This window comes from Drosophila melanogaster, chromosome 2R (genome assembly GCF_000001215.4).
Source record: "Drosophila melanogaster chromosome 2R".
In the NCBI taxonomy this organism is placed as follows: domain Eukaryota; kingdom Metazoa; phylum Arthropoda; class Insecta; order Diptera; family Drosophilidae; genus Drosophila; species Drosophila melanogaster.
Window position 1 is genome coordinate 20,839,637 of NT_033778.4, and position 947,816 is coordinate 21,787,452.

A 947,816-nucleotide genomic window follows, 5' to 3' on the forward strand; every position below is an offset into this window, starting at 1 on the left:
GCTTAGCTCGATTTGTGCGACATATTTGCAGCATGAGTTCAAAGAGCTATCTGTGAAAAGAAAACAATAAGCAACACTCTCAGATGTCGTGAGTCACCGGCGAAGTTTCTGTGTGTCAGCGCGCAAAAGAGAGACGCCACAGATCGCGAAGTGATTAACTTCTGTATCTGAGACAGTCTGAAATTCACCTTTCGAAGTGCCAAGTTTGCGGAAATCGTCGGTATAAGGAGTATGGGTAAATATTCGATGGCTCGGATCGAAGCAGCGGAAACCCGACGCCTCCGCAGGCGCCTCAAGTTGCACTTGGCGCTGGCTCAGCTTTTTTTTTTGCGGAGCTGCCTTCCTTATCGCCGCGTCTTCACAGCTGAAGTAGAAGTGAAGAGCACGCGGCAGCAGTAAAGAAAATAATTTAACGACCTACCGACGTAGCGAAATCGAAATCGCGACTGTCAGAGAAAGATAGAAGATAGCAACAAGTCGCTGGGAGCCCGCTTGTTTACCTTGAGTTGAATGTTCGTGGCAGCGGAACCAGCGCGAAACTCTAAACTTGCTGCAGCAACTCTTATCAGCAACGCAGTGCATTGACATTGTTGCACTTGCTGTTGCTGCCGCTGTTGCTGTTGCTGTTGCGGTTCTATTGAGCGCGCGGTCAAAGGCTTTTCAAAGACTTCGCAGCAAACAAGCATTAGCTAATTCGTCTGATTCAACTTTGAATGGGGGGGTTCTGTAAGCTGGTAAACATAAAGCCGTTTTAGTATACATGACTTTAGGTACTTTACTTCAACTTGGCGTTGAACGAGAGAAGCTGCATCACGCTTATAGTGCTTTATTGAGTGGATTTTCTTTAAAAGAAATTCAGATATTTAAACGGAATTTCCTAGCTATAATTGTATGTAGGGATTTTGTTTTACGTTACTAGGGCTGCCCAAGTACTTGTTAAACAGCTTAATAGCCCTATTGTTTGTCCTCAAAGTTTATATTTTCCTTGAGAAAATCTTTGTCGCACATGACACCTTTCTCTGACTTGACCGCAGCGTGTTTATCCGCCTTAGCAAACTGTGGGATTACCATGGATGTCCTTGCTCGCGAGTGGGCTGCTTATTAAGTCATAGCCAATGCTGAGGGCAAAGTTCAAAGGCACTTGGCGCCCACATAAGTATGCAACGCGCTCATGTTTGTCTTGAGCGGTGGATGCATCCTGGCCTGGCCGCACGTTGTTGTTCTTGCTGCAGCTGCTGCGGCTGCCTTTGTGTGCACTCTCATAATTTACTATTTTAGTAGCTTACACGCACACATACAGACACAGTGGAGGAGCGGCTTTGTTGACTTTTGTTTTAACGCCTCACACACACTCACACACACACACACAGACGCACGCACACTATGGCACTTCCAGGAGGAAGGACTCGCACTCATGCACATGCTTCACTTGACGCACATTGTTGTTTAAACTGGCGCTGGGGGTAAATCACACAATTTATAAGTGTGGACCAACAGAGCGGAGCTGGCCTATCTGCTAGAACAACAATGCGGCGATGGCGCCTGCCTTATATTAACAAGCCAAAAGAATGGAAGACCGCGAAAAGTGGAAGGATATAGTCGATGGGCGGCGGGCGGCGGGTGGACGGAATAAAACTGTTGACAGTGCCGCGAAACAAGCGAAAAAACATTGCATAAACTCGGGCGCACGCATTCCGAATGAGTAAGTGAGATGGCTATGTGGCGAAAGAGATAGAGATGTTGTGGGTGCACGATGGTGAAAGGATAAAGGGGAGGGGCAAGTGGGGGGGGGGGTCTAACGGCACTGGGCCACAGCGAACACTTAACAAAGTCTGTCCAGTTTTTAAGTGTGAAATGAAGCAGAAAATTCCACTGTCGAACAAATTCCTATAATTTCCAAGTGGTTATTCATGCAGTGCATGAAAACTGCATTTAAATTATTTAGTTAGGTAAAATTAACCGCTTTTTTTGAAAGTGTATAAATGGATTTATGCTGTGGCATGTAATACCATGGCAGCTCGCGAGTTGGTGCTTTAAGAAGGCTGCCGAAAGCAAAACTCTTTTCACTTTGCCATTATGCGGCTGGAATAAAAGGATGAACGGGGGATTGTGGGGGGGGGGGGGGTTTTGGAGGACGTCTGGTGGGTGGTTTTTTTGGGGAGGGGGTCAGAGCGCGTTCTGTGCAATAACATATGTTTTTGGAGGCAGCGAGGATTATGTAACAACTCGCTGCATTTGAACAATGTTTACCCCCCGGCCCCACCACCCGTCCCATCTGTTGTTCTGTCCAGCAGCGAAAAGAAAAGTGGTGGAAAGGGGGGAGTGGGGGCTTGAGGGGGGCGGGGCTGGATGTGCTTGTGTGCGTGGCAAAGCCAAAATATTTGAACAATTTGCGCTGTAGATTTCTTTGGCAGCCGCAAAAGCGAAGCTAACAGCCTTCGCTTTACATGTGTGTGTGTGTGTGTGCGTGGCAAAGAAAGTGTGAGAGTGTGAGTGTCGCATCCTTTCGCCTCTCTCTCTCGCTCTCTCGCTCCATCTGGCCCTTTCTGTCGCACTCACACACGCACAGACTGCACTCGTTTAGCATCGTTAAGCTTTCCACTTTCCGCTTTTGTATGCCGGGCCACATTTTTCGTGCTAATATCGTTAAAATGTTATTACAACGTAGTTTTTGCTTTAAACTTCCCCCCCTTCCCCTGCTCCGCTGACATCCTGCCGCTCTCGTCCTTTCTGTTGGAAAATTATCGTTAGCTCCCCGTTCCAAACGCCCACCGCCCCCCGCTCCGCTGGATATTCTTTCATGTTTCTGGGCTGGATTTTCGCTACATCGTGTAAAATTAATTGAATGTAGCTGCAGCACTGAGCCAGTGCAGCCAGATGGCCAGAAGCGGATATAAGCCAGGATCTGGCCAGCTAGCCAGCCAGTGGGCCATGTAATTTAGATGCTCGGCTACCAAGCCAACTTAAGTGCTAGTCAACCCTTTCGAACTTACATATGGAGTTAAAAAAAGTGTGCTTCAGATCCACAAAAAAAATTATAGTAATCATAACAATCTTTCTCGATAGCTGTAAATGTGCCTCAATCGCTTGATGTGAGTTTTATACAACTTTTTTCTTTACTGAGTAGTACTTAAACAATTTAAACGCATTGACATTATTTAAAATGGGCTAAAAGTTATATTTCTTTTCCTGTTTAAATTGAGAAGGCGAGAAATTGATTTTTTTTGGTAAACATTGCATTGGTCGATTGGCCATTATTTTTTTTATGCAAACAAACCTATTACATGTTCTGAAAGTTATTTACAAAACACTTTTTTTGGCAGTAGTTTAACACCCGGTAAATGTATAAAAAAGAAATCGAACTCAACTCCAATGCTGTTACGCGTAATGAAAATGTAATTTTGATTGGGTGAAAATGAATTAAAGTTGTGCACACGTTTTATGTCCTTTTTATTTCGATTTTTACCGCGAATCATCGCAATCAGAAAGTTATTATAGATTAAATAGGGAAAAAAACTGGTTTCCCACGTTCTCTTTTCTGCAGACTGCAATAAAAATGCAATTCCTTTTTGCCGCGCTGCTCCGCGTGTTGAAAAAATATGTTTGTTGCTAGCAAATAAAAATGAATGGGAGAATAGGGTTTAATTTCCATACAAGTCCCAATGGCTGCGCATACCTTAAATGTTTGTTCGAGGAGTTCATTTGTAAATGGTTCAGCTTGGAGAGCCATAATGCCTTATCAGACGGCCCCGATTGTTTGCCCAACTCGAGCTCGAACTCCACCTGGCCTATCTTATCGGGTAGCTCCAAAAACCCCACCTTTTCCGCATTAACTTTTTTTTTTTTTTGTAATATATATTTTCAAGTCCGCTACATTGCCGTATGCGATCAAGAGCGATGTGCTCCCCATTTGCTGTGACAAATATTGATTTATGCTTTAAGCTTTCAACGTTTGCCGTGCTGCATCGCAGCATTCTGGAGCATATCAAATATTTGCTTAAATACAGCAAAGGCAAGCTTATTTTTCTGCGAGCAAATGAACTAAGCTGCCTACCCGGAATGAGTGGGCGTGGCTGGCGTTGGGGGGCGTTTGTTTTTCCCTCGCATTGCAAGACAAACATGGCAGCAAGCAATAAGGAGTGTTCCATGAAAATTTCGCTTCTTTCAACAGCCTTGGTCCGGCGGCAGGATAAATGATTTCGCCAACTTTTTCTGCTGCGGCGGCTTCTTCCTCATACAATTTCTTTTCTCAGACGTAATTTAATGATGAATTTTCCTGGTACACAGCAAGTTGAGTTCGAGGAGTTCAAGGTCGCGCCGTTAGAAGAAGTTATGCTTAATGTAAATATTATAAAATTATTTAATTATCTCAAAAGCCCACAAATTGATGTTTTGGGTATATAAAATGTATGCCAAGCTTGTATGAATATATGTTTATTTTTATCGTGTAAAGTTAAGGTCCAAACGTGGGCGTTTTGTGGGCGTGCGATTGCGTGTCTTCAGAAATTATAATCCATACAAGAGGAGAGAACAAACTGGTGGCCGAGAGGCAAATGGGTAAGGGGGCAAGGATCTGGATCTGCCATTCGTGAATGCTTATTTATATATTTCCCTATCTGCGATGAAAAGTGAACTATTATTCAGTGGGCCCTGACCAAGAAGCGCTCAACTGAGACGCCAGCGGCGTGTGCCAAGACCTCGTCGGCACCCCACCCCCAAGGAGCTACAGCGTCCAACCCTTATCCTGGCACCTATTCCCGAGGAGGATCCCACCCCTCCGCCTGTCATGTCCTGCGTAGGCGCCGCGAAGCGTGGCCAGACAGACGGCTGGCAGGCGTTAGGACACGCGTCCTTTTTCCCAACTACCATACACCACCGATATTCTTGTTGCTCTTGCTATCCTTGTGCTCCCATTCGGGATAAGAAAGTTTTCCGGTTGTGGGCTTCCTGTCCCAAGGAAATTAAAGCCAGCACAACAGCTGCAGATCCTCACGTCCGCCGCTCGAAGAAATCATTAGTATGGAAATTCAGGACATCAGCAACTTTATATTTATGGATTTCGGACTTTGAGTTATGATAATAATAAATATATATTGTATATATACCCACTCTCAGCTTGTAACTTAATGAAAATTCTTTAGCTATTACGCAATTAAAAATCATAAAGAGCATTTCAGGTTCGGCATTTATATTTCTCAAAATTTGCAAATGTTTTCTTTGGCTTATCTAATCCAGGATGTGAACGCGTATTAAATACTTTGGGTTGCACCTTTTCCATTCAAAATCTTATCAAGTCTACTTTTGTCACACGAACACACAAAAAAAAACGTGAATTTTCGATTCTATTGTGTGCGGATAAGTTTTGTGTGTTTATCTTTTGGGGCCCGCAGCTTTCACATCGAATCCGATTGTAATATTATGTGTTTTTGCCGTTTTCGGGGATTTTCAGGAGCCTCGCAAAAACCCTCAACTTCCGAGCCAGCATCTTTCACGGGATTCCCCTACATGCACAGAGAACTAAACTAAATCAAAATTTTTCTTTTAATTATAATTATATCAAAAAATATTATAATATATTGCAAACATATAACATTATTAAAGCACGACAATATTAAGCATTTGCAATATACAATTTGTTATTTACATTATAATACAAAACTCGCCATTTCCACGTTTTTTTTTTAAGGTGTGGGGTGGTATTTTTCACACATCCTTTGCCATCAATCAAAACTGCGTAAAATCAAGAATTTATGCCTCATTGGCAGCCGGGGCACGCTCGAGCGCATTGAGCAGATAAAAGTAGCTGCCGCAGCAGGTCGCATAAGGGTGCTCCCCACAAAGGGCGCTTAATGTATGCGCAGTGTGGGCGTGGCAGGCGCATAGGCAACCGCACGGCAACAAAAACACACATTTTATTAACCGACAAACACGGGCGAGATGTCCCTGTCCAGCGGCAGGATGACCCACACCTAAACTCGGACTTTGGGGAATCCAGGCCGGTGACCACAAGTCAGATGCACGTGTAGGCCCATCGCAGGGATGTGGGCGGTGGGTGGTTGCTCATGGGGGCGGGGCATAAAAATTGCATGGACCCGAAGTTGATTTGAATGTGGCCCCTGAGTCAGGACCTCGGAGCAGTGCTAACTTCGTTAAATATTACCCCGCCGCAGAGCATTTGCAATGCATCCCACCCATATACCGAGCACACCAACTGTGGTTTTTGCAGGCGATGTGGCACGTGTCAGGGGCAACTTAGGTGGTGTGGATAGTATATAAAACAACTTTTAAGCTAGCTTTAAAACATTACATATTCATATACACAGTCAAGTTCTATTGAGTTGATCAGTTGTAATTGTTCAGTAATTTATTGTTATCCCACCATCCCATCGACATGATAAGAAACAAGTTCCTAATTTCATTTGCAGGGAAATGAGGGCTGTTGCCAGTAGATTTCCCAACTTCCATAGTCCAGGTGCGCAGTGAGTGGCATCGAAAGTAACGGACAACTGCTGCGTGCCACCAATAGTTGCCACCACTATGAGCTGGGCAAACATTTCAACCCTCCGCCGAGGAGGCGAAATCAACGCACGGCAGATGTGCGAGAGCTCGGCGATCGAGACGCAGGACATGTTCCGTGGCGCAGGACATATGCGGGATATCCCGTGAGCGCTCTCCCTTTTTTTTCGTAGATCCACCCTGGCCAGCACCGAAAATGTTTGTTTGATTACCAGTCAGCATGGAAAGTGGCAGGGGGGTAACGAACTTATCTAAATTCCCAGTTCGGTCGGGTTGAGTGGGTTCGGTGTGCTGGGGTGTATTTTTGTTGCACTTTCTGTACAGTTATTGTTTTGTTGTTGTGTGCTTGCTGCTATTTGCATATTTCCATATGCTGCGCGTTTCCTTGATGAAAATTTAAAGCATAAATTTCAGCTTTTTGTTTCATGGCAATGTTTGCCAAATGTACAAGGCAAATAAAATGCGCAACACATTACAATGTACATTTTTGCTATGTTTACCTGATGCTTAAATGCACTCGCAACTGCGGTTGCAGTTGCCTAACAATTGTCAATGAAATATTTGCTAGTTTTTAAATCGGTAAAATTTGTCTACATACTTTCGCATGGGTTATACAAAACAAAGGAAAACATTTCGAATTCAACATCACTTCTCGATAGATTTAGCCAGACTAATCTTTTTCGAACTTCTAAAATTGGAAAATGGGATACACAACTGGAGTGCTGCACTTAATTTATGTAAATCGTTTATTTTCCAGTTACGTGTGGCTTGAGGAATTCCAGCAGAGTTGAATCCTTCGAAATTAGGAAAGGAAAGAGGCTTAGAAGACTGGGCTGCTGACCTTCTTTTGCCTTAACCCCCTAAGCTGAAATTGTTAAGCAACTCACTTGGCCCTAGCGCGTCCATTCACTTACCCATTCATTCATTCACTCACCGACTTATTCCTGCCTTGATTCATTCAGTTATTCGTTGGTCATGCAAATCCCTGGCACACAAATTTACACCTTGGGTGCAGTTTGCAAAGCCCCGGGATAATCCGCATTAGTTGCAGAATGCAGACGGCCGCCACACAGCTTCGGATTCGGATTCGGAATGAGACCGGACCAGGAGGCCAGGATCCACCCGATCCGACAGGACCATGTGGCTATAGGGCTTAGCCTCCTCTTCCCTCCCCCGCTAACTGGTCATATTACGCTATTTGTGCAACTCGTGTGGAAAGGGGCAAAGGCAAATTGAATCGTGTTTTGTCGAGCATTTCATTCCGGAATTTGTCAAATGTCGAAAATGTGCAAACTGGCTTCGATTCTGAAAGTCCTAAAAACCCCAAACAGAAACAGAAACCAATAAAATATGTATGTTTTGTCCATCACCATGGGGTGATGGCCAACTGACCATTGCCCAATGCCCACTGCCCAATGCCCATTGCCCCTTGCATATTGCAATTTTAATTTTTCAATTCATTTTATGTTGAATATCTGACCGAGTCGATGTTTTTACGCCCCGGCAACTGGAGTCGCAGCCGCAGGGGTGCCACAAATAACAAATTGCTTGTCATTGGCATGGCCAATGGGTCCCAGGTCCCAGGACCTACCCCTCCCACAAGGATAGCATCCAAGTCCAAGACCCCTTCCTCGAAAGCCTTTGGACAGGGCTTTTACAATTTGAATCTCGATTAGAATTCATTGAGTTGCCGACATTAGTTAGCCAGCAGCCTGTAAGAAAGCACAGTGGTTTGATGTCGAGAGTTCAGTACTTTGCTTTTAAAAATAATCAATCTAGAAAATGCATCAATTATTAAATGCTTTTAGAGGTAAAACACTCGGAAAAGATGTGGTAACTATTTTTTATTCAGCTTTAAGTTCGAGCTGCTGTACGAGGCCCAGGACCTTTCGCCTCTGCAGTTTATCATTGGGTGTTTTTGGCAGACTGTCGATGAAATACACACCTCCTCGAATGTGGTAGGCTCCGCTCAAGTGGTGTTCCACAATGTTTCGGATGTGATCCGCCGTAAGGCGTTCCCCCTCCGGACTTTTGGTGCGGACCACGGCGCAGGCCGTAAGATTGGTGCTCACCGCGTCGGGTATGCCGAAGACACAGGCCTCACTGACGCCGGGCAATCTGAGGATGAACTCCTCGATCTGCTCGGGATAGATCTGGAAGTTGTTGAACTTGAAGACATCGGTGTCACGGGTCTGGATGTACAGATACCCCTCGCTGTCAAGGTAACCGATGTCTCCCGTGCGAAACCACATGCCGTCGGAGCTGAGGGCTCTTCGAGTGGCCTCCGGGTTTCGGTAGTAGCCTGCCCACTTGAACCGCAAACGGGCGTAGATGATGCCCACTTCATTGATGCCAAGTGGCATCTTCAGTTTGTCCAGCACCCGCAGCTCAACATTCCGCATAACCTTGCCCTCGCAACCCACTGGTCCACCCACGTTTTTGCTCAGTCCGCCCATCTCGGACAGCCCATAGCCCACAACAAATCTCTGGTTACCAATCAACTCGTACATCCTGCGACACACCGCCTTGCACACTTTAGATCCAGCTCCAATCAAAACCCGTATGGATTGGAGCTGGGCCTTCAGTTCCATCACATCACTGTCATGCTTGGATAGCAGGGCAATCTGATGGGAGGCCAGGAACAGAAAGGTCACCTTGTGCCTCGCCACCAGTTGGAGCAGGTACTCCACGCTGTATGGACGATTGGTGATTATGCGACGACAACCATTGAGGAGCGAGGCCAGAAGGATTATGGTTCCCGATATCCAGTAGAGGGGACTGAACGAGAGCAGCACGCTATCTCGGGTGTAGGTGTTCGGACTGTAAGGAGATAGTATTATTCCTCATAATATTAATAATTGAAAATATATAGTAATCGTTCTGATTGCTTAGAAATTGTATCATAAATATATGGAAAAGGTGATATCCAAGAAGATGGCAGGTTAAATGAAAACATACTTCTTGCAGTTACAGAGTAAACTTCGATGGGATCGAGTGACGCCTTTTGGCATTCCCGTGGTTCCCGAGGAGCACACAATGAATGCGGTGTGATCGCCGTGTAGTTTTGGACAAGGAACATACCTAAAATTAGAAAACATCTATTAGAATTGATTTAGTTCATCGCGAAATACACAGAAACTTACGCGGCTGCTGTAATGCTGTCTTCATCATTTAGCATCTCGCTTATGTCCAGCACTCCTTCTAATTTTCCATTGACCAGATAGATCTTGGCGGGATTTTGTAGTTTTCCATTGACCGTCTTTATTATATGGTAGTTTTCTACATCGCAGAAGATAACCTTCGGCTCGGTAATGTCGTACATGTATTTGACAGTCTCTGAAAGGGAATTTAATTTCATCATAATAGTAAGCATACTAAAGTAAGTACAGGAGTTTTGAACCTCACCTTCAGTAAACTCCGGATGCAGTGGATTAATGGGGATGCCACGGAGCAAAGCCGCAATTATCACACTGGTTAAATACGTCGAGTTATTGGCCGATATGCCAACGACATCGCCCCTCCGTAGACCCAATCTCTTGAAGGCCTGTGCTATGCGGGCACTCTGCTGAGCCAACTGAGCACCGGTGAGCTCCTGACCCGTGGTATCACATATTTGCATCACCTGATCTGCGTTAATCTGCAGCACGCGCATGATGACCTCGCCCAGGGTCATTTCTGGACCGTAGAAGTCCTTGCCACGCGGTCCAAACCAAGTCCGCGAAGCGGCATCGTAGTGCACCTCACAGCTCATAGTGTTTTCCAACGTCCGGCGATCGAATAAGTGCTTTATTGCGTCTCATTTGGGTTTTATATGGCTCGGGGAGTACGGAAAACAAAGTGGAGCTGTTAATTAGTAGGACACGGCAAGACATCGATGCTTGTCGCCAGTGTCAACTAAAATAGATGCTGATTTACTCATTGGCAAGTCGGAGCCGCCTCTGTTTTCCGCTAATCAAATCGAGCCGTCCAGCAGACATGGAAACTTTTTAATTTCTTTCACAGTTCTTGTGATGATTCACTGTGTTTACATTTATTAAACACGATTATAAACAACTCATGTATTGTATATTTAGCATAAATCTTATCTCACAAATGTGTGGTTGCCTCGCTCAACTGCGACCAGATCTTCCTGCGCTGCACCTTACTGTTCTGCGTCTTCGGCAGATTGTCCACAAAGAAGACTCCTCCGCGGATGTGGAAGGCATCGCTTAGATGTTGTGCCACAACTCCCTTGACATCCGCCTCGGTCAGCTGGGCACCCAACTCATCCTCATTCCGAACCACTGCACAGGCTGTAAGATTGGTGGACACCTCATCGGGAATTCCGAAGACAGCCACTTCGTGGACTCCGGGCAGATGGAGAATCACGTCCTCGATCTGCTTGGGATAAATGGGGAAGTGATTGTACTTGAAGACATCGGTGTCACGGGACTGAAAGTGCAGGCAGCCCTCATCGTCAAAGTATCCATGATCGCCGGTGAGCAACCACTTGCCGTCGGGCGTGACGGTCACCTGGGTCTCCTGCGGATTGTGATAGTAGCCGCCCCAGCGAAGGTTGAGCCGCACCAGGATCTGGCCCGTCTGGTTGGGGCCCAAGGACTGACCGTGTGGGTCTACCACGCGAACCTGGACATTTCGCAGCAACCTGCCCTCGCTGCCCAGTGGACCTCCCACATTCTTGGAGATTCCTCCGGTCTCTGTGAGACCGTAGAGCACGGCGAATCTGTTCGCACCCAGTAGCTCGTACAACTGCCGCCAGATGCCCATCGGTACCTTCGAGCCACTGCACACGAAGGACTGAACACACTGCATCTTGGCTGCTAGCTCCTGTCTCTCTGGGCTCTTGGCCAGCAGAGCCATGTGGTGGGGCACTGTGAGCACAAAGCTGACCTGGTGTCGTTCCACAAGGTCTGCAAAGTACGCCACGCTGAAAGGACGATTGGTGATGATCCTGCGACATCCATTGACCAGCGAAGCGAGCAGTGTGAAGATACAGCTGATCCAATAGAGCGGACTGAAGCAGAACAGCACTGTATCCGAGGTAAAGAGCTGAGGGCTGTTTAATATCCATTAGGGGTCATATTTTTCAAATGCTCTTGCCACATTCTACTCACATTTTGGCACTGTTCAGCAGACTGCGATGCGAACGGGTTACGCCCTTTGGCAAACCGGTTACACCCGAGGAGGTGATGATGAAGGCCGTATCATCGCCACACAAATGCGGGCAGGCAAAGCTGGAAGATCAGGACTAGCTTGAGGGTTCTTTCTTTGAACTTCTGGTTTCACATCTACATACAGTGTTTTCTCATCGTATCCAGTGCAGCCATCTGCAAGCAAATCCTGAATGTTACGCACTCCAGGCAGAGTTCCAGTGAGCAGAATGATCTCCGTCTTGAACTTGAGACTGCTTTTGACCGCGCTCAAGGTCTGGTAGTTGTCCAGGTCGCAGAATATCACCTTGGGCTTCGTGATCTCGAACATATAGGCCGTGGTTTCTGTGTATAAAGTTGTGCATTTAACGAGTTATATAAATATATATCCGATTTCTTCTACCCGCATCGAAGTCCGGATGCAGTGGGTTGATGGGTGTGCCATTCAGCAGGGCTGCGATGACCACTTCGGTGAGATAGGTGGTGTTCTTGGCCGAAATGCCAACCACATCGCCGCGTTGCAGCTTCAATCGTTGAAAGGCGTGGGCCAATCGACGACTTTGCTCCAGCAACTGACTACCGGTGAGCTCCTCGCCCGTGGGATCATACACCTGCATCACCTTGTCCGAGTACAGACGCAGGATGATCAGTGCCACCTCGCCCAGCGTCATATCCGGACCGTAGTACTCCTTGTCCTTTGGCCCAGACCATATCTTCTCAAAGCTGTCGTACTTGGTGGACGCCATTTGGCTCTCTCTGCGTTCTGGATTCCTTTTGGCCGTTCGATTGGACAAAACACAACTTTCGTACACATCAACTGAGTTTCGGCGAGAGTGGCCTGGCCTATATATACAGTCGGCACTCGGGAGGTGCTAGAACTAGATGTTCGATCTGCTAATTAGTTCGACACGTTCTCCATGCCCACATACACATACCTTCTACCCGCTTCCATGGGCAGCGCTCCTAATGAACTTTGCCGACTGCTGGCGCTGCCAAATTATCAGGTGAGTTTGGGTGCACCTCATGGTTACTGAGATTGGTACCAAAAAGGATGTCATAGGACAGCTATCTAGCTTTAGAAAGTAGGATTCCCAAGTAGTCCTTAGTTACTTCTAAGGATCACTTGAAAATGTGTTTCTTTAAAAGAATTAGATAAGGATCCTTAGTCTTCTATATTCATTCCATTTCACATAGCTTCCAACCACTGTGCCAGTTGGAACTCAGTCCATGGCCGTTGCATGGCAATTGCATAATTTCCACGATTTAACACGGTTTGAGCTCCGTTCACTTTTGCCCATCTCTGCTCCCTGACTGCGCCCGCTCCATTTCCTATATCCTTGCCATATCCTTGCGCTGCGGCTGTCTCCACGTGCCACGATTCCTGGTTCTTGTTGCGTCTGTCCGTCTGGCCAGGTGAATGGATATATACGCATCGCAACCGTACTCGTATTCGTATAACTGCCATGTGCAACCGCAGAGAGATAGAGTCGCATCCTTGATGGGCACACGCTTCATTTGCGTGCTTAGTTAGGAAATCAAGCGTATGGCTGCAGAACAAGTGGGCGGACTGGCGGTGATGGGGCGGCACTTAAAATGCAAGGTGCATCCACCTGAATGGGGTGTGGGTGTTGGCTTAAACTTCGATTCGTGGCCGGGACTAAAAGTTGCCCAGCATCAGCGGGCGGAAGTTCCGGGGCGTTTGGAGATAGTTCGCCGGGCTGAGTGAAAAACTCGGATTTTGCCTGCCGCAGCTGGATTCATTGATTTCACTTAAATTCTTGTGATGCAAGAATAAACTAAATTAATTACACGGTCGGCAGAAATGTGCAACAAACCAGCTTTGGCTGAAGAGGTGCAAAAGTGGTGGCGCGCTCTGATCAGCGACTAAGAAAAGTTTTGCGAAACTTTTTTATGGCCATTTCATGACCCAATCTCGTCTTGGGAGCAAAACAGGGCTATTCTGCTGCTAGCAACTTGGTCCACATTTAACTAACTTCAAATCTCGGCAATTAACTGAAAGTCACCAGCCGGGGAACTGGAGACTTGGCAAATGTAATCAGGCTCAACATTATAATTAACCGCAAAATGCAGTTACGAGTCTATTTTTTTTTTTACCACCCACCCCACTGAACAACCTAGAGACTCCATTCCGCTGGCCGTCTATTAAAACTTTTACGACAAGTAGGCGAAAAAAAATTACCTAATTAAAATGATTGACTAAACAGAAAAGTTTGTGCGAAATCATTTTTGCTTTTTTTCCCCCCTCCGCCATCCGCAACTAGCTGGGCATACTTTTCCGGAACAATAGTTTCTTCCGGTTGTGGTGTGCTCCTCTATATATACGTACGTACGTACGTAAAGCTCGCCATCCCGTTCGCACAGTAGCCCTTGCTCTTTTGCGCTTATTTATTGTTTGCCGTTTGCCTGAAGGCAGTGAGATTTTTTCTGTAGGAAATGTTTGGAGTGGAGGCCTCCCCGCAAAAACCTTAGAGATGCGACAGCAGCTTGTTGTTCATCTAACAAATTAACGAACGCCTCGAGTCTTGTTGCGTGCTATTCCCCTCTCTTTCGCCCAGCATCTGCCCGTCTCTTTCCATTCCCTTTCGACCGGGGCAGAAAACTTTGAAGTGTTAATGAATTGAGCGGGATGGCGAGATGGGTGGGTAAAAAAAAAGGTGGGGGGAGGAGGGGTGCTGTTTTGGCCAGAGTAATGACCGTTGGCCGCTTTTGTGGTCGATTTTCTGGTAATTGAAGTTATGATTTAATTTAATTTACCGCAAAAGTGTTGACAGTTAGATAAGAATCAGGAGGAAAAGTCAAGGAAAAAAACGAAAAGAACACAGCTTGAAAGGAAGTAAGCTTGATATCCTTAAGGGTGGGAACATCATTAAAATCCTTTAAGTCCTTTAAAAAATATGTAACTTTAAGCTAAAAGATACACAAAATCTGAACTTATGCAGAACATCAACAAATGTCATTTGTAATTAAGATTTAAGTTGAATTGTTTAGAATAATTATAACAGCTTTAGATGTAATTTAAGTCTTTAAAAAGTCGTAACTTTAAACTCACAACTCGAACGTCATTAGGCATGTAATTAAATTAATTATCTCAAAGTCCCTCTTAGCTTCGATATATGCAAATTATATTCAAGGTGGTAAGCGGCAGTACAGCTGATTCGAGGACAGCCTGAATAATTCAAATGGAATTATGCAACGTGGCATTTAATAATTCACAAGTGAGAGATGTGTTTTAGGCGTCATTACAAATCGTTACAACACTAATAATCCATCCAAATGACTCATAAACAATTAATTAGAGCGCCTTATAGATGCTCTCGAGTGTTTTTGTCTGCACACACACGTCCGTAGACAAACACACACCCATATGCATAACGAATGTCCTGGAAAACGGAGGTCCTATTTTACTGCACTTTCCAAGTCGCCTGCCTGCATTTGTGTATGTGTGTGTGTGTGTGTGCTGGCCACAAAACCAATTACACACTCGATTCGAAAGCGTTTTCGCTATGGGCCCAAATCGGTGCATGGAGCATGGAACGGTTGGCGGGGGGCGTTGCGGGCCAACACTTAACCCTGAGGAAACTACGCATCTGTTTAATGGAGTCAACTGTGTGAATGGGGATGCCCCAATCCAAACTGCATGAGTCTGGGATGGGTAAGGTGGGTGGTGGGTAAGGACTCGATCCCCAAAGGCACATAAAAAGCATTTAATTTAAGCGTTGTCCTAATGTCTTTTATGGCAATAGAAGAAACTACTGAGCAGCTGCTATTATGTCTTTTAGATGTGCTTTTAAACCCGCTAATTCTTAATTGATACTTCGAATGCCAAATTAAAATCTTAAGTAGTCTAAGTTTCCACTTCTTAGCTGCCATTTATGTTTTATTCTTCTACGCAGCTGACTGTTTCACAGAGCTCATTTAAAGATTAAAGTTTTATATTTAAGCTATCCTACCATTTATTTCATTGACCCCATGTGTGTTTAGTGGCATGCAGCACTACCTACCTACCTGCTTTTTAACAGGATGTGCTTATCACTAGTGGGAGCCACTTGCAATTATAGTTTATCGCAGTCTTTTATTGTTCCCCACCATGCGCTCCACATTCATTTTTAATTTCACTTCCCAAAGCACTCAGAAACGGGTGTTAACTACAGATTTCTCACTCGTTTTAACGCCTCAGCCAAGCCATTATGCGATTTGCACCTGCTCGTCGCTGCCCCAGCAATGCAAAGTGAGTTGCCAAAAAATTTTAATTAGAAAATTCGCACATATGCACCTAATGTCCCCGTTAACGACGGCCTCCAACGGAAGTCAGCAGAGCAGCCAAACGACGAGGGCGGCAAATCGCCACTTTCGATTAAGCTCCTGCCCAGGACCAACCTGCGATTGTTGTCCCGCAACCGTGCCACCTGGGCCATCGACAAAAGCCATTCACAATTGTCGCCGCTTTTTGAATTGCAGCGCGGAGGCGCCTCTTTATGCGGACAGCAGAGTCCAGAATTCTAGAAGCGGGCCCAAATAGATTAACTTTTTATGACTTGAATGTAGGTATCTATTATGTTTATGCCATATGTCGTAATATTAACATTTTAATTTATTTTTTGTTAAGGGAAGGAAGAGTTATCATATTGAACGCTGCTGTTCGTTGAAGTGCCAGTGTCGTGGATGCGTAGGTGTTTGCACGTGTCCTTTGAAGCCAATTAAAATGTTCATTTTGGCGGATTTTCTTTGTTTTTAGCAGCTCGGGAGGCTTGTGTGCCACTGCCAATTGATGGCTCATAATTGCTCATTAGCCCAACAAAGGGACGACGAAGAATTGCATTTTAATTACAGCGCACTTAAATTGAAACCAGAAGACCAATAAGAAACGCTCAATAACATTTAAATAGCTCAAGATTCCTGCCCAAAGTTTTGCTGGTATTCTTTGGTTTCATTTAACTTGTATGTCGAACTGGATTTGCGGATCTCTTTGACTCGTTCCGGGCCAATTGAGCTGACAACGAAAACACTTTGCCGGCTATTTAAGCCGACCGACGGACGAACAAAACTTTAATTTACTCCTGTTTTTTTACTCGAACTTTGCGCACTCGCCCCCCTTGGCCTTTTCATTGCTGTCTGTGCGGCACATAAAACATAATAAAAGCAAATACAGCATAAGCAGGAAGGCTCCTTTACAGATACAAACAAAACACAACAAAAAAAAAAAATTAATTTTCCACAAACTAAAACCTTAGAAAATTTATGCTTCGCCTGCATAAACAAAAGCACATAACGAAAGGCAGAGAGCAAAAAACAAAATACAAGGCAACAATTCAATTCATTGGCTGCACAAGATGCAGACATGGACGTGGTCAAAACGCACTGCTGACCAGAGGACAAACTTTTTGCAGGCAGCTGAACAAGAAGGGGGGGTAAGAAACTCAGCAGCACAAGGAAGAGTCGTCCTGCTGGCCAGAAGCAATTCCTGCGTCCTGGAGACGACGTTGCAGCTAACCGCAGGCATTCAATTCAACTAGAAAATACAACTTGCTCCTACTGCTGATGCTGCTGCGTTTTTATTAGCCCAGACACAATGCAAAAAGCCTCTGACTGCCAGGACCTGCGTATAAATAATGAATACAGTGCAACACAGAGCAGTTCAGAGCAACTCAGAGCGAAGGCAACAACTCGGCTGGCTGGCTGGCAACATCCTTACGCAGCATTAACAGCCAAAGAAAAATACTGCGAAAGTAATTCTGCCAGATGAAAAAAGGAGCGTAGAAAACAGGAAAAAAAATAGTGCCTTACCCTGGGGAATCGAATATGTTTGTATCCTGACTATGCAACTTGTATGAAATACTCACATGTAGTATATGATTAATATAATATAATAGTCCTTAAGAAAATCTAGGAAATTTCATTGTTTTAAGCAACAGTTTTTAAGTACAAAATGGCTAAAAACAAATTACTTAAGTCACACTTACATCAAACTTAACTAGATTTATATTTATTTATATTGTATATATTTCTCACTTTGTTTGCACTCCCCCAATTTAGAGTTTCCAGGGTAGGGCGATGAAAAAAAAAAACGCATTTAAAGTTGGCGAAGCAATTGGAGCAGAGCTCAAAAGTTTTTCCAACTGCGGCTGTCAGTGGGTTAAGTGCACACACCAAAACACCAAGGTCCTGCCACATCCACCCACATGCACACAGCAATGCACATAGTCATGCAGCAAATTCGATCCAATGGAACCATCATTAATCAGGCAGTGCAACTAAAGAAATTCGTAACCCAGTCCCAAGGATATGGCTGGCCATCCATTCTCTTCATTAGGGCTCCGCTTTCTTAGCATTGCAAATTATGCAGTGTTTTCCAACGAAATTTAAGGCAAATGTTGATCTAGAATTGAAATTCCAATTTGTGAATCTGTGAAAAAAAATCCGCACTTTCCGGTCCAACAAATGTGCCCCTTCTCCGGCAACCCGATATGCCATAGACGTTTTCCCCGGAAAGCCTCGTCCCGGTCCAGACCACATCTGACTACCCGTGCCGACTGTCGTCCTTGAAATAAGAAACATGTCGCCTCCTTTTAAATACCTGTTTTTTAAGCGTTTGATGACAGCGAGGTTGGGTTGTGGAGTTTGCCGGACGGAAAGCGAGTGGGGAAAAAAAACGAGAATGTGTCACAGTCGCGTGGCGCAGGGTGTCCTTGTCGGTATTACGTCCTTGCGTGAGTCGCATGTGCGCCATGTCCTTGCGCCCGCCAACGAGTTATAGCTTACTCCCACCTGAACCACCTGAACCACCTGAACCACCGGACCCACCACTCACCTTCAAATCCTGGCATATCCTTGTGTGGGTGGTGCAATTTATTTTGCGCTCTGCTGCTCGACGACGACGACTGCGTTCTACTCCTGATGTAATTAGCGAAGTTTACCGTTGTGTATTTTTATAATACTATTTCCCCGGTTCAATCCCCGCCCTGGGTTAACAAATTGAGCGCTCGAAGGAGGATTTACTTTCATTAGCGTTTGATTAACGCTCCCCATTCCGCTCGCAGCTCTTCTACTTCCCCAAGGATATATGAATATGCAGGGTGTAGTGCTGGCTAAGCTTCCGCCTTACCCAAGGAGGGTAACACGATAAAACATAACAGGTGAAAGGTGGAACACTTTGAGAATTATAGAAAAATTCAAACGAATCCTGATGCTTAATTACGGGTAGCAGTCGCGTATGAAATATTATTAAGCTTTTCAAGACTACAAAGGATTAAAAGCGTAAATAAAAAAGTGCGCATAAAAATAAAGTGAAGGGATATAAATGCAAGGGAGTTGCATTTCAATATTTCCCCCATCAGATCAGATATATTGTTTAATTGGATTTCGGGTAAACAAACTGTTTTAACTCAGGTAAAAAGTGTACTAAGAGTACGATACGCGAAGCAGAGGTACCACAGAGCCTAGGAAATCCACTGTCCAGCACTGTTGGTTGCTTTTCTGGACCTGGTAGTGAGTGGAAAATTGTATGTCAATTGAATGGCCAGAAATCACTGTTTAAATTTGCATGCATTTGCAAGGGCAATCGGGCCAAAGGACAAAGGACGCCGGACATGCGACACTGGAGAAGAGGTAGCCGGTCAGCGGTATAACAAAGATCGGCAAACGGTTGACTATGGCAACCGGTAACTGCAGTGGCAGCAACGGCAACTGTTAACGCGCAGTTGCCGCATGCATAAAACATAAGGATAACGACACACAGACACATAGACACACTGCCACACGGACAGAGCATCACAATCGCAGACAAAGACAGAGACAGCTTGCAGATACGGTGCAGAGCAGGACCTGCCGGAGGCATTGTATAATTAAAATTGCATTCAGATGCAAATGCAAATGCGAGTGTAAGCTACAAAAGCGTAAGGCGAGCGCTCACAGATTAGACAACATCCTCGTTCTGGCCGCTCCATTCATGCCGCAGCATCCTGCTGGATCCCCGACTCACAGCCAAGTCCAGCACTGGGTTTTTGGCAATCCTATTAGCCGTGCATAGGCCTCGTTCAATAGGCCATGAGGAACACATTAGGGCCCGGGGATTTACACGTACTTTGTCCAGTTAATGCCAGCCAGGTCCTGGCCGATTGTACGGCTGCAGGGCGGCTAAACAACGCACATTCTGCGCACTGGCTCCTACCTGATGAACTTCCGCCTTCTTGCTTAATGTCTGCCTTCTTAAAGCCAGTGCAATTTGAGCCGCTCGAATGCCACGCATGCCTTTGGATATATTTCAATATGCAGAATAACTTCGAGCGGGTGGGTATATCGAAATGCTTTCCTATGCCAGGCAAATCCCTGGATAAGCGGCACATGCCAGGCATTTGAATGGATATCCATTGATGCTGGGCATATTTTCCGAGTTCATTGCATTTTCGCACCTTGGATTAAGTCACCGCCGGAAGGGGTGGGAAAAAAAAACCAGCACCTTACCTCTTTTACACCGACTTTCCCGCCCTTTCACACCATTCCATCTCCCTGCCCCCCGAGCGGAGAAATGGACACACGTGTCCCGGGCAACAGGTAGCAATTGTTGCACTGCCCGCAGATCGTGTGCCGCTTAACTTGGCCAGGCACGCGCTCCTCAGCCAGGTGACTACTTCCACTTGGTCGCATCCGGGGACATTGCCACATGCGGGTCAGGATGGGGAGGGGACACACATGCCCCTAATTGAAATGCAATGCGAGTGCTGTGCTGGGCACTGCAAATACGGGTCGAAGATGCACCTTTGACTGAGGAGGCCTAAGTCTAAAAGAACCTTATCAAACACGTATTTTTATAAACTTGACCAAATGAAAACAGAGGAACTTGACCTTTGAGCAGAAAGTTTATGCTACCAAGTCGTTTTATTTAACATATAGCGGGCTCCTCTATACCAGCGAACACAGCTCAAATAATAATGCGATTACATTTGACAAATCCAATTTCAATGACACTCGCTAGCACAACATTAATGAACTGCAAATATTTGTCCTGTCCCCTCGTCCTTGCCCTTTGCTAAACCTCTATTCGCTGTGTGGCACGTGGCTGGCGTTTCAATATTTGCATGTAAATTTAAGCTCGCCCAATCGAGTGCAACAAATCGCAGCTCAAGAGCATATCATACTTTGCATATTAATGCCACCAGCAGCAGCAGAAGCAAAGGATTCCAGCGACTGGCGATGTCGTCCGCCATGGATGCGAATCCACCGCAGTGGATCGGAATGTCACAACCAATGCACCGTGGGAGAAGTTTCCAATCAGCTCGTAACTAATGAAGTGGTAACAAAAGTGGAAGGTCAATTGTTGGTGGCTTTTGTAACAGGGTTAATATCATAATCAAGCTAAGTTGGGATAAGGATCTCCGTACTCAAGGCTACTGCATATACTTTCTTTATAAAGTAATATCTAAGAACAATATTTTAACAATATTCCTACGAAATACTTGCCAATTTGATCAACATTCCCACTGTGAACCGCCAAGGGCAATCGTAAAGCGAATGGCAAAACCATCAGCTACAGAGCAAATGCTGCAAATGAAAGTAGGAAAATTATTTGTTTTCCTCATTGAAAATCGCGCTGAGTCCGCTCGAGGAAAAAATACTGCACTAGAAGAAATGAGAGAATTGCTGAATAAAATGTAAATGAAATTTTGTTTGGGATTGGAAATGGTAATGCTGCTGTGGGAGAGGCCAAGATTGCGAATTGATTGGCGCAGATTGCAGAAGTGAAATTGCAGATTTTTAATCGCACTCTGCTGGCCAAAAGAATTGTTAAAGCAAAAGAAGAAGTTTAAACTTTTTGTTTAATGTGGCAAATCTATAGCAATATCCTTAAGGATAAAGTGTAGCCTCTTGTAAGTATTTTGTAGATTTCACTTTTGAGCCTCGGCTGGCACTCAAATTGAGTGTCTCCTTGGAACCCTTTTATGTTTTGACACATTATTCTCGCTTTGGCACTTCCCGAATGCTCCCCGTGGTGTGGGAGGAATCGAGGATCCAACAGCTGGCAAGGTTGAAAGGCGCATTTAGGACCCATTACCATTAGAGGACACTTTGCTTTGCTCGAAATCGACCATAAGCCGGTGCTGGGCGGGGCGGTGCGGGGCGTGGCTGTCCAGGCCCGGCATCCTTTGCCGAGGACATTTGCATGATTTTTGCAAGAGTAATAAACGTGGCTAGCGAAAAGATGGAAAAAAAGCAAGAGGCAGTGCCCTGACAATACTTAATGTCAGTCACGTAGCACAGGGACAGGGACACTTTGCGTCCATTGACATGACCAGTTTACCAGCTCACCCATCGACCGGGCTCCTTGCCACTCCACGCTGCATACCTCGCACTGGGCAGGATCTCCGGGCTGGCAGTTGTCTGGGAGTCTTTGACAAGCTGCTGGAGTCGTGTCCTGGCATAACTGCCCACTGCAGGATGGCTCAGTTAGTCGGCTGGCAAAATGCTTTGTGCCAGGATTTCGGTAGCTTTTCACTTGTCATTGATTTGCAGTCAGTTATGCACAGAAAGAAAGTTAGATTTACCAAGCTTTAACTATGTCACCAAATGCATAATCTTAAGCACACAGTTTCAAATCGATCGCGTAATGGAAATTTGTTAGAAATTAGTTTGGCAACTGAAAAGATTAGAGATTAAACGTGACAACCTTTTTTATTAAAGTCCACTTTAAGTTTAGTGATTCGACATTTGTTATGCTCTCCTCAGCGACTTTATCCACAGCATAGACAAATGAAACACCGAAGTGGCATAAGCACGCTTGTCACTTAGCTTACCTCTTTGTTTCCCCATGTTGCAGGAGTAATTTGATAAGCTCGGCTTAAAAATAGCCATAGCTCCAATGATTCGATACACTTTTAATAGTTTTTGCTGCTGCAGCTTACAAAGGCGGTGGAGGTGGAAAAGTTGTTCAAAACTTTGCAGCTTGCATCGCAAACTTTTGCGCTCCGATAAACAACAACAAAGGGTCGGGGGAGCGGTAAAGGAAGTGCTCGATTCGAATCCCGGAGCTCGAGTCAAAGGCAATGTGTTGACAGCTTGGTGCGACACACACACACACACAGCCACATACCGCCACACACACACTCATAGAGAGAGTCTAAAGGATCTTTGGATCTCGGAAGGACCCTGAACTTTGGACAGCTCGAATGCATTGTATACAAATGCAGTTTCCATTTTCTCAACTGCAGGCCAAGTTTTGCTTTTCAATTTCGAGACCAGAGCAAAAAAAAAACACACACACATATGGTATGGAAAGTACAAAGTTTCGAGCAGCACAAAAGCAGCATGTCTCGACAAAGTTATGTCCCACTCTCTTTGGGGTATTATTAGAAATTGAATTAGATTTCATTTGGCAGCAGGCAGAACAATCCCCGATCCACTTAAGGTGCAAAAAATTGCTTGGGTGGGACCGGGACCTTCAGTAAGTTGCAGCCATCTTCATTGCGCAGAGCAAAAATAAAGGAATGCACTGCAATCACATTGAAAGTTTGCAATCAAAAAACTTTGCTTACTGGCCAAATTTGCGTGCCGAAAAAATAACCGTAGCACTAAATAGACTGCAAAGTTGCTTTTGGCCCCGTTGTCCCCCCCCCCCCATCGCTAATCCTTTTAATTTTGAACTTCAACTTTCGCCGACGAGCTAGAAAAATACGAGTAAGTAGCAAAATAACCGAGTAGCTTGCGGAACCAACCAAACATGCGACGCACTCGCCGAAAGTTTTTTAATAACAAGTCCTGCGAAAGGACGAAGGCAGATCCATCGCTGTTATCAGCAAAAGGGCACAAATTTCGTCCTGCACTCCACGTACACTGCATACATTTTCTGCTTCGCTACGATGCCCTGACTTTTGTTGCCCCGCCAAAAAGCCCGAAACCCAAAACGAAAATGAAAACTTTCGACATCCAATGCGCCGGAGGCGTCCAAGGAACCCTTCTCATCTCATCCGCCAAAGTCCAGCCAGCGAAATGCAAATACAAGTTATAATAATTTCTTTTCAATTTCCAACCAAAGCAAGCACTTAAGGGGATTTTAGTTACAGAGCTGCAATGCAACTGGCCAAAATGATCAAAATGGTTGAGATGGCAGGACACAAGGATACCATGGATATAAACATGGGTGTGGCTCGGTAGTTTTGGGGGTCGTATTTGTCATTTGGCCTCATCACTTCTGTGATTGCGCTGAAATTTGCATAATTCCAAGTAAACAAGCAATTTCATTGAGAGGTGGGGTCAGGGGGTCGGATTTCGGGATTAATAACTCTTTGCAGCTGAAATTGGATGCCATTCGCCAGTCTGAAGGACATTTGCGCGCTGGAAGCGAAATGAGACAAAACGCTAATCAAACACCGACGACAAGAGCTCCACTTTAAGGATATTTTGGATAGCATAGTGAAAATTTGAATAGATAGCCTGGCTTTGTTTGCCAGTTTTTCCAATTGCAGAACGTGAATCGAAAGTTTCTCACGTCAGCCAAGAAATTATTGTCAATTTGAAACTTTCACTATTTTTCGTTCGAATTGTTGTTTCGGGCTAAAAGTGCAAATACCTGGCTGAAGCTAGCTGAATTCCACAATATCGCATTGATTTGCTAATTCGGTTGAAGCGAGGAGAGCAAGTAAGTTTCCAAACTCGAAAAAATCAGGAAATACTCTAGACCAGGAAAGTTTTGTTTCGCCGGTGATAAAAGTTGCTCCAATATGCGTATTTCTGCCCAGGCAAGTGAAAATAAGTGCGGCGATAAATTCGTTATTATGTTCCTACTTATGTCAACTCGCCTGGCTGCAGCGATATTTGTGTATTGCCGTGTCAAAGGTTATCGCCAGGACGAACTGAACAGTCCCTCCACTCCCCCCTCCCCCTTTCCGTAAACCGGCAGTGACAAGCGCTTGGTGGTCCGTAAACGAAAGCTGCCTCATGGGGCAATAATATTCGTTCGTTTTTGTGCGCCTGCCATGGTCTCAATTTAATTACTGGGCAGCAGTTAATATTGACAGTAGCCACAGCTTGGCGTAAAAGCGTTTCAGCTGAGCATAAACCCATAAGCCTGTCAATCGCAAAAGGGTCGCCACAGCCATATCCATAGTCATGGCCAGGACTCTTTAAAAGGTGTATGTGTGTGTGTGTCCTGTTTGCAAACAACTTTACCTTTGACCACAACAAACAACGATGCTTGTATTAGAAAAGAACCTCCTAAAGGACATAGGCAAATAAAGTACGTAGGGAACAGTATTTAAATTTGAAAGCTTAAAATATTTGTTCCGTTTAAAGCTCTGGCCTAGAAAAGGTCCTGTTCGTATTTAGCGTTTTTTTTTTTTTGTGGAATCAAAATTAAGTATATTATATATAGCCAACCTGTCGGGCATTTTGAAACGGTCGAAACTCGAAAATCCTTCCTGCCAACGTTGCTGCTGGCAATAGATGATTATTTTATGGGAGCCAAAGCTAAGACCGAAATCCCAATGCAATTTCACTTCTTCGGCTTGCTCTCCTGGGAGACTTGGCAACTTTTAATGGCCTCACTAATACATTTAAGACTCTGCATAAGCTCACACACACAGGCAAGAGAAGCGACGAATTCGAGTCCTGTATACAAATAATTACATGGCAAAATATTTACATTTTGGTTTTGGCTTATGCACCAAATAGGCCAACGCAGACGCCAGGGGTTTTGGTGGGTTTGGCTTTTGCTTGGGCAGCAACTTTTTGGCCACTTCATATTTCATAAAAACATGCATTATGACTATTTTATGAAGCACGCGCCGAGAACTTTGGCAGTCAGGACGCAGGATGCAGGACCCGGGATGCCCCGCCCAGGAGTCCTGTCTCTGCTAGGTATTTATTCCAGTTGCCCAGCCTTCGAGTCCTGTGTGCGCGCTGTGTGTGTGTGTGTCCGTGTCTCTCAGTGTTTGTGTGTGTGTGTCCTGGCACAAAGCCCCATAAACCGACATCGTTGTGTGTCCCCTGTCCTTGTCGTGGGCCTATCTGCTTTATGGCTCACCGCTTCCAGTGCATCCAACGTGGTGGCCCAAACAAAAGGATCCCACATTCATGGCCTGTGGGGGTCACAATTTCATGGGCCCTGAAACTGAATGGCTCACTTTGGGGCAACAAAACTTTGGCATAACAGAGCCTCGGACGCACACGGTCGTAAATGTGCCAGTTAGAAGTGTAACTGACCTATCCTTGCAAATTAATAATCCGAACCACTTCGAGTGCCTGGTCATCGGGCATTCGAGATGCCCCGCCAACAATCGAGAGCACTGCACCTGACTTGCCCAGTTATCCAAGTACTGATTGGATTAGGCTCGTGCCCAATATGGATTGCTCAAAGTGACGGGCTCTGGCCAGAGATTCCAGCCTGTTGAGTAATTAATAAATAAGTGGGTCATGCAATGAGGCAACTAATTGAGAGGCCAAACAAAGCATGAAATCAAAGCCTTTGCCACGTGATTTCCTAATCCATGCAGGCTAGCGTGTAGGTATAATTATGTCGCTAGACTATTCCTTATAAGAAAATGAATAATGTGAAATTCGGTCACTTCTTTCAATAACTCACTCTGTTTATAATAAAAGTATTAATTTTGCCTTTGAATATAGACCACAGATTTATTCCACAGATTTTTAAAATAAAAATATTCTGACTTCTGGATTTTGTTGGGCAAGCCCTTTATCCCTCCCTAATCGTATTAATCAGCCTTCAAGATTCGCGACCACATGCTCTTCTGGTCTTATAAGGACTTTTAACTGGTAGAATGTTCTTACCGATGATAGACTTATGCTGGCTGAAGTTCATCAGAGCATTTGGCCTGGTGATGCAACTGGCGGAGGAATCAAGGTTCATCATGATGCTAATCAGCTGCACGATGGCCGTGGCCTTTATCCTGAATCTTTATTCGGGAAGAACCATTTTTCAGGATGTGGTCAATGCAGTGGGCAACAGAAGACTCGAAATGAAGCTGGCCAAGCAACCTTCCCCAATTACTATACCGGAAAGCAATATGATCAAAAGGCAGCTAAAGATGCCCTTACATTGGACGTACTACGAGGATCTTCCGATGGCGACTGTTCTGGAAAACAACGGAAACACTGTGATCATGCGGATATACACTGCGAACAATTTTATGCCCCAGCTTAGTGGAGCTGAGCTGCTTGGTAGATACCAATTTGTGGAGGCGATCTTCAAGTGGGGCAGCCTCAAGTCCGAGCATTCGATTGGCAAGCATAATTTCTGCCTGGAGCTGCAGGCACTTCATCGATGCGCTCAGCTGAATAACAACTTCGAATACCTCACCCTGTCCTATCTCTTTGCACTGAGTCACGTCAAGAACGAGCACCTCAAGCAGGTCACCGATCATCTCAAATGGATCTCGCAGCCAGGATCATCGATTGAGCTTCCACCCTTCCACTTGGAGTCACTACTTCAACCATTCGGATCTGGTTACTTTTCCTACGAGGGCACCTACGACAACGGAGATGTCGTTCTGCCCACCACCTGGTTGATCAACCGTAAGATATCCGTGGTCGACTCGCGTCAGTTGTCCGAGTTTGAGGCACTGTACGGAAGGAATGGCAACAGGAACTGCAAGAATGGTCGGGAGAAACAGCCCTTGGGCAATCGTAATGTGTACTTTAATATCTAATACCTTAATATCTATATCAATACAATCATAATGCAATGTAAAGAAATGTAGAATCAAAATGAAATCGTTCCATTTGATTGCCAATAAACTTATTGAAAACAAGGCAAAGGGTTTTTATAAATATATTCTAAAAAGAATGCAAAATATATGTAGATTTTTAGATACTTCATCTGAAATTCCCTATGCAGATTGAAGGTAAAAGTGAACTTTTTCGTCCTGATTTTGAATGCATTGCCTTTTTTTCAAGCTGAAACTTTAACGCCGTGCGACGTGCATGGAAATGCGGTGAGCTCAAGAGTCCTTTCTGCTCGAGGAGCAGTTAGGCAATTCGGTTCGTGATTCGCACCCCATGAGCAGTCAGCATCCTGGCCAGCTAGTTGCCCTGTTGACCGACTGTCTGCAGGTGCAGCCAGGCAAATTGTCAAAGCACAGGGGGGGAGGGGGGAGGGGTAAGCATGGGCGGACAGGAACCAAACTGGGGAATTTGTTCATTTCGTTTCGGGGCTGGGTATAAAAAGGATCGGAGTATGCCTCGCAGCTGCAATTGCTAAAACAGTTGCGAAAATTTTCGAAATTAATTTTCAATAAACGCCCGCTGGCCAAAAAAAAAAGGGAATCAAATACTGATTGGCTAAAAGTTACGCTGAAAATCACTTTGAATGGGTAGCGGGGCAGCCTGAAACTGAACGATTTGCCCCAAAAGCGAATGGCGAATCTGCAGGAGGTAGAGATTCGCTTATTGACTTGCCAGGCAGCACCCACTTCCACCGCAAAAGTAGCCAGCATAGTTGGCTACTTCAAAAGCGGCGCAAATTGTTCCTGCGTAGCCGGGAATTCCTTCGCACGAATATCAAAAGGATTAGCTTGGGCCCCAGAGGTCCTGGCGGCTGGACTATAAATTTATATATATAGATATATATATATGTATGTATGTATATGTACCTTGTCGCCGGCAGACATTTTCAACTAGCAACTCCTATTACGATTTATTTCAGGCGTAAAACCGGCGAAGGAAATACTTGCGGCGAAAGTTTAAAATAATTGTTGATGTAACGAACCATATAGAGGCGGCGTTGCTGGTGGGCGTGGCACGAAGTAAAACAATAGGCCAGCAAAAGGAGCAGTTTCAGTGGCTGAAACACAGGACAACCAAATAGTTTTCGCTCGGCAAATTGTTTCCAGTTGCGCCAGGCATCGTTCACTTATCCCTGTATATATGTATATTTGTTTAAATAAATATGAACTGTTCTTCTTCTTCTCTCGAGTGGCTGGCGCTGCAATTCCCAAATCCAGCCATCCATTTAGCCCAGTTCTGCCCATCTTGGCCCGCTTAGCCGTCAGCAGTTTGCAAGTCGGGCAATTAAAACAAGTTGCAAACAATTTCCATTTAGATACAAATAACAAGTTGGGCGCATCCACCAGTTGCACATGACTGCTTGAAAGCGATGAGTGTGAGAATTGGTGACATTGGTGAGTAGATTCGATGTCAATCAAACTCAACTGGTATTCGAGAAAAAGTCAAGAAGAGCTTACAACTTGTTTATTCTTACGATAATTTCCAGTTATTGGCACGTGACAACCACTAACTAAAATTGTTTACGAAAAGCAATCAGAAAGTTTAAACACTCTACAAATAAATACATGTTATATACATGTGCATATTTTAGTAATTTTAGAGCAGCTGGCATATAAATATATTTAAAAAAAATGCCAAAACAGAGAGAAGTGTTTTATAAGTAGCTTGAAAAGGTTCTTGACTTTATAAATTTTGTTGTTTGCACACTTTTGATTACTACTAAATATTGCACGGGCTAAAATGCCTCATATTTTGATCATCAAAGTTAAAATAGATAACTTGATTTATGAATATTTTTATAAATGTTTTTTAATGACGAAATTTGCACTGACTTTGAAGTGACTTTTTGTACTTTTGACTTTTGTACTCTGTTCACTAGAATTTCATACATTTTAAAATTACAATATTAATCATATATTAAATAATAAAAATGAGTTTAGGTAATTTTAAAATTTTTATTCAAAAGTCCAAATGGATAGGCAAATGTCAAATGTTGGGTCAACATGGTTCTCTAATCCTAACCAGTACGAATGTACTGGGTGTTGTCGGTCTGGATGAGCACGGTTCCAGCTGCGATATATAATTAGTTAATTAATATAATTTTAAAGTATTTATAGTTTAACACTTACGTTGGGGAACGGGCTCGGCGTTGGCGAGGGCAGCGAACATGGCCAAGAGAAGGGCGGCGGCTTGGAAGAACTTCATGTTGATTTCTGAGGTTTGGTGGTTGTTGGTTGGCTTGGTAGTACTGATGCTGAGTTACTGATGCCCCACTAAGGTGCCGGAGCTCTTTTATAGTGAATCGATCGAGCCGAGATCTGGGCGATTCCAAGACAACCTGGGGGATTACACAGGTTAAAAGATCGGCTTTATCTCTTCGCTCGTCAATCAGTGAGATTCGTTTGTTTGTCTGTTGTTCATGCGATTTAGTGCAATTCACGTGAAGCGAGAACCTGTCTGGGTTTTCTACGCAATTCAATTAATGCCGGCTACTGACTACTAACTATTGGCACTCGACTATCGACTATTAGAATAACTGGAACTGGGCGCGAATAGCGCAGTATGCAATCCAGTTTGATGTGTTTACCATACCCTTTATGTGGAGTTTCTCCTGGAAAAGGTCGATAATGGTTTTTACTCGGAAATTATCGCTTTTAAATCTGCAACAATTTAAAAGAGGCAGATTGTATTAGATGTCGTTTTGCCCCATACATACGGCTTTTTTAATAGTACGCATTTGGAATCGACTTCTTAGTCATTGCGGATGGTCAAGATCAATTCATTCTACAGTAGACATTGATTTATTTAAGGTTTTAGTAATTTACATATATGCAAACTATCGGTGATATAAAAAATACTTTAACTAACTAACTTTACATAGTATTACAATTTATTACAAACTAACAACAGTACAATAATAATCAATTTTATATTGATAAAATAACGCAATGTATCAATTTTGCTACATCTATATTAGAAAAAAGAATTTGAGTGCAATAACTATTAATTGAATATTAGATATCATAACTTTTGCTAGGGTGCTTAACAATGATGCTCTGTGAATAATATTTGAATTTTATGATAGGGATGAACAGTACACATCATTCGAAATCTAATTCCATTTACACCTACAAAAAACCTTTATCGCGTGGCAGTGCATTTAGTAGTATTGTCTCGTATCAACTAAACGCGCATTATCAGCTCAGATCGCGCTCAATTTCCGATCGTGACCCTGGGGAATTCGAAACCCCCTGGAAATTCCTACTTTTAAAGCCGCCAGCTGGCGAGCTCACTGCATCGGATGGGTGAGCTATATAAGCGCGCCCTGTCCGGATCGCTAATCAAAGTAGAATTTGAATTCAAACTGTAAACATGAACTGTCTGAAGATCTGCGGCTTTTTCTTCGCTCTGATTGCGGCTTTGGCGACGGCGGAGGCTGGTGAGTGCATAAAAAAGCAATCTTAAAGATCGTTTTTTGCTTATCAGCATTTTATTATTGATAGGCACCCAAGTCATTCATGCTGGCGGACACACGTTGATTCAAACTGATCGCTCGCAGTATATACGCAAAAACTAAAAAAAAAACCTCAAATAAATATTTAAAGAATAAAAATGTTTTGAAACAGTAAAATTTCGTATGTTTATAAATTTGAAATGAGCGCGCACTTAGTGGGAAAGGGTCACACTGACTAAATATACTAGATTGCTGAGCATAAGCAAATTCTATGTTCTGGTGTGCACACACTGCAAATGATCTCAGCTGATCAGCTGTTCGAAAAACGAAAATAAACATTTTAATTTAAAAGCCGGCATACAATCAACAAAATTGTGAAGGATTCTAGCTGTTAAAGGTAACTAGTGGCACATTTTTAGCGACTTGTGGAAAAAGCAAGCTGAGCATTGGTATTTATTTATAGAAAAGCAGAGGAATAAGTATAATAAAACTTACAAAGAATTCAAAGAATAAGAAACATCCTTTAAATGATCCTTTAAGACAAACATTTTTATACAACTACCATGCCAATCTAATACAATATATAAAGACAATCCGAAGTTAATGGAGAAAAACAAAGTGTTAAGTGATTCTTAAACAAAAATGTATAGTAATAATAAAGTACAGAATTGTATGTCGATTAATCGTACTTACATACCTTTATATTCCTTTATATGAACTGTTCAATTTCAACATGCATTCCCTGCATTTTTTCTTCATATATTACTTTCCTGAAAACACTTTAAACTGTCAATTTTACGTATTTTATCAGAGCCTGGCGACCTGACTTTCAAACCGGCGACGACTTCCCGGCTGCTGCATCTTATCGCCGGCCAATAAATGTGCATAAATGCGCCCACGACAGGACGAGTAGGGAGCAGCGAGGAGTGGTGGAGCAGTGAAACAGAAACAGCCGCAGAAACAGAAACAATAACAATAGTAAAGCCGCAGGACTCGACCACAACAAGCCACAATCGGCAATCATCAACACTGGCGCGCCGCAGACCGAGCAGAAGGGGTCAGAGGTCGGTGGTCGGTGGTCGGTGGTCGGAGGAGCAGGCGCTTGCTGACGGCGCCAGTTGCATTTTGACAACGACAACGAACCAAAAACACCCGCGCACAGGCCATGACAGCCGAACGAGGACCCCGCTCCCCGGGAACGGGGCAAAAACTAAGGCTTAGAGCCACTGAGCCAATGCCACAGTGGACGGCCAAAAATCTGCACGCCCTGCTGGATCTGCCCGCGGCGATGGAACTGCGCCAAATTGAGTTGATCTATCGGGCGGAGGGTAATGCAAATTTGGTGCTCGCCCTGCCGCAATTTAAAAAAGTTTTACGTTTGCCAAAAATGATATCCAGCAGACTGCGCCAGGCGGCGCACCAGCGGCACGAGCTGGCGGATGAGGTTGCTCGGCCGGAAGGGCAGCGTGTCTCATCCGAAAGAGCTGGAACTGAAAATGGTTCGTATACACGAGCCGATAAAATGGAACCTGAGTGTTTGAAATGCATGAATTTGATATACTCACCTTTTAACCACATATGTGCTGTTATTTTCTAACTGAATTCAATAACTTTTCCATTGGTCACATATATTCAAGAATATTATAAAATATTATAGAGTTAATCATATATTTCTTCAAGTGCCGAGGCCAGGCTGTTATTGTTAGCTGGGCTCGCTGGAGCTTTCCTTTTTTGTTGGACCGGAAATGGTTGCGTGCAACATCAAACACCCAGACAAGCTGCTGCTGCTCCATCTCCCGGCCACTTGGAGCATTGTGCTCTGCTTATTGCCTGCCTGGCTGGATTTTGATCCACCGCCAACCGCCGCCCACTTCCTTTTCCCTTTGCCCTTTGCCCTTTCGGATATCTCTCTATCTCTGTGCATCTTTTGGCCATTGCATCAAATGTGTTTATTTCATTTATCCACATCTCCTCTATGTTGCCCTATGCTCTCCGTGCTGATTCCTCGCCTCCACCTCCGACTCAATCTACAGCTGGCGACTTGACAATGCCGGATTTTATGGCTTATATCGGGATAATGCGCCGTCTATTAGGAAATGAGTTTGTCTGCGGAGCGGATATTGTTGCCATACCAAAGGAAGACGATAGATTCTGGATAAACGAGCATATACGCGCCCAAAGACCGGGTAAGTGCACTGTGCAAAAAGAAGTATCCTAACTTGGCCATAACATCTTGAGCTTAAGCACTTGTTGACTCGAAAACAGAAGCAGTTACATGTTCAATTTATTAATTTAGTAAACCAATTACAAGGGCTTCTTACAACCTCTCAGGTTTTTCGAAGTTTTCATTACTACTGAAAAGGAACAAGATGAAGGTTTTTCAATCCAAGCGATTAGATTAGATTGTGATAGATTTATATCTGAACCTTCTTACTTTTTTTTTCTGTGAAGCTATAGTTAGGGTTTGCTAAACCGAAAACTATTCACCGATGGAGCATTTCCAAGCGGATCTCCAGTGTGGCATTTTGTGTTAGCGCCATCCCGCTGTGGTAGCAAATTTTGTATCTGAGCAGCTTTTGCTGCATTGCCTCCCTTTTTGGCCTTTGCCATCGCCTTTGCGCTGCAGCCGCCCTTTTCATCCTGGCCGGTATCCAAAGCCTTTTAGAGCCACTGCAATCAATCATAAACGAGCGTTTTAGGACCGCATCCCACGTCTACCCATCGCCAGTTCCTTTCACTGACGCGCTCGGTATGTTGAAGGATCCTTTTGCTCCAGTTTCAGTTTCAGTTGCTGTTGCAACTGGCGCACCACCCCGTCCACATGGGACTGATTAGTGGCGGACGGCGTGGTCGTGGCCATATATCAAAATCGGGTTTATGCCCGGCAGCCAGCAACAGGCTGCCTGCTGCAAAACTGCAGAGCTGGCCAGCGATTTATCATTCACCTTCGCATTCTAACCCACCGCCATCGGCGTCTATATATCAATAATCGCCGGATGCTGGCGCTTGCACTTTACATTCATTCGGCAACAGCCATCCCCATCCCATCCCATTTCATCCCATTCCATCCCATCCGGTTGCATGCCCCAATTTTGCCTGACTTTTCCGCCTTTCACTCCGTCTGTGCTTTCCAACCCGTTGCAGTTTCGCGTCTGGATAAGGAATTTGTGGGGCCATTCGGCCTGCTGCTGCCAGATGTGACCCAATTGCCTGCCACGTTCGATGTTTTACTTGCCAATTTACAGGTGAGTTGGTCGTCGTCAGCTGCTCCATCTCTTGATATAGATCCTGTTCATGGTCCTGCTACTGCTCCTTCTGCCGCTCCTGCTCCATTCCCCCAGCAACGGAATGCTGAGGCTGCTGTTTTTGGGGCGGAGTCGTGTGGCTCCTGCTGCCGCTGCTGCTCGTCCAAATAAATTGTGTATTTTGTACAAGGACAATATTGGCATTTTTGGCCATATGTGCTGGACACGTTAGCCAAAGCAGCCGCCATTCCGCTCCTCCTGCTGCGGTGTAGTTTGCCTTTGTGCCGAGGCATCGGAGGCTAACAAACCCACGAGTGCCACCTACGCCGCCATCCAAATTCGTAGCTAAACCCTGGCCGAGGCCCATAAATCAGCGGTTCTTTGTTTTGAATTAAAGTGGGCAACAGTGTAAACACTTTGTTGGCGTTACTTGCAACCGCGTCCCACACCCAATAGCAGCCACTGGCCAATTCGATTCGTTTGGTTTCGTTTGGGTTCTGGGTTTTGGACTTTGGGCTTTGGGTTTTCGGACTTGTGCGGTTATAAAAGATGCCGAAATTGCTTTGAAAGTGCCGCCATAGCTGCAAGTTTTATTATTTGCCCCATGTTCCACGGGAAACGGGCAGCTATGTACATCGGGTAGCTTAGCTAGCAGGTGGTCGGGTAGCACACCCCTTACAGGATCCTAGGGTACTCCCCTGTTCGATCATCTGCTGGCGGGCATTCCTTTTATTTTTTTTTGCAATTTTTTGGCTATTTGTTCGCCGTGCTCGGTGGGTACATATTGAATTTATGGCTTTGGTGCCAAAGCATTGACCGAAATAAAATTGCCAGCAAAGGAAACAAACAGCCAGTGGAGCAGGGGCAGCAAAAAAAAAAAGAAAAAGAGGCCATAGAAAGTGGTACATATGTATATAAAACGTGGCCATAACTAAGGCCATATTGGCTGTTCGTTCCATCGCACGAAGCGCATTGCGGGCGGACAAAAATATGGCAAAAAAATAAGGTGAGTGCTGGAAAAAACCCTTTAATTGCGGCTTTAAATGTTAATTTTCAATTTCAAGTTGGGAAGCGCGAATGGAGAACTCCGTCCATGCCGTGCCGTGCCGGCCGGTCGTCGGCTTCATAACTCATCATACAATCAGCGCAACAACTTTTGTTTTATGTCACAACAGCAACAGGAGCAGGAGCAGGAGCAGCGATAACCTGGCCAAGGACCTCGATCCCAACCCATGCGAAACCATGGTAGCTTTATTCATGATGGTTGCTTCCCATTTTTTTTTACGTGCTGCGCTCGCCGCTGCATTTTCAAGTCAAAATGGCATCAACGACGGGGCAAAAGTTCGCGGTACACGGCAGGCATAATATTTCATGGCAGGACATGCCGGCACCTTCCTTTTACTCCATTTCCTCGGAGTCGGGATCGGGATCAGGGGAACGTGGCAAAGAGGCGAGAGCAAATAAGCGAAACGATATAATTTTGCAGGCAAAGGGCACAACAGGAGATGAAAGTGGAGCTGCAGCGGGCGTAGGAGATGGCGGTGGCGTTGGCCGTGGAGCAGGAACAAGGACGAAAAACAGGAGCGCTGTCCGTCGTCTGGGCGATACATATGCCATCGAAATAAAACCCAAACAAGGCTGGCTTCAGTTGGCAAGTGATGTCAACGATTTATTTGATTTAATGCCATCGGGGGCAGTGACAAAGCCAAAGGAGACGACCTGCAATCAGGAGGAGAATGAGCCCTCTGCCCGGGACAAGTGCTGGTGTCGCTTTTGCAGCATGCAACTGCTGAAGGTGAGTGGGGACGATGACGAGAAGGCAGTCTAACTTACTCATTCACTACCTTCGACAGATGCACAATGGGAAAATCAAACGTTTGGGCCACTACTGTCCGCTGGATCTATTTTCCGGGTATGTCGACAAGCCCTGTAACCAGGAGCCAGGAACCAGAAACCAGGAGCTCACCTTGCTCGGCACAATGAACAGGCAGCTGAAGGCTGCTTCTTTTGGCACGAACATCGAGTCATAAATTTCAATCTGCTCCATTTGCGTGTCCTGTCGTGCTTCATAATTCCAACACTTTCGGTTACTGTTTGCCACTCCTTCTGCTTTAGTGCCCAGCTTTCTTCTTTTTTCTGTATTTTTTTTTTTTTTTTTTTTTTTGTTGTATCCTTTTGGACTCGGAATGCTCCGGACGTTCCTGGGTCCACTTCAATTGCAATCCCAGCTCCAGTGCCCGTCCCACTCATTCGTTTATTTGCGGCCCGCTGTTTCAAGTCATGCGTGCATCCGTGCACAAAATTCAATTTGCTTGCGCTTTCATTCCGGTTTACCGCTTGCTCCGCGTCCGCCGTGGCCTCCTGTCCCCGGATTTTATGGATCTGGCGGCCTCCATGCCCCCGTGATCCCTCGAAAATTGTTGCCAATTCGTTTGCCTTTGTTTCGGGCGCAACATCTTCCATATATTCCATATGCATATATATACATCAGTTTTAAGAGTAATATTCATAAGTACAGCACGCGACGAAACTGAAGTGGCAAGTAAAGCTATTTTTAACTTTAACTTTTAGAAGTCCCTGCTTTACTTTCCCTTAATTAGCTAGACCAAGTTACTTGTTATACTCTAATCGTTTTGTTCAGCAATACCTTATAGTTATTGAGCACACTGTACAAGCGACATATCCGCTGATGTATTTTCATTGGTTCTTTTCTCTGCTTTTAGTACACCCAGTCGTATGCTCGATGCCTTGGATGCACTTCTCGCCTGCCCGCAAAATAATTTACGTGTGTTTCAGAACAGCAATTTAATTTATGGCGATCACGCGAATTCGATTTCCTTCGATGAATTGAGCTCGCGTGTCTTTCCCGGGTAAGTCAGTTGCGCTTTTCAATAAATACGGAAAATAAGATACAAATGTGGGCAAGTCTCGCTTGGGATGAAGATTCTTTGGCGATTTCTTAGAGGGGCAGAGATGGTTTTTGAAGCTTGGATTATGTTTTAATTTCTTTTGAAAATGTTCAAATTCATTTGGGCCCACATTCTACGGCATTCAAGTCGCTCTTATAATTACTTTCTATTCGAGTCACTCCTTTTTGGACATACATTTTCATGAGCAGCGGAAGAAGAAAACTCCAAACCATTCGGCCACACGCAAATATTCAATAAATAATGCAAGAAGCAACAGCCAAACACAAATTCTCGAGTGCCAAATGCCAGCATCGCCATTTTCCGGGCTGCAACCACCTCTCTGTCCCCAGCCAACTGGTCCATCCACCTGGTTTTCAACTTTTCCCTTACCACACCCCCCCCCCCTCCCTCCCCCACATTTCTCTATGTTTTTGCCATGGCCGTGTCGCTTCAACACCTTTTGGCACCACGTTGACAACGCCGACAACGACCACACGAAATGGGAATGCGCATTGAAAACGCTAACAAACAAAATTCAACCAATGCCAACGCCATCGCCATCGCCATGGCCATAAAATCTCTGAAATTCTCCAGTGAAATTATGGTGCTTATAAAACATTTGCTGGTGGCCTGTCTGCTAAGGGAATACGAGGTAAGACGCACTGGAAAAATAACTTAAGTTTTGCTATCATATAACATATTGTTAAAACACAATAATATGCTGTTCAGTGCAGATATAAATAGTGCTTTAATTTGAATAAGTATTTAACCTTTTAGAAGATTTAATAGAAGTGCTCTTACTCTTTAAATGTGAATATATATTATGATTGCTCTGTTTTTATTGCGCTAACTGCTGGTTTAATAGTACAATTATTCCTTTGAAAGTGAACCAACAATATGATATCATTAAAGTGGACATAAGAAGCTTATGTTTATGCATCGATTTCTCTCCGTGCAGCACCCGGAATCCAAACGAGCAGAGGGCTCCAATCAGAGCCAGAAGCAGCAGCAGGAGCAGCCGGAGCCGGAGCAGCTGAATCAGAGTCGCGTTTCTATTGCGGCGACGGAGACAAAGGCCGGAGCTGCTGGAATTGGCGCCGCTAATGTTGTCCTGCCACTCGGAGGCAGGGCAGCCGCCCCTGTTGTCACTGCCGGTCAATCCTCGACGCGGACAAGAGCAGCTGCTGCAACAGCCACGACCCAAAGGTACACAAAAGTGGCCAGAGTGGAAACAACAATAACTAGACAGGCAGCCACCTCGATGGCAGCAGGACCAGCATCGAGCAGCCAACTGTCCGGCAATGTGTTGGCAACGGCAACGGCAACGGCAACGGCTACGGCAATGGCAACTTCAGGTCGAACGGAAACAAAAACGGAACCGGAAACTCCGGCTGAGGCTGCTAGTACGACAAGTCGCAACGTGAATCAGAATGAAAGCCAAAAACTGAATCGAAATGAGCCTGCGAATCAAACTCAAGCGCAAAACAACAAAACGGAAATATTTCGCTTACCAAAAAATTGTGTGCTGCAAAAAATTTTGAATTTGCAATTGCTGGTAAAGGTAAGCCAACCAATCAAACTGCTGCCCAAACTACTCAGTCTCTGTCCGTTTGGGTTTGTTTATTCTGCCTGCCCCCCAGAGAACCTTGGCAATTGCAGATAGTTCGAGTTGGGCTCTGATACCCTAATAGGGGTATAGCCATTTTGTGGATCACTTTGTTCACACACACTTAGTCTTAGTAATTGATTTATTGTATAAAGCTGGTTATATTACTTTGTAATATATCTTTAAGCTACTTAACCTTACTGTTCTGTAACTTAAGGCGTATCTCTTGAGTAGAGTATCCGATTAGTTAGGCCAACAGACTGAACTTACTTCTTTGACTTCATTTTTTCGAAAAGCCCAGGTGAGCTGGGAGTTGTAAGTTCAGTGGAAGTGGCGGCTAAATGGGCAATGGATGGCGGCCAAGTGGCTTTGTGCAGTGCGAGTAACGATTCTTGGCAATTGCAGCGCCACTTCGACTTCATGTGGCAATCCGGGTACTCCGACCACTCCCGGCCCACTTACAACTCGCTGCGGGGTCTCTTGGCCGCAATCGAGGGAGCCGGGGATGAGGAATTCGAGCCGGATGAGGATCAGGCTTATATGTTGGGAGCCACGGCGCTGGATTGCTCGATTATGTTGACGTTTCAGGAAATCGAAATCGAATGCGAAACCGATTGCCCGGCTGACCAAAGGTAAGTAGTATTATCCACACAATGACGCCTTCCCGCTGCTCCAGCGCTAATCGAATCCCCAATCTCTAGCAGCGATGCGGCACTGCAGCCTTGGTGTGTCTCCCTGCTGGGTCATCACTTTCTGACCAAACTTTGTGTCCTGGATTTGGATCCCAAGCCCGACAGTCACTTTCATAAATTCATAGCGCAGACACGTGAAATTGAAAAGTGCCGTCGAGCATTAAATTAATTAATAAACTTTACGCCCAACTAAAAGCAGCACGCATCGACTGTCTGGCTCTGAAAACTGTGCTACAGTATCTTTCCTCTTCAATATCAATTCAGCTGCTCTTTTTTGCAGCTTTGCAGCTTTGGGAGTTCCTTCTATGGGTATGGGTACGTTCAATTCGTGCGAAAGGTTTGGCTATTAGGTGCTTAAAGTGTAAACTGACAGACATTCTGGCTAAGATCTGCCAGGTTCAAGTCTTAAATCTGCTTAATTGGCCAAAAGCGGAGTTAAATCCCAAGTCTTACTGATGTCTTGCAACTGGAAATACAAGAAGTTAGTTAACAATTGAATATCTTTTCTTATTTATTTATGAACACATTTTATATTGATCCTCGGAGTTCATGTAAATCAGACAATGAATTACCCGTGCCATTATCAGGTACTTTCCATTCGCCAGACCGATAGAGTTAGCTTAGTTTTCCATATTTTTCTACCGACTTTATAGGGGCGCACCTCTAAAAGCGGCTTTTGCCGCAGCTTGACAGCTAAAAAGAGCAAAAAACCACAGGATACACGGCGCTGACCTGCGAAAGCTACATGGTAACTGTATAGTTATGGGCCCAATGGGGGTGTGGAAGTGGGAATGGTAGTGGTAGTGGGAGTGGGAGTGGCGCTCCTGAACACTCCTTAATTAATTTCCATGCGAATGCGGGCGCCATACGCTGGCCATTCGCCACAGGATGTGTACTAAGCCGTGGAGCCGTGGAGTCCTGGTGCTATGCAAAGTTATGGCGCTGCGAGTTGGCCCACAGTCGGCAACAGTGTCAGTTGCCATTCACGCTTGGGACTAACCGGTTTGGCCGGCAGCTACGCAAAAAAAGCAAACCAATCCAAACGGATTCGAGCCAAAACGAACCGAACCCAACTGGCTGGCGAGTAACGATGGGCAACAAAGTTGTGACATTTACGGAACAGGAATTGGATGACTACCAGGTGAGCGATCAATCAGATGAAGTTCACTTCCACACAGCTAATTTCTCTTCATGCATTGCTGGTCCGCAAATCGGAAAGGATTGCACGTTCTTCACGCGCAAGGAGATCCTGCGGTAGGCCATTTGTATTCCCTTAATAAGACAAAACTATTCCATTTCATATGGCGGCAGACAAAGCACCATTGTTTGCAGCCTCCCATTGTTTGCCTCTCGGCGGCAACAAAAAGCGGAAAACACAAGAAAACACCCACACACACACACACACTCACACGACAGACACTCAGAACACAAAGCCCATCATATCCCCGCCCTTTGACCCGGCCAACACATCACATTCCATACCCATTCCCAGGGATTATCATTTTGGCCAGTATCCACACTATTGATCAGCAGCCTCGAAAAAGTCAGCCTACTTTTAAAAACCAAATATAGTTAGAGTAAATTTAATATAATATTTGCAAGCTCGATGAAAAATTCATTTTTAAGTTTCTGAATGAAAAGTTAAGTTAACTGAAGTTACTCATAGTGTATTTTATAAATACTTTAGGTGGATGCTGTAAAATTGCTTTCCAGTTAGTCTAACACATTTCCAACTGGCCAGGGTATCCTTAACTTCGGTCACCGAAGACAATCCTTTATCCTTGTATTGCCTTTCGTTACAGGGTTCACAAGCGATTCCGTGAGCTGCGGCCGGATCTGGTGCCTCGCCAAATGACCGAAGGTCAGGCCTCCAGTGTTAAGGTGCCCTGCGAATGCATTGAGAAGATGCCCGAGTTGCGTGAGAATCCCTTTCGCCGGCGAATATGTGCGTAACAATAGCCCCGAATGGCTGCATAAGCAAAGCTCAGCAATTCAATGCCAAAAAAAAACCCAGCCAAAAGGCGTGTACCTCGGACGCTGGACTACAGCAATTTTCCACTTTTTTGCAGGCGAGGCCTTCTCACGCGATGGCCAGGGCAATTTATCCTTTGAGGACTTTCTGGACGCCCTCTCCGTTTTTAGCGAGCAGGCGCCGAGGGACATTAAAGTTTTCTACGCTTTCAAAATTTATGGTAAGTTCGCGTTAGCTCCGCTCTCAGTTGTTGCGGTCAGTGATGGGAAAGGACAATGAAGCTGTTTAAACTATCAGCATGCGATTCGCCTAGAAATTACGTATACGACTAGTTGCACGTCTATAGCTGCGATTTCATTATAAGGCACTATATTTTTATTAACGATCTGCCTACCACATATATAGATGGAGCTAAGACTTTTTTAGACTTTAAGTTACTGAATAAATTGTTTGCCATCTCTGAACTCCATCTTCATTGCAGCTCCAGCTGTTGGCCAGCATTTTGTGCCTTTGTTTATGCATTTCCGCAGCCCGTGTTTATTGCCTTTGGCGAACTTGCCCTCATTGCGTGCGTGTGTGTGTGTGTGTGTGTGGGCCCCTTTTTGCATTTGGACTTTACGATGGCCGAAATGGCAGAGAGGAGCATGTGGAAGATGGCCCTGGCCGCCAAACGTGGCACACAACTCGTGGTGACTCGCGGCCGGGCAATTTGTGGCGCCTTTTCTAGGCAGCAGCTATTGTTGCTGTCGCAGGGCCAAAGTTCAAGGACAGCCATAAATTCTAATAAGCATTTTAATTGAAATTTAAATTAGAATCCCGAAAAATGCCATCGTAAATGGAGCAAAAGTTTTCGTGCAAATTGATTGTGCACTTGACACACGAAATTAATGGCCCGAAGTCGGCAATCAATGGGATGCAAAGTATCTCTTAGTTCGAGTGCAACTGCAAGTTGCTAGTTTTTTGTTTTTTTTTTGCTAAACTAGTTGCAAAACTCAAGTTATGGAGAGCCAGCCAGCTAGGCTGCACTTTATTTCAATGTGCGTTATTAGATTGACACAAATTGAAACGTGCAGCAAGCGATTACCTGTGTGGCAGAAGGATGCAGACGTGGCTGACTGTTGGGCAAACTCAGTTTGGCACACATCACTTGACTTTTGTGCAAGAAAATGTCAAGTTTTGTAAGCCATCTCCTCGTCCGCTTTCCGAACCCACTCGCTTGTGTCTGTGTGTGTACTTACGTCTGGCATAACTTTGCAGATTTCGATCAGGACGGCTTCATCGGGCACGCCGACCTCATGTCCTGCCTGACAACAATGACCAAGAACGAGCTGAGTCCGGAGGAGCACCAGCAGATTGCCGACAAGGTAATCGAGGAGGCCGACGTCGATGGCGATGGCAAGTTATCAATTTTGGAGTTCGAGCACGTTATACTCCGGGCGCCCGACTTTCTATCCACCTTTCACATCAGAATATGAAACCGTCTTTCGCCAGCGGTGCACTGAGAGAAACTAATGCCAGTATGGCATTCTCTAGTGTTAAATAAAATATTAATATATCAACAGATTGCCTTCACTATTTGGGTTACTTGTCTCAACTGCACCAAGAAGCTATTCAATTTAGTTATGTATTCTGCAGTGTAGTATAATAAAATTACCCAGCTATTGATATCCAATGTGCATCAATATCCCTCAGTGTTTTCTCTATTTTATTAAATTGTTTATGTGCGCTTTTGCATCAAATATACATAACCGAACATATTCCATAAAAGTGCCATCAGTGTGATTAAGCTGCCTGCCCAGCAGGAGAGCCTGTGGGTTTAGGATTCCGGGCTTCGATTCCGGTTCTGGTTACGGGTTACGGGCTATGGCAACTGGGCACTGGCGATGGAACTGGTACTGGAACTGCAGACTCCACTGGCCAATTGTCGTGACAATGTGCATGTCAAATGTCAGGGAGCATTATAAAATTTATAAGCCCATGGATGCAGTCGGGTCGAGTTGCGACCTGCACTCCTGCCCCATTTCGACCCCAATCAGTGGGAGTCACTGCGAATGGAAATCGTCCTGCCCCCAGGACACACACTCTCGTAAAGCAGGCTCTTATCAACGTGGGCGTGTGTGTGTGTGTGTGCACACTGTCAAAGTTTTATAAATTTTGGCAATTTTCAGCTTAAACTTGTTTGACATTTGAGCATCTGCCTGTCGCCCCAATCCTATTCAATTATTGTAATTGCATCTGCCAGGGTTTCGGGGGGCAAAACGAGCACGAGTTGTGGCAAGTGGACACTCGTCTGACCATTTGTGAATTATGAAAATGAAGGAAATTCTCAACTCTTTGTTAAAAACAAAGAACAAATTAGAAGTCGTTTACTACCGATCTACTGCTGAAAACCAAATGGGTATGGGTATATTTACCTACTGGCATTGACTGTTTTTATCACCATTTATAGAAAATCTATCTCTGTGTAGCTATGGTATTCAAAATCACAGGTATAGTTTTTATACGTACTCATTTGTTTGTCAATTAACCACTTAGTGCGAGCACGAGTTTATGAACGAGTTTTTCATTTTGAGACCTCCACTGTCACTGGTATGCAAATCACGTTCAGCTTTTAATTTAGTTTACTATTTAATAATACGCATAATTACATACAGAGTAATTGTGTTTCGTTTTTGTTTTGTTTTTTTTTTTTTTGTTTTGTTTTTTGTTTTAGTTGGATTTAAATTTAGGCTTAAACGATACAAGAAAGTCTATTACAAGTATGCCATGTACGCATGTATGTATATATAGTGGTATTTGTAATTGTATAATTTGTAATTGGTAATCGTAAAAGTAATCCATTGGATGCGTGCACTCTGAATCGGTTTTAGGTTTTCGATTTTCGGTTTTGTTACGAGAGACTTGAGCTGCGATTTTGGTTAATCTGGTTGCAGTGTCAGTTACAATTACAGTTTACTATAGTCGGGGCTGATCGTTCGATATGCTATGGATTTGTATCGTATGGTTAGATCGAGAGATAGCAACGGAAGTATACTGTCTATACACAAAAACAACAACACTTACATGAGAATAGATCTACTTACATACATTCCTAAACAATTAGGCGTAATTATGCTTAAGTACGAACTAGGCTGGCCAAAAATTATTGTAACGCCACGTGGATACTTTTCGATCCAACCTCGCTGGCGATCCAGTTTATACAGCTGTCGTATACGGCAAATGTTACGTTACGTTACGTTACGTTAATCTTTAATCTAGGTCTACAATTCATGCGGGAATAGTTTCATAGTTGGCTTAGGTCCTAGCTTCGAATAAATCGTTAGTGCTCTCGCAAGCTTCGTTTCTCGTATACATGGTTTACATTCATCATAGTCTTTTAAGTTTAGTCCTGGAAATCATGAAACAAATAATGCAAACACATAAATTGTACAATTGCCCTAAGCCTGGGCCTAGGTTTTGGTTATCTTATAACGCATCGCTAGCGCAGCCTCGCAATTTGAATTCCCAACGGTCGGCTTTTCACCCGTAATCCGAAAAGCTTTCGAAGCTTTTCAACAAATTTCAGTAGACCGAATTGGAATTCGAATTGTAGTGTTCGTAGTTGTGTGGCGCCATCTGTAGGTAGGAAGGAATCGCATTTAGTTCGGACGCCCGCCGCCGCAGCGCTGCGATGCTGTGGAGTGTGTCGTTGGCGCCATCTGACGGCGACTGCATAGACTGCGGAAGCTGCTGCTGTTGCTGTGTGGGTGTTGGTGGCGCCATCGGGTGGTGTTGGTGAGTTTGCTGTTGCTGATGTTGGTGAGTCTGTTGTTGTTGCTGCTGGTGCAGCGGCTGTTAAATAACAGAAATGGATTAACATTTAGTGTTGATTATTAAAGCTTATGGTATGTTATACTTTACAGGATTTTGAAGTCTAAGCTTTTATGAAACTTATGGTTTTGAATTTTTGGAAACAAGCTAATTACTATTATGTTGCCAAAACTTTCAAATACTGTATGTGATCTCATTTTCTTTGTATTGATTACATGTACATTATTTTCTTTTACTTTAAATATAAAACAAGTTTATCATATTATAAGTAATAAAGTTGTGTTATAAATGGTGTTTCAAAAATTTATCTACAACTCATGTGCTATAAGCACAACACCAATTAGTTTGATTTCCGCTTGCACTTCACTGTTTAAAAGCTGTGCCATAAATTTGTTAAACATTCATTCATCAACGAAATGTTTTCATACATTTTGTGGGCACAACTTTTCGGGGGCACTCACCATGGGCTCGCCGTTCAGCTCGTTTTGGCTGGAGTTCGGCTGCGCGGAAAGTGGCGGCGGGGTCACCGAGGAGCAGCTGTTCATGTTCGGCGGGGTGGTGGCGCTCGGCGAACCACTGGGCCCACAACTGACTCCGCCCACACTGTGCTGGTACATCATGGAGTCGCCTGCGGGGAAAATTACGAGACACATAATTAATAAGCCGTCGTCAAAATTGCACAGATGTATGCTAAGTCATTGGTTTACTAGAATTTTGTATTCGGTGTTGTAAGTGAATCAGAAAAGAAATATTAAAAGCAACATATTTTGATAAATACATCCCAGGCTATTAAAATAATATCATTCAATGTAGTATTGATTTATCAAATAAGTTTAGCGACGTGGTTGGTTTTAACTTGATTGACAAGACTTGTACATCTTGATTATCTTATGATATATATCATTTTTTTCGTTGTCATTTTGTGATGTCACCCAATGATTTGTGCCAGCAAGGCAGGGCCCAAAAAATTTAAAGCCCTCAACAAAAAGTGTAACAATGAAAACTTTGCTGACGGTAGCAAGAGCCGAAAAATAAAAAAAAAAAACGACATGAACATGTCTCCAAAATGTCAATTAGCACAACTATACGAAACCAAATAAAGAAGATGAAAAAATGACTTTGGGTATTCCTGAAAATTAAACGGCTGCCTGTTAATTGATCGAGCAAACAGGCTGCCCGGAGCATTATAAATGATACGATATGCATATGTTTTTGGGGCTACCGAAAACCGAAAAAAGTGTGATGAGTTCAAAGAAATGAGGGACTCAGCGGACTCGGCGTCGTGTTTGGTCAATTGTCGACAGAACTGGAACTGAAACTGGAATCGGAACCCGTTGGCATCGAAAGCAAAGCAAATAAATTCCCCGGAGCAAATATGCGACTAAACAAAGCGCACCCCCCCGATAAATAAAATCATGCCAGGCGAAAAAGTGTCAACGCTGAGCCATTGTCGTCAGCATGCAGATGGAAAATTTTCGGGCATGTGATCGTCATGGTGGGGGCTTCTATTTGGGGGCCTGACACCCAGCCCACAACCTACCTAGAGCATTCAGACCGTAGTGCTGATAGCTGCCCGCTCCCAAGGCGGAACCCATGTTAATGCCCGAGTTTAGGCCACTGTTCAGCGAGGACGAGAGTGGCGACGACTGATTCAGCTGGCCAAAGCCTGGGCCCATATATACGTATGTTCCGAAGGAGCAGCAGTTAGTAGGGGAAATGACAGCAGTTAGTAAGGGATTGTTAGTTGGTAGCGCCCTTGCCGGGCTCCATGTGCTCACTCACCTGCCGTCATTGGATTGACACCCACGCTCCAGCGATCTCCGCCAAACATTCCCGTGCCACAGAGACCATCGCCCATGGCGATATTGGTTATATTGGCCCCAAACGGCGGAAGTCCATGGGAGGGCAGCAGGGCGCCCGGGGTGCGGAAGACATTGGTTGTCTTCTTGCGCTTCTTCCACTTGGCACGGCGGTTCTGGAACCAGACCTGTAAGGATAATAGCGTAAGGAGCTATAGCAACTGTGAAATATAGGGGTAAACAACGATACCTAAGTACTTCAACTACTTGATCACTGGAATTCAAGCTAATATTTCCATTTGCATCAAAACCCACAGATTTAAAGGTAGTATTTGAATTATTGTACATAATTATCTTCAAATAATAACATTAATCTTTAAGGGGTTTCCCAGCCTAATCCTTAAGCCGCTGACAGCCCTGCGTGTGTGTCTGCTTGTTTTCGGCTTTGTGTTGGGCAAGGCTCCGCCCAAACCCTCGGAGTTCTTCCGAAGTTGCTGCCTCCTACAAACATGGTCTTAATCGAGATCAATTACCGCCGTGACAGTCAAAACATGTCTCGACACAGCCAAACACACACGCACACAAAACACACACACTTGCAGAAACGGCAACCGGACCAGATTTACATGCGCATAAATTCGATATGTAAATTTCTCGGCCGATATGTGGAAGTGGCCCACCCACCAGCCGGGCAATTTGGCATCTTTGACTACCGAGTGTTGGCTGGACCTTCGATATGCTCTTGTCTTGGGGCAGGGAGAGGTCGAGGCCCGTGTCGGATGTGCCCGCTTCAAATTGGCATTTCCATATGCATAAGAACAGCGGAGCCGAACAAGGTAGACACGTTGAGGTTTTGACATTTACAAGGCAGCACACAAGCACTCCCCCCATCACCTTCTGCAGCCCACTCGACTACACACCACCACCCACGAACTTGGACAGGTGAGCTCGTGGAGTTGGGGCCAAAAAGGGTTGCCTACATTTAGAGGCAGGCTGTATCCGCTCGTTGTGTAGATTGCATGGCCTTCTGAGTTCACAGCACTAAACTTTCAGCCAACGCTTTCCTTTCAGAATTTGTAGCATTCTATTTTTCTGACTTCTTCGGGTTGTGATAAAAAATAAAAACAAAGTGCCAGCCGTTGAATGACTAGTGACATGGAAACGATTTTGCCAGGCCATCAGGCCTTCGCATCCACATCACTCGCAGTCGGGTTGACAACTTAACCGTTATGCACAACCAACCAACCACCCACACAGGCACTTTCTGGCACACACACACACACACATATGTACATAGGCTATATGGCTATATAGTATTTATAAATCCCAGCATTTCGTGGCAAATCTTGAGCTGTCACCGACTGTCGGCGTCGACTGTTCCTGTCTGAGTGCGCCAGACTAATGGCAAAGGAATACGGCCAAAATAGCGGGCCAAAAGCGAGAAAGCTGGGAGCTGGAAGCGGGAAGCGCGGGGGAGTTGTGCCTGAAAGAGCCAAAAAGAAAAATGGCAAGTTTCGAGCAAAGTAACTTTGCTTGTAAGGCCTTCTGATGGCCTGATGGTCCCCAGTGGGTTCGTCATATGTCGGACAACAACAGACAGAAGCAGAAGCTGAAGCTAAACCTAAAACAAAAACCCAACCAGTTCGAGCAGCAAATAAATCGATCTCATTTCAAAAATAAGAGTGTTGTCGAAAGTAAATAGTTTAGTTAGATATATTCCATTTAAAAATATATATATTCCTCGTTACGGAGGAAAAGGATGCAGCAAATCTGAATAAGATAATCTGTATCCTGATTTTATGGCATTTTTAGAGACATATTTTTGAAGGGGAGTTGCTAAATCGTTTAACAATTCCAAATCTTAAGATCTGACTTTTATTTTCTCCGTGTACGTGCCCATCCCAACAGAAACGGAACTGGAACTATCGCAGGTTGTTCAGGTCGGAATATCACTCGTTTTCTGGATGTTACACCAGGGACGCTAATGTGCCAGATTGTGCAAGGGATAATGGATGAAGAAAGGGTGGGATAATGGGGTGTATCTACCCGCAGATATATACATATATATATATATATTTATGCCTGGGGGGTTGGGCTGTGTCGGCGACCTTGACTTGTTTATGTTTTTTACGTGCTTATGCGTCGCTCTATTCATTAACTTTTAATTTAATAATTTGAGACAATGTCTGACTGTCTGGCCTTCGTTCTTGCCATCTCTCTCTCTCTCTCTCTCTCTCTCTCTTCCCCCATCCGTGTTGCCGTCTCCCTCTGGCTTATTGGGTTCGGTAAATTTAATTTAGCTTGCTGTTTTATTTTGCTAGCCACATTCGTGTGAGAGCATTTCCCTACTCGACCGCACAGACACACCCACACAAAGAATGCGAACGGAAGTAGGTAGAAGAAGCAGAGCGAGGCGGAAGCAAGAGGAAGAGAAAGCCAAAAGTCATTGCCTGCTTTTTTGGTCTAAGGCTGCGAGCCATTAAATTGGCATAACGTGCATGACGTGCACGGCACGTAAATAGGCGTTAAAATGTCGGTTAAACAAAACATTTATTTTTTATGTCTTCCCGAAGAGCGTTCGTATGTATTTGCATTATTTTTTGGAGGGTGTGTGTGCGTGTGTGTGTGTGTGTGTGTGTGCCAGGCAATCCCAGTTTGTATTTGTGTGGTTTTTCCACTGATATGCTTCTGCTCCTGGCTTCTTACTGCGCGTTCCTTCAGTTCCACCCAATTTGAACAGTGAACCCAAACAAAACATAAAAAAATAGCTCCTTATGTCGCGTTAAATTGTGTGTCTAACGGTAATTTTTTAAGCCTCACCCTTATGCATAAATTATCAGCCGTTGAGTGGCTGACTTTCAGCCAAAAATCAAATCATACGCCTTTTATACGTTTTTTTTTAGGGAGGTATTTTCTAGAGAGAAAGGCATGCATATTTCATATTTTGTCAGCCAGCTTACTAAGAGACTTTTGATAGGTAATCAAACCTATATTGTTTTATAAAAATACAATATTAATGCTTTTTACCTATGAGAATGCCAACAAATTGTACAAAATATTTGAAAGGTATCTATCTACATCTAGATACATTTTAAAATGAAAACTTTTTTCTGATTTAAGAATAGCATTTTCGGGTGTAAAGAGAAACCACCTAGTTCAGTCTGCAATGCCAGACTCACAAAAAATGAAAACCAAAACAAGTTGGTGGTCCAAATAAAAATTTCAGCCATATGTTCCATACGAAAGCATTTCCATGTTTGGACTTTTAATTTTCACTTCACAACTGACACAAACAAAGGCAGTCACAAAGGCGGAGAAGACACCACCAGCCAGCATTCTGCCTGGCAAAAGGCAAACAAACAACTGGAAACGGGGACAGGAAGGGCAACTGTTGCAAATAATAAATGAGTCAAGTTCATGAAAAGGCAATTCCTTGTGGCAGGCCGCAGATATTAGCACCCAGAACCCAAGAGCACAACAGTAGATCCAGAAATGCCCACGAGGGGCGAGCAAATGGAGGCAGAAGTCAGAAATTAAGTATCGGCCAAATTACACGGATGGGGGGAGGAACTGCGGCTGCAAATGGGATAACAAGTGATTTGCTTTGATTTTATGGGCTGGTGGATGGTGTCCTGCCCATCCGGGGTGGCTGGATCTAAATCTGGATCTGGATCTGGTTGTATATCCTATTATGATATGGGGTGGGTGTCGCAGTAGCAGGAGGGGTTTTTTATTATGAACCTGTCTGTTTATTGGGCTAGTGTCATCGTGACCCTCAGCTTATGATTGCAGTTGCGTGCCATAATGGTATATCATCTGTTTGTGATCCCCTCGTTGTCGTCTTGTTTACGATATCCGCTCGGTTCGTTATGCAACATTAATTGCACATTATGCCTAATGGCCGATTTAACAGCTGTAAGGATAATCAGAGCGAACTTACAGGAGCATTTTTACGTTTTTACGTTTTCACATGATTTGCATGTGTCACCGAGTGCCCACATCGATGGCAACATAGAAAAGCACTTTGCCGCACTGCAAGCCGCCGCACTTGAAAAGCCAATTTCAAAATCGTCGCAGTTGTGAGAGCTGCAGAGAAATGCAATCAAAATTCGATTAGCCCCAATGCAAATATTATTTGCGGGGCTAGTTGCAGTCGATGGAAATCGAAGGACAGGACATGAGCGGACAGGTGGAGAGCATCTCTTAATAAACGCTTGATTGGCAAAAGCCAGAAAGTGCAATAATATTTTTCGGCTCGTTTGCGTTGACAATTTTTGCTGGCCAGCATTCCGGCGACTGCAGATTGGTTATTGCCTCGCTCCACGCTCCTGCTCCAGCTGTTGTTGTTGTTGTTATTATTCTTACTGCCGCTGCTGGATTTGTTGGGGCATAATCAAAAATCAATTGGCCAGGATATTGCTTTTCCTTCAGTCCACTCTCCGCCGACCCCTTGGGGCTGCCAAGCAACCGAAATATAAAATGGCCACTCAACAAAGTCCACACAAACTGTCCCCTGGCTGGCGGCCTTTGATGTCGTCCTTGTTTTTTTTCTTTTGTTCTTCTTGACTGTGTCTTCAGCTTGAGCATCTTTTTATTATCATTATTGGTCCTATCTGTGCTTTCATATCCTGGCGAGTGCGACTCCGGCTCTGAGTGGTTTATGGAAATCGCTTTTCGGCCAATATCTTTTCATTCCTGAGCGTATAAAAAATGCGTATAAATTCATAAAATGCCGTCTCGACTTCTGCTCCCCTTCGCCGTCGCACACGCACAAATACCAGTCGATTTATTTTATGTTATCCTTTAAATCCTGCTTTACGAGTCAGCCCCAACAACACTTGCCGCGACCCCAGAAAGCCAACCAACCACCCACCCGCACAGCCTGCCTGCCAAGCCAAAGCAAAGCAAACCACCCATTCAGCTCGGAATTCCCCAGGGATTGGAGCTCCAACCCGCCGAGACCGAGTCCACTATGGCCGTCTCTCTCCCACACTCCCGCAACCCCATCTAGCCGTCTCTTTCGGCAAAATATGTCCTCTGACAGACATCATCAAAGCGATTCCTTGGCCTCTCTTTGGGTTTGCCGAGACCGAGTTCTGAACTTAGTGATTTATGAAATAGTTTTTCATATATATTTTGTCAAATTTTTTTTGGGACTTGTGTTTTTCATTTTGGTCATTCATTTTGTGGGTTGCCGGGGCAACTGCAGCCTCCTTACGGGGCATTCAGATTGGGCTTCAGTTTCGGAAGGGGGGGAGGGGGATTGGGTTTCGATGGTTGGGGACTCCGGGGGATGGTGTCCAATGCAACCCCCGAAAATGTTACGCTGCATTCGTGGAGCATGCGCAGCTCCAGGATGCTGCCCTCGGATTCGTTTTGCTCCAGCTTTACAAAGTTTTTCAGCCTTTTTCGCTTCTATTTTTTTTCCATTTTTTTTTTTTTTTTTTGTTTGGGTCGTGGAGACTCTTGTCATTCTATCAATGGCAGCAGCATTTGGAGCAGCTTATCCCAGAAAATACCCCCAATCTGGCGCACATCCCGCAAAGTCCGTCCGGCACTTTGGCACGCCATTTTCACACAAACATTTCAATGAAAAGTATCAACGAAATTGCTTTTGGAATTGCTTCATATGCCATAAACAGAATGCGTGCCAGATTTCCTTGATGCTCTTTATGTGCATTTTATGGAGAATGCGCCCCCATCCATTGCCAACCATTTCCACCGCCCCAGTTCCCAGTTTTATTTTAAAGCTCTTGCTAAATTTAGCCCGTCCACTTATTTGATATGGCCCCCAACTCACGGCTAGCACTTTTCCTTTTTCTCTTCGCTTGCATATTTTCGTTTTTGGTATTTCAATTAAAGTTTAATTAAAATTTGCGATGCCATGGTTATACAGACGCGACCCAGTCGCCTTTGGACCGACTTGGAGTGGTTCGCTGAAAAATATTCGCCATTTTACAGTGTCCCCGTATTCCCTTCACTTTCAGCCGGTATTTTAATAAAGATTCTCGCTTTTTATGAGAATATTTCGTCTAATTTTGGCAAAACACTCGCATATTGGCCGGGAGTCACATAGATATAGCAGCTAATATCCCCAGAATCTCAGAATCTCGTTTTCTCCAGAATCTCGAGCAGTCGGGGAATGGCTATTAGAGGGGCATTAAGCGGCTCAGCAAATAAATTAGTTCTGTCTGAAGTCGAGGCAATAATTTATCAGTGCTCACAGTGGGCAGGCCCATGAGTTCACTCATCCTGGATGGGAATGGGCACTCGTCCACTTCGCTAAGCCCAATCGATATTCCCTATTCCTGCTGAGTCAGAAAATGTTAAAGTTGCTTGCAAGGAGCGCATATTTGAGTACTAAAAACAGAAAAATTCTAGAATATTGTGACTCTAATTTCTTAATAAATGAAATTAAAATACGACATTAATAATAATCGATAAAGTAACTATTATATTTGAATTCACTGAAAGCAAGTAAGCAAACTTGGATAAATTTAGATTGCATTTGCCAGAATATTGCCAGGTTGCTAGGCATATTATTAGTTTTCCCAATCTCTTCCTGAATTCACCGCATTTTCTGTGAGTTATCCTGGGAACTGGCCTTTCTTGGCCCTGGTTGCTGGGCAAATTAATCACGTGAGAAATTCATTTAGTGCACCGGCACCCACACACACCCACCAACACAGACACGTGCTGTGCCGCCGTTCGACCTTCCCCACACACCCCTAACCCAGCCGCTAATGTTGCAACAATTTAATAAACAAACCAATAAATGTTGCTGCCTTCGAGACAAAGCCGAAACAACGAACCACTGCTGTTGACAATGCCAGATCATGATAAGTCAATTTGGTGGGCCATCTTCTTGGTCACCCCCATGGAAATCCCCACCCGGCGAAAAGGCTGACCCCCCGCGAGGATGTCACGTGTGACAAACAGATTGTCCTTTGCAAATTGTGTGTGCACAGTGTGAAAACACAAATTAACAATTGCCGGGTTGCTGCCCGCTGCTTTCGGCTATTCTAATTTGGCCCAAAACGTGGAAAATCCGATTAGGGAAAGCGTGGGGGGAAAGCTCCTTAACTGCGACTTTTATTTTTATTAAATTATATTTACCATAAATGCCGCTCCATTGTAACCCACACGTGTGAGTTTCCCGCTCAGCCACTACGCACTACGTGAGCTTCATAACTTATGCACCTGCTTAGGCCTCGGAAAATATCCTTGTGCTTCCTTCACACGCACACACATACAACTTGGACTTGATTTTCGTTGGCTAATATGGACAAGCGTTTTTCGGGCATTTATCGTGCAAAGGATGTGGGTATGGCTGTCTTTATGCCGTCATTAACTGCAAATCCTTGTAGATTGATTTAGGGCCAGACGTGTGTGTGCATATCGAATGAATGCGAGGGACGACCTCAGCGGCCGCATAGCCGTGAAAGTGTGAAATTTTCGATGCTCTAAATGTTTTATTTCGCCTTCGACTGCGAACTTAATTTATATGCTAATTTTATTAAACAGCAATCCCAAAACTAATCCAACGGCCTGACATCCTCTAAGCCGCAACGACAACGCAAAATCAAGCATTAAAACAGCAGGACTACAACAACATGGCAACATGGGAGAGCGAGAGAAAAAAAAGAGAGAAAGCTGTATGAAACTGCCGACGGCAATTCTAACTGAACATCCTTCTCAACTCACCCCGCATCCTGCTGATTTTACCCCCCCGGCAGGTGATTGCATTGTCCTTTCGGACAACCGGATCTCGGGGCTGGCGAAGTGGTTGGAAAAAAGCATTAACGGGCAACACTGATACGCAATTATTAAAACAATTTATCAAAGTAGGACACATCCGGCGGCGGGCAGGACGTGGGCAGGATCATCATGAAGGTGTCGCCGCCGCTGAGTTGCTCACTCATGGCTAATTGTTTTAGCTAGACCAGTAGTTGTAGTCGCTGTCCAAGAGGCAAAAGCCAAAAGCCAAAGAGCCGAATGCCCCAAACTTTTTGCCATTCATTTACACCGCAGAGCAATTCCCGCACATTTCGGAGCACAAATCCCAGGCAATGAGCAAAAGCAAGCAGTGAAAGCGGAAACGGAAGCTTAAACACAAATTTAATGAAGCAGTAAATTCGATTGTCGCATAAACAAAGCCCGCCCGCATGCAAAAAGGACCTTCGCGGAGCTGGGATTGGGGATTCGGTGGCGAACGGTAGAGAGACAAGGATAATGGCAGCTGCACAGGGGAGCTGTGCCAGCCACAAAAGGATAATGCCCATTGTGTGTATATATGCATGTGCCTGTCTGTGTACTTGTGTGTGTGTGTGTGTGGCACAAACTTTGCAGGCAAAAGGAAGAGCATCCTGGGCAGAGACTCTCTCTGTGTGTGTGTGGGTGTGGCTGAATGCCCGACTAAATGTGACTTTATGTGCTTTAATAAAGTATAATTTTGGGCGCTTAAATGGCGTTCGGCGGCGACTTTCAGACCAGAGCCTCGTAAACTGTTGCAAGCTGGCAGAAGGATGCCCCATGCCATCCGAAATCCGAAATCCAAATGTCCGTTGCGGTTGTGTGCAACACAAGTGAAATGTCATGTCGCTCCAAAAACGAACTGAGCCCGATATTCCGACAGCTACGACCACTGACAACTGTCGAGCCGCAGGACAAACCACGCAAATTTAGTTGATACAGTGAAAGAAAAGATGGTTTTTCAGGTAGGATCAATGTACTCACAGCTGCTGACGAAAGTTCGTTAACAGGAAATTTAATAATTATAACTAAACGGTCAAAAGGAACAGGCCTATATTTGGATTGCAATGATTGAAAATAAATAGTCGAAATGGTAAGTGAAATGTCCTCAATATTACAAGCTATTAAGGCAGCTTTTCTTCATGTGAAAATCCAAACTAATGGAAAAGTGAGCATTGAAATAGAGGCCTCAGTGTCACATTGTCTAATATTGACTGCAATCAATGCAACAAGCCAATTGATGCATGACAGGATATTTAGCCATGTCCTTGCATACATGAGCATGAATATAAACAAAACCTAATAGTCTATTGGAATTAAAACTCTGATGCATATGTATGTTTTAAGCCCTATTTTGAGGCGATTTCACGCTTTTTACTTTTTACCTATCTTTCTTGCGAAGAACAAGGATTAACTCACCTGAACGCGGGACTCAGTGAGGCCAATCCGCATGGCGATCTCCTCGCGCATGAAGATGTCCGGATAGTGCGTCTTCGAGAAGCAGCGCTCCAGCTCGTTCAACTGGGCGGGCGTGAAGCGGGTGCGGTGGCGCTTCTGCTTGTTTTTGTCCAGGTGCTGGAAGACAGACACGACCAGAGGTGAAAGGATAATGAGAGGATTGACCTGAACGGGTGGACGGGTCTTACAACAGTGACGAACTACCATACTAGAAATGCAAGCTACGCACTACGTTAGGGTATACGAATTACGGTCTACAGAAGTTACAGTTAGAGTGGGTAATAGTAGTGGGTTAGGAGTTCTACGGTTCTAAGTATGAAAATCAAAGTACACTTACTTTTGTTTATAGTTTACGTAATACGTATATGATTCATAAGGTACGAATATGATTCATGGCACATTTAATTAGGTTCATTACACAATTCAGAACACACACATTCACGTTTTTGGAAACAGATTTTCATTGGCAGATTTTCGTTTCAGATTTCGAATTTCGGATCGAATTGGTTTGGATTGTATTTGATTTTGGATTTTTTTTTTTTTTTTGGCATAGCAGAGTAGAATTTGAAGGAAAAAATAAACATCGAAAAGAACATGGATTATTAAAAAAGTTTCATATTAACTAGGCGCTATGACGCATCCTCTCTCCTGCCACAAGGACACTCTCCCTCTCTCGCTCTCTCTCTCTCTCGCCTTCTCTTTCTATATAGCGCTGGCCTGCTCACCTGATCCTGTTGCTGCATGCTGTTGTTGTTGTTGCCGTTGCCGTTGTTGTTGTTGCCGTTTCCGTTGCCACTGCTTCCGTTTCCGCCGTTCAGCGCATTGGAATTGTCGCACAGACCGCCGGATATGTGCAGGCGTGCCACGCCCCCGCCCACTGGCACTCCGCCGGAGGATCCACCACCTCCCGCTCCGCCGCCAAGATCGGCCAAGTTGGGGCCCACAGGCAGTTGGCCAAAACTATTGACGCCCGCGTGCAGTGCTGTCAGCGCGGCCTTGGGCAGATCACAATCCTTGGGGCCTGAAATGGAAACATGAAGTTCATACATATAATGCTATATAATCGCAGAAGACTACGACAAAACTTATACATTAACCCATACTTTAAGCTTACAAAGACATGACCGACGGCCTTTTTAGACGCACTTATCATTGAATTTATCATTAATCGCACCCTAATATCGAAATCAATTGAGCACTGTTTAACTTTAGATTTCAATTTCAGCTGGCTGGGACAAATATCTCAATAGGCCTAATAAAACTTGACTTGTCTTAGATTCTGCAAACATCGATTTATATTTTTTTCACAGAATAATGATTTCCTACGTCTCGGGTTGGTTACTGGCTCTGATTTTCGGCAACATACTCTTTTTGTTGTTTTCGAATGTATTGAAAATGATTCTGCTGCAATTGGCAATAGTTATTCCACCGATCTTTGCCTGTACATACGTTTGGTATCAATCCGCAGGTGCAACTCGTAGCAATTCCCAATTAAACGGATACAATGTGCGCCGCAAAAGAGCGAGAATGTTTCCAAATCGTCCGATGTCAAATGTGAATGTAAGTTTGATTGGCTTAATGATTTGAAACACGTTGCATATGCATATATCCACAATATTTCGCAGATGGATTTGGACTAAAGCACGCACGCACACGAGTTTGGCAAATGTTTTGTTAAACTGTTGTTGAATTTTTAAAACTGTTTCACAATTGAGATCCGCATTCGTATATCCCGCTCAAACGGAAAACGTTTGTCTTTTAATTAATTTCTTGATTGGCGACCGTCGAGCTAACGAACTAGAGGATTGCTCACAACGAACTGCGGCGATCGGATAAATTGAATTTTTCAACAACCTGTCATTCAGAAGGCGAAAGATGCCAAAAACAGTAACGAACGTGAGAGAGCGAAGCTGAGTAGAAGAAACCGAGGTGCGAGATATACACAGATATGGCCAGAAGTTGAGATACGCACACAGTCGCCAGACTTCCAGATATACATATACAGGTAAAGATACAGATACAAATACAAATTAAAAGCGAGAGAGAGAGCCGCCAAGTGCTAACCCCTTTTCTACCTTCAGGCCTCACTTGACTACGTAACGTATTTGTTATTTTTGTTTCCATACTATTTGTACGTGTATATCGCTGGATGGCACTGGATTGGTAGTGGAAAGGGTTAGGAGGTCGGGGTTCGGGGTCCGGGATTCACGGGAGAGTCATCTTCATCGTACGCCTGGAATTTTTAACATGTACGTGCGAGAGAGACTCCGGCCCAACTCTTTCCGCCCGATTCCCTTTGTGGCCCGGACTCAACTGTTGCTGCAAGTCAAACATTTACTCATCGCCGGTTGATGCGAACTCTCGTCCCCGAGTTGTAACCTTTGGGGGACGGAAACCCTGCGCGATGTTGTCATGATGGCCATTCGATTGGGCCTAAAGTGAAGGTGTAGGCGGCGTATGGCAACTGGCCAGTTTCCGCTGAAAGCGAGTCCGAAATGCAAATCACAAGTAAGCGGAAAAAAACATGCTCCTCCACCTCCACCTCCACCTCCCAGGTCAATCCTTTCCAGTTGCAATCCATTTCAATTTCTCAAGCGGACAACGCAGCACTCTCGATTGCCGACTTTGATGTTGGCGGTGGCGGGAATGGCGGCTCTCAATGATTTTTATTGTTTTCGGGATGGACCTGTTAAAATTTCGGCATACATCACAGACGCACACGTACGTCAGAAATGCGGAGCGATACAAGATACGCGATGCCATCGAATTCACTGGTCGCTCAGCAGTCAGCAGGTGAACGAGTTCAGGGCGTCGAGAGACGCCACATAAAACCATAAATATAAATATCAACAAATAAAAGATATGGAGTTCCTACAAGCGACATTCCCTGAAGCAGGCCGTTTGTAGTTGTTGCGTTTTAAAACGCTGCCCGGAAAGTGCTAATTTTTACACATACACCCAGTGCGGCTACTGTTCATTAGCGATTTTCAGATGGTGACGTCCCCAATCGGGACCAAACCAATCTCCCCACCCCTGCACCCATCGAAACTGCCAGCCCCAAAAGAGTTTCCAATCCGGTCGGAACTGAGACGCTGCAATTGTGGCAAACTGTAGCAGAGATACGAATGTATCTAAAGCTGCCAGCTCACTGACATATATTTTTAGGGCATTACGCAGCACGCACCGAATGGCGTTTAAACTTCAAACTCTCTGCTCGTGATTAGTAAATTTAAGGCGCGGTGTTAGGTGCGATATCTCCATCGAGTTGGATGCTCGATCCCTCAGCTGGAAATTCACGCTCGATGGCAACATCTCAAACATGTATCCGCTGCTGCGAGCAGATAGATACTCGCATCCATATCCACAGATACATCGCCGTTGGTCCGTTGCTCCAAAGAAGTGCGACTTTTAACATCCAACTGTTCCCGCTTCCTTCTGTTTTCTCAAATCGAATTTCAAATATTGTACCTACATACGATACGTATATGTATGTGTGTGTGTGTTGAATGGGCAGTGTGTTTGGGCCACGTTTGGGAGCCATAAAATAGCGCCACTTCTCGAAATCGCACTTAGCCGGCTAAAAAACACGACTCGACTCGGCCCGGCTTGGCTAGTTAGTTAGTTGGTCTAACTTTGATTTTTTCACCTCGCCTTTTACAGTTGTAACACATAAATATTAAAAAGCAGCAGCCCTAACTGTTCATCGTGTATGCAGATCAAGATGACGCAGTAGTCTCATTCAGGGCTAAAGTTTCTGCATTCTGAGTAAGCTATTAGCTGAACCTATTTGAGTTTTTATTAGAATGGAAGTTAAGACTTTACAGAAATATATTCTAGTAACCTATTTAACCACTTGTCTTACTTATATTAAAGTTTTAACTGGATGCAAAGTGTGTTTATACTTTCAAAAATTTAATTTTGATTTAAATTAAATTCACGCCTAAATCCATTACTAATTTTCCCATCGAACATAAGAAAGCTGGCAAACATTTTCCAAAATCTGCGTGTTAACCGCAAAACTGGCATAAAAACCTATCCATGTTCCCAAATCATTAGGACGCGTACTAATAGGGCATAATTTTGTTATCTATCATCGTAATTTAGTTTCGGTCCTCCATTTGCTACCTGGCCAAAATTGCGATAGTGTTAATACGAAACTGTAAACATTGCAGTGGCAACACAGATACACAGGACGCAGATACGTAGATTTACATCTGGCCCGAAGCGAACATTTTAGTTGGTCCGGCGAGAAAGAGGAGCGAAACGAAATGAAAACCGCACAAAGCGATTAATTAATTAAAATTGGCAAACATGAATTTATCGCGCAAGCAATTTGCACAATTTGCGCAAATCAGTTTGCCTGTTTTTGGGAGCGAACGACGCGATTTCTCCCGCAAAATATATGGACCTGGCCGGAATGGCCAGCCGAATGGCCAGAAACGGACTTTCATGGCCGAGCACTTGCATCCAGATTCGCCGTCAGTTGCATGTGCATTCAGCAATGTGCATAATTATTGAAATTTGGAAATTGTGCGGTTTTTAGCAGGACATAGGCTTTGGCCTTTGGGCCTCGAGTTGGCAAACTACGATGCAGATCGCTCCGATTCGGTTTGGTTTGAAATGGAATGGAATGGCATGGCATGGCATGGCATGGCATGGAATCTGGGCTGCTCCAACAACTAACCGCAACTGGGAACAGAATCCGCAGCAACCGCAAAACATTTCAATGCAAAGCGGATATGGCAGTGGGGGGTTAAGCGGTGTTCAGCGGGGTTAAGCACACATATTTCACTAGCCTAGGCCACCGCAAAAATGCCGAACGCACAAAGCGAAGCACGCGCAGATATTTCGTGGATGCAACGGACGGGTGGGGGTAAACCTGAAGGGGGTCTGTGCAAATTACAAATGCAATCATGAAATTAATTTAATTAATGCGAGGCTCACGAAAAAAGCGCCCAAACGAAACGCCATTCGAGCTCCTTTCGCTGCATGCAAATTAAGCATTAGTAGGGGAGAGACAATACGAATCCGGGGAAAGTTCTGCCATTTCTTTTGCATGCAAATTGCTCTTAATTGTAAAGGGGTGGTTAGGGGGGCATCCACTTTTGCCCCTCTCGGCCACGCACCCAGTATGCAAATGTTTTTTGGCCTCTCTGTTGTGCGAAACTCGGAAAAAGGCTCACGAAATTTATTATGGCAGACTCCAGCACTGCGGGCAGGATTTGTCCAAAGGATTCCGCACTGCGATTCATTGAAATTTATAGTTCTTCGTGGGCAAATGGAGCTGGCTAAAGTTGAAGCCGGCGAAAACTTTAAAAGCCAACTTTGGCAGTCGCAATCCATGGCAGATAGCAAACCGTCAGATCAGTTTCGCTTGCTAGCCCTTAATTAAACACCCATCTTCAATGGCAACTATGGACATTACGCATACGCCGCGTGCACCGAGCGGCGACAATTGGCGCGTGAAAAATGGCAATAAATTAATAAAAGTAATTAATGGCAACGCTTCGAAGGACGCAAGGATGCTGGCAATAAAAATTGAATATAAACGCGAGCCATAACTCATCCATGGCTGCTGCAGTTGCAGTTGCAAATGCACTTGCAAACTGTATTTTCTGGTAGTGTTGGACGGCTAACAACAAATTGATTGCCAAAATTGAAAGTGCTTGAATCGTTGATCAACAGTGTGGTAAAAATAATTTATTCACCTGCACACACGCACATACATATGTACATATGTGTATTCGGAATTATTAATATATTAATATGAGGACACAAGTACAGTTTGATAATTATGTGCGTGCGCCGGGTGAATGTGTGAATGTAATTCACAATTTGCGGCATATTTAAAAGAGCAATTATATCAATTAACACAAACACACCCACCCACACTCGATTCGGAATGGGCATAGGCATATGGGAATGGGAATCGGAGAAGGTTTGCCGAGTTAGTTAAATACACAACTTAATTATTGCTAAATGCACGCGACACCTGGCGCCATCTGGTTAGACGTCTCAATTATAGGCCATTTAGCAGACATGGGAGATGCGATGGCAATCGCCAGATCGGAAGTACGACTAACTACCCCTCCGATCTTTTGTGGGTGTGCTCAAGAAATTAGTTTAATTATGGCCAGGCGGATCGTATGCCATGGATTAATACACACATTATTATACATTAGCGCAATTCACTTGGCGATCTTAATTGCAACATTATACGCAGCTCCCGCCCGCAGCCCGCACTTAAAACGCTATCGAGGATTGGGGGCGTAACTTACCCAGCACATTGGCCCCAAGATTGTTCAGCATGTTTGCCGAGAAATTGCGGATCGACAGAGTCGACAGTTTGTCGCTGTTTCTGATTGCTGCTCCGAAAGTTAGGATTCGGGATCCAATTTGATTGAATCGGGAATCGATATCGACTGGTGGTGGCGGAATCCCAATGGGAGTTCCTGCTCGTATACTCGTCTATCACAGAACGTTGGAGTTGAAGTTCACCTGCGGTGCAAATTACATCTCAATTGTTCGGTGGAAATGGGTGTGGCTGCAAGTAAACAGATTTGTTATTTTTGGATGGGTGGCTTCTGCTCAACGCAAATATAAACATACATAGGTGACTTTGTGCTTTTTTGGAAGTACTTGTTAATTTTCAATACTAAAAGTTTTTAAATTGACAAGAGAAAATGGTCATTAACTTGTTTAGCAAAGTTTTTGTTTATGTTTATAGTATACAATCATATGCAATAAAACTGCTTACAATGTATCAAGATTTCTGGAATCATAAATGAATGTTTGATTTTTGTCTTGGCAAAACATTTAAGTATACTAATTGCTCGTGTGTTGTGAATATTTGGCCCAGCCCTCTCTTGAACTTTGACCCCTGTCAAATGTCCAGCTATTTGGGTAATTTAACTATTGTGCGACTAACCAGAAAACTAAATCCGTTTCACTTTCCTTAACCGCAGAAACTTCTGCCGAAGTTCGATTGTGTGGGCATTTGCATTGAGTTTTATTGCTCATTTGGCCAAGGACTCACCTGGCTCCTCCTATCGCTCGTCCTTTTTCCGCCTCCTTGCTTTTTGTGTATGCCACAGGGTTATGGGCTGGGGTCAGAGTTCAGGCCAGCAGACGATCAAATTGCCATAGTAAAATTAATTAAATGCCTTGACCATAAAAAAGCCAAAGAAATTAAATCCAAGTCACTTGGCCGGAAGTTGAAAAGTTTCCTTAGCTCCCACACACACACACACACACGCGCACAGCTGGCACACACACACAATCGCACTCACAGACACGCAGACATGCACAGCTTAGGGACACGCAATGAAACGGAAGTCGAATCGTTTATTGATGAACTGTTTGACCAACTGACAGCCGGACACTGTCCGGCGGAGGACACGGCTTGCTTCCACCTTCGGGTGTGGTCACTCGTCCTTGTTTTCTACTGTTTAATTGATAGCATTTTTACACTTCGGGCACATTTTCACTTAGTTATTCCTTGGCACTTCCCAGTTAGATCAATTCGGTTAATGGTCTCTGCCAGTGCGACGGCTTTCTAGGCACTAGCAAACGGAAACGGATCGAATTGTTTCGGATCGCACTATTGTATCGTATGGGAGCTGTACGCCGTATACGTAGCGCTGCTCGCTTGCATTTGAGGGCAGTGCGAAAAAATCAAAGCGAATTGACTACGAAACCTGATAACTTCGACAACAACGACTGCGCACTGGCGCCGCATTCAATCGCCACCCCCTCGCACAATTGACGGTTAAGTCAAGCGTTATCTCTGCCAGCGGGCTTATCTCTCGCATTGATTTGCAAAAATCGCAAAGAGCACACACCGTGCCAGTGCCCCGGGCGGGCGAGGAAAGGAGACAGCTAGCTGAGCCCACAGCCATCTTGCCGTCGAGCCAAGCATGCTGACTCGTTCGCGCTTGCCCTGCCAAGTGGTTGCTAGAGCGGGTCGGCTATACTCGCTGTGCGTAGGCCAGACCACGCCCTCAATGCAGACCAACGAATGAGGGAACTCGGGAGCTTGTGGCCCCGAACGATAGCACTTTTTGGCGCCCTCGGCGATAACAGGTCCTGCCGCCTATCGATAGGCGGGCTATCATCGATGCCGAAACAGACCTCGATTCCCCTCGAAAAACTTCAACTATACTCCACAGCTGGTCGCGTTGGCAACCGGCGCTTGGGCCACAGTTATTGCTGAAAGTCCACTCCTCCCAAAAATGCGCCTTGAATTCTTACTCAGCGTTGTTGATGCCACGTGTCAGCTTTCAGCCTCACCTGTTGTCGTTTATTAGTTTTTGTTTCCGTTTTTTTTTTTTGCCCGTCTTTTTGCTGGAGGGGAAGTACCTCCGACATTTGGCGGAATTTTATAATATTTTGCATGCTGCACAAACGTTGAATTAGCCAGACAACGGAATGCCGGGCGAAATAAGAGTTTGTCATGGCAACCGCAATTCAAAGGATTTCCACCCCACTTCCTGCGCCCAGTTCAAAGTCCTCCCACCGCCCCTCAAAAGTCTGCAAATTATGTTGGCCTTCTCCCTCCGACAAATACATACAGCTAAATCGGGGGCGTTAATTAAAAACTCTAGGTAGCAATTAAAACCACAAGAAGAATGCAAAAAATCGCAGCAGTTGTAGTTTGTTTTGCAATGAGCATAATTCAAGGTTCACACTTGTGCGGGGTGACAAACGTTCTAAAATAATTTAAAAAATTTAATAAGTGGCGTAATAAATTTAGATTGATAATTGTACACAACCTATTAAGTCTTGTATTTCACAAACTTGCATACTAACGTGTGAAATACTTATAACAATCCCACACAAATGTCGAAAACATCGAACAGAAATTTTTCTGTTAGTGTATTATAAAGTAAACAAGCCGAATAAATCGTGATAACATCTCAATTCGTTGTTGGGCTCACTTATTAGAGCATATGCATCACTTTTCATTTTTTTTCCTTTTCTCACATGAGGTACATAAAAAAACTTCGAGTGTGTTAATTAATCAAAGGCGTTATCGGCAGCAAAAAGAAAAATAAATTTATGGGAAATGTGCGGCGTAGACTTGTTGAATTTCGCCATATTAGCCAAGGATTAATCATCTAAGGAGTCTCAATTAGACCGCATTTTGAATGCCTGGCATGAGCATGTCGTAAATCACTTTGGCCAAATCCGGGCAGCAGATAGTGACTGTGACCAGGACAGCTGCGAAATCCTTGAGTTGCCGGGACCGGCATACCAAGAAGCATGGCGGAAAAAAAAAGCGCAGCTCAAATGCAAAGGATTCCGAATCCTTCGGCATGCACGACGTTCTCTTTTGACTTTGTTTGGCAATCGTTTAAGCCCGGAAAGTCGATGATGGAGATTTCAGTGTGGAGGGCTATGTGTGGAGAACCAGAACAAGTACGTGCAGTCAAACAGATTTCCAGTTAGCAGCTCACAACAATTCGCTTTTAAGCCAGCGCATAAATCAACCTCAAAAGATATCCCCAATTTTTCGGGTCAGGGGGATGCGGCGGGCGAAAGCGTTAAATTTCGAGGGGGTAAAAGTTTTTTTTTCTCGCCTCCGCGGCATTTTATTGAAAGGATAATCGATTGCAGCAAAAATGCTGGCAAGGCATTAAAGGATTCGACTTTGGGCAACTTTAAAAACTTAACCCAAGGCGATGTCGACGAACTGAGCGATGTGAAATGCTGCTCTTTGCGGTCAATTTAATTGAATGATGAATTGCGTCGGACACTTGGGAGGTGGGGTTCGGATGCCGCAGAAAATTCTTCAGTTGTCACGGGTACTTGTAGCCGAAGGATGAGATGAGTGGAAAGAGATGGGACACTTGGGGCGGCGTTGGAAGGAGCCAGAGAAGGGGCTACGACAAAGACGAATACGCATAATCAGTCAAAATTTATGACAAGCTCGAACCCGAAAGTCAGCTTAAGCATTTAATTGGCCCAGGTCCAGTTGGCCGTCCCCCCAGGACAGTCCTAATTAGCATGGGCATTCATGTACATGATGGAGTCCATTTTTTGTCGCCTCCCACTACTCCACGCTCCGCTTGCTCCTAGGCTGCCATGTGTTCCCGGAACCCAAAGAGATTTTCACTGTTTCTCGACTCTGACTGATGAGTCCGCTGGTGAGCTCGGGTGTAATTTGTCTAGGCCAAAAAAGGGATTCTGGCCTCCTTGACGGGCACAGAGCGAGTGGAGTTCAAAGTTTGCTCCTCCAAAAAAAAAACATCCTTTTGTCACTGCCTTTCATTTGATTCGCGCTGCAAGGAGGCGCATAAAAGATAGATAAATAAGAAAAAAAAAACCCTGAGGAGTGTAAAACCCAAAATGTTGAGCTTAGTGCAGTTTCGTGTAACGCATTATTCTTGCTTAACATTTGTCTGTTTCTTTTCTTTCCTTTGTTTCGCTGTTGCCACTCTAAGCCAGTTTCAATACAGTATCAAGTTGCACTGAAAATTGGCATAATGTCTGAAGCTAAGTGCGCTTACAACTAAAAACATAACTACAAGCATTAAACTCAAATATTGAATTAAAGTTCTCGATTCTGCTTCGCTCGCAGCTGCAGAATATAGTCCTTCCTATGATATGTGCAGGCAAATATGAGCATTAACAAATATATATATACGTATATCTATATGTATATATTTTATCATTACAAGCTAAAAACTCTCGCTTTCTTTGCTTAGCAATCAAACGACTTTATTTACTTGGACAAATTAAATTGAAGGGTTAATATACGTGAATATTTAAAATCGAAAGATCCTACGCTTTTGTACTCATTATGTTATATAATTCAATGTTAAATAGAGTTATATTTTATTTCATTTTATATAATAAGCTTTGGTTGTTGAACTCAATAAAAGCTTTCTGTAGATTTTATACTTCTAAATGACACGCTTTTGAACACATTGCAGCGACATCTATCGTCAAAACGAGATCTGCCTGTGTTTCCAGGAACGGCCGGGCTCATCGTTACCAACGGTAGATGGCGCCAGTGCAACATTAAGGACCTTTTCCAATTTCAAATCATATTAATCTCTCAAAGCGCTGTAAGAAATAAGAAATGTTTATGTCACCCTTACTAATTCTTTTTATCTGAATAAAACCAAATCAGAAACTGCGCTTGCTTAGAATGATAATACCAATCTTTTTGTGTTTTAGCTCATCTTTTAAATACTTAATGAAATCAATTAAGTGACTGATGGCAGTGCAATGGAATTGAATGGAGTGATCGATAGTGATCAAAATTAGCTGACATCCGATAGCAATCTAACGATTTGTTTTCCACTTCCAACCCCGACCGCTTTCCATCCCTCTGCATCCTACAGGCGTTCTTCTGTTCCTGTTCATGCCAATGATACTATTATTTAATGGATCGATCTCGCAGTAACCTCTTGTTCCACTCGGGAAGCCAACAAAAGCGGATGGGAAGTGCTCGCTTTTGAAAGAAGTGTCTTTCAGGCTGAAACAAGGACATTATGCAGCCGGGCAAGTAGCAAACATTGTCAACAACGGCAAGCAAAACACGTCAACGCCCCTAAGCTGCTAATGAGGGCAACTGTGGCTAGGCTGAGGCTGTGAAAACAACACAGGAGTAGAGAAAGGACGCATGCTGCGTTAAGGATCAGGATCACATTCGCAGGCAGCTGAGATGCAGAGAGAGAGAGAGAGAGAAAGAGATAGAGAGGGAGAGTGAAACATACAGTAGCAACATGGCCGCAAAACGATCTTGAAGAATGTCCTTGCGGTTTCGCCAGAGAAGACACTCTCACAGGCGTTGTTCATTTAACAATCACACAGGACAAGCGATAATCCCGACCCTCCCAAACGAATTCCATAGCGGACTGAGATACAAAGGCCTAAGCGGATTGGCCAAACAAAGTTGAGTGCCCTAAATACCTTGTCCTGAACCCTCGCCTGCGCCGTGTTTGATGTCCTGCGGCGCATATTAACATTATCAGCTGTGTGCTTTGCGATGTGTGCAAAAGAGATGGCCGTCGAAGTGGAGAAAATCCCACTAGACAATGTTATCGGAGCCAAAGTAATTGTCTCGTCCTTGTCCGGGCATCCGAATAATGTGTGAAAATTTACACCGAATTTACACCGGAGGCCCCGCTGCGCCCTACAGCCAAGGACATTCTTCTTCGGTCGCCGCAGTAATCGGCAAATGTGGTTAAGTGATTTAAGAGGATATTATCGAGCCGTGCAGCAGACAAATCAATCGAATTCAAAGTGAGACCAATTTCGTTTGCATTATCCTGCGGCCAAAGACAGCGTGATTGTGCGATGCGTTTTTCCTCGCCTCCCATTTCGCATCGCTTTAACAAAGTTTCTCCGACCGGAAACGGAAATTTCCTTTGCATGTTTGTATGTTTGTGAGTGCTACAGTTGCCGATGCAGTCGACGGAATTTGCGTATTTATGGAAAAAAAAGCATGGGACAGCTTTGTATATTGATGATTTCATAATTATATTTCGATGAGTCTGAAACTTAAAGCACACATCTTAAGATATAAGTAGTTAAGTCAAGTACATTGTATAATTAGTATAATAACCCTAATATGCTATCCTTATTTATATGTAATCACGCTCCCAACTGAAATAACCATAATCTGAATGTAGCAGTGATTTATGTAAGTCGATCAAACGCAACTCGGACCACTTAAATAGAGTCCATGTGCCGGATATAAAAACGCAGTAACCAAAACAAACATTGTGTAATGTGACAAGCAAGCAACCCCCTGAACCGAATCTGCAGCCTCAATTAACCCTAAGCGACCATAAAAATCGAGTCATTCGGTCACAAATGAAAACAACTGCCTGGAGGCCTGGTTACTCAAAAATGGTTATGATTGTTATTCCGTTATATTCGTATTCTGTTATTTTGGCACCCTCTGGCAGGACTCGGCTAACGATGTTAGTGTTTCCGTTTATGCCACATGCTTACCCGTCAATTTGCGTGCAGCTCACATGCCCCAGGACATGTTCATATCCACGGACACTACGGCTACTACGAATACCACCCGGATACCCGGACAAACCAAATACCCTGGCAGCTGAGAGGAGGTCCTGCGAGGTCGGAGCACGGACAATTTGTAACATTTGGCAGACGTCAACGCCCTGCACAAGTGCAGAAAAATGAAATCAAATCAAAGCCAAACGAATTGATCAGAAAAATGCCATAATTGAATCGCAGTGGGAACCCACCCCGCATAACACCGAACTGTGGGCGTGGCCGTCCTTTGATAACTTTATGCTAATCAGAGATGGCCGAGAAGTCTCGAATTTCACAGGCCATAAGTCAAAAGTACGACTAGGGCCTACACGCAGAGAAAATTTATATATTAAAAGGGGATTAGTTGATAATTTTTCTCAGGTTTCATTGGATTATAAAGCCACCCTTTAATATACATACATTTTTGGAGGCATATCATAATTACTTAACGATAAACCTATTCAATATGTTTATCGGGTTATATAGTATTTAACTATTTTAAAAATCGAAACGATCCATCCTTTAAGTTCCTGTGTAGTTCCTGCCGCAGCACAAAAGGTGTTGCTGAAGTGCTGGAAATAATTTCCGTTCCGCTCCTAGTGCTCATTTCGCCTATTTTGTACGTACAAAACTAATTAATTTCCCAAAATGCAACATAGAAGAGTTGCGGGGGGGAGGCGGGAGGTGCCGGGCGGGTCCACGCAGGAGCGGCACAGGATATTTGTGCAAGCAATTTCCGCCGCCGAAGAGAGTTTTGTGCGTAATTAATTTATGCAAAATACAAATGCAAACAAATTGCAAATGTTTTCGCACAAATTGTGCGCTGTGCGCCCAATTTGTTTTCCAAAATAATTAACTTTTCAGCGGGTTTAATTAGAAATTTTCTCAATTTTCCCGCTCAGCCAGGAAGGCCAGTGCCTGGCTGTCATCCAATAAAGTTATCATTTCCCAGCAAGTTTTTCCCGAGTGGATTCTACTTTGTAACTGTGGTGATGAAGGGATGCCTCACCTGTGGTCTGCTAAATTACCTATGGTGCTCGCTAGAAGACATATCCTGTCGACTCCAGGACAGCAATCTCCTCAAATTCATCCTGGCCATCGGTGTGGCCCTATTGGTATTGTTCAACGTATACACAGGATTTAGCTTGGCCAATAGATGTGATGAGGGATCGAACGATGGATGTGCAAATGCTGGCGGCGATAATTGCAGAAGGCTTCGTGGCTCTCCGGAATCCTACAATTATGACTGGGACCAGGGACCTCATACCTGGGACACTGCGTGCAACAATCAGAGTCCCATCAACATCGATATGAACTGTGTGGAAATCAACTACTTTGATACACCGTTGATATGGTCGCACTACAATAGCATTCCGCTGGGCATTCGCCTGGAGAACAACGGACACACACTGATCCTGCGAGCAGCTTTTCCAGAACGAACGCCCTCCATCGACGGCGGCGATCTACTTGGGCGCTTCGACTTCCGAGAGATCTCGTTCCGCTGGAGCTGGGCCAGCTCGTTGGGATCGGAGCACACACTGGACCATCATCACAGCCCGCTGGAGATGCAGTGCCTTCACACAGATGGCGACGGTTGCGATGGCTGCTCTTCTAGCCAGGGTGTCCTAATGATTTCCTACATGTTCGATCTGTCCGAGCACAATCCGTTTCTCGATGTCCTCATCCAGCATCTCGCTGCTGTCGAGCAGGCCGGTCAGGTGGTGGAAGTGCCACCGTTTCCACTTAGCTACCTCATGTCACCGTTCTACGACAAGTTCTACAGTTACAATGGATCCCTAACCGAACCGCCCTGCCACCGTGGGGCGGAGTGGCTAATATATCCCGAGTCCTTGGCCATCAGCGAGCGCCAGCTGAACGAGTTCCGCCAGCTGAGGGATAGGCGTGGTTCAAGGATAGCGCGCAATGCGCGTCCAGTTCAGCCGATCGGGGATCGAATGGTATACCTAAATCGCTACAGGACGGGGTTTTAAAACAGATTGGCTATAGTGTATGTGGAAAATATAATTCGATAAAACAGAATAGAATATGTATATATTTTTCAGCTACAAACTAACCCTTTCACTTTATTATGGTTGAGATTGAATTTATATACAGTATCTGTAAAGACAGGAAGCAAGTTGCATAACTACATTGCTTATAAAGATTTCTTAATAAGAAACAATGGTAACACCAATTAACTATGTACAACCATTATTACATTACATACGTTCATACAGTAAATACCAAAATCCAATTTATTACATAATCCTTGTGGCATGGCAGTCAGTACATGTTGTACTTCCAAGTTGTTACTAATTGGTCCTGGTTTCCGCCGTATTTCTGATTCGGGGTCCTGCTGGTCAGTCTTCCGCACAATTTACTTTGGGTTGCCGTTTGCTGGGCAAATAGTGTGCTTATATAGTAATTCACTAATTAGTCGTTCAAAGAGCATTAGCATTGGCATTAGCATTAGCCGTTGCAGGGACCCGAGGTCCCGAGGACCTGAGCCTGTTCCGCATCCTGTGCGCAAAATCGCCGCAGGACATGGCAATGCGATTGTGTGCGTGTGAGTCTGCGTCTGTAATTTCGTTAGTGCAGCGGAAACTGTTGCGGACATGTTTGCCCTGCGATTGGGATTGGTATTGAGATTGGCAATGGGAATGGGAATGGGATCGGAATGGGATGGGATGGGCACGGGCATGGGATTGGGTTTTTGGCCCTCCTGCGGCGAAGCACCCTCATCTCCTGTCCTCCTCCTCCTCCTCCTTCATAGCCTGCTCCACCCCACCCTGCATTACAGCTGCTGCTTGGCAATCAGAGAGTTCCAGTTTCCAGGCTTATAATTATCAGTTGGCGCCTAACCATACATACATACATATGCACACACATATAGCTGAAAGTTCGACCATGTTCGGCCATTGGCCTGTAATTAGTTTTTATTGCAGAGATGAGATGAAAGGGGGGCTTGGAGCAACGGATCCAATTCGATTTGAGGCCTGCAACGTCGACTTGTTTAATCAATGACAGGCCAAGTGAATTTTACTGCAATTGCATTTGCTGCAAATCAACGCTAATGAAATTATACAAACAAGTTTCGGTACGCTTTTGTTGCTTCGTGCTGCGTCAATATTTGTGCTGTGCGCCCATTCGCAATTTGCATGTTTTGAAAACTTAATTGGATTGCAATTTCCACAAATAAAGCTTAATTTTTCCGTCGCACTTTTCGTTTTCGGGTTTTCGCAGCCATGTCCACCGCGTGCGACAAAACAATTTATTTTTCGGCCAAAAACTAAAACTTTTGTCTGCGAAATGTAATTAAAAACGGATAATTCCATTTATTAATGCTTGATATGCAAATTGATTGCGCACAAAATGTTCAATTAATATGAAAATGTTTGTTAGAAAATTAATGCAATTTTTCCCAGAATGGCAATAATTACGCCCCACGCTTGTCGAAGGTTTGTTTATGTTAAATTAGATGGCAACGAAACACAAAAATGCAAATAATATGCAATTAATTAGATGGAAAATCTATTAAACCGCCAATGTATGCCAGCTTAATTTTAGAAAATATTAGAAGCAAGTCAGTTAAAGCGGTTAGTTAAAGGCCTTCAAACTCTATTTTGAGACTACATTTGTTGATTCATTTTCTCTGGCGTGTAAAATAAGTTTTTCAACTTAAACTTAGCTTCTCGTCACAATCCATTAAATACACAACCAGAGCACAAACAAAACCAAGACCCATATATCATACCCCGAAATCCTAACCTCCATCGAATCAGTCGCAGCAGAACAAACATATCAATCAACATGTTTAATTGAACGTAATTAGAATAAAGCCGGCAAACTGCCAGAATCAAACTCCTCTAGTAGCTGAATAAGGCGAAGCCAGTTTGGCACGAAGGAGCCGAGTAAAACATCATTCCACCCACTTTTCGCAGTCAGCAGTTTGTGCAGGAAAATGAAATTAGACGAATAGAATGACGATGTAAGTGCCATGAAAAGACGTTAAGACGCTCTAAGCCAAGACGCTGGCTCGTTGGGCGGGAAAATGAGAGCGACGGAGAGTTGGCTGGCTGCTGGTAAAATTGAGGCAAATTGCATTTAAGTGTTGCCGTTTTCATTTAGCCGCATGAATATGTATGGTGGAAGCTCCGCAGATCCTTGTGGCTGGTGCATGGGTGGGTGGACGGTAGATGGAGAGCTTAGCTTCCTTGGCTCTTGCTTTTGTGGCATGCAAAATTGAATGAATAATTGAGAAAACGAGCGCATGATGGCATTAGTGTGTGATTGTGCAAGTCCTTGTCCCGACTGTGTCTCTGTGTGGGTAAGTGGGTTTGTGCGAGTGTGTGCGAGTGTAAGTGTGTTTGCAGCTAATGAATTTTAATTGCTTTTATTAAGGCACAAAGAGGTTGACGTGGCATGACTGCAGTGCCTGCATCAAAAATCCCTGTTCAATGTTAATTGTTAATCATTAAATATTGTTGCTGGCAAAATCAATATGGCGGCTGACGATTAATCAACGCCATTTTGTAATTATCTCGCTGGAATATTTAATTCAATTAACTTTGCGGGTGAGCAAACTGAACAAAGCTCTTTCCTTCTCGCTCTCCTCCCTTTTTTTCCGGCCAATGCAAATAAATAAATTGAATTGAAAATTGTTATTGCAACGGTAACCGCACCAAAAGTAGGAAAAAATATATATATAAATATCATAAAAAAGAAAACAATAACAGGACGTACGCAAATCCCTCTGACGGGAAAGAGATGGAGAAGCAGGCACACACATGAAATTAATTTGATGGAAAACTCGGTCCTTGCAGAGCCCTTTTTCCTCAGTCTACTGTCTCTGTCGCTCAGCCCTTTGGCGCACTTCCTTTTTCAATTAAACGCCACCATTTTCCATTAACGAATTTGCATGTGTGTCTGTGAGCGTGTGAGGCGCGCCCACACTCATACACACAAGTACAAGGCTCTCCCTTAGACGCACACACACACACACACATACACGTCTGTATTTCTATAATAAAATTAAATTAGAAGACCAGAAAATTAAATCATCAAAGCTTGACGTCTGCCGGCAGCGACGGCTGCTGTTTCCTCCTGTCTACATACGTGTGTTCGTGTATTTTCGTGTGTGTGTGTGTGTGCGGTAGTGTGAGTGCGAGTCCTGCACACCCATGCACAGATAGACCGACACACCGACACTCTCAGAGCCCAATTTGCAAAAGCGACAGTTACGAGTTCATTAATTTTTCTTCTTTTTACCCTCGCTCTCTCTCTCTCTCCGCCTTTTGTGCTCTGCGGTTTTTTGGCTCCCTCCCTCCCTCTCTTTCGCCCTCTCTATCGCCATCTCTTTCGGGGCTGCTCGCCTTTCTTGATGGTGTGAGCAGCATCATAAATTAAATTCTTCATCAACTCAAACTCGTTAAGCGCCAATAAAGTGACAGAGAGTTATTTTCATCACTTTTTCAATGGTCTACCACAAGGCACGTCGGTGTATCTCCAATGCGTGTGTATGGGTAAACTCAATGCGCCGAAGCGCTCACACACACAGACGCACCTGGAGAGTGCGAGAAAGAGAGCGACTGGTTTAGGCCACGCCCCCAGCTAAGAGAGTCGGAATTCGAATGGGAATAAGGAGAGGAAAGGGCGCCCAACAAACTGGTTCTTCATTTCAATAGCAGCAGAATCCACTTCGCTTTTTTTTTTTTTGAGACTTTTACGCATGCGCAGCATGATTTTAGATTTTAGAGGGTATTCCCCCGATAAGAGGATTCAACTAAGTGCATTTCAGACACAGCTGCCAGAGAAGTGAGATGATATCAGTAGTGCCCACTCAGAAGCATCAATTAGTTGCTACCCCTGACCACATGGCGTATGCTTAATTTGGCCGAGATTAACAGTTCACTTCATCAGGGGCGCACATTTCATGCGAAAGTTAACTGCTTAACGATAAAAGCAAACTAATTAAATCCGGGGAAAGAAGGAGAAATTGCCACATAATAAAGCAAATTAAAAGCAAATTAATTTAAAACAAAAAGCGGCAGGCGGGAAACGGGGAAGTTGGCACAAGTTGAGGAGTGGCAGCAGCGAGCAGCGAGTTAACGTTGCGGATGTGGCGTAAATGAAAAGGATAAGTGGATACACAGGCACACACAGCCGCACACACGCGTAGAATCCTGCAGAAGGATATACCCGAGATACCCGTCGCTCCACTTCAATTAAGCATCGCGCCAACATGGCAGCCTCTCACAGATACACACACACACACAGAGTGAAAGGCAGGAAGAGAGAGCGCAGGGCCCCCACTCACACACACACACACACACACACACACATACATACGCGGATACGCACACACACACATCCCTTGGACGTAATTACGTTTGGCAAGCTCGTTATGCGTAAGAATAAACGCGCATTAAGAGCTCATTAGTTGGCACAAATCGAATCGCTGGGCCAAAAGGAGGGTCCAAACCAAAATGTCAGAAGGCGGGGTGGAAAATGGGAAAATGGGGAAAATGGGTGGGCCGTGTGCCTGGTTATCTGGCATTTTCATTTAACGTGTAATGGAAGATAGCGTAAACGGACAAATTGAACCGAAGCCAAACGAGAGACTGAACGAACTGGACCGAAATGAAATACTCGAGCTCTGGGGAAAAAACCACAACTCATGACAACAGGTAAGCTGCGAAATGCCGGCTAAATGTAAATGGTAATGGTATTGGCCACGCTTAATGGCTGGCTGACTGCGTCTATTACCCGGCTGACAATCAAGTGTCGGAAGTGGGATGTGTCCGAGTGGGATGTGGCCTTCCAGGGCATCCACCTCCAATGGCCAATGCAATGTTTTTAGAAAATAATTCAGCCAACGATACAAACTTGTCGCGTAATTTAAACATTTTGGGCTTTTAAGTAGCTACTCCATATACATACATGATTTGCTAGAAATGTACAGCTGAATTTGGAGAGTAACTACTTATGATATGAAGAGCACATTTCGACTAAAGTTTAAAAGAAAACTAAATAATCATTTTGAAGTCAGAAACATGTATGTTTTAATATGAACTAGACATGATTATAACTTTACATCCTTTGATTAACCTGCGTATATTGATGTCCTATTGGGTTTCCTTTTAAGAAGAATACGAATTGTAAAACATTAGAATAGTTGTAAAGATCAATGCTTCATAATAGCTAAGAAGAGCTTGTTAAGCTAGCTTTCTTTTTTTCAGGTTACAGTAGTATTTATAAATCAAAGCACTCAACTAAAATACCAGCTCGTTACTTAAGTTGCAATGATATAATAAGGATAATTGTGTGTCCAACACATTCCGAAACCTCAACTGCTTGTAAGTTCACTTCCTCGACAAATGACGCTTGCCGCAATCAGCTTGCAAATTTGTAACAATAGCAGGATATTAACAAAATCCACTTATGTATCCGTTTTAGGTTTCACGCTCCTTGGGAAAACGCGTAGAGTGAGAAGGAAATGCCGATGCACAGAGAGAGAGAGAGAGAGAGACAGAGAGAGTGGGATAGAGAGCCACACACTTTGTGGCCTAAGCCCAAAATGGTTTTCCGATGCAATTGTGGTCGAAAAATCTGTGGCACCAAAGTCATATTTTTTGTGGGGCGAAAAAGCGCAAGGACTCCGTTCAGCATTTCCCTTCGAGGACATCTGGGCGTAGGGCAGTAAGTGCAGTTAGTTTATTTTATTACGATGCCGACAAACAAGCCGCTTTGGCAGGAGTCGGGGCATCCCAAATACCCATTGTTGTACTCTGGATACCGGATCGCCGGGATTCGGTTTCGGAAGTCCATGTCCTGTCCCGTGCCGTGCCGGAGCGCAAGGGACAACCACCCCGCGAGTCCTGCGCACTCTCTCGCGCTCTCGCAATGCTCTCCCGAGCTGACTCCGCCCCCTTGGTTCACACACACACAGAGTGTGCATTGTGTATATATAGGTGCGGTGAGCTCAACCGGTTTCCAATTCGATTTGGAAACTCGAGTCGTCAGCGGGCCACAGTCGCTGCCTTCGAGTTTATTGCCAACTCTGCCTTGGTCCGGTGCGCAACGGTTTCGGTAGTTGGTAGTGCATAGTTGGTATTGTCGGAGTTAAACTTCTTCTCGCTTGTGACTGAAAAATGCTTGACATTTAGCCAGAAAATTCTGAGCGCGATTCAAATACAATTTGTATGACTGTGTAGAGTGTGTGTGGTGCCTCAACTGTGATCAATCATATCATTGCCGATTTAAGTACTCTTGCCCCTTGCAATCGAATGGATATCAAAGCCTCGACGCCACCTGCCCTCGATGTGGCTCCTGGCAGCCAGGATCACCAGCCGGAAAACCGGTAGCAATCTCCGGCGCCATGTCCGGTTCAGGTGGTGTGGCCAACTCGTCCTCCACAGCGGCGGCCAACAATACCGCCGCCACATTCCAGCACATCTTCGAGCAGCTGGTACAGCAGGGCGGCGGAAACCACAAGCTGCCCCCCAAGCAGCTGGAGCAACTGCGTCACCTGCTCGGCAACGTGAGGGACGCCAAGAATCTGCAGATGATCGTGGAGAAGTTCAAGAATCTGGAGCAGTTCCACGAGCACTACGCCGCCCACCTGGCTAACAACAACACTGTGATCTCAACGGAAGGTGAGCTGAACTTCCGACGGCAAATTTCGAGGGTCTACTTTTAGAAAATAGGGATCTATTTGGAATAAAAACAAGTTTGGATTTCAATTCTATACAAAATTTTAGAATTTAGAATTAAGCTTTAAAATGACGAACTATCATTCCAATAAATTTGAGCAGTTCGAACATAGAGAATGGACTATAATCAATCATTCTTAAAAGTTCTATAAAAATAGGTGTTTCATGGAATTAATTTTGATAGGGCTAAATAACAAGCTGCTTGAACAAATTGGAAAATCAGATATCAATATGCATATATTAATTGATCTCGAATCACGGCAATTTCTGGTCGAAAACTTTGCCACTTAGCAAACATATTAAGCTTCGTTAGTTAAAATCCTGTTGTTAATTTTTTCACGTGTGGCCTTAGCCGGAAAAGCCGTGCAATTGTTTGATTATAGATTTAATTAACACAAATTGCTGGCGAACACGGAAATTCCGGACTGATCGCCAAATGTCTGAATGGCTGAGTGTGTGCGTGTTCACAGCAATGTTTTTTAGTGCATTAACATGCACAGCGGAAAATTTGAGAGAAAATTATAAGCTAATTGCAAGACGAGGCAATTAAGTCGCTTTAAATCCCGGCGCACTTTGTGCCGCTTTCACTCGCCACTTGGCACAGTTTGTTTTAATTTCGTTAAAAATGCATAAAGCCATCAGGCAACATGTTGCCTACTTTCCAGCATGCCGTCGTGACAACTGGCCATTTTATGCGGACGATGGGCTCGCGAGGGGGGGGGGTTTGGCGGTTTGGGGGTGGTGGTTGGCTCGCGGTTGCAATTACAGCTTTTAGCTCGTTAAAATCGCAAATAAAGTTGTGTGTATGCGGGACTGGACTAAATTTTAATACTTTCGAAATTGCTGACAAATTTGCATAGGGTCGCGCAGCACCACTGTCGTGCGCCTAATTGACTTTGGCAAACTGTTGGCAAACAGGCTTTTAACTCGGCTCTCTTTTTTTACCCGTTCTTTTTTCCCCCTTTTTTTTTGTATCCCGCAGATAGCAACGACTTGGTTAAGGATAATGCCAGGAAGTATGGATCTGGTGGACAAACGCTAACGCCCCGCCACACAATCGATGCCATTCTGGGCCTAAAGAATCGCAATGGCGCGGCGAATGGCAGTGGCAGGAATCCGGAAACGGTCAGCGATGGTAAGTCATAACGCGACATTATTTGGCCATTAGCCGTGATCAGTGGGCCCTGTCAGGGAAAATGGCAAATCGATTTCAATTACCCGCTCGCAGCCCGTGGAATCAACGAACACAATCGCAAAATTTTATTAGCCTTGGCAGGGGGGGGGGGGGGTGCTATTGGGTGGGTGGTTTTTCTGTGGTTTTGGGTGGCTTTAGGTGGCTTGGTTGGGTGGTGGCGTTGAGACTTGCACTTTGGCAACGCCTCGAGATGCACGACAGCTGATAAGCAATCAGTCAGCGGTAATCGCTGGCGAAGAAAACGAAACGAGAAGCTAAAAAAAAAAAAAACAAAATAAAAAAAAAACGAACGCCAAAACGGAAGTCATATTTAGATGGGATTAGAAACCCCATCGCTTTTGGCCAATTTAAACTTATATTAGTGGCGCGCGCAGTGAGCACTTTTGAAGGCTTTTTAACTGGATTATAGTGGGGATTTGCGGTGCCAGCTGGCGACGACTCCCCACATCCAGGTGGGTGCCAAAAAGTAGTCTTCTGCACGTCATTTATAATTCATTTCGCTTCTGTTTTGATTGCCGGCAAGCGATTGTCGCTCTCGCGTCTCGACCACGCCCACCGCCCAACGCCCATGCCACCAAATTGGCAGCAAGTTGCGAAAAAAGGGTGGGCACTGATATTGCCGCGATTATGGTTATTTCCATAACACCACAGCCTTGAGTCCTTGGATCATCCCAGCGACTAGGTGAGAAATTAGGGAGTAGCTTTTGCTACTTTTGTGCTTTTGAAGCATAGTTTCTAAGAGGATAGAGTTTTTGAAAATCAATCATTATCAAGATACCACAATACATGCATTTTCCAATTCTTCAATTGATAAAAGCAATTAGTATTTGTTTGAATGCTCACTTATCAGCTCTCAACTGGCCAACAGAAAGCCAAAACAATTAGCAGTACGTATCTTTGCAATTAATGCAATTAAGTGGTTTCATAAACGCTCAAAACAGACAACTCCCATCGATGGTAAAGGGTTTAAAACAACAAGGTGATGAACAAATTGACAACAACAACGAGTGCAAATCAAAATGGCGCCGAGCGACAACAACAAGAGCACAGGTTAAATGGCCGCAAATTAATTAGAAACAGGCTAATTAACTGTGGGAGAACAAATCGCGGGGGTGGCAGCTTGGAGAAGGGCGAGCTCAAGCGTTTCGCATTTAAGCCATAATTAAACTGGCGGCCAGACACAAGCCGTCAAAAAGCATTTAATCTGACAGCTGGCGGCAACGGTGGCGTCCCAGAAATCAGAAAGAGACAGCTACATTGCGGCAGACAGAGCTGGAGAGAGAGAGAGAGAGAGAGAGAAGGCGAGATGTAAAATTGAGATGTAAACAAAAAAAGCGCAGGAGGCACAAGTGCATTTGGCCAAGAAACGAACAAACTGGCTATGCAGCAGCGTTAAGATCTAGATAGGCTAAGAGAACGAGCAAAAGAGTGGGACATATGTGATTAGAAAGAGACGGGCGACGAACGAGCTCTGAGGCAATCGAAGTGATCCCCTTCACGACGATCCATCTACACGAGATCTGTTAAGCAGTTGACGCGGCATTAAATTGAGCATTAAGGCGTCTTAATGATTTTAATGCGTGTCTGCGTCGGCGTCGTCTTATTAGCCGCTTTTGTGGCTTCTACCACTTTTTATCGAAGCCCCCCGCATGCCGCACTTCCACTGCCAACAAGCACTTGTGATTGACAGTTTTGTTTATGGCTTGTTTCGCTTTTTGATACGAGTCCGATATCTCGCATCTCATCTGGCTGCAAAGATCTTCCGGCGAACAAGAAACCAGCCGAAATGTGCATTTCCTTTCGGTCCCTACCTGTTCTGGCCATGACTTTTAGAAAACTCGCTGCGGCTAATAACATATCAATTAGGCCGCCTAATGGCCAAGTATTGGACCAACAATGGGAATCTGTCAAATCATCATTAGGATTAGACACATGGCGGGTGGGGGCCAGAGAAGTAGTGACGCGATTAACGTCAATTTGGATGGATTCGTCGGAAACACAAGCCAAATTAGAGCAAAACGACGAGACGAGTGTACATTCTAATCGTGGAATAGCATCTCATCTCACTAAACGCAACTTTCCCGACAACTACCTAGCATTACAATCTTAACTTAGAAGTCATAATCAAATTTCATTGCGTTAACGACCGACAAATTTTCAGACGCCAACTCGAAATCATTTCCTAATTGATGTGTCGATCAATCCATCGAAATTGAGTGAATGGGCAGTGGCTTAGGAAGTTGGTTCATTCACCATTAGAATTGTGAATGAGTTTTGAGATATATGGGCAGATAATTATGTGTTACTATTCTTTAACATGTAAAAGATATTAAGGTGGCCTATCTATATAAATATTCACAGGACATGTATCATGTTCCTCTAGCAGAATTGATTTCTGTCATATTACTTCTTGATTTATGCCACCTTTTAACCAATTCCCCATGATATACGAGCCTATCCATCACATCATTCACACTTTGGGAAATTGCTTAGGAAAGACCCCAGAACAACTTTTGTTTTAACCTTTTTATTTCGCTGCTCACGCAATTAACTCACGCACTCCGTGTGGCAACTCGGCGGTGGATATTTTATCGGGATTTTTTTGGATGGATTAATGTGAATGGTGAATGGAGGGAGGTGAGGGGATCGGCTACTGTCCATCGCCTCATGCGGCTGCCCCATTCAAATCTTTTGTGCTACTTCATTTGCAGAGAGGCTTTGAAAAGCGATTTTCGTAGTTAATTTCATTAGCACCACAGTGGCTCAAAATAAAATGCATGCTGGGCGTGTAAATTTCGATTGATTGGTGAAAACGCTCGCAGAGGTTAATTCGGGGCATTTACAATCTACGATTCGGCTGCTGTTTAAAGTTAATTAGCCAAAAATACTGACCCAATTAATCGAACTGTGGCGAATCGAAACGATGTGGCGCATAATTACATTAGGCAATCGACTAAACGAAATGGGCTGACTGGCAATGGACTAACATCGAAAAGCAATTATCCAAAAGACTATCAAATAATTACAGATACTTGTACTCTCGAGCAGCAACTTCCCAGTCTGACTGCGTAATTGGTTTTGTTTCCAGTTGGCCCGCCCCGAAAGTCAATTTAAGCATAGAAATTGAATTCGGTTACACAAAATCCCAGCCAAGAACGGCCAAAGAACTGAAACCTAAACCCCAAATAATATATAAAGCTTGGCCTCGGCGCTTCGAAAACTAATGACTTCCTTGCATGTCACGTGATATGAACAAGCGCTAGTTGGAACACCCATTAGGGACCAATGCCGCCTCATCTGGAACTCCTCCTCTGCTTTCTGGGAATTTTTATTGCCTCACATTGTAAATACCTGGCGTCTAATTGAAAGCCGTTTATTAGTGGGTGGGCGGCAGTCGGCCAACAGGTTTTGACCCGCCGCAGTTCGAAGGCTTCCACTTCGCGCCATCCCCGGTTCAGTGGGCAAATTAACTAACACGTTGTTATTAGCCGGGTTGTTCAAGGCTTTTAGCCAGCGAGTTGGCAAACAGCTTTATGACTTACCTACCCGCCCCATTGAGCATACTAATTAAAATCTAATCAGGTGCCTGAATGCGTGGGCGAATGGAAAAGGAAGCTCCAACCCCATTGCCCCGTATTAGCCATTGATCACGCTCAATTAATTGCTCAAAAAAATAATGATTGCTATTCCAGGATTCCCTTGTAAAGTAGCTATTATTACTCCTTGACATATATCCTTTATTAACACTACAAACTTCATATTTCCTGTAACTTTTGATCTCGCTTTTAGGCTCCGTTGATCCCTCCCTGGGTGACGATGATGCCACTGATCTACGCTGCGGCATGACCCTGACGCAGTTGCGCAGCATGGACAATCACATGGCCAGTATGCTGCAGCAGCACGCGAAAAACGGCGGAGCCCTGCCCTACGGTCCACCAACTCCGCCGGGGGGTCAGCAGCCCCAGGTGCCGAATGCCACGCCCCTGCACCATGGACAACAGATGGGCGGCCAGGCGGGACATGCAACACATGCCGGACATGGTCATCCTACGCATCATGGGCATGCGCCCTTCGGCTATCATAATGCATTTGGCTTTGGCCAGGGCGGTCATGGGTATGGGCATCCGGAGGAGGCGGCGGGCAATTACCTCAATTCGATGCACCAGATGGTCGAGGCCAATCAATTGCAGACCGGAGCCAATGGGGCCAATCCACCGCCCGCTCCGCTGCCGCCCAGTTCCTTTGGCAGTCATCAGCAGCATTTGGCCGCCTTGGCGGCTCAGGCGCAGGAGCAGCAGAATCAACACAGCAAATACGCCAAGTCATCGCCCACTGGAGCGGGTCCTCCTCCACCGCCGGGTGCCTACTTTATGGAATCCCAGACGGCGCCTGTCGCCCCGTCGCAAATCAACTACGACGAGCGTTCAATGTCCTCGGCCAGCGATTTGGAGGAGGATGACGATGATGCGGCAAAGTTGCAGCTCGATGTGACCTCGCCGCCCACTCCGTCGCCACGTGGTCAGCTGGCCGCCAAGCGCAAGTCCGCCGGCGTCTTCTGTGATGATAATGAGCCAAAATTAGCCAACGGTCAGTTGCCAGGCGGCAATTACGGCATTCGTCCGCGCAGCATGGAGGAGGTGCATCATCAGCAGCAATCGCATCACCATCAACAACAACAGCAGCAGCAGCAACAGCAACAGCAACTGCAACAGCAGCAGGGCTTTCAGCACGACTTTCGCAACAGTGGCAATGGGAATCCCAATGGCAACAGCAATTCCGGCGATCATGGCGAGCGTTTGAACGCGGATAGCGACAGCTTGGTCAACGGCAGCTGTGCCTCCAGCGAGGATCTCAACCAGACCAACAGCAGCGAGCAGGGCGAGAAGATCACCTCCGGCAGCGACGACGAAGGTGGGTACAACGTCTATCCTTTAATGTCCTTTTGATAAAAGAAAGCATAATGCTGATAACTTACTAGCTTAATCATCGATCAAGTTGTTTTATTGGTAATAAGATACCAGTATCTTAACGTATCTTATTCACACCTTTAACAAACATCTGTATTGCAATTTTTTGTATTGCCAGGTCAAGATGACAACTGCGCCAAGAAGAAACACCGTCGCAATCGGACCACCTTCACCACCTACCAGCTCCATGAGCTGGAGCGGGCCTTCGAGAAGTCCCACTACCCCGATGTCTATTCCCGCGAGGAGCTGGCCATGAAGGTGAACCTGCCCGAGGTCCGCGTCCAGGTGAGTCACCTCCACCAGTACCCACCAATATCTCCCGTATCTCTTGTGTCTGGTAGTGATTTACATTCGAGTCTCGGCTAATTGGGAAATCAACGTGTCTGCAGCTGGAGTAACCGCCAGCCAGGCTCCGGAAATTAAACAATTTCCGTTTGCTATTTATTTTAACGAAATTAAGTTGTACCCGCTCTTTATCATCCCCTTGCATTTAAAACTTTAGTGAATGTAAGGTGATAGATGTGCATACATTTAGAATAGTTGGCAGGGATTTATGACCGGAGATCCTTAATGAGAGGAGAACTGCATATTTGCATTATTTAATTGACTCGTACCTTTGCTTATCCCTAAAATTCCAAAGGAAAAGCATTTTGTATGCCTTTCTTATTTACGATGAACTCAAATTAGTTGAATGTGGTTGCTTACATTTACATATTCGAATTAAACTGGTTTATTTTGCCATAACTCTTCTAGGCATTCATTGATATTTTTGTGCGGTTTGATTTCCCCTCAAGAGCAATAATAATTGTCAAACTTTGCGCATAACTCGACTCCGAGTGCATGAAACAATTTATGTCTCAATAGGAAAATGACAGGGCCGAAAGAGTTCTCAACTTGGTCGGTGGCCCATTCAATGGGTTTCCTTTTCTTTCTCGGACAGAATTATGCATTTTATGCGACTATGCGCTTTTATGCTCCTTTATGCGACTGCGACTTTGGGCCAACAGCCGTCAGTGTGGCAATGTAGCAATGTGGCTATGTGGCAATGTGGCGATATGGCGGGATGCCATGTCTGGCAGCCATTCGTTTCGGGTGGCAAATTGTGACGTGAACGGGCAGGGCGCCTCGTAAATTCCATTCACAGCGGTGTAGCATAAAAAAACGCTTAAGCAGCAACAACTATCGATGGTTGGCAGTGGGTGTTGCACATACAAACATTTAGGATAGATATTTCAATCCACATTTATGCATAGTTAATCAAGCAAACAGTCTAGATCATATTTCCTATCTAAATTCAGCTTAAGCTAAAAAATATTGCCACATAGATTGTTTATTAAGTAGCTCCCCATATCTTTCTGTGTAGTCTCCGAAGGAGGAAAAGTGACTTCGAGCCTGAGGCTGCAGCAAGCTCTAGAGTGGACCAGGCATAGTTGGCATAGTTTTCCAACCGCAAAAGTGGGTGTGAGGTGAAGGAATCACCCCACCCGGTAAATGCAAAGGACATATCAAATTTCATGATTTCGTTTCGTTTCCTCAGCCGACAAATCATTTTTATTGACTAAACATTATCGTGCCCACAGCCAGAGTTGGCGACACTGTCGTCGGCGTCTCCAACACAACACAGGACATAAATAAATAAACAAATACCGAAAATGCCGTATGTATTTATGGGTGTATCTATATAGCCCCGGCTATATTCCCACCGCACAAACGAAATACAAAGGTAATGAAGCGAAATCGCATAAAAATTTCTCCTCCTCAGTCTTTTGGGCCTTCTGAGCCTTCTGGCCCTCATGTGTCACTTTGTCAAATTGACACGAATTCAAATTATGCCAGCAGGAACCGAAACGAGCTATGGCCATAGAGTAATCGTATATATAGTCGTCCTCCAACCCTTTGACTTGCTTTTTCGATTTAGTGGGCTGCATTGGGCCACCCCATCCATCCCATCCCATCCATCCAGATCCTGTGTGTTTGTAATCGTATTTGCGGTTAGTTTGCATGAAGTTCTAGTTATCGTTTTTACTCCTTTGCTACCAATTTTTTTCCTACTTTTTTTTCGAGGTTTTTTGTTTTTGCTCTTTGACTGGGCCTGGGAAATTGCTTGGTGTGCAACTCGTTGAAGGTGGAAATTTGTTTTGATTAAGTTTGCTGCCACACACACACACACTGAGTTTAGGCTGGCCAAAAAAAAAAAGAAAGAAAGGAAAGGAATTGTAACCAAAGTTGACTGAGTTGTTTCTTTGCAAAACCAGTCAGCCATCCACCAAATAGAATTTCTCGTTTAGATGAGTTCATTTCAGGGGTTTTGCATTGGTCGCCCACTTTTCGTCGGTTTCTTTTTGGCTCGCTTGCTGTCATTGCATTGTAATAGATTTGTTAAATGTTTGTTTAAAAAGTTTGATTGGATTTTGCATTTTGTGTATGGCAATGGAATGAATTTCTCTGTGGCTTGTTTGATTGTTGTTTAAATGGCAATATACGTTGACAGACAAGTTGCCCAACTATGCAAGTTCAATTGAAATTGTGTCATTTTGCGGTCTGCCCACAGTCGAAAGAAAACTAAACTAGGCTAAAGACGGTAGCCATTTAAACAAGGGTTTGAGCAAGGGCCTAAGCTCGGGGATTATCGCTGATGGTAACCAAAACAAAACGCGTTAAGCCAGCAAATTAAACGGCAGATTAACGGCCAACAAAAAAAAAAAAAACAAAACTGCCGAGCCGAGACGATCATTAACACTTGCCGTGGAAATGTATCGCCACTTCCCCCCAAAAAGGACACACACAAAAACCCTGAGAGCAGCAACATATGTCCTGGGAGATGACAATTACTTTTGTTTGGATTACTCACTGACAGGACTGAGTGCGGCTTTTTTCGTCCTTCGCGAGGGTTGTCTGGCGCCCAGTCAAGGGTTAAAGCCGCCAGTCGACTCAATCATACGCCGCATTTAACCGTGGGCCAAAAGAGTTTAATTAAAACTTAATTTGCCATGCCCGAGCGCAGAGAATCGAATACAGATGGGATTGGGATATACGGAGAAGGACCTTGCTTTCCCATACGAGAAAATTTGGGAAAGTATTTCCAAATGCATGTCTTTATTTAGTTAGTATGATAAACATGGGTATTTTCATGTGCAACGAGCACCTTTATTGCGTTTATTAGCAGAAAAATAAACAAATATAGAGGTCGGAGGCAAAAGTTTGTGTCAATTATTTTGCATAGTCAAATGATTAAATATCGTAAACCTGTCAAAATATCCTGCGCCAAAGGTAAATAATAATCCTGTGTAATAGTTTATTTATCTGCATATATTGCTCATACGACATGTGTGACGTGACATAGACAGCTCCAAGCGCTCTTTATATCCGTGTCTATCTATCCGGTTTGCATGTGTGTGTGTGTAAGTGAGTGTGTGTATGTGGATGTGCATAAACAGCAAACAAATAAAAATGTCATTTCACTAACAAATAAAATAGATTTTTATTGCATTCCACTTGGCCTGCGTCTTTGCCCTCGCCTTCGAAGGGATTTGGATTTGCCCCCACGGCATTGCCACATTTTTATGCTCATTTCGCTGTGCGCTCCGTTCTGGTTTCTGCTTCGATTATTTTTTATTGAATATTTACTTCAACATTGGCATTCGTTCGCTTGCATGACCGTTTTATCGACAACTATCCACCCATAACGCTTTCGTTTTCGTTTTCACATGCCATAATAATAATGCATATTAGCTTCATTTGTTTAGACCAGCTCCGTGCCTCCGTGCGCCATGAAATCCTATACAAATCTAATAATGAAAACGATTGCTTGGCCCACCCGACTGACTGGCAAATAAGCTCGTTCATCGCCATCATTTGGCAACTTGAATGTCCTGTGCGGGTCATCAAATCGTTGGAATGAATAAAGCCATTGAATGCTTAAGTAGGCTGGTCCCACTGGGCGTTGGAAATGCGAGGAGAAAAAGCTTTTCAAACTTATTTAACTTATTGTCATGCGGAGGTCCCTGCAGGACCACTGAAGTCTCGATGGGCTGTTGTTGGGGGAGTGGCCGGTCCTTTTAAAACCATTTATTAGGCACTTGTCCTGATTGCTGTCCGTTCGCTCAGTGTGGCCAGAGCAGTTAATTTTCCTCTTTTTTTTGAAGCACTCCCGACGATATAATTAAATGGCGATGAAATATGCATAGAACTCAAGCCGCAGCTGTGGACTAGAAGCGGGTGGAGATGGATAGTAGGGTGGGTGTGGGCAGAGCAATTAACACATTATGCCACCTTGGCAAAACAATAATAAAAAGCGAACGGAGAAGGGGTGAACGAGGAGAGCCAGGGAAACAAAACCACCGCAAGGGTAAATAAATGTCAGGTCACAAAGGGCAGTCGAGGATAGGGGGTGGCTATACAGTCCGGAACTCGGGCTTATAATATATTTAGGCAGGGTCTGTGCTCAGGCTAACACATCTGCCGTTTATTAAAATGTATTTTGATCAACTGTCAACAGTAAAACAAAGCGCCGTACTTGAACGCAACTTTCAGGCACTTGACATGAGACGGCCAATTTGGGCAACAAGGACGAAGAAAACAAATAGTCGGTTTAAGGGTATACAATATGCTTTAAAAACGAATTCAACTGACTTTGTACTTTGATTATGCAAATTCAGTTCTTCTATTTTCCCTATAAACGCAACTCACGATCTCATCTCTAATGTGCCACAGAAACCGGGTTATTTGCGACTCAATTCTAATTGAAGATAGATAGAACTAAGCCGCTGAAGAGACGGGGAGGCGAGGGGCTCTCTCTCTACAGAAGTTTGCCGCTTTCAATTAACCCTCATTAGAAGCTCTTTTTTTTGTGGGCAAGGAGAAGAAAGCCTTCTGCGATCGAGAAACGCCCACGCAGAATCCGTGTCGCAATTAATTAAACTTGAAAGCCAAAGCGCAGATAGCAGGAGCTTCAGTTAAATTGGGAGCACGGGTATATGGGGATTGGGAAGATGACGACGCAGTTGCCGCGCGGCTCAAAGGAATTTCCGATGTTGGAGGGAGTCTGCGGCCGGAGATGCCGAAGGATCTGGCATGGAGCACAATGTCGGCATCGTTTGTGTTTGTTTGCGATGGCATCCAATTTCATTCTTTTATGCGACTTATTGAGTTTGCTCTGCGCCGCTCCACCTCTCCTCTTCTCACCACTCCAATGTGTGTCCTTAAGGTCCTGGTCGGGCTCGGCTCGGCTCTGATGTCCCGATGTTCTGCTCTTCTGATGTCCTGATGTCCTTGCCCGGCCAAAAGGGTGTTGTTGTCTCCAGTTTGAGAGCCCGTGGCAGAGTTTAAAGGCAGCCTATGCCGCGTCCGCCTCCCAGGCGCATCCTTGCCAGCGCTTAAGCCACGAAACGTGTCCTTGTGCGCGCTATTTGCCTTTCCAGGACTTTGGCTATGATTGCGCTTTTCTGCGCACCACCCACCTGATGGCTAATACAAAGCGAATCGGCCGTGTAGTTGGAGTTCCGCCACGTGCGGGGGATTTGTTTTAGTTTTCGGCTCGGTTGTCTCGTATTCACCGTGGCCTGTCAACACATTTTAATATAAATGCATAAATCAAACGGAATGAAATTATAAATCATACACATGACCCCCGGCTTCACCCTCCATCGAGGTGGTTGCAACCCCCGAACACAAAACTCACTTGACATCACGGATTGCCTTGCCCGCCCTCAAGGTTGTCACTCCATTTGTTTGGCTTAGAGCGAAATAAAATATATAAACCAATGTAATCAAGCGAAGACAATTACAATTACAATGAAATTATTTCGCATTTTGTCGGTGCTTTTTTTTTTAATGGTAAATTGCTTTTGCCCAAAAATATCCTTGCATCTCTGAGAAAACAGCCAGCGGAGCAGCTGTTAATACGACCCTAAAATGCTCGAGTGTCAAGTGGAAAAGTGGAAAGTGGAAAAGGGGGAGTGGACGAAATCGGTGGGTGGGTGGTTTGTTTGGAGAGGCCATCACACCCCTCGGTGATGGGAACATTATGAATATTATTCAATTTGTACGCCTAAATGCTTTGTAATGAGTTGCACATCTGTTCGCTTCAGCGAGTGTTTAATACATCATTTTTTGCCTCTCGGAGTCAAAAGGCAACAGGATAAAGGATAAAATCCAAAGTGCGGGTGCTTTCGAGTATTAAGTTTTTATTGCATTACATCCCCGTCCTCTGTCCTCTGTCAGATGTCAAGGATGCACTCAATCCGGTTCACAGTTTCGAGCGCGATTCAATTATGACTCTGATTTCGGATTGTGTAATCTGGCTAGGGGATTGATGAACCTTGTATACCTTGTATACCCACTTCGCATCCAAAACATTTGGATGCCTCTCGGCTGTCAGTTTAAATGAGCATTGGGCTTAAGTTGTCAAATTAGCGGGCAACAATACAATTTCAATTTCGATCCACAGTCAATCAAAATAATGCCCAGGCCAGAAAATAAACGTATAGGGAATTTCCAAAGGTAAAAGTAAGGTGGAAAGGGGGACTGCATGCGATACGTAAAATTGACTTAATCAGCTTTATATAAATGCTTATTTTGACAACAACGCTGCGTTGAGCCCCCACATGTATGTACGCTAATTATGTGGGGCCCAAGCGGCTTATTATAATTTCAGACATCATGTTCATAAAAAAGAGGGGGAAAAAACACAAAAATCAAGCAAAACCAACTCCTTTGCACTACGAATTCCGTTTTCGAGTCGCTTTTCCGCTTTTAATTAATTCCCGCTGCCTGCTAATTGGTTTTATGCGTTTCCCAAACGAATTCCTCCCGCCAACTGCATAAATCACAAAACACTTAAACAATTTTCCGAGCTCTGGCCTCGGCGGCTCGTTCACGTTGATTACGTGCTAATTAATCACCTAAACAAATTTCGCTTCGGCTGGCAGGTGGAATAACTATAATAACGATATTATTATTTTCGAGAGCACGCAAATTATAATTAAGTTATCAGGGGACAAACTTTTGATACGACAGCGCCCGAAAACTAAAGCGCGCTACACTGAACAAAAATACTGGTTCATTGCGCTTTTTTTTTAATAGAGATATATGATTTTTAGTAAGATACTTAGTATTCGATTTTATATACCAACAGCAGCTACAAAAAACATTCGATTTTTAAACTTTTAGTGTCAGTTAAGTATTGATAAATGGCAATGGTAGCAAGTAAACTTTTGTTTCACCTCTTCACTGATTTATAACTTTGTACAGATTTCCTTTTTGCAGTGCATCTTAATCTACGAGTATGTGTGTGTGCCCCAAAAATTATTCAAATTGAGCGTGGCAACTGCTTAGAACCGGTCTGAAACTGATGGGCGGACATTCCCTCGGGGCCCGCGAATGTTGCAAATTAAAAGTGCGTCAACAGAAATTTTTGTCCCTGTGCCCGTGTCCTGCGTCCTGTGCCTGGGAAGTGGCAAGGACTTGGGCTAAGCAACCCCGAAAGGAGCCTGCCTGGTATTTGTCGTCCTTTGTAGCCGATTTAACTGCTTATTAACTGTGCGTGCGGCCGTTTCTTTTGCTCGGAATGCTGCCCGGCATGTCAGCGAGTAAATAAATAGCTAATTAAATACAGGGTGCCACGTGGCGCCGAGCAAACACGCCCCGGCAAACAAACCTTCCCTGCTCCTGCTTCTGCTTCTGATCCTTTTCCTTCTCATTCCCATTCCCCTGCACCCTGGGCAAAGTCAGTTTCGGTGTGGAACAATTGAAATGCCAGGGAAACCCGAGTCCTGATCGAGTGGGTGTCGGATTGGCGCTTTCCTCGACTTTTCTCATGCCGAAATTCGAGGCGGAGTCGCCGTCCGAGTCTGCGGCTGTCAGAAAATCAAGATTTGTCGCGTGTTTGGCCTTCGATTACAGGGCTAGCGACGGAAAAGTAAGACTGCAATTAGCCAAGTCGAGGGGATAGTGTGAAAAGCTGAAAGTGTATGGATTACGGTTCGCTTCACTGCCTAGAAATCAAGAATACTTGCGATTTCTCACCCTTAGAGTGCGTACATAGGGATTTTTAATATACATAGCTCATATGCAGAAGTAGATCTTCGACTTAATTTCCTAGTAAGCCCCATACATTTCTCCAAAACCCGGCTTTTTCAAACGGCGGCACCGAGTGTAAATCAATATGCTTGTCGGCTCCCAAACTAATTAAAACATCTTGCGGATTGTGGCCGTCGTCAAAGCTTTTGTCTTTTGCTCTAATTTGTCCTGCCATCGCACAAAGCGAAACCGAAACAGGATGCTCGAGCTTCGGCTTCTTGGGCAAACCGAGTTCGATTGCGAGGGTCCTGGGCCGGAACTAAAAGCCAACAATGGCATAAAAAAAACATGTCATAAACTAGCAGGGCAAGGACTACACGCTGCGGCATTGTCGGACTGAAAATTATGACAGGCCATTGAAAGAATTGAATCGGACGGACGGCTGAATGCTTCGTGTCTGTCGCTGTCTGGAACTGGGACAGCCCTATAATTAGGCTCCCCCTGGCAGGATTCGAGGATTTTTTAATTGAATTAAAGCTTGCGCGAGGAGCGGCAAGAGTTCCCATGCAATTCGCATTCGGGGTTATTACCTTAGGCGCCGCTATCAATATCCTTGAACGCAACGGGTTGTCCTGCCCCGACTTTCGAACCATTGCCCCTGGGGTCGCCTCTCTAATTGCAGGACAAGCTGGGGCAAAATTATTTTGCTGCCATGCAATTAGTTCGCCTATCGCCGTACGAAAACGAGCTCAAACAAAGTGCATTCGATGGCATCGAGTTTTCAATCAATTTGATTGAATTGCATGACAAACTGACGGCACTGGGATAATTATAGTCCTGTTGACGGCATAATATGCTTATGCCATACGTTGGCACTGAGTTGTAAGTAGATCGCACCAACTGATACCCAGTACCCCCCATGGGTAGAGATAAAAGGTTTCCCTCTCTCCAAATGAACCTTTAACCAGCTTGTTTCTGGGAAAATTGATTTCGATTTTGATTTTTTTAAGGATTTACTTGGTGTACAGGAGAATATATTAAGACCTGTAACGAAAAACGTTTAATTTAATCTGGTTTTTACCTTTTCATAAACTATAAGCTGTGTGGTCAATCTAAAAACCCCCATTATACTCTCCATCAATTCCAGAGGATGGTTTTCGAAGATAATTTATCCCAGTATCCTTCGCCACACTATGGCACAGCCTACCGAAAACGGAAGTATGAATATTCCAACAACAAGTCCTTTCTGTGTAATATCAAGTCGAACTGCAACAATTGAACCACCCCCCCCCCCCCCTCTGGCCGCCCAACCCGCTGCGCCAACCAGCCCCCTTGTTCTCTACAAGTTGCAAACAGTTTTATTAAGCTGCTGAAGCTCTTGTGTGTTAAAAGTCAATTTTCCAATTTGCAAACTGTCAGAAACATTCGAAAAGCAATTTCTGCCACATAGCGAGTGAAAGAGAGGGCAGACAGCGAGAAAGAGAGTGCGAGAGAGAGAGAGAGAAGCGAAAGAGTGAGCGCACATTGCGTATACGCCTGGTATGCTGTGTGAGTTACTTCAACATCTATGTGGGGCTTTTGCCCATTTTTGTTTCTTTCTTTTTTTCCCTTTTTGGGTGGAACGACACTTTGCGGCACAAGTTTTCCAATAAAACGGCAAAACTTTGCTGCGAACAAAATTAAAGAAGACGACAAGGAAAATGGTAGAATGACATTGCCAGAGGAAGAGCAAGATGATGATGTTAAAAGGGGGAGGGTGGGAGTGGGAGTGGGTGGCTTTGGGTTTTGGGTGGTCGCAAATTGTTTGCTGCCAATGTGAAGTTTATGAAAAAGATTAAAGTTGAAAAGTGGTTGCCTGATGGCTGTGTTGGCTGAGGGGCGAGATGGTAGGTGGGCAGGGGGCGTTCTTGTGGTGAGTCGCGTGCTCCACATGAATGCCAAATTGCTGCAGGCCTGCTCGATAGGTGGGATGGGTGGTTGACTGGGTGGTGGGTGGGTGCTTTTGAGGACACAACCGTCTAAATGTAGCAAAATTGAAAATGGCTGAAAATGGGGATGCCTGCGTGTGTGTGTGCCCGCCTGTTTGTATTTGTGTCTATGGGGTGGAAAATTGAGTTTGGTCCATGTCATGGCAAAAAGGGGGGCGCGGGGGGCAGGGCGCTGTGGGTGTTGGGTGGTGGTTCAGCATCAACGGCCAAAGATGAAAGCAGACAATTTTGCCAGCTTTCGGGTGGATGAGCGTGGTGATGTCTAAAGGTCATTATGATGTTTGTGGGCGTGCCACCACCCGCCAGCTGATTGCGAGGGAGAAATCTTTCTCCTGCCTGTCTCCATCTCGCTTGCTCGTTTTGAGGCTTGTATGGAGGATTTTCATTATGGCGCGCCATGAATGGAAATTACAAAATTGATTTTGATGATTTAATTAAAATGAAGAAGCACAAACTCAAATTATAACAGCCAGCAAGAGGCCCTCTCTTTCTTTCAGCTTCCAGTCCTCTCTTTCTCTCCACGATTGAGTATGCTTGTGTATGTTCGCTTGAGTGTGGGGAGTTGAATGTGGCCTAAAGCTGCTAACTTTAATTTATTTTCCTCGTACAGATTTGAGAGACAGGAAATTAGACTTTCTAAATGGGATTTCAATTTGCTTGAGTAGGGAATGGAAATGGTTGTGCGGGGAGTGGGGCGAAAGATGAGGAGGGAAAGCGGAGCCAACGGCATTAGCCATTTTGTTATTGTTGCCTGTCTGCACTGCTAATTGATATCCGACAGATATTCAAAGATAATCAAGGCACAACTCTAATTGGAACGGATTTGATTGGCTCTTGATTAGCATGAAATGAGTTTTCGATAGTTACACATCAAACAGTGTTTTGTAAGTCGGGGAAGGAGTTTTCAAATATTTTCTCATATATTGTTTCAATATCTTATGGTGATTTATTCCAGACGCCTACAAAGAATTCCCTAGGTATTTATTTAAACCGAAATTAAAGGATAGTTCGTTTTAAATTTGTCTTCTCTTGCTGCGTAGTGTATTTTTAATTAAGCCATTTCAAATTGCATTTTCCGACTGGCAAATTTGTTTTGCAAATCACTTTCGGGGCAACGAAAATAATTTTACGCGCCATTATCCTTAATTAAATAGCCGCAAAGCGACTGAAACCCGAGCGCACAAGCAGCACATGCATACATACATACATATACACCTATAGATGCTTGTTTATGTCCTTGTGGCAGAAGCAGCAACCAAAAACAGCAACGACTACGACAACAACAACATTATTTCATGGTAATGAAATTTTCATCAGAAATAATTTCTTATTAATTTGCGCAAATTGCATTTAATTACTTTGAGCGTGGCAGGAGCAGAAAATGGGCGCAGGATGAGCAGAAAGGTGGGTGAGGGGTGGTAATAACCAGCCAGGGGGCAATGAAAACTTTCCCTAGATGGCTTTTATCGCCCTCTCCCTCTCACACACACACACACTCTTACCTGCTCTCGCTTTCTCTTTTCGTCTCTGCCACTAATTAGACAGCCACACTAATACACACTCATTGTTGCGATAATTCTAATTAGAGCCAAGGCAACTAATTGAATTTTATTTTATTTCCTTCGCTACTTTGCTTGTGTGCGTGTAGGTGTGCGTGTGTTTGTGGGTGCTGCTCAGCCATTTTGTTTGGTCGCTTTTATGGCTGTGTGTGTGTGCATGAGTGGATATATCTCTGCTGGCATCTCTGCGAGTGTATTTGTGTGTGTGTGCTTTCATTAACAACTTTGTGTTGGCCGCCATTTTGCTTTTTGTCTTGTGAGACTCGCTCTCTCTTTTATGAGCTCCAGCTCTCTTTGCGGAGCTCTTTTGCTACTGCTTTTCATTTCCGTTTTCTAATTACTAGGTATTCTCTGCCACGAAATGAAAATATCTTTCGCTTAACGCCCGACTAACTTAGCGCGTTTCTTGTCAAGTGTTTAATTTAATTGCTCCAGCTAGCAATCGAATTAGCTAATTTCATTCCGCCTTTTATTTTCCAGGTGTGGTTCCAGAATCGCCGCGCCAAGTGGCGTCGCCAGGAGAAATCGGAGAGTCTTCGCCTGGGCCTGACCCACTTCACCCAGCTGCCACATCGCCTGGGATGCGGTGCATCCGGACTGCCCGTGGATCCCTGGCTATCACCACCACTGCTCAGCGCATTGCCAGGTAGGAATCTTCACATGTTCTGCTCTGCGAAATATTATCAAAACGTTTTGTAAATGGTACTAAACTGCTGGAAGTTTATCGAGTTTAATTTGCTTACATATACAAAACACAAAGATAAATCAGCTCATATTTCATTACATAATTCATACTTAGTTATTGAATGACCTTTCGATTTTATCTACCCGCAGGCTTTCTCTCGCATCCGCAGACTGTGTACCCAAGCTATCTGACGCCGCCGCTCAGCCTGGCGCCCGGAAATCTGACCATGAGCAGTCTGGCGGCCATGGGCCACCACCATGCCCACAATGGGCCGCCGCCCCCGCACGTGGGTCACGGGGGACATGGTCAGCCGCAGCCACCGCCACCGCCGCCGCCCCACGGAGTGCCCCACCCACATGGCAGCCACCATGTGGTACCCCTTTCTCACCTCTCGCCGCACCTGTCACGCATGTCGCCGCATGCGACGTCCTTGGGCTCGCCCCACCACGGAGTGACCCCCCTCGGCACGCCGCTGCACAGCAGTCTGCCGCCCAGTTCGACAGCCACCACCGTGGCCGTCTCATCCTCGCAGTCGTCCTCCTCCTCCGCCTCGCTGGAGTGCAGCGGTCCGGATGTCTGCATGTCGCCGCAGAACCTGAGCATTGGCAATGCCGATTCCAATGGCGATGGACGCGACCTGAGCAGCGACCTGGATGCCGGCAGCACCAGCAGCAATCCCGGCAGTAGTCTGGACAAGTGCGCGGCCAGCGCCAACATAGAGCTGCTCGATGTGGGCCGGGATAGCCCACCACCTCCGCCCACTCCGACTGGCAAGGGTTCGAGCACACCGCCGACGGACATGCGAAGCAACTCGATCGCCACGCTGAGGATCAAGGCCAAGGAGCACCTGGACAACCTGAACAAGGGAATGGTATCCATTGTCTAGCGCCAGTCGGTTCCTAGCTAAGTGCACCTCCAATTGAAAACAGTTCCCAGTCCCTTGTATCGCGTCATTTAGGTGTGTTCTAAGTTTAGTGAATTTCGTGTTGTAAGTACATATTTCTGAGGCAGTTTCTTAGATGGTAAACTCAACGTGTGCAAAGTGTATTTGTAAAATTTTAATTACTTCAATGAAAAACGGCTGACGAAGAAGTCTATTCCTAATGCATATTAGCACAAAATAAATATGACAAGTTTTAGCTCAACATATGTGTGTTTTTCTTGGTGGCATGGGTATAATCATTTAATCTTATTTAAACATTTTAAACATCATTAAAGAATATACCAATTCACATACATAGGTTACATAGGTCACGTTCTTATTTTAAGATTTGTGTATATTTTTTGTGGGAGTTGTTCAATTAGCAGGGGAGCTAATCAGCGAGGTAATCAGTCATCAATAATACAACTTTTTGGGCCAATTATGGAATGCTTATCTGTCGCACTAATCACCTGTGCAAGGCTACTTAATGAGTTGATTAATAAGAAAATCATGAGACATTGAGCAGAAAATGCTGACAAGCAGCAATTAAATGCAATTAAAAAGGACTAAATGCATAGCAAACAAAGGACTCACATGGGAATGGGCCTCCTGTTTTCAGGTGCAGTAGCCGCAGTTGAATCTAATAAAGTAACGAATAAAATTATAATTGATTAACGCCGCGGGCAATTAAAATGCAAGCATGTTGCCCACACCAGGGGGTAACAATACGAGTATGTGTTTTCAGAACTTGCATGAACTACTGGCTCCATGAAATGAAAAGCATATCCCATATGAGCGTCACAATTTGCTCAAAGGACCTCGGCGCAATGATAATTGCCCGCAATTACATCAGGACTCTTATCACACGCACAACATCTAGCCGGAAAATCTCACCCAATATGCATATGAAGCGCAAAACATGGGAATAAAACACTGCGCTTGCGGGAAAATTGTCGAGGGAAATGGAATTGGTGGCCACTTAGCAGTGGGTGAGCGTTTAGGGCCAGGAACAGTTTTATGACAATCGCCGATACAAGGTTTTTCAGTTGGATACAAGCATGTCATGCCATTAAATAGAAATGATTTTACAAGAATCCAATTCAATTAAGAACTTTCTCCAGCTAACGGAAAAGTCCGTATTTATACAATATATAAATATTAAACTATACAAAAGTCTTTTGAATTATGTTTAGAATCATACGGTTAATATAAATCATAATTATTTTTTATTTTTAAAAATATATAAAAAATAATACATAAAAATAAAATTAAACAATTTTAAATTTATTGGTTAATTTTAGTACACATTACAAAGTGTTTGCCCCATTATCGATTACTTAGTACATTTAGTTTAAAATCGGTTCGCGTCCTGGCGTGCACAGAGCGCCACCTAGTCAACCAGTTGTAGAACTTAACGCGGTGGTGTGCGTCCCCGCTACAGATCTAAAAACCTATGTCTTACAAATTGAAAGAATGTATTTCAATATAATTTGTGTTATATTCACGCATTTAAATATTTTTGCAAATAATAAACTTAAGTAGAAATTGTTCTTAAATTAACCAAATGAGCTAAATGTTTTGACTATTTTACATTTGACCATGGATGAGCGGCATCACTTGGAAAATTCCTTGCTCAGCCGAAAAGGTGGCGCCACACAACTTATCAAGGTCAGTCACCCAAACATTCTAAACTATAAGGTCCTTGTAAAAGTATTCATTTTTAAATGGGAATAATATTTTATAGATAGCTGAGAGAACTCATCTGACACATCGTAATTCCACTGCATTCGGGGCATTGCACTTCCACTTGCACATGCACTGCAGCGCTTAACTAATATACATTTATAGATCACTCACTGATTGAGTGATAGCCACATTGAGAGATGGTCTTCCGAGGGGAAGAAATGCGAAAGATAGAGATCGGAAGACGAATGAATCATCTAGATGGGCGAGGAAATTCCGAAAATATCCCAATGATGGGGCGAGTAGGTGCCAAGTACGCGCCATATATGGAATAAATGCCAGACGGGGAATCACATGTGTGCCTCGCTCCTCAAGAATGGTACTTAATGGGTTGGAGGGGGGGGGGGGGGGGGTGCCATCAAAGTGCTGGGGCGGTGACGAACCAAAAATACATACATTACAAATGAAATAAAACTGTGATGCACGCCAAGTGCAAGACAAAGTCCAAGCGAATTGAACTTGAATATATATACACTGACGACTGAGGCAGTCGAATTAAAATTCCTACATGATTTCCGAGGGTTCGCTGCTGTTTTTGGAGCAGACCAGCGACAAGTGTTCCACGGCAGTCGAAAACGTAGGGGGCAGCTCTATAAATAGGATTTGTCAAAAACCACCGAGTCCAAGTCCGAGTGGATACCACATACATATACATAGCTAGCTAGATCATCATGATGGTGGGGCTGCTAATGAAGATGCTTTCCCCATGGCCATGAGTGGTCCGAGCGGAAGCTGAATGACCATGGGGCAGCACATAGATCCATCTTCCAATTTCTCTGTATATCTATTGTACTTTAATTAAAAGAAGACATCTCACACAAAAATACATACATATGTATGTTCGATCCGCCTTGAGATATATCGCATATTGACGACATACAGCTGATCGCGCCCGTTTGGTCGATGATGAAAGCGTTGGTGCTATTTTGCTTGTTCCTCTTTTCCATCCTCTAGTTTTCTACATTTTTTTTTTTTTTTGTTCAATATATAGGAATATTTTTGTTTTTCCTATGCGTTTGCTGCTTCTATTTCGTGTATATATAAAATAACAACGTTAAAAATAAGTCCGTCCAAACGAAATGAAACCAGTGGCCAGAACCGAAATTATTGAACAACATTTTCTCCCGATTATGATTGTTGTTGTTGCACGAAGTGTGTGCCAGTGTGTGTGCGGGTGTGCCGATTTCCCTGTGTTGGTGTGCTGCAAACCGAACAGAAATCAGTTTCTCACTTCTAGAGCACACCATAAATGTCCGCGTCACTTTTGGTTGTTGTTGCTCTCCTTGCTCACATAGCCAGTCTATATGGGTGAACCCAAGGCAACAGAAACAACAAAGTCAACTGGCAAATATCCTTAAGCAATCCTTATAATTAAGTTCCATACTTCAGTTTCATAAGTACATTACTTATAATTTAATATCATAATACGCTTTATAGACCGACATTTGTACCATGATATCTTCCATTGATAATCGTCTCATTATCAAAACTTTTGGTATACAGCTTGTTTTGGTCCACCCCAATCTACTTTAGACTTTCGAAACTGCGAACATATATGCGGATTGCCGTCGAATCCGCCTTATCTTGGCCACCGCGCTCCGTTCTTGAATATTTCTGTTCGCCCTGGAGGCGTACAGTGCGGCAGACAGAGACTAGGCAGATATATAACAACCGACCTATAGAATCGAGAAACAATACTCGATGGAGCGCATATCCGAAAGTATTTCGGTCTGGCCAGTGGACAGAGATATATGCGGATTTCGCACAGAATATTTGGGTCTGCCATATACGAATTGCCACTTGTCTGACCGCCGATGATGATTGCAGCAGGCAGCACGTGAATGACTAAATTTTAAGTTTATGGGGCTGGGTTGGTATGGTGAAAATGTTTGCGCTGAAATACGATAGGATTTGCCCGATATGTTGCCCATGGAAAATTCCATCTCCAGGCAATCTCCAGCTCCCCATGTGTGTGTGTGTATCCATTGTGGGCACCTAAAAATAAACCTCGCCTGCACTCCGAACCCTAACAAATGGGAAATCTTTGCTTTTCCCCATTAACACAAATTAATGCATTCCAGAAATCACAATCTAAATCGAAATGGTGTGTTTATATGCGTTCGCCTGACCCGATTTCAAACCATTGAAATGAATTGGAGTTGGGTTGGAGGAACAGCCAAGTGGCAGATGAGTTTGCGGCAGCTGGACAGTGGTCAATACTGGAGCTGCTAATGCGCTTAACAAATCACCGGCCATCATCGATTGTGTTGATTAGGCCTATTAAGGGATTGTGGCTAACCCTTTCCCATTCACGATCCGAACCCCTCTCTCTGTGTGTGTTTGTGTGCCCCTGCGAAAATCCAATAAATGCCGAAATGCATGTGGCAAACTAATTTGAAATTAATTCACACAGAAATCAAGGGATATATTCAGCCACTCCCGCAATTGCCCAGCCACTTTGATCAACTCTGTCAATTGCCAAATTGGCAACTTAATAAAAATTCCATCGAAATTCATGAGAATCCCAAGCATTTTTAGTCAGCCAGCCAAAATGAGGGTGGTCCCTGGTCCTCGGGCGACTTTTCCCAGCCGCACAGTCAACCAGCAGTATATCCTTTATCCTTCGTAGCTCCGCAGCCATGTGGCCCCTTGTTACCTTGGCTTTGGGCGAAACCCCCTTTCATCCTCGTCGTCATCGTCTGTGTGCATTCCGCTTGAGCTGTCAAATGCGCATCGCGACTGTATCCCTCCCGAATCCGAATCGGAATCCCAATCCCAGTCCCAGTCCCAAGCCGAGTTCCCAATCCTCATTCTGCGTCGTGGTGGCCACTTTTTGTCACCCATCCTTTGCCGGCTCAATTGCAATTTGTTTTCGTTGATTCCCAGCCTTCGACCTCAGCCCGCTGTTTGTTTAGGATGGGTGTGGGGTTTGTGGATGTCCTGGTGTGGGTGCTACATTTTCGGCATTGGATAATTCACAAATGAATCCCTTTAGTGTCGGCAATTGGCGCACGTGTGCTAAAACAACAAGGTGAAATCGCTGCCAGGATACGTGATCATTATTAAAATTCCTTGGACCAGCCACTACTGGTGACATCCGGCCCTCCTATTTATCCAACGCTCCAGCGACTGCACATCTCGCTTGGCTTTATTAAATTTTGATTTAGCCATTTATATAATCTATTTGCAATTGGCTTTATTTTCGTTACTCCAACGGCCAACGACCAACTTTGGCTTTGCCATTTGACTGCCGATGCCTTGAGGGTCCTTCGGTGGGTTGGTGCGGTGGTTGCTGGGTTAAATTGCCACATAGTGATTTACTTTTCACATACTTTTAATTAACTCTGCATTAACAGTCGAGCTGTTTCACGCGATTAAAATAAAAAAAGGCCCTGGTTATTTTACCTCTGATACGAGTCTCTTTTGATGAGAAACTTTTCGTGCTTACCCTCATTTTTTAAGGCAGTCCAAAAAACAAACAGGGAATTATTTCACAGCCGCTGAGGATAATGTGAAGGTATAAAAGAAATAAATTATGCCGATTGCTAATTTTTATTAAAAAAAAAAACATTTTAAATGATAAGCTCACTCGTGTCCTTTAGATTTTAATTAAAGAAGTTTTTTGAAAAAACGTGGGATTTTAAACATTTTGAAGATTCAAAATGAAAACATGCTGTTAAGTAGAATCATACCTTAAATAATTTATGCTCATCTTATTTAAACCTAATAAATATTTAATACTTAAATGTATTTTCCGGAATAAAAAATAATTAGAAAATTAGAAAAAAAATATTATTGAAAAATATAGAAAATATACAATTGTTGTAGGCATATCACTAAAAACTATTATTTTTATACTTATTATTAAAGTTATTATATTATATTATTATTATTATTATTATACCTATTAAAAAGCAATTATTATAAATTTGCAATAAGTATTATAGTAATCAGTAAGGCGACAATCATAAAATAAAAATATGCCCTACTTGTCTCTCTGGCAACTCTGGAGGAATACCTTGCTTGTTGTCATTTGATCTATATTTAGAACCGTCTAAAATTAGTTCGAAAATAATCCTATTCGAACTAGACCGATTCTTTTGATAGATTAATTTTTGCAATTTAGGTTAAGGGATTAGTCATTCTTCCTCGGGAAGCTGGAACTCAACCTTATTGGTGTTATGTATCCAAAGATACATATATGTACGTGCGAAAATACACGTTTTATAGAATGAATATGCATGGGGCCCCAAATCTAATTTAGCGACATCCATTTGTTTTTCCATGTAGTATAGCAACCGAACCGCGCCACAAATACATACATCTGTATCCAAGTATTTGAATACAGCGAGAATTGGGTAAAATGTGTGGAGGAGGAGAGTGTGGAGGATCCACAGCAACGATTGGCCTCACCGGATTGTGCCATAAAACGTAAACATGCCCCACTTAGTTGCAGCCCAAAAATAGATTGCACCGAACCCAATTTAAATGGGTACCCTGCAAAGCCGGCATGTAACGGTTAAGCTCCCCCCTCCCATCCCCCTTACTAACATCTTACAGCCCGATTTGTAAATAAACAATTAGTTGAATATAATGCTCATTGCACGAGGGGCGTAGACATGGGCGTGGGCGTGGATCTTGGGCGAGAGCGCAATGAGAAATATGACCAAAATTAGAAACGAAAGGCATGAAGGTGCAAAGGCTGGGAAATGATAGAGATGCGATTTGACTAAGGCTGTGCGTTTGTGTGTGTGTACATATCGAAAATAGAAAATGAATTTATTACGACATGAGAAAAACACGAAAGTTATGAAAACAACGAGCCGTACGAGAAAATAGAAGCCAGCAACAAAGCGAATATATCCACCCACCCAATCCCCCACCGTAACGAACCGACCCAAAAAGTATCCAAACCGAACCGAAACATATAGCAAATATAGCAGATATAGCAGATATAGCCGATATGGCCGATATAGTGGGAGAACAGGAGAGAGAGAGAGAGCGACTCGCTGAGAATGAGCAAACGAGTGTGAGTGTGCTGGAGGCGCCTCCTTGCCTTATACGGCACTTTTTGAGACTGCAAACGATCGTGAGCAGGCAGCCGATCGTGCCCGATCCCAACCGATACGATCTCCACGCTCGATCACGCCGAACTATACTGCGCTATATGCTATATGGTATTCCTATACGTATAGCATGCCATACCATATTGTGCCTCTCGCTCGTTCGCCTTATGTTTTCCAAAGAGCCCCCTATGCTGAAGGATCTATTTTTAGGCGGATCGGCCGGTGGGCAGCATTATCGCATCCATGAGCATATTTCCTCGCTGTGTGTATTCGTTTGAGTATTTCTTTTGCCATTGGTATGGGGGCGTGGCGGGGGCGGTGGCGGCGGGGGGCATGGCGACGGCGCTTCTTGGACGAGATGGCATTTCGGCGGCGGTATAAAATCCGAGTACCAACGCGGCGATACTTTAGTCAGTCAGTTGTGTTCCAAGCCGTACACACCGTAACTCTTGATTTAATTCACCCGTGGTGCCGTAAAAAAAACAAAACTAAAACAAAATGTGTGACGATGAAGTTGCTGCTCTGGTCGTTGACAATGGTGCGTATTCCCCATCGAACGGATTATCGTCTTGGCTTTTGCTAAAAGAGAAAAAAAAGAAAGAGAAATAGACAAAGGACCCAACAGCGAAAGGATATTCCCGCATCTAGTGCTAAAGTGATCGCAAAGTGAACGATTTTCGAGTTGTGATTAACTCACGCATCCTTCGGGACACAAGCAATTAGAAATTTGAATATAACAAAAAAAATATTCCAATGCCTTGGATGATTTCGAGAAATATATATTTTAAATATTAGTTATTGAGCAATATTTTCAATTCAAGTCAAAGAATCATAAATATTCAGATAAAGAAAAGCTAAAATATTATATTTTGCACAGAATCAAAACCGATTTGCATAAGTTTTATAAAGATTTTTTGTGCCCGAATCACTTTCATAAGTTTTGATGCTTGAAAGCTTTTCAAGAGATCATGATATTAGAGAAGAGGAATATTTCAGAAATCATATATCTTCAGATATTTCTCTATACGAGAGAAGAAGACAGATCACATATTTTCATGAGAGAATTTTTCTCTCCGCCCCAAACTTTTCCAGTTTTTTCGACTTAGTCGCCAGACTTTTTCACGCTGTCCGTTAGAGCAAATGTTAGACTCCCAGTGTGGGAAACCCCACATGAAGCACTCGAGCGCCCACTAATGGACCCCTGTTCGATTGTGTTATCCTGCAGGCTCCGGCATGTGCAAGGCCGGTTTCGCCGGTGATGACGCTCCCCGTGCCGTCTTCCCCTCCATCGTCGGTCGTCCACGCCACCAGGGTGTGATGGTCGGTATGGGCCAGAAGGACTCGTACGTCGGTGATGAGGCCCAGTCCAAGCGTGGTATCCTCACCCTGAAATACCCCATCGAGCACGGTATCATCACCAACTGGGATGATATGGAGAAGATCTGGCACCACACCTTCTACAACGAGCTGCGTGTTGCCCCCGAGGAGCACCCCGTCCTGCTGACTGAGGCCCCCCTGAACCCCAAGGCTAACCGCGAGAAGATGACCCAGATCATGTTTGAGACCTTCAACTCGCCCGCCATGTACGTCGCCATCCAGGCCGTGCTCTCCCTGTACGCCTCCGGTCGTACCACCGGTATCGTTCTGGACTCCGGTGATGGTGTCTCCCACACCGTCCCCATCTATGAGGGTTATGCTCTGCCCCATGCCATCCTCCGTCTGGATCTGGCTGGTCGCGATTTGACCGACTACCTGATGAAGATCCTGACCGAGCGCGGCTACTCTTTCACCACCACCGCTGAGCGTGAAATTGTCCGTGACATCAAGGAGAAGTTGTGCTATGTTGCCCTGGACTTCGAGCAGGAGATGGCCACCGCCGCCGCCTCCACCTCCCTGGAGAAGTCGTACGAGCTTCCCGACGGACAGGTGATCACCATCGGCAACGAGCGTTTCCGTTGCCCCGAGTCCCTGTTCCAGCCTTCCTTCCTGGGAATGGAATCCTGCGGCATCCACGAGACCGTCTACAACTCCATCATGAAGTGCGATGTGGATATCCGTAAGGACCTGTACGCCAACATCGTCATGTCCGGTGGCACCACCATGTACCCCGGTATTGCCGATCGTATGCAGAAGGAGATCACCTCCCTGGCCCCATCCACCATCAAGATCAAGATCATTGCTCCCCCAGAGCGCAAATACTCCGTCTGGATCGGTGGCTCCATCCTGGCCTCTCTGTCCACCTTCCAGCAGATGTGGATCTCCAAGGAGGAGTACGACGAGTCCGGCCCTGGCATCGTCCACCGCAAGTGCTTCTAAGCAGTTGCAGTTGCCTAGCACCAACACTAGCACCACCCGGTCTACTCACCTGTCTCCTGCTCATCTGGTCCTGCTATTTGTGGTGGTTCTGGGTGTGTGGGCGGCTGGTGCTCCACCGGCAAAAACAACAAACACCACCACCATCCAACCATTTGTTTTTGAATGTCATTATTTACCAACGTGTCATCCTTGGTTCGAGAATACTCTTTTGTACTGACTGAACACAACACCATCAATCAAAATGAATTGTCAATCTAATGCCACGGACCGCGATCCCCATCCACTTGTTAATCGCTCGCGGTTTCCTTAAATGTTGATCGCCATTTGATTGTTTTACGAATGAACCGACACCCTCATGTATTTTGTACAGAACCTAACAACTTCCCCGATAGAGCGGATGGGGTCTATTGACTACGAAATGTAAAATAATCTCATGATTGTAATATTAATTAAAACAATTTATAATTATTTATAAATAAAAACGATTTTTTAGATTTAATTTTTTCTAAAAACATAGAGATTTTGGAAAAAATTGGGGGGGGGCATCTAGCCGGGAAAGCAAATCCTAGCCGAAGCTTTCCATCGATCAGTAGTTCAAGATACATACAATATATATGTACATTTATGGATCTATGTGTGATGTGTGAGCTTTTTTCACCTCCAGACGCGACGGTGCGTTTCAAATTTCCCGAATACCATACCGTAAAGCTTTCTATTCCCAAAATATTTCTGGTTTCGAAACGATTTTCGAATATTTTTAGACGCATTCCAAAATGGGTGAGGCGGCGGACAGGCGAGCGATTTTTTGTTTGTTTATGCCATGAGGAAATACGATCGGAGATGACGCAAGTCGGATGGATGATCAAAGGCGGCGGCCAAAACAAATTGCCAATGTCAATTTGTTGCCGCTCTCGGCAAACTGATTACCAGAAATGCATTTCACTTTGAGGAATAATGGATGGAATATATACATATATAGTGTATGGTGGCAATGCCAGAGACAAATGTTCTCGCCGAGATTGCCAAGACAATTAGTCAAAATGGCGTTGGGCCGTTTAATTAGAACTCGATGTGCATTATGAATGAAATTTGTATTCGCGGTCGTGTCGCCTGTTGCAATTTCAGTTGCAGCCACATACAAATGGGTAATTAATGGGCCCAAATCGCTGGCACTTGGCCAAAAAGGGGCGACAGATGCCGCTAATGAGTTGCACGACGAGATGGGCAAAAATGGGCGCAACTTGCCCGTTCGGAATTCACTTTCTCAAGCGAATCACTTTACGCCGCGCTGCACAACAACAAACAGGATTGGGAATCAGAAATCGGGAAACAGAAATCCCAAATCCGAAATCAGGAAACAAATGCCGGAATGAGAAGTTACCAACCCTCGACTTAAACGGGCTTAACCCACTAATCAATTTGCACAAAAACAAAAATAAACACGTACACAATATCGTCGACGTCGTCGTCATAATGCAATATTCAGTTCTTAATTTCCATACAAATTCGATTTAAAATTCATAATAAAGAGCGCAAATATTTCGAATCGAGTAAGGCACATACATAAGTAAGTACCTCCACGCCCATTTACGATTGCGACTTGAAGTATGCCGCACAAAACGACCCATATGGTCAATTATATATAGCTGCTCCGATTGCCAACCAACAACAATGAGGGCATCCAGTTCTTCAAGGCGCTTCCATTTCCCCCGATTCGGAATCGCACTCGAATCCTTATCCATACTAAGAGTACCATATATGGAGACATCGCACACACCCCAGAGCACACACATTGTTTTCACTTCAATTACTATCGATGAAGCTGCAAAGCGACCAAAAATCCATATACTCGTATAATGCAATCAAAACTTGTGCTCAGCGAAGCGGAAAGTGTTGGAAGCTCTGAGACTCGAAAAGCGTTTCTTGAAAAGCGAGTCCTGATCCCGATTCGCTATGTGCACGGAAAGAAAATAAATATTAAAATATGGAAAAATATTTGGTTACAACAATAATGTATATTATTTACAACTTTGTAATTGTACTTAAAATAAATGCAAAACAATTGGATTTAAACATTTTTTAAACAATTTATATGGTATTCTGCTTACCTAAAAGTATGCAACAGTTATTTGAGAGACTTTCTCCAAGAAATATAGAAATATGAACACAACTCTTAGTTTTATTCCAATTAATTTAGCCCTCAAAGGCCAACGGAAATGATTTAAAATCAAGCAAGTCAATTTCATTTGATTGATTTAAATTTTGGCCAATCCCTCTGCCATTTGCAAAACCCCTTTTCGCCCGCTTGACTGACTGAAAAAATATATAAATCGCGAGGATAATGAAAAGCGTCACATTTGATTGCATTTTTTGTGTGAAATTGGGCTGACAATGTTCGCTTTTGCTGACCAAATAAAAATAAACGATAAAGACGCGGAGCAAAGCCGGCTCACAGCCCACTCACACACAGACACAAAGGGGTGATGGTGATGCATTCACACACACACACACACGCGCACACACACACACATGGGCAAGGACATTTATTGGGGGGTGATTGCCGTTTACGAACAGGCAAAAGGGTGCAGCCCATTGGAACTCGGGAACACGGGAACACCAAGAGCAAGAGCAAAAGCAACAGAAACAGGACCTTTGGCTGAGGAAGCCAGGACCTCGACGAGGCCGTGTAAACGTGTTAGGGCAGAACAAAAAACGCAAAACAAAAAAATGTGCACTTTACGCAATTTATGTGCAAATTTTTCAATGACTTTAAAGCGATGCAGGAGGGCTGATTGAAAATGGGGGATGGACCGGCCAGTGAATATAATCGCTCGCTAATTGACTCTAATAGACCTGGTTCCATCTGGGGTATGCTGGTTATCCTGCTGACCTCCGCCAAAACCCAAGTGCATACGACCGGCGTGCAGGAGGATTACCTTTTCGAAATGAATGGCAACGAAACGAAGTAGTATTATCTCAAGTACTTTGCCCGTTTCAGAAGCGTTGGCTCAGCGAGATCTTTGGCTTAAGAAACACTTTAGCACGCAGCGCGTATTATGTGTGAAAAGTAGCCATTAGAAAATTGCCCACAAATTAGCACAAATAAGGCGAGCATTTAGCAAATTTGAATAAGCTGCCGCATTCGAAAACCCCTCGAATTGCACACACATATTCACGCTGCTTATCCCCTCGACCTTTCACCTTTTCACATGTGCTAAGCCCGCTCACACACACGCACATGCACACACATGCTCACACGTGAGTCCTGGTAATTATGCGCCTGATTTAACTCTACTTTCCACTGCACAAATGACAGTTTCACACTGCCTTATTGTTCGACGTGGCCTTTCTCTCCTAGATATTTCTCTGTTATTTCAAGTGCCGCGCACTTGAATTCTCGGTCATGTCCTTGAAACTGCTCATGCAGAAAGCGGCAAAAAAATAAAACCAAAATCCTCGACAGGACGAAGCTGAAAAAAAAAAAATGGCTCCGCTCATCGAAATATGAGTTCATGAATGTGGACGGCGATTCAAACAAAGGACCTACGCGCCTCCAAGCCACGCCTCATTTTTTTTATATATATATTTATTTTCGTGCCAAATGCTGAGGAAATGGCCGAGGAAATTCGCATTTATTATAATCGCAAGGAAATGCGAAGAGTGCAAAGAAAATTGCTGCCAATTTCCCGCCGCAGAATGCTAGAATCGAAGATGAAATTAATTTTCACGAGCGCGCAAGGAGAGCCGAGTGCTGCTGCTCAAACTTTGCAATTTGCGGCGCGTTTCCGTTTCCGGTGGATTTAGCGTGAAAGAGGCTCCTTCGGCAGACAGGAGACGAGACAGAAGATGCCGGATGGAATACACTGATGACTGAATGACTGGTGGGCTTGTGCTGGAGCTGTAGCCAGAGCTCCAATTGTCATCCATTCCGTTTGATGTGTCGCACAATTTTATTTCCATTTTGCCATCCACTCGCCTTTTTTTCCCGTTGCCCGAAACGATTAGCAGCCACTTAGAGCAGTTAAGAGCCCAATTGAGTTTATTAAATCAGGCGTAATAATTGGCACACACACACAATGAAATGCCAGGCGAAAAGGGACATCGAGTTGAATAGACAGTCGAATGGCGGAATCAAAGTATCGAACGAACATCTATATCGATTCCCTAGCAGGCACTGCCTTTCCCAACAGCTCGCGTTTCCAGTCGCACAATAAAAAAAAACAACACTTTTCGTTTCGAGAGGAAAACAAATTCAAAACAGACTAAATTTCAGGCACCTTCAGCATGGCGGACATGGAGGAATATAACCATCCATTGGCGAAAATAACATCTATATCCGAGGAACTGGGTGAGAATATAATACTCTTTATATTATTTAAAAGGGTTTCGAAGAATTAGATGGCTTATTAATGGAAAATATGTGATATCATTAATCACATTCATAGATACATCAAGATTATAAATGGTTAATATATAAGAATTTAAAAGAAAGTACTAGCTTAAGTTTACTGCTTTGCTGGTCTAAGAACTTTATATGTATTTAAAAAATGAATCAAGATTAGAAACCATTATCCATATTTACATTTTGTTTTTTTCTTTTCTAAATATTCCATTACAGAACGAACTCATCTGGCCCGCGTGCCGCAGGTCCTGCAGCGATTGGAGGACATCCGGGAGCCGGAGGATGAAATGCTGCTGGCTGAAGGTAGTCGACTGAGCAAGAAACTCACTTGGGAGGACTACTAGGAATCAACGAAATTTTCACGTCACAAACGTAACGAGTGACACCTGCCCGAGGTGCCAAGCTGCCAAGGAGACGGGGGGGGGGGGGGGGGAGAATCAAGGTGTTGGCCCGGCAATTAATGACTCGGCTCGACTTTTCACATTCACATTCACATGCTCGAGCTGGGCAAACAATGCTGAGGGCGACAACAGGAGCACGCAAGCCAAAAGGACTCGGGCTGAAAGGCACACAAATAAATTGTGACAAAGTTGCGGAAATTTAATTAAAATCAAATAGAGGCGGCTAAGCGAAAAAGGGGTAGCGAATTGGCAGTCAGGTGTGACCCGATATAGTTGGTAACACGCTTCCAACTTGCTACGAATATTGCTAGTTTTCCGCGTCGTTTAATAAACAAAATGTAAACAATGTTTAACAGCAATGACACACATGGGTCCACCACCCCCAGGTAATCTCCTTGTTGTTGTTGCTATTGCTATTGCCTTTTTATTAATATAATTTATGAGCCTGTGGTCGTGAGCGGGAAAAGCCAGCGGCAAGTTGGAAATGCAGGCAATCCGAATGCCAGCAGCTGGCTAATTTCACAGCGCACACATTTGATTAACTTAATTTAATAGTATTTCTTTTTTCCCCAACGTTATCCGAGCTGCTAGCGCTCGTTTTGATATATTTGTTTGTTTATTTAATTTATTATTATAGTTACGACTATGCGCTCTGGTTAACAGCTATAAATGCGATTATATAGCCATCGATCATTGCAGCTCGTTGGGTATTCCATTACTTTTCGATTATATTTAGAAAGTTCTTCGAGTATAATATATCTATATATCTTTATAATGATTGAAATATAAATGGTGATATGAAAGAGCATGACAGACATAGTGGTCACAACAATTGAGCGAGGTAGACCATTGGCTAATAAGGACACAATTGGCTGCCAGCTGTCTCTATATGCAGTTCGAATTCTACCTGAACTGGCCAGAGTTCGCATCAGACAAATCGGGCATGAAACCATAATGGCTAGAATCGGCAAAACAAAAACCACGGGACACTGCTCTTTCTTTAATCGCGGCCAGAGGAGACGAGTCGTTTGTCAGCGATTGGCAATCGATAAAATTAGGCACAGCTTAGCCACATTTGAAAGTCAGCAGGCCGGAATCCTTGGCAGAATGTGCTCACCTTTCTGAGGAGTCTCAGCTGGAAAGGATCTGGGGTCGGCGCGCTTTGAAATACTTAGCTGGAGCGGTGGCAGTTGACACACAAAAGTATCGGATTTCTCAGTTGTCGCCAGCATACTTAGTATCCTTAATATCCTGTCGGAAATGTTTTCGTTCGCAATTGCACGTTGCGGTGTGTTGGCAATTTGTACATAGTTTATTTTTTCCATCATCTATTCTCGAAGGGAATGCGATCGCCGATCGACGGACACTTGATACTTCTCAGACAAATTGTCGGTATATGTATGTCCTTTTAAGTGGTCACAAATTACAGCAATTACGCAGCGCCCTTGTGTCCTTTTTTTTTTTTTTTGTGTGGCATTGGCAGTAAATGCCGGCAAAATGGCGCTCATTAGGTATATTCCTTGTGCAATCTTCCTTTTTCACCCACAGAAAGCCAGACAATCTGCGTAATTACTTCGCTGACAACTTTTGATGAATTAAATGCGAAATAAATTTTTAAGTGCGCGTAACGAGCAGTGCGACTGCTGTGCCAAATGAAATGAAAATACGGCGGCAAACAGGACGAGCAGGACGAACAGGACGAAAGGCGATTCTCCGCAGAGAGAGAGGTGAAATCTTTCTTAAGCGTCTGTTGAGCGGATTTAACTTGTTTAATTACCGCTGTATTCACTGCATCATCAACTGTCGCTCATTACGCCGGGATTTCATACATATATATATATCACTTACATATATACTTATATACTTATATATTCAAAAATGCTGGCAGTTTTTTAAGTGCACCGCCCACCGTCAGCATCTCATATCGCGTCCACTTGCTTGCTGTTTTGCGTAACTGTTACCATTTTAATGCGCTCGAGTGTCGAGGACGAAATTGATTTTCGTTTAGCATTGTGTTGGGCATTTTGAAGAGCATTTGTGCTCTCGTCGAAAATTTGTGCCAACACAAGGTGAAATCGCACTGAGCCGAGCGCAAATAAAATGGAGGGATTGGATGGCTGGGTCCTCGACACTCAATTTCGTCGAGCCACAAATGCGAAACTCGAAGGACCACTTGATAAATTTCATATATTTATAGCCCGCAGAGTGATGCGCTGCATTTGCACACTGAGTGAAATTCCATGAGCACACACACAGACACACGAAGAGAAATACATACACACACACACACACACAAGGACATTTTGGGTGGCCCGGATTGTCGATGGGCGGCTTACCCCGCCCACTTTTTTGCCACCCACCACTGCTTCTTGGCCAAACACTTGCACAAATAAAAGATCTACTTCAACTTATTGAATTTTCGTTGATAGAAACAAGATGAAAGGCGACTGGAAGTGCAGCGCCACTTGAATACCCTTCCTTTTATCTAATTTAAAGTATTTACATTGCTTTTAGGCGTCGTGATGATTAAATCAAATGTCCTTGTAACAGAATATTAAGTGCTATATAATATTTTCCTGACATATTCGTATGGCTTTACTTATTAACCATTTTGGTTAAATATACCAAGTTCTATCGATTGGAAGAATCAGATAGGAAAGGGTATAACTTCGTCGCCAGGACCTTCCATTCGCCGGATGTCTTTTGCTACCTTGTACACAAAAGGACGGCCACAAAAGGCAATTGCATATGAGTTTTATGAGAGCTTCTTTTGACTGGTCCTGGTTGCTTCGTCCTTTCGGGCACATCCTTTTGACTGCGACAAATCCGTTAAGTCGCGCATTTCGCTCATTATTATTTGTGCAGGGAATTTGGCTCTGACCTCGCCCCATCCCCAAAAAAAACACTGAGAGTGGTAAGTGTAATCAAATTGCAACCCGAATCCGAATGCGAATGCGAATCCGAATCTCGGTGAAAATCTAGACAGAATCGAACGAACAGGAACTTGACGGCGTTTTTATTATTAAATTTGAGGCCATCGCGCACACAATGCGATATCCTGCAGCGCGGACGAGCGCTGTGCGAAATTATTAAAAAGTAATTATGGCACAAATTACGAGATATCAATATAGCATTTAGCTCTGCATGCGGCCTCGAATGAAAGGACTTGGTCTGGTTCCTCTGTGCAGCCACCACCACTTGAATACGCTGCGAATCCTTCGGCTTCGACACATCCAGCCCATAGAGCTGCATTTCCTACACGGCTGTCTGGCACAATGCGATAGATTCCTTCTGGATTCCCATTGTTCTCCGGCTCCTTGGTCTACTTGGTCTCCTGCTCCTTGTCCTGCTCTTCACATGTTATGCAACATTTCCTGCGCTCGGCAATTTTGACATAATATCGAGATTATTATACGATTTGAACTCTGGCCCCTTCTTCGATTGTCGGGGTAGGTCGTCGAATATCCTCGATATTCGGCCCAAGATCGCTTTCATTTGACTCTGGCAAAAAGGAAAGGTCGAGTCGAGTTTTGTACACAATCAATTGTAGCATTTGAGCGATTCATAATGGATCTTTGTAGGGTCATAAGCCCTACTTAAGGTACAAACTTTTTGCGATTAATTTGCCGCGCGGCGGGTAGATCGGTGTATGTATGTATGTTGTGGAAAATTATAAAAGTCCTTCCCGTTAACGGAAGTTAACCGGGAGATTAATTTTGGCATTGAAAATGAAAATATGTGAAGAAGGCTAGAAAATTTGAAAGACCTGTTTACAAGGAATGTACAAAAGAAACGACACATCCTATGTTTTGTGTGATAACTTAAGATCACTTGACGTAAGATCTTTATAGTGAAATAATTCATTTCTTTGATCAACAATCTATCTTACTTTTTAGCATATCTTCAAACCAGCCATAAAACGCAACAAGTATCTTTTCATATCGTTTATTTCTCGACAGTTTAAACTTAGTGGATAGACTACCAAAATGTTCGCTCGAAGATCGCTTACAGATACATAATTCTTTAGGCATTACAACTACGTTAACTTTGGCAATCGACAAAGCTGCAAATATCTTACAGTGCGTGGGCTATGTGACCATGAATAAAACTAGATATCTACAAGTATGCGTGTATCTATATATGTACATAACGAATCCAAATATCACGGAACAGCGTTCAGTCCTCGCCCTTGGTGACCACGGAGACGGGTGTGGAGGCGTTGCTGCTGGCACCTGCCGCGCTGTTCGGCGATTGGGCGGCCGTCGAGATCAGTCCGCCCGTTAGCAGTCCGCCGCCTCCGTTGCCGCCCGCTGGGGGCGTGGCATGCGGCGGTGTGGGATGAGGCACTAGCTTGGGACTCTCGCGCGGACTGCTGTTGCTGCACGGCGGGCTAACTTGGCTCATCGCAGAGAGTCCTGCGTGCAGCGATAGATTCTGCGGATAGCCGGCCGATGCTGCCGCCGCTGCTGCAGCTGCTCCCGCGCCAAAGATCCCATTCAGATTGCTCAGGCCCATGTACTGGGAGAGCAGGGTGTGGAAGTTGGGCAGCTTGTAGTGGGGCGCCATCAGGTGCTGGGGCAGCAAGCCGGCGGCAGCGGCTGCAGCGGGATTAAAGTGCTGGTGGAGGGCAAAGTGCGGGGGCCAGAACTCCGACTGCATCGAGCCCGGATGACCCGGAAGTCCATGTGGCGGCAGGGGAATGCCCAGCGGAAACTCCGGCAGACCTGCAAGCGGAAGGCAAAAGGGCGATTTCGTTAGTCGAAAGTCAGAGAGAGCGGGTGGTGGCGGTGGTTATGGTGGTGAGACAAGCGACACAAGCGACATAATTCCTAATTATGTTGCACACGTAATTTGGCAATTTGCGGACAAATCAAATGCGTATCGCTGGTTGGGTGGGTGATGGCTGGGATTTGATGGGGTGGATTCGTGAGATGGGGGTGGTTAACTCACCTTGTTCGGGCAGAAGGTAACCGGCCTTGTCCTGATTCATAAACTTCTCACGTTTGCGCCATTTAGCCCGACGGTTCTGGAACCACACCTGCAAGTGCACGAAAAAGAAGGGAGTTTAGAGATGGAGTTGTAGGTATGCAAATTTTGGGTGCCCTCGGATTTAAGGCTATTATAAGCTAAAGGGGTAATAAAAAACATAAAATTATCTGATATATCATTTACCGAAGAGAGGATATGCCTTTTTCTGACTTATGTATACAACCTGTATACTTTTCAAAAACCAGCATACTTTTCTAAAGGGTATCTATCCCTCGATCTAAACTTGATTAGTTCTACAAAACTAGCGCCTTGGCAAGCGACTTGTAATTGCTTTGACTTTGACCAAAAACCGAACAATTTCCCAATCTATCAATCTGTGTGCTCGCAAAGTTGGAAGCACTTGGTCCTTGGATGGCTCCTTCTGCCGCCTCCAGCCTCGAGTGTCTGAGCCAAAGGACTTGGACGCCGTGGAGGGTTAGGTCAAATACAATGGCATCCAATCGGAAGTGTTCTGCTCTGATTTGCAACGCTCTCTGTCTGTCGCTACCCGTCTCGCTCGTCGGACAAAAGGGTGTCTTATGCATTTTTCGACACTTGCTTGGGTTTGGGGTGGACCAAACTCGCAGCCACCCAAATTCACCCCTATGCAAATGTGCCCCCTAGGCCATCCACAAAATAGGCGTTGGCTGCACATACATTTCCGCCTTTTGGGGGCGACGAATTTTCAGTCCGAGCCGAGGCTCTCGTTTTTGATGGCAAAATTAATTGTTTGTAAATTGAAATCACTTGACAACTGTCTGTAACGCTCGTTGATGAATTCGAGACAATAGAGAAGGCTCTGCAATTATAGACACCCTGTATTTAGATGTAACCCCCTTCTACGGCCACCCACAATCTGCAACAATGTGTGCAGTTGAGCGAGTAGTAAATTAGCAACGATTTCCTTGCTATAATTGCTGCCAATTATTGTCCTGTGTCCTGTGTGTGTCTCTGCTGAGAAAACGCCACCCACCACCCCCAACCCCTTCACAGCATAAGTGCTGTGTGTGTGTGCGATTTTGTGGGCTTTTTAATTGTCAGTTGGCAGCAATTATTATGGCAACAACTTAAACCACTGTGCCAGAGCAGCCAGGCAGTAAAAGTTGAATTGCGGATATCCGTTCAGCATTTATCACACATGTGCGATCAAAACGAGAGAAGAAACTGTCGCAAAAACTGGAAGAGGCGGTTTGTAAACTCAAAAAAAAAATGTGTACTTTAAAAAATTGTATAAGAATTCGTTATTTTGGATTTTCAAATGTGAAAGTTCTTTGCATATATTCCAATTAAAAAGACTGCATAAAGCGTTCAAAAACGCTTTGTTTCAACAATTTCCAGATTGATACAAATTCGCTTTCAATATTTTTTTCGCTTTTTTCGATACCCCAACTCGACAATAAAAATTTGACTTAACCCGGCAGATAAGTCGCTGGTTACTCCTTTTTTTTTCACCAAATGCCCCACACAACGAGCATGCAAATCCGAAAATAATTGCTCACTTACCAACCCCAAAACAAGCGGGGATTACGCTTTGGATACTTTTGTATCTATCAGCAGCTCAGCAAAAAAAATAACACATGTATTAAAATCGGGCAGCTCTAAGTCGGTTACTATTCAAGTACCCGAAACGCTCTGCATATGCGAATCAATGACCAATTACAGTTAATCTGCTAACAGATACGAATAAGTGCAAGGACGCGCAGGATGAGAATGCGGATGTGAGGATGTGAGCATGCGGATGACGACCGTGAAACGGACAATTTGTATTCGAAGCGGGTAATCCCTATGTGAGTGCTTAGGTCAAGTTGTTTCACATTCACATTCTCTTCACTTCTTGTTTTTTTTCACTTTTTGTGCCAGGCCATACTTTTCCCTGCTTTTTTATTCCCTGTCAACAAACAGCATCGAAATTGAGCGAATCGCTCAATCAGATGTGAAGTGTTTGAAAGCGTTTCACAACTGAAATCAAATCGTATGCGATTCGGGGCGAAAGGACACCCTAATTACATGTGTAGTCGGGTATATTTGGCCGCGTGTCCTGCCGCCAGTCAGCACCCAAAGCCACTTTAATTGTTTACCCGAAAGTAGAGTTAATAAAAATACCAACACCATGTGAGCGCGGACGATTTAATCATTTGGAAAATCACAATATCTAATGTCCTTGGTGCCAACCCTCTATAGAGAAAAAGGGACGCGTATTCACCCGTATTCAACCCTCCTCCGACTAACGAACTAAGCGTGTTTGTATACAAAGTGGGGCTTAAGTGTTTCAAAGACCATTTACAAATTGGGTTCGGCGATTGTTTTGCCCGTTCTTATCTAGCCATTCAAGTTCCCAGACTCTGAAAGTGGTTTATTCGCTTATTAGCGGACACTGCGATGGCAATATTTAAAGCCCATAGCCGTTAGATGAAAATACAGATACATTTTGAGCGAGTTGAACTGCAACTTAATTCGAAAATAATTGTGCGAATCGAAAACCAATTTCAATTACCTGCACGCGTGCTTCGCTCAAATCCAATCGCATGGCCAGATCCTCCCTTGTGAAAACATCGGGATACTGGGTCTTCTCGAAGGCTCGCTCCAGCTGATGCAATTGAAATGTTGTAAATGTTGTGCGAGATCTGTGAAAAATCGAAAGGAACGGCAAGGGCGGCACGTTAGATACGTCGGATAAGAGTTTGCCCCCCTCCTCTTTGTTGGCATGTTTTTTAATAGCCCGACAATGGGTAAATACGATTTGATCTGCTAAGCGGATTGTCGCTGCACTCACCTTCGAACTTTACGCGGCCTCTCCATATCGCTGAGATCATGGCCATTGTTCAGACTGGAGGACAGCTCGTCGTCGTTATCCACGTCCAGGCCGCCGTCCGTATTCGTTGGGGAGTCCTCTCGTTTGGCCTGAACCTGCAATTGTTGCTGCTGCTGCTGCTGCTGCGAATGGTGTTGCTGTTGCGAGTGCTGCTGCTGCTGCTGATGCGACAAGTGATTGCTGCCGTTGCTATTGCTGCTGTGCAAATGATGGATGTGATGCGGATGGCCGTGGTGGGGATGCGTAATCAGCACTTCGCTGGGTGTATCTGCGATAAAAAACAAAAAGTGGCAGGGAAATAAAGTTAAACAATTTCGAATTGAACTCGAGTGTGTGGGGAAACAAAAAGTTTCGCGTTTGACTTTTAAAATCGAAAGCCAAACGGCAGCTGCAGAAATTGAAGTTCATTCAATTGTGGCTGAAGTAGTTATATCCTCAATTTTAACCCCCTTTTTTTTGTACGGTCTCAGTCTCGAATAAAATTCAAATCCTTCAAGTGCTCGAAAGCTACGCAAATTGATTTGGCAATCAATAACAAATAAATATAAAGCCGGAATAAGTTTTAACCCCAATACCACGGCAGCGAGCATATAAATATCCTTTCACACGAAACGATTTGGTGAGTACTCAAAACGGTTTCTTTTCGAGCCAAGGCAAAACGTGTAATCAAACTTTAATGAACCTCAAATTAATCGGATTCACAATGGCACCAGGACACGTCCCCGCTCAGCAGGACGCCCGTGTCCTGGTTGTATCCTTATCGTATTTCGTAACATTTACGCAGACCCATGTGGCAAGAAGGTAATTTCCAGCGAGCATCAAATTACGAGGCTCACAGGATGCAGTGTCCTGCGGTGCGCACGCCGCTCGTTGTCGCCAAATTGCAACCTGGACCAATGGGTGCCGTGATTCCACTGAATCCAGCCCAGGCAATTTCCAGCCTCCACCTCTCCCGAGGACTTCAATCTAATTACGGGTCTAATGACGCAATTGCCCGTTCCCGCTCTCCATGCGATATATCCGGCCAGATATGTTTTGATACAGTGTTTTTTTTTTTCTTCTCAAGTAGATCCTTGGGCGAACTGCCTCCTGCAGCTTGGCCACGCCCACAACAAGAGTTCCGACATGCCGAACAACTCCCATTGTCATGATATGTTTTCTTTTTGCTCTCTGGGTGGAGTTCGAGGTCGGTGTTTGTCGGAAAGTTTTGAACTGCCCTCATTCACCTTTCCCAACTATGATAAAATGTCCCTTGCGAGCAATTTGCATATGATATGGATGGCAATGTCAATCTGCCTCTCCACTGCTCCGGCTCCTTTGCGAAAGGATCTATTTGATGTGGTCAGTGGAGTAGGAGGACGGTTCGGATTTTGGAGCACCAAATTTGGGGGGGGAGCCCATTGGCTGTGCATGAAGTCTAACGTGATATTTTGCCCTGCTGGTGGTAAGTTGTAACGCATTCAGGATGTTTTCATTATGTTTAAGATGTGTGTGAGAAATATTTCAAAGCTGTAATTAACAAGCTAGACTAACTAAATAGGTCGTAATCAATTCAAATTATACATTCAAATTTAGAATTTTTAATTCGTTTACGCCTGCCCATAGCTATTCACAAATTAATTTTGATATTGGATTTTTTAAATCAAACTAAGCTAAACAATTTATTAAGATTCTCTAAGAAAATGCAATTATTGTATCTTGATTATGTTTCCTTTTAAGCTTTTTGTGTGATGTACTAAGAAACTCTAACGCAGATCGCCGACGGCAAACGATGAATTTTTGTAAAAAGGATCCCCTTACATTTACATTCCAGTAAGTTATCCCCAGTTTATATTTGTTAAACTAAAACTCACCACTGCGCTTGATCTGGTGCTGATTGCCCAGGATCTGATCGATGCTGTAGACGGCGCGGGGGCGTGAGACAGGACTCTCCTGAACGGGGGCGGGGCGCATGGCTGGCGGCATGATTGGATGGTGCTGATGGTGCTGCGAGGTCGTCGTGGTCATCATAGCTCCACCAAAAGAGCAACTCGCGATCCGTACGGATTTCTATTGGTTTACTTCACTTGCTACAAGTTGGTTTTTTCTTATTTTGTTAGCGATTTTCCAGATTTTCGTTTTTGGCAACTTTTGTTTAATGTCACAATATTTGTTGAGCACGCTTTGAAAATTAGCTTAATTAATTGCTATTATCGGGTAAATTTGTCGATTAAACGATGCGATTTCGATACGGAATACGGAACAGCCACTGCGACGAACTGCAATGAGCTGAATCGAATCGAGTGAATAACTGCGAGTGAGTAGTGCTCGTGACGATCAACAACCACCGACTGAGTGCGATTCCTGCCGCCCGTAGGTTTAAATACGTTGCCTGTTTTTCGCTAGCAAGTGAAATGGGCGAGGCTCGCTCGCTCGCTCTCGAATCCGAATCGGAATCACAGTTCCCAATCCTTCGCTTTCGCCCATGTCCTGCCATGCCAGCCGTCTCTTTCGTTCGCACACGCTCGCTCTCTCCCTCTCTCTCCTGCTGTAGGGGTAGTTTCCCCCAGTATCTCAGTATCTCAGTGCCGTGTATCTGTGTGTTGGGTTGGCTCGCTCGGTGTGTGTGAGTTTGGGTTGCAGGTAGCTTTTGGTTTTGGCTTAGGGGTGTTGGCCTCCTCCACTCTCTCTCTCTCTCTGTCTCTCTTTTCAAATCTCTCTGGTACTTTTCCTTGACACCTTTCTCTTTCCTACCCATTTAATGCACTCTCTTTCGGTAGTTGTAACTAACATGGTTTGCTCATTAATTGTGTTTATTTCACAAATTTCGCTTGTTAAAAACTATTTCACCCTTCCCCCTCTTCCTTTATATATATCTCACTCTCTCTCACAGTAGTTTCCTCTCCCTCCCGTTTCCCGGCTCATCCACAAATCACAAAACAGGTTGAACCACTCACGGGATTGCCAAACTGGTACCTGAATCAAGTCGGCCATTTGCCAGGTCCTCTTTTATTAGTTCCGCTTCCATTTCGGCGATAGATTTATGGCCAGGATCCCCGTGATCTTGAGAATGAGCCCGTGGTTTCATTGAACAAGCCAAACGATCAATGAATCCCTTTACTTAGCAAGGAACTGTGGCAGGATCGAAACCTAAGTTCATTGATTAAACTGATCTCATCTCGAAGGATTTCGGCCGCATTGAATTTCGTTAAAAGCAACAGGTACAGTGCGGAACTGATTTCACTAATGAGTATTCAAATCATTTTAATTAATAGCCAGTGCATAAATACATAATAATAATAATACATAAATAAATTTAATACATATATTTATCTAAATACTATGAAGATTTCCTACCAATCTTATATTTTCTGCATGTTTCCTTTTAATGATAAAAATGTAATATTTTAAGTAGCACCAACCAAAAAGGATCTAAAAATATGTAGGCCCTGGTTTTGCTACGATTAAATAACCGAAAATAGCTCAGCCTTGTTTAAATCACCCACTTAGATCTGGGATTTGCGTTGAGCTTCAGTTTAGACAGGGCTCTCTATCCAAGATTTAGTCCAGAACCCTGGTCCACCCACAGGTTGCATAACACAAAAGGATGCCAAAAATGGCCAAAAGTGGTTCCCGAAAAAAGAAAAACCATCTAATGCCCGAAGGATACATGGTGTGCTAAAACGCCGGCTACAATGATAACAAAGCAGGGACCGGGATTTATGGTCTCTAATTTGTCGAAACTTACACAATTCCTTTGTGCCCCGAACCCAAACAAAGCCAAGGATCGCGGCACCTTCAGCCGGGAAAATCGGGAAAAGTGCACACGTAATTTCCGCGAAAACTGTGAACAAGTAAGCGGGACAAAGCGTTGACCGGACTCATTAATGTGCCAGATGCATGACGCCACAGGACACGGGGACTCAACAGGACGCAGGATTAGGTTTAGTCTGCCGAGGCGCTTAATCATATTTTCATAGGACGCATTCCCTATGCAGATTTCATTCAGCAATCCGATTGCATGTTCGTTTAATTTAGAGCTGCAGAGGGCATCTCTCGAGACTTAGGATTGCGTTCCTGCCCAGATCATACAGCCTCGGAATCTCTAATCTAATGTGGAATGCATAGTGCTCGCCGGCCACCAAAATTTATGCAGCATCATCAGCGCACTTAGTCGTAATCGCCGGCTCATTAGGACTGCTAAACAGAAGAAAAAAGGGCTCCTTCCTCACTAATTGCCGATCCTCAATCCAGCCCAGGACATGCCCTTTTTTATCCAAGGGCAATCTGATTGCCCATTTTGGATTGAAGATACGAGGAATTAGTTCTTAAGTAGCTATAATTCGTTAGGTAATCTCTTATCAAATGGTTTATATTTTGATGGGTGATTGAGAAAGGCTAAATAGTAGTCTTGGAAAATCATCAGTACATATATTTTTATTAGGCAAATGCCTTACCCAACAATAGCACATTATAAATTTGATGCGCTTGAGTGTAAGTAATTGCGAATCAATATTGTCGCTTTACAGGACCTCTTCCTCCCATCCAAGCTCAACTTGTCTGTGCTCTTCAACACTTTCAATTAATTTAGCTGTAGGAGCCATTCTTACAACACCCCGCCCCATGCAACCGAAAGCCATTTAGGCCAAGTGTGAAATGACAAATTGAATCAAAGCCAAACTCAAACTCAAACTCATTGAAGACTGCACTTCATTGTAATTTCTAAATTAGCACATCTATTTGGGGCCGGAATGGGGGGCAGTCAGAAGATATCCTCCAGCTGCGAGTCCTCTCGCAGAATTCTCTCTGGTCGAGAGATTCTCTCGGGACATGCGCAACGCTGGTGAAAGCTCATTGGATGTCCCGGCATTTCACTCACACTCAGGGAATCGAAGCCAACGAGGTCATTATCGTGTTACCCCCTCCGCCAGCAGCCCATCCAACCATTCACCACACCCATGCCACCCACTTCGCCCACACCACCCACTCCGCCCCCTTGGCAGCAGCTGCGTGTAAACACATTGTGGCAATTCTCTCTGGTGCCATGACTGTGTTCACCTTTTAATAAGGTTAACTGCGACGACGACAACAACCCACAAACACCCACTTTTCACAATAGAACCAGTGGAGGGGGGGGGAGGGGGTAGATGTGGTGCGTGGGGGAAAAGATGCTGTTGGCAACATTTTTCTTAACCATTAAATCTAATATATCAAAGTAATAAAATGAATTTCGCTCGTTGTGTGGGTGCAAAGTAGCTAAATGGGTATGGGGTATCTGTGTGTGTGTTTGTGTGTGTGTGTGTATGCGTTCATTCTTACCCTTCACATAATCCAACTAAAAAGTTTTCGTCTACTTACAGTCTGCCTGCCATTGTCTACCGGATATTCTTTCCATTCCCCGGGGGCACGGCGAAAATGGAAGAAGATGTCCTGGAGGCTGGAGGTTTTGGGCGGTGCGACGGTTGGGGTTAAGGATGAACATAGGGTTAGTGGTGAACTGATAGCTTTTCGTTTAGCTGGGATATTTAATTTTGAGTTTTAACTTGCCACCGTGGAGGGTGGCGCAGGTTATACCTGCCACTGACAACACTTTGAGTGGCTGCGAATGGGCGGTAAAACGATTGACTTTTGCAATTAGCAGTGGCATGGGATTCGAGTCTATATAGTTAAGTACCACAAAGGATTTCCGAATTTCAATTACCGTTATTATTAGCTTAGTAAGCTAATTATAAACGAGCTTCATCTCGATACTCAACTTCTATTATGGTGTTTGTATGTGTTTTAATACTTGATGATCATTTGATAAGTTCCGATATGTTCTAGTGAGCCACCATATCTTTGTTGCCAAACATAAACCGAAAACTTAAACAACTGTGTATTACTTAAATGTCCTTAATCAATTTGATATATTTCCATCCGGGGCTGGCTGGTTTGCCCAACTCCTCCGGCTCCAGATAGTTTGGAATAGTTTGAAGCGCGCCGTTGCTGCCTGGGAAAATGTAATATGCGGCAGCAAATGAGCAACTGCTGAGGTTGGCTAGCAACCGCAATTCAGCCAACTCACACACACACGCACACACACAGGCAAAGATACAGATACAGATACGAGGCGCTACGGATACGGATACATTTGGGTGCAGCACAGACACAGCCCCATCCAAACGTAGTGGCTTGAATTATCCAATATCCTTCACTGTTTGTGGACGTAATCAAACAACTGCGAAAGGAGACGGGCCAAGGCTTGTTTGACATTTGGTTTCATAATCTAATATTGCAGGAGTGGGTGAATTGGAGCACTTGGGGCTACTCAAACCGCATATATAAATATATCTGCAGTTAAGTTTTATATCCCGGCATTTTTGCGCTCGACATTATTGGCCACGTTTATTAGGTCCCGAGGCAAAAGACGGGATTTGAGCCCTTCTTTTTCAGCGAAACCGGAAGACTTCCCATTTATGCCTGGCACACTTCTCCAGATCTCCGGCTGATAACCCCTAAGTAAGTTCCAAGTAAGGCACTCTATTTGGTCTACATATGGCATATTAATGGTAAATTGACACTCTTTCTGGGCCAAATTAAAGCACACATGAATAGGACATATGCACAGGATTCTGGTAAATTTCTGGCCAAGATAAGCGGTTAAGGAACTGCGCTGCTCACTTCAAACGACTGAGAACCGACCAAAGGACTTCCCGATAATTATGCGGCTCGGCTTCTGTTCTATTCTGAGGTGAAGATTTGGCCACCTCCCAGCACATTCATATGCATTCATCATCACGAGATGGGCAATCACATGTGGCCAGAGGAGCAAAAGAGCAGAAGATCAGAGGACCAAAGGGAATTCATTGGAAATTACCTGTCGCATTGTTGGGCACTTGAATTACATAAAAATTGGTCGGGCGAACAATGGGCGAGTGGCTACCGTTTTGGCCAGGATACTGAGGACACACAAAGGATAATGCTCACATATCCCTATATGAATATGCGAGGGTGTTTGCCACTATGCAAAACTGTAGCCAAACAAACAAATAGACTGACAAAAGTCGGACAACTGCCAAGTGCCTCTACCTCATGGGAATCTGTATCTGGGTATCTCCTATCCTGAATCTCAATCCGAATCTCTCGGGCGACAACAATAAGGCGCTTGATATGTGAACGCATGGGCGTGGACCGGGGGCGGCGGTCGGGCAAACAACAATTGTAATCACACACCTTTTGTGCCAACGTGTGCCCAAGGAAAAACCCTTGAAAACATTCCCTCCATTCGAGTGTGAAAAAGAAAGAAGTTTTTAGCAGTTTTATGGCTAGATTGGCAAATGAGGAACAATTGAGCCTCGAATGGTCGGAAATGAAAGGCTGATGAAGGCTCATCAGAGCATCTGCATATTGCAATCTCTTCATGACCCCCAACCACAGCACTTGGAGAAAATATGTCCACTTATATTAATCTTTCTTTGAAATTAAATGCTTTATGTGGAACTTACTTATGTGATCTGTATCCAATTTTTAATTTATGTACTTGGAAAGTAAACAAAACCATTCTCTTACTTTGTTATATACTTCCAAGCATCAGTAAACTTACATTACATTTCATCTACATTGTATGATTTTTTTTTCAGTGCACCCCTTCCTCACCTCCTACTTTTCCGCCACTCGCGTTATGAGTGCCAAAATGGGGCGGTGTGGGTGGAAACTTGTTCAAAAATTTCATTAAAAACGGTTTTCATTTGTTATTGTTGCTCGGCCCAGCCGCAAATGGAGGCGTAATAAAATAAAAAGTGCAGCCAATGGCACCTCCTTTCGCCCTGCCACGCCCCCTTGCCTATTTACGCGGCCCCCCGGAAATGTAACACACAATTGGCAGCCCAAAAAGCGACGAAAAAATATTTTTTAATATCTCATGCAAAATTGCATTCAATTGCCATGTGTCTGTGTGAGGGCAGCTGCGTCTGTGTGAGTTTGCATAAGTGCTGTAAATTTCCTTATTTGCCCAACCGCACACACACACACACACACATACACACACAAACGAGCAAAAACGCAGGACTCCATATGTGTGTGTGTGTACAAAAACTTGCATACATTTTTAACTCAAACAAAAACGTTGCAGAAATGAAATTTGTTACATTTTTTGTTTTGTTTATTTATAACAATTGTGTTTAAAAGCGCTTAAATTTCGCCCAGCATGTGCAAATAAGTCCCGCCCACTCCCACGCCCCCTTTAACCCCTATACGGCCAACAGGCAAGTGCAATTTCTCGTTAGCCGAATTTCTTTTCTTTTTTTTTTGGTTTTTGCTTTTTTACTGCCTTTTGGTTCCATTTTGGAGGATTTGGATTTGGTTTGGGTAGGTTTTTGTGTTTGAGTTCCCCTTTTTGGGCTTCGGCGGCAGCGAGCAAAATGAAAACTAAATGCAATAAACGTTTGCGTCTAAAAGCTGCAACAAAAAATCAACGCCCAGAGATTAGCCCATGTGCAGATGGCACTGAACAGTTGGCTATAACCATGATATAGCTAAATTATGCCACATTTAAGTAGACTTTTACTGCTAAAAAGTTGAGAGTAAAACCAAAGTTTTAGTTCTGCATCTTTCACTAGACAACATAGTTCTTCTTAACAAGAATAATTCAAGATATTTTGTACATAGAAAGCGAGTTACAATGCTATGTAGTTAAGCCATATAATCTTCTGCATCTTGAAGGAACTTCAAAAATGAATCGCATCTGACTTTGGCAGCACTGGCCGCCTCATGTGTGAGTGTGTACACACCGCTCTTTGCAAAGGGAAAAAAGCCCCTCCGTTGCGCTTTGTTTTTTCGCTGTTGCCAGTTTAGCGTTCATTTAATCTTTGTCTGACTGCAGTTGTTGCTGTTTTTTCTTTGTTCTGCATTTAGCTGGGCCGCAATTTAGCGTTGCACACTTTTGTGCGTTGTCTTTTGCCTTTTTTATTCGCCCATTTTTTTTGCATTTTCGGCCTTTGCCTTATGACGAAATTGTAATGAAAATTTTTTTGCATCGCTTATTTTTTTTTGGCCACTCAACAGAGAGTCTGAGCCGAAAAAAGCCGTTGCCGTTAATAAAAAGGGAAGAGACACCAGAACAAGAATCAAAAATCGAAACGTTGAAAATTTCATTTCAACGCAATTTGCCTGTAATTGTTTGGAAACCTGTGGTTGGTTGGATTGGAACCCCTCCCTAGTTTCAATTTTTTTTCATTTTTGGGGGCTAGACAGTTTCCCAATCGAGGGGCGGGGGGGTGGTTGTACTGAGCGGGATGCCTGAGAATGCTGTTTGTTTTAACTTTGTTATTGGCCGTTTGTCGGCCATGGACAGGTTCATTAAGCTGCTAACAAAAAACACAAAATACCAACGATTCGGCGGGGCTCAAAGGATGAGTAAATAAAAATTGGTAAAAACTATGTACTGCATATGCGATTGGCTTATTGAAATATTTTAATACATGCATTTATGCGTTTGCTGGCAGCTTGTTGCAAGGATTTTATTGACGTTTTATAGCAATGTTATCAAAGTTACCAAAGGAAACATATTTAAATTCCTAAAAAATAACACTTTTCTAAATACTTAAGAGTAAATTCGATATATACTGCTAACATTAATATTTTAACCTGCTGAGGTAGATATTTACTAACTATCAAAGGACCCAATATCAACACAGTTTATGTGCAATTGCAATAGTAATAAAAATACCCTCGATGATTGAACAAGTTGTCTAAGGATTCCATCAGGCATTTTATCTGTTCCTCACTCCCCAAAATCTCAGCACAGCCTGGAATTCACAAACAACGTTCAAATTGCAAAAAATAACATGACCGCGGGCATGCAGCCAAAAAAAGGACAACCAGGATTCATCATCCTTTTTTTTTTTTTGGTGGGCTTTCAGTTGGCGGACTCGGCTGGTCGCTAAGTCGAACCCCAAAGGCCACGGAGTCTGCCATCCATATTGACACAACATGCCAATTTTGTGTGCGGCAGGTGGCGGGCGGCCGACGCGTCGTGTCCTGCGGCTTTGCGGGTGTCACAAGACCAGCAGCCAGCAAAAGGACCTGCAAGGATGCGACAGAGAGTGGAGGAAGGGAGTGGTTTTGGGGAGGGGCTAACAGCAGTTAGACTCGCCATATCAACTGACAAAATAATTAATTTTATTCGCATTTTTGTTTGCGCTCGGTTAGCTACAGTGCAGCTCAACCTGCTAGGTGTTATAAGTTGAATTTGTGAATCCTTTAGCTATATTGTATAATATGGAATTTCCTTTCTGACTGAAATTTTGACGCTTAAAATTATATTCCTTGTAGTATAAGCCCACTATTCTGTTTCATAGTGATACTATATTTCTACTTCAGATGTATCCTTTGGATCACATATCTGTAGGAATCACTGTACTTAGCGGGTGAAGTGTGTAAGTGGTTGAGGATCCTAACTCCTGCCTGGCATACGTAATTAAATGCGCCTTACGCAATGTGCGAAAAGTGAAGACGGAAAAATGCCAAAGGAAAGAAATGAAAAGTTAAAGACGTAGAGCTGATGGAATGGCGTGGGCGTGGCCCTTCTAACCCAACACGCCCACCGGCAGACGCTTTTCCAGCTTTTCTATGTAATTAGTTTTTCCCCTCCAAAACCAGAGCGAAAAATGCGAAGAGAGAAAAAGTTCCCTCTGCGATTCGGTTCGGATTTTATTGAATTTTCTTTTCATTTGTTTGTTGATTTTTGGGATTTGCCGCATTTCGTATGCACAGCGGATAGGTTAAAAGGGGGGCGGCGATGGTCGGTCAGGGGTCGGAGTCTCGGGAGTCTGTCATTGAGACAAATCCTTGTTTATCCAGCTCCTTGTTGCTGCTGCCGCTCCTGTGACTTTTCGTTTTGCCAATAAATTACTTTGTAATCAAGTGAATTCGAGTGGCAAAGGACCAAGAGCAGCAAAAAAGGAAAAAAAAGGCGAACTAAATAGAAGTTGCTGGGCTATCCCGGAAATGTTTGATTTGGCTTACCCAATGATGACTGTAATTTACTCGAGATTTTCAATAAAAGCGTACTTACTCCTGTTCGCTGTTTGATGAACATTTTTATTCAATGTTTGCCACTGTTGCAAGTGCAATACCTCACGTTTTCGTTATTAAATAAATGTTAAAAACATATGAAAGGTCAGTATCGAAGAAATTGTTACATTTTATTGTTTTCTCAGTCAATTTTCCACTTCAAGATGCTTTTAGACCGCCAGACATGGGCCATTATTATATTGAGCCCAGTATACACATTCCTAATACGTTTAACAATGGCTAGAAATCAGCGCAAACAATGCGAAAAGCCTGGCTCAAAGTTTGCCCAATGCATTAGTCGAGGACGTTGTGGCATAATGGATTTGCATTTTCAGCTCACAAGCGAAGTCCTTTGGCAAACATATTGAAAATATTACTTGCACATGCTCGTAAATAAAGGCAAACACTTGTGAATATATTTCTATATATATATATATATATCGATATAATAATGTAAGCAATACGAACTTGGTCTTAAAGAGTTATTTGATCTGATGTTTTCGAACCGCATCGTGTGCGTATTTATGTAAATGAGTAATTGCTTGACAAAATTATGGCAGCCACACAAAGGATCGGCACAGAAACAAGGACCCATCTGAAGGCAGAGGAGCAGAAGGATAAGAGGAATAACTAACTAATCTGTCAGCGACAGATGCGGGCGCAATGATAAAATTTAAAATTGCCCAGCTAGCATTGCAATTACCCTCAAATAAAAAGGCACAAGGATGCGCCGAAGGACCTCCTGCGGCGAAAGCGAGAGAGCAGGATTCTCAGGCGCAGAGCGAATGAGACCAAAAGTGACTCTGCACAGAGATTAAAATATAGCAATATATGTATATAATAAGTAATGCTTAAAGTTCTAAGGATTGCTTTATTTTGCGCAGTGTCCTTGCGTTTAATGAAATAAAATAAATGCTCCTGGGCTGCGAAAGGAGGACGGGCGACTCGGCAGCAGCGGGTCGTCAGCAGAATCAGCCGCAAGGACAAAAGGCAGTTGACATTATGGCATTGTTGTGGGCTGACCCCACCGCCGCCCAGTCCGCAATCTCCGCTCTCTGTGTGCTGTTGATATTATATTACATTTTATAAATTACATTTTATGCGCAAGCAAAGTTGATTTATCTCCGCCCCTCTTGCCTCTTTTTTACAGCAAGGACCTCGCCATCCCCCTCGCAGGATACACTTCACTTGCATGCAGGACAAGTTGACATTTATTGTGGCTGTGGCCCGTGCATTAGCCACCGACCGAGTCCTTGCCCCGCCTTTTTGGTACCGACTTCAATTGCGCAACGGAAATGCATTAAGGAATTCATACCAGCAGCCTGTCCCCTCTCACTTTTCCCATGTGGAAAAGTGTCCTTCAGGTACATTGAACCAATAAGCGGCGACCTGTGGGTTTTGTGCACCATCGAGCCAAATGAGGAAATGCTTTTCACATGAGCCCCCTGATTGCGATGTTTTCAAAAGCTAATGCAATGTCTAGCCAACACGTAAAACTAAATTCCATGATGATTCGTTAACAAAGGAGCTACTAAATGTGCCAAACTAAATGAAATGGCAAATCAAATCAAATGGAAATTGATAATACTCTAAAATCATATAATAAATATCATATAATATTATTGCTCACAATAAGTGGGGTATATTACTTATTACAAAACTAAAGGATCAACTTTCTTAGAATTTCAAAAGCTTAACTTCATTTGATATGTTCTGTTAAATGCATCAGGTATCCAATTTGATCAGTTCGGAGCAGAGTATTTTCATCGCAGCCGACTTGACAACCATTCATGGTCCTACCTGTCCATTAATAATAGTATCAAAAAACATTTAGCACCCAATTGAAAGAGGAGGAACCCCCACCCTCCCCTTTTCCGAGCGTTTTACCAGCGCTTACATAAATTTCCCTTTTTTTGTGCGCACATTTTTATGACAAGTAATCCGCTTTCACAGCAATTGATGTCAGGGGAAAATCGTCACAAAATGAAAGTTAATACCCAACAACGCGACAATTGATTGAACCTGATGTGATATCCCGTCATTATCATCCAGTTTGCCACTCGGCGCAAAAAGCCCACCCACTCCACTCATTGCCGCCCACTTCTATTATTGAACATTTTATTTGATGTTGAGTGAGCTGATAAGGCTAATGAATGCATGCACCTCAGTGTGGATTGAAATCGGGATCGCCGCTCTGGTGCCCGCGAACCTGGCAAAATATCATTATGATTTTATTTACATTTACCTTTAATAAAAGTCAGCCCGCCTGGCTGTCTTATCGAGATGTCGATGACTGTTTGATTTCGTATTAAATTAGTGTCATAAACAGGAACAACTGTTGCGGTTCGCACGGTTGCCATTTAGATTGGAGTGGGTCGAGTGGGCAGTGGGTGGTGGATAGTGGATAGTGGGGAATAGTGGGGTATAGTGTCGATTTATCAATGGCATATTTACAATGTTGTATTAACAATTTATAAAACAATTTTATGGTGTTATCGCTGCTTGGCCTCGCATTACGTATACGCACCGCTGGCTTTGTGCGCACTCATCAGCTGTAATGTAATTTCCGTTCTGCATTTCCGCTCTCCGCCGATACGAAAAAAGCCACAAATTGTGCGTAATTTTATTTATTTAACGCAGCAGTTTGCTGCGTGCACTCGCTGCATCATTTCGGCGGCACTTCATTTCCGCAACACACACGCAGTTGCAGTTGCATACGCACTTGCCACAGTTGCGGCAGTTGCTGTTGCAGCAGTTGGTGCAGTTGCAGCTGCTGCGATTGCCATTGTTCGCTTAATCCCCGTGATTGTCGGCGCTCAATTCTGGCAATTGAGTTCATTGGCAATTCGCTAATACGTACTTATTTTATAAAGATTAAATAATAAGAACTATTTGCAGGGTATCTGTGGTACTTAATTTTACAAGTATTATAGTATAGTATTCTTCTGCCTTTTCAATTCTACCCATCTATTTCACTATTCACTTGAACTCATCGGAAGTAGCATTATATCATCATAAAATACCCAAATTTGAATCTTTTTCAAGCGAGGCCTAAAAGTATGCAACACATTCGAAACACTTTCCCAGATTTAGCGCGTCCTCATTCCTCCTGATTTCCAAATGGATGTGGAAAAAACCCGCTCACCTGTATCCTTTTACCTTCGAGCGCCGCTCAGCGTTGTCCTGATTCAGCAGCTCGAAGCGAAATTGGCTTCAATTATGCGACAGAATTATGAAATTACAAAAATTGCGAAAGTAAGTAGCTGCCGCTGCTTTTCGCTTGAGCCAAATGTAATTGCGGCAATTTGCAGTTGCAGCCAGTCGGCTAATAACGTTTATTAAAACCACAACAACAACATGGCTGGGGAAAGCAAGGGATCCTGGGACTTACCAACCCCCCCTCTCCCCTCACCCCACACTGACAATAAGCCGCAGAGAATGGGGGAATATTGTGCTGCAACATTGTGCAAATTACGCAAATCCTTGTGAAGCACATTAATGCGCACAATGACAATTAATCGCTGCAAATTAAAATGATGACAATGTTCTGGATTTTCCATGCCCACCCATTTCAGAAAGGATTAAGCCTGGCAAACGGCGAAATGAGAATTAAATTTAAATCATAATTATTTATGGCTAAGCCGGTGGAGGCGGATAGTTCACATTGTGTTCCCCATTCAGTCGTCCCACATCGCGATGTCCTTGCTCCGCCCGCCGCTCCTCGTGCCGCCCATCCAGACCAACGCCCAGTCGCTCGATGAATTTGGACGAGCGGAATCCGTTCTTCTGCAAGGATCAAGGATCAATTGTTAGTTTTGACTGATTACAGGGATTATAGATTCCACCTACCTCGTAGTACAGCGATCTGGCCCTCTTGGCCGCCTCCGGATCAAAGTCCCAAGAAGTCCGCTCGTGAAGAACCGGCTCACCAGCCACGTTATTCTGCAGTGTCTCCGTAATCAGTCGAATGATAAAGCCATCTGCAGGTGGACTAAACTGAAGTAGAAGCAACAGCAGCAGCGGTAACTGGAAAAGGTAAGATATATTATACCTTTCAATACAGTGAATATGACCTATATAACTGAAACTTTTAAACATATAAATATAATTTATAAATATAATTGCCATAAGTTTTTTCTCATCTTAATTGTTCACAGGAAGATAACGAACAATGAGATTACACAATAAACCAATCGATCTGCGTTTATTACTCATACGCCCCGCATTACAATCACTTCCTCTAAACGATTTTATTCACGGCTTATTTACTTCGCTTTGAGCAGATTTCGGAGCACTTACAGCGGCCATAAAGACAAATCTCAGGTGTAACATTGTCTCGATTCGAGTCTGCTTTTCGACGCTGAGGAGCCGCCCGTGCGAGTCACTGGACCATTGATCACTGAAGACCACGAATGGCAGAAATCGCTTAGTTGCATAAAAGGCAGCCAAGCGCCAACTCGAAAAAAATATTGAAAACAAAATCCAAGCTCGCGAGCGGCTACAAAATATGGCAAACCAAACACACTTTGAGAAGCTACACAGTCGAAACGGAGAGTTGGCCGAAAAGAGCGAGATTATGGCCAAGATACAAATCGGCTAACAAGTCTTTAATGAATTTTCAACAAATGCGCTAGCACAGTGGAAAAGTAATCACCTTAGATGCATAAAAATAGTTTATTCAGTATCTCATATAAATCATATCAGTATTTTATAAACTTTTATAGTGTATAAAAAAGTTAATAGGTATTCAGTGCCTATTAATGGAATATGATCTCCGATCTGTGACTTTGCTTGCAACCTTCGCGCGAGTACTTGAAAGACCAGCTTTGAACTGTTTTAATTTTTGTAGCTTCGTTTAATGACAATCCAAATTTGTTTTCATGGCAGACGGAACTAAGTACGCATGGGTATAAGAGAAACCAAAGGTTACTGCCATTTGCCACTGAGCAAACTGAAATAAAAATGTTAAAAACAAACGTCAACTGAAATAGAAGCCGAAGGGAAAATGCGAATGCAAATCCAAATGCAAATGCAGGCAAAGAAAGTGCGCCGGAGTTGCGAAGAAATGGCACAGAGTCGCGAAATGAAGAAAGCAAAAACAGGTTGTCAACTATTTATTTTCCTTCTTTTTTTTTGTCTCCGGCGAAGCATGACTCTTTATGGCTGCAGAAGTTACATAATGGGTCCATCGTCATCTCGATCGGAGGTGGTCATCCAGTCGGGCCACAACCACTTTGGTAATCTGGCCCCAATTCCATTTTTGCCCACTTCAACAGCTGTTTTTCCACTCTTTTCCACGCTCTTCGAAAGTTGGTATGTCTCTTTTTTGGAATCCCAAACCGAAATAAAGAGCCTACGTGCGTCGGCTCAGGTGGCTTTTAAAAGCCAGAGTTTTTGTTTATAAACACATAGTTCCGGCAGGCTTAATTTATGCAAATTTGGCGCTAAGGCTTTGTTTACTCAGGACTTTCACTTTCCCCATGAGTTGCAAAATCTTCAGACTCATTAGATTAAGTAAAGAAGTGAAAACTATCGATTGATGATGTTGTTCTTACTGAAATTGAGAATCTTTGAATCTTGAAATGGTAATATTTAATATTAACTATGCCTATTGATAACTTACCTTCTACATTTGACTAAGTATAGTATCTTGTATCTTCTTATAATCGGAAATTTATTAGTTTAAGTTTGTCATCTTTCAATTTGCAAATTCTTGGTTATAGCACTTCTTTAACTTGCATTTCAAATATCATAAGAGATAGCTAATTAAGTCTTAGCCCAACTTTTTAAGCCAAGCTTGGAAGCTCCCGCTCTCTTCCAAGCTTTTTTCGCGCTCTTTGTGGAGCGCGGCTTTTGGTAGCTCGCCTGGCAATGCAATTCAGTTGCCAAACAAAACGCGATCGGCTAACAACCTCGTACCGCTCGCTCGCAGCTTTAGCTTTACCGTTACACCAGTGATTGAGCACTACAATATCCGAAAAAACCATGGCTAAATTGAGTGCCCTGCTGCTGCCCGTAAGTTTCAGATAGTTAAATTTGGTTTCTAGAGTGTACCTGCCAAATTAACACCTTGTGGGGGGAGCCCACAAGTCCACTGACACAATTTCCGCCTTTTCTGCGCGAAAGTCGCACCCAAAAAGAAAACCGTCTGCATTGCTCGGAAATAGTGACTTGAATTTCCAATGAGCCCGCGTCAGTTCTTCTTTCAAAATCCATTTGTTTTTAGTTTTTTCGTTTCTCCTTTTTGGCGGCCAGACAATTGACACATTTTCGAATCATATGTGGGCCAAATTCGAAGGCTCTCTCTGGCCATGGGAATGGGGAGACCTTGAATGACACGATCTGGCTCTCTTCCGCGCTCTCTTTTGGCCAAATTGAACGCCAAGCGAAATGTGTCATAATCTCCGGGCAACGAGTTGTGGCCAAGTTGCGCATCGTGGCTTTTATTGTTGGTGTAATTGCATAACCGGCGTCAACAAACCGTTGCTTTCAAGTTGACTCAAAAGCCTGAAAGCGATTTCTTGGCCGTCGTCGCACTCGCATTTATTACCACTTTCGTGCAGCTGACACAGTGAGCCATTGAGCATAAATGTGATATCTAACTTCCCCCTAAATCTAGTTTAGCCAATTCAATTAGCTTTCACATAGATGTGGTTTTTTGTTAGAAAACGAATTAAAATCGTACTTTTACTTACAGCACGACCCTGCTTTTAATTGCTGCAATCGTAATAAAATTAGATTGGATATCTAAAATTTTTAAATCATTTGGTTAATAATAATAATTTACTTCTTAACTTCAAATAAATTTACTCAAATAAATTACGATAAGTTTGAATCCTAACATTATGAGAACTATTTCTAATATTAATTTCACGCCAATAGATGGAGCTTAGAAAAATGACAAAAATTGAATTTTTAACTTTACCCAATTGACTTTTTAACAAACCAATATTTAATGTTTATTAACCACTTTCTTTACTTTCCAGCTAATTTTGTTTATTGTGGCCTTTGTGGCGCACACAACTTTTGCTACAGTGCAGCCAAAAGCACCGAACTTCCAGTACTTCGAAAGGTATGCAATTGTCAATTTAAACTATATTAAATTGAATTTATATAACAATATATTTCAGGCCCAAGTACCGTTATCCCTACTACGATGAACACGGGCGCGGAAAACTTCTCTACGGCTACGGCGGACCGGAATTGTACCAATACAAGACCTACACGCCCTTGGAGGGCATTCACTAGTCCTAAATATCGATTAGATGCAATGTAGTCCGTAATTTATGTATTCTATTATTTAAATTAAACTTTCTTTATTACCCCAAAAAGTGTTTTTGAATTCCTCTCAACTTGAACAATAGATGGCGCTCTTGGTGAAGCGAATGCAATGGTCACATCGAAATGTTGTGTTGCAACCTTACCAAACCTGCAGTGTGACCGCAGCATTGCCGGCATAAAATAACAACTGTATTCACATTTGTTATTTATTATTGCTGCCAAAAGGTTTTGTAAACTGCATTTATTTTGAAATCATCTATTGAAAATGTCCCGCAAAGAGGCCCTGTCGCAGTTCATCAATCAGATACACGGACGCCCCGTCGCCGTAAAGCTGAACAACGGCGTTGACTATCGAGGTGCGTTCAATGAGTTCCCAAACACACTCATCACATTTGACAATTTTCCCAATCCACTGACCAAATTCCAGGTGTGCTGGCCTGTCTGGATGGCTACATGAACATCTGCCTGGAGCAGACGGAGGAGTACGTGAATGGGCAGCTGAAGAACAAGTACGGCGACGCCTTCATCCGCGGCAACAATGTCCTCTACATTTCCACGCAGAAGCGGAGGGTCTGAATACAGGAGGGTCTCAACTGGCATGGCACCATGAAGTTCGTAGTTAGAGAACTCTGATTCCTCTGTTTCCTTCAGAGGGAACCTGCGACAACACAAGTGTTTCATACTTCAATATTAAAGCTGAACCAACTTCTCATCATCCTGTATACAAACCAATTCCAGTAGTTCTTGATATACCCCCGATACATTAGACCTCGTTGCTTCGTTTCTTAAGTTTATTCCATAAATACACTATCTAGAGGCGCTAAATTGCAATCCCCACTCAACTGGGATAGTGCGGTGTGCCATACTCGCGGGGAATGGCGCCAAAGTGGCGCAGTTGTGGCACCGAATACCCCGATCCCAGGGCAGCGATTAGGCGCTCTCCGCGATAGCCAAACTTTCGCTCGTAGACCGGACGCCAGGAGCGACCGAAATGCGGATCGAAGGGGATCTCGCTGGGCTGCTGGAACGGAGAGTTGCCGAAGAACAGGCGGTCCAGATAGTCCAGCACCGCCTTCTTCTTCTGAAAATGCACCAGCAGTGGATTGGCGGTGGCGGCGGTGCGCGGATCCTGCGATGCCAGGTTCTTGAAGTACTGGAAGTTCACCAGATCCACATTGGAGAAGTCAAAGACCCCGGGCAGATCGTGCAGCGTGGCTTGGACTCGCACCGAGGAGCACTGTGTTCAGCCAAGGGCAATGTTAATGGGCTGATTATGGTGGCTGGATGGTTGCTTTAATTGACCACTTACCATTACGGCCAGTGCAGCAATTAATACGTATTTGCACATTGCAATTGACACCAAGATCACCAAGCAGACGACGACACCTATACGCTACCCCACGCGGAATCCAACTGATTTGAATAAATTCGGCCAACTGCAGGCCCATCGATGGCGCTGCCTCCCATGTCCGACTGCCCAGCGATTTGCAATCGGTCCCAGGTCTTGTACTATGTTGCAATATCCCATTGCCGCCGATTCGCATTGCCCAATTCCGCCCGACGCGGTGTCCACCAGAGCCCAGCCAAATGTAACACTCGCCACTAATTGGTATGCATGTCGCATCCAGAGGCGTTCCAATCAAAGCGCTCGTCACCACAGCGGATCAATTCACATGACCACCGCTACTTCATTACTCCATGGCGACCATTGGATTGATTACAATCGCTGGATCTTAATGAGGCTGCTTTGTTTAAGGCGAACCAAGATCGGTGCATCCAGCTGCATGTGGAGCATCTGTTTCCATAATTTATGTATGCAAATCGAAACTCGTAAGGTGATTAGCTGATAAATTAGTGAAACATTTAGTGCAACAAGCACTGCTCTTAATCTATTAAAGTTTATTCAACAAAAATCTGTATGAATGAAGAAATCGAGAAGTTAATAATTAAATTGAATTTATTATATTATATATGAAACATATTTCTCTATAAAAGGAAATTTGACGCGGTAGTTATGCACTGACATTTTAACATACATAACTTTGAAGTAGTTCTAAAATTATATCTGTGATGATATATCGGATATCTTTATCCTGCTGGATCTAAACAGCAAATCAAAATGTTAATTTACTTGTTGTACATATTATAGCTTATATAAAACGCCACAAAAGTTAACAACAAAACTGAGCGTATAAAGTTAATCAAAGTATATCCAAATTTCACATTAAGTTTAGCAACTCCTTGGCAAAAATGGCAGGACTTGCCTTTGTTAAAGGACCTTTCCTGTATCTAATCGATATGCAAATGGCGATGGTAACCGTGTGCGTAGGTCGATGGCCAAATTTCTATAGAAACTGAAACAAACAAAGCCATTATAGCAAAGGATTGGCAGAAAGGTCCTTCCCCACAGGATTACGTAAAGTAAGGGCTCAGTTGGCTCTGATTATGTGAAATACGCACGCATCAAAACATCTTTGAGGTCACTGTCAGGAAATCAAACAGAAATCACAAACACAATTTCGGTTGTTGAAACGATTTTTTTAAATTTCAGGCATAAAGTTCTTTCTAAAACTTGAAGATTATCTGTGAAAAAAAACCGAAGAAACCGCCAGTAAAATGGCCACAAAACCGGGAAAAGGTGACGGCAAGCAGGTGAAGGGAAAAGTAAGTAAAGTAGAAATAACACCGCACATAAATACCCTTAAATATTCTGAACTCCATGCACCTTACACTCCGCACGAGCACACATCCTTTCGCCACGAAAGCTGGCGGCGTTGTGACGAAATTCGAGGTCCTTGCTGCGGTACAACGTCTATTTTTGTGTTTAAAACTTGTTTGCGCCTATTTGCGCTTACTTTTTAATAAGTTTGCCTGAAAGCTGGCTCCGCCAGGCAGCTCTCCTTGATGGAACTTTGTCACGGAACATAATTTGCAATTTCCGGACCCATCCGGCGCTCCGGCGAAGGAGTAGCGGAGTAGCGGATGAGTAGCTGCCACCATGTGCGTGCCAAGCTAAAAAATGCGGAGACAGAGGTCCTATCGGGTCCTTGCAATTTAGTTACAGCTACCAATTTATTTGGCTATTGGGCCCATGGGGACTGGAATTTGCAGGATGTGAGTGTCGAAGGCTCATCAGGCGCAACGCAATAAAAGAGTCGATAAATCACTCAGGTATACGACCCTAGGCTCACCTTATCCATTTGGATGCACATCAAAATAAATATGTTTTTATGTAAGAGCCAATCTGGCCCGCTGTTATACCCCACATCCTTCCTCTCCAACACTCCACCCCCACTTATTTCCAGGACCTGCTAATCGAGTTGTGTGTGCAATTTGTTTATTCCACCTCATCCTGTTTGTGACGTCAGGCCGGAAAGTTGTTCGCCTTCGCCGGTGAAGAGGCCGCTGACGTGGCGAACGTCATCACGAATGTCTTGGCTCCAAGAGCTGAGGCTCCTTTTTTGGGTCTGGCCTCAGTCTTGGCTCGCCGTTCTCGCCGCGCAGATTTCCCGGCTTCCTTCAACATTTCCGAACTGAGTTCATTCTCGCCCCAAAAGAAATTTAAATATCTACCAGGATGTGGAAGCTAGCCAACAAGGCCATGGCGGTATATGACCACTAGATTGCATACCCACTAGCAACTCTTAGCTAACCGAGTAGATCTGTGTGCCTGTGAGTGTGGCTGCAGTGCGTCTCAGAATCAGTGCATCCGGATGGCAGTCATCTCCATTCGTATAGCTTTCTAAATGGAATTCGCTTGCATATTTACTATAATATCTGGTTCTGAAACTCACTGCACTTTAGGGATATGTAAATACCACAAGTGCCTGTCTGTGTCTAACGTACTATATAATATATAACCGATATCTTTCCATATGTACTGTACGACTTGTAAATACAACCCGTAGTCGTTTTCTCGAAACTAAAACTGAACTCGTAGTCGTAGCTCTCCATCTCAGACCACAGATCATAGATCATATATAGCCCACCGTAATGTCAGAGGTTGCTAGTGCCGCTGGAACCGGCGATCCTGTGGAGGATCCTGAGATCGCCAGCCAGAGCAGCGATTGTGATGGCGACGAGGTAACGCCTCCGTTGGGAGTTGTCCCTATCAACCGATATTTGGATATATGTATATATCTACTTTCAAGTCGCATGCCGCATAATGCTTGGTTCTCCTCCCTCATGATTCCTCCCCACACCTGCCCCAAAAACTAGTTTGCACCACCCACATCTTAAGGTAGTCCATGTCGGCTGTGGAGTCAGGTAAGTGGCCACTCCCAAGGATCCCGCTCCTAGCTTCGTTTCTTTTTTGTGGCACCTTCAGTGGAATGTTGCATGCTGCACCACACTCTGGAAAAGTCCATACTCTCAACCTGTGCAGTGAGTTAGTCATACTGTTGTTCCAATTTCCCCAGCTGAGGACCTCCAAGAACAAGACAGATGGCCCCGGCGGTGGTGGCGGCGATGCCGATGACTTCGATGCCTGGATGAAGTCGCGCCAGCTGCTCAAGCCCGATGACCAGCTCGATCTCACCGAGGCGGAACTGGGCGAGGAGATCACCAAGGTGCTGACTCCCACCAACACGAACATCGTTCGCAATCTCGTGGTCTATAGCTTCAAGGAAGGCGAGTTTGTTCCGGCTCCGTTGCCCGGCAATACGGTCACCCTAATCGCCTTTGCCGGCAACTCACTTCACGTGGACTCCGATGAGGGTCGCCGTCAGATCGAGGAGTCCGACGAGATTGGCTACCCACTGCCCATGCCCAACTACACTGTGGTGGAGCAGCGCGAGACGGATAACGTCGACGGTGAGGAGGGAGAGGGCGAGGAGGATGATGATGGGGCCACGTAAGTAGTGCCACCATGTCATAACAACCCATTCATTTGAATCCTTGGTACTAATAAAGCGCAAAGGACGCCGCCGTAGAAGACGAGGATGTCGAGGAGGAGGACGACGAGGAGGCCAAGGGCACCGAAGGCGATGAGGGCGAGGGCGAAGGCGAGGGAGAGGGTGCTGCTGCCCGCCAGGAGGACGATGAGCCCGCCCACCAAGCGGCGGCCGTTTCATCCAAGAAACGCAAGCTAATCAACCAGTTCAACTACTGCGAACGTGGTGCCCTCACCTACACAAATCCCAAAAGGGTAAGTAATACAAGTTTTAGATATTCATTGAATTTCTCCTGGATACCATTCCTTCTCCTAGAATGTAGACACCCAGACCATACCCCCACCCCGTTCCCAGTTTGGAGCCAATGTGCTGCAGTGGGTCATCTATGATTCCTATATGGAGAACTTTGCGGAGTCCCAGAAGGACGGCACCAAGAAGGAGGAGCGCAAGCGCGGCAAGAGGGAGAAGAAGTTCCGGGATAAGTCGGCCATTGCCGAGCAGCTCAACAAGAAGTATCTCAAATGCTGGCAGATACTCGAGCGCATGATCAATCAGAATATCTACGATGACATCGCCCACGACTATCGCTACTGGGAGGATCCGGCTGATGAGTTTCGTGAGGGTGAGGGCAACCTGCTGCCACTCTGGAAGTTTCAGTACGACAAGACCAAGAAGATGAACGTCACCGACATCCTGTTCAATCCGAGCTACTATGATCTCTTCGCCGTCTGTTTCGGATCGCGTAAATATTGAAAATGTACCCTTTTGATGAAAACTTTTTGAATGGTTTCTCCTCCTCCTCAGATGACTTCATGAAGCAGACCAATGAGGGTTACTTGTGTCTGTTCACCGTTAAGAATCCCTCATTCCCGGACTATATAAGTGAGTCCCAGTCCGGCCAATCCTTCCTCTCGAACTCATGGATCATTGCATTTCATCTCTTTCAGTTCAAACCGACTGTGGTGTCATGTGCTGTGACATCCACCCAACGTATCCTTTCCTGGCCGTAATCGGTCTCTATGACGGCAATGTGGCGGTCTACAATCTGCGCGAGGACTGCAAGGAACCACTCTATGTGTCCAGAGGAGTCAACTGCAAGCACGGCGAGTGCGTGTGGCAGATCAAGTGGGGTTTGGACATGGCCGATGGCGAGGTGAACTTCTTTTCGGTGTCCTCCGATGGGCGCGTCTTCAACTGGATTCTCATGCAGAACAAACTGTGGGTAACCACCATCATCACATTGTACCGCGAAAACGGACTGGTTGACGGACCAGATGGCACAAAGGTCACGCTGAAGAGCGGAGGATCCTGCATGGTGTTCCATCCAGTGGATAATAAGATATTTCTGGTGGGCACCGAGTGTGGTTACATCTACAAGTGCAGCACGGCGTTCAGCTCCAAATACCTGATGACCTACTATGCCCACAACATGTCCGTCTATCGCATTGACTTCAATCGCTTCAACAGCAACATCTTCGTGTCCTGTGGCGCCGACTGGATGGTCAAGGTGTGGGAGGATATGCGTCCAGATCCGCTGTTCATATTCGATCTTGGTGCCGCCGTTGGCGATGTCAAGTGGGCACCTTACTCGAGCACCGTCTTCGCAGCGGTGACCACCGAGGGCAAGGTCCACGTTTTCGACCTAAATGTGAATAAGTACAAGGCCATCTGCATCCAGGCCGTGGTGCCCAAGCGAAAGAACAAGCTCACCAGGTTATCCTTCAACGAGAAGCTCGCCTTCATTGTGGTGGGCGATGAGAAGTAAGCACCATACCAAGTATTCAATCTATATAGGCAATATATATTTATATATTCCAATTTCTGTCTTTAGGGGCGTCACCACTTCGCTGAAGCTATCGCCCAATCTCCGGATGATGGTGAAGCCGCCGAAGAAGCAGCTGTATCTCGACCAGAACACCCTCCAGATTGGCAAGTTGGAGAAGCTGCTTTCCCTGGTGCGGGAACTTCCGGAAGGTTCAACTGCGGTGCCCGATGCAGCCACAACCGTGCGAAGTTAAATCCCAACTTTTAACCAATTCCAGAAACACACTGTTTTCAGAGTTGATGTATTATATTTTACACATATAGATTATCTGCTGGTTCTGAAAGAATCCTGATTCATCCGTCTTGTGTTACGCTATGTTTCTATCCATCTAACAAAAATTTGCTATCAACCAACAAAAGGAACTTAGAAGCAATGTATATATAGTCACAAAATTGTATATATGCTTAAAAACGAAATAAATTATAGAAACAACTACGATCAAATCCGTTTTTAAGTAGTTTTTGTAGATCTTAGGATCATAAGAAGATTAGGATACATTATAATGCTAGTTGAAAACATTGTACTTTAAAAATGATATTTCATATAAATGAAATTTGTAGGGATTGTTCGTTCAGTCGGATGTTTAGTATATTGATTTTAAAACAACATTAATATCAAGAATCTGAACTAATAGCTTACTTTAATTGGCTGCATCCTATAATTCCTTAATAATCACGATTTCGTTTAGCAAAAAAAAATTAAAATATCCTTTTCACAGACATTTTGTGTTTTTTAAAACTATATTTTTAAATAAAGCTGCCTCAATCCTCATCCGCATCCAAGTCGGCGGACTTCACCCGGATGCGCTTCTCCTCCAGATACTCCAGTACATTGTTTGGGCACATAACGCTCTTGCCCAGAAAGAGCACCGTGGACATCGGATGCAGGTAGTCCGCCGAGAAGCTTCTGGCCTTCCAGCCGAAGAAGCCACTGGCCTTCGCCTCCGTTCCACTGATGGAATAGGGCAGTAGGTTGACGCCCACCTGGTTGGGCTTTGAGAACTGGACGCGGAAATGATGGCCATCGGTGGCCTTAATCCAATAGAAACCCTCGTTGTCCACATAGGGCTTGCTCTGCGACTTCTTCATCGCATTGGATCGCTCCAGGTCCTGGACATTGAAGCTAATGTCGATGTCGTAGGCATCCGGAGACAGGTGATTGGTTTCGATGGCGCTCTGCAGGGCTCGGTTGTCCAGCCAGTAGCGTATGCCCACGTTCTCGAACTCCTCCAGCACATGGTTGAAGGTCGTCCTCAGCTTGTCCAGGCAGCACGGTGGCGTATGCTTGCCCAGGTAGGAGTAGTACGGTCTCTCGTTATAGACACTGCCTATGCAGGACTTGGTGGTCCGCTCGCAGCCGAACAGATCGATGTCGGTGATCAGGGGCAGCGAGGTGTTCGAGGACGAGAACTGACCATCCAGGACCAAGCCGTGACCCTGACCCCAAACCTCCCGGGCCTGAGCCTTTCCTGGCACTCTGTATGCCCTTCTCACGATCCGCTTGATCTGCAGTTTCTTGTACATCTCACGGAACTGCCGACGGCGCAGGTCCATCCTCCGCTGTTTGGTGTGAAAGGAGGCGAATAGACGCCGTCCCTCTTGAAAGGCTTGCGGGAACACCGTGGTCTGGACAGGATTTCAGTTGTTATTGGTGCTGGGAAACAAGCATAAAAAAGTACTCACCGAGAGATTGGCTATCTTGGCCTGCATGTAGAGCATTTCCGGAAAGGGCAGGGAGAAGGGCTCGGGCATGGCTGCCAGAGCAGCTGCATCCAACAGGATTGCGTGCTTCTGCAGGAACTGTTAAGAACATACATTATTTTTGCAACTTATAAACCATATCCCTGAATTTTACCCACCAAATCACATCGTCTCGTATCGTTGGTTGCCACCAGCTCCAGTGTCCAGTCGGGCAAATCCAGGTTCATCTTGACGCAGCTGCTGAAGGACTTCAGATTGCCGGCGAAGGGTACTAGCACCATGCGTCGCACCAACTGCTCCGGCGGCACTGGAGGTCGCTGCTCCTTGGGCTGACCCGGCAGGCCCATGGAGTTGATCTCGCGCAGAATCTTCTGCAGGATGTTCTTGCTGTTCAGCCGCACGCCGTCCGGCATGATGAGAGCGTATTTGGTCCGAATGGACGCCAAGGGATTCAGCTCCTGCCGCGTTCGCCGCACATCGAAGGACAGACTCTGGAATAGCACGGTGCGCTCCTCGCCGGCGGTTAGGTTCCGTTCGTAGTTGACCGGCGGATAGGCGTACTCGGCACCGCCATCCTGAAGCACCAGGATGGGCATGTTGGGTATCACGTCCAGGATGCTGTCGATCGATGCCTTCAGATCCTGCTCAAAGTTGTAGTGGCCATAGAACACGATGGTGATGGACTTGCGTATGTGTTTGTTGGCATTGCGCAGCTTCTCCTTGGGCGACAGCTTGGCGGCCTTTGGCGGTTCCTCTGCCGGCTGAGATTCACCGGACAGAGCCCTACTTATCCGCCGCCAGAGCAGCGTGTTCCACGTGTAATAGAGAAACACCAGATTGGCCAGCAGAAATCCGAGCAGCAGCAGCTTGACCAGACGCAGTCGGAACACCTTCATGGCGAGTGTGCAGGATGTGCTCGCGATTCGCTAGATTCTGATGTTGTGTGTATCTGTATCTGTTTGTCCACCCGGGTATCTACACTGCAACTACATGACCGCGTTCTTCATCAGCACATCCTTCCAAGGATGATTGTTGCTCATACTCAATGTGCAATTGGCTTGACTGAAGGACTCATTTAACTTTTTATTTTCCGCTTTTCGAGAACTTTGTTTTTGTGCCTATTCCTTTTTCTTCGGCTATGCGCAAATACCGATTTCCTACCCCGCGGAAAAGCGCTTTCAGCTCGAACAGCTGATGGCGCCGGAGCTGGAAAAACGGATGAAAAGCTTCCTCCCAGGATATGTGACCGTATATCATGCCATTTTTAAGAGCTTTCCACTACGCTTTTCCCGCGCAAAAAGGACAAAATCATTTTTTTTTTTGTAAAACATTAAAAGCGATTGTTCTCTTTAATTCAATACAGTATAAAATATTTTTCTGAGAAAATGTTTATCAGGTAAGTGTGCTTAATGAAGTTATTGTAGTTTTCTCCACACAAACATTAAATTTTCGAATAAAATTGTGGATGGGACATCTGTGAGACCCTTCAAATAATACTGACTTTTAAGCGATCAAAACTAGAATGACTACTTTCCCATGCCGGCGAAGAGCAGCGGGAAGGGCACCTCATCGGTGGTCAGGATCTGCGGAGTCGGAGGACGCGCCTCGCCCTCGGAGGTGCTATTCAGCCAGTAGGTGGTGACCGTGCCCTTGCCCTTTAGCTCGACATCGCCGCGCTGCTCCATTTGGAAGGTGCCGAACTTGTCCAGGATGGCCTTGGTGGCCGAGGACACATGTATCTTGCCCGGCTGGCCAGTGCTCTCCATTCTCGACGCCGTGTTGACCGTGTCGCCAAACAAACAGTAGTGCGGCATCTTCTTGCCCACGACTCCGGCGCACACGGAACCCGAATGCATCCCAATGCGAATCTGTATCTTGTATTCCGGTTTATGGCGGAGATTGAAGGAGCTGACTGCTCGTAGGATGTCCAGGGCCATTAGAGCAATCTCGCGGGCATGCTTGTCACCATTGGGCTCCGGCAATCCAGAAACCACCAGATAGGCATCACCAATCGTTTCCACTTTGTAGACGTCGTAGAAGCCAATGATTCGGTCAAATGTGCTATACAAGTCATTCAGGAAGTTGACCACGTCCATGGGACTGCTACGGGCGCACAGTTCGGTGAAGCCAACGATGTCACTAAAGTATATGGTCACGCTGCTGAACTCCTCCGGCTCCACAAGATCGCCGGCCATCAGTTGCTGGGCCACAGGACGCGGCAGGATTTGGTAGAGCAGCTCCTCCGTACGCTGCTTTTCCAGGCTCAACTGGCGGGTTTTCTCCTCCACGAGACTCTCGAGATTGTTGGCATACTGCTCCATGCGATTCAGTAGATCATCCATTAGATTCTCACAGAAGCCTCTGCAGGTGTTTAAAATTGCTTATAACTAAGATACCAAGATAAGATACCAAGGACACTTACTTCATTATGGTGCGAATATTACTGCGTATGGTGGAGAAAGTGGGCCGCTCCTCCTGATTGTCTGCCCAGCACTTCTCCATTAGCTCCAGCAGATCAGGTGGACACTCGCGTTCTCTGATGAGCGGACGGAATCCATTGCACTGGCGCACCTTGTGCAGGATCGTGTGAACGTCCATCTGCTGGCGCGCCTCCTGGTAGGGTCCACCACGGTTGACGATCTCCTCCAGAATAATGCCAAAGGAGTACACATCGCCGCGCTGCGTGGCTGGACAGCAACCAGGTATGGTGGTCAGTGGAAGCAGTTCGGGAGCAATCCACAAGAGCTCTGCAATAATATGCACCACTCAGTAAAAGGAAACTGATTTGATGTCTTTGGAACTCACTGAGGTAGTAGTTCTGATCCCGCACAAAATCAGAGGGCGTGGTCAGCGTTCTCAGTCCAAAGTCGGAGATCTTGAGAACGAATCGTCCGTCTATCAGGCAATTGCAAGACCTCAGCTTTCCATGGGCAGCCACATCGCTATTGTGCAGATAGTTCATGCCCTTGACAATGTCGTGGATGAGAGACATGCGAAAGTTCCAGTCCAACTCGATGGCCTCGTTCTCCAGCACATCCTTCAGACTGCCCCTCGAGCAATATTCGGTGAGGATGAGCACGGTGGGTCGCGGCAGATCGATGCAGGCGCCCACGAAACGCACCGTATTCTCGTGGCTCACATCCCGCGCCTGCTTGATCTCCCAAAGGAGCTGCGGCGTCAGGTCCACCTTCTTCACGTTCACCTTCTTGATGGCCACCCGTTCGCCCTTGAACTGGCCAATGGTGGTGTACACTTGCGGCGGCAGCGACGTGAAGCTGGCTATCGATGCGCGTCCCGAATGGATACCGAACTGCTGCAGCGATATGTTCTCCACATCCAGGCGCTGCAAGCCTCCCTTCGAACCAAACATGCCGCCCATCTCGATGAGGACATCATCGGGTCGTACGCGCCAGGACATATTATTCAGCTCCTTGCTGAGCTTCATCTGCCTGAAATCAGTGCCAGTATAAATAAACAAAATATTGATACTACGTGGAGTAACTTACTTTTGCAGAAGACAGATGACCAGAAAAACAAGGCCCAGAAAAAGAAGCAATCCAAACACGGAGTACATAATGGTAGAAACTGTCATAAGGATATATAATATAATATATAATACCGATGTCTTATATTCGCGGATGTATCTTACAGTTTCCGACACAGTCTGTAGAATTGCCCAGGAAGCCACAGGGTGGCACATCCGGCGGTGGCTCCTCACGACCACCAGGCCAATGTATCTTCTTGCCATGAACAGCCGAATATACTCTGCAGAAAATAGTAAAATAATTATGCTACCTTTCCTTGAAACTTCGCTGAGATACTCTTACTTGTGAACACCGGAATAATGGGCCACAACGGAGAACTTTCCATTGATGGGATCCAGATCGAGAATGGAGTAATCAGCATCCCGGTCACCGTTGTCGTCGATGCGCACGTGCCCCGTGATACCTTCGAAGGTGCGATTCCACATCCGCCTGGTGATGTTGACCCCATCCCGGATGTCACCACCCTCGGTGAGGGTCTCGTTCAAGGCCATTCCCAGCAGGTAGACGCCATCGTAGAAGGCTCCAATAAAGAAGTTCACCTCCTCGCCCTCGCCAAACGTGTAGTTGTAATCGTAGAGCGCATTCTCCCTCACATTGTCGGCAAAGTCCTGGAACTTGGGACTTGTCGGCTGCAGGAGACTGACTCTCAGGAGGGCTTCGTATGCCTTCCGCGCCTTGGCATCGTGCTCATCCTTCATCTCCCAACCCTTGTCGCCCCAGTATTCGCTCTGAAAGATTTCCACGTCCAGGAACACCCACTCGCCATTGGTCATGCCCAGGCTGTGGGCTGCCAACATGAATTTTCGCACAAGAACGCCGCGAACCGACAGGATGACCACTGACGAGGAAAGTTTAAAACCTGCGTATATAATCGTATAATCTACCTAATCTTACCTCTGGCATACATGCTGGCGTCCTTTAGATAGTTTTCGTACACCTCCTCCTCGTTGCCGTTGAGCTCCTTGACGAAGCTCAAGAGTCCCTCCTGCCGCAGACCGTACTCCAGATTCTTGCCCACCGTCCACGAGAAGAGCTCCGATCTGTCCACCAGCAGGGCAACGTGATTCCAGTTGAACTGCCGAATGACGCTGGCAAAGACCAGGATGAGGCGGCACTGGCAGTAGGACATCCGGGTGAGCGTCGGGTACTTGGACTTGTCCTTGAACATGCCCTGCAAGGAGCAGCAGCCGAACAAACCGGAAAACCAGGCCAGAGATTAAATGTTATTTAATTTAAACTACAATCCATGAACTTCCCCGCGCAAAACTTACCGTATTCTCATTCTTCCACTTGTGTATCCTTCCCAGGATTCCGGAAGTGACCGTCAGCTCACCTTCCGAGGAAGGCGGCTAGCAGCAGGTGGGCGAAATAGGGGGAGATTGCCATTTGTCAATAATACGGGCAAACTTAAATGCAAATTAAAGAGCGGGCCAAAAGGCATTTAATTGCCAATGTCAAGAGTACGACCAGCACAATTAAGCTGGCTAAATGTGATTACTTCTGGATGTGGCACAAGGGTATGTGGATTAGTCTGAAGCTCAGGCTGGAGGCCACATTATTAAAAGCGGCGTGCTGCGTGTCCTGACACGCGACTTGGATATTCTGGCCCTGAATCCGCTGCTCTCACCTGATCTCCCATGCCGGTGATGATGGGCTTGTTCCAATAGGCGGCCAAACGTGCCACCGGCTCAAGGGCAAAGGCGCAGGCTGGTCCAATAAACGCGATTACGTCGTCCTGGAAGTACATGTCCGCAGCCAGTCCAGGAGCCCGAGCACCCGAACAGGATGGATAGCTAACATAAATAAGAACTTGATAGGTGGTGGTACGAGTAGAACTCACAGAATTAGATGTACCAACCTTCCCTTCTTTTTCAGTAGTGTTATGTTGTGAGGCTTCAGGAAAACCTTGTTAATCTCATCCAAGGCCAAGTCAACGGCCGGTCCACAACGCTCCAGATCGAATGGAGAATCTAGTCCAATTGATGAGCCATTAAATCTGAAGCCAACTATCAGAGCACTCACCCAAATGAGAAGCCATCAGAACGCCAACGTTATAGACACGCATTGTGGAGCCCATTTCGCCCACCTCAGTGTATCTAGAAAGCTGCGTAGACTTGGATTCCCTGCTCCTCTCGTACATTCTTTGCTCTAGGCCCGCATCACTGGCATTGAGCCCCGCCAAGGAAGTAGTGGAGTCCAAACTAATATCCTTGTTCAGATCATCCCAGGTTATATCATTGCGCCTGGGATTCGGATGGGCACTAAAGCAGTTGACGTACATCAGGAAGAAGAAGTGGATGCTGATCCCAAGCAGATGCATTTCGTGGAGTCTAACTATTAAACACAAAATATCCAATAAGTCTGGACCTAAGTGGCTAACTTAGCTGTAACTAGATACAAGAACAAATATTTGTTCTTTTGAAGAATTTGTCTAAATTAGGTAATTATTAGCAAAATATTGCATTTGCTCCTTAAAATTACATTACACATTCAACACCTTAACTTTTTAAATTACTAAATTTAAAACAGAATTGCGACATTAATTCTCTTATAGCCCATGCAGTATGAATATTAAATCCCATTCACTGACTTAATATCCTTTTGAACCCAAAAATCTGTCCAGATCTTCAAATTCGCCGAGCAGCACTTGAGTTTTAAGGGTCACATATAAATTTGAAATTAATTCAAATAGCACTAAGGGGTAATGAGTTGCGAGTAATTATCCATTTAAAGCTTTAAAATGTTCCACTTCTTTGCTGTACTCCTTTAAATTTAAAGTCCTTAAAGCAGTCCAAATATTTAATGTTTTGTAGAAGCACTTTTTAAGGTTTATTTGACTAAAAAAACACACTTTGCACAAACACTTCACTTTATCCAATTGTATTACCGGAAGTCACGAGGGGAAAGATGGCCCGAAGCACGATAATCGAGTGAACCAGTGGCCACAACTGTTGGTCCTTTTATATCCGCAAGGACCTCTGCTCGGCAAAACTCGTCCTGCAGCCCGAATGCCGGCAGCCAATGAGAGTCCTGCAAATCGGCGGGCAAATGACTTCGTCTGCACGGAAAGTGAATCTCTAGGTTAGGCGAACAAGGTTTTATGGCCTCACTTGTTGCTCCTTGGCCAAATCTGAATGGTAATCGCTTGGAAACGCCGTCGCGTGCCGCCAGCAATTAATGCGTCTCTTTGGTGGCACTCGTGTAGACTGCTTTAAGACGATGCTGCCTTAATACGCCCGGTGTTTAGTGAACCCAAATCTGATAGCCCAGGGAAAAGGCATTTCAAAGGGGGGAAAACAATTACCAAAGTCGTAAGCAAAAGTAAATCATGTTGCTGCCTAAGAATCTTTACATACACACATTATACAGCATCCCTAAATTTAGTGTATTGACTTATTATTAGACTAGCAACGCCGTAATGTTTATTTTTGAATAATTTAACATTTATTTACTGACCAGATTCTAAATCAACTAAGTTCACTTGCGGTGCAGACCACCACCTGGACGAATTACTGCAGCGGCTGCCTTTTTGACCTCATCAATTGCATGCATCATGCGCTGCGGCTCAGTGAGAAACCAAATCCACAGGACTACGCTATAGCGATACAGTTTATCCCGCTCCTAAAAGGATAAACAACATTAAAATGTTATATTCCATGATTTTATAGTTAATTAGTATACTTACAATGCGCCCCACGACATTTTCCAGGAAATCTTTTCGCAAGGAACGCCCTGACTCATCCAGGCGAGTTTGCTGCTGGGTGACATTGTATATGGCGCTCAAGTAGCGAACGTTCTCAAACATGGGCTGCTCCAATGGGGAATCATAGACAAACGGCCGCAAAGTCTGCTCCAAGCGCTTGCTAAAAAAAAATATTAATAGCTTAAACGATCTGTATCAAAGTTAAGTATTGCAACTTACAGTTCTGCCAGTTGATCCTGAACAGCAGCACACGACTTTCGGTTCAGCATGCTCTGAAAGGAGTAAGACAGCAGGCGACCGAACTTTTCGTATTCGAAGAGACAAGCCTTGGCCTCAGTTGCCTTTATGTTCTGTCCCAAGTGGGCTGACAACAAATTGGCAATCTCCTGCACAAACTGGGCACAAATGCCCTGATAACTGGCGTTAATGGAGCGCATGGTCTGGATTCTTTGCCAAGTGGCCTGCGCTTGGTCGCGCAACTCCTCCGAAGTGTCCAGGCAGTTGCGCTTCTTGTCGCAGTCCAGTTGGATCGCAATCCACAGCAATTCCGCATTGGACAGAGCATCTGAGATGATTTTAGTGAGCTTCTTGTCGCTTTCATGACGTCGAACAGCTCTTTCCAACTTCAGTTTAGTGTTCTCGTAGAGAACCAGCTCAATACGTCGCTGGGTGTGCTGCTGAATGTGAATGGTTAGATCGTTTAAAAGCGTATCGTGTGTATTGCTCAGTTGATAGTCGTTGAGCAGCTGCAGATCGTGCATTTCACGCGCCATGTCCGTTAAACTGAGGCAGTGAATCTTGCCAAGATCCAACTGGTCAATAAGACACTGCGTGGCCTTCACCTTGGCCTTTGTTCTTATGTAGGATAGTGCATAAAACTGGATGCTGTAAAAACGGTCATATCAATTAATGTGCATTGTTTTTAGCACAGAACCTTTGTGCTTACCCACGTTCCAAGTCCTCCAGCTTGGCCTTTTCGCGCCCAAGATCTTCCTCCGCGCTCTGGAACTCATCATAGTCCTGGATCTTAAAATTCTCCTTCACATACAGAGTAAAGTATTGCATAAATGAATCGCATTTGTGGAAATACTGCTCCAATGGCAGTTGATGCATGAATAGAGGCGGCAACTGTGGGGCGGTGAATGCCTTTTTGGCTTCGGCGCTTAGCCGGCAGTTCTCCTGCTGCAGTTCCTCCAGTTGCTTGGCTTTGGACTGGCACTCGGCTATCAGATCCTTCTCCCTCAGTTGCAACTCGGCGGTGACGCACTCCACCTCGCCTAGGTGCTTAGTTATCGAGTGCTTTGTGGTCCTGCAAAAGTGGATTGACCATCGATCGAACATATATGAGGAAGGTTACAGTTTTTCCCTTACATCATATCTTCCAGAAGCGTAGCATAATCCCTTGAGGCATCTTCGATCGCCTCAATGCTCATGGTCAAGGCGTCGACATCCTGCTGCTTGTAGTTGAGAAGCCCCGGACTTTCGGCCTCGATTTGCAGGAGCTTGAGCTCGCGATCCGAAGCACTTAGCCACTCGCCCCGCCGCTGCATCTCCTCCCGCTCCAGAACCTGTCGCTCTGTGAGGATATTTGCATCCGTGATGTTCCCGGACAGGAACTTGAAGAACATCTCCATCTGCTCATCGTACAGAATCCACTGGTTCGAGCTGTCCACTCCCAGCTTCTTGAAGAATTCCGAGTTCTGCAATCATGGCGATTATAAGCTGATCATTAATTAAATCATCACACATACGCTCAGCAGATCGCCCATCTTTTAAAAAAATGACAACACAAGCTGATTACTTATCGGTTATATCGAAAGGTTTCAGAGACGTTACTAGAGATGGTACCTTTTGAAAATTAACAGGAAATAGTGCTTAATAATTAAGCTTAATAAAAATCGTAGAAATTCCTGATTTCCTATCAACGATTTCATGAAATATTTACTCTTATCTATTTCTGTTAAATATATATATATATAATATATATAATATATATATATATATATATATATATATATAATATATATAATATATATATATATATATATATATATATAATAAATTTCTGTTTATTATATATATATATTTTATATATGAATTATTTTAAATTTTTGCTATGAAGTAAGGATACAATTTTTCTAAATTTGACACAAGTTCTTAAGTTTAATTCAAGTAAATATTATGTTTTAGTACACCTCAATCTTAAAGGGCTTATAAATTGATCTTTGTTAAAATGATTTTAATACCTTATATCGATATGTGGATAAACGTGCACACCACCCCTGGTAAATAGAAACACCCTAACGCCATCTAGTTTGCAGCCCTGGTACCGCTTTGGACGCACTTCGTGTGGCAGTCTGGCAACCCTACACTGAATGACAAGTAAATTCTGTTCGTTTTGCAAAATAAACTTGTAAATTGGTATATTCCTTAGCAATGGTAAGTACCGCGCCCAGAAGACCGGTATTGGTCTGAGAGCCACCATTGGGCCGATGACCATTGAAGGCTAGCAATCGTGGTAGTAATTGACTTGCGTGTATTTTCCCAGGCTCGCCGCTATGATTCCCGCACCACGATCTTCTCGCCGGAGGGCCGTTTGTACCAGGTGGAGTACGCCATGGAGGCCATCTCGCACGCCGGAACCTGCCTCGGAATCCTCGCCGAGGACGGCATCCTGTTGGCAGCCGAGTGCCGCAGCACAAACAAATTGCTGGACAGCGCCATTCCTTCGGAGAAGATCTATCGCCTGAACGAGTGAGTTGAAATTTCAGTAGTATATCCTACGATGAATTCAAGGGTCACAGGCCATATATTTAACTGGCCATGATCTTAATTACCCACTACATTCTCTACGAATCTATCTCTATCCAAGCCTCTTTGTTTTCCCTCAGCAACATGGTCTGCTCGGTGGCTGGCATCACCTCCGATGCCAATGTGCTGACCTCAGAACTGCGTCTGATTGCCCAGCGTTACCAGTTCAGCTACGGCGAGGTGATTCCCTGCGAGCAGCTGGTGTCGCACCTCTGCGACATCAAACAGGCGTACACTCAGTACGGCGGAAAGCGTCCCTTCGGCGTCTCGCTGCTCTACATGGGATGGGACAACAAGTACGGCTACCAACTGTACCAGTCGGATCCCAGCGGCAACTACGGCGGATGGAAGGCCACCTGTATTGGCAACAACTTCGGTGCCGCGATCTCCATGCTGAAGCAGGAGCTGGCCGATAAGGAGAACGTGAAGCTGACGCTGGCGGACGCCAAGGATTTGGCCATCAAGGTACTGAGCATGACCCTGGACACCACCAAGCTGACCCCGGAGAAGGTCGAGATGGCCACGCTGCAGCGTGTGGACAATAAGACCGTATACAGTGTCCTGGAGAAACCCGATGTGGAGAAGCTGATCGAGAAGTACACAAAGGTACAGGCGGAGGCCGAGGCTGCCAAGAAGGAGAAGCAAGCGAAGCAGCCGACCAAGTAATCCCAAGGATGCATTATTATTGATTAAGGGTCTATCCTGATTTTTGTAACCGATGTACGGAGTGTGTGAAATAAAATTTCAAAAAACAAAAACCCACTATCATTGTGCCAATAGGGATGGCCGATTAATCGATAACAGTGCCATTGCCATTCGCAGCGAAGAGCTGCTAAATATGGCCAGCGACGGGCAGTCACTAAAAAAATACCGTACAAAACATTTTGAGAAAAATTCCGTCGCTTTTTATTTGCTGTTGCTGTTATAAAAAATTCAATTATACTTGCTAAACTAACGGTTAATCGGTTTCTGCAAAGGGGCTTATGCGTAATTGGAGAGTGCGCGCAAAACGCGTGGTGAATACGGATTGGAAAACCATTTTTCATACGCAGCAAACAGGCAATGAGCGCGCGTGTGTGTGTGTGCCACAGAAAGTTGCAAGCAGCCTAGAGCTAAATAGGCGCACGGTTGTTAAATATTCACCGTGCTCTCTCGCTTTATGCAATAACAAAATCTGCAAATTCCCCCCATTAGGCGCAAAAATGTGAAAAAAGGGGGGCAAAAAAACCAATGGGAATTTCTCAATGTTGTGTCAATACAGTGAGAGCGACGTACGAAAAGTCAAAAGCAAAGGAGAGGAGAATGGAATAACACATAAAAAAAAGAGCTGAGCCACAGCAAAGAAGCAAGAAGAAACGCGAAGCAGGCTCTAAAAGAAAAATCGAAATAATAAAAAAAAAACACGCACGCATGTGTTGGTGTGTGTGAGCGAGTGAGATTCTGTGCGCGTGTAAGTGCAAATGTGTGTGTGAGAGAGTGAAACGTATAAATAAAATTCAGCCAAATGCAGAAGCCAACAACAAAATGGATAACAAAACTACACAGTTGGATTTTAAATTACTGGTAATTAAATAATGTTTACCATTACCCCATCCCGTCCCACTTTTTCCACCATTCCAATATCACTTACACATACAGCAGCTGATGTTTGTAAGTGTGTGTGCAGTCTACATTCCGTGTGACTGCGACTGTCTAATTGAGAGAGCAGCAAAACAACGTGTAATGCGTAGGGAAAAAGCGGCAGAGCGAAAGAGAGAGATAGAGAATGAGAGAGAGAGGAGGTGGAGGACAGATAACAAATGAAGTACAGTGTGCACTGGTCGCATTTATTATTGTTGTTTTCGTTGTATATTTAGCTGTTGTTGTTGTTTGGGGATGTGATTATTGTTGCTGTAATGTGAAAAGGTCGTTGCGATTAAAATTAATCCGAATTTAGTTTTGCTCTTGCTTTCGCCATTCAAATCGCGCTCAGCTCTCCCCTCCAATTGGAAACGCGAAGCACCTGAAGTAAACAAAGAGACGCAGCTAATGAGTTTGAGCGGGAATTGGCGGCCTAACTGTCTAAATCCGGGCTGTGTTACTTTTTCGTCCAGTGTAGCTAGCTGTAAAAGAAGGGTGGTTCACAAAATTCCCCCCTATTTCTGTTTGCTTTATTATTTTAAAAGCTCCGTTGATTTAGAGCCCCCCACAATCGCTTCTTGCACAATTTCCACCCACCCACAATACCACACACACACTCAAAAATACTGTGTGTGTGAACTTCCGCCGAGTCTTTTGCTCCACCCCGCCGCCCACCTCCTCTCCCGCTGCACACTCCCACTATTCCTATTCAAAGGCAAACCCATACCACTCCCATTTCCATTTGCCTCCTCCTTCTCCTCGTTTTCTTCCTCCCCTTTCCTTTCCCCTTTCGTTGAGTGCCACATAATGTTATTTTTGTTTTTTCTATTTGCCTCTAAAATGAATTGTAGTCTCCACACCCCCGGCCTCTTTCTTTTCCTTCTCTCTGCTACTCCCCATTCTTCGACCCATTTCATCACTGCTATTATTCACTTTTGTTTTGTTTTCCTTCGCTATATTCGAGAAAATATTTATTTTTACTTTTATTAGTTTATAACAACATTTACATTTACTTTGGCCACACAAGCAAAGCACATTTACATAAATACTAATACTACAAATACTATAAAATCCAAAAGTTTGATTGTGCCTCTCGCTCTCCCTCCCGCTTTCTATGTGTGTGTGTTGTTTTTTGTGGGGCGAAGTGGAGAGAGTGTTAGGTGGATAGTCGGGTGGAAGGGGAGTGAGTGTGGAGTTCTCTTTTCCTCTTGCATGCATATAAATTCGAGGCTTTTCACATGCAGGCGCGAGCGAGACGGCGAATCGAGTACGAATGTACGAAGCAAAGCACAAGTGGAAGAAGAAGAATGGTAAACAGCACCGCACAGTGGAGCAAGTATTTTATTGCAATTAAGCGGGAAGAAAGTGGTCATTGGCATTCAAATTCACCGATTTAAAGGCACTCATTCGTAGAGAATGGTTTTCTAAAACCGCGCATTTCACTGAACACTATTTAAAATAGTCATTTCGTCTGCAGTGAAATCACTCTTTGTGCTCCTTAATTAATTTCGTTGTGCAGTAATACAATTAAAGTTTTTATCGCTTTTAATTGAGTTTACGACATGGATTGAGTGCCTTTCTTGTTTTCCCATCCCTTCCACATGGACTCGAATTGATTGCAGTGTGTTTTGCTGTGCCAATTTCATTAATAAAACTCTGAAAAAAGGAACGGAAAGAGAGGGCGATGTAAATGCTATTTTTATTTGATTAGTACAACTATTTGAACGTACATATGTATGAGCACACATACATATGTACGTGTGCATGAGTTCCACTTTGAGAGCTTCAATGCGAGTGTGTGTGCGGGCGAGAGGGAGACGGCAAGCACTAAATGTATAACATAAATTTTGCTAAAAATGCAGCCAACGTCATTCCCCCGCCCACCTGCCCCCTATAACGGTTCACCCATCCGAGCACCGTAAGTACGTGTTAGTGTAGATGTGCTCACGTGTACATAAGTATTTTGAAGATAGCTCTTTGGGTCTTTATGTGAGAAATGAACAGGTACATAACAATTGCAAACGAACTAAATATTTTTGGGCAGCAACAAAGGCTGAATAAATCGGGAAGGAGGCGTGTTCGTTTATCGAATAGCTCACACCCTACAAGGGATATCTCACAAAAAAAAAAAAAAACGATCCAGACAAAATATCTACAACTCGGTTATTTTTAGTTCTCATAAACACATGCACACAGATCCGAGCGAAGACCACACAGATACTCACGCACACTCTCGTACAACAACTAACATTTAATTAGAACACAAAAAATTCTAATTAAATATGGCATTTGCTTTACTCTTGCATTGCGCGTTCCCCAAGCTTCCCAATATCTGCCCAACTTTTGGACTCTCTCCCCCTCTCTGCTTGCCCCACTGAGAAGACAAATGAATTAAGTTTATAATAAAAGTTTATACATGCTTACATGCACATGTGAGCGTAGTTGTGTTTGTTAGTTTGTGTTATCTGCAATCTAAATTTACAGCAACTTTATTGACAACTAAAACGCACAGCGCAGCGTTGCCACACAGATAGAATGGGGGAAAAAATTTTTACTATCGCTTAGCAGACTTAGAAATCTTTTGTCCAAGAACTACCGTTTTGTTTCCATTAAAACTTGATTGATTAAAAGCGGTTTGACTAAGAGAAAGTAACGTGTGCTATACACTGCTATAAAGGTCATGTAGACTACCTGGCCACTAAATTAATTCATTGAATCCATATAAATAGCACTAAAACGAAAGATATTATAAAACAATGTCATGAACAACTGTTAAGTGAAACAATGAACTTTTGTAACAATATCTATCAGCGACGTTTATTATCTTGCAAAAACAACTTGTGAAGTTCTGTCAAAAGTGTTTGTGTACCAACTATTTGATATATGATATGAGACAAATAAAAAACAACAAATAAACAAGGGTTGGCCAGTCGAAGTGCGCATACACTGTCATTAGTGTATAGAAAATGGTAGTGTATAGTTGTAGTAAATGGTTCTATTCAAAACGAATTTATGAACATATTTATTGATTTATTTTATATTAACGTCGTATACTTTATAGACTTTTGGAATTATGTTTCGAAATAAATAAATCTGTGTGACGGTAGGGTATTTGAGGGCGTTTAAAACTTTTCAGGGTTGCGTCGTCGTTTACTTTTAGTCCCCTTCTACTCCACCCCATTTTGCCACCCACCCACCTCGGCTCCTCTCCACTGTTGTCCTCTCCCTCTCGCACAGTGGGTGGAGGAGAGCGGGCAGAGAGCAGCCCCACATTGTGTTTGTAACAACTACAAATCGCTGCAAATACACAGGCATACCAACGGCGAACATACATACATAATAGCAACATTGTGGAATGGGGAAAAGTAGCACAAATTGTGCGCTGTTTTAATTTCTCTGCTTCTTCTTCTGCCTCCGCTGTTGCTGTTTTTGTTTTTCCTTTTCTTTTCTATTTTTCGCCATCTTCGCTCGCTCTTGTGTCGCTGTGTTAGTGCTAATCGCTTGCGCGGACAGCGCAGTCGGCGTCGCCGTGCTGTCTACGCGCGCTCTCTCCTACTTCACTTCCCGCCCCTTCTCTATCTTCCACTCTAATTGCATTAAATTGTTTGGAAAATAATAATCAGTAATTGCGTTTGACGACAGTTATTTCCATCAGCGCTTTGCGAGAGAATTTTGCCGTTTTATTGAAACAAATGAAGATTCTAATTGGGTCTTTAGCGGAACTAACAAATCTCTCTCACTAAGGTGGCAACCCTGCCGCAAACCCCGTCCCTCCCACCGACCACATTCCGTACTTTGTTGTTTTCTCCGTGGAAATGGAAATGGGCGGCTTGAAGCGGAAGTTGGTAATTTATTTTCCACTAGCGCAATAATTTAGGCACCGTGGGCTTAAAGCGGCCATTCAAGACTTATAAATTACAAGAACAAAGCCAAATATTCTAATGTTAAATCAAATATTAAATATGCATACCCACTTTTAGTTCTTGATTAGCTAAGCGCATTTCTATGTCACCTATTACTTTCCAGGTGGATCAATCACTAAATCTACTGGACAGCCTCAACACGGCATTGCGGTGCGATGCTATTCAATTCTTGCTGCAGACGCTTAAGTGCAAATACCCGGAGTCCTGCGACCAAGTCGTCAGGAATCTGTTCAGTCACATAGCTGCGGCCAATGACAATGGCGAGTCTGGAGGCAGGGCGCAGCAGCACGAGCTAGCGAGGACGAAGCAGCTCCAGCTGCTGCTGACCGCCAAAAAGGAGAAGAAAGAGCTGGGAATCGGTTGCGAGGCGGAGATCAAGCGAGAGAACGATGAGGAGGAGGCGGGCTCGACGGATCTGAACCAAAATTTCGAGAAGATACCCTGCAAAGAGGAGTTCCTGTGCCTCGAGGAGGAAGAGGAGGACTTTCTCGACGATGCGGACACGCAGAACTCGTCTTCCCTGCAGTTCCACACCGGTAACAATGTGGACGCCCTGGCCCTGGGCCCTGGCGATCCGCTGGAGCTGATCCAGTCCGGAGTTTCGCTGCTGGTCAAGCGGAAGTATGCTGCCACCTTCGATGACGAACTGATCGGGGATGGGGATGGTGATGAGGCCAACAGTAACAGCAGTGACGGCAAGATGGTCAAGCGAAAGCGCACCAACAACATGCACCTGACCGTGTCGAGTGTGCGACGGAAAGAGGAGCACGGCCAGCTGGGCGATGGCTATGTCTTCCACGAGGACAGCCAGTATACGATGCGATATCACCACAGCACCGGCGAGTTCAGTGAGCGGGCCTTTAAGGCCCAGTTCCGGGCTCTGCTCCGCCTGGCGCTCAGTCAGCACCACAAGCCCTTTCTCCGCCAGTTCTACGAGAACTTTGTTGTGAATGGACGCTTGCTGGGGACCACGCCCTCGATGCGTGTCCTGAAGGAGCTGCGCGAACAGCGGCTGGAGGAGTGGCGACGTCAGCGTGAACGCCGCCAACTGGTCATCCTGATGGAGCAGAGCGAGACTCAGCGGGACGAAGAGTTTCAGCAGCAGCAGGAGCTGGTGGAGAACCAAGAGGAGGTCCAGCAGGAGCAAGAACAGCAACAGCAGCAGCTGGAGGATATTCAGCAGCAGCATCTGGAGGAGATTCAGCGGCAGCAGCAATTGCCGGCCATCTCGTTTGGCGACTCCGAATTGGAGTCAGAAACGGAATCGCAGCTGTCGTCGGCTGCCCAAGAGATTATGAAGTTTGAGGAGTTCATTGACGAGGGTGTAGGCGCTGGCCGTCTGATCGATGGTCTGGAGATGGAACCCGAGATCGATGACATGCTAGCTGGCGCCGGCAGTATGAACAGCGCCAGTGGACACAGCAGCAACAGTAGCAGCAGCGGAAGTGGGAGCGCCGGTAATGGGAATGGCATCAGCGGGGTGATCCTGGAGAACAATAGTCATCATACGCATCACCTGTGAGTACTGTTTTAATGTTATCTTAACTATAAATTCTAATTATCGTTTGTTTTTTGCTTGCAGAAGTAGCAGCAGCAGCGCAAATCTTGTGATCAACGGCCTTACGTCAAGCAATAGCATCAGCAACAATAATAATAACAGCAACAATGTCAGTTTACACCGCCCTCAATTGACGCCACAGGCGCAGAATCAGCTGGCAGCGTCGATGAAACCATCAGACCATATTCCCATATCGATGCCCATGGAGAACATGGATTTGAAAGCCGGGCAGGCGGCTCATGGGACTGCCAACGCCATCATGCAGGGCGGTAGTTCGAGCCTCGCGAGCCAGCTACATCAGCAGCAAAAACCCTACAACTCAAGCAATAATCCGCTGTCTATGATGGGTGGAATGATGCAGCAGCAGCAGCAGCAGCATGTTGCTATGCCGCACCACCAGCGCCAGATGATGATGATGCCAGAGGATTTCCCGCAACACGGAGCCTCAATGATGAACAGTCGTCAGATGCCCGCTCTGGCCGCCTTGTCGAATCTGGGCGACACACCGGCTATGAGTGGCCAGCTTAACTCCTCCCTAGAGCTGGACGACAATGACCTGTCGGCGGATGAGGACGACGACGATCTGGACCATGACCTGGACGAATTAGACGCGGCCAAGCAACAACTAATAGATGGCGGCAGCAGTAGCAGCACATCGCTTCAGGCGCCACCATCGCAGCACGGCAGCGGTAGTGGAGGCAGCGGCGGCCAGACGCCCGGTAGCAAAAAGGATAAGCCCAGCTACAACTGCCTGCTCTGCCCCAAGTCGTATCGCAAGCGCAAGTCCTTGCTAGACCACTACAAAATGCATCCGGGCTACTGCCATGACTGCGGTCAGCGCAATGGGAACACGCTGGAGGTAACTAGCCATATCATAAGCCAAATATCGCGGATGAGTACTAAGAATTCACTCTATTAATTTCTAGGAAATAATCCACCACAACCGGACAATGCATGTCAAGGAGTTTCCGTTTGTGTGCGAGACGTGCGGAGAGTCGTACTCACGCAAACAGCAGTTCCACGCCCACGTGGAGTCGCACAATAAGAAGGAAATCAAAAGTGAGTCGACGTGAATGTAAATTTCACCAAGTTCTCGGGTGGAGTTCCACGGCAACAGCATCAGCTTAGCCAACAATCTAGTGATTGGTGATCTAACCTCGGTTTCATTTGCAGCCTTTCCCTGCGGCGAGTGCGGTCTTAAGTTTCCGCAAAAGAAACTGCAGCAACACTTCGAGGAGACGGGCCACAAGGCGGACGGCGCTATCTGCGAGGTGTGCGGCGAGGAGTTCCAGTCGAAGAATGCCCTGTACCAGCACATTATTCGTGTGCACAAGCGGGACAACTTCTTCGAGTGCCACATTTGCCATAACCGCTTCACGCTGAAAGCCAACCTGGAGCGGCACGTCCAGCTGCACACCGAGATCAAACGGCCCTACGTGTGCGATCTGTGCGGCTCGTCCTACTTCACATATCCCGCGCTCAAGGAGCACTACAGCAACGCCCACGTGGACGTGTCCGAGTGCAAATGCACGCTTTGCGGCAAGCGCTTCGGTTCGGCCAAGTCGCTGCAGCGACACCTTCCGTCGCACTCGGAGGAAAGGCCGCACTGCTGCAACTATTGCGATCAGGTATGTCTACGCGTAGCCCTTGGCTTGACCAACACAATTTATCGTGATGCCTTTGCAGACCTTCAAGTGGAAAACGCATCTGGTGCGCCACAAGCAGACAATGCACGGAAACGAGCCGCCTCCGCCTAAGAAGGGAAAGCAGCGCTTTCCCAAAACAAGCGAAGAAGGTAAGAATGTGGAGAACTTTGCCTAAAATCAAAAGCCATGCTTAACGTTATCTCCTGTCCAGCAGATATGGGTAGCTTACCGGACATGCCGGGTCCACCGCCTGTGAAGGCCAGCAAGAAGGCAGCAACCAGCAAGGCGAAAGCGCAAGCAGCGGCCGCCGCAGCCGCAGCAGCATCATCCCAGCAACAACAACAGAAGGGTTCTGCAGCAACACCGACGCCGCCACCGCCGGTCTCCACCACACCGGGATGCCTGCAACAGGATCCGTTCAATGCGGCCATGGTTAGCAGCAACAGCTCGCAGTCCTCCACGGCGTCCACGTCGCAACACTCGGTGTCGACGAGTGAATCTCAGCAGAATTCCATATACAATCAGAGCTTTAATGCGGAGAAACAGCAGCCAGGACAGCAGCAGCCCCAGAATACCTTGCATCAGCAACATCCAACGCCGCCACCTCCGCAGCAGCAGCAACAACAACAGCAGCAGCAGCAGGCGCTGCCACAGTCACGAGTTGGGCCCGGAGAACTGCATCTGCAGCGGATGAATAGTTTCGGCCAGGACGGACAGTTTCACTTTGAGTCCAATCCGGCAGCTGGTGCGTATCAACAGCATCAACTGATCAGCCAGTATCAGCAACAACAGCAGCAGCAGCAGCAACAACAGCAGCAGCAGCCCCAGCAGCAGCAACAACATCATCTCGCCCAACAGCAGCAGCAGCACATGAGGAGTCACACGCCCCAGAGTCCACATCCTCCGCATCCTTCGCAGCTGCAACAACAGCAGCCCCAACAGCACTTTAGCTCTCCGCACCACATGCCGCCAATGCACCATCAACACCAGCTGATGATGCAACAGCAACATCGCCACAACCAGCGCTCGCCGCTTCACCATCATCCTGCGGCGCAGCAGCTTCAGCAGCAGCATCAGCAACCATCGCATTCCCCACAGCATCAGCATGCGAGACTGCAGTCGCCACAACCTGCTCCAGTACAACAACAACAGCAGCAGCAGCAGCAACAACAGCAGCAGCAGCAGCAGTTCCTGCAGCAACAGGCTGCCGACACGTGGGGCAACATGAACTTTGGCAATCCACCGAACAATCAGCAGGTTGAGCTCAAGGATAACAAATTCTATATTGTGGAATCGGCCGAGTTCCTAGGTCTTCCAATGAATGTGCCGCCATCTCCGCAGCAGCAGCAACAGCAAGCAGTAAGCAAACCCCAACAGCAGCAGCAACAACAACACCCACAACCGCAACAGCCAGATCCAACCCTTGCTGGTGATTTGATGAGCTTCCAGCATATGTGGCCGGCGCCTGGTTTTAGCCAGACTTCACAGCAGCAACAGCCACAGCAGCAACAACAGCAGCAAGCGGCGCAGCAGCAACAGCAGGCGCAAAGTCAGGCAAACTCAAGTGATCCCCACAACTACAACAACATCGGCAGCATACTAACGAATCTCATTGACACAAATCCCGCGCCAATGGAGTACAACTTCGATCTGATGCAGCAGCAACAAACGCCGTCAGCCCAACAGCAGCAGCAGCAACAACAACAACAGCAGGCGGCGCAGCAGCAACATCACAGTGCCGGTGCATATGGGAGCGGTTTGATGCGCAGCGGAGGCGGCGTTTACGGAGGCGCCTACGAGCAGCACTTGAGTGACCAGCTGGTCAGCGAGCAGCAGAAACAGAACAGCTTTCAACCCTACCACCCACATGGCCTGCAGGCGCAGCAACAGCAGCCACTGCATCCGCATCCGCATTTGTTACCCCCGCCAGCGCCGCATAATAATGTCTACGATCGCACGGGAGTTGGAGTCGGTGTCGGAGTGGGCGTAGGCGTGGGAGTGGGTGTGGGCTATCCAATGCTGGGAGACGATACCAAGAGCGTCCTGCCGCCCATGATGGGCGGCATGATGCAGCAAATGCCACCGCACGGGCAGCAGCCGGATCTAATCTACTACCCAGTGAAGAACGATTGACAGTCGAAGCAACATCAACAGGCCCAGCAGCCGAATCACCTTCACCACCATCGCTGGTGGACGGAGCCAGCCAAGAGAGGCGATGTTTTTCATTGAAGAAACAACCGGAAACAGGAAAACAGGAAACGGAATACGGAACAAGTTCGCTTAGATTGTAAGTTTAGGGGGGACGGTGGATGTGTGGAACGCGAGGAGTTGTGTAGATAGGGCAGTCCACACATTATTTTTTTGAAATTAAGAGCAATAACATAAAGATTAGAGCGGAATGAGCTCAGAATATCTAATCCGACCGGCGCTATGATACGTGTATAAAAAAAAGTAATCATTTACAAAGTACATCAGATAAAGAGAAGCATGTATACATAAATAAATTCAGACATATACATAGTAGCACCTAAGCGAGGCGAGGCAAGAGCAAGAATTAAATTAAACCGTATAAATAATAAATATACATATATAAATTATATGAAGCATATATATTAGGCTAAGCAACTATACAATAATGGCAGACAGACCACAACCACAAGCAACTTTCGAACAAATCTTATGCTTATTTAACATTTACCATACGAGTTATGAACGCAACGCAGCAGCAACCACAAATACAAATACGCGTGCGTTTATGTATAATCAAAACAATCCAACATTATGTATATCCGTACATACGATATCTATGTAAAGCTCGAGAGAGAGACGCCCAAGTTGTAGATGAGATGATTGATTTTAATCGCAAACAAATCGCATCACAAACGGAGACGAAAGATAGATAGAAAACAAAAGTACACGACGCTTTGACCACACAAAGTTGTAACCATATCATGAGGCCTCTTTCCCCGTATAATTAATTGTATTTTCGATAGTGCTTGTTATTTTCTATTTAGTTAACGAATTGATTATACTTACGAAGCCTTTCTGCTGATTACCGCCAGCCACACTTTTGTTAGATTAGTGCCTAAGTCTAGTTGATATCCCAATGTATACCCCGACATTTTGTGGCTTTTTACACCCAAACCTTGTATAGCTACTCTATAGCATTTCCGATTTAATTGAAGCTCCCCCATTCTACCATTCTAGATGTACATCTACATACATATGTGTACATCCGGTTTAATCAATATATCTCGATGAATTTCCTTATATTCAAGACACAGGCCCCCAAAACATTTAAGTTAATCACAGCGTTGTTCTTGTTTTACACATTATTAAAATTCAGCAACATAAGAATTTTACATTTAAGTGAAAGTTTAAAACGTTAACTGTGTAAGCATACTTTTATGAACAAAACAAAAGCAACAAAAAAAAAAGTAAGAAAAGAAAAGAAAAGAGAACGAAAAATGAAATCAACAAACTTCACTAAAATTAGGTTTGTATTCTGGATACAAAAAAAAAAAAAGAGAGAAGCAAAATGGCAATTAAAAGAAAGAACACAATATAAATAAAATTTGTATATTTAATAAAAATAGCAAAATAAAAATAAACTTCTTTTAAAAAATTTACAAAACCATCTTTGTCCATTTACCAGTTTATTTTTAACAAACAGCCATAAAAAAGTTACATTAGTTAACACCCCCCATCAAGTTAACCACCCGGTTCTTGTACCGCTTGGATATATCCTTCTCGATGTGAGACTGCAGCGTGCGAGTCTGAGCAATCAGCTCCTCCAGCACGGGATTCAGGTCCTGCCGCTGCTCCCGCAGCTCGATGGTCAACTGCTTGAGCGCCTCTCGCGTGGCGCGCAGCTTCTCCACGGCCTTTGTCATTTGCTGCAGCTTGGTGGCCAGCATATTGGCATACTTTGGGGAGTGCTTCAGCTGGAAGAGGTGCTGCGTCTGCTTGTCGGATGTCTGCTGGATTATTTTCTCCACGGACACGAGTATCTTCCAGATGCTCTCACCGTCGTGGGTGGCAATGTTGTCCATCAGCGAGAACATGATGTCGCTGGAGGATTCAAGCTGCTTGAGCTCGTAGATACGCATGCGTAGAAAGGATTCCAGTTCGTAGATTTCGTCCAGGAAGCGATCGCGATAGTTGGGTGAGTCCAGCAAAGTGTAGGCCTGATCGCCTGGAACAACAAACCATTAACCATCATAAAATCGAGTATAATAAAAGAACTTACCCTTGGCAGTGCCGCCATCCATGCCGGTGCCCTCCACCACGATGCCGTACTCCTCGACGGGAATGTCAAAATTGATTTCCACCGCATCGGTGGGTGCACTCTCAATGCCCCAGTCGATGTTGCCGCCGTCGCTTTCCGGCAAATCCCCGCTGCCGAAGTCCCCGTAGTCGATAATCTCAGCCGAAACGGTCGACGAAGTTCCGCCGTTGTCATCCGTTCCGAAGTCAATCTCGGCCACAGCATTGTCATCCTTGCTGGCGTTGCCCTCGCTGAGATTTAGCCGAATGGGCGGCTCCTCGACGGCCAAGGGTGCTTCCTTGTGGATGTACTGGTACACGGTGGTGTTGCCAAACTCCACCAGGTGGTTCAGGATAGGCAGCACTTGCTTGTTGCCGCTGACCTCCGCATACAGGTCGATGCCCGGCTGAATATTGGCAATGCCCACCAGCGACTTATCGTATAGTTCCGGTAGACCAGATAGAACCTGGACGAACTCGGCATGCAGATTGTCGCCCTTGACGCCCAGTTGCTCCAGCAAAGCCGAGTGGTCGGCCAGGATTTGGCTCTCGGGCTTGTTCAGATCGTGCGCTCGCTTCTGGGTCTCGTCCGCCTGCTGCTCCAGCCTGGCCATCTGCTTTCGCACTCCGGGAATCTCGTAGTTCACATTGCGCACGAAAATCTGAGCCGTTTCGGCCAGGTAGGTGGCATTCTTTTCGTACAGGCGGCTAATCTCTTGCCAGTCCTTCATGCGCTGGCTGCCGTAGGTGCCGAACACGCTCTTGGTGTCCTTCTCCGTCTGCTTGAGGATCTCAATGATCTCCTTCACATGGTAGTAGTTGATATCTGCAAGTGGGACACATTAGTGGGATGGCATTCTGGGCACTGGGCACCTACTTGTCCGGGCCAACAGCTTGATCAGCTGCTCATTGGAGGGCATGTCCTGCAGGGCGTTGCTAATCTTCCTGTGGATCTCCCTAAGCTCCTGCTGCACATTCTTGGGCACAATTCTGCGGCTGATCAGCCAGTCCTGCAGCTTCAGCGTGTGTATGTCGATGGGGATCTCGGACTCCTGCTCAAATAAAATGCTGATGAGCGAAATATTCCCAAAGATTTCGTTAATAAAGTGCTTACATTCATTTTAATTAAATGTTTGTCCACGCAGACTGTTTTCTATTATTTTAGCAGCTGGCAGTGTGACCAGTCTACTGTAATAAACAAAGCGGATACTTCAACCATCATACCTTTTTTTTCCAATTGAAAAATTCAAGACATTCACACTGTAAATTTTTTAAATTCAAAAACAATATTTCTGAATGTAGCTAAATGAAACATTTAAATTCAAAAAACTTAATTAAAATGTAAATAGCCAAAAATCCCACCAATATGACAACAAACCGCTCGTACTTTCAAATAATTCCTATTATACATATATTTTGTTTTCAAACAAAGGTCAATCAAAAACTAAGCAATGGTTTCCGCAAATCGATTTCCTTAAGCATTTCCGGGCCTAACCCGAATAGTCATTGGCAATAGCTGCGACATCGGCATCGTCCCGGAACATTTGCGCCACTTGGGCGCTGGGCAGGACCTTCTGTGAGCTACCGGTCTTCGTCTTTCGCCAGATGTCCCACTCCACCGGATGCATTTTCTTCTTGTGGGAGTGCATGTTGGCGTTGGAGTTGAAGGTGCGGGGACAGAAGGGACACTTGTAGAGTGGCTCGCCAGTGTGCTGCGCCATATGCTCCTGCAAACATCAATCGCTTTAATACAACACATAAATAAATAAGGGTAATATGTATTATCCAACCTTAAGGCTGATGTCCTTCTTGAAGGTTTTGCCACACTGCTCGCAGGTGTAGATCACATTCGAGTGGGAGTAGCGCTTATGACCAATCAGCGCGCGGGAGTTCTTGCAGCTCTTGCCACACTCTGAGCAGATAAACAGCTTGCCCTCGTCGTTGTGGCGCCTCAAATGCTGCTTAAGATTGTCCTCGTCCTTCAGCCAGCTCTCGCAGTCAGGACGCGGGCACTTGATCCGTGGTCCGCTCTCCTCGAAGTGCAGGCGAACGTGCTTTTCGAAGACAGCCTTGTCCTTGATCTTCTTGCCGCACACATGGCAGATATTGGCCGCCTTGCGGTGCTGCATGCTGATATGGACCTGCATGTGGTACTCCGTGGCAAAACTGTGGTGTGAAAGGAGAACGATAAGCATTGGAAACACTGCCGTTTAGCTGGCGAGGCTCACGCATTGTGTTTGGGGCACTGCGGGCAGATGAACTTGCGCTCATTTACGGGCACATGGGAGCCCTTGTGCAGTTCGAGCAGGTTGCGTCGCGAGAAGCGTTTGCCGCAGTCCTCGCACTGGAAGTCGCACTCCTCGTCTGGAACATGGTGGACCAGCCAGTGGGCACGCAATACGCTGGAATTGGCGAACACCTTTCCGCAGTCCTTGCATCTGTCGGAAAGGAAAGCTAATTATCAAATCGCTTCGAATTGGTTTGGGTAAGAGAGACCCACTTGATGTACTCGGGATTCTCATGCCTCCTCGCATGCTCCTGGATGAGGCAGCGCTTGTTGAGCTTGCGTCCGCAGCACTTGATGTAGGGCCGCTCGTCCGGATGCTTGTCCTTGAAGTGCTCGCGGATGCCGTCGAAGTCCTCGGCCAAGAATATGCACAGCTCGCAGCCCATGACTATGTAGCGCTTGATCAGTTCCTCGTCCTCTTTGCAAAACGGCGGCAGGCGTTCCATCTTGAATATCCTCTTGGGCGGTCCCCGCTTGACCACCATCTTCTCCTTCCCCTTTCTGCCCACCGACACCGTTCCTCTTTTCGTTTTAGCCGGCTTGGCCACGTCCCGTTTACGTTTGCGTCCACTCCGGGTCACGATCAGGTCGTCGGTGTCATCATCCTCGTCGTCCTCGTAGTCCTCATCCTGTTCATTGTTGGCATCCTCAAAGAGGAGTTCCATGTCGGGTGACTGTCGCTCTGTTTTGATGCCCACCTTGCTGTCTTCCGGGGACATGGGTTGGCTAAGGTCTAACTCGTCCAGGGGATTCACATTTATCTGCGCACCGACATCGTTGTCGACGGCAAGGACGTCGGCCGGCATGAGCACCTCCTCCGGCCAGGAGGTGTTCACCATCTCCGGATCCTGCTTGAACTTGGAGGTGGTGGCGTATATCACCTGGGCCTCCTGTATGGACACGTAGAACTGATGGAACTCGGACACCTGCGTCCAGCAGACGTTGCAAATAACCTTGGATATCTCGTCGTTGGGCAGTACCTGTACGCGTTCCGGAGACGAGATGGTGGTAAAAAAAGATTCCCAGGCACAAAAGTGGGTGGAGGGCAGCAGCTTACCTCGAACCAGAAATGTTGGCGCAGCACCTCCGCCACCTTGCTCTCGCCCGAGTCCACATCGAAGATCTGTAGACACATCTGGGCGCCGCTCACTCCGCGTAAACAGAGGCGGCAGATATCCATTTCGCATTTATTTGATAAAACTATAATAAAAAGTAGTCATTTACATAGCTCTGTCGATAACTCCCATCGCAACTATCGGCTGCATCGTGATTTGTTCGCTGTTCATTCTGTGCACTGGTTGTACGACGTCGGTCACACTGGCAAATTGTTGGTTTTCCTATTTTCGTATTTGCTGATAATGTGCATATTGTGTGGAAAAGATGAGTAAACAAGGGAATAAAAGCAAGGATTCGGCTGCCGCATCCGCCACTTTAAAAGTAAAGGTGTCCTGTGTAGCCGGAAAAACGAGCCTAACATTTTTCGGTCTTGTTTTCAGCGGATAAGCGAAAAGAAGTTGGAGGCCTTCACGGTGGGCACCTTCTCCAAACGACAATTGTCCAAAAAAGAGCTCGAGGACCAGAAAAAAAAGGAGGATGCAGCTGCTGCGGCACATGTAGGCGCCTCTAGCAAATCCCTCCTCCACGCATTATAATCCAATACGATTTTTAGGCCTTCAAAGAGTTCGTAGAGACTTTCCAAGATGCACCCACCCCCTCCTCGAAAGTTTGGGTCAAAGCCGGCACCTATGATGCAGGATCCCGGCGGGAGGACAAGTCGGAGAAGGGCAAGCTATACAAGCCGGTCTCCAAGCTGATGGAAAAGAGCTCCTCGGACAAGGTCGAGGATTACGCCAAGACCCTGGCCTCGGATCTCAAAAAGGACTCGGGTCCATTGAAGAAGAAAAACCAGGAGAAGAAAAAGAGCAACTTGGAGCTGTTCAAGGAGGAATTGAGACAGTAGGCCCACTTGGTTGTGCATGTGTGTATTCCATACTAATTGTTTCATGCCCACAGGATTCAAGAGGAGCGTGAGGAGCGCCACAAGTACAAGCACATGGCCTCAAGCCATTCCGCACCAGCACAGCAACCGGCTGCATCAGCTGCTCCTGTGCCCAGCAGCAGTGTCTCCACCACCTCCCAGAACTCAAGCAGCTCAAAGGAGTCTGGTTCGTTTGACACGGGCGATCCAAATACCACAAACCTGTACCTGGGCAACCTGAACCCCAAGATATCCGAGCAGCAGCTTATGGAAATCTTTGGGCGATACGGTCCCTTGGCCAGTATCAAGATCATGTGGCCCCGCTCCGAAGAGGAGAAGCAAAGGGGACGCAATTGCGGCTTTGTGGCCTACATGAGCCGCAAGGATGCGGAAAGGGCCCTAAAGACACTGAACGGGCGCTACATCATGGGCTACGAGATGCGTCTAGGATGGGGTAATCTATAGATCTTATATTGAAGTTCTTATTCCTCATACATCTTACTTAATATTTCAGGAAAGACTGTGCCCATAATGAATACGCCCATTTTTACACCGCAAGCATTGCTTGAGATGACCCTGCCTCCGCCTCCTTCAGGATTGCCCTTCAATGCCCAACCTCCACCCAGTGAAGCTGATGTGCTGCCCAAGAAAAACTACAAGGAGTTCAACCAAGAGGACAAAGAGAATATGGAGCGGGTAAGTGAATAATCACCTGCTAGCGTCTAAAGAAATAAAAATGAAAATGTTCAATTTTGTAGATACTTGCCAAATGCGTCGTTAAAGTCCATATACCCACAGAGAAGTATGAATTGCACCAAGGACATTCACTTAACAAGAACTCACGTTACTGTGCTTTTCTTTTTTTCCAGGGCTGTTCTTAATGTTATCCATCGGATGATCGAGTTTGTAATACGCGAGGGACCGATGTTTGAGGCTTTGATCATGATTCGGGAAATGGAGAATCCGCTCTTTGCGTTCCTCTTCGACAACGAGAGTCCTGCCCACATCTACTACCGATGGAAGCTGTTCTCTTTGCTACAGGGCGATACGCCCAATGAATGGCGGGAGGAGGAATTCCGTATGTTTAAAAACGGACCGGTTTGGAAGCCCCCGATTGCCAACTTCTACACTCAAGGCATGCCAGATGAGCTGGTTGTTGATCCCGATGCTCCTGTGGTGCACAAAGGAGCCTTGTCCAATGCGTACGTTTAGCATAGATAATCCTCGAAACATAAATGTTTACTGTACTGTAAATGTATACTGAAATAGGCAACGCAACCGACTCGAGGATTTGATTAGGCACTTAACTCCTGAACGCGCCCGCATTGGAGATGCCATGATCTTCTGCATTGAGCACGCAGATGCGGCTGATGAAATCTGCGAGTGCATCGCCGAGTCTCTGTCAAATATCAATACATTGGCTTCAAAGAAGATTGCTCGACTTTATCTGATCTCAGATATACTGCACAACTGCACTGTTAAAGTTGCGAATGCTTCGTTCTTCCGTAAATCGTATGTATATATGTTTATCAAAGCATACACATTGAAATATCCCCTATTATTTAGTGTGGAAAAACAATTGTTGGACATCTTTGATAACCTGCATAACTACTACTTGAACATCGAGAGTAGATTGAAAGCTGAGGGCTTTAAATCCAGAGTCTGCAATGTTATCCGCACATGGGAGGAATGGACCATTTATCCCAAGGATTTTATGGCCCAGCTGACGGCCAAATTCTTGGGCAAACCTGTTAGTTAATGAAATTCATTTCAAATTGTGCATGTAGTCTAATGGAATCTTGTGTTTAGTACGTCAAGCCAGTCAATAACTCACCTCAAGCCGAGGAAACGCGATTTGATGAGGCTCTGGACGAAGATATCGACGGTGCGCCCCTTTCCGGAGAGGAAAAGGACGACGAGGATCTAGACGGAGTGCCACTAGATGGAGCTGCTTTGCTTAAGAGCGCCTTGAAGCGAGCCATACCTGATGCAGATGCTGGTACTCCAAAGCGTGACACACCTAAGAAAGATGAATACCTCGATGAAATCGATGGCATACCATGTAAGCATAAGAAAGTGATTTAAACCTTCTTACTACTAAGTAAATAATCCTTAATTCCAGTGGATGATGATCTCGACGGTGTACCGTTGGAAAAAGAAACCAAATCTACGGCTAAGTTGCCTGGCTTCATACCCTCAAAGTGGGAGACAGTTGATCCCCAGCAAGTAGAAGCGCAGGCGATTACCACCAGCAAATGGGACACTCTCGATCCGCCAGATCCACCGAAGTTCTTTAGCTCGGACGACGACAGTGGAGAAGACAATCCGCAAAAGTACACCGACGAGATGCGTCAGAAGTTAAGAGACATTGAGTCGAAAGCAATTCAGTACCAGGACGAACTGGAGTCCGGAAAGCGCCGCCTGGAACCAGGTTGGAGTGTCCCCGAACAAGTGGAACAATTCCGGAAGCGATTACTTAAACAGGTAAGATTTGTAACATACAGTAAGTCGGATGTAACAACTGAATTCTTTGCGAACGAACAGGACTCGCGATCTGAGGCAACTGTAGACTCCCCGCTCAGCTACATGCACATAAAATCCAAGAGCTCCAAGGTGAGTGAGAGTCCAGCGCTGTTCAGAAGCAGTTCCCGCAAACGATCCCACTCGCCGTTCTCTGGTGGCGAATCCAAACGACGTGACTATTCACCCGAAACCTCGCGCTCATCCAAATCCTCGAAACGCAATCGGTCGCGTAGTCCGTCCAGTTCACCGAAGCGGTATACAGAGCGGTCGTCTCGCAGCTCCCGCTACGAAACTCCTGCCTCCGGATCGTCGCGATCACGCAGTTCTCCAACCTCCTCGCGCTCCTCTCGCAGAGAAGAGCCATCGCCGCCGAGACATCGCAGCGACAAGCACAAGCACAAACATAGGCACTAGAGTGTCTGCTCTTCGGACGATTTGTATTTAATTAAACATGGATTCTACATAAAAACACTTTCGTCGTTTGTTTTAAATACACAGTATATATAATTTTAAATCTAAATCGTTTGTTAGGAAGTGGGACACACGCAAAACAGACGGCCCAGGCAGTTCGATTCCGCTCTGCGAATTTGTCTAAAAACATGAATCTAAGCAAGCTATCTTAAAATGGTTACGTTTTGTTAAGGAAAGCCGGCCAACCAACACCAGTCCTCGAACCGCCTGAGCCTGGTCATATAAGCAGTGGTGATTATCATAAGGTGAATACATAGATGTGGCTTAAAAGTAGATGCGAACAGCCTCCTCGGCATTCTGCTCCACGGGGCAGTAGGGGCACTTCAGTATGTGGCCAACACTCAGCTTGTGCAGGGCGTCGTTGGATATGACATGACCGCAGGTCAACTTCTTCGGCGGATTGTCCTCGGAAGTCTGCTGGCGCAATATGGGGCAGGCAAAGATCGAGTGGAATCGGAATTCCGGCTGCAGATCGATCTCAATGGGCAACTCGTCGCAGCCGTTCCACATGCCAAGGACTTGGCGCGACTGCATCACCTGCTTGATATTGAGCAAGGCGGGCAGGGCAGTGCATCCGGCATTGACCACAACAGACAGGGCGGAGTTCTTGCTAATGCCTAGCAGTTGGCATGCGTCTTTGAGGAATATGAACGACAGTTCGGTCCACTTCTCCTGGCCCAAGAAGTGCTTGTAAGGCGAGTTCTCCAGTCCACTGGGCAGATATATAAAGCTGGCCATCAAGTTGGCTATTTCGTGCTCATAGCGCACAGCAAACTTCTTGAAGTTCAGTCGAGCGTAGGAGATGGCCTCGCGCTGCGAGTCCAATCCGTAGGAGACCAGCTGCATGAAACGCATGCGGTGCAGCCGGAACTCTATGAGCGAGTGGCGGTCACTCAGCTGCTGGGAGTACATCTTTGCCCACTTGAGGGCGTCAGTCAGATCCCGCTTTTGGATCTTCACCCAAATGCCGTAGATGTCGGCAAACTCGCGCTCCGAGTCGAACACATCCTGGGCATGCTCCGGCGACATCTTGCACTCGCGGATTAGCGTGCGAGCCACATCGTCCATGCCCTGGCGACAATAATGCTTGGCAATGGCCTTGTTCAGCAACATCAGGTTCTCCTCGTCCTGCAGCACGTCCACTCGCATGGTGGACGAGAAGTCGGCGCTAAAGTTGCGGTCAATGGCCTTGCCGATCTTCGAAATGGAGCCGTGCAGATCGCGGTGCTCCGTGGACAGTTTTTGCACGCGCTCGTGGCACCTGGCGAGAGCATTCCGGACGCTCTCCACTTGGCGCTCGGTTAGGCGTTGTGGTGCCGTCGGTTCCGTCTCCACCTGCATGCTCACCGCATCGCCCATGGGATCGTCCTGGGACACCTGGGTGCTCGAGTTCAGAGTGGTCACCAGCTGCTCCGCCCTGCTGAGAACCTCTACCAGCTCCGACATCTGTGTGGCTATATCTCCGATGTCCGCCTCTGCGTTCTCGTGAAGCTGCTCCAGTTTGCTGACCACTCGGGTCAGGTCCTTCTCCACCGACGAACAGGCCAACGACTCGCTGTCCATTGTTAGCTCCAGTTTCGTGGGGTGAAAGCCTAGAAACCAGTCACGCCAGGCGCGCGTTCACTTTCGATTTTACAACCTTTTGCTTTCGAGGATTGATAGCACTGTGATTCTTCAAAGTCACGACGATATTCGGTGGTCCAGCGGAAAATGCGTATTTATAAATTGTTAATTTTATAACACAAAGAAGACGAAAACATTGGAGCTGGGTGGACCACTCACGATGCTATCGATAAATCGAATAATTTTAATTTCGATAAAGGGCAACAGTGCTGAGCGAATTAATATTTGTATATTCCGCATTTTACGTATTACCGTTATATTGGATCCTTAGTTGATCCTTAGTTATATATAGTTAGTCTAGTTTAACATCATAATAATGCATAATAAAGTAACCATTTTACGAACCAAATATATATTTGACCTTTATATATTAATAATAATGTGATTCCATTTAAAACAATTACAAATATACAAAAATTTATTAAATCCCATAAGCCTTCTATCAGTGTAAAGGATCCGTTAACTTTAAACGATAGAAAAGTATCGATAGCACTCGCATGCATCGATTGACAGCCAATGCTGCCCATCTCCGTTCGGTCGACTGAAAAATCAATTATTATTGCTGCTGCTTTCTGGCAGAGAAACTTATAACGACAAACAAACAGTTTGAAATTAGCGTAATTAGATAAGAAAACGAACTTTGAAACCAAAGGTGTTAGTCTTTAAAAACGAAACTGATAATTATTTAAAAGGTACCTCAGAACACGAGAGCAATTCCAAGGACAAAATCTCCACACTTTGAATTCATAATTTTTAAAAATAAGTGATGAGTCTTAAGCCGAACGGCATTGAACCCAAATTACAAATGCTGTGCCTCCAAAAATAAAAGCGCAGAGAGCTCGAAAAACGTTTTCCAAATTAATGTAGACAGTGACAAGAAGAGGGAAATTTTTAAAATAAAAGTGGTGGAAATAAGAAGATGCTGTGCAAATAACAGACGTGCATAGTAAAAACAATTTTACTTTCGCCACTTTTCAGTCAGTGCGCTTGAAAGCGAAATGGAAAACGGTCGGAAAACTCATAGCACTTGGCAGTGTGTGTGTGCGTGTGTGATAACAAGAGCGAAGAAGCTGCGAAATGAAAAATATGAAAACACGAAATTTCGCACACAGTGCTGGTCAGCAAAACAGCAGCAATAGCTCAAAAAATTAAATTTAAAATTATATTATAAAATTTTTTTGCTGAAATATTTCAAATTAAGTTTGCCCAATTTCCCAAGCAGTTATATGTATTTTGATTTAAAATCTATTTCCGAAATGAATTAGAGAGCATTAATGTTATGTCGGCTGCTGTAGCGTAGCTCTCGGAAATTCCCGGTGCAGGCCCAAGCTGCAAATCACTTGTCTCATCAAAAATAAAGGAAAATAATGGCCGACGACGATTATGGGGAAAAGCGCGCCCGAATGGTGTGTCGGGTCTTCAGATCTGATCTGCCGAAAATTCGCTAATAGTTTCAAAAATTTGCCTGGCCAGTTCGGGAACAACATTCGAACTTTGCGTAAGCAGTCGCTCTGTCCAGTTTTCTGTTTTCATTTTTTTTCGAACCCTTGGTCGTTCAAAAACCGTTTTCCAAAAGCGATACGAAAGCATTTTCTTTTGGAGAAACGTTCAATATTATTTATGCGGTCGTTAATTGTGATTTGTGCGGTGGGAAAAGTGAAAATAATAAAGAATTATTAGACGGGCCGAAAAGAGCGAATTGCGCGAGCTAAAAATAAAAAAGATCGGGACCGCTATTTATGTAATAAACTTTTTTGTTTTCCCGCAACAATATTCAAACGTATACAGCATTTTGCGCTGCGATTCGTGACCGATCAGTGATGTGAATACAACTCCAACGAAAGCCGGAATCAGCGAACTGTAGCGTGTAACCGATTATGCATCTATGTATCTTTCAGATAATGCTTTAAACGTACAGCAAATCAACCATTAGCCAGCCAAAATGAGCCAATGCCAAAGTTAAACAGCAACTAGAAACACAGCGCATAGTCAACAGCTCGCAGGGAGCCATCAACGAACCAAATCGATCAGGAACACATAGCAGAGTTGCCTTAGGGACTAGCTTTAACCACGAACCCATAGCCAAACGAATCCAGATAGCCCACGGAATCCGCTACCAAGCCAAAATGCCCGCTACAGCCACATCCAAGCCGAGAGCTCCGCTCGTCGAGGAGGGCATGACGCCCAAGAAGACCGCCCTGATCATCGTAACCGTGATCGGATGCATTGCCATCCTGTGGCCAAAGGTCTTCCATCCCATGATGTTCGGAGGAGTGCCTCCAAGCCAGCCAAACTTCAAGGATCCACGAGCAGCACCAGGCGGTAAGTCATCAGATTCTATTCACCACATTAGGAGCTAGGGCTTATAAATGTTGTACTTTACTTAATTTCATTTATCATTTATTATTTATGAATTATCATCATGATTTTCTTTTGATTTCCGTATGTGGGTGTTGTTGTTGTCCGGTCGATGTTGTAGGATGTTGTGATGTCGTCCTGGACAGGGAGCAGTTTCTGAATGCCACGAAGAAGGACACTGTCGAGCCCTTCGGTCCGCATTTGTATCGCAAGCAAATCAATGTTTACACGGGCGAAATAAGTATGTGGCTCGATTATTTATAATTTGCTTATTGGTTTTACTAACGGTGTTTGGCTCTACTAACAAGATTGTATCTACATGAAACAATCGATTGAGATACATTTAGATTCCTAACCTTTACGGTATTAATGAGTTTATTAATGTTTGGGTTTCTAAAATGTAGTGTTTATGTCAATTAAAAATTTGATAGTTTAATTGTGTTACTAATGAATCCATTGTGGTCGCAGGTCTGCGCCAGGAGCGTCCCGCCCACCTGCATCCGGAATCCATATACCAGGCCATGAGGGAGCGGGGTCGCGCCATTCCCGCCACGCCCACCGTGCCGATTCTAGAACGAAAGACTTCGCCCAGTAATCCGCCTCCGCGGATTGTCGACGGACGGGTGAGTTGGGCTACTATACATTTAACCATACGGTGTGCATTATTCTCCGGACGATAAATCCATAATTATAATATATATAGTTATACTGGTCGGCGGGCTGTGGTCGATGTGATTATAATGACGGCGGGATGAGACATATCCGCGCTCGCGTTGGAAGTCATTTATAAATAGCCAAACGTTTATTTTATTCGGATTCGGGTTTTGTTTTTATGACACTGCACGCAAATTGAAGGCAAGAGACAGCGCTAAAGAAAACACAAAAAAAGAATTTGTAAATGATGAGTGGGAGATCGGCCGAATGTGCTGCTGCGTATTGAACTTGTGCCAAATTCAGTGCGCCAGTTCCATTTTGCTCTCATCGCTACTAGAATGCTAGAATGGCCGGGGAGCACAAATCAGCTGTCCTCGCCTCATGTCAAAATACAACGGGGCGGATACGTAATTTTAATGATTACATGGGTTGTCAATAAAACACAATCGATTCCCTTCTCCTACAAAGACATCAATTCAAAAGATTTCGAAGACAACTGTCTTGAGTAATCTTTATGTCAATATACATCGCGGCGGATACGTAATTTTTATGATTACATAGGACAATAGAATATACATATTCGATCAGTTCAAAAATATCTAAAGACAATTGACTTAAGAAACCACCGGGGCGTATACCTGATACATTTAATATGACCTTGATTGTTGGCGGCATTCTATTGTATTTCAGTAACTTTTGACATATGTATGTACTTTCTAGCCTGGACCCATTCCTGGAATGCGTCCACCCATGGGCGCCGGTGCACTGCATCAGCCACAACAGCGGGGCAGCAGCATGGGCTTCCTAATGCCACTCTACACCATTGGCATCGTAGTCTTCTTCGGCTACACCCTAATGAAGGTGACTCTCTTTGATCGTATATATGTAATTATAATACTATAAAACTCTTACATGCAGATTATGTTCAAGAAGCAAGTTCCCAATGATCCGTACGGAGCGGCGCCTCCAAATCCTGCCTTCCGGCAGGAGGTCTTCGGATCACAGAACCACAGCCAGGTGGAGGATTTGGGCGGCAGCAAACTGGGTGAGTGCCAGGCCAATTCGGATGCCATCTTCCGGATTATTACACTCGTAGTTGGACACACACACACACAATCGCTCTAGCCACCGCACTCACGATTCAATCCTAACCGAAAAAAAATCGCATTTTGTACTCTTCTGCTTCCAAAAAAACCCATGCACACCGAAAATCATGCCACGGTATCAGGCTGGCGAGAGCATCAGACAAGTAAGCCAGATATATATAGATGGTTGCATAGATGACCATAGAGTTTCGTTCGTATCTTGAGTTTCTAGACCTCGACAAAGGCCTTTTGAGTTTTGAAATATGTCCTCCTCATTTGGTATCGTAGTATCGTAGCGACTATGTGTTCTATTTCATTTACCTAGATGTACTCATTCTAGATGTTGTGTGCCTATATACTATTTATAAATATATATATATACTAACCCCGAATTGATCACGCTTCCATGGATATATACATTTATTTTGTTGCCACTCCTGCACCCGTGTAAATACTCCTTAGTTTCGTTAGTCCCTCGATTGATTCGATTTCCGGCCCTGATTACCAAACCGTACGACAATTTTATAGGAGCTGCCACCGCCACTGCCGCCGCAAAGAAGCCGGCCGCCAAGGACACCGAAAAGGAGCTGTACAACGCCAGTGTGTCGGCCACCGAGGTGGCGAGCAGTTTGTCCGCCTCTCTGAAGAGCCACCAGCAGCTGAAGGAGGCCGAGCAGCTGATGGAGATCGAGAAGCTGCGCCAGAAACTCGAGAGCACGGAGCGGGCGATGGCCCAGTTGGTGGCCGAAATGAACACCGATCAGTATGAGGCAAAGGTTAGCATCCAGCATCCAGTATCCAGTAGCTTCCTACCATCGTCATCGAATCGGAAAAAAGCAGATACAGATACAGATATAGCTATACAACGCGACTCAGATACATCTAGTAGCACATCATATATCGTAGTGATTTCAGTTGGACCATCTCGCTGTCATTTGAATTAATATTTGATCTCTTTTGTGTTCTCATTTTCAAGATGATTGCCCTCAAGTTTCTCAAGCGGCAGCCAAACTTCTAAGACAATAATAACCATCATTCAGTTCACATAGAATCAGTCAGTAAAACAGACCAAAATCAGACCAACAACAACTCAGATCACAACTAAGTACAACGAACAAAGTCAACTAGATTATTTCTGTTTTCAATTGGTTTCTAGTGAATAGCTGAATCCTCGGAATGGTTTCTTTTACCCCCCTGCCACATCCTCCCCCCCAAAAAAAGCCTTCAGTTCTAAAACTATGTCACTCTGTCCTTAATCTTCAAGTCTAACAAGTGCATGGAACGGAATTCTCCCGACTCTGTTTCTAATTTAACCTGCTTGTCTGCTGTCGGCATGCGATATATGCATATATATATATATATATAAACATATCTTTTCACATACTCGTATCTACTAACGAACCCAGTCTAAATGTGTTTGCATCTCACTGAGTACTCTCGATCTGAACTAAACTAAACTCTTATGATGGGGACATATTTTACGATTCAAAGCAGTCTTATTCGAAATCTATTCGAACACTATACGTAACTTTACATTGCCAATAAAGATAATCGCAAACATCATTTCATACTCAGAGCTACAAAGAAACAACTATATAAATATTCACTCTCTGTGTCGTTTCTACGTTTTTCATGTTTCTCGCAAAAACACAAAAAAAAAAATGAATGTAAATCCCAAATTGATACCCTGTACTTTCATGGGGCTAGTTGTTACGGCCATACAAGGTTTGATAGACGCGGCCGACGAGCAATTGAATGGCCAAGACAAGCAGAGGGCGACGAGCGACACTGAAACTGATTCGAATAAGGTTAGAGACCTTCAAAGGGTCCGGCACGGCAATCCTTGAACATATAATTTGTAACAAGAACTTAATCTTTTTGTTTATTAACCAAGATCCTTCGACTAATTGAGTTTTGTTGCGTTTCACCTAACCACAACGAATTGAAGTAATTAATGCGTTCGATTTCTGATTTCTTGCGTTTTGAGGCTGTATAGAATTGCTTAGCTCTCACATTCTACTGACTGTTTCGAGAGTGTCCTCTCTAACCGTATTATATCCTGTGTATCCTGTGCAGAAAAACGACAACGAAAAAACGAGGGAGCAACCACTAGACAAGCAGAACCTATCCAATGGACATGCAAGCAGCACCGACCAAAATCCGGAGCAGGAGACCGTGGCGAAGGGAGCCAGGAAACGGCGGGATCTAAGCGCTGAACAGGAACTGACGGTATGCCATTATATACCCTGTATAGCACCTTTGAGTACGTAGATCTTTGCCGTAAATAATCGAATATTGGTGCAGGTACTCGGCATGGAGTTAACAGCCAGTTGCGAGGGCGGCCACAAGTGGACTGGACGCCCTCCAACGCCTGTTTTCCGAGCGCCAAGCGAACATGTAAGTGCCACTGACGCACAGACCCCCCACCACTTTCAAGTTCTCAACTTAACTAGACTAGTTTCGACTAACTGCTACCCTAACGCTTTCAATATATCCCTACAAAAAAAAGTGATTAAACTGGGATGTTTCCTACGCTCTCAACCTCCTCTGCGCATATGTGTTGAAGCTTTTAAATATGTATATCAGAAATACTAAATAGAATCCCTCTTCGATTTCAGTCCAAATTGGAAGACAACTTGCCGGAGCCGCAGTCCATTTACTTGGAAGGCGCTTTGGCCCATGAGTCCCAGATTTTGGTTGCCGACTCCCAGATCAAACGCGAAGAAGTCTACGACTCGGAGCTCAATGGCTCAGCCGAGGAACCAGCCGTATGGATAAGCCATTCTACTAAACTATATCAATTAATTAACTTAATTAACTTGCAGATCATTCTTAGCAGCAGAATGACATTGTCATTGATTAATTTGGACGCAAATCAACAAAATGGAAATGCAGGCAAATCCGCAGTGGAAAGTCCTCTGGCTGATGACATCGAAATAATTGGACACGACGAGCAGTAGATCGATTTTTATATATATATAATTTGGCAATGAACACGACTTGATTCAGACGAAACTAACTAATTGCAAGGGCCGAGTGAAATTTCGTTGCTAATTTCGTTGAACGACGAACATTATGACTGATTGCCACGAAACAGATTTGCCAATAATTTGATATCTGATTTGTATATATATACATATTGTATGTTTTGATATCTTCGTTTTGATTTTAAAACGCCAACGTTGTGTCTACTCCCTCTAAAGTAAACCTTAAAACTTTATGCTCTTGAAAACCTTAATCATTTTCGGTCAAAACTTAAAGCCAAACTTGCATGTCTAGAAAACTCTTTAGCTCGTTTAGAAAACCGCGTCTTTGTGAACTGCATGATTTTGTGTGAATACTCTTAGTTGAAAGTCAATGCAAAACTAGTCTACCATTAAGCTAAGCGCATATGTATTTCAAGCCGCATCGTCTAATCAAAATCCGTAGCTACTTGGCAATGAAATTACCTTAAAAAAAAATCCAATCGATCGCACGTAAATCGTATGATTAAACAAATAAAGTTAGTGCCACGGCGTTTGTGAACCTAGTATAATGAATAAATTGAAAACCGAACTTGACATCCACATGTGTTTTGAATTTTAAATTAATACATAGTTATAATGAAATTTCATTCCTTAATATTTTCCAATTATAATTTTCTAAAAAATTAGTTTTTCAAACTAACAGTGCTGTAACATTTTGATTAACAGAATGCGCCTTACAGCACAAAGAGTGAATTTTTCCTTCTGCTCGTGTGTATACACTGGCGAACAGCTGTTTTTTGTCAATCTCCGCCACAATAATTACGTAAATTTCGGCAGGTTAGCAATTTTTTGTATATTCCACAGTAATTCTGCGCAACTTACCACTAGCCATGCTCCTAAGGGATAGCGTTCACAGAACAATCACTAATGTTCCTTGTGACTGGAGACACAATGGGTGTTCCGTAATTCTTACGTTTGATTGTGGCTAATGTTTTTGGACCTCCATACCTTCCGTAGCAAACCATGTCGCTGCTCCGTTCGAAATACTACGACCATCCCGATGGCGAGGATGCCTTTGGCAAGATCGTGGCCACCAACAAGTACGCGGTATCCGCCGGCGTGGCCTGGTCCATGTTCGACGTCCTGACGCTCTCCAAGCCGCAAGGATATCTGCCCACACTGGGCCGTTTCGCCTACAACACGGGTCCGCTGATGGGCATGGCCACGGCGTTCACTCTGACCACCCTGGTGGCCACAAATGCGCGCGGCAAGGACGATAAGTGAGTAAGCAGCCCACCTGTTGATGGCTATTGGTCCTAACCATGTTTGAATTGCAGAATCAACTACCTGATCGGCGGTTTTGCGGCTGGCGGCGTCTTTGGAGCCTGGAAACACAACCACGTAGCTGGTCTGTGCGCCGGCCTCTTCCTGGGTTAGTTCCCTCGCTTCCTATGAAACTAAAGCACTAGAGTTAACCACTCACTCTTTTCAGGCATCGCTGGTGTCATCAAGAAGATGTCCATTGAACAGGGCTGGGAGTTCTTCCCAAACACACCGATCAAGCAGTATGGTGGTCTGAACATTGCCGGAAACGACTGGACCATCATGGCCGATCCTCCCAAGAACTGGACCACGGAAAAGCCAAAGGAGTAAAGAAGGCGTAAAGTCTAGTTTCCTATGTTTAGTTTAATGGTGATTCGATGAGAGAAAGATTCGGCACTAACCGCTTGCCTTGCAACCGAATAAAAGCCAAGTCAGAAGTGATAATGCCAAGGCAGCTGTCGCCATTCCTCGGCTGTCCATTAACCCTATCTAATGGTGCCACAGGCTGGGCTTCGTTAGCCGTCTCGATATGCAAACGGCTCGAATGTGTCACAGAAACTTATCAACAGTTGGCGTGAATGAATGACGGCGGCCCAGGCGGTAAATCGGGGAAACCAAAGGGGCGGCAAGCGCAAAAGCAACTAACCAAAAAAAAAGGGGGGGGGGGTGGTAAACAAGTCACGCTCGCAGCTCAGCGGAGTCTTATGTGCTGCCAACAGTTTATTTCTTTATTTTCATCGGCCCATTTAAAATCCATGAATGTGCATTTACTCATGTTTTTTGTTTTGGCTCTTTTCACTTGGCGAGGTGAGTCATGCCCCAAGCATACATATGTAAGTATGCTTGGCCATTGGTAAGAGATGCCATTGTACGCATACTAATGTTGGCTCTTAGGTTCTTTTATTGGGCTTCGAAATTGGAATCCATCGATTGAATCTGTGGGCTGCCCACAGGAATTCTGGCGAAGCATCCCAACCGACCATTTGCCTTAACCTTTGCCAACCTGAGAATGTTTTCTTCTCGCTTTTTGACGATTTATTCTTACTGTTTCTTTTGCTGATTACTTTTGGCCAGATTTATGGCCATGGGGAACGAAAGTTGGTGTGCCGAGTAGAGGAGTGACCCTTAAGCTGGAGACCGTTAAGTGTGGGCTTATATAAGCGATGCTAGTGCTACAATACTATTGACCCTCTGACCATTTGATAGCAGAGCAGAGGGAGTTGCAATCCTTTCAAATATTCGCCATTAATTTAGCCAGTCACCTTGATCTCTGGTACCTATGTATCCCCACCCTAACTATCCAATAATCTCAAAAACCAGTCGAGCAGCTTAGCAGCGAGTGAACCGAAGTGCGCCAGTGTATCCGAATCTCTGGCTGACTCTGACTAATCTGTGGCAGCTGGCTCCACTCCACATTACTTGGCTGCAAGCTGGCGAATCTGGCGGGGATGCGGCTGTTGTCGTGGCTCTCGGCAAGCTGGAGCATAAACTGGGGGATTTTCGCGATCGCAGCGTGATTTATGGGAGATGAATGCTGCGGGAATGACATCATCATTGGTAATTCGCCTTGGGAGATGCGACGGAGTTTGCTATACATATGTATGTACATATATGCGCGATCACTTCTTCCTTGGGGAAGCCCGAAGTTCATTAAAAATAAAATAATTGTTTTTACTTTCATTTCCTGCCCGTGCCATAAATAAGCAGGAGAAACGATATGCCCAGGAGGCACAACGAATCGGTAGCCCTTATTCAATTCCAATTAGTGCCGCCTGTTATCGTTCCCAAAACACCCATATCCTTGCGTGCCGGCAGGATCTAACACTTGGAAGTATGCTAATTTCTGGCCGGGATTAATTCAACCCCCTGGCCATAAGAGGAGAAAAATGATGGCACTCAAAGTACTCGAAATGCTTTCAAATTAATAAAACAGTGGGCGGTGGAGTAAGACTGATATATTTGGAATGTCAAAATATTGAGAAGAGGAAAGCCATTGAAATTTACAATTGGTGGCACATGATTAAGTAGTGCAGTTGCAGGAAATTGGGATCAAGTAGTATTAACTTAATTCGAAATATACTAATATAATATATATGAGAAATTTTTTTTTATTATTCGGTTGATTTATTTGGCATCGCGCCTAATAATTTGACCGCAACTGTGGCTTGCATGAATGCCAAGTGGTCACGGAGCTGATGTGGAGGTGGTGGTGGCAAGGAGACGTAGCTGCCGTCGTGGCAAGGCGCTCGTAATTAATCTTGATGCGGCGCAGGGCGACTGCTCCCCACTCGCTCCGTTGGAGATGCGTTTTCATGGAACTGTGCGGCATGTAATCCTTTTCATAAAGTCCGCTCAGCGCAGATCGGGCGACACCACGTCAAATTAATCACCATCACCATCGTTTCAACTAAGTGCTGCATCTGCATCTGCATCTACAACTGCAACTGCATCGAAGGTTATCCACTGACGGAGCCGCTCACAATTCAGCAATTAAAGATCCGCGCGCCACACAAAAGATACATTTGTGAATGCTTTTGTATCTCAGTATCTTTGAATCATGAGCACATATGAGTGTATATTCTTCGTGGCACGTCAATTGGTGTCAAACACCCAAGTCGCTTCAGATTGTTCAGCAAAAACTATTTGCTTGTTGAAAAAGCTATGAGAAGCCATAAAATTATTTAAAGTACTTTCTCTTATTGTCATAAATAGCAATTATTTATACTTGGATGCTATTTATTTTTGGTGGCACATAACACATTATCATTCGACGATCATGGTTGTTTACGGAATCAGGGACACAATTCATCATTGGACACAAAACATGGCGCGCTGGAGTGGCTGCCACAGCATTTGTCTGTGTTTGGTTGCAATGACACCTCCATCCCCAGCTCCTCGTGGCCCCGAGAAAAACAGACAACCGCCTCATAAGATGCAAATGCAACAGCCGGCGATGGGTATATGTACATATATATATATATGGGTATATGGGTATCAGATTCACTTAACCCGATCCGCAACGGGGTCATAAGTGCAGGGTAAATAAAACATTTTACTGCCGCGGCGAACGTGCCGCCGAGAAGACCAAGAGATGGAGCCGCATCCGAGGAAGAAGACGGCGGATGGAAACAAATGAAGTGATTGAATGCGTTGCGCAGACGCAGTTGGGTGGGAGGTTTACATATAGATATGTAAATATATGTATGTATATACATATGTATGTATTCATAGGAAGATTGAGAAGGGGGAACGGGAAGCCCCAAAATGACAGAGGCACGCGTTGGGTTGAAAGATTGATTGGATTTTTGTTTCCCTTCCGAGTTCATCAATTCAGACAATCTAAATGGAAATACTCAACAAAAAAAAAAATGATTTTCGGTGCTGGTCCTACGTCAATTTAACACTCCACCAATCGCATGTTCGGGTAATCGGAGATTGGGGGCAAAGAGCTACTAATCAATCAAATGGCTGCTCTGGGAAGAAGATCTTCTCGGATTCTGCTTACGAGCAGCAAGATCTATTGCCATGCTTAATTCAAGTTTATACGAAGTATAGTATATAAATATGTTGTATCCCACATTTCAAAATTTCTGAACCCAAGCTATATAGTATGTATTACTGAACTGTTCTGTTCTGCAATAATAAAATAAATGTTCATTACTGATGTGAAACAGATTTCCGTTCAGAGTATTTACTTTGTGGTGAATCCCATTTGATTTGGTAATAAAACTACATCGAATGTTGAAGGGCGTGAATGAATAGCATGTAAATATGCTGCAAAGGGAGTGCATAAATCAAATAGAAATTCGTCACAAGCGACATTTCCGCGCAACCGCAACCGCTTGCAATCCTTCAGATACTTTTGTATGCAGTACGATTTCGCTGGCAAGGGACATGCAACATTTGCTGCAAATGAAGTGAGGCACATGGGCCTTGGGCAGTGCAACTCCAATGCCTGCGTTTACCAGCTGGAATCGTAATTATTTTCCATTCCAAGCTGTAGAAGGGTTACTGCTCCTTTTGTGCAACTGGAGCGAAGCTCCTCCTTCCTGCGGATTCTCATCACTTTGTTCGTCGGTTGTCTTTGGAATAATAAAGCTGGCAGTCAAACCTCAATCTTACAAATTTGAAAGCAATATCTAAAAAGAAAATATAGTGTTAAATTTTGAATATCTGTAGTGGGTTTTCGCTACCTACATCACATACTATAGTAGTACAAAGTACTACATAATTGTTTGTTCAACATGCTTAGTGCCCACTGTAGTTTCCAGCTCCACCTCGGCCGCATTGCTTTCTTCATTCTCTCACATGCATCATACGAGAAGAACGAAGAACTTGGAGACTTGGAGTGCTCGACGGCGTCGCTGGCTCTTCAAGTGGCATTCTTCAACTGCCATTCTTCTGTTCGGATTCTCCCAGTGCTGCAGCTCCCGCTTCTTCACATTCTGAAGAGGCTTCCGTTTGGCTCTCCAGCATAATAAATCTTCAGGCAGGCGGGGCGATCCGACCGCAGTACTGCGATCGTGACGCATTTGAACTTTGCTTCCCCCCATATTCCCAATCAATGCCAGTCGATAATTTTCCCTTCCCAACAGAAACTCTCTCTCTCAATTGATAAACCATAAAACTTGAGCACCCAGAATTAATTTGAGTCTGAGCAGTATTTAAATTTGATTTTCGAGCTCGAGTTCGCGGTGCTTAAGTGCTTTTAATGGCAGCTTCCAAATTGTATCCATTACGCACTTGGAAACATCTGGATGCGAGATTACATAAGCTGGGTATTAAATAAATATTATTTTGAGTTCATTTTAGCAAGGATATCTTTGTATACCGAACTGTGGACGTTGCTATCTTAAGCTTGTTAGAATGAAGATACATTTACGTTTGATATTTCCCATACAAGTAAATTTCGTTTATCATGATCTAAAATTTCATTTTAAAAGTTCTATTTAAAGCGTTTTTTCTTCAAGTGTATACATATATGTATACAAAAGTGCATTGGCCGCGCCGGCGCAAAAGAAGAAAAAGAGGGAACAATTTCGGGAGCTTTCAATTGCTTGACTTCGCTTGTGCCTCCCGAGAATTTTTCAGCCCGCTGGGAAATCTGTGCGGCGCATTATTAACAATTCCATTAATTTTTCCCCGAATCCCATTCGCTTGCTCTAATTATGAAAATGTTCTTTTCGAGGCGGCTTCTGTTCGGTGGCCCTACTCACTCAATTGATTCAATTATGCAGAACAAATCACAGTTTTTCGATTCACTCGCTGATCCAAAGTGGAAATTCAATTGCGCAATGCTGACTCAGAAAAAAAGTGACCCCGATATGTGCTTTCATGTTGATTAGAGAAAAATCAAATGTATTTCTCACGAAATTGATTAATAAACTACGTGGTGATGGGGCTATTTTTCATAGCATAGAACATTTGTGTGAACTTGGCACTTGAAAAAATATTAAATGCTTTTTTTTAAGCTTGATCAGTGGCTTGCTAGCCAGAGAAACCACTAAGAGCATATCTGATTTAATCCAAATACTTGCCAATTTGCTGTCCATTGATTGGACACTTGCAGTTGTTAGGAAATTATTTATGGCCTGCCAAATTGTCAGTTACCCCAACTTTCAGGAAGTTAATTTCAGAGTTTTCTTGCTTTCCATGTGAAAGCAATTTTCCATGCTATGAGTATCTGGTATCTGGGCAATTCCATCTGCGCCATTCGATTGATTTGTCTTCCGTTTTTGGGTTTCTTCACTTTAGCTGTAGCTGTAGCTACTCGGTTCTTTGGCTCGTGAAGATACATAGATGTACGCCCACCCAAGACAATTGGCATTGTGTTTTTCTTGCGGCTTGTCTATGCCACAATACACAGCTATCTGTCTATTGAATGTGATTTTTTTTCGGCTGCCTCTTGTTCGCCCTTTGCTCCCACTGCTCCACAAGATTTAATTGCGACTTTTGTAGTTGTCATCGTTTGCCGCTCGTTGATATCTATTGGATTGCCATCGTTTCGATTCGTTTAGATACGAAAGTTTCCGTTCCACTGAGACAATCCCAAATTTGCGGTTTCTTTCCCAATTGCCATTATATGCGAGTATCTATGGGATATCTATTGCTGAAGAGCTGAAAACGAAGTACTCACTTCTTGTGAGCTCCAAATAAAAATTACCTAGATTAAGGTTGTCGTTTAGTCTGTCGGCATATTTTGACTGTCTGGTGTACTAATTCTATTCCACAACATATTTTCTATTTCCAGCTGAATTTCCATTGTTGCGCGTTGAGCCATTAGAATTAATAAACAGAATCATTCGAGTGTCGGAGTGTCATTCCCCACCACCTCCGCGATTATCACTTTTCCACATGCCTCTCGATTTTACGGCTAACCGAGGAGATTTGTCGCTGACAACACGATCCCAGTCTGAAAGTTGGAAAAGTAATAATTGCTAAGATCACGCACAACTCACATAAAATTTGAGTCTCGTGGTGGCAGTTTCATGATTCGAAGGGAGGAAATGTGCCCTCCATTTGGTTCAGAATTATCCACACAGTGCGATGCAGTGCATCCCACCGTGAATGGATCTCCATAAATCATCACCCTCCGTCCCATCGGTGGGTGTCATTAGGATTCGAAACAAATCAAAAACGTTTCCACTAATGTAAAGTTTATCAAATATGTTGCAGTTTCCATTTGCCTGTTTATGGAGTGTCGTGCGATTGAATTTATTGGGCAGCCCTAAGAGGACATTATTGAAATTGAATTTGAAACGCATACGTCCTCTCCGATTTCCCAGTGAAAAATGTCAAAAATGCCAGAGGGCGGATTTTCGAAGCAACAAAAGTGAGTGCAAAGCAAATGGATATTGCGACTAATTGAATGTGGAAAGTCATAAAACAAATTTGTACACTTGTTATTCCTTTAAATAAACAGCTGAACTTCAATAACTCGAATTTGGTGGTAGGTGGTAACTGGAGTTAAGGAAGCTCTACTGTACTACTTATAATTCGATTTCCGCACAGCATTCGCTTTATTAAAAGCTAGCAAAAATAAACAAAAAATGTTAACAGACTTTGTTTGTGCTCAAAAAAAAAACCTGCTCCCCTCTGTTTAAAGGGAATTACAAACGCGTAACCATAAAAAATCAGGACATGCCCAAACTAAATAAATAGAATTACGTTTACGCCATAAGGACACACTTACGGGTTATCCTGCGTTTGACTCGGCGCACGCGTCCTGCCGGCAATTCGGTAATGAACCCCCACGGATGGCAGCTGCCAAAAAAACGCCATTTCAAAGGGCTGCGGGAGATCCTGTCCTGCTCCGCTGACTGAGTTAACCCATCCTCCTGGTCTGCAGACGGCGGTCTTGTTAAGTCGTCGTTTATCCGCAGCAAAGCCCCTTGAAGTGAGTCCAAAACAAACAATGCAGAGTCAACCCTCGGATTCTTTTCAAATTTATTAACCGACTGACTGATGATGAGTTTGAGGTGCGCGGCGAATAAACTTTCATGAGCGGTGTCTTGAGTTATGTTATTTGTGTTTGCATCCAATATTTATTTCGCTGAAAACCGAGAATACCCCTGGGAAGTGTTTATTTTTCTCGGGCTCTTATCAAATTAAAAATTCCGTTATGAAAAAAAAAATTAATATGGTGTGCTGCCATAAGCGAAAGTCAGCAAAACGCTGGCCGGCCAACAAATAAACATTAACCCGGATTAATTGCGATAATAAACTATCATTTTCACCCAAAACACGAACTCATACTCACGCACAAAAGCCACCGACAAAAGAATCAGCAACCGGAACTGAACTTGGTAGATCTGTTGGAGCCCCCAAAAAAAAAAGAAAGTTCGTGTTTGTTTATGGAATGAGTGATATAATCGTGGAAACAGTAGAGCTCAGTATGACAGCAATTTAACTTTAAACCATTTAACTTTTAATAGCATGTGCTTAACTACATGTAGTTCAATAAACCACTTACCAGTTCATATTCTCACTATTATAGAATGTAGCTGAAAAAGCGAAGGGATTGATTCATCGACTACCATCTTGAATTTTAAGCTTCTCCTTTGCTGACAATATTGTGGCCTCATATACCACCATATATTTATCTTATTTCTCAGAGTTATGTAAATAAACTCCGCTGCGAGGTGACTGAAATCGTCTTGGTTTTCGTTCGGAGATCTGGGTGTTAAAACTTTTGCGAAATGCTGTCACAAGAAATCCACATGTCACACGGCAGCACTCCATACCACTCCCGCCATCATCTTCTTGTTACAGTCGAGTGCGCTTGCTGAGCTCAGCATGAATTACCAAAAGATAAATATGTACATATGTAGTAGACAAAGAAATACCCTGTTCTTAGCATAGCACCTCTGTTTTATTGGAGCAAATATCCGTTTGATCGATATGAAACTTGGTATGTGGGGAGTGAAGAACACAAAGAAGTTTTCTGTTTTAAAAATTTGGCCATTAGAAGTGTGCTATACACAATATACCCTTATAAAAAATTCAAGGGGGTATGAAATCTAGAAAAATGGAGGCTTATTTGGCATTGGACGAAATCGAAAGACTTTTGCGTGACTGCGACACACGCACCCACGAGCATAAACTTTTTTTAAGCACGCGATTGCAAAGAAGATTCGCGGGAATTTTTTGTATTTCAATTTATACATAGCTGTAGTTATACTTCTATTTCTACCGTTAAAAGTGTCTTATCATCAGCGATGCTTGCACATTTCAACAGAAATTACTAACAATTTAGGTTTTTACCATTTTACATCATTTTAAGCAATGACGAAGGAACTTGATCGTTCACACTAACTAAACTAACATAAAATAAATTAAATTACTTATATGGTTAAATCTATATTATAACTCTGGGCGAACCCAGCCTACGCAATGAAATTCCGAGTGTTGTTTTTGCATTTAACACGCAATTCCTTTCTTCTTTGCATTCCCAAATGCATTGTTCAGATACGTATAAAACTGCATATTCAGATACTTTTGCATCTACATATATGTATGTATCTTTATGCATTTGGGGTCGCGGTCGCGTGTCGCCTTGTGAGTTGTGCCACTTAAGTACACATGCATACATGTTTTTTGTTTTGTTTTCGTTTTTATTGCATTATGACATTTATTTATGGCCATTCTCCCTCCCACTCGCTTTTTGCGGCCCAGAAGGAGTGCACGTGCAGGCCAAAAGTGAGGATACGATACGGGGAATAGTTAAGTTTGTGGGTGTTAATGGCCTGCAAATGCCTTACCTCATCTGCTGCACACATACACACATATGTATATGTGGATATCACTATCATTCCATCAGCGCCCTTACCACACTTTTTTCGCCCACTTCGTTTGCTTTGTGTTCCGTGCTGTGCACTTCCGTTTCCCGTTCCCCCGAATTTTTCCGGCTCAAACCACAGAGCTTTCCGGGCAAATGTCACGTTTGTTTGCCTGCCACCGGGAGCGGGTTATGTGCTCCATCATCTGCGACTCCATCGTGATCGAGGTCTACCATGGTGTTGCATTTAGAAAAAAAAAAATTACCCAAAATGGTACATTTGAAATGTACTTTTGGGAATTATTGTTTACTATAGTTAGAAAGGTCAACGGAGATGAAAAGCTTAAATGCCAAGCCAAAAGTGATAATAAATGTCATAAATATAAGTTTTTATTTTAGGCTTTTCTTAATTCCGTATTATAAGCTGCTAATATAGTATGCATTATGTATTAACTATAAAAAAAAAGATAAATTCTATGCCCAGTTGAACATGAAAAGCTTATGCTTCGGTGATTTTAATTGAACATTGCACAACAAAATCAGACTAATAGAATACGTTAATATCTTAGTAAATAATGGTTTTAAATTTTTGCTTATTACAAGAAACTTTTAACACTTTTTCTCACCGTATAGTGAAGTGCTTTGGAGTTGCCAACGAGCCAGGTGTGATTCATAATTTGCGGGTGTGATAAATTGCATGTTACAAATCAGAAGGAGAAAATGAAAATGGAATGCGTCAGACTCTGATTCTCGTTATCCTCCGTAAAAAAAAGTGTTTCCCCCGCATTTCCCTTGTTTTATGGAGAACGTGAAAATTGCGTAATGCAATTAAAATGCTTGTAAGCAAAACTGAGCGCTGCCCTTGACACAGTCGACTGGCGATCAGCCATTCACAATTAACTTGGTTGGTGGGAGGGTGGGTTTGGAACCGAGGGGCTGTTTCGGTACTTGGCAAAATGATGAGAGAAGCTCGTAATTGCCACTCAACTGCAAAACAATTTCAATTCATTCAGGCCCAGCTCACAAACCTAATTAGTGATCACGACCAGCGGCAAAAGAAATAAAAAAAATGAAGAAGCGACGAGAGATGCAAAGTGCGAATTATGAACGAAAATTATGCCATCAATTATAATTCAGTGTCAATGGAAGAAAATTGCCAGAGAGTGTGACATATAATTTGTCGGAAAATAGGCGTTATATAAACGGAAGTGGAATTCAATAACTATCTAGCTATCTATTAGAAACCAAAGAACAACTTGTAATATCTTTTCTCTTGGAAAATGCTGAAGACCAACTTATGGATACATTTACACTTTATATCTGGCTTAGCTTCAAGTTCAAATCAATGGCTTAGTTAGTACGAAATATAAAATATATATCCTGGAAACATATAGAGAAATATTCTAGTGATTCTTAACTTCGATAATATATATCCCAGAATATATCTTTCTAGTTCCGCACATTCCTTAGAGCATATCGTACGCGGACATCTTAGCCTGGAGCTTTTTATGAGTCCATTAAGCCTTCGAGATCCAGATTGTGACAGGCAGGAGACTGGCACTTTATGGCCAAGTTATTTTTATTGAAGCGCATATATGAACACCACATGAAATTATAGTCAAGTTTAAGGTATGCAAACGGCTAAGGCAAAAAATCTGAGACGAGAAAAACAAAGATAGACAGAAACTGCAAGCTTGGAAATATATATATATATTTTTTTTTTGCATAAACAAGGTGCAAGATAAAAAATCTGCAGTCTTGGCAGTCAGTTAGCCAGTTAGTCAGCAGTTGGCCTGGCTTGAATGTGGCAGCAGCTTTCTTAACTTGTGTAAACTTGAAAACTGGTAACCGAGCGCTGGAAAACTGGTTTTTTTTTAGACGCGCACTCGCCAAATGCCCGAAATGAAATGGAAAAAGAAGTAAAGGAAAAAAGTTAAAGAAAGAAGAGGAAAGCAATGGAAAAGAGGGGCTGGCAATCAAATGCGGCCCGGGTACTCGGACAAAGGAGGTCAAAGTTGAACTGGAAATTACTTGGCCACAAGCGACTAAACAATCCGGGCTAAACAACACAAATAGACGACATGCTGAACCAGCTGGTGCCGGCTAATCCCATCGAGACACTCATAAATAGCCCGACTTGACACTAATCAGACTCCGGAGTCCGGACTTTTGTTTTGCTTGTTTACCCGTCGAGCACTTATGTGTGATCACCCCAAACCCCGAACTCGAAGTGGAGGATCAGCCAGCCGCAGTTCCCAGTTCCCGTCTAGATATATGTATGTATGTATAAATAGCAATCCGCAGACGGCGCTAAATGCAAACTCCAGCGCAGAGCAGCACGTCACATCTCCACCAGATATGGATGCAAAAACATTTGGTTTATTTATGGATTGGCCGCACACTCCGCTTTATAATTTGCAAAGACCAAACACTTGGATACTCTTGAACACTCCCATCATCATCAAAGCAGCGATCTTCTTAATGCAGGGGAATTTAGCAAGTGATACAGTATAATTATAGATATAGATTGTTACTCACATTCATTTAAATAATCCAAATCTAATAATGATCTTGTTTAGTTAACATAATATAAGCCCATAATCTCCAAATTCCATTCCAAGAATAATTATGGGTTTGCTTTATTCGCCCCATACATGTATATACTTACTACTTGTTTGTTGGCAATGAAAGTTGTAGCTAATTTATGTGGCATGAGGGGAATGGGAGGGGGGGGGGGCTTGTGTCTCTTCTCCATTTTCGTACTAATGTCACTGGCCGGAAAATGTCAATGGGCCGTTGTCTGTCATCATTCAAATGGCCATGAACATTGAGCCAATTCAAATTGCCCAAAATAGACATACCAACCAAAGGCACGAAGCGCATTTGGGGCGTGATAACTTGGGTCGTTGGGGTATTTCGGTAGCTCCACATTTCCCAAACGAAACTTAATTGGATTCAAGGGAATCCGGAGGCGAGCCTGGCCATCACCGTCCACTAAATTAGCGCCAAAGTAGGCATTAACATTTTATGACGACGAAGTAAACATAACTGGCGGATGCACATCTCGAGGAGTCTGGTCCGGGAGTGAAAGCACTTGGCCCGTTGCCACCCCTCCTATTCCATCGAATCTCCCCTTCCTTCACTGAAGCTCCGATTCCTGGTGTCGTTTAATGGGCAACTGCATCCGAAGGCGGAAAGCGCCGCCGGAAGATTTATGATCGAATGTAAATCTCCAAACGTGTGCAACTTTGTTGGGGGAGGAGCAGCCGATGGTTCCCAGGAAACAGACATAATATATGTATATATTTTTTTGGGCAACTTTTATTATTGAATTTTCTCGGCTTTCGTTGTTGCACAAATAAATAGTGGCTGTAAACAGAGACTCCCCTCGCAGGGTCATAAATTATTTGAACTCTTCTAATTAAAACGAATCCTCGCCTGAGCCCAAAAGATTCGGATTATGAGTGGGCTCTGGTTACGGGTAAACATAAATAATTCCCCCTTCTAATTGATGGCCATATTGGCTGGGCTCTAATAAAATTTTGATTTGAATTGGCTTTGAATTGGATTTGAATTGTATTCCCGGCAAATCTTTCGGCTGCCAAACAATAAGCCGCCATCTTTGGGTCTGTTAATAGACTTCGGTTCCCCGAATGCAGACTCCTACTCCACAAAATGCTGATGCAGAGCAACTGCCTCGGATCGGGGCAGCTGTCAATCATAGGAGTACCGCGACGGAGGGAGCAGTTTAATTGAATTTAGAAAATATACAGAATGACAGCTCAATGACGATCCGACTGGCTTAGCTAGACGTTTTCGAACAACCCGTTTTCGAAGTGTGAAGATCTCGCTTCCAAAAAATCTCTTAAGATTGGTGTTGTTTGATTGAGGAGCCCGCATGAAACTGAATCGAAGGATCGGAACCCTTGTAAAACATTTTAACAGCTTTTGGTGTTTTTTTCTTTCTATCTATTTTTTGCTTGACACTTTGAGGAGAAAAGTTTGCTGAATAATGTTTTTTCAATATCAGATAGCGATGCAATTTTGTATCTGCAACATTCCATTACCTGATGGCCAACATTCTGTGGCCAGTGGAAGTGCAGCTGCTACGTGATTGGGGTGGGAAATCGGGAAAGCGGAATGGAACTGCTAGGAGGGGTGATTCGAGTACAACAAATAAATAATACATGGAAATAAAAATCTGCACGGCAACAAATGAGTGCCAGTCGAAGTAAACATAATGCACGAGGGGGGAATTGCAAAATGCGGACAAGCAGCTGTGCCAACTGAGAAACGGCAAAACTGTCAAATAAGCAATGGCGAGTGGTGTTATTGTTGTTAATTATGCGCCACAAAAGCAACATCAACAATCGAGAACAACTGGGTAACTGATACGCTATTGCATACCCTCGAAAATTTAAGGCAGCTCGTTCTTATATCTTTTCAAGCTCTGAACTTATAGTGAGCTAATAAAACTAAATAGTTTGAGTATATCATTATTTTTGAACGGTTTTAATATTATCTTTTATCTTTAATATATGCATCTCTTGTTATCTGCAATTCCGTAGCATTACCTCTATAAAATCAAATTGGTCGGGCTATATAAATGATATATACCCCTCGCTGCCATTTGTGCAGGGTATCAAAAGTGGAGGACTGACGAAACCAAGCCGCCGGCAAAGTCCAGACGGAAATCGGAGTAAGAAAACGAGGTCGCGCCTGCGTCGAGTGACTTTGGAGGAGGGACAAAAACGGAATTTTCGGCTTAACTCGACCATACTTCACTTCACTTAACTTTACTTTTTTTTTTTTTTTTGCTTTTGGCCAGGCACGTGATCGGCCCAGTGGCAGCTAATTGCTCTGTCTCAATTTTCAACTCTCGGCCCGAATTGCATTTGGGCTTGGTCGTCGTGACTCATTTGCGAAATGAAACGGACCTGGCATATGCTGCATGTCCACCTCGTTTGACCCTCGGCCCGGACTTGGATGTGCCCCCTTGTGCAGTTCCACCGTGCCGACGGCTGCAGAGGATCAGGGGTTCAAGGGTTCAGAAGAGATCCGAGTTCCGCTTACGGTCATAGTCGAAGTCCAAGCGTTTGAGCACTCTGTTTGGTGCACAGTGAAAGAGTATAATAAAAAAAGTTTCGATATATTCATTAAATTTAACGGAAATTTTATACAACTTGGGAAGTAAAAAATGACTAACTTCGACTCATCGCACCTGATAGCCAGTCTATATGAGTATGAGTCTATTTATTGTGCTATTTTCTGTGTTTCCAAGTAATCATTGTGCTGTCACAAAGCATGCTTGCTAGCAAGAAACGACCGCAAAAGCACTTTTGAAATTTAGATTAAGTGAAAGCAAATCTAAGTCTATTTGGTACAAGCTGGTCTGATCTAAAAGAGTATTACAGACTTCGGTTTGAGGGTAAGTCCTCCCTCTAATATTTGAATTTAACCGTCAAGTCTTTATCGTTTTGGTGCTTTTATGTTTTCTAGCTGGCCTCGCGTTCTATTGTCGCTTTGTTCGGTTCGATGGTGTTTATGAAGTACTTGGAGTCGCTGTTTGCTTGCAATGGATTGCAATGGAGGTTGGGCCGAAGTTGAACGAACCGTGGACAACGAGCGATTGCCGTGGGTGGGTGCAGTGCCTCCGATGTGGACACCATGCTGTTGGTACCTATGCAGCTCTGGATGTTGCCACTCTTATCGTCGCTCTGTGTGTTCAGATAAAAAAAAAGAGCTGCAGATAAGATATGATTTGGTTTCATAAGTGGATGTGACACTCTCTGACCTGGAAAAGTTAAATATTATTTTAGTTTTATTTTTAGAAATGATTTCATTGCGTAGAGAGCAAAATTTGCGATAACTCTCGGCTATCGATAACAAAAATCAGTGGGCTACAGATAAATATGGATGGATGGATTTGCTGATCGTGTGAATGTGGACAATGAAACCCGCTTGTTCGGTGGGAAGAATCCACGTCCAAACAAACTCTGGCCTTATATGCAGAGCCAACTCTCAACTTTGGTCGAGACATCGTCATTTGCATTTCATTTAAATTTTTTCCTCCGCTTTGCTCTCAGGCAAAATAATGGACTAATTTCTTAATTATTCACGGGAAGTTTCGACAGGCAACGCGGAGCGATAATCATGCGATGGTAGAAAAGAAGAAAAGTTGGCCAAGCAATTTTTGCAAGCTTCTGTTTTGTGTTGTGTAATTTACGCGAAAATGATTCAGCAAAACGTTTTCATCGCGAAATAGATCAAATTACCCAAATGGCGTTAACAATTAACGATGTTCAGGCGGGCAAAAAATAAGAAATTCGAGCGTAATGCAGCCGTAAAATATGGTCTAAACAGATACAAAAAACGGCAGTATCAGTTACCACCTTTTTCTTAATTCTTTTGAATTTCAAAGTACTTACAGAAGAGAAAATAAGAAATATATATATATAACTATATATTTAAAAATATTACGCCGATCATCATATTTTTCTATCTGTGTGCCAAAACTCGCTTGTAATACACCTTTTCAGTTAGAAGTTTGCCTAAAGTGCGATTCCATGGCAACAGCACAGGTGTATCTACAGCTAAACAGCAAAGCGGATGACACCTGTTCCCCTGTCTGCTTGTCTGAACTCCTGGGGCTCCCCTGGTTGATTCAGCGAATTGTTTATCGCGATAATGACAGAGCTGCTCGCAGTAACCCCGCCCGTTGACTTTGGCCCGAAAAGTGTATTGTAAAAATATAATTTGTTAGCGAGTTGCAAGTGCATTCGACTGTGTAAAACGGAGTCGCGTGAGGATGAGGCTACCAGGGTTCGCTTCGCTCTGATGGATTTCCCTATTCCCTATGCCCGGGGCCTGGGAAAGTGGAGGAAGTCGCGTAATTGACCTTTTTCGGCTACATTTTTCCATGCCACAAAAATAGTTTCTTTTCGGTTTTCCATACATACATATATACCTTTCAATGCCGCTGTGCCACACCCACCAAGTACACGTAGAGTACAGTTTAACAGCAATATTATGGTAATTTCCCATCGTGGGCATACATAGCAACTCGATTTGCATAACAAAAAGTTGGTTAAACAAGTAGCCAGCGAGTATCTAATAAAATGTGATATTATTCAGCATGTGGCCCCTGACCAAACACAATTCTAAGCTAATCACAACCATATGGGGGCACCTTACGTACTTGTAGTGTAAACAATTGGAAAATCTATTCCGCTTTTCTCATCGAGGTATACGCTTCATTTCTGTTCATATTATGAGCGATTTTGCAAGGCAGCTCGGGGAAATCGAATCGACCGGCATTTTTGTTTACCTCAGCATATTTAGAACGCTCATTATGCCTAAATAATTACTCACCAACTCAAAAGATACATAGAGGTATGTCCTAATATAGAAATTTGAATAAATATATCTTTATCTTTGAATCTTAAAAGTAAATACCATATAACTCTTTTTGAAATCAGCGTATTTTTACCCATTTTGAACGTAATAGTTAGGCAATGTCTACTGTAGAACATTTACGCTTGAATTTCGAGTGTTTGTGTTTTCCGTCAAATTCCTCTACATCCATTTGTTTTGTTTGAATTTCGCGCTTCATTTGTTTTAACAGAACGCATTCCCATGAACAACGATCTCTATATTTTGTTTGCTTCGAATTTGAAGCATTGTTTGGGCATCAGTTCGGTGTTTCCGGTTCAATGGCAATGGTTTCGCCCCCTGGCGAAGTGATCTGCGGTTACAGAGGTTTCTAATTTGCCTAAAAGCCGTTTGAGGTAATTGAAATTAGTCCAACAATGCGTCTGCATCACGAAAGCCATGAAATGCGTGCAAATGGAAAGGGGGGGGTAGGTAGAGGTGGGGCAGTCCATTGGTCACTGGCCACCGGAAATGCAGTGTCAGCCATTCCAAGTTTGGCCATCGCTTTGAAGCCGCCGCTCGGTAACTTTGGATGGTTTTTTTGTGACGGCACGTTCGCCTCCAAATTACCAGTGGCCATCATCACACCAACGGCGGACTTCAAAAGCACGAACAGCTACCGTAGAGCATATTTTCCATAGACAATTGCACTTTCAGGTAATCCCAGAACGGCCAAATGACCTCGTTCTGAGCATTAGTGCTGCGTAGAATGCAATTTACGCAGAAACGCCCAGCAGCGCAAAAAAAAAATAGAGGTGCGAATGCTAAGCGGTCTATTGGCATAATGAAAAGCAGTAACAATGCAGCAGCAACACCTTGAAGTTTTCCCAACTGCAGTGTGGCGAAAAGCCAGCAAAGCATAGCGTTTTGGCCAAGTGCACTCTAAGAAACGCTGCTCTTTTGAAACTAAACTAATAAATATGTATCTATAAGTTTGCAATTTTATGTAGTGCTTTTGGCTAACAACTAACTACAGTTTCATTTTTTACAGTTCTGAAATATTTATTATAATATGAAGATTCTTTACTTCAAAATCTTTAAAAATGTTTTACAAATACATCTCACTCTTCATTCTGAAAAGTTGAAGCCTAGAGATGTTCTATGTAGGTTCTTACCAATGTAGCATGTCAACTTTGTAGGCTTTTCATCGAACCCATACGCACAGCGCCCGTTGCCTAAGTTGCGTTAAATCCAATTAATAATATTCAACGTTTCTGTTCAACGTCATCATGTTGCCAAGTTGCAACAGCAACATCAGCTCAAACAATTGAGGGGCTTACGAAAGCGAGCTGTAAGAGCAATTTGTGCAGTTCGGTGGCTAAAGGTTTGGAATGATGTACCTCAGATACATACATAGATACATGGCGGTGCACATCCAAGGTGAATGGGGGACAATCGACAGCACGCATGTGCCCATGTATGTATGTGCATGTGCCCCATGCATTTAGCCCTGTTGCACTTAAAATTCCCCACTGACCGACTAATTTGTCAAATGCCCTGCTCTCGTCGAATCCCATGGGGGTTTACGAGTCTTACCATTACCCGACAATGACAAAGATTCCGGCTATCATCTTACGGAGCTGCTAGGTCATCCATCCATATGCCACTGCCTCTTTTTTTGTTCGCTTGTTTGGCTCGAAGTGGTTTTTTATGATCTGCATTAGGACAGGCACTTTGGTGATATTTCTCACGATGTGTGGTCCGAGTTTTGGACAATTGAAATATCCGCTCGACGGACCTGAAAAATGAGTTATGGGCCGTAATATTTAGCTCCAACGATTTCTTTATTAAGCCGCATTGCTGGCGATCCCATTTCCCTATCGCGTTACCGAAATTGCCCCACAAATGGAGGGGGTGGACCCCCTGCCCCCGCACCATCAAAGTGGGTCGCTAGCTGCACTTTCTACGGGCAGCACTTTTGGGCCTGCATTTCCTTAGCCGCAAAGCCACTCAACTCGACACTCGTCGTCACCTTTTTGCCCGTAAAACGAAACTTTTGTGTCAATGCCTTTTTCGCCGTTGCTTTTTTGGTCGATTTATTGGTAAAGTCGACTGCCTGCTGCCGTTTTTGTAGTTTTTTTTCTCTTGTTTTATTGGCTTTAAGTTGGCTTGGCCTGACCCGCCGCCGCCGACAGCAGCTTGTTGCTCCATTTCCACGCTCCTAGTCGAATTGTACATTTTGTTTTCAATTGCTATAGACCAGTACTACAATGCTAAAACGGCAAGAAAATTGCATTTCTCCTTTTTACAAGATAGTTTTTAAAACACTCTTACATATATCAGAAGCAACTTTGTAAGTCCATATTCAATAACTGCTGTTACTAAGATACTGTTTTGTAAGATACTTGCATATCTATAAGATACTTTTTTTCTTTCATACATCAAAATCATTCTTGTGCCTTCCGCGTTTTTCTGAATATTAGAAGTAAAAATACATTTCTCATTTCGGATAGTTTCAATGAAATATTTTTGCAGACTTAAGCTGCATCCGATTTCGTTTGTCTGCGCTGAACGTGCTTTTTATGGCTGATCATTGGCGACATTTCTGCATAAGTGAGCAAATTGTATAAGTATCTTAAAGATTTGAGGAAGCTCAAAAGCCGAGTGCGCCATATATCAAACGATTGTCGGGAACAAACAAAAGATATCCACTATCTGGCGCATACAGCAATCTGGTGCAATCTGCAAACAAGAATAGATAGCTTGCCACAACCCGCTCGTCTGGAATGTCGAACTGAACAAAGTGAATTCCATTCCAGTCGGTTAGAGCCCATATTTCATGTGCTGCTCAAGGGGCTTATCAATTTGAGATCGGAAACCGAGCAATCCGAACTCGAGCATGCAGTTAGTTGTCATTGGGCAGCGAACAATTCACCTTTGTTGTCAATGCACTGGGGGTTGTTCCTGTCGCCTCTATTCCCCCCCTTCGATCGGAGTCCCATTTGGAGACTCAGTTTATGGTATATGGTATTCCTGCTCTGGATTTTTGACGGAGGAGAGGGTTGATTCCCTGCGCCCCCGCCAACGGTCAGTTGTATTAGGGTCATATTTCACTTGTAGGGTTTCCAAACGAAGTTTCATTTTAATTTTATTGTGTTCACCGTGTTCCCCCATTCGAGTTTTGCCCTTTGTTTTGTTTGGTAGTTTTTGCTTTACTTTCTGGTAGAACATTATTCCAACCACCACCGCCAAACCAAAAATGCCACCCTCCCTGCGGTGAAATATGTATTTTAGTCATACTAAAGGAGCTGCATTAGACCAGTGGCATTTTGTGGGTCTTGTGATTCGGTGTTTTTCGTAGTTAAATGCAATATGTTTCACCCCGAGATCCGCCTTTGTTTTCACCAAATATTATGTCACTCCCAATGAATGTGTGTACTATGAACAATATGTTTGATTTTGCAGCTAAAATCCAATCGATTAGATTGGCAGCAATTGATAGTTGGCCTTGGTTATGAGCTTGATAAAAGTATAGGGTATCGATCAGTGCCGAGTTCTTTGCGAATTTTAATTAAGTTTATTAAATGGGTTTATCCTTGAACAAAAAATATTCTGCTGAATTTCGCTGATACATCAGTTTAAAGTTGTTTGCTTTGTTGTTTTGCTCACTTCAGTTGGTTTTTTTGTTTTTTTGTTTAGACTGTTGGTTTGGCCAGCATTTGTGCCGGTTTCAATTTCAGCGAAAACGTGGCGAAACTAGTTTAAGACCATATTTTCTGCTTTGATTGCAATATTTTTCCAAAGTGTTTCAGCTTTCAACCATTTGGGGGTAATGGAGACAAGGCACCTGCATAAGTATGTATATGTAGAAAGAACCAGACATGCAAAAAGAATCGCTAGAGTGCGAATTTGCACACCTTGTTTGTTATTTTTTTTGTTCAGCATTCCGCGAGAATCGCTTTTCGGTGGTTATGTCTTCCTCTAATCCCGGCCCTGTTATTTCTGCCACGAATGTTGACGATCCCTGCTGATCGCCACAAATCAGGCAGCAAGTACGTGCCGGGCATCGATGATCGCAAAGAATCGTCGGCAAATGGGCACGTCCCGTCCGATGATGGTCAGCATTTTATCGTCTTCTTTTCGAAAATTTCCCTTTATGAGCGTTCAGTCTCATTGCTATGCATTCCAATACTGAGTGTGGAGCGAAGGAATCGTTGGCCAACTAATAAGCGTTTTAGCACAGAAGCCACGTACCACCGACTTCATAGAGTTATTAGTGCCATACAAGGCGTCATGGTGATAAGATGGCCAAGAGGAAAACGCTTGCGGTCGCCATATATCATGTATGTAGGTGCATAAGTGCATATTCCGCCCAGATCCATTTTCCCATGGGTTGTGGCCTGCTCATTGGAGGAGAACCGCCAGGGAAACAGCTTCTACTGGCGATGGTCAAAGAGCTAAACCACCAGGGTCACGGAAAAATAATTGCCAACGGATGAGGGCGGAATTCGTTTACAAATAATTACAGATCATCTGGTGTATTCATTCAAATTCGCAAACAGAAAGTGTCAAAATGGAAAGCTGAAGAAGTTGCATATGCTAGAGTTATCTTCGATTTAAAGACAACAAATTGCGTTTTCATTAAGGGATTAATTGGATAATACTGGCGATGGGAAGGCCCTAGGGAAACGATGGAGTCTTCTTTCAAGACCTATAAGTATAGAGTGCGATATGTTTGTCATGACAAACTACGAGACCATGTGAAAAACATTACATTTTGAAGAGTGAAACACGACGCCACTCAAGAATAAAGGACTAAGAACTTCTTGCACTCACTTTTAAGTGTGGAATGACGCGAATACCCCTTCCTAACATAAAGCCTATGTCCTGCCATAGAGTAATGAACTGGGCATAATATCAGTGTTTATAGCGATGCCTCCATCAATAATTCAAATCAATGTAGACCGTCTGTCTGGGCAGTCTGGTAATTGAAACTGTGATGAATAGTCAGCTAGTGTTAATAGGCATCTTGGCAGCCTTGCATTCGACTGTTCATCCGTGGACATTCCGCTCGTCGCAACTCCACTCCACACCGCCTCGTCTCCACTCCGTCCACCGTTCCACCATAATTAATCAAAGCGAGACCTTGGCAGCAGCATCTTCCCCATCAACAGGTAGTAAAACGCCAAGACGTGCCCCATCAATACGTATCCATCTGTAGCTGTGGAAGAATCTGTATCTTTTTCTGCCTCTGTTTCTGCAGAACACGACGAGGGAGTTGTTCGATTCGTGCGTGACAGAAAGAGTTGTGCTGAGTTGAGTAGATTTCGAGTTGAGTGGTTTGAATATGATAATCTCTAGGATGAACGCTCCATGATCTGCTAAGAACATTTAAATGTTTGTTGAAGATAGTCTAATAAATTATACATTGTAATAGGTTTTTGCCAAAAGCAACAAAGTAAAAGCCTTTGTGGCATTGAATATTTCTGTACCTAAAGAACAGTCTTAAGTTCGAGTTGGGTTGCAAAGAAGTTTGAAGACTGGGGAATGCAACTTGAACTCAAAGAGAGACTTCGCGACCCGAGCAGCGAAAGAGAAGCCCTGTGAGAGACTTGAATCCAACAGATACACACCTCGATCGGAGCCGTTTCAGAAATACTGGTTTTTCCTCAAGTCGCGTTCGTAACGAAGATTTGCTTTCATTTTTCCGTTAAAATCTGCCCAGGTATGTGTGAGTATCTATGTATCTTTGTGCGGCGGCGTTGGCGTTAAGGTGAGTTATCTCAGTACCTGTATCTGTATCCGAACGCGGGAATATTTGTATCTGCGAGTGCGTGTGAGGTGAGGTGAGCCCAGGTAGTCAAGTCTTTGCTCTCTCATCTTGCCTTGGCTTGGGTTCTTTCGACCACCTCACCTTCCTGGGATTTCGTTGATGCCCTCTCCCCGCTCCTATGTTAATCCACTGGCCAAACATCCCAGGGGCCATACCATACAATAAACCATACCATGCCATGACAAAGAATCGGGCCCATACACACCTGAGGAGTGCGTTGGCAGCTGCAGCTGCGCAGGTAGCCAGAAGAGGTTATTTGATTACTCAACCATTTTACTTGCCGATTTTCGCCTGTTCTCTGCGCTTCCTCTGGATCTTCGGTCTTCGTCCCAGAGCCACATGTTGCCGGTGAAACCTCACGTCGGCATGTCCGGCACAAATTTTTGCTGCTCATTTTTTTTTTGCAGCTGGAACTTGAGGCTTAAGACGAAAATTGAAAAGACATCTGTCGTCGTCAGATCGATTTTTTTTGTCAGTTGGGCATTTCCGCAATGGGAACAATTTGATACCACGAAATGTTTGGTTTTTGTTTCACCAAAGTGCTTCACGGTTGAGGTTGCATTTAATTGATTCAAAATTTGAGTATTTGATGGACCCTTGACATCTATACATGTCGATCCCTTCGCATCTCTTAGAGCGAAAAGCACTTCAAGTTTCTTCGGACTTCGTTGGCTTTCAAAATGTTGATATGTTTGAAGAGTCAATTGAAATTGAATTTTCCTGGAATAAAAAAAGAAACAGCTTTGTGCTCAAAAAACAATCACAAGCAGTCAGAAGCAGTTTTGATTTATTTTGGTTGCAGCTCGGATAAGAACAACCAGCTAGACATACATACCATTAATCTTCAGCTTGAAAGGACATCCAGACAGCAGCTGCAACACATTCATCTGGCCCAAAGTCGTATCTAACAGATACCCTCGACTGCCTTGACATATCAGCCATGCAAATCTTAATGAAGTTCTCTGCCGCAGCGATCCACACATAGAGATACTCGTACAATTGCAGCTGTGGGGGGAATCGAAGTGCACCTGCTGCAACGAATACACACATTTTCTTTACCATTCGCCGTCCATTTACGAATTGAACCGCTCCAATTTTGTTCATTGACTTGTGCCGCAATCGATTTTGTTGAAACCGAACGAATCCAAAGGCAGGCGTAACCTACTTTCCGCTGATAAGATAATGACGCTTTTCCTCCGCTTACAGTTTACAGTAGCGCTCGCCGACGCCTCAGTCAATGACTTACCATTTATGTATACATAGGTGCCTATATACCCACAGTACATACATACACACATATGTATATGGCTTAGTCTGGCGATGAGCAAACATTGCATAGCTAGCACTTGTGTACATTTTCATTACTTCTAATAAAAATCCATGGAACGGGGCTTGCTGGCTTTCAGATATGTCTGGTTCTATGTGGCACCTCCTCCAATCGAAAACAAAGCTCATTCCCGGATCACTGGACGGACGAACTTCCTCAAACGGTTATCTCGATCGTTAAATGATCAACACAGAAATGTATTCGATTTTATTATATTTTTTATTTTAACACAATTGTTGTGTGTTTGTGTGGCTCTTTCGTTTGTTGTAAATTATACAATTAATTAATATGTACTATATATAAATAAAGTATCTCAACTTTTCTATGATTGGTTCGCCTTGGCATGTAAAAAATGTCCCCTTACGGCTTAATCGAGTCTTAGTGTCTACGGGAAAAGACTTACAAAAATACATATCGCATTGATTTATTGAACATTTTCACTTATACATATGTCTCTATATTTATATTTATATATATTATATACCCTCTAATATAACATGGATATAGATGCACACGTGTTTCGTTCGCAATTACGATTCGATAAGTTTAAATTAGGTTAAACTAGTTTATACATGTACTAGAAGACAACCCTAAGAACTTATACAAATATTGATAGGGTTTGAAGCTCTATATAAATTAAGATCGAAGAGTTAGATTAGAAATACGGACTTGTCTTATCAAATGTAGTGCCCCTTTGATTTTGTGTTTATTTCTTTTGGGTCGGAAGTTTTAACGAATGCTAATTGAAGATCTGTCTTGTTGGGGCCCTAATGCGATATGATTCATCATATTATGTTATGTAATGCATTTTCAACTAACATATGTAGGTTATAAAATAAGCTAATAACTAGTGTTGGTATTATGAAGACTTATGCAACGAGAAATGCATACTGATTTCGGGATTCGCTTCTAGGAATATTTCGTTTTATGGACATTTTAATTTATATTTCGATTTTATTTCTACCCCATTTGTGTTTCCCTAAATGTGTGGAATCGAAGCATTAACAGTTCTGCACAAATTTGTGGTTTGTTCGCAGTTGCTTGGCTACATTAGTGTTTGCTTTAGTTTAAATAGTTCGTTTACGTAAGATCAAGATCACTTTTTGCATTTACACAACAAACAACAAAAACGTCTTCCCCCGCGGCCCTTGCAATATTCCTCCATAAAAATATATATGTATATATATAATATATAGTTTACCCATATATATATGGGTATATATCTCTGAATCGACTTTGGACGCCGGCTAGGCCGGCGCCTTGTCCCGACACTATCAACATCCGTACAACTCTTAGTATATAAAAAGTCTTTTCAATTTCTACGTCATCATACCGCGGCTGGCGAAGATTCCTAGATGCGCCAGCCCTGGTCATCGTCCACGTTGGAGTCTGTGTCTGAGGGCTCCTCGCCGTACATGTCGGCCAATTTGCGGAAGCGCGGTCCAAAGTTGGACAGGTAGTCGAAGTTGAGATCGCCGTCGTCGGTGCAGGACGCCAGACTGGAGAGGCTGCCATCGGAGTTGCCGTCACCTTCGTACGCGTAATGCCGCACATCGTCCACGGTTGTGGCGCCCACATCCCGGTCGCAGTTCTCCTTCTTGTCGCCCAGGAAGTCGGCGATGTCGGGTATGTCGTTGGGGTCGCGCATGTTCCCCTGTAACGCATGAGGATCTTTGTACAGCTTCTCCTCGTAGAAGGGCTGGGTGCGCAGGACATTCAGATCATAGTCCGTGTCCCGCTCGCCGCCACCCTCGTCCTCGTAATTAATGATCGTCTCGCGAATGTCGTCGATGTCCTTTTCGTGCCAGCCATTCTTCTGCTTTTTCTGCACCACCACTGCCAACAGGATGATCAGCAGTAGCGCGAGGCATACGATGATCGCAATGATGAAGTTTCTATCAATTCCAAAACTGAACGCAACGGCCACCGACTGCTGGCAACCGCTGTCGATGTTTCGGAACACAGAGGGCATTCCCAAGTTGTAAGTCTGCTCGTTAATTGTCAGGTTGCGAATGCAACCGAAGAAACCCTTCTGGTTGGGAACGTGCGTCCAATTGAGCTGCCGTCCCAGCTGTTCCAGATCCACTGGAGTGCCGCCCAACTGCAGCGGTGCGTTTACATTGAGGAACTCATTGGGGCCAATTGGGGCGCCCAGTGTCTGGCAGGTGGATAGCCGGCAATTGTCCACAGTCATCTCAATGCTGGTACGCTGCAGGATAATGTCCAGTTGGTAGGTGCGGTCTGCCACCATCTTGATGTGCTGATGGCGGATGCGAATGGCACCTGATCCGTAGTCCACAGTCAGCACCGGATAGCCATTGTCCAACTCCAGAGCTAGGAAATCAGAAATGGCCAGCAGTGGATTGAAGTTAAGTGGTCCCAAGTACATGATCAGGCCCTGATCGATCTGGGGCGTGATCTCCAAGCTAATCTTGGTGTTGTTGCAGGCGGCAATGGGCTCGTAGAAGGCATACCCCGAGCCATAGAATGCCACGGAGACGAGTTCGCAGTGGGGTCCGGTGAATCCGTCTATGCAGTCGCACACGTCGTTCTCCCCGTACCGCGGAGATCCTCCGTTTAGACAACGCCTCATTAAAGGAGCCTCGCATACGCATTGCGCTTGAACAAAGGCATTCACGCCCACGAACGATGTTGTATTGGAGTAGATCATGTATGGCACCGAGCTCTTGTGCAGCTCATTGGTGCACGATTCCTCGCACTTGAACTTCTCAATCAGACACTCGTCGATGTTCACCATCAGCATTTGCAGGTCTAGTTCGTTTTCCAAACGCTGCTGATTCTGGGCCACTATTCCATTTAATTTCTCCGGAGCATAGTAGGGTGAGCCGTGGGCAGAGAAGCGTACATCGAGCGTATGATTCTCGTTTTGGAGCACAGTGAACACGTCCACGTTGGATACCGACGTATTGAAAAGCTTGGCCAGCGAGAGCTGCAAGCGATCCTTTAGGGATAGCGCATCCGGTGACTGGAAGTCGCGTGGCACACTGATAAACTCCTCCTTGGTTACGTTGATGAATCGGATGCTGCCGCTCTTATCCACCGCCTCCTCGGGAAGCTCGCGGACCACCACGGTGACATAAGCATCTACGGAGTGACGGGGCACGAACATGGAGTCCTCGGTGACTACGAACGACAGGTCGTACTCTCCCTCGGCGGTGTGAACCAGCATGGTGATCATACCCGTGCTGGGATTAAGCCTAAACTGATCGTGCGGAAGATCTTTCCATTCAAAGTACTTGTCCTCCAAGTCCCAGTCATCGAGATCATCTACGAACACGCGACCAATATCGGTTTCAGGCGCTTCTCCCTTGTAATTGTAAATGAAGATGCGCGACGATCCCTCGCTCATGGCATTGTCGTTGACATCGCCGATCACCAGGTGCAGAATGCTTACGGCACTCTGTCGCGGAACGCCAGAATCACTGATGCGAATGGGGATAAAGTACTCCTTTTGAGCCTCGCGATCAAACTGGACGTTGGCGTGCAAATAGTCTCCATCCATGCTGAACTTGGTCTTGATGTCCGGTGTGGCTTCGCTGTCGATGCCGAAGGTGAAGTTACCTGCCCCCGGAGTGTCGTCGTAGTCGTTGGCCTGCAGTTGCACAACATGTCCGGGATTGCGGTTCTCCTGCCAGTAGACAGGCATTTCGTTGATCAGGAACGGAGCATTGTCGTTGATGTCCTTCAACGTGACGGTGACCTCTTTCACTGTGCTGACCGTGGTTCCTACTCCATCCTCATCATTAGCCTTGATCAAAACCTGCCAGTTCTTGTGACCATTGGGCGGATCGCGGTCCAGCGTCTTGACCAAACGCAAGCAGCCACTGTTGTCAATGGTCCATCGGTTTCCATCGTTCTGGTGAATCGAATAGACGATATGCTGATCTGCGTTGCGATCCTTGATATCCGGATCGTAGGCTTCGACAGTGAGTATGCAGTCGTCATATGTGGTCTCCTCCAGAATGGTGACGCTGTAGTCCTGCTTAAACACCGGCGGGTTGTCGTTCACGTCTTCAATTTTGATAACCACCGTTGTGTAGTCGTCGTAGATTCCATCGAACGCACGCACCTTCAGCTCGTACTCCGTGATCGTTTCGTAGTCCAACTTCTGGTTGACCGTGATTTTGCCGGTCTTAAGACCAATCTTAAAGGCATCACCCACGTTACCGCTCTCAATGCTGTATAGGATCTGGGATGCGTTATCCTCGTCTTCGGCCTTTACCTCAATGACCTCGGTATTCGTATTGGCATCCTCGAGCAGTCTTTCTGCCAGATATTTGTCCTGCTGGAAGTGCGGCTTGTGGTCGTTCTTGTCTCCAATGGAGATGCGGAACACTTGGTGACCACGGTTCGGCTCGCCATTATCAAAGAGACTCGATGGCGAATTGTCGCTGGCAATAACCTTTACGTTATAGAAATCGCGTTCCTCGCGATCGAATGTCGTCAGGGCGGTTATGTTACCGGTATTGGGGTCGATGGTGAAGTACTCCCGATTGTCGGCCAGCTCGAATGACACAATATTATTGGCTGAGGTGCCGTCCATGTCGAAGGCACGCACCTGCATAACAGGCGTGCCGGGTGGTTCGTTCTCCAGGATAGTGCCCGATTTGACCTCCGTGTAGTAGGGGATGTTATCGTTGACATCCTCCACCTGAATCTTGATCTGATGCTCTGTGCCCAGCTCGTGTGTATTCCGCACAATCATGGTGAGGGTGTAGTCTGTGATGGCCTCGTAGTCCAGAGTCTTGCCCAGGCTAATGGTCACCTCGTTGCCGATCTGATTGAACACGAATGTGTTCTTGCTGTTTGTCTGCTCCGTGCGGCCGGTGTTCAGTTCGAAGATTACCTCCGGCTTGTCCGGCATATTGGAAACGGCTCGTAACGTGGCGATCGGATGTGTAAAGTTCTTGAGATTCTCCTTCAGGTAAATGGGCGTATCGATCGGATTCACAAATGATGGCGGCTTAATTGAGGACTCCACCACCCGGATGCGCACTTCGATTTGTGCATCCTGTGGCGGATCTGGCACTACGTTATATGCCCGCACGATTATCGCATACGATTGGCCGGGTCTCTTGTCAATCGGTCGTTTCAGGTAGATAATACCCGACTCCTTGTCAATCTTGAAGTACTGAAAGTCGCGCTCCCGCAGAATCTCGTATTCGACCAAACTGTTGTTGCCATCGTCGAAGTCACTGGCGCTGATAGTCATCACCACCGCGTCGGGCTGCAAGTAGAAGGTAAAGATAAAGCCACAGATATTTGGGTGTTTCTGGTTTCCTTCCTTCCACACAACTTTCCTGCAAGTTTGCCCAAACCAGGAGCAAGCACATGACCCCGCTCTAGTTTCCTGAATCTCCTTTTACTCAATGCTACCTGGGCGAAGGCCTAATTAGAACTGAAACCTTTTCGCAGAAAAGCTTCTCTGCTAACAAAGCTTTGCTAAAAATAACAGCGTTTGTTGTGTCGAGGAAAATAACACATAGAAGTTAGATAACTATCTGCTGTACTATCCCTTAACTACAAAGTAAAAAGACTTTCCGATATTGATTGCAAATCAAAGATGCTCCTGAAGATCCTCAGAATATCAGATCTAATCTAAGAAACCTTAATAAAATTATAATATATTTCTAACTAATCGAAGTAATTACCGAAAAGGGCTCTCTATTGCGGTTTTGGTACAAAAACTGCACGCTATTACAAGTACTTAGCTAAATTTAGTTTTCTACCACTGTTTTGTAGTTCGACAAGTTTTTCTGGTCGCAAACATGGAAATGGCGTAAAAGAAAAGGCGTTGGAAAGGGTTTCAAGGTTTTCTGTATCGAACCGGGCGAGCAATGAACCCAAAACCCGTCTCCAAGTGGTCGCCCTCCTACGCCAAGCGAAAACTAGTTCCGCCCAAGAAGATGTGCGCCCATGAACTGGCCAAGTGTTTAATTAACACCGTAGGACGTGCGACAGTGGGAGCCTCAGTCTATTGGAATGACCAGGTGGGCAGAGGGCAAATCTTATGGTGCCAGTGATCCATAAATATCAGTAGTCAAAAACATGATAGTTTTAGTAACAGCATAAATAAGCAAAAATCAGCTAACAAATATTTTCTTTTAATTTTTAAGCAAGATTTTATCTTAATATATTTTTGGTTAAAAGACATTTCTACTACTACACTCCAGTGAAAAGAGAAACTTGAAGCAACAATTGAGTTAGGTACATGACATCACAAGAGGGGGCAAGACAGAAAGAATGACATCACTCTAGTACCAATTCACCAGCTTGGCCAACCCGCAGTAATCCGGGGTCCGCGAGTTTGGCAAGCGGTGGTGGATAGAGTGGGCCAACTCGAACTCGACTCAGTGGGCCAGGAAACTCACCTGGGCATTTTCCGACATGGATTCGTCGTAGCGCGCCTTGTTGAAGGCGGGTGCATTGTCGTTGATGTCCTCGATGGTAACGTTGAAGGTGCAAACGTCGTCCAGTGGGGGCAGACCATTATCCGTGGCCTGGACGGTGACGAAGACGAACTTCTCGTGGATCGGCTCGTCACGATCGAATGTGTGGGTGGTGAAGATTACGCCCGTGCTGGGATTGATAAAGAACTTGGGTCGCTCGAACGGCGACTGGACGATGCTGTATCGAATGACCTGGTCGGGATCAGGGTCGACGGCCTCTACGGTGAGAACGTAGGTGTTTTCGGGCTGCTCCTCTTTGACCTTAGGAGCGTATCCGGCGCAGTTTTTGAAGGCGGGCTTACGATTGTCGCCGGAAAAGTTTTTGTCCGGCGGCGAGTGAAGTGCGAGGGCGGGTGACAGAAGGCTGATGGCCACGATAACGCCCAGGAGGAGTCTCGCGGGGATTAGTCGCCTGCCAAGGTCGCGGCATTTTCGCTTGTGCTGCTGGTGCGTCTGTTGCTGGGCGGGATTTAGGTGGCCGGCCTGCGGGGTCGCCGACATATTGATGCAGTGGTAGCTTCTGGACATTCGCTGGACACTGGTGGACATACTCTCTAGCGGCGATCCGCCATCGCAGACTCTCTTTTTTTCAACCGCAACACTTTTGAGCACTTCTTCGTGAATCACCCAGTATTATTTCACTCACACACCTTTTACTTTTGTTTGTGTTGCCCACTTCTACTTCCACTTCTTTTTTATTCTATTCTATTTGCACTCTTCTTCTTGTTTCGTTTCTCTCAGTGTACCGTTTGTTTGGACTGCATTTTCATGGCAACCGCTCAATAATTATCAATCGAATCGAACTCGTACAGTGCGCGCCCTGATTGTTAACTGACTTATTCCGATTTCGGTGCAGCTGCTCTGGCTGATATTTTCGTTCACTTTTATCTTTCACTCGTCCGCTTGGGCACTCTCTTTCTCCGTTTCTGTTGCCTCCTCTCTTTCGCACCGCAAACAGGTAAGACCAGGTAAAAAAGTGGTTACACGCACACCGCCAAGCGCGCGCATTTGTGTGCGTGTGGTTCGGTTCGCTGCGTTGGTATGTGTGTTACCAACGACTTTTGGTAAAAAGGCACTTTTCGATGGTATTTCGTTGTGAACTTGTACTTTCTGGCGAATTATTTTAAATAAAAAGATCGCAAAACGTATTTTCTTTCACTTCGATCGCTTTTATTGTCGACTTACAACGAAGCTGCGGAGCCACACCGATTTTGAAACTGCGATCGACGCGCGAGACAACCGCTCAATTCAAAAGCAAAAACACAATGCAACAAAAACAACGGGCGGCGTTAGAGATGTGAGACACCGTCGATTCCTCGGTCATCGATAATTAACGGTTAATAATCTCGATGTTTTCGTTTTATCGATACTATATACTGTCTACACTTCTCGATAAATACGTTGATGTGAATCAATTACACTGGATTTAATATAACAAATATTTCTTTAAAAATGGAAGCTGGAAGATAAAAATGGCCCAGCTTGGGCTTTCAAATAGAATTATTAACAACTATTTTTCACAAACAAACAGGTTAATTTTAAACGAGTTGATCAATACTTTAATACTTATATAACTGAAAAATATTTAATAACCAAAACTAGCTACCATGTACAACAATAACATAATTTGCTTTAAAAAAGTTCTGATTGAGTTTGGTTTTGAACAGGCAATGATATTTATTGGTCTCGAGGAACTATTTCTATAATGTATTACATTCTACATCGTTAAAAGTTTTTTTATTGCAATTCAAGTAACGCGCCAAGACTTTTGCCATTCACCCGTCGGATTATGGAGCAGTGTAGACTGCCCGTAAAATACGGTGAATCGCATCCGGTACAGGTACACAAATATTTCCCATCCCTAGCAAAGAGTGGAAAAAAAAGTGAATCGAATCGTCATCGTCTTGGCCCATTAATTGCGGAGAAAAAAGATTGCAGCGCCGAAAAAACGGTCAAGGAAGAGTTCCAGCGACACCGCAACTTCCAACCACTCCACAAGAAGATCCCGTCGAAAGGTAGAACCCTAGGAACCGGAGGGGAAACCAGACCAAACCAAACAACCGCCCAGCCCCGATTTCGTGAATCACCAGTGGAACTATGGAGCAGACACCGATCACCGATGCGGAGAAGGTGCGCATCGTATCGGACTTCATCCTACATGCGCCGCCCGGCGAGTTCAACGAAGTGTTCAACGATGTGCGGGAGCTCCTCAAGAATGACACTCTGCTAAAGGATGGGGCTAGCCACGCCTTCGCCCAATACAACAAGGACCAGCTGACTCCGGTTCGCATCGAGGGCACCGATCATAACGCCATCATATCGGAACACAACGATCTGGGTGAGTTCAGTTCCATCAATGCCCTTAAATGGACAAAGCCTGCCATATGAGTCACCTACACACATTGTTTGGCTTTCGGTCGATATCTTGAGCCCCACACTGATAAGCAATTGCATTCCAGGAAACGGTCGCTTCTACGACCCGCGCACAAAGCAAGCCTTCAAATACGACCACCTCCGAAAAGAGGCTTCCGACTACCAGGACGTAGAGGCAGATGCCACTGCGGAGCCCTGGAGGGCGGCCCTCGACCTGGAGACGCTCGCCTACACTGCCAGTCATTATAGACACGGGGTAAGTTGAATGAAAAACGCTCTATTGCTTACAATAACCCGTAACATTTTCTCTACAGGTCAGCTCTGTTTTTGGAAAGGCGCAGGGCAACCAGATCACCCTGACCATTTGCATCGAAGACCACCAGTTCCAGCCGAAGAACTATTGGAATGGCCGATGGCGCTCCCAGTGGCATGTGACCTTCCAGGCGGGCAGCGGAACCGCCGAACTGAAGGGTGTGCTCAAGGTGCAGGTGCATTACTACGAGGACGGCAACGTCCAGCTGGTGTCCTCAAAGGAGTGCCGCGAAAGCGTGGTGGTCAGCAACGAGCAGCAGGTGGCCAAGGAGGTGATCCGTCTGATCGAGGACGCCGAGAATGAGTACCAGCTGGCCATTTCGGAGAACTATCAGACGATGTCGGACACGACATTCAAGGCAATGCGTCGCCAGTTGCCCATCACCAGGACCAAGATCGACTGGAGCAAAATCGTCTCGTACAGCATTGGCAAGGAACTGAAGACGCAATAAGACCAGGAGGTGCAAGCGGAAGAGGAGCGGACACAGTCGACAAAGCGGCCCAATAGTCTTCCACTTGCCATGGCCAAGCGAGCATAGGAACCGATCACCAGCATTAACACCACAGCATCCGAAACGAAGTAGCAGGAATACGAGAAACGAGGGCGGCCAGGTGCAGGTGCCTGCCGAAAAAGCAAATGTCTGTAATTGGCTATATACATACGAACATATACCTACTTATATATATATATACGGCCTGTATTTATACTGTGTTATACAACGACGAAAGTGCGTAAACATAACTACACATATATCGAGTACGATCGGAGACGATTTGATTGCAAGGATTTGGATGACTTTAGCCTGACGGTGAACGATGCACTGCCGCCTCGTCTACGTCACGATCGCCACCAATTGTCGCCTTTATCGTTTAAGAAGAGCATTAAACGCGGATTTTATCATGTCCTCTGACCTATGTATTATTCTAATTTTAAACGAATCAAGCTCGAGATCTGCGCTCTCGATGAGCCAGTCAATTCTTCGTGTCTTTGAAGACCAACCAGCCGACTCTCGACTATTTTAAGTGGTATCATTAGGAGCACTCATTCAAGTTTTTCGCTTTCCCGATTGTTCACAAACCAACCACCTAGTATGAGCATGAATAATAACTATGCTAAACCACTGATCATTTTTGCCAGCTCTCCATTGACAAACAATAACTAAAGACTTTGATTTTATAAAAACAATAAATTTGTAATTAAAATAACATAACTATAAAACATTTAAGATTGCTTGAATTAGTCAAATTTAAAGAGAATAAACTAATTGAATCGGACATTCGGATTGTCTTCACTTTGAATGTGTTTCTGGTTGTTGATCCGATGCGGATAGAATGACATTGGAATCAACTTGCTGGGCAGTTTGTTTGGTTATACTCTCGGGCAGATCGAAGGTTAGTTCCTCGGATTTTTTAAGCAAAAATCGTTTCTCTGGGTTGAGTTTTGTTTCCAGCTCCAGTCGATCGATCAGCCAGCCTCTATCCGGCTGATTGGACGCCCAAAAGTATAAAGTTCCTGCAAATATAAGGTTGGTAAACGCCAAAGATTTGCTTTCAAAATCGATGGATCTACCTTTATCCTTGCTGCCCCGCACAGCCACCTCACAACGCGCCTCCTCCGCATTGCAATTGTTGTTGGCGTTGGACAGATCGATGCCAGAGTCCTTGATGGGTTCACCCAGGAGACCAACTGCTCCTCGATGGCTCCGCAGTGCCTTCAAGGCCAGTTTGTAGTACTCTGCGGATTTCACCCGATCCTCCATCTTCCATTTCATGTACATCACAGCGGATATGGAGGCCACCGCACCGTAGACACAAATATTGCCCAGTGTTCGGTTCGACGGAAACTTGAGTCCAACCATCTTGCTAACGCTTTTTTATTTACAATCCAGCTGCTGTTACTTGTGTAATATACCGTATAGCCGGCGTCGAATTAGCGATGACAGCTGGTCGATATCGTTATGTGAAAAGGCTTATTAAGACCGAAGTCCACCTCTAAATGCATTTATATGCAAATTATTTGCAGAAAATATAACAACATCATCTATTGTTATGTTGTTTTAGTGACAATTAAGTCATATTATAAAATTGCTCATAAAATTGCTTTTCATTTAAAAATAATTTCGATAGTTATTTGTTTTGAAAAATCAGCTGACTGGTCGTATACTTTATAACCAGGGCTGCAGTGCCACACTTATAGTTAGCAGATTATACAACAAAACGCACAGTTTTGTAAATATCTGTAATTTATCATTTGTTTTTCTATTAAAGTGACGAAAACGGATTAAATAAAGCACATAGCAGACATGACCAGCCTAACCGCAGTTTTCCAGATGGCGAGGCAGCGATTGATAGCCCCAGCGATAGGAAACTGGGCACGTTTTTATGCTGCAAAACCGGCGGCGCCAGGTGAGCCTCCACATCCAGGTTAAATAGTTAACAACTAATAGTAAATGCATTCCACAGCGGGCAAGAAGAAAAAGCTTGGCAAGCTGGGTCCCATCATGGAGAAGAAAGTCATACCCGTGGAAACGGATGCCAACAAATTGGTGAACTATGTGTGCGGAAGTAACTACATGAAAACAGGAGAAGATATCAAAGTAAGTTTACCCTTTCAATTCCTCAATACACTCTTCTGTACGAGTATCTTTGCTGAACAGATCAAACCGGATTCGGAATATCCCGACTGGCTGTGGACGCTGAATACGGAAGGCATAGTTCCGCTGGACGAACTGGACCCCAACTCCAAGCAGTACTGGCGCCGCCTGAGGAAACTGGCCTTGCGGCGCAACAATCAGCTGTCCAAGCTAAAGAAGTTCTAGAACCCATAGCCCTAGGTGTTATCGTTGATTTTGGAGACACAGCCGACCGTCACAGCGGCCCATGTTGTTTGCGATGCTCTCCTGAGCAACAAGTGTGCAAACACCATGTTATTTTGCTAAAAGCGAATTGCAAATACATTTATTGCACCGTCTTATCATAAAATTGAGTCGCTATAAAAGTCATGGAGTTGCGGGAAGTGTTCATTTAGTGGTCAAGCAATGTGGAGCGTATCTGGTTTAGTTAAGCTGCTCCTCGGGGTAATCCTGATGGCAGCATCATCTTCTGCACAAGGCAACTCCTCAAGTATGTAAAAGTATAACAGATTTGCATATTTCGAGGAATATCAGTGAAATCCCCTTGCAGAGAACGTTGTCTGCTACCAGGGCACTTGGTCCGTTTATCGACCTGGTCTGGGCAAGTTCGGTATGGAGGATATTGATCCGTTTTTATGCACCCATCTTATCTACGCCTTCCTGGGCATCGAGGAGACGGGCCAGCTTCGCGTGATCGACGCCTATCTGGATCTTGAGGAGAATAGTGGACGCGGAAATATCAAGAGTTTTAATGCGCTTAAGCTAAAGAATCCCGTGTTGAAGACGCTCGTCGCTGTGGGTGGTTGGAACGAGGGCTCCAAGCGATTCTCATTGGTGGCCCGTGATCCCTCGAAGCGTGAAAAGTTCGTGGATGATGTGGTCAGGTTTCTGCAGCGCCATGGTTTCGATGGCCTAGATCTGGACTGGGAGTATCCTGGCCAGCGTCACAGTCTGGATAACGAGGATCGCTCGAACTATATAACCTTTCTAAAGGAGCTGAAGGAGGGGTAAGAAATGATGGAAGTTGTATGTGCTGCCCATTTTCTGACCCTTAACGCCTTCTCAGCTTGGAACCCTTTGGTTTCATACTCAGTGCTGCCGTGGGCTCCGCACAATTCTCCGCCGAAATATCGTACGACATTCCGGCTATGGTTCCGTATCTGGACCTCATTAATGTGATGGCCTATGACCTTCACGGACCGTGGGACCAGGTGGTGGGCATCAATGCTCCACTATACGCTGCTGAGAAGGATGCCAGTGATTCTAGCGGGCGGCAACAGCAGCTGAACGTGGACGCCGTAGTCAAGTATTGGCTGAAAGCAGGTGCTCCGGCTGAAAAGCTGATTCTAGGAGTTCCTTTCTACGGGCGCTCCTTCACATTAGCGACCGCCGAGGGCAATCAGCCAGGAGCGCCGCATATTGGCAAGGGAATTGCAGGAAACTACTCCCGCGAGCCGGGCGTCCTGGGTTACAACGAACTGTGTGAGATGATGGAGCGGGAGGAGTGGACACAGAAATGGGAGGCCACACAGCAGGTGCCTTACGCCTACAGGCAACGCCAGTGGGTGGGCTACGAGGACCCACGTAGCTTGGCCCTCAAGGCGCAGTATGTGATGGACAACCACCTGGGTGGCATAATGATCTGGTCGCTGGAATCGGATGACTTCCGCGGCACCTGTGGTCAGCAGCCCTATCCCTTGCTGCACGAAATCAACCGTGTGCTCTTCGGTGGCAATACACCATCTGGCTTGACCACCGAATCGAACAGGGAATCGCCCAGTGAAGGATTCAGTTGTCCAGCTGACGCGCCCGCTGGATATATTCGTGATCCGGACAACTGCTCCAAGTTCTACTACTGCAGTGGCGGCAAGACCCACAACTTTGATTGTCCCAGTGGACTCAACTTTGACCTTGACACCAAAAGTTGTAACTACTCAGGATCAGTAAAGTGCTAGATTTTATTTGTCCAGAAAAATGTCATGGGGTTTGTGTATTTTTATGGACCTACTCCACGATCTTTAGGTTTAGTGGCATGTTGTCGTAGCTATAAACGGGCATTCCCGGTCGCCAAATGACAAAGTTCTGATCACACTTGACCTCAGCGGCTGGGCGGCACACGATCTGGTTCTCGTCGAAATACTGACCCTCGAGGCACTCGTAATAGATCCTCTCTCCATCGCGGCACTCATGATACAATCGGCAATCCCAACCATCGCGGCTAAAGCCATCATGTGGGCACAGTCCGGATGCTTCTGTGGTCGGCTTCTCTGTTGTGAGGCCGTTCTTGTCGCCCAGGGCGGAGAAGATCACACGGAGCAATCCATGCTGCTCGCCACATCTGCCCCGGAAATCGTCTACGTCAATGGTCCAGGCCATGGCGCCACCCAGCTTGTGCTCTTGCAACAGATGCATCTTGGCCCAGATGCTCCGCGGGTTCTCGTAGCTTACCCACTGATCACCCCTTGTGGCATAGGGCACCTTGGCCAGCTGGTCAAACATCCTGCTCCATTTGGACTGTTGCACGCACCACTCGTTGTAGGTCATGAAGCCGGGACGGTGGGATTGCTTCGTCTGTCTGCCGGGTCCTTTGCAGGCGGATCCCACTGTCGATTGATTTCTATCCATGGTGAAGGAGCGCACGAAGAGCGGAATGCCCAAGATAAGTTTCTCTGGCGCTCCTCCATTTCGTTTCCAGTGCATAATTGAATCGGTCACGCTGCCTTCATATCCCACAAGTGGAGCATTGTAAGCCAAGCGCAGGTGGTACGGATCCTGCTCGTCGTGCATCATCAGGTGGATAAAGTCCGAGTGATTAACTATCTCAGGGATATTGTAGCTTTCCAGGATGCGATTGTCTCTTCGTCCCAGCACAGCCACCATTAATATTAGCTGATTCTTCCGAAAGCTATCGAAAAGGGGTAGGAACTTACTGGATGATGGGAAAACCTCCTAAAAGGACTTACATTAATCCCAGCTCCTCCAGCAGGATCACAAAGTTCTGGCGATCATCTGGGTGACCGCCCAGCAGTGTGGGATAGCGCCAATCGATTTGGACGCCATCGAATCCCCACCTGAACATGAACTCCAACATAGAGCTATAGAAATTGTCCCGCTTCTTCGGAGATGCCACCATGCGAGAAAACGAACTGGAATCCTCCTCCCAACCACCGATGGTAAACATTACCTTCTTAATGCTATCCCACTTCATGGTCTTAACGCTGCTCAGCTTGTCTATTAAATAGGAGTTATGCAATGGAATATCTATTTAAATAAAATACTTACCCTTCTCCAGTAGCAGAATTTTGTCGGTGATCCTCAGCTCACCACTATCCCCATCCACACCTATTCCAGATCCAAGGACCAAGTGGGTGCATAGCCTGGAGTCCAAGTGCCACTCAAAGAATTGACTGCGTCCTTTGTAGTAGTAGGATCCCAAATCATATTGACAAAACACATTATCTGCAGATATGTTTATTAATGATTTGAAATAATATTTGCAGGATCTATTTACATTCTTTTGCTATACAACCGCATATCAGAAATATCATTATCATAAAGACATACTGAAAAGAAGTCATGGCGAAAGTGAACCTAACGCTTTTAACTGGAAATTTATTTAATTTTTTTCTAATTGTAGATTAATTAAAGTGGTCAAGTCAGTTAAAATAATGTTTAAATTTGTTTTCGGATCAGTAAAAGTGTTTTGGGTTGCGTGTTTTTTCACACGGAGTGTCATTTATAACATATATCTAGACTGAAAACGCATAGATAACTGAATATTTACAATCCTGTCTTATACTTAATGAACTTTCACTTTTAAAAGATAATAAATACGTGGCGTTCTTTTAGTTCCTTTATCTTGGCAATAGGTGTACATTGCAAAACACGTTAACTCACCTGTGTTTTCATTAATATGGTTTCTTGTTAACAAGGCTTTATCATTATTTCAATATTGAAATTGAATCATATGCACTTGCTTCACGGCGTGTCTCACCATTTTCCTGAAGTGACTAACTTCTTCAATGTAAATGTTAGTATTTCAGGAATCTAAATCTAATCGGCATAACCGGTAGCCATAAATATGAATTAATAATATACAATTCGCTGAGGAGGACCACTTGAAAAATAATAGATTTCTTGTGTAATTGCCATGTTTGTTTATTTTCATATTCCATTCATTTAATCGACATTTTACGGCCAGTCGCAATTTAAGGTAATGGTATTGAAGCACAGCCCTGCTCCGCATTGGAAGTCGTAACGGACGCCACCGACGCACTGGTAGAACTTATTGCAATCGCTTTCCAAAACAAAGAAACCATCTTGGGCGCACTCGTTGCCACCACTTCCACCACCGGGAGTGGGAGCCGGAGTGGGTGACGAAGTGGGAGCAGCCGTTGGAGCGGGAGTAACACTTCCTTCTCCTCCGCCGCCGCCGCCTCCGCCACTTCCTCCACTCACTTCCCTGCCAAGAGCACGATTCATGGTCTTCAGCAGTGGATAGGACTCGCCGCACAGACCACGGAAATCATCCGTCTCGATGGACCACATCATGGCACCACCCAGATTGCGGGACTCGACCAACTGCATCTTCAGCTGGATGCTTTCGGGATTGTCATAGCCGATCCACTGATCACCCTGGAAGGCATATGGAGCACCGTTCTCCTGATCGAACACGGTTTGCCAGTTGTTCAGGCAGATCTCGTGGTAGCCCAGGAATCCGTTCTCCCGCGTGTAGACGCCAGCAGTTCCGGGACCAATGCACGCAGCACCGGGCCAGTTCTGTGAGCTATCGGACATCTGGTAGCTGTGGCCATAGAAGCCAATGCCAAGGATAAGCTTCTCAGCGGGAGCACCTAGGTAGGCATGATTCATTAGTTTAATAACTAGAGTTCGCGGTTGGTTAACTCACCATGAGAAAGCCAATAATCAATAGATTCGGCGACTTCGGGCAGAGGAGCATTGAGACCCAGATAGCCATCCAGAGCCATGTGGAAGTCGTAGGTCATAACGTTAATGAAAGTCAAGTGCTGCGAAATGGCCGGAATGTCGTATGAGATGCTGGCCGATTTCTCGGACGCACCGACAGCAATACCCAGCTCCAAGCCATACTGATCGTAGCTGCCGAGGATTAATACATGTTATTGAGTTGCCAGGAATTAGAGAATCCACCTACGTCTCCTTAATCTCGCGCAGCAGAGTAACAAAGTTCTCGCGATCCGCTTCACTGCCTCCGCGCTGACCAGGGTACTCCCAATCCAAATCCAAGCCATCAAAGCTATACTGCTGAATGAAGGCCAGGGAAGTGGAGACGAAGGTGGCACGCTTGGCAGGATCGGCTGCCATGGCCGAGTATTTGGTGGAACCTTCATTCCAACCACCAACCACCGCCAAAATCTTGAGGTTTGGATTGCGCTGCTTCAGAGCAATTGTCTGGCTAATAAAGCCTATGTGGAAATACCATTTCATTAACTTTTCCTAGTTGCAAATAGAGAAAGATATAGCTTACCCAGACCATCGTCCATGTCCAGCCAGGTGTCCAGGGACTTGAACTCGCCGGCATCGCTGATTCCGAAAAAGGTGTAGCTGATGTGGGTGCACAGGGAGGGATCGATATCGGAGGGTGTGAACTTTCCATCTCCGGGACGATAGTTGGCCCACGTGCCCCAGTAGCAGTTAAGCAGCTCTGCAGGATGCGAAGGATCCAATAAGATTCCAATTCCCCAAGCAAATTCCATCAACTACTCACTCTCGCTGCTGGCCACTTGTCCAAGGCAAAGGCAAAGAGCTGCCAATGCCCAAATCGATACTAACTTCATCCTGCACTTCGTAGGTTAATGGTAACAATAGCTATTCGTATCATGTTTCCGTGTTTATATAGGCCGCTCCCCAGCAAATTTCTTATCGCCAGAACATCGACAGCGTTGATAAATCGCCACTTCACTTTGGAAATCGCTGAAATAGAAAACAAAAGTCTAATATATTGCATTCGGTGAGGAAACTGAAACGACAAGTGACCTATATCTATACTCGTACATTATATTAAGCATATAAATCTCAATTTATTGCCTCAATTTTAAGTGCATCTTGAGATTTGCAGAACGCCAAGCGTATCGTATACCACACTCGAAGAATCATTTTATCATCGTCCTGGAATGTGACTCATACTGTTGCTAGCTACTCATTCAGGCAACTCATGAAGTGTAAATTAAATAAATAAACTTGTATTCAATGAATAACAAAAGAAGCATATTTATTCATTCATGATTTATACTTTTTACTAGAAATGTAGAACTACTGTCATCACATGAAAATATAACGCACTTTTGTAGATATGGGTAATTGGATTTAAATCTGACATCAAAAATTACAATACTTGAGAACTTTTACATTATTATGATGTTAAATAAAACATATTGTTGTAAAGTTATATATATATATATATATAATCATAACTGAAATACATATACTCTACGACTAAACAGAAATTTACACAAGTAATCAATTAATATATTACTTATTCTCATTCAATTGAAGGATTCAAAGGATTCTGGAACAGGATACTAAATCCCTATAAAATTATTCTTATTATTTGCTTTTCTTTCGAATTCATTTAAAGTTTGTTACGGATTTGTTTACAACCAGTTTAAAAGGTTTCCATATTGATAGATCTGGTTTTCACTTAAGACTTCTTGTGAAATAACTTTTGAAACATTCTCCAAAGTCACAAACAGCAGTGTGGTTTTTTTTTTCAATTTTCAAACATTTATTCTTAACAATCGGATTCTCCTTTTACCAACGCAGCTTCCTGTTGATGGTCTTGAGCAGAGGATAGGTCTCACCGCACTGACCGCGGTAGTCGTCCGTCTCTAGGGACCAGATCATGGCACCGGCCAGACCCTTGGACAAAGCAAAGTCCATCTTGTACTGGACACTGAGCACGTTGTCGAAGCTCACCCACTGGTCACCGGAGTAGGCGTATGGAGCGGCATTGTCGTAGTCGAAAACGGTGTGCCAGTTGTTCTGGCAGATCTCGTTGTAGCCCAAGTAGCCGGTAGAGCCGGTGTAGGATCCAGCGGAGCCCTCGCCGCGGCACGGTGCACCCGGCCAGTTCTGGGAGGAGTCCGACAGCTGGAAGGAGCGTCCGTAAGTGCCCACGCCGAGCACCAGCTTGTTGGCCGGAGCACCTTGGCTCAGCCAAAAGTTAATGGCGTTCTCCACGGCCCACTGGGGGGCATTGAAACCGGTCTGGCCATCGGAGGCCATGGCAAAGTCGTAGGTCATCACGTTGATAAAGTCGACCTGCTGAGCAATGTTGGCGATTTCGTAGGATGCACTGGCCAATGATTCACCGGCGCCCACCGCAATACCCAATTCATAGCCATAGGGAGCGAACCTATAGGACATAAATCATTTAAAACTAAAGTATGCTTCGGTAGTGGCTCCTCCACTACTCACGCCTCCTTAATCTCGCGCAGCAGAGTCACAAAGTTGGCACGATCGTTCCAGTTGCCACCACGCTGGTTGGGGTACTCCCAGTCCAGATCCAGACCATCGAATCCATGGTTGCGCAGCAGGTTCAGGGCGGAGTTAATGAAGTTCTGGCGCTTGTACCAATCGCCGGACATCGAGGAGTACTTGGTGGAGCCCTCGTTCCAGCCGCCGACCACGGCCAGGACTTTCAGGTTGGAGTTTTGGTTCTTCAGGCTAATCGCCTGGTTGATGAAGCCCAGATCGTAGTCCAGCCAAGTGTCCAGGGATTGGATCTCACCATTGTCGTTGATTCCGAAGAAGGAGTAGCTCAGATGGGTGCACAGACCGGCATCGATATTGGACACATCGAACTTGCCATTGCCGCTGCGGTAGTTGGCCCAGGTGCCCCAGTAGCAGTTGACGATGCCTGGATAACAGATCAGGAATACAGATCGATTAGCTTTTAAGCCAACACCAAATTCGCGTAGATTAGACTTACGTTCAGCACCGATAACCTGGCTAAGGCAGAGGACAGCGAGTAGTGCCAATAACTTTCCCATTGCACGAAATGCTTATTACTTCTTGTTCCATCTAGGTATTTATACCCTTCCGCACCGATCTTATCAATACCATTATCTTTATCAGCTGTGTCGGCTACTCCACTCCAATTGTCGGACTAATTTATTGGGTCTTCGTCGCGTGCTTTGAATTGTAATATTTATACTAGCGACCGGTATTTGTATCTCAAGTACAGATTCATTTTTTGTTTACTATCCCTTAAGTTGTAAATTTTCTCAAGAGGTACTTCAACATTTAAAATGTTTGTGATATTTGGCAAACTTAAGTAATCAAGGCATATTAGGTTTAATAGGAACATGAATACTTTGTCCTTTAATATTTTGGATCGAATTTTAAGTTGATAAGTATCTTAAGCTTGTGTCCAAACATTATTACCTCTAATCAATGAGACCAATTTAATATAGACTATTATATTTTATAAGCTTCACATTGGCAGAAGGGTATTTTTGGGTCTGTAAATATGATACTTTTATTATTTTAAAGCCATTTCAAAGCCAGGTGTTCAAAGAAACATAAAAAGGTTAGTTGCTGACCTAAAAACTTCACATGCTGGTTACTGACTTTAATATAGTTGATAGACTAAACCGACTCAGTTATACCCTTAATTTAAATGTAAATAGGCCAATATGATATGTTTCATTCATTTTAAAAATGAATAAAAGAAAACATGTTTTGGTATAAATATATATATATATAGCAATATGTTCCTTGTACTGCCAACATTTCAACTAACTTTGTATGAGTGTTTTATGGGTTCACTGATAATGAGATTAGGAATAGATTTTCATTGAGTGGGAGTAAATTATTTTCAATTGCCTGCTTAAACTAATCTATAGATTTCAGTCATTTCATTTCAGTCATGATTTTATTAAAAAAAAAGAATGTTTGATACTAATTTCATTGAGTACAAATGGATTAAAAGGTGATTAATGATTGCGATAGAACTGTTAGATTCACTAAAACCAAAATCCAACTAATCTTAACACACCACTTTTTTGAAAAATTAAAGCAGCTATTCAGCTTATTTTATATTTATTTCCAAGCTTAATGAATGCAAATAAGTGCCTATTTCAGATATGTTATTTTCTTAAACATATTTATTGTTTATTAACCAATTTCGTTGAACAATGTAATAAACTTTTCGACATAATATAGAGATTCTTTAACAGTTTTGAGTAGAAATGCACATATAAATAAAATAAAATTTCTGCGACCAGTTGAACTGTAAAGCGCTCAGATTAACTGATTTAAAACGTTTTGTTTCAGTGCGTTGGACATTCGATCCGTGGCTTAGTTGGTCACATAGATTTCGAACTCCTTGTAGGCCAGCTCCTCGCCGCCGTACGGAATGTAGCAGCATCCGTGGGAGGGCTGCACCTTGCCCACAGTGATAGTTCCGTCGTGGGTGGCACGGCCGATGAACAGTGGTTCGCCCTCGGCGGTCTCTCCGGCAGGCAGGGCGTTGGGCGGGATGTTTCCGGCATCCACGGGCAACCACTGGCCGCCGCCGGCGCACAGCACCTCGTATTCGGCGTGGCCGTGCTCACCACCTCCCCAGGCTACGTAGGTCACTCCGTGGGAGGGATGCAGCTTGCCGGGAATGAGGTCGCCCTCATGGCGGGCACGGGCGATGTACAGCTGCTCGCTGCTGTCGAATCCTCCCTCGAGGGCGTTGGGTGGCACCTCACCGTTGGCGGCGGGCACCCAGCATCCTGGTCCGCTTCCTGTGGGCGCGGCGAAGCCCATGACGGGAGCCGATGGAGCGGGCTCTGCAAGGAAATAGTGGCATTTGTTAGAAATTCATGAAATCATTAGCAAATCTTATACATATATGTATATATAATAGGCAAATACATATTTATAGCAAGGATATAGTCTTGGAGAGCAATTAAGTGTTATTGATCAGTACTCAATAGTACCAACTCTACGAGTAGCGGGTATAGTAATACTCGATATTCAAACTGAAGCAGCTGACTAGACAATAGATGCCATTGAGCAGCTGTAGAACAATAGCTAACTTAGATCATTACGATGGGTAAACTAATCAGAGAGGGTAAACACCTGTGCTTTCCGTTTGATAGAAAAGGCGTGGAACAGAGTGTAAACTCACCATCAATCAGCCAGGTGCCGCTGGCACCCCATCCCGTGCAGATGCCGACGAAGTTGACCGGGAACAGGCTACCAGCATCGTAGGAAAGGAAGGCGGCGGCGTCTCCTTCGCGGCCAACGGTGATGACATTGTCGTACCAGCGCACCCAGAAGCCACGGAACTCTCCGGCATCTAGGATGCCCGGAGTGGGCACCTCAGCGACTTCGGGCTTCTGGCGGTCCTTGCGGATCACCGACTTGGTGTTCTCCCATCCTCCCAGAAAGATCTCGAAAATGGGACCGTTCTCCTCGGGCGCGGGTGTGAGTGCCAAATGAGCATCCTTGGGGGAACGCACCTTGAAGGTAAAAACTCCACCGCTGGCGGGGAAGAATTGGTACTCCAACTTATCGGGGGTGTTGACTTCTGCAAATGAGATGGCATATTAGTACAAATTCTCAGAGGCAACTGTACACTCGGCTACGTTTTTCTGAGCCAACTGTACCCACTACTACTTTGAAAGGTGGGAAAGTTTTGAGGTTTGAATTAACAACCTCAAACATGAGAATGTTGTCATAAAAAATACTTGAACTGGAAAGAATTCGTAGCTATTTTTATGTTTGTTAGGTTTCTACGTACATATAAACATACATATATCAGCATGTTTAGCGTCTGTTTTTGTTTTCGCTTGCTTATTAGCACCATTCGCATGATGTCATTTAGATCGCCATCAGTTCTTCGCAACAAATTGTTCTAGCTAATTCCACTCAAGCTTAATTTCGAGTTTTGAGCTCTGAGCCGGCTCTACTGCCACTCGAGCGACAAACATTTGCCCAGATATATGCGAGGTTTGTGCTATTCACTTTGAATAGATTACACGAATGGTTTCTCAAGCAGCATTATTTCGCATGACATCATTGGAGGTGCATCTTTCGTCTGACCTCCCTAGGGTCAACCCTGCTGAATTCCTATTGATTATTGTCGGAGTTCAAGGCGAAGACCAGTGACTCATCGCATATGGTGAACAATTTCGGACACCTTTGGTCGAGAATCAATTCGATGGGTCATAAATTAGGCCAAATAAAGGCAGTCCAATATGTATAGCATATTGCCGTTAATTGAATCTGGACGATCACAAGGTGAAAGTCGCTTGTATTTTTCACTGGTAAAAACCCAGCATAGATAAAGAATGGGATGTTTCGATTCTAGGAATTGGACGACACAATGCTATTTTGGTCGTGGGCCAAAAATTCCGCCGCACATTTCCCTATCTTTAAATTCACCCAATTATCCATTCCATTATCCAACTGCTCAGGGCACTCCACCCACACCCACTGGGAAACTCACCGATTGGCATGATTGCTGTTTCAATCAACGATGTTCGCTTACTGAGATTCTGATTCAAACTGCCCCAATGGAGCCCAAATGCCGGCGAGGTAAGCAATGCTAAAAAACCGAGACGGTGAGAGAGTAAAAGCTCCAAGAGCTTTGGCGCTCTCACTTGCAAAGTGGGAGATCGTTGGCCATATAGAAAGTATTCGAACTGTACCAGCTCGAATAGCTAACTTATTCACATAGCGGTATACTGCACATGCTAAGGCTTATCTTTAATTATTTTAAAGGCAATTATTTTTCTTAAATGTAAATCTTAATTAAAGGCTGATAATTTCTAGCATAATGGCATAGCTTTAAAAAAAATTTCTTTACTTACAAATGTACATATAACTATTTTGTACATGGGCACAATATTAGATAATTGTAATTTCCTTTTTAACTTTTTGTTCCCTGGACTTTCACCTCGTGGTAAGGGCATGTAAGCTTCGGTATAACTAAGGTAGTTTTGTCACCTAGTTTTGCTTAAGAGGTCTATGACTCAGGTTGGCAAAAGCTGCTGCTTAGTCATCAGAACCATAAGCAAGCTTTTATTGCTAAAATGCTTTTTCTATGGGCATGATAATTTTCATATCGCTATGCGAATAAATATTTACTATTTACTACTGTATGCAAGGTGTACAATTAGTATGCAAGGCACTTAATGATGTGACCTATTCCAAAAAAGGAAGGCCCTAAAAAAATCTATTAAATAATGAGCTATAAATTGGTTAAAAGAATTGGTTGATCTTAAAATAATGAATTTCTTGAGTATAAGAGACTTACTTCTATACTCTATGATGTTCCAATGCTTCTAAAATATATGATTAACTTTCATTTCAGCTAGGGTACATTCTATTCGATCAACTTGTGTTTCGCCTTCGTTTGCCGTTAGTAGTGTCGTCACTTATTTTGGCGTCATGTGCCGCTTTTATATTGTGCGGTCACATGGATATCCAAACCAGGGCATCAAAAGCTACTGTCAATGATTTCACCGCAAGGGTCCAAAATGGTTGATGCTGACATAATGTGCTAGACTCTAGACAACAATAATAATAAGATTACCCATTGGGTCATCATTTATTTATTGCGCTGCCGAAGTAGATTTAAAAAAGTATAGTTGCAGCATATGGTAGCATACTTTTGGGGTCACCCTCTAATTGAGTGCCAAATGGTAAGACTGTTTTTTTTTACCATGCTTTTTTATCCGTCCTGTGACGGAAGCGGGATTATCTTTCTTTACGTCACCACTGCTTATTTCTTGGCCTCTCAATGTCAGTCGGTTTTCTTTCGTCTCGCCGGTTGGTCGCACTTTTTTTTACATTTATATCGAAACAACGTGCATGCGCAGAAATCCCCACGAAGTAATATTGTCTAAAATAAACAAATTGTTATTTGTGTTCCCAGCTGCCGGTGGCCGTGCCAAATTGTCTTGTGATAAGAGTAGATCAATTGCTCACGCCGTGCAACTTGGTGTATTTATAACGGAGACAGCTGAACACACAGCCAAAAATATATAAACATACATACACACATACTGTGCACGACGACAGACGAGTAAACAAACAATGCACTGCTCAGGAAAGGACTTAATTTGTTCTTAACTGTGGCGTAGTACTAGATCATTTTACAAAGAGGTTACACTCGTGTTGTTTGGGTCAGTTCAGTAGAAGCATGGAAAATGGCTTCTTAAATATTTTTAAAGGCTCTAGGCGAAACATTGTTGTAGTTTGTTCTTTGTTTCGTTTGTTATGAGTCAGGCGTCTGAAGTTTAACCTTAATAAGTATAAAACGCATGCCGTCAAAATATTTCATCATTTATATCTAATCTTTCAGATAACTTTTCAACAGAATGCACTTTTCCCATTGACGAGCCCCCAAAAATTCTGCTCAGATAAACTGGCGAAACAAGTTTAATCTGTTTACACTTTCCCATTTAGTTTTATTGCTCAGTTTGCATAACACAGTGACCTCTGGAATGCTGGGCCATCAATTGCCATGCTTGCCATTCAATTAAGAGATATTTTCATTGGTGAAATACATTAACTCGATTCAATTAACATTTCCGCTGGCGGCTTTTGCGACATTTCCAGAGGCAAGTGTAAATCTGGTTGAGTTCACTCAATTGAATCCAATTGGGTCTTAGTACCAGCCTCCCGGATTTTCTCGAAAGTGTCAACAGCCAATTGAGATTTAAGTGGCCTAGGGCAATCAACTTCGCAGTAACCCGAGTCGAAAAGGACTCATTCTTAGCATGATGTTTTATAATAATTTACATTTTTAAAGTAGGTTATTTCATACCTAGACAGACGCTAAGCTGTTTATTATGGGTTAAGTATAAAGATCATATCGTAAACGAAAGGAAAAGTGCATAAAAGCGAGCAGAGATAGCGTCAGAATGACTTATCGCGTATACGCCCCGTTGAGCCACGTGAAAAATGTTTAGTTCTTATGAAATCGTTCAAAAGGCCCAAAGCAAATCAGCTGAAAGCATAAAAATAAACCAATATAAACATACCTATGTGTGTGTGCCTGACGAGCCCCCATACTTATGTACTTCGCTCACGCGCTAGTGTGCGTGTTAAACTTTTGTATGTCTGCGAAATGTTATAAACTGGTTTTCATGTTACTCTCTCGATCTAAAAACAGGCAAAGGGATAAGATACAAACGTGATTGAGTGTTTCTTCCGATTGATTCGACTTCGGAACCCTTTGATATTTAAATATAACTTTTGAATAATGCAACTGCCGCTCGATCGACAATGGAGTTGTTCTTCTTTCGATAAGTAATGCTTATCTTTTGTCTGGCTCTTGCTCTTTATATGTGTGTGTTCACGAGTGGTTGCCCAAAGGTCACCGACGAAGGTCGTTGGTATTTCGAGATGAAAACGTGCTGTTGTTTGGGAGAAACTTGGCAGTCTCTGTGGATAGAGTCTGTAGACTGGCATAATTTTCGGAACCGGTTTGTCTGGCAGAAAAAGGAGGCAGAAAGTTTTACCACTCACATATCCGATAATTGGCAAAGGCACCTTGGAACTGACACAAAATAATATGCGAAAAACATATCCATTAAACGAATCTATGTTACGTTCCTAAACATTTTGTTTTGCTCTGCCGCCGTTTTTACTGTCAACACGTCACATTTCAAATGCAACTGCAAATTGCATTAAGTGAATGAAAGAGAGGGGTGTGTTAAATAGGTGGCGGAGGGTGTAATGTCGTGGACAAAGTTCGCAAAACGAGGAAGTGTGCGTGAGCGGAAAGAGCAAGAGAACTAGAGAGAGAGACGAGAAGGATAGAGAAAATGTACCGGTTGACGCACATAGCACTCACACACATTCTAAAAACGATCTCTCCCAAAAATTATTGCCACTGTGTGCGTGTCTTTTATCACAACAAGAGAAACACGCGGTTCGCTCTCAAAAAGCACGTTCGCTAACAGCTCATTGTACACTGACAAAAATGATGGGATATTCACAATGTTAACCTTAAATTGAGATTGTAATTTTGCTAAACAAGTGTAAAACACAATATTTGATATTCGAACGGATATTTCATGTTTACGCTCACGCAAGTTATTTGAAGCAAAACATTTATACTAGATCTTCTATCTTAAAAACTAAGTACTTTTGGAGTTTATCATTAAAGAGACGACTCATCTGTCTTGGCAAATTCTATCAAAATATTTTTCGTTTATCAAAATTAAATTTGTAAGAAGGTGAATCAACTGGGTTTGATGAAAATGCTTAAAGTATGTTTCACTTGTTTTGAGTCCAAAACATTTTTTGTATATAAGCACTGCCAAAAATGCTTCATTAACTAGATGTGTTTTGGATTTTTGACATAAATCATTTGTTCTTTTATCTTAAATTTTCGGTCTGAATGTTTCTTTATCTGATTAAAGGATTTGATTTAGTGGACCTTGATGCGACAGTTATCCTGCCAGCGTATATCTCGCCGATATAGGTGTATATTACAATCCGGTCGCTTTTTGCGCTGCTGTTATCCAAGTTTCTGATGTGAGCAGCAGAGCTGAAAAGCGCGAAATTCGCTGAGCGAAAACTATTTAACAACCGTAAGTTGCACGGTCGTGATTAGTCTCGTGGCGCTGCTCGAAGGCAAAAGAAGCAACCAGGCGTTACGGTGGATCGAAATTCGAATAATAATACGGCAGTGATCAAATCGAGTGATAAATGCAAACAACGCATATTGACGTGATAAACAAGTGGCAAGAATAAACAAAACATTTTGGTCAAATTGAAATCTTCGCTTCGCGCCCGCAACCTTGCGAGAATCTCAACATATTTTGCGACATCAGGAAACAACAGTCTTTGTCGCAATATGGCCTCTCCAGCGAATCCATCGAGCAATCACAAAATGAACGGAAATGGGTGAGTTTGCCTAAACAAATGTGCACATAGTTCTGATCGATTGTGTTGCATAATTCTGCAAATTGTTCACCATGCACTTGCCAACTTTAGACATCTGTTGTCTAGCTACCCGCTTTCACTTTTCTGCCCGCCGCATATCTGGCAAATGTCTCGCCAAAGTGCCAAAAGACCGTATGTATGTATGTATGTACATATAGCCGCATATAGTGAATAGTTTTAATTTAGACCAACGCTACTTGGCCATTCGGTGCCAATGCCACTCGATTTTGTTTTCTTTTCTCTTCTCACGCACGCTTACGTTTGCAAATCTGCCGGCGAGCCAAAATATCATTTGTTTTTTATCTTCAGTGTTCTTCTGCAATTAGCATTAGCATTTTTATTTTCGGGTTTTCCTCCAAAAGATCACATAGAAAAATGTTTTGTCGTCTATCATTTTTCGCGAGGAAACACCACCAAAAATGATGACATCTTTGCCAATATTAAAGTACTCCTCTTAAAATGTCTTTTATAACACACAAAGAATATTTTATCCCAACCAGCAAGTATCCGGTTTGGAATTAAAGATTTAAAAAAATACGCCTATCACAAATGAATAAGATTACTTACTCTTGCCTTAACTTTGTAACAACAATAAAACCATATAAATACAAAATATTTCTTTTAATGATATAAATTTGTGCCTAAAATTCAGGACTTTAAATTAAAAAATTTTGCACTAAATAAAATGTAGGCGGATATAAAGTGTAATACAATTCAAGCTCTTTTATCTAATATATCTGACTGTGTGAAAACTTTTCCATAAATACATTTGTATAATATAAGGGTATACGAACTCCGTCATTAGCACCTTCGTTAATTTTGCTTTTGTTTTGCTTTACTTCTGTGTTCACAAGTGTCGCCGTTCGATAAGAGTGAAAATGTTATCCCATCGTTACAATCAAGTTTCCACAATCCAAACTATTCATAAAACTGAGAAATATGCAGAAAAATAGGGATAATATTGAATATGTTTCGTGTCACAATTGTAATAATATCCATAGGCATTTGCAATGTCATTACAAGCAAAATACATTAATTAGTAGACCGAGTAGTTAAGCACGTGTCGCCACATAGTCACATACGACCTTGTTTCGGAGCACCTTTGGAATTTCAGTGCGGAGAAATGCAATAGCTAAATACACTTGGAGAAACGCGACTAAAGTACAAATTGTGCGATCTCAAGGACACATCTAACCGTCGGTAAAAGAATACCCACTGTTATAGTGTGTTATCAGTTACCCACGCTGGCTTATCAATCAAAACAACGAGCCCCTCCTTCGATTGCCCTTATCGCGTATTGAATTTCATAGCTTACTTTTGGGGGAATCAAAAACTGTAGCCTACTTTTAAGTTCGTTTTGCTCAACAAAGAACTTTTCGTGTAAGTATCGTATACGTGATTTTTTATGTAGAATGTGTGTATAGTTAGCAAATATTACTGGTAACAGATCAAATATAGAAGAGAAAACTTGAAATGAATGTTTTTAAATTTATTACTTAGCTGTTCTTTTTATATGATCTTATGCTAAACATCGATTTACAAAAAAATATCTCAATTTGTTATATGGACTTGCAAGTTACTGAAAAATGTATTATAATTTATTATCTATTAAATGTCACTACCCATCCACTTAAGTTACTGTAATCATTTTTGTTGTTTTGACAAATAAATTCCAGTTAAATAGGAAAAAACTAAGCCCTGATTTACTTGCACTCATTTGCAATTAGTTCAGACTCAGTGTGATGGCTTGTCTATTATAGAGACTCCTATAAATAATAATCAGTTCTAGAAATTATTTATATTTATGTTCGTAAAAAACCACAACGATTTAGATTATTTAAATGTAAAAGCTATTAATATTAACAGTTTGCGTTCTCCTGACCAGTCATAAGCGAAGCAAATGTAACTGACATTTGTTACCGTTTATTGTTTGTCACGAACTCAGTTAGATTCACTTCTCTGTTTCAGAGCTGATTTGCGATTGGTCGTTGCTTGGCGGTGTGTCCATGTCGTATACGTAATGTGAAACGGATTAGCTCGTTAAGATCAGATTGGAACCAGCTGTTGAGCAGAAACGGCAGTCACGTTTATAGCTCTCTAGCCCAGCTAGATCGCAAATTAATCCATTATCAGTCACTTTTCTTATCAGCCCAGACAACAACAGACCAACTGACATCGCATCAATTGAGACAGATCCTCCCCCTGTTGAACGATTTCATTATTTCTGAACTTAGTACACACTCAGCTTGTCATGCATATCACCAAGTGTCTATTCAGATTTTCCCACTCCCGGGCGCTCCATTGGGCTTCGCAGAAACTAAATCAGTATGCGATTAGGAGGTGCATCAGTCACCGAAGGCTCAGGTGAGGCGAGATAGTCTGACACTGATAAAGGGCCCGTCCTGCTATGGCACGTTCGTTTTAGCCAGATAGAGCGATAGACGGCGAGCCTTCTGAATCACCTGATGCTGTCTCATCCCCAGAAACTACTCACACTGCACAAAAGTCAGACTTTTCAAGAACAATTTCGATATTACACTCATTCCTTTGCATTGATTTTAAATAATACGTCATTTCCATAATACGACGTTTTGAATAAGTGGACTCATTTGACCGGAAATGGGAAATATACTCACTTCATACTTTTAATAATAATGCGTTCATTCAAGTAGTAACCAACGTCAAGTTCTAATTACGAGAACATATCTTCTTTTGCAATTGAGTCCAATCCAACTCATACGAACTTGAATTCATTATAAAATACGCTGTGATGTATGTAAAAAAATAAATTAGTAATGACTACACTACTACAAATTCTTTCATTGTAAATGTTTTAATTTACAATTCCTTAAATATGAATAAATTTTCTAAACAAAACTAGTTTTAGATAACATAGTATTTATTTGCTTTAGAGCCAATTTCCTGCCTATCTCAATAATGAATAATCTTTCTTCCAAATCAAAAATTATTTATAATCGTTTTTGGCAACAATCATAAGTTAGTGAGGGTCTTAAATACCACGTCAATTCATTTCAGGGTGATTCTATCTTATCGCCCTATTTTCGAGATTTCAGAAGAGCGAGGCTTTAGAAAATCAGGCTAAAGTATTTACGGTTTCCTTTTCACCACGGCAAAATGAACAAAATTTTCCATATTGGAATATAATGAGACCCTAGTGCTTCGCCAATTGTATAATTCTCTCTACTGCCCAATAATTTTCTCAATCAATCAATGCAAATGTGACAGAGTTTACGCATCAATAAATCTTATTTATTTGCGTTCTCAACTAAAAAGGCAAACAGAAAACACGATTTTAGCCAATTTTCAGCTGTGCTTCAGCTTCTTTCCCCCAAAGGGAACACTTGGTAACTCTGTTCCGGGCGGATCTTTGCGAAAATCTTATTTAAATTTAAATCTCCGGCACTTGGATCGAGGCAGTCGGATCGTTGCCTTCAAACGATCAACATCGCAGGGGCTTTATGGCGATAAAGCAGCGCTTTTGATTAGGAACGAGAGTGTATATAGTCCGCGTTCACATCTATATACATATAGTAATCTGGTGCACAAAACAATACAGATAGTGAGCGAGTTATAAAAACTCGTAGTCAGCTCAGCAAATTGCCAATAATAAAAGTGAGTGAAATGCGAAAACAAACTACAAATTAATTTGAAACTGAAAAAGTACCTTTACAAGTAATTGTAATTTGGTTTGTAACTCTCGACTGAAAAATACAACGCGAGCTGAATATACAAAAGCAATTAAATTATAATTTTCAATACAAATTGCTGTGGTTGCTGTCGTTTTCCCTCATATCTGCTGATATTTTCCCTGAGCTTTTTTTATCGCGTTGAAAACGTGAATTCTCGTTATTTTTACCACAGATCAGCGACTTGCGGTGTCAGTGATCTGTGGTCCCTGGGTATTTAGAATTTAAATGGACTTGCGGACAGAAATCCCACACCGAATAGTATATAAACTGCTGTCTAGTGTCAACGCTTCAAGTCTCGTTTTTGCACTGCCAAAAACCACTTTTTTTTTTATTCCAATATGAATTGCAGCTAATTTGAACTGTGAATTTCATTAGGAATCGAGTGAATAGCTGAAAGTAGCTGATCCAGCCCGACTGGAAGATGTACACTTTCTGTTGCTAAACCTATTTAATCTTATCAATATCAATATCAATTTCATTATATTCTTTCTAAGAAAGTTTCTAAGTTCTTTCTATATGTGCACTTCAAGCTGCTGACTTCAACGAGGCAATCAGTTTTTTTTTTTTATCAGTATCCCTGAACTTGTCCAAAAACAAGTTAAGTGCACTTAACTATATAGAGGTGAAATGATTCTTAAAACTGAAGAGCCTTGAATGCCGCTGTATTTCAAGTGAAATTCCATCAGAAGATTACTTCAAGATCTATTTTCAATATCAATGCAATAAACAATGCCCATGATAACGAATATTTGAGTTATCTTCGAGATTAAGTTCAATGCTTTCCAGTTTTATGAGCAATCGATAAACCTTTATTGTCCACTTGAAGATTGAAGATTAAGGCTCCAGTGGTTCATAATGTTACTAGGTCAAATTTTCCCCTTTATTTAATTAAGATTAAAACGCAGTACTTAAGCCACTCAATATGAATCCTTGTATTGCAAATCATTTTATTTAATTTGTTTAACTTAATTACTAATTATTTCCCTCACGCATGAACGTTTCGTTTGCAGCTAACTGCAAACCTTTTTACGATTCAATAACCTTTCGAAGGCCTTTCGATCGGCATTTGAACGGCTAATCAAAGCAAAAACGCACAGTATCTAAAACAAGTTAATTCAACCTGATGCAAGTTAATTCTTAATGACATTACCTGTTTTTGTGTGTCTTGTGTGTTTCTTCGTTTTCCTCGCGGACTTTTCAACATGTCATTCCAAACCCATCAGGCATTTGTTAGAATTTTCGACTAAGCCAACAAACCGTGCTTTATAATGGCTAGTTGAGTGATTAAATTAATCGGCAATTATACGAACGCGTTGAATGGCCCACATAACGATTAAAATCGTCCTTGAATGATTTTGGCAAAGTTTTGTTTTTCAAGCCCAGTTCAAAGATCTGAATTAACTGACTTTTGGCTATTGTATTCAAACAAAAACGTCATGCGAGGCACTTATCACTGCCATCGATGACGACAATGAAATTTTATAATACACATCTATATAAACAAATCATAAAGTCACTGGCAAACATAATAGCCCAACTAAATGGTGAGAGTGCGAATAAGCATTCAGAAAAGTTAATGATTTCGTTCACGCACCTTAAATTGTTGTTTAAACAATAGTTGCTTCATGATCGGGCTGCATTTTTATGATTTATATGGAATTTAAGACGGAATTGTGTGATTTTTGAGTAATGCGGAATCGGAAGTCCACGTAGGGGGGAATTCAAAATTCGAAAAGTTGTTAATACAATAATGTTTTCCAATGCCTGACACGTAGGGCCAGCTGTAGCGCCTGCTATTTGTCATCCATGGTTATCTGAAATGTTTTTCGAAAAGAGCCATAAATCAAATATTGGTTGAGTACGCCGAGCGGAACAAGAAAGTAAATATCTACAAAAAACTCAATGGAGTGTGTCTGGAAGTGTAGTAAGTGTTATAAGTCTATGATCCCAACTTGCAAATGCCGAATATGACTTCGCTAATGGAATCATAAATACTAACCACTTGTGACGTATGTATTAGATCAATGATTTAGTTGCACCTGCTAGTTGCTGTCGTCACAGAAAGATTGAAACAATGAACTTCTCTCTTTGTGGTTCTCATTACCGTGCGGCTCAATTTAAATTGCACAATTGTTTCGCCTATTTGAGTTCCCTTTGTTTTCTGATGCCCCATAGGGTTATATCATCGTAGTGCGATAATTCATCATACACTTAATGTTCCATAAAATACATTTGTACATTTCGTGTGCAATATGGTGGCCTTAGCCGTTCGAGTTTGAGTTCTACTGGCTTCCGATAATGGCTCTCCAAGCTGCGCTTAAGTTTTCCAATCCCATCACATAATCCCCTTTTTGCGACTCAAATTTCCAAATATGACGTATCTGTATATCCATACATTCGTTAATCTCTCGAAAGCAATCCTTATTCAGCGAATCAGTTCAATGAAGACTCGTTATGTCGGTCCACAGAGTGGCATTCGTGCAAAACGTCGCAATTCCGGTCCAGAATTTGGGGCCAGACGACACACGTGTCACTAACACACAACCCACTCTAATTATAGACTTGAAAATGTATCAGCTTGATTAGTTTGGATATAAATAAAATGTCAGGCGAATGTCACCATTCTTCGGTGACCTCAAATCGGGTACAGCGCGATTAAACCGCACTGCAATGCAAATCGCTCAGATATCGGGCTATACTCATTAAATTTCTGGATAACTGGTTAGTTTCCAATTCCAAAAAAAAGTTTCCACACTTGCCATCGTAAGTGGAGCATTACCTATTAGCATTTAAACTAGGCCTAAAATCCCCGAAAATTACTTCTTATCAGTAAGTACAGTGGGACCTTGCTCAGGCAAATATCTATATGGTAACTATAGATGATCAAAAGTTGCGGGTGCCGCTTTAAATAGGTGTTATAGTTATGAATATATATTCAAAGGTCCTAAACCATGAATATTCAAACATCAGTTAACGATATGCAAATGATGGGTGTGCCAAAAACCCAGTCGAATGCCCCTTGCCACCGGGCAACTGTGTAATTACCAAGGCACTTAGAACCGAAACCGATACCAATATGCCGATTGAGCAGGTAATGAATGGCTGACTTATAAATATATATATGTATATATGTGTTCACGAGACTTGAAGCAGGTGAACCCGACAATTACGTTTGGGGCCACTTTGACGTTTTTAAAAATAGACCGAACGCGCCCCCAAAGCGCAACCGTCGATCGATCGAGCGATCCGAGCAAGCAACCCCACTCAACCCCACTAAACCCCACCCATCGCCACAGCGGCGGATCCGATGACTTGGATCCAAGAAATCATCGCCTTGTCCCCCGCCCGAAGATCGCTCGTTCAGCCGATCGCTGGTCGTCGTAGTCGCACTCTCCGTCGCATTCGTAGATTAAATTAGTTTTATAAAAATGGAATCGAGCGGAACAGTTAGAAGTATTCTTGCGCTGACTGGCGCTGGTTGTGCTTGTGTTGTTCAGTTTGAGTTCTGGGATCGCGAGCATATCCTGTGCGCCAAAGGATATACAGCATATATCAGGATATATCAGCAGCCTCAGCAACGTATTTCGTATTTTCATTCACGCAGATTGAAAGTTCGTTGCTTTATTAGCCGCGTGAATTGTCCAGTGAAAGTATGTTCAAGCTACCGACCATCAGCCTGCTCCTCGTGAGCTGGAGTTGCCTGGTGGCCTTGTCCCAGGCCAAGACCTACAGCCTGCCCGATCTCACCACCGACTATAACAATGCCATTCCCGTCGACGAGGAGGAGGCACAGGATCCGTTCGCCAGCTGGTAAGTTCACCGCAAGACTTCCGGACTCTGGTGGCCACCAATCGTCGCATCGTCGAGACTGTGAGGCAGCACCAGGTTTTCAGCTTGAGTGCTTTCCTTTCACACGGCACCATAAACGTGACGTGTTGGTTGTTCGTCGTGCATTAGCTTTAGCCGTATCTGATCGGCAGATACGATTCATCGATGCTTTGGACAGGTGTTCAGCTAAGCATCACCACCTGGATACGGATACTCGTGCTGGCGCGCTTTTATATCCATTTAACTCGAGAATTATTTGCACTAATTAGTGCCGTCGTTGTTCGTGTGTGTGTGTGTTTACTGTATGGGAATGGGAATAAGCCGCTTTTATGCTCTGGCTTACGTAAGTCTCATCCGGGATTTTTTCGGCTCAGGCTGGGCAAATAAATTTAAATTCACTTATAATGAAATTAATTTTCAAAAGAGATAAATGAGCTATAGATACTTCCTGTTTTTATATATAATTTTGTTTATTTTCCAGTAAAATCTACTGCGAGGGCAATCTGCTGCACACCATCCAAACGGCAGTGCCCAAACTATTTGCGGATTCGAAAACGTTTGTGGACATGAAGCTGAACAATTCGCCCGACAAGACCCTCGAGGACTTTAATGCCATGATGGAGGCCAAGAATCAGACGCCAAGCAGTGAGGATCTCAAGCAGTTTGTCGATGTGAGTACAAAAGGCAGCCAATCTCTGTCAGAAACTGAACGGTGGTCAACCATTTTGCAGAAGTACTTCAGTGCACCGGGCACCGAGCTTGAGAAATGGACGCCCACCGACTGGAAGGAGAATCCCAGTTTCCTCGACCTGATCTCCGACCCAGATCTGAAGCAATGGGGCGTCGAGCTGAATAGCATTTGGAAGGACTTGGGACGCAAAATGAAGGACGAGGTGTCAAAGAATCCCGAATACTACTCAATCATTCCCGTGCCAAATCCAGTGATCGTGCCCGGCGGTCGTTTCATTGAGTTCTACTACTGGGACTCCTACTGGATCATCCGTGGACTTCTCTACAGCCAGATGTTTGACACCGCGCGCGGCATGATTGAGAACTTCTTTTCCATTGTCAATCGGTTCGGTTTTATTCCAAACGGCGGTCGAGTCTACTACCACGGTCGCTCCCAGCCGCCACTTCTAACCGGTATGGTCAAGTCGTACGTGGACTTCACCAACGATGACAAGTTCGCCATCGATGCCCTGGACACGCTGGAGCACGAGTTCGAGTTCTTTGTGAACAACCACAATGTCACGGTGAAGAATCACAGCCTGTGTGTGTACCGCGATTCGTCGTCCGGACCGCGACCAGAATCCTACCGAGAGGATGTGGAGACCGGCGAGGAGTTCCCCACGGATGAGGCCAAGGAACTGCATTACAGTGAACTCAAGGCAGGCGCCGAATCGGGCATGGACTTTAGCTCGCGCTGGTTCATCTCACCGACTGGAACCAATGATGGCAACCGGAGCGCTCTGAGCACCACCTCCATTGTGCCCGTCGACCTGAATGCCTATCTCTACTGGAACGCCAAGTTGATTGCCGAGTTCCATTCCAAAGCGGGCAACACCAAAAAGGTCACCGAATACGAGACCAAGGCCGAGAAACTCCTTCTGGGTATCCAAGAAGTTTTGTGGAACGAGGAGGCCGGTGTCTGGTTGGACTACGATATGATTAACCAGAAGCCTCGCGATTACTACACGCCCACCAATCTATCTCCACTGTGGGTGAAGGCCTTCAACATTTCGGAGTCCGAAAAGATATCGGCTTCGGTTATGGCCTACATTGAGAGGAACAAGCTGGACAGCTTCCCTGGCGGAGTTCCCAACACGCTGAGCTACACCGGAGAACAGTGGGATGCCCCCAATGTGTGGGCACCGATGCAGTACATCCTGGTCGAGGGCCTAAACAACCTGAACACTCCCGAGGCCAAGAATATGTCACTGAAGTGGGCCACCAGGTGGGTGAAGACAAACTTTGCGGCGTTTAGCAAGGACAGGCACATGTACGAGAAGGTGAGTGTAGAGTTTACTTTGATCATATTAATCATAGTAATAATGATTGACTAAATCCCAATAGTACAACGCCGATGAGTTCGGAGTTGGAGGCGGCGGTGGCGAGTACGAGGTACAGACTGGATTCGGTTGGTCCAACGGTGTGATCATCGAGTGGCTGAGCAAGCACGGGCGCGACATTTCCATTGGATCCGGTTGTGGCTGCCTAGCAGGTGAAAAGCGGCAGTAGAAAGAATCTGTAGCCAGGCCAGAACGCAATCCATCAGACATCATTGTCAGCATCATCACAGGCTCGAAGCCAAAGCTTATTCAAAAAATTGTATTTAGATATTTGTATATTATTAAGGCTCCAATCAGAAGCGCTCATCAACTGCTCATCCTTAGGCTAAGAAAATGCTGTCTCTCTCGCTCTGCGCAATCTTTATACCTTTAAAAGCCGCTGTCTATAACCAATATCTGTACCGCGAACCATCGACATCTCGAGCCAAGCACCACGAACCACAGCACCACAGTTACAGCACCGCCAGGAATCAAGATCTGAAGTCCGCCATCCGTCGAGCATCTGTGTACTGTCTGTTGTCCATGTAGTAAACCACGTCCAGTCCACGTTTGCACACTCGTGTGACTTGTCCAAATTCAAGAAATAAGAACGCAAAGAACGCTATCTATCAAGTTGAGGATTCACGAGTAAGTGTCCAATTGGATCATTCTATGTGGTTGATTTGTGTTTGTGAATGTCAAGGCAATGTTTAGTGTAACCACCACCAAGCACCAGATCCAGAGCACACTACCCCATAACACCTAAAACAGACTGATCCATGGTATATGTACCCTTATAGACTAAATGGCGGCTATAGAAAGCTAACCACATATTCAATCCTGGCTTGACTTGCATGCATAAAAACGAGCTTCCAGGAAACTGCTCAAATAACCCTAACTAACCCTTCTAAAAGTGTACATATGAAATGAAATTTGGGGCAGCAGTTTCCTACGCCTTTGATTTACACACTGCCATCAATTCTTACTGATCTGTGTCTTCTACTCTTCCAATCCAGGTAATCGTATGATGGGCATCGTGGGCGTGGCAGCTGTCACTATAGTTGCTCTGATAGCAGGTCGTGTTCTATGGTGAGGTAAGCGAAATCGAATTGAAATCTAGCTATCTCCCGGCGACGGGCTAATTGGGTAATCATTTTTCTATCTCTTCCGCAGACAATGTGTGCCAAAACAAGACGTAATTGCTACTCAAGTAGTGTGATTCCCCCCTCCGTGTTTGTGCGTGTGTTGTGAAGTCTGTAGTTGCTAACGTTTTTCGTTGAGTGCGGAGATTGCAGTATTAGTTTATCATTATTTGGTAGTTGAAGTGAGAGTTGTATATACTGAATTTATATGGGCATGCCCGAAATTGTTATTACGTTTTAATATTTAGCAAATACCTATACCAATCCTAGCTCCTCGCAACCAAATGAAGACACAAATACAATTGTTAACAATAATTTACAAACTCTTTTCTTAGCATTTTTAAATAAACAAGAACACAAACTTTATGTTGCATGGCTCGCCTTTGAATTAAACAACTCAATTCATTACTTTGATATCAACTCTATTGCAGGCAAAGTTGGTTCAAGTAGAGATGTGCGGCGACAAACAACAAAAATTTAATTGTTTTTAATTTGTATATTTGCTTTGAGTTAAATTCAGTTACGAAAACTTACCTACGACGAAAGCTAACATAGACAACTCATCGCTTACGTTATGTATAGGGCCAAAATAATGGAACAACAAAATCGGAAATAGACATTGGCAAATGGAAATGGGCATTGGAAAGGTTTGACCTCGGATCGTAATCGTAGTATCGGAGCACAGAAATAGAGCAATAGAGTTCAAGGAGATACCAACTAATCGTAATCGTACTTCACACATAATACACAATCACTTGGGCTTGGAGCCCAAACGCCTAGTTGGACTGCTGCTGCTGCTGCTGGCCTTGCTGCTGCTGCGGCGGCTGTCCCTGACTGAAGTAGGGTGCGGTGTTTGGCGTGAGCAGCGTGTGACAGATATCACAGACTCGGGCCACTCGCTTCCGTGGTCCAGATGGCACCGTTTTCGTTAGACACTTATCGCAGTAGATGTGGCCGCAGTGCCGGCAATGGATCTTGCGCACCATGACCGTGAAGTAGGCATTGCACGTGGGACAGTTGTTCACATCGTCATCGTCCTGCCAACGCACCTCCGTGTCGGCATGCCGCAGCTCCTCCAGCGACATCTGTGGCACAACACAATGTAATTAATTAAGTGAATAAACCATATATTTTTATATCTCACTCACCTGAAGCGTTTGAGATAGTTTGACAAAGTCCTTTTGAACAGTCTCCATGGTGGAGAGTTCCTCCTGTAGTGTTTTTATCTTCGTCTTGTAGTCTGCATTTGTTTTGGCGTACTTTTCCTGTAATGTGATCTGGTTAGCGAAGAATCAAGTGTGACAACAAAATATGATAGCTTACATTGGCCTCTTGCAGCTCAATGATCTCCACGCGACACTCGGAGAGCTGCTTGTTCAGCTCAGCCTCTTTGCGCTCCAGTTGGGTTTTGGTAGTCTCGTACGCTTGTACCGTGACCAAGTGTTCCGTCACCCGATCCCTGAAAATTCATTTAAAACGTGGGCCAAAGTGAACACCACCATAGACAAGAGGTTGTAACTTACTGCAGTGACTTAATATCTAGTTGCATTTTGCGCTTGTAGGCCCGCCTTTCATTGTTGCTCTCCTCCAGCTGGGCCCGCAAGATCTGAATCTCATCTTCAGTGCTGGTGCACTTCTGTCGCTCGTATTCGCTGCTGACGCGTGCTTGGATTAGCTCGCTTTGCTGTCGCAGTATCAGCTCCTGGAGCTCGACGACCGTGTTGGGCAGATTGATATATTGGTTGTCGATCTCCTCGGACGTGGCCAGATAGCGACCGGACAGAAAGTCGTTGTCCGCCTGCAACGTCTCCAGTTGCTTGTTGACCCGCTCTCGGTCGTCGGAGACGCGCTGGATCTGCTTAATAACCTCGTCCTTGGTCTCGAGAAACTTTTGCTGCATGTCCAGCAGTCGCTGCTCGTTGGTTTTGGCCTGGTCACGCAGGCTTTGTACTTCGCTTTTGTGGGCCTCCCGCTTTTCTTGCCACTGGTCCTCCAGATCCTTGCGCAATGCCGCCTCCTTAACCAGTGTCTCCCGGGATTCCACCAGCTGCTTTTGCAGCAGATCCACCTGTTTCTGCTGTTTGTTTATATGGGCACCCAGCTCTTCGGTCTTCTTTTCTGCCAAGCTGCACGACTCGCAGGCGCTCTCGGCGACGTCCATGGACGTGGACTTGTGCAGGGCGGATTCATCGGACGCCGACTTGGCCTGCAGTTGCTCGTCCTGTTCGCGCAGCTTCACTTTTAGTGCCTTCATCTCCTCCTGAAGCTGCTCGACAATTGAGTGCATCATCTCCGCCTCCTCAGGAGCCTGCAATATAAGCTCAGTTAATTTGATAGTTGAAAGATTAGTCCCGAAAACATACGTATTGCTTGCCATTGCCCTTGCTCGATGCCCGGGTGTCCTCGTCCTGCTGAAAGCTGCTGTTCAGGGAGTCGGTGCCCAGTTTACGCACAGAGCCTAGTGTCTTCTTGACCTGATTGAGCACCTGCGGCGCTATACCGCCAGATGACTCGGCCTGCGGTTGTTGAGCCATCGTCTGCTGTTGAATCTGCTGGTACTTGCCCAGCTCCAGCCTGAGCCGTTCCACCTCGCCTTTGTAGTGCGCGGTCTCCTCGATAGTGTCCTGCACCAGCTGCTGCAGCGAGGAGATCTCCTCCTGCGCCTTGAGGTCCCTCAGCTGCAGCTCGTTCTGCGACTTAAGGTCCGCCACCATTAGGTGTGTCTTCAGCTCGTCCAGCTCCGCCTGCAGCTGCCGTCGCTCCTGCTGGCTCTGGCTGACCTCCGCCTCCTTCTGGATGTACAGCTCCCGCATCTTCGCCCGCTGCGTGTTGAACTCGTTCTGCATTTTGCGCATCTCGTTCTGCAGGTGACTGAGTTTGTGCTGGCTGGTCGCGTCATCCTCACCTGCCGTTGGAGTTATGGGTTAGTTATCGGCTGTTCAGGCTTCCTGTGGTGCTGCCTTACCATTGGGCAGGTCCGTGGGTTCCCTGGCCTCTGACCGGGTCTCGTTTTCTTCCATTTTCTATATTGTGTGATGGCCAATTTATTAGTTTATATGTACATATGTGAGCGCACCAATTAGAACATATACATTTGAGCGATTTTCAACACTGCTCTTGGTGTTACCATATTTGAATAATACCGATAGTTAATACTTTAGTATTGCTTGGCAGTGCCGTTAAAAAAGGTTTTCAAAATCTAACTTTATTGAGCTTGATAAACATCTTTTGGGATTAAGTTTTCTATAGAAGTATAGAAAGTTTAAAATATTTACTTACAGATACTTGGTAAAATAGTTTTAATAATTTCCCTTCGCCAATTTGCAAATGTATTCTTATTTTATGTCCTTTTAATGTGTCCTTTTTAAGAACCCGTTTTATTAAGTTAAAAGTCGGAATCCTTTAAAATCACTCCTTTGTCCTTTTATATCTTAGTCTAAAATCTAAATCTAGATATTCCTCGAATTTTTTGTTATCATCAGCCATCAGGAACTATAAATAGAAAAAGAAAACAAATGGGTAAGGAATATAAATAAACAATACCATATAATTTAAATTTGTATAATGTTTATAATTGCATCTTAATCGTTCTTAATTATTTAGGATTTTCTTAAGCATTTCCTAGAAAGTGTTTCAACATTTGTGTGTAAGCCAAATGACAACGGCAGAATATATTAGACACAATTCTATGAAAAGGTAAATGACTGCCGATCATGAATGACTAATACCGTCAGTTCTTTTAATTTTATGCAAATTATTAAGCGCCAGAAACGCGAGAAAACGCTAAGAGCTGATAAATTATGAGAGGAAAATGAATACTTCAATAATGCCTAGCTAATGAGAAAACATATTTAAATATAACAATATAGCAAACTATTTGAGATAACAAAACTACGCGTTAACCAGAACAAAACTCGATTTCAGAATTTCGGCATCGGCTGAGGAAGCCGAAAACTTGACTAATTATAAAATTATCATGGCTGTACACTACCAGAAATTGGAAAACATTTTAGTCGATAGGTAAAAAATAATTGTACGCTGTAACTAATGTTAACTTTAAACATTTGTTAACCACCTTATAGCCAATAATATTAATTAAATCATAGCATTAGGCATTACATAGACCATTTTTTTCGTCAGTGTACGCTGAGATCCGTTGGGTCTTCTAGGTCTTGGACTTGTTGGCAGGCTTGTGAGCTCATGACTTTCGATGTCGTCATAGTCGGCAGCCGGAGATTCGTGGCCGATACAAATACTACAGCATTATGCCCAGCGACAACAGCAGCGATGTTGGCCAAAATATTTGGCGTCTGTTCAGTTCGCATTGGATTCAGGAACGAGGCGGTCGGAAGCGGGAAAAAAAAGTACGCGAAGAAATAAATACGCGGCGCCTTGGAATCGCGACGGCATTTCTACTTATAAACTTAAAAATAATACAAATATATAAGTACAACCGCCGCGATATATGTATGTGAACGGAACTTGAATAATGACCATAAAGTGCCCAATGTTTTGAGTTCCTACGGATATCAATTAGAAAATTGCAAAGCGAATCCATATAGATTCCCGGATATACCAAAAAAAAAACCGACCATGTCGCAAACCCAGAGCATAACACCCATTCCCAGCACACCGCCGCCTTCACGGCGGGCAAATCGACCGCCCAGGATCAACATCCACAATCTGACCAGCGGATCGGCAATGAGCCAGGCATCGATGCCACCCAGTGCCCAGCCACCCTATACGGCCCAAACGAACTTCACGGGCAATGGAACACAGGGACCCTACTGGCCACCAATGGCCAATCCCTTCGGATACGGCAACTTTATGACCAAGGGCTACGAGGGCTTCCTCGATATCACAAAGTCGGGCTTGAGCTTCGGCGAGAAGATGACCTTCGGCATGTACAAGTGGTCGCGCCGATGGTTCACCCACATCTTCCTCATCCTCATCCTGGCACTATACAATATCGGCGGTGCCGTTGTATTCCGCACAATCGAAGGTGAGATCCATGACCCAGAACATCCAGCTTCTATAGATCAATTGGCTTATCAACTGCCTGAAGATAAAGTGCTCTCCTCTAGAGACAATTTCATTAGGTTACAGCCGAAAAAGTTAAGATATTCAAGAAATCCTAGAGAAGAAGTGCACTGAATGAGTTTGTTTGCTTATCAAGCTCTTCGGAAAATTGTTTGGAAAATAGTAAACAGTTCAGTTGCCAGCCATTCAAATAAATACACCTGTGCTGTATTGTAATCGTAAAAACATCCCCATCAATTTGGCAGACGACTGATTTCGGTATCCGAGTTCATGAAACACTCGAAAAAACAAGAACTTATTTAAGTTTTAAATTGAATTTTATTGAGTTTTAAAAACAAAACTATACAGCTGGGTCTTTTGATTCAATTCGATTGGAGTAAGATGTTTTATATTAGTTGGCTTTAGGTTTTTTTGATATCATTTGGAATATTTGAACTACAATTTTGCTATTAGTGTAGGCACACAATACACCCATTTTTTGAATGAATCACATCTGCGAGGGGAACAATCTGTCGTGTAAACAACCAAGACGTCCAGTTGCAGATGATTAACGGGCGGATGGAGGAGTCCCGAATCAGGGGCTGCTCCATGGGCCAGGCGCTTCAATGGAAAACTTCTGAATTCAAATTCGAATTCCTTCGTTTCAGTTCGTCATGCAAATCAGGAAAAGCTGGTGGTGCAGGATCAGCAAAAGAGTTTCTTCAATGAAATGCGTCAGGTTTCCGGCGATCTGAGCGGGGTAAGTCCTAATAGGAATTAATACTAATGCCAAGCTAATTAATCATTTTGTGTTAATCAATCATTTTCAGTTGAGCAAACTTGAATTCGAGGGTCAGGTGCTGCGCATCATGAACACCTATCCAACGGTGGTGCAATCACTATTGCGATCCGGAATGGTAGACAATACGGATCCGTGGTCCTTCTGGGATGCCATGGTCTATTCCGCTACGATTTACACGACCATAGGTGAGTAGAGCTAGAAGATTCCTTCTCGATTGCTGGTGCAAAGACTCCCACGCAGATAAGATATAGTATATATATGTATATGCACACATATCAGTTCTTAGGACGCAAGTCGGTCTATTTATGTATGTTGTGCTTTCTTCATTATTAAGCCAACGAAATTTTTGTGACACAAAAGATGGAAATAGTTTCTGATATTTTTGCGTTCGTCGGCATTTGTGAGATAAAAAATGCGTGTCTCTTCGCGTGCAGACAGTTATGAGATTTCTCAAGAGGATTCCAAATTCCTTGGAATACTGTCACTTTTCGCAATTGAGACTTGTAAACTCACGAAAGAATTTCCTCGAATTAACACTCTACACACATTCTCGATTAAATTGGTTATTCATTTCACTTTTAATTACAAAAGACTTTTCACGACCATAAACATGCCATGAAAATGGAAATCATTACGACCGAACAAATCGTTTGTGGTGCATCATTTAATCATAATTTAAATGATTGTTATTTTTTAAGAATTTATGTTTCACATTCGTGATGCGGTTAGTTAATGGCTTGATAGCCTCCTTATTATTCGATTGTCTACCTTTTTGGATTTGTTCTAAAATTAATGTTTGGCACGTCGACTTGTTAAACTTTCGGTAAGACAAATGGAAATATGGCGAGCGTATTTCTGGTAAATAAATTCTGGCCATTCGTCGCCACTTTTGACAAGTTTTTCCCAACGGCCAAAAAGTGGGAAATTCGAATAAATCTGCGAGTGTGGAAAACTTTGCACCCACATCAACGCAAAAGCAATTAACACAAATTGCCAAATTATTGCCACAATGCGACGACACAATTTGCTGCCTTGTAAACAGGATGGCAAATTGTGCTGAGTGCTGAGTGCATTCGGTATAATCAACTTGTCAAAATTGGCACAGATATGTATAAACAAAACGTAGAACCTCAATGGGATTTTTTTTTATGATCTAGCGCACTTAATTTGAAATCGAGAGTCTGCCTTGGAGGTCTGCGGTGACTCACCTGAGTATTTAAATTTAAGCTCACTATATTTAGTGTGCAGCTAATTTAAGCAAAAGATGACACAAAAATATTACACAATTCACCATAAAATATTTACTTGAGTGACTTGTAAGATATAAACATATAATGTATCTTGTTTATTACTGGTTTCTATTGATTTATCAGATCGATAAACCGGAAAACACTTCATAATCATCATGCGAAATCATAAAACTGTTGCTGCTGCGATTAAAATAACGCTTACTGAAATCATTCTATGGCCGACAATTCTATAAAATGGTGCATGCCCAAATGGAAAACAAATCGCGAAGGCAATTCGGAAATGTTGAATGAAATTGCCTAGAAATAAACAAATACGAAATCACAGCGAAATTCCATAAAAGCGAATACGATCCGTCATCAACGTTTCAGGGGAGAGGATCGATCACAAAGGGGCTACGGAAAGTATCTGATGAAAATTATACAAGAAATTTTAATTTATTTGTATTTTGAAAGTGCAGAAATACTTTGAGCCCACAATGACGTCAGTGGGCATAAAGATAATATATGAGAAGGCAAAAAGAAATCATTTTCGATTTTTGGCACATATAATTACACAAAAGTTTCTTCGTTCTTCGAGAAGAGAACAGCTGCAAATTTAACAAATTATATGCATGAATCGAACGGCAATTGGAAAGCGGAAGGAAACCCCCATACCGAATAGTATTGGGCATTTTAAACAAACCTCGAAGAATTCATAAAATTTCAAGGGAATTCGGATGAGTGCGATTCTCTCATAAAGTCGATACATTATTGATCCCCAAATTCTAGACGATGATAGTTGTGCAACCACTTCATATAAATCATTAAGGTGCTCTAATCAAATGTATTATTTTCACACAAAACCATTTTTCGTTATAAACCACTATCTTCTCAATAAGTGAGCAAATGTTTGACATTCTATTGTTAATTAACTGTCTTCATAAATGATAAAATATCACTTAAACTTCAATTAACTATATGTTTTCAGTTATATCATGTTTGTAAATTTGTAGGAAATTTATTTTAGTATCATTTATGGTACAATATTCGATTGATTGGTCAGCGAACAATACCCAAATGATGAGGTTTTGCTTAGAAACTATTTGGACATGTACAACAATTGGATTGTACACTTCTTTAAATGTTTTGATTAGGATCTGATACTGAAAACTACCACCGACCCCGACCACCGCCGCCGCCGCCACCGCCTCCTCGTCCTCTGTTAAAACCGCCGCCGCCGCCACCTCCTCCATTGCGACCAGCACCTCCTCGGAATCCGCCTCCACCTCGTCCGCCGCCACCACCGCGACCACCTGTTGATAAACACAAGTTAGGACTTTGGGGTGCACTCATGAAATTCACTATCTTACCTCCTCCGCGGCCGCCACCTCGGCCTCCAAATCCACCGCCACCGCCGCCTCCACCTCGGTTATTTGTGAAGGCTTTCTTGGCGCCTTTTGGTTGTGGAGGTTTCGGCAGAAATCTGGCGATGGGTAACAGCTTTCCAGGGTCGATAAACAGTTTCTGATTTGGCTTGAAGCTGTTGGCGTAGACGTTGTCCGACAGCTTGATGGACACGCTGTAGTCCCGAACTGTTCCAAAGATTTCGTCGATTTTGCCTACTTGCTCCTTGTTTTCAAGGAAAATGGGCGCGTTGAAGTAGGGAACATCCTGAATATCAACTTTGCACACAAGGTCGTTTTGGCAGGAGTAAACATAGTTGCCCAAGGGGATGACTCTCTCTGGTGGACCTACAATTAAAAAAATAAGATATATTATTAAAGTGACAAAATGGAAATGAGTATTTGGCAATTTGCCTGAACATAGCAAGCATTTAAGACAGCGTATACCTATAGGAGACTTCCAGATGTGTTTTTAGCTAATATATTTATATATATAGCCCATGATTATAGCCTACAACGGCTTGGCTATTCAAAATTTGAGAGAACAACGTGGTTATTGTAATTCTATTCGCACAATCTGTATTAACTGCTTGTTTTAAGTGACGTAGTTAGCCTTAGTTCACAGGCTAGCTTAGTTTGGATGATTAGTTATAGGAATAGTTGGCGACTTTCATTCACTTACCAGTGTCGAAGGCTCCACGGCCGCCACCACGTCCACCTCCACCTCGACCGAATCCGCCGCCACCTCCGCGTCCTCCGCCACCTCCTCGTCCACCTCCACCTCCACCAAATCCTCGTCCTCCTCCGCCTCCGCCTCCACCGAAGCCTCTTCCGCCGCCGCCACCGCCGCCACGAGGTTTACCAAATCCCATTTTCAAATATTATTAAAATTGAACGCAAAAACACGTGCGCGTTCCGATCAACCAAAATATTTAGAGACGGAAGAAATTCAAATTTCGTTATCGACTTATCGATAGCCACGGCCATGTGTTTCAGTATATACGGTTGTATATTATACGGTCACACTAGGCACAAGGGGCGGATTTTTTGAAACTTCTATTTCAATAAAATTATTTAAAACTATTTTTAACAATCGACCTGATTATTAATTTCTTAGTCTTTTTTTTTAAAAACAGTTATTTTTTTATGCATATGAATAGTTTTAATGAAGATCGTTTAACTAAGACAAATTCCTGGTGCTTTTTTTATAAGCATTAAATATTCACTAAGAGAACATAAAACATTGAGTAAGAGAGAATCATCAAAAACATCATCGGATGCATTATAGATATATATATATATAGATATCTATAGCCGAACAGCTGTTGAGACATCTACCAAAAATATAGACAAGCAAAGTGAAAATGAATATTTGAATTTTCTCCAACTGCTGAGAGCAGTTGGATGCCAGCCGTGGACGAGGAAGCGAGAAATAGAAGCTAAATCTATTCGATCGTGTCGCGACGTCGAAAGAAGCAGATACATAAAATTCTATATGCAAATAGATAATATAGCAAAATAATTTCAAAAATTTTCGGACAAGTGCAGACTTTAAAAGTTTCAGAAAGTGCACAATACATACATATAATACGAAATTGCAATCGAAAGTGATATAATTACCCGAGGCATATTTTCATATGTGGAATATGAACGCCTCGTTGGGCAGTTAAAAATAGATTAATAGATGGCTAAATGACGAGCACGAGCACAAAGATAGATCGCGAAAGTAGCACACGACTGCGGCTGGACAAGATGGAGCAGCCGATGGACGCCAGGCAGCAGCAGCGCCATCGAAGGCGCCTGGGTCGCAGCCACCGGGAACCGACGCCCGTCACTGGAGACGCCCTGCCCCAGGACGATGCCAGTCCGGATGCCCTCCCTGATCCATCACCTCAGATGGTGCGCATGCAGATCAGGCCACCCGGCTCGATGTCCGCCCACGAGAGCAAGATCCTGCGAAAGCGGGACAAGTCCTTCGCCAGCTCCTCGGCGCGTAGTCAATCGCAGCCACGGGAGGCTGAGAAGCTGAGTAGTCCGGATGCCAATCATCTGATCAAGCATCGCAGCCTCTCCTCGCCGCGGCACAAGGAGGAGTCCAGCGAGAGTGAGCTGACCACCGGCAGCAGTAGTCAGCAGCAAAGGCCCATTCCTAATCTTGGCCAGACACAGGATACGCTAAGCAGATTGGAGCAGAATCTGCAGCGCTTCGAGGACGAACGACGGCGTTTCGAGGCCGAGAAGAGGCTCTTTGAGCGCGAGAAGCGGGAGCACAAGATGCGCCATCGCCAGCAGCTGGACAACGAGGAGCGCAAGCGCCTCCTGCAGAGCTACCGCAAGCTCAGCGATCGCATCCAGCTGCCGCAGGACGAGGAGGAACGGCGCCGCCTCATCCACAGCCTGCGTCTGCAGCGACACGAGGCGCCCAAGACTCGGGGTCGCAATCGAAGTAGCGGCTACGATGAGTCCTCCACCCAGTTCAGCTCCTCCGATGCCGATGCGACGGAGGAGACTCACCCGCGGCCCCGAGCACCTAAGATTCCCCAGGGCTTTGTGGCAGCCCCAATCCGCGGCGCACCTCCACCGCCGCCATCGGCGTCGACAGCTCCAAAACCACCGGAAAGGCTGTCTGTGAGTCGCAACAACTCCCTGTCGCCCGTGAGACCACAGCGACGATCCAAGACTCCGGAGCAACGGGAGGAGATCCTCCGGAAGCACGAGTACTTGGAGGTGGGCGAGTCCAGAGACGAGGTGATAAAGCCCCGCATCTCGGAGGCAGAACAGCAGTCGGAGCTGATGCAAAAGTACATGGAGGCCGCTGAGCGGGCGGCAAAAGCGGAGGCCGCCCTGGCGGAGCAAATCCTGACGGCGGAGGGAGTGCGTCGCAGTCACAGCTTGAGATTAGCGGATAAGGAAGAGAAGCCTCAAAAGCGCAGCTCCAGTTTGGAGCGTCCACTAAGACCCAAGCGATCGGGCAGTTTGGAAAGAAAGGAACAGGTAACTCAAGAGCTCCTTGAGGGAACTACTACAAATGAAGCTGATACGGAACCAAAATCTCTTGGGGATCAACCCTTGTTGCCAGAGGAATCCATCTCAGAGGCGAAACCCAAAGTTACCTTATGGCAGCGGCTGAAAAATCTGTTTAGGCGAAAGAAGAAGATTCAGGCAAAGGGCGAAGATGTCACAGATCTGTCCACAGAATTGCCACTGGAGAAGTTGGCCTCCAGGGGTCTGCTGTACAGTTTCAGCCTAGAAGCCCGGCATGAATGGAAACGCCTCAAGCTGGACTATCCCCAAAAGGTGAAGGAACTGCGTCAGCTACGCAACAGGTGCATTGCCTATCTCATCTGCATGGCTATGCTTCTGGGATTCGGAGGACTCCTGTTCCGGTACACGGAAGGAGCAGCGGAGAATATATACAAGTGCGAGGTGCGCAAGGTGAAGCGGGATTTCATAGACCGACTGTGGGACGTCAGCCACAACATGAGGTAGTACCAATGGTGCCAAGTGGTAGCCCAGTTCTGTGAGTGATTCATTTGTATCTTTGCCAGAGAGGAGGACTGGAAGTCTCTTGCCCGCCAGAAGCTGCGCAGCTTCGAGGATGAACTAAATAATTTAGCCGAGTTGGGACTACGCCGCTATCCGGGCCAAAAGTCCTGGAACTTTGTCAATTGCTTCATCTTCTGTTGGACCGTGATCACAACTATAGGTAATGGGTTACAATGGACCCATAACCATCCAAAACTCCTAAATCCTTTCGTTAGTTCTTATATATGAGCATATTTCCATTTTAGGTTCTTTTTTTAGTTAGTCATATTTAACTTATTAACTCCCATGCCTTCTTCTCTTCCTTTCCAGGTTACGGCCACATCACTCCAAAGACGGGCATGGGTCGATCCCTGACCATCGTCTATGCCATCATCGGCATCCCCATGTTCCTGATCGTGCTGGCCGATCTGGGCAAGTTATTCACGCGCTGCGTCAAGTTCCTGTGGGTGTATGTGCGACGGATGTACTACACGCGCTCCTGCCGCCGGATACGAAAGCAGCAGCAGATCCGGAGCGCCATGACAGGCTTCAATACGATGTACGACATGGCCATCCGCAGGCCGAGCATGTTCTTCAGCAACTCTGCGCCAGAGAACGATGAGGAGTCGCAGGCGGATGCCGAGGCCGCAAGATCGGTGGGCACCTCGCACCCGGAGACACCCACATCACCCTATCCAGAGACCTTCGAGGTGGACGACGAGTTCAATTTGCCAGTGTCGGTGGCCTCGCTGCTGCTCATTACGTACATCCTCCTAGGATCCTTCGGCTTTCTAATGATGGAGCCCAGCTGGACTCCACTGGATGCCTTCTACTACGTGTTCATCTCGATGTCCACAATTGGGTTCGGCGACCTGGTGCCCAGTAATCCCTTCTACGTAATGGTCAGCATGATCTATCTGATGTTCGGCTTGGCCCTGACCTCCATGTTCATCAATGTGGTGCAGATCAAGCTGAGCGATCACTTCAAAATGGCCAGCGCCAAAGTGGGCGCCACCATTGGCATGAACATGACCAGCGAGCTTGGTGATGAGGGCGGCTCCCAGGTGAAGACTCCCTCCGAGCTTGCCTCGGTGCACGGTTCGCGACTGGACAGGATCGAGGAGGATGGCCAGGAGGCGAATGGCAATGGCCACTCCCCGGTGCCACCACTCACCTCGATCCTGCGCGCACCGCGTCCTCTATCGCCGGCGTCCAATGGAGTGGATGCTAATGGAGTTGGAGCCGATGCTGTTGGAGCTGGGGATGTTACTCCGCCACCTCTGCTGCCCAGGCGTCAGGTTTCCGTGGATCCCCAGCCGCCGGCGGAGGGGGAGAACAAGAAGAAGAAAAAGCACAGGTTTTTCTAGAATCCCTGGGATCTTCCGCCTCCAAACAAAAAAAAAACCGACAAAGTTAACGTGTAAGAAACCTCAAAAATGACAAGGCAATTTCAATCGAATTTACCGTAACGCGAAACTCTATATTCATTTATTTGTTATTTAATTTTACTCACCATCATCGTAGCATAAGTCTAATGTTAATGAAATAAAGCGCGCGAGTTGACAACGCAAATTGATGTTTTTAATTGTTGTAAATTCCGCTTAAGGATCATAATCATAAAGTTGTATAATTTTTCAACACTCTATTATCCTGTTATCAGCGTGGTTTTTTGCTCAATCCGGAATCGAATTGCCAGATGCGTATGCTTTGTACGGGAATGCATCCCAAAATCCCAGTAACAGGGAGTCGGGGGCGCGAATCCAAATGCAGTCGCAGTCGGCAGCTGCACATCTGTCGCTCGTAGGAAATGGAAGAGGAAGCAGCCACAGGAGGCGTTGTGCGGAGAGAGAGAGAGAGAGGGAGAGAGGGAGAGACCCATTCCCATTGAGAGCGAGTTGTGGTTCTCTCTGCCTCTCTTTCGCTGACACACGACAGGATGGCATGCTTCGCACTCCTGCTTCGGCTGGCATTCGTGTGCATGTTCCGTTTCCATTCCGTTCCGCTACGAGCACTTCGCCTGAGTTGACGGCTTCTGTTGGACGCCCAGTTGTTGTTTTGGCAGCGTGCGGTTCGGTCGACGGGTTACATCGCCTTCTCTCCTCTACCAAAATAAAGAGGCGCCAAATTCAATCAATTGGACAATATCACACGCAACTCAACGGGCACGAAAGTGTTTGTCAAACAACATAGATTGTATAACATTATAAATATATGCATATTCAGGCGGTACTCGCTCAGTGGCTAAAGCAAACATTCAGTGCCAGCGATCCGGAGAATTCCGATCGATCGCGTCGGTACAAAAAAAATTGAGCGAGAACAGGAAGAGCCGGCTGTTGGCTTCAGTCTACAAATCCTCACCCTCGTGAACACCCCTTGATTTTTTTGTTGTCGCGTGTGCTGCCGTACTACACTACCACAAACTACAAAATATATACCATACCATACAAACTGACGCCAGGTGTGCTAAATTCATAGATTCTTCTTCAATTATTTTGGTGCCCCATCGGTTTTTGTTTTGCTGCATTCATTCGCATTCGAAAAGTCGCTCTTCAACGCAAATCCCAAAACAGCTGTCACTCCCGAATATTTGCCAAATGCCTCTTCATCGGATCATCTGAATCGCGCGTAGTTAAGTGAAAATCGTCAGAGGATTTTGATTGCCTTCTGAAATCTACAGCCATAACTGCAAAAATGTCCGGAATCAACAGTCGTAATCAGAAAATGGAACAGCAGGTAAACCCAACACTCCAATTTGGCAGATCTTTTCTAGATTTTACCAAACCTATAATCTTTGATAATGTAATCTCTGAAATTTGAATTTCTTTAAATGTGTCATTCATATCCATTGTGTTTGATAATCTTCATAAAGTGGACACATTAAACCAACGATCCTATATTATAACAAAACCAATCTATACATACGACAGCGAAATTTATGAACAATTTAATGGCTACTTGTATTAAACTTTTGCTTTAGCTAAGAATTCTTTAAGAACTTTTTTTCAATTGACCATGAATCAAGGCAAGTTAGCACTGGCCTTTTAACTCTTCCAGCCCGACGGTTCGTGAATGTGGTCTAGAAACAAGAAAATCCACTCCTTTCTTGGAAAACTCGGGCAGCCCATAGCAATCAGCGCCAGCAGAAAAGGGGCCATCAGCCGGCATTACACGGAATTGTTCACTTTTTGGCCTCAAAGTTGACCGCTCTAAATGTGCCACCCCTTAAAGGCAACAAAAAAAAAAGGAAAATGAAACACCCAAGTGGCTTAACGCCTTCTCCAAGTGGTTTTGTTGTGCCCGTTTGCTCGTGGCCAGGTGTTCGTCCGTTGTCCTGGCAACGGCGTCCAAATAAATCGAAACGAAGCTCCTGGTGGTGGTGCAGTTGCTGCAGTCCGATTCGATTGTCATTGGCCCTAATTATGTTGAGTGGCACGGAACCAAAAGGCACCCTACTCCACCCACTGGCTCATAAATCGAATCACTTCGATGTGGTTGAGTTGGGCTGCCAAGTGTGGGAGGTCCTGGGTCCTTCGAGTTACTTCGATTTCGTGCCGCTATGGCTTATAAAACATTGAGCAGCTATTGACAGCTTCTTCGAATGGGAGGACATTTTGAAAACATTATGCCAAGTCATTTCAGCTACAAATGAAATAGCTTGAAAGAAATCGAAAATAAGTGGAAGCCATGGGAGCGCATTTCATTTTGATTGAATTTTAATTTTAATTATAAATTCACATTGAATCATCTCACAAATTCCCATGAATTAACACATTTCGTGATTACCATTTTAAAGCAGCTTGTTTGAATAATGTTTGCTTTATCACATTCATTTTCAAATGCGAGTATAAATATGATAAATATTCACTTGCTGAGTCAAGCTAATTTTCTTTGAACGTGTTAGCATAGAACATTAATCCTTCCGAACAATCGTTTTGGGTCATTTTCTCGAGCTTAAGCCAACACAAAGTTATATCCGCCATAAAAAAGAGAATGTGGCACAAAAAAACGGAGTCAATTTGCACTTGGCATAAATCAACAGAAAGATATATGGCAGTCAACTCATAAAGTGGTCGCTAAATATACACAAAGGATTAATAAAGTCTTCGGCCTGGACGCCAGCTAACCCACAATGTAGTATCCTTTCTTTGATTGGTGTCCTGCGTCACTATGGGCAACTACCCACACACACACACACACAGATATGTCCAGGCAGACAGGATTCTATAGTATCCCCATAGGAACACAGACAGACAGCGCAACTAGAAATATACACAATACCATTCGTTGGCATTGTTTTCGTATTGCCATCACCCATGGAATACCATTAAGCGAGGCCACAAAATCGATTCCCGCCTGGTGACGAGTCCTTCAGCTTCGCGAGGAACTGAGCCGCAGGATAATGCCCAGCAATAAGTCACACAATTGTTCACTACTTCCACATATGAATATAATATTTGCTTTCCGCAAATCGCTCAAGCTTTTCCTCACGCAAGTCGTAAAAAGAAACATTTCGGCCAAAAAAAAAGGATGTGACGCACCGACTTTTTCTAATAAGTTACTTGCGTAGATTAGGGTGAACCTTTAAAGCTTGAGAAGTGATTAAAAAATATGATTTGACTAGAGTAGAGCTCAAGCAGAAAAGAGACCCGCCATCTAACTGACCATATATAACTTTCTTTTGATCAAATGAACAAAGTTTATTCGGTGTACTTCCAACTGCTGTTTTTAGCATTAAGAAAAAGGTCCACCCTAATATGTATATTAGCCTAACTTCACTTAGCTTTACGGCTTTTGCCCTTTGTTTCGAGCCTGTAATTTTCGTTCTGTTGCTTCAAATACGAGGTTCTTGACCCAACGAGAGGAAAAGCCGGCTAAAACGAAATCGAATTTACCAAACTTTTCGTCTGACAGCCAAAGTCGAGATTTAATATTTAATAAGAATACGATACCTTATTAAATGTGCATTTGGAGCTGTCATTATGAACTGATTGATTGTTTCGGTAAGAGCTGTATTATTATTTGACTTCTGTCTCAAATTACCCGGCACTTGTAGAATCAAAATAATAACCACAACTATTTGATTAAGAATTTTGTGGAAATTTTCCATGGCCTACCGCGGATAATTTAGATAAAGGAAACACCGAATTGAACTCACTTCCATCAAGGCCATAATTATATGAAAAGCGGAAAAGCTCGTGTTATGTTTTATAATTCATGAGACCCAAAGAAAATTCAAAAATTAAAAAACCATCCATTGAATTGAGTTAACGCCAAGGAAAAAAAGGAGAACCACTTATGTTATCCAAAGAGCGATTCATTTTCAATTAAAGCCAACAAATTTTGACACATATACTAATAGCTGGCAATAAATTGCAGGATGAAAGCGTTCATAGCTCTGTGCTGGCATTTCTTTTCAACAGCTCGTTTTTCAGTTTATGTCCCTGCCATTTTCATTTGGCTAAAACTGCAGTTGGCAGTTGCCAGTTGCCGGCTTAGTGGAAAAGCTGCAAACTCCAATTTTCGTTTCCCATTGGGGACTTTAAACTTTTCCTTGCCAAAGGAAGGACATCACTCAAATGCTGGAAAATTTTACGCAGAGTAATTGGGGGGAAGATTTTTAAATTCACCCACAGGAACATTAAGTTACACCAAAAATCCCTTTAGCCATAAGAATTCATGCCTCATAAAATAAGGAATCAAATTTCATTTTCATGTAAAAGTGCCACCATTTTAAGTGCAAAATGAGTAGAGCCAGATACTGTGACATTAAATTAGCAGCTTGGGAATGTTTCGTCGTCCTTGCAGGACCTCATTTCAATTGCAGATTCCATTAGCTGCAATTTGCTAGTGCATCGCACCCGGAGCAACTGCAACCGTAGGCGGCAAACTTGATACAATTTATCAAACAGACACAAAGTTTCGGCATCACAGTTGCCCATATGCAGGATTCGAGGAGCAGCAGAGCATCCTGCCTGATGCAAATTAATTGCATTCCCGGGAAAACGGAAAACTTTCGGCACACGGCTTTTGCCACCTAAGTGCAGCGGTTTTTGCCGATTTTCCAGTAAAAACAAATTTATTTCATGCCGTATATGAATATATCTGTTTTAATTGGCAAACTTGTGGCGGCAACATACACGTACTATTTAAGGTAATATTTTGCAAATATCTAGCCACAATCCGTAAATCTGGCAATAGCAGATATATTGAATAAATATAAATGCAAGCGACGGAAATAATTGTAATAAATTAAAGTCAGACTACTGAATATGCTCACTGAGTTAAGTTAAACGTAGCTTGTTTTATTAAATCAAATTACTTGCTTTAATAGCCACCTACTTTAACTGCAATTTTATTTATACTGATCCGCATTTAAGCAACTGCATGGCTATTTTTGCTGTGTATCGAAAAATGACCAATTAAATTGAAATGTCTTTAATCGCCTTTTGCCCAGTGGTTGTGTATTGCGGTCCGCTGTCACACGTGTGGTTTGCTGCGGTTTGCTGCGGATTGCTGCGGCGGAAACTGCAGCTGACAGTTTGCAGAGCTCACGTCACTGATTAAGTGGTCGGGTGGTCTGTGGTTTCTTCTTTCATAGCCCGAATCCTTCAACTGCCATCAGTAGGCGATTAGTCCTTATACCGGGATTAGTTTTCAGAATGAAAATGGTTTGGTGCTACTAATTCTGTGCTCGCCAAATTGTTTATGTTGCTGTCTGATTTAATATTTATGCAAATTCTGTTTGCCAACAGATTATTGCACTTGTCTTTTTCAATTGTAAACTAATTAGGCCGTTTATGTGGTCGGCTAATTAAAATGCATGCAAGGTGTGGAAATAATGCGGCCTTACACCACCAGTTTTAACGAAATTTCCATTGGCCATGCATTTGCAATGGGGAAATTATGAAAAGCGATTGGTAAAATCCAGCAATGGCTTTTTGCGAAATGAAAACGGCACTCGAAATGAATGCCAACTGAAGTTGACGTTAATACAAATGGCTTATTTAATAACATTCACTGGGGAAGCGGAAATCGTTGACTTTACTTTGCTTTATTACGAAATCTTGTCTTTCCAACTTGCAATGTCCTTGCTGGAGTGTCCTTTACATTGAGTACATTCAGGTGGGTGCGGGTTGGTAGAATGGTGGCCTTTCCATTCCTTTCCATTCACTCAACTGAGATTTTTCTTTGCCGCTTTTCTTCGCGTCGCACAAAACGAAAATGTCGGAATGGACCTTAATAGTCAGATTATTCCATGTTGCCATCTTGCACAAGTCGCCAGATTTATGACACTTGCTTTTTGCCCATTTTTTGCCAGTTTTTGCCACTTTTTTGCCGGAGATTTGAGCATTTTCAACTGCTGCAAGCCCAATTGAGTCAGCCACTTCAATTTGAATTTAAATCAGATATTTAAAGTCGCAGGACCGGCGAACGGCAATGGAAAATTCAATTCTACTGGCTTTTTTGCCGTTCGCTCATGTTGTGATGACTTTTGTAATATTTATGGCAATTTCGTATTTCCACATTGCCCCCTTGGCAAATATTGTTCTTTCAGCTGTCATCAGCAAATAATACCAGTATTTATTCAATTTGTATATGCGTTTATTTTGCAAATTAATTTGCTGACTTAAGGGGCAACTGCTTGAGCTGCCCTCGTTGTGTTGAGTGTCCTCAGACTTAGCAATTCGACAAACAAGTGGACGGCCAACGGAGTTGTAAGCTAATTAAATGTTCATCATACGCCCCGTTGGCCTGCGGCAAAATTAAACACCGGCACTCAGAGCTCCACTGCTGTCCCTCATTAGAAATTTAATTAAAAGCAGCGCGGAAAAATCATATAAAAATTCTGTTTTCATTTGGGTAATGAATTTCCACTTTGAGTGTCTACTTTTCGTGTTGTTTGCCGGCTTAGTTGGCCAAATGCAATAAATTAAATCCGTTTATGAAACTGTTTATTGATTTAAAAATAAACAGCGTTTATGTAGATTGCTTGCGCGCGAGCAAAAAAAGATGCTAACAATTTCATTTGCAATTAACAAATAATTAAATTGCATGTATTTAAATGTTATTCAAATGTTATTCGCACTTTGCGAAAGTTTTTCGCCAAATTAAATTTAGAAAATGAAATAAACTTAAATTATATCCACCCAGTGACAGTTTGCATATCAAACTAAATGAAGACATAGACCTTCTGTTTATTAGTCTGCGACATCCGAGTTCCCAATAAACGTTTAGTTTTTAAATCGAGACATTTTGTGATAGCTATAAAGTCAAGGCACCCATGAAACATTTATTGCTCTCGACTTTTGGGCGCTAGTAGCGAGCATTTGAAATAAAATGCCGGACGCCTGGCGTTTTCCCTTCGGGCCATTTCGAGCCTTGTAAACGGCTGTAAACCCCACATAAAAGCGGAAAATCATCGAAGAACTGCGGATTCGGGCTATTCCGTCCGTTTTGAATCTCCTGTGGCTTTCTGCCTTTTTTCCACTGGCTGGCCATGATTTGGCTTAAAACTCCGCTTAATTACAATTTCAGCGCCATTTTCCAGCGGCAGCTCTCCGGAGATTTTCGTGGCAAAAAGCTGTCGACATCCGTAATGGGTCTCCCCTGAGTTGTTGCTGTATTTTTTTTTTATAATAAATTCAGACAAAAAGAAATAAACAATCGTGTAATTGTAAAGTGTTGCCTTTCCGGTCAGTAACTTTTGATTGCCCCACGAAGTGTGCAACAATTAGCTCGCCTAAAGTGCTTCATCTTTGCCCCGCTGGGCAGAATTCTGTGGCAACTGCCTGCCTGTTTTCTCTCGTTTTGATTTTGATTGTTTGCCGGGTCAAACCGCGTAGGCCGCACCACATCAGCACCACCAACACCCCACCTACTGGCTGCTAATTGAGGTTAACCTTAAAGCGGCTGAAAGCGAGAACTTTGCGTCGCCTTGACCAACTCTACGCCAAATTGCCACAAACTGTGGAATGTTTCCCGTGGAACAATTAGTGGCAATGCGGTTAAATGAATTAACTTTGTTCATTGGTAATCACAGGCCAAAATATATATTGTTAAGATAGTTAGATGGCACATTAATCTATTCTCACCATTCTAAGTTAAATTAGTTCCAAACATTAATATTCATTTGCATATATGAATTCGAATGAGGCATACCGATATCGATGAGAAATCAATTCCTCAGAAGCAATTATCCAATGACTCAAGTCTGTCATAAAATAGGAATGAATGCATGAAGGTTTTCCCGGAAAAGTGGAGAACTGTGGTCAAGGCTCGTCCTCAACTTTCACCTTAATTACACGAACCGCAAGTGGAAGGCCAAAACTCAAACAAAGGCACTATCATTGAAATTGGAACGCGGTCGGTCTGTCATATCGGAAAAATCGAAGCTACCACATGCGTGATTTTTGTGTGTGTGGGTTAGGAAGTGACTTAGTGACAGAAGGAACCCAAACCAATGGGCACTCGTCCTGCTGCCTTTACCAGTTGGAAGCGACAAGGCAACGTCCTCGTCACTCACTCGCCCATTCATTCATCCATTCGCTCACTGGGCCATTGAGGCATGTCAGCGTTCAGGTTGGATTAGCTCGATTATCGTTGCGTTCCTCATGGTGGGTGTCCACCCACACCCATTCACCCATCCACCCACCCACCTCCATTACTCCCATTGGCTTAGTTCTTTGACGAGCTTTGGCGCTTTGATTGCATGGATGTGCCTTTTTGCTTTCACCGGGGAAAGCAATCGTTTGCGTGCAAAAGTATTGAGTTTGTGCTTGAAAAATATCTTATTTAAACAACAATTCGATTTTTATATATTTTCAACTATGCTGTGAAGTAGAATTGGTATTTTTTTTAAAAATCAAAGTCACGTATTGCTGCTTTCTTTTTATTGATTTTGCGTTGCTGCAACTCCTGTCACTTGGCTCTGAATTGATTCACGAGTAATCCACTTTAGCCCCCTTTTAACTGCTCCACTGGCTGGGTGTGTGTTTTTTTATCGATTGAGTAGGGGGCATTTGCTCCCTTCTTGCGCCGCTTTTTATTTGTTTGTTTTGACACTGAACCACAAACGCAATGGGAGCCGTTGGCAACAGAACGCCCCCCTTGTCATGTTGCAACGTACCACGTGTCGTATGCGCGATTGCATTTCAATCAATCCCTTTGCACATTGTTTTTGCCTCAGAAAAGAGGTCTAATCTCTTTTTTATCCACTTGCCGCCGACAACAACTCTTGTATTTCTGCCTATGACAGGTGTACACAAAATAAGGTACAGATTTTCCATGAACATTAATGATTGCCAGTGACATATGACAACTCTATTGTGCGATTGACCCAACCATTAATTCAGCTTCAAGGTGACCTGATTGATTCTGATAAGACATAATAAATGGATAGAGCAATTTGTAACACAGCAAAGCTGGAGAATTAATTGGGGTGTATATAATTAAAGTGCGGCATTTGATATACGTAAATAGAAAGCTTGAGTTCTCGTAACTGAATCCCTTAATAGCATTTGCATATTTTAATCGAATTGCGACATTCCTCAGTAGATGGAATTACATTGAACGTGAAGGTCTGCAGTTCGCTCATCCATCAAGGACGATGGGGAACTATTCAAAAATGAGATATTGATTGCACACACAAAAAGCGGATTGTGGCGCATTGTTATCGCCCCCTCGTCACTCATATTATCAACTTTATAAGATGGAAAAAATGCTCAAATGAAATTGCATATCGAATTTCGCTTTGAAGGCAAACGGAAGGCATTCGGCTGCACACATATGACATGAAAGTCGAGGAAAAGCCGTGCAACTTGGCATTGTAGCAATAGTTGCATATTGCAGCAGCAACTTTTTTTCGAGCTGTTTTTATTGATAAAACTTTGTCGGAGTGACGTTCAGTGTGCCAAGGCAACGCAATCCTTGTGTGAGTTTGTTATCCTGCGTCCACATGTTTACATACCAAACTGAGGCGATGCTAAACTGTTCGTGCGTGTGGACAACTAATACTGAGTAACCGCTCATCCTTGAGCCCATCAATCAAGTTTTATTTAAAATCGTTATTTATTTATGACCTTTGCTGCATGATTTATGTGCCAGTTGAGTGGCTGCAACATGTCATGAAGATAAACCAAGAGATATTCAAGTTATTCACTTTAAAATGCCGCCTAATAAGTTGAAATGCAACTAATTAGCAGTCTGTCTGCATCCCCTGATGCAATTAAAATAATTACTGTCTGCTTAAAAGTGTCTCCTCACTTGATGAATGCCATAGCCACTTTCAAGGATGCGCAATCCAGGACTCTGGCTGGCAGATGAAAGTGAAACTTTTCATACTCAAGGCAGCGGGCGCCGCTAAGTAGGCTACAATTTTGCGCTCGTGTTTCGCCCGTCGGAAAGGAAAAGCGGAAATGCAGCAGCTGAATGCGTTCATTCCTTAATTCTGCCATGTTTACTCAAATACAGAGATTTAACTCGACGACAGCCGGTCTAATCAAATAACAATCAGCCAAAGCCAGTTAAATCTCTCTGGCCAGTTGCTGTACCGACAGCACAATGACTTATCATAATTGCAAGTGAATTAGCAAATCCCTCCGGCGGGCCATGTGGTTGAGTCCATTGAGTCACTTTCCTTCTCTGTCCATGAATATTCAATGCGACGACAGACCTTATTCATTGCCATTCAATGTGTTCAATATGTGCTGAAAGTGGTGCAGAATCCTACGCCTCATCTCCTCCTTCCGCGGCAACTTCCTCCATCCCTTGTGGCTCGTTGATGGCCCCCATCCGTCCGGTTCCGCCGCCGCCGCCGGACTTGGTAAGTTTCCCCCGTCATCGCATTCGGATTGCCATTTTCCAGTTACCGCAATCAGAGGCGCACACAGGGCGTTTATATTGAAAGTTGCCAATTGGCTGGAAAATGCCAGAGAAGATTTTCAACAGTACCCCGGTTTACTGTTCACAAAAAGGGCAAATTTCTTTGGCTAAATTACAAAAGGAAGCAATATATATAAATTCAGAGCAAAGCCGATTAAGTTGGGAAGGTTGGTCAACAGTTTTTTGCTTGCCTTGCGACAATACGTTTCATTGGAATGGGTTATTCCCTTATGTTCAAATATGCAAACTTACGACTTTTTTCAAAAAGATATAACAGAGGAAAAGAACTATTAGCATACTTAAAATGCCATCGGGATTTATTTGTTAAAAATATTCCGCCCCTTTTGGCCACACTTATGAACACCACATTTGCGGAATATTTATTACCCACATCGTATTTATCTTGAGCTCCTCCACCGCAAAGTATCCTGCCATTTGTCATACACTTTTCGCAGCAACTTTGTTTATAGTCCGCACAGTTTTGTCACCTTCAGAAACTTAGCTGCTAAATCCAAAGGATCTTAGCCAGGACCTCGCCGCACACAAAAACTTTAGCCCGAAAAACAAGTTCCCAAAAAAAAAAGTAGAGACATATTTCGTATGCAACAGGAATATCTTAAGCCCAGATTTTGCAGTCATTTTTGTGAAAGCAAATTTATCTAGCCAAGGTGGAAAAACAGAGGAAAAGTAATATCTCGTAAGTAGCAAATAAATATGTGCGAAGGATGCCAGGAGTAGAAAAAGGAAGAGATTCATGTGTGGCCAGAGGATTACCATATTGAACCAGGGAAATACAAACGGCAACCGAAGAAGAAGAACGACTGGAGCAATATACCACCACGAACTTAACTGGGGAATCGAGCAGGATGTGCTCGTCCTGCGTATGTATTATTCCCCACAGGACATGTACAGATGCAAGGCACGTCTATGTGTGCATGTGGGCCATTCATTTAATGTGCACACATTACGATAGTCCTTAAGATACCTCACTTTTTGGGCTACGTTTAACTTTAAACTTTAAACTTACGCCATTCAGCCATTTGAAATACGTGAAAGGCCATTGAAGGTTGCTGGTTGGTTGAGCGATGAAACAAAGGACCTGGCAAAAATTTCGGCTGAATGCCTTTGAGATTTTCTGCACTTTTTAAAGGTTCTTTCAGCTGCTTTGGTCGGTGGTCAACGTTTTTGCGCAGACAATGGCTTGCGACACACTATCATTAATTAAAATTTCTACTTTTTTGCAAACTTAAGCTCATTTCAATTTTGCTTCAAACTTGGCGCACTGCGTCGAATAGAGCGGGAAAAACTATAGAATCGCTGAAAAGTTGCCATGCCATGGGATTTTCCAGTGGGCCAGCATATATTTTTCAGCAATAAAAACATTTTTGTAGCCAGTTGCAACTGTGTGCAATGGATGAACCAAAACTTTAGCAATTTATGCATTTTTATTCGCATTTTTGTAAGCACAACGCAAGCATCACTTGAGTACATACATTCGGTGTGGAAATATGATTTTAGATATTTCATTTCCAACCCACCAGAGAATTGCAGTTCATTTTTTATTCCTGCTCGTTAGCTGAATGTTCAAAGCCGTAACTTTAAATTATTGGGAAAATGAAGGGAGGGAAGTGGAAGTTCGTGAGGAGTTAACAACGCGTGTCGTGTAATTGGAAAATGCGGTTTTTAGTAAATTGGTAATTTCCAGGGAAATTTTCCTTCTTCCTCGCTCTTTCATAAGCAACTATGATCAATTCTGCTCTAAAATGGTTATGGTATGTTGTATTATTCAAGATTTGTGGCCTCTTTAAGTGAATTATTCCTAGTATTCATTGTATTCATTATCAATGCCATGTGGGTGAGTAAAGGCAAAGACCAGGTTCATTAATATTTGGCTTGCCAGCACCTTTGGCTTTCTACTTTCGCCTCATTCCTTCTTCAAACGTTGTGGAAACAGCCTTTGGCCAGTTAAGGGGAATCTACAAATGCACTGAGAAAAATTTAGACATGTTCTTGAAAAGTTAATAATAGTATAGTATTATGAGTATTTGGCTCATAGTGAAATATCAAATATATAAGAGCATTTGTTAACTTGTTGCCTGTCAGCATCTTAATGTGATAAATAGGCATTTCTAGTGTACGCCATTCGTATTCATATTCCCGTGGCAACAATAGCCATACAACCAATTCACTCCTCGCCACCTGCCAACTCTTTGTGTTTGCCCCGTGCAAACAATTCTCGACGAGGAGTCCATCGGGGAATGTGCTACATGTGTGCACATGTAGATCCTGGGAATCGGGAGCCAGTAGGACAGCGGGACTTAGGCTCCTGGCGGGCGAACACATGCCACAGTGGCAACTGATTTGACCCTTCTGCGGGGAGAGCGAAGCTCCCGGCTGTTTGCACAATGTCCCGATGCAGGTGTAGGAGCGTGAACATGAGCTGCCCACGGGGACAGCAGAGGCGGAGACGGAAGGACGAGGACGAGGACTGAGGCATCTGGCATGGTGCCTTGGCACTAACGAGTGAAGTCACGGTCTTTCCGCCTGTCAGCCTACTCCTGGCCATGGGTACATACACGCCGACATTGCGACACCCACAAATATGTAGGACAAAGGATGAGAGGCGCCGCGGGATGTGTTACTTTGACTTCACGGCACAGTGACTTGGACACCGTTTACCCTGGGCAGAATTTACAGACAATTTCCTTAGTCCTTACAATAGAGTAAAGTTCATAAAGTGAATGGATTGAAAGAAAACAGATTAAACAGTTCATATGACTTAAAAGTAACCATTGATTATAGCTATAGCTAACTTAAGTAAGGTTATAGATCACATCCTTATTATACTTTTCTTTGGGTAATTGTATATTATAATATTTATAATATTTCTTGGATGTGTATATTTTATAGACGTGCTATTCAACTGTGGCAGCGTTCCATTCGCGATTGTTTTCTATTCCTTTTCACTTGTACACTCACTTGCCCCTCGTCACATTTCATTGCATACAACTAGGCGCCCACCCACACACACACACACATGCAGCAGTCAATGTCGTTTGTTGTTTGTTTTTGGCTTTTGTTGACATTCTTGTTATTGTTCGGAATTTCCCAACAAAAGTGGCAGGCAGGGGGGAATTAGACTAAAAATGTAACTAATTTGCGCCCGAGGAGCTCATGCGTCTCGAATGGTCCTTGGGTGGATTTGTCGAGACTTAATAACTTTGTCAGCGGGCTGGCAGCCAAGGAATTTACACTTGTCAGGTCCCCAAAGACGGAAATCAAAGTGCTTGCCAACAACATCCAGCCAAGGAGGAGCTGAAATATGTGCCTTGGGGGCCAAAAGGACGAAGGCAAGCCAGGCCGCAGCAATTTTCTTTTTTCCATTTGTTGCTTTTCCTGTGGCTTTTCAGCATGCAGATGCAAAGGATATAGCTCGTAAGCCCTCAGATGCCAATTGGTTACGTGCAAACAACCAAGATAGGAGTTAGGTTTGATTTTAAGCCAACAAAAATACATTCAATCTTGCCTATACAGAATGTAATTGAAAGAAGTTTCTTAAAAAAATAGATAGAGATTTTATTAAGTCTATGGCTTTTCTCTAGGTGCACAGACATCCTCCAGAAACCAGTTTGCAAATTGAACCCAGGATTTTTCTCTGCTCTCGTTCCAAATCCCAATGACTCAATGGAATTAATTTGCTTTTCATCCAAGCCGGATATTGAGTTCACCTGTCCTTAAACGCATGGCTTCAAAGCTAAATTGGAAAAATAAAAAAAAGAGTAGTGGAAAAAGGACTCATTAAATTTGTATTACAACCTTCTATTGAGCAGCGTGTTCAGCGATGTGTTAACCTATTTGCGAAGCCACACCACACAAAGTGAAACATTCATGAGTGTGCCACATGAATGTCGAATACCAACTGTAAAGTTGAACAGTTTGCCGAACTTTTACCGGCGGAAGTTGGTCATCACATAATTTTAGATGCAATTTTATTAGCAGCCACAACTTTGTTTCAATTTCATCGTATGTTTCCATAGATATGCTGGTCAAATTTATTTATTAAATTTCACACACTGCATTTTAAAGTTTCTTTTGGGAAATGGGTAACGAGCAACCGCAATGTCCGACTCTTAGTTTGACTTTTTGGAATAACATTTTATGGCCAAGCGTTTCGTTGCACATAGCCAAATCCATAAACCAATGTCCGCAAGAGCTCTTTATCCCACTTTGGTAACACATTTAAGTAAAGACACCCCGAACCACATCCAAGTCATCCACTTTCGGCTGGTGTCTCCATTGTGAGGGAACAATGCGAACATGATACGCCCGGCATGGTCATGGCTTATGGCTTAATGAAGCGAGGACGTAAATGAATGTCAATATGACCAAAACCAACAAGGGCAGCTGGAGCAACAAATAACCGGATGGTAGCTAAAGGACATGTTGGTCGGTCAATGGAGCAGGACGGAGGAACTGATGGTCATGCCCCTCGTAATAGTTGCCACGCAGCTTTGACACCATGCCTTACACTTCGGGGGTTAATGGCCGGATCGTGGAGATAGCCAGGCTATATCTATTCCCTGTGGGCAAGCGTGAAAATTGATGAACATTTTTCCAGCCCATCGGTAATTCGATTTTGTGTGCGTGCGTGCATTTATTTGGGCGATAGAGTCGACTAGTTGAGCAACCCTTGCTAAAATCTATTAGAACCCATTAAAGTTTTTGAAATATTAGAGTGATTTACATTAGCAAGGGAGAATTCTACACTTGAAAAGAAAACTTTAAGAAGAAACATCCTAAAGTTTAAATGGGGATCGAAGGGTAGATAAAGTTTGTTAAATAATCCAGTTGTTTTCAAATCAACATTGATTTTAAGTTTTCATGTATATACATAGATTGTTCTGCAACCCAAATTCCAATGAAATTTGTCAATGTTCGTTTGTGTTTTTGTTGGCTGTCGGCTTTTTGGCATGCGGAAGCTGACTTGAGCCGCTGTAATACGTGCATATAATCCTTTATGCCAAAACACATCAGCAGCCAGCCAGCAGCGAGTCCTTGCCAACTTGAGAGCTGTATGATGCCGATGAGATGGGCGGGGCGGGGTATTAAGGGGTTGATTTGCTTGTCCTGGCTGTTCTGGTATTTGCAAAAAACAAACAAACAAACAAACAAGGGGCGGGCGACAACAGAAAAAAGCCACAATGTTCGTATGGCTTGTTGGCGCTCTCAATTTCCTTTCGCTGCGCACGGGGCGTATGAGTAATCATTTTATTACGCGAACCCCAAAATTATGCTACACACCGAATATCAGCTGCCAACACAGATGTTGACCTTCTGTAATGTATAAGTGTGTGTTGTTGTAAGTGTGTGAGTGTGTGGGTGTGTGTGGGTGGGTGGGTGCTCTTTGTGCTCGTGCCTTTTATTGCGAGCAAGACCCCTTCATTACGTATACGCAAATTTGTCTGGCCCTTAAATTAAAATAAATGCGCTAAGCACGCCCAAAAAGTTGCTGAGAAACATTTGCACATTTTCTCATATATTATCGTTAATTCAGCTTCCCGCACAAAATGCCTTTTGTGTGCGAAATTGAAAAATAATAAAACCATGTGAGTATGCATTAAGCGAAGGATTACGGCTCAAGAATATAAGTTTTAGGCCAATGCATTTGAGTTTATAAGCTGCAGAGATTTGTGGCGAATATTAATTATACGCAATAATTAATATTAAATTTTAGTTAGCTCATGCATCTCCAAGAAAGTTATCTAAGTCTATATAGCTAAGTTAAATCTTATGCCTTGCCTCATTGACTGCCCCATCAGCCAGAAGCGAAACTTTATGCATTCGCTGTTTTATAGTTGTTATTTATGTCAAATCGTTAACGAACCCCTGCAACGAGTTTGTGTTCTACGCTGCTCCACTTTGCGTTTCCAAGTTTTTTTGCCCCATCAGCCCAGCGGATTCGCCCAAGGCGACGTCACTCGTTTTTTTACCAGCTCCGCATTTCCCCTCACGGTTTTCCGCATTCTGTTTAGTACGTGCTCACGGCTTCAGTTCTGTTTTTTTTTCTGCCAGCCAACTGATTTCAAATTTTCACACAATCGCGTTTTTTTTTTTCACATAAAAAAAGTGTAAACATGTCACGGAGGATAGTTAGCTTTGAGAATGGAACTTGGTGCATTCCGAATATTGTTATTATTTGCGAACTGGAATAGAGAATATAAATCCAAACAATGCAATACTCTTAATTGAGCGCAGCGGATGAATTACACGGACGTTGACAAACTTTCACCATGTGAATTGCTCGACTGGGGGTCAGCCACCACATAAGGGGAGATCTGTGGCTTAGTTTATGGTTTGTGGTCTCCATATGTAGCTATTCCATGCCATGCCACCCCATCCGAAAACCCAATTCCAATCCCACCCACTGAAGGTGAAGCTTTTGCGCAACACTCGAAATCAAATTCATTTAAACTGGCACCGCTGATGATGATGACGTGGACGCCACCCCAAAGCTTTCGCATCTAAGTCCGTAGCTGTATCTGTGAATGAATCCGTAGCTGTAGCTGTATCTGTATCTGTATATGTATCTGTATCGGTAAGTGCACGAGTTTTAGGCACACGTGCATGAACAGAACGGGTTTGACCGCCGGCCCGACGAGACGGATTTCCCTATCGCGCCGTGACTTCGATATCACGGAACCTTATCAACTCGGGTACTCGAAGATGTGGCCACTGCCATAAATCTCGTCACAGTGATTCCAGTGCCAGGAGAGGTGGTGGTCAGACGCCTTAGCACCAAAAAAACCAGAACACAGTTCCAATTCGTGCGCCGTCGAGGGCAGACATGTCGGTGTCCTGGTCGAAGACTTTCGCGGCATTCACCGTCGCCTGGCTCAGTGCCCTGTGCCTGCTGCCCGTGGAGACATTCTGTGACACCTCCTACTACGAGAAGTACTACGCGGCGCGGCGCTATGTGCCCCTCAAGCGAAATGCTCCGCTGGTCTTCAACTTTACCCTAACGCTGCCGGATGCGGATCAACTGGCGTCCTTCGAGCGGCCCGCCCTGGTGGGCAATCTGCCAGTGCTGGGCGCCTGGCAAGCGGGACGCGCTGTGCTCCTCAACCGCACTGCAATCCTGAATGTTTGGAGCGCCTCCGTGGAGATACCGCAAAACAGCAGCGTTGAGTATCGCTACTTTGCCGCCGCCGTTGGCCAGAGTGGAGCCGTGCAGATTCGCCGCTGGGAGTCGCATGTCCAGGCAAGGACCTTTAATACCACCAAGTTCAGTGGCAATCGCAGCGATGAGTTCGGACTCATTGGCAATGAGCGCCAGTTGTCGCGTGGCTGGCTTCAGGACTCGGGCAACATTCTGCAGTTGAAGCTCTTCCGCGAGGCTCTGAGCTTGGAGGAGCAACCGGAGGTGGGGCAGGAGAAGCTGCGTCTGCGTTTGCAACCAGTAGATCCAAAGACTCTAGCGCCCATCCTAAGTTCGGCACGTGCCAATGTGGAGTACGTGCGAATGGCGTACGGTGACAGTAAGCTGCGGGTGCAGCCGGAGTACGGAGTGCCCTACGCCACCGGTGACATCCTCATGTTCCATGTGAACCTGGAACAGCTGGATCGAGTGGCCTATCTGGTGGAAGTTTATGCCGAACAACCGGATGAGGACCTGGTCCGTCTCCTAGGATACTCGCACCTGCTGCACACCTCGTTCTCCGGCACTGAAGGCGATGTGTCCATCGACCTTATTTCGCCGCTCTGGCAGCGCGTGGTGGGTCAACTGCGTATTGAGTACCTGCACATTCGGCCCATGGAGAAGGATGGCTTCGATCTGCGCACCAGCTTCGCCAACTACTGGCGCTCCAATTGGACAGCCCTGGAGATTGGCCATCGGGGATTGGGAAAATCTCTTACGGTCACCACGAATGCGGCTCCGCTTATCGAGAACACGGTGGCCACCATGCTGGCCTCCTCTGAATTGGGCGCTGATCTCGTGGAGTTTGATGTGCAGCTGACCAGCGACCTGGTGCCCATCATCCACCATGATTTTTCCATTCGCGTCTGCATTGACTCGAAGACCCCAACGAGCAAAGATGATTTGACCGAGGTGCTGCTAAAGGACATATCCTATGAGCAGCTCAAGGATCTGAAAACCTACCAGATCGTGGGCAACAAGATTGTCGAGTATCCGGCGCACAACAACGTGGAACCGCCGGAGCAGCGACTTTTCCCCACACTGCAGGACTTCTTTGAGCGGGTGAACCTGTCCACCGGATTCGACATCGAGATCAAGTGGCCACAGCAGAGGGCCGATGGACTGTTTGAGAGCGAACAGACGCTGGACAAGAACCTGTTCGCGGATCGCATTCTGGCTGTGGTGCGACGACATGGCTGCGGTCGACTCAATGTGATCAAGAGCTTCGACGCGGACTTATGCTCCCTGCTGCGCTTCAAGCAGCACATGTACCCGGTGCTCTTCCTCTCCAGCAGCAAGGAGAACGTCTTCAACGATCCCCGCACCAGCACCGTGGAGCAGAGCGTCAACTTTGCCCAGGCCTTCGATCTGGGCGGCGTGTCACCCAACGCCGTGTTCGTCAAGGCGGATCCGGGTTTGGTGCAACGGGCAAAGGCACAGGTGCCCATTGTCCTGCTCTGGGGCTCGGACCTCAAGGATCGGGAGTCCATCGACTGGTTCCTGCAGCAGGGACCCACTGGAGTCATCTACGATCGACTCGACCTCTGGCTGGGCGCCAACAGGACGAGTGCGTTCGAGGCGGAGCAGGATCTGCCGGGCTACTTCCAGCTACAGTGCGATCCGGCGCCCAAGGAGCGCGAGGTGAACTCCACCATCGAAAGCATACTGAGTAATGTTAACTTCCTGTAGTGAATTCTGTAGAGCCACCAGAGATATATACATCATGCAATAAAATAACTAAAAAGGATATCTATTGAAAGTTTATATTTAATATTTAATATGGATTCTTTTTTGGCTATAGAAATTGGAAAATACTAAATTTTATTTTTGATTACCCTTTTAATCATAGACAAAACGACATTTCAAAGTGACTAGCTTACGAGTATTTGAATAATTGAAATATCGATTGCTCGTTTTATGGCAAGCAAAAGGGCACATTTCTTTATTAAATATTAAAAACATGATTTAAATATAAATGATTTTGGGTATTACATCCTTTTCTTCGTCCTGAGAAGCAGGCGAAAAAAAGAAAAGCCATTAAGCTCGGGATACTTCGCTTGATTTATATGCGCAATTTCAGCGCAACTTTTGACAGATACGGATTTTGTTTTCCCTGCTGATAAACGTGAACGTGAACTTGAAATTTAAATCTTTAATGAAATCATTGCCATCACAACATCAACCGCTGTCCCACATGTCGTTTCACTTCCACCTCCATTTGCATTCGGATTCGCACATGGATAGTACACACTGCGGTGGTGCTGATGGATCTGCTTGGTGCTCTCTGTTTTTGTTACCCCTTCGGGATGCTGGGCCAATTACCTGCTGAGCGATTTGCATTTTTTCCGGAGGGGATTAGGGGTATCCATGCATATGCAAATATTATGGCATTTACTGCGGTTATTTATCCGCTCCGTGGGTGTAAATTTAGTTTCAGCAATTTGTTGCAACTCGAAACTGTGCCGCCTAATTGGGTTTACAGAAAATCAAAAATAATTGCCATCATGCCAGCAAAACATTCTACTGGCTCCTATCAGTCAGTGCACTTGAAATCGCAATTATTTGATTTATTATCTTATTACCTTAGGTGGTTCGTTATCTTAGTAATCCTTGAGCGAATTGCGATTAGAGCTTGAAGTAAACAATATTTTTGATTTAACTGCTTTGCAGCGCCAGCTGATGGAGGCCTACATCCGGCAGAAGAGAGCCTCGCCGGGAATGGTCCAGGCCAGCGATTTGCAGATCAATCGACCCATGTCCGGGATGCGCAGCAACAGCCGGGAGCTGCACGCCTACGACGGACCCATGCAGTTCATCAGTTCGCCCCAAAATCCGGACCAGATACTCACCAACGGCAGTCCCGGCGGCATCAATCCGGTTGCCATGAACACGAGTCGCAATCACTCGAATAACATGCGCAGCCTAAGCACCATCAACCAGGAGGGTAAGTGGTCGTACACTCCAAGAAAAGGTAGTTAGGCTTCCATATATAATCAGAAACTTAGCAGTAGTTATAACCATGGAACTATTTTGCTTTTCAGCTGATCTCATAGAGGAGATCTCATCGCACGAGTTGGAGGACGAGGAGAGCAGTCCGGTGACGGTGATTGAGCAGCACCAGCAGTCAGCCTCGCACAGCGCCAACTCGACGCAATCGCAGAAACCACGTGCCCGCCAGCATTCCTTTAGCGACAATCTGGACGAGGATGACTACACCAATCGCAATGTGGCCGGTGCTGCTCCAGTGCGTCCCGCCGGCATGGCCTCATCGCCGTACAAGGACGCAACGCTGGACGGCAGCAGCAACGGGACGGGGAACGGAACTGGCGGCGAGTCCGAGGGAGATGTCATCGGCAATATCGACCAGTTCGTGATGCAACCAGCGCCACAGGGAGTGCTCTACAAGTGCCGCATTACGCGGGACAGGAAGGGCATGGACCGCGGCCTCTTTCCCATCTACTACTTGCATCTGGAACGTGACTACGGCAAGAAGATATTTCTGCTGGGAGGTGGGTTATTGATAGTGATCCTCTAAAGAGCTGTCTAAAATTTGATACGCTTATCAGGTCGCAAACGCAAGAAGAGCAAGACATCCAACTACATTGTCAGCTGCGATCCCACGGATTTGTCTCGCAATGCCGATGGCTTCTGTGGCAAACTGCGCTCTAATGTCTTTGGCACATCCTTCACGGTCTTTGACAACGGCAACAAGGAGAGCACAGAGAGTCCTCGACTCGACTTGGCCGTCATCATTTATGTAAGTTCACAAAGTCAGTGCAAAGGATAACTATCTTAATATCTAACTTATTCACAGGACACCAACATTTTGGGATTCAAGGGGCCACGCAACATGACTGTTATACTGCCCGGCATGACTGAGGACGATCAGCGTGTCAAGATCAGTTCGGCGGATCCCAAACAGCAGGGCATCCTTGACCTATGGAAAATGAAGGTAGGCAGCATAGGATATTCAAAAAAAAACCACCTACTAATTTTCGAATTTTTAATAGAACATGGACAACATCGTGGAGCTGCACAATAAGACGCCAGTGTGGAACGATGAAACCCAATCGTATGTGCTCAACTTTCATGGGCGCGTCACCCAGGCGTCGGTGAAGAACTTTCAGTTGGTCCACGACTCCGATCCGGAGTACATAGTAATGCAGTTCGGCCGCACCTCGGAGGACGTCTTCACCATGGACTATCGCTATCCCCTGTGCGCCATGCAGGCATTCGCCATTGCCCTCAGTAGTTTCGATGGCAAAATAGCCTGCGAGTGAGCTGGCTGGGATCCTCGGGTTGGCCCGTTGCCTTATGTACAGCTGATTATCTGGAGTGCGGATCAAGTCGCTCCGGGCGGATCATTGTTGAAATTATTATCGGAAATCTAGTCACTCGAAGTCGGGTTTTGGTAGACCATCGTTGAAATGAGTAATGTAGTTAGTAGCTACTCGTATCGCGTATCATTGTATAACGTATATTCAGAATGTGCTCACCGATTTTATAAGAAATTATTTAGGACAGGTCCTACAACTTTGTAAATCTAAATGTGCCCCTTTTAGCGATAAGTTCACTTGTAAGCGATTCGAAGTCAAGGTCATTTAAAGTAATATCAGTTTTATAATCAGCATATAGCAACAAATCAAGGACTAATGTAAACTATTTAAAATGCCACTACTATTAGTCGGTAAGAGAGCACTACTAACTTGTACTAAGCTCTAAATAAATACAAACAGCTATTGATCAAAAAATGAAACTTTGTTGAAAATTCGTTTCTTGTTTTATACGTATCATTTATTTTAGTACACGTCCTAACGTTATTTAAATAAATGCAAGACCGTCAGGCCTTCATATATAAATTACGTAATCTATTTACAAAAAGAATATCAGATCTCACAATACGAATGGCATGGTACCTGAAATCCAATCCACACACAAAAATTGTATAAATATCTTCAAAACGAGTATATGATCAAAGAATTACGTTAATAACTAATAAGTACAACGGAATTGTGTGGAATGGACCACATATCTTCACTTTGTGTTATTTTTATCAGACTCCGTATGTCTCACAGAATGTGGGAACCTTGCGTTCCACTAACTCAACTCTTGTCTTTTTACATGCTCATAACTGCTATTTGATTTACGCTAGCTTCTGCTACGATCGTTTACGCGATTTATGCGTTGGTCGATCCTGGGGCAGTTTAAACTCAAGCGGATCGTAGTCCTCATACGCGAGCTTGCGCTCTGGCGCCGACTCAGGTAACTTGTTGATTTTCTGCAGTCGTGCAAGGACAATCTGCAAATGCCGACCGATATAGTCCTCGGCGGGTGCCAAGCGTTGCGCGTACTGCAGGCATGCAGCTGCCTTGGCCAGCCGCTTACGTTCCACGAACACCACACAGAGATTGTGCAAGCCCTGAGTGTTGTGGGGATCGTAGTGAAGTATGCTGCGATAGCACTTCTCCGCCTCATCCAGATCCTTCATGTGATTAATGTAGATGTCGCCCAGCAGGATCAGTCCTTTAACATGCGACGGATGATGTCGAATCAGTTGATTCAGAAATGGCACTGCATCCAAGGGCCGTTTTGTATCGGCCAGTAGCAGAGCCAGATTAAAAAGTGCACTACGAAAGTCTGCCTTTAGGTGTATAGCTCTCTTGAAAAACTGCTCAGCCTCGTCGAAGCTTGACTCGTCCATGGCCAGCATACCCAGGTTGAAGTACACCTTTTCGTTCTGATCATCGTTCTCCAGAACTTTGTACAGCCGAGAGCGTGACACCCGGCGGGCCTCCTCGCCACCGAGTTCCTGCAGCAGAATAGCCGAGTTCAGCAATGCCTGTTCGTGCTCCGGATACAATTCGATTGCCTTATTAAAATACACCTGCGCCTGCTGGCTCTTGCCCTGCTCTAGGAAAACTACGCCCAGATTGTAGTAGATGTCTGCATTTTCATTATCATAAAGCAGTGCCTGCTCATAGACCTCCTGCGCCTGAGCTGTGCGATTCAACTTCATAAGAATGTCGCCACGATTGATGTAAGCCTGCAAAATAAAGTTTTGTAAATATGAGCAGCACTAGAAAAATCAAACTACAGGCCTTACTTGAACATAGTCACTCCTCATGCTGATAGCCTGGCGATAGAGATGATCAGCCTCCTCCAGACGCGTTTGATTTTTAGCTATGAGATTCGCCAGGTTGATAAACACATTCAAGTGATTGGGAGCGATGCGCGCATGATAGCTGACACCCGGCTTAGCTTGTGGAAACAGAGCCTTAGCCTGAACATAGGCTTGTTCCGCCTCTGCATACCGCTTGAGATTATTGAACGTGCGACCCACATTGATGTGTGCCCCGATGTCATCGGTCTGAATGCGCACGGCCTGCTGGAAATAGAGCAATGCCTCTTCGAACTTCCCTTCGTTCTCCAAAGCGTGTCCCACGTTATTGTACAGCTTGGCGTTGCGCTGATTTACATGCACACCAGACATGAACAGGGAGTATTCTGTACGCCAATCTAAATTGCGTTGATGCGTTTTCAGCGCGTGCGTGAGGAGCAGGATAGCGAGAGCAGCTTGTGAAAAACGTTGCCAGCTTAGGCTTCCACGGCGCTGAAGCTGCTCAAAGCCATAAGCCACCAGCAAGCAGTACCCCATGGATGGCATGTACAAAATGCGTTCTGCCACCACAAATCCAACGGGGAAGAACAGATTAGAGGCTGGGAGAAAGGGCAGCACCATCCAGCCCAGGCACATTATAAGTGTCCGCGACAGGGCCAGATTGCGGGTAAAGCAGGTCTTGGCGACCATAGCCCCCAATGCCAGAAAGGTAAGCAAAGTGGTTATGTTGCGGGAATCCGTGAATCCCTGCAGCAACGGAACAGTGCCTAAATATAGAGTTTACTTGATTACATTGAGCTTCTTTTATACTTTATGGACATTACTCACCCATTGTCCAGTCGCAGCAGAGCAGCGATGGGCATAACAGCAGCCAGCAGTTCAGGTAAATGAGGTAGCCGTAGGTAAGTTGTCTCTCAGGAGTATCCGCAGCAGAGGCTGGATTATCAAACCGCGTAAAGATGGGTAACTGTGAACCCATCACGTATACACGTCCCACCAGGAGGGTCAACGTGATGCCAACCAGGAAGCTCAAACGTTTCCACAGCGTCGACGATGACCAGCGTCGAATTCCCGAAGGATTCGCCAGCTTTGGCGACTGCTGCTCGGTCCGCTCGTCAAACAGGCGCAGCACAAAATGGCAAAGGTGCAGTGGCCGTAGTTGATGGACTACGAACAACTCATAGACCACGCATATGCCGGCAATGGTGATGCCTTGCTCCTTGCACAGCATGGAGGCCAACAGGCAACTGCCAAAGCAGCCAAAAAGCGTCAGCCAATTGGTGCGTCGCGGACAACCCGAGTCGCCGACGGACTTCGCGTAGCTAAGAAAGGCGGCCAGGAAGCAAATTGAAGAGAGCAATTCAGCACGCCCGACGACGCCAGTAACGGCCTCTGTGTGAACTGGATGCACGGCGAAGAGCAGCGAGGCCACGAAAGCGCATGTGTTGAGCTGGGAGACGGATGACGAGGATGGTGCCGAGATGGCATTACTGCCCGATGCGGCACACTGACGCAGCAGCAACCGGCAGACCCGACGCCACAAAAGGCAGACCGACAAGTGCAGCAGCAGGTTGACGAGGTGGTATCCAAACGGCTCAAGTGCATGCAGCAAGTAGTTGAAGCGGAACGTCAGCACGGTGAGTGGGCGATAAGACTTGTGGGACTGCTCCTTGCGCATCGGCGTCCCCCAGAAGTCGTTCAGGAAAACGTTGATCAGCGGAGTGTGCGGCCTCAGATCCTTGTTGTCCCTGATTGCGCTGATGTCATCGAAAACAAGCCCGCACTGAGTACTGTTGTAATAGCAGACTATGCAGGCTACGCATATACACAGGAACTCGAGCAGGTTGCGCTGCGGCGAGTTTGTGGCTCCTTCCCGCTCCCGTTCCCTCGGCAAAGTGGAGGGTGCATACTGATGGATTCCGGGGTTGGGGTTCGTTGACATGTTGATTTCGCGTTACTTCGTGAAAGGCGTCATGTACCCACAATTGTTCGTTCAGGCGGCGAAATGTTGCATGTAGGGCTTTACCCAGCCACGGTCGGCAGGTCCCTAGATGGCCTGGAAAAAAATGAGAAAGTGGGAAAACCATTAGTTTAAGTTAACTGGAAACTAATTAAGTATACAAGTCCACCAATTTAAGTATAGACACTTCCTATTAGTGAGAAAGCCCCTAAATGTAGGCAACATACATATCTATATATTTTTTTTGAAAGGGGATTCCCCCGAGCAACAAAATTGTGCAGTAATGTATATGTAAGCCCTCGCATCTTTTCTGGATACACACCCAAATCCTCTTACTTTCCATAGTCCTTCATCCGCAACTTACCGATTTTCCCCCAAGTCAAAGTCTTTTTAAAGACAAACTTTCTACCGCTTTTTATGAGCACTTGAAGTTATACAAAGAAGCAAAAACTGATTGCGGAAAAAATCAATTAATACGCAACAAAGTAACTCCTTCCCGGTTACTGTCCTGGTTACCGACTGCACACACAAAAGCCCGAAGTTAACAAAGTTGTAACCCGGGCGGACCGACAGAGCTCCGGATCCGGACTTTGGGTACGCACAAGTACAAGTATGCGGACGGAGAGCGCTTTTAGAGAGGCGAAGAGCGCGTGAGAGATTTGTTTGCATAAACTGTTGTAAATGTTGCGGGACCTGGAGCATTACTAGGCGGGGCACATCGGTGGGCAGATGGGCGGATGCCACAATGTTGCACTCAATGCCATCGATTTTCCGGGCGTTCAGTCAAAACAAACCACCACAAGCGAAGTAAGCGCTCGTAAAGAGCGAAAAAAGGGGCCTAGCTTCAACGGGAGCTGGAGAGGATTGCATCTCAGCTGAGCGCAACTTTGTTGCACGACCGACTTTTCCCGAAGGACGACCGGGCGGGCACGTGCTCCGTTTACCCTTATTCCATTTTCCCGCCAAGAGCGACACATGCGCGGTCCCGCATCCTTGCACTTTCACTTGCCAGGACGTGCGCTCTCCGTGCTCATGGCTCTCCCGCTCGCCGAGCGCAAATTAATGGCCGTGTGTGTTTTTGTAAAATTACTTTGACCGAGATACGGGGCACTGGAGAAGGATAAGGACATGGCGATGGCTATGGGCGCTGGAACCGGAGAGCCAGCCGCATGTCCTCTCCCATTTTAGTGACATGGACGCCATTACAACGGCGATGGCCTCGCACACGCACACAATCACACGGCCGCAAACAAACCCGATTTGCCAACTTTGTTTCAATTCGCCAATAATTACAATGTTGCCCAGCGAGTTTCGAGCACCGTTTAACAGATGGGTTCTCACACACCGCCCTGTCGTTCACATACTTGTTGAGGTAGTTCCATGGCATCCAAAACTGAATTACATTTTAATAAAAATCAGTGCCAAATGCGCGACTTGTACGTGGATTATTGTTGTGTTATCGATACGCCGATAGGCTGGCTTCTCTTCCTCATCCCTGCCAGCCATTCGCAGCGAACACTTATCGATACGCGGTGATAGTTATTCCGTGTGTTTTCCCATCTCTAACGCGTTGTAGTAAAGGAAAAAGAGTGGGAAACCAAAAATTGATATTTTTCTGAAAGTCTTTCAAAGTTACGCTTTAAACTAGAAGCAATCATGTCCACGGAGGACTTTTACCTACGCTACTACGTCGGACACAAGGGCAAGTTCGGGCACGAATTCTTGGAGTTCGAGTTCCGGCCGGATGGCAAGCTGCGGTACGCCAACAACTCCAACTACAAGAACGACACCATGATCCGCAAGGAGGCCTTCGTCCACCAGTCCGTGATGGAAGAACTGAAGCGAATCATCATCGACTCGGAGATCATGCAGGAGGACGATCTGCCCTGGCCGCCACCAGATCGCGTGGGTCGACAGGTCGGTTTGCCGCACTCCGTAACTAGAGCTCAACTAAACAACCATGTGTCTTTTTCAGGAACTGGAGATCGTCATCGGAGACGAGCACATCTCGTTCACCACCTCGAAAACGGGATCATTGGTGGACGTGAACCGGTCAAAAGATCCCGAGGGCCTGCGATGCTTTTACTACCTGGTGCAGGATCTCAAGTGCCTGGTCTTCTCACTCATCGGCCTGCATTTCAAGATCAAGCCCATATAAGCCGTAGCCACCACCTCAAGCATAGCCTATTTATCGGACGGACACATCGTATTTTATAATGGAACTTCTACGATACTTGTAATTGTATAAGCTATACCTTTGTACTTTTTGGTACAGTTTGCAGTGAATAAAAAAGGATTGGAAGATACTTTGTTTTCAAAGTCTTGTGTACAGTCTAGATTGTGCTATAGAAGTAAATAGCAAATCTTCGATGTAGTAGCAGACAACAAGTTTAACAATAATAGCAAACACAATAGTAAACCATTTAACTTTTGATGTTATAATGTGTAGGTATATTTGAAAAATACAATTTAATATCTATTGTGTTTGAATAATATACATACTCGAGATAAAAATTTAAAGTCCTTTACATTTGTACAATTCGTATATGTCTAAAACAGCTTAAGCTAAGTGATTAATATCTCACAAACTGGCAAATTGTCTTAACGTTTAAGTACAAGCAGTAACTTAGCCTAAGATAATGATCGGTATCTTAAGAAACTGGAATAAAATACGCACTCACATACGGTTTTGAGACTTGCAAAGGGTTTGGCTTACATATGCTACTAAATTCAGTCTTTGGGGTGAGTACTTTGCTAACGAAAGTACAAACTAAGGGCCTGCAGGCGATGCAACACTATAGAAAGCTCTTATAGAGCCGAATGCGTAGGTCTCAGAGTCATAATTGTGGCTGCTGATGCAGCGCCAAAGTGGCTGAGATATTGTTACTGGGTCGCTCCAAATAGCTGCCATGTCCTGGCACGGGCATTGACATTGGCATCTCAAGATGCTGGTGGTGGTGATTCAGCTGCGCTTGCTGTAGATGCTGCTGCGGAAGTTGCTGCTGGTGGGAGAGTTGTGCCTTCAGGAGACTGGGAGATGCCTGCAGCGGAGTGTTGCTGGACACACCGACGCTACTGCCGCCAGGACTGGGACCACCCTCCTTCAGCGGAACGCCGATAGTGAGACGCACATGAAGACCAGACTCCTTGATGAGATTCACTACATCGCCGTGCGACATGCCAGCTATCTCGATGCGGTTTACTGCCACTATGCGATCGCCCACCTTGAGCTCTCCACAACGATCCGCCGGACTGCCGGGTATTAGTTTCCCTTAATACGTTGATATGTTAGATGAATTGAAACAAAGTCTAAAGTCAGTGGCATACCTATTGTCGAGCCGTAATAGTGGTTCGATGATGATATGATAACAAATCCGAAGCCCTCGTTTTCATGCCGGCTGACAATCACATCATAAGGATAACGACGCAGTTGTGTGCTGACTGGCGCCTGCTGCAAAAGCGGAGTTCGACGACGGCGAAGGATCATGGTAACCTGCCCGCGTAGCGCCGATTCTCCCACCAAAGAAACAACTTTGTGATGCGACGAATTAAGCTGAATTAAACACAGAAGTTAGCCATAATTTAACTAATGTGTGCATAAGTTAACGTACCACGTTGATGCCATCGATGCTCAGGATTTCATCACCCGTATTAATGCGCTGATCCTGATCAGCGGCGCCACCAGGCACTATGTGGCCCACAGTAACCTGAGAACCTTCCTCGGTGCCGCCGACTATGCGAAAGCCGAAACCCAAAGCCTGGCGCTCAAGAGTGACCTCAGTTAACTCGCACTGGTCCGCGTCCTCGGAGACATCCAGCAAGGCTCCGTTTCGCCAGCTTGGCGAATGCTGCATCTGCTGCGGAGGATCCAGGTTGGCGAAGCCCACACGCCTGCGATCGCTAAGCAGCTCGTTGACGCGTCGTTGGATTCGTTCGTTTTGCAGATGCGCAGTCTGCAGCGGCGAGTACTGACCAGTGGTTCCCGACATGGCAGCCTGCTGGGCCTGGACAAAGTATCCAGGGCGGTAGCGCTGCGCCTGGCAGTCGTAGCAGTAGCAAGACTCGTGATGAGCCAGCGGTAGGGGTAGGGGCTGCATACTGGGCGGCATGCCGTAAATGCCACCATTAGCATCTCCCTGAAGCGTCACCTCCGCCAGACGCTCGCTCAGGCGACTAATCTTGGGATATGGATCCATATAGGGAATGTCGTCCAGCTCCTGCAAACTGCTGTTCGACTTTCCTTGGGTCTGCAGCTGAAGCGGTTTCCTCTCCGCGGCAGCAGCACCGTCACCCTCGTCGTCCACCTCGTTGTTCGGCGATTGAATTTGAACCCGTGACCGTCGCGTGTCCACTAGTGGTGTCTTTGGGCGCATGGGTAGCACCTCCTTCACCTGGGTGCTGTACAGGTCCGCCGTGGGCGTCTTGCTGCGAAACAGGCCGCTGCCCACAAAGTTCTTTCGCAGCTTGGCCACATTACCCACCTGGTTAAGTTGGGCGAGCGTGTTGTTGGCCGGCGGATCCGGCGGCGTTCGCTGAATCTTCACAGCTGTGGGCGTTGTCTGGCTGCACTCTTTAAGAAGCTCTACCACGTAGAAGTGCGGCTTGTTGCGCACGTTTAAGCCATTGATTTCCAGAAGAACGTCACCTTCCATCAGCTGAGTGCAGCAGTTGCGATCCAGGATCTTCTTTACGATCTGACCACAGGCGGAATCGGCAATGGTGAAGCCGAAACCCATCGAGCCCTTCATGATCGAAAAGGTATAGATCTCGGGTTTCTTCATTAGAATGAAACCACTGCCGGAACCGCTGGTTTTCTTCGCTCCCTCGCCGGACAAATCCAAGAAGTTGTAATTGCCGTCCATGTTGAGGCGTCGCTGCTTGTCCGACTCGCGCCCATCCACCGCCATGGTGGTCACTACCTCGGTGTTGGGATCATTCGGATCAAAGGGCAGCGGATATCCACGGCAAACTTCAAGGGCGGCCCTCTCGCCAGGCAGAATCGACTGAAAGATATTGACCATGTCGTGGTGCGTGTAGCCCAGCACACAGGTGTCATTCACATAGACCAGAACATCTCCCGTTTGCAGCTGGCCATCCAGCCAGGCAGGTCCGTTTGGCACCACTGTCTTGATCTGGAGAAACTCCTCCACATCCCCACCAGCGCTCCCGTCACTTCCCACAATCGTAAAACCCAGACCGCGGGATGACTTCAGCAGCGTAGTGTTGATACGCTGGCCCTGCAGCTCGGCGGGATTGCGGGTGAACTTGTACGGCAGCTTCATTGGGCTCTCATCCTCCTCCTGTTCGTGCGCTTCTGCCGCCTCTGTGGGCATTGTTTCTGACAACGCAGTGGGTGTCTTGGAGCGCTGTTCCTGCATCTGCTGTTGTTGCTGTTGCATCTGCTGTTGCTGTTGGCTCTGCTCGGCCGCCCGTCGCTTGGCCTCCAGCACTGGGTTCTCGTACTGCGTCCGCCGGTTTACATGATCGATAAAGTACATTCCATACATGGAGTCCTCGATCTTCTCCCATCCGTAAGGCAGCTCGTCCTCGCAGCAATCCTCCAGTGACTTTTTCTGGTACTTGGAGAGCCGCGGATCCAGCCAGTGAGAGGTGCCCGTGTTGTGACTGTACGATATAGTGTATAAGGTCAATATATATGTTTCTAGCTTCTTACCATGTATTATACTCACTCGATGAAGTAGAGCTCGCCGCGTTCAGTGTATGCTGTTTCCCATTTGGGCGGAAGTGGTCCCAATCCGTCGCCCGGATCATCGTGACTCTCGTGGTTCTGATGCTGGACATCTCCAACTCCGCACTCGCTACCAAGGCTGCTGTCCCCCGTCTCGCCGTTGTAGTAGGTGTTCTGCAGCAGGTTCTCTGTGGAATATATGTAACATATTACTTGATTATTTACTGTACGAACAGTGCAGTTTATGCCAGTTAATCAGTATAGAAAATCAATCACCAAACCCAAATCGTTCAATGAACCCCTTTTACAGGTGGCATTTTGAGCTGGTGAAGTTTTGATGCTCAGCCAGCCGAAAATAGTTGGTGTGGTCTTTTGAAATTGAAGCACATAGACAACGAACCCCAATCCCTAGTCCGCATCTCGCAGCCCATTGCCCAGCCCAATCCCCGCCAGCTCTATTGGGAGTCCGGTGAAGCGTGAAGCGTTTTCGATTGGGGCAAGCCAGAATAATAATTATTATTAGCAGTTGCCAGTTGGTGGCAGACAGGCTCTGGTTAGACTGTGACCTACTTTGCTGGCCCACGAGATGGCCAGTGGCCACTACGAGTAAGCACTCACTCACTCATAGTCCCCAATCAAGTCGGATGAGTAATGGGGAAATGTTAATTATGGCCAAGCGAAAGAAGTAAATGAGTGGCCTATGCTTTTAGCCAAGTTGCCCTTGGTGATTTCGCTTGGCAAGCCGCTAAGAGATGATCAGAAGGTAAGCTTCAACTATGAAGTAACCATTGAAGAACTGAATATTATCAAAGTTGGATTAACATATGCTGAAATATGCATCGTTGCTCATTAAAAGAGTGAATGTAAAGTTGTCGTTAGACTTTTTTTTTTAGACCATGCGTCGTTAACCCCTTTCGAGGTGCATGCTCCAACCCAGTTATACATATGTACATATATAAACACATCCAGAGATAAAGCCATGCGAATAGGGCTAATCGAATGTCGGGAGCGCCGGAGAGCCAACAGCCCCAGCGGAGCATCATTCAAAACGTATTGCGAATGATTTGCATAGAAAGATGAATATTTATGCCAGACACTTTCAACTGGAACATGGAAGTGGAGTATGTAGATGGGGCTGGGCAGGTGACACGTCTTTAAACGGTAAAAGCGCCATCGCTCCCTGTTTGCATTGGCTCCAAAAGAGTGGGACACAAATGGAGAGAAGCTCGTTTGAATAACCACACTGAGTGAAAAGAAGTTTGAACTAATATTGAATACAGTGAATACTATATATTGAAGTATCATTAAGATTTATACTAAAAAATTATTAAAACCAAATACTAATTTTATTGATTTTGATTTTTCCCTTTAATATTTATAAAAAATAAAAAAGATTGAACTATTTTTTTCGTGTGCATTTCATAAGTTTATGTTGGTCTAGTCTGCAGAATTCATAGAGTGTTGCAAAGCAGATTTCTGATGGGGAAAACGCTGCTGGCTAAACGAAATCGAGTCAGTTTTTCCAGCACGGAAGTTGTTGGCGGCACAGTTTGCCTTGGACTCCCAAACCATCCCATGATCCAGCACCCACCACCCACTTCGTTTTCCTTCGCCGCTTCGTTCGCAACTTCATTCGACTGCATTGTGTAAATATTTGTAGAATGCGAGGCGAGGCGAGAACGAGAGGGTATTTGATCAGCAGATGTGGCACAGAAATAATGCTCACCGCTGTATATACATACATATATGGAATGTACCAGGGCTTCTCTAGAATCCAAACTAAATGCTGTTTACCTTTCATCCCTACCCAGTTTGGACAACCAGTCCCGAGCTCTACTTGCCGTGTATCTCCTGCTCTTGGACACATATATATGAAGGCAAATATGTGCCACACGCTGCTCCAAATATGCTGAACATGTTTTCTTATCTGCACCTACCAGATAAGCTAAGCAAATGTGTGTTCTCTTCTATGAAAACAGAACGTAAGATCGCTAAATGTTGGGATTGCAAAGTTTTTTGTGATTTTCCCTTGTACATAAGTTTCAAAATCTGAGCAGATTATAGAGCACTAAAAGATCTTCCATTGTAGCTACGCCGCTACTTAATCTATAAAAATTGCTCACTCGCCCAAAAAGATCGCATATCATGCAGGCCAGCGCCAGCAGGCAATCCAAGTGACTCATCTGCTGGGAATGTTGGCTCGAATGGATCTTGAAATTGAAAAGATCGAGTCGAAGAAGAGAAGCAAGACTTTGTGCTACACAAAGCGTGTCCATTACTCATAACAACAGGGATTGCCGTAGTCCGTGTGTCGTTGTTGATAATGATTGACATACGATTATTTGCCAAGATTGTGGCTAATTGCACACGCGGGTTTCGGAGAAACCGTTTAGCCCAGATCCTATCAAGACAGCTCAATCTGAACGCCAAACGGCGATGCATTAATGCTTCGGTAAATGTCTAAAAATAATTAAAACAAAACACAAAGCACGAGCCGCAGAGCATGGAACTCTTGGCCAACATGTGGTACAACAATTGTAGCAGACACAAATACAAAAATCACCGAGTTACGTGAAGTTGTACACAAAATATGCGCCGTCAGTTCATTGACTTTGACCCAAATGGAAAACAAAAGTCGAAACGGAAAGCTACGCACGCGTCTTCTGTGGGTCCACCAGGGTCACGGGGGGCGTGGCAGGTCACGGGTGGAGCCCTAGGGGGCGTGACGGCAAACGGCGCGAGCTGCCTAAGTACCACCAGTTATTATTTCGCCTGCCCAAAAAGCGTTTGTAGTTGCTGCTTCAACTAACATTACAATTAGCTAATTGCCGATTTTAGTCATAGTGATTTTAGCTAATTTAGCTAAATAGTAGTATGAATTATTAGCATTCACTTTTAACTACTTATTCCTAACTGTCCATCACTGATCTAATAAAAGTTAATTTATGTGCATTTGAAACTCAACTTTGTAAGTTGTCTTCTCAAATCGTGTCACTTGGCACGATTTTTTTCGACAAGTTGAGAATTCAAGGAAATCGTTTGCTTAACTGAAATAACAGAGAAAGTCGGGACCTTCTACTTTAGCTGTCTGTATTTTTTTTTACCAATTTCATTTAGCACTGAGTTATGTATAAATCTGTTTTAAGTGCTATATTTTCCCTGCACAGTTTATAACCGGAACTTTCTCGATTTCTTTGTAATATAAAGAAACTTTTAATTGGCAAGGTGAGTGCCTCATGTCGCTGCTAACTTTAATTTGTGTAATTCCGTCGTAACGTCAACATAAATTAGCCAGTAATGAGATGCTTGTTCCGCCGCTTTCTTGCCCGCTAGATTCATTCTGCTGTCCAGTGCAATTTCCCGAGTTACGCAATGAGCCAGCCATGGGATGCCCCTCAATTAGTTGTCCAACTGAATGCACGAAACCATGGCAATTACTTCGCCCGCATTGCAGGCATGCAGAATGACTCCTGGCCGAAGTACTGCGGTCAAAGTCCAGGCCACTCAATTGATGTCATCGAGTCTACGCGACCCACTTGGAATGGGGAAGTTAAGTCAACGTCTTTGTTCTGGCAGGGAATGATGGGTGTGCCCCCCTGTGTCAGCTGTGACGACTCCTTCACGAACTCCTTGCCTGCTCCGCCTGATGATAGCATCTAATTGGCATTGCTGCTTCGTTAACTTGGCTCACATGGCATGCCATAAACTAGAGTTACCCTTCCGCTGTCGCAATCAAGAAATTAATAATCGCAACACATGATGTGCAGGGGACAGTGGAACAGTGGAGCAACTCGAGGCTTCAATGCGACCGGAGTTGGTTCTCGCCACATCTGCTAATTGCCACTGACGTGAGGCGTGAATGATAAGCAAGATACAATGTGCGGCTGCTCCAGGTGGGTGAGTCTAAAGTCGACGACGAGTGCGAGTTCGTTGCCACCACTTGAGACTTGATTGAAACTCCTGGGATTCCGGGCTTCAAATAACAACCCTTTGGCATTCATCTAATAAAATCACACCTTTCCCACTAATTGAGTTGCTTAACGCAGACGGCCAACCCAAAATGAGAGGAGCTTACCACTTAACAATGGGACAGGAATGACAGAGGGAAACAGATGATTCAGTTTGAGATACATACTAACCAGCTGGCTTGCCCAACTTCCGAAAGCGATTTCCCATCTACACCTAGATGGTGTTGTCCAAAATATACATACGTATACTTGATGAGTGGGTTGTGTGTTTTTTAAATGGCAGATGATGTGAAAAACTTGATGAGTGCTTAGAAAGACTAACAAGTTAATATTCGACTGAGACTTTTGCACTTATAAGGTTATGAAATTCTTAATATTCATTTATACTCGCATGTTTTAGGCGCTAGTTAGTCAAATTCAAGTATGGATATCTTGTGCTTAAAACGTTCAACTAATGGTTTGTTCGAACATTTTAACCTAATAGCACCAATCACACCTACAAGCTTAACGACGATCGAATATATATACTATTAAATTCCCACATCATCTAGACCGGCAATTATTAACCCCTCCGAACACACATGCTCCAAAATCGAGGTCGCTTTGAAAATAAACCAGCTTTCTGGGTTTCATTCATGAATGTTCGCGAGACAATGCAGCTAGTCTGGGTTAGATGCCAAGTGGATCGACCAGGTTCATGGGGCTTCAACCACGTTGGTAAAGTGATGACAGGTGTGGATTAAATGAAACGGGAGTAGCATAGCCGACAGTTGAATGGATAAATAAGACAAGAAGGTGAAACCGAGTGTATTATTGAAAGTGCAGCACTTAGTCCTCCAAGAACTGGCTAAGAACGAAGACCCACAACCAACTCTCGAGCTAAGTTAGCGGGTTAACAAGAAAGTGAGTTTTGGTTTACCAATGGTAGCAATGATATCACACCATTCCAGGCACGTGGCCATCCAAACTTCCACCCTGATGTTTGCTTACTTTTTTTGTTTATTTTGATCCCAACTCCCCGCCGTGAGTAGACTAATTTCGTTGGCACTACAAGTGCATTTCGAGTTGAAACCCAAACCAACCAAACCAAAATGTGTAATTGAAACTGAAACGAAAGTGGAAGTGGGAGTGGAATCATAGCCATTGGCCATGTGTGGGCGGAAATGAGTCACTTGAGACGAACGCCCTAAATTAGGTTCAAGAGCTGCTCCGTTGCAAATTAATTTTAATATTTTATTGGGCGAAACGAAAATGGAAATTCGATTTGGAGCACCGGCGCGGCAAACCACACAAACAAGCCATCTACATAATTGATAGCATCATGCGACGGTTAAATTTGTTTTAACATGCTTAATGTATTTTACTTATTTAGACCGTATTAATTATAATTAAGTAAAAACACTTTATGGCATTCATTTATAATGAATACAATTCACTTTTCATTACCTCAGATTCAGATTGCACTTAGATTAGAAATTCTTGCTCAAATTAAAGTTTATTTAAATATGATTTCTTGAGGAATTTGCCTTACCTTTGCTACCCTTGAGAATGCTGTTGGGTGGACCGCCTCGTCCGGTGGCTGCTCCTCCGTGCACTCCGTTGCTGCCAATGCCATTGCTTGGCAATCCGGAGATGAACTGATTATGCACCGACATCTGGCTGTTTAGCGAGGAGGTGCCACTCAACGAGGCAACATCCTCGCGTGAAGCTGAATTTCCAATCACTGCTGAGGCGGATTTCTTAAGTGCCGGCGGCGGTGGCGGACGTAGATGGTGGCCACCTGGTGGCGCTAAACCGCCAGACTTCTCCCCGTTCCCAGTTACAGTTCCATTGCCATGCCCGCTCCCGTTACCAACCACATCTGTGCCAGCCGAGGACAGTGTCTGGGAAGCGGCTGCCATTTCGCCGGCATCGCCACCATCGTCCACATTGTCACGACTGCAATTGAATTTTCTGCTGCTTCCGTTGGCAAGGCTAGAATTTAGATTCGAGTTTCCGTTAAATGTTGCAAAACTGGTCGCGGCGGCAACAGGATGTGGATGTGGATGTGGATGGGAGTGCTGGTGTTGGTGGGAAGCATTCAGAGGCGCCAACTGTTGCGGCTGTTGTTGCTGATAGAAGTGATTGCTGTTGAAATGCTGCTGTTGCTGCTGCTGCTGCTGCTGTTGCTGCTGCAGCATTAGGTAATCGGTGGGAGACTTGGCGGTGGCCACGCCCCTGGCCGCCACACCTGCTCCTCCGCCGGCTGTCGACGTTGTCGTGGCCGTGATTATTGGCATTTTAAGCCGGCTGACTGCCTGGTTTTTAGCTGTCTTTAGCTGCGATCGCAATCTCTCACACAGTTGAATTGTTTTCAGGCACTAGCGCTATTTGGCTCCATTGCATTTGAGTTTCGTTATTTAATACTTTTGTCGATTGTCTCGATTTCGCTTTGTTTCGCTTGTCTGCGTGAATGTTTTTAGATAAACTTTGAACGCTTCTTCATTTTGCCGTTTAAATAATTGTTATGTCATTGAGCTGTCATTCCGGTTCGTGAAGCTGCAAAACAGAACAATCAAAAGAGAAACCATTAATTAGCAGTATGCAAAGTAATATAAACAATTACCATGTGTATGCATACAATAATCGTAAAGCAATAAAGAACGCTTCAGTTCGATTTGGCATGATGCTCATTTTTATTTTAAGATGCAAATATGTGCGACCTCTTTTAATATTTGCTAAAATGTATTTAAAACTGGTGTTTTAAAGCAATATATTTAGCAACCCAATAGAAACAGCTGAGTTCCATTAACTGGAATCTCAAGAGATTGGGAACTCTTGCTTGAAGATTTACAACACTTTATTATTATGAAATTCCTTAATACCCGCAACTTAAACTGCATGGCATGAAAATCATCGCCACATACTTTGAATATCCAACATTGCTGGGTGGTACCAGCTCGCTCTCCACCTCCAAACCTCCAAACCAAGTCCCAGAGCCAACTATCCAGTTAGACAGCTCCCGGCCAGACAAGCGCATTGTTCGATGGCTTGGTCCAGACTGCAGTTGCAAGTGGGGCCAATCAGTAGATTGTTCAGTTAGGCTAGTCAGTATCCATGGCAACCATAGCCGCAGAAAAAAAAACCCCTCCATTGTTGACATTGCAATTTAACGGCGAGCTGCTTCGACTTTCCCATGCCAGACGCATAGTTATAATTATTTTTGTGTGCATTTCATGGCGAGGTTTATCTTAAATTTTCGCCACTTAAAGCCATTTTTTGCAGTCTTCAAGTGCGCTTAAGAAAACCAGCTCGGTTTACTTGGATCCATATATAAAAAAAAAAACAAACTTTCTTTGTTTAATTTGGTGCAGTTAAACATTTGAGCCAGCTAGTTTTAAAACAAATTATATTTTCAGAGCAGATTGAGGCAAGTTTGCAACTCTCGCTACTTTTGAATATGCATTTATATGTATTTCAAAATAAAAGAGCTAGTTTCCCCGCTGCAAATATGAAAACGTTGACTCACGACACACACACAATTATGAGCGCGGGGTAAGGAATAAGAAAATTAACTGTGCGAAAAAAGGGGCATCAAACACGGCAGCAACATAAAGTTCCTCAAGCGAAAAATTTACTCCAATGAGAAAAAAGGCACAACGACGATCGTTGTGTGGATGGAAGCGGCATGGAGGTGGCCACAGGGCAGGGGGAGTACTCCGTGAGGCACACAGCGAGCTGCGGGCACCGCCAAGCCAAGAATTCCAGAAACGACAAACAAAACAACGGCGGAGAGAAACAAGTTTTTCAGAGTATGCCAGCAGATCGCCAGAAAACCGAAAACTGAACTAAGAACTGAAAACCGAAAAACGAAAACTGAAAACCGAAAGGCAACCCCCACAAGTACACAAAAGAAAACGTATAGAGTCCCTTTTGTGGATTACGATTTGATAAGGATTTGGATATTGTCTGTTTTCTGTGTCCCATAATTATAGGGATATTGCTCTAAAAGTACCAATTCCACTGCTCGTTTCTTTGAGTGTAGGGACACGTAACAGGAACGATCCGCGATGGTGGTAGCGATGGTGGTTGCTCCACTTGCCACACCGAGATCCTTCGCAGACCGCAAATGTATGTGCCCAGCCACCTGTCGTTTGAGCATTTCCCATTAGAGAAAAGCCGCAAAAGGAGCGGCAAGCAAAGTTGGTTGAAGGCAAGGAAGGAAAGGAAAGGAAAAGGAAAAAAAAAGATCGGGCCACTTTCGACAAACAGGCGGCGCACGACCAGAAAAAAAATGCCTAGTAACAAATGGCAATCAACAAGGGGAGCGGCTATGGAAAAGCAAGTGAAAAGCGAATAGTTAAGGCCACAATTTCACTGCACGGGGAAAATTCATCATCGGCGTTTATGGGCGCCTGAGGTTTACTGTGAAGTGAGTTGCAATCATATCCAAATGTGGTTAGGCCAGCACGTTATCTTCTTATTTTTGCACATTTAAGTTGGGATTTGATTGCATGAGGATATAACCTATTATTAGCAAAAGAAAGTCTTAACTGTTAGTACTAGTAAGCATTGATAAAAGCATGAACAGTTCTTCAGAAACTAGCAAGTTATGCTCGAAGTAAACAAAATCATCTTTTTTTCATGCAAATTGATCAGCAATCATGGAAACTAGCTTTCAACAGTCGAGTGCCAGATACATTTGCAAATATTTATCTTTTCACGCACGCCTCGCTAATTGCCATCGATCAGAGATAAACTTTCTATCGGGTAATGAAGCAAAGTGGTCAATGCCATGGGCAGAAATTGGAAAAATGTCAATGGGGGAGATAAATAACATTTTCAGTCACTTTCAAAATTCGCACCTTGTTTATTTCTGCTGCCGTTTTGAGTTGTTTTGCTTATTTATTTGGCTCGAAAACGAGTGTTAAGCGAGGGATCGATGATCAGTTTTGAGCATCCAAGTGTCGAACACTTTCCATTTTTATGGTGATTTTCGTTGTTTCTCTTTTTTTTTCTGAAAACGCGTATTTCTGAACACACATGCACATACACTTGTCAACACAACTGAGAGTTGCAGTGGCACTTGTTAACTGTGGTATTATGGCCAAGTTTTTGAACTTGTTGTGGGCCAAAAACCTCCTGGAAAACCCGTTGGAATCGCCGAACGACGTTACACACCTGCGACGATATGTGAAACGAGTTGCTCGTTTTCCATTTAACGCTGCATTCAATTGCAATTCGATTTTCCCGCAACGCGAACCGCACTCCACGGAATATCGAAAACAAATGAAAACTGAGGTGGCGCGTTGAGTTGAGTTGGAAAACCTGTTGCTGCCAAACGACGCACACAGATGCAAATGCTCAGCGACAACAAGCAAATGCAGTCTATTTCGTCCTTTAAAAGGCACTGGAAAGTCTCGAACTTCACTGTTTGGGTAACATGAAATCTTTAGCTAAACGATTGTCTCAACTTTAATTGCAAATTAATGGGAAACAAATTAAAAACACGAAACGAAAAACAAAACAGAAAACAAAATAACGCGACGCTCAACACGACTGCTTCGCAGGCAGTTATCGACTGATGCTTATCGGTCGATATTCACCACACCTAGTATGACCACAGGGGCGATACCCTTTGCTTGGCGCCATTATCGATTTCCGATCGTTATTTTCAAATTCGAAATATAAACAGCAAACCTTTAATAATGCTTCAATCAGAAAACATATAAATCAGGAAAAAATAAATCGTATTTTAAAATTATCAGTTTATTTATTAAATTCTAAAGTATATACCCGCGATGGAAGTTGGTGGTAGGCATTACATAAAATGAGCATCGCACCTCCGCTTGATATCACTAACCTTTTGTAGTTACCCTAAACAACGAACTCGAGGAAAAGATTTCGGAAGCATTTTGCATATTTGATACTCATGGCGATAAGTATATTGATTCCCGCAATGTCGGCAACGTGCTCCGATTTTTAGGTTGCGCGCCCACCGAAAAAGAGGTCGAAGATGTCATTAAAGCCACCGATTCCGTCGACTATCCAGGCGAAGCCCATTTGGTGAAGTTCATGGAACACGTTTCCAAACTGCTGATGGATCGACAGTTATTCAATATACTTTAGGTTTGTTTAGCAACTAACGATATTTGTCCACAGAATGGAACCAGCCTCGTCGGAAAAGCTTCTCGAGGCCTTTGAGACCCTGGATCCAGAAAATAAAAAATATCTGACCAAGGAGTACTTCGGCAAATTAATGGCGGAGGAAGGAGAACCTTTCTCCGCTGAAGAATTGGATGCTATGTGGCCTGTGGCAATTGATCCCATTACTGGACACATTCCCTACACCTTCTACATAAATCAACTCAGGGTAAGATCGCATTTCCCAACTACTTTTGATTGGATTCATCTAAAATTTCCAGCACAAGCCTGATATCTATGAAATTGCCGAGGTTATCAAGGAGGAACTAGCACAAGCCGAAAAAGAAAAGGGCAAGAAACCACAACAACCACTGTTTTAGATGCCCCTTTAATCAAGCAATTGCAAATAACGCGGAAAATAAATTTATACATTTTATAACAAATAATTTCCTTTCTCGTTTTTACTGTTCCACATTGAGATATAGACGGTCACACTGCCATGCGCAATTCGAGATGGCATAGTCGTTGTTCTATGTTTGGATATTAAAATGAATTGTGTGAAAAATTTAAGGAACTATTTTTTGTTTTAAGATATTGCCTGAAATGTTACAATATATTTATTAAATCCAATAAAAAAAAATTTACAATACATTTAAGCGCTTTTACAAATCATCGTTGCTCTAAATTAACTGAATTTGTAATCGATAGCCCGATACGTGCTGCTCCATCCCTCATTACCCCAACTCTTCTAGAAAAACACGTCAGCTTTTCACAGCCATTCGGAAAAGAACACGTCAGCAGAAAGGAAAACTGGTCGGTCGATATTGCAAAGGTGGATGAGAAAATTGCGTGAGACGGAGCCAGAAAAGCCCGAGTCGGCGGCGATGAAGAGATTCAAACCAGCAGAGCGTCCGAGAAGCGCAGTCGAAGTTCATGAGACGACCTAAAACAAGCAAAAGTTAAAATACGCTCTTACAATGCAAATCTAAGTGGAAAGTCGCTTTTCACAATTGCACACAGCACACAGCAGTTTATCATTTAGCCCCGAACCAGTTAAACATGGCACCCACAGCAAACACAGTGCTAATTACCGTGCCGCGGACAGCAATCACATCGAATAATCTGCCCAAATTGCGGCCCGCCCCCCTTACGGCAGCTCTGCTGAAGGTGTCGGCCACGCCCTCCGCCTCGCCCACGCCCTCGAGTTCGGGATACGCATCCTCGTCGAACATGGATGACGATAACATGGCTGCATCCCAGCCCAAGGCCAAGAAGCGTCGCCTGGACCATCTAACCTGGGAGGAGAAAGTGCAAAGAAAGTAAGTCCACCCAACTTTTAACCAAATTTGAGCGCCTTATTTAACTGTTATTATCGAACAACAGGAAGCTAAAGAACCGTGTGGCCGCCCAGACATCGCGTGACCGCAAGAAGGCACGCATGGAGGAGATGGACTACGAGATCAAGGAGCTGACAGACAGAACGGAAATACTACAGAACAAGTGCGATAGCCTGCAGGCCATCAACGAGTCACTGCTGGCCAAGAACCACAAGCTGGACTCGGAGCTGGAGCTGCTGCGCCAAGAACTCGCCGAACTGAAGCAGCAACAGCAGCACAACACCAGATGCATCAGCCAATCCAACGCCAGCGCAGGCGCTGAGGGCTGTGCGTCCACCAACCTTGGATCTGCAGCATCCAAAGCTGACCCTCTGCCGCAGGGTATACAACAGGTGGACACACAGTCGTCAGCGCGTCTGCTGGCGGAGCAGCTGAAGAGCAGCAAGAGCCTGGCCTCACTCTGGAAAGTTGTGGCCCTCTGCCTACTCTACAAGACATGCTTGGCGTCGACGAAGAGTTCGACGTCAAGCGCCTCGAAGAGCTGGCCGAAAGTCTGCTCGCAGATATCACAGCAGACCTGGAAACAGGCGCTGGAGCGAGCAGCCCAGCTGCTGCCCAAGATGCAGGCAACGCAGAGCGATTGCCTGGACCAATGGTGGGGCCCGCAGCAGAGCGCTTGGAATCCGACGGGCATAGAGCTAATGGCCTGAATGTTGAGCAGGAACAGGAAACCGAGCACAAGGTCAGCCTAAATGTGCAGATGTTGAAGATAAATGGAAACCCACAGCATACCACAGCAGCGCCAGCCTCGAGAACAGCCACAATCACAGCGACAGCGGCCGCCTCGCAACTACAGGCCACTCCGGACACAGTGTACGGCACGTATGATGCCAAGACGAACTCGATCACCATCGTGATGGACGGGGATGCGGTGCCGGTGAACGAGGCCGTCGAGGAGATCTACTGTGACGGCGTCAGCGCTGGCGACGACTCAACGGACGTGATCATGAAGTGTCCGCCGCCAGCGACGTCTCCGTCACAGGTCTATCTCAACGTGATGAACGCCGTCGACAATTCGGACGACGAGGAAAGCTTCGATCCGATCGACCGATTCCTACGTCCGCGCGTTAAGGCGATCTCCCCGTTGGCCAAATCCCCCGCATTGTCTCTACACTCGGCCACCTCGGACCATGGATACGAGTCCATACTGGGCTCTCCCACATCCGTGGCTCTCACTCTGCCCGCAGATGAGGACGATTTCCCCTGGGAGAGCAACTTTGACGAGCTGTTTCCCAGTTTGATCTGAGTTTTTCAAGCTGAAAACTTCGTTCTGTCTCTCTTTTATTGTTAAGTTTGGCCGGCCGCCGTTTGTTTAAGTTTTTTAGTTGATAGGCTGTACATAAATTCATAATCGAAGGCTTTATATATGATACTGTAGTTAGAGCGCTAAGTTTAGCTGTAGGTTTCCATTTATATTTAACAATCTCTAACCACATAGGCTTATGATTACTCTTATATGTATGTATTGTGCTCAAAGAATTTGAAAAAAAAACATTTGACTAAAAAATATTCAAAATATAAACCAAACCAAACAACAAGCTCTTTGTTTTTGTTTACTCTAGGCGAAACAGAACTTTGAACTGCGTATGATAAATAGTTAATCACGCCACTTCTCTAGCATCACGCCACTTTTTTATGACGCAATTTCTGCGTAGATGATGGGACAGTTTTAGGTGTAAGCATATGAGTCATTTTGTTTTTATTAACCAAATATATATATATTACAAAAAGTGAGTTGAACTGACTGCAGATAATGCGGATAGGTGAAATAAAACCACAACTATGCTCTGAAATATATGCACCTTATTTATTAGTATATTATTCATTAATAAGACGAAATACAGCTCTGTTTTTCTCCAAACTGAACTAGGATTTAAACAAGATTTTGCTAAGCTCGAAAAATATATTTTTTAAAGAATATAAATAGAGCCACCCTAATGCGCCAGCAAAAGCGAATTTGTTTCGGAACTAGTTCGAAAAAGTTGTTTATAGACTTGAACCAGTTTTTGCTTACGAACCACATACCTGTGATTTTGCAGAAAGATAAACAATTTTTAAATGCAATAGAGTGTACGGTTAAACAGAAATGACGGAACCAACGAGCAAGACACCGGATGCGGTTCCGGAATCACCCGTATCACTGCCCATCGCCTCCCAATCCATGGATACGGCGACCATTGAAGATTTCGACGAGGACAAACCGGCCAAGGGAAAGAAGAAAGCCAAGAATCCAAAGGGTCGCCACTCGGATTCCGACATCGGCTCCGAACTGAAGAAGCTGGCCCAGCGCCGGATCAACGTAGCCGGTGCTCCAAAAATGCCACTTAATGGCTACGTCCGCTTCATGAACGATCGACGCGAGGAACTGCGACGGGAGCAGCCACAACGTACTGCCCTGGAGCACACAAGGATCATCGGCGAGGAGTGGCATCAGCTGCCCGAGGAGCGCAAGTTGCCCTACATCGAGGCAGCCGCCAAGGACAAGGCCATGTAAGCTCACACTTCGTTTCCAACCCACAAAATCTAAACATATCTTCCCATTTTCGTAGATATCAGGAGCAGTTGCAAATGTTTCTCAAGGAACACCCCGAAATTGTGGCCAACGAGTTGGCCAAAGCCAAGAAAGCCACAAAACTGGATGGTTCGCCCAAGGAAAAGACGCCGAAGGGTGAATCAGCCTTGGGCAAGGCGAAGAAGACCAAGGCAAAGCCGGTTAAGCGGCAGAGCGAGGATCCGGATGATGTGCCTCTGGCCAAGGTGAAGCGTGCCCAGACACCACCGCCTCCCACACCGCCAGCGGCTCCAGTACAGCCCCCTCCCAGCAGCGTGCCACCTGCGACACCTGCACCACGACCGCTGCAGCCCGGCGAGATACCCATCTACACCAACGAGTTCATCGAACACAATCGCAGCACGGAGAATGAGCTGAGGACGCTGCGCAAGGCCAAGACCGATCTGGAGCAGCAGAACGCTGTGCTGGAACAGCACGTAGATAATACGAAAGCCGGGTACGCCAAGGTGATGGGCGAGGTAACTGAGCTCATGGAGGAGAACCAACGCCTGGAGACCTATTTGCGCGCCTTGCGCCAGAAACTGGTCGCAGCTCTCGGCGGAATCTCGATGCCACCACTGGAGCCAAGTGGTCCCAGCGTTGGCAACATTGACAAGTACATCCGGCACTTAGCCGGGCTCGTCACTCAGCCAAGCAACGTCACTTTGATTAAGGCACGAGAGGCGCTGCGTAAAGTGGACACCAGTAGCTTGCTAAAACCGTGATTCATAGTACAGTATTCATAGCGTTAATAACTTCACCATAAACAATAGTCATAGTCATAGAACAATAGTTATCAATGCCAAGGATATCAAAAGAGAAAACCGAATAACAATAAAATATCCGCAGCATTTGTATGTAGCCAAGTTTTGGGAGCGCCCACTTTTGTATTTGTTAACGTCTGTAAGTTAGGAGACTACTCGTATGTACCCAAGAATATCCTCATTTTTAGTTGTCCTTGGGAGCGTCAACGCCGAGAGCGAGGCTGCGATGAGAGGGAAAACGTGGCACTTTACGTGGTCCTGCCGTGATCAGTCCGGCATCGCCATCCACGGAACTCTGCAGCCTTGGCGCCTTGGTCCGACGATTCAAACAGTTGCGTAGAATATAGTAGCCTCCCAGCATCAGGGGAATCACCATTACCGGGTGACACGCTATCCCAAGCACAAACAGAAATGTGGACATCATCAGGTTGATTAGGGCCTCTGTGGATCGGGTCGTGCCGATTGAGTAAGGCGAACATGGTCGTGAGCGATACACTTACGTTCAATGCTCGAAATGGTGGCCACTGTTGTGTAGATCGCATACGAAATGGCTTCAAGCACACTATAAATATAGTAGATCAGCATTTTGGATTTGTTGAATTTCCTGGTGGAACTGAACTGCTAAAGCGATTCGGGCAACTGGGAAAAGTCAAAAAGTACAACTGAAGCAAAGGTTCCTACGACTATGAAACAATAAGAAAAACTAAATTAACTAAATTAATCAAAATAGAATTTATACTTGCTTCTCGCAGCGAAAGGTTTCTTTATTATTAAACAAAATAGTCGACGTTTCACTTCGCGTAAATAAACTAAAGCGTTTCTCTTAGTTGTTTTCGATTTTTTGTTTCTTAGGAACAGCAGAACTAAACAAAAATAAATTAAAACTTAAAAGAAAATCGTTTTTCGTTTGATGTTTGTTTTCAAAAAGTATAGGTTCTAAATTATAGCATACATTTAAGGTTTTATAACAAAAATAATTTAATGAGATAATAAATCAAGGGCGCAGACTTCAAAAATATTCCATTGAATCGTTGGGCAAGAGGCAGAGGTCGTGCAAAACTCCTGGCATCTCCCCAAGATCATGGCCATCACTTCGGTTGGTCCAACTCTGTCACAGCGTTTGGTAAAAAATAGAAAACATTTTACATAGGATTTTGGGGGGTACTTCCTTGGCTTTCTTCATGAATTAAAAAATATACGAATCGCCATTTTCATTTTGTTATTATTTTTAGAAATTTGTGTTCTGTTCTTATCGCTCTCAAATGTTTCTCGAGTTCTCGAATCATCTTGTTAAAGTAATCATGTACTTTTCGTGTTAGAGGGAGTTTACTAAATGTGTATGTGGTGTGTGGTGTGGTGGCGGGCAGCCGATTTAAAACAGTGCTTTAAATGATCTGAGAATATTGAAACGGGCGGTCAGTTATGTAAGGAAATTTCTGTTTGGAATGCCGAATTAATTGAGGAAATTGGATTTGATTGAACAATTTGAATTTTTGGAAGGGGGGGAAATGTTTAGCAGTTTTGAGCTGCATTCATCAGTGCTGCCTGCGCTTCTGTGGCGGTGATTAAATTTTAAAGGAAACTGCTTATTTATATTACGGACATTCAGATATTGTATGCAAACATCTTCTTGGAACCGGCACCAGGTTACGGCCTGCTCATCGTTTGCTGTGGCGACGGTTGTTTGCGTTTCTTTTCCCTAATTCATATAAAGTATAATAATCTCAAACTTGTCGTCGCAGATGCATGTGCGAGGACGACGACGACGATGACGTCAAGGACTGCTGCTGCTGCTGCTGCTGCTGTTGGCGTCAGGCATCCGCACCGTTGGGGTTCATGCCCACCGGCGACACCACCATCATGTTGCCATTCTTCGGCGTGTAAACGCTAGCATTGGGATCCAGCGTTGAGCCCCCGTTTCCGTTGGCAGCAGCGGCATTGGCTGCAGCAGCGGCATTTGCTGCAGCCACCTGGAAGGCAGCTGCCACACTGACCGGCACCATTTGCTGCTGGGACCCAGGCCCACCGCCACCCTGCTGCTGATGCTGCTGGTGTTGTTGGTGCTGCTGATGTTGTTGGTGCTGCTGCTGATGCTGCTGCTGCTGATGTTGCTGATGCTGTTGGTGCTGCTGTTGCTGATGCTGCTGATGTTGCTGATGTTGCTGATGCTGTTGGTGCTGTTGGTGTTGCTGGTGCTGCTGATGCTGTTGGTACTCCTGCGCAGCGCTCAGACTGAGCATGGGCGAGGACGGTCCGGGACCCGACTGCAACGGCGGCGTGTCGTTCATGCGCAGAATGCTGCTCGACGGCCCATGTGGGCCAGTGTTCATGCACAAGTTGTCTGGCATCACGGCCAAAAGTTGGGCAATCTTTGCCTTGAGATCGATGACCTCATCCTCCTTGGAGCGACGATGGTCTGCGGGAGTGGATATATCAACTAGCTATCAACATTAAAACAAAAGCCAATTTTTCAACTCACTGTCAGATATTTCAATCTGGCGCTTGGCAGCGCCCAGAGCCGAGAACAAGTCCAGCTTGACTCTCGTCTCTGCGGATAGATTCTTCTCCAGCGTTGCGTTCTTGTCCTGCATGGCAGCCAGCGCATTTAATAGAATCTCGGGATCAGGCTGGGACGATTCCCGATTGCGCAGCTTCGCCTCCAGCATGCGGTACTAATGACACAATTATGGCACATTGAAGAATTGAAAAAAAGGAAACAGACTCTAACCACTAACCTCTTGTTCCACTTTTCTGCCATGCTCGACGGCAAGTTGCTTCGCCTCCTCCGCCTGCTTAAGATCGCTGCGCAGCCGTTTTTGCTCCTCATCCATCTGCTGGCGTCGCTGCTTGCACTGGGAACTGCACTCCGGACGGGCCGCCTTCTCCTCGGCCAACTTGCGAGCCTTCTTCTCGTTGGACAGCTGCGAGTCCAGGGATTGCTTCTGGCGGCGCTCCTCGTTTAGTCTTCGCTCCACAGTCTGCAAATTGAGCATATCAGCGTGCCGGGCGTTGTTCAGCTCTTGGATGCGCTTCTCCAGGTCGTCGCACTCCTTCTGCTTGGCCTGCAGCGTTGATTTGCTGGTGAGATTGGCGTCCAGCTTTTGCCGCAATTCGTTTTCGATTTGCTTCATATGGCTGATTTCAGCTCGATACTTTTTCACATCGGCCTCCAGTTTGAGACACGTTTCACAGATCTTGGAGACCACCTTGCTGGCCAGGTTCGCGATGGCATTGCTGGAGGTGGAGCTCGCTGAAGATGATACCGAGCTAGCGTCGTTATTGTTGTTGTTGGCTGTGTTCTCCTTGTCCTTTTCCTTTTGTTGCTGAGCCAGCTGCTGCTGATGGCTGTGATTGTCCTTTGCTGCATTATCCTTCTTGCCGCGATTACGTCGACCTACAAAATGGCATTATGATTAGGCGTTTAAATCTTCTGTAATAACTCCATGCCCTTACCCTTAGTCGCCTTTTCAACAGGTGGTGTTGGCTCCACACTGGCCGTTTCATCTTCCAGGTGATTGGCATTCCCGTTGGGAACAGCGTTACCAGCCTTTTTCTCTGCAAATATAAAACGATATGGGATTAATCCAAAATTCAGATCAATTTTTTAACTGGTACTAAGGAGTACGTTAAATAGCATATATAAGTTAAGAACCCTCTTCTTGCGCTCTTCGTCAGGACTCACCAGCGCTCGGCTCTCGTGTTTTCGGGCCCCGTCAGCAGGCGACTCGGGGCCTGTCTAGGAACATGTTTGTGTATGTGTGCATTCGGAACAAGTGCCGTTGGTCGCACTCAGGGTGAGGGGTCAACGGGGGAAGCGGATATAAAAGCAGCGGGGCGGGAGAAGAGGCCCCAGTGTCGAACGGACACATAACGGAACCGCTAGCAGATCGCGAACTGAATCTTAAAATAAAGCTAATCGTAAACTCGAACCCTCTTAACTATCTTGACTATTATTTGGAGAACCACAGCATGTTGGTTGTCATATCAAGGTGAGGTATGCGGCAGCGAGTGCCGAGAACCCTGATGCAAGTGGAACTTGCGTTAACTGGCGCCCGAACAGGGACCGGCAATGTCCGGCCGATAAAAGTGATACGAAAAAATTGTGGAAATTTATGCGTAAAAATAGTGGTGGTGTGCATAAGTCAGATTAAGATCTGAAATCCATAAATGAAAAAGAAGTGCTGCGTGAGCTGTGTATAAAATGATAAAATAGCAATTACCCGCTGCCGGGGGGAACTACGCCCATCCCGGGGCGCAACAAATATTGCATAATTCAATAAAAGGTGTAAAATTTCTAAAATAAAAATGTAAACCTATGTTGCGCCAAGACCTAATTTAAATTAATAAAACAACGACCCGCTACCGGAGGACGCCACGTCGCCCATGCCGAGCGCAAAAGTTGTACGATACCTATAACATAATTAAAACACGATCAACCCACTGCGGCGGTACGGCTTGTGGGAAAATTTTTTTTTTTTCTCTCCTTGCCAATTCGCGAGTGCAAAAGATTGTGTATAATAAACCAATAATTAACCATTGCAGCAGTTTACCTGCGGCAGTACGAGTAATATGAGCGCCCAGAGTGATAAGGTGGTGTGTGGCAACTTGTTGGATACGTTAAGTGGTGTGGAATGCACCCAAAAAAAACCGCCCAACAAGTTGTGTGGCGGCCGTACCTTAGTAGGCAACCAGCCAAAAGGGATACTACGGAACCACCGTGCCCAGTGCCGAAATAAATTAGAGGTCATCAATAAAAAACTGTAACAGCACGCACGCAAGGAAAAAATATTGCAAAATGGAATAGCGCACAAAAATTGTATAAACACATGCACAACACCACAATTCAAAGGAAAACAAGTATAGTACAATTTCCCCAATTTCCCGAAACGAAATGAATAAAAATTTTCCACAAATCTGATCTAAGAAATTGAGACGTGGCTTTCACATTTAAATAAGAAATACAAAAAGAAATACAAAAAAAAACTATAAAAAAAAATAATATAAAAAAATACAGATTATAAGAAATAAGAAATAAGAAATATAAAAAAATAAAAATATAAGTACACAAAATGTACCGTACCCCCACACACTACGTAGTCTTAGAACAACTTAGACGACCAGATATTTACGAATTGTCTTTTTGTAAGCGCGATTTCTGCATGCGGCGCAAATCCCGCTCACTGGACTGGCTGGGGTCGGCTTGGAAATGGGTAGCTGGATCTCCAGATGCTGCTGATTGGAACGCCGTCTTGGCCGCGCAAGCGACGGCTTCGAGGAACTGCAAAAACTGGAGGAGGCTAGCTGTATCCCTCGGCTACTGAAGTAACCAACGAGTGGTTAAGCAAGTCGACGATGGAATGCTCCTCCTGACCAACTTCAACGGAACTCTAAGAACGGCTGCAGAGAACTACGACCTGATCGGCTCCTTTATCATCCAATTCGACAATGAGACGATAATGGTCAACGGTCAAAACTATTCCAGTTACTCGGTCAGTCATCTAATGGCGATGCCGGCCGTGTTGAGCCACATAACGGCCAGCAACTTTCAACTTTCTCTGGAATACGTCCACGACGTGAGCATGAAGAATTTGGAAAAGATGTCCAACATGGCGAGTGAGCTACTAGCCTCTCTTCTCACCGAGGCGGCACTCGCAATCTGCATATTCCTAGGCTTTTATTTCCTATGGAAGAAGCTGATGTCCACCAAAGGCATGCCCGATGTCCGCGAGATTGCCGCAAACTTAGAAGCATTGGGCCAAACCGAGCTGAACAAGGCTCACTAATCTGCGGGACGCAGATCTTGAGGGGGGAGGAGTTAAGAACCCTCTTCTTGCGCTCTTCGTCAGGACTCACCAGCGCTCGGCTCTCGTGTTTTCGGGCCCCGTCAGCAGGCGACTCGGGGCCTGTCTAGGAACATGTTTGTGTATGTGTGCATTCGGAACAAGTGCCGTTGGTCGCACTCAGGGTGAGGGGTCAACGGGGGAAGCGGATATAAAAGCAGCGGGGCGGGAGAAGAGGCCCCAGTGTCGAACGGACACATAACGGAACCGCTAGCAGATCGCGAACTGAATCTTAAAATAAAGCTAATCGTAAACTCGAACCCTCTTAACTATCTTGACTATTATTTGGAGAACCACAGCATGTTGGTTGTCATATCAAGGTGAGGTATGCGGCAGCGAGTGCCGAGAACCCTGATGCAAGTGGAACTTGCGTTAACTTATATCACTTATTCAGAGGACTGAATGTCCGTCTTTGAGGAAATTAATTAAATAAAAACCACTTAATAACGTTAATTAAGAACTCAATCGATAAGATTAGAAGCTAGTCATATCGGGGGAGAGATCCAACCACTTACCGTGCTTCTCCTTTCCCCCCTGCTGCTGTTGTTGTGGATAGCTTGTGCTACTATCCCAGTCTGACTTCTCCTTATCCTTATCCTTACTATTACTTGATGTAGCTGTTACTGTTGCGGTTGCTGTGGCAGCGCTATCGACTTGGTTGTTGCCGCTATTTTTACCACCGTGCCGCGTTCCATTGTTGTGCTCATTATCAGCAGCGTCGCCCTTGTTGCGATGCTTATCCTTGTCCATGCTGCGTCGATGGTTCCTTGAACCACCAGCGTGACCATTGGAGGTTGCTAAATGAGTATAATAATAGATAGTTAAATGCATGCTATTTATACACGTCGATATACAACATAATTGTGTTTTTTATTGATTCGTGATGGAATCGATTCAGAGGGCATAACTATTCGTTGGGGCCTGCTATTAGCAATCGAAATTAGATTGGCATTACATAATGATATGAAGAGGTTTCAATTTGTAAGGGCTGAGAACTGCCGACTGTGGTTGCTGTGGGTTAGATACCGCGAGGAAGCCTCGCCGGAGGTTACTATATGGATGGGTTCATGGATTACATGCGCATACACAAACAAACAAATGTGTCTGGTACAAATTAGTGGGTTCTGATCTGCTGTTGTGAGGGACAGCAGGAAGCAGTTGAATTCATTATTACCACCACAACAACCGTCAGCATCGACACCTTCGGAAGTAGAGGAGGAAGAACGGGCAGAAGAAGTAGCCGGGTATGCTGTCGCCACCGACTGATGTTGCTGCTGCTGTGTCGCCAGACTTGCAGCCAAAGCAGAGAAATCTGAGACGGGAGTGGAAGAAGTGGTTGCTGCACCTGTTGTGGCCGCGGATGCCGCAGATGACGACGACTGCTTGCCCGTCGACGCCGAAGACGACGATGAGCCGGATGTCGTGGACGCTGATGACGCAGACGCAGCTGCTGCTAATGCTGCTCCTGTTGCTGAAGACGCTGTAATGGACGACGCGGCGGCGCCCGATGCACTCTCGCTCGTACTGTTGTCCTTGGCGCCGCCACTGCTACTGTTGCTATTGTGGTTGCTGCCGCTGTTGCCACTACTGTTGTTATGATGGTGGTGATGGTGATGATTACTATTGCTCGAGCTGCTGCTGCTGGCGCCGGCGCCGCCGCTGTGATGATGCTCATGATGGTTTTGTGCTTGCGTGGCAGTGGCCAAAACACCGTTCGCCGCAGTTGCTCCTGATGAAGCGACCAAGGCCGGCGTAGTTGCAGACCCGTTGGCCACGACAACGGTGCTGGATGTGGCTGCCTGCCCCGCAGCCGCCTCCTCGGCCGCCTCCTCCGCGGGCAGAGCCTGCTGCAGAAGCTGCATATAGAACTCGTTGTCCTTGGCTACCTCGCGCTGCTTGCGCTGGCGCATGCGGTAGCCCACGTAGCTTTTAAAGCCAAATCCAAGCGTGACAACCGGATAGCCAATGCTGAAAGCGAACATGATTGGTTACAAGTAGGTTCAGCTTTAGTCTAGTCCACACATCGATTCTTACCAATGCGCTGCGAACGGCCGGCAGAGATCCAAGTGCGGCATGTGGCGACTGTCCTTCCATCTTATGCCCACCTCCAGGTAGACAAATAACATCCAGAGTATTATAGTCGGCAAACAGATACCCTTATCTGTAAGAAAACGGACAATAAAGTTAGGAGAGGATGTCCATAGAATCTCCCCACTGCCACTACGGATGACGCACCTGTGTGCCAGACGTACTGCACCCACACATAAGTGCTCGCTGCAAAGAGCAGCCAGTGAACGGGTATGAAGAATAAACAGACCAGATCCGACGTTATCGCTATGCACACGAACAGTACGGAGAATGCCTGCAAATGAAATTGGACCGTATAGAGTTACAATCACTTTGGCCATCCTCATGCCACTTACCAGTCCCTTGTACTTGAAGGAATCGTGCACGGAGCGAAGGAGCAGCCAGAATGGCCACAAGAACTCAAAGCGGAACATAAACATGAAGTCGGCAACCATGACGATGGCCCATAGGATCAAAAACTTCATGTACAGAACTGTTGTGCTGCAAGAAAGGAAAAACAAAAGAATTGAAGCAAAAACTCACATCAATATAATTTGCACTAATATTAACCAAGTATTACAGTTCCACTTATAAATTTGTTAACTTAATTAGTTGTGTGCCAAAACAGCAATCTCCATTAATAATCGACATTCTCAGTTTGTCACGCGTACTGGTTTCTCCTCTTGTCTTCTGTCCCATTAACAAATATAAACAATAAAGGGTCAGCTTTAATAACATGCTATTGGAACCGAAATGGAAACCAGCCTCCATCAATCAGGCAGCTAAAATGTTTAATGAGAATGGGAATGAATGGACAGAATGAAGAAATCTGGCGAAACAGAAGCGCGAAGAGGCGGGTAGAATGCCAAAAAAAAAAAAGCAAGTGGCGTCCAAATAATACATGCTTAACAATATAAAACAACACTCGGGCGCAATCAAATCAAAAAGTAAACAAACGTATAAATAATAAAAAGTGAGCGCACACATGGGGCACACTCTCGGAATTTTTTGTTGGTGGTTTTTTGCTCTTTTGCTCCTCAAAAATCTGATAATCATCAAGTTGACTGGGGGGCAGTTCGCATGCCAATAAATCGGAAAGTATCTTTACTGCCTCAATTGAGAAATGTGAACAATTTAATTACTGGGCTATCATAAAATGGTATCGTTTTTGAAAGTTAACAGCTATTTAGGAACTGAATATCACATATGAACAATTGCAGCTATTTTATGTGTCATTTTATTCTAAGTAATTGTTTTTAAAAACAAGATAAGCGCATACATTAGAATCGGTTGTTTATCCCAAAAATTCTGTCGTTCTGCTTTCAGAAATGACTTTTCAAACTGGCTTTAGTTTATTTTGATATGCAGATCAGTACTATGATTAATTTACTTAAATAATTGTTTATATAACATTTATAAACACTCACCTGCCGTACATTCCCTCTGTGATTTTGTTGCGCTTGATCGGCCGCCGAAGTTTTCCACAATCTGCGTTGCGTCGCTTCATCCTGAATGAGCGCCGTGTGTCCTCCGCCCGAAATGCTCGATGATGTCCTTCCCAGTCGTCTGCTGCCCAAGATCAGTTGTCCCGCTGCTCCCTGAATATCCTGACTATCCTGACTATAATGTATCCTATATACTGCTATGTGCTATGTATCGTTTCGAACGGAGTGCTTGCTCTTCACTTGATAATCAGATGCTGATGCGGCTCCTGGTATTTCCGGAGGCGATGTCGGCGTGGTTTTGTTTGCTGGTGCTGGTGGTGCCTCTGCTGCCGGCGCGACGGCATCTCATTTACATGTGATGCGTTTGGAAAACGTTGTTCGCCTCCTGCTGAGCCGGCTTTTCTTCGCTTTTCACACTGCAAACAGATGGCAGAGGAGGGAGAAAAAAAACAAGGGGAAGCGGTGGATGAGTGAGGGCAAACATCGAGAGCAAAGAGCAGAGAAAACGTGAGAAATCGCGAACGACCCACCCGATCCCGTTCCCGATCCCGATCTCGTCTTGGCATTGAATTGTCTGCCGAAATTGAAAAAATGTCACTATACTACTCCCATTTGAAATTATCGAGCATCGTATAATAGGTAAAAGCAAAAATGTTATTTTTAGTCCTGCTATTCTGTCGATTGCACTTTCGCTTTGTTGCGAAAAACAAAAGGCACCGAGACAGCACTTTAGTATTTAAAAGATATCCGAATTTAAATGCCCAAATTATCTATTGGCAAAAAATCGGGGATATTGACGAAGTAAAATTCAGCAAAGTGCTAATTGACTCATCCATTTGTTATGCTAATTTAGATAATACAATTATTTTGAGCTCGCATTTCGCATTGAAATTTGCATTTTTCTTGTAAATGCCTGAAATATTGTGAAATTAAATGGGTTTAGTAAAGTGAGTGTAGCTTCTCAAAATTGCACATATATGGAGATATGCATGAGCTTCTGACGAATTCGAAAAGCGTTAAAAGTTAAAAGCACACCTGTGGGCCAGAGAAAAGTATGATTATGTAGCAATGTGTGCATCAGATACGTGCCAAATAAGGCGTTCTGATAATCAGTGGAATCCAAGTAGTGTAGACAACTTTATATTCGATTAAGATATATGCACTAAACTTAAGAATTGTTTACATTTAAAAGTAATTATTAAAATCTTCGCTTCAGGTTATTATAGTAAAAACTTGTCGAATTGTAAGTCATCATTAGCTGATGAAAACACCAAAATTATTTTCGAAAAGGACTCGAAAATCACAAGTGCAGACGAAAAACACGCACACTCACTTAGCAACACAAACAAATCAATGCAACGTCGAGTTTTCCGAGTGCGGGATAAGTGTCTTTTGGGGTGGACATGGAGTCCGGGAGGCGATAACGATGTGGCGACTACATCTCAACATGTGAATGTGAATGCTACCCGGTAAATTTTGGTGGAACGCGATACACACTCTCTGTTGCGCCAATAAAGGATGGATGGATTTGATGGATGTGGATGGTTGGAGCTACGTGTATGTGACGATATGGATTTGGAACGGACATGACAGTGCGACTGCGCCAACTCAATCGGAAGCGGAACTATGCAGATTTCAAGGAAGCAGAGCAGAATCAGTGGCCTGGCATCCTTGTGTGTATGTATACGGGCGAAAAGGTTTATAAATAGCATCCAAATGTGGAGCGCATCCATCGCAGTGGCCACATGGCAGCAAAAGCAAGAGCAACAGAAGCAGCAGCAGCACGAGAGGCACAGGACGAGGAAGCTTCTCATCTGCCGATGACGTATGTGTGGTGCTGTTGCTCGATTGTCCTGTTCCTGTTTCCGTTTGTGTTTCGCTTTCTACCGCTCGTCCTGCGAAATGGACACCTGAATCCTCAGCCTGCTCAGTTTTTGCATCAATCCTGGCTGGCCTATGCACGTATCCGCCATTTTGTAACGACTGTCTGCATGTAGATGTAATGTAGATAAATACCAATTGGGCCTAATTTGAATGCCAATTGAGCATGAAGTATGATTACTTGTAAGGAATCAAGATTTATGCTTAAAAACTTCGTTTATATGAAACTAGTTTGGAGCATTTTGAGCGAGAATAATATAAATACAAATAAATTTCGCACATAACTTGGCATTGACTTTTAAGCTAAACTCATTCTGGAGTGAATCAAACTAAACAGTCACCGAGAATTGGCAAGACTTCGGTTTTGAGAAATCAAAAGAACAAGAGTAAACAAAGCATTCCGTTGCCACCAAATGATTAGGCCTTTATAGATGTGATCGTGAATATAACATTTAAATGACCCACAGTTTCCAACGGCTCATAAAGTGCACTGATTTCGCTCTCGCCAGTTTTGTTTCTCTCCCCCATTGCCCCATCCTCAAAGAGTGTTCTCTCTCTTTTATTTAACACTTTCCCAATTGCATTTCGTTGGCCAAAACGAGATCGCACACTGACACACTCCCACGCACGGTGCACACATGCACAGATACGGCCACATTGCGCTCGTCGCATTTAGAAAAGCCACAAAAACAAAACGAAAAACGAAAAAGGAAGCAACGAAAACAACAACGTCAGGGCGACAAGATTCGACGCGCAACAAAAGGCTAAAGAACTTTGATAAAATGCGGTAATTTCGTGGCTGCTTTTTGCATAACTCGAGGGAATTTGGCGATAATGGGCGCTCCAGTTTTATCGTGGTTTGTTTTTATCGTGGCAGATGGTCTTATCAGATGGGCGTAGCGACTGGATGATAAATAAGGTGAATAAATAACGAGACCCATTGATGCCGGTTAGCCTGATCACCTTGGTTTTTTTTTCCGAAAATAGGTAGAATAAAACAAAACATCTGTGTGTGTGTGGGGGTATGCATGTTTGTGCAGGCAGAGAGCAGCAAAAACAAAAACAACAAAAGGGGGAAAAGTGAAAAGTTGCCTCCGTTTGAGCTTTCAAACAGCATCCACATGTTAGCCCAGGAAGCATCCTTCTGCCTCTATCTCTTTCTCTCTTCGAACTTATTTCTTTGCCAGGAAGCATCCTTTTTGGCCTCTCTGGCTGCTCTGCCAACGTCGACTGCGGTTACGTATGCGTATGTGTGTGTGTGGTTTGTTGGCGGCTGGCACACGTACAGGGACACCTATGTGTACACCTATATATTTCTTTTTCACACTCCTCACCTACACGAACACACCGATATACACAGCCAAAAAGCACTGCAAAATTGCACACGTTTCTTTCAGTACTTTGGGCATGCTTTTGGCATTTTCATTCGCTCACAATTTGCCACCGATTATTTCACTCGATTTTCCACTGGCTGTGTTGCTCAACTTATTTACTTTCGAACGGATTTTTGATACAATTTGCACATTTCCAACAACTGCGCTGTGTCTGTGAGAGTGTGTATGTTCCTCGGCCTGCGTGTTGCTCTATGTGTGTGCGTGTGCATGGATGGATTCTTGAGCACCCGAAAATTTTCCCTCTTCACTTAGACAACTCAGGTGATGCTTACACTGGATTAGCACTGCATTTTTTTACGCGTTTCCGTAACCGTCGTGCACACAATTCCCGGTGATCAGTATCGATTAACTTGCGTTTTGTATATTTTAACACGAAATCGAAACTCGAACGCTTCGAAATTAGAGCTGGGCCAAAGTCGATGCTGATGAGATGCTATCGATGCTAGCTGTAATTCGCTGATATCGATATTTTCACGCAATCATCGAATGTTTCGCAATTTTCGCTAAGCTACTTTCATCGACAAAATTATCGGACTACGCGCAAAGATTTAGAAATATGAATAATATCTAACCACTAACAAAATGCAAAGCAACAAACAATCAAATCTAAAGTTTTTTGTTCAGTAATTTGCGCGGCTAAATCTGATTGGACACCGACACTATTTCTTCGTAAAGTGTCCTTAAATAAACCAATCGCCGCAAGGTGTAGAAATTTAGTAAAATATGTAACATTTCTAAACTTTTGATCTCCTCTCGGATATTATCAAATTTAATTGACTTAATGTTCCTTGCTGCCTGCCTGAAAAAAATTAATTAACAACGAAAATATTTAATTAAATTTGAACAATAATTTAATGGCACTGGCTGAAAACACAAAAAAGACACTTTCAAAAATAAGATCCTTATTGACCCCGACGTGATTTGAACACGCAACCTTCCGATCTGGAGTCGGACGCGCTACCGTTGCGCCACGGAGTCAGATGAGGGGAGGGATATTAGGTACCGTTAGTCACCAAATGATCATATCATCAAGAAGAAGATTCTTACTCAATTCTCAGAGCAAAATTGAGATCCTGACGACGAAAGCACAAAAGTCCGGAAGACTCCGAAAATCCCTTTTGATCTCTGACAACTAAAAAATGTAAAACTATATCCACAAATTGGTGTTTTAAGCCTAACAAATACTAAAAAATCTATTTTGCATCGGCCGGGAATCGAACCCGGGCCGCCCGCGTGGCAGGCGAGCATTCTACCACTGAACCACCGATGCTTATGACTCTTTTGAAACAATTCTGCTGAAGATTCTACAGAAGTCTCGTTCTTATGATCATTTGGGAACTAAGAGTATCTGATATCCCTCCCCTCATCTGACTCCGTGGCGCAACGGTAGCGCGTCCGACTCCAGATCGGAAGGTTGCGTGTTCAAATCACGTCGGGGTCAATGCATTCGTTTTTTTGTCCACATTTCCGATGGAAACCTAACGTTGAATGGTTTGACCTTGACAACAAGTGGGTCTACAAAAAATAAATGTAGTTAAGATATGCATGCGAGAGATGTTTTTCATTTTTTATTTTATAGTATCCGATAATATAGATATATTTGAATTGTACATTAATATGCGTGTACCTAGAATCTGCGCATTAGAAACAATTTGAGTGTTAAATATACTCTTAAAACTAAATACATAACAAAATAATAAACATTTCAAGTTTTGCGATTGCTGATTTGTTTATGATTGGGCTTCTACTCCCCCACAAGCTCCCCTGTCAATTTCCTGTCCATACAATCCGTCTCCTTTGCTAATTATTTGCTATAACTGTGTGTATCTGTTGCTCCACGTTTTCGTTGGTAGTTGTGGTTCCTATTGTACGACAATTTAAATCACTCGAATTTAACTGAATCTCTGGTTTTAAAAGCGTCCGGTTCAACCCCCACCCCCCTCGTCAAAAATGCTACGTAATCTCAATTTAAAAACGGTAAAATGTTCGCATGTATGGAGTTACACTAAAGTTACTTGATAAGGAAAATCATAAATTACAACTCATCTTGAATTTGCTCAATAATAATAAGTTTGTTTCTCATTTGATCTGTCTGTCGCCTAAGGATCAGCTTCGGCTACGACATCGGCGGAAGCAGCAGGGGCTATGGGTTCCTCCGCGGATGGAGCCTCCGTTTGGAGTTCAGCCGGCGGCGCTGGAACCGATTCCTCATGGGGCGCAGCCTCGGTTTCAATGACTGGCGGCGCCGGCCGGGGCGGAGAACCTTGAGGTTCTTTCGGGGGCTGAGTTGGAGTCTGTGGAACTGCTGGCGGTGGCAGCTCGTCATAAAGGGGCGTGCAGGCGGCTGAAGTTTCTGTTTGTGATTTCGCAACCAAAGGATCGCCGGTCACGTCGGCTGGCTTTGCGAAGTTTTCATTCTCCGCCGGCAGCTTTTCTTGCGGAGGACTGTTAGCAGACTGAGATGCTCGTTCGCCTGGCTTCTGGGCCTCCATTCTCGCCTCATAGTCTTGAAGTTCCTGATCCCAATCCTCCTCGGTGTCCACTCTAGTGGCCGCAGCCGGCGCACCGGTGTTGGTGCTACCTAATTCGGTTTCAACGTTTTTGGGCTTGGGTTCCGTCTCCGAAGCCGCCTTGTTGCCTTCATCCGTCGAACTTATTGAGTGGCGGTTGCTGTCATCTCGCGATCCCCGCCTGTTTCCGAATCCCGGACGTTCACGATCCTCTCGCGGTCCTCCGCGTCCGCCCCGTGAATTGTTGCCACGACGGTCGTCCATCATTTCGCCTCCACGCTCGCCACGGAATCTATTACCGCCTGGCCCACCGGGACCACCACGCCGCTTGAAGTTGTTTCCGCCCTCGTCCTCATCGTCGCTCCAACGTCCGCGACCTCCAGGACCGCCACCTCCTCCTCCGCCCACGCCGCGAACACCGCCTCCACTTTGACCTCCACGTCCTCGTTGGTTGTCATTGAAGGGATTCCGAGGATTAAAGAAACCTGAAACGAACGTTAGCATAAATTGCACAAATTAGTTTACATAAAATGTTCCTTATATAGTTGCAATAAAAAAAAAATTAATAAAGTTAAATTAATTATTATTTATATACACCTGGTAAACATAATATTTACACGCATAAAAAAGATGCCACCAAATTCTATTATCGTTTTTTCTTCTTCTTTCGTCTTTGCTTCAAATTCCCACGATTCTCACCTGGTCCCTGCTGACGTCCGCCCGGACCACCGCCGCCGGTTCCAGCACCGCCGGGTCCACCACCGCTGGGTCCAGCACCACCTGGCCCACCTCCTTGGTTGCGCATAAACATGGGCCCAACGCCGTTGCCACCGTTACCAGCTGGTCCACCCATGCGCTGGTTGAAAGAAGCCGGCGGCGGGATGCGCATCTGCATCAAGCTGGTGGGCTGATTGAACCGATTGTGATTCATGTTGGGCGGGAAAAAGTCGCCTCCGGGGCCTCCACCGTTATGGTTTCCACGCGGTCCCATTCCTCGTGGTCCACCCGGTCCACCGCGATTATCAAAGTCTGCAATGCGTTTTAGTTTAGTGAGCTGCGAAGATTCGTACCATTTATGTCGACTCACCCATAAAGTCCGGTCTTGGCATACCGTGCTCAATGGGATTAAGGTTCAGACGCGCTCGTGCCTCGTTAAAGGCTGCGTTCGGTCCGAGTCCAGATCCCGGACCACCACCACCTCCTCCATTTTCGGCGCGCCAGCGTTCTGCCGCTTCAACGACATCATCTCGTCCGCCCCAGCGCGAGTTGCCCGGTCCCCTGGAGCGATCCCTATTATCCCGATCGCGCTCCCTGTCCCGCTGCTGGAACATCTCGTTGGCCATGGCCGCCGGCGATAGGTCCACATTGCTGGGCGACGGATTAAAGTTGGCTTGCTGTTGCGGCGGCAGAGGTGGGGCGTCTTCCAGGTCCATTTCAATGTCCATTTGATCATCGCTCACGTTGCCACTATTGCTAATCTGCCCACCGCTCGGTATGGGTGGCGGCACAGCTCCAGGCGGAGGAAATGGAGCTCCCGGTGGCAAGGCCATAGGATGTGGTGGTCCCCCAATGCCTGCAGGAAAAAAAATTAAAATTAAAGCTTGAAGTTCAATTTTACGAGATTATTATCTACCTGGAAAGCCAGGAGGCATCATTGTCGGTGGCATCATCATTGGAGGAGGCATGTTGGTCGTTGGCATCATCATCGGTGGCGGCATATTTGTTGGCGGCATCATTATGGGCGGTGGCATATTAATGCCCATGGGTGGGGCCATCGGAAATTGTCCCCTTACCATACCCATGAGCCCCGGAGGTGGGGCTCCCGGACCCGGTGGAGGACCCACTGGGCCGACTGGACCAACCGGTGGTGGTTGGGTTGTATCGATACCAAATATCAGATTTGGCGGTGGAACACCAACACTTGGCGCACCAGCTGCCTCCGCAATGGATGCACCCTTGTGCTCCTTGGCAGCATTCTTGGCCTGGTTAATCTTCTGCTTCATTTGGATGGGCATAGTATCTTCGTCGAACATACCACCCTCCTCCAGCGCGTCGAAGTCCGTATCCGAACTGAGTTTGGACCAAGGAATGTAAGTAACACCCAATTCGAGGTCCCAGTAGTCCTTCCACTCCTTGCTTTTCACACCCTTGCCGGCGGCCCATGAAATGGTGATGGCTCGTCCCTGCAGCTTGTGGTTCTTCAGAGCTTGCATCGCCTTGTGGGCGTCTTGGCGTCGGTTCATTACAATAAAAGCGCATCCACGCGGCACAATCTGATCGATGCTCACTATATCGCCATATTCGCCAAAGGTATCGGACAGCTCCTCCTGGTAAACAAGCTTAGACAGGTGGCCCACCCACAGCGTAGTGCTGCATACTGAAAGCAAAAGCATTGGAATGCCGCATTAGTTTTTGGTGTCTGAACATGTTGTCAATATGCCCATTTGCCTTGTTGAGGTGTGAGTGCCACTGTTGGGATAGTGTTTAGAATTCCTTATCCTTAAGTATATTTACCAAGATTTAAACTATGATCTATGTACTTCATTAAGAAGCCAGTTCTTGGTAATTAAGCTTAAGTATATATTAGTGTAGAACACAACGTTTGTTTGCATCCTTATGTATATGTATGTAAATCGGGTCTCAAAAAATATTGCTCGAAAACGCATATTATATAGGGGGATATTCTAAGATCAAGAACCACTAAAGCTAAACACACACACGTCAACCGAGCCAAAGGAGCTGCAGAGAAAAGGAAGTAAATCTTTAGGATTATCAAAAACAAAAACAAAAAAAAAAAAGAAGGAAAAACAGGAAAGCACACAATGCAAATGGATCTTAAGAAGCACCATCTTGTGGCCTTTAAGATCCATTTATCATTCCCGTCATAGTTACCACTGAGATGCTCCTTTTTGATGTCGGGCAATCCCTTCTTGCGCCGCTCACGCTCGTGTTCCCGATCGCGTTCCTTGTCTCGATTGCTACGATCCATGCGATCCCGGTCCCTTGATCCGCGTCGCCGGCTGGACCGTGGTGATCGGCTGCGCGATCGGGAACGAGTGCCACGCCGACGTCGATCGTTGCCCGTGCCTCCTCCGGCGCCACGTCCTCGCGGAGATCTCGTCCGGCTGCGACTGTTCCGGCGACTGCGCTTGTAGCGATCACGGTCGGGCGTCGGGCTGCGGGAATCGCCACCATCCAGATTGATCACCTATCGGAGATGGGAGTGTTTGCAAGAAATTTGAGAGTGATACGTGATAAAAATTTTGTTAAGAATAAAAAAAAAAAGTTCAGTGGGATAGAGAGGATTCGGGATTAGTGGCTGGCCACAGGGCGAATACGTTATTATCGACTCAATAAACTGCATTCTTTGGCGTGTGTTGACGTGTGGTTCTGTTTCGCTTTCGACTTTCATTCATCTAGTTATTTCGGACTAATTGGCAATTTGCGTTTTCGAGCAACATTTTTATTTACATATTAGGAACTTACCAAACGTTGTTCTAGCATCGGGTAACGAGTTGTTCCGCCGGATATTATGTGGATTTTAAAACCTTACCTTTGGCTTCATTTGCATATTTTTTAAATATTTTACTATTGGTTCGACTTATTCAAATATTGGCAATTGTTTTATAGTTCAAATATATGTTGGGGACATATAGATCGACTTATGAAACTGATTTAGGGTTTGCCCAAAAGCATCATCTTTTGATTTTAAACATTTTTTTTACAACAAAATAAAATTTAATTTTAAATGGATTGGGAATTGAATTGTTTGCATATTCAAGATATATAGTATTAAAGTTATTGATTAAATAGTGCAAGACCACCCCGTTACAACTAGTTGAATCAATTTGGATTCGAACACGCTAATATCCCATCAGCTATAACAACATATTGAACACATTTCCAGGATTAACTGCACGTCAGCACAAGGCAAATAGTATCACCCGTTTTACATCTAATATGTTTATACTTTAGACCAAAATTAATGGCGAAGTCTTGGTGAAAAGCATACACAAGTCGGACCCCAGGAACTAAGATAGATTGGAAAAGTAGAAGGGTATACCTCTATGGTCTGTTGCTCCGATATGAACTCGACATCCTTGTTAAGGTCCATGCTGTCGTTCATGTTCATGCCCATGCCCATGCCCGGCGGCATACCAGCATTTCCCTGAAAGCAAATCATAATGAAAATATGTACATCGTCATGAAATCATAAGATGTACCTTCATTACGTTCTGGAAATGCTGCTGCAGTGCCTCGTCCTGATAGCGATGCTTCTGGTTCTCCTCCTGCGGCTTCAAATTTTGGAAGTTCTGCAGCGTATGGAGCTGCCGCAGCACATTCGGATTGTTTAGCAGCTGCTTGATCTTCTTCTCCTGAAAGAGTTATTTAAAAGGTTATTCAAAATGGGATCGATCTAATGTGAGCAACAAAAGCAACAAATAGAAACTTAAGATAAACAAAACTATCTAAATGAAGAGATGTGTTAATGGGGTTCGCCATACGTCTAACAGGTTTGAAGAAGTGGGCGGTGAGTCGTCGCCCATACAGTGGTGATCATCTGCCATCAGCATCTGCAGGCCTTCATCTTCTTCCTCGATGATCTCCCGCACCTGGTAGTCAATGTCGTGCGAGCTCTTGACATATTCCCGTTTGTGATGATGCGACTTGCTGGTCTTCGACGAGCACGAGACCACCGACTGTCGTTTGGAATAGTGTTGCTCCGAGTAGTGACGCTTGGAGCTGCTGCTGCCACCGCCGAACTTCTCATGGCCCAGCTAGCGATTGGGCGAAGGGCAAAATGGGCGGTTAGTGGGCAAGACATGAGAGACAGAGAAATGTAAATGCAGCAGAATTGTAGACGATGTTAGTTAAGCCATTATCCAATACTAGACACCTGTAGAAGCCTCAACCGAAAGCATCACTTACCGACAAGTCGGGCATGGCACCGCCCATCTTATCGTCGCCCCCGGAGCTGTTCATGCTTATCTCCATTCCGGAGCTGTTTAGACCGTTCGGACCGCTCGATATGTCCGCCAGGCTAAGAGCACCGCTGCTGCTGGGTCCTGGACCCACGCCGCCGCCCTGTCCTCCACTGCCACCCACCGGAGGCATCTGGTGGTAGATTGGGTGGTTTGGGTCGGCCAGGTCGAAGATCGGCTGAATGACCTCGGACTTGAAGACGTTGTTTTTCTGCCACAGGTTCAGTACCCGGATGATGCGACTCTTGTCCTCCGGAGCGCACCGGAACAAGTTGGCAAAGGTCTCCGTGAGATTACGCTGGAATCGGGGCGCGAACAGATCCTTGTCCATACCGTACTGGTGGCGCGACTGGCGCACTATCGAGTCGATTACATACAGCCCGGGTACTTTGTACTCCGGCTTGCACTTCAAGATGAACTTCTCCACACTCTGGACGACGTGCTTATACAGCTTGATGGCCCGCATCGCCGACTTGGTGATGGCGGCCATCTTCGCTTTGGAAATGGGCGGTCGGCTGTCATAGAGTCCGGAGAGCTAAGGAGAAATATAGATGTTACAGTACGGCTATAGTTTACGGATATCTGGGACATGGAGTTATCGTTATCGGGTGCTGGCCAAAAAGCAACCCTGAGCGGTGCTGTTCGGTGCTCTGCCTGCGCCTCCAGCAGGATCTGTATACCTCCCGCACATTGGACAATCCGAATACCGACTTCAAGCGGACATTGTGCAACCACGCCGGCTGCTCCATAACGAACCTCGTTTCTAATGCATCTATAGCTTACCTCATTGTTGAAGGCAACCACGGTTTCCATGTTCAATTGCTTGGTTCACTCACGGCACGCACACACAATATTTAGTTTTGCATACTTTGGTTGGTCAACACAATCGTTTAAAACTGGCGAAAAACAATTTTCTCGACCTTTCTGCGGTTTCCACGGCTTTTAAAAAAACTTTTTACAAAGCGTGAAAAAAATGGCTGCCCTAAAGCCTGAAGCGTTGCCAGACCTGTAAAGTTGACATTTTCAAGGCATTTCTGGAAATTGTGCTGTTAATGGCAGTGTGACCGTATGTGGTGCATAACGTTTCGGTATTAAAAAATTTTCCAAATATTTATAAAAAATAAAACGAAATAGAATTTTCATTATGGAATCCAAAAGTTTCATATAAAAAAATAATGACAACAAAATAAAAATGACCTTAAATAAATTTAAATGAAATCAAATCTTCTTAAATGTACTACCTTTTAAAAATAATCGCTATCGGCGGTGTCGATCTTTTTAGCATTGTGTCGATGACAATACATCTGGCAACACTGGTCAATATTAAACATATATTAAACAAATTAAAATGAGCTCAAACCACCGTCCTCTGGACGATTCGGATATCCTCCTAATACAAACCATCCGCGAGACGCCGTCGCTGTACGATCCCCAGCTGCCCTCCTTTCGGCTGTCGCAGCGCAAAGAGGAGGACTGGGCAAAAGTGGCGGATTTGCTAAACATCTCCATCTCAGACGCTCGGCGACGGTGGACGTGTCTGCGGGATCGCTATTCGCGGGAGCTTAAGCAGAAGCGCCTGCATCCGTCCGGCGAGTTTGGTCACAATGACTTCTTTCGGAAGATGGACTTCCTGCGGGACTTTGTGCGCAAGAGACGCGAGCGCAGAGGACGCGAACGGGATCGGGAACAAAAGCCAACCGGGTGGATGAAGGTTGATTTACAGCGACGGCGTCGTACCCGCCTGCCTATTGACACAGAGACCTTGATCGAGGAGCAAGGTTCGCACGCCTACGATGAGGGCGAGGAGCAACACGACTACGACGCTAAGCTGGAGTCTCATACCACACAATCGGAGACGTATTCGGTGGTCGTGGAGGCGGACGATGGGCAGGAGCCCGAACAGGAGAGCTTCGATGAGTTCCTGGGGGATGCGGAGTGCGAGCAAAAGGTCAAGGTGGTCACAATTCATCCGGAAATCGCTGCTCCGAATGCGACGTCCGCACCTGAGCCTATTGAGTCTAACCACGCGGATCTGAACTACTTGGTCTGTATGCCGCCCAATGCGAATCAGGAGCGAGAGCATTCCGCCCCAGAATTACCCAATCCCACGGCCGTCATCACCCAAAAGACTTGCGAAACAGAGGACGACTTCTTTTGCAAGTCGATTGCCGCGTATTTGCGCCAACTGTCGCGCGTGCACAAGATCAAGGCCAAGGTGGAGATGTACCAGATTCTAGAGAAGTACATACTGCTCGAGGAGTGCGGAAAGGGGTCGGGTGCGGGCGGATCAGGCTAAGCAGGTTGCATGCAATATGTACATAGGTTTTAACATAGTTTTTTAATGCAGTACAAATATACAAAGAGACGAAAATCTTTTGAGCTTAATCTAACTTTGTGCTTAGGAAAAAATGGAGTCTTAGCAGAAGTCCTCGTTGATTATGTTGGCATCTACGGCCAGGCCTCGTTCCTTTAGTGCCTTGGATACTAGGCGGTGTTTCTCCTGCCGCTGCTCCTGTTCCCTACGCTGGGCGTCCAGGATTTCATCGACGGATATCTCTTTGAGTGGCAGTTTCTGCTCCTTTTCACGGTCCTTTTACGCATATTTAAAGGGTGTTAATCAGTCATATTGAAAAAGTATCGAGTAAAGCTTACTATTTCGCCCAGTAGCACCACATTCTCCCCGCGAATGATGAAGACTCCGCGAGGAATGTCGCCGTATTCGTTGCCCACATGTATCCGCTCGATGGTGCGTTGCAGCACCAGGTTGGCGAACTGGTCCACGGACCGCAGGTATCCAATCAGAGTCCGTCCGTCTCTCAAAAGTACCATCAGTTTCTCTGCAATGCGCCGGTTTTCAACGACTGGCCTTCCTTTCATTCGGATTTACTCACTGTCAACCTCTTCCAGGAGGTGAGCCGTGCCCGCCAGCGGATTTAAGTCGTCCATGCTATGAAAATATGTGGGATTTAGATAAATAAATAAACTGAAGCAACTAAACTTTGGTCTAAATTTTAGTATTTAATATTAATGTAACCCTCGCTGAAGGGTTTAAAAAACCACAATGCTCTAGAAAAAAATACTAAAAATATTACTACACTGTTCAACGAAACTTATAAGATATTGCTTACTGAAATTGATGTTTTTAGTTTTAAAATGCATAGATATTAAATAGTTATTATTAATTTTCAAACAGTTAAAAATAAGATTTCTGCTCTAACATCAAATATTTTTACGCTGTTCACAGAGTTACAAAATAAAAAGAAGTTGACCAAAAAAATATCAAAACTTGTACTCAATCCATGCAAATTTTTCACAGCCCCATCGATAACGATGGTACAAATTCTATACCTCGATAGTACCATCGATAGTTTGCCGGCACAGGGAATTGTGAATTATCCCGGAATAGGCGAATAATGAAGTAAGTGGCAGAACGGGATAAATGAAAGTACTCCTTTAACAACCCAGTCCACAGGCTCAGCGTGGACGGCCTGTTGGTGTACTTTCCGTACGAGTACATCTACCCGGAACAATATGCCTACATGCTGGAACTTAAGCGTAGCCTGGACGCCAAGGGCCACTGCCTGTTGGAGATGCCCTCGGGAACGGGCAAGACGGCCACGCTGCTCTCCCTGATCGTTGCCTACATGGTGGAGCATCCGGAAACGGTGCGCAAGCTCATCTACTGCTCGCGTACTGTTCCGGAGATCGAGAAAGTGATCGCCGAGCTGCAGAACCTGATGGTTTACTACGAGCGCCACTGCCCCAATCCACCACCCTTCACCGGTCTGGTGCTCAGCTCTAGGAAGAACATGTGCATCCATCCGGAGGTCAGTAAGGAGCGCGAGGGCAAGGCCGTGGACGGTAAATGTTACGGACTCACTGCCAGCTACATTCGCGAACGGCACGAGATGGACACCGAGACGCCCATTTGTAAGACTATTGTTATCCATATGTAACCATTATTTCAACTGCGAACTTGTAGGCCAGTACTTTGAGGGATTTAGCCTGGAAGGCAAGGAGTCCACATTGCCGGTCGGCGTCTACAGCATCGATGATCTTAAGGAATACGGTCGGTCGCGCAACTGGTGTCCCTACTTTTTGGCTCGCTATGCTGTGAGTTTTTTCGTTTGAAAATTTCAAGACTAGATTTGACTATATCTTGCATTCTTTACCAGATTGCCCATGCTCACATTGTGGTATACAGTTACCACTATCTATTAGATCCGAAAATTGCCCAGGTGGTATCTAAGGAAATGAGCCGCGAGTCCTGTGTGGTCTTTGATGAGGCGCACAACATCGACAACGTTTGCATCGATTCGATGAGTGTGAAGATCAACAGACGCACCGTGGAGCGAAGCACGAATGCTTTGAACCATCTAACTAAACTGGTTCAGGAGTAAGTTGTTCAGGATATGCGACTGGTTTATGGCCAAAAAAAACATTCTTAATCTACAGCATTCGCGAAGAGGACACAAATCGTCTGAACGAGGAGTATCAGCGCATGGTGCAGGGTCTGAAGGATGCCAGTGTGCAGCGCGACACGGACATGATCCTGGCCAATCCGGTCCTGCCAAACGATGTCCTAACCGAGGTGGTGCCCGGAAATATTAGGAACGCCGATCATTTCCTTAGCTTTCTGCGTCGATTCATCGAGTATATAAAGACAAGACTGCGCGTTCATCATGTCGTTCAGGAGTCACCTGCGGGCTTCCTTAAGGATATTTCCTCCAAGATTTGTATAGAGAGAAAGCCTCTGCGTTTTTGTGCTGAGCGCCTGTCCAGTCTGCTGCGCACGCTTGAGATCAGTGATTTGACGGAGTATGGAGCCCTTACACTGGTGAGCTTTCAAATTCCATACAAGGTAAAAGCGATATTAATGCTCTTTCTATTTTCAGATTACACACTTTGCCACCCTGGTGTCCACCTACACAAAGGGCTTCACAATCATTATAGAACCCTTCGACGATAAAACGCCGACTGTTTCGAATCCCATTTTGCACTTTAGTTGCCTAGACTCTTCCATTGCCATGGCTCCGGTATTTTCGAGATTTCAAACCGTGGTCATCACTTCTGGCACATTGTCACCCATGGACATGTACCCGAAGATACTCGATTTCGATCCAGTGGTGATGAGCAGCTTTACCATGACACTAGCCCGTCCGTGTCTTCTTCCTATGGTAGTTAATCTATATAATCCAACAATCAGTCATCACAATTATCTGAATGTTTATTCCAAACAGATTGTATCGAAGGGCAACGACCAGGTGACCATTTCGTCCAAGTTCGAGACGCGAGAAGACACCGCCGTCATTCGAAACTATGGCCAGCTTTTGGTGGAGGTGGCAAAGACAGTGCCCGACGGTATTGTATGCTTCTTCACCTCCTATTTGTACTTGGAGTCTGTGGTGGCCTCTTGGTATGATCAGGGAATCGTCGATACCCTGCTTCGCTACAAGCTTCTATTCATTGAGACTCAGGACAATGCCGAGACCAGCTACGCCCTGATGAACTATGTTAAGGTAATATACATATATGCTTTCAATTCTTAGAAAACCACGACTGGATTGCTATGGCTTCTAACCAAATGTTCTTGACACAGCAGCCTCGCTCTCATTATGATCCGCTCCCTTGGTGGTTGGATCATGTTCAGACCACTAGTTCGCAGGGTTATCTAATATTACTTGAATTATTTGACATTTTTTCGACAAAAATCCAATGAGCATTTGGATAAGCATGCATGTGCAACCAGTCTCACCGCAATGATGTTCCCATTTTGTGGTTTTTAAATGTTATGTTTGCTCACAGAACGGATATTTATCCCCTTCGCTTGTTCGCAAAGTTGACTAACCCCAATCAACCCTCCCATTTCGACTTGCAGGCCTGCGATTGTGGTCGTGGAGCAGTGCTGTTGGCTGTGGCGCGTGGCAAGGTCTCCGAGGGTGTGGATTTCGACCATCATTATGGTCGCGCGGTGCTCATGTTCGGCATCCCCTACGTGTACACGCAGTCGCGTATTCTGAAGGCCCGGTTGGACTACCTGCGGGATCAGTTTCAGATACGTGAGAATGACTTCCTGACCTTCGACGCCATGCGTCATGCTGCCCAGTGCGTGGGTCGTGCACTGCGCGGCAAGACGGACTACGGCATCATGATCTTCGCGGACAAGCGCTTTTCGCGCCACGACAAGAGGTCGCGTTTGCCCAAGTGGATCCAAGAGCATCTGGTGGACAGCTTCTGCAACCTGAGCACGGAGGAGGCCGTCCAGCTGGCCCGTCGTTGGCTGCGGCGCATGGCGCAACCGTTCACACGTGAGGACCAGCTGGGCATCTCGCTGCTGACCCTCGCCCAGCTGGAGAACATGGAGCAGGAGAAGCTGGAGCGGCAGGCTCAGGGCAAGCAGGGCGTTGGCGGCGAGGTGCAGGAGCTGTGAGATGTGGAAGGTGCTCTGCCAACCGGCTCTTTGTCGACTGCCTTCCGGGAATAACTCAACACAGCACAAGCCGTCAGCTAATGACATTGAATGCCATTAAATGCGGATCACAACGGCGATGCTGGAAAATTTAAAAGTAAAATTTTTTGTTTTTCGGCTGCCATGCAAATCGAACGTAAATGTCCAATTAATGGCTAATTAATATTATTTATAATTTCGCGGGCATGACTAACTTAACTGGCCGCTCAAGGCGGCGAAAGGGCGCAAGCGCAGCGCGAGTTTTGCTCTTGCAGTTGTATTTGTATCTATACCTGTGATTGTATCCGGATTTGTTGAGCTGCAAATTTAGAACTAAGCGATCGTGAAGTACACTAGCACACAAAGTATGCTAACACAATGTAAAATAAAGTAAATATTTCTTTAAATATACTAGGTGTTTTAGTTCAACTCCAAACTTATGAATACTTTAACCGAATCCTAAAATCTAGGACACCTAGCTTACCAGAAGAATCATGATTTTATAGAGTAACTTTGATGATTGGCATATAATATAGTGCGGCTGTGGAAAAATATGGTTCGTTGCATGCAATCGAACTGCATTTTAGTCATAATAATTGATGATGCGCCTTCCTGGCTGGATGCCCGCCGTAATTCAATTTCAGGGGCTCGCAAACGGGCTCCAAATGAACCGCGATGACCGAACAAATTTCTGACATGCACGATTTAGCCTGAAAATGGCATTGTTGTTGTAAAACGAACGCTATCGCCTCATAATTGCCAATGACCCGTTTACGATGCCGTCCAGTCGCAGCGGGGTTATCAAATTGAAATTATTGTCAAGCCGGGGTCCAAAGCCAGGCACCAACGTTTCCTTAATGGCCGTGTTTTCTTCTTATCACTTTTGCCTTTCTTAATTGTTATATTTTGGAAATACATATGTTTACTCTGTCAGAAGTTATGCCAATAAAGTATCCAAAATGCTTGACCGCCAAACAAGTAACCAAATTCTGTTTCGATTTCCTGGAGTCCTCGGACCAATCAGCTGTCGAGCTTAAAACGGAGCCGAGAGCCAAAAGCTCCAAAGCCCAAAGTGCCCCCACAATAGCCGGAGAGCAATTACAGTTAACGCAAAATGATAAAACTGTCGAGCATTGCTCGCCCTCTCTCTCTCTCTCTCTCTCTCGCGGCAGAACTTTCGATTTTTCATAATAAAAAGGTTACAACTAAATCTCAGGCGGTTTAGTCGGCAGATAAATTCGGAGCGAGCGCGCCAAATACAAAAGTCCGCCACGCGTTCAGAGCCCCAATCTCAAGTCCCATAGTTCAAACAGTTCCGAGCCCGTGTCCTCGCAGAGTCCACCAATCCCAGCCAAACATCAACTCCAATCAATCGAACATGAAGCCCCAGACAAGCGAGCAAAATGGCAGTGGCCAAAATGGCGAGGGTGCCGCAGATGCCGTGGCCGTTGCCACGATCCCCACGGGCGAAGCCTCCGCCGCCTCCGCCACGTCCGGCACCGATCTAACGGTCTCCAAAAACAGCCAGCAGCTGAAACTGGAAATGCTCAACTTGGAGCTGGCCAGCAATGGAAGCGGTGAGTTCTCCGGAAGAATGCCACAAACGGGAACTCTTCCTGGTTTGAGAAAAGTGCGTATACGCATAGTGGGATTGTTTTGATGAAGTCAAAATAAATTGGTTGTTAATTAGTTGGTGTAGAAATTCGGTTTCCATTCCAGGCTATAAATTAGTATCTCCCACTTAAGGGACTTTTTGCTTTGTGATTTGAAATCCATATCTTGGATGATTAATTGTCCACAAGTGCACTAGCATCTTTCCATTTCGAAGTTCTTGGAATATAGTTAGTAACGTTTGGTGATCTTCGTCAAGAAGGGGTTTATCCAGAAGCCTACTAAAGTTTGGTAATACCACAAACATGATTCATCCTTATCTGTTTCTGTTACCATTTCATTTCTTCTGAATGCCCGCACAATTTGGTTGAAGAATTCAAAGCTAACCCTTGATAGCCAGTAAACCCGATCTAGTTTCCGGGTAATACAACCCCTTGAACTGGCTAACATCGCGCGCAATGCAATCTGGCTGCCATATTGCATCAGTCATAGGTTAGTTGGGCCGCGATTGAAATTCAATCAAATGCGCATAATGCGAAGATTCCGATTTCCGGCGATGCTGGGCCTCATAAATCCGAGAACATAAACCACAGAGATTCGAGAGCCACGATTTCTGTCCCATATGCAAACCACACGCAGTGCCGGATATCGAGAGTAACTCTTGTTGTGTCCATACCAAACAAAAAAAAATAATAATAATAAAAAAAAAAAAATAAGAGAGCTACTAGCTGTGGCACTGACTGGGCTTATTGACATTGACATTGAAAGATTTGCTCGGTACATGGCACTTGGCTGAACGGATCATATCGGATTGGATTGGATCGGCAGATTCAACGAGAGCTGAATGGAGTTCGGGAACTCTGGGCCATGAGCCAAAGACAAAGACATAAACCCCTTTGGCTTGTGATCCGGTATTTGATTTCGTTTGATTTGGCCAAAACGTAGGGTGGTTAGTTGGAATGGGGGAGGGGGGAATGGGCCTGAACTACTTTTGTGAAGGTTAAAAAAGTGTTTAATTGCGAGTACGGTGCTCCAAACGGTTTCGATTCGTGGGTCTTAGCCACTAGCCACGGTTTCAGTTCAGTTTGAGTTTCAGTTTCTTCGATTGCCCCTCAGTTTTGAGCTGGTGTCTGTCGGCTATGGTGACTAATAGGCCTGGCCGCAGTACTTCACATTTGAGCGATTGCGGTCAATAAAACAAAAAAAAAAAAAAAAAAAAAACAAAGACTGAACAAAGCTGGCTGGCTGAGAGCCGAGGCGATCCAAGCTAATTGAGGCACTTAAAAAATTCTCCGAGCGAATTCTCCCAAGGCGTGGTGGCAACCCTGTCAGCACGGAATCCCCGATCCCGATCCCGATCCACAGACCAACGAATGGGGGGGAATGCATTCCTTATTCAGATCAAATGCCGTAATGGTTAATTGTGCAGCCCAGAGAGCCGGAGACAACACCTGCCCTGTGGAAAATGTTAATGATGCTTTAATTGCACCGCATGAGCATACGGGTCGACCAATCCGGAAGAAACCCATTGGAGCTCAACGATTTGCATTACATCTTTACAAGCGGTTTCAATTCAGACATCCCTCAAGTCATCTTCTTTAAGGGTTGCATGCACATATATAAGTACTAGCGAGGTATCACTGTACCTACGTCACATAATCTGTAACGATAATCTGCAGCTGTCTTATACTTATGTAAACTAAACCAGCCTGTGCTATTCCCAACTGATTTATTCGACCCTAAGCAGCGGTGGAAGGTTTTAATGTGCTTTACATTCCTTGTGGTTTGTACTTTTTTACAAACCCACCAAAATCTATTTCTCAGGACATATATATGTATATACATATATAAAGAATAACCTTCAACTCCATGCCATAAACAAGAAAAGTGCTCGCGATAAACCACGAATACTTTGCATGCAAATAAGATTCCGAATATATGCAGAGAATAATCAAATTTGGCCAGCTGGAGAGACTAGCTACTTTCAATTGAAGCCCCACATGTGGGATGCAGGGTTTCCCGCACAAAATGAGGACACTTCTAAGTGGGGTTAATGCTTTATTGATCGGCGTTATGTGCCAAAAAGCTGCACCCATCCAACCATTCCCTCACATAATGGTCTCCTCCTCCAGCATGTACTCCGTGAGATCGGCTTCGCCCGACAGCATGGTCACCGGCACCCGGTTCATCTGGGCCACCCGTTGACTGGGCCAGACCATCACGTCGCAACAGTTGGTCAACACGACCACATTGGTGCTCGGCGTGTTGGTGCACATCAGGTTGCCGGCCTTCTCCTGGTCGCACTTGTTGAACTTGCGCCGGAAACGGAACTTCACGGGCAACGAGTTGCCCATCACGCTCTCTTCATCGAAGTACGGCGGCAGGGATTTGTTGAAAGCCGGATTTGTGATGGCCGGCTTGGTTAGCTGATAGATGAGTGGAGTAACATCTAAATCACTGAAGCACATTGAATGTACAGATCACTCACCTCTTCGAGAACCACGGAGGTCTTGAGTCGGCGACAGGGATCACAGTAGTCGGAGGCCAATGTGTTCTCCGGTGTCTTGGTAGCACATGGATCCGGCTTGGGTTCGGGCACATTGGATCCCAAACCACTACCATGTGGCCCACTGTCACTGTCACGTTTACCCTTCGGATTCATGGGATCCTGGCCGCGCAATACGCATTCCTGCAGGAACTCTTCCTCGATGTCGATCAGTTTCTTGATGGCACAGTCCCGCTTCAGGAAGTTCTTGATCACGGACAGATTGCGGGGCACGGCGCCGATAACGTCGAAGTCATCGCTACGGAGCTGGAGGCGGTGCGCCATGACTTTGGTTCTCCAAGATGAATGGAGGGGCGGATGGTTGGAAGGGGGTTCGAATTTGGGGGAGTAGCTCGTTTCGAGTGGAATGTTTAAATGAACTACAACTTGACGTCTGGCCCCAAGTTGAGTGGGTTTCAAGGATATGCAAACAATAGTTGAGATTAAGTTGGCGCCAAGGATAAAGTGCACGTTTGAGGGCAAAAGCTTGGTACACTCTATTTAATAATATATATTAAGGGTAAACGCTACACTTATCCCAATAAGGTAGCTTTACTTTCCTAACAAGTAAATTGACCTACCACCCAAAGCTAGTTTTTAACATTTGATGGCACTATTTTCGTGGCTAGTGCTGTAGTTCTATCGCCTCCTGGCCGAGCAACAAGTTCGTGCGCGGTTTTACAGCCACTGGATGCCAAACCGTGGGCCTGCGCTCAGCTCGGTTTAGTTCCGCTCACTTAATCTCCGGCAAGCGAAACTCGGAGCAGAGCTTGCCCGTTGGATGGTCTGTTGGCTATTGATTGGAGCTTTCCGCCGCTCAAAGCTCCGCTCGAGAGGTTCTTATTGCCACCGCTGGCCACAGCAGCCACCAGAAGAGCAGAGCCACCCGAAGCGCCAACACGCGAAGACAAAGTCCGGCAGACAGCAGCGCAAAAAGAGACAGATAGCAGTGAGAAAATCATCGAGGAAAAAAGATTGTGTGCTAGCCGTCAAATTGAGTTCCATTCGAGTGGCAAACAAACCTGAGTAGCCGCACCGCCATGAGCTTTACCCGCCAACTGTCCGAGATGAGTGCCAGCGAGCTGAACGATGCCATCGACGACACCAACTTCCCGCAGGCCCACATCCTTTCGCGCGGACGCAACAACAGCGTCTGCTCAACAAGTAGCACCTCGGGCACCTCCTCGCTGGCGGACAGGCAGCAGAACCAGGCGGAGGAGGCCACTGCCATTGCGGGCACACCCGTCGAGGAGGTGGCGCCAGCTCCTGCTCTCGTCCCGTTGGCCGGCAACCAGAGACCCCGCCTCATCCTGAAGACCAACGGCAGCAGTCCGGATAGTGATGGTACACAACCGAAAACACCACTGACACCGCGTACATCGACAACGCCAGGTAGTGGTGGGTAGTGGTCCAGGACCAGGTCAGGGGATCCAGAGCTATGTTTGCTGCGACCGATTTAGTTAGTCAATGAACTAGGAGGAGGAGGAGTGCTTGACAAACTCTTTTTGAGCATAAACCGTACGCCTATCAGTGGGTTAGTGTTTCGGTTCAGAGGTCAGAAGATGCGCCTCGGAATGGGGAATAGTACTTAGACAGCCACACACAGCCAACGAAGGGGGGCAATGCCTTCCTATCTCGCATGATAACGATTCTCATCATGTTTCCATCCGTATTTCCATTTACAGGCCACGAGAAGTGCACGTTCCACCACGACCTGGAGCTGGACCACAAGCCGCCGACGCGAGAGGCCCTCCTTCCGGACATGGCACGCTCGTATCGTCTACTCTTGGGCGGCCTGGGCGAGAATCCCGATCGCCAGGGACTGATCAAGACGCCGGAGCGGGCAGCCAAGGCCATGCTGTACTTCACCAAGGGCTACGACCAGAGTCTCGAGGGTAAGCACACCACACATTTCAAGCAATTAGCACCGGGTCAGTGATCGAAGTTGCTCATCCTGGTTTTCCCAGCGAGTGGGAACTAGTTTCATGTCGGTGAATCACCATTTACGGGGGTTCCTCGGTCCGCTATGGTGCATTAGCCTAATTACCTGACCACTCGAGAGATAAAGCACATGAACATAGGGAGCCATTAGGCAATTTCGGGCTTGTCCAATCAAGTGGACGCATCCAAAATCCATTCAATATCCTATGAAATATGAGATTTGACTAGTAAAGTTTTTGGTCTCATGTTTGGCGTGCATTTCGACTTGCAGTCGCTTTTGAACTTGTCATGTAATCAATGTGAGTCGTTTGAGAAACAAAACAGAATTGCGAATTATATGGTTGCTACACCAGCATACCTAACCGGTTGCCCGAGAAATCAGGTTCTACGGTTTGTCAAATAAAATCGCATGTAAATTTAAGATCAACAGCAACAGCAGCAGGCCATTTGAAAGCTAAATTCGTTGAACGAAAGTGAATAGCCTTCGGCATCGGCAATAGAATGGGTTGGATTGTGTTTAACCCGAATTCAAAGAACCCAAGAAGCCGAGCCAACGTGACTTGCCAATCTGGTGTTGGGGGAACTCCACCCCCCTCCCCACCACACACACAAGATGCTTGTTGGATTGTTTGTTAGATGGCTCACTGGCTACTTGGCTACTTCTTGGCTTCTTCGCTGGTTGGTCAGGAAACGCACTGAAGCTTTCCGGTCTGTATATTAAGAGCGGTAAAGTGGGTGGGTGTGCGGTGCGGCGGCGGCTTCTATTCAAGGAATGGGAATCTCAAGAGCACATCGTTTAAAACGAGTGTGGCGAAAGCTCACACTCCACAAGAACCATAAGCCCATCCAGTCAAGTCAAGTCAAGTCAACCTCCCCCCAAGACCCGCAACCTCACACACGCACACACACACACAAACACTCGCTAAGCAACCACTTTAGCACTCACAGTCGCTTGAACTTAACATTCAGTATTCAGTTATGCAGCAAATAAATCTAACACGAATTACGCGCGCCATAAATCACGGGTAGCGAAGGAACGCCACTTGAGTAGCTTCGTGGTTGTGGGACATTGGGCGAACTTTTCAATAACGACTCCGTGGCGCAACGGTAGCGCGTCCGACTCCAGATCGGAAGGTTGCGTGTTCAAATCACGTCGGGGTCAGGCGATGATGAATTCCTTTTTCGTACTTTTTTTTTACTACACCATTTCAAATTTTTTTTAATAGATGTTCTCAATGGCGCCGTTTTCGACGAGGATCATGACGAAATGGTGGTGGTCAAGGATATTGAAATGTTCTCCATGTGCGAGCATCATCTGGTGCCCTTCTACGGCAAAGTTTCCATCGGTTATTTGCCGTGCAACAAGATTCTCGGACTCAGTAAATTGGCACGGTAAGATAAACTTAGTAATGCATATTAGATGATCTTTCATATAATTTGCGATCCCATAGCATTGTCGAAATATTTTCGCGTCGCCTGCAAGTCCAGGAGCGCTTAACTAAGCAGATCGCAGTGGCCGTGACTCAGGCCGTGCAACCCGCTGGAGTAGCAGTGGTCGTAGAGGGAGTGTAAGTATTAAATATATATACATATATATTTTAAAGAATATTATAGTTTAACGAATGGCTTTCCTCCTATACAGCCACATGTGCATGGTGATGCGTGGCGTGCAGAAGATCAACAGCAAAACTGTTACCTCAACTATGCTGGGCGTGTTCCGAGACGATCCCAAGACCCGTGAGGAATTCCTGAACTTAGTCAATAGCAAATAGAGTGGGCACTAGAGGACGCTACTGAAATCCGAGACCAACTAAACCCCTACAATATTTTTGGAGGCGCTTATATACAAACAAACAAAAATGAAACGAAACACAGGGTCCATTAGTTTATGTTTTTAGGATTGATTTCATTTAGTTAGTGCAATGATTGCGCAGCCATTTTCCTTGTTGATTTGTGTAAAAATTGTTGAAAAATTTTGTTAGCAAAATACGTTTTTTAGATAGATGAATGTAATGAGAAGCGAGATTCGAAGAGGACGAGATTTGAATACCGGTGTTGGGTAGTTTTATGTTCAATTTTATATGCAGTTTTATGGCACTTGAACGATAATTTTTACAACGTATACATACGATTAATGCATTGTGCAATAAGGGAACAACTGATAATAAATCACGGCAAATTGTTTAGGGAATTTACAATTTATAAACAGTTCACATCAAATTAATCAGATCTATAGTTATGTATGTATGTTAACCTATATAAAGAGTTGCATTCATAATGTTCCTCGACAGGGACCAAAGTATATTGGAAGATTTTAAATGTTAAAATTATATGCTCATTATGTAAATGACGTTGCTTGTAGTGAGTCAAAGCTGCTTATTAATTATACAATAAATTATGTATTTAAATAACGTTAAAATGAAGGATTTTTTATAAAATGTATAAAAAAAGAAATATCCCAAAAACAACAGGAGCTTTCTCGAATGACCCCGACGTGATTTGAACACGCAACCTTCCGATCTGGAGTCGGACGCGCTACCGTTGCGCCACGGAGTCTACTGAAATGGAGGCTACTAAGTGACAGGAATCCCCCAACACCAACAGGTTGTTGGTTCCAGTCGTGTAGTATCCATCATAGTGCTTTGTTTGAAATGCAGCAAGAGCATCGGTGGTTCAGTGGTAGAATGCTCGCCTGCCACGCGGGCGGCCCGGGTTCGATTCCCGGCCGATGCATAATTTTTTTTTAAATTTATTTCGTATATAACGAATCAAAAAAAAAAAAAAAAAACAGTGTAAAATATGATTCAAAGAAATAAATATAAATATTTTTTATTCAACTTCTTAGTTTGATAAATATATAATCTATTACTTGCAAATCCTACTGTGTACCTTTCGTTTGGACCCAAAATTATTGGATAACAATTTCACAATAATTTAATAATGAAGTCATAAGAAAATATATCACGGCGACGTACCTAAAATAATGGGTTAAATAGTAAAAAAACATACAAAAAGTTTCTCGACAATTACGTGCAACTTACACCAAACCATATTTTGAGCAGGCCGATGTTTTGATGCATCGATAACAACAAAAATCGTCAATAAATATCCCCGAAACTCCCACCACTAGTCGTCGTTTCGTTGTCTTGTGGAAAAGTTTGGTTGGCAGTGATACTTTTTGATTTAATTCTTTTCGCGCTAATTAATTGCTTTTCTTGATCTAACACCACCCATACGAATCACCGTTAGCACGGGTGGCACTTGCTAAGCAGGCCCCCGAGAAATTTAAAAGACTGAAAGCCCCCAAATAGAAATAAAATCGCTGCACCTTGACAGACGTGTCTGTGTGCATCGCGATTTCTAATCACTCGCAAGACTTTCTTCCACAAAAAGTGAGCAGAAAAGAGCCCACAAGAGCCCAGCCATTAAGAAGTGTGCCACTATTTCGCCCCAAAAACACGCCGTCCACTTAAATTCCGTAAGCCAGGCAGCAAAATAGAATTAAATAACAGGGGCAAGCGAGAAAGAGACAGAGCACCTGGCGAAGGGTAGGGCGTTTTTTTCAAAGTTTCGCTTTTAATCTGGACAACGACGACGACAAGACGTAAGTGTCTTCCCATATTAATTACTTTACGTTTAATTTCTTTAGATCTTAAAAAAAATGAAATAATGGCAAGCATTCGCAATGCCACACACATACGCACTGTGCATTCCAACCGAGTATGTGCTAGTTCAGTTAGTATTCTGGGCTGACACCCTTTCGCCGGTCCAAACTAACGGGGCTTCTACAGCTGCACCTGTATGTGTGGGGTCGTGTGCCTGCGTTTTTCAATTGGGATAAAACAATTTTAAGAGAATCTGCATTGCTTCCAGCGAATAACAACATACAAATATGAATGGACAGGCGCGCATTGCTCTTCCCTCCAAAGTGGACCTGTACATCACTCATGTGGATCACGTGGGTCCGTATCTGAAGGTCTACGGCCACGTTAACCGAGACGCCGCCTCCCTGATCAGCGAACGAATCAGGAATCTGTTGCCCACATGCTTTGCCATTGAGCCCAGTTGGTCCGTGGAGCGCCAACAGGCTCTCCTCATACCCGGCACGTTTTGCATATTCAAGAATATCAATGGCCCGGCTCCTGGTGATGTGGAGTACAGGCGGATACGTGTGGTCAGTGCAGACCTGGAGGGTCAGTCGATGCGGGCGGAGATCGATTTCGTGGACTTTGGCTATAAGCGTACTGTAGATAGTCATGATGTGAGTGAATGAACCTCCTTTCAATATTGAACAATACCTTTCTAAACAATTTATCCCTTTTAGTTAATGTTCCCCAAGCAGCCCAAGCTGCTTCAGAACATTCCCCTGCACTGCTTCCAGTACATTGTGCTGGGAATCTGCTCCGAGTGGGATCAGACCGATCTGGCTGAGGTTCGGCGGCTGGTTGTCAACCAGATCGTTAAAATCACTGTGGAACCTACACAAATCTGTGACCAAAAGTTTGCCAGTCTGCGCTGGAAGGATTTTGAGCTCAACGAGTTCTTAGTGCAACAAAAACAAATCGGAGTTTCGGTCGACAAGCAACTCATGATGGACCACTGCAAGAAGCTGTGGAAGGATAATCCGCAGTCGCCGGTCACCGAATACAACAACAATAGTATACACAACTCAAAGACGCCCATGGAGATTGCCCGTGAGCAACTAGCGGTGCGACAATCCTTAGCTGCTCGCTTGGATGCACAGCGATCGGTCCAAGTGACACCGTCAAGGCCGCTAAACGCCGATGCCCCTGACTATACGCCTAAACATCTGCCGCTGGTCAATGTGGTATGAATGGTCAAAATTTCTATAAAAGTAATTATTAATATCTCAATTTACAGACAAATGTACAGGTACAAATGCCAGGCCTAAACAATACTCAGAAACCGGTATTTGTATCGACAAATCCTTATAATCGTGCCAACTATCAGCCCGCTGTGCCGGCTGCTCAACCATATGTGCCCAAGGCGAACCCCCGATCGCAATACACCTATTACAATGTTCGCATGAACAAACCGATTAACGCCATGCCGCCGCCGGCCGGTCCACATGTGCCCATTCAGCACTTTAATCAACAGGCTAACAACGTGTCACTGAGCTATGTTCCTGCACGGTTCACTCCACCTCCAACGCCATCGATTGCGCAACATCAAATCCCCATTCCTGCCTTCAGAACCACCAGCTTAACGGTGGGCCTCACCTACGACGTGGTTATAAGCTATGTGGAGAACGGTCCGTACCTATTTTGGGTGCACCTGAAAAGCAGCGATCATGATCTGAGCACCATGATGGGTCAAATTGAACGGACGAAGCTCAAGGCACTCGCGCAGGCTCCTGAGCTTGGAACTGCCTGTGTGGCCCGTTTCTCAGAAGATGGTCATCTGTATCGCGCTATGGTGTGCGCTGTTTACGCCCAACGTTACCGCGTTGTTTACGTGGACTACGGAAACTCTGAGTTGTTGTCCGCAAGTGATCTGTTTCAAATACCCCCAGAACTGTTGGAAATTAAACCGTTTGCTTTCCGATTTGCTTTGGCCGGAACCAAGGAAATTGAGCCCATTGACGACAGCATGAAGCGGATTTTCAAGAAATCAGCCATTTATCGTAACTTTGAACTGACTGTCCAGGCGCCAGAGAGTGTGGGCTCCATGCAAACCTGCCATCTCAACCAGAATGTAAGTGTAAATATAATTACGACAGAAGAATATAAGTAATTTGACATAAATTATTTGTAGGGCACCAATATGCTGGAGCTTCTTAGGCAGCTAAAGAACTCACGTCAGTCCTACAAAAAGGCGGAGCAACTTGAAAACGACGACGCCGTGGAGATTCGTTTTATTGATTCGCCCAGCAACTTCTATGTGCAGAAAGTGGCCAACATAGGAAAGTTCGAGCAGCTCATGGACGAGATGTTCTCCTACTACAATGCAAACCAGAGAGTTCCCGATCAGTTGATCTTGGGCGCACCCTGCATTGTTAAATGCGATCAGGAATGGTACCGTGCAGAGATTCTGCGCGTTGATGACTCTGTGATTGTGCGGCATGTAGATTTTGGTTATGAACAGAATGTGAAGCGGCATTTGATTGGCCATATTGCTGAGAAGCATCTGGAAATGCCTCGCCAGGCAATTAAGTGCTGCTTGAAAGGATTCGAGAACAGTGAACTTAGCGAGGACAAGATTACCGATCAGTTTGAAATGTTAGCTGAGGAATCCAATATCCGAAGGCGCACATTTAGTGTGCGTATCTTTCGCATTGAACCCGATGGTCTGAACGTAGTAAACCTGCTGGCCAAGAACCTGAATGTGATGAAGAAGCTCTACAAGCTTTCTATGCCTTTTGAACAATATCTGTCCCTGGAAAAGGGTCAGTTTAATGCAAACAACACCCGTGCCGAGTCTGTGATCTCTTCTGAGTTGAATAAGAGCCATATTTTGAACTCTACAAGCATTGGCGAGACCGAAAATCGTTTGCAAGAACAGGAAAAAGAGCAGCAACAGAAAAAGGTCGATGTTAGGCAGCAGCAACTAGCAGTTGAAATTCCGCAAGCAGTAAAGTCCGTTAGCGGAAGCAAAAACTCGACAGACTGGGACAAACGTAGCTCCACCTCGGCAGGCTCAAAGGACAGTAAGCGTCAGCAGCAGCAACAAATACAGCGAATCGATCGCCATTTAGACTTCAGCTGTGAGACACAGAGCACCGGTAGTTACAGCAGTGGCATGAGTTCGCCGCGCAAGGGTAACCGACAACAGAACGGTCGCACACCGATCCAATCACCACGCCATAATGAAAAGCAGGAAGCGAAAAAAAATGCGTGAGTATTTTAGTTATTCGAGCAATGTATTTATAATTTGTGATTACTATTTCAGGCGCTTTAGCAACAGCGAGTCACCCCGCAGGAGTCGAGATGGCCAGCAGGGGAACCAACGCTCCCAAAATGCGCCACAGGGCTATGCTCAAAAGCCACAGCGTCAAAAATCCACGTTAGACGGAAATATCAGCTCAAAGCGTTCCAGCGGAGTGGGGAGTGATATTGCCTCATCCAGCTCCGAATCGGTGGCTGCCGCCAAGCCGGAGAAATACGTTTCCTTGGATAAACCGTATGCGCTGCAGGAGATGAAAACACCTAGCAAGGAGGCAGCTAGTTTGTCTTGGTGGCTCTCGCCATTCCAGTTCTACATCGTGCCCAAGTCTGTCTCTGCAAAGTACGATAATATAATGCGTGATATGCGAGAGTTCTACCGCCAGAAGCAACACCAGCCACTTCAATTAAAGGTTGGATCCACCGTAGTTGTGCGCCAGCGAAAGGACAATGCCATTCTGCGGGCTACTGTGACCGCATGCAATCACATGATGCGCAAGTATCGCGTTTTTTGCGTGGACACAGGCAGCTTAATAACGGTCACCTCGGAGGATATTTGGCAATTGGAGCAGCGCTTTGCAGATCCGCCCTGTATGGCACATCGCTGCAGCTTTCACAGCGTCGTTACCAACTATGATCCATTGTACATTGTGGATCGCATGGAAACATTCGTTCCAGTTAATGCCAAAGTCGATTGCGAGTTCGTGTCCAAAGAGAAGAGCAACCAAGGCTCAAATACCAGCAGCACTTGCTCCTACACAGTTAATATTTTTGTAAACGGAGCATCCCTACGAGATATGCTCGTCAAAGCGGAATTCCTTACCGAAGTGGCGCCTGGTAAGAGAAGCAACTTCTTTCTTGAAAATTGTTTTGTGCCCAATCAAGTGTTTTTGTTGATAATAATGTAATTTGTTCTTATTTTTCAATAGAGATTCGCGTTAACCTTTTAGCTGGTCAGCAGATTAGAGGAAAATTCACTTCTATTCGTGACATGACAAGCTTTAAGGTTCAGTTTGATTATGGTAACAATGTGAACTTCCTTTGCACCTATGACGATGCTAAATTTGTTAAGTCCAATCCGAATTTGGCCAGGCGATTTAAGGAGTTTTACGAGGGTAAATCGTTTGCCTTGAATGTCAAGAATGTCTGCGAAAACAATATGTAAGTTAATATGCACTTTACTGTGTGTGCGCAGTTAAACCCGATATCGTTGTGTCTTCTGATGCATTCGTTACTATTATTGACCAAATCTGATAAAATTTATGATTTATTTTCAAGCGTTCATCTGAGACCTGTAATGCCGTTGTTCATGGAGGATCGCAGGTCATTCATCTGCCCCTATCCCGTGGTGCTGAGCTCATTCCAAGCACTCGTTGTGTACACCGCTAAACCTTACCGCGTGTATGTTCAACCGCAGGCCATAGTACCATCTATGCAGACCCTATTGGATAATATGTATGAACACTACAAGGCCAAGGGTAAATACTTTAGTTGATATTTAGACCATCAAATTAACCTCTTTTTATTTTAGGCGACTCTTTGAAAAAATTTGATGTGGGACAGATCTGTGCTGTACGAAGCTCCGATGGCAATTGGTACAGAGCCAGAATCTCAGGAAAGGATTCGAATGCAGCGTGCTTCGAGGTGTTTTACATCGATTACGGCAACACGGAGGAAATAAAGCGTGACGATATCAAGGCATTGGATGCAAAGTTTTATGAGCACGCAAGCGGCTTTGCAGTGGAGATTAATTTGCCGATTGGCCGACCCAGCAACGATACAAAGCTAAAGGCGCGTATATCCGAGATTCTTGAGGAGAAGGTTGTCACTATCAAATCGATTGAGGTGCGGCGCAGTCACCTAATTGCCGATGTCATTTTGGAAAACAATCAGAGTGTGATAGACCTGCTAAAGGCTGAGAAGCTTGTACCCGGCAAAGATTTGGATTACATGCGCAAGCAAATGGAGAAAGGAAAGTCTCGCACTTACGAGTACATTGAAACAGTAGACCTAACTTTGGACGAAGAGGAGGATAAGGGTCGCAAGGAAACTGTCAGCAAGTCGGGTTCGGCAAATGCCTCCCCAAAGAAAAAACAACATAATGACAAGGATCGCGAGCCCAAAAAGAGTAAGCCAGCAGAGCCTGCTCGTACTGTTGCTCCACAACCTGTTGCATTGAAAACTCCTTCACCAGTTCCGGCGGAGCCAGCACCAGTGCCAAAACCAGCCACTCCAGTTCCAGAGGTTGTTGAAGTACCAGAAATTAATCCAACTGTCAGAGAAGCTGCTGCCGAGTCAAAGCAAGCTCCTGCACAAGAGGATCCTTACAAAGATTTGGACTGCGTTGTACTGAGCCATTGCGACAATCCTGCACAGTTCTATGTCCACCCGATCGATCAGCTATCGAAACTAAATCAGCTGCATGAGAACCTTCAGATTGTGTCTCCCTCTTTGCCCCAGTTGATGAACGTGGTAAACGGTGCAGACTGTGTATCGATGTATTCGGTGGACAAATGCTGGTATCGCGCCAAAATCATTGATGCCGAGCTAATGGTACTACTTTTCATAGACTATGGCAACACAGATTGCGTTTCGGATGCCACTGACATCAAAGAAAGCATGTGGTCGCATATCGAACCCTTCTGCTTGCCATGCGCACTCCCGATTCGACCCAAGGGTACTGCGGATTGGGTGGATGCAGCGAATGGCATCTTTAACGAATCGTACTCGAAGGTCCCGCGTCTGGAGTACCTTACCCAAGGAGATCACTACACGACCAGCTATGTTAACATGTATATTGATGGCGAGGATGTGGCTAAGAAATTAATTGCCGATGGTTTTGCTAGGCCGTTAGAGTATTTGGCCAGCGGATGCAGTTGCTACATTTCGCACGTGAATGGAATTTGTGATTTCTTTATTCAACTTGAACGTGATTCAAAGGCGCTAGAACTAATTGAGTTGTATTTGCGCAAGAAGGACACATTAAAGCCCCTCGAAGGATTTGAAAAGGGTTTGATTGTGGCTGCTCTATTTGAGGACGATGAGCTGTGGTACCGAGCCCAGTTGCAGAAGGAGTTGCCCGATTCCCGATACGAAGTACTCTTTATCGACTACGGTAACACCTCCACCACATCGAAGTGTCTAATGCTGTCCGAAGAGATTGCTAGCCTACCCAGCTTATCCAAGAAATGTTCGCTGCAGTTGCCAGATGCCTACATCTCATGGTCACCAGAAGCGGAGGCCAAATTCGCCGAACTGACAGGCGAGGGTGAGCTAGTGTTTACCACACAGCTTCTGAAGCCAGGACAGGATCATGTCACCATTGATCTTCTCCTGGATGGAGAGAACATCATCGACCGCCTGTTACCGTTGTGCCAGCGAAAGGAACCCAAGGAAGCCAGTAAGGAGTCCTTAGCTGTTACCACTAAAGCCATCATTACGCACGTGGAGAATACATCCCGTATATATCTACAGTTTAGCGAGAAGGATTCATTAATGGATATTATATGCGAGAAGCTAAATGGAAGCAAGCTGCAGCCTAAGACGGAAAAGGCTGCAGTAGATGATATGTGCGTAGTTCAATTCGCCGACGACTTGGAGTTCTATCGCTCACGTATTCTGGAAGTGCTCGAAGATGACCAATACAAAGTCATTTTGATTGATTACGGCAATACGACTGTGGTTGATAAGCTTTATGAGTTACCTCAAGAGTTCACGCTCATTAAACCTGTGGCCGAAATATGCAGCATGGAACCCAGCGCCATATTTGAGAAAAATAAAGCTCTAACCCTGACAACATTTGACGCACTGCTGGACAGCTGCAAGGGTGTTGTGGCGGTGGAATTTGTAAACAAGTCTGCCAGTCCTCCTGTGGTCAGATTGACTACTAAAGATAAGAGGAGCCTGAAGATCTATGAACACCTTCAGAAGTTGGTTCAAGCCGAGCTGAAACTAATCCAAAAGCGAAACGAGAACTCTGAATGCATTATCTCATATGGAAACTCACCCAAGAGTTTTTATGTGCAAATGAAGCACAATTCAGCGGATTTGGACTTGATTGTGAAGACACTGCAGTCCTTAAAAAAGGAGAAACTGAAGAAATTAATCGATCCTACTACAAATTCAAATGGTGTTTGCTACTCCCAAGAGGATGCCTGTTACTATCGCTGTAGTATCAAGTCGGTATTGGATCCTAGCCAGGGATTTGAAGTCTTTTTGCTAGATTATGGAAACACCCTGGTCGTTCCAGAGGTCTGGCAGCTACCCCAAGAGATAGAGCCGATTCCATCGTTGGCTCTACACTGTCAGCTGAGTAAGATTCCAATGGATGTGTCTGACGAAAAGCTAGAAGAAGCCTTTGCTGCTTTGCTAGAGCAGCACTTCGGAGAACTATACGAAATAACTACTCAGCCGAACGAGGATGAGACAAAACCTCTGATTGCTGAACTCCGAATCAACTACAAGGATTTCGTCCAGGAGCTGGTCAGTACGGTGACCGGCGTACAGAAACCGCTCGAAGCGGAGCTGCACAACTGTGTTGTGGTGCAGTTCGATGGCCCCATGTCCTTCTACGTCCAGATGGAGAGCGATGTGCCAGCACTAGAGCAAATGACTGATAAACTGCTCGATGCAGAACAGGACCTACCCGCCTTTAGCGACCTCAAAGAGGGAGCTTTGTGTGTGGCTCAGTTCCCGGAGGACGAGGTCTTCTATCGCGCCCAAATTCGCAAGGTTTTGGATGACGGAAAGTGCGAGGTGCATTTTATTGACTTTGGCAACAATGCCGTGACGCAGCAGTTCCGCCAGCTGCCTGAGGAGTTGGCCAAGCCGGCGCGATACAGCAGGCATTGCGAGCTGGATGCGTCGACCATATCCAAGTGCGACGCGGCCCTGCTCCAGTCGTTCATCGACACTCGCTTCTCTGAAACATTCCAGGTAGAGATTCTGGCCACCAAGGGAACTGGCACCCATGTCGTACGACTCTTCTACCAGAGCAAGAACATCAGCGAGAAGCTTCAGGAATGTCAGTGATCACCCCGTTGTACAGTCAGATCGGACTCATATGTGCTCCATGCAGGAGATTGTGATTGGGTTGGCTAAAAACATGCGATGTATTATCCATTAAGTTGAACGAGTTAAACTTATTCAAAGGGAAGAGGAGGACACCACACGATTAGCCAAGATGCTTCATTGACTTTTCATGGAAAACCAAAATGAAAGCAATTTTTAATATTAATTAAAGAATCAATACGGAATGCAAAACATTATCACCAAAAACACAACAAAACGAAAAAAAATCGAACAAAAAAAAAAACGAAAAATCATTGAAAAAAAATGTATAAAAACAAACGAAAAATATTGAAAAAAACTTTAAAAAAAAATGTAATCTAGATAAAATTGGCACTAACCTATATATGTTAGTAGCTATTAAGGCGGATGACGATTTATTTAATTGCTCAACCTTGTTTAAAACAATTTTACATCATCAACGAAAGTTGGCGAATTGAAGAGAAGTGGAGTGAAGTTTAAACCTCCTCCAGATGAATTATTTATTTTTTCCCTTTATAACTGTATTTGTACTTTCTTTTCTCGATTAACCAACTGAAGAATCACATATGTTTTTCGTACTTTTTTTACTTTTCATTACCTAAACAAACAAGAAACATTGCAAATCGAAGACTTAAGGAAACTAAAAGGAAACTAATGGAATATGGGTTTATGTATTAAAACCTTCAATCACAATGTCATATTTTTCTACTATTTCTTTTTCATGTTGTGAACAATATATTAAAACAAACCAATAAATACGATGAAAAGTAATGCCATATAGAGCGTATATTATTACCTGGTAGTTATACCTGGAGTTCCAGACCCGGTGCCAGGTAGCAATTAGCGGTCGTCAGTCGGGGATTTATTGGATTACGATGTGGAAAAGTGGCGAACGGACGGACAGGGCTCATGTCCGTGCTTGAGGAGATCTACGGGTGCCTGGGAATTTTACCTGTTGATAAGAAGAGAATTAAGTCGTCTGCCCACATTTATGATACGGATCAAGCTCTCATTGCTGACTATCCGCGATATCATTCACATTCATTTAGTTAGTTGCGATATCATTCATACGCGTTTACAACTGTATTGTCAGCTGGCGTGGATGCTTCATTAGATGCCTCTGTATCAATTTCGATTATCAATCGCTTGCTAATTGAATGAGTGGCCGGCCAAATCAGAAATATCCACATTTGAACTGTCAAAATCCCGAAAACAATTCAATTTCCAGTCGCAGAGTGTATCAGTTTCCATTGCTGTTATCAAAGAGAGCGCTTCTCTCTCCACTCCGAATTTTCCATCCGAATTTTCACAGTGCAGTGCAGTGTCATCTGGGAGCGTGCGTCCGCTTTATCAGCATTTTTCGGTGTGCTTTGCTCGGGCGATCGGATTGTCGGAGTCCGAAAGGCCAAAAACTGAAACGATCGTTTCAATTCTGTGTCTGCGGTTGAATTGAACGGTTCCGGCCAACGTGCGCGCTCCGTAACGATTGCTATAACATTCTACGGCGTAATCATAACTAAAAAATATTGATAATATAACATATAAAGCTGTTTGAATATTACATATATATAAAATATATAAAGATCACAGAAAATCGAAGAATCCTAGAAGAGCATAGAGTGATGTGTGTGTAGTGAACTAACAAGAATCCTGCCATTTTACTAGGATTATCATCGCCGACTTTAAATGGGATTATACCTGAACACTTGAATTTCCCCAGCGGTAAGCGGACGGAAAAATCTGTTTGGATTTTTTTTGATTTTTTTTTGTTGATTATTTTGCTTTCTTGATGGTAGTATTATGGGGTCTGGCGGGTTATCGTGAATGGTGCACATAGTACTACGACTAGATTGCACAACAGCTGTGTAAGCTATATTGAATTTTCTAATCAGGAAACTTAGCATTGAAATGTGCGCCAGTCTCTGGATTCTATATGCTCTATATGCAACCAAAAGAGTCTCCACGACAGCATAATGCGATAGAATCCAAGTTAAATTGATTTCAATTAGCGGAGGCAGCACAACGGCAATTGTGAGCCTTTCTCTGTGTGTGTAGCACACATATCTTGCAGATAAAATAAAAGTTTCACTATATACTATATACTACTTGCTGTGTGTATCTACTAAAAGTAACGCTTCAGCAGGGCTGTTTATTCAGTAATTAACTGTGGTAAAAACACGTAGGGAACACCTGCTTATCAAGGCGCAGACTAATCTTTACAGCCAGTGTGTTCTGGAAAAGTAATCAAAGCCTCGAGAATAGGGAAACGTTCTCAACAAAGAAAAGTTATACAAAATGTCATATTCTTAAATAATAAACACATGATCGAAATATGATATTTTCGACTGGCATTCCGATAAAGTAGAGTAGTCACTGTATTTGGATACTTTTGTTTTTTTTTTTTTTTGTTTTTTTCAGTCCCTGGGCAAATGTTTTCTTGATTGTGTTTAATTGAAATAAATGAACAACGCTCTTTTATGCTACACCAATCTTTACGGGGCCGTTTCAATTAATTTTTTTTTTTATTGTTCTTGGCATCGCCGTTATAATTTTGAAAGAAGCTATCAGCAGAATGGGGACTTACACGATAAGAGCACTTGACGTACTCTGATAAGCTTCGGTTTTTTTTGAGGAAAATATGATTGTTACCCAATGGCATTTCTGGGAGGTGGGTGGTAATGAGAAGGTAGCCCAGATGGGAAGGTTGTCTCAAAGCAATGTTTCATCAGTGCATCAGAGAGAGAGAGAGAGAGAAGAGTCCAAACAAATAAATCTTTATCGTAGCAACGAGAAATGTGAATAAATCTCGGGGCCCTCCGGTGCACACACACACACACGCACACCTGTTGGGGGTCGGCCAGGGAGGGGGTGGAGCTGAAAGATATATATGCCGATCGGACGGGGTATAGCCGATAATATATGCCTACTTCTGCGACGCCCACAATGTGTGACAGGAACTATCACAAGAGCACATAAATCCATTCACAAATGTTTAGAATGTTATTAAAATATTTGATACTAATTTCGTGTTTTTTTTTTATCTTCCGATTTTTTTTTTTTGTGGTGGGGGATTTTCGATTTCATGTTGCGTTTTGTTAGTCCAATAATCGCTTGGCTCGGCGAACAGATAAATAATCCCTCCTCGTCATATTTATCATATCGGGCAGGCTGCAATCCGTTGGTCGACAGTCGGATACGGGCAGCTGGGTGAATGAATCGCTAGCGCCTTGGACCATTCCGATCCGTAACCCATTTCTGCCACCCCATTCGCCTTTCCATGGCATTGTTTGTCTGGTCTGCCGCCTGATTGGGTATAATATATAAATAAATATTGAAGCTGAACAAATGCGGCGAAAGTGAAAAACATAAATTGTGACCCCAACCAATAATTCCAACTCGCAAAGAACTAATATCTAAGGCTAATTCGGATTCACCATTTGATTTGCGGGACGGGATCACTTTTATGGCCATAGCCGCCAAGTGGATCTACCATTTGGTGCCTGGCATTAGCCCTTTTTATGGCCAATTTCCTTGAATTCCCAGCCCCCTAACAAAAGTTGTATAATAAAGTCAGTCAGCTGGGGGATGCGATGCAATCTCCTCAAATCCAAAAGTTTGCATTTGGTCGCCACTGTTTATGCTGCCATCTCATTCTGGCCACTGTTTTGGGCTTTTCTGGTTAATTTTAATTTAAATATATGAAATATATTTATAGCCATTGTTGCGGTTGCTGTCAGTCCAAGAGAATGTGTGTGGAAATCGCTTCAATATTTCTTTTGATATTTTCTGCTTCGTTTTTTCGCTGATTCGACAGGCGGCTCTAATGACAGAGGTAGCCGCACCACACTGGGTGGCAAAAGTGTGCGCCACGCTTCCGCTAGTGGAGCAAACATATTGGCAGAAACTGTTTTTCATTTTCTATGTTTTCATTTCGTGAGCACATGCCTCTCAAGTGGAGCGCAACATTTTTTGGTCAAAGGCCAAGACACTTCAGCTAGCTGGAAAATAGGCAAAAATTAATAAATGGTCGAATCATGATGTCTAAATGGGGACCATGAATCACTTAAATTTTTCCAAGCCAACGCAGCTAGTATGAGCAACGACGAATGGTTACTAACTTTATAATTGATTAGCACTCTTTTGTTGCCTTTGCAAGAGGCCAAGATCTTATCGGCCAACTGGGCGCTCCATATGTCTTAATTCCGCCACTTGGACGGGCTCAAAGTGATTTGCCAATATGGATGGATATCTACGACGTCGTTCATCATTCATTGGTAAGCAAGCGTTTGAGCTTCGTGTAAATAGAACTATCCACTTTTGCTGACCCGCAATTGATTTCACGGGAATTTCAGCTTCGTTGGGCGAAATGATGAAAACTTCAGCTGCGACAGCAATTAGCCCGAATGTCACAAATGGAAAATTACAATACTCAAGACATTACTCATGTTGTTCGGTTTTCATTTTCACATTTTTCACAATGCAAAATCACGCAAAGCCAGCTGATACAAAGTTGGGAAACGTGCAATTTTCTAATTGCCCTTCAATGGGGCGTAACAGAGACATTAACAATGGATTCTGGCCATTTCCAATTCCCAAATGTGCATACCGAGTGGGCTTACATGTTTAGATCATGTCTAGATATATGTACTTATCCTGAGGTATAAATCACGTCGAAGCATTCCTATTTCTGGCCCATAATCGATTATTGGCTTTCATTTTCACCAAAAACACTTATATTGCTTTTGGCAAATTTCGGGAAATGCTTTTGTGAATCTGACATATTGAAAAGAGCCATAAAGGCATTTTAATGGAATATTTGTTTGATTTATGGCTACCCCTTTTGCTGTTTGATGTAGAATCAAAAGATTTACACGCCGCACGATAAGATATTGGAGCAATGGCAAGTGCTTCCCAAAATGGCAGTGAGTCAGTTATTTTTCGGGCTAGTTGCTTTTATTACTATTATAGGGCCGCCAAATGTTTCCGCCGCCGCAATGCGGAATCATCTTTTGTTGATGTGCATGAATGCAGCGGGAATGACACTGATTGTGTGTTACGTATACGTAATATGAATATCGCGTATACGCAGGCCAACAGCAGCTGACCTAGGCTTCGAATTTGAGCTCAGTTTGTATCTGTATCTGTATCTGAGCTGCCATGGTTTAATTCCATCTGTCAGGTGCGGTAGATCCGCTTGATTGAATGCATTCAGCTTTGGATGCGAGTCCGCATTCACCCCCAAAAACCAATCAAAACCCAGACCCAGACCCCCAGCGATCGGCAATGATCTTGTAAATTGTTAATTCGAAAATAAACGCTTTGACGAGCCCATGGGCGATTGTTTGCTTAAATTTATTGTTCTAGTTTTAATCAAGAATATAAACAAGTTAGCGCCGAAATGAAGTCCCATCGTTTGGATTTACATTTTCATCTATATGTATATATGTTAATTTATTTTGGCAGAGCATGGAACTGCATTGGCAGCTGCTGACGTTCATCGTGTGCCTCCAGTTGTTGCATTCCGCCGGATTCATCATTCAGTCGGAAGTGCGCAAGTGCACGTACGGCCATATCGATAAGCTGCTCCGGATTCGTTGCTACGACTTGGACCTCAAGGAGGTGCCACAGAACCTCAAGAGTTCGGTGGAGGTGAGTAACGATCGAGGGGTCAGGCGATCAGACTTGGTCATTGCTGGGCCCCTCGTCACAGTTAGCCTCAATTGAGCTTAATTAAAGAATAAAGAAGTTGCCCACAAACATAAATTTATCCATTACACCGACATGCATAGTCGATGTGTATGGGAACCCTACCCATGCCATTCAAAACTCTCTACTGAAATTAAATGATCTGACAATTCGCTGAATGTTTTTTGCAGGTTCTGGATCTATCGCACAATCGCATCAGGAAGCTGAAAACTAGCTCGTTTCAGCGATACACGGACATTAAGTTTCTGATGCTCTATGATAACATGATCTTATCGGTGGAGGTGGGAACCTTCGAGCCACTCACCTCGCTCCAGGTAACAACGACATCCAATTAATCAACGAGTGTGTCTTTAATTAATTTCTTAATCGAAATTCCCAGGAAATTGATCTTTCGAATAATGGACTGACAACGATACCGCTGGAGTTGTTCCAGCTGCCGCGACTGAGAAACCTATACATCGATAGCAATGAGCTAACATCCCTCAATCTTCAGGCACTGGAGAAGCCCATTCGTGCTCCACTGGAGTACCTGAACGTGGCAGGTTGCGAGCTACAGGAGTTACCCGATCTGGGCATACTTCCAAGTAAGCAGAGATATGTAGATATATGGAATCTATCTAATATTGAACGATTCTCTTCAGAACTCTGGCAACTGAATGCCTCGATGAATCCGCTGCAGAACTTCAGGATCGACAGCCTGGCGAATATGTGCCACCTGCAGGTCATCGATCTGACCAAGTCGCAGTTGAGCCAGTGTGGCTGCCAGCAGGTCACCAACCATCTTATGATGCTCGGCGCCAGTCCGAAGTTCGTGCCAGTTTGCTTGGGTAAGTAGTGATGGCGATGATGGCGCTGCAGTCGGAGCAGCTGCTTATTTTTGGCACATGACCAACTTGCAATTCCATTTTCAGAGGCGCTCGACATCCGCGAGTGTCCACTGCCCTACAATCGAACGATCCATTCGCCAACATTCGCCAGTTGCCAGACGACACTGCAGTTTGCCGAAACGCGCAGCTTCTGGCTCTTTGGAGCTGGCTGCTTTGGCGGAGTTTGTTTTGTGCTTTTAAGTGAGTTACGAATTAGTTCTATTCGACATAAGTAAATACATTTCCCACCTCCCACAGTTGTCATCTTCTGCGTGATACACTGTAGGAGAAAACGAGCCCAGCGACGAAAGAGGAATGCCCAGAAGCGAAAGCCGTTTGTGATCTCGCCCAGAAACGCCATCAACAACCGTCAGCCGGAGGACGAGCCTCTGCACTGTGATATTGCCCGAAAATAGCACTTTAGTTAGTTAATTAGTTGCTTAGTTAGTTAGTTAGTCTTAGGTGCCAGTTATTTATTACCTACCATTTATGCGTTAGTTTAGCCTTAGGACAACCGTCTACCTAGCAAACTGCCTTGAATCCTTTACCAAAAATCACACAAAATCACCAAAAACCAAAAACAGCGCCATCAAAGAATATTGCCTTGCTCAAAAGCCATCGCTTATTTATTTGGTTTAATACGTAACATAGATTTAAGCCAGCAATGGAGTGGATTTTTTATAACGAATGACAATAAAACGTTGATTTAAAGAAGAAGTCTGTATTGAGTTTGTATTTAGACTTGGATATTTAGTTTCTTAACAACATTATGTATTTTTATGAATAAGGAAAAATATTAGAGATATACATTATTTGAATATATCGTTATTTATTTATTTTAGTTTAACTTAAAAATTGTCCTAAATCAATTTAAAGTGCATCAGCCTGAAAGTAGGCAAGCTATTTTGCAACCGACTTGGTGGTGAAGCCTTTTCATCACGGCCAACAAGTATGCAATGGTTTTACAGGCTTAGAGCATTCAGTTCCATGTTCAATCGACAATTCATTTTAATTGAATTACCAAATTGCTAATGAAAAAATCGTATTAATTCGATTTTAATTTATATATTAATTTCGATTTTATTAGGCTTTTTCTTTACAATTTGTTCGGCCTGCGTTCTCTTAAAATGCTTTTGTATAGTCTCGTCGCTCTTCGTCTCTTTCACAACTACTACTCAATGCTCGCTTTTGATGACTTTCTTTCGCACCTTTTTTATCGCGCTCTCTCTGCGCCTCTCTCTTTTACGCTTATAGCCGGCAAGTAAAGAAGAAGCATAAATAGAAATGAAATATAAGTAAGCGGAATGCAAAATACTTTTTCTTTGGCGCCTTCCTCCTCACACACACACATTCGCATTCGTATGTGAAACCAGAAAGAACAATATAGTATTCATACTGCACCTGTATATCGACTATAAAGTACGCTGTACGTTGTATGTTGTATTTTACCATATGTATAGCTTATGTGTTTCCTTTTTTAATGCGGTAGCCTAGGATGTTGAAAATTATTTTAATTACATTTTTAAATCCTTTTAAAAAGACCCTTGGCTCGGGACTTTAAATTCACTATTTATTTATTTTTATTTTTTCTCACTTATACATTTACCCAACTTGCCTTCGTGACTATATACCCTGTGTAGTTCACATATAGAGGGTATAATAAATCTCCCACCGGCTTTTCTTGTGGTGGCCAACGACGTCGACTGCGCTGCCGGTGGCTCTGCATTGGCATTTAGGCATTTATGCCCACGGCAGTCGAACAGCCGCTTCAGATTCTCGTCATCGCTCGTGGAAGGCACATCGCAAACGCCGCTCTCGTTCTCGAATTTATTGTGAAAGCTCAGCCGCCCACCGCCCGCCGGAAAAGTCTCGCGAGTGTCCCGAAAAAATCGAGTTAACCCCCCAAAAAAATCTATCATATAAAATCCTAACAAAATGAGCAGTAAGTTGGGTCACAGCCAAATCCAGAGCAAGCAAAAAAGCAAGAAAATAAAAGAAAAAAAGAGTGTGTGTGTGTATGCATGGCTAAAGCTGGAAACTGAGAACTGAAAAGTCGATAGAAAACAGCCTGCCCTAAGTTAAAGCTCCTTTGGCGTTTCCTGCTAATCAATCAATCAAGCAACAAATCGCCTATCCTTCCATTTCGTAACACTCGCTTCAGGTTGGAGTTATGCAAAATCCGAATTCGATTTGAATGCAAAATCAGAAGCTGAATCGAAATCATAGCGATAATCCCACTACTATAATATATATAATTATAAATCGAGCATAGAGCGCGCGCGATGTTGGTGTGGCTACGACCTTTACTGACCTTCACTAGCGTACGACTCTGCCCACGGCCCCCCGCCTCATCACCATCACCGTCACCACCCCCTGTTTCGTCGCTCTCTCCCTTCGCTCTTAGTTTCTCTCTATTTTGAAACACTAACGTGCAGGAAAACATTTCAAAAATGCGAACATTGCACTGGAAACCGAACCGCTGCCAGTCAGTCGTCTGGCATATTTGTTTGTTTATGAAAAGTTTGTGCACAAAATCGCTGATAACGTGAAGCTCACATAACCTTCAAGAAGAGAGAGAGAGAGAGAGATAGATGGGGAGAGAGAGCGAGCTTACAGTTATGTTAATTCCGTTTTGTTGTGATTCCATTACATCGATTTCTGCGCTTTGTACCTGTCGCAATGCTGGGTGGTGACCCAGTAATCCCACGTAGCGCCATTAGCAGCCGCCTTATCATCCATCCGCCTTATCAGCAATGCGATTATTTCCGCATCTGCAGCCCATTGAGATTAGCGGCCCATTAAGGGATGCACTTCGCCTTGGCATTTTTCACACGCATTCGCTGACGTCCGGCGATCTTGTTTGAAGCAATACAATATTCACAATCTATATGTGGTACACCCCATGGATGTGTGATTCTATTTTTAAGTTCGATATGTATGGGTCGGAATTATGGCTGGCGACAGGCGCTAACAAGTTTTGTCTGTTTCGAAAATAATATTATATTTGCCTTTCAAAAAGTTTTCCACGCCCGAGAACATTCTTTTGTGTCGCATCGCCATCGCCCACTAGTAAAGTGTGTGATCTCTCACATTTTTCTCTTTCCTTGGAAATGCCATTAAATCTGCACGGATTTATGCCCGCATTAATCATCAACCTACGGCCGGCCACAGCAGCTGCCTTCAATTTTCTAGCCCGCAGGGATCTCCAGCATCTCGCGTTTCGGTCATCTACAGACACATCCACATCCACAGCCACATCCATGAATCCATGGTGATTCAATTTTCTAAAATTGCTGCGTCGCCTGTACCGAAGCGATCCAATGCATCGCCTACCAACCAGCAGATACAATCTCATTTCATTTCACTTCGCATCGCCGGCGCTATTTTTAGTGGCCTGCTCTTTCGGATACAGCATCGGCATCCACAAGATACACACGCCGCCTGCTGAGGTTTCCCGCAGAACTCGTTCCGCGCCTTGCACTCGCCAATTTGTGCGTTGGTGTCGCCGGCGATCCTCGACACGACTTCCTCCCAAGACCACTCCCTTCATTGCATACCATTATGCACTTCCAGCGTACAGGCCAACATGGATAACTCAAACTCTATGCTAGACATAACCATATATGTAGAAGGTGATGTTTGGTATATTATAAGCTACTTAAACACACAGGATAACCTACTAACTATACAGAATTTGCAATAGAGTTATTGTGCCGAGCTAGCCAGGCTTGACTGTACTTCATTTCTTGTGCGCCGGCTGCAAATTATGCGATGCTTTAATGGGGACCCTGACAAACGGGTTTCAGCGAGGGAAGGGATGTCCCCTTCAAGGTCTTGGCTGCCCATTCATCTAATTGGTGACCCCATTCATGGTGGTATCTGGCGTTAATCTGATCTGGGCCTCATCACGCCTGAACGGGAATTTGTTCAGTCACTTGACCCAGACCCAAAAGCTCAACCCGCAGCCCACGACCCCCGACCTTTTTTCCCAATTGCTTTGGCAGGGCGCTTTATCGGCTTTATTGTGCTACGGCCATACGCAATTGATAAAAGCGGGTAGTAGAAAACAGAGCGCAAACTCTGCTCAGCGAAGAGAGCGCTTAAGAGAGAGTTAAAGGGAGAGCATATCTCCGAAGAGAGCTCTCTCTCTCCCTACACTGTCAAAAAGTTAAGGAATTTTCCCACAGTTAGCTGTCACATAAATTGCTAATTTACCTATTTTTAAGTTTACGTGCTAAGCATATGTTTAAGTAAAATGTCGCGACGCATTCATTTTGACAATTTCAACAGTTGTTGAAATTTTTGTATATTTAGACCGAGTGTTGTTTATTTAATTTTGTTTAAATCGCCAAATTTATGACGATTGCCGAAAATTCCTTTTCACCGTTCTGCCACATAAGTTTTATTGTTTTGTGAAATTTTTTGTCATTTTTCGCACACACATCCGGTAAGTCAGAAGTTATTAAGATTCATTCTAGTTTTGCCGAAAGTAAATGATTTCATTTTTATTTTAGGCCCAACGAATCATTTCACAAGCACACACAAACGCAAATAGAAAAGAAAGCATCTGTGTATCTCTCACTCGCACACACACCAATGCAAATACAAGACCCAGTCACACTCACCCACACACACACACACACACACATTAAAGAATCCGGCGGAGGATATAGATCGTCCTGATCTCAGTCCAAATCAAGATCAAGATCAAGATTAGGATCAAGTTCAGCCTAGTGAATGCATTTGAATGCCGCTGATTAGCTCGCTGTGCAGCAGTTACCATCAGAATGCGCATCCGCATCCGCAAATGTGTCCACATCCGTATCCGCATCCGTATCTGACTGCGAGAAGGTAGTTGTTGTTATCCACCTACTTGTTGTATCCTACGCTTCACAGTTCCTTTTCAGTTCGCTTCTCTAAAACCAAACAACCAACAAAACCAAGCCCATGTAAACAGAACTCTAATCTGACACTTAACCCGACTAAAGTTAGCACAACGAAATGTATCAAGAATATAACATATATATACACACTTGTATATATATATATTCATCTATCTATCGATTTGTAGTATTAATACCCGAATAATAATGTTCTAAATTCCATTTACTTGTCAATAATCAAAATTGGAAATAAAAAATAATTCGTACATCTTCTCTCTCTCTTTAACTCTAATGAATTTTTAATTATCTAAACAGCAAATCTGCATGGTTTAATAATTTATAGAAACGAGAATTTCTTCGAAATTCACTTGTAAATTGTGTACCATACGGATTCTAGAACTAATTCCCCATCGAGTGAGAAATCTGCACCGAAACAAAAAAAAATCAAACTCATAATCGCCTCATAAACGTGTATATAGATACATTCATATGTATATCCTAGCCAGCGCCATGAATAATTATCTACAGCTTTTTTGCCCAACTAAATGCCAACTACGCAAAATTCTAATTGCCCGTTCGGACGCGCCTGAAATATGCTCAGCTCGATTTTGCCAATTCATTAATGGATCTTTATTATTTTTTTTGTTTTTTTTTGTTTTTTGCAATTTTATCCTCGCTAACAAAGCAAATGAATTTTGGTTGCATGTGGGCGATGCTGACGCAGTTGGAGATCTGCACACACCACTTGAACATATATATCTATATATCTGTTCTATTTCGAATGGGGAACCCGAACAATCGCTTGTTTATTTATAATCCGTAACGTTTTTTGCTGAATCCGAAACTAATAAATACAGCCAACTGCTGCAGTGAAACGTGCAGTGCGCAACAGTATCTTTTTGTGTTGTAACCCAATTTGTATCTCTGACTTTAGCTATATATCTCATCTCTCTTGGCTACTCCATCGATAGCGTTTAATTTGCAATTGTATCTCCATCTCTCGTTTCGAATAGAATTCGCTTGGGTGACGCTGACGACAAATGACACGTACTCACTGGGTGCCTTGGTCTTGGCCCACTCACTGAAAAGGGCCAAGACCGCCCACCAGCTGGCCGTTCTGGTCACGCCCAATGTCTCGCAGGCGATGCGCGACCGACTGAAGGAGGTCTACAATGTGGTGCAGGAGGTCAATGTGCTCGACTCACAGGATGCCGCCAATCTGGCGCTCCTCTCGCGACCCGAACTAGGCGTGACCTTCACAAAACTCCACTGCTGGCGCCTCGTTCAGTTTGAGAAGTGCGTCTTCCTGGATGCGGACACACTGGTAAGATATGAAGTATTCCAAGGGCACAACATGTAACTTGTGAGCTAACAAAGACTTAAATAACTACTTTCAATTTGATTTCGTAGGTCTTGCAAAACTGCGATGAGCTCTTCGAGCGCGAGGAACTGTCGGCTGCTCCGGATGTCAGCTGGCCGGATTGCTTCAATTCCGGCGTGTTTGTGTTCAAACCTAGCGTGGACACCTTTGCCCAGATCACAGAGTTTGCCGTGAAGAATGGCAGCTTCGATGGCGGTGACCAGGGTCTGCTGAATCAGTTCTTTGCCGACTGGTCGACGGCGGACATTAAGAAGCATTTGCCATTTGTGTACAATGTGACGGCTTATGCCTCGTACTGTTATCTGCCCGCCTTCAAACAGTAAGTTCGCTATCTCTGTGGAATGGAAAAGCAGTTTGTAATGGCATTTGTTTGCTTGCAGGTTCAGAGATAAGATTAAGATTTTGCATTTTGCCGGCAAGCTGAAGCCCTGGCTGATTCAGTTCAACTCGGAAACAAAGGTGGCCAGCGTTTCGTCGGAGTATGCTCATGCCCAGGATTTGATTCAGCTGTGGTGGAACATCTTTTGCGAAAATGTCATCCAGTCCCTGTCCACCGAAATGGTAAGTGCTATTTATACAATGGATAACGCACATTTTGGAAATTTCCAGCGTTACTTGGTGCCCCCAAATGATCTTATGTCTTCCCTTGTTTTTGAACGCCAGACTGAAGCTAACCCTTTGATTTTTACTGTCTAACCCAATGTATTTGCTCCAAATCTCAAAAACAAAAAACCCTGCTTCGTTTTCTAACACGCTAATCGCAAGCAAACGCCAGGAAATGTTGCTAGTGATCGACCCGCGGGAGAAATGGCCCAAGGGTCCACTACTTTAGAGGTAAGCAGATCTTCAATTGCCGAATCGCACATATCGCACCAGATCTGTAGATACCTTGAGCACAGCCCTGTGTAAATATCTTAATTATAACTTAAATATTTATTTATTTATTTAGCTAACGATTCAGTCATCTTTCTGTGCGCCAAGTAAATAACCCAAGCAAACAAACTCAATTTCGATCTATTTGCCATTTGTTTTTTGCCGATAGCTGGCCTCGATATCGTTTCATTTCCCGCCTCTTTTCTATCAACTCGGTTTGAATATACTTTGTTTTCGTTTTATTTATTTTTATTTTTTTGTATTGGTTTGCAATTTTCTGTTGATTTTTTCTCGATTAGCAGCCACGCCCCAGAGTAACCCATTTTCCTTTTTTTTGTATATTTTCTTTCACTTTTTTGGCACCATAGGCAGACCAATTCTCAATTTATTTCTTCTGTATTTTTTCTGTAATATTTGTGCAACTGTGTGTGTCTCTCGTGTGTGTGTGTGTGTGTGAGTGCTCGTCTTAGTGTTCACTTTCTTTCTGTTTTCTTTTCCTTTCTAATTTGCATCGATTTGGCAAAGAGCCAGGAAAATGTTTCGGTTTACGCCATCGATAGATGGAAATGATTCAAATCAAGATGGTCGGTTGCGGGTGATGCCAAAAAAAAAACTCAACTGAATCATTAGATATATCCCATAACACAAACAAACACACACACACACACACTAGCACGCATTCGTGGGGATCTCCTCTCTCTTGATACACACAAAGAAATTTTGATATAGAATGGAAAAATAAATTTTATCTTATTCCAAATTCATTTAATTTAAGAGAAATAAATAATTTTTTTTATATTATTAATTTATCAAATTTTGCTGTGTGTACTTTTCTTTTTCTCCCTTTGTTATGTTCGTGCCGTTGGGTTCTTTATTTTTTGCAAATTGATTTACTTTTCATTTACTCTCTATTTTTTGAACTCTGCTCTCCTGTGTTGCGCATTCTGTAAATTTATACTTTGCCATAAATAATACGTGGACTGCCGTATCGCATATAACTCTGTATATCTAACATTGTCTCAGTGCCTTTGCCTAAATATAATACGCACGCAAAGCGAATTCGCGGCGGATGAGCTGCATCAGCGGCAGCAGCATGAGTTCTACCAGCAGCAGAAGCTGCACCACCACCTGTTGCATGTGCGCCAGTTCCGCGATCCTTGGGCAGATTACTATGAGAATCTGGAGAAGGAGCCGCAGGAGCAGGAGCAGGAGCAACAGCGCCACCAGCACCAGCAGCAGCACCACAATCCCAGCCAGAATCACAGCCAGGACAATGGGAATGCGGATGCAGCTGCGCATGAGAATGATAGCACGATTGCAAATGCAAATGCCACTGACTGGCATCATGACGATGCATGCCACCCACCTGCGCCGACGAGGCCTCTGCCCCAAATTCAAAACCAAGCCCACAATGCCAATGCCACTGCCAATGCCGAAGACTTTTCATTCGTAGATGTGAATAGCAATGAGCTAAACATTTCACAGCCACCTGAACACGCCTCCTACTCCTCCGACACAGCCACGCCCACTGCCACAGCCACGCCCACTGCCACGCCCACGCTAACGCCCACGCCTCATCATTCCGTGCATAGTCAGACAGTAGAAAAAGCGACAAGCCACCAACAAGAACATGAAGTTGCAGCCACAACGCCGCCTGAGGTAAAGGCAATCAATCCAAACCCGGCCTGAGAACTACACAGAAAAAAAAAATTCCCTAATGGTTGTATGGGTTTTTCAAATCCAACATAGCCCTAAGCAAATGCTAGAACTTATTATTTATGATTTTCCTGGCACCTCATGCAAAATGGACTTCATGCTTATATATGGAAATATCAGAATATTTAGTTACAAATTGGAATTTTTTCTGTGTAGGAATCCCGATTCCCAACCAAACAAACCAAATGCATTGGATAACGGTGTGCAAGTGTAAAAGTGCTAGTCCAAGTGATAGTGATAATGTAATGTCCTGGTTTTCGTCTAGTCACTGTTTTGCATACGAATTGTCATTGTCGTCTTCATTGTCCTTCGGTCATCGTTCATTGTTCATGGTCCTTGGTCCATGGTTCTTGGTTCATGGTTCAGCGTTGTGTTTGTGGCCTGGATAAGGGGCATTTGTTGATTTATTATTAGTTGGCCTGGCACCTGGTCAAGCATTAATGTAGATGGAATATGGGGGGCCTCGCTACCCTACAACATAATCAACATCATCATCATTTTGAAACCCAAACGCAGCAAAAGCCGGCACTCCATCCTCGTGTTGCATGCGCATTTTATAGCCACCTGCATCTCCTGCATTCGGCCCACTTTCACATAGTAATCTGCCCGAGAGTTGCTGGGACACGCATTGCAAACGCAAGCAGCCGGAGCTCAACGCGTCGTATACTTGATTTATGCCTCGAGTAGCACTTCTGTTGTCACATTAATCATACGCCCTGTGCACCGTAACTAACATCTCAATGTTGTCAACCGCTCGTCTGCGTACTAGTGCTAGTAAATGTTTAACCCGTAGTGCATGAAATGTCGTAATATACCACCCGACTGCATATGTATATTCTCCTCCCTTGCTCCATCATAATGCAATCAAGCTCTTAATCAATTTAATTAACATACTTTCAGGCGGGTCTGGCTGGTGCTCTGTCACAGCTACGCATCGGTCAGCAGCGCACTCCCGAACAGGAGGCCTACGAGAACCAGATGCGCCGCCAGTGCTGGGAGTCTGGACAGATTGACTACACCGGCGCCGATTCGTTCGAGAATATCTGGAAGAAAATATCGCAGACGCTGGAGAGGAAGACCGATAAGGAGTCGGAAGAAACTGGTAGCTCATAGATACAAAACCGAAACTAAACAGAACAAACAAATGCAAATCGTTCGTTATTCGTCGTTTTGTTGCCATTTTTTTCTTGTACACGCGCACACACGTACACACTTAACACCCACCCCTTCTCCACCCTAAAATGAAAACCCCAAACACGCACACAATCGTATTTTATCCCCCCTCCCTCCCCACCTTTGGGAGGCAGGCGAACTGTTGCCAATGTCAAGGAGCCGCCGGTCTAATTGAAATTTAAGGTTTGGCCAAAAAATGTTGTCGAAACGAATTCTTCAGAGTGTCATAAATGCAATTTTTATTTGCCTTCCCTGTTACAGCCACCCACCCCCCCGTCCACACACGCACACACACACACACACACGCGCGCATCTTGTTAAAAAGAATGAGCGAGAAAGCAGAGAAATTTTAATTAAGTTTTCAAATTAAACTTTTTGCACTGCTGCTACTGCTACTGCTGCTGCTCTCGACATACGTGATGTGATGCGATGTGTATGTGGGCGACACACTTGGCACAGTTGCCCCAATGCCCTGCCCCTCCCCCTGCCCCTGCCAAGCCCTTGGACAAAATCGAGAAAAAATGAGGCCCGGCCACAAAGTTTTACACTTCATTGTGTTTTAATTGAAATTTTTGTACTTTCACCCAGTCGTGTGCTTACCGATTTATGGCGATGACTTTCCAGCTCATCTGCATCAAAACTCATTGTGGCATAAAGGCCATTTCCTGTCCTTGCCCCACCTATCCCACCCCTGACTACCCTTTTTCCCTCTGCCGCCCCCAAACACATATGTACATATGTTTTTCCTATGAATAAAACGCAAACAATGAGTGTATACAATAACTCTGGAAAAGATAAACGAAAACCATTTAAAATAAAGTAAAAATCAAAAATGAAATTGTAGCCCACATGTTGTGGCTATTGTGTATATGTATCTATGTGTGTGTGTGTTTATGTGTGAGTTAGAGTGTGTGTGCGAAGTGCCCCGCCCCCTTTTCGACCACTTTTCGGATCGAATTCGAGCTGAGCGTTAAATGTTTGTTTCAAGTGTTTTGGCAGCCTAAAATTTCTATCTATATACGTATATATACCATTTATGTTATAATTTACATTTTGCAAATATTGTCGTAATATTTATTCGAGAACAACAACAACAAGAACAACAAAGAAATCCCAAACAACACAAACAAAAAATTTTCAATTTATGAAACTATGTTTTCGAATTTGCATTTTTATTTTAGCAATTAAGTTAAGTTACGTTCTTCTTTCCCATGTTGTCACCTTTTCAGTTGTGTACTTTTAAGCCATCTTAGCCATGGCAAGCATTGTGTCTAAGTCTTGGGTCTTAGAACCATCACATAGCCATAAGAGCCAGCACCATTCACCCATCGCATCTTAGCCATCAGCCATCTTCAGCCATCACCAGCAATACAGCAACGCAGACGATGTAGCTGAATCGAATTAAAACTACTGTCTCGTTACCCCTAACCACATTTACAGATAATGATAACGATAGTGATCCCGCTAACCCACTAAGCTCAGCTCGATTGCTAAACGAAGCCGCCAGCATACTGCTGCATCCGCCCGAGAAATCACCAACTTCAAAGGCGATGAAAGCGAATGGGGCGACTGGGAATGGCTCCCATCTCGACCAGTCGCATCCCACCAACTCCCCAGCAACTAACAAACAGCCTGCGAATGCTTCAGCTTCCCCCAATGCCTCCTTGAAACAAAATCCACAGAAGCGACAGGAGAAACCGCAGCCCCAAGCGGAACCGGAACTGGAACCGAGACCACAACCACAACCGCAGCCAACAGAGCAGCACATCAGGATGCAGCCAGGCGGCGGAAATGGCAGCGTCTCCAAGAGCGGCAAACAGAGGTCCGCACGCAAGTTCAAATAGCAATTACTGAAGCTGCTGATGCACTACAGCTGCCTGCCACACCTGGCGTGCCGCTGCAAGTCGCAGTATCGGCGGCTGGAACCCAATCTGGATACCGAACCCCAACCCGTCCACGTCTAAACCCGACGATTGATAGACAGATCCGAGGAAGTACAAAGCGTATGCCACGATAAATGCTGTACAAATTGCTTGCTAAGTGGCTCTTAGACGAAAGTAAAGTAATCAAATCGAAACGAACTAAATTTATATATTTATATTAAATTATTAATGCAACAATTATCAGAGCACACAGGATTTCAAAAGTATATAAATAGGTTTTCATTAACTTTATATCGCTTGAGTCTTTGAAAGTAAATGTTTAAAAGAGAAAACTCTTTTAAAATGCATAGTAGGTTATATTTCTTGAGGCCATATAGCTCCACGACTTTTTTGATATCGTCTAAGGGTCCCTTGGTTTACCCAAATACCACGCTGCCTTACAAAGGAAACACATGCAATATCTTAAACTTAGCATATAGTGTAAGACAAGAGCTAATACTAGATGTAAGCCGCAAGTGCTTTGGATAACCCTAGATGCAAACACACACTCAGGAGCTTGGGATGATATCGCCTTATATGCCATATATACTATACACACATGCATCCACACACCACAGAGCTACTGACCTCCGCGGACATCGAAGACGGTAAGGTGGAGTTCGACAAGGCCACGGGTGCCACCACCACGTACAAGGTGATCGAGGGTGGCTACGAGGTGATCACCACCTCTCCGCAGCCCAATGGAACCATCAAGACCCAGGTGCGAACCTTCTGGGATCCCAAGCCCGTTAGCGAGGAGGATCTGAAGAAGGAGCAGGAGAACAAGAAGCTGGTCCAGAAGCGTCTGGGCAAGGAGATTCGCATCGATGAGCGCACCACCATGCTGACCCGCGCCATCGAGGGTGGCTACGAGGAGGTGTACACCACCATCAACGAGGATGGAACTCGCAGCTCTCGCACCAAAACCTTCTACGACTCCGTTCCAACCGAGGTGGATGAGAAGACGGCCGCCAAGTTGAACAAGAACAAGAAGAACGTGACCAGGAAGTCGTCGGTGGACTCTACCGATTCCACGGAATCCTCCCGTCGCATCGTCCAGAAGCAGCAGAAGAATCTGGTGCAGAACTATGATGAGCAGACCAACTCCACCACGACATCAGAGCGCAGGGTGTCGGTGACTCAGAACATCGAGATCACCGAGAACAATCGCACCGTGCGCAAGAACTCGCTGCAGGAGCAGAACGTCAAGGCTATCACTACCACCTCGAACACCTCGTCCAGCGACAAGAAGCAGAAGAAGAAGCCCAAGTCATCGGCTCCACCACCACCCGCTGATTTCTTCCAGAACGATACCACCTCTGTGGCCTCGAAGCGTGTGCCCGGCGGTGTGGAGTACACCTATTCCACGCAGCTGGATTCTGGCAAGACCATCACCACCTCGAAGACTGTCTACGAGGAGGAGGAGGTGGAACTCACCGAGGAGGAGATCCGCCAGTACAAGAAGACCCTGAAGGACGCCGAGAAGCACAAGAACGTCTCCACCACCAAGAAGCTCAAGTCCGAGTCGGGTACCAAGAAGATCGTTCCTTCCGAAAATCCCGGAGATGTGACCACCGTGGAGACCATTAAGATCGAAGGTGGCACCGAGTACCACTACACCACCGTGACATCCGAAGGCATCGTGAAGAAGGCCGTGAAGACCGTTTACGATCCAGTGCCCAGCCAGAAGTCCAATCCCGATGACACCGACGAGGAGGAGATTATCGAGGAGTACGAGGAGGAGATCATCGAGCCCGGCGAGAAGAACGTCAAGACTATCGAGACCGTCAAGCAGCTGCCCAGCAAGTTCGAGGGTGAGGATAAGCCAGTCCACTTCATCCGCAGCTAGGTTATATTAACCCATTTTCTTTTTTTTCGCAGAGGAAGTGACCATCACTCATGAGAGGAAGGAGAAGAAGGTAAAGAAGTCCATGGTCATTAGCCAGTAGAGATCGCCGCTTGCCCACACCGAAACACACTCAAACACACACGACACTCACACAACACACAAGGCACAAGAATACACACGAAAAAAAAAACAAGCTTATGAAATGGCCGGAAAATAGAGAAGAAAGGCCCTGCGAAGATCCCGATCCCAAGCTAATTCTCCTGACCTATTTCAGCATCCAGTTCAGTTAGTTGCTGGCGGTCTTTGCACGCTACTCGTTAGCTTTGTTATCAATTACCAGCTGTCTAGTGCCCTAGAAATGTATTACGAAATTATCCAAAATTTATTACAAGAAACTATCTAACATAATTGTAGCCTCTTTTGTTAACAACAAAATAAAACTCAAGTTTTGGTTCTAATTCTTCTTGGTCTTCTTCTTCGTCGGAGTGCTCTTCGGCTTGGAGCTCCTGCGGCAGATCAGGATTAGAACTACGATTGGCAACAGGATCACAGCGAGACCTAGACCCACAATGTCCAGTAGGTAGAACTGGTACCAGGGTAGATGTACACCAGCGGCCACCAGATGAGGAGCACCTCGGTGCTCGATCACATAGTTGATCCAATATATGGCCGTATCCATGGCACCGAGTGGTCGATCGCGGAATATCCGGGAGGCCTTCTTAATGTTATTCCTATACTTTGGATTCTCAATCAGTTCCATCAGCAGACCTCGCAACTCCTCCACCGTGACTTTCCGGTAATCCAGTCCCAGTGCATATTCTGCACTCTTACCCTGGTTAATGTTCTGATGCTGATCACAGTAGACTGGCATTCCCAATATGGGAACACCATTGTACACCGCCTCCTGGGTGCCGAAGAGTCCTCCATGGGCAATGAAAACCTTGACATTCGGGTGCGCCAGAATGTCGCCCTGAGGTAACCAACTTTGCACCTTAACGTTAGCCGGCAAATTGGGCAGAGATTCATCTTCGAATTTCCAGAGAACGCGTTGCTTCAGACTGCCAAAGACTTCCAGGAATACTTTGAGCTTCTCAGGCGGCAAGTCGGCACTTCTCACCTGGGAACCTATGCGAAAAATAGATGAAGTCATTAGTGTTTTTAGATTTAAAGTCGCAGGGTTAAGGACACTCACCCAAGCTAAAGTAAATGGCACCATGTGTGGCTCCGTCCAGGAATTTTTGTAGATGCTCCGGTAGTGCCTTCGGTGGTTGAATGTGCAAACCGCCCACTGGGATCATATTATATGCCATCGGTCTCGAAGATGCCAGTGGCATGTAGCTGTTCAACAGAATGGCTGAGATATTACGTTCGAGTTCTTTGATGGTCGGTACTCTGTCGAGTAGCTTGGAGAAGTGCTTCTTTAAGACCGCATCCTGACCGGGGTAGTAGGAGAACTCTCTGACGAGATCCTCGGCTGCACTCATGGCCACATTGCCGATGCGTTCCCACAAAGTCATGCGATCCGTATAGGGCATATAAGCGTGTGGTACATATGACCAAGGAGACACTACCCCAAATAGCTGACTAAGGTGGTTGGCATTACCAAATGTCGAAATAGTTATGGTTGGGATCTGGTACAAGTGTCCCAGGATGAGGGCACCCTCGTTGAAGAACTGCTCCGCCAGCAGCAGATCGTATTTGCCAATTTTGTTCTTCTCATTGATTACTGCCTGAATCTCCGGTTGTTCCAGTGCGAAATCCGTGGTGTGGATACCCATCACATTGACCATTCGCAGGAATGCAAAAGTTGGCAAATCTGTCATTTCCAAAACGGTGTTCTTATTGGTCATCTCCTTAACTATGTGCAAGTGATTAAGTTAATACATGTTTTATCAATTAGCAACCATACTCACTTTCTGGCCAAAAATCGTATTGAGGAATCACAATTTCCTTATAATTTGATCCAAGTTTTTCCTTGGCCAAGGAAAACGGAGTAATAAAAGTAACCTCATGTCCTTGCTTCACCAGCTCCCGTATGATGGCATTGGTCATCATGAAGTGACTCTTGCCAGGAAAAAAGAATGCTGCCAAGATGCGGGAACCGGTACCCAACTCTAGTTGCTGAAGAGCAACCAGACTTAGGAGAAATATGTGCAGAGCACTTTTCAAAGACTGTAAAATGCAAAATATTTATAATCATTATCTAAATTGAAGCTTAAATGCAGCATGAAACAGTCCTTCATTTGAACTCAAATAGTATTCGGCGATAACAGGTAACTTTAGTTTAAGTTTCGGAACTTGCGTCTATTACGATTTCAAAGCTTTTCCTTTAATTTAATTTATACATAAACGAGAGCTTCAAAAGCTTATTTACAACATATCAACATACCATTTTGATTAAACGACACTAGTAGCAACCAGCAACCGACTCAGTGGACCGCTCTCGAACGACTGCGAATGCGTTCAGATAGATCGTTTCGTTTGGGCCTCTCTGTAGATCGGCTTTATATGTTTATATACATATAATGTTTATGTATATGTTTATGTACGCTTTTAGAACCCTAGAGAATAGCAAATGTGAGGTTCGTGCGAAAAAAACGAGAGAGCTCTTTATTATCAAAACGGGGCACTTCATCAGCGTGCTCTACAAAATATCCCTTATCATCATGGAAACGTTAGATTTCTTGCGGATAATAGAAAGTTATTCTTTCTTAAGGTCGTATTCGTTGTTTTGGGTAATCTATTTGCTGGTTGTCTAGGTACGTAAGTTTTCAAACTATCTTTATCCATATCATTAGCAAGAGAGACAATCCTCGACTATCAGATAATATCGTTTTTTCTACCTGTTAGATACTTTTCAACGAAACTAGTAAATCGTTTGACTTTTCGATGCGAAATAGAAGATATAGACAGAAACATATACTAATATATTAAGATTTTATTGAAGATATTGTATTTCTCAAACATTTTTAAAGTAATTTGTTTAAATAAACCCTTAAAATACTTTAATTTTGCTTAGCTTTCCTGTGTTTCTTATTACTGCCCATCAGTAATCGAATGGCCAATGAGAGAGCCATGACGCCAGCTAAAGCAATGATAGCCACAAATGCTATGACATCCAGCAAATAGAATTGGAACCAGTTGAGATCCAGGCCTGCGGATCTCATATGTGAAGCACCTCGATGCCGGATGACATATTCGATCCAATAGACGGCACTTTTTCGCGGCTCCAGCGGACGATCGCGGAAAATATCCGATACCCTCTGAACGTTCTCTTTGTAGGTCACATTATGGATAAGTTGGTCCAAGGAGTGCCGCAGGATTTCCTCGGTAATCGATTGGAAGTGCAGACTAATGGCATATCCGCCCAAAACCGCTTTGTTCATATTAAGGTGCTGCAACATAATATATTCCTATAGAAGCAGTTATTTATATAATTAGTGAAATATACAAATACCTGATCACAGTAGAAGGGTATACCCAGCATGGGCACAGCATAATGCACTCCCTCCTGGGTGCCAAATAAGCCACCGTGGGTAATGAATACCTTCACATGACGATGGGCCAGAATGTCGGCCTGTGGCAGCCACTTCCTGACCATCACGTTATCTGGCAATTGGCTAATGCTCTCATCCTCGAATTTCCACAATACCCGCTGCTTGAGCGAACCGAATACCTGCAGGAACAATCGCAGCATTTCCACGGGCATGTCCTTGCTCTGGACATTGCTGCCCAGGCTGAAGAAGATGGCCCCCTCGGTGGCGCCATCCAAGAGGGCTTGCATGTCAGCCGGCAGCGGTTTGGGTGGATAGATGTGCATCCCGCCCACTGGCACCATGGCGTCCACTGTGGGACGTGCCGTGGTCAGCGGTGCGTGACTGTTTAGTAGCATCACTGAGATTTGACGCTCCATGTGCTTGACCTTGGGCACCTCGGCTGGAAAACACTGTACTCAGGTGTATGTTCTCAGATAAACCATTACCGTAACTCACTCAGTACGGGTCCAAAGAACTCCCTGGCCACCGCATCCATTTTCGGAAAATAGTTTAGCAGCCTGTCCATGTCTTCGTAGAAGGATGCATAGGAGTTCTTCACCCTCTCCAGGAAACTCATGCGATCGGTGAAGGGCATAAAACCGTGTGGTACAAAGGACCAAGGTGTAATCAGACCCATCATCTGACTCATGTGATTCTCATAGCCCAAAGTGCTCGTGGTCACCACGGGTATTTTGTACAGATGAGCCAGTGCCAAGAAGGCCTCCTGATAGAACTGCTCGGCCAGGAGAAGATCGAAGACTCCTTCCTTTTGCTCGGCATGAATGAGAGACCGAACCTTGGGCTGCCGCAGGGCATGTTCGGTGGTCTTGAGGCCGATAATCTCCAGCATTTTGAGGAAATCATAGTTGGTCATGCGGGTCAGCTCGAATAGGTGTTGGGCTCCAAAGTTCAGCTTAACTGGTTCCAAACGTAAATATGATGATCATTAAATCAAGCTCCACTCACCATCGTGCCAGAAATCGTAGACCGGTTCTATCAAGATCTCCGTGTAGTTGCTGCCAAGTTGCTCTTTCTCCAGACTAAAAGCTGTTACCATGGTCACCTGATGACCACTTTCGACAAGTTCCCTTATCAAAGCAGTGTGCATCATAAAATGTGATTTTCCTAAAATATTTTCCACAACATAAGCCATAAGTTGGCTTTGTACATATCTTAAAATACTTTACCCGGAAAGGCATACACAGCCAGGATTTTTGATCCTTCGGCCAATTCCAACTGGGAATATAATGTTCCAGTCAGAAGGAGGCCAAATAATAATGGAAACTGCATACTGAGCAGCTATACTATAATTCTTATTTTTTGCCAAATATTGATTTTGTTTTTGTTTAATACTGGCTTGACTTCTTTTGTTTGTCCGTAATAATCTGTTAATAGATTTTGTAAGTTTGAGATTCTGAAGTTTGTAGCTTAATATCAAAAGATAGATTAAAGGTGCGCAAAGTTCTTGTTTTGTAAACAAGTTTGACTTTATTACAGAAACAAAATTATCAAATGAATAAATGAAAATAAAAAATGCTGGTCATCAGCAGCTAATCTATGTTCCATAAAGATTTCAAGCATTTGTGAAATACAAATTGTTTACTTTTAATAGGGTTGCTGATATAAAGAGTCAATTTAATTGATGATCGCGTGCTCGAAAAGCTTTCCACTTGCCTACCGATGAGATGGCGAAGGCGAAGCCAACTATTGAACCTCCGAATGAATACTGAACTCGAGCTCGGGGTTCCGAGAAAACCCAATATATTTCCGAGTAGTATAATAAAAGTCAAAAGCACGTAGCAATTTAAGCTTTCTTAATCGTTTTATTTTCATCTTTCAAACGTATTTGCATGTCAATGTGTGTGTTGTTTGGTCCTTAAATGCTAGGTATTAAGCAATCGGTATATTATATGTAATTAGATTAAGTTAAATTATAACATTTAGCCTATAATGCGATTACTTGTCAACGAATCTCCACGCCTAATGTAATTTACATTTTCATATTCGATACAAATTGTTTAAATTATTCTCGTCTTTATACAAAAATCACATTCGATTCGTTATGTATTCTGCTTGTGTATGTGTGTGTGTGTGTGTGTGCGTTTGCGAGTTTTGTTATAAGTGTTAAAATGTTGCCTTTCGATTAGCGTGAACTTTGTTCGAGTTCAATTAAAGTTTAAGTACTAACTTGATATATGCAATTAACAAACTTCAGCTCCTTCAGCTATCCGTTGATGAAACACACACACACAGAGTGTGTGTGTGTGTGCGGCCTTTGAGAAATTTTAAATTTTAAATTTCTAATTTTCAATTTTCCATTTTCCTGGCTGCAAATTGCAATCAGAACTTTTTCTGCAGCGACTTGAAGGTGAAGTTTTTGTGGCGAGCGGGCGGCTGATATGAGTTATTAGTCTAGGCCTTAAAGCTAAGGAGCTTAAGTGAAATTCAATTTGCTGTTGTACGTATGCAGGGGGTGGTGGGCGGCGATATGCTCGTGGGTAGTATGTGGTGGTATGTGGCTGATATGCGGCTGATATGTGTGTTTTGCTGTGCTGAACTTTGTGCGAAAGCCTGGCTAATTGAGGGCAGTCGTCGGGATAAATGACTCAAGCGGAAGCTGCAGTCGGTTCCATTCCATATGGATGAGCATATGGTGAGCCTCGTTTTGCTCCTCCCTCCATCCGCCTCCTCTCGTCCTTTTGTGTTGCTTTTCCCAAACAAAAAGTAAACATAAAGAAACATGGCGTCGTGATAAATAATTCCCCGTTGACTCCTGCGGTGGTGGCACGTGCCCAGAATCGGCTAGCTGCGTCGGACGGTCCCTAGATGTACTTGGATATATAGCGCTTCTGGATGAGTCGACCGGCCTTGCGCTTCAGTATGGTGAAGCGTATTAACTGCTAATCGCTGAAGTGCGGCGAATGCGGCGGCACACGCGGGTACAGCTGCATAGTGTATAGAAAGAACGAAAGGAGTTGGCACTTATTTCACATCCGGCGTACGTGAAGAAATTTCATTAGCTCCATCATCGTCAGCCACAAGTACTCACCCCCAGGAGATTGCGGGGCACGTAGCCCTCCTCGCCGGCGGCATTCCGTGCCCACCACCACTCGTTCTCGGCATCGTCGCCCTTGCGCAGCACGATCAGTGGCTCGTTGACGTGGAAGGAGAGCTCGTCTCCGTTTTGGGCCTCGTAGGAGAACACGGCGTACACGTCGCCATTGTGCAGGATGCCCAGCTTCTCCTGAATGCCTGGAATGGATATGGTTAAGTTATATATATATATTATATTATATTATATGGTTAGGTTCCTAGTCCTACTTACTGTATAAATACTCGGAGCAGCCATCGAATCCCTCCTCATCCTCCTCGCACTTCTCCGCCGGCGTCTCGTGATCCGACAGCGTGGAGGCAAACAGACACGCGCCGCTCTCCACCAGGAACTTGACCATGGACAGATTATTGCAGCTGGCGGCACAATGCAATGGCGTCCAGCCATCCGAGTCCTGGGCATTCACATCGCAGCCAAACTCAACGAGGAATCTGAAGAAACAAAAAAAAAAGAGCAAGAGAAAGAGATTAATTAGCTGGAATAAGGAGAGCAAAAGGCCAATGTCACTTACTTGACAATGTCAATGTGGCCGGCACAGATGGCATTGTGTAGCGCTGTAATCCCCTCATCGTTGGCAGCACTGGGATTGGCCACTTGCATGGCCGTCTTCTTGACCAGTTCCAGTTCTCCTTCCAAACTGGCGTCCAGCAGCAGGGCCAGCGGATCAAAGCTGACCCTTCGACCCAGCTTGGGTTTTCCGTTTCCCGTTCGCTCCTTGATGTTGCTGGTTGTCACGGTTGTCGTGGTGGATGTTGCGGATGTTGATGTCTCCTGTTGACTGGTCGTGATGCTGGGGGCCACCATTCTATCCGTTTCATCCGCGCTGGATTCACTGCTCGGTGAATGTTGGGGCGATGTGTCCGGCAAGTTCTCCGTTGGCTGTCTAGCTGAAGGCTCGGATTTCCGCTGGTTTTGCAACTGCAACAGAGGCGGCTTCTGTTGGCCATTGGAACTGGATTGGCTGGACTTGAGGCGAGGTTGCTCGAACAGCGGCTGCTTGCGGATGGTCAGTGGCTTCGCTTTGATGGGTAAATTGTCGTTGATGTTAAGGGATTGCAGTCCAAAGGTGGCCGTTTGCGTCTTATTAGCAGTCGATGCCGACGCTGCTCCACTACCTGCTCCGCCGGCGGATCCGGACGTATTGGCCTCCACTGGTGATGGCTGCTCTGTGGGCGACATCTTGCTAGGCTTGGGCGGCAGCGCTGGTCGCGGATCCGTCATCACCACATTGGGCGCCACGCGATTCACCTTGGGGCTGTAGGTGATCATTTTGGGTATGGAGCTGCCGCTGGAAACCGAATTGGGCGCCACACTGCTGATGGGTTTGCGTGGCGGCACGGCCACGTTGCTCACCTGCACCTGGAGCGGCTTGGAGGCATTGGAAACGGCAAGAGCTACTGATTTGCTAATAGCCCCCAGAGGCATGCTGTGCACGGTAAGTTGCTGCTGCGTGTTGCGCTCCGAAAGCGTTTCGCTGGTCACCGAAATCTCGTTCTTCTTGGCTTGGGATTGCTGCTGATCCTGGCTCTCCTTCGCCGTCGCCTGCTGGTTGAGTTTGCTAATCAGTGCCGAGGCCGAACTGCTGCTCGATGTGGTGCTCTTGGGGATTTTGCTGGCATTTGCAGTGGCGGGTGGAGATATTGCGGATGCTGCTGCTGCAGTTGCGGCCTGATTTGCTGCCTCTGCTGCTGCCTGAGCTGCCGCTGCTGCTGCTGCTGCTGCTGCTGCTGCTGCCGCTGCTGCTTCTCGATCTCGTTTCTTGGGTCCCACCTCCGCGTAGATATGTGTGGTACTGTCCATGGCCTCCGTTTGCGCCTGCTTGCGCAGCTCAGCCTCCGTTTTGGCCGGAGCCGCCAGCAGCTTTTTGGCCAACTTGGATTCATCGCTTTCGCAGCTGGAACTGGCCACGGGCACGGGCACGGAGCCGGCAAAGAAGCCACTGTTTTGTCCCAGCTTGACGTGCGTCAAGTCCTGAATGAGCTGGTTCTGCTGGTTGGTATTGGCCGTGGCCGCTGCATGCTTCATCCCACCGCTCAGATAGCTGGCCGTGCTCGTGATGGTGGACTTTTGGGGCGTGTGGATGAAGGGCTCAACGGCTGCCACATTGCCGCGGGCTCGTCCAGCGGCTGCGGCGGCAGCAGCAGCTGCCAGTTGATTGACCTGCTTCTGCAGCAGTTGCTGCTTCAGGGCGGCCACTCCACCATGTTTGCCCAGATTGCTGGCACTTTGCTGCTGCTGCTGTTGTTGCTGCTGTTGGTGTTGTTGGTGCTGCTGTTGCTGCTGGGCAGTTGCTGCTGCTGCTGCCGCCAGCAATTGTGCAGACTGCACATGCAGTTGCTGCTGCTGCTGCTGCTGTTGTTGCACTGTGGTCTGTTGATGCTGCTGCTGATGTTGCTGTTGTTGGTGCTGCTGCTGTTGCTGCTGCTGCTGCTGATGATGGGTGTTGGCCTGCTTTTTGCGCTGCAGGCGCGTCTGCAGCTCGTAAATGCGCTGGTCGGTGGACCGCAGCTCCGCCTGCCTTTGCTGCAGTGCCTCACGTTGCATGTGCAAGCGTGCATCCTGCTGAAGCGACAACTGATTGCGGTACTGCAATGATAAACAATAAACACTTAAGAACACAATGTTCCCAATTAGTCGCTGATGTGCCTGTCCACTCACCATCAGTTCGCGACGCAGCTTCTCCAGTTCGCGGGATGCCTGCGGTGGAAGCGACTGACCACCAACTCCGTTGCCAGCTGCTGTCAGGATATTCACAGGACATCGTCGGTCACGTCGCAGCTCCTCCAGTTGCCGGGTCAAAGCCTCCACCTTGGCCACGGCCAAACTGAGCTCCTTCTCCTTCTCGCTGAACAGTGCACGAATCGAGTCCAAGTCATTGCCTGCAAATGGGCGATGGTACTTTGTGCTATAAACTGCTTTATGTCCTGATCCTATTCTAAATATCTGATATTATACAACTGGCCAGGGTGGTGGTTTTACCCTGGAGATAATGGTTAATCTCATGCGATTATCATGGCACACCAGCATATCTTAATTATACTTAACAACGAAAGGGGCTAAAGATAAATCTGTTGTTGGGCACTTAGTTTTTCGATTAGGAAAGGGGTGCTTCATTCTTAATCAACAATGCCAACCCAATCCCGATTGGCGTGCCCACTAACTATTTTATAATCGCCGGCCGCCTGCTGGTCGCCGGTGTTTCCCTTTCGAGGATTTCGGATTTGGGTTGCCTGTTCAAACTAATTACGGCCACAACACAGGGCGCCAGCTCATTAACATAATACCCCTGTATGGAAATGTGTGCGGGCCAACATCATCTTAGCCATGTTCGGAGGAGGCGCTGTTACCGCCCACAGGCAATCATAAAGGACAACAAAGTGGCACACATACATAAATTAAATTCGCACACGCGACGAGCGCCGAGTGTGTGTGGCTGGGGGATGTGGATATGGATGCGGATGCGGATGGGATGGAATGGGATGGGCTGATGGCAGGCTACCTACCACCACTCAACACGGTTTTAACACATGTTAATTCACCCAAAGAACCCCTCGTCTCCACTCAGCCAGCGGTGGGTGCTTAACTCAATTGGAGGAGGAAGCTTAGGGCCGGATAGGATATCCCAAGCAGATGCACTTGGTGGCACTTCGCCACTGCCCTCCACTCACCACTTTCCTGACCGCACTGCACAATTAAAATATTAAATTTACTCCAAGAAACCATTTCGTATGGAAAGTGTTTGAAATATTGTATACCCCTTAATTATACTAACAACAAAATAGTTTGCAGCTGCTTAAGGTTCACATACGGTCTTATTGTTATGTTGCGACTTTAATTTTCTGCCAGTGTACTCACTCAGTGTGACATTGTAGGTCTTCTGCAGATCCACTTGACCCCGCAGCGCTCGCAGGCGTCGCAGCTTGGACTCCTGCGCCTCCACCCGTTCCCGCAGCCGGCGGAGTCGCTCGCCCTCCGCGCTGGCCACTGCGCTGCGCACCTCCTGCGACTTGAGGAAGCGCAGGCGCTGCTCCTTGGTGGCCAGCAGCTGGTGCTGGCTGTCGATTTGCTGCTGCTGTCTCAATGCCATCGCCCTCAGTTCGGCTGACGTCAGCCTGCTGGGCACCTGCAATACGAGATTGGGATTGAGATTTTGGATGTCGGATCGTTAGCGAGATAAGCGGCTAAGTTGGATGTGAGTGTATGTATAGCCATCTGGGTGGCCATCCACCCACAAGTGAGAAATGAAATTTCACAATTTATAATCCGAGGCGTTACCGTGAAAGCAACCCACCCATGGGCAAGTCAAAAACTCAAAAGTCAAACTGAAAGTTGTCAACGTTCGTGGTCAGCCATAAATCAAGTTATGCTTAAGCTAATTTCGGCCTTTTGTTGTTTCGCAGATTGGATTTGCTCCTTGGATGCGGCCGAGATAGCGGTATACTTACGTTCAGCTTTGGCTCGGAGGTCACCACCACTCCACGCGTGGGACTGACAAAGGCCAGGGAGGCTGTCGATGATGTTGAGGACGACGCGGAGGATGCGGATGCCCGGTGGGCGGGCATCAGCGAGGCGGGCGGCATCTTGGGCAGATTGCCGGAGACGGGTCGACACACGCAGGTCAACATTTTCGACGCGCTCTTTTGATATTTTGCTTCGATTTATCTTTGATTTATTTGAATTTATGATTCGTTTCGGTTCTTATTCAATGCACTTGAAGAAACCAACGAGTTATAGCTTTCAGTTCGAAGAATTGCATGCGCTTTATTGTTAAATAAAACCATATAGTCTCAGTAATTCCAAGTGAATTTTTATATGGGTTCACTATAATGGATTACGGCAAAAAAGCTATTATAATCAAAAGTAAAACATTTTACTAAGAAATAGTTATGCTTGGTCTTTAACTAGGTATTTTCAAAATTAATCAAAGTTTTCTCTAAGTGCACCCTTTTGTGAGTTGCAATCCCATTCACTGGCCTGCGATGGCATCCTTGACTGCAGCACCAAAGCAGGAACAGAGAGGCACCAAATTTGTGTGTTATTTTTTTATTGTTCAAGAAAATGTATATATATATAGTGCAAGAGAGTTTGGCGGACCATGCCCTGGTCCCCACACCGCCAACCAACCAAGCCCGCTACCCCAACGTGGAACAGTGGGTGCCAGTGGCAGTGCCAGCTGGCGCCAGTGCCTCCGCCTTGTACTCGTTAATGGATTTTCAATTCAGTGCCTGATTGAAAGCACACTTTGTGTGGATGTGGATGTAGAAGTGGGTGTGGGTGTTGGGTGTTGGGGATACTGCACACGTAGTGTATGCAGCCATGTGGTTCTTGGGTTGGGTATGGTGGCTGGTAGTGGGGGGGCTGGTAGTGGGTGGATTTGGTTATGGGGTGTTTACCGAACGCCTACGGCGTTGTCAATGGCAACGACGGGGCAGCGCCCCAAACAGCCGTGACAATAACTGCGCTCGATGGACTCCAAGTGCCTGCCTGCCGACTGCTGAAACAACAAGCGGCAGTTAAAGTCATAGTTGCGTGTACATAATCGCTGGCACTTACAATTACATAAAGGATACGGCCAAAGGCGAGGACAGGAAAAAAAATATGTAAAACCGGATAGCAGCAGATCTAGTCCCAAACAGAGTAGACTCGTAGTAGTTAAACTCGAGCGGAGAAACGCATATATATACACCCCGGTATATATATCCACTCAACGGGCTAAAGACCGACAGCAAACAATAAAATGCCGTCATGAGGATTGGCCAGGGACACACGTCCCAGTCCGTTATCGAGTATCGTGTCTACTTCACGCCCACACTGAGGATAAACATGGCGGGCACAATCAAGGATCTAGCTGCAGGTTTGAAGTGAATAACTTTTGAAGGCAAGTATTGCTGAATCAAAAACTTTAAAACTTGTTTTAAGATAACTTCAATTCAACCCATAGCAAGACTGATCCTCAAATCCTTATTTGATTGATTTCTGGCACATTTTCCCTCAGTGCAGGCAACTCAACTCAACCCGTCGTTCCACTAGCACTCGTTCCCATGGAGCTCTTTGCTTTTTGGCCTCGCCGAGTACGATTGGCTTCGGTCACCATCATCAAGTCCAGGGACGAATTGATGACGGCGATGAGAATGATGATGGTGCTGCAATGGATTGCGCTGGCGAGTGCTGCTTCAATTTGGAGTCCCCACAAGATGATCGGGCAGAGAGCAGAAGACTGCAATGGATACTTCAATACCCCATCCTCCCCCTTACTCAATTTATTGCCCCTTTTTCTGGGTCGCATTATACTCGAGAGAATGTTGCAAATAAAAAGAAGATACATTACGGCGAAATTGTACCAAAAAAAAGAAGCGTACATACATATGTCCCCAGACAGCGCGTTTCGCAGCTATAAATCACATGTAAAACACCAGCCGTAAAGAGCGAGAGAGTCATCAAACATGTCCGTCAGTCGTGGACATGGACTTTCCCCAGTCCATCGCTGACTTTTGTGAACCGATCCTTAAGGATAACCATTTGCAGCTGTCATAAAGTTGGCCATAAGCGTTTTGTCAAAACTCCAGCAACTTGGCAACTATTTAAAGCCGAAGTCGCTTTATCTTTTGGGCCATAGTTTTAACGAACTTGCTGGCCGGCGTAATGAATTAATCTACTTTCCACCGATGCCATCTGCGCAAATATTTGCTCAAAAAAGCAAACTTTGCGGCATCAAGGGGAGAGTAAAAAGCGAAGCTTCAAACTTGTCGAATGCATTGAGACCGCAGAAACCAAAACCCAAACCCAAAAGCACGGGACAGGCGATGAATGTATCCTGTAAATTCAATGTGGCAGCAGCCAACCAGCCAAGCAGCCAGTCAGCCAGCATTTTCGAGGAATATTTTCCAATTAACAAAGTTTGTCATAATAACTCGCTCGCAGCAAGGAATCTCCAGCATGTAACGAGCAATGTGCTCGGCGTTATACCCCCAATACCTCCACCTCCTCTATTCCCTCCTACTCGGCGGCTCCTCTCTATTTACATTTTTGCAGCCATTTATGGAGCTGACGAGGCTAAGCACGCGGGCCGGGAAAAGTGGGAGTAGTTGTGGCAGGAACGGGAGCTGTCGAGGAATTGGCTGCCAAGGACTCTCTACCCGGATCCCCAGTCCCAGGAATTTCCGGCATTTTCGCTGACGCAGCTAAAAACGTGCAACACGGAGAATAATATTGAGCCATATCAGTTTATAATAATAATAATAGTTATCTGATTAACTTGCTCTGCTCCTAAAAGCATAAGTATTAACTTTATATCGAAGGGCTTTATTGTGCATACTAGAGCGTAGATTCATTTCTCTCAGTGCACCTGGAGGGGAGGCAAAAACGCAACTATTTATGTTGCACAGCGACGAAGTACCCCTTTCCATTTCAAATGGTCTTCGCTGGGCGGTAGGCGTCTCGGGGGGGCGTGGCAAAAGCCAACCAATATAATTGTACATTGAAAGATGTCGTGGAAAGAGTCGCGACGTCGTTTGCCATTGTACAAATGTTGTTGCCTCTGGGTGTTGCCACTCCTTGTGTTGCCAGTAGTAGCTGCTTTTGGTGTCGGAGCAACAAGCATTTTATTGATTTTAGCCCCCTTTTCTTTCTGTTTTTTTTTTTTTTTGTTTCAAAGTGGAGTGCGAGTTTGCGTTCGGGTTCCTGGGGGGCAGGACATCGCGTGCGCTTACGTTTATTGCTAATTTGTTCCTCTTTGTTCTGCTCTACTTTCGCCTCCTTTGGCGTCCCAACTCGTAGCTCTCCATCCGCCGTTGCTCCTCCCTCGCCGGACACTTGGCCGGCCAGTGTCCTTGCTGCACATTTCCAAATCGATTACAAACAGGATATGCACTGCGGAAGCGTGTTTGATGGAAGTGCCAGCCGCCGCAAAGCGATTAGAAGGGCTGGCAACTACTACCTACTGCCCATTGGGGTGGTGCCCTGCGTTTCCCTGCCCCACAGAGCAACACACATCCGGCTGTGATCCCGTCACGGATTTGAATTGGATTGGCCGCCATCGCCTTTGTGGCCATTTTGTATTTTAATTAATTCCAGCAAACTGGCGAAGGGCAAAAGTTTTGCCTATGCGACCAAATGTCCGCAACTTTGGCAATTTGTGTGCATCGATGGAAGAGGAATGAGCTACGCTGCCAAGGATACACACCTGCAATACACATATTCTTCTAGGTAAATGTGTTGTCGAGATACAAGCTAGCTATAGAGCAAACTAAATTTCGGAATCATTTAAAAAACTTTAAGCTATGCACTTCATTTTGTCAGTGAACCACGGAAACCGAGCCAATTTGCAAAATTTGACAGATTGCCAAACCCAATAGAGTAGAGTATATATATACCCAGTGGATTCGTTCACAAAAATAATCATTTCAGCCGCAGAACCAAAGCGAACCCGCAATTTGATTGTCAACCAAATTGTCGGTGGCAATTGTGACATCTCTGCAGCCCTGATAAAAACATATTCCTCGTACTTCAACCACACACATATGGTAAAGGCGACAAGGATCCTTTGCCTTTGGTTGGCCAAAATCAAGCTTCACTTTCGTGTTAGTTACTGGAGCAGACATTAGTGGCACTCTCGAGCGCCTTTCAGCTCCTCCTGCTCCTCCAGCTCCTCCAGCTCCTCCTTCTTGCATCCATCGGCCATGGCAAACGGTTTGTTCCAAGTGGTTTCAGTTGCGAGTGGCTTTTGCCTCGGCAAAAAGTTTTCCACACTCATGTCAAGGAATGCTGGTGGTGGGTAAGCGGTCACAAGATGGAGGAGGAGGAGCTGGGGTGGAACCGCTGGGCACAAGGGTCTTCTGCGGACCAACAAAAACTCTGCTAAGGGGCTTAAGTCGTCGCTCACGCGAATCTCTCTTCGCACTTTCCCACTCCGGAGGAAGTGTTTTGACGTACTGCTGATGTCCGGCGGACTGCTGCGGTTGCGGTTCAGTACGGTACGGTTTGGTACGTTTTGGTTCGGTTTTGGGCCTTTTTTTTCCTTGGCGGGCTCCTCAACTTGGTAAACGACCATCATACACCGTTTGCAGAAACCACACGCGTTGTAATTCCACTGACCCTCATTGGGCGAATTGGGTAGTTCGAGTTGGAGTCCAAGTCCGTGTCGGCTTTTTCACGTTGTATATATTTTTTTTTTTTTGGTTTCGTGCCAAATGCTTAACACTCAACAAAGTTGAGAGTTGAAGCAATTTTCCGCAAGAGTAATTAAAGCAACGGACTGTCGTTTGGACAGGGGGGTTGTTTTTCCGGGGAGGGGGCCTCACAAAGTGTATGTATGAAGGAGTATGGCGGGCGCCATTGGGTCAAATTTCACGTGAACAGCTTCTGTGACCTGAACGGAAAATTCTCAAAATGAAATGTGAACGAGTTCAAGGTCAGGGGTATGTGCGCGAAATGTGAACGAATCGAATGTAAATTTTCCGAAATTAACTGAATAATTACAGCTGCATATGCAATAAATGTTTTGAAAGAGATTTTGCTCGTAAACGTTTTAAAATCAGTTAAAAGCCAGTCTTTTCGGTTTACTCTTAATTGATTTAAAATGTCTTTCCTTTTAGCAAATTGTAAAAGTCATTTGTTTGGCCAACAATCACGCATAACTCGAAAGTTTTGGGAACACACACAATATGCAAAAATATCAACTGTGATCAAATGTAAGTAACCGTAACTCAGAAAATGTTGTCAAAAGTAGTTTGGTCATTGGATAGCTAAAAATTGAATAATTTCAGCTTTGCTGCTCTTGTCTAAAAACCACTGCAGTCGTTTCTCCCAAGGGAATCCTTTTTCGAGAGCTCCTGCCCGGAAATCCAATAAAGTGTTTTGCAATGAAGCAATTCCTGGCACGAATCCCTTCGCCTGTCTGCACTCATTCGAAAAGTGTTGCATACTTTCGAGGGCCCACAAATTGAGAACTTCCATAGTGGAAGGAATTACTTTTTTTTTTTGGCGTCAATCGATAATTGAACGCAATAAAATATTCAATGCCATTCAATTCGGTATCAACACTTAAACTAGCTGGAAAAATGGGCTCGGCAATGAAACCTCAAAACCTAATATAAACCGACAGCTTATTGGCATTGCAAATAATTTGCGTTAATTAAGTGACTGTCAGGCTGGCGCAGTGGAATTAAAATGAAAGGACCAAAGGACCAAAGAACGTGGGCGGTTCAATGTCGATGCACTCGTTATCGACTGTTTGGCAACTTAATTGCGTTTGCTTTTGTAAATTTAATTTTAATTTAATGCTTTATTGAATGACGCAGACACTGCCATTCAATCACTCGCGGCTCATCCCATTCGCCATTATTGATGACAGCGAAGAAATCATAAAAAAACAAAAAAAAAAAAAAACAAAAATAATAAAGCAAAATAAATAAAAGGCGAAATTGAAGCATAAAATTTACACGACTCTGCCGCGCAGCAATTGATTTAACACAATCATAAAATATAAACAAACAGTCTTAAATAAAGGAATAAATAAATAATAACTGAGATGGTGCGAGTGCGAGTGCCACTTGGGCGAAAGGGCATTAAACATTTACGCCCATTTTTAAGCGCAGATTATGCAAGCCAACTGGTCAGCTGGCATGGGAATGGGATTCCATGCCCTGGTAAATTGTGGCCATAATTCAGGGAATTAAATTTAAATTTGCCGTGCAACAAAGTGTGGCGCCTCCACCGCGCGACTCCACCTCTACGATTCTCGACCCCAATTGCCCCCGGCAAATAATAGTTCAATTTCTCACGGTATTCATTATTCACGACTGGACATAGTTGCTCCTCCTTTTTGCTTCGTCCTTATTTACCATTCTGTCCAGACCTATTATCCTGCATACTTGAGCCGGAGACCCTGGCACCGGCTGCCATTGAAATGACTTTTAAAACTTTTTACAGTTGTAATTATTATAAATAAATGAAGCGCAATTTGGTGGGTTCCCAGGAACATCCGCCGCCTCTGCTGCCTGTCTCTTCTTTGTTTATTTCTGTTCCGTTCCGTTCTGTTCAGTTCGCTTCTCTTCAAATGTCCTTGACATGCACGTGTGTGCGTGTGTGTATGTGTGTGGTTCTGCTTGTGTCTGTTTATTATTAACTCGAATGACGACCCAAAAATTTGCTCATTTCCAGAGCTGTCAGACGGAGACTAGCAATGGAGGGACCGAATGACCGAGACTCCGAGACATTCGAGGAAGAAAGGAGTGGCCAAATCCTGGCCGACACTCAACTACAAATTGGCCAGCAGGGCAGACATGTGCAGATGTCCTGCGACAGATTCGCAGGCAATTATTCAGATGGGCTTCGGAGCCAATTTGCTTGCGGCTCGATGATGACATTAATTTTTGCCAGCCCGCAATAATATATGTATGTATATGTAGGTTATAATAGTTTTTTATGCTTCATATTTATGGGCAAACGGGCGCGCCGTTGAAGCGTTATGAGCAAAACAGATTTTCCACTTTGCATAAATTAAGCAGAATTTAATGGCTGACTTATTTAAATGGCTTCCTGCGGCCCGACGCACTGTTTGTTGAATGAAATCGAAAAGTTTGAAATCGCAATCTCGCTGGTGCATTGCTTTGATGACTTTTCATTAAATTATGCTTTCCGCATTCCATTTCCCTGACTTAGAGAGAGAGAGAGAGAGAGCCAGTGAGTGAGTGAGCGCTAACAGAGTTATGAAAGCAGAATTTTCCATTTTCCATTTCCCGTTTGTCTCTGTCTCCCTGCTTCTCTATCTTTCGGGTTCACTGCAAATTCAGTGACAACAAGACAACAAGTATGGAGGAAACCATCGAGGGAATGCGCCAGCCAAAACCAAAAAGCCAATACCAAAAATGGCCCAAATTGCATTGCCTGACCTTCACTTAGCGCCAAGGGAATGTTAATTACTTGGCCATAGAACAAGGTGGTAAACTCGATCCGTGCCGAAATCCAACTATTTATGCAATGTGCGTGCCGCATGAGGAATCCACAGCAATAATGTTGTTCTAACAGATTTCATTCGAACAACAATCGAGCCACATTCTATCGCAAAAGCAAACAGCTGGCGGGCAATTACGTGGGTTTGTGGATTGCAGATTGAGGATTGTTGGATTCGAAGAGTAATGCTCAGATATCTATCCTGTTTTGTGTAAGAATGTTTTAAGCAAGGATAAAAAGCACTACATATATACTGCAATCGAAACCAATCAAAATCGAAACTTATTTACTATTCAGTTAGTAATGAGTACCTTAAGTACTATACACACTGAAGGGCGAACTCTGAACTCTTTTTTGTGCCCGGAGCAAAACAACTGGTAGCAGTGGAAGCAAAGCATTTATTGTAATTCGAAATCAATCAATAGAACCCATAAAAAAAAAGTGAGTGGCAAGTCGTGGAGATGAGCCAAATACCCGCATACCCGCATCTGTGCGCAAACAGTTCGCTTCTCCCTTGACTGTTTAATACTTATTTAATCAAGTTAATGTAGTTAAATCAGCTTAGGCAAATATTCCCAGCAGCAGCGGCTGTCGAACACAATGTGGCCCCGGCCAAGATAAACCGTTCGTTTTAGCCATGGCCAAGAGGAGAGCAAGGCGACTTTCATTCTCCCACACACAGAAACTAATACAGATAAAAGGGCATTCATTACAAAAGACCAAAGCGGCAAAGTTTTTCATCGGCGGCGATGTCAGATTTGCGACATCAGCGCCAGGATCTCAGTGCTCAAGATACTGCACTGAGAACAAAAAAATTTTAATTCTGCCGTCTTAATTTCAAAAGTTGTATTGAAAAAGGATATAAAGATACCTAGTTTTTTTGAACGGTTAATGCCAATGGCAAATCATTAGGCTTTGTCTCTCTTCATACTTTTTGACATTCAACAATTGATTTGAAATACAATATCCTATTAAATCAAATGCTCAATATTATTTGCTGTGCACAAAAAAAGAAAGTTAAGTTAAGATGGTTGGTGGGGGAATAGACCTGGGACCACGACCAATGGCCACCGAGTGACCACACAGCCTGGCGTCATTAATATTAAGTAATCGTGAAGGATGCTCTCTGGTGTATAATACGTCCTTGCACCACCAACCCCCCCCCCCCCCACTCCTTGCCAACCTGTTCCCTGGCTTTTTGCCGCCCTCTCAAGCAACCTGTGCTCGGAAGTTCGTGAACCCGCTCATTGACCATGAGTTAACCATGAGTGTTGACTGTCGTAAATTCGCCGCCTTCCTGCCTTTCTGCCTCCCACACACACACACACAACCCAAGCAGTTATGAAGAACCGTGGGGGACAGAGGGGCGTGGCTAGGCCTGCCCACTTTCAATGTCTCCCAATGGACAGATTAGTGAAGTGCCAAGAGCAAATGGACTTGGGCCGGAGCAGGAACTGCACATGGGGGAAATGGGCCGAACGGAAGCCAAATGGGGGGCTAAATCGAAATCTTGTGGTCAGCAAAGTGATTTTGTGAGTGGTTAGCTTAGAAATACATTCAACAATTGTACGATGATTAAATTATATAGAACAGAAATTATTAACTGCCGGGAAAATTATTAAGAGCATATTTGAAATTTGAAAGGGAAACCCGTATTTTGTTCCTGTGAGTCATTAAATTAATATCATCCGGCTGATGCTTAATTGCTGCAGAAGGAAAAGGCAATCAAATGACTCCAGCTTTGCACCTTTGATTAGGTCCATTTCGGCCACTGCGCCATCCAGGTAATCTAAAAGTTTTCCATCTTTGAGCCACACGACCCTTCTGGGAAATTTAGCCCAACCTAATGGGCTTTTCTTATAAGTGTATGTACGTACGGGGAGCCAAACAAAAAATGGGTTAAATTTATGAGCTTAAGATAATGCGGTGCCCAGAAAAGAAATCATTCGCAGCCAAATGTGGAGGACATTGAACGTAATTTGTGCCGTCTAACCCCCGAAATTTGGACTAAACCGAAATTCAAATTAAATCAGCTTGGACCTGAGACCCAAGTTGGGTTCGCATTCCTTGAAGCTTTAATTGCACATTAAGCTTAATTAACAAATTCATGAAGGAGACGTGGTCTCCAGTGGACCAGGCCATCCCATCCCATCCATCCAATGGCCCTCATGATGATGTGATGTCTGCCATTTGCAGATGGAGACGTAGGTGGAATGCTAGTGCTGCAAATAGTTTTTACACATTTGATTAAAATGTTGCAAGCCCAAGTTGTGCTGCTCGTTTCTCACTTTCAACGCCCGGCAATTGTGGCCATGCAAATTGAGTTTGTGGCAGCTTTGTGTAAATTTAACCGGACACTTGGACACGCTTAGCAAATTAAAATGCCACAAAACCCTGCAGAGAGCAGGGGAACTGGGAGGTGGTAGGTTTTTGGGCTGCAGCGGCAGCGGCATCAGCGTCTTCATTAAAATTTTGCCCAGAGCGTCTTTTCAATGCCGCCTTTAAATAAGATTAAGCAAAAAACAGCATAAATCCCGGGCTGCAGTCCGTGCGATCCTGGGCAACAAAAGCCGCCTGCCCTTGGCCCCTTGGCGAATCAAAGCCGAAAAAGTGGGCGGCCAACGGGGCGTATGAGCGTTAAATAAGTGTGTGCAAAGTATCTGCGGCCAAGCTGCGCTCATTAAGCGAATTCAGGCCAGTGGCTGTGAGTGTGGGTGTAAATGTTTAGATGTAGATGTAGATGGGTGTAGTTCGTTGGCTCATATTTCCGAGTCACCTTTTTCTAATACAGTGCCACGTAGGCGGGTGCACTTCAGCAAGATGGAGGCAACAAATCCGCACAAATTGCACTCGCAGCGGGAGTGGAAAATGGGAAAGCGGCCGAAAGGAGTGGTGGAGTAAAGAGTGGGGTAGTGGGACGCTGTCATGCGACATTATTGATTTAAATGCCATAAACACCCAAAAGTAGAACACACACACACACATCGAAGCACAGCAAGTGGCACATCCGAAAGATACTTTGAATGTTTTCCAAGATAGCCCACCAAGCGGAAGCTAAAAAGCCAGGCAAAAACAAACACGCTGTAAAGGTGTATGTGCGGCCGGTTGGGCTAACACACATTAATGTCTGTGTGTGTGTGGGTAATATGCCGCACACGTAGACAACTATTAACTAAAGCAGACACAGACAGACGGACGCACTAAAGCATACATTTAGGCGCTGATGGCCGGATGTGTGGTGTGATGTGGCACGGTGACATTTGCCTGGAGTTGGAGGCGGGCAACCATCCCCACGACTCCAAATGACTATCCGGCCTTCTAAGAAATTTGTAACAGATGCGGGCCAGCAGCTCACAATTGACTTCACAGGCATAGCGCAAGTAATTGGAAAAAAAAAAAAAACAGCCGGCTGCTGCTGATATTTTCTCTTGAATTTTCGCTTTGTCGCCAGCACAGAAAGCGAAAAAGCGCGCGATCCGCCCGTGCTCCCCTTTTCTTTTTCGAATGGGGGTTCCCTCGTAATTGCGGGCCCAGATAAGCGCTTTATTACCGATTCACTGGCTTTTATCGCATTTTAATAACTCACGGAAAATGCGCCAAACGAGCCGCCCCGCAAAAACACAGTGTTTACGTTACGTTACGTTATTTGGCGAAACGAATCGAATCGAACCGAACCGAATCCACGTTACTCGATGTTTCTCAAAGTGGCCAAAATGGCAATATCGCGTTAGCTTCGAACATTCGCGACCGCCAGCCAAAGCACAACTGACTAGAATGCCGCTGGAAAAGCAGAACTGAACGCTACGACGATTGCCGCTGCTTTGAATTCGAAAACGAACGTTTGGTCGGAAAAGCCGAAAGTTGGAAAAGCCCGAGGAAAATGCCGAACGATGCGTCACACGAACCACTGCAACTAGGTGGGTGGTTGACACGAGTGGGGTGGCTTGTGTTGGGTTTTGGGCCGAAATGTGGGTGGCCTTGCTCACTTGCATTGCCAAATAGCCGAAGACGCCGCACGGAAGTGCGTGCGTTGCTGCAGTTCAGCTCGGGTATTATCCCAATGAAAGGCTGAAGACTGACTAAATTCGCATATGAGCATTAAGCATGCATGGATGCGAGTGGAGAGGCGCTGCATGTCTCTGGCTCATAATTATGGATTAATAATGCCAAAACGCTATGCGAATATGTTGGAATTCAAAGGGAATTAGAGGCATTCAATGAATTGTTGTCTTTTGAATAACAAAAATTCGATTAAGATGCGTTTTTTGGCAAGCCTAAGTGATATTCTGCTTATCAAAGACAAAAGAATCTCAATATGTATCAGATATAAAGTTTAACTGCTCTTGTTTGCTATGCAATTTTATACAAGAAAAGAACGTCTAAAGCAACAGATATTGTTTGCAAACACATTTAATACAACAAAATGATTATAGCCACATAAATGAATGAACACATGAAAAGTGACATTCTATAGGAAGTCGAAACATCTGTTAATCCTTGATTTGTGGTATAACTTCCTTGACTTTGGCCTATCTCCTTGATATGCTGGCGGCATTCTAGGACCCACTGTATCTGACCTAGCCTGTCATTCTGTTGCGCAAATTAGCCGCCACCCACTCCACCCATCGGCGGGTTAAGCTGCCTGCTTTTTTTTTGTGAAATGAAACTGTGTGGGCTGCTTAGCTAGTTTCAGCTTAGCCAGCTGCCTGTGTGCGTGTGCATCAAATCATTGCCGACTTTTGTGCGCAAATATTTACGACAACTGGCATCTGCTCATCCCCATACCCACACAGCCCCAGCTTGTGCACATAGAAAATTAAGCTAAAGGTAATATTCATAACATACTTTCTATACCCATCACATTGTGTACTTTCAAAACAAAAACTTTGTTTAAACAGCTGTTGAAACGTGGAATATGCACTGCAGCTACGACTAAAAACGCCATTCGAAAGCTTGAAATGTACCTCAAGTAGTTCATCATAATAAGTATAAACCCATACAGTTATTCATATTTATTTAATTGGGCAATACGACTAACAAGTCTATAAGTAGTACCTGGCATACGTGTCGTATGAGTGATTTGAGTGAAATGTAACTCAGTTACGTGTGGAATGCTGTTCTCTGCTTCTTGAAGTGGAAGTATTTTCATAGAATTTGTGGTTTTAATGCATTTATGAACGACAGTACAATTTCTTTCAGTATGATGACCCATTCCCGGGGTAAAATGACACCGAAAAGAAACAAAAGCATGCGTCTAACATCTAACGACGACAACAACCTGTCACGCCAGCTGAGGTACGACTGGTGGGATTCGTTGGGTTCACGGTTCGGTTTGGCCATGGGTGCGGAAATGGGCATGGGCCATAGACCGAAGGTATGGCAATGGATCCCCTAACAAGGCATCCTGCAGAGCCAGAAAGGGAGGAGGGAGTAGAAGCGACAGCAGTGCGTCGGGGGGTCAGCAAAAGAAGGCAGTAACCTGTGGAGATTCAGAAGCCGGAGCTGGAGCAGCAGCAGCAGCCGGAGGTGCTCCACATGAGCTGACACTGGCAGTCAAACAGAGGCCCAGGGAGCCCAGCTCGTACTCGTAATGGCCTCTAAACAAAGGGCGTGCTTGTTTGGCAACAGCCAAACAGCCCGTTCGCCATTGCCTGTGTTCCAATGCCATGTGTACATTTGTCTTTTTGCAAATTAATTTATAAACACAATTGACATTGAGCCGGAATGTAAATATGCCGCTGAGAATGGTTGTTGCCTTGCATTAAAAATTCAAGTCCCACTCTGTCACATCTGCATGCTTACCACATGTGTGCGTGAGCCCTTCGCTGTGTGTGAGTGGAGTGCCAGTGTGTGTGTGTGTGTGAGCGTGACTCTTTCCCGTATGTGTGTGTCTAGCTAAAGAGTGTGTGTGTGTGTGCCTCGCTGTTTGTCTTTTGCCATGGCCTGGCATATTTATTTATATTTCCCTCCAGGAAGCAGCAACAAAAGTTGCGAAATGCCAAGCTGACGTTGCACTTAAGGAAATGGGCTAACACAAATATGGCTGAAATAGAGGACAGTCGTTTGTGGGCGGGGTGGCATCGCCCTGGGAAATTCCAATATTAGTTATGACCTTCAAGTGGGCCGCCTTCTAAATAAATAATTTAATCAATTGCTAATTGAGCACTGGCGCCCAACATGATGCATATTTTCTTGATCAAAATTCCTCGTCCAAGTGGAGACTCCTTTAAGCGAGGACTATTTGATGCTCAAGTACGCAACCCCTAAAGGTCACAACTCTTTTGCAAGAGTTTGCACTCGAAAAAATTGGTCAAGTTTCGATTAAGGAAATAGGTACAATTTTTGAGGGGAGCAAAAAGAGATTCCATTGCTTGCCATTATTTCGAAAAATAGAGTTACTACAAAATCATTACCTAACAAAGAGGAAATATACCCCCATTTTTTCTCTGTGCACTTGCGAAAGAAAAAGGACAAAATTAAAATTCCTTTCTCCTCAACTTTGCTAAACGGCTATTAACTTTCCGTACGTATCTGCTCGACCATAATTCCTCTAAAAATTCAGTCATAGTCATTCGTACGTTTGCAGCAGCCAACAAAAAACTGTTGAAAATTTTTTGAGAAGGAGACAAGCCAAGCACTTTCAGCTGAAGACCAACAGCAACAACAACAACAACAAGTTGTCGTTGACTTAAAAACTGATTTGCAATTTTATAAAGAGCTTGGGCTTTCGCACAAAGGTCTGGCACACACAAAGGTGGGGTAGTTCGGTTCTACGGTGGTACAAAATGTTGTATATGCAACGGGTGGCAAAAGCGAAAGCAGCAGCAGAAACAAAAGCTAAACAAAACTTTTGTTTGTCCTCATCGGCCGGCTGAAAACTGCTGACTGACTTGGCTGAAATTTGCCGACCGACCAGGCCTAAGCCGAAGTGTCTCCCTACATCTGGTGACCTTTTTTGGCTGGCAAAAATTGTAAAACTCATTTACATAACAATTACCGCTTGACACGGCGATGTTGCCCCCACTTTTTCTGCTCCTTCCCACCCCACCAACCCCTTTTTCACCCACCCATTTGGGCCAAACCAAACTTCACATTGGGTAATACTTTGAAGTTTGGGGCGAACTATACACATACATACATACATATCTATTGTTTGTTGTTGCTCACATGCTGTCCCTTTCCGTTTGTCTCTCCATCGCACTCCCCCGCTGGTGGCGCCACCTGCCGGCACTTGCGGGACTGACATTTTATTTAGATTGCTTTGCATTTTCAACTTTTCTCTGTTTTCCAACCGCCAACTGCGTGCAATTGTCGTTACAGAGAAAGAAAATATTAGATTTACCAATATGTGCTATAAAACGATTCTATTTAATTGGAACATACTTAAGTGTAAGCCAACATACCAAATTGAAATGTAAAACCCAATTTAACGAATTAATTTTCGTTTTTCTTGAGGCTATTACGTAAATGAATCTTATTATTTTCATAGCAATTTTTCCTGTACTGTACTGCGGACTTCCACCAACTGGAAAACTCGCTGGCTTTAAGTTGCCCCGCACTTCACTTTCATTATGTGTCAGTTGCATTGTCTTGACTTTGCGCATACATTTTCCCCGAGTTTTCCGGCCCCAGTGGATTTTTATGTTCGTGCTGCGGTTCCGCCCCGGTTATGTGACACAGGGAGCTGAACTGTTTCGCTTTAGACACTGATTAGCCGTAGCACTTACAATTTCATCCAAAGTGTTCGTCGGCTCCTTCATACCATGACGTTAGAGATTCATCCAATCTGCCGGCGAGAGAAAGCAAATAAAAGAGAAGTCAGAATCAGCAAACAGACAAACAAATAATCATTAAATATCAGATGTACAAAGCGGTGGGGGGGGGGGAGGTGGCCCCCTTTTCAGGTGCGTCAATATACAAATGTCTGCCGCAAGAGGGCGCCCACAACTTCCATGCGAATGTGTGACTTTGGCAAACATATTTAAGCAAAACCAGATGAGCACAAAATTTAAATTCGTACTACTTAAAATTAAGACAAGCATTATTAAGCAACACAACCTGCAACTTTAACCCATGGATTTGCTTTAGATTTGGTTTGGTATTGATTTCAAATTACTTATGTTGCATAAAATTCTAACTTTTTAGTTTACACGCTTCTACGTAAACATTCATTTGATTCGAAACGATAAACATGTGTTTTTAATAGGAAGTGCAAAATGGTAGGTGTGTTTGCCAACAATGGAAACTCACAGAAACTGCCTCACATCTGAAATTACGTATTTGTATACAAAAGGCAGTCCTATCAAGTTCAAGTATTTTGTCGTAGAAATAAAAAAAAAATACAAAGGAGAGAGATCACTATTGTCGACGTTCTCGACTAGCAGATACCCATGAGTCCTAAAATATTTGATTTTTAAGATAGAAATAGACAAGGAAGTGGCCAATTGGACTCCGCAGACTGGACAGCAGATCACCTTTTTTTTCCTGTTACATACCTTTCAACGAATCTGGCATACCCTTTACCACTTCAAGTAACGAGTAACGAGTATAATAATTTGCCTTTTCATCATCCAACATATACATATGTATGAAGGCAGTGATTCAGATAGAGAGGACCAAGATGAAACCTGGCATTCGGTGCGTCCTTTCAACGCACCCAACTCTCTCAGTCAAGGAAAATTCACTCTTTTTATGCGACTTATTTAGTTCAACAATGGAGTAAAATGCGAAGGGCACAAGCTCAGTGGGGAAAAAGTTCATTCTTATTAAAATCATGATATACACAGCGGGAAGAACTCGCAGTCATTTGCATTTTTCAACCACTCGCCATGCTTCCGAATAGACTTTGTTTTTTGGTGCTTCTGTTTTGTAAGTTGATTGCCACATAAATTTCATGTAATCTAATAAAATTTGAATTGTCGTCGACTCCTGTTTTTGGGGCCAATGTGAAAAGTGAACTGCCAGCCGCAAAATATCCAGTACCCACAATCCACTGACAAACTAGAGGTGGTTCGATTTTACAACAGAAACTTAAATATTTTTAGCTAAGCAAACAAATTACACAATCGTGACTTAATTCAGTATGGTAATTTAAACAATTGAAAGCATTTAAGGCACGACTAATTTTGTCACGCGCACATCTCTAGCTAGAAATCGCAATCCTGTTTGAAATGCTGATGGAGTTTCAACTTTGAACGGGCGATAAGCTAATCAAATTAATTCAACTTAAAAAACTTGGCAAGCGAATTTGCAACAAATTAATGTTATTTCATGGCTTCTTAAACTTGACACTGCGGTAACTACCCCCCAACCACCACCCACCCCCCCTTTTTGTCAGCTCACTTCAAAGTAATTCATTTCTGATTGGAAGTTTCCTGTCAGCAATTTTACTTTTTCCTCGCTTTTCACTTTTCACTTTTTTTGTGTGTGAGCGAAAACTTTTCTTCATGGCTTAAAGTGGGAGCGTTTATGAACGGATGTACGATGCACGATGTACGATGTACGTTAAACTAAGCCAGTTCGAGTTGCCACACATTTTACCCCTCGAACAATAAACTTGGAAAACATACTCCATAGCCGACGGGGAGAGAACATTTTCCAGTTTGTTGATCGAATCCTCTGGGGTGGAGGTGGTACCCCCCAGATCGAAGGTTTCTGAAATCGCATATCCTGGGTATTTGTAGGCAAATTGCCCGCATTTTGTTGCCCCCTCGAGTGCGAGTATCTGCTGGGTTATTTGTAAACTTTTTCGGTTGATACTTTGCGATGTTGGTGGGGGAAGGGGAAGGAGGAAAGGGGTGTGATGCCAAAGTTAATCTCGCTTAGACAAAGTTCTCCGTTTGCGTTTAAGGCATTTGATTGATTTTCCCTCCCCCGCAGCTTCGATTGAGTGCAAGTGGCAAATACTTCAGTCACTTGCCAATTCGCTCGAATGCAGTTTGCATGTTTGATGACAGCTCCAAACGCTTCTGGGGTTGCCTCCCCCCCGCCCCTCCCCACCCCTTCGAAATTCGATAGCTGAAAGTCTTCTTTTTTTTGCATACGCTTGCACACCTTTTTCAGCACCACAAACAAAACGTGTCAAATGCACAAAAATCCAAATTCTCACATTGCCAGCCGAATGAAATTGTGAGGGCGATGCATGCACCTGCTATATGGAAATCTAAACAACTGCATTCATATATATTTTTGCATATAGACCAGCTCAGGAAAAAAAACCAGGCGAAACGAAGCAAAGCAAATTGGCTTTAAACAACAAATTTCTTAAAGAATTCAAGACCAATTTGCGAGAAAGTCGATCAAATAAATAGGCTTAAAAACTCAGCAAAGAAATGGATATAAAAGATTCATAAAAATCTGCCTTGAAATATCTATTGATAATTTAATAATAAATTGTTAAGTGTTTTTAGACAACATTATTTATACATTTGAGCACATTTCTGAATCAAAAGCAACTCAAATCCCAAGGCATTTTATAAATAAATACCAATTGCAAAAATAATCATTATTAGCTTCGTATATGACTTTGTTAAATAAAGTCAGTCAGCTGGCGTATAATTTGGCAACGCAAACTGCTTTTAATTGGATCAATACCCCACAGCATTTAATGCAATTATCAATTTGACAGTGAATACATTTGGAGCAAAAGTAAACACACATTTGAATGCAAATCCCGGATGAATATTTACTCTAAAACAACAGGAGCGATCGCAACCGCATTCAAAAGGCTGACTAAAATATCAACGGCCAAAACAATTTTAATAAATGTGTAAATTACAAATGTTTTAATTATTCGCCAATGCTGTGGGAATTGGCGGCAAGGCACTAAACAATAAACAATTGCGCATCCTGATTGAAAAAGCGTGAACCCAATTCACAATTAAGACACAAGGCCATGTTGTTTTGTTTGCGGATTTCGTGAATTTGGGTTTCGAATTCATTTGCGACCTTTTCATTTAGTTGGTTTCTGGTCTCTGTGGTATCATATCAAGTTACACTTCCGCTCATCGGGGTTTTACATAAATTAGGGCCAAACTGGACAATGCAATTTTGATGAGAACTAATTTTTCAGCCATAAGTGGGGCAAATTGAATTTGCAATGCTGGGGAAAGCTGAAATTTCGAAAGTGGCAAGTGGAAAGCGTTGCGTCCCGGCAATAAACATGTTCTAGTTGTTGTTCTCCTGTGGCAGTTGCACATTTGCCAAGCGCCACAGGGGCAAATGCTCGAATAGACACACACACACACACACACACAGTATGGCAAACAAGTGCACATGTGTGCGAATTTGGCAAATGTACAGCAAAAGCGCGAAAATAACACCTGCAGGCTGCAAACTAATTAAAATCATTGCGGCCATTTTGATGAGCCGCGTCCATTAAATCATTCAGTGCGGATAAAATAAAAACATTGCCTTTTACAGTCAAGTTGATTTTACAAAATATTTGAGATAACTTAGTAAATCGAAAAAGAAAATTAATCACCAAGTTCGTAGTTAGAAACTCCCTAAAATAGCTATAGTGCTTGAAGTAAAATCTCCTTGGGTCTGTTTAATAGCACTCGACGAATATTAATTGAATGCAGCCGCTAATTAGTGAAATTGTCAGGAATTTGCAACTTCGGCCTTGCCCGAAATAATAACTTAACCGACTAAAACAGTATAATTGCGACATTAGAGACTTTGCCAACTAATTATCTATAGTGCAGGCCATATAATCAGTTTATGCGGCAGCAGCACGTTTTGTTCGATAATGCCTACTGTCATGTATCTGTATCTGTATCTTCGTTGTCTGCCACTGCATCTGTATCCATAGCTGCATTTGTATCTGGAACTGATATCTGTACTTTAAGCGGTTTTATATTGGCCACAAAGAGACTTACGCTTGGCCAAACCAGAATTGGATTATACATATTCATTCAGAGAGGCAGAAATCCGAAGAATATCTCAATTATTTGCGTGTTAAGCGTGCGGCAAAGGCAACAAAGTGGCAGAACTTGACATAGGGTAAGGGTAATTAGCAGGCACCTCAATGTGGACAACCATTTGTGCTAAGCACTTCGCGGCGATGTCATTAAGACAGCACTCAAGCCTGGTCAAAAGGACCACAAATTATGGCAATCTGTGGCGAATGAGCAGGAGAGGTAGCAGCTCGTACGGCGATCATAAATCAATAGCCATTGACAGCTTTGTCAATGAATCGGCGGATGATTGAATGAGCATACGCCACGTCCATCACGGCGTATACGCAACGCTTCGCTTAACGCGAAGGTCATCAGCAGTAAGTGGCTGACGACCGGAAAGAACTCGGTTCACAGCGCTTTTCTATTTCAACGCGCCTCGTATTCAAAAGCATTTTTCTTTTAGAAAATCATTTTCGCTGCCGAAATTCTAAAAGCAGTTCCCCATCCCCACAACATTTTGTGGCAATTTGTTCAATTACCCGAGCTCAGACATCGATTTGGTTTATTAAAAAGACGCCCAGAGTCCAGGCGAAAACTACAGACTTTCGGTTCTAGGCATTTTCGCTTGGCCAGCAAATTCAGCGGAAAACATTTTCAATTTAATTAAACAAAAACAAAGCAGAAAAATGTTGTGTCGAGTAAAGTTTTTATGTACTTTTGTGAAGGGGGTTTTGGGGCATTGAAAAGGGATGATGGCATGATGATGACAGCACAGAAGTGAACGCTGGCCATCTTCAAATAATTGTGCAGAAATTAAATTTGTGTGACCCACAACTTTTGTGAAATAAAGAACATAAAATAGTTGAAAAGCAACACTTTACGAAACAACAATAGTCAGCATGCAAACATTTTTGTGTTATTTAATTGCCCAGCTTATTTGGATACAAATTAAATTGAAATTTAATTTCTGTTTCGTGAAGCGATGAAAACTATTACAATGGCAATTTAATTGCAATATAATGGCATAATGGTGGCTTAATTGTTTAGGTTCATTATTAATGGTAAATGGTCATTTTGTAAAGAATAATACACGTTTTAATATATTAATGTAACTTTTGAATGTACATTTCACAGACTCTTGCCAAATCATTAGGCAGTAAATTGCTCTCAAATTACGAGACTCTTCCACTTCTAATCCGATAGTAAATTATCCCGAAATGTGCCTGTGTAAATGGCACACTAGAAATAGACAGCCGCATACCGCACATTTGTCCCTTGCAGCTACATACACTACCGTCGACATTAGCTGACAATAAAATATGTAAATGGCTGCCGAATAAATCGCAGCCAACTTCTGACATGACAAAAAAGTGGGAAAAAGGGGCATTTTCCGGGGAGTGGAGCAAGTGGCAAGTGGCAAATGGAGATCGGGGCGGCAGACAAGAGTCAAACAAGCAGAAACCGAGCGACATTTTCGTAATGCGAAAAGGTAACAGACGAAATCCATCAGTCCATAACGAAAGCCCCGTTGTGTCGCATGTGTGTGTGTGTGTAGAATACCGCCCCCCCCCCACAAGTTGCCGCCCCAAATGATGAGTTGCGATTACACACATAAATACGCAATTCGCTTAAGTACGATGGCACGATGTGGGAGGTGAGGGTTGGTGGCCCGGGGGATTGGGTGTGCATCTGATGGGGATCAGGAGGTGGAGCGGAAGAGTTGCGGTCCCATTCCGCCATGTGAGTCATGGCCCGGCTTCTGTTACCACTTACCCACATGGAAACTCTCTTACAGTTGCGGTTAAATCGAAAGTCATACCATAACTACAATATAATATTACAAGCCAAGTCAGAGGCATAAAACCGAAACGAAATTGGTAACATTTACTACTACATAGTCTACTGTAGAATTGATTTTCTATATTGCACCCAAGATCAAGCCTTTAAAAGTTTATTAAATTTCTGTTGAATATGCATAAATACGAGGTCAAGTATGTAATATTTCATCACAACATGTATGTAATTAAAAAATTCATTTCTGGGAAATCGATTTTTCATGTTCTTGTATCACTATTCTTTCGCCGGCAGCTGTATTTATTAGCAATTCAATGTGGAAAAGCACCGACACACACACACACACACACAGGGACAGACAGACAAACACGCCCCCACACACACACACTCACACAACAATGGCAACAATAATGCGAATTGATGAAGCGTGAAGGATTTCGGAGGCAATTTTCAGGAGAGGATTGCGCCTGCATATCATCACTCTGCACACGCACAGATTAGGCTGGGTCGAGATGGTTAAAGCTGCGGTCCGAAAAGTATGGATTTCAGACGACGTATCACATTTGAACATTACTGAACGCACCCTGTGCGGGGATTAAGTATCCGCCCCGTTGCCGCTGCCTTTGTTTGCCCATCCATCGGCGGACGGCCGATCCATCCAATGCTGCAGGGGCTATTTTCATTTTAATTTTAAATTACAATTACGTTTGTTAATGATATTTAAATGGGCATTGAAGTAAATCACGCCCCAATGGGCAAGCAAATTAATAATGCGATAATAAACGAAGCGAAGTGAACAATCTATCAGCGGGAAGCGGCGAATTTTATTGCGGCATTACGTGCCAATTAATTTGCGGAATGTTCTCCTTTGCGAAAGGCATTTGAATGGAATTAATCGCGAATAGTGTGTCATAGATTTAAATGCGTCAAAACCGCCACTAAATTGCATTTGAATGCAAACTAGTATTTATTTATTTTATTATCCAGCCAGCAAGCGAATGAAACAAATGAAAAGGTCAAACCAAACTGAATCTAAAATAATAAAAAAGCGTAAAACGAACCGCACCGAACAAAACTCAATTGCGGCAAAATAACTAAAATTGCTTTGTCAGGTTAAAAGAGAATTTCCCATCATGAGGGGGAAAGTGGTGAGCATTTTGCCTCCGCCTCCAAATACAAAAGGGGGCGTGACAGAAAGCTAGTGTGTGTGTATCGCTGGATAATTCAGACACAAAAAACTTTGATTCTATATGCAAACAATAAGGGAAGCCGGCAAAGGGAAAGATTTGCATGTGGAGCGAAGCTGGCTGACTGGGATGTGTGTCAAATAAACATATTTGCCCCCCACCCAACCCCCCACCCCGGAAAAGGGGGATATTTCCACCTCCTCCGAAGGCAGTTGGCAGGCATAAAATATCTGCAAAGCGCATTTAAGCCGCGCCACACAATAAAAATAAATAACGAAAGGCGGCGAACAAAAAAGCGCACCGAGAAGCAGCGATTTTCTCCGGAATAAGGACCACCCCACTGGCGGGGTGGACCGTAAGCTGTGGGCGGGCGGGGCCAGGTAGCACATGCAAGCCAAAAAACATAATAATAATAAATATTCAGTTCAGTTCAGTGTGTTCAGTTTCCGTTTTATTCAACCTCAAAGATAGGGCAAGTGAGGGTATGAGCTGGAGTTGCAAGCCAATTCAAATATTTTGGCTCAATAAAGTGCAAAATGTTCAAATTTTTGGCATATCGAAAATTGATATTTTCATCAATCTTTTAGAGAAAAAATGTACATGGGTAAATTTATGTTTACGCTTGAAGTAAGAAATATAAGATTAAAAAGAAAATAATGCGCTAGTCCTTGTACTGGGTATTTTTGTAGGAATCCTTTCGCTTCATTTCGTAAATTTTTTGCACCGAATTCGCATGAATGAAAATGCGATATGAATGAATAAAAAACAAAACTACGGCGAATGAAAAAAGTGATTCGCCCACATGTGTACATGAAAATGCAGCATTAATATATGTGTGTGTGTGTGTGTGGCATATAGGGGAGTGGGGAGGGGGGCAAGAGTGAAAGAGAAAGTAAGGATGCAGGGTGAAAGGGAAGCGGAAACCGCCCGCAAGTAAGTAAACCAAATCCGAATGAACAGGGATTTGCATTCATAAAATATATCGCATGTGAGCAGAGCGGAGACATCCTTGCTTATCCTCCCGTTTCGGTGTCTTCGCTCCGTCTCTTTCTTGCGCCCTATACCCGTCCCTTTCGGCAGCAGACCCTGCAGGTATTGCTAGTCACAAATGGAGGTCATGACTGTGTTTGTGTGTGTGTGTGTGAGTGTGCGACTTTGTGTGTGTGTTTTGCGCAAATTATGCAAATCGCAAGCATGAAAAACAAATATTAAACTTTCCACGAGAAAAAAAAAGAATCAAAAATTAAATAAAATTTTACAAAAGACATAAAAACCAAACGGTTGCCCCAACACGCACACAGTGATACACATAAGTGGGTTGCCTGCATGACAAAAGTGGCAAAGGGGTTTCGTGGGGGGGGGGGGTGGTTTTCCAGCCATATAGTCAAGCTACCCTAAGGTGGTTTCTGCTGGCAATGGAATCAAATTGACTGGAAATGGCCTTTAAAAACTTAAGATTGTGCCGCATCTGATAATGTCTCAGGTCTGGAACTTTCTAACTTCTTTTTGATGGCAAAATAAATTAAAAGGTTCCCAAAAAGCTTAGGGTTTCATTGAAATGGCAAAAGCATATATTTTACTTTTCAATTTGTCTGTCAGTTTGGATTATCATTACAGGGAGTCCTTTTTTGTGGAACCTTATCGTTCATAATTTGGATAGCAGTGGCAAGTTGGACTGTAGATTTGAAAAGGGACCCGCGTAATGATTGTACTTACAGATGTATGCATGACCTAGCTCGCCATCTGTGAATCCTGTTACCCCCCCTGCCCCCTGCCCCCTGCCCCCTGCCCACTTCCCCTTTTGGCCCGTTTGACGAAAGTTGGTAGCTCACCCGAACAAAAAACTAAGGCAAACAAACAAACGCAAATTGTGTTCTCTCTCATTTTTGTTTGTTTTTTTTTTTCAAAAAGCGCGCGTGGACAATGGCAAACATAGGTGGAGTGTTATGTGGTAAAAAGGGGGGATGGGGCTTTTGAGAAGGGGTGGTAGGGGTGCGGCTCTGGGCGCGGCTGTCTGCACGTGTGCGTTTGAGCTGCGGAGCAACTAGTTGTGGGCCAGGCCCATTTCATTTCGGCCAAAAGCGTCGCAAAAATATCTGTAAACACGCAGCTGGCTTTGAGAAGAGCACCCCCATGAAAAACCTGAAAACCCCCCAAACCACTCGAGAGCCAAAAGCGTTAAATAAAATCTCGCACGCTTCGTTTGGACGTGAAAAAAAAACACGTTTGTATTCCCCTGCCAACACCAATACCCATCCACCCACCAACTCTCTCACTTTTCCTCGTTGCTGCCTCAGTGAAATGCAAAACAAATTAGAAAATAGGTTTGTCAACATCAGGCAGCCGGTTTCAAAACTCAACATGTGGGCGTACCTGCCACGCCTGGCTAAAAATTGGATTTCACTCGTTGTTGCCAGGAACCAAGTGCTTCATATGCAGCAGTGCTTGTAAGTGGCCAGCGTAAAAATGTTTGAGAGAATTGCTTTGAATTTTTTGGTTTTAAAACCCATGTTACACAACCTAAAAGGTCACTGCAAAAATTGTGTAGAACATTTGCAGCCAAAAATGGTGAAGTCTTTAAACCCATTGACTAAAGCGTTGACCTCAAAATTTGTCACTCAAAAAGTATCAGACTAAATTATCAGTTTATCTTCAAAAAAAAAAAAAAAAATTATAAATGGCTTGTCAATCAAGCCGAGTTCATTAAACGGTTGGCAACGTTTTTGACGTCACAAGCGTTACTACACGCACTCGGCCAAAACGGAGCGTGTTAAATGTTTGAAACAAAAGTGTTACTGACCTCACATTACACGTAAAAAACGTGCAGGTTCACCAAAACTCAAACTCTTTATTTTTTGGGGGGTGCTAAGCGCGAGAGAGAAAGGCATATGTCGCAGGAGTAGAGGAGGAGAGAAAGAGACGGGCAGCCAAGGGAGAGGTGATAGAGATAGCAAGTTTGGGGCCTCGAAGTTCGACGATAGCCTCAGCCTCGCTTCACTTTTCACACTTTTCGTTTTCGTTGCGTTGGAATTTCTAAAAATCCAAAACTACCAGATAGAACGTGCGACAGAGAGGGCAGCAGCCAGAGCGAGAGAGAGAGAGACGGGGATAGTGGCTGGCATTCCTGGTTTCCAAGGCAACAAAAAGCAACCCAACAGCGATCGCTGGAATGCAGCAGCTACAACAACCACAAAAACAGGGCTTGAAACTAAAAAAAAAAAAACTGGCTTTGTTGCCTTTTTACAACGTTTTGTGGTTGCTGCACAGAGAAAAATGTGAGAAGTACAAATGTAACCATAAAAAATATGTTAGCAAAAACATGAAATGCTAACAGATATGTATGTTAACTATCAAAAAAGTTCTTCTTAAAGTATCAAGCCTGTAATTGTTACAAGTTGAAATGCCACGCAGTTAAGATTAGTCCAATGAAGTTCTTCAAATATAACTATGGCTTTCTTATTTCACCATCTTCGTTTAATTCCTTGACAACAGATACATATACATATATAAAAGATACTTAGTTCTTCATCTTCTTCATAAGAAAGCTAAATACAGTTAGTAGATAGAATGATAGATCTTATAAATACGAAAGACTTGGCTTTTTCGCTGCGTGTTTTTAGTCGTGGGGAACACGTTTAAAAGCGATCGAAAGAGGTGAGGTGAAGGGGAACCCTGTTGACTTGGCTTTTCAATTGGAAATGGACTTGGGGCCCGAGAATGTGAGAATGGGCCTGGCTTCGAATCGCTGTGCACATTTGTGTGGGTTTTCGGGGATGCTTTTGTGGACGGACTGCCGATTGTGCGGATTGGCTTGCCTGGGCTAAAAAAAAAATGCTAAACTAAACCGGAATGTGGCTCATTCAGTGAAAAGAGCATAATAATAGCCGCAACATGATCATGATCGTGATGACGATGGCGATGACGACGACGACGACGACGACGACGCTGGCGATCGAAAGCCAAGCGCTGCTGCTGGCTTTGGAATATCGTCGTAACTTGAGGCCGGCAATCTAAGCGCTCGACTTGCTTGTTTTTCTGGTTTGCCAATTGCGCCAGATTTGCGTTTTTTTTGTATTATTTTTGTTGTTCGTTCGGTTCTCGGTTTTATTTTTGTTTCAAAAGAGGAAAAAATGTCGCCAATGGATCAGAGGAAAAAAAACAGAGCGTGTACAGTTGCAGCATCATTGGATCGAACAAAATGGGAGGCCAACTCCTCCCCCTTTCGGGAAAATTCCCACCAGCCAATGTTGGCTGGAAAAAAGAATCACGTTTATACCGTTTTGTACTGATTTTTCAGTTCCCTCTTCTCATTGTCATTATCTGGTCTTTCTCTTTCCACCTCGCCGTTTTCAAGTGTAATTTTGAAATGCCACACAACACACACACACACTTGTGCGCCCGTCCATACATACACACGTACACACACAGTTACCATGCTCATTAAACATTTTTGCTGTTGAATAATTTTTCTTTTTTTCCACGAAGAGAGTGTGAGAGAGGGGGGGGGGGTTGAAGTCAAAAGAAAAGAAAACTTCAAGTTCACCTCACCTTGTCTGCACCTTGCGCTGCTGTTGTTGCTGCTTCTTCTTCTGTTGTTGCTGCTGCTTTTGCTGCTGTTTTGTTGTTGCTTATTTCGCTGCTGTTTAATTGCACCTTAAAGTGAATTAATCACCATTTACACTGCCGCTTCTTCTTCGCCTTTCTTCACCCTGCCTTTTATATCAGGCAACTTTTTTGCATACTTTTTAACTGGCTTTCTTTCATTCAATTCACATAGCTGCTTCTTTCCTGACTTTGTAATTAATTGAATATACACACTCACACTCACTTACGTGCTCGTAAAGAGCAGACAATCTCACAGACACACACACGCGCAGAATGAGCGAGCGAGCGAGACGGAGCACGCGGCTTTTCCTTTTTCGGGGAAAACACGTCTATCGACAGGTAAGCGCGTTGAGCAACTGATCGCCTCGCGTTTGGGCCACGCTCAGCGCAATAAACTGCCAGTCTACCACCACGCCAGCTAGCCGTCTCTTTCTGGCCGCTCCATCTGACGTCCCGCTCGCACCTGCGCACTTGTTGCGGCGTTGGCGATCGGAACGAAATACGTTACGAAGCACCGTTTGAATTTTACCTGTGACGCGCAGAAAAAGAGGGATAGAGCGCCCACCTGGCGAGCAAGAAACTCTACACAGCGGCAGAGAATCGCAGAGAGCGGTTTACCTGTGTTCACCTGCACGTAAAATAAATTTGTGGCATAATATCAATCTAAATCTTAAGACAATGTAATCGGAGTAATCAGAAATCAATATAGGATTATTGACTATGCTATAAGCACATATGTATACTATAAGTTTAAAATAATTCCGATATCTTCGCTTATCAGATCAATAACAGTTTTTTCTCAGTGTGTCGTTATCGCCGTAGCCGTCTCGAAGTTGTTGGGGTGAAGTTTTCCAGGTATTTGTGTTGTCATGGTGCAAATATAATGGCAAAAACAATTGGTCTAGACATGATATTTTGTATAGGTGCCTTTATTTTACAAACAAAAGATGATTTTCGACCAGTGTGGGAGGATTTGTCCTGGCAAATTATCCTGCCGTTTATTTATAACAGAAGGCGCGAAATTGGTATTTAAATTTGTTGGTGCGAGTCCTCGCTTTAGTCTCAGCAATGCTCGTGTCTTTGCTATGATGGGTTTCCCCTTTTTTAGACCACTGCAAATAACAGAGACAGAGACTGTTACCAACAGAACCAAGTCAAATTTAACAACTAGATGGCGCTATTCTACATCTACGTGTAGATTAACACATCAAACTGACAAAATTTAAATCTAACTGCTCAGACTTCTGAAAAAATTAAAGGATTTATTAATGGTAAGCAATATCCTAAGTTATATTCTTAGCATAAAAATTGGCATGTACTTACCAAAGAGAAAATAACAATAAACCAGAATTCAGCACTAAATTTAAGAGTAACTACAAAACTATAAACATATTTCGCCGGCTAATTGGCAGCCATAGCCATCACTCTTTTATCTTCCCTTTCCACATTTTTTTCGTTGCCCGCCGAAAAGTTGCATAAATCTGTAAAATTACCCAAACACTCGAAAGCTACACACACAGAAGGTTGAGTAATGCCCGCGATTCACACGGAGTGTGGCGAACAGGAAAATTGTAAATGAGGGCGGAAAATGCCAAGGGGAAAGTTAACCGAAAAGCGTAAATTTTCGGCGGCGAAGAATACGTCATAAAAACGATTTAACAACCGAATAAGCAACCGCAAAAGCGGAATGACAATGACTACGCTGTGCCCAACTCCTTGAATTTCTCCAATGCCACTTGGATACCTGCTGCTCTCCCTTCCACTTTTCCGGAAATGAAGCCGTCGCGGCGCTTAAAACAAAGGATGCGAAAAGGAAAATCCATCTGATGTTGGGTAATACCTGTTTCGTTATATGTATTACAAATCATTCATGCGGTTTCTGGGCGGCAAACCTCAAAGAGAGTATCTATCTATTGGCTGGCAAATAATTCTCCAGAGATAAATCTTTTCATTTCGCCTTTGACGGCTGCCGTTGAGGCAACTGCTTTTTTTTATGGCCTATCAACGAGCGTCTAATGCCGGCAATTAAAATAAACGACAGACAAGCGAAAGCTGCCTGCGGCCCAAGCTGCCTTAACTCATCCTGCAAAGGATTTGCAGTTGAATTGGAGGGTAAACGCCTTCCAGCTGCTAGAAAATGTGCGTTTAATGAAATTTTTATTCAATCAGCACAGCAACTTTTATGGCAAGACGACACACATAAAGGGAGGCTAACCTGTTGAGTTTATGATAAAGTGGCTGCCCTTCCTTTTACCCCGATCCCGAACGCAATCCCTATCCCGAAGTGCTCCACTTTTACAGCCTCCATTTATCTTACACTTTGCGCCACGCAACGCAACGCGTCGAGTGGAAGATGGAAGGGATTTCCCCGAGCGCTATGATGTTTGCTTAGTGCGGGATATGGAAATGGATAGATGGAAAATTCTAGTCGAAGGTTTTGACAGCTATTAGCTTAGTCCTGTTGATAAATATACTATAAAATTTAATATATATACAATACAATTGCATACCATATAAAAGAAACTAAATTTCTTTCAAAGGCCACCAAAAATTTGCCACCATTTGCAATGGAAATGGCTAAAGCAGAGACAAACTCATGAATATCATTAGCAACAGCTTCATTTTGTGAAACCAGTTGTCGACATGATTTTGTTTTCCCTCTTCCGGCTGAGCTCCTTATTATACACTTACCCACAGCCCTCGAGCTGCAATTAAGCGTTTGCGGCGTGGCAAGTTTTGGGCAAATTGTTGCCAAAAAAAAAACGAGCTCAAAGCGACCGACAAAGCCACAGCAGACAGCTGGCAAAGAGGTTCCCTTTTCCTTTTGGTTTTTGGTCACAACCCACCTCTTCCACCTTTTTTGGCCGACAGGTGTGCGCATTTCATTTGCATAGATTAGCTAGATTAAAGCGAAAGACGAGCGATACAAATCCTGAGTGCTATATTTGGTGGCAAGTCGCCACTTGGCGGCGGCACCGAAAGTTGCGATGCTCGGTCTCAATCCACCGTTTGTGGGTTAATTAAAAAGTTTTTCGAAATAAATTAACATAAATTCTCGTTAGCCGGCAAATCCGCGAAAATGAATTTTCTTCTAATTGACCAACACCTGAGGCTGTGCCGGCTTTTATCCTCCCTTCAATCGGCAGCAGCAACAATTGGCCTTTAAGCGCGAGCTTTAAACCACTTTTTTTTTGTCTTTCCTGTGAGCGCCAACTTAGCTTGGCCCGCTTTTTTATCTGCCAAATATTGATCGCATTAGTGAAAAGGCAGTGGGTTGGGTGGGCGTGGCCGGTTCGTCGGTTCGAGTTGAGCTTTTGCCCATGTGGGTCAAGTAAATCAATTGACAGCTCTTTCCGAACTTGAGCGAGGACAAAGGCAATCCATTGGTGTATTTGTGTGCGTTTCGCAGTATGGGTGTGTGCCACCTGGTTGCCTCTATAAATAAATCATGGCTTATGATAATGTGCCGCACAAGCACACACCCCATGTTGATAAGATATAGGCCATCGTACTCAACCACGTGGCAGGAGTCGCAACAATAACACAAACAGCCATACAGTCATCGCTACAAAAGTGTGTATATATATTATTAATTTTTACAATTAATGTTTCAACATAAATACGAATTTTAGAAAGTAACTGAATCAATTAGTTAAAGTTTGAGTACTCATACCACTCATATTTACATATTCACAGGTAATAATTAAGCTAATGATACTTTCTACTGTATTCATAGCATGAACCTTCGCCACAATAACAAAAACAAACAACATTTGACTTTAGTACAAGGGTTCCATTTGGTTGAGTTTTCCTTAAGCTTTAAGGACTTTTCCTTTTTCTTTTCCTGCCCGCCCTTTTCACAGTGTGCGTGTGTGTGTGTGTGTGCAATTCCTTCGTTCACTTAATCATCATAAAACTTGACATATTGTGACGTTACGACCAAGAAAAAAAAAAAAAAAAAAAATTTACCAAATTTTGCCCATATGCGATATGCGACGCTGATGGGATTTGTTTGCTTCGAGCGAAATTGTTTGCGGTCTGTGCGACAGTTTTGTCTGAAGATTAATTGCATTTCGCGCTGCAGCAGGTGCGTTTATTGTTGGTATCGCTATTTTTGGCACTTGCATTCACTGCATTTGGCAAATGTGTTTGGTCATTTGGATAATTGCAAATCGAGTCGAAGCGATCAGCTCGAAAGTGCTGCATGTCACAAGTATTTCCAAATGAGAAATGGTTGGAGTTTTGTCAACAGGAATACAGGATGCACCAAAAAGAAAAATTTGTATAAACAAAAACAAATTTATTTAAATATTTAAACAATTTTACGAGAATATAACATGAGTCATATAATTTCTTCGTTTGGTTTATGTAGTTTTTATTCAGCATTTAACGGCTGGAATTGTTTTCATATTTTTTTTGTTTCACAGTCCATAAAAACATATGCATTTACATATAACGTTTATAGCATCGTGTGCTAATTACTTTTTTAATTTTTTCTTAGCCAAAATGTAAATATATATTGGCAAATAAACCGCGAGCATGAGCAATGGGTAAAACCCCAATGTACTCAACCAAAATCGAAACATTAATAAAATGCCAAATAATGCTCGTCACAAATTCTAAATATTGCTTGGCTGTCAGCGATTTCGAATCATAAAAGAACCAACGGAAAACACAAGCTATAAACAAGGGAAAAACAAAACCGAAACAGAAGCAGAATCAAAATCACAATCAGAACCAAAACCAAAACAAAGGAACCAACAGAGAAAGGGTCAGGAAACAAAAAAGAATAGATTTAAACGTTGCAATCCCCAAAGCGCCTTGGCTGCCCCATATTTGCCGCCCAATTGCCAACCGCTAGCCACCCACTTTTCACTACCTTTTCCCACCCACTTTTCACTACCTTTTCCCAACAGCTTTTCCACCATCCTTGCGCTCCATTGATGGAACATTCAAAACAAAGTCAGCAGAGACAGCCGAAGATAAACAAAGCAAAGTCGTAAAGAAAAAATACAAACAATACAAATGGCGCGGCAAGTGGAATGAGGGGGGGAGTGAGTGGTTGGGCAGAGCAATGCGCTCGGAAAAGCTAACGGTGACGTGGCTGAGCTTTTCCGTGACGTCACAGTTGAAAGCGCCGAACCAACTGCCACACCGAACCGAGATGCGAACCAAACCAAACTGAACCAAAATCGCTTCAAACACTCGACGGCGCTCGCACGGATCGGATGTGAAAAGCGTTTGGAAAATCGCCCAGCGCTTCACGTATCGTTTCGTTTTCAGTTGGAAAACCGCGTTTGAAAATACGCCAACCACAATAACAGAATTAATCAAAACAATATAATATACTCAATATATATATTTATGCAATGTGTGCCTGCGATTCGTACACAAGTTTTGTGGTGGAAAATATTTGAAATCTAAAATATTTGAAAAAGAAAAATCGCATGTGCTTGTTTTTCGGTTTCGGATTCACTTCACAGCTGAAATCTATCTAAAAATAACGGAAAACAAGAAAAAAGAAAGTGAACAAGTGCACAAAATTATCTCGCTATATATATAAAAAGTGAGCCGCCATCACAATTTTCTTTTTATACCAATTATCGATCAAATACATAAGTAGTGCCATACATTTTCGCTGGACGCTGGAATTAGAATTAGTAACGCGCCGGGATAGTCGAAGGTGCCAACAGTCGAAATACAGGTTTGTTTTGATTAATTAAATTGCCTAATTGTAGTGTCGTGACTCAAATAGATAATTTATCACAAAAAAGTTGAGAGACCTTTTGGCGTAAGTGTCGTGTGGCCGGGCACTTTTGGCGTTTCCGGCAGCGGTTCGATTTGTTTACTTAATTCCCAGCTCCATTTCCCTTTTTGCCGCTTCCTTTTCGACGCAGGATAATCGGAAAAACCTTAAAGAAACAAAAGCAGAACAGAAAAATCACTCATACGCCGCGTTGGCCTGCACATTAAGTATTCAACGGCAAAAAGTCAGCAGCCTCCATCGGTTTATAGTCCTTCCTTTCGAAATGGTTTTCTTTTTGCGAACGAATTCTTTGGGGTGCCATAAAGCATTGCACTCGTTGACGAGGGGGGGAAATTGCTAAATAACAATCAATTCGGGCAGTGTAACAAAAGATAAATGGATTTTCGACTGCAAGCGGCAATGCAAGAGCCTATAAAATAAATAAAATACAATTTAATCAGAAGTCATGGCAAGGCTGGTGGAATATTCCCGATAATCGAGCTGTAAAAACTCCATTGGGACGGGAAAAGCCCTTAAATGTCGTTGAAATAAATTTACAGAAAAGCCCCAAGGGAATGTGGGTAAAAAAACGAACAATTTGTGGCTAAGTCGCAGCGTAACTACGAATGCAAATGAAAAACTTGATTGAAATGTTGTTTAGCTAGCTAATGTTTTCATAATTACATACCCATGTAATTAATTTTCCTACTTTTCAACCGCTTTTGAACTTTTGGTTACAGTAATTACATTTTCCTGGAATTATGTGGCATGTTTGTTTTTCATATACATGCAACTTTACTCGTATGCAGTTTCATGTTTCTGCAGCTCATCATTCCGTTCTTTTTTTTTTTTGTTCACTTTAAGCCAAATGTCAATGCACTATATACTTATATATATATATATATCTTGACAGACAAAAAGAAGGGGCAACATTTTAGTTATTGCCACATAGACTGGACTGCATCAGATAGCATTAAATTGCTGGTCACTCGCAATCAGCGAAAACAAGCGAAACTGAATGGAGCAAACAAAGAGCAGTTATTGCGGGCAATCATTAGTGATACAAATCGCCGAAACAATTCCCCGGAGATCTGGAACCTAATCAGGACAGTCCATGACCACAATTCGCAATCGGAGGAAACGTAAATGTAGCTGCAGTGCGGCATTTTGATTTCAATTCACTGTTTTTCGAATGTGTGTGCGATTGCTCCTGCTCCCGCTCCTGCTCCATCTCGAGCTACTGCACCCAATTGGCCCCCGGCCAATTAAAGCAAAGTGTCTGGCACCATTGGCACGCGACTTCCTGGCCACGCCCCCGGTGCAAAGGATCCGCATGGAATGGAGCCACAAGCACACCCGCATACGAATGAAAGTGGAGGCACGGACTGCTTTTATGGCAAATCAAATTAACAACTAATTCCATTAGAGTTTGAGCAAGAGAACAGCCACCACTAATTGCAGTAGGTAGGTAGGCAGGCAGGCAGGCAGGCAGAGGACGCCCATCTGGTCATAGCCAAATTCGTAGCTCTTGGCCGAAATGGATTGGCCAGATTGTCCCCCTAGGCCACTGAGGGTAAAAATATTCCAAATTCAATTAAAAGCACTGCACTGCACTGACTACAACCATGAAGTTCAGCCACCAGAGCCCAACAGTCTGGGAACAAAGGTAAGTTCCTGAAAGCGTTTTGCACCTGCACCTGGCATCAGGGACATCGGTGGCAAAGGACCGTGCCTCTGCGGCTCTGGGGCTGAATTCGGGTTTCGACCTGGTCGCGGCATTGTCCACCGCCTCCACGGCCATCCCGTTATCCGGCTTTATAGCCCAACACCCCCGGCACTTGGCCCCCAAAAATGTCGTCGCCCCTGTCATTGCTTTTTGGACTTTTTACGCCCGGAAAAGCAATGAACATGACAGCTTCGTGTTCCTATTGCTGCACTGGCGAGAAAAGGGTTGCCGTAAGTGGAAAATATAATCATTTATTTAACCGCTTACATGGTAAAAAACGCTCCAGTAACAAGTGAGAGAAAAAAAAAGAGTTTAGTCTTGACTAATTGAATGAAATCAAAGTCTGCTCCAAATACCTTAAATAAAATTGATACTAATTATTGTCGGCTTTTTAAAGCAAGAGTGATTTAATTATTTTACCATATTTCTCGAGAGCTAACCCCTTTTTTTTTGCCGTGCACAACACCCGTTTTACTTCAGCAGAAAAACGTGACTGAGCCCAGAGTGCCAGTGACAATTGGGCAGCAAATTGGAGCAGGAGCCAAGTGGCTGCGATGTCAGTGAAGTGGGTGGCACATTTCCGCTGAATAACTCCTCCTCAGCCAGACACAACTAACAAAAATATTTATGCACACACTTAAAATGCTTCCAGCGACCAAAAGCAACCAACTCCAAACCCTAACTCAAACCCAAACCCAAACCAAAACCGAGCCAAACAAACAAACAGCAAGCAGTTCAAATGCGAATAAATTCCTGGCTAGCTTAACTTTTTATTCATTTTCCTATGTATTTCCCTGGCGGCAGCCACTTCCTCCCAATTCCACCCAGCTTGCTTTGATGGACATTGAGAACACTTCCAGCAGGATTTGCCCCCCCCCCTTGTTTTTCCCTTTCCTCGGCGAACATAATTGCAACTGTCTGGGTCAGCAGTGTCCATGCAAAGTGAATGGCATAAAGAGTTGGAAAATCTGATAGTTGCTAAAAGAAAAAGGAGGCGCCATTGATTCCAGTCAAATAGTTTCGAATGGAATCACTGGAGTAGAAGAATAATTCTGTGTCAGCCAAGAGGTTGGTTAATTTGAGCATAATCTGCGAAGTTAGCAGAGATTAGCTAAATTCCATAACCTCTTTGTTACTACATACGGATTTCATTTAACTCACATAGCGCAGCCAAATATTTCCTCTCAATTATTCACTTCCAAAGGCATTTTTCAGTTGGCTTAGCAGAGCTAACAAAAGAAATTCCTCGAATGGCCGTAATAAAATCGAACAAAGACCATGTGAAATCAAATGCTAACCAATTCGGGCGCTTCGGGTGAGGAAAAAAAGGAAAATCGCAAACTTCCTCGTTCTATTTCCGTGCCCAAATTGCCGCTCAACAGATGCCAAAGGACATTTCCCCGATAGTTAATTATGACACACACTTCAAAGTGCCGCAATTATCCTGTCGCAAACTAAATGAAGTGAATTTTTGTGTAAACATCTGCGCCGGCGGCCAGACTCTTGGCTTGATTTGAATCTAAATTGAGAATAACAAGCCATCGTGTAAGACCCCCAATGAATGCCACTTGAAGTAAACAGCGGGCGGCAGCCAAAGGTGGAATAAACGGAATAAACACACACACACACACCAGACACACACAACGCACACACACACACCCACACCCACATGTGTGTCATAATCACCGTGAAAGACGTCGAGTTTAAACCAAACAGACAGAGCGTTTTGAGGGGAACTGCGGAAAATGGCGGTGGAAATCTGGCGAAGAAGACGGCACATTAGGCGGCATAATCTGCCCTTGAGCTCCATTTTGCCCAACGATTTGGAAAATCTTTGTAGCAAAGTAAATTCTCGAGCAGATTTCGCTCATTCCCGCCGCCGTTCGCCTTTTTTCCGGCCAGCAATCCCTGTTTATATTCGGGCTCCATCTCATCGATTTATCGAACATTAAGCACGAAATCAAAGGAAACACTTGCGTGAAATAAACATAAACTAATGTCAAGCTGTTCGAAAATCTTTGGTCAACTGAAAAGAAATAAAAGTCGACTGGCTGAAAATCTTTGGTCAACTGAAAACAAATAAAAGTCGACTGGCTGACGGAATTTCATAATGATTTCGAAATATTTCGCTTCTTTTGCTTGAATTTTTTGAATCATAAAAATTCTTCGCACGCTTAGTCCACACTGTCACATTCAAATGCTGGATAATTTATTTAATCATTCAAATTTGTTTTCATCCCAGCTGAGAGCAGAAAGAGCAAATGAAATAGCTCGCTGCTAATAACATGCTGTCCCATTAGAGCTAAAACGACCAACGACAACGTGGCGTATGCGCAATAAAAACTTTTTGTTTTTATTTAGCTCATTTGCGTTGACAAGCTGCCAGCGAAAAATGTTAATAGTGAGCTAGCTATATATGCTCAAGCTTGGCCCAAGATCTCAGCCAGAAAGTGCTGCCACTAGCTTTGGATTAATGTCGCCAATCAGCGGCCAGAAATAATAGGAAGAGAATCCTACTCCTGATCCCACCACCCTTCCTTTGGGACAAGCAGCCGGCGCTTTGTGACCCATTGAAATTAATTTTGCAGCAACAGGTGCTGGCCATGAGCATAAACAAATACCCCTGTTGCAAGATGGGGCTCAAAGGGAAACATTAAACAAACGCTGCGAACATCCACTGACAACGACACGAGCTGCACTGCCACACGGATAACAACATGGACATCGGACAAGGACGTGGATGTGGATGTGGACATGTTGAAGGAAGCCGCTGGCACGCCAAACAAACTCGCACACAAAGGAGGCGTGGCTCAAGGTCATATGCTGGACAAGATGAAATCGAGCGTTTCCTGGCGGATAAAAAAATGTACGCATTAGTTGGCTAATAGGCAACTGCATTCTATACGAACTTTAATGTGCTTTAAAGGGGAATATTTCCTGAATCAGCACAAATAATCACGTTAGCTGCACATCTATGTCGATTGTGGATTTATAAAACATACTAAGCTGAACATACTAAATTTTAAATCAATTTATTCTCGACCGCAATCAACTTTCATTTAAATCAAATCAAATTTGCAGTTTCAGCTAAATGCTTGTGATGGTTTCACCTTTGTTTTAGGCAGATGAATTGCCAACCTTGAACCACCTACTTTCCAGGCTAAAAAAACAGAACCCTACCCCTTTCCGCGCCATATAATCCTTATCTGTTGACACTTTATCGGGGATTTTATTTTTTGTTGTTATTTTTTTGTAGGGTTTATATTGGTAGGCCGAAGCAACCATTTTTTGGGCTTATTTCTGTGATAGCCTACGTTGCCTGGAACCGAGCACAGCTGTCATCATTTGGGTGGCCTGATTAGCCGGGCGCAGAAAACGCTGAAGCGAAAATATTCATGTTAATAACTAGCAACAGGCCAACCGATAAGAGTGGGAGCGAAATTTTGGCCACATCATATCGGGCCATAAAGGCAAATGACCACCAAACGCACCACTAATATGGCCCGAAAATGCTGGCCAAAGTCTGTGAGCATAAAAATGAAATGAAAATGAATAGTGAAGCTTTAAAGTTCTGGCATGGTGACACCATACTCCTACTCTTCCTACGGCCAATTAGAAGGAATCACACACACACACGCGCAATGCTGTTGTTAGCCAGAAATGCCAGCGGCATCAATTGAATGCAAACGAGGCAAGCAGCCTTCCAGTTCCATTTGCTGACAAAGGATCCCCGGCGAAGATGAAGACGAGGAGGAGGAGTAAGACAACTTCATCGTCATGTGGCCTGGAGTTTCATGCACGACTGGATGGGTCAGCAGCTGAAATCATCATCGGCGTACCCATTTCGCTTTCCCTTTTTTAGTGTGTCCTGCGTAATGCATCGCTGGATTCTCACAGCACAGAAACTGTTCGCAACCCTTTAAAGCTGCTTAAGTCAAAATGCTGGGGTGGTTTTGGCCGCTTTCTTGTTGCTTTTGGCCCAGGTATACATAAAAATAAAAAAAAAAACGCTTTAATATGCAATATAAAATGCACTTTCACTTACACATAACATACACTTTTAGTTTCTTGGGAAGTCGAATGAATTTACATTTACATTTGGCCATTTTTAAGGCACCCCTTTTAGCTACCTTTTTCTCTCAGTGCCGCTGACTCTTTATCTCAAGCTGTTCTCGCATAAGCCGTCGCGTTAAAGACGTTTTCAAGTTTTTGTATTTATTCTGCTTCCTTTTTCCCCCGAGTCCTTTGCATTATTTACTGGCTAGGAACTTGGCCCGAATCTTTTACTCTTCGAAGCGCGAAAAAAAGCGTGGCTCGTTTTTTAATTATTTATGTTTAATCATTCGCACAAGTTGATTACCAAGCAGCAGGACCTTAAAGTCCTCGAATGAATGCGGCCAAAACTGCAAGTTCATCAAGTTCGCTACAATGTGCGAAAAGTGTCCTGGATGCACTTAAGTGCAAGTGCGGATGAAAAGATAGCGAAAGCGTAATTCGATTTGTGGAATGGAGGAGAATGGAGGAGGACAGCCAAATGGATGGATGGAATTGGATGGAATAGGATGCCCCGGGTCGAGTGGCTAATGATGCATGTCTAAGGAGCGAACAGGATGCCTAAATGGATTACAAATATGTTTTGATTGGCCCGCCGGCTGCCTTCGCAACCTCATCCGCATCCGCATCCGCAGCCGCCACTCCAAAGCCCATCTCATCGGTCGGTGGAAAATTCAATTTGAGTTTCCCTGCCTTTGGGCTAGTTGAGAAATGGATTTAATTTCGCCTCGGGAAATCTGCCCTTGCAAATGGCAATTAGTGTCTATTAGAATTCGCAGTCTGCAGTTTACGTTTCTCATTTAAGTTAGGCGAACTCTTTAAAGACCATTTTCCACACCGTGCCACTCGAAACTTTCCACATTTTCCAGCATTTTATTTACATTTCAATTGTGAAATGCTTTTTTTTTGTCTATAGGAAACCATACGAAAGAGTTCGACATGTGGATGATGTGATGCAAGGGTTAGCAACTGTAGCCAATATGAAGAGTTTATTTTTGGACCAATGGGGATTACGTGATAAACGGACAAGATCAAGTGAAGCCAAACAACGATTTGTTATGAAATCAATGGAAAGAAATCTCGGCAAAATTCTGGGAATCATTCATCAAGAGGTTTAGCAATAAATGTAGTCCATACAAAATGGAAAGTAAGCTATGGCTTAGAAACAAATATTTGGCATAAGAAAGTTGTTTCTATAAAGTTAGATTTAAATGATACAAAGTAATTGTTTTGAAAAGGTAGCGAGGAGGCTGCTGACACACAGATTAAACTAAGTGAAATAAAAACTTTGACATATAAAAACGAAAAGTTAACCAACTAACCCGGTATCAATGAACCAGAATCAGAATGGATAACCCCAATCGCTTGCATAACCAACGCACAGTAACAGTCATCTAAGCCTTTATATAACTCCGATGGAAACCACAATTCCCAAAGGCTTTGGCCCCTTCGTATAAATTTCAAATTTGTTTGTAGCAATTTGTCGTTTTTGGGGTGTCCACTGAAAATGCGAATGGGCTTTGGCCAACTACCGAAGCTGACCCAGTTTTCAAGAGACGCGTGAGGCACGTTTAAAAATAAATCGAATGGGGAAAGGGGGGAATGAACAGAATGGTGGTAGAGGGGTGGGGGATTGGAAAAACAAACAGAGGAATTTTATGTTTAATGGCTGCGGGGCGAAATGAAAAATCACACAGCAAATTATGTTGCATGTTGTTACACATAGCATTTTGTAGAACGCAGATGAAATTCGCTTTTCGTAGCTCACTTTTGCTTTTCGAAAATATATATACACAGTATTTCTTTGGGTTATTTCTGTGTCACGTCACGACCGAAGCAAATATTCGAGATAAAGTGTAATTTTATTTAAAAAAAAAAAAACCAATTCATTTAAATGTTTTGTGCATTCGTTTCATTTGCTTGTCACGGTTTATTTGCAGAGTGCACCATAAAACAAACTAAAGTCACACACCATACCAAAACTCAGATTATGAATTATGCAACCAAGCATCCACAGCAGCAAAATAGAGCAACTAGAGCCACAGCACGAACTGCTTAATGCACACAAGTAGCAAATCCTAGAGCAACTTGACCGAACTCGTTACGGAAAATTGCCGGCGAAGACCACAGACCACACACCGGACACAAACGGAAATTTCCCAGGAGTTGGACCAAACGAGATCAAGAGAAGTCGCCATGGTGGACGACATCTCACCGATGCATCATCGGATGCAAAAGAAGACGCGCAGCGCCTCCATTTGTGCCACCGGCGCCAGCATCGAGACGGTCATCCATGGAATGCCCGGCGCCTCCGGCAGTGCCACGCCCGAGGGCGGTACTCCCGGGTACCGGCGACGCCGACCGGCCACGCGCTCCCAGAGCGCCCGCATCACCTCCGGCGCCAGATCGGTGAGTACGCGGGGCGTATACGTAATGCGCTTGGAACGCATCCAAGCGGTACAGATTTTTAGCATTAGCATTTGCATCTGCCCGTCACTCTGGCAAAAGTTGCTTATTTATTTATAGCTTTAGATAAATGCACGTTTGCTTACTATAAATACGTCGTCTTTTAGCCCATTTGGTAGTCACGCACATGCAGATTGACATTTCAACAATATTATAATGTGTTTTTTAATTCCCAAAAGGACCATTTGATTCGCAAATATAATTGATTGATTTTATGAAATGGCACTTAGAGCATCAATAAAAATATTACTCTGAATTGAATTTATTATATTTGTTTGTTAGCTTTGCAGTTTACAGATTATAATGTTCAATCACGAATCACATTTTTAATTTTAAAGCCAACTTGAAAAAACTTCAATGGGTTCGTCTGACAACAAATTTTGAAGTGTCTCACTTGATTGAAGTGAAAACTTAAGCTCACTTTTAATCGAGTGTGCTCAGCTGAAAGTATCTCCGAATTGAGGTGCATAATCACTTTGAAGTTTACTTGGTAAACAACTCCCATTTGCGTGCCACAAATATTGAAGGGATTGAGTTAACTGGGTATAACTACATTTCCGCCGGCATTTCCGAGAAACGGAGAACGCAATCACGTGCACTTGGCCCAATTAATTGATCGATTACAATCCGAGTTGACCTCATTGGTTGGTGGCGTCGTGCCTTTTTTCGGGGGAAATGCTAAGGGCGCACATCAGCTGATCCCTTAGGGTGCGTTCATGTTGCTGATTGGATACGGATACGGCTTCTTCCACGACAGAAGCCTCCCGACTTAGACTCCTGGTCGTCCTCGCGCTGCCAATGGACATTTTCCGTTCCACTGAGCCGCTTTCCCGCTTCGCAGTCTGTGCCTCGTTTTGGGCCATTCTCTCAAACCGCCTGGCACATCGCTTCTTCTTGGCATGACTGAGATATGCGTCGGACTGATCCTTGATCTTCTGATGGTGTTCGTACGGCGGACACATCGGTGGCGGCCGCATGCATTTGCAGAAGCTTATGTTGTGCAGAAAGTATTCGGCAAAGTCCTCGTTGGGCTCCAATAGCTTCATGTAGCACTCCATTCGGTACAGATCCAAGGGATCCAACAGACGCGCCGCGCAATCCAGCTGAAGGTGTCCACTGTAGAAGTAGGCGAACAGCTCCTCCACCAGGTCGATAAAGAACTGAATGGGCTTGTGGAAGGCATCGCCCAGAATGAAGGGGCTCTCCTCGCTCCTATTCAACTTGGCACATTCACGGCGAAAGACAAGCACATACGGACGCAGGCTTTGGATGGCCCAACACTGATTCTTGTTTGAACTGGCTATCACCTGATAGTGGATGTAGAACTTGTTGATGATCGCATCATCCGATTCGATATCATAGATCTGCGGACATGTGCAGCTGGTGTCCAGCTGCATGGTGATCTTGTAGCGCTGGATTAGCTGGTGCAGTGTTTCTGCCGCTATCCTCTGGAGCTCTAGCTCCTTCCTATAGCTGTCAAAGTAACTCCGATACTTCTCCTCGATCACCAGCAGAATTTTGATCACTCTCTTTTCTACAGCATCGGAACTTCTAAGATTTCCAATCGCAAAATTGGCCATGCTCGCGGTCACCGTGCCTCTCGACATAAAGCTCTGGCTCACCATCATTTGGTACAGCCGATCGCGCATTTCCATTTTCGGTTGTGTGTGTTTTAGTGTATTTCCCTGCAAAAACAAGGACAACTTCTGATGAATGACATTTAAGTCGACGATGATGGATACCCCTATACCAGATGATGAATCCTAACAAACTGGAAATCAGTAGGCAATTTATTAAATTCTATACACCTCATATAAAATAAACGTAACTGCTTACAAAATTTAAAAACTTATCATACTTTCAGAGAATTTGTGGGTTCACCGACCATCTGATTACTGAATCCTTTACAGTTAGCTCGTGTCGGTTGTCGGGCAGAGGAGTATGGTAATCTTCCTTAGTAATACTTATTATAGACCTCTCACTGCGACGTTGGTGTCTAGAGATCCTCTTCAGTTCCCTTTCGTTGTCCTGGTCTAATTCCTGACCGGTGCTTATGCCAGACATCTCACTGGGACGTTGGAGTCTAACTATGGACTTCTTTCGATCCAGTAAATTGCTCTCGGCCTCGGCCATCTTTTCGCATCGCCTGGCACACCGCTTCTTCTTGGCCTGATTGACAAAGGTGGCGTTAAAGTCCTCTTTCACCTGCGGATACTCGTGGGCAGGACAACGGCGCGGCATACGCAGGCACTTGCAGAAGCTCATGTTGTACTTGAAGTAATTTGCGAAATCCTCATTGGGTTCCAATAGCTTCTGATAGTACTCGATGCTGTTCAAGTCCAAGGGATCCAACATGTGGGCAGCGCAGTCGAACTGTACGTGTCCACTGTAGAAGTAGGCGAAGAGCTCCTCCACCAAGTCGATGAAGAACTTGATTGGCTTGTGGAAAGCGTCACCCATGATGAAGGGACTATCCTCGTTCAGATTCAACTTGGCGCACTCTCGACGAAAGAGGAGAACATAGGGGCGCATGTTGTGGATGACCCAACCCTGGTTATTGTTGGAACAGGCTATCACCTGGTAGTAGATGTAGTATTTGTTAATGATCGCATCATCCGATTCGATCTCATAGATCTGCGGACACGTGCAGCTCGTGTCCACCTTCGTGTTGATCCTGTAACGTTGGGTCAGCTGATTCAAGGTCAGTGCCGCCATCTTCTGCAGTTCCAGCTCCTTCTTGAGATCCTCAAAGTAACTGCAGAACATCTCTTCGATGGCCACCAGAATCTTGGTCACCGAGCTCTCCAAACCTTCGTTGCAATCCAGATTCAAGATCGCAAACTCGGCATCACTCTCGGTGACCGTGACGTGCGACATGACGCTCTGTTGGGGTTTCAATTGCTGCAGCTGAGCGGTTGTTTCCATGATTAACTAGTGTGTATATATATACCTCCTTCTCTAATAACGACGAACCCGTCCGACTTATTCGACAATCTCAACTGAATCTTGACTGAAAAGGAAAGGCCTATTTTAGGAAGCTGGATTTATTTGTATTTACCATCACCGCAACTGAAATAATACAGAGAAAAACTGAAGTCGCTGACGTTTCCAATTCAATTGATTCCGTCAGCCAGCCGTCCGAGGAGCCTTGAATTCGGAGGAGCACTTGCAGTGCGGCGTGTGAATTGAGTTATATCGTGGCGAAATTCAATTTCATCGGACTGATGTGATGGTTGTCTCGCACAAAAGACTTTCGCCACGTGGCGGCATACGCTGCGTATGAGTTTTCCTGGCTGGTTTGGTGAGGGGGGGGGGGGTGTAGCTTCCAGTTCGCAGCTTCTGGTGCTGAATATCCCTCGCTGGTGAATCCCCTGCTTTTCTGCTTCTGCTCGCGACATTATTAGTAAGCAAACGAGGCAACAAAAAGCAGCCGTACAACCATGCAACGTGCTAAAAATGTCGTTCTCATCGCCTGAGATGCGCCCCGAGCTGGTAATTTATATAGAAAAAGTTTCCAAGACACACGCACACACACACATATGGTTTCCCGCTTTTTGGGGGCGGCATGTTCTGGCTGGGCGTGGCCGTAATGAGTTCGCAGCTAAGCAAGTGAGAAGTAAGTGCTTGGTGCTACCGACTATTGAATACCTGGTTTCTAAAAATCATTGCCTACATTTTGGCGTATGATTGCACATATACATAACTCCTCTCTAAACGAAATAGATTTCAAATTTTGTTAAAAAACTATATGCTTAAAATAGTAAGTACTACAAACACGTACTGGTTTTGCCAAGCAAGTTAGTAAAGGGTATTAAAAACGAGTTAGGAATGCTTTAACGACTTTTGTTATAAGGAAGCGGGGAGTAAGGATACAATCGGCAAGCAGCAAGGAAGTAAACTTGAAGTGCTCAGTGCCTTGATGTTCCAATGTCGATAAGTCGCTAGCACTTTTCATCTGCAGACGCAAAAGTTTAATGAGAAGATGCCACAACAGCAGCCAACACGATGAAGTCGCATTGTAATGCTATTTTCGTTTTGCACGGCATTCTGTGGCCCAAAGTCAGATATATCCCATGCAAATACTAGACAAAAACCAACAAATAGCCAAACCAAATAAATAAGACAGCCATGAATGGGGAAATATTTTGCGACTTTCGACACAAAAGTTCATCGGAGGCAAGGAAATTGCAGCCTTGTGTGCAATCAAAACTTTAAGCAGTGACACAATAAATTTGCAAGAAAAATATAGGATGTATGTACATTTTACAAAACTAAATAAATGAAAAATATTGATATATTTGGTAAGATATCACTAAATTTAAAGACGCCAACCTTACGAATAACTCATATGTCTTATCAATTTAAAAGTCAAATAGTATGTGTCTGGGAAATGTGAAATTAATTTCGAATTTTAATTTAATCCCCCGACGCCCGTAAAACGGGGCGCATTAAGAAAATAAATTATGTGCGCTGCCCCAGAGGACTAATTGGGGATTAAGCGGGTACAAATTGAAGACTCCGCCGCAGGACATGCCGCGGAGCACCATGGCATGGTCAATGAACTGGGAAGCCAGGAAGCAATTAATTTCTGAAGCGAGAAGCATCGACCATCTGACCACTGCATCCGGATGGATCAGATGTGGGTGTCCGTCCGTATGGTCGTAATATTTGATTAAGCCGGCAAAGTAGACCATGCAAACATTTGTCGAAAAAAGAAGAGCAATTACTGGTCACGAGAGCCCATGAAATGCCAGGATAAATGCGTACATACGTATACAGTCCGGTTCGTAGTTATATGTCTAAACTCGTATGTGTGTGTGTGTGCGCCATAAAAAGCGCAAAAGAGCGGCCACTAAATAAACAAGGAACGTTTACACTGACAGCTCGCCTAATGACCGCCGCCCCGCCCCCTTGGCCACACTTCCTGCGGATTTGGCGGCTTTGCCGGTCCCTCCAACTGACCAGAAACTCAACGTGGCCCAAATCCCTGGCCACTTGACAGCCGACGCCACGTAGCAAGCGCTTCCGGCGTGCCGTTTTCCAGCGATGAGAAAACCTTGTGCGGGAACAGTGGCGGAATCAGCGTGGCTTTCAGGGGATTAAGGTTCCCGATCAGCAACAAATTCAGGCCAAAAACCTTTACGGTCATAACTCAATCAAACATATAGTAGATTTTTTTAAAGCAAACTGGTTTCATTTATTTTAAAGATGTTCCATGTAGAAGGCCTAATTTTAAACATAATTTTAAATTTAATTAAGAAATCGTATCAAAGGCTTAAAGCCATAAGTTGAATACCTATACGTATATATAACATACTCCCCGCAAAACCAAACCCATTAATTAGAATCAAGGACATAAGCGGCACAACTTAATAACTTCGAACTGCCAACTAATTGGTCCCCAACACCCAAATCATATTGTTCGCCCTCGCCCCTGTTTTTTTTTGTTTTTTTTTTTTTGGATTTTTGGGCCAAGGAAAACGGAAGTGGCTAACAAAGTTGGACGTTTTGCATGCGGCTATGGCCACAGCTATAAATATATATCGCCCTCACACTGGACCAAAGAAACTGAACAAGAAGCTTACATTGCCGGAACAGTGGTGAAATTAGTTTTCGCCCCGTCGTCAGCTAGCAGTCAGGCAGGCAGCCAGCCAGGCTTCCAATGGAGCACCGCAGAGCTGAGGCGGCTTGACAGGCACTTGGACGTGGCATGAAGGATTTGGAACAGGGACACGTCCTCCTGCTCCAACCTACCCGCCAATGCCTGAGCAGGAAACTTTTGCGGCGGGCGAAACAAGCATTGGCGCTGATTGCATTTGGAGTGGCCGAGGCGTTTAACCTTGACATTTAGGTGGATATCCCTACTCTAGTTCCCCTCAAAGAGGATCGCGCAGGAGCCCTTCTAGCGAGGACCAGGGCCAGGACAAGCCGATAAATTATGCCATTGACGGTGGCCAAGTGAGATGGGCGTCTGGGGCGTCTGTTACGCCAAAGGACAAACAAATGCAATTTGATTTGTGTGAGAAATGCAATTTAATTTCTCAGTCAATCGGCAAGGGCAGTCCATAAATCACAGCGATTGCCTTGGGCCGCGTTTGATAGATAGCTATACATAGCTATACATAGTTGCCCGCTCTAAAGACACGCCTCCTCCTCCTTTCCACTTGCAGGTCCGCCAGAAGACCAAGGCGCAGCAGCAGCAGCAGCAACAGCAGCACACGCTCCAGGAGACCCGGAGCTACTGCACCAGTGAGCCCCGGCTGAGCGAGACGGAGACGCCTCCGCAGCGCCGCAAGCTATCGCAGCGGAGGCCACAGACGCACGGTGAGTAAATTACGCCCGGAGATGAGCATCTACAATTGCGGTGAATTAAATAGATACCAAGTGAATGCCAAAGAAATGAAAATGCAGTTGATGCTAAGCTGGTAAACTATAACATTGCAGTTCATAGGATTACCTGGTAACTTTGTAGATAAGAAGCTTAGCTTGGTTCACTGAAATGTAGTAGTAGTAGTAGTATAAAACAAACCTCAAAAAGATTTAAAAAGTTTGATAGTTATGCTCCTTTAGCACTTTTTCATCCTCTTATTACTTCCTCAAATTACTTACTTAGGATATTCAAGCTACTATTATGCCTTAAAACCAAAAATGACAAGCACTTAGTTGTTAGCTTGAATTTAAAACTAAAATGTATCACTCTACTCGCCCAAGCTTTTAAACCACTTCCATTAGTAGCAGCACAGTTCACTAGAATTTCGACCACACTTGTACATAAGTTAGTTAAAGTTGTGGCTTTTAATGGCCGGATGGAGCCATCAAAGCGGCGAAACAACGGCAACAAATTAGCCAAGTGCTAAGCCTGATCTTTTATGTGGCATAAACTAAGCTCTCAGCCAAATTGCTCGCAGCACGAGAGCGGCGGCAATGTAAAATTGACCATTAGGTCCTGGTGTGCAAAAGGAGCATGGAGCATCCTGCAGCAGTGCAGGTCCTTAAGGCGAGGTGTTGAAGCTGAAACAGAGCATATGGTTGTTTCATTCGTCCCTTTGTTAAGTACCTTTCACTAATGTTGATTCAATTAACGTGGGCGTTCGATGAACTTAACCATTGACCCAGTTTACCCGGGCAGCAAGTGAGCTACATACGTGTGTGGCACTTCTCACTGTCAACTCGACATGGGGAAACGGAAACCATTAAAGCTGTCCAAATGTCAGCCAGCTGGAGCAGGGAATACTGAATCAATAATGCAGCACGTTTAACCGAAGGGTTTCTCGCATATTTATCTACGTTCGGGTTTTTGCGTGCCAATGTTTATTCATATATTCAAATTCTTTTTACTCGTAGAGTTAAAAGGGTATACTAGACTTGGTCAAAAGTATCTAACAGGTAAAAGGTAGCTTTTCCGCTGTTTTCGCAGCTTTTCAATTAAAAGTGCATTTATCATCATCATAAGAATCAAGTTTCATTTATCAGTATATTTGAGTTTAAAGTTTAAAGCATCTGTAAATTATTCAAACTAGGCAGCTTAGCCTAATGGTTGAACCTAATCCCTAATGCAATCCACATTAATCTCTTTCAGCACACAGAAAATCAAACGCCTTCCTGGACGTGCCCACCATGAACATGCATCACCTGCGCGTCAACGACGACGACGAGGATGTGGACAGATTGCGCACTTTCAGCGCCTCCAAGGGAGGTGAGTTGACCCGAGTGGCGCAACAAAGACCACTGAGGAGCATTTATTAATTTCGAAATTGAAAGTCAACAAAGCCCGAGGGCCAGATGACTGGGATTACACATCTTAACAATGCGGCCATGGGTTTGGAGGCCAACAGGGAGCCAGGGAGTCCTGGGACCTGGGAACACGCACATCATCTTGGGGACACACGATACACGAGACGGCATAAAATTATAGTTTCGTTCCGGGACACGCAGCGCAGCAATCCTTATTGAAATCTTAAAAGGCTGTTACCCGAAGATGTTAAGGAGATATCAGTGGCACTAAATGCCACTCAGCATAGAATATGAATACCCAGACCAAAAAACACATATGCATATGTACATATGCACACACACACTCACATAGCCACATAGTCCTGCGAACTTTTGCCATTACATATGTGTGTGTTTGTTTTTTTCCTCCCTTTATATTCTACATTTGTGTCACGTTATTGTTACACATACGCACTGTGTGCCATCGCAACCCACTTACAGTGCGATTCGGAACTGTAAGGCACTTGGTTGAAAGTTTGAAGATGATATCTCGTTGAGAAAGTTTGCAACAATTTCAAGTGTCTTAAATTCAATTAAGATCGATTAGCAAGCTAAACTGCTTGGCTCAGGTGAATTGGGGATTATTAGCGCATTAAAGTGTCTTTTAGTTCAGTGATTCTATAAAATAACTGATTGATTAAGCCTGAAGAAACAAATCAGGTTTTGACTAACAATTGCTACTTTTGCAAGAGTGATTTCAAAATCCCTTTACTTCTCTGTGGTTACATAGATAGGTGGTGAGCATTATAGTTGCTATCTTTAGCCGCTCCCGCAAGCGTTTTGCATCCATAAATGCACGTCAGACTTAAAGTACGTGTTTAAGCTGAATACGGAATACGGAATACGGATAACGGAGAACGGAGTACGGAACACTTGAGCAGACATGACAGGAAACAGACGACAAGCCTGCGTACTAACAGCACACGAGGTGTCATAACTTAGTCATGACGGAGGAGCCGGAACCATTTGACAGACGCAAAATAAGTAGATATATGGAATGGAACATAGCTGCGAATAGATGTGAATGAAAAACACAAGTTTTAAAGTTTTTCCACACGTTTTTTTTCTATAATCCCTCTTTTCCCATTTTATTCTGACAGTTAACTACGTTTAAAAAAGTATTTCTTTGAATAAACATGTTTCCTTTGCATATCAACCCCGCACATCCTTTTTTAAAAATTCATGCAACATCAAAGGGTATTAAAAGTTCACCCCAAGTCGCTTGTTAACTTCTTCTTATTGCGGCTGAGCAGCGTCCCCAAATGCAATGCATATTAAAATTCAATGAAGTGTCTGTGTTTGCTCAACTAAATTGCTTTCAAATACAAGTGAAAAACCTTGTAGTTGGTTGTTGTTGTGGCCAAGAGGTGGCAGCTTTGCTTTGCGGTTATTTCTTGCCAGGAGTCATGTGCGTTCATTTAATTAATTTCAATTCGCTCAAGATGTTTGGCCGATCGTCTGGGCATACTCATCCCGGCAAAAAGGGAACTGTGGCCATCCATCAAATATGCACGTTTACGGTCGGCACGAGTGGGAAATTTAAAATGAGCCGCCGGAAAACTGACAGGCCGACATTCGAATCGAATATGCTTGGAGTGGGTGGCTTTGGATGGAATGGCTGGTTTGGTTGGTGTGTGATGATTAATTGAAATGCCCAGTGCCGAGTGTCAGTCATCGATGGCAGCCACTAAAGAGGACTGAATGAATTTTCCATACAAATACATCTCCAAACAAGAGCCGACAATTGTCCTGTGGGCCAGGATCGTACTGTAATTGAATGAAGTTGAGCGAGTGCTGGATATGTATTTGCATTTCTGCCTGATTTTTACCAGCAATTGGCAATTTTCGGCCAATTGCCAAACATTCGATTGTTGTGTACAGCAGTGGGTGTATTTTCGCATAAACAAAACGCGTCTGACCTTGAAGTCGGTTAATCATATCTCAAAAGTGGCAGCATATGCGAAATCTCGTGCCACACTCGCCCCACTGTAAATCAATCAGCAAATAAAATGTTCGATTTATTTTCCCAAATAGTTATGCCCACCGAGCAAACAAACAGATGAGTATGCTCCGTGGAAAATGAAAAGTACCGAACCAACATCAAAGACAAGTGAAACGAAAACGTTTTGTTTGAGGAATGGCCAACGGAAAATTGGGGGAAAAAAAAAGTGCTGCAATTACTCCAGAGATTAGTCAGTTTTAATTATAGCCAATGGCTAAGAATAAATATGAACATTGCATATACATACACATGTAGCAATATGATGTGAGAAATTTCACGAAACTAAATCGCAATTTTTATGGCCGCCCGTTTGCACCTATTCCAAAATGAATTGTTTCCCACACGCGCAGCCTCGCAATTCCCGATGGCCAAGAAAAAAAAAAAGAAAAGAAATTGGTAATATGGCCACCCAAAATGGTTTTATGGCTTTCCAATGATGACGGCCCATGCCTGTGTGCACAAAAACGAAAAGAAAAAAATAAAAAAAAAAAGGGGGAACCCTACCCCCCATCTGTGCTCGAATCTAAATGTTTAGAACGCTTTTGGCAATTAAATCAATTTGCACAATTAATGACCGCAGATGAGGAGCCAGCAAATGCCAACGAATACTGAAAAATCTGCGATGTACATTCATACATATAGACGCGTCGATTTCGCGCGACGACTAAATGCAATAAGGCTGGCAATAAATCTATTTATGACATTTCAAACGTACACAGCATACGCTTGCAGCGACTGAACAAGTTGTACAGTGTCGGACATGTATATATACATTCAGAATGATTACAGATACATATGTATGTGTACATACATCCATCGGCCTGAGGGATTACAAATGACAATGGCCGCGACTTGAGCTCAAAGGCTCTTGACTCGGCATCTTCGTTGGGTAATACCATTTTCGGTCGGGCATTATCCCTATGTGGGGCAGCTGGGGCGTTGGAAGGGTAACATCCGAACAGATGTGCGGATTATATCTAGATATAGTCGGCGTTTGTTTGGTCAATCGACTTGTTATGCCCTCGGCTGTGTTATTAAATTATGTGTGCGGTTTTTCGCCGCAGCTAAGCAGCACGAATAGTCGAACTGCATTCAATAAATGTATCTAAATAATTTGATTTCGTATATTTCTTTGTTTTCTATCAATAAATTGAAAACATAATCCATGTGACTAGGCAAAAAATGTACTTAAATTCATAGGCACATTGTTCGATTTCCGGAACAAGGCAATGGGTTAAAATAACCATTACGCCTTGTCCCACATCATTTTCGATGTCTTTTTAATTGTTTTATTTTTATTTAAGAGCACATTAAATGGCTCAGAATGCTGCCATTAATATTCATTGTATATGCAAATTATATTGTAAATATTTGGCATTTATATGGTGCAAAAATGCAGGAAACATCGTTTAAATTTTTGACCGCAATATGAGTTTTTCTAACTGCTGGCAGGAAAACCCAGACAGACAGGTCAGCGGGAGGGGGGAGGACAAGGCGGGTTGGACTGTTTCGGCACGAATGAAACACAAAAGGCAGATTAACTATTGTTGATGTTGCCCTTGCGGCAGGAAGCTGTAATTTCTGCCGCGGCTACGTGGCGTATGCGCAACGAGTCGCGAAGTCAGCGCACGTTGCACATACGCCGCGTATGACAGGTAGACTAACAAAAGTTTCCCTCGTGCACTGGGAATACGAAATAGGTGACGTTTTTCTCCTTTTTTTTTGTTAGCAAACTCACCGAGTTTTTGACAACTCTATTCACTGTTTTCCGTTCGCTACAGGTATCATCAATCGAGGTGACTCCTTCCGTCGCCGGCGCTCGAGGAGCAACAGCCTGGCTCCATCCAGTCCCATGCACACACGCAATGGTGTGGGCGGCCTGGGTGGCGTGGCCGGGGGCGGAAGCAGCCTGGGACTGGGTTGTGGCTACAATGGCGGCAGCAGCAGCAACGGATTCGGAAATGCCAATGCCCAGGAGAACCATCAGCCGGTGGAATTCTATCGCGTCGAAATGCTTGGATCCGCGGGAGTCGGCAAACAGGCTTTGCTTTCGCAATTCCGCACCTCGGACTGCATCAATGCCTACGATGGACCTGGTTAGTGGGAATGATGCGTTTGCCATAATTCAACTGAAATATTAAACCTATTGCAGAATGCGACGATGCCGAGCAGAACGTCTCAATCATCTTGAATGGCACCGAATCGGAACTGAAGTTCCTCACTGGAAATCCAGAGAGCAAGGTAAATCATTTGTCAAGGGTCCTCAGCTTTTTCTATTTGTGTTTGTAATTGCCGTTGAATATTTCACCATTAAGTGGCCAGACAAATGAGCTTGTGTATCCTGGCTGCCTGACTGCCTGACTAGCAGGATTTGCCCTGGGGAGCAGGGAGTGATTTGCCAACTGTGCGGGCATGTAGTGCACAAAGTGAATTAATTACAGATGCAAAATGAGTTGCTGAAATGCGAAACCTGCCTCTCGCACACAATAACAAAGGGTGAATGCTGGGAAACTCGAGAAAAAACTATGAAAACTTTTGCAGAAAGCTGCGAAATGCGGTTAATTATGGCAAAATGCACGGAATGCTGGAGGCTGCCTTGAAATTTAAGGAATTCATTTAAAATCCTGCCAGACGGGCGCCGCCGCCTCCAACCAAAGCAATTTGCAAACGTTGGCACAACAAAAATGTGGGTAAATGGGGGGAAAAAAAAGGCAGCACCCAGGGCGGGGGAATGTCGAATATAAGTACAGCGATTTGAGCCACTGTGCAATCGAAATGCCAAATTGCTGGACGATTGCCAAATGGCCAACGGGCCGTTTGCCGCCGCCGCCTTTGAGGGTGGCAAACAATACAAATGAACACGATAATGATAATTGTAATCGCCGATGACGATTCTGTTGATGGTGATGACGACTTCAGTCGTTCGACGAGGACAAACAAAAGGAAATGGCAACAATTTATCCATTCGGCAGTGCGACACTAGAATCAGCGAATTAAAGCCAAGGCGCTCGTGCATGGCGCACAGAAAAAATTCGTGGAAAAGCAAATAATAAATTGCTTAAGGTCTGACCTTAAGCCTCCGCCAATCCCGAGCACCTTGATGCCCGGCGCCAAGTGCCAAATTTACAAATGGCGGATGAGGATGTGCCACGGAAACGGAAGCCAGCACACTGGGCCGGAGTTGAAACTGCCGACGTCACCGCAGGACAAAGTGTATTTGGCCAAAGGTTGGACAGCTGAAATTCCTTGGCAAGGCGAAGGAAGAACTCACATTGTTGGGTATTCACTTTTGCCTAGAAGTTGCGAGTTTCCCATGCAAACGAATATATAACTTTGAATCCTGATATATCTTTACGAAATGGGTTACATGAAATCGTTGACAAAGATGTCTAATAATTTGCAATAAAAAGTAACAAGATCTTTGAAATTCAAGTTCACATGTTATTTATGCAATAGACCATTTTCAGTGATTAAAATTTGGCTAAAATGCATTTGAAAATAAAAGTGTATTCAAACATGTCGCTGTATCGCAACATCGCGAAATGCTAATGAATAAACGCATTCGCACCTTTAAGAGAAGCGAAACTCAAAGGACCTGGGCAATAGAGCCGTCTGGTAAATGTATGGGCCAGATAAATGAACATCATTAAAAGTCTGGGCGAGTCGAAAAGTTTTTCCCTTCGCTCGCCACGTTATTGCGATGCCAAGTGGCCATAATTTTAATTTTAACGAGCATAAAATGCAAAAGTAGCGGCTAACAAAAGGAAGCCGGCAAGGCGCTGGGTGCGGAAAATGTTGGGCTACGTTGGTTGGCTTGAGTTGTATGGATGCTCGACTTTTCGCACAACGCCTGCACTTGACGGTGCGCAGTTAAGAACTTTTAATTTCGCCTCCACTGGGTTGCAATAAAACAGGGCATTAAATACTTTCGTCAGTCACGAAGGCCTGATGCCCAGAATGTTGTAAACTTGTTGAGTTCCGTGTTTCAATTGGCCCGTGTTTGCTTTTGCTGTTTTGTGTGCCTTGTAGGATGAACTGGAGCAGGCGGATGCCTTTCTGGTGGTCTACTCCTGCATTGACAAGGAGTCCTTCACGCGGGCCAAGCAGATACTATCGCGACTGCAGGACATGGACCTGCTGCGCCATCGACCCACCATCCTGGTGGCCAACAAAATTGATTTGGCCCGCTCACGCGCCGTTTCCGCCCAGGGTGAGTATTGCAATTAGCCACTACCGACAAGTCGTTGCATTCATTTGCATCGTCAATTAAGTGGCGTGACCTGACCGAATCCGTATCCACCACCATTCCACCATTCTGCTTCGTAGATGGCAAATGCGTGGCCTGCACGTTTGGAGCCAAGTTTATCGAGGTCTCCGTGGGCATCAATCACAACTGCGACGAGCTCCTGGCCGGCACGCTCACCCAGATTCGCCTCAAGAAGGACCAAGTTCAGTTGCAGGTATGTTCAAAGTCCCAAACAAAACTAAAAAAGAAGAGAAAACCCATAGGTCTAGCTCTAGCTCTCTATAGCTCTAGTTTGCTGGTTAGCTAGTTGTACTCCCATCTATCTCTGTTTTTGGTGTCTTGTAATCAATGTACATCGATCGCTTTCGCAGCTAAATCCGAAAAAATCAAAAGATAAAGATAAAAACAAATTTAAAGAAAACACAAACATAGAGACTGTAGAAACTGATAACTGTCTGACTGATCTTAAAGCCGACGACGGGGTAAGTAAAACTAAATGTACCCCCGACTAAAAATCCATTTAAAATCACCTGCTATCCGGACTGAATCTAATCGATGTTTAATCGGTGTGTTCTTCAAACCCCAACCCGTAATCGAAACAAGCATGATTCTATAGATAGAAGTTATATACCCTGTATATCCTATTTGGTGTCTAAAATATAATGATGAACAAATGAACACATTGTAAATCTTATAAAACCCCAAAATACTTTTGGAGATTTGTAAAAGTATCCTATAGATACTTTTTCTGTGAAATCCAATAAAATCCGAGCCATAACTCCCTGTTTATGCGTTGTTGATTGTATTCATAATATATATAGAAGCGCCCTGAACTTTCGCCAAAAGAACTTGTGCCTGTTTGCCAACAAGAAGAAAATGTGTCAAGTGTCCAAGTGTAGAGAAACTATTCCAAGCACACTGCCAAAAGTGTTTTGTTTGTTTGTTGTTTATCATCCTGTGCCCACTCCCAGAATCCGCACAAAGGACATGAAAAATGCAAACTTCAATTGGCGCCCCAAAAATGGAATAACCACAAAACTGCAGGGCCATAAAAATGCAGTTGAATAGAGAGCCAAATGTAAATAAAGCCCGTAAATCCCCGCCCACCCAAGTGAAGCATTTGTTCCTTTTGGCGAATACATAGAGTAGAGTAAATGTGATTTATCTAATATTTTGGCCCATTTCAGGGACCAAGGGACGCCAATTCGCCGGCGCATTGGTACAAAAGCCGCAGCGTGATGCTGGCCAGCATGAAGGCCCGCCAGATGCTCACCTGGATCCTGGGCAAGGAGGACTCCAAGTTCAAGCACTGCGAGAATCTGCAGGTGCTCTAAAAGGGCAAATCGATCCAAAATCTATAGGTCTATACGAGTATATGTACTTAGCGGCTAAGTGTGTTGATATGTGAATATGTATGTGTAAAGCTTTATCTCTAAGTGCTCCAGATGGGCTCATCTAATATGTAAACAGGTTTCGAGATTTCGAAGCTCTCCAATTCGCCTGTAAGCAGCCATTTGCATACCGAGGAGTGGGTGTGTGTGTGTGTGTGTGTGCGTGCAGCCAGCTATTTGTAGTGTCTAACGTAAGCCTGATAATCAAAAATTAAATCAAATTTAATGTAAAACCTAGGGACGTACATATGTATGTGCAACGCTTGCAGCGACTATGCGTATGAGCAACTTAATGGAACCAAGCGAAAGGAGCAAAACCAAAAATTCTAACTAAACCTAACTAAGCTAAACTAAACTAAACACAACAGAACAGAGAACAACACTACTTATGTACTTAACTAGCAACTTTAGTAACTTTTCTAAGCCAGGAGCAAGTGGAGGGAGGGGGGGGTCGATATTTTTCATAAGCTAGCGGCTTAGCTGTTTACAAGCAGAATAAAGGTGTGCAAAATGTTCGCAGCAAAAAAGATAGTTATATATACTATATATTTAACCGAAGAGTAACGATTTTCATATAATATTTATATAGAGTATGTGTTAAAGTCGGATTGCAGCACTTTGTTATTTTCGTTTTCAGCAGCTTAGGGAAGTCTTACAGGGAGTTAGCTAGCTGCGTAGACAGATTTAAAATAAAAACATAAAAAAAAAGAAATAGCCCTCGATGATCCATCGTATATATATATACATATATATTTATATTTATATTTATATTGTAGCGTTAGCAGTCAATATTCTTTGTGTCTTCCTTAGTCAAATATGTATGTGTGTGTCGGTGTGTTTATATTAGGAATCCTTCCAAGAAATAGTGCAATGCAAGGAATTCGCGTGTCCTCCACAAAAGCCTTTAAGTAAATGTGCTCAAAGTGGAAACATGAAAAGTAACTACAATAATATACCTAACTCTAATGAGAACCACATAGATCGGTGTGTACATATGCTTAATCACGTGTGTATATTTGCAAGGCGCGTAGGCTCAAACAAATGAAACAATAAAATATTTAAATGTTTAACAATATAAATAAGTTCTATATTACTCCTTAACAGGCTAGGTTTGTATAAAAGATATCAATGGCATATGACTATCTATTGACATTAGATGAGGCGATGATCTTAAGACTAAAGAGTTTAGTTAACCAAACTGCTGCTGCGGATTCTTCACCTTCACCACCTGAGATCGGTAACGGAAGAGTGGCCGGAAAACATTAATCTCGGCCAGTTCCATATCATCGGCCGCCTCCTCATAGGCCAACTCCTCCAGAGCTCTTCGTAATCTGCTCAGAGTGCGCTCGTATCTGTATAAATTTCTAAGGGTTTCACTGCTGGAAGAGATCTCTGGATGAGCATCCCCTTCATTGGCATCACTTAGTTGTTGAATCTGTTCCGCTGATGTGAAACGATCTTGGGGATAACCGAGCACAAGCTCAATGATCACAAAACAGGCAATAAGTTGGAAAATAATCTATTATATGGATACATATATTAGCAACAAATACTTTAAAGGTTGCCAATCGAACATACCTTGTTGCAACGCATTTTAATGGTAAGTTTTTTAGATTTTAAGTACTGATATAAAATCGACTTGTTCTTTGCTGAACTGCTGGTTGTTAAGTGTGGTTCAACTTGGCTAATTCCCACATTTTATACTATTGGCAAAGTTTTTTTGCCCGCCGTTATTAGCACCTGCAATTGTTCTTGTTTCCCGCCTTGATTTTCGCACTGGAAGCGGAGGAAATTAGCGTATAAGTGTGGAAAAATCCAGAGCATTTTCCGCTCTCAGTCGAGTCTGATTGAAAAGCCAGGTGATGTGCACGCGGTCTGTTGTATTTTCCCCTGCTAGTAGTCTGTTGTCAACAAGCGGAATTTCAACAATGAGTAATTTGTATTTATTCATTCAGTCGCGTGTCAAAAGAAATAATTAGCCAGTGATCTCAGGAAATGCGATTCCGAGATCAAGTGTCAACGTCTAATTTCTAAAGTAAACTTATAAGCCAAATCTATAGCTGTAGGTGGATCCCAATCGTTACCTAAACGTGTGGCTTGCAAATGCACAGATTCAATACAAATATACATATATACAAAACAGCCAAGGAGAAAGGATCTCTTGAAGTAATTATTATTCAAATGCAATTTTCAAATATAACTGCAGTTTAGAAAATTAAACCAGCAATACCGCTCTGGAAACATACTAAAATATACAAGACGTAGCATCTGTGGTCACACTGGCAGCACATATCGATAGTCGCGGGCAGCAGTCGATGTTTCTCCACCTTTATTTTGTTATTTTCCGACGGAGTAATGTTTACTGCAGCTGTTTAGTGTGTGTTTAACGGTAATATTAAGTGGCTAAAGCTGTTTTTCAATGTCGCCGTGTTTATTCCCAAGCAATCTGTTAGATTCCGCAAGAAATTCCATCTGGTGGCGACAACAAACAAAGACTTAGAAATCCGACAAGCGTCGACTATGAAATACTCTGTAAATTGATGAGGACAAGTGAACAGAAAAGTAAATAAACATTGATGGATTACGTTAAAAACAAGAGACTTCTATGATAACAGTATAGGAATAAAACGATCGGCGTTCGTTGAGATAAAAAACGTGCGGTTTCTTATCACAAACGGCAAAACACTATCTAAGTTGAATATTTTTCGCCAACGCAGCAGAATAGTAAAGCCAGCGGAAACGCATTTCGTTTTACGACTGCGATACGAAGCTTCATTGTTTGAGCGGAACGACGACGTAAACAAGAAAACTGGGGAGCAGAAACATATGTATGGTGATAAGTTCGGAAATTTTATCCGCGACCTCAGCAGAAACCGCAACCCACTCCGCTGTACCTGCACCTTCCACCCCTTAAAGCCGAAAATGTATCTCGAACTGAGTCACCACATCACTCACCACCTACCTGTTGATCATTGTTCTTTTAGGTAGCTGGCATTACTCGCAACCGAAACGGATTCGGGAACCCAGCCACCTGGACGAGCAGCACTTGCACCTCGCCCACTGTCCGCGCCGGTCGATGAGAGCTTCACTGGGATTGGGCAGAACGCGAAAGATGAGCAATAACTACAACGACGTGCCATTCGGCATCCGGGCTGTGCAGCGGCTGTCCCGACAATGCTGCACCCGCTTCCATGCCCGCAGAGATTTGCTGTGAGTATGCGATAACTTCTAAATATAAGATTTCATTGCAAATGAGTGCTGAGCGTTAAGTTGACCCCATATTATGAATAACTATATTGGGTAGATATTGATATTATGTCTATTTCAGCTACAAGATGTCAGTGTTTGTGCTAACTTTCCTGGCCTACGCCTGCTATCACATGTGCCGCAAGCCCATCTCCGTAGTCAAGTCGGTGCTGCAAGGAAACTGTTCCACAGCGCTGGCTGCATCGGGTCAGGATTGTGGATATGCGCCCTTTGGTTAGTTCTTCCCTTAACACTTCTAACGTGTTACCCTATAAACAAGTGGCCAATTTACAGATGTTCCCGATGCCACCACACTCTTTGGAATGCTGGACTCGGCCTTCCTCTTCTCCTATGCCATCGCTATGTTCGCTTCTGGTTTCGTGGCGGAACGCGTTTCCCTGCGATACTTCTTGTCCATGGGCATGATCCTCACCGGAGTGTTCACTTACATGTTCGGCATTGCTCGCACCTCCAATATCCATAGTTTGTGGTATTTCATAATAGTGCAAATATTCGCTGGCATCTTCCAGACGACCGGATGGCCAGGTGTAGTGGCCCTCGTGGGTCGTTGGTTTGGAAAGTCGAAACGCGGGCTCATTTTTGGTATATGGAACAGTCATACGTCTATTGGAAACATTCTTGGCACGCTGATAGCGGCGCATTATGTGGAATCCGATTGGGCGCTGTCGTTTGTGGTACCCGGCATTATCATTGCAGCCGTTGGATTTTTACTCTTCCTTTTCCTAGTGGATCAGCCGGAGATTGTGGGCTGTTATCCACAAGCCGGACAGCATGAGCGTCGCGTGGCCAACGAGTCTGATGTGGAACAGGACGACGAGGAGCAGGTGCGCCATAACGATGCGGTAAGTATCAGATTCAGATTTTTCATTGATGTTCCGCATGCGATGTACATTACACCCGGTCTCCCAATATGTTGCAATTATGATTTCAAAAACGTACTTTGCTCGGCGTTAGTGTGTGATCAGTTTTGGGTACGAAACTTCGAGAACTGTAAGTGCATGACTATTTCCATGGTTTTCTTGTTATGTCTGCCATTTTTGCTTATGTAAATCTTGCGCTTTGCACGCCACTCCATTTTAAATAGTTTAAAAATTCGTCTTATTTTATTTTAGGAAATCAACTATAGATCTGCTCCCACCGAACGTACTCCAATCCTTCCACGATCTCAACCAGAGGCGGTGCCAAGGGGTCGCGGACGTCCCATCAGTCTGATCGATGCTTTATTCATACCCGGTGTGGTAGAGTTTTCGCTGTGTTTGTTCTTTACCAAGCTGGTGAGCTACACCTTCATGTACTGGCTGCCACTTTACATACAAAAATCCAGTAAGTGCCCAGAAAATAGTATACAAAACAGTCAATAAAGCGATTCCTCTTATGCAGGCACATTGGGTCCAGAACTGTCCGCTGATTTGTCCACTCTTTTCGATGTGGGTGGTATTTTGGGTGCAATAGCTGCGGGCTATCTATCAGATGTGAGCGGAATGTCGGCCACCGTCTGCACAGGCATGTTGTTCGTTGCCTCGCCCATTGTAAGTACTCTAGACAAGCCACAGAAACCATTACTAGGAACATGTATTCGTTTCAGCTGCTGATGTATCAACAATATGGTGCATTGTCGATGACAATCAGCATAGTGCTCTTGATTGTGGTCGGCATCTTTGTGAACGGACCATATGCCCTGATTACAACCTCTGTAAGTGCAGAGCTGGGCCAGCACAGCTCCTTGGAGGGAAATGCCAATGCTCTGGCCACGGTGACGGCCATTATCGATGGTACTGGGTCAATCGGAGCGGCAGTTGGTCCACTGCTTGCCGGCCTTATCTCCACCGCCGGATGGCAGTATGTCTTCCACATGCTCATCGCTGCCGACATCATTGCCATGGTGCTGCTGGGGCGACTGGTCTTCAAGGAGTTCGCTGCACTGCGTCGTGCATCGCATCGTATTCGGATTGAATAGCAGGAAGAAGCTGAAGCGGATGTGGTTTGACCATATATATATTTTTGTTTCTAGCGTTCTCTGTACATACCATAGCATTTGTATAGCTAACATAAAGAACGTTTTCTTTTCATTCGAGAGCATATCAGAGTGTTTCTGATCCTAGTTTTACCCATACATGTCAATACCTAATGTTATTTTAAATGGAATGTTTACCATCATCTTAGGCTATCCATCAAGTTTACAATTTTGATATATTACCTACATACATATATATATATATATATATATACATACATCTATGTTGTAATCTTGTGTGTGCGCGCGTGTGTCAGAGTCTCCTCGTTTTAAGTGCCGAACTATCATTAGTACTAGCGTAATTCTACTGCTATGTAAATACACTTTATCGTACACTTTTCGTACCAATAAAACCGAATTTGACTGTTCTCCGCGGCAGTACAATTTCTCAATGGCGATGCTTAAGTTAAATCCTGCTTCCGCTGGCGATCCTTGCTCATTCTTCGGAAATGGTCAAGGAGTCTCTTCTGTTGCGGCGCATATAACTCTCTGATGCAATCCTCTTGAGGAACTTTACGGTGGTCGCATCGTTCTGATTGACGAGCTTAAGAAGGGCTCCATCCTTGCGCTGCAGGAGCTTGTGAGGTGCTCCGAACTCCACAATCTGGCCAGCATCCATGACCAGGACGCTGTCATTGTCCATCACAGTGTGCAATCTGTGAGCGATCGTTAGAACCGTGCACTCAGCAAACTTGGTCTGGATGGTTTCTTGGATCAGGATATCAGTTCTAAGAGATAAAGTGTTAATTACGAAAAAAATGAAAATAATATCTTAAGAACCTACTCTGTATCCACATTTGCAGTTGCTTCGTCCATGACCAGAACTCGATTCTGTCGTAGAATGGCTCTGGCCAAGCAGACCAGCTGCCTCTGACCCATGCTGAAGTTGGAGCCACCGTCCTGCATGCGACAGGAGAGACCTCCTTCCAATGAGGCAACATGCTTCTTCAGTTTGACGTCATCCAATGCACTCCACAGGGACTCGTCGCTTTTTTCATCAAATGGATCCAGATTGAAGCGCAGTGTTCCAGAGAACAGAACCGGATCTTGTGGGATAATCGAGATTCTACTTCGCAGGTCGTGGAGACCCAGTTTACCAATGTCCAGTCCATCGATCTCGATGGTTCCCTCATTAAGAGCCAATCGGAATAGAGCTTGAATTATAGAGGATTTTCCCGCTCCAGTACGTCCCACAATGCCAATCTTTTCCATGGGCTGGGATTCAAAGTTCAGTCCTCTAAGAATATCCTCGTCTCCCGGGGAATATCTCATGCGAAGATCCTGGAATCGAAGGTGACCCGCTTGCGGCCATTCAGCTGCAAGATTCACACTCTTTGGACTCTCAAGTGGTGGCTCCGATGGCGTCTGGGCGTACTCTAGCACACGTTCCACGCTGGTCATATTGTTCTCCATCTCGGCAGTCTGGCGCATTCCCCACTGGCACATAATCACCAATGTCATGGACTGGGTGATGGCCAGACCCACATCACCGCTGTAGAAGCTCTGATTGATAACCAGAAAGCTAAAGGTCACCGCCAGGATATAGATCACGCAAATCAGATCGGTCCAGAAGGAAAACGCCCTGTTGGCGCTTACATAAAGAAAAAGGGCAGAGGAGTTTGTGTTCTGGTGGCCATGGAAAGTCTGTTCCAGCTGCGGCATGGCGTCCATGGACCTAATGGTCGAGTGTCCATGGAAGGTTTGGTTTGTGTGCGAGTAGATGGGACTGCGTGCTTTTAAGTTAAATGAGAAAAGTTAGTAAGGCTAGATTATTCTGATAAATTTGAACCTACTTAAGCTCTCAATCCTCTTCAGACTTCGACTGGCGCCTATATAGAGGGCACGGCAGAAATACAATAGTATAACCATAATGGCTGCTGGGATGAGCAGCCAATAGTTGGCGATGGCCACGATCACCAGCACAGCCACCACATCTACCAGGAACTAAGGGACAAGATTAAGAATTGCATGAGACTAAAGAAGAAGTGGTTGAGCTAGGTGTACTTACTTGAAGGGAATCCATCATAGCCTGTGGCAGATTCACATCTACATTCTGTATGTCGCTGGAGAATCGATTGAGCACTCTCCCAGATGGATTAGCATTGAAGAAGTACATCCAGGCGCGGATTATCCCATGGTAGAGCTGATCGTGCAATGTCAATGAGATGCGCAGGCACATGAAGAAGAATCCAAAGGTGCGCAGCAGGAACAATGCCAAAGTGAGCAACAGGAGCACCGTATACCAGATAACCATTTTGGTGCGAGTGGCTTCATAGTCATCCACCGAATCATACCCTCTATCCTCCTCCCAAGTGGCCCATCGTGAGATGAAAATGTCCATGACGGCCTGGCATCCTCGGGCCAGGACAAACATGGAGAGCACCAAACAGACCAGGAATGGAGCGCCAAGAGCCCGAAAGTAAGCCTTATAGGTATCGTAGCTCACGGCACCCTGAAGTTGCTGTTCGGCATTGCCATTCTCATCCTGGATGGTGGCAGGATCCTTTTCTTCTCCCTTGCTTAGCTGCTTTGACGTCCTGTCCACCTGGCTGAGCACACGCTTCACTTGCTGCTTATCCGCCTCGATGGCCTCCAGATCCAGAGCAGCATGGTGGGTGATAACGTCCTTAAGTTCCTCATAGCTACCCTGCTGGGTGAGCTTTCCTCCCTCCAACAGCAGCAGTTGATCCACACTCTTGAGCAACTGGACATGATGAGTGACTAGAATGCGCATTTTGCCATCCAGCAATCGGTGGAAGCACTTGTCCATCAGCAGCTTACCCACCTGGGCATCAACGGCGGCCAGAGGATCGTCGAATAGGTAGATATCCGCCTGGCGGTACACTGCTCTGGCTAGCGCAATCCTGGCCTTTTGGCCACCACTCAGGCTGATTCCTCGCTCACCCACAACGGTGGCATCACCGCGTGGCAGTAGTTCCAAATCTCTGTCCAACTGACACGCATGGACCACTGCTCGGTATCGCTTCTCCTCGTATTGCTCCACAAACAGGATGTTCTCCCTGATGCTGCCCTGGAATACCCACGGCTGTTGGGCGGCATAGCTAATCCTGCCATGAACCTCAACTCGTCCCTGCATGAGCTCGATCTCACCGAGAATGGCATGAAGAAGGGTGCTCTTTCCGGAGCCCACATTACCCACAATGCCCACAAACTGGCCTGCGTTGATGTGAAAGGAGATACCCTCAATATGTGGCTTCCTAGGTTGCTTTATGCTCGGCTTGTCCCAACTCGCGCTCACTTTTCGGAAACTTAAGCACTTAGTCTCACTTTGTACGCAGTGGAGCCGCCCACTCTGTGCTGGTTTCGGTTTCTCTGCATCCAACTCCAGTCCGGGATTGTCTCGGCAGCAGGACTCCTCCGTCGGCTTCTCCACTTGCAGCAGGAACTCCACTACTCGACGCGCACTGACCAGAGTCTGAGCCCAAGTGGTGATGGCCATGGGCCAGTAGTGCAGCAATGAATCATTGAGTAAGCCGTAGTAGGAAGACAGAATGAACACCTTCTTGGCCGTCACAAGGTCACCCACATACACGTAGGCCACCAGACTCAGGAAAAGCGATATCTTGGAGATCATATTGGTGCACTGCAGGGCGGCGTATATGCTCATGGATCCTCGGATGGCCTTTACCTCCGACTGCCTTACTGCGGCAATCAGGCGTCCAAAGGACTTCTCCCACGCATACATCTTAATCACTTGGATGGCACCGATGATCTCGTTCATGAGCTTTACCCGTGCATCCCGATGCTTGGCGGATCGGGTGCCGAAACTAGCAGAAGCCTTGGCGGCCCAGGCTTGCAGGGGTATCAATATCACAATGAAGGCGATTCCAATCAGTGATGTCCAGCCCACCTGGCGGGTCATCAAGTAGCCAAAGATACAGGCCTCCACGGGACCCTTCCACAGGTCGTGAAAGAAGTAAAAAGTCAAGTCGAACTGCGAGAGATCGATGGACATCACCGAAATGGCCTGGCCTCCAAGTCCTTCGCCACTGCTCGCCGAGGCGCGCAGACATTTCCGGTAGACCAGGCCGGCACAGGCCAATCTGACCCGCGTTCCCACCGCGAATACGTAGAACATAAATGGGTGAAACACTAGGGAGGTGACCAGCGAGCACAGGACAATGCCCATGGCGTACAGATAGGCACTCTCCTTGGTCACCGTCGTCTGGCCGTAGGCGAAGTAGGAGATCAATCCTCCGAGCAGCAAAGGCTGGAAGGAACTGCAATTAAAGCGGAAGTGAAAAGTGAGATTGCTGTGATTTCCGGAAGTATATTTAGATTCTGTACTCACTGAATAGCCATTTCCAACAGAGAATATAAAATGCAAACGGGAACAAACTGCCATCCGTAGACCTTAAAGATCAGCCGCATAAGACTCGGATTTTTCTTCTTGGACTCCTTCTCCCAGTGGGGCTGTAGGTTTCTGGTCAAGGACTCACTATCGAAACTGGGCAGGTGTTCGTACAGCTTACTCGCGTCCAACTCCTCCCGCCTGCCCTTCCGAAAAACACTGTGCATCCATCTGAAGGAGGAAAAATGATAAGTCGTTCAATATCTTATCAAAGTATCTCCAAGGTAGGCGACTTGCAAATGGCATGTCTGATCCAGGGCATTACTACGTGACTGCCCAACAGTCAATGGTCAATCAATATCGCGAAATTCCGATTTATGACCGAAATCTCATGTGGAAACTATGGGTTAAAAATAACCATTATCACTTAATGAGTTTTGAAAAAGATATTCCAAAGCTGACTTCTGGGCATTACAAGTATCTTAACTTTTTTGCTTAAACTTTTCGGAGATGTTGTTTATCAGCACTTATTAGCAACAATTAGCACTATCCTTATCGCGAGTTGTAAACTATTCACTGATTGACCATGACCATCGTTTCCGCAGAGATTTTCACTTTTCACCAATAAAAAAAAAATATTGACGACTCACAGGAACAGCCACTTAGAGATTATATTGGCCTTGATAAACGGATTACTCTCTCTTTTCGGACTCGACTGCTTAGAAGCATCCATGGCTCCATATGCTCGCGGCGCCAGACGGATTGAATATGCCCCAAAACGGACGGTCGAAGGCGCTTTTAACGACTTCAGCACTCACAGACGGAGCAGTGACGTCTGTGGATTATTTGTCCGGAGAACCACCATCTTCTACGGTTTGCACTTGGCACAACGCCTGTCCAAACGGCGATAAAGTGGCCAACTCAACACGTTTTTTGAGAGTTCACCGCTTTTGATAGTGATACGTAGTGATAGTGACTAAGGCGTAATCGATAGCGCAATTAGACTGCAATTGAAACGGCGGCCATTACTGCAATTTGCGCTCCAAAAGTTAGCTCGCTAAGCCCAAATGGCCATATATCTTGACTGGATTCTGGAGATATAGGGGAGTTTTAGCGGTCTTTGTCTTGGACCATAATCACAAGCAGATACGCCAAGCCATTTGTATCCGAAGTGGGTTTTTTATGAGGTAGCATTCCCCCAGCAGCTTATCTAATCGGGATCGCTTATTATGCTGTTATATTTGGAACTGGCACGAGAAACTATGTTTGTCCAGGTTGACCAAGTTCAATACACCCAGAGATAAGACAAGTTTTCATTCATGACTAAAGCTTTAATGGCGTTAAAATACGGGGGATTTTGGAAATATTGCACAGCCTGTGGACAAGGCGATAGATGAGCGATTGCAGGCAATTCAAAATGCAAAATTAAAACTTACGTCTTAGGAAACGAATACTTGCAGTTACACAATCAATACAGAAAATTTTAGCTACATAATCTACGCCGGGGTAGACACCAGATCTGATAGAGAGTTAGATACAGTACAAAAGCATATTATAAAAGTATGGTATAATATCATATTATAGGCATCTTTTCTGGCTAGGGTAAAGTAGGGAAACTTTGGTATTTATCACTCTATCAGATCTTTTGAATGCCCCAGATGTATAGATATGGATTATGTATGTATGGATTCTAAGGCAGGCTGTGTAGATCGTATAGCGTGTAGAGGTCTTCTGTGCGATCGTAGTTGGTTCTCATATGCTTCAGCATGGAAGGCAGGTTCTCTTTGGCCGCCTCGACATCGGAGCACACTTTCTTGAGAAGATCTCCCCTAGTGGGCATCGCGTACATAGCCAGGCGCGCTCCTTTGCGGATGAGGAATGAGTGATGCTTGCCCAGGGTGTCATCGTAGGCCTCCTTGCACACGTCCACAGTCTTTTGGTCGTCGGGTATCGCCTGGATCCGATTGAGAAACTCGTAGACAAAGTCTAGATAAGAAGAAACCAATCAATTAGCCACTGTGGCAGTTATATGCGCATAACGCTCACCAAGACCGCGATGAAGACGTAGCAGCGTTCGACTGCCAGACACGTAACCCTTCTGAGTAAGCAACTGGGCCTCCTTCTCGTAATCCAGCATGGTTCTGAAGGTATTAAAGTGTTCCTGCTCCTCCGCGTCCTTGGCTCTCAGGGCGTATAAGATATCTATTTTACTGCGCACATCGCTGCTGACAAAACTGAAGACACTGCCCATGAGCTGGAAGAACCTAATGAACACCGAAAGCCCAATAGAGCACCACTAAAAAACATAAACATCATAATCACTCAGTTTACTTCATTATTTCCTCGTAGGCTGCCAAGTATGCGTCTAATTGTACGTCATCCTCGTCCAGAAGGCTGGTTTCGAACAAATTAGACACTTTGAGGATATCAAAACAGTTTCCATTTTCCGCCGTGCCATTGGTCTGCGTCGCTAAGCTCGTTTTACTCATCTTATAAGCCTGCCTTTCCCCTTTGTTTTCCTACAAACTTTAAAGTCTATTTATTTTTTTTAGGAAATCAATGTAACCGTTCTCCAAAAAATCCGGTATTAAAATACCACCCTGAAATTACTTTCTTCTTATTCCAGACAGAAACCAGTCTATTGTGAATTGAATACAATTTTAATTGGAGCTATTATTACAATTACATTTAATTCTTAAAGTTAAGATAATACATTTTTTATGCTGATGATAGATTCCCGCTGCCACTGCCAGCCCCCTTTTTCGTTGGACGATATGCAATCACATAGCGCTGTGCGACCGGCAAGGGTTCGGCATAGCCATTCGTGTACGATGAATCCTCGAATAGCACCTCGTAATCCTCGGTGGCGGTTTGCGGCAGGCGATGGACAATGGCCTTGTAGAAACAGGTGGTCTGTGGATATAGCGCCATTACCACTGTGTCCTTGGGGAAGAGGGCGTGACCATCGGTCTCAGGATTTGCACGCATTAGAGGCAGTGGGATGACCTTTCGCTTGCTCAGCACATGGCGATCCTTTTGCTCCTCGTCAATGTCAATTACGTCGTATTTGTTTTGACGGTGAAGGAACTGCACCACTTCCGCCAGGATCCAGTTCTCCTCCTCATCAATTCCCTTAGCTAATGCGGCAACATTGTCGCCAACCTATACAGTGGCGTCCGATTAGTCAGATCATCATCCCAGCTTCTTTGTCCAATCAAAATGAATGCTTACCTTGGCCACATAGTTCCCCTCGGCGGGAATGGCTCCACATAGAGCTGGTGCTCGTTCTCCTAGTTTGCCAACGAATAACGGCAACGTTTGCGCTGAGAGCTGCACCATTTTCATAAGGGCGCCCCGTCGAATGGCCTCCTTATTTCCAGCGTTGCGAGCTGTGGAATATGCGAGATTAAATCCTGTTTATACATCCCATCACTAACCCACCTTGGATGCGCCTCTCATTGCGAATGCTTCGAATCTCGTGGATTTTCGCCAGTGCGGCTCGGATTGTGGCCTCCTCCTGCGCAGCCTCCGTTAAACTGGCCTTGAGCAGGGGCTTAACCTTCTGATTGGTGGCGTGCAGAGATCGCACCAGACTAGCAATGGAGTTTTCCGCACGACGACGCTCCTCGTCCACATTGTGAATGTTTTGTTGAATGTCCTTCAGGCGATCCTGTAAATGCCATATAAATATAGTATATATCGACATTTATTGTTAACATCTTTACCTGAATCTGTTGGGCGGCACTCTCCGCAGTCAGTGGCATGTTGTTTCGATATTATAACAATATAATAAATTTGTTTTTTGAACACTTTGTTTACCTACGCAATGAAAACAAAAACAAGCATAAGCGTAAAGTCGACAACGCGTTAGTATTAACTATGCGATAGTTTTATATTTTACCTCAGTATTTTTTTAATCTTAGCAAATTTTATTTTACAGAGTAAAACAGAGTAATTATTGTTAAGATTTTTGTACCGTATAATCTCATTATTTGACTTTAGTGGATCTTTTTCTCAAACTCGAATATTTACTTTTCAAAGTTGTTTACGTTTCTTACATTGGAGATGGAAGCAAGTGCGCCTAACAGCACGCAGATAACAGCACGATATCTTCACGTGGTTGGCGTTATTTAGTCCCTTTTCTGCGCTCTATGACAGCCTCTCTGGCTTTCCCTTCTTTTCCATCGCGTTTCCGTAAGTGTGCTCCGCGTTTTTCCAATTGGCTATTTTTATTTATAATATCTTCAATTGCAGCTAGGAATTCCAGTGTGCGAAAAACGTAGGTGCCTAATACACGAGAAATGCAACGAAAATTTCAACAGTTGTTGGCTTTTTGTTCAACTGGCGTTGGCTAAAAGTGAACTCCAAGTGTTAACCCCAAGCTAAAATTATAATGGCGAACATTTTTTCTGTTTTCATGTGCCGCCCCATCAACGAATCTTTGGATACCCGGAGTAGTTTAAGATGGCCAAGTCCAAGAACCACACAAATCACAACCAGAACAAGAAGGCCCATCGTAATGGCATCAAGCGCCCGCTGCGCAAACGCCACGAGTCCACTCTGGGTGTAAGTATTCAAAAATATGCATATTTAGTTAGCATCTAGAGTTGATTTTAACAACCTTCCCGTCTTTAGATGGATGTGAAATTTCTGATCAACCAGCGCTACGCACGCAAGGGAAACCTTTCCCGCGAGGAGTCCGTGAAGCGCTACAACGAGCGCATCGCTTCCCAGAAGGGCAAGCCAAAGCCTGTTACTCTGTAGATGATTGCCCCGCGTGTGGATAATTAAAGGACAATTCAGTTTAACAAAGAACCGTCTTTATTTGTGTTGCCGTCGTTAGTAGTAGATGCTCAGCACCTTGTGGAAGGGAATGTGCTCCAGGTCGGCATTGTGCCGACGCCGGTAGTCCCACAGATATTGGTCGATCACAATGGAGTTGACGTTGTCCAGTGAGATTTCGGGGTGCTGCTCCTTGAGTATCTTCACCACAGCATCCCTAACTTGTTCGATGATGTATATAGATGCGCCGCGTATCTCCACCTCTCGGGGATCGCCGTTCTCCAGAATAGTATCCGTCTTTAGGAACTCCATTAGCTCACTGGTGTACTCCAAACTGCCGAAGTGCACTAGCACCTGGGGAATTCGGTAGTCAGCGAACATGGTTATCTGATCGATGTCATTAAAGAACCCAAGTCCCTGACCTCTGTAGCAGGACCACACATCGCCCACTAGGATTTGCGCTCGTTTTAGGATGGAAACTCGCTTTCCAGCAAACTCAGCCTCATCGCGAAAACAGGGAAACTCCTCCACAACGAGATCCAGCAAGCGAACTGCCGATTTCTCCGCCTTCTTGATAACATTCTCAAAACTGCCGTCGTACTTGTCGATCAGAACTTTTCCCACTTCATGGAGCGATTCCAGACGCTTTTGGAGCAGCGGAATCACTGTCTCGCCATCGTCAGAGCGGAAAATGTTCTCCACGGTTTTCAGATCAATCTGGGAATAGAACTTGGGATTGATCACATCCACGCCTTCCTTGATGGCTCTCTTAATCGCAGCACACAGCGCAAAGTAGCCGGTATAGCCATCGACCTTATATTTGGTGTAGTTATCTGCGGAAGATTACCATTGAAGATAGTGGATGCTGCTATAAATATCAATTACTCACTGGGGGTCCAAAAGCAAAAGTTCAGGGTGTCCAACACAAAGACCCAGTCGGCTGCTTTGGAATAATCCTCCGGCTGATTTGGATTGGGATGTAATTCGTGCTGCGAGAAGTTTTCCACAGCAATGCGTTTTTCTATTAGGCCTTTTACGATTTCCTGGGTCAGTTTCTCAATGCCTGCAGGCAGAATACGAACATGCTTGGCATTTTCTACGATATAGGCTCCAGATTCCCGGGGACTTAGTTTGCTGCTGGACATTTTAACAATTTTATTAATGTTTTTAATTAAGATGTCGCGACTTTTGGCGCTGTAACAGGCGTTTTGGTTTATTTAGGAGATTCGGGATGGTAAGTAGTCTGGTAACGCCACCAGGGCTGCAGACACGCCAGAACAGTTTCGGCCCGGTGGCAGCGCTGAAATAACACATGAAGGAGCTGCGAATTTCGCTCGTTGCTCGCGGAATAAAATAAGCAAATAATAGTTAAATGGCAATAGTGGGTCACCAACTAGCCGCCAGTTTTTTCTAACTGATTGTGTAATGTTCTAAAAGTGAAGTGCGTACAAAAAAGAGAACGCGTACAGTGCCGTTGATTGCTTAAACAAAAAGTCATCAATTTGTTTTTGTGTGGCTTTGTTGTTTGTGAATGCCCAGGAAATATTTAATTCACACGACAGTTACTCAAGTGCCGCACGTTCTTTGTGCGATTAAGAAAAATATTTTATCGACGTTTCAGTTGGCACCCACACACTGAGCCACCCGCACTCACACAGATACGGCTACGCGGATACAGATACATATACAGATACACGTGCGCTCAGCTGTTGTCGAGAGCTGCTCAGCTGTAGTTTGTTGTCATTCCGTCTCGAGATCCAGATCCCAGAAAATCCCAAGGATATACCCCCAAAAATCCGGACACGCAGATATATATGCCCTTGATCCAGTCAGCAGGTGAGCTATCCGGTTCTGGCCCGATCCGCTGAATATGCCGCATCACACAGGCTTCATTTTAATTTGTAGACACGACTGAATCCGATAATTATATAGTATACTACTTTAGCAGTGGCCCATAAGTAGCCTCAAAATGTGCTAACAGATTGTACACTTAAATAGTTGACTTATTCTCCATCGTATTATTCACTCTTGAGTTTCCCACACACACCAAAGTAAAGTATACGTAGTTTACATAAATAAACTTAGAGACCTAGAACTTGCAATATACACACTTACAGTATAGACGCATTTATTTTTATAATAATAATAATCTATTCCGAGCCCCGCGCGGATTTCGCTTTCATCTAGCAATCGTCACTAGTTTAATTTAGTTATTTGTTTACTTTTAAAGGGAGCGCTATCGGCTGTAGGTTTTTATTTAAACTGTAATCTGTCATGTAATCAGTCATAATACCTTGAGTGCTCGAAAGTAAGGCACTCTTTATCTTTCCCCTTATCGTGCACTCCACATTTTGTATCCTCGAAGTGGGGAGGTAGCTTAAATGCGATCTAGATACACAATTTCAATACATCATCGTCAGTAATTGACCGCTCGTCAAATTTAATGTGCTAATTTGAACTGATCGTGCATTGATTTCTATATTTTTCCACAACGATCTTGTCAAGCGATGGAATCCAAATCCGTAAAGGTACTTGAGATCTTCTTTAAGCCATCCGCCTCACAATCATGTGCTAATTTGCGAGATAAATCAGACATTTGGCAATCATTGATCGCACCTGATTTCATCGATTGGAGTGTCTCAGTTTGTTTTTGTATCGTTCCGACATCTGACGGTAAGCTGCATAAATATATAGTGCAAAATCGTGAAGATGGTCGAAAATGTTCCGGTGTATTCCATTTCGCGTTTCGTGGAATCGCATTTAGCCATATCAGCAAATGGCGAAAGACGCATCTCGATTTCCCGAGTGAGTGATTCAAATAAAGTGGACACACGAACTCCAATATGAATATTTATATTTTCTTTACTCTCAGCAAATGACTCTTTTTTGATCAAAGAATATTGAACAATTACAATCCATGCCATTAGTCACTACTATTGTGATGAGTAAACGTTTTAATGATATAAAATGTAGTAATTAATATGCCAACCATATTTTATGTCGTTTGAGAAGTGTTTGAAATTGGCCATCAAATGTTTGATAAGATAACACATCTAATCCGCGTTGAGTGAGCTTTGGAGGTACGGCTTCTAGACGCTAGACGCTTCTAAATATTCTGCGATATAAATCACTTAGGTTTATGTGCCCACAAATCAATTCTTTTATTTCCTATTTTAAACTTATAGAGTTGCAAAAATAGAAACATTCTTAATTTGAGGATCTTTTTATTGTGTACTTGTGTGTATAGAATGAGTTATGCTCATTGTTGTTAGTGCTTCTCCTTAGCCATAAACAATGAGTAGCAATGAATAGTTTCCTTGCCATGAATGAGTTCTTGTCTAGTAAAACCTCGACAGACCTATTAATTTTCAAGGGTATCGATGGCTTCGGTAGTTCTGGTAGTTCGTTGGCTTTTCGCGTTTGTTTTCATTGCGACAGCCCCACATTCGCGCATCACGTGTGTGTCTGGACTGGGAACACACACGCCTAGTTTGATAAACACCCCTGTTTTTGGGGTTACTGTTTTTGGTTTTATCAAAAAAAAAAAGAATATAAGGCAAAATAAAACAAAGGAGAGCCAGGAGAGCGATTGACGATTCTCTTTCTGCGCCAGCGGTTTTGCTTCCAATTCCATTCAGTTTTCCAGCAGAGCGCGCCGCGTGCGCTCCTCTAATCGTAATCGCTGTGTTTTCCATAATATTTGAAATAGATTGCAATCGCGGCATTCGCTAATTTGCCTAGACAAACTGAATATAATATATGTTGATCGTATAAATCACCCGATTCCTCCCGAAGATGCCCAGTTTTGTGTGAATCTTAAGGCGAAACGCAAATGTTTGTGCTGTAAAACTGATAAAAGATAAAGGTGTTCCGGGATTACCTCACCATTAACCGTTTGTAATTGCCATAACCATGCGGCGCACGCCCAAACTTCAGCTGGTGGGCCGTGCCTACTCGGAGATGTCACCCCTGAATCCGGATTCGCTCACGGACTCTCCGACCACGAGCAGTGCTGGACAGGATCGTCGGGCCGATCAGAGCGGCTACGGCAGCATCTTTCCCTTCGGGCTCCTACGCGGCTCCTTCGGCCGCGGTGGTAATGCCAGCCAGGTGGGTTCAGCCAGCATATGTTACGTCCCAATGCCCAATGGCGACTGCTTATCGGATACTGCTCCATACGTTTGCCGAAGCAGATTGCTTAACCGATAGCGCCATATGTTTGTTTTATCGTCACAATTAGTCGCGCCGTCGCGAATCACCCACACCCTTCAATATCAAGATATACCCGCGTGTGCACGTAGAAATCAAGTTACTCCCAACTGTCGATATTAATTCTACATCAGTTGATGGCCCAATCCCGAAAGTATGCTGTCTTTCAATAAAACCATTACCACAAACTGCGCCAAAAGGCATCTAAAGAGGCTTTCGAAGCGAGCAAATTCGATTCCTCAAAGTAGACAATATAATATAGATGATTACTCCAATCCTTTGACCCCATTTAGTATTAACAATCCTATAGGTAAGGATAATATGTGACCCTATAAAGTTTCAATTACCAAAAAATCTTTGAAGATAACCGAATCTGTTCATCCCTTTCCGGTGTGAATCTCAACTTCTATTTGACTTTGGGGGAAATAAAAAGGTAATTAACACGATACGATAATCACTGTGTGGTGTTGTCTGTTGTTTATAGGGAAGCGGTTATATACAGGCCAGTATCCATTGCTTATCCGACTTATCAGACTATCCGGCCTGTTTGCCCAATTAATGAAAACTAAATAGAGATCGTTTGGTGCCCGTCGCCCAGGCATTTATACGATGCTTCCATGCGAAGTGCCGGCAGTTCACTGGCGGCACTCGATGCCCAACGTTCGTTTGACTCCAAATTGAATTTCGGCATACACACAAGTAGTATATCTTCTCCATCGATTGCAAGGCGGCCTTCAAGACGGAACTGAGCGGCGAGAGTTTGGCGAAAATGTTCAAATCCCGCCTAAAGACGAATCCGGGTGGGAGTGAGGTGTGTTCCGGGTGCAATGTGTCCGCGACAAGTGTAGTGCAATGTCAGAACTTTATAGCCGAGATGCGCTCCCTTACTATCAGCGAAACTAGCCGGAGATATCATGTGATAGCAAGAACAGTTGTCAGTTACTGGGTATTAGGTTCGTCTTATCGGCCTGTCCGCCCTTCTTCTCTCTTTTCAAGGCAACCGCGGAGAAAAGCCAGCTTGATCGACAGGTCCACCCCAATCCCCAATGGAATTGCATCAATCAGTCAATTATGAATCATTTAGGGAATGGCTTTCATTGCTATTCCGTTCAGTCAGCCTTAATTAGACCAAGACATGTCAGTCATAGTAGCATTAACAATTCCATAAAGCTAAACTGCCGTAGAGCGCAGAGCTTTCGTAGCGATTTAAGTCACGTAAATAATGATATACTAACTAAGCCACGTCCTAGATAAACGAGAGCACTAGGGCATCTCGCGATTGTCACCGTACACACAGAATAACCCAGATCAGCAGTCATGCCGAAAGATGGTCACTCACGTAAGCCACAAAAGAGGGCGTCCATCGCAGAGGAAACTCCTGTCTCCGATTCCACAACTCCAGCCACAACAGCATCACCCAGCTCACCCAGCAGAACTGCTGGCCACTCCACCATCGGTGCTTTGGTCAGCAACCTGCACCACCATGACATTCAGTCCCTGCATCAACCACTGCTGGAGAGCGAGGAGCGGGTGATAGTCGCGGTTAACCACAGGAATCCTCGCCAGCCACATCGGAGTTATGGGACCGAGCGGAAGCCGCACAGTTCCCTGCCCCGTTTCGTGATCAACATTGAGGAGGAGACGGATGCAGCGGTGGCTGCGGCTGAGGGAAAGAGCAGTCCCGCTCCTAACCAGGAGCACGAGGAGCACTCCAACCAGAGTCCTTCCCGCCGTTTCAGTCACTTCAATCTGGCCCTGCGTCGCTTCTCCCACATCCATGCCCACGTAAATGCCGATTATCCTGGCTATGTTGGTGTTGTAACCTTGTTGCTCTACCGCTTGTTGGATCCTAACCCCCGAGATTGGCCTAACCCCATGTGTACATAGATACTCGATATTCACATACACACACTCACAATGCCATCGACTAAAAACCAGTATGGGTCGCGTGCACCGCATCTAAAAATAAACATTCTAGTTGCAGTCGCTTCTTCGTTCCCGACTTTGGTTAACTGCTTCGCTCTGTGCCACTAATGTCCCAAGAATGGTTGTTCTTTCACTCTTCCACTCTGCTCGCACGCCCAAGACGGGTGCTTTGGTCCACAGTTGCGGGTAGCAAAATAAGTACTACTCCCAGCACTGCATATTAAATCGATGGAACCATCGATCACGAAGAACACCTAGCTGTGCACTTGCACTGCACCATTTTCAGTTGAAAGGGTGTTTTAATAGCAAAAAGACAAAGATGTTTAGATACAGTACCATAATTGATATAGCCACTACATTCACAAGGTTACAACGGATTTGTAGTTTTTAGAAAACGCTTTGCATTTAAGGTTGTGTAAGCTGATAATAATATTTTTAAAGCGCTAATTAAATGCACATCATTTAAAACATGAAAAATGCTGCACAATTACATTGAGCCAAAGCAATTAAAACGATTCGTGAACCACATTTTGGTGTCTGACAAATGTTTCGCTTATCAGCTCGAACTAGTGTACACGTAAATTCCCCTTCTTATATAACCCCATACACTATTGGTGTACCGGATGGTGTGATAGCACTTTGCTGATGTTCCTCTGGATTGTGATTCCTCTGATGCAGCGAAACTTAACCCATTACAATGTTACTATGCAAACCCTCGACACTGAGAATCCATTAGGCAAACTCAAGTGACGTGCGACTGCGACTCAATAATTGCAGCCACTCGAGTCGAGTCGGAAGACAAACATCCGAATTGGCCATCCATCGTTCATTTAACGTCTTCATCTTATCGATCGCGCTCAGTCAGTGTCGCCAGTACTTCTGGCACTTCGAGTGCATTCAGTATAAACTTATCGCCTGAAGTGACGCGTAATTATCGAGATACAGATACTCCGCACACCCCAAACTAATTAGCTGATTGGTTTAAATGGTTTAAAGGCCAAAGGATACGCCGTGCTGGTAGCCAATGGAGTCGGCGGGGCCAGCGGCCTAAGCACCAGTTCAAGTGAAACTCTTTGCGCAAGGCAGTGCAAGCATAACCAGACCCGATGTGGTGACCACAAAACCTGGTCGGTCAATCAGTCTTGGTGCAACGCTCGTGGCAGCAGGAGCGGCGGCCAAAAGCAACAGCTCCAAAATCGGCAAACACGTTTCGAGTGTCCAATTACATTACATTTACCACATTTGCGGCACGAAGCGCGGGCCACCACCAGCAATAAACCAGCGCTTAAGTGGCCAACGTATCTCGGCCAAAAAAAAAGCACCCACATCGAGCGTAATCGGCCAGAAAACAGCGATGCTCGCTTCGGGTCGCGTGTAAACCTAAAATCGCACTGTCCGGCAGCAAAACGCTTGATAACCCAGTTGTCTCAGACGTCGACGGGCCACCAAGGCGACAGGTTGCATTGGAAAACAGCAGCACAAAAAGTGCGCAGTGTACGCCGCAGCACAGCCAGAAAGCAAATACCCGGCGGAATTAATTTGTCAATTAACTGGCAGTGCGGAAAAAGTGGCATACAGTTAAAAAATACAACAAAATCAAAAAAACAAAAACACAAAGCTACAAGGAAAAATGCAGAAATAATATGCACATACTGGCACTTGATTAGAGTGCCATTCAGTGAGAGTGTGTGTCTGGCAAAACTAGTGATCTGTGTGGCAAACCAGTGCGGAGAATGCCGAGTTTTATCAGCTCGACGCACGTACAACAGCCCGCGAATAAAGCCAAATAATATATACAATTTATCAAATCACAATCGAAATCAAAATCAAAGTCAAAACTGCAGACGGAGAGTGTGGAACGAGTGTCAGCTGACAAGATGAAACTATCCAAGAGCTTCGATGAATTGATTCTCAATGCCTCGCGATTGAGTTTGAATAACTTGCGATCGCCGGCGAAGAAAAAGGGGAAAAATGTAAAGTATTCGCTGATTTAATTAGTCGGTGGTATTAGAACCACACTTCATTTCAGTTAATTAGGCTTTGGAAATAAGTTGAAAGACCCTCTCTTCCTGTTTTAATGGGAAATACCACTGCATAGGCGAAAAACGCAGAGATAAAAATATAAATAAACATATTCGAGACTAATAAAACTTACTCACGCGCCCCACACACACACACACACTCGCAGTCGTAAATTGGAGCTATCTGAATAATCTTATGTCTATCTATTCCTTTCGGCCAGACAACTCCGGCACTGATACGCCATGACTTGACTCGTTCTAGGGTGCTTTAAGTCAGCAATTAGATCTAACATAAGTCTATTCGGCGGTACTTTGTTTGCCAATAAATATACCTATACCTGTATCTATTGATATTTAGATATTTACTTCCCTTCGTTATGCCCGAGTGCATTTTAACACCTCGAATGAAACCCAAACCCATGGCGAAAGCGAACCCATAATCCAAATCTGAATACAACCAGAGCGACTGTCTTGGCCCGCCAATAAGCCAATAACCAACCAATAAGCCATACTGTTGATGTTTTATTGATCCAATTGTATGTTTCGTTTCTCGAACGAGCGAAGGTTCTACACAATTAATTAGAATAGGCAAATAAAAAATAAATTAAAGCCAAGCCACTGCAGTGCGTGTGGGACGGAACGCTGCTTGGCAATTGTTCAAATAACAAATAAGGCAATCTGTGACGTTATCGTTAAGATGAGCGATTACCTGACCATACGAGTGTCTATTTACCCAGGGACTACGAGATCAGAATCGTCTGGGGAGTCGTTTACGTTAGATGGCATGTGTCCCAGGAATTACCCTTTGATATTTTTAGAAAACTCCCATTAAAAACGGCACTACTTTGTATTTGATTTCTTGGAGAACTGATTATTTCCACAATTACCCATCGATGAGTGGCGTTGGTGGCTTTTTTATAACCCGCATAATTTGTTTATTGGCCCTAAAGCTCGATGAGTCAATCATGGACCTGTGGATAATTTTGGCAGTACACCATTATTTAGCACTAAGATAAACTACTTTTCTATATGCATAAGAATAATTGCTTCCTAATGTTGTGGTTCCTTTTGGCTTAAACTAAGCATGCACAATGTTCAACTTTGACCCCTGGAGACAACTGAAGTCTCTAATTGATATCCCCTATTTCACCCCCCACCAAATGTTACAACATTTTCAAATATGAGTTATGGTTTCTGTCTCTTAAATGCTTCTTAACACGAATAACTGGTACAAGTTTTGCTAAAACTAAACGATATTTATTTGCATGAAGTTTGTTTCGGTTTTTGAGTGAGAATATGAATTGTGAAAATACATTTGAAAGTCCATTAATATCATAAACTCTTCGTGCAGAACATAAATCGCTTCGGAGACTCCATGGGTTCGCTGGGACATCGTGCCTTGTTGCAGTACATCGATAATAATGATATATCCGGTCTGCGCGCCATTTTGGACAGCCGACATCTTACCATCGATGATCGGGACGAGGTGAGTCCCCTCAAGCTTAATATTATTTAAGACTTGACTCTATTCCAAATCTCTTATAGAATGCCACCACGGTGTTGATGGTAGTTGCTGGACGAGGCTTAACTGCCTTTGTTCGCGAGTTCCTGGCCCGCGGTGCCGATGTTCAAGCGGAGGATCTGGACAACTGGACGGCACTGCTGTGTGCCTCCCGAAACGGGCACTTAGATGTTGTCCAACTGCTGCTGGACCATGGCGCTGAAGTGGAGCATCGCGATATGGTAAGTCTTCTCATCCACATAAGTTTCTGAGTCTGTCTTATTCCCAAACTTTTTCCAGGGTGGCTGGACCAGTTTGATGTGGGCAGCTTACCGTGGACACACGGAGCTGGTGCGACTGCTGCTGGACAAAGGAGCCGATGGCAATGCCCATGGTAACTACCACCTGGGCGCCCTTTTGTGGGCGGCGGGCCGTGGCTACAAGGACATCGTGGAGCTGCTGGTGCAACGCGGCGCTAAAGTGAATGTGGGTGATAAGTACGGAACCACAGCCCTGGTGTGGGCATGCCGGCGCGGAAACGTTGAGATTGTGGATACCTTACTTAAGGCTGGAGCCAATGTGGACACCGCTGGCATGTATTCGTGGACGCCACTGCTCGTTGCGGCCGCCGGTGGCCACACAGATTGCGTTAGTTCCATTCTCGAGAAGAAACCAAATGTAAATGCCTTGGACAAGGATGGAATGACTGCCCTTTGCATAGCGAGTCGAGAGGGTTTCCAGGATATTGCCGCCTCCCTTATTGCGGCTGGTGCCTACATAAATATCCAGGATCGCGGAGCAGACACGCCGCTCATCCATGCCGTTAAAGCAGGACATCGAACTGTAGTGGAGGCTTTGCTCAAAAAACATGCCGATGTGGATATACAGGGAAAGGATCGCAAGACGGCCATTTACACCGCGGTGGAGAAAGGACATACGCCGATTGTTAAACTCCTGTTGGCCACCAATCCCGACCTCGAATCCGCCACCAAGGATGGCGACACTCCGCTGCTGAGAGCTGTTAGAAACCGCAACTTGGAGATTGTGCACTTATTGCTAGATCGAAAGGCCAAGGTGACCGCTAGCGACAAAAGGGGCGACACCTGCCTGCACATCGCAATGCGGGCGAGGAGCAAGACGATTGTGGAGGCCCTTCTGCGAAATCCCAAGCACAGTCAGCTTCTATATAGAGCCAACAAAGCTGGAGAAACGCCCTACAACATTGACTCCCTGCACCAGAAGACCATATTGGGTCAAGTGTTTGGCGCCAGACGTCTGAACACCAACGAGGACTCCGAGGGAATGCTGGGCTACGAACTGTACTCCTCTGCCTTGGCGGATGTGCTCAGTGAGCCGACATTAACCACTCCCATTACCGTTGGACTCTACGCCAAATGGGGCAGTGGAAAGAGTTTCCTGCTAAATAAGCTGCGCGACGAGATGAACAACTTTGCGCGCCAATGGGCGGAACCACCGATTCGAACCAGTGGTCTGCTCTTCATCGTCTGTCTTCATGTGGCATTGCTCATTGGAACTATTGTGGGACTGAGCACTTGGTCAGCGGTTGTGGGCGTGTCGGCGGCCGTCGGCTTCTTGCTGCTCGCCTATCTGCTCCTGGCAGCTGTTAGATACTGTAATTACCAAATGGACATGCAGTGGGCCTACTCTGTGCAACACGGTCTGGAGAAGAGAATGACAAGATTGCGTTTGATACTTCAGGTGGCCTTTTGCCATCCCCCGGGACCCCAATCGGATTCACAGGCAAAGCCCGTTCGGTTTCACTTTGCGGAGGCCAACAGCGCTTCGCCCACAGGTGATGGAGCAGTGGCTCATATGCTGGCCGCTCTCTTAGATGCTATAGAATCTCACTACGGTTGGCTGGCCACGCGATTGTACCGAGCCTTCCGTCCAAAGTGCTTAAAAGTGGATGTTGGCTGGCGTTGGCGTCGCATGTGCTGTATCCCAATCGTTTTGATCTTCGAACTTGCTCTCGTCACCGTGGTTACTGGCATCTCTCTCACCGTGGCCTACTTCACGTTTGCCGATGAGAAGGAAAAGGAACATATATTAGTGGCTCTCTATGTAATTGCTGCCGTGATGGGCACGCTGATCTGTACGCATCTCCATGTTCTGGCCAAGGTGTTTGTATCCCTGTTCACCTCCCACATTCGAGTACTAAAAAGGGCAGTTCGGTCCAGTGAGTCGGCTCCATTGACTATGCTGGGTGCCGAGGTGGCCGTGATGACGGACATGGTCAAGTGCCTGGACGCGTTCACCAATCAGCAGAGCCGCTTAGTTGGCGTGATCGATGCCTTGGATTCCTGCGACACGGAGAGGATTCTCACCCTTCTAAATGCGGTGCAAACGCTTCTTTCTTCACCTAACCGACCATTTGTCTTGCTCATTTCTGTGGATCCCCATGTCATAGCCAAAGCAGCGGAGGCTAATAGTCGACGACTCTTTACGGAGGGCGGAATCGGAGGACATGACTTCCTGAGAAACTTGGTGCATCTGCCTGTTTATCTGCAAAACTCCGGACTGAGAAAGGTGCAACGAGCCCAGATGACAGCGCTGCTGTTCAAGCGAAGTGGCGGAGGAGATTACCAGACAGACGATGGACCCACATTGGGTCACTCTGTATCCGCTCGTCGACTGTCCAATGCCTCTGAAATAATCTCCAGTCAGGAGAAGCTGCGCGGACCCGCCCGTGGAGGTGGTGGAAAGAAGCTGCGTCTCTCCGAATCCGTGGCCAGCTCAACTGGTTCCAATCTCCATCGCCTGGGTCAGAATCCCCAGACCGTGCTCGATCTATCGCGCATTGTGCTCACGGATGATTACTTCAGCGATGTGAATCCACGAAGTATGCGTCGCCTAATGAACGTGATCTACATCACGGTGCGCTTGCTCAAGGCCTTCCAGATTGAGTTCAGCTGGTATCGCCTGAGTTCGTGGATCAATCTGACTGAGCAGTGGCCTTTGAGAGCAAGTATGATAGTGCTGCATCACGATCAGTTCATGGACAGCAATGCGGATGAGAGTGTATCGCTGCAAAGCGTTTACGAGAAGTGAGTTTAAGACCTTCATCACAGTTTTATTTAGAAAGAATCTACTTATATCTACTTCAATCCTTTAGATTGCGACCCAAACTCGCTTACTTGCGAGAAGCTGCTCCACTTCTAGAGTTGGATAGGGATGAACGAAAGCTCGACGCCTTCCTGCAGCTGCACAAATCAGATTTACTCGTGGCGGATCTCCGCATCTTCTTGCCCTTCACCATTAATCTGGATCCCTACTTAAGAAAGGTCTTAAAGGGTGAGTTATAAAAAAAAATAAAAGTCTGGCGCAAGCTAAATAGTGTTTATTTTTCAGAGGATCAGCAAACCATCGAGGACGAGGGCTCCCTAGTGATACAAGCAAGGCCCAGCGTTTCCAATACAATGCGTCAATTCCCAGCGCCCACCACTTACGTGCCTTCGCCGCAGGCTTATCCACCCTACCAAATGTTCCAGAACGAGTATCCTGCCAATGAGTTGCGCTCCAGGAATCTCAGCACGAGCACAGAGCCTGTCACCCCGCTCATTAACTCACCTAGTGATTCGTTTGGTGTAAGTTATTTGAGTTTAAATTTATAGAAACATAGACTTAAATGCATGCTTTTCATTTGCTACAGGATGATATCCTGCAAACCAAGCTGACCGATTTGACCGTTGAGGGAGTCATCAGCCTGCTGGATCGGATTGAGGACATGAAGCCAGCGTTGCCCAAACTAGCGCCCGTGCTCCGCGAGAATGCAATCAATGGACGTGTGCTGAAGCACTGCGATATGCCGGATCTGAAATCGGTAAGGTGTTGCTAACATTTTGAAGTTTTTTCCGTATTAATCGACGAGTTACGAACAGGTTCTGGGCCTGAGCTTTGGCCACTGGGAGCTGTTCCGCCTGCTGATCACCACGTTGCGGGAATGCGAGCGATTGCCACGGAAGCAACAGCGTCAGCAGCAGCAGCCGGGTGCGTTGGAGGCACCATCGAATGTCCCGATGATTAAGGATGTGACGGATGCCCTGATGCAGCCACCCAGAGAGTCCCTCTCGCGAAAGAACTCCGTCAGTCATATGGAAAAGCAGGTAAGGCGACCCATCAAAAGTCTTAGAATTGTAGGATCGGAAAGTTGTATATTTAAAAGAACAATTCGCTCTAACTCATGTGCTTTGATCTATTCTTATTTCGACCATTTTAACAATCCGATATGAAATGCAGTCAAAAGTGCATGACTACGAGTATCTGCAGGTAAAGCTCAGACACTAAGCGACACAGACTGAAACCCAAAATTCCAAGCCCACATTTGTGCAAACCCATAACAGATCAATATCAAATGCCTCAGCAAACCCATTAGCTTATGAGTTTTATCTATTGCCAGGTCACGCTGGAGGAGCAGATGATCTGCGGCACCTTGCAGACTCTGAATGAGGAGGCGTACGAGGATGTGGCCAGTAGCGAGCGACCGAGTCCCACAGGTGAGATGTTGGCAGCAGTCGCACAACTGCAATTAGCACCCATCCGCGAGTCTTCCGAGTTCGGATCGCCTTCCGACGATCAGAAGCAGTATGGGGTCAAGATAAGCAACAACAACAACAACAACCAGTACTTGCATGCGGAGTACAACCGGAGCGTCAGCTCGCATTCCCTGCAGAGTCTGAGCACTCTGGTGGGTGCACCCGTTGGTCATGGTGGTTCAGGTGGCAGTCACCTACACCTGGGCAATGGTAACGATCTGAGCGATAGCACGCTCGATCTAATGCATGTAGACTCGGTATTTGGTGGTGGTGGTGGAGGTGGTTATCATCGGGCATCGCGCCAGATCTCGATAAGCAGCGAGCTGCTGCACGAGTCCAGTTCCTTGCCCATGGTGGTGGTCATTCCCAATGCCTCGGGCGAACAGGCCTACGACGACACCAAGCTCTGAGAGGCATGGGGCTAACGACTGCACTTGGACAACTATTAAAGCTGCATGGGGTTGAGTCGTACTTACATTTTAAAGTCTGACAAACTAAACCATTTTAATGGCTGGACCAAAAACCAATATCATATCATCCGAAACACGATTTCTCGTATTACTTGTTTTATTCTTGCTTTGTCATGGTCAGTATTATTGACAATTACTAATAGTTGCGTTGTGCGATTACTAAATTATTCCAATGTTTATATGCCGAAGATTAGTTATTAATTATTTGCAACACATCCCACACACAAACACACACACACACACACGATATATTTAAAATTGTTAATCGCCCACAACACATGAACAACTAACCTAATGGTATTCTAACCACTCCACTAAATCCTATGTCTATCCCTAGCGTTAGATGAAGCATCAAATAAATGATAAATTTTATGAACAACTCGTTACCTCTTGCATTTTATTGAGCTTTATATCTGTGTTTATGTTACGCCTTTAACCTTTGTTCTGAGTTAATTGGTTGCTTTAATTCACGTGGTTAACATACATAAATTTGTTGGGAAATAGCACCCTTTGCAATGGGTAATCCCTCCAAGAACCCTAACTTAATCTTCCTCATCCCTATGATTTTTAGAACTCGACACACCGAGTGCCGGAGCAGCAATGACGACCCCATTGCTCGGTGCCTCCGGCTCTGTGCCAGCGCCGTCAGGTCGGGAATCTATTTTAAAGCAGCAGGGAAGCGTCAAAGCAGACAAGCGAGTATCGATTCAACAAATGGCGACCAGCAACAACAACAACAATAATAGTACCAAGCTAACGCCAAATGTGGAGTATGTTTCCGAACGCCAGCCGGAAGTCCAAGGTGCCGGCAAACGCTTGACAACCAAGCCGCCACCAGGTAATGTTCACCAGGTCTAAAGCCAAAACACGTACATAATAATAAGCAAATCCTTAATAGGACCTCGACCCGCCTCGCTGATCATCACCAGAAACGATTCCAACTCACAGTTCCAGCTGCTGCGCTCCTCCTCAGTGGACTACGACGACGTGGAGGCCCAGGAACACCGGACCACGATAAGGACCACCTTGCTGGAACAGCAGGAGGAAGAGGAATCAGCCCCTTTCGTCTTTACAGTGCGAAAATGACACAATCTTCTCTACTAGGTGAAACCAGCCAATGAGATGGCCATTTAGTGCCAGCTACGCTTAGTTACAAATTAGTTATAACGCAATTAGCTAATAACTGGAGGACTTTGTGGAAACTCTGCCTTTTGGGTGACACAATGATGTAGTTGTATAGTCGATACGCTAAGAAAAGACACTTTGTTTGCAAGTCCTGGTTGTAAGTCACAGAAAACACAACTTGTTATAAATGTATAATGCATGTGCATCCTTATATTATATAAAGAAAATGAAAGTGGGTTGTTGGATTAGACTATCTATTGAATACTATGGCTGTCGACCCTTTATTATTGCCAGAGCAGGTGCCAATGCCCTGGAGAGCTTGACGGCCATGGTGGCACTAGGCAGTGTTTGGTAGATTTCCTGCAGGGCTAACATAACGTTCGACTGATGCTGAGTCAGGTTCATGGGGTCAAAGTGCGGATTTTGCCAAAAGGCCCCATTCAGCTTGCTCTCCAAGCGAACCTGGGTGCCAGCATCGCGGGTAGCCGTTCTGCGCTCCGTTTGCGTAGCTGCATTCTTGTACAGCGTAGCCGTTTCTTGTTCCTCTGTCGGAGCCAGGCCCTGCTCAAGTTGCTCCTTCTTCAGCTTCAGTATTCGCTGCGATGGCTTAACTGTGCTCTGTAGCTCCTTAAGGCGCGCCACATCGATGCCCAGTAGACGCAGTAACCTCTTAGTAGCCTCAGGCACTGTTTCCAAGCCCCATTTAGACAAATCAATCCTGGTTCCGGGCGTGGAATTGAACTTGTAGACCACATTCATGTTATTGCAAATTGGCGAAGGATTCTCAAAGCAATCCTGGTTCCTAAAGGACTCATTAACAGGGAGTTTGCAGATGGTGTCCACCATGTGGAATTCCGGTGGCTCCTCTTTGTTGGCCTTCTGCTGGATTTGTTCCAGCACCAACTCCGCTCGTGCTACGGCCAGACTACGCTTGTCTGCCTTGGACAGATTCACAGTGTTGAACTCAACCTGGGGCGGCCTTCGCTCTATAAGATTGGAGAATTTAATAGGTCGGATAAAATGCTCATCAGGCCGCACTGGAACGTAATCCAATTCTGTATCCCGAAGTTTCCTCTCCTTCGAACTCTCATTCTGCGAACTGGCACTACCCCTTCGGTTCTTATATTTCTTGTGTCCTCGATAATCGCAATCAAACTGGTTTTTATCATCTGCGCCCTCGTCCGACGAACTGTTACTGTGATTTCGCTTCCTTGACTCCTCCTGGTGTTTATTTGACCGATGGGACCGCTCCTTCTTGTGTTTCTTTTTTTTATGCTTCACCTTCCTGTTTTCAGCTGTCATTTCTAACATCTTTAGAATTTCTCGTTTCTGTGCAATGAGATCAGCTGCCTCCGGGTCATCTATGGGCGTATCATTTTGCGGGAAACTTTGTTGTTCGTCTGGTACAAGCGTCTTGGCGGCCTTAAGACTGAACAAATCCATGTCGTCCAAGTTCTCACGTTTCGAAAATTCGCTGGGCAGCAATTCGCAACTACGACTGCCCTGCTCAACGGAGTCCAACATTGCATTAGGCTTTACATCGGCAGGGGTCTGCAAGGTTGCCGGGGAATTATTTTCGAATGGGTCCGCCAGCAAGCTGTCCAACATCGCATTATCGGCATCTTCTTTGATCTTGGGCTCCATCTTCGGTTCAATGGTGTCTAGGGACGGCTGTAGATGTTCGTCCGAAGTCGGCGTCGCCGAGTGGTGGACAAGGTTACCATCCTCAGGATCGCTGCACCAACCTGATCCGGACATAGGGACTCCGCAGGCAAACGCATGTGGCGGAGTCTCGCCTGTGCCCTCCCGTAGGGGAGTGGCCTCGTCCTCGTTAATGCCGCATTCCACGTAGTTTTCCACTTTGACCTCTAGCTTCATCGGAGCTTCCATGATGAAAAATCGCTTTTCACTAATCTTATGTACAAATTAAATTTGACACCTTTGAATTTGTCCACCAAATTTTAGCTGATGCTGCAGTTCTAGAGATGGCAAATTAAAGGATTTCCAGTAAGTGTATTTCCACAAGTCCTTTTCTTCCCATTATTAGTTTTCCAGGGTTCTTTTAAATTTAATGAAATAGAGCATAAAGTAATCCTGTTTTGTTATTTTTTATTTTTACACAACTCTGGAGTTGCCATCCCACTTTTCTACAACGATTCATTCAATACAGTCGATGGACCTGTTGATATATCGATAGCGTTATATGGAAAACTCACCACAGCTGTTATCGACTAGCTACTTTAACAAGCATTTTGTCAATTAAATGTTATATTGCAACATGTACGGTGAAAGTTTTAATTAGGAGTCATTTGAAAGCAACTTGATGTCAATTAATTAACAATACCCCTTAAAAAGGAATTTAAAATATGCACACATAGCGACTACAAACAGATTGAGTGTAAATAAAGACAAGCAGCTGTTTTTTGTTTACAAGCTTCGTTCCTTAGTTGTTGTTGGGGGCTGTTTTTCAGCGCCTCAACCAGCTGATGACCACAAAAACTTCAAAGGTCACCTTGAGCTTAATAGAATCAAAAGCAATTGCTTAAGAATTTCGGCTGGTAACGTAAAGTTCAATTTCGCATCTTCATCACAGCCCAAAAAGTACGAAAAATCATTTAAAAATCCAGTGATAAAATGAAAATAATCAAATAATTTGCATACCCATGAAAATAAACAATTTTCACCGAGCGTGAATGTGAATGAAAGTGGGCAGATAAGTTCTAGAGCAGATAAAAAAAGACCACAGATTACTCACATGGAGCACTTTTGTTGTGTTCTAAAATCGGGACTCCTAAAAAACGATCTATAAATAAACACTCATAGGCCATCTACCGGCAGCCAAGTGCAATTCATTGACCCACATATGCGAGGGTGTGAGTGTGTGCGTGTGTTTGTTGTGAACTTGGTGTGCACAATTTTTTTATTCCCTGACCTGAATTTTGAATGTGAATTTTCAATGTTGATAACGTTCGCTAATCGTGAGGATCCACATTCTCACGTAGGCGCCACATGTCAATAGCAATGCATCTGAAACTAAAATGCCTTATAACCCTATAAGAAAGCAGTAAAGCAACCCCCCGTTAGCCGACGCCCCTGTGTGCAAATTGTGCGAGCGATTATCGCGATTGAAATGTACATATTCGTTTAATGCTCCATTTGAGATAGCGGCGTCTGAAAATTCCTCGCATTCTGTAGACCGTCGATTTTGCAGCAGTTGCAGTCATGCTGAGCGAGGGAGTCCACTGGCTCTGGAGGAGCCTGCTCCACATCCTGATGCGTTATCAGCTCTTCCGATGGCTTTATGGACTAATAGCGACTGTTGATAACGAACCGCTACCGTTACAAATCAAAAGCGAAGAGGAAGCGTTCGGGGAAAACAAGAAGAAGAAGCAGCTGGCGAGTCTGGAGAATGCCATCTCCCCCGGAAAATTGGATTCAGTCGCGATTAGAACCGTTCCAAGTGCAAATGCGAATGCAATGGGCAATGCAGGCAGTGCCGAGATCGTATCAAATCAAATCATCCGCCGCCGTGAGGTATTATCATCGCCCAGTGATCGGAGTCCCAGTGTTGTGTCCATATGCCATAACTATGTATATGTTCTAGTGTTCCAGTCCACAGAGTGTGTGCTTGTGTGTGTATGTGGTGTGAGTGTGCCGGCAATGAATATAAAACATGCCCTCCATCTGGCAATGCAGCAGTCAATTCCGATCCGGGTTACTAGGAGCTCCCACCAAGCGGACAATCATCGAAAATTCTAGTCGGACTGTGGTGGTGTTTTAACAAGATGCCTTTGGCTGTGCGTTTCCCGACCGCGAAATACCCAAAATCAATCTAAACTGTGGAACTTCTGTAGGTCTAACCACTGAAAAGCAAGATATCAAACAAATTATACTGCAAAACCAATCTAATCCCCCGATGATTTTGGATCGCGATATTGGAACTGAAATCGAGATCAAATTTGTAGAAAACCAATTTGGTTCGATTAGTTAATGCACAATCGATCCTTACTTAACAATTTATTTATTAATTGTCGTGCAATTTAAAAATAGAACTTATTGCACATTTGTAGCTGTAATTGTAATCCTAATCTCTATTGGCGCTACCAGTGGTTCGACCTTAAGTGACATAAAGCTATAGACATTCGACTATACATTCCATGCATTAAACCCATGTTCATGTGTAACGAATAGTAGTGACGATTGTATAATGCACTCACGGATCTCCTCTCGGATTTTCTTAGATGAGCACCATGGGCAAGGAGACGGAGTCGCATAGCATACCCATCAGCGAGGGCCAGGATGCGGAGCATATCCTGTACCGTCTGAAGCGGGGTTCCAAGCTGAGTGTTCATCCGGATGCCTCGTTGCTGGGCAGGAAGATCGTATTGTACACCAACTATCCCGCCGAGGGACAGAAGTTTGTGCGTACGGAGTATCGCGTGCTGGGATGGCAACTCAGCAATGGCAAGCAGATTACCTCTGTAATGCATCCGGAGGCCCATGTGGTAGATACTGACATTCGTAGTCAGGTGGAGCTCAACATGTCCGGCACCTACCACTTTTACTTCCGGTATCTGGAAAGGTTCGAAACTATACTTTTCCGCATTGATTTTGCTTTAGCATTAATGTGTGTCAACATTTTCAGACCCGACACTGGCTGCTCCGGAGCAGATGGAGCTCTATATGTGCAAGTGGAGCCCACGCTGCATGTTGGGCCGCCTGGCGCCCAGAAGACCATTCCCTTGGACTCGGTGCGCTGCCAAACGGTGCTGGCCAAGCTCCTGGGACCACTGGACACTTGGGAGCCTAAGCTGCGCGTGGCAAAGGAGGCCGGATACAATGTGATCCACTTCACTCCCATCCAGGAGTTGGGTGGCTCCCGATCCTGCTATTCGCTGCGTGATCAACTCAAGGTCAACTCCCATTTTGCACCCCAAAAGGGAGGTAAGATCAGTTTTGAGGATGTGGAGAAGGTCATCAAGAAGTGCCGCCAGGAGTGGGGGGTAAGACATTGAATTCTAGCATAAACAAGTCTAAAACTCTTCCCTATCAGGTGGCCTCCATCTGCGACATCGTGCTCAATCACACCGCCAACGAGTCCGATTGGCTACTACAGCATCCGGATGCCACCTACTCATGCGCCACCTGTCCCTACCTCCGCCCCGCCTTCCTGCTGGACGCCACATTCGCCCAGTGCGGAGCGGACATAGCCGAGGGCAGCCTGGAGCATGTAGGCGTACCTGCGGTCATCGAGCAGGAGTGCCATTTGGAAGCGTTAAAGTACCAGTTGCACACCTCCTACATGTCCAAGGTCAATATACACGAGCTGTATCAGTGCGATGTGATGAAGTACGTGAACGAGTTCATGTCCCAGGTGCGAACTCGCGAGCCACCGAAGAATGTGGCCAACGAGTGTCGCTTCCAGGAAATCCAACTGATACAGGACCCGCAATATCGACGCTTGGCCAGCACCATTAATTTCGAGCTGGCGCTGGAGATCTTTAATGCTTTCCATGGCGACTGCTTCGATGAGGAGTCACGGTTCCGCAAGTGCGCCGAAACCCTCCGCCGGCATCTCGATGCCCTCAACGATCGTGTGCGCTGCGAGGTTCAAGGCTACATAAACTATGCGATAGACAATGTTTTGGCCGGAGTTCGCTACGAAAGAGTCCAGGGCGATGGGCCCAGAGTGAAGGAGATCTCCGAGAAGCACTCGGTCTTTATGGTCTACTTTACGCATACCGGCACCCAGGGAAAATCGCTCACTGAGATCGAGGCGGATATGTATACCAAGGCTGGAGAGTTCTTCATGGCCCACAACGGTTGGGTCATGGGATACAGCGATCCTCTGAGGGATTTTGCTGAGGAGCAACCTGGACGCGCCAATGTCTACCTCAAGCGGGAGCTCATCTCGTGGGGCGATAGTGTGAAGTTGCGCTTCGGCAGACGGCCGGAGGACAGTCCCTACCTATGGCAGCACATGACCGAGTACGTTCAGACCACAGCGCGCATCTTCGACGGTGTGCGATTGGACAACTGCCACTCCACGCCATTGCACGTAGCTGAGTACCTTCTCGATGCAGCTCGTAAGATCAACCCAGAGCTGTATGTGGTGGCTGAACTGTTCACCAATTCCGATTACACCGACAATGTGTTTGTGAACCGATTGGGTATCACCTCCTTGATCCGTGAAGCTCTTTCCGCTTGGGACTCCCACGAGCAAGGCCGCTTAGTGTATCGGTATGGAGGAGTGCCTGTAGGTGGTTTCCAAGCAAACTCATCGCGCCACGAGGCCACCAGTGTCGCTCATGCCCTCTTCCTGGACCTCACCCACGATAATCCGTCTCCGGTGGAGAAGCGTTCCGTGTACGATCTTCTACCATCGGCGGCACTGGTTTCCATGGCATGCTGTGCCACAGGAAGTAACCGTGGTTACGACGAACTGGTCCCCCATCATGTGAGCGTTCATTCGTTTAAGATTTATTCCTGAAACTAACTCATACTTTTTTCCCAGATCCATGTCGTAGATGAGGAACGCACCTACCAAGAATGGGGCAAAGGTGTTGACTCGAAGTCCGGAATTATGGGTGCCAAAAGAGCACTGAATTTGCTGCATGGACAGCTCGCAGAGGAGGGATTTAGCCAAGTTTACGTAGACCAGATGGATCCCAACGTAGTTGCAGTTACTCGTCATTCGCCAATCACGCATCAGTCAGTTATTCTCGTGGCCCACACTGCCTTTGGCTATCCCTCTCCTAATGCCGGACCCACCGGAATCCGCCCGCTGCGTTTCGAGGGTGTGCTGGACGAGATCATCCTGGAGGCCAGCTTGACCATGCAGAGTGACAAGCCATTCGATCGTCCTGCTCCATTCAAAAAGGATCCGAATGTAATCAACGGCTTTACTCAGTTCCAGTTGAATCTGCAGGAGCACATCCCGCTGGCTAAGTCGACAGTGTTTCAGACCCAAGCCTATTCGGATGGCAACAACACGGAGCTAAACTTTGCCAATCTACGACCCGGCACTGTGGTGGCCATCAGAGTGTCTATGCATCCTGGTCCTCGCACCAGTTTCGATAAGCTCCAGAAAATCTCGGCTGCCCTGCGTATTGGATCTGGCGAGGAGTATTCCCAGCTGCAGGCTATCGTCTCCAAGTTGGATCTGGTGGCACTTAGTGGTGCCCTTTTCAGCTGCGATGATGAGGAGAGGGATCTTGGCAAAGGTGGCACCGCCTACGACATTCCCAACTTTGGAAAGATCGTTTACTGCGGATTGCAAGGATTCATTTCCCTGTTGACGGAGATTTCGCCTAAAAATGACTTGGGACATCCGCTTTGTAACAATCTGCGCGACGGAAACTGGATGATGGGTAAGTTTGTAAAGATAGAGATTTATGTAGTTACTTTACAACATAATTCTTTTCAGATTACATTTCTGATCGCCTAACTAGTTATGAAGACCTGAAACCACTCTCCGCCTGGTTCAAAGCTACCTTTGAGCCACTGAAGAATATTCCACGCTACCTCATACCCTGCTACTTTGATGCCATTGTCAGCGGGGTTTACAATGTGCTCATCAACCAGGTCAACGAACTAATGCCAGAGTATGTCCATTAGAGCCGACTGCATTCATGGAGTTTTTATTAAGTCTTTAATTTTTACAGCTTCATTAAGAATGGCCACAGTTTCCCACAATCCCTGGCCCTGTCCACGTTGCAGTTCCTCTCCGTTTGCAAGTCGGCCAATCTGCCGGGATTCAGTCCTGCTCTAAGTCCACCCAAGCCTCCAAAGCAATGTGTGACTCTATCTGCTGGTCTGCCGCATTTCTCAACGGGTGAGTTTATCTATTATATTTAACAATCGAAACGGAATAATGGAATATTCAACCATTTATGTAGGCTATATGCGGTGCTGGGGCCGTGATACCTTCATCGCTCTGCGTGGCTCCATGTTCCTCACTGGCCGTTACAACGAGGCTCGCTTCATCATCATTGGATTTGGTCAGACCCTTCGACACGGACTCATTCCGAATCTTTTGGACAGCGGCAGCAAGCCGAGATTCAACTGCCGCGATGCTATCTGGTGGTGGATGTACTGCATCAAGCAGTATGTGGAGGATGCCCCCAAGGGTGCCGAGATCCTGAAGGACAAGGTGTCCCGCATATTTCCGTACGACGATGCCGATGCCCATGCTCCAGGTGCCTTCGACCAACTTCTCTTCGACGTGATGCAGGAGGCACTGCAGGTGCATTTTCAGGGCTTGCAGTATAGGGAGCGCAATGCAGGCTATGAGATCGATGCGCACATGGTGGACCAGGGCTTTAACAATCAGATCGGAATTCACCCGGAGACTGGCTTTGTATTCGGAGGCAATAACTTCAACTGCGGCACTTGGATGGACAAAATGGGATCCTCACAGAAGGCCGGAAACAAGGGACGTCCAAGTACGCCGCGCGACGGATCAGCCGTGGAGCTCGTTGGCCTCCAGTATGCCGTACTCCGGTTTATGCAAAGCCTAGCCGAAAAGGAGGTTATCCCGTACACCGGCGTGGAACGAAAGGGTCCATCGGGCGAAGTGACCAAGTGGAGCTACAAGGAGTGGGCGGATCGCATCAAGAACAACTTTGACAAGTATTTCTTTGTATCCGAATCGGAAACCTGCTCGGTGGCCAACAAGAAGCTTATCTACAAGGACAGCTATGGAGCCACCCAGAGTTGGACGGACTACCAGCTGCGATGCAACTTCCCCATCACCTTGACCGTGGCTCCCGACCTGTGCAATCCTCAGAATGCCTGGCGTGCACTGGAGCGCGCCAAAAAGTATCTTCTGGGACCGCTGGGCATGAAGACGATGGATCCCGAGGACTGGAACTATAGGGCCAACTATGACAACTCAAATGACTCCACCGATTGCACTGTAGCCCATGGCGCAAACTACCACCAGGGGCCGGAGTGGGTATGGCCCATCGGTTTTTACCTGCGGGCGCGCCTGATCTTCGCCAAAAAGTGTGGCCATTTGGACGAGACCATTGCCGAGACCTGGGCCATACTACGGGCCCATCTCCGAGAGCTACAGACATCCCATTGGCGCGGATTGCCCGAGTTGACCAACGATAATGGCTCCTACTGCGGTGACTCCTGTCGCACGCAGGCCTGGAGTGTTGCTGCCATTTTGGAAGTCCTGTACGATCTGCACTCCTTGGGAGCAGACGTGGCCTAAACCACCGTAAATACTCATATTCAAACCTGTTAGTTGCTACCAAAAACTGTTATTAGTGTTACGTTTGATAATTGTACGGATACAAGATGGAATGAGATTCGATGCCTGAGGTCCCTTGAAATTTTGCTATTCCTATTCTATTAAAGTTGCAATTGTTTTTAAGCGTTCTTTTTCGTCTAAGAGAAGTAACTATCTCGGCACACACGCATGCAGGAGCATTGGGGGGGATCGATGGAGCCAAAGTTCTTTCGAGGCATGTCCCGTCCCGTATATTTTGGAATGGTGTTAGCCTCGGGAATCGTTGGAGCTTTCATTGGTGAAACCGCTTCCTGGGAAATAGGCTTGACCGGAGGTAGAGGCTTTTCACGCTTTGCTTTCGATTTACCATCCTCTATTTTCAGCTTAAATAGAAATTAACCATTGCGATATAAATATTATTTTAAAAATATTACACCTACTCACTTTGCCACATTTTCTCAAGGCTAAAATGGCTGCCTCGCATGTTAGATCGTAAGCTTTCTGCAACACAACTTGTTGGATAACATCAAGGACGATGGACATTTTGATGGAATTACAAAAAACCTGGGCTTCACATACAATTTTGCTAGCAACTCCACGAGAAATTTGACACAATATTCCCAAGTCATATGAACTGTATATAATTTGTATATACTTCTAGTCTACAGTTTCTTATAAACTAAATAAATACATGTAAAGGTTATATACATAAAGCTTTGCATAGTTGTAAACTATCCGCATTACGTCTGCAGCGAAGTTTGGGTTCCATTTGGACTCGCTTGGTAGGATTCGTTTTCAGTAACTATCTCGACGTCATCATCTTTGATGGATTTGAGATCGCGTCCAATACTTTCCATGTTCAAGCTCAAGGCAGCTGCAGCCACATTATTATTCACTTCATCCAGCTTGGGCTGGCGTAGGCAGTTCTCGTCGTTTGAGGCCTCACGTTTAACCCTTGCCGGTGGCTGCTCTGTCGCATCCGCCGAACTTCGCAGATTGAGCAGCTCCCGGCGAATGGCCTCTACATTGTCTTCAAGGTTGGGTTTCTTGATCTCCGAGTCATTCGATGATTTCGGCTGAGTAGAATTCACCATTAGGGCTAGTGGAATGGGCAATCGTTTGATAAGCGCTTCTTTATCTACGGTCGAATTCCTGAGTAACTCTCCGGTTTTGTAGGATAGAGGTTCAAAAACGCCGGCATGGGCCTCCTTTTCATCGCGCAAATGTGTATTTTCCGTGAGTATGTCCATTAACGATGCCTGCCGCCTTCTCTCCTTCTTTTCGTCCGCAACTGGCTGCGACTCCTTAAGCTTAATTTCAGCCTTCTTCGGTTCCTCGGCAAATTTCGCACCAGTATCCAAAGGCTCATCTTTCTGTAACTCCAAAGGTGGCTGATTAAATGAATTTTTCTTGGCCAACTCTTCGTTTAGCTCCCCAACGGTTTTCGCCAATAGTTTTTTGGTCTCCTTTAATTCCTTTTGGGTTTTGAGTAGCTCATCTGCATTAGCCTTACTTTCCTTTTGCTCTTCGGCAGCCACGTCCTCCTCCTTCTTGATGGCCGCTCCATCAATTGTATTGCTTGCTGATAACAAGCTCGATCCAATTTTTGGTTTATCTGGAAGCGATGCAGCAACAGCAGGCGGATTATTCTTGGGCTTATCCACGGTAAGGTTGACATCGAGTGGTTTGGCTTCTGGTGGGTTTGCTTCTACGGCTTCTACTGGTAGTTTTTTAATATCCGTTTCAGAATTTTTACTATCTATGGGAACTACATGGACTTCATCGATGGGCAGTGGTGGCAACGGTGGGTTGTCGGAGGAAGCTGATTGCACTACCTCCGGCATATCAACAACTTTATCCTCAACGGTTTGTTTTAATTTGTCTGGATTTTGGACATCCAGTTTCTTTAACAATAGGTTCTTTTCACTGTCAATGGATTCTTTGGCCAAATGTTTTGGTAGCTCGCCGACGACAGCTGGCACTTGGCCATCGGGATACAGAGGGGTGCCTATGGCAACCATATCAAACTCCGGGCCGGAGCTCTTTTCATCAATTGCACTTAGGTTCGCATACGTTCCCAGGATCATCAATAGAAATCCACTTACGAATACAAACTGGGCAAGCGTACGTTCCATAGATTCCTTTTTGATGATTTTTCGAAAACTGGATGCGGGGAACATTATACAAATGGCTACGCCAATGGTGGAACCCACCAAGCCAATTATAAGCTCCACGGAGGGAATAACCAAAGCCACGCATAACGAAAAGACAACGATGAAGATAGTGATGAATCGAAAGCGTTGTTCAGGTATGTAGCTACTGCTTTCCGTATGACCCTATACAAAATAGATATTTAGTGTCTACACCATCCAACTGAAGTTACAAAAATACCTTTCTGTATAGCAGCGAATAGAGACTGGCTCTGCAGGGAAAGATTACCAATGGGAAACTAAAAGCAATTGACAGCACAAAGCCAATTTTAATGATATCGCTACCAAAGGAGGTCGATAAGTTCACCAGAATGTTGCCTATAAATACAAAGCCAAATATGTAGAACAGAGAATGCCTCAAAAAGGTGGCTGGCTTACCCGAAAAGGTGTGCGTACAAAACGCCACATATCCGAAAAAACCAACAGATATGTAAACAAAAGTACAAATCCAAGTGGCATTGCGGACGATGCCGTTTAATTTGTCGAGACTCTGGTTGTTAATGCTCTCAAAGACCTCAAATAGTTGCCTGTAAATAGATCAGATATATAAATAAATTTTGCGGACATAGAAAGCAGGGTGTACACACATTTGGCAGGAGAGAGCCATGCTGAAGATGGGTAGGCATTGGAGTACGCCCGCCGGTTCCCAGTAGAGCACCTTTTCCGTCCAGTCGTTGGCCGTAATGTGTGGCTGGGCCTCCAACACGATCTTGAGAATTAGGCAGACATAGAAACCTATGGACGCGGTGCAAACGGCGGACAAGCTGTCCACATTGCGGAGCATGCCGAGGGGCACTATGCACACCACAGTGACTACGACCATGACCTGGTAGATAAGAGTTAGTTTCTCTTCTTGGATAGAATAGCACTTTCTTACCAGACTCCGCAGATGCAGGTGATCTGCCACGTCCAGCGCGAAAATCTTGGCGATTATCTGCGGACCCAGATCGCCCACGACCACAAAATACGTGATGCACGTTCCAATCAGGTAGCCAATGATGCACAGCTCCACCAGCAGCTTGCCGGAAGTACCGAAAGCATGGAGACCGAGCATCTCGAAGCTCCTCCTACGTGTCAGCAGCGAGGTTTTAATAAGATAGTGGCAGCAAACCCGGGTTATTCCATTGCTTAGCACAAGAAGAACGATGGATAACAGGATGCCGCACTTCTGGAAGCAGAACGGCATGGCCAAGATGCCGACGCCTATGATGCTGTTGGCCAACGTCATTACATGCGCGGAGTGGGCCAACATCTTGCCGGGAATTCAGCCTACTTTCTCTTTTATCCCGAGTTTCGAGAACTGCGATCCGTTTTCACGTGGGCGTTTCGCCGCGTATGCAATACCGTCACAAGCTGCGTCGAACTGATACCAACCTTCTGTCTGATACGGCGAACAGCAGTACGGCGCAAAATACTACTTGTTACTCCAAAATGAAGCGCTATCGACGATTGCACTTGTGTAAGCAAAATTGTAAACAAAATAATCCGGCGACGACGACGACGGCGGCGGCGGTGAAAAAGACGTTGGCGCTTACATTTAGTGGGCGGTTGTGGTTCAGCAAACATTTGTTCCAATTACGTGTACGTGCGTTGCGCTGCCAGGCTGCTTGCGCATTTTTACGGCCGCAAGAAAGTTTTTAAGCAAATTGTTTGTGTCGTCACCATTCCGTCACCGATGTTTGACAGCGTGACCAGCTTGCGTTATTTGGATTTGGTGAACCGCGAAAGTCATGAGCCTGTGGGGACTTCGAAATGGTCACACCGATTTTTGGCATTTCAATGCAATCCAACAGTCGCACTAATTTTGTACTCGAAATTCAACACGAGCAAACGTGCTCGCGGACAGTTGAAAAATTTATTAAATCTAATAAATGTGCAATTTTGCAGACCATCGAGTGCAGCAGATTCTCCACGACGCATTGGCACCATTTTCAAGCACGGATGCCCTGCAGAGATGGTGAAATCTTGTGATTAAAATTCTCCCCGTCTGAGGTAGGAAATAGTGAAAAAAAATGTCTGCCGCGCCGAAAATTGACAAAGCGACGCCGCCATGTCGCAACCTATAGTCATCTCCCTCTCGCAGCGTGCTCCCAGCACCACCAGTGTTCATCTATGTGTGTAGTGCATATTTCGAGCGTTAAAATCTGTTGAAAATTTAAAACCATTCAAACAGTGGAAAATATTGTGCACACATTATAGGTTTTTCACATTTCCCTTGCGGAAATCGGAAAAGCAAGCGTATGTGTGCCGAATGGAAAAAACCAAGACGCAGGGTTGCATTTTTCTTGATTTCGAGGGGTGCATTCTGTGTGATAAGCGTTTTTTTATTCTGTCTTTAAAATGATTGTAGACTTTTGTCCCGTCATGTTTGATAATGGATATTACGCAGCGGTAAAATTATTATTTAATGTCTGTTATTGAGTCAATGAGTTCTGCGGTTTGGCCAGGGCTGCAGCATCGGCACATGTTCGAGGCTGGCCACGTTTTCTTTTTCCCGCCATCCGCTGTCATTTCAAAATAACACTGTGAACTCACACCCCTTCTATTTTTTTTTGCAGATGTCTCAAACATGAATGAAGGTAATTCAGCAGGAGGGGGGCATGAAGGGCTCAGCCCGGCCCCTCCTGCTGTGCCAGACCGCGTAACTCCACATTCAACGGAAATTTCAGTTGCCCCCGCCAATTCTACAAGCACAACAGTACGAGCAGCAGGATCAGTAGGAGCAGCCTTGCCGGCCACCCGCCATCACCAACATATAGCGACCCAAGTGAAGGGAATCGCCAGCAGCAGCAGCAAACAACAGAAGCAACTGGCCAGTGCGCAGCTGCCTGTGCCGCTGTCGCCCTTGCCGCAACAACAACAGCAAACGGCAGAGGCAACGGCAGCAGCAGCAGCACCCGCCCACTCCAACGTATCCGTTTCCTCCAGCACAATAGAAGCCTCTGTTTTGCCGCCGCAGGCCAAGCGTCAGCGTTTGGACGACAACGAGGACAGGACGAGTGCCGCCAGCATTGTTGGACCAGCCGAGAGCAGCAACATTGTAAGCTCCCTGCTACCAGCGTCGGTGGCCTCCAGCAGCGAGGTCGGCGGGCTTTCTTCTACGGCCCTGCAGGACTTGAATGCCCTCAAGAAGCGCATACTCCAGCAGAAATTGCAGATCTTGCGTAATCTTAAAGAAAGGTGAGTTACTACTTTTTTATTACCAAATACCGCTGAATAACAAATTTTCTTTTAAAAAGGCATCTTGAAAATGTGTCCGAATACTTTTACCTACAAAACGGCGGCAGTATGATGGACTACCCCGCGTGGCGCAAGAAGACACCAACCCCGCAGTTCATCAGCTACAGCAATGCGAATCGTATAGATCAGCTGATACACGAAGATAAGCCAAGCACATCAGCAGCAGCAGCTGCGGCACAGAATCAGAAATATACCACCCAACAGACAGACTCTGTGGAGTCCTCACTAGTCAGTGGCATCGGTACTGGAGCGACAAAAGGAGCGCCATTGGATGGCAATATCAGCAATAGTACTGTGAAAACGGTAAGAACATAGTTTTAAAAAAGTAACACAAAATATAGCCATATATATATATGATGTTAACATCATACTGAGTGCCTAAATCGATCTATTTTTGATTGATTCTGGCTTTTAAAAGGGATGTTCGCAGCTGCGAGGCATTTGTCTGATAACACTTTTCTATTAATTTACTATTGAGGTTCTTTGGTATCGTACTAATTAAGATTTCTTTTTCCCTTTAGAATACGCAATCTCAAGTTCCAAGCAAGATTGGCAGCTTCACAGAATCAACGCCCGCAGCAACAGAAAGCAACTCAAGTACCACAGTTCCAGGAACAGCTACAAGTGGCGCCGCAACCAGCACATCAGCTACTTCGGCCGAGGCTAGTGGTAATGTCCTGGCAGTGGAAGCAGAAATCAAAATCCCAGCTGTTGGAGCCACACCAGTGGCCATTTCCACCAAGCTTCCCGCTGCCGTCGTCCAGCTAACGCAACAAGGTAAACTCATCTTGTTCCCAGTCGACCCCTTTGACCTCTCATTGTTACGAAGACTTTTGTGTTTCTGTTGTGTTCGTTTCGATCAAACAAAATTGTATTTTTTGTTGTTTAAAACTGTTATGTTCGTCCTCCCATATTTACGCCAAATTTAAATTGTAAAATCGATGCAAAATCTTGACCACTGCATACCATCTCCTGTAATTCCGAAAGTGATACTAAAACAACGCCAACTTGCCAACGCACGTTCTGCACTAAAGATACCGATATTATATTGTGGCCGCCAACTATTGTGCATTACTAATACATAATACAACAAAAGCAAACTAAACTCGCAAAAAGCCAAGATTATTTTGTTAGTTTACCACAAACATACACACACCTACTAAAACACAAGCATAACTACATAACCAACTCTATCACGTACTGCTATTTATTATTTACACTTTATTTATTTTTCCGATTTCTGTTCCCACATTAATGCTGCCTACATTCTCCTATAACGCACACACTCAACTCACCATAATTGTATCGTTATAATATAGGTCACATACCCGGTAGACCTTTAGGAGGTCGTCACGGTATGGTCTTCGGTCAAATACCCGCTCCTCCTGCTGCCGTAGGAAATCCTTCTGTACCTTTGGTGCCAGGTGCTTATCGTTCGCAAACAACAAACAAAAAAATATCAAAAATCTTTCACAGCTAAAATTCTTTTTGTTTTTATTTAAATTCTTACTTAAACCAGATTGTGTCTTAACCATTAAAGCATTTTATCATTTCTCAAGCAAAGTAGTGCATTGATTGATGTGCATAAAGATTATATTTTCAATTTGTAAATTGTTTTCTAGAATTGGTGTTTTGCCCTTAGTTTGGATTGGTAAATCTGCTTAATAATTTCAGTTTGAATTGATAAATAATTGATGAATGTATCGTTTAATTGATTGCGTTGATTTGTAAGCAAGTTAGCAAACTTAAGCATACTTAGTAAAATAGAGAACGCGCCGAACTATAGGACTTACCACACCGATTGGGCTCTCATTATCATCCCCTCTTTCATCCACTTGAAATATCATTAGTACTAGACTAGTTTTATGTCGCACCTAAAAGCGTTTTCTCGTCGGCTCGTTAAATGCTCTTGAAAATCGTAGATGTGTGCCAGAGCGAAGCTCAGTTGCAAGTGATACGGCCATTTTTTGTGGCAGATATCCATAACGCTGACTACAAGTGATCTCGGCGGACGCACCTAAAAGCGTTTTCTTGCCAGCCCGTTAAGTGCTCTCGAAAATCGTAGATGTGTGCCAGAGCAATCGTCGCAGTTGCAAGTGATCTAGATCCGTGACAGAATCAGATCCAATTAAAGCTGGGCTCATTTATATATTAGTATCTAAACTTACAAATCGGCCGGTACACGGGCAAGCGCACTCTGTGTCACATCGATATATCCAGCCTCATGTGATGACAATTTGTAAGCTTGCTAGAATAAGGGGGAGCTTCGCTTATCCATGCGGCAACTATCTTCAGCCCAGATGCCGCATTGAATTCGGGCCTCACATTAAGACTAAGTTTGCATGCATTTCCCACCTCTTTCGTTTAGCAACCGATTCGCAAATGATTCTTATTCTAACTCTTCTATTTCATTCATTCACTATTGCTTTCCTCGTAGCTCTTTTGTACTTGATGCACTTTCCAGCATGCCAAGAGTTGACCTTTTTCCGCTGTCCCTTGAGTAAATGATATCTTTTCTAATCTATCCCTTTTTGACTTATTTTCTAAGGTGGCACCCCTTTATTGCCCTGCAATACATCCGCCGGGTCCACGGCGCTTCGTCGTCCCCAAGGTCAGAACAATGCCTCAAGCGGATCCGCCGCGGCATCTGGAGGCGGAGGAAGCCTCACACCCACACCGCTCTACACTGGCAATGGCCCGGCCGCTCTGGGCGGTAGCGGAGGACTCACGCCTGGCACTCCAACTTCTGGCAGTCTGCTCAGCCCTGCCTTGGGCGGTGGCTCCGGAACGCCCAACAGTGCGGCGCAGGAGTTCTCTTTTAAGGCCAAGCAAGAGGTGTATGTGATGCAGCGTATATCGGAACTACAGAGAGAGGGATTATGGACTGAGCGGCGCCTGCCCAAGCTGCAGGAGCCCAGCCGCCCCAAGGCGCATTGGGACTATCTTCTCGAGGAGATGGTCTGGCTGGCGGCAGATTTTGCACAGGAACGCAAGTGGAAGAAAAACGCGGCCAAGAAGTGTGCCAAGATGGTGCAGAAGTATTTCCAGGACAAGGCCACCGCTGCCCAGCGGGCGGAAAAGGCCCAAGAGCTGCAGCTAAAGCGTGTCGCTTCCTTTATTGCACGCGAGGTGAAGAGCTTTTGGTCGAATGTTGAGAAGCTGGTCGAGTACAAGCACCAAACTAAGATCGAGGAAAAACGCAAGCAGGCTTTAGACCAACACCTCAGCTTTATTGTAGACCAGACAGAAAAGTTCTCACAGCAATTGGTAGAGGGAATGAACAAGAGTGTGGCGGATACGCCCAGTCTTAATTCTAGCCGTCTAACATCGCCGAAACGGGAGTCCGATGGTGAGTTATACCTTAACTTATTATATCAGTCGATTACCAGAACTGAGCACTTGATGATAAACTACAAACTGAAACGTTGTTGTGGTCTATTTTTGAACACTTCGATGTTACCTTGGGATGGTCGCACTTGCGAGGCATTTGCCTGATGCTTATGCGCATAAGTTCCATGTGTACTTCTAGCTTTAAATAATTGCTAATGAAAACATCATCCACTTTACAGATGACTTTCGCCCTGAGTCTGGTTCAGAAGATGATGAGGAGACTATCGCCAAGGCCGAAGAAGATGCAGCCGATGTGAAAGAGGAGGTGACGGCGCTAGCTAAGGAATCTGAAATGGACTTTGATGACTTCCTTAATGATCTACCACCTGGCTATCTGGAAAATCGTGATAAGCTTATGAAAGAGGAGCAGAGCTCGGCGATAAAGACCGAAACGCCTGATGACAGCGATGATAGTGAGTTCGAGGCGAAGGAAGCCAGCGACGATGACGAAAATACCATCAGCAAGCAGGAAGAAGCCGAGCAGGAGATAGACCACAAAAAGGAGATCGATGAACTGGAGGCAGACAATGATCTCTCAGTGGAGCAGTTGTTGGCGAAATACAAGTCTGAACAACCTCCTAGTCCCAAGCGACGAAAGTTAGCGCCGCGTGATCCTGAGCTGGACTCTGATGATGATTCGACGGCAGTTGATTCCACCGAAGAAAGCGAAGATGCGGCCACCGAGGATGAAGAAGATCTCTCTACTGTTAAAACTGATACGGATATGGAGGAACAGGATGAACAGGAGGACGGTCTTAAGAGTCTAATGGCGGACGCTGATGCAACAAGTGGTGCTGCTGGCAGCGGAAGCACGGCTGGGGCAAGCGGCAACAAGGATGATATGCTGAACGACGCTGCCGCCCTGGCCGAGAGCCTCCAGCCCAAGGGTAATACCTTGTCCTCAACCAATGTGGTTACTCCTGTGCCCTTCCTGCTAAAGCACTCCTTGCGTGAGTACCAGCACATCGGGCTCGATTGGCTGGTCACAATGAATGAGCGCAAGTTAAACGGCATCTTGGCCGACGAGATGGGTCTGGGCAAGACCATCCAGACCATTGCGCTATTGGCCCACCTTGCCTGCGCAAAGGGCAACTGGGGACCTCATCTCATTGTGGTGCCTTCGTCTGTGATGCTCAATTGGGAAATGGAGTTCAAGAAGTGGTGCCCCGGCTTTAAAATACTCACCTACTACGGCTCCCAGAAGGAGCGCAAGCTAAAACGCGTAGGTTGGACCAAGCCAAATGCGTTCCATGTGTGTATCACGTCCTACAAGCTGGTGGTGCAAGATCAACAAAGCTTCCGCCGCAAAAAGTGGAAGTATCTCATCCTGGATGAAGCGCAGAACATTAAGAACTTTAAGTCCCAGCGCTGGCAGTTGCTACTTAACTTTTCCACAGAGAGGTGAGTAATGATTGCATATGCTGCTAAGCTTGCCAGTCAGCACCAAAAATCAGTAATCATGCGATTGCTAAACTAGCATGGCGACTACGCTTGGGTGCTAAAAGTAAATTCGCTATAATGCCGCATACTAAACCAGAGCATGCTAATCTAGCCCTAGAATGCTTGTGGCCTTGTTTCGAGACAAATAACAAATACGCCTTTTACACGAATGAATTTATAAAGTACTCTTAACTTTCTACAGGCGTCTGTTATTAACTGGAACCCCACTACAGAACGATCTGATGGAGCTGTGGTCCCTGATGCACTTCCTTATGCCATATGTGTTCTCATCGCACCGCGAGTTTAAGGAATGGTTCTCGAACCCAATGACTGGCATGATTGAGGGCAACATGGAGTACAACGAGACTTTAATTACTCGTCTGCACAAGGTAAGCATATCATTAAGATATAAATGTTTATTTTTTTCAGCACCTAAAAGCGTTTTCTTATCAGCTTGATAAATGCTCTTGAAAATCGTAGATGTGTGCAATAGCAATATCTACAATAGCTTGGGATTCAGTTTCTATATAACTTCAATCCGTTCAGATTGTAAACATCCATTATAAGTCTTACAATGCAAATGCACTCTGTGTCACATTGAATTTACCTACATGTGAAGACAATTTGTTAGTTTGCTATATGAAAGAGATGTGACTTATCCATGCAATTAGTGCCGTAAAAGGTTGATTGCATTGAAATCGCATTTTACACTATCGAAAATTAATTATGACAGGTGCACCTAAAAGCGTTTCCTTGCAAGCCCGTTAACTGCTCTTGGAAATCGTAGATGTGTGCAAAATCAATCCTCACAATAGCAAGTGATTTTAGTTCCTCTAACTCAAATCCATTTACATTGTGAACATACGTCCTCAGGAATTCTTAGGCAAATGCACTCTGTGTCACATTGAATTGAATGTGAAGACAATTTGTTAGTTTGCAATATTAAAGAGTTGCGTATTATCCATGTATTTAAAGCCGTATCAGGGTGATTACATTGAAATCGCATTTTACACTATTATTAATCAATTATTTTCATTGCACCTAAAAGCGTTTTCTTGTCAGCCTGATAAATGCTCTTGAAAATCGTAGATGTGTGCAAAATCAATCCTCACAATAGCAAGTGATTTTAGTTCCCTTAACTCTAATCCGTTTACATTGTGAACAGTCGATCCATAAGTAAAATGTTCATGTTTTGTTCCTACTTTTGCAAATGCACTCTGTGTCACATTAAAACTAGCTTCGTGTGATGACAATTTGTTAGTTTGCCAGATCAAGGAGATGCGTCTTATCCATGTGGCTGAGTTCTTACCAATTTATTCACATTGAAAACGCCCCTAACATGACCCTCTTATTTAAGTTATCCTTATTTTCAAAATAAATGCGCAGTAATTAGAATTTGGCTTTTGTTTCTCCGTACAGGTGATTCGTCCGTTCCTACTTCGACGCCTCAAAAAGGAGGTGGAAAAACAGATGCCCAAGAAGTACGAGCATGTTATAACGTGTCGTCTGTCGAATCGCCAGCGCTATTTATATGAGGACTTCATGAGCCGCGCCAAGTAAGTTTGGATTTGCTGACTACCGACGAATGTATTACTGATCATTTAAGTTTTTTTTTTTTTTTTTTTTTTAACAGAACTCGTGAGACTCTGCAAACGGGAAACTTGTTGAGCGTGATAAATGTACTGATGCAGTTGCGAAAAGTGTGCAATCATCCGAACATGTTTGAAGCGCGTCCTACGATCTCGCCATTTCAAATGGACGGAATTACATTCCACACTCCGCGACTCGTCTGCGATATAATGGAATATGATCCGTTCACGGTGAGTCTTATTTCTACCTTCTTTATTGCCAATTTTTTTTCTTGATTGTGGTTTGAAAATGATGTTAAACTGTCACTGATAGTTGGACTTAATCTATTTTGGAGAGAGTCGTAAACTTTTCCTAGGATGTTCGCATTTGCGAGGCATTTGTCTGATTCGCTTAGGCAATAAAATACGTATTAGGTTATAGCCAATTAAAATTTGTACTAATTTATGTATATTCTTACAGCAAATAAATCTAGAGACGTTAAACCTCTTGCTGTTGCATTTGGAGCAAACTATGACCGCCTACGTCTCGCACAAATCCCGCCTGCTCGCCCCGCCTCGCAAGCTGATCGAGGATATCGATACGGCTCCATTGCCAGCTCCCCGTTGTCCAAATGGCAAATACCGCTTTCATATCCGAGTTCGTAGCGCTGAACTGGCGCAGCGCATCAAATTGAATGCTGTGAAGGTAGGAGCAAGTCCAGCCATGCGGTTGGAGGGTTCAAAGATTATGCCAATGCGCAATTTGCTACCAAGTGGAAGAGTGCTGAAAAGGGTCAGTGCTTCGATCAACCCTGTGAATATGGCTTTGAAACCAGTGGTGATCAATAGTGTGGTGACAACAACATCATCATCGACCACAGCATCTTCTCCTACTGGAGCTTTAAGCGTGCTGAGCAACTCCAAGTTGCTGGGTGCACGTTCACAAATTAATGCTCCAACGCCCGCTAAAGTAGCGAAAACGATGCAAGACGGAAAACCATTTTTCTACCTCACACCGGCGACGAATTCAGGAGCAGCAGGAGCGCGTCTTACCCTGACAAGCAAAACCACAGCCTCGGCGTCCACGACGACCTCCAGAACAACAGTTACAGCATCAACTACTTCTGGTCAGCAACTAATAAGGGATCCCATTGTCAAAGATTTGGCCACTCATGTAAAAAGCACAGTACAAAAGCAAAGCATTGCCAATGGGAAGACGGAGCCCGAGGAAGAAACTGAAGCAGAGGATCCCTACAAAGTACAGGAGCTGATTCAGATGCGCAAGGAGCAGCGATTGGCAGCGCTTAAACGTATGGCAATGATAAATCGTCGCCGAACGGATGCCACTCCCATATACGGCGAAGATTGTCGCGAGGCTATACAGCGCTGCATGCAGGCGACCCGATCCCTAAAGCGATCAACCTGGCAGACGCGTGGATACGCCAACTGCTGCACTGCCATGGCGCATCGGAACGGTTGGTCCCTAAACCACTTGCTGAAGAGCTTCGAGGAAAGGTGCGCTGATCTAAAGCCAGTGTTTGCCAACTTTGTGATCTACGTTCCTTCTGTTTGTGCGCCCCGGATCCGTCGTTATGTACAAAATCTCTCATCGACGCACTGGCAGCACGAACAAAGGATTGAAAACATTGTGGATCAGGCCCTGCGGCCTAAGCTGGCGTTGCTGCATCCAATCATTTCGGAAATGACCACTAAGTTCCCAGATCCGCGTCTCATCCAATACGACTGTGGCAAGTTGCAGACCATGGATCGTTTGCTACGCCAGCTAAAGGTTAACGGGCATCGTGTACTGATATTCACTCAGATGACCAAGATGTTGGATGTTTTGGAAGCTTTTCTCAACTACCACGGTCATATTTATCTGCGTTTAGATGGCTCTACTCGGGTGGAACAGCGGCAGATCCTGATGGAGCGGTTTAATGGAGATAAACGAATCTTCTGCTTCATCCTCTCCACGCGGTCTGGTGGAGTGGGCATCAATTTGACGGGTGCCGATACTGTGATCTTTTACGACTCCGACTGGAACCCCACAATGGATGCGCAGGCCCAAGATCGTTGCCATCGTATTGGTCAAACGCGAGATGTACATATCTACCGTCTTGTCTCCGAAAGAACCATAGAGGTTAACATTCTTAAGAAGGCAAACCAAAAGCGAATGCTGAGCGACATGGCCATCGAGGGTGGCAACTTTACAACTACGTACTTTAAGAGTTCCACCATAAAGGATCTCTTTACAATGGAGCAGAGCGAGCAGGACGAGTCGAGCCAAGAGAAGTCGGAAAACAAGGATAGAATTGTTGCTACAACAACGCTTTCAGATACGCCTTCGACGGTTGTGGAGACGGAGAAGCAGTCACTGCGTGCATTTGAGCACGCGTTGGCTGCCGCCGAGGACGAGCAGGATGTGCAGGCCACGAAAACGGCTAAAGCCGAAGTGGCAGCTGATCTGGCCGAGTTCGACGAGAACATTCCTATTGCAACAGAAGATCCAAATGCGGAAGGAGGTCCTCAAGTGGAACTCAGCAAGGCCGATCTGGAGATGCAGAACTTGGTTAAACAGGTGAGCTAGTTTTCAATAAGAGAATCAGATAATTAGATGGTTTAGTATTATAATTGTTACCAACAATTTAATACCAGTTTAGAAATAGTTGCCGTTCTTGCACTTTATACTGAAACCCTGCATTTAAAGAGATTCCGGCTAAGCGAGTGTGGCACAGAGAAAATCTTCCTTTGGAAAGTAGACTTTCAGACATAGTTGAGGCGACATAACCCACGCCACGATTGTATCACTCAAAGTCTAATATCTGAAAAATCTTCGATCATACTATTTTTTTTACAACGCCAAACTAGTTTTTATTGCGGCATCGCTTGCAACTCATTGAATTCGTTTTTCTAATCGAATAAAATGAAGTGAGTGTTGCCAAGAGCAATACACCTTTTCGTATGAGGCTTTCAGACATAGTTGAGGCGACATAATCCACGCCACGATTGTATCACTCAAAGTCTTACAATTTTTAACTTAGTGCAGTGCTGTAGAATTTCTTCAAATTGAACATATAAATATTTCCCGATCTTATTTCTATTCAGCTCTCACCGATAGAGCGATATGCCATGCGCTTTGTGGAAGAAACTGGAGCAGCATGGACGGCGGAACAATTGCGAGCCGCGGAAGCGGAGCTGGAGGCCCAGAAACGCGAGTGGGAGGCCAATCGCTTGGCGGCCATGCACAAGGAGGAGGAGCTGTTGAAGCAAGAAACGGAAGCGGAGGAGATGCTTACCTACAGTCGCAAGGATTCGAGTAATCAGGTTAATACCAAAACAGATTCCAATTCCAATAAGCGACGACTGGTGAGGGAAAATCGCAGAAACTCAGCTCAGAAGCTGAGCAGGAGTGTTAGCAGCCATAGCACCGGTAGCAACAACAAGAACAGTAAATCGGCAACGACCCGTGGAAATAGCCAGAACAGCCTCAATCAGACTGTACCAGTGGGGTCAGGAATAAGCAGGGTGAATAGAACGGGGGCGGGGGTCAGTAGCAGTAGCCGAGGCAAAAGTAACAGCACGAAGTCAACGGGGAAGGGAACAGACGCCGCACCGCAAGTTCGGCGGCAGACCCGTCTCCACTCTCTGGGCGCAGTCAATATGGCCAGCGCCCGAACACCGCCCACTAGAAAGACAACACGTACAGCTCTGGCTGCATCTGCAGCTGCATCTACTTTAGAGGATGCCTCTTTGATCGTCGAGGAGCGTCCCAAAAGACAGTCGGCCAACATAGCTATGAGCAAGATGATGAAGACGCCCTTCAAACAGAATGTTCCATCCAACATCAGTATAAAGACAACTCCTCCTAAAAGGGGGCGAAGAGACAGTGTTGCAGCTGCCGCCACACGCAGTAAACTGCTGGAAAGAAGAGCTACAATTGCTGCTCCTTTAAAACATATGGATGATGAAAGTGACCAGGATGAAGAGGAGCAGGAAGAGCAGGAGTCTGAAGAAGATACCGAGGGCGAGGAAGCAAATGCCACAGTAGACGACGACGAGGAGGGGGAGGAGGAGTTGGCGTCACTTGACGAAGAGACCATACAAACCGGATCGCAAACAAATGATGAAGAAGACGATGACGAGGAAGAAGTTGGTGAAGAGGGAATGGTTGATATTGATACTGAAGATTCAGAGGCAGATGTCAAATCCAGCTCCACCTATGGTACAGCGGCAGATGGTAAGCCCGAAGAAGCCGAAAGCTTGGATGGCTGGGATGCACACGACCAGGTGCAGGACACCACAATGACTAGCTCCACCTACTACAATGTCAGCGAGGAATCAGACACGGATGAGCATCACGATAGCAAGGCGGAGGCTAAAGAGCCGCCGCAAAATTCCGATAAGAGCGACGAGAGCGAGGCTGTTGGACACACACCACGTACAAGGTCGCGCGGCACAGTAAAGATCAATCTGTGGACCCTGGACGTGAGTCCCGTAGCAAACGCATTGAATAAAAGCAGCGCCAATAGGAGCCTCAAAAAAGCACCAAGGACTGAGTCCACGCCAAAGGAGTCTCAGAGCGAGCCAAGGCGAAAGATTACTCAGCCAAAGCTGCCGAAGAAAGAAGAAACTAACAACAAATCTAACAGCAATATCGGCACCTTACACCGCTGGATATCGAAGTCCCCCCGAGTAATGCTTCGATCCACACCTGTTACGGCAGCGAGCGCTAGCTCATCAGCAGCAGTCAGTGGTGTTTCGGGAGGAAATGCCTCCTCGAGCGGAACAGCCAGGTGATGATGTTCACTATCATACCTCAGTCAGTATTATCAGCTGTGTGTGTTGTGTGCGTTTTAGTGGGCGACTAATTATCTGTGGGGAGACGGGTCCTTCCCCGGCTGTTACTGCTGCCAGGCGACTGATGCATAATGAGTATTTATAGACTGTAACAAGTTTCCTTCTATCGTATGAGATAAGTTAGTTAGGCGCCGGAACCCACGCTAGAATCTAGAATAACAAATTAAACTTCATTTGGTCAAACATCTTGACCTATAACATCTTGACAAAATGCGTTATTTGCCATTCGTCTGTGCAACCAATGGCTTCCTTTGTAGCCTCTTATGTTTTGAAAAACAAAGGGATCAGATGTCCTAATTTTTCATAGAATTAAAATAACCCAGAAAAGTGGTAGGAAAGAAATCCATTCCTAAGGCGTATCCATTCCTGTCGCTTCGGGAAAGATTAGGATGAACTCAACATTCAGGGAACAAAAACGGACGACTTGTCATAAGTTAAAAAGTGAAATGAAGCGGGAAGGTAAACGGGAAGTCAAATAATATTGCACGATTGTATAATGCGTATAGCAAATTTTACTCTAAATTACCACATCCTCGATTGTTGTTGTTAAATAATGTTTGTCAAAAAACCAATCGAGACCACAGATCAAACTCCTTTCCCAAAAACTGCATTAGATCTTAAGAATAGGTATACTATGATAATTGTTAAACATTTTTGCATTCTATAATTTATTTTGTACTCTAACCTAAATGGAACATTAACAATCTAAAGACTATGAGCATAGATTGACTAACCAATAAGACACAGAACTCATTTCGTATGCTTTAAAAAGTATCAAAATCCATTTATTGTGTAACATAACAAGATAAAACGAAACGTATAAAAACAGAAACAAAGCTAAAAATTAAACAAAACTAAATGACGTTGTGGTTTTTATTTACGGACTAATTTCGTGCGTTGCCTCAAAGAAAAGAAAAAAATCTTCCGTCCTCATGAAACCAAGTTGGAAAAGAATATTTGGATATCGTCCATAGATTGTTAAATATTATTTTCTATAAACAAATGTAGAATTCTGTTTTGGTGTCGCAATTAGTATCCAATTATCACTATTAATCCCCTCCCATGTCTATAAACTTATTGTTTAAACCCCTAAGCGCCGTACGAAAGTATAAAAATGGTTCGGAATGAAAGCTACAACGCCATCAGTATGATAATTTTAAAGTCAGCTAATATCGATAGCAATACGTTGAATCGCAAAATAGTTTCTAAGCAAACACCAAAACAGAGTTGCTATATCATGAAAATAATGTGGAACCGTCTATTCTTTTCTTTAACTTTCTTGGCTACCATCATCTGGTCCAGGTCTGGATATCGCGCAACACCATGGAACAGATGCCGGTAAGTTCAAGTGGTAGTGCTTGGTTCATAGTGCTAATTATTTGTGATCCCCCTTGATTAGATGTGGTGTCCTCCCACGCCGCCGCAAGACAACGATAACGATATCTATATTGACTATTCGCTATCGTTCATGTATGAGCTGGAACCGATTGCGGAGACGGATCTGCCGCCAGTTTACGTACGCAAGGAGCACAAGCGCTCGCGCACGGATGCTGGGTACGATGGTAGCAGACGGCCCAATAAGATGCGCCGGGAGGATAACTACGTACCACCCAGATCGCTTTTCGATCGCCCAACGCCACAGCTGGCGCGACTGCGTCGGGAGCTGAAGAGCCAGCGATTCCGCGGAAGCTTTAAGCCTAATATGCCGATTCCAGGCCTTAAACCACAACTTCCCACCAAACCTCTTACCGAACCTGAGGCCATGGCTGAGTGGTGTGTCTTCGAGGATATGGCCATTTTGCACGTCCTGGTAAATCTGCAAGGATTACCTTGCAGCCTTATGCTGCTCTCACCGGGCCAAACGCCCAACTGGGACCTCGTCTCAGAGATGGTCAACTTCTGTTCGAAGACCTACCGTTCGGCGCGGCAGTGTCGCTGGAGGTACGAAACGCACATTCAGCCGCGTGAGGAAGGCAAGGTGGTGGAGAGTCCCAAGAAGCAGAAGAAGCTTAAGCCCACTCTGCGCACTGAGTACCTGAAGAGTCCGCTGCGATATTTGCGAACTACCCAGCTGTATGTAAGCGATAACAACGCCTCGTTTTACAAGACGATGCGATCCCGCTTCGACAGCATTAAGACTGCTTACCTTAAGAAAGCACCGCCGCCGAAACGTCAGTTTAGTGCTCCGAGCCTGATGAATCCCAAGCACATGGAGGTGCTACAGGAGTTTGGCATCCTAAATTACGACCAACCGGTGTCGCCGCAGAACATTGCGGCAATGAAGGCAAATAAGATTCGGGAGAAGCAGCGGGGGCAGCAGATGTCCCAGCCTCCGGTTGGCGTGGGAGTGGTTCAGCAAATGCAGCAGCAGTCTCAGCAGCAGCAGCAGCCTGCACCACCTCCGCTGCCGCAGCAACAGCAGCCGCAACAAGTGGTTCAGCAGGTTCAACAGCAGCAACAGCAGCAGCAGCAGCAGCAGCAGCAGCAGGTTGTGCAGCAACAACTTCCCACTGTTTCAAACGTTCAACAGACTCTGCCCGTCCAGCAAACCGTGGAGCTCGTGCAGCAGCAACCCACCACCACGACAACAGTGGCGGTGCCCGCTGCTGGTGGTCAGTTGCAGCAGCTGCAGATCCAGCACTTGACCAGTTCCAATGTCTCGCCCGGTCAACAGACTGCCATCCTGCTCCACCAACCGCAGCAGCAATTGCGTACGCACCCCGGGCAGGGTGGACAATCCAATACTCAACAGTTGGTCAAGACTATTGTCGGCACCTCCTCCAGCTTGACCGCGGGCCAATTGCAACAATTAGCCCAACAGTCTGCAGTCGCTTCTGGGGGCCAGTCCAGTGTGAGTGTGGTCCTAACCACTCCAGTACAGACACTTCCGTCGGTGGTGCAACCCCAGATAGGCTCTGGTGCCCAGATCGTTTCGATCTCGTCACAGACGCTGCCCGTTAACAGCTCTCCCCAGTTGGGCAGCATTGTGCAGACCCAATCGCTGCCACAGGTGGTCTCCGTTAGCACTTTGCCCACCGTGGGCACCGTACTGACCACCACTGCCAATCAGCCACAACAACAGCATCAGACCACGGCTGTAACCACTTTGAACACGACTATGTTGCGTGGTCAGCGGATTGTCTCGACAGCTGCAGGAAACACCCTTCAACAGCGAACGACAGCCGGTGGTCAGTCTATTGTCTCTATGCCGAACTTAGGACAAGGCGCGAGTCCCTCGCAATTCCAGACTCAGCTTCGTTTGGCAGCTGTTCCCACATCTCCAGCCACTCAGACCACACAGTTGGTGACCACAAAGGGAATTCCGGTGAGCGCATTGCAGCAGGGAGGGAAGACGACAGTGATTCCCGTGACTCAGCAATCTGGGGGAGCACATATACAGCTCTACCGTCAGCGCAGCTTGAAGGTGCTGCAGACAACGACACAAGCCGTGCCCAGCGGATCAGCTGGCGCTACTGGAGCTACTGCTAATCTGGTGCAAGCAGGCGGCACCATAATCCAAGCTAGCAACATGGCCACGCATGTGACAAGCCAAAAAGTGGCCGTGTCGGGAATGCCGGGCACTTCCACTACTGTGCAGGCAGGCAACGTGGTAAGCAGTGTGCAAATGCACGGACAGGCCAGGACGCAGTTCATCAAGCAGATGGCGGCCGGAAAGCAGCAGCTGCAGCGTCAAGTGGTGTCCGCTGACGGAACGACCACCACAACAGCAGCAGGGGATATGTTACTGGTTAAGCGTCATAATATTCTTGCTGCTCAAAAGGCGCAGCAGGCCTCTGGAGCACTCTTTACGACCACCACTGGACAGCAGCAACAGCAGCAGCAGCAGCAAGGTCAACTCCCAGTGGCCGGGCAACCGCAGCAGGTAACTCAGCATCAGATCGCGTCCCTCGTTAAAGCTTCCACGGCAGCGGCGGCAAGCGGTAGCAGTGTTAATGCAGGCGGAGTCACCGTATCGGCTACTAATCCGACTGTTCAGGCGGGAAGCGTGAATATGACACTTCCACAGCTCAAGCCTGGCAGCCAGATCAAGGTAACCATGCCCAATCAGATGCGCCATCTGCAAATGCAACAGCAGCTGACGATGCCACGAAAGATCAGCCGGATGACACAGCTGGTCAGCGCCAGTGGTCAGCCCACGGCCACCAATATAATAACGACAACTGGTCCCCAGCAACAGCAGCAGGGAGTCACAGTGTCTGGCGGCGGTACCTTGCCCACAGTTGCTTCGCAGCAGCAACAGCAGCAGCATCAGCAAAAGGTTGGAGGTGGAAACAGTGTCCAGGCACAATTGCTGCACATTCAAAACACAAAGGGACTATCGAATTCGGTGACCATGCAGCAGATTCAACAAGTTATGCGAAGTGGCCAGCAGGGCACGTTAGCCACCACCAATCTGGTGTTGGGTAAAACAAGCGTGGGACGGGTAATCCCCGTGTCGGTGGCTTCACAGGCCAACCAGCGTCAAACCATTCAGGTAGGTTTCTTGTTTTAGCGATCCCCAGACTGAATCAACTAATTTTAACTTCCATGTCTTTAGGTTGTTTCAGCTGCATCAGCTCAAGCCCTGGCTGCGGGAAATCTGCGCACCCATGTTGCTGGGCCGAGTATTGCCAGTACTCTGAAGGTGGCCGCCCCTGGGAGTGCAGGAGGGCAGACCACGCAGCAGACGCTGATAGCTGCACTGCAGCATAATCAGCGGCAGAACGCCAGTCCTGTTCGGCTGCAAACGACGGCAGGAGGCAATCTTCTTGCCGTTGTGCAGCAGCAACAGCAGCAGCAGCACACAAGTATTGCGGGTCCAACCGCTGGACCGGCAGAGGTGATGACCATCACTCAGACGACCACCACGCTGCCCACGGTTGGCAGCTTGCAGCAGCAACAGCAGCAGCAGCAACAACAGGGCGGCATATCGCAGCCCACAACGCAACAGGTACGCAAGCTGGTGCAGAAAAAGATCCTGATACGCAGCGAGAAAGAATAACGCTCGACTAAAGCCGTCAGACCACGTCAGCGGCGGAGCATCACGAGCATCACCTCCACCGCCACCGCCACCTACAACACACCAACTCAGATTCAAATCCCACAAGCACCTCAAAATCAAACACCTTCAACTCAGTCAAAAGTCAATCAATCTGATCCTTTCGAATATCAAGATCGAACAAATTTCAATAGCTCATCTCACGCCGATCCTCATGCATTCAATCAGTCAGTCAGTCAGTCAATCAGCCCGTCATTGCTAAATTGATCTCAATTTCTGTCGATTGGTTTTGCAGCCATGAGCGATCTAACTGTTCTGGAGGATTGTGAGCTCAAGGTGAAACGCTGAAGATTACAACGATGATCGCTTCAATCAGCTCAAGGCATGGAAGCCGTATTACTAATTTTACTGATCCTTAGATATAGCACCTTAGCTTAAGTGAAATTTCATTGTATCTATTCATATTACGAGAATAGTTTTAAGGAAGTGTAGGTGGAGTGCCTAGTGTGTAGGCTAACTGCTTTAAATTCAATATGTAAATCGTAGTTAACTAAGTATCAGCCCCCCTATTCCCGTAGAGCAGTATGTACATTGGTAAATCTAATTCAGATCTATCAGATACTACATAAACACACCTAATATGTAGCTATAACTAAATGTCCTTTCTAGTTGTATGATCGAAAGCAAATAAAGAAAATTGTAAAAAAAAAGTTTAAAGTTTTGAAATGTGACTACCCTTATTGCATATAGACTTGTGATGGATATTAATATGGTTGCCAAGGCAACGTTTTTCCTTGCGACCACAACAATGTGAACCAAATCAGAATTGGAGTCGACTGGTTCCGGCAGTCAGTTGCAACATGTCGCTGTTCAATGTCTGCAGCTGGTGGTCTGCCCAGTGTTCCGATCCTGGAGAGGAATACGACGTGGCTAGCTTGCTGTGCGCTCGCTTTGGCCTGGAGACCCAGGAAAAGGACTACATTATTGTGGGTTCCCAGACGGGCCAGCTGAGTATCTACTATCCACACAACAGGGGTTACGATGCCACCGACCTCCTTTTGGAGACCCAAATGGAGGCTCCTATAATAGGTCTGTATGCTGGAAAGTTTAGTGGGTAAGTTTATTAGAATTTGAAGCGAACTATTTCCACGACATCTGCACCTAATCTGCAGAAATGTTCGCAATGAGAACGCTAACCAATTGGGCGTGCTCCTGCCAAACGCTATTGTTATTTACAATGTTGTTGCCATCGGAGGATTGGCGGAACATGGAGCCCAGTTGCGACTTCAGGTGCAGGCGGAGCACAAGTTCCAGCGCGTCTCGTTTGGACTGTGCCAAGGCCATTTTGGTCAGGTGAAGGGACGGGAGTTTTTCTGCGTGGTGCATCTGGATGGCACGCTGACCTTCTTTGAGCAGGATGGAATATCCTACGAGTGTCGATTCCCTGGTCACCGGGCTCTTCCCGCTCCGGTGGCCTATTGCGAGAGAACTGATAGCTTCTTTCGGTTTAGTGCCACATGGGACCTGCAATGCTTTAGCTACCAGGATCTGTCCCACTCGCTGGTCACCAAGAGCAGCTATCAGCCCACCTGGTCGCAGGGCGTCGGCGAAGGAATTGTCGATATGCGGGTGGTGCAAGTAAGGGAGTAAGTATAATATTATAAGAGGCCTCCTTTACTACCATTAATCTTATATACAACCCAGAAATTGTTCGTACATCATGATTTTGGGCGAACGAAACTTCATCTCACTGGATGACAATGGGAAGTTCAACTTTATGCTCAAGCTGGACTACGCTCCAAAATGTTTTACCAGTTTTGTAGTTGGCTACTACTGGGGTGAGAATCTCTTCTATTCCGTACATAATATTATCTTCAACTAGAATTACATTATTAGAACCTGGAGCTCGTCTAATCAGCGCCATCATTTCGGACTCCTCCAAATTGCATCTGTACGAAGAGGCCAACATAATTTGGGCAGCACAGTGGCCAAATCAATCGCCCGCTCCGGTGGCCATACAGCGCTCGAATGTCCAAAACCTAGCTGGTGGAATTGTTACGTTAGGCGCCAGGGGTCAGCTCGAAGTGGGCTACCTTGGCGCCGAACCCTTCCAGTTCCAGGTGCAGCCCCTAAACGTGGAGGAACTGAGTTTCGCCCAGGCCCACAAGGAGCTCCAGAAGCTGGAGGACGAGATCAAGGAAGCAGTGGATGTGCGAGACATGGATGCGCTTAACCAACAGGCGGCGGATCAAGTGCGACTAAGCTTCACCATCGAGCAGGAGGCTAACGATGATCTGGACACGCTCCTCTTGGACGTGCCAGCGGATGTGGCTGTTAAGGAATTGCCTTCGGCCAAGGGCTTACTGCGCTGCAAAATCAAGGCCGAGCTGGCCGAGTTGCAGCTGGTGTTTCAGACGCCAAATGGAGTCCGTTGCAGTCAGGATACATTGAGTTTTGTTAATGTATCCGCAGGCACAAGTAAGGAATTTAAGCTGGACTTTTATATTGCGGAGTTGCTACATATTCATAGCACCAAGGTGGAGGTGGTGGCCTCCTTCTTAAGTACCAGAGTGAGTGAAAGGATTTGGTACATAGTAAACGGAGAGTCATAAGAGATCTTCAATTCTTTGTAGGGCATTCCGCGAGTCATCCAGCAAAGCGCCAACCTTCCTTTGTCCATGTTCTATCGCATTTGTCAGCCGCAAAAGGCGGCTGGAATCAAGCTGACCTACAGCATCACCAGTCGGCATGTGAGCCCCAAGCTGGCCACCTTTTTCGGGGAGTTCCTAGAGGAGAAGAGTGATACCCATGCTCTGGGTCTTCAACTACTCTGTCCAGGACTTGAGAAGCAGAGTGAAGTGATCACCGTTGTGGCCGCCAAAAACTCGAATCGCTTTCGCATACAGTCCGACTATGTGGAGACCTTCGCCATGATTCTTGAGCGGATTGTGGAGAGAACTCTGCAGCTGGACAGCTCAGCGGGTCTGATCAAAATGGACAAAAAGAAGCCGAAGCGCGGAGTACTCAATCGCTGCGTCGAACGCCTCATGGCGGCTCCTTTTCTACCCGCACAGCCAATCCTTCATCGGGTCGACGTCCACCACGAAACTCAGCAGAGTATTAGGAAGCAAACGGTGGGTTCGTATTGTAATTTATACCCTTACATCCACTTTGTTTCATCCATAGGTCCAGCTGGAGGAGCTGTGGCAGCAGTTTAAGACCCTGCAGCGTCAATTGCAGGAACAATCGGAAAGTGAACCCAAGGAGGCTCTCACCATGCAAATCGAGTCGAACTACGACCAGCTTATCCTGGAGGGTGATAAACTGGTGGAGATTAGGAGGGATGAACGCAAGTAGGTGACGCCGGGTGCTCGATTGCTAGTTACCACCATCCATTCGGATATTTTTACTTTCACCATGCCACCTCCACACAAGCCCGCTTAAATAATTGTCATGCCTATACCTATTAACTGCTAATGGATAATAGGGTATATCCATTCGATGTTAAATTTATTATTTTATTGATTTACTATTGTAGTTATGAGGCAATGCAAATACGATTTTGAAGTTGTAATATTGGTAACCATATAAACATATTTTTGTAAGTTTGTATATCCCTAGTCATTAGTAGTACATGGTATTCTGCTGCCTATGTACTGATGTCAATCTGTCTAATTATTTTTTATCGATTTCAGACAGCGCTGCGACCTGAACTGCGCCGTGGCATTAGCCAAATGGATTATTCATGCCTTGAACCTGGAAGAACGTGTGGTCAATGTGGTAAGCTCAGTGCTAAGTGTACCCATCGAGGACTGGACTGAACTGGCAAGTGATTAAAAATTAAATGTGGAAAATTATAATAATATTGAATTTAATTTTAACAGAGTTGGGAGGAGTCGATGGCGCCCGGAATTGATATGCTGCATCATTTTGGGCCGCTGACCCGCTCGAAATCCTCATCCACACATGGATTGCTGGACGCCAACGCTGGAAACAGGGATAGTTTTGATTACAGCCGCTTTAGACGACACTTTGCTACACTTTTCGACAGGATTGTGAGATTAGCCTCCTCTCCAGTGGCAGTTAACCCCGAAAAGGGCAAGGAGGAGCCTTCCACGGAGGAGAAGCTACCGCCGACACAGCAGGTGGATGAAATCGGCAATATGCAGCGTATGCTGGGCGAGAAGGGCTTGCCACTGGCTCCGCCGAAGCGAAGAGCCAACATGAGCAGCTCCCTGGAGGCAGTGGAAGACGATGAGGAGTACGACGAGGAGGATCTTCGCGAGGATGTGGGCTATCGCAAGGAGTACGGAGCAACCGATCAGAAGAACCCAAACCACAAGAAGCGATCCGAGTGGGTGAACGAGGACTTTGAGCTGCCCACCACCGAGGAGCTATTCAGCGACCTGGGCATCTGGTGGTAGGCTTGGACGACTTGGAACTTGGGTTATTCTCGTCGCAATAAACGTGCAAACTGTCAAAACAAAGATCTTTATTGGCTCGCTCTCAACTTGACAGGATGACAGCGCGACAGCTGCTGGACCCGAGATCTGAGATTCTGGCGGCGATAAAGCTTCATAATCGGAATTTGCATAACCAGCAACGACAGCCAGCCATCCAGATCCGAATTCATATCCAGAGCCAGGGTCTGTGGGAGTGCGGAGATTTGTGTGGACAGGATAGACAGGACGGATTCGTCTATGATGCATAGTCGCAGATAAAGAAAGATAAAAGTTAGGGCAGAGGCTTCACTGTACACAAGTCGAAAGTGGGCAGAGCACAAAGGAAGCAGTGCACTGAAACAAATGGATCAGAGTTTCATTTTCTCTGTCAATTGTTACTATTCTTTCTGAACATTTGTTGAACATGAAGTGAACATTAGGTTAATTTATTATAAATTTCTTACCTTTACTCAATTTTTCTGTGTGCACCTCCAGCTGGGACAGCTGCTGTGATCCCTTGGTTGCTCCACGTGAAATCCCACACATGGCGAGCTGAGTTATAGGAGTCACTGTCTGATCTAGGCTACAGCTCCAGTTGCTGGACCGTAAATTGGCCACGAAAGACGGCTGGAATGTCAGGTCTCTCCTTTAGGACCGGTCGGTCGCGTGTTTGTTGCCAAGATTGGAACACAAGCTGACTCCGTCATCGGGTGCATTGAGCACATTGTTTGTGCGTTTCATTGATTTTTCAAGGGGTGGGGGGGGGGGTAGAGGTGGTGCAGCTGGCTCATTGATGAATTAACTGCTTTTTAATGTGATCCCGAGCAATTAACAATTAATTTGCACTTTGATGATGGGACATCATCGTTTCGGAAATAATGAGTGCAGGATGGGTCAGTCACATGCAAAAAGGCGTGAATAAAACCAAATGCACCTTGGAATGAAATCAAATTGTTATTGAAAATGATTTTAAAAGTGATTTCAGTGCATTCTCATAACTCATAAAATATACACAATATCTGATGATCAGTATCTACTCCTTCTATGGTGAATTCAGAATTGCGTATACGCATGGTTGACAAAGTGGTTTTATAGGGGTAATAATTTTTCAGAGATATTTTGTACCCAATCCCAGTGTCCGAGAATCGCTTTCGATTGTTTCCGTTAACATTAATAATTGTGTGCCCGCTGAATTGGTAATTAGCAACAAGCCAAATTTAGCAGCCGGAACGACAATAAACAAAACATGACGTATTAATCAGTTAGTGCAATTGTTAAAAAAGCAATAACAATCAGGGTGTTTTGATTAGGTTCATTAACTATAGTGTATTTTGGTTGCGTATTTATCATTTGGTTGATTAGCTAGTAGAAATTGTGGTTTGGATTGTATTGTTCCTTGATGGAACAGAGTGCGGGATACTCTGGATTACTTCCCGTCCGGCATTCAGAGGCGGGCTTTCCGGCATTGTAAACAGGAACTCCGATGGCATAGACACTGGCATAGTTGCAGGCAGTATTGTAGATGTAGAGGAAGGGGTACTGCGGATTGGTGAAGCGCATCATGGCACAGCCCACATGGGTGTTCCTGTCCAGCACGGTTTCCACAAAGTGTCCATACTTTTCGCTAAGGTAAAGTGAAACAAGTATGTTAGTGGGCTAGGTCAGTGGATGATTGTAAGCTCCGATGACTTACAGGTCTTTGGTCAGCTTAAAATCGGTAATGTAACTGCTGTCGATGAGTTTGTGCTCTCCAAACCACAAGCCCATCGACTGCTCCACCAGATTGGTCACGTTCAAGTCCCAGTTCCTCCGACGATCGACACCGCAGAGATTCTGACCCAGATTCCGGAAGCGGTAGCTGTTGTGGCAGTCGTCGTGCTCCAGGTAACAGGTTTTCAGGTTCAACGTGGCCAGGTACTCCAGCTCCTCATCCCACACCATGGTGGCCATGCGGGTGGCCGGATAGTAGCCGGGCAAAGATCCAGAGGCAATGTAGTTCCTGCGCTTGTTGTGCTCATTCACGATAAGTTTGCGATAAGGCTTCAGGTCCACCATAGTGGCATCCGGGGAGCAGCTTTCATGGAATTTCTATTGAATGAAAACTTGTTTAAATTTGTTAAGAGATGATTTATGAAAGTATCTTACACCATCGTTATTACACGCTATGTGCACCGTGTTGTCAGGACATAAGTCCGGATCACACCAGGACAGGGGCTGAGAACTGGCCATACCCAGGATGATCAACAGACAACCGACCGTTTGAAATCTACCGTACTCCATGTTCACTGGATCTCACTTAGGGCACAAATGAAAATGTAAGTCCTGACCACCGGCAAGGCGATATTTATAACGAAATTTTGATTTGCAGGTGCGTTTAATTTCGGCTGGTGTTTGCCAATCCCGATACCAATCCCGATTTCGTACCCAATCCCGATCCCGAATCCGATCTCAGTCCGAAAACGAAACCGCAGCTTGAGACAGGTCAAGCGACGTTTTATGAATCATTTCCATTTTCGGGGGCCGTTGTCTTTGTTCTTGTCTCTGTTTCGGATATCACATCCAAAGAGCGTTCACACCGAAAACTTCAAAGTGCACGACTTCTAGGAAAGCTCGAGCAATAAACCCCTGCGATGTCGACTGGGAAGAGTCTACACTTTCTTGGCTCCCCAGCTCGCTAACTTAAATATAGAATATTTAAGTAGATCGTTAATCTGCGAGTCAAGTTCAAGACAGAGAAAGCTAAGTCTGGGCATTTAGTTAAGGTTTGAGCATCTATTAGACTAGTACACACAGGTGCTTTATTCAGCGCAGTCTGCTGATATTTCAAAAGTATCTTAAAAAGTATCTCAAATTGGAGCACCCAGCTCAGGATTGATAGCGTGGGTGTCTCTGGGAGTTCAGTGACTTTGTCGCTCTGCAGCTTCCAGCGGTTGACATTGACATTGACCCAATTGGTGAGTTTAGATAATCGCGTATTATTAAATAGCTATATTCTTGTTTGATCAACGCTGCACGAGCTAAGCTACGCTTTCAAAGATCGCCGGACAGGTTCTCAATCACAATGGAGAAATCAATAACATCTGCGCACAAATCAAATAAAAATGTCATTTGCATATGCTAAGGCACATCGTTATGAGTTGTTGGCCAATAACAAACGAAAGTTCTGTGTGCCAAACCAGTCTCCGAAGTCTCCGAAGACTGGGACTGGCTTTCTTTGTGACTCGCATTGTTTATTTTGGTCGATCTCCGTTGGCTTACAGCACAACCAGTGGGTTTTTAACTCAACTGGGATATTATGCAATGCCAGACGACGGGTCAGAAGTCAGCGACGGACCCCCGATGACGACGGCACATTTAAATAAATTATGCAAACTGGCTGGAATCGATGCGATCATTTATTGGCTTGTATTCGATCTAAAGCTACGGGCTACTAAATACTCTTGGCAGTTGTACCTGAGTGGAGGGAATCCCCCTGGAGTGGCGAACTATTACCAATTGGGATCGTACACCTCGCGGGTGGAACATAATCCCGGATAGAAGTGGCTCTTGCCCGTGGTGCAACGGGAGGCCGCTCGTCCAGTCTCATAAACTGGAGCGCCCAAGGCGTAGAGTGAAGCATAGTTGCAGATAAAGTTGTAGATATACACGGATGGATAGTCGGGACGAGTAAATCTCATGATGGAGCAGCCCACGGCGAAGTTTTTGTCCACACTTAACTCGGCAAAGTGACCGTAGTCCTCACTGTTTCAAAGAATAACGTTAGTTGCCAGAAGATTAAGTTCATCGCCCCTTTCACTCACAATATGGGCGTGACTTTAAAAGAATCGATGAAGCTGCTGTCTATCAGATCGAACTCGTTGAACCAGAGACCCAGGCACTCCTCCACCAAGCTAGTCACATTCACATGTGGACTCCGTGGACGCCACACGGCACACAGATTCTGACCCGAGTTGGCGTACCGGTAGGTGTTGTGGCAATCATCGTGGTCCAACTTACAGGTGCGGGTATTTAGCATGGACAAGTACTGCAGCTCGTCGTCCCACACCTAAGGATTTAGGATATCGCAGGTTAGTGCCATTACATGTTTTCCTGTTTGGGTGCCTACCATTGTGGCCATTCTGGCGGCAGGATAATAGCCTGGCACTTTTCCTAGAGCCAGGAAGTTCCTCCTCTTGTTGTGGGCATGCAGGAAATCCGCCTTGTGCCGGCTTACATCCACTTGGACTGCATCTGGTTGGCAGCGCCTGTGGAAATTCTATGGGAAGAGCGCAACAGTGCCATGTAATTAATAACGAACTCGGGCTCATAAATCTCTTTAATAGTTTATTTAAATTTATATATTTTCGAAAAACCCCCGAATCTTTTGCCGAAACGAAACTATTTATTGATTAGTGAAAAAATGAAAACTTTGGACAGTATCATTGTAGAAAACCGCAGCACAAAAAAAATATCGCGATCTCTAATTATGATATCCATTTGAATTTAAAACAAGATTACGCCATTTGATTAAAGATCAGGGGCGATTAAATTTAAATATAAATAAATTAAGCGACCAGAAACGTTCAACTCTATAATATATTTGAATTTCTCTGCTTTTTACAGCACTTTTATCTCTTACTCCGTCCTCAATATGCATGTGATTATTATTCAGGGTATAACTTTTTGATTGTTAATTTTAATAACCCTTTCGTTATCGTACGCACGAGCACATTAATAACTTATTTGCCAACCACTTACTCCAGTTGTTCGGCACGCGATATGTCTGACGCCATTGCCGCATAAATCTGGATCACACCAGGAATAATCCTTGGCCAGGATCAACTGGAAAATCAGCTGGAATATGGCCAAGCAGATCAAAGGCGACGACATATTTACTAGCTCACTGACAAAAATAAACTTAAATTAGAAACTAAATTGGTATGCTCCGCCTATCTCTCCGGGACTTGGCACTTTCAATCAGATTCTGGCCAAAACCGTGGCCGTCTTTATTGGATGTTTCCGTTTGAATGATCACAGAACCGAGATCGGGGACTAGGTCTTCAACTAAGCAAGAGTGCTCGGCTGCCAGCCGACTTTTAATATATCTCTCTCCGGCCGATTCTAATGCCATTTCGCAAAAGCCCGACTTGGACAGTCCAAGCCTTTCTAACACGTTTCCAAACGAAACGAAACGAAACGGCCAAGAACAAGTTTGCACAAAATAATGATAATAAATATAAATATTAATTTGAGGGCCAGTCGAGCGGAGGATGAGTGAATATTCCCGGTCTCGGTTCCATTTCATCCCGCTTCGGGTTGGGTTTCTAAAATCGTGATACTAAAATTGGCCAAAATTAGCCAAAAGAACAAAAAAAAAATATAAAAAAATAAAAGAGGAGAGAGTCTAGGGGTTCATTGTTGCCACGAGCTGGGAGCTATCGATCGATCTATGTGTCGGTTGACAGCCCATAAAATGTGCGCGTTTGATGTTAATTCGATCGTTAAGCGAACTATATATATGTATGTATCCAGCCCCCAGAGCTTGGGAATCGCTGTGCAATTAATCCTCCGTCTTTTATTGACACATATATCCGAGCTGGTTGAGCCCATCAGTCCGGCTCCAGAACCCATTAGACTAAATTTAGTGGATTTAGTATGCAAATTTCTAAAGCGATTATGCCCGATAAGACGGCACTTAAGACCGCCGTGTGATTTAAGCTGCTTTCCACAGATTTATGGCAAAGAAATTGGAGAAGAAAGGTGAGTCTGTGTGCTGCTAATTGATGGGTTGTAGCATGTGGTTTGGTCACAAGGTTTAGAATACGAATATTATTAACTATTCGATATCTAACATGCATATTTGACTCAAATGGAAGTAACTATAAGGGTATTGGGATGCGGCAATCTTGGTTCCCACCACTTGAAACAGGCAACAGCGATCGCTGCGCCATTATTATAACCCCTGATCCCCCCGATCGATGCAGATTACAAGATTAGATAATGACAATCAATATTTAATACCGATGGCACTGCAACAACTTCCGTCATGAGTCGAGTAAATTTTGCATAATTACAGCTGATTGCGATGAGGCTTGGGAACAAATAAATTGCTACAAGTAACTCGGAGAACAAGCGAAATCATTTAATAAAATGATTTAATACCAAGCGGCATGTGCCAAAAAAGGTAACCAAGTCTGATGGATGCCAACCAGTTTTCGGCTGGCCAAAGCCGATGCAAAAAACAAAAAAAAATACATATACAAATATTAAAAACCAAAAGTTGCTCTCGACGCCTTTCTGTCTGTGGAAGTGCTAAAGCAAATCACTGCGAGCATCAAATGGAGTGGGAAAGAAAGTCGGAACTTTTCCAAGAAAGTCCTGAATCCTCGAACTCAACAAGCATAATTATTCAAATGGCCCATAACTGGGCAATTAATTTTGCTTTGATTCTTGTGGGTTTGCTTTTCCATTCTGACACACGCCATCGCCATTTAAGCCAACGCTGCATACTTGATTGCCAATTAAATTAGTCAAATCCCATTAGAATCGGACAGAGTGAGACGGAGCATGCTAGATGGACCATTAATTCACAATTCATTCAGACATTCATCTCGTGTAAGCCCAACTAATCTTCCCAGGCGTTTGTTTTTTAATGACCCACTCGACGCTGACTGACAGCTGAGTGGGTGAGGATTTGGGTGGGGTAGGTGTCGGCACTTGATAACTAATTTGCACAGCTTATTAACTGCAATTAAGTGTTACCAAGACGTCTTAATCAGCATTCTATTCTAGCAGCTTGTAGGCATAAAACAAGTCGCTTGCGCATTAAGTCGTTATATTCATCTGGAGCGTGTCGTGAAATAAAAGACTAATCCACTTACTTTAAATTACTTGCTAATAAACTCAATTCGAAGAAACCATTTGGAGCGTGTCAAATGGACAACAACATCATTTCAATTCAATTAGGAAGAAATCCACAGATTATAAGCATTTCAAGCGATCAAAGACCATTACATTAATTTTATATTATAATATTATATTGAGTATGCAAATTTGTAAATAATAAAAATATTAATAACAAATATTCTGTGAATTAAGGTGCATCAAAAATGTGCACGACCTTTTCTTGGGTGTGTTCCCTTTTATCCTTCACCTCGTACCATAAAACACTAGGATATTTTTTAGACACCCAGTGTTTAGCGGGTGCACTTAGAGTGCCAGTGGCTTGCTGCAGTTCTCTGATTGCCACCCCGTTTGTGGGTCATTTAGGTCAACGCCAAAGAGTATGCTACAAATTCTTGGCCCTTCTACCCGTATAATATATCTGACTCTCTCCGCCGCCGTATCAATAACATAAATAATGCTTCATTTGTCCAGTTCTGTCAACAGCTTTGGTTTCCCGCATTCGGAAATGGCACCAGTGGGCAAGAACCCACCCGGTCAATACTCGAAAGACAAAGTGCAGGCCTTGGATCAGTTGTGCGTGGGTGGCTATTTTCCGGGAGCTGCTGACATATGGATGTACGCGCTAATAGCCAAAACCGATGACAATGGATGCTCCCACGCATCCGCCGGATGATTCATGCGTTTCCACTCGCTTATGCACACTTAGGACTCGCATCCTTGGATGCTGACTTTGCACAGAGAAAAACTATGAAACATTTGCTGGCAGAATAACCTCCTTCAACTTGCATATATAGTTCGTTTATTTTTCTTAGTGTACCAATAGCTTCGATTGTCCTTGCTAGCAGTGGCTTATCGCCGGACATCTCATCGTCCCATCGCAACGAGTGCTGCCAGTGAAATTGATAAATTGTGGATTTTAAGTGGCTGCGCGCACGAGGGGATGGGATGAGGCATCAAATTATGACTTATGAACACGGATCCGTCGTCTAATGCCGCCGCTTGGGGAATGCAGCAAACGCCACTCGTCCGACAGAAGACATTTCACCGAATGCCAAATTTGGCTCACGCCATGGCGCCACACCATCATCGCACTGTGGAATGGCCGGCGGAGCGGCAGATGCCCAGTGGAATAGGTGGCTGTTTGGCTATGTGGCAGCTGGTCCGATATGGACAGGTTAGCGCCCGATAAGGAGCGAGCACGTGTCGCCGGCGTCTCCAGAGGAGCGACACGCGGAAATGCTCAAAGGCAGATGTCATCGTGGTCCAAGATCGAGCTTAAGTGCGCAGAGATTTCTGCTGAAATGACCAATGGACGGACATCAATCAGGCAGCAGGCAGTAGTTGCAATTGCAATTGGAAGCGGCATCAACCTGATCGATCGACTTGTTTCGGGATGCAGTGCACGTGCCTGCTGCGTGGTAGTATGCACTTCAAAAAATATTCCCTATATTAAAATGAGTATCTATGAGTCAAGTTTGAATATTTTTTTGTGTAGAGTTTATAGCTTTTGAAAAACATTCTGTCTGGTGCTCTTTTAAAATGAATTAAAATAGTAAACATAATTTTTTTCTGTGCACACCGCTTTCCTCAATGAGCCGCAAGCCATGATCCATGGGGCCATGCCAGATTGTGTTTTCCGTCTAAATCGCCTGCGATCGGATCGCTTGAATTTACGAGCGCCCGCCTCGTTCTCAGAATTCCGCAGGCTGCCCAGTAAGTTCGATTCGAATTACAGACAATCTTGCCCTGGGAATTGGACCCGGAATGGGAATTGCCAGCCCGACCCTAGACATCGCTGACAATTATTGCTAAGCAAACATGCATAAATTGGCATTGCGATTGCCATGGCCATTGCCATTGCCCCCAATGGCAGCAAATGGATAATGGCTAATGGCCATGCCCCGTAACTCGACGCCAGCCAGACTGAGTTGTGCTCCCCGAAACCGAGTCCCAATCAGACTCTGGAGTGGCCCTTGGCCGCCTGGCACTCGCTCTGCACTCCACTTCCTTCCGTGGCCATCATGGCATCGGAATAGCAACCAGACCAGCCACTCAGACCGCACCGATTCGGAGCCATCAGAGTGCCTGATGCCACCCCAGACGCAGTGTCGTCGCGGAGAGTTGGAGTTCGTGCCTCTGAAACTGATGCCACACACACGAGTCGAGAACAATAAACACAACTTGTCCGTGGATCCTCTGCTCGATGGGAGGCGGAGTGGCCAGGAGGAGGAAGCTGAGAATCAGCAGCTGAAATTCCCGCATGCAATTCGATTCCCACTTTCTGAGCTGGTGGTCAACAGCGATGTCTTTTTAATGGCTTGGTATGGTTTTTGCAAACAGGACATAATAGTTAAACTCAGCTATCATAGATTTGATTCAATCTAAATCTTGTAGGTTACTGAAACCAAAAAGTTGCAGATCTTCCTTTTTTCTATCATTGTATCTTGCCACAAGCTCTGAAAAAACCGCCCGATATAAGACAAGAGTAATAGTTTTTTTTTATATATTTTAATTTGATTTCATCCACTTGCATTTGTTGCGTTGGTGTTTTTTTTTTTTTTTTGTTTCTTTCTTCATCTTTTGGGTATTCAAATATATCGTAAACTTACAGTTCCAGCCATACAAGTAGTATATAAAGAGTTATTATGGTACATTACATTAACATTAAACTTTAAACTTGATTAATTTGTAGAATCGAAAAATGGCAAAGAGCTGACTCCTCCTTTCCGCCGGTTAGGTGCATAATTAGCTGGCGATAGTTGTATAAATATTAACACAGTTTGAATAAAAGTTGGTTACGTTTGCAATTTGAGATAAGCGGAATTTCGAGTTGGTTAAGTAGGGATGAGTTCTAGGGATGCGCGCTGTTCTCGTTCAAGTTTCAACTAAGCAAAAATACTGTTGTGCAATTCTCATAGTAGTTGGGTAGTTCCTCATCCTCGTCCTTTCTAGAGCTTAAATTTTAAGCAAACATTATCAAGTACTTTCGCTAGGACTGCGTTAAGTTCTAAGTACACTTAGCTAAAGCTTAGCTTAGGTTTAGTCATACTCGTAGTTATAGTTATAATTATAGTTATAGTTTTTAGATCAGTTTAGTTTAGCGCAGCGACGAAACACACATATAGTAGTACAAATACAAATACAAATACAAAACAGGCACACAAGCAACAACAGGATCTCCGGATAAAACTCCATTACTAAAGCTAAAATAAATAAAACTTAGGCTACACAAAAATGGCGACAGTATGAGTTTCGATGCTATGTGTGTGTGTGTATGTGTGTCTGAATACCATATATGTACGCATATATATCCGGACTATCTATATCTGCCTACTCCAGAGGACGTTCAGCTTAATACTGTGGCCTGGCTGTCATGGGAGCGAATTCAACTAGGTTTTCCCCACGCTCTCCCGCACTTTTGGGGGCCTCTAAAAGTATGCTATGGATTGCGGCCCCCACTGCGAGAGTGTCTGTGTGGGAATGGGCGTGCTCATGAATGTAAGTGTGTGCGAGTAGTAACTAAATGGGTAACTAAGGTTAAACGGACAACTAACTTAGTGGAGGGGCGGCGGCGTGCGATCCGGCGCACGCGGATAGAGGAAACTGCTGGGCACATGCTTCAGGATGAACTCCTTCTGCAGCTGATCCTTGTCCAGACCGTTGTGGCCCTGCCTGTCCAGCTGGTTGTGGCCACCCGGCTTGTGCCGCCCCTTTTGGCCCTGTTTGCTCCGCTGCTGCTGCTCCTGCTGCAGCTGCAGTCGCAGCTGGTGGTTCTTCTGTCGCCGACCCTTCATTCGGCTGAAGCTGGGATCACCGTAGAACTGGTTGCCCTTGAAGCTGGACAACGTGGCATTGCGACGCCAGCCTGCGGGGCAATTGGTAGCGCTCCTCCAGTCCGGCAACTGGACTCCGAGTCGCCGGCACTCGTGGGCGTACGCCGCAAAGCTGTCGCAGTGACAGTCGCCCGATGGACACTCACACACGTCCATCCGGCAGGCGGCCTTGTAGTTCTCCGGATTCAGTCGCTCGTTGCACTCGCCGAAGAGCGCGGGAACACTCAGTGGGTGGCAGTAGAAGTTCGATTTGCGCTTGTCGCAGGTGGGCGTGGCAGCCAGGAATTCACGCTTGCGGGAACAGGACTTGGGGCCACCCACCTTCCAGGAATTGGCAAAGTGCCAGACCTCGTCGTCCCCGTGGCTCCGTCCATCCTTCCCCGTGAGATCGTCCCGCGAACTGCCGTTGAAGTTGCCACATAGACCACACAGTCTTTTCTTGAATTTCGCCGGCACCGAAACCTGCAGGAAGCCAGCTCCATTCCACTCCAGGGTCAAGCCCATTTCCGATCTCAGCATCACCGCTCCTCCGTTGGCCAAGCGCTCAATCGTCACGTTCTGGCCACCGGCTACAACGAAGTAGGGCAACGTTACCCTGGTTCCATTCACCTTGACCCGCATTCGCTGGCCGAGATTGACTTTCAAGTTTCGCAGACTTAGGGTCACCGTTTTGGCCCAGCTGGCACGCCGTGTGCCGCGTCCCTCGTTCGTCAGCCGGATGTGGAAGGTTTTGCCCATACAGTCGGACGCCAGGAGGTACTTGCAGCTGCCCTGGAAGCTGAAGAACTTGCCATCGAAGGTACGGAAGTGAGGATCTCCGAAGACGGTGCACGTGCCCGCCGTCTCCACGCACCGTTGGCAACATTCTCCCGGCGGCTGTTTCAGCTCCTCGTTCGCTCGGCACTTGACCGCCGGACAGCGCATCTGGGCACACCGGATGGTTCCACCATTGCACCGGCAGCTGCGACACGGCCCCATGTCCCACGTCTCGTTGTTCTGGTACACAATCCCATCCAAGCTGCACTCGCTCCGCACTTCGGCCACCGCACAGCGTGGACAGCAGCCATCTGGCTCCTGGAATTCGGGAGCGCACTCCAAGATCGGGCAGGTGGGTCGCTGGCACACGGAGGTGCCGTTCAGGCAGGTGCAGTTCGTACACCTGTCCGGCATAAACTGCGTCTTCTCCGGATAAACGCTTTTGTTGAAGAGGCATTTGCCTGGAAAAGGAAAAATGAATATATATATTTAGTTTATATATTCATACAATAAGATTTAAGTAACTTTAATTTCTAAATATCTAATAATATCTAAAATACTTAATGAGAATTAGTCAAAAAATATTTATTTTTGGTATTCTGTATACCTGTGCATGTATATATCTAGTCTTTATAAATAATCCCCTAATATATCACGCTTTTTTAGAAATTATTTTTGGAATTTATTGCTTTGTTAATTGTATTTTTTTAAGTCCCTCAGTTTTTCGTTTAAATTCGTAAAATAAAAAATAAAATTCGTAAATAAAATGATACACTTTAAGAGAAATATAAACCAAGCTGTTGAAATATTAATTATTACCTATGACAACTCACCTGGAACAGGTAGAAAACTGTGGTTCTGCGGGCAGCGCGGACAGCACTCATCCGGACGCTTGATCTGCTTGGACATGGGACACGGTAGCACCGGGCATGTCTTCTTGGAACAGGTCAACTGCGTCCCGCGGCACTGGCAGACCAGACAGCGGTCGTCAATGGAGGCGTCCACCTCGTGGCCCTCGGCCACCGTCTGTCCGTTGATCTTGCAACCTGAAAACGACATGGCAATCCCATCAGATATTAGATATAAGACACTAGACACTAGACATTAGACATTAGACATCAGACATTAGCCATCAGACACTTATGATTTAGTTGGGTTTGATTTGCTTGGCCACGGGCCAAGAAATTTTCCACAAGGCGAAACGGGTTTCCAAGCGGCATCTAACGCATTTGCATAGGCAGCGTCATAGGAGGGCCCCCAGATTCGTTGTGTTGCTTTTGTTTGCTCAGCCGCGATCGCAATGCGAATATGCGGGGCGACATTGTCGCCTTAATAGACAATTTAAAGCCCATAAATAAGCGGAACAATAAACAATAAACAATAACAGCCACGTCGCGGAGAACAGATCAAAACAGATCAACGGATCGCAGCAGATCACCGGAGATTTTAATCGCGGCAGATGGGGCCCATGAATAAATCATTTTGGTAATAGAGACATAAATATGCTGGCACTATCTGCGATGATCTACTTTGAGTTGGGCAATGCCTATAGGCCATGTTTTCCCTCTGGCAATTATGAATTTCGAAACATATTTTATGCTGCACTGGCAATACCCGTTGGTAGAGCAACGCAGCAACGTCTGTCCATCTGGACGGGCTCTCTATTGTCTAACGATTATGAGGCATTAGCGGAATCTTTGGCTAATTTTAGTGAGTGATGCTACTGGGGACGACGCGAACTGGTCTGGATCTAATCGAGTTGGCCACAAGACTCACCCTGACAGGTGGGACAGCATTCGCCCGGTCGTGGTGGCTGTAACTGGTTGTTGTCGCACTGCGAGTAGCACTTCTGGATCGTCTCGGTGACCACGGTGGCCACGCACTTGTACGTCTTGCAGGGATCCTCCGGATCGTTCCACTCCGAGCCACTCTCATACGACATGCCACGAAAAGAGCAACCTGGGGAATGATACAAACGTACTTCTTCAATAGCTTGCTTTTTATCAAAACTATAATATGGATAAAAAAGGATAAATATATATTGACTTACCCTTGCACCTGCGGCAGCAAGTTCCATTCGACTTATCCAGAATGTAACAGTCATTGACTGGTGGACAAGTATCTCGGCAATTCACGAATCCGTTCTGTAAATATAAAATGAAGCACATTGCATTAGTGTTAGAATAGAGTTTTTTTTATCCGTGCCACGGGTCGTATGAGCAATGTGCACAATGAGCGCTCAGCCAAGTGAAAGATGCTGGCCAGTGCACAACTGTCTCCACCTTCGCCCTCATAAAACACACCTCCACCTGATTTACAGCCCAGCAATTGCTTTCGAAATTGCAATTGCTCAATGAAGTTTTGAACTCTGACCTTCAGCGCAATTGACTTTGGGCGTGGCGATTGGCTTGGCTTGTACTTCATTCGGGGTTACTTAATAGCTACAGATGAATATAAGGGATTTCCCTTCGGTTTTCATTTACTTTGTAGCCCTTGGAATGAAAATGGCATTGCTTTGAGTCTGGTCTCTGTTAGTCAAGTTGGAAAATGAGCTGGGATTATGCAAAGTCGCCTAATTTATGCTGCAGTAATTTATCCTTAAGACCAACAGCTGCCCCGCGCCCTCTTTGCAGCTCGTTAGTTGATCCCTCGGCTGATTGCCTGCCCACAGGTAAGCGGCACCAAATCGGCTCAGATATACATATATATTTATATGCGCGTATCTATGCATCTGGATTTTCTAGCCATTTGGCTGTGTTAACGACATGCTGACAGCTGCAGCGGGGCGCATTGCAATTGATGTCGATCATAAGTCAAACTGTTGCAACTTGGCCGGCTTGTGCAATTGCTATTGCGATTGCCGTTGCTGTTGGTGTTGCCTTTAACTTTAACCCTTGAGTGGAGGCAGTGGAACAGCTGCTGGCTGTGACAGGTTAAAGCCAGATTGAGATTCCGATTCAGATTCAGATCCAGCCGGTGCTGTAATAATAGAGCTCGAGTCGAAGCCGGAGCCGCCACTAATTGTAAATGTATCTATAAATCTAGATAGATGTCGACCAAAAACAGGCAAAATATTTCACTAATTTGTATGCAGTTGCTCTGAACAATGTGTGGAGTATTCGCGTATCTGTGTGTGTGTGTGTGTGTGTCTATAATTTAGTGCAAGCAAACCAGATTGGATCTCAATTTGGATGGGGCCGCAACGTGCAAAATTTGCAATTGTTATGAAAATGAAAATCTCGAGAGTCTCGGTCGCAGTCGCGGTCCCTGGCTGCGAGATTTTTATCATCGTATTAGTTTTAATGGCAGTTGTTAGTTGGAATTTTAATGGCACTTTAGTGCGGCATTGTCGTAACTCCCCCATCACCAGCCCCTGCCTCTTTCTCCATTTCCACACGAAAAAACAAAATGATCTCAAGTAAAGGTCGAGCTGATTTTCGAACTAACTAGTATCGTTGTCTTTCGTGCCTAGAATTGTTTTCAGTGCATTTCTTGAAATGCAGTAGGCTGACAGATTGAGTATTACCGTAATCGCTTGTCGTATCTCACGGATCAAAGTTCACGTGCTCTCGAAATCCCTCCACTGTTTCGACCTGGTCTCGGCCAACTCGCATCCAGCTGTTTATGCTTCGAAATTCTTTCTTTCTAATCGGGAACCGGTATAGAAATATGCCCAGCCAACATGAAAGTCGAGGCATTTTTCTGCGAAAGATTGCCAAAGCCAAAGGCGCCACGATGGCAACCCAAGCTGCTAAGTAGCAGTGGATGATGGTGAGTGGTGGGCATGGATGTTGTTGTTTTCGATCTTGCCCAGCGGCAATCGACGGCAGCAACAACAAGCTCAATGGGTCCGAGTGTGCGAGTGTGTTTGCCACAGTGGCAGAACCACATTTGCAAACGGCCTCTAACGACCTTGCGTTTGACAAAACATGATCGGTTTTAACACCGTCTCTGTCTCCATCTCCATCTACATCAGAGCCTCTCTTTCTGTTGGCCATCTCGGAGTTTAGTTGGCCAGCTTGGAGGCGAGTCTGCCGCTCTAGACGCGGAGTGAATATGGTAATGTCAGTCTTGTGGTTTTATGGTCATGTGTATTTTGTCACTTGTGGGCTACGGCTCAAATTGGCATCGGAATTGGACTTGGCATCGGAATTGGAATCGGAATCGAAATTCGCTTTGGGCTTCGAACGGTTTGCCCAAGAATTTGCAGGAATGGAAAGGAGTTGGCAGACCTGTATGAAAATATTTGGCCAAATCTGGTTTGCCCGTGCTCTAGAATTCCATATTGGCAAGAGTGAATTTATTTAGTTAAAGTTATGCACACTAAAAGAGCTCTAATGATTCCAATTTGCTGATTTGCCCCTGGCGATCGTAAATCCCTTATTAATATTAATACAGAAGTGAAGTAAAAATGCTATAAATATTTCCCACTTCCACAATAACTTTGTACATTTTGCATTAATATTAATTCCCATCGTCTAGTTAATATTTATCAATCAACGACTGTGTCCTCTAATCACATGTTTACCCATTTTCAGCGAACAAGAAATTTAATTTGCAAATTCACATAAAAGTCCTGCTCAATTGTGGCTGAGGGAATCCTCCGCTCCGAAAATCGTTTAAATCATAAGCCATTAAGTGCGAATTCAGCGGATTCAGCATAATATTCGCATAAAGCGAAAATTTGTGGTCCTTTTTCGGAGGGGGGTGAGGTGGAGTACCATTTCCTCTGAGTTTCCCTGACGATTTCCAATTCCTTTCTATGCACGAGCGTATATTCATATATGCTTATTTAGACAATAAACGCGCGTCGTAAAGTTTCGACTTAAATGGCTGGTTATTCCCAGACAGATTTACATTACGGGAGCCCAGTTAGCGAGCATTATTTATCGGCTTTATGCGTTCAAGCCCCGATCCCGATTACAGCTTAACGCCTTGCACGCTCCACTGGCCAGCAGCGTTTCGATTTGGTGAACCCTAAGAGCGCGCGTCGAAGAGAAATCGCGTCGAACACCACGGGTCGAATTCGATTTCATGAACTTTTAATGAGTCCGCGCGACGAATCCCCAGCGCGTGCGACAGAGATGCAGAGACATGCGGCCGCTGCGGAAAGAGACGGTTATACACCGTTGGCGCCTTTCCAGTAAGGTGGCGCCAGTATCGTATCTTTTTTTGCGACTTTTGCTTGTTTTTTTTTTTAATGCTGCTGCTGCTTTTTAATTTCGGTTACGCCCACTTGACGACGACGACAGCAGCAACAATGGAAATAATAACAACAACGAAGCGAAGCTTAGCCGCAGGCGAAAAAAGATTCAGCGACGATCGATCGATCGATCGGTTGGATCGTTTGGATCGCTTGGATCGCATGGATCGTTTCGAGCTTGGATCGCTGCGATTGATCGGTCGGCGCCAGCCTGAACGCTTGCCGCTCAAATTGGAGCAGCGGCGTTTAGCAGCGCTTAGCGCTAAATTAGCAGCAGGTTCACGACAGCAGTACAGTGAAAGAATACCGGGGACGCAACTATTTTAAAATCAAGCTCACCAAGTCATTTAATTAAGTGTTTCTATGCTAGAAGTTGTCGAATATGATAACTTAGGAATACGCTTATGATCAATCTAAATTGAAATTGAATTAATTCCAAAATTTCTAAATATTTTCGCTGCGTGTTGACAACCCTGCCCGCAACCCCCTTCCACCACCAGCCACCTCCACCTGTTTCACCCTTTCGACCACTCTCTTTTCATCGATCAGACAGATGAGCACGCGCTCGCTTAATGACGACACGAAGCCGCCGTTTGAGCCGCGACAGAAAGGGAAAGAGATGGCGGCATGCTGGGCGAAAGAGAGGCGCTGCTGCTGGCGACGAAAAATCACGGCGGCGGCGCCAAGTGTTTGTCAAACGATCGAGTGCCGAGATCGAATACCCTTGCCAATGCCGATGCCCGTGGTGCCCGTGATACCCGTCCCACACGGCGGATGACGGCGCGAAACCCGTTTGACGACCTTGGATCATAAAAAATTCACCAGCGGGAAAGAAAGAGAGAGAGAGAGAGAGAGGAAGAGGCGAAGTCAAACAAATGCAAACATACTCAAACATTCCGACAGATTCCGGCAATATCTTCAGCTGCTTCACACTCTTTTCCTGCTACACAGAGCATTATTTCAGGCCATAGATTTACATATGAACATTATAATATTTCTATCATATCATGAAATTTGAGGAACAGTCTAACTTAAAGCCTTGTTTAAATTGCTTCAATTTCTTCGCCTCATAACTAAACTGGTAATCTGCTGAAATATTCGAAGCATTTTCGGTATTTTTCATTTTGGCAGCCCGCAAGGATGTTGTTGCAATGACAAGAGTCTGAATGTCCTGCTGGCTGGACACTGGCGTCGTCCCATGCTGAGAGGGAGACAGATAGTGGCGAGAAAGGGCAGGAAAACGCGGCGAGTACAAGAGATTTATTTTAGCAAGCGTGTTTATGCTATTTCATTTCGTTTCATTTCGCTTTAAGTGACTTTTATCGAGGCCAAAAAGCAGCTCCACTCGCCAACTTGGCAAGGATCTATGGAGCCTTTGAGAAGTGAGGGGAGGGGGCAAGTGGAGTCGGTATAAATGCGAAATTAAAGTGGCAAGCAATACTCGAGTCGACTTACCTGGCATTCGCACTTGAAGCAGGTGAAAATCTGCGGCTGGTTCTTCAGTTGGACTTCTTCTCCCTCATTCGAGCAGGATTGCCGGACGCCTGTAAAAGAGAATTGGAGCTCGGATTAATGATGTGCCTATGTGGGTAGTGGGCTTAGGTAGTGAGTAGTGCCCTCTTGGACCCCGACCTCGACCCCCACCCACGGCATTTCCTGCCTCTGACGTTGACTCTTGATGCAATAATACCAAACAAACACAAACAAGACGATTCATTGCATGTATAAACGCCGGAAATTGCCCACCGACAGAGATCTTATCCGACCACGTGACCCAAAATGGACTCGCCCACCCTCCGCAACCTCGTCCACTTGCGCATCTCAATCTGATCTCCCTCTGCAGGTCAATGAGATTAGGCCTCTGGATTTATGTATGTATGTACATATGTGTGTGTGTGTGTGTACAAGCGTGTTTACTCTACACGGTGAAAAATTTTATCAAGGATATGTGCCGTTAGGCAGAATTATGTATATTGTAGATACCTTTTTCGTTATAGTTCTTGGTGATCTTTCCAAAATGTATGTTCTATTAAGATTCTAAGATTTATAATCAAACTCTAACTATTTATGTGACTATAAATTAATCAGTATTTTTCCCAGTGTAAGTACCCTTCTGCCTCAATCTGTTGTAGTTGCCACTTTGTTTGCTTTTAACTTCTCTCCCTTTTTTGGTGGCGCTTAAGTCAAAAGTAGCCAAGCGTTGCATATTAAACATGTTGCCCCAACAACAATAACAACAGCAACAATCATAACAATGGGGCAAGAAAAGGTAAACGGAAATGTCGAGAAAGAGCAAGACGGAAAGGCAGGTAACTTATTGCGGCAGTGAGGGAATGGGAGAGACACGATCCCAGCGGGCTGAGCCCGCTCTTCTTCTTCTTCTTCCTCCTCCTAAAATGCGAGGACCACCTGCAATGTGCTGATAAACACACACAGACACACACACACACACTTCCTCTCTCTCGCTCTCACCCGCTGTTAAGGGCAATAAATGAAGACGCCGGCGCTACACATAAAACAAATGTGTGTTATTACATTAAATTTCTTAAATTTCTATGTTGTTTCAACAATAAATATTGTAAAATGACTTTTATTATATATTTTGATCTTTAGATACTACCTATTAAATTCTTAAGATTTGGAATATTTCATAAATGATCAGAGAATTGAAAATTTTATATTTGACCCGTAGATTATTCTTGGTGTAACCGAGCTACCTTCTGGTTCTCCACTACTCCATCTTCTTGGGTCTTGGGATCTCTGTGGGCGGCTTTAGAACTTTGTTTTATTCTGGGTTATTATCGAGGTTCCTCCTACTTGATCGCCGCCCCTGCCCCACCTCCAGAAACAATCTGTGTAATTTGGTCGCTTGTTTGTTTTTGATTCGCTTTGTTCTTTGATTCTGGACCTTGGATGATTATTGTTTTTGGTCCACTCTTTCCTGTTATTTTATTGTGTCCTGCTGATTTCCCATTGCTTTGCCCCGCAGCACTACAACTGTTTTTTTCCCATTTTCAAAATCAATTGGAAATTTCCTCTGTCGAAATAAAAAACAAATATCATGTTCGCCGCCGGGAGACTTTCTACATTCCTTTCTCTTTTCGACTAGAACAGTTAATGAACTTGGTTCAAGTAACCCGATATCGGCATTGCAATATATCTAATTTATTCGCTTTTTATTTACATTTAACACACTCGAAAACCCATAAAAAAACCCACTCAAATTGTGTTTTTTTAGAGGAGCCCAGACGAAAACAGCGAAAATAAAATCGTTCCAGTGTTGGCGACACAGTCGGCGCTTGAATATGCTCAGTCAGTAGCTAATGCCGCTGACCACCTCCTCGATTAGAGCCGCCCCATCCCCCCTCGGCACATTAACAAACGCTCGACGATTAATCACAGTCGCCGATTAAGCGCCAGCGAATTGAAGGTGAAGGGCAGCAGGGTGGGGTTAAAGGGAAGTGCCGGGGGTGGTGGGGCTGAGAGGAGTGGCGGACGGAGCCACGTGTTCGCTCAGAATTAAAAGTGTCCATTTCAATGAATAAGGTGTATAAGTAATATTACGTTTCAAACTATTAAACAAACACAAACTTATTTAAAAATTGTGGAAAAAAATAATTTTTGAAAGTTCTTAAATCTGCAATATCAATTTTCTATCTATAGCCTACACTTTCAGCTAATTTTAGTTTGATGCTAAGGGATTTCATTAAAATGATGAGTTTCGAATTATTGACATATATGTGTTTATGTTTACTTTGAGATTTCTTTCCATAGATTTGCAATTATTGGAAACAACGGCCAGTGAAAGGCTGAAACCAGGCTGACTCAGCTAAAAATCGTAAAATAGTTCCGTAGAAAAGTGATCGAAATAACTCTATAAGCGATCATATTGCTGGGCAGTTAAAGCTGTTATAAGCTCGTAAAAATCAGCTAAAATCCGTGATTCATTGTCATAAGCTGCAGTAACTCTGGCAAGCCGCTTAGATCTAGACATTTTTGAATATGGTTTTCAAAGCGCCTCTGGAATGTTGATCTTCGTCAAGGTTAGTTGAAAGTTTTACGATCGGATCGGTATCAAAATTTATGGCCAAAAAAAGTGATAACACAATTATCAACTTTGAAATGATCATCAAATTATAGTGAAAGTACTTTTGTCGAGGTAATTAACTCTGTCAGAGAAAAATGTCAGGGATTTTACTTTTTTGAAAAGGGAAACCCTTTTCAAATATGTATTGCTAAAGTCTGTTCAATACCATAAGTATCTAAGAAATATGCAATAATCTAAATAGCTGATTAAAGTAGTTAACAACCATGCATGTTAGGAATTAGAACCATTTTGAACCTACTAAATACACAGGAGGGCTGCACATACATAGATCTTAAAGTGTAAGTATCTACAAACTACTTGATGGCACTCACCCGATAGACTATCTCCCGCCCCGGCGTCGACTGTTCGTCCTTGCAGCAGGGCCAGCAGGACTGCGATGAGGATCAGGAGCTGGGTGCTTGGGCGAAATCCCGTGTGGCGCCGCCTTGACGCCAAAGATTTTCGAGGCTGCTGCGCAGGAAATTTCCACTGGCCACTTGATTGGCAACACATTTTCACAATCGATCGATATTCGCGGAAATCTCTATTAGTTTTTCCTCTGCGCACTTCTCGTTAAATGCTCGGCTCTCCGAATTATTATTCTTTGTTGTGGCTGCGGCTCGCGTGAATTATGACTGGAAAGAAATTGTGTTTGGGTGGAGAAAGATCACGATCAAGCCGGTTAGTTTAAAAATAACAGCGCAGCGGGCGAAAATAGATTTGTTTGGATATTCTGCAGGTGTCTTGTACCAATTTGTACCTACAACTTTGTTGTTCATATTAAATTTAGAACCGATTTGTGTTTGTCAGCGTGTGTGGATGTGAATGTGTGTGTCTCTGTGCAACAACTGGTGTTCAATATTCAATTTTGTGGAGAGTGCAAAACACACTTGCCGCCCAGGTTGAAAGATTTCGGCCAGTGCAGTAAATCATACCGTTTTGGGTTTTACGACTCCTGCCCTGCCCGGAACCCAAGATGCGGCCATATATATGTACGTGGATAGAGATAGCGGCGCCGTTCGAATTCTGCGAATCATCAGAGCAGCCCTCGCCACGCCTCTTTTTGGGAGGTGTTAAGACAACCTGGACATTATTAGTTTTGCGCTTTATGGGTGCGTATACACGGATGTGTATCTAAACGTATTTGTATCTACATATATATGTATGTATCCGTCGGGTTGCGCGTGGTGGTGGCTCAGGTAACAACAGATACGAGCCTTATGTGAGGTGGCTCTTTGTTCGAATACTGGCGGATCATAAAAATGTTAATGATCTTTGACGGGCTGGCGCCAGCCAGGGAATATTGTAATGCTTGTTTGAGTTATAATTAATTTCGATGGCGCATAATATTTTATTATTTGTCTTGGACCAGCACAGCGCCGTGATTTTCGCCAATGATGTTGCTGTTGTTCAGCCTCTCACTGTGGGTTATTTGTTTTCTGTTTGATGTTTTATTGATTTGTGACCGCTTCAAAGTGGCGCCAAGCAAACGCCGAACGCACCAAATGCGGATACAAATCTCTGTGAATCACTAAGCGCTAATCCCAATCCCCGGCTTAATCCCAAGACCCGGGGCTCGATTCCCAATCGAAGATCGGGTGACACACCCAGCGGCGATCGGGAGCGCTTCGAAAGAGAGATTGGATTGGCTGGCCCAAATCGGTGCTTGACCTAACAAATGTCAGCGGCATGCGAACAAGTGTTTATGGGATGGGTAGGTATGTTTATGGACCTGTGGATACCCTATGAAAACATCGCATGCATGCCATGTAACCCACTTTGCAGAAATATCTCAATATCTCAATATATAAAAAGTTTTATTCACGTGATTGAACCTATTTGAAGTTCTGGCGATGGCAGGCGTGTTTACACCCGATGTACCCCCCCATTCATTGATATTTGTCACACTCGCCGACCTGATAAGACCTAAGCTCACACTGGACTATATACGTACGTATGTAAGTATTAAGACCTCTGAATAATATGTTAATTTCTGCACTTGATAACGGAGCACACACAGGCGAGGATTGGCGAGTGCAGCAGTTGACTACGTGACGATCGCTCGAAGTGGTGCGATTAGGTGCAATTTGTCAGGCGTCAGTTGACAAGGACAATGCAAATCAAAAGTGGGAAGTACTCTATATATGTTCACATATAGTGTAGTTTTCGTTCGTTACAGCACTACTCATTAATTCATCTGGCTGTTTCTGGGAAGTGGGTTCTTTGTTCGAGCACAAGAATTAGATGACTTTGACAAAGTGGAGAAGGCCTCTAAATTAATCGCCATTGCGTACTTTCTGCGCTGCGGAAGAAGCGAGTCGCAGTTTTCAGTTTTTCTCGCCGATTATGTAATTGTGAGCTTCAATGTCGCCGTGGTTTCCCCATCGCCTCCATTGAAGAGCACTCTTCATCTTCTGCCATTCCAAATACGATTCTTGATTTTGGTCAAGGGCCCGCGAGCTCGAGAGTTGATTTCAATTGGATCGCCTGGGTTCTCGGCTTATCGTGTGTGGGTTCATTGTTCATATTTTAATGCCCATGGCGATGGTGATCGTGCCACATGTGTGCAGTGTACGCAATTTCAAAATCGCCAAATCAGTTGGTCTTTCAAGCGCGGGGTTAATGTGCGATTGAGTGAATGAGTTGAGAAATCTGAGAAGTTTGATGCCGCGCGACTGGAACTGCGGCCTTAACTTGATCTCAAAATAGCCGATCGATCGCAACAATAGTGGGAATTAGCAGGGCACCTAATTTGATGTCCAGTTCCTAAGATCTATGTAATGTGTGTAATTGTGGCCCAGTCGGACGGCATTACATGACTCAGACTCAGACTAAGGCAACGGCGACGGCGACGCTGATGTCGTGCCAATTAAAGTGCCCGCCTGCCAAGGGCCAGTGATTATGGGCTGGCTGGCTGACTGGATGGGGTTTCTAATGGTTCCCGACATGGCGTCAACCCAACCGACAAGGCCAGGGCAATTAACCGAGCTCGGGGTTGCACTTGAGCTGCAGAAAATTGGTTAGGGTTCTGTTCTGCCCGGTTCTGGCCCTAAGTTCTGGCTTTTCGACTCCCCAAAAGGGTTACGCATGGCACGCAGACGGCGTCTAGACGGAGCCTCTAATGATCGGTGGTATAGGTATACGTATATGTATACTCCTCGCAGTAAGACCATCCTCCGTCTGCGGCCTTATCACACTCTCGCCATCGCGAATTCCACTTAAAAGCCCTGCCCGGCCCGGCCGGCCTGCCTCCTGCCAATTACCTTCGGAGTGGACCGTGTCGCTGGCTTAATTCAATTAACAGCGGAATGCCAGCGACTTACAACCTACAGCCGCATGGCCATTAAGCCCCCAGATCAGTCGTAATCCCCCGCAAGCGGCGCCAAAATAAAAAAGAGCCCGAGAGCCAGAGACTTTGGCAAATCATGCAAATTCCACGGACCAACTACAAGACACGACTCCAGCCTCGATTCGGCGGATAGCCGGATAGCAAGCTCCCCGCTGATTCCGATCGCCGCCTGGCAACTAATTTCAATGTATTTGCATATTGAAGTCTGTTTGCCACAACAATGAGATGGCTAAAAACGCACATTTGTCAAATGCCAGGCCCTTCGGGGCAAGACGCAACTTTATTTGGTACAATTCCATCTGACAGAAACTGAAACCAAAATGAAAGCCCGAACCCAATCTCAAACCCAAACCGATTACAGCTGCAGCGCAGCAGATGAAGACAAGGCCCATGACGTTGACGATTGCCCAAGACAATCGGCCAACAACGAGACAAGAGTTAACCAATTTCGAATGACGGGGAGTTTGGGAGGGGTAACAGAAAAAAAAGAAACGAATGCACCGAACGACATAATAAAGTCACAAGCCAGACAAACGTATAAAAGCTAACAAAGCTATTAGCCATCATCATCATCATCATCGGCTTCATCGATGGTTGGGCCCAGCCCAACTGCGGAGTGCCAGGACCACAGTGAAGACCGACCTCAAACTGGTCCTGTACCCCGTCCGCCGTCGATTTCCTCACTCCGTAGCATCAATCCGATGGAGTAATGCGATTTTAATAGCGTTCGAATCATTGCCAAGCGAATGAAACAGAACAGAACCGAACTGAGTCGAGTCGAGCCAAGCCGAGCCCAAATGTGCCGGAAGAAGTGCTCCATAAAAGTCACACATCATATGGCTTAATTAAATAAGTTTTCATACGAGAGCGGGAGTTTGAGCGAATATTTCAATGTTTCATTTATATTTTTATATATTCCCTATCAAATGGACTTGTTTACTTACAATGTGTTAAAAATAAGTGTCTGACATTAAGTTTACTTTAAAAGCTGTCCTACGAAATATTATTTGAAGTCTTGTTACTAAAGAAAATATTTTTATAAACCAATTAACTGAAATTTTTGATTGGGACAAGTTTTCTTTAACTGTCATTTTAATTAAATAAATATAAATATTTATTACCCTGAAGTTGCATGAAAATATGCATATCTTTAATAATGTCTAAAGTTGAATGCTCCTTAAAGTATAATAAATCAAGTGCATATTGCTCAATTAAAAATAGATATTTGGTATAGCTAAATTAATATTAATTGCTTGATTCAAACAAGTTTTAATTAATAGTAGTTTAAATCGAGTTAGAAGAGAGTTTTTTCGGTAGGTTAATATCAAATGAAGATCCAAGATGAAGATCATTTCATTCAATTGCCCAATCTGGAAATGTTTGAAGCCCAATACAAAAAAAAAATTTATATTCATAATTTGAAATCTACAAAATCTCTATTTATGGTTTTGTGGACATATTTCGATCATCTGTTTATTGCTCGGCCAATCAGCATAAGCCATTTAACTCGATGCCGTTTTAGGGGCCGCCACCAGATTACTCCAATCCGATCAGATTCGATCCCTCGCCGGGCGATTAGTCACCCCAGAATCTTGGCCGATTCCTGGCCATATAAGCCCCATCGAAGTCTCTGCACGGAGTTGTCGTGGCCATGAATCATGGATCATATAAAGCGATTTTTATTATTCTTAACTGCTCATTGGGTTCGGTTCGGCTTGCAAATTATTAATAAACTCGGTTCAAATATGGTGGGGGAACTTAATGGGCAAGGGGGGCATGGGCGTTAGAGTGCCGGGTGCTGGCCTCTTGAAATTTGAGTATTATTAGCGAATTTACCGCAAAATCTATAAATAGCCGAACAGTACAATTAATTGATGCACAGACACAGTTTGGCATTGCGTGTGTGAGTATCTATGTACATATATTTGTATGTTTGATACCAATCCAAAGTCGAACTTACATATGTGCAGAGCGAAAAAAAAAATATGCGATCAAAACAACAACGTCAAACGAAATTCCAGACAATTTTTTATTGTGCAATTATTTAGGCGAAAGTTAATCAAAACACTACGTATACAAAATATTCGTTGCCTTCTTTTTGTTTTGTACGAAAGAAAACCGGATTTATTGGCCGAATATGAGGCTGTATAGCTGTAAACAATTTTTTAGAAACAACCAGCCAACGGACCAAACAAAAAACAGACAAAAAAACAAAAACAACAACAACCAACAAATTTGAGCAGACGATTTACGGGAATTCCAGCGAGTGACGTGCGGAACCCGATTTTATGATATTTTGGTTGTTGTTGTGAATTTGGTAGCCGCTTCTGGCACATTTGTTTAACGACAATCTCCGAATTGGCAGAAAAAATATACAAATTCTCGGGAACTGTTATCAAACATAACGATTTCTCATATGAACCGGATAAACAGAAGTCTCACTTTTATTGAGTTTCTTCACGATTTCATGGAATGTTTTTTATAAAAGGTTTTAGATTATATGTTACTTCCACTCGATTCATCTAAAGGGCATTTATTAAATAGAAATTATACTTAATCAAAGCCATACCACTGAACCCAATACCATTTATAGTTAATATATGTGTGAAGTGTATTCCACCGTCGGCTATCGATCTGCACTATATTGCTTACAAGTTTCGCTTGATACAAGCAATCAAAATGGTTTTCACAGGCAAATTTCTTGATTAGCACGCAAATGCGAATTGTTTGAATATTTTCAGCTCTGCTTTGTGGCCAAGCCATATCTGATGGCCGGGGGGGGTGTTGGCCGAAAGGGAGTTTGAATGGCACAGGTGCCGGGGGTAACACTTGGGCGCTACAGCCAGTTCTGTTCTGTTCTGTTCAGTTCTGTGGCGATCCGTTCCATTTTGCTCGACTCGAAATGATTCTCCTGACGATATTTCGCTCTGTCGCTCCGTTCTGCTGCTGCTTGAAATTTGATATGGCCATAAAAAATATTACCTCTATATGCGGGCTGTGATGCGATCGGATGGGCCGTGCATATGGCTTATGGCATATGGCATATGGCACACTACATTCCGCAGTCGTGATTCAGTTCGCCACTGTAGTAGTCTAGACTTCCGTTTCTTCCTCTTCTTCGCTTGGCAGTTCGTTTCTAGAGTCTTTCGTTGTGAGTTCGTTGCCAGAGTCTGTGTTTCGTGTTTGAAGATCGGTTATCGGTTAATGTGTCTGTTAATTCACGTTGATGTACCCATATATCTTAACTCTACGATTTCAGTGTTCGACTGTGACATGCAATCAACGGGGAAAAAGGGGCACCGTGTGACAACTCTCGCAGCCCAGTGCAGTTGCACTTGATCAGCTTCGAGCGCTTTGATTGTCGGCTTGTTTATTTGTCGATTAGTTCGGTGTCGTGACGTTGAACCTGCCACAAAGACGGGCAGCAGTTGGCCCGTTGGTGTTAATTCAATTACGGCAAACAATGCCAGTTCAAATCTTAGCTGTTCCAAATTCTAGTGACAAGTCGGAGCTAATAAACAAATCGATCTTTGACAGTGAAGAAGGACTATTTACCCTTCGTAGTGTTTACAAAATAGTTAATAGTTTTTCCGTGACTTGGAGCAGATTTTCCCTCAGTTTTCAACAAAATATGGTCTTCCATCTCATAAGCATTCAGTTTGTTTTTTGCCTTTATTGTTATTGACGTTCAGGAGTTGAGGCCTGCTAAATTCATATAAATTAGTCTGTTTATGATTGGAGTGCTGGAGCAGAAACATGAACGTCAGCGTTGATTTGAAATTAACATATGATTATCACAAATTTTGCTTCCATTTTTATGGGCATCGCAGTGTTTTGTTTTCCCCCGTTTTTTTTTTTTTACAAGTTTTCGTGGACTTTGCATAGGAAATACATAAATGCACATTAATACATTTACATACAAATGTGCGGAGCAGCGAGAAACTAAAAGCTTGGGGATTCTCTATGCCATCTGCATAATTTGTGTGAAATTGCGACTACAAATTGCTCATCTAAACCCCCCCATCGCAATCGGACAAAAGATGGATATTGCAGCCCCGACTCCGACTTGCGGCTGGCGATTTGCGGGATTTATGATCGGTGGAGCCAAGCGCCACACGAGCGCTGTTATCAAGGTGCTTTACTACTCCCATTACCAGCTCCCCCTGGTCACGAACACATAGAACATATGGATATAGATATTGTAGCTTCATGCTGCTATGAGCCCGAATATGCGAGTATAGCATCGACAATTGAAATTGTTTGTTCTCGCGGCGAATTGCTGATTCCGCTGCCAAAACGCGGCCGACATTGTCGAATCGGACTGCCTGCCAGGCCAATGGGGAATGAATGTTAGTAAATAAATAAATATTGTAAACAAATGTTCGTTTTTTGCTGGCTTGGCATATGTACAGCTGGCTGTTGCTGTGTTTGCTGTTGCAACAAATGAGCATGTCAAGTTAAATGGCACGCACCAAATGCTGTCAGCGAGGTTGCACACACACAAACAAGCACAGATACCACCACATATGCACTGCCAATGCCGCCATTTTGTCTGGCTGCACTGAGTAAATTGTTGCAATTGCTGACTGTAAATAACCCGAGCACAATGTGGCACAACACGGCGTATTAGTAATCTAGTTTATTTCTGCATGAGGCAGCGCAGAAGAAAGAGAAGTTGGGTGGTAGGTGAATAGAGGGTACTGGTACAAAGTCTGAAAACTTTGATTTTCCCATCCACATAAGCTTAAGCTTAGATCTGGAAGCTCTATTTATTTAAGTAAAATAACTTTGTGCCAAACTTGGTAGAAGGATTGTGTATTCTAGGAGCTTAGAAAATCAATATACTACTAAATTATGTTAAAGCGTGCTGTTTATCTTTGCAATACTAATAAAAAACTATCCGAGGTATGGGATAAACTAGAATTATTACCAAGATATTTATATTTTACATATATATATCACTATTTACCCAACTGTGCCCCCCTCCAAAGAGTGCTTTATTACCCCTCGAAATACTCGACTAATCGCCAAAGTACACGCCGTTTAGTCTGGCACAACCAGAATGTGCAGATACGGATGGTGGAATACGGGGCAATTGTCTATTTTTAATATCTTATCGGAGGAATTTTTATTAACCGTGTATTGTTCTGCAAATATTAATTAGTTTCTGTGATTGTACAACAAAAAGGGAAATTGCTCTGTGGCTCTTTGTGAGTGTGTGTGTGTGTGCGAGTGTTTGCGTTGCGTGTCATGGCGAAATTATCATTCTTTTGTTGGTGTGACGCAGAGAATGGGTCCCCACACATCCCTTGACTGGATTCCCATGGAATCGTTATTGGGGGGGCTGGTGAAATTGCAATCGACAGACGCTGCGATGACGCATGCTTTTTCCCAGCAGCTTACGGGTGAGTTTGTATCTGTGTGTGTGTGTGAGTGCGGGGTGCGTGCGTGTGGGCCTAGACATATGGCGACAAAGAGGCTGACGTCATAAGCTATCCATCTAACGGGGGAAATGGAAATGAAAATGGAAAACAGAAGCTGGCAGACGAAGAAACTACCCCCAAATGCGTGTCAAGACTTTGGACTTGGACCCACCAGTGCCTTTCGAAGCCCACCAGTAGTGGGCACTTGGGCACTTGGCCTGGCCCACTTTGCACAGCTGCAACATCTTGCCGCGGCAGACAGCAAGCAGCGGCAGCAACATGTCCCACAGCCCCACATCCCACGCAGGCAATTAAGAACGCGACTTGGCTATTGGGTTACACTTAAACTTCACTTCACTTCGCTCCGCCCGTTCGGTTTCGTTTTGTAGTCAGCATTTAAAATTATTTATTAGAAGCAACAGTCGGACAGGCGGTGTCACAAGGCGCGACGTTCGGGGGGGGGCATTTGGCGCTAGAGGGGGGTACGGAGGAGATTCGGTCGTATCAAATGTTTTGCTTTTTGCTTCTCAGTCTTCTTTTTTTCGCTCGCTCTTTGGTCTTCTGTTTTGGGTTTTGCCAAAACGAAACGAGCCAAGCCGGCTTGTTTAAAAAAGGGGGTTTTTGAATCAGGGGCTTCGGAGCGGGCAGGAGGAGGAGGGGAGGGGGGCATACATGGGTGGCGAGGGGTGTCTCCTATATCGTCTGGCGCTTGGCGACAGCAATTTACCTTTAAGCGAATGCAAAAGTATGCGGAGAGCCGAAGAACAAGCGGCGGAAAAAGTAGTCGCAGCCGCACACAATTACCCCACTAGAAGAATTCTTCGTAGAACGGGAATCGGGAGCGGAGAGCGGGGATTGGGGAATGGGAAATGGGTTCTCTATAGCTGGACCATCTCTATAAATAAGTTAAAAGTCGCTGGCCGAACCAGCTGCACCATAAATCATAAGCAGACGCGCGAGTGTCGAGTTATTATGCGATCATATTTTAATTGGTGGATTATTATTATGCAGGCAGTGTTGCAGACCGCAGTCCCCCCCCCTTCACCCCCTCGACAGCATAATCAAGTGCAGCAAACAAACAAACAAAAACACCTGCAAAGACACCAGTTGCACTGGCTGCTCACCTCTCCAGGTGAGCGTGCGGATTGCAGATCGCTCGCCTCGAGAGTCCCGTGTGTGGAGCAGAACCGAATCCCCCCAAGATTGTGGACCGCAGATCGGGGATCGCAGACCGCCTGGCTCTGCTGTGCTTGGACAGGTGCGTGAACGTGGCCAGCGGGAGCGAGAAAGAGTCGCAACCCGAATCGTACCCTAACGTATCCGAACAGGGAGTACCCTGGAAAGCACGCTCTTCTAAGTCCTTTAGAATCTGAATACATGTATTACTTAAAGGATCTAAGATAACGCAGATCAAATTAAATTGGAAAATAAATCATTTTAAGTTTCGCTTTTCTGTGGGCAAGTTACTAGAGTTAGTAAGTTAGTTATCATGCCTTTCTCAACCCCAAAAGATTCACTCCATCCAAAGGACTTTCTAACTTCAAAACTTGTAAAAACTACTTTCTGCCCATCTTCATTCAAGAGTTCCCCAACTCGTGCTAAGCAAACAACATCATCCACTTCAATTACCCTTGATCCAAGGGTATAAACACATAGTTTTTTTTTTAAACCAAATTCACATGCAGTTCGTAGTTGTAGTTGCAGTTGTTATTGTTGATGTTGATGTTGGTCGGTGGACAGAAGGGGCAAACGAGTTGGCCCCGCCGCCTGTGTATGCCAGTTGTCAGTTGGCAAAACTGGTATGGTTGCATTTTTATTATAAAGCGAACAGAAACAACAACAAAAAGCGACACCTAGGCAGTACGGGAAAGTCCGTCCGTTTGTCTCTGCCACTGCAAGTCAGGGATCGGAGGATAGGGGATTGGTTTGGATAGCTCAAGGATGGGAGGCTTGGGGACGCCGAATGGGAATGGGAATAGGAATGGGGACTGTCATCCATGGGCTGGTGTGTCGCCAGTTTAGCCCAGTACGCGAACTGCTAGTCAGACGTCTGTTCTATGGACGTTTCATGGACATACCGGCGCACATTCGTATTAACCCATGTAGCTTTGGCTTACTACCTGCCCCGCCCCCAAACGTATCCCAATCCCAATTGCAGTCCCCCCTGCAAAGAGCAGTTATTACCAGTGTTATTTACACAGAGATAAATGAAGAATGTGACGAAAGAAAATACGTTAAAACTAGCAAGATATTAGCAATCAAAGATACAGTATGTTGTATTCAAAATACGAAACAATGGTAATACATTTGATAAAACAGATATAAATTTGAACAGAAGTACTTGGATGCATTGAAAATGCTTAAATAATATTTCTTTCCGTGCATACTTTATTGGCTCTTATGTTTGCGTTTCGGTTTGTGTCTCCATTGCCCCAGCAGTCGTAATTTGTTTTGGTGTCCTTCTGCCAGACTGTCCTCCTAATGAGCCAGTTTATTGTATTTCCTATTTGTGGCCCCGTCCACCAAGCGATGACACTTTTTATGGCTCGATGAGGGTAATACAGGAAATGGCCTGCGATTAGCTTAGTGACAATTCTCGCTGCAATTGAAGTTTCAGCTGCAGTTGCAGTTGCAGCAGCAGCTGCTGCAGTGATTTATCATCTTTGCAGCCTGACAGTTGGCCAGCTTATATATCTATATATCACCTGGTGATATTTGACACATCGTTACTAATTGGTTAAACAATATGTATCACCGCTGACTCATGCCCGGCAATAGATAAGGTGTTTTGTGCTCATGCACCCGATCTGCGGCACTTTGTTTAATCGCTCACTTAGTTGGTAGCTGTTAAGCGGCTTAAAGTCGTTCTACACACTCGAAATGCTCACTTAGAACGCCTCAATGGTTTTCGAATTGGATTTATTAAGCCCAAACCAAATGGCTGTCGGGCAATTAAAGCCAACTATGATTTCCGCCTTTACAAAATGCTATGCAAATGTTCTCAATTAAATGCTGGCCCGGACACTCAAACATATGTTTGCTTATTCGCAATTTGATCGGCTTTTGATTTCGAATTTACAACTTTTAATGCTTGGCAGTAATCAATTCGAAGGAAATCAAGAGAGAGAGGCGAGAGCGAGTGCCAAATGTGATAATAGAAACCAAACAATTAAACAATTTTCGCAAAATGTTGAAACAACAAAGGCAGATAGCACACACGTTCGCAGATACACACAGATAAGTGAAATGTTTATATGTTTCGCATTATAATAAAACAAAATCGCACTTGGCATTATAGCAACAAAGAATCGGGGAATCTCCGGATCAGGGAATCGGGGAATCGCGGAATCAGGGAGAGGCAAAGATTAATTACAAAGGAAAAAGTAAAGACGCAAAGTTTACCCGTAATTACACTTCCAGATTTCCAGATGAGGTGCTTCTACTGCTGCTGCTGCTGCTGCTGGTGGCAAGAAATCGGCGGAATCGAAAATTAATTATGCTTGACATGTTGCCAGCGATCATCAGTTCGCCTCTTGTTCTTGCTGTTATTGTTGTCGTCTAGTTGTTGCTGTTGTTGCTGCCACTCGAACCGATATAAATCGCATTTTCAATTGCCTGGGCTTGGGTCTATTTTTTATTTGTATTATTTTTTACGTATGTATGTATTTCTACGCGAAAAAGAGAGGCCACACCGCGTTTGGAAAGAGACGAAGCACTTAGAACTCACTGGCGCATAATTTATTTGAGCCGGCGCGCGCCTTTCATTTCAATTCCCATTTCCATTTCGATTTACATTTGCATTTCAATTTCAATTTGATTGCGAGTACTTCGATTCGCTTGCCACAGATTACGCATACGCCACGTTGTGTGCGCGCTTGTCCGTCGACGCTGTCAAAGGTTCAATTTCGCGCCGTGCCGCAATTGCAATAAGCATTCAATTCAATGCAATTCAATGAAATTGCGCGCCAATTCGCCGGACCCACTGGAAAACGCTGCTAGCCAGTGTTAGTGGAAAACGACGCATTAGCGCACGCAGAAAATCAGAAAAACAGAAAATCGCACAAGTCTGAATATCAGAAATTCAAGCTAAGCCCCGCATTAAGATTCAGTCGCGTTGATAACAAACTTCAAATTCGTTTATGTTGTTTTCTATTTGAATTGCGTTCGGACTACGTATTTTATAGTAATTACGCTCCACCAGCGATCGTTGTCTCGTGTGAATCGGCGAACGTGAAAATCGCGCGCGAGTTTTCCCCTTTTACGGCTGATAGATTTTCCTGGCCAGCAATTTACAATTTCGAGCCACTCTCGAGCGCTTCTGGAAAACCGCACCGCTCGCGTGCGCAGCTAAAGTTGAACTGAGCACTGCAAGCGGAAAAAACGCTGAGAACACTGAGAAAACGCTCGTCTGCGTTCGGGCTGGCCTTCGTGTCGGTGTCGCCGAGCCGAGCCGAGCCGAAGGCGAAGCAGCGCAGCAGCAGAGGATTGGGGCCTCGTTTTTGGGGGCTCGCACTTTGCTGCGATTTTTTAGCGATAAGGGGACTTTTCTGGTGTTGTTGTACAAACGCTAGTTGCCTTCTAAAGTTTTGAACTAATTGTTATGCTTATAGTGATTCCTTAAAAACAAAATACTAGTAAAATATGTTTATAATATTTCATTGTCTACGATAATTTTGAGATAATCTAGATTTTATAGAGATAGTATAGCCCTAAAAAGTTAACAGTCAATGTCTACTAAATTAAACATGTCGTAACATGTTTGAGATGTTAAGATATTCATATCCAACTGTACCCAAATTTCAGGGCTGCCGACTTCAAAGGCGCACTCTTCACGAATTGCAATTGAAATCGAATTTCAATCTACATTCACACATTCCTAAGCGAAATGAACACCTCGACGATGGCAAAGTGTTAACAGGGCGAACATGAGAAGCGACCCCCCCCCCCCCCTGCGCATTGGGTGGGAAATCAACACACCTTAGTAGTCGCATGGTAGGCAAATCAATTCAATGCGATTCGTTTCGATTCAATTCCGGGAACTTTTGCCAATTAGAATTTGTCAACTGGCATTCCGCGCTGTCTGCCTCGACTTCTTTGTTTTGATAGTTCACGGAGGTATTTTCCCGTCTGATAAAGGCATTATTCGGCCGTAGTATCAATTCGATTGCTTTCCACTCGAACCATGAATGAATTGAAGTTCAAAAGCCTGCTGATTAGATCAGTGTGTGTCAGGTGGAATTGAATGACTTTGCAGTCAGGTGAAATTATCACCAGAATGGCATGTACATATGATAGTGTAAACTTGAAAATAAGGTGCTATAAATGACAAGGAATTTCACAATCCATACCAATAGCAATGAATCATTGCAAGTAATAAAAATTTTTTAAGCTAACTAAACTAACCAAAGGCGTGGGCTAAGTTCTAGCTAAGTTACCTGGGAGCTCTTTAGTTTTAGTTGCACTATAAATCGTAAGCAGCAGTTCTTTCCCACAATGAATGAATGAATCCATTCATTATGATCCCCAAAGCCGACGTGACTGCAATCCGAATTGTGTCTTATGGTATTTGTCTCGAATGCGATAATAGCACTTAAAGCTCTTAAATGCATTTGGCAGATGATGAGACAGAGACGGTGGTACAAATGGTGGCGAGTTTTCGAGACCCTGGGATAATTCACACTTAACCCGCAGCCAAATCAAACTGCCAGCCATTTGACATTTATGCGATGGCCTTTTTTTGCATGTTTTTCTTTTTTGTTTTTTTGGAAAAGCTGCCGCGGCACGCTAGGAAAATGCCACGGAGTTGCAGCTGAGCTGGAGATGATTTATGCACTCATTGTATCTGTAGTTGTGGCTGGAAAATTGCAGTTATCACGAACGAAGCTCGGTTTGGATTATGCTTCGGTTTCAGCTTTGCTTATGCTCTTGGTTTCAGCTTTGGATTTGGAGATAGAGATGGAGTTTCCCAGGCCATGGATTTTGTCACTGGAGGTTGCCTAGTCATTATTTATGAGGCGAACGGTGCAATATGCAGCCAGGTGGGAACCGTGACGCAGTCTGTAAAATTAAATAATTGCGTTTCATTAAATGCCGTTTGCTATTTGCATAGGTTCCCCCCGCATTGCAAACAAAGTGCAAAGCAATTTGGCATAAACGTCATCGGGTCGAATTGCTTAGTGTTTGGGTGGATGGGGAGGTAGACGGTGGGCGGTGGGCAGTGGGCGGTGGTTGGAAATCTGAGAATCCCGCCCCACAATTTTCCACGCCACTTGAGCGTAATTAAGCGTTGAGCTTCTAAGCCCTAAGCAAATAGGCAAGCCGTCGAGCGTCTCCAGCCCCAAAACCACCCCCCACATTTGGTGCGATTATCCACAGCCTATATGCTATATATATACGATTGCGAAGCAGTTTGCGCAGCGAATCGATGCTATTTTGATACTGGTAAATATTTGCAATTGGCCAATAAGTGACTCGGTCGCTGTTGTGCTGGCTATTTCGGGATGAGCGTCAGGTGAGAATAATCCCAATTCCAATAGCCCAAGCTCGACCGAAGTTGTGAAATAGTTTGCACCCAGTCAAAGAGTCAACAATCTATGGGGGATCTGGTCGATCTGGGCATTTTCCATAAAGTTATCACGCGCACATCGAAAACCAACAGCCTGCTCACAAACAAGCTGCTCAAATTTCCCTAATGGCGCAGAGTTCATTTGCCCCATGGAAAGCGATACCTACATACATATGTACAAACATACATATCGGGTCCACAGAATTGGAAAAGTGGCTTCAAGGAGCAAATTGCAGGGAGATAACTGCGGACAAAGATCAAGTGCCTCCACTTCAAAAATATATTGTACACTCCCAATGAAAAGAATAATTACAATGCAAAAATAATATACAACACATTAAATAGAAGGCCAATTTTTGTAGTCCTTAAATTCTAATTAAAAATTATTTAGAAAATAATTGGGTAAATTATTATACTTCATAGATATGAATAGATTTTAAATCTTCATTCAAAGTGAATTAATTTTTTTCCTCTCTGTGATGGCCCTCCTTGTCCCATTCCAGAACGACACCCCCCACCACCCCGGAATGTTTACACAGGCGGCACGACATTAACACTGTAATTAGGTGTATCCAGTGTATCCACTGCGACATACGAGTATCAACAACACATTGTCAACTTCTTCTGGCTTCTGGCCGGGCTAATTGAAAAGCTCTTTTGCACATGTCCATTTATCTATATAACAATAATGTGGGCGGTGGGCGTGGCCGGGGTCAGTGCATTGCCAATTCGAAAGGGCTGGCCAAGGGGGCGTGGCCATTTCGTAGTATTACTTACCGTTGCCTGGGACAACGTGCAACAATACCCAATATGCGTACAGTTTCAGGGGAGTGGCTCTAAAACTGTTGGCAAGCAGTTTGAGAAGAATTGAAAAGGGACTAAGAATAGTTTTAAATGCCGATTTAACGATATATTGTACGTTTATAAAAAGCCTGAGGTGAATTACTGCAATGAACATATATTCAAATGAACTCGTGTAGAGCTGAAAAACAAACCTTAAAGCATTTGCTGGCCAATCATCCCATTTGCATGCTATTCGCAACACTCACCCATTTCAAGATAAAAACCAAACTTGATCTTAATTGAGAGCCTAATTAAAACGCATCGAATTACAAGCGACCACGGCCATGCAATTAAAATCGAACAACTTGCCGGCTGATGCGTCGCCGCTGATAAATTCGGAAATGCCAATCGGATGAAAGGGCCAGAAGAGCAAATGTTTTCCGAACAGAAAAGATCATCCGCCGCCACCGTCGCCTCTGCAATAGCCCAGTTTGTGCGTAATCGTTCTCCGTTGATGATGTGCTGCTCTGGTGTCTGGGCGTTTCGCCGGTGAGTCAACAACGTCAACAAGGCGGGATGTCGCCGGCACTGTGGCTTCTCCGTTTTGTTCTCTTGTTGACCAATCTCTGTCACGCCGAAAATGTTCGCGAGTTCAAAGTACAAGTGGGCCAATTATATTTGCCAAGAAGTGCGATTGTTCGTCCGCGAGCTGAAAGAGGGAATTCCACGGAAGATACATATACATACATATACACGGCATACACGACAGACTAATTAAAATCGTTAGTTATATTGGCAAACAATTTGTCTATGCGGCCTATACAAGTACATAGATGTAGAATTGTATGAGGGACCATGTACATTGGTAACTAAGTCTAAACAATGCAACTTAGGCTACGCAAAGGAAGGGTGGCAACAATCTATACACTTATCAACTAGGAGGGTACGTAATGCACTAATCCGGAGTCTCGATCCGAACCGAAGCGATCCATTGTTCGATCGGAACGGATCCGCAGTCGTTGCTTATCGTTAGTGTCATAAGCCGTACTTAAGGTATAACAAGGACTTAAAGTGATCTACTGTACACCAGGCGCTGTGCTGCCTTAACCATCACCAGTCGTCCCTGGGCAGCCGGTACGTGGTGTTGTCGCTGCGCACGATGTGGATGCCGGCTCCGTAGTAGGGTATCACATAGGCGGAGCCATCCGCCGGACCCACAACCTGCAGGGCTATCAGCACGATGTCAATCAGCTGGCCCAGGAACATGCCGCCGAGGGTGCAGAACTTGAGGAGTCCGATGCCCGGATAGCCCAAATAGAATCTATCCACGCCGAACATGCCCAGAAAGACAGAGAGTAGCAGTGTGGTGTCCAGGTGATAGCCATTCCTATAGAATAGGAATAGAATATAGGTCTTAAGATTATGTTTATGAGATACTGTAGCTGCACTCACGTCCACTTGCAGGGCACTTCTCGGGTGAACGTGGCATTGCCAGTCTCCGTGCAGTTGATCTCGTTGGCGGCGATGCACCAGACGCGGGCGCGACCCTCCCTGGTGCATCCGGCCAGCTGCTGTGTCTTGGGATCGATTTGACCCCTCGCCGGGTCGGGGCACATGAACTGGCCCATCATCTGGAGCTCGTTGCAGTCCACATTGATCTGGTGGGTTTCCTTGGCGAAGAAGAAGAGAAGGAGCAGCAGCACTGGGAACATGGGTGGTGTTCTTTTTGGCCACTTCGGTTGGACAGGCGGTGGTGGTGTTCTGTTGGCGGGAGCTCTTTCTCGCGGGTACTATCTGTTGTCGTTTTCGATTCCGGTTTCGATGTTTTGTTTATTGCAGTTCGCGGGGGCAGGCTCCAAAATTGTTGTTGTTTTTTAACATTGGCATTTTGGGATTGGGTCAGTGTGACCGCACTCGGAGCGGTCGCAAATACCACTGTGCAGAGATCTAAAAATATACCGAAAGTTTTATGGCTCTAAAGGTATAATGTTAGAAAATAACAGCAATTTAACAGCATTAGTACATTCTTAAATATAAATGGTCGATAAATTTACCACCTTGGCGGAATATTTAAATTAGAGATAAAAAAAACCTAGTTATTAACTTTGTCATTGAAACAAGCCTGCCTGTTTATTGAACACATATTTCTTACAGTTCAGCAAAACCTTAACATTCTTCACATTGCTTATTGTTTCAGGAGATAGGGCGTCCTGAAAAGTTATAGCCACTTTGGATGTCTGGCCAAAGGTGCGTTCAATGCGACCCTTCTCTCCCGTCGAGAGCTCCACATTCTTGCCGACGTACAAATCACGTTTGGCGTCCTTAAAAAGGTTTTGAACTATCACTTCGCTGCTATTGACCACTCGCTGAATGCTTCCCACTTTCTGTTTGCGCTTGAAAATCCGCAGTTTCGGCAGTTCTTCCTGAAAGTATTTGGAACTGTGCGTCTGCCAGGCAATGCGTCCCCAAAACGCCAATCTACAACTGGTACTATGGACATCCATGTCCAGCTTCGAAGCAATCAGCGTTGAATGTGGCGGAGATAGAACAGGACTTTCGAATTGCAACAGAGCGTAGATCACATCATTATGTTGAACCTCCGCAGGCTGGACGTCCTCCATATACTCGTATTCTTTGTCCAGTTGGAAAGTGGAAGTTGTGCCGTCCGTATCCCGAAACAAAGTTACATTGGCCATCACTGTGTTGTGTCCCACGGAGATGTGCATCTTCCTCATAGATTTTATGACTTCCTTGTAATAGCGGATGGGTTTAAACTGTAGACACACGGCATAGATGGGTTTCAGGTAACCCGGTTGGGTAATGATTCCACGCTCCAGCAGCTTTGCATTGAATTGTGTCACGCAAAGCCCAATTCTGTCGCCCATAGAGGCGCTGGTCACGTTTTTGCGAAACATCTGTATGGACTTCACTTTCCTTTGCTCCCCAAGAGCTGGCAGCTCAATCACATTGTTTACCTGAACCTTTCCCTGGAGCAGAGTGCCAGTGCAAACGGTTCCCTGGCCCTTTATTCCGAAGCAATGATCAACGTACATGAAGAGTGGATCGGCTAGGTTTCTCTGCGGCTGAAAGTAGGCTTCTCTAAGTACTTCTCGCAACTCCGCGATATGTGTTCCTTGCAAAGCAGACACAGCACATATGGGCACTTGACCACCGAATGTGGTGGCTTCCAAAGTTTTTGCGAGCCGCAAGCGTAGCTTCTCCAGCTTGGACGCCCTCTGATTTTCTGGATAAACATCTATTTTGTTGATCACTACAATCAGCTTTTTCTGCAGCAGCTCCCCGATAATGAGGCATTCTGCTGTTTGGGTTTGTTTGCCTTTTTGGGCGTCCACCACCAGGAGCATGAGATCAATGATCTGGGCACCTGCAATTGTTTAGTTTAGCTAAGGGATCTTAGAATGACATTAAATGTTATCAATACCTCCTATAATAGTGCGTATAAGACTTGCATGGCCGGGGCAGTCGACAAAGGTGAACTGGAGCTGTTCTCCTTGAGGTAAGTGCGCAGGAGCATCCACCAAAAGTCCACTAAAGCCCAAATCCAAAGTTATGCCTCGCTCCACTGATTGCGGATTCTTGTCGAAGGCGGCCGTGCTGGAAATCGAACTTAAAGCCTTGGCCAAGGTGGTCTTGCCACTGTCAACATGTCCCAGCAAGCCAATATTAAAGTTGATCGGCATTGTACGCCGAGGAAAAATGAGGTAAAAAATAGACTGCACTAAACCAAACAATAGAAATCCAATTGAGATGGAAGTCTTTCGATTTTCTAATAACCGATAACAGTGGTGTTAGTTAACAGAGAAGTGTAACATGCTGCTATTGACCGATATCTGTGTTTAGTGAGATGATCGCAAGTGATCTAAAACTTGCTATCAGTTTACTAATTTGAGTCTTAACATCTGTGGGGGCAAACCTATTTTTTTTTTGTTGGTATTCAAATCTTATCTTATTAATTGTGCTTACCACCCTGATGTCAGCGTAATAAGGTAGTAAAGTGGAGTATGCATCCGATTAAATTTTGACCTGGGATCCAGCGATTACCCAGATAACGGTTGCGCCATAACAAAGCATTCAATCAAAAACACTCGTATCGAAAGAGCAAAGACTACAAGTTTCACTTATATTTATGAAGAGCCATCGGCTGTTTTAAAGTCAGTAAGCGGTCGGTGCTCTTGGCGCGCAGTTCGCAGGTTTTCTAAATCTAGTTGTTATGGCCTCTTCCACTTCGGTTATCCCTACCACCGTAAATCCCGATCTGCAGAAGGAACGAGATGCAGCCAGCTTTAACAGCGAAGAATTCGCCGCTTGGTGGGCGGGGGGCGAGGAAGTGCTAAAGTTCAACCGCGGCGTTCGTAAGTCCATAAAACTAATCATCGCTCCGCTTATCAGTGGGAACAGATAATTTGGGGTCATGCTGACTGGGCTGTTTTTCTCTATGACCAGGTGAATATATGGAGAAGGATGTGGATTTGTCGGAGATGCTGCAGCTGCAAAACAAAACCCACGAAGAGATCATCGAGTTTTCCACGCGTGGAGCAATCGAAGGCGCCAAGAAGCTACGCCGCCTGCAGGAGGAGCGCAATCCTGGCGGAGATGTCTACTGGCCGTGGGTGTTTCCTGCTTACCGATGCCAAGTACACGAATAATGACTGATTACCTTACTCTTCTAGGAATTTGTATGACGCTCAAGTGATGTGGGGTCTCGTTCCCGGTGGCAATCCTTTTGGTGTGATGTACGTGATGCTGGTGAAAGCTCTGCAGGCTCAGTGCACTCCGGAGCAGTATGAAGAATTCGGCAAGCGGGTGGAACTCTTCGAGATTTGCGGCACCTATGCCCAAACGGAACTGGGTCATGGAACCTACCTGCGCGGGCTGGAAACGCGTGCTGATTTTGATCGAAAGACTGATCAATTTGTACTCAACACCCCCAATATTTCCTCCTACAAGTGGTGGCCCGGAGGCTGTAAGTTCTGGCATGGTGATCCAATCGGTTTTCAGATATTAAAGTTTAACTATAAATTTTCAGTGGGCCACAGCTCCAATCACTGCCTGGTTATGGCTCAGCTGTACATCGACGGCGACTGCAAGGGTCCGCACATGTTCTTTATTCAGGTGCGTGATGAAGACACCCACGAACCACTGCCCGGCGTCCACATCGGTGATATTGGCAAGAAAATGGGCTTCATTGGCGTAAACAATGGTTTCCTTGGATTAAAGAACGTACGGATTCCTCGTACGAGAATGCTGATGCGACATGCTCAGGTGAAGGCTGATGGATCCTATGTTAGTAGTCCCACCAATGTGCTTACCTACTTTGCCATGGTCCGCACGCGTTGTGTAATTGCCAAAAACAATGCCGTGATGTTGGCTTCTGCTGCCACCATTGCAACCAGATACTCGGCTGTGCGCCGTCAGAGCCCAATTAATCCCAAGTAAGTTGTTAACAACGTAGATACATTTATTCGAATTCAATTGTCCCTTGTTTATTTTCAGCGAACGAGAGCCTCAGATCATGGATCATGTTACACAACAAATGAAACTCTTCCCAGAGATTGCCACAAGCGTGGCATACCGAAAGGCCGGTGATTACTTGTGGAATCTGTACGATGTGACCATCGAGGATATAGAAAACGGAAAATACGAACGTCTGCCGGAGTTGCATTCTCTGTCCTGCGCTTTGAAAGTTACCTGCTCCATGGACTCCGCTTCTGGTGTAGAGAAATTGCGACTGGCCTGTGGTGGTCATGGATTCCTCACCTCATCCAACATGAGCAGTATATACGTTAGTGCCACCGCAGCTTGCACGTATGAGGGTGAGAACACCGTACTGCTTCTGCAGATCGGTCGCTTTTTAATGAAGACGTGGCGAGCCGCGTTGACTGGAGCTCCGTTGCCGCCCACCGTTCGCTATTTGGCCGAGGTGCAAAAGAATCCGGAGTTTGGCACCTGGACTGGAAGTTGGGAGAACATGGTTAAGGCCATGCAGTATGCAGCTGCCAATAGAACACAGTTGGCATTCAGGAGCCTTTCCAAACGTATGTCAAGGGGCGAAACTGAAGCGAACGCAGCTAATCACACGGGCATTGAGTTCACCCAGGCGGCAGAGGTTAGTGTGCTAAAGTGACTTGGACTGTGCCCTACCGATTTCTGAAAAACTCTAAATTTTTTCTTGCCCATAGCTCCACGGACGTGCTTTTGTTTTCAGTGCTTTCTATGAAGCAGTCACCGGTCCTCAATCTAAGACGCGCTCAGCTAACTTCAATCGAGTCCTGGAGAACCTGTTGGAGCTGTACCTAGTCAAGGAGACACTTAATCAAATGGGTCACCTGCTGAGAGTGGGTTTCAATTATTTAGCCTAGAATGTGTTGAATGTTAACTTAATATATTCTTATTCCACAGTTCATTAACTTGACCGATACGGATCTCTCCGGGCTGCAGGATCGCTTGGAAACAGTGCTCACCAAACTGCGACCAGATGCTGTGGCCATTGTGGATGGCTTTGACTTCAGCGATCTGCAGCTGAACTCCACTCTGGGCTCTTACGATGGCAATGCCTACGAGCGTATCTTCGATGCGGCCCTCAAGAATCCGATGAACCAAAAAGCAGTGCCTAAGTACTTCCATGAGATCCTGAGGCCGTTCATGAAGTCAAACATCTAGTGCCTTGGACAGCTGTTTATTAAACCACCTATCTAGAGTTAGGCTCAATGTAATGTATTGTAAATACCCCATATGTATTGGTGTTTTGTATTATTTTTGTAAATAATACTCTTTAATAATATAGACCCAACATATACCGCTCTTTAAATGAATTCTTTGCCAAGCCATGAACATCTGCTGCTTTGTCGATCAGCTTTCTCTCTTGAAAAGCTGTCTTGTGCACTTTGCCCCCCCAAAAGCTTTTCATTCTCGCCGATCCATCCACTTTCGCTCAGTAGTCGCGTGGAGCTCACAGCTGTTGATTGGATCTAGTGGTGGATCATAGTTTAGTTGTTAACAATTCCGTATTTTTATTTTGCACACAACAATGTCGCATATTAAAAACCTAATACCGAGCACAGTGAATCCAGATCTTCAAAAGGAACGTGCTGCAGCTGAATTCCATGTGGAGGAATTCTCCGCCTGGTGGCACGGTGGTCAAGACAAACTGAAGAAGAAGCGCGAAATCGGTAATTGTTAAAGATAAAAATCATTAGCGTCACGCCGGTGTTCGTGATATGGCACAGGTTTTGTTCAATTAAAGCTTCTTTGCCATCAAAAAAATCGGGGTCCAAACAGTTCATCAAATGGCCCGAAGTCCAATTATTGTTATACATTGTTGAGCAGCCGAATTAAAACCTTTATTGCTTTATCAATAATAAAAGATCGTGATAGCACTTGTGATATCTACGATTCCCTGCAATTGCAAATAAGCTAATTTTCTTATCAGCTTAAAGGGCTGCTCTACACCCCCAGGTGATAACGAAGGGCACAGTCACACTTTATAAATCGAACCATTATCTTTACGACTGATTCTATCTTTTATTGCTACCACTTATTCTGTTCATAATTGAAAGTTGTATAAGAAGTGTAATTTCTAATCGACAGAGAAAGCGATCTTCAGCGATCTTGAGGATGGCTATGGCCTCAACCATGAGTACATGTCCCACGAGGAGGTCTACAATTCCACGGTGAAGAAGGTGGCTGAGGCAGCTGTTAAGCTCAAGGCTCTGCAGAACAAGCTTAATCCTGGAGGAACTGACATCTGGCCGTAAGTTAAACACGCAAGTGTGTAAAAGGTTTCTTCAATCTTATTTCCGCTCGATTTGCAGTGGAGGACTATTCAATGCACAGAGCTTTGGACTTTTTCCGGCTAATCATCCGATTGCCACCCACATCACCATGTTCGTGGATGTGATCAAAGGTCAGGGCACTGCCGAACAGGTGGAGAAGTGGGGCAAGGCGGCGGAGAACTGCAACATTATCGGCACCTACGCCCAAACGGAGCTGGCCCATGGCACCAATGTCCGTGGCTTGGCCACTCGGGCTGACTTTGATCCCAAAACGGATGAGTTTGTGCTAAATACACCGAACTTGGAGGCCTACAAATGGTGGCCCGGCGGCTGTAAGTAGTTTAATTATAGTTGTAGTCCAAATATGCATTTAATCCATCCTTATCATCTCTAGTGGGACACACGGCCAATCATGCAATGGTAGTAGCCCAACTATATATCGCCGATGTTCATCATGGCGTGCAAATGTTTATTGTGCCGTTAAGAGATTCCGAAACTCACATGCCACTGCCGGGTGTTGATATCGGTGAGATTGGCAAGAAGCTCGGCATGGCATCCGTGAACCAGGGCTTCCTGGGACTGAACCACGTTCGAATTCCGCGCACCAACATGCTGATGAAGTTCGCCAAGGTGGAGCGGGATGGCACCTTCAAGGCCAGCCCGGCATCGAGGATTAACTACCTGACCATGGTGTACACGCGCTGCTTGATCGTTAGCCAGAACTCCACGTTGCTCCTGGCGGCGGCAACCATAGCCACGAGATACTCGGCAGTGCGGCGTCAGAGTCCCATTGAGCCCAAGTAAGTTGCGATGGTGTTTGCAGGAATAAAAACTTAATGTCTATGTACCGACAGTCAACCCGAGCCCCAGATCATAGATCATGTGACCCAGCGCCTGAAGCTCTTCCCTGAGATCGCTACGGGAATCGCCTACCATCTGGCCACCGAGTACATGTGGGAAATGTATGCCCAGACGGTGCAGGAAGCCAACAACGGCAAGTTCGAGCGACTGCCCGACATGCACATCCTGTCCTGCGCGCTCAAGGTCCTTTGCACCACTGACGGCTGTGCTGGCATTGAAAAACTTCGTCTGTCCACTGGAGGACATGGTTACCTCATCGCCGCCAACTTGAGCAACATCTATGGCAATGCTGTGGCTGCGTACACCTACGAAGGCGAGAACACGGTGCTGCTTCTGCAAATTGGACGAGCTTTAGTTAAGGCATGGGCTTCGTTCGTGGACAAGAAACCATTATCGGCATCCTACAGCTACTTTGCCAGCTCCATGCAGCTGAAGGAGTTCCCCAAATGGGACGACTCCTGGCAGTGCATCATCAAGGCTTTGCAATACACGGCTGCACAGTGAGTTTGACTTAAATGCATCTTTTTAACTTAGTGCTTACATGATTAATTTGCAGCAAGACCCGCATTGCTTTCGAGAATCTAGCGAATCGCATGGCCAGCGGTCAGTCTCAAGGTGTGGCGGCCAATAACACGGGAATCGAACTGACTCGTGCAGCTGAGGTAAGTAATATAAACAAAGTTAGAGATGACCACGTAGATGACTATATTTGACAATTATGCAAACATATTTCAGCTGCATGGCCGGCAGTTTGTGTGCCAAACATTCCTGGAGCAGATCACTGGTGCCAAGGCCCAGAAGCGATCCCCCGCACTGAACAAGATATTGGAGAACGTGCTGGAACTATTTCTGGTCCAAACGGTGCTTAATAACCTTAATGACATTTTAAGAGTGAGTTTTCCTCTCATTTCCATTTACTGCATTGTTAATTATGCCATTTTGCTTGCCAGTTCATTAAACTAAGCGATGCGGATCTGCGATCGCTGCAAAAACGCTTGGAGGATTCACTGGCGCAGTTCCGACCCAATGCGGTGGCCATATGCGATGGATTCGAGTTCCACGACCGTGTGCTAAACTCCGTGCTGGGCAGCTACGATGGCAATGTGTATCCCAGGCTCTTCGATTCGGCCAAACGCAGCACCATGAACCAGAAGCCCGTCCAAACATCATTTGAGACCTACCTGAAGCCCCTGATGAAGGCTAAGCTGTAAAGCAAACACGACCGACCCGAGTCATGTGTATAGAGAGTTATATTGAAGTAGAGAAACTACATGTTTTGTTTAAATTAGTTTTATACCAGTTTTATTTAGCAAATCAAAACCAATTTCTCAGTACATTCAGCGCATTTTTAAAAAAAACTAACAAACTAAACGCTTACAAAGTAGCAAAAAAAGTTGATGTAAAATTTGACAAAACGTACTATGGGTCGAGAGTTGAACAAACATAGTACTTGTACATATCAAAAACGATGCGGTTGCGTTTTTTACAGTGTAGAAAAAGTTGTGTTCAGAAAAATGTTTTAGTTCCTGTTGCAGTTGCTGTTGCTCATGTTTTCTTGTTTGCTTGTGTGTGTGTGTGTGTGTGTGTGTGTGAGAAGTGTGTGCATGTTTTTGTGTGTAAGTTGCAGTTTTGATTCCGGAAAAGGGGGAAAATAGTTTTCACTTCTCTGATGATGTTCGAAAGTTCCCTTTGTTATATGCTCTGCTGTCAAAGTAGTAGTAGGTTTAATTCATTATTTATGCATTATACACAGTTACACACACAATTGATTTATGTTGCTAATTATATACTTATATGTTATATATTAGTTTTCGTTTTTCGTAACTTCTTTTCGCAATGAAAATATGGCATGAGAGTTGGAGAGAGAATATTGGTTGACTAACAATTAAACAAGTATTGCAGCTAATTGATTGGTATGAGGGTGTGGGTGAGTATAACATTTGTTGCTGGACTGTTTTGTTTTAGTTTAATTTGAAATCGCCTTGTAAACTTAACAATTAATTTTCACTATTGCATGTGATTATGATTTGTTGCTGTGGTTCTTGTTGTTGTTCTTCTTCTCCTTTTTGTTGTTGTTGTCGTTCGTATTCGCTTTTGTATTTTGCTTGCAAAACTAAACAATTGTCAGTGACAGCGAACGTAAAAACTAAATAAATGCACAATAATTAATGCGTTAATCCGATTTTGATTCTTAGCCATGGAAGAAGCAGTTGAGTCAAGCGAAGGAAATCTCGAATAACTCTAAAACCCAAGTGGAAACCTAAATTAATGTACAATTGCTTTCTCGTTGACGAACTATTTTCAATTCAATTCATTTCCAATTCAATTTTAATTTCAGTTTTCAGTATCATTTCAATAAATATTCGTGGTTTTGTGTTTTCTAGAAAAAAGTAGAAATAGTCCTTTTCATTTCAATTCTGTTTGTTTTTAGTTGCCAGGAAGGTTCACAGTGTTCATAAATCTGATTTTTTCTTGATTTAGTATTCGTTTTTCGTTTTTTCTTTTTCTTTTTGTTTTTGTTTTGTTTGTTTTAGGAATTACACTAATAATTACATAGTTTCGCTTATGTATAACTTAAAAACATTTATGCATCGATTTCCGCTTGCTGTGCCGCTTTCATTGGATTTCGTTTGACAAATCGATTGTTGAAATGAAGAGTTAAGTGTGTGGAGGTTCGACGAGGGATCTATAGAGAGTTGAGAGATAATCGTGATGTATCCAATTCGCTTTCGTTATTCAGCTAACATATATAATCCATACATTTATATTCAATATGCACGAAAGTTGCCTTTTACATCTATGTAGTTGGATGCGCGTGTGTGTGTGTGTTTATTATTATAGTTATTATTCAATTTTCTCCTGCTCTTTCTGCTTTTGCTCTACTCGTAATTCATAATTAATTCGCTTAATTTTGCCCGCCCTTATATTGGTTTCACTATTTATATATAATATATTATTCATATATTTAATTTCGCATGATTTATTTGCAATTATATTTGATATTTTTGTTTGTTTTTGTCGCTTAAAACTTACTTAAATAGAAAAGTCGCGTACACACACCCACATACGCAGAGTGTGTATTTTGCATTAACTTACAGGTAAGTTTTCCTTTTTTTTTTTTTGTTTTTCCTCGTTATTATATTGCCGATTTGTGTTCTTTTCTTGTTTTGTTTTAATTTAATTTACCCCTCACGAAAAATTGTGTGTGTTTGAAAACGTTTGAAATTTTCATTTGTTTTTGTGTTAGTTTTGTAGCTGCTGCTGCGGATGATTAATCCTTGTTTCAGTGGTTTGCCGATGATGCTGCACCCCCACCACTCCGCACAGTGTATTCAGTTGAGCCAAACCAAACCCAGTCGCTCCGCCTTCGTCCAGTCATACGCACACCGTTCCGTCCTTACGCACACTTTGTTCCTGCACTTGTGGTCAACTTAATACCTGCGCGACGTGCCATTATCTCAGGCGTAGAACTCGCGGTTATTCGCATTTTTCGCATACGAATTGTTGGCCGGCGATCTCTTTGGCTCGTCCAGCGCATAGGATCCCTCGTCCTTTTTCCTCATGCGGTACACGATGAACATGACCACGAGTATGGCGCAGAGCAGGCCAACGACGGCACCGCCAATGACAGCTGGAAAAGAAAATGATGTTTTAGTAAGCTCTGGATATATGTCATACATGTCGTATGAGTGATATTTCTTGAAGCACCGCATAGTACCAGTCGTACGTGGCGTATGAATGATATTTGATGATAAATCATATCATTTACTCACCAGCCAGAATTCCGGGCTGCGAGAAGAAGCTCGACGTGCGATCGTCCTCGCTCATGATGACCACTTCGTTGCCGTTGGGCCTGTGATCGATGCCCTTTGTGTCGGAGGGCTGGCTATTCACGTTCGTATTGGGGTCCAATTCGTGCACGTTGCTGCCACCTGCACCCGCTGTTCCGGAGAAAGAGAAGGCATTATGGCGATGAGAAAGAGATGCAAAGTGACAAAAAAAAAAAAAGGTCCATTTATGCCCATGACGTGCAAGCAAAATCAAACAAAACAGAGAGTGAGACAGAGAGTTGCTGTTTTGTTTTGTTGTTTCGTGTGTTGGATATTCAATTAAATTGATTCGAGTGTAAATATTTGTTTTAGTGAGTGTATACGGTTGTGTAAACAAATGTGTACGTTGTGCGTGTGTTAATGAGCTGTTATGCAGTATTTACAAGGCTTAATGTTAGTCGAGCAGCGTTGACTACATAGGAGTACTTATATCAAATGCTAGTTCTTAAGTAGTTGTATTTCCCAGAAGTGTACACTAACTAACTACCAAACTAATCTCTTAAATAGTAAGGGACAAAAGATGCTAGTTAACTTTAAGAAATTCAATGTATTGCAGCATTCATTTAGTCTAATTTTTAGTAGTTTACAAAAACCATTGAAGACACCGAGTGGCATGGAAGTATTTGCCTAGAACCTACAGGATATTCTGGATGTTAAATTACAACATGGCACATCCTGCCAAAGTGAGCAAACTCTTGACAGCTAATTTTACGGTAATGAGCAGCGCTCTCCAGCAAAGTTTGTTACAATATGAAAAAAGTTTTCCAGCTGCGAGTGCCAAATTCGGTTCGGAAATCTCAACATTTCACTTTGGCTCTAGGACAAGTGCAATTATTTCGCTTCCTTGATATTGACAGGAGCGTACAGAAATGTAATGCCAATTGATTGTCAAAGACTGCGAGTTTACATTTAATTTAATTGGCATGGCAGCACACCCATTACCCAAACTCTTTCCCTAATCCCTGCATATGTGTGCGTAAGCTCCTTATTTTTGGAGAGCTATTGTTTGATACTCACCCCCTCCCCAAAAAGAGCTCAAGATAAACAAATTGCTTGTTTAGCCCTTGTACTCGCACTTCTTTGCATATCAAACAAACATACCGCTGCTCCCTCCAGGGGCGGCATATTAATTAGGAAATGCCCATGAGGGCTGCTCCTTGAATTGCCCCTAGAATTGATTTTATATGCGCATTGCAAACTCGAGCAAATCAAGGCAATACGTAGGAGTAGGAGGTGCAGGAAGAATCGAGAGTTCTTTGAATTGCTTCGCAACTATAAATATTTGCCATTTTCAAGAGCAAATGGATTTCTCAGCTTCAGTCTTTGAGATTGCTACGCTGTCTTGCCATCACATTGATTGTCTGTCTGCTTTTCTGCAAGACATTCTGTTTGCTTTGAACCAATAAAGGTGCCTGCATCATGTGTGCGTCTGCGTTTGATGGCAAAATGCACTTTGTTGCCAGCGATTTTGTGGGGGGGAGGAGGGGCACGGTGGCACGTTGGGTTTGATTTTCTGCTTCCATGTTTCGTGTGGTCAGCTGCGCGCAATTATGGCAAAATTATTGCCAGCACTGTTTGTCACCCGCGCCAACCAACCAAGCAAGCATATTGATTGTGTTTGTGTTCGGGGTCGAGGCGTGGCAATTCCAAAGCAAACATCAAAGCCACAAGCCCACAGAAGCCCATACTGCCGCTCGCCATTAGGCCATGTTTCAGTTTGTGCCGGCTTCTGTTGGGTCCATAAACAGTGATTGTGAGAGATGGACGTACACGGTAATAGAACCTAAATTCTAATAATTAATTTTATCAATACCGATGTTCTCTTGAAGCTTAGAAGCAGGTGAATTTCCTGCTTATTCCTTTAGAGTTCCTATTTTGAAAGACTAGTTTATTTTTCTCTAAGTGATCTCCACCCCACACAAATCCATATCAGGAGCAACAATGCCTCAAGTAAGCGGCTACAGTTACTCGCAAAAGGCAATGTAGAGTGGGCGGCAGATACTGGAGCCATGCCATTGCCAGGACTCGGTGATTTTTCATTTGAAGTGCCTGCGAAGCACGCCAAGTGTTTTTCCCCAGCAACGCAAAGCGAAAAATCACTGCGCGGCTTAGTGCGATTTTCCAGGCGATTTTCATTCACGAAAACTGCAGGAGGCGGAGCAGTCGATGGTACAGTGTTAATGGAACTTTATGCCTAGGGCAAGAATTGCACAATGTCTAACGACGCCCTCTAATCCCTGATGGAGTGCTTTCCCTGCTGCAGCTTAATCGATTGTTTGACTTTGGTTTTGCTACGGTTGCCCTTTGTTTGCTTACCATTTGTCACGATAAAAGCTTTCAAACTATCCCTAAAATATTCGCCTTAATCTAGCTTAAGGTTAAGTCTAAACACTAAAACGGATAAGGTTCAAGTGCGATTGTTGTGTTTGGCTCTGCGTGAGTTTTTCCAATTGGATGAGCGACACAAACAGAGTGAACGGAAATGATTCAATGAATTGGTTATGAATTGCAATGAATGTGTTCGAATCGTGTGCTGAATTGGTCAGTTCATGGGATGTGGCAGAGACTGAGATTGAGTGGAATTTGTTGAACACCCGCAGCGTTGACCGTAGACTTTCAGAGCGCGACAAATAAACCAAATCATATGTATTAACACACACCGAATGTGAAACTTAATTTGACTAACGAATACTGGAAATTTAAAGTACATAAAGTGCATAACCGTTGAATAGACAATAGACTACGCAAAAATAAATCAAACTACTTTAATAGAAATAAGGAGATGTATCTTATAATAAAAATGAGCCACTTTTAGCTATTGAGTTTCAAGATAAGAATGTTAATAGCAATCGGCAATTAAAAATAAAACAAAAACCCAAAACAAAGCAGTGTGTTCCAAGCAAGGCCAGGAATTGAGTACATAGCTGCAAAAAAAAAACAACACAAACTAAATATACTTTGCTTTAGAAAGCAGTGCAAGGACCAAATAAACAACAAAAGGATGTGCAATAATAAAAACAACACAAACTGTATCGTGTACAATAATAACACAAGACTACATAAATAAATATAAACGAAATAAAATGTTGAAAAGTAAGTAAGTTAAATGATGAAAATAAAAACCACTGACGTCCGCGCTCTGTAATATCTCCATCGTTGCCACCGATCCGCGGACCATCGATGTCGCTATCCCCATTGTCATCCTCATCGCCGCCATCCACATCGATTTCATCCGTAGTGGGTATGTGACCAGTTTCAACGGTATTATGATGGACAACTGGCGGCAGATGTCCCGGCTCGGGACCATCGATGTCGATTTCTTTGTCCAGCTCCTTGTTATAGTCATAGTCCTTATCGTCGCCATCGTCCTCATCGTCATCCTCAGCATCAGCATCGATGCCATCGCCGCTGGACTCCGTATCCAGATCCTTGTCGAATGGCGGGAACAGCGGTTGCTGCGGTTCTGCGGGAATCGTGGGAGCCAACGTGGTGGTGGTGGTGCTACTGCTATTGGCAAAGGACGATATCTGGGTTGCTGCCGCCGTTGTGGTGGATGCGGGGGTTGTCGCTGTGGGGGTTGTTGTCGGCATTGGTGTCGAAGTCGATGTTGTTGGGATTGTGGATGAGGTTTGTGTTGGTGTATGAGCTGCTGGATATAGAGATGCGATTGTTGGTGTTCTTGTTGTGTATGATTCGGGGTGGGGCTTTTCGTTATTGCTACTACCATTGCTACTACCAACTAAACGCGAACGATCCTTAGCCAATACTCTAACCTCTATGGCTGTTGCCCTAACTGGTACTGTATCTGTTTCTGTTTCTGTTTCTGTTGTGGAAAGTGGTAGTGGTGTGTTGGTTGAAGTTAAAGTTGAAGGAGAAGGAGTAGAAATAGTGGTGGCAGGTGTGGAGGTTACACCAACGAGTGTTGCATTTACATGACTAGCTTGATCTTTACCGATTGAGTTAATGCCAGTGCTATGGCCACCGATATCACTACCACTGCCACTGATGATGCCGTTCTGGCTGTTGATGTTGATATTGTGGTTATTATTATTGTTCGCTGTGGTGCTACTACCAATGATTGTGCCACTATTCGTTTGATGGTTATTATTGGGATTGAGATTGATATTCTGGCTGTTGTCGATCTGATTGTGATTATTATTGTTGTTGAATCTACTCGAGATGAGGTCGCTGTTGCTGTTCTTGCTGTTCTTGCCGTAGTTCTCGTTCGAGTTATGCTTACTGTTTATGCCGGAGTTGCTGCTCTGCGAGATGCGCGTGTTGTGCGAACTGTGCGAATGCTGATCGGGTTCGGCGTCCTCGTCATCGGGTCCAAAGCCGGAGCCAGAATAGTCCGGATCTTTCTCTAGATCTTCGTGTATCTGCAATGGGAATAAGCGCGAGAATCAGATTGCTTGCTGTCCTAAAACATCAGTTTACTTCAGATATTAATCATTCTGAAGACGAATCGTTGTTGTGTCCAAGAAGGAAAACCACCCATCGTACCATTAGACATTTCTCCATAACAAAGACCGCTTTTGGGCGCAACAAATGGCAGCTATTCCCATTGAAAATTATGTACGACCCCCTGTGTCCTTGAGTTGCTTTAGATTCGCGTTTGAGATGCTAAAATGAATCCAGACCCTTGGGTCATGCCCTCCGTCCTTGGGGGAATACATTTCATGTGGCCTATTGTCTGTCGGAGCTTCGACTGTGACGCTGTTTTTGCGGTTTTCTCGCACCAAAACAAGTACAAAAACCCCACACAACTGTGACAGGAGGCGAAAGGAGGAGGAGGATACAGAGTACCACAACAACTGTGACCGAAACCAATTGGCCCAGAGACGGCCGTCGGCCAACTGAATGGCAGAGACAATTCCCGGCCGCAGACGCCAGCTCTTGTTTATTGACTTTAATTTCGTTTGTCGCTTATTTGGGCCATAAAAACAGTGGCCAAAATGGCAGACAGTGGCAGCAAACTTAATTGAATTTCTTCACGCGTTATGAAATGCCCTATAAAGAAATTGGCAGTTGGCCAGCGACACTTGTTGACCCCCGGATACCATAATTTCAAACCCACATCCACATGCATTATATAGACAAGGCCGACAACGAGCGTGAGTAATGGGAATGAGCTCAAATTGAGTGATTGTGGCCGGGGGTTTAGCAATTAATTTTCCGATGACAGAGAATTGCATTTTCTTCTTATTTTGCCACAAATTTAATTTCCCAGCAGAGCTTGAAGCATTTGTTTCCATTGAGTCGGCGGGGATTTACAAATAAATTCTGTCCCAATTCCAAGCCATTCATAAACGAAAAATTGAAAGCATACAACCCGGGGGCCGACTTTTCAACAAATATGGAAATTTAAATGGAAGCATGTTGGACTTTGAGGATACCTATTAGATCAATATTTCAAAATAATTTCAGAGCTAAAAAGATTGGAGAAACAGTTGCTTGAAAATAATTTTTTATAAGTTTAATTTCCTGTTTGTTCGCTTTGATAAAGAAATATTTTTACCTTAAATTCATTGCCAAATAATGTTTACCTATGCAATGCAAATCGGAGAGTGAAATAAAATCCGGGCATCCCATATTATCCCCAAATATCCTCAAGCATATTTCCATAAAAAAAACAACACACACACACAAACATTTTCGCTGCAAAGTACATTTTCATTTTCATTTTCGCTACCGTTTTTGTTGTTTGCTTTCGCTTCGGTTTATATCCTCTCGTTTCGTTTGAAATTTAATTAAAATATTTGTGCATTGCGTATACGCAGCGTTGCGCATTGAAACCCACACCGCAGCATATATCATCCTGTGCAGGACAGTTGGCAAGCAAACGCTTGACCATAAGCACTCATAAATATCCTTCCAGCGGGTGCTGGCTGGATGCTCTAGTGGGCGATGGTTGGGTGGATACAGTATGGATGCAGTATGTGGGATAGGAGCAGTCCAAGTGGCCATAAAGCATGCGGAATAAAAATGGAGAAAAAGCGCCTGTGCCGCCGCTTGCAACACTTTCGTTCTGGCCGAGTTTATTTAAAGCGTTCTTCTCAGCGCTTCCCTCCCCATCCACTCTTTCATTCTGCAGGCCCGCGCTGTTTTGCCGCTTGATTTATGCAGCAATTAGCAGTCAGCCAAATGGGGCACGACTATAAGTAGAAAGTGGCGAGTGGCAGCCTCCACATGACTAAACAGAACGTGCTCGTGCCACAAACACCATGTTGTTGCCCACTCGTTGGTCTTAAATGAAGTCCTGCAAAAGTTGCAGTTTGCACGAGAAACAAACTTCAACGCCAAATTTAAACGATTATGGACAAAAACTTTTTGCCCCAAAATGTATGGGATCGATTGGACCTGGGGCCACAACTGTGGCCAACCAAACGACCAAGTGCAATGTGAATTTATGCAATAAATTGCTTTGTTAATAAAACACGAGGCGAACGCCAAGGAGCCACCGCTGCTGAGTTGGGCTGTTGGCCAGATGGTCTGATGGGGCAAAAGCCAGAAAGCAGATGCAGCTGCAACGTTCGTCCTCTGAGGTGCAATGTGGGTCATGCATGAATTTAAATGATGTCATTTCATCGGGACCACCTGCTGCCAGGCACCGAAAATGCGGAATGGGATATGCTTTTCCACTCTGCACGGCGCATTAAATTTGCATTTCCAGCCAGCCAGCTGATGCCTTTTGCCGTTGCAGCTTCTTTGGCCGGCCAACATGGCGTATGCTTGACACCATTTTGATATATGACAGCGAAAATGAAATATTCCAGCTAGCTGGGCGAGCGTTTCTATAAAACGGAAATTGTTTCAATAAAGCATTTAAAAACTTCTTCGGATGGCAAAAACTTGGCAAGCGAAATGAGAAAATAAGACAACGCACCGAGCAACCTTTGCAGTTTCCGTAATGAGCGAAAATTGTGTCAGTCAACTAGGAGGAAGAACCATAAAGGAATTTGCGGAAAAGCGGAAAAGTGGAAAAGTGGAGTTCAGAATGGCTGCCAGGCACGTTTCATGCATAAGCAACAAAAAGGCAAGTGCAATGTTTTGACATTTTCACAAACACAACAAACCAGTTGTCATGGCCCTGAACAACTTTCCACTCACATTCTTGGCCATTCAACATAATTAATGCTTGTGAATGCTGTTCAGGACTCAGGAACAATCCACCCACATGCCATTCGTTTATCCTCAACAAATCCGGGCCAAATCCTGTGCGATTTTATTTCGTAAATAAATTTCAAAACTAAATACAAGAAGCTTTCAATTTGGGCCGAGCCACAGCAGTTGCTGTTTGCTGGCCAAGTTTCTTTTCTAAGCAAAAAGTTCTGTTAACGAGTAAATTGTCGATTTGACAATGTTCGCAAAGTGCGTGACTTGGAGTTGACCGAGTTGCTGCAAAACATTTGGATGGAAAAATCCTTGGCCAGGGCAAGTTTTGGTTTTTAGCGTCGGTGGGGATTTTCCACTTGGCACCACACTCACTCTCCACCCCTCTCCCCACCTCAACACTCACCAACAATTTTACGTAACCGCATTGACCCTGTGTTCTCTCATAAAATGTTCGCATTGTGAATGCTACATTTCGAGTAGCCAAGTGGCCTGCTAAACATTTGCATGGGTATTTCTGCAGGAAATGGCCAAAGTTTGTCTGGGCCAAAAGGGAAAGCGGATGACCGGCGGTGGGGAAAAAGAGCAGGAAAAGAAAGCACAATACCAGGAAAATTGATAGCCCTAGTAAATCCCAGAGTTCTCGGCTTTGTTTTTCCGAGCATTGGCATTGCTCAATAATTGCCAGGAGTGGAATCTCTGGGGAAGTCCTAATTTATTTACATGCACTTGCAACTTTGGCCTACGGGATAAAAGTGAAAAAGGCGTGTGCAGGGGAAGAAAAGCCGACTCAGCTCAACTCGGGGAAACTCAATTTTCCAGCTGGAAGATAACTTACGGCTTTATTTAGACAACGAAATTGAAAATTCGTTTCGTTACTCTTTTGTTTTCCTTTCGAGCTATCTCGTGGTCCCTTTCTGGACCGGATAGAACTTTTCCAGTTACATAGATAGACAAGTTTTTGAGCTGGTTAGTATTTTATTTTCTATTCTATACCCCTTTCCAGCTTATTATTTTGCAATTGCCCATTTACATGTAGATGTGGGGGAAAAGTACTTCATTTAGAGGATGGCAAAGGGTACGCAAACTACACAAATACTCGTTAGAACCCACACTTATATTTTTGGGTCTGCCATCAAAGGATTAACAAGGACATCCACTTTAAACAAACATCATTAAGAATGCTTTAAATGGTCAAAGATAGTAATGATACCCTTTAATCATGAAACATTAAAGTTTGCTTTTTTGCATATTTATTTATTCGCATTTCTTTGCTATTTTCCCTCGGGGAGCTGTTCATTGCAAATGATTGCTTTTTAAATGCAACAAATGAGCAACACTGGATTTTGTTCATTTCTTTCCCTTCTCCTCAGCAGCAAATTGAAAAAGTTTTTTGGCAAAACACCGTGATGTTGTTGCCTTTGAATGCCTCTCGAGAGTTTTCACAACTTTTACTCGCAAACAAACGCGCATATGTACGTACGCTCATACAAATATATTATTGTACAAAGAAAATTGTGTCGTGGCCTTGCCGAGGCTAACAATTGTTGTTTATTGTTATTCGGCTTTTCCCTTTGCTATCTGCTCAACTCTTCAGCGAAGGAGAAAAGGCTTTTGTTGCACTTGCATTGTGCAAGGCCACGCCCGCCCAATGCCGCTGGCATAATTTGACACTTAATTGGCAGCTGCATTGCGGCGTGAAAATCGCGGGAAATGCGGGAAAATTCTGCGAGAACTGCACATTTATCAAGCTCAAGTCTGTCAGCGTTGAAATCGCGACTTTTGCTTAATTTTCGACTCCTTTTTTTTTGGCGCTCTTTATCGCGTTACCTTTCCAGGATGCGGACACAGATCCGGCGGACACAAGCCAATTTGTATTTCCCTCTGGTGTTTTTTTTTTTATCAGCCGTCGGAGATTTATTTACGAGCATTTTTTTTTTTTGCCAGCACGGCTTTAATGATTTTTCCATGTTCAAGTGACACAAATTCTCGACTCCCCGCGGTTGGGAGTAACCAAAAATTTGCCAACGCGACAAAACGCAGTGAGGCGGCATTTGCCTTGGACACCGCAACCACCACCACCACCATCATCATCATCATCATCCTCATCTTCATCGTTATTAAGATGGCAAGGCAAAAGTTCCAGCTCATCAAGAGAAGGAAAAATCAATAGCCGCACCCAGCCGGGTGCCTTTTTTGTATTTTTCCCTACGCGCTCTTTTCCTCTCCCATCTTCACATTTTTTATAACATTATTTTTTTCTGCGCAGTTCTCGCACAAATAAATTAAAAGCCGCATCATCAGCATTAGCCGACGGAAAAGTAAATCTGTGTTAGCTGCGGAACAACCCGGCCATGTGCCTCCATAAATAATAATTTTTATATTTAAAGCGGCGGCTAACATCCTTTCAGTTTTTTTTGCATTTCTTTTTTTTTATTATTTTTTGTTAAACCTACTTTTACGGCTGGCAATTAATAAATGAGCTTTTGGCTCGCAACGTCAAGCCCACAATTCATTTGGGAGGCGGTTGGAAAAGGGCTTGCAACATTTGGTCCAGGTTCCGGATTACTTGTTACTTATGCTAATTGCAAAGAGGCTGCTCCGCCAGCAGCTTATGACATAATTAATCCTTTTTCGAGTCCTTTTTGGCCTAATCGAAATTGATCAGCATGGCAATGCGGGAAATATGGGTGAAATTAGCTAGATATACTGACATTATGGGGCCCCTAAAGTAATTTGCATATGAAGTCGCTGTTCTGGTGAAACATTTTGCGGGCTAATAAGGCAACATTTTCATTACAGCCACTTGGCGGGACCCAGAAGAGCTAAGCCTTAACCAAGCCATAAACTGCTGCTAAAAGGTGCATTTGCACTGCGAAAAAAAAATGTTTCTCTAAAGTTGGTAAAACCAAATTATATATTTAAATTGGCTCGATTTTTCAAAAGAGCCACCAAGACGCCGGGCGCATAAATATTTAACTTTCAATTAGGTCCAAGCCAAAAGCAAGGTAGTTGTGTATTCCACTCACTCTCTCTCTGGATTTTTACGAGTTTTCAACTGTATAAAATTAATAACATTTGCCAAGCGACTAATATAATCAGTCGAAAAGTTATCAGACGTAGGATATTCAAACTGAATAGTCTTGGCATATTTTCTCACTGCAGGACATGGCAGGATCTTGCGTAAAGTTTCTGCATTTTAATTGCACGAGCAGAGAGGGGCTTCGCCAGAGGAGCTGCTGCAACCATATCAGGCTTAATGTGCTGATGCTAGAAAAGGACTTGGAGACGTCGAAGGAAGCAAACGAAGTGAAGCTCAAGCACACGCACACATGCATTTACTGGTATGTATGTATGTGTGGCTGGATGGCAGGGAACTTTGGAAACTTGACTGACTGCATCTGCTCCAACTTATTCAGCCGCGCCCACATCACCGTTGCACATCATTAAAATTTTAATGCAACTCATGGGTTTTTAGCCCCTTTAGACGCGCGACAATGCTTGTGGGCGTGGCCCGAACTGTTCTTGCTCAGTCAATTGCGAAAGCTTAGAAAATGGCAAGAAAAGCGACGTCGCAAAATGTGGAACGGAAACCGAAAAGAGGTTTTGTGAAAACGCTTGCTAAAAGTTAGTGGATGGGTTGCAAGCTGCGATCGCCTGTGCGATGAGCTGCACATAATTGTTGCCTAAGCTGATTGCTAGGGAATTTATTTAGCGAACGCTGGAATAACTTTTGCAGATGCAAGCAGAAAGCTAAGTAAAATAAATACATATTTAAATCTCGAATTTATATCTATATATATTTAATCAGTATTAAATGCTCTTTCCTAAATGCCGAATATCACCTTGACCTGCAGCTGAAAAAGGAGTCGAACAAGTGCTGCTGATTAGTGCCTCAAATGTACAATCGATATGCGTGTATATGCAACACCTGAACTACGTGCCACAGAATGCAGGAATGCACAGAATTTGCTGGCAACTTTGTTCTTCGCTTGGCGGGGGTGCAATTAACATGAAAATTGAATGCTTTGACAAGCGTTTCAATTGACATAATGTTTTCCATTTAATCAAGCTCATATTGTGACACTGATTGATTAAGAGACCGCAACGCCATGCAGCGACCTCTTAACCTTGCCACATGCTATGTAAACATGGCAATCGAAATAAATATTCATGGGTATGGAGTTGAATGCACCCCCCTGCAACCACATTCGAATCGGAGGCAACAAAGAGGATGCAGCTGCTCGGAAATGCAATCATCGCCAACAGCACGTAGCAGCAAATGTAATTAACTTGCCAGCTGCTGTGCCACGCCCCAAAAAAAAAAAAAAATGTAAGTAAGGAAGCAGCTGGCAAGGAATTCCAATGCTGAATTATTCATGGCAGTGCCAGTTGCTTGACCCAGGCCAAGAAGAGCAAAGCGAAAAGAACATGAAGAACTCCTGTCAGGTTCAACAAACTCGCCCCACGTTGCGCCTAAAAGCATGCAACACTCAAGAGTGCGGTTACAAGTCAAATTGCCGGCAGGAAGAGAGCCGCATCCTCATCCGTTTCCCCACCGCCAAAGAGGCCTGACAAACGACAAATGGCAGTTAAAGGAGACTCCAAGATGGCATGCCTTCACGAGTATACGGCAAGAAAATGTCCCAGAAATCTTTGGGGATTTGCGGATAATAATTTATGTGAACAGAGTAAGCTGCGCTGTATTTGAATCAGAAATAATTAATAAGTGATATAGTTTGTACATAGTTATCTAAATAAAATAAAAAAGAAGATATTGGCTGACTTAAATGTGCAAGTAGACAAAAAATAAAACTCAAAAGAAAAAGCTAAAATGTGTATTTTATCAAAATAAAGTTTATGTTTTATGTTCTGTTAAAATAAATGGAATAAAATCATTTTCTTTTTTCTTTTGAGAATAATTTTAAAAGGAGCATACTGTTTTTTTTTTTTGTGTACACAATACTTGATACTTTTAATTTGTTTGCCTGGCAGAGTAACGCAGACATTTGAACGTTCTTCCATCCACCAGGCAACAGTTTCTCGACCAGAACCTGCCCAAGACGCATCCATCCATCCGTCCATCTATCCATCTCCTTCCTCTGTCAGTTCTAGCCGCCTCTTTCTTCGTCTGTCAGTCAGTCTCCCACTCAGTCAGTCAGTCAGTCAGTCAGCCAGGCAACCAAGCAGTTTTGGGTTCCAGGTCCAGCGAGAGCAACATAATTGAGGCGACCCCTCCTCCACCTGGTCTGTGTACCCAGCAAGGAGGAGCGGTTGCCGTTCGCCATTCTTCGACCAGGATTTGCAATTCAAAATGCTGGCGGCCTTTTGAACAGAGATGCCGACCAAGCCAAGCCAACCCAATCCGGCATTCAACCCTCTGCTGGTTTGCAATTTGAGTTCTGCTGAGGTGCTTCGAGTGCAGTTGTGGTGCACGAACCGGTGCTCTAATTGAAGCACATCCCGTAACAATAACAATCGAAGCGAGAACTGGAGAGGGCTGGTAGATGAGGAGGTCTAATCAAATTCGGGGATAATCGCTGAAATGTATGCAGCCACATCAAAGATACTTAGGGCCGAAAACCAATTTGTGCTCATTTCTGGCCGTGGACGAAATCAAATTATGGCTTAAAGCTTAGATCCATATCCCTATGCCCCGCACATTTTTCCCCCCTTCTTCAAATGCCTCTCGTAATCTGAATTTAAAACAAGTGAATTTTATGGCATGGTTTGCAGCTACAAATTGTCGTAAAGTTAAGCGAATTTATTGGCATACATAATGCATGAAGGCAGTCCTCTCTCTTAACATTCTCACATCTCGAAATACAATGCGCATAGCGTTTGAGACAAAACAGAGAAACAAAATGGCGACAACGCCCCCATCATCATCATCATCGTCGCCATTTCCAACCCCAACCCCAAAACAACACCCTAGTATTTTCCTCACATTTCGCGTCCTCGTCTTCAACTTTGACAATGACTTTTCGCCTGCCAGCCAAATGTTATGCCACCAAAGTCTCACTTTTATCACCCAACACCCATTTTTCCACCATATTGCCACTTTCTGTTGCTGTCTACTGTACGCATTTGTATGCGACGGGCAACTTTCTTTGCAGATATTCTCGATTCGCTTATTGTGGGCTGCATGTGGCTGGATTCCTATTGTTGTGCAAGGTGATATGGCAACTTTGGCACGAAGTTTGCATTGCCAAGTAAATAGCAGCAAAGTAAAGTCCCTTGATTGCGCAACTAACTCATATGGGTTATTAAATATTTGGACAAGATGCTTCGAGTTGAATGAATTATTCAATTAAATTAAAATACAGCAGAATAAACTAAACGAAGGTAGAATAATAACAAAAGAACTGCATAACATATGAACGGATGTAGGTCCAGTACAGTGCAGTTTTCAATTAAGAACTTTTAGGAAACGAGTTCTTTAATAAAACAACTCCTTTGCCGTTTTACCAAGGGAATGTCCTAACCGAGTATCCCATTACAGGCTAAATGCTAGCCAAATAGGCCACCTCCAGTGGCTCGTGCTTTGGGCGTTTAATTCAATAGGCATTCCGGTTTGCTAGCGACAACGCGGCGTATGCGCAATAACCAACAAAATAGATAGCGGCAGAGATGTCTCATAAAAATGAGCTATACATCCAGCATGCCCCTTGGAAAAGCGTTTGGCCCCATGTCCTCGGATTACTGATGTTGTGCTTTGGGGTGATATTCCTGGAACTGAGACTCATTTGGTTTACTTTGGGAATTATGTTATGTGAAATAATGCAGCATCATTTGTATACTCGTATGTTGGCCGAAAGCAGCAGCACGACATTGAGTAATGAATGCAAGACACTAGAGCATGTCGGTCGCTTTGTGCGGCTGCTTCTACCCCTTTCACATATCTCGTATCTTGGCATTAAAAAGTCAGATTTTTCTGCATTTGCCAGATAGGAGAAAACCATAGCCATAAACTCATTTGCGGCTGCTGGTTTGGCGCTGGCGAGCACATACAGTCTCAATAAATTTCAATGTCTATCGGCTAAGAACCCCCATTTTCTAGCAGTTGACAGCTGCGGGTGGCATGCATTATGTATTATGTGAGCTGTCACCAATAAATTCCCATGTAAGCAACTGATATTGACAGCTTGAGTACGACAACGTAGCGTTGGAAATTATATGCACGTACTTAAGCACAGGCATCTGGGTTCCTGGGCCCAGGATACAGGATACAGGATAATGGGCAGCATATTTCGCACCACCCAGCCACATCATCGAAATGGCGAAGCACTGGGGGGCGAAGTGGGTGTGCCGAGTTTAGCTGTTTACACAACACATTCTGTGGCACACTTTTTCGGTCTGCAGACCCCAACTCTTGCATTATTCCATTCTAGCCATGTCAATCGATGTTAATTTATTGTCAATGCCCATTTCTCTGTCCGTCTCCCTCGCTCCGAAACTCTATGCACCACGAATACCGTTGCAGGGGGATTACCCGTTTGACTGTGTGTGCGTATGTGTGTGTTATGCAAAAAGGCTTTTCCTCTTGGCCATCCACAAAAACACGTGCGCCATGTGCACGTTATTAATCAACAAGGACCTACGACAAGCTCGTTTTCCTACCGTTCGCTCAGGCTTTGTCCGTTTCGGAAAATGCATCGAGAATGCTCGGTATGTGTGTGACTTTGTGTTGGTACACTGAGAACAAATGTTAGGCAATGAAACTTTGCATAACTTTGGCATAAGCCTTAAACTCTGAGCGAAACAAGCTCTCTTTCGATTGCATACTTTAATATAAGACTAAGGAGTGCCTGAATAGTAGAGCTATTTCATAAGTACCCCCTCATTTCTCTCAGTGCCCTTGTGTGTGCTCAGTGGTGCTAAGCTGCTGGCTGCGTGCATCGCTTGCAGCTTATTACATACGACCAAACACCACAAACTGAACTGAACATTACATATGCATGCATAGGTTCTCACATGTACGCCTCCCAAAAGTGCACAACAAAAGTTCATTATCTTGTTGACACGTCCTGCAAAAATTGGTTTAAACCACAGGCGCTTAGACCGAATGTCTTTAAATATTAAAGATTCGTCCAATCGCAATTGTCGAGCGATGGGTATCTCATTAATATCGTGCAGCGTTGATTAACTTGATGCCAGGCGGAATGACATATTAGTATTGTGACTGAATAATCTGCGAATCTATCATAATTCAGAGGCAGCAGAGAGAAACCATTAATAACAACCGAATAATGAATCCCCAAGGAGGCATGACTCAACAGCGGGAAAGAGAGCCAACCATGCGAATCCATCAAGCATCACGGCACTGGCCTAATCACTTTAAAGAGCCAGCTGTGGCAGTAGTTGGCCCAAAAGATCAACAGAGCGCATAATAAATTGCATTTGGTTTCCTTTTATCTGCCAGCTATGTTTTTTTTTTGCGAGCAGAGATAGAATTAAGAGCACATGGGAGACGTTTTTACGTTTGTCAGTTGCATAAAACATAAAAATGCCAACACATGAGGACGGACATGAGCCATGATGGCACATGCCAAGAGCAGGCAGCATCCTACAGGCTACTGGCTACAGGCTGCAGGATTCAGGATTCAGGATCCAGGACCACCGCAGCGGAAATGGTGCAAAAAGCGGAACGGGAACGGTTGTCGGAATGGAGGACGGGGCTTGGGGGAAATTAGAAAAAATCAGGGTGCGAAGAAGATGGAGATGCTAAAAAAAAAGGGCCAGATGAAAGCATACAATCAAAGGACGAACACTGCAATACCCTAACTAACTAAATATTTTGATAATCATAAGCACTCCATATCTACAAAATATTATAATAAAATTAACAAGAAAATATGAACTATTATTTACACAAGTATATAGATAAAAAAAAAAAGGTAATTTTGTTCGATAGAAACAAATGTATTCTAAATTTTGTAACTAGGAAACAAGTTAGTTAAAAACAAACATAACAATGCCTTTTTGTGAGGATACGAAAACGAAATCCGCTTGCCAGGATTTTATTTACATATTTTCGGACAAAGCTGACTGAAATCCCGGCTAAATGTCCAGCAACAACGTTCTTTTTTTTTTCTTTTTGGCTGTTCCACTTCGTTGCCATGCAACATTAATGCCAAAGTCAATAGCTTTCGAGGGATTGTTGATCTAGTCACAGTTACTCGAAAAAGTATGCAACGTGGCCCGAATGTAGGAGTTCGCTGATTGAATTCCGCGAAAAAGTTTCTCTCAATTTTCTATTTATGTTGGTCCTTGGTTCGCCCCTTTTTCAGCCGTCAAAAGAGCGCAAAATGTTTAATTAAATTCACGCGGCAATAGGAAGGAAATCGGAAACCAGCACGGGCCAAGGAAAATAAGCGAAAAAGTATTTAATTAAACTTTTTCTATTTTTACTCGCTCGAGTTAGCCCTCCCTTTTTTCTCTTTTTTTTGCCGCAGCAATGTCAGCCACGCATTTTAATTAGGTTTTTTTTTTTGTGTTCCAAAGTACAACAATATGAGTGAGCGGAAGTCGGCGCATGTGTTCTAAAAAGGGATCACAAGTGTGGGCCAACAATTGACGCTTTTGGGCGGAACAAGCGCACTGCTGTCGAAAAACTTTTTAACAAATGTCGCTCACATGCCAAATGCACACAAACACACACAGAGACACACCACACACAGGGACACACACACTATTAGCACAAAAAAGGTGTTGAACATTAACATTTCAGGCACATAAACAAATGAGTTTTTCCCACATGAAGTTTTGATTATGTAACAGGCTATTCAACCCAGTTTTTTGCACACTGATGTTCTGCAAACAAATAAAGGCTATTTAAATGCATCGTTTTACAATGCTGGTATGTCAGTGGAATTTCTGATAACACTTTTGCGGTTAAAACAGTTTATTAAATTGAATAGGTTTTTAAGGTATCGAAATAGTTATTTGCGGCTGAGCTTTCACGTTCAAAAATATATATATATATACTTTCGTTTGGAAATATAACAAGGAATCAGCGAAAATTTAAAGCTGAAAAAAGTGTTAAGTAAAATGGGTGCACTCGTTGAGATGGAAATACAATACCAATATTTACGTTAAATCTGCAAAGTGAAAGAGTGCAAACGCTTCCGATATGCAAATGGGTAAAAGAAACCCAGCTGCAGCGACGCTTTCCCAACGATAAGTTTACTAAATTAACTCGGCAAACTTTTGGGGCATGACTAAAATTTAATTAACTAATTTATGTGTGGTGGGTAAACTTACACCGCCGCGTCCGCCGGATCCCTCGATGCTATCATCGTCGATATAGATTTCATCATGGGGCCGAGAAGCTGCTGCTGATGGCGCTGCCGCCGATGGTTTCACCGATTTCTGCAAATAAAACACATTTATGAGTGAGATGAGCGTTTTTTTTTTCCAAACCATATAAATCGGAGCCTTTGTGTGTGTGTGTGGGGACAATGGGAAACTTTTTTAATTTTGCCAGGACATCATGGAACTTATATCTTGACTTTCGTTGAAATGGAAATATTTTCATTTCATTAATTAGAGCGCCAGCGAGCAGACAGCCGAAACTTTTGAAAAGTTCGAGTCACAGCCACCAAAAAAAAAAAATGGTGAGAAAGGAAAGAGGAGGCGCTGAATTGCATTTATATTGCCATCCGTAAAATTCCGTGACCGCAACAATTCGCGATCCTTCCACACGGCTCATGCCGCATGAAACAATTAATTAAGAACAATGCTTTAAGTATTTTTCGGTTCGCGTTAAATGCATTTTTAATGATGCAATGGAAAATCAATGAGATATGTAAATTGTATGTGGTCAGGGGTCAGGACTCCCACTCCCTCCGCCCGATGAGCTGAAAGGGGCAAGTCGCCGAGTTTCTGAGGCTTTTTCGGTTCCAGTCGGACATTGCATAATTAATGGAGCACCACGGAGTCCGCATCCACAGCCACTTGCCCATCCGGTCCTAGGAGCTGTCCGCATTTTATGACCAAACATAAAAAGCAGAAGCAGCAGCAGAAGAACGGAGGGATTGGATGTCGGGGTGGGGGTGGGTCGCCTGACCATGTCCCGAGTTGCCTCATTAAGCCACGGGGAAAATCGGGCGACTCTTCTCATTTTTATGCCCCCTTAAATGCGAATTGATGAAGACTTTACGAGCAACTGAAAAACACCAATGCTTTTTCGTTTCTATAGCTTTCATTTCAACTCAATTCAAGAGTATAGGTACATTCAAGTTTACTTTGTGTGAACATTTCGCACAATTTCATTAATGATTTATTTGATATTTATTTACTTCGTTACCAATTTATACATATACCATTTATACTTATTTTATTCAACTGTTTTCATTTCTGTAATATATTTTGCCAAAATCTGCATTTAGCTGATATCACATAAAATTGAATCATTCGGCTATGTGCAGATAAAGCAAGAAATGTGTATAAATCTGTGCCAACTTTCTGATCCACAAAATCCTAATGCTTTTTCTCATTTATTTTTCATCGCGACAAAATCCTTTCCCTCCGCAAGCCAAGCGAGTCATAAAGTTTGGCATAACATTTTCATTTTGCTGCACTTTTTCGCTGGCCAAAATGCGAAGCGAATTAAGTTATCTTTGTCGAGGCGTTTGCTGTTTTTTTTTTTTTTTTTTGCAGATTAGCAACAGAAAAGCAGAGCAGCAGAACCTGAATGTGCCAACTTGCCAAGTCAAAGTTGTCAGAAGAGAGTTCAGTTCGCCGAGCGTTTAAGAAGCTGCTGGCATTCAGTTTTTGGCGGGTTGTCAAGCCAGCCAGAGGCTGTCATTCATTCGAGTTGTGGCTGTATTGCGGTTGAGGCTGCTCTTCTTTTAACAATTTGGCTGGCAAGCAAGCCATAGGTGTGAATAACCGCTACAGATAAACTCGAAAGTTTTCGCAAAGCTAGCCAGGGAAATGGAAAATAAGAAGGAACAGTTTCTCATTCAGCTTTTCCGCCTTACGGGCGGCTATTTATAGCGTCTTCCGAGGCTTGTGGCTTAGAGCCCGGCGTGGGATGGAGTGCATCCTCTCCCTCCTTCTTCACTTTTAGTGGGAAGTCAGTCTACACTATTGATAGATTTGCTTGTTTTTGTCCGTGCCTTTTTTTTTTTTTTTTTTTTTGCTTATCTTTCTCACTGTTGTCATAATTGAAAATTCCACTCTTGGCAGTCGACAGAAAGTTTTGCTGCTTCTCGTACATAAAACGATTTTCCGGCTGGAAAACGTGCAAAATATTCCATGGGGAAATGTTTTGCCAGCTACAATTTTTACATTATTTTATCTCTGTATTTTCTGGACAAACGTTTTATAGTATATTTTCCCTTGGCATGCCTGGCTCGTTTCATATTTTAAAATGGCAACAATTTGCCAAAAACGTTAAATTGAATTGCAGCGGGCCAAATCCTCTCACCTATTTTATTCTGTGACAAATTGTGGCATTCAAAATAGTTGTGCGCCTTTTCGGGATGATGAAAAAAAAAGAGGCCAAACCCCGGCCATAAATCAATATACATATATGTATATAAAAATGTATGTATATGTATATATGGACAGTTTGTTCGCTTGAATGCGCGTTGTTATCGGGGGAATAAAAAACCAAACCATTTTATTTTTATGACAAAGAAAAATATATATATTTTTTGGGTTTTGCATCTGTCAATATTTATCGCTTGCAAATATTTTCACTGTGGGGAAATCTATAAAATACGCACATAAATATTTTAATGCTATTGAATTGCGCAACTTTCCTGGCACTTAATGCCCTTTTGTCCGCTCCGACAGATTCAAATAACTATTCACAGTCGACTGATCTGGAAAGCTGGCAAAAAAAAAAACACTTTTCAAATCGCTCAAACGAGGGGAATTATTTAGTGCGGAACAGTGGACAGATGAAAAGCGATAAAGGGCGAATCTACCGCTGATTCAATTGTGGCAGGCTCATTTAATGTGTCAATTGCATTACGCAAAAACTCTTCGCTTCAACAGTTGCAACGCGCAAAAAGCAGTAGAAATGGTTGGCTGTTAATGCGAGAAATGAAAAGGACTTCAACTGACAGCCAATGACAGATGCTAAAGTGCGCAACGAAGCGTCAGCAGGGGCAAGCTGACAGCCCGGGTTTTATCTTGACCGGCCCCAAAAAGTAGGCAATACAATTTCAGATCAATGCCAGAACAAGTATACGCAGCGTGGTACCCGTACAGTAAGTCAGCAAAGGGCAGGTCAGCAACACAAACAACCAACCCACCCACACGAAACATATTCCAGTTGTCTGCACTGTCATTATGTTGATGACATGGCAGCCATTTCTTGTTTCCTCGATTCCATGCTGAGTTCACCATCCTTTTCAGTTCCATCTGCTCCTGCCAAGTTGCGTATTTTCGGTTGGCACCCCGGCAAACCAAAGCGAACACCCAACCAATGCCAAACCAATGACTGCCAAGGCATTTACGCAATTCCGATAAATACCCTCGCGGGGATATGAGATAGATGGCTTTTTCCTGGAAGTTTGTTAGCAATCTTTAAATTGCTCACCATTATTTCTTATATTTCAAAAATAAATGAATATACGTGTGCAATCTTAATGAAGTATACATTTCTAGTTAACATCCAATTAAAGGGTATTCAAAATGTCATTATTCTTTACTACAGTTTCGTTTGTTTTCCTGTCTTTTGGCTTCGAATATAAATAAACCAAATGCGTTTCCTGGCATTTCTCTCGCCTTTCCCGTGCGTGCCCTTTGTCCATTGAGGTGTCAAGAAGGTAAATATGAAGGCCCTCGTCCAAAAGAGCGAATAAAAGCAAATCAAAACTTATTATGCGAAACACACACACATTTAGAAACGGGCCGATGCTGTGAGATTGTATTTTATTGCCGGACATATGAGTGTGTGTGTGTGTGTGTGTATCTTAGGGGAAAACTTTTATGTTTATAGTAGTCGTAAAAAAGGAAACTTGACTTTTCCCATTTGTTGCTGCCTAAAACCTAATTGAACAGCAAAATTATTGCCCTTCCTTGGGGGCAAATAACAAAAATTCAACTGGGCCTAAAATAGCCAAAACAACAATGCCAATTTTCTAGCCCTACACAGCCGTGCGCATTAAATTTTCATTTGTCCTGGCCAAATATTTAAATTATGCACCACAAACATTTGTTTCACATGCAAAATAACAAAAAGCTCGACAATGCAATTAGTCTAAAACCTGACAGTTGGGGAATTTGCAAATTTTTTGTGCTCCACCAGTTGTGGAAACATCAAGAACGCACTCAAATGTAAATCAGGCTGCAAGGTCTTCAGAGAAAAGCGTTTACGAAGTGATATTAAATTAGTTTCAACAAAATGAAATATGTGAAAAATGGCACATAGAATGTAAAAATGTCTATTCCACATCATATCATTAAAGAAATGCTTAAATCTTGAAAACATTACAAATCAGTGTAATAAAAACTAGTTCTCGTACAACAATTTCTCTCTGTGTTTTGCGTCTAGTTGTATTTGCCGAGTGACTTGACATAAAGCCAATGGCGGAAATTGCAAACCCTCCCCACTCACAAACTGACACAATTCTGCGATTCTGGCTCTGAGCCTGAATCCTGAATGCTGTCAGACAGTCATGCAAAATCGTGGCGCTCAAAAGTGTGCCACAAGCACTGAAAAGCAGTCAGACTGCGAATTGTTATAACACTGACCTACAGAGGGCACGAACAGGTAAATTTAACGTTTTCCCACCACCCATTTGAATCGATGGTGTCAGCGTTAGTGAGAAAACGGATTTTCGCATGGTTCTTTAAAACAACAAGTATACGCACCGTTGCCACCCAGGGGATGTCCTTAGTGTTGGCAAAAAGCAACAGTAACGCAAAAGTGTTTTAGCACAGCACAATTGTCACCATGGGAGGGAGACGGCCAGAGACGTAGATTATGAAGGAGCGAGCCAAAGTGCTCGCTCGTGCCAAAATAACGAACCGAACACTTCACCAGAAAGTTTCAAACTGACACCAAAACAAGCTGGAAACCTCAAATTAAATGTTGTGATGAAACTCTCACTCACACAAGCGCAAGAAGGACATTTGGTCCATGAGTTTTTAGATTGAGTTTCGGAGGCTGGCACTGTTCACTGCGCATGTGGAGCTTTTCTGCTCTAGAAGTTTTGGTTCCTGAACTTAAAGCTCTGACCGGAAATTAAAAATATAAGCTTTCGCTGAGAGTTACGAACTTTTGTTGTAGAAACGAATGTTCATGAATTTGTTTTAAAATCTCCTTTTTTTGTTGTTGTAGAAACGAATGTTCATGAATTTGTTTTAAAATCTCAATAAGCACAAATAATATGCATTTTATAGATTAATCAGCCAAAACTGTTCTAAAAGAACCTAACTACAAAACTATCATAACATGTTAACGTAACATTCTGTTAACTTATAAAAAGTCCTCAATATATCACAGGATTAAAAGTTCACTAAAGCTCTTATGAGCTTTAGGGAAGATTCAAAATCAAGGTGCTATAAACTTTTAAGTTTAAGCTGGACAACGATGTTCACCACATCCAAAGCTAAAATCTGGTATTTATTCACCATTAAAGTCTAAAGTGTCCTTGAAAAGCTTTTCCCAAAACTCCGCCAGATGTCGCTGTTGTATGCCGTTCAAATTGGTGAACAGAAATGATGGCAAGCAATTACCGAGGCATTCTACCAAAACTAACTAACGAGTCTGCAACTTGACAAGTAACAAGGGCCGCAGAGAAGCGAGACTTTAAAAATTAAGAAAAATTAACATGGCTAAAACGGTAGCAACGAAGCTCAGGGGCTCACAAAAACGGCAAAAGCAACAGCAAAAGAGCTACAGCAAAGTTGTCCTGGACTCATTTCCGTTGATTCAGGCGCTGTGGCACCGAGCGCATAATGAATTACAAGTGTCCATCTTCATAAAACCAGCCAGCAGCGGAAGGTGCTGTCAAAAAGGACATGCCCAGGACGATCTAGCCACACTTTTTCCTATTAGTTTCGTTTAATTTGGCCATAAATTATGCTTTTTGTTGGCTGTTCTTTTACGGGCGTGCTCTCCTTGGTCACCGCCGTAATACTTTTTAATGATTGCGTCAACGAATTTAAGATCCTGCGACTTTGTGAGCCTTGAATTTCGAAAAAACTTTCCCAGCTGCACGCCTAGCAATATATCATTTATGATTGTCCAAGGCGTCAGAGCGTGAACTTCTGGCATAGTACATTAATGAAAAATAACAAAGAGAGGGAAGTTCCCTTGGAGTACGGACCCAGCTTAAATTCAAGCCAATTAAATGGGACGCAGAAAATTAGGCAAACCACAAAAGGTACCGCGAAAAGGAGCTAAGACAACCTTTTCAGGTGCCCTCCAACATTCCTGCAGCCGAGTTTAAAGCATTTATAATTAAAAGCCCGCTACGCGGCTTTTCTTAGCTAATTTGGAATACGAGGGACCAACATAATTTGCAGCCTGACAAATTTGTTGCCTCTTATTCTAAGTGGTCAGCGAAGAAGAGCATGGCTGAAAATGAATAGTAATAAAAATAAATTACTTCGCCTAATTACACAAAGAGAAACCAGAGACACTCCTCGCACGCGTGTGCCAAAAACTTGTCCAGTAGAAAAAGAGAAACAGACGCAATTCCTACAGCTCCATCGCCGCAAAAAAGAAAAAAATAATAATAAACGGAATATATATGGCCCACAGTGCATTTGACTGGAGCTGCGAGCTGTCTCGACACCATAAATCAATTTTAATTGCTCTGAAAATGTGCAAAGTGGGAAAAAATTTAACAAACAAAAAAATCGTGGCGAAAATCAACGGAATGGCAGGCGGCAGGATTTCGCAGGAAACCGCAGACGGACAGTTTATCAATAGCCAAATGAAGGCCACTGACACACAGGAGCCACTCAACCAGTTAACTCATATTCACAGCCAATGATGATGAGTCAATGACAAACAAGGCAAAATTAATGAGCTTCCAAAATTCAATTGCCGAATTCCAAATAAAGTCCCCACCTCCCCATCTTTCTGCAATTCCCATCGTGTGCCAACCAACCAATGTCAGCTTAAATTCAATCAACGCGAGTTTTCATAAATTATGCAATTAACAATGATTTAGAGAGAGAGCCAGGCACAGCGTCAGCAAAACTAATTTGTAAATGGCAGTGGGAATGCGGTTCAGACAGAAACTCATACATTTTTCAGTCACCTGATAAATGGACCATGCAAGGATATATATTTTAGCCATAGATTGTTGCAGAACTTCGGAAATTACTGTGGTTTACAAACCATTGACCTGCATGCAAACATCTTTTTTTTTTAGCTAACAAAAAAATATGTGTAAAATCTATTTGTTTTCCATTTTCTATTTTAGCTTCCGCAAAAAATGCGTAACCAACTTATACGTTAAAAATAATTTGTCTGATTTTTCAATTATCATTCTGGACAACCTTTCAAATAATTACAATTACCAATTGATGGTTTTCCTTTCCATCATTTATCATATTTTCCGCAATCCGCTTGACTTGTTTTTTTCCCCCATTTTTGTTTTACTTTCCAATCGAAGGACGTTAATTTGACGCAAATTAAAATCAATTAAAGTGTCGCATTACAGCAAATTGCTGGTTCGATACACAGGTCAAAGGTCATCTGACTGTTATTACACCTTTCATTATTGGCAGGACATTTAATTGGACCTGTGTTATGATAGCATGAGCAAAACGCAGAACAAAAAAAAAATTGAGGAAACCCGTATATAAATATATGAAAAACAAACAATTTGCATAACAAAAATCCAATTAAACTATAATTAAATTTATGCGGTATATCAAAGCTGAATGCCGAAAGGGTCACCGACTTCGTTCGCATCGAAATGCGTTTTAATTGATTTTATTATAGCCCTTCCACAGCACATTTGCAAACCAGCCATCGGGAGTCATCATAAATTAGATGGAGATAGAAGCAGTGGGAATTTTCGCTGAATTTCGACCGCAGTGCGTTTGAAAAATATACATATATTTTCACGGCAAAATATGCGAAAATGCCACGCCCACCACGTACGCCGCCCACTTTGCGTGTTCTTGGTTACATTTCGGTATCCGTTTCGGCCGTTTAACGCTTACGCTAAAATAAAGCGAGGCAGCGCGTTGCGCCCCGGCTGGCATAGAATGCACTTTTTAATTAAGTTAAGCGCTTGCGTTGAGCTCAGCACGAGTTCATTATGCGTGAGGGTGTGCGAATGCCGGTACGCCCTTTTTTTCGAGTGCCATGCACTCGGCGGCACGCCCACAGCGGATAATATGCGTCCAGCTTATTAGTGGATGCAATGGCGTCCACGTGCTGCTTCTAATGCGAATTTATGACCCACAAGGCCCTGCGGATCCTGTTGCGGCGCAGAGCTAACGGGAGCGTGCGGTGTTCTGCGGCCGGCGAGATCCTCCCGTTTCACACGTAGACACTAATCAGCGATTATGCACGCCCCGCTCTTGGCCACAAAGCCGACGTTGGCCAAAAGCCAAACAAGCCAAAATTATATGGGCAAATTTTATTCTACGCTTCTCGCACAGAAGAAGAGAAAACATTCACGGCGAAACGTTTTAGTTCTTTATGTTTTAATCTGGTTTCCCCCATAACAATTTTAGTTTCAAATCTGCTTCTTTTCATTAAGGAAAACCAAAAAAAAAACAGCTTTAAAGTGACTACTGTTGTTTGTTCGAATCCAGAATCGATGGGACAAGTTCAAGGGGCCGGCTAAGATAATCATAATTTACTTTTTATTGAGGGGCCTAATATCCACATCACAAGGACACGGCCTAATGCTTCTCAAGGATGCTTGAACTTGAAACCAAACAAAGAAAAAGAAAGTAGGCAGGCATCTAAGGACGCAACACACAAAACATGTGCTCAACCCATTTTCCTGTGGCCCTTGACGCATAAATTTCCAAAACGATTATGGAAGACTCGTGTTGGAGGTGGGGCAACCAGTGCGTATACGTATTTTGGATGAGACTCTGGAATACGTAATGCGACTGTTAAGTCCTTTGGGTATTTACGCTTTTGTTGTTGGCAAACTTTCAGGGATTACCTGAATATTGTGGGGTCAGGTACGAAAAAGAGGTTATTCAGGGTTAGTTAGCCAGTTTGTCGAGTCTTTAGTAAAAATAATATTTGCCTCACAACAAAGTGCATTTAATTACGAATGAAATGCAGTTGGAGCAAAATTCTACAGATGCCTGAGTGAAGGGAGATGCTTTTCTTATTATTTAGCAGACTGATTAAATTAGGAAGTACTTGTACGTAAATAGAGAGAGAGAGAGAGAGAGAGAGAGAGAAAGAGATAGAAAGTGGAGAGTGGACGGAGCTACTAGAAATATTTAAATGGAAATTCTCCAGCACAACGCAAGGACATCGACAACATTTGGTTCGTTTCCAGCATGGAGACGAAACTGTTTTAATGAGTATGCAATTAGCATACCCCACACACACCCACTAACACTCGAGTAGGCTCACTCACACACACACTGTTGTTTCATGCACACATTTATGGATTATTTTAGCATGATTGTTTCTCTAGAGCATATACATATAAGGATTTCTTTGTTTATTTTTTAAGAAACATTAGGTTCTGCAATATTTTTAATATTTGACCAACAAACGTGTATAAAATGATAAAAACCAAATGAATAACTTTTTAATCTGTGCAAACGGAAGATTTTTAAGTTGAGGTGTTTAAGTGCCAAATAGAAAGTATTATAATCTACAAGTTTTTCCTTGGTGTAGCAAAAGTTAAAATCCAAAGAGACAAATGCATCCGAGCAGCAACTTTGCTGTTCTCAAGTGTGTGCGTGCGTGTGAGTGAGTTCTGTACATGTGTCCGTGTGCACGTGTGTGCAGTTATATTTTCAAGCGTCTTAACCTCAAAACTTTTGCACTTGTAAGCAGCACCACCACAGCCCCCGAAAAACCCGTAACACAACCCAAACCAAACTTAACGGAAAACCAAAGCCCACAGAGAAACCACGTCGACATAAACGTTTTATGCAAAAATTTGTTATTGTTTACACACTCGGCTGGGAAGCTGAAGAAGAAGAAGAAGAAGATGGTACTCGACATGGTTAAAAACTATACCTAAAATACAGTAAACAAATGCAAAAATTACAACTAGCCTTCGGCTCGAAGTCGCATTTTTTATTACAAAAGTTTACAGCTCACAGCTTGTTGTCTTCTGTCACTTCTGGCCACTTGAGTATTTTCAGCTTAGGTCGAATATAAACGAAAAACGAGTAAGGTCAGCAAATGTTTGTCTTATCCTGCTTAGACTTAAATAGCTTACACAAGACAAGGATTCCAAGAATTAGCACGAAATGTGAGCAAACCGAAAGAAATGCGCCTGATTAATATGCCTTGGATTCCATTTTCTGTACAAGTAGACGTGTGCTTATCTATTTACTGTAGCTGCTCTAACCGAATGTTTCTATTTTGATTATCTCCAGTGTCAATTTGAGTTTAACTAATTAATAGCCTGGCAATGTCAAAGTCAGGTGTGTTTGTCTGCGTGTGTCGGTGTATGGGTTGTATGGTTGTATGGGTTGTATGGTTGTGTGCAGCCGCAAGGAGGTTGCTTTGACTGTGTGAGTGTGTCGCCGCATATCGCATGCCCCGCCCGTATCTGTGTGTGGAAGTGGAACGGGAATGGATAACATTTTAATTAGAGCGTGGCAAGTCGACAATGAACACCTCGAGCAAAGGCGGACGCAACTTTCCGGAAGGCGGAAAGCAAGTGGAAGGACGCAGTTCATGCGTGACAATTACACGAATTCGGGATGAACATGTATCGTGGTGGCTAGGGAAAATGAAGTGCTCAAATATGCAGTCTTGAATTCAGTTTAACTGAGGTCGAGATTTATGCATTCATAAAAGAGTAATTCATGGTATTTATAAACTAAACATTAAACTTACAAAAAAAAAGTCCAACATAAGACCCAAACTTTCGGTACGCCCCAGTGTATTTATCCCACGTTCATGTGCGGACGAATTAAACAAGTTGGAATTTAATTAAAACTTTAAAGTAAACAATTTGTGACTACGTCGGGAGCAATAAATTGTTTGTAAATTATGACACAAGAACTAAATGAACTTAAACTTAAAGAAAATATAAGAGCGAAAAAGAGAGCCGAAAGCCAAGCTAAATATTTGGCAAATCCATTCGAAGAATTCCTTTAGGGGATTTCTCAACAATTTCTTTCGCGTATTTACCTTAGTTTTCCTTTCTCTTTTCAACAATTCCACTTGCGATTTTTCACGGCTCTTCTGTTATTCTCTCTTCTCGCTATTTATCGCATCATCAAACATTTTGATGTTGATTTATGGAAAATATATTTTCCAGCGCCCTGCCAACAATAACAGCCAAAACAGTGAGAAGAGAAAGCTGGGAGCTTTCGGCCGGCGATAGCAGTCAAGTGTCCTTCGGGTGGGGCAAAGATGGGTGGCGGGAAATATGGGCGGAAAATGAGGTAACGCTGAACACAAACATACACCCAAATAAACAGACTAGGCCAACAGAAGAAATGGTCTGGGAACAATGGCGGGACTACGATTGTTGGTCTGCGTCTGTCATTTTCCTTGAAGTTTTGGGAATTGTGCCGGAGATTTGCGTTAAAAAACGAAATCATCATCATGCGGTTCAATACTCTTACGCTTATATTATAAAAGTTCGTTCTGTCTCACTGCCTTGGTTTGGTTGGTTTCCATTCTTTCTTTGATAATTTATTTTCATTGCGTTCGCTTGAGTTTCCTTTGGAAATCTTGGTGCCAGCAGATAGATATATATCCATTTGAAATTTGATTTTTATTTGACATGTCGACAGCTGCGTTTGCCTTCGGCTTTTGGAACACGTCATTTCGCCAATTGGGGAAAATCGGACAACATTCCCAATTGACAGTTTGGCCATTTTTTCTGCCACTTTTTTGTAGGCCAAACTTTCCTCATTAAGCGCTAAAACTTTGCCGAGACTCGCTGGCAGGCGAGTTCATCATATGAAAACTAATTAATATGTCGAGCTGTAAGCCGTGCCAACAGGAACAGGAAACGGAAGTGGGTTTTCGGGTGGCAGGTGTTTGTGGGCCGGCATTGAAGCTTAACGCCTGCTTGCATTACAAAATATTTCTGCATTAATTATGCGAAAACTTTATGCTACCCATTTTTATGCTTTATTTGTGTGGGTATGTGCGTCCTTTTTCCCGCCCTGCTAGCTTAGCGATTATAATCCCAGTGTGTGTGTGTGTGTTTGTTTGTGTTCCTTATTCGATTTCATTAATTAAAATGTGTTTTTGTTTATCGACGCGTCGATGCGTTCATCTGTACGTGTTTAGGTACACACATGTACCATAAATACAGAGCATAACATATGACAATATATAGCCAAGTAGGTATATAACAATTAATTAAATATCAAGTGTAAATTTACGCCCCAGCGATAAACAACAAACTTAATACTTAATGAGTTGCCCTCTTCAGTTGAGGCCCCCAGACAAAATGTCCATTTATCACAATCAATGCGGATTCTGTGGCCCTCAGCTGGGTTTCGCCAAGTCCCTTCTACAACTGCACATACATCACTCGCTCCTTCTCTCGGTTTTCCGTTGGGTTTGAGTTTTCTGTGCTTACACGGATCATTGAGCAACGCGGATGCGGAAAACGCGCACAAGAGTTCCAGTTCTGCTCCAACCCCATTTCGAAAACTCCCCCCTTAAAGCTCCGGAGGAGCCCGTTTCACTGGTGGTCATAATCAAGTTACCACTGCTATATGCCAGAGAATATCGAGGCACTAAGTGCAGCCATCGAACTGCGAGAATATAGTGTACAGAAAACATGGCAATCATTGGCTTTGTTTTTAAACCGAAGCCGGAAAGGATGAACAAGAAGAGCAGAAACACTTGGAGAAAAAAGCAGCACAGCTAAAAATCTAATAAACTCGTCGAAACACAACAAATAAGTGAAGTATAAAATATTTAAACTAGATTATCTGACAGACAGCCATTGTTGTATATAATAACCAATTTAGAAACTAAACTAACTAACATGACAGGAATAGTTTGCACTTGATTATAAAATATATTAGAATTTATCGTATTTGTGGTTTATGGTGGCTCTTTAAACGAACTGTCAGTAGCAACAACTATTTAAATCTGTTTGCCAACCGTAGAGACCTTCAGTCGCCACTGGCTTCCTGCCTAATTTCTCAATTTAATTCCCCCTTGTCAGAGGTCAATCTTTTTGCCATCCCACTCTCCTTGGATAAACTTTAAAATATTCCATCTCCTAGGTACTTTCACTCCCCCACACTCCAGCCGTCCGTCTCCCTGGCTACTTATGCAAAAGTTTTCCCTGTCGGTTCTCATAAGCCTTCTCGCCTGTCTGGGCAGACCAACAAAGCTGAAAATTTCATTAAAAATGGCTTTCTTCGCAGAATGGCAAAAACAAAAGGGCCTTTTGGCCTTTGAGGGGCTGTTAAAATTGCCCAACGATTTCGCCGCAAAACATGACAGAGACATAAATTACCCACTAACCATGTGGCAGGCTGCTGAAATTCAATTAAAACTACTAACAAAAGCCACAATGAAAAAAACCAATGAAATTCGTCGGAGTTACACGTGCAATCAAATGGCAATGGCCCAAAGTCACAGTCAGAACAGTAAGAGTAGGGGCAGCTTAAATCAACAGTTTTGGCTTCGGATTTAGCTTTGACAGTCGCTGACCGACCCTACAGCCACATTGCGCATACGCCATGTTGCGCCTAGAAGCCATTTGCAATTGGAATTGTCCATGTGTATCCGTTGGCTTTGTTTGCTTAACTAGGATATTGATGTTGTCGAGTAGCGCCGATGTTCCTAATGCGAAGATCGACTAGAAAGGGCAACATTTTCTTTTTTTTTTTTTTTTGTATTTCGTAACACTTGTGAGAGTATGGAAATTCTATGTAAGCTGCTGACTGGCAAATATTTTTCATTTACCTGCGTAACAAAGCAGACGTCACAGCAGGAGTTTTTCCAACTGTTGACCTGCAGGCGGTCGGCATACGTTGCGTATGAGCGATGCAATGAATGAAATTGATTGCGAGCAGGGTGGGCATTCCTGCAGAACCTGCAGAAGCCGCCAGCCTGGCACCACCAACTCGAGTGCCAAGGCTGGTTATGACAAGCTGCTGACTGCCAACCCGGCTACCTCGCTACCTGGCTACCTGAAATATTTCCCAGCATACGAGGCAATTGGACACGGCCCTGAACCCTAGAGATGTGTGCTTAAAACTCGCGCAGGTTGAAGTTGCCCTGGGAAAGTGTACGCCAGCCAGCTATTTGTTTGCCAACAGCGAGATGAGTGCTGCTGGTAGCAGGAGCGTTGAAAAGAGCCCTGCTGTCAGCTGACACCTGCCTCAAGTTGTTTCGCAACTTGTCAATAAAGTTCTTATCAGGCAGCTGTTGGAAATTGCAACTAATTGACATGGAAATGCAGGCATGATGATAATATTCCACTCGCTGTCGCTCAGCGAATTGCAGCAGCTTAAATTAAGGCTGGCTAAAAATGATATGACAATATGATATGTGCAGAGTGCATGTTGTTAACGGATACAGGGAAACTCATTTTTATATATATAGATACACACATAGATGCACACACATGTATTTATTTGCATTTCCTGCAGCATCCATCGCATCGCATCGCACTAATGTAAGCGCTCATCTGTGCGGCAGAAAACGATTCAGCTGCTGCTGTATCTGCGGGGATATGCGACACATATCGGTGTGGAGGGAAAAAGTGTTACAATATATGCAAATAAAATACAAACTGTCATTCCCTCTTTCGCAATAGAAGGAGCAACAGGATCGAGAGGGAAATGCCTGACTGCCTGCCTGCCTGCCTGCCATTAGATGCCTTTGTTGTTCCTCGTTGCTCCTTGTGTCTGTTTACTTTTGATTTGCTCGATTTATACATCTGCTCGGGTCTGGCTCCACCTCCTATGTGCACATGTGAGCTGCTTATTTGCCTGCGATTTTGCCAATGTTTGCATATTGAAATAAGTCAAGGGGCACAAGTTTTCATTTCGTTGCCGCCCTTTGTGTTTTGCCATCGGATAATTTAAAAGTTACTTGTCTGCGGGCATGCAAATGTTGTCCTAGGCTGCCTTTCCTTTCCATTTTCTGAGGGCATCTAAAGTACAATATATACATACTAAAAGCCAGGCCCAATGGTAAAGAATCACATCCCATCAGAGTTGATTAGTTTAATGCTTCAAAATGGAAAACATATTTAAAAGCAGATGAGGTGTTTCGATCCTTAAAGGAGTATACAAATTCTTATAGACTCTAGATGAACTAGCATTGCGCCCTAATTAATAACTTATTATTCCTAAAATTGGTGCACACAAATCATGAGATTAAATTTCGATTCACGTTAAGCCCAAATTAGTTGGGAGTTTCTAAGCAACTACACCTGCTGCCCCGTGTTTAGTTCGGCTTATTGCTGTTTGCCTGCACCGTCTGAAGTTACAAATTTCCACCTAAGGCGGCTGTGGATTTAGCTGCTTTAGCACTCGAGAGGAAAAGCCCTGCCCACTTACACTCGCATGCATTTTATAATTTCCCATTAATTTGCGCCGACTTTTGCACTTTTCGTGAGCACATATTTAAATGTGCAAGAAAATACAGCGCTCCTTTGCATGCAAGCAAAAAAAGCGGGGTCAGCGATTTTTTTTTTACTCCGGAATATTTAACCAAAATTGTGGTACGTGAGAAGGCAACTTTTCTGACGGAAGCAAAATGTATTATTAGATTGTGTATGTCATCTCCGTAAATATTATTATTTTGGCCGAGTCGAAAAAGTATGCAACATTAAATGGTGAGCAATTTGCGTGTGCCTGTGCTCTCACTTGCAACTAAAACGATTTTCTTTTAACGCTTTGCTGCTCACCTTTTGACTTGGTTTAGTTGTACGTAATACTTATGCGTGTTTTTCCCATTTTCCGAGTATGTGTACTAGAGAAAAACAAGGCAATTTTTCGCTGCACTGAACACTGAGCGACATAAAAAAAAAAAAGAAATAGTAGTGTGTATATAATTCCGCTGCCGGTGGGTGACCCAAATTTCGTGGCTGCCTACTTGACTCCAGCTGAACCGCCACTATTATACAGAAGAAAAAACTTGAAAACATAAATTCATGCTTTTTGATTATTTTTATTAAACATTATTTAAGAATGTGGACAAGCACAAAATGACCTTTTAAAACCTACTGGGATCAGTTCTGTTCAATAAAAGTGGAAGGAACTAGAACTTAAACCACTGGGCATCAAATCAAATGTACCTTTTGTTCTATTATATTTTATAAAATCATCGATTAACGAACTAGCGATTTCATGTATTCAATCTAGTCAGATTTCTACGCTTTCTGCCAGTGCAGTACATTTTTTTCTGCAACTCCCTCATCGCTCAGAGCTCAGTCATGATGAAAAATTCATAAAGTACCTGTCCTGGTCTGACCTGATGTGCATAACTAACCTGGCGGCGGCGGCTAATGAGTTTAAGTTCTCAACTGACACAAAACCCGGCACCCAGGCAGTCTGGCTATGGAGGCATGGAGGCATGGAGGCAGTGAGGCTGATAGGCGGAGCGGAGCAACATGCTGCGTCCGCACAATTGACAGTTTTCCCCTTTGGGCCAATACATACACACACACACACACACACACACACACACGCAGTAGTACATATGACAAGTGTCTTGCATTTTACACCTGCGAGCAGAGTCTAACACAATTGCACCTGCGGGATTTGGACGGTCCTTGGCTGGTACATGCATAATGCACTGCCGAATATGGGCAACAGGTGGATGCAGTGTTTTTGCTAGGCGGACGACATTCCCTAATTAAGTGGACAGAACGATGGTGGTGACGAAGATTGCTACGTCTATTTCGGCGTGTCCTTTTCTTCTATGCTTAATGAAATTACACTGACAGAAGCGGAATAAAGGAGGCCTGTTGATGGCAGTCGAGGGTGGGAGGGAGGTAAGCTCTCGACAGGATGTTAATAGAGTTGCCCGTTTCCGTTTCCGCCCACTTCGCGCACATTCAAATTGAATTAAAATTCCATTTGCCGTTGTCGTTTGCTTAACGTTTTATTTGTCTCCGCCGCCTTGAATGGATTGAAAGCCGAAGATGGAAAAATAATCGAATGCAATCTGCGCTATCGAATCGTTTATCATTTCGCCCTGGGCTATAAAACCAGCAAAACGTGCACTAATTAAAGTTGGCCAGCATGGCGCTTTCGAGGGGAAAAGGGAAAAGCTTTGCTTTTGCCATTATTTTGAAAAACTTTAAGTTTATTTACCGTCCGCCAACTGGCAGGCAAAACAAGAGCAGTAGTAATCTGCAGAAAAAGCATAAATTTATGACAAAAGTTGGACATACTGTGCCTGTTGGCATATTTGTTTATTGTTAAACTTACTGAGAACAGCAGCAAAATGTTGCAAAAACGAGTTGGTCAAGGCAAGGGCTAATGGAAAATTTGGTAAACTTCTTGCTCAGCTCTATCAGTCAAACGAAAGGAGTCCGAAACTCATTAGAAGGCGAGCGGAAAGCGGAAAGGAAAACATTAGGCCAGCAATTTATAATTAAAAGGGAGCAACAGCAGCAGCCGTTGCAGAAACAATTAAAAAGACAAACATAAAGTGCCGGGGAAAACGCGTCAAAATAGACAGCTAGCCAGCCACGCCACGCCCCCTTTTCGAGCCGCCCCTTTTAGCACACCCCAACCATTTATCATTTGACATCACTCGATGAGTTATTCACTTTCATTTGTAATTTCCTTGGGTTGTTCTTATTTAATTAGCGTAGAATGTTGCCTATCTTTTGGGGCATTCGTTTCATTTCGACCATTTACGTTGTTCAGCTTGAGAACTTTAAAATATTACCATTAAACTAGGACCAATTTTAATATTTACGCATAAGCAGCATAAAGTTAAGCTACTTTTGGGTATCCAGAAAAAAAAATCGTGGTAATCGAATTCGGTTGAGTCAAACGCTATTAAATTGGTAAACTTACGTAAGGCGATTACTTTACACTGGCGTCGATGCGATGCACACGAAACCGAGTGAAAATCCCATTAAATGCCTTTCAATTCCAGCCAAATCGCTCAACTGAGCGTCGTTGTACTCGCTCCTCGGCAGGATAATGAAAGTAATGAGCGTCTTTGGCCCGATGTGAGCATTTAGATAAAGTTTTATGGCACACCCGCGGTATGGCAGTGTGGCAGGCAGCAGCAAGCAGCTTGGGAGTTCTTTTTTTTTTCTCTTTCTACTCGACGGCTTCGATTGACAAACTTTCCAGCGATGCCAGGGAAAGTGGGCGCAGCACATCGAAGGCGACTGCCGAACCTCACCTGGTGGATAGGTAATCGATAAGATGGGCGACAAACAGCACATCCATATAATGTAATATTATAAAGTTGCCGGAGCAACGCCAGAAGCATCCTGCGGCGATGAGAGTGAAAACTTTTCACTGAAAAATAATAAAGGATAATTTTCCATAGCCCACCATCCTTTGGGTTTTAGATAGCTGACACTGAGCCTGAGGGCGGACGAGGGGTAGAGCCAACATCCGGTCGATGGGCGTGACTGGAAAATGTCGCCGCCCCCCCTTTGCGGCATTGCATTCACCTCAACATTGTCTGGATTTCCACGGAGGCGCGGGGTGGGGCGTAAATCGTTCTTAGAGAGAGGGCTGGAGTTTTCATTAAGTTTACTTTTTGGGTTGGGGGAAACTTTAAGCTTAACAAGTTTTGGTTGAATTTCCGCTCTTAATTCAAGCCAAATACACGAAATACTCCAAGTCAATACACGACAGACTTAACATTGTTATCGCTGCTCAGAAGTTTTGGATTTCGCTAAAACGATCATAAATATTTTGCCTAAAAGTTGGCAAAACCCAATGCACATGTACATAACATATACTTGTGTGTTAGGTGGTAGTAGTAGTTCTGGGCCAAAAGTTTACAACATTTTTTGTGCTCACTGCTGGTTGGGCAGATTTACACATTTGTTGATAGCAAACTTTTAAGCCCCGCAAATAGCTGGCCAACTTAGCCACATACCTGTAACGAAAATACAGGAGAAACTACTGCCACAGCAAAAAGGGAGAGTGAGCATGGTGTTTTACTGGTCGAGGACCTGGGCCAGCACCAGCAACTTTGCAAAACGCTGTCCAAAACTTTTAACGCGACTCAGCCAACTAATCATAAAGTTTCTAATTGCGAACGCCAAAAGCAATCAGCCAGCGAAATTGCAACTTTCGAGTAAAAAAAAAAACCCCAAAGAAACAGCCGATTTTCAGTGTTTTACATTGCCGCGTTCCGGAAACTGGAGTCCCAATATTTTTCTGTCTATCCGCTGTTTATGGGTCCATTCGAGTGGCGCCACTGAATTCGTAATTTATGTCCACACAACAACACGTTAAATTGACTCCACGTGCCAAGCGGATACTTTTATCTTGTCACCAGCAAAGCAACCCGAAAAAAACACACGGAAGCGGAAGCGGATAATTTATAACAAACGATTTGAGTGGACAGGTCAGGTAGGATCGAAAGTAAAAAAAAAAGAACAAGAGTGAAAATGAGGAAAATTGTTTCAAAGCCCCTAGAATACTTGTACTTTAGTTTAATTGGGATTAAAAAAAGCCTTAAGTGTTAATATTTAATCACAACTAAGCCCATTAAACCGCAATTCAGTAGTACATAAAACCTGCATATATAATCAGTGTAAGCACTTCTTCCCTGGAGTTTAATAAAAATCTAATGAGATTTAGGGGTTACCTCCCACCACCAATGCCCCCTCATTTCCTTCCTGCAAAACGCACAAGCAACACAGCTTTCAATACCTTCCGCAGTTATTTCCTTAGTTATTTGCATTTTTCAATCTTCCGCCATTCATCAAAATGTCAGCTTTCCATGGAGTAAGGAGCATGGAGGAGCCAGGAGCAGCTCAGCTGGGATGACAAAATATTTGACGTTTAGGAGCATCACGTAAATTTCATGTGTTCCGCGCCACAAGGAGCAGAGACTCGCAACGGCAGTCATTGGCAATGCTGTGGCGGCATTATTGTATAGTTGTACCCACCCAGTCCGGAGATCCTTCGGTTTCTAGATAAACGAGCTAAAAATCACCGCAAAATGGTTGGAATCGTGAAAAGTGTCGTTGTAGCTGCTGATGCCAGATGCCAGATGCCTCTGAGCACTTCCTGTACTCGTTGTGCAGCTGAATGTCGAGGAAACCGAGGCACTGGCAGTAGATTTAGTTTGACTTTTAGCGATACACTTTCTCCGTGACTGGCATCAATCAAACACATGCGCCACCGGCAGCAGTTTGAAAGCCAGACCGCCACAGTTGAAAACCACCGAGCGAGCCAAGCACATTAGTCTGATTATCGATCAGTTGCAGTTTGGCCGTGCCTCCGGTACTCAGCAATTCTGGCTGACCATTATCCGCAATTCGGCCGCTTTTCCGTCTGAAGAGCCAATTATAAAGTGCACAGCGATGCTAGCCAGTGCCGGAATTGATGTAATTATTGATTCGAATCTGTTAGTTTTTCCTGCCAAATTAACATCGAAAAAGGCTCGCTCATTAATGACACTTGGCCACGCCATGGTCAACAATTCTGTATTCAACTGGCCGCAGACCGCAGTGCCAAAGAAATGTAACATGAAATGTTCGTTAATGGGCAAATGTGCAAAAGTAAGAGCTAAAAAATAATTCTCTTGTTCAAATATTGCCATCATACACATCAGCACAAATCACAATATTTAAAACTATTTACAACTCATTATATTTAGATATTATATTTACATTTCAGCAAATATTCGATATCAAAGTAAATAAGCACTACAAAATCGAAATATTTATCTTACATTTTTTTTTAATGATTTTGCAATTATAAAACTTTCGTGCGACTGCGCATATAGAAAGTTGTATCTTTTTGTGTAAGTGTATCTTTTTTCTGCACGAGTTTGTCAGAATGTAAGGACACTGCCTTATGGGCTGTCATTTATTTGACCCGACTCACTCACACATACATATATATATATATAAGCACGCATTTGCCTAAGTCAAATAAATGGCCGTCGTTCTTTTATACCGTTCAGCATTTTATGGGTTTTTCCGTTTTCATGCCGCGTGTGAATGGTGTCAGAAATCGCATATTAAATATTGTATGTGCTGTATTGGCCATTCCCGCCTGCCTTCTGCCTTCCTGGCTAATAATGTTTGCCCATGCATGCTGTGTGTGTGCGTGTGTGTATCTGTGTGTGTTTACTGCTTGTAAGTTGCTTAATTACATTGGGCAGATGACGACTAGGACGGGGACCCAGCATGTCCTATTCGAGCATTGTTGTAATGCATTACTCGTGGCCAACTGAAGCCGCGACAACGTGGCCAAAAGAAGAGGCAAAAGAACAGAGGCTAGTGGGCGGTTGGGAGTTGGTAACTTTTTCGCTTTAACTCAATTTTAGTTGGCATAGTTTTTCAATTTTTTGCTACCCCCAGTTTGGCTGAGCTCTAATGCATTTTGCTTGTCGCTACGTGGTTTCATCAGCTTCAGCTCTACAGTTTCAGTCGAAGCTTGTTTAGTTCTTGGCCAAGAAACTTAGTGCTGAAAATGTCCATAGTTATGTGGCTTTTGGTCAAGTGGTGTCAAACAACGGCGACTGCTCAGTCAGCTTAAGCTTAAATGCATATACAAACAAATTGATATTAAATTAAAACTAAATTTTCAGCTTAGAAAACTAAAAAAAAAAAACACCCTGACATCTTCAATAAAAATTAGACCAATAATGGCCCTTTTGAACTATGGTCAAGAACTGATGTTTGACATTGGAAAGGCCAGTTTATCACCTTTGAAGTGTTTGCAACCTTTGCAGCATTCGAGGAAAGTCTTCTTCGACTAAAAAGCTTATAAAATGACAAAATCAGCTAGCCACAAAAATAAACAGCAGCAGGAGCAGCAGGGCCAACAGAGTCGTGTAAACTTTTGTAATAAAATGCCAGAACACACTCACAAAAGCTATTGGACCTTGCCTGGCCTTCACTCTCTCCATTTCCCATTTCCCATTTGCCACAATTCCACTTTTCCAACCCCTAGCCCCGGTTGCATCGAAAATTTAGTTTTTCAGCTGTCTGCAGCACACAAATTTTCTCGTCAGTTTTTGCTGTTTTTCTCTATGTGGTCCAAACAGCACAAATTATGCAAGTTTTTGTTATTTTATTTCTACTGCCCCGCAAAATGTCATTCAGTGTATATTGGGTTACATGATCGCATGTGTGTGTGTGTATATTGCTTTTCCTGCAAAACATTTACCAATTTGTTTCACCTTGTTGTTTTGCAGACTTTTAGTCATTTTACAAAGATTTTTTTTTTCCATATGCAAAAATTAAGGTTTTTAGTTCTTTGTGCAAAGATTTGCTAACACAAAGGACAGGGTGTTAGAGTTATTAAACTAAAAATAATTGAATGGTTTTCTGTGAGGCTACAAGAATAAGGTTGAAGCTACCCTTTAATTAACAAAAGATACGCCCGTTGAACATGGTTTGTGTTTTGGCCACCCATTACCCAAGGTAAGCCCCGAGCACGGATGTCCCCATTTAATAGATTAATAAATTATACGCATCTTAAAAAACATTTCCCACTCGATATTTATTGGCCAATTTATGGGCATTAATTTAACACGCTTCCATTCGCTTCGCAACCCGCAGCACACTCTGCATTAATTCCACTTACATACATAATTGTAACGCGCCGAATGCCTGAAACATGACCATTAAAAAGGCCTCTGGAAAATGGCTTTCATTGAGGAATAAGCAGTCGATACACTTGCCATCGGATATTTTCGCTGGCATATTGAATCGATCGCATTCGCAATATTTGTATGTCAAATGGAGGAATACATCGTGAAAGCCACTTAAACGATGCCACCCTTTATTATTGTTGTTCAGGCCAACGAAGGGTGTAAATGCAGCTTAAATGTTTAACACTTTCAGTGAAGCCGAATTCGACACTTCACTGCATTCCATTAAGTATATGAAAAATATTCGAAGAGCGAAAATGTATACTACATAGAAAAGAAAAACGCGAATTCTTTATGATATATAAGATGTACTTTTCTAAAGAGAAATAAATCTATAGACCGAAAGACTTGAATTCCGCGGAGAGAACAATTCTTCTGTCACTACTTTCTCCCATTTATTTTTGTACTCTCCCTGATTGAAATTCCCACAGCAAACAACGAATGACAATACGAAAATAATCAAAATACCCGACACGCCCCCTTCGCCGTTGAACAAACCATCGTGTGTTTGTGTTCTTAATTAAAAAACAACTCCATAGACAGGCGCCAGTGTACAAAACACCATACAGTGAATAAATGTTTTCCTTATGGTTTAAGTGGATAGTCGAGTAAGTAAATGTTAAATTTATATAGCGCGCATTTGGGCGCCGTTAAAATTTGGGCAATTAAAACTTTTCGTCTCGGACTTGCTGCAAAATGCATGCACTAGTGAAATGTTGATTTATGAGAAATCTATTTGCGGAGAAATCCTGTTTCGCTTGGCAGCAATCCAACGAAATGTGGGCCAAATGCCAGGAAATAACACTCTAAATGGTTTGCATGGCTACCACTACTGTAGAGCCCTCATTTAGCTGCTCCAGCACAACAATGCTTGGCCAGAATTATGCCTGGAATGTTGCCCAGTACTTTTGATTCGTTTGCAAAAGGACTCGTGCTGGGGGGGATTCGCTGAAGTGCGAACATCAAACACAACTGGAGATGGCAACAGTTTATTTGCACTTAAATTCAATATGCTGATTCTACAATCCAGTTTGGCTTGCCTTCCTCATCTTCTGCTACTTCTACAATATATGGAATCAATTTCGTTCACGTAATGTGATTAGAAAACCAAATGCATCGCTGCAATATCTGAAATCAAATTAATTGTGGCCGGGATGCACTTTCAAATTGTTTCGGCCTTGGGGTGGATCTCCTCTCTGGATTTTCCGCTCCAACTGAAATCCCGAGATACTTGTCATTTGTGTGGCGTGCAATTAATTATGCCCGAGTGTTAATTATTTTCCCATTTTGCTTTTCCCCTAATTACGTCTTCCGTTTGCCATCTGCATCTCTCTCTCTCTATCTCTCTGGCTTTTTCTCTTTCTCGCTGCAGGAGTGCAAACTTCCTTTTCAGTTGGTTGGCGTTGGTTCCCATGATAATTTCGCCTGCCAAGTAAAAATTTCCATTTCCGTTTCCTTTCGGGGTTTCCCTCCAGCCGGAGATAGAGTGCGCAAAAGGGAGAGACAGAGAGAAGCGAGATGGAGATAGCCAGCCGAAAAGAACATGCTAATTTGTTGCAGAAATTCCCCATTCCGTGCTGAATAAATGGTCAAATGCATATCCATCCGCCAATAAACGCTACTGACCCGTTGTGTCACTTAAAAAAAAATGTAGGATTGGCACGATTGCTAATGATCCAAAACATGAAAGATCAATATGTAAATCAAGAGACTAATGATTTCAAAACTTCTATGTTAACGAATTAATCCCTTTTTTTTTGCGACTGCACACATTCCAAATTCCCATCATTCGAGCGCATCGCAAATTTCGCTTTCATAATTGCCCAAGTTTTGATTATTGCTGCCAAGAGCAACTGGCCCTGCTACTGGCAACATTCAGTCAGCCATTCATTCTGCCAGTCAGTCTGTCCGAAGATTTGTGGCTCTGCCATAACCTGCAGCCCATGGCAAATTGCATTGTGCTTGCTATTTGTTAGCTGCAGTTCAGTTGGCTCGAACCTGAGAGCCCGCCTGGCACACACTTGACACTTGACAGCCAACTGAATGATGAAAAACTTTTGGAGACGACGACTACGACGACCGTGATGGGGAGATGATGACAAGTTTTGCCAGTAATTAAAAATTTACGTCATTTACCTGCAAGTAGAGAAGAGAGAAAGTTTTTTAATACAAAACTTGAGCGGAGTATTTCAGGTAGGTAACTAACTTAAGTTCACTCGAAACCTTTTGCCAACGCCACCACAAAAAGCTATCAGCATTGGCTGTATCCAGTTACCATACTATGTCGGTCGGGTTTTTCGGCTGCAAACTGCACTATTCCGTTTTATTTTCTCCTCAAAAGTTTGCCTTTTCACTTTTACACAATTTCAAGTGTTATCCTACCCACCCAGTCGCCCTTTTATTTGCCACGCTCTAAAGTGCCGCGTATAATTTCTCATTAATTTCTGCTACGTTTGCACTTTTCACGTGCTCGTAGGCGCGCTGCTTTTGAGCAGCAAGTGCAAACATTTTGATTGCATAACAAGGCATAAAATAAATAGCATTTTCAAACAGTTAAACATTCAGAGACAATTGAATATTTAAGCGCCAGGTGAGCGAGCCATTTCATGAACAAAAACTTTTCGCCAAGCAATCAAATCAGGATTGCCAAGGAATAAGTTTTCGAGCCACAAGAGGCAAATGTTTTCAGCTGGCGAAAAGCTTTATAAACCAAAAAAAAAAATATTTTATATTTGTAGACTAACTCGTTTTTATTTCAACTTTATATTGAAATTTAATGAGTTATTTCGATTTTTGTTGAATTCTGATAAACGAGTTTCTTCAATATTTATTGGTGGCTTAATTCAATGGCTATTTAATTATTGATAATAATGATTTTGAGCCTTCAAGTATTCAAAAGATTTAATTTCATGTTTCAGCAACCAAACACTTTCAAAGCAGCCAGAAACATGAATACAAAGCGAAATGAAGACACCAATAACGAGAAGAGGAAATAAAGTGGAAAATACTTTTTTGGAGCAGTCATTACGATGGACTTTTCCTTGCACATCGTTCTTTATCTCACTCTGTTTAAGTTGCAAATTAAGTGAGCCCAAGGTAACTGACGATGACAACAACGATTCTCAATCTAATCTCGATTGAAAGAGGGAATCGCCTGCATACTCGATTACCAGAGTGCCTAAAACGGAAGCACTTTCGATGCCGGGGGCAAAAGAAAATCTAAGCCACGATGAGTTTCTCATTTTTGCTTCCTTTGCTAGTTTTTGCCCATACAGATCTTTTCTATTTCCGCTTGAAGTAGCAGAACTGTGTAGAAGAAAACAATAAATTGTCGAGATGAAAAACAGAGAAATAGAAACTCTGCTACATTTTTTTTTTTTTTTTTTAAATCGATTTAATTTATTTCCTTTCATTTTTTTTCGATTTGAGTTCGATTCCTGTTTTGTTTTTTCACTGCTTTTGTGTGTTTTCCCTCCGCACAAATTGAATTGTACGCTCACAAAATGCAAGACAATTGAAACACATTTCAGGTCTGATTTACCTAAAAGCTTTTTATAATTGAAAACATTTTACGACTCTCGAGGAGTAGGAGCGGAAAAAGGACTTTGCCAGGCAATTGGGTACATAATCAAGTTAGCAGGAGAAAGTTGCTGCACATGCTCTTCGGTATATCGGTATATATGTCCTGGGCTTACAACTTGTTTTCGGTTTAATCGCATTTTCATAATTGAAATTGCCTGTAAGACAGACCGGCAGCATATCACGCATACGCCCTGCAGCACACTATGCATACATATTTTTCGACTGACCCTTTTGCATATTTCAAAAGTTCACTTACTTTTTACCATAATCCCCGGCAATTTCCTTTATAGAAGCAGCCCCTACCTCTGTGTTTGGCTAAATATTGAAATAAACAATTGGCAGCTAAGCGTACAGCACTTGTCAGACTTCCTATTTAGCATTTGTCAATTATACGGAAGTTTTTAACCCTTTTTTCCAGCTGCCAGGGAAAACTTTGCAATGCAAAGCCAAGTTTCCAGCGACCAACATCAAAAGGTGAAACACAAACAGCTGCAAAGCGGCTTAGGGCTGAGAAAAGAGAGCCAAAACCGACACGGCCAAAGGGTTTAAAATTGTCCGCACGACGTGGCTAATAAACAGGCGCAACCCGAAAGTAAATTTAAGAAAAGGACAACACACACACCTTCAAGAAAAACTCTTGAAATGAGAGCGAGCAGCAGGAAAACATGCAAATAAAACGAGACAACGCGAGGCAAGCCAAACCCTGCCAGGCATTTATAATTAAAAATGCAAAAACAAAGGGGCAAAAAAAACTTAAACAAGATTCAGCCGGGGGCTGAACGCCTAGTGGGCGTGGCACGCGTCTGGGGCGGCAGACAGAAGTCAAACAATAAAAGCAGACAACAATAATTTGCACAATAACATGACAAATGTTGATGCAGCGGAATAAAAGTTGAGATACCAGAAGCCAACGAAGGAGGCTAGAAAACGCTGCATACTTTCAGGCGCCGCCTGTGGGCTTGGAAAATGAAAAGCTGGCGCTGGTAAGTGGCAAGTTGAGTGGAGGAGCCATGGAAAACAACTAAGAGTTAAGTGAGTAAAGTCAACGTTTAATGAAGCACGTTTTAAATAATATATAATACATAGTTTTCAGTAGCACACAGCAATGAGCTTTAAGAACTTTGGCCAAATTGAGACATAAAACGGTTTCGATTTTTTGCTTTTATTTCCCAGTTTTACCCAATGCTCGACTCTCCTGCTTGCCACTCGTGATATATTTGATTGCAGCATGAGCATCTATGGCCGAGCATTTTGTAACATTTTAGTAGTCACCCGCACTCAAACATAACTCAGCATGAAAAGCCCTGCTCTCGGTCGCTTTCATAATTTTAGTTTTTCGACGCTTGCCGGCGACATAAATCAATTTTAATGCTCGCAGAAGGAGAAATGCACGTAAAAAGCCAAAACACATGAAAGTAATGCTCGAATGGAGGGAGAGCCAAATAGAGCGCGCGAAAGAGACGGCACTGTATGGCATTCAGAACTGTATGAATATTTCTGATTTATGGCAACGATTCGACTTCAATTTTCAGCAAAAAGTTTGTACGCTAGAGTCTACGAATTGCAAGCAAATGACTTGAAAGAAAAAAAGAAAGAAAAACTAACAGTTTTGTTCGTAAAAAAAATAGGTGTTCCGAGAGGACAGAATTTAAAGCCCTTCGGGGAAGCCCTACACTCAGTCCTAAAGCCATTCAAATAACATCCTTTTGCCTCGCTCCGAAATCACTTTTCATGTATTTTTGCACAAAATGCTTTTAAGGCTTTGATTTCCGCACACACACTTTGCTGCGTTGCCACAGCTCACTTGTTTAACCCCCTGCTCAATTTGGTTTGCTTCTGGCTTCTAAGGACATTGAATGCCATGCCCGGCCCTAAGTATTATATTTAAGCGTTTTCAAATGACCAGCAATAACAACAACAACAGCAACAGCTGCTACTGCAAATCTGTATCTGTGTAAGTGGCTTTCATGCAACCATTTGCCGAGTATGTGTGTGCGAGACGACCAGTGACTTAAAAAAAAAAAAAAAAAAAACAAACAATAAAACATAATGAAAGTGTAAAGCTTTTCAGGGAGCCATGGCCACAGCTAAAGCAAAGCCAAATCCAAAGCCAAAGCCAGAGCCGGAGAAATGACCACTGCTGCTAACCGAAAACCAGAAGCGGGTCAATTGCCAACTCGAGTGCCACAAAAATGCACATAAATGTGATAGATGTGGAGTTGTCGCGAATGCTCACAGCTCGTCCTTGCTCCATAGTTTCCTGCGCTTTGGAGTCCGTTTGCGGAGCGTGACAATCCCGACAAGGGATCTTGCAAAACATACATACATCTTGTGGTCTAAACCGACTCAGGGGCATGGAAAAGGGGCTTGATTCTAGTTTACCCTAAAAATTGTATACATTTTTATACACTTTCAATTGTGATCTGAGAGGTAACTGTTAAATATAACTACTTAACCTCTAAAACAAAATATTTTTACCCTACGCCTCTGCATTTCTATTGTTCTTCCCATTCTTTATACTTGTCTGTCATTTACCAAGCTAGAACATAAAAAATAGTCGCATTTTTTTCCCATTCCCTCGTTTGTTAAACGCTTCTTATGACCAGGCACTTGAAACCATGTTTCCTTTACCCACCTTCCCCCTGCACGCTGCCCTTAAGCACCGAACATGTGGAGTAAATTTTAACATTTAATTATGAACATGTCATTGCGGTAAGAGGTTTATGAAATGAGCCACAAATAAACACACACATATACACGAGCTCAGTCGGGGAAAAGCTCATGAAAAGCGCATAAAAAGTCGTGGAGTGGGTGAAACGAGCGACGGGGACAGCCACAGTTGCCATTAAAAAGGTTTTTGGGGTCAGCAATTTTAAAACCAAAATATATAAATAAAATGTCAACTTTTATGACAGCCACAGACACACACACACACACAAGCAGCAACAGAGAGTCCTTTTAATGCTACCGCATATATCAAAGTAAGTATCCAACCAGAGCATTGCTCATACGCCTCATTGTACCGCAAAAGGTAGACGACAAAAACGAGGGCAAAAAGGCAATAAGCAATGGATAAAGAACGAATTGGAGGAGGGATAGCCAATCGCAGGCAATTTTTCATGCCACCGCCGCAATCGATAATTCTTTTGTTCATTAAGGAGTTTATAAATCACGTAAACTACTACTTCGAGTAGTGGGCGGGAACGCAAGGAATTTTCATTTTCATAGTTTCCGCTGTTTTGGCTCGCCAAATGGCAATCGAGTTCAGGTGCCAGACATTGGAATGTTGTGCAACTTTATAGACTTCCCCGTAAGAGTTCACCGAACAACTCCAGCCACTGAAAATTTCATTGTTAACTGTGTTTCAAAGTAAATATTTCAATACATTAGGCTTAAATGCTGGGAAAACCAACTCAACTCAATGAAAATTAGCCAGAAGATTTTGCTGCGGTAAATGAGGTGGTTCTGCCACTGCATTCAGTCGCAAATGACTTTCGAGTGGCGCTTAAAGTTGCTTAATTGCACATCCGCTGAAAGAGAGAAACACAGCAGCCAAGTTTTCGCGAATGTTTACATATGGGCGGGTGCACCTCAAAACCACAAATTCCCAGCGAATTTATTTCAACATTTTATATTTATATTTATCCATCACTTGAACCCATTTAAATGGCAACGCTGTGGGTACTCTTTTCAACCCAGTTCAGCTCATTGGCGGTTGCAATTAAAGTTTTTGGCCTCGAAATGCGTCGGCCCAAATCCACATCCACATACTCCATATGCATTTGCATAATCAGTTCTGGTTTTTCTGACGCCAAAACTCTAAAATGTAAATCGATTTAAGGCAATCAAGTGATCGCATTAAGCACTGACAGCAATTAACGCAACAAATCGTTTCTAAATGGCTGTCGATTTGGTGCCCAAATGACCGAGTTGGTTCCAGGTGCCATCTTCCAATTCCGTTTGAAATCGGGCTCCCTGGTCATTTGCACTTTTCTCGAAAGTTGCAGGCGGGGGGCAGGTGTTGCAGGTGAGAGGCTAATTCAGAACTGAGACACGGCCGATGGCAAAGTTAAAATTTCAAGTCCATTTGAATCGCAGAAAGCCATTTATAATTGTCATCTACGCAAATGCAATTAGCACTGGCTAATGGGCAATTAGTAGGACTAAGTGCATTAGATCTAGTCCAAAATCAAGGTCGGTCTTCTTGTTTCCACAATGCCTCGATGTGTCTCGATTTTGCCTCAACATAAATCTCACTTTGTATGTCTTGAGAAACTATAAAGTTTCTAATTTGAATCGGTAATAAAACGTGATCTTAATTCCGTGCAGCAATCGTGTCTCGAATAAAATTAGTTCACGCACAGAACTACCGCTTTTAAACTTCATTGTGAAATTCGATTTGCTATTTTGCCGTTCATTTTCGCACTTTTGCAGCAACTCTCTAGCTTCTTATTGCCGATTTAATTTCGTACAATTGTTTTCCAAGCTGAAGAACTAACAAAAAAAAAAAATGTTTCCTTTCAACTGGCAGCATTGGCTCATTAAATGAAAACTAAAATGTTGCTCAATTCGGGGAGCCGTTGATAATTGTGTGTCAGAAGTTGCACAGCATGAATCCAATTTGCATCACAAAGGAGAAATGTGGCATTGTGGCAAGTCAGCATTTAATTAGCCGCTCAAACGGAGAATGGCCAACGAAATGAAATGGAATGAGAATGCGAATGTGGAATAAGGAATATGGAATGGCAATTGGAATGGAATTCAAAATGGATAAGCACAAATATTTGCATATTTCACTGAGCACATCAAAAACATTTTCTATGCGGGTGGGGGCCAAAGGAAAATGCGGGAAAATCCAAAAGGGTGAGTGTTGAGTGTGAGCGAAAACAATGGCTGACGATAAACTGCTACACATGTTAACAAAGTTAGGCAGTTACAGTTACTTCACTGCTGCCCCCATTCAAAAAGAGCTGAAATTGGCTCAAACCAAGCTAAACCATGGCAAACAAAGCGGAAATGGGCGAGCGGCCATTTTTGTTATCGCGCTCGCCGCCATTTTCAATGGGCATTCACAATATACGTCGCAGTGTGCGTGTGTGTGTGTGTGTGTAAACGATACATTTTCATTTTTTTTTTTTTTTTTTTTTTTTTTTGTTCCTATTCATTTGGAACATAGCAAAAAACGAGTTCCGTACTAAAAACAACAAGTGAGTTGTTGGGTTGACAGCGGAAACGGAAACAACAGCAGCACATCAATTCAACAAGAGCAAATTAAAAATGCCGCCACTGTTGCATTTGAGGGAATGGCTAGGGTTTTCGCGTATATTTTATGGATATATATTGCCCTACTCACCCAGCTGCCAGCAACTTTGACTTTTTGACAAAACGCAGCTGTTGAAATAGTTTCTTTTTTGCCCCAGCCCCCCTCCATCACAACCAAAAATGGCGTCATTTTGCAAGACATTTGGCCGAAACATCACGTACACTGCGCAAGATGAGGCATCTATTAGGGAGCCAAAACTTCACACACACACAAGCCACTTGCATGCGAGTGCCAATATCAAAAGTTTTTGGTGGTGGCAGCGACGGGGTTCTAATGTCAAATATTCTGGCTTACCCTCCTGTTGCCACATTTCGGATTTTGGCTGACAATGGCTGGCGTTTATCCCTGTATCGAAGTGAAGGAAACACTTTCAGCAAGCCAAGCTGTTGAGCAGGGGGATTTTTTTCGCAGATTAGATTCAACTCTGGATAAAAGTGGCAGGCACTTGAATTGCATTTGAAAATTATTCATTGCTGTGCGCTTATCATATAATTGATCTGCAATTTTTAGGGTTTTTTTTAAATATTTATAAATAATGAAATTAAGTAGTGAACCCAACAATTGCAATTACAGTGCCATTATAGTTATTATTTTACTGCCACTTAAATTTCAAGTTTGGTGTGCGCATAAAATATGAAATTACTTCGAGCTTGCAAACGTAATAATTACTATTGCTGAATAATTATGGACCGCTGACAAAAGCAGAAAAACAAAAAACAATAAATGAAAACAATAAAACTTTCTGTTGCACTTAAGCAAAGTACCGCTTTTAAGTGGTCACAATAAATGGCATTTTAAAGAGGTCATAATTAAATCCCCCAATAATTCGCATGCGAAATTGGCCGAAGCATTCATTATCGGTGGCAGCAGCTGTTGGCCAACTGGCAGGAGGCAGGAGGCAGGCGGCAGGAGGCATTAGGCCATGCAGGATTTGCATTTTTAACACCCCATATGAGATATGTGTGATACGAACACAGAGGACACCGAGGAGAAGCCAGAGAATTTTGCTCTTCATTAGCTGAATGCCACTTCCGGCGAGCAATGGAAACTGATGCTGAAATTATGACAGCTGCTGGAGGAAAGCAAAACGGAGACGGCAAGTCAAGTAGCCCAAGACCAAATTGGCCAAAAGCATGTATCTCGTTCAGTCATTGGGCGACCGCATTTTAGCCATGAGTCGCCCATCCACTTAATGCAATTCACATGCTCAATGGCCCATTCTGGTTGGCTTGTGGTTTGTGTTTTCATTGTGCCACATCCACATACTCACGACATCCATGACTGCCTGCTAGGCATCTAATTGTGAAATATTTTCATTATTTTCGGCTAACGAACTTTGTGCGAGGCACTCTTTGCCAAGTTTAGCTAACTTTATATATTTAATTAAAAAGTTCAAATCATACACAGAAACTGAAACAGAAACAGAGGAAGCGCCGAGAGTGCGGTGTACAAATTTGATACATTTCGTGGTTTAGAATGTTGATTAAAAAGTTCGGCTCAAAAAATGTGATGATGAAGCCGCAACAGGAAGTAAAACAAGACCCGCAGCTAAATAACATGATTTTTAAATAATATTCAAGTGCTGAAGATGGGCTGTTTGTTCTCCTTTGAAACAATATTTCATATCACATCCAGCTGGACCCCAAAAATGAATGAGCTCATGTGCAAGCATGGAAAATGGCTTTCGGCCATATTTTCGTAAGAGTTTATCATGCATGCTTCAGTGATCTTATCTTTTCAGTGCACTTGCCGCTGCAACGGTAAACTTAATTACTTGCTGCTAAGTTCAAAGTAAGATTTCTTAAGATACATTTATTATGTTAAGGATTCTTTGGTGTATTAAAAGTTAGCCATCGGTTTATGATAAATCAATTGAAATTATTCGGAATAAATGCGATTTATTGCTACTTATTTATTTCAATTGCTCAGGGTTTCCTGTCGTTTGCTCATTTCGCGGTTGCCACGCCCCCTCTAGGCTCTTATCCGCCTCTCTATCCGGCCGCAAATTTGCCGCGCGGTGTGTGACAGCGCAAAGCCCTTCGTTGATAGCTGGTACGCCAAAGGAAGCCCCCGGTTTATATATATTTTTTATAAGATTTCCGTTCTGATGCGGCCCCTTTGCACTTTACATTTTATGCGCCGTCTGCTGCTGTTTTTCTTCTTCAGCCATTGCTGCTGGTTTTTATATGTTATTTTTTTTTTTTTTTTTTTTTTTTTGTTGACTGTTCTGGCTGAGCCATATAAAAAATGCAAATAATTTGCTAGCGCTTTACAGCGCGACAAGGCAGCACAAGTAAAGCAAGGATCCCCGAGTCCTCATCTTCGTTCGCGTCCTCATCCTCGTCCTTATCCTTATCCTAGCCCGCTGTCCTGTTCGCATCTTATAGAACTGTTTCCATAGCCACCCACGTGGCCCGCGGCAAAAAAGACGCAAGCGCGTAAAGTCAAAAACGTTTTAATATTTATGGCACATTATATGGCTTGTGGGCTTACTTTAGCATCGGCTACAGCTACAGCATCAGTTTCAGCATCAGCTTTGGCTTTAGCTTTCGCTTTGGATGCGATATCCGAAGAATCCATGTTTGTGTAATGTATATATTGTATGCCTAAATATGTGCCTCATGCATGTTTTATGGCGACGGGGCAATTTGGCCATAGCAAATCGTGATAAATGCTTATATTTGCCATTTGTAATCCAAGAAAAACCCCAGTGCAGTGGAAAACTTTTCTATAGCATACATTTTGGGGTTTCACAAGGCGTTCAAGTGGGTGCTAAAAATCTCATTTATCGTTCGCTCTCTTCTTGAGATAGTGTTATTAGCCGAGGCGTTTGGGCTACCTCTCCTAATTGAACTTTTTCCATGTCTCTCTCTCTCTCTCTGGTCGCGACTCCCCCCCTGCTCTTTCTCGCATAGAAGTTGCAAAAAAAAAAAAAGAAAAAAAACGCTTACTGCGCCGGCTAAGTACCGTAATCAAAGTTTAATTACACGGCCATTGAAAGAGGAGCGAAAGAGGAGGCAATAAAGATGGCGAAAGAGACGGCTGGAGGACAGGAAGGGAGCATTTTTTGCGTGCTTTATCTCGGCTGCTTTGAGTAATCATGGGTTGACTCAAATATTTCGAGGCGTTCAACCGCTTAATTAGCAGCAAACGTGGAGCTGGCGAAAAATTAATTTTTTTTTTTTAGCACATTATAATTGACTTGCGTTAAGATGAATCTATGCACTCCATAAAACACAAAAAAAAGTTTTTAAAGATGGTGTTTAGAAAGAAAAACCATTTTAAAGCTCGTGCTAATCAAATTCTTAATAAACAATAACGAATAGGTGGATGATCCCTAACATGAACTAATTGACATACACCAGGTATTTGTAGTTAGGCAGTGTAATAAAGTGAATAATTAAACTTTTTGCCAACTTTCATGTGAATGTTCACATTTCGAAAATTAAAACTCATCTCTAACCGAGCGAGCATATGAAATTCGCAATATGCAAACCATAAACAAGTGATAAAATGAAATTGTAAAGTAATCCCGAATTAGGATCAACGGCAAATGTTCGTGTCATGGTCTGGCAAGGAATTATGTTTAATATGTGCGTGAGTTGCGTGTGTGCGTGTGTGCGTGAGAATGCAAATATACGCAGGAATACATATATCCCTGAATGTGTCAGCTATTGTGTGGAACGTAATTTGTGGCCTGGCCGCATGTTACACATTTGCAAGCTGACAATTTCATTTAAATTTCATGCAAGACATGCGGAGACGTCGCAACAACAACAAGGTTCCAACTGCCTGGGCCGAAGCCATATGTCTTTAGTGTCCGTCCGAGGTTATATCTGTCCCTTGGCCAACTAAACATGACAGCATTTTGAAACTTTACGTGATTTATTATCACCCACGCAAACACCACACGCAGCAAACCACACACACTTGCACGCACACAAATGATTGCCGAACCACAAAACATTGGCCAGATATTAGAAGCACTTGCATTCGATTGGATTGCCTGACAAATGCCATTTAATGAACAGCAAATATAGACGATAATTCAGTTCACATAAATTAATGAAACTATTGATATTGGTTTGGTCGAATAAACAAAATGATTGCTGACGCCTTGATTGGTTCTATTGGGTTAGTCTTTGCTTGGTTACGGCTAATAATGACAATTGATTAAACGTAATGAGCAAAGATGCAACTTGTTAAAAATTGCTAAAACACCCAATCAATGAGTTTTATTTGCTTCTCAATAACTCGTTGTTTCGGCACATGACTTCTCTTAGCCAACTGACCTGTTCTTGGTAAAAACGATGCATCTGTGAAAGTAAAAGACCTCAATAAAGTTCACAGCGTGTGCTAGCAGTCAGTTAGCACTCATACGCAGTATGGGACAACAGAGAGCAACGATGACTGACTGTGGCCAATAAACTGCTCGTTATTTGACTTTTCCGCAAGTCTCCGCAGGGAGATGGAGATAGTTAAACTGGTACGAAATGCTGGGAGACTGGAAGACTGGGTAAAAGTAGAAGGATTGTAATTGCCAACTGGGTAGCGGATCAGGGAAGTTAAATCGGCAAGGCGAAAAGTGCAAGGCTAATAGGGGAAATGGGCAAACTCCTGCTGAATGCGAGATATTCAATGTCTGTGTGGTAAACATGATTCAATTGCCAATCTGCAGATATTGTACATATGTTTGTAACAAGCCCATGCACTTGCCGACCATTCAGCCCTGCAATCTGGGTGCATTGGGCATTCGGCATTGGACCCAAAACCAAAAGCTTCGACCATCTTTGAGGTGGGCACAAAACGGTGTAATCGAATATTGATTAAGTGCAGTTAGAACCTGTTTGGAATTCAGAATTCAGGAGCTATGTATGGCACCACCATGATACGTTGCAGTTAAACGTTGATAATGCACCCCGTCTGTGGCTGCTGGCTGCTTCACTCTGTTCTGGCTTGGCAGGCCGGAAAATTGAAGCACTTGCCTGAAACCGGGCGTCCTGGATCCCGATCCTTTGTCCTGCCCCATCCGCATGCTACTACTTTTGCTTGTGCTGCTGCTCCTGCTGCTGCTGTTGCACGAAAAACAACATTGAAAATGTAAGCGAGACGAGGCGGCAGCTGCCGGCCCTTTTTTCTCCAGCGTTTTTTTTTTTTTACAACTTTTCCTTTTTGTCCGTTTTGGCAATGAGTTTTGATTGCTCTTGGCCGGGACCCGTTTCGGGTGCACTGACCCCGTTTCCGCTTGTTATCGATTTGACAAGGGGCAAGGTGTGCGGTGTGGCGTAGAGTGGACGCCACCACCTCGAGGCAATTGCTGGTTACCTCCTTTGGCACTTGACTGCCAGTTCAGCCAGGAGTTCGTACCTCCCACTAGTATTTTTTGCTGGCCGTTTTATTTCTGTCGTTTCTTGTGTTTGCTCTGCTCGGATTTACCCAGATGCCCAGATGTACTTGCATATATACAAACGTATGTATGTAATACCTACTGGTGGTTTTAATTGATATTTCCCGACATTTTTTGAGCTGCGAAATCAAAGTTTAATTTATTTTAATTAAACACATTTGTCAAAAAAGCATTCTGGTTTTTCGGTTTCATACAAAATGACGATGACAGCATTCTGAACACACAAGCTTCAATTAAATAGTTATGTGTATGCGAGTCTATGCTATGATAAAAATTCGCGCACAATAAGCTGTGAATTTTCGCTTGATAAAATTAAACTAATAAAAAAGGGAGCACGAAAGATGAATTTCGTTGACCGCAACAATTGGGATATTGGGATCGTTTTAACTAGCCTGGTTTGAATGAAATGAAATGCCTGTTCTAACATTAATTTTCTACTAACGAGTCGCATATTATTATGCTATATTCCTCTAGTGAACTGTAACCCCATGAACTATGAAATGACGTGAACTCACAAACCTGACAAACCTGACAAAGTGCCACATGGAACGCGAATAGAAATATGAATCGCAGAGTTCGTGCCCAAGTGCCGTCGGCATTCATTTCAATTTAGTGGCGTTGATTGCTGGCGACACTGTCAGATGTTTCAGTAATTCAATTGATTAGTTTGCTGCCGATTCAACTTGTGCCATATAGTCAAACACCACCGCAAGCTTAAATTCAAATTGAAAAACATATTTTCGTACTTGAGCAAATGTTTTCAGTTGCCATGCAATGCAATTTATTTGGCTAAATCTTTTGCAGCATATTGCATATTGTGCGGCATGCAACTCGAGTGCCAGACAAAAAGTTAAGGGAATTTTCGGTCATCCCGCAAACACACTTAGTGGCGAAAATTTTGCCACTTGTGCACGAAGAAAATCTGAAAAGAAATTTGCTTGAGTACGATTTTATGCAAAATTAATGAAATATGCAGCTCTCTCTCTCTTTCTGTGTGCAGCAATCTGCAGATGGCGTTGACATTATGAGTGGCCCGCTTCATCTCATCTCCACCCTTTTCTAAGCCACTTGAGCCATCTGAGTTTTGTGGCTTTAACATTCAAAGCCACTCTGGCCTAATATTCTTGTTGTTTAGTTCCAGAAACTTTTATTTGTTGTTCGTCGTTGTTGTTGCTGTTGTTGTTGTGCAGCCGCTTGTTATCATTGCATTTCAATGTGTGAAACTGACAGCATCAGCAAGGCTAGAGAGATAGAGAGAGATAGCTAGATGCGGTGCGAATGAGAGAGAGAGAGAGTGCGAGTGGTAAGATGCAATTGCCACCATATGGTGTCAAGTGGCATTTTGAAATGCTCTCAATCCGTTTGTTTGTCGATTTGTTTATCTACGCAACAAAGCCCGAGCAGCATCAATAAGCTGCAATGCCTTACAGATGCACAAAGCGCATCTATCCGGATTGTTACGCCTAATTGAAGTGCAAAATCAAAAATGGCCAACATCTGTTCTGGGTCAGCCAGAAATAACGCATGACATAAGCGCAATGTAGAAAAATAATAGATATTTAATTGCAATGACGTTAATGGCGAAATAAGCTCATACTTCTAAACAAATGATTGCAATGTTTTACAGTAAAAATAATCATAATAATCTCTTTTGTTTTATGTTTATTGATTGATCCAGACAACCTGCGATTGAAACTCTAGTTCCGTGACAATAAGCAAGGCCAAAAATGCTGGCAAAGGGAATAAACTTTTAATTAAGTGTACCTGCCATTTTCGTGTCAGTTTCATGTAGCATATTGCATGTGGCACGATGCAGTGCAGTTAAACATAATGCATAATGCAAACGGATGCAAAAACAAAGTAAACACGAGGGCAGAACAAGCGCAGCCAAGAAAAACAAAACGTGAACAGGCCAAGAGCGAAACAACAATTTTCCACGGCTTTGGTGCAATTAAAATGAAATTTTCATAATAAAGTTAAAGCCAAGGGGCAGCAAAAATGCACTGAAATATTTTGTGTTTCATTGTCTGGACGTACTTACAGTGCCAGCCACAATTGTGTGCACACTAAACATTTTAAATGTAATTTTAATTTGTTTTATAACTTCCTTAGAAAAGTTGCGCAACCAACCAACTTTTGATATCGCCAGCCTCCAGGGCAAAAAATTTACGAAATCAAATGGAATGGCAAACCAATTTCAAGTACAACAAAATATCAAAATCAAAACAGAAAGAGGGGAGTGCGGGGATTAGGTTTATATGGGTGTTCAAACTTTTTGCTAGAGCAAAATGTAACACAAATCCTCAAAAGTGGGAAATAGAATGAAAACTTCGGAATTTTTCCCAACACAACGTGCTAAGGTTGGTTAGGGGGTTGTTGTTAAACTCATCATCAAATGAGATTATTTGATCAAGTAGCTTCATCTCCAAGTATTTTTGGCTGTAACAAAACAAAAAAATAAAATAAACTTTTTCCAGGACTGGCACTTCCTCGCAGGCGCCCAAAACCGCAGTGGGTAAAAAACTTAATAGAAATGAGGCGGGTTTCAAGTTAAATCAACCAAAGCTGGGATGTACGATGTCCTGGGCTTAGATTGTAAAAAGTTTAGAGGGGAAAGGGGAGTGGGAGCCTCTAAAGAGATCTCGACACGATAGAAGAAGTGTATTTGGACTTGATTTTTTATGACCTGTTTTGGCGCCGCCTTCTAATTTCCCAAAGATACGCGCGCCCCAAAACCCCAAGCTTATAATAATAATAGGAAGAAGCGAAGCTGCCAAAAAGTTTCCAAAAAGGTACTAAAAAATCAAGCTAAAATATTTAAGTCGACTATATAATACCCAGTGGGGCAAATAAATCTCTATGCTTTTTAGGAAAAAAAACTTATTTTATTAGTTCATATTCTAAGGCAAAACGAATTGTAAATAAAAACTTCTCATTTCCGGTGGCTAAATTTGTACATTTTACAGGATACCATATAGCCTTGAATTCCATTGGTATCTTGTTTAATTTTTAATTCATTTCCGTGTAATTTTTTCATCAAGATAGATGGTAATAAGTGGAAAAAAGAGAAAGATATACACACATAGCACCACAGCAACCACATTCTCTTCATCCGCGTTGAAGCCTCAAGGTTGAATCACTTTACGGTTCGTTACATTTTTGGCCCCAAAACTTTTTCCCCGGTTTTCGCTGCAGTCTTTCCAACTAATTTCGACTTTCACTCTCTGCTCAAGCTCGCTCCTGGGGCTTCTCCAGTGTTCCTGGCAATTTACGGGGATCTCGTCAGCATTAATTTTCATTACGCGTCGTCCTAACGATTCGGTTAGTTGACCTGACCATTGGCAATTTTGTAGCGCCAACTGCGCTTGAACTTGTATCCACCAGCTAAATTGCCAGCGACTAGCCGCTCGTTCGTTCTTGTTCTACTGCGTCTACGGCTAACACACACACACACACACAAAAAAGAACCCTTTTCAAAGCGCCCGTCCTAATGGGTTTGCCATCCCTTTTCTTTATTCTTGAAGCTTTAAGCTGCCATGAAAGGACCTCAGATTGTCATAAACGGTTGCCATAGTTCGCAAAAGAGTTAATTGAACCGCAAGATCCTTTTCCTACTGCCCAAATGTATGGCACACTAGAAAAATGAGGGCATTTCTTGTTGTGTACTATATTTATTTTATGGGCTTCTATTAAATTGAAAACGATATTTTAAGAAAGCTCTTGAAATTAAAGAGATATTTGTTTTAATCCAAAAAAATAAGTTTAATAATTTGTTTAAATTTTCCCTGATTTTTTCGCTCTGTGACTCTTGGTTCTTTGAAAACCATCAGAATGGTAATCAATAGCATTTTATTTTGAGTTTGAAAACAAATTTCAAAGACTAACAGCAAAAGGTTCAATTAATATTCCATTCAGTTTTATGCAATATAATGTCCTCCTTTGTGGCTTTTAAATCGATGCAAAAAGAAGCGTAAGTGAATTTGAATCGCTTTGCGTGCAATTTGCTTCGTCATAAATCATATTGAAATACATAAATACAGAGATGCCGAGAACAGAGAAACAAAAGGTGGAATAAAGGCGAAGTTTGCTGAAGAAGAAAAAAAAAAGGCTAACTGAGGTGGTAACTTTATTTCAGCGCGTTTTCGATTCACGTGCTATGTGCAGCACCTGCAACACACACACACACACACACACACTCACACCGTTACGGTGTGTATGTATGTGCAACTAACCCAATTTATTTGAGTGTGAAAATTGGCTTTCGCCCATTTTGAAATTCTAAGCTGTTGATGGCGTCGTTCAACCACACAGACACCGACACACATGTATGTACACACACACACATACACCCAGTCTACAAACGAACTGTATGCGTGGCCATTTTGTTAGAAAAACCGGAAAGTGGGAGAATACATCGTTATGTACTCACCCACACAGACATCGAATGAATCGCAGAGGTTGAGACTTGGGCAGGGAAAATGTGTAAAACGCACGGATTAGATGAAAAATCAAACAGAAAAGAAAGAGGATGAACGAAAAAAAAAGCTAGTAGCATGCAAATGAATTCCGTTTGGATTGGCTGCCTATGGCAACTACTAAGCCGCATGTGTGCCTGTGACTTTTGCAGCTGTAAATGTTCTCCAGCCGTTTACAATTACTTAAGCTTCGGCAAAAGAGCCGAAAATCAAGCACACTTTCTGCATGAACTAAGATTCTTTTTCATGCATATCCATCACATACATATATACAGTGAAAAACATTAAAGATTGATAAGCAGCGCCATCCCGAAATGGGTCACACTTCAACTGTTTTCGTGCTGTGATGATTTAAGCAGGCGAAATGAGGATGATTGGCGGTTGGCAATCTTTAATTGATTTGGTGCTCCACTTACACACATCACGTCACGAAGAAAGCAAATAGGATGATGCTGCCGCAAGAAAACCAATTAAGTTTATTATTCATCAACTGCATACATACATATATATAAAAAATGTATCTGGACTCAACTTCTTGGCCGGCAGCGAAATTAAATGAAACGCAATAAATATGAATAATAATCGAGCGACTCTGGCAGGAAAATATGAGGAGCGAAAAGCGTATATGTCCATGCATATACATACATACATACATACATACATATGTACATAAGTGTACACATGACAACAGGAGCCGTAAATTCAGATTGTTGGAAAAAGTCAATTCAACGCTTGCGCTTCGAGGAATCGAAATTGCAAATTTAATCACCTGTAAGTCTGGCAGAATGTGCCCATGGCAACACTGTGACAAATTCACTGGAAAAAAATCTTGAATAGCATTAATATTCCAAATATAACACTTTTCCGTCGAGTCATCCTCATTCGAAACGAGTCAACAGCTTTAGTTTATGACCCTGTCTCAACTACAATATAATTTTGCCTAAATATTTTTTCGCGTGTGTGGTCCATGTTTGCCATCGGCAGACATCGGATAATGTCTAATATATTATATCCTATTAACTGGAAATACAAGCTTCCAACTAAGGCTAACAAGCCTAACACTTTTCCCTTCAACTGCGCACTAATTTTGTTGCAGTGCGTTCTGGTCCTGTTTGCCTTCGGCAGACATTTGATCATTTGTAACGCATTTTCTTATCAATTATTCCAATGCAAGAGACTTCTGCCCTCAGCCTTCCTGGCATCCTGCCTCCTCCTTTGCTCCGATCTGCCGCTGAGTTCACTTCCGTTTTTCATCTGGTGGTAACATTCCACAGCCGCAGGCATGAGACTCGACCGCAAGTCGGGCTCGAAAGGCGAAAGGCGAATGCCGTAGCATCTAGCTAGGCAAACTAACGAGGCCGTAGCAGTAGTAACAGCAGGTGGCACCCACCCACAGTTGGCACTTCACCACCGCCCGCTGCCGGGTTTCAAGTGTCATAAATGAGAATTTATTCAGCCAGACATTGTCATTGTCGCCATGGAGCAGCGGCGCCGAAGAACATGGAGGAGCACATGGAAAGTGGAGAGCCTGTGGCTGTGTTGACGCGCTCAGGTGGCAAATTTGCCATCCAGGTAGCCCGGATTCTGTTATTGTCAACTGCAACTGCCACCCAATGGGGGTCATGAACTCTGAACCATAAATTTCATTAACAGCTGGTCGGCCGGCGCGACTGGCACTTCTGTTGCCGTCTGCACTGCGGATCACACAGATTAGCTTATAGATTATATAAATTATAATTAAGCGAGCATACAATGTAGTCCATTTGTTTGCCGCCTTTGTTGGCCGGCTTTTCATGTCCTTTGACCTGTGCCGAAGCAGAGTTACAGGGTTATGCACAGAGAGAAAAATCAGGAAGTTGGCATTTGGTCAAATGAATACATCTTCTAGACTGATGTCAGTCTAAAAATCAATATGCTAGAAATAACATATTTAAAGTATTTACCATTTCAAATAATTTAACGATTTTTCCGAATTTATCTATGGTTTAGATAAAGCCGATATTTTTCTGTTAGAATATAAGATAAACCTAAAAAAAACATTTTATTTGAAATGCACCAAGTTAGAAAGTTAGAAAGCTAGCTACAAAAATATACTTATTGTTTTGCCGCACATTTTGCGGTACATTTTACGTTGACAACAGCCATGCAATAACAATACCAAATACTTGAACTGTGTTCCCGCCCCATTCCGCCCACTTTTTCTGGCCCACTTTGTGTCGCATGTTGTCTGAGGTCGAGGGTCGGGCAGGCGGGGGTCGAAAGGTCGTGGGTTGAGCGAACGAGATGGCCATAACTGACTGTTGTCAGGAGTTGCAACAATGCAAATGCCAAACGGTCACTGGACCAACAACAACAGCAAAGCCATCTAACGATTTTCTAATGGACAAAAGAGTAGGACAGTCAACACAATATGTGTTGACAATGCAGGAAAAAAGCAGAGCACAAATTTTAAGAACAAATGGCGAGCATATTTTTATTCCAGTTTAATATTCTGTATTTGGATATAAAAATGTACTTTGTACTCGGAAAATGGTAGTAGTCTGTGCTTAATAAAATACCTACTTCAAAATAAAATGAGTAAATATTTTAAGCCCTTTTAAGCTGCTAAAAATTCTCTTTAAAATTGTGATATTTGACCGTATTTATTTGCAAGCTTCAAAAAAAAATATCACGACCTCCTACAGCATTAAGCCCAAATCTGCTGGTTTCTGTGTGCACTTTCAATATAAAATAAGCTGCAAGAGCTAAGGGGCTAAAGCAAAAGGAGAGCACAATCAAATCAAATATTTATATGCGGGCGAAAGACACAGAATCCCGAGTTTGGCCAAAACCTGGAATAAACTGCAAAATTCGTGGAGGCCGAGAGCAAACTTGGAATGAGCTGCTGCCTTTTGTGTGAATAATACTATGCTGCCGTGTATATTTCTTGTTCGACCATCTTGTTCTACAGTTTGATCTAGATTTTTCACTGCAGCAAAAGTTGCGAAACTTTTTCTCGGACAATTCAGCTTAACAGCGCCATAATAATGCGGAGAAACAAAAGTTTTTTTTACGAGCCCATCGCTTGTTTCGAACATTGGACCGAAATTAAAAAAGATTGTTTCCTATGCCGAACGCGTTTCGCCAAAAACAATCAGAATACAAGAATCATTCGAAAACGTATTGCAAGAGCCTGTGTTTTTGGCCGGGAAATCAATTTAGGCAACTTGAAAGGCCCTAAAATGCTGGTAGTAGTAGCCAGAGCCTTCACTTCGCATCGCTTACCCCCCCCCCCCCCAGGACACGTGATGAAATTGATGTGTATGTAAATGTATGGGCGGCAAAGCGGAAAAGACTTGCACTCAATACAATCAGGGCCGCCAAAAACAGAATCAAATGAAATTGATTTGTTTCCTTTTTCCTCTTTTAGCTCAATTTGGTTTCAAGTGAATAGGGAAGGCGGAAAAGGAAAAGCATCCATCGCACTTACACACACACACACTCGCACTCACACTTCTATCGCAAGTGCGTATTTTTCGCCCCCTTTTTTTCCTTAGCACACTTTTTGGGGTTTTCCGATTCACTCGCATTTTTCGCTCATCTCAACTGTTGGCAAAAGGATTTTCACTCTGCCTTTCTCCCGCTTTCCATTTCTCCGTGTCACTCCACTTTTGTAAGTTTCGTAAGCGGGATAAGCGCACTGAGCCTGGCCAAAGCATAATGTAAGCTCCCTCCAAAGCTGCACTTAAACTTTTGATATCAATAAGCAAAAAAAAAGAGAGGAAGAAAAATTTCCTTTTAAAAAAAAAAAAAACGAAAGTGAAGAAATAACACTGTATAAAAACCGGAAATGCCAGTCTACACAAACGAAAACAACAACAAACTTAGCAAGGAATTGAGATAGTGAGCGGAGTAAATCAGTGACAACGCGCCTGAATGCAAAACTGCCAGAAAGAAATTTTGGATGCAAAGTTTTCTCGAAAGAGCAAACGTATAGCAAAAAAAATAGCTGGCCAAGAAAAAATACCTAAAAAGTAAAGCAAAAAAAAATATAAAAAAAAAAGACGAGAGTTGGAAGCAAATCTAATGCAAAAACTGTCATTTAGAGTTGCTCCTCTTATTTATTTTCATGTCAGTTGCACGTGCGTCAGATTCTCATTCCTTTTCACTTGCTCAAACTATTCATCTCTCTTTCCTCGGCCATTTTACCACGCAGCTAAAAAAAAAAAAAAAAGAAAGAAGCTAAAATGACACGCTCACGTTTTTCTTCCACGTTCCGGCTGCAAAGAAAATGATGATGATGATGACGATGATGCTGATTCTGATGAGCACAATGAAAGACAGCAGGACAAACGCTCTCAGACAGCTGCTAACTAAGGAAATAACGATGGCGTGGGTGAAGTGGCAGGAAGGTCAGGTGAGGAGATCACCTGCTGCCCACCACCCACCGACAGCAGGCCTCATCATCATTCCGCTGGCGTTCGTCAACTTAAACTTTGCACATTACTTCAAACAGCTGAGGCTTCTCGGGCATCTGCTGCCACAATATACCATGGAGAATTGATGGTCCACTCGGGGGACATATGATAAATTTATTTATTTAAATATATACATAACGAAAGAAAAATATGACAATGGTATTTATTTTAAATGTTTTAAATTTTGGAGCAGACCAATTCAACGAACTTACAAAATGGAAATTACAACTCTTATCAGTTACCAAGTCTTCGAAATTTTCAATTTCCGAGAAATGCCAATGCTAATCAGTTACAACAAAGCCTTGGTATTTAATGCTGCTTTTAGAATAATAAACACATTATACTCTTTCGCCCGTCGATTTTATTATGCAATAACTTATTCTGGCTTAACCGGTTTTACTTTAATTTCATGCAAAATGTCGATTGTGTGCAAAAAGTACAAAATGTCCTGCAATGCAATGACAGGCTGGAAAGAGATGGCCGATTAAGATTGACGGCTAACAGCGAAAGAGATGGCAAGTGACAAAGAGACAGGGACAGATGCAAGGACATCCTCAGAACGATAATCAAGTACATGCCACTGGAGACATTTTGGCAAACTGTTTTCGCTTGATTGAATTGAATTTGGAAACAAGGCCTAAGCTAAAACAACACAATATAGCTGAATAGAGCAGCAGTCAGTCAGCCCAACTCGACTGTCACAAAATCAATAAAACTTTTGCGACCCCCAAAAAGGAGCAAGTGAGGCAGCAGGACAACGACGAGGACGAGGACGAGGATGCGGGGCAAAACCAAAAACGAGAAGGAGAACGACGACGACCTCTGTAATTCCGATCCAACTCTCGGCGGGCACATTAGCAACATGTGTTGCCCTCCAGCTGGAGCAGAAAGTAACTCAAGCCGTAGAAAAATTTGTTGCGATGCGGAAATCATAGCAGAATGTTTGTGGCCAACATAAAATAGATATACCAAATGGATGGCTAAATGTGTGTTTTGGCCCAAGGACCAAGAAACCAAGAATGATGGGTGGTGGGGGGTTGGAAAATTACTTGGGTGTGCTTGAGTGTTGCCAAGAAAAGAGCGCCAGCTATAAATGACAGACACTCGTTGAGATTTATTGTGTTTGGGGGCCAGAATAATTGGGTGTTGGCGCTGCTTAAAGGATTGCGTAGTGCGGATTGCGGATTGCGGATTCGGATTCGGGACATCGAATTTCAGATTTTGCGGCCTCCGAAGAGAGCAAGGCAAATTTGCATTGCCAACCCGAAACTACTCGCTGGCTGGCAACCAAGTTTCTGCGATTAGAGCAACTGCTGTGGGATCGGGATTGGGAGACGGGAACTCAGGATTCAGGATTTAGGATTCGCAAGCGGCAAGCGCGGATGGCTAACTAAATATTTGATGGCGAAAATGGCATCAGCGCAGCTCGAGTTTCCAACGCTTTTCCGCGATTGCAATCGAAACGCAATGCGCGGGAGGTGTTTATGGGGCCAGAAAACTCGACAGCGAAATAAAGAACATGGCAAGCAATTGCCAACAAAAGGGATTCATTAACAAAGTAAAAGATGGCTGAAGTGTGCACCGCCAGCGAATGGAAAATTGCGGAGGAAAATTGCGAGGGAAAGGAAAGAACCGAGGCATCCGGTTGGAAGTTTATAGCTGCACAAAAAGAAGAAAGCAATTCAAGGCAACAGAAAGAACAAGAATAGAATTTCATCTCACACTCGTAAGCGCAAGTGTAGGTTTTCTCAAAGGGAAAAAATTGAAAATTGAAAAAAAGTAAAATCTATGTATGTAAGAATCATTGGTTCTTAAGAAAGTTGTTCGATTTTGAGAAACATAAAGATAGAGGGTTTCTCGACTAACAGATACCTGTTATCAGCTTGCCTGTTACATACTATGTAACGAATCCAGTATACCTTTTACTGTATGAGTAATCATGGTAAGTAAGTAACATCACGATAGCAAGTTAAATATATATAAATAAATATGTAATAATTAAAAGGTAACCATATTCGCTAACAAAGTTTTTGTGTAGACAACATCTTTAGCAAGGACTTTTCAAGTGCTTAAACACCTGATACCATCATTACAAGCTCAAAAAAAATTTAATTCAAGCGCACTGTCAAACCAGGCCACAAAAAAAAATACGAGAAATATAAGAGTAATAATAAACAAATGATAAAACGGAAAGTTTCGCATTACAAAAATATATATTTAAGCCTGAGCTCGGTTCCCTCGCATAAATACGCCCACTCAGATGCAGAAGAAGATGATTATGATGATGATGATTATCTAATGTTTGCACAGTAAAAACGAAATTTAATTTCTCCGGTATGAAGGCTATAAAAATATATATGTACGAGTATGTGCCACATATTCAGCTCAACAATTTTTTGGGGTAGATGTAAGTGAGATAGATGAAAAAAAAACACGACCATTTCCGGACGACTGTCTCTCCATCTCTTTCGGCTACTCGCGCCGCCTCTCTTTCGCACATTTATCATAAATATACCGTCATTCGGATTTGCATTTCATGGAGTGACACAATGGCACAGTGGTTTCTGGTTTCTGGTTGATTACTGTCCAGCACACACACTCCTAATCCTAACTAATCCCTGAAATATTTACTTTTAATTAACAATTAAATTCTAGAATATCTGCATAATATTTGTGTACCTTTATCACATTGTTTCCACTATTAATCCCACATCACACATAGCTGGCCATTCTCCACAGTAAACTTTTGCATGGGTATGTGTTTTGGCCAACTTTTATTTTCATACCCGTAGCATATTTATTCAGCATGCGTTCATATGGTTGGTAGCTTAAATTACGGCTCGTTGAAAACTTTTCACTTGGCGCATGCATAGTGGAAAAAAAAAGTAAAAAACATCATCTGGCAAATGTTTGCAATTTTTTTTTAATACGCCCCCTGAAAGCGTCGAATTTTGTGGGGTCTTGACAAAATGTTACCCTTGACTGCGAAATTCGCCCGGAGTATTCATAAATATTGACATTGGCGTCGTGGGATTTTCGTGAATTTATAACCAGCCAGAAGGATGATTTCCATTTGATAACTGAGGGAATAACTTACAAACAGTTGTGGAGTGGCAAAGGCTTTCCAACGAATCAATCATTTTAGACGGGCAAACGTACATACCTGAAAAACAAACGAACAGAAAGGATGAATATATAGAGTGAGAATTCGAGTGTAAATAATCATTTATGCATTGCGAGTGTGTAAACAAAATTTTTGTCTGGGCAACTAATCAACAGCACAGTTCGAACAACTTTTTCAATATGTTTGCATTGCCAAGTGTTGTGAAAAGGGAAATTCCACAGACCCAGACGAGAGTTGTTCTTAGACCTAATTCAAATTGTATGTAACAAAGGACATTGGTAAATACAGACAATGTTGATCCCCCCCGCACCTCTTCGATCGGCAATTGTAAAACAAAAGCCTAACAATTTGTACATTTTGGTCAGCTTGAATGAACTTTACTTAAAAGTTTCGGACAAATATTGAATTAAAATGCAGGCAGACTAAGAACTCCAAATACTTCATTCATTCACATTCAATTGCACTTTTATGCGAAAAATGAGTGGTGGGTTGGTGCGGGGTGAGGGGGGGTTAGAGGCACCCTGGGGATATAAAATTGTTTGCAGTATTTATGATGCATTTGGCATTTTAATTAAATTCTTTGCCCATGGCTTGATGCGCTACAGTGGAAGCCATTTATTCTGTGTTCCATCCCACATAATACACTCTTCTTTCACTGCAGGCCCGTATAAACTGCGCTATTTATTGCATAATTAATGTCGATTTTTTGTGTTTATTATGTTTGCCTTCATCATCTGCGTGATGTTTGGAAAACGCAAATTTTTGTAAACAGCAAAAGTAATTGAAAGTAATAATTTTGGTATTTTGGCCATCTGGTTTGATTAACAAGAAAGCCTACGAAAAAATTCCAAACTAAACAGTAGGGAAATTAGCTCTTTAAGTTAATCAATGTCATTTATTAACTCAATATAACAAATCAGTGCATTGATTGAAAAAAACGACCTTGTGAACTTGTACTAATAGTTTAGTTTAGTTTACATAAGACTGTCATTTCAAATCCCTCATTTTAAAGGGTTAAGTGTGAAAACAATACCCTCGTTAAGCATCAATACCATTTAATCGAGCGCTCAACCCGATAACATACATAAAAGCCGCTCCTGAGCTCGCACATGGCTTATTAATTAGCCATAAATTGAACCAACCGAGGACACAAGGTCCAGGAACCGGCGCACAGCCCCTTAATATCATCGCAATGGATGGACAATAGATGCTCATTGTTTGGCTCACATCAGTTCAGTTCAGTTGAGTTCGGTTTGGTTTGGTTTGGGATTGGTTTGGTTGGGTTTCCTGTAACCGGAGCACAATCCTTTCAAACTAATTGCAAGACAAAACAAACCATTTACAAAATGCTTAAGCGACACAACCGCAAACATGAGAATATGAGACGAAGACGTCCACCCAGCCGTTTCCCTTTTGCCATTCGAGTCCCAGAACTGGGGGAATTATCTAAGAAGGCACATTATCTAAGCCTATTTCCTCATTAACTCTTGGTTGTGTGGGAGTCATACTTCTTAGCCAGTTTCGCCCCATTCCCCCTCCCCAGAGACGACCCCCTTTTGTAATATCACTCTCGGCTTCGTGGCTGCTCCTCTTACTTTCAAACTTGGCCCGACTTGACTGAGTGCAGTTCTATGGGCTTTTGACCGTCTCTTGTGCTTAAAGTTGTGCGCTTTTTCATGGCCAAGAGGAGCCGAAAAGTATGAAAAAAAAATAAGATAAAAGCAGGGGAGAGGATGAAAAAGCCAGAGGTGGACCAGATATTATGACACATGGAATAGTTAAACAGTATTTAAAGAAGAGGGCGGCGCTTACAAGCAGCTTAAAATGTCACATACTCCCATTACTGCTTCTATTGTATACACTGAAAACAATCTCTAATATAAGCGAAGTATGTATACTCATTCTTCATCTAACAAAGATCATCAGATAATCGAACTTTCAACCAACTTTTTCTTGCAGTGTCCTTCGCAGTGCACATTTTTATACCCCACTCACACAATTGCATTAGTGGGCGAGCGCAGGCCAACAGTGTGGCACATAGCACTCATTAGCATATGCCACAAGTCAGTCTGGGATTGTGTTTTTTATTGCAGGACAGGGAGACAGAGACAGAGACAGAGAGGGATGAGTGAAAAGACAGAGACAGAATACCGGGGCTTTGTACTTCGCTTTGGCATCTGGAAAAGAATTTTTTCTTGTCTGTCTGTCAAACTTGTTGCCCGCCCCCTACCCACCTAAATTATCCACACAATTAAAATGTTTAAACTTGTTTACTCCTCACAAAAAACATAAAACACACAACCATATTTCAAGGCACGAATTGGTTGAAATGAATGCAAACATTGAAATCACACGAAGAGCAAATAAATTTTCACCGAACAGCTGCTGTAAATTATTTGCGATTAATTGGGCGTGCAATTAAAATGCGAAATAAATGCTCAACACAAAAAAAAAAGACAAACGGAGAATTTAATCAAATAGACATGGCTGTGCATAGAGCAAAACTCAAATACGTAAAATTCAGCAAATATTTATTTCAACTTTCAGCAATGCATCGCTCTTCATTTGCCGAAGCCAGAAAAGTATGCAACATATGCAGTTGCAACCAAATGTGGCATAAAATGCAATCCCCTCCCGACGGTATTAACATTGCAATAAAAGCAAAAACACCGATTGCAAATCATGCATATTTGCATTGATTTTGTCCATTGCATTGTTGCTTGTATGCCACCGATTTGTGAAATGCACAAAAACCGGAGTAAATATTAAACAAAAAATGCAGCATAAAATGCAATAAAATGAAACATTCCATTGTTTTAATAACAATTGCCTGGGGATAATATGCAACAACATGCAACACTTATATAAGTAACGAATTTAAATTTTACTAAAGATCAAAGGCTAAGGAAATTCATTTGCCACACACCAAATTCAGAAAGTAGTGCCAAACAAATCTTAAACTGGCACAAACATCTTCAAAGAGCTAATGAATACATCTGAAATGATTTTCAATTGGTTTGCAATACATAAATGCTTTTGGCGCTCGGAAGCCAAATTTCAAACTAATCAAAAACAAATCCCAAACAATTCACGGCGAACAGAAAAACAATCCGCAATCTAGGTCAGTTCTGGAATTTGTATTTTGTTTTTATATTGTACATATATATATCGCATTTTAATATCGCAGGTATTTGGACCATGAAATACCTACGAAATGCCGCAAAGCATTGATTTTCCTTTTATATACTGCCCGTTTATTCGTGGGATTTTCCATGGTTTTTCCGACGCACAAGACACCGTAATTGAATCATTGGGTATATAACAAAAGTTAAACGCAAGCCCACCGCTGCTTGCTTGACAATCGATTGGCGTGGAAAAACCCTCGGAAAAGCCTCGATTCGACATGCAAAGCTCACATTTCCCCACGAGGTCACACCTTATCCATTAACCATCTATTTTTTTGTTTTATATTCTGCTCCACCTGCGCGGTAATTAAAAAAAAGGGGAAAGCGAATGCATAAGCCGTTTAATATTTCAACAAAAATGTGGTGCCTTAGCACTACCAATATTGGTATTATTGAAACTTGGCACTTTTTAATTCTGTGAAAATGCAAACATAAACAAAAGCAATTTGCTTTATCAATATTCATGAACGTATTGCCTCCTATCGAATGACCATGAATATGCAATAAATGCTTAGCAACCAAATGCAATTTGCAAACGCGACGCACAGCCGTTGCAACTATGTATGTATGTATGTCGAATCAAGTAATAAATGGTTGGAAAATGCACTTCGCCCAATGCGCATTAGTGAAAAAGTTTGCCGAATGGGAAAAACCAAAGGTATCTGTCGCCATTTGCACCTGATATGTATGTGTCGCCCTTCTTCAGTTCTTCAGTTTTCCCGCGCCCTTTGAACGTGCCGAATTGTAAATGGATTCTTGTCATTTTCCTCCTATCTCCAGTTGCCTTCTTACCACCCAACACCCGCCCCTCCCCCTTTTCCCAGTCCGTGGAAATTGAAATGTGCAATCGGAATCCAGTGCTCCAAAAGACAAATGGCGAATGAAGTTCGCAAAACGTGTGTATATTTGAAAGTGAGACCGCGTTAACAAGTAATTTGACTTGCAATGGATCATTTTCTGAATATGGGAATCAACGTAGCAATAAATGCAATTAATTAAGGAATATTTGTAGTATTAATTTAATCCAATTATTTTTGCAGCTTAGTAGAGTATGTTTTATTAGGCAAACAACGCAATTCACAAATATATTTATAATTAATATCGGAAAATAACTTGACATTTCATATCGTTAAAGTGTCACATGTTGTTTTAATCAAAATTTGAAAAGTTAACTTTGTGCTATTCTACATATTTAATGTGCGAAACTTTTTCCATTTAGCCGTCAAACTTTCAACCCAATCACATGCACAATTTTACCCGTTCAAGGAAGCTCTTAAAGTTTCGGTTTTTACCATTTCCCATTTTCAGGCGACATTTTAACTGCATCTAGGAACAGAAACAGCAGCAGCAGCAGCATCAACGTAATAAAGTTGAAACAAAGCCTCGGCTGTCGATAGTGAAATGGGTCGTCATAAGGCAGATTCCTGGCTGGCAGGGTTGCCAGGCTGCCCGCAGTCAGTCAGCCGGCGCTGTGTTATCGCTGCCATTTGTGCGCAAAAGTTCTACGAACTCTTCGTCCTACATCTTCTGCAGCCCCTCTGTCATCCACAAACCAGCTCCAGCACCTCCGTCGCCTATTTTTTTTGTGGTCCTCCCGTACTCATGACTTTCTATGCCAACGACGTTCGCTGTCAAAAAATCTTCAATTAAACGCAAGCACAAAAGCTGTTGCAACAAAAAAAAAAAAAAAAACAAAAAAAATATGCCCATACAAAGGGGAAAAAAAGGTGGGGACAGAATCAGAAGAAAGAGTGCAGAAATGAGGACGTTCTGAGGGAAAGCACATGGCATAAATGTGCACTGCAAGAAATATATAGTATGAAATACTAATAATTGTATGAAATACTCAGATGAAAGTTCGGACCTTAACTAGCTTATAAAGAATTTACATGGTTATAGTAGAAGAGCTATAGTATAGTTCATCGCTTCATTTCTCCCAGTGCACCCTTGTCAAAGAGCGCAGATGGGAGGTGTTTGCGGTTGCGGATTGCCAGCTGAAGTTGGAGAACGCAATGGAGACGGCTGCATTCAACAGCAGCAGCGAGCGGTGCGGCATGGAGCTCCAAATGAGACCGAGCGCCACTCGCATAGCAAGACAATGATGTCAGCGGCAGTGCGCCGAGACCAGAAACAACAGGAGCAGACCATTCCAGGGAACACCCGGCGCGGGCGGATCATGCAGGCCACGAGCAGACGTGGCCAGAATCAACGTCCACATGCCGCTTGCCACATGGCAAATGACTAAGGCCAGGGATTTTTCGAACATGGCCGAGAACGCGAAACCCTTGTGAGGGATTCCCCATACTGCAGGCAACCACGTTTCCTAGGCATCCATTTACTCAGCAAACTCAACAGGTTTGTTTCTGCTTAATAAAGTGATTTACGTAGTCTGATATTAGAGCATTTTTGGTTGTTATATTAATTCTTTACTCAAATGGTTATCTATGCATTTCAGATAGAAATGGTGTTTTATAGGGTATCCAGGGAAGTGTAATGCCCAAAGCACTGGACCTCAGCTTCTGCCGGCGACACTCTCTCAATGCAAAGTTGGCTCAACAGGACTCCCAACTGATAAGGAACGAAATTAACTATCGCCCTACGTCCTTTACCCTCTTTTCCGTATCCTTTCGGACTTTTCATTTCGCATCGACTTGTGGCATGTGGGCTAGCAGTCTGCTGCCGATTTCTCCCTCGGTGGTGCTCCAACCTTATCATTTCGCACTCGTTTTACGACCATAATTTGATCTATCTGAGGGCTGCAGCTCAACACTTTTGCGTTTCAGAAAACTGCATCTCAAAAGGCACGCGGCAGTCCTTTTGAACTTTTATCTCAAAGGAAAACTTGCGATTTACTTTGTGGACAAAGAAGATATCACATCCAAAAGGGGGATAGGTAGCAAAACTTTAAGAAGTAGTGACATGGCTCAAAACATTTTGATCATTTTGTCAAACAAAAGTGGTGGTTTATTTCGAACAGACGAATGTTGTTTACCATTGCGGGGTTGAGGAAATGCACCCCCACGCCTGAAACTATGCACTGACATTTTAGAAAATTGGAATTCCCAGCCATGGACAAACTCAAAGTAAATATGTAACTCGGCCAAACGGCAAAAATGGCACAAAACGTGCTAAAAGTGAAATACATTCATTCAAAGAAACAAAGAAACAAAAAAAAAAAACACCGATGGGCTGAGAGCGGAACAGATGAACGAGGACAACATGCAGGACATGCAAACATTTTGGATTTATAGAATGGGTAGCGTATGTACACTTAGATTCGGAATTGGAACTTGAAAATATATATGTATAGCTAAGGATTAAGCAAGGTGTTTAAGATCCATACTAATCTAATATTTCTATTGGAAAACTAAGAAATAAATCGTGATTTTATTTTCTTGTACCATTTCCCCATAAAGCGTAGTACTTTGCCGCATCCTTACACTTACGACACGTAACGTGCGCATGCAAAATGAATATGCAAAATCGTTGTTCATTTATTGATCGAAGCTTCTTTTACAATGCATTCCGCTAACATTCGTCACCCATACGAATTGCACTTAATTGAAACGATCGCAATCGCCAATCGATTTATGGTCTATCGTACGATTGACATTGAAATGCCAAAATAGACCATTTTCGCAGCTGCCCAACGAGCCCTTACTGTACTTCCGGTTTGTGCCACTACTGTGCATGCCAATCGAGATGGTATTATAAAAACGAGAAGATATGTTCGTGTGCATATAAGGAATTAGCCGGCCAAGTACGTGGCACATGGGGCTCCATTTCCCAATTGGGACTGGCCCACAACATTGTCGCCACTTTTGTTGCCGCTGTGTTATTGCTGTTGGCAAATAAAGCTAAGTAGGCAAGCACATGATTAAAAATGCACACGCACACACACTCGAGTGTCCAGAAAAAAGAAAAAAAAAAGGGGGGAAAACATGAAACGCGGTCCCGCTGGTCATTAAACCCTTCTCAATGCCCACGAGAAGCCCAACGCCAAGCGAAATTGAACCTTTGAGAAGCCAGAAGAATGGAGCTCCACACCCCAAAAACTTGGGGCGGTCAGGGTTTATCGAAATTCGCAGTTTACTTAGTCTAGAAAAATGTGATTCATCCCCTGCTTTGCCATCTAATGCCTTCAATCGAAAATCCGATTGCCTCGCCCATGGAATTAGAATAATTGAAATCATCGCATTACTTTGGAATGTTCGATAAGCAGTCAATAAATTGACAGAGGCCACTTGAATTTCTTTAAAGAAAAAGCATGACTAAATTTACTTGAGTTTCAGTTAAATCTAAAAACTAAGAATTATACAATTCAAACTTTAGTGCAAGATAAACATTTAAAGGGAAAACATGCCCCTCTTTAGCTGTCAACAAAGTGAATATTAAGCAAATCCCGATTTCCAATCAGCCCTTCAATTGTTATTTTAGCCACTAAACTCGGATATCTGGGCCACTTGGGCAGCGTTGATTGATTGCAGGTAGCCCATTTCACATTTCAAATTCCACATTTCCCCACATTTTCATGGGGCTCCCTGTTCATTGTTTTCGTAGCTCATTCCGGCAGATTTGGATCACACGGTGATGTAAGTATACAAAATGCAGATTTATTACATGTTTAGTCAGCTTGGTCGAAAGAAAAAAAGAAAAAAAAAAAAACAGGAGCCACACGGGAAAAAACCTTAAATCCCATTTACTCCCCCAACTAATTACGAATTTAAATTTATTCAGGCACAAAAACAAAAACAACACGGCATGTTCCTTCCATTCAAAGTGCATAACAAATGTGAGTTCATCTGTCTGTCTCTCTCTATGTATGTATGTCCTTTCTACTCCCACCCACGCACACACACACACACTCACACATACTTTTGGTTTATGTTTGCATACTTTGCGGTTCTGGGACTTCCGTAAGCCGAGATAAAAACAAAAAAAAATGCTACAAAAAACTATAGGGGCTGATGAAAAATTTACATAAATTACGACAGATTTGACCGAAGCTGAAATGAAATACTCTAGCAAAACGAAATTATATTCAATCCAATTTGAAATAAACATCTTGAAGATAAAGATATCTTTAATAGATCTGCAGGATAAGATACAATTAAGTTATTTTTTAATTTGCTGATACGTAAAATTAAGTTAATACAAGTTTTAAAAAATATTTCCAAGGTTTTTTCGGTAGTAAACTAACTTACATAGAAAGGTGTACACCGCTTACTTTAAAATTCAAATTTGAATTATACTTATAATTTTAGGTAAGAGAAACTTCACCGCAGACATAAATCAAGGGATTTGCGTGAAACAAATTTAGCTACCAAAGTTTGGCAACAGCAACGATGTCAGTTGTGAGTGTTTTAAACCGCAGATAAAAACAAGCCGACTGAGAGTGATTTATCTATCCACTGCCACTGAGTTAGTTGATTAATTTTTCTGAAATCTCAAATCAATTTAGCCTCAAGTGCAGCCAACAGCAAACTGCTGATGGTGTTCTTCCCATCTTTTTGTTGTTAACAGCCCCCGTCCCCCCTTTTTTTTTAGCTCCAACGGAAGTCAAGTAGCAACAAATAAAGGTGGAAAAAAAATCAGTCAACAGTCATTGGCCCATGGGTAATTTGAAATGCAAACATTTTGCTCCTCTCTTGGCCAGCATTGGACAACTTCCTTTTGGTTTGGCCTGCCGCACAGCTGCTGCCAAGTGAGAATTGTTGGTTGTTCGAGCAAAAACGAGCGTATGAAAAAAAAAAAAGAAGTAATGAAAATGTAAGCAACACTGCAAATACACGCTATATAGGGCTATATACACACACCGACTATCAGCAGCGACAACAAAGCGAACGTGGAAAATTGAAAAATGTGAAAAGGCAGCCCCAGCAAGCAGCGCGCCCAGTGCAAAAAAAAACCAAAAAGAAAAAAAAGGAAAAAGAATGAGGAAAATTGTGTGAGCCAGGGCAAAAGCAAACAACATTTGAAAAATATTACGAGTATTTGCATATGAAACAGCAAGCAGGTTGAGGGGTAAAAAACGCCGCAGGCTTTTTAAAGGGAGCAAAATACACGGAAAGAAACGTTTAAGTATAAGCTTCAAGTCCAGATGTTAGTCCTTCATAAGGAGCTACCTATTCCAATCAAGAGGATACTCATTAAATGGCCAAGATATCTTATCTTTTTATCATTACCTTCGGTTACATTTTTGTTTTTACTAGTACTCAATGGTTTTTTGCAGTGCACTTAAGAGAAGTAAGGATAGGGAGCTAGCGTCATCCACGCAGCTCATCGTGTGGCAAAGCCAAAGCAAAATACCAAACGCTGGGTCTCCACCCCACCAGCTACCCAACCATTCGCCACCCACTTACTCCCACAAACTCCTCTCGTCCACGCAACCAGCGTAAAATTCAAAGCAAGGCGGCAACTCTGGCAAGAAAAAGAACAAAATCTTGCTCCTATTTCGGGCGTAAATGAAAATGCAAATTTACTTTGAGCCGGGTGTCGCCAGCGGGATATCTACAAGGTACATCATATAATAAACTTTTTTGCAGGCCACCAAAAGTTGATTAGCCAAGGCCAAAGTCAAATATACATGAAATTGGCAGACATAGAAGCATGCAAATCATTTATGTCGCAGGTTTCTTGGAATAATATAATTATTCTTTTGACATTAGACAAATTTCCTAGAATATCTCATCAAAAATGGTAGTCAGATTATAAATAACACATTAAGAAAATCATAGGAAAATGCAATAGAGAAACCGATTGTCAATGTAACTACATTACAAAATAATGCTATCAGTTGATCATTCTTATTTAAGCAATCAAACATACTTAAGCATAAGTTATCTTCCTTTTTAATCTCGAAACCACGAATATTTTTGCAAGTTAGCATTTCCGAGTTCCAAGCACCGAATGTTGCTAATCAGCAATTGATTTGCATTAGTCATTATATTACATACACAACTAAGTGATCTATGGATCAGTTTTAGTGAGTCATCAGCAATCGGATAGACGATACCCAAATGCCAACACCACTTGATATTTGCATACGTGACCCAATCGATGAAAATCGTGGGGCAAGAGGAGAGGCAAACGGAAGGGGCACAGAGAAAGCAGGCAACAAATGCGATTAAACTTAAATTAAAATATGACAAATAAGCATAATTTAATGGCTCGCACACTGATGTAACGCTCGTTGATAACAATTAAAGCGTCAATGTCGAGGGCAAAAACAACAAAACAGCACCAAAAACCAAAAACCAAAAATGGCCAGCAAACAGTAGTGGCCAAAAGTCAAAGGCATGAATTATGCATGCAGTTTTTCAGCGGATTTGCTTAAATTTTAATGGCCAACATCAGCCGCAAATACCGTGAAATAATAGAACATTTTTAGAAAATTTGCGCTGACCTAACATTAAAAAACACATTCATGGGTTCCACAAATAATTTATGCGATTTTATTAAATTATTTAACGTTGGCCGTAACAAATATTTACAATTGATCGAAAAGCAAACGTCAGCCTAGCGAAATATAATGCATAATTTAGTTTGTAAATGTTGTTATTATTCACGAATTTTCAGCTAACAATCTAATTAGCTTGTGATGGAAATAGGAGTGTATATTGATTAATTTCCATTGAATTAAATTTGAAATATTTTTTCCCAATGTTTCACAAGCTAATTTGATTTGCCTTGCGATTGAGTAGTCATGAATTAGTATAATCTTCGCAGAAATATGTATTTTATTACGAGGAATGTCTGTATGTTCTCTGGTGCAAATCATTTTCACTGCTGCCATATTTTTTATATTGTCCAATGACCTGCGAAATGCGAAACATTTGCCGGCTATCAGTTGCTATATGGCTCTGATGCTCCCCAACATTTGAGCACTTGAAACTTGAGTCGTGTCAATAAACCCAAAAAGCCAAAAATCAAAGAGCAGCCAAACGGAGCAAAACACAGCAGCTGTCAGAAGTGAAAAGGGGAGTTTAGTTTCGTAGGGGGAGGGGGGGAGGGGCAGTTGAGTTTTCGCAAACTTTTTGGGGAACTGCAATCTGTTGCCGCAACTTCAGTTGCAACTTGCCCGCTTTTCGGAGTGTAACGAGTTTTAGGTTTCCCCCAACGTTCCTGAGTCGATCCGTCCAATGACAATGGCACTTTGGGAGGACTCCAAATGCCGGGAATGCCCCAGAAATTGAATCAGAAAAAGACCAAAGGCCAAAAGCAACCATTTAATATTGCCCCCAGTAACTATATGATTGTATAGAAATTTTTTTTTTATAAAATAAAAAAACAGGGAAAGTCCCAGTGTTGGCAAATTCTGCAGAATTGAATGCACCTCATATCAATTTTGCTTCATTCTTGCTATCAATTAAAGTTCATATTCGTGGAATCTGTCGCACAAATAGCAATGAGATCATTTAAATGAAATAAACACCATTACCTATAATTTGGAATTTAATCGCCAGGCGAGTTCAACTGACCTCAGTCCGGGGATTATCGTAGATCAGTCACATCGGAACGCGATTCGTTCTTTGTTCCAGCGATTATTTACGACTCTGTATAATAGCATTTTCCTTATCAAATCGGAAACTGGCAGAAGAAAAAAAAAAACAGATTCACTGCGAACTGAGAGTGGGCGTCAACTCTGGCCAAGGTGAGATTATTAATCTTATGGCTGATGTGCGCCCGGAAAATAGCTCGAGATATTTGCGCGATATTATTCACATATTTTCAAAACACTTAATTACCAAAAATTTTTCCAAAAATAAGCCAATAATAAAAATTTTACGGCTCGAAAGCTAGAGCTTAAATTGTATAATTGCGTTTGAAATTTGGCTGGAAAGAGGTGTATAAATTTTCGTGAAATATATTTTCCTGCCCAGGCGTATAAACAAATCTGCTTTTGTGTTTGTTTCTGCCGCTTTTCCCCCCACTCCCCTTTCCCTACCGCACGATTACCGTGCTGCGGTGTGTGTGTGCAAGAATTTGCGTCGGTTTTTGTGGCCATTGCGTGGGCGTTCCAAAACACACAATAGGGTTGTAAAATTGCTCCAAAAGCTAGCAAACTTTGTGGAAAAACTATTCGAAGCTCTAATACCCCTAAAATAAATTCATAATTATTTAATTCTAGTGAAGTTTATAATACTTACATATTTAACAGTCGGTTATATGTACATATGCATATATTTATAAAAAATCCTACATAAACACAATTCTTTGGAAAAATGTATCTGATGACAAAACTGTATCGACGAGAGTATTTCAAAGATACTACATACATAGGGGTAAAAGGTGAGAGTTTTCGTTTTGGAAAGGGAACTGAAAACAGAAATCGAACAGTCGGCTGGAATGTGTGCAAGTCCATTGAAAACTCATCGACAACATCAAACAAACAACAATAAAAGCGGAAAAGCCCAACGAAAAACGCATAATTATGAAAGTATGCGAAGCGCGTGGGCGAACGGGTTGATGAAGATGGCGGTGCAAGGCGGAGGTGAAAGATATGAAGAGGCGGCAGAATAGGGGGCGGGGCAGCTACTAACTGGGCTCAGTTGTCATTTGACTTTTGCGCGGGGGCGGTTAACTCTTTTTCAAGCGCTTTTCTGTCGGCTTTTCCGTGTTAATGATATGCAAACAAACACAGAAAAAAAGGAAACTCAAAACGCACAGGGAAAAGTCAAAGGCAACAACAAACTAGACAGGAAGTACGCGCAATATACAAAAACACAGTTGCGAATAAGGGGGAGAAAGGGAGAATCCGAGAGGAAGCTAAAGAAATCAACAGAATATTTTGCGCGCGATTTGCGTCAATGAAAATTGAAATGGCAAACGGAAAAAAAGGGGAGACGAGGTGGGGATAAAGTACGGCAGTAGGCGCAATCGGTATTGGCACGTCCTCCATGTTATTTTTCGCAATTAAAATCGGGGGAAAATATTCCGCACGGGGGTGGGGCCCCAAATAAACAAAACTCAACTGCGAATTATCAAAACGTTGAGTGCGCCACATGACCCCATCGAAAAATAAAAAATCTATCTTTAGTAATCTGATAATACCCTAACCAAACAACTCGTATCTAAAATAAACTCTACGAACCCAAAGTTTTGGATAGTATATGATGAGTTAATGCTGAATTTAATTTTATGTACTTTTAGCACTATTATATAATAAATATATGCATATTTTAGGACATCCTGAAGAAACAGCACCCCCCAAATGTAATACCCTTTCATAAACAACAAGAACACAAGAATGAAGAGGAAGCGCAACTAAATCAGCAACAGTGGGACACACAAAGAGGCCAATAAAAATGAAAACAAAATTGTAAAATCCAATAAAACAGCACACGCACATTACAGCGCGGAAGAGGTGTGCGTAAGAGGAGATGGGCGGAGAAGAAGACACAGAGGAAGAGTTGAGCTAAGAGTGGGAGTAGATGGCAAGAAGCAGATTCCACCGTACGCACATACATATGTATGTACACGTTGTTCGTCAGTAAACCGCAAAACGAGACAAGACGAAGTCGAACATATGAAACAACAAACGCAACAACAAAAGCAACAGCACAAAAACAACAATGAAAAGCGGCAACTACGCATGTTTATTGACATTGCCTTACACTACCCATCTCTTTCTGTGTCTCAGTTGAACCTCTCGTTCACTCTCTTGCACTCTCTCTTTCTTTCACACAGAACATGGGGCGGTTGCTGTTGTTGTTGCTGTCGCCTGCCGGCCTATGTATGTATGTATGTATTCATTAATGAGACGGTGTCTGTGTGTTTGCGCTGTTTACCTCAGCAGACATGCAACATACAATCAAACATACATACAGACAGACATACCAACAAACGCCGCATCAGCAGAAACTGAAATCTCGAAATCATACGGGCCAAGAAACCCAAAGAGACGGAAACTCAGCCAACGACCAAAGACCCAGCCCAAAAGACTCGAGACGAGGTCGCGAGAGTCCCCTTCCGAAACCGAAACACTGGCCTACAGGGGGTCCGGTCCGTTTCGAGCCGAGAATCCCCTATAATGGCACTCGTAATTAAGGGATCCATCAGTCACTCTCTGAAAACCTGTCCAAGACGCTCTCTCGTGTTTGCTTTTCAATGACTAAATCGCACTTAATTGGTAATTGCTTTTAAACTCCAATCACCTTAAAGAAAATTTGTTTTAATATTTATTGTCAAACTAACAAAAGGCTTATATAATTTCACTAAAATCCCTTTAAATTTATTATAAATTTCAGATGTAACCTGATGTTTAAACACATTTTTTGGTAAACCAATTTGGCCGCCAATTATAAACAATACACCCAACCTGATAAGATAACATCCATTCCCACCTAATTTGTTGCACAGTGTAGACAAACTTCACTGGCGGAGTTTTCGAACTCCGTACGTTTTTGTATTCTGTCTCTTCTTCTTCAAAGTTGTCTGCTGCCTACACACACACGCACGCACTCACACATACTTTTACATGCCGCCAGCGCACAAACATTTTTTATGCTGGTTTCTACTTCTTCTTTGACTTTTCGCTTCATTTACAATTTACAACGAATTCTCTTTCCCTCTCTTTGCACTTTGCTCTTATTTGGAGGCTCTCTTTTATTTTGGTTTATGTAGCAAATGTTTGTGCTTGTGATTTATTTGCGCTAAGCCAAAGGTTGTTATTTTAATTAAATTGTATTTTTGATCAAGTGATAGCGAAAAAATGCTGGAAATTTATTCAAAATGTTTTTGTTACAACAAAATTACAAGTGCTTCCCCTCTCTTTCGCTATGTTTTTACCACTCTCTTGTGTATCTCTCTCTCTCTTTTCCACATGATCTTGTTTGCCTGCCTTAATTGGCAACTGACGCAGATTACTTGTGGGGATTTTCAATTGAACTTAGATTACCGCAATTAATCTGCTGCTTATGAGCTCATGTGACATTTAATAAAAAATATTTAAAATGACATTATTCGTTATATACGATAACTTTTTGACATTGTCACCAAGTCGCCATTTGATAATTGCATTGTTTATATGCCCGTTACTGGTGGATTGAAGGGTATACTACATTCGTTGAATAGTATGTAACGATTATAAGAACTCTGTATGCATATAAATCTAGCGCTTTACTACCTGAGTGACCGGTATAGTCGATTGTTATTGAACAACTCACAGCCGATACATATTTTCCACTCAACATACAACATATTGGGATAAATGATTACAACTTTAAGGGTATCTAAACTTCGTTTTTTGCCTCTTCGTGTAAACATAATTTACAGAAAGGTGAGACACGACAAAAGGCGAAAAGGTGGGAGGAGGAATAGAAAGAGACGCAGCGAGCAATTGCAAGTGCATAACAACAACAACATGAGACTTGAATGCTGATGCAAAGGCAAATGAAAAAAGACACACGTGAATAATAATTGAAAAAAATGTAAACCGCATATGGTGGAAACCAGGGGAAGCGAGAGGGGTTGATAATGAACATATGGGCAAGGTAATGAACAAAGATTGAATGAAATGAATGAGTGGAGGAGAAGTAAACTGGTATGTGTACGGAAAATAAATCGTAATTTGAATAAAATTGTGGGATGGGCTTCTAAGCAAGAATCAAAGCCAAATAATAATATAGATTTTAAAAGATTATATAATCTAAGAAATAAAAATGTAAATATTTAAGGATAAACAATTTAAAGAAATATGCAAATAAAGAATCTTTGCGTTTCAGCAACTTTAATGATTCAACTTGGATTCAGAGCAACGATCAAATCTGCAACTCAAATAAAACCTTAAAAAAATCTTTTATTCAAATTTCCTTCACCATCTACAGCGGACAAAAATCGGAATTTGATTACCCAGTTCAAGGAAGTGTTTGTTGTTTAGGTAGCCAGATCCACAGAATCGATCGAATGGAAAACCCAATATCGGCAGAACCTTATCGCTGTCTGTCGCCGTCTGGCAATGTGAATCGGTATTCCAAGAAAGGAAAATAAACACAAACAGCAGGCAGTTGGTAGGGATGCGGAAAACGGGAGGGAGCAATGCAAAAGGAGGCGTGGTACATTGGGTTTCCACACCTTTGAGGTGAGAGGATGCAACCGAGTGTTATCCCTTACTAACTTCCACACTTAATTACAGTTACATTCAAAAAAATGCTACTACCTTTATATCCTAATTGTTATATTAAAATGTTTAAAAAAAAAAAATTAAAATGTTTTTACGCTCGTATTAAGGGACATTAGGATATGGCCATAGATAATGGATTTATGCCAACTTTGTAAATGAGGCAACAGCTAGCAACGGAAAATAGATAGTGTGGCACTTGCAGCAGTCACAACCATTAAACTTGCACCCTCTTTCCGGTGAAGTTATAGCCATCTCTCGCCGTGCTGCTCATCAATTTTCCGGGCACGTTCTCAAAATGTTTTCGACGACAGGGAAAGGAGCTACGAAGGAGCCGAGGAGGGGGGCATAACCACGAATGCCAATTTTGGCAAAAACAAGTGACAAACACCAAAAACAGGACACAAGATGGAAGGAACGGCAAAAACAAGATTACAGACTGCTTTAGATGGGTGAGAGGGGCGGGCGGGCGTTTGCGAAGGGGTAAAAGGCCATCGCACTATTTATGTGCAAGTAGTGTGTGTAGAAATTTTTCGGGCCAATAAGTCACACACCAATAAAGGCAAACAAACCAACAGGCAAGCGAACAAACAAACAAACAAACAGGCAGTGAAAGAGGCAAACACAGCCATCGAAATTGGCAATAGCCGGATGCTTTTGTTGGCAACAGACGATGCCAAAGATCATCGTGACCAGTAGCAGAAGTTGTATCAAAAACTGGCCCAGAACCCAGGCCCAAATCAAGAAGTGCTTTCCAGTGATGAGCTGTGGAAAATGCAACTGTAAACTCTTTGCGGAAAATGAAGAAAACTGGCTGTTAAATTTTTACCGTATCTCAATAGAACTTCTAATTTCGGATAATTAACTAACAAGAAAGCACGGAATGTAATAAATGTGCTAAATTACATAAAATACTTGGTGAAGATAAGAAGGAGACATTAATATTGCCCTTTGGGCTTGCGGCCTGATTCATTAGCTGGTTTTATTATCAGCCAATAAATCTTAATGTGAGTAATTGCGCTAGATAACAAGAAAAGCTGATAAGTAATCCAACTCAAGTCTTCAAATTAGTTTTTAGAATTTAAGTGAAATTATGCAGTTTAAATCCAACTTTTGCCTTCACTAATACATAAATGTCAACTTGGCAATTGTTTTAAGCAATTTACACAACTTGCCCATTAATTTAACCGGTTTTGCTAAGTTAACACCCTTTAAAAGCAGAGTTTACAATCGGTAAATCTAAATTAAACTACTCAATTAATGACAAAAATACTGTGTGATGAGTGGAAAACACCAAAGAGGCCAGTTTCGAATCTGTAAACAATTTTCAAAACAGCACATTCAGACACCAAATGATCTCATTGGGCAGAGCAGGTGATTAAAGAAAGCACGAGAGACGAATAGAAAGGAATTCGTCGGAAATTGAATCATCTCTATATCTCCGAGTAGCATTCCCCATATGAACGTGGCGGCATATCTGTTTCTGTGGCGGCACTCATCTCTCATCGCTAATGGGTAACAGTCGACAACATCGATGGATGGCTGGATGCGATGCGTTGGAGTCGATGACCATTTCGGATTTGCAGCCTTATTTGACCAGCAGCCGCCTCGTCCTCTATATCGATATCTATATCTATGTATAACTATCTATATATATATATTGCACAGTGCCGATGTCTGTGCGTCTAGTTCACTGCCATATTTATGCGTTCGCAATGCAGACGTTTTTAATGTCTTTTCTACAAGAAGCCAAGGAGTGGAGCAATGGAGCCAGAAGCTTACGGCTTACATTCATCGGGACATGGAGGCCTTTCCTCTTCATTATCTGCAGCCACAAATTGCATTCAGTGCAATGCCTTGGAGATTGACCATGCCCATGCCCGTTGCCCGTCAAGCCTCTGCCACATGGTACATGGGTATATGACACATGTATCCACCTTGGGGCTGCCGAATTTTGCATGATAAGTGCAACAACAAGAACAACAAGAACAACAGAAACAGCATTGGACAACCGCAAACCGCAAAAACAACTGAAGTGAACAAGAAATCGAACCGAACTTGGAGTTCCGAACCCTCTCAAGGTGGCGAAAATTGGGAGTTCGGATTGCTGATTGAATCTGCCTCGATTTAATTGGTAAGCAGTTACAAGCAGCAATGGGCTTACGCAACTATGCTTTTGAAAGGGGCCACTTAAATGCTCCACTTTGTGCCCAAACTGGTGGGCATGTGTATGTCGTTACAAAAGGATAGCAATGTCTAATAATGACCCATTCGTAATTAATCAAGCTGTGTGACGTATTAATATGAATAAGCATTCAATGGCCATTAAAGCCACATTAATATTATCACAAAGTCGGCTAAATTTCGGTTGGCCAGGTAAACTTGAAGTTGGCCATTGATTTTGGCTTATCTCAACGTAAACTAATAACATTTGGTAGTTTCGGGTGTAATTTTTGAGATCTTACCTGATCTTGAGCGTGGGTGGCGGCTACCAGAACTCCGATGAGAATTGCGACTAGCAATAGCGGCTCTACGGAAATCTTCTGCTTTGGCTTCATTTTCCCCGTTGGTTTCTTCTGCGGTTGCTGTTGTTGTGATTTCAGCTAATGGCTTCCAGTTTTGTTTATTGATTTAAAGATTAGAACTGGCGGCGGCACACATATATAAATATATATATTGAGCTATATATATTTCTTGCAGCTTTTTAAACTGGTTTCACACTAGAAGAACGCTGTTTAAATACACACATGAAACTATGATTATTATGATTATTTATTTTCCAGACACACACTATTCCCGATGTGTTATCAATCGAATTGCAAAACAAAAGAGATAGCGTTGGTTGGAGAGACAGGGTATTAATTAAGCATTACACACTGTAAAATTAACAACAATTTATCGTATGCGCGCGCGGCTAAAATCAAAGAAAGGAAGTAGAAGAGCGGGGGTAATAAACAAAACGTTTACGCAGAGAGAAAAACACAAAAATAAAGAGGAGACAACAGCGCAACTACTGTGTGTATTGGTGTGTGTGTGGGTGTTTTAATCGAATTCGATTTTTGTAATTTATAATTTTAAAAACATAAAATTTAACAAATTTTTCGTATAATACACTGTATTTTCCTTTTGTTTTTCTGTTTTTCCCTTTGAATCCAGAGATTTTTCAACGAAAAAAAACACGACCGCCCACCACTACAACTACACCATACGCATTCGTATTCGCTCTCCGTCTCCTCTCGCGCCCTCTCTTTCCCACTAACGCCGCTATGGCGGCTTCTTTATGTGTCTCTTTTCTCCTCTGCTTCGCCTGCCTCTTCTTTTCGTATCTTTCTGCCCGTTGTTTTGCTGCGTTTATTTTCGTTGCATTTATTTTTGCTATTTTGCGCACCTTTTCCTCTCCGTATTTACAAAATTGCACTCGCGATTCTTTTCGGGGATGTACAAATTTCTTTACACTCGAGTGCCGACCAAACAACAGACACGAAATCGCGCTAAAATCCGGACGTAACCGTGCCTTCTTCGCTCCGTAAAATTTTTTCGAATGACTTGGCCAATGTTACCAGATGCAGAAACGACTCAATTATCCAAGCTGTGCATTTCCTAAAAAATACCAATTCTTATGCTTAGCTGGGTGATGACTTAAATAGACACTCCGAAACGCGTACTCATTTAAAATTTATATATTTCTGTTACAATTTCGCGATTAAAAATGTTACTTTAACATCTTGAATTTTTTTGGTTTTATTCTTATGTTACTGTTTGTTTACATGATTTGCTTAAGATATTATTATAGAATTATTAAATGTTTGATAGGCAAATAATAATTCAATCAAATATAATTAACATTTTGAATTCATTTAAATCGGCAAGATTTCATATTTAAATGCTTATAGTATTTTTCTTGAGCTAAGCTGCGGTTACACTGATTTACACTGTTTCGGTTGCTCGTACGTTCACTGTTATTCTGTGATACTGTTAGTTCAGTTGTACAACCCAACATTTTTTTAAAAACACAGACTGGCGGCTAAAATTTCCCAGACCCAATGTTAATAGATTTGTTTGAATTCATACGCATTAATATTGAACAATTGAAGCATTCATATTCGTGTAGGACCCGACAGCTTTTACCTATTATTATTTTCAAATTTGAAAAGGTGTTACGGTTTATGTTAACATTGTAACAGTAACAGATTATAGAGAAAGATAGAACGAGATAGCATCATAAAATACTAAATGAGAAAGGTGCTAATTTGACTTAATTTTTTTTGTCTTTGCAACACTGTTTCCATGGCTATTTTTAGGCAGTTTCTTACAATGTTTTTCGTCACCGAGTTTTTGTTAATAAATTAGCGAGAAGAAAACAAAGTAAATAAGGTGATTGCAGGTGCTTAATATTGCTTATTAAAGGCGAATACGTCCTTGTTTTCCTCATTGCCTTGTTATGACTATATTCGAGGTGTGAAAAAGGTATGAATCACAAGACCGTTTTTTCTCCACATCTTTTTGTGTTGTTTTTTCTCTTTTGCGTTTTTGTGAAAATGCAAGCAGATAAACCTGGTTGGTTCAATTTTATTTAAGGTTTCTGCGGATTTGGTGGCCATGGACTTGGTGGACATTGATCAGGTTTTGGACAATCTGGAACTGAGCATTGCCGCCGATGAGCAGCTGAGTAGAAATGCAGCGGCAGCAGCAGCTGCAGGTGCAAATCCTGGCCGTTTTCTGGGCGACGGAGCAAGTGCATCGATCAGTGGAGTTGGAGCTGGCGCCGGAGTATCGGGAGCTGCGGGAGTAACACCAACACCGGCGTCTGGAAAGTCCTTTGTGGGCGTCTCTCAGGTTTTCAACAGCCTGGATGACTACAGGGAAAATGTGAAGTCCTTGCAGGTGGATGCCCAATTACCCAGCTACGACTGGCAAACGGAGGCGGAACACGAAGACGACATCCACAAGTTCAGCGAACAGGCGTCCAAAAATAACGGCCAGACGATAGTATCGTCCTCCGAATCGCTGACCACCTCATCCTGTTCCACCTTCTCGTCGGGTCCGTCGCCCGTGAGCAATGGCAGTCACTCGGAGGAGCTAGCAACGCCCCCCGAAGATGAGAAAACGAGTGAAGTTCAGGTGGAGCCAAAGGAACAGGATCAACAGCCGGAACAGGTCAAGCATGAGGACCAGCACCAAGATCAGGCTGTTCCACCGCCAACGCAATCCAAACAAACTGTAGAGGAGTTAGCAGTTGGATTGTCATCCATCTCCATCACTGCGTCCGGCACAGAATCGCAATCCCTATTGCCGGAGGAGGTCACCGCATCGTCTGTTCTCGGGCAGGTCCTCGAGGAGCTCTCGGAGGAATCGTCGCCCAGTAGAGAACCCGAAACCGAAATGACCAACGGCATAGATGTCCCATTGGCCAATTTAGTAAGTACTATTACCTTACTTTGTTTGTGTAAATGACTAATAAGTGTAGCGCATTAGTTTAAAAATATTATCAGCTTCATAAATCAATTAAGGTTATAAACTATCTTGACATATAGTATAGTTTATTAATAATGGTGTTACATTTTCAGCCAGCATCTGTTGCGGAAGTACCGGTCCCTAAAGAGATGGAGCAGCCAGTACAAACGGAAGAAGAGGATGTGGAGCTGCCACAGGAGCAGCATCCCAGGCGTAGTCAACCGTTGACCTTCTGCTCCACCATGGACGAGATCTCGGACACCGAACTGGACAGCATGCTGCAAGAGATGGATGCAGATGACAACCAGGCGGACGATCAGCAAATGCCCGACGATGAGAAATCCTGCTCCGCCTCGCCAGTGACCGAGGAGGAGTCGGTGCGGATTCTATCCGATGAGCAGGAGACAACCTCGAACGATCAGATGAACGTGGACAACTTTTCGCAGGCCTCCACTGTGGAGTTTGCTGATCTGAAGCAGCCGGAGTCCACACCAGTTACCGCGATGGGAGAAGATGTAGCCTCCAGTTTCAGCAGCACGGAATCGGATTCCCTTTCGGGCAGGAAACTAGATGGCGAAGTGGAGGTCGATCGAGAGCATGAAGATGCCAGCCTGGCAACGGATGCCCTGGAAACCCAAGAGCAGCGCCCCCAGCGACCACAAACCCTAAATTTGAATGGTTGCCAGGCAGAAAGTTCCACGCCATCTCAAGATGAAAATCCCGAAATTCAACAGGAAACTTTGCAGCCTACCGAAGTCAGGGAAGGAGCGGCAGGAGTAGGTGTTATACCCGGCGAGGATGACGAGGAAAGTCCTATCTACGAAGCAGTGGGCTACAGCGATCCGCATGCCAATCTGGGCAAGGTGCCACCCATATGGGTCCCGGATAACATGGCCGGGCAGTGCATGCAATGTCAGCAAAAGTTCACCATGATCAAAAGGCGTCACCACTGTCGCGCCTGCGGAAAGGTCTTGTGCTCTGTCTGCTGTTCGCAACGATTCCGATTGGAATTCGCCACCGAACCCGAGTCTAGGGTTTGTGTGCAGTGTTATATGATTCTCTCTGAGCGGCAGGCTAATGGATTGAATTCTGAGTCAGCACCGGGTTCGGCATTGCCGCCCACTCCCATTCGTTCGCCAAACCCAAACAATCCAATGGAATATTGTTCTACAATACCACCACACCGTCAGGTGGCCAACTCACCGGGTGCTCCGCCACCTAGTGTGATTGTGCCCGTGGGTGTGTTGAAAAAAACCGATGGCAGCTCCTCCAATTCCTCCAGTTCGGATGGCCAAAAGGGCCAAAGAAAGCGAAAGAGTGTTATGTTCAGTGATGGCATTGCGCCCGGCAGCGAACTGGCCAGTACCATGGAGCAGCAATGGGGCGAGTCCAAGCATTCTCGAAGGGGACTATCCAGGAGCGGCTCGGGAGCTGGTCAAAAGCCACCAACGCCTGCGACAGAGGAGCCACCTCGCAGTATTGACACTAGCTCTACATTGGGCCTAGTGGCACAGCTATTCCGCGGTTCCATTCCACCAAGCGCAGCGGCTGCCACATTATCGGCTACCGAGACAAGCGGTAAGGGAAAGCTTCACTTTTATCGAAATCGTTTTTATGTAATCAATGTGTTTGTATCCTCCAGCTGGTCGCTCCTCATCCCAATCGCAGGCACAGACCTCGCCGCGTCGCAAAGCGGAATCATCACGGAATCGCAAACTACCGCCAAACGGAGATGCCCAAGGCTGCTATCTGCCGCCGGAGGAGAACGGCCTGCCCCCAATTTGTATAAGCAGCAAAGAGGGCGGTGAGGTGGACTACAAAGTAGTGCGCAACGATGGATCACTCCTAGATCGATTGCAGAACGAAACGCTCAAGTTCATTATAAAGAACAACTTCTTTGTGCTGGTCAAGATTGTTAACAGTCAGTATTTTGGAACTTTAAACTAATCTAAATTTTTCTAAATGGCATTTCTTTAACCCCCAGTGAGCTGCTGTATGAATCGATGGGTGCTGAACTTTACGACATCCGGACTACATCATATGGGCAGCGATGAGTTGATCATTCTGCTGGAGATTAAGCAACCCAAGCAAGAAGAATACGTGAAGGGGGAAGTCGCAATTCCGAAAGATTTGTTCCAGCACCTGTACGAGATCTACGTGGAGGCGGAGCATGCCCGGTCCGGCACCCATGAGTTGGCTTTCACCAGTCCGCGAAATGCCAATTTTCTGGGTTCCCGGGAGCATGGAGGATTTATCTTTATTCGGCCAACGTACCAGTGCTTGCAGGGAGTTATTGTACCAGACAATCCGTATCTGGTTGGCGTGCTCATCCATAGACACGAGGTACCTTGGGCTAAGGTGCTACCTTTGCGGTTGATCCTCCGCTTGGGTGCCCAGTATCGGTACTATCCCTGTCCATTGATCTCGGTGCGCGGCAGGGAGTCGGTGTATGGCGAAATAGCTCAAACTATCATTAACTTTCTGGTGGATTTTCGCAACTATTCGTACTCTCTACCGGCCATCCGAGGATTATATATCCACATGGAGGATAGGCAGACGACGGTGATTATTCCAAAGTACCGCCAGCAGGATGTAATTAAGGCAATCAATAATGCTAGTGATCATATACTGGCTTTTGCTGGCAACTTCTCAAAAGTGGCCGATGGTCACTTGGTTTGCATGCAGAATATCAACGACGATCGATCCGAGATGTACTCCTACTCCACGCAGGCGATTAATATTCAGGGTCAACCCAGGAAAATCACTGGAGCTAGCTTCTTTGTGCTAAATGAAGCCCTCAAGAGCAGCAGTGGCTTGTCGGGTAAGTGCAGCATCGTGGAGGATGGCCTAATGGTACAGATTATGCCTGCCAAAATGGAGGAAGTGCGTCAGGCGTTGCGCAACCAAAACGACATCGACATCGTCTGTGGACCCATTGACGCCACCGACGATCAGAGTGAGATTGTAAGCATTAAGTGGGTGGACAATAATCGTGACATCAATGTGGGGTAAGTTCACCTGCACCACTTACAAAGAATAAGTATAACTTAAATTTGATTTATAGGGTTAAGTCGCCCATTGATGACCAGCCCATGGATGGCATTTCAAACATGCGAGTGCTGAAATGGGCCAGCTTTAACTATTCCAATACCAACTATGCCATCCGCCTGAGTGATATCTACATTATTAAGGTATAGTTAAGTTCTCACCACTTTGGTTGACAAAACTTTACTACTAACTTTGCTTTACAGTGCGAGGACTGGTATGCAACAAATGGTGGAAACTGTGAGGAGATAACACGGATTGCGGAGCAACTGGCTCGCAGTGCCTCGATGGCTCTGCTGCCACTTCTCGATCTTTTAGCAGCTGCTGGCATTAATAAGCTTGGCCTAAGAGCCACGCTCGATCAGGATAACGTATGTCTATTCAATGCGGAGGCAATTCAAATCACTAATAATATTATCCACTCCTAGGTGGGCTATGAAGCCGGAGCTCGTGGCTCCAAGCTACCGCCGTTGTACATGAACGCGCTGGACAACCATCTGATAGCCACGCTGCATGGCGAATCCTCCGGCATTCAAGAGCCCATCATTCTAGAGCTGATCTTTTACATACTGAACGCTTGACTTTAGTCCCTCGTAGTGCAATTCTCCCGCTGGATCCGAAGACCAAACGGAAACATTCTTAACTCTAAGCTCGACGCGATCAAAGCCAATGGACAACTACACGAGTCCATGGGGCAAGAAATGAGGACATGTTGGTATTGTTGGATGGCTCAGTTAACTGTGTATATATTTAAGTAGCTCATCGTTTGGTTTTTGTCTATACATTTCTACAACCCCCCCATTTCTAACCTTTCACTTCAACTGTTATATTATTTCTGATTTTTATTAGTTTTGAGTTTTCATTGAAAGTAAAACGTATCTAAGAAACCTAAATATATATATATTTGTATGTGATGTTCTTTAATATGCTTTACACATTTACCACTCGAGTATATATGAATAACAACTATATTAAAACTGTTGATCAAATGGCTGTTTCACTTTGTGGATATAAGATAAATTAGAAAAAACAAAGGCCGCGTCTTGTTAAATTATTGATAGCAATTCTTTATTCAATTTAAAGTGTTTCAATTGACTTCGTCTTGAGAGTGTGTCTGATTTACAATATACGATATTATACGATATTATCTTTACGATGGGTCTAAAAATCGTCACCACCCGCAGCCGACACAAAATATATAACAACCTATAAATGTATATAAAAATGATGTTCATTCTCTCTCAGATTGTACATAATTTAAACTACGTCTAGTACCGGGGTTACAGACACACAAACTACTAATGCACTCCTCTAATGTGTTGGTGTTTAGATGCAGATGCAGATGCTGATGCTGATGCTGATATGTATGCTATATACAAAATGACATCGGGAAGCATTTGGTTGCACTCGATTTATTGCTCGGCTCGTGCCTCATCTGTTGTATATGTTCTATTTTTGTGTATATATTTGGGTTTTATATAACTTAAGCACTCGTGTCCCTTCGATGTTGACGGCAAACCAAGAACCCCCATTATTGAGCACTACAGCTCGTCGTGTTTGGGTCCCGAGAACTCATCGTGCGAGATGAAACCGTTCTTATCCTTATCCTCGTGCTGAAAGATCTCCTCCACCAGCTTGTCGTTCTCAGCCAGCATGTTCTTCAGCTCCTCGGAATCCTGTCCCTCCACGGCGGTCATCTGCTTCTTTAGATACTCGCTGACCTTTAGAGGAGAGATATAATATCCAGCATTAATTTAATTGTAGCTACTTTATATATTGCTCTAGTCTACTGAAAGCATAGGCTGGTTAGTAACTTATCCCACATCCAACGGATATTTCAGTGTAGAGAGACATGTATATGTAACAAAAGTGCGATCCATACATAGACGATTACCTCTTCGCGACTCAGCTGCTTGTCGGCATTATCGTCGATCTCCTTGAACACATTGGTGGTGGGCGGGGCATTGCCGATGTTGATCAGCTCCACATCGAAGAGGAGGGTGGCCTTGGGCGGTATCACGTTGCCGGCACCCTGGTCACCATAGCCCAGCTGGGGAGGAATGGTCAGCTTGCGCTTCTCACCTGGATTTCAAAGTGAACTCCAAATTAATTTACACATTTTACCGAGCACTTCTCGCAAGCACTTACCCACGCACATGTTGAGCAGACCCTGATCCCAACCCTTAATCACCTGGCCGGCGCCCAATTGGAATGTGAAGGGCTGGTCGCGGTCGAAGCTGCAAAAAAAAAAAAAACGAGATGAAAAAAAACACGGGGACATACAAATTGTTAGACGCTTGTTGGCCACAAAGTTTCAAGTGCTTGCAGGTGTCGTGGGCTGAAAGCCACCTTAAACCGAAACAATTCATCATTTCTTTATGACTGCTCTCTTTTTTTCATATCTTTCGTTATTTGCAGTCTATAAAAATTATTTATTTGATGGTTCCGCTAAGCGAATTTACTTTAATTTGCTAAACGTAAAAAAGGGGGGATATAAAGGCAATGGAGCTGCTCAGGTATGCATGAGAATGTCGCGCTTGTTGAGCTTGATGTATGATGTGGCACAGTTGCAGGCCATTTCGCGATGATTATGATATATAGAAATGGATTCACAGTAGCTCAGGGTTTGCTAAAAAGGTCGGGGGCATATCGCAAATGGAGCCATAAACACGCTGTAAAATGGCGTTTATAGGCCAACATGAGCTTATGGGCTTTAATTCAGTTTTGAATTGTGCATTTTTCAAGGGTGTTAATACAAATTAAGGCTAAGCCGCATATACAGATACATAAAACACGAACAATATAAATTCTAAGTACATTACACATCTCATTTCCACACAATTGAATTAATCAAAATTTGTTTATTTCAAAGCTTAAGTAACGATCTTCAGCTGAAATAATTAGTTAAGACTGTAATATAGCTGTTCTCCTATTGTTCGAAACATTTTAAAAGATTTTTTTTTTATAATTTTTTTGAACAAATGTTCTTAAACTTTCTGAAGCCTCTAGAGATCAGAAGTTGGCAATTGAAATGTGTCGCTTGGGCCTGCTGACTGCAGGAAAAGTTTCCTTGACGTTTTCCTTCGAAAACTCTCCTGTTGTTCATCATTATATTATTATTGCTGTTTGTTAAGAAAGTTGTTTGGCTGTTGGGTTTTTAAGAACTTGTTGGTTATCCCCGTTTAAATGGAGCCGAGACAGATTATTGCACTCGAGGCTGGGGAAAAGGAAACAAATGATTAACCAACCAGGAGGAGTCACCCACATGGCTGGGAAAAAGTTGTAGGGCATGTCTGTTAAATATTTTATGTGCATCTCTTGGGCATTTTGCAAAACATTTTTACATGCGCCGGCTGTTGTTTCAAATTCCAGTTCAAGTCACAACCATGATGGGGCAAGTGGCAAGTGGCAAGTGGAGGTGCGGCAAGTGGCTCGGCGGATTGCCGCTGAATAATCCACCCAACCGGGCCGCAAAAAAGAAAAAAAAACGAACATTCACATTCAGAGCGGTTAAGTGTTACGCTGGAGCGTAACCAAAGTGTCGTCGTTGCTGTTTTTGTCGCCCGCCTTTCGCTCAAGTGCAAATCTCCAGATGGAATAAAAAAGCGTAAAAAATTTGTACCACCACCCCCCTTCCCAACCCACTTGAGATTCCGCATGTCCTGTGTGTGTTTCGGTTTGGTTTTCCAGGGATTACGCGGCATCTAAGACACCTTGGTGGCTTGTCTTTATTTCGGTGTCGCCGTCTGTGGCTGTGAATTTTTATTGCATTATTTTCCATGAATATCTAGTACAATATGTGAAACATTTTATGGAGTCTCCCTTCCTTCCATTTCATATCCTTGGAGTGTTTACTCCTGAATCCTCGCTAATTTATGCGATTTGCGAAGCTTACAACAAGCTCTACATGTTTATTTTTTTTTTGTACACTATTGAACGGGTATCTAAAATCGCTTATTCGCTTTTTAAGTTTTGAGTTAAAAACTGCTTATAAACTTTAATAAATAAGCATTAACTGCAATGACACTTTAATTAAATTTCAACAATATTACACCCCACAACTTTAAATGCGAAACCGTTTAAAAAACGGAGCTGTCGAGTCGTAAATAAATTAATAAAATCGTTTAAACGTGTTGATTGTTTCAGTCAGCACGATTGAGCCCCCTCCCCCCCCTCTTCTCAACGGACTTCCGTGTCCTTCGTCCTGTTTGTCCCCCTGAAGCAATCAAATATTTATGAATTACCGGACAAGACAAACAAAAGGTCAGCTGAGATCAGACCTGAATTCACTCGCAGGTGGGCAAACAAGTTGCAGTTGCTGTTGCTGTTGCAGTTGTTGTGCAATTGGCAAATATCAAACGGAATTTCATCGATATTTTGCAAGCGATTCGCAGGTTTTTCCAGCTCGTCTCCAATGGGGCTTAGATTGTGGTCTAAAGTGGGAAATAATGGGGGGTCTGCTGTCAGGGGGGGAGGCACAAGTGTGTGTGTTGCGGGGTGCTTCTTTTTACATTTTGGCTTTATGGCCAGCGCATTATCATAAAGTCAAGCAAAAAATGTAAACTCATTCATCCACTCGCTAAATATTTAATAAGTTTCGATTTCATTCTTCCACTGGCTGTGCCGTGTGTTGTTCCTTTTTTAACCCAATCCCAATTCGAATCCGTGTTGGTATCTGTATCTGTATCTGTATCTGTATCTGCGAATTGCGAGCCAAGTCCCAACGCATCGCATAATTTAAAATGCAGCTGAATGGGCGCCCAAACATCCGTTTGCCGTTCTACGTGATTCCGCACCACGGGTGGTGGCATTTCGATGGGTGGGAATCTTTTGGCTGGGCATATGGCCACCCGAAATCATACCACGTCACTCCGCCGACTTCAGACACATTCAATCCAATCAAATTGAATCCTTTTGGGTGGATCCCTTGATGACCTCGTTTTATGTGTCCGGCCAAGAAAAGTTATAAAATCAAATATGCAACCGCAATTCCTTTGCCTTCCGCTTTTTTGGATACCTCCCCATTGGGGCGACAACTTGCGATTAACGTGCACCAGAGAACAAGGACTCCAGCAGGACCTGCGGCGCAGGATTTCTCTCGGCGGGAATGGTCAACGTGCGAACAATTCACACAAAAAGTCTAAAGTTTGAACAAGTTTGCAGCCCAGCAGCACTGAGAGAAAACAGTTGGGTTTATGGTCTTTGAACTACTATAAGTTCTGAATGCATGGATGTTTTTTTTGTTTAATTAGGAAAATGAAATATTTGAAATATATTTAGTAAGTTTATAGACTTATTTCTTTCTATCTACGTATCCTTTTTTTTCAGTGTCGGCACAAGTACCTCAAAGGACACCCAAATTTATGCCCCAGCTGGCGGCATCACGTTCCATCGCCCTTAACACACAACCCCGAAAAAAGCTGCTGTAAATTGTGGAAAATAAGAATTGCAACCGTTGAAGCTCATTAATTATTTAAACTATCTACAAATGTCTGACGCGCGAGCCGAGTAAAATATACATTCGTGGCAAGAGTTGCCATAAAAGTCAGACGGCTGTTGCAGTTGCAGTTGCAGAAACAGCCGCACTTGATTGCATCCACATGGTAATGAGCTTTAGATTTACTGGAGTCTGAGTCGCAGTCTGCAACGCCACAACTTTGTTCCAAGTGTTTTGCCATCAATGGTGTCAAGGTTTCTGTGGTCACTCGAGCAGAGCTTAAGGTCTCCTCCCACTCCCACTCCAGCTCCCACTTCCACCTCCAACTCCCATTTTCCACTCCATGGCCAGCAGCACCACATTCAAGGTTGTCCAGAGTGTAAGCTAAATAAAACTTTCACTTTGATGCATTTCTGGTTGCTGCTGCTATTTTTTTTTTGTTTTTGTTTTTTTACGCACTCTGCTTTTGGACATTAAATTGCACTTGCTGCAAAAGAGTTGACACAAAGGGGGGAAAATTGGGAAGAAAAAGGCAGAAAAAAATGGGGGACTTTGCACTTGGAACATACAAATCATGGCAGCCAGAAAGCGACAACATCGCAAGTTATGGCCCGATGCTTCAGGTAACTGACTTGTGCTCCTCTTTATTTCCTCCCCTTGACTACTTCAACGTTACGTTGTCAAAAATTTTTGTGAAACATGTTTTCGAGGATGCCAACAAAAGAGCCACTCCTCTTTTCATATTCAAACTACGGCTGGCACTGAAAGAAATGCTACTTGCGTACCTTTGGACAGCAAAAGGTATTAATAAATCAATTAAAACATATTCATTATAGCATCGGACATTGCCTTTTGTGGTTTTATCATTTGGCTGTCTCAACTTTCACCCATACGAAATATGGCCCATTAACATGTTCATCAAAAGTGTCGCATAAAGGTGTGAATTGACCCCAAATACCATATATGGCTTTATAAAATACCAACTAAATATGTTTATGAAGAGCTCTAACTTAAAGCTCCTAAAATTTCCTTTACACTATCTCTCCATTTGTTTCAGCGAAACTTTAAGCGAAAACATCACCAAGTTTGTTGCTGCAACTCAAGTAACAAATTAATTTCCCCGGAAAAGTGACACAGCGCACATGAAAATCTTGTGATGGGGGGCATACTAGTATACATATATCATAGCAGGTGAAAGGGAGCAGTGTAGTCATGTTACGCGTCAGGCTGATTAGAATATAGCGACGAAAGGCTGCATAATTTATGCGGCCAAAAGAAGGTCTGCGGGTCAAAAGTGGAGCTCAACTTGTTGCCACAAAAACGGGAGGCGCCGCGTCGCGAAATTCTAATGAAGATGTGGAGTGCGGACCAAAGTCATTGACAAACTGTGGCTGCACGTGACCCGGGTATGGCTATGACAGGTAGACATGATGGACTCCTCCGCCAGTTGGATCCCTAACCAAGGGACAATGGAGATAAAAGGCGGCAGGCACGTGACAGGACTCCAGCTCTGGTCCTGGTCCTCATTATTGAATTAGTTACGAGTATAAAATGCAAAGGGATGAGGGCAGTTGGGGGTATATTTGTAATTGTCCGAAATATAGTAGAGTTTCTTTTATGGCCAACCAAGTAGGTTGTAATCCATTTTAATATCAATTAAGCACGTATAGTCGTATATTCGTTTTCCGTTTCCCTATGCTTGTGTGCTTAGGACAGTTTTTCATTTTGATTGGCATTTCAATAAGAAATTCCATCGACAAACCCGTCAAAAGCAGAACAAAATCTTCGTACTTATCTCTCTCTCAAGGAGCATCGCATCTTCGTTTTAAACCCATTTTTTCAGGTGCTCTGCCGGCAAAAGCTTAATTATAGCCAAGTGAAGCTGGCTTTCAGCCAGCTAATTTCCGCTGCAAGGCGGAGACTGTTTGGCCAAAAGCCGAAGCCGAAAATGGCAGAAGGAGCTGTGTTCGCAGCTTGAGGCTGAAAAGCAAGAAGTGGCTGAAAAGGATTTCTCGCACAAGGCGAACAGAAGATGGCGAATGAGGAGGACGCCTGTCGACATCCTTGACTGCACTTGACTGGCACAAAGTGCCTTGTTTGTTAGCCAACTTCGAGGGCATTTAAGCCGCAGCGCAACAGGTGGCAGGCCAGAGAGAAAAACGGCAAAGACGGGGACGCACTCTGATTGAGTTAGTTAGTTGGCCAACTCCGCCATTCCTGCCTCACAGAGACTTTGCCACGCCAAATTTAACAGCAATTGCGAAACTTTTAAGCCCCGAAAGAGACGAATTGCAACTTCCACATAATTTGCAACCAAAATTTGTCTACCAAAACTCAAGGTAAGTGAAAGGACACAACATGTCCAATGAGATGGATGGGAAAATGAAATGTTTTCCCTTTTTAGCATATGACAAAACGGGTTAAGCCGGGGCAATTTGAAATACTTGGGGTCAGTCAGACGTTTATAAAATCGTTTCCCCTGCGAGAAACACAATTTTCTGGTCGTAAAATTAAATCAAAATTTGATAACTGAGAGAGAGAGTGGTGGAGTAATGCCCTCACACTCAACGTATATTTTATTTATATGCAATCAACGGACAATATATCAGTTTAGTTAATCTAGTTGAGGTCGCTTATCGACAAGTTTTTGCCCCAGCTGATATTTATAAAACACTGATAATGAGTTTTACCGCTTGCCAAACGGTTACACAAAGATTTTTTGTTTGCCTGGTGGCAAACAACCCACTTTGGGGTGTTAATTAGCCGCACATGTGAAATAATTTGGTTATCCTTTAAATTTAATTGGTTTTTTGTATGGCTATCTGGGCTGGGAGCTCAAGTTTCGCTGTGGCTTTTATTTACAGGATTTATTACAAGAAAGTCAAAGGTTGAATATGAGAAAGAATATTTGAGATAAGAAAATAAGTAGCGCCTTATCATTTTCTTTAATTGAAACTACTGCTTAAGAGCTAACTATAGTTTGAAAACAAATTGTTTATGGGTAATATTTTTAAATGGTTTTTAAGAATCTTATTTGTACCGGAAAACGATTTCTTTGCTTAATGAAGCCAAAAATTGAGGGCCGCGTCACTATAAACGCCCATAACCCACAGAAAAATGAAACAAAAAGCGGGAAAATGGGTTTGAGTTTGAGTTTGGGTTGCAGGAAGAAGGGGGGCATTCAGGCATGGAAAATGCACCAGCAGCACAAGCAAAAAACAACAACAACAGCGTCAGCGACAATGCAACAATGAGATCGCTTATCAGTTGGCGTCTAATTTACGGCAATGAGCCGCCGCGACGACAGACTGACTATGCAGCACCAGCAGCTTTAATCCCATACGGAAAACACATGTATCTGCGAGTATGTTAATCTGCATCTCCAATGGATGCGTGTGTGTGGAGATTACGGACAGCATCGGCTTTAAAAATATTTCATCCTGAACTCTCTGACATTCTGCCGAAGTTTTTGGGGCAATGTGAAATAATCACTTTAGCATGGGATTTAGCTTAGTTCATTGATAACAAAGTGTGCCTATTTTAGTTTTGTACACTTTAAGATCACTCACCTCGAGTCGAATTTCTTGCCATCGGCCTGCAGAGTTCCAGTGTAGTGCATGGTGAGGGAATCGCCGTTCTTGGACTTTTGTTCGCACACCTCCGGCGTGCTGATCACCTCCACTTTCAGATCCTGAGCCCGGACCAGGCTGTTGCTGATGGCCACCAGCAGAAGGCACGAGATAACGAGATTGGATTTCGACATGGCTGCAAGATAAATGGGCAAACTTGATTACCACAAAACGTAAGAGACTTTCAAAAAAAGGGGAACGTGTTTATGCACTCGACTACAAGGAGTATAGTAAACCTTATAAAGAGTTTAAGATTTGCTAATCCTTAAAATTAACTGAGTTCGAACTACAGACGATAAGATCCACTAACTCGAAACTAAACCGAAGCACCAATGTCTTGCTCGGATTGATGTTCATCACTTTTATACACACAGATTCATCATCACTATCATCTACTCGCCATCATCTTCGTTTTAATCGCGTATTAGCGTTGCACAAGCGTTAAATGATGAATTTAAGCCAATTACCCGGAGAGGTGTAACAGTTGTTTGCTCAACAGTGTAAAGTTGAAATTGAAATCGTATGGATGGCGAGGGGTATTCGCAGCGATTGCGAATGGGATGCGCGAACAGCAAAAATTAGTCATTATGCAAATGTGCAATTCATTTTCGAGTGGGGAACCGAATTCGACCAACCAACCAGCTTTGACCATCTCGACCAGCTGGAGGGGATTATGCAAGCCAAGACCCAAAGCCAAGCGAAATTATTGCGCGTACGCGGTGGCGTATGCGTAATGACCATCGTAGTCATTTCCAATGGGATATGTTGGTGGGTGTTTCTGGTTAAATGAAAGTTTTGAAAGCGCCTAGGTCACCCAAATATAAAAAAAAAGAAGCGAAAAAAATTCGAATAGCCGTAAAATAAAAAAACTAATAAGGCAAACAAAAAATAAAATATGGTGGGTCTTTATATAGTCGGAAAACTTTCACTAATGGAAAGGCAATGGTCAAGCCTCAATTACGTGAAATCGGCATTAACATCTCTTGATCTTCCTCTTCAACTGCTCTCTTTCGCTTCTGCTTCTTTTTCCTTATACAGTGAAATCTCAGAGACATGAACACACATATGCCTTACTTTTTTGCTTAAGCTTGAAAATGATTAATTACACTAATAAGTTCATATGCTATGATATGCAATTGTTACAGTTAAGACCAAGCTGAAGCCAGAAAATCCACAGATTTAGGGACTAGAAATACTTCAAATACTATAAATAGATAAGACGAGATGGCCTCCTGTGGCTAATAATCCTAAAATCACATTTTCAAATATATTTCAAAATCTTTTTTTTCAGAAGCCGCTTCACTGTACTGAGCGTCCACTTTTTGGCCTTAAAACCTGTTGGGCGATCCAGCTTCTTCGTTTACACACGTATCTTTTTGTTTCAGCTTTTTTTTTGTGTGTCTTTTATGAAAGGTTCAGTGAACTGGCGGTACGAAGTTTACCGTAAGCGATCCAATTTACAGACCGGCGCTAAATGTTTCGGAAAATCTTTTCCTAAGCGACACGTCAGGAGTTTTCCTCTTATTTCGAATCAGAAATGCTAATTGCTGACCCGAGCCGATCTTTAGCAACAAAAGCAAGAGCAAATGACCGGCGATATTTTTTTATTTTTATTTTCATGGACTTGTAGCGATAAGCTCTCTTTCTCCTCCTCCATCATTCGGTTTTCTTGGGGCGTATGTGTGTGTATATATATTTATTTGTGTATGCATGTGTGATGGCGTGGACTGAATATGAATGGAAGAGACACGACAGCAATGGCAAAGTACACGCTTTCTTTCGATTTCTCGATTTTCATTTCTTAATGAGCACATTTCCAAGATGTTTACGCTAAGCCAAGCACACGATTTACGATCTGATATCTGTAATATACCTTTGGTCTTCCACAGACGGATATCACTCGATTCCGGCGAAGGGGCGGGGGCGGATGCGGCGGGCGAACAACAGAAAACACGCGAGCAAACGGCGGATGTGAAGTGCAAACACGTCCGATTCGATCGAAGTGCGGGCGAGAAATGCTGGAACCGAAGCCGCCGACGTTGTTTTACTAACCGCTACTTCTACACTCAGAAACATTTTTGTGGCACTTTGCAAGTTAGACCAGATTATTTTGTAGTTTAGTTTAAAATCTTATTTATATATATTGCATTCCTCCAAGTTTTTCATAAGATTATAGTTTTTTTTGTATTTCAATGTTTTTTTCATTATATTCCCTATCTTTTTTTTGGGTGCACCCCTATATAAAAAGAGTGGAAATCTTCAGAGAGACCCGGAAAGTGTGAGCGGGAGGAGGCGGGGGATCGTGATCCACCACCATCCACACGTGTAAGAGTACGAGAGAGAGTGAAAGATCGTGTTTTTGTAGAGCCAAAAGAGATTCACATACTGTGGGAACGCGATCCACAATACGGGGGGCAGAATAAGAGAGAGCACTTGTCCACGTAATCAAGCAGAAACTTGTTCAGGAGCGGATCAGGCGGACTTAGGTTAAGACACAATCAAAGGTGTTCCTTATCCCAAATAAATTAGTTAATATGTAAGATTAATTTTTTAAAATTTAACTTTAAATTTATGATTAATCAGAACTTACAGGAACAATGTAATACCGAAATGTATTCCAAAAAGTTATTCATTTTTTATTAAGCTAATAATCGTTTTGAAAAATGTAACAAAAACGAAAAATATATGGAACACGAAGGACACACAACCTATTCAAGCAATTGCTCAAGTTTAACTAAAAGGAGTTTCCAAAGAATATGCCGTAGTCTACATGTTGCTGGCATCAAAGTTTAAGCAACATTATGCCTCGCCTACTTTTTCTAGTGCGCAGGCGCCTCTTTTATTTTATTTGTGGGTGGAGCCTGATAAAGAGTTAATTTAATGATTGGCGAATTAAATTCGGCAAAATTATGTGACATTTTCTTTTGTTTTCATACTCTAATTTAATTTATTACAGTTTATTTTTAAACCGTGCTTGATAATTTTGTACACTGGTAGATTAATACGATACGATATAATGAAAACGATTAATATTAAGTGTGCACATATGTTGTCAAAATCAATTTAAAAATTTTTTAATTCCCAATAAATTTTTGGAGCTGAGCTTCAGCATTGTATCTGTGAATATGCCAATGTTCCCGTCAATAGCATTCAATAGTTCGCTGCATTTAGTTCAAGATAATCTTTTCCAACTAAAAGCTTTGGATGCTCAGCTCAACCGAGCTTAGCTTAAACTAAACTAAGCATATATTCTATCTATGGCCACTCCTATGGAATTGTCACCCTTGGCTCGTTTACGCCCCACTGAGCGCCGACGAGCGATAGATAGATCGAATCAATCAATTAAATGCAAACTGCCCAAATTAATTGAAAATCAGTCGAAATCTGAGGCACTCTCTAAACGGTCGTGTGGCGTGTTGGAAAAAAAAGGGCGAAATATAATGCTGCACGGCGATCAAGATAAGCCCAAAATGGCAAAACGATCTGTGGGATACGCCCTCAAACGCAGGAATGATCGTTTTGTGGTCGAGCCCATCGAGGGAATCGTGAATCCAGCCTACGAACCCGATCTTGGTGGAGATACATCCTCAACCAGTGACATCAATCGAAAATGGCAAGTATAACAAGCAATAAAGTTTTCGGGATGGGCTAATGTGAAGTGTGTGTTGTGTTATTCAAATTATTGCAATCGAATAAAAAATAAAAAACATTTAATATTGTTGGCAGAAATCTAAATTCTAAATCTACTTACTTCTATTTAATATACTTTATAATCTGCTATTTATTTTTGTTAAATTTAAATTAAGGTTAACAACTCTAACTTAAGCTAGAAACCCTTTACGTGTTTAACCTTGGGCCTCTTAGCTGGCGGGGCACAGGGATAGTCCTCGATGATAGTATTCTGGCCGGGCAGCAAGATAGAATACTCGCGGCCAAATTCAACAGGCGATTCCTTTTTGGGACTCAAAAGGCGCTCTCCGATGTCCTGATCGGAATTAAGGGCTGGAATGACTGAATAGTTCGCTGTAGTGGCGCCATATAGCTTTGGTAGACTTGTACCGGGAACCATGTCGGGATTTCCCTCGGTCACCTCGTCCTCAGTGGGTACCACTGTCTGACTGGGCAATTGTTCCAACCAATTGGCCATGCGTTGTTCAGGTTCCAGCTCCTTCCCCTTTATACGCTCATCGAACATTTCTCTTGTTACGTCTCGTGTGGTGTCGTACTCCTCCATATCCCACACGTCCAGCAAACGGGTCGACATCATGTCCGTGTAGTGGGACAGCTTGTAAGCGGATTTCTGCCAGGGACCGCGACTGATGCTCTTCTGCTTTTTAACATTTCTCTTACTGGCAGCTTTCCTTTTGGGTTGCCGTTTTGGTTTCACCTTGGTTTTTTTCTTAGGCGTTTTCTTACCACCTTTCTTGGATTCCGAAGGTTCTTCCTTTACCTTTTCAGAGGCTGGGCTTTCATCTTCTGAAACATCAGTATCTTCTATGCCATAGTCAATTTCGATTTCCTCTACGATTAAAGGTTTTTCTTCAGGTTTTGATCTTTTGGCACCATCTCGAAAGATGTCTCTTATCTCTGGTATCGACTGGACTTGTGTGCAGCGGATGTTCTCGCGTTGGACGCGCTCATTAACGGCATTGGCAAGGTAGCGAATGGCTTCCGTTGTATGAGTTCCGGTTCTGATCTGCTGGACATGCTCCTCTTCATCCCTAAGCGTTAGTCTTTGGCAGTAAACATCTCCCAAGCTGTTGGAGGTTAGCAACTGGGTAAAAGCTTGATCACTGGCCCCCTCTAAGCCAATAAAGCGCATTCCTGTAATGCAGGTCGTTACCCGCTCTGCTATATCAGCATAGACATCCACAAATCCTCCCAAGCGAGCATCTATTAAAGCTTCTTCCAGGGTTACCGGCGCAAATGGTATTGCCGGCGAGAACATTTCATCGACACTTTTTGCCTGAGCTCCTTGCAGTTCACAAATTCGCAAATCTTTGGGTAAGAGTCCACCTAACGCAATATATTCACTGTCCTGGTGAACGCTTGTGTCAATAAAACAGGGTGGATAGGTCATCTGATGCGTCCAGGTGACGACAGCTCGATCGGTCAGCTTTTTACCCAAGCATCTGATATCCAAACAGTGGAAGTTGTGATTACTAGCCACATACAAGAGATTAGGATTCACACCCTTGGCCAAACAAGAGAACCTCTCGCAAGCTTTTGAGTGAACGCCGCTGGCAAAGCAGGGATTCAGAGGCAGATTGCATCGCACATCTACGGTAAACAAAACTGGCTGTGTTAGGCAGTGAAAGGTGCTTTCCTCTGCTTGCTTTAACTGTGCCCAGGTACTCGAGGTTTTCTTCAGTCCTTTTAGCAAGCAAACATCAAGCTTGGCTATATCCTGTTGTGTCGAAATATCCACGAAGCGCAAAGACCTATCCTGGCTAGCTAAGGCCAATGTATTGGCATTGGCCAATGATTGTGCAGCGCTTGTAAAAGGAGCTACTTGACTGCTAAACATGCAATGGCGAATGAGTTCGTAATCTGAATCCGAATCCTGTTCGTCTTTGCATTTAAGTTCGTATAGGGAAACCTCCTTCAGCAACCGTGCCAGGAACATTTGACTGCGATTTAAATTGTGGAGCGGAAGAAGTTCAAAGACTTCGCTGGAGGATTCCTCTATCGTAGCCGAATGCAATGGTTGCCAAAACTCCGCCTCACCATAATCTCGGGAAAAGTGCAAATCTCTGAGCTTATTACCGCTGACATGCATGGCCAGCTGATCGTTTCCATCAAACGGAATCGTGTTTAGGTTTCCGCCTGTGTAGTAGTAATCGTAGCTGTCCCTGAAGAAGGAATTCTCCTGTTGGGCTATGTGCTCAGCCATCTCAAACAGACTGGCATCGTGTACACCTTGCTCCTGCTTCTGTACACGCTGTCTCATATTTTTAAGTCGCCTATCAAATATAGCCTTGCCTAATTGCAATTGCCGTGTCCAATCGTCGTAGCGGAATGGCCTTTGGACGCATGCCTCCACTCGGGGAGTTTGTCCATCCTTTGCCAGGAAGAGGGGTAGCGGCACCGTAACCGAGCAATTTGGCAAGTCCTGCTTCGGATTATCCTGATGATCGTACAAGAGTTGGCCCAACATTCCAGTGTTCAAGCCGGGATAAGAGAAGTGCGGCGCATTTTCCAAAATGCTGCGCAGATTATCTGGCTCATTGTTATCCTCAGCATCTTGATCCGGCGGAAGATCATCTTCGGAATCGGATTCGTTGTCACTAGTTTTGGTCTTGACCTGGGCACTGTATTTGGCCGAATTGAGAGCTGTTTGATAGCGTCGCGGCATGTCTGTAATTGGAGTATAAATAAGAAATCGGATTTTGCTAGCTGGCCGATGTGTTTTGATGCATGTGAGCCTGGCTTACGGATTTCTTCGATCAGCTATCCAGTTCTGCACGAAAGAATTTAGTTAACAAATTGAATTTGACTCAATCAAACGCCAAACGCACGACGTTTCCTCTGGACGCAAGAAACAGCTGATTAGTGATGGGTATTTATGTCTACCCAACCGCATGCTTGCTGTTATGAGCATTACAAGCAAAATATTCACAATATATTAAAATAATATAGGTTTTGGATTATCTATTACATTACATTGGAAGTGCAAAAATGTAACATTGAAAAAAAAAGCATCGTAAAATACCTTTTTAAAGAAATGTAAAGGTTTTAGACACCAATAATAAGTAACATTTACATTTTTAAGTCAAAAATATTTAAGAATCCGATGTTTTGATAAGCGACGATGTATCGCTGGTCGGCGATACTATTTCTAAAATATCGGCTAGCTCGATAGCACCTATATGAAAACATCGATTCCCGATGCATCGATGTTTCTCCCCATCACTATCAAATTTGCTTTGCGCTGCATCGAGACCGAGAATTAAAGACTTGAAAGCAGCTGGAGAAATTACAAGAAATTGATCCCCGAAAATTACTGGCAATCGCGAACAGCGGGCGTGTGTGTGTGTGTGCGTGCGCGCGAGAGCGAGAGAATAAGTGAATGAAACAGAACGAGCACAGAAATTACACAAGTTGTAAAAGAAAAGGTGAAGAAAAAAGTTGGTCGAGACCGAATATTGATTTTTTCATAGACAGTGCAGTTAAAACAACGGTCTCTTTTTGTTAGCCAAAAAGAAGGCGTTGGTAAAAAGCGGTAGTAGTTTTTATCTCAATTTTGAGGCCTACAAAAGAATAGAAGAAAAAGCAACGGAAAGCGTCAGGTGAGTTTTTTAAATCCAACCACGCACACACCTGCACTCACACCTACACTACCGCACACAACGGGCACAATTAACATACATACAAGTGCCAAACAGACAACAAAACAAATGCCAATTGGAAAGGTGTGAAAGAGAGGGGCGGGTCTGGAAGATAACATTAACCAGTTCTAATCCTACTCCCCTCCCTCTCGCTCCGCTTGCATTTGTTTTGTTGCAGTTATCTATTACTCTTCCCTCTCTCTCTCTCTCTCTCTCTCTCTGTCTTATCCTGTCTCTCTCTCTCTGCGCTCGCCCCCATTAAAAAGAAAAGAAAACACACTGCCTCATCTAAAACTTTTCATTTGCATCCCAGTATCTGTTTTTCAATTAGCACTATTGTATATTTTGCGCACTCTTCTTTTTACTTAGTTAACAGTTAGTTGTTGTATGCACGTTTTTGTCGTTGTTGTTCTTGTTGCTCGCCATATCTGTACTAATTCATCCATTTATGATGTTCGTTTTTATTCGTTATTCGTTTTTTTTTTGTGTATGTTTGGCTTTGGTTTCGTTTGGGTTTTCCTCGCTTTTCCTAACTGCTAATTTTTGACAAAACCCAAATGGCTTCTGGCTCTGACGTAATGGACCCCTGCTGCCCTCCCCTTCGCTCCATTCCGTCTCTCTTCCTCTTTATCGCTCTCCCTCTCTCGGAGCTGGCGCTTTTCCACTCTAAACGACCTCCAGAAAACTTCGCCGCAATCATTTCAGCAGCTGCCACAGTGAAGCCTGTGTGCTGAAAACCAAGTTATGCCAGTAAAAAAAAGTGCGGTTGCATGTTGTCCTGGGATTCTAAATTAGTAGGTTTCCTTGATTCCTACACCTTTTTTCCATATTCTGAATTGCAATTAAGTTAAATAAGAAATTTGACGATCTAGGCAATTCGCAAAAAAACCTCAAATCAACTTCGAGTTGATTTTCTAGACAATAGTCGACCAATTTTCCTAACTAAACAAAGGAAAAGCGAAATGGAATAATGGGGTTGTTCATTAAAAGCGACTTGACTGTTATCTCTAATAGTTGCCCTAATTGGTTTACCTATTGGCAGTGTTTACTGTTCCTGCAGACATTTGTTATTCGCTGTTTTGTGAAATTTTATTGCTTCTAGCGGTTTTTGGGTGTGGAAATGAATGGGTGAGGACTCCACTTTAACGGCTCTACTGTAACCTGTCGGCGCCATCGCCATGGACAGGATTTCGTCTCGTCCTCCTGAGTATCTGAGTCCAGTACATACATGTATGTATACGTATCTATATCTGATGTTTAACTTTCCTGCATGTTTAATGCGTAGGTCAGTTTACTCAGAAGGCAAACACAATAAAAAGTTCGCCGCACAAATTGCTTTTGGCGCCTTGTTGCTGCTCCTGTTGTTGTTCTTGTTGTTGTTGTTGTTGACGCTCTTGTTGGCCACTCAGGTGTTTACCAACTTCCCTGGCACCTTCTCCCTTTTCTGCCCTTGGTCTGCTGCGGCTCTGTTTTTATGTAACTTTCAAATCGATTGCAAACACGTAACAGTAGGGCAACCTGCGCCGCCCCTCATTGCCCCACCGTGCCACGCCCCTAGCCTCCCACCTACCCAACTGATATTCTCCCATATCCTGCAACAACACGCTCTGACGTTGAGCGTGTGATTTGGTTCGTTTCGGCTGTACGATTTTTTTTCCTGCTGGCCTGCGGCTTGACATAGCGTGACATTTCCTGTATGTGATTTGCTGCCGTTGTCGGTGCCCCAGAACCCCTGCCACGCCCCCTACCGATGGGGTATCTTGTCTCTCCGCCCCCCAAAGAACATTTGAATAATTTCTGTTTTGCAAATTTGTACCCCCTCCCACATCGGAGGCGATATCCTTGAAGGACTCGGACAAATTGCAGTCAATACAATAGTTGAGCAAGTATTTTTAGGGGCAGCAGAGAACTTGTTGTTAGCCACCTTCCAAGGAAATCGAACACTGAAAGATCTTACAAAAAACAAGAGCCATTAAACGTATTAAATGATAATTTAACAATGAATTATGTATGTAACTACAGCAGACTTCCTTTAAAATTATCTCTTTTCACGTCTAAGTAGAAAAAGATACATTTAAAGCAAATCAAAAGCTCAAGGATTATGTAAATCACTTTTGTTCTCAGAAGAAAAAAAATCGTAATTATTTAGTCTTCTGAGTCGGTAAATCCGAAGTAGCATTGAATCCCAATCAAGTACACAGTTCAGCAGTAGATTGAGTTCAGATTGCTGTCTTGAGCTTCGGTTTGTTGTTGCCCGTTGACCTGCCAACGGTTGCCGTGGGCGACCTGCCAAATTGTCGATATTCCGTGCGCTCCTTTCGCTCCGGGCCGGAAAAACGGAAAAGCCAGGGCACGTCGTTCGCCTGTCGCCGTCCCACTCTAGCCGATGGCTAATTTCAATGGCTCCACGCTGCTTGCACCTCAAGCTCCTCCTCTGCACTCTTCACGTGCAATCGCAATTATGAATAATTCGCCATAAATGGCACACGCTGGGCTGCAATTATTGGAATTGAAGTGGCCCAGATGCCGCTGATAAATCGCTTGCCACCAATAAGCCTATAGTACATTATACATTACTACATTATATGTACATATATATGTAGAAATATGGCGCTAGGCCCATTATATCATATACCATTTCGTGTGGTCGAGGTGAAAAGTGCAAGCGCAACTTTATCAGCGCCCATAAATCGAGCAGCAAAAGGTCAAAGTTGAGCTAGACTAACAGCTTTTTTAGTGGCGAAGGATGGCCGCGGAATTTGCGAGTGCCCATGTACTTGGCAACTTTAAATGCGGTGTCATTTGTGTTTAGGTTTTCAGACTAGGGCAACAAATCATTGTTGTTTTTGTGTGATTATTCATCAGTTATATGGTTGATAAAACCAGTAATTATGCCATAAAAGTTGGTCATTTTATTTGATCAGCTGAAATCAAGCATGTTCCTTTCAATAACAGTTGATAAAAGAATTGTCTTGTATGATTTCACTGTACTTACTTACTTAACTTAGTTATTTGTTTAACCAAAGATAAGGCTTGATGAGATGTTTCGAAAGATATTGGAGAGTCAAGAATCCAGTTTGAATCGCAGCTACCAAGATAAGATAGCTGGAAACCATAAAAGCGATGCATCGTTCCATTTGGAAGTCACGACTTATGCCATTCTCTTCATTTTACGTCGTGATTTTATGACTAAAGTTTCAATTCGAATGGCTAAATTATGCAGTTACCATTGCAGCTAAATGAGCAATAAAATACTTAAGTCGTTGGCTTTTGAATAATAAAACTCTAGAACAACTCTGGCTCGGCATCCCAAATCATCCGGCTTGTATACATTTTGCTGTATGTTTACCCTGGAGCCACATTCATCATACGCACTGAGGTCCCAGCTCGGAAATGAATTCAAATTGCTTGGCTTGACTGGGTTCTAAAACCTAAGACGCAAAAAATAGTAGCCATAACGAGTTTTGTTTTGTTTATCGTTTGAACTTATACACTTGCCCAGTGACCAACCAGTACATAACATGTATATAATTATCTGTATCTGGAGCTGCGTCATAGCATTTGGAGTGCTTGAAGCGTTTGCATTTGCTTCGTTGCTGTCCGGTGATTATTAGTTGATAAATTCGAGCCGCATGACGCACTTAATCAGTGCAAAAAAAAAAAAAAAAAATACTACACGACGAACGAGAACGGGAGGAGGAAAAGATGTGTGTGGCCTCCCGGGGATGTGTGAAATTTTCATGCCTCCGTTCCACTTTGGCTTCAAGCCAGGGCACGTGGAGAGCAGGCCTCAACCCTTGGCCCAAACTGGGTTAATGTAATGCATATGTGCTACATTGGCGACGTAGGAGATGGGAATGGTTCGGGGGGGTTGCAGCTGCAGCAGTCTCTGTGTGCCCCAATCCCAAACCCAGATCCAAAACCCACATACCCACATCGCCTTCCTCTCGCGGCTTGGCCTGCATATTTTGTTTCAAGTACGAGCATTGACGCCCCAGCTCAGTGCTCCCCCCTGCAGTGGAGCTTGGATAGTGATGGCAGAAAGTGAGGTTGAAGGTCTTGAGATTCGGCTGATCTTTAAGGTGCACCAGATTCTGATTAACATAAGTCCAATAATGCTTATTTCATGTCATGTCAAGTCACATAGTGCACTCACTGGAACGTTTAAGAACATTCTTATCGATTCGATGTGGAATAGAAAATGTTCTTGCTTTGATTTACTTCTATGAATAAGGATGTGGAATTTATTACATTTGACTATTCTTTTACTTCTTCAAACTTATCTCACTCTCTCAAAAGAAATCGATTAACAACTAAAGGGTTTGGATTTTGAATACATTTTTATTTGGCCCTGGCTTATTATCGCTGTTTCTTAACCATAAAGTTTAAAAGTTGATCGCTTTACCGTATGACTTTGAGCATAACTAACCGAATTTTGGTGCTGGCTTCGTCAAAGCGATGCCCCACTGTAGTGGCTTGCTGCTTCTTAACCAATGTCAATCATTTGATACTGTGGACCCCCGCCAATCCGGCTTTCGTGTGACTCAATCTCATCATCATTCTATTTGCTTTTGTTATTATAATTTTATTTTCTTTGTTTTTTTATGTGATTTATGTTTTGTGACGTTGTGATGCCGCTGCTGCGCTGCTGCTGCCCAAAAAAAAAAAAACAATAATAAACATATGAATATTTGAATGTCAACGAAATGCCCATTGTATTTGTCTGTCTGTCTGCCGGCTATAATATTACACACATCGGCGCTGATGAATCAAAAGCATTGTTTATAAAAAACTTGAAAACAGAAACGCACCCACACACCGACACTTGCATGCACAGTGGAACACTCAGTTCTGACTATCAGAAAAGAATAAATAAAATAAATAAAAAACAAAGCACACCAGGCTAAGTACTTAAGCGAGAAATTCGAGCGAAGTCGAAAGATAACTAGCCGGTTAACAAATAAATCAGAAATCAAGCGAAAGACCCAAAAAAGCATGCCACAGTCAGAGGGCGGCTATGTATCGCTGCCGGCCGTCAATGGCAATGGCGGCGCCATCTATCAGTCGACCACAGAGCCCACGGCCCCGCCCTCCGTTTTTGCGAGCGTGAAGCGGGCCATTGGCCAGGCCATCAAGTCCTCGCCCACCGACAGCGAGGAGCTGCTCCGGTCGGACCGCCTGCCGGTCATCGTCGGCGGCTCCAGGTAAGTCCATCCAACCGGGGCTTAGCCACCAACTTTTCGCCTCCTCCTCTCTACGGGCGACGCGACGGTGAGCTCTCTCCGCCAATCATTCTTAATCACCCACCACAATGTGGCCCCACAACCATTGCCCCCGCTTAGGCACATACACAAAACCCCCACTGAACGCACGCACCACACCACTGAATCATTAAACAACTGAGTGACCCACTCGCAGCTACACAGAGAACAAAAAGAACGGAGTCATCAAATAAATTTCCAACTTTAATTTATTGACATATATATATGTATATACTGCAAATGCTTATCTGAAAACTAATTCGCACAGCAAACAGCCACTTTCGTTGCAATTTAATTGTAATTAATTACTCAACATTCTTTCAAATTACTTGCTCAACAATTTTCCACAAATAAGATTGCATCTTCTTTGAGCCGTTTTCTCTGTGTAGCTCAGTTAAACAGCGAACATCAAAGCTCAATTTTGCCTTTGCCACCTGACTTCCCATAACCCCAGAAGCTTAATTGCGATTGCATGTCAGCCCAAAAGAAATGTTTGATTTTTGCTTTTCTTGCTTTTGATTGTTTGTGCTTGTTGCCAATGTTGTTGTTATATTTCTCTTCATTTTCCAAGGCACCTTGCATTATTATATTGAAATTATTTGCCCAGCAGAAGGAAGAACTAATTGTATATATTTGATGTAAACTCAAAGGTTCACATTCCACATTACATCATCATCATCATCATCAGCATAAAGCTTACTGCTCTAAGGGAATTTCCCAATTATACCTTTCTTAGATGAATCAGACACTTTGCAATGAAAAGTGCCCTGAAAGTAGAGCATTTTGAAAAGGGTCTAGGCCCCAAAAGAAGAATAGCGTCGGAAATGTAACTTCGTTTCTGGTTAGCCATGACCCAAGGTCAAACTGCAGTTTGCAGTTGCAGCAGTTTTGTCAATACAACAATCCCGAGAGCACAGCAAACAGAGCTCAGAAACTAAAGTGAACTCTTGAGTCGTTTAGTTTGGGTTTAGTTGGCCGCCGGTTGCGACCCACATTCGTTTTAATTTGCGGTCACTCTTCAAATTATTCATACTCATACGCAGTAGAGAATCCACGATTATACGATTATTCACGATTGCGCTGGCGATCTCAAGTGGCCTTAATTAGTATTTCCGCAGCCACTGGCATCGCTCGTAAGTGATTTGGTCCACTTAATGTGTTATTTCCAGATGCGAGATCGCACCGTCTGTTTGCATTCCTTCAGCCAAGTGCATTGCTCTTGGCTCCCTGGCCTGGAGTTAACCGATACCGAGCAGTTCTAACCGGTTGGTGGCCGTACCGGTTTAAGCTGGAGATTCAAAGTAAATTGAAAAGAAAGTCCAGCAAGTGTATGCAAACAGCTGATTAACACAAATAATCCATCCGCTTGCGTGCTGTACCAGAAATTGATTGTTCAGATTAATAATGGATGTACAGGGAAATGTAAGGCTTACGTCGGTAGTTAGTAATAATGCAATAATAATATTTTAATTATGGAAACACAAAGCTCAGGACGTTGCATATTTCAAGAGCTAGTCAGTCGCGTTCATAAGTTTCATCTTATGAATTTATGATAATAATAGTTTCCTCGGCACATCTATTTTTCTTTGCCATAAGAGCTGAGCTCTGCTTATGCAATTTCCCTTTGGCTCAATCACGTAACCAATTAAAGGTGATAATGAAAACGGCCATGACCCCAAACGTACATATGTATATATACTAGTGTGTATATAATGTATGAGGATAATGAACTCTCATCCCTCACCTGAGCTTATCCCCACACCACCAGCATTAACTAATTGAGTTCGGTCCCTGCAGTAAAAGTTTTTTGTTAGCCCAAGAAAAAGAGGAGGATGTAGGTAAACAAAAGTTTTCGAGCTTTTCACGTTTTTACAGGGGACGCAAAGGAGAGGAAAGTCAAATTAGTATGCCAGCTGGTCGCATTTTCCTGGCGCCACTTGTTTGTCGCTAGCCATTTTCATACATCGCTAAAACATATCCATCGACATTTACCCCGAATGACATTGCGTGACTCATTCGCTTACGTTTTACGTTTTACGTAACGGAACGCGAGACCTTGACGAGAATTCCCCCGCTTCATTCAACCGGGCAAACAAACAAGTTTGCTTCTCCGCTCTTTCTTTCTACTGTTCTATGTCTGCTTAATTCCCTACTTCACAACCGTCCTGTGAATATATATTTACTCCTAAGATCTCAAATTTCAAGTCCACAAGAAAATATGAATATATATACGGTGAAAGTTTTTAGCCGATTTGGAACAGAGTCTGCCAGAAACTTGCCTCGATTTTTGCGTTCCTTTGGTTATTCTTTGCTTGCATGCTCATAGAATCTCTTTCAGAGACCGCGACAAATCCGGTAAGACACTGACCACCAAGATGCCGTCAGCTCCAACACACACTGCCGAGGAGGCACATCTGCTGGGGTAAGCAAAATGAAAGAAAGAAAAGAAAATACTCCCAGGGTATTGTGTAATTAGGTCCCAAAATTTCCGAACCATCCGAATCGAATGTATGTAAGATATATGCAAGACACTCAAACACCCCAAAAAACACAATCACAATACACAAGTTTAGAGTTTTTGCGTTTGAATTAATTTTTCGTTACTTTTGTTCATTAACCCTTCACATAGTTTTTGATTTACGAGTAAACGTATTGTTAAGAGACAACCATTAGTTCGTAAGTACTTGCCCTAGACTTGAGTTTGACAACTAAACCCTGTAAAAGCATCCCAAATTGTTCTATCTCTCCGAATGTTTATTAACCGATATCTTACGTCTTGATTTATTTGAGTTTTGCATACATTTGAACCCCATAACTAGAGTAGAGGAGAGCAGCGAGATCAACTCACGCCTGCCATATATGTATTACCCCCAAGATCAGTAGCCTCTTAGTATCTAGATGAGATCCGAATCAAGGATGCATATCCTGCGACACAAAGACACTTAAACTCACAGGATGCCAGTCTATGAACAGCTACCCAGCTGCTGCTGCCGCCGCCTAAAAATCCCACCAAAAACATATTGTCTCGGGGATTAAGGGAGAGCCATATGTTACTAACTTACATCTTTTTTTTATCCATCCCAATAGCACCATGCCCGTTGATCCCATGGATGACATCGAACTGCGCTCCGTGCAGCTGCAATTCCCCAATGCCCGCGGCTCCATCCTGGAGGCCTGCGAACAGCGACGCGTGCCCACAGACAAGGGCGATGTCCACGTGGCCATACAGGGCGATACGGCCAAGCCGGCCATTATCACCTACCACGATTTGGGCCTCAACTGTAAGTGTTCAAATACCTGCTCAAATCGGATCGTACTAATCGGTATTGTTCTACCATTGTAGACGCCACCAGCTTTGCTGGCTTCTTCAATTTTCCAGTGATGCGAGGTCTGCTGGAGAACTTCTGTGTTTACCACGTGACTGCTCCTGGCCAGGAGGAGGGTGCACCCACTTTGCCAGAGGAGTAAGAAATAATTGCCTACCGCGTAATACATTTCTTGTCAATCTTTCATAATCGCAATACTAGCTCTTTGTTCAGTAAATTATAAGTAAACAAAAGAAAACTTTCAAATAATTCCAAATTATATACCATATATTTCTAAAAATATTCCTATCACTTGCAGTTACGTCTATCCGACCATGGATGATCTGGCCGCCCAGCTGCTTTTCGTGCTATCCCACTTTGGCCTAAAGTCGGTGATTGGTTTCGGCGTTGGTGCCGGGGCGAATATTCTGGCCCGTTTCGCTCACGCCCATCCGGACAAGGTGGGCGCCCTGTGCCTGATCAATTGCGTGTCCACGCAGTCGGGCTGGATCGAGTGGGGCTACCAGAGCTTCAATGCCCGCTTCTTGCGCACCAAGGGCATGACACAGGGCGTGATCGATTATCTGATGTGGCACCACTTCGGACGCAATCCGGAGGAGCGCAATCACGACCTGGTGCAGATGTACAAGCAGCACTTCGAGCGTGGCGTTAATCCGACCAATCTTGCCATGCTGATCAACGCGTACATCCATCGTAACGACCTGCATCTGGCACGCACTCCGCCAGGTACTCCGGGCAGCGAAACGGCGGCCACCACGCTGAAGATGCCGGTGATCAATATCACAGGTTCGCTCTCGCCGCACGTCGACGACACGGTGACCTTCAATGGCCGTCTAGATCCTACAAACTCATCGTGGATGAAGGTTCTTACAAATTTTAACCAACATACATATGCGGTTGTAATAATTCAATTATAACCGACCGCATATCTATGTATTGTTATTAAGTTCTGTTCGATTGTAATAAGCTTGTTTTTTCCACACACAGATTTCCGATTGCGCTTTGGTGCTGGAGGAGCAGCCGGCTAAGCTGGCCGAGGCCTTCCGGCTCTTCTTGCAGGGCGAGGGCTACGGTAAGTGTTAGAACACCGCACACCACACCACCAAGATCCACCACAGCAACAAAAACAACTAGAACTACAGCAACATCAAATGCTACAACAACTGAACAACCTCAGCAATCTCTGCTACAATCTCAACAATCTACTACTGTACCCACTCTATCTAATTCTTCTATTAACCCGCAACTACCTTAACTACTTAACTACCTACCACCTAAATTTCTTAGTCAAGTACTTCCGACCCGGCGACTGGGATGGCACTCAGTTGAGCAGCTTCATCTAGAAGTCCATTCCGTTTGGAGCAAGATATCCCCTCCATAGATTCAGTTCAGTTCAGTTCAGCTCAGTTTTCCCACAGGAGATGCTCCTCCTAGCTTAGCCCCCGATTTTCTCCGTGGAGACACACGCACACACAAAGTACACAAACGTCCCTGACCCAACCTGATTTTAGTCTAAACGAAAATCTTTGAGAATCAAAAGCTTTTTGAGATGCATTGAAACGAAACCAAAAATCTATTGTGCAAAATTTTATATTTACAAATTGGTTAGATATACAAAACAAAAAAAAAAAACTAACAAAATTGACATTGATCGTTCATATATATGTTGATAATAAACCAAAGTATTTGTACGCAACCAAAAGTATTTCCAAATAAATCGAAAAGTTGTTGAAAATCAAGCGTTTACTTTCTACACACATATATTTAACTACTTTCAAACCCCACCAACCTATTTCCCCGAATAGTTAGGACCCCAAAGAGTACACACAATTTCGCATCCACGACAGCAACCAAACAAAAAAAGATATTCAAGATGTTCATTACTTTGTTTTTCATTTCTTTTTCCTTTCTCCAAAACTGCTTGTTTTTGCTAAACCAACATACAAAACAAAAAATAAAAAAAAAAACAAAATATGAAAAAAAATTCTATGAAAAACAAACGAACAACACGCAACATGAATCCAAATGAAAAACAAAATATATACAAACAAAATCTTTCACACGAAATTGCAACTTCAAACGATCAAATACCCCAAAATCCGCACCCCATAATTCCATAATCTTCATTCGATTTCATGGTCTATGCAATCCAATCCATCGACTTGGTCTCTGCTGCATTCACCAACGACTTTTCCCCCGTTCTGTTTCAATTCGTTTCAATTCTAACTCTGATTTTCTTTTCGTTTCGAAATTGGTTTTTCCAATCCAACTCAACTCGAAATGATCGACAAATAACTAATTAACTAATGCAACTGCGCGTTCACTGTAATTTCAACAACAAAACTAAATATAATAATCGTTTATATGGTATGTATATTTGTACACCATCATATTCGCACCTGTGATCGTAGTGTCCGAGAAACCTCAGTAGGAAGATCTGCCGGAGCAACCAAGCAGTAATATACCCAACAAATTGCAAACAAAAAAAAAAAAACAAATAAACCCGAAATCTAGTTGGAATGCATTTAGCTAATTAATTAATACAATAATTCAAATTAACATTATATACAACTATATAGGCAAAGTAGAGCTTAAAAACCACCCATACACACACACACACAGCTAGTCAAGGTTCTTTCGATATTTTAAGGTGTTAACGGGTAAATTAATATATTGTCAAAATACTAATAGCAGTACATTTTATTTTATGAAATTATACAAATTTATTTATATTTTCTATAAATACAACTTGTCTTACTAATTTCCTGACTTAACGCCCGACACCTTAAGATTTTGAGAGTTGAATAGTGAAAATGACTTACACTAGCCTGCATCTGCGTAGATTTGCTTCTGAGTACAGTGCAACCTCGTTAGCTGGGCCATTGATGCGCTTTCGCTTTTCCAACGCTCTCTTTAATTTTCTCCTCCACAAAAACACACACTCTCGCACACGCCTTTTGTTTCGAATAACTCTTTCATTTATTTGACCTATCATTTTGTTTTGTTTATTTACACGCAAATTGAAAACAAATTATACAACAACGAAAACAATTACCACAACAACCACAAACAACTGAACATTGAATTTCGAAAACCCCAAAAGCTGTTGGCACACTGCAAAAGTTGGCGCGCAAAATCTCATCGGTCAGCCGGAGCAGTTCCACGCAAATTGAGCTCACTGTACAGTGAACGACGGCGGCAGAGCAGAACTATGTGAGCGAATGGAGAGAGCAACAGCAGTGGCAGCGGCATCGGCAGAAGCGGCAGCATCGGCCCCAATTCGGTGGGGCAGAGTGAGTGAGAGAGAGAGAGAGAGCAATTGGATAATCACCCGACGCCGATACACCCAAAACAAAAAATTAGAACAATAACCACACTGAGAAAAATGGTTTACAGCTTTGCTTTTAAGGGCAAAATAATCTTGCTTCGGTTTCTCCACTTCTGTGATTTGCGTTGAAATTTATCGTTGCTCTTTTGTTTTATGTTAAATACTTTTTTTGTAATTAATGCGATTTTTAGTTGGTAAGCTATTAAGTGGAAAGCGGCAAGTGATTAGTTTCCATTTCGTTTGTTGTCTACATAAATAAATGCATTGCATATATGTACTTTACATATTGCCTTTCGTTGTGTCACCCCTTTTCTCCCACATGCCTTAAAAGTCGGGCTGCTTTCACCATCCACAACACAGCTTAAATGTACGAGAGCAATAAGTTTAAACACACTATACAAATATACATACATGACAACGCTATTATATACAAATTACATTACACTAACCATACTCAAGTCGAGAAAAACGATAAACGAAACGAAAATTGAAAAGTGTAAGCTTTTGTTGTATATTTGAGAATTCTAAATAAACGAACGAACAACGTGAATTTCGAACTGTAACGGTGCGGCCAGAGTGATATACTCCTCCGAGATATGAATATATCTGGTGTTGATGGTCCTCTGGCCACTGGGAGTCGCGTCTCTTTCCCACAGCAGCAGCATCGTCGTCACAGCAGCCACATCCAATTCAATCCCAGCAAAGGGAGCTCATCGCATCGCATCGCATCGCATCGATCCGCTCATCGACCATCGCGAAATCTCAGCCCAGCTTCCTTCCCTTCCCCTCCATCTCGTCCATCAACTAGAACAACAACAACAACAAACAACAATAATAATAAAATTTATTAATTATAACGATAATAGAACAACAGCAGCAGCAGATTGTCGCCGCTTTCATCTCGAATCATGCAAAATGCACACCATACACATTACATTCAGATACAGATACAGATACACTTGCAGCTGCGATTAAAATAAGGATAGAGGTAAATTATTTAGATTCATGTGTTGTAAGCTGTTTTTATAGCTTCAGCTAACTAAAGATAGTTTCAAGTGAACTTAGCCTTATTAAACAATATAAAGACTGAATTAAACGATGTAAATTGTAACCATAATCAATGATGAGATTATTGAATACTACATAGTTATCTTTACAATGGACATAAAGCCTTAACTTCCATTCGAATTTTAAGAGTTAAGAGAGTCAAGCAAATCTAAGAATTTTATTTATTTTAATCGCAGCCTTTTGCAAACGTACAGACATCACCACACGTACATACATTTCAAAAACAGCAGGCAAGCCTTTTAGAAAGTGTATAAAGAAAAACACCCATCAAGAACAAGAACCAACAACTTACATGTTATCAAGTGACATAACGTAAATAACAAAAGCCAAACTACTACTACCTTCCCCCCAAAACAACAACAACTCCACTTATAAAACTGCAACAGCAACGCCGCTGTCCACGCCAGCGAGTTCGCCCTGTGGAACTAAATACCACACCTACTCCTCCATCTTCTTTGCCAACTTCCGGGAGCAGCAGCAGCAGGCGATGGAGGAGCGCGATCGTGAGCGGGAAAGGGAGCGGGATCGCCAGCGGCAGCTGAGCCTTCGCGTTGGCAATCGCCTTCGGGAGACGGCCATCAATTGCACCAGCAGCAACTCCAACACCACCGCCGGCCAGGGGGACAATAATAATGCGGATGGTCGCAGCGTCGACGGGGACGACCAGGATCTGGAGAACGGAAACGGATGTGCCGGCGGCAACGGAACAGGAACCGGTAATGGCAACCGAGCCTACGTGACCACGGACACATCGGGCACGCTTTACTACGGCACCCAGAGCAACAAGATACGCATCACAGAGAACCCACTGCCCGAGCCGGTCAGCTCTTAGATTGTTACTGCAGAGTCCACATAATCTCCAAAAGACACCTTGTTATTGTTGTTACCACACACTGAGAAAAAATAATGCAGCAGCAGCAGCCAAGTCAAGCCAAGCTTTCAGCCGTGCTCCAAGAGACACAAAGCCACAGAAACTCAAAGAATAAAAAATATTATGAAATACAAGCAACTCACACACCGCTAGGAAATGAATGCGAATGCAATAATTAACCACCAAATGAGAACCCATTGATTGATTGATTGATTGATTGGTTGATTGATTGATTGTGTTTCCCTATGGTTTTCGAGATGCGGAGAGATATTTGTAATTTACACTTTGTGCCTGAGCGTAACGTAACGAACATACACGTATATATATCAAGCCAGATCGGTTCAGATCAGCAACAGCAGTTTAGTTTTCTATGCCCAATTGATTACATTGTTTTTTTTTTTGGAGTGCAACACATATTTTATGACGAGCTTGCTTAGTTGTTGTAAACCGAACAATATACAAAATATATACATATGTGTATACAGATGACACAAGCAGAACAAAAACTAAAAACTAACGAGCATTTTCGCTTAATGTTAAAACCTAAAACGAATCCAACTGTTAACTTAATCCCAAAAAATAACAATGTAGCATATCAAATAAAAAACGAAAAATCTCTCAAAATTACGTATATACTTATACAAAACCCTAGATAAATCGTAGACAATTGCGAATTGCGAGTAACTTCAAACCAACATTCTGTTCACAATGAATGAGGAATAAATTCTAGACACAGGACACTGTCACAAAAACAGGATACACACACACACACGATATTGAATATAGAATACATACATATAATATATATAAATAATGACAACTTTTTGCAATAACTTCGAATTCAATTCAATAAAAGTTTTAGAAGCTTGAGTTCTATGTTTCCATTACTTCGGTTGCAGCATTTCGCTGATCCTGCGCAGGGTCTCCTCTCGATCTCGATGCATCAGTTCCGATACTTGTTCCAAAAATTGATGCTGCTGCTCGCGTTGCTGCCGCAAGAAGCTTTCGTTGGTAGTTTTGATCTGCGCAAGCAGCTGCTTTTGACCTTCTATGATTGCAGTGAGTGCTTCAATCGGCGTTGGTTCAGCCTCCATCTCGATGGCGTCCACGTAGTCCTCGCTATCGGCTGCCGCTCTTAGGAGATCGCAGGTGGAGCTGGAGTTGTCGCTGTCACTTTCCAGCGGAACGCTTGGTTTGCCTGGCGGCTTGAGAAAGGAAGGCTTGCTGATGCGAATGAGCCTGCTGATGGCACTTTCTCTGTTCTCCCGCGGCGCCTGAATCAGTTCATCGAAAAGCTCAAAGTGGCGAGGCAGAATGCGTACATTATCTAGCCCGTGCTCCTTGGCCTCTCGATGACGCTTGCAGAGCAGCCTTAGTTTATTGCGCAGCTGGTGTGGCGTGCGTTTGATGTCCTGCTTAGCCAGGATGTTGGAAATGTGCACCAGGGTCTGGAAGTTGCGCTTCCTTGAGCCATCCAAGGCGCGAAAGAAACCATTGTCCCGAATGATGAGTAGAAACGAATCAACCTCTTCGTCTGTCCAAAAGTGCGCTAAGGAACATAGGAATTTAATTAAATATGGAATAGGAACTAGCTATTATAATATCTACCTCCGCTTCTCTGTGATGCATCACCCTCTTCCTCGTCACTGTCATTGAAATCACTATCGCTTGCGCTGCTCAGATGGGCTTCCGCTTCAGCATCTGCGGCCGCCTCCTCTTCGGTGGGATCCAGGACCAGTCGCATCGCCTCAAAATGCTCGAACGTTTTCCCCGTGCCGTTCTTGACCTTGTTGTACAATCGCCGCAGCTGCTGGAACTTGATGCGCAGCTTCTCAGCACCCTTGTGGCAGTTGCGTTTTGCCATCTCCTTGGACAGCAGCTTGAAGACCTTGGCATTGCGCTTTTGCAGCAAAGCTGCTCGCAGTCCAAGTGTGTGGATCAGGTCTAGGAGGAGGTCCACTTCGCCCTCTGCCCACTTGCAGCGGGCGACGATGTTAACTGAAGATCCTGAGGCATCCAAAGCATCTGCGAAGGAAAGTCGCCTAAGTTCGTATTCCAATACATTCCTGCCCGGTGGCACCTACCGTCCCCTTCGGTTTCTGAGATCATGCCGGACTGGTCCTCGTCGGCCTCCATATCGCTGTCACTCTCTAGCGCCTCTTCATCCAGATCAGATACATCTTCTCCCTGCATCAACTCGTGCACCGCCTCAAAGTGCTCGAATGGTTCGCCGCCATTCCGAGCTCTCGCATACTGACGCCGCATCTGATGGAACTTGACTCTCAGATGCTTTGGACTCTTGGGGCAGTTCCGCCGGGCCATTTCTCTGGACACCATACGAAACACCTTTGCATTGCTTCGCGGCCTTCGAAGAGCAGCTTGCAGTTTAAGTTGGTGAATGATTTCCAGAAAGGTCTCCACCTTTGCGCTGGTCCACTTGCAGCGACTCGCTTTCCCAGAACTATTTTCCGACACCGAGTGACTCGCATTTCCCAGATCTGTTACGAAAAGTAAGGATTTGGTAACATCGAACCGGCTGAGGACGCTGCTTACCCACTCATAAGGTGTGCGTATTTCTGCTCCGTTTCGTGCTCGTCCTCATCGTTGCCATTGAAGAGCGAGAACTTGCTCATTTTCAAATGGTTATGCTTAAATCGCGCAATGAAATCAATAAATATATATTTATATTTGATCGGTTTTTTTTTAGCTTGATCAAATCATAACAATAACAAAACTGTCATCGATAGTAGGACGCGTTAAGCTACCTATCGTTATCGGCATCGATGCGGCCGTACCATACATTCTGCTCGAATGTATGTTTCATGTAAGGAATATGTATGTTAAATGTAGAAATAGCCTACAATCTGAAAAAAAAAACCAAAACCAACAAGAAACTATGATATTGATAGCCAAAATATATACGCTAAAACATTATATTGTTATTAAGCAACATATTTTGATCTCATTCAAAGTCGTCTGAATGGTTTTGAATAACATCCAATATCCAGTCCGTAAAGTGTGTGACATTGGTGTAAATTCCCAAGCCACTGCACAACCGAAGTCCTTGGCTAGCGACACCGAACTGGAAGACCCTTCCCTGCCCCTCAAATGTACGAATTGCGCTCAAAGGACCTCCCGAATCGCCTTTGCACGAATCACTGATATAACTGCCGGCACATATATAGGATATATCGAGAGGTCTTCCAGGTCTTTCACAACTCCATTGAGGTAATTGTTGCAGGGTGGCAGTCTGTAGCCTATCTTGCTCTTCTCCATCACTATTTGTACCCCATCCGGTGAAATTGAAGCGTAATATTGAGAGTGGGTTCCCACCCAACGTTTTGCCCAGAATCAAGCAGATTGGTCTGACATAGTCTATGGCGAACTTTAGTTAGTTACATATTTAGTTCCCAAGAAACTTTTGATAGCGAAATGCACTTACTTGAGAATATCACACTCCTTTGCATTCGCAACAGACCAATATCATATCCTGGATTACTATGAACAATTTTCCTATCCACGTCCACATTGTAGGCCCTTGGTGTGCAGACAAAATCATCGCAGTCGAATATGGGATGTCGGGTATCGTATTCGCCCAGGCGCACATTCCTTAAAAAAGGTCATTTTGAGGATCAAATGTGTAGTAATAGTATGGTATGCACTCACATATACATTGGGGAAATGCAATGCTCGGCGGTCAAAACAAATCCTAAATGAACATACAATGATAATTTGAGTATATATTTCTTATTATCAATTCCAAATACTTACGAGCAGTTATAAGTGAACCGCCACACACTGCTTTTCCCGAAATCATTACTCTGACCATCCAGGGATTCGATTCCATGCCAGCATCTCTACCTCCATCGATTCGCGCTCTATAACCATTACTGCTCGTGGTTCCACAGTCGTTTTCCAGTAAGCGTCCGGATTCCGTCCGGATAATCCCAATAAAAAGACAGGCTACTATCACAAGCTGCCGTATAGGTAGACGCATCTTGTTCAGAGACTAAATTCGAATGGCATCGGTTTCTATTTTTATGCTTGTTCTTCGGCAAACGGCAGAGATAAGAAGTGATTTATTCAGAAAAAATACTAATACAATTTTTACAATCGATTTGAATGTGACATCGTTTATTTTCAATTAATGACAAGATTTTTTTTTTTTAATTAAATCTCTTGAACTTTAATATATTTCGAACTTCGATGCGTTGCCCTGCCATTTTGTCGAATATTAATTAATTTTCATATACAATTCTGTTATACATTAGTTCTATATTCCTTATTATGTCTGTTATGTTACAAGTTTGGCCTACGAGCTTGGATAACCAAAAGGTAGTATGACCTGTAGGTTTGAATTGAACCATTTTATTAAATATCCATTCCCTGTGGTACGATACATTGGTGTAAACACCTGCCACATTAGCCGCGCACCTTTCGGATCCGTAGCTGACCAAGCCGTACTGGAAACTCAGAAGCCTGTTGCCATAATGAAATTTCGAGCTCAATGGGCCTCCAGAATCGCCCTTACAGGTGTTACTGGTATGACTGCCAGCACATATCTGCGATCGATCAGCCTGTTTGTTGAACTTAATGTTACAGTATGATATATCCATGTTATATAGAGTGGCATTCAGTAGGATCCGACTGAATTGACCATATTCTGTTTCACCCCAGCCGGTAACCGTAAACATTGGAATGCTTTGCATTTGCTCGCCGACAAGAAGGCAAATTGGCCTAACATAATCTATAACGAAAAACATAAAGCTTTAGTCATCCACGTGAGATAAAACCCCTCTATTTACCTGAGTACTCCACAGCTTCGGACATACGAAGCAATGCTATATCATTCTGGAGAGTGATGCCATTATAATTTTCGTGAACAATTTTCATATCCACACTAATGTTGTAGAACTTTGGTATACAGTGATTGTTAAGGCAGTATGGCATGGGATCTAGTGTTTCGTAATCACCCAAGCGCACATACAGATCTTCAAAGGATACGCAGTGCGCTGCTGTCAGGACGAATTCTTAAAAGAAAAATAAATAAATAATAAAAAAATAATAAAATAGTCGACTATCTCGATTATTTATTCATATGCTTTTCAGTTTTTGGGTACATGTAAGTTAAGATATATATATCGTGGACTATGAACTATATTATAAATCTAAATAAATATAAATATATTAATATATTAGTATAGAGTAAATAAAGAATAACCAATGTTTTAGTCAAATACATACGCCGTGCAATAAGAGAGCCGCCGCAGGGCTTACTCGACCAAACCAACACCATCCAAGGATTTTCTTGAATATTTGTTTTGGCTCCTCCAAAAATGTTCGGAACGTATGGATCGTCCTTTGATATTCCACAATTCTCAACCAGCAGGCGCGACATTACGTTATTGTTGGCAATAAATAGGCATACGAGTGCCGCGATTACCGCATTGATCACTTCCATGGTTGCGCGAAGACTGATCGGTGATAGCATATCAACTATTTTCCGTTTGGTGCTAAAAAGTTTAAGCTGTTCGCTTTTTAACAAAAAATTAAATTAACATAATAGAATATATTAATAATATATATATATTTAACAAAACTCTGGCCGGAAGGGCAATTAGCTTTTGAGTTAGGTTAAAAACTAAAATATGTTCATACAATAAATACTAAGTTTGACTTTTTATGATATCGTTAAAAATTATCGGCAATATCGATAGAGTGTTAATTCGTTCCGCAACAAATGGTGTACCAAGTGGGTAAGTGTCATTTTTACCAACGTCAAAAATTGCAATAAGATTTGTAGTTTTTCTGAAATGTCAAAAATGTTAAAGGAGAAAAAATGGTAGTTTCTGGGGCATGCCAACTCGGGCTTTAGCTGCAAAGTAATTGGCAACTTGATTTCCATCGGTGACTGCAACCACAGCATACTGCAACTTGTTGCGAGCGAGAGAGAGAGAGCGAAGTTCGATTCGAACATCGAGCGAAACGGGCAAATCGGTTAAACGGTTCGGCCGAAGCTATATAAGCAACCCGCAATAGCCACTCTGTAAATTTGAAGATAAATTTCAAGCCGGGCTGCCCGTGTTTCAGTTTCCCAACGAAAACATCAACAAATAACATCATAGAAAACTGCGCTTGCGTATTCGGTAAATCGCCGGGCAAATTAACATCGGGTATATTACGAAAAAATATAAATATTATGATATTTTCATATCATTATCAAGTGCAATTGTAATCGTAATCGTAATTGTTTATATTGTACACAATAATACAACAGGCGGAGCTTGTAGGCCAACAACAGAGTGTGTGTGTGTGTGTTATTGTGCGTGCGTGTGTGTGTTCGCCAAGTTGGTTTCGCATTGGCTTCAGCTTTTTTTTTGTAATCACCCCCGCGCGATCGTTTGCGTTATCTGTGCGCTTTTACGATTTGCACGCTAATTTCGCGAATATACATACGTATATATTGTAGAAGTGAAGTCAAAACAGAGATCGGGTCAAAAGTTGTAGTGGAAAGCTCGTTGCTAATCGCCGGTCAAAGTCTGGCTTTTTGAGATGGGGCAAGGAGGAGCGTCGGCCACGCTTGACTAGGCACCACAACGCCACCCCCCCCCCCCCTCAACTCAGGCAAAGCATCTCGAAGTAAACAAACAATTCTGCCGAGATTCGCGTGTTTGTACAGTTGGTGAATATAAGCAAATCGACCGCGCATCGATATCATGATGATTATCAGCATGTGGATGAGCATATCGCGAGGATTGTGGGACAGCAGCTCCATCTGGTCGGTGCTGCTGATCCTCGCCTGCATGGCATCCATCACCACAAGCTCATCGGTCAGCAATGCCGGCTATGTGGATAATGGCAATATGAAAGGTAAGCTCTTTTCCAACACACAGTCGAGCTTCTGTAACTCGATATATAGTAGTATATGGTTAAGCATTTTAATGGAACTGAAATGTGGCACATAAATATTGTCATTTCATTGTTAACTCAAGTTACAGAAAAACAATTGCAATGCAAGATAAAAGTATTTCTGCAATGCAAATCAAATAAAATGGAGGGCACAAAGTGATATTGCCGAAATTCCATGTAGGCCAGATGCACTGTATTTTTTTTAGCCAAACCAAAAACTGTGCCGAGTTCTACGTATCAGCATGAGACACACTCGTATTTGTTTCTGTCTGATAGCAATCCGACAGATACCGATGGAAAATAGCAAGGTGCTGTCTGCCCTTCTGAGATCATTTTCATGGGTGCGGAACAAAGGGGGCTGCTGTGGACAAAGATTGATAAAAGGGATTCGATTCATTCATTCAACAGGGGCAGCACGAAAAGGAAGTGAGTGGCTATCTGTATCTCTCGATCCCTTCGCTTATCGTGCATCTGTTCAGATCGAGAAGCCAGCCTCGGATTCTGCTCCGCAGCCAAGGCTTCTTTCTTTCACTGGTTTTCTGGTTATATGGTCATAGGGAAGAACAACAACAGGTTTCCCGTGAGCAGTGATTTCCCATGAGCAGTGCAAACACACACACACACACACATACAAATATGGACCTTTTCTACCTGTTGGTTACCTGTGTGTGGGTACTACCAGGTAGAGCCCATTAAGCATCTCGAAATATGAATGAAGTACAGATACAGATGCAGATACACTGGCGGCAGACACAGATACAGATACAGCCGACTCGGATTGCCTCGTTAAAAAGGACAACAACTTTTGGCGATGCAGCGGCATTTATTCAAATTTCCAGCTCAGTTCTATTGCTGGCCGCCTTGCGAGAGCTTGCTGGCAAAAACCAGTTTCGGCTCTTTGCGTTTTTCTTGCAAAAAAACAAAAAAAAAAAAACCGAGTGAAATGAGTGAAAAAAAAACAAACCCACATGCATGTCGCCCTCCCCTCTGCGACCGACTTACGGCTGGTTTGTGCTGGGTTTTTGTTTGGTTTTTGCCCAGACTTCCTACCACCTGCGCCCCCCGCTCGCCCACCCCCCCCCCCCCCCGCCGCCACTCAGCGCCGCTTTTCGCCAACAACTACGTACGCATCTGAACCGTGAGATTTTATTTCATGCAAAAAAGCCAACACAAGAGCCACCGAGCAGAGGCGCAGGCAGAAAAAAGTAGAAGTACTCGGCTGCGCATGCGCAACACAGAACGAGACGGCAATTGCGATGGCAGACAGAGAGGGGGCAACATAGTCCGCTGGTCGACCTGTGCAGGTGTTTTGCGCTTGCAACAAGGAAACCAGCATATAAATTATAAGTTCGGCTCACTGCAGTTGCAACCTGGTTTTTTTCGTTTGTTATATGCCCGAATCGTTGGCCGTTAATGGCTTATTAAAAGGGTTCACACGTTGAGGTTGAAGTTTGAAGTTCAATTTGAACTAAGAGCGAAAAGAATCACATTATATGTAATTACATTTTTAGGAAATTTATTAAATAACTATAAATAATGAGACATATTCGGCCTGTAAACTTGAAGATATTATTTATGCCCACGATACACTATAATGGGACGTGACCGTGAACGCGGTTTTCATTAAATGTGATGATTACCTTTTACGAATCGGTGAAGGGGAGATTATTTTTGGAACAGCGAGAGCCAAATTATTTTTTTGCACGCGTATGAATCACTGTGTCTTATCGGTTGATAAGACCGTAAAAACAGTACATAATTATAAGCAACTGCACACAGCTGGGCCTATAATCAACTGGGGTTTTTCCAACTTGCGACAAAATGAGAAAAGATACGCATGCATTAGTATCCTGTTTTGGGACATCGCTTCCAGCGAAACAGGAACCGGCTAAGTGGCCAGTCGAGGATCGCGACATATCCCATTATTCGAGTCGAGTGTCTGGCCCTTAAAAAAACATATTTTCGTCATATTTTTGAGAGCACATAAGAACCGGCTGGCAGGTAAGGAGCTCGCCCACGTCTCAGGTTCGTACTTTGCTTTCTCCTTGCGGAGCAGAGTATCCGATTTCATAAAGGACATGCCACATTTCGTTGAGCTCCGTTCACGGCGGATGCACAGCCCAGAAAGTTCCCATGTCCTTTTAGCTGGAAAATGGAAAACCACTTGAGCTGCATGCGCCAGCCGCATGTCTGTGATTATAGAAGAAGAGCTCACTTGAGAGCCACCAGCATTTCTCGCATCTTGGTTCTCCCACTCAATTGCATTCTATAACTTGAGCATGCTACTGTTACTGTATCTACAAGATACATCTCTGCCCTTTGTTTTTTTGGGAAACGACGCCGCTGCTCTGCACTCCGATTCTCACGTTTGTGGATGGCCAGATGGGAAGTTGGGGGGGCAAAGAGGCCTGCAATCATAAATAATAATCAATTTCCTGTGCCCAAAATGTTTCCCATCGCTCCGCAAGTTTTTCATTTCCATTCTCCAGCTGGATAGCGTATGCAACTGCAAGTTTTTCCTTTCTGCTGAGAAAATGGGAAAAAATAAAATCTGACAGCACAACGCGAGGTGAGGGGCCAATCAGCCGATTGTTTAAAATGTATTTATTGTTTGCCGTTTTCCCTCTGCCACCCGTGCGTCGCTCTCCTCCATCGCTGCGTTTGTTTGATTTGTCGAACATTTGTGCACATTTGTTTCCCCCATTTACATGCGCAGCCCACCACCCCCATCCACCCAAAAATGGAGGCTGCCAATGGGGGCGGCCATCGGCTCGATTCTGAGTGAATCCGCACTGCTTCGGCTCGCTGCCTCGTTTTGTGGCCGCCGCTCGGCTGCGGAGGTTAAGTGTTGGCCCAATCAACGGCTGCCCCATGACGCATGCGTTCTCCTCGTGGAGCCCTAAACTAGCGAACTGATGGAAAGCCCTAAAGACATGGGATTACTTACTATTATTTACTGTTAAATATTTAAAAAGTTGCGTTTAATTTTATAAACAAAGCAATCAACAGTATGTTTGGAATAAATAGCCATTCTTAGATTTTCCTTAACCAAATAAAATTTAAAAAAAAAATGTAAATATCTCATTTAATAGCTTTCTTGCGAGCATTAAAAATATCTTAATCCAGGGTATTCCTCGCTCTTCTACCCACATTCAGCTGCAATTTATTGTTATCACAGGGCATGCAGTCCCCCAAATGTATCTTTTTCCTGGCAACATCTCTGTTTTGTTTATGACTTGGCCAAAAATACGAAAGAAGCAAATTGCGCCAGCTGTTGCCGTCTTGGATGCGATGGCTTGAGATGAGAATGAGTTGCGAAGAGGATTCGATGCGGAGCTGGTGCGATCTCCTTACCCTTTTGCCACATTGTGCGGATCAAGAGATAATGCAATTAGTGAAGGGGGCACTTGCAACATCGACGAGTGTGGGTGGTGTTGCCGCGCGAGGGATGGGGCCTGCACCATATGTCACTTCGGTAAGCTGAGCCCTCGCATCGGATTACCACTTAGCCATAGCTGCTCCCCCCCCCCGCGAGCTCTCTCGATCCTCCGGCCATCAAGCTGGGTGCTGTACCTACATATATGTATGTATGTATATATGTATGTTTCTTCTTGCGCTGCTTCCATAAACATAAATCCAAGCCGGACGAGCTGTTGTTTTTCTTCTTCGCTTGTTTGTTGTTCTCTGACTTTATGCTGCCGAAGGTTCTGGGCCGGAAAACGCCAAAGAGCATAATAAGTTCAGATCCAGCATCGGAATCGGACTTTTAGCGGCAGCGTCAAACAGACAGTGCGCGGCACGAATGTAAGGTCAACGGCGTTGACAGTGATCTTGCATAATTGCAGGGCCACGGAAAAGGTATGGCCCCACCCCGGCTTAAGGTTAAGTTTCCAACGCCCCTCGATCTTTTTTTCGTTTTTTCGTTTTTTTCGTTTTTGCTCGTCTGCTTGAGAGCGAGAGTTAACCCCTTGATGGCCGCGGGGTCAGCAACGGACGCATGTGAATCATTGACAGTTTTTATGAAGCGCCGCATGCATCACTCAACGACATCTCAAGAAGCGCCCGCTGTCGCCTCATGTCGCTCAGTATCCCGCAATGGGTGTGATGAATTCCATGTTGCTACTTCGACACTGTGAGAAATCGGAGCATGGTTGGTATCTTTAGAAAAGATACGCACCTCATTCTGCTGGTTAAGTAACTTAGTGAGCTAAGTTCATAAAATTACCTGGTAAAGTTCAAAAAACTTCCTTTGAGAATATTTGTTACAGTTTTTGTTGGTTTTGAAAGAAATCATTAGAATTATTTCTTGTGCAAATGAATGGTGGTATGATTCGTTGTGAGGGAACCGCACCCCACTTGCTGCTGGCTCTCAAAATCATTTCAAATTCAATAGAGGCAACAGCCTGCCAGCCGGGAAATATTAAAGTCAAACGATGACGAAAGTTTTTATATCGAAGAGTCGAGATCTCTCGGTGGAAAAAGCATTGGAAAAATTGGAATGTTTATGCCGAGCCGAAGTCGAAAGCGTTTGCGTTAATTAAAAACAATTAAAGTGGCAACGTTTGTGGGGTGCCGGCTGGTTTAGCGGGTGCCGGGGGTTGGCCAGCATCGGGGTCAGCAGTAATGCTGGAATACTATATACTATATACTATATATATCACGCACACCAACCATCCGCAGATCGAGCCGAAATATAAAGGTTTGAGCGGCAAATGTGGGTCGTCGGGTTAGGGGGAAGTTGACTTGTGGAAGGGCCATCACTTTCCAACTTACCCCCCCCCCCCCCGCAGCGATCGGCTTGACTAATACAATACAAATTGTATAATATTAATTGCGGTTAATTGGGATTAACAGCTGCGCCAAAATGTTTGCCGCTCTTGATGCACTCGGCTCAGTTCACATTGGGGATCAGTTCCGCGGAATGCCGAATGGGGGGAAGTGAAGTCAGGAGCTGGGGGTGTGGTCCAAAGGGTTGCCACTTTCCGGCTGCACTTAAAAAAAAATAAGTACTCTGTGCATTTCAAAAAGAAGTATAGTATAGCCACACACACAAGTTCAAGATTTTTAACTACCTCTTTTAATTGCTCATAAAACAAATATGGCAATTAGTCACAATATTTTTCAGAAACAGCTTGCCATGATTATCAAACAAATACTTTTTATTACCAGCTTAAAGCGTTAATTTGCAGATGGAATTACATTAAAGTGGCCAACTACTTTTGGTAATTGGAAAAGTGCATTGCCTGATACAATAACTCTTAAGAAATTTTCGGAAGTAAACTAGATTTTTATGACGGGCATTTGCTAACGGAAACGAAGCAGATCTGGCTAAAAATTGATTTGCTTCCGAACGGGTTTTACATCTCCAGTTCTAGCCACGCTTCATCACTGGCCAGCTCTGGATACGTACATATGTGTGTGCAGCCGGTTCCCATTTCCTGGCAACGTGACGACAAGTCTTTCAGAATGTCCCATCCGCGGATGGGCACTTTTGCCATTCGCCATGCCATCAGCTCACAGATCGCAGATCGCAGCTCCCAGTTTTGAATCCGCCCAATAAACCGCCCCATCCGGCGCTGGCCATCCGGTGTGGATCGACTGGTTTTGTGCTGCCCATTCGGCGGTTGCCTTCGCACAGGATTGCCCAGCCATAAATGTGATGTGGAAAATGAGTAAAGAAAATCGTTATGCTCCGCATCCGAGGCAATGTGATTTTCCTGCCTGGAATTTCCGCTCTTGTTGGCGGCGCGCTAATTACGCCGATGAATGAATGGGTTGCGTATGGAATGGCGACACACCATTTGGGCCCTGTCAGTACCTGTTTGGGCCAACGCCATCCGATTGGCCGCGTGCATTGCAAACACACATGTGGCAAGTAATTGTTTTGGCCGCGCCAGAATGTTGCAGCGGAAGTAATTTGAGGCTGATGATGATGCTGTTGCACGCCGTCTTCTGTCGCCGGGGTTAATAGGGGCACTCGGGGGTTAATGGCTATCCTATGCACTTGCACTCTGGCTTCATAGGCGAGTGGAAAGTGGGGAAAACTAGTCACTAGTGTTCCACGAAATCATTAGAGGCCCGCCGAACCAAAAAAGGGCCACACTGAAAACAAAGGGTTATCTCAAAGATTAGGCGAGCCAGTTAAATGTACATCGCATTTCTTAATGAGATACTTTATTCTCATTGTTGCTAGCTGGTTAAGTATAGTATATTTTTTTTACAGTGCTCAGATTTTTACATGTCCAAAGCCAAGCCCCTTATGCATACAAAATGAAGAAGCAGTGAAGAAAAAATACTCGTCGGAAGAGAGACGCACAGTGAAGAGTCGAGTGAGACAAAAGAGATAAGGCCAAGCCATTCAAATTTAAAACTGCATTTTCAATTTTCCAAAATGCTGTAACCCAAGCATGTGAGAAATGATGGGATCTGGGGTCATGTCAATGGCCAAGTGGCATTTCAAAAGATATTCCAAAATGCGAACGGCTCTTGGGAAAGCGATTAGTGTGCCAGATTATTATGATGAACACTCCCCAGACGAGAATATTCAAATTCCACTCTTTGCCTTTGCCTTTGCATATGTCACAATGAACGCAGAAACATGAACCAAATAACAAGCATTGCCAAATGCACAAAGTCCGATTGAGAAGGGAGTGGCTACAGACAACAACATATGAATTTTACCTCGGATCGGATCGGTATTGAACGTACATATATGTATATACATAGCATATATATTGCTTTGCTCAATAAAAACCCAATTGACAAATTGTCATGGCGATCACGTAGCAACAACAGCAAGACAACAACGTGTTCTCCGAAGATTTGGGACCCAGTGCAGCGGACTTAAGAGTGGGATCCCTTTAGAAGAACTATACCATACCATACCATACAATACCATGTCGTATCTCTTGCCTGCTCACCTCTGGGCGACCTTTAGATTCTAGTTGTTGACTTGTGCTGATTGCAGCACTAAAATCACCTCGACAACTACATCGTGTACACATGTAGGCACTTCATCATAACCCAGAAAAAGGCCCAGCACAGCAGCAGCAGCAGTGTGTCTGGGGGAAAATACAGAATACAATATACCAAATACAAAATACAGAATACGAAATATTTCCAATTCGATACCAGACCGTTTTGTGAGGCTCAGCACGTTTGGAATATTTTTTTGAAATGTCAGCAGTCGCCGTATCAGTAGAGAACCCGACGCCATTATACTCGTTATGGTTATAATACTCGATGCTTATTTGTATATATGCTCGTAATGCTTGCTGTTTTTCAGTTGAACTATGGGGCATTCATTTTCACATTATGTGGCAAAAAAAGAGGCAACCAAAAACCAAAAAAAAAAAAAGAAAAAAATTAAGAAGAAAGAAAACTGATTAACAAACTGTGTTAAGCACCGCAGATCGGGCCAAATTTTTGTTGTTGAATTGAATTTTGATGAACACCCGCTGACAGGGAGACCTTTTTTCAGGGCTTGGTCCGTATGGGTATCTTCTGGGCACGGAGACCACAACAAAGCCGAGCAAAGCCCAGCAAACGCAGAAGGCCCAAAAGAGCCAGAAAACCGGCTCTGCGATAGATCACAGCTTCGTCGTCTTGGGCTCCGGAAGTAATTAATGCTTTAGTTTATTTCATTTTTTTCACCTCATCCCGGCGCGGCTTTTGTTTGCCACATAAAAACAGAATCTATGCCCCAAACAAACGATGCGATGGCGAGTGGAGTTGGAGTGCCAGTTGGAAACTTTCACCAATGCGCCAGCTAGCCGTGCAGATGTAGTTGGCTTTTTGCACTCGCTGACCGAATTGTCAGCTGGAAATGATGTGAATTTTCCAAGATGCCCAATAAGGCGGGGGCCACTCGTGGTCCCAATATGGCGCTGCTGCAGCGACATAATTGTGATCAATTGCCAAGTGGCATCCTACTGACCAAAGCGAGCAAGTTGAGCACTCCATTCCTGGTCGCACAGCCTGGCTGCCTGGCTGCTTGGCTGCCACTCAGTGTTTACCCTTTGTCTTCGCTTTAATTAAAGCGACCAGGAGCCGGGATCCGAGCATCACAGTAATGCCTTGTTTGCCAACTTGAGTTGCCATGCCGCAATCGGGCATCTGCATCGCGTCCAGTTCCTCCTCCTTCTCCTCCTCCTCCTCCTTCTTCACCAGTGAATGCGAGGCCAACTATTCCTCCTCCGCCAGCTGCCACGGGTTGACTCTGCGGAGTTAACGATCCGCACATGGTTTGATTGATATACCCCAGCTCTCTACGCCTAGAACAAAAGTCTATTTAACAGAAAACTATTGTAAAAAATGAAATGGTAAGGAAATAGATCCATTTAATAGAACACGTATTGCCGAAAAGTATAACTAAAATCCGAACTTTTTGTCAATAAACAAATATATAACTCTCTAAGATTATTTCTTTGGTTCTAGGCCAGCAATTTCGTTCAGTGCACGTGTGCTAGAGCTGAAGACTCCGGCAGAAGTCACTGGGCCGTGGCCAAGCCCAGTGGTCACCCAGTTGGAGTCAGAGGCGTCTGGTATCGGTCGGTCATGGCGCAAGCTCATTTTTTGTTTGTTTCATTTTTCCACAGCTCCCTGGGTTTTTTTTTTTTGCTGTTCATTAATTGCCAACATTTCATATTTTATTTCAGTGCTTTGGCGCTCGTGTGTGTCTCTCGCTCTTTTTCCATTTGTTTTTCAATTATTTTATTTTGTGCCCGCCGCTGTGTGCGTTTAATATATATCTATATATTGTTTTGCTTTTTAATTATTTTCATTCGCTGGAATCGAGCAGGCTTGTTGTCGCCAGCATTGTTCGCTGCTCGTTCGGTTGTCGTCCTCGATTCTTCTGTACATTTCGTTATTACACCACTGAAATTCCGCTGGCACAGCTCAGCTTAGCTCAGCTCGATGGCGGATTATTATTGAATTTCCCGGCCAATCTTCGATAGCTTTTGACATGACCCATGGTCTGTGAACAGATAGTAGCCGACCAGAGGCGTGATAAGCGAGATTACGGACTTTGTTCATCAGTGCGAAGCGTGGTATTTATGATGATCCAAGGTGACCCATCCCACCCATCCAGATTTAGTCGCTCCAACCGACAAACATTCAATTGCGTAAGCCAACTATATGTTTGTATCTGCATCTATGCATAGCTCTGCATTTGGTGACAACAATGCAAAGTGCAAATGAACATTTGCCAGCCTGCCATTTCATTTGCGCTTCAATATGTCGAACATCCGCCTACGAACATCATTTACACATATTTATTGCCCATCAAATGATGTGAAGCCACGATTTTGAGAATCTGCAGTTAGCACTTAATTAACATTCGGCATCTTTGACTTCGCCGGATTTCGATTCGAATTCGGGGCTCGGGCATGATTTATAATGTGAGAAGATTGCCCCTCATTCTGAAATCTTGAGTTCACTGTGGGTCAACCTTTTGTTTCCCCAGCCATCAGGTGGGCATTTGCATATGAGAGCGATGGCTGCTACGGAGCGGATGCCGAAATTGTGGGAATTCGGAAAGCGTTTAGAACACAATCGAATGGCGGCGGAGATGGAGATACGGTATACTTAAAAAGGTTGAGATCATAATTTGAAAACAATTCAGCAAAAAGTTAGCTCCATGGATATGAATTGGAATACAACCGAATATAAACAAATTTGATTTCATTGAGTTTTACTATAACTTTCTCCCCTAAGTCAACTTTTCCATTGCCGTAATATCGCCCATTTGCACCAGTTTCTTACCTAGAAACAGTGTTTTTATTGCCTCTACAATTGGATTCCTAGAAATTATGAAATTTCAATTGGCTGAGTCACTGCAGCAGCAAACTACAAATCTCGTTTCGCTTTGAAATTCATTTGTCAAACTGTGGCATTGACCTTTGCATCGGTATCTTTCGTCGCGGTAAAACAAAAGCACAACAAATTGGCACAGATCGCAAATCGCAAAACCCAAAGTGCTGCTAACCCAGAATTAGCATCTGGAATTGGAATCTCCTCGATCGCATCTGTCAAGATGTGCCACAATTTATGCTTGACATTGCCACCGAGATGTGCAACTGTGTTTTGGGGCAAATGCAGTGACGATTCTGCCGCAAAATAAAAAAGTGAGTGTGAGTGTGAGTGCGAAAAGGGAGTGGGGATCATCAGCTCATCTGGCTGCATCTTTTTTTTTCTGGCTTGTTTCAGTGTCGTGAGAACTTTTTCGCGTTTGGGCGCACAGCGTGTGAATTGAAAGTTGGGCGGAAAGCGGGAGGATGGGCGGTGGCAACCGCGTTGGGTTGCGGAAACTCTCTGGGAAGCGAAAGTGTTGCAAGTGCTGGGAAAGCCAGCCAGCAAAGCGGCCAACAGGCAGCAACAACACTTGTCAGCGTTTTGCAATTGCCGTGGGTATCAATCGAACACTCGCTTCTGCAATCTTGAATATCTTAAAAACAAAAGTATTTAAAGCAACTGTAATCAGAGATTTAATCACCATCATTTGTCTTTCCATCTTTGCAGGTGAGTTCGCTGCAGATGTCCAATCTGGGTCTCTATGCACATATGCATTCGTGAGTTGACAATTAAAGGTTTGTAAGGCAATTAGGCAGCTGAGCTCGTGACGAAGCTTGGCTCGAATGCATTGAATGAGTGTCCGAAAAAAAAAAACAGATATAGAAAACAATCGGAACAAACAAGAATCCCCAAACGAGAATAAAATGCCAAACAATTGGAAATTCATTAAGGCCGGCCGCTGTGGCAATCGCCGGCAGTATCGTAATCAAATGCAGTATTCAACTTTAAACTGCAACGCCGGTTGAGGCAGCGCAGGCAGCGGAACGCCGTGGCACAATTGTTTTGGCCAGGCTAAAACGCTGCTCTCCGTTGTCGTGGCGACGAATCCGGGGGATACCAAAGTTATGCATGAGGTGTTTTATGGCAAGAACGGTTCGCAGTAATTGCACAGGAAAAAATTATTAATTACGCTTGATACGGCAACAAATTAATGCGTACTGTCTCAATGGTTTTCAGTATAGAAGTTACCATTACATTTGATTGATCACAATTTAAATAGTTTCCCAACTTAGTTGAAACTTGTAATATTTGGTCTTTGGAACTTTCTTAATTTTCCAATTCAAGTTGGTAGCTCGTTTATCTCAGTGCGCATTTGTGGAGTGCAACAGATACCCAGCTGGCAGCCAATTGTTGCACACGGCGATATTGGACAAAAGGCCAACTTCCCACTTTGCGTCCACCCCCATCCACATGAAGCGCTTAGTTCGGTGGTGGCGACACCGACACGCATGCGCATTGCCCGACAAAAGGGAGTTCGAGTTCGAGTTCCCCCAGCCCATTGACCCAACCCGCCCATGGTGCTCATGGTGCGGCTAGGGGCAGACAGAAGAGAGCAAGCAAAACAAAGCACAGACCAAAATACCAGGTTGGAAAAACTTAACGCCTGGTTGCCCACATCGGGTGTTCTCTACCCCCACGAGTCCCGCGATCCAAGTGAGTGCGCTTGCGCCAACGCCAACGCAGCACCGAAGCTGAAGTTTGGGCCAAACTATGACCTGTGGACGTGCAGCAGTGGCACACGGGGGTTAATGGTGTTTCGTACTAGTTTATGTGCTGCGACGACCATTGTGCGAATGCCGCATAACTGGAACATCGCTGACAGGCCAGCACAGTGGGCACTGGCGGTGGCGGACAACCTGTGGATTTGCACGGCCGGCACAAGCGAATTAGCATGCGATTTTGCTCGGTTCGTGATTTCACAAAGCGGTGCGAATCGACGGCCACAAGGGCTCACCTTTGTACGCCAAACATGAATAATGCTCATGAATCGATCGATAATCGTTCAGTTCTGCCCTCTGTTTCAAAGGCTTTTCAAAACGTGTTGACTTAGCTGGGAATCATACATATACTTCAATCTCAGCCTCTTGTACTTTTACATCTTCAAAATACCCAAACAATTAACATTTTAAGCGTAGGTTTTCAAAAGAGTATTGCTAACAAAACTGCAACTGAAAGCCAAAATAGGGAGTTATTACCTTAAATATTATTTTCCTTTTTATATTTTTTTTACAGCTAGTTTTGCTCTATTTGACACTAGAAATGTAGAAAAATTATCTGAAATCGTAGTGCTTAAATTTGAAGCATACCTTTGGGCAACTTGCACTGACGACCAATTTTTGTATAAAAATTTTATCATACTTTTAGAAAATTCAAAATTTTAGAAATTCAACAAATGCAGTCATAGGTTTGAGTCTGCGCTAAGCTAGTGGTGAGTTATGTGTTAGTTGGTGATCGGTATTTACGCTAGGTGGCGCTTGGCAGGACTGTGTAAGATGTAAAAAATTACATATAGCGCTTATCAAACAAACGGTAGATGTCGCTTCAAAATTTTCATGTGAACAAAATTTTTACATTCTTGTAATGAGATTTAAAATTAATTATTTTACTTTTATTTTTTGCTGATAAAAGAATGCATTCTTCAAATGTGAGTTGTGCTCAACGCCGCCATTATCCAATCAATATGTTCCATCACGTTTGTGAAAACACTGGGACTGAGGCACTCAGCGTTGCCATAGCTAACGATTCCGACCTGAACGAAGAGCACTCGACCGTCGAGCCGAATGGCTTGGCCCATGGGTCCGCCGGAGTCGCCGCTGCACGACACTCCGGACTCGTGACTCACGCAGATCTGATCCCTACGACGGTCAACCCAGTATGTTTTGCTGCACACACCCCAATTCACTCTGGTTACGCGAATGGACTTTAGGATGTGGTTTGCAGCTTCCGATGGGCTGCGGCCCCAGCCAGTGGCTACCAGCCTGTGGAGTCTTTCAATCTTCGGCTGAAGGGTCGTATTTGTGATCAGGCAAATGGGCTTAATGTGAACTATGGGAAGGAGAAACTTTTGCATTGCCATCTATACATGTGTGCCATCTATGTATCTTGAACCTTTATACTCCACCGACTTGGCCAGCCGGAGAAGTCCAATGTCGTGGATCCTATTGGTTCTGGAATAGCCCCCATGCCTGAAGGCCACATCTATTTCAAAATCCTCGGAAGGTGGCAGGCAATCGGAGCCGTTGCAGTCGATACTAGTTAAGCTGTTGAACTCGCCCAGTCGCACAGTCCTATGACCAGACTCCATTTTAGCCGAGTTAGTAGTTAGTAGATTCACACAATACCTACAAGTTTTCATCCTCTCGTATGCAATGTGCTGCTGTCAGGATGAATCCTTACGGAAGAATGTGTCGTAAGCTAGGGATTACTTTCGTGTGGTGCTTGCTTACGATGATTTACGAGAGTTCCGCCACATACAAGCTCGCCAGATTTGTGCAAGTAAGCCATCCAAGGACTCTCGGATATGTGCGCCTGGTGCTCCTCATTTTGGAGTGCCTCCGGTGACATATATCCACAATCGGGTTCCAGAAATTGGGCAGTTGCATGGGGATGCCATGGCAAGAGAGACGTCAACAGCAAAATCCAGTACATTGCGTATGAAGCGAGCAGAACAAACTGATCCATATATATCAATGTGTTCTGACTTCATGGCAGACTAAACCTTATCATTCCTTCATTTGTATATATGCACTATGTATGTACGAGGTCTCAGAGAGATGCGGTTTATTAAGGTTCATAACATCACGGATGTATGTATATGTATCTCATACATTCGTTACATTCTTATTAATTTTTTTTGGTATGTAACTCGATCCAGTTCGCAAAGTGAATGACGTTTGTGTAGACAGTAGGGCCAAAGCAGTGAACCGCACCATAGCTGACCACCCCGAAGAGTATCACTCTTCTTTCCGATCCAATCCGTACCCTCGCCGTTAGGGGTCCACCCGAATCACCCTGGCAAGTGGAACCAGTGCTGCTAGCTACGCAGATGTGGCTTTTGTCCAGTTGTTTGCCAAAGACTTGGGCACAGTAGCTGAGGTGGTGATGCGTCAAGGATGCTTGCTGCAGGACGGGGCTGTTTATGCGGGATTCAGTGCGTCCCCATCCGGTGGTATTGAACTTGACAAGATTTTTCAGTATGTTCGACGACCAGGTGTAGTCTCCCATTAGCAAACAGATCGATCTTATGTTATCTGCATGGGCAAATCTTTGGATTAAATGCGTATGTAGCGCTCGGAAGACTTACCTCCATACTGTACTGTTGTCTCTAGTCTGAGCAGAGCTATGTCATTCTTACGAAAGTTAGTGTAATGACTGGGCACATAAGTTCTGGTCACATTGATTTCCCTGGGCCGTGGAATGCAGCCATAACTGGAGCAATCGACGGCCTGATTCACGTCGTAATCACCCAAACGCACTGTCCTAAGTCGAAAGATGACAAATTATTCAATTCGCATACTCCGAAGACACTTACAATTGACTTTTGGTTTCACTTTTACAGTGGGCAGCCGTCAGAACGTATCCTTAAAAGCTTGAGAAGGTTTTTCGGGGTTCTTGAAAAAGAATTTTCCAACTAACTACATACGTGGCGTGATGAGCGATCCTCCGCACTTCATCATCCCACGTTCGATGATTATCACCATCCAGGGATTGGAGAATAAGTCCGCTGGCTTGCCATTGATCACACGATATAGACCCGGCTCAGATCTGGCTGTAACGCACTGGGGATCTAGTAAATGTGGTTGGCCCTGTACCTTTAGGAAAACCAGGGCTATTAAAAGGAGGAGCTGCACAGCTCCAGCTCCCATTATATTCATCTGTAATAATGTTCGAACTGACTGAGAACTCAAGTGCCTACGCCATTTATTAATGCATATCAGAGAAAAGCTTATCATTATTTCCCAGTCATTCGTCGTATGTATAGGTTCCAGGAATTATGCGATTGACTTGAGTTCTCGGGACCCGATTGCATTGAATTGGAACATTTCTACAAACTTGAATTGCATTGAAAATTATTGCATATATTTCAATAACGAAATGGACAGTCCTACAAATCCTAACTGGGAGTGAAATTGTGCACTATATCTCGAATCCAGTTTGAGTAACGTAAAACATTCGTGAATACGGTAACTTCACGACAATTTGGAGCCCCATAGCTGATTATTCCGAATAAAACGGTGCGTTTCACTCCCGAAAATGTCAGCTCTGCGCTCAACGGTCCACCCGAATCTCCGGTGCACGTAGAGGATTGCGAATGGCCAGCACAGATGTGTGGCCAGCCTATTTTCCGGTCGAAGATTTGGGCACAGAATTTGCGATCCAGATGGAACAAACTAGTTGTCTGGAGTATTGTGCTCGTCAGTTGAGATTCCGTTTTGCCCCAGCCGGTCACATTAAACATGGCAACATAGTTCAGAAATTGCCGAAGTTTGTCCTTGTTCGAAGTCTGCAGCACACAGATCGGTCTTGTTTGAACTGGAAAAGAGGAGTTCTTAACTCTTTATAGATACGCATGATTTCTATGCTTACCATTATATCTTACGGGCTTGGCCAGCAGAAAAAGGGCAATATCATAATTATGATAATCCCTGTAGGATGAGTGCAAAAATATTCGCTTCACGTCGATTTCTGGACCAAATGGAGAGCAATATTGACTTGAACAGAGGTATCTGGGCGTGATGCCACTATATCGACCAAAACGCACTTTCCTTTATGAGTAAAGATAGAAATAAGTTTGAACTGCACAAATGTTCGTAGTTACTTACAAACGATATCGGCTGTGGCAATGCGCTGCTGTCAAAACAAATACTAAAAAAACACTCAGATTAATTTCTATTTATCCTGCTAAATTTAAATACGTACGTGAGCTTATCAGTGAGCCACCACAGAAGTGATAGCCACGTTGGAGTATCTGTACCATCCATGGATGCAACTTTATATCAGCATTATGACCTCCTAAAATTTGTTCGCGGACTCCAACTGGTGTTTGCACACAATTCGGATCAAGCAAGTCCTGGCCAAGCGATTCATATGAACGAAGCGCGAGAATAAAGCAAACCAGCAGCCATTTCATTTTGAACTCAATGAGGCTATGAGCCATAATCTGCACATTGTTTTAATACATTTGTAGCGACAGCACTCCTTATCATTGGGTATTATAGCATAGAATATAGCATTCTCTCTTGTTTTTATTGACACAAATTTTCAAAATAATCATATTGTATTATTCATATGTGATTTAATGTTTTTTCTTATAATCAAATAATGTACCGCACTAAAAAATGTCGGCGTTCTTTAATATTTCCTTTTATTAAAAATCATACGCTGGATTCATTATGAAACCGTTTTATTTGGTTTTTCAAAACGCTTAAATTCATTATCTGACTCGTTTTACATAATTTCTGCGCGGCGTACAGTATTAACGATCCAGTCCAAGTGGGTCATTACGTTTGTAAAGACAGTGGCTTTGGAGCAGTCCGCATGTCCGAAACTGGTGACCCCAAACTGGAACACCATTTGGACATGGTCATAGGTCACGATGGCGGTCAGCGGACCACCGGAATCTCCATTACAAGTGTTGGCATTAGCACTTTCCGCGCAGATATGATTGCGATTGATCTGCTGATGCGGATACTGCTTCGCGCACTCAGATCGATGAAGGTTAAATAGCGAGGTTTTCTGGAGCATCCGACTAGATGATCTCGATTCGGTTTTTCCCCAGCCGTAGGTTCTAAACTTGACAATGTGCTCATCAATGTTTTTAACAAGCGGGTCCAGGAGCAAACAAATCGGACTTATATTATCTGGCAGACAATGTGTTATCAATCAATGATATATTTTTATGGAGTCCAGCGTGTTACCTGAATAGTGCACTCGCTTGGCCAGTCTCAAAAGAGCCAAATCGTGCTGGTCAAAGTAATAATCTGTGTGGACAAACATGGCATCGACAGCGAACTTCTGTGCTTCTGCTTCTCGCTCGAGTACGCCCAGGCGGACTTTTCTATTGAGATGGATACAAGTTAGATTTAATCCATGGATATTGGAGCACACTCACAGTTCCCCGTTTGCTATGCAATGTGCAGACGTCAGTACGAAACCTAAAAAAAAAAAAACAATAGCTAGTATTTTGCTCCACCTCAATGTTGATAGCTTACGATTTGTGATTAGTGTGCCTCCGCAATGGAATCCCCCTTCCCCCATGACCATGGCCATCCATGGAGCGCTGGCTACTGGGGCGTTGTGACCTCCTAAAATTTTGAATTGGCTAATCGGAACAGTGCCACACGGATGCTCCAGAAAGCTGCCACTTTCAGAGCCCAGCACAACTACTGAACTGGCGGCCAAAAGTACGACCACTACAAAGATCTTAGTGTTTTTCATATCCCAGCTGTACAAACATACTGATGGTTGAACAAAGTTTGCCACTGGGAGGTTTCGTTTTTTATGAATTGGCTTATCGCCGGTTGGAGAGAAGAGAGCATAAAACTAGGTATCAGAAACAAGCATAAATGAATCATTTAATCAGAAATCAACTGAAATAAAACCAAGGCGTATATTAGTTACTTCTTTTATCCAAGACCCAAGAATCTCTAATTCGCAGTGCAAACATATCAGCCGATCTTCATGCAGAGTCGCGTACTAAGAGATTGGCGGTTCAAAATTTGTGTTTTATAATATGCCATACGATAAGGCGCCCAAAATGTAATTAACACAATATATATTTGGCACGCGGCACTTCCATGCTTATCATTAATTTGTATTGAATATTAAATATTATATTATGTACAATCTATTACGAATTTTTATTAGTTTCTGTCTAATATACATAGCTTAGCATGCGGTAAGATGCTTTCCCAGAATTATAATAAAGGCTAGCTGTATTCGGTTGCGAGGAATTTCGCTGGAGATCGAAAGAGGGGAATTGTGGTCCCACCACAATCTCCAAGAATTCCCACTATTTCTCTTCGTATGTGTTGATGCTGTGTTGAAGCCAGCGATTCTTCGGAGATTCGTTTGCCCACGAAGAGAGGTTAGATCGGTTGGTGTGTGGGTTTGGCTTGCCAGCATCTCGTACTCCGATCTCTCTATCTCTCTCTGTACCGATTTCTCGCTGGCCAGGTTGAAGCTTTGGTAAGTGGTGCCAGAACCGGTTCCAGTTCGAAAATCCAACTGCACACATTCAGAAAAACAGAGAAACCGAGAGGAGGAGGGATATTAGCTACAAAAACAACGGCTGAACTAATCATTTTCATTTGAAATAAGCAAATGAGCCGCAATAAATGAATAGCATTGGAATTTGAATATTCGTATTGGAATGCTCGAACTTCGAACCCAGACGAAAGACACGATTACGATATTAATTTTCATCTAATTATGAGTGCTTTGTTTGGATTCAGTGTGTGGGACAAGCGGGCAAAATCCAGTGTTGGTTTTATAAATTGCGATTTTATGGCTTTGTTCTAAAGCGTTGCTCACAACCCAAAATGGTGCGATTTTGTTCGAATGGCATGTAATTGTTTGTATTTCTTGATTTTACTTTTCAAGAATAATATTCGTTTGATAGAAGTCAAAATCAATCATATTTCATGAGAAGGGTCGAATCCCCCTCCTATGTTACCTTATATACCCATAGTTATGGACTTTCATGACTGTAGCTGGACATGGGCAGTAATACCCTAGCCATTACTAATCGGCAGTGGATCTGGATTTCTGGATTTATTGACCTTGCCGGGCCTTGCTGCCAGTGGGGCGGCCTCTGGAGCTGCAGGAATCCTTACATCTCGGAATGCGGCTGTGGTCGACAGAGGACTGATGTGGCTGATGTTGTTGCTGGTGTCAACATCGGCAACATCGAGCAGCAACAACACGTTCGTGGTCTTGACTTTGGGCTGAGGCTGTGTCGACTGTGTCGCCGCACGTACAACAACCATCTTACATAGCCGCCGATTAGCCAAGGTAACAAACGAAGAACTGGCCCAGACCCGGCTCGGATCCAAAATGAGCTATCTCACTGCGCAAATCTTTCACTTCTTGGTCGCTTGGTTGTCGCTGGCTTTTAAGGGCCTTCCATGCCTGCAAGCCTGCCATTTATCGCAAATGCATTGTGGCAGGCCCCCTATCCCACACCACTTCACTCCACTCCACTTCACTCCACTTCACTCCACTATTCTCCACTCCACTCCGATCCATTCCTCCTGAGCGCTCCATCTTGGCTGGCACGGCTTTTGTTTCATGCTCCATGGCTAATGGCACGCAGGCTCCACAGGTTGCCGCTGTCGAGTGTTGTTGCAACATGCTGTTGTCGACGGGCGCCCTGCACTCCAAGGTCCAAAGGCAAAGGCCTACGTAGGCCCAGTCCGCACACTGAGAGAAATAAAGGGCATCGTTAGCTCCACTGATATATCCTACAAGATGTCTAGTCAACATTTAAGAATGTTAGTTTTATTAGTTTTCTTCTTAAATTTAAGTATTTATGCATAACTTTATTAACAACTTTTATATTAGATGATAATAGGGCGGGCTTTTTCCGTGTGGAGCACACGTGTGCGTGGCTAAAACGTCCGTTTCTCAGATTCTCGGCTCCTCTCCGCGCTTATCGCCGCTCGATTCTCTCTCTTTCTCCGATTCTCCGGAGGTGGTGCTTCTTCTGCTTATCTGACCGGAGTGGCATTGGCATTCACTTCGTGCTTTATGCCCGGATTAAATTTTAGCAAATCGAACCGATGCGCTAATTGAACTTGTTGGCAGCATACGCTGCCAAAATGGCCGCACCACAATGTAGCCAAACATATACTCGACCATAATTTACATTCAGCGGCACAAGCCAAGCCACACATTGCAAATATTATGGGCGGCGGGACAGACGCGTCTTAAATATTTTTGTGGGTATTTATAGGTTGGGCGGCAGCAGTACTGGCGAATACTGGGGCCCTCGAAGTGCCGCAGATCGAAACGTAGATGGAGACGGAGATCCGCCGAAAGCTCCCCAGCGACTTGGACGCTCATATTTCACACTTCACGACAAAGCGATTAAAGTCGCGCAAACAATCTGTTATTGGAGTTGTTGCAATTATGTTTACAAAGACATTAAAAGGAACCAAAAGCGAACGGCGAAATAAAAATACGAGGAACACAGTGCTAAGCTCAAAAAAAAAAAAAACAAACTCGAAATCGGCCCAAGAGAGACGGCGAGGCACTCTCCGTATTTTGTATTTCTTATTTTACTCCGCTTGTTTTTGTGTTTTTTTTTTTTTTGAAACGTGAGTCGTGCACCAACACACAGCAGACGACTCTGCGACAATCAATAAAAAAAAATCGGCTAAAAAAAAAAACAGAAAACAAAAAACATAAAACCTCTTTATGCTAAAACGATGAGATGAAGTCAAAGTTTCTGCGTATCTGCACGCCTGCCTTTTGCCATTTGGCTGGGGGTTAAAGTTGAGTTAAGACCGCGCTCGATCTTATGACCAATTAGCCGGGCTGAATAAGAGGAATTGGAATCCGTGCTTCATGCTCAATGCTCCATGCTCTATGCTCTATGCCATCCCAGCCAAGTCAAATGTGCCGCATCATGTTGGGGCCTCGGCAATTAGCTTTAATTCTAAGCAGCTTTTCACAGCCGTGTGACAAGTTGAACCGCAGCCGAAGTTTTTGATCGATCTATCATCTGTATCGACGGAATTCCAAGGCACAGGGCTATGACCATGCCAAAGGGCCAAATAAACAGGTAATCCAATTAAGCGGCTTCAGGTGTTAGGGCTAGCACGCGCTTAAAGTTGGCCAAAATTAAGCTAATACTTAAGGGTATGAATGGAAAAATTGTTTCAAATATATTGTGTTTAAATAGTTGGTTTTGCAAACATTTTACTGGGCTATTGGGGTTCTCCTTCGAATATGCTAATGGTTATTTAATCACCTCGGCTAATTAATTTGTATTCTAGAAATATCTGCAAGTTTGTGTATTTTTAGACTAATTATTAAGCTGCGGTCCAGTCTTTGGCTCTTGAATATTTGTATAGCCATGCTAAATTTGTATAACCTTGTTCGAAATACTTCTTGTTTTTAAGACCTTCTTCATGATATCCCCCTTAACATGCACTTTCATTATTTCTTCGCAAAAAATCGAGTCCCAAGTCGATGTAATACGCTACATAAGTACGTATGTATGTACTTGTGTATTCCATGTGCCAATGTGCAACACTCCATAATGCAACGAATTCGTTGCGCCCTATGGGCTGGAGCATCCCTCTCATCCCGCCGAGACACTTGAGCGCCTCCTGAGCCGATCTTTTGTTGCCCTTAATCTGCGTGGCACTTGAAAGTAACGCCTCGACGTCGACTCGCCAGACATCGATGGTGATGATCACGATGATTCCAATGATTCCGACAACCTGTAGAGCGGCCAGGAATCAACTTCAAGGGCCTGGTTCTCGAGGCTTTCTTTTGAAATTGGTTAAACCAGTGGAGAGATCATAGACAGATGGAGTGCTGCACTGGAGTGGGGGAGTTAAAAAACATTTCTCTTCGCATGGCATTTTGTACGCTTGATCAAATGTTTATGAGTGTGGGTCGGGGCATCTTGGAATCTCAGAATCTCGGCATCTTACACCTCTCGAGCGGCGTTTACCTGTGGTTCGTACTGGCGGAGTTGGTGGAGTGCCCTGAAGTGGTTTCAGAGTTCTGAGTTCTAAGATCGTTCTCAACTCGATGTTCGGCTGTCAGTTGCATGCTCTTCGATTTTGACAGATGATTCCGTACGGTTTGGGCAGTGTACCTTTTGATTGAGGTCTTCTGGCTTGGGACAGACGGCTATTAATATGTTTGATTATGGCTGCAGACCGGAGCATGGCGCTTTTACCCCATCGTGGAAATCTGTGGAAATGCTTTTCAATTTAAATGTATTTTCATGCTCTGAAACAAAGCGCCGAGCAAGACAATGCAACGCCTCTCGAGAGTCACAGCGTGGGATTCGAGATTCAAATGTGGACCGAGGAGTTAGTTGCGCTTTTCCAAGTGCACCTTTTGTATTTCTGTTATGGCAAAGTGAAAAAGGTCAAAACGCTTCGGATTTACCTGCCGAAACAGTGTCCTTTTGGCCCGATCCCGCAGAGCACATGGCGCAGGCGTAAAAACCCCGATTTCTTGTGGGCTGGGAACAGGTGAAGAAGAGGCCAACGAGATCTCGGTCTTGGATCTGCCCTAACAATGTTGACAACGCTCGTACAAAAATCTTTTTGCCAAAAGACAATCCATGGCCCACGCAGGCTCGGCTCACAGACACAGATGCAGATGCGGGCACAGTTACACACACAAACACACACAGATACAGATACAATTGCCGAGATCTTTTGTGCTTATATGGCAGCATTGCCCACACATACCCATGTATATACAGCCAGGTGAGAGAGCGGCGATCGCTTTACCTGAACGCTCTCAAATTCGCCGCAACAACAGAACCTCCAACAACAACAACAACAACAGCAGCAGTGTCAAGAAATTGGGATATACACAAGATCTTACCTGGGAACGACCTGCAATCGATGCGAATCTTAAATGCCCTGCACAGCTGTCGGAGTTAAGATGCTGTCGGATAATCCCCGCATTGGTTTTTTTGCTCTTGTCTTTGCTATTGGGCATTTTGGGGGGAGGGGAAAATCAGGACATTGTTGCTCAAGTACTTTCCTTTGTTGGAAAACTCGTCTCTGCAGTTGAAAAGGCTATTTATGGCGCCTTCTTAATCCTACCTAAACTTTGCTATCTTAAAACTGAGGTTGTTGCGTATAAATGCTTCTTAACTTTTTTAACATAAATCCCGTGTGTATATTATTTATACACGCCCTGTATATCGAGCAACATATTTTGTGCAAAAAGATTGTCCTTCTTTGGTATCCACTCTTCAAGCTTGGGATACTTAACCGCTCTGAGCCATGTACTCTATGTTAAGATTGTTAGTTGAAGTTATGTTCTGCGAACTTAAGATCTCTAGTTGGTGTTTCCGTTCATTTGAGATGGCGCTAAATTCGATTCTGTGCATTAGGGCCAACGTTTAGCATTTTCCCATGATATGTAGAGCATTTGCTGGTCTGGGGGAAGATTGCCCAATGTATCTGGCCGTATCGTTTCGTATTACGCTGACTTTTTAAAATGCTGCTGCTACGTTTACGATTACCTGTGGATTGTGGATGGAGATGGTCCGCTGGCGGTGCGAGTGGGAACGCTGCACTGAGCGAGCGAGAGGTGGCGACAGCGGTGCGCAGCTGTGCCGTAGTTGTTGCTGTATCGCTGGCTTTGCTTTTATTTTGACCTGATCTGAGCTCGAGATTTCGCCGTTCACCTTTATTTTTACCTGTGCGCGCTCTTTTCGCCGCAATCGAGAGTAAGAAACACGGCGAGAGAGTGAGAGAGAGAGACAGAGAGGGAGCAGCGCCTTTTGGCTGCGGCTTTGGCCTCAGTCTCGAATACAACTTGTTGCTGCGCGGACGCGAATCGCTCAGTACGGACGTCTTGAGCTCGAATCCTCGGCCATATCTGTGCTCTCGATCGCAGCGTTTGCTAATTCGAAGATCGTGCTAATCGAAGTACCGAGAAATCACAGTTCGCAAAACGACCAAAACCAAAGCCAAAAACGGGGTGTAAGCCAAGTGCCTTTGGCCTATACTATACTACTAAGCGTATTTTTGTGAATACCCTGCTAATTGGCAGCCGCGGCTGTGGCGGTTGTGGCTCAGTTCGAATGATGGCCAAGTGTGTGTGTTTTGTGCAAGTTAACCGCTGCGGGGGCAACACAACAATTGCTTAGGGCAATCAATTAAAGCTGAAAGCTAAGAGCTGCGCCTGCGCACGCCTCTCTAACCTCAAAAATCGTTGGCGAACTCAAAAAAGAAGCTGAAAAATACATCTGAAAAATAACAAAAATTTTATTTTTTACATACACTCATATATATATATATATATATATGAAAGCCTTCGGACGACTCTTGTGGCTCGTAATGTGAAACTGGTTCCTACACTCACGCACACACTCACTCACTGGCGCGTTCAAAAGACCCACTCGAAAACACACACTCACTCTCACGCGCATACACAGTGAAATGTAAACACCAATACAGTGGCAAATTGCAACGACAACAGCTTAAATTCAAAACAACAACAACAACAACAGCAACCGCAGCAAACGCAGTGAAAGAGTCGAAATCAAATTTATGAAAAGCTGTATTTTTGGCACGCAAAGCTGAGTGAGCAAAAAGCCGAAAGTAAACCGCAAGTTCAAGAAAAAGAAACGAATAAAAAATAACCCCTATGACGTCAGGGGTTATAGCTTGGAAGAGGGCTTGATTCATCCCACCAGTAACGCCCACAAAAAGCACCAACCACCAAACCACCCACCGCCCCGCAACAATGCTGCTGCGACGGCGCAACGGCCCCTGCCCCTTCCCCCTGCTGCTCCTGCTCCTGGCCCACTGCATTTGCATTTGGCCCGCGTCGGCGGCCCGCGATCGCTACGCCCGCCAGAACAATCGCCAGCGCCATCAGGATATAGATCGCGATCGGGATCGAGATCGATTCCTATACCGCAGCAGTTCGGCCCAAAATCGACAGAGGGGCGGGGCCAACTTCGCCCTGGGACTGGGAGCCAACGGAGTCACCATTCCCACCAGTCTGGAGGATAAGAACAAGAACGAGTTCGTCAAGGGGAAAAGTAAGTGCACCGCAAGGATCTATCCATCTTCCTCAAGCCGCCCATCATCTATCAAAATGTGTTTATGTAGATCATCTGGCTGACTGACTGGCTGCCCATATATCAAAAGAGCCAAGTCGTCCCGAATTTGGCCACCGTATCAGTTGGTCTCTAGAGTTTCCACCGTTTTCAGGTGTTTTTTTTTTTATTGTAGTTTCGTGCCAGCGATATGCTGTCGTTTATCTTATCGCTGTGATGTTTTTTTTTTATTTTTCCCCTGTACTGCACTTTAAATATAGCTTCGTTTTCGGCTGCATTTCGTATTATTTGGTCTTATCGTTACCCTGGGAATATCAATTATCGAGGGGTAGCTGCAAAGTGTGCAATATTACAAATATTTTACTAAGCTCATAGATTAAAAAACACTTGCAATAGTGTGTGAATTCGTAGTATTTTAAGTAATATAAGCTTACTTAACATTTATGTGTCTGGAATATGGACTTTGAATGATATTTCCCAATATCACGTATACGCCAGGGTATCCCCTAGTCCAGAGTGAATGCTCCCTCCATTTAATACCTGCCCTTCGCGACGGTCTCACCTGCCCTGTGGCTCACCTCTTGACTTGGCGCTGGCTTAGTCAAAGAGTCTTGTGTGCACTATCGCCCCTGTTTCGAGTTACCCCCACACCTAGCCATCAGATATCACGGCAAACATACCAGAATACCAGAACGCACTGATTAGCCAAGCACTGAGCACTGTGCTGTGCATTTCGTAATGTCAAATGTACAAGGTAAAGCGTAGTAGTTAGTTAGTGTTAAGACCGCCCGATTTTTCCACTCTGCCACTTTTCCCGCCGTCTGCGTGCCCTTTTCTGTGCATCAGCAGCAATTGCAATTGCAACAGCAAAAGCAACAGTAAGAGCAATAGGGCAACTGCAACTAGCGACACAATTTCCAGCTAAAATGGCGACTCAATTTGTTGACTCTGCAGTTCTCGAGGTTTTCTTTGTGGGCTCTTTGTTTCTTACCCGTTGGAAAATAAATTAATACACAAAATTTGGTATTCGCATATTGGAAGTTTTGGCTGCTTGGCTGGCTGGCTGTATGTTTGGGTAACCATTTGGCCACAATTTAATGAACTCCATGGCGTATCTGGCGGTGTCTGTTTGCACAGTACTTTGAGGCAAATGTTTGTATTCGGCGGGCAAACAGAAAAGTAAAAATTAAATGGGAGGCGAATAAAAGCGGGCCGTCGATACCAAGTACTCAGTGATCTTGTAGCTGCAAATTAATAACTGAATGTGCGCATTGTGCGCCAGCAACTGTGCAAATATTGATAGGAAAACGAAAACTTTGGCTACGCAGTCTATGCTAATGGGAGACGGGAGACCACCACCGCATAGCCGGATATGTGGATGTGGTATGTATGTATGTATGTATGGCTAGATAAGCGAGTTATGAAACCGATAAAGATGCCAGAACCTTAAAAAGCGATATTACCCTTTTTTTTCGCACAGACGATCGCTGCTGTCACAATGCCCTTTTCGCAGAAATTGTTCGAGTTATTTGCTCTGGCTTACTGTTTCGCTGTTTTCTTTATGACCATAAAAATAAGCACAGCTGCGGCATGTATGCAAATAAATGCTAGAGAAAAGCCTGCACGTGCATTCGAATCGAAACCGTTAAAAAAATCGTTGGGGGTAGGAAACTCGAACAACTGGCAATTGTTGTTGACGTCTTTATAGTTCAAAACGCTACACTCGCTGGCAAAAAATCACCTTTTAATTGTTCATTCAGGCAAAATTGTAGTAAAATCAATAAAAAGTTTCCAGAATTTTACTTTGACGTATTTTATTTCCAGTTAATCATACTAAACGCCAAGTGGATTACCCAAAAGTAGTTAGTTAGTTAGTAGTGCCTAAATCGTCACATTTTGCAAGGACTTCTCTTATGATATTATAGTTTCCTTTAAATAGTTAACCATTTGGGTTCAGAACCATAGCCACCCACCTCCCAGCACATAGATACACACAGAAACAGACTCAACGCAACCCAGCAGGTATGAGTGTGCGTGTTAGCGCTTGAAAAACCACATTCCATAGTGCGCTTTGCTGCGACGGCATCGTGAGTCCAAGTCCGATTCCAACCAGCATCCCAATCCGTGCCCCCTGTAAATCCCCCATTTTGGAGCTAATTACGGCGACAGGCACGCGCTGACTTTTGCCTAAGTGTGTATTGTATGTATCTGTGTGCGCTTTGCATTTTTCTACGATTTTTTCTGATTAAGCCATCATATCAAAGAAATAATGGCCAAATTGAACTGCGAAATGGCCAGAGCTTGGCTATCAGCCAATGCTGAACTTTGATGCCTGGTCTGTTGCAGTTGTTGATGCATTAGCGTTGCATTTACTTTTAGCCGTTCAACTACTTCCAGTAATTTTGAGCCCGAGTCGAAATACTGGTTTTCTAAAACCCACACAAACACACACACACAAGCACACGCACACCAACGAGAGTGGAGAGCAACTGAGCGGTGAAGAAAGAGCATCTTGGGCTGCTGCGATTGCGCAGTCTGTCGCTCACTTGTTGATTGTTTCAATGGAGCTATGCTCTCTGCGCATATTTGTTTGATTTTCCTGGACCCAAAGGCACTTCTCCTAGGATACACGGGAAATAAAACCATATTGCTTAAAATTAGATTGTTCGAGAACATTACCTTATGTTTTTGGAGTTGTATTTTATATTAGTACTTGTATTAGCATTAATAAATTTTACATATAACATTGGTATATATGCCACATTTTCTTACTGTGCTGACAGTTGTGAACTTTTGACTGCAGTTCGCTTGACTTTCTGCCTCCGCCTTTTTTCTTTACCTCTTTTTTTCCGCATGTGGGCGTTCGATTTCGAAAACCAGAGTTAAAAGCCGAGGTTGTCGGTCCTCTGCCCACGAATTGCTGCTGTGGAGATCGCCTCGCAGACCTCTCCCCGATTTTCTTTTCCGTCTCGCTCTTGAGCCGTTCTATGCCTAAAAATAGTGGCGAATGCGAAAATTCAAAGCCGGGCAGCAGACCAAAAATGGCGCCAGGGCGTGCTCATTAAGCCAAGTCCAAAGCTAAAGTAGCAGCAGCAGCAGCAACAAAAGCTGCAGCTCAGCCCAGTTGGGGATTTTTGATGATTGGTGGGGGGGGGGGGGCTTGGAGACTCAGATGTTGGAGGTGGGTATGGGGGGGCTACAGAACAAAGAGTACTGGCAACAGCGAAAACAATAAGCTTATCTAATCCAGGCATTGCTGTTTTGCTGTCGTGCCTCACGACCTGCGCCCAATTGTTGTTCGAAACAAAATGAACGCGCTTCGAACACGAAAACCCGAAAGCAGAAGATGCTGATCATGGCGATGAGGATCGAGGATCACGGGGAGGGTCGCCGCTAAGGAAAACCAGCCAGATGAGCCGCCACAAGGCATCACCATCACCAGCATCTCCAGCCAAGAGGCTGCTGCCTTTATGTGCCCCTTGTTGCTGCATCTTCGCTTCGTGGCCGTTGCCTGATTTGCCTTTGTTCAGGCACTGAGCGAAATGCACGGGGTCCTTTTAAATATATTAAAATATAGCGTGCAAGTTATGAGATGTTAGATGTAAGATGGTATGAAACGTTCAAAACAATCTCTTTAATTCTTGTTTTCTACTCTATGTTCATTACATTTTAATGGTTAATGACTTAGACAGACTTAGAGGGCGTAATTTTTGGCAGTGCCCTTTTTTCTTAGCGAGGACAGTCGATTGTCGGAGCTTTGTTGTTGGCCACGACGAGTGCTGCCTGCAAATTTGTTATGCCAAGCCAAGCTGAAGATGCGCCTGCGCTTGAAGCGTTTTCTGGCGAAGATTTCCTGGCCCCTGTTGCCCGTTCCCTCAGCCGCGCCCCACGGAAACCATCCCACCACCCGCTGCAGTTGCGCTTATTTGCCTTCGCCTTCGTGACGCCACGATGCGAGCTTAGAACAGCGCGGCAATAGCGGCCAACACGAAAGAAAGTTGCCGCAACAGCATTCTGCAAAGCGAAATAAAAATCTGATGAAAAAAAATCAGAAAAACTCGGAGAGAGGAAAATTGCAAAATCCGCGCACGTAAGCGTCGCACTGGAGACTCTGGCTCTGGCTCTGGCTTCGACTCCGATTCCGATCCAGTGGTAATCCCCTTCCCCTAATGAGCTGCGTGTTTTTAATGGCCGCACAAATGAATTTATTAAGCACTTTTACACAATTTCATTGTAAAATAGGCGCGTGCCGAGCCGCAGTGGACTGAAATTGTCGCAAAACAGTTATGAATTATTTATGACGAGCTGTGGAGCTGCGGAAAAAACATGGAGCGGGCAAAGAGGTAACGATCGCATTGCAATTGCCAGCGTACGTTAATCTATGACACCTTGCGATCCGGCCAGCTGCATCTGCATATGGCGCCGGATCGAGACTTTCACCAGCGGCGCGGATCAGATCAATGTACTTGTTCATCAAATATCTCCAAACTCACAAGATAGCCAGCGGCATTTAACGGACAGCAATAGCAATGCTCGATAATTTGATCGAATGGGGTAACCATTCGAGTTCATACAGATACACGGCTCCAAATCTCAAACGCTGAGAAAACAAAACCTCTCCTAATGCCCTTTTAAATCTTTTGTTATATTACAACAAAATCTAGACAATTCTTGTTCTTCGTGTTCTTGCGTTGCCCCGGGCGAGGGTACACAAAAATGTTGCCAGCCATCTGGGGTTTGGGTTTTGCTTTTGTTTTTGGTTTTGGTTTCGGTTTCGGGCCATGAGTTAAAAATCTTTTCCACGAAATGAAAACACAGATACAGATACAGGGAAGGGAAGGTAAAGAGCGCCGAGAGCGGCACGAACGTGAGCAGCAAAAACTGTTAAGTGCGCAGAACCGGCTGAGCGAGTCGGGTCTGTTGCAGCGATGAAATCGCTGGATAGGGGGATTGCGGGAAAGCGACGGCAGCGGGGGCAGCGGGGCAGCGCGGGGAGCGGAATGGGACGTGGAGGACGTCAAGAACGCTTTGCGTCTAGGCCAGAATCGGTGGAAAACTTGGGGTCCAAAAGTCAAATTGCCGATGGAAAACCGAAAGAATCGATTATGCAGTCTCTTGGCTTTCTTCTACCATTTCCATCTTGGTGAAAAGGCAAACAGCGAACACAGCAGCTGGAAACAAAAACAATATTTAGAAAGTCAGCGCGGTGGAGTCTGGAATGCGGTTGCCTATTAATCAGTACGTCAGATGATGATCACCGTCGTGATGATGGCCAGAGGGGCGGCGAAGGGCGAATGGAGTCGTGTGTGTTGATGGCTTGGCATACAAATCGATAAACAAATATAGCAAATACAGCGATTTTCCACTGTCTGCGTTAGCGCATTTGTATCTGTGTTGGTTGATTAATCTGAACGCTGAAGTTCGTTGCCTAAGTCTTTTGTTTTAATGAGCACATCATGAATTATGACTTTGATTTGTACTGCGCTGCGACCGCCAGACCGCCGAGTCGGAGTCGCAGAGTCGCCGGCGACTCATTAATGTTGCCACACTTAGCCTTAGCCTAAGGATTACAAATTAGCCTTTTTGTGGCTCTGCTGCCGAGGCGGCGGCGGGCGTGTCGCTGGCCGAGAAGAAAAATCACAAATGCCCAGCCATGCGCTCGGTTCGCAAGAAACCCGATGCTGATGCTGAAGCGTTTGCCTGGCAGGGAATCCACCGACGTCGCGTCGTGGCTTAAGTTTCAGGCCTCGAACATGAAAAACCTGGCTGATAAATTGTGCGCGATAAAGCCCAGGCGAGGAGTCTTGAGTCTTGAAAAGGGTTTCGTGATGTCGACTTCGTTCGGCATGAGAAATGAAGGCGACTGATGCTGCGGCTGCTGCCCAGCGGCAACCTCGACCACAAAAAAAAAATAAAATAAAACACACAAAAAGTAAAAAAAAAAAATAAATAAAACGACCAGAAACAAAGCTTAAGAATTTGTACGAAAATTTTTGCGCTTCGATTGCTGGAGCCGCTTTTGATCAGTGTCCAGCGACAAAGTCGAGGTCCCAGTCGTGGCCTCACCTTCGTATCTCTCCTCCTCCTGCTCCACCTCCTCCCTCATTGGCGGAATGCCAATGCATGGGACGCATATCTGGGGGCATTTAACTTTTTCTTCCCATCGCCACAGGAATTTCTCCGTTTCTGGCGACAGAAATATTTCTGTCTTTGGTTCGTTCCTCTTCATAATTATGGGATATTTGTTCGAAGGAAATCGATAAATTAGGGAAGGAGGAGCGGCCATTTTGTGGATAATTAGTTGGGTGCTCTCTGCTCCGTGGGCTGGGCCGGGGCATCCACCTCCACAATGTGTTTGGTTGTCTAACTCCAACTCACCGCTGACACATGGCACACTTTCGCGGCCCACACGGAGTGGTGGCGACCAGCCCACGTAGCCCTTTTCATAAGAATCCCCATCATCTGTGCATATGAAATTGTATCTATCGGATGCAAATCAATGAAGTTGTCGCCGAAGATGCTCGACTACGCGAGCGGCTAAAACAGGTCGCTGACTAATGATAAGAGGCCGTCTGGGATGAGGAGCGAGACTGCGTGGGCTGCTAATTATTAACAACGCCAACTGGCACTGAGAGTCTCGCGCCCACTGGTTTCGTCTCTGAGATTTCTGCCTCATTTTATTGCTTCCGAGCAAACAAACAACCGGGCAAAGCTATTTCCGTTTACGATCCAAAGCTCGAACCGAAATTAATTTCTCAAACTGCCCGAGCATAAGTCAACTTCAACACCTACCCAACCTGGTGGGCTGTGCATATAATTGGACAGTTTAGGGTCAACCGAAACAAAACCCATTAGCCCGCATCGACACCCACAGTATTACATTATTACAACGATTTCCCTTTTGTCAACTCTCTTTGCAGTCTGCATCGGCACTAAATCTCGGCTCTCCGTGCCCTCCAACAAGGAACATCATTACCGGAACCTCAGAGATCGGTACACGAACTGTACGTATGTGGATGGCAACCTGGAGCTGACCTGGCTGCCCAACGAGAATTTGGACCTCAGCTTCCTGGACAACATACGGGAGGTCACCGGCTATATTCTGATCAGTCATGTGGACGTTAAGAAAGTGGTATTTCCCAAGTAAGTGCTCAATTAATTAATAAGCTTTAAATTCGAACAAAACAAGTTTGAAGAAAATTGTATAACTTACTAATAAGTCAAGTTAAAGCTATATTGTTATTGGACTAGACCTAATACCCTGTACTCTTTCTTACAGACTACAAATCATTCGCGGACGCACGCTGTTCAGCTTATCCGTGGAGGAGGAGAAGTATGCCTTGTTCGTCACTTATTCCAAAATGTACACGCTGGAGATTCCCGATCTACGCGATGTCTTAAATGGCCAAGTGGGCTTCCACAACAACTACAATCTCTGCCACATGCGAACGATCCAGTGGTCGGAGATTGTATCCAACGGCACGGATGCATACTACAACTACGACTTTACTGCTCCGGAGCGCGAGTGTCCCAAGTGCCACGAGAGCTGCACGCACGGATGTTGGGGCGAGGGTCCCAAGAATTGCCAGAAGTTCAGCAAGCTCACCTGCTCGCCACAGTGTGCCGGAGGTCGTTGCTATGGACCAAAGCCGCGGGAGTGTTGTCACCTCTTCTGCGCCGGAGGATGCACTGGTCCCACGCAAAAGGATTGCATCGCCTGCAAGAACTTCTTCGACGAGGGCGTATGCAAGGAGGAATGCCCGCCCATGCGCAAGTACAATCCCACCACCTATGTTCTTGAAACGAATCCTGAGGGAAAGTATGCCTATGGTGCCACCTGCGTCAAGGAGTGTCCCGGTCATCTGTTGCGTGATAATGGCGCCTGCGTGCGCAGCTGTCCCCAGGACAAGATGGACAAGGGGGGCGAGTGTGTGCCCTGCAATGGACCGTGCCCCAAAACCTGCCCGGGCGTTACTGTCCTGCATGCCGGCAACATTGACTCGTTCCGGAATTGTACGGTGATCGATGGCAACATTCGCATTTTGGATCAGACCTTCTCGGGCTTCCAGGATGTCTATGCCAACTACACGATGGGACCACGATACATACCGCTGGATCCCGAGCGACTGGAGGTGTTCTCCACGGTGAAGGAGATCACCGGGTATCTGAATATCGAGGGAACCCACCCGCAGTTCCGGAATCTGTCGTACTTCCGCAATCTGGAAACAATTCATGGCCGCCAGCTGATGGAGAGCATGTTTGCCGCTTTGGCGATCGTTAAGTCATCCCTGTACAGCCTGGAGATGCGCAATCTGAAGCAGATTAGTTCCGGCAGTGTGGTCATCCAGCATAATAGAGACCTCTGCTACGTAAGCAATATCCGTTGGCCGGCCATTCAGAAGGAGCCCGAACAGAAGGTGTGGGTCAACGAGAATCTCAGGGCGGATCTATGCGGTAAGTTCTTAACAATCTTGATATCAGTGCAACATAATATCATAATGCATATTTTTGCAATTTGCAGAGAAAAATGGAACCATTTGCTCGGATCAGTGCAACGAGGACGGCTGCTGGGGAGCTGGCACGGATCAGTGCCTTACCTGCAAGAACTTCAATTTCAATGGCACCTGCATCGCCGACTGTGGTTATATATCCAAGTAAGTATAAACAGCACACAAGATAAATCAAATGAACATCAGTTAACCGACGCTTGTTACTCTCCTTCAGTGCCTACAAGTTTGACAATAGAACGTGCAAGATATGCCATCCAGAGTGCCGGACTTGCAATGGAGCTGGAGCAGATCACTGCCAGGAGTGCGTCCATGTGAGGGACGGTCAGCACTGTGTGTCCGAGTGCCCGAAGAACAAGTACAACGATCGTGGTGTCTGCCGAGAGTGCCACGCCACCTGCGATGGATGCACTGGGCCCAAGGACACCATCGGCATTGGAGCGTGTACAACGTGCAATTTGGCCATTATCAACAATGACGCCACAGTAAAACGCTGCCTGCTGAAGGACGACAAGTGCCCCGATGGGTACTTCTGGGAGTATGTGCATCCACAAGAGCAGGGATCGCTAAAGCCATTGGCCGGCAGAGCAGTTTGCCGAAAGTGCCATCCCCTTTGCGAGCTGTGCACCAACTACGGATACCATGAACAGGTGTGCTCCAAGTGCACCCACTACAAGCGACGAGAGCAGTGCGAGACCGAGTGTCCGGCCGATCACTACACGGATGAGGAGCAGCGCGAGTGCTTCCAGTGCCACCCAGAATGCAACGGTTGCACTGGTCCGGGTGCCGACGATTGCAAGTCTTGTCGCAACTTCAAGTTGTTCGACGCGAATGAGACGGGTCCCTATGTGAACTCCACGATGTTCAATTGCACCTCGAAGTGTCCCTTGGAGATGCGACATGTGAACTATCAGTACACGGCCATTGGACCCTACTGTGCAGCTAGTCCGCCGAGGAGCAGCAAGATAACTGCCAATCTGGATGTGAACATGATCTTCATTATCACTGGTGCTGTTCTGGTGCCGACGATCTGCATCCTCTGCGTGGTCACATACATTTGTCGGCAAAAGCAAAAGGCCAAGAAAGAAACAGTGAAGATGACCATGGCTCTGTCCGGCTGTGAGGATTCCGAGCCGCTGCGTCCCTCGAACATTGGAGCCAATCTATGCAAGTTGCGCATTGTCAAGGACGCCGAGTTGCGCAAGGGCGGAGTCCTCGGAATGGGAGCCTTTGGACGAGTGTACAAGGGCGTTTGGGTGCCGGAGGGTGAGAACGTCAAGATTCCAGTGGCCATTAAGGAGCTGCTCAAGTCCACAGGCGCCGAGTCAAGCGAAGAGTTCCTCCGCGAAGCCTACATCATGGCCTCTGTGGAGCACGTTAATCTGCTGAAGCTCCTGGCCGTCTGCATGTCCTCACAAATGATGCTAATCACGCAACTGATGCCGCTTGGCTGCCTGTTGGACTATGTGCGAAATAACCGGGACAAGATCGGCTCTAAGGCTCTGCTCAACTGGAGCACGCAAATCGCCAAGGGCATGTCGTATCTGGAGGAGAAGCGACTGGTCCACAGAGACTTGGCTGCCCGCAATGTCCTGGTGCAGACTCCCTCGCTGGTGAAGATCACCGACTTTGGGCTGGCCAAGTTGCTGAGCAGCGATTCCAATGAGTACAAGGCTGCTGGCGGCAAGATGCCCATCAAGTGGTTGGCACTGGAGTGCATTCGCAATCGTGTATTCACCAGCAAGTCCGATGTCTGGGCCTTTGGTGTGACAATTTGGGAACTGCTGACCTTTGGCCAGCGTCCACACGAGAACATCCCCGCTAAGGATATTCCCGATCTTATTGAAGTCGGTCTGAAGCTGGAGCAGCCGGAGATTTGTTCGCTGGACATTTACTGCACACTTCTCTCGTGCTGGCACTTGGATGCCGCCATGCGTCCAACCTTCAAGCAGCTGACTACGGTCTTTGCTGAGTTCGCCAGAGATCCGGGTCGCTATCTGGCCATTCCCGGGGATAAGTTCACCCGGCTGCCGGCCTACACGAGTCAGGATGAGAAGGATCTCATCCGAAAATTGGCTCCCACCACCGATGGGTCCGAAGCCATTGCGGAACCCGATGACTACCTGCAACCCAAGGCAGCACCTGGTCCTAGTCACAGAACCGACTGCACGGATGAGATACCCAAGCTGAACCGCTACTGCAAGGATCCTAGCAACAAGAATTCGAGTACCGGAGACGATGAGACGGATTCGAGTGCCCGGGAAGTGGGCGTGGGTAATCTGCGCCTCGATCTACCAGTCGATGAGGATGATTACCTGATGCCCACATGCCAACCGGGGCCCAACAACAACAACAACATAAATAATCCCAATCAAAACAATATGGCAGCTGTGGGCGTGGCTGCCGGCTACATGGATCTCATCGGAGTGCCCGTTAGTGTGGACAATCCGGAGTATCTGCTAAACGCGCAGACACTGGGTGTTGGGGAGTCGCCGATACCCACCCAGACCATCGGGATACCGGTGATGGGAGTCCCGGGCACCATGGAGGTCAAGGTGCCAATGCCAGGCAGTGAGCCAACGAGCTCCGATCACGAGTACTACAATGATACCCAACGGGAGTTGCAGCCACTGCATCGAAACCGCAACACGGAGACGAGGGTGTAGGCTCCAGTCGAGTAGGAGCAATTGCCAATGAAGAAGGAGAATCTTGCCAAGTGCCTTTGGAAGCCATGCGGATATGCCTTTGCTGGCTGTTATCTTAGATAGGAGCCCGTGCGCCTGTACAGAGCCTAGAACGACCCATAGATTTGTAAATTACTCTCTAGTGTACTTAGCCAGTCCCCCTGCATCTTTGTGTATACTTCTCTATCCTAGCCCGTAAACCAGTAGTCAGCAGGGATCGTCGTCGCGGTCCTGCGCTTGTAGAATCCATGTAATTACGAGAACAAAACACCGATAGTGCATTTCTTAGACGCCTCCGCCATGCCAAATTCGAAGAGATCCCGGATCCGGATCGGCTCCGCCGGAGGGCACACACTAAGCTAAGCCGATGTCCACTTCTCTCGGGCGTCAATTACTTCTTGTACTTGTAGTTAGTAGTAGTCGTCTCTTTTAGCGCCTAGTTTCCAACTGTGATATAGTTTGTAGGACTCGACCTAAGGACTTCTAACACGATGAACAAATCGAACGACTCGAAACAGTTAAGCAAATGAAAATAGTGACAAAGTACCGATCTTATGCAATTTTAGGCCAAGTTTCAAATCCCATTCGATATATCAAGTTTGACAATCAAATCCCGAGCGTGCCATGCATCGATCGATGCAAATCTCCTAAAGATTTCGAATACCTTGTTGGCACAATAGAGTGTAAGCGAATGCCTAGCCGATATGTTACTGATCAAAGATACATAAGTAATCCACACAAACATATACTTTTAATATACAATACATGTACACGTGTAGATTTGCCAAGTTATGCCTACTGAATAAGTTAATTTAATTTAATATAGACTATTTACATGTATGTGGAAAGTATATATACACAAATAAAATTATTTTTCAATAAAACTTTAAATCTTTTATTTTTCGGGTTTACGAGTTAGTAAGGTGTGGTTAAATGTAACCAATAATTTTGAATTCTATGTAAAGTACATGTGTAAGAAAATTAAAGGAAGACCTTTTTGACATGTAAAATTCACGTACTTAGTTACATTTTACTTGTACAAATTATCTACATACTTTACCGGTTGCGCCGGCTTGATAACCGGTTGGTGCCCGCCAAGAATACAAATTTCAAATTAAGCATCCAAAGAGGAAATTCAACAGTTTACACGTATGTTTTTTCTTTATTTAAATATTCAATTGAGTGGTTGTTCTATAGAGGGCGTGGTCGCAAACTGTATTTCGTTAAATATATCTATATTTGCATGTAATTGTATTTGAATTGGTGTAGACTATTTAGACGTCGGATCGTATATATTGAAAAAGTTATCCCATAGTTTACATTCATAAAGGTTCAATTACATCAATTAAGTACTACAAAACTATTTTCGCTGTGAGTTGATACTACCATAGTTTTCCGTGTGTGTTACAATAATTTAAGCCAGCTAATATCCCTGGCCAACTTGATTTAATGAAACAACTTAGGGTCTTTAGCATTAGGTGGTACACTTAGAGAAAACAATATCGACTTAAAATCAAGGCTAAAAAACAAAATCAGTGCTGGGCTCTTGGCTCTGTAAATGCTTAATAATACACACGAGCGTGTTTGCGTTCAGTGTCCGTGCCAGCAAACTTAATTGATAAACATTAAATAACATTTGGATTCAGATTCAGAACTTGCATCCTCACCGAACGGTGTCCAAGTATTTCTAAATTATGTATTTTACTGCTCAGAGCAGCAATGCGCAGTCCCCAAAACGGTGTTGGATCGAGTTTTAGTGTGTTAGATATATAAACAATTCGGCGTTACACTTGATTTTTCATTTGCCCTTCTCAGTACATTGTATCACTTGGAATTGTTCATAGACCACTCTCCCCACCTGCGATTCTGGGTCACCTAACCCAGATCAATTAGCGCCTGCAACGCACATGGATCAGACGCCCGCGTCGCAAAGAGCCCGATGCCGAACCCGAACCCGAGTCCGAACCGGAGCCGGAAACAGAAGCCACAGAAGCCGACGGAATCAGGGCCACATCTGCAGCTTCTTGGGGAGCTGGGGAATCCCTACCCAGAGCCTATCACATTGGAACGCGTCGCGCCAGCAGATACTCGGAGAACTGCTGGCCCCCAACGCTGGCCTCGATGGTGAAGCCGGCGTTGAGGAGTCGGGTGAGCACCTGCACCGAGTTCAGCTTGCAGTAGCCGTTGAGGGGGAAGCGAATGATTTGCCCCCAGTCGCCCTGGTTCCAGGACACTCCGCTGCGACTCGACTGTGTCGCTTGGCTGGCCTCCGGGAAGAGCTCGTCGAGCAGAGCCCGTTCTGCCGACAGCATTATGCGTTCGCCAAGGTCTGGCGAGATGTGCAGCGCCACTACCTCGTAATTGCACTCCGGCGATGCGCTGGTCCTCGGGCTCGTCTTGATGTGGCGAGCCGGTGGAGTGGGTGGCGCCACCAAATAGTTGCCATTGCGAACGCGATCCTTGCGCATGCTTTCCAGCTGCTTAATCATCGCTGTGGGCACATCGATTGGTCATGTGGAGAGGGAATGGAGACAGGGAGAAGAGCAAATTAGCTATAATCGCTGGTAGGCATAACGAGGTTCGATGCACAGAGAAAAAGTATCAAGTGAGAAGTCAAATCCCAAGTGTAACTTATAATAAATTTAACATAGAATATGTAAGCTTTTTACTCCATATGGAAGTTGAATACTTACGCTCCACTTCGTAGTAGCGAGCCTCCTCCAGCAGCAGCTCCAGGTCGGGAAAATCCTCGGCAATCAGAAGTCTTGAGTTTCTCATAAAGTTCAGAATGTGGCGGAACATGCCCCCGTCGCGATCGATGAAATAGTGCTGCTTCAGCGAGTCCAGCACGATGGGTATCTGGCCATTGAAGAGCTTGGCCAGCTTCGACTCCGGGTACTTGGTGAGCGTCTCCAGTGAGCTGGTGTAGATGGTCCCGCCCACGTCGATGTGAACGGGCGCCGTATAGCGGGAGGCGGCGGCCACACACGGAATCCCGGTGATGGGCTTGTGGTTGCCGTGCAAATAGGAACTGGCCCCCGCCGATGAGGCTCCTCCGACGGCGGCGGCAGCAGCTGCCACCGCTCCGGGCAAGCCCAGCGGCGTCACTGAGGAACTGGCGGGTGGCGTCGGTGTGGGCGAAGAGGAGTTTGAGATCGTTGGCGAGACGGTTGGCGAGGAGCTGCGGGCGAAAGCCGTTCACGAATTCACAATGAGAATGTTTGCGACAAAGAGGAATGGCAATGTGGCGTGGAAGCTCGCATCCATCATACAATCGATGGAGTACTCTGCATTCCACTGCACTTTGTAGCTGCCAGGATGTTCTTAAAACTTTTGAAAATACCAAATAAAAACAATAAATTCTACAAAATCGTAGAATAGTGTTGTATATTCCATACCTTACTACCCTAATTATTATCTTTGCCCATAAAGCCCAAGCTTACCTGATTTTAATATCGCTTCTGGCGTAAATGCGGCCCGTGGAGGATAAGTCGCGTGGCTCCAGGGCCTTGACATCTCTTTCGCGCTCTCGGTCCATATCGCATTTTTTCCTGCAACCAAGAATCAAATGAATTCCCAGTTAATTATCACATAATATACAAGTAATGAGAGCAGATTATATAAGTCGGTGGGGGGGCTTCGAAAGCGCTAATCATGAGAACCAATTTGTCCCCCGCGCCAAACTGAAATTGACTTGACTCTGATTACGGACAGCCACATCGGCGGAGGACAGCAAACGTGACAACGAAAATGCCGCGACGGGCCAAACATGGCTTGCAGCTCTCCACAGGGCCCATAAAAGTTCACACACACACACACACACTCAGGCATTCAGACCGATTTGTAGGGAGGCAGAGCCAAGTCGTACGTACGTACATATATAGATATATATATATATTTCATATGGCCACGGTCTTGGGCTGATTGTGTGGGAATATTTGGATTTTCACTGCGTTTCCATCTCGGTTACGGGGCGTCGAGCCCGAAGCGATCGGCTCTCTGCAGCTTCGTTCGTGGACAAGACCAAATCGCCATTCCCGCATGGCTTATACCATATAGCAGCCCAAACTGGGCGGCCTGTGGATGCAGTTAATGTTAACGGCCATCGAGTGCATCGTTTTAGCCACTCGTCGATGTGGTTGTATTGGCCGGAAGGGTTGCCAGTCGAATTTCACACGAAAATCACATTGTTTCGCGGTGGAAAGCGGGGCAATGTGCGATGTGGGCTCGCCAATTATGACGTGTCAGTCGGATGCGTGCCACATGGCGTATGCGCAACGCGCCCGCTGAGCCGACTTAACAAAGTCAACACCAATTACGTGGCTACATCTAAATCTGCAAAGCGAGAGCCAAAGCCATCATCATCATCACCATCATCAGCATCATCATTAGTATCAGTTTCAGTTCCTCCAAGTCCAGGACCGCAAATTAATAAAACTCAATCAACCGGCAAGCGAACCACTCAAAACGAGTTGGCCCCATATGACAAATGTTCACATGCTTTATGCACATTAACTTGGCTTATACACAGTTTTCTTCAGTTATGAATGTACGTTACGATGTAACTACCTTTGAATGGGTAGCTTAGCTGGGACATAAGCAATTAACCTACTTAATAAGGCAATATTTTCTGTATTTATAGTAGTTAAACATATTCATTTAATAAGATGACAAAGAATTCGGCCATATTCCATATACTTTCTCAGCAATGTGATAATGGAATGTCCGTATCTGAAATTTATATTACCGATCACATTGCCCCTTGAAGAGCATTTATTCTTCGCTTCGCCACAAATCACCGCTGTCCATCTAGCTAAACAAGTTTGCTTTTTTTAAATGTTTGAGGCCCTGCGGCCACGACGACTCGGGCTGGGTAATTACGATTTGATTAACTTTAACTACATGAACATTCAAATGCGAATGGGAACCGGAGAGGCAGTGGATGTACAAGCTTACGAGTGTACGATTGTGCGAGGGCTAAAAAGCGAATAGAAACGTAAGGAGCGGCGGACGTCGAACAGGGTTACGGTTTCCAATGGAAACCAAGAGAGTTGCACAAAAAAAATTGCACAAAATAAATGGCTGCAAGGCATTCTCATGGTAGCAATGGCGATTGAAGGGGTTCCAGAAATGGGTGGCATATACAGCTGGATTTTTATTAATTTACGCCAATTATAAAGCGTGAGTAATGCGTTCAATCAAACATCGGATATTCGTTTATGGGATCTGGCTTAATGGTTTCCTAGCCAATATCCTTTACCACACCGCACCACACCGCACCCCTCTCTCTCTCGTTCTTCTACTCCTACTCCTTCCTGGCCACATTCCTCCTAGGGCCAACTGCTGCAGTTGCAGCCACAAAATATGCAATGCCTGAGCTCTGGCTTGCCACACAAACAATTCAATTTCAATTGCTTTGCGGCCCACTTGAGCAGGTGCAACAACAACAACAAGCTCCACACACACACACACACACACACACACACACCGAGTTTGGGACACACATGGAAGTGTGTGTGGGTGTGGACACCCAGAGCTAACGGTATTGTATATAAGACAAGCACTGCAGTTTGCATCCTATTCTAGTCCATTACCGCCGCAAGCGGTATCTTTTCTATGCCGTCTAGTAGCAGGATGAGCCGAGCAGTGGGCGCGGGGGGGTAATGTGGCAAGGGGCTGAGGGGCAAGGCTGCAGGCTGGGCGGGGGCCGAGTTGCTGGAGTTGTTCGCAGCGCCTTTGGTTACACTTGAGATGAGACCCAGAGCTGAGCACGTGAGATATGAAGGGAATATGTCGAATTTTCCAAATTTATAACTTCCAGAAAAGTAGAAAGTATTCCTCAGATCTTTCAATCTGAACAATCCTAACTTGGCTTATCTTTTTTTTATGAAAATAGCTTTTACATGCAATAATAGAATATAAAATATAAATTTTAATTTATATTCATAAGCAACGAAGGATCAGTTGATCCTTCTTTCGCATGCTGCGCACCTCTGACCAATATGAATATTGAAGAGTTGCCTTTGCCGTAGTCATATTTGTCAACCGACTTCCTTCCCCGCATCATTTTGGCATCCTGGCAATCCGGCCTGCTGCTCTGCATGCACTCGTCCTTTCTGTGGTCATTATTTGACATCTTTGCCTGGCGCAGGTTCTGGTTTTAATGGCAATGCCATTAACTCTTAACTCTTGGCATTGCACATTTGCTGGGACGGAGACTTCCTCTTCTACTTCTGACGGAGGAGTTTCATGTTTCATTCGGCTCCGGGAGAAAGAGATGACTGCTGTGAGCTTATTAGTTTTCCATTGTTCAGATTGTGAGTGCGGAGCTGGATATCAGGTTGCTGACCAGTCCGGGATGAACTGGCCCCGGGGCGAAACCATTTTCCAAGATGGAATTATGGACAAAACTGGCCGTTGGCACATGCTCAATGCTCGAATCCTGGGTGGATAACCGGTGTGGGAACCCGCCCATTTCAGTGCCACCCAGGCAATTCGCCACGACTTGGTCTGCTCGGTTTTCGGATCGGATGGCACTGCTGGCATTCCCTGGCCCTCCCAAAACAGGACAAAAGCGAAAACAAAAGCCAAGAAATGAGCTAAAGTGCAGACCACACCACATCACACACACACCCTCATCCTCATTCTCGTCGTCGTCCTCATCCTTGTCCACACGGAGATAGCGAGACACACACCTAGGCAGAGCATCAGACGTTGACGACTGCGACGCTGACTATGTAACCCTAGTAAATGTCCTGCGGCTAGCCAACCTTCCGCACACAAAGGCCAGACAGCCCGAGTGTCCTGGTTGGTAGCCGCACTTACAAAAATGATAGAGGTATCTTATTCCATCGAATGATTACAATTAATAAAACTTACTATTATTATTTAAAACTAACGCGAAGTGTTAACAGTATATTTGTCAGAAAGTATTCTACGTGCATGATTGATATTTTTGTACTTTCCAGTAATACGTTTTTTCCAGTGTCGAAGGAGAAGGCTAGCTGGGTGAGAGCGAGAGAGCTAGCGAAAAAGGGCAAAAGCTGACTAGGCCCGCGGCGATCGTTTGGAATTAGTGCGGAAATCATGGATGGATACGAAACGAAACCAAGCAAGGAAAGCGAGCCAAGCCAAGCCAAGCCGAGCCAAGGAGTACGGAACACGGGCGGAACTGGGGCCCAAAGGACCCTCGGAAGGTGGAGAGCTTATTCATCAACACACAGCGCTATGGAAAGCGTAGGAGGAGCCGGAGCAGGGGTGTGGCCATGCGGCCCCCGAATGTAATCCACTGGGGCTATGCACGAGCGAGTGCCCACTGTAGTTGGGCAAGGTGCCCGTGCCCGGTGTTTGGGATTGAAACTTGGGGTTATCCTACCCGCACACCACCTCTTTCCCGCCCATTTGGTTCTGGGGTGGTTCCTTCAGGGCTTCTCCGGCTCATACATGTGACTCCGCTTGAGTGTGTGGGTGGCCGTGTGTGGATGCCGGGTGCCTCCTCATTCATTTATCCTTGCAGCGCTAGCGGCAACGAGAGCAGCAGCAGCAGCAGCAGCAACAACAACAACAAAGGAGCAGGAACATAGCCAGTAACCACAACGGCAAGGATATACCTCCCAATCCGTTCCATTCCGTTCCGGACCCAAACCGAACCGAACCCTTCTCAGACTCCACCAAACGATTCCGATAAGGCTAGGGGTTGGGGCTGGATGGCTAGATGGCTGCCTGGCTGGCTGGATGGCTGGATGGATGCTGCAGGCAGAAACTTTTGCGATTGGTAGGTAAGTCTAGTCGTGTCCGTTCTGGCTTTGGCTTATACCCATGTGTGTTGCCTGCATTTAAAGATATCATACCTAAGTTGGTCTGCGTCTCATGGCCTCAATGCTCCCCAGGCAGCTCGCACAACAACAGGAGTGGAGAGTATAAAAGCAGAATAAAAACAGCAGCATAAAAATGGGGAAAATAAAAAGCAAAACGAAAGTTTTCGAGGCAAAATCTTATCTCAATTTTAAAACGCCCGCGGCGAAAGCGACGTCGGCTGCACTGAATCCACCTCGAAAGTTAATACGAAAACATTGGGAACCCGAAGATTTATCAAATTGCAACACTGCTGCAGCAGCAGCAGCAGCAGCCGCAGTAGTAGCAGATTATGTTTGACGGGCGACGAGGGCGGTGGATTCCAATTAGGCAGGACCTATGTATGTATATTGGGGGTTGGAAAAAGAAAGCAAACTTACGGCTCCCGGGAACTGCAGATAAGGGAATGCGGAACGGCACGAAACGCTTGTGTATCTAGCCAAGACAAACATAAAGTAAACACACAAACGCACACACACACACACACACACACGGAGCAGCAGAGGAAAAATCTGCAAAATGTCCCGGGGACAAGTTGAGAAGAATCCAAAAGCCCCGGGCGAATCTCGAGAAGGTCGAAAGGCAATGGCAAGGAGTGGCATGTGGAGCAACTGCCTCCACTGGCTTGGCTTGTTTTCGTTTCGCAGTTGGCCAAAACCAAAATCAAAACGCTGATGAGCAGGCAAATGAAAAACTTTTGCCGGGCAGTCGGAGGTCCCAAGTAAAACACAAAAAGCCAAAGCCAGAAGGAGAACCCCCATACATGGCTACCATTCCCCTCCAGATCTAGGATCTCGGGCTGCAGTGCCCGAACTCAACTTCTGCGTCGACGTCGTCTTTAGCCAAAGGGTCCAAATCCAAACGGCGGAGCTGGAGCTGCGGCATATGGGAAATCAGACCACTCTGCCCCCCCCCGTCTCCCTTTTCACACTGCGATGCTACGAAAATTGTTGGCCAAAGTTGCAGAATGTGTGCGCCATGGCAAATTGTACAAATATATGCGATATATATGTGAATATATATATAGAGCATGGCCGTGAGTATGAGTATGAGTGTTAGTCTGAGTGTGAGTGTGAGTGTGTGGGTGTGGGCAGGGAAGTCTGGCAGAAGTTGAGTGAGTGAGCGAGTAACTGGAGTCCCGGCATATACTGAAGCAGCAGATATTAAAACGCTGCAAGGCTTTCAAAAATAAACTTTGAAAAATTTATTAGAAAATATTAAATAAAAACGACGATTGCGCTGCATATGGCTCACTCAGCAAAAGGCAGGCCAAGGGTTGTGGCAGCAGGAGGTGGGGGGGCTTCGAGGAAGCTTGGAGCTACGTATGCAGAGCAAACATTACTCAGCCAACTCACAACTCGCCGACATACGACCTCCATGTATGAAAAAAAGTGAAACAACAGCATCCACGATGACGACGACGACGACGACTAGCAAAATATAAATATATTCCGGATAAATCCACATGTGAGAGTGTGTCTACCTAAAGATGAGATGTTTTTATTCAGCTAAATTCGAAAATTGAATTGAAAGTCAAAAGCGCAAAGGATAAGCAGCCAAAGCGTTGGAATATTGCCGTAAAGGAAAACATTGCGCATACGCAGCGTTGTTTGCTGGGTTCGAGCAAACTGATAGCTTCACTGCAGCCTCAGCCGGACATTGTATGATTGCCGGCGCTACTTAATCAAGTGTACATAATAATTAACAGCCATGTTTCCACTCGAACAGCGCTCAAACAATGGAACACGATTCGGAATCCGGCCGGAAAACAGCAGGCAGAGAGCAAGCTGGTCCACCGCAAAGCCAAAACCCATTCAGATGCACTTCTGCCAGTGCAACTGGATTCGCAAGTGCAACTGGCAGCGGCAGACAATACGGCCTGCCTAATTGGTGCAATTTGCGTGTGCATATCGCAGCCAAAAACAGCATCAACAGCAGATGCAACACAAAGGCAACTGAAGTAAAATGCACTCCCCGATGCAACAACAACATCGGCAGGTGCAGTCGGCCAAAGAATCGGGTTTCGGAACGGGAAGTCCTGGGTATCATCAGAGTGTAAGCCAGGAGTATTAGGCATCCGATTAAGATTGTTCCAAGATCAAAAAATGGCAAGGTGGATGTAATGCATTAAAAGCATAAGATGTATTGCTATAAAATGTTGTATATTTTACAATATGCTTAAAAAATCTTGAACTTCAAATATACGCGATAATCAGAAGTCGTACCCATTGCAGTTGCATTGGCACAGCCACTCCGTTGGTGGCAAATTGGCAGCGCAATGTTGATGCTGGTAATGATGCCGAATTGCAGCTTAATTAACACACAGCGCGTTAAGAGCTTTTGTGCCACTGCCTGAGCCATTCAAATGCAGCAGAAGCAAGTAAGGGCTTTGACTATTGGTACGTAATGGAAATCACTTTGCCGTCGGTTTCCGTTTCCAAACAGCAGCAGGTATAGGCCGTTAATGCGATTGTGAATGCAAGTAGCTGGAGCCTGAATCCGCTGAATGAAAACAAATTAGCTGGGAATATGGCGACTGCCAGATCCTGACAATGCGAGCAAAGAATCGCGAACTGCGGCTCCAGCCAAACAAACAGGCAAACAAACAAGACTTTGACTTCGACTCCACCTTCTATAGGGAAATTCTTGTGTCTGGCATGCGAAAACAAAGAAAAAACACACAAAAAAAAACAGCAGAAACAGCAAGAGATAACACCAAAACCAGTTGCTTCCATGTGAAAGAGAGGGCTGTGTGCAATACGAGGGCAACAGGCGAAGGTCGTCAACGCCTTGCTCCTCCCATTACACAGGAAGAAATGATATAGTCATGTGAACAACGTAATTGGAAATCAGTTTCAAATGGGAGAACTTGTGATAAAATAATTTGACTAAAAGATATTATTATCAAAGTGCTTCTTGAATATATACCATCTATTCAATACTATTAATTTACCCTATTCAACAACTATTAATTATTTTCTCAGAGTGGTATCTGTCTATTTGAATGCAATTCCGCGCATACTGCAGTTCTTGCTTTGAACTTTGCCTCATGACTTGGCTCCAACTCAACGGACAAACTGGCGGACAAACGGACAGACGGACCGATGGACGGACGGACGACGACTCTCACGGAACGTCGATTCGCTGGCTAAACAAAAATTTGTTGTACGAGTGTGCTGTATGCATTTGGCCCGGGGGTCATCTTTTGGCCGCTTAGTTTTCGACCAGCCACAATACAACCGGTCATGCCCCCCTCCTTTGGTTCGCTTCGCGTCGACCCACGACCCCCGCCCCAGCACCATCGTATTTTATAGCCTTTAAGGTAGAAAAAATAATGCGACTCGTTCTCGTCTGCACACATAACTCAGCCGGCGGCTAAGGTTGCCCAAAAATGCCCATGGCGTATTTTGTATGATTTTTTCTCCCCATCGCCGTAGCCCGCTTCCTTTACCGCTCCCTTACCCTGGGTTACTCTTCTTACTTTTGTTTATTTCTCCTTTGGTGCGGGTACAGAGCACTTGAGGCGTATAATTTTTTTTTTTTTTTTTTTAAACAGTCTTCGTTTATGGCGCACAATTTCTGACTTGGCATGTGGGAGAGACGAAAATCAGTGGCCAGCGGCACTTTTGGCCAAAACCAAAGGGAGAGAGATCGGGTGGCCTGCAACTTGGACTGTCGATGTGCTGTTGTGTGTCAAAAATTCGTTTATTACAGAATCTTTTTTTAAACTAATTTATTGGCCAGCTCGAAGGCTGGTTGCGATTTTCGGGGCATTTTGCAAATGAAAAGTTTTCAGTTTACGCTTACCGTTTGGGGCAGGAGGAATCCACCGTCAACGGTGATCGTTGATCCAATGCAACAAACGGAGTTCTGTTTTTGGGAGGAAAGCAAAGAACATATCAGTTAGATAAATATATTTCGATTGGGTTTTGAATTTTGAGCTATTGATTATACACCTAAAACTCTTCATCTTCATAATTATGAATAAAACTCATGTTTTTTAATAAATTAACATTAGGGCAGGAGTAATGTGATAAATTGGATTTCCGTCAACATTTAAACAAATAATCATAGAATGACTTAATTGTATAATTATAAAAGGAAAACAAATTATATGTGCAACTTAAGTGTCTCTTCACCGCTCAAGAAACTCACAAAAAGGTTGGTATATTTAGGAAATGCACTTTAACTCTTTTTTAATACAACGCGCGCGTAGATAAACGATATTCGTCTTGTCCGATCTTCAGTGACCTTCGATATTCTCAGTGTGCTTCGATCTGCTGATCGCTAGTCGCTTTCGGTTGAACCCTTTCAAATTCAATCAAATGAGCGCGCGCCAACGAGTGTTTACTTCCGTTTCCGCTTGCCGTACACAACGCACACCGTTAAACGTTAACCGTTCGCTGTTCACCGTTCACCGTTAGACCTAAGTGTTGCCTACTTTTGAGCGCTGGCAATTTACCTCACTTGCATTCGCGTCGAGAGTTGCTCGAATACTGATTTAGCTCGCTGGCTGATGGATGGCGAATGGCGAATGGTGAATGGCCAATGGTTCGGCTCCCCAATGTTGCGTGTTGCGGCTCGAGTTGCGTCTTGTTGCGAGTGGGGGTGGAGTGAAGTTCGTCGGCGCTGGCGTCTGAGCCGACGACCTTGAGAGAGCAGCAGCAGCAGCAGCAGAAGCAGCGGCAAAGAGATAGAGAGCGCCGTTTGTTGTTTAGCGGCTTGGCTTTTCCACCATATGATGCCTTTGTTCGAGCGTTTAATGGTCTATTTCCGGTTTAAGTGGTCCGATCTGGCTTTGTTGTTCTTGTTTTCTTGTGGCCTGCAACTAATCTGCCGCAATTAACAATGTAACTGCAAATAGAAGAATTAGACTGCTTGGTATTATTTCGTTAAATTAGAGTTACAGCATTCGAAAAACATTGTTATGTTTTAAAAATTAAGAAATATTAATTTCTAGCTTACAGAATTTTAAAATATTTCATAAATGTAGTTTCTAATGAAAGACTCTGAAATAGATCAAAATTTGAAAATATTTTTTGGCAAGTGCATACACTAATTTAACCCAAAAGTTGCATTCGTCATGGGGGACATCTCTATATGGTCGATTTTCTATAATTGTAAATATCAAAGCCTGTTTGTTTTTGTTGCCCTTGGCCATGTGTATGCCTGTGTGTGGGTGCATGTACAGCTGACACCAGTGTGTTGGTGCGACTGCCTCTGTGTGCGTGAGCGGGTGTACGAGTGTGCGTGTTGGTGTTAATGACAAAGCATAGAACGCTGCGCCCCGCGGCCAAACGAAATGAAACTTTGTGCGGCATCAGCTCCAGAGACTTTGAAGAAGCAGAAGCAGAACCAGAACCGCCGGCATCGCCATCGGCAACGGCAACGGCAACGGCGGTACGAAGCACGAAGAACGGAGCATTGGGGCGCTGAGCTGAGCCCGCCTGGAATGCCCCGGGGTCGTTCGAGGAGCGACTGCGACGGAGGCAGCTGAAATATTTTGCTGCCCGGCGGCAATGCAAAGAAAAACTTGTGATAAATACGCCCCAGGCCATGTTTCAAAACACAAGCTGAATGGAGGCGGCGAGGGGTGTGCGGAATGCGGAGACGACGGAGCTGAGCGAGTACAGTGAGGCCTGCAGTTAGGCAGCTGTAATTAAAATGAGTGCGAACTTTCCACCCCCGCCCGCTGGAGAACGCAACGCCCGCGGGGGTGGTGGCCAAAATTCCGCCCAAGCCGAGAGTTCTGTCGCATCATTTTTCATTGGCAATTGTTTCGGAATGCTCGCTTATTTGTCCCCCGGCCATATTCATTTTGAAGTACATGCGCCACAATAATATTTCGCTATATTTCCAGAATCGGCGATCTGCCATAGAGATGGTGTACCGTGTGTCTGAATGCCAGCTTAAAGCAGGTAAGCAAAAAAAAAAAATATATATATATATATAAGGAAGGGATTTTCTTTATATCTTTTTACACGATAGCCTTTAAACGTTTTAGCTTACTACTTTTTTTATATAAATTAGGGACACACACACGTAAATTGCGAGGAGCCAACTGCAAATAATACCGGCATTAAAGTGTTCAATAAAACATGTCAAATTTTAATTGTTTCGCGTGAGCAGTGGCATTTCAATTTTTCATCCTTTATCGCAGCAAATGCGTACGACGAGTGGAAACTGTTGCAATTTTATCGCTCATTTCACTCACTCAAATGGAATGGGAAATGCTGTGGGGGGTTGTTGGGGGGGGGCTTTTATTGTTTCAAGCGGCAAAATGGGGTAGCGGGCTTCTTTATTTTGACGTCGCTTTGCGTTTTTGCCATTTTAAATATTTTTTTAATCACAAGCTCACGCACACACACACATACACACGTACACAGAGAGAGAGGCAGAGTCGTACGTATTCAGTCACTCATACACAAGCTCATACATATGGCAATACCAATATTTCAAGCCAATTTGCTGCAGCTAGCCGCCAGCGGACTGCCAACAAAATAATTCGACAAAATGTGTGCGGCGCGCTTTATGCTTTATTGTTTGGATCGCTTGGGGGCAGTGCAGTGGGGTGGGCGGGCGAAGTGGGGGGTAGGTGTATATGGGTGCAAGGAGTCACATACATCAAGTACATATGTATATACATATATATAGATATATATAGAAAGATATATATTGTAGTAAAAGAGAATCCGCGGATCAGCTCAGAAATCAGCGTCGACATTTATACACTTCCTACGCGCTCGTTTGTAATTATTTGTTGATGGCTTTTTAAAGTAGCCCGCTCGCCACGCCCTCCCGCGGGCATACCGCCCACTCGCCTGCATATTTATTCAACGCTTGTGCATTTGCTTGTCAATCAATATCATACTGAATGCTGAATGGGAAAACACAAACATTTAAATGCCATCGCATATGCTGAGAATTTCCGCAGATTTTTTTACGCCACCCGCGACCGCCAACACCATCAGCATCAGCATCATCATTATTGTGATTTTTTATTATTACTATTATTTATGTGAGCACACACTCATCATCACAAGGCTGGGCAAATGGCAAATGTGTATGATGGGCTTTAAAATATACGAGTATGTATATATGTATATGTGTGGATGGGTGCGCACACATACAAGCGAACATATATTTTTTATTATTAACGATACCCAGCGAGGAAGCAACAAAAACATATATAGCATACCCATATATACACAAGCATATATATGAAAAGGCTCATAAAATTCACAATGTCTGGCCGCGGGGCTTTTACTTAATGATGCCATTTTTGCCGCCGCAGCCTGAAATTCGTGTTAAATTTTTAACGCACGACCGAACTGCAGCGGCAGTGGCAGCAAGCGCGACCACATATCAACCATCACAGCAATTCGGGCATCCATCCGTCCACCCATCCACCCATCCACCTATCAAAATATCCACCCATCCACCCATTCACCCATCAATTCATCCATATGTGGCACAACATTTACATTAACATTTGAATGGTAATCATTTTACAGGCAATGCGTGCCAAAATGAGGTGTTTGTTTAGCTTTTAAAGCTGTGTCCTTTTTATCACTCGCTGTCCTTTAAATTGATTAAATTATCAATAGAAGAATAACCACTGAATATCCTTTTGGTCCTTCATATTATGCCATTTATGCTAAGCTTACGTTTTTGGGAATTTGTTATATTCTAAAGGATTTGGCTTTGATTTAAAAATATGTTTCGATCGAAATGCCATAATGCAGTTGACATTATTTCAATTGTTTCAGTTTGACCCAAAATACTTTTAATGCACCATTTAATTCTAATGCAATACTTAAGTGCCTTAAAGCCCATACAAAAAGGTGGGTATAAAATGCATTAAACAAACTATAATCTGCCCAAAAGGAAAAATAAATATATATGATGGAGTGACTAAATAAAATATGGTTGTTTAACACAGGATTAATATTTATTCATGCAACGTATTTGGTAAATTGTGCTGAATTGTATTTGTTGCTTTATGTTTATTAGTTTGTTTACCAATTTCTTGGGGTCGGTGAAAGCTGGACTCTCGCAAATGAGAGTGCCTTTCAATTGAGGGGGCAAAAGTGGAACGGAAAGGGGCCTCTTCTGGAGTCGATTGCCGACATCCTTTTGTCATTAGCAATGCGTGACATTTGTCATTAACTGCATAATGATTCCTATGCAGTTTGGCCAACTTCTCCAACCAAACCCAACACACACACACACACACAGTCTAGCATATTGTACATAATAAGTGTGTGCGGATGTGAGGCATGTGTGTGTGTGTGTGCATAATTTTAATGATTTACAAACTAAGCCGGCGGCGTTTTTAGCTCGAAAACTGACAGTTGATACCCAGAGACAAGCAGAATGAGGGAAATATAACGCAAAAGAAGATATAGCCGCGAGTTATGAATGGGAGAGGACCAGTTCTTTATTTCCAGCTTCTTGGGGTGGAACGAGCGAACGGAACGGAAAGGATTGCTCGAACATGCAACTAAGATGGCCTAAGGACATTCAGAGGCAGAGGCACTGGCTGAGGCAGTGGCAGAGGTAATGCCGTAGAATGGGCAAAAATATGCAAGTTAAAAATAAGTTAAGTTTGAGTGGCTGGCGGCCCTGACGCAGCGTTTTGCATATAATGAGGGTACCAGCGCCCAGCTTTTTCACACTGCTTGTCACCTGCTGCCGGACTTTGTACATATGTATGTATGTGTATTTTTGTGCATTGGTATGTATGTAGATGAATTTTGGGGGACAAAAAAAAAACTGTGATTCTTTGGCCAGTTAGTTGGTAGCTGGTTGTGGGTAATTATAGGCAAACGGCACCGGCACTCGGTGTTGTTCTTAAATTATATGCCACTCATCTCTGTTTTCTGTTATCCTGCGCTGCAGCTGCCCCGCCCACTAATGTGGACACCCGGCCAGTTGTCCAAACACGTGCCGTGCAACAAGTTACCAGGCTGGGCGAAAACAAACGCAAAAAAGCATGTGGCAATAGCCAGAGACACTGTTATTCACCTGCTGCCGTTGTCGAAGGCAAAAGCAAACACCATCGGCACAAACACACTGAACCACCGTTGAGAAAAGACTGTTTTGGGGGGGCTCGTTGGGGTCTAAGTGCCGAGTGCCGTCGAGCGTGTTGCATGCAACATGGGGCACGACGCCAGCCGCAGCAGCAGCAGCAGCAGCAGCAGCAACATCTGGCGCAGCAGCGACGGCGGCAGCAGCAAAACGGGATGTTATCAGCCGCAACGTAAACACAACCACCACAACTAAGTATCCATATCCGCAGCAGGCGACTTCGATCGCCCGTCCAACTGGCCCGTTCCCTCCAACCCCCTTCCATGCACTGAAAGAAAAAACTATCTAAAAGCGTCTGTTTGTAACTGGCAGTCCATCTTGGACAGCAGTTGGTCTCAACTCTTTCAAATTTGCTCTCAGTGAAATACTTTAATTTCCTATCTAAGCAGCCGACTTTTGTTCCAGTGTGGTTGTTAGCCAAGCTAAGCTCGCGATGCGATGCCAATGTTCGACGCCGGAGCTCCAGCTTCGGTTCACCTTCCTCCTCGCCTTGCCCGCGGGCGTTCGCTTGTAATTATAATATTTCAACCCAAATGTGACCCGGGGCCATGCGCCAATGATGGATTTCAGCTCTCTGGTCCGCTCCGCTCCCCTTTCCCCTTCCTGTACCCAGCATATAATGTGGCATATATATATATATATATATATACATATTTATATATACACCGAAGAAAGACCGACACCCGAGATGCGGAGAGGTGCGTCGTGTGGTTCCGGGGTGGCTGATGTTGCTGCTGTTGCTGTGCAATTTGGTGCCGGCGGGCAAAGCGGATTGGCCTGCGGCCAGACATGTGAATAAAATTACATTCACTATTTTATATGCCACATGGCTTGTTGTATGTATGGCATTTATCGGTGTTTATATGTTTTGCCGGTGCCATGTGGAAAAATCCTATGTAGGTAGAAATAATTGAATTGGCACATCAGCTAAATCACTCTCGTCCATGTTTATATGTGTATGTCTTTATGGGTATGCCGGCCTGGAACCGGAGACGGCGGTCAGGGCAATAACAAGATTAGATCACTGGAAGAAGAGATTGCCCCCGGCCGGCAGGCAATGGAAAAGGGTTGAGCGAAAACTAAGCTGCCACTGACAATCTACAAAGCGAGGTCCGAATGGCTGCTACGAATAGTAAGTCCCCCTTCCGAGTCCATCGTTCGATTTAAGTTTTCCTCGGAACACACAGGCAGGTGAACATTAATCAAGCCAAACAACCAAATAACTTATGGCCCTGGCTAATAGAGACATTCGGCCAACTTCGAGGCCAGAAACAAGTCGGCCGAAGCTCTGGCCGAAACTATAAACCAGTGCTCACTTAGATAAACAAGATATGTGGGAGCAATTAGTGTTTATTAATGGTGATTTTCGAGATATTTGAATTTTTGGAAAATTGCATTTCAAATGGTAGAAAGAAAAGCAATTTGCATGAATACCTAGCATTCAAGACTTTAAATATTTGTATAATACTAATTAGCTATGAAAAACTTGTATATTTTTAACATATCCGATTGATTAAGATATACAACAAGTAAGCCTTTAATTCACTTACAAAGTGTGAGAGAATTCTATGCGGTAAGTGCGGCTTTTAAGTGCCACACAACGGTAAGTAGTAGCCCATAAATGCGTCCACTTTCATGTGTGTGTGCGTGTGTGTGTGTGGCGTGGTAATTAAATTGGCATTAATTAAACTTACGTCGCTTCTGTCGACGGCGCTGCTCAAGTGCCGCTCATTAAGCAATTAAGGGATAATTATCAACGCCGCGCCGTTGCCTTTTTGCAATTTTCATGCGCAAAGTGTTAAAATCACTTAATAGGCGGCCACATCCTGGCCTTCTGCTGTTGTTGTTGTCCTTACTTCCGCCGCCATTCGTGTGCGTGTGTGTGTGAGTGTGCAAGTGTGCGTAAGCGGTTGCATGTGTACGATGTTTGTGGACGCACGCGGCTGTTTGTTTAAGTGTAGCGTTAAACGCGGCCACTGACAAGCTGCGAATGCCGCACACCTGTAAGCAATGCCATCGCCGTGTGCCGTGTGTGTGGCATGTTGGGCCAACAACAACAGCCGCAGCAGCAATAACTAATGGGTCCTCCGATTCTGTGAGCCATAAGCTCGTATTAATGCAGTTATAAGTGCAATGCTCACCCATACACATGCACGCACACACACAGTCACACCTGCACTCACACCTGCAAGCTAGCCACATACATACTGACACTTTGACTGACAACAAACCAAACAGGAGCAACAGCAGCAACATCAGCAGTTAAGCGACCGCCAACAGCCAACTGGCGAGTCAGTCAGTCAGTAAAGCAATTTACAGACATCTGTTACACGTGAGGAGTAACCACCCACTACCACGCACACACACACACACTCAACCAAACTCACACACACGAAAACGAACTGCATTCGAGCATTTAGGCGAAGGGGACGGCAGGTGAAAGGGTTGGGGATTTTTGTGGGGAAAAATCGTGCAGAATGCGTGTGAGCCACACAATTAAACGGAAGCCGCGACCAGTCCACTGAATTGAATCAGTTGTTCAGCAAATGGAGGAGCCACTGTAGTGCGGCAGATAGTTTGTAATTGTTTTGCTCACTTTTTGGCCCAAAAGGGAAACAGTTAAACGCCGACGATTAAGATCTTCAAATGGGGTGAGCTTTTTAAATCCCAGTTGGGAAAGAAGTTTATATGCTTGCTATACTTGAGCAATAAGTTTATTAAAAATCAGCAAGAATGAAAATAAGCAAGTAAAATATGAATAATAAATAAAATAAACACTTAAAAATCAGACTTAAATATTTTCTCTGCTAATTGTGTTAATTGTAATACTCAAATATTTCTTTGTTCTCTTCACACTGATTAGGCAATAAACTATTTAGGCCTCTGGTAGTTGAAACAAAACTAATGCAGCCCGCCCCTTTCGCATCTGCCTCCAGTTGGCATGTGACCCTTGTCAACTCCAAAGAGTCTCGAGTCCGTATACCTTTCCCGTTTCCATTTCCCAGCCCGGTCCCAGTTCCAATACCTGTACCAGTACCAATCCCAAATCCCCAGCTCCAGCCAAATTTCGATCCCCCCCCCCCCCCCCCCTGAACACTTTCGCCTCGGAGCAAATACAAAAGGCCTCATAAATTCCTGTTTCTGCTGTGGCCTGCCTTTTGTGGCAATGGCTACCCATGGCGTGAGATGCTGATCCGAGAGTCCGTATCCATATCCATCTCTCCAGCTCGGAGACCCCGACTACTCCGACTCCGGACCATAAACGGATTGGCCCCGAGGTGTAAAACTTGCTGTTGCTGCTGCACACTTTTCAAAAATGCCTGTCAATGCTTGACATTTCATATTTAAGTTATAATCTGCATGCATTACTTTTTGGGCCCAGAACGACAAGGGGCATGTAGAAATTTAATGGCATGCTAAATTAACTGCAGGCTAATTTTCAATAAAGCTGACAGCCGTATGTACAGGACACAAATGTGTATGATTGTGTGTGCTTGTGTGTGACGCACACTAAATTAATATAAATGAAATGAGTGAAAATGAGATGGGACGAAGCCTCATGGAAATGCCAGTTTTAGAAATTGAACAAAAACTTAATAAATACCTGCAAGCCATTCAGTTGCAATTAATAACGGGTGAGACCCCGTCCCCCAGCCTCTCCACTTACGTACTAATCAGCCACCTTGCCAACCACCCACCGCCCCACAACCACCCACTCCTAACTGTTGCCGCATCGAACATGTTGGAAACATTGAAACCAGTTTTCAAGGCTTATCACAGTCATCTAAATTATCCTTTTGCCGGCAGGATAGACCATATAAACACAACGTTCCAACATGTTGCAACTGAAGAAGAAGCAGAACAAGGGGTGCCGCCACGGGTGTGGGGCAATGCGAATGCGAATGTCCCAAGGGCGAAAACACCGAAGCACAGACTGCGACAGAAACAGCAACAGAGCAAGAGAGAGAGAGAGAGAGAGCGAGCGAGAGTTGCGATTTGAACTGCCTGATGCTTGGCTGATGTCGCTCCATACCATCCCATTCCGTTCCGTCCGCCCCTCCGGGAAACCAGAGCCCCTTTCCTCCCCTGCCGCGCACCGCATCTGCTCCTGCTCCTCCTTGGCCGCAGGACATTCGCTTGTAATTATAATATTTCATCCCAAAAGTAGCTCCCAGGCATCAGTCAGTTTCGGTTTGCGGTAAGTGGGGAAGCTGTGCTGCACGAGCAGCGGGGAGCGGCAAGCTGTGGGGGAGGACGGCGGAGAGGCAGAAGCAGCAGCAGCAGCGGGTTTTGGCAACAATGCAGCAGCAGCCAACAATGATGAATTTTTGAAACCAACGTGTAAAAGGTACAGTGATATCTGCCAGGTGAGGAATGGTAGAACTCTTCCAAAAACTGGTAAGCTATATAGGAGTAAACTTATCTAATTCCTACAGTTCTTAAGTAACTTACATAGTATCTGCATTAAACGTGTAACTTACTTACGTACTTAACTAGATTTAAGCACTTTATAAATTCAAGTAATCTTCCCATTATTCTGCAATAATGCAGAATGATAGATAGCCAGTGCCCACTGTGGACTCCTAGCGCACCCTTGCTGCAAGGCTACTTTGATTGTGACCTCCAACCTCCGACAGTGGCCAATCCCGATTCCAATCCCAATCCCAATCCGAATCCCAGGTCATCGCAACTCATCGCATTACCCAGGGCAGTTCAAGGGCCAAAGGATTTGGCATTTCTTTTCGCATTTACTACCCGCATTGTTGGCTTATTAAATAGCTGAGCTAAGCTCGCGTTTAGGGGAAGCGCAGCCATCAGTTCACTTTACAAATTAGCCGTCAATGGAGGGAGGAAGGGAGGGAGGGAGGTAGGTTCCCAAATCGGCAGACCGAACCGAGCCAATGCCGCGGGCTGAAAGCGCTTAAAAACGCTGACACATGAAATGCAATTCACGGCAGTCAGAAAACGGTATTAAGTGCAGTCGAGGCGCTTGACAGCTTCATGAGGCATCGGTTTCGGTTTCGGTTGCGGCTCCGACTCCGGCTCAGGATCATTTTCGAATCCTGATTTGTGGTCAAGCGGCGCGACTTGGCCGGCTCCATGTGGCAGCATTGTGATAAATTGAGCCGAATGGCATGGCCCGCCAGCCTGCAATCATATTGAATGCTAAAATAATGCCCCCATGCCCGGCGACACCGAATGGGTTCTCGACTACGTTCGACTCGTTGCATATTACCGCATCGTTTGCGGCGACATTTAATTAAAATTTCTTTCAGCTGATACGATGGCCGATGGTAGCCAAAAGTTTTGGCTAGCCTCCCCTCTCTCTGCCACCTCTTTGCGTTCATAATGCCGCCTGCTTTGGCCGCGTTTATCGGCTGCAATTTAGTGGCTTGAAGATAACTCTTTCGCCCGCACTCTCCGAGCTGCACTTAATAGCCAAATATGCATACCAATTGGCCGGGACCGGACAGGATGGCAGTTGTCGGAGGAGCTGTGTCCCACACAATGCCCATAAAACGACGCTTAATGACTCTTAACTCGGGAACGGAGCCGGGCATTGTTATTATTACGTACTATGATTATGGTGACTATGAGCCCACGCTTATCTGGCATACGGTTCCACCATTCGGAGGAGCATTGTCTCCGAGTGTGCATAATATTGGGGCATATTACACATACGCCGCATGGGCATTGGCATAGGCAGCATTTTAATTTCCCGTGCGACACGGAAGTGCATTCAAAAATGCAACGGAACTCATGCCGCATTGCTGATGACGTTTCCTGTCTGCCATTCGGCTCATTCGTATAATGTAAATGTAAAATAAGTAGAATGAGTTATCCTGGTTTTGAGCTATATTTAATATATGTATTGTAAGTAAGCCCTTTCACTTTTCCACAAAATGTTTGTTAATAATTCTACGAGTAATAAAAGTTTTCATTGGCTAATGGCGTTGGGTTTTAAAAATATATATTTTTCAATACTGCAGGTATGCATTAAATTGCCAGTTTATATTAATGCTGATTTTCGCCAGTCAAAGGATGTGCATTTCATAAACGAGACTTTTTCTCTGATCAAATTAGTCACTTCAATGAGCAGGCAGCGCAGACGAGGCATATGTCAAAAGTCGATGCAGTTTAAATACAATTTAATTAACATTCGAATGAATAAGCGCAACAAACGAGGCTTTTCACCCAGCCCATCCTACCGAAAATCCCCCCTTTTTGAATAGCTCTGTGCATATGCATTCGCTTGGAAATGCGTGCAACTGACAGTTGCATGCAACAAAATCAAAATCAAAGTGCGTTTCTAGGCATCTAAATAATTTGCCGCACCACACCCACTCCGCCTCTTTTAATTGAATGAATTGCAATTCAATTTTGGCTTCTGACTTTCGAATTCTTTATTTTGCACCCACCTACATTTTGCGAACATCAAACGCAATTAAAGCCAGCCGACGAATGGCAGTCAACTCTTCAAGTCAAAGCGTCTTCAAGAGTCGAGCGTCCTGTTCCATCGTCTGGCGGTCGTCCTGTCAGCTGCTTTGGCTGTCCGCCGTAGCCCGCCGGCCAACTTCTTGCCTCAAATAGCCAACGGCGCTGGCAAAGAACCGCCAACAATTCCAAAGCAGCAGAAGACAAATACGGCGAAAAGCGAAAGAAGCAACAACAACTGCATTTTAGTTGCGTCATACCAAATGGCCGCCAGTAAGGTTTACACTTGCACAAAAAATCTATTACCAAAACTGAGCATTGTATTACTATTGCTTTTTGCAAACTATTTTAAGCATAAGCTTCAAGAGATAAGCAAGTAAATATGAAATAAAAGCAGCATTTAGAATTATTAGTTCATTTCCTATTTTACAAGAAATGGTAGGAATACAAACTTTCTGATTTGATGCGTTTAAACTGATTGACAATTGTTGAAAGCTCTCACTTATCTCAGCCATTTCACCTATCAATTTGCAACAGTGTCTATCTGTTTATGTACAACGACTTATGTACTAAGTGCGGAACCAAGTTGAAGGAGCTGCGGATGGGAACCGCTTTTGCTGCACGATGACTGTACGAAAAAGCGTCGCTGCGTGAAAAAGTGTCCTGCGGCGGACAGCGACGCTGGCCGAGGCAGCGAGGTCCTTGCGCTTCGCTGTGTTAATGTTGCCGCAGGACTTAGACGCTTTGATGAGCGGCAAGGGCAGGAGGTGGGGTGCGGAAACGGAAACAGCCGGAGATGGAAGCTGAAGGAGCGCCCCGAGCGATCGCCAGGATGGGTCGTGGAGAAGTGCCGCAGGGCATGCGCCTGCGCAACTAACGGTGCACGCAACTGCAACTGCAACTAGTTGCAACTATTCGCTTTAATTGCATATTAATGCGAAAATGTGTGAAATGCGCCCCCAGGGAATCGACGGCACAGCAGCCCTTGACACTCAAATCGAATATATAGAAACACCAACACAATCCCTGCCAATACAAACATTAGGCCAGTTTGATACAGTTTTTTACTTTTATTTAATCTCTTTTTATCGATGATCGATAAAAATGAAACGCATACACGCTATTCCAAAAAGTCAGTAAGTGACATTCAGTGAATGTAGCCCTATTTTAACTCATGGTATTATTCTTATTTCTCTTAGAAAAGACTTTGACAAAAGTTTGGTTGACCTGTACAAACCGAAGAAGTTTGTGGCCGAATCGTTAGTAGTTACATTACCCAATATTCCATTCATATCCCATTTTTTTTTTTACTTTAGACTGACTTCGATTTATTCGAATCGCACCTCAGTTGATCCAAATGGATTCATTCGCATTGATTCCGCCAGGGGCATCGAGGATCGCCACCTGAAAGCTTCCCCAGAATTGCCCAGCCTCCAGGAGCGCAGTTCGCAGTCGCAGAACAAGAATCTCTATGACCTCTCCCTCAAACTTATGGATCAGGAGACAACCGGAACGTTGGATTCCGAGTGTGCAGATGGAAGCGGGAGTATTCAATGTGAGGAGTCTCAACCGATTATAGCCATACCGATTGGTCAGGCTAATGAAGAGGCTGTCAATCTAAAGAAGCAATTGAAAGTTAGGGATCGGACGAAGGTAAAGGACGCCGGACACTACAGAAAAAGAACTCCCTCTTTTTCTACTATACAGTGCACAAACAACAGGGTACTTGCGAATTAACTCTTAGTTTTTTTTTTTCATATTTGACCAAATTTTCGCAGATCAAAAGAAAGAAAAAGGAAAATGCTGAAAACGTCGTCGGACCCCTTAAGTTAAAAACATTTATTAAGGTGGGATAAGCTTTGAAATACAACATGAACTTTTCAGCATTGCTTAACCCAACCCATCAGTTAAGACGCAGGCTTCCCGAAAGCTATCAATACCTCTGTGCCGAACCAGTAATCGTACCTTTAAAAACGCCTGAAGCCCCATCCTTAACAAATCGGCCAGCCATCAAAGTAAAGAAAGCCAAAGTTAAACCTCAACTAGTAGAATCCGAATCAGATGTGGAATCCTTTAGATACACCGAAAACCCAAAGAAAACCCTTAGGGCACTGGTTGAAAGAGCAGCTCGGAGTGCTGGGACCCACAATCCGGATGTTCTTATCAAAGAGGTCCAGAAAGTTCCAATGGAAACTTTTGAGAATATAAATTTGGGAAAAGAACTGAAGGTCCGCGCTTCGCAGCAGTTTCAACTTGCGCTGAATTTGATTGGTAAGAATATCAATAGTTAGTTGAATCCTTTCAAAACTATCGCTTTTCTTCAGATGATCACTACTTTTATAGTTTGCTAATTTTTATGGCCACCTTGGCGTACGTGGTCTATATCCTGTGCTACGATATTAATAGCAATCTGAATGAAGAAGGCCGCTATCTGGAAAAAATGAAAACCTCTAGACTGCCGATGAAGGGTTACTACTATTTGATGCGTCTGCTCAGAGCGCCCATATTCTAATGGATTAGCGAATTTGAAGATTTAATCAAAACATTGTCCACTTTCATAACAACAGCGAACTCTATTATTCAGTTCTATTTCAATGGTGAAATATTTATTGTAAAATATTTATAAATGGATATTTTGGCTCTTTTTTCGCTTCCCAACAAAGTGTTGAATAGGACTCGCGCTCTAACGCCTCTTGCACTCTGCCACGCCCCTCATTTCCCACCTGAATCGCGTGGTGCCAGGCTAACAAATGAAAAACAAATATTAAACTGTGTTGTTTTGCCAAAATAGTACCAAAAGCGCGCACACACACACACACACACAGAGTCCGCGGAAATTGTAAAGTGTTAAAAATAATAAATTATTTCTGTTATTCTAAGTGGTATTAGAAAATGCTCATGCATAAATTTAAATTGCCAGCGCGTGTTGCAAAAACATTCCGTCGCTGGCAAATTGAAATTCCATTGTACACAAAGGAATGGCAAAGTGGAAAAACAGTAGATGACCGGCCATTCTTTATACACCTGCCGCTCCATCCCCACCCTCCGTACCCCTGACATTCGATAAATGTTATAGCCCAAGGCCGACTAATCCGTGGCATTAACCCCTGGGGGCCGGAGTCGCCAACTTTGGCCGGCATGGCACAATTTGTGTAATTTGAAAATATTTTTGTGAGCGACTAAAGACGCTCGTAAATCACAGATACTTCTCGGCAGCGAACCGCAAGGCAGCGAACATCGAACCTGTTCGAGGCACCGAAATCCACGCAGTCTAAAGTGGTAGTTGCAACAACAATCATTTACAACGTAAACACAACACAACAATGCGGACTATCTGTATCTGCGAAGCGGACGGGGCGAAGTGTATCTTGCGGATGCGGATGGCCGGCGGGCGATTTCCTATTCTCAGCCATCCTCTTTCACTATCTGAATATGGAATCTGCCCGCTGGGCTGACAGCAAACGAAATTCAACTCGCTCCCAGACAAAATAAAGCAAAAAGTCTGACCTATCCCAAACTTTCATTAGAAGATGCTAAAATTGTATTCATCCGTTACTTAAAAGAATACATAAACAAACAAGATAAAAAGCTGTTTGTGCAATAATAATATTTTCCAAAAGTGGAGGATGCGAATTTGGTATTTCCCAGCCGCAGAGATAAGTCTATTGACATGAATAATTAGCTATTTACGCATTATATTTGTTTGTTTGTTTTCTTTAAAAAGTAATACTGTAGCTAGTTTTCCCATTATTTCAAAGAAAGAGTAGTAGTATTATATATAGGGTTTCCCTTTAAACTGACCACAATTAATAAAGCCTATTTGAAAATTTCCCAAGCACTTAATGAGCAACAAATTAATTATTATTTTATTGTATATATTAATAAGATACAATCATTTCCGTCTACTTTTCAAAACATGTTCCATTAGCGGGCCTATTAATATAGTTGGTCCATCCCAGGGCTCAAATATGCCAACTTGGCTCGAAGGCTCCCACCAAAATAGATGCCAATTGAACTGAGGGCGATATTCTCACATATAGTGAATGTGGGAACTCTTTTCCGTACCTTGAAACTCACTCACAACAGAAACGGATACAGATACAGATACAGACCGAAACCTATCTGCTTTGAAGCAACAATGCGGCAAATGTCCCTGGGGCAATATATCTGGCTCAGTGCGACTACGACGCTCATTTGTTTCTCAGTCGTGGACAAGATAATCGCCAATGTCCGCCGCTTAGAGGAGCGGTAGAAGGGCCACAGACGGGGACGAACTGCTGCGGGGGGTTACTTCTCGTTTTCGACCGTGTGCCCATCGCTGGGGGAAATGTATCTCAATAATTTTCACACGAACTCCAGCCGAAATGAAGTTGTTCCAGTCGGGCTTAGAGCTCTTCATCAGCGCCATTGCGGACGCATCAGTCAGTCAACAAGCTGTGGCTCTGCATGTGGCAGTGGCAGTGGCAACAGCTGTACGACACAGGCGCATGCAACCGGCTTACACTCCAGTGTTCCCCAGCTCCCTAGTTCACCCAGCCCCACATGCTCCTCCAGACGGAGACAGACGGTAACTGAAACTGTCACAACGTCAGCGCGAACACCTTTGGCGCTGGTTCGACTTCATTTGGCTATCAGGATCTTCGTCCCCTTTCACTCCCACTCGCTGTCGCCAGTGTCTCCACCTCGTCGTCATGGCTGCAAAAGCTTCGGATACAGGTGAGCACGGAAAGAAATATAATGGAGAAACAAATGAGTTCGGCACCTAAATTTAATTACTTCAAAAAAAAAACACATCAATATGATATTCAATACAATACAGCGATTGAATGACTAATCAATCACATGTTTTGGGTCACATCATGGAAAAGATACATTTAAGCTGGTATAAGGTTTTGTTGCCAGTGCACTGTGACGCTGCCACAGATACAGGCAAAGCCAAAGCTGATGCCTGGGCTGGAAACAGAGGAGAGCAGAGCTCTGGGGCCTGTTTCGCTTGTAATTATAATATTCCAGCCAACCCAGAACTTTGCCCACGGCCGCAAACAGGAAGATGAAGCGGCGTCATACGGAACTTTCGTTGTTGTTGCCGCTGTGGCACATGCAACACGACAACAGCAACAACAATGAAGACGGCAACGGCGACTCCGACAACGCCTGCAGACTTTGCGGATGACCTCGAGCGCCACAAATGCTGATTACGAGGCCGTCCCACTACCAACAGCAACAGCCACAGCATTCAGACCCCCATCAGCAACGCCAAATAAAAAAGGAGCACAGATGTATCTCAGAGTATCCTTAACGAAGGCCAAATACCCTGGCCCTCGAGCAAAATCAGACATTTTAAAAGGTAGCAGCAGACACAAAGGTATTTACTTCTCTTATGAACTAACTCTAGTATTTCTAATTATTTTCTTGAATGTGGATGTGGTTTATGTAAATAAAGATTAGCATTAGCAATTAGTATTAGCTTAACTCCGTACTATTTTCCCCATTTGGCCAACAGCCTGATTGAGTTAGTGCAAAAAACCCACTAGAAAGTGGCCGAAAAACGGCAAAAGAGTAGGTCGGCGACCTTTTCTCCTTTTAGCCAGCCTGATTTGGCAATGTGTTGCGTTTTTGGGTGCTGGGGGTGGTTGGGGTGGCTGGGGGCCGCGTTTATTTGGCATTGGCTCTGGGGGTCACCCAGTGTGCATGTCCAGGACACCGCTGCTCAGTTGTTCGAGCTGCCCCATTTACATAGCTTGAGGTATTTCCATTGATTTCATTGTGCTTTTCATATTATTGTATTTGCAATTTTGATTGCACTTGCCGGCGGGGTGGCGGTGGTGTGGCGGCGGGGTCGGTGTTGCGGGCGGTAAATGCAAAAATCCGCACAGAGGCATTTTAAACGCAGATTGACAGCGAACGGAGTTGATGACTTGATTATTTTCCATTTAAAATGGACAAACGGACGCATACAAGCGCAGTGAGATTGAGCTCAAGGCTCTGGGCATTTTTCTTATTATGAGAAATAATATTTTAGTCAAATATTTGATTTAAATACGATAACTTGGCATTAAGTAAATAAACATAAATAAGACAAAAGGCAAGAAAACAACAAATGTCAGATCAAATGTTTGCCCAGAGGCCAGCTTTTGATTTTTATACCCACTGCACTCCATTATCAATTGCAACGACATTGATATATGATGACTGTCGGGGCAACAACAACGAAAAATAAGAAAAACAGTACGCAATTTATGTGGACAGCGTAGAGAATAAAAGTCATAAAATCACTGCACAAAATGCACTCAATTGCACTTACAGATGCAGATACTGTATCTGTATCTGCATCTGCATCCTCATCTGGTTGCTGTCAAATCTAGCTATCGAGTGCAGACTTAAGGCATTCATTTGGATGTCTTATTACTCGACTCTGGTTCGTCCATTAATTTAACTGGCCTGCAGGCGTGGATAAAAAAAATGCTTTTGGCCCTCTGCGGAATTGCCATTTAACTTGCGTCCGAATCATATCTTCACTCATCCTCAACAGAAACTGAGATTGAAAACCGTCATTAGGCACAGTTGGAGCAGAACAAATGTGTCATGTTTCATTTGGGAAAATATCTTTCAAGTTCCTTGATTTTGATTGCAGATTGTCCATGGCCAAAACAAGAGCCCAAAGAACAATGCCAGAAACAATTGCCCAGAAATTCAGCAGACAGCCTGAATATTGAAAATGAAAAATAAATACGTTCGGGATTCTAAGAGAAATCGCAACCGTTTTAGCAGGGGCGTTCTCGAAAAAAAAGGGATACTATATACATTTATCTTATTTGGCAAAAGAGTGAATATCTATCTTTATTCCATTCCGTGAATCATTTATCAGAGTGAAAATGTTGAAAACCCCTCTTAAACTAGAGAAACATCACGGCTGTGATCTGTTCCCATATGCAACCACTAATTGCAACTGTAGCAGCAATTAAAAGAAATATGAAATTTTCTCGAATTTCCAGCAACATTGCCAAAAACTTCTTTCTCAGCTTGTTTGGCTTCGAATATACATCACACACCACAGTGGGTGTGCGTGTGTGGGCCCATTTCAATATGGACAATACACATGCACAGAGGGCTCCACATACGCCCACAAGAGCACACACCAATACCAATAAATCAGTGTGCAAGAACTGACCAAATACAAGAAACGAAAAATGCATAACGAAAGCATAAATTGCCAACAATAAATAACCGAAAAAATTGTAAATAAAGTTGCAGCACAAATATTTCATAAGGCGAACGAACAACCGAACCAACGAGCGGCCATATCCCAGCTTAGGGCTAAAGAGCAGATGCCAAAAAGCGAGGAACGGTAAGACACCAGAGCCCCCAAACATTCAAACATCCAAGTATCCCAGCATCCCAGCATCCCAGCATCCCAGCATTCAAGCATCCCAGCTTCCAAGTATCCAGGCTCTTGGGCAGCAGGCAGCAGACAGCAGACACCAAATGCCAAACACCAGGCGAGGCCAAAAGTATTTACGGCCAACTTAGCACACGAGCAGAAGTGGCAACGTGACACGAACATAAGCCTGTTCAAATCGGCCCGGTTTACTTTCAAATTAATGCTTTTCTCGATCGTAGAATCGGCTAATGTGCAATAATTATAATTAATTGAATAATTAATAGTATTCGTTAAAGATTTGGAATGTGTTACTAGCGCTTCAACTCACAATATCCATAAATTTTATAGCGGGAATGATTATACAACAGTATACAAACATGTACAAACATCCAGTATCAGTGCTTAAAGTTCGTCATCAAATCAAAAGCAATTCAAAATTGACATATGTCACAAAAGTTCCAAAAGTTCTTAAAATATAGATGAATAATTCGGTTGAATTCCTTATCGCGTATATATACGTAAATACTTATGTGAGTCCCATATAAAAGCATAGCGTATGGGCAATTAGCTCAGTTTTCTTTACAACATGAAGATCTTCGTAGCTGAAATAGTGCTACTAGCGAGCTTGGTCCTTGGCGCAAGACTAGGATCCAGCACCCTGCTAACGAATGATTGCGGGACAACGAGGCACCCATCGAGAATTCGGCGGGTTGTTGGAGGTAACGATGCGGACAGGTTCGCCAACCCCTGGATGGTCATGGTGCTCGGAGAAAACAATGTCTTCTGCAGCGGTTCGCTAATCACTCGTCGTATGTAGTCCTGCCAAAGGTTTTCCCTTCAGTTTCATCTATACTCTCAGTGTTTTTGCAGTTTTTGTCTTGACGTCAGCGAGCTGCCTTTTATCGCTTCCCAAGTATGAGCTCAATCTTGTTTTTGCAATTTTTCACTGAAGCTGTTTTTTTGTTTTTAGACAAGTGATCTTGGGCGAATACGACAGGAACTGCACTTCTGCGGATTGCACGTCCATCCGCCAAGTGATTGATATCGATCAGAAGATTATCCATGGCCAATTCGGCTTGGAAACCGTCAAAAAATATGATATTGCGCTACTTCGATTGGCAAAGAAGGTGTCGATCTCAGGTAAATATAGTACATAATTTATGATCTTCAGTGACCACCACAACAATCTTTTGTAGACTACGTCAGACCAATTTGCCTGTCCGTCGATCGCCAAGTGGGACGTAGCGTTCAACATTTCACTGCCACCGGCTGGGGCACTACCGAATGGAATGAACCCAGCACCATTTTACAGACAGTCACACTAAGTAAAATCAATAGAAAGTATTGTAAAGGCAGGCTAAGGCAGAATATCGATGCATCCCAGCTATGCGTTGGCGGTCCAAGAAAGGACACTTGTAGTGGAGATGCTGGAGGCCCGCTGAGCTTAACGTTGAAGATCGATGGTGACGGCAAGTGGAATAATAAATCTCGGGCTTTTCTCATCGGCATTGTCAGCTATGGTAGTTCATCTTGTAGTGGTATCGGTGTTTACACAAATGTTGAGCACTATATGGATTGGATTGTAAGAACCATCAACAAAAGCAATACAGAAAAAATTGCCAACGTCCATAGAAGTTAATTAACTGATTTGTATTTCATTCCATGATACATAGAAAGCCTATGTAAACGGTTTTTGTACATATATTAAATGTTATTAATAGGGTATACTTTTTTTGTTTCTCAAGCCACTCACGATCGCATTCCTGGCGCCCACACGCTCCCACACGCCCAGGAGGCCAACTGCATTTGGGCAGCAGCTCGTGGTCCTTCCAATGAAGACGGGGCGTGGCGTGCGGGAGGCGGTCGAACACTGGAGCGGCTCTCGTATCGAAAAGCCAAAAAGTAAAAATGGCCCCCAGCGAATGTTGCAAGCAGCAACAGAGATAAGCAGCCGACTGCGGCAACTTAACATTTCGGGTGGGGGCGAGGATGCTGGGGAGCTGAGTGGCAGGGCGGGAGATGCGGGGGAACCCGGGGAGATGGGCAAACAAATTTCATACTTGGCCCAATGTTTAAACTCTTCAATTGGCTGAAAGCGTTTTTCTCTGTGTGCGCTATCTAAATGTGGCACGATTATTGTTATTATTGCTGTTGTTTCACAGCGCTCGCAGGCGTCCACGGCCAGTTAGTTGGTCTAGCTATTTATTTGCATATGCATTTTGCCATCCAAATCTAGAATTTATTAGCAATCGCAATGCAACAGCAGGGCCAATCTCCAGCAGCCATACACACAACAACAGGTAAGTGAACTGCCAAGACCCTGCAGTCATCTATTCTCATTCTTATTACTCACAAATGGCACACGTTGCGAAGGCATCAGGACTTTTGTCAACGCGAATGCAATTGCAGTGCGGCGAAATGTTGCAAAATAAACGAAAATAAGGGAACAAGTGAAGTAAACTGTGCTGTGTGGTCATACGACTAGCAGATACCCAGGGGTATAAAAACAAAAAGGCTTACTAACGTACATATATGTGCATATGATAGTTCGATTCAAAGCTACTGTGATTTAAAGAATCTGTATGGTTAGACTTTACTCTGATCCAGCATACCCTTGACCCCGGGCCAAAGTGATGGGTATGCGGGGAAACAGAGAGACTTGACGGTCATATAAGAACACCAAGAGGAGCAACAACAAAGGCGAGTACCGCTGGCGATGGAGAAATAAGAGCGGCGGCAACAACAACAAATTGGAATATAAGGCCAGCGGGCATAACGGTGTTCATAATAATGATGGCGTGGTCTCTGAAAAGAACCATGATGGAGGAGCAACCGCAGCGGAATCGGCAGCAGGAGAATGGGCCAGATGGGGCAGATGGAGGAGCCAGGAGCCAGGAGCAGGCCGGGAGACCAGGCCGAGGCCGAGGCAAGGACAACATGGCCGCAACATAATGAAAACGAAGGGAATTTTCAGTTCGCGAACTCGGCGTCAAGGATGCTGCGAAAGAGGGAAAGGAATGGGAAGAGAGGGGAAGAGAGGGGAAGAGAGGGGAAGAGAGGGGAAGGGGATGGCAGCCACGGGGGGAAACGGGGATCGTAGAACGGGGGCAACGACGCACGAAACCGCACAAAATGCCCGCTGGCCATTGCAAGTTCTCAAGTGCTTCCGGCTGAGAGGTTGCCTACCCACAACCGCAACGTGAACGAGGACAGCGCCGGGAAGGGGGCACCACTACTAACCCACGTGCCCACCCACCGGTTTCCGATTCATCCACTCGCCCACCTTGTGCACTGAGCCAAAAGATATTCACTGCACTGACAGAGTATAAAGTTGTAAGGCACAATTATATATATTTATTCTTTAGAATCCGTTTAGGTTAGAGGATTACAGATCATTCTTACTTATTCAATTGTACAAAGAATGGTTGTTTCTCTCAGTGCAGCCTACCTACCAATATTGTCATGTGCTTTTCTTTCGCCAATGCAGCAGGAAAGGCTGGTGGTTGGGGTAAACTCCTGGTTGACTGCCACTAACCATTGAGCTTCATCAGCAGCCACCGACGATGGCGATGATGATGATGATGACGACTACGACTACGACTACGACGTCGACATCATGGGACGGAAATGAGTGAAGCGTGACATTTGCTGCTCCTGCGATGTCACGCTACGCTGCTCAGCGACCCTGCTGCACCTGCTCCTTCCTTATCCTTATCCCTTTCTCATCCTCTGAGCCTGTCCTTTTCCGCTACCGCATTCCACACCCGCCGCATTTCCACATGTGAGCCGCGGGCCAGGCGAAAGGAAACTCCTCGTATAACGCAAATTAAAAATCGCACTGCGACTGCAAGACATCCCGGTAATGGGAAACTAGCGTGTAAATATGTGAGCGGCTGAGGAAAAGTCCTTGCGCCACACGGCTCACCATGCGCCTAAGTGTATGCAGCACTCTTTTAATTAGCACTTACTATTGTACTTTAATGTCACGCCCACACCACAGCCAATTTCCTGTTTTTCTTCTCATTTTTCGACCTCTTTAAACATTGCAAATAATGTGGCAAATGCCCGGCAGCAACGGTTAGATTTCGACATCAAAACAAATGCATAACAAAAGGTGTAGCACACATATCATGCATATTTTGAGGAAAATTGCCTCCAACGCGCTGCTGTCCAACTTTCCCTGGTCAACTTGTGGGTGCCTATTGTGCGTGTGTGTGTGTGTGTGTGTGTGTGTGGCGGAGGAGGCAGGGGTTAGGTTACACCCGCTCCCTGTTCGTTGCCGCAATCAACCTTTGGCAGCGGCTCGCGTTTTTGACTTGCCAGCGGCCAAATATCGATGTAAAGAATTAAAAACATAGGTACATGCGTACTGAGGCCGGTGGATTGTGCCGCCGGCAAAGTGGACTTTGGTGGGTGGGCCGTGGCCTAAACGTGGGAGAACAGCAGATACAATAAAACATGCAAATATGCGCCCAAGGACATTGCAGCAACAACAACCAGAACGGCAGACACAGTCAAAACAGCGAGAGAGCGCCAAAGAACGCAGCCCAAACATCAAACACACACGTAGAATGGATAATGGAGAAGGTCCTTTGGTGGCGGCATGACCGCAGGTGTATACGTAATACACATACACATGCGGATGGATGTGTGGCAGATACCAAAGGGTATAAAGTTTATTTAGCTTTAGACGAAATTAAAGGCCTTTGTATATTAAGTAACCCACGTGGAAGGCATTCGTCCACATACATAAATGCAGTGCGATAACGCGCACACACACACACACACTCATCCTTGGAGTGTTGAACTTGTACATAAAATATGCCGCTGGCCGTTCTAAATATACCAAAAATGAAATTTATACCAATGAAAAGGGCAAAAAAAAAAAGAAAGCATAAAAAAGTGGAATGCGAACCGAATTCGTTTCAAATGTTCATGTTCATTGGAGGACCCAAAAGGCCGCCGCAGGACATCGTTGCGTACCTCAAAAACGAGCTGTAAAGTTCCGCTCAGCTCCCTTGCCCCCGCATTTTGCCAGTGTATGCGATCTGGGCGATGGTTATGAAAATACTTCGCCCATATTTTGATTTCATCAGCAAGCTTTTGGCGGTAATAAACTGGACACGAGTAATGCGCTGCTCGTAAAACAATACATTTCGATTAGGTGATGGATCAACAGCGTGTTCCAACTTCGCGATGGGCAGATTGCAACAAATGGCTACCTTTAGGTATCTAAAATACAATACAGGAAATTCGGCATTATTTAATATTATATTTCTCAGTTCAAATGTTGGAATTCAATTATCACTGGTAATACTCGTTGTAAACTGCCCACTTTATTTGATTCCACTCCATCATGGTAGTATTGAACTTATTTACTTTTGCGTGTGCAGCCAAATGCAGCAGGTACGAAACATAAAAGGCCAGAATGTAAAATGTCTGAAAACGTGGTGCATTTAAGATGGCCCCCTTCGGCGTGATTATTAACTTTTTGGCTGCATTTACATTTTGACAATTGCAGTCGCAATCGGGCAGTCGGGCGGGCAGCAGATTGATGCATGCACCAGGGTTGTGGGTCCTGTTTCCGACTGCGTTGCAACTGCAACAGCGACTGCAGCTGCAAGGGCATAAAAACTGATGACTTGTGTCGCTGTCTGATGCGAAACGGTAACCGTAGCCATTACACACGCGTCCCAATGGTACAATTTCGATTTTTTATATTTCACTGCTCACTTTTGTCACACATAAAAATGCATGAAATGCGGCAACTGGCAACCACGACGAGGACCAACATATCGGAATATCTACATATATATTGTATATTTAAATGCCGTTACACTGATTGACAAAAGCCATATCGTAGAGGGCTCAATAAAGAGGCAAAAAAGAGCAGTGCCAACGGGACGTATGAGTAATGTAACCGAAACAATGCAATTGCCAATAAAGATGACGATGCGCCAGAAAAACTCGATTGCGAATTTGTTTTTCATGTCGCGCTTTTCACAGAAAGGTTAGCCAGTGCAAAAAATGACTTTTAGCCGAATCCTCAGTGTATTCGTACATCAAATCCAATCAAATATGCTCAATGCAAATAAAGCTTAGAAAGTGCAAAACTATTTGTATCGCTCTGCGAAAAAAAACATCGCTGCACAAACAGCTTCAATATTTAATGCAATTGTTATAGAAATTTATTTTGATTTTATTACAGGGCCCATGAATAATTGCCACACCTGGAGTCCAATGCAACCAGATTCGCCAGCCTGAGTCATGCATATGGAAAGACTTTTTCGCTTCACGCTCACCGCCGCTTGCATTTATAAAACCGCTTGTCCGCGATTTGCATATTTTTAGGCGGCATTCTATTTTCAAAAGCAATGCGATTACCATTAAAGCCGTCGCCTAAGCATGAGCACACATATATGTATGTATATGTATGTATGTATAAATATTGGTTCGCGTGGGGTTTTTTCGGGCAGGTGGTAAGGTCGAGGATGAGCTGGGGAAATTCTATATAATTCTGTAGTCTCACATTTTGCGGAGCTAATCTGCATTTAAATGGAATTTTTAATTATTTTCCTGGCCGCATCCTTTGACAATCACAGCGGGACAACGGCGCTTCAGGCGGCAGCCAGGACAGTCGCCTGTCCCGCTGCCACGCCTCCCTCCCCCCTAACCCCCCCTCGATCCAGCGACCCCACTGACCCCACTGCCATTGCGCCCCAAATTGGCGGTCGGTAAAATGCAGTTCGAATTTAAATAAAACTTAACAAGCTTGCCGCACACACAAAGGCAGGCTAGTGCCCCACTGCCGCTTTCTATAAATGTATACATACATATAACTCAATGCCGGTGCATTTTAGATTGGCAATCAAAATGTGGAGCAAAATATATCAGGTGTTGGTTTAGAGGGTGAAAACGGGGGAAACTGGCGGAAAATCGGGACCGCAGTGCCCAGCAAATTTGCCATCATCGGCTAAGCAAATAAGAATATTAATGGTTTTTTCCAGCCATTGCACAATATTTTGCACCCACCCATGCATAATACACCTGAGCGGGTTTTTCGATTAGAACTCCGCCCACTTTTCGCCTTCAACGCCCACTTAAATGGCGTTCAGCTATGTGTGTGTGGACTGTAGTTGTAGGTGTAGTTGTAGTTGTAGTTGTAGTGGTGATGGTGATGATAGTAGTGGTAGTGTTGTGCATAAAATTAAAATTGGCGACATTTTACAAATTGCATTTTTGCATTTATGGCAATGAAAAATTGTAATTAACATGTTAATTAATAGTTAGCAGCGGGCTGCGTATGTTTTATTAAACGTGAAAAATCCGCTGCATAATTTTAGGCTCGAAATGAATATAAATATGTATATGGCCGTTGTGTCGTCGTTCAATGAAAACAAAATCACTTTATGAACGTGCTATTTTAATATTAATTAGTTTTGGCTGCCTGCGAAAAAGAAAACAAGTAAACATTGAAATTATAATGTACATTTTAATGGCAATTATTGGTGGTGTGCCTGGCGTTTTTTACGCACCCAATAATAAGGCGGAAGTTCTTTTATTCTTGAAACGAAGTGAAAGTATCGGGCAATCGGATTACTTGGCCAGGGATCGCCGAAATTATTGTCATTCCGGTCATGGCAAAAACCGGAAACAACCTGAAATCCTGCGGGCCCAAGTCGCTTGTCTTTCAAATTGCTGCTGAAGCGGTGAGCTTGTTTGGTTTCATCAGGATGCGGCCGTGGCCATGGCATTCCCTGAATTCCGGTGAGACGGTGACGGTGACGATGGCGCTGACGGTGGTCGGAAGTGGCCATCGGCGCTTTGCTTCTAACCCGCACTCCTTAACTTGCCCACTCTCACACACACATACACGACCACCATCATACACTTTGCTTGGCCTCCTTGTTATTTCTGCAAAGGAAATGCGAACGTGAACTGCATGTCTGGCCTGGATTCGATTGGGCCAGCCAGCAGCTTCAACTGGGCCAGCATAGACGGGCAAAGGAGTCGGAGTTGGCAACACAACGGAGCGGAAATTAAAAGAAGCAAAAAAAAAAACAGAAAACAGCAACGGAATAGGAAGAGGAACCTCTAAACCGTAGTCGCACCTGCCCATTACAATGAATCCTGCGGCAGAAATGCAAAAACCAAGCCAACAGACTTGCAAGCACGGCCAAAGAAGACCATATCATTGCATCATCTGCATCAGATTCTGCATGGGATTCGGCATTTCGTGTGCTGAATGCAGGATAATGACTTGTTGCATTGCCAAGCTGAGCGGTTTGGCAGCTGCCAAGGCTCTTATCCTGGCGAACGGCAAATAAGAAGTCTTAGTTACACCCATCAATGTTCCGAATTCAAGTCAAACAAGTAATCAAATTTAGACTATTTGGATGGCTCTTCAGTCACTGGATGATGTGCTTCATCTTTGTCATTTGCTGGTCTAAGTTCGGCATTCCGTATGTATGTATAGAGAGCCAGGGCACAGCGCCATCTACTTGCAGAACCCACTCAATTTCTGCAAAGTTGCAAAAGCAATTACTTTTCGTTACAATTTTTGTGCTTCGTAAACATTTAATTTCCAATTTTAATTTGCTCCAATGCATTGCCACACACACACAGAGGCGAGGGGACGAGGACGAAGGACGAGGCGGCTGAAGAAAGGAGCAGGAGGCAGAACCAATCGTCATTGGGGACTGCTAGCTGAGGTCCTGCTGCACCAAAGGATATGCCCTGCACTCCGCTCCGCCGCCCGGACTCATATGGCTTGGGCTCCGTTTCTCATTTACATTAAATAAATATTGTACAATTGTATTGAGCATCTGGCAAAGGTGAGTCCCAGTCCGATGAAATGAGCTCTGACTCCGGTTCCGGTGGTAACTTCATCTTACGAACTGCCCTCGCCCTCGCCACCGCCCACATGCCACTCGTGTAAATATTCCCAGAAAATAAAAGAATTTCATCTGACATTTCATTGCTGGTTCGATTTATGGAAAATGCATGTTGCACATGCTTCGCTCTGCTTGCAACTTGCACTGCACTTTGGCAGCATCGAAAATAGCCGAAATATTCAGATCTATATCCCTTCGACACATACAAAACCAAATATCAATTTCAATTGGACACCTGGCAGAGCGGTAGTTTACTCACAGACATGTAAGACAGTCCTTGCAGACTCACTCACTCAATTATGTTGTCCTTCAAGTACTCTATGAGTTATTAATTGTGAGATGAATATATCCTACACTCGGTGCCGAAATCATGTATTGTTCAAATATTTTTCCTTGTGTGCCTCTAAGCCGCCGCTCAGTCCTGATTGAAGTTCACTTTTTCCGCACCACTAGAGATTTGTCTTTTGGAAACATACAGTTTTTCCTGGCATTTTCTTTAAATTCCATTTTTTTTGCCATGTTTTTGCAGTTGTCCTCGCACACAAGTAGACACGCACTAACACATACGATATCCTTTTTAATGGCTCAGTGGAGTCCTGATCCAATGACTTGTGATGTGCAAATGTTATCCTGTCTCCCAGGCTGTCTCTATCCGTCCGTCCATCCGTCTGTCTCCGCTCTGCATGTGTGTTTATAATTTACTTTGCTTTCTGACAAAAGGATTTTAAAACAATTATTTTAATGTTTTTCCCACACACACACACACATATATATATATATATACATATTTATATACAGGCAAGCAGGTACAGAGAAACAGACATTACGTCGAATTGAGTTGGTTTCATTGGGAAAATGTTAAAATGTCGAAATGACTTTTGTCAATTTTTGGCTTTTAAATGCAATTTTTCTCTTCATTTAACATTGGCTCTGTCACATATAATTCGGGCCAAATCGAAAACTTTATTTAATCAAACACAAGCACAAATGCAAATCCAACAAAAGTGCAATGTAAATAAATACAAAAAACAGGCTGCATTCGATTCGTGTTGCCTGTTTTTGCATCCACTTGCGGTATTATATTTCGCAAAATTATCCACAGTTATGTAAATGCCATTTTTCTACAATTATTTATCGAAGCGTTAAACAAAATACACAAATTAGATTATGATCCAAGTCAAAGGGGTCATTGCAAATGGCGAAAATTCGCAACTCAATTGAATTTCGACTCAACTAAATACCAAATGAAATGATTTTAAATTACAGCTTTAACAATGCGCTACAATGATAAATGACTCTGGTGATTATGGTGATTATGGAGAATGAAGGCTCCTTCGCTGTAATCGCAATCGCACAAACAAATCCCTAAGTAATTCCGCAGAATGGGCAAACACTTGCAGCGGTTTCCAGTTTCGAACCCTATCAAGATGGCAGCGGATGGCACAAAAGTAAGCAAGTCATTAACATATCGCGCCAATGAAAATGCAAATGCAACACAAATTTTCCAGCCAGCCAGGATAACTGGCTCTTGCTCCTGCTCCCTGGCAGGACTTGGCCCGCCTGGATGACCGCTTGTCCGGTGGCTCATTAAAATGCGCTGCCATCTTGCGAAAGTGAAAAATTGCCCGGCCAAAGAAAAAGTTGAAAGAATTGGAGGGAGAAGTCGTGGCAAGCGGAATAGGTGAGAGGAAAAAATGGAAAAGAAAAACTTAGTTGAGCTCAAAACGAATATGGAATACCCTAAAATCTTGGCTTTATCACAACGAAATACAAATATTTCCACGCAAGTTTACTTACCTTAAACTTATAATAAGTATAAGGAAATACATTTTTATTTGGTATTAGCAGTTAAATTTTATAGTTAGTGGTAATACCTTCTTCCCAAGAACTACTTACCCCGAGCAAGGATATTTGGAGAAGCACAAGCGAAACGGAAACAAGGGAACCGAAAAAATCCTTAGCGGCTATTGCAGTCGTCCTGCGCGAAATGTAGGAAAACGAACCTGGCAAGGTGCTCCACTTAACTGCGAGCTGCTTGTTGTGGCAATTGTAGTGGTACATTTACGCATTGTTAGCACATCGTAAAACAAATCTCATGAATATTACACAGATTTGTCTGCCGCTGCCCGCTGTTTAATGCATTTCCAGGATGAGGAGTGGTCATGTTCTTTCCTTGGCTGCGGGTTATTGCCAGAACGGAATCCTCAATGCCGTAGTTCAGTTTAGCCGGAAAGGAGAAGTAGATGGTGGTGGAGAGGGTGAAAGCTGGGAAGGATGCCCTCCCCCCCCTCCTGCCATCCTGTCCTGTCCGACGAGCGGTGCAGTCATGTGCAGGAATTAATTTTGCGATTACGCGTAATTACAGCCCGGAAAAAAGTCAACAAAGAAGGACGCGGCGCTGGCAGGAGTAAAACTTAATTGCGAGTAAGTGTTGCTTAATACTTATTATCTGCACTCGCGCCTCCGCCCCTTTTGGGGGCGTGGTGTGCGGAAGGCGCGGAGGGGGAGGGGGGGCGTGTCAGCGGCATTGCCGAAACTTAATTGTTAGCTTGCCGAAACTTTTCGACGCGATATTTAACCCTTTACTTTTTGTTGCTAATTAAAAAACTTTTGACGGATAAAGAGGCGCACAAAAAATGAAAAAGGAGATGGGCGGAAAGCGAAAATGCGACATAGATATATGTACATCTATATATATATATATATATATTTGTACGTATGGCTACGCGTCGGTTGTTTACACAAAAGCAATCATACGCCACGTTGCCCCGCCCAGTTAGCCCGCGCAGCACTGTCGTCACTGTCAACAATACGACATCAAGGCGGATATCCAGGCATTCGGTACTCTGACTGCTGACGTTTCGTTGAAGTTTCATTAATTAGATAAAACTTTCTGCCATTTCCCCCACCGTACATTGTTAATGACGCCAGCGAACGAGCTGCAAATTATTTGCACACAACAAAAGTCAAAAAGTTGAGCGACTCGGAGCTGGCGATGTTTGAAAAGAAGTCAGTCAGCCATGATATGATGATATGCCATAAGGCCAAGAAGGGGATCATTTTTGGGCAAAGCAAAGGAAAACTTCGCCCACCTGCGGCATTTTCCTTTTTATTTCGCCAATAATGAGAAAAGTCCAGAAAATTAGGTTTCAATTAAAACGGAGGCAAAAGGGTGCACAAGCCAAATCAGTCCGAATAGAGCAAATAACCGAAAATAAAAAAGAAACCAACCCGTTTGCCGTATTCAGTGAGCTAATCAAGGAGCTAGGTGGTGAGCAAAGAAAAACCGGAAACGCCGTGCCAATCAAATTAAAAAAAAAAAAAAAAAGGACCACATCAAGTAACCCCGGGATGGGATGCGAATGGGAAAAGATGTAAGACATGGATGAGTTCCTGGGAATCCTGCGGAAGATGAATTTTTAATTTGTTGCTGTTGCTTCCCGTTTTAATTGTTGTTGACAGACTGAGTGACTGGCTGACAGCGTAATTTACAATCCTTTCGCCCCATGCCAGCTTAGAAACTCCGCCCGAGCCACGCGAGTGATGGAAATTTTAATTAAAGAAATTGCGGCTAATCCCGTTACAAAAAATGAAGATTCCGCCCCAGGGGCCAGCACTTCACTGTGGCTGCAACATAACCAAAAAAAAAAAGAAATTTCCAGCTAATTGTGCGGGAATTTCAACGGGGGTAATACATATAACCCCTTCTATCCATCAACAATCTACCCATGTACGCATGAATATGGCATTTGTATATCTTGCATACATCAAAAGGTGGAACGACATCTCCGGGAAAAATCCTTGCCTCTCCGGCTTATGGAAACATTTCCAATTTCACTTTCACTTTACTCGCTTTTAATGGTATTATCCACAAAGGGGGCTTGTTGTTCAGGTGGCAGGGGGTGTGTTGTGGTTACCCACCACCCGACTCCCTTGTATTTGTCAAAGGATTTTGAGTAATTTCATTTTATGCCATTTGCACATAAATTTGCATCAAAATTTCAAATTCGTAAGATGGTCGAGGTACCACAATGGAGCACTGTCATAAAGTGCCACTTAAAAGTTAGGTCCCATGACTAAGCACATCTAAAACTATTTACCTATAAGTTAGTATCTATAAGAAATATAAGAGTCACATTTTTATAATCTTAATGACTTCTTTAAATTATGTCTGCTTTTACTTACCAGATTAAGTAATATCATTAGTTGTGCATTTGTTTTATTTGCAATTAATGTTCTACTTTTGAAACATACTTTTCGAAATCACTGTTTGTGTGTGGTTAAGGAAAATGTGATGTCGTGTTGACATTGTGCGGACCATAAAACCGGGCTTACCTAACCCAAATATTTGGCAGCAAACAACGCAGAGCTTAACCTGTTGATCCTGGCCAAAAACGAGTTTAAATACGTGCCAAAAAAAAAATGAGCTAACAAAATAATTGAAATTTATGGCCAACAGCTGCTCTCTCAAAGCAGCTTCCATCACAATGGAATGGCCATTATTTCAGTTATATTAAATGACGGAGTATTTGGACGCCACAGCGTCAGCTGAATGTTCAACCCCTCATACATTTTATTGCGATGAAGGAAAGATTCTCAGCGCATAAGAAATTAACTTAAAAAGTCATTTTGCCGGCAAAGGATGAGCTGCGAGCCAGGGGAAAAAAGGATTAATTGCATGAGGAGCTCCACCGAAGCACCCCCCCGCCCCTCGACGACCACACGAAGTGCACGCGGCCGTGAAGTGCATATCCTGGATTTTCCATAAGCCATTGACTTGCCACATCCTTTTGGCCAGGCCCAGGATCCAGGATACATCCAACCAGCCAGGCAACCAACCAGCCAGCCATCCAGTCAGCTCGGCATGTGTGTGCTCTGGCGGATCCGTATTTTTTAATAGTGTTCCGTGTGCCTCTTGGCGTTAATTTATGCCACAAAATCATTTTCTTTTATACTCTCCACACTACCAGCCACATGTGAAAATAAAAATTAAAAAAGTGCAAAATATAAAAAGGCAAAGGACGAAGGAGCGGAGTGCGGCGGAGTGGCATGGAGATGCAAATTGCGTTGCACTGGCCGCAGGATATGAGACGCAAACGCCAACGCAGTTTTATGTCAAGTGAAAAATAAGTGCGAACTATGACATGAAATATGAGCGTATCTGAATCTGAGCCTTATCCCCCCACCCCCCCGTAATCCCACCGACGCCCCAACGCCCACTAAAATGCTGCACACAAAATTTTATTAGTTTCTCTGTGTGGCGCAAATGCGACACAAATAAAAGAAAATAAATCGGGATTAGCTCGCAAAAATGAAATCGAAAACGTAAACAATTGCAAAGAGTGAAAAAAAGCTAAAAAAAAAAACGAAAAAAAAGCGAAAAAACAAAAACACATAAATAATTTATTATATGCCGTGCCGCCCGGTGATGATGAGCCGCCCTGATAAGCCGTACATGAAAAAAAAAAAAACAAAAGTACCTACAAAATATTACGCCAAACTCGACTCGGCAGCGATCGGATCGCATCGGCTTGGGTTTTTTGGATTCGGATTCGGATTGGGATTGGGTTTTTGGATTGGAATTGGGTTCGAGTTCGGGTTCGGGTTCAATTGGCAGCGATTTCTCGGACCTACTGCACAACTTATGCAATCTAAGACGCAGTACGGCGCTTTGATATGCGCTGATTTACTCAATTGTGCCGCATATGAATGTGTGCGAGTATGTATATGGCATGGCACATAGTACACATAGTCCGGCCGGAATGCACACGCCTTGATTCCGCTCCATATGCTGATATAGATCGCGAATAGTGTCCGGACAAGGCCGATGGTTTCACTGTCACTGGCATTGGCTGGTTAAGTGCCATGACAATGAATTCGATGCAGCGAGAGTGATGCAATGCACTCAGTGCAAGGTCAGGATAGGTCCGTGGCATGTGCCATCTTCATTCATTCAAAGATACAATGTGGAAAGGTAGCTTGCCTTACTTGCTTCACCCTATTCCTCTCAATAGGCTAATACACAAGTATCTGAGCGATGTTTCTGGAACTTCGGTTAATAGTTTTCAACTTCATGCAACAGAGATTCGTTTAAGAGCAGGGAATATGCAATTATACCATCAGAATTCGATTTCAATGGTTCATTAATCATGCGCCATTTTAAAAACCACTCATAAAGTGTTCCTATACTAATTAAGTCTTATTTCATTCACGTTTTCTGCCACTTACATTCCACTACGCCCCATCGATATAGACACATGTTGGCGCCTCAATGCCGCCCTGCATACGAATTCATTCAACTCAAGAGCGCTGGCCAAATCAAATCGAACTAAACTTAAGTGACCCCGTCGAGTGGCCGACCGCCCAACTATAAATAACCGGGTGGAATAAGCGTCCAAACATTAGCAATGAAATCATGCAAACCGAAAGATACAGATACAAACAGATATCGGGTAGTACAGAAAAGCAAGGCATGCGCGGCACATGGATGTGGATGGTATATGTTCGCGATGCGTGGCAAGGTCGTTTCGTTTATTTCGGTTGAGAACTGTTTGGAAAATATTCCAAACTGTATTTATAGAAGGCGGTCCAAGGATCGAACTGATTTTCGTGTTTTGAACTTGACATTGAATGTTGGCGGAGCGATAAGCTGTTGTTTTCAATTGCCATCTTCATCTTGTGATTCACACTGGCCCATCATCTCTGGAATTAGTTTGTCGATGATGCGGCTATTATTGTTTTCATTCCCAATCCCGATTCGGGGCACTTCGATCACCCAACTGTACTTGGGGCACGTGACGGCCGAGCTCCGCCAGATGATAAGGGTTTCAGAACTGGGGGCCGTCAGCTGATCATACCCGTATGCATATACTTACATAATCCTCAGATACGTGACCGTTCGAGTGAGTAGAGATTTGTTTTGGAAAATATTTACAATGCATTTATTGGAAGCAGTCAAATATTTCACATTGTGGGTAGATTTGGGGCTCTTAAGATGTCATACAAAATTATTCGTACAATATAATTAATATACATATAGTTAAATAAATACATGTTTATGTACGGTGTGTGTGTGTGTGTATGTGTACAGAGGAATGACACAACCAAATTAGTTTCAATCCGCTCAGCACTCAATTTTGTCAAATCAATTTAATGTTAGTGTTGTCTAATATTTTTCGAATATTCTAGAAGTCTCGAATATAAACTTTAGGTATTCAAGAATTGTCACTCTGACTTGCCCAACTTGGAGGCTATTTTGTTATCATTTGACGATGCTGTTCCTCTGCACGGGTATGTGTATGGTGTGGTTAAGTATAACTAAATCAGGACGCAGCAGACTTGGCCATTCTTGCAATCCGAACCGGGTCGCAGGAGCCTCTGGTGGCATCGGTCCATGCACTGTCCCAGGTGTTCCGCACAGGGCGCTGGTCTGACCGGCACTGCAACGGCAATGGGATGACGTTTGACGTTTTCGAGGGCGATGGGACACACAGAATGGATCGGGTTGTCAAGGGTTAGTGGCGATATTCGGGTAATTCGGTAACGATGCCAATTTGATTGTGGTTAGATTTTTAGCGATGCGAAGCAGGTGTTGGGTTTGATCGGACTGATGGGGTTTTTTAGGATTTTTGGGGATATTTTGGGGATTGTTTGGGGTTTTTGCAGGTTTTAAGCAGGATGGTACACACAGCAGAGAGCCAGCAATCTACTCACGTTCGTAGCAGCACTCCACGCCCTCTCCGGCACTCGTGGGACACAATCCCTTGTTCGAGGTGGGTTCGATGCAGTCCGACTCCGCGACACACAGTCCTCCGACCATGACGCACTGTCGGTCATTGGGATACACACGCACACCCTGCAGCACTGCGATTTGAATGGGTTAAGTGGTAGTTCGCTATGGCCGCCTGATCCACATCGCACACTTACTGTAGTAACTGGGGTCATTCACATCGTTTGTCTCGATGTTGGCCTGAGCCTGGTGCAGCACTAGGATGCTGCTCACCAGCAGGCAGCACAGCAAGCTCCTTCTCGGCGACATATTCGGCTATTTGGGGATATTCGGCTGTACTACCGGGCGTATGCGTGATACGTTTTGAATTTCGTTCTGATTCGCTCTGCTTTCAATGCACTTCACTCTGGCAGCTTGGCAGCAGCAGTAATCCACTTCCTCTCGATGGCGCGGTTTGCGTTGAACTGATCCCAGCTAATTACGCCACAGAGGCTTTTCAACGAAAAATTACTTTGCCGACGGAGACGGGAGAGCAACAGCGCGAGAGGGAGAAAGAGCGAGCGTTTTTGCACAACTAGACGCGGAGAAAGAGAAAGAGACGGAGCGAGCGGAAGATTGGGACGTAGAGTGTGAAAGGGCGGGGGCGACGGGAGGAAGTCGAGGAAGTGCCGTTCAATTGAAGACCGTGAGAGAGTTTAGAAAATTGACCAACTCCGATCGGCTTCGGCTTCATCCGCTTCAATCAGCAACGCTCTTGAGTGCACACGGAGAAAACCAGAGCGCGTTGTTACGATTATTGTTGTTATTAGCTTGTACTTATCAGTGGTTAATATTTAACATCTATAAACGCGTTTCTACACTGGAAAAAAAATAGTAATGTAAAGATTATTCGTTTTACAGCAGCGGTGATATGCATATGAAACAGAATGCATAATGATGATTTAGTATAGAGAGCTCTTCTGTTATGACTAGCACCGTTGACCCTTTTATCGAATGCTTTTTACCATTAGCTTTTAAAGATAGTTACAGCTTTGAAATTTCTCGCGGTGCACTGGAGATCGCCCAATGAATGGACCCACAATCAAGCGCTCAACTCGGGCGACCAATCAACGGGGCAATCAACGACCATCGGCGCGGAGCAGGCGAAAGAACAAGAACCGCATTGAGCGGGGCGTAACGTGATTTTACTGCAATCCGATCTGGTTTGGCACAAACATCTAGCTATCATCTTGCTCTGCCAGCGCTCAGTTCTTGTCGGCGGTGTTTGTGTAATTTTCGAAAACAATTTGTGTGAAATATGTGCGTGGAAAGTAAACAAACGCCGAAGAATCGAAATATTACGCATACGCGGTGTGCTGGCTGTGCCCCAGAAACAACAACAGGTCTGTTTTGGGCCAGATGTTACCTTCGCTCGATCTAAACAACGGCGGCTGGAAAGAAATTGAAATTCACTGGAATCGATCAATGAATGAACCGAACGCCTGACCCTGAGCATCCAAATGGCAATGGGAGGGGGAAGTGCCTTATTTATGTTTGCTTAACTTGCCCCATTATTTGGCCAGCGCAGTGTTCAAACAAACAGTGTTTTCTCTTGGATAAACGCACGGCGAGCACTTCAACTCCAGATCACCTGATACTGAATGAAGGGGGTTCAGTTTCAGGCCTTGTCAATCCCAATCCGTTCGCATCAAGTGTAAGTTAACATCAGAACGAAAAAGCTTCCCCCGAACGCTTATCAGTACTCAGTTTTGAATTCGTTTCCGCAGAAAGCTTTCACCCGAGCGAAACTAAATGGTTTTGGTCTACGGAATCTGTTTGCTCGAAAGCTTTTGCCAAGCAAGTTGCCAGATAACTTGCCCCCAACTTTGAATATTCCCCATAAGCCCCTGATTAACTGGAAAGCCGAGTTCTTGGTAAACATTTAGCAAACATCCCGTTGGATGAATCATTTACGATATGGCTATGATTTATTAAAGTTAATTACTTAATCATCTAGTTTCAGTTGAACTGGCATTTGAATGCATATGCGCACACAGATATCTTTCATTGTCAGTCTTTTTGTGGGGATCTTACGACATCTAATACTTGGCCCTTTGCCATAAACAGCAAATATCACAGAGTCGGAATAGTAAGGCCGGATCCAGGGATCCACCGTCGGCTTATCGGTTGCTTAGTCAGCGGACTTCTGCAGTTCATTGACGATGATCACATCGCAGGTGACTGCGGCTGGCAATGGGTTGGAAGTTGGGGGCGGCGTACCCGACGGTGGTGCACCCAATTCACCGGCCTTGTTGCTGAACGGTATCACAAACACGCTCGTCTTGGCCGCGTGCTGCATCTTGATCACCGTATCGTAGCTGGGAGGCGCAAATTCGCTGTAGGATGGCGAGGGCGTGGGTGGTGCCCTCAGACCCTCGGTGGATTGACCTCCGGCGGGACGACGCCTCATGTCGCGGCATCTGCGATCCGAACAGGCCATCAGCATGAAGAAGGCGGCCAGGGCCAGGAAAGTGGCCACATACCACACAATCGTGATCACATCCATTGCCGTCTGGGACAGATCGTTGGGCGACTCGACGACAGCTGAAAGTGTTAGGTATTAATTAGTTTTGATCGTGACTACTATAGGGCTTATATCGCAGCCAAAGCATAGACAAATCTCCCCAGTCTAATTGAAATATAAGGTCCAGACTCTATATGGAAATAACTAGAATTGCTAGAATTTCATCCCAGCAGCAAGTTATCAGTTGGTGCTGTTGTGCTTCTAGTCACGAATTGTGGGTCTGTGCTATAAACTTTATGACGAAACTGCTCGACTGCAATACTTGCGCGTCATCGAACTACGCTAATGGCTTAAATGAGCCCCATTGATAGGGGCTAACCCTAGTGGCGGGTATATAGTAATTAGACGGGAATCGTTGTTGATTGCCGGTTTCAAGGGTCCACTGAAATTAAGATATTACCGGTGGGCGAGCGTTACAAGGGTTACAAATGTTTATGGCAGTTGAAATGGCCTGTTCAATCGATCTCGTTTATTTTCACTTTGTATGGTACTCAAGTCAATTCTACTACCAAAGTAATCAGTGACGTTTTGTAGCAAATCTTATCGATATAAATCAATTTAATTTATTCTTTAACATTAATAAGACTCTAAAAATAAGTGGCTGAGTGGCTGACAGCCTAAGTGAAATAGAAATGATTGAACGATTTACTCAAAGTATCTTTTTCTATCTAGCACAAAAATCTTAGTCTGATGCCTCATGCACATTTAGTATTGCATCCTTCAGATACTCACTGTTCTTGTAGACAATAATCCGCGTGTTGTTTGAGATGGTGTCGGGAAACAATTCCACCTCGGTGGTTCCGTTGGCGTTTGTCAAGTTGTAGGGCAGTGGGCGGGCGGACTCGTGGAGAACGTTCTCCACGCTGAAGAGATAGGACTGGCCGTCTACGCAGCACGAGCTGGCGATGATTACTGAAAGGAAACAAAACGGCCACGCCGAACCAAACCAAACCGCACCGAAACGAATCGAATCGAATTGAATCGGAATGAGGCGGAAGGGAGGGGAACGGAGCGAAGCAGACAAGCTGTATTAGCGATATTATGGTATCAGGAAATCAAGACAGAGCGGTGAGCTCACTGATAGCTTATCATCGCCACTCTGGGGCGTGCGAACGAATGGATCTTCCTCCAGGTGGGAGTGATCAAGTCAAACATCTTCATCGGCGACTGATAAGGAATCTAAATATAACCAGTGCCAGCAGGGTGTTCCCCCCCGTAAATGGATCGCTAAATAATCTCAGCCAATCGGGCGACTAGGTTTACGGCCAAAGCCACTTAACGATAAGGCCCTCAATGACGACCCGGTGTCTGAGGCGGCTTTTGGGTATATCTCCAGCCCTGATACGACTGGAGAAGATCTCTAGTCACTGCGGCTAGTGGGGTAGGTGTTAGTTCGTCCACAATGGTCGGGCATTATCTTCCTGGTTGCGGTTTGCAAAATATTTTGACGCACCCATCACAAACACAAACACCATAAAAGCCAGTTAAGCTGCCGCCAATAAAACATGGCTATCTCATTTAAAGCCCATTCGATGAGTTGGCAACCAAGTTTGCACACTTCTTTGGCGGCGGCCATATTTCACCATCGAAGGTGCGTTCCCTCTTGGATCGGGATGGATGGCTGGAGACGCACACGGCACACCATCTTTATTTTGAGACCAAGTATCTTTACAACGCCTGTCAATTGCGTGTAATTACCTGATTGCGCGCCCATCACTTCGCTATCAATTTCACCACCTAGCTGATGAAATTTCGGTCGTACGAAATCGTTGACCTAAGTTGGAAATGTGACGACGAGTCTCGATGAGAGCGACAGCTGGTCAATTCCATGAGAAATTTTTGTAGCGCCAGTCCAGAGGAAAGTTGCGCAACTGACTATGAGATAATTCATACGCCCCGTTGTCTAGCCAAAAAAATGTAATTGCTTCATAGATACGAAAGGAAGGTGAATGAATTGCAGTACCAACTCATCGCCACAAATCGCTTGATCTTCTTTTATTAGTAGGAAACTCCGTTCTGGAAAAAATTAGCTGAATGGAATCGTTGTGCTAATTTCTGACAACATTTGGATTCATCTAGAGTCTAGATTCTAGACCAAATGGTCATGTGAAAGCACAGATGTGGAATCTTTCTGCTAGTCGAAAACAAATATTTTCCACGCTGATAAGACCGAAAGGCATCTTCGGAGCTAACTGAATGTGTAACCAGGTAATTAGGAGCAGACCTGGACAACCCTGCTCCACTTCTGCACGCACTACAAACTAGATTAAAGCACTTGATATGTGGCCGCTAAAAATAACTGCCAAAGCTAATGTTTGACTGCGGGTTATTCTTGGGGTTGAGTTTTCAGTCAACAGTGGATAATTGGCGGGTAGATCGGGTGGGTTCGCTTATTTATAGAGTGTCGAGTTCGTGGTGATAAGGTGGCGGTAAAGGAACGCATGCAAACACCATTGGAACGCCAAACAAAGCGAACCCAATGGAAGTGGAAAAACAAGCGGACACAACAAAATATAAGCAATTAAATTCTAATTAGCCACTAATGGCAAAACGTGCTGAAGTCAACGTCAGCAATTCCACTTCACTACTGCGTTGGCACCTGTGCAAACGGAGCATGGGCCATTGGACATGGTATATGGGATATATATTGTTTGGCCCGCATGCCATGTGCTCGCTTGGCTAATGTATCGGAGCTGCAGATAGGCGAACTCCAAGCGCCTTGAACCCGCTTTCTGCTCAAGAAATCGAATTTCGGGAATTTCCGTGAGTGTTTGCCATTATGCCCGAGTTGGGTGGCTTAGTTGAGAGTAGAGTATAGCGCTTTCCTCATAATAACGTCATTTATCATTAGCATTTGGGGCTTGCCAGTGACTTTGGTTTAACCGGTTTTCATAACTTGCGGGAAAATTGCAAGTCGAGTAACCGCAGCCTCACCCCCTTTAAAAGTCCCACTTTAGTGAAATGTCAACGGAACGAGGGGCTTTTACTTTGATTCGCTTGGATGATATTTACGGGGCGATCACATGTCGGTTAATGCCGGCTATCACAACTTATCTAACGGGCTTAGCAGATGACGGTATCGTAAAGACATCGTTAACTGGTTTACGACTACGACGTCTGGATGGAGGACCAAGATGATATGGTCTTGACGCCAGAAGTTCCTCAAACAGACGCCACAGGCTATAATGGTAATTGCGTGTGATAATACAAGCTTAATAGCTATTAAGAAAATTGTTCTATGGTTTGTGGAAGCACAGTTGCTCTTAGGAAACTATATCTTTCGTACTGAAACTAATAAACAGCTGCTCAATCAAGTCTCGATTGTGTTTGTTTGTAGGGGCAATCAATTAATCATAATAGAACGTTTAATAATATTTATGAGGCTTTAATGCCAGGCAAACCGTCACCATTTACGCCAAGAATGAATTAAGCAATCAGCGGTGATATTTCCTGTTTTTTTTTTTTTATTTTAAGCATAGCTTAGAACGACTAGTTCTATGGGATAATTGGCCGTATTATAAAGAATAACTTTCCTACACAAAACGCGATTTCACAGACCCATTCAAACATTGCCTCCTATTGAGCATTATCGGTATACATATATAGGTACCTGCAATCAGCCAGAGTTTGTGGAAGTTCACGTTCGCATAATTAGCATATGCTTGTTTGGAGACTTGCTTGTTATAACGATATATACATAGGTATAGTAGCCAGAGAAGGCCTGTCCCAGACTCACCACCTATCATAATGGGCCACATTGTATGGATCCGGCTGTGTGGCATGGTGCTGTTGCTGCTACTGCTCAGGTAACTCGGAATGTTGTTTGTTTTTAATTCACACACTTGTCGGCTTGAATTGCAATCAATGAATTTCCATAAATCGTTCACTTCACTGAGAACTGCACCGGGCAATTGGAAACGGAGGCGGGCTGGGACTTGACTTGGACTTGGACTTGATTTGGATGCGGATGCGGACTGACCGCCGTATCGAATCGATCTTTCAGCTTCAACTGTGTGTCGCAGACTGAGCGCGTCGCTCGCCATGTCTACAGCTTTTAGCCGGAGCTGCTCTTGCTGCTGGTGGTTCCATCGCTGCCAGCGTCTTTGTGTGGCCCCCGTGCGTATGAGTCACGCGCTCTCCGCCGGGCGAGAAAGTGTAGTAGTGATTCCAGCGATTGGCGGAACTGGTTAGAGCAACGTATATAATTGCTGGCCAAAACATCAAACAATGCGTTCTGAAGGCGGAGGTGCTACCACCGTTGCCACCGCCAAGCCCATGAATGATTGGAACGTGGTTCCGTTCGGGTTCTCCGACTACGATTGTTTCATACAAACCCCCTAAAAAGAACCAAAGTTTAATTTTATAATGATTTTATTTTATTATTTTATATATACTATTTCGGCTAGTAACCACGCGGATAGAAAGCATGAGTGCATAAGTGAGAATTGAATTTTAAAATTAATATATCATATGTATATCCAAAGTTACTAAATATTTATCTTGCTATTCGAAAATAATCTTCTTGCTGCGCAGTTTATGCAAAATATCATTGTGAACTGTAAAATTATCAATGTTAAAGAAGTGACAATGTGTCGCAGATAAGGAAAATGTGATAAGAAAAGTTAATAAATTATAATCAATGTTGGTTGTTTATGCCCTTTGTGTGTAGGTCTTACATGCGCGCTTAAATTAACAAATGTTGCCTTTTCACCTTTAAGAACATCACGAATATCGGTTAAGGTAAGAGCCACACCTCAATTTGCAGATCCTTAGTTACCTTGGTTATTTTTAAAGCTTAAGTTGGCTTTAAAAAAACTGCGAAAGTGGCCCAAAGAACTCTCTGCTCTGCTTAGGGTTATTTTTGGGCGTGAACTCACACCTACACGCCCCTCTGCGAGGTGCTAATACGCTGTGTGAATTTCGTGATCCGACCAAGTGGAGTCGTCAGAAGAAGATGGAGTGAAATTTCTAGGATCCCCCAGTGGTCTGAGATTCGGGTGATGGATGGTGGAGCGGTCAAACTCCTTATCAGGGTGCTTGACACAAATTAAGGCCAATCTATGAGCGACGGAGTGATTTGAGTTCGACCCTGAACTTGATGAATAGATCGAGCGATCGATCAATCGATCGAGCTGCTCGGCTCGGCTCTTTTGTGTGCGTGTTATAATTGGCACCTGGGCGTTATATATAGAGATGTATCCATGGAGCAGCTACCGGTTGCCAAGAGAGCTGCACATTCGCTAATTGAATGGCATACTGCGACTCCAAGGCAATTGGACAATTGTGGGCCGACATTGAACGGGGGCACAGATTGGTCAGCAAATTGTCTCGCAGCTACGATGGCAATAACCAGTTTGGTCAATTGTGACGAGTCAACGACCAGGCGACCCCAGCACGTGCCACATCCAACGCGATCCATCCACGACATGGTTGGTAACAAAGTAAAATCTAATTCAGAACAGTAAGCGGACCAGCATTGATTAGCCCACGATATGACGCAGTGGCAGTAACGCAGTTCCTCTAGTCGTGACCAAACGCCGATTGCTGGGCAGATGAGTTGGTGATGCGGGGGATCGGATTGCCGGTTCGACAGGTTATTGGATAAGGCACGTGCTGATTCACGATGTGTGTCACCATGTGATGAAACCGACACCCTGCAACTGGGGAGGCTAAGCGAAGAGTGAGGTAATTCCCAGCCGCACTTTCGCCACGCTCTGCTGAGATTTAGTTGGTTTATTTATCAGTTAATATACGTATTTGAGTGAGTTGCGTGTGTATACATATGAGTTAATTGGCTTAAGACCTACTGACCACTAGCCCGAACTTTCAGTTACATTGCAGTTACATGTGTGGAGTAAATACTGTAGTTCGTACATTATCTTGTGAGCGTATGCGCCTACATCTTATACTCGAAATTGAACAATTGACACTTTCGGCCAGCACACAACAATGACATCTACAAGCGCGTGGTATTCTATGCGTACAAATACATAACATATACATATCTATGCAGTACAGAAACAGGTACAACTATGTGGAATGCTCGGCCCAGTCTTGGCTGGCCCTTGGAATATTTACGCTAGCTAATATAGAGACTAGTACTGTGTGGCTTTCGCTTTTGCTTATAAATAATTGATGCTTAGGTAAATAATTGATATAATTTCATTGAGTATGGTAATACCAGTGAGATTTCATCAGTGAGTAAACAATTTGCATTCGCCAAAAGGGCGCTTTTAACAATTACAATACAGTTAATCAAATAATACGGAGAGTGGAACAATATAAAACTTATATATATGTACAACAGTAAAACTGTGGAAATTCTCGGGGAGTGTATTCTGGAATTTGGTTCAAAGTGAACACATCGAGAAAGATGTTTGATCGCTAATGCTAATCTCAAAACATAAAATCAGTCCTAACATATTTACATGGATTGCTGAACGGTTCAGATAGAGATACAATTACCTAATAGGACTAATACAACAAGTGTGCGATACCAAGTACTTGCTGATCTGGCACAAAGCGGAGCGACACCCGTCGCGGATCTTTATCTTTCCGGGAACAGGGACTCATAGCTGGGCGGTAGATCCTTTGGCGTGGCGGGTTGCTGTTGCTGCTGGGTATCGTGCTCGTGCAGGACGCTATCATCGTAGTGCACCGATGGTGGCAGCTCAATGGTGGGCACATCCGACTGGAAATGTGATTGGTCATTTGTTGCCCATGCAGACTTGGCTCTGAAGTAAGCTAGCTATACTCACTCTGACTCGACGCTGATTGAAGCGGGCAGCGGAGGCTTCGTGCGCCCGTTGCTGCACCGTTATGCAGTTCCAATACTTCCAGCAGATCCACACACAAAAACCCACGCCCACCATGGTAAAGATGAGCGAGGTCAGCGCCGATATAGCCACATTGGCCGTATCGATCTCCGGCACAATGGCGTCGTGAAAGCAGGTGCCCTCGTCGCGGCACGGATACAGGCAATTGGTGATATTGTCCCGCACAAAATGACGCGAAATGCACGAGTACTGGTCGTTGGGCTCGCAAAGGAAGTCTCCATTAAACTGGCACTCCGAGTGTGCCGTTAGCACCATGCGCAGCTCCAGGGGATCGCCTAGTATATGACGCGATCGATCGATAAATATGTGCACGTTGACGTCGCGATCACGCTGATCGAAGATCAGACGTCCCGCCGGGCCATCAATGGAGATGTCCGTGCAAATGCGTTCGCTGGGCGAGCGATTGCCGCTGCTGAACTGAATGTAGTCGATGCACTCCTTGGAAACGGGGTCGCGCCGAAACTTAAGCCGCGTAATGATAGTGTAAATGCCGCGTCGCGGTCGCTCGCTGGTCACCACCCTAAACTGGCAATCGTACTTAATCTTGTTGGCCGTATGGCCGTGGGGCAGTGTCAAATTCCACATCTGCGTCACGATCGCTCCGGAGGTGTCCTCGAACTCCAGCCGCACAGTCGGATCGCCACGGAACGGCTTGGCCAGCGTGTAGAACAGTTTGTCCGAGCACATGTTGTCCTGGAGACGAACTGGATAGTGGAAAAGCTGGTTATTAGCATGCGCTTGACAGGAGGATGCACGCACTCACCGTTCTTGTAGGCAGTGCAAAAGGCCACCATCATGGCCAGTGGCCAGAGTGACCCAAATCCGATGCAGCACTTGACCAACATGTCGGCACCTGACTTTTCGCGCGTCCTCACGTCCTGCGTGTATCCTTGCTGTTCCCACGCGACTGTGTCCAGCTAGATTCTCAGCGTTTGCATTTGTTGCAAAATAAGTTAGAAATTTGTTTATTGCATTTAGTGTGGTGTGACCGCCGCTGGTCTGCGCAAATATACCAACATTAAGATTATTGATAAAATATACCGTACAGGTCTGAAGACTTTTTAAATACAAAATATACCAAATTATTTTGAAAAAGTATGTTTTCAATTTTTTCTTTATCACATATTTTTATATCTTACAACTTAATTTAACCAAATTCAAAACCTGGGAAAATGTTTGGAAGCGAGGGAGTATTGCTTTATTTAGTTTATCTTAGAAATAATGAGTTAAAGTTTAGCTCTCACAGCTTCGAAATTTTCGCTCCTGTATCTCCGGTACATGCTCCTCCAAAAGTCCATTCTTTCGCCATCCGGATTGCTGCACATCTTCAGCTCCCGATCGATTAGCAGGCAGTCGAGTTGGATGGGCTCGCCATTGTGTGGCTTCTTGACTGGTTTCCAAATGGGCGAAGGTTTTCCATCGCGCGCGAAGTTCGCCCACATTTCACATAGCCGTTCCGTGACCATCAAGTCATCCCTATTCATCTCGGTCTCGTCACCTGCCATCTGGAACAGGTAGCAAATATCATCGGCATGAGCCACTCCACGCAGGTCTTCGTTTTGGAAGATCTTCTTGTACAGATTACGACCGCCCACATAGTCCAAGCGATAGAAGTACAGAGGAGATTGCGTTTGGCAGCTAGCGTGAATCTCCACTGCGCGCTGCAGATCCATGCTGAAATGATAGTCGGAGAACAGGTCCACCAGGTTATCCATGTTTTCCTTAGACAGCGCCTGCCCGTTAAAGAAGAAGGCTCGTATGTCGGAAGCAGCTTCCTGTGCCTCTGGAGCCTGTGGATCTAGCACCAGATTGCGGGGAACCAACCTGGCCAAGTCATCTTCGTAGGCCTCCAGTTTTTGCTTCGCCTTTACTACAATAGCCAACCCCTCGGCGGAGTTGTAACCCATTATCACTGGCATACTGCCGAGGCAGTCTTTTTTGTGCATCAGCTCCATGATGTCCTGCTCAAGAAAACGATCCGGACTGCTGCTGTCCTCCACTACTGGCTTGAATGCAAAGGGCAGGTGACGTCGTCGCTCATCGGGGCTTAAGACTTTCAATGTGTTAGCCAAAATGGCAGTGGGTGTTGCCTTCTCTGACTGCAGGAAGGTCAAAAGTGCTTTGCTGTCGCCGCCAAAATCACCACCACCCAGGAGTTCAGCCAGTCGTCGGGTCTTGGCAGGTGCCTCGTTCTGGAAAACCCATTCCATGTTCGCTGTTCCACTCTGCATGATAGCCTTGTGGAATAGTCGCTTGGCATGCCGGGCAAAAGTGTGCAGATGTACTGAAGAACCGCCCGCACTCTCGCCGAAGAGCGTTACGTTATTCGGATCGCCATTGAAGCTGGCTATGTTCTCCTGCACCCATTCGAGGGCCAGACGTTGATCCTTAAGCCCCATATTGCCGTGTATTCCCTCCTCGGGCAGACTAAGGAAACCAAGCGCTCCAAGTCGGTAATTCAGGGTGACCACAATGACCTCCTGCTCCATGAGCTTGGCGGGAAAGTGGCTGCAAGGGGGTAAGCTCCATTAGTTATGGAAATGTGAACATATGCAGCTCTGAGAAATTCACAAGTCACTGTTGCCGTTGCCGAAGAAGAAGCCTCCACCATGAATCCAGACCATCACGGGTAAAGGAGTCCGCGTACTTTTGACTTTAGGTGCATATACATTAAGGAAAAGGCAGTCCTCGGAGCCGGCCACCTCCAAAGTAAACGGATCTCGCTGGTAAGACACGTTGCCCTCCTTGCTGCAGTCCAGCTCCTGCTTTTGAAAGCGCTCCAATGGCCGCGGGCTCTGACATTCCAGGTACGAAATTAGTTACATGTGCATCTCAAAGATTATCGTAAACTTACGCGGAAACGAAGCTCTCCCACTGGTGGTTCCGCGTAGGGAACACCCAGGAAACTGTTGTACTCCAATCCATTGACCAGCTTCTTTTGCCGGCCCACCAAAACGCCTTGTTTCACTGGCACTTTCACCTACAAACAAGTAATTGAACAATTTTGTTGCGATTTGGAAGCGCACTCATTACCTTCATGCTGCTGCAAAACCTGGTAAAGATTAGTCTTCCACACGGACGAAGAAGCATTGTGAAATCAGCCCGTTACGGGTTTCCTTAACAATCTAATCGGCAATTATTCGGCAATCTCAAAACCTGAATCTGAAACACTGAACTTTGTTCGTCGAAATCAGCTGTTTGAGGCGCTTAACCCTTAGCTGGTGCTGCATGAGTGATTTTCGACGTCAATTAGTTCAAGTTGTAAATAGAAAATATAAACATTTAATTTACTTTAACTTAAAGCTCTAATTAAAAGATGTAATTTTGAGTACTGGAGAATTTCTTGTTAATGTCAAAAAAGTAACTCATCGCAATTTCCCTTTACTTAAAAACGTTAAGAACAACAAAATAAAACTGCCAACTTTACACATTAAGGTTACATTTAAAATGTTTCTAATTTTTATTTGACTAGTTCCATTGCATAAACTTAAATACATGTTCATTTATGGGTTTCCATTTTACTTATCGAATTTTTATCTTGTGTTTTAAATGAACTCGTGTCCGTATTTTGGTCCACGTCCGGCGGTCGAGCTGTCCGCTTGGGATTGGAGAAATTGGTGTTTAGTCAGAAGGACCCAGGGAAGGATCCAACTTGAGAAAGGTTTGAGCTTTCTCCGCCTCCAAGCAGGATGCACAACTCACCGAGGGGCGTCGACGAACGTCGCGAGTCATATATAGATGCGCATCTTTATGGTAAGGTATGGTTTTGGTAAGGTAAGGTAGGGTATAATAATTGTTAATTAACTTTAGTTTAAGCATAGTTCACACCAAAAGTCGGAAACATTTACACTTATGTACACATTTAACACACATACATCCAACACTTAATAAACATTTATATATATGTAGAATATGTGGTAATAGTAATATTTAGAAAACATTGAAAGCATTCCGTCAATCCTCCTTCGGAGAATGCCATCATATTCCATTTTCGAGACTCTTTTAGCCATGGTTTCTTGTTTTACTTGTTGCTTGTCCGTCGCGGTTGCTTTCATTAAAATAAGGGCCACAAAAATTGTGATTACAAATAGTAAATTGGTGTTTTGTTCTTCATCTCCATCGTTTTGTCGTCAAAAAGTTGTTGATCATGGTTTTCGCTCGCTTTTAAAATCGCCTCAACGCCAGTGTGCGTTTCAGGTAGAGGCAAATGGCCCGATGGATGAGCTCATACTGCTCCGAGTTCTGGACCATCCCGCCCCGCTGCAGGCGAAGATTGCAAACGATGCCCAGGACGTCCACGAAAATGTCCGGCATCTTGGGCAGACGGTCAAAGGATGGCGGCGTCTTAACCGCCTCCGCATCGCGATGATCCAGAATGTGGCTGATGTGCCGGATGGTGTTGCAAGTAAAACTGCTGTCGCTGTCCGTTGGGTTATGGTACTCCTCTGTCGAGCTGCTGGTCAGCGATTTGGTGAGCATTCCTGTCAGCGAGTAGGCCAACGACTGCCGCAACTGGCGCACTGCATTCAGGATGGCCGTGAAGCAACCGGTGCGCCCAATTCCAGCCGAGCAGTGGATGACGGGAAGGGGCTGGACTGCATTGAAGATGTCCTGCTGGTAGATCTCCAGCCGCTGAGCAGCCAGGTGGGCATTCCTCTCGCTCCTGGTGTCATCGTAGATGTCAAACTCCGACTCACACTTTCCAAGGTTGAGTACATGCAAGCAGGTGTCCAGCAGCGTGTTGATGTCCCGAGGCGAGTGATGATCCGGCCAGTCGGGATACCAATAGTGGTAGCAGTAGATTTTCTGCAGGTGGTAGCTAGCACTCTGTGGCACACGAATGCAATAGAGCAGCACCAGCTTTCTCACCGAGTAACCATTTCTTCGCACAATGCCGACGTTTTTAATGAGGAAGAAGCTTCCCTGGGCGGGCAAAGCCTCCAGCAGATCCCCTTCCAGCGTCACCTTCACCGACTCCACGCCTATGTGCCGGCCACTTATCTCATAGTCGATCGCATCCGAGGAAGCCACCACAGTGTCCGGCACAAAGGTGGGCGTTAAATACCGATCGAAGTAATCCCGGGCAGCCGCACTCAGCTGAAACACTTCACACTTGGCGGCCACCGCGAAGATCTCATTCAATTCGATGGGGAAGTAGACGGCGCACTTCTGCCGGTTCGCTTCCGTGAAGTTTGTGAGCATGACAATCTTCTGGAAGTACTGCTGCAGGATTTGCTCCCTGTCAACGTGAGGACTGCTGCTGCTGCCTCCATCCACGCACCGTCTTATGTAGCGCTGCGTGTTCTGGTATATCATAAGCCAGAACTCGAAGATTGTATTGGGCAGTGGACCCTGCGTGGCCACATAGCACTTCGACACGTAGTCGGGTCCCTGAAATGAAGGAAATATATACATTACTTTCATTGGATTTGCGCTTAGTTCCATTACCTTGATGTAATTGGCATTAATGTAGGGCAAGTCCTCGCTAGCGGTCACGGAGCTGGTCCGTTTTATTTCCCCCAGCAAGCTAGTCAGCTCGCTGGACTCGGATTCGAGTAGCACGCGAGAGTTCTCGTTTGGCAAGATAGTCTTGTAGCGATTTTTTGTCTGCGAGCCGAAGACCATTGGCTTCTCTTGGTGATTGAGCGGCAGGTCCCAGAACTCCTTGTGCAGATCCCGAAAGATTCTCTTTTGTTCGTTTTCTTTCAGTTCCGGTATTGGTTGCGCCATCCTACTAACCACTGTCTGGTAGGACGCGAGCAGTTCACTGTCCTCCGAGCTCGGGGGCACCATATCCGTGGGTGTCTCCACATCCCGTGCGTTGGAGCCCAGCACCGGCGGCTGCTCTATGATGTTCCTATTCGTCTGGTAGCTGTGATCGAACACGTAGTTCAGCCGGATAAGATCAAACTGATTAAGTGGATTGGAGGCGCTCTGCAGCATCTGTATGCTGGCCAAGTAGATCTTGAACTCCTCGCTAGTCGTTTGGGGCGACAGAGGACGGGTCATAATGTTGCGTACGGTGCCAGCGCAAGTGCACGTCGCGCCAATGGCCTGATCTTCCCTCACCGAATCCTGCTGAGGATTGGGTTGCAAGTCCGAGGCGGATCCGAAACATACCTGCCCGAAGAACTTTTGGCTATTGGCTTTACTGCTGTTCAAGTTCTCAGTGCTAAAGAATTTGCGCTGATGCGGGGCTTGGTTGGCGGCAGCACAACTGCAAACCGTGACTTTCGGTTGCACGATGTCCGTCATCTGGATCTCGGTACCTGCTGCTCCTCCCAGTATGCTGCCCATGTTGAGAGTGAGGCTTTGATTGGAGCCACGACGTTCTAAAAGTCCTCGTTTCGGAGTAGGTACATTGGATCCAGAGCCCGATCCCGAGCCGGTGGAATTGGTTCGCATATTGAGTCGGTTGTACTTTTCCGCACTTAACATTGCCTGTTGCTGTTGGAGCTGCTGCATGGAGTTTAGATCTCCACACGATGTTGTAGTGTGCCCCGTCTTCAGGGTGATACTGTGATTTGATCCCCGCCTCCTGAACAACCCCTGCCGACTACCCTGGCTGCTTCCCAGCAGATGTGACTGTGGCAATTGATCCGCTCGAATTTGGCTGGCGGTTCCCGCATCCAAATTGCAGCTGGACTTGGAGTTGAGTATTGAGCCCAGGCTATAGTTGGAATGACTTAGTCCACTGTTCATTAGGTTGCCACAAGAGCTGTGCAGGTTGAGCGTTAAACTGTGATTGGATCCCCGACGCTGAAGGAGATTCATCGATGATGTAGACACTGTGGTCTTTGCCTGGAGTGTCGGCATCGGCAAATCCATTGACTTCTGCTTGAAAGGCGATTCCTTAGGACCACCGCCAGAGGAGGAGAACTCCACCAGGGTAAGGCACTCGGGAAGCGTTTTTAAATTTGTGCTGGACGAGTGCAGTAACTGATTGTGCTTGTGGGCGCTTCTCGGCGCTAGGCTTGCGCCTATTCCAAACTTCGAGCCACCGTCCACGCTACAGGCGGACTTCAGTTCAAAGTCCCCCAAACTGGGGGTTAAACTGGCGTCCGAGTCCAAGGAGCTTTGTGTCGTGGAGCTGCAGTGTGTCGGTTGCACCTGATATGGGTTCTGCTTGCGGTGGTACATAAGCCAGTCAGTGGTGTTGATTCCTGGTGACTTTCTGCGCGGCGTTCGTCTTTGATTGGCCAAGCTTAGGTGACTATCCAGTCGCGAGAGCGATGTTGAGTGGATAGCGGATGCGGGCTGTTGAAGATGAAGGTGATGGTGGATAACACTTGTCGATGGCTGGCTCTGTCCTGTCTCCATGTCATCACAACTGCCATGAGATTCGGTTATGTTGTGCACCACGATTGACAGTTCCGATTCGTTGGCAGCCGAGTCCAGCGAGCGGGCCTTCTCCTTGGTGCTCTTGATAGTCGGTGTCTTGGGCTTGGGCAATGGTGATGGCTGGCTCGAGTTTTTTATGGGCACGTCCGTGATGCGAATGGTGAGATTATTTTTATTCTTGCGGTTCTTTCGCCCTTCCGATTTTTGTTGCTGCTGCTCCGGCGGCTCGGCCAACGCAGGACTACGATCCCGACGTGTAGCTTCCTCTAAACAGACTGTATCCATGGGCGCATCCTGCACGACATGATCGATCTCGGGGAAGCGAAAGAAGTTGCCGTTCTTGTAGCCGGCCGAGTTAATAATGTTCAGGGGTGAACCGGACACGTTTAGGTTGTTGATGGAGGATAGTAGTTTCGGGGAGTAGCTTAGGCGACTGGCCTCCAGTCCCGGCGTCGTGGAGGACTCATCCTTAAACAGGATGGTGGGTGAGTTGTGCTCGCTCTTCGACAAGTACAAGCTGTTCTCTAGGTCTTGGTCGACTGACCCGCCCTTGGGCATAGTGTTCTCCTTGTCGATGCCACGGCCACTGACCCGCTCCTCGCCGCTGGAGGTATTAATATGCGGCGAGCAGGATCGGCGATCATACTGTGATAACCTCTTGAACTTGCGGCCTAAAGTGGGAGACTGTGAGCTGGATGGATGGTGGACGTGGGCTGCTGGATGGGGGCTGGTAATGGTGAACTGCCGGGGGGTGAAGACCTCCTCCTCCTGATCCTCGTGCTCGGGAAAGCCCGGAACCCCGCCCCCAACCTCCACCGTGGGCGACGGAAACTCGAAGGACGTCTGCAGGTACTCGAGGGGCGTAAAGTAGGGTGTACTCTTGTTGCTCTCCGCATCCTCGCCAGCTTCAAGTGGGGTCGTGTCGGAGGGGGCGGCGTGGGTGGGACGGGGGGTCTGTGGGTAGGGGTACTCAATGGGTGCATTCTCCTTGTTGTTGTTTCGTAGCTTGTCCATGATACACACACACAATTGCTGAAGCGGGGCGATCGCAGCGCAGTCGCTCCGCCCGTTTAGTGTCTTGTCCTCACTCGATCGGCATTATAACTATCTCGCCCGCACAGTTAGCACTTCCGAATTGGACGCAAATCATGGGGAAAAGAGCGTTTTCTTTTCACAACATTTTCAGAGCTAAAGCATGGAGGGCTACCAGACCGCGTATGTAATCGATCCGGCAATGCCTTCATTGCTTACCGTGCTGCCAGGCCGCAGACTAACTGCACCAAGACCTGGCAACGTTGTACCTAATTTAACCGCATTTTTCAAGTGTCTTTTAAAATAAAAAGAAAGAATAGGTTAACAGATCTAGTGTTTACATCAAGGAGTTGCAGAATTTGTAATGCAGATGTTGTACACGGGCGATAGTTAATTCAATCGATCAACTGAGATGGTATCAGACAATTATATTTTGCATGCATCCAGAAAAATTGTTGTAAAAGATCACAGACTTAGTTCTAAATAGTATTTCAACCTACCTGTATTTTTGTTTATGAAATCACTACAAAGTTGTGAACAATTTAGAAGCAACAACGTAGTGTTCCTATTACCACCGTTCCGTTTACCTCACAGTTGCACGTTGCTCTTTGGCACGCTTTTATCTGTGCATTTGCTTGGAAATAATTAATTGAGTTAGGCATTTAAATCCTTTTGTGTACTTTAGACTTATTTAAAGACCTTTTAGATTGGTTTAATTTGCCGAAAGACGAAAACAAACAAATTTGTGCGACAGCTGACTTCATTATTTCAACGACAATAGCAAAAGGCCACACTAATTTTGCGAAAAGCGCGTGGTATTTAATACCTTATTTATTTGCTTTATTTCGCCATTAGAAGTAAGTTTCGCTGTGTCGAAAATCTAGCAAAGAAAGCCACTGGATCAAGACCTAGTGCATCCAAAACCCAGTAATTCATTTCGATGTCTGAGGGCAGCGGAAGCGAGAATGCGGCCGCAGCAGAGGCTGCGGCCGAGGCAGAGGCCGCGACTGAAGCGGCACTGATGGCTGAAGCTGTGGCTGTGGCCTACCAGAGCGACGAGGAGGAGCAGCCAGAAGCCGAGGATATGCCGGAGCAGGCTGGCGATAACCAGGAAGAGGACGCCGCTGAACAACAGGATGGGGGGGAACCAGAGGCCGACGAAGACGCTGATGCTGACGACGCCATGAGCGTGGAAAATGCGGAAAACGAAAGCGATAGCGGTGGAAACGCCGAGGAAACCGCTGCCGCCGACCGTCGCCAAGCCACCAAGAAGGAGCTCACCCAGATTATCGACAAGTGGGAGCAACAGCAGACCCAAAATGGATACGATCCAGTGCCCACTCTCAGGAGGTAAGCGTGCTTCAAAATCATTAACGCATGGGTCCAACTTAATACCTTTACTATCGCAGCCTTGCGGAGATCTTTGAGCGTGAGAAGGACGTGTATCGGCGCAAGGATCCGGATCCCTTGGACTCACGACATCCATATAGAGCCGATCCCAGCTGCCAGTACGGATTGCTACTCAAGCTGCTCTTTCGGAAGGATACCTTCATGGGCAAAGTAAGAATAAAGTCATGTGATTTTTATTTTTCTAAAAAGCAATGTAAATGTTTTCTTAAAATCAGGTGTTTTAGAATTTCCAAAACATAAGCTAACTAAAGTGAAATATTTTATTTAACTAGCTCCTCAACGATTACCTGCGAGAGAACTATTTCAGTCGCCAGAATGTCAGTCGCAGTTCTCTAGAACTAAACATCTTGGCCTGCCGCCTCATTCTGGAGATAATGCCAGGAATGGAGACCTCTGCAGTATTTCAGACCGCCGAAGGCGATGGAACCATCAATCGCATCTACTCTTGGGCAGAGGACAGCATTGAACCGCTTCAGAGCTATGCCACCGGGCTTTTAGCCGAAGCGATGGAAGTGAGCGACATAGCCATAAACTTTCGCGATCTTAATATTCGATTGGTGCCAAAGATGATCAAGCGTCTGCACATGCTCCTGGCGATCAGCAAGAGCGCCACTTCAGATGTCAATACGTCGATGCACAATCTGTCGGCTGACAGCAGCACGGCGGGCATGCTTAGCTGGGTGGCCTGCGCCAGTAATGCATCGGCTCCTCAATCGCCGCAGCACAATGGCAGTGGGCTGGGAGCAAGTTCCTCGCAGCATGGAGACGCCTCTAATATGTCCATTCTGTTCGAGAACAGCAGAGATGCCTTTTCCGTATCTCGCTATTACAAACGGATGTACATTCCTTTGCACCCGGCCACAGCAGATACCAGCCAAATGTTAATCATGCGCTTCCTGACCAGCCTGGGCGAATATCAAGAGTTCCTAGCCATGGCTTTCGAAAACAATGTGATGCAGCTAATTTTTGGCTACCTGGAGAACTTGGATCGCCGGGACACCTGCTTGGCCTACGAAGTTTTGAAGTATCTGGCTTCCCTTCTTTGCCACAAGAAGTTTGCTTTAGAGTTCATTTCACACGGTGGACTGGAGGTCAGTAAATGGTCTTGTAGAGGGAATGTAATTATTTTTAACTTTACTATTTTTTACAGCTTTTGTTAAAAGTGCCCCGCCCCAGTTTGGCGACTACTGGTGTGTCCATCGCCATCTACTACTTAGCATACTGTGAAGACGCCATGGAACGCATATGCAGTATGCAAAGACCACTTATTTCAGAACTAGTTCGCTACGCGCTTTGGATTCTGGGTCGTTGCCACGACTCCTCAAAGTGCCATGCCACCATGTTCTTCAGTCTGAGCTTCCAATTTAAGGTCATATTGGATGAGTTTGATGCTCAGGATGGTTTAAGAAAGCTGTACAATGTCGTAAGTAAATGGTTTAAACGAAAGAAGTTCGATTAAAGTCAATTACCTTAACTTCTTCCTAATAGATTTCCGTACTAAAAATTCTTGATCCGAGCCACAACGACAGCGATAATGACTCTGATTTCAACGAAGACGTAGAATGTGCTTCCCGACAAATGGTGCGCCACGTCTGCGTAGCCCTCAAGCGCTATATGGAGGCGCACTTCTTCTACAAGTACAACAGCTTTCTGTGCCAAACAAATGCGGCATCCCCGGCACCGTCATCAGCCCACTATTTCAATCAGAATCCCACGGTTGCTGCCAAACTGACCTTTGACCAATTGAACGACCAGATTCGCACGCTCCAGGAGCACACTTCTATCCGGGCGCACTGGCAACCCGTGGATCAGCTAATGAAGCTTGGTGGAATCACCATGCTACTCAGGATCATCGCCTTCAGTTACGATTGGGTGAACAGTGGACGCTCCGAGACGGTGCGCTCGGCTCTGGACGTGCTCAGCGTATGCTGTATTATCCCAAGAGTTTATGTTGTGCTCTGCGAGCGCCTGCTGATGCTAGACAAGACAACTACCTCCGGATTTTGCTCGGTTCTGGGCGCTGCTGCAGGAGAGATTAGCTCGGATGCAGAGGTTATCAAATCGGCGTTAGCGGTGCTGTGCCATTGTGTTTGCTCTCCGATCATTCGCAAGGACAGCGGCACCAGCCTGATTAAGTTTGGAACGTCCTCCAGGAAGAACAAGGCCAACCATAAGTACGCCGAAGAGCTGATTGAACGTGTGTGGGAGTCCGTGTGCTCCAACAATGGCATTGTGGTCTTGCTATCGCTGATGCAGACCAAAGGACCCATTACGGATGCGGACTGTATACGTGGAATGGCCTGTAGGGCCTTGGCGGGACTTGCTCGCTCCGATCGGGTCAGGCAGATCGTCAGCAAGCTTCCACTCTTTGCCAGCGGACAACTCCAGACGCTGATGCGGGATCCCATACTCCAGGAGAAGCGCGCGGAACATGTAATCTTCCAAAAGTACGCATTGGAGTTGCTAGAACGAGTGTCGGGTAAGACGAAACCGCTAAATAATCCTTTGGATCCATCGCTGTCCAACATGCACAAGGCCAATGTAATCGCCCAGACACGCATCCAGTATAACAAGCAGCAGCTGTATCAGCTTATCTTCGAGCACCTGGAAAGCAACGGTCTCTCCCAGACAGCCCAAATGCTGCAACGGGAGGTGGGTCTTCCGCTACAGACTCCCACTACGCGCAGTTTTCATCAATCACCTTTCGACTACAAAAGTCTTCCCAGTGGTAGTAGCTCGCTGTCTAGAAATCGTCTGCGAAGCCGCATGCAAGATGTGAACGCAGCGATAATGGGCAATGGAGACTTAAACAGAAGTTTTGGTGAGGACTCCTCGCCGGCAGGAGCCGGTGGTAGCAATGCGGGAGATGGAGTCAGCATACCAAATTTTAGCTCCCTTAACACAACGCAGACGCCCATAAAAATAAGGAGGACGGATAGAAGTTCAGTTAGCCGCTCTATCCAGAAGCAGGCAATGGAGCCTGGTGGCATGTCAGTTGGTCTTGCCGAAGATGGTCAACTGCATCCCAAGAGGATCACCCTAAATACCATCGTAACGGAATACCTCACCAACCAGCACTCGCTGTGCAATAATCCGGTGACAACCTGCCCGCAGTTTGATTTGTACGAGCCGCACAAGTGTCCAGATCCGAAGCCCAGCCGATTGCTAAGCTCGAACTACAACCTGACTAGTCGGCATGCTCGAACCCAAGCCGGATTTAATACCAGTCGCTTTGACCGTCGCTATGTGCACACGCACTTTTCACCATGGCGTAGCATTCGATCGGCGGACTACGAGGACCTAGAGTTCACCTGTTGCGATTTGGCGGGTAAATACATCATTGTGGGCACGCAGCAGGGCGACGGACGAGTGTTCAACATGAACGATGGCGTGGAGCAGTTCTTCTCCAACTGTCACAACTTTAGCGTTGATGCTATTAAGGCTAATAGAGCCGGAGACTTGGTCATCACATCTAGCTTCTGGCGCACACCCACCAGCATTCTATGGTCTATTGCGGACGATGAGTTCAAGCTAAAGTTGCGACTTCCCGATGTCACGTACTGTGAGTTCAGTCAAACGGTGCAGGATCGTTTGTTGGGCACCCAGAATGAGGTATACTAATTTGAGTTATTTTACGATCTATAGCAGTTTCAACTAATAAATTCACCTTTTTTTCACAGTGCGCCACGCTCTTTGACATAAACACTGGTTCCAAGGTGGCCTCGTTTACGCCAACCATACCTAATCTCTACACCAAAAACAGAGCAACTCTTTGCCGAACCGATGAGCTGATTTTGTCGGGTAATTACATAAATGCATTTATAAGTATAAAGTTACCTGAAATGTAACTGAATCGAATTCCTAGATGGCGTTCTATGGGATGTGCGTTCCGGAAAGGAGATCCACAAGTTCGACAAGTTTAATCAGTGCATATCAGGCGTCTTCCATCCCAACTGTCTGGAGGTACAGTCGAAATTTGTGTTGATTTATTTATACCATGTTAATATTTCCAACACAATTTGTAGATCATTGCCAATACCGAGGTGTGGGACTTGCGCACCTTTCATTTGCTGCAGACAGTGCCGGTGCTAGACCAGCGTAACTGCACCTTCTCCCCGATGCATGTAATCTACGGTGCTAGCTTGGGGGCTGATAGGGACCATGACATGGAGACGACCACCTACGACACCAGTTTCAACGTTCTGGACGCCTACGACTACTCGAGCATTGCGACCATTGACGTTAAACGCAACATAAACGATCTGAGCGTCAGCGCCAACGGGAGTCTGATCGCCGTGGTCGAAGACTACAGTGGCTACGAGTCCAAACAGGAGACCTACGTGAAGATCTACGCTGTGGGCGTTAAAAAGAGCGAGCGCTCGGAAGAGGTGCGTGCGGTTAAGGAGCTGGCCAGCGAGGTATCGGACGCAGTGGCGCCGGGGTCGGCAAACGCTAACGATGGTGGCGATGCTTCGCTGCTTCGGGTTTTCGAGGAGCCACCCGAGGAGCGCCCACAGCCGGCGGAAAACGCTGCACCCGCCGGTCCCAACGATTTTGAGGAGGATCAGCTACGCCGGCTAAGTCCCGCCACGCAAGCAAGTCCAAATCTTTCTCGCCAACATGCACCCAACAGCTCAATTGTTGGGGTGCGACGGCGGGCACGTAGACTGGGTGGCAATGGCAGCGGCAATGGCAGTGGCGGGAATGGGAATCTGAATCTTAATGGTGGTGGCGGAGTCGGAATCGGCGCTGCCATAGATCTGAGAACCCTCATGCGGCGCATGGATGATATTGAACTAAATATTATGTCTATGCTTGCAGGAAGATGATGAGGAGGTGCCCGAATCTGATGAGGACGGTTCGGATACGGGCTCCGAGAACAGTAAGTTTGATTTTGATTATAATCATTTAATCCGTTGCTAAATCTCCTTACTCCCTAGCTTTTGCTATAGGTCAAAATTTACTGGGTTTCCCCCTGCTTCGTAACCTTCATGGCTCGGACAACGATGACGAAGATCTGGATGAGGACGACGATGATGGAGAGCCGCTGGACTCCGATGACGATAGTGACGACGACGACGGCTCCGACAATGGCGACGACGATGGCGACTTTGATGTGCTGGAATACTTCGATAGAAGCAGCTCAGACGGTAACTCAAGATCTTTAGACTCTGTTCGTGTACGACTTGTATTTTCTCCTCCCCTAGATTGAGCCCACTCCTCATCCAAACCAACAACACACACAACTGTTCCTTCACCGATCCACTGCTCCGCTCCACTGTTCACCCACTGTTTCGTCTCGTCTCGTTTGAACCTCTTAGTTGTCCGCAGCGCGCATGGAAGGATGAGCAAGCAACAGTCGTCGTAGCATAAGCACTCTAGATATTAAGCTGTTACATTAAAATCTAAATTGTTATTTTTGAATTTTGTACAAATCAAATACGAATGCCGCAGGATTGCATTAAAGCCAGCTAAAGATTATTAAAGAGATCGCATAATGAGTACCAACTGTAAAAATCAAATCTATAAATTGTTTAACAATTTTCATTGTACAAGCCTGAATAAAATTTGTGTACTTTTGCTATAAAACAAAAATAAACAATTTTATTAGAAAACAAGGCTTTTTTCTGTGCTATAGAAACCTAGAAAAAATTTCCACTTTTTGTATAATGCTAAGGAGCCTATTGTATTAGAAATCTATTACTTGGAAGACTTAATTCCAGAATGTAAAATATTAAATATTTCGTTTTAGAAATTAATGCTATCATATACTGAATTTATTTATAAACAATATTATTTCCCTTAATAAGTCTTGCGGTGCTACATAAGCCAGTCAGTGGTGTTGATTCCTGCTGACTTTCTTCTGTCGCGAGAGCGATGTTAAGTGGATACCGGATGCGGGCTATTGAAGATGGTGATGGTGGATAACACTTGTTGATGGCTGGCTCTGTCCCGTCTCCATGTCATCGCAACTGTCCAGCGAGCGGGCCTTCTCCTTGGTTTGAAAATTGTTTATGTCTGCTGTCCAGGGTAAGGCTTGTAAAATGTTTATAACTAGAGTGCCGTCGATGGTGAGAAAGATTTATGTCGTATTGATTTGATTAATTCCCACCTTAGGCTTTGAACTCAAATGTGTTGTTATTAATATCTAATATTATTTCCTTAAATAAAAGTAAACGAAAACTGATTGATCCACCCTAATGCTTACAGAAATCATAACTAACCAGTGTTACACACACGTTCTATTCGGATTGAGTCAAATGGTGCCGATTATCTTATCGCCAAGTGTGGACTGCAAGTTGGGAAAACGAATACATTCATCACCCCGGTCGTTGCTCACTAACTGGGTTTTCGGTGACGCTATTACGGACACGGACCGGCTCTCACCGAAAATCGAAGCGAATCTCGGCCGAATCCTTCATCAGTAGATAAATATGGTGATATTAAGGTGTTCGTTGTGCGACAGCTTGGCGGTCAAGTTGAATGCGTTCGTATAGGCCGTTGCTCAGGTGTTAGAAAATTGCAAATTTAGTTACTACTTGACCACCGAAGTGTGCCTATCGACGGCTGTGGAGCAATTCAATCGAAGAACTCTGTGCATCTGATCTGCGGAAATGTCTATGAAAGCCATCATCATCGGATGCCTGGCCGTGCTGGTGACACTGGGTGCGGCCCTCGATGAACATCCTCATTTCTGCATTAAGACAGATCCCCTCCTTCTGTCGGAGATCGATCGACATGTGGTCATCCCCAGCGAGGAGGACCTACAGTGCCATATTAAGGCCACCACGTTGACCCAAAACGAGAAGGTAAAATTTTGGGCATATGGGAATACCCATTTATAAGCTAAAGTTTTCTGGATTTTCTTGGGGGGTAAGCAAACATACTAAAAGTGGAATTTTAGAACAGTCAATTTATGGCAATTCGTTATGGATACAACTGCTCTTGGAATAAAAGTATTTCAGTTAGTGCAATTATTTGGCGACTAAGGCAGATTGCACGATTCCATATTTGTTAAAAATGGCCTCAATTTGAAAAACTCCCTACCTTTAATGGCAAATGGTGCGTCGCCAAACTAGTTTGCCCCATCGACATCCTTAAGTGACAAATCCAATGCCAGCCAATAAATTATTCGAGTGGCTGATATTCCAAATTGAATTAGCTTGACGATAAAGTGACAAAGTGTCCATCGCAGCTGAAGAAGATAATGCCGGCGGACCTGAGATAAGCCGAAGACGGTGGTTATATACGAACAAGGTGTTTGTTTCAGTCTTTTACTTTTATCTCTTCATTTTCCAGGCAAACCTCGTGGACACCCTGTGCGCAGATCATGGCTCCACCACAATCAGGCGAGATAACCATCACTTTTTTAGGCTGCGCAACGGAGAACTGACTGGAAGGGGAGTTCAGACGGAGGTGTGCGCCAACGGAGGTGATTCGGTCCTGGCCTGGATTCCCTACCACACCGTGCTCAAGAACTATGCGGCCGAGCTGAATCCCAAGGAGCGACTGACATACATTGCCAAGGCCACGAACGTGGAGCGGGAGAAGACAGAGCTCTGTCACTTCCGACACACGGATCTTGTCAATGCGGTGTCCGACAATCTGTTCACCTGTGTGGTCATGATTTTTGGCGATAACTTTGTAAGTTCCTCGGGAAGATGGTTCGGTTGATGTCCTACAAATATGTTATCTTTATAGTATGGTCTTGAGGATAACATTAACGTACTGGTGGAACTGGAACCTTTGGCATACCAGCTGAGGAACATTACTTACCTGCCGTGGCGCAATGTGACTAACAGCTACAAGATGCACCTGGGTGACAGTGTGCTCCGAAATCCCAGTGGCGAACGTAAGCCCATTTACGGTAGCCTGAACTACGATTTTGTGGAGAAGATCCTTGTGAACATGTCCAGTGTGTACCAGCATAGGAAGCTATCCAGGCTGCCTCTGCTCTTCGAGCACCGGTCCTCTGTTCTCGAGTTGGACTTGTATGGTATGGGTGGCCTGGATGTTGCGGAAAAAGCCTATTTCGGACGAAGCATGGACCCCAGGAGCGAGGTGAAGGTGCAGGTGATTGGTCAATGGGTAGACCAGCATCGGGAGTTCGACGCCGACATATACGAGTACTATGGCCATGGGCTGAGACGCTATAAGGAAACTCTGACCGGGGCCCGGCTCACCTTCATCCGAATAGATTATACGGAGCCGGTTTTCATGGCTCCGGAGTCTAGCAACCTGGCCAAGGCCTCGCTTTTCCGAGAGCCGAAGGTTGGCCAGATAAGGGAGGATCCATCGGGCAACTATACCGAGTGGGAGAACGCACAGGAAGAGGATTACGATGAGGAAGGTCCAGGATTCTACTGCTGGTTTGTGATTACTTGTCTGCTTTTGGCCCTCGCTATTATCCTGGGCATATACATTGTAGTAAGCGCTCACAACAGGAGAACCAAGAAGCGCCACATGTACGAAGTGGCCAACACGAATGTGCCTCCACCCGCCTAAAAATTATGGACATTAAGTTAAGTTTTCTAAATCAGAAAATAACACCAGGATCAACAGGTGTTTTCAGTTCGAAATGTCAGTTTAAAAAACGAGTTGGCAGCTCAATTGCTATGTCCTCGAATTAAAATTTGTGTGTTCGTTTTTTGGGTTAGATTTATTAAAAATTTCGGCTTGAAAATGTTAATGTGAGTCAAAAAACTGTTGTGTGTTTCATTGAATATGTAAAGAAATCCCCTGGTATGAACGGCAAGGAATGGCTCTAAAATCGAGAAATTAAAGAGACTTGTGAGCTGAAGGACCCACATCAAAAACCTAAGTTGTAAATAGAGAAAAGGTAAGTTTCAATGGAATTTCATGCCTTAAACATAAGAAGTTTTAAGTATTAAAAAGAAATCTAGAAATCTGAGGAAATAAACAAAATGATTTCCGACCGGCATGCGTTAGGGATTTCTGTCTTTATACCACGTTGGCAGCGCCATTCACAACACGCCTATCATCTCACTCACACTCGCACACAGAGAAAGACAGATAGAGGCAGAAGTTCAGTTCATCAATTCATTCATCTCATGGAAGAACCTTATTGATAACGTCGCCAGAGATAGCTAGTGATTTCATTCGATCAGGGTCCCGAAAGACCCACTGGTGTGCACTTGTTTTGGTTTTGAAGTTCGCATCTCTGGGAACGTGTGTGTTTCGCCCTGAACCACAAATATGTGAGTTCCGAATGCGATTTGTGTGACGCGGCCATATTTAAAGAGTTTTTTGTGTTGAATGTGGGGCGAGCTGCGAAAATTACATAAATACAGCGCAGGTGAGTTCATTTTTGTTGCGGGAACCCGGTCGAAAGGTGCTCTAAGTGCGGGTGCAAGTGAATCGAAAACAATATTTACCCAATTCAAGTCGGGAATTATGTATTTGTTTCGTTTTTTGGGCCTAAAAATCGCATTTTTCGCTCACACCAACACCAAGATGGTAAATTGTGTATAACAATATGGCTGTCTCTGTCTGGCACAAGAGCTACCAGACGTGTCGACAGTCCCTGTTATTAACAGCGGGTTAGCAGGTCATTTTACAACAGATGAAATTATTCTGAATTTTAATTGACCATTTTTTGGCGGGCAAATCATAACAAACCTCGTACTCATGCACCTTTCGGGGATCCGCTCATTCTAATGGTTATTTTAAATTAAAAAAAACTGGCCCATTGCAGCCTCCCCCTAGGAACACGAAGTGATGGATCGCAAGAAGGTCCTGGAGCTTGACAAGATCTGCCGCCTGTGCATCTCGGAGCGCAAGGAGATGCGCCCGCTGTTCAGCGAAAAGGTGCCCGAAATGCTGATGGACTGTACCAGCGTGCGGGTGGAGCCCACGGAGGGCTGGCCGGACAAGATCTGCGTGCAGTGCGTCCACGCCGTAAGCCGGAATCACGCCTTCAAGACGCTCGTCGAGCGCAGCGACAAGGAGCTGCGCGAGTATATCCGCGGTCTTACCGTGGCACTGGTAATGGAGGAGCAGCAGCAGCAGGAGGCGGCAAACGCTAAGCAGCAGCTTCAGCTGGAGCGGAAGCAACAGCGACAGCTGCAGAAGCAACAGAAAATCCTCGAGGAGCAACTCCAGCAGCAGATAGTCCAGCAGCAACAGCATCAGCCTCCTGCCAAACCAAAACTGAAGCCGCTGCTCCGCAAGGGCTCCCGCCAGCAGAAGCAGAGGCATTTGGAGGCCGCACCAGCACCACAGTCAGTCCCGCAGCCCGCCCCTCAGCCACAGATGCAATTAATGCAGGAACATGCGCCGCAACAGCCCACTATGCAGCAGCAGATCCAGCAGATTCATATGCCCACACTTCAGCCTGCTCCCGCCCAGCTACTGTCCGCTGCCGGTGCCACCACGACTATGCCGCAGCAGATCCTGTTGCCCAACGGCCAATTGATAACGACTGCTCAGATTGTAGCGCCGCAGTTGGCGCAGATCATCAGCACAGCGCCGCAGTCAACGACTAATGGTCAGGCCACCGCTGCGCAATCGCAATTCCTGCCACAGCTTCTACAGACGCCGAACGGACAGACGTTGCAGATTGTTCAGCAGCCCAATGGCACGCAGACCCTGCAGCTGGTTCAACTTGTGCCGCAACGCAGTTTGGCTCCGACCGGAGTCACGACAGTGACCACAACTACCAACGCCACGGATATGGGTCAGCATGTAGGCGCTTCTCTCGGTGATGCCGACGTGCAGTTGCTGGAGGACGGCTGTGAGGTGGAAGACGAGGAACTGGAAGATGTGTACGAGCAACTGGATAGCAAGGCAGATCACAGCTTTGAGACTATTGTACTGGACGACGATCAGCAGCAGGACTTCCTAAAGGACCACCACGAGCACCACCAAGTAATGATCAACGAGGATCTCACGCAGAGTGAAAGCCAAGACCATGAGTACTTCGACGATTTGGACCAACAGCAAGCAATGGACGAGATAGAAGACGAGGAGGAGCAAATGAAGCCCGAAGAGGACCAGGATACGTTCATAATCGAGGAGATTCAGCTGGAGGATGACGAGATGCTCGATGATCCGGATGGGGAGGAAATCGACCAGGATTGTGAGTACATCGGTGAGGAACAGGATCCGCATTTGTCCGGCGACGTAGACGACGATCTGGAGTATTCCATTATGGAGCCGCCGGATGGCGAGACAAGTGTGGACATTGACCAGGCATTCATGGATTCTGAGCAGTCGCATCATCAGCAGCACCAAGAAGAGATGCAGAGCATATCACTGGAGAACGCTGTTGTAGAGTTCAGCCAGGCCACAACTACAACGGAAGCCCTGGTGGGTCCCACTATGACCGTCAGCTCGGCCAGTCCGACGCCAAAGCGAGCCAAGCGAAGTAACCACCAAATTCCAGCCGGTGTGACTCTGGAACCCTGCGACCACCAACCACCTGCCGCTGGATCAACGACCAGCAGCAAGCTGGCCGCAGCCAACTCTCGCCAGTTGGTGCAGACGGCCAGCGTGATTGCAGCCGCCGGTGCGGACGACAACTACGAAATAGATGCTAATCTGGTAACTGAGTTCATACGACAGCACACCTCGCCTCTGGGATCTGGGAGATACATTTGTCACCTGTGCAGCACCGAGTTCCGGCAGTTCAAGGGCCTGCAGAACCACATGCACTCCCACACCAACTGGATACGGGCCAATTGCAAGAAACAGCCGCAGTGCCAGATCTGCCTAAAGAGCTTTAAGGGCCCAGGAATGCTGCGGATGCACATGAAGACGCACGACGCTGAATCCAGCACACCGATGTGCACCATTTGCAATCGAACCTTCAAGTCCAAGGCGATCTTGTACAGGCACAGACAGACGCACCAGCAGAGAGCGTATTGCTGCGGCGTGGCCAACTGCCGAAAGAACTTCTCGTCCGCGGTGAACCTCAAGTGGCACGTAGAACGCAAGCATCCGGAGGTTGTGGATCCGCTGTTCAAGTGCGGCGAGTGCGGATCTTTGTACGACAACGTGGACTCACTGCAGCTGCATGTGGAGAGCACGGATCACAGTGCAGAGGTGCAGATCAGTGGCCAGGACGATGCTTTCAGCGGGGCGGTAAGCATCGTCAGCAACGGCACCACCGACATGTCGAACATGATGGCAACCGGCCAGGGTACGACTTTGGCCGGCGGCACGGGCGATACCCACGCCGTGGTCATGGGCTCATCCGGCGAGGTGTACTTCGTGACGCAGGCGTAGCCAGCGGAGTTTGCCGCAGCGGGCGCTCCTGGAAACGGCGAGTGCCTGCTCGGCATTTAGATGACCACTTAGATGTAATATATATACATATATATATATATATTTTTGTACTACCCCCGTCTAGATAACAATTTAGGAATAAGCACAACTACACAAATATTGCAATCCTAGATTTCTGTCGTAGAACTTGTTTAGTAGGACCTAAGCGATTCACTCGAATTTTGTAAGCAGATACGAAACTTTAGGTAGGCAGATCGAGGCGGATCCTCACATCCAAACGCTTGGGGCATAAATCCTGCGTGGACTGTGCCAGTTTTTGTTTTTAATTTTATTACCCTACTATTATTATTTTGTTTTCCCGGGGAATACAGACTGGCATTTTAGGCTAAACGTATTTTGGCGTTGGGTTTTCATTGTTGGGCTTTGAAATAAGTGAATTTGTTTTAACTGAACAACAAAATAAATTAACAAACCTTCTATGAAACCATAATTTGTCTTTCTTGTACGTCCCATCTGGCCGGTAATATTTATTTTTAAGCGTGTAATCCAATTCGCTGGCTTTGTTGGCTTGTTGTTCAATTGCATTGACAGAAGACCGGGAAAAAACAGAACCCAAACAAAATTGATCGAAAGAAAACAACAATCAAGCCAAGGTCTTGTCTATTGATTCCCAATTGCCACGTGTCGCGTTCATCCGGTTATGGGAAGTATCTGGATAACTACGATTCGCGTATGGATGCTTATGTAAATCTGTAAATGCCTATTAGTGTGATTTAGGTACATGTACATACATATATATTATATTATCCATAAAAAGTGACCCCCCAATAATCGGTTATCTGATCGCAGTCTGAAATCTCCGGCTGTCACAAGAAATTGTTAATTAATTAGCAAATAAGCCGCGAAAATAATCAATTGGAATAACATTGTGACAGCTAAAATCGCCAGGCGTTTATTTGTTTTGTTCAGATTATATATGGCGGTCAGCCGCGTTTCGCAAGATAAGATAAAGGTTTGGTTTTCCGCTTACAAATATGACGCATACCTTCGACTTACCGCCCTTAATTTTCCAGCCAGCTGTTGGAAAATCTGGCCCAAACTAAAGCTTATATTGTACATAGATATTTTAGATAGCTAGATTTTTGATTCGTAACTAGCTGTATCTAATGCAACATTTTTAAAATGGGCTTTACCTATACCATCATATGCTTTACATTTACATTTACATATGTATATATTCATTGCACTTATAATATATTCTTCATCTTAAATGTCATGCTTTCATGCTTGGCTGGAAAAGTCCTTGCACTTTAAACCGTCGAAATAAAACTTGGCCACGCAGCCAAATAAATGTCAAGATAAATTTCGTAGGCCAAAACGAATTAATTAGAAAATAGAAGAATTCTTTTTAAGATAATATTTCCTACAAATTTGCTAGTCTATCACATAGTGTATTTTTTACACAAAAATATTTCAAACATTTGAAATCAATGGGAAAAATGTTAATGGGGCTTTACGTTTTAAAAATACATATTTCAAAAATATCTATTTTCGGATCGCGCACTATCGAACAAAAACCGGCGACTGTTGGCTCCCAACAGTTGGTCATCCATTTCAAATTTAATTGATTTGGCACTGGCGAGGGGTTCGTGGAAGGGGGGGGGGATCAAAATAATTGCTCATAATAAATTCCTTTGATTCGCCAACAGGCGAGTCACAAAACACGCATTTACAACCCATTAATGCACAATATTTTGTGTTAATATTCGGCGGTTTTGGCATTTATTCAGATTCTCGAATCGAAATCCACGACGTCACCAAGGCAAATAAATCCAATTTTTAGATGACCTTTCTGCTGGTTGTGCTGGGTATTTCCAATCCAAATCCACTTTTTTTTTTGGGGAGGTTGTGATATTAAAACGCAATTGGGAATAAATGAGCACATCGAAGGCGCAGTTTAATTATTAATATGGCGCCGCTTGTGTGCTAACGGAAACTTTCAAAAATATATATTTTTGAAAAATAACAATATTGGAATCTCACAACCTTAAGTTCTGCTGCAAAGAATCGTAAAGTGGAGGCTTTGTTTATACTTCCAGTGAGTGGATGAACTCAAGGAAAGGAAAGGATTGTATTTCATGGATTGCGTTCTCTATTCTCTTTATTCATTGAAGACTACAACATTTTTCCGATCGCTTTATAGCTGACTTAACAAGTTTCCTTCTTTGTTTGTGTCATTAAACCGACGACTGGGGTAAACAAAAATCGAAAACAGCGACAGCCGCAAAAATGGCGTAAGAATATGAAAGGGAAATTAAGTGTTGTTTAGAGAATCAAATATATTGTTTACTAAACTGACCGCAGATAATGATCGATCGATAGATCGCGCTGATGGGGCTTTTCCGTTCAAAGTATTCCTCCAGACAGGGCGAATTTGTGTGCTAATAACTTAGGTCAGATTTAAGAGGGCCAACACTTTTTGGCCCACTTGCTAGCCACTTTTCCACCTGCTCAGAATTTTAAGACCCCTCATTGACGCAATTGAAAAGAATAACAACATTGTTTATTTTGCGCTCGGCGCTTCGCAAATAATACTCGTTCTTAGGCCCGATTATTAACAAATGTTGTCTGCTACTGATATTTTAATTTTGTTTGTGCTATCTTACAATTCGGCGTAAAATGTTCAATAACAACAACAAGTTATCCACAACAAATGGGTGCTGTAAAATGCCCATTTGGAATTTTAACGTAAACAAAACTTTTATTTAAAGAAAAATAGTTTACTATTGAACAATACTCAAGTAACTATTTCGAAGCTTTCTCCATTTCAAATATATGGCTTTTTATAAAGGCATCCTTAAATGAGTGTAACTAATATTCATTTGTTGTGAATCATTTTATTTATTGGAAATTCCGAGGTTTTGTTCTGGCCTTTCCTTTCTTTCTTTTGTTTAAAAATATGTGCACTTGCTGAATAATGGCTTAATAATATTTTATAGGGTATTTCCGCTTCGGTTCGCCACCAATGAGTGTTTTGGCGCTTTCATTCCGTCACGAACATCCAATTCACACGTTAAACCGCATTTTGTTTTCATTTTCGACGCAGCAATGCTCTATACCACACTTGTGTTTTCTCACGCAATTTACTTATAAATTTCGACTGGCCTACGAAACGCAACATTATTAATCAAAAGGCATTGTAAATTATTTAGTATCTGCTCACGAATGAGGTGTTTTCCCCCTCGCCAAACGTAGCCACCTTGGGCTTGAGCAAACTCTTTCCCTTATCGTTGGTAAGAGCTTAAACTTGATCCACATTCGGATGGCCGAACAAATCTGTGGCCAAGCACTGTGCAAATATTTATATAATTTGTACAATTATAGAATGTAAAATATTTTTAGCACTATCGCAGCAGCTTCTTGCGGCGCAATTTCCTTTTCATTTCCGATTTCGGCACTTCAAAAAAAAAAAAAAAAACGAATTTGCATATGCTCGGCAAAAAGAAGCAAGTGTAAAAGCATTTTTTTAATGTGGGCCACACGAGCCGGCGGTGGCTTCTAGAGAGTCTTCCTCTTCCTCTCTGAGATTGGGGCGTGTGCTATTGACATTGCACCCATTTGGTCATGAATTCGTTGGACGTCGTCTTCGTCTGGGAAGCTTTTTGGCTGGCTACTCGAGAGCGAGCGAACAATCTCAGAATCTCAAGGCTTGATTTTTTCGGAAAATACCCCTTAAAGTGGGTGAAGGAAAAAGATGAAAGTGGAAACAAGTGCAGAGCCTTGTTTCTATTTTCACTTATCTAACATAATTTTTGATCAAATAGTAATCGCTCAAGAGCACAATTTTGAAAAGCCAGATATACAGGACCTTCTGTTTGTTGCCTTTTAGGGGCATTGCCCAAAGGGATTTTCATTGAATTGAGAAATTAATCTTTCATCGCCGAACACATGCGAAACTTATTTATCGCCGAGTGCCGGCATTTGAGATTTGGCAGCTGGCCACAAATATGATGCCCACCCACAACAGCTGCGACTGGGTCTTGATTTGGTGTGGTCAGTGCCAGAATGAATCGCCATCGTCCCAGGTTGGAACTGCGGTATCCACACGGCTGTTAGATTGGCCCTGAAACACACACGTTGTTGTCAGGGGCGAGCATTCCCGGGCATTTTTGCTTTCCCGGGTGCCAGACAGACCCTCCCACTATCAAACTGCCCCACCCATCAATGCGGAAGTGTACCCGCCGAGTTGGTTATCGAAGCGCCGTCGGAGATCACGGCAGCAGCTCGTGGCCATTGTTCCGGTAACCGGTGACGTATCCACAAGATACATATCCCCTATTCAGTTCTCACTCGATTCGACATCTAGATACAGCGGGAAATACTTGGCATTGTACGAAGAGTGAAATGTGTAGAATTGGGGGAATTCTCCGCCCACAGAAGACAAGAGCCGCAGATAAGCAGACAATGCAATGATTGAAATACTTTTTGGCGATCTTACTTTCTACACACTTACATATATGCGGCATTCAATGTCAGGGTCGGTTGAAAGGGTTTGGGTGCTGTATCAAATGCTGAATTACCATGTCAACGTTTGGCTGCCAAAAATAAACATTTTTCAGGCAAAGTAAAATTAATAAAATTCACTTTTCGGCTGCCAAGAAATTCTGGCAATTTTGTTTCATCAAATATAAGTTTTGCAATTTGTGAATTAGTCGATAAACTGAATGAAATATGGTTAAAATTTGACAAGTTTAATTTATGATACAGTACTTTCATTAACAATGAAATTATGACTATAATAAAAAGGTATTTACTCATACAATCCCTACATATTTGAAGCTGTTAACGGTCTGTCATTAGTTTAAAATTTTAAAACAGTCTATTTTCCATCCCATTGAACCATTTACTTATAAGTTAACTCCTATATTCTTATGATTCATTTGTCATTATTAAAAGCTACAGGTGGTTTGTAAATCGTTTTAATTAATCAAATTAAATTTATCGCTGACTAACCAGCTGATAAACTCATTTCATTCGCTGTTTGTGATTCATTATTGGTTAAACTAGTAGGTAAACGGCGAATGACCAACAATCTGTTGTCGGGCAATTTCAATTGTTTGCTGTTTGTCGACTGTTTTCAATTAGAGACACACGAGCGACTGGCGCGTGTTTTCAATAATGCTAAAATCGATGGGAGTGTACCAGACAGCCAGGCACGATGTGGCACGATCCTGGAACCACTCGAAAAAAGCCCTTTCAATCCTCTTTTTGGGAAAATTTGCACCGAACAGGAGTTCAAATCGCTGCCTGACACGCATACACATACACGTACAATTTATGTAAATTCATAGATACAGATACGTGGATACATCCATACTAATAGCCACGTTCAATCAACTAATGTTTAATGCCATCCTCTTGTCCTTGCTCCTTGCTGCCCAAAAAATCGATTAGTTGGTGGAAGCAGGTATCCTTGTGAGAGGCTGAGGATGTTGCCAAGGTCGTTGCTCAGCCATCCATCACATGGACAAATTACTCGTGTATGGCTATTCATAACTCAATTTATACAGTGCACCGAGTGATTGACACTGATTGGGCCGATCTGATCCAAACATCATACATCCCCTTGATTTTCATCATCATCTACACCCCCGATTTCCCTGAGTGACAGCTTCCCCTTCGCCTGTCATCCCAATTGGCCCACTAGAGGAAGCCGGATGAGTAATACGGATGAGCGGCACGTCTGCATCTTGTTTGACTCGGCTGTCAGCAGAACAAGCCTCAAAAAATATACAAACACAGAAAATTAAAATAGTCATATATTTGCCGACTGACAATTTCCCTCCCCACAAAAAAAAACACATTTTGCCAAACTTGCCAGCCAAGACGATCAAATATGAATTTCAGGGAGAAAAGCAAATACAGTTTTGAGAACGACACATAAAAAGCTGTGAAGCACTAAAAAAAAACACGAAATAAATTTGTTAATAAATGCCGAAAGATGTTTTAGTATCACACGTGTTTGGCATTTAACTGGTGTTGTTGTACTTTCCCTGAAAAGGAAACTTAATTTAAAGTATATTTCAAATCGTAAAATTGAAGTTAGTCATTCTACTGCTTCTTTCTACAGTCTTCAAGCAAATATTTCAATTGAGTTTCCCCATAATTGCTTAAAGTTCGAGTCAAAATGTCCTTTTTCTACCATTTCAGTTTTTGTTTTTGACTATAGAATATAATAGAACCCGCATACATGCATGTCGAATGAGAAAGCGAAGGCCTTGCCTTTTGGCTGCATTCAGAGTCAATGTCAAGGATGTGAGCTTCATGGAACAATGGAGGCGACAAACGATGTGGCGCCCAGTTGCCCACTTATCCACAGCCCTGACAATGGCCTTCCGAGGCCCCAGTCACAGCCACAGCCCCAGCCCCTGCCACGCCCCGCTTCATCCGAACTGGGCTGAGAGCTGTGTGAATAAATTATCCATGGGTGCAGCACGGACGCCCCAGGGTCAATGGGATTGCTTCTGGGGGATTGGGTTGGATTTCAGGCCAACTCGCAGGTATAACTCTTATCGGTTATGAATGGGCTTCCCCGCTGGGTGTTATGTGGGTGGAATAGAGCGGGCGGTGCCTATCTCGACAAGACTGCTTTATGGGTTTATCACCCATCGCGGCTCAGACTGATGTAAAAATACCCGAAGGTTACGTCACTCCTGCCAGTTTCCAGTGTGGATGTGCCACAAATGAAGAGCTAGTCGAAGCTCACGCGATTCTATTCGATGTGCTCTGGTTTATTACCATTTAAAGTATCTACATATTACAAAGCGACGTCGCTAGCGAACACTTCCGATAATGGCAAAGGTATGTACCCGAAGTGCAAATGTATCTACACAGTTAAAAGCACGAGGAAAAGTACTTCAATTGTTTCATATTAACTTCAACAGGGAGAAGTGAATAATTGTCACCAGCACATTCCTTGGGTAGAATTTTTTTAAGTTAAAATTGATCTCAATTCAATTGTTTTGGCTGAGTATCTTAACTGCTTGGAAACTTCTAGAGCCCGCCATATTGCTTAGTGAAAGCTAAAGCTATAAACCTTAACTTTAAGTGGAATGGCGTCACCTGCTGATAATATCATCGATGGCTGCACACTGGCAGCAGTAAAGCATCCTAATCTATTACTGATTCCTTGTCGAGAACTTCCAGACAGTCCGTAATCAACATGCCCCTTGCACCGATCACACCTATGGATTGGTCAACCATAATGGAGCGAAATATTCTGAGATAAGATGCGAACGATAATGGAACAATTGTCAACATCGGCAGCTGTTCGCACTCTTTTTCAATTTTGTTTGTTGCCTTTCCTGCTAATTTAATTAGGCCGCTCTCCATTCATGAGCCCCAATTGTACGGAAATCGGTGGGAGCCCGATTCTATTTACTATATAGAGGGTAGCTTCCGTCAACAAATATTTGCACCGGAATTTTTATGGCCAAACAGTGGGCAGTAGGCGTTTTGCAGAAAACAGTTTACCAAAGAGACTTTTCATTGTTTATTGTTTTTGTCGAAATGGGCAATTAAATTGGTTTCTTGGAATTGCGGATTGGATATTCAGCTTAAAGCGGTGAGCTCTATTAATAGAGTTCATCGCATCCACTAGGAACCTTTGTTGACCTACTAAATGATATAGATACAAACACAGGACACTCCAAAGGGAATATTGAGAGAGCGCGCGTGTCCTGTGACACTTTGTCATCTATATTCAAATCCGAGAAAAATCAGTTGGGAAATAAGAAAACTTATTTTTGAGCTGGGAAAAGAACCACTATCTCGAAGAAGAGCGCAGCACCCACAGAGAAAAAGAAGAGAAAAAGAGGGTGCGTGGGAAAAGAGAACTTATGCGCGTAGAAAAACTCTTGGTCGTTAGTGTAGAAAAATATGATCATAATTTATAAATTTTAATCGATTTGTGTGGGTGCCATCCAAGTTTAAATACTTCAAGCCTTCAATATGTTCAAATTCGTTCTTAATATGTTAAGCATAGTATTTTATTACGATTTTAAAATAAGCTGAATTCACCCACAACTGCGCGTTTTCTTCAGTGTTCAAAAAGTATCTGGAGAGCGCATCGGATCTACTATCTGACTCGCTCGCACTCCCACAGACAGCCGATGCGCGGGCGAACAAGTGTCGAGGTGCCAGCGGTCGTCCCGCTCTAATCATCGTACCGTGTACCTCTTTCTCGGAAACGTCGCTCGCGTCGTTCAATCGTTTTACAAACTTCGCTCGGAACGGACGTGTGCGCGCTCTGAAAGGAAAAAGTGAAAAAGTGTGTGACAAAGTGCAAATAAGCCACAACGCGCATGTGAGAAATCAAATTTAATTGAGAAGCATCAAAAATTGTATACATATCGAGCGTATCCACATCGCTGTATGTGTGAGTGTGCCAGTGCTAGTGTGGTTTTCCCTTTTCGCCGTGGAAAATATGAAAACTGAATGAAAAACTGAATCGCAGTCAGCCAGAGCCGAATTGGAAAAGAGTAACTCGCATTGGGGACACGAAGAGGTGTCTCGAAAAAGGTAAAATCTTTTACACAGAAACGACGCCAGAAAGCGATTAGCGATTTTTGACTATGTGTGAGTGTGTAATTTCGGTCTACGGCTGTGTGTCTGCATTTTATTTAACTTTTTGTTTCGTGTATGTGCACTGTAAAAATAGCTAAAGAGAGAGGGCAAGTACTCTTGGCGCGCTCTCCCTCTCTCTTTGTTGGTCGTGACTGCGACGTCACCGTTCACGTAGAGTCGTTTTCAAGTGGCGTTTCTTTCTTTCTTTTTAATGTGCTGCTTCTTGCTTCTGCCTCTTCTTCTTGCCTTTGGCTATCTGCTTTGTTTTGAAATATTGTATTCAGTGTCTGTGCGAGTGTGTGCGAGATGATCTCTACTTTTTCCCTCTCTTTTTGGTTCTCGCTGATTTTTGTATTATTTTTCGTACACGTAATTCCCGTAGATATCGAACTCAGCTGCTTTTTGTTTTGATACGCGGAATTATCAACCTGCTTTCGTTGGCGCTGTTAAAAAACAAAAACAGTAAAAATCCAGTTTGGCTTACTCGAAAATTATGCGAATATCTGGATGTAAAGAGCTTAAAGCCTGAAAAAAATGAAACTTTTCCATTACCCATGAATTCGCTTACGAACATGACTAATTGCTGTTTTAATTGCTCAACTTTTGTTTTTATCGCATTTGTTTGTCGCAAGATTTATATTGTTTTCGCGCTTAGTCCGATGATAACTGACTTGCCTCTGAAGAGGTGCTAGGATTTCAGTCCAGAATTAATACATTTACGGTGGATTTCTTACAGTTTATTTGAGTTGGCCATAATCGCCTTGTTTTTGTTGCCAGGCACACTCGCCCAACTAAGTTTCATGCGATAACTGGTGCGCTTATCAGTGGGCACAGTGCACTATGGATTGACCAAAAGGGCGTGGATCGGGGATTGGGGGGATCCAAACAAACAAAGGCAGGCCTCCTTTTTGTTTAGTATGGGTGTCTGTCTGCTGCCCTGTTTTGAATTTCAACAAAATGCTAGGAAACAAATAACAAACAGCTCAAATTCCACCTCGTTTCACATAGCTTCCTACTTTATGTGCAAATTTCAAATTCAGTGAACTCACTTCGCTTGGCAGGCAGCCAAACAATTTGCGTTTACTTACCGAGTTGAATTTCCCAAATGATTTGCAACTCTGCCTTTTGCACGCAAGAAAAACACCAATCTCATTTTAAGTGGTTCAAAGCAATGTAGCACAAAGAAAAGGTACTACTTTTTCTTATTTTTCCTCATAAAAGGATTAAATCTAATTTAAAAACGATCCATGGATAAAAATACAAGTTCTTGTTTTCGTATATAAGCTTTTATACATATAAACACGCAAAACGTATTCCCCCCAAAATCTCATCGAAATGGAATTGGGAACAGGGCCCAATGAACTTTGCTGCCCAGACTTGTGAGACTGAAATTTGAAAAGTCAAAACATATTTGTTAGTATGTAAATTAAATTGGCATAAGCAGAGATTGTTTAGCGGTCAATTTACACTTAATCTGCTATCTGTCTTGCTTGCCTGCTGTTTTTAGAGTTGCCAAATTCAACAGACCGCCGTCAGTTTTAGTTGTAAACTTGTAAAAACGCTTTGAATGTATCTTTTGTAATGGTCTGAATGTATCTTTTGTGTCGGCTGTTTTACTAGCATAGCTGTTGACAGAACAGCTGGCAGCTGATTTTAATGCGTGTTTGAATTTTGGCTCGACTCGCTAATCAAATTTGCTTTGGGCAACGCACTGAGAAGCTCCGAACAAAGTAGCACGGAATTCCTCCGGCGTAGTTGCAGATGTTTCAGTTACATTTCAGTTTGGTTCTCAGTCCCTTCCTCTGTCTGTCCGCGTTATTCGCTGTCGTTGACCCAGTTTCAGTTCACCTTATATACGCTCATATGTACATATGTACACACATACATACGTGTATGCAAACAGAACCTCCTACTAATGGGGAGCATGCAGGGTGTGGGGAGCCTAGTTTTGCGTCGTACTTGCTTTTATTGCGGTTTCCCCAAAGTTTTCCTTGCCATATTTGCTCAGTTTTTTCCACTCGCTGATAAGGCCATTGTTTTTCGCTTACTCATCCAGCGATCTTTGCCTGATCATCAATCTCTATCTATCGGATTCAATTAATTGCCCGATTAGCCATATACCATATACATTAGGCCTCCGACGACTGTGTTCCGTGTTCCAATCAATTTTCGCAACTTTGGCTTGACATTTTCCCGGGACATTAACTAACGGATGGCCGCGGGGTAAATGCCCATTTATTTAAAGGCATTTGCTATAAATAACGCTTTCGAAATAGCAGCAGCCTTAGCCTCTTGAAAGCGGCGATAAACTTCTCCGTATTGTTTTTGCGGCGTAGACAAGACAACGGAGTGAATCACTCCGAGTTAACGAACCTCATCATCTGAACACCTGAATTCGTCAAATCGGTTAAGTGCCTTTTGTGGTTCCCCCAAGAAATGATTGTATCTCGGTAGTTGCTGTGTATCTACATATCTTCATACCTACATATGCACATAACTATCCGCCTGTCTAGCTCTGAGATTAGCAAACGACGCCGTCTGGTCTAGAACTGGTAATAATTACATATCCCAGCAGTTGGCAAATATGCACTCTGCTATCTTTATGACGTCTGCACTTCCCTGTTTGCATTGCCGTTTAGTGGATTGCTATATTGCCAGAGGATTGGTGATAAACAGAGGCTGGAGTAGGTGTGTCTACAACGCAATTTGAAAATCGTGCCACTTCTCTTGGCAGCGATTCGATTATTATTATAATTGCCTGCACACTAATTTGAGAACCTCTGATCCCAGCCGCCGTATCAGCAGCGAAGATTCCCGACCCCGTGTGTTCACGTGCCACACGCTTGACTAGTTCCAGCAGAAGCCCCAACTCATGATCATCAACCCACTCCTCTATTGGCAATTGTTCACAATTGAAAGCGCGCTCTATTAAATGGTTCACAGGCTGATTTGATTGCCTTTCAATTACATATATACCGTATCCCCTTGCCGATTAGTTTGTTGGTTGGTTGATTGTTAAACGGATCAGTCGCCTACAAAGTGATTGATCTTCACAGTAATGCATTCGTAATTTGATACGGCGCCAAATGTTATTGATCCTCGCACATCGACTGACATTTGTCAATTGATAAATGAGCTATGAGGCGAGCTAGACTTCAAAACAATGATAAGAAGTGTGTTAAGCATTTGCTGGAATAGAGATAAGATTCGGTATAAAAGTGTCTGATTACACTCAAGAACTATGGAATAGTCGTCCCCGCCAGCCACTTAATGTGTCGTCATCAGAATCGCAACCGGAACTTATTTGCATTCTACGCAGTCGCGCGTCTGGTGTTCCGTGGCGGAAATGACATTGAACCCTCGGCCTGCGTGCTGAATGCACTTGCTCCGATCCGATCCGATGCGATGCGATGCGTTGCGTTGCGGTGGGAGAACCTGTTTTGGGGCAGTTGAATTAACGACCCCGTGATGATTCAGGCCATAATGCGATCAAGTGTGGCAGGTTATGGCGATTGCATATTTAACCCAATTTGATTTTAACCATTTTTCCCTCTTCACATTTCTCTCATTGCAGATTGGACAAAGCGGCAGCAGGATTAACGGATTTCCTAAGCAGCGCGCTCAGCGGAAAAAGCTCCGGGGAAAAGAAAAGCGTACAGCAATCGTTAAACTGTTTCGCGCGGCAGGGAATGGTATATTTCTTGGGGGATTGGGGCATGGGAGATTCTGACTTGTCGTCATATCAGCAACATGTTCCAAATATACAACAGCCGCGACGCATCCATGGACATGATCTACTCTTGCAACAGCAGCAGCAGCAGCTCCCACAGCAGCAGCAGCAGCAGCAGCAACAACAACAGCAGCAGCAGCAAGAATTTGTGGCACAAATCTCCAGTAGCCTAAGCCAAGTGCAAGCGCAGTTGCAGTTCGCCAGTGGATCCAGCTTCCTGCAACAAGGCTCATCTCCCTCGCCGTCCCAGCAACAACATGGTCCTGTCAGCAGCAGCAGCCTCGTAACTGCCAATCTCCAGCAGCTGTCGGTGAGCAGCAGCAACGCCAGCAGCAGCAGTAGCAACAACAACAGCGCCAGTGGCTGCAACACTCCCACCAAACCACAAAAGCAGAAACCACTGCTGCTCCCAGAAGCAGCTGCTTCTACTGCCACCGCTGTCGGCAAGTCGTCCAAGAACCCACAGCTGAGCAAGGATCTTCTGGACAATGAGGATGAGGTGGCATTGCACCCGCTCTCCAACCAGGTGAGTCCCAAATCAAACCCCACCAAACACAGTCAGCTATTTTGAAGTGTATTTGAGCCCTCTGGCCGCCTACATCTTCCTAATCTCAATCAGTAGGGCGCTGTATAGAGATTGACAGAACTCCTCGAGACCCGCGTACGCGTTCCTCTCGATAAAGGTCTTGACCACTGCCCACACGGACTTGAGAAACTGGATCTCGGCAAAGACCAAAACGTCCGTGTGCTCTTCCACGGTGGCCTTCAGGCAGAAGTGCATCAGGACGACGAAGGTGTCCGCGTAGGGGATATCTGCGTTAACGCTCTGCACATCGATCGAGTACAGTTGGCCGGGTTGGCTGCACTCGCGCATGGTCTGTGTCTCGGTAATTTTGGCAGTTTTGGGACCAACGTTCGCCTGAAGTGCCACAGTCATTGAGACAGTGCGCTGATTCTGGCCGCCGGCATTTCGCGCCCAGACGCCCATATTCAGATCGGTGGACTTGCGCCGCTCATGGAAGCTCTGCAGGAACGGCGAGGCAGAGAAGAGCATGTTGAACAGTGCGTCCACCCGCACCATCAGCCGCTCCTGCAGAAGCTTGCGCCCCTCGTGCGACGCACTGCACCGGGCGGTTAGGTCCTCTGGCCTTCTGTACCCTGCGGCCGTTTTTAATTGTAGTGTTTTCGATGGAGTACTTATTAGTGTGCTCCGGTGGCTCGGAGTTTTTTTTCCGCGCTTACCGGATGTTTGCGGTATATTTTCTCTGCTGACCAGCGCCGTAACTGCCACCGAATTGCAACGCGTGCTCCGCGGACTCAGCTTGCGATGTGTCCGTCTTCGTTCGGTCTGGGTAAAATTTGACTGCCTTGTCGTCGTAGGTGGCTTCTTTTTTCCGGCGGCAGTCGAATCAGGCTTGGTTTTATCATCCCTGCCCGCCGTCGAGGCCCGCTGGCCGCTCCAGAAAAGCCGTTGTTGTGTGGCGGCTGCCGTTGCCGAGTCCTGAAATTCCTCAGAGTTCAGCGGACTGCGTATTATGGCCGGGCTCCTGCAGTTCGAAGTGCTCCTGCTCATTCGATTGCTATTGCTGCTAGACGGCTTGTCCATCGCCAAAGTTTTTCGGAATCGGTGGTTCAACCGGGCCTGAATCGACTTCATATTCTAGCCAACGTTCTTAGTCATCTTCAATTAAAACATTGTCAATGACACCATAAAATCGAATCACTCGAATTTTGTCCGTAAGGTTAAAGGAAACTAAGCCCATGCCCATATTCTCATGGGTGCCTAGAGTTACCCGACAGTTCGCTTTTGTGCCTAAGATAAAAGCAAAGAAGTGACGTAGGACCGTAGGACGATAAGATATCAGCAATCAGGGTTATGGCCACGCGCCATTTAGCAGGTTTCTCAACGAACTAGGTTGTTTGGCATATATGTACATTGGATTGGAGTTATAGAAATGTACCATCTTAACTGCATTTTAACCTAGGTATTTGTTAAGTGCTTTAGAGGGCCATAAACATTCCACTTCAAGCTGGTATTATTCAGATTAGAACTTTCCGCAGAAGTAAAACACAATGCTGCCTACGTGCTTTGGTAGCTGTTAGATTAGTAACAATGTTTTAGATTAGTAACAATGCTAATTCTTTGATTTTGTAACTTTTCGTATTGCAGGTCGGAGGACACACTCGCCTGTTGCTGCTCAACCAGTCGACGGTGATCAAGCCGCTGAACCTGCGCGAATTGGACTTCTACCAGAACATTCCGCAGGACATACTGAAGTTTGTGCCCAAGTACAAAGGTAAGATACCGACTGTTTCATCATCCGCATCCCAAACTGATCACACTTTTAAATGCCAATTATCGATTCTGTCGAAGCGCTTCATTTGCTCTTTCGTTTCGAATTAACTAATTCATTCAATCGAACAAAAAAAAAAAAAAAAAAAAATAAAACCAAAGAAAAAAGAAAAAGAAAATAATTAAATTCAACATTCTCAATCGCGCCAAGCATTTGTCATGTGTCTTGAGTTCCGAAATCGCCAATTTTTTATTGAATCGAACTTTTGTTTTTGAATTAACTCGCAACAAACAAAAATGATTAAGCCAAACAACCAACAAATTTGCGTTTGCTCCTCTTGTATCGTCCCTAGATCAAACCAAATCGCATTCGAATATCATTTTTATTTTTAGTACTTTTCTCTATATAACTAAAAAATATGTGATATCCTTAGTCTGTAAGTTGAATATTTTAAATGAAAATAAAACCAATCTCAAAACGAAAAAAAAAAAAATAAAAGAAACCAAAAAAAAAAAAAAGATAAGAAAAGAAAAAAATACAAACTGACGTAATAACGCAAAGACTGAACCATATACCATAATATGTAGCTAACCTATAGCTTTAACGATTTGTAATAAGAATGAGAAGATCGAAAATAAAAGAACCAAAAACGTTATAGCTGCCACATGCCACAGAACATTCTCTGACTCGACGACGCCTGGAACTAGTCACTAGTCCGGGTCGCCAACGCCCGAACCAGAGACCTTTTCCGTTTAAGCCCCTTAGTTAGTAGAACAATGAGAGCAATGGGTAAGTCGCACAAACCAAACAACCAAAAACCAAACAAAAAACCAGCCAAAATACCAAGCAAACTCCAACCCAAAAGTAATGTAATGTAATGTAATCGTAAATCGAATCCCTCCATAAGGATTGTACACTTTTTGTCAGCAAAAAGTGCACAATTACTTCAATGGAAATGGATTAATTTAAACCAATGCACTCCCTCGATTCGGCGCATGTATATACATATATAGATTATGGTTGCCCGGATCGGGGGGCGTGACCCGCCACTACATGTACGTCTATGCTCGTATTATCCAAAGGTTCGAGGTGCCTGCCTGACAGACCCGCTCGAGATCTGCCGCCGAACCAAGCAAACCTCACCGAACCGAACTGAAATGATCCGAACCGGAGTCCAGAGAGTCCTCCTCTATCGGGATCGGAATCGGGATCGGAATCGGAATCGGAATCGGCATCGGCATCGGGAAAATGGGAAAGCGTTATGCCGAAAGTGTAAAGAATTGTTTTTTTCCGCTATGAAACAAAGAAAATCGAGTTTTATTTTATGTGTTTGTTCAGAACGCACATCGTGCCGCCCTCCTCCCCTCGAACGTTGTGTTGTTGTGTAGTCGTCGTCGCCGTCTCCACTCCGCTCGTCTCATCTCGATCCCTAGAGATCCTCAGTGATCAGGTCCGTCCTGCTCCGTCCTGTCGGTTAGAATGCAGGCGAGCCAAATCGAATGGGTTTGTATGATTAAAACACATCAATCTATTTATTTTACATATGTATGTTAATTTACCAATGTTTTATATACCATACAAATACGATACGATACGATTTTAGATTCTACCATATGATAGTTAAGACGATACCATTTTAGTATGTTAAGTTGAGGAAATTCAAAGCCAGTTTTCTACTTTACTATGCACCTGTTACTGCGTCGGTTCGTTAAGTCTCTATCTATCTGTATTGCACCAACTTAGCTTAGGACTAGGCCATACTACCTCCATTTAAACGCATAAACATTTGGAAGCCATCTGATTCCGTCTGTCGTTGGAAATGCATGATGCACTTCTCGAATTCATTGCACCAAAGAAATTTTTGAAAACTCTGCTCACATGATCAAAGAAGTTATCAAGTTATCAAAGGAAGTTGTGATCAGTTGATTGAAACATCACTTTGCCTTGATCACCTGAGCAGTGTTCAATTTCCATCATCCTTGAGAGTGATCGTGTTTGTCTGTTCCGAAACATTTCGTGTGTCTGCTAATTAAAACCGAGGTACCCGCGCCTCTGCCTCTGCCTCTACATTCAGCCACATCCTAATAATCCTCGTAACCCATCTTTCGTGTCGAATCGATGCTAAAATACAAACAACTACAGCCAGATGAGAAGAGTATGCTTTCTCGCAGTTTAATAATCCCTTTACCCGGCTATTCTCTGTGTCCATTCCAGGCGTCATGCAGGCCACCACCATGGGCGGAGCCAAGCTGGACAAGCGCTACTCGCCTAGTTTCCGGGATGACGCGGCCGCCGTTCCCGTTCGCAAGATGAGCGCCTCCAAGAGGAAGCGGGATGAGGTGCTGAGGTGGGTACTTCATGTGCATTCGAACGCTGAAAATCATACTCATAATCATTATTTCCTTGCAGAATGAAGGTGCACAAGAATGGACAGGCCGCTGAAGTGATCAAAAGCATCTCACAACTGGACAACACCAATAAGCAATGTAAGCATTTTCCCCTCTAAAGTCTTATACCTAATTACCTATACCTATATATAATTATATAAATTATCTTGCAGACTTCCTTATGCTCGAGAACATCACATCGCAGTTCCGCAATCCCTGCATCCTGGACCTCAAGATGGGCACTCGTCAGCATGGAGATGATGCGTCGGCGGAGAAGCGCTCCAAGCAGATGGCCAAGTGCGCGGCCAGCACATCCGGATCGCTCGGCGTTCGCTTGTGCGGAATGCAGACCTACCTGGCCGATCTGGAACAGTATGCCAAGCGTGACAAGTACTGGGGCCGCGAGCTTAACGAGGGCGGATTCAAGACTGCGTTGCACGATTTCTTTCACAATGGCTACCGCCTGCGCATCCGTGTCATCCGCAAGATTCTGCAGCGCCTGCTCCAATTACGAAGGGTGATTGAAAAGCAGTCGAGCTACAGATTCTACTCTTGGTAAGTACGCAGCTTCAGAGTCTGCATACATAAACACACATAATGTGAGCAATTAGATGCGGTACTAATAATAAAATTCTAATTTCCAGCTCACTGCTCATTGTGTACGAGGGCTTTGAGGAGAATCCAATGGCCCCCCCTCCCTCGATGAGTCAGGATGAGTGGCCAGAGGCGCCCAGGTCGGCCACTGTGCCCGGCACTGTCTTCGATTATCATCCGGAGAACAGCATAGACGAGGACGATCTGGAGGATGACGACGAGGCAGGCAACGAGGCTGGCGATGAGCTGGAGGCGCACGACACCGACGATGATCTGCATCTGGTGGCCGCCGACAGTGGCAACGCTTCGGCGACGAACAGCAGCACAGGAGGAGATGCCTGCAACTACGATGCAGATGCCTCCAACGATTCTAACTCATTGCTGAACCTGGCTACCAGACGTCACCTGCACAAGCGTGGATTTGCAGAGGCAGCGGCGCGAGGAGTTAAGCAGACGGCATCCCACAATACCACTACCGATGAGGAGGAGGAGGATGAGCACCCGGCTATGCCACCGCCTCGGACTTGTGGTGTTATGGCCGCCAAAGCGGCAGCCGCTGCCGCTGGCCTGGCCGGAAAGGGCCAGGGAGCATTCATTCCAATCTCCGAAGAGACAGTATTTCTGGACCCAGAGCCAGCGCTGCCCAGCGTGACGACTTCATCGCCACATTCCGGTGACTCATGGATGAACTATAGCAGCAACAGCAGCGACGACTTCTCCGGATTATCCGAGCAGATAAAGGCTGTGGCCAGTGGGCGGCAGACATGTAAGATTAATTATATATTTATACATCGTGCAGCTTAACCAAGTTCTTCTTGTTTTTAGGCAATAACAGCAGTGATGACGCAAGTTCAGATTACGAAAGCAGTATCATTGGGCCAACGGAGGCTATGTTTAAGCGATATAAGTCTCAGCAATCTTTTGACGCCGCCACAGCTGCCGACTCTGCGTCCTCCCCGCCACTCACTGCCGGAAACTCGAGCGTTTCCAATGGCGGCACCACAGTCCGTTCACTGGTTTCGCCCGCTTCATCCAGCGCCTCCTCTCTGAAATCGGTCAAGGGTGCAGTGAAGCGGCTACGATGCAATGATGATGATCAGCAGTCTGCGAGCCTGGGGGAATCGGATTTGCGAGAAGCGAAGAAGTCGACGATCACTTCGACACCCGTTTCGGCCGTATCCTCGCCAGCTAAGGCAGCCCCACAACTGCGCAGCTGTGAGAGTATCTCAAACCAGCAATCTCTGCTGTCGGGCCTGCTCCTGGATAATAACAATGAGCAGCGTCGCAATGCACTTCTGCAGCAAAGCTCAAAGTCGCTGGACATGTCGGCACCGCCCACTGATGATAACCAGTGCTTCGTGGACGTCCGGCTCATCGACTTTGCCCACACGGCATTCGTGCCGCGCAATGGCACCATGCTACCCACTCCGGCGGCAGCTCCGGTGCACCATGGACCCGACGGGGGATTCCTTACCGGTCTGGATAGCCTCAACCGCCTGCTCAACGAAATTGTGGCCGAGGAACGCGCCTAAGCTCGCTATAGAAACCACATCGGGAGAAAAGAATATGAATATATATATGGGGCAACTGGGCGGGAACACACAAGTTAAAAGTACAATTTGATTTCAGAATACCTAAATTGTTGTAGCAACATGAGTTAAATTATGAAACAAAATCAACTTATCTTTAGAAATTCAAAATGTGATTCAAGCAAACCTATTTAACAACCGGATATAGACCTTAACTTTTAACTTTTAACCGACGCGTAACGTTAAGTAAAAGGGCGGAGCGTGTTTCCCCCGATTAATCGCAGCATTTGTGGAGAACCAGGAGCGGAGAATTTAAAATTAATTTGTAAACAAGTCGCTTCCAAAAGTAGATGAAAGTAAAAAAAAAAAGTTCGTTAGATTGATTGATTGTGCATTCTGCATTTCACATTCAGATCAAAGATACATTATTTCGGCAAAAGTGTATATGATTTAACCCTTTGTAAGAGTTCTCGTGAGGCACACCTATAAATGTAATGTACTCTAAAGCGAGAACACTTGGGCCGAGTGATTTTATACCTAGCCATTACAATTCAATGCAAAATGACAAAGCGATAGAGCGTAATCATCAGTATTTCGTTGTATGTATCTATGCTTAAAGTCTTAGCCCGTTTCCTTTCCATTTGTAGTGACAAAGTTTCGAAGAGCCAGAGTTTTCTATATATACTATATAAAATACACGCAAAACACATATTTAAGTTAACGATCAAAGAGAGAAACGCTATTAATTATAGATCCTACAAATATTACTATTACTTATTGTGTAACTAGAGAATTAAATGGGAAATCCAATTATGTATATTTTCACTTAAGCACGTTTATAAATTACAAATGTTCTACAAATTGCAAAAATACCTTTACTGAATAAATGAATATGGAAATAATTAGCATTTCTCCTTTTGAAAAAAGTGTTTGGCGCGAAAAGTGCGAGGTGACTGTGGTGTTTTTTAGTCACTCCGTGTGATGCATCGATAAATCAGCTTTACAAACAAATCGTTTACTGCTCATCTCTAAGTCAACTGTGCGTATTTTAACAATTTTATTTTTTCTGCGGGTTTTTTGTTTTATTACGGATATTTAAGCGGTTAATCAGTTAGTAAATAGCATTTAAATTATCTGTGTTCTTAGTAGATACAATTGGCTACTGCTAGCAGGCCTTGCAGCTTGTCAAACGTAAACATTCTTATGTAATTATTCAGGGCTAGGTTAAACATATGATTTTTAGCCTGGATGACACTGATTTTTCCTGATTTCCAGTACAGCAATGGGCGGACATCACGGCGAACCCTACACGGTGCCCCACGCATCGACCTACAAGGTGGAGAGTGTGCCCCAACTCGTGGAGGTGAAGGAGGCTCTGGGCCGCCAGGGATTGAAGGATCCATGGCTGAGGTGAGCCTTCAAATTGGGATTAGACTGCACCGTCGATCTAACCGGTTGTCTTCTTGCAGGAACGAAGTCTGGCGCTATGAGCCCAAGGCCTTCGGCACCCACAGATCCCGCCTGAACACCTTCCTTTTCCGCGGACTCGGCGTGGGATTCTGCGCTTTCCTGGCCACCGTCGCCGTGGAGTACGCGCTGGGCATTGGCAAGGGTCAGGGCGGCCATGGACATGGCCACGGTCACGAGGAACACGGAGATAAGGGCCACCATTAGATATACTGAATAAACCCATTGTGCTATCGCTCCAATTCACTTTATTCGCAATACATGTACGCGTAGGGGTTTTCACTAAAGCTAAAGTAGTCCTCCGATCAGTTAATGCGCGGCTTGAGCTCGTCGTAGCACGAGCGCAGAAAGATTTGGGGCTTCTTGGCCGGGTTGAAGTACTCGTGGCCCTTCGACCAGTCGTAGCCGACGGCGTACGCAAATATCTGGCCGTTGGCGTTAAATCCGCATTTGGTAATGGACTGATCCATGGTCTCGCTGGACTTGAGCTTGGTCCGGGCATCCTTGTCCCAGAAACTGAAGGTGCCATCTGAGCCAACGGTCACCAGGGTGCCGTGCACAGGGTGGAATGCGATGTCATTTACTGCATAAATATCCTGGTAGCCTGAGGTGCCCGTAGTACGGTGGCACTTGAAGGTGAAGTTATCTTTTGGATTCCCCGGATTCACATACTGAATGGCCACACGGCCCTCAATGCTGCCCAGCGCACAGCCTGTGGGCTCTTTTTTCTTGTCCCGGAAAATGGAAATGGCACGGTGCTGGTACTTCAGCGGACTCTCCTGCCGCTTGTACTCGGTTGGGCTATTCTGCAGCGAGTATATGATGAGTCCTCTGTTGGCCGTGCCCACCACGGCCATCGGATACTCCACATCGGCGCAGTAGCACCGCTCGGGTAGATTGATGGTCATCATGGGATTGGGCGAACGGGTGTCCCAGAACTAAATGGAAAACAGTTGTGAAAATGATCGTGCACTTTGTTCGGCTTACCTTTAGGGTCTTGTCCCAGGAGCCGGTCATGAGGCAGGTGTACGTGGGTCCCTTGACCATGTGGCACGTCTTAACGGGACCGTCGTGGGCCGCCACTTGCATCACTTGATCGGAGGCGAGGTCCCAGAGCTTCACCTGCTTGTCGCAGGAGGCGACGAACACTTTGCTGCCGTCGTCCGACCAGCAAACGTCCAGCACCGGTCCGCCCATGGTCTTCATCGACTTGGGCACAGTGGCCCCGTTTTGTTCCACCTCCCAGCAGCGGACCGTGCTGTCCCAGCTTCCGGCCACCAGGAAGTTCTTCTGCACCGTGCTGGGGCTGAACTCCAGCGCCGAGACGGAGTCGTCCGGCGGCGAGGCGACCTCGAAGTCGTTCATTCGGTTCGTCGATTGTGTGGCGCCAAACATTCTTCTGCTTTTGTTGCCGCAAAATGTTTGTGTTTGTATTATTTCGCCAATGAAGAGTGCATAGCAGTGTCACCACACCCCGGCGGAAACCGCGTTGTATCGTTTGATTGCGACGATAACGTTCTATCGATTTGTATCGGTCGCGCCGCTAATCGGCGGCAAATAATTCAAAAATTAAAAAAATACCTACAGTCTAGTTAATATTAAAATAAAGTTATTTAAGCCATTAACTTTAGCATTTGTAGATTTACAAGTATGCAACATGTGATGGTTAAAAAAAAAATATCTTTGTGCTCCTGCTTGCCTTTCTATTGAAGAATTTTATATTATATATAAATAAATTATAAGAAATGAAAATATACCATTATATATAAATCTATTATTGTCTTATATAAATATGTATAATTTTGCCGTTCGAATAGTGTGCTTTAATTAGCGACCTTCAAATTGTTGTTGATAACAATTTTCTTAATTAATTAATCCCAATCAAAAGTAAGAAATTATCTCAATCTTAATTGCACTCTGTATCTTTTCGAGTTTCCCACAGATTAATGAGGTTGATTGCACCCTGAGTTTGCATCTCTCGAAATTCTTTCCGGCCATTCGAGTAAACAGTGAGTGTGAGTGCAAAGGTGGCACTCGTATTTCGGTAATGAATTGTTGCTTTGTATACCAATGCCAACTGTCAACTCGAAAAAAAAAATCCCCGGGAATTGATATTCGGCACCTATAGAAAAGCAAAATATATTTAATTAATCAGTACCTGTATCGGCTAGCGTCGGGTGCTTTTTCCGGTAACAATGAAAATGGGTCAGTGTCCATTGCATCAGCATCTCGATGGTGGTGATTAATTGGTGGTTCTTAGAAGTTGTCAATGGTACGACTTGACCGCAGATAGTCGCGTACGCATTATGCTGAGGAAAGCACTTATCTGTGTAGTTTACCAAGCTCCGAAGAAAACGCAAGTTACGTTGTCTTTGGGGGACTTTTTGTTCTTTTAGCAAGAAATGCAAAGAAAAACGCAGCAAACATATATATTTAGACATATAGTTGTATTTTTTAATCAGATTATTCATTCTCGGAATGAAGTTTAGGCTTTGTTCACACTGCGCTTCTGCGTTACGACTAAACATATACATACAATACATATATTTCCCTAATCAGTGGGTGTGTTTTGTGAATAGTAATGGATTTTTAGACTAGCGACGTGGCGTTTAATACTTGACATTGCTGAATGTGCAGGGTGATGTTAATATTGGTAGCAGTCGAAAGACACATTAAGACTAAGTGACTATTTTGCAGTCAATAGGAACCTTTGCGTTCGGTGGCAAGAGTTTCGTTACATTAATCCTTAATCTTTGGCCAAAGATGACTTAGAGAGCTCAAGATTCTCAGATGCTCACGTTGATGGCATTCTTGATCACAATGTTCCCGGCTCCGTGCCGTATCGTTAGATTGCTGTCGATCTCAATGCCGCCGGACTTGCCTTGGCCAGCATCCGTTGGCGTTGGCTTGGCGTTTTTCGATCGAGAGCTGGGCCTTTTCTTGGCATCGCCGCTAAGATCCAGGGACTTGACCACCTTGAGCAGTCCATTGCAGCCCGTGTAGTCGACCACCTGCTGCGTGGAGCTGCTGCCCAGGTAGATCCTTCCGTCGTTACCCGTGTACTTGAGGGCTCCGCTATTGTTCTGGATCTTGAGTCTGGTGCTATTGCCGATTACTTGCAGTTGCCCGGAGTTGTTCACAATCCGTATGCGGTTGCCATTGCCGATGATCCTGAGATCGCGCGTGTTGTTCTCAATGCGGTACTCCTTGCAGTTGCCCACCAGATCCTTGCTGGCGTAGATGGTTGTCTCCGGCGGCGTGGAACTTTTCTTGCTCTTATTGGGGGATTTACCCTGCTCGTGCTCTTTCTGGCAAGTGGAGCACTCGTCATCGTCATACGAATCGCTCGCCGAATCGGTTTCTATCACACGAACGCCCATTTTGGTGTGAATTACCGCCGGTATCGTTTCTTTCCGCTGCTAATCACTCGTAAAAATCACCGTCCAGTCTGTCGGTTAGCTCATTCTCCAACTCTTTTTCCTATCTCTATCTCCGTCTCTGTCGCTGGGGGAAGACTCCGAATGATGAGCAATCCGGATGGCTAAGGTCAAAGATATCCAATTGTGTGTGTTGTTTTTGTATTCAATTCAGCGCTGGGGGATCGTCTGCTTCCGCCAGGGGAACTCCCTCTGTTTTCTGAACTTTTATTGTGCGTTGAGTTTGGCGATCTCTGGTATCGCTTTCGCCGTGCTTACTGCTCGCTCGCTCGCTGGCACTTTGGCTATTGAACGCTAATGCCGCTCGGGAACCGCTTTTATATCCGCCGGAGAGTCTAGCGCCGGGGCTTTTTTATTTCGCCCGAGGGCCGGCACGAAAATCACCTCGTATGCATGAGAGTCGCGAACTTAAAGGCATCTCGCCATCTGGGGAGACCTTTGATTGGGTCGCCGAATTTATTCGGCATGAGTAATGTCCACCTGTTGGTGCCCTCGCAATGGGCTCGTCCATCGACTTGAGCTAGCCAAATCTTCAGCATATAGTAATAAAGTTTAAATATATATTTAGTTAACAGCACCAGTAAATTCAAACATTATTACTGTATCTTATCGTTTTATAGTTTCTCCTAAAATGATGTGCTTATAGTCTTATCCCTAATAGTAATGGGTGTTATTCGGGTCTTGACCCATCAAAGTGGAATTTATTTACTTACGCATTGTAACTTTTCGCTGTGTAGACTGTTATCAACTTATGCAGTACAGACCCAACTTTGATGGGGATTTTTGTTAACTTCTCTTATCATTAATAAGTCCACTGATATAGTTGCTGATTTCCATTTTTGGGAGTCGTAAACGCGGAGTCAAAAACCCACCAACCCCAACCTAAAGGGGTAATAACCGACGATAACCGATGATAAAGTTTTAAGCACTAGAAATTGATAAATATTTACGCAGTTGCCAAGTGAGATCTGTGAAACGGAGGCAATGATTTCCTCTAGATGCTTCACGAGCCTGTTTGTTTACAAACAAAAAAATCTCACCCGTAATTTGCACAATCGACTTCATTGGCATTCGATTTAATTTACATATGTTTACTTATATATATATCCCGAAAGCTTCCGATTCTCGATCTTGTCATTTTCTGCGATCGTTCCAAGCTGAGTTGCCAGTTCAAGTGACCAGCTCAGTCGGTTGGGAAGCCTGGAGCTGAGCAAAGCCCGGCCAAGTCAAGCATACATATGTATCTAGATCGCCAGCTGAATAAACACGCTAGCATCTAAACAGTTGGCCCAATAATGTTTACTCGTGCGGGGAAAGCACCGCAGCTATGGGGCTACAAATGAAAGGGGTGTATTGCCGAGAAGGTCGTTTTTTATTATTTTCAAGGTGCATTCACTGTTGACAAATCAATTATCTATTGCGGAAAATTATAAAATGATTTATTTGCCAGATCGCTGTTTTGGGCCAGTAAACGGGGACTTTTTTTGCAGCTATCTCAAGTGTGCTCGCCAAGCAAAAGCAAAAGTTCAAGAAAAGCTATAATCGTATGAAGCCTTGTTCGGTGTGAAGGCGTTATAACGGCAAATCGTGTGTATTATCAGATATGACACGGCGCAGTTACAGCGCACACAAATGGAGAAATTGTGCGAGCCCAGGAAAAAACCCCCTCGATCACAACCCATAACCCATCAAAACTGTTACCACCTGCAGCCACTATCTAGCACGCGTCTAATACCGGTACTAAAGCCCCACCGACCAAAAAATCACCGATGCCAGATGTTTTATCTTTCATTAAGATCGAGGCGTTGCTTTGTTGTGTTTCATGTTCTGGATCGAAATAAGTGAACGTTATGTACTTGTTCTGACAGATACTTTAATACTTTTGATGGGGTGTTAAAAGCATTAATATTGCATATGTGTCAGATAACAAGATAATGCATTTATTATTAATGTCAAATATTTTAAATAGCCAATGCAGTTAAAAATCTAAATTATTTTTTATTTAAATTGTTTATAAAATGTATAAATTTAGAAATGTATAATCAGCTAATTGATTAAATTAGTATTGTAATGGTAGGTCCACTCCAAAATGAAATCGTTGCCATTCACACCGATTTTTAAACAAACAACGTTTATAAACAAAATCATGTCATCTCTAATAGTTCGTAAAGTAAATATATAAAATAGCAAATAGGTAAATGTGAAAATTTGTGATCTATTTAACATCTAAAATTTGAAGTCAAATTTTTAGGGACATAGAAACAGAGTCAAGCGACATTATATTAATTAATGTAGTCGTTATTTAAAAGAAATTAAATGAAGTAGATATATTTAGATTTTAAGTACACTCTTAAGAACCACCCTAACATATGTTACTAACCATTCACAGTTTGTTATAAACAAAAAGAACCCATCTCTATTGACGTGAGCTTTTATTGGTGCTTATTTCATAAGTAAGCAAATAAAAAGCGCTCCCATAACGAAATCATACTTTAGTGTACAACACCAACGCCAATCGGTAGTAGGAATATAAACAATTATGAATAACAACTCGAATGTTTTGACTATTGGCACTGAGAGCACTGGAGATTTCGAAAGCACAAAAACACGCAATGAGTATTCTGTGTCTGATTTTGAGAAGCACTTACAGAAAATTTTACTGAATGGCGGCAAGCCTTTGACAAATGTTTGTGATGAAGGATCCGTCGAAAGATTTGCGGCGAAAGAAATCAAGAAGAACGGATACTACTACGAGTTCGGTCCGGCTGATAAGATAAATGGCTGGATGATAAGCGGACCCACTTTTGACTCCAAGGGTATTCTGGGACGATTAAAGAATGTGATTGGCAAGGAGCACTGGATATCCAAAAACGTTGCTAAGTATCCGAAGGATTCGAGGAACTTCATAATCAAAACTGTTTCCAACGCTTTGGATCAAGAAAGATCAGATATTTACTCATATTTGTGTTATCTAAATGAAAACACTAAGAGGAGGTGAAGAGGAGGTGGTTTGTTTGCCATTCACCGTTGTTCCCATTGTTTATAAACAAAATCAACCCATCACTAATTTAGAGCTTTGAGGAAACTTGTACCCGAAATGATTTCATTAGTAAATAAATAAAACAACACAAACGGGCATTATTAATACTAAAGCAGGTGAGCTGAAAGAGTTTCATGCTAGGATATTCCACTTACGAAGTATCTTTTAGATTCAAAAATGACGTCAACAACAAACGTTTTAAGTATTGGAAATGAAACCGAGGAACTATATTACAAGGTACAGAAAACAAGCAACCCTAAGGCATATTTTGAGTTCGAGTTTGAGAACCACATGCGAAAATTACTGCTCAATGGCGAAAAACCCAAGGATCTGGATGAAAAGTCCATCGGAAGATTTGCAGCCACTGAGATAACGAGAAATGGCAAGCAGTACTATGAGTTCGTTCCTGACGGATACAAAATTGGAGTCATCATCAGTGGATGCTCATTTCTGCCCAAAGACATGGTCTTCCGCGTGAAAAAGAAGATTGCCAAAGAACACTGGGTTAACGAAAATGTAATTCAATATAAAAAGAATTCAATGCGCCACATACAGGGTATCGTATCCGAATGCTTGCAGGAAGAGTGCAATGATATCTACCAATATCTATGTTATCTGAGACAAAATGATCCCAACAAGTAAAATAAACATGTAATATATAACTTATAGATTTAAAGTTTCATATAACATATTGTAATTAGCTTTAAGTGAGGTCGAATAACTATCTGCCATTTGAAGAAAATAACTGACTCAATTTCACCATAATTTCAAAATATTTGTTATTTTTTACCAGATACATATAAAAAATAAAGGTGACTAATGCTAAGCTTGTCATATTTCAACAATCCAACTATCAATTCATTTGAGTTTCAGTAACCGCATAGATTTTGAGAAAGAAAGTTCGAATTTTTTGTAAAATACTAATAGAGTGTACTAATACTAATAGAAAAGGAAGTTCAAGAAAAAAGTTCGAGTACTTCTAAAACTTGTCAAACACGTGTGCCTAATATTTCCGGAAAAGTGGAGTCAAGCCAAAGCGTTTCCTGTCTTGAAAATAAAATTCTATCGGTTTCTGATCTACCAGTAAAAAGCCCAAAATCATTTCCTATTATAATGGGTAGAATACTATTGAGATCTAATTGTCCGCCGGAACCCGTAATAAAAGTGAATCTAACCGACTTTGAGCAGAATCTGTGCTTCTTGTGCATGGAGAAACCATCGTTGGGAAAGCGAGTGTATCACATGTTCGTCACAAATGAAATGGATATTGAAAAGGACTATCTGAAAGTGCGAAAAACCTACGAGAAAAGAAAGGACATCGTAGTCGTGGACCAGCTAACACTGTACACCCTTTGTGCACGATCCTTGTACCACAGAGTTCAGAATAAGTTAACAGATGTTAAGTGGAATAAGCAGCGAAATGTTTTTGAGATGAAAAAGATTGGACTAAAGGACAATTTGAACCTTTGGAACAAGTTGTATGCGCTGGAAAACGCAGAGAGGGCAAAGCTATTTAACTATACTAAGTTCCTAAGCGCAACGAATGAATAAATTGATATTTGTTTTCATATCCCTTTTACTTTAAATGGTATTATTCGATTTAAAAATTTGTGACCTGCATCAGCAGGTCCACCCTAATCAATAAACATATGGTTGCCATTCTCTGGAACACTTTCATTATCAAGCTCACCACTAATATTGTGCTTTGCTTGTGAACTTTTATGTTGTGAAATAGCTGAGTATTTCGAATCTTTACAAAACAATCCATCTATTTAACTAGTGGCCTCTGACCAACACAACTCAGTATTAGCATAAACATTAAAAGGGACACATTACAAAATTCTAAAAATTATAACCATGGAATCTGAAGCTCAAGAACGTACTGCACCTGTATCTGCAAACAAAAGTGATTCATCAGCGGCACCTGTGCTCAATATATCCGGAAGGGTCAAGTCAGAATGGAATACACCCCGTATTAGGGGCAAAAAGAAGCCGCCGGCTGTCTTGGAAGCACCCAAAGTGAATCCGCACACATTTCCAGCGATATTAAGCAGGATTCTACTGAAGACCAATGCTCCGCCTGCAGCTCCACCGAAGTTTAATCCAGCCGACGGCACACAGTACCTTTGCTTCCTGTGCCTCGAGAAGCCGGAGAGTCGAAAGCGCGTCTATCACATGTTCATCACGACTGAAAAGGAGCTGGGAAGCGACTACGCGCACACCAGGAAGTTGTACGAGAATCGCAAGGAATTCATATACACCAATAATATATCCGTGGAAACAGTCTGTGCACGAGCACTGTACCGTCGGGTTCAAAAGAAGTTCACAGATGTACAGTGGAACAAGCTGGGCAACGTTTTCGAGACTGACATGGTCGGACGCAGTGATGTCTGGGGTATATCTAATCGAGTTTACGCTTTGCGTATCGAGGAGCACGAAAGACTATTTAATTACATTAAGTTTCTGAGCTCAACGAAGTGCTAACTAACTACATTCGATTTTAAGTGCCAGTACGAATTGTGATATCTTGTGTTTATTTTTTATATTAAATCTCTGCTTTGCGGATTGTTTGATTACAGTAACTTTCTGTAGCTTATCTTAAATTGTGTGAACCCGTAATGACTCAACAGCTGCTCCAAAATGTATCCGTTGGTGGCGAAGAATACGGCTCCTTGCAGTCCAATCCAGTAGAAGGTGTTCCATGTGTGGAACTCCAGCAAATAGGCCGGCAGCAACCACAGCGCCTGGGCAAGCAGCCAGAGGAACAGGAGACCGAAGCACCTTCTCCACGACAGCATCTTGAAGTTGTTCAAACAGAGCGGCAGAATGGCCAAGTACCAAATGAAGTACTGAGAGGTTACCACCGAGTTATAGGTGACGATGACAAAGGCCACGGCAAAGATGCAGAATGGCAGCGTCTGGCGGAACTGACCGAAGCTCAAGCTTAAGTAGAGGATGAGCAGGAACTGCGGAGCCAGCACTAGAGTCTTCAGGATCGCAGAAGGTTCCGCCACACTCGACGCACTGCCCAGGTACTGTAGAAGGAACTGCAGCGAGAAGTTGTGTCGCGGGTCCTTGCGTACGAAGTGGTACAGGTACGCTTCATATATATATTCCCAACCGTACATTGTGTAGAAGGTCCAAGTGAAGGCCACTAGGCTGATCAATGTTCCACTTATCAGGCACAGTTGTTGCTTGTTGGGCCGCAGGATTTGGCACAGGAAGTCGAGGGGAGTTTGTGTCAGCCGCGTTGATAGCGATAAATAGTATGCCAAACTGAATAGCAACGGATACAGACGGAGGTGTATCACTAGACCGTGAGCCAAGCCCGCTCCGAATATAAGCCAGTAACTCCTGGTGACATTGTGCTCAGATTTTAACAGCAGGTATATAGTTAGTATCACGAAGAAGCTTGAGAAGCAATCGCCGCTTCCACGTGTGGATATTACAGCCGTCAGCGGGTTGTATAACCAAAAGCAAGCAGAGGCGCGGGCCAAGTTCTCTGGATGACTTCGCTCATCCAGGGCATCCAGCGATTGGTCCGAGTCCCGTGGCCTGTTGAACTTGCTAAGCAGGTGTTGTACGGTCTTCTGGTACTGACTCTTGATTTCCATGTGCACCAGACGGTAAATAAGTGTGGCGATGAGAAGATCGAATGTCGCATACAGTAGTTTACCCCACGCCGGATGAAGCAGGATGTTAAAAGTCTGCAGATATGCCATGATTGGGCTATATCGGTAAGTATGCCTGGCGAAGGGTGTGTCCCCAGCCAGAACTTGACGGGCTCCATCAGTCACCACCTTGTAGTCTATATCGGTGTAGGGCACGGCGGACTGACTGTCGTGTAATTGTCCGTAGCAAATTAAAGCTATTCGCAGCAGGGCGGATATTAGTAGATGGGTCCGAAAGCTAGTGTAAAGGATGCGGCGACCCAGTCGCTGCCATCCAGTGGTCGCAGCCTTTGTTTGAGTCATCGTGTTTATTGTTTACGTTTGTCTAAAGCTTGGTCTTCATTTCCAAAGCGGTCTTGCGGATACAGCTTAGGAACTCCTTGAACTCGGTGTCGCAGATTTTGTGCTGCACGTTTAGATCACGCGACACGCAAACCGCATACGCAGTGGCTTTGTCCGCGCACTTGCTTAGCAGAACTGGATAGTTGCGGATTCTTTGGTTGGCTTTGCGCACCGATTCCATGCCTTAGCTTAGCGCTTGTGAGGCGGAACTTTGTTCTCCGGCGGTGGTAGGGGATCGGCGATAAAGCAGTCAAACAGGGGCTTGGAGAAGAAGATCAGAAGTGAGCCTGTGATGAAGGAGATCTGGAACAGGCGTGGATTTCGCTGAATCCACGTGCGTTTGGGTAGCACAGCGGTTCGCCTGCGCTGATTTGCTTGCTGTTGCTCCTTTTGGTCCAGCAAGTCTTGAATTTCCTTCGGAGGCCTATACTGCGGTATGGACATTATTTGTTCCTGCAAAACGAGTTGATAATAGTGTATATGGAATAGAGAAGTTGGCTACAACTCACGACTTGCCGGTTGCGTTCTTTTCCTTGGATGCGTCTGGTAGATAAGTCTTCTCCAAATCGATTCCACTGCAGCAAAGCGATTCCTTGTGCCACTTTAAACAGCACTGGCGCATTGCCTCAAGGACATCCAAGCACTTGTCCTCCTGGTAGTGATTCTCTGTAACCGAGTGCAAGTCAGCTTACATAACCATGAAAATGGAGTCACCGGCGGTGCTTACTGGTCAGACAGGCTTGTATGCGGCAGGCGTTCGGTTTGCAGGGATCCTTGCGAGTGTCAGACATGTAATCCTGCCCAGAATTCTTACGATATTAAATCGCTCTTGCAATATGTGAAAAGTACTTGGAAGTGTTCTGCACTCTTCTTCTTCTTGGCGGTTGTAGTCATTCACAGTGCACGATCAAGGTAGCCAGACTGCGCGACGGTCAGCTGTGTAGGAAACCTAATACATCAAAGCAAAATAAAAAACAATCACATAAATAACAACAAAAAGAAATAACATCTCTTATAATGTACAAAAATTTTTAATCTTTCAAATTTTGATATTAATACCTTTTGCTTCCCTGTGAATACCCCGCCTGCTGCGAGAGCAACTGCCATTCACCCATCGACGCCGACAGTTGGGCACCAAGGAACTGTTCTTGTGTGAAAAACACACACACATTTGTTTTATTTCACTAGGACTCTTGACGATTACTTCACAAATCGGAAAATGCCATCGAAAAAGAAAAAATACAACGCACGCTTTCCGGCGGTAAGTTGAAACCACCGATTGGCGACAGGAAAGCTCCAGCCATTTGGCGGCCGTGAACGCCGAAGATGGGTTATCAGTTTTCGTGCATGTGTACATACATATGTACATACACGCCTCGCATAATCAGAGGCTCAAAAGAAGTAGAGGAGAAACCAAACCGGTGCGAGATTATAATGTTTCCAAACCATTACCATAAACTCCTTGCAGGGTCGCATCAAGAAGATCATGCAAAGCGACGAGGAAATCGGGAAGGTGGCCCAGGCGGTGCCTGTTATCATCTCACGCACGCTGGAGCTCTTCGTGGAGTCGCTGCTGACCAAGACGCTGCGCATCACGAATGCGCGCAACGCCAAGACGCTATCGCCATCGCACATGAGGCAGTGTATCGTATCCGAGAAACGCTTTGACTTCCTCAAGGAGCTGGTCCGCAACATACCCGACATCAGTGTGGCCGAGGAGGCCGCCTACAACGAGGACGATGTGTTACGCAGCTCGCCAGAGGAACAGTATCCAGATTCAGACACGCCATATGATCTTAGCCTGCCATCGACGTCAATGCGCTCGCAGGCGAACGGCACAGCTGCCTACATGCGCTCCATGAGTCTGAACAACGGAGCCGGATCGGGCGGAGGAGCCGCAGCCACCAAGCGGCAGTTTCAGTCGCAGCACTCCACCCAGGAAACTCCCACCACCAGCACCACCCTGCCCGCCAAGCTGGCCCGCTCCGGGTCCATGCCGGCCTACACGCCACGGGGCAGACCGCCCAATCACCTCAAGAAACAGTCGGTGCAGCTCGATACTGCCATACCCGCCCCGATCTGCAACTACGAACTCAACAAGCCCATTGTCAAGATCGACTACAGCCACGTGCAAATGCCGACGGCGAACCTGTGCACACCGGACGCCTCTGATTCTGGGTCAGGATCGGGCGCCGGATCTGGAGCTTTTAACTTCGACATAGCTGCTCCGGTGATCAATATCGATCTGACGAATATCGTGGCCGGTGGAGCACCTGGCAGTGGTGTGCCCCCCGCCTCTATTGGATTACCAGCGGCCACGCCGGGGGACAACAATAATGTGAACCAAATGGCTGGAAAGAGCAGCGCTCCCATCATTCCAAAGGCCACAGCGGCATCAGCGACCCCCACTGAAACCGTTTTCGAATTAGACGAAGACTATGACAATATTTGATTAGGATCTATGTGAATGCGCTTTTAAATTATTGATACATTAATATGTACTCTAGGTCTAAGAAATCACAATAACATTTTTTGCAAAATAAAGACCATGCTGGATTTTAAGCTGACGCAATGCGGAGTACTTTAAATAGAGAAAGAAAATTTATACATTCTAGCAGATAATGCTGTTTAATTTGCATACGATATTAAATCAGTTTATCTTTGAATTAGATGTACTAAACAAGTTCAACAATTATTGAAAATGTTTGCATTCATAGACACCATAAAAAAGCCGCCTCTGGGCGGCCGAAAGTCATTTATGCCCATCCCAGAGGCCAAGTTAGTTGACGATGTCGTCAGCTACATCGCCAAGCCAGAGTTCTATTCGACTGTTCCAGCGGCATTGAAGATGCAACGCCTTTTCTATGTGCAATACAGCGAACTGGCTGCCAAGTTGGAGACTGACCTCACAGCAGTGTTAACCCGTTTGGAGGCTGCCAAAAATAATTTGGAATTGGTGAGGAGGTTCATAGACAATCCTGACAAGGAAGTTCACAGCCTCGTGCAAATCGCACAGGGAGTATTCAGATGGGTGAGCATACCGCCAGTGCAAAAGGTTACCCTTCAAGTGGGCGCATCTCTGCAAATGGAATTCGAGCTGTCCGAGGCGGAGGAGTTCATCAAAAAGGACATCACCAGCCTGGTGAAGCAGCAATTGCAACATGAGCACGATATCGACTATCTGCAGGATCAGGTGAACACGATTGAGATGAACCTAGCCGTATTGTATAAACATGAAGTGGAGAACTAGAAGCATCCCACCATCCTTAAAATTGCTAGTACCTTGTAGTTGCTTATAAAGACATTCGTTCTAAATAAGTCTTTATTGTCTAAATGCCTTAATTTCCAACGAAGTACAGCTCTCCCTTGGAGTTCCCCACTAATTCATTCATTACAATTACATTATTAGCAGCCCGGTAAAGAGGTCAGAGTATCGGGACCGTAGGATCCCAGACTGTGCCCTACAAAATGTGACCTTTATTACCGAGCTCGGCTATTTACAAGCCTATACACATCATAATAATTATGACTTAATTTCGCCAGGGAGCACCGCTTAGTCATTGTGTAATCCTCGGTCACAGCCAATTACAATTGAATGCCTTTCAATCCCATGCCCATGCCTTCGTCCAGCTGTTACTCCAGCCCTCCGCATATTCGCACACGCAATCTGCCAGCCACAATTGATATTAATTTGTGCCCGATGTGGGTCAACCCATGATGTAGACTCCATTCCCTTCCAAGGATACCAAATTATATGGCAAAAGGACAAAACTGACCAGCAGATGAGCCACATATCGCGTGGGAAAATCTTATTGCAAGCGAATAAAATTACCCAACCGCTCCCAGTGAGCAAAGGTGCAGTTTTGAATTATATGAATTTTCATCCATGGGCTTGGCACACTAGATTAGGGTCAGCACTATTCCCGAATTTTGATTAGCCAAGCCCAAAGTCGAGATTAGATTGCTGCGCTCTCTCAACCAGATCAAGTGAATCCGCCAAAGAGTTTGGGCTCGGCTAATCGAAGCCCCTTCAATTGGGGGAATCAGATCTGCATCTGCACACCTGCACTCGTGGACTCCACGCTGTCCACCTGTCTTGAGTCATGGCGCAAAAAAAAAAGAGGTTAGAAACAATAAAAACAACTTGCGGCGCGCCGCCAGTGCCAAGTTTTCATGTCCAAGGCGTATTTATGTCAACCGGAAGTAGGTTTACTGACCCACGTATACCCGTGTGGCTGGCCAAACGTGGACTTCGGCTTTCTTCGGTGGTTTCTTCACCTAAACCCGACTGGTCAGTTGCCGTGGAGCTCCACGGCGCAGGACGATGTATAAGAAGGTATTTGCCCACGGCGGATTAGTTTTTCTACGAACGGCGAGTGCAGTGCATCGGATCGATGCAAATGCGCGTTGAATTTTTTGGGTATTCAGTTTTTTATTTGAAAATCTCTCACCTTTTTTTTTATGACAATAACTCTACAAGTAACGGTGCATTAAAAATTAAAACCAAACTGCCTAAAATCGGATAGAAATCGTCGGATATATCGCAAACATTAAAAACTTCCAACTCGGTTGTGTAGTGAAAAAGCCCAAAACAATTAACTCGTAGATGTCTCTAGGAATTCCCCGACTTGTGACTCCGTGTGACTCCACTGGGGGTTCGAGTTGGACCCCACAAGGGGCGGGTTTTTGGGGGCTAACACGACATTAGCCAAGGATTTCTCCGGCACTGCCACTTAAAAGTCCCCCCGTTCCGAGGGATTCGTGGCTTTGGTTTGGGTGGTCTGTGTTTGCACACATACCTGTCTTTAGGCGTTATTGCTGCCACTGCCGTTGTTGTCTTGATGTTGCAACAGTGCCCGGCTGGCCAAGGAGTTCGTAGCTGCGGGCCAAGTGTTGTTGACTCCTAGCCGCTGCACAAGGCAACGCGGAATTTGTTGCGGTTTTGACCCTATTCCAAAGCCAAGGAAAGTGCAGTGTACTCGCCGAGGGTCTTATACTCACTCAGTCGAGTGCAGGAAAAGCGTCCTTCTGCCGAAGCCTTTTGCAATATTTATGGGCAGAGACACCTTTCACACAGTGATTAAGTGATCCTAATTTTTGGGCGACGCATAACTATTTTTTGACATTCTAGCGGATAAAATATTCAAACACTTAAAATAAGGATATATTTACTTTCAATACTAAATCAATAGGCGTATTTTAAACTGATTTTTTTGAACACAGTAAAGGAAAGTTTTTATTAATACCTATCATTACGTTCAATCAGAGCTCTTATGTGCAATCTCCAACTCCATAAAACTGCATTAAAGTGAAATGAGCGAAAGTGTTCATTGAAATACATGCGTGCATTCAATAGATACAAGTGGCATTAAAGTTATGAGGCATCCCGAAAAGTATGAAAAATTAGCTGACTGAGCTTCTCGGTGGCAGGCAGTGCGGCGTAGAAGTACAAAAGTGTTGGAACATCGCGTGCCACAGACATACCAACAGGTGTCACAGCCAGCCGGGGGAAACTGGGGGAAGCAATCAAAAGTTGTCTAAGAGGCAGAAAGAGCTGAGAAAGAAGCACACGCCGCACAGATGAACACAACGACATGCAAACGGCTAATGCAGCCGCCTCGCTAGGCGGCGAAATGCGGAAAACTCGCGGAAAAGTCGCGGCGAATTGGCGCCCCCGGTCGCCTTTTCTTTTCGGCTTTTCAGTTCGCCAGTCTCGATATCTCAGCGGGTCTGCGTGTGCAAACTGTTGGGGCACCGAGTGTGTGTGTGTGTGGGGGGGGGGGGCATTGTGTGCTGTTTTGGATTTGAAGTGTAGGCAATATTTCTCTTGAAGGCCTCCATTTTGCTCACTTACCGCTGGTCGGCCATCAGTTTAAGTTAGGCAGCGGCCACGTTTCGTCGCGTTTCCATTATTTGTTGCGGCTTTTCAGCAAATACATTCTATTTCCGAATTAGACTAAACTTAAAACCCAAATGTAAATTATATAATGCGCTCCAGGACCAAACTAACACAGTCAGTGTGGACGTGGCAGGTATTAAAATTCGTTATTCAAGTGTGACCGAGCGTTAATGAGATGCAAGAAAACTGCGTGTAATGCGGCAAGCGATTAAAAAACCAATTCGCAAATAGGAAGCTTAAGCCGCCTGGGAGCCGGCCAACTCCCCCAAAACGCGTCATGGCCAAAACAAAACGAAAGGAACGAAAAGGAGCCGGCCAAGTCACTTCCTTTTGGCCCAAAGTGTGTCACCGAAATTCGAGCGGCGGGCCATAAAATGTAGGTTAAATATTAGGCAGAGGAAAATCAATGCGAACAAAGGCCATTCATTCACACCTTTCCTCCACCTTCCCCCCCAAAACCTTCATGGGCTACGTCATTTCGCTAAAATATCTGCGTACCCAGCCGCACAGCTCCAATTAAACCATCGCCTTCTTCTGGTGATAGGATAGTCTCAGCCCGCTGGCTTCCACATCTGCCGGGTCGTTCGACTTCAAGTGCAGTCACTAATGCGGCAATTTGCAACATGCAACGCCGGTGCAGCCAGCCAAGCCGAAGCCATCCGCCCAAAAGCAAATCCCCATCCCCATTCCCCCCATTCAAGCCTTTGAGGCCTCCTCATCAAGTTATGCTCTCGTTAGCGCCAAGACAAGCGTTTGGGAGTTGGGAGTCCGACTCGGATTCGCATATAGCAGCAGGTGCATGGCATACCATAACGATTCCGATTTCAAATCGGTTTGGTTTCGGGGCGGCTTTATCAGCGCCTCGCACGCAGCTATTTATAGTTGAATGTGGAGTGAAATGGCATTAGAAAATAAAGCCGTGCAGTAATAATTACTCTACTATTTTTGCCACAACCAGTGATGGAAGCGGACGTATCCGGGCAGTTGTACCTAATTACTTTTTTTTAATTGCTGATGAATTTAAATTACTTTACTCAAGCTATTAAAAATTTAGGATATTTGAAAAAAGTTACTTGGTATGAAGACAGAAATTACTTTTATTATTATTTTTAAAAATTCGCCCAGGTAAACATACTCAATACCCTTTTCCATCACTGCGAATTGGCAATGAAACCGGCAGCCCTTCAGTTTCGCTCTCCGGTTTTTGGGACTGCCTACTCCGTGCTCCGTGCTCCTCGTTCCGTTATCCGTTCTCCGCCGGTGAAGGCGTCGCGTGTACGTCTCTCTGACATTGCAAGAGGGCCGGAAGGTCTCGCTGGTCGTCTGTCTGTGGAATCAAAAGATGTGCGCACATGGGTGTTGTGAGTGATTTTTAAATACATTCTGTTGCTTCGAATAAACAGCTCCTGGCGTCATTGGTTTTGTGGCACTTAAACTAAAGCGAAGGACGAACGCGGAGTGTCCTGCGTGGAAATCGGCTTCCAACTACTGCAACCACGACTGAATTTCGCAAAAACGCTGCAACAATGGATAGGAAATCATAGTGAATGCATGAGGGCCGAAGATCGGTTAGCACCCATGTCAAGCCATGCAGCAGACCCTCTCGTACTCATCATCATCGCCATCCCCATCCCCGATGCCCATGCCATCAGCCTCAGCCGCACAGACGCCGCCACCGAACCCGAATCTGACACCGAATCTGAACATACGTCCAAGTACGAACCCAATACCACGACCCAGATCCACTGGAGGCGAGTCCGCGTTCCAGCCGGCCATCATCCCGGTTGATTATAGCTATCGCACCCATACCACCCGCTCCATTCTCTCCGCCCAATCGATGGCACCCTCCACGTTCGCCTCCAATCAGAGCTTTGTGCGCCAGCCCTCGGAGTCGGATGCCCAGCCGTATAGTAGCCTCTTTGGGGATCCGGTTCCACCGCCTCTGCAGCCGGATGATTACTTCGGAACAGCAGCATTTGAGACGTTGCGAAATGGGTCTGTGGAACTGCCCAGCTCCGAGGAGGATGCGCTGGTGGCCGCCATGGCGCTGAACGCACTTATTCCTGCGGCCAGGGAACGCATCTTTCCGAGTGTCCCGTACTCGAGGACTCCCCGAGGATCCCTACTGCCTTATCTCCAGCCACCCGACATCCAGATTCTGCCCAACTCGAGCGGTGGCTCCAGTTCAGAGCAACTGGGCTCACCTAACTATCGGCTCCTGGCCCCCGATGACATTCTGAACAAGCCGGACGTTTATGATTTGGAGAACGAGGTCGAGGAGTACACCGTAGTCGGTCAGAGAATGTCTTTCGATGATGAGGAAGATGAGCCGACGAGGACTCCTAGCCAAGCGCCCGCCAAGTTGAGTGTGTCCAGCATCACGACGGAGGACCACAGGGGGTTGGTATTTGAATACACCAATATATTATCCAAACTAATCCTTCGTGATTACCTCCTCTTAGATTACTCAGTGACTCCTATTCGGGAAGGGATTGGTTCCGTCCGGCGCCACAGCACTTTCCAGAGTTCACACGCATCCCACGATTGCGGCCCAGCTCCAAAATGATTATGTCGATGAAGCAGGATGAAGGACCTCTCTCCCCACTGGCCACCATGATCCAGGACATGAACAGCTCGAGCAGCGGCGGAGAGGAGCGAGTGGCACCCAACCAAAGCAGGCCCGTTAGCAGGGACGTTGTACTCTCACCGAAGCAATATCTGGAGGAACAGTTGGGTCTGGAGAGAGGTAGCCAGAGGCAGTCGCTGGAGGACTATAGAATGCCACCTCCACCGGCAGACCCGCCCCCTTTCCGTAGAACTGACTTGACGGAGCAGGATGACAGCCGCAGTGTGGAGCCTGAACATAGCTTAAAGCGGGAAATGTCCCCAGTTATCATCAGGGATTCAATACCTATGGGCGGAGATTATAGGTAAGGTTATCCTGTGGAAAATATCCATAAAGATAATACATATATTCAAGTTTTTCTGTCCCCTCTAGAGTGGAGCAACCTCGTCCACACAAAAAGACTGCTTTCACGATACTTTCCACGGGACAGGCAGCTTCTTCTGCTCCTCGGCCTCCACAACAAGCTCCCACCAGAGGAAGACACGCCTCCATTCAGTCGACATCGACGACTACCTCATCGCCGGCCGGCAGGCCTCAGATCAGTCCTCGACGGAGATCGATCTTTGGCTCAGAGCCGCGACTGCCTGAGCTGCCCTCCGCGCTGGGTTACACCAGTCACCTCGTCCACCAGACCACGGATGACTCGCCACGCCCATCGGTTCAGTTCAATATGAGTGGACGCCACAGTCGCAGCAAGCTGGCCATTCCGCAGAAGGGCATTCTCCAGCAGCGGGACTCGCTGACCTCCTCCATCGACACCTTCACGCCAAGAGCCCAAATAAGAAGGGGTTCCATTGGCAGGGATCCCATCCGCAGCTTGCCCTATGGCCAAAAGATCAAGAGCATGGAAACACTGCCCCTGATAAACGATCAGCATCGCAGCTCCATTCCCCGCCTGCACTACGGATCCACCATGGATCTGAGTAGGCCGGAACCTGCTGTTTTTCCGCCCGGAGCACTGCCGCGACCACTGAAGCCAAATCTGAATCCCACGCGAAGGCAACGCGGTCTCCTGAAGATCATTAACAAGGAGGAGTCGCTCACCCACAACCCGCCGCGTTCCAACTGGTGCAGTTTGGATGACCTGAGCCGACCCTCCTTCGATGGCACTCCCAACCAGGCAAGACGTCGCTCCAGCTCGACCTCACCGGAGCGTCGCAGTTCCACGCAAACGGTCTCGGATCGAAGAAGTTCCAACCTGAGCAGCGTCACCGCCACCACCTCGGATTTCAGTTTCCGCCGACCAACGCTCTCCACACTGCCAGCAGCTCAGACACTGTCCAGAATGCGTCGGAAATCTGTGCAGGCTCTAAGTCCGAATAGGATACCCAACAGGATACCAAGCTTTGGACAGCGAAGGCAGTCCATCTATCAGAGGGATCAGGAGCCCAAGCCGTTGAGCAGGCACGGAAAGATCGCCAAGCCGAGCACTCTGTCACCCATAATTGGAACCCCAAATAAGGACAGCAGTTCGGCACAGAGTCCAAACCACAGATCCTCGCTGATGGCCGATGCGGTGGATACCCCATCCGAGGTTTCCACGCGACGGGACTCGGTGTCCCGCATACCGGTTCGCAAAAGTCCAGACTCACGCTCCAGTTCGCCACCCAAAGACTTTGGAATCCCTGCCTCTGGACGAAGCTCGCGGGCTAGCATTACTAGGTCCCCTTCCAGAACCATGAATGCCGGCAGTCGATCCCCTTCCAGATCCATGCATCCCAGCAGAACGTCCTCGAGGGAGAGTGGAAGACCTGGAGACTCGAGGTCGGCATCCAGGGGCCCACCTTCTAGGCCTGGTTCCCGATTGGATCAGATCGGTTCCCGAATGGATCGGCCCAATTCACGCTTGGAAAGATCCAGCTCACGCGCTGAGAGATCTAGTTCCCGGGCGGATAGGCCCAGTTCCCGTTTCGATGTGTCCAACTCGCGGGGAAACTCACGTGCAAACTCGCGACTGAGCATCAACTCTTCCTCGCTGCGGTCGTCCAGCATTTCACCCGCTACCATGGCCAGGAACAGGAGCATGCGTGCCACAACACCCAGTCGCCGAAAGTCCATCTCCTTGAGTCCAGCCAGTGCTATGATGGGTCGCCGGAAATCAATCAGTCCCGATGCCGTTGGTCAAAACCGAAGAGTTTCTAGTCGGGGTAAGCCCGAGCCTCCAGAGATTCTATCTCGAAGGAACTCCCGCTCGCGCATTCCCACCAGATCGACTAAAGTTGCCTCCAAATCCCCGCCGTCTTCGTCCAAGAAGAGATCGAAATCGCCGGAGAAACCCAAAGCGATGGGATCTACGCCCAAGAGCAACAAAGTTGGAAAAGGGGTAACCGCTAAAGGAAGCCCCAAAGCGAAGCCGAAGATCGCTGCAAGTGCCAAACCAAAGACCAAGACGGAATCCTTGATGAAACCACCAGTGAAGAATGCAAACAAAACTCCTGTAAATGGTAGACCAACCACAAATGCAAAAAAGCCAGCCAGCAAGGCGATTTCCACAAAGGATGCAAAAGTGGAGAAGGGAAAGGAGACTGGGAAGTCTGTGGCCTCCAAGAGCAATGGTAAAGAAACCGAGTCTTCAGTAAAATCCAGTAAATCCCAAGTCACAAAAACTAAACCACCTGGGGGAACAACATCGGAGGCCAAGAAACCAGCCACCACAAAAACCCATGGCATAACTTTAGAGAAAGGGACAAATGGAACCGATCCCGTTGGAGGAATTCCTCCTTTGGCGGCTCAGGTTGGCAATGCAGTTCTGCAGGCGGTGGAAGCGGTTCCTGCGGTTACCAGTGAGGTTACCGTGCCCTCAACGCCAGGAGGTAAAGGTGCTGGCGGCGCCAATATGTCGAAACTGGTGCGAATGAGCTCCAGGATGAGCCTGCTGAGCAACAAGAGCACCAAGGTGCGATCAGATTCTCCTCAAAACCGAAAGGTGGCCACCGTACAGGAACATGCTACAGAAAAAGAAGGTGGGTTTTTACAATTGCTTACAAGGATAAATTAGACCATCTTTCATCTTTCCCTTACAGAAACAGTGGGAGCCAGCTCGCAACCCATGTCCAATGATGCTGCTGCTATTCTGGAAAAGTCGCAGAAAACTCTGGAGAACATTCAAAAGACCGTAACTGAGGCCACCGACGAGATCCATAAGACCATCAGCGAAAATCTCACCGATCTGAAAAGTCTGGAGAACGACCTTGCCGCTGATCCCTCGCCAACGCCCAGTTCGGGTACCACGATGGCCAGGCCGGGTGAATCCGCCTCCCGGACGGGCACAGCCGACGGCAGCATTGCTCCTCAGAGTTCGGGGGAGCTGCCCAAGTCACCGTTTCCACCCACCCAACCCATCGAAGCCTCTGTCTCGGTTTTGCATCCCAATGAAAGCTCCGCCGAGCGAATAGCCAGCGTGCCCGAGGTGGAGTGCGAAAGCTCTGATCTTCCAACGGCCCTAGACGCTTCCGAATCCGAGCTGGTTGGTAATGTTATGCCCACGCCCGAGAGTGGAGCGGACTTCAAAGTGGACGCCAAGCGGCGATCGCCGGACGGACAGGGAGGATCCACGGCGGGAAGCGGCGGTCTGGCAAAGTGAGTAAACAGGGAGTGGGAATCTGAGGAATAGGAAATCTCTGTGCATATTCCTTAAAACCCTTTGCTTAGATGGCTTTTAGATATGCCTTTTCCATGGGTTACAATGTTGTTGATTAATTTACCTAAGCTTCAGTTAGATCTTAAACTCCAACCTAAATACTTAAAACCCATTAGATAAGTTTATCAAGATATATGCAATTATATGCAATCTTATACCAAGAGCATGTGTCCCCCTGAGAACATTGAAGTACCAACCTTTGAGTAGCCCTTACATATATGAGCAAAAAAGTATGATATACCTTGCTGGAACCCTTGAGTTTGCTTATCGTTCTATCTTTGTCACCAAAGGACTCGCACAACAAAGAACTACTAAATTCCCCATGTTCGCTATGACCATTATGAATATTCATCAGTCAAAGTTCCGTCGAATCTCACCGTTTTCCATTCAGCTAGAACATGAAACATTTCGACTAGAACTTGACTAGCTAGCTATACTAACATTTTGCCTCGGCCCTAGGGTCACCACATAAAGCACCATCCAAGGCTTACAGCGCTTGGCCAGCCAATTTACATACAGGAAACCCCGGTGGCGAGGGGTTCGGGCCAGCCAACAACTATGATACATAAAACTTTACAGTGCCGTGCCCGCCGTGTGGGCAGGAGTTCCGTGCCCTAGACGCTGCTGCTGGCACAGGTCCGTCAAGCCACTCATAAGTGCGTCAATAAATTTCAAAGGGAGAAGGCGCGCGCGATGGAGTGGGTTGGCCAAGACCCTTGGCCCGGGACCCACACGATGGGACCGCCTTTGAGGAAATCCGTTCGTCGGCAGGTCGCGAAGTCCTCCCAATCGCCGTCGCAGTCGGCGAAGGTAACGATGTCCTTCACTGCATTGTTTTCCAGCCATGCGAGACCCACAAGAAAACCCTCTGGCCGAACAGTTACAGTGGGGATTTCCCTGGATCGAATTCAATTTGCCCCATCGGACGATGGTCCACTGTTGGCCAGGCAACACTGTACGGTATAGCGTGCGCGGAAAACAGGAGAAAAGTATTTTCGCAACACGGCTTAAGTTTCTTGCCGCAATAACAAATCAGTTCGGGCCGGACAATCGCGCCAACCGCAGCAACTCACTCGCTGGGAAATTCCAGTTCGGAAAGTTGGAAAAGTCCTCGCCAGTCGATGATTTTCCCAGCAATTAATACGAAATAACAATTCAGTTAATTTTTGCCAATTCGAAATGCTGAACGGAACGCCGAATAACGGGGTCATTTACACGGTGGATCTGGCCCAGGATCCCTTCATCGATGGCGACAAGTACTTCTTTAGGTAATTAGCCACGAGATTCAATTATAACTTATCGCTGCTTGTCATCTGGCAGCGGGTAAATAAACGCACTGACCTTCTGGCGGCATTTCGGGCACTCCGATTCCGACTTCAAGAATGTGCGGAAAACTTGCTCCATTCATTTCGACTGTCTCGCAGTTTTGTTTGAATTTCGACCGGAGCGGGTCAAATAAATTGCCGACCTCCAAATTGCGTTTGGTCGTTGGCTCGTGCACAACGGAATTACTGGCCTGCTTGTTCAGGCACATATATATATATATATATATATTATATACACGTGAACTTCTTCTTGAGCTGCGGGCATGGACCCATATAGAAATTGTGTAAGCAAAACTCTCGTGACACATTTTGTTGGGCTGGCATACTCGAAATCGACCCGAAAACGAAACTTCATTATGCCCGGATGAAAGTTCAAAAGCCACAGATTTAGCATTACACGCTACTAACTAACTGCTGCAACTGCATTATTCATAACTTTGAGATACTAGATAAACAACACATGCGCCATCCGTAGGCCCACGCTAATGGTAATTCACTTCCGAAGGTGATTATTATATTTCACGCCAGCGAAGTGCGGAAGTGATTCAGGACTATCCCACAAACTTGAACTTTCCAATCATATAGCACTTCCGCCCGCCTGGCACTTGGCCAATCCTCGTAGCCATAAAAGCCTATATCCGGTCGCCTGATAGCCAAGGACAATGGGTGGGCAAATTACTTTACACCAAGTCATAATCGGACTTAAAGAAATTGAAGGACTCTCTCGAATACTTTGGTGCTTTAAAAGCAAGAAGGTTTATCAATAATACACATTTAAAGTCCGCGTAGAAACTAACACGACAGTTTCCTTAATTTAAGCCTTAATTGTATTTCCCCCTTCCCTCTCCTTTCCTTTCAATCAGGAGCAGCAGTCAGGAGTTCCTTGAGGACAAGGATAATGTCAAGAAGGGCGGTCTGTGCGGATGCTGCTCCAAGCTGTTCATGCCCTGCCGCCGATCCCGCTGCTCTCGTTGCTGCCGGCGCCGTGAGCGAAACGAATCCGCCGAGGATCAGCCTGTCCTGTGGAGCGGCAACAGTAGTGCCACCACGGCCACCAATGTCCAAGTGATTGACGAGACCAAGCCGAAGCGCAAGAAGATATCGGATTGGCTAAAGTCCAGCTGCTGCCGGAGCTGTCGCAAGAAACCAGCCATCGAGGAGCACGAAGCACATCAGGAGGAAGTGTCCAAGCGGACGAACCAGGCGGCTAACATGAGCACGGGACCAAGGACACGAGGCAAGTGCGGCCTCTGTCTGAGCAAGGTGTTCTGCTGTCGATCGGTGAACAGGGTGGATCCCACCACCGGCGACGAGACGGAGATGAAACAGTGCTGCTTCTGCATACCATGTCGTCGAGGCAGTCGACCCAACAAGAAGGGCAGCACCGTCTCCTGGCGGGATCAGGACCCCGAGCTGGGCATCAAGCCCACCGAGTCCTCGGTGGTGGAAGGCGCCTCGGAGGCAGCCATGTCAGCGGCAACCGATGCAGGGAATGACCAAGTTAAGGAGTCAGTCTAGTTTGGAACGACTTTCGAGCTTAGTTGTACTAATACTCCACTACTTGTAGGGGCTGCTGCAAGCGCTTCTGGCTGATGTTGCTCTGCTGTCGCAAGAGGAAGCGCCGCGAGTCCAACGCTAGGAGACAGAGCATTAGGGCGCCGCCACCCAGTGAGGCAAGTGCTCCATTAGTTTGTTTATATCAAAATAGATTTGAAGATCCTTTTTCTGTCATCAGGATACGCGGAAGAAGCTACACGTGGACCTGGTGGAGTACTCGTCCAAGATGAAGGGAGCTATTCCCGTACTGCCGCTGTATTTAGCCTGGTTCTGTGCCTTCTGCAATGTGGTTTTCCCAGGACTAGGTGGGTTGATAAGTGGTTATATCCCTGCATCCCTGCTTATGCCTTATGATTTCGTAAACCAGGAACCCTGCTCTCCGGACTATTTTGCCTCTGCGTGGGCATTCCGCGTTTCTCGCAGTTCGACAGCGCTCGTGCAAGGATCGGATCATTCATCATCAACATTATCGTGGCCGTATCGCAGTTCTTCTGCGTGCTCTTCTGCTTCGTGGGATGGGGCTGGTCCATTTGGTGGGGCACCATAATGCTTAGATGTGCAAGTAAGGAAAAAGTGTCTCATTTTAAATTGCAGCCACTCATTACCCATTCATGTTGCACTTACAGAGAAATTGAGCAAAATCAAAAAGGTGGAGCGTTTGGAGCTGGAGGAGGAGCAACGCCAGGCGCAACTGGCGGAGGCTGGGAAAAACGGCGTCGCCGAGGCGGACAAGACATAGTCCTCCGATCCCGGTTACAACTAAGTTGCTTTTTATACCATTGTGTACATACTTTTGTACAAAACATGTAGATTACACAAGACATGCACTTCCACATGAACTTCCAGGTTAAGCAAAACGGAACGGAACTTCCCTTAAACATGAGATACATACGTGTATATGTATTAAAATCATTAAACTTCCACTTAAATATGTGTTTTATTTATTGGACTTTATTTGTTGCGCAGAAAAACAATTTTTGAGATTCTATAAGATTTCAGAATGTTTGAGCAACCCAAGACGTAAGGTAAGTAAAGTGGTTAAATACCCAGCAAAAGTGAAATGCGAGTTATTCGAACTTTAAAATAAACTAGTTTGTAAATTCGAATATTTTCTTCGCGTAACGGGAATTTTGAAATGGAATTCAGGAATACCCCTTGCAGATTCCCACACAATGTGACCGCATTCCGTTTGTTTGCATCGGCAAATGCGAGTTCAGCACTGCGGTCACACCGAATCTTTCTTTATTAAAATAAAAAACACGACGTCAACTTGCGAATTTCATACAAATTAGCCGTAGAAAATGTCGCACCTCGTGAAAATGGAAAACGGCCAGAGCCAGACCATCCAGGAGATGCTGGGCTGCATCGAGCGGTAAGAACTGCACAAATTCACTCAGTTATGATGCTTAGTAAAAACATAACCTCGCTTTTGCCGCAGCTACAACCCAGATCATCTGAAAACACTGGAGTCCTATGTGCAGGATCAGGCTAAGAACAACACCTACGACCTGGAGGCCAACCTGGCCGTGCTGAAACTGTACCAGTTCAACCCGCACATGCTGAACTTCGACATCACGTACACCATTCTGCTGAAGTCACTGACCAGCCTGCCGCACACGGATTTCGTGATGGCCAAGTGCCTGCTGCTGCCCCAGCAGATGAAGGACGAGAATGTGCAGACAATCATCGACCTCGCCGACATACTGGAGCGGGCGGACTTCACCCTCTTCTGGCAGCGGGCCGAGGTGAACCGCAACATGTTCCGCCACATCACCGGCTTCCACGATTCAATTCGCAAGTTCGTCTCGCATGTGGTGGGCACCACATTCCAGACAATTCGCAAGGACCTGCTTAAGGAGCTGCTCGGCGGCATCGAGGACTCGACGCTGGAGAGCTGGATCAAGCGCAATGGCTGGAAGAACCAGGGCCAGGGACTCGTCATCGTGGCCATGCAGGACGACAAAATCAAGACGAAGAACATTACGGAGAAGATCGAGTTCGACAACGTGGGCGCCCTGATGGCCCAGTGCCTGTAGGAACCTCATTCGCGTTCATAGTCCTTGTCTAAATTTTTACGAATAGTAATTAACGGAAAAAAAATAATAATAAAAGCCTGTCCGTACAGCTAAATTACTTTGTGGTTTATTCTCGATCGGAGCTGCTCGCCAGGCTGCTCCCACTCATATGATCAGACTTCCAGAACTACCGACCTTAAAACGTACACGTACAGAACTAATAAAGCGCTATCCTATTTATGACTGCTTCTTGAACTTCTTTAAAATGGGGAATATCTTGTCGAAGGCATCGTAGATCTCCTGCCGCACCTTTGCTCCAGTGAGCACCACCTTTCCGGACACGAAGATGAGGAGCACGATTCGAGGTCGCACCATACGATAGATTAAGCCGGGAAATAGCTCAGGCTCGTAGCTGCTGAAGTTGCAATGGGTCAGCACCAGGCCTTCCAAGCGTATGGGGAACTTGACATCGCAGGAGCCGACCATGTTTTGAATCTTAAAGTCGAGGAACTTTGCCTGCGGGAGAGAAAGCGTTAGAGATTCGCCGGGAAGAGAAAGGAAATGTAAAGTCTTGTCTTACAGGGAAACCGAGCTTTTGGATGATGCGCGCATACTTTCTCGCTGCCAGTCTGGAGTCGTCCTCACTCTTTGCCCCTGTGCACACCATCTTGCCGGAGCTGAAAATAAGGGCGGTGGTCCGGGGCTCTCGGATTCGCATAATCACAGCCGCAAATCGCTTAGGATTGTACTCGGCGTTTCTCGCATGCAATGCTATTTTCTTGAGGTCCAGTTTGCAGCACAGATTAACCGTGGACACGATGTTCTGAAGTTGTGGCACAATACCGGGATCAGCGGAACCTGGTGTGGCTGGTGTCATCGGCGTGGAGGGGCCCATCGTCTGGTGGATGTTGCTCAGGGCATCTCCGCCACCTCCGGCCCCCGAACCGCCCACACTCCGCTCACTCATGGGCATCATGTGGGCCATCATGCTCTGCGGCGTCTGCGGCTGCATCATGGACTGCGGAGTGCTCCCACCGCCGCCGGGCGCCTGACTCTGGAGCTGCTGTTGCTGCTGCTGCTGCTGATAGGAGGCCGATGGCTGGTAACTCTGCATTTGTTTGTGCGCCAGCGGGAGCGATGGTTCGTGGCCAAAGAGACCTGATCCCCCACTGGCGTCCGACTGCTGTTGCTGCTGCTGGTGCTGCACGGAACTGGAACCGGGTGCCGGCATCAACGAATCCGGCTGCGATACAGCCGGAGGATGGTACACAGGATTGGCCACTATCTGCTGGTCCGCTTCCATCTGGTGGAGCGGCGTTCCGATGCTCGGAATCGAGAAGTTGGGGCTTAGCATTTGGTCCATCTTACAGATGGTTTATTGTGGACTCCGGTGAATTTTTCAGTGACTCAATTCAAGATTGCTGAACGGGCTCAACTTTGGGTTTTAATTGCATACCCACAGAGCGGGAAATTAATTTAATAGTAATAATAATAATAATGTAATGCAACCGCGTTCGTCGTTGTACCTGTGGCTCGTTTTGTGAGAATGGCAAAGTCAGCGCTGCATTTTGCCGCAACTATCGATAGCTGGCTGGGTCTTACGTTTATCGTTACGTTCTTAGCATTTAAGTATTTCATTGAAAATATGTATGAAAATAATTATAACAATAATTATCTTTGATTGTATTTTAATGTTTAGTTAAAAATCACACTTCAACGTTTCAAATATTTCTTATACGTTAAATCTCTCCCTTACGTTGTTGCCAATCGATAACTAAAATGGCGCACTTTTCAAAAGAATCAAGTATACTTTGTTGTACTTCTGTTTAATAGCTAAATAATTTGTGTATAAGGTGAACAAAAGAAATAGCGAATAAATAATAGTGCATAATACTTAGAAGGAAAATGGTTATTCTCATCTATGCAGTTTCAGCAATAGATTTTCGTGGGCGTGAACTGAAAAACGATGTGTTAAAAATTAATTAATTGGAACTTTTGCACTTGGAAAGTGCAATTAAATGGTTATTAAACTAATTAGAAAAATGAGAACGCCGCCCATGCTGAAACCGAAGGTTGAATAGGCCAAACTTGTGACAGTTGCCGTTGAGGAATGGGTGTAAGTATTTCCGTGCTCATCGGTGTAGGAATGCTGCCCACTTGAGGGTGAGTTTTGGAACGTTCCTCCCATTTCGGGCACTGTGTAGGGTCCTTCGTTCTGACCCCGTATGTAAATGCCGTTTCCAGGTGTGCCGAACTCATGGGGACCATTTCTTCCATCATAATTCTGCTGCGCATTTGTCACTGGAGAAAAATAGAGAGAGAGTGTTGAATGGATGTGGCGGTTCTAGTGGTTCCCACACTTGACTTACCGGCAAACAACAGCGTGCTCACTATGAAAACAAGTAAAGTACACGATCTCATGATGCAGTTTCCAGTCACTGAGCTCAATTTCAACTGAGAGCGGCTCGGTAATTTACAATCTATTTATATAAACCGATAGAAAGACGAGCTTTTTGCCAATTAGCAGCTGAGAATGGGTAATGTCAAATGTTGAGCTTTCCTTGTGCGACAAACATTACAAGCGACAATGTACCAATTTTAAAATAGAACTACCCTATTGCCAATATCTAGCATTTTGCGCATGCCTTTACCCAGGAAATGAAATTTTTAATTTTAGTTCATCAGCTTGGGAAGAGAAGGCAGGCAAAAGAGAGTGCAGCAAATAGAGATTTTTGTGCATATATAGACTCCGAGAATCGTTATATAACATGCACTCAAAACAAACGAAAAAACGCGCAAATCGGGCGACAGTTCGAAACTACAAAAGACAAGGCCTGAAAACTAAGCTACTAGCGCCAAAAACAGAGTAGGTTTTCCAAAGAGTGTGAAATAGTTTGGAACCCAAGACAACCAAATTCAAGTGCTGCAGAAGTAAACACTTAATAAGGGCGACATGGAGAAGGTTTGTCAGTTTTTCCGCAACAACTACGTGCTGGCCAATTGCGAGGATGCCATATACAAAAAGGCATTCTCCCTGAATCTGTCCCACTACCAAATCTCCGACGTTCCGGGCATCATAGAGAAGTGCGAGACGCTGATGAAGCTGTTCCTCAACCAAAACAAGCTAACAAAGGTGGCACCTGGTGCACAAGATAGCCAATGAAATAATAGACTCACAATCCCTTGACTCACAGATTCCATCCTCCATTGGTAGTTTGATGCGACTTCAGGTCCTCACGTTGGACTACAATAAACTGGACGAATTCCCGCTCTGCATCTGTCGTTTGGTCCGGCTGAAGTTTCTCAACATCAGCTGCAATAACATTAGTAGTTTGCCACCCGAACTGGGATACCTCACTCAGCTGGAGACGTTCTGGTGCAATAATACTGGGCTCCTGGAGCTGCCCAACGAAATTCGTAACTGTGAACACCTCGAGACGCTGGGCGTACGGGGAAATCCCTTGAAGAAGTTGCCCGATGCCATAGGCGCTCTGTCCTCCCTGCGTTGGCTAACAGCCGAGGGCTGCGAACTCAGCGAAGTGCCACTGACCATGGCGTTGCTGGGAAATTTGGTGCATCTGAATCTTAAGGGGAATCGATTGCGACGGCTGCCCAGGATGCTGATGGCCATGCAGAAGCTGCGGTTTGCTTTTCTCAACGAAAATTGTATTGACGAGATGCCCACGCGGTCACAACTGGAGGAGTTGCGGACTCTTCACATGCTCAACCTGTCCAAGAATCCCATCAGCCTGCACCGCGATCTACAGCTAATGGCTTTGGTGAAGCTCCAAATTAACCTTTGTGTTTCTTTTTGTTGAATTTCTCTGAATTTTACAGCGCCAGACGAACCTTTATGTGGAGCTGCCGTCAGATCCCGCCAATATTTGCGATGGTCTCGCCAGTCGAGCTAGCCTCAACGCCCAGGAACAGCAGGAGGATCAGGCGCGAGGAGCAGGACAGGATCTAGACTCCTCCGACTGGGCGAACAGCGTGCGGACCAGCGAACTGGACACAACGGACGAGAGTGCGCTGGAGAACAACATCGAGGATCTGAGTGTCATGCTGCCGGAAATGTCGCGCTTTGTCACCACCTTTTGAATGCATTAATCTGTGTCAACGAGGTCTGATATTATGTAGCACACATAAATCTGTGGTTTATTCTCTACAACGGGGTGTTTTGTACATGTACCTCTAACAATCGTAGCGCTTCAAAAATGCACATTGGTTAAGCGGAAATGTGGGTTAATGGGTGCCAGGTTAACTAGACATCTTCTTCATCAGCTCCTCGTCCTGCATGGACATGGCCGTCAGCTTCTTGCCGATCTTCTCGTGAATGTCCAGATATTTGGCCACACAGCGATCGATGCACACCATCTCGCCTTTGCCTGTAGGGTGCGGAAAGCATTAAAATTACAAGTGTAGAATTGTGGTACAAGTTTCAAGATTTCTATTTAAATTTCATCAATCGAATCAAAGAGAAACCTGAAGTGATTGTCATAGAAAGAGCTGCGAACTAGATACAGCATTCTATATGGCTATGGTACTCACCCAACTCCGACTCGGAGTAGCGCGGCGGAATGCACTTTTTGTGGCAAGCGTTCGTCATGCGGTTATATAAATCGGACATCATTTCGATCTCCATTTCCTGCATCAGCTGCAGCTTGGCCTGGTCTGCGGTGCTGATCTGGGGCAATGCCATTGTGTGGGTGTGGGTGTGTTACTGATGGGTTTTAGGTACTGGATGCTGCCGCTTAGTAATCGAATCGCCTGTCCGATGCTGCGCTTGAGTCGTAATCCCCTTGGTTTGCCTTCCTCATGCGCTCACGCACTCGCATGCTCTCGTAACGCCGGTTCTCAACGGATCTCTTTGACAGCACAAATGCGTAGACGCCACCCACGGTCAAAACAGTCCTGTTTCGGGATTTTCAAACACCATGTAGTAAAGCTAAGTGTGTGTAACTAAAAACGATTTTTCTACAAACCAACAGACAGCGATTCGCCCTGCGTTGCCCAACGACATAGCCTGCTACGAAAAAACGACACACTAACGCGTTCCGTTGGAAGGTGTGCGGGATTTTTTATCACTGGCACGTGTGACAGCTGTCACATAGGGTTATTCCTTTCAATCGAAGTCACTGTATTGGGAAACTGTGATTTGAGTTGGTTCGGAATCAGAGTGAATCTGTATTGCTAGGTTGATTTGTTTTCTGGAACTGTACTTATTTATCACTTAATCAGCCAAATTACTTTATATGTTTGTCAATGGCTTTAATATAATTTAAAAATTGCAAATTTTAAATGCTACATGTTAATTATCAGTATCAGTGATAAATATGTTAGCAACATTGTGAGTATTTATTGCTTTAGCATATTTAAGATTTTGAATTTCATACTTGAAACCTTATTCATTTTTTTATCTTATAAGATTCTCAATATTTAAGTTCATATAAGATTTGAAAGTGACCTTTGTAACTCCGAATGTTTTTCAACTTGTGGTTCCCAACATTCTCTGGTCACACTGACTTGCTGTTTACACAATTATTTCGTAATTTTAAGTCATATTTTATCAATGAATTAAGATAAGGAGCGAGCAGAGCAACTCACAAATGACTTCGCAGATCTACAGCCAGAAGAAGTTCGTGCCCACGCCGCCCGAGAAGGGTTCCTTTCCCCTGGACCACGAAGGTCTCTGCAAGAAGCAATTCCTCCTCTACGCCAGTTGTCTGCGCAAGAACGCCCAGGATACGAGCCAGTGCCGCCAGGACGCCCAGAACTACCTGGCCTGTCGCATGGACAACAATCTTATGGAGAAAACCGAGTGGTCCAAGTTGGGCTTTCACGACCAGAGTACCAAGACCGATCAAAAAGAACCGGAGGTGCAGAAGCAATAGCCGGCATTGTGAGCCATGAAACCCGAACGTAATGTGATGATAGCGGCCACCGGAAGTGTGGCCACCATTAAGTTAGCCCAGTTAATCCGAGAGCTCTCCGACGAGCGCCTACCCTTTAAGTTCCACCTGAAAGTACTTATTACCGAAGCAGCCAAACACTTCTTTGAACTGGAGCAGATTCCCGAAAATGGTAGGTTGTCTAAATCTTCGGGTATTTGTTAACTTTAACTAACAAACTATTGCATATATTGTAGTACCCATTTACCACAATCGCGACGAGTGGATCACCTGGAACAAGCGAGGAGATCCTGTACTCCACATAGATCTAGGCAAGTGGGCGGATTTGTTGGTAATAGCCCCACTCAGCGCAAACTCTCTGTCCAAAATGGCCACCGTAAGTTTGGGTCGACATTTTACCCAGAACATTATTTCAGTATCTTTTTTATGACAGGGGATTTGCGATAATATCGTCATGTGTGTGGTGCGGGCCTGGGACCTTGAGAAGCCGCTGCTCTTTGCACCTGCGATGAATACCCGTATGTACGACCATCCAATAACTCGGGAGCAGATCGACAAGCTGACCAGTTGGGGCTACAAGGAGATACCCTGCATATCCAAGACTCTGATGTGCGGTGATACTGGCAACGGCGCCATGGCGGAGGTACCCACAATTGTGGAAGCGGTGTTATCCGCCTTTCAGCCGATTAAATAGTTATGCACACAAAGTTTATATCGCAGAATATTTTGTTACAATAGTTAGACAAATAATATGGAATTGGCTATGAAATCTTAGAGATCCACCACCTTCATGTCCTCCAGGGAATTGTTTGCCGATTGGCTGATCAGCGCCTTCTCCGAGTCCGTGAGGTTGATAAACTTGTGCTTAGACTTCAGCTCTTGCTGTATGGAAGATAGCAAATCTGGCGAACATCGTCCTGTCTTTAAGCCCTTTTGATCTTGCGTCTCGGCAGCGCCTGTCACCTCCATCTTGGGCTCAACAATGGTCTCCATCTGCACGGACTGGCGCTTGCGGCGCATCCTCTTCGAACCTCTCGTGATGAGCACCACGGCGGGCGATTCAAACGGCAGCGCCTGGATAACTGTCTGCAGAAGTTTGGGCGCCGTCTCTGGTGTTTTGGGATTGCCGATAACCACATCTGCCTGGAGGGCGCTGCGTGCTCGCTCTCGCTCCTCTTCCCGCTCTCTGGCTGCATTTTTTCGCATTAGCTGACGAGCACGCTTTTTGAGAATCGCCTGGGCCGTGGGATAGTAGGCAATGACCTCGTTTAAATCCGATTTGGACAGCACGAACAGGTTGGAGTAGCCCTTGGATCGGACATCTGCTGTTCTGCGATCGGCTCCATTTATTCCCAGCAGACTGATCTCCCCGAACACGGAACCTTCGGTTAGAGTGGCCAGCACTACATCGCTACTAGGACCACCCATCACTTGAACCTGTCCCAGTTTCACGATATACATCTCTCTGCCCACTTCGCCTTTGCGGCAAACGAAATCTCCTGGCAAAAATGTGACTGCCCTTAGTTTTAGAACCAGATCTCTGAGTAAAGCCTCCTCGCAATCAGCAAAGAGTTGCACCTTGGAGAGCGTTTGGATGTGCACGGAGATGGCGATATCGGTTTTCAAATTGATGGGCAAAGCATCCAATATGTTGGATTCATCTGCAAAATTTAATCTTATTTTGATATTGCATATAACATATATTAGAAGTTTACAAACCCAAAGTGCGCTGCTGCTCCCATGTAAACTGGAACCACATTTTGACCCTCGACTGCACCTCCTGCGAGAGATTGAGGCGTCGCATGTACTCCAGTGTCTCATCCTCCAGCTGGCGATACTCATGCTTATTCCGAGTGGCTGTCGAGATGATATCCCTGATCTGACCGATAAGCAGAGCGAACACAAAGACGCCCATTAGCCAGGCCACCGTCATGAAGACGTACTCTCCCTGACGTTCCGGCTTGGGGTTTTTTCCTATCGAAGTTGCCGTCTTGGTGGCAAAAGCAAAGCACCTTACATAGGGATGCCCTTTGCCGCTGAAGACCCAACGATTCTGTCCCAGACCCTGGTAGTCACTATAGGCGTAGTACAGAGCAGCCGTGATGTGGATCATGTAGAGCATGTAGGTTAGGGTTTTGGCCACTCGAACCTATAATATTGAAATTGTATGTTAATAAACAGGGCATAGTTTAAGTAATTAGTATATCTTACAAAGTGCGGAGAAGATATGACTCGATCCAAAAGGCGAAACACTTCCCAGAAGCTCTGAATCTTAAAGAACCTTGGAAAACGCAACCAAACCGCCTGTGTTCCGAGTTTAAAGTACAATAGCTCCAGCGGAAGAAGGGCCAGCAGATCCAGCTGAAACATTTTAAGTTAAGTTGTACAATTCTAAATGAAATTGTAAGTTAACTCACCTTAAACTGCAGTTTTCGCATGTAGTTCTTTCTGGTGAGGTTCTTGTTTTTCACCCAGAATCCCTCAAAAAGGTACATAACCCGATGTTTAAAGAAGACCACATCCAGTAGATATATGATGTCAGCGCAAAAGTCGCAGGCCAGCCAGATATTGGTGTTCTCCTTGGTTTGAAAGGGAAACGAGGCACGCAGCGGGATTACCCAGGCGTTATAGAGAAACGATAGCGATACAACGCATAGCCAGGAGATGTAGATCTTGCCCTGGGGATCCAGGGTTCGCTCATCATTGTTGGCGCCGCACAAACTGGAACAGAGCCACACATTGGACCTTGGAGTATCCGCTTCGAAGAGTCTTCCACGATGGGGTGATTGACCAGCCGGCACCAGACGCACCTTGTGCTGCGGCGAAGGGTGCAGACTCTTGGTCGGAGGCGGAGATGGTGAACTGACCGTGCTGCTGGACGAAGGAGTCGGAGGCAGCTCGATCCGGGACTTCACCTTGTTGGCTCTGGCTGTAAAGCGACGAACCAAATGACGAACCTGATCGCGGAGGAACTGCTGACCCTGGGAGTCCAAGCTACCAGCGCTGCTTGGCTTGCGGTGATCCACATCCGAGTTCATTTCCGTGTCCGGTTCATCGACGGCCACTATCTCGCTCTCGTTTATTGAGGGTGTCCTCTGGGTTCGCTCATTTCGATCCTCATTTTGGAGCTCGGGCGATTCGTTGTAACAGATCTGCACATCCTGTTCGTCCTCGTCAACGTCTGGTTGGGATTCCACTTGATGCAGTGGCGAACTCTTCTCCTCCTCCTCCTCCTCTTTGGGCAAAACGACCTGGCCAGTGGCTGCGGCCAGTTCCTCCGCCCGCTGAATGGCAATTGGATCGGGTACGATTTCAGGAACAGCTCCTGGTAGTGGAACCATTTCGAAGCTGTCCTGCTCGAGCACTCTCCTCACACTATCCGGACTCACTAGGGGCTTCTCATGGTGCAGTATGTGCTTGACCAGAGCATGAGTGGCGCCCACATTGTTCTGATGCTCCGTGGAGTCGACACATCCAATTTTTCCATTCCTAAAGTACAATCTGGAGTGGTAGAATCGTGGACTTCCAGGACGATGTCTTCGAGGCGGCGCCTTGTAGGCGTTTATTTTATATGTAACCCTCTTCACCGGACTGGGGCACTTATTCTCCTTGTTGGAGTACATCATCTGCTCCTGTTCCTTCTCCCTCTGCATGAGCTCCTCGGTGGCACTAACGAACTGCTCGATTTCCTTCAGATCCTTGGTGATCTCCTCCAGGCTGCGCCGCACCTGGGCCTCCTTTTCGCCAGGAGTCGAGTAGCGGCGTGTGCTCTCCGGCTGCTGATTAATGACATTCCGCATGAAGGCATGTCGCTCCAGGGTGTCGCAGAACTTAGGCTCCGCTTTACGCGTAGACGATGTGGAAGAGGAGCTGCTCTGGGAGCCGGATTGGGCGACGGGTGTGGTGGCCATCCGCTTTAGAAGCGGGTGATTGGTTTGTATTGGCTGAAACTCGTCGTAGGCAAAGTTCTCCAATATATTCGGGGATGATTTTAGCAACGATGCACTCGCCTCCGGTTCGAGCTTCTCACTTTGGCGATTCACCTGCAAATGAGCGAATCGAGCCGCACGTTCAGTCGATTGAGGGTCGGTTTTAGAAATACACGCAAATAAAAACAAGGCGAACCAGCACGCAAATGCAATAAAAACAACAAAAACGGGGTATAGTGTGTGTGATTCGCATGGTAATTGCTGGAGACACCCGCACAAAGGCGACGGCGGAGTCGCTGTAACGTCACAAGCTCATCCATCGAACTATTCGGCTAATATGGAAGCAGAAGAAGTATGAACCCAAAGGGTCGTGGACTCTTCTTTTCAACATCCTTGAACGGAAGTCCTGCCTAGGGATTTTCAACTTGCTCGGGTTGATTATATTGGAAGTTAAGGTCACAGTAAAAATATCTTTTGTGTTTTACTATCAATAAAAGGACATTAAGTTATAAACTGAATACATCTTGTGTTTTTTGCTATTCCTATTTTTAACTGAGATTATCATACGTTGGACTGAGAGTATCATTCAAGAATCATTTGGATCAGTCATAAAGATATACATAGTCCTATAAATATATATACTACAATATATAGGATGAACCATAGCTTACCTTCCGAAAACGTGCCATGCTGGTCATTGTGTTGACCGACCTGCCAGCGGATAAGTTCAGTGTCAGCGAAGAGTTCAGGGTCGTTAGCCTGTAATTAAGAAGGGGAAAGTAACGAGTTTAGCCTAGTGCGTGTTGCACACGGCGTATGATTAATGTGCTCAGTGGACACGCAAATCGCAGTGCACTTGACCCTATCGAGTGTTATCTACTCAGCTTATTCATTTTGCCTGTTCATACGCTCTACGCACTATTGATTTTTCCAGCTGTTGCAACTTGTAGTGCGCAACATTCGTGCTCCCATTGTTGGCTCTTCTTTGGGTGCTGATAAGAAGAGCCAACAGGTGGTTGAAAATTGGTGAAAAGTTCACCTGGACCTCTACAGGTATTTAATTGACACCTAAGTGTTTGCTCTTATTTAACTCTCTTATGAGATGTGTCGTTAGCACTAGCTCTAAACTCACCTTCACTACTATTAGGCTAAACTTATTTTTTCGGCAAAGGACCTCTATCCTGAGCACACAGTCACCAGCCGTCGATGCAGAGGAAGATAAACTGGTCAGCGAAGTGCGGTACATTTGTTTCGTTAGTCCAAACAATTTTAACGCAGGCGCTCTTTGCTTGATTCAGATACAGTGGTGCAAAAGCTATTGAAAGTTATCCAAAACTAAAAAAACCTTTCATCAGGCGAATGTATTCAACACCTAAAAAAAACTGCTCAAATGAGCTTACATTAAAATCAATCCTAACATATTATATTTAAATAACTCATTTCATAATTCCATAATATATATGCTTTCATTATATAATTAATAATCATTTCCCAAAACACCAAAGAAAATTCAATCCAATGTTTTGAGTTTTCAGAATTTTTTTATATATTTTTTTTTTTAATATTCCATTCAGCTCTACATTCACAATTACATATTTGTAATATTGTTTTTTTTTTTGTTTTCCTTTTTAAATTACATAATATATATATTTAAATATATATTTATGTATACGGTTTAAAATGTATGTATATATATATATAACTTTTTGCTCTCGAATCGAGGGACTCAAAATTCAAATAACTTGACGCGATCGAAAGTTGCTAAAGGGGGTCGCGGGGAATCCCCCCATCGGGGGCAGTGGGCTGTATGTGTTTTTGGGAGTAGTGTCATACATATAGTTACATTTATACGTACAAACCTAGAATATAAAGAACAGATGACTGGAAATAATGTTTGTGTGATCCTTCACATCTTTAACTTAGTCTTTATGATTTATGCTGTGTGTTGGCATGTGTGTGTGTGTATCCGTGTGTGTTTGCATGTTTATGGATTTGGTGCATATTTAAAGATTTAAGGTCTTAATTCGGTTTTTCTTTGTTTTTTTTTCATATTTTTTTTTTTGGTTTTTAATTAGGTTTTTTTCTTGGTTTTCATTTTGTGGGTTTTTTTTGTCACTTAAAAAATTACATTAATAAAATGTATTTTAAAACTTATGCAGAAAAACGTTGCCCATTGCGATGGATGCAACCGTGTCTACTCGCTCTCGTCCTCCTCCTCCTCCTCGGAGGACTCTTTCTTCTTGGCCTTCTTGGCTGGCTTGGCGGCCGCCTTCTTTCGCTTCTTGGGCGCTCCCGAATCGGTGCCGCCATTGGCCTCGTACTCCTTTACCGCCTTGTTGTACTCCTCCTTCATTTTGATGGCCTTCTGCTCCCACTCCTGCGAAAAGTTGCGAAAATGCCCAGCAATTAGTAATCAGTAAAGAGTATTGCCAGCTGAACTGGCCGTTTGGCTCTACTTACGGTCTTATCCTTCAGTCCGCGCCAGAGTTCTCCGCCCCGCTTGGCGATGTCTGTCACCTTGCTGCCGGGATTATCCTTCTTGATCTGTTCGCGGGTCTCGTTGAGCCACAGCATGTAGGCGGAAAGGGGACGCTTCGGGCGATCTCCACTCATTATTCTGGTTTAATTTAACTTCTCTCGAGGAATATATATAAAGGCTGAGCACTTAAGCAGCTGAAACGAGAAAAAAATATTCATTAAAATCAATATTAAATTTGATAAAAAGATATATCTGTTACTAATTTAAAATACTAATTTAAAACGCCCAGGAGCAAACGAATAAATGTGCTTAATTTGAATCACAGGCACCTGCATATGTTTTTCTTTTGCTTCTGACTCAGCCGATTGAATATTCAATAATTGCATTTTGGGCTATGGGCAAACAGGCATTGATTAAATATGCCGGTCGCGGTCAAACGACCCCTGGCTTTAGCCCCGCCCCTTTTGCCGCCCAGATGCCAACGTAAATGAAATACTTTTGATAAATAATCCTTGCGGCTTTATATAACACCCCCCCCCCCCACACATAATGGCTATTTATGGCAGCAATATTTCCAATTAATTGCGGGTGTCGATTTCATGTACATATGTACTCGATGGCCCACCATATAAGCCTTGCATTTATATAACACAGAGGTCAATGGCCACAAAGAGTGACTTTTTGCACCGGACTTTAAAGAGCCCGTGCGCCTTAGCAAATCAGCTGGGAGATGGGCATGCAAATGAGGCGACAACGATGACGACGACACTCTGCCCCCCAAAACAACAGCCATGAGCCATGGACTGCCATGCACTTGACCCAAATCCAGGAATTCAGCGCAAAATGCACGACAACGAGACATCGGCATCGACATCCACATCAGAGGCAGGGCAGAGGGGAGACGACGGTTGGTTGCTGCAGACGGAGGAGCATAACGACGTGAATTGGGTTAACAAACGACTCGAAAGCGAAGGAATCTGCGGCCTGAGGAGTCAAGTGGGAGGCAGAAGGTGGCTGGACGAGTGGCGCATCAATCAGGCAGCCGCCATCTCACATTGCAGATTGCACAACACCATTATTTTGCCAACGGCTGGGGGATATTCCCACTCCACAGATGCATCATACATATACATACATATTCGTATCTGCGTATCCTGTGTCCGGGAGCAACAGGAAAACGGCGGCAAAATTGTTGCTAGTTCAACGCGGACACAGACACAGATACACGCATCCACCAGATAGACGGATGATGCCTGGCGAGGCTTCGCATATTGCGGCAACACGTGATGCAGCCAGGATGCCACCTACCTACATAGTCTTCCCCTCACTACCTATATACATATATACATATATATTTTCCTTTTCCAGTGGGGGTCCACCTAGAAAATCGAAAGCGAAAACCATTTCCCATTGGTGCGAGTGTATGTGCTTAGTTGGTTGCGTAAATATACATATATCTGTATCTGTTGTTCTGCAGTGCGAAAGCATTTTCGAGTTATAACAAAGCATAAATGCTGTTGTTGTTAGCCGCAGGATTTACCCTAAGACGTTTTAAATTTATTTTCTAGAATCAAAGTTTATCGAAAGGATAACGATAACTAAATACATCATGAATAAAATATTTATTTTTCATAAATTGGGCTCACAATTTCGATAGTTGACTGGCAACGCATTCATGTTGTTCCATTATTCAGCGACATTACGCATACGCAACGTTGGCAACATGGCACATTACGCATACGCAACGTGTTGCGGCCGCCCCTTGTGCATGTGGCATAATGAAGCCCCAGACTAACGACAAACAGAACCCACACAAAAGGCGCACAAAGCATATTAAACGGAATTCAAAATAAGGAAGGAGCTGGTAAAAAAAACGCAAATCCTTTTCAGTGGAAAATACGGCACAACTGTCATTTTTGCCGATCTAAAAATTGAAAAGCAGTACGTCGACAGAGGCAGCGGCTTCGACAGCGACAACAGCAGCGACAGCGACTGAAGCAGCAAATGAGGCAGCGCCGTTGACGTCAACTGAGAGACAACTGACAACGCTTATCTGGTCGACTCTATGTGTTTATGGCGTGTGTTTTTAATGCCACCCGGCCGAAGGAGAGACTTTCCGTGCAGCACCACCAGTCCAAATAGCAACCACCGTGCCACCGAACCACCGAACCACCGAGTCCATTAGAAACCACCCAAAACCGCCCAGCAAAAATCCAACGAAGTATTGTCTTGCCTGCAGCAGGAAGCTTGTGCGCAGAACCAGCATTTTAGGGTAGATACTTTCCCAGGGATTTGCGCACTGGATGGCACTCTATGTGTTTTTCGCATGGAGAGCGTGGAACGCACAGTGGTGACTTTTAAACGAGCGGATACATAAGGCCGATAATGCCCTCGGTTAATGGGGTTTCCTTCTTTCTGTCACGCCGGTTTCGCTCAGTGTACGGTACAGTCGTGGCACAAATCAAAGGGTAGGTAGGTCAATAAGATAGCGAAGCTGATTGAAAGTGGAACGCTAGATGGCGCCATGGTTATATTCATGAATTATTCATGTTAATAATTGCAAGGGCATGATTCATTCATCACAAAAATTATTAAAAAATATATTTTTACTACAAATTTTTTTTTAGTGATGAAAACCGAAATCTTAAAATCTTTTAATGCATAGATGCAAAATTGACAAGAAAATCGTAAGTTAGGATCATAAAAGTAGTTAACTTTTGGAGGTTTAGTTCTTCGAAACTAACAGCGATAGCGCTGCACACAATGTGATATCTCAAATCAGAGAAAAGTGGGTATGATCGCCGGTGGGTGACTTTGAGGTACATCAAAACAACGACCGCTATCTGCGTAAGATTAGCCCGTAGTCGTATTCGATTAGGAAACATGAACCAGCGCAAAAGTGGCGCGAAAAGAGCTTCGTAACTGTAAATGCCCCCTAGAAGCTCAGCGGCTATGGCTATATCGCGCTCGCCCGCTCTCTCCTTATCGGTGTGTTGGTTTTTTTTTTTCTGCTTGTGTGAGTCAGTGGGGGGACTGAATAACAAAACTTTTGGCGCCATTTTTAGTCTGCACTCGAGAGTGCAGCACGCAAAGCGCTAGAAAATAACAACAAGACAGGCACGCGGAAGAAAAAAAAAACAAACTAATTCGGCAAATAGCAATCAAATTACCAATCGAAATAGGTGAAATTTGTCCAGGATCAGCGAGGATCCTGGACGGCCCTGCATTAGAAACTACATGGCAAGCATTAAACGCGAATTAATCCTGTGACATGCCGCGAGAAAAGCAAAATTCCAGCCTGACTACTGCGGAAAAACAGGATTAGCCTTGCAGGACCAAGTGGAAAAGTGCAAAAGCCAAGGCAAAAGGGCTCAGACCAAGAGAAGCCGCAGATGGCGACAGGTGGGTGGACAGCGGGTGGCCAATTCCCGAAGGCGAGACCCAAAGCCGATCAGAAATCAAGAGCCCCAACAAGCAGGTGCGACTGAAAGTGACTTGCACTGGGGAACGCTCCGCAGACAGCAACAAACTACACTGGCCAAACCGAACCTAGATCGAAGTATGCACTTGCACAATATATCACAGCTGTTGTTAATCAAAAAAATTCAGCGCCTAACTAATTCGTTTCTTTCAGTGTGCTATTTATAAAAATATAAAGGTAAGCCACCTGCTAAAATTAACAAATTATTAAGCCAATCGCGTATAAGCTGTAATCAGCATTTTCACATTCACCCTGCAAAACACTGACTAACTCAATATAATTGTGGTTAAATGAATCTACCTCACATATCAGCATTAATTTGCATGTCAGCGTCGATTTAATCAATTAAACTTTTAGCTTTATCTTTAAGTTCGTTTTCGCACTAAAGTCGAAACTGAAAAATTGTTTTTCAATTCTAATAACATAAAAACCAAAGCGAATATTCAACTAATTTTCAGCTAATTGTTCTCAATTATAAACAAGATAGTTATTTCATCACGAAACAGCCATTAGTTGTGATTAATTATTTAAATACGAAAACGCACTGCAAACTATCAACTAGCACATTTAAAATTTAAATTCATTCAAAGGCCTCAAAAACCCAACGAAGCCTTGTAAACGGCAATTAATTAGTTAAATACATAACCGAATAAATATATTTGCGCGCACATGATTTCACTTGATTCGAAGATTAATGCCTGGCCGACTAATTTGACGACGAGTGTAAATGCGCTCTTGGCCAGCAAAGTGCAAAAATCGTATGAAAAATGCCCATATCTACGTACGTACTTTGCCTTGTCGCTGTGCTTCTGCTTCACTCTTCTTGGCCCGAAACGTTGTTCAGATACTTGTACTGGATACTGAATACTGGATAGTGGATACTGGGCTCTGCTGCCTGTGAAAATTGCCTTGCACGAACTGAACTGAGACTGAAACTGAACAAAATGTACTGGGCTGGCTGCCTGCCTGCTACTGCTACTGCGAGCGTCTATAGGCAAGCGAACTGAACTGAAATTCAACTGAAGCAGCTGTACCAGGCAATGGCCATACATACGAGCTGTACAGAAACCCAACCAAACCGAACCGAAACCGAAACAGAAACACACATAGAGGCGAGCGGCAGAGAGAGAGGGGGCATACACAGCACACACAGCACAGCACAGCACAGCACAGCAGAAGCAAAAGCAAAAGCAAGGCAGCAACGGCGACGAACGACGAACAGCGAGACCATCAAATAGCACGGAGTACGTACGTACAGGCAGGCCAAAGCAAAAGTATCTGTATCTGAGAGGCGAGCAACCCGGCCAGCCAACCAACAAGCAGGGCACATCGGGGGTAGGCGACTGTATGCGCACAGTGGCGGGCCTTCGGTTGTGTACGGCTCACGCGAGGCGACTCATTTGCGTGGTCGCACACTGGCGGGCCCTCCGATTAGAGGAACAGCGCATGCACAGTACAGGCACGGAATATTGAAAGTGCATGCTTTGGAGTATTACAAGAAACTAAGATATTTCTGCGAGGCTTATAAAAGAACATTTTAAAGCTGCCACAGAAGAAAAGTTTTTTTTTATTCTAAACTAAAAAACAAAAAATTAATTTCTTTTAAAAACACCATCTGTACGAACCCTACTAATGTTTATCTCAAAGCAAGCACCCTAAAATTTAATGAGACGCGCATGTTCCGACTATTTTTGCCGCGACTGTACCCTGTTTGTTCATATAAAAAGCATGGAGCTGTGAGAACGAACTTCCAGTAGTATTTGGCGGCGCCGCTTTCCCCTCTCCGCACACCCCACCCCCCCTGACCGACCCATTTAATACCCCAGAGCTCGTCCAAAACGTCGTCACTGCCACCCCCCCCCCCCACCTGTACCGCCCACCTCGTCCCGCAAAAATTAAAAAATAAAGCACTCCTATTTCAGCACTTCCAATTACACATCGCCATCGCCATCGCCATCGCTATTGCCACTGCCCTTTGGCCATCATTCAGTTGTTAAAAAATCCGCTGGCCAATGTAAAGATTTGGCCATTTCCAGAATATATTTAACCTACAATATTGATTTGACATTTACATTTAAATCGATTGAGTAATCAGCTAAGCCAATCAGCTCGCACACCCGACGCGTCTGCATTTCAAAAAATAACCGTCAATATTTCGCGCGCGCCCTCCATTCAAAATTTCAATTCAATACGAGCACGATGTGGACGAAAGCTAAAGCCACCTAACCAAAAGGCGAAAGCAATGTGGCTCTATGTGGGCCCAAGTAGTAAGTAGTAGAGTGTATGGCCCACGCCGTAGCACCAGAAAAAAATTGGGTCGTTTCGTTTATTTAGCAAAATTTATATAATAAACGGCCACGATGGCGTTATTATTTGGCCAGATAATTTAGGCTAGACAATAACGAATCAATCGTAGTGAAGCACTTGACACTCACCCGTACGAAAAAGTCGCGTAATTTGCGTTTTAATTGCAGCAAATCGGTAAAATCTGCTCGATTTTGGTTCAGTTGCTGCTCTGTTCACTGTATAAAATTTTCTTTGCACTGAATGCCCAAGTCAGTCGCTTGAGCGTACGTAGTACAGCTTTTGCCTTTGCAATATGAAATACACAGCGTAGAGTGAATGCCAGAGCCCAGAGCCATACGGGCCATACGCCATATAGCTCGAGTACGACGCAAACGCAGGCAAACTGCTGCCGTATCGCTGTGTGCGTGCCGAGTATCTGTGTATCTGTGTATCGCGCTCGCCGCTCGCTGCTGGCACAGGCACACTGGCACTGGCACTGGTACTCACAGATACAGAACGTTTCACTATCGGTGTGTATCTGGCCTGGCTGGCGAATGTGCGAGTGTGTGGGTTTTTGCTTTGGCTCTGCTGGGTTCGTTCGTTCGTTATATGAACACACAGCACGCCAGAGCAGAGCAGATGGACGGAACAGGAGGCGGAAGAGGTGGAGGTGGTGGTACGGACGGAGATGGCGGTGGAGGTATCAACGGAACGGCAAGAGCGCAGAGTCAAAGCATTGAACATGGCCGCCTGGTCTTGGTACCTTGGTTTGGCCTGACTGGCCTGTGGTTCGCTTTGGGCAGGCTCATTCGACATATATTGTACGCTTTTCGGTTGAATTTTGGATGGTTTTATCACTAACATGGGGTGTACTGGGTATGGGAAAATTTCGGGAGAGCATCAATCCTTCGAATGGCATTCAAGAAACCAAAATATTTCATTTAAATATGCGCTTTTTAGGGCATTTTCTGAAAATAACCCTTAAAATATTTGCAGTATACTACGTTTTTAGTTAAAAAATTTGTTATTTTTAACTAACTTCAGGGATTCTGGGTATGTGGACGTGTTGGAAAGACATAAAGCAATCCGATGGCATTTAAATAATTTTATATTTAATTAAGGAAATCTGCTATTTAGGCCTTTGTTTCCCAGTAACTAATAAAATAAAACGTGCAGTGGGCAGACTATGAAAAAGTGATTAGAAAATACAAATTATACGAGTGATATTTTGTTGTATATAAATTAAAAATACATAATGTATTAATTGAATTTATTATTATTATTATTTTAAGCTTTTGCTTACACTAAATTAATTCGAGTTTTTTTTAAATGATTGCCGGGCTGTGATTTTCATAAATGCATATTTGAAAATCAAATGCGATAAACGTTTTGAATGAGGAATATAAACATTGCAAAATTTTTAGCGTAATAATCGTAAATGGTTTAATGATATGGTACTATCTCCAAGTATTTGGATCCTATTAAAATAGTGTATGATCATCTAAATAAAATATTTCCCATTCGATCCCAGAATTGTTTTATTATAAAACTTAAATAAAACGTTTAAAAAAAAATTAAAAAATAAAAAAAAAATTTCATTAAAAAAATTGTAAGTAAAGAATGAATAAATAAATTGTAAGCACGTAGGCAGATAACAAACGGCCTCAAAATTACAACAATCATACATGGACGAAATGACATCAGAGTGCTGTTCCAAAGGGCCTTATCTAATCGAGAAAACTGGCCGTAATTTTGACGACGAAAAAGAGGACTCTTCGAGTCGACCAGTTCCGCCGGTTTTTCGTACACCAGTATCTCGCTCTATAGACCGCAGTACAGCACGGCTGTAGCTACAGCTAAATACGAAAATACGAACCGAACGAGTCTCTGAAGGGGAGTCGGTGCGAGCGAGACGGGGCTGAGGGTGCGAGGGAGAGGGGCTGAGGGACTGAGGCGGTCGTTCCACATACGCGACTGTGTGTGCGACTGTATCTGAATCGGTCGGAATCTGAATCTGAATCTGTATCTGCGCGAGTCCGAAGCAAAGCCAAACAACGCACGAAACCAAAGAACCCGATTCGTTTCGGTGTAGGGTATGCGAAAATGCAGTGGGACAATCTGAGTGCGTCTAACGATGAATCGCTCAACGGATTAAGTAGATTTAAGATTTGCAATTCCGTGATGCAATTGTCACTGATAATTTCTTAGTGGTAAAATATGGATTAACAAACGACATTTATTTGAATATCCTTTAGATAAGATATGTGGCACGCCTGAGATACAAGCTAGCAAGTTAGTTCCATAATTTCATTGGAGGATCGCAACATTTTGCTATTTTGTCACTCCCTTTTTTTAAGCCAAACAAGATTAGGAACATCAATATTAAGGGATCAAGCGATATGCAAATATTTTTCAGAAATGGGTTGCAACTGTATCCGTTGATGGGACTACTAACAAGGTAACGTATTTTACAGATCATTGACCTCAACCCAAAACCATTTGGGGTGCCTAAAAGGGGTTGCTTTGCAGGATACACAAAATATATCTTTGGCGTGTACCGATATCCGAAAAATATGGGATAATTTCAAGATGGACAGAAATGGACATATTTCGCTTGGCCCATTGGTCCCACCGTGCCAGTGGGTCGGTCGATTGTTATGGTTGTTTGTCGTCTCATTTTTAGCCGTGTGTCTGTGTAGCCATAGCCTGGGTATAACCATAGTATGAAGCCAACGGCCCGGCCGACGGATGACATCGCCGGGGGATGGTGGGATGGAGTGGGGTGCTGGGTGGGCTCTGATGTTATGGCTCGGTGTTGGTTTCGTTTTCGGTTTTGATACCCAAGCGGGCTGCAGTCGGCGGACCGACGCTACTGACGGCGACTTTCGGTGGTGGCAATTGTCGGCCAGGAGTGGCTGCGGATGAGGGGCAGCCGCTCATCGGGAGGAGTATGCAAAAACGAACCAGCTAACGAGCCGAGCGAATTGGCGACGCTTCATCGAAATGGGGACGCATGAGGCGAACATTTGACAGGATGTGGATATAACAAGCCAGCATGCGTATGTACTTGGATGTGCCAGCGTTCTGGAGAGCCATCCGATCGAAGGATGGATGCTCTACGGGGTGTTCACGTGCAGAACTGCCATCTTCATTTGTTCGGCACTAATATCACCCTCTTGGGAATAAAATACTCATTTATTAAATCAATGTGAATTATACATAATCGTAATGGAATAGGTTTTATTGGAACTTTACTAAGCATCATGGATCATCAGCGCAGCTATGAAACACATGCTTCTTTCCTGCCACATTCTGCTGCAACTTTTCATTTTGGTAATGGCTGAAGAGTAGAGAAGGCCTCGGACCTTTTTGTGTGTACTAAGCAATCATCTATGAGATCCTTGGTGTCTGGTTCTTCCTCTTTCCTTCTTTTCCGACTGACCCCGCTTACCCAGCTTAGGTTGATTCCTGCTGCCTGGACGTGGACATGCCACACAAGAATATGGACTCCGGCTTCACATTTATTCGGTTTAGTAGACGAATATGTGCGGATTGCAGGGTCGAGCAGTTTGTGCCTTTCATGGAACTGAGCTGCGTGAGCTGCCTTGCCAGCACACACACACACACACACACACACAGACAGACATGAGCACTCCTGGCATATCCTTGTGCAGACAATCAGGAGACTGAAGTACTCGCAGCAGGATGCAGGCAAACATCCCGGGCACACAGGGCACTTGTTGTTGCCGCTCCTCAACGTTGCATCGTTTTTACCCATCCTACTCGAACCAATATGCTTGGCATATGGACTAAATGTACTTGGTTTTGCCTTTGCATTTTATGGAGGGTCTTACGGCTCCGAAAGAATATATCTTTTGGCGCCACATTTTGCAGGGCATCGCTTAGTAGTTATTAAATCGGGATTAACGAAGTTATGAATGCATTTCAAAGGAAGTTTTGTTTATTCAGTTTTTAAGTCGAAAATTTGGGTGTTAATAAAAAAGTTTACTTCGCATATACATACATGTTCAAAATTGTAAAACAAGCGACGGTAAATTCTTTAGAGATTTATCCTTGAAGGATCATAAATTAATCAGTAAATAATCCCTGGTTAATTGATTGTTGTATCAAGCACGTTTTAATCGTTTCCTTAAGCTTCCACAGCAGGTGGAATCAAAACCTGAGGTAAGCCCCTCGCGATTCACTTATATGGCCTTCCTTTCTGGTTCGGATTCTCTTTCGATTTCAGTTTCTGTTTTGTGCTCCCACCTTCCACGGGGGGGTTCGTTTCTGGCGAACAGCTGATGCGGCTGCATGTGCGCCAAAAAGGGGAAATCGGGGAAAATCTGGGGAGCAGCTCGCTAAATAATACGGCTGGCGATGGCCCGGCGACGCGTTGTTGTTTTGTTAGTGTGGTGGTGTGTGTTTTGGATAGAGCTTGCCGGTCGCTAGCAACAACGAGCAACGTATGGGAGTGCGAATCCGAATGCCCAACGCCCCACGCCCCATGCCCCATCGGTCTCCACGGCCAAGTTCAGTATCTGTATCTTCGGCACATTCCGTGGGGCCTATTGTTGCACCACCAGGCGGCAGTGGAAGTGGCAAAACCAACACGAGCAACAGGACTAACTCCGTTGTGACCCAATTTAAAGCGGAGCTCTAAAATGCAACACTAGCCACTGTCCAAACATACATACATATGTACATATGTGGGCGGACTACTCGATGGGGGTTCTTGGTCCTTTGAGCCCAATTGGACTTTTAAGTAATTAAAACTTTTATGGTGCGTAATTTTTAGATATGATAATGTGATCCCACCACTACCATGAAAGTAAGTTTATTAGATCAAATTTATTTGAAAATATCATTTTGTTATTTACAATTTTTTAGTTAATCAAAATAAACTGTTTGTGACTAGATTCTAATTACGAAACTAAAATATTTCTACAGTTTGTGTCAGTATCGGGTATTGGTTGTCATTTTGAAGGTAACAGGCGAAGGGTCTACAAGAACAGTTAAGCCCGACTTGCGAATTCGGGTAGGGTGTTGATATGCTGCGAATAAACTGGCAAAGTTGATAAGCAAAAGCAACAACAGTCGTGCGTTTTGTTGTCGTTCGTCGTCCGGTTTCAGAGTCTCGGTTTTCTCTTCTCCTGAGAATTTATTCAGCACATACACCGGTTGTGTGTGTGTGTGTGTGTGTGAATGCGTCACATTTGCTGAAAGAGTCAAAATTTGAAATAAAAGATATATCCGTAACTAAATAAAACATATTTGCAACTGATTATAGATTTAATTGAAATATACATTACGCATTACATTATGTCACATTTTACACGCACTTTACTCGCGTGTATTTTACACAGCTCACCAACACACTCAGTCGGTCGAAGAGAGTGCCTCTATTTGCTGGTTCGCTGTACTGTACAGTTTTGTTTTCTCCCACTCGCAATGTTTTTGCCGTCTTGCTTTTCTGCTTTTCTTCCGGCGGCACAGTGAACGCTCGCAAATCGAAGCCACTAGATAATCCAGCAATGATATGTTACCATGAATGGTAAATTATAAATTATCTAATTTACATTATTTTTGCATATTTTGTAGTTTTATTTTTTCTGTTCCTAGGCGCATCAGCCGTACAGCAAAGGTTTAATTTACATAAATTTAAATTCGAATTTTTCGATTTGGTATGAACAAAAATATATTTTTCTTCCACTTATCATAAATTATATAACTTATATATAACATGAGGTTGCTTTGTCGTTGATTTTAATCCAATATGATACTTCAAGAGTGTTTTTAAACAAGAACACACAGCACATAAGCATGGTTAATTGTACAATGAAGATTTTCTGCCAAATTATACAAGCAGATAACGTATAACCATATTCACAGATTCATTTAAAGGAATGTAATCTCCACCATTTTCAAAAGAAACTTAGTTTTTAGTTAGAAATATGTCCATATCGCCAGGATGACCGTTAATCTTACGACGCTCCATAGAGAGCATATACTGGATTTTCGACTGCATTAGCATGGCACTGGCCAATGGCATATTACGGATTTGCGCTGCAACGCTCAACCCGAAGTAGGTGAATTCGTCCTCGCCTCGCATTTCAACTCCAAGGCCAACTCCATTCGTCCGTCCAGCTGCCGATACTCCCAGGCCCAATCCCAAGACCTCACTTTTTTCAGAAATGGAGCAGGCTGTCGACAGAGGACAGTTCCCTGCTATCGGAACAGGCGCTGGGTCTGGATGTACTGGTGAGATGATGTCTCCGATCTTGGGCACGGAAGGCGGTGGAGTGGGAGGCTCCTCCACGGGCATAGGTGCTGGCAGAACGGTAAATAAGGAAGAGGGTGTAGCATCCAACGGCCTATCGGGGACTGACAAGTCATCGGGATCTGGCTTAATCTCCGTCTGAATCTTAATCGGCTTCAGTCTGGTAAGTCGAATCTGTAGGCGCTTTAGTTGAGGAATTGATGTTTCCAACTCATTCTGTAACCAAATATACATGAAATTAAATGAAAACCAGTCGGCAATCTTTTCATAAACATCTATTAACTAACTATAATAATTATTAATAAAAATGTTTCATTAAAAACCAATCCTACCGCACAATGTGTTTTCATATTGATTCAATTTGTAGATTGCGATATATAGAAAACATCATGACCGCTGTGACCGCAGTTTAAGCTTAAGAGCAAAAGACTGATGCTTCAATTCTGTCCCAAAAGTTTTTCAAAGCCCATTGAGTTTATTCACACAGTGGGCCACACAAAATGTTCGTCGAGGAATATTTTAAATTCCGAAATGAACAAAATTTATTTGTGTGCTATTCATTTCTAGTGCTTCAAAATCCTCAATAGAAAAATAAGTCATGTTCTAAATCTTATTTTATAATACAAATGCAAATTTATACAAATGCTTAATCGTAAACATCCCTTACCGTGTCCAAGAACTCTGCCAAAAACCCGTGAAGTGGGGCAAACCAGGGCGTCTTTGGCTGATATCCCGGAATAGTTCGGATCTTCTTTAGCTCCTGGTGGTACCCAGTACGAAGATTCTTGATCTTCATCTTTACGCCCTGGATGGTAAGACCTGACTCATATGGTTCAATATCAGCATTGATCCCGGACTGAATTCGCCGATAGGCGGCGCTTCGAGCTCGTCGCAAATATGGTCGCTTGTTCCAGAGACAAGGTTCCCGGCCGTAAAGCTCTACGAACTTGACCGTACGCTCATCCGAAAATCGATAGGGTAGTCCCAACACGCCGGGCGGTACGGCACTGTTCATGGCCGCGTTCAAAATATAATCGTTTTTGGAAATGCTTTCTATTTTTAGAGAACCCGCTTTGGCAATGGTCCCTCGTGCCAAAAAGCACAAAGGGAAAAAGCACAAACGATAACCACTTCGAGCAACTGCTGCTCCACAACTGACGGTGTACATGTTGCTTTCTGCTTTTCTGCTGCTTCTCTCCACCGCTCCTCTCGCTCATGGATTCTGTTTCTGTGATGCTTTTGCTGTGTGCTTCTGCAAGTCTGCTTTCATAAAGCACAAATGACAGAAATTTTAAACTGTTGTCTAGAAACCCCAAAATTTAATGAGCTACCGAAAAAAACTACTTCTTAGTAACGCAGTCCTTGGCTCTGACAACGTATTCAAGTATAAGAATCAAATTACATATTGAAAATGTTTTCAACACTTAAAATCCCAAGAAAAGCAAGTAAACCACGGTTTTTTCAAGCATTGCCAAAGCAAAAACGAATGAATGTGCTGACGAGTTGCTTTGCTACTTTTGCGAACGAAAGAGAGCGCAGGTCCGTTATTCGGGACGCGCTCTTTGAACACGGTTGCGGATTCAAAGAGTTTCTTCTTCCGACTCTAATAATGCAAATTTCTATTCTCTCTATTTTATTCAAAAAATTAAAGCATATTTGTCTTTCAGTAAAATCCTGCAAGCGCCCCTGTAAGCTTGTTCATTCATATACATACATACATACATAAAAAATAACGGACTCACGCACATAATAAAGTTGAAGTTATTCTCAAATGAAGACTGGGAGAGGGATCGCGCATTAACAGCAGCTGTTAATTAACAGAAAGCATTTGGGCTCGCCCATTTCGAATTAATATTACAATTTCTTCGAACCAGATTTTCCCTCATGCAATCTGTGTGCAACGGAATGCAGTTTCTTTCCTTCAGGTAGGTTCCATAGTTGTTTGTCTTCCCTTCGCTCTTGCCCCTTCGCTTTTCCTGTTTCATCCTTCGCTATTGTGAACTTGCAACAGCGCGTGACATCGTTATCCTTTGTGCCTACAGGAGGAAAAACTGCAGCCACGATTTTGGATCCTTTGTTCCCGTTTCTGGGCATTTACGATTTGATTGTGGGAAAATGGTTTGCTGCATCTGCCGCTGAAAATCTAGCCGATATGTAACGGTTATTTCCCTATTAGGATCTTCTGCACATAGTATTTAATTTAACTTCAGATCAAAAGTTGCATTGTAGTTTTTATAAAAATTAAATTCAACAGTACTATGTATTTCGAAAAAATATCTTTTTTATCTAATATAAAATGGTATGTATTAATATAAAGTATTAACGAGTTTAATTGTCATTAATTTTCGATTAGTTTGAAAAATCAAAATTCAGGTGATATGTTATATAGATCTACATACATACATATATAGGAACAAGTTTCTATCAACTGTACTAAATCAAGGGTAGGCTGAGAAGTTATTATATATTTTTTAAAATATTTAATGGTACCTATTTTTTGGGCATATAAATTTTGGCGCCATTTTTAAAAAGCGACCCTCGTTCTTTGTACTGCTCAACTAAGAGAATTTGATTCCCGTGCAGTTTGTACTTATGGGAAAGTGGAAGAAAATGAGAAACCGCAAAATAGTTGCAATATTTCGCAGGAATCGAGATGTGCATTTATTTGTTTTTGCCCATTTAGTTCGTCCACTATTGTGCAAAACGCATTTTCCCTGCTTAGCGTTTTATTTGTTTTTACATGCCATTTATTGTATTCCGTTTTGCTCCCCGTCGCAGAGAGAGGGAGAGAACTCTCTTACTCTCTCACCAATACCAACACGGCGTCGCTGCTTGTCGGCGTTTCTTTGCACTCTCTCATCTTCTCTCGTTTTTTTCGTTGTGCCAACCGTTCCGTTCTTCCGTACAGTTCATTTTTAGCCACACAAGCGCAAGGTTGGTTTCCTCTACTGAGTTCTAAATAATATTGTGCAAGATAAAATGTAAAAAGTATATGGAATTAGTTATACAGATATAAGTGCCTAGTTGTGTGAAGCATATTTGTAGTGCGAAATTCAGTTTTCCGTCGTTAAATCAGTTGTGAATTTAATCAAGCAGCGCGTGTCTGTACCCCCAAGCCAAAGAGCAGAGAAAGCGTTGCCATTTTGGCTTTGACTTCTTCACTTTGCTCGCTGCTTCTTAGGCCTCGCCTCAAAATGGCCGCCAACGTCGCAGTTCCCCTTGTTTTCCGCTCAAAAAGTAGCAATTTTCCAAATTGTTTTCTAGACGCCAAGCAAAACGCGCGCCTTTTTTGCTTTACTATTTCCTATAAGATATGCGGTTTTGTGCATTTGTTTTTACCCGACATTTAGCGTTTCTCTTTTAATTTGCCGGTTCGGAGTGAGAGTGGCGTTGCTCTCTCTCGCTCTCTGAGAGAATGAAATGTAGTCTGTTCAAGTTAATTTATTTGTAAATAATTTCTAATGAAATTATTATATTTTTATAAAAATAACATTTGTGAATATCAGCAGTAAAGAAAGTTGGGGAATAGTGGTAAAAACCAAAGCGAACCGCAAAGCCACGCAGTTCTCCCGCACTCTCTCTATCGAACATCTGCCGCCTTCTTTTTTTTTTTTTGCGCACCTCTGCCGACGTCGACTGTGAGAGCGCGCTGCCTTCCTTTTTGGCAGTCGACGCTGACTCGTTCAGTTTTTTTTGAAGCACAAGCGACAAAGGTTGGTGAACGGACGGCAGCAAATAAGATAAAAACTTTAAAAACATCAATTTTGTGACATATAACGCATGCATTAGTGATAAACCAACAACTTGTTCAAATAAACGGCTAGTTTGCAACTTACTCCAACAAGAGCGAGCGAGAGGAAGAGTTCAAAGAGCGCTGTGATAAAACACGTTAAAAAACCAACATTAATTGCTTAAAGCCCCTTAAAATTGCCTCGCCTGGACAAATTAAGTGTTTCTTTGAAATCTGTACACCAAACGGCTATTTCCCCAGCATTTTCGAGGTTTTTTCATACATGTTGAGAGCGCGTCGCAGTCTGTACCAATATAAGGCAGTCATCGCATACAGAAAAAGTGTGTTGCCGTTTCGTTGCTTCCGCACTCGCCGTCGAAAGAAGTGGCACTTTTTGGCCAAATAGCGTGCCCTTTGAGCCGCCAAACAGTTGCGGTGTCAGAGGTCCATGCATATTCCTTTTGTAGAACACCAATTAATTTCATATTAATTATTAAGTGGCGCGCGTTCGAGCAGATAGAGGAAGCAAGAAGCGGGAGAGAGCAAGCGCGCGCGCGCGCATTTTCAGTTTCTTTTTTGTATTTTCTTGCTCAAGAGTGCTGAGCGATAGCCCTAGTAGGTGGTGCCATCTCGCTTGCGCCGCCATCGCTTCATCCCGGTGGTGGCCTGCTGTCTCGCTCACGCTACCCCTGCTGTTGTGTTTGCCTTGCTTTTTGGTACAGGAACATGGCGCGCTGCTAAAACGAAAATGTGATGCCCATAACATTTTGAATCAAAGTGTTTAGTTTTGGGTCCAGTACAGTACGATTAAGTAGTTATATGAATTTATGAATATTTTAAGATAGCAAAAAAAGCAAAGGATTTGGTTGTACAGCTTTCATTTGCGTAAAATGTACTGCATTTTATCTTATCCCTAAAAACTATCTCTTGAGCTCAACTTTCAGCAAAAATTGCTAAAATGTTTAGATATGATTGTGGATTACAATACAATGGCATAATTCTGAATATTACATGTCCAAATCGGTAGAAACATAGTTATATACATAGATATCAAGATCTGTATAGTGGGAGATGTGTTCCTAACAGCTGTTACACTTGCAGAAACAAATGTTATTTAAAAGTAATCAGGGTGCAAGTACAGTAATGTTTAGCAGACTGTTCTGTAGACTGTTAAAAACTATGCAAATATCCAGCTAATAATTATTTATCTTATTTCTTGCAGCTCGAAGCAAAAATACACAGTGTAACACTTGTTAAATAGTTTCAACAAAAACACATTCAAATATGTCTGATAAGCCAAAACGCCCACTCTCCGCCTACATGCTGTGGCTCAACAGTGCCCGCGAGTCGATCAAGCGCGAGAATCCCGGCATCAAGGTCACCGAGGTGGCCAAGCGCGGTGGTGAATTATGGAGGGCAATGAAGGACAAGTCTGTAAGTACACATGGTTATTGACATCCAAAGATCCTTACTTACACCACCACGATATCTTCTTTTGATTCGCTTAGGAGTGGGAGGCCAAGGCTGCTAAGGCCAAGGACGACTACGATCGGGCGGTCAAGGAGTTCGAGGCCAATGGTGGCAGCAGTGCTGCCAACGGTGGTGGAGCCAAGAAGCGCGCGAAACCAGCGAAAAAGGTGGCGAAGAAGAGCAAGAAGGAGGAGTCCGACGAGGACGACGATGATGAGAGCGAGTAGACTGGCTCATCCCCCACCCTAATCCATCACCAAGTCACACACAACCAGCCAGAACCACCCGCAAGCAAACAAGAACACTGGTGGCAACACCACATCCAAACATCAGCAACCACAGTCCCCCTTAATAGAATACAAAGCCGCCAAGCCCGATCATATCTCATCGACAACTTGAACAACGAGATCTGTTGAACATTGTATCCACAATCACATACGCGAGAGAACAAAAATACGCGATAATAAGGAAAATTGTATTTATACACACGAGTTTTTAAGTTTATAGTAGTCGTTTATTTTATAATGCCCATATACAAAGAAGAGGACAACCGGCAGGAAAGGAGAAGAAATAAGATTAGCAGGATGTGCGTTGAGGTGTTTTTTTTTTCGATCCTGCGGCGTTTCGCCTGGAAAGGCGAGTCGTTCGGAAAATGAAAGAGAAAAGTAGTCCCCTTGCATATTATTTGTGTAAAGTAAACGATAATTCCATTATAAATAAAAAGATACAAACAATTGCATCTTGTTCTCTAAGTAGTTGGATGATAGCGATTGATCGAAGATCGGGTGGCAAAAGGGAAAGAAACAATCCACTTCACAGACAAAATACACGAAAAACAATACACACACCGCAAATGAATCGAACGAAATTTCGCTCAGGTCTTTTCGTCATTTTGCATTAAACTTAATGTTTAACGTCTTGTTAGCTAAAGATGTATAGCAGAAGAGGAAGTCGGAAGTTAGATGAGACAAGCAGATGTAATTGCATTTAATCGGTAGTTTTAATTGATTACTATACGTACTATTTAAAGAGAAAACCAACAAATTAAAATAAATACATTTTTTAAATGCGTTGAAAACCGAAATCTACTTATTTCCTGGTAGAAAATTAACGAAGCATATGGTTTGTTTTGGTACTTTAAACGTTTTATTTTAAATATCGTTATGAATTCATGCTACACTCTAAATGGATTTCCTTCGTTTCCGCTAGTTATGCAAAAATCAATGCAATGATTTCTGTGGGATTTAGTGTATAATATTATATTTATGTATATATTTAACTATTTATCGTATGGGATTTCGCATACAAATACCATTAAAGTTCTTGTTTTCACTTTGGGATTATCAAATGTTAACAGATCTAAAATATAAACAACCCTTTTAAACAATATCTTTTCAATGCAATGCTGCTGTGATGATTCGGATTCGTGTTGGGGGCTGCTCAGATGAAACACGTAGAGATTAAAGCTTAGATTTAGATACACGCTCCTTAAGTGCCAGATCTTACAAATTAAGTATGGGGGCCTTTGTTTTTTTCGTTTTCCACGGTGTACAAAACAGAACGATGTTGCGCTTATTTATTACGGAGCTTAGTCTACAAAATTATGGCAAACAAAAAACAAAGTCTCTCTCAGAGCCTTTCCACAAAAGAAACACAAAAGTCAAGAAACGAAAGAAGCTGTTCCAAAAAGGGTGTCCATAGCAAGGTGGTTGTCTTGGCACCCAGCGCAGATCGCTAACCATCATAGTGGGCTCTACATTGCGTCTAGTTGCGATTCAGCCAGAATATTGTCTTGAGAACGAAGTAGGCCAGGCCCAGACAGTAGACGATCTTCTCCCGCTGCGTGCGCTGTTCATTGTTGATCTCGATGTTCAGCACCCGGCGATTCAGCTTGGCCAGCTGGCGTCTCAGATACAGGATCTCCTCGTGGGGCGTCAGCTCGCCCATGGGCGTGCCCTCTCGGTGCGCCAGCATTGAGGCATCCAGGTTGTTGTGCTGCTGTTGATTCAGCTGCGAGCGCTTGCTGGCACTGCCTGTGGTCAACTGGAACACATAAGGTAGTCAAAGATAAGTTGCGCCAAATAGGATTTAGATGTGTGTACCATGTTAAGTGTTTGCTTTGTGAAAGTTTTCTGTTATCAATGTGAAGCAAGAGTCATTTTTCAGAGCTCCCCCAAATATTTCCGGTGTCAATATAAGCAATAAACATTCGAAAAAAAAAAAAACGCCCAACTCGAAATTTTCTGTATAGCCAACCAATTTCTTTCGATCCCAGCAATGACAACCAGTCCCAACGTAGCAGAAGTGGATGATGGCGAGCTGCCGAAACTGGAGGCGATAATCAGCGCGCTGAAATGCGAGCAGACGGGTCACATTATGGAGGCGATACTACTCTACGAGGAGAGCATCTTCAAATTGTCCCAGATGGCCGATGCGGAGCCGAGTCGCCGCCAGCTGTGTGGGAAGTATTTGAAGATGTACGAGGCGCGGGCCAAACAGCTGAGGGATCAGGTCAAGGGTCACTTGCACACCAGCCGTATGCTGGATCACATCACCATCGAGCAGGGTGCCAGGGGCAGAAGCTACCAGCGGCTGTTTGGTCCGTATTTGGACGATGCGGTTCGGGAGGCCCATCTCAACGAGCCACACCTCACGGAGCCACCACACTTTAGGAATTTGCTTAACTTTTTCGAGGTGCTGGTCAAGAACTGTCGCTATCTAAAGTATATTCGCCTCACTACGCGCCCAGATGCGACGGCGCCCAAGAATCAGTTGCAGATGCTGCAGCAAATGCAGAGCGATCTGGCCGGTGGCAACATCCAGATGAATTTCCAGATGGACGACAGTTTGCACGATCGCAAGATCGTTCTTAGCTCGGGAGTGGTCATTAAGATTGGCCGTGGCCTTCACTACTTCGAGCCCATGGAGGGTTCGTACAGTTTGGGTCTGTGCGATTTCGATTTTCGCAAGTGCCTGGCCACCGAGGTGGACATCTGGAAGTGTCGTCCTTTTGCGAGGCGCCTTAAGGATACACAGGAGGGCGAGGATCGACCGGAGGCACACGGCTACTCCAGCGATTAACAAAAAGTGAGAGTGTGTTTCCACACAGTCGATGGAAATTGGGTCAGCCGTCTTATCAAAGCCGTATTAGGAATTCAATAAAAACCAGCAGGCATGGTAATCTCTTTGCAAACTGAATGGGTGGCAAGCGCAGTGTGATCGCTATCTATCTATTATCTATTAACAATTTTGGTTGTTTTATTGCGTCATGTGTGGATCGCTAGGGTCTAGACTTCCATCAAATGAAGTGCTCTTTAACAGAAATCACAGAGTTGCTCATTCTGCCCATCGATTTAATTTACAAGCACTTGCAATTGAATTGAAAAACTAAAGGAAAATTGTTGCTTGTATGGCATATTTTACTCACCTGCGAGTCCGATTCAACGGAATTGGTGTCATTGCCTTGAAATCCCATACGGGCGACTCCATTGGCACGCACATATTGGGTGGCATGGACCTCCTCATCGTCGGCGTCCTCGTCGAGATCATTACCATACAAATGATGACCATTGGCCCGGATGGGCGAGCTCTCCTCGGAGGCCGAGGGAAAGTGTTGATCGGTGAGGGTGATAATGCGCGGTGGCGTCTGGACGCGCACCAATCCGACCGATGGGTTCTTGGGCAGAATGGAGTTCTCCAGCTGGATTTCCCGCGGAGCAGATCGCGTCTCCAGATGCTGATTGTGGCCCAGGACCACAATTCGATCCGGTACATTCATGTCGATCTTGTCGTGATAGTTCCAGGAGCTGATCATCCCGTTCTGGTTGGACAGCAGCAGATCCTCGTTGGAATACTCCCCGGTGGCCTTTATTCTTTTGGGAACCCGCATCTTGTCGTTAATCTCGTGGGCATATTTGGCGTCGCTGTAGAGATCATCGTCCAATCCATTGAACATGGGCGTCGGCGATTGCGGGGTCACCATGGCGATGTCCTGGGGAATCCTTTCAACTGATCCAATGGGCCTCACTTGCTTTTGGTTTTTCGTTGTTTGTCCAATTTTTTTTTTTTAGGTAGAAGGCGGCCGTGAGAGAGACGTTTTCATAACAAATTAATAACCAGAATTTGGCAAGCGCAACATTTTCGTCCGGCTTGTGTGCGTGTGTTTGTTGCGTATTGGGTTTTTCGAATGCTTTCTACTTACATTGCTCGGGAAATGACAGAAAAATGTCCGAGAAATCCGTAATAATTTACAATTTTTCTCCTGCCTTTTGTTATGTGTGTGAGGAGATTGATATAGAATGTGCTAAATAATACCAGGAATGACAGTCACTCTACTTCCACTCTACAGATCCGGCACTCTAGCTCCTTTTTAGCCAAATTAATTATCTACCTCAATATCAGTAGAAAACTAGGTATTTAAGAAGTTATTTCAGTTGTTTTGATTCATTTTATTAATATGTTTTTGTTTCTTGAAAAGTTTGCGGTATTCTTCTGTCTTGAACAAATAATTTACAACTCGATTTAAGCGACAACTTTGGTCTTTATAACCTACATATGTAAATAAAATGAGTACTGTTAGTCTTTGCAAAGATCAAATACTCCAAAAAGTTTTCTATCGATTTATAATACTTGCGCATTGGTATGGTTCGATTAATGTTTAAGGGAATGTAAAAATAAGTACAAGTACTTTTAATACTTTAAAATAATTAACCTTGAATACATTTTAAATTGTCTTAAAGTGCCCACTAAACCACTGTTAACGACACGCTGCGTGCTGTTAGGCGCCGTTCGGCGTTAGCCAACACTGAAAAATACCAACGCAGTGGGCCGCGCTCATTTTACAACAAAATTTTCTCATCCGCCGACAACTAGACGCGCGTCTTTTTTATCAAGTGATTTATGCTGAATTTACGGCGTTTCAATAGCCCCATAAAGTGAAAAACTACAAATAAATCCCATCAGAAGTGAGTTACTAAGTTGTGAAGCGTTAAAAGCTGTTTAAGCTAAGTTAAACATCGTTTAAAAACTGCCAGCCAAGAGGAAGAGAGCAAGAGAGAGAGCGCGTTCTGCCAGCGTCGCTGCCTGCGGAATGTACAGTTGCGGCAGCGACGTCGCTTTTCCTTTCGGCGCGCAAACACAAATAAATACAGAAAATTAGAGAAATAAAGAAAGCAAAGAAACTAGAGAAAACCACAGCGTTACTTAAGTACATTAATAGATTGTGTGTATTTTGTAAACTATAAATAACATGCAGCACTCGCCGAGCACAACGACTGATCATATCCATTTTGCAGCACGTTTTTTCGACCGCAATTCATACACCATGGATCGACGCCTGAGACGCCCGCGTCGCACGGAAGACGTGTCCAGCGGTCCACTTCTGGCCCAGTCCAAGCAGCCCAGCCTCCTGCCGGTGACCCGACGTACGGGCTCCGTGACAGCTGCGGGTGCCACCGCCACCGCCACCGCCACCGCTGGTCCCGCCACCCGGACACGTGCCTCCCCGTCACGCAACAAGGTCGTCGCACCGCCCTCGCCCGATCTTGGCCCGCGCACCCGTCGCTCCAGCCGGCCGAGGTCGTCGGTGGGTCCGCTGACCGGATCGGGATCTGGTTCCTCGCTGCCCATCAAGGCCGCCATCAAGGCACGCACACCCATCCCAGAGGTTTCCGAGGTGAGTTCTCCAGCACAAACCAGTTTTGCTGGCCGGTGGATAAGTGCTTAGCTATATTTGATCAGTATTCCAACCATCAGCAGTTTAGAATTTTGAAATCAATTGCTTTCAATATAAAAGCATAGCGAAATATTAGTTCTATTTAATTTCGATCGTTACAACCAATTAAACTACATAATTAACTGTAACTGTCCTACCTTTATTACAAATTTCGAGCTTCTGTTTCTGTGTGTTTTATGAAGCTGATAAGCAGCACCCACCGCCCTGCTTATCAGCTTAGAGTTCTGCCCTCATATGCTACCATAAGGAAATTCCGGGCTAAGATAACGGATTTGTAATTGTTGAGCTAAACTGCTGATTACAAAAATAGAGGGGAATCTGATAAGTGTACTCAAAACACCTTTAACCCAGTTTTGAGTACCCACATATTTTTGTACAATCATGTCCCTTTGTATATTCTTCTAAGGTTATATAGTTTCTGACTTTGTTTTATCACTTATTACATCTTTACTTATGATCTTAAATTACAGGTATCATCGCCTATTCGTTTGTCAACCAGCAATCTGCCCATGACATTGACCACCAACACATCCAGCGGCGCACCGAACAAAGCATTTAACACAAGCTCCGTGAACAGCGGCAACAGCTTCAGCCGTACCACTACCAGCAGCACCACCACAACCACGGAGCGCATCGAGATCCGTGCCGAGGGAGACGGCGAGGTGGACACGGATTCCATTCGCAAACGCATAACCGAACGACTGCGCAGATCGGTGTCGAAGACAATCTCAAATCTAGCTGGAACACCAGTGACAAACACCGAAGAGGGCAGTCGTTATAGTAGGAGTGTGTCCCGATCCGTCTACGACGATGAGAAGTCCTCCAAGCGTAGTTACTCTACGGGTGAAGAGGATATTGATGAGGAGGATGAATTGGAGGAGGATCAGTTCCGTAGTTTCAATGTAACCCGTAAATCGGCCACACCGGCGGAAATATCCTGCCGTCAGTTGAAGGCTCCTAGAGAATTTGGCGGTTGGCTAGGCGCCTTCCTGTTCCTGCTACTTCTGCCCACCGCCGTCTACTATTTGACATGGAGCTGTACGGCCAGAAACGCCTGTCAGTTTAAGCACCTCAATCTGGGTATACTACTGGATGTTAACTACCTAACGCGCCAGGTGTTCCAGCCACGAGTGGTGGGTGCCTTTGCCGCCTATCAGGTGGTGGTATTTCTGCTGGTGGCACTGCTACCAGGACGAAGGGTTCATCTCACCCGCGAGACCTACAAGTTTAATTGTCTAGCAGTTTCGCTTACGCTTTTGATTGCCAGTGGAGTGGCCGAGTATCTGAAGTATCCAGTGGTCACCTTCGTTCTGCGTCACTATCTGCGTTTCTGCATCTTTGGACTCGTTGGCGCCTTTGTGGCAGCTGCTTGGAGCTACTGGCTGGTGGACACCGCCAAGTACAATGTGCTGCGCCAAACGCTGACCAATGATTATGGCAGGACTGGCAGCTTTGTGGTGGACTTCGCGCTGGGCAGACAGCTCAATCCCAAGTGGCTAGGACGCGTGGATTGGAAACAGTTTCAGTACCGTCTCTCCCTGGTGACCACCTTGATCTATGCCACCTGCTACATCTACCAGACGCTCGTGTGGCCCCAGAAGCCGCAGCTGGGTGAACAGGAGGGCTATCTCTACCAGGCCAAATACTACTGGAACAATGTAAATTATGATCCTGCCACCCTGTTCTCGGCCAGCTGCTTGCTGTTCTACGTATTGGACGCCATTATTTTCGAGCACCACTTGAGCTCATCCTTTGAGCTGCAACACGAAGGCTACGGCTGTTTGCTGCTCCTGCGCTACGCAGCCACTCCATATCTGCTGACGGCGGTCACCAAGTATTTCTACGAGCAGCGTGTACCCATCTCCTGCTGGTATGCTCCGCTGGCAGTGGCTGCTCTGCTGTCTCTGGGATTGCTGGTCAAGCGATTCAGTTGCGCCTACAAGTACAAATACCGATTGAACTCGCAAAGTCCGATCTTCGCCAACATCGAAACTATTCACACGTATCAGGGAAGCCGTCTGCTGCTCAGCGGAATGTGGGGATGGGTACGCCAGCCCAACTATCTAGGCGACATCGTGGCCCTGCTGGCCCTGGCTGCTCCCATGGCCCTGCGTCCGGCCTGGCCACCAGTTCTGGGTCTTAGTCTGATCATCCTGCTCCTGCTCCATCGCGCCACCCGAGCGAACGCCCGGAATCAGGCGCGCTATCACTCCTCCTGGCAGCGCTACAGCACCCAGGTGCGCAGCTACATCCTGCCCAGGGTCTACTAAGCCGGGAGTTGACCCTTCTATTTTCTGTGGCCATTCTTATTTTTATTTTGATTTCAGTTTGTTTTTATTTTATGTTTCGAATTTGTATATATAATACGTATTCATAATTCATATTGTTCTAGACCACCAATACAGCCCCCCCCCCCCCTTCAGCCCATTACTTTTAGTAACAAAATTTGATTTTACACTCGCCGACACACGCACATTAAACAAAATGAATTTTCACACACATAATTATAGTTAAAAAACCCATCTAGCTGTACGAACTTATGCGCTTAAGATCTAGACATCTTATATAATCAATACTTGTAATCTATGTGGTATGCATATAGATAGTACTTTTTACATTTAAATATGAAATAAAAAAAAAACATAGTTTCTATGCTATGAAGAAACGCACAAGGACAGCTGTTTATTATGTATGTTTCCATCAAGTCAGTTAGTTGATTCCTGATAAGCTCCATAAATCGATTTTCACTTAGCACTTGCCAGACTTTAAGGTCACTCCAAGTGGATTTCAAGTTGAATCAAAATACAAATTATGAGCGGCCAGCAAACTGCGGCCGATGATGATGATGATGATGATGAATGTCAGTCAGCGAATAAAAGAAGTAATTTTGTGTAAAAATACCCGCTCCATCCAGCGAACACCCACCACCTACCGCTGTTCCGCTTTTCCGGACGGAGCGCATAAAGTTCTTGGCTGTGGGCGTGGCACGCAGCCTTTACAACTGTTAATGACATTTACGAATGTTTGCGAGCCACCGAAACTTGGTGGACCTCATCCGTTTCGCCATTCCATTTGCCACCCCACACACATAATGCCAAAATAATGACGAAGTCTGGGCTTGCACCTCCAAAAGACCTGCTCGCAATACACTGGAAAAAACATAGTATATTTATTATAGAATTGTTTGTTTTAAAAACAAATAAATTATAATTGAAGTTTATTATCTCTAATAATATATTAAAATTTATGCACAACAGTATGTGTGATTATGTTATATTACAAATTTATTTCAGTGCACAATGCCATAGAAAAATGACGCGGAAACTGTCAGAAAAGAAAGCAAATGGCGGGTGAAAAAATCATGGAAAGCGGCTAGGAAAACCTCGACGTCGACATTTGCGGTTTGCTATACAAATGACCGACCGCCGCCGACTGCCCCGCCCACTTGACGAAAATTATACAATAATGGCGTCAACATTAGCAAATTGTGCGCTTGTCGCAGTTCCCATTTCGGACATTTTGCCCATTTTGGCCATTTTCACAACTCCACCCACCGCATTTCGTCCTTCGTCCTTTAATGAGCGTTTAAATTGGCGGATCCTGGCATTTGGCTTAAATTTTTGATTGATTGCCCAGGTTTTTTCGGCTTTGTGGGCAATGTGCATAAATAAATTAATCCAACCAGGCGGTAATTGTACAAAATAATATAGTAGAAATGATTTTGAAGAAAAGAAAATATGTGTAAAATTTGTATTAAAATATTAAAAACTATTTATGAAAACTACTACTAATTCAGTTAACATGAAAAATATCATACCTATAATATTTAGCTGTGCTATTATTGCTATTATTTTATATTCGTTATTAAGAAAAAGCTAGCAACATTTTGAATGGAAAATAGGTAAGAAGTATTAGCCAGAAAAACTAGTTTCCGCGGTAAAATAAAATAAAAACTAAATGAAAACTTGGCTGTAGCATAAATCACGCCTTTTGTCAGAATCAGATAACGTTTGGCATAAATTTAGTTTTAATTGACTTAATGCTTGTACTTTTATCAAATAATTAATTACAGAGCAAAGTGTGGGCAACACCCAGCCAGATGGACAAGATACTCTGGGATCAGGTAACACCTTGGCGGGGTCAGAGAAGGAAGAAGGAACTGACTGCTCCTGTAGTCGAGGCGTCTCCATATAAATTCCACTTTTAATAGTGCAACTAACTTGGCAGTGGGCGTCTGCAGTCAGGTCGATGGAGTTTGTTTGTCAACCAGTTTGCTGTTCGTTTTTGTTTGGCGTGGGCGGTTTTGCCCCCTTTGCCATTCAATTATCTAGTTTTCTATAAATTTTCTTGGCTGCTGGCTGCAGTTCAGTGCATTTTGTTGGTTTGTAATTGGCCCATGTCAACAAGTAAGATCGATATCGCTGCCACACAATTTCAGTTCTGACATTTTCGCTTTTGTCGTTGGCCAAGCAATAAAATTGTTATTGATTGTAATTAGGTTTGTAATGGGGTTATTTATGTGTGCCAGTCAGTCGTTGTTTATGTAGTGCAGTGTAAGTGCTCACTGCGGGCAAAAGTCGTGATTGATTGATGGCCAGAAAGTAATTGCTTGAAAATCGAAAGCAACTTTTAGCGGCAATTTAAATCAATTTTCTGCAGGCACTCAACTGCAGGCCTCTCAGGCAAATGCTCTTTATATGTAATATAATTGTTATCTTTAAATTCCGAAAACATTTCTTTCAAATTGCAGTGAATTGGAATTAGAAACCTTCTTGGAAACCCTATATTTCTTGGAATTTCTATCTGACCCACAGGCTCATAATTAATTCAAAGACTGAGCCAAGTATCACTGACCAGGACCTTTCAGGACAACTTGGGCAGGGACCTTGAAAAAGCCTCTTGACAAGTTCGTTGGACCAACAAAGAGGGACACTGGGAAAATAAGACTGGCACGCGTAATGCCCATCCTTTTGTTCGCCAGTGTCACATCCATCTTCATCAGTCCAAAGTTTGCATTTAAATTGGTAATTAACACAAAATAAAAGCGAAAGCGGCAAGAAAAAGTGCCAGGCGAAATAATCACAAATACAATGGAACAAAGGACCCAAAAACAAGTTGACATTGAGAAGTGAAAACAGTGGAAAGCGGAAATAATCAACTAGCCGAATGATAAGAAGTGTGTGCCACCGGAAGTGAAAGAGGCCATGGGGCAGAAAGTCGGCTCAAAGTGCGAAATTGGCTAACAATTGGCTTGAGGAAATCATGTGCACTGTTCAATTTTCATACGTTAAGAATAATCTTAAAATTTATGGTTATTTAAAAATCATATACTAATACAAAGTCGTTACTGTTTTAAAAGAAATGGAATTACTGTAAAATTCGAACACGAACTGTTTTGCTTTTTCAAAATTCTATATCGCAACCATTTTTATTGTTAAATAAAAAAATTAACGATTTGAAAAAATCGTTTTAATTTAAATAAAATTTGAAATCCAGCTGAAAAAGCTCAGTGAACCTAATAATTTCGTTGCTTTTGCTAACTGCATTGACTGCTTTCTGTTTCACTTTATCATTTTATTAAATCGAAAAAGAAATGAGAGAAGGAAAAAGGAAGAAAGGACACTATAGTCTTGTCCCTCGACTATCAGATACCCTTCACTCAGAAGAATGAGGGACATTCGGCCGTAGGAGACCACGATTTAGGGGAACTAGGCAACTTTGAGTCTCTCGACTAAGGGATATAACAATGAAATATAAAATGGGGAGATAGTGGCAGCACGCCGAGACTCACGTCCTTCAATCGAAGGATGCCAATTGAATGTAAATAAGAAAGTGACAGCCAAAAATGGCGGGAATGAATGGGGAAATTCATTCGACAGAGGAAGAAAACTCGTTGGGAGTAAGCCAAATCGTGTTGAGCAGGTCATCAAGGACAATCGCCAAACTGACGACTTAGTTGACAAAATTGCGAATAAAGCCATCGGACAGGTGACAAGCAATTTATTAGCCATCAATTGAAGTCGATGGAGAGATTGAATTAGAAAAAAGGCCGAAATCAGAATGAAAATGAAAACGGAATTTAAGATGTGGCAAAAGATTAGTATATTTCTTTTTTGTTAAGTTGAATGTTTTTAATCAGTCGAATCAATCTACTTAAACCAGTCCACAGGGAAAATAATGATCAACCACAGGCATCATCTGCTATCTAAATGAAGTTCCAAAACGAATTTTAATCAACAGGCCACAAGCAAAAATCGAATTCGGCTGCAAATTAAGTTTGTATCTCCTTCTCGACGAAAAGCCAATTGCTGGAGGTCCGGCAACAACAATTAGTGCAATTTCTTGGCCAGGACGAAGCAGGACGAAAAACGGACAGCCATTACCTGCTCGACTTGGCCATAAACGTGAGCCCGAAAAAAAAAATGGGATGGGTGGTGAAAAGAATATGCCCAGGCAAAACAAACTTAATTGTCTGCACAGTTTTATTTACTCCTCCGACGGACAGCGCAGGACAGGATAGTACTAACCATGTCCTTGCCACAGACAGATCCTGCTGGGGGAAACCACGATTGGAAGATGGGCCTGCGTCTGCTTGTAATTACTGTGCTACGAGTCCTGCGAGTCCTTCGCCTGCTGCACCCACTTAACGAACATGGCCAAGACTGGCCAAACAATAGGCCTCCACTGCTGTCTCTGAGCTCCGAGGTGCACTCAGAGAAATACTAGTATATCATATTGGTAGATATGGAAGATAGATTTAAATTAAATAGATCTAATCTAGATACTTATTCGTAAAGTATGAAGGTGAATGAAAATACTCTAAAGTGAAGGATTATTTTTGATATGCCTTCTAAGATTTCTTTCAGTGCATCACCATGCACGGCTCGTTGCCCGGATAAGTGATGCAAATCCCGCCCCTCGCTCCCCTGGTTTTGGCCTTGTTTAATGCTAACACAATAAACTTGACCGAAAGCCTGTTGTCGATGCAGCTGGAGCACAGAGTTGAGTTGAGTCGCCGTAGAAGCTGTGAGAATCCGGAAGGTGGAGCTGCTGTAGCTGGATGATCCCCCTCCATACATATATGTACATATGTATGGTTGGCCAGGCACTGGGTACAAGTCTGCGGCCATGTAGTATGTGTTGCTATCGCATTTGCATCCGACCTTCCGCCCCGTCCCTTCTGCTGCCAATAACTCAATCAGTGGCGCACTGCAGTTGCTCCGGACCATTCATCATCGCCAGACAAAATATTAATCGCTCCTGCCCTTGCACTTACACGTGGCCAAATTGGATTCGAACGCGATTATGTCACACGGAGCGAGGCAAGGTTACAATTTATAATTGTCAAGCGGATGGAAGATATGCGGATGCAGCGATACATGGACTACATGGCCCAGACAAATGGTATATGGTGCGGTCCACTATCCCCGGTGATTTATGTGGCCAGGAAATTGACTTGTGATATATGATTCTTAATGCAGCGAGGACCTTGAAAAGATGCCGCAAAATCAATGAGTGCATTTGGCTTAAAGCAGCGGGGGTAGTGGAAAAATTGTGAAACTAGAGAGGTGCATGATCTCAAAAGTGGGGTAAAATGTAACAGTTCATATTTAATTTATTACTTTAAAGTACTTAAGCATATACAAACATCAATTAAAGCCATGCCAATGCAGTTTTTAAATCAATATTGGCATTGACCAGACATTAAGTTCAATCTGCAAACTGCGACGCACAGAAAAAATAAAAGCCTGAAAGGCGAAAGCCGATTGACCCAAGGAACCTCTTGATTCGAGGTCCTGCGGCTGAAAGGATTCGAGGTAAAAGGGTTTCGAGAGCAGAAATTGAAATTAAAGCGGGGCAAAAGTCAAGGCTTAGTGGGTTAGCGTTTCAATTATGACATTGCCATATCTAATCCGGGCTTTAATTAAGACCAGATGACTTTAACAACAGGAACAGTGGAGGCGGGCATTAAGAAGCCTTTGAGCCAACTTACCTTTTTAATGAGGCAAAAAGTTGATGCCACATAACGATGTCATAATGGCCATTGTGTGGGCAACGAGCAGCCAGCCAGGACAGCACGACGGCAGGAGCAGCAGAAGCAATGTGGATGTGGAGCAGCGGTTTTAGCGCCTGGAGCTCTTCACAATGGCCAAGACCGCCGCGGTCCGAAGGCTTTATTGTGTTTTTAATTAGAAAAACTATTGCATCTCACCACCGGCTCCTGCCACAATTGGTGGGATCGAATTTAAGGCAGGAACATGGCCGCAAACACCAAAGCCCACAGAATGCAACAATATCTCGGCTTGCAAACTATGCCTTAGTTTAGCATAATATTTTCCCACTAGCCAAAAAGTGTTGAATATCGGCCCGGGGCAGCGTAGCAGCTAAAATGTACGAAAAAAATATTCGAAGAAAAACAAGCTAGCTGCCCATAGAGCCGCAAAAATGCTGCCTGCAAAAGGAGTCGCAACCGAAAAAAGTATGCAACACTTGGCCAACGGAGCCATCGGAGCACAACAAAGGCGCTTACCAGGTGTTGGTGCATGCCAGGCGAGGATGGGGTGGCGACCGGGGGGTCCTGGACATAGCCACAAACTTTGGCAAGGACTCCTACTTGGTACACATGCACTGGAAGAATAATAAGGTTCTGAACTCGCATTGGTTGCTAACGTCTCACTTTTGGGGGGTTCATTTCCATCTAAGATGATAGAGTTAATAAAATAGTTATAATTTTTTCCAGTGCAAAATCCAAAAGGCAAGAGAAAAACTCCGAGTCCCGGGCTCGGGGAGCCATATGCGAAATTGTTTTATAGCTGGCCGGGAACGGTCAGTGCGGAGCGTTGAGTTTGTTTATGGCCACAGCCAGGCTGGCCCACAACGGATGTTGCCTTTAACTTGTATATCCTTTACTTTAGACCGTCCAGTCCTTGTGCGGATGCCTCTCGCTCTACTCCGGCTATCTGGCAGGACGCAGGACGAAGCACGGGGCAAGTTCCTGGGCATTCGGTTTCACGTTGAAGCGTTTAACAAAGCGCCGTAAATTGCATCAGGCGTGCAACCACAAGCTTTCCCCTCGTTCTGGTATTTTATTCGGCTTTTCGTTGAGTTGAGTTTCTTTAGCCAAGTTTTGGAGCCCTATGCCCTATGCGGTACAGGTTAACTTTTATTGCCTCGAAAAAAACAATTTAAGCTTTGGGTTTTAGGGATAGTAGGCTTTTAGCATGGCCGAAAATTAGATTATTGGCTTGCGGTGAATGCTGCTCAATGCTCATGGAATCGAAGCTAATGGCATGCGGTTCGGCTTCTCCAGCAGACGACAACTGCAATTTATGAAGCTCGAGTCGCAGCTGAAATGCAAATTCAATCAGCTCCCTTGGCAGACTGCAATTAAAACATTTGCTGAATTTTCATTTGGCCCTCAGGGCGACCCACCCAATATCCTACAATTATGAGTTGGGTTGCAATCAAAGACCCAGCTTACGCGTACGATTGCCATGTTGCCAATGTTTATTGAAGTCCGCGAATGGCCAAACAAATGGCAGGGAGCCACAACCCGCCCTGCCACGCCCATTTGGGGATCAGGCGAGAGAGTGTCCAAACTTCCGCGACGGTGGCAAGTGCAGCAAGGCGTCGTTTTTTTAATAGAGTCATAACTTGCTGCCAACTAATGGGCTTGCAACCAAAACACGCTGCACTGCAACAAAATTCGAGAGGGAAATGTATAGAGTTTCCACATTTTATCATTATCTATCACGATTCCTTCTGACATTCCTTTTGAATCTAAAGTAAAATTCTTATCATATATAACTTGTAATCGTCCCTGCAATATGTTGTTAAATAAAACAAGCAATCATATATTGGATACGATTTTTCTTCCAGTGCACTTCGAGCAGCCCTTGGTTAGCCATAGCATAGTGCCCCTCGAGTTTTAATCCCCCGTTTTTTTAGCCTTCATGCTGCTCGGTGGTGACTCTACTTTGGTTACAATTCAATTTGCAATGGTCGCTTTTTCTTGGCCATTTTGGCCGTTTTTTTTTCGGTCCTTCAGTTGCGTTGGGCGCTTTAAAAATTTGTTTCCGTACCTGGACAGTGTCGTAAATGTGTGGAAATTGTTTGGTGCTATGCCTCGTAGGTATGTATGACTGCCAGTTGAGCAACGGGCGGTCGCTCCTTCGTTATAGCCAACTTCATCCCCATCTCCATTCCCATCTTCATCTTCTGGTGGAGTGTGTGGCATTTGGCCAACAAATCTCTCGCTTTCCCTGGCGGCGCTCGCTGTCGTTTTATTGTCTTGGCATAATGTTGACGTTCTAGACTTGGTCTAGATGTTGGTGGCGTTGGGGCTCCTTTCGTGGATGGTGGGTTCTTGGGGCCTGGTTGGCCATGTGGTCCTCATAATTGTCTTGCGCAAATGGTCGTGTAAAATTTTAATTGCTTTTTAGTGCAAACTCTTGGAAAATTTGTAGTTTCCAAGGAGCAAGGAGCGCAGGATTGCGGCTAAAGCTGGAGTACACCACTTACCCGATTTTGTATGCATGTGAAGGGTCAACTTTTGTGGGCTGATTAGGAAATGTTTATGACAAAGGTGTTTTGCTCTTGGGTATAATGGTTCCGTTTCGGTACTCAAAAGGTTCAGGAAGTGCTTAGTACGGAACGAGGATTTAGTTAAGGGCTTAATCCGTTAATTGTGTGCTCCAACATGTTAAGAGGAGATTGAAGGGAAGAAAGAAAAATAATACTTTTCTGACTAATATATGCCATTGCGAGCGTGAACAAATCTTTGCATACGCTTTCAGAAGATGTCAGCAGTGATTTTAGACTTTTGGAGCACACACACAAATATTATTTTTAGAGCTCTGAGTAAAGCACCAAAACGCTTTGAACCACAAAGAAGGTAATGGAAAATGCTGAATCTCAAGTTCTCGAGCTGTAGCTGGATAACCAAACAGAAGCAACAGCCACACATCTTAACCGAAATCAGCAGACAACTCATTAAAATCCAAAGTAATTTTCCACACCATATCACCGTGCATGACACATATATCAAAAATTTATGTGCGAAACGTCAGAAAGTTTGAACACGGCCACCATAAAAACAATTTGAATACATTTTTGATTACATTTATGGAGGCGAATGCTGTAAGGAAACCAAGTCAAGCTGAAAACAACTTTCGAACAACACTTGACATGGAAATTTTTGGGTGCGTATGCTCCAGCTTCCCGCTTTTCTATGCAAAAACATGCAGGATCCCAGGAGCCCCAAACCCAAGCCCCAAGTCCTGTGACAAGGGAAAGTGATATGGTATGTGTTTGGGAGTCCAAATATTTGTTCTTTTTCTTGGCTACGCGAAACTAAACCAAACTGAACCGAAATTTACAATTTCATAACTTTAAGTGTCCCTCATCATTTTCATATATATATAAATGGTTTTTTTTCTTTTCCGGTTTCTATTTTTTACCCAGATAGTGAGCGTTTTCTAGCTTTCTGGCCATTCGGCTCGTTAGCATTTTTCCGGTTATCTCTTGCCAGATTTATAGAGCTCATTGCCCCAATGGCTGCGGCCCGTCATTTACGGTCACAATTTTTGACATTCATTGGCCTTTTTCCTCCGCTCCTCGGGCTCCTTCGCCATTTTTTTTTTTTGCGGATAGGACACGACACCCAAACTTATATAGAAATGAGCGCATGAAGCGTGAAATTAAATTTGATAAATTCTATTTACGTATAGAGATGGAAGATTTGTGGCTGGACACCAGGGGGGGGGGGGGGCGGAATGGGGAGCACAGGACAGTTATTAGGGTAGCTGGTCCTAGGTCAATAATTTAAGTGTATCGAATGGGTTTTTTAACGCTCGGTTGTGCAGTGTAAGCGTGATTAGGGGGAGAAATAAAAAAGCTAAGGTTGGGGCTATGTCAAATTTTAGAGATTTTCCTATCGTTCCTTGAAACTTAAAGCTTGGGCTTTAATTCTTCGCCCTGCAATTGTGCTAAATGGTTTTTTTTTTGCAACTAACAACCAGTTAAGAACTCTATTTCCCAAGTCGCCGCAGCTATTTATACTTCTTTGCGCTGTTCATTAAGAATGCACCACCCAAGAAAGCAGGGAAGCCATAATAATATACTATATACAAAATAATAATGTAATCATAATCATCTGAAGAGCAGGGAGAAGTGCCGCCCACATAAACGGAGCCGCATCATCACGAAGTCCACGAAGAAAAGGCGACCACAGCAAAAGGTACAACAGACACTGGGCGCATTGAAAACTTTTAATATTCACTCTTGTCGGCTGCATAAATTAAGGCACTCACAAATGGTTGAGATTGGATGGGTCGGGGGTTCGGGTTTGAGTTTTGAAGAGGTCCCAGTGCGGCGCAGGGATGAGTGTTGGCAACAAAAGTGCAGGCTGGGCGACAGTGATGCCAACTGAAGATTACAACAATAACTAAATAGCTATTTTAATGATTTTTAGTCTTAATAACTTAAAAAACTTAAATATATCAGAAGTATAAAATTTTTGGACTAAAGTTAACATTTTTTTAACAGAAAATAAAACATGTTTGTTTGAAAAAGATTTTTTTTACCAAAAATCTATATGGCTTGAAAGTATCCAGATGTGCATCACTGATTGGGGAGATGCTGCTGATGGAGCAGATAACATGCAAACCAATGGAAGGCCACTCGACTGAAGAGAGCGGTCGCTGAAGAGCGCGGCGCAAAATAAAAAGCCAACAACAACTCTTCGCAAAGGTTGGGGCCACGAAGAAGAAGCTGGAGAAGCCGAAGTAAACGAAGATTGGAAAGGGGTAGGGGGAAGAAAGTGCACAAAGCGAATGAAGTATGAAAACGGCGGAGCGAAAAGGCTGCCAACTTGTGGCGCCTTTTGTTGTTATTGCTCGTTGTTGCTGTTGCTGTTTCCTGTTTGTTATTGCACTTTTGCGTGCTGAAAAGAGACAAAGGCAGAGGTGTGCGAAAGGGAGGGGTGGGCAGCCAAAAATTGCGAACCCAGTTGGAGCACTCAAACTCACTTCAATGAATACTTTATGGGTTAATAATCGTAAAACCATTCAGCGCAAAAGCCTTGCAGCCCTTTGGGCCTTTTGGCCAGCCAGCTGAAGCACTCGAAGAAAAAGTTGTATAACACTTATGCGATTTCCATGAAATTATGCAAGTAACTAAGAAGCCCACCTATTTCCTTTAATTTTTGTTAAGTTAAGAATCGTATAGCAATATTTGTGAAAATTTCTTAAAATTTCAAACCAACTTTTTAGGATAGAAATAGAAATTTCATTTTATAATAATATTCATTCCCTGAAATGCTAAGCTAAAGGCACTTTTCTTTTCTTTCAGTGTAACCACCCTCGTTACCTTCTTTCCTTCCCGTGGGCAAAGTTTTTGTGCGCGAGAATTCATAAACAATGTGCATAAAGCGCAAAATGTAGCGCTTCTGGGGGCCTTCTGCAGGGGGGTTTTTAAAGAGGTTTCCAGAGGGGAGGATGAGGTCAAAGGGGTTGGGTGGCGGTTGGGGGTGCGCCGGTGATGTCCCAGTGCAGTGGCAAATTGTTTGGGCCCCCTTTGTTAGTGTTGCTGCAACAAGCTGCTGTTATTGTTGCAACTTGCAACCGGCAGCTGCCTTTTCGAGTTTGTCAGGTGAGTTGGAACATCGCTTATGCAGGTTTTCGTGTTTACCCTGATTTCCAACATGCGCCTGTGTGGGTGTTGGCAGGACTCGTATTGTTGTAGCTGCAGTTGTTGTTGCAGTTGTAGTTGTCATTGTTGATGTTATTGTTCGCCGGGTTCTTAGTGGATAGACTGAAGTTGGCGCTGACAAACGATGTAAAGAGGATTTGGGGATGAGAGATATTGAAGTGATTCGAGCTGATTGGATGGGAACACAAGGGAATTACGACAATTTAGACGCTTATCTTGTTGTTTATACAATAAACAAATAAGTAATAAATAGGTAAATGCTATTTAATTCACTTAAATGAGTTTCGTTACAGTTGAACGAGCTCAATCCTTTTTGCCTTGAAAAGGGGCGATAAGAAATATAATCCTTTAAAGACTATTTAATAGCTAACAACGCTTCAGTAACTCATTAATCTCCCTGTCAAATTTTAAATACTCATAAATATGCCTTCATTTATCATCCACTGGTATTCTCCCTGCTCAGTTACTAATCGAATACAGATAAGAAATCCCAGAAGCACGTTCATCCCCCCTCCAACAAAAGTTTCAAATGCCAATAATTCAGATATAAATAACTCATACGCAGCGTGGGCCGTAGAAGTAAGGGAAAAAAATGAAATAACAAAATAAAACAATAACTGCGAAACAAAGGTAAAGTCACGCCTGCCAAATGGTTAAAAATGTTTCGCAGTCAATTGTAAATATTTTTGCCATTGAGTTTTATTTGAAAAGTTGCCGACGCCTTTGTTGTTTTTGTTATTGAGGGGGAAAAATACGTTAAAAAATACCACCACCTAATGAAAAGTCATCCCCAAAATGTTAGGGGGCGGTGAGTGGAGCAATATTACGCCATATACCTGGGGGCCCGTCAGGTTTTACACGCTCGTTACGTTTGATTTATAAAAGTTGATGTTGGCGCTGTAAGGCGAACGCACAAATTAATTGCCGTTGTTGTGCGTTGATAAATTGCGTATACGCCGCATTGTACGCCGGAGAGTTCTTTAACAATTTGCTGAACGAGGCGGGGTGAGCTGGCGAAATATTTAAGCAATAAATAAAATGCCAAGTCAAGTTTAGTCCGCTCCTGCAAATATCATTCCCTTTGATTAACGCAGTGGGATAAATGTGGGGTTATGGCCAAAAGTTTGCCAGCCATTTAGCAGTTGTAAAGATATTTTATCAGGGATTCTTTGCATTTAATTAATTGCAAATGGCTGGCTCCAGGTGCGATAAGCACTAGCAGTTTTAATGGCTAAGCGTTTAAGTGGAGTGTCAAATTACCCAATTATTGTGTGATAGCTAAAGATGTACAAAAAAGAAGTTAATATAATTCAAGAAGCAAACGAGAATTGAAAAGTTTCAATAGATTTTGATTTTATTTGATTTGGAAAGGTTTTCCAATAAAAAAATAAAACTTAATTGCTTTAATGGGTTTGAAAACTCATTTAAGCCCTGGTCTTTGGCCTGCCAGAAAACGGTTATTAAACACTTCCCATTGCTGTCCACCCTTTCACCTGTTCCTTAGCCGGCTGTCTCCATAATTTATATTCCTTAACGCTTTCCCCGTCTGGAGATTCTTTTTCCGGCTCTGCTAATGCGCGACCCCTTGCCGTGAAATCCGCAGAAAGTCGGTACTTTGTTTAAGCATTTCTCTTAATTTGTTTTGGCAAGAAAAGAAAACAATATTTCTTAAGCAGTTTGGTATATTTCTGTGTGGATATTTCACTCGGACCCGCTGAGTGCGGCGCCAGCGGAAATGAAAACTTAACGCTTATTTGAGCCTTCAACAGTGCACATAAATCACCAGGCTGCCCAGCTTTTACTTCTACGCGTTAGCCCGCCTTCTCCGATTTCCCGCTTTTCCCGCTGCTAAGAGAAAAATCAGCTTTGCCAGTCTACAATTCGGATACGCAGTCTTTCGGCAATCGCATTTGGAGTCTGTGTTTAGCCGCTTATTTTCTCTCTTGCGCTCTGCAGTTTGTTCTGTCTGGGGGGCTTTGTCTGCGGGCCTGTCATAATTCTGTCTCTAAATGTTTTTCGACCGCATTATGTTGATGACGATGATGATGATGATGATTGGGCGCATATGTGCGTGAAAAGTGTTTCACTCGCTTTTCCGCTTCTGCGGCGTGTGCAACTTCCGTTTCCGTTTGGCGCACCGGAAGCAGGCAGACGCCTGTGGCAGGCACTTTCGCTGATTGCTGCTCCCGAGATCCATTCAACCCCCAATACAATCGTTTCACGCCACCCTCATTTGTATTTTCAGTTATTAGCAATGCAGCCCCTCTTTTTTGGGTTTCCTTACCGCCGCCAGCAATAAAAAAATCTTTCCCAGGGAACTGCATTTGATTGCCCACGGCGAAATGAGTTTCGTCTCGAAGCTTACATTTTGAAGTAATCTCAAAAATTTGTGCTTTCCTCATTTGATTCAATTACACCTTTGGGTGTTGTAATTTTATTTTTGCCCTCCTCTTTCACAAAACAAATGGCTTCAGATGGAGCACAATGGATAGCAAACGGAAACGAACATAAAAGGGAGGAAAATTCAGGACGAAAGAAACAAGTGCAGCTGTTTTCACCAAAAGATGCGGATGCGTCCGTTCTTTAAGCTGAATTTGGTGGGGCATCATTAGGGGCACTACTAAAAATTTGATCGCAGATTTGATCGAAGAGTGCATTGATTCGAAGCTGATTAATTTGTTTCAACTACTCATTTCCTTAGATGCATTCAAACTTTGAATATATTCTGATAACTGCGTGTGGTTTGAATTTTGTGATTTAGTTATTCAACATATTTTTCACGTAAATATAAATGCTTAGCACCGAAATTTGCTCAGTGCACCCAGAGTCTGAGGTCATTTGAGCTCCTTTTGGCAGCTTTGCACTACCAACAATGGGCGAAAAATGTGAATTTCGCGCTAGTTTTTATACAACAAGGCTGCTAATTTGATGCTGCAACAATGCAGGCAACAGTGCTCTGTTTGTGCCCCCCATTTCCCAACCCCTGCCCCCCTCCCCCCATTGCCAGCGCACCCCTCCCGTTGCGCAGCGAACCACAAGCTTATAAAAGCCACGCATCCATCAGGGTTGGCGGTCGCCCCTTTGGTTTAGCTTTAATTTCATGCTTACTTTAATGCGAACAAGAGGAAAAGTCCCCACTTTACCCGCCCATGTTGACTTTGTGCCGTAGTTAACGGCTTTTGGGAAATTGGGGTGGGTGAGTGGGCGACGGTGGGTGGCTTTGGAGGTTAACTACTGTTCACACATGAACACGAATATATTTAAAGACTTACAATTTTGGGCTCCGTTCATATCTTATGTAAATGAATCGAGAGCGATAAATTATATTTAGGATTTTGTTATCTAAGGCGACATGGGTGCATTGCTCAAAAACATGTAATTTAAGTGCACACTACATGAGTCAGTCACTTGAGATCGTTCCCCGCCTCCTAAAATAGTCCCTTAGTGGGAGACCACAGATAAGGTCCTCGCCGCTCAAGATAGGCAGATGTGCCCGAGCGTGGGACCTCGATAAGGCGGGGACTATTTACTTAGGCCTCTGCGTAGGCCATTTACTTTAAGATGCGATTCTCATGTCACCTATTTAAACCGAAGATATTTCCAAATAAAATCAGTTTCTTACAAAAACTCAACGAGTAAAGTCTTCTTATTTGGGATTTTACATTTGGTCAATCGAGCCTTTAATCGACTCTGCAGTTTCCCCCTACCAAAGGTAAGGAACTCAGAGAAAGGCCAGCTCCTTTAAGCATCTTACAGCTAAAGGTAGCAAAAATAAGTGACTCTTGTTTCCCCCTACCAAAGGTAAGGAACAGAGTATAAATATAAAAAGCAAAAAGATACAAAAGAATCTTTTATGTTTTAAAACAAGCACCTTATAGTCTATAGCTAAAGGTTGCTTTGTGTACCATTATAAATTGTGGTAAGGCGTGCTTGAGGCCATACATCAGCAATTGTGAAATTAAAAAGTGCATAACAAAAGTGCCTTATAAATGCTCTAATAGCATTAAATCAGCTCATAAATAGAGTGCAGTGTATATGCCATAAGAGCATAAATTAAATAAAAAGTGCCTGAAAACAGTGCCTTATAAATGCTCTAATAGCATTAAATCAGCTCATAAATAGAGTGCAGTGTATATGCCAAAAGAGCATAAATGCCGAAATAAATGGCTAAAAAACAAAAAATCTGACTGGACTACAAAAATAATAAAACGTGCCAAAAAAAAAAAAAAAAAAAAAAAAAAAAAAAAAAAATCATCTTTAAACATCGACGGAGCCTTAAAGAAGAGAAGGAAGTCAAATTCAAAGGAGCCTCTAACAGCAGCAGCAGAAGCAGCAACAGCAGTAGCAACAGCAGCAACAACAGCAGCAACAGCAGCAGCAACAACAACGACATCAGCTAAGTCAAAACAAGAATTTTCTGTTTATCCAAACACACATATATATATAAATACATATAAAATACATATACACGTACTATATATATTAAGAAATTACAAAAAATTTTCAAAATGATGTCAGAAAAGACTATTCAATTCCTTAAGAAGCAGTCCGAAATTATTTTGGAAATTAGAAAGTTGGAAGTAAAACCAACATTAACAGATGTAGAAATTCTAAAATTAAATGAGCTTCAAAAATGTTTCATTGCTAATCATAGCAATTTGTTAAAGATCGGCGTTGTCGATCATGAATATTTTAACGCGAAGCAGTATGATTTAATAATGATGGTGTTAGAAAAAATTAAAAATAAAAATGAAAAAATTAAGGGCGAGTCGGTAGAAAACACTTTCCCTAAATCAAACACTGTCCCTAAATCAAACCCTCCCCCTACATTAAACCTTGAAATGCATGGTCACCCTGAAAAAGAGGGTATAGCACAAAACAACGCTTTAAAAGTAGAGCAGGCATTTCGTAATAATGTTGGCCAATTTCGAGTATATCTAGAAGATACGTCTAAACTAATAGACAGTAGTCCAGATTTCCTTAAAATAAGGAAAAATAAAATTGAATTTTTATGGCATAAAATAGATAACCTGATTGAACAGGTGAATAGTCATTTTGAGAGTTCGCTATTCGAAGAAGAAATTAGCGAACTTGAATTTGACAAACAAAATATTCTTACAGCCATTAATAGTCGACTCAGTGGCACAATAAATAAAGCTGAAATGTCGACGGTTGTTAAGGCGGAGGAGTTACCAACCCTGCCTAAAATACAGATTCCCACCTTCTTTGGTGATTCCAAAGAATGGGATCTTTTTAATGAACTCTTTACAGAGCTCATACATGTGAGAGAGGATCTCAGTCCTTCTCTCAAATTTAATTATCTAAAGTCAGCATTAAAAGGAGAAGCCAGAAATGTGGTTACTCATTTACTGCTCGGCTCTGGAGAAAATTATGAAGCCACTTGGGAGTTTTTGACCAAGCGATATGAGAATAAAAGAAACATATTCTCAGATCATATGAATAGGCTTATGGATATGCCAAATTTAAATTTAGAATCCAATAAGCAAATAAAGACATTTATTGACACGATTAACGAGTCAATTTATATTATAAAATTAAAGGCACAATTACCAGAAGATGTGGATGCAATTTTCGCTCACATAATTCTTCGGAAATTCAATAAAGAATCACTCAATTTATATGAAAGCCATGTTAAAAAGACAAAAGAAATACAGGCACTTTCTGATGTCATGGACTTTTTAGAGCAAAGGCTCAATTCTATATCATCATTCTCACAGGAAGTAAAACCTGTAAAGAAAATGATTAATAATAACAAGAATAAAAATTATAGTGACAATTGTGCATATTGCAAACTACCAGGGCATTATTTAATTCAATGCCATAAATTTAAAATAATGAATCCAGCAGAACGGTCTGACTGGGTAAGAAAAAATGGGATTTGCCTAAGATGTCTGAGGCATCCGTTTGGTAAAAAATGTATAAGCGAGCAGCTTTGTTCGACTTGTCGTAAACCTCACCACACGTTACTTCACTTTGCAGGTCATAATCCAGAAAAAGTGAATACGTGTAGAACAACAGGTCAAGCCTTGTTGGCCACGGCCTTGATTCAAGTAAAGTCGAGGTATGGAGGCTTTGAACAATTAAGAGCATTGATTGATAGTGGCTCTCAAAGCACAATTATTTCAGAAGAGTCTGCACAGATTCTAAAATTGAAAAAATTTCGGTCTCATACTGAAATAAGTGGAGTATCTTCCACAGGAACGTGCATCTCCAAGCACAAAGCGGTTATTTCGATAAGAAATTCTCCGAAAAATTTAGAAATTGAAGCAATTATTCTCCCAAAACTTATGAAGGCACTTCCAGTCAACACGATTAATGTTGATCAGAAAAAATGGAAGAACTTTAAATTAGCCGACCCCGATTTTAATAAACCGGGTCGCATTGATTTAATCATTGGAGCAGACGTATATACTCACATTCTGCAAAATGGAGTTATAAAAATAGACGGTCTCCTTGGGCAAAAAACTGATTTCGGGTGGATAGTTTCTGGATGTAAAAAATCCAAAGGAAAAGAAACCATTGTAGCCACAACAATAGAAATAAAAGAGTTAGATCGCTACTGGGAAGTGGAAGAAGAAGAAAAAGATGATATCGAGTCTGAAATCTGTGAAAATAAATTTATCAAAACGACAAAAAAAGATTCAGATGGGCGATACATTGTGTCAATTCCATTCAAGGAGGATGTCACCTTAGGAGATTCAAAGAAACAAGCGATAGCTCGTTACATGAATCTGGAGAAAAAACTAAAAAGAAATGAAAAACTTAAGGTTGACTACACTAAATTCATGAATGAATACATGGATTTAGGACACATGATTGAAGTGAGTGATGAAGGCAAATATTTTTTACCGCACCAGGCAGTGATTAGAGATTCAAGCCTTACGACCAAATTGAGAGTAGTTTTTGATGCTTCAGCAAAAACTACGAATAACAAAAGTTTGAACGACATAATGTGGGTTGGGCCACGAGTTCAAAAAGATATTTTTGACATTATTATTAAATGGAGAAAATGGGAATTTGTTGTTTCGGCAGACATTGAAAAGATGTACCGACAAATTAAAATAGATAATAATGATCAAAAATATCAATATATTTTATGGAGAAATTCTCCAAAAGAAAAAATTAAAACATATAAATTAACCACAGTCACTTACGGAACTGCATCTGCACCATATTTGGCTACCAGGGTTCTGGTAGATATTGCAGATAAATGTAAAAACCAAGTTATTAGTGCAATAATTAGGAATGATTTCTATATGGATGACCTAATGACTGGAGCTGATTCGGTAGAAGAAGCTAATAAATTAATAACATTAATTCCCCATGAATTGCAGAAAGTTGGATTCAACTTAAGGAAATGGATTTCCAACAATTCCAAAATATTAACCACTGTGGAGGACACAGGGGACAATAAGGTTCTCAATATTATCGAAAATGAATGTGTTAAAACTTTAGGACTAAAATGGGAACCTCAAAAGGATTTATTTAAGTTCAGCGTAAATTGTAATGATGAATCAAAAAATATAAATAAGCGCGTTGTGTTATCAACGCTAGCAAAAATATTTGATCCGTTAGGATGGTTGGCACCAGTCACGGTTTCAGGAAAACTTTTTATTCAAAAACTTTGGATAAATAAAAGTGAATGGGATCAGGAATTATCCATAGAAGATAAAAATTATTGGGAAAAATATAAAGAAAATTTATTATTGTTAGAGAATATTCGAATCCCAAGGTGGATTAATTCAAACAGTTCTTCAGTCATTCAGATTCACGGATTTGCGGACGCCTCCGAAAAAGCATATGCTGCAGTAGTCTATGCTAAAGTAGGACCTCATGTTAATATAATAGCTAGCAAAAGTAGAGTCAACCCTATAAAAAATAGGAAGACAATTCCCAAACTCGAGCTGTGTGCAGCTCACCTGCTTAGTGAATTAATCCAAAGACTAAAAGGATCAATTGACAATATAATGGAGATCTATGCTTGGAGTGATTCCACGATTACCTTAGCATGGATTAACAGTGGTCAAAGTAAGATCAAATTTATAAAAAGAAGAACGGATGACATTCGGAAATTAAAAAATACTGAATGGAATCATGTTAAGTCAGAGGATAATCCAGCAGATTTAGCATCCAGGGGAGTGGATTCTAACCAGTTGATCAACTGTGATTTTTGGTGGAAAGGTCCGAAATGGCTAGCAGACCCAAAAGAACTTTGGCCTCGGCAGCAGTCTGTAGAAGAACCTGTCTTAATAAATACGGTATTAAATGACAAAATAGATGATCCTATTTACGAATTAATAGAAAGGTATTCCAGTATAGAAAAACTTATACGTATAATAGCATACATAAATAGATTCGTGCAGATGAAAACAAGAAATAAAGCCTATTCATCAATTATTTCAGTAAAGGAGATAAGAATAGCGGAAACAGTTGTTATTAAGAAACAACAAGAATACCAGTTTAGGCAAGAGATAAAGTGCCTTAAAATCAAAAAGGAAATCAAGACAAATAATAAAATATTGTCATTGAATCCATTTTTGGACAAGGATGGAGTTCTAAGAGTTGGAGGAAGATTGCAAAATTCCAATGCAGAATTTAATGTTAAACATCCAATCATTTTAGAAAAATGCCACCTAACAAGCTTATTAATAAAAAATGCTCATAAGGAAACATTGCATGGAGGGATAAACCTAATGCGAAACTATATCCAAAGAAAGTATTGGATTTTCGGGTTGAAAAATTCGTTGAAAAAGTATTTAAGAGAATGTGTAACGTGTGCAAGGTATAAACAAAATACAGCTCAGCAAATAATGGGTAACTTGCCAAAATATAGAGTGACGATGACATTCCCGTTTCTTAATACTGGAATAGATTACGCAGGTCCTTATTATGTTAAATGTTCAAAAAATCGTGGCCAAAAAACATTTAAAGGATACGTTGCTGTATTCGTTTGCATGGCCACCAAAGCCATACACTTAGAAATGGTAAGCGATCTAACTTCAGACGCATTTTTAGCAGCACTCAGAAGATTTATTGCTAGACGGGGAAAATGTTCCAATATCTATTCAGACAACGGAACAAATTTTGTAGGAGCTGCAAGAAAATTAGATCAAGAGTTATTTAATGCAATACAAGAAAATATAACGATTGCAGCGCAGCTTGAAAAGGACAGGATTGATTGGCATTTTATTCCCCCGGCAGGACCTCACTTCGGAGGTATTTGGGAAGCTGGAGTTAAGTCAATGAAATACCATTTAAAGCGTATAATCGGCGACACTATTTTGACTTACGAAGAAATGTCAACTCTTTTATGTCAAATAGAAGCATGCTTAAATTCAAGGCCATTATACACTATAGTTAGTGAGAAGGACCAACAAGAAGTTTTAACACCAGGTCATTTTTTAATTGGAAGACCACCTTTAGAAATAGTCGAACCAATGGAAGATGAAAAAATCGGAAATTTGGATAGGTGGAGACTTATCCAAAAAATGAAGAAAGATTTCTGGGTTAAGTGGAAAAGTGAATATTTGCATACGCTCCAGCAAAGGAATAAATGGAAAAAGGAAATTCCTAATATAGAAGAAGGGCAAATAGTTTTATTAAAGGATGAGAATTGTCATCCTGCAAGATGGCCTTTAGGAAAGGTGGAAAAGGTGCATAAGGGGAATGATGATAAGGTCCGAGTGGCTAAAGTAAAGATGCAGGAAGGATATATCACTAGACCCATTACTAAAATTTGTCCCTTGGAAGGAATAAAGTCTGTTGACAAAAATGAGGCTGACCAAGAGCCAAAAAGACGAACTAGAGCGACATCGGGAATGTCCAAGATCGGAATCATTATGGCAATGTTGTTGTTTGTGTTAAGTTGTCAAGTTTCTAGCGCATTACCTAAAGATATAGCACCAAGATATTCTATAGACAAAATAAATAAAACCTCAGCAATATATCTAGACCCGCTAGGAGATGTTGAGATTGTGAGTACTTCTTGGAATTTGGTTATCTATTATAAAATGGATCCATATTTTAAAATGTTAACAAAGGGTAATGCGCTTATACAAAGTATGAGGAAAGTTTGCGAAAGACTTCATAGCTTTGAAGAGCAATGTAGTCTAGTCTTAGATAATATGCAAAGTCAGTTATCGGAACTTGAAGAAAACAATAAATTGTTTATGATACAGTCTAGATCTAGAAGCAAGCGTGCTCCTTTCGAATTTATGGGTTCCTTGTATCATATTTTATTTGGTATAATGGATGAAGATGATAGAGAGCAATTAGAAGAAAATATGAAGAATTTGTTAGATAACCAGAACAACCTTGATAAACTAATTCAAAAACAAACATCTGTGGTTGATTCAACTTCTAATCTATTAAAGAGAACAACAGAAGATGTTAACTCCAATTTTAGAAGTATGCAAATAAGAATTGAGAACATGACAGAAGTTCTTAAAGAAAATTATTATGTTTATAAGGAATCAATAAAATTCTTTATGATTACGAAACAGCTACACTCATTGATTGAAGAAGGCGAAAAAATTCAAGCAGGCATTATAAGCCTGTTGATTGATATTAATCACGGTAGGCTAAATACAAATATTCTCAGGCCAAATCAGCTTAAAAAAGAAATTGCCAAAATTCAGCAGAGTCTTTCGGAGAACCTAGTAATTCCAGGAAAACGGTCAGGTACGGAACTTAAGGAGGTGTATACACTGTTAACAGCCAGGGGTTTATTCATCGACGATAAATTGATCATTAGTGCAAAAGTGCCTCTGTTTAGCAGGCATCCATCCAAATTGTTCAGGCTTATTCCGGTGCCAATTCGAAATGAAGATCGGATAATAATGGTGCATACAACGTCCGAATATTTAATTTATAATTTTGAGATAGATTCCTATCACATAATGACGGAAGCCACATTAAATCAATGTCAGAAATGGCAACTAAATAAGAGAATATGCAAAGGAAGTTGGCCCTGGAATTCAGCGAATGATAATGCATGTGAGATTCAGCCTCTAAAGCCAGATAAAGCGGCGAACTGCATCTATAAAACAGTAGTCGACTCTAAAAGTTACTGGGTAGAGTTAGAAAAGAAAAGTAGTTGGTTGTTTAAGGTTCCTGCGAATTCAAAAGTCCGTCTGCAATGTACTGGCTCTCAAATTGAATTGTTTGATTTGCCTCAGCAAGGAGTTTTAAGCATTGCGCCATATTGTACGGCAAGAACCGACGATAAAATTCTAGTTGCCCACCATAACATTCAGTCCGAAAGTGAAGAATTATTATCAACACCTTATATAGGAGAAGTTAGTGAAGCGCCGAAGATTATTTGGGATCCGCTGAAACTATCAATATTAAATCATACTGAGGAATTTGAACGATTGAATAATGAAATTAAATTTATGAAAGAGAACCATCAAAAATTGAAAGATTTACATTTCCATCATATTTCCGGACATGCTGGATTAATTATTGCTTTAATACTAATGATAGTATTAATAATATATTTCATACGGAAATGTGCTGTGCAACAAAGAATGCAAGCAATAACCTTTGCAGGTCCGTTGCCAGTACTATAAATATCAATAGTAAATAAACAATAAAATAATATAACAAATAAAAATATACAGTCCACTATATCGTTGTTTAATAGAAAATGTACTTCTACATAGAAAAAGCAAAATGTTTAAAATAAGTTAATTGAGTACAAATTGTTGAATTAAAAATAATATAAACTATAATTGTAATCCAATAAAATTAAAAGCCAGAAAAACTAGGCCCATTGAAATCTTAGTTGCAAAATAAATGAACATATATCAAATAAATACAGTCCACTACTGTTATAAATGCAACTAATATACTAATGTACATCTCAGCTTGCTGGCCCTTTGGCAGAATGTTCACACATGAACACGAATATATTTAAAGACTTACAATTTTGGGCTCCGTTCATATCTTATGTAAATGAATCGAGAGCGATAAATTATATTTAGGATTTTGTTATCTAAGGCGACATGGGTGCATTGCTCAAAAACATGTAATTTAAGTGCACACTACATGAGTCAGTCACTTGAGATCGTTCCCCGCCTCCTAAAATAGTCCCTTAGTGGGAGACCACAGATAAGGTCCTCGCCGCTCAAGATAGGCAGATGTGCCCGAGCGTGGGACCTCGATAAGGCGGGGACTATTTACTTAGGCCTCTGCGTAGGCCATTTACTTTAAGATGCGATTCTCATGTCACCTATTTAAACCGAAGATATTTCCAAATAAAATCAGTTTCTTACAAAAACTCAACGAGTAAAGTCTTCTTACTTGGGATTTTACAACTACTTTTCATGAGCTTAATTTTAAATTGAGGCTGCTGCGGCGGCTTCATTTACTTTGTGCCACGGCCAACTTTGTTGCCGGAAAACTTTTCCGCGGACTGTTTAGCAAAAAGGCAAAAGTTAACTTTGGGGCACCAACTCCCCTTCGAAAAAAAAAAGAATTCTATTAGGAAATGCGAACCGGTTGCAAGGCCATTGAGTTATTAAGCCAACTAATTGCTTATTTGCACTGGGTAAAAGCTCAGCGATCCGATCTTCGCAATCGCAATTTGCACTCAGCGCGAAAAATTGCCACTCACGCCCATCGCTTTCCAGGGGGCGTGGCTTAGCCAGATAGCAAATCTCCCCATCCTCTTGATTCGGCCATTCAAAGTGCAACGCCTATTTTTCATTTTTCCCGGCGAGAGTGTGTGCAGCTGGCTGGATTTTTCTAGCCTTAAGTTTTTAATTGCCCGTCCAGTTGCTCATGAGATCGTGAGTTTAATTAAGCCACGATGCTTGGCTATTGCGTGTTGATGGCTCTATCAGTGGGCTGAGTTTATCCATTCATCTAGTGAAATTAATATTTGATTTTAGACCAGTTAATAGAATGCAGCAGGAACTCACCTTCTCGGTGAATAATGCGAAAAGTAAAGAGCATCGCAGCAAATGCTCGGCTAGTTAATAACTCGTTGCAACTTTGCAGACATTCCGCAGATAAATATGAATTTTAGCTGTCTTTTTATCCTGCCACCAACGATATCCGTGCTCCTTGGCTCTGTCTGCATATGGGAGCAACTTTGGCCAAAAGCAAACCACTTAAATTCATTTTCATTCAAGCGAATAGCAAACCGACCTCTTTCCACATCCTTTGCCATATAGCCGAACCCTTAGCTCATAATAATTTCACAACGCATACACTAGCCGTAAAATAATTTTCCAACATTTTTTGTCTTTCCCCTGCCCAAGCTGCTCCTAGTGTACTGTGTGCCCCGGAAAATGTTCTGTTTTTCTTGGGGGTTTTCCCTTTTTTTTTATTCGTTTTCTGGCGTGTCTAGTGCGTCTCAAAGGGTTTCACACTTTGTATGTTTGCGCCAGGAGCCAAAGGCTGCATATGAAAATATTTGTGAAGCCTTTCGCAATGTGAAAGCAGTTTATGTGACTGGGACAAGTCTGGGGGAAAGTTTAAATGTACATATTTAAAGTTGTTTTTGGTTCATTACAACAAGACAGCCTTAAATTATACATAGGTTGTAAAAGAGGTCATTTAAAATTAAGATGCATGAATTGCTAATATCCTTCGTAACATGTTACATATTCATTGGGGCTTTTGAAAGCCATATGTCAGCATATTATTATTTTAATTTATATGATAACATGATTTTTGCATAGATTTATGCTAGCTCGTAGCTCCTTGCAACCTTTAAAACAGCTGTAGGCACTTATGATTTTTTCGAAAAATTGAGAAAACTTCTTTCATGCTATATTTTTAGTTCATACAATTTTAATTGCCAGTTGAATGGAGAGCAATCAATTTGTTGAATGGTTCTTGTGCAAACACCTTAAAATGCCATAAATTCTGGACGACTATTTATTGTTTTTATCGGCTGACCCAATTTTCCAGAGGAAACGAGCAGAACAGAAGCTTTTGCCTGCAAAATGGATGACCCTACACATCATTCATTGCCATATCTTTCGATACCTAAGCCATTGTTTTTTGGCCATTGGCAAACAATACGACAAATTGGTATTGCATTGTCTATCTCTTCTCTCTATCGGTTTTTGCAATTTTCGCAAATTGTTTTCACGCAAAATATTTGCGTTTAACTGCTGTTTCGAGTGTGCGTGCGTGTGTGTGTGTGGATATCGGGATATAGTATATCTGCCATTTATATAGGCCATTAATATTGGACTTTTGTTGCACTCGAAATATTCATCGATTGCTGAATGCGATTGTTGTCAGCCCTTTTTGCACCCGCCGCATTTCGAATAGCGCAAATTCCTCGACATTTTCGCAGATTTGAATGTTTTTCGCAGTTTTGCATTTTCTCATTTTTGCATCGAAATTAATTTGCGTAAATTGTATTAAATGTTTTGCCATGCCCAGCAAACTGTGCAAATTTTAATTGAATGCCTTTTGTTTGCCTCCGAATAATTCAGCAATGTTTGCCTTTATTGCTGTAGTTTTTGGCCTTGTTAAATCGTTTTTCCACACCAATTTGATGGCCAAAAAAAATAAAAAAAAGTGGCGCGGATTGGTCTCGACGCGATAAACGGATAAAGCGAAAAACCACCGCAAGTCCGGTAAATGCAATTTGAACGGTTCGATACTAATTGCTATATAGATTGTATTATGCTTTAATTATTTCCCTGAAAATAAATGTGCCTTTGTCACCTGTAATTTGTCAGTTTGGTTTTTGGTTTCAGTTAATCCTTAGAGAGTGTTCTTTGAGTTCCTTGAACTAGACGGGAATAGAACTATTTATCCTTGAACTCCTTGCAAGTTCATCTTTTAGTTTCTTTTAGACATCCATCCATCAATCAATTCTGGCCAAGCATGTCCAGCATCCATAACCATATTATTGATGAATGGCCCCTCCAGCCAGTGGCCAGAAAATATAAAAAAAAGACTTTAATTAAAAGCCGGCGAGGCGGGCAAGTTGCACTTGCACTGCAACGAATAAATCTTTTGGCGCGACCGCAAGACACGAGGCGCATTCAAAATGCTAAATTAGTAAAATGTCACTTTCGCTTTCAAGTCGAGTGGCAAAATTCCAGGGGGCAAAAATGCGGCGTGCATTGTTGTCGGCACTGATCAAAGCCGCAAAATCCAACGACGACGGAGATGCGGCAGCCACATAAATTATCACGGCCTAAGCAGGCGCAGACACTTGCCAAATGTGTTGGCCAAAAAAGGGGGGCACTGTCGTGCGAAATGTTCCACATGTGGCAAGCGATGCATTGACACACTTCAAAGGCGCCTTCTGTGCACCTAAGTGGGCTGAAAGATTTAAAGGGAGAGTTTAACGAGTGCGCTTAGACTTCTTGAAATTCGCAAAATAGTATTTAATTTAACTACAAAAATATTTTATTAAACTGCTAATCAAACTTAGAAACTAATTAATGATATCATAATGTCATTAGAATGAAAATGTACTATTTTTTGTAGTTTTGGTAAAAAGACAACTATTATAAACCTGTTTTCATCCATAAAAAATCTCTTAGAAAAAAGGTGTGATTACCAGATTATCGCTTAAATAAATTAGCACAGTTTAATATCGGTTACCACACATGATTTGTTTAACTACTGCCCTAGGGCCATCAAATTGAGTGTGAAAATGGTAAAGTACTATTGGATAGCTGGAAAATCTATACCATATACCATTTCGGTTGGCACACATTTTAGAGAACTGGATTCTTTGCTGTTCGCAATTGCAATTTGAATTGAGTATCGATACTCGTAAATATTGCCATTTTGGCCAGCGGATATGTCTGGCAACAAGAGCTGGAACTGGATTTGGGCCAATAAAACGACGGCATGCATAAATCTTGAGCCGTTTATTGGGCAATCCCCGCTTGGCAGGAGTATCTCATGGATCGTTTAGAATGGTCAGGTTGCTTTCGCTAAAATAGACTAATAATGTTTGCCAACTGGATTTGTGTGCAGAAGATTAGTCAAATGTCGGAAAGATTTATATAAAGCATTTATGAAATGTATTTTGTATATCGAAAATAAATATCTTTCACCTAAACCCAGTTTGAGTAGCGACTTAAAATTGAATTCCATGAGATCCCTCCCATTGGACAACTTCATTTTATCGCTGCGGACGTGACTTGGCCGCTTTCACGATGACCATGTCCGTCGCCTAGTCAATCAAACAAAGTTTGATGTCGAGTAGCTGGCTGCATTTCCATAAGTTAACTACCGTTCTGGCACTCTGAAACACATGTCACGCACTTCCCGAACAACTGGGAAAAGCTGGAAAAAGCCCACGCGCTGGCAATTTCAACTGCACTTCACAGCTGGCCAGCCTTTGGCCAGTCGGAGCCACATATAAAGCCAGTCTTTGGGAACAAACCCACGCCGGAGCCAAGTCTCCGGGCCATCTGTAAGTGGAGCGAACAAAATAATCAAAATGAGAATAAAATCAAAACATCGCGGTCACTGGCAATTTGCATGTGCAGTACCGGCAGCCAAGATGAATCTGTTGCGATTTCAGCTTGAAAAGAGCTGTATTTGAAATAAAGATGTTATGTAATTGATACGTGATAAAAATATGAAGAATATATTTGACAATATCTATACTATTACTATTATACTATTATTTTATGACAATTTAAAAGTTTTTTACAACTTCTAAAACTATATACTACTCTTGGAACAATATATTTTTTCGAATATATATCAGTTTTTTTAGCTAGCAAAACGCCATGTGCGCATCTCTACGCTGCGGGCTACTTGAAGACATCGCTGGAGGCGCCTCCTTTGCAGTTGGCAGCGCGAAGTGGAGTGGAAGTGTGTTTGAAGACACTTGTTGGCTGCCCGCCAGTTGAGGATGGGTATCGGGAGAGGATGATGATGGTGATTGCGAATATAGCGGCGATGATGATCGCCACCGACGACAGCATAACAAATGAACATTTAGATGGAGTTGCAGGCAAATGCCAGCGGCCTTCGCATCTCAGCACTGCCATCCCACTCGAGGAACTCCTCCAGATGGAGCTTTAATTTAAAACATCAAGCGTACAGATAGAAAATTGTTGAACAGAATTTTCAGATGACAAAAACCATGATCAAAAGAACTCACTTTAAGTTCTAAAACAGTTTGAAAGGTATACTTAAAGGTCTTTAAATATAACTTATTTTACCTAACATTTTTACTTAAGAACTCATTTTGATTACAACTCAGCATATAAGTCCTCTTAACAATGTACATCTATGCCATCACTAAAAGTTCGCATTCTTAATCATATTCCTCAAGTTGAGTGACTCTGGTTAGTTAACCAGAGGCCGTTGACGGACTCATCGTGTTCATCGCACAGGAGCAGCAATAACTAGGATTGCAGCGACTCCGCCTCCAACTACAACTCCAACTCCGATTGCCTTTATTAAACGCTGGTCTGTCAGGCTCAGATTGGGGCTTTTTTTTCTGGGCGCCAGATGCGCGATGAGTTGTTGAAAAGTTAAAATGGATTTTACGCAAAGTTTTTAATTTGCCGCTCTTTTGCCACAAATCGTTGACCGTTGCAGCACGTTCTATTCTCCTTACTGCGCGTAATTAAAATCTTTAATTTTTTTTTGCACAGAAAACAAAACTTTACCTAGTGAAAGGAATACCATTGTTATCGTCAAAAAGCTAGTGTTCGATTTTCTTGAAAAATGTTTCTTAATATTTGAATAGAAGCTTATTAAAAACTTTGATTTTCATTCCATATCGCAACAATTTTCTCTTCCTTTCTGTTGTGCAAAAGGTCTTATTGTTTGTGGTAACTTTTTGCTGTTGTTATGGAACACTTTAAGCCCAGTTTGCCTTCAATTTTATCAGCCACACACTTTTTGCATTAAAAGTTACACAATGCCTTTAAAGGACAACCCACGCACCGTGGATGCAGCTTTTGAGCCAAGTCACCATCGGCGTCTAGACGTTGGTAAACAAAGGACAAAAGACGCTTTTGCCACTATAGCCAAAGAACAAAAGATCCAAGGAATTCAACCAAAAAGTGTGTTCACACATGAACACGAATATATTTAAAGACTTACAATTTTGGGCTCCGTTCATATCTTATGTAAATGAATCGAGAGCGATAAATTATATTTAGGATTTTGTTATCTAAGGCGACATGGGTGCATTGCTCAAAAACATGTAATTTAAGTGCACACTACATGAGTCAGTCACTTGAGATCTTTCCCCGCCTCCTAAAATAGTCCCTTAGTGGGAGACCACAGATAAGGTCCTCGCCGCTCAAGATAGGCAGATGTGCCCGAGCGTGGGACCTCGATAAGGCGGGGACTATTTACTTAGGCCTCTGCGTAGGCCATTTACTTTAAGATGCGATTCTCATGTCACCTATTTAAACCGAAGATATTTCCAAATAAAATTAGTTTCTTACAAAAACTCAACGAGTAAAGTCTTCTTATTTGGGATTTTACAAGTGCGTTGGAAGTTTTAGAGGTTTTCTTATTATTCCTTTTGGCTCCTGATATTCGACATAATGCACTCGACGAACATAATTGCGGTTAGGTGTCGGATTGTGTGAATCTTTCAACTTAACTTTATTTGAGTGTGAATGGCAGTAAATTAAATGGATTTCATTGTGTATTTATCGGATATTGTTGAAGTTCTTACAACATGGAAAGTCAAATTGGATTGGTTTTTCATATCAAATGTTAGATCTCTTCTTTCAGTTTATATATATTGTCGACTATCCCCAACTCCAGCTCTCCAGTTAGTCAGTCAATCTACCCACAGCTCAGCCTTTCTTTTGGCCATGCTAAGGTATTCACTGAGCAATTTGCAATTTATATTTGGTTAGCCAGGTTGTCAAGGAAGCGGCTGCAGTTGCAGTTGCAGTGCTGCAACGTGAGACAATTGCAACGAGCTGCACAAATTAGTTAAATTACAGGCAGTTGATTAGAAAAAGTGGCTTTGGCTGTTGCATCTTCTTCGTGGCATCTAAGGCACTCGACTCGTTTCCCTGCCGTTTCAGTTCGTTCAGATTGCCGTCTCTTTTTGCAGCCTTTGCCGCTAACGAAGCTCAATTCGAGCGCCAAATTGAAATTGACATTTGATCATGCGTTTGTCTTGCCTTTCTGCCTTCAAAACCGATGGAAAGAGACAGCAACCGGGCGAGGGGAAAGAGACGACAGGCTGTGTCTTTGGAATTTGTGCGGAAAATTGCTGAAGCGGTAGGCGCGCAGGTGTGCCTAGTTTTCCTTTCCATTTTCCATCTTCTCTTTTTAAGCCGTAGCTTCGGCTTTTCTTGGCTGATACGCACACTGGATTAATTGGACGGATGTGCATTGGGTTGATGAGTTGAGCCGAGACAACTGGAGAAAACTAGGGAGCTATAGGCTCAAATGCCAGCTGGTGGGCCCTCTGTCAGAGATTAAGATGAGCTTTATTTTAAGGCGCCAGCTGAAAAAAAAAGTTTAAATTGCTTCGCTCTTGGGTGAGTGGAAAAATGTTGCCTGCTTACTTGAAATGTTGGATGTGGTAGTGAAATCTTGATGGAAAAATAACATCTGCAACTGTAAAAATATATGGAAAAATATATTTTCCATTTAGTGATTTATAGATTTGCTCAAAGCCACTACCAAAATGTACTTCATTTGACTAAGCTTTCCACGAGGTCTTAAGAACTATGAATATATAGAAGGTGTCTTTGGGACTTTGGGTCTACTAACCCAGCATCTGAGTTCATCTGGAGAGCATTTTACTGGCTGAGCTGGAAAATGGGGCAATCCCCACATGAATAATTACAGCGCACGCAGTTCATTTCATTTCACTTGAGGGGGTGGAAAACCCTTTCGAGGGCGAAAAGCGCGTGGCACATGAATGAAAATATTTAATGAAGAAATTTATAACTAACTTTTGCAAGTGGCAGCAGACTGCTGGAAATGGCTGTGGATAAAGAGAAGAACGGCGTGGTAAAAAATTATGAACATTAAATGTAAATTAAGCTAATCAATTAGGTCCAGAATGTGCTTAAGATTGGCAACGCTTTTCTCAGTGCACCGAAAGAAATTTAATGTATATATTTAAATAGATAAATAAGTAGAATAATTAAAACAAATAGAATATAGAAAATTAACAATTTTGCTTTGTAGTAAATAGCTTTAAATTCAAGTTGAAAAAATATCAATTAAAAATTGTTCGCAGTGTAAACCAGTTAAAGTTCTATCCACTAGCGACTTCTGGCCCATTTGCTGCCTAACCCAATTAGCCAAAGCCGTCGAATTCCTTCACTCCTCACCCTACATCCGCTATAAATGACCGACATTTAAATTGTGATCAATTGAGGAGTCTTCTTCATCACCACGCCCAATCCCCTGAACCCTTTCAATCCTCTCGAGCTACTCCATAGTATCTGTTGCCATTGCATAGCTGAGTTAATGATTGGAAATTAATTTGTCAGCCGGGAGAATGGGCCAATGGGATTACGCAATTGCGTAGACAAATTGCTGACAATTAGCAGGGAGTCCAACGACGAAGACAAAGGCATTGTTCGTCAGGCGATTTCTGGGTGATTTCCAGTTGTTCTGCTCAGGTGAACGGACCTCTGGCTTCAGCTCCACTTAGTGGACAATGGCTATCGATCTGCGCCAGGTGTGGCGCTGGGGTATTGATGTGAATTAAGTAGTTGATTAATTGCCATTTGGGTGATTCTATTGGGAAACGGATTAAGTACACAGTTAACACCCAAATAGATCATCAGTCTTTGAATGCATTTCATTGCTATTTATGTACAGCTGTTAATTGAAAGAAAGGTTCTTCAGCAATAATTCTTCAAGCTTTCTGGCTATTTTTCCTACAACCCATCAACTCAACTCTTTCCTGAATACCCCGCTAAGTAACATTCCTAATGGTCGTTCTAAACGAACCGAGAAATTCCAGTCAAAACAATAAAAAGGCGTCACCAAGAACGAGAACTTGCTGCCAACTTGAATGGCCTAATCAAATTAAGTACTAATCCTTCGGAAAAACCGCGAACAATTTAAAATGATTGTTAAGTAAATTTCCCAAAACAATTACGTTGGTCTAGTGCACACTGAGGCGAAATCCTTGAAAGAGATTTAAATAAATGCGCAGGCGCGATGAGAGGAGAATTCTTATTGCATGCGATAAATTTGTAGCATGTCGGGAATAAAGGATGATTAAGGACGAAGGACTGGCGCTTTACATATGTGTAAACTGTTAGCAGATGGCCATTGAACAAGACAAGACAACAATAATGAGTTGGCCCTTTGGTTCTGGTGTGGGGGGTAACTTTTTGAAGCAACTGAAGAAAGGATAATCCACTTAGGAGTGCCTTTAGCTACAGTGTGTGTATGGGCAATGTCCTGGCGACAACAAAGTTGCACACACAGTGAAAAAAACTTGATATCCAAAACATAAATTATTACTTAAACAAATTTGTTTTCCCACAATTATATTTAATAAATTCGGTCATTAACTTTGTATAGAAATATATTAGTATTACCTATAAATTTTTAAAAAGAAATGAGTTTGTAAAGCTTTTCTTTGTGTAAACTTGTGAGATGGGGCGAAATTGTTTTATTACCAGGGCGAAGCCGTTGAGTGTGTGTTGACTGAAAACAAAGGTGCGCACAATAAATTACATTGTTACACGGAAACTTACGACCAGGACACGGACACACTCGCATATCTGTGCACACATGTGGAGGAGGTCCTGGCAGGAAGTCAGCAACAAGCGCCGCGTTAATGAAAAGGATTTCTCTGGCATCCACACGTCTGCAGTTAGTTTTGCCACCTAACTCCCATCTATCAACGGAACTCAGTTCTCTCTTTGGGTTATTTAATATTTAAACTCCAGCCAGACAGTGAATTTGCTAAGCAGAAGGACGAGGGAGCCATAGTCCTGTCTTTGATGTCCTCGACCCATTAGTTGAGGTCTCAACTTTTGCATAAATAAACGCCTTAGTTCATTAGTAAGTCTCGCCGCCTTCAGCATTTCCCGATTCTCGATTGCAAAAAGGGTTTCCTTTGGGTTCGCTTTGCGGTTCCATGAGCCATCGGTTACTGCGGTTAGTCTTTCGGCCCAGAGTTTCAGTGAAAGTGTCATAAGCCTGGCTAAAAGGGAAGATTTTATGACGGCCCAAACCGCAGTTACAGCTGGAAAATAGTTGGCTTGTTGTTTTGCGGCTTGTGCTTAATGCCTAATGATTTTTTAATCAAATTTAAAAGCTACTTATTTTGTCACTAAGCAATCTGTGTGAAACTGAGCAACTGATGATCTGCCTTTCAAAAACATTCAGTCGAAAACGGTTGCTCAAAATTCCATAGCCTCAAGCCTCGCTTCCCCCATTCCCGAACATTTTCGGATCAGAACATTCCATGGGTACGGTGGTCAGCACCCTGCAGCGACCCACTCTCTACGTGAGCATGGACAGCTCGCATGCGCAGTTCGTGCGGGACACAATCAGCGGCAACAAGGTGGTGATCTTTAGCAAGAGCTACTGCCCCTACTGCAGCATGGCCAAGGAACAGTTCCGAAAGATCAACGTCAAGGCAACGGTGATTGAGCTGGACCAGCGGGATGATGGCAACGAGATCCAGGCGGTTCTTGGCGAGATGACGGGCTCGAGGACCGTTCCACGTTGCTTCATCGATGGCAAGTTCGTGGGTGGCGGCACCGACGTGAAGCGGCTATACGAACAGGGCATACTGCAGAAGTATTTTCAGTGAAAAGTGGGCCGACCTATGATCTTACATTTGCTTTTCTTGCTCTGCAGTAATAAAGATAGCAGTTTGGGACATATAATATAAAAAGTATTATTATTGATCAATTGAAGCCAGGCATTGAGCCATTTAAAAAATTGCTTCATCGAGGAAAATGACTTAAATGCGGCGACAAAGGAAATGCAAACAGGAGGCGGAAACACAGAGCAGCCTTTTATCTGCTCAATATGATGCTTAAGTTGCTCCTGACAGGGATCACCATTGTCTGAGGGCGGGGAGTGAGCAATTAAGGAGCGAGTCCTTTCGGTGGCTCTGCTGAATGCGCTTTCCTTTCACCTGCTGCCGGCAGTTGTGTTTCATTGTTCGCCTCCATCACGGGCTCCATTTCCCACCCCCCCATCCCCTTGCAATCCATTTGCATGTGGAGAAGTTGAGTGCAACGTCATGAGGTCAAGGCTCGGAGCATTAAAGTTTCAAGACCCCATCGAACAATTCTCAAAGGGCATGCACGATAGTGAAATACATACATATTTTTCGTAATTCAGGCAGCAACGTTTGCTTAAATTGATTGAAATGTGCTCCAAATTGATTGTAATTTGTTTCCGAAATTTCGTTCTTTCCTTTTTCGATTTCAAAATTACTTTAACAATGCCGAATGCAGTTTACGGCCACACACGCGAAATGTAATCGCAATTCACCAGGGCGAACGAATGAAAAATGTCACGGCACACGTGTCGTATGCGTAATTTGGCTCATCCGATTGTTTTTGAGGCTCAATTTCGCGACGAAAGGATTGATTATAAAAATTGGTGAGCCATCATTTCATAATACCTAAAAACAAATGTGCACCTGCTGTTTTTCGTTTAGATTTGGTTATTGTGTAAATATCACTATGTTAAATATCTACTTAGGATATAAAGCTCAGTTAAATGAATTACTAGATCAATGATTTATGATTTAAAAGGGTTATTCTACTCTTTGTACTTTAACTCTAAAACTTCATTCGATTTATCAAGTACGAAAACCTGTTATGGCTTCCGACACAAAGAATTTACAACACAAATGAAATGGAAATTTTTTACGATGCCCAACGCTGGCCATAACTTTTTCTCTTTTTTTTTTAGCCAGCTACAAAAGCTGAAGGGAGTGAAAAAAAAGTGTTGCAGTGGCATATAACTTTGTTTTAATTTGTTGAAGGATGAATGCAATTGCCAGCGATGAATTGTGAGAGTGCGACGATGGCTGCGATGGTCGCTGACTAACTCAATAAAAAATGCATTTGGCATTTTGATTGCGATATTATCTAGTCAGTGGGGCAACATTGTAGTCGGGCCTTAATTTCATTTGCCCAGACATTTTTTAATGGCTAATATAATTGAGCGTGTCCGAACAATGTATGCGGCACTCAATCTTTCAATTATCAGCGTGCTAAGTTCCATAAAACGAGAAATTCCAGCATGAAAAGAATTTATTAGAATTTTTCTTTGACCAGACGAGATGAGCGCTTGCATAGTTTTCGTGGCTCCACACCATTTCCGTCCGCTTCCTGATCCCAAATATTGTGGCAGCCAGACCAGACCAGACTCCTGTTAGACCATCCATATATCATATAGTTTCCACCAACTCTCTCCGTTCCCGACTGCATGTGCGAGTTGCAGCGGCGGCTCCTTCGCCTTTGATGGACGATTTATTAAGCGTTTTATTATTAGTTTTCCCGTTCGGTGGCTTTTGTGGCATTTTTGATTACAAATTCCAGGGCATCGGAGTCTTGTAATTACCAAAAAAGCGACCGAAAAATGGCCGGATATCCAATTGTTGGAGATTCTTTTTACGGCTATCGTTAAGATAGATGGGTTGCTAAAGTGTTTACAATTAGCAAACTTTAGTGTTTAAAGCTTTATACTTAGCATTTTTACTTTGTTAAAGACTCAACACCCACGTCTATCAAATATCCATCGTGCATCTAATGACATCCCATCAGTCGTGAAACAAAAGCCTCTCTGGAGTTTTGCGACTTTGGGGGTAAAACGTGTTAAAATTTCTGAAAACGACACTTGCACGTAACATGTCATGCCAACATATAATTATATTATTGCTGTATTTCTTTGTTTTTACACATGCTATCCGAACGGTGACTTTGAGCCAGGTCCAGTCGCAGTTTTGGCCATGGCCATGCAACTGAGATCTTTGCCAGCTGATAAACATTACTGGAGTACAGATACACTGAAAACAAACATGTGACTGCCTGTTTTTATAATCTTACAAAATATTAACAAAGTATAAACTTCTTTTAACAAATTCTTTTTTTGAGATATATTTCTGTTTTTAAGTGTACACTGCAATAGAAAAAGTAATAGCAACAATGGGGAAGCGACGCACGTGTTAACAAGGATGCGATAAAAAAAAATAGTAGAAGTGAGGAAGTAAATGCCGGAATGACAGGAAATATGTGTGCGTGACATTGTTACTTGGCTCTGCCGACCGGAACCAAAAGTGGGTGGCTCCCATTGTCGCTATGCCACGTCTGCTGGATGTCAACACGAAAGCAACAGGATATGTGTATACATAATTATATAGAATATATACCAGGTACTTGGAAAACGAATGATAGAATTTTATGTACAACTAGCACATAGTTATCTGCAATGCAATAAAAGATCAATGCCAGAACAATCGTAGCAATCTTAGATGTATTTTTGAGAGTATCATAAATAATAAATGTTGAATTCCACACCTATACAATACATTTTCCATGAGATGCTAAAGTTGCCACCAAAGTTTGCCGCCAACTTTGCGCCCAAACTCCCCGTGGGATCATCGGTCCAATCCCCGCCCACATACAATGGAAATTTGATACCTTGCGATAGCAAAGCATTTTAGCTAAACTTTCAACTTTTGGGGTCCATTAATCAATTAATTAAGTATTTTATGAATATTTTACGGGGCAGCGACGACTTGGCATCATCACAATCGTTTGGCTTGCGGAAGATATCTGGGGAAATGGGCATTTTCCAAAGGAGTATACCGCATGAATATTTTAAGGAAGCGCTCCAGACAACCGGGAAAAGAGTTTTGCCGGCATAATCGAGGGCCCGTTGACGAGATAATAAGTTAAGGCCGGCAGAAAGGGATAATGAGTTCGAGTTGATGAACAGCCAACTTTCCGAGGAATAAGCAATAAGAATATGCGAGAAAGGGATGCGAGCGAAAAAAAAAAAACTTTCCGACTAATTAATTAAATGCGCTATAAAAATGTTTGCTGTTCTTGGTCTGGCAAAAGTTGAAGCATTAAAAATGGACGTCAGCCAAAGGAAATGGCGGAAAAGAGTGCACGGCAAATGTTGAAGTTATGCGAAAATGTTGACTCGAAAAATTATGCAGGTGGCAAAAACGGTTGGTTGTTTGAGTTCCCACTGTATTGACATTTTTTCTTCCAACATCACGATAAGGAAAAGTTTTTAATGAGTTTACCAAATGCCGAGCAATGCTTAGAAGCAACTCGAGATGTTCAGTTGCCAGCGAAAAGTTTCGAGTTTGGCTCGTGTATGTCACGATTAATTTATTAGAAATTTATTTGGAGCTTAAAAGTTTCAGAGGCATTTTCAGATAACAATTATCCAAGGCATTTCTAATTTATGAACTAACTAAGAAAACAAGCAAACCTATGATTGATTTATAAAATCTTAAAAGAGAATTATTCGAACAATTGGCTATAAATGTATATGGTGATAATTCATTATTACTTTCCATTCGTTCTTTTCAATAACCATCGAGATCTTTATGAATACAAATGGTTTATTATTACTTTAATATTTTTTCTTTTTTCAGTAATGGGATGTAAGTTCCTTATGCTCTACATATCCTTGAACCGAGTAGGTCTAGTGTCTAGTACAGGTTCCTTAGCTCGACAGGACTCACAATCGCTCATTTGTCAACATCATTCACAATAGCTGTCAATGGCAATGAACTCGGAGGGATTACCAGTGCTATTCAATGCACCTTGCTACCAATTGCACATACACACATCTACACCCTTGGGGCACATACATTCCCATATTTACCTGCCCCACACATTAATGGTCAATTTCATTCCTATTTGATTGCATAGGATTGTATATGTCTGGGCCAGAGAAGAGTGAACCGGACCTCTTGCAAATTACCGCAGACTCCTGTGGAGCACACTAAATGCGCGTTCGTGGGGCTCATTCGGTTTACGGGCACCCCGAATCTGCCTCGCATCCCCCGAAGGACCTCATGTGGGTTTTGTCAAATTAGCGCATCGTTTGTTGTGCGCTCCATTTGGGTTTTTCGAACAAAATGAAAACGAAAAAACTTGTTAATTTAAAGTCGAATACCCGGCTGGCCATTTCCTCAGTAGTCGCCACTTGGCTCCAAGTGGTTCACAGTGGGGTTCACAGCATTCATTCAAAAAACGAGTATGCAAATAAAACAATACCACTCACAGAAATATGAACACAGTTGGTTTTTTATCATATATATATTATAAGGTCGTTACTGAATCAATGGAGGGAATGGAGAGACATTTTTAGTATATGTATGTATATGGTTTAGGAAGCCTTCGTATGATCTATTTTTTGGCAGTTTGCAAATTCCATCCAGAACAACAGACATCAAACTTCAATTAACGAGCCTAGGTCGAGTTGTTGAAATGTCTCCTATCCGGCAGTTTTCTAGCCGAATTTCCCCCTGGCAATTCGTACAACAATCCGTATCTAACCCATGGCCAGCATCGTTGGCATCCGGTGGGCATCGTTATTTGATGTCCTCGAATATCTAGCCGTTACAATTCATCAAACAAGCGAATGGATATTACTTCATCGAGTGCTATATTAAATACTTGAACCGAGCGAACAACGAAATTGTCAACGAACAGCAATCGAAACGACCTCAAAAGTGGGTGGCTGGGCATGGTTCTTTTTGTGGGGGGCTAGGTAAAAGTGACTGCTGCGAGCTCGAAACAAAAGTAAATTGCAATAAAAGTTTTGTAATTGACAAACGGACAACAAACAAAACTCCACTTCAGTTGTCGGTTGTCGTTGTTTGCTGGACAGAAGCTCGGTCAACGGATGGGATGTGGTTAGGTGGGTGGGGCCGGTAGACCCAATCGGTTGGGCTTAAGGGGCTGTTGGGGAGGGACAACGAGGGTATAGTGGGTTGACTGAAGTCTGCGCTGTTGAAGGCTAAACAACTGGCGCTGGCATCAACAAAAACCGATTTTCCAAAAAACAGGAAGCGGCAACAGCAGCGCGAATGTTGGCAAAATCAGGGGCCCAGTTTTGGGCCACATCATCATTACACCTAAAAATAAAGTTATTAATTTGTAGAAAAAAATATATAAATGTATTTCATTTCAATTGTGATTTATTTTTAGAAGTAGCGGTAACAATTAAAAACACGTTTTGAGCTAGCAAATTATATGTTTTAATTTCTAATCATTTTTAGCAGTGCAGTTACCAACCTACTGCCAAGTCTGTCTCATCATTTCGTACATTTGCGCCCGCATATTGACTTTGAGCGAGGCGCACAAACGATTCACAGATTTAAGAAATAAAAGTTTAGTGCTCCGGCGAGCAAATCTGTAGCCGCCAATGCCAAAACAGCCGAGCCACGCAGACACACAGAGCATCGGGTGGTGTGGGTGGTGTGAGTGGTGCACCCTCTGTCAAAGCAAACAAAAGACGCGTCTGTGGTCGTTGCTACCCCTACCGCTCCTCCAGAATCCAGTGAATCAGCCAGCGAACCATCCATACATACAACTACGCACTGTGCCGGCGGCTGTCGAACGCAAAATGTCGTCGGTGGCTTGGGGACTTTGACTTGTCGGATCTGGATCTGAATCGGAATCGGTATCGAAATCGGAATAGGGATCGGGTTGGATGCTGGGACATGCTGGGCTGCAGGGCTCATTGGGCACGATTAAATAGCGCGTTTTGGAGCAGCACAAGAAAAGGCCACGGAAAAGGGCAGTAAAACAAAGGGAGAGCCGCGTTTGATCCAAACATCATGATTATTTCACTTATTTTGAAATATTTTTAAAGATTTTATACGATTCCGTCTTGTATATAATAGTGTCATTAAATGCCTTAGTTACTTAACAAACACCTACTTTATTCATGGTGTGTTAAGTATACAAATGTACTAGAATTTACTTTTTTTTTTAAATAAATGCGATTAAATACAGAACGGAACCGTTATGAAAATGCCATTTAAAACAATTTGTCAACGGCAACGAAAACCCAAAGAACTGGACAGAGAAATCCACAAAGAAAAACGGGCAAAGGAAACCGAAAATGTGAAAATGAAAATAATAATGAAAGAATGAATTATGAACTTATACGCGCCAGACCCGAAGGACCTTGCCAACTGAATATTGCACTACCAACCCACTTCCTGGCCCACCCCCAACCAACCCCCATCCTCCATTTTGTGGGACGTGAGAGGAAAGCAAAAATGGCGTGGCACAAAAATGATTGTGTATGTTAAGTTTGGCACGCGCCACGCCTACAATAAACCGCAAAAGTCAAAAGGAGCGTCCGGATGGAGGATATAAAGATGGAGGGAGATAGAGTGCCCAGAAAAGTATGCAACATATTTCACAGTTCGAGGCAGATGGCAATGGAAAAGGACAAAACAGACCCAAGGGAAAGCCCCACTGTCGCCACACGCCCACTCGCCCACACTCAAAAGCGTGACTGTTACTTGCAGCATCCCAGAGCACCCCACGACCCCCATCCGGTCATCCCCGTAACCCCACCCCTTTTCCGAAATCACCCCTTCCATTCGAAGCAAAATTTTTGAATTATGTGCGCTCTGGGCGTAAGTTATACTTAACTACATGCCGCAAAAGTTGCTACGCTCTGTGTCATGTTTATTGCGATTTCATGTGCCATTACACCCACAAGAGCGACAGGGACGGAGCTAAGGAGGGCGAAAGAGATGGCGACAGCCAACGAAACTGCCTGCTAATCTGTTGATAAATAAACAGAGTGCACAACTTGATGGCTTCATATCAACTATAGGTACACGTAAAAAAAATCTAAACTGAAATTAGAGAAAATCATGCTTTTCTATGAGTGTAGGAAAATCTTTCTTATACTTTAGATATTTTACTAAGATGCTTTATATAATGACAAATTTGTCAGTAGAGCGTACATTTTATTTATATGTTCGGATTTATAGTATATAAAACTTATACACAATGAATTATTTTCTGTGTAATAAAGACAAATGTCAAAGCATTTTTACCTGTGCCATGGCCACACTTTTGCAACCCCCTACGAATTTTTACATGCATCTCACGTCGCTCTCGCACGCAAATGTGACCAGAGTCATGAGAGCTTTTTGCCATTGTTGTTTTTGTCATTCATCACGGTCGTCGAGGAGGGGGGAAGTGTAAATAAAAAATTGTCACTTTGACACGTCTGATGGGTGCCAATTTCCCTATTTTCACCACACACCCTCGACACTTTGAATTTATTCGCCTATTTCCAAGCTTTTATTCGATATTGATCAGGCGAATCGTATTTAGATTAGACTTTGACTTTAACTTTGGTGTGATGTATTAATTTATTTCGATTCAGTTAGTTGACAATGTTAAAGCGACACTATACGATTAAACAGTAATGAAATGTATAAATTTCAATTTATTCAGTTAGTTTCCATGCAGAGACTTAACGAACGAGATGCGAATTTTGTGGATTGCAGCTATATCGTTCTCGTGGCAATTTTCAGACGCCTTTTATTATATGCCCAAATTTCTTTGCATTCCACCATTTGTGGCCATTAATGGAAGCTGCCTTATTCCAACCCCCAAAGAACCCACGATATTGGTAAGGATAAGGATAAAAATTTAATCGTATTTATGCTTTAATGCAACGTTCATCATTTGTAGCCCTGTTTGAAAAACCTTCAAAACTCCACGGTGTTTCCGGAAAATCGTGAAATAGTTACCGTTAGTCCCCCGAATTTAATAACGGAAGATGGTGCTACTATCGGAGAAAGCCATTCTAAAGATGAAAAGCCTAATCTTTCTATCAAAGTACCAGTAAAGGTGACTCAATACTCATGTTTTTAAATTTACTTTTCAAGATAATAATATTTACTTGACATATTTCGGAAAATTCCCCAAAAATCAAATACCTCAGGAAGCAGGAGCAGTTGAAGGCGATAAGACAAACGAAGATTTAAATCCGGTACGGAATTAAGAAGTTATACATCAGTGCACCTGTTTATATATTATTTTAATAGACCGTCCCTAATGCAAATAAAGTGCCTACTGATAGTTCGGAAAATACCTTAGATTCGGAACCCAATGACAATTTTGTTGGTAAGCCCGAAGACTCCAATCAAAACGAAAGTAATCCGGATATTATAACACCGGTAAGAAAATTATGGGCTTGTCAACTTCCTTAGATATATTGTAATTCATTAAATAGAGTCAACATGCAAATTCGAGCATAATTTCAACAAACCAAGGACAAGAAACAAATGAAAGCAACATTCCGGAAAAAGGATCTAATACAGACAGTAAATTAAAACCGGTATGAAAATCTTCTGCAATTGCAGAAAATATTTTTATAGAAAAACTTAACAGTTGAGTGTTTACGAGATTAAACACTATTAATATTTTTTTTAGACAATTTCGGAAGATTCCCAAGTAAATAATATACCCCCGAAAGAAGGAGCATTTCAAGGCGATAATACAAATAAAGATTTAAATCCGGTAAGGAAATAAAAACTATACAACAGTGCTAGTGATTTTTTTTAAATATTTAAATAGACGGTTCCTGATGAGAGTAATGTACCTACTGAAAGTTCAGAAAATACCTCAGATTCGGAATTCGATGACAACAATATTGGTAAGCCCGAAGACTCCGATCAAAACGAAAGTAATCCGGATATTGTAACGCCGGTAAGAACATTATGGGCTTGCCAACTTTCTTAGATAAATTGTTATTCATTAAATAGAGTCAACATGAAAATTCGAGTCTAATTTCAACAAATCATGGACAAGAAACAAATGAAAGCAACCTTCCAGAAAATGGATCTAATAAAGGCAGTAAATTAAAACTGGTAAGAAAATTGTATGGTTTATTATGGCAGAAACAATAATAATAATTACATAGCCTACTCCGGAAAATTCCCAAATAAATCAAACACCTCCGGAAGCAGGAGCAGTCAACCAAGATTTAAATCCGGTAAGGAACAAAGAAGTTATACTTCAATGCACCTGTTTTTATTATTATTTTAATAGACCGTTCCTGATGCTAATAAATTGCCTACTGAAAGTTCAGAAAATGCCTTAGATTCGGAGTTCAATGGCAACAATGTTGGTAAGCCCGAAGACTCCCATCAAAACGAAAGTAATCCGGATATTATAACACCGGTAAGAACATTATAGATGTGCCAACTTTCTTAGATAAATTGTAATTCATTAAATAGAGTAAACATGAAAATTCGAGCCTAATCTCAACAAATCCTGGACAAGAAACAAATGGAATCAGAGATCCTGTAAATGGATCTAATGCAATCAGCACATTAAAACCGGTAAGAAATTTTGCAGAAGATTGCAGAAAATATTTTTGTTGAGAAACCTTACTTATATTTATTTAGCCTGTTTCGGAAAATTCCCAAATAAATCAAATACCTTCGGAAGCAGGAGAAGTTGAAGGTGATAAGGCAAACAAAGACTTAAATCTGGTAAGGAACTAAGAAGTTATACATCAGTGCACCTGTTATTTTTATTATTTTAATAGGATGATCCTAATGTAAATAAATTGAGTTCAGAAAATACTATAAATTCGGGACCCAACAATACGAATATTAGTAAGCCCGAAGACTGCGACCCAAACGAAAGTAATTCCAATATCATTGCACCGGTGAGGTGAATATAGTTTTGTTAACTTTCTTATATACCTAGCAACTTATTTAATAGAATAAACCTGCGAATTCGAGCATAACTTCAACAAATCCTGGACAAGAAGCAAATGGAATCAGATATCCTGTAAATGGATCGATTGCAAGCAGCATATTAAATCCGGTAAGAACAGTTTATGTGTAACTGCGGAGAAACTTAACAATCTGATTGTTAAGTTATTATGATTTTGTTAGCAATGCTTTTGTTTTCATCCCTTTATTTCCACAGAATGTTTCGAAGCCAACGAAGCTTGATGGTAAAAATTTTGAAAGTAACCTAGCCGTAGGAAACGAAAATAAAACTGAAAACATAGTAAGTACTATTGCAGATTTTAAATGTTTTATTACTAATACCGCTGAAATTATAAACTCAAACGATACAAAGACAGAAGACCCCAACCAGAATCCGAAAAAGGAAAACACAATAGTTTCGGTAAGGAAACACTGTTTTCACCTTTGATAAAAAATTACAAGTGTTTAAATAATTAAATAGTCGATTTCGGAAAATCCTACAATGAACAAAACTGGTGGTTTACTTACCGAAAACATGGAAGGGCTATCAAGTACTTCCTCAGCTAAGGTAAGAGGCTTTATATTACTGAAACCCAAATTCATAAGTTAGCTTAGCTCAGTTTGTAAATGATTGAAGTCTACCAATTATTGATAGAATTTCAGAATTAATATCCTAAAAGCATAGGCAAACTTGTTTTTCAGATACCTAGTACAAGACCAACAATTTCTCAACCTCCTAAAAAGGGAATTGCTATTTTGCCGGTTAAAAGGCCCTCAAGAATTTACTCAACCGATGTAAGTTCGAAAAAAACGGTTTTAAAACGTTATTAAAAAAGTTTTTTTTTTTAAATTAGGATTTGAATCCTCCAAAATTCGAAATACCTTCGGTAAGTATTATATTACAAATTAATGCCAAATACCAACTCTTTATGTTAGATTTCAGGAGCAGATGCTGGTGTTCTTCCGATAAGTCCTTCAATTCCTGATACAGATAAAATAAACAGTGGTATCTTACCATCAGGAATACCAATACAAACACCTTTACCCGTTGTAAGTTATACTAATTAATATGAAAAAAAGTTTAATAACATTTTTATTTATTGCGCTTAGGATTTAAATCCTTCAAAAGATCCTTCGGTATGTTTTGAATTTCAAATCTATACTCCAGGCTTTATGAATACTTTGTTGTAGATGCCCGAAATGTTGCCAGTGAGAGATCCTTCAATTCCTGACACAGAAAATTTGATTAAAAATACATTGCCACCCGAAGGGCCGTCAAAAATTGTCTTACCCGGAGTAAAGTTTTAAAAAATTTCTAAATAATATTTTTTTTTAAATTTAAATGTATTTAAGGATTTGCATACACCGATAATTCCTGATACTAATGAAGTTATAAATGGCTTATTACCATCCGAACGTCCGAATCAAATACCATTGTCTGGGGTAAGAATTGAAAGAAATTCGTAAAAATTTTTATAGATTATATATTCAATTTTCTTTGTTAGAATACAAGTCATCCAAATACACACTCAGTATGTATTGTAGTCACATCTGATTCCAGTATCATAATAAATATCATTATTTTAGATAACTGGGATAGGATCTGCAACTAAGCCAGTAGTTCCTGCTCTTCCTGGCACAGATAATTTGGTAAACAGATAAAACAACCAATAATCGGTCAACCCGAGTTATGAAAAAATATATATATATTTTTCATACCCGGGGTAAAGATTATAAAAGAGTCGTAAAAGCTTAATCTATTAGTAAAACAATGCTTTTCAGACGCCGAAGATAATTGATCCCAAAATTCATATTCCTGAGTCGAAAGAGCCAATACTACCAAAGATTCCTGAGACGGATCATTTAATAAATGAAGAAGATTTGATCGGTAAACAACAATCACCTAAAATTCACATACCCGGGGTAAAAATTAGAAAGAAGTCATAAAGAAACTTAATTTATTTGTAAAACTTTGCTTTTCAGGCGCCGAAGATAAATGATCCCAAAATTCATATTCCTGAGTCCAAAGAGCCAATACTACCAAAGATTCCTGAGACGGATCATTTGATAAATGAAGATTTGATCCGTAAACCACAATCACCCAAAATTCACATACCCGAGGTAAAGTTTATAAAAAAACTCATAAAGAATCTTATTTTTATTGGTAAAACTATGCTTTCAGACGCCGAAGATAATTGAGCCTAAAATTCAGATTCCCAAGGATCCAAAAATGCCCAAATTAATTAGACCTGAAGACCTATATCCGAAAGATATAAATATCTATGAACTTTTGCCAAAGGACATGTTTGCCTAATGCCTTATTTTCACCGGTGCTTAAAAGTTAATATACTTTTAAATAATCAAACCGGACTTAGTTTCGCATTGAGGAGGAGAATAAATGAATATTCAAATGATTTATTTGAATTTTACCATATCCCTCGGTAATAATCATCGCGTGCTTTTTCTCTGATGTGGTCGGGTAATGCAAAATCATATTTTAATTTTATGCAAATTATACGCTGATTATGCTGTCAGCATCACTAAAGGTTCCGCACATTTCATTATGTATCTACATACATGAACATGTATGTACAATGAAATCTCATTCCGTTTTCATTTTGTTGGCCGCCTTTGTTGTTGCCGCTGTGGTTGTTGCTTAATCATTTCAAATTTTATATGGTAATTGTTGTCCGGCTGCCTTTGGCATGCAAATGTTTGCCCGATTGCATGTTGACCATTTGTTGTTTGCAAAACAGTTGCCATTGTGATTCGTATGTCCTCACAACACCCTAGCAAATGCACTCGACTTCTCCACCTGCCGCAAGTCCATCGAATTGATTGCTTTTCGTTTGGCAGTCGACTTTGTGGGATAATAATTGATACTTGCTAAAAACCTACTATTGACTTATATAATAATCTGGATTATTGAAAGGACTGGTTTTACATTACTAAATCAAGGGTCATAGCTTGTGCAGATAACAAAATAAGGTTAAGGCATTAAGTTAAATTCCAGAACTAGTCATTTCCAACTAATACACCTAATAATTTTATTAATAATGCTTAAGAGCGCTCACAAGCCAACGATTGTAATAAGTTATCATATGATAACCGAGCTATTATTAAATTAATTATTGATTGCTGTGGCGACGGATGGCAGTAGCAGAGCCAGTGTTCCATATTCAAGGGTTTCCAGCATGTGGGGGCTGAATCTCACACCCATTATTAATACAAACTTAAATTAAGGCTCAAATCCAGGCCGCCGTCATTATTAGGATATGGCAGCAGCGGCAGGATCAACAGGAATAAACACAAGCAGCAGGTCCTGCCACATCCGACAAATGCAATGCGGGAAGCGAGGACAATAATATCGAATCGTACAACATTTCGCAGCGGCATAGTCAAAATATCTAACGCACAACAGCTGGAAGACAAAGCAAAGGCGGCCAAATCAACGGCAACGGATGCGAGAATGTTTATGCCCATTATGAACAGCATGGGATGTGTGGGTGCACTGGGAGAAAAGAGAAGCACTAACATACAAAAACATGTCGATTGCATGCACAGAATCGTTAAACATATAGCATTTTAAGCTGGACAGCAATTACCATAGACATTTTCTTTTCGGTAGTCAGAGACAAAGTTGCCGAAATTTCTCTCTGTGCATGGATAGACATGGGTGCATGTGGGCGGTTGACAAAGGGGTGAATTGCGGTGCCAGGCATTCACATACCCATCGCATAAACGTTTTGTGCATTGCAAATCTGTTTGCCGCAGGATCCGACCCAGTTGAAATCCTTCCAAATTATGCACGAAAATTATGTGTGCGAAAGCGAAAATTCCCGCAGACAAACTGGCATTGCGAATATTGCGCATACGACATGTGTTTGGCATATTAAAATGGGGCACATGCCGAGCTATTGAAGGAACAACCATCGACCGGGATATGCATTGTCATTAGCCCAATTCGCGAATCTCTTTAAGTGCTCACCCCTCCGGCGGATTCAATTGTTCGCAATCATTTATCAAATGAGTTTTCACAAAAATGTCACGCAATGCAATTTCTGCTGCTTCTGGGAATGCGAATCCAGCGAAATAAATGATGCCAGCTTGCATTCCAGTTTTAGTGTCATAAGTAAATCCCGGCGGTATAGAAAAATGACTAAGAACTGACGGGGGAAAAGTTAAAGTTGCCATGATATAGACTGCTGGCTGGCATTATTACATTGTTGCATAAGACAGGAGCAGAGAAATGCGAAATCCGTTTGTGTGTGTGTGTCCTGCAGCCAATAAGTTGCCAGCAGCCGTTGCCATTGCAGCGAATATCCTTTCTGGCTGCCTGACATTTATGTACGACTATATATGGGTATGGGTATGGGTATGTGCGAGCATGTGTGCGTGCACATTCGCTGCAGTAACAACTTAAAGCTTTTAATAAAAATGTCAAGCGCATTGAAGTGCATTGAGGAAAGTAGTAGCCAAATGTGCACGTCGCAGCAGTCGAAAGGTCAAGGGGGTGTAAAGGTACAGAAAAACTAGAGAAGTTTTTTCTTTTAATTTCAGAATTGAAACTGCTTCGCTGTAATCTATATTATATTCATATTCGTGGTTACAGTAAGTTCATTGACAGCAGCGCTCACTGTGGTTTTCCATCACAAATCTCATTGGGCAACCAGTTCTTTTTCTATGAAATCCATTAAGCTTGCAAATATTAAACTTTTAAATGCCTGAGTTTGACCTTTTGCTCCAAGCATTGTTGGTCTGACATGTGTCAAATATGTGTTACCAAATCAAGCTGCAGGTCGCATGTGCTCGGCTTTGTTTCACACGACTAGCTCTCGTTTGAATGTTGGCTAACCAAGCTGGCCCAAACCACATCCCCTTCATCCTTCCGACCCTTTGACCCATTCTATTAGCAGGAAAAGGTTGCGAGCGCAGTCAGCTGAAAGGAGGTATGCAAACGTGTTTTCCTTGGCTCCTGCAGTTGGCTGACAGGATGCTGGACCATCTGCAGCAGCTCGGCTGACAATTTTATTGACAGCTCGACATTTAGATTGATTGCAGTTGCAGTTGCGCAATTCCAAACGATAACAATACGTGGTGCAATTTGCTGTTTGGCTCCCTTTTCTATTTTCTTTAATTAAAAGTTTAGCCAAATATTGTTTGCTTTGGCAGGGAAAAAACATTCGGGAATGTTAAGGATATTTCGGTATGCAATTTTCTTCACTTTTTTGCTTACTTTCTACGTACTGTTCTGCACCTTTTTGGTTTGCTTATTTCCATTCTGACAGGCAATCGTGTAAAACTATTTCAATTTGGCAAAACACCGAAGGTAAGAGTTTACTCTTGCCAAAGTTTTGCAAGAATGAAATTATACACGAAAAAATCTTAAAAACCATTAGATACTTAGAAATATTTGTAGAACGGTACTCCATGTGGTGCGCAGCTTTTTGAACATAATGGAAAACCGATACTTAAGCAATTACTATAGCATTGAAAAAGTTGACAACCTCAGAACTTCATACGTTTTGGGGCAGCTCCGCCAACATTTTAGTTCACTGTCTACCGTAGTTCAGCCTACATCAATTTTAATTGTGATTTTTCGCTAAAGATTGTTATGGAAAAAATGGAAAACCCAAGCGAGATTACTGAGGAACAGCCAACTACCACACACGAGTACCAGCCGCGTCTGAACGAGATAGCCCAAAAGTTTCTCGCCGATTTGGACGAGGAGCGCCAGCGTTTGTCCGCGGAGTTTCCACTTTGCGCACTGCTAATCGACGAGGGTAAAATCAATTCGTCCCTTTACAGGGTATATTTTATTGGTACTAATCCCAAATTGCAGCTAGGGACCGTGTCTACGCCACTGGTCGTATTCCCGGCAAGGAACTCTACGCAGACGTGTACCGGCAGAAGCCGATGAAGATTATTCAAAAGGTCTTCGTGCCCGTTAACCAGTATCCCAAGGTGGGTTTTATACAATTAACTGTCCCCTATGTCCGCAAAATAAATCCGTACCCTTGCGCAGTTCAACTTCGCTGGCAAGATCCTGGGGCCCAAGGGGAACTCGCTGCGTCGCCTTCAGGAGGAGACCCAGTGCAAGATTGCCCTCAAGGGTCGCAGTTCGATGCGCGATCGTAACAAAGAGGAAGAGCTGCGCAGCGACCCAAGATATGCCCATCTTCAGAAGAATCTCTTTCTGGAGGTCAGCACGGTGGCCATACCGGCGGAGTGCCATTCCCGCATAGCCTACGCCCTGGCCGAGATTCGTAAGTATCTGATTCCAGACAATAACGACGAGGTTTCGCACGAGCAGCTGCGCGAGCTGATGGAAATAGATCCCGAGTCGGCCAAGAACTTTAAGGGACTCAATCTGGAGGCGTACAGGTAATACCGATCTGATATCCTTCGCTTGCCATTAGTACAATTTTAAGTCTAGATTAATTAATTAAAAATCTATTATTTTGCAGATCTGTCAGGGACAGCAATGGGGCTTCTAAGTACATCAATCTGATTAAGCGGGTTGCGGAAAATCCGTCCAAGTAAGTTACTTGTATAATTATGTATCATTTAATGACACCAATAGGTATCCCCGCGTCCAAGTAGTTCCTTGAATCCTAGTCAGCAACTAACATTTTCATCTTTATAGAGTCGCCGATATGGAGCAGGTGGACTATGATTATGATGAACATCATATGCCCCCCATTCATCTGCCCACGGGCTATGAGTACAGCATACGTAAGTGTGTTTGGTAGTGCTTGGGGGTCTATTACAAATAAATTACAAATAATAATCAAGTAATTTTATAGAACGTCCATCAAAAATAGTTGCGAAATTTAAACGTCCATATCCGTATCCGACTGACATGAAACCTGTGCGCGAACCGCCCATAAAGTTCTATAAGCCCAATCCTGGTATAGGCACCTACGTTATGAAATCTATGCTTGGAGCACAGTAAGAAAGCTGCATTCAAAATGATGCTATCAATGAAGAAACATTAACATTTATATAAAAGCGCACATTACCGCAAACAATATTATTATAATGTACCTTTCCTTACTTCGTAAAAAACGTTAATAAAATGATACGTATACCCAAAATAATAACTAATATATAACATTTTTCAAAAGTGTTGGCGTGGCAGTTCTGGACGGTTTGGGTGCCTTGGAGTGGGCGTGGCAACATGAATTAAAAAAATTTGCGCTTCGTCTATAGTTAAACGCTTCCTTCTGCCTGTTACATACTTCCCAACGAACGGGTATAACTATTATTACTCATATTTAACTATTAGGTCTTTACCTAAACACTTAATGCAAGTGGCGTTAAGTGTTTAAGCTTTAATTAATCAATACGTCTCGGTCTTTTGATTAGAAATTCCCACTTGTCAGCGACTTACTTAGGCATCAACTCATCAATTCTCAGACAGACTCACAAATACATTTTCCGGCTCACACACAAGCCTGTTGACAATGGAAAATGGCCCCTCTCCGCTTTCAATTTTCCGCCCACGCCAGGACACATATGTGTGTATGTCCTTCCACTCGAACTCGGCGTGGCTGTAAATTATGCATACAAATTAGAAACTACCGTCGGATGGGATGACGTAAACACAGAAATGTTGAATAATAACATTAATGAAAACAATGCAAGGACAGACAAAGCCAAAGTGGGTGGTGGGCTGGAAAAGGATGGCATGGAAGAGGACAAACAACTGCAGGAAGCAAAAGCAAGCAGAAAATTAAACAGAACAAAGCAGTAGCAAAGCAGATGGCGACAAGATAAACACATACACTTCATCCATCTAGTCATACATTCCCCAATACTTATAGATACACTGCAAAAAAAAACTAAAGTTCTTGATTGATACTTGCACGGAATATTTAAATCAAAATATTAATGGTTAAACACCTTAAGGAACTGTTTAGATTACAATTTACTAATTATTGTTTCTAGCTTAATGGCTTTTGTATTGGTTGCCTTTCTTCCAGTGCACTTGCAACTTTCACAACAATCACAGTCAGTGCTAAAACGAAACAGACAGTACAGCAAGCCCTATAAATTTGATATGTCCCTGCTGCCGCTTAGCAACGTCGTATAAAAAGCAAGGAACTAGACGGAAAAAGGACGAAATCCCATCAGCTTTATATGTCTTTTAAGTAATATTTGTTAGGCAACAAAACAAAAATAAGGAACTTAAATACCAACGGAGAAGGTAAAATAAAAAACAAAAGAAGCATTTCAAACTACAGACAACACAAAGTTTTAAAACTGCACATGTATGAGACCAGATAAAATTTGGAAAGCAGTAGGGTATATATCTCCAAATCTGTGATTATTTTTGCATGTTAACTAATTCCCTCTATTGTCCTGGCAGCAAGGAAAAAATACATTCTGTTTCGTATTTTGCTTTGCTGCGAGGATAAAATGTAGAAATGGCAGATGTGCTGTAAAAATATTCAAATAAAAATGTGTTACCACTAAAACAATATTTACTTGTGGAGGGATAATATAGAATAAAGTTAGGCAGCTGAATAGCTGAAACTACTACTACATATGTACAATACGTTAAAGTGATGCATGAATTTAGCCCTAATTTCATCATTCTAAACGCTTTCTTCGCAAGTCTTTCATTTTCGGCTCTGCGGTTTGGTTAGCCGCATTTTCGAATGTCCCGCAAATGAGACATGAAATTACTGACCCCACGACCACCCAGTCAAAGTCACCTTTTGCGGCTGGTTTTGGCCAGAGAAGGCCGCTCGCTTATTCATCGGCAACCGCAAATCTTTTATTTGACTTTGGGCAACTCCAACGTGGCATGACTCTTACTTTGAAACACTTTTAGCCACTAAAAACAGAGCAACAATGCTCGAAAATGCGGTTTTGGTACTGAATATGAGTGGGGAAAAGGTTTTCGTGCTAGGTGAGTTGGCGTTTTGGTTTTGCAAAGTTTTTTAATTAATTAAGAAAAGTCTAACTGAAAAGTTGGGGCAATTAAATGTGAGTTAAAGTCACCAGTGGCGAAAAATACAAAAAATATGAAACAGAAAGAGCGAAACGGCAAAGAAAATATTTAATAAGTCACCGAAGATGACGCAGTCACGTTTTTTCGGTTCAGCAGGGAAAAGACAAAACGGGGATGAGTTTTTTTTTTTTTGGGCATACGGATGCCCCAGCTGACGGTCGACATATGTGAAACAAATACAAGTATGCATATGTATATACCAAAGTGGGCCGTAGAAATATATATGTTTATATGGTGTGCTTACACTTGCTCAACAAATATGCGCCTAATAATGCCGGAGGGTGGAGATTTGTCTGTTTCTCTCACTGGTTTTGCCATGTTCCCAGCAAAGGCTTAAAATATTTGCACGTAAAATGTTTGGCGGAAAATCTCAACGGATACGCACACACTCGCACATACACACACGCACACACACAAACACAGATACAGCGAGACAAAGATGGAGACACGCATTTGCGTTGTCATAACGCAGCTGTTGCGTTCTACATGGCGTATGCGTAATGCCTTTCAAAATGCCATAAGCATGTGCCTTTAATGACATCATTTTGCCTGCAGAAATGAAAATGGCTGCCAAGTGTCAAGAGTTGATGGTTTTATTGCTATATTATTGCATTTAAAAAGATGAAAATGCAAATTTAAATGGTGCGCCAGAATATAATTTAAACTCGGCTGTGGTTCTGAGACCTTTAACTTGGCAAAAAGTAATATTCCAAAAGAACATTGAAGATCTTGCAAATATAATAATTTACGAATTTAAACGCAAGTTCTGAGTAGAGCAAGTATTGTAAGCTAAATAGCCATCCCATTTATTCTATAAATAACAAAGCATCTCTAATAGCTCTTGGAACATTTTTCCCAAGCCAAATATACATTAGTCCTAAGAAACCCAAGAGTCTTACTAAATTAATCAGCATAATTGTGCTGGCAACAGTAAAATGCCTTAGACGCCATCCTAATTTATTAATTAGTGATTCGTTAGTGGTACGCACTCTGGTGTTTTCCCAGCACACACCAAACAACGTGCAATCCAGTAAGCAGTAACAAGGAAAAATATTCCAAAAAAAAAAGGCAGCAAAGTGTCGCAAAGGAAGCACAGAGCTCACTCGCCTGAAAGCCCACGTTGAACACGGTTTACCTGTGCTTAATTAAAATAAATAGACACATGTTCCACTCTACCATTTTCCACCGCCCTCCGCCCGCTTTTCCGCACCGCATCCTTGATGAGCCGCTCGTTATTATGCAGCCAGCGTGTTTGGTATTAACCAATATAAGTAGTCGGCTCTGCCAATTTCCATAAGTCAACAGGGGGGAAAATAAAACGAAGTCAGCAATTAAAAGCGCTGTTCATCAGGCGGACAGCTGCTTGCGGTTAGTTCGGTTAGCCAGGCTAAATATTTTCCACTCCTTACCCTTCTGGTGTTTTCCTTGTTTTCCTCTTTTTATTTCAATCCCGCTGCCTGGATTACCCGTATTCAAATCAGCTGCAACGCCCAATTAATGTAAGCGGACACATTGTTGCATACTAATGAGTTTGGAGGAGGACGGCCAAGATTCTAAAGGAAAATCGAAATAAAGATGTGCAGAACGATGTTGGTGGGGCACTAATTCAGTGGTTAGACTTTCGATTGGATTTATTAAAAAAGTCCAGAGAGAGCTCTGGTCGAGCTCCAACTTTTTGTTTCAAGTGTTTAAAGATTGGACAATCCAATAATTAAAAATGTTTGTTTATAATAAATATGTATAATTTTCACTCCCACTTAATTATTATATTTATGTCTTTAACGTAGCAACAGCAAGGACGCATAAAAACTTTGGTCATGTTACACCCACTTAGACAGCTCGTTATAATTAAAGTTGAGCCATTTAAAGAACATTAACTTGCAGACGACACTCGTCACTGGCTGGTTCGCAAGTTTTTCCTTGCCTGACAAATGATAATGTAATGTCATCATATATTGCGAATACGCCCCGTACGCCCACCACAGCCCACAGCTCAATTACAAAAACTTATAACTTTGAGCTGGCAAAAGAAATAAAGCAAACTACAGGCAAGTCTCGAAAAACAGATTTACACATACTCGTTACTAATGAAAGTTAAAGATGGCGCCGCCGGAAGGAATCCGAGAAAAGAGCAGAACTTATCCTGGTTTTTCCCAATCCAAGTTATGGGATATGGCTATAAGTGTGTAGTGCAAATGAAAGTTTTTTGTGAAACAAGCAGCAGATATTAAGAGATGTTAAGACACAGGCAAACTACTTGGGATTGGTATTGCGACAAAAGAAAAGGAAAAAGTAAAAGGAAAGCTGGGGCGGCGGCAAACAAAAGATTAGTGTCTGGGTTAGCAATCGCATTCGAGTGTTCCTACATTTGCCAAAATTAAACAATGTAAAGTTTTGGTTGGACCGCCAAGCCGAGAACAGAAGAAAACTTTGCTCCGCATGTCAGCACCAAATATGTAACTCAATTAGTTTTTCCGCCCCTTATCCAGCTCATTCATAGTGCACAGAGGAAAAATATGTCAACAGCATGCACATATTTATGAAAAAGGAAAGAAAAGTTTTTATTAACCAATATCTCTCGTACTTTATAAAACAAAATTCCGATGTCACATTTAATTGTATGTAGGATTTTTCAAATTCTTTATATACTTTTTAATGCATTTTTAAATGTGTCACTTATAACAATAAATATACATTTGCATGATTTATCCTTAATTTTTATGATTCAGTTTGCCAACTTTTTTTCCTGTACACTAGCCGATTCTCCTGCTAAAAGTTTATGTGTAATACATTGTTGTTTTTGCGATTCTTGCGGCCAGCTAGCCCGGCAACCAAGTTGTCCATCCATCCGAAAGTTGGTGGTTTGTCCATCCCCCACTCGATACCAATCGCCGGTTTCTCTTGAGCGTTTCAATTATGTTAGCCAAGTTCTTTTGGCTGAGGGAGTTTGAGATCCCTTCAGGATCTGCCACCGCAGTCACATATAAATTTCAAGTAATTGCTTTCGCCCTTCAACGAAAGTCAAGCCAAAGTTGTTGCAAGTAATTGCCATCTAATTGCTTATTGAAATTTTTTTCCTCTAGTGGCCGTTGCTCTTGGATATTCGCCAAGCTGGTAGCAGAAAAACTCCGAGAATGTTTCGAAATGAATTGAAAGTGATGGAAGACTATTGAAGGGGAAATCGAAGTTTACGGAAATCACAGATTGAAGTAATTATGTAAAAGATAAAACCTATGTCTATTAAAGGAGTCGCGCCCTATCGTTAACTTAACTTTCGATTACCAAAGCTGCTGACTCATGACCAAATCGATCTGACCCCTTCCATGAAAAAAAAGGGATACGGAAATGGAAGCTCTTCACTTTATTGAATCCATTTCTGTTGTTACTTTCAATTGATTGATTTTATTTGGCTTTGGCCCGACTTAAAGTAGCCAAATAACAAGTTAAAGTTGGACCAAGCGAAAGATTGATGGACACATTAAGTGTGGGTTATGGGGATGCGAATGGAAGTCCGGATGAGAAGGGTGACACGGTCCTCTGGCGCCAGAAAGCTTTCGCCAATGAAGCGGAAATCACACAAAGATTTGCCCATATAAATGTCTACTTTGGCTTTGGCCAGATCCATTTCCTTATTTGTTGTTCGTCGCGGTGATGTTGTTGTGAATGTGGATGCTGCTCCTCTCGACCACATTAACCGGAAGCGCCCGGCAGGCAAACTTATGCAAACTAAGCGAACAAAACTTGGCCGAAGAATGGACGGCGACTAAGAAGCAATCCCGGCTGGACCGAGACGATGTCCGAAGTTTTTATGCCGCCGGCTAGGACAAAAAACTGTCAGAAGGATGCGATGCACTGAGAAAATAAACTATGTTAAGCGAAAACATTAAAGAAACAGTAAGATTCCCTAAAATGTTAAATGTTAAGTTATATATATATTATCAAGAAAAGCATAACAACAAGGTTGTTGTAAACATTTCGTGGGTATTTTATTTTAACAGCTTGTATTTTTCCGCGCAGTGTACGAGAAGGCGTTGAAGATGTGCAAAGCTTTTGGTCGCCCCTCTTGGCCGTTCGCCTTATTGTACCAAGTGTTGACTTTATATCCTTCATTTAGTGGACATAAAAAGGATATTATTAAAAGCTTAGAAAAGTAGCCATTTCCTCAGCCCCCGATTCGCCCCACCATTGCAGTGCAGAAAATACATAAAATATTAGATGACTTTTCAAAGGGAATACAATACAAGCTGATTTTGACCACACAAGACAATGACAGTGGATGTTGCCCTATTGTTCTTTTTTTTTTTTTTGCCTGCTTTTCAGTTGCGGCTCATTTGTCTTTTATGATGTTGGTTTTGGGCAGCGATAAAAAAAAAAAAAAAAATGCTGTTGCCAAAAGAAACCGTTCGTAAAAGGTCCATTATAATTATAAATGAGTTTAGCGCCCATAATACTTTTTATTCTCTTTTCAAATGGATCTCCCTGAGTTCCAGGCAGGTCCTACTCCTGTGAGGATGCTGTTATTACCCGGGCTTCTTTTTGTCAAATTGACTGCCATATTTTAATGAGCCAGTAAAATTGCTGGCCCAGTTATGAAAGGAGGCCAGCAGATATAGCCAAAATGGTAAATGGCCCCAAATTGACAAAGAAATGTTAACTTTTTGTTGCTTTCTGGTAAATATTTATACATTTCCCTTTGACTTGATTCCGTTTGGATTGCTTTGTCTTCCGAAATGTTACTCGAGGGTAATGATAGCCGATTTGGAATTTTTATGAAAGTATTTCGGATACGAAATGACGACAAAAGGCTTTTAGAAATGAGTTATAATGAAACGGGAAAATTGTGAGATTGGGTGAAATTTATGAATTATGTCTAAAGTGATTGGTTTATACTGTTTAGCTTTGAAATAAATGCTGTATACTTAGCTAAAGCCAGCTTTTATAAAGTTTTGGGAAATTAAATTATAAATTTATTGAAATTGAAATTGCTTAAGTGTGCCGTTGGATAAAGTGTTTCAGATTGGCCATGTGGTGGACTTATTTTATAGTCCCATAAGTATTCCCTTTGGCTCCAACCATTTGGTTCATTTTCATTAAAATACTTGTTTGGTCAGATCCTTTTCAGCTGGCGCATATGTGCCAAAAAGGAAGGAAGGATGTCGCCCCGCTTCCCTCGTCCCACGGTGTCTGTGCGCAATATCCTTTTCAAGTCCTTTGGCGGTGGTAGGAGTCCTTTTTATTTGACGCTGCCACTGCTGCAGCGCAGCAATGCGTGTATAATTGCTCAGACAATGAGCAATTGTTTTTCATTTTCCATTTTTCAGTGTTTTTTTCGTTGTTTGCTTGTTGATTGCCGCGGCTCCCAGTTTTTTTTTTCGCCACTCATTTGTTCGCTCCCCACGTTTTCTTACTTGTTTTTGAATTTTTCACATTGTTTGCATACATTTTGCACTCAGTGTTTCGGGCTGGTGTCCGTATATTTGTTATGCAAAGAGGCCTCAAAGCGCTCCCTTTTCCACAATTTTTCCCCATTTTTCCGCCAATATGAGATGGGTAGTACACAATACATATATATCTATATATATATGTGTGCGAGCGTTTGCCATTTTCCAAGCAAATTAGTTTACAAAGGACGACAAACCCAGCCTATCCGACCGCTTTTCTCAGCCCTCCCGTCTTTTCGAACTGAAATTGAAAATGCATTTTAAAGCAGACGCCGTCGGTGCCGCGGGCTAGAAATTATTTCATATATGCCAAGTTTATTTACGTTTATTGTTTGGCCAGACATTCGGAGCAGGGGATTTTTTCATTCCCGTACACACGAAATAAATCTTGCTTATTTATTTCAACAAAAACCATATATCTTTGATAGTTTGCCAAATTGATTTATAGTTATCATATATGGCTTATAAGTACTTATTTTTTTACGAGATTTTTAATTAATGTAGAAATTATTTTTTTTTTGGTATTTTCACATTTTTCTGTGCAGTGTCCTGTTTTTGCTTGTTTTTTGTTTGTTTTGCTGCAATTGGCAGCTGGAGTTGCTTATAATTAAGTGCGAAAATTGGCCACAGACTCGAGTGGAGTCCCCACGACCCAAAACCCAACCCCCATCCGAACTCCAACTCCGACCTCATTCTCAGTCCTCGGCCTAATCCACAAGCACTCCCACAGATGCATGCAATTAGTTGGCCATTAAAACAGGGCAGCAGATAAACTACAGTTGCGACTGTATCTCAAATTAGTTGCACTTATCCCGCAGACTCCTTGCAAATTTTGCGCCCACGTCGCCTTCCAATCAAGTCTCGTTTTATGACTCAATATTTGGGCACCACGGTAGTCCGCAGACAAACTTGCCACACGGCAACAATTCGCCACTAATTTTAGCGCCATAAAAGTTCTGTTTGCCGGCCATAAATGTCAAAGACAGCGGGTCAGATACTATATAGGAGTATTCATAGGGCACATAGGCAATGGAGTTCCTCTCGTTTCATTAGTCGCGAATTATGACGACCTGCCCATGGCCGCACCCGCGCCCCCTTGCCCCCTTTTATGTTTCTGTCTGGGCAATGTGACAAATTTGGTTTTATTTTTGTACCGCCACAGACACAAGTCCTCAGATACAGAACAAATGCAGATGCAGATATTTCGATTTATGTTTGCAAGTGCGGGGAGTACGGAGTGCTGATACTTTTATTGCGAAATGGTCATGGCAAGTTTAATTATGTTTGCGTTTTGTTCTCAAGCGAGCATTAATTCTTTTCCGTGTTCAGCGTGCACTGAAAGAAAAATATTTTTCTTAAAGTAAAATAATAATTTTTTTCTTAATAATAAAATAATGTAAGTTTAATGTAAGTCATTCAACGTATTACTAGGCGAACATAGCTATTTTTGGATTTATACATTATTTTACTTCATTTTTCTCAGTGCCCCAAACAAATTGCGCTGGCAGGAGCAAAGAAATAATTCCTGCTAGTTGCCATCGCCTTCATCATCAACTTCATAGCCATCGCCAGGGTCTCAGACTTGTTTATCTCCCCAAACTCCGCAGTTTTCTCAGGGGCGTATCAAATGTGACAGCTTGGCAAGAAGTCAGAGCCATGGACATGGAAGTACTTTGTACTATCGCACTATATGTGTGTGCTGCATGGCTTACGCAGACAATCAAAATTCAAATGGAATATCGTACGAGGTATGCTGCGTGGATGATGACGAGACAGTTGAACATTTTTTCCGTTCAAGTTGCATTTACTTGAAGTCTTCGCCTTGCGTGTTCCCCAGTTTTTTGTGTTCAGAGTTGTTTGAAATGACGACAACTATATCCACACATGCCAGACGAACTAAAGACCAAAGGAGAAGCTGACTTCTCCTGACATGATTTTAATGCTTCTTTGTTAATTTCAGTGCACTCAAAGAAATGTTGATTCTTTTAAATGTTAATTTAATTCGTTATATAAAAGCACATTTCCTTTAGGAAATTATATTCTACTTACATTAGCAAGAAAATTATAAAAGTTAAAAATGGTTATTGTATTTTTTTCACAGTGTGGTTTTACTTGATTTTTTCGATGTACGGGTGCCTGTACAATTGTCTGTGTTCCCTTAACCCCCCAGGAAAAGGTGTTGCATAAGAATGAACGTTTATCTTTGACTTACACACACAGCATTTGTTGTCTGCAATTAATTTTTTTTGGTGGCAAGGCCTTTGACAATCAACAAAGAAAACCTGGAAGCAGCTGAAAGGCTTTTCTGCTGTGATTCTGGGAAAAGTACGGGCTTTTTAGAATATCCACGGTATTCGGTTACAAAGAGTTCTGTTCGCTATTTAAAGATTTCCAACCCTCCGGAGTGTCACTCAAAGCACAGCACGAGCCGCGCACTTAATTAGAAAACAACGTGGGTGGTTTTTCCAGAATGGGCGGTCACATCGTTTTTCGATTAAAAAGTTTTCCAGTCGCAAGGCAATTGTCAGTTACATCCACTTAACCTGATGGCGTTGGGAGAATTTTACGACAGATTAACGAACGATTAACGGTGTAACGTGGCACTTGGCAAGCGGAACGTGCTCGGGGATTTCGAAGCGGAAAGATCCAAACGAAACCCAAACGAAACGAAAGGAAACCCCAGGGCGATGGCGTTGGTGCTAGGAATTTATATTTCGCAGGTGATTTGTCGCATAAAATTCGAATAATTCATAAGAGTGCAAAAATAACAAGCGGCACCCACACAAACGACTCTGCCAGAACGCCAGAAAGTATGCAATGAAATGCCGCAAACTTGGCGTCGCTGGCAACGCGGCGTATGCGTGTTAAAAACTTTTTGTCAACGGCAAGGATTCCAGGGAGTGGTGAGCGCGGTGAGGAGGGTGATTTCCCGGGGTTAAGGTGGGTCTCTACCAGAGTTTGTCATTTCGCTTGTTTGACTCTTCCTTTTTGGGCTCTGCCCGCCCACTTTTGCCGGGTTTTCAGCGCCCTTTTTCAACATTTTGGTCACATTTTACCCGCACTTTTTGGTTTTCTGTTTTTTTTTTGTTTTTTTGTTTGTTTCTCAGTCTCGTATCTCTAACAATGCGTAAATTGTATCTTAAGCGGGTGTAACTTGTATACGGATGGATTTGTATCTGCCTTCCGTTTAGCGGTTGACTTTTGCTGTCTTTTTTATGCTGGTGGTGAGGTTTTGGAGGACCTACTCACCTACGATATGGAAACTTTTTTAATGTTCAAACTACAGATTAAAAGATAGCCCTAGCTTCTGTAGCTTTGTTAAAGTATTGTTAAATATTTAAAAACCTACGCAGTAATCCTTTTAAGCTTTAAATTTGCTTGCTAACCATAAGCAATCACGACGGATTTTTATTTGCCATTTTGTATCACAATTTCCATTTTCGCCTTCAGATTTTCACTTCCTGTGCTTTTTGCAGCTCGCTTGCCCTTTGAACCGCAATTAAGATTGGCTCCACTCATATGCCAGCTGCTGCTGCCTTAGGGCGTTGTAAGCCCGCCCCCTTTTTTCGCCCATTTTCCGTGCCATTTTCGTCCCTATTTTCCCCCAAACCCATAGCACTGCTGACTGCGCTGCTTTGTCGTTTCATTTGCATTCTTATCGGCTTCTCTGCCATGTTTAAATGTCGCCAGCATGAAAGTTTTTTTTTCCGACGAACTCTACACAATTTTTTTTTTGTTGATTTTAGAATGTTTCTTCTTGTGTTTATCTTTTGTCACATGTGAGTAGGGGATAGCCTCCACGTATTTTATTTTCCATTTTTTACTTTTTTTCCTCATCTCGGCAGCTGTTGATTTTTGATATATGGGTCCCTGCGGTGTTGTTTGCCTTCGCGTGAGTGGGAGTGAACTGTGACTGCGAATGTGACTGGTAGTCACATTTCAATGCGTTTGACTTTGGTGTGAGCTTAGATACGTATACGTCAAGTGGTGCGGATGTCAGGGGTTCTATGCTGTGTAATCAAGAGTCAGAACAGGAAATTTAGCCAACGGCAAGAAATCAAAGGCGGAAATTCTTCACGGCCCCTGAAGATAAAGGCTTCGATAAGACACTGTCACATTTCGCATTTCCACTGAGCCAGATGAATTCGATGCTAATGATGGTGGAGAAAGCCTTTTGCACAACAATTGCTACACTTTCACTTGATTTTCGAAACACGATAATTGCGGCCATCAACAGAGGAGATTTCTCCATTTTCGTTTGGAATTTTGTGGCCCGGCTGGCAAATGTTTACAAAATGTTGGTCAGCTGCAAATTCAATCGAAATCCTAGGCGACTTCATTTCCAGCAAATTGTTATTTCAATTGTCAGCACTCCTCCTCTCCATATGCAGTTAATTTTGTGCTTGTGACTGCAATAAATTTTAAATGCACATTTCCAATGAAAGAAGCGAACCGAACCCAATGAAACGAAACGGAAAACAATTTTGTGCAATTTCACTAAAACGACATGGCCATGGTGTGCAAAGTGGGTGGTTGGGCGCTGGTGCAGTGGGTCAAAGTGACACACATATGGTCGTTTGGTATGGCCAAGTCCTCGCTGCAGGACCTCCAACAACAATCGAGAATCGATGCCCTCGGACCTTAGGAATTCCGAGCTCCGCAACTGACGACAAATGAAATTGTTGTTGGCAAAGTGCTGCGTTTAAGGAACACACATTCGCTCGCATATTGCATTTGTATATTGCATTCGGCTAGCTATCCAACTTTGGCATTTGCCGTTTTATGACAGTTTTTAAAGCAATTTTCTATGAGTGTAAATTTGGTATAAGTTGGTCCTTTGCGGCCGGAATTTACACTTATTTTGTTGCGGCAAGTGGACCACATTTAATAGCTAAAGTTCTGTGGCTTTCGAGCATAGGTGCGGAAAGTATCTAAGTATCTAAGGGAAAAGTGTATTGATTGCAGTGGTGCACATATATTATTTTTACGTTTGACAATCGAGAAATGGAATTCTAATGTTTCTAATATAAGTGAAATCTTGCTGACAGATTTTACGAACTTACGAAATATTTGTAAATAAATTGGAGTTTGAATAATCACTTAAAGAAAGCGTTTAAAGTTGGATTTATGTACTTATTAACATTTCTTAAAAGCTGCCTGCCAACATTTTAAATTTCCCTTCGTTCTTACAGTATACTTTTCGTCCTTC

At 44.0% G+C, this 947,816-nt stretch overlaps 149 protein-coding genes, 8 long non-coding RNA genes and 31 other non-coding genes across 362 annotated transcripts, besides 6 other annotated features; 97 read left to right on the plus strand and 91 right to left on the minus strand.

Moving 5' to 3' along the window:
• Positions 1 to 8,343: 8,343 nt before the first annotated feature.
• CG17999 (uncharacterized protein) lies at positions 8,344 to 10,303 on the minus strand. Its single transcript, NM_137673.3, has 4 exons — positions 9,922 to 10,303; positions 9,660 to 9,852; positions 9,475 to 9,597; positions 8,344 to 9,336 (listed from the first exon to the last, which is right to left on the minus strand). The coding sequence occupies exons 1-4, from the start codon at positions 10,265 to 10,267 to the stop codon at positions 8,361 to 8,363; spliced, it is 1,638 nt and encodes a 545-aa protein (NP_611517.1). The 5' UTR covers positions 10,268 to 10,303; the 3' UTR covers positions 8,344 to 8,360.
• A 206-nt stretch (positions 10,304 to 10,509) lies between these two features.
• CG9993 (uncharacterized protein) lies at positions 10,510 to 12,489 on the minus strand. Its single transcript, NM_137674.2, has 4 exons — positions 12,070 to 12,489; positions 11,813 to 12,011; positions 11,631 to 11,750; positions 10,510 to 11,572 (listed from the first exon to the last, which is right to left on the minus strand). Exons 1-4 carry the CDS (start codon positions 12,410 to 12,412, stop codon positions 10,603 to 10,605), a joined length of 1,632 nt encoding a protein of 543 aa, NP_611518.1. The 5' UTR covers positions 12,413 to 12,489; the 3' UTR covers positions 10,510 to 10,602.
• Positions 12,490 to 24,144: 11,655 nt separating this feature from the next.
• Positions 24,145 to 27,440, plus strand: CAH14 (Carbonic anhydrase 14). The gene is made up of 2 exons (NM_137675.3): positions 24,145 to 24,315; positions 26,318 to 27,440. Exon 2 carries the CDS (start codon positions 26,453 to 26,455, stop codon positions 27,338 to 27,340), a length of 888 nt encoding a protein of 295 aa, NP_611519.2. The 5' UTR covers positions 24,145 to 24,315; positions 26,318 to 26,452; the 3' UTR covers positions 27,341 to 27,440.
• Positions 27,441 to 28,859: 1,419 nt separating this feature from the next.
• Dso1 (Daisho1) lies at positions 28,860 to 29,685 on the minus strand. Of its 2 annotated transcripts, none has more exons than NM_001299719.1 (2): positions 29,546 to 29,685; positions 28,860 to 29,486 (listed from the first exon to the last, which is right to left on the minus strand). In NM_001299719.1, the coding sequence occupies exons 1-2, from the start codon at positions 29,619 to 29,621 to the stop codon at positions 29,434 to 29,436; spliced, it is 129 nt and encodes a 42-aa protein (NP_001286648.1). In that variant the 5' UTR covers positions 29,622 to 29,685; the 3' UTR covers positions 28,860 to 29,433. The 2 variants fall into 2 exon arrangements, with proteins under 2 accessions (NP_001286648.1, NP_652295.1); NM_144038.3 differs by having other exon boundaries at positions 29,209 to 29,486.
• Positions 29,686 to 30,755: 1,070 nt separating this feature from the next.
• On the plus strand, positions 30,756 to 31,042 carry Dso2 (Daisho2). Its single transcript, NM_001038873.2, has 2 exons — positions 30,756 to 30,855; positions 30,920 to 31,042. The coding sequence occupies exons 1-2, from the start codon at positions 30,789 to 30,791 to the stop codon at positions 30,991 to 30,993; spliced, it is 141 nt and encodes a 46-aa protein (NP_001033962.1). The 5' UTR covers positions 30,756 to 30,788; the 3' UTR covers positions 30,994 to 31,042.
• A 112-nt stretch (positions 31,043 to 31,154) lies between these two features.
• Ipk1 (Inositol phosphate kinase 1) lies at positions 31,155 to 39,509 on the plus strand. 4 transcript variants are annotated; one of them, NM_001103917.3, is made up of 11 exons: positions 31,155 to 31,267; positions 31,682 to 32,369; positions 32,904 to 33,056; positions 34,015 to 34,115; positions 35,602 to 35,910; positions 35,969 to 36,027; positions 36,839 to 36,985; positions 37,619 to 37,676; positions 37,983 to 38,585; positions 39,036 to 39,262; positions 39,332 to 39,509. In NM_001103917.3, exons 2-11 carry the CDS (start codon positions 32,036 to 32,038, stop codon positions 39,489 to 39,491), a joined length of 2,151 nt encoding a protein of 716 aa, NP_001097387.1. In that variant the 5' UTR covers positions 31,155 to 31,267; positions 31,682 to 32,035; the 3' UTR covers positions 39,492 to 39,509. The 4 variants fall into 4 exon arrangements, with proteins under 4 accessions (NP_001097387.1, NP_001261111.1, NP_611522.1 ...); NM_001274182.2 differs by having other exon boundaries at positions 39,335 to 39,509; NM_137678.3 differs by lacking the exons at positions 39,036 to 39,262; positions 39,332 to 39,509 and having other exon boundaries at positions 37,983 to 38,826.
• Positions 39,510 to 40,293: 784 nt separating this feature from the next.
• On the plus strand, positions 40,294 to 43,027 carry Cib2 (Calcium and integrin binding family member 2). The gene is made up of 5 exons (NM_137679.3): positions 40,294 to 40,463; positions 40,542 to 40,576; positions 41,125 to 41,267; positions 41,392 to 41,514; positions 42,552 to 43,027. Exons 1-5 carry the CDS (start codon positions 40,413 to 40,415, stop codon positions 42,767 to 42,769), a joined length of 570 nt encoding a protein of 189 aa, NP_611523.3. The 5' UTR covers positions 40,294 to 40,412; the 3' UTR covers positions 42,770 to 43,027.
• A 961-nt stretch (positions 43,028 to 43,988) lies between these two features.
• On the minus strand, positions 43,989 to 63,778 carry otp (orthopedia). Of its 9 annotated transcripts, none has more exons than NM_001103918.3 (8): positions 63,150 to 63,778; positions 62,392 to 62,657; positions 56,839 to 57,134; positions 56,075 to 56,209; positions 46,887 to 47,091; positions 46,645 to 46,770; positions 45,566 to 45,732; positions 43,989 to 45,125 (listed from the first exon to the last, which is right to left on the minus strand). In NM_001103918.3, exons 2-8 carry the CDS (start codon positions 62,420 to 62,422, stop codon positions 44,856 to 44,858), a joined length of 1,230 nt encoding a protein of 409 aa, NP_001097388.2. In that variant the 5' UTR covers positions 62,423 to 62,657; positions 63,150 to 63,778; the 3' UTR covers positions 43,989 to 44,855. The 9 variants fall into 8 exon arrangements, with proteins under 9 accessions (NP_001097388.2, NP_001286654.1, NP_001356966.1 ...); NM_001299725.1 differs by having other exon boundaries at positions 56,075 to 56,230; NM_001369956.1 differs by lacking the exon at positions 46,645 to 46,770.
• Positions 57,358 to 58,993, plus strand: asRNA:CR43160 (antisense RNA:CR43160). Its single transcript, NR_048186.1, has 3 exons — positions 57,358 to 57,673; positions 57,739 to 58,118; positions 58,195 to 58,993.
• A 6,289-nt stretch (positions 63,779 to 70,067) lies between the features above and the next one.
• CAH15 (Carbonic anhydrase 15) lies at positions 70,068 to 71,165 on the plus strand. Its single transcript, NM_137681.3, has one exon. It carries the CDS (start codon positions 70,120 to 70,122, stop codon positions 71,116 to 71,118), a length of 999 nt encoding a protein of 332 aa, NP_611525.1. The 5' UTR covers positions 70,068 to 70,119; the 3' UTR covers positions 71,119 to 71,165.
• A 5,951-nt stretch (positions 71,166 to 77,116) lies between these two features.
• Positions 77,117 to 97,394, plus strand: Rx (Retinal Homeobox). The gene is given in 6 exon segments (NM_166413.3): positions 77,117 to 77,781; positions 78,821 to 78,973; positions 82,823 to 83,944; positions 84,119 to 84,285; positions 96,047 to 96,212; positions 96,401 to 97,394. Coding segments are annotated over 6 exon segments (2,714 nt in total). The 5' UTR covers positions 77,117 to 77,412; the 3' UTR covers positions 97,138 to 97,394.
• A 6,990-nt stretch (positions 97,395 to 104,384) lies between these two features.
• On the plus strand, positions 104,385 to 106,795 carry Act57B (Actin 57B). Its single transcript, NM_079076.4, has 2 exons — positions 104,385 to 104,520; positions 105,208 to 106,795. The coding sequence occupies exons 1-2, from the start codon at positions 104,481 to 104,483 to the stop codon at positions 106,296 to 106,298; spliced, it is 1,131 nt and encodes a 376-aa protein (NP_523800.1). The 5' UTR covers positions 104,385 to 104,480; the 3' UTR covers positions 106,299 to 106,795.
• snoRNA:660 lies at positions 106,334 to 106,429 on the plus strand. Its single transcript, NR_002549.1, has one exon. It is a non-coding gene; the product is annotated as a snoRNA:660 (small nucleolar RNA).
• A 3,670-nt stretch (positions 106,796 to 110,465) lies between the features above and the next one.
• CG33704 (uncharacterized protein) lies at positions 110,466 to 111,458 on the plus strand. The gene is made up of 2 exons (NM_001032274.2): positions 110,466 to 110,646; positions 110,917 to 111,458. The coding sequence occupies exons 1-2, from the start codon at positions 110,583 to 110,585 to the stop codon at positions 111,042 to 111,044; spliced, it is 192 nt and encodes a 63-aa protein (NP_001027445.1). The 5' UTR covers positions 110,466 to 110,582; the 3' UTR covers positions 111,045 to 111,458.
• Positions 111,459 to 115,031: 3,573 nt separating this feature from the next.
• On the minus strand, positions 115,032 to 121,273 carry hbn (homeobrain). The gene is made up of 5 exons (NM_176240.2): positions 120,795 to 121,273; positions 118,903 to 119,209; positions 118,624 to 118,753; positions 116,052 to 116,139; positions 115,032 to 115,825 (listed from the first exon to the last, which is right to left on the minus strand). Exons 1-5 carry the CDS (start codon positions 120,949 to 120,951, stop codon positions 115,278 to 115,280), a joined length of 1,230 nt encoding a protein of 409 aa, NP_788420.1. The 5' UTR covers positions 120,952 to 121,273; the 3' UTR covers positions 115,032 to 115,277.
• A 12,006-nt stretch (positions 121,274 to 133,279) lies between these two features.
• On the minus strand, positions 133,280 to 134,381 carry CG15649 (uncharacterized protein). 2 transcript variants are annotated; one of them, NM_001169749.2, is made up of 3 exons: positions 134,272 to 134,381; positions 133,822 to 133,998; positions 133,280 to 133,758 (listed from the first exon to the last, which is right to left on the minus strand). In NM_001169749.2, the coding sequence occupies exons 1-3, from the start codon at positions 134,302 to 134,304 to the stop codon at positions 133,609 to 133,611; spliced, it is 360 nt and encodes a 119-aa protein (NP_001163220.1). In that variant the 5' UTR covers positions 134,305 to 134,381; the 3' UTR covers positions 133,280 to 133,608. The 2 variants fall into 2 exon arrangements, with proteins under 2 accessions (NP_001163220.1, NP_611527.2); NM_137683.5 differs by having other exon boundaries at positions 133,584 to 133,758.
• A 1,470-nt stretch (positions 134,382 to 135,851) lies between these two features.
• On the plus strand, positions 135,852 to 137,298 carry CG34115 (uncharacterized protein). Its single transcript, NM_001043099.4, has 3 exons — positions 135,852 to 135,987; positions 136,959 to 137,044; positions 137,103 to 137,298. Exons 1-3 carry the CDS (start codon positions 135,958 to 135,960, stop codon positions 137,218 to 137,220), a joined length of 234 nt encoding a protein of 77 aa, NP_001036564.1. The 5' UTR covers positions 135,852 to 135,957; the 3' UTR covers positions 137,221 to 137,298.
• A 121-nt stretch (positions 137,299 to 137,419) lies between these two features.
• CG9344 (uncharacterized protein) lies at positions 137,420 to 137,964 on the plus strand. The gene is made up of 2 exons (NM_137684.2): positions 137,420 to 137,609; positions 137,681 to 137,964. The coding sequence occupies exons 1-2, from the start codon at positions 137,519 to 137,521 to the stop codon at positions 137,827 to 137,829; spliced, it is 240 nt and encodes a 79-aa protein (NP_611528.1). The 5' UTR covers positions 137,420 to 137,518; the 3' UTR covers positions 137,830 to 137,964.
• On the minus strand, positions 137,959 to 139,182 carry CG15650 (uncharacterized protein). Of its 2 annotated transcripts, none has more exons than NM_001299726.1 (2): positions 138,563 to 139,182; positions 137,959 to 138,490 (listed from the first exon to the last, which is right to left on the minus strand). In NM_001299726.1, exons 1-2 carry the CDS (start codon positions 138,599 to 138,601, stop codon positions 138,092 to 138,094), a joined length of 438 nt encoding a protein of 145 aa, NP_001286655.1. In that variant the 5' UTR covers positions 138,602 to 139,182; the 3' UTR covers positions 137,959 to 138,091. The 2 variants fall into 2 exon arrangements, with proteins under 2 accessions (NP_001286655.1, NP_611529.1); NM_137685.2 differs by having other exon boundaries at positions 138,563 to 138,668.
• An 82-nt stretch (positions 139,183 to 139,264) lies between these two features.
• CG9313 (uncharacterized protein) lies at positions 139,265 to 144,407 on the plus strand. 3 transcript variants are annotated; one of them, NM_001299727.1, is given in 7 exon segments: positions 139,265 to 139,917; positions 141,675 to 142,105; positions 142,165 to 142,399; positions 142,461 to 142,887; positions 142,950 to 143,027; positions 143,093 to 143,906; positions 143,977 to 144,407. In NM_001299727.1, coding segments are annotated over 7 exon segments (2,220 nt in total). In that variant the 5' UTR covers positions 139,265 to 139,869; the 3' UTR covers positions 144,164 to 144,407.
• On the minus strand, positions 144,202 to 146,864 carry CG15651 (uncharacterized protein). Its single transcript, NM_137687.3, has 3 exons — positions 145,829 to 146,864; positions 145,653 to 145,769; positions 144,202 to 145,595 (listed from the first exon to the last, which is right to left on the minus strand). The coding sequence occupies exons 1-3, from the start codon at positions 146,564 to 146,566 to the stop codon at positions 144,732 to 144,734; spliced, it is 1,719 nt and encodes a 572-aa protein (NP_611531.2). The 5' UTR covers positions 146,567 to 146,864; the 3' UTR covers positions 144,202 to 144,731.
• Positions 146,865 to 147,196: 332 nt separating this feature from the next.
• CG3216 (uncharacterized protein) lies at positions 147,197 to 151,535 on the minus strand (the record flags this gene model as incomplete). 2 transcript variants are annotated; one of them, NM_166415.2, is made up of 11 exons in its annotated part: positions 147,197 to 148,031; positions 148,093 to 148,417; positions 148,476 to 149,119; positions 149,177 to 149,255; positions 149,320 to 149,435; positions 149,498 to 150,053; positions 150,110 to 150,386; positions 150,487 to 150,564; positions 150,843 to 151,008; positions 151,074 to 151,185; positions 151,238 to 151,535. In NM_166415.2, 11 exons carry the CDS (start codon positions 151,533 to 151,535, stop codon positions 147,197 to 147,199), a joined length of 3,486 nt encoding a protein of 1,161 aa, NP_726013.2. The 2 variants fall into 2 exon arrangements, with proteins under 2 accessions (NP_726013.2, NP_611532.2); NM_137688.2 differs by lacking the exons at positions 149,177 to 149,255; positions 149,320 to 149,435.
• Positions 151,536 to 152,639: 1,104 nt separating this feature from the next.
• On the minus strand, positions 152,640 to 154,745 carry dgt3 (dim gamma-tubulin 3). Its single transcript, NM_137689.5, has 6 exons — positions 154,670 to 154,745; positions 154,290 to 154,618; positions 153,865 to 154,227; positions 153,138 to 153,803; positions 152,901 to 153,078; positions 152,640 to 152,836 (listed from the first exon to the last, which is right to left on the minus strand). The coding sequence occupies exons 1-6, from the start codon at positions 154,685 to 154,687 to the stop codon at positions 152,693 to 152,695; spliced, it is 1,698 nt and encodes a 565-aa protein (NP_611533.2). The 5' UTR covers positions 154,688 to 154,745; the 3' UTR covers positions 152,640 to 152,692.
• Positions 154,746 to 155,263: 518 nt separating this feature from the next.
• Prosalpha3 (Proteasome alpha3 subunit) lies at positions 155,264 to 156,482 on the plus strand. The gene is made up of 3 exons (NM_057343.5): positions 155,264 to 155,357; positions 155,467 to 155,672; positions 155,810 to 156,482. The coding sequence occupies exons 1-3, from the start codon at positions 155,355 to 155,357 to the stop codon at positions 156,393 to 156,395; spliced, it is 795 nt and encodes a 264-aa protein (NP_476691.1). The 5' UTR covers positions 155,264 to 155,354; the 3' UTR covers positions 156,396 to 156,482.
• Positions 156,483 to 156,583: 101 nt separating this feature from the next.
• On the plus strand, positions 156,584 to 168,104 carry CG10543 (uncharacterized protein). 5 transcript variants are annotated; one of them, NM_001382009.1, is made up of 7 exons: positions 156,584 to 157,292; positions 161,376 to 162,790; positions 162,855 to 163,689; positions 163,757 to 163,889; positions 164,004 to 164,458; positions 164,517 to 164,625; positions 164,691 to 168,104. In NM_001382009.1, exons 1-7 carry the CDS (start codon positions 157,254 to 157,256, stop codon positions 166,703 to 166,705), a joined length of 5,001 nt encoding a protein of 1,666 aa, NP_001369100.1. In that variant the 5' UTR covers positions 156,584 to 157,253; the 3' UTR covers positions 166,706 to 168,104. The 5 variants fall into 4 exon arrangements, with proteins under 5 accessions (NP_001261112.1, NP_001369100.1, NP_611534.2 ...); NM_001274183.1 differs by having other exon boundaries at positions 164,688 to 168,104; NM_166416.2 differs by having other exon boundaries at positions 157,005 to 157,292; positions 164,691 to 167,005.
• Positions 168,105 to 168,118: 14 nt separating this feature from the next.
• On the minus strand, positions 168,119 to 169,940 carry CG30291 (uncharacterized protein). The gene is made up of 4 exons (NM_166417.2): positions 169,857 to 169,940; positions 169,620 to 169,794; positions 168,726 to 169,568; positions 168,119 to 168,671 (listed from the first exon to the last, which is right to left on the minus strand). The coding sequence occupies exons 1-4, from the start codon at positions 169,860 to 169,862 to the stop codon at positions 168,166 to 168,168; spliced, it is 1,530 nt and encodes a 509-aa protein (NP_726016.1). The 5' UTR covers positions 169,863 to 169,940; the 3' UTR covers positions 168,119 to 168,165.
• Positions 169,941 to 170,127: 187 nt separating this feature from the next.
• Positions 170,128 to 172,285, minus strand: grau (grauzone). Its single transcript, NM_176242.3, has 5 exons — positions 172,087 to 172,285; positions 171,243 to 172,009; positions 170,971 to 171,180; positions 170,533 to 170,908; positions 170,128 to 170,469 (listed from the first exon to the last, which is right to left on the minus strand). Exons 1-5 carry the CDS (start codon positions 172,207 to 172,209, stop codon positions 170,233 to 170,235), a joined length of 1,713 nt encoding a protein of 570 aa, NP_788422.1. The 5' UTR covers positions 172,210 to 172,285; the 3' UTR covers positions 170,128 to 170,232.
• Positions 172,286 to 172,333: 48 nt separating this feature from the next.
• Positions 172,334 to 175,992, plus strand: CG9346 (uncharacterized protein). Its single transcript, NM_137691.3, has 12 exons — positions 172,334 to 172,466; positions 172,526 to 172,642; positions 172,699 to 172,985; positions 173,043 to 173,461; positions 173,522 to 173,703; positions 173,766 to 173,809; positions 173,877 to 174,209; positions 174,277 to 174,519; positions 174,574 to 174,757; positions 174,817 to 175,069; positions 175,130 to 175,491; positions 175,552 to 175,992. The coding sequence occupies exons 1-12, from the start codon at positions 172,410 to 172,412 to the stop codon at positions 175,942 to 175,944; spliced, it is 2,874 nt and encodes a 957-aa protein (NP_611535.1). The 5' UTR covers positions 172,334 to 172,409; the 3' UTR covers positions 175,945 to 175,992.
• Positions 175,958 to 177,810, minus strand: Sou (Souji). The gene has a single exon (NM_137692.3). The coding sequence runs from the start codon at positions 177,562 to 177,564 to the stop codon at positions 176,266 to 176,268; it is 1,299 nt and encodes a 432-aa protein (NP_611536.1). The 5' UTR covers positions 177,565 to 177,810; the 3' UTR covers positions 175,958 to 176,265.
• Positions 177,811 to 178,147: 337 nt separating this feature from the next.
• Positions 178,148 to 185,282, plus strand: RIC-3 (RIC3 acetylcholine receptor chaperone). 19 transcript variants are annotated; one of them, NM_001103919.3, is made up of 11 exons: positions 178,148 to 178,316; positions 179,523 to 179,946; positions 180,104 to 180,223; positions 180,451 to 180,605; positions 181,357 to 181,497; positions 181,555 to 181,681; positions 181,865 to 181,885; positions 182,250 to 182,497; positions 183,798 to 183,950; positions 184,340 to 184,489; positions 184,547 to 185,282. In NM_001103919.3, the coding sequence occupies exons 2-11, from the start codon at positions 179,751 to 179,753 to the stop codon at positions 184,679 to 184,681; spliced, it is 1,446 nt and encodes a 481-aa protein (NP_001097389.1). In that variant the 5' UTR covers positions 178,148 to 178,316; positions 179,523 to 179,750; the 3' UTR covers positions 184,682 to 185,282. The 19 variants fall into 19 exon arrangements, with proteins under 19 accessions (NP_001097389.1, NP_001261114.1, NP_001286659.1 ...); NM_001274185.2 differs by lacking the exon at positions 181,865 to 181,885 and adding an exon at positions 182,698 to 182,826; NM_001299730.1 differs by lacking the exon at positions 181,865 to 181,885 and adding an exon at positions 183,429 to 183,529.
• A 159-nt stretch (positions 185,283 to 185,441) lies between these two features.
• Positions 185,442 to 186,450, plus strand: ND-B14.7 (NADH dehydrogenase (ubiquinone) B14.7 subunit). Its single transcript, NM_137694.4, has 4 exons — positions 185,442 to 185,524; positions 185,705 to 185,967; positions 186,025 to 186,119; positions 186,180 to 186,450. Exons 2-4 carry the CDS (start codon positions 185,711 to 185,713, stop codon positions 186,338 to 186,340), a joined length of 513 nt encoding a protein of 170 aa, NP_611538.1. The 5' UTR covers positions 185,442 to 185,524; positions 185,705 to 185,710; the 3' UTR covers positions 186,341 to 186,450.
• A 3,208-nt stretch (positions 186,451 to 189,658) lies between these two features.
• On the minus strand, positions 189,659 to 190,405 carry lncRNA:CR45148 (long non-coding RNA:CR45148). Its single transcript, NR_124672.1, has 2 exons — positions 190,208 to 190,405; positions 189,659 to 190,149 (listed from the first exon to the last, which is right to left on the minus strand). It is a non-coding gene; the product is annotated as a long non-coding RNA:CR45148 (long non-coding RNA).
• Positions 190,406 to 210,017: 19,612 nt separating this feature from the next.
• Positions 210,018 to 217,561, minus strand: shg (shotgun). The gene is made up of 2 exons (NM_057374.3): positions 216,211 to 217,561; positions 210,018 to 215,066 (listed from the first exon to the last, which is right to left on the minus strand). Exons 1-2 carry the CDS (start codon positions 216,835 to 216,837, stop codon positions 211,170 to 211,172), a joined length of 4,524 nt encoding a protein of 1,507 aa, NP_476722.1. The 5' UTR covers positions 216,838 to 217,561; the 3' UTR covers positions 210,018 to 211,169.
• Positions 217,562 to 218,150: 589 nt separating this feature from the next.
• cpa (capping protein alpha) lies at positions 218,151 to 220,247 on the plus strand. The gene is made up of 3 exons (NM_137695.4): positions 218,151 to 218,626; positions 218,748 to 218,917; positions 218,976 to 220,247. Exons 1-3 carry the CDS (start codon positions 218,386 to 218,388, stop codon positions 219,423 to 219,425), a joined length of 861 nt encoding a protein of 286 aa, NP_611539.1. The 5' UTR covers positions 218,151 to 218,385; the 3' UTR covers positions 219,426 to 220,247.
• On the minus strand, positions 220,144 to 220,911 carry CG15653 (uncharacterized protein). Its single transcript, NM_137696.3, has 2 exons — positions 220,544 to 220,911; positions 220,144 to 220,486 (listed from the first exon to the last, which is right to left on the minus strand). The coding sequence occupies exons 1-2, from the start codon at positions 220,830 to 220,832 to the stop codon at positions 220,263 to 220,265; spliced, it is 513 nt and encodes a 170-aa protein (NP_611540.1). The 5' UTR covers positions 220,833 to 220,911; the 3' UTR covers positions 220,144 to 220,262.
• Positions 220,912 to 221,152: 241 nt separating this feature from the next.
• mRpL54 (mitochondrial ribosomal protein L54) lies at positions 221,153 to 221,951 on the plus strand. Its single transcript, NM_137697.4, has 3 exons — positions 221,153 to 221,379; positions 221,437 to 221,570; positions 221,631 to 221,951. Exons 1-3 carry the CDS (start codon positions 221,277 to 221,279, stop codon positions 221,790 to 221,792), a joined length of 399 nt encoding a protein of 132 aa, NP_611541.1. The 5' UTR covers positions 221,153 to 221,276; the 3' UTR covers positions 221,793 to 221,951.
• Positions 221,952 to 222,009: 58 nt separating this feature from the next.
• Positions 222,010 to 223,576, plus strand: Cht8 (Chitinase 8). The gene is made up of 3 exons (NM_137698.1): positions 222,010 to 222,096; positions 222,157 to 222,613; positions 222,673 to 223,576. Exons 1-3 carry the CDS (start codon positions 222,012 to 222,014, stop codon positions 223,559 to 223,561), a joined length of 1,431 nt encoding a protein of 476 aa, NP_611542.2. The 5' UTR covers positions 222,010 to 222,011; the 3' UTR covers positions 223,562 to 223,576.
• On the minus strand, positions 223,542 to 225,350 carry Cht12 (Chitinase 12). Its single transcript, NM_166420.2, has 4 exons — positions 225,118 to 225,350; positions 224,889 to 225,065; positions 224,570 to 224,837; positions 223,542 to 224,511 (listed from the first exon to the last, which is right to left on the minus strand). Exons 1-4 carry the CDS (start codon positions 225,182 to 225,184, stop codon positions 223,611 to 223,613), a joined length of 1,413 nt encoding a protein of 470 aa, NP_726022.1. The 5' UTR covers positions 225,185 to 225,350; the 3' UTR covers positions 223,542 to 223,610.
• A 392-nt stretch (positions 225,351 to 225,742) lies between these two features.
• Cht4 (Chitinase 4) lies at positions 225,743 to 227,451 on the minus strand. Its single transcript, NM_080223.3, has 5 exons — positions 227,353 to 227,451; positions 227,113 to 227,289; positions 226,780 to 227,050; positions 226,516 to 226,724; positions 225,743 to 226,459 (listed from the first exon to the last, which is right to left on the minus strand). Exons 1-5 carry the CDS (start codon positions 227,420 to 227,422, stop codon positions 225,798 to 225,800), a joined length of 1,389 nt encoding a protein of 462 aa, NP_524962.2. The 5' UTR covers positions 227,423 to 227,451; the 3' UTR covers positions 225,743 to 225,797.
• A 904-nt stretch (positions 227,452 to 228,355) lies between these two features.
• Positions 228,356 to 229,650, minus strand: Cht9 (Chitinase 9). The gene is made up of 3 exons (NM_137699.5): positions 229,576 to 229,650; positions 229,062 to 229,503; positions 228,356 to 228,999 (listed from the first exon to the last, which is right to left on the minus strand). The coding sequence occupies exons 1-3, from the start codon at positions 229,634 to 229,636 to the stop codon at positions 228,396 to 228,398; spliced, it is 1,107 nt and encodes a 368-aa protein (NP_611543.3). The 5' UTR covers positions 229,637 to 229,650; the 3' UTR covers positions 228,356 to 228,395.
• Positions 228,624 to 229,809, plus strand: asRNA:CR44703 (antisense RNA:CR44703). The gene has a single exon (NR_124673.1).
• A 922-nt stretch (positions 229,810 to 230,731) lies between these two features.
• On the minus strand, positions 230,732 to 233,153 carry CG10527 (uncharacterized protein). Its single transcript, NM_137700.4, has 3 exons — positions 233,089 to 233,153; positions 231,766 to 232,167; positions 230,732 to 231,424 (listed from the first exon to the last, which is right to left on the minus strand). Exons 1-3 carry the CDS (start codon positions 233,096 to 233,098, stop codon positions 230,946 to 230,948), a joined length of 891 nt encoding a protein of 296 aa, NP_611544.1. The 5' UTR covers positions 233,099 to 233,153; the 3' UTR covers positions 230,732 to 230,945.
• On the plus strand, positions 231,113 to 232,259 carry asRNA:CR44704 (antisense RNA:CR44704). Its single transcript, NR_124674.1, has one exon.
• A 1,228-nt stretch (positions 233,154 to 234,381) lies between the features above and the next one.
• On the plus strand, positions 234,382 to 249,309 carry Treh (Trehalase). 7 transcript variants are annotated; one of them, NM_166422.2, is made up of 7 exons: positions 234,382 to 234,476; positions 237,017 to 237,503; positions 245,562 to 245,751; positions 245,812 to 247,089; positions 247,154 to 247,776; positions 248,145 to 248,217; positions 248,702 to 249,309. In NM_166422.2, the coding sequence occupies exons 2-5, from the start codon at positions 237,454 to 237,456 to the stop codon at positions 247,316 to 247,318; spliced, it is 1,683 nt and encodes a 560-aa protein (NP_726024.1). In that variant the 5' UTR covers positions 234,382 to 234,476; positions 237,017 to 237,453; the 3' UTR covers positions 247,319 to 247,776; positions 248,145 to 248,217; positions 248,702 to 249,309. The 7 variants fall into 7 exon arrangements, with proteins under 7 accessions (NP_726024.1, NP_001261115.1, NP_524821.1 ...); NM_001274186.1 differs by lacking the exons at positions 234,382 to 234,476; positions 248,702 to 249,309 and adding exons at positions 236,029 to 236,074; positions 248,302 to 248,590 and having other exon boundaries at positions 248,145 to 248,222; NM_080082.3 differs by lacking the exons at positions 234,382 to 234,476; positions 248,702 to 249,309 and adding exons at positions 236,817 to 236,863; positions 248,302 to 248,590 and having other exon boundaries at positions 248,145 to 248,222.
• Rbpn-5 (Rabaptin-5) lies at positions 248,750 to 251,368 on the minus strand. Its single transcript, NM_137701.3, has 6 exons — positions 251,236 to 251,368; positions 250,634 to 251,175; positions 249,794 to 250,578; positions 249,594 to 249,729; positions 249,419 to 249,535; positions 248,750 to 249,355 (listed from the first exon to the last, which is right to left on the minus strand). Exons 1-6 carry the CDS (start codon positions 251,288 to 251,290, stop codon positions 249,047 to 249,049), a joined length of 1,944 nt encoding a protein of 647 aa, NP_611545.1. The 5' UTR covers positions 251,291 to 251,368; the 3' UTR covers positions 248,750 to 249,046.
• Positions 251,369 to 252,585: 1,217 nt separating this feature from the next.
• CG34396 (uncharacterized protein) lies at positions 252,586 to 261,817 on the plus strand. 2 transcript variants are annotated; one of them, NM_001103922.2, is made up of 4 exons: positions 252,586 to 253,272; positions 253,958 to 254,049; positions 254,120 to 254,276; positions 260,579 to 261,817. In NM_001103922.2, the coding sequence occupies exons 1-4, from the start codon at positions 252,864 to 252,866 to the stop codon at positions 261,613 to 261,615; spliced, it is 1,695 nt and encodes a 564-aa protein (NP_001097392.1). In that variant the 5' UTR covers positions 252,586 to 252,863; the 3' UTR covers positions 261,616 to 261,817. The 2 variants fall into 2 exon arrangements, with proteins under 2 accessions (NP_001097392.1, NP_611547.2); NM_137703.3 differs by lacking the exons at positions 252,586 to 253,272; positions 253,958 to 254,049; positions 254,120 to 254,276 and adding exons at positions 258,122 to 260,208; positions 260,272 to 260,429.
• Gar1 (Gar1 ribonucleoprotein) lies at positions 256,322 to 257,669 on the minus strand. Its single transcript, NM_057695.4, has 3 exons — positions 257,406 to 257,669; positions 256,691 to 257,071; positions 256,322 to 256,633 (listed from the first exon to the last, which is right to left on the minus strand). Exons 1-3 carry the CDS (start codon positions 257,593 to 257,595, stop codon positions 256,491 to 256,493), a joined length of 714 nt encoding a protein of 237 aa, NP_477043.1. The 5' UTR covers positions 257,596 to 257,669; the 3' UTR covers positions 256,322 to 256,490.
• A 474-nt stretch (positions 261,818 to 262,291) lies between the features above and the next one.
• On the plus strand, positions 262,292 to 284,068 carry ktub (king tubby). Of its 2 annotated transcripts, none has more exons than NM_137705.3 (6): positions 262,292 to 262,981; positions 281,994 to 282,294; positions 282,365 to 282,832; positions 282,890 to 283,080; positions 283,138 to 283,275; positions 283,334 to 284,068. In NM_137705.3, exons 1-6 carry the CDS (start codon positions 262,940 to 262,942, stop codon positions 283,601 to 283,603), a joined length of 1,410 nt encoding a protein of 469 aa, NP_611549.2. In that variant the 5' UTR covers positions 262,292 to 262,939; the 3' UTR covers positions 283,604 to 284,068. The 2 variants fall into 2 exon arrangements, with proteins under 2 accessions (NP_611549.2, NP_995911.1); NM_206189.2 differs by having other exon boundaries at positions 281,994 to 282,267.
• Positions 278,758 to 281,069, plus strand: CG9394 (uncharacterized protein). 2 transcript variants are annotated; one of them, NM_137704.3, is made up of 1 exon: positions 278,758 to 281,069. In NM_137704.3, exon 1 carries the CDS (start codon positions 278,973 to 278,975, stop codon positions 281,010 to 281,012), a length of 2,040 nt encoding a protein of 679 aa, NP_611548.1. In that variant the 5' UTR covers positions 278,758 to 278,972; the 3' UTR covers positions 281,013 to 281,069. The 2 variants fall into 2 exon arrangements, with proteins under 2 accessions (NP_611548.1, NP_001286660.1); NM_001299731.1 differs by having other exon boundaries at positions 278,936 to 281,069.
• Positions 284,069 to 284,098: 30 nt separating the features above from the next.
• Positions 284,099 to 288,874, minus strand: Tmtc3 (Transmembrane O-mannosyltransferase targeting cadherins 3). Of its 2 annotated transcripts, none has more exons than NM_057898.4 (4): positions 288,766 to 288,874; positions 286,270 to 287,497; positions 285,427 to 286,208; positions 284,099 to 285,366 (listed from the first exon to the last, which is right to left on the minus strand). In NM_057898.4, exons 2-4 carry the CDS (start codon positions 287,381 to 287,383, stop codon positions 284,482 to 284,484), a joined length of 2,781 nt encoding a protein of 926 aa, NP_477246.2. In that variant the 5' UTR covers positions 287,384 to 287,497; positions 288,766 to 288,874; the 3' UTR covers positions 284,099 to 284,481. The 2 variants fall into 2 exon arrangements, with proteins under 2 accessions (NP_477246.2, NP_726030.1); NM_166426.2 differs by lacking the exon at positions 288,766 to 288,874 and adding an exon at positions 287,766 to 287,950.
• Positions 288,875 to 288,940: 66 nt separating this feature from the next.
• Positions 288,941 to 290,101, plus strand: mago (mago nashi). The gene is made up of 2 exons (NM_057288.4): positions 288,941 to 289,318; positions 289,377 to 290,101. The coding sequence occupies exons 1-2, from the start codon at positions 289,058 to 289,060 to the stop codon at positions 289,557 to 289,559; spliced, it is 444 nt and encodes a 147-aa protein (NP_476636.1). The 5' UTR covers positions 288,941 to 289,057; the 3' UTR covers positions 289,560 to 290,101.
• On the minus strand, positions 289,827 to 302,625 carry Magi. 3 transcript variants are annotated; one of them, NM_137707.3, is made up of 6 exons: positions 301,903 to 302,625; positions 298,590 to 299,596; positions 293,092 to 293,278; positions 291,013 to 293,026; positions 290,729 to 290,954; positions 289,827 to 290,672 (listed from the first exon to the last, which is right to left on the minus strand). In NM_137707.3, the coding sequence occupies exons 2-6, from the start codon at positions 299,335 to 299,337 to the stop codon at positions 290,239 to 290,241; spliced, it is 3,609 nt and encodes a 1,202-aa protein (NP_611551.1). In that variant the 5' UTR covers positions 299,338 to 299,596; positions 301,903 to 302,625; the 3' UTR covers positions 289,827 to 290,238. The 3 variants fall into 3 exon arrangements, with proteins under 3 accessions (NP_611551.1, NP_001286661.1, NP_001286662.1); NM_001299732.1 differs by having other exon boundaries at positions 301,903 to 302,328; NM_001299733.1 differs by lacking the exon at positions 301,903 to 302,625 and adding an exon at positions 299,965 to 300,159.
• Positions 302,626 to 302,731: 106 nt separating this feature from the next.
• Positions 302,732 to 303,625, plus strand: CG9406 (uncharacterized protein). The gene is made up of 4 exons (NM_137708.2): positions 302,732 to 302,851; positions 302,910 to 303,147; positions 303,200 to 303,410; positions 303,463 to 303,625. Exons 1-4 carry the CDS (start codon positions 302,839 to 302,841, stop codon positions 303,559 to 303,561), a joined length of 561 nt encoding a protein of 186 aa, NP_611552.1. The 5' UTR covers positions 302,732 to 302,838; the 3' UTR covers positions 303,562 to 303,625.
• Positions 303,626 to 303,908: 283 nt separating this feature from the next.
• On the plus strand, positions 303,909 to 306,114 carry Xbp1 (X box binding protein-1). 2 transcript variants are annotated; one of them, NM_166427.4, is given in 3 exon segments: positions 303,909 to 304,500; positions 304,565 to 304,869; positions 304,893 to 306,114. In NM_166427.4, coding segments are annotated over 3 exon segments (1,497 nt in total). In that variant the 5' UTR covers positions 303,909 to 304,240; the 3' UTR covers positions 305,825 to 306,114.
• Positions 306,115 to 306,566: 452 nt separating this feature from the next.
• Positions 306,567 to 307,972, plus strand: Hmg-2 (High mobility group protein 2). Its single transcript, NM_137709.4, has 2 exons — positions 306,567 to 307,068; positions 307,128 to 307,972. The coding sequence occupies exons 1-2, from the start codon at positions 306,665 to 306,667 to the stop codon at positions 307,852 to 307,854; spliced, it is 1,131 nt and encodes a 376-aa protein (NP_611553.1). The 5' UTR covers positions 306,567 to 306,664; the 3' UTR covers positions 307,855 to 307,972.
• Positions 307,842 to 308,517, minus strand: CG15657 (uncharacterized protein). 2 transcript variants are annotated; one of them, NM_137710.3, is made up of 2 exons: positions 308,394 to 308,517; positions 307,842 to 308,334 (listed from the first exon to the last, which is right to left on the minus strand). In NM_137710.3, exons 1-2 carry the CDS (start codon positions 308,476 to 308,478, stop codon positions 308,078 to 308,080), a joined length of 342 nt encoding a protein of 113 aa, NP_611554.1. In that variant the 5' UTR covers positions 308,479 to 308,517; the 3' UTR covers positions 307,842 to 308,077. The 2 variants fall into 2 exon arrangements, with proteins under 2 accessions (NP_611554.1, NP_001286663.1); NM_001299734.1 differs by having other exon boundaries at positions 307,984 to 308,334.
• Positions 308,518 to 308,628: 111 nt separating this feature from the next.
• Positions 308,629 to 320,909, minus strand: CG30389 (uncharacterized protein). 5 transcript variants are annotated; one of them, NM_137711.4, is made up of 11 exons: positions 320,793 to 320,909; positions 317,228 to 317,661; positions 316,157 to 316,301; positions 315,969 to 316,095; positions 315,768 to 315,894; positions 315,079 to 315,701; positions 314,249 to 314,530; positions 311,347 to 311,448; positions 310,629 to 311,287; positions 310,373 to 310,565; positions 309,097 to 310,309 (listed from the first exon to the last, which is right to left on the minus strand). In NM_137711.4, the coding sequence occupies exons 2-11, from the start codon at positions 317,305 to 317,307 to the stop codon at positions 309,705 to 309,707; spliced, it is 2,943 nt and encodes a 980-aa protein (NP_611555.2). In that variant the 5' UTR covers positions 317,308 to 317,661; positions 320,793 to 320,909; the 3' UTR covers positions 309,097 to 309,704. The 5 variants fall into 4 exon arrangements, with proteins under 5 accessions (NP_001261118.1, NP_611555.2, NP_001261117.1 ...); NM_001274189.1 differs by lacking the exon at positions 320,793 to 320,909 and adding an exon at positions 320,461 to 320,765 and having other exon boundaries at positions 308,629 to 310,309; NM_001274187.1 differs by having other exon boundaries at positions 314,908 to 315,701.
• Positions 311,532 to 314,111: a mobile genetic element.
• A 517-nt stretch (positions 320,910 to 321,426) lies between the features above and the next one.
• On the minus strand, positions 321,427 to 321,498 carry tRNA:Trp-CCA-2-3 (transfer RNA:Tryptophan-CCA 2-3). Its single transcript has one exon. It is a non-coding gene; the product is annotated as a tRNA-Trp (tRNA).
• A 221-nt stretch (positions 321,499 to 321,719) lies between these two features.
• tRNA:Gly-GCC-1-12 (transfer RNA:Glycine-GCC 1-12) lies at positions 321,720 to 321,790 on the minus strand. The gene has a single exon. It is a non-coding gene; the product is annotated as a tRNA-Gly (tRNA).
• Positions 321,791 to 321,889: 99 nt separating this feature from the next.
• tRNA:Trp-CCA-2-4 (transfer RNA:Tryptophan-CCA 2-4) lies at positions 321,890 to 321,961 on the plus strand. The gene has a single exon. It is a non-coding gene; the product is annotated as a tRNA-Trp (tRNA).
• A 115-nt stretch (positions 321,962 to 322,076) lies between these two features.
• Isha (Insulator su(Hw) mRNA adaptor) lies at positions 322,077 to 329,023 on the minus strand. Of its 4 annotated transcripts, NM_001103924.2 has the most exons (10): positions 328,796 to 329,023; positions 327,960 to 328,547; positions 327,536 to 327,808; positions 327,254 to 327,406; positions 327,094 to 327,198; positions 325,923 to 326,238; positions 324,664 to 325,407; positions 324,118 to 324,603; positions 323,730 to 324,059; positions 322,077 to 323,515 (listed from the first exon to the last, which is right to left on the minus strand). In NM_001103924.2, exons 1-10 carry the CDS (start codon positions 328,823 to 328,825, stop codon positions 322,620 to 322,622), a joined length of 3,921 nt encoding a protein of 1,306 aa, NP_001097394.1. In that variant the 5' UTR covers positions 328,826 to 329,023; the 3' UTR covers positions 322,077 to 322,619. The 4 variants fall into 4 exon arrangements, with proteins under 4 accessions (NP_001097394.1, NP_001286664.1, NP_611557.2 ...); NM_001299735.1 differs by lacking the exon at positions 327,536 to 327,808 and having other exon boundaries at positions 327,263 to 327,406; NM_137713.3 differs by lacking the exon at positions 327,536 to 327,808.
• A 270-nt stretch (positions 329,024 to 329,293) lies between these two features.
• Positions 329,294 to 330,374, plus strand: hng1 (hinge1). The gene has a single exon (NM_137714.4). It carries the CDS (start codon positions 329,361 to 329,363, stop codon positions 330,306 to 330,308), a length of 948 nt encoding a protein of 315 aa, NP_611558.2. The 5' UTR covers positions 329,294 to 329,360; the 3' UTR covers positions 330,309 to 330,374.
• On the minus strand, positions 330,333 to 331,036 carry LSm1 (Like Sm 1). The gene is made up of 3 exons (NM_137715.4): positions 330,904 to 331,036; positions 330,665 to 330,849; positions 330,333 to 330,602 (listed from the first exon to the last, which is right to left on the minus strand). Exons 1-3 carry the CDS (start codon positions 330,956 to 330,958, stop codon positions 330,429 to 330,431), a joined length of 414 nt encoding a protein of 137 aa, NP_611559.1. The 5' UTR covers positions 330,959 to 331,036; the 3' UTR covers positions 330,333 to 330,428.
• Positions 331,037 to 331,364: 328 nt separating this feature from the next.
• Positions 331,365 to 334,868, plus strand: Xpd (Xeroderma pigmentosum D). The gene is made up of 8 exons (NM_166429.3): positions 331,365 to 331,430; positions 331,485 to 331,942; positions 331,995 to 332,125; positions 332,188 to 332,408; positions 332,468 to 332,849; positions 332,908 to 333,189; positions 333,253 to 333,531; positions 333,891 to 334,868. Exons 1-8 carry the CDS (start codon positions 331,426 to 331,428, stop codon positions 334,440 to 334,442), a joined length of 2,310 nt encoding a protein of 769 aa, NP_726036.2. The 5' UTR covers positions 331,365 to 331,425; the 3' UTR covers positions 334,443 to 334,868.
• An 810-nt stretch (positions 334,869 to 335,678) lies between these two features.
• Pu (Punch) lies at positions 335,679 to 342,972 on the plus strand. 3 transcript variants are annotated; one of them, NM_166430.3, is made up of 5 exons: positions 335,679 to 336,037; positions 340,302 to 340,511; positions 341,784 to 341,949; positions 342,009 to 342,125; positions 342,200 to 342,972. In NM_166430.3, the coding sequence occupies exons 1-5, from the start codon at positions 335,839 to 335,841 to the stop codon at positions 342,327 to 342,329; spliced, it is 822 nt and encodes a 273-aa protein (NP_726037.1). In that variant the 5' UTR covers positions 335,679 to 335,838; the 3' UTR covers positions 342,330 to 342,972. The 3 variants fall into 3 exon arrangements, with proteins under 3 accessions (NP_726037.1, NP_726038.1, NP_523801.2); NM_166431.4 differs by lacking the exon at positions 335,679 to 336,037 and adding an exon at positions 339,482 to 340,008; NM_079077.4 differs by lacking the exon at positions 335,679 to 336,037 and adding an exon at positions 339,483 to 339,960.
• On the minus strand, positions 338,118 to 339,000 carry CG4286 (uncharacterized protein). The gene is made up of 2 exons (NM_137716.3): positions 338,560 to 339,000; positions 338,118 to 338,497 (listed from the first exon to the last, which is right to left on the minus strand). The coding sequence occupies exons 1-2, from the start codon at positions 338,899 to 338,901 to the stop codon at positions 338,180 to 338,182; spliced, it is 660 nt and encodes a 219-aa protein (NP_611560.1). The 5' UTR covers positions 338,902 to 339,000; the 3' UTR covers positions 338,118 to 338,179.
• tRNA:Trp-CCA-2-5 (transfer RNA:Tryptophan-CCA 2-5) lies at positions 341,648 to 341,719 on the plus strand. Its single transcript has one exon. It is a non-coding gene; the product is annotated as a tRNA-Trp (tRNA).
• A 69-nt stretch (positions 342,973 to 343,041) lies between the features above and the next one.
• Positions 343,042 to 343,113, minus strand: tRNA:Trp-CCA-2-6 (transfer RNA:Tryptophan-CCA 2-6). The gene has a single exon. It is a non-coding gene; the product is annotated as a tRNA-Trp (tRNA).
• A 106-nt stretch (positions 343,114 to 343,219) lies between these two features.
• On the plus strand, positions 343,220 to 343,290 carry tRNA:Gly-GCC-1-13 (transfer RNA:Glycine-GCC 1-13). Its single transcript has one exon. It is a non-coding gene; the product is annotated as a tRNA-Gly (tRNA).
• A 395-nt stretch (positions 343,291 to 343,685) lies between these two features.
• Positions 343,686 to 353,277, plus strand: tud (tudor). Of its 2 annotated transcripts, none has more exons than NM_057425.3 (9): positions 343,686 to 344,161; positions 344,431 to 344,818; positions 344,882 to 345,385; positions 345,439 to 346,272; positions 346,333 to 347,411; positions 347,467 to 348,296; positions 348,389 to 348,620; positions 348,738 to 348,937; positions 348,991 to 353,277. In NM_057425.3, the coding sequence occupies exons 2-9, from the start codon at positions 344,450 to 344,452 to the stop codon at positions 352,488 to 352,490; spliced, it is 7,548 nt and encodes a 2,515-aa protein (NP_476773.1). In that variant the 5' UTR covers positions 343,686 to 344,161; positions 344,431 to 344,449; the 3' UTR covers positions 352,491 to 353,277. The 2 variants fall into 2 exon arrangements, with proteins under 2 accessions (NP_476773.1, NP_001286665.1); NM_001299736.1 differs by having other exon boundaries at positions 347,476 to 348,296.
• Positions 353,278 to 353,934: 657 nt separating this feature from the next.
• On the plus strand, positions 353,935 to 359,795 carry Lapsyn (Leucine-rich repeat activity-regulated protein at synapses). Its single transcript, NM_137717.4, has 7 exons — positions 353,935 to 354,230; positions 357,972 to 358,157; positions 358,385 to 358,528; positions 358,594 to 358,798; positions 358,856 to 359,041; positions 359,126 to 359,281; positions 359,339 to 359,795. Exons 2-7 carry the CDS (start codon positions 357,975 to 357,977, stop codon positions 359,494 to 359,496), a joined length of 1,032 nt encoding a protein of 343 aa, NP_611561.1. The 5' UTR covers positions 353,935 to 354,230; positions 357,972 to 357,974; the 3' UTR covers positions 359,497 to 359,795.
• A 1,051-nt stretch (positions 359,796 to 360,846) lies between these two features.
• On the plus strand, positions 360,847 to 371,185 carry Gyg (Glycogenin). 6 transcript variants are annotated; one of them, NM_001299737.1, is made up of 8 exons: positions 360,847 to 361,022; positions 364,977 to 365,287; positions 365,374 to 365,663; positions 365,725 to 365,905; positions 366,110 to 366,178; positions 367,241 to 367,876; positions 368,834 to 369,035; positions 370,547 to 371,185. In NM_001299737.1, exons 1-8 carry the CDS (start codon positions 361,016 to 361,018, stop codon positions 370,948 to 370,950), a joined length of 2,100 nt encoding a protein of 699 aa, NP_001286666.1. In that variant the 5' UTR covers positions 360,847 to 361,015; the 3' UTR covers positions 370,951 to 371,185. The 6 variants fall into 6 exon arrangements, with proteins under 6 accessions (NP_001286666.1, NP_001286668.1, NP_001286667.1 ...); NM_001299739.1 differs by lacking the exons at positions 366,110 to 366,178; positions 367,241 to 367,876 and having other exon boundaries at positions 370,336 to 371,185; NM_001299738.1 differs by lacking the exons at positions 367,241 to 367,876; positions 370,547 to 371,185 and having other exon boundaries at positions 368,834 to 370,253.
• On the plus strand, positions 360,847 to 373,333 carry CG44245 (uncharacterized protein). Of its 2 annotated transcripts, NM_137718.5 has the most exons (3): positions 360,847 to 361,022; positions 371,607 to 372,842; positions 372,910 to 373,333. In NM_137718.5, the coding sequence occupies exons 1-3, from the start codon at positions 361,016 to 361,018 to the stop codon at positions 372,975 to 372,977; spliced, it is 1,311 nt and encodes a 436-aa protein (NP_611562.2). In that variant the 5' UTR covers positions 360,847 to 361,015; the 3' UTR covers positions 372,978 to 373,333. The 2 variants fall into 2 exon arrangements, with proteins under 2 accessions (NP_611562.2, NP_001286669.1); NM_001299740.1 differs by lacking the exon at positions 360,847 to 361,022 and having other exon boundaries at positions 371,144 to 372,842.
• Ugt49B1 (UDP-glycosyltransferase family 49 member B1) lies at positions 373,244 to 375,336 on the minus strand. The gene is made up of 4 exons (NM_137719.4): positions 375,267 to 375,336; positions 374,791 to 375,049; positions 374,070 to 374,735; positions 373,244 to 374,002 (listed from the first exon to the last, which is right to left on the minus strand). The coding sequence occupies exons 1-4, from the start codon at positions 375,267 to 375,269 to the stop codon at positions 373,332 to 373,334; spliced, it is 1,599 nt and encodes a 532-aa protein (NP_611563.1). The 5' UTR covers positions 375,270 to 375,336; the 3' UTR covers positions 373,244 to 373,331.
• A 462-nt stretch (positions 375,337 to 375,798) lies between these two features.
• Ugt49C1 (UDP-glycosyltransferase family 49 member C1) lies at positions 375,799 to 378,143 on the minus strand. Of its 2 annotated transcripts, none has more exons than NM_137720.4 (6): positions 378,092 to 378,143; positions 377,601 to 377,798; positions 377,380 to 377,538; positions 376,870 to 377,331; positions 376,335 to 376,813; positions 375,799 to 376,272 (listed from the first exon to the last, which is right to left on the minus strand). In NM_137720.4, exons 2-6 carry the CDS (start codon positions 377,701 to 377,703, stop codon positions 375,883 to 375,885), a joined length of 1,593 nt encoding a protein of 530 aa, NP_611564.2. In that variant the 5' UTR covers positions 377,704 to 377,798; positions 378,092 to 378,143; the 3' UTR covers positions 375,799 to 375,882. The 2 variants fall into 2 exon arrangements, with proteins under 2 accessions (NP_611564.2, NP_001036565.1); NM_001043100.3 differs by having other exon boundaries at positions 378,017 to 378,143.
• A 76-nt stretch (positions 378,144 to 378,219) lies between these two features.
• Positions 378,220 to 411,514, minus strand: ASPP (Ankyrin-repeat, SH3-domain, and Proline-rich-region containing Protein). Of its 3 annotated transcripts, none has more exons than NM_001274193.1 (8): positions 410,902 to 411,514; positions 399,205 to 399,263; positions 383,381 to 383,648; positions 382,184 to 382,404; positions 380,037 to 382,111; positions 379,739 to 379,956; positions 379,463 to 379,665; positions 378,220 to 379,358 (listed from the first exon to the last, which is right to left on the minus strand). In NM_001274193.1, exons 2-8 carry the CDS (start codon positions 399,235 to 399,237, stop codon positions 379,236 to 379,238), a joined length of 3,141 nt encoding a protein of 1,046 aa, NP_001261122.1. In that variant the 5' UTR covers positions 399,238 to 399,263; positions 410,902 to 411,514; the 3' UTR covers positions 378,220 to 379,235. The 3 variants fall into 3 exon arrangements, with proteins under 3 accessions (NP_001261122.1, NP_611565.2, NP_788423.1); NM_137721.3 differs by having other exon boundaries at positions 410,907 to 411,323; NM_176243.2 differs by lacking the exons at positions 399,205 to 399,263; positions 410,902 to 411,514 and adding an exon at positions 383,971 to 384,218.
• A 4,014-nt stretch (positions 411,515 to 415,528) lies between these two features.
• Positions 415,529 to 441,359, plus strand: Rgk3 (Rad, Gem/Kir family member 3). 4 transcript variants are annotated; one of them, NM_001103926.4, is made up of 10 exons: positions 416,162 to 416,667; positions 417,623 to 418,375; positions 424,429 to 424,897; positions 431,125 to 431,278; positions 432,534 to 432,650; positions 436,511 to 436,825; positions 436,882 to 436,970; positions 438,759 to 438,939; positions 439,056 to 439,189; positions 440,163 to 440,737. In NM_001103926.4, the coding sequence occupies exons 3-10, from the start codon at positions 424,685 to 424,687 to the stop codon at positions 440,307 to 440,309; spliced, it is 1,350 nt and encodes a 449-aa protein (NP_001097396.3). In that variant the 5' UTR covers positions 416,162 to 416,667; positions 417,623 to 418,375; positions 424,429 to 424,684; the 3' UTR covers positions 440,310 to 440,737. The 4 variants fall into 4 exon arrangements, with proteins under 4 accessions (NP_001027446.2, NP_001097396.3, NP_001286670.1 ...); NM_001299741.1 differs by lacking the exon at positions 417,623 to 418,375 and adding an exon at positions 439,347 to 439,457; NM_001032275.2 differs by lacking the exon at positions 417,623 to 418,375 and having other exon boundaries at positions 415,529 to 416,667; positions 440,163 to 441,359.
• CG30391 (uncharacterized protein) lies at positions 425,169 to 426,706 on the minus strand. The gene has a single exon (NM_137722.6). The coding sequence runs from the start codon at positions 426,607 to 426,609 to the stop codon at positions 425,593 to 425,595; it is 1,017 nt and encodes a 338-aa protein (NP_611566.2). The 5' UTR covers positions 426,610 to 426,706; the 3' UTR covers positions 425,169 to 425,592.
• CG30393 (uncharacterized protein) lies at positions 426,728 to 427,943 on the minus strand. The gene has a single exon (NM_166433.2). The coding sequence runs from the start codon at positions 427,877 to 427,879 to the stop codon at positions 426,815 to 426,817; it is 1,065 nt and encodes a 354-aa protein (NP_726044.1). The 5' UTR covers positions 427,880 to 427,943; the 3' UTR covers positions 426,728 to 426,814.
• A 67-nt stretch (positions 441,360 to 441,426) lies between the features above and the next one.
• CG34203 (uncharacterized protein) lies at positions 441,427 to 442,020 on the minus strand. Its single transcript, NM_001103927.1, has 2 exons — positions 441,945 to 442,020; positions 441,427 to 441,885 (listed from the first exon to the last, which is right to left on the minus strand). Exons 1-2 carry the CDS (start codon positions 441,957 to 441,959, stop codon positions 441,556 to 441,558), a joined length of 345 nt encoding a protein of 114 aa, NP_001097397.1. The 5' UTR covers positions 441,960 to 442,020; the 3' UTR covers positions 441,427 to 441,555.
• Positions 442,021 to 442,661: 641 nt separating this feature from the next.
• Positions 442,662 to 446,043, plus strand: MFS16 (Major Facilitator Superfamily Transporter 16). Of its 4 annotated transcripts, none has more exons than NM_166434.2 (7): positions 442,662 to 442,928; positions 443,351 to 443,576; positions 443,695 to 443,846; positions 443,907 to 444,475; positions 444,746 to 444,956; positions 445,014 to 445,162; positions 445,219 to 446,043. In NM_166434.2, exons 1-7 carry the CDS (start codon positions 442,907 to 442,909, stop codon positions 445,588 to 445,590), a joined length of 1,701 nt encoding a protein of 566 aa, NP_726048.1. In that variant the 5' UTR covers positions 442,662 to 442,906; the 3' UTR covers positions 445,591 to 446,043. The 4 variants fall into 4 exon arrangements, with proteins under 4 accessions (NP_726048.1, NP_611570.3, NP_726049.1 ...); NM_137726.3 differs by having other exon boundaries at positions 442,662 to 442,755; NM_166435.2 differs by having other exon boundaries at positions 442,764 to 443,194.
• CG10505 (uncharacterized protein) lies at positions 445,612 to 450,707 on the minus strand. The gene is made up of 6 exons (NM_137727.3): positions 450,610 to 450,707; positions 449,960 to 450,190; positions 447,656 to 449,888; positions 447,441 to 447,591; positions 446,432 to 447,380; positions 445,612 to 446,375 (listed from the first exon to the last, which is right to left on the minus strand). Exons 1-6 carry the CDS (start codon positions 450,690 to 450,692, stop codon positions 446,084 to 446,086), a joined length of 3,939 nt encoding a protein of 1,312 aa, NP_611571.2. The 5' UTR covers positions 450,693 to 450,707; the 3' UTR covers positions 445,612 to 446,083.
• A 570-nt stretch (positions 450,708 to 451,277) lies between these two features.
• CG30392 (uncharacterized protein) lies at positions 451,278 to 452,545 on the minus strand. Of its 2 annotated transcripts, NM_001299743.1 has the most exons (4): positions 452,291 to 452,545; positions 452,006 to 452,223; positions 451,396 to 451,945; positions 451,278 to 451,334 (listed from the first exon to the last, which is right to left on the minus strand). In NM_001299743.1, the coding sequence occupies exons 1-3, from the start codon at positions 452,446 to 452,448 to the stop codon at positions 451,650 to 451,652; spliced, it is 672 nt and encodes a 223-aa protein (NP_001286672.1). In that variant the 5' UTR covers positions 452,449 to 452,545; the 3' UTR covers positions 451,278 to 451,334; positions 451,396 to 451,649. The 2 variants fall into 2 exon arrangements, with proteins under 2 accessions (NP_001286672.1, NP_611572.2); NM_137728.3 differs by having other exon boundaries at positions 451,278 to 451,945.
• A 57-nt stretch (positions 452,546 to 452,602) lies between these two features.
• Positions 452,603 to 454,010, minus strand: Sgf29 (SAGA-associated factor 29kDa). 2 transcript variants are annotated; one of them, NM_001299744.1, is made up of 5 exons: positions 453,861 to 454,010; positions 453,685 to 453,778; positions 453,401 to 453,629; positions 453,191 to 453,348; positions 452,603 to 453,121 (listed from the first exon to the last, which is right to left on the minus strand). In NM_001299744.1, exons 2-5 carry the CDS (start codon positions 453,721 to 453,723, stop codon positions 452,678 to 452,680), a joined length of 870 nt encoding a protein of 289 aa, NP_001286673.1. In that variant the 5' UTR covers positions 453,724 to 453,778; positions 453,861 to 454,010; the 3' UTR covers positions 452,603 to 452,677. The 2 variants fall into 2 exon arrangements, with proteins under 2 accessions (NP_001286673.1, NP_726051.1); NM_166436.3 differs by lacking the exon at positions 453,861 to 454,010 and having other exon boundaries at positions 453,685 to 453,805.
• Positions 454,011 to 454,131: 121 nt separating this feature from the next.
• On the plus strand, positions 454,132 to 454,768 carry RpL29 (Ribosomal protein L29). 3 transcript variants are annotated; one of them, NM_057855.6, is made up of 4 exons: positions 454,132 to 454,153; positions 454,214 to 454,238; positions 454,418 to 454,525; positions 454,595 to 454,768. In NM_057855.6, exons 3-4 carry the CDS (start codon positions 454,424 to 454,426, stop codon positions 454,721 to 454,723), a joined length of 231 nt encoding a protein of 76 aa, NP_477203.1. In that variant the 5' UTR covers positions 454,132 to 454,153; positions 454,214 to 454,238; positions 454,418 to 454,423; the 3' UTR covers positions 454,724 to 454,768. The 3 variants fall into 3 exon arrangements, with proteins under 3 accessions (NP_477203.1, NP_726053.1, NP_726054.1); NM_166437.4 differs by having other exon boundaries at positions 454,132 to 454,238; NM_166438.4 differs by lacking the exon at positions 454,214 to 454,238.
• On the minus strand, positions 454,766 to 455,952 carry CG9752 (uncharacterized protein). The gene is made up of 2 exons (NM_137729.3): positions 455,631 to 455,952; positions 454,766 to 455,574 (listed from the first exon to the last, which is right to left on the minus strand). The coding sequence occupies exons 1-2, from the start codon at positions 455,884 to 455,886 to the stop codon at positions 454,799 to 454,801; spliced, it is 1,032 nt and encodes a 343-aa protein (NP_611573.1). The 5' UTR covers positions 455,887 to 455,952; the 3' UTR covers positions 454,766 to 454,798.
• Positions 455,953 to 456,015: 63 nt separating this feature from the next.
• Positions 456,016 to 470,775, plus strand: Arms (Ankyrin repeat-rich membrane spanning; the record flags this gene model as incomplete). 16 transcript variants are annotated; one of them, NM_166441.4, is made up of 12 exons in its annotated part: positions 456,016 to 456,577; positions 460,201 to 460,735; positions 464,249 to 464,383; positions 464,443 to 464,640; positions 464,699 to 467,463; positions 467,532 to 467,710; positions 467,768 to 468,003; positions 468,069 to 468,239; positions 468,298 to 468,522; positions 468,816 to 468,912; positions 469,993 to 470,259; positions 470,320 to 470,775. In NM_166441.4, the coding sequence occupies 11 exons, from the start codon at positions 460,268 to 460,270 to the stop codon at positions 470,505 to 470,507; spliced, it is 4,929 nt and encodes a 1,642-aa protein (NP_726059.5). In that variant the 3' UTR covers positions 470,508 to 470,775. The 16 variants fall into 16 exon arrangements, with proteins under 16 accessions (NP_726059.5, NP_001286674.1, NP_001163233.1 ...); NM_001299745.1 differs by lacking the exon at positions 460,201 to 460,735 and adding an exon at positions 468,656 to 468,685; NM_001382094.1 differs by lacking the exons at positions 456,016 to 456,577; positions 460,201 to 460,735 and adding exons at positions 462,306 to 462,849; positions 468,656 to 468,685.
• asRNA:CR44724 (antisense RNA:CR44724) lies at positions 457,859 to 458,859 on the minus strand. Its single transcript, NR_124675.1, has 2 exons — positions 458,622 to 458,859; positions 457,859 to 458,556 (listed from the first exon to the last, which is right to left on the minus strand).
• Positions 469,759 to 470,510, minus strand: asRNA:CR45149 (antisense RNA:CR45149). 2 transcript variants are annotated; one of them, NR_124676.1, is made up of 2 exons: positions 470,368 to 470,510; positions 469,759 to 470,275 (listed from the first exon to the last, which is right to left on the minus strand). The 2 variants fall into 2 exon arrangements; NR_124677.1 differs by having other exon boundaries at positions 469,759 to 470,510.
• Panx (Panoramix) lies at positions 470,732 to 472,718 on the minus strand. Its single transcript, NM_137732.4, has one exon. The coding sequence runs from the start codon at positions 472,434 to 472,436 to the stop codon at positions 470,811 to 470,813; it is 1,626 nt and encodes a 541-aa protein (NP_611576.1). The 5' UTR covers positions 472,437 to 472,718; the 3' UTR covers positions 470,732 to 470,810.
• Positions 472,719 to 472,762: 44 nt separating this feature from the next.
• CG9485 (uncharacterized protein) lies at positions 472,763 to 479,933 on the plus strand. 6 transcript variants are annotated; one of them, NM_001274194.2, is made up of 8 exons: positions 472,763 to 472,826; positions 474,788 to 475,128; positions 475,192 to 475,549; positions 475,600 to 477,003; positions 477,061 to 477,916; positions 477,973 to 478,150; positions 478,211 to 478,380; positions 478,445 to 479,933. In NM_001274194.2, the coding sequence occupies exons 2-8, from the start codon at positions 474,788 to 474,790 to the stop codon at positions 479,764 to 479,766; spliced, it is 4,629 nt and encodes a 1,542-aa protein (NP_001261123.1). In that variant the 5' UTR covers positions 472,763 to 472,826; the 3' UTR covers positions 479,767 to 479,933. The 6 variants fall into 6 exon arrangements, with proteins under 6 accessions (NP_001261123.1, NP_726061.1, NP_001163235.1 ...); NM_166443.2 differs by lacking the exon at positions 472,763 to 472,826 and adding an exon at positions 473,038 to 473,147; NM_001169764.2 differs by lacking the exon at positions 472,763 to 472,826 and adding an exon at positions 473,038 to 473,104.
• Positions 478,157 to 480,381, minus strand: CG33655 (uncharacterized protein). Of its 2 annotated transcripts, none has more exons than NM_001169765.2 (2): positions 480,229 to 480,381; positions 478,157 to 480,167 (listed from the first exon to the last, which is right to left on the minus strand). In NM_001169765.2, exons 1-2 carry the CDS (start codon positions 480,325 to 480,327, stop codon positions 479,943 to 479,945), a joined length of 324 nt encoding a protein of 107 aa, NP_001163236.1. In that variant the 5' UTR covers positions 480,328 to 480,381; the 3' UTR covers positions 478,157 to 479,942. The 2 variants fall into 2 exon arrangements, with proteins under 2 accessions (NP_001163236.1, NP_001286675.1); NM_001299746.1 differs by having other exon boundaries at positions 480,225 to 480,381.
• A 22-nt stretch (positions 480,382 to 480,403) lies between these two features.
• CG30394 (uncharacterized protein) lies at positions 480,404 to 483,684 on the minus strand. Of its 2 annotated transcripts, NM_137734.4 has the most exons (6): positions 483,530 to 483,684; positions 482,872 to 483,433; positions 482,582 to 482,820; positions 482,373 to 482,521; positions 482,176 to 482,312; positions 480,404 to 482,120 (listed from the first exon to the last, which is right to left on the minus strand). In NM_137734.4, the coding sequence occupies exons 2-6, from the start codon at positions 483,244 to 483,246 to the stop codon at positions 480,525 to 480,527; spliced, it is 2,496 nt and encodes an 831-aa protein (NP_611578.1). In that variant the 5' UTR covers positions 483,247 to 483,433; positions 483,530 to 483,684; the 3' UTR covers positions 480,404 to 480,524. The 2 variants fall into 2 exon arrangements, with proteins under 2 accessions (NP_611578.1, NP_611579.1); NM_137735.3 differs by having other exon boundaries at positions 482,872 to 483,684.
• A 109-nt stretch (positions 483,685 to 483,793) lies between these two features.
• On the plus strand, positions 483,794 to 502,211 carry dom (domino). 4 transcript variants are annotated; one of them, NM_001299747.1, is made up of 15 exons: positions 483,794 to 483,986; positions 484,553 to 485,174; positions 485,234 to 485,537; positions 485,756 to 486,011; positions 486,554 to 486,658; positions 487,783 to 488,583; positions 488,804 to 490,025; positions 490,267 to 490,453; positions 491,484 to 491,620; positions 491,698 to 491,884; positions 492,114 to 494,210; positions 494,738 to 494,956; positions 497,792 to 497,827; positions 497,889 to 500,984; positions 501,048 to 502,211. In NM_001299747.1, exons 2-15 carry the CDS (start codon positions 484,564 to 484,566, stop codon positions 501,489 to 501,491), a joined length of 9,702 nt encoding a protein of 3,233 aa, NP_001286676.1. In that variant the 5' UTR covers positions 483,794 to 483,986; positions 484,553 to 484,563; the 3' UTR covers positions 501,492 to 502,211. The 4 variants fall into 4 exon arrangements, with proteins under 4 accessions (NP_001286676.1, NP_726065.1, NP_524833.2 ...); NM_166446.3 differs by lacking the exon at positions 486,554 to 486,658 and having other exon boundaries at positions 501,048 to 501,440; positions 501,784 to 502,211; NM_080094.4 differs by lacking the exon at positions 486,554 to 486,658.
• On the plus strand, positions 485,582 to 485,687 carry snoRNA:Me28S-A2589a. The gene has a single exon (NR_003810.1). It is a non-coding gene; the product is annotated as a snoRNA:Me28S-A2589a (small nucleolar RNA).
• On the plus strand, positions 487,103 to 487,234 carry snoRNA:Psi28S-3316a. The gene has a single exon (NR_003811.1). It is a non-coding gene; the product is annotated as a snoRNA:Psi28S-3316a (small nucleolar RNA).
• On the plus strand, positions 487,246 to 487,386 carry snoRNA:Psi28S-3316b. Its single transcript, NR_003812.1, has one exon. It is a non-coding gene; the product is annotated as a snoRNA:Psi28S-3316b (small nucleolar RNA).
• On the plus strand, positions 487,420 to 487,563 carry snoRNA:Psi18S-841a. The gene has a single exon (NR_002551.2). It is a non-coding gene; the product is annotated as a snoRNA:Psi18S-841a (small nucleolar RNA).
• snoRNA:Me28S-A2589b lies at positions 488,627 to 488,735 on the plus strand. The gene has a single exon (NR_003813.1). It is a non-coding gene; the product is annotated as a snoRNA:Me28S-A2589b (small nucleolar RNA).
• Positions 490,062 to 490,211, plus strand: snoRNA:Psi28S-3378. The gene has a single exon (NR_003814.1). It is a non-coding gene; the product is annotated as a snoRNA:Psi28S-3378 (small nucleolar RNA).
• snoRNA:Psi28S-3316c lies at positions 490,491 to 490,623 on the plus strand. The gene has a single exon (NR_003815.1). It is a non-coding gene; the product is annotated as a snoRNA:Psi28S-3316c (small nucleolar RNA).
• On the plus strand, positions 490,640 to 490,777 carry snoRNA:Psi18S-841b. Its single transcript, NR_003816.1, has one exon. It is a non-coding gene; the product is annotated as a snoRNA:Psi18S-841b (small nucleolar RNA).
• Positions 490,798 to 490,929, plus strand: snoRNA:Psi28S-3316d. Its single transcript, NR_003817.1, has one exon. It is a non-coding gene; the product is annotated as a snoRNA:Psi28S-3316d (small nucleolar RNA).
• On the plus strand, positions 490,947 to 491,079 carry snoRNA:Psi18S-841c. The gene has a single exon (NR_003818.1). It is a non-coding gene; the product is annotated as a snoRNA:Psi18S-841c (small nucleolar RNA).
• Positions 491,100 to 491,231, plus strand: snoRNA:Psi28S-3316e. The gene has a single exon (NR_003819.1). It is a non-coding gene; the product is annotated as a snoRNA:Psi28S-3316e (small nucleolar RNA).
• Positions 491,270 to 491,407, plus strand: snoRNA:Psi18S-841d. Its single transcript, NR_003820.1, has one exon. It is a non-coding gene; the product is annotated as a snoRNA:Psi18S-841d (small nucleolar RNA).
• On the plus strand, positions 491,937 to 492,043 carry snoRNA:Me28S-A2589c. Its single transcript, NR_003821.1, has one exon. It is a non-coding gene; the product is annotated as a snoRNA:Me28S-A2589c (small nucleolar RNA).
• Positions 494,298 to 494,456, plus strand: snoRNA:Psi18S-1389a. Its single transcript, NR_003822.1, has one exon. It is a non-coding gene; the product is annotated as a snoRNA:Psi18S-1389a (small nucleolar RNA).
• On the plus strand, positions 494,509 to 494,663 carry snoRNA:Psi18S-1389b. Its single transcript, NR_003823.1, has one exon. It is a non-coding gene; the product is annotated as a snoRNA:Psi18S-1389b (small nucleolar RNA).
• Positions 495,874 to 495,908, plus strand: sncRNA:184 (small non-coding RNA 184). The gene has a single exon (NR_002552.1). It is a non-coding gene; the product is annotated as a small non-coding RNA 184 (non-coding RNA).
• Positions 502,212 to 502,335: 124 nt separating the features above from the next.
• Positions 502,336 to 505,972, plus strand: BBS9 (Bardet-Biedl syndrome 9). Its single transcript, NM_001144255.3, has 8 exons — positions 502,336 to 502,602; positions 502,661 to 503,134; positions 503,193 to 503,326; positions 503,385 to 504,058; positions 504,122 to 504,622; positions 504,675 to 504,841; positions 505,184 to 505,313; positions 505,373 to 505,972. The coding sequence occupies exons 1-8, from the start codon at positions 502,349 to 502,351 to the stop codon at positions 505,910 to 505,912; spliced, it is 2,874 nt and encodes a 957-aa protein (NP_001137727.2). The 5' UTR covers positions 502,336 to 502,348; the 3' UTR covers positions 505,913 to 505,972.
• Positions 505,973 to 507,238: 1,266 nt separating this feature from the next.
• CG9822 (uncharacterized protein) lies at positions 507,239 to 508,247 on the minus strand. Its single transcript, NM_137737.3, has 3 exons — positions 508,076 to 508,247; positions 507,624 to 508,018; positions 507,239 to 507,554 (listed from the first exon to the last, which is right to left on the minus strand). Exons 1-3 carry the CDS (start codon positions 508,208 to 508,210, stop codon positions 507,293 to 507,295), a joined length of 792 nt encoding a protein of 263 aa, NP_611581.1. The 5' UTR covers positions 508,211 to 508,247; the 3' UTR covers positions 507,239 to 507,292.
• A 1,061-nt stretch (positions 508,248 to 509,308) lies between these two features.
• On the minus strand, positions 509,309 to 510,942 carry CG17974 (uncharacterized protein). The gene is made up of 4 exons (NM_137738.3): positions 510,668 to 510,942; positions 510,036 to 510,185; positions 509,731 to 509,975; positions 509,309 to 509,671 (listed from the first exon to the last, which is right to left on the minus strand). The coding sequence occupies exons 1-4, from the start codon at positions 510,797 to 510,799 to the stop codon at positions 509,419 to 509,421; spliced, it is 780 nt and encodes a 259-aa protein (NP_611582.1). The 5' UTR covers positions 510,800 to 510,942; the 3' UTR covers positions 509,309 to 509,418.
• A 2,154-nt stretch (positions 510,943 to 513,096) lies between these two features.
• Positions 513,097 to 513,150: a mobile genetic element.
• Positions 513,151 to 515,378: 2,228 nt separating this feature from the next.
• cv-2 (crossveinless 2) lies at positions 515,379 to 539,828 on the minus strand. Its single transcript, NM_080070.4, has 7 exons — positions 538,869 to 539,828; positions 527,027 to 527,329; positions 524,063 to 524,151; positions 519,455 to 519,548; positions 519,181 to 519,363; positions 518,238 to 518,450; positions 515,379 to 517,865 (listed from the first exon to the last, which is right to left on the minus strand). The coding sequence occupies exons 2-7, from the start codon at positions 527,205 to 527,207 to the stop codon at positions 516,370 to 516,372; spliced, it is 2,256 nt and encodes a 751-aa protein (NP_524809.2). The 5' UTR covers positions 527,208 to 527,329; positions 538,869 to 539,828; the 3' UTR covers positions 515,379 to 516,369.
• Positions 539,829 to 543,590: 3,762 nt separating this feature from the next.
• Positions 543,591 to 544,755, minus strand: bisc (biscotti). Of its 2 annotated transcripts, none has more exons than NM_001369962.1 (2): positions 544,267 to 544,755; positions 543,591 to 544,201 (listed from the first exon to the last, which is right to left on the minus strand). In NM_001369962.1, the coding sequence occupies exons 1-2, from the start codon at positions 544,524 to 544,526 to the stop codon at positions 543,850 to 543,852; spliced, it is 612 nt and encodes a 203-aa protein (NP_001356967.1). In that variant the 5' UTR covers positions 544,527 to 544,755; the 3' UTR covers positions 543,591 to 543,849. Both variants share the same exon structure in this region, with proteins under 2 accessions (NP_001356967.1, NP_611583.1).
• Positions 544,756 to 544,915: 160 nt separating this feature from the next.
• On the minus strand, positions 544,916 to 546,585 carry eEFSec (eukaryotic translation elongation factor, selenocysteine-specific). Its single transcript, NM_137740.3, has 2 exons — positions 546,257 to 546,585; positions 544,916 to 546,199 (listed from the first exon to the last, which is right to left on the minus strand). Exons 1-2 carry the CDS (start codon positions 546,513 to 546,515, stop codon positions 544,923 to 544,925), a joined length of 1,536 nt encoding a protein of 511 aa, NP_611584.1. The 5' UTR covers positions 546,516 to 546,585; the 3' UTR covers positions 544,916 to 544,922.
• An 87-nt stretch (positions 546,586 to 546,672) lies between these two features.
• Positions 546,673 to 549,640, plus strand: Acox57D-p (acyl-Coenzyme A oxidase at 57D proximal). 2 transcript variants are annotated; one of them, NM_079078.3, is made up of 7 exons: positions 546,673 to 547,187; positions 547,279 to 547,441; positions 547,506 to 547,798; positions 547,862 to 548,267; positions 548,329 to 548,941; positions 549,015 to 549,170; positions 549,235 to 549,640. In NM_079078.3, the coding sequence occupies exons 1-7, from the start codon at positions 547,046 to 547,048 to the stop codon at positions 549,493 to 549,495; spliced, it is 2,034 nt and encodes a 677-aa protein (NP_523802.1). In that variant the 5' UTR covers positions 546,673 to 547,045; the 3' UTR covers positions 549,496 to 549,640. The 2 variants fall into 2 exon arrangements, with proteins under 2 accessions (NP_523802.1, NP_001286677.1); NM_001299748.1 differs by having other exon boundaries at positions 546,990 to 547,187.
• A 128-nt stretch (positions 549,641 to 549,768) lies between these two features.
• Acox57D-d (acyl-Coenzyme A oxidase at 57D distal) lies at positions 549,769 to 552,803 on the plus strand. The gene is made up of 8 exons (NM_079079.4): positions 549,769 to 550,004; positions 550,423 to 550,585; positions 550,647 to 550,939; positions 551,002 to 551,407; positions 551,462 to 551,968; positions 552,025 to 552,130; positions 552,204 to 552,359; positions 552,419 to 552,803. Exons 1-8 carry the CDS (start codon positions 549,863 to 549,865, stop codon positions 552,677 to 552,679), a joined length of 2,034 nt encoding a protein of 677 aa, NP_523803.1. The 5' UTR covers positions 549,769 to 549,862; the 3' UTR covers positions 552,680 to 552,803.
• Positions 552,766 to 641,540, minus strand: Sdc (Syndecan). 9 transcript variants are annotated; one of them, NM_001369961.1, is made up of 7 exons: positions 641,378 to 641,540; positions 640,455 to 640,720; positions 572,675 to 572,782; positions 559,539 to 559,677; positions 558,429 to 558,947; positions 555,242 to 555,409; positions 553,981 to 555,099 (listed from the first exon to the last, which is right to left on the minus strand). In NM_001369961.1, the coding sequence occupies exons 2-7, from the start codon at positions 640,545 to 640,547 to the stop codon at positions 554,900 to 554,902; spliced, it is 1,227 nt and encodes a 408-aa protein (NP_001356968.1). In that variant the 5' UTR covers positions 640,548 to 640,720; positions 641,378 to 641,540; the 3' UTR covers positions 553,981 to 554,899. The 9 variants fall into 8 exon arrangements, with proteins under 9 accessions (NP_001137729.2, NP_726072.2, NP_001246447.1 ...); NM_001144257.4 differs by having other exon boundaries at positions 552,766 to 555,099; positions 558,429 to 558,944; positions 559,251 to 559,677; NM_001169767.3 differs by having other exon boundaries at positions 559,251 to 559,677.
• Positions 641,541 to 642,290: 750 nt separating this feature from the next.
• Sara (Smad anchor for receptor activation) lies at positions 642,291 to 647,471 on the plus strand. Its single transcript, NM_079990.3, has 8 exons — positions 642,291 to 642,456; positions 642,568 to 643,407; positions 643,557 to 645,021; positions 645,086 to 645,364; positions 645,428 to 646,451; positions 646,508 to 646,634; positions 646,695 to 646,859; positions 646,917 to 647,471. The coding sequence occupies exons 2-8, from the start codon at positions 642,589 to 642,591 to the stop codon at positions 647,067 to 647,069; spliced, it is 4,032 nt and encodes a 1,343-aa protein (NP_524729.2). The 5' UTR covers positions 642,291 to 642,456; positions 642,568 to 642,588; the 3' UTR covers positions 647,070 to 647,471.
• Positions 647,472 to 647,530: 59 nt separating this feature from the next.
• Fkbp14 (FK506-binding protein 14) lies at positions 647,531 to 658,293 on the minus strand. 5 transcript variants are annotated; one of them, NM_166452.3, is made up of 5 exons: positions 658,145 to 658,293; positions 655,495 to 655,690; positions 648,637 to 648,725; positions 648,383 to 648,570; positions 647,531 to 648,209 (listed from the first exon to the last, which is right to left on the minus strand). In NM_166452.3, exons 2-5 carry the CDS (start codon positions 655,686 to 655,688, stop codon positions 648,030 to 648,032), a joined length of 651 nt encoding a protein of 216 aa, NP_726074.2. In that variant the 5' UTR covers positions 655,689 to 655,690; positions 658,145 to 658,293; the 3' UTR covers positions 647,531 to 648,029. The 5 variants fall into 5 exon arrangements, with proteins under 5 accessions (NP_726074.2, NP_476973.1, NP_001246448.1 ...); NM_057625.5 differs by lacking the exon at positions 658,145 to 658,293 and adding an exon at positions 657,428 to 657,574; NM_001259519.2 differs by lacking the exon at positions 658,145 to 658,293 and adding an exon at positions 657,428 to 657,574 and having other exon boundaries at positions 648,371 to 648,570.
• A 651-nt stretch (positions 658,294 to 658,944) lies between these two features.
• On the plus strand, positions 658,945 to 659,182 carry CG46395 (uncharacterized protein). The gene has a single exon (NM_001382134.1). It carries the CDS (start codon positions 658,995 to 658,997, stop codon positions 659,175 to 659,177), a length of 183 nt encoding a protein of 60 aa, NP_001369107.1. The 5' UTR covers positions 658,945 to 658,994; the 3' UTR covers positions 659,178 to 659,182.
• An 84-nt stretch (positions 659,183 to 659,266) lies between these two features.
• Positions 659,267 to 662,096, minus strand: TAF1C-like (TATA box-binding protein-associated factor RNA polymerase I subunit C-like). The gene is made up of 2 exons (NM_137741.5): positions 661,989 to 662,096; positions 659,267 to 661,911 (listed from the first exon to the last, which is right to left on the minus strand). The coding sequence occupies exon 2, from the start codon at positions 661,907 to 661,909 to the stop codon at positions 659,381 to 659,383; it is 2,529 nt and encodes an 842-aa protein (NP_611585.1). The 5' UTR covers positions 661,910 to 661,911; positions 661,989 to 662,096; the 3' UTR covers positions 659,267 to 659,380.
• A 364-nt stretch (positions 662,097 to 662,460) lies between these two features.
• On the plus strand, positions 662,461 to 677,605 carry MESK2 (Misexpression suppressor of KSR 2). 9 transcript variants are annotated; one of them, NM_166454.2, is made up of 8 exons: positions 662,461 to 662,843; positions 667,659 to 668,086; positions 670,482 to 670,565; positions 671,231 to 671,424; positions 671,487 to 671,607; positions 671,768 to 672,332; positions 672,457 to 672,541; positions 674,573 to 675,358. In NM_166454.2, the coding sequence occupies exons 2-8, from the start codon at positions 667,878 to 667,880 to the stop codon at positions 674,656 to 674,658; spliced, it is 1,344 nt and encodes a 447-aa protein (NP_726076.1). In that variant the 5' UTR covers positions 662,461 to 662,843; positions 667,659 to 667,877; the 3' UTR covers positions 674,659 to 675,358. The 9 variants fall into 9 exon arrangements, with proteins under 9 accessions (NP_726076.1, NP_995912.1, NP_726077.1 ...); NM_206190.2 differs by having other exon boundaries at positions 667,686 to 668,086; NM_166455.2 differs by lacking the exon at positions 674,573 to 675,358 and adding an exon at positions 673,881 to 673,946.
• CG10494 (uncharacterized protein) lies at positions 677,138 to 679,489 on the minus strand. Of its 2 annotated transcripts, none has more exons than NM_137742.3 (4): positions 679,290 to 679,470; positions 678,821 to 679,234; positions 678,345 to 678,761; positions 677,138 to 678,285 (listed from the first exon to the last, which is right to left on the minus strand). In NM_137742.3, exons 2-4 carry the CDS (start codon positions 679,071 to 679,073, stop codon positions 677,621 to 677,623), a joined length of 1,335 nt encoding a protein of 444 aa, NP_611586.1. In that variant the 5' UTR covers positions 679,074 to 679,234; positions 679,290 to 679,470; the 3' UTR covers positions 677,138 to 677,620. The 2 variants fall into 2 exon arrangements, with proteins under 2 accessions (NP_611586.1, NP_726079.1); NM_166457.2 differs by having other exon boundaries at positions 677,519 to 678,285; positions 679,294 to 679,489.
• Positions 679,490 to 679,606: 117 nt separating this feature from the next.
• On the minus strand, positions 679,607 to 680,757 carry CG30288 (uncharacterized protein). The gene is made up of 4 exons (NM_001103928.2): positions 680,508 to 680,757; positions 680,403 to 680,445; positions 680,179 to 680,345; positions 679,607 to 680,111 (listed from the first exon to the last, which is right to left on the minus strand). Exons 1-4 carry the CDS (start codon positions 680,731 to 680,733, stop codon positions 679,699 to 679,701), a joined length of 849 nt encoding a protein of 282 aa, NP_001097398.1. The 5' UTR covers positions 680,734 to 680,757; the 3' UTR covers positions 679,607 to 679,698.
• Positions 680,758 to 680,776: 19 nt separating this feature from the next.
• Positions 680,777 to 682,212, minus strand: CG30289 (uncharacterized protein). The gene is made up of 3 exons (NM_166459.2): positions 681,981 to 682,212; positions 681,542 to 681,766; positions 680,777 to 681,483 (listed from the first exon to the last, which is right to left on the minus strand). Exons 1-3 carry the CDS (start codon positions 682,195 to 682,197, stop codon positions 680,975 to 680,977), a joined length of 951 nt encoding a protein of 316 aa, NP_726081.1. The 5' UTR covers positions 682,198 to 682,212; the 3' UTR covers positions 680,777 to 680,974.
• A 571-nt stretch (positions 682,213 to 682,783) lies between these two features.
• Egfr (Epidermal growth factor receptor) lies at positions 682,784 to 720,341 on the plus strand. Of its 2 annotated transcripts, none has more exons than NM_057410.4 (5): positions 682,784 to 683,606; positions 715,194 to 715,416; positions 715,553 to 716,727; positions 716,795 to 716,927; positions 716,998 to 720,341. In NM_057410.4, the coding sequence occupies exons 1-5, from the start codon at positions 683,453 to 683,455 to the stop codon at positions 719,444 to 719,446; spliced, it is 4,134 nt and encodes a 1,377-aa protein (NP_476758.1). In that variant the 5' UTR covers positions 682,784 to 683,452; the 3' UTR covers positions 719,447 to 720,341. The 2 variants fall into 2 exon arrangements, with proteins under 2 accessions (NP_476758.1, NP_476759.1); NM_057411.4 differs by lacking the exon at positions 682,784 to 683,606 and adding an exon at positions 707,007 to 708,255.
• lncRNA:CR44725 (long non-coding RNA:CR44725) lies at positions 691,959 to 692,559 on the minus strand. Its single transcript, NR_124678.1, has one exon. It is a non-coding gene; the product is annotated as a long non-coding RNA:CR44725 (long non-coding RNA).
• CG30286 (uncharacterized protein) lies at positions 696,080 to 697,159 on the minus strand. Of its 2 annotated transcripts, NM_166460.3 has the most exons (4): positions 696,947 to 697,159; positions 696,846 to 696,891; positions 696,609 to 696,787; positions 696,080 to 696,545 (listed from the first exon to the last, which is right to left on the minus strand). In NM_166460.3, exons 1-4 carry the CDS (start codon positions 697,146 to 697,148, stop codon positions 696,139 to 696,141), a joined length of 834 nt encoding a protein of 277 aa, NP_726082.3. In that variant the 5' UTR covers positions 697,149 to 697,159; the 3' UTR covers positions 696,080 to 696,138. The 2 variants fall into 2 exon arrangements, with proteins under 2 accessions (NP_726082.3, NP_001163239.1); NM_001169768.2 differs by having other exon boundaries at positions 696,080 to 696,787.
• Positions 697,258 to 698,379, minus strand: CG30287 (uncharacterized protein). The gene is made up of 4 exons (NM_166461.2): positions 698,143 to 698,379; positions 698,032 to 698,080; positions 697,804 to 697,979; positions 697,258 to 697,750 (listed from the first exon to the last, which is right to left on the minus strand). Exons 1-4 carry the CDS (start codon positions 698,363 to 698,365, stop codon positions 697,344 to 697,346), a joined length of 855 nt encoding a protein of 284 aa, NP_726083.1. The 5' UTR covers positions 698,366 to 698,379; the 3' UTR covers positions 697,258 to 697,343.
• On the minus strand, positions 698,614 to 699,657 carry CG33226 (uncharacterized protein; the record flags this gene model as incomplete). The annotated part of the gene is made up of 4 exons (NM_206195.3): positions 698,614 to 699,032; positions 699,087 to 699,265; positions 699,323 to 699,365; positions 699,420 to 699,657. 4 exons carry the CDS (start codon positions 699,655 to 699,657, stop codon positions 698,614 to 698,616), a joined length of 879 nt encoding a protein of 292 aa, NP_995917.3.
• On the minus strand, positions 699,948 to 700,937 carry CG30283 (uncharacterized protein; the record flags this gene model as incomplete). The annotated part of the gene is made up of 4 exons (NM_137743.3): positions 699,948 to 700,360; positions 700,418 to 700,557; positions 700,612 to 700,654; positions 700,712 to 700,937. The coding sequence occupies 4 exons, from the start codon at positions 700,935 to 700,937 to the stop codon at positions 699,948 to 699,950; spliced, it is 822 nt and encodes a 273-aa protein (NP_611587.2).
• Positions 720,342 to 720,609: 268 nt separating the features above from the next.
• twz (tiwaz) lies at positions 720,610 to 736,399 on the minus strand. 2 transcript variants are annotated; one of them, NM_001259520.1, is made up of 6 exons: positions 736,346 to 736,399; positions 731,781 to 732,172; positions 731,126 to 731,188; positions 722,908 to 723,015; positions 722,158 to 722,645; positions 720,610 to 721,955 (listed from the first exon to the last, which is right to left on the minus strand). In NM_001259520.1, the coding sequence occupies exons 2-6, from the start codon at positions 731,789 to 731,791 to the stop codon at positions 721,522 to 721,524; spliced, it is 1,104 nt and encodes a 367-aa protein (NP_001246449.1). In that variant the 5' UTR covers positions 731,792 to 732,172; positions 736,346 to 736,399; the 3' UTR covers positions 720,610 to 721,521. The 2 variants fall into 2 exon arrangements, with proteins under 2 accessions (NP_001246449.1, NP_611588.1); NM_137744.2 differs by lacking the exon at positions 736,346 to 736,399 and having other exon boundaries at positions 731,474 to 731,818.
• A 7,456-nt stretch (positions 736,400 to 743,855) lies between these two features.
• CG30222 (uncharacterized protein) lies at positions 743,856 to 745,732 on the plus strand. 3 transcript variants are annotated; one of them, NM_137745.2, is made up of 6 exons: positions 743,856 to 743,979; positions 744,043 to 744,102; positions 744,160 to 744,565; positions 744,622 to 744,690; positions 744,751 to 745,114; positions 745,168 to 745,732. In NM_137745.2, exons 1-6 carry the CDS (start codon positions 743,948 to 743,950, stop codon positions 745,353 to 745,355), a joined length of 1,119 nt encoding a protein of 372 aa, NP_611589.2. In that variant the 5' UTR covers positions 743,856 to 743,947; the 3' UTR covers positions 745,356 to 745,732. The 3 variants fall into 3 exon arrangements, with proteins under 3 accessions (NP_611589.2, NP_001286681.1, NP_726087.2); NM_001299752.1 differs by having other exon boundaries at positions 743,856 to 743,975; NM_166462.2 differs by having other exon boundaries at positions 744,622 to 745,114.
• Positions 745,733 to 750,638: 4,906 nt separating this feature from the next.
• On the plus strand, positions 750,639 to 751,948 carry CG33225 (uncharacterized protein). 2 transcript variants are annotated; one of them, NM_001299753.1, is made up of 5 exons: positions 750,639 to 750,754; positions 750,817 to 751,033; positions 751,095 to 751,137; positions 751,195 to 751,364; positions 751,421 to 751,948. In NM_001299753.1, exons 1-5 carry the CDS (start codon positions 750,704 to 750,706, stop codon positions 751,861 to 751,863), a joined length of 924 nt encoding a protein of 307 aa, NP_001286682.1. In that variant the 5' UTR covers positions 750,639 to 750,703; the 3' UTR covers positions 751,864 to 751,948. The 2 variants fall into 2 exon arrangements, with proteins under 2 accessions (NP_001286682.1, NP_995918.2); NM_206196.3 differs by lacking the exon at positions 750,639 to 750,754 and having other exon boundaries at positions 750,796 to 751,033.
• Positions 751,949 to 764,558: 12,610 nt separating this feature from the next.
• On the minus strand, positions 764,559 to 765,150 carry lncRNA:CR45150 (long non-coding RNA:CR45150). The gene has a single exon (NR_124679.1). It is a non-coding gene; the product is annotated as a long non-coding RNA:CR45150 (long non-coding RNA).
• Positions 765,151 to 766,039: 889 nt separating this feature from the next.
• Positions 766,040 to 768,489, minus strand: CG10433 (uncharacterized protein). Of its 3 annotated transcripts, NM_001299754.1 has the most exons (4): positions 767,875 to 768,489; positions 767,045 to 767,706; positions 766,832 to 766,981; positions 766,040 to 766,557 (listed from the first exon to the last, which is right to left on the minus strand). In NM_001299754.1, exons 2-4 carry the CDS (start codon positions 767,154 to 767,156, stop codon positions 766,436 to 766,438), a joined length of 384 nt encoding a protein of 127 aa, NP_001286683.1. In that variant the 5' UTR covers positions 767,157 to 767,706; positions 767,875 to 768,489; the 3' UTR covers positions 766,040 to 766,435. The 3 variants fall into 3 exon arrangements, with proteins under 3 accessions (NP_001286683.1, NP_611590.1, NP_726088.1); NM_137746.4 differs by lacking the exon at positions 767,875 to 768,489 and having other exon boundaries at positions 767,045 to 767,321; NM_166463.3 differs by lacking the exon at positions 767,875 to 768,489 and having other exon boundaries at positions 766,040 to 766,724; positions 767,045 to 767,321.
• On the plus strand, positions 768,051 to 768,841 carry asRNA:CR43243 (antisense RNA:CR43243). Its single transcript, NR_124680.1, has 2 exons — positions 768,051 to 768,540; positions 768,614 to 768,841.
• CG15673 (uncharacterized protein) lies at positions 768,757 to 773,435 on the minus strand. Its single transcript, NM_137747.3, has 3 exons — positions 773,147 to 773,435; positions 770,143 to 770,322; positions 768,757 to 769,430 (listed from the first exon to the last, which is right to left on the minus strand). Exons 1-3 carry the CDS (start codon positions 773,166 to 773,168, stop codon positions 769,018 to 769,020), a joined length of 615 nt encoding a protein of 204 aa, NP_611591.3. The 5' UTR covers positions 773,169 to 773,435; the 3' UTR covers positions 768,757 to 769,017.
• Positions 773,436 to 774,208: 773 nt separating this feature from the next.
• On the minus strand, positions 774,209 to 777,271 carry CG18870 (uncharacterized protein). 2 transcript variants are annotated; one of them, NM_001299755.1, is made up of 3 exons: positions 777,010 to 777,271; positions 776,169 to 776,950; positions 774,209 to 776,101 (listed from the first exon to the last, which is right to left on the minus strand). In NM_001299755.1, the coding sequence occupies exons 1-3, from the start codon at positions 777,089 to 777,091 to the stop codon at positions 775,958 to 775,960; spliced, it is 1,008 nt and encodes a 335-aa protein (NP_001286684.1). In that variant the 5' UTR covers positions 777,092 to 777,271; the 3' UTR covers positions 774,209 to 775,957. The 2 variants fall into 2 exon arrangements, with proteins under 2 accessions (NP_001286684.1, NP_652704.1); NM_144447.3 differs by having other exon boundaries at positions 775,127 to 776,101.
• A 153-nt stretch (positions 777,272 to 777,424) lies between these two features.
• Positions 777,425 to 779,443, minus strand: clt (cricklet). The gene is made up of 4 exons (NM_080523.4): positions 779,280 to 779,443; positions 779,101 to 779,226; positions 778,818 to 779,041; positions 777,425 to 778,754 (listed from the first exon to the last, which is right to left on the minus strand). Exons 1-4 carry the CDS (start codon positions 779,334 to 779,336, stop codon positions 777,473 to 777,475), a joined length of 1,689 nt encoding a protein of 562 aa, NP_536784.1. The 5' UTR covers positions 779,337 to 779,443; the 3' UTR covers positions 777,425 to 777,472.
• Positions 779,444 to 779,684: 241 nt separating this feature from the next.
• On the minus strand, positions 779,685 to 784,810 carry PTP-ER (Protein tyrosine phosphatase-ERK/Enhancer of Ras1). The gene is made up of 2 exons (NM_166465.2): positions 781,695 to 784,810; positions 779,685 to 781,637 (listed from the first exon to the last, which is right to left on the minus strand). Exons 1-2 carry the CDS (start codon positions 784,599 to 784,601, stop codon positions 780,411 to 780,413), a joined length of 4,134 nt encoding a protein of 1,377 aa, NP_726092.1. The 5' UTR covers positions 784,602 to 784,810; the 3' UTR covers positions 779,685 to 780,410.
• A 583-nt stretch (positions 784,811 to 785,393) lies between these two features.
• On the plus strand, positions 785,394 to 791,786 carry mahj (mahjong). 2 transcript variants are annotated; one of them, NM_001259522.2, is made up of 11 exons: positions 785,394 to 785,969; positions 786,029 to 786,179; positions 786,302 to 787,120; positions 787,180 to 787,452; positions 787,518 to 789,641; positions 789,710 to 789,830; positions 789,895 to 789,992; positions 790,055 to 790,417; positions 790,851 to 790,911; positions 790,970 to 791,179; positions 791,237 to 791,786. In NM_001259522.2, the coding sequence occupies exons 1-11, from the start codon at positions 785,560 to 785,562 to the stop codon at positions 791,239 to 791,241; spliced, it is 4,635 nt and encodes a 1,544-aa protein (NP_001246451.1). In that variant the 5' UTR covers positions 785,394 to 785,559; the 3' UTR covers positions 791,242 to 791,786. The 2 variants fall into 2 exon arrangements, with proteins under 2 accessions (NP_001246451.1, NP_611592.2); NM_137748.4 differs by having other exon boundaries at positions 791,237 to 791,640.
• On the minus strand, positions 791,785 to 794,404 carry asRNA:CR42547 (antisense RNA:CR42547). The gene is made up of 3 exons (NR_033161.1): positions 793,806 to 794,404; positions 793,308 to 793,707; positions 791,785 to 793,248 (listed from the first exon to the last, which is right to left on the minus strand).
• On the plus strand, positions 792,371 to 794,726 carry CG15674 (uncharacterized protein). 2 transcript variants are annotated; one of them, NM_137749.2, is made up of 3 exons: positions 792,371 to 792,838; positions 793,329 to 793,673; positions 793,731 to 794,726. In NM_137749.2, the coding sequence occupies exons 1-3, from the start codon at positions 792,650 to 792,652 to the stop codon at positions 794,532 to 794,534; spliced, it is 1,338 nt and encodes a 445-aa protein (NP_611593.1). In that variant the 5' UTR covers positions 792,371 to 792,649; the 3' UTR covers positions 794,535 to 794,726. The 2 variants fall into 2 exon arrangements, with proteins under 2 accessions (NP_611593.1, NP_001286685.1); NM_001299756.1 differs by having other exon boundaries at positions 792,560 to 792,838.
• A 316-nt stretch (positions 794,727 to 795,042) lies between these two features.
• On the plus strand, positions 795,043 to 798,763 carry CG10321 (uncharacterized protein). 2 transcript variants are annotated; one of them, NM_137750.3, is made up of 2 exons: positions 795,043 to 795,345; positions 795,745 to 798,763. In NM_137750.3, exon 2 carries the CDS (start codon positions 795,768 to 795,770, stop codon positions 798,273 to 798,275), a length of 2,508 nt encoding a protein of 835 aa, NP_611594.1. In that variant the 5' UTR covers positions 795,043 to 795,345; positions 795,745 to 795,767; the 3' UTR covers positions 798,276 to 798,763. Both variants share the same exon structure in this region, with proteins under 2 accessions (NP_611594.1, NP_001261124.1).
• A 7,777-nt stretch (positions 798,764 to 806,540) lies between these two features.
• Positions 806,541 to 818,299, plus strand: Ip6k (Inositol hexakisphosphate kinase). Of its 2 annotated transcripts, NM_166466.3 has the most exons (8): positions 806,541 to 806,855; positions 810,475 to 811,156; positions 812,801 to 812,927; positions 815,139 to 815,271; positions 815,334 to 815,410; positions 815,485 to 815,866; positions 815,956 to 816,671; positions 816,731 to 818,299. In NM_166466.3, exons 2-8 carry the CDS (start codon positions 810,590 to 810,592, stop codon positions 817,435 to 817,437), a joined length of 2,709 nt encoding a protein of 902 aa, NP_726095.2. In that variant the 5' UTR covers positions 806,541 to 806,855; positions 810,475 to 810,589; the 3' UTR covers positions 817,438 to 818,299. The 2 variants fall into 2 exon arrangements, with proteins under 2 accessions (NP_726095.2, NP_611595.3); NM_137751.4 differs by lacking the exons at positions 806,541 to 806,855; positions 810,475 to 811,156; positions 812,801 to 812,927 and adding an exon at positions 814,003 to 814,427 and having other exon boundaries at positions 816,731 to 817,792.
• On the minus strand, positions 811,184 to 812,363 carry CG30284 (uncharacterized protein). Of its 2 annotated transcripts, NM_166467.3 has the most exons (2): positions 811,873 to 812,350; positions 811,184 to 811,788 (listed from the first exon to the last, which is right to left on the minus strand). In NM_166467.3, exons 1-2 carry the CDS (start codon positions 812,285 to 812,287, stop codon positions 811,226 to 811,228), a joined length of 978 nt encoding a protein of 325 aa, NP_726096.1. In that variant the 5' UTR covers positions 812,288 to 812,350; the 3' UTR covers positions 811,184 to 811,225. The 2 variants fall into 2 exon arrangements, with proteins under 2 accessions (NP_726096.1, NP_726097.1); NM_166468.3 differs by having other exon boundaries at positions 811,184 to 812,363.
• asRNA:CR43786 (antisense RNA:CR43786) lies at positions 816,674 to 817,544 on the minus strand. Its single transcript, NR_073892.1, has one exon.
• Positions 818,300 to 818,441: 142 nt separating the features above from the next.
• Positions 818,442 to 819,141, plus strand: ND-B12 (NADH dehydrogenase (ubiquinone) B12 subunit). 5 transcript variants are annotated; one of them, NM_001169770.2, is made up of 3 exons: positions 818,442 to 818,473; positions 818,710 to 818,844; positions 818,904 to 819,141. In NM_001169770.2, the coding sequence occupies exons 2-3, from the start codon at positions 818,717 to 818,719 to the stop codon at positions 819,106 to 819,108; spliced, it is 333 nt and encodes a 110-aa protein (NP_001163241.1). In that variant the 5' UTR covers positions 818,442 to 818,473; positions 818,710 to 818,716; the 3' UTR covers positions 819,109 to 819,141. The 5 variants fall into 5 exon arrangements, with proteins under 5 accessions (NP_001163241.1, NP_001097399.1, NP_001163240.1 ...); NM_001103929.3 differs by having other exon boundaries at positions 818,715 to 818,844; NM_001169769.2 differs by lacking the exon at positions 818,442 to 818,473 and adding an exon at positions 818,488 to 818,639.
• On the minus strand, positions 819,134 to 820,371 carry Rae1. The gene is made up of 2 exons (NM_137753.3): positions 819,889 to 820,371; positions 819,134 to 819,839 (listed from the first exon to the last, which is right to left on the minus strand). Exons 1-2 carry the CDS (start codon positions 820,294 to 820,296, stop codon positions 819,207 to 819,209), a joined length of 1,041 nt encoding a protein of 346 aa, NP_611597.1. The 5' UTR covers positions 820,297 to 820,371; the 3' UTR covers positions 819,134 to 819,206.
• A 959-nt stretch (positions 820,372 to 821,330) lies between these two features.
• pirk (poor Imd response upon knock-in) lies at positions 821,331 to 823,359 on the minus strand. Of its 2 annotated transcripts, NM_001299757.1 has the most exons (2): positions 823,052 to 823,359; positions 821,331 to 822,868 (listed from the first exon to the last, which is right to left on the minus strand). In NM_001299757.1, the coding sequence occupies exon 2, from the start codon at positions 822,279 to 822,281 to the stop codon at positions 821,688 to 821,690; it is 594 nt and encodes a 197-aa protein (NP_001286686.1). In that variant the 5' UTR covers positions 822,282 to 822,868; positions 823,052 to 823,359; the 3' UTR covers positions 821,331 to 821,687. The 2 variants fall into 2 exon arrangements, with proteins under 2 accessions (NP_001286686.1, NP_611598.1); NM_137754.2 differs by lacking the exon at positions 823,052 to 823,359 and having other exon boundaries at positions 821,331 to 822,631.
• A 164-nt stretch (positions 823,360 to 823,523) lies between these two features.
• On the plus strand, positions 823,524 to 824,289 carry lncRNA:CR44748 (long non-coding RNA:CR44748). The gene is made up of 2 exons (NR_124681.1): positions 823,524 to 823,724; positions 823,789 to 824,289. It is a non-coding gene; the product is annotated as a long non-coding RNA:CR44748 (long non-coding RNA).
• Positions 824,290 to 824,489: 200 nt separating this feature from the next.
• Positions 824,490 to 826,472, plus strand: CG42362 (uncharacterized protein). Of its 2 annotated transcripts, none has more exons than NM_001299758.1 (2): positions 824,490 to 825,494; positions 825,548 to 826,472. In NM_001299758.1, exon 1 carries the CDS (start codon positions 824,878 to 824,880, stop codon positions 825,334 to 825,336), a length of 459 nt encoding a protein of 152 aa, NP_001286687.1. In that variant the 5' UTR covers positions 824,490 to 824,877; the 3' UTR covers positions 825,337 to 825,494; positions 825,548 to 826,472. The 2 variants fall into 2 exon arrangements, with proteins under 2 accessions (NP_001286687.1, NP_001137731.1); NM_001144259.2 differs by having other exon boundaries at positions 824,833 to 825,494.
• Positions 824,490 to 826,472, plus strand: CG42363 (uncharacterized protein). 2 transcript variants are annotated; one of them, NM_001299759.1, is made up of 2 exons: positions 824,490 to 825,494; positions 825,548 to 826,472. In NM_001299759.1, exon 2 carries the CDS (start codon positions 825,556 to 825,558, stop codon positions 826,018 to 826,020), a length of 465 nt encoding a protein of 154 aa, NP_001286688.1. In that variant the 5' UTR covers positions 824,490 to 825,494; positions 825,548 to 825,555; the 3' UTR covers positions 826,021 to 826,472. The 2 variants fall into 2 exon arrangements, with proteins under 2 accessions (NP_001286688.1, NP_001137730.1); NM_001144258.2 differs by having other exon boundaries at positions 824,833 to 825,494.
• On the plus strand, positions 826,304 to 826,943 carry CG42364 (uncharacterized protein). The gene is given in 1 exon segment (NM_001144260.2): positions 826,304 to 826,943. A coding segment is annotated over 1 exon segment (609 nt). The 5' UTR covers positions 826,304 to 826,320; the 3' UTR covers positions 826,930 to 826,943.
• Positions 826,944 to 827,050: 107 nt separating this feature from the next.
• Positions 827,051 to 827,958, plus strand: CG42365 (uncharacterized protein). Its single transcript, NM_166469.2, has one exon. The coding sequence runs from the start codon at positions 827,236 to 827,238 to the stop codon at positions 827,860 to 827,862; it is 627 nt and encodes a 208-aa protein (NP_726099.1). The 5' UTR covers positions 827,051 to 827,235; the 3' UTR covers positions 827,863 to 827,958.
• On the minus strand, positions 827,905 to 830,280 carry CG42379 (uncharacterized protein). Of its 2 annotated transcripts, NM_001144262.2 has the most exons (3): positions 830,119 to 830,280; positions 829,901 to 830,057; positions 827,905 to 829,844 (listed from the first exon to the last, which is right to left on the minus strand). In NM_001144262.2, the coding sequence occupies exon 3, from the start codon at positions 829,833 to 829,835 to the stop codon at positions 829,581 to 829,583; it is 255 nt and encodes an 84-aa protein (NP_001137734.1). In that variant the 5' UTR covers positions 829,836 to 829,844; positions 829,901 to 830,057; positions 830,119 to 830,280; the 3' UTR covers positions 827,905 to 829,580. The 2 variants fall into 2 exon arrangements, with proteins under 2 accessions (NP_001137734.1, NP_001137735.1); NM_001144263.2 differs by having other exon boundaries at positions 829,901 to 830,280.
• CG42380 (uncharacterized protein) lies at positions 827,905 to 830,280 on the minus strand. Of its 2 annotated transcripts, NM_001144264.2 has the most exons (3): positions 830,119 to 830,280; positions 829,901 to 830,057; positions 827,905 to 829,844 (listed from the first exon to the last, which is right to left on the minus strand). In NM_001144264.2, the coding sequence occupies exon 3, from the start codon at positions 829,570 to 829,572 to the stop codon at positions 829,375 to 829,377; it is 198 nt and encodes a 65-aa protein (NP_001137736.1). In that variant the 5' UTR covers positions 829,573 to 829,844; positions 829,901 to 830,057; positions 830,119 to 830,280; the 3' UTR covers positions 827,905 to 829,374. The 2 variants fall into 2 exon arrangements, with proteins under 2 accessions (NP_001137736.1, NP_001137737.1); NM_001144265.2 differs by having other exon boundaries at positions 829,901 to 830,280.
• Positions 827,905 to 830,280, minus strand: CG42381 (uncharacterized protein). The gene is made up of 3 exons (NM_001144261.2): positions 830,119 to 830,280; positions 829,901 to 830,057; positions 827,905 to 829,844 (listed from the first exon to the last, which is right to left on the minus strand). The coding sequence occupies exons 1-3, from the start codon at positions 830,180 to 830,182 to the stop codon at positions 829,835 to 829,837; spliced, it is 231 nt and encodes a 76-aa protein (NP_001137733.1). The 5' UTR covers positions 830,183 to 830,280; the 3' UTR covers positions 827,905 to 829,834.
• On the minus strand, positions 827,905 to 830,280 carry PIG-M (Phosphatidylinositol glycan anchor biosynthesis class M). 2 transcript variants are annotated; one of them, NM_137756.4, is made up of 3 exons: positions 830,119 to 830,280; positions 829,901 to 830,057; positions 827,905 to 829,844 (listed from the first exon to the last, which is right to left on the minus strand). In NM_137756.4, exon 3 carries the CDS (start codon positions 829,350 to 829,352, stop codon positions 827,952 to 827,954), a length of 1,401 nt encoding a protein of 466 aa, NP_611600.1. In that variant the 5' UTR covers positions 829,353 to 829,844; positions 829,901 to 830,057; positions 830,119 to 830,280; the 3' UTR covers positions 827,905 to 827,951. The 2 variants fall into 2 exon arrangements, with proteins under 2 accessions (NP_611600.1, NP_726100.1); NM_166470.3 differs by having other exon boundaries at positions 829,901 to 830,280.
• Positions 830,281 to 830,515: 235 nt separating this feature from the next.
• Positions 830,516 to 831,957, plus strand: NC2alpha (Negative Cofactor 2alpha). The gene is made up of 2 exons (NM_137757.3): positions 830,516 to 830,652; positions 830,860 to 831,957. Exons 1-2 carry the CDS (start codon positions 830,611 to 830,613, stop codon positions 831,841 to 831,843), a joined length of 1,026 nt encoding a protein of 341 aa, NP_611601.2. The 5' UTR covers positions 830,516 to 830,610; the 3' UTR covers positions 831,844 to 831,957.
• A 106-nt stretch (positions 831,958 to 832,063) lies between these two features.
• Positions 832,064 to 833,209, plus strand: CG15676 (uncharacterized protein). 2 transcript variants are annotated; one of them, NM_001299760.1, is made up of 1 exon: positions 832,064 to 833,209. In NM_001299760.1, exon 1 carries the CDS (start codon positions 832,093 to 832,095, stop codon positions 832,639 to 832,641), a length of 549 nt encoding a protein of 182 aa, NP_001286689.1. In that variant the 5' UTR covers positions 832,064 to 832,092; the 3' UTR covers positions 832,642 to 833,209. The 2 variants fall into 2 exon arrangements, with proteins under 2 accessions (NP_001286689.1, NP_611602.3); NM_137758.3 differs by having other exon boundaries at positions 832,064 to 832,707.
• Positions 833,210 to 835,264: 2,055 nt separating this feature from the next.
• Positions 835,265 to 845,364, plus strand: stum (stumble). 3 transcript variants are annotated; one of them, NM_137759.5, is made up of 10 exons: positions 835,265 to 835,666; positions 836,694 to 837,690; positions 837,753 to 838,220; positions 838,289 to 840,879; positions 840,940 to 841,495; positions 843,745 to 844,389; positions 844,449 to 844,554; positions 844,617 to 844,743; positions 844,806 to 845,000; positions 845,065 to 845,364. In NM_137759.5, exons 2-10 carry the CDS (start codon positions 836,879 to 836,881, stop codon positions 845,175 to 845,177), a joined length of 5,613 nt encoding a protein of 1,870 aa, NP_611603.3. In that variant the 5' UTR covers positions 835,265 to 835,666; positions 836,694 to 836,878; the 3' UTR covers positions 845,178 to 845,364. The 3 variants fall into 3 exon arrangements, with proteins under 3 accessions (NP_611603.3, NP_001261125.2, NP_001303359.1); NM_001274196.2 differs by lacking the exon at positions 835,265 to 835,666 and having other exon boundaries at positions 836,438 to 837,690; NM_001316430.1 differs by lacking the exons at positions 835,265 to 835,666; positions 836,694 to 837,690; positions 837,753 to 838,220; positions 838,289 to 840,879; positions 840,940 to 841,495 and adding an exon at positions 842,600 to 842,824.
• A 282-nt stretch (positions 845,365 to 845,646) lies between these two features.
• On the plus strand, positions 845,647 to 846,565 carry eIF3k (eukaryotic translation initiation factor 3 subunit k). Its single transcript, NM_137760.3, has 2 exons — positions 845,647 to 845,810; positions 845,877 to 846,565. The coding sequence occupies exons 1-2, from the start codon at positions 845,740 to 845,742 to the stop codon at positions 846,472 to 846,474; spliced, it is 669 nt and encodes a 222-aa protein (NP_611604.1). The 5' UTR covers positions 845,647 to 845,739; the 3' UTR covers positions 846,475 to 846,565.
• Positions 846,556 to 848,006, minus strand: Tbp (TATA binding protein). Its single transcript, NM_079081.4, has 2 exons — positions 847,034 to 848,006; positions 846,556 to 846,969 (listed from the first exon to the last, which is right to left on the minus strand). The coding sequence occupies exons 1-2, from the start codon at positions 847,814 to 847,816 to the stop codon at positions 846,691 to 846,693; spliced, it is 1,062 nt and encodes a 353-aa protein (NP_523805.1). The 5' UTR covers positions 847,817 to 848,006; the 3' UTR covers positions 846,556 to 846,690.
• Positions 848,007 to 848,266: 260 nt separating this feature from the next.
• Positions 848,267 to 848,909, minus strand: BaraC (Baramicin C). The gene is made up of 2 exons (NM_166473.2): positions 848,823 to 848,909; positions 848,267 to 848,754 (listed from the first exon to the last, which is right to left on the minus strand). The coding sequence occupies exons 1-2, from the start codon at positions 848,872 to 848,874 to the stop codon at positions 848,468 to 848,470; spliced, it is 339 nt and encodes a 112-aa protein (NP_726103.1). The 5' UTR covers positions 848,875 to 848,909; the 3' UTR covers positions 848,267 to 848,467.
• Positions 848,910 to 849,136: 227 nt separating this feature from the next.
• Positions 849,137 to 850,617, plus strand: CG10307 (uncharacterized protein). 2 transcript variants are annotated; one of them, NM_137761.3, is made up of 3 exons: positions 849,137 to 849,586; positions 849,648 to 850,232; positions 850,291 to 850,617. In NM_137761.3, the coding sequence occupies exons 1-3, from the start codon at positions 849,407 to 849,409 to the stop codon at positions 850,549 to 850,551; spliced, it is 1,026 nt and encodes a 341-aa protein (NP_611605.1). In that variant the 5' UTR covers positions 849,137 to 849,406; the 3' UTR covers positions 850,552 to 850,617. The 2 variants fall into 2 exon arrangements, with proteins under 2 accessions (NP_611605.1, NP_001286690.1); NM_001299761.1 differs by having other exon boundaries at positions 849,322 to 849,586.
• CG42497 (uncharacterized protein) lies at positions 850,579 to 851,503 on the minus strand. The gene is made up of 3 exons (NM_001169771.2): positions 851,436 to 851,503; positions 851,002 to 851,364; positions 850,579 to 850,838 (listed from the first exon to the last, which is right to left on the minus strand). The coding sequence occupies exons 1-2, from the start codon at positions 851,471 to 851,473 to the stop codon at positions 851,205 to 851,207; spliced, it is 198 nt and encodes a 65-aa protein (NP_001163242.1). The 5' UTR covers positions 851,474 to 851,503; the 3' UTR covers positions 850,579 to 850,838; positions 851,002 to 851,204.
• Positions 850,579 to 851,503, minus strand: Tim10 (Translocase of inner membrane 10). Of its 2 annotated transcripts, NM_137762.4 has the most exons (3): positions 851,436 to 851,503; positions 851,002 to 851,364; positions 850,579 to 850,838 (listed from the first exon to the last, which is right to left on the minus strand). In NM_137762.4, exons 2-3 carry the CDS (start codon positions 851,150 to 851,152, stop codon positions 850,711 to 850,713), a joined length of 279 nt encoding a protein of 92 aa, NP_611606.1. In that variant the 5' UTR covers positions 851,153 to 851,364; positions 851,436 to 851,503; the 3' UTR covers positions 850,579 to 850,710. The 2 variants fall into 2 exon arrangements, with proteins under 2 accessions (NP_611606.1, NP_726104.1); NM_166474.3 differs by having other exon boundaries at positions 851,002 to 851,503.
• A 155-nt stretch (positions 851,504 to 851,658) lies between these two features.
• On the plus strand, positions 851,659 to 853,128 carry CG42496 (uncharacterized protein). 2 transcript variants are annotated; one of them, NM_001299763.1, is made up of 4 exons: positions 851,659 to 851,800; positions 852,033 to 852,534; positions 852,599 to 852,738; positions 852,796 to 853,128. In NM_001299763.1, the coding sequence occupies exon 2, from the start codon at positions 852,060 to 852,062 to the stop codon at positions 852,342 to 852,344; it is 285 nt and encodes a 94-aa protein (NP_001286692.1). In that variant the 5' UTR covers positions 851,659 to 851,800; positions 852,033 to 852,059; the 3' UTR covers positions 852,345 to 852,534; positions 852,599 to 852,738; positions 852,796 to 853,128. The 2 variants fall into 2 exon arrangements, with proteins under 2 accessions (NP_001286692.1, NP_001163243.1); NM_001169772.2 differs by lacking the exon at positions 851,659 to 851,800 and having other exon boundaries at positions 851,944 to 852,534.
• On the plus strand, positions 851,659 to 853,128 carry Ppcdc (Phosphopantothenoylcysteine decarboxylase). 2 transcript variants are annotated; one of them, NM_001299762.1, is made up of 4 exons: positions 851,659 to 851,800; positions 852,033 to 852,534; positions 852,599 to 852,738; positions 852,796 to 853,128. In NM_001299762.1, the coding sequence occupies exons 2-4, from the start codon at positions 852,360 to 852,362 to the stop codon at positions 853,054 to 853,056; spliced, it is 576 nt and encodes a 191-aa protein (NP_001286691.1). In that variant the 5' UTR covers positions 851,659 to 851,800; positions 852,033 to 852,359; the 3' UTR covers positions 853,057 to 853,128. The 2 variants fall into 2 exon arrangements, with proteins under 2 accessions (NP_001286691.1, NP_726105.1); NM_166475.3 differs by lacking the exon at positions 851,659 to 851,800 and having other exon boundaries at positions 851,944 to 852,534.
• On the minus strand, positions 853,055 to 857,516 carry CngB (Cyclic nucleotide-gated ion channel subunit B). Of its 2 annotated transcripts, NM_137763.4 has the most exons (6): positions 857,424 to 857,516; positions 856,963 to 857,050; positions 854,780 to 856,405; positions 854,574 to 854,723; positions 854,082 to 854,511; positions 853,055 to 854,023 (listed from the first exon to the last, which is right to left on the minus strand). In NM_137763.4, the coding sequence occupies exons 2-6, from the start codon at positions 856,987 to 856,989 to the stop codon at positions 853,134 to 853,136; spliced, it is 3,123 nt and encodes a 1,040-aa protein (NP_611607.2). In that variant the 5' UTR covers positions 856,990 to 857,050; positions 857,424 to 857,516; the 3' UTR covers positions 853,055 to 853,133. The 2 variants fall into 2 exon arrangements, with proteins under 2 accessions (NP_611607.2, NP_001286693.1); NM_001299764.1 differs by lacking the exons at positions 856,963 to 857,050; positions 857,424 to 857,516 and having other exon boundaries at positions 854,780 to 856,448.
• Positions 857,517 to 857,851: 335 nt separating this feature from the next.
• On the minus strand, positions 857,852 to 868,225 carry HmgZ (HMG protein Z). 4 transcript variants are annotated; one of them, NM_166476.2, is made up of 3 exons: positions 863,041 to 863,194; positions 858,752 to 858,964; positions 857,852 to 858,668 (listed from the first exon to the last, which is right to left on the minus strand). In NM_166476.2, the coding sequence occupies exons 2-3, from the start codon at positions 858,902 to 858,904 to the stop codon at positions 858,486 to 858,488; spliced, it is 336 nt and encodes a 111-aa protein (NP_726106.1). In that variant the 5' UTR covers positions 858,905 to 858,964; positions 863,041 to 863,194; the 3' UTR covers positions 857,852 to 858,485. The 4 variants fall into 4 exon arrangements, with proteins under 4 accessions (NP_726106.1, NP_001286694.1, NP_001286695.1 ...); NM_001299765.1 differs by having other exon boundaries at positions 863,037 to 863,194; NM_001299766.1 differs by lacking the exon at positions 863,041 to 863,194 and adding an exon at positions 867,989 to 868,225 and having other exon boundaries at positions 858,354 to 858,668.
• On the plus strand, positions 861,822 to 877,091 carry HmgD (High mobility group protein D). Of its 4 annotated transcripts, none has more exons than NM_001299767.1 (3): positions 861,822 to 862,428; positions 875,770 to 875,981; positions 876,056 to 876,731. In NM_001299767.1, exons 2-3 carry the CDS (start codon positions 875,832 to 875,834, stop codon positions 876,242 to 876,244), a joined length of 339 nt encoding a protein of 112 aa, NP_001286696.1. In that variant the 5' UTR covers positions 861,822 to 862,428; positions 875,770 to 875,831; the 3' UTR covers positions 876,245 to 876,731. The 4 variants fall into 4 exon arrangements, with proteins under 4 accessions (NP_001286696.1, NP_726109.1, NP_001163244.1 ...); NM_166479.2 differs by lacking the exon at positions 861,822 to 862,428 and adding an exon at positions 873,720 to 873,751 and having other exon boundaries at positions 876,056 to 877,091; NM_001169773.2 differs by lacking the exon at positions 861,822 to 862,428 and adding an exon at positions 873,720 to 873,798.
• Positions 869,309 to 869,959, minus strand: lncRNA:CR44749 (long non-coding RNA:CR44749). The gene is made up of 2 exons (NR_124682.1): positions 869,857 to 869,959; positions 869,309 to 869,756 (listed from the first exon to the last, which is right to left on the minus strand). It is a non-coding gene; the product is annotated as a long non-coding RNA:CR44749 (long non-coding RNA).
• Positions 870,259 to 871,977, minus strand: CG30403 (uncharacterized protein). Its single transcript, NM_166478.4, has 2 exons — positions 871,485 to 871,977; positions 870,259 to 871,033 (listed from the first exon to the last, which is right to left on the minus strand). Exons 1-2 carry the CDS (start codon positions 871,830 to 871,832, stop codon positions 870,473 to 870,475), a joined length of 909 nt encoding a protein of 302 aa, NP_726108.3. The 5' UTR covers positions 871,833 to 871,977; the 3' UTR covers positions 870,259 to 870,472.
• Positions 877,092 to 877,143: 52 nt separating the features above from the next.
• Positions 877,144 to 880,327, minus strand: Tango11 (Transport and Golgi organization 11). 3 transcript variants are annotated; one of them, NM_166481.3, is made up of 3 exons: positions 880,219 to 880,327; positions 879,445 to 880,047; positions 877,144 to 878,060 (listed from the first exon to the last, which is right to left on the minus strand). In NM_166481.3, the coding sequence occupies exons 2-3, from the start codon at positions 879,997 to 879,999 to the stop codon at positions 877,782 to 877,784; spliced, it is 834 nt and encodes a 277-aa protein (NP_726111.1). In that variant the 5' UTR covers positions 880,000 to 880,047; positions 880,219 to 880,327; the 3' UTR covers positions 877,144 to 877,781. The 3 variants fall into 3 exon arrangements, with proteins under 3 accessions (NP_726111.1, NP_726112.1, NP_001286697.1); NM_166482.2 differs by lacking the exon at positions 880,219 to 880,327 and having other exon boundaries at positions 879,445 to 880,209; NM_001299768.1 differs by lacking the exons at positions 879,445 to 880,047; positions 880,219 to 880,327 and adding an exon at positions 878,120 to 878,209.
• On the plus strand, positions 878,168 to 879,196 carry CG30398 (uncharacterized protein). Its single transcript, NM_166483.3, has one exon. It carries the CDS (start codon positions 878,295 to 878,297, stop codon positions 879,096 to 879,098), a length of 804 nt encoding a protein of 267 aa, NP_726113.1. The 5' UTR covers positions 878,168 to 878,294; the 3' UTR covers positions 879,099 to 879,196.
• A 531-nt stretch (positions 880,328 to 880,858) lies between the features above and the next one.
• Positions 880,859 to 884,419, plus strand: LBR (Lamin B receptor). Of its 3 annotated transcripts, none has more exons than NM_137764.3 (3): positions 880,859 to 880,981; positions 881,312 to 881,691; positions 882,222 to 884,419. In NM_137764.3, the coding sequence occupies exons 2-3, from the start codon at positions 881,341 to 881,343 to the stop codon at positions 884,019 to 884,021; spliced, it is 2,151 nt and encodes a 716-aa protein (NP_611608.1). In that variant the 5' UTR covers positions 880,859 to 880,981; positions 881,312 to 881,340; the 3' UTR covers positions 884,022 to 884,419. The 3 variants fall into 3 exon arrangements, with proteins under 3 accessions (NP_611608.1, NP_726115.1, NP_726114.1); NM_166485.2 differs by lacking the exon at positions 880,859 to 880,981 and adding an exon at positions 881,098 to 881,238; NM_166484.2 differs by lacking the exon at positions 880,859 to 880,981 and having other exon boundaries at positions 881,098 to 881,691.
• Positions 884,420 to 887,362: 2,943 nt separating this feature from the next.
• Positions 887,363 to 887,414: a mobile genetic element.
• Positions 887,415 to 887,858: 444 nt separating this feature from the next.
• On the minus strand, positions 887,859 to 888,559 carry lncRNA:CR44750 (long non-coding RNA:CR44750). Of its 2 annotated transcripts, none has more exons than NR_124683.1 (1): positions 887,859 to 888,559. It is a non-coding gene; the product is annotated as a long non-coding RNA:CR44750 (long non-coding RNA). The 2 variants fall into 2 exon arrangements; NR_133135.1 differs by having other exon boundaries at positions 888,185 to 888,559.
• Positions 888,560 to 898,696: 10,137 nt separating this feature from the next.
• Positions 898,697 to 907,798: a mobile genetic element.
• Positions 907,799 to 913,502: 5,704 nt separating this feature from the next.
• Positions 913,503 to 913,930: a mobile genetic element.
• A 3,778-nt stretch (positions 913,931 to 917,708) lies between these two features.
• Positions 917,709 to 918,277, plus strand: Grx1t (Glutaredoxin 1, testis-specific). Its single transcript, NM_137765.3, has one exon. The coding sequence runs from the start codon at positions 917,855 to 917,857 to the stop codon at positions 918,203 to 918,205; it is 351 nt and encodes a 116-aa protein (NP_611609.1). The 5' UTR covers positions 917,709 to 917,854; the 3' UTR covers positions 918,206 to 918,277.
• Positions 918,278 to 923,358: 5,081 nt separating this feature from the next.
• lncRNA:CR43983 (long non-coding RNA:CR43983) lies at positions 923,359 to 924,358 on the minus strand. The gene has a single exon (NR_073893.1). It is a non-coding gene; the product is annotated as a long non-coding RNA:CR43983 (long non-coding RNA).
• Positions 924,359 to 925,059, plus strand: CG43982 (uncharacterized protein). Its single transcript, NM_001274197.1, has one exon. The coding sequence runs from the start codon at positions 924,758 to 924,760 to the stop codon at positions 925,016 to 925,018; it is 261 nt and encodes an 86-aa protein (NP_001261126.1). The 5' UTR covers positions 924,359 to 924,757; the 3' UTR covers positions 925,019 to 925,059.
• A 300-nt stretch (positions 925,060 to 925,359) lies between these two features.
• lncRNA:CR43984 (long non-coding RNA:CR43984) lies at positions 925,360 to 925,659 on the minus strand. Its single transcript, NR_073894.1, has one exon. It is a non-coding gene; the product is annotated as a long non-coding RNA:CR43984 (long non-coding RNA).
• Positions 925,660 to 925,852: 193 nt separating this feature from the next.
• Positions 925,853 to 930,560, plus strand: CG30395 (uncharacterized protein). The gene is made up of 28 exons (NM_166486.3): positions 925,853 to 926,049; positions 926,112 to 926,270; positions 926,365 to 926,412; positions 926,468 to 926,599; positions 926,656 to 926,760; positions 926,856 to 926,942; positions 927,000 to 927,131; positions 927,188 to 927,292; positions 927,346 to 927,417; positions 927,474 to 927,605; positions 927,662 to 927,766; positions 927,833 to 927,919; positions 927,976 to 928,098; positions 928,155 to 928,259; positions 928,365 to 928,448; positions 928,521 to 928,568; positions 928,629 to 928,715; positions 928,850 to 928,942; positions 929,002 to 929,034; positions 929,084 to 929,197; positions 929,258 to 929,284; positions 929,339 to 929,443; positions 929,501 to 929,590; positions 929,653 to 929,679; positions 929,735 to 929,797; positions 929,930 to 930,070; positions 930,131 to 930,268; positions 930,330 to 930,560. Exons 1-28 carry the CDS (start codon positions 925,903 to 925,905, stop codon positions 930,459 to 930,461), a joined length of 2,721 nt encoding a protein of 906 aa, NP_726116.2. The 5' UTR covers positions 925,853 to 925,902; the 3' UTR covers positions 930,462 to 930,560.
• A 3,098-nt stretch (positions 930,561 to 933,658) lies between these two features.
• Positions 933,659 to 935,240, plus strand: CG4021 (uncharacterized protein). The gene is made up of 6 exons (NM_137766.3): positions 933,659 to 933,930; positions 933,990 to 934,111; positions 934,173 to 934,531; positions 934,615 to 934,686; positions 934,794 to 934,882; positions 934,954 to 935,240. The coding sequence occupies exons 1-6, from the start codon at positions 933,762 to 933,764 to the stop codon at positions 935,100 to 935,102; spliced, it is 960 nt and encodes a 319-aa protein (NP_611610.2). The 5' UTR covers positions 933,659 to 933,761; the 3' UTR covers positions 935,103 to 935,240.
• Positions 935,241 to 935,260: 20 nt separating this feature from the next.
• Positions 935,261 to 935,407: a mobile genetic element.
• Between the last annotated feature and the right edge of the window lie 12,409 nt (positions 935,408 to 947,816).

What these genes read in the sequence shown, in the direction of transcription:
- clt (NM_080523.4), bottom strand. Translation starts at nt 779,336, where the DNA reads ATGCTTCTTCGTCCGTGTGGAAGACTAATCTTTACCAGGTTTTGCAGC. An exon ending in TGGGAGAGCTTCGTTTCCGC is followed by an intron (nt 779,042 to 779,100) that starts GTAAGTTTACGA and finishes CTGGAATGTCAG; the next exon opens with AGCCCGCGGCCATTGGAGCG. An exon ending in GGCAACGGCAACAGTGACTT is followed by an intron (nt 778,755 to 778,817) that starts GTGAATTTCTCA and finishes ACCCCCTTGCAG; the next exon opens with CCACTTTCCCGCCAAGCTCA.
- CG30284 (NM_166468.3), bottom strand. Translation starts at nt 812,287, where the DNA reads ATGAAGTCGATTCAGGCCCGGTTGAACCACCGATTCCGAAAAACTTTG.
- CG17999 (NM_137673.3), bottom strand. Translation starts at nt 10,267, where the DNA reads ATGAGCTGTGAGGTGCACTACGATGCCGCTTCGCGGACTTGGTTTGGA. An exon ending in GCATCCGGAGTTTACTGAAG is followed by an intron (nt 9,853 to 9,921) that starts GTGAGGTTCAAA and finishes ATTCCCTTTCAG; the next exon opens with AGACTGTCAAATACATGTAC. An exon ending in GACAGCATTACAGCAGCCGC is followed by an intron (nt 9,598 to 9,659) that starts GTAAGTTTCTGT and finishes TTCTAATTTTAG; the next exon opens with GTATGTTCCTTGTCCAAAAC.
- CG4021 (NM_137766.3), top strand. Translation starts at nt 933,762, where the DNA reads ATGGAAAAAATGGAAAACCCAAGCGAGATTACTGAGGAACAGCCAACT. An exon ending in CGCACTGCTAATCGACGAGG is followed by an intron (nt 933,931 to 933,989) that starts GTAAAATCAATT and finishes CCCAAATTGCAG; the next exon opens with CTAGGGACCGTGTCTACGCC. An exon ending in CCGTTAACCAGTATCCCAAG is followed by an intron (nt 934,112 to 934,172) that starts GTGGGTTTTATA and finishes ACCCTTGCGCAG; the next exon opens with TTCAACTTCGCTGGCAAGAT.
- LSm1 (NM_137715.4), bottom strand. Translation starts at nt 330,958, where the DNA reads ATGGACGACTTAAATCCGCTGGCGGGCACGGCTCACCTCCTGGAAGAG. An exon ending in CCTCCTGGAAGAGGTTGACA is followed by an intron (nt 330,850 to 330,903) that starts GTGAGTAAATCC and finishes GGCGCATTGCAG; the next exon opens with AGAAACTGATGGTACTTTTG. An exon ending in TGGTGCTACTGGGCGAAATA is followed by an intron (nt 330,603 to 330,664) that starts GTAAGCTTTACT and finishes TATGCGTAAAAG; the next exon opens with GACCGTGAAAAGGAGCAGAA.
- Ipk1 (NM_001103917.3), top strand. Translation starts at nt 32,036, where the DNA reads ATGACAGCCGAACGAGGACCCCGCTCCCCGGGAACGGGGCAAAAACTA. An exon ending in CCGCTGGATCTATTTTCCGG is followed by an intron (nt 36,028 to 36,838) that starts GTATGTCGACAA and finishes CTCTGCTTTTAG; the next exon opens with TACACCCAGTCGTATGCTCG. An exon ending in AGCTCGCGTGTCTTTCCCGG is followed by an intron (nt 36,986 to 37,618) that starts GTAAGTCAGTTG and finishes GAAATTCTCCAG; the next exon opens with TGAAATTATGGTGCTTATAA.
- Panx (NM_137732.4), bottom strand. Translation starts at nt 472,436, where the DNA reads ATGGAAGCTCCGATGAAGCTAGAGGTCAAAGTGGAAAACTACGTGGAA.
- RpL29 (NM_166437.4), top strand. Translation starts at nt 454,424, where the DNA reads ATGGCCAAGTCCAAGAACCACACAAATCACAACCAGAACAAGAAGGCC. An exon ending in GCCACGAGTCCACTCTGGGT is followed by an intron (nt 454,526 to 454,594) that starts GTAAGTATTCAA and finishes TCCCGTCTTTAG; the next exon opens with ATGGATGTGAAATTTCTGAT.
- ND-B14.7 (NM_137694.4), top strand. Translation starts at nt 185,711, where the DNA reads ATGTCGCTGCTCCGTTCGAAATACTACGACCATCCCGATGGCGAGGAT. An exon ending in GCGCGCGGCAAGGACGATAA is followed by an intron (nt 185,968 to 186,024) that starts GTGAGTAAGCAG and finishes TTTGAATTGCAG; the next exon opens with AATCAACTACCTGATCGGCG. An exon ending in GTGCGCCGGCCTCTTCCTGG is followed by an intron (nt 186,120 to 186,179) that starts GTTAGTTCCCTC and finishes CACTCTTTTCAG; the next exon opens with GCATCGCTGGTGTCATCAAG.
- RIC-3 (NM_137693.4), top strand. Translation starts at nt 179,751, where the DNA reads ATGCCCGCTACAGCCACATCCAAGCCGAGAGCTCCGCTCGTCGAGGAG. An exon ending in CGCGGATTGTCGACGGACGG is followed by an intron (nt 180,606 to 181,356) that starts GTGAGTTGGGCT and finishes TGTACTTTCTAG; the next exon opens with CCTGGACCCATTCCTGGAAT. An exon ending in GCGCTGAACAGGAACTGACG is followed by an intron (nt 183,951 to 184,025) that starts GTATGCCATTAT and finishes ATATTGGTGCAG; the next exon opens with GTACTCGGCATGGAGTTAAC.
- tud (NM_057425.3), top strand. Translation starts at nt 344,450, where the DNA reads ATGAATGGACAGGCGCGCATTGCTCTTCCCTCCAAAGTGGACCTGTAC. An exon ending in CCTGCCATCTCAACCAGAAT is followed by an intron (nt 346,273 to 346,332) that starts GTAAGTGTAAAT and finishes AATTATTTGTAG; the next exon opens with GGCACCAATATGCTGGAGCT. An exon ending in CAGGAAGCGAAAAAAAATGC is followed by an intron (nt 347,412 to 347,466) that starts GTGAGTATTTTA and finishes TTACTATTTCAG; the next exon opens with GCGCTTTAGCAACAGCGAGT.
- CG44245 (NM_001299740.1), top strand. Translation starts at nt 371,588, where the DNA reads ATGCATCCACACACCACAGAGCTACTGACCTCCGCGGACATCGAAGAC. An exon ending in GCTGCCCAGCAAGTTCGAGG is followed by an intron (nt 372,843 to 372,909) that starts GTGAGGATAAGC and finishes TTTTTTTCGCAG; the next exon opens with AGGAAGTGACCATCACTCAT.
- Pu (NM_166431.4), top strand. Translation starts at nt 339,657, where the DNA reads ATGAGCTTTACCCGCCAACTGTCCGAGATGAGTGCCAGCGAGCTGAAC. An exon ending in CTACGACCAGAGTCTCGAGG is followed by an intron (nt 340,512 to 341,783) that starts GTAAGCACACCA and finishes TTTTTTTAATAG; the next exon opens with ATGTTCTCAATGGCGCCGTT. An exon ending in GGACTCAGTAAATTGGCACG is followed by an intron (nt 341,950 to 342,008) that starts GTAAGATAAACT and finishes GCGATCCCATAG; the next exon opens with CATTGTCGAAATATTTTCGC.
- HmgD (NM_001299767.1), top strand. Translation starts at nt 875,832, where the DNA reads ATGTCTGATAAGCCAAAACGCCCACTCTCCGCCTACATGCTGTGGCTC. An exon ending in GGGCAATGAAGGACAAGTCT is followed by an intron (nt 875,982 to 876,055) that starts GTAAGTACACAT and finishes TGATTCGCTTAG; the next exon opens with GAGTGGGAGGCCAAGGCTGC.
- ASPP (NM_176243.2), bottom strand. Translation starts at nt 384,150, where the DNA reads ATGTTGACCTGCGTGTGTCGACCCGTCTCCGGCAATCTGCCCAAGATG. An exon ending in GACCTACAATGTCACACTGA is followed by an intron (nt 382,405 to 383,380) that starts GTGAGTACACTG and finishes GCCCATTTGCAG; the next exon opens with GCAATGACTTGGACTCGATT. An exon ending in TGCCCCGCAATCTCCTGGGG is followed by an intron (nt 379,359 to 379,462) that starts GTGAGTACTTGT and finishes TACACTATGCAG; the next exon opens with CTGTACCCGCGTGTGCCGCC.
- dgt3 (NM_137689.5), bottom strand. An exon ending in CAGGATCAACTGGCAGAACT is followed by an intron (nt 153,079 to 153,137) that starts GTAAGTTGCAAT and finishes ATTTTTTTTTAG; the next exon opens with CAAGCGCTTGGAGCAGACTT. An exon ending in AAAATGTCGTGGGGCGCATT is followed by an intron (nt 152,837 to 152,900) that starts GTAAGTATACTA and finishes TTATCCTTTTAG; the next exon opens with GAGCGGGATAAACTGTATCG.
- shg (NM_057374.3), bottom strand. Translation starts at nt 216,837, where the DNA reads ATGTCCACCAGTGTCCAGCGAATGTCCAGAAGCTACCACTGCATCAAT. An exon ending in CCATGTCGGAAAATGCCCAG is followed by an intron (nt 215,067 to 216,210) that starts GTGAGTTTCCTG and finishes TTCTACTTGCAG; the next exon opens with CCCGACGCGGTGGTGATGAC.
- CG9752 (NM_137729.3), bottom strand. Translation starts at nt 455,886, where the DNA reads ATGTCCAGCAGCAAACTAAGTCCCCGGGAATCTGGAGCCTATATCGTA. An exon ending in CTTTTGCTTTTGGACCCCCA is followed by an intron (nt 455,575 to 455,630) that starts GTGAGTAATTGA and finishes AATCTTCCGCAG; the next exon opens with ATAACTACACCAAATATAAG.
- CG30288 (NM_001103928.2), bottom strand. Translation starts at nt 680,733, where the DNA reads ATGCGTCTACCTATACGGCAGCTTGTGATAGTAGCCTGTCTTTTTATT. An exon ending in TGCATTTCCCCAATGTATAT is followed by an intron (nt 680,346 to 680,402) that starts GTGAGTGCATAC and finishes ACCTTTTTTAAG; the next exon opens with GAATGTGCGCCTGGGCGAAT. An exon ending in AAGGAGTGTGATATTCTCAA is followed by an intron (nt 680,112 to 680,178) that starts GTAAGTGCATTT and finishes AGTTCGCCATAG; the next exon opens with ACTATGTCAGACCAATCTGC.
- CG9346 (NM_137691.3), top strand. Translation starts at nt 172,410, where the DNA reads ATGAGTAAACAAGGGAATAAAAGCAAGGATTCGGCTGCCGCATCCGCC. An exon ending in ATGCAGCTGCTGCGGCACAT is followed by an intron (nt 172,643 to 172,698) that starts GTAGGCGCCTCT and finishes TACGATTTTTAG; the next exon opens with GCCTTCAAAGAGTTCGTAGA. An exon ending in AAAGGAGCCTTGTCCAATGC is followed by an intron (nt 174,210 to 174,276) that starts GTACGTTTAGCA and finishes ATACTGAAATAG; the next exon opens with GCAACGCAACCGACTCGAGG.
- CG9485 (NM_166444.2), top strand. Translation starts at nt 473,820, where the DNA reads ATGCGTTATCAGCTCTTCCGATGGCTTTATGGACTAATAGCGACTGTT. An exon ending in ACGAACTGGTCCCCCATCAT is followed by an intron (nt 477,004 to 477,060) that starts GTGAGCGTTCAT and finishes CTTTTTTCCCAG; the next exon opens with ATCCATGTCGTAGATGAGGA. An exon ending in CGACGGAAACTGGATGATGG is followed by an intron (nt 477,917 to 477,972) that starts GTAAGTTTGTAA and finishes AATTCTTTTCAG; the next exon opens with ATTACATTTCTGATCGCCTA.
- Dso2 (NM_001038873.2), top strand. Translation starts at nt 30,789, where the DNA reads ATGAACTGTCTGAAGATCTGCGGCTTTTTCTTCGCTCTGATTGCGGCT. An exon ending in TTTGGCGACGGCGGAGGCTG is followed by an intron (nt 30,856 to 30,919) that starts GTGAGTGCATAA and finishes TATTATTGATAG; the next exon opens with GCACCCAAGTCATTCATGCT.
- Cib2 (NM_137679.3), top strand. Translation starts at nt 40,413, where the DNA reads ATGGGCAACAAAGTTGTGACATTTACGGAACAGGAATTGGATGACTAC. An exon ending in ACGCGCAAGGAGATCCTGCG is followed by an intron (nt 40,577 to 41,124) that starts GTAGGCCATTTG and finishes CTTTCGTTACAG; the next exon opens with GGTTCACAAGCGATTCCGTG. An exon ending in TCCCTTTCGCCGGCGAATAT is followed by an intron (nt 41,268 to 41,391) that starts GTGCGTAACAAT and finishes ACTTTTTTGCAG; the next exon opens with GCGAGGCCTTCTCACGCGAT.
- cpa (NM_137695.4), top strand. Translation starts at nt 218,386, where the DNA reads ATGGAGCAGACACCGATCACCGATGCGGAGAAGGTGCGCATCGTATCG. An exon ending in ATCGGAACACAACGATCTGG is followed by an intron (nt 218,627 to 218,747) that starts GTGAGTTCAGTT and finishes ATTGCATTCCAG; the next exon opens with GAAACGGTCGCTTCTACGAC. An exon ending in CCAGTCATTATAGACACGGG is followed by an intron (nt 218,918 to 218,975) that starts GTAAGTTGAATG and finishes TTTTCTCTACAG; the next exon opens with GTCAGCTCTGTTTTTGGAAA.
- Treh (NM_166423.3), top strand. Translation starts at nt 244,905, where the DNA reads ATGTTCAAGCTACCGACCATCAGCCTGCTCCTCGTGAGCTGGAGTTGC. An exon ending in ATCTCAAGCAGTTTGTCGAT is followed by an intron (nt 245,752 to 245,811) that starts GTGAGTACAAAA and finishes ACCATTTTGCAG; the next exon opens with AAGTACTTCAGTGCACCGGG. An exon ending in ACAGGCACATGTACGAGAAG is followed by an intron (nt 247,090 to 247,153) that starts GTGAGTGTAGAG and finishes AAATCCCAATAG; the next exon opens with TACAACGCCGATGAGTTCGG.
- CG30391 (NM_137722.6), bottom strand. Translation starts at nt 426,609, where the DNA reads ATGGAAATGCGCGATCGGCTGTACCAAATGATGGTGAGCCAGAGCTTT.
- twz (NM_001259520.1), bottom strand. An exon ending in GATTCCTCCTGCCCCAAACG is followed by an intron (nt 723,016 to 731,125) that starts GTAAGCGTAAAC and finishes TCTTGGTTGCAG; the next exon opens with GAAAAAATGCGATATGGACC. An exon ending in TCGCTACTACGAAGTGGAGC is followed by an intron (nt 721,956 to 722,157) that starts GTAAGTATTCAA and finishes ATGTGCCCACAG; the next exon opens with CGATGATTAAGCAGCTGGAA.
- HmgZ (NM_166476.2), bottom strand. Translation starts at nt 858,904, where the DNA reads ATGAGTGGAGATCGCCCGAAGCGTCCCCTTTCCGCCTACATGCTGTGG. An exon ending in GCGGACTGAAGGATAAGACC is followed by an intron (nt 858,669 to 858,751) that starts GTAAGTAGAGCC and finishes AACTTTTCGCAG; the next exon opens with GAGTGGGAGCAGAAGGCCAT.
- CG43982 (NM_001274197.1), top strand. Translation starts at nt 924,758, where the DNA reads ATGGAGGATATAAAGATGGAGGGAGATAGAGTGCCCAGAAAAGTATGC.
- CG30286 (NM_166460.3), bottom strand. Translation starts at nt 697,148, where the DNA reads ATGTACTGGATTTTGCTGTTGACGTCTCTCTTGCCATGGCATCCCCAT. An exon ending in CGGAACTCTCGTAAATCATC is followed by an intron (nt 696,892 to 696,946) that starts GTAAGCAAGCAC and finishes TTCTTCCGTAAG; the next exon opens with GATTCATCCTGACAGCAGCA. An exon ending in CAAGTCGGTGGAGTATAAAG is followed by an intron (nt 696,546 to 696,608) that starts GTTCAAGATACA and finishes TCCTTCCCATAG; the next exon opens with TTCACATTAAGCCCATTTGC.
- Gar1 (NM_057695.4), bottom strand. Translation starts at nt 257,595, where the DNA reads ATGGGATTTGGTAAACCTCGTGGCGGCGGTGGCGGCGGCGGAAGAGGC. An exon ending in CCGTGGAGCCTTCGACACTG is followed by an intron (nt 257,072 to 257,405) that starts GTAAGTGAATGA and finishes TTTTAATTGTAG; the next exon opens with GTCCACCAGAGAGAGTCATC. An exon ending in AGGTGGCGGCCGCGGAGGAG is followed by an intron (nt 256,634 to 256,690) that starts GTAAGATAGTGA and finishes GTTTATCAACAG; the next exon opens with GTGGTCGCGGTGGTGGCGGC.
- Rbpn-5 (NM_137701.3), bottom strand. Translation starts at nt 251,290, where the DNA reads ATGGAAGAAAACGAGACCCGGTCAGAGGCCAGGGAACCCACGGACCTG. An exon ending in ACCCACGGACCTGCCCAATG is followed by an intron (nt 251,176 to 251,235) that starts GTAAGGCAGCAC and finishes CTCCAACGGCAG; the next exon opens with GTGAGGATGACGCGACCAGC. An exon ending in CTAGATATTAAGTCACTGCA is followed by an intron (nt 249,730 to 249,793) that starts GTAAGTTACAAC and finishes ATGAATTTTCAG; the next exon opens with GGATCGGGTGACGGAACACT.
- CG18870 (NM_001299755.1), bottom strand. Translation starts at nt 777,091, where the DNA reads ATGTTGGTCAAGTGCTGCATCGGATTTGGGTCACTCTGGCCACTGGCC. An exon ending in TTGCACTGCCTACAAGAACG is followed by an intron (nt 776,951 to 777,009) that starts GTGAGTGCGTGC and finishes TCCACTATCCAG; the next exon opens with TTCGTCTCCAGGACAACATG. An exon ending in TCAATCAGCGTCGAGTCAGA is followed by an intron (nt 776,102 to 776,168) that starts GTGAGTATAGCT and finishes TCACATTTCCAG; the next exon opens with TCGGATGTGCCCACCATTGA.
- stum (NM_137759.5), top strand. Translation starts at nt 836,879, where the DNA reads ATGCAGCAGACCCTCTCGTACTCATCATCATCGCCATCCCCATCCCCG. An exon ending in ACGACGGAGGACCACAGGGG is followed by an intron (nt 837,691 to 837,752) that starts GTTGGTATTTGA and finishes ACCTCCTCTTAG; the next exon opens with ATTACTCAGTGACTCCTATT. An exon ending in CATAATGCTTAGATGTGCAA is followed by an intron (nt 845,001 to 845,064) that starts GTAAGGAAAAAG and finishes TTGCACTTACAG; the next exon opens with AGAAATTGAGCAAAATCAAA.
- Acox57D-d (NM_079079.4), top strand. Translation starts at nt 549,863, where the DNA reads ATGTCGCATATTAAAAACCTAATACCGAGCACAGTGAATCCAGATCTT. An exon ending in GAAGAAGAAGCGCGAAATCG is followed by an intron (nt 550,005 to 550,422) that starts GTAATTGTTAAA and finishes TCTAATCGACAG; the next exon opens with AGAAAGCGATCTTCAGCGAT. An exon ending in AACTGACTCGTGCAGCTGAG is followed by an intron (nt 552,131 to 552,203) that starts GTAAGTAATATA and finishes AACATATTTCAG; the next exon opens with CTGCATGGCCGGCAGTTTGT.
- CG15650 (NM_001299726.1), bottom strand. Translation starts at nt 138,601, where the DNA reads ATGTGCAAATACGTATTAATTGCTGCACTGGCCGTAATG. An exon ending in TTGCTGCACTGGCCGTAATG is followed by an intron (nt 138,491 to 138,562) that starts GTAAGTGGTCAA and finishes GGCTGAACACAG; the next exon opens with TGCTCCTCGGTGCGAGTCCA.
- Fkbp14 (NM_001259519.2), bottom strand. Translation starts at nt 655,688, where the DNA reads ATGTCGAAATCCAATCTCGTTATCTCGTGCCTTCTGCTGGTGGCCATC. An exon ending in GGCAAGAAATTCGACTCGAG is followed by an intron (nt 648,726 to 655,494) that starts GTGAGTGATCTT and finishes TTTTTTTTGCAG; the next exon opens with CTTCGACCGCGACCAGCCCT. An exon ending in GCGAAGAGGTAATCGTCTAT is followed by an intron (nt 648,210 to 648,370) that starts GTATGGATCGCA and finishes TCTCCTCTAAAG; the next exon opens with GTCAGCGAGTATCTAAAGAA.
- ND-B12 (NM_001169770.2), top strand. Translation starts at nt 818,717, where the DNA reads ATGGGCGGACATCACGGCGAACCCTACACGGTGCCCCACGCATCGACC. An exon ending in TTGAAGGATCCATGGCTGAG is followed by an intron (nt 818,845 to 818,903) that starts GTGAGCCTTCAA and finishes GTCTTCTTGCAG; the next exon opens with GAACGAAGTCTGGCGCTATG.
- eEFSec (NM_137740.3), bottom strand. Translation starts at nt 546,515, where the DNA reads ATGCCGATCAACTTTAATATTGGCTTGCTGGGACATGTTGACAGTGGC. An exon ending in TATACGCACTATTATAGGAG is followed by an intron (nt 546,200 to 546,256) that starts GTATTGATAACA and finishes AAACAATTGCAG; the next exon opens with GTGCCCAGATCATTGATCTC.
- CG30287 (NM_166461.2), bottom strand. Translation starts at nt 698,365, where the DNA reads ATGGGAGCTGGAGCTGTGCAGCTCCTCCTTTTAATAGCCCTGGTTTTC. An exon ending in AGGATCGCTCATCACGCCAC is followed by an intron (nt 698,081 to 698,142) that starts GTATGTAGTTAG and finishes CAAGCTTTTAAG; the next exon opens with GATACGTTCTGACGGCTGCC. An exon ending in AGTGAAACCAAAAGTCAATT is followed by an intron (nt 697,980 to 698,031) that starts GTAAGTGTCTTC and finishes CTTTCGACTTAG; the next exon opens with GACAGTGCGTTTGGGTGATT.
- CG10494 (NM_166457.2), bottom strand. Translation starts at nt 679,369, where the DNA reads ATGAGCAAGTTCTCGCTCTTCAATGGCAACGATGAGGACGAGCACGAA. An exon ending in GAAATACGCACACCTTATGA is followed by an intron (nt 679,235 to 679,293) that starts GTGGGTAAGCAG and finishes TTTTCGTAACAG; the next exon opens with ATCTGGGAAATGCGAGTCAC. An exon ending in CTCAGAAACCGAAGGGGACG is followed by an intron (nt 678,762 to 678,820) that starts GTAGGTGCCACC and finishes TTTCCTTCGCAG; the next exon opens with ATGCTTTGGATGCCTCAGGA.
- Tango11 (NM_166481.3), bottom strand. Translation starts at nt 879,999, where the DNA reads ATGGTGACCCCGCAATCGCCGACGCCCATGTTCAATGGATTGGACGAT. An exon ending in CCGTTGAATCGGACTCGCAG is followed by an intron (nt 878,061 to 879,444) that starts GTGAGTAAAATA and finishes TATGTGTTCCAG; the next exon opens with TTGACCACAGGCAGTGCCAG.
- MFS16 (NM_166434.2), top strand. Translation starts at nt 442,907, where the DNA reads ATGAGGACAAGTGAACAGAAAA. An exon ending in TTGTGGATATGCGCCCTTTG is followed by an intron (nt 443,847 to 443,906) that starts GTTAGTTCTTCC and finishes GCCAATTTACAG; the next exon opens with ATGTTCCCGATGCCACCACA. An exon ending in ACTTTACATACAAAAATCCA is followed by an intron (nt 444,957 to 445,013) that starts GTAAGTGCCCAG and finishes CCTCTTATGCAG; the next exon opens with GCACATTGGGTCCAGAACTG.
- Rae1 (NM_137753.3), bottom strand. Translation starts at nt 820,296, where the DNA reads ATGTTTGGCGCCACACAATCGACGAACCGAATGAACGACTTCGAGGTC. An exon ending in CCTGGGACAAGACCCTAAAG is followed by an intron (nt 819,840 to 819,888) that starts GTAAGCCGAACA and finishes TTTTCCATTTAG; the next exon opens with TTCTGGGACACCCGTTCGCC.
- CG10307 (NM_137761.3), top strand. Translation starts at nt 849,407, where the DNA reads ATGGAGAAGGTTTGTCAGTTTTTCCGCAACAACTACGTGCTGGCCAAT. An exon ending in ACCAAAACAAGCTAACAAAG is followed by an intron (nt 849,587 to 849,647) that starts GTGGCACCTGGT and finishes CTTGACTCACAG; the next exon opens with ATTCCATCCTCCATTGGTAG. An exon ending in ATCTACAGCTAATGGCTTTG is followed by an intron (nt 850,233 to 850,290) that starts GTGAAGCTCCAA and finishes TGAATTTTACAG; the next exon opens with CGCCAGACGAACCTTTATGT.
- CG15649 (NM_001169749.2), bottom strand. Translation starts at nt 134,304, where the DNA reads ATGTTACACCTGAGATTTGTCTTTATGGCCGCT. An exon ending in GATTTGTCTTTATGGCCGCT is followed by an intron (nt 133,999 to 134,271) that starts GTAAGTGCTCCG and finishes TACCTTTTCCAG; the next exon opens with TTACCGCTGCTGCTGTTGCT. An exon ending in CCAGATCGCTGTACTACGAG is followed by an intron (nt 133,759 to 133,821) that starts GTAGGTGGAATC and finishes TGATCCTTGCAG; the next exon opens with AAGAACGGATTCCGCTCGTC.
- CAH14 (NM_137675.3), top strand. Translation starts at nt 26,453, where the DNA reads ATGTTCTTACCGATGATAGACTTATGCTGGCTGAAGTTCATCAGAGCA.
- LBR (NM_166484.2), top strand. Translation starts at nt 881,266, where the DNA reads ATGCAGCACTCGCCGAGCACAACGACTGATCATATCCATTTTGCAGCA. An exon ending in CCATCCCAGAGGTTTCCGAG is followed by an intron (nt 881,692 to 882,221) that starts GTGAGTTCTCCA and finishes CTTAAATTACAG; the next exon opens with GTATCATCGCCTATTCGTTT.
- CG17974 (NM_137738.3), bottom strand. Translation starts at nt 510,799, where the DNA reads ATGTCGTCGCCTTTGATCTGCTTGGCCATATTCCAGCTGATTTTCCAG. An exon ending in TCGCGTGCCGAACAACTGGA is followed by an intron (nt 510,186 to 510,667) that starts GTAAGTGGTTGG and finishes CTCTTCCCATAG; the next exon opens with AATTTCCACAGGCGCTGCCA. An exon ending in CCGCCAGAATGGCCACAATG is followed by an intron (nt 509,976 to 510,035) that starts GTAGGCACCCAA and finishes CTAAATCCTTAG; the next exon opens with GTGTGGGACGACGAGCTGCA.
- Dso1 (NM_001299719.1), bottom strand. Translation starts at nt 29,621, where the DNA reads ATGAAGTTCTTCCAAGCCGCCGCCCTTCTCTTGGCCATGTTCGCTGCC. An exon ending in CGCCGAGCCCGTTCCCCAAC is followed by an intron (nt 29,487 to 29,545) that starts GTAAGTGTTAAA and finishes TATATATCGCAG; the next exon opens with CTGGAACCGTGCTCATCCAG.
- MESK2 (NM_206192.2), top strand. Translation starts at nt 670,519, where the DNA reads ATGCCGTCAGCTCCAACACACACTGCCGAGGAGGCACATCTGCTGGG. An exon ending in GCACCCACTTTGCCAGAGGA is followed by an intron (nt 671,608 to 671,767) that starts GTAAGAAATAAT and finishes TATCACTTGCAG; the next exon opens with TTACGTCTATCCGACCATGG. An exon ending in CAAACTCATCGTGGATGAAG is followed by an intron (nt 672,333 to 672,456) that starts GTTCTTACAAAT and finishes TTCCACACACAG; the next exon opens with ATTTCCGATTGCGCTTTGGT.
- Isha (NM_001103924.2), bottom strand. Translation starts at nt 328,825, where the DNA reads ATGGAAACCGTGGTTGCCTTCAACAATGAG. An exon ending in TGGTTGCCTTCAACAATGAG is followed by an intron (nt 328,548 to 328,795) that starts GTAAGCTATAGA and finishes ATTTCTCCTTAG; the next exon opens with CTCTCCGGACTCTATGACAG. An exon ending in CGGAGCAACAGACCATAGAG is followed by an intron (nt 326,239 to 327,093) that starts GTATACCCTTCT and finishes CATCTCCGATAG; the next exon opens with GTGATCAATCTGGATGGTGG.
- CG15651 (NM_137687.3), bottom strand. Translation starts at nt 146,566, where the DNA reads ATGAAGGTGTTCCGACTGCGTCTGGTCAAGCTGCTGCTGCTCGGATTT. An exon ending in ATACGAGACGATGTGATTTG is followed by an intron (nt 145,770 to 145,828) that starts GTGGGTAAAATT and finishes TGTTCTTAACAG; the next exon opens with TTCCTGCAGAAGCACGCAAT. An exon ending in CCAAGATAGCCAATCTCTCG is followed by an intron (nt 145,596 to 145,652) that starts GTGAGTACTTTT and finishes AATCCTGTCCAG; the next exon opens with ACCACGGTGTTCCCGCAAGC.
- CG15657 (NM_137710.3), bottom strand. Translation starts at nt 308,478, where the DNA reads ATGCTGATCTACTATATTTATAGTGTGCTTGAAGCCATTTCGTATGCG. An exon ending in CACCATTTCGAGCATTGAAC is followed by an intron (nt 308,335 to 308,393) that starts GTAAGTGTATCG and finishes CCCGATCCACAG; the next exon opens with AGGCCCTAATCAACCTGATG.
- CG30395 (NM_166486.3), top strand. Translation starts at nt 925,903, where the DNA reads ATGCGAATTTTGTGGATTGCAGCTATATCGTTCTCGTGGCAATTTTCA. An exon ending in TTCCTGGCACAGATAATTTG is followed by an intron (nt 929,798 to 929,929) that starts GTAAACAGATAA and finishes AATGCTTTTCAG; the next exon opens with ACGCCGAAGATAATTGATCC. An exon ending in CTAAAATTCACATACCCGGG is followed by an intron (nt 930,071 to 930,130) that starts GTAAAAATTAGA and finishes TTTGCTTTTCAG; the next exon opens with GCGCCGAAGATAAATGATCC.
- CG46395 (NM_001382134.1), top strand. Translation starts at nt 658,995, where the DNA reads ATGCTGCACGGCGATCAAGATAAGCCCAAAATGGCAAAACGATCTGTG.
- CG30393 (NM_166433.2), bottom strand. Translation starts at nt 427,879, where the DNA reads ATGGAAACAACCGCTCAGCTGCAGCAATTGAAACCCCAACAGAGCGTC.
- Sdc (NM_001169767.3), bottom strand. Translation starts at nt 640,547, where the DNA reads ATGAAGCCAAAGCAGAAGATTTCCGTAGAGCCGCTATTGCTAGTCGCA. An exon ending in GATCCGGCGGACGCGGCGGT is followed by an intron (nt 559,678 to 572,674) that starts GTAAGTTTACCC and finishes TTCCCATTGCAG; the next exon opens with ATACACGAAGATCTAGAGAA. An exon ending in GCAGCCCGGAATTCTGGCTG is followed by an intron (nt 555,100 to 555,241) that starts GTGAGTAAATGA and finishes TTTCTTTTCCAG; the next exon opens with CTGTCATTGGCGGTGCCGTC.
- NC2alpha (NM_137757.3), top strand. Translation starts at nt 830,611, where the DNA reads ATGCCATCGAAAAAGAAAAAATACAACGCACGCTTTCCGGCG. An exon ending in ACAACGCACGCTTTCCGGCG is followed by an intron (nt 830,653 to 830,859) that starts GTAAGTTGAAAC and finishes AACTCCTTGCAG; the next exon opens with GGTCGCATCAAGAAGATCAT.
- Cht8 (NM_137698.1), top strand. Translation starts at nt 222,012, where the DNA reads ATGTGGAGCGTATCTGGTTTAGTTAAGCTGCTCCTCGGGGTAATCCTG. An exon ending in TGCACAAGGCAACTCCTCAA is followed by an intron (nt 222,097 to 222,156) that starts GTATGTAAAAGT and finishes ATCCCCTTGCAG; the next exon opens with AGAACGTTGTCTGCTACCAG. An exon ending in CTAAAGGAGCTGAAGGAGGG is followed by an intron (nt 222,614 to 222,672) that starts GTAAGAAATGAT and finishes ACGCCTTCTCAG; the next exon opens with CTTGGAACCCTTTGGTTTCA.
- Lapsyn (NM_137717.4), top strand. Translation starts at nt 357,975, where the DNA reads ATGGAACTGCATTGGCAGCTGCTGACGTTCATCGTGTGCCTCCAGTTG. An exon ending in ACCTCAAGAGTTCGGTGGAG is followed by an intron (nt 358,158 to 358,384) that starts GTGAGTAACGAT and finishes TGTTTTTTGCAG; the next exon opens with GTTCTGGATCTATCGCACAA. An exon ending in AGTTTGTTTTGTGCTTTTAA is followed by an intron (nt 359,282 to 359,338) that starts GTGAGTTACGAA and finishes CACCTCCCACAG; the next exon opens with TTGTCATCTTCTGCGTGATA.
- cv-2 (NM_080070.4), bottom strand. Translation starts at nt 527,207, where the DNA reads ATGTGTTGCCAATCAAGTGGCCAGTGGAAATTTCCTGCGCAGCAGCCT. An exon ending in GCTTCAAGTGCGAATGCCAG is followed by an intron (nt 519,549 to 524,062) that starts GTAAGTCGACTC and finishes TTATATTTACAG; the next exon opens with AACGGATTCGTGAATTGCCG. An exon ending in TTGCTGCCGCAGGTGCAAGG is followed by an intron (nt 519,364 to 519,454) that starts GTAAGTCAATAT and finishes ATCATTCCCCAG; the next exon opens with GTTGCTCTTTTCGTGGCATG.
- Tmtc3 (NM_057898.4), bottom strand. Translation starts at nt 287,383, where the DNA reads ATGTCAACGAACCCCAACCCCGGAATCCATCAGTATGCACCCTCCACT. An exon ending in CTGCTGCGACTGGACAATGG is followed by an intron (nt 286,209 to 286,269) that starts GTGAGTAATGTC and finishes CTCTATATTTAG; the next exon opens with GCACTGTTCCGTTGCTGCAG. An exon ending in TGAGGAGTGACTATGTTCAA is followed by an intron (nt 285,367 to 285,426) that starts GTAAGGCCTGTA and finishes TTTATTTTGCAG; the next exon opens with GCTTACATCAATCGTGGCGA.
- CG34396 (NM_137703.3), top strand. Translation starts at nt 258,476, where the DNA reads ATGGAGCAGCCGATGGACGCCAGGCAGCAGCAGCGCCATCGAAGGCGC. An exon ending in GACGTCAGCCACAACATGAG is followed by an intron (nt 260,209 to 260,271) that starts GTAGTACCAATG and finishes TATCTTTGCCAG; the next exon opens with AGAGGAGGACTGGAAGTCTC. An exon ending in GACCGTGATCACAACTATAG is followed by an intron (nt 260,430 to 260,578) that starts GTAATGGGTTAC and finishes CTTCCTTTCCAG; the next exon opens with GTTACGGCCACATCACTCCA.
- CG30222 (NM_001299752.1), top strand. Translation starts at nt 743,935, where the DNA reads ATGATCGATAAAAATGAAACGCATACACGCTATTCCAAAAA. An exon ending in AAGAAGTTTGTGGCCGAATC is followed by an intron (nt 744,103 to 744,159) that starts GTTAGTAGTTAC and finishes TTTTTACTTTAG; the next exon opens with ACTGACTTCGATTTATTCGA. An exon ending in ACTTGCGCTGAATTTGATTG is followed by an intron (nt 745,115 to 745,167) that starts GTAAGAATATCA and finishes GCTTTTCTTCAG; the next exon opens with ATGATCACTACTTTTATAGT.
- Egfr (NM_057411.4), top strand. Translation starts at nt 707,955, where the DNA reads ATGCTGCTGCGACGGCGCAACGGCCCCTGCCCCTTCCCCCTGCTGCTC. An exon ending in AAGAAAGTGGTATTTCCCAA is followed by an intron (nt 715,417 to 715,552) that starts GTAAGTGCTCAA and finishes TCTTTCTTACAG; the next exon opens with ACTACAAATCATTCGCGGAC. An exon ending in TCTCAGGGCGGATCTATGCG is followed by an intron (nt 716,728 to 716,794) that starts GTAAGTTCTTAA and finishes TGCAATTTGCAG; the next exon opens with AGAAAAATGGAACCATTTGC.
- CG9406 (NM_137708.2), top strand. An exon ending in AAACTGCTGATGGATCGACA is followed by an intron (nt 303,148 to 303,199) that starts GTTATTCAATAT and finishes ATTTGTCCACAG; the next exon opens with AATGGAACCAGCCTCGTCGG. An exon ending in TCTACATAAATCAACTCAGG is followed by an intron (nt 303,411 to 303,462) that starts GTAAGATCGCAT and finishes TAAAATTTCCAG; the next exon opens with CACAAGCCTGATATCTATGA.
- Sara (NM_079990.3), top strand. Translation starts at nt 642,589, where the DNA reads ATGGACTTGGTGGACATTGATCAGGTTTTGGACAATCTGGAACTGAGC. An exon ending in ATCGGCTACCGAGACAAGCG is followed by an intron (nt 645,022 to 645,085) that starts GTAAGGGAAAGC and finishes TGTATCCTCCAG; the next exon opens with CTGGTCGCTCCTCATCCCAA. An exon ending in GTGATATCTACATTATTAAG is followed by an intron (nt 646,635 to 646,694) that starts GTATAGTTAAGT and finishes TTTGCTTTACAG; the next exon opens with TGCGAGGACTGGTATGCAAC.
- Tbp (NM_079081.4), bottom strand. Translation starts at nt 847,816, where the DNA reads ATGGACCAAATGCTAAGCCCCAACTTCTCGATTCCGAGCATCGGAACG. An exon ending in TCCAAAAGCTCGGTTTCCCT is followed by an intron (nt 846,970 to 847,033) that starts GTAAGACAAGAC and finishes TCTCTCCCGCAG; the next exon opens with GCAAAGTTCCTCGACTTTAA.
- CG15674 (NM_137749.2), top strand. Translation starts at nt 792,650, where the DNA reads ATGAAAGCCATCATCATCGGATGCCTGGCCGTGCTGGTGACACTGGGT. An exon ending in CGTTGACCCAAAACGAGAAG is followed by an intron (nt 792,839 to 793,328) that starts GTAAAATTTTGG and finishes TTCATTTTCCAG; the next exon opens with GCAAACCTCGTGGACACCCT. An exon ending in TGATTTTTGGCGATAACTTT is followed by an intron (nt 793,674 to 793,730) that starts GTAAGTTCCTCG and finishes TTATCTTTATAG; the next exon opens with TATGGTCTTGAGGATAACAT.
- Magi (NM_137707.3), bottom strand. Translation starts at nt 299,337, where the DNA reads ATGCCAATAATCACGGCCACGACAACGTCGACAGCCGGCGGAGGAGCA. An exon ending in CATTCTCAAGGGTAGCAAAG is followed by an intron (nt 293,279 to 298,589) that starts GTAAGGCAAATT and finishes TATATTCCACAG; the next exon opens with AGAACCTGCTGCAGAACACC. An exon ending in GGCGAGCTCTACTTCATCGA is followed by an intron (nt 293,027 to 293,091) that starts GTGAGTATAATA and finishes TATATCGTACAG; the next exon opens with TCACAACACGGGCACCTCTC.
- dom (NM_001299747.1), top strand. Translation starts at nt 484,564, where the DNA reads ATGAATGAAGGTAATTCAGCAGGAGGGGGGCATGAAGGGCTCAGCCCG. An exon ending in TTCTGTACCTTTGGTGCCAG is followed by an intron (nt 486,659 to 487,782) that starts GTGCTTATCGTT and finishes TTATTTTCTAAG; the next exon opens with GTGGCACCCCTTTATTGCCC. An exon ending in TGCAGAACTTGGTTAAACAG is followed by an intron (nt 494,211 to 494,737) that starts GTGAGCTAGTTT and finishes ATTTCTATTCAG; the next exon opens with CTCTCACCGATAGAGCGATA.
- BBS9 (NM_001144255.3), top strand. Translation starts at nt 502,349, where the DNA reads ATGTCGCTGTTCAATGTCTGCAGCTGGTGGTCTGCCCAGTGTTCCGAT. An exon ending in TATGCTGGAAAGTTTAGTGG is followed by an intron (nt 502,603 to 502,660) that starts GTAAGTTTATTA and finishes CCTAATCTGCAG; the next exon opens with AAATGTTCGCAATGAGAACG. An exon ending in CGGGTGGTGCAAGTAAGGGA is followed by an intron (nt 503,135 to 503,192) that starts GTAAGTATAATA and finishes TATACAACCCAG; the next exon opens with AAATTGTTCGTACATCATGA.
- CG30291 (NM_166417.2), bottom strand. An exon ending in CAAGCTGTTGGCCCGGACAA is followed by an intron (nt 169,569 to 169,619) that starts GTAGGTGCCCAG and finishes TCCCACTTGCAG; the next exon opens with ATATCAACTACTACCATGTG. An exon ending in GGATGGCGGCACTGCCAAGG is followed by an intron (nt 168,672 to 168,725) that starts GTAAGTTCTTTT and finishes TTGTTGTTCCAG; the next exon opens with GCGATCAGGCCTACACTTTG.
- CG15653 (NM_137696.3), bottom strand. Translation starts at nt 220,832, where the DNA reads ATGGTTGGACTCAAGTTTCCGTCGAACCGAACACTGGGCAATATTTGT. An exon ending in GCGGGGCAGCAAGGATAAAG is followed by an intron (nt 220,487 to 220,543) that starts GTAGATCCATCG and finishes TTATATTTGCAG; the next exon opens with GAACTTTATACTTTTGGGCG.
- Rgk3 (NM_001299741.1), top strand. Translation starts at nt 424,685, where the DNA reads ATGGTGGACGACATCTCACCGATGCATCATCGGATGCAAAAGAAGACG. An exon ending in GCGGAGGCCACAGACGCACG is followed by an intron (nt 431,279 to 432,533) that starts GTGAGTAAATTA and finishes AATCTCTTTCAG; the next exon opens with CACACAGAAAATCAAACGCC. An exon ending in CTGGAAATCCAGAGAGCAAG is followed by an intron (nt 436,971 to 438,758) that starts GTAAATCATTTG and finishes TGTGCCTTGTAG; the next exon opens with GATGAACTGGAGCAGGCGGA.
- Grx1t (NM_137765.3), top strand. Translation starts at nt 917,855, where the DNA reads ATGGGTACGGTGGTCAGCACCCTGCAGCGACCCACTCTCTACGTGAGC.
- CG4286 (NM_137716.3), bottom strand. Translation starts at nt 338,901, where the DNA reads ATGGCGCACCGCCTCCAGCTCCGTAGCGATGACTTCGACGTTATCGGC. An exon ending in CCTCCGTGGTTCTCGAAGAG is followed by an intron (nt 338,498 to 338,559) that starts GTGAGTGATCTG and finishes CTCATCTATCAG; the next exon opens with CTAACCAAGCCGGCCATCAC.
- CG30403 (NM_166478.4), bottom strand. Translation starts at nt 871,832, where the DNA reads ATGAACAGTGCCGTACCGCCCGGCGTGTTGGGACTACCCTATCGATTT. An exon ending in TGGCAGAGTTCTTGGACACG is followed by an intron (nt 871,034 to 871,484) that starts GTAAGGGATGTT and finishes ATTTGGTTACAG; the next exon opens with AATGAGTTGGAAACATCAAT.
- Hmg-2 (NM_137709.4), top strand. Translation starts at nt 306,665, where the DNA reads ATGACGGAACCAACGAGCAAGACACCGGATGCGGTTCCGGAATCACCC. An exon ending in GCCGCCAAGGACAAGGCCAT is followed by an intron (nt 307,069 to 307,127) that starts GTAAGCTCACAC and finishes CCATTTTCGTAG; the next exon opens with ATATCAGGAGCAGTTGCAAA.
- Ugt49B1 (NM_137719.4), bottom strand. An exon ending in ATACGATTTTTGGCCAGAAA is followed by an intron (nt 374,736 to 374,790) that starts GTGAGTATGGTT and finishes ACTTGCACATAG; the next exon opens with TTAAGGAGATGACCAATAAG. An exon ending in TGCCATTTACTTTAGCTTGG is followed by an intron (nt 374,003 to 374,069) that starts GTGAGTGTCCTT and finishes TTTTTCGCATAG; the next exon opens with GTTCCCAGGTGAGAAGTGCC.
- CAH15 (NM_137681.3), top strand. Translation starts at nt 70,120, where the DNA reads ATGAAGGGATGCCTCACCTGTGGTCTGCTAAATTACCTATGGTGCTCG.
- CG30389 (NM_001274187.1), bottom strand. Translation starts at nt 317,307, where the DNA reads ATGAAGCGACGCAACGCAGATTGTGGAAAACTTCGGCGGCCGATCAAG. An exon ending in CCTTCAAGTACAAGGGACTG is followed by an intron (nt 316,096 to 316,156) that starts GTAAGTGGCATG and finishes TTTCATTTGCAG; the next exon opens with GCATTCTCCGTACTGTTCGT. An exon ending in GCAGAAAAGTGGAACAAGAG is followed by an intron (nt 310,566 to 310,628) that starts GTTAGTGGTTAG and finishes TTGTGTCATTAG; the next exon opens with TACCGCATGCTGGAGGCGAA.
- grau (NM_176242.3), bottom strand. Translation starts at nt 172,209, where the DNA reads ATGGATATCTGCCGCCTCTGTTTACGCGGAGTGAGCGGCGCCCAGATG. An exon ending in GCCAACATTTCTGGTTCGAG is followed by an intron (nt 172,010 to 172,086) that starts GTAAGCTGCTGC and finishes GAACGCGTACAG; the next exon opens with GTACTGCCCAACGACGAGAT. An exon ending in AGAAGGACATCAGCCTTAAG is followed by an intron (nt 170,470 to 170,532) that starts GTTGGATAATAC and finishes TGATGTTTGCAG; the next exon opens with GAGCATATGGCGCAGCACAC.
- TAF1C-like (NM_137741.5), bottom strand. Translation starts at nt 661,909, where the DNA reads ATGCCGCGACGCTATCAAACAGCTCTCAATTCGGCCAAATACAGTGCC.
- hbn (NM_176240.2), bottom strand. Translation starts at nt 120,951, where the DNA reads ATGATGACCACGACGACCTCGCAGCACCATCAGCACCATCCAATCATG. An exon ending in GCACCAGATCAAGCGCAGTG is followed by an intron (nt 119,210 to 120,794) that starts GTGAGTTTTAGT and finishes TTTTTATCGCAG; the next exon opens with ATACACCCAGCGAAGTGCTG. An exon ending in AGGCCGCGTAAAGTTCGAAG is followed by an intron (nt 118,754 to 118,902) that starts GTGAGTGCAGCG and finishes GATTTTTCACAG; the next exon opens with ATCTCGCACAACATTTACAA.
- CG33225 (NM_001299753.1), top strand. Translation starts at nt 750,704, where the DNA reads ATGAATAATTCGGTTGAATTCCTTATCGCGTATATATACGTAAATACT. An exon ending in ATATATACGTAAATACTTAT is followed by an intron (nt 750,755 to 750,816) that starts GTGAGTCCCATA and finishes TACAACATGAAG; the next exon opens with ATCTTCGTAGCTGAAATAGT. An exon ending in AAAGAAGGTGTCGATCTCAG is followed by an intron (nt 751,365 to 751,420) that starts GTAAATATAGTA and finishes AATCTTTTGTAG; the next exon opens with ACTACGTCAGACCAATTTGC.
- CG10321 (NM_137750.3), top strand. Translation starts at nt 795,768, where the DNA reads ATGGATCGCAAGAAGGTCCTGGAGCTTGACAAGATCTGCCGCCTGTGC.
- Gyg (NM_001299737.1), top strand. An exon ending in CAGCCACAACGCCGCCTGAG is followed by an intron (nt 367,877 to 368,833) that starts GTAAAGGCAATC and finishes ACATACTTTCAG; the next exon opens with GCGGGTCTGGCTGGTGCTCT. An exon ending in TAAGGAGTCGGAAGAAACTG is followed by an intron (nt 369,036 to 370,546) that starts GTAGCTCATAGA and finishes CCACATTTACAG; the next exon opens with ATAATGATAACGATAGTGAT.
- otp (NM_001299725.1), bottom strand. Translation starts at nt 62,422, where the DNA reads ATGCTGAACAATCTTGGGGCCAATGTGCTGG. An exon ending in TCTTGGGGCCAATGTGCTGG is followed by an intron (nt 57,135 to 62,391) that starts GTAAGTTACGCC and finishes TTTCCATTTCAG; the next exon opens with GCCCCAAGGATTGTGATCTG. An exon ending in AGCTGAACGGCGAGCCCATG is followed by an intron (nt 45,126 to 45,565) that starts GTGAGTGCCCCC and finishes GTTATTTAACAG; the next exon opens with CCGCTGCACCAGCAGCAACA.
- CG9344 (NM_137684.2), top strand. Translation starts at nt 137,519, where the DNA reads ATGTCCCGCAAAGAGGCCCTGTCGCAGTTCATCAATCAGATACACGGA. An exon ending in CAACGGCGTTGACTATCGAG is followed by an intron (nt 137,610 to 137,680) that starts GTGCGTTCAATG and finishes ACCAAATTCCAG; the next exon opens with GTGTGCTGGCCTGTCTGGAT.
- Ugt49C1 (NM_137720.4), bottom strand. Translation starts at nt 377,703, where the DNA reads ATGCAGTTTCCATTATTATTTGGCCTCCTTCTGACTGGAACATTATAT. An exon ending in GGCTGTGTATGCCTTTCCGG is followed by an intron (nt 377,539 to 377,600) that starts GTAAAGTATTTT and finishes AAAATATTTTAG; the next exon opens with GAAAATCACATTTTATGATG. An exon ending in CTACGATTTCTGGCACGATG is followed by an intron (nt 377,332 to 377,379) that starts GTGAGTGGAGCT and finishes GTTTGGAACCAG; the next exon opens with TTAAGCTGAACTTTGGAGCC.
- CG33704 (NM_001032274.2), top strand. Translation starts at nt 110,583, where the DNA reads ATGGCGGACATGGAGGAATATAACCATCCATTGGCGAAAATAACATCT. An exon ending in ATCTATATCCGAGGAACTGG is followed by an intron (nt 110,647 to 110,916) that starts GTGAGAATATAA and finishes ATTCCATTACAG; the next exon opens with AACGAACTCATCTGGCCCGC.
- mRpL54 (NM_137697.4), top strand. Translation starts at nt 221,277, where the DNA reads ATGACCAGCCTAACCGCAGTTTTCCAGATGGCGAGGCAGCGATTGATA. An exon ending in TGCAAAACCGGCGGCGCCAG is followed by an intron (nt 221,380 to 221,436) that starts GTGAGCCTCCAC and finishes TGCATTCCACAG; the next exon opens with CGGGCAAGAAGAAAAAGCTT. An exon ending in AAACAGGAGAAGATATCAAA is followed by an intron (nt 221,571 to 221,630) that starts GTAAGTTTACCC and finishes TTTGCTGAACAG; the next exon opens with ATCAAACCGGATTCGGAATA.
- ktub (NM_137705.3), top strand. Translation starts at nt 262,940, where the DNA reads ATGTCCGGAATCAACAGTCGTAATCAGAAAATGGAACAGCAG. An exon ending in ATCAGAAAATGGAACAGCAG is followed by an intron (nt 262,982 to 281,993) that starts GTAAACCCAACA and finishes ACTGCTTTGCAG; the next exon opens with CGCCAGCTGATGGAGGCCTA. An exon ending in TTGACCTATGGAAAATGAAG is followed by an intron (nt 283,276 to 283,333) that starts GTAGGCAGCATA and finishes AATTTTTAATAG; the next exon opens with AACATGGACAACATCGTGGA.
- CG9822 (NM_137737.3), bottom strand. Translation starts at nt 508,210, where the DNA reads ATGGAGTACGGTAGATTTCAAACGGTCGGTTGTCTGTTGATCATCCTG. An exon ending in TAGCGTGTAATAACGATGGT is followed by an intron (nt 508,019 to 508,075) that starts GTAAGATACTTT and finishes TTCATTCAATAG; the next exon opens with AAATTCCATGAAAGCTGCTC. An exon ending in TTTAAGCTGACCAAAGACCT is followed by an intron (nt 507,555 to 507,623) that starts GTAAGTCATCGG and finishes ACTTTACCTTAG; the next exon opens with CGAAAAGTATGGACACTTTG.
- Cht12 (NM_166420.2), bottom strand. Translation starts at nt 225,184, where the DNA reads ATGACTTCTTTTCAGTATGTCTTTATGATAATGATATTTCTGATATGC. An exon ending in CGGTTGTATAGCAAAAGAAT is followed by an intron (nt 225,066 to 225,117) that starts GTAAATAGATCC and finishes ACATATCTGCAG; the next exon opens with ATAATGTGTTTTGTCAATAT. An exon ending in CTGGAGGAGCTGGGATTAAT is followed by an intron (nt 224,512 to 224,569) that starts GTAAGTCCTTTT and finishes CCTTTTCGATAG; the next exon opens with CTTTCGGAAGAATCAGCTAA.
- CG9394 (NM_137704.3), top strand. Translation starts at nt 278,973, where the DNA reads ATGTCGGTGTCCTGGTCGAAGACTTTCGCGGCATTCACCGTCGCCTGG.
- CG10433 (NM_001299754.1), bottom strand. Translation starts at nt 767,156, where the DNA reads ATGTCGCCGAGAAGGAGCTTGCTGTGCTGCCTGCTGGTGAGCAGCATC. An exon ending in GAATGACCCCAGTTACTACA is followed by an intron (nt 766,982 to 767,044) that starts GTAAGTGTGCGA and finishes TTCAAATCGCAG; the next exon opens with TGCTGCAGGGTGTGCGTGTG. An exon ending in CGTGGAGTGCTGCTACGAAC is followed by an intron (nt 766,558 to 766,831) that starts GTGAGTAGATTG and finishes TTGCCGTTGCAG; the next exon opens with TGCCGGTCAGACCAGCGCCC.
- Sgf29 (NM_001299744.1), bottom strand. Translation starts at nt 453,723, where the DNA reads ATGCCACTGACTGCGGAGAGTGCCGCCCAACAGATTCAG. An exon ending in CAATGAGAGGCGCATCCAAG is followed by an intron (nt 453,349 to 453,400) that starts GTGGGTTAGTGA and finishes CATATTCCACAG; the next exon opens with CTCGCAACGCTGGAAATAAG. An exon ending in AGGGGAACTATGTGGCCAAG is followed by an intron (nt 453,122 to 453,190) that starts GTAAGCATTCAT and finishes GCCACTGTATAG; the next exon opens with GTTGGCGACAATGTTGCCGC.
- CG30392 (NM_001299743.1), bottom strand. Translation starts at nt 452,448, where the DNA reads ATGAGTAAAACGAGCTTAGCGACGCAGACCAATGGCACGGCGGAAAAT. An exon ending in GCCTACGAGGAAATAATGAA is followed by an intron (nt 452,224 to 452,290) that starts GTAAACTGAGTG and finishes GGTGTTCATTAG; the next exon opens with GTTCTTCCAGCTCATGGGCA. An exon ending in ACGTCTTCATCGCGGTCTTG is followed by an intron (nt 451,946 to 452,005) that starts GTGAGCGTTATG and finishes CTTCTTATCTAG; the next exon opens with ACTTTGTCTACGAGTTTCTC.
- CG10543 (NM_001274183.1), top strand. Translation starts at nt 157,254, where the DNA reads ATGGATAACAAAACTACACAGTTGGATTTTAAATTACTG. An exon ending in AGTTGGATTTTAAATTACTG is followed by an intron (nt 157,293 to 161,375) that starts GTAATTAAATAA and finishes ATTACTTTCCAG; the next exon opens with GTGGATCAATCACTAAATCT. An exon ending in CAATAAGAAGGAAATCAAAA is followed by an intron (nt 163,890 to 164,003) that starts GTGAGTCGACGT and finishes TTTCATTTGCAG; the next exon opens with CCTTTCCCTGCGGCGAGTGC.
- Xpd (NM_166429.3), top strand. An exon ending in CTAACTAAACTGGTTCAGGA is followed by an intron (nt 332,409 to 332,467) that starts GTAAGTTGTTCA and finishes CTTAATCTACAG; the next exon opens with CATTCGCGAAGAGGACACAA. An exon ending in CCCTGATGAACTATGTTAAG is followed by an intron (nt 333,532 to 333,890) that starts GTAATATACATA and finishes TTCGACTTGCAG; the next exon opens with GCCTGCGATTGTGGTCGTGG.
- CG34115 (NM_001043099.4), top strand. Translation starts at nt 135,958, where the DNA reads ATGGCTAAATTGAGTGCCCTGCTGCTGCCC. An exon ending in TGAGTGCCCTGCTGCTGCCC is followed by an intron (nt 135,988 to 136,958) that starts GTAAGTTTCAGA and finishes TTTACTTTCCAG; the next exon opens with CTAATTTTGTTTATTGTGGC. An exon ending in AACTTCCAGTACTTCGAAAG is followed by an intron (nt 137,045 to 137,102) that starts GTATGCAATTGT and finishes AATATATTTCAG; the next exon opens with GCCCAAGTACCGTTATCCCT.
- CG42365 (NM_166469.2), top strand. Translation starts at nt 827,236, where the DNA reads ATGGAATCTGAAGCTCAAGAACGTACTGCACCTGTATCTGCAAACAAA.
- Xbp1 (NM_079983.4), top strand. Translation starts at nt 304,241, where the DNA reads ATGGCACCCACAGCAAACACAGTGCTAATTACCGTGCCGCGGACAGCA. An exon ending in GAGGAGAAAGTGCAAAGAAA is followed by an intron (nt 304,501 to 304,564) that starts GTAAGTCCACCC and finishes ATCGAACAACAG; the next exon opens with GAAGCTAAAGAACCGTGTGG.
- Ip6k (NM_166466.3), top strand. Translation starts at nt 810,590, where the DNA reads ATGGTATATTTCTTGGGGGATTGGGGCATGGGAGATTCTGACTTGTCG. An exon ending in GTTTGTGCCCAAGTACAAAG is followed by an intron (nt 812,928 to 815,138) that starts GTAAGATACCGA and finishes TGTCCATTCCAG; the next exon opens with GCGTCATGCAGGCCACCACC. An exon ending in GGACAACACCAATAAGCAAT is followed by an intron (nt 815,411 to 815,484) that starts GTAAGCATTTTC and finishes ATTATCTTGCAG; the next exon opens with ACTTCCTTATGCTCGAGAAC.
- Sou (NM_137692.3), bottom strand. Translation starts at nt 177,564, where the DNA reads ATGGACAGCGAGTCGTTGGCCTGTTCGTCGGTGGAGAAGGACCTGACC.
- hng1 (NM_137714.4), top strand. Translation starts at nt 329,361, where the DNA reads ATGAGCTCAAACCACCGTCCTCTGGACGATTCGGATATCCTCCTAATA.
- CG15673 (NM_137747.3), bottom strand. Translation starts at nt 773,168, where the DNA reads ATGTGGCCCATTATGATAGGTG. An exon ending in GTGGCCCATTATGATAGGTG is followed by an intron (nt 770,323 to 773,146) that starts GTGAGTCTGGGA and finishes GTTTCCTTTCAG; the next exon opens with TAATCATCGCCAGCTCGTGC. An exon ending in GATTATTGTCTACAAGAACA is followed by an intron (nt 769,431 to 770,142) that starts GTGAGTATCTGA and finishes TAACACTTTCAG; the next exon opens with CTGTCGTCGAGTCGCCCAAC.
- CngB (NM_137763.4), bottom strand. Translation starts at nt 856,989, where the DNA reads ATGACCAGCATGGCACGTTTTCGGAAG. An exon ending in GCATGGCACGTTTTCGGAAG is followed by an intron (nt 856,406 to 856,962) that starts GTAAGCTATGGT and finishes GCTCATTTGCAG; the next exon opens with GTGAATCGCCAAAGTGAGAA. An exon ending in TCATATCTTCTCCGCACTTT is followed by an intron (nt 854,512 to 854,573) that starts GTAAGATATACT and finishes TCAATATTATAG; the next exon opens with GTTCGAGTGGCCAAAACCCT.
- CG9313 (NM_001299728.1), top strand. Translation starts at nt 139,870, where the DNA reads ATGGCCACAAAACCGGGAAAAGGTGACGGCAAGCAGGTGAAGGGAAAA. An exon ending in GCAAGCAGGTGAAGGGAAAA is followed by an intron (nt 139,918 to 141,671) that starts GTAAGTAAAGTA and finishes CAATTTCCCCAG; the next exon opens with CTGAGGACCTCCAAGAACAA. An exon ending in CTCATTCCCGGACTATATAA is followed by an intron (nt 143,028 to 143,092) that starts GTGAGTCCCAGT and finishes CATCTCTTTCAG; the next exon opens with TTCAAACCGACTGTGGTGTC.
- mago (NM_057288.4), top strand. Translation starts at nt 289,058, where the DNA reads ATGTCCACGGAGGACTTTTACCTACGCTACTACGTCGGACACAAGGGC. An exon ending in CAGATCGCGTGGGTCGACAG is followed by an intron (nt 289,319 to 289,376) that starts GTCGGTTTGCCG and finishes TGTCTTTTTCAG; the next exon opens with GAACTGGAGATCGTCATCGG.
- Cht4 (NM_080223.3), bottom strand. Translation starts at nt 227,422, where the DNA reads ATGAAGTTAGTATCGATTTGGGCATTGGCAGCTCTTTGCCTTTGCCTT. An exon ending in GGACATGGACGATGGTCTGG is followed by an intron (nt 227,051 to 227,112) that starts GTAAGCTATATC and finishes ATTTCCACATAG; the next exon opens with GCTTTATTAGCCAGACAATT. An exon ending in TGATTATTGGCTTTCTCATG is followed by an intron (nt 226,460 to 226,515) that starts GTGAGTTAACCA and finishes ATGCCTACCTAG; the next exon opens with GTGCTCCCGCTGAGAAGCTT.
- PTP-ER (NM_166465.2), bottom strand. Translation starts at nt 784,601, where the DNA reads ATGGACAAGCTACGAAACAACAACAAGGAGAATGCACCCATTGAGTAC. An exon ending in TTAATGCCAATTACATCAAG is followed by an intron (nt 781,638 to 781,694) that starts GTAATGGAACTA and finishes CCTTCATTTCAG; the next exon opens with GGACCCGACTACGTGTCGAA.
- CG30394 (NM_137734.4), bottom strand. Translation starts at nt 483,246, where the DNA reads ATGTTGGCCCACTCCGCGCATGTAATGACGTTGGCCAACAGCATCATA. An exon ending in ATGGCTCTCTCCTGCCAAAT is followed by an intron (nt 482,522 to 482,581) that starts GTGTGTACACCC and finishes ATCTATTTACAG; the next exon opens with GCAACTATTTGAGGTCTTTG. An exon ending in TTGTACGCACACCTTTTCGG is followed by an intron (nt 482,313 to 482,372) that starts GTAAGCCAGCCA and finishes TTGTATTTATAG; the next exon opens with GCAACATTCTGGTGAACTTA.
- CG30289 (NM_166459.2), bottom strand. Translation starts at nt 682,197, where the DNA reads ATGGAAGTGATCAATGCGGTAATCGCGGCACTCGTATGCCTATTTATT. An exon ending in CGGCTCTCTTATTGCACGGC is followed by an intron (nt 681,767 to 681,980) that starts GTATGTATTTGA and finishes TTTTCTTTTAAG; the next exon opens with AATTCGTCCTGACAGCAGCG. An exon ending in CGAAGCTGTGGAGTACTCAG is followed by an intron (nt 681,484 to 681,541) that starts GTAAATAGAGGG and finishes TTTTCGTTATAG; the next exon opens with ATTATGTTAGGCCAATTTGC.
- Acox57D-p (NM_079078.3), top strand. Translation starts at nt 547,046, where the DNA reads ATGGCCTCTTCCACTTCGGTTATCCCTACCACCGTAAATCCCGATCTG. An exon ending in GGCGGAGATGTCTACTGGCC is followed by an intron (nt 547,442 to 547,505) that starts GTGGGTGTTTCC and finishes TTACTCTTCTAG; the next exon opens with GAATTTGTATGACGCTCAAG. An exon ending in CAGAGCCCAATTAATCCCAA is followed by an intron (nt 548,268 to 548,328) that starts GTAAGTTGTTAA and finishes GTTTATTTTCAG; the next exon opens with CGAACGAGAGCCTCAGATCA.
- Act57B (NM_079076.4), top strand. Translation starts at nt 104,481, where the DNA reads ATGTGTGACGATGAAGTTGCTGCTCTGGTCGTTGACAATG. An exon ending in TGCTCTGGTCGTTGACAATG is followed by an intron (nt 104,521 to 105,207) that starts GTGCGTATTCCC and finishes GTTATCCTGCAG; the next exon opens with GCTCCGGCATGTGCAAGGCC.
- bisc (NM_137739.3), bottom strand. Translation starts at nt 544,526, where the DNA reads ATGTTCCCAGTGCTGCTGCTCCTTCTCTTCTTCTTCGCCAAGGAAACC. An exon ending in GAAGTGCCCTGCAAGTGGAC is followed by an intron (nt 544,202 to 544,266) that starts GTGAGTGCAGCT and finishes CCTATTCTATAG; the next exon opens with GAATGGCTATCACCTGGACA.
- CG9993 (NM_137674.2), bottom strand. Translation starts at nt 12,412, where the DNA reads ATGGCGTCCACCAAGTACGACAGCTTTGAGAAGATATGGTCTGGGCCA. An exon ending in GCATCCGGACTTCGATGCGG is followed by an intron (nt 12,012 to 12,069) that starts GTAGAAGAAATC and finishes CTTTATACACAG; the next exon opens with AAACCACGGCCTATATGTTC. An exon ending in CTGCTGAACAGTGCCAAAAT is followed by an intron (nt 11,573 to 11,630) that starts GTGAGTAGAATG and finishes GATATTAAACAG; the next exon opens with CCCTCAGCTCTTTACCTCGG.
- Cht9 (NM_137699.5), bottom strand. Translation starts at nt 229,636, where the DNA reads ATGGGAAAGTTATTGGCACTACTCGCTGTCCTCTGCCTTAGCCAGGTT. An exon ending in CCAGGTTATCGGTGCTGAAC is followed by an intron (nt 229,504 to 229,575) that starts GTAAGTCTAATC and finishes TCTGTTATCCAG; the next exon opens with GCATCGTCAACTGCTACTGG. An exon ending in CTGCGCGAGATTAAGGAGGC is followed by an intron (nt 229,000 to 229,061) that starts GTGAGTAGTGGA and finishes TATGTCCTATAG; the next exon opens with GTTCGCTCCCTATGGCTATG.
- eIF3k (NM_137760.3), top strand. Translation starts at nt 845,740, where the DNA reads ATGTCGCACCTCGTGAAAATGGAAAACGGCCAGAGCCAGACCATCCAG. An exon ending in ATGCTGGGCTGCATCGAGCG is followed by an intron (nt 845,811 to 845,876) that starts GTAAGAACTGCA and finishes CTTTTGCCGCAG; the next exon opens with CTACAACCCAGATCATCTGA.
- pirk (NM_001299757.1), bottom strand. Translation starts at nt 822,281, where the DNA reads ATGGGCGTTCGTGTGATAGAAACCGATTCGGCGAGCGATTCGTATGAC.
- CG30398 (NM_166483.3), top strand. Translation starts at nt 878,295, where the DNA reads ATGACAACCAGTCCCAACGTAGCAGAAGTGGATGATGGCGAGCTGCCG.
- CG10527 (NM_137700.4), bottom strand. An exon ending in CGGCACCTGGCTGATTGATG is followed by an intron (nt 231,425 to 231,765) that starts GTGAGTTTACAC and finishes ATTTCCTTGCAG; the next exon opens with AGCCCGCTCCATCGGCTCCC.
- Prosalpha3 (NM_057343.5), top strand. An exon ending in AAGATCTATCGCCTGAACGA is followed by an intron (nt 155,673 to 155,809) that starts GTGAGTTGAAAT and finishes GTTTTCCCTCAG; the next exon opens with CAACATGGTCTGCTCGGTGG.
- CG33655 (NM_001169765.2), bottom strand. Translation starts at nt 480,327, where the DNA reads ATGTCCATCGTCCTTGATGTTATCCAACAAGTTGTGTTGCAGAAAGCT. An exon ending in CCTTGAGAAAATGTGGCAAA is followed by an intron (nt 480,168 to 480,228) that starts GTGAGTAGGTGT and finishes TTTCTATTTAAG; the next exon opens with CTGAAAATAGAGGATGGTAA.
- CG10505 (NM_137727.3), bottom strand. Translation starts at nt 450,692, where the DNA reads ATGGATGCTTCTAAGCAGTCGAGTCCGAAAAGAGAGAGTAATCCGTTT. An exon ending in GAAGAGGATTGAGAGCTTAA is followed by an intron (nt 447,381 to 447,440) that starts GTAGGTTCAAAT and finishes TTAACTTAAAAG; the next exon opens with CACGCAGTCCCATCTACTCG. An exon ending in ACTGCAAATGTGGATACAGA is followed by an intron (nt 446,376 to 446,431) that starts GTAGGTTCTTAA and finishes TTTATCTCTTAG; the next exon opens with AACTGATATCCTGATCCAAG.
- CG15676 (NM_001299760.1), top strand. Translation starts at nt 832,093, where the DNA reads ATGTTTGCATTCATAGACACCATAAAAAAGCCGCCTCTGGGCGGCCGA.
- mahj (NM_001259522.2), top strand. Translation starts at nt 785,560, where the DNA reads ATGTCTGAGGGCAGCGGAAGCGAGAATGCGGCCGCAGCAGAGGCTGCG. An exon ending in AGGATACCTTCATGGGCAAA is followed by an intron (nt 786,180 to 786,301) that starts GTAAGAATAAAG and finishes TTATTTAACTAG; the next exon opens with CTCCTCAACGATTACCTGCG. An exon ending in TAAGAAAGCTGTACAATGTC is followed by an intron (nt 787,453 to 787,517) that starts GTAAGTAAATGG and finishes TCTTCCTAATAG; the next exon opens with ATTTCCGTACTAAAAATTCT.
- BaraC (NM_166473.2), bottom strand. Translation starts at nt 848,874, where the DNA reads ATGAGATCGTGTACTTTACTTGTTTTCATAGTGAGCACGCTGTTGTTT. An exon ending in GAGCACGCTGTTGTTTGCCG is followed by an intron (nt 848,755 to 848,822) that starts GTAAGTCAAGTG and finishes ATTTTTCTCCAG; the next exon opens with TGACAAATGCGCAGCAGAAT.